This window comes from Heptranchias perlo, chromosome 1 (genome assembly GCF_035084215.1).
Source record: "Heptranchias perlo isolate sHepPer1 chromosome 1, sHepPer1.hap1, whole genome shotgun sequence".
In the NCBI taxonomy this organism is placed as follows: domain Eukaryota; kingdom Metazoa; phylum Chordata; class Chondrichthyes; order Hexanchiformes; family Hexanchidae; genus Heptranchias; species Heptranchias perlo.
This window is the reverse complement of record NC_090325.1, coordinates 6408447-7549334: the sequence shown is the minus strand read 5'-3', so window position 1 is coordinate 7549334 and position 1140888 is coordinate 6408447. Positions and strand designations below refer to the sequence as shown.

Genomic DNA, 1140888 nt, shown 5'->3' with positions numbered 1-1140888 from the left:
ATGAGTGGAAAGGATGAAGTATTTACTGGAAGTGGGGTGGGACGAAACACTATCCAAATAGTTGTGGGAGTCCGAGCTTGTAATTATCTATGGAAAGCCTATTGCCAAAGATGGAGAGAGAGAAAGCCAGAAAAAGAAGGACCACACAAAGACAAATAATGGATGAGAATTGGAAACACATTTGGAGTTCTATAATTTTTATTAGCACAACAGACAAGTTCTTATAAAATGTTATGATCCTTTCAAGTAACTTGACTGCAGAATATTCCAATATTTCAGATGTTGTCATCATTCTTAAAAATATAAGCTTGTATACACACACTCACCATTGATTCAGGATGTTAACAATTGATTATTTTCAGTTTATTTAATTGAATTGAGTGATGACTGGAAGAATGAACTTCATACTGTTCTATGTAGTTCATTATCATCCATTCTCTACGATAGGGTAGATGTAGAGAAAATGTTTCCACTTGTGGGGGAGACCAAAACTAGGGGCCATAAATATAAGATAGTTACTAATATATTCAAGAGGAAATTCAGGAGATACTTCTTTACCAGAATGTGGAACTCGCTACCACAAGGAGTAGTTGAGGTGAGTAGCGTAGATGCATTTAAGGGGAAGCTAGATAAACACATGAGGGAGAAAAGAATAGAAGACTATGCTGATGGGGTTAGATGAAGGGGGTGAGAGGAGGCTTATGTGGAGTGTAAACACTGGCATGGATCAGTTGGGCCGAATGGCCTGTTTCTGTGTTGTACATTCTATGTAGTTTTATGTAGTTCATTACCATCCATTCAACCCCATCACTGCCATTCATTGTTCCACTCATTGGAAAGAAAGAAATGTGTAACTGCTAACAGAGGTAATGATGTTGTACTCTGAAGTTTATATGGCCCAGCTTAGTATATTCAAGGCTGAGATAGATAGATTTTGAAGTTATGAGGAATCAAGGGGTTAGGAGATCAGGGGGAAAAGTGGAGTTGAGGTCGAAGATCAGCCATGAGCTTATGGACTGGTGGAGCAGGCTCAAGGGGCCGTATGGCCTGCTCCTGCTCCTTTTCCTTATGTTCTTAAAAAGCTACTGAACAAGAAACGTGATTTGTTTGATTGTTGAAAGAGGCTTTTGAAGAGGGTGAGAGATGTAAGGGATGTGACAAGGGAGAGGGTTGATTTAATTTTTGAGTAGGTAACAAGGAGGGTCGATGAAGGTAGCGCGTTTGATGTAGTCTACATGGATTTTAGCAAGGCTTTGACAAGGTCCCATATGGCAGACTGGTCAGGAAAGTAAAAGCCCATGGGATCCAAGGGAAAGTGGCTAGTTGGATCTAAAACTGGCTCAGTGGCAGGAAGCAAAGGGTAATGGTTGACGGGTGTTTTTGTGACTGGAAGGCCGTTTCCAGTGGGGTTCCGCAGGGCTCAGTACTAGATCCCTTGCTTTTTGTAATATATATCAATGATTTAGACTTAAATGTAGGGGGCATGATTAAGAAGTTTGCAGATGATACAAAAATTAGCCGTGTGGTTGATAGTGAGGAGGAAAGCTGTAGACTGCAGGAAGATATCAATGGACTGGTCAGGTGGGCAGAAAAGTGGCAAATGGAATTCAATCCAGATATGTGTGAAGCAATGCATTTGGGGAGGGCAAACAAGGCAAGGGAGTACACAATAAATGGAACCTTAGAGTGCATGTCCACAGATCCCTGAAGGTGGCAGGACAGGTAGATAAGGTGGTTAAGAAGGCATACGGGATACTTTCCTTTATTATCCAAGGCATAGAATATAAGAGCAGGGCAGTTATGCTAGAACTGTATAAAACACTAGGACACAGCTAGAATACTGCATACAGTTCTGGTCACCACATTACTGGAAAGATGTGATTGAACTAGAAAGGGTACAGAGGAGGTTTATGAAGATGTTGCCAGGACTGGAGAATTTTAGCTATGAGGAAAGATTGGATAGGTTGGGGTTGTTTTCTTTGGAACAGAGAAGGCTGAGGGGAGATTTAATTGAGGTGTATAAAATTATGAGGGGCCTAGATAGAGTAGATAGGAAGGACCTATTTCCCTTGGCAGAGAGGTCAATAACCAGCGGGCATAGATTTAAAGTAATTAGTAGAAGGATTAGAGGGGAGCTGAGGAGAATTTTTTTCACCCAGGGGGTGGTGGGGGACAGGAACTCACTGCCTGAAAGGGTGATAGAGGCAGAAACTCTCATCGCATTTAAAAAGTACTTGGATATGAAGTGCCGTAACCTACAAGGCTACGGACCAAGAGCTGGAAAGTGGGATTAGGCTGGACAGCTCTTTTTCAGCTGGCACAGATATGATGGGCCGAATGGCCTCCTACTGTGCTGTAAATTTCTATGATTCTATGAGGTTGTGAACAGTCCAGTTCAGTCTGAGATAATGTCCAAGGAGATCGATGGAACTGGTGGTGAGGGTATGGAGTCTGTGACGGTGATAAAAACAATGGCTTTAGTCTTCCCAATGTTCAGGTGGAGGAAGTTGTGGCTCATCCAAGATTTGACGTCAGACAAGCAGTCAGACAGTCAGTGGAAGGGACGAGAGAAGTGGTTAAATAAAGCTGGGTGTTCATGTGGCTAAGATTAGATATTTTAGATTGGAACCAAGTTAGTTAAGAGTTCCAACAAGCTACATAATGAGAGCCATTGGAGGTGTATGGTATTGTCAACCGAGGGAAAGGCTACAGAGAGGTCGAGGGGAATGAGGAATGATAATACTTCGTGGTCACAGTCATAAAGAATGTCATTCATGATTTTGGTTAGAGCCATTTCACTGCTGTGGGAGGGTGGAAACCTGATTGGAGAGATTCAAATAGGGAGTTGTGGGAGAGATACATAAGGATTTAGGAGGCAACAACACGTTGAGCAACGTTGAAGAGGATATGGAGGTTGCTGATGGAGCAGTAGTTTGCAAGGGGCCAAGGGTGCGTTTTCTGAGGAGGGTTGATTAAAACAAGAAAAACAACAACTTGCATTGATATAGTGCCTTTAATGTAGTAAAACGTCCCATTGCACTTCACAAGAGCGTTATCAAACAAATTTTGCCATATAAGGAGAGGACAAGTGATTAGGACAAGTGACCAAAAGTTTGGTCAAAGAGGTAGGTTTTAAACAGCATCTGAAAGGAGGAGAGAGGTAGAGTGGCAAAGAGGTTTAAGGAGGGAATTCCAGAGCTTAGGGCCTAGGCAGTTAAAGGCCAATGGTGGAGCAATTAAAATCAGGGATGCGCAAGAGGTAAGAATTGGAGGAGCTCAGAGATCTCGGAAGGTTGTAGGGTTGGAGGAGGTTACAGAGATAGGGAGGGGCAAGACCATGCAAGGATTTGAAAACAAGGATAAGAATTTTTAAATCGAGGCGTTGCCGGGCCGTGAACCAATATGAGCTCAGGGGTGATGGGTGAACGGGACTTAATGCGAGCTAGGATACGGGCAGCAGAATTTTGGATGCGCTCAAGTTTATGGAGGGTGGAAGATGGGAGGCCGGCCAGGAGAGCTTTGGAATAGTCTAGAGGTAACAAAGGCACGGATGAGGGTTTCATCAGCAGATTGGCAGAGGCAGGGGCGGAGACGGGCGATGTTACCGAGGTGGAAGTAGGCGGTCTTGGTGATGGAGCAGATATGTGGTCGAAAGCTCATCTCAGGGTCAAATAGAATGCCGAGGTTGCGAATGGTCTGGTTCAGCCTAAGACAGATAGTGGTTTTGAAAGGCGTGCAGTGCGTGAGAAAAGGAAACCATTTGTAATTTGGGAAGTTGGGTGGTCAGCCATTTAGAAGGAACCACAGAATGATAGAAACATAGAATGAGACAGCAGAGGAGGCCATTCGACCCCATCGTGCCTGTGGCTCTTTGAAAGAGCTCTCTGATTAGTCCCACTCTTTCCCCATAGCCCTGCAAATTTTTCCACTTCAAGTATTTATCCAATTTCCTTCTGAAATTTACTATTGAATCTGCTTCCACTGCCCTTTCAGGCAGTGCATTCCAGATCATAACAATTCACTGCATAATAAAATGCTTCCTCATGTTGCCTCTGTTTCTTTTGCTGATCACCTTAAATCTGTGTCCTCTGGTTACTGACCCTTCTGCCACTGGAAACAGTTTCTCCTTATTTACTCTATCATATGATTTTGAACACCTCTATCAAATCTCCCCTTAATCTTCTCTGCTCTAATTAGAACAATCCCAGTTTCTCTAGTCTCTCCACGTAACTGAAGTCCTTCATCCCTGGTACCATTCTAATAAATCTCCTGTGCACCCTCTCCAAGGCCTTGACATCCTTTCTAAAGTGTGGTGCCCAGAATTGGCCACAATAAACCAGCTGGGGCCTAACCAGTGTTTTATAAAGGTTTAGCATAACGTCCTTGCTTTTGTATTCTGTACCTCTATTTATAAAGCCGAAGATCCCGTATGCCTTTTTAACAACCTTCTCAACTTGTCCTGCCACCTTCAAAGACTTCTGTACATACATACCCAGGTCTCTCTGTTCCTGCACCCCTCTAATGTAGTTGAGGGAGAAAGAGGTGGATCTCATGGACAAGAATAGCTCTGAGACTGCATAAGGAGAGATGAGAGAGAAGCTAAAGAGAGACGGGGTTCAGGACTCAGGTAGGGTGGCCTGGGGCTTGGTTGCCAAAGAGAAGGTTTTGGGAAGAAACATAGGCAGCTGAACCGATGGTCTCTATCTTGATGACAAAGAAATGCATGAGCTCCTCATACTTGTTGTTTTAAGAGAAAGAAGACCAGCAGAACATTGATTGTGGGGGCAGGAAATAAAGGAATGAATAACTATTGGAATGAAACCTGGTAAGATAAAACAGGAAGAATCATATGGAAATAGCAAAATAGCACTCACCCAATTTTCTTTCACAACTATTTGTAACCTAATTTCCACCGTAATCTGACAATTAATCATTGACCACGTGAAGAAAAAGTGTACACACAAGTCACATGATAATCTATATCACTCCACAATTCAAAATTTTAAGTGCTACGGAAACATGCTAAATAAAAATAATAAAACATCAAATATTGCACCGTACATTTTGTATAAACAGACTCATCACTCCCTTTCCTGCTCAACTCATTATTCCCAGCACCATTAAAACAGTGCTACTCCTCACCTCCCTCAGTCTTCCCTTCCTCCTATAACAAATTAGATTTTAAAACACAAGTTCACCCAACTACCACAGTTGATTTATCTTGTATTGTTTCCTACTATTGTTTTCTTTGGCTGTTGCCCAGCACTTAGTATCTGGCTCTTAACCCAGATTTTTCAATTTAAGAAAAAACATAAGTCAAAGATCAGTGATTTACAGAAATTAAGATACCAGGGCAAAAAGGGTTAAATTATGAAGTCAGATTGCATAAACTAGGCTTGTATTCCCTTGAGTATAGAAGATTAAAGAGTGATCCAATTGAGGTGTTTGATGATTAAAGGAGTTGATAGGGTAGATAGAAACTATGTCCTCTGGTTGGGGAGTCCACGACAAGGGGGAATAAACTTAAAATTAGAGCTGGGCCATTCAGGAATGATGTCAGGAAGCACAGGCTACTCCTGTTCCTATGTTCCTAAGTCCCTTGTTTTGCTACCGGTATCGTACATAAGTAACATACTCTCAGGTACAGTGTTTGTGCTTCAAGTGGCTAGCGCCACTCAGTGGTGTGTTAACAACATAAGAAATAAGAGCAGGAGTAGGCCATACGGCCTGCTCCGCCATTCAATCAGATCACGACTGGTCTTCGACCTTAACTCCACTTTCCCGCCCTATCCCATATCCCTTGATTCCTTTAGAGTCCAAAAATCTATCGATATCAATCTTGACTATACTCAACGACTGAGCATCCACAGCACTCTGGGGTAGAGAATTTCAAAGATTCACAACCCTCTGAGTGAAGAAATTTCTCCTCATCTCGGTCCTAAATGGCTGACCCCTAATCCTGACACTATACCCCCTGGTTCTAGACTCTCCAGCCAGGGGAAACAGCCTCTCAGCATCTACCCTGTCAAGCCCTCTTAGAATCTTATATATTTCAATGAGATCACCTCTCATTCTTTTGAACTCCAGAGAGTATAGGCCTATTCTACTCATAGGACAGTCCTCTCATCCCAGGAATCAATCTAGTGAACCATCATTGCACCGCCTCTAAGGCAAGTATATCCTTTCTTAAGTAAGGAGACCAAAACTGTACACAGTACTCCAGGTGTGGTCTCACCAAAGCCCTGTACAATTGCAGCAAGACTTCCTTACTCTTGTACTCCAATCCCCTTGTAATAAAGACCAACATACCACTTGTTAATTGTAAAGCACCAGTCCCCAACATGTATCCTCTATTTCTCATTTTTCCTTGACTCAAAAATGAAAAAGCTTTGTTTTTTTTATGTCCCTCATTTTTTTCCATGAGATGGAGAGTTGGGTATATGAATGATCTGCGACAAAATGTAAAATGATTTATATCCGGAGGAAATATAAAGATTTCTTTTTAAGTGCAGTTACCATTCCTTTGTCCATGCACTTAATCTGTCCAGATCCCATTGAATTCTTTCAATCCCTTTTGGACATGTAGCTTTGTCTCCAATTTTATTAGAAGTATCCCCTTTCATATCATTTATAAATAGCGGGATGGCATGGGACCCAGAATAGACCCCTGTGGAACAATTGCCCACCAACCAGGGCTTTTACTATTTCTTACCACCCTCTGCTTGACATTGTCCAGGCAGTTTTCAAACCATTTAGCTAGTTTGCCATTACTTCCCTGAGCTTTAACCTTCTTTAAAATTCTCAAAGAACAGCCTTTATATATCACCTTTAACATAGAAAAACCTCCCAAGGTGTAATCAATCAAAATGAACGCCGAGCCAAAGAACGAGACATTAGCAGAGTGACTAAAAGTTTTGTGAAAGAGGTGGGTTTGAAGGAGGGTCTTAGTGGAGGAGAGGGAGGTGGAGAAGCGGAGATAATTCCAGAGGGTAGGGCCTAGATGGTTGAAGACAGCCGCCAACTGTGGGGCGAAGGGAGTGGGAGGCAAAACCTTATCAAATGGGATTCTGAAAATGTAAATGATTTATATCCTCTGGGTAGTCCTTATCCACTAATTTAGTTGCCTCCTCAAAGAATTCCAGTTGTGCTTCGAAAACCATCCTTTACAGCCTATAAGTTCTAACACCTTATGACTGATCGGGCGGATAACAGCTCATAAAATTCTAAGATTGTGACTCCTTTTTTGAATTTAGTCCTAATGTACAGCCCATTTATTTATAAAGTTCCAAAAAATATTAAACATCATCCTGGTGAATGACATTCTAATGGGGCACCCAAAACTGCTTACAGTGCTCCAAGTGTGACCTGTATGTTTCATACAAAATTATCATTATACTCTATTTATAAAACCCAAAATGCTGTTGGCCGTTGTTTTAAAGACTTTATCTACCTGTACCCTCACTTTGAAGAAATTCTGTATTTCAACCCTAAATCTCTTATTTCAATTGAAATAAAAATTGGGACAGATGTAAAACAGGCTGCTGACTCGCTATCACCCATTTTACACCATCGCACAAAGTCAAAAGCTACCCCAATGTTTTCAAGAGAGCACAGGGAAAACTGGAGGAATTAAGGAAAGGCAGCATATAAGAAAGCAGGAAAGGATTGCTGGGCGACTTATTTTGTTCAGTCGAAACAATTACACAGAACCGTGACAGTATTATCAAGGTGTCCTTGACTGACCAGTGACCTGAAAAGTGATGTGGTTGCCCCACTGTTTCCTTACAGGAGCTTTGTATTCCTGCCTTTTACAACTCCAGGCCACCTAATTCAAATATAGGCCACGTATATTAATTAATTATATAGTGTATTTTTAAATACCTCAATTTTCATTTAAAAAATCTATATTTTATCTATGAATATTAAATAGCAGATAGGACTCCTTAAAATTATTATCCAGATCACAATCTATACGTGTAAAAGTGATATTAAAGCTTACCTAATTTCTACGTCTTGTGACTAGCTGAGACGATTCTATAAACAGAACATGGGCAGCAGGTACAGCAACAGGGGGAGCTGGAAACATTCTGCACGATGCTGGGATGTTACACTAGAGTGCCTCAGAAGGAGGAGAACGCACGTAAACAGCAGGTCTAAGCAGAAGGCCAAGCACGCAGTAGGAGAAAATCAAAACCTATTTGGGCAAAATTAACATTATCTTGTATTATTACTTACAAATAAATTGATCCACAGAGCAATATTTTGTTTGTTTCAAATAAAATATAAAATGTGTAAACCACACTCCAAAGGTGTCAGCTGTGGCTCAGTGGTAGCACTCTCACTTCTGAGTCAGAATGTTGTGGGTTCAAATCACACTCCAGAGACTTGAGCACAAAATCTAGGCTGACATTCCAGTACAGTACTGAGGGAGTGCTGCACTGTCGGAGGCAGCTTCTTTTCGATGAGACGTTAAGCTGAGGCCCTGTCTGCCCTTTCAGCTGGACCTAAAAGACCCCATGGCGCTATTTTGAAGAAGAGCAGGGGTGTTCTCCCCAGTATCCTGGCTAACATTTATCCCTCAACTATCATTAAAACAAATGTAAGGAATCTTACAACACCAGGTTATAGTCCAACAAATTTATTTTAAAATCACAAGCTTTCGGAGATTATCTCCTTCGTCAGATGATTGAATGAAAAGGTTCTCAAATCGCATATCTTATACGATGTTGGGACAGCATCACACCAAAAGGTGTCGTTGTTATTCAACACATCATATCATTAAAACAGATTATTCTCTTGAATATAGCAGATTAAGAGGTGAGCTAATTGAGGTGTTTAAGATGATCAGAGGAATTGATAGGGTAAATAGAGAAACTATTTCCTCTGGTGGGGGAATCCAGAACAAGGAAGCATAACCATAATATTAGAGCTAGGTCGTTCAGGGGTGTCGTCAGAAAGCACTTCTTCTCACAGAGGGTAGTGAAAATCTGGAACTCTTGCCCCCAAAAAGCTGTTGAGGCTGGGGGTCAAATGAAAATTTAAAAACTGAGATTGATAGATTTTTGTTAAGCAAGGGTATTAAGGGTTACAGAACCAAGGTGGATAGATGGAATTAAGATACAGAACAGCCATGATCTAATTGAATGTCAGAACAGGCTCAAAAGGCTGAATGGCCTACTCCTGCTCCTATGTTCATATCTGGTCATTATCCCATTGCTGTTTGTGGCACCTTGCTGTGCACAAATTGGTTGCCGTGTTTCCTACATTACAACAAGGAAATACTTACAGTGCTATGGAGAAAAAGCAGGGCAGTGGGACTAATTGGATAGCTCTTTCAAAGAGCTGTCATGGGCATGATGGGCTGAATGTCCTCTATCTGTAAGATTCCATGATTTTATGATAGTGACTACACTTCAAAAGCACCTCATTGACTGTAAACTGCTTTGGGATGTCTTGAGGACATGCAAGGCACTATATAAACGCAAGTTCTTTCTTTTCTTTCAAACTGTTTTTTTAATACTTCATGACAGTTTTTTGTCATCTTTTGAGTCAGGAAGTTGTGGATTCGAGCCCTATTCCCAGGCTTGAGGACATGTTCTAGGTTGACGCTCCAGTGCAGTAATAACAGATTGCTGCATTGTTGGAGATGCCATCCTTCAGATAGGACATTAAAACCAAAGCGTCATCTGCCTGTTTCAATGATTTAGGTGGACATTAACGTTCCCACGTTTTATTCAAGGCAAAGCAGAAAATTCACCCATTGTTCTTCTCAACATTCCTCAACAAAAGCAGATTCATCGCATTGTCATTTGTGGGATCTTGCTGTGCATACAATGGCTGTTACATTTATCCATGTAACAACAATATCTGCACAGTGTAATTAATTCTATGATACATTTAGGGACTTTTCTGAGAGAAGTGATAAAGCACTATATAAATGCAAGTTATTTTTCTTTTTATAGTAGAATGCTCTGGGAATTCAGGTGGCCCAAAACCACTTACCAGATATTTCACTAGATCTGTTCCATTATATAAGGTGCAAGTTGGGAACAGATCTGAATAAGCAGGTGGCTCAAAAATTACAAGCCCTTGACCCCCTTGGAGGAGGCCACATAAGAGCATGAATGGGATAAAAGAAGGTAAAGTTTCATGCCTGCCTCAAGCTACGAGGTAGGACCACCTTGCCCATGCCTCACTCACTCCCACGCAGACACAAGCAACATGCACGGTTAACATCTTGTATTGCAAGCTCTGGTGGGAGGTTTCCCTTGTGGAGAGCATTGTAACATTAATTACTTTCTATCATTGTAGGCTTGGAGCAGCAGCATTTCCAGCAGGAACCAAGTAAGACTGCTGGCCGCAGCATTTCCTGATCTCGGCTCAAATCCTGCCCTGCTATTTCTTTCCATCAGTTCTAAGTTCTTGACTGACGCAGTTGGAGATGGTTAAAGATGAAAATAGAGACAGTCTTTTCCAATCTCCTTGAACCTATTTGTGACAAATATTTGTGTATATTTTATATGGATGTATGTCATTTTAAAGTTGTGTCAGCTGTCCTTAGTTTCTTATTTTATCATGTCACTATAAGTGACATAGGCTAATGGGACTTTGTGAGAAATCATTTGTAATTTACCACCAAAGACTGTTGTTTTTAAATAGACAGACCCATTCTTGTATTGAATAAGGTTTGGTCATTGTATTGTTGGGCATTAGAAACTGGCTATGTGTTTTCGCTTATGTATATTCTTTCATTTGTAAATAAATCTGGCTGAGTAGTTTAACCGTACTTATTGGTCTATCCACATTATTTTCTACTTTCTGAAATGTTGAGAGAATGTGGTCCGCGTCCAGCGTATTCTTCAGTAAACAAAGTTGCACTATTAAGGGTTAATTGTTAAACCAGGGACTTGCCGATGCATACACAGCAGAAAATAAAAATCCCAGGTTTAGATTCGTAAGGACTCGGCCTGCTTGTTTAAATTGTAGTCCAGCTATGTACACAAGTGTTAGGAGGAAACTCAATATGTAATACCATTATCTGTCATTCTCTGTAACTCCCTAGGGAGATTCAACTTCTCCAGAGACCTGAACTGTTGGAAGGATGGCATCCATTTTTCAGCACCTCGTCCCATATGCCAGAAGGTTGTGGGAAGAGGGTTAATTAGCATATCAGAGAGCTTATTGTTTTCATAGTTGCCATCATTACTTCAACTGGTACTCACCTGGTACCTACTACTGGAACCCATCCCATAACTTCACCAGTTTCCAGTGGCAAATGAGAAGGAGACTCCTCAGATCAAGAGGTAGTTCACTTTGCTTAGTCCCATTTGCTTTATCGAAATGCCAAAGTCTTTGATATATTAAATGCAAGAGTATCCCGAATCTTGAATGTGATGATCCTAGAAGTTCCTGTAATCAGATGGAGCCGTTTCTTCAATTCTCACAAAGCCCTACTAATCTAATTCATCATGCTCAGCTCCAAATAGATCACCATCAAGATAATCTGGATTGACATGCATGAGCAACTTGGGAATATTGGCTTGTAGGCAAGTTCTACAGTGGCTTTTGTGGTTCTGCTAAACTCTAGTACGCTTACCCCAACATTAGCTTCACGATCATGTTCTAGGTTCTTACCTGATTTGGTAAGATTGCTGTCCAGGCTGATAATCTTGAATTATTAGAGTGAGATTCCAGACAGCTAATATGTCATTGGGCAGGTATGTCTTCCTATCTCTGTAACCTCCTCCAGGCATACAACTCCTCCAATTCTTGCCTCTTGCGCAATCCCAATTTTAACCGCTCCACCACTGGCGGCCGTGCCTTCAGCTGCCTGGGCCCTACGCTCTGGAATTCCCTCCCTAAACCTCTCTACCTCTCGCTCCTCCTTTAACATGCTCCTTAAAACCTGCCTCTTTGACTTCACCTGTCCTAATATCTGCTTATATGACTCGGTGTCAAATTTTGTTTGATAACACTCCTGTGAAGCGCCTTGGGATGTTTTACTACATTAAATGCGTTATATTGTTATTATTGTTGTTGGATTCAGCACAGATAAGATTTGCTTTCTACCAGGATACATTGGGCTGATTCTGTTCATCTGCACAGATTTTAGCTCCAGGTTGTGAAGACAGTTTCTAGTCCATTCCATAATCAATTGCTTCTGCTGATAAAGCTCCAAATCCGGACTGCTGCACTGCAATGAACATTTTTGACGCAGATGTAAGGTCTGTTATCCACCTTTTTCCACTGGCTAGCAGGCCTATCATTTAACCTGTTTCCACTGATTACAGCAATAGCAGCTGCTATGCCGCTTTTTAACAAGAAAATCCTAAATACTGCGCAAGTAGAGGATCTTTACATCACCCACAGAATTTTGAAACAATTTCAGGCACAGTGCCGATGTGCTAATTGCAAGCCTTTCTGCCAAATCTATCAGTCAAGCTGAGAGCCAGATTAACAGTATTCTTTTCAGACTGTGAAATGTGACTTCAGGGCCCTATACCCACAAGCAGCCTATCATTCAAGCACAGGACCAATCCAAAGAAGTTCTCATCGTAGTCCCTCTTGTGCACCTCACCCAGATTGCAATGATTCTCTTTCTCCCAACTAACCTGGCACCCATGGATCCTTTCCTGAGTTTTGCAATCCAATTGGAGGGATCAAAAAGGATTATTCAACGGAATACCTTCTACAGTTTCAGCCTGCGCCATAGTGCTTCCATGGCCCAATCGTCTGAGGGATTGCCAGCTGGTGGATATTCTCATAGCTGAGATCAATGTAGTGATCGAGTGAGTGCATCCATATTGACATCTCACTCCTCCTTTATGATCCTCCTTAAAACCCACCTCTTTGATCAAGCTTTCGGTCACCTCTCGTAATATCCCCTTCTTTGACTCGGCGTCCTTTTTTGTTTGCTTACGCCTCTTGAAGTGCCTTAAGACGTATTTTCTATATCAAAGTTATTATATAAAGGCGAGTTGTTTTGAAGGTGAATGGCCATTTCACTGGTTTCACGACGTAACTTCAACGAGAGCTCGCCAGAACAGCTACAGAGCCAACTGGGACCCTGGCAGTGCAAAGTTTCTGGGATGGTACAGTGGGAGGCTGAGCCTCCACCCACCCCTACAAGACCATCAACAAAAGAGAGGGCAGGGCCAAAAGCAAAATTACCGCAGTCAAAGCCCAGTGTGAACCTGCCCAACAAGGACAGATGTGGGACCTACTTGGGGTTCTGGGACAGCATAAGGGCCTGAAGAACTCTTGAATATCAAGGACTCAAACTTTAAAAATATATATTAGATGGACCTTTAGGGGCAGGTTCTGCCCCATTCCTGGGGAGGGGGGGGGGAGGGAAGACTAAGAACCATCCCACCCCCCCTCAGCAAGCATTGGCCAGAATTCCCGACCTCTTCAGCGGTACTAGAATGTGATCCCTCGCCGCCTCCCCCCCCCCCCCGTCTCCGCCTAGCGTGGCCTTGAAAACCTTCATCACAAATCCCATCCCAGTCCCCCCCCAAAAAAAAAATCTGACACCCTGCTTGGAATCATGTAAGAGGCAGCTGGAGGTGAGGAGGGGCGAAAATGGCGAGGTTACCAGCCAGTTGTCAATGGCTGCCAGTGGTGGCATGGCTGGTGTGGGAGAAGGGAACACGCGACTAACCGTCAAAAGTGGCGCGCGCCGCCCTCTAACGGCCGCTCCTTATTCCCCGCGTCGGTCAAAAAAGGCGGGAAAACGGCTTCCTGTCGGTTGTCAGCTCCAGAGGCGAGAGGTGCGGTGACGGCAAGAGTCATCATGAGAAGCGCCATTAGATGAGGTTTTTTTATATATATATATATATATATATTAGAGATGTACAGTCTCAAGAATTGTTCCCTCTGAACAATTCTTGAATGAGACCTTTTGTTTTTACTTTCAGAGCGTATTTTTTTTTTAAATAGAAAAATATTTTATCTCAGATTCATTCCTTAAGTTTAACCTAAATTCTCCACATTCTTCAAAAGGCTATTTTTTTTTCTTTTGTTTGCTGTTTTGTTTTGCTGAGTTGACTCCCCAGAAATAATTTGCTGTGTACGTGCATGTGTTTGGTGCATCTACAAAATAAAGTTTTGAAAAGCAAAGTTAGAAAAAAGGGGGCAATTTCCAGGAGGTCATCAATTCAAATAAGTAGTTTGAACAAATAGGTATTATGTCGAACTGTAATTCCAGAGTGGCAGGAACCTTTTAATGATAATAGATATATGATATAGTATCATTGGTAATTTGTCATAAGAGTTCATTCATAAGTATTAAAATCTAAAGCTCTTGTTTTTTATAATGTATTTTTGTATTAACAAAAGAACTATAAAATTGGACATTGTCCATTGTGCTATTTCTTGCATACAGATATCTCCCTGTGTAAATATACTGCCTGGTGTGGTACTAAACCCTATATACCATGTTCAATCCAGGTCCCGCTTTTCATAGAATCATAGAAAATAGGAGCAAGAGTAGGCCATTCAGCCCTTCAGGCCTGCTCCGCCATTCAAAATGATCATGGCTGATTGTCTAACTCAGTACCCTGTTCCCGCTTTTTCCCCATATCCCTTGATCCCTTTAGTATTGTCATTTAGTGACCCTATGTGTAAAAGTGCACGTGTGTAAACATTGGGTAAAAATCTTGCTGTGATTCCCCCTCCATTGTTGTACAACCTGCTGGTACTCAATGTTTAGACTCTTAGATGTACTGGTGGCTGCTGGTGCTCTTAGAAGTATACCTCAGAAAAAGACAGCACCTTCAGTAGAGGAGAACATGCGTAAAATTTAATTTTCAGAATTGTCTAGAATTTATTTATGTGGTTTTGATCACCTGTCTCCATTGTATGTATGTCGATGGTTGTGTTCTAGCCTCGTGTAAGTACTAGCTTCCATTAAGGGGGATAAGTTCCATACATAGGAGGATAGCCAGTGTTATGAGCTTGGACCTGTCATAAATACCTTCTCTTGTTCAGTGGCATGAGTTGCTACCTCAAGTGGTCTGAGCAACTTACTTTTATGGGAGTTAACTCACACTGCCGTCTTCTTGTACAAAAGCGAAACCCGGGGCTGCAACAATAGTGTACTTGTGATCTGGACCATATCTTTGTTTTCTACATCTATCTCTTCAATCTCTCCAAACGGGGACTGAGTTAACAATAGATGTGGTGAAGTTTCGTTTGAATTGTAAGCTGCTTTATTTCATAGTAAGGTGAAACGTACAGAGGAACGATCATGATCAGAGTCGCTTGATTTAATCAATATATATGCATCATAGATGCATTTAAGGGGAAGCTAGATAAGTAAATGAGGGAGAAAGGAATAGAAGGTTATGTTGAAAAGGGTGAGATGAAGTAGGGTGGGAGAAAGCTCATGTGGAGCATAAACACTGGGATGGACCAGTTGGGGCGAATGGCCTGTTTCTGTAGTGTAAATTCTATGCAATATAACTTGGATTCACGAAATGATATTAAAAAATTGATGAATGTGCAATGCGATAGCGTAGCGTAGTGGTTATGTTACTGGGCTAGTAATCCAGAGGCCTGGACTAAAATCCAGAGTCACGAGTTCAAATCCCGCCATGGCGGCTGGCGAATTTAAATTCAATTAATTAAATACAAATCTGGAATTAAAATACTAGTATCAGTAATGATAGCCATGAAACTACCGGATTGTCGTAAAAACCCATCTGGTTCACTAATGTCCTTTAGGGAAGGAAACCTGCCGTCCTTACCCGGTCTGGCCTATATGTGACTCCAGACCCACAGCAATGTGGTTGATTCTTAATTGTCCTCTTAGGGATGGGCAATAAATGCCGGCCTTGCCAGCGACGCCCACATCCCGTGAACGAATAAAAAAAAACTAACTTAACTTAAACAGAATCACCCCTATGCATTCTGTCCTTTACTGCTGGTCTCTTTGCAGCCTGATTGCCTGTGTAGCAATCTGTTTCCAAAAGCCAGACAGTCTTTTAAGTTCTGTGTCTCTTTTTTTAAAAGCCTAACTGCAGTGTTAGTTTTTAATCAAACTCCCACTCCCCCCTATCCCCGCTGAGAATGGAGTCCATGAGCCTAAATTGGCAGTGGCCCCCTGCTAATTTCAGATAACAGGACTGACGCAGCTACAATGAGAGTGAACGGTCACTATAATATTGCACTGTCATTGTCTGCAGGATGCTTGTTCAGATGCCCCATCTGAAACCTAATGCACAGCTGCAAGCCTTGCTATTCTGTGAATATAACAGCAAGCTTTAACATAAAAGCACATATTAAGATAATTCATAACTAGATTACATACCAGTTCTAATTGCCATTTCATGCCTGTACCAGCCAATAGTACTGAGCTGGTCGAGCACTGCATGCCACTTCCGTTTTGACAAGTTAAAATGGTGTCGGGATCCTATTGACATCATGGGACCCTGATTTACATACTTTATTGAGGTCCCACCTGCTTCAGGCAAGTGCCTGTGCTGCTCTTGTGAAGGCCCTGGGCAAAGTGGCAGCAGGTGTGATTGATGCGCATACGGACGGCAAGTGTGGCACTGTGATTTTAGAGCTGCTACCAGCCCATTGCTGATGAGAGGATCGAGTTAAAGTCTGCCCTTATGCTTCTCCACTCAAGAACTCCTTCCCTCCATCCTTTCACTCTGCTGCCTTCCTCCCGACTAAAGCCTTTGTAATGAACTAAGTCTTTGCCCCCAACTTTCTATTATATCTTTTACCTGTCCTGCTCAGCACTATTTTTCTAGGCCTTGCAACGTACTCTGAGACATCTCTCTTCATGTTTTAGAAATGTAAGTTGTTTGTTAGTCATCTTCACTACTCAATTAGATAACTACCTGTAATATATTCTTGCTCATATTTTTTATTTTACGTGCTTTTTAAAATTAAAATACTAGTCAATCTTCTATGGTGTTGCACGTGGGGAGACAAGACCATCCATCAGGCCAGTCCTGAAGGTTACAGATTTCCTACGCCATTTTATCTCTCCTACCCTTCATAGCTTTGTTCACCAAATATTTATCCATCGCTGTCTTGAATTTATAACATTTTTCTCTTGGCACTGCTTGCCTGACAGATTATTTCACATATTCGCCACCTTCTTTGAAGAAGCTATATCGAAACTTTTATTCACATTTCCTCTTCAAAGTTTGTAAACATATCCCCTTGTCCTAGACTTTGTGTTGATAGTGGATATCTCTTGGACTCCAGTTTATCTATTCCCTTTATATGCTCAGGGCAATAAATACTGCCTTGCCAGTGTCATCCACACCCTAAGAACAAATGAAAATTACAATAACCTTTGAGCTACTTTTTTCCAACATAAGCATTTCTAATATTAATAGACATAACACAAGTATCCAATCCTACTTATCAACTTCATTTCCTTCTTTGTACTTCTTCCAAGGCCAGATGTCTCCTATATGCTGTCGTGCCCAGAATTGTATGCAATACTCAATATGGGGAAAGACTGGTGTTTTGTAGGAACCAGTTATCACTATCTGGGACTTGTGCTTTATTCCTCAGGCAGTAAATTCCACCACCGCACATCCTGCTGGCACTTTGAAAATTATTTCCACTAAAACCCTGGATCACTCTCCTTTGATGTTTCCAATAGTCTGTTTCCATTGATTTTGTACTCTTCCTGATTTTACCCCTTTCCCAGCTTCATGACTTAATGTAATGGTGTAATACAAGAATCTGACTCAAGTAGATAACAGTAATATGGGTTAATAAAAAAGGAGTTATCATCATGTAGAACATTTCCATCATTACCCCCTAGATCATGATCAAGTGTTTCTTGTACATTATAATAGTGGGGAACCAAGGGTCTAATGAGAGGGAGGAACTTAAAGTAATTAAGATTAGTAAAGAAAAAGTTTTAGAAAAATTATTGGGTCTAAAAGCCGACAAATCCCCTGGACCTGATGGCCTACATCCTGGGGTTTTAAAAGAGGTGATTGCAAAGATAGTGGATGCATTGGTTTTGACTTCCAGAATTACCTAGATTCTAGAACGTTCCCCTTGGATTCAAAGGTAACAAATGTAACCCCGCTATTTAAAACAGAAGGGAGAAAGAGACAAGGGAACTATCGGCCAGTAACCTGACATCAGTAGTAGGGAAAATGCTAGAATCGATTATTAAGGATGTAGTAACAAGGCGCTTAGAAAATCATAATGTGATTAGGTAGAGTCAGCAGTTTTAAGAAAGGGAAATCGTGTTTGACAAATCTACTGGAGTTTTTTGAGGATGTAACTAGCAGGGTAGATAAGGTGGAACCAGTGGATGTAGTGTATTTGGATTTTTCAAAAGGCTTTCGATAAGGTGCCACATAATAGGTTGTTACACAAGATTAGGGGGATAATATATTAGCATGGATCGAGGATTGGTTAATAAACAGAAAACAGAGAGTAGGAATAAGAACATAAGAAATTGGAGCAGGAGTAGGCCAATCGGCCCCTCGAGCCTGCTCCGCCATTCAATAAGATCATGGCTGATCTGATCCCAACCACAAATCTAAAGAACACAAGAAGTCGGAGCAGGACCCGGCCACATAGCCCCTGGGCCCTCTCCGCCACCCACAGGGCATTGACCGATCCGAACTCAGCTTCATGTCCAATTTCCTGCCCGCTCCCCATAACCCCTAATTCCCTAATAAACGGGTCATTTTTGGGTTAGCAGGTTGTAACTGGTGTGGTGCCGCAGGGATCGGTGGTTGGGCCTCAGCTATTTTTCTTTTATTCATTCATGGGATGTGGGCGTCGCTGGCAAGGCCAGCATTTATTGCCCATCCCTAATTGCCTTGAGAACGTGGTTGTGAGCCGCCTTCTTGAACCGCTGCAGTCTGTGTGGTGAAGGTTCTCCCACAGTGCTGTTAGGAAGGGAGTTCCAGGATTTTGACCCAGTGACGATGAAAGAACGGTGATATATTTCCAAGTCGGGATGGTGTGTGACTTGGAGGGGAACGTGCAGGTGCTGTTGTTCCCATGTGCCTGCTGCTCTTGTCCTTCTAGGTGGTAGAGGTCGCGGGTTTGGGAGGTGCTGTCAAAGAAGCCTTGGCGAGTTGCTGCAGTGCATCCTGTGGATGGTACACACTGCAGCCACTGTGGTGAAGGGAGTGAATGTTTAGGGTGGTGGATGGGGTGCCAATCAAGCGGGCTGCTTTGTCCTGGATGGTGTTGAGTTTCTTGAGTGTTGTTGGAGCTGCACTCATCCAGGCAAGTGGAGAGTATTCCATCACACTCCTGACTTGTGCCTTGTAGATGGTGGAAAGCCTTTGGGGAGTCAGGAGGTGATTCACTTGCTGCAGAATACCCAGCCTCTGACCTGCTCTTGTCGCCACAGTATTTATATGGCTGGTCCAGTTAAGTTTCTGGTCAATGGTGATCCCCAGGATGTTGATGGTGGGGGATTTGGCGATGGTAATGGCGTTGAATGTCAAGGGGAGGTGGTTAGATTCTCTCTTGTTGGAGATGGTCATTGCCTGGCACTTGTCTGGCGCAAATGTTACTTGCCACTTATAAGCCCACTTATGTTGTCCAGGTCTTGCTGCATGCGGGCTCGGACTGCTTCATTATCTGAGGGGTTGCGAATGGAACTGAACACTGTGCAATCATCAGCGAACATCCCCATTTCTGACCTTATGATGGAGGGAAGGTCATTGATGAAGCAGCTGAAGATGGTTGGGCCTAGGACACTGCCCTGAGGAACTCCTGCAATAATGTCCTGGGGCTGAGATGATTGGCCTCCAACAACCACTACCATCTTCCTTTGTGCTAGGTATGACTCCAGCCACTGGAGAGTTTTCCCCCTGATTCCCATTGACTTCAGTTTTACGAGGGCTCCTTGGTGCCACACTCGGTCAAATGCTGCCTTGATGTCAAGGGCAGTCACTCTCACCTCACCTCTGGAATTCAACTCTTTTGTCCATGTTTGGACCAAGGCTGTAATGAGGTCTGGAGCCGAGTGGTCCTGGCGGAACCCAAACTGAGCATCAGTGAGCAGGTTATTGGTGAGTAAGTGCCGCTTGATAGCACTGTCGACGACACCTTCCATCACTTTGCTGTTAATTGAGAGTAGACTGATGGGACGGTAATTGTCCGGATTGGATTTGTCCTGCTTTTTGTGGACAGGACATAAATGGGCAATTTTCCACATTGTCGGGTAGATGCCAGTGTTGTAGCTGTGCTGGAACAGCTTGGCTAGAGGCGCAACTAGTTCTGGAGCACAAGTCTTCAGTACTACAGCCGTAATGTTGTCGGGGCTCATCGCCTTTGCTGTATCCAGTGCACTCAGCCGTTTCTTGATATCACCTGGAGTGAATCGAATTGGCTGAAGATTGGCTTCTGTGATGGTGGGGATATCGGGAGGAGGCCGAGATGGATCATTCACTCGGCACTTCTGGCTGAAGATGGTTACAAATGCTTCATCCTTGTCTTTTGCACTCACGTGCTGGACTCTGCCATCGTTGACAATCTATATTAATAACTTAGATGAAGGGACCGAGAGTAATATATTCAAGCTTGCTGACAATACAAAGCTAGGTGGGAAAGTAAGCTGTGAGGAGGACGCCAAGAGTCTGCAAAGGGATATCGACAGGTTATGTGAGTGGGCAAGAAGGTGGCAGATGGAGTATAATATGGGGAAATGTGAGGTTATTCACTTTGGTAGGAAAAATAGAAAAACTGAGTATTTTTTAAATGGCGAGAAACTATTAAATGTTGGTGTTCAGAGGGATTTAGGTGTCCTTGTACACGAAACACAGAAAGTTAACATGCAGGTACAGCAAGCAATTAGGAAGGCAAATGGTATGTTGGCCTTTATTGCAAGGGGGTTGGAGTACAACAGTAAGAAGTCTTGCTGCAACTGTACAGGGCTTTGGTGAAACCACACCTGGAGTACTGTTTGCAGTTTTGGTCTCCTTACTTAAGGAAGGATATAGTTGCCTTAGAGGTGGTGAAGTTTCACTAGATTGATTCCTGGGATGAGAGGGTTGTCCTATGAGGAAAGATTGAGTAGAATGGGCCTCTACTCTCGAGTTTAGAAGAATGAGAGGTGATCGCATTGAAACATATAAGATTCTAAGAGGGCTTGACAGGGTAGATGCTGAGAGGATGTTTCCCCTGGCTGGACAGTCTAGAACTAGGGGACATAGTCTCAGGATAAGGGGCCAGACATTTAGGACTGAGATGAGGAGGAATTTCTTCATTCAGAGGGTTGTGAATCTTTGGAATTCTGTACCCCAGAGGGTTGTGAGTATTTGGGGCTAGAAATTGGGCCGTCTAGCGCCCATTGTTTTGGCGGTATGCAGCCTCTTGAAGTGCCATGATGGCATCTTGGCTGCACAAGCACATTTCTAGCGTGATGTGTGCCGGACGCCATCTTGGTAAAGGTAGTAGTGCATGCGCAAATAACGAATGCCAGCAGCATGTAAAGTAAGGAGAAAATGGATACAATCAGTGTGCAACGCTAATTTAAAGTGATAGACACCATTTTGGGACTTAATGCCCCACTCAACACTCCACTTACGACCATCTGAACATGTCATAAAATGCCTGGAGGACCCCCCCAACGCTATTTCAAGGGACCGTGCAGGATTTACCGGTTAGTTGCTGGATTATTGCTTCTGGCTGCTGATGCATTTGTAACTGTTTATGGAGGTCTCCTATACTTGAATACTAGAATGAGAGGACATAGCCTAAGATTTAGAGTCAGGGCGTGTATGAGTGAAGTTAGGAAACGCTTCTACATGCAAAGTGTGGTCGAAGTTTGGAACGCTCTTCTGCAAACGACAGTTGATGCTAGCTCACTTGTGAATTTTAAACCTGAGATTGATAGATTCCTGTGAACCAAGGGTATTAAGGGATATGGGGCTATGGAGTTAGGTCACAGGTCAACCATGATCTCATTGAATGGCGGAACAGGCTCGAGGGGCTAAATGCCACTGCCACTTGCTGCCTCCCGTTATGTGCCACCTTCTCCTGCAAGAAAGCGGGACGTGTGTCTGGGTGATGTGTCAGTCATGGTTGAATAGCTACCAGTGTGTGTGGCCTGTGAGTTGTGGGTGGGTGGCTTGCAACAGTGGTAATGTGTAAGTGTGAGACGAAGCATCTGAGTACTGATGGAAAGAGTTTGTTGGTATGTGGGTGATGGGGGCTGTAGTGTGTGGAGCAGTGGATGCGGTTAGTGGTGCAGTTGGTAGGAGATGCCACTTGACAGTTGACCTCACTCACTTTGACCACTCGTGTTAAAGCATTGAACTTCTTCCTGCATGCATCCATGTTCGTGGTGCGCATGGCATTGACTTCGTCCCCTGCTGCCTCCTTCCTTTTGAGCATGTGTTTGGAGGCCCTATTGCCCCCCCCTGCAGATATTGGATAAGTCTCCTTCTGTCCACCTCTTGCAGCAAGGCCTCTAGTGCATCAGCAGAGAACCTTGGTGCATGCGCTCTTGCAGGCCTGGTGCAAATTCAAATCGGCAGATTGGAGGATGTGGGATTTAGTAGTGCGCAACCTTTATTCAATGTTTTAACATAACTCATCAGTTTGTAAACTCAGGGACAGGACCTGCATGTGTTTTACGTGTGCGATATCTGATCTCCGTTCAGACTCTGTGCAGACAGCAGACTGTTATTTTCAGCAAATAACAGGTACTGGCTCCCTTTAAGAGATTTTAAGCGACATCCTCCCTTTAAGAGATTCGGGCTCCCCCTGCTGGTGCAAAGTGCACATTTTCTTGAATCCTGGTTTTGAATGCTGCTGTCAGGTAAGTACTCAGGCTGGACAAATGTTTCGCCCTGCCTGCACAGGAAGCACCGGGCGCTGGTTAGTCACAGATCGGGCTACCTGTGCCCGATTATTCGCCTTGTCCAATTTAACTCGCTTGGAATTCTCTTCTCCAGAAGGCTGTGGATGCTCACTCATTGAGTATATTCAGGACTAAGATTGATAGATTTTTGAACTCTAAGGGAAACAAGGGATATGGGGATCAGGCAGGAAATTGGAGTTGAGGTCAAAGATCAGCCATGACCTTATTGAATGGCAGAGCTGGCTCAAGGAGCCGTATGGCCTACTCCTGCTCCTATTTCTTAGGTTGTTATGGCCATTACCCTGTAAGTTCTTGTTTTTTGCTAGATACCCTTCCAAGTGAAAGCAAAGAAAACATTCAAAACAATTAAATTGTTCTGAGTTTGCTGAATTGTAAAGAAATACAATCAGTTTAAGCCGTGAGGGCCTATTGTGTTAAGTCAGTTTCTTAGTTGTGTGTTTGACTTGTCATGATTTTGGTTGTCTTCACTCTGTAAGTTAATGATTTTTCTTGATATTTTGCTTTTTTGATTTGATATTTATGTTATTGTCCACATTTCCATGGACTGTTGTAGCCAAGCTGAAAAAAAACAGTAGTAACTGAAGCCAATATTGGCCACGCCGGTAATTTTCATGTTTAAAGTGTCTCCCCTCCTGTCGGTGTAGACTCCTTTTAGTGGTACGGTTTCATGGTCACTTGGCATCCTCCAGTACTTCATTCAAGTGGCTCTTCTTCATGTTCATGTAAGCCTGGACAGCGAGTCAGGCTATTCAACTGCAAAAGTCATCAATACTATCCTCATCTCACATCCACGAAGGTTCACTCCAATAGTGGTTGCTCGATAGTGACCAGGAGTGGGAACATGCATGATTTTCCTAAATCTGGGGTTGCTGTGTCAAAATGTACCACCCATAGTACTGCTCCAGCTGAGATCAGCTAATGCAGTAGAGATTGGGAATTGATCTGGGACTCTTTTGATAGCACAGGGAATCACAGCCACAAACAGCTGGCCCATTGGGGGAGCCAGCCAATTGCAGTTGTTACTATGCACCTGGCCCAATTTTCCTCACTTTTATTCCCTCTTCACCCAAAGGCACTGAGTCATGTTGGAATATGGATCCACTGTTGCACTTGTCCTCCAGTATTTCACTGTAGTGCGTGTTATTCACATTTAAGGATAGAGACTGAGGGGGTAATTTTACAAATCTGCACTGCTACTGGAGAGCCTTGCAAGCCAGCACTGTTAGCTGTGACTTGGTGGTAGCACTCTCGCCTCTGAATCAGAAAGTTGTGAGTTCAAGTCCCACTCCAGAGACCTGAGCACATAATCTAGGCTGATACTCCAGTGCAGTATTACAGGAGTGCCCTCTCAGGTGGATGTAAGAGATCCCATGGCACTATTTCAAACAAGAGCAGGTGAGTTCTTCTGGTGTCCTAGCCAACATTTACCCCTCAACCAAAACCTAAAACAGATGATCTGGTCATTTATGTAATTACTGTTTGGGGGACCTTGCTGTGTGCAAATTGACTGCTGCATTTCCTACATTACAACAGTGACTACACTTCAAAAGTACCTCATTGGTTGTGGAACACTTTGGGACATCCTGAGGTTGTGAAAGGCACTGTATAAATGCAAGTCACTCTTTCTTTCAGAGCAAATTGGAAATTAGCACTTACAGTTTTTGAAATATAATGGTCCAGAATTCATAGGCAGTGTGAACCTAAATTTTCAATTTGCACTGCTGGGAAGTGAGGCTCTTCTCCGTTACTGCAGACTTGTAAAATCAGCTTATGAGTGTCAACAGGCTGTTCAACTATGAGGGCATCATAGTCAGTCCTCATCTGTTCATTTTTCAGAAGGGGATTCCAGATAGCAAGCAGGAGAGGCAACGCTAGCTGGTTTTTCAGATCTGAAGCCAATTATGGCACTCCAGCTTCTGCCCCATTGCAAATCAGCTAACTCAGCTGAGACTGGGGAACAAACCTCAGACCTTAGCCTATATGGCTTAGTAGCACACCACATAGTGCCTTTAACAATGAAGCCATTGAAGGAGATAGTTTTGCTTTCCTGATTGTCTAGTTTTTGTATACAACTTCCTATTAAATTGCAATGACAGCGGGAAGAAAGGTAATATTTAAGGTGTTGACTACCTATGTTATGCCAATTTCTTGATTACATGTTGGCTTACCATGATTTTAGTCATTTTCACTGTTTAACTCAGTCATTTGCAACTTGGGCGTTGCAGTGTTTGTGTGTGCTTGTGGTTTGATTGGTCATCTGTCGCTAGGATTTCACTTCTTCCAGTACTTGTTCAGTGTTTTCTGGATCAGTACATATTTCAATGCTACGTCATATACCATCATAGTAGTCCTAAAAATATAGGGTATCCTGGATATTAAATAAAACATAGGCATACAAGCAATTACATTCTGGAGTCATTTAGCTCCTGAGTTTGGATGCACCCTAGGTTGCTGAGGGAAGTAACGGTGGAAATCGCGGAGGTACTGGCCAAAATCTTCCAAACATCCTTAGATACGGGGGGTGGTGCCAGAGGACTGGAGAATTGCAAATGTTACACCCTTGTTCAAAAAAGGGTGTAAGGACAAACCCAGCAACTATAGGCCAGTCAGTTTAACCTCGGTGGTGGGGAAACTTTTAGAAACGATAATCCAGATCAGAATTAGCAGTCACTTGGACAAGTGTGGATTGACTAGGGAAAGGCTGCACCGATTTGTTAAAGACAAATCGTGTTTAACTTGATAGAGTTTTTTGATGAGGTAACAGAGAGGGTGGATGAGGGCAATGCAGTTGATGTGGTGTATATGGACTTTCAAAAGGCGTTTGATAAAGTGCCGCATAATAGGCTTATCATCAAGATTGAAGCCCATGGACTAAAAGGGGAAGTAGCAGCATGGATACAGAATTGGCTAAGTAACAGGAAATAGAGTAATGGTGAACAGTTGTTTTGCGGGCTGGTGGAAGGTGTACATTGGAGTTCCCCAGGGGTCGGTACTAGGACCACTGCTTTTGTTGTTATATATTAATGACTTGGACTTGGGTGTACAGGGCACAATTTCCAAATTTGCAGATGACACAAAACTTGGAAGTGTAGTGTTGGCCAGGGGCTGCAGAAAGTAACCTGAGATTCCCAGCTGCTGACACACAGGCAAAAGCAACTTTTGAACTGAAGTAACCTGAGTTCAGTCGCTGGCCTGAGCTGGCTGGAACCGGTTTGAATTAGCTAAGTTTTGTGAAAGACAAAGGAGATGTGATAAGACACAAGTCCTTATTTAGAAAAGGATTAATGAGGTAATGCTACCTAAGACCTTGGGACAGAGCCAAGGGAGAAGACACAGACTAGGCGAGCAAGCCTAAACCAAAGGGAGAGAGACAGCACAGCTTGAAAAGATAAGATTCGGAATAAGAATGAAGAATCTGGGGCGTGGAGCCAGAGCGAAGACTCCGGAGACCAACCATCGCGGAAGTGGAAGAACATACGTCAGGGACGTAGAGACGACGTCGAGAGAGAGAGAGAGAACGGAACGCCTGGCCAGCGTCAGCTCTCCTTTTTGGGTATTATCCTTTATATTCTGTGACCACTCAAAGAGTATCAGAGAAACTTAGTGGGTGTGCGTTTAGATCCTAGTTTGGGTATAAAACTGTATAACCTGTTGCAAACTGCATGTCTATATCTAACCAGACGTATAGCGTTTAGATCCTAGTTTGGGTATAAAACTGTATAACCTGGTGCAAACTGCATGTCTACATCTAACCAGATGTATATGATCTAACGACGCGAATAAAGCAAATTGAGAGTTAAGAGAGAATTGATTCTTCTCCTCTTTGTACTAAGCCAATAACCGTAACCGGTGACCTCCGGTCAACAGTAGTGAACAGTGAGGAGGATAGTGATAGATTTCAAGAGGATATAGACAGGCTGGTGGCATGGGCAGACAAGTGGCAGATGAAATTTCATGCAGAAAAACGTGAGGTGATACATTTCGGTAGGAAGAACGAGATGAGGCAATATAAACTAAAGGGCACAATTCTAAAAGGGGTACAGGATCAGAGAGACCTGGAGGTATATGTACACAAATCATTGAAGGTGGCAGGGCAAGTTGAGAAAGCGGTTAAAAAAGCATACGGGATCCTGGGCTTTATAAATAGAGACATAGAGTACAAAAGCAAGGACGTCATGATGAACCTTTATAAAACACTGATTCGGCCGCAGCTGCAGTATTGTGTCCAATTCTGGGCACTGCACTTTAGGAAAGATGTGAAGGCCTTAGAGAGGGTGCAGAAGAGATTTATTAGAATGGATCCAGGGATGAAGGACTTTAGTTACGTGGATAGACTGGAGAAGTTGGGGTTGTTCTTCTTGGAACAGAGAAGGTTGAGAGGAGATTTGATGTGGAGATGCTGGTGATGGACTGGGGTTGACAATTGTAAACAATTTTACAACACCAAGTTATAGTCCAGCAATTTTATTTTAAATTCACAAGCTTTCGGAGGCTTCCCCCTTCGTCAGGTGAACGATGTGAAATGAAATCAGATTTGATAGAGGTATTCGAAATCATGAAGGGCCGAGACAGAGTAGATAGAGAGAAACTGTTCCCATTGACAGAAGGGTCAAGAACCAGAGGACATTGATTTAAGATGATTGGCAAAAGAACCAAAGGTGAGATGAGGAAAAACTTTTTTACACAGCGAGTGGTTAGGATCTGGAATGCACTGCCAGAGCGCGTGGTGGAGGCAGATTCAATCATGGCCTTCAAAAGGGAGCTGGATAAGTACTTGAAAGTAAAAAATTTGCAGGGCTACGGTGATAGAGCGGGGGAGTGGGACTAGTTGGATTGCTGTTGCATAGAGCCGGCGCGGACTCGGTGGGCCAAATGGCCTCCTTCCGTGCTGGAACCTTTCTATGATTCTATGGTTCATTGATGGCTCACCCTGATTTTTTTAGAAGTTGATTTTGTTTGGCTTTTAAAGGTTGTGGGAAACCTTGGTAACGGAAGAGGGTAGTTATGCCTGCAGATTTTACAGGGTTATTGGAAATAATTTTGTTGAAAAAAATTTGAACACAGCACCAAAATTCAGAAACTAATAAAGAATATTATTTTTTCACTCTTATTCTGTGGTTTCAGCTGTAGGAGTGATGCAATGAATTCAGAAAGGTCAATGTCGGAGAACAGGAATAGCTTTTGTAACAAAGCCAACACTGCCATCGCTACAAGGCAACCACCCCGAATCCTTGTGGTGGATGTTACACCTCCTTTCTGGTCAGATATTTGCACCAATCTCTGCGAAGCCTTGGAAAATTTCTTTGCTTTGGCCTGCAGTTTGGGAGGAACATCTCGCCTGCCTCTCTTCAGTCTGTATGTGGTTCATAACCAACAGGAATGTCTTCTTCCTTTTGTGGTATGTAAGAAAATCAAATCCAGGCGTACAGCTGGATCTCATTTAGTTACTTGTCATGTAATTACTTCAAAATATGTAACTTTGCTTGAATTGAAAGTTCATAAGCCAACTTTATTAACAGTAATGATGCACTGACACAACATTTTGTGTCAGATTATTAGCCAGATGATAATATATTTCACCACATAAAGCCAATATTTCCAGTTGGTCGGAGGCCAGAGCAATCTATGTAAACCACAGAAAGCTGGCTGTACTTCGATAAGGAAATATAAGCAAGGACTGTTTGAAGTGGAATTTACTGAAAACTTAAAAAAAATGTTTTCTTTCAGTTTGAGGTTTTTTTCTTCGAAGGGTGACAAGTTTCCTTTTAGTGAAGATGAATGAGAAATGTTAATAAGAAAAATGTACATAGCAGTAGCAGTTCTGCAGAGTCCAGAACAACTAAAAAGAATGATTGCATTGTAATAACAATTTTATCAATTTTATGTTTTTGAGTTAGTGAATGTGGCACAGTATTCAATCAAGGTTTTGAAACTTGCCAAACTTTCTGGGACTGAATTACTTTCTAGTTTTATTTGCCACGGAGATTGGTGTTAATGAACAAGGCATGTTACCTCAGGCCACTCTTGACCAGCTCAGGAGCAACCTGGCTGCTCTCTGACCTGGGGAGTACTGTGTGGTGGGGTGGGGACATCTAAAGAATGGGATAAGATCTAAATCATGTACAAAAATGCATTTGAAGGTTGTATCCTGGACAGTCACTTGGCATCATTTCTGTGTAAACAGGACGAAATAGTACTTTAATAAGTAATGTTTTCTTCATGCAGCAAGTGAAAGGAAACTTTCCCAGGCTCCACTCTTGTGTTGCTGAACTGAGGTCAATGCCAAAAGAGGGTTGTACACATGATAAGCCAGGCTCTTTAAAACATGCCGTTGAGGATGGCCTCTTACAGTTTAAACAGTACATGAGGCATGTGACAGTGGGAGGATCCCTGAATAGCTGCTCAGTGGAGGTAAAACAAATTTACATTTGTTTTAAATTATTTTTATTGCCATTTAGCTGGTTGCCATCTCATAAATATTGCAATTATATATTTTGTTAAAAGGTGGAAACTGACATTTAAAAACTTGTCAAAAACTTGTTTCACTTCTATATTATCACCAGTAAATCCCCCATGGGATTGCTCATGGTGAGTCAGAGGATTTGTTATTTTATATCAATAAGAGTATTTATACCATTTAGGCGATAACATCAGAGCGACTGATTTACAGCAACCGAATAAATCAAATTACATTTTTATTAAATGCTATTCTGGGATTTTCCTGGTTCTTTAGGGGATTGGATTACACAGCTCTCACAATTATTCTGTGAAAAATGTAAGTGGTCATTATTATATTCCTTTACTTATGTATTTAATTTTTAAAGCTGAGAATACACAGCAAGACGGTATACAAGAAGCACGAACTGGACATAGATCTACTGCTGTACCTTTTGTAGAGCTGCTGGAAAAATAGCTAAAAACGGCATCTTACGTTGTTTCTACTGGGTTTCTGCCAATTTTACGCCAAAGTTATGGCAGTAGATCTTTCCCCTGGCATTAAACATTAATGGGGAGGAGGAGTGAAGTTTAGGTGCACTTATGGGCAATCCTGCACTTTGGTAGCATTATGGGTAGTCCTGTGCTTTGATAGCAATGAGTGATGGGCTTTGGGAATGGTCCTGAGGTTAAGCAGAACTGGGGTGGGGTCCTGGAGTTTGACAGTATGCAGTGGGGCTGCTGGAGTTTGGCAACGTGGGAATCCTTTGATCTAGCGTCACTGTGGAGGGGAAACTGGGGTTTGGCTGAACTGTGGAGGGCAAACCTGAGATTTGGAACAAATTGGGTTGGAATGTGAAGTTTGACTCTCTAGTGGATTCCTGGTGCCTGGCAGAAATAAGGAGTGGGGGGGGGAGGCTGGGCATAAGCCTGGTAGCACTGGGTTGAGGGGGGATCCTAAGTTTGGCAGCAGAGATTTGTGACTTTCTACGGGACTCTGTAAACACTGAATTTGGTATTTTATGATGGGTTCCTGAATGTATATCTCTGTATCTGTTTCTCTCTCACACAGAGCTGAAAGAAAATCTGAACATTCCAATTACTAATTACCAGGTGTTAACTAGAGCTTTCTAAATTCAACTAATTTGTTTTTTAGTTTGAAAAAAACCCTCAAAATTAAGATGAGGATAGACACTTTGCCTCCATTTCCCTCTATCTGACTCCCCATCTGATTGTGTTTCAAAAGTATCACTAAGGTGTAAAGAATTAGAATGTGAACATTTCATCACCGTCAACATAAAATGTGATAATTGTGCTATTTAGAATCTATCTCTATCCCTCTCTGTTATTCCCCCCTCTGTATACATGTTTCACAATTGAATTCATTTACTGTGTACAAACAGCCTCTCTGTTTTAAAAAAGCCAATATAAACTTCAACCAAATAAAGTTTTTGATAAGTGTCTTCTAACTTTCCTTCAAGTAATTTTGAAAAACAACTGAACAGAAAATGCTAGAATCTAAAGAAAAGTATTCCAGCAGTTCAACTATTGAATGGTACTGATGCATCCTGAGAAAGTGGGTACATTGCACATGCTCAGACTACATAATCTCAATTCAGATAAGAATATTACAGTTCTGGGCAAAAGTATCAAGTCCAAGTTCAAGCTTTTAAAAAATACTCAGTGGATGAATTAAATTTAGAAATATGTAGTTCCATGATTTTTAAATTTTTTTTATTTAAACACTTATTTTAGATATTACAAATTTCAGTTACTGAGAAAAAACATGGCAGATGAAAATGTTCCCAGAAAGCAGCTTGAGTGAATTGTAACGAAAAGATTGATATGAGTACTCTGTGGGGCACTTACTACAACAGTGGGTGTTAAGTGACAGGCAAGCTGTGACACCTCTATCATAGCACCATATTCAGGCATCACAAGAAATTGCAAAACATGAACACTTTTGTAATGAGATTTCCCATAAAGCTGGTTTTCATAGACGTTTTCAATGGAATGCATGCCTGAAATGTAAATTTAATGTATTGCTGTTCAATCTCCCATAGCATTGCACATGGGAAATCAAGAACAACTGTAGTCTTCAGGGGAAGCAGGCTTAGAGAGCAGGGGTTAATTGGACCAGGGTATGCACAATTAGTTCATTCCCCATTTTAACGTCAAATATTCTGTCCTTATATTTATATAATACTTTGATACGATATTATGTAGAGTTAAATAGCTAACTTAGGGCAATTTGAGAAGTAGAGGAATTTTTTTTTATTCGTTCATGGGATGTGGGCGTTGCTGGCAAGGCCAGCATTTATTGCCCATCCCTAATTGCCCTTGAGAAGGTGGTGGTGAGCCGCCTTCTTGAACCGCTGCAGTCCATGAGGTGAAGGTTCTCCCACAGTGCTTGTAGGAAGGGAGTTCCAGGATTCTGACCCAGCGACGATGAAGGAACGGCGATATATTTCCAAGTCGGGATGGTGTGTGACTTGGAGTGGAACGTGCAGGTGGTGTTGTTCCCACGTGCCTGCTGCCCTTGTCCTTCTAGGTGGTAGAGGTCGCGGGTTTGGGAGGTGCTGTCGAAGAAGCCTTGGCGAGTTGCTGCAGTGCATCCTGTGGATGGTACACACTGCAGCCACAGTGCGCCGGTGGTGAAGGGAGTGAATGTTTAGGGTGGTGGATGGGTGCCAATCAAGCGGGCTGCTTTGTCCTGGATGGTGTCGAGCTGTTTGAATGTTGTTGGAGCTGCACTCATCCAGGCAAGTGGAGAGTATTCCATCACACTCCTAACTTGTGCCTTGTATATGGTGGAAAGGCTTTGGGGAGTCAGGAGGTGAGTCACTCGCCACAGAATACCCAGCCTCTGACCTGCTCTGGTAACCCACAGTATTTATGTGGCTGGTCCAGTCAAGTTTCTGGTCAATGGTGACCCCCAGGATGTTGATGGTGGGGGATTCGTCGATGGTAATGCCGTTGAATGTCATGGGGAGCTGGTTAGACTCTCTCTTGTTGGAGATGGTCATTGCCTGGCACTTGTCTGGCGCCAATGTTGCTTGCCACTTATGAGCCCAAGCCTGGATGTTGTCCAGGTCTTGCTGCATGCGGGCACGGACTGCTTCATTATCTGAGGGGTTGCGAATGGAACTGAACACTGTGCAATCATCAACGAACATCCCCGTTTCTGACCTTATGATGGAGGGAAGGTCATTGATGAAGCAGCTGAAGATGGTTGGGCCCAGGACACTGCCCTGAGGAACTCCTGCAGCAATGTCCTGAGGCTGAGATGATTGGCCTCCAACAACCACTACCATCTTCCTTTCTAAGCAATCTTACAACACCAGGTTATAGTCCAACTGTATTATTTGAAAATCACAAGCCTCCGAAAGCTTGTGATTTTCAAATAAAACAGTTGGACTATAACCTGGTGTTGTAAGATTCCTTACATTTGTCAACCCCAGTTCATCACCGGCATCTCCACATCACATCTTCCTTTGTGCTAGGTATGACTCCAGCCACTGGAAAGTTTTCCCCCTGATTCCCATTGACTTCAATTTTACGAGGGCTCCTTGGTGCCACACTCGGTCAAATGCTGCCTTGATGTCAAGGGCAGTCACTCTCAGAGTTGCTTGGAGCAAAGGCGTTTCTCTGCAGTACACACTGATGCTCTAGCGCCACCAATGGTGGAAATGTGTAATTTCCGTGTGACAAGATTATATAAGCATTGCAAATAATCTCCATTATAAAAGTGGACATGGGAATTTATAATGGGAAATAGTGAACACAAATATGTGACAGAAATGTGACAGTAGGAAAATCAATTTTTGTAGACAAGATGTGCATCCAGATTTAAGAATTTTAATATATTATGAATAGATGTAAAGAATAAATGATGCATGCGAGTGATTACTGGGCAGTGCTGTCATTGAGATTCAGGTTATGTTGTAAACTGTAAGACTGCAACTTAATTGGTTAATGACAATCATGAGATGAGATCGAGTCCTTGAAATCATTTCCACAGCTTCTATTATTTGAGTGTGTTTGTGCTGTGCAATTATAGTATCTCTGCTTTATGTACAAGATTACATTTACAGAGTTTATTCATGACATCAACACCATATATTTATTATTATTTTAGACCGAACCTGAATGTTTCGCCATGTTTTTTTTTTGTCACAAGCTGCTTTTTATGGGTTCTCCTCATCTCTCCTGAAGGAGATGGCTCATATTGGGTTTCGGCAACAGCCCTCCAGCATCAAATCCAAGTGTGTATTCTTACTGTGCAAGCTTAACGACCATGGAGAGCATCACAGCTGAGGCCAATCTCTCCACTTTCTGACATCTGCACATACTAAGTTACCACTGTGGACCACAGGATAACTGATTTTTCCCCCCCCTTTGAGCTGTGTTCCCGGTTCTAGAATTTGTGGCAATCTCGAACCATTATCAGGGTTCTATTTGTCAGTTCTTTTAAGGATCCTGAATATTTAAATTATATCTTCTTGAACCTGCTCGTCTCCAGAGTAAACTGTCCCAAGCTCTCCAATGCCTTAAACTAGGTAGCAGTTTGGTTGCCCTTTTTCTGCACTGCCTCCAATACCGGGATATCCAGCTGTATTAGAACAACCAGATTGTATATGTGTCCATGTACACACCCCTGCAATTTGTGCTCTGTCCCAAGGTCGAGCTGGTCTTCAGTATCTTCCATCTTCAACATTATTGCTTACTGAAAACAACATCAATTTTTCAACATGGTTTTAACAATGAGTCAAAGGGATGGAGAATTGGGAACTTCACACTTTTTTTGTGACATTTATTGATTGCAAAACATTTTCACACTATTTTCTACCATGATCTTGTTTTCCAAACAGATTTCTATTGATTCTGACCCAGATAGTTTGGTTCTGTAGATCCAAACTGACTAGGAATGGGTTGAGACTTTGCAGAGAGAGATCTTCATCCCATTACTCTGAGCTGTACTCAGACCCAGGTTCTAGAGGTGAAACAGTAATGTTCTAACAAACAGCCTCTCATTTTTAACTTTTCATGTGTTTCCAGAGGCTCTCAATGGATTCCATTATCATTGTTTAGTTGGCTTAGAGTTTGAATGTGACATGTTCCCACTAGTGCAGTGATTTCACACCGCAGTGATGCATTTTGCCCCCAATTCTGCCAAGTGGGCCATTTCAGTGTAATTCACAAAGCCTCTCAGCTCATACAGAAACCACAAAAAAAATGCAGAATCATTGATACTAGTTATTTAAATTGCCCTGGTGGTCTAATGGATAAAGGCCTCACATTAGAGGCCTTTATTCATTAGACTACCAGGGGAACAGGAAAAGCTAGAAATGCACAGAAAGTCAGTGGAGAGGGTAGATCTTTGGCTGGCTGGGTGAGCTGAGGCAACAGTTGGGCACTACTAGAACCCACAGTGCTTCTAAACTAGGGAGTTGAAATATAAGCCAGATGTCTCACTCCTGCAGGAATATTTGCATGTGTGAATGTTGGGTGAGAACAGGATCAGCCTCAGCTGTGATGCTGGAACCTGTGCTCGCTGACCTGTATTGGCTCCCGGTCTGGCAACGCTTCGATTTTAAAATTCTCATCCTTGTTTTCAAATCCCTCCATGGCCTCGCTTCTCCCTATTTCGAACCTCTTCCAGCCCTACAACCCTCCAAGATCTCTGTGCTCCACCAATTCTGGCCTCCTGTGCATCCCCGATTTTAATCGCTTCACCGTTGGCGGCCCTGCCTTTAGCTGCCTAAGCCCTAAGCTCTGGAATTACCTCCCTAAACCTCTCCTTCTCTCTACGTCTCTCTCCTCCTTTAAGACGTTCCTTAAAGCCTTCCTGTTTGACCAAACTTTTGGTCACCTGTCCTAATATCTCCTTATGTGGCTAGGTGTCAGATATTTTGATAGCACTCCTGTGAAGTGCCTTGGGACGTTTTACTACGTTAAAGGTGCTATATAAATACAAATTGTTGTTGTTGTTGTTGAAGTTCTCCTTCAAGACTTACACATGAACGATGGCCATTTGGGTGAGGTATTGGAGCATGGCCAGCACCTATGGAACTGTATCCCACCAAATGTTAATGTTTTCAGGAGGTGGTGAGAAAATTTGAGGGGGAAAGTAAGTAACCAAATAATTGAAAGTAGTAAATGCAGTGAATGTGAGACGTCTGGCTTATATTTCAACTCCCTATTGAATGCAGTTCCAGAAAACCATGTGCAAGAGCAAAGGATGTTAGCACTCATTCAGCCGAGAAATTGGATTCTAAATAAGTGAATTAATCATTGACCTTTAATAACTCCCATTTATTTTCCTTTCAGATTACAGTACTCACCAGCCAGCCTGGGAAACATGTGGTGAAGCAGTTAGAGTCAGGTCTCAGTGAAACAGATTTAGTCAGCGTTAGGCGGCTGCAGGTACTGCATATCTCCAGATGTAACCCCATGGAATTGATGGACATGGCGTGGAACACACCGTCAGCCCTGTCTAGCGAAGAAAACAACTCTGATGGTCTGTACTTACAGTAATTGGAATCTCTTTAGTTAACTTATGGGCTTTTTGCTTTTAGCTGTTTGTGTAATCAAATTGTTAAAAAGAAGTGAAGTAGTTCAGCAAACACCAATGATCAAACTGGCGATCCGACTGGCCTGTATGGCTTAGCATCACATTGTGTGATGCATTTGCACACTCATCCATCGAAGGAGCTTGATGTGCTGTTTCAATTATTTTTTTCCATCTACTTGACTTTGTGTGATAGTGTAAAACGGGTGTTAGCAAATTGACAGCCCAATTTACATCTCTTCCGATTTTTATTTCCATTGAAGTCAATCTACATGCAGGCCCGTCAAATATGATGGGTAACGCACGTCCAGCATGTAATGAGCGCGCATGCTGCTTTGGCCGTATTGGCTGCTTAGGTACCTGTTTTGTGCTTGAGAAATGGGTGCGGCGCCATCGAATTTCAACGTCATTGTGCTGAGGTATGATTTTTGTGTGCTGGTTTCCCACCAGTATCTTTCCCAAGTGGCCATTCATCATGAGTAGGCCCAGAAAATGAATATTGGCCGGCTATTTAATCACAGGGTGCACCAGAGATAATCCTACTGCTCCTGTCCTCACCCAGCATCCACACATGCACACTTTCAGCAGGGTTTGCTGGATAGCAATCAAGAGCAGGAACCTTGGCCAGTACTTCCTCGCCATACCATGAGAACAATTGTAGTACCCCTACCAATGTCCTGGTTGAGATAAGCTAACTCAGCACAGACCAGGGATTGAACCTAAAATCTTCAGTATTTGCATGCTGCCTTTAATTACGCCACTAGGAAAGACTGATGCTTCCACTTCTATATCCAAGTTCCCATAACAAAAATGAGACAATCAACCTCCTATACTTGCAATTTACAAATAACATTCTCTGGCTGTCATATATCCAATTTTACACAGTCGTTTGTGCTTTTCTACCAAATTAGCTAAAAGAAGTCCAGTTTCATCTTTAATGGTAGCTCAAGCCAATACTCTGCAATTATAATTTAAGTAGTAATCTTCATTGACAATTGGGTATTTGAAAAAAAAACAATTTTCTCATACATCCTGAGCATCAGTCGCCTTGAGCTAGTGTACTTTTGAACCTAGTAATGCAGTGAACAACTAGTGGGCTTCAGTGTAAGCAGAGATGATAATTTTGCTCCATCTTAATAGTAATGATCAGACGCTATTATTTGTGCTGGTAAGGCTATTCGGGGTGGGGCTGTTGTCCTTCTTTGCCCTGGACCCAGCAAGTTTTCTTATAATGAAGATCAAAACTCCATCAGGGATGAAATAAAGCCAGAGAAGGAGCTGCGAACCTTGCAATTTAAGATATTCGTCCTTTGATAAAACTCTCTCACTAAAAAATTCATCAAACACCTTATCCAACATTAAAGCAGAAGGAATGTTTAGGTTTGATTTGAAAGTACTCTGCTCACTTCTATTTGAAAAAGTGAGAATAATTATATATCTGCTTAAATAACATAAATTTTCTTGCCTTGTGGAGATCATTTTGTTGTCTCTATCTACCCTGCAACACTGGTTCCCTCAGTTACAAGGAGGTGCCACCTGTGACTCAAAGAAGCTTCTTTAAATCCTAAGAAAATACAATAGGGGGGAGAAATAGAATATCGTTGTGTCCCAATTATGACAATATCTTGCGCCCCAAAGACCCCGACCCAATATTGGGTTGGGCCATTTTTCAAGCATCACTGGCGGTCGCGTAAATGAGGGATCAAATGCCAGTTTTAGGTTCCCCTCTACCATATTGTATTGCGAGGTGCCTGCTCCGCTCGGGATTCTTAAGTGATCGCTTCGGTCTTAGCAGCAATCGCTACCAAAAAGTAAGTTTTTTTAAAACTAGGAGGAGTAAGAACATAAGAAAAAGGAGCAGGAGTAGGCCATGCAGCCCCTCGAGTCTGCTCCGCAATTCAATCAGATCATGGCCGATCTTCACCCTCAACTCCACTTTCCTGCCATATCTCTTGATTCCCCTTGAGTCCAAAAATCTAACGATCTCAGCCTTGAATATACTCAACGACAGCATCCACAGCCCTCTCGGATAGAGAATTCCAAAGATTCACAACCCTCTGAGTGAAGAAATTCCTCCTCATCTCAGTCTTAAATGGCCGACCCCTTATCCTGCGACTATGCCCTCTAGTTCTAGACTCTTCAGCCAGGGGAAACAACCTCGAAGCCCTCTCATAATCTTATATGTTTAAATGAGGTCACTTTTCATTCTTCTAAACTCCAGAGAGTATAGGCATTCTACTCAAACTCTCCTCATAGGACAACCCTCTCATCCCAGGAATTAATCTAGTGAACCTTCGTTGCACCGCCTCTAAGGCAAGAATATCCTTCCTTAGATATGGAGACCAAATCTCTACGTAGTACTCCAGGTGAGATCTCACCAAAACCCTGTACAATTGTAGTAAGACTTCCTTACTCTTGTACTCCAACCCCCTTACAATAAAGGCAAACATGCCATTTGCTTTCCTAATTGCCTGCTGTACCTACATGCTAACTTTTTGAGTTTCTTGTACCAGGACACCCAAGTCTCTCTGGACACCAACATTTAATAGTTTCTCACCATTTAAAAAATATTCTGTTTTTCTATTCTTCCTACCAAAGTAAATAACCTCACATTTCTCCACATCATACTCCATCTGCCATCTTCTTGCCCACTCACTTAACCTGCCTATATCCCTTAGCAGACTCTTTGTGTCCTCCTCACAGCTTACTTTCCCACCTAGCTTTGTATCGTCTGCAAACTTGGATGCATTACACTCGGTCCCTTCATTTAAGTCATTAATATAGACTGTAAATAGCTGAGGCCCAAGCACCGATCCTTGCGGTACCCCACTAGTTACAGCCTGCCAACCTGAAAATGACCCGTTTATCCCTATTCTCCGTTTTCCGTCCATTAACCAATCCTCTATCCATGCTAAAATGTTACCCCCAACCCCATGAGCCCTTATCTTGCGTAACAACCTTTTATGTGGCACCTTATCGAATGCCTTTTGAAAATCCAAATATACTACATCCACTGGTTCCCCTTTATGTACCCTACTAGTTACATCCTCAAAAAACTCAAATAAATTTGTCAAACACAATTTCCCTTTCATAAAACCATGTTGACTCTGCCTAATCATATTGTGATCTTCTAAGTGCCCTGTTACCACTTCTTTAATAATGGATTCCAGCATTTTCCCGATGACTGATGTCAGGCTAAGTGGCCTGTAGTTCCCTGTTTTCTCTCTCCCTCCTTTCTTAATTAGCGGTGTTACATTTGCTACCTTCCTATCCGCTGGGCCGTTCTAGAATCTAGGGAATTTTGGAAGATCATAACCAATGCTATCATTGCAGCCTCCTCTTCTAGAACCCTCGGGTATAGGCCATCAGGTCCAGGGGATTTATTGGCTTTTACTCCAATTAGTTTCTCAAGTACTTTTTCTCTACTGATAATAATTACTTTAAGTTCCTCACTCTCATTAACCCCTTGGTTCCCCACTATTTCTGGTATGCTTTTTGTTACTGTGAAGCCAGATACAAAATATTTGTTCTAACGCATATGCCATTTCCTGATTCCCCATTATAATTTCTCCTGTCTCAGCCTCTAAGAGACCAACGTTTACTTTTGCTACTCGCTTTTTTACATATTTGTAGAAGCTCTTACAATCCGTTTTTATATTTCTTGCTAGTTTACTTTCATATTCTATTTTCTCCCTTGTTATCAATTTTTTGGTCGTCCTTTGCTGGTTTCTAAAACTCTCCCAATCCTCAGGCTTACCACTTTTCTTGGCAGCATTATAGGCCTCTTCTTTTAATCTAATACTATCCTTAACTTCATTAGTTAGCCACGAGTGGATCACTTTTCCTGTGGAGTTTTTATTTCTCAATGGAATGTATATTTTGTTGAGAATATTGAAATATTTCTTTAAATGTTTGCCCTTGCTTTTCAACCATCATACCCTTTAATTTAATTTCCCAATCTACCTTAGCCAACGCGCCCCTCATACCTATGTAATTGCAGTGCTCTCCCGACTCCATAGTACTTTTTTTTTTATTCGTTCATGGGATGTGGGCGTCGCTGGCGAGGCCGGCATTTATTGCCCATCCATAGTACCTGCGATCGCCCCCACCCCCTGCTGTTGCCGTCCTAACCTCTCTCAGGGGACTTACTTTAGAGTCGCTGCCGGTGAGGCAAGCAGCCCAATATTCACCTATGTAAAATGAGCTGCCGTGGAAGTGTGATGGAGCCAACAGCTCGTTCAAATTATTTATGTGAGGTCAGAGGCCCAGTTTCGAGCCAGCCTGAGGCCTAAGTTGGGGCATGCGGTGTCTTTGTGCGCCACTGGTTATGTGCCCAAAAATGGGCCATAACCAATTTCTAGGCCATAGTGTATGAACGCTTAAGATATCCGGTAGTCTCACTCTATACTGTTTAAGCGGAGGTGTTAACTCATTTCAAATAATTTCGAGGACAGTATTTTTCTTCCTGCAAGTTTCCTTGGAATTCTCTGGCCTTACCGTTCCGTTCCCAAAGACAGCAACCATCTCCAACAAGACAGAGTCTAACCACCTGCCCTTGACTTTCAACGGCATTACCATTGCCGAATCCCCCACCATCAACATCCTGGCGGTCACCATTGACCAGAAACTTAACTGGACCAGCCGCATAAATACTGTGGCTACAAGAGCAGATCAGAGGCTGGGTATTCTGCAGCGAATGACTCACCTCCTGACTCCCCAAAGCCTTTCCATCATCTACAAGGCACATGTCAGGAGTGTGATGGAATACTCTCCACTTGCCTGGATGAATGCAGCTCCAACAATACTCAAGAAGCTTGACACCATCCAGGACAAAGCAGTCTGCTTGATTGGTACCCCACCCACCACCCTAAACATTCACTCCCTTCACCACTGGCGCACCGTGGCTGCAGTGTGTACCATCTACAGGATGCACTGCAGCAACTCAACAAGGCTTCTTCGACAGTACCTCCCAAACCCGCGACCTCTACCACCTAGAAGGACAAGGACAAGGGCAGCAGGGAAAATGGGAACAACACCACCTGCATGTTCCCCTCCAAGTCACACACCATCCCGACTTGGAAATATATCGCTGTTCCTTCATTGTCGCTGGGTCAAAATCACAGCACTGTGGGAGAACCTTCACCACACGGACTGAGAGGTTCAAGAAGGCGGCTCACCACCACCTTCTGAAGTGCAATTAGGGATGGACAATAAATGCTGGCCTTGCCAGTGACGCCTGCATCCCATGAATGAATAAAAAAAACGAGTGTCCAAATAATCTTCCCCAGGCAAATGCAGGTCTCCAGTACTTAGAACCATAGAGGTTTACAGCACAGAAGGTGGCCATTTGCTAGAGCAATCCCAAATTAATACCACTGCCTTGCTTTTCTATGGCTCTGCCTTCCTCTGCTTCAAACATTTATATACTTTTCCCTTACAAGATGTCATTGTCTCTACCTCAAGTACTACCTGAGGCAAAGTTTCCAAGCTTTAACAACTCTGCATGAAGAATTTTTTTCCTATCCTTTCTCCTTGCTCTCTTACTGACAATTCTAATTTGATGGCCATTTGTCACTGACTCTCCAACCAGAAGAAAAAGGATTTTCCGATTCATCCTACCTAAACCCTTCAGAATTTAAAAAAAGGTCTATTGAACCTTCTTAGACTTCTCTGCTCCAGTGGAAGTAGTCCCAGTATCTTAAGTCTGTGTGCATAGCTATAGTTTCTCAAACTAGTATAATCCTGATGGATATACTGTACTCTATGGCTTAATATCCTTTCTACACTAGGACTCCTAAAACTGCATGGAATGTCCTGTAGTCTAATCATTGCCTTGTACAAATTAATCATTACCTCTTTGCTCTTGTACTCTACACCCCTATTTATAAAAGCCAAATGGCTGTTCTTGTGAGTATCAGTGGGTTACTTAACATTGGAAACTAATCTCATCCTATCCTCACCCAATCCCTGTAAATGCAATAGGACTGAACAAAATTAGTTCCTTGCAAATGTCAAATACCAGTCTGAAATAATGAAATAAGGACACCTGGTGGACAGCTATTGCCTTGCATCAGAGAATAGTTTGTATTATTTCAAGGAAGTTACTCATAAAATTAAATGATAATTACAGATGAGGAAGGCCATTTCGCCCATCCTAATTTATCCATCTGGAAGGAACCTGAACTCCCCCATTGTAGTATCCAATTGTTTCTAAAACGATGCCAGAGTTTTCACCTCCACTCCTCTATCTGAAAGTCTATTTCACACGTTGATAATTTTTTGTTTGAATCATTTCTTGGTATCAATCCTAAAATTACCTTTTCCTAGTTTGCATCAGTTTCCCCTTGTTCTGCTATCATGAAATAATTTAAAGTAATATTCTTATTTTACTTTTTTCATTCCCTTAACTATCTGGTATACCTTTATAAGATCACCTCTCGTGTGCATCCTTTCCAGGCTTTAAAGCCCAAGTTTCTCCAGTCCTTCATCATTATTCAGATCCTTGACTCTGGGGATCAGCCTTGCGGTACTTCTCTGCGCTGCCTCCAATGCTTGAATATCTCCCTTGTTTCTTGGTGACCAGAACTGGACACAGTATTCAAGGTGCGGTCTGACTAGAGCACCATAAAGTTTGATCACCATTTCCTCTGCCTTGTATTCTATTATTTTGGCCACGCAGTTCAACATTCCATCGGCTTTATTGATTGCTGCACTGCATTGGTCGTTCACGTTTAGCATCAAATCAACTGATTCCTAGGTCTCTTTCCGCTTCATCCATAGCTACTTCAACACCATTCGTTGAGTACATCAGTCAGTCTCCTGTGGCGTTGAACACAGGCAGTCAAGACTGTTTTGAATTTTTCCAGGTCAAGCTCGGTTAGAGAATGGGGGGTAAAGGAACCAATGTGGGGGGGACGGGGAGGGGTGGGGGGAAGACGAAGGAGGAGTAAAATAGGAAGGTGGGGGAGGGGAGAGGAGAGGAGGGGGAGAAAAGGGAAGGGAGAAGACAGTGGGAGGGAAGGGTAAAGACATTAATACTGGTGTATTGTGTCCAATTCTGGGCACCGCACGTTAGGAAGGATGTGAAGGCCTTAGAGAGGGTGCAGAAAAGATTTACTAGAATGGTTCCAGGGATGAGGGACTTCAGTTATGTGGAGAGACTGGAGAAGCCGGGATTGTTCTCCTTAGAGATTGCGGCCCATGGAATAAAGGGGGCAGTAGCAACATGGATACAGAATTGGCTAAGTGACAAGAAACAGAGAGTAGTGATGAACGGTTGTTTTTCGGACTGGAGGGAGGTCAGAGGGATCTTGGTGTGCAAGTTCACAGATCCCTGAAGGCTGCGGAACAGGTAGATAAGGTGGTAAAGAAGGCATATGGGATACTTGCCTTTATTAGCCGAGGCATAGAATATAAGAGCAAGGAGGTTATGATGGAGCTGTATAAAACACTGGTTAGGCCACAGCTGGAGTACTGTGTGCAGTTCTGGTCGCCACACTACAGGAAGGATGTGATCGCTTTGGAGAGGGTGCAGAGGAGATTCACCAGGATGTTACCAGGGCTGGAGCGCTTCAGCTATGAAGAGAGACTGGGAAGATTGGGTTTGTTTTCCTTGGAGCAGAGGAGGCTGAGGGGGGACATGATTGAGGTGTACAAAATTATGAGGGGCACAGATAGGATGGATACTAAGGAGCTTTTTCCCTTCGTTGAGGGTTCTATAACAAGGGGACATAGATTCAAGGTAAAAGGCAGGAGGTTTAGAGGGGATTTGAGAAAGAACTTTTTCACCCAGAGGGTGGTTGGAGTCTGGAACTCACTGCCTGAAAGGGTTGTGGAGGCAGGAACCCTCACAACATTCAAGAAGCATTTGGATGAGCACTTGAAATGCCATAGCATACAAGGCTACGGACCAAATGCTGGAATATGGGATTAGAGTAGACAGGGCTTGATGGCCGGCGTGGACACGATGGGCCGAAGGGCCTCTATCCGTGCTGTATAACTCTATGACTCTATGAGGTGTACATTGGTGTTCCCCAGGGGTCGGTGCTGGGAACACTGCTTTTCTTGATATACATTAATGACTTGGACTTGGGTGTATAGGCCACAATTTACCAAATTTGCAGATGACACAAAACTTGGAATGGTAGTAAACAGTGAGGAGGATAGTGATAGACTTCAAGAGGATGTAGACAGGCTGGTGGTATGGGCAGACATGTGACAGATGAAATTTAACGCAGAAAAATGCGAAGTGATACATTTCGGTAGGAAGAATGAGGAGAGGCAATATAAAGTAGAGGGCACAACTCTAAAAGGGTTACAGGAACAGAAAAATCTGGGGGGTATATGTGCACAAATCATTGAAGGTTGCAGGGCAAGTTGAGAAAGCAGTTAAAAAAGCATAAGGGATCCTGGGCTTTATAAATAGAGGCATAGTGTACAAAAGCATGGAAGTCATGATGAACCTTTATAAAACACTGGTTTAGCCACAACTGGAGTATTGTGTCCAGTTCTGGGCACCGCACTTTAGGAAAGATGTGAAGGCTTAGAGGGCATGCAGAAGAGATTTACTAGAATGATTCCAGGAATGAGGGACTTTAGTTACTTGGATAGACTGGAGAAGCTGGGGTTGTTCTCCTCGGAACAGAGACGGTTGCGAGGAGATTTGATAGAGGTATTCAAAATCATGAAGGGTCTGGACAGTGTAGATAGTGAGAAACTGTTCCTATTGGCGGAAGGGTCAAGAACCAGAGGACATAGATTTAAGGCGATTGGCAAAAGAACCAAAGGTGACATGAGGAAAAGCTTTTTTATGTAGCGATTAGTTATGATCTGGAATGCATTGCCTGAAAGGGTGGTGGTTGCAGATTCAATTGTGGCTTTCAAAAAGGAATTGCATAAATACTTGAAGGGAAAAAATTTGCAGGACTACGGGGAAAGAGCGGGGGAATGGGACTAACTGGATTGCTCTTACAAAGAGCTGGCACGGGCTTGATGGGCCAAATGGCCTACTTCTGTGCGGTAATGATTCTATGAGAGGAGGGGATTGCTATAAGTGCCAAATCTACCCTGTTTATACTGACAACAGGTACTCAGCACAATTGCTTACAAGTCGGGAATGTGTATGGCTAGTTAGCTCCAAATCGCATCAGTAGCTTTGCCAATCTAGTTGGGACTTGCCTCAGTGTTGAAGGAAAGTCCATAAAGACAAAAATGCAAGCTGAGAGTTCAACTAAAATGATAGACTCGACCTAAATGGTGCCATCCGGGGCAGTTTAGATTTGATGGTATCAGCACTTTAAGTTGGAGACACCCAGCAAAATGCCCATTCTAAGAGTATCCAGTAGTTTACACTATAGGGGTGTCTCTGATAGTGTACTTGCTGTCAGAGGTAACCATGTACGCAGGGTGCAAGAGTCAATGAAGAACCCTCTCTGCTTTGCCTTGACAAGATAGCTTTACAAGAGCATTACATTGCTTTCCTCATAAGCCCACCAACTATGATTGCAGAGATTGCAGTTTTTCGCAGAATGTAGAATAGTCTTGTACTATTAATATACGTCCACTAGCTGGATCAAGCAATCGCTGAATTTAATGATAAATCCTTAAGGCCATCTGATGGGGAGAAAGTTGAAATTCACCACACCTATCATGACTGGATTTCACCCAGATTTAGTTGGCTGGACCACCTCGATTCACCTAAAGAATATTGTTTCCCAGCTGTTAGCAAATGGTATTGTATGTAGCTCCTTAATGAAAAGTGATTACCACTGTAATTACTATGGTTACTTATTTAATCAATGCTTTTTTTTTCTGTGCAGAATGCTCCATCCTGGGGACAGATATCGATCTGCAGACAGTTGAGAATGACACAATCAGTCTGGATAGTTTCTTCAAGAGTTGGTTACACAATCACGGAACAGACAAGGAACATCTCCATTTGCTGCTTCCAGCAGCACGTCTCCCCAGTTCTGCAGGAAGAAGTAATCAGTATTATGAGTGATGACTAGGGAAAGAGGCCCATTAAAGCTGCAGCTTTGTCTCTAAATTGTGAAGCAGTTCAGAATTGAAGTGCTTCATTGGGTACTCTGATGGCTCAGTTGGTAAGGGAAGTGAGTAACTGGGCTCTGGAAGATCCATGGTTCAATACCAATTCTGTGCTTGAGTTAGCTAATCTCAGCCAGGGTAGAAGGAGGGTACTACAATTGACCTCAGCATCTCTGGGCAAGGGAAAGGAAAATATCAACCAGGATTGCTATTCCTAAACACTATCCAGAGAAATTGCACCTGTGTAGTTATCGGCTTTTTGCTAGGTTGTGATGCACTCCCAAGGTCAATGTTAACTGTCTGGCTCCGACACATGAATAATGTTCACTTGGCAAGGTACTGGAGGGTGGCTGGAGCCCATGGAACCGTATCCCAACATAAGTCAAGGTTGGCAAAAGAGGGAGATGAAAAAGAAAAAAAAATAAGAGGATTATTGAGTTGACTCTAATGAATATTATTTTTGAAGTGATGATCAATTTCACTTCAGAGTTTGCAGTGACCTTACTTACAATAAATCAATAATGTTTTCTTTGTTGACCGGTTCAATTGACAAATTTAGAAATAACATCCAGCTCTATAATTTGCTGACGGTAGAGGGGCATTTTGTGAAGTTCCATTTTCTGGCACGAGTTCTTCTAATGGCGAGCACAAATCAAAGAATCAGGGCTTATTATAGCCGTGTCTCCTGCTCATTGCTTGTGTCCAGGGAGACTCTCACTAGCAGCAGAGCCCCGCAGAATTATCACTCTGGGGAATGCGTAATACTAGAAAACATGCAACTGCCACACTCAAAGTCTGATAATTAGTTTATAACAAGTGTCATCCGATTTGTTGTAAACACAAGCAGCCTTTTTGTGTGGACAACATCCAAGTACCTCTTTTCATGGCAAGCTCCCCGCTGTTGCTGATAACCTATGGCTATCATGTCACACAAAAATTTGGCAGTCATTTAAAAAAAAACAAAATTAAAGCAACAGCAAATTTGTCTGTACAATGACTTGATGTGAATAGGGTTGTAAACTCATGCTGATTACCCTGAGATCTCTATCATTCCTTTTGAAAGTATTATAATTAATAGGACAACCAGCCAGTGTCAAATAGTACAGAGAATATACTAATCCTATTCTTAGCTCCTGTAGCGAAAGGTTGGGCTCCCGCTAGCTGATTGTGAGAGTTAAATAGCAAATGTAATCAGCTTCAATTAAGTTTTATTTTGATCTTGCTAATTGGCTGTATTCAGAGCTCTTGTTGCTTTCCACAGTGTTCTTACCAGTAGCTGTTGAGAGTATTTAAGAGCCCTTACCTCTTGAGTATCTCATAATTGCACTTTGCAAGATCCTCAGCAGATGCAGCTGAGTTTTTGTTCAGATTTGCACCTAACAAATTGCTCGTGTTGGTGCTAACACCCTCTTGTATACTGGATGTTTCTGAAAGAGAAGAGTTTTGGAGCAGATATGGCCAAAATATAAAACTTTATATGGCTAAGTAGGCTATTCGATCAAGGGATGGAGACAACACAATCAAGCCCAATCCTGTTCTCATCCAATGGCCACACACATGCAGGGGTCTCTGGATAGCAATCAGGAGATGGAACCCTCTTCTACCCCAGGGACACTGAGGTGATTTGTAATGTCCTTATTGCCACAACAACAACTTTCACTTCTATAGTGCTCATTACATACAAAGAGACATCTCAGAATGCTTTACAGGGCAGTGGACATCAAGTGGGGTGGAGGGAAGGGGAAGAATGAGAGTCAGGAGGAGGCAAATGCACAGTCAAAGAGGAAAGTCTAAAGGAGATTTTTGAATGTGGGGAGGGAGGTGGCTTAGCAAACATATTGAGGGAGGGAGTTTTAGAGTATGGGGGCAGCCACTGATGGTCATGAGGGCATGGGAATTGAAAAGTAGGGTGGTTTTGGAGGACTGGAGGGTGCACACAAGGACATAGGTTTCAAGGAAATCACGGAGGTGGGTGACGCCACGAAGGGATTTGTAGGTGAGGACAAAATCCTCTAAGACATGGAATTCAGTGGTGCTTGGCATGAACACGGGATGCAGGCTTGAGTACAGATGACGATAAGGTCATTTACTCTGTTTCTCCAGATTTTCTACTGAGGTTACATAGGAAACTGCTGTGGGGAATTCTACCCCTTATACACCAAGGCTGTCTGGGCTAAGCCTAAATTGATTGCTGGGGAGGGAGATGAACTCAAGGCAGGAGCTGAGGGGGATGGTTTTGTGTTGTCGACATTAAGCTGGAGAGCGTTTTGGTTTATCCAGGTCGTAATGACAGATATGCAGTTGAAGACAGTGGCAGCCGTGGGGTCAGTGGAGCGATAGCAAAGTAGAGCATACATGTGAAAGATAACCATATAATATCACCAAAAGGTAGTATGTAAATGATGAAGCAAAGGACAAAACTGTGGGTACATCAGAGGTGACCGTGTAGGCATGGGAGGAGAAACTGTCTGAGGCAATGTAACGTCTGCAGTGAGACATTTAGGAATGGATAAAAGAGAGAGTAGCCCTTCGATGAGATCAGCTAACTTTGTACCATGGGTTTGTGTACTGATAAAAAGAGAAAAGAACTGCAAATGCTGCAAATTAAAAATAAACTCAGAAAATGCTAGAAATACACAGCATCTGTAAAGAGAAAAGACTGGTCAATGTTTTAGGTATAGACCCATTGTCAGCTGGAAACTGGAAGATTAGCAAGCCCCTAAATAGGAATGAAGAAGGCAAAGTAGGGGTAGGACTGGAAGAGAACAACAGGTAGTGAAAGTCAAGAATGCTTGACCTCCTGTCACAGAGAGAAGTTAACAGGTTGAATGGCCAGAAAAAAAGTTTTTTTGAAAAGCTGGAGAGAGGTGAAAACTAGTGGGTCATCTCAGTTAGCCAATGAAAAGGCTTTAAAATGAAAAAGGGCTTGAAATTAGTTAAGTAAGGTGATGGAAGGGCATGAGAAAAATAGACACACAGAAAAAAAGTAAGAAAATGGGAGAAATAAAAAGTGAAAATCTACAAATGGAAATCTGAAATTAATTCTGGAAACACATTGCAAGTAGGCCAACATCCAAAATGATAAAACACAGGCCAACACCCTTGGTGCAGAGTCCCTGTAGAACTGTGTTCTGATGAAGAGATTGCAACCAAACTGTCAGCTGTGTACACTGCCCCCACGCTGAACCAACAGTGCATCTCCAGTACTTGCTGCTTCTAAGAAAATGTGGGAGAAGGTCTGAAGCAACTAAAGCCTACGTTCAGACTGGAAGGCTGCAGTGTACACAAGATAAAAATGAGGTACCATTTTAGAAGCTTGGTTGGAACAGTGTAGGAGGTCGAAGACAGAAAGGTTAGAGTAGGATTGGAAGAGGGAGTTGAAGTGGTGAGCCACAGGGAGGTCAGGATTACAATTGCAGTGTTTTGGCAATGCAATCACCCTGCATTTAGTCTCCCCAATATAGAGGTGGCCGCACCATGAGCAACATTGTACTAGGTTGGAGGAATTACATGTAAATTACTGTCTAACACAGAAGAAGTGTTTGGGGCCCTGAACTGTGGTGCAGCAAGAGTTGAATGAACAGATATTGCACCTGCCATGGTTGCAAGGGAAAGGCTGCCGGAAGTTGAGGTGATGGAACAATTTGCAAGAGTACCTTAGAGGGAATGGTCTTTATGGAAAGTGCAGTGGTGAGATCATGTTTAGATGCCAGAAAATAATCTAGCAAATGTAAATACAAATAGGGTAAAAACTGAGGATGAGGTTGTTGTTGTAAGAGGAGGGAGAAGGGGTTACTATGGAAGCTTAGGAAATGGAACAGGTATGGTCAAGATTCAAGCAGAAACCTTGATTGAGTAAAAAGCTTTGGTGGAGAAAGTGGAGCCATCAGAGCAGATACAACAGATAGTGAGAAACTGGAAGAAAGAATGTGGAATTGTTGTAAGAAGTGAGGTAGGATGAAGCATAATCTTAGTAGTGATGTGAATTTGTGGGCTTATAGTGGATGCCTCTGGAAACCCTATTGTCAGAGATAAAGGACAGAAAGTGAAGGAAATATTCAGAGATGGACCATGTAAAGCTGAGGAATGGGTGTAAATTTATAGAATCATACAGCACAGAGGAGGCCATTCGGCCCATCTTGTCTGTGTCGGCTCTTTGAAAGACCTATCAAATTAGTCCCACTCCCCTAAATTAAAGTAAATAGTCAATGAACTCAGTGTCAGAGTGACAGAGGAAGTGGCACCAGCACAGTCATCATTGTAACGGAGGAAGAGGGCAGGGAGGCAGCCTGAGCAGGTTTGGAATAGAGTGTTCCACATATCCTACAAAATGATAGGTGTAGCTGGGACCCATTTTATCCTTCTATTTGGAGGAAGTGAATGGAATTAAAAGAGAAGTTGTTGAGAGTGATAACAAAATCAAACAAGTGGAGGAGTGTGGGGATAGATGGGGATTCGTAGGGCTGCTGTTCAAGGAAGAAGCTAGTGGCTCAGAGACCATTTTGGATTTTCTGCACTTATGGCTCAGTACCACACCAAGCAGTACACTGAGCCATCAGAGGGAGCTACACCATGTCACTGAAAAATCTAGTGGGCAAGTCATTAAACTGTCAAAGCTGGTCTACAACTAACTTTTCCGTACAATGAGAAAATTGAGTAAATAGAAACAGTGAGCTCATCTTAGTTAACTCAGAATAGATTCTCTTTGTGTCTGTGCTCAATCTTCCTGTGGAGGCCCAGCGCTTCAAATTGGGAAGACACAAGAACAGTATTCAGCTGTCATCAGCCAGAATTTCAGTCACTCTTGTGGTACCGTGACAAAATTTGGAATTCTGCATTTTATATATATATATTTCATATATGTGATATAAAAATTGACTTCTGACAGAGTTGCTCTAAGAAAAGCACATTGTTTCTATGGCCAATACTGATTAGAGACATCAGCACATCCAATAAGAAACACCTGTCTAGAAAAGTGTCTTTGCCTGTGTTCAGAAATTAATGAAGTCAAAGGCTGCTAGGCTGTCTCTTTGAAATACCTTTGAATTCGATCTCTCTGATGGCTGTACGTTAAGGGAGGAGGGCAGCAATGTCCCAAAATTAACAATTCAACTTCATAGGTGCGAGCTCTATTGAACTATCAGGTGGCCATTTGATCTTCAAAGTGTGGGCTGCGACATGAAAGACTTCCCATGGCAATAACCGCAACTCTAGTTACTCAGCTTCAGTGCCATGGGCCACTCAGTCATTGTGCTTGCAAATGTTCAGTGAGCGGGTACTTCCACCTGCTCCACATGTGCACCACTGACCCTAGCCTAATATCCAAGGTCAACATGTTAACATAACCGGGGGAAGACTCCCTCTGGAGTTCCGCCAGGGATTGCCATTGTGCACCTGGGAGGGGGTGGAAAGGTGCAGCTTCAAGAGGCAAAAGAAGGAAAAGAAGCTAAATGGCAACAAGGGGATATTCTAGATGGCACTCTGCCAGTTTTAACGACAGGGAGCTGGAGGTACACCTGCATGAGGTGAGGAGAAGGAGGGATTGGCTGTTTGGATCATGGAGCAGGAGGCCCCCCAGAGCAGTGGCAGCAGCCCGGTAGAGGGAGGTGACTTTCGCTGTGAGTGTCAACTATCCCAGGTGTGCAATGCTGAACAAAGTTCAACACCCTAATGAAGATGGGCAAGGCATGAAAAGTCACATGCAGCTTCCAAGAAGTCTCTGTGCTTTCATGTTTGTTGTTACCTCACCACTTAACCACAGTGTACTCCAGGCCTCCATTAAGCAGCATCAGTGCTTAGCCCAGTTCACTGCCACCTTAGTATTGCTATCCTACTCCTACACATGGCTCTTTACTCATAACCTTACCCACACGCTCCCCTTTGAAAGCATAACCTACGATTTGCAAGTTTGTAAGTAGCATCAGTTCTTTACATGCTCCATCTGCTCATTCATGGCTATCACTGCAAATGCAGCCACAGTCGTGTCTTTTACACAGTCTGCATTCTCCTCTCAGGAGAAGTTAGCGCATAATGTGAGGGGTGGTTCAGCAAACATCAAGCCAGTGAACCCCTAGAAGAAGGAAGCCCGGGAACTTCTAGGAGGCCTCTAGGTGAATGAGTTGCAAATGATGTGGGAGGGTAGGTGCCAGCTGAAGGTTTGTCATCGCATTCTGATGCTCTTTAATCTGTTGCTGTAAGTCCCCCAAAATCTACCCGATCGAATCCTTTTAACACTTTAAACACCTCAATTAGATCACGCTTCACATAAAGGATGTGATAACAGGACACTTAGAAAATATCAACGGGATTAGACAAAGTCAACATGGATTTATGAAAGGGAAATAATGTTTGACAAACCTACTGGAGTTTTTTGAGGATGTAACTGGTAGAATAGATAAGGGAGAACCAGTGGATGTGGTTTATTTGAATTTTCAGAGGGCCTTTGATAAAGTCCCACATAAGAGGTTAGTGTGCAAAATTAAAGCACATGGGATTGGGAGTAATATACTGGCATGGAGTGAAAATTGGTTAACAGACAGGAAACAGAGAGTAGGAATAAATGGTTCTTTTTCGGGGTGGCAGGCAGTGTGACTAGTGGGGTACCGCAGGGATCAGTGCTTGGGCCCCAGCTATTCACAATATATATCAATGATTTGAATGAGGGAACCGAATGTAATATTTCCAAGTTTGCTGACGACACAAAACTAGGTGGGATCGTGAGTTGTGAGGAGGATTCAAGGTAATTTCGATAAATTGAGTGAGTGGGCAAATACATGGCGGATGCAGTATAATGTGGATAAATGTGAAGTTATCCACTTCGGAAGGAAAAACAGAAAGGCAGTGTATTATTTAAATGGTGATAGATTGAGGAATGTTGATGTACAAAGGGAACTGGGTGTCCTTGTACACCAGCCACTGAAAGCAAACATGCAGGTGCAGCAAGCAGTTAGGAAGGCACATGGTATGTTGGTTTTCATTGCAAGAGGATTTGAGTATAGTAGCAAGGATGTCTTACTGCAGTTATACAGGGCCTTGGTGAGACCGCACCTGGAGTATTGTGTGCAGTTTTGGTCACCTTACCCAAGAAAGGATATACTTGCCATAGAGGGAGTGCAGCGAAGGTTCACCAGACTGATCCCAGGGATGGCAGGACTGTCATATGAGGAGAAATTGGGTCGACTCGGCCTGTATTCACTCGAGTTTAGAAGAATGAGAGGGGATCTCATTGAAACACATAAAATTCTGACAGGGCTAGACAGACTGGATGCAGGGAGAATGTTTCCCCTGGCTAGGGGGTCCAGAACGAGGGGTCACAGTCTCAGGATACGGGGTAGGACATTTAAGACTGAGATGAGGAGACATTTCTTCACTCAGAGGGTGGTGAACCTGTGGAATTCTCCACCACAGAAGGCAGTGGAGGCCAAGTCACTGAATACATTTAAGAAGGAGCTAGATAGATTTCGAGACACAAAAGGCATCAAGGGGTATGGGGTGAGAGCGGGAATATGGTATTGAGATGGAGGATCAGCCATGATCGTATTGAATGGCGGAGCAGGCTTGAAGGGCCGAATGGCCTACTGCTTCTATGTTTCCATCTTCTATACAAGCCAAGTTATGCAACCTGTCCTCATAATTTAACCCTCTAAGCCCCGGTATCATTCTGGTGAATCTGCACTGCACCTCCTCCAAGACCAATGTGTTCTGAGGTGCGATGCCCCCTTTTTGATTGTTTTTTGCACCCATCTATTGACTTTTAATGATTTGTGTACTTGGATTCCTAAATCTCTTTGCTGCTGTACAGTTCCTATTTTCTCACCATTTCATAGAATAGAATCATAGAATCATAGAAGTTACAACATGGAAACAGGCCCTTCGGCCCAACATGTCCATGTCGCCCAGTTTATACCACTAAGCTAGTCCCAATTGCCTGCACTTGGCCCATATCCCTCGATACCCATCTTCCCCATGTAACTGTCCAAATGCTTTTTAAAAGACAAAATTGTACCCGCCTCTACTACTGCCTCTGGCAGCTCGTTCCAGACACTCACCACCCTTTGAGTGAAAAAATTGCCCCTCTGGATCCTTTTGTATCTCTCCCCTCTCACCTTAAATCTGTGCCCCCTCGTTATAGACTCCCCTACCTTTGGGAAAAGATTTTGACTATCGACCTTATCTATGCCCCTCATTATTTTATAGACTTCTATAAGATCACCCCTTAACCTCCTACTCTCCAGGGAATAAAGTCCCAGTCTGTCTAACCTCTCCCTGTAAGTCAAACCATCAAGTCCCGGTAGCATCCTAGTAAATCTTTTCTGCACTCTTTCTAGTTTAATAATATCCTTTCTATAATAGGGTGACCAGAACTGTACACAGTACTCCAAGTGTGGCCTCACCAATGCCCTGTACAACTTCAACAAGACATCCCAACTCCTGCATTCAATGTTCTGACCAATGAAACCAAGCATGCTGAATGCCTTCTTCACCACCCTATCCACCTGTGACTCCACTTTCAAGGAGCTATGAATCTGTACTCCTAGATCTCTTTGTTCTATAACTCTCCCCAACGCCCTACCATTAACGGAGTAGGTCCTGGCCCGATTCGATCTACCAAAATGCATCACCTCACATTTATCTAAATTAAACTCCATCTGCCATTCATCGGCCCACTGGCCCAATTTATCAAGATCCCGTTGCAATCCTAGATAACCTTCTTCACTGTCCACAATGCCACCAATCTTGGTGTCATCTGCAAACTTACTAACCATGCCTCCTAAATTCTCATCCAAATCATTAATATAAATAACAAATAACAGCGGACCCAGCACCGATCCCTGAGGCACACCGCTGGACACAGGCATCCAGTTTGAAAAACAACCCTCGACAACCACCCTCTGTCTTCTGTCGTCAAGCCAATTTTGTATCCAATTGGCTACCTCACCTTGGATCCCATGAGATTTAACCTTATGTAACAACCTACCATGCGGTACCTTGTCAAATGCTTTGCTGAAGTCCATGTAGACCACGTCTACTGCACAGCCCTCATCTATCTTCTTGGTTACTCTGATTTATCTTTCTTGGGTCCACATTGAACTCCATATGCCATAATTTTTCCTACTCACTTAATTTGTCTGTATCCATTTGTAACTTCTTGCTCCCATCATCACTACTTACTGCACCCCCCCCCCCACCCCCCACCCATAACGAAGCAGGAGTCAGGCCGGCTCCACTCATGATTCTTACACGGTCGCTGTAGCCTAAGCAGCGATCGCCACCAAAAGGTAAGTTTTTAAAAATAAAAAATGTTGTGGAGTCAGGAGGAGCAGGAGTGCTCACCCCTGACCACAGTAGTTTCGAACGCCACCCCAAACGGGCTGATATTCAACAATGTAAATTAGGTCGTCCAAATACTATAAATTAGATCCGAGGCCCAATTTTGGATTGGCTTTCTGTCTGCTTGCCTCTGGTTAAGTGGCAGGAAATGGGCCATAACCAATTTCTAGGCCATTATGTCTCACTGCTTCTGAATACTTCTATTTCTAAATAAACCTGACTATTTACGTTAATCTACACACATTGATTTGACTGTGCAGTGCTTTCCACCTTTCAGACAAGAAAACATGGTGGACAGCCATATGATCTCTGTTCTCTGATATCACAGGAGGGTAATATTTGTTAATCTTGGGTACGCTGTCTCAGTTCCTGCGAGATCTAGTTCTTTGGAGACTTAGTTTGTTTATGGAAACTGCCTATTTGCTGTGAGCACAAGTCAAATGTTGGGAGAAAGCTCGAATTCTTAACAGCTGCATCACACCTAGACCCACATGGTATTCTCTATTACCAGAATGTGTCTCTTCACCATCATCAATATGGGGAGGATCTAGTGTAGTTCATGTAAAAATAATGTGGTCTACATGATTTCTTTGTTTCTCAAATGTAGCCTGCCTGAAATGTGATGTTCAGGAGAGACTCATCAGTCCTGCTCTCCTTCCTGGACCATCTGACTTTACTGAGAAAACTGAGATCCTTAGAGACTTCCAGAACCCAAACAAAGCAACACACCCAGGAGCCCTGCAGCACAAACTCCAAGTTGTAAAGTAGGTAGACTTCTTTTGATCAATATAGCACACACAGTTGAAAGTCAGTATCACATCAAGGTGTTCAGGTAGTTTAGTCCATGGTCTTGCCCCTCTGTAACCTGCTGCGGCCCTACAACCCTCCAAGATGTCTGCGCTCCTCCAATTCTGGCCTCTTGCACATCCCCGCCTTGGGACGTATAACTGTGGTAAAGGCACTATGTAAATCCAAGTTTTTGTTGTTGTTTACATATATGTAAACAAGCCCCGAAAATACAGTCACCTTTTTAAAATTCCAGTGGTAACAATAACCTGCATTTATATAGTGCCTTTAACGTACAAAACAGTTCAAGGCACTTTAGAGAGTAATCATAAGAGGAATGGAACGCTAAGGAGAGAGAGGTTAGGGGAGGTGATTGAAGGATTTGGCGAAAAGCTAGGTATTAGGAAGGTTTTTAAAGGAGAAAAGTAATGAGAGAATAGCAGCATTCAACTCCCCCAAACTTATATACTATAAACCACACCAGCAATCTAATTTGAAGCCCACCTGAAATATGTTTTAACCTTTGCCGACCCGTTCGCCACTTTGGACTGTCGCCCTCTCTCAGCCTTGGTCTTTCCCCTGCCTACTATCAGCTTCAGCCACAAGTTGGCTCAGCTGCTTCCTGTCCACTTGTCACCTTGGCTGCTCATTACCTCAGCCAGTCCCCCATCTCCACCTACTCCCCCACACCCCCGCTAACCTCGGCTGTTTGGCACCTCAGCCGATGTCCTTCCTACCCACCTGTCCAAGGGAAAATCCAATCGCAAGCTAGAATTTGGATTATATCTCAAGGCAAGCCTGCCTGCTACCCACTGAAGGACTTTCTTCCCCGCCTATAATGAATCTCTATTCGTGGCTGGGTATCACTCCGTGCCCCCCCCCCACCCAGCCTACCCCCCCATCGCCCCCCCCCCCCCCCCCCCCCCACCACCACCACTGAGAGACTCTTCGGGCCTGAGAATACAAATTAGCTTGATGAAGGGTCGTTTGATGCTGGGAGTTCCCCCCACACACCCCCCTCCAATAAATGATTCTACGAGGCTGAGAACCATCCGCCCCCCCCCCCACCAGCTGAAGGATTTTATGGGCAACCCCCAACCATGGAAGGACCTCTGGGGAATAGGTATCTCCCCCCTTTTTGATGAAGGTCTTCTCGAGCCAGAAACCCTCCTTCATCTGCTGAAGCTCTGTTCAGACCTGGGAACCCGCCCCACCCTACCTCCTCCACTGAAGGACGATAAGGTTTTCTGCTTGCTGCATCCATCCCTGAAAGTCTTTCTGAGCCTGTCCCCTAATCCCAGCTGAAGGACTTTTTGGTTCTCCCTCTCCTATTGACGGTCTTTCTGTGCCTGAAAGTCTGTGCTCTTGCTGCTGGACCTTTTGGGCCTGTAATCACTCCCCCCACCACCCCTGTGTTAGATATTAATTGGGCCCAACCTTCCATTTGACAGACTTTTCCTGCTAGTCTCCCCCTCCCCATTCTCTCTGTCCTCCTCCTCCTCTCTAAGAATAAAACCAGACGGACCACCGGCATCAGACCACTAGGCACCGGACACGACAAAGGCAAACCAAGCCCAGTCGACATAGCAAAGTCCTCCTCACTAACATCTGGGGACTTGTGCCAAAATTGGGAGAGCTGTCCCACAGACTAGTCAAGCAACAGCCTCACTCACAGAATCATACCTTTCAGCCAACGTCCCAGACTCTTCCATCACCATCCCTGGGTATGTCCTGTCCCACCAGCAGGACAGACCGACCAGAGGTGGCGGCACAGTAATATACAGTCAGGAGGGAGTGGCCCTGGGAGTTCTCAACATTGGCTCTGGACCCCATGAAATCTCATGGCATCAGGTCAAACATGGGCAAGGAAATCTCCTGCTGATTACCACCTACCGCCCTCCCTCACTTGATGAACCAGTCCTCCTCCATGTTGAGCACCACTTGGAGGAAGCACTGAGGGTAGCAAGGGCACAGAATGTACTCTGGGTGGGGAACTTCAATGTCCATCACCAAGAGTGGCTCGGTAGCACCACTACTGACCGAGCTAACTGAGTCCTGAAGGACATAGCTGCCAGACTGGGCCTGCGGCAGGTGGTCAGCAAACCAACACGAGGGAAAAACTTACTTGGCCTCGTCCTCACCAATCTACCTGTCGCAGATACATCTGTCCATGACAGTATTGGTAGGACTGACCACCGCACAGTCCTCGTGGAGACGAAGGACACCATCCAACGTGTTGTGTGGCACCATCACCGTGCTAAATGGGATAGATTCAGAACAGATCTAGCAGCTCAAAACTGGGCATCCATGAGGCGCTGTAGGCCATCAGCAGCAGCAGAATTGTATTCCAGCACAATCTATAACCTCATGGCCCGGCATATTCCTCACTCTACCATTACCAACAAGCCAGGGGATCAACCCTGGTTCAATGAGGAGTGTAGAAGAGCATGCCAGGAGCAGCACCAGGCGTACCTAAAAATGAGGTACCAACCTGGTGAAGCTACAACTCAGGACTACATGCATGCTAAACAGCGGAAGCAACGTGCTATAGACAGAGCTAAGCGATTCCACAACCAACGGATCAGATCAAAACTCTGCAGTCCAGCCACATCCAGTCGTGAATGGTGGTGGACAATTAAACAACTAACAGGAGGAGGAGGCTCTGTAAACATCCCCATCCTCAATGATGGCGGAGTCCAGCACGTGAGTGCAAAAGACAAGGCTGAAGCGTTTGCAACCATCTTCAGACAGAAGTGCCAAGTGGATGATCCATCACGATCTCCTCCCGCTATCCCCACCATCACAGAAGCCAGTCTTCGGCCAATTTGATTCACTCCACGTGATATCAAGAAACGGCTGAGTGCACTGGATACAGCAAAGGCTATGGGCCCCGACAACATCCCGGCTGTAGTGCTGAAGACTTGTGCTCCAGAACTAGCCGCGCCTCTAGCCAAACTGTTCCAGTACAGCTACAACACTGGCATCCACCCGACAATGTGGAAAATTGCCCAGGTATGTCCTGTCCACAAAAAGCAGGGCAAATCCAATCCGGCCAATTACCGCCCCATCGGTCTACTCCCAATCATCAGCAAAGTGAAGGAAGGTGTCATCGACACTGCTATCAAGCGGCACTTACTCACTAATAACCTGCTCACCGATGCTCAGTTTGGATTCCGCCAGGACCACTCGGCTCCAGACCTCATTACAGCCTTGGTCCAAACATGAACAAAAGAGCTGAATTCCAAAGGTGAGGTGAGAGTGACTGCCCTTGACATCAAGGCAGCATTTGACCGAGTGTGGCACCAAGGAGTCCTAGTAAAATTGAAGTCAATGGGAATCAGGGGGAAAAACCTGCAGTGGCTGGAGTCATACCTAGCACAAAGGAAGATGGTAGTGGCTGTTGGAGGCCAATCATCTCAGCCCCATGACATTGCTGCAGGAGTTCCTCAGGGCAGTGTCCAAGGCCCAACCATCTTCAGCTGCTTCATCAATGACCTTCCCTTCATCATAAGGTCAGAAATGGGGATGTTCGCTGATGATTGCACAGTGTTCAGTTCCATTTGCAACCCCTGTGAAGCAGTCCGTGCCTGCATGCAGCAAGGCCTGGACAACATCTAAGCTTGGGCTGATAAGTGGCAAGTAACATTCGCGCCAGACAAGTGCCAGGCAATGACCGTCTCCAACAAGAGAGAGTCTAACCACCTCCCCTTGACATTCAACGGCATTACCATCGCCGAATCCCCCACCATCAACATCCTGGGGATTACCATTGACCAGAAAATTAACTGGACCAGCCACATAAATACTGTGGCTACAAGAGCATGTCAGAGGCTGGGTATTCTGCGACAAGTGACTCACCTCCTGACTCCCCAAAGCCTTTCCACCATCTACAAGGCACAAGTCAGGAGTGTGATGGAATACTCTCCACTTGCCTGGATGAGTGCAGCTCCAACAACACTCAAGAAGCTCGACACCATCCAGGACAAAGCAGCCCGTTTGATTGGCACCCCATCCACCACCCTAAACATTCACTCCCTTCACCACCGGCGCACTGTGTCTGCAGTGTGTACCATCGACAGGATGCACTGCAGCAACTCGCCAAGGCTTCTTCGACAGCACCTCCCAAACCCACGACCTCTACCACCTAAAAGGACATGGGCAACAGGCACATGGGAACAACACCACCTGCACATTCCCCTCCAAGTCACACACTATCCCGACTTGGAAATATGTCGCCGTTCCTTCATCGTCACTGGGTCAAAATCCTCGAACTCCCTACCTAACAGCAATGTGGGAGAACCTTCACCACACGGACTGCAGTGGTTCAAGAAGATGGCTCACCACCACCTTTTCAAGGGCAATTAGGGATGGGCAATAAATGCTGGCGTCGCCAGCGACGCCCACATCCCATGAATGAATAAGAAAATGTCCCCACTCCCCAGTAATACTTTCCCCTTCCCCCCTCCTTCATCCCTCACCCTGTCCCCTCTATCTCCATCTCCCATTTCCCTCCCCTTCCTTGCACGTTTCCCCTCGTCTCTTCCCTCCACATCCCTTCTGTCTACTCTCCCCCTTCCGTCTCACCCTCCTTCTTGCTCCCCCTTCCCCCCACTCCTCCGTGATAAGTTCTCCACTGCTAGGTCTACCCTACCCAATAGGGACTCTGGTTTACAGGGTTATTTAGAACAGCCTCCAGTGAGAGGTCTACCCCTCCAGGTTCCATTAGTGAGCCAAAATTGGCTGGTCAATCATCAACAGAACCCTAAGGCAGATCATTGATTTTACCACGGCAGAATGACGTGATATTGAAATTCCATCGCCAGCCATGACACGCTGGAGCCCAAAGAGACACTGCTTACCTCACCCGCCCAAGGACGAGGTTATGCCAACTTATGACCTTTCCTCATTGTGAGGTATGATTCTCCAGGTGGTGGCAACCCTCTGGTACCTCGCCCAAGTTGCAGTTCTTTATGTGTGGACTTAGTCAGGCTGTTGGTAAGCTATTCAATCAATAAAGTGCATCACAATTAAACATGATGTTGTCCCGCACGACACTCAGGCGTATTGGATCACTGATTCAATTGTAGCCTGTCAAAATCCCACACCGGTGATGCAACCTAAGCTGCCAAGGATCCAAACCAATAAGGTATATGGGAAAAGGTGGCTTTTTGTCATGTATAGCTGTTATTTACATGTTGGCTCTGAATTCCCGATCTAAACCACTGTGGGAGCACCTTCACCCCACAAGAAGTGCAGCAATTCAAGGAGAAGACCCACCAGCACTGTTTCAAGACAACTAGGGAAAAGCGATAAATGCCTTGTCGGTGTTACCCAGGAATATTTTTTTAAAAACTATATTCTGGAATACTGTGGTGCAATGACTTCAGATAATATTTTGGGTCTGGTTCATGGCAGATGACTGCGACCTGGAAATTACTTGGCACCCGATTTCAGGCTCGAACCCAGTGACAAAGGCAAACCACCACAGCGAAACACACAAGCAAGAGGACCGTGCAAAATTGGTCCTCTTATGTCATCAGGACATGAGCGGCGTGCTGGGCTCCCCAAGAGCCAGTGCACCAGTCGCGATGAGGATGAAGATCAACCGGTGGTGATGCCGGCAACGGAGAAACCGGGAGTTGGGGGGAACGAAGAGATCGGGGGTTGGGGGGGTGCAAGTGGTGGCCGGCAGTGGACCTCATTCTGAATGTGGAGGCAAAAGGAAGCAATCTGATTCTTGCTGGCTCCACATTCAGGTAAGTAGAAAATGTTTACTTACCTTTTCAGCCTCCAGCGATCCCTTTGAAGACCCTCTGGTTTGTCTGCTGTGTGCCTGAGAAAACTGACTGCAACATGTACAGTGCATGCTGCAGTAAGGCGCTAACCAATTTCGAGAACGGGCCTGAAACAGGCGTTAGGCCCCCGATCTGTATAGGCAGTGGGCCTAATGCCTGTTTCAGGTGGGTGACTAAAGGTCGTCCTAACCAATATGGTGTGTGGCGCATAGATGTTTATTAAAATTCTTACCTTATAGGGCTCTGAAATCTGACGGTGTCTGTGAATCTGTATTCTATGGGCTCCCTCTTATAATCAGACCCACAAACTGCTGGAAGTTGGATTGGGATGAACTGGAGACAAATCATCAAAACTTTCATGCACTCTGTCATACTTTAAAGGTAGGAATAAGAAGCACAAAATCACTGGCAAATACGTTATAAATGTAGAATAAGGTCTGGAACATTACATTTCATAGCTGCAGTATAAAAAAGTCTGAGACTAATTTCTCTGCTGCATTTTTGGCTCAGTTTTCCCTAAACCTAATGGAGAGCATCAAATATTGAAGTGCCTCATTGATTCACAAATGCAGACCCATCTCTTTACATTGTGGGCCTTTGAGATGATAACTTCACTTTTTTTTATCTTAAGGATTATCTTATTTGTCAGCAGTTGTAGAAAAGCCATAGTAAGCTTTCGTTAATATGAAATACATGCCCACATATTAAAGATTGATTCTGCGTAGTTGTAATGGCTATACAAGGTCAGTCCTGGAATATGGGAGACATTAGCTCATTAACCGTCCATGAGAAGAGAAAAGAATATAGTATGTATATAGTAAACAGTAGGTTGTGGATTTAACTCCCACTCCAGAGACCTGAGCATAAAATCTAGGCTGACACTCCAGTGCAGTACTGAGGGAGTGCTGCATTGTTGGAGGTGCCATCTTTCGGATGAGATGTTAAACCGAGGTCCCGTCTGCCCTCTCAGGTGGACGTAAAAGATTCCATGGCACTATTTCGAAGAAGAGCAGGGGAGTTCGCCCCGGTGTTCTGGCTAATATCTAACCCTCAATCAAAATCACTAAAACAGATTATCTGGTCATTATTATATTGCTGTTTGTGGGAGTTTGCTGTGCACAAATTGCCGTGTTTTCCTATATTACAACAGAGACTAAATTTCAAAAGTACTTAATTGGCTGTAAAGCACTTTGGGTTGTCCTGAGTTTGTGAAAGACGCTATATAAATGCAAGTCCTTTTTTCTCTTTTTTAAATCAGTCAAGAAGACTATAGGGGAATAATCTGGCTGAGTTATGAATGTACTGGGAAGAGATAAGACTTCAGTGCTACAAAGAACTAATGAACACTCATGTGTGGAATGTCCAGAGTGTAATAAGCAATCTAAGGCATCAAAGGTCTGCACAATAAATGGTAGCAGCTAACCTTAACACTAAACAAGCTTACATGTCAACAGCATACACACAGAACGTCATGATATATGGTACCCATAAAAAGATACAAGACACTGGAGCTCCTGGGGAACTTCAATCCTGCAGGAGACCTCGGTATGTGAATTATAGTGTTATAATTGGTACCTATATCTCACATGCACTGCATGTAAGAGGTTGTGTTTTATTATCTCATTGACTTGATTTAATAAAGCCTAGTAACCAGATGTTTTGGTGTTTCCCAGTCTTCGAACTTGCATTGGAGGTAAAGGCTGTATGACAATATCCTATAATACCTCCACATAAGGGCAATAGGAATATATGACAGTATCTTCTATAAACGCAATAGCAGTGACTATAGCAATGGGACCCTTTTAAACCAATTGACTGAACAAAATATGATGTTGTACAGTGCAGAGTTCAGATTCGATTGCAATCACTTGCCTTTGTGGCTTTCTTGATGTCGCCAAATTTATTTTTGTACCTCTTTGATGATTCTCCTGGTCTCACACTTTGTCACCTCCTCCCACACATGTGAAGTCGGGCTTTAGGTGTCTGTACTCCACCTACCCGAATTGCTTGTCGCTTGTGAGCCACCACGTCATCTACAAGCACAGATATATCACAGTCCTTATACATTTAGAAGTCATAATCCCTCTGATTCTGACCTCTTCCCGATTTTAATTGGTCCACCATTAGCAGCCTTGCCTCCAGCTGTCTAGGCCATAAGCTCTGGAATTCCCTCCCTAAACAAAGTGATACATTTTGGCAGGAAGAACAAGGAGGGGCAATATAAACTAAATAGTACAATTCTAGAGGGGGTGCAGGAACAGAGATACCTGGGGGTATATGTGCACAAATCTTTGAAGGTGGCAGGACAGGTTGAGAAAGCGGTTAAAAAAACATGGGATCCTGGGCTTTATAAATAGAGGCATAGAGTGCAAAAGCAAGGAAGTTATGTTGAACTTTTATAAAACACTGCTTCGGCCACAACTGGAGCATTGTGTCCAACTCTGGGCACCGCACGTTAGGAAGGATGTGAAGGCCTTAGAGAGGGTGCAGAAAAGATTTACTGAATGATTCCAGGGATGAGGGACTTTAGTTACGTGGATAGACTGGAGGAGCTGGGGTTTTTCTCCTTAGAGCAGAGAAGGTTGAGAGGAGATTTGATAGAAGTGTTTAAAATCATGACCGGTTTAGATAAAGTAAATAAAGAGAAATTGTTCCCATTGGCTGAAAGTGATTGGCAAAAGGCGACATGAGGAAAAACTGTTTTACGCAGCGAGTAGTTATAATCTGGAATGCGCTGCCTGAAAGGGCGGTGGATGCAGATTCAATCGTGGTTTTCAAAAAGGAATTGGATAAATATTTGAAGAGAAAAATATTGCTGGGCTACGGGGAAAGAGCGGTGGAATGGGACTAACCGGATTGCTTCTACAAAGAGCCAGCACAGGCTCGATGGGCCGAATGGCATCCTTCTGTATTTTAACAATTCTATAAACCTCACTGCCTCACTACCTCTCTCTCCTCCTTTAAGATGCTGCTTAAAACCTCTTCGACCAAGCTTCTGGTCACCTGTCCTAATATCTCCTTATGTGGTTCAGTGTCAAATTTTGTTTGAAAATACTCCTGTGAAGCGCCTTGGGACGTTTTACTACATTAAATGTGTTGTATAAATGCAAATTGTTGTTGGTGTTATTGTTCCTCTGCTTTGAACAACTGTTTCAGTGGCCACAGCTGCCTTTATCACAATTATTAGACTGTTAAGGCACTTACTCTGTGCAAATTTATTCATTTATTTTTGTTACTAGCCTGAGCAACACAGGGATTAAATTATCACCCAGTGGAGCTTTAGAACCGCATCTGGGTTGCGCCAATGCCTGTTAATTATTTAAACAAAAGCAAAATATTGCAGATGCTGGAAATCTGAAATGAAAACAGAAAATGCTGGAAATACTCAAGATCAGGCAGCATCTGTGGAGAGAGAAACAGATCGATAACTTTTCATCAAAAATGGAAGAAGTTAGAAAATTAACAGTTTTTAAGCAGGTGCAGAGCCAGGGAAAAAGAGGGGGGTGGCGGGGGAGGAAAGAACAAAGGGGAAAGGTCTGTGATAGGGTGGAGGGCAGGAGTGATTAAATGACAAAAGGGACGATGATGCAAGGCAAAGGGGGGTGGTAAACAAGAAAAGAAACAAAATATGGGTCCAGATGAGATGTGAATGGTTACAGAAGAACTATTACCCGTACCTGCTGTCTGAGAAAATGGGAGCAGTGGTTATGATCTATAGTTCGAAGAAAGGAATAGAAGGTTTTGCTGATAGGGTTAGATGAAGTAGGGAGGGAGGAGGCTCGTGTGGAGCATAAACAACCAGCATGGACCAGTTAGGCCGAATGGCCTGTTTCTGTGTTGTACATTCTGTGTAATTCTATTTAATTTAATTCCTCATCCCACTCCCACTCTGACCTCGCACGAATTCAAGATCTACCCCAATAACTCCAGAAATAGGGAATTTAACCCCTGATCTATGGAGTAAATTGAAATGCCACAGTGTGCCACTAGAGGGAGTTTTATTATAATCTGTAGCTTACTGACGACCTCATGTGACAGAAGACATTTACTGCAGCATTGTGATACAAGATAGTGTGTGAAATTCCTGCTACTAATAATTTTAGTGGAAAAGTCAGTGCGGGTATCATCTCCTACGCTAACTCATTCTTTCCCAGGAGATGAAAATTATGGAACTCCTTCCATCCATCAGTTTTCTCTTCCTCTACAATTGACAGCCTTTTAAAATCCAATGCTTAGGATCATCTAATCAATACTTCCTGCTTATTTTGTTACCTTGCCTTCCCTCCCGCTCTTTTCAACGTGCCAGAATTCCAAACTTTGGTAAAAGAGAAAGGCTGAAAAGTTTCGCACTGAAAGGTGGTAGATGTTTGTTCAGTAAATATACACAGGTGAAGTACATTTACCTGGATTGTGTTCAAGATGTTTTCTACTAAAATTAATGCACGTGGCTAAAACGGTGTCGCTATAGCCACACCTGTGGCTAGACAGCAATTTCTATTGAACAACACTGAATTAGTGATAAGTAATATTGTTAGTGTATCTTGGAAATGTTGAACTAACTACAAGTCTGCAGTTATTCAGCTGTGGCTCAGTGGGTAGCACTTTCACTTCTGAGTCAGAAGGTCATGGGTTCTGGCCCCATTCCAGAGATTTGAGCATATAATCCAGGATGACACTCCCATGCAAGTACCGAGGGAGTGCTGCACTATCGGAGGTGCCGTATTTTGGACGAGACGTTAAACCGAGAGCCCGTCTTCCCTCCCAGGTGGACTTAAAAGATCCCGCAGCCCTTTTCTCCAAGAAGAGCAGGGGGGTTCTCCCCGGTGTCCTGGCCAATACTTATCCCTCAACCAACATCCCTAAAACAGATTATCTGGTCATCATGACATTTCTGTTTGTGCTGTGCGCAAATTGACTACCGCATTTCCTACATTACAACAGTGACTACACTTCAAAAAGTATTTTGTTGATTGCAAAGTGCTTTGGGACGTCGTTCGGTTATAAAATATATAATTGCAAGTCCTTTCTTTTCTATTTCATTTTATAGAAACGAGACTGGATGCTTCTAGTTCGTTCTGAACCTCAGGTCATGGGACCCACTTGGTCAGTTCACGTTGACTCCTATTACGTCATACTGCCTTCCACAACAATGACGCTTCTGGTGAAGCCTGTAGCGGTCCAAGAACTCCTTTTACCCTGCGACCTTCCTTATAGATCTGATGATCCACCGGAAACAGCTCTAAGTAAAATAGAGGTGAGTGAGTGCGCTGGTCGTCCGTATGGACTGGGGACAGAGAGATGGTAATGTAGTAAAGTGAGCTAACTTCATCCATACAAATAGAATTTGCAGAAATCTCTCCCGATGACTCAGCGAGTTTTTTCACTGAGTAGCTGAGCCATATAGACAGGGGCCCTGTGCAAATAGGGGGAGCCAAGTAGCAGAAGAACTTAAGAAATAGGAGCAGGGGTAGGCCGTACGGCCCCTCAAGCCTGCTGCACCATTCAGTAAGATCATGACTGATCTTCTACCTCAACTCCACTTTCCCACCCGATCCTCATATCCCTTGATTCCCTTAGTGTCCAAAAATCTATCGATCTCAGTTTTGAATGTGTTCAACGACAGCCCTCTGGGGTAGAGAATTCCAAAGATTCACAACCCTCTGAATGAAGAAATTCCTCCTTATCTCAGACCTAAATGGCCGACCCCTCATCTTGAGACTATGACCCCCTAGTTCTGGACTCTCCAGCCAGGGGAAACAGTCTCTCAGCATCTACCCTGTCTAGCCCCCTCAGTATTTTAAAACTCACCATAACACAGAAAAACTGCATACAACTGCAGAATCAAAAGGTTCCAGCATTTAAAGATACTGTCAGAAGGGGACGAGGCGGAGTCGGTGGATTTGTTACAATATCAATACAAAATTAAGCAGTTTGATTTAAGTAGTATGTTATGATATGATCTGCTTCATTATTAATGCAGTGTGTAAACATTCTACAGACCAATTTCTTCCTGCATTTTACCACACCTTTATGTTTCAATAAATTGGGGGTTGGTGGAGAGGGCTTCTGCAGAGGGGTGCAGAGAGTCCCGAATGTTATAGGTGCCCACGGGCCCAAGAATGCTTCATCTGATTGCACACAAACCAGGAAGGTCCCGAGTTCAATCCCCAGTCAATGCTGAGTTAGTTTATCTCATTTAAGGTGGTGGTAGGAGCACTGTAATTCACTTCATTATCATTGCATTGGGGGTGGGGAGGAGAGGGAAATCGATAAACGACCCTTCCTGGAAGTGTGCATGTGGACATCAGGTGAAAGCATGATGAGGCTTGATTGTGTGATGTCCTGCCACAGTCAATTAGCCTGCCAAGGCTCACATGTGAAAAGGCACTTGGCTGAGATATATGATGGTGGCTGGCATCTGTGTAACTTTTCCCCAGCAAGAGATGAGGGAAGAAAATTAGGGCTAAAAACAACAAACTAAAGCTTTCATTTTGCATTTTTGTAGGACATATTGGATGGGCTAGATGTAGAATCTACATATAACCCACTGAGTCTGAAAAGTAATCTGTACAGGCATCTCAGAGGGACTTTGGTTAGAACTCCTTATCGTCAGCAACCAAAGCAAGTACAGCGTAAAGAACAGCATCATCCTGAACAACTACATAGACAGGTATTTATCTTCACTTTATTAGTGATCTGATTTATAGGGGAGTATTAGCCTGGCTAAAGCACACCTGCCCAAAATAATGGAAAGAAAACGTCTTGGATAGTATTTTCTCCTTTAGAAGGGATATTCTCAGTTTTGTTAGTTTAAAAACACAGCAATGCTCCATAATGGCCCATTTGATGAGTTCATTGCCTAGTGTGGATCAGAGCTATACAGGCCAGGTATGTCGCAGGTTCCATTTGTGCTCTGTGCTGAGCTAGCTGATCTCAGCTTGGGTAGCAGTTGGGACACTATAATTGGCCGTAGTGCTAAGGAAGGGGAAGAAACTTACCTAGGCTTCCCACATCTGCTCACCACTCAAAGACTCATGCAGGAAAGTGCACGTGTGTGGATATCTGATAAAGACAGAATCAGGCTCAGCCATGACATCCCCCATGGGGTGATCTAATTGAGGTGTTTAAGATGATTGAAGGAATTGATAGGGTTGATAGAGAGAAACTATTTCCACTGGTGGGGGGAGTCCAGAACAAGGGGACATAACCTTAAAATTAGAGCTAGGCCGTTCAGGGGTGATGTCAGGCAGCACTTCTTCACACAAAGGGTAGTGGAAATCTGGAACTCTCTCCCCCAAAAAGCTGTTGAGTCTGGGGGCCAATTTCAAAACTGAGATTGATAGATTTTTGTTGGGGAAGGGTATTAAGGGTTATGGAACCAAGGCGGTTAGATGGAGTTTCAATTGACCTAGCCTTAACAGCTTTTTGGGTAGAGAGTTCTAGATTTTCACTACCTTTTGTGTAAAGAAGTGCTTCCTGACATCACTCCTGAATGGCCTAGCTCTAATTCTAAGGTTATGCCCCCATGTTTTGGACTCTCCCACCAGAGGAAATAGTTTCTCCCTATTTACCCTATTTACAGCCGGACCATAGATGTTTTCTCAGCCACTTCTTTACTTTCCTCGGATGAATGAGCAGCATTTGTTCAAGATGCAGGATCAATGCAAATGTACACGGGTATGTGCTTTCAAATAGCACACATTCTCATCATGGAAAGATTAACCATTAACAGTGTCAGCATCAGATAGTCAAAATAGGGGAAATTTACATTCAGGCAGGATCAGCTATTTAAAGATATCAAAATAAGATATCATTGATAGATATCAAAATCTTTCTTGTTTGTAATTTTTTGACCAAAAAAAAAGTATGTTAGCAGAATTGAAGCCCATGGGATTAAAGGGGTATGGATATGAAATTGGTTAAGGGACAGAGAGCAGAACCTTGGTGGTGAACGATTGTTTTTCAGACTGGAGGGAATTATACAATGGTGTTCCCCAGGGGTCAGTTTTAGGACCCCTGTTTTTTTTTTATATATATTAATGAACTGGACTTGGACATACAGGGCATAATTTCAAAGTTTTCAGATGACACGGAACCCAGAAATGTAGTAAACAGTGTGGAGGATAGGAACAGGCTTCAGGAGGACAGAGACAGACTGGTGAAATGGACAGACACATGGCAGATGAAATTTATCGCAGAGAAGTGTGAATTTATTCATTTTTGGTAGGAAGAATGAGGAGAGGCAATTTAAACTAAATGGTACAATTTTAAAGGGGGTTCAGGAACAGAGAGACCTGGGTGGGTGTATGTACAGGTGGCTGGACAAGTTGAGAAAGCTGTCAAAAAGGCATATGGGATCCTTGGCTTTATAAATAGATTGTAAACAATTTTACAACACCAAGTTATAGTCCAACGATTTTATTTTTAATCCCACAAGCTTTTGGGGGCTTTCCCCTTCCTCAGGCGGTGTGGAAATGACAATTTCGAATCCTTCGCATTTTAAGATCACATAACAAAGCCTGGTGATTACTGCCCGTTGCCAAGGCAATCACAGTGAGCAGACAGAAAGGTGTCATCTAAAAGGCCACTGAATATACAACCCCCCAAAAAAAAAGAGAGAGAGAGAGATAAGGAAGACAGTCAATGACCCGTTATAAATAGAGGCATAGAGTACAAAAGCAAAGAAGTTATGCTAACTTCTTGCTTTAATCTTTGCTTTGCTTTAATCTTTAGAAAACATTGATTAGGCGCCAGCTGGAGTATTGTGGCCAATTCTGAGCACCACACTTTAGGAAGGATGACAAGGCCTTAGAGAGGATGCAGAGGAGATTTACCAGAATGGTACCAGGGATGAAAGACTTCAGTTACGTGGAGAGATTAGAGAAACTGAGGATGTTTTCCTTAGTGCAGAGAAGGTTAAGGGGACATTTGATAGAGGTGTTCAAAATTATGAAGGGTTTTGATAGAGTAAATAAGGAGAAACTGTTTCCAGTGGCAGAAGGGTCGATGACCAGAGGCACAGATTTAAGGTAATTGGCAAAAGAGCCAAAGGTGAGATGAAGGAAAAAAAATTTTTGCAGCAAGTTGTTATGATCTGGAATGCACTGCCTGAAAGGGCGGTGGAAGCAGATTCAGTAGTAACTTTCAAAAGGGAATTAGATAAATACTTAAAGGGGAGAAAATTGCAGGGCTATGGGGAAAGAGCAGGGGAATGGGACTAATTGGATAGCTCTTTTACGGACATGATAGGCCGAATGGCTTCCTTCTCTGCTGTATCATTCTACGATTCTATGTTAGTTAGACAATATTTATACTAACACTGATAATGAAATTGCATCGTACTAAGCCATGGGACCAGGAATTTCTCAAGATCAGCCCCTGGTCTGCACTGAGTTAACTGATCTCGGCTGAGCCAGCAGTTGGGATGTGAGAATTGGCTTTGACGGCCCCGGCATCCTGATTGCTATCCAGCTGTGTAACTGCTGGAAAGTGCACACTTGTGGGTGTTAGGTGAGCGTTAGATCAGCTCGGTTGTGATGCCCATCACAATTGAATAGACTGCTCATTGTTTCAGCTTGCATGTGAAGCACAGCTCCCAGCATCCATGGAGTCTTACTCCAACTTGCAGTGTTTTCAGGACAGGGCGGAGGGGGGGGGGGTTGGGGGGGGAAGCAAATTTTATAACAACAATAACTTGCATTTACATAGCGCCTTTAATGTAGTAAAATATCCCCAGATGCTTCACAGGGGCGTTATCAGGCAAAATTTGACACCGAGCCACTTAAGGAAATAGTGAGACAGGTGACCAAAAGCTTGGTCAAAGAGGTAGGTTTTAAGGAGCGACTTAAAGGAGAAGAGAGAGGCGGAGAGGTTTAGGGAGGTAATCCCAGAGCTTAGGGCCGAGACGGCTGAGGGCACGGCCGCCAATGGTGGAGCGATTAAAATCGGAGATGTGCAAGAGGCCAGAATTGGAGGAGCGCAGAGATCTCGGAGGGGTTGTAGGGTTGGAGGAGGTTTACAGAGATAGGGAGGGGCGAGGCCATGGAGGGATTTGAAAACAAGGATGAGAATTTTAAAAAACACTGACTATAAATCATTGGTAATCAATGGAAGTAAGAAAAATATTGTAATCAATAACATAAAGTACCTTAATATGAACTTTTAAATATTCACACCGAGTATTTTTGCTTATGTGCTGGAAGGAATGGCAATGAAGGGAACTGAAGCATAAATCGTGTTTGAACATAGAACCACCTAAATACAAATTAAAATTAAAATTAAAAGGCAGCACATTGGCACAATGCATTAAACCAGATTCGTTCTCCTACACTGCTTAGTACAGAGCAGATAAGTACTTGAAAGGAAAAAATTTGCAGGGCTACAGGGAAAGGGCGGGGGAGTGGGACTAGCTGGATTGCTCTTGCATAGAGCCGGCGCGGACTCGATGGGTCGAATGGCCTCCTTTTGTGCTGTACCCTTTCAATGATTCTATGCTGAGTTGTTGCGCCTAAAGAAGCCAGTGGCTTCTTTGGAAATTGGTCCGCCGGCCTCATTTGTATACTACCGGCGAGCTGCGTGCATCAGGTACCGCCCGAGAGGCAGCTCGCCGGTCACGGGGGGAGTGAGAGAGATCGGCTGTTTGGAAGACTGGTCGAGGGCAGCAGGTAAATCCAGGAGAGGCAATAGGGAGCAGGGTGTGGCGGGGAGGGGAGCGGGCGAGCGCAGACCGACAGCAGCGCGCAGTTTAATATGAAGCCAGGAGGAGCACCACTGTGTACTAATTTTGTACATATCATTTTGGTTGCAGCCTCCGGTGGCCCCTAAAAAACTGACCGCATCACACATGGCATGTGCTGTGGTCAGTCGTGATCCAGTGTGGTAAAGGGGGCCTGAAACAGGCATTAGGCCCCCTCCCCCCCGATTTGCATAGGCAATAGTTCTAACCACCCATAAAGGAGTACAGGGCGCCCTAGCCAATATGGCGGGCAGTGCACTTCTGGCGCGGACTGAGCAAGCGCACTCCGCAGGCCACATCGGACCTTTCAGTGACCGTTTTTCCAGTGAGAAACGGACACTGTGCAATTGATTTTCTAGGGCAGTATCTCACAAAGAAATCCTTTTTAATAGTAAATTGCTACGTGTATTTAGAATCGTGAAATGTTGCACCACAGAGTCCTTTTTAATAGTAAATTGCTAAAGTGTATTTAGAATCGTGAAATGTTGCACCATCGAGTCAGCATTTTTCTCCACATGAGCCACCTAGTCTAATCTCACTTCCCTGCTCGCTCCTCTATTTTCACCAACTATTTAAATCACTTTTCAAGGAATTTTGAGTCTTGCTCCAACAAAAATTTATGGCAGAGAATTTCACATTCTAACCACCCTCTGCATAATTTCTGTAGCGTCATTCACGACCTCTGGATGTTCCAAAGCGCTGCAGAGCCAATTAACTACTTTTGGAGCGTAGTCACTGTTGCAATAGAGGAAATGCAGCAGCCAGTTTGCGCACAGCCAGGTCCCACATTGAGGTAATGACTAGATAATCTGTTTTAGTTGGTTGAGAGATAAATATTGTTCAGGACTTTTTCTAACTTCCCTTTTAATACTTCTTGTGATTATCTTCAATCTGTCTTCTCTTGCTACCATCTCACTGACCAGTGGAAACGATCTATCACTATTTACATTATCATAACTCTTCATAATCTTAAAGACCTCCATCTGGTCAACCTTTAACCTGCTAAATTCTAGTGAAGAATTCCCTAACTTCTCAAGTCTCTGTTTATAACTGTAACCCCTCATCCTTGTGTGATCTAGTCTCCTCTCAATCTCTTCTCCCCCCACATGATTCTTTGGCAATACAGTACACTTAATTTGGATTTAGAAAGTCAGAAACTATTATGAATTGAGTGATAAAGGGATATGGAAACGGAGCAGTCACACGGGATTGGGACTACTCCTCATGTGGAGGATAAACACCAACACGGACTGGGTGGGTCGAATGGCCTGTTTCCATATTGTAATTTCTATTTATTGTGCACATTATAGCTGGCAAGTTACCAGTCTCTGAAATTTTTATTCAACCAGGATCAGATAATTGATCAGCACCTCTTTTCTTTTGAACTTGGATGTTCAGAACATCAAGGCACCAAAACTTTGAAAAACGCTGCGTAGGCCCTTCCATCATTACTGAAAACAGATGTACATTGTATAGCTGATGAGAAAATTCTGTAACTTGCAATGCCAGCAGGCTGGAAATGAAAACATGCACTTGTATATTCAGAATTTGTTATCTACTACAATAGGGTTGCAGAGAGGTGATCAGTTGCTGTTGAAACTTCATGCCTCCAACTGGATATGGTGTGCAGCCATGGTATGGTCAGGAGGATGGTGGCAATGGATGCTGATCACCATGCAGCTCCTGGTACCTGCTTTCCATCTACAGAGGGCTCCAATCACTGCCTGTCAGTCGTCCAGTAACCATTGAGTGACTATCCTGCTTGGGAAAATATAAGCAAGGTCTTTAAGATCGAGGTGCCCCCACAATTTACGTGCTTGGCATTCGGATATTGAAATCAAGTCAACGTTCTGTGCTAGATTCGTCTTTGCTGGTAGCACGAAACGGTCTCATAGGGAATCAGCAGCTTGTTATGCACTGTGCTCAATGAACGTCAATGAAAAAGAAATTTGGGCGCAGTGTAAAATGGACTGCTGATTCACTGAGCCCATTTCACGCTACTGGCGAAAACCAATTTCACCCCCAGTAATCCTGAATCAGAAAGGTCTGTGGTAATTCATGGAACAGTTAATGTTTGACCAGCTAACCTGGCTCAATAGGAGTAGACCTGTCAACGGGAGCTGGAACGCATCCCACTCGTGCAGTGTGGTGCTGTCTGCAGTGAGTGGAAAGCTCACCAATGTTCCGTGCACGAAAGCTGCTAGTTGTACTCCAGCAATATATTGCATACACTTGGGGATCCCTAAGTGTGGCTCTTGCCAACTCTTTGGTGAGGCTTTCTAGGCTTTGTTTCCCTACTGGGAGAGAAATTATTTAAATGGTTAATGCTTGCATTAAGTTAGTGCAGAGAGGAATTTCGTAACATAGTAATATTAGGAACAGGAGTAGGCCATTCAGCCACTGGGGCCTGCTCCACCATTCAATTAGATCATGGCTGATCTGCACCTCAGCTCCATTTTCCCACCTTTGCTCCAACATCCCTTACCCAACAAAAATCCATCTGTCTCAGTCTCGAAAGCTCCAACTGTCCCAGCATCCACAGCCTTTTGGGTGAGAGAGTTCCAGTGCATTAAGATTCACACAAGTGCATTAAGCATGCATACAAGAACAGTACCTAGTGTAATTTCTACCCTTGTATTAGGCAAACAGAAACTCTACCTGTGTGGATTTCCCACGAGCCTGATTGGTAAACCGTTAAACAGAATGATGTGTTTATGTGTGTGTCAGATACCTACCTGGCCAAAGAAAAGAAATACCATGGTGTATTGCATGGTATACTTCCTCTACCACAGATCACACTATAGACTTCATTGTGATCCAGTCTCTTTTGCTTTGCAAATCATTACATAATTAATATTTAACTGGAAGTGCAAAATAGCACTGCTGGACAAGGTAGCCTTTGGAGCATCCCAGGAACACAAAATCACACAGTGTCTTGGTGTGGATGCCAAAGCACAAATTAAAATATTGTGGTCTTTGATCACAGTATGGGGAGCAAAATAATTCTGGCACAATTTTCCTGTCACCATTGAAATTTCCTCTTACGTTTTCTTATTAACTTTGGTATGTACATATATTGAGCAGTAACAAAAATGAGCTACATTTTGAACTTCTGCATCCCGGGGGTAGGGTGGGAATTGGAATGTCAGCACTGGGGAGGAAGTTGGAATATTCAAAGCAACTTCAATAAACCCAGGACATTCACAAGCATCTGGTAGGTACACTGTCCAGTGTGGAACAAAGCTATGTGAAACAGGAAGATCCCAGATTTGATCCTCAGTCTGTGGTGAGATGGCAGATCTCAGCTAGTCTGGTGGATTCTGGGCTTTCAGGAGAGGAGGGAGGGGAGACAAAAAAAATTGAATGGAAAAGAGTACATTTTTATTACAATGAGGTGAGCACCCATGATGTTGAGTTATGAACAAGTGTACTCTTCAGGTAAAGCAGGGTTAGAGGGCGTGGGATAATTGGACCAAGGCACACAGATGTAATTCAGGCCTTATTTTAAGTCACACATTCTGTCTTTATTTTTGTATTTCCATTATAGATTCCTTGATCAGCATTTATAATGGTAACTACCTATGTAAACTTGTCAGGCTGTAATTACACTCTCCTGCCAGTAGTGGCATTGCAACACCACTGGCAGGAGGATGTAATTAAAGCCTGACAAGTTTTACATGGGCAATTCCCAATATAAATGGGGACATAGCAATTCATAATGGGAAGAAAATGGCAGCAACATGCACAGATGTAAGATTTTAAAAAAATATTAGAGATTATATGGCACTGTAAAAAAGTTGAAAAAAAACTCGAAGGAGGGGTCGATTTTAACGTTTGGGCGGCCGACCAGCGGAGGGAGCCAGCAACCCACCCGTTCCCGCAGTGAAGAGCCATTTTGAGCCCCGGGTCCCATTCGAATAGAACCAGCGAGCTGACGGGCGCAAAACAGCCGTCCCGGTGCAACTCGGCAGCGTAATTGTGGACGACCCTGGCCCGGCAGCAAGGTAAGTTTCGGGTGAGGTCCTGATCGATAGGGGATGTTGGGGGGGTGGGGGGGAGAACCGGTATGGCAGCAACCCTGATTATTTTTGCAAGGGCTGGAAGAGCACTCCTGCCCTTCCTACTCCTCAAACATAATTTAAATCTTTTCATGGCCTCTCCGGCTCTATCACCAGCGAAACTGATTGGAGAGTGCACGGCGCATACTCTGACCAGTTCTATCCGAAAATGGCAATTGGGGCATTATATGTCTTATAGTTCCCCAAATTTGCATATTAAAAGGGGCCTTCCACCTGAAACAGGCAGGCCCTTCAGTGGCGATGGGCCAATCATCGCCATTAATGGGGCGGTAGGTCTGCCAACTCCATTTTGAGGCCGTTACTGTTAATGCCGATTTCAGATGGTTAAAATCAACCCCAAAGAGTCATTTCTGATGCTGGTCATTAGCAACGGAGGAATTTCCACAACTCACAGCTAAGAAGCAACAAAGAACTGACAAATCGGCTTTAATGAACCATGGCAAAAGCAACAACATGTATTTTTGTAGGTGTGTTTAACATGGCAATTAAAGTTCTCAGCTAGGAAAACATGACATTAGCACAGGTTCCAAAATAAATACAACTGCAGCAAAACAAATTACTGGAGGAAGCCATTTGAGATCTTGATGACATGTTATGCAGCATACCTTGTGCGTGCTTGTGTTTGCATTAATGACCTGATCTTCAAGATAAAGAAAGTGTCACTTGTGGCAAAAAAAAGTTGCGTTTAAAGAAGTTTGAGTTAGTGCCATAAATAAGATATACATTTCATGTTATGGGTCTTTTGTTTTATTTTTAGGTCTTTTCTAACCTTCTTGTGAGGACTTAAACTGCAATTAGCTGTTTTGAAATTTGAAAATAGACTCTCTGATTTGAACAAAATAGTTCTTTTTAAAATCCAGAAGAGTTACCAGGTCCTCATGAATTTTTGATCGAATGAATAGGCTTTTAGGCTCTCGTATTATGACTGCACTTAAAAGAGACAGCCACCAAATCAAAACTAAAACAAAAAGATTTTTGTCACAATCTTCACAAAGTCTTTCTCCTGTCTCCTCTTGCTGATCTATGTTTCCACGGACACCAATATCCCTCTGGTACCATGTGTGAATCTAGATTGTGAGTGTGATTTTTATCGCTCCACCGTTGGCTGCCTAGACCTTAAGCTCTGGGATTTCCTCCCTAAACCTCTCCGCCTCTCTACCCCTCTCTCCTCCTTTAAAACACTCCTTGACCAATCACCTGTCCTAATATGGCTCGGTGTCAAATTTTGTCTGATGACGCTCCTGTGAAGCACCTTGGGACTGTTTACTGCAGTGAAGGTGCTATATAAATCATAGTATCATAGAATCATAGTAGGTACAGGACAGGAATGCAAGTTGTTGTTGCTGTTGGCGGGCTAATTAACATTAGATGACACCAGAGTCAAGCCTCATTTGTCCTCACACGATGTCAGAACACACTTCTTTTCCAGGAGGGAGTCGCTGGATAGTGATAGCGCTGCTGATCATTTTCCCTCCTCCTAGCCCATTGGCACGGAGTCTAATTGTAGTGCTCTAGTCATTGCCTTGGCTGAGATCAGCTAACGCAGCACAGATTAGGAATTGAACCTGGGGCCTCTGGGCTGTATGGCTCAGTTACTTACACACATGCTTTAGCAATTCAACCATTGGGAGAAGCCATTGCGTAGATGCCAACAGGAAATGTTATTGTTTTGTTATGGTGACACACTATTAATTGTCTCTTCCTTTTGTTTCTCCTCCAGCAACAGAACAGGCCATACCAAAGTAAAATAAAAGCTACTGTGGCCCCCCTCCCGTTAGCCCGTCAGCCCATCAATCAGCCCAAGAGTTTCAGGCCTGCATTGCCGATGAACACAAGCTCTTATAGAACAACCTCGTTTTCAGATGATGATGAATTTCTGTCAGGCTTCTGATGCATTTTTTGTTTTAGTTTTCCCGCACACTGATGTTAAAGTGGTAGAGTGTAATTTTTCTGTGACCTGTAGCTGTTGTGAGACAGGGGTTGAATATTGCACTGGTTTCAGGTCAGAGAAACTGGGTGTGCTCATTTTTGTGGTCAGAAAACATAGAATAACATTTCCCTGGCAGTGGGCTACTGGTGAGCTTTTCTGTTTACATTTCCAGTTACTGCTGCTTGTTGTAGCCGTGGGATGCTCCGAGATTTCTTTACAGGTCAAATTTTTGTCGCCTAGCTCTTAGCCTTGCAAGATCCTGACATAACTTCTGAGACCCAAGCTTAAATCTAGTCAGACCAAATGAGATGAAATTCTTCTCTATCTGCCGTCTACAAGGGTCCTAGATTAAGTGAATTTAGGAACATAGGAACAGGAGTAGGCCATTCAGTCCCTCGAGCCTGCTCCAATTTGGATGGTCTTAGTCTAGTCCCCATAGAGCATGGGTCTTCAACACTCTAATTAGGCACTAAATTGGCAATCTCACTTAGAAAATTGGAAAGATGCAATGCTGGCACCGGAATGGGTGCTTTGCTGGTTGGGCTGAGGCACCTCGCTGGCACAGAGGAGAAGGAGCATTGCTCTTCATGTAACCTGTTCTATACCGGACCTGGGATTGCTAGATGTAGACACATGTAGGTGCTCAGAATGATAATTGTTCCATTTATCAACATCGCTCACCTTGATGAACACAAAAAAAAGTTGTTAAAAAATTAATCTTATCCCCCGTAACCCTTCATCCTTAATTACGGCTTCAGTGCAGCTTTGGCCTGTACGTTAATCACTAATGCACCGTAACATAAACTACCCTGTGGTTTCACCTGCATTAAGGAGCATGAGCGTGCAAATCCAAATGCAGTTATTTATTTTGCCCGAATGCGTTTTCAAACATACTGAAGAACATGGGAAGGAACAACTAGCAAAAATAAAAGTCAGAGTGACGTGTTGTGAGATCGTACTCACAGAGTTGAATTTGAATTCCTTATCTCAGCGTGCCATCATCGGGGACAGGTCACACACACTTCTCCCCACTGACTGGCTCTACATTGCAATTGGGAGAATCCTGGGGTAAGGTCACCTCCTCACTAATGGGGGCAATGCATGTGACAGGGGAAGCCAGAAAGATACCCGGGGGAATAAATACAAAGAGAGCACGTGGCGAGTACAATTAGAGGGCAGCGGTTAAAAATTAGGAGAAAGAAAGTAAATACCTTGTGCATGTCTACTGGCTACACTGGGTAAATCAGAATCTGGTTATTAGCATAGTAATAAGCCTACCAGATTTTGCTACGTTCTTAATTTTAACTTGGATCAGTTGGTTTCAGTTCCTGTTAAGTCAGTAATCTTTTTACACAATTTATATCAGGAGCATTCTCCCTCCAGGATTTTTTTGTGAAATATGAGGAAAAATATATTCTGTTGCGCAGTTTCATGAGGACTTTCAATTGTACTGGGAGATTTCCATCGTTGTGAAACTTCAATATTACTTTTAATAGTTAGCAGTATACTACAATAAAATTCATGTGGCACATGAAAAGATATTGAACAGCTCTAATTTTGTCTGTAAACTTGATGAAAGGAGTCAAAAAAAGTTAACAATTAACGGTGCACTGCTGCAAACAGGCTTGAGGGGCTGAATGGCCTACTCCTGTTCCTATGTTCCTAAAATGTAGAGTGTAGCCACAAGTAATCATTTGGAAATTGCAAACTGCACTCCATTTTTTCCCCTTCCTTTATTTTTCATTTTTGGTTCCTTCCACATATCACTCTGATATGCCCAAGTTAGCAGTGCTCTTTAAGACTTGAACAACAATGAGATCAGTACTGTGATCATCCTTCTGCACTGTATTTTACCCTCTTGGTCATCGTCACTTTTTTTGCCCCATTGTGGCTCACACACACCTGTGCGTTTTCTAACACTGATTAAAACTGTCCAGTTTGAATGTACCTGAGATTCTTCAAGAGGTAAATCAGTAGAACTCTTAAGTTATTCTGTGAGGTTCACCCAAGTGTCATTTCTCTGACCCAGCCCTTGCTTTTCTATTCTGAGAATACTAAGAAATCGTCCTCTGGGGATTCGTGATCTTTCTTAAGGCTCTCTTTGTATTCTGGAATTTAGTACCGTCCTGCAACATGGAGATCTATTAAAATACCTTTCATCAGGGTCAGCCTTTCAATACCCAGAGTTTCTACTGAAGAAATTGATCCTAAAACAAAATCTGATAACTTTGAAGTCTGGCCAGAATGAAAAGAAGCCGTTTTTGGTTCAAATCTTAAGACAGACGCTATTTCTGAATTTAGTGGTCAAATGTTTACACACTAGTTTACTGGACTAGTAATCCATAGGCCTGGACTAATAATCCAGAGTCATGAGTTCAAATCCCACCATGGCAGCTGTGGAATTTAAATTCAATTAATTAAATAAAAATCTAGAATTAAAAAAAATTAGTATCAGTAATGGTGGCCATGAAACTACCGGATTGTCATAAATACCCATCTGGTTCACTTGTGTCCTTTAGGGAAGGAAACTTGCTGTCCTTACCCTGTCTGGCCTATATGTGACTCCAGACCCACAGCAATGATTTTTAATCGCCCTCTGAAATGGCCGAGCAAAAGTCATAATAAGAATAAAACCGGATGGACCACCCAGCATTGGACACGACAAAGGCAAACCAAGCCCAGTCGACCCTGCAAAGTACTCCTCACTAACATCTGGGGACTTGTACCAAAATTGGGAGAGCTGTCCCACAGACTAGTCAAGCAACAGCCTGACATAGCCATACTCTCAGAATCATACCTTTCAGCCAACGTCCCAGACTCTTCCATCACCATCCCTGGGTATGTCCTGTCCCACTGGCAGGACAGATCGACCAGAGGTAGCGGTACAGTGATATACAGTCAGGAGGGAGTGGTCCTGGGAGTCCTCAACATTGACTCTGGACCCCATGAAATCTCATGGCATCAGGTCAAACATGGGCAAGGAAACCTCCTGCTGATTACCACCTACCGCCCTACCTCAGCTGATGAATCAGGCTTCCTCCATGTTGAGCACCACTTGGAGGAAGCACTCTGGATAACAAGGGCACAGAATGTACTCTGAGTGGGAAACTTCAATGTCCATCACCGAGAGTGGCTCGGTAGCACCACTACTGACCGAGCTGGCCGAGTCCTGAAGGACATAGCTGCCAGACTGGCCCTGCGACAGGTGGTGAGCGAACCAACACGAGGTAAAAACTTACTTGACCTCGTCCTCACCAATCTACCTGTCGCAGATGCATCTGTCCATGACAGTATTGGTAAGAGTGACCACTGCACAGTACCTCGTGGTGACAAAGTCCCGTCTTCGCACCGAGGACACCATCCAACGTGTTGTGTGGCACTATCACCGTGCTAAATGGGATAGATTCAGAACAGGTCTAGGAGCTCAAAACTGGGCATCCATGAGGCGCTGTGGGCCATCAGCAGCAGCAGAATTGTATTCCAGCACAATCTGTAACCTCATGGCCCGGCATATTCCTCACTCTACCATTACCAACAAGCCAGGGGATCAACCCTGGTTCAATGAGGAGTGTAGAAAAGCATGCCAGGAGCAGCACCGGGCATATCTAAAATTGAGGTACCAACCTGGTGAAGCTACAACTCAGGACGATATGCATGCTATACAGCGGAACCAACATACTATAGACAGAGCTACGTGATTCCACAACCAACGGATCAGATCAAAGCTCTGCAGTCCTGCCACATCCAATCGTGAATGGTGGTGGACAATTAAACAACTAACGGGGGGAGGAGGCTCTGTAAACATCCCCATTCTCAATGATGGCGGAGTCCAGCACGTGAGTGCAGAAGATAAGACTGAAGCGTTTGCAACCATCTTCAGCCAGAAGTGCCGAGTGGATGATCCATTTCGGCCTCCTCCCGATATCCCCACCATCACAGAAGCCAGTCTTCAGCCAATTCGATTCACTCCAAGTGGTATCCCAGCTGTAGTGCTGAAGACTTGTGCTCCAGAACTAGCCATGCCTCTAGCCAAACTATTCTGGTACAGCTACAACACTGGCATCTACTCGACAATGTGGAAAATTGCCCAGGTATGTCCTGTCCACAAAAAGCAGGACAAATCCAATCCAGCCAATTACCGCCCCATCGGTCCACTGTCAATCATCAGCAATGATGTGGAGATGCCGGTGATGGACTGGGGTTGACAATTGTAAACAATTTTACAACACCAAGTTATAGTCCAGCAATTTTATTTTAAATTCAAAAGCTTGTGAATTTAAAATAAAATTGCTGGACTATAACTTGGTGTTGTAAAATTGTTTACAATAATCATCAGCAAAGTGATGGAAGGTGTCATCGACAGTGCTATCAAGCGGCACTTACCAATAACCTGCTCACCGATGCTCAGTTTGGGTTCCGCCAGGACCACTCGGCTCCAGACCTCATTACAGCCTTGGTCCAAACATGGACAAAAGAGCTGAATTCCAGAGGTGAGGTGAGAGTGACTGCCCTTGACATCAAGGCAGCATTTGACCGAGTGTGGCACCAAGGAGCCCTAGTAAAATTGAAGTCAATGGGAATCAGCAGGAAAACTTTCCAGTGGCTGGAGTCATACCTAGCACAATGGAAGATGGTAGTGGCTGTTGGAGGCCATTCATCTCAGCTCCAGGGCATTGCTGCAGGAGTTCCTCAGGGCAGTGTCCTGGGCCCAACCATCTTCAGCTGCTTCACCAATGACCTTCCCTCCATCATAAGGTCAGAAATGGGGATGTTCGCTGATGATTGCACAGTGTTCAGTTCCATTCGCAACCCCTCAGATAATGAAGCAGTCTGTGCCTGCATGCAGCAAGACCTGGACAACATCCAGGCTTGGGCTGATAAGTGGCAAGTAACATTCGCGCCAGACAAGTGCCAGGCATTGACGATCTCCAACAAGAGAGATTCTAACCACCTCCTCTTGACATTCAACGGCATTACCATCGCCGAATCCCCCACCATCAACATCCTGAGGGTCACCGTTGACCAGCCACATAAATACTGTGGTTACAAGAGCAGGTCAGAGGCTGGGTATTCTGCGGCGAGTGACTCACCTCCTGACTCCCCAAAGCCTTTCCACCATCTAAAAGGCACAAGTCAGAAGTGTGATGGAATACTCTCCACTTGCCTGGATGAGTGCAGCTCCAACAACACTCAAGAAGCTCGACACCATCCAGGACAAAGCACCCCATCCACCACCCTAAATATTCACTCCCTTCACCTCCGGCGCACTGTAACTGTGGTGTGTACCATCCACAGGATGCACTGCAGCAACTCGCCAAGGCTTCTTCGACAGCACCTCCCAAACCTCTACCACCTAGAAGGTCAAGGGCAGCAGCGACATGGGAACAACACCACCTGCACGTTTCCCTCCAAGTCACACACCATCCTGACTTGGAAATATATTTTCGTTCCTTCATCGTCGCTGGGTCAAAATCCTGGAACTCCCTACTTAATAGCACTGCAGGAGAACCTTCACCACACGGACTGCAGCGGTTCAAGAATGCGGCTCACCACCACCTTTTCAAGGGCAATTAGGGATGGGCAATAAATGCTGGCCTTGCCTGCGACGCCCACATCCCATGAACGAATTTTTAAAAATTCTCCGGTCAAATAAAACCCCTGACACTAAGTAGGTAGAAAACCCAATAAAATCTGATCCCACTGCACGGGTCATGTATCTTAATTTTTGGGAAGATAATTTTGTCTTTTTGACCCATGACCCTAAACTTTCTGATTTGGCACAAGTCCGACTACAAGCCTAACCTGAACAGGCTGGGGCTCTTTTCTCTGGAAAAGAGAAGACTGAAAGGTGATCAAATGGAGGTCTTCAAGATTAAGAAGGGGTTTGATAGAATAGACAGAGAGAAAATGTTTCCACGTGTGGGGAGTCCAAAACTAGGGGTCCTAAATATGAGACAGTCACAAATAAGTCCAATAAAGAATTCAGAAGAAACTTCTTTACCCAGGGAGTGGTTGGACTCTAGAACTCGCTACCCCATGGAGTGGTTGAGGCAAATTGCAAAAATGCATTCAAGCGGAAGCTAGATAAATACATGAGGGAGAAAGGAATAGAAGGATATGTTGATGGGGTTAGATGAAGTAGGGTGGGAAGAAGCTCGTGTGGTGTATAAACACTGGCATGGACCTGTTGGGCCCAATGGCTTGCTTCTGTGCTGTAAATTCTATGTAGAGCAGTGCAGTCCCTCTGATGCTACGGGGTCGATTTTGACCTTTTGAGCGGCTGACCGGGGGAGCGTGCTGGCCGGTCTCCCATTCCTGCAGTGAAGAGGCCCCTAGCCACAATTCTGAGGGCCCCGCCCTCATTTTCAATTCAGCTACAGGTGCCAAATAGGGGTCCTGACGCAGCTCACCGCTCTTGGGCCTCGGGATTGTTGGCCGGTCGGGGCACCGCAAGCAGGTGCTCGGTAAAGGGGGGAGGGGGAGCGGTGCCGAGGCCGGGACTGGCAGCGACCTCCGCAGAGGTTTTGTGGGTCCAGGAGGAGGAGCCACCCTCCTGGACAATTTGCTGTAGCTCCCAGAATAGCTATAGACTCTCTCCCTTCATACCCTTTCATATCACTGCTACGCGACAGCTCTGCTGCGACTTTCCTTTGTTACTCAGCTTTCCCCGTGAACTTTATAAAGAAAGAAAGAACTTGCATTTCTACAGCGCCTTTCACAATCTCGGGACGTCCCAAAGCGCTTCACAGCCAATGAAGTATTTTGGAAGTGTAGTCAATGTTGTAGGGTAGGAAACAAGGCTGCCAATTTGCACACAGCAAGGACCCACAAACAGCAATGAGGTAATAACCAGGTAATCTGTTGAGAGATAAATATTGGCCAGCACACCGGGAGGACTCCCCTGCTCTTCTTCGAATAATGGGATCTTTTACGTCCTCCCTGAGAGGGCGCCTCGATTTAATGTCTCATCTGAAAGGCGGCACCTCCGACAGTCCAGCACTCCCTCAGTACTGCACAGAAGCGCCAGCCTAGATAATGTGTTGAAGCCTCTGAAGTGGAACTTGAACCCACAACCTTCTGACTCAAGGTTTGACACCTTGTCTTATCACACCTGTCTGAACAGAGAGCAGCTCTTTGCTGCAGGTGTCCTTATAATCAGCACTGGTAAACATCAATTAGCTTTGATGTAGCATAATCTTTCCCATGCTGAAGATAATTCAACTTCATTTCTCCATCCCACTTACATTTCTGCAGAACTCAGCATTTTCCAAAGGCATTAGTTGTTTCTGCAGGACACTTTCTTATACAGCACCTTCTGTCAGATGTTGCAAAACATTGATTAGCTATTTCAAAATATTATGGCCTAAAGAGGCTGAGGTATTCTGCAATAAATGTCTCACATTCTGACCCCTCAAAGCCTATCCACCATCTACAAAGCTCCAGTCAGGCGTATCATGGAATACATGGTTGGATACAGCCACAACAACACTCACGTACAAACTGTGGGATGCACTGCAGCAACTCACCAAGGTTAGTCGGACAGCAGCCCCCTCCACTGTGGCCTCTACCACTAAGAAGGACAAGAGCAGCAATGTAGCGGGAGCATCATCACCTCCAAATCATACGCCATCTTGACTTGGACATATTCCTTCATCGTTACTGGTTAGGTATCCTGGAATTCTCTACCTAACACCATCACCACAAGGGCTGCAGTGCTTCAATAAGGAGGCTCACTTCTCAGGGCGACTAGGGGACGGGCAATAAATGAGGCCTTGCCAGCATCATCGACGCCCCCAAGAACAAATTAAAAGAAAGAGGATGGTCAAGGTGACTTAATTGAAGCTTCAAGGCTGTAAAGGGGATTGACCAGACAAATTGTTAACTATGGGTAGAAAGTTCAAAACACAAACTAAAAATTAGAAGTAACAAAGGAAATTAGATGACACTTTTTCACCCAAAAAGCAATCGAGATTTTTGAAATGAGTTACCAAGGAAGCATATTTAAGTATATAGTATAAATGGGTCAAGAGACAATTAGATGTTTTTCTGGAGAGAGAGGATAATAAGAAAGTGGGCAGGTGTGATTGAGATTTATCAAGCAGGCATGGGCTTCTTAGGCCTAATGGCCTGTTCTTGTTCCTAACATTTCCAGTGTAAGCAGCTTTGTTGGTGGTTCTGATGCTTTCAAGAAACTATCAATTGCTTTTCAACACTATACTTAATATCGTGTCCAAAAGTAGTTAACCTTATGCTAGATATGACCTTTAATCCTCTTTTACCTATGACCTGTCAATGCCTTTCTTCCTGTTTTGACATCATGAGTAAGAGTGAGTAATTTCCAAACACCCAGATCCAAAGTTCCTAATTTAGAGCTCAGTTTCACCACAATGTCCTTTCTAAAACCGAATCTGTTCTAGTAATAACCTTACTTGGAAAATCAGATACTTTAGAAAAGAAATTGAAACTCTACTTTGAAAGATGCCAATGAAACTTATATGGGGTCGCCAACACTCCAGGATTTCCCTGGAGTCTCCAGGAATTGGAGATTAATCTTCAGGACACCACTGCAGGCAACTCAGGAGAAAAATCATAGGAGCATAAAAAAATTGTATATTGTTTTATTTTCTTTGAACACTTTTTTATTAGTTATAAAAATATTAAAGACGGAGAGATATGGAGGGGCGGTTGGAGGCAGGAGGCCATGTGATGAAACATTCATTGAAAAAATATTTGCAGAGCAAGTTAGACTTCAGCCACTAAGTCTCTGAGCTCCGAAATTCCCTTCCTAAACTGCTTTGTTTAGTTAGTTCACCTCCCCACCTTCCAAAACCTCCACAAAACTCAACACATTAGATTTGCCCCATGCAACTCATCCTCCCATTGAAACCTACAGTCCCCCCATCTCCGCCTCTGTCTGCCTCTTGAATGATTCCAGAGCTTTTGTCTTCACTATCCTACCTACCCTGCCCGACCCAGAATACCATCCCAGGCACTCTTTGTATGAAGACGTGTTACTCGACATCAGTCTAGAATATGTCAGTTATTTATTTTTTATTCTTTCATGGGATGTGGGCGTCGCTGGCGAGGCCGGCATTTATTGCCCATCCCTAATTGCCCTTGAGAAGGTGGTGGTGAGCCGCCTTCTTGAACCGCTGCAGTCCGTGCGGTGAAGGTTCTCCCACAGTGCTGTTAGGAACATAGGAACAGGAGTAGGCCATTCAGCCCCTCGTGCCTGCTCCGCCATTTGATAAGATCATGGCTGATCTGTGATCTAACTCCATATACCTGCCTTTGGCCCATATCCCTTAATATCTTTGGTTGCCAAAAAGCTATCTATCTCAGTTAGGAACAGAGTTCCAGGATTTTGACCCAGCTACGATGAAGGAATGGTGATATATTTCCAAGTCGGGGTGGTGTGTGACTTGGAGGGGAACGTGCAGGTGGTGTTGTTCCCATGTACCTGTTGCTCTTGTCCTTCCAGGCGATAGAGGTCGCGGGTTTGGGAGGTGCTGTTGAAGAACCCTTGGCGAGTTGCTGCAGTGCATCCTGTGGATGGTACATATTGCAGCCACTGTTCGCCGGTGGTAAAGGGAGTGAATGTTTAGGGTGGTGGATGGGGTGCTAATCAAATGGGCTGCTTTGTCCTGGATGGTGGCGAGCTTCTTGAGTGTTGTTGGAGCTGCACTCATCCAGGCAAGTGGAGAGTATTCCATCACACTCCTGACTTGTGCCTTGTAGATGGTGGAAAGGCTTTGGGGAGTCAGGAGGTGAGTCACTCACCGCAGAATACCCAGCCTCTGACCTGCTCTTGTCGCCACAGTATTTATATGGCTGGTCCAGTTAAGATTCTGGTCAATGGTGATCCCTAGGATGTTGATGGTGGGGGATTCGGTGATGGTAATGCCGTTGAATGTCAAGGGGAGGTGGTTAGACTGTCTCTTGTTGGAGATGGTCATTGCCTGGCACTTGTCTGGCACGAATGTTACTTGCCACTTATGAGCCCAAGCCTGGATGTTGTCCAGGTCTCGCTGCATGTGGGCTCGGACTGCTTCATTACTTGAGGGGTTGCGAATGGAACTGAACACTGTGCAATCATCAGCGAACATCCCCATTTCTGACCTTATGATGGAGGGAAGGTCATTGATGAAGCAGTTGAAGATGCCCTGAGGAACTCCTGCAGCAATGCCCTGGAGCTGAGATGATTGGCCTCCAACAGCCACAACCATCTTCCTTTGTGCTAGGTATGACTCCAGCCACTGGAGAGTTTTCCCCCTGATTCCCATTGACTTCAATTTTACTAGGGCTCCTTGGTGCCACACTCAGTCAAATGCTGCCTTGATGTCAAGGGCAGTCACTCTCACCTCACCTCTGGAATTCAGCTCTTTTGTCCATGTTTGGACCAAGGCTGTAATGAGGTCTGGAGCCGAGTGGTCCTGGCGGAACCCAACCTGAGCATCGGTGAGCAGGTTATTGGTGAGTAAGTGCCGCTTGATAGCACTGTCAACGACACCTTCCATCACTTTGTTGATGATTGAGAGTAGACTGATGGGGCAGTAATTGTCCGGATTGGATTTGTCCTGCTTTTTGTGGACAGGACATACCTGGGCAATTTTTCATATTGCCGGGTAGATGCCAGCGTTGTAGTTGTACTGGAACAGCTTGGCTAGAGGCGCAGCTAGTTCTGGAGCACAAGTCTTCAGCACTACAGCTGGGATATTGTCGGGGCCCATTGCCTTTGCTGTATCCAGTGCACTCAGCCATTTCTTGATATCACGTGGAGTGAATCGAATTGGCTGAAGACTGGCTTCTGTGATGGTGGGGATATCGGGAGGAGGCCGAGATGGATCATTCACTCGTCACTTCTGGCTGAAGATGGTTGCAAACGCTTCAGCCTTGTCTTTTGCATTCACGTGCTGGACTCAGCCATTTATTAATTTAAACCTATTAAACAATTTATTAATTTAAGCCTATCCTGCATTTGTGCTTTGACTTAAATTACTGCTCCGGATTTATTTTTCTATTCCATTTAGTAACTTATATACCTCTAAAGTTCCTTCTCATTCCCTTCCTTTTAAGACCAAAGAATCCAAGTTTTTCTCGCTCATCTTCATGACTCACCCTGTTGACGCGGGGGATCAGTGCTGTGACCGTTCTCTGCACCACCTCCAAGGCATTTGATTCTATGTTTCCTATCCCTCAACCAGTACTCAAAAACAGATTATCTGGACATCGTGGGAACTTGCTGTTTGCAAAATTGGCTGCCATGTTTCCCTAGATTACAACAGTGACTACACTTCAAAAGTACTTAATTGGCTGGAATATCCCTGAGGTCATGAAAGGTGTGTGCTATATAAATGCATTTCTCTCTTTCTTCTATTGCCCATCCCAAGCTCCCCTGGGCGCAGTACTGGTCAACCACATAGTGTAGGGACTGGAGTCACAGGTAGGGGGCGGTGGTGGCAGGTTCCCTTCCCTGAAATGAACCAGTCGGGTTTTTACAACAACTTGCATGGTCATTTTCTGGAGCTGGTCCAGAAAATTCAACTTGCCACAGTGGGATTTTAATTCATGACCTCTGGGTTGCTAGTCCAGTACCATAACCACTAGTCTACCGTGCCCTGTGTATTGAACTTAATAGAAATAAATAGTCGATAAAAAAAAAACAAAGAAGCCAGTTTCTTTATCAGTCTTTTAGCCAAAATTATCTTCAAGGCTCTTGACAAAGCGCCATTGTGTTCCCACTGACGCAAAGCATAAAAATAGGAGAGCAGAATGCAACGCACAAACACAACAAAAAAAACTGCTGAAGAGCACAGAGTTAAGGAATGAAGTGCTCGTTCAGAAAGTGTCGGTGAGATGACAACCTGTGGAAACCACAAACTAGACATGCAATAGGCCTTGGCTGTTACCAATTTACTGTAGTTTGAGTGTATTTGATTTATTCACGGTCTGGATGAAGTGAATGATTATCTACTGATGGCTCAACCTTGTGTCAGCGGTTTCAAGATTAGATTGCTGGCTTCTAATCATTGCCATTTATCCTATTTTTCTCTCACTTTCTTCTGTTGGGACTGAGGTAGCTGCTGGAGAACACATCTTGGGAGCAATCATTGCAGTACTAGGCCACACCACTTTGAGGAGTGGGCAGTTGAGATCTAGCTGCAGCATGTGTAACGCAGGAAGGACCTTTGAAACCACTGTCATCACACCAAAGTAGATAAGGTTGTGAGGAAGGCATAAGGAATGCTCTCCGTTATTAGCCGAGGTATAGAATACAAAAGCAGAGATGTAATGATGGAACTGTATAAAACGCTGGTAAGGCCACAGCTGGAGTATTGTGCGCAGTTCTGGTCACCACATTACAGGAAGGACGTAATTGCTCTGGAGAGAGTGCAGAGAAGATTTACAAGAATGTTGCCAGGGCTTGAAAATTGCAGCTACGAGGAGAGATTGGATAGGCTGGGGTTGTTTTCCTTGGAGCAGAGGAGACTGAGGGGAGACTAGATTGAGGTGTACAAAATTATGAGGGGCCCAGATAGAGTAGACCGGAAGTACCTGTTTCCCCTAGCGGAGAGTTCAAGAACCAGAGGACATAGGTTTAAGCTGATTGGCGGAAGGATTAGAGGGGACATGAGGAAAAACTTTTTTACCCAGAGGGTGGTGGGTGTATGGAATTCTCTGCCCGAATTGGTGGTAGAGGCAGGGACCCTCAACTCTTTTAAAAAGTACCTGGACCTGCACCTAAAGTGCTGTAAGCTGCAGGGCTATGGACCGGGTGCTGGAAAGCGGGATTAGAATGGGCGCCTGGTTGTTCTTCGAGCCGGTGCAGACATGATGGGCCGAATGGCCCCCTTCTAAGCTGTATCTTTTCTATGGTTCTATGGTTCCATTCCCTTTTGAAAGCTTTGATTGAATCTGCCTCCACCACTCCCTCGGGCAGTGCATTCCAGATCTTAACCGCTCGCTGTGTAAAAAGTTTTTCCTCATGTCATCTTTGGTTCTTTTGCAAATCACCTTAATTTATGTCCTCTGGTTCTTGATCCTTCCGCCAATGGGAACAGTTTCTCTCTATCTACTCTGCCTAGACCCTTCATGATTTTGAATACCTCTATCAAATCTCCTCTCAACCTTCTCTGCTCTAAGGAGAACAGCCCCAGCTTCTCCAGTCTATCCACGTAACTGAAGTCCTTCATCCCTGGAACCATTCTAGTAAATCTCTTCTGCACCCTCTCTAAGGCCTTCACATCTTTCCTAAAGTGCGGTGCCCAGAACTGGACACAGTACTCCAGTTGTGGCTGAACAAGTGTTTTATAAAGGTTCGTCACGACGTCCTTGCTTTTGTACTCTATGCCTCTATTTATAAAGCCCAGGATCCCGTATGCTTTTTTAACCACTTTCTCAACTTGCCCTACCACCTTCAAAGATTTGTGAACATATACCCCCAGATCTCTCTGTTCCTGCACCTCCTTTTAGAATTGTGTCCTTTAGTTTAGATTGCCTCTCCTCGTTCTTCCTACCAAAATGTATCACTGTGCACTTTTCTGCGTTAAATTTCATCTGCCACGTGTCCGCCCATTCCACCAGCCTGTCTATATCCTCTTGAAGTCTATCACTATCCTCCTCACTGTTCTCTACACTTCCAAGTTTTGTGTCATCTGCAGATTTTGAAATTGCGCCCTGTACACCCTGCTGTACTCTTCCACGACCTCTTTCAGCCCTCAACTGCGTCCGTGCCGTCAGACAGCTTGTCTGATCTCAAGTCTTGAATGAGTCACAACTTTCTCCAGCTCAACATTGGGACACCAAAGCCACCTTCAGCCCCGTCACAAACCCTTGCCACTAATGGTATCCCCTTCCCCAGCCACTCTGTCAGGCTGACCCAGACCTTTGTAATCTTGGCGTCCTGTTCAAACCTGAGCTGAGCTTTAGTGTTCCGTCACGCGAGCCATCACCAGATTGTTTACATCCACAACATCACCCACCTCCATCTCTACCTCAGACCCTCTGCTGTTAAAACCTTTATACTTGACTGTCACTTTCCAGTCTTGACTACTCCACACATATCCTGTCACCCTTCACCCTAACCTACACTGGCTCCGTGTCCCCCCCAGTGCGTTCAATTCAAAGTACACGCCCTTACCTACAAATCCCTCCATATATCTTTACTTCATCCTATCTCTGCAGTCTCTATATCTGGTGCTGAATTCTCCATTCCAGTGACGCCGACGTTCTGTGCGAAACCCTCCTTTTCGCCCCACCAGTTTAGATACAGCTTTCAGCTGCCTTGGTCCTGCCCTTTAAAACTCCTATCCTAAATTTTGCTTCTCCACCCATCTTTTTGAGCAAACTTTTGGTCACCCTTCTGTCTCTCCGTTCTTGGCTTGACATGCATTTTTCTTACTCCTATTTGTGAAGTTGTTTCCCATAATAGTCAGAATTAGGTGTTTGTTTATAGTGTCAGTTCGGCACAGTTGATAGGTTTGGTCAGCAGTTGAGGTTTCAGGCCACAATCCAAGATTTGAGTGCATAATCTAGGTTGACATTACAACAACTTGCACTTATACAGCACCTTTAACATAGTAAAATGTCCCAGGAGCGATTATCAAACAAAATTTGACACTCGGGGGGGTTGTAGGACTGGAGGAGGTTACAGAAATAGGGAGGGGCGGGGCCATGGAGGGATTTGAACACGAGGATGAAAATTTTAAAATCAAAGTGTTGCCAGACCGGGAGCCAATGTAGGTCAGCGATCACAGAGGGAACAACTGTCCGAGATCTTTGCGCTCCTCCAATTCTGGCCCCTCATAGTCCCTAACTTTATTCGCTCCACTGTTGGCGGCCGTGCCTCCAGCTGCCTAGGCCCTAAGCTCTGGAATTCCCTCCCTAAACCTCTCCGCCTCTCTACCTCTCTCTCCTCCTTTAAGTCGCTCCTTAAAACCTACCTCTTTGACCAAGCTTTTGGTCACCTGTCCTAATAACTCTTTACATGGCTCAGTGTCAATTTATGTCTGATAATCGCTCCTGTGAAGCACCTTGAGACGCCTTACTATTTTAAAGGCGCTATATAAATGCAAGTTGTTGTTGTTGCTCAATCCCTGCTCCGCAGCGGGTTTGCTGAGCTGAGCCGAGCCGAGCCGAGGTAGTGGTTTGGGCCTTGATATCTGGCCTCCCTGCCCCTAATTTACAGAGGGGAAAACTGGGGAACGTTTTTCTTCCCAATCGCTATCCAGTGACCACCCCCCCCCCCAGGCTGGAAATTGGGTGAGGACAAGTTCAGGCCCAATAGTGACGTTCGAGATAGTCAAACAGCCACTGTCCAGGCTGATGCATTACGGGTACTCAGCCAAGGTAGCAGTAAGGCTACCAGTGAGACTAGGCCCTAGCACTCTCAGGGAAAAAAGTGGAAAGAGAAACTAGATTACCTAAAGTTTCCATTTCAGAAACTCGCAGACACATTAAAGGGTAGGTGCGTCAAACAGTTGATCTCGGTCGCTGAAAAGAAAGAGGAACTTACACTGAGAAACTGGAAGGAAGATTAAAAAGAGTCTAGTCTGTGATCTGGAGAGCTCCATTATTTTAGTGTTAGCCGAGGCTCAGTGGGTAAAGCTCTAGCCGCTGAGTCAGAAGGTCGTGGGGTCAAGTCCCACTCCAGCGACTTGAGCAGATATTCTAGGCTGAAACGTCCAGTGCAGGATTGAGGGAGTACTGCACTGTCAGAGGTACTGTCTTTCGGATGAGACGTAATGCCGAGGCCCCGTCTGCCCTCTCAGGTGGACATAAACGATCCCACGGCCACTATTCAAAGAATCATAGAAAATTTACGACACAGAAGGAGGCCGCCATTCGGCCCATTGTGTCGTCGCCGAAGAAGAGCAGGGGAGTTCTCCCCGGTGTCCTGACAATTATTTAGCCCTCAACCAACATCGCTAAAAAACAGATTATCTGGTCATTATCACATTGCTGTTTGTGGGACCTTGCTGTGCGTCAATTGGCTGCTGCGTATCCTACATTACAACAGTGACTACACTTCAAAAAGTACTTCCGTTGTCTGTAAAGCGCTTTGGGACATCCTTAGACCGTGAAAGGCACTCTAGACGTATAAGCTCTTTTCTTTTCCTTTTTACTGCTGCTGTTTGCACATTGGAAGTGAATGCAGCAAGGTTTCTGTAGGTCTTTTCTGTTCCCACAAGCAGGGAAAGCCAAGCTTGTAATACTTACAACTTTTGTATTGCTATTATTCTGTAATTAAAGGGGGAATTGGATATATTCTTGAAAAGGAAATATTTGCAGGGCCGTGGGGAAAGAGCAGGGGAGCCGGTCTAATTGAATGGCTCTGTCAAAGAATCGGCACAGGCACGATGGGCCGAATGGCCTCCATCTGTGCTGGAAGATTCTGTGAAAGGTTTCCTCTTGGTGCGATCAGCGGTCACTTAGCCATTTTATCCGCTAGAACAACTGTACATTATTTTTGATTGTGTAACTCCTCCTTCCCTTCCCTGCCCCACCCCCCCTTTCCATGTAAGGTTTTTGCAAGCATTTAAACCGTCCATAATTCTAAATTTATTTCCTCTTTTTAATTGTGAACATAACATGACGGTTATTAATGTGGTGACTGGAACAAAAGGGCGTAGGCCTATATGTGACTCCAGTCCCACACCGACGTGGTTGACTCTTAGCTGCCCTCTGAAGTGACCAACACTCGGTTGTTATCAGGCGGTTCAAGAAATTTTTTTTCAGGCAAACAGAAAGTCTATTTTCTGCAGATCCATCAGTGGTCTGGTTTGGAAACTCGAGCATAGTGATGGATTTCCGCACATGTCAGGAACTTAGCCGACCATTAAAATAGAGAAGTAAAACAAGAAAAAAAACATGAAAGTTTAAAAAAAATCTGAAACTAATGTGGAACTAAAGTAGCTCTGTCTTTTAAAAAAAAAACAAGGAAGTTTGCAAAGAGAGAACCGAAACGCACACCACTTGATAAAGAGGTAACGTACATTACGTATAGAACTGCTGGAACACTCTGTATTTCCATCAGAAACACAGTTCAGTAAAATCTATCAATGCAAAAACCCATTACCACGTGCATGTCTCATAACTTTGGATAGCTTTGTAAAGTTAAGAAAAACTTGCAGTTACCCCCTTAACTTCACACTGGTGAACCTTGTTACCCTACTGCTGATTGATAAATTTCTAGCCAAGCAGTTTGGCCATCAGTTGGGATAGATTTTTTTTTTAAAAATTATTAATTTTGGGGAGGCAGGCGTCGCTGGTAAGGATGGCATTTATTGCCCATCCTTAGTTGCCCTGAGGTGGTGATGGTGTTGGTGGGCCTTCTTCTTTAATCGCTGCTAGTAGTTTGATACAACTGAGTGACTTGCTAGGCCACTTCAACAATTTGCATTCATGTAGCGCCTTTAACATAATAAAACATCCCAAGGCGTTTCAGGGGGAAGAGTTAAGAGTCAACCACATTGGTGTGGGGACTGGTGCCACATATAGGCTAGACCGGGTGAGGGCGGCAAATTTCCTTCCCTAAAGGACATGACTCATGTCAGACACAAAGGGGTTGAATTGTTACAAATGCGAGACCCCGATCCCAAACCGCCAAGACCACCGGCCGGCTAGCGGTTTAACCAGGGAGGGTATGGGTGGGGGGGGGAAATCTGAGTAACCCGCTCTGGAGAGGTGGGTCAGTGATTCTAATATATTAAGGAGGGTCCTTTCACGAGATTTTGGCAGCAGTTTGAATTTAACGGCTGCGGGCCGGGTTTCCCAGGGCTCAGGAAACCCGGCAGCTGAAGGGAGGCGGGAGCTGCCGGATCCAGCGGGTAAATGCTTTTCCAGCACTGCCGGGGGTTGGGGGGGGGGGGGGGGGGCCAGGAGGAGCAGGGGTGCTTCCCCCCGGCCCTACGTTTAATCTGCCGCGATCTCCCCAACTTCCTCACCCCCGCACCACACTGCGATCTCCAGAGCCTCCACTCCACTCCACTCCACTCCACTCCACCTCCCCGCAATCTCTCCCTCCATCCTTGCTGCCGCTCTCCCATCCCTCACACGTTGATTCATAAGAACATAAGAAATTGGAGCAGGAGTAGGCCAATCGGCCCCTCGAGCCTGCTCCGCCATTCAATAAGATCATGGCTGATCTGATCCCAACCACAAATCTAAAGAACACAAGAAGTCGGAGCAGGACCCGGCCACACAGCCCCTGGGCCCTCTCCGCCACCCACAGGGCATTGACCGATCCGAACTCAGCTTCATGTCCAATTTCCTGCCCGCTCCCCATAACCCCTAATTCCCCAGTTCCTTTCTTCACCCCCTCACCTTCGCAACTTCTTCCAGCCATACGTTCCTATTTTCCGTCATCTCTTTATGGGACTAAGAGGGTTAAATTATGAGGACAGGTTGCATAAACTTGGCTTGCATTCCCTTGAGTATAGAAGATTTAAGGGGTGATGTAATTGAGGTGTTTAAAGGAGTTGATAGAATAGATAGAGAGAAACTATTTCCTCTGGTGTGGGGAGTCCGGAACAAGGGGGCATAACCTTAAAATTAGAGCTAGGCCGTTCAGGGGTGATGTCAGGAAGCACTTCTTCACACAAAGGGGAGTGGAAATCTGGAACTCTCGTCCCCTAAAATGCTGTTGAGGCCGGGGGATCAATTGAAAATTTCAAAACTGAGATTGATAGATTTTTGTGAGCTAAAAGGTTCAGGATTACGGAACCAAGGCGGATAGATGGAGTTACGATACAGATCAGCCATGATCTAATTGATCTAATTCCCTAATCAAGGGAATTCAAACCAAGTTTATGCAACCTGTACTCATAATTTAACTATTTTAGCCTCGTAGAGTAAAGAGATGATGGACAGCGGCAGGAACAGGCTTGGGAGACTGAATGGCCTGCTCCTGTTCCTATTATCCGACTCTAGCTTCAGTCATAACCTCTGTGCATTCTGAAATTCTCTTGCTAAACTCCTCATTCTCGCTACGTCTCTCCATCTTTGAAAGCCTGCTCAAAAGCCATCTCTTCAACGTTACCTTCGATCGGCTCCCCGCACTCCTGTTCGAGATCTGTTCCCCTCCCCCATGTGAAACATCTTGGGTTAAAAGGCGCTATGTAAGTACAATTGTAGCAATGCTATTTGTACTATACATAGAATCATAGAATGGTTACAGCACAGAAGGAGGCCATTCGGCCCATTGAGCCTGATGCCAGCTCTCTGCAAGAGCAATCCAGCTAGTCCCACTCTCCCGCCTTTTCCCCATAGCCCGGCAATTTTTTTCTCTTCAAGTACTTGTTCAATTCCCCTTTGAAAGCCACAATCGAGTCTGCCTCCACCATCCCCTCGGGCAGTGCATTCCAGATCCTAACCACTCACTGTGTAAAAAAGTTTTTCCTCATGACACCTTTGGTTCTTTTGCCAATCACCTTAAATCTATGTCCTCTGGTCCTTGACCCTTCCGCCAATGGGAACAGTTTCTCTCTATCTTTCATGATTTGGAACACCTCTAACAAATCTCCTCGCCACCTTCCCTGCTCTAAGGAGAACAACCCCATCTTCTCCAGTCTATCCATGTAACTGAAGTCCTTCATCCCTGGAACCATTCTAGTAGTTGAGAAACAACTGTTCACCACTACTCTCTATTTCCTATCACTTAGCCAATTTCATATCCATGCTTCTTTTATTCCACGGGCTACAACTTTGATGACAAGCCTATTATGCAGCACTTTATCAAACGCCTTTTGGAAGTCCATATACACATCAACCGCATTGCCCTCATCAACCCTCTCTGTTACCCCCTCAAAAAACTCAATTAAGTTAGTTAAACACGATTTGCCTTTATAAAATCCGTGCTGGCTTTCCTTAATTAATCCATACTTGTCCAAGTGACTGTTAATTTTGTCCCAGATTATTGTTCTAAAAGTTTCCCCACCACAGAGGTTAAACTGACTGGCCTGTAGTTGCTGGGTTTATCCTTACACCCTTTTTTAAACAAGGGTGTAACATTTGCAATTTTCCAGTCCTCTGGCACCACCCCGTATCTAAGGATGATTAGAAGATTATGGCCAGTACCTCCGCAATTTCCACCCTTACTTCCCTCAGCAACCTAGGATGCATCCCATCTGGACTGAGTGACTTATCTACTTTAAGTACAGTGAGCCTTTCTAGTACCTCCCCTATCTAGTTTTAGCCCATCTGGTATCTCAACTACCTCCTCTTTTACTGTAACTTTGGCAGCATCTTCTTCTTTGGTAAAGACAGATGCAAAGTACTTATTTAGTACCTCAGCTATGACTTCTGCATAGATCTCCATTTTGGTCCCTAATCGGCCCCACCCCTCCTTACTACCCTTTTACTATTTATATGCCTATAGAAGACTTTTGGATTCCCTTTTATGTTAGCCGCCAGTCTATTCTCATTTGCCCCTCATTTCCTTTTTCACTTCCCACGATCCCACTACATAATACCAGTTGTACTTTGTACGTAACAAAAATTGATTTTAAGACCAACATCCAAGCTTGCAAATCTTCCGATGGTCTTGCCCCAACATTTCTCCTTCAGCTGAACAAGAGAATGAATCTGCCATTCTTTGAGCTGGGTCAAAATCCTGGAACTCCCTTCCTAACAGCACTGTGGGAGAACCTTCAGCACACGGACTGCAGCGGTTCAAGAAGGCGGATCACCACCATCTTCTCAAGGGCAATTAGGGATGGGCAATAAATGCTGGCCTCGCCAGCGACACCCACATTCCATGAACAAATAAAAAAAAATGACAAGGAGCCCCATGTAAATCCATTCAACAAAGTTGAACATCCCAAGGCGCTTCACAGGATCATAAACAAAAATTGAGCCAAAAGGTGACGTTAAGTCAGGTGGTCAAAGAGATAGGTTTTAAGGAGAGTCTTAAAGAGGAGAGAGGTGGAGAGACTGAAGACAGATATATGTTACATAGCTAATCATAGAATCATGCAGCACAGAATGAGGCCATTCAGCCCATCATGTCTATGCCATCTCTTTGAAAGAGCTATCCGGTTAGTTCCACTCTCCTGCTCTTTCCCCATAGTCCTAAACATTTTTCCCTTTACAAATATATATATCCAATTCCCTTTTGAAAGTTACTATTGAATCTGCTGCCACCATCCTTTCAGGCCGTCCATTCCAGATCATAACAACTCACTATGTAAACAATTTCTCCTCATCTCCCCTCTGGTTCTTCTGCCAATTATCTTAAATCCGTGTCCTCTGGTTTCTGACCCTCCTGCCAGTGGAAAGTTTCTCTCTTTCTGCTCTGTCAAAACCTCTCATAATTTTGAGCACCTTTATTAATCTCCCTTAACCTTCTCTGCTCTAAGGAGAACAATCCCAGCTTCTCCAGTCTCTCCACATAACTGAAGTCCTTGGTACCATTCTAGTAAATCTCCGCTGCACCCTCTCCCAGCTCCACCACTTCAAGGGGAACTAGGGATGGGCAATAAAGGCCAGCCTTGCTAATGTTGCCCATATCAAAAGAATGTATAAAAAAAAAGTGTCCCTGATCATTCTAAACTGAGGGAACTTGACAGGGTGGATGTTGAGAGGATGTTTCCCCTGGCTGGAGTGTCTAGAACTAGGGGGCATCATCTCAGGGGTCAGCTATGTAGGACTGAGATGTGGAGGAATTTCTTCACGCAGAGGGTTGTGAATCTTTGGAATTCTTTACCCCAGAGGGCTGTGGATGCTCAGTCGTTGAGTATATGCAAAGCTGAGATCGATAGATTTTTGGACTGTCAGGGAATCAAGGGATAGGACGGGAAAGTGGAGGTCAAAGATCAGGCATGATCTTATTGAATGGCGGAGCAGTTTCAAGGGTTCGTACGGCCTACTCCTGCTCCTATTTCTTATGTTCTTATGGAAGTGGGAAGGAATGTCCCCTAACATGGGGAGGGGAAAAAGCATCTGAAGTGAGTTCCAAACTTCTACTGCCCTTTGCGTGCAGAAGTGTTTCCTAACTTCACTCCTGACTCTAACTTTTGACTATGTCCCCTTGTCCTAGACTCTCCAACCAGCAGAAATAGTTTCTCTCTATCGACCCTATCAGTTCCCCTTAATATCTTGAAAACTTCAATCAAATCACCCCTAATCTTCTAAATTCCAGAAAATACAACCCTAGTTTGTGTAATCTCGCCTCGTAAATTAACCCTTCAAGTCCACGTATCATTCTAGTAAATCTATGCTGCACTCCCTCCAAGGCCATTATAGCTTTCTTAAGGTGCGGTGCTCAGAACTGAACACTACTCCAGGTGTGATCTATCCAGGGCTTTGTAACATAACTTCTATCCCCTTGTATCTTCTAGATATAAAGGCCAGCATTCCATTAGCCTTTTTGATCATTTTCTGTACCTGTCCATGACATTTTAATGATCTATGTACATGGATCCCTAAGTCTCTTTGGACTGCCACTGTTTTGAGCTTTTCACCATTTAGAAAGTACTCTGATCGATCCTTATTAGGTCCAAAGTGGATGATCCCACACTTGCCTACATTGAAATCCATTTGCCACAATTTTGCCCATTCACTTAATATCTCTAATTTTATGCTTCCATCTACACTGCTTACAATGCTGCCTATCTTTGTGTCATAGAATCATAGAATGGTTACAGTACAGAAGGAGGTCATTCGGCCCATCAAGTCCATGTGGCTCTCTGCAAGAGCAATCCAGCTAGTCCCAGTCCCCTGCCCTATCCCCGTAGCCCTGCAAATTTTTTTCTTTCAAATACTTATCCAATTCGCTTTTGAAAGCCACAATTGAATCTGCCTCCACCACCAGTCATTGGCAAACTTGGATATGCAGCTCTCTATCCTGTCATCTAAGTCATTAATAAATAGCGAATTGTTGAGGCCCCAACTCAGATCCCTGCCAATATGAGTACCTGCCCATTATCCCTACTCTCCGTCTCCTGCCGCTCAGCCAATTTCCTAACCAGGTCAATAATTTGCCCTCAATTCCATGAGCTTCAACTTTAGCTAACAGTCTCTTATGAGGGACTTTATCAAATGCCTTCTGGAAGTCCATATAAACAACATCCATAGACATCCCCCTGTCCACTACTTTAGTGTCACCTCTTCAAAAATTCAATCAGATGTCAGGTTTGACCTACCTTTTACTGGTTTACATGTCCATTTCCTTATTTTCATTTACAATACCACCATTATCAGTTTTTAAGGGGCCCACCTTGCTCTACCTGCTGGCTCTCTCTGATCAGCGGAAAATTTTCAAGGTGTTCAGTCACTCTCCTTAATTATAGTAATTTCCCGACAACAGATGTTAGGCTAATTGGTCTATAATTCCCTTGTTGCCTTCTCACCTTTCTTAAATAGCGGAGTGACGTGCAATTTTCCAATCTAAAGGAACAGTTCCTGAATTGAGAGAACGTTGGAAGATTATAGTTAGGGCATCTGCAATGTTCTCATGTACTTCCTTTAAAATCCTGGGGTAGAAACCATCTGGTCCTGGGGATTTGTCACTCTTTAGTGCTATTATTTTCTTCATTGCTGTTAATTTGCTTACTTTAATCATGGTGAGTCCCGGTCCCCAATTCAAAATTAGTTTCTGGCACACTGTCTCTTCCTCTACTGTAAACACTGATACAAAGTAATTATTTAACACGTCCATCTCCTTATTTTCATTTACAATATCACCATGATCAGTTTTAAAGGGGCCCAGCTTGCTCTTGACCACCCTCTTTTTCCTAATATAATTGTAAAAATTTTTGTGTTGATTTTGATTTCCCTTGAAAGTTTCTTTTCATACTTCCTTCTTGTAGCTCTTACTATCTGTTTTGTCACCCTTCGCTGTTGTTTGTATCTCTCCTGGGATCTGTGCTATTTTTTGCATTTTTGTATGCTTTTTCTTTTAGTTTTATGTTGTCCCTTATCTCTTTTGTCATCCAAGGCTGTTTTGTTTTGGCAAGTAGAGCTCTTGCCCCTTAGGAGGTATAAACTGGTTCTGTATCACATTAAATTCTTTTTGGAATACATCCCTCTGATCATCTGTCTTTTTATCCATTAACAGCCTTCAGCTAGGAGAGAGTCCACAGCAGTGGAAGTGGCGCATCAGGAAAGGAGGAGGTAGCGCAGGCTGAATTGGGCTTTTACTGTACAGTCCTTATTTAGTACGGAAAGGTCATACTCTTGCCATTGCTGCCGATTCCCCAGCTATAAACCCTGCTAGCTCCTAGTTGCAGATTCTGCTACTGCTCCTTCTCCTTTGGATCAAAAAAAAGGATTGAACAGGGTACTTTCTAAAATGGTAAAAAGTTAAAAACAGTGGATGTCCAAAGGGACTTAGGGGTTCAGGTACATCGATCATTGAAGTGTCATGAACAGGTGCAGAAAATAATCAAGGCGGCTAATGGAATGCTGGCCTTTATATCTAGAGGACTGGAGTACAAGGGGGCAGAAGTTATGCTGCAGCTATACAAAACCCTGGTTAGACCGCACCTGGAGTGCTGTGAGCAGTTCTGGGCACTGCACCTTCGGAAGGACATATTGGCCTTGGAGGGAGTGCAGCGTAGGTTTATTAGAATGATACCCGGACTTCAAGGATTAAGTTACGAGGAGAGATTACACAAATTGGGGTTGTATTCTCTCGAGTTTCGAAGGTTAAGGGGTGATCTGATCGAAGTTTATAAGATATTAAGGGGAACGGATAGGGTGGAGAGAGAGAAACTATTTCCGCTGGTTGGGGATTCTAGGAGTTAGGGGCACAGTCTAAAAATTAGAGCCAGACCTTTCAGGAGCGAGATTAGAAAACATTTCTACACACAAAGGGTGGTAGAAGTTTGGAACTCTCTTCCGCAAACGGCAATTGATACTAGCTCAATTGCTAAATTTAAATCTGAGATAAATAGCTTTTTGGCAACCAAAGGTATTAAGGGATATGGGCCAAAGGCAGGTATATGGAGTTGGATCACAGATCAGCCATGATCTTATCAAATGGCGGAGCAGGCACGAGGGGCTGAATGGCCTACTCCTGTTCCTATGTTCCTGCTGCCCAATCCCCTCCAATTAGCCACTTTGGGAAATGCTTCAGAGGTGATATTACTTCAAGGGGTAAAATTTTCAGGGTCAGGGAAGCGAGACTAATTGGCTAGCTCTTTCAAAGAGCCGGCACAGACATGGTGGGCCAAATGGCCTTCTTCTGGGCTCTATCATTCTAAAAAGGGAACAGCCAAGTTTAGCAGCTAAATACAACTGGCTGTAGTCCCAAGACCAGCTAGTTTAGAACTTAACCTATTTATGTGTTCCTTCGACCTTTTCTGGGGGACAAAACATTTTCCATTTCAAGCACTCTTAAGCCAGATTTAGCACTGTTAACTGCAAACTAAATCTCCAAGACACTCTCCTGCGTCAATGCAACACTTTCCATTTCCCACACCAAAAAGGTCTCTGAGCGGGATACCTGTTAGAAACAATGAAAGATCTCACATTTATATAGCACCTTTCACGACTTCAGGTCATCCCAAAATGCTTTACATCCAATGAAGTCGTTTTGAAGCGTAGTCACTGTTGTAATGCATTGGTGCCAAATTAGTGGGCCCACTTCCAATAGGAATTAAGATTGCCCGAACTCATTTCAGATAGCACCTCACAGATGGTTTTTGCAGCAACAAAGGCTGAGGCTTGACTGGAGAACAGTGGATGACATGGGAACATTCAAGGAAAAAGTAAAGAAAACACATAAGGTGTCAGCCTTGGATCAGTGGTCGCACACTGAGTGAGAAGGTCATGGGTTCAAGCTCCACCCCAAAAACTTGAGCACATAATCCAGGCTAACATTTCAGAGCATCTTAAGGCACTAAAAAAAAGGAACTCGCATTTATATAGCATCTTGCATGACATCCCAAAGTGCCTTACTACCAATAAAATACTTTTTGAAGTGTAGTCACTGTTGTTATGTAGGGAAATGCAGCAACCAATTTGCACACAGCAAGCTCCCACAAGCAGCAAGGAGGTAAATGACTATGTAATCCGTTTTAGTGAGGGATAAACATTGGTCAGGTCACCGGGCGATTTTCCCTGCTCTTCTTTGAATTGTGCCGTAGTAGCATTTAGAGAGAAGGGCTTTGGTTTAACATCTTAACCGAAAGACAGCACCGCCGACAGTGCAGCACTCCCTCAGTGCTGCACTGGGAGAGTCAGCCTAGATTTTCTAGGCTGGAAAAGTGGGAGTTGAAGTCACAACCTTCATGACTCGGAGGCGAGTTACCGACTGAGCCATAGCTGCCACCCTAGATTGTACACTAAAGTCCTGGTGAGGGGCTTAACCCTACAACCTTCTAATTCAGAGGCGAGAATACGACTAACTGAGCGAAACTGAAATTTAACCATTTCAGTCACCCTGTCATGAGGGAAAGCACCAAGCCTGCACTTCCTGACATAAAGGAAGACAAAAAAAAGTGATCCCAGACCATTCTGGCATAAATTCTACAGGACACCCAAATTTTTGTTCCGATGACCTCTGATGGATCGCGCCCCCCCCCGCCCCCACCCCCGTTGGTACCCTGACAACTGTATCTCAGCAAGCAGTCAACAACGCCTTTAGGAAGGAAAGAGTGGGGCGGGAAGAAAAGGGATAAAATTTGGAGCAAACGAATGAGCGAGTTCATTCCATGCAGTGAAGAAACAAAACGACAAGGTCAAAATCTCAAAAAAACATTTTTATGCAATAGTTAGACATCTGCCTGATAATTACAAAGCACATTTTGGTCATCAGCTTTTAAATAAACAGTATATTTGGTTCAATTGAACAAGCCAGGTTCAACTACAAGAGCTTGTCAATCGGTCATTAAAAAAAAATGTACATTTTTTTGCTACAAGAATTTGTTACAGCTCTATATAAAAAAAAGTTAGAAACTAACAAATAAATTATTGCAAAGCAGTTAAGGAACTTTAAATACATCACCCTGGGTCAGATTTTGCTGCAGCAGGGCATCTAACGGCATCTGCCATTAGTTAGACTTGCCCCCTACACCCTTCAGATCAAAACAATTTTGCCCCCCTAAGTTGCTGAAAGTGGGAGCTAATAACGGCACAGCGGGAGAAATAGGGCATCTGGGACCTGAGGGAACACGGCAACCAACAGGGTATCTCCTTAAACCGATGAGGTTTAAGGATTGGGAAATAAAGAGCATAAGGACTGGGAAGGAATTGTAAATTAGAGAGGGTGAATTCAATGTCAAATCAGGTACAGAAAGAGAATTGAAGAAAAGGAAAGAAAGAGAGAGACGGAAAAGTAAGAAAAAAATGTTTTAATTTAAAATTTGACATTTTTAAAAATCTCTCCGAAAAATTCAAAACCTGAATGAAATGAGACTCCACACTTTTCGGTGCCAGAGAGGTTGATTGGCAGTTAACAACTATCATATCGTTAAGAGTATTTGAGCTTGTAATTACTAGCCCTAAATATCTGTAGCGCGTTTAGTTCGTATCTACTGCGCAAATACAGCAACTTCATGCCATTCAATGCACGTCGATGGTGAGGCAGACAGCGAGATGCCATTTTCGCAAAGCTAACGGCGCAACTTGGACTGCAACTTTTGGACATTTGCGTTTAACCGCGCATCTGCCCCTCGCCTGAAACTGCTGTGCTATTTGTGCATAAATAATGGCGAGCGCCATTAGTCTCACCATTATTTTTGACAGCAAATTCTGGCCCTTTACGATTTAACAGCCAGCTCCTGTAGCTTGGACTATGGTGGAGTGAACTGTTCAAAGTATGCTCCTCCTAACAAAAATTTCAGTGCCTCCCATTCTTCCTTTTTCAATATTTGCTGGATTCTTAAAAGGGGGAATTGGATGGCATGTTCAGAATACAACCCTAGGTTCACAATGTACTAAACCACTTGAGGCAGAAGGTCTAAGCAATGGTAAAAAAAAGATAGAACTTGCATTTCTGTGGCACCTTTTATGACCTCAGGATATCCCAAAGCGCTTTACAGCCAATGAAGTATTTTTTGAAGTGCAGCAGCACAAACAGCAGTGTGATCATCTGTTTTAGTGATGTGGGGGGATAAATATCGACCAGGACGTCGGGGATAACTTCAAAATAGTGCGGTGGAATTTTTTACGTCCACCTCAGGGGGCAGATGGGGCCTCGGTTTAGCGTTTCATCTGAAAGAAGGCACCTCTGACAGTGCAGCACTCCCTCAGTTCTGCGCTGAAGTGTCAGCCTAGATTTTACGCTCAAGTCTCTGGAGTGAACCCACAACTTTCTGACTCAGAGGCAAGAGTCACGGTTACACCATTTGTGGTCCACCCAGGACACTATAAATCAGGTAAATCCAGGACACTGCTTCGGGAACAAACTGACCTCTGACCAACCAGAGGGAAAGCGCAGTCAATTAAACTTCCCTCGATTAAAAAGAAATGAACACTTGGGATTTCCTGAGAATCTTCCAATTAAATATTTTTTTTTTTAAAAAGAGAGAAAACAAAATCAATGCTAGCTGAATTTCAGGGTCGCAAAAATTAACGGGAGAGAATTCAATGATATAGTCCAGCTGGAGTATTGTGTCCAGTTCTGGGCACCACATTACAGGAAGAATGGCAAGGCCTTAGAGAGGGTGCAGAGGAGATTTACTAGAACGGTACCAGGGATGAGGGACTTCAGTTATGTGGAGAGACTGGAGAAGCTGAGATTGTTCTCCTTTGGGCAGAGAAGGTTAAGGGAAGATTTAATAGAGGTGTTCAAAATCATGAAGGGTTTTGACAGAGTAAATAAGGAGAAACTGTTGCCAGTGGCAGAAGGGTCGGTAACCAGAGGACACAGACTTAAGATAATTGGCAAAAGAACCAGATGGGAGATGAGGAAAGATTTTTTATGCAGCAAGTTATCATCATCTGGAATGCACTGCCTGAAAGGGCGGTGGAAGCAGATTCAATGGTCTGTGCTGTGAGAATCTATATGATCTTGGCAATTTAGGCATGGCACACTTTGGAGCTGTGCGTTAATGTGTTTAAAATGAACTGGTTAATGCCTTTGTTTAAATAGCGGATAAAGGAAATTCAGAGTGCGTTAATTTACTAATATCACACCGCGATTTCAACCTACTTTTCACTTTCCATCGGTGTTCCATTTGGGGTCTCCAATTCAGGCATGTCGATGGGTTCAAAACTGAACTTCTAAACGTGCGAACCCGATTTATGACAAACTGACACAATTCATCCAAAGACGGGCATGGTCCTTCAAATTACTCTGACATTAGAAGGTCACACTTGCGTCTGTCACTCGAGGGATTGCGGAGGGCGGGAAGACTGTTCAGTGGGTGGCTGCAGCTAAACTCCAACTGTGCCTTCTTTGCTCGGCCCCCTTGAGAGGGCCGATACCAAAGGCAACACCCCGACTGATTTTCCTCTTCCCACTCCCTCAGCTGAACGAGACTTTGGCTCAGTGGTAGCATTCCCGTCCTCGGACTCAAAAAGGCACAGGGTTCGATTCCCGCTCCAGACAGTCCCGGCGAGCGGGAACTAGAATACGGACTCTAAATACTGGGTTGACAGTGGGTGGCCCTCCCCTCGTCGTATGGATTGCGGGAGCCCACAAAATCCTCCCACCGCACAGGACTAGCCGCCCTATAGGCTGGTGTAAAGATGGTTACAGCCACGGAAGAAGCGTTGACGTTGCGGCCGGTCAGACTGTTTAATCAGCCTGCGAATCCCTCCACTACTTCACACCACTCTCTGAGGGAAGAGCGCGTAGACACGAAGAACGACAACTCCCTCTGCATCCCTTCTGCTGATTTCCCGCTTGGCGCTGCTCGGATAAGGAGCCAAGAGGGGTTGAAATTGAACCAGCATCCTCCCATGTCATGTTAGCGCTCCAGAATGCAGCGTGACTAAGCAGCCACAAAGCGAACCAAGATCACGATGCAACACCAAATATGTAGATCGACTGAAGGAATCTATACATCTTTATAGTACAGTATACCCAACGGGCTGTCATTACGACAAAAACAACTAATGGCTCTAGAATAACACAATATTCTTAAAAATTGGAAAAAAAAGGCACTACATGCCCAGTGTAAAAAAAAAAGTCTGGTTTAAAAAAAAGTAGTCTGTTGTGAAGTGTTAATAGTTTTTATACACAAAAATAAACTTTACAGTTTGTTTTTGCGAGTCACCCTAAGTAGTTGGTGGAAAAAGTGTTCCCATCAGATAGAGCATCAACATTTGCGCCAAGAACACACAGTTTCGCTGGGTACTTAAGACATTGGTAATCATCTACTTCCGTGACACAATCCTCTCATCCATCTTTTGAAAGGGGCTTTGCCTTTCCCCTTCCTCCTCCTCCTCCTCCTCCTCCTCCTCCTCCTCTCCCCTCAATTGAGTCACAAGCCAGGTGGAGTGTTGAAATCAGCGACAGTTTAAAATATCAACACAGGAGAGCTCGGGTAACAGAATCCTCGGTCCGGGCAGTTGCCTAAAAACGGGAGGGTGGGTTGAAAAAAAAAAAGAGGATAGCTCACTGCCTGGACCTGAATAAATGTGTGAACACTAGCTCGAGGGGAACTGAACCGGAATGCAATGAAACCAAATCGGAGCCGTTTCACATTTATAAAAGAAGGAAAAAAAAAAAAATCCAGCAACTCTGGTACCTGATTCCTTGAAAACATTTTCTAGAACTGCAGTCATTGTATCACACTATCCGTAAATCCACTCAGCTGAACAAGAGAAAACACTAAGAATAATGAGATTAGTTTTTGTTGTTCATACGGATGTGATCGATTAGATATCCAATGCTCTCCCCGATTAAGGCAGCATTCTGGACCTTTGGAAAAAAAAAACAAGTGGCTGAAGAACCACATGTTGTTTTAAGACCCCAAAAAAAAAAATCCCCCACTCAGCCCTTCAGAGGTTCCCAAGATCTTCATAAATAGACTCCTGGTTAATGCTGATTTCGTCCACTGAAACTTCCTTCTCTGGTCTCTTGGTCTTCACCACCTTACTGTATATGCAGTTGTTTGAGCTATTGAAATTCCCTTTGACCGTCACCCTCTCCGACACGGAGCCAATTAGCTCTCTCCCGGTCTCCTTGAAGTCCGGCCGCCTCTCCTTCACAAACGGGCTGCCGGTTGGTTTCGGAGCTGGCAAGGGCTTGGGCCTTCTGCCTTTGGAAACCGGTGGCTCCCCGCTCCTCAGGGAAGGCGGGACTGAGTAGTCGTCAGTGTTGGGGTTGTACGGGATCTCGTGTCCCACCACGACCCCCGAGCCCTTTCTCTTCCAAGCGTCCCGGTCCCCCAGCTGGGCCTCGTCGTAGATGGTGGCTTGTGTGGGTGCGGGCAGGGGGTGAGGGGCCCTCCCTTCGGTGGGGTGTTGGTTGGGAGGGGGGGCCCTCCCTTCTGGCTCGTCGTAGATGTGATCCTCTATCCTCGGCCTGATGGCCACCCTGGAGAGGTCGTAGCTCACCCGCTCGTAAATGTCCGCGTACAGCGGCTCGGTCCTCTTCCCGTCCTTGAAGCCGTGCCGCGACGGCCCTTGGGTGCCCTGGGCTTTGGGCTGCGTGCCCTTGTGGGCGACGCTGTCCAACGGGTCGGAGTACAGGGAGTCCGTGTGGCATTTGCTGGCTGTCAGGGCGTCAACCGGATCGGAGTAGATGGAGGCGGGGTCGGCATTCACCACGGCCTTGGGCATTTTGGGAACGGGAGACCTCGGCGGAGTCAATGGCGCAGCCGTGGGGGGGTCCGGCAGGCTCCGGCTTTTGAGAAGTTTGGCCAAGTCCTTCTCCTCTGAGCTCCGCGACACTTGCTCCTTCTTGGACCCCGCCGAGTCGGGAGGAGGCGGCGGCGACTCAGCGGCCAGAAGGTGGTCGGAGGGACGCTCCGGCGAGGCAGAGGCCGGACAGCAGCTCCCATCCGCAGGCTCCGGCTGGTGATAGCTGCTACGGTTGCTCTCGGCCTGGGCCTTCTGCTCCAGGATGCTGCTCTCCACCATCAAGAATATGTCGTTGCCGTTCTTGGTCTCGAAGGTGAAGTTCCCCGGGCCGGAATCGCACCTGCGCCCCGCCTCGAACGAAAACATGACCTGTTGGCAAGAGGAAAGCTCGATGAAGACTTTTACGAGAAAAGAGCATCGTGTAAGAGGTTAGAATGGTCGATATCGCCGGGCAGGACTAGACCCAGCATGCCTCGGCTGTGCTAGCTCCCTACGGAACGTAAACCCCGCCGTCCCTCACACTCTTAATATTTTTCTTCAAGTTTCTCCAATTCTACCTTAAATGCCTCTACATCCACATGAATCCCTTGCAAGAAAATGTTTCCTTCTAACCTACCCCTGACATGTGGTAAGTGTGACAGGCTCGGGAGGAACAGGTGACATTAGACCTGCAGTTCCCAAAGCTCTCCACCACTGGGGGTTTCCCTCACCTCACTGCAGACCCATCGATAGAGATTGATTGCTATGATTTGTCAACAACTCCATTATCGTTTTATGGTGAAGTGCAGTCTTTCGGATGAGATGTTAAACCAAGGGCCCGTCTCCCCTCTCGGTTGGACATAGAAGATCCCGTGGCACAATCTTGAAGAAGAGCAGGGGAGTTCTCCCCAGTGTTATGGCCAATATTTATCCTTCAACCAACATCACTAAAACAGATTATCTGGTCATTATCACGTTGTTGTTTGTGGGACCTTGCTGTGCGTCAATTGGCTGCCACTCTTCCTATATTACAACAGTGACTACACCTCGAAAAAGTACTTCATTGGTTGTAAAGCATTTTGGGACCTCCTGAGGTCTCATCCGAAAGACGGCACCTCAGACTGCGCAGCACTCCGTCAGTACTTCACTGGACGTGTCAGCCTGGAGTTTTGGGTTCAAGTCTCTGGGGGAGACAACCTTCTGACACAGAGGCGAGCGCGCTACCACAGAGCCACAGCTGAAACCACGATTCTTTGAAGTGTTTGAGAAACATGATAAGACACTGCGTAACTGCAAGTCATTCAATGTTCTTTGTTGTGGCCGATCAACACCCAAGTTGGTGTGGTAACGTAATGGCTACTTTTATTTCAGACTCTTATGGAACATTCATAGTATCATAGTAGGTTTAGCATAGGAGGAGGCCATTCAGCCTATCATGCTTGTGCTGGCTCTTTGAAAGGGCCATCCAATTAGTCCCATTCCCCTGCTCTTTTCCCATAGCCCTGTAAATTTTTTCCCTTCAAGTATTTATCTAATTCCCTGTTGAAAGTTACTATTGAATCTGCTTCCACCGCCCTTTCAGGCAGTGCATTCCAGATCATAACAACTCGCTGCGTAAAAAAAATGTTTCCTCGTGTCGCCTCTGGTTCTTTTGCCGATCACCTTAAATCTGTGTCCTCTGGTTACCGACCCTTCTGCCGCTGGAAACGGTTTCTCCTTATTTACTCTATCAAAACCGTTTATGATTTTGAACCCCTCTATCAAATCTCCCCTTAACCTCTGTTCTAAGGCGAACAACCACAGCTTCTCCAGTCTATCCCCGTAACTAAAGTCCCTCATCCCTGGAATCATTCTAGTAAATCTCTTCTTCCTCCTCTCTAAGGCCTTCACAACTTTCCTGAAGTGCGGTGCCCAGAACTGGACACAATATTCCAGTTGTGGCCGAACCAGTGTTTTAGAAAGGTTCGTCATGACTTCAATACTTTTGTACTCTATGCCTCTATTTATAAAGCCCAGGATTCCGTATGCTTTTTTAAAACGGTTTCTCAACCTGTCCTGACACCTTCAACGATTTGTGCACATATACCCCCCAGATCTCTCTGTTCCTGTACCCCCTTTAGAATTGTATCCTTTAGTTTATAATGATTTTGAACCCCTCTATCAAATCTCCACTTAACTTTCTCTGCTCCAAGGAGAACAATCCCAGCTTCTCCAGTCTCTCCACATAACTGAAGTCCCTCATCCCTGGTACCGTTCTGGTAAATCTCTTCTGCATCCTCGCTAAGGCCTCGACATCCTTCCTAAAAAGTGCGGTGCCCAGAATTGAACACAGTACTCCAGCTGAGGCCTAACCAGTGATTTATAAAGGTTTCTCCCTGGATACAGCTTTCAAGACATGAGATCCTGGATTTCAATTACTGCAGTAGGCTTGCTCCCCACAGGGAGCCCTCTAGTGTTCAATTACACAAGTACAAAACATCTCATCCACTCAAAATCTCAGCCACTACATCACAAACAGAAGATGAAAAACGAAGACAACCTGAGAGAGGTCTTTAAAATAATGAAAGCTTTTAATAGGGTAGACGTAGAGAAGATGGTTCCACTTGTGCAGGAGACCAAAACTAGGAGCCACAAATATAAGATAGTCACTAACAAATCCAATGAGGAACTCAGGAGACACTTCTTTATCCAGGGAGTGGTGAGAACGTGGAACTCGCTACCACAAGGAGTGGTTGAGGCAAATAGCATAAATGCATTTAAAGGGGAAGCTGGATAAACACGAGGGAGAAAGGAATAGAAGGATATCCTGATAAGTTGAGATGAAATAGGGAGGGAGGCGGATCGTGTGGAGCATAAACGCCGCATAGACCAGTTGGGCCGAATGGCCTGTTACTGTGCTGTAGTTTCAATGTAACTCGATATGGTGATGGAATTAGATGAAGTAAATACAGTGGGAGGTGGCTTGTGTGGACCATAAACACTGGTATGGTACTACACAGTTGGGCCGAATGGCCTGTTTCTGTGCTGTAAATTCTATATTTTAAAAAAAAAAACCCAGTACAATGCGCACAAGGAGAAATGGGAGTCACACTTCGATCTGCAGTGCAGTTGGGCCTTCACATTACTGAGAAGCGCTGACCGGCACGAGTGTGGAAGCTGCTTCATGTGTGTCTGAACTGTATTTCCTCTGGTGAGCCACTTCCTCCTGTGCAATCTTTAATAAAACGTAACACCTAGAGCTGGAAAAATAAACGTAACGGGTGACGCACTGTGCCACGTTGCCTTGCGCCAAGTGAATGGAAATATAAACGTGCAGTCATATCGAGATGTCAAGAGCAGGAGTTGTCAACCTTGCGACCACAACAAAATTAGATTTAGGATGCACCAAACAGCTTTGAGTAGCCTGCTAATGGTTAACCTACAGTGTGAAGAGTGAAAATGCTTCCCCTGTGTTATTTAAAACAGTTTCCATCGAAGTGAAATCTCACACACACACACACACCTTTGCATGACATCTGGTAGTTCCCTGCAACATTCGCAAGTTAAATGCATCAGGAATGTCAGTAACCAAAGGACACAGATTTAAGGTAATTGAGAAAAGAACCAGAGGGGAGAGATGCGGAGAAGTTTTTTTAAAAAAAACACAGCAATCTGGAATGTACTGCTTGAAAGGGCGGTGGAAGCAGATTCAATAATAACTTTCAAAAGGGAATTGGATAAATACTTGAAAAGGAAAAATCTGCAGGGCTATGGGGGAAAAGAGCAGGGGAGTGGGACTAATTGGATAGCTCTTTCAAAGAGCCAGCACAGGCACGATGGGCCGAATGGCCTCCTTCTGTGCTGTAAGATTCTATGATTCCACGCGAGTTGTTGGTGCAGGAACAGTAGTTAACGCTGTTATGGAGAATCCATTTGATCATTTGGGGAAACAGGACTTTGGAAATGCTAGGGAGTGTCCCTCTGTCTCCTGACACAAGCGTCCTGCCCAAAATGAGTTTGGGCCATCTCAACCCACTTCCTTGTGGCCACGATCTCCCCTTGATGAGCAAAATTTAGAAACAAGCCTTTTCTCCCTCGCTTTTCCCCAAGTTATCAGAGTGGGATAAAAGTTTTGATGTCAGGCAGACCGGTTCCACTGGGCTTCCTACTCCACCCAACACCCTCCCCCCTCAAATTCCCCAATTCTGCTGGATGCCCAATCTCAGACATCCCTTGCTGTGATTGATAGAATTTTTAAAATTAGGTAAGGGGATCAGGGGATCTGGAGCTAAGGCGGGTAAATGGGGTTGAATTACTGACCAGCCACGATCTGCTTGAAGGCAGAGCAGGCTCGGATAGGTTTGCCAACTCTGGGTTGACGTATTCCTGGAGGTTTCATCACATGACCTCCTGCCTCCAGCCGCCCCGTCCCCAGACTCCCGCCATTGGTCGCCCAACACGTCCATATTTTGTGGCACCCCGTCTTCCCACACCAATCAGAAAGCAAATGGAGTCTTCATTATCCGATTGGACAGTTTGACCCATCAATCAAACAACCTTATTTCCCCCCCATCTCAGATTTTTTTTTTTAAAAACTAAACCAAAATGTTCAAAGAATTTTCATTTAAAGAAGAATTTTTTATTGCCCCTTACGATTTTTCTCCTGGGTGTTGCTCACAGCGGAGATTAGTCTTTAATACCTGGAGACTCCAGGATAATCCTAGAGGATTGGCAATCCAAGGCTTGAGGGGCCTACTCCTGTTCCCATATGGGGTGGAGACCCTCAAGAGTGACTCTCCTTACAGGAAGGGTAAGAGACAATATAAACTGCGCAAGGAGGGTCACCCTTGAGGGGAACCTCATTCGTTAGTGGTGTTAATTGTATCCATATGAGTTATATCAGTGTGTTAATTGTATTCAGATGGTGCATATCAATTTGGGACTCTCTTGTATCCATATGAGACTTTATCTAAGGGGTGCACAAAGGATCTCTGAATAAAGGCTTGGAAGCAACTGAAGACCAGGCTCCAGTATTTTATCCTTCACCACCTGGTTATCCAATTTATAACAGGTGGGTAGGTAAGAGCACCCAAGAGTGGCTGGGTAAGAGCAATGAAGGTGGGAGTAAGTTTATGAAACAGATTTGGATAAAGACCGCCATTCAGCCAATTTCAGTTGGTCTATTCTTAAAGAGCCTACGCTCCCCAATTCACAGCAGCTCTCAGTTTTTCTTTGTGACGTGTCCGATTCCGAGGCTTTTGTCTCCGTTACCCTGACCAGAAGTCAGTTCTACAGGTTAAAGGTCGTTAGGTAGACAAGGTTTCAGGATAAGTTTTGTCTTGTGAAAAAGTCGACCACTGATACCAGAATTGGAGTGTGATGATTATTTGAGATACAAGGCTGAGGGGTGACTTGATAGAAGTCTTTAAAATTATGAAGGAGTTTTTTTAAAAATTCGTTCATGGGATGTGGGCGTCGCTGGCGAGGCCGGCATTTATTGCCCATCCCTAATTGCCCTCGAGAAGGTGGTGGTGAGCCGCCTTCTTGAACCGCTGCAGTCCGTGTGGTGACGGTTCTCCCACAGTGCTGTTAGGAAGGGAGTTCCAGGATTTTGACCCAGCGACAATGAAGGAACAGCGATATATTTCCAAGTCGGGATGGTGTGTGACTTGGAGGGGAACGTGCAGGTGGTGTTGTTCCCATGTGCCTGCTGCTCTTGACAGGGTAGATGTAGAGAAGACGTTTCCACTTGTGGGGGAGTCCAAAACTAGGGGCCATAAATATAAGATAGTCACTAATAAATCCAATAGGGAATTCAGGAGAAACTTCTTTACCCAGAGAGTGGTTAGAATGTGGAACTCGCTACCACAAGGAGTGGTTGAGGCGACTAGCATAGATGCATTTAAGGGGAAGCTAGATAAGTACATGAGGGAGAAAGGAATAGAAGGATATGCTGATTGGGTAAGATGAAGAGGGGTGGGAGCAGGCTCTTGGAGCATAAATGCCAGCATGGACCAGTTGGGCTGAATGGCCTGTTTCGGTGCTGTAAAATTCTATGTAATAACTTGCATTTATATAGCATCTTTAATGTAGTAAAATGTCCCAAGGTGCTTCACAGGAGTGCTATCAGACAAAAATTAAGACAAAGAAAGAGACATTAGGACAGGCGACCAAACACTTGGTCAAAGAGGTGGGTTTTAAGGATGGTTTTGCAGAGGAGAGAGTTGGAGAAGAGGAGGTTTGGGGGGGGGAATTCCAGAGGGGCCTTAGGGCCTAGTTGGTTGAAGGCACGGCCGCCAACGGCGGGGCAAAAGGAAGTGTGGGATGTACAAAACCAGAGTTGGAAGAATGCAGAGTTCTTGGGGGGTTATATGAGCTGGAGGAGGTTACAGAGAGATAGGGAAGGGGCGAGACCATGGAGGGATTTGAACATGAGGATGAGAATTTTAAAAATCGAGACGTTGGCGTATCGGGAGCCAATGTAGGTACAGTGAGCAGGGGGACGACAGGTGAACGGGACTTGGTGCGAGTTAGGACACTGGCAGCAGAGTTTTGGATGAGCTGACGTTTACGCAGCTGTCAAGACGATATCTTATAAAAGAGTGAGTTCTGTGCATTAAAATCCACTCCATAACAAAATGAGACTCCTTGGCTCTTAAGGGAATTGCTGAATAATTGTTGCCTATCAAATAGTACGTCGGACTTTGAAAATAGCTGCTTGTGAGAGGCACTTGGGAATCAATACTTGCAAGTACTCGCATTTAGTGAGAATTATTCTGACCCATACTCCTCAGTATAGATCAAACCATCTACAATAAGCAGTCCACCTGCACTAAGAATAACCAGTAAAAGACAAAGAGGTTGCAAAAGAAACAAAGCTTTCTAGATACCCTACAATTTAGCTGAAATTAAATTCAAGTTTCATCCTTTCTTTATCCAAAAAGAAAAAGACCTGTATTTATATAGCGCCTTTTCACGCGCTCAGGTCATCCCATAGCGCTTTACAGCCAATTAAGTACTTTTGAAATGTCACTGTTGTAATGTAGAGAAACATGGCAGTCAGTTTGCACACAGCAAGGTCCCACTAACAGCAATGTGATAACGACCAGATAATCTGTTTTAGTGATCTCGGTTGAAGTATGGACATTGGCCAGGACACCAGCGAGAACTCCCCTGCTCTTCTTCGGAATCGTGGCAGTGGGATCTTTCACATCCACCAAAGAGGGCAGACAGGGCCGCAGTTTAACCGAAAGATGACACCTCCGACAGTGCAGCGCTTCCTCAGCACCGCACTGGGAGCGTCAGCCTAAATTGTGTGCTGCAGGCTCTGGAGTGGGACTTGAACCCGCGACCTTCTGATTCAAGAGTGTGCTACCCACTGAAACCTGGTCAAATGCCTCTGACTCAGAAAGCAGACACACAGGATGCTGCCACAACTCTCTCGTGTCAATGACCAAGAGCCACCTCCTTCCTCACCGCCAGGAAAGTCTGAAGGTTCCACTCAGCTCAACGAGGTTCAGGCAGAATTTAAAACCATGTTCATTCACCTCCACAACCCAACATTTTTTGATAAAGTTAATTGGCACAATACAGAAAATGGGTGTTATATCTTATGACCTTTGTGAAAGGGTACAAGTAACATAGTGGTTATCTCAATGGGCTAGTAATCCAGAGAATGCAAGTTCAAATCCCATCATGCCAGTTTGAGAATCTGAATTTGGTTTAAAATAAAAAGCTGGGGTCAGTAAAAGTGACCTTGAAGCTGTCGGATTGTTGTAAAAACCCAACTGGTTCACCAACGTCCTTTAGGGAGGGGAACCTGCCGACCTTACCTGGTCTGGTCTACATGTAACTCAATCTCTGAAGTGGCCTAGCAAGCCACTCAGTTGTATCAAACCCGCTACCAGCGATTCAAGAGGAAGTCCCAACACCACCTTCTCTGGGCAACCGGGGATGGGCAATAAATGCTGGCCTTGCCAGCGAACCCAACAATGAATAAGAAAATGCTCCACACCCCCTTCCCCACTGCGCGCCACACCCCCTTGTGTTGGAATGAAGTCTCCTTCTCTAACTCATTCTTTCCCAGGACTTCAAACCCATGGAACTCTTCCCACCTTTAATCTTCCACACCACTTTCTGAAGCAGCCCATCAAGCAATTAGTTGAAGGCGGCCCACCATCACCACCTTCTTCTCAGGGAGACTGGGTACAGGCAATAAATGCCAGCCTTGCCCATATCCCGAGAATAAATTTTTTAAAATCCCATTTATAAAGAGCAAATATTCCATAAAATGTCCGACTACGCCCATTAAATTACCAAATATCCCATTAAGTCACCATATTACATTACTGAATATCCCCATTGCATTTCCCATTAAATGCAATGGGGATATTTGTGCATTCCGCAGGTGACTCATCCACATCTCCCTCAGCTCAGGAACCAATGTGTCCTGTCCAGTATTTCCCACCATGTCTATCCACTTCAGTTCCCTTAAACGGACATTTGCCCAGTTCTTTTCAAAGCAATCAAGAAACACGAACATCACCTGATTTCTCTAGAGTCAAGCGCAATGATTGAATAAACTGAACCCCGCGGGGTGGTCTTACTAACAGGCGCTCGGTGCTGTGGTTCCCAGTTTGGCTTCACAGCCCACAGCTAATCCGTAACAACGCCCGACTGCACGCTGCTGACCACGTCCAAGTTTACCTTGTCCCGACCGTAACGCCGCAGAAGTTTGTACGGCCAGTTGAACAGAACTTGGTTGGTTTTGGTGTCTTTCAGTAGGAGGTTCTCGTTGTCTGCTTTAAGAATATACGTCCCATGGAGGTCGCACCTCTCTGCCGCTTCAGTCTTCTGCACATTCACCCAGAACTCGTTCACTGTGCAAGGAAAGGAAGAAGGAAGTTTAATCACAAGATTGGTTACGATAGAAAGAAAAAGAAAGGGAAAGAGAAAAAAAAGGAAAAAACTTGCATTTTATACAGCGCTTTTCACGGCATCAGGACTTTCCAATATGCTTTACAGATGATGAAGTACTTATGAAGTGTAGTCATTGTTGTAATGTAGGAAACACAGCAGCCAATTTGTACACAGCAAGATCCCACAAACAGCAGTGAGATAAATGAGCAAATAATCTGTTTCCGTGGAGTTGTGAGGGATAAATATTGGCCAGGACGATTAGCGCCATGGGATCTTTTACATCCACCCGAGAGGGCCGAAGGGGCCTCGGATTAACAACTCATCTGAAAGGATCATCCTTCCAGAACAGCAACCCCCCATCGCTTTCCCACTACAACATCCAGCTGTGTCTCGGCCTCAATCACTCTTCTGGCAACTCATTCCAGCAATTAAAATACTTCCTGCCTAAACTTGCCCTTCACAACCCTGAAGCAATGTCATCTTGTGCTGCTGTCCTGGCGCATCCAAAATTATAGCTACATTATCTGTGCCATTAAAATATCTTACATATTACAAGATTCCCCCTGGAGACATCTCGGAGGCCAAAGAGCCCCAGTTTATCTAGTGCTTCCTCAGCTTGATCCTCTAACACCAGTGATAGCATCATAGAATACTGTACAGAAGGAGGCTATTCGGCCCATCGTGCCTGTGCCGGCCCTTTGAAAGAGCTATCATAAGAACATAAGAAATCGGAGCAGGAGTAGGCCAATCGGCCCCTCGAGCCTGCTCCGCCATTCAATAAGATCATGGCTGATCTGATCCTAACCTCAAATCTAAATTCATGTCCAATTTCCTGCCCGCTCCCCGTAACCCCTAATTCCCTTTACTTCTAGGAAACTGTCTATTTCTGTTTTAAATTTATTTAATGATGTAGCTAAATATCCAATTAGTCCTACTCCCCCTGTTCTTCCCCCAGAGCACTGCAAATTTTTCTTTTACAAGTATATATATCCAATCACCTTGTCGCTCTCCTCCAAGGTGATTAACTGAACACTCTTTACAGCTTTGAAATGTTTTTTTTTAAAAAGGAAAGGATTTTTTTGTGTTTATAAAGTCAACTCTTTTTAAAAAAACACGAGCACGCAGATCCAGGAATTTGGCAAGCCTGGCATTTATTACCCATTCCTACTTGCCCTTGAGAAGGTTTTGATACGCCTTCTTCTTAAACTGCTGCAGTCCATGTGATGATGGCACTCCCACAATGGCAGGGAATTGAAAGAATTTATTGAAAAAAGGTTGAGGAGACTTCGAGGTGACCTAACTGAAGCTCAAGACTATGAAGGGAACTGAAGTTGATCCAGGCAAACTGTTCGTTAAAGAGGATGCTGCCATTGTAGCAGTAAAGGAGGAGGTAGTAGTGATATTGGATAGGATAAAAATTAGATAGAAAGAGGAGGTACTTAAAAGGTTGGCAGTACTCGAAGTAGAAAAGTCACCCGGTCCAGATGGGATGCATCCGAGGTTACTGAGGGAAGTAAGGGTAGAAATTGCGGAGGCTCTGGCAACAATCTTCCAATCCTCCTTAGACATGGGGATGGCGTGAGGACTGGAGGATTGCAAATGTTACACCCCTGTTCAAAAAAGGGGAGAGGGATAAACCCGGCAATTACAGGCCAATCAGCCTAACGTCGGTGGTGGGGAAACTTAGACAATAATCCTGGACAAAATAAATTGGTACCTGGAAAAGTATGGGCTAATAAATGAAAGTCAACACAGATTTCTTAAAGAAAAATCATGTTCGACTAACTTGCTTGAGTTCTTTGATGAAGTTACGGAGAGGGTTGATGTTGTGTACATGGACTTTCAAAAGACATTTGATAAAAGTACCACATAATAGACTTGTTAGCAAAATTAAAGCCCATGGGATTAAAGGGACAGTGGCAGTGTGGATACAAAATTGGCTAAGGGACAGAAAGCAGAGAGTAGTGGTGAACGGGTGTTTTTCAGACTAGAGGGAAATATACAGTGGTGTTCCCCAGTGGTCGGTATTGGGACCACTGCTCTTTTTGATATATATTAATGACCTGGACTTGGGTATAGAGGGTATAATTTCAAAGTTTGCAGATGACACGGAACTTGGAAATGTAATAAACAATGAGGAGGATAGTAACAGACTTCAGGAGGACATAGACAGACTGGTGAAATGGGCAGACACATGGCAGATGAAATTTAAACGCAGAGAAGTGTGAAGTGATATATTTTGATAGGAAGAATGAGGAGAGGCAATATAAACAAAATGGTACAATTTTAAAGGGGGTTCAGGAACAAAGAATCCTAGGGGTGCACATACTCAAATCTTTGAAGGTGGCAGGACAAGTTGAGAAGGCTGTTGAAAAAGCATATGGGATCCTGAGCTTTATTAATAGAGGCATAGAGTACAACAGCAAGGAAGTTAGGCTAAGCTTTATAAAACACTGGCTAGGCCTCAGCTGGAGTATTGTGTTCAATCCTGGTTTAGGAAGGATAACAAGGCCTTAGAGAGCGAGAGCGAGCGAGCGATTTACTAGAATGGTTCCAGGGATGAGGGACTTCAGTTATGTGGAGAGACTGGAGAAACTGGGATTGTTCTCCTTAGAACAGAGAAGGTTAAGGGGAGATTTGATAGAGGTGTTCAAAATCACTGAAGAGTTTTAATAGAGTAATTAAGGAGAAACTGTTTCCAATGGCAGAAAAGTCGATGACAGAGGACACAGATTTAAGGTGATCAGCAAAAGAGCCAGAGGCAACATGAGGAAACTTTTTTTTTTTAAAAACGCAGCAAACTGGAATTCACTGCCTGAAAGGGCGGTGGAAGGAGATTCAATCGCAACTTTCAAAAGGGAATTGGATAAATACTTGAAGGTAAAATATTTACAAGGCTATGGGGAAAGAGCAGGGGAGTGGGACTAATTGGACAGCTCTTTCAAAGAGCCGGCACAGGCACGATGGGCCGAATGGCCTCCTTCTGTGCTGTACCTACTCTGATAACAGTGAAGGGTTCAAATAGCAGAGGACACAGAGGTTAAAATGAGCAGGTTAGGGAAGAGGTGGGGTGGAAGAAAGCAAGAGCGTGTGAGATGGACAGACACACACAGACATGCATTGGGCGATGAGCTAAGACGGTGGTGGACAAGTGTGGTTGTTCTGTCACACCCTTCGATTGCCCTCCCACAGTGGAGTGGGTAAAGGCACTGTGAGCTGCCACATTGGGTGGTGCATTCATTCACTACCCGACCCTTCCCTTCCCTTCGCAGTAAAGAGATTGGGTGGGGTAGGAGAGGGGAAGAAAGCGGGTTCTTGGGTGTCCGCTGCTGTTGCCAGGAAGTGACAGCACCAAGTGGAGCTCACAAACTGCACATTTCCCACCCCTGCATGCGCAAAAAACAAAAAAAATGACTTAAGCACCAACAAGCGCCACTCGTTACCCCTCCTCGACGGATAAGCTAATCCCGACATACAAAACTGCACACTTGGAAAAGGAAGGAGGGAGAAGAGAGCTCTGCCCTCACGACACAATCTCTTCATTGATTAAACTTTTATGACTCACATCCTTAGCCACTGCAATGGAATTTTGGGAGGTTCGACACACTCCCGACCTCTCCCAGCAGTTACCCTACTGAGCTGACTCCACTGCAAAGCCAGATGCTGACTGCTGCATGTGTAACCTAGCGATGACTCCCTGATGTTCTGATGTGAAAAGTCAAACAACAGACGGGCAGTGGGAGATATTAAAATACGAGATGGATAAAGATTGTGGAAGTGCATGAAGGGATGCTTGACCATATTAACACTCTATTAATTCACTTAACTCACGAATGTGGAAGTGCATGAAGGGATACTTGACCATATTAACTCACTTAACTCACATAATAAAGTTTCTCACGAGAACACATAGCAGCACAATCGTGTAATTACTTTGAGTTTCTCACGTTGATAGCTGTCCTCCCTTTAGATAGGGAGGTAGCTGACTACAGGAATAAATGGCCATATAGCCTTGAGACCAGCTACAGCCCTACTGATAATGAAAGACAGAAATGTAGGGAAAAGCACTTTCCCAGGCCTGCGTGCAAGGTATCAAGATGGCTGTGGGAACTTGAGGGCGGGCTCCCTATTTTGATTGACCAACTACCTGAGCCAATAAAGAATGTACGTGTACGTCCATATTCTGTAACAGGTGGGCGTTGTTTACCGAATTGTATGAACGTGAGCTGTTTCTTTAACTCGGCGAAGTTGCACCATCAACCTTTGCTTGAGGTGCTCTTCCACTTGTATACAAGTTGGGGTTCAATAAAGTTTCTTTGTACTACTTGTTTGGGTGTTAATATTACTTATTACTACACAAATGCATTAAGTTTCAACAAGATACATGGTAAGTGTAGAGGGCTAATACAGAAGAATTACCAGTAACATAAAAAGTATACAAGGAATCAAACAAACAGTCATATTAGTAAGGCTGAGAGGCAGTAGGAAAGAAGGCTGTCAACATAAAGGGAAATAGCAAGGACTTCTATAGGCACATGACAATTAAGATAGTCAATGAAGGGGTATTCCAGTTGGATATGAAGAGAGCTGTTTGTACAAGAGAGTGACAGAACGATGAAGAGGCTTAACAAGTATTTCACCTCTGTTTTTACAGAGGAAAGAGGAAGTAAGGCTGTAGGAAGATGCGGAGATAAATATTCAAAAGGAAAGCATATTAAAGGTAAAGGGACAGATTATGTAGTCATTTGTTTCATTGTTGTTTGTTTTTTTTATTTGTTCATGGGGTGTGGGCGTCGCTGGCGAGGCCGGCATTTATTGCCCATCCTTAATTGCCCTCGAGAAGGTGGTGGTGAGCCGCCTTCTTGAACCGCTGCAGTCCGTGTGGTGAAGGTTCTCCCACAGTGCTGTTAGGAAGGGAGTTCCAGGATTTTGACCCAGCGACGATGAAGGAACGGCGATATATTTCCAAGTCGGGATGGTGTGTGACTTGGAGGGGAACGTGCAGGTGGTGTTGTTCCCATGTGCCTGCTGCTCTTGTCCTTCTAGGTGGTAGAGGTCGTGGGCTTGGGAGGTGCTGTCGAAGAAGCCTTGGCGAGTTGCTGCAGTGCATCCTGTGGATGGTACACACTGCAGCCACTGTGCGCCGGTGGTGAAGGGAGTGAATGTCTAGGGTGGCGGATGGGGTGCCAATCAAGCGGGCTGCTTTATCTTGGATGGTGTCGAGCTTCTTGAGTGTTGTTGGAGCTGCACTCATCCAAGCAAGTGGAGAGTATTCCATCACACTCCTGACTTGTGCCTTGTAGATGGTGGAAAGGCTTTGGGGAGTCAGGAGGTGAGTCACTCGCCGCAGAATACCCAGCCTCTGACCTGCTCTCGTAGCCACAGTATTTATATGGCTGTTCCAGTTAGGTTTCTGGTCAATGGTGACCCAAGGATGTTGATGGTGGGGGATTCGGTGATGGTAATGCCGTTGAATGTCAAGGGGAGGTGGTTAGACACTCTCTTGTTGGAGATGGTCATTGCCTGGCACTTATCTGGCACGAATGTTACTTGCCACTTATCAGCCCAAGCCTGGCTGTTGTCCAGGTCTTGCTGCATGCGGGCTCGGACTGCTTCATTATTTGAGGGGTTGCGAATGGAACTGAACACTGTGCAATCATCAGCGAACATCCCCATTTCTGACCGTATGATGGAGGGAAGGTCATTGATGAAGCACCTGAAGATGGTTGGGCCTGGGACGCTGCCCTGAGGAACTCCTGCAGCAATGTCCTGGGGCTGAGATGATTGGCCTCCAACAACCACTACCATGTTCCTTTGTGCTAGGTATGACTCCAGCCACAGGAGAGTTTTCCCCCTGATTCCCATTGACTTCAATTTTACGAGGGCTCCTTGGTGCCACACTCGGTCAAATGCTGCCTTGATGTCAAGGGCAGTCACTCTCACCTCACCTCTGGAATTCAGCTCTTTTGTCCATGTTTGGACCAAGGCTGTAATGAGGTCTGGAGCCGAGTGGTCCTGACGGAACCCAAACTGAGCATCGGTAAGCAGGTTATTGGTGAGTAAGTGCCGCTTGATAGCACTGTCGATGACACCTTCCAACACTCTGTTGATGATTGAGAGTAGACTGATGGGGCGGTAATTGGCCGGATTGGATTTGTCCTGCTTTTTGTGGACAGGACATACCTGGGCAATTTTCCACATTGTCGGGTAGATGCCAGTGTTGTAGCTGTACTGGAACAGCTCGGCTAGAGGCGCAGCTAGTTCTGGAGCACAAGACTTCAGCACTACAGCTGGGATGTTGTCGGGGCCCATAGCCCTTGCTGTATCCAGTGCACTCAGCCTTTTCTTGATATCACATGGAGTGAATCGAATTGGCTGAAGACTGGATTCTGTGATGGTGGGGATATCGGGAGGAGGCAGAGATGGATCATCCACTCAGCACTTCTGGCTGAAGATGGTTGCAAACGCTTCAGCCTTGTCTTTTGCACTCACGTGCTGGACTCTGCCATCATTGAGGATGGGGATGTTTGCAGAGCCTCCTCCCGTTAGTTGTTTAATTGTCCACCACTGTTCACGACTGGATGTGGCAGGACTGCAGAGCTTTGATCTGATCCGTTGGTTGTGGAATTGTTTAGCTCTGTCTATAGCATGTTGCTTCCGCTGTTTAGCATGCATGTAGTCCTGAGTTGTAGCTTCACCAGGTTGGCACCTCATTTTTAGGTATGCCTGGTGCTGCTCCTGGCATGCTCTTCTACACTCCTCATTGAATCAGAGTTGATTCCCTGGCTTGTTGGTAATGGTAGAGTGAGGAATATGCCGGGCCATGAAGTTACAGGTTGTGCTGGAATACAATTCTGCTGCTGCTGATGGCCCACAGCGCCTCATGGATGCCCAGTTTTGAGCTGCTAGATCTGTTCTGAATCTATTCCATTTAGCACGGTGGTAGTGCCACACAACACGTTGGATGGTGTCCTCAGTGTGAAGACGGGACTTCGTCTCCACGAGGACTGTGCGGTGGTCACTCCTACCAATACTGTCATGGACAGATGCATTTGCGACAGGTAGATTGGTGAGGACGAGGTCAAGTAAGTTTTTCCCTCGTGTTGGTTCGCTCACCACATGCCGCAGGCCCAGTCTGGCAGCTATGTCCTTCAGGACTCGGCCAGACTGGGCCTGCGGTCAGTCGTGGTGCTACCGAGCCACTCTTGGTGATGGACATTGAAGTCCCCCACCCAGAGTACATTCTGTGCCCTTGCGACCCTCAGTGCTTCCTCCAAGTGGTGCTCAACATGGAGGAGGACTGATTCATCAGCTGAGGGAGGGCAGTAGGTGGTAATCAGCAGGAGGTTTCCTTACCCATGTTTGACCTGATGCCATGAGATTTCATGGGGTCCAGAGTCAATGTTGAGGACTCCCAGGGCCACACCCTCCTGACTGTATATCACTGTACCGCCACCTCTGGTGGGTCTGTCCTGCTGATGGGACAGGACATACCCAGGGATGGTGATGGAAGAGTCTGGGACGTTGGCTGAAAGGTATGATTCTGTGAGTATGGCTATGTCAGGCTGTTGCTTGACTCGCCTGTGGGACAGCTCTCCCAATTTTGGCACAAGTCCCCAGATGTTAGTGAGGAGGACTTTGCAGGGTCGACTGGGCTTGGTTAGCCTTTGTCGTGTCCGGTGCCTAGTGGTCCGATGCCGGGTGGTCCATTAGGTTTTATTCTTATTATGACTTTTCGTAGCGAGATTTTACAACTGAGTGGCTTGCTAGGCCATTTCAGAGGGCAATTAAGAATCAACCACATTGCTGTGGGTCTGGAGTCACATATAGGTCAGACCTGGTTCGGACGGCAGGTTTCCTTCCCTGGAAATTAGTGAACCAGATGGGTTTTTACGACCATCCGGTAGTTTCATGGCCACCATTACTGATACTAGTATTTTAATTCCAGATTTTTATTTTATTAATTGAATTGAATTTAAATTCGCCAGCTGCCGTGGCAGGATTTGAACTCATGACTCCAGATTTTAGTCCAGGCCTCCAGTAACATAACCACTATGCTACCGTACCCTTGCATCTTGCTGTGCACAAATTGGCTGCAGCGTTTCCCTACATTACAACATTGACTACACTTCAAAAGTACTCCATTGGCCGTAAAGCACTTTGGGACATTCTGAAAATTGCGATGGAACTCACAAGTTCTTTCTTTCAAATCTGATAACTACCAAGCTTTGCAGGTGTGCAACACTAACTACAAATCAAGTAGCGAAACAGAGTGCAAGCAGGATCAAGGAGATCTCTCATCTTAACGATACCGATAGCCTGGTAGCTCCAGTCATCGGACACTTTTATTGGCACTCTGCGGTTTCCGAGGTGCCCTGTGTCACTGGGATGTAACTTTCTTCCTAAAGCGGTTGTCTCACTGATGCGCGATTCTATTTATAGACAGGTTACTGTTACGAATAGAAGCATATATTAGAAGTGCACGATTCCTGTTTGCTCAGGGGTGGTTGAAAACTTAATGCTCTGGTTGGCAGTCAAGTCATTGACTGATCAGAGTTGGGACCCTCTCCAACCCATATGGTAAATAGACCCAAATCACTGCTTAGCACCCAGCTCTCATACAACCCACGTCAGTATTAGTTTGTCACCGCCTTGTAAAAAAGAACAGTGCATGCAGAGTAAAATGGTAGATAGGAGAAGCAGGGGGCACCTAAGGATCGGGGGTGGCGAAAGATAGCACTAGAGCAAGTAATAGTACATTATTAGATGGGATCAGACTAAGAAAGAGTACAAGAAAGTCTAAGACTGGTTTGCGGTGCATGTGTGTAAACGCACGAAGTGTGGTGAACAAGGTCGGTGAGCTGCAGGCGCAAATAGCCACATGGGAATACGATGTCGTGGTGATAACGAAGACCTGGCTCAAAAAAGGGCAGGATTGGGTACTAAATATTCCTGGATACAAGGTGTTCAGGAAAGATAGGGAAGGAAAGAAAGAAGCGGGGGTGGTGGCAGTATTGATTAAGTAAGGAGAATATTGCCATACTGGAGAGAAAGGATGTCCTGGAGGAGTCAAGGACAGAATCTATTTGGTTAGAGTTAAGAAATAACTGGTGTATTCTATAGGCCACCAACCAGTGGGAAGAATATAGAGGAGCAAATTTGCAGGGAAATTACAGAGAGGTGCAAAAGCTATAGAGTAGTGATAACTGGGGACTTCAACTATCCTAATATAGACTGGGATAACAATAATATAAGGGGCAAAGAGGGGGAGGAATTTTTGAAATGTGTTCAGGATAACTTTCTTAACCAGTACGTTTCCGGCCTAACGAGGAAGGAGGCATTGCTGGACTTGGTTCTGCGGAATGAGGTGGGCCAAGTGGAGTAAGTGTCAGTGGGGGAGCAGCGATCATGGTATCAAAGTTTAGAATAGCTATGGAAATGGGCACGGACCACCCTAAAGTAAAAATATTCAACTGGAGGAGGGACAATTTCAGTGGGATGAGAATAGATCTGGCTCAGGTAAATTGGAATCAAAGATTGGCAGGCAAAACTAATTTAACAGTGGTGGCCTTTAAAGAGATGGTTTGGGTACAGTCTAGGTACATTCCCACAAGGCAGAAAGGTAGGGCAACTAAAGCCAGAGCTCCCTGGATGACAAAAAAGAGATAGCGAGTAAGATGAAACGGAAAAAAGGGGCCTATGACCGATGTCAGGTTGATAACACAGGTGGGAACCAGGCAGAATATAGAAAGTTCAGAGGGGAAGTGAAAAAGGAAATAAGAGGGGCAAAGAGAGGGTATGAGAATAGACTGGCGGATAACATAAAAAGGGAGTCCAAAAGTCTTCAACAGGCATGTAAACAGCAAACGGGTAGTAGGAGGAGGGGTGGGGCCGATTAGGGACCATAAAGGAGATCTACTCACGAAGGCAGAGGGGATGGCCGAGGTACTAAATGAGTACTTTGCATCTGTCTTTACCAAGGAAGAAGATGCTGCCAGAGTCTCAGTAAAGGAAGATATAGTTGAGATGCAGCGGTTCAAGGCGGCGGCTCACCACCACCTTCTCAAGGGCAATAAATGCTGGCCTCGCCAGTGACGCCCACATCCCATGAACAAATAAAAAGATACTGGATGGGCTAAAAATTGATAAAGAGGAGGTACTTGAAAGGCTAGCTGTACTTAAAGTAGATAAGTCACCCGGTCCGGATGGGATGCATCCTAGGTTGCTGAGGGAAGTAAGGGTGGAAATTGCGGAGGCTCTGGCCATCTGTAGACACGGGGGTGGTGTCAGAGAACTGGAGAATTGCAAATGTTACACCCTTGTTCAAAAAGGTTTGAAAGGATAAACCCAGTAACTAAAGGCTAGTCAGTTTAACCTCAGATGTGGGGAAACTTTTAGAACGATAATCCGGGACAGCATTAGCAGTCACTGGGACGAGTGTGGATTGATTAGGGAAATCCAGCGTGAATTTGTTAAAGGCAAATTGTGTAATTAACCTGATAGAGAGTTTTTTGATGAGGTAACAGAGAGGGTAGAGGAGGGCAATGCAGTTGATGTGGTGTATATGGACTTTCAAAAGGCATTTGATAAAGTGCCGCATGGTAGGCTTACCATCAAGATTGCGGCCCATGGAATAAAGGGGGCAGTAGCAACATGGATACAGAATTGGCTAAGGGACAGGAAAGAGTAGTGGTGAACGGTTGTTTTTTGGACTGGAGGGAGGTGTACAGTGGTGTTCCCCAGGGGTCAGTGCTGGGACCACTGCTTTTCTTGATATATGTTAATGACTTGGACTTGGGTGTACAGGGCACAATTTCAAAATTTGCAGATGACACAAAACTTGGAAGGGTAGTAAACAGTGAGGAGGATAGTGATAGACTTCAAGAGGATATAGACAGGCTGGTGGAACGGGCAGACACATGGCAGATGAAATTTAACACAGAAACATGCAAAGTGAGACATTTCGGTAGGAAGATCGAGGAGTGGCAATATAAACTAGAGGGCACAATTCTAAAAGGGGTACAGGAACAGAGGCCTGGGGGTATATGTGCACAAATCATTAAAGGTAGCAGGGCAGGTTGAAAAAGTGGTTAAAAAAAGCATGCGGGATCCTGGGTTTTATAAATATAGGCATAGAGTACAAAAGTAAGGAAGTCATGACGAACCTTTATAAAACACTGGTTCGGCCACAACTGGTATATTGTGTCCAGTTCTGGGCACCGCACTTCAGGAAAGCTGGGGTTGTTCTCCTTGGAACAGAGATGGTTGAGAGGAGATTTGTTCGAGGTATTCAAAATCACGAAGGGTCTAGACAGAGTAGATAGAGAGAAACTGTTCCCATTGGCAAAAGGGTCAAGAACCAGAGGACATAGATTTAAGGTGATCGGCAGAAGAACCAAAGGTGACATGAGGAAAAGCTTTTTTTGTTTACACAGCCAGTGGTTAGCATCTGGAATGTACTGCCCAAAGGGGTGGTGGAGGCAGATTCAATCATGGCCTTCAAAAGGGAACTGGATAAGTACTTGAAAAGAAAGAATTTGCAGGGCTATGGGGATAGGGTGGGGGAGTGGGACTAGCTGGATAGCTCTTGCATAGAGAGTCGGACTCGATGGGCCGAATGTCCTCCTCCCACGCTGTAACCTTTCTATGATTCTAAATGATTTCCGCTGGTGGAGTCCAGAACAGAATTAGAGCTCGGCCGTTCAGGGGTGACATCAGGAACCACTTCTTCACACACAGGGTAGTGGAAATCTGGAAATCTGGAACTCAGCCCCTTCCAAAAAACTGTTGAAGCTAGGGGTCAAATGAAAATTTTAAAACTTATTATTAGGAACATAGGAACAGGAGCAGGCCATTCAGCCCCTTGTGCCTGCTCTGCCATTCGATAAGATCATGGCTGATGGATAGATTTATTGTTAGGCAAAGGTATTAAGAGTTACGGAACCAGGGCAGGTAGATGGAGTTAAGATACAGATCAGCCATGATCTAATTGAATGGCCGAACAGATTCGAGGGGCTGAATGGCCTCCTCCTGTCCCTATGTAATTGACTCCTATCTGGCACTGTACAGATGAAGTAAATCAAGGAGCAGTGATGCTGGTGAGGCCAAGCTTGGTTTCAAAACTCAAAAAGGTTATACAGTCCCCATCAATTAAACCATCCACGTTTAAAAATCACGCAAATGACACAAACCATCTCCCATTCGGGTTTCAACTATTTTGGGAGGGGAACCAGGATGAAGCATCAGAGAGGAGAAACCAAGTGCACAGAGGACTGGGAAGAGACAAAAAACCATTAGAATAAAGAGAAATCCAGAAAGATGAGGGGTCAGACAGGGGAGGAGTGCAAAACAGACCAAGTCGGGTTTGAAGTGCATCTGCGGAAATGCACGGAGCATAGTAAATAAGATTGGTGAGCTGCAGGTACAAGTTGTCACATGGAGTTACGATATAGTGGCAATAATGGAAACCTGGCTCAACCAAGGGCAAGAATGGGAACTTAATATGCTTGGCTACAAAGTATTCAGGAGAAATAGGGAAGGAGAAAAAAGAAGGGGGGGTTGGCAGTATTGATCAAAGATTCTGTTACATACTGGAAAGGGATCTGCCTCCACCACCCCTTCGGGCAGTACATTCCAGATGCTAACCACTGGCTGTGTAAACAAAAAAAGCTTTTCCTCATGTCACCTTTTGGTTCTTCTGCCGATCACCTTAAATCTATGTGCTAGAGGGTTCAAAGACAGAATCTATTTGGTTAGAGTTAAGGAGCAGAAGAGGAACAGTTATGCTGCTGGGTATGTACTCTAGACCACCAAATAGTGGGAAACAGATGGAGGAGCAAATCTGCAAGCAAATTTCAGGAAGATTCACGGGGAAAATCAAGGGATATGGGGATCAGGCAGGAAAAATGGAGCTGAGGTTGAAGATCAGCCATGATCTGATTGAATGGCAGAGCAGGTTCGAGGGGCCATATGGCCTACCCCTGCTCCTATTTCATATGTTCTTATGTTCTAAGATGTGAAAACAATATAGAGTAGTGATAATGGGGGACTTCAATTATCCTAATATAGACTGGGGAAATCCTAATATAGACTAAAGGAAAAGTCTAAAAAGAGCAAGGAGAGGGAGGAACTCCTAAAATGCATACAGGAGAACTTTCTGGAGCAGTGTGTTTCCAGCCCAACGAGGAAGGAAGCAGTGCTGGATCTAGTTCTGGGGAATGAAGGGGGCAAGTGGAGCATGTTTCAGTGGGAGAGCATTTGGGAAACAGTGATCACAATATTAGGTTTAGAGTAGTTATGGAAAAGGACAAGGAACAATCAAAAGTGAAGATATTGAACTGGAGGGCAGCTAATCTCAGTGAGTTGAAAGGGGATCTGGCCCAGGTGGATTGGAATCAAAGATTGGCAGGTAAAACAGTAAATTAACAATGGGAGGCCTTCAAGGAGGAGATGGTTGGGGTACAGACTAAACACAGTCCCACGAGGGGAAAAGGAAGGGCATCCAGAGCTAGAGCTCCCTGATGACTAAAGAAACGGAGATCAAAGTGAAACAGAAAAAGGAGGCTCAGGATAAATGTCAGGTTCGTAATACAGTGGAAAAATCAAGCAGAATACAGAAAGCGCAGGGGAGAACTGAAGGAGGAAACATGAAGGGCAAAGAGTGTCTGAGAAAAGATTAGCAGGTAACATAAAAGGGAAAACTAAAATCTTTTATAAGCAAAGAGTAAATGGATAGTCAAAGGAAGGGTGGAGTTGATTAGGGACCAAAAACTAAATATTGTGGAGACAGGGGGCATGGCTGAGGTACTAAATAAGTACTTTGCATCTGTCTTCACTAAAGAGGATGCTGCCGTTGTCACAGTAAAGGAGGAGGAGGGGGTAGAGAAATTGGATAGGATAAAAATAAAAGGAGGTACTTAAAAAGTTGGCATCACTCAAAAGTAGAAAAAGAACAGTCCAGATGGGATGCATCCTAAGTTACTGAAGGAACCTAAAAGGATAAGGGCAGCATGGCACATGGGAACAACACCACCTGCACGTTCCCCTCCAAGTCACACACCATCCCGACTTGGAAATATATCGCCGTTCCTTCATTGTCGCTGGGTCAAAATCCTGGAACTCCCTTCCTAACAGCACTGTGGGAGAACATTCACCACACGGACTGCAGCGGTTCAAGAAGGCGGCTCACCACCACCTTCTCAAGGGCAATTAGGGATGGGCAATAAGTGCTGGCCTCGCCAGCGACACCCACATCCCATGAACGAATAAAAAAAAGGGTGGAAATAGCAGAGGGTCTACCACATAATAGACTTGTTAGCAAGATTGAAGCCCATGGGATTAAAGGAGCAGGTGGCAGCGTGGATACAAAATTGGCTAAGAGACAGAATCAGAGAGTAGTCATGAACAGTTGTTTAATCAGACTGGGGGGGTGGAGGGGGGAGTATGCAGTGGGACCCCCCAGGGGTTGGTATTAAGACCACTGCTCATTTTTGATAGATATTAATATATTAATGACCTGGACTTGGGTATAGAGGGCATAATTTCAAAGTTTGCAGATGACACAAAACTTGGAAATGTGGAGGATAGTAATAGACTTCAGGAGGGCATAGACAGACTGGTGAAATGGGCAGACACATGGTAGATGAAATGGGATACAGAAACAGGAGGACCTAGGGGTTCACATCCACAAATCTTTGAGGGTGGGGGCACTAGACTTAGGAAGGATGTCAAGGCCTCAGAGAGGGTGCAGAGGAGATTTACTAGAATGGTATCAGGGATGAGGGACTTCAGTTATGTGGAGGGACTATAATAAATTCATAGTAGGTACAGTACAGGGGGAAGCCATTCAGCCCATCGAGCCTATGCCAGCTCTTTGAAAGAGCTATCCAATTAGTCCCACTCTGTTCCTTCCCCATAGCCCTGCAGTTCTTTTCCCTTCGAGTATTTATCCAATTCCCTTTTGAAAGTTACTATTGAATCTCCTTCCACCACCCTTTCAGGCAGCGCGTTCCAACTGGCTACCTAAAAAAAAAATGTTTCCTCATGTCGCCTCTGACTCTTTTGCCGACCACCTTAAATCTGTGTCCTCTGGTTACAGATCCTTCTGCCACTGGAAACAGTTTCTCCTTATTTACTCTGTCAAAACCGTTCATGATTTTGAACACCTCTATTGAATCTCTGCTCTAAAGGAGAACCACCCCAGCTTCTCCAGTCTCTCCACATAACTGAAGTCCCTCATCCCTGGTACCATTCCAGTAAATCTCTTCTGCACCCTCTCTAAGGCCTCGATATCCTTCCTAAAGTGCGGTGCCCAGAATTGAACACAATACTCCAGCTGAGGCCTAACCAGTGTTTTATAAAGGTTTAGTATAACTTCCTTACTTTTGTACTCTATGCCTCTGTTAATAAAGCCCAGGATCCCATATGCTTTTTTTTTTAAAAAAGAAAAGAAAAGCCTTCTCAACTTGTCCTGCCACCTTCAAAGATTTGTGTATGTGCACCCTCAGGTCTCTCTGTTCCTGCACCCTCTCTAAAGTTCTCTTATAAAAGGTAGTTCATTGCTGCAGATGTCCTGTTGTATCTTGCTATGGAACTGTAAACCAAAATCTTTTGACTAAATATCTGATCCTGACTGAATATAAATTTCCCCTATTTTGACTATCTGATGCTGACACTGGTAATGGGTATTTTTCCCTGAATGAGAATGTGTGCGGTTTACAAGCTTATACTCAGATATATTTTACGGTGATGCTATATTTTGAGCATATATTGCTTGTTCAGATGCGAAAAATAAAGAATTGGTAGCTGGGACAAAAAAACTGTAGAGAGAGAGAACACGAACTTACATTTCTATAGCACCTTTCACTACCTCAGGACGTCCCAAAGCGCTTTACAGCCAATGAAGCACTTTTTGAAGCGTAGTCACTGTTGTAATGTAGGGAAATGAAGCAACCAAATTGCGCATAGCAAGATCCCACAAACAGCAATGTGATAATGACCAGATAATCTATTTTTTTTTAAAAAAGTGATGTTGGTTGAGTGATAAATATTGACCAGGACACCGGGGAGATCGCCCCTGCTCTTCTTTGAAATAGTGCCGTGGGATCTTTTACGCAATTGGAGAGAAGCCAGAAGCAGCCAGATTCTTCTTCTCTCACCTCTGAGGATCGATTTTAACTGGGAGCGCGTTCAAGGTCGGCAGTGAGGCGGGAGGCAAACCTCCACAGGAAGCTCAGCAAGAGGCCTTGGAATAAAGCAGGAACGTGTCCCGCCCAAAACCAGCAGGAGTGACGTCAGGTCGCGAGCCCGAGGACCCCCCCCCCCCAAGGGAACAGTCCCTGGCATTAGGTCAGCGCTGGGGATGGGGTTGGTCGCCAATACTGGCGCTGGAAGGGAGAGGCTGGGGCGGCCCAAGGACTCCTCACGAGGCTCAGGGTGGTTGGTGGGGGGTGGCGGGGAGCACTCCTGCTCCTCCCGGCCCACAGGAATTCTACAGCAAAGTTGAATAAAAAATACTTACTGTGGCCTCTTCTGGCCACTCCACCGTGGTTCTGCTGTCAGGGTGGGACCCGCATGGACCACCTGAACGCAGAAGTTAAAATGTCATACTGGCACATACGTGACTTTCCAATGTAAAGTAGGCACCCATCTGCCATGTGTGGGCTGCCCTCCCTTGCCCGTTTGCGGTGTCAGCCATGGCTCAGTGGGTAGCACTCTCTTGCCTCAGAGTCAGAAAGTTGTGAGTTTGAGTCCCACTCCAGAGACTCAAGCACAAAAATCTAGACTGACACTCCCAGTGCAGTACTGAGGGAGGGCTGCACTGTCTGAGGTGCCGTCTTTGGATGACACGTTAAACTGAGGACCCGTCTGCCGTCTCACGTGGACGTAAAAGATTCTATGGCACTATTTCAAAGACGAGCAGGGGCGATCTCCCCGGTGTGCTGGCCAATATTTATCACTCAACCTGCATCACTTAAAAAGATTATCTGGTCACTGTCTCAGCTTTTTATGGGTCATTGCAGTGTGCAAATTGGCTGCAGCGTTTCCTACATTACAACAGTGACTACACTTCAAAAGTACTTCAATGGAGGTTGTGAAAGGCGCTACATAAATGCAAGTTTGTTCTTTCTGAGGTTGTGCATCATAAAGTCTGCACAAATAAACAAGGCCAAGCTACAGTGAATCCATATTTTTCAAACTGAACCCAACATCGAGCTTGATTGGAAGAGAGGGAAGAAAGAGACACTGTGCTTTCCGGTGGAATGCCAGCTAACCGGCCGTGCTTACCCTCAGATCGGGAGTAGTAGATACTGTTCTCCGCCATCTCCAAAGGCTTTGAGTTTGCTCCACAACAGGGATCAGCAGCAAGAGGCTACAATGAAAAAAAAGGAGAACAATCTTAAACAGGAGCCTCACCAAATGGGACACCCAAGAGCATCCTTGGGTCCAGGACAGTAGGTACCTTGGGTACAGGTAACGTGGTGGTCATGTTATTAGACTTGTAACCCAGAGGCCTGGACTAATAATCCAGAGGACACAAGTTCACATCCCACCATGGACAGTTTGAGAATTTGAACTGAGTTTTAAAAAAAAAATCTGGAAATAAAAAGCTGGTCTCAGTAGAAGTGACCATGAAGCTGTCGGATTGTCGTAAAAACCCAACTGGTTCGTTAACGACCTTTAGGGAAGGAAAACTGCCGTCCTTATCCGGTCTTGGAATACATGTGACTCCAGTCCCCACACTAACGCGGTTGACTGTTAACGCGGCCCATAGAAGTGGCCTAACAAGACACTCAGTTGCATCAAACGGTTCAAGGCGGCCCACTTCTCAGGGCAAGTTCGAAGGGGCAATATCCCACCACCACCCCCCTAGAGTGAATATAATAAATGTATCTCTCTCCCCAGCCTATATTTTCCATTGTAATGACTTCAATGTAACTGTTTTAACAACTTCCAGTTCTAGAGTCTATAGCAGGGCTCCTAGATGCTTGAACGCACAGAAAAAAAATTGTTCACAAGGCTCTTCCTCACCTGCTAGGCTGAGCCAGTCCTCTGTGCAAAGGTCAGCACTCCTACCTGGGAGCAACGGATTATGCAGTGCCCGGAAGGGATGAGCTAATTTTCTTTTTAAAAAAAAAAATTATAAACTAACTGAATAAAGCAGTCACTACGAAATTGAGATAGTTTTCTGGGGAATTTACTTTCCCAAAAATGCTCCGATCCATTAAAAACCACCTGGGAGTGTTTGATGGGACAGTGTAGAGGGAGCTTTACTCTGTACCTAACCTGTGCTGTACCTGCCCTGGGAGTGTTTGATGGGACAGTGTAGAGGGAGCTTTACTCTGTACCTAACCCGTGCAATTCGACGTACATCATTTTCTTTCCACAATCTGCCTCAAAGCTTCATTCACCTGTTTTTTCATTGAGCAGAAGGAAAAATACAAAGCAAGAAAACGTACAAGCACACATAAGTTATTTAATGGTTGTTTCCTTCTTAAAATGAAACACGCATCAGTTTTGCAGTTAGAATCATAGAATCTTACAGCACAGGAGGTGGCCATTCGGCCCATCATGCCTGTGCCCACTCTTTGAAAGAGCTATCCAATTGGTCCCACTTCTCTACTTTCCCCATAGCCCTGCGATATTTTCCTTTTCAAGTATTTATCCAATTCCCTTTTGAACGTTACTATTGAATCTGCTTCCACCGCCCTTTCAGGCAGCGCATTCCAGATCATAACTCGCTACCTAAAATCATTTCTCATGTCCCCTCTGGTCCTTTTGCCAATTATCTTAAATCTGTGCCCTCTGGTTACTGACCCACCCGCCAGTGGAAATTGTTGCTCCCTATCTACTCTATCAAAATCCCTCATAACTTTGCACACCTCTATTAAAGCTCCCCTGAACCTTCTCTGCTCTAAAAAAAAAAGGAGAATTCCAGCTTCTCCACATAAATGAAAAACCCTCATCCCCGGTATCATTCTGGTAAATCTCCTCTGCAATCCCCGAGGCCTTGACATTGGTTGTACTTACCGGAAACGCGGTTTCACAGAGTTTTTCGACCCATTCTGCGCTGGTTTGTTTCTCTGCAGCGAAGGTGTATAGTTTTTCTCCTGTTTCAATGGTGAAGGCGGACATACAGTCCTTTGGGCATGCTTCACTCGGCATGTGCGCGATGCTGATGCAGTCAGATAAGCGGATAATTTTTTTGTCCAGTTTTTTGGTGGCCTGCTTCTCAGACACATTGGCCCCATCTTTGCTGTCGTAGAATTCCAGCCGGGAGATTCCATACTGGCTGGCCGGATACAAGACAAACCAATTCTTCTTCCAGTATCTCTGCCAAAACAATACAAGAACGTAAGGAACCATGGAAGAGCAGCAGCCAATTTAGCCCAAACCAATTCCTGCCACAGCCGCCTACTGTGGAGTCTGCATGATAAAGTGCTTTGTGATCTTAGGATTATGCCTCTTGTTCTCTGAGCAAGGTGGCCATGTTAGTGCCAATTAGTGCTGGCTCGATCATGGACAGTTTTATGCTGTGGGATCACATTCATAAGAGACTGAGTTGCCCCAAACTCATTTTGTGTAACACCCTTAGCCTACCAGACAAAAAAGGAGATTTTCATCTTAATCAGACTGAGCTGGATTTAGTGTAATGGTTGTGTTACTGAACTAGAAGCCTGGATTAAGAATATCAGTTCAAATCAGAAGTTGAATTCTGATTTTAAAAACCTGGAAATAAAAAAAAGATGCTCAGTAAAAACCCAACTGGTTGACTAATGTCCTTTAGGGAAGGAAACCTGCCGTCCTTACCCAGTCTGGGACTATACGTGACTCCAGTCCCACGCCAATGTAGTTGACTCTTAACTGCCCGCTGAATTGGCCAAGCGAGCCGCTCAGTTCAGGGCAACTGGGGACAAGCAATAAATGCCGACCGACAATCCAGTGCAGTACTGAGGGAGTGCTGCACTTTTGGAGGTGCCGTCTTTCAGGTGAGACATTAACCCAGTCTGCCCCCTCAGGTTGACGCAACAGATCCCATGGCACTATTTTGAAGAAGAGCAGGGGAATTCTTCCTGGTGCGCTGGCCAATATTATCCCTCAACCAATAACCTATAAACAGATTTTTATGTCACCCTATTATAGAAAGGATATTATTAAACTAGAAAGAGTGCAGAAAAGATTTACTAGGATGCTACCGGGACTTGATGGTTTGACTTATAGGGAGAGGTTGGATAGGCTGAGACTTTTTTCCCTGGAGAGTAGGAGGTTAAGGGGTGATCTTATAGAAGTCTATAAAATAATGAGGGGCATAGATAAGGTAGATAGTCAAAATCTTTTCCCAAAGGTAGGGGAGTCTATAACGAGGGGGCATAGATTTAAGGTGAGAGGGGAGAGATACAACAGGGTCCAGAGGGGACAATTTTTTCACTCAAAGGGTGGTGAGTGTCTGGAACGAGCTGCCAGAGGCAGTAGTAGAGGCGGGTACAATTTTGTCTTTTAAAAAGCATTTGGACAGTTACATGGGTAAGATGGGTATAGAGGGATATGGGCCAAGTGCAGGCAACTGGGACTAGCTTAGTGGTATAAACTGGGCGACATGGACATGTTGGGCCGAAGGGCCTGTTTCCATGTTGTAAACTTCTATGATTCTATGTCATCACATTGCTGTTTGTGGGATCTTGCAGTGCGCAAATTGGCAGCCCCGTTTCCTACATTGCAACAGTGACTACACCTCAAAAAAGTACTTAATTGGCTGTAAAGCACTTTGGGTTATCCTGAGGTCATGAAAGGCACTATATAAATGCAAGTCTTTCTTTTTTTTCTTTCTTCTCAGTGACACCCACTTCCTGAGAAAGAAGAGGAGAAAAAAACCCAGCACAGGGGTTGGTGCTGTTTTCAGATTATATAAATGGTGAAAGGTCAAACTCGTCCACTCACCCTCCCCAGAGTAAAACTAAATCAGCTCTGGCAGCCAGCCTGTTTACAAGAGACACACATTAACCAATTCAAACCTTTGCAAAGGTTACAGTGATAAGGAAGTTGAATAATTCTGGCTGTAGCAACAGATCAAGTGACTCTTAGCACATCCGTCATGAACTTTAACCCTTTGAGCGCCTTGTTCAACACCCCATGTGTATTGACTTAGACATAACTTCAAACAATTCTGTTTACAGGATGGGGAAAGGGACAAACTGTAGGATTGTTAAGTCCTTTGCAACGTCCTAGGGCAGTTTTGTCCAATACAGTAGCCACAAGTGGCTAATTGGGAATCCAAATGTGACTAATTACACTTTGATTAGTAAATAACAAAAATGAACAGACACTATCCTTGGCCATGTGAACTCGCAGTGTTTTTTTAAAAATATTTATTAATTCTTGGCACATGGCCGTCATTCCGAGAGGTGGTGGGCCTTCTGCTTGATACAACGGAGTGGCTTGCTAGACCATTTCAGAGGGCAGTTAAGAATCAACCACATGGGTGTGGGACTGGACTCACGCAAAGGACAGACCGGGTAAGGACAGCGGGTTTCCTTCACTAAAGGGCATTAGTCAACCTGTTGGATTTTTAATCAGACAGCTTCATGGTTTTAACTTTCAGATTTTTTTTTTAAAAACTGAATTTAATTCTCAAATTGCCACGATGGTATTTGAACTCGCCTCCTCTGGATACTGGAGCAACTACGTAACTGCCTATCCTGCCATCACTCCCTATTCACGAATTGCAATTCACCATGGCTTGGCCTTAAGACACTAGTACATGCAGTTTGGAACTCCCATGTCAACTGTGGGCAGTTATTACTTTTGCTTTGAAAGCTCGACTGGAGTTCAAAACCATCTCAATGTTACATTATACAGATGAGTGAAGCACGTTTGCGGTGCCTTCGAGTGTGTTTGTCGGTAAAATGCTCAGACAAAAGCAGAGTGCGCGAGTGTTTTTTGATCATTGAGTGCTTTACTACTTTGGTTACTGAATGGTGGTAGATGTTTGTTCAGTAAATATACACAGGGTGAAGTACATTTACCTGGATTGTGTGCAAGACGTTTTCGACTAAAATTAGTGCACGAGTCTAAATCGGTGTCGCTGTAGCCACACCTGTGGCTAGTCAAAGATTTCTCTTGGACAACAGTGTTTTAGAGAATCTGATAAGCATCTGAACCAGTGTTATCAGGTAGACACTTAACTGTTCCGCAGTTAACTGTGCTGATCCTGGCCTGGGAGTGCTCCATGCTGCACTGGAAACATTATTGGGGGGGGGAGGGGAGTGGGGGATAAATGACGACCTTATCAGCAAAACACACTTCCTGAGAATGAATTAAAAATCCAGCACAGGGGTCGGTGCTGTTTTCAGCGTATATAAATGGTGAAAAGGTCAAACTCACCCTCCCAAGAGCAAAACTAATCAGCTCTGGCTGCCAGCCTGACAACAAGAGACACACATTAACCAATTCCAACCTTTGGAAAGATTACAGTGGTAAGGAAGTTGAATCATTCCGGCAGAAGCAGCAGATCAAGTGATTCTTGGCACTTCCTTCATGAACTTTAACCCTTTGCTAAAACGAAGTGTACTGACTTAAGGATATAACTTCAAACAATCCTGTTTTATTTAAGGGGTGGGGAAGAGGGACTAGCCCAGTGTTTCCCAAACACAGGGGGGGGGGGAAGCGGAAGATTCCAAAGTGGGGCACGTTGACGTACACGCAAAATCACTTTGCATGTCCGGCACGCAAAAAAAACTGTATTATTAAACAAAGCTGCATTTTATTTGTACCTTCAGCTCAATGTCACGGGTCACGCCGTTTTTAAACCCATAACCAATACAATCTTCGCGATGCATGCTTGGTCCTTCATTTTCTCCGTCTGTTTCGGAGTGGTGGAAGGAGAGGCGCCGTTGACTCAACTGCACCGGGTGCCTGAAGGGGCGCCAACCTCCATTTGCAGCGCGGTCACCGTCAATCCTACAGACGTCACGATTTGGCTTGCACTGCAGTATGTGGCAATAAAACTGCCTCTCAAGAGTTAAAAGTTTTCCCCTTTTCACGGTTGTTTTTTTTGGGGGGGGGGGGGTATGATTATGTCTCTTTTCTCCCCTCCCCATAAGTGTCTGAGGCCCTGGGTTAGAATGGCACTTGTCCTGAAATAAACGGTGGGCAATCAAAACCAGAACTAAGAAGCAATTTCCAAACTACATCCTCGGATAGAAAAACTTTGCAGAGAGAAGCAGGCCCATCCAAGTCACTGTTTGTTTTATTTTTATACTAGTGATTTATTGAATTTTGTTATCAGCAAATATATAAATGTTTACGTTTATAGGGCGGGACTAAGTGCTCACCTTCAATACTGTGGGGCGGGTGCCAAAATAGTTTGGGAAATGCTGGACTAGCCAAAGGGTTGTTAAGTCCTTTGCAAGGGTCTAGGGCAATGTTACCATGTGGCTAATTAGGAATCCAGATGTAGTTAATTGTATTTACATAAATAAATAGTTATGGCCTTATTAACCTGCATCACTACTTTTAGTGATTTGTGAATGTGTACACCAAGGCTCCTTTGCTCCTGTACCCCATTTAGACCCTTATTGTCCAAGCCTCTTTACTCTTCCTACCAAAATCCTGATGTGGAGATGCCGGTGATGGACTGGGGTTGACAATTGTAAACAATTTTACAACACCAAGTTATAGTCCAGCAATTTTATTTTAAATTCACAAGCTTTCGGAGGCTTCCTCCTTCCTCAGGTAAATGTAGCCTGAGGAAGGAGGAAGCCTCCGAAAGCTTGTGAATTTAAAATAAAATTGCTGGACTATAACTTGGTGTTGTAAAATTGTTTACAATTACCAAAATCCTAGTTGAGGCGAACAACATAGATGTCTTTAAGGGGAAGCTAAATAAGTACATGAGGGAGAAATGAACAGAAGGATACGCTGATAGGGTTTGATGGAGTGGGAGGAGGAGCATAAACATCGGCATAGGCCAGTTGGGCCGAATGGCCTGTTTCCATGTGGTAAAACTCTATGCAATGCAAGAGACTGTCGTTTGGCACGTGACCTCAAATACTTATATTTGCAAGTACGAGTGTGAATTTTAACCAATTTGTGCGTTTGTCGTTTTAACATTTTACCAACAAAGTGTTTTTTGATCAGTTAGTGCTCTACTTCTTTGGTTACTGAATGGTGGTAGATGTTTGTTCAAAGAATATCTACCAGGTGAAGTACATTGACCTGGATTGTGTGTGTAAGGAGTTTTCTACTAAAATTAGTGCATGTGGCTAAAATGGTCAACAATTTTTTTTAAAAATCGGACTACACTGTTCTACAGAATTTAATATGCGTCTGATCCCGTGCCTTCTGTACACCGGTCATGAAGGCAGTAAGTATAAAAGAGAGTTATTCTGCACAGTTAGCGGTGCAGTACCCGAGAATGCTCAATGCTGCACTGGGCATCAACATTGGGGGGGGGGGGGAAACAAACATTCTGCTCTACAGCACGAACATCTTTCACTTAGTTGTGCATAAAAATCACCCCCACCCCCAACGCTGCCTTTCCCAGAGCAGGAATTTGAACTCAGGTCGACTTGATAGAGTGTCTAAAGTAATGGTGTTTGGACAACTGTATGGGTCAGTGCCGGGTCAGCAATTGGTCAGGAGGAACTATACGGGTAAAATAATAGCTAACAGCTCGCCCAACTCCCACTCCCATTAAAAAAAACGCCATGAAACAAAAATTGACGTGATTTTCCCAAAACTGGACAGTACGTGAGTTTTCCAGAGTTGTTTGGGAACTGGGTGAAAACAGCTGGCTGGTGATGACGTGCAGACGGGCAATGACAAGCATGCTACACTGGCAGAGTAAACGTCAATGGTCAGGAAAGAACCACTTCACAGATCCAAGATCTACATCCACCGCTGCTCCGATGGGAGATCTCTACAAGCAAGCCTCTGCAAAACACATCACTGCATTCCTGTTCGATGAGTCACGCCCTCTTCTAATGCCAATCATTTGACAGCAAGTATTCTAATCCTGTGCAGCCGAGATAAGATCTGCAACATGATGACACTTTAAATGGTATATCCTGTCCTAACAGCTCACTCTTTCATTCCTGCATTTCATATCCAAGTAACTGTGGCAATGAACAGGCATATGTACAAGCCCCTGAAGGTGCAAAAAAACACTGGGGTAATCAAACACTCGCGGTCAATATGTACATAGTCGCGTATTAAGAAAACTTTGCTTGCGTTCCCCTAAGTTTAGAATGTCGAGGGGTGATCTAATTGAGATGATTAAAATGGATTCGACAGGGTAGATACAGAAAAACTGTTTCCTCTGGTGGGGGAATCCAGAACGAGGCGGCATAATCTTAAAATTAGAGCTCGGCCATTTAGGAGTGAAATCAGGAAGCACTTCTTCACACAAACTGTAGTGGAAATCTGGAACATTCTCCTCTTTCCCCCCCCCCCCCCCCACCCCCCAACAAGGCTGCAGATGCTGGGGGACAATTGAAATTTTCAAGACCGAGATCGATAGATTTTTGTTAGGTAAGGGTATCAAGGGATATGGAGCAAATGGAGTTGAGGTACAGGTCAGCCACAATCTAATTCAATGGCAGAACAGGTTCGAGGGGCTGAATGGCCTACTCATGTAAAGCACCTTTGTATTCTAGCAAAAAAAAAGTACCTGGAAGAGAAAAAAAAAAAAATCGGTGATCCCATGTAAGTAAAGACCACCCCCCCACAATCCCCAAATCGTTAGTCACTGCAGCTTCCCAATTTTAATGCACAGACTGTTCCATGTACTATTATGTTGTTTTTAATGGACTTCCAGAAAGCATTCGATAAAGTAGCTCACAGTCTCTTATGAGGAAAAGTTGAAGCTCACGGAATTGAGGGCAAATTATTGACCTGGTTAGGAATTGGCTGAGTGGCAGGAGACAGAGAGTAGGGATAATGGGCAGATACTCAAATTGGCAGGATGTGACTAGTGATGTCCCACAGGGATCTGTGTTGGGGCCTCAACTATTCACTGTATTTATTAACGACTTAGATGATGGGATAGAGAGCCACATATCCAAGTTTGCCAATGACAAAGATAGGCAGTACTGTAAACAGTGTAGGTGGAAGCATAAAATTACAGAGATATTAATAGATTAAGTGAATGGGCAAAATTGTGGCAAATAGATTTCAGTGTAGGCAAGTGTAAGGTCATCCACTTTGGACCTAAAAAAGGATAGATCAGAGTACTTTCCGAATGGTGAAAAGCTCAAAACAGTGGAAGTCCAAAGAGACTTAGGGGTCAATGTACATAGATCATTAAAATGGCATGGACAAGTACAGAAAATAAATCAAAAAGGCTAATGGAATGCTGGCCTTTATATCTGGAGGACTGGAATACAAGGGGGTAGAAGTTATGCCAGAGCTATACAAAACCCTGGAATACTGTGTTCAATTCTGGGCACCGCACCTTAGGGAGTGCAGTGTAGATTTACTAGAATGATACCTGGACTCCAAGGGTTAAATTACGAGGAGAGATTACACAAACTAGGGTTGATTTCCCTGAAATTTAGAAGATTAAGGGGTGATTAGTTTGAAGTTTTCAAGATATTAAGGGGAACTGATAGAGAGAAACTATTTCCACTGGTTGGGGAGTTTAAGACTAGGGGACAGAGCCCAAAAATTAGAGCCAGGACTTTCAGGAGTGAAGTTAGGAAACACTTCTACACGCAAAGGGTGGTAGAAGTTTGGAAAACTCTTTTGCAAACGGCAGTTAATGCTAGCTTAATTGTTGTTAATTTTAAATCTGAGATCGATAGCCCCATATCCCTTAATACCTTAAGATCCAAGGCGGGTATATGCAGTTAGGTCACATGATCAGCCATGCTGTCACTGAATGGCAGAACCGGCTCGAGGGGCTAAATGGCCCACTCCTGTTCCTATGAAAAGCGTTTGCCCTGGTCGGTGTTGAATTAGCGGATCTCAGCCAGGCCACCAGTTGTGATGCTACAATTTGGCTCAGATATTCCTCAGCTGTGGGGGAGGACGACACACCCCACTCCACCCCTCCAACAACACTCTATTCTTCCGTCTACTTGTACATTCCCTGCCCCTTTCACCCCACCATTGGCAACCACGCCCTTCAGGCGCCTAGGTCCCACACTTTGGAATTCCCTCCCTAAACCCCTCCGCTTTTCCTTCTCCTCCTTAAACCCCAACCCTTTTTTAAAAATTTATTCGTTCATGGGATGTGGGCGTCGCTGGCGAGGCCGGCATTTATTGCCCATCCCTAATTGCCCTCGAGCAAGCTTTTCGTCACCCCCCTCCTTTTTTTTTGTGGCCCGATGTCAACTTTTCTCTGATTGCGCCTCTGAAGCACTTTTCTACATTAAAGTTGCTTTCTCAATGCATGCTGTTACTGTTGGTGATGATCCCTATCATCATGGTATCAAAATGTGGAGATCGGCGGGGTGGGGGGGGGGGGGGGAAGACAGAGTGATGTAAAATTATCACAGGGGAATTCCAAGTCCAAGTCCAGGTCCAGGTCCAGGTCCAGGTCCAGGGCAGATTGGATCTGAGTAACAGGAATCCTTCACGGACAATCCGATTTCCTTCTTTCAGGAAGGAAACAAAAAAAGAAAAATCCTATGGGACAGTGCAAATTTCCCAGTCACTACAGGAAAAAATAGAAGCTCAGGCTGCCCACTGAGTTACAGCGGGAAATATTACAGCCGCAATCTCGAGCAGTTGAGCTATATTTTTTTTTCCACTTGCTCATCTGTTATTCGTTGTAGGGCTTTAACTGCCAAACAAAGTTCTGGTGATATTTTGCCGTTTCTCAGAGCTGATGAGGAGAAACCGAGATAGGCAAAGGATAGACTTCAGTAGCTGAAGAAGTCAAAAGAAAAATTGTGTTCCGTTATCCTTCAATCGGGACTGTTACGGAGCTATCCCAGACAGTGATGGTGCTCACGGCTATAGAAAACCTGGGCTCACCAATATTTTAATCCCTGTATCTTCACACGTCCCTCGAAGAATAGTGGGCAGTAGTGAAAAGAAAAAACTTGCATTCACATAGCATCATTCACGATTTCAGGACGTCCCAAAGCGTTTTACAGCCAATGAAGTACTTTTGAAGTGAAGTCACTGTTATAATATAGGAAAAGTGGCAGCCAATTTGCACACAGCAAGATCCCACAAACAGCAATGAAATACATGACTGTTTTAGTGACATTAGTTGAGGGATAAATATTGGCCAGGACACTGGGGAGAACTGTACTGCTTTTCTTTTACATCCACCTTGAAAGGGCAGACGGGGCCTCAGTTTAACATCTCATCTAAAAGATGGAACCTCCAACAGTGCAACACTCCCTCAGTACTGCATTGGGGGTGTCAGCCGAGAGTTTGTGCTCAAATCTCGGAGTGTGATTTGAACCCACGAACGTCTGACTCAGACCGGAGATTTCCAAATATAAGGGAAGGTTTAAGCTGTGGGAGACTCTCCAACCTCATGTTATAGAATCACAGAATCTTACAGCACAGAAGGCGGCCATTCGGCCCATCGTGCCTGTGCCGGCTCTTTGAAAGACCTAGTTAAAAACCTTAAAAAGACAACGGAGAGGAAATTTTCATTCCATATCTATGGCCTATCACAAAAGCCACATTGCTCTTTTTGACTGAGCTATGTTGCTAGCCAATTCTCCCCCTCCCCCCATGGCATGACACTTTCAGAATATGAAAAATAATTATTTGCAATGGGGTTGCACCTAAAGAGTCCAAGTGTTATCATTCTCCCCCCCCCCCCCCCCCCCACAAACTAGAGGGCGGCAAAAAAAAGTCCTCCTACGGAGCTGGACAGTTCCCCCACACTCTACATTTTTTCAGTTCAAGGTTGCACAGTAACAGTTACAGCTTAAAAAAAAACAGATTATTGCAAGATAGTATAAACTTGGAATCGAAACATTTCAGAATGACTAGACAGTCGTCAACAGTCCATGTTTTGCGCTGACGCCCACTGTTTCCAGTCCTCCGCTTGCTCGTATCAAGGAGCGAAAGTCGAGCTGCTTTCACAATGGGAGGCAAGCATTCGAACAGGGACTGAAGACGTTCCTGGTAGGTCTCCCAACAGTAACATTCGCTCAGCCATTAAAGGTCGGCGTGAAGAGAACGGTATTCAGGATTATGTCACCAGAATTGATTGGCACCCCATCCACCACCCTAAACATTCATTCCCTTCACCATCGGCGCACCGTGGCTGCAGTGTGTACCATCCACAGGATGCACTGCAGCAACTCGCCAAGGCTTCTTCGACAGCACCTCCCAAACCCGTGACCTCTACCACCTAGAAGGACAAGGGCAGCAGGCACATGGGAACAACACCACCTGCACGTTCCCCTCCAAGTCACACACCATCCCGACTTGGAAATATATCGGCCGTTCCTTCATCGTCGCTGGGTCAAAATCCTGGAACTCCCTTCCTAACAGCACTGTGGGAGAACCTTCACCACACGGACTGCAGCGGTTCATGGCGGCAGCTCACCACCACCTTCTCAAGGGCAATTAGGGATGGGCAATAAATGCTGGCCTTGCCAGCGACGCCCACAAGCCATGAACGAATTTTTAAGAAAAAATATCTACAGAAGGAAACATATAGAAGTTTCAACACGGAAACAGGCCATTCGGCCCAACCAGTCCGTGTTGGCCTTTACCCTCCGCACAAGCAAATAGTCCTCATCACATTTACCCCCCCACCACTCCCACATCCCTTCAATGCCTTTATCAACTTTAATCTTGAATGTTGACTTAGTCTCTGCCTCAAGCACAAGCCCTGGAATTCCACAGCCTCACAACTCTGAAGAAGTTTCTCCTGCCCTCAATTAATCTTGTATCTGTAGCCCCTCAACTACTGGAAACAATTTGCTTCTATCCACCTGTCCTTTCATAATTTTAAACACTTCTATCACATCGACCCATAATCTGATGAAAACAAAACTCGGTATTGCCTCACATCAGGCAACATCTTAGTGAACGAACTAACCAAAACTAACAATGGCAGTGTGGAAAGGGACAGTAATGTGTCACTCATGCCAGATGTGGGAGGTTCCAGTTGACTCGAGCAATCACATCTGTAGGAAGCGTCTCCAACTCACCTTGTTCGAGCTCAAAAATCTCAGAACTTGAGAAGGAGACGGTGACCACTTGACACGTCAGGGAGGGGACAGCAGTTTCTGGAGCGAGACTTTGAGAGGGAGGTCACACTGATGAGAGTTAGGGAGCAGACAGTGGAGGAGGAACGATGGGTGACTATCCGAGGGGCAGAGAAAGGCAGGAAGGAACGGGGAGCACCCGGGCCAATTTATGCTCTCAAACAGACCAGAAGCTCAAGCCTCCTGTGGAGGAAAAAAAAAAGACGAGACTGGGCAGGTTCATCATTAAATATCAATGGTCCCAACAAACAAGAGGTGGTCAAGGGGAGAGACTAGCAACACAGCTGGAAATGCAGTCGTCAGAGGGGTGTCACCATCTTTTACAGTCCAGTATGACAGTCCTGAATACTTTGTTGCCTCCAAGGTGCTATCATAAGGAGCATGTTGAATAGACTGGAAAAGACCGTGCAAAGAGAAAGGGAGAGCAACCAGTTATCCTGGTCCGTGTGGAAGCCAACAACGTTGGTGAAGAGAAGCCTGAAGTTCTGTAAGATGAATTTAGGACATTAGGAAACAAAGTTTCAAAGCAGGATTTCATGGGTGGTAATCTCATTCCCAATTCTCCAGCTGTGTTAGTACGGTGGAAATCTGGAACTCTAGCCCCAAAAAGCTGTTGAGTTCAATTGAAAATGTCAAAACTGAGATCGATAGAATTTTGCTAGGCGAGGGTATTAAAGGTTACGGAACCAAGGCGGGTAGATGGAGTTTAAGATACAGATCAGCCATGATCTAATTGAATGGCGGAACAAGCTGGAGGGGCTGAATGGCCTCCTCCTGTTCCTAATAGGGCAGGACAGGAAGATTAGGGAAGTCAATGCACGGCTGGAGGAGTGGTGTCAGGAAGAGCGGTTCCAGTGTGTTGGGCATCGGCACCAGTTCTGGGACAGATGGGGAGCTATTCCAGAAGGATGATGCAAACTTGATGAAAATGAGTGCTTGACCTTATGATTAGAGAGAGGGAAGGAAGTAAAAAAATCATTTTGCTGTTTTAGGAAAATATAAAAGTGAGCATTTGTTTCACCACACCTAGTTTCAGGGTCTGGAGGGCAGTTAGTCTCATCTTCAATGTATTGAGGGGATTTTCCGTATTAATTTATTTACATTTTCTGTCAAAATAACGGAACACATTTCTATTCACCAGAAGATGACGCCCATGTCTTCAATCAAATGGATGAATAGATGCTTTGGCAAATATGGCAGAAACCACGAACCCCGTCAATACAGACACAGACTGGTTAGTGGTGCAGGATAGGATTAACATTATTGTAGACAGTTACAAATGCCATACACTCCTGCATTGTGTTATCACAGGTCCAAATGAGACATAGGTACAGGATTAGGCCAATCAGCTCCTCGAGCCTGTTCTACTAGATCATGATTGATCTGTATCTCAACTCCATTTATCTATCTATGTTCCATATCCCTCGATAACCTTACCCAACAAAAATTTAAAATCGATCTCAGTCATGAAAATTTCAATTGACCCCCAGCATCCAGATTTTTAAAGGGAAGAGAGAGTTCCAGATTTCCACGACCATGTGTGTGAACGAGTGCTTCCTGATTTCCCTCCTAAAACGACCTAGCTCTAATTTTAAGTTCCTTGTTCTGGATTCACCACCAGAGGAAATGGTTTCTCCATATCTAACCTATATCAAATCCTTTCATTGTTTTAAACACCTCAATCAGATTACCCCTCAACCTTCTATACTCAAGGGAACACAACCCAAGTTTATGCAACCTGGCCTCATAATTTAACCCATTAAGCCCCGGTTTCATCCTGGTGAATTTGGGCTGTACCAAGGCCAATGTATCCGTCCTAAATTATAAAAAGTGCCCCTTTGACTAAGTTCAACTGGTGAAATACTAGGGTTTGTGGTCAACACCAAGCAGCCAGGAAAGTGTTGGAGTTTATTTGATACAATCAAGTGATTAGAAACAAATTAGGTAAAATTATCTACACTTGCATCAGGTCTCTGAGTCAGGTTTTGAACAGGTGATTTAACTTCACTTCACAATTCCAAACCTCACACCCAACTTGTCAACTATAAATAGAAACAGAAAATGCTGGAGAAGCTCAGCAAGTGAGGCAGCATCTGTAGGGAAAGAAACAGAGTTAACGTTTCAGGTCGAAGACCTTTCATCAGAACTCCACCCCCACCGGTCCCTTTTCCTGGCCCTGTACTTGCTTAAAAACATTAACTCTAACATCTTCCAGTTCTGACAGAAGGTCTTTGACCTGAAACGTTAACTCTGTTTCTCTCTCCACAGACGCTACCTGACTTGCTGAGCTTCTCCAGCATTTTCTGCTTTTATTTCAGGTTTCCAGCATCCGTAGTATTTTGCTATTTGTCAATTGCTTGTTTGCATTAGGTGTCAGCTGTGGCTCAGTCAGCAACACTCTTGCCTCTGAGTCAGAAGGACACGGGTTCAATTCCCACTCCAGGGACTTCAGCACGCCCAGTGCAGTACAGAGAGAGAGAGAGAGAGAGAGAGCTGCACTGTCGGACGTGTTGTCTTTCTGATGAGACGTTAAACTGGAGGTCACGGCAGCCCTCTCAGGTGGATGTAAAAGATGCCGCAGCCCTATTTCACAGGGGAGTTCTCCCCGGTGTCCTGGCCAATATTTATCCCTCAACCAACATCTGGTCATTATCATGTGATAGTCAGGACCTTGCTGTGTGCAAATTGGCTGCCACGTTGCCTACATTACAACAGTGACTACTACATTTCAAAAAGCACTGTCTCAGCTGTAAAGCCCTTTGGGATGTCCTGAGGTTATGAAAAGGCATTTCATTAATACAAGTCTTTGTTTTTTTTTTACTTCTTTTTGTATGTTGTATAGAATACCTGAATGTGTAAGAGGAGTAGATTTTCTTTTTGATCAATTTCCATTTGATTTTATAATCCAATGTCTGCATTTCCTTGTGCCAAGACAAACAATAGGATGTCCAAACCTCCATCTCTCCACCGTCGGCAGCTGTGCCTTCAGCTACCTAGACCCCAAGCTCTGGAATTCCCTCCCTAAACCTCTCCACATCTCCTCCTTTAAGATGTTCTTTTAAACCTACCCCTTTGGCCAAGCGTCTGTCCTAACATGAGGCTTGGTGTCAAATTTTGTTCGATAATCGCTCAGTGAACCACCTCAAGACGTTTTTACTTCGTTAAAGGCGCTTTATAAAATGTTTCCAGCATTCACATTTGACCCCTTAACCTCTTCCCATCTCCAAAGGTTCGTTTACTTTGTACTTGTGCCCTCATTGGTTTTAAACGGTTAACTGTCTCTTTCTTCACCTTGCCCTTGTTATACTGGTGTGCGGAGATTTTGCAAGCAGGAGCTGTTGTCTGTATGTGCTTTATCCTGGGAGTGCGCTCATCGCACAAACTGTCTTTCCTACTCCTCACTTCATCGTGTGAAGACAAAGCAGGTGATCTTCACATTGAAGCATCAATAACAGCGGGGGGGGGGGGGTTGTTAGCAAATCCATACTAGTGTCACTATATATGGTAATCTAGGTTCAAAGTCAGACACTGTTTATGATGGATCAGAAAGCATGAGATTTTAATGTATCAGACATGGTAATGTTGGGTTATGTTACTGGACTAGTAATCGCAGGGACCGAGACTAATAATCCAGAGAGCGAGAGTTCAAATCCCCAACCATGGCAGTTTGAGAATTTGAATTCAGTTTTTTTTTTAAAAATCTGGAAATAAAAAGCTGGTCTCAGTAAAAGTGACCGTGAATCTGTCGGATTGTCGTAAAAACCCAACTGGTTCATTAATGTCCTTTCGGGAAGGAAACCTGCCGTCCTTACCCTATATGCAACGGCAGATTTCCTTCCCCAAAGGACGTTAGTGACGACAATCCGACAGCTTCATAGTCACTTTTACTGAGACCAGCATTTTATTTCTCGGTGCCTTTTTAAAAAAGCTGAATCCAAATTCTCAAACTGCCATGATGAGATTTGAACTCGCGTTCTCTGGAGATTGGGCGACCTTTTCAAAAAGGCTTCAACCAATGGGCGATGGCCTGTTCCAACTGAGACTCGAGTCACTGCACAGGTTGGTGTTCAGTTCCAAGCCCACATATCCACATTCACTGCACGGAGGGATAATCAATTTCACAAATTAGCAACTCTGGAATGCTGATCTTCGAAGAGAGGCAAAGGATTCGCCAAGTCACGTGCTAATTTCTGTGGAATAACTGGTTTTATTTCTCATTTCCAAAATCGCTCTTCTCTTGCTGCAAAAGCCACTGGCATAAATTAGTCAGCAATTACAGCTCGCGTCAGTAATCTTTCTCCCAGAAAGATGAACACACATGAGGGCAACACCCTGTCAGCAATGGCACACACAGGAATGCGATGCTGTTCATCAAGAGGTTCTACGAGCGCCTACCCTGATCTGGCCCGAACACGCCCATACTCGTCGTTTAAGATTGTACGCTAGTCGGACAGGTTCTGGCACAGATACGATGGGCCGAATGGCTTCCTTCTTCTGCTGTAAGATTCTAGGAACCTGGAGTATTGTGCAGAGTTCAGGTCTCCATATTATAAAAAAGAAAAGGATATAGAGGCATTGGAGAAGGTGCAAAAATGCTTCACAAGGATGATACCAGAACAGAGATGATATTCTTCTAGAAAAGGCTGAATGGGCTGGGGCTCTTTTCTCTAGAAAAGAGAAAGCTGAGGGGTGGCCTGATAGAGGGTCTTTAAGATAATGAAAGGGTTTGATAGGATAGACAGAGAGAAAATGTTTCCACTTGTGGGGGAGACCAGAACTAGAGGTCATAAATATAAAAGTGTCTGTAATAAATCCAATAGGGAATTCAGGAGAAACTTCTTTACTCAGAGAGTGGTGAGAATGTGGAACTCACTACCACAAGGAGTAGTTGAGGCAAGTAGCATAGATGCATTTAAAGGGGAAGCTGGATAAACACAGGAGGGAGAAAGGAATAGAAGGGTGTCCCGATAGGGTGAGATGAAGTAGAGAGGGAGGAGGCTCGTGTGGAGCAGAAACACCGGCATGGACCAATTGGGCCAAATGGCCTGTTCCAGTGCTGTGGAATCGATGTAACTCGATGCAAGGCTGAGGACATGACGTGACATGAGCACAAACTACAGTTACCAACCATCCAGGATTGCTCTGGAATTGAAGATTAATCACCTGAACACTGCTGCGAGCAATACAGCGATTGCACAATGTTCAGTTCCATTCACAACCCCTCAGATAATGAATCAGTCCATGCCTGCATGCAGCAAGACCTGGACAACATCCAGGCTTGGGCTGATAAGTGGCAAGTAACATTCACACCAGACAAATGCCAGGCAATGACAGTCTCCAACAAGAGAGGGTCTAACCGCCTCCCCTTGACATTCAACGGCATTACCATCGCCGAATCCCCCACCATCAACATCCTGGGGGTCACCATTGACCAGAAACTTAACTGGACCAGCCACATAAATACTGTGGCTACAAGAGCAGGTCAGTGGCTGGGTATTCTGCAGCGAGTGACTCACCTCCTGACTCCCCAAAGCCTTTCCACCATCTACAAGGCACAAGTCAGGAGTGTGATGGAATACTCTCCACTTGCTTGGATGAGTGCAGCTCCAACAACACTCAAGAAGCTCAACACCATCCAGGACAAAGCAGCCCGCTTGATTGGCACCCCATCCACCACCCTAAACATTCACTCCCTTCACAACCGGTGCACAGTGGCTGCAGTGTGTACCATCCACAGGATGCACTGCAGCAACTTGCCAAGGCTTCTTCGACAGCACCTCCCAAACCCATGACCTCTACCACCTAGAAGGACAAGGGCAGCAGGCACATGGGAACAACACCACCTGCACGTTCCCCTCCAAGTCACACACCATCCCGACTTGGAAATATATCGCCGTTCCTTCATCATCGCTGGGTCAAAATCCTGGAACTCCCTTCCTAACAGCACTGTGGGAGAACCTTCACCACACGGACTGCAGCGGTTCAAGGCGGCGGCTCACCACCACCTTCTCAAGGGCAATTAGGGATGGGCAATAAATGCTGGCCTTGCCAGCGACGCCCACATCCCATGAACGAATAAAAAAAGCACCCAAGAGAAAACGCATCAGTACATTAAAAAAACAATTGTGTGTCTTATCATTTTCTTTAAATACTTGTTTATTAATTACAAAAATTATTAGAAATGTGAAAAATGGCTGTTTAACTGGGTGGTTGGAGGCCGGAAGTCTCGTGCTTAAACCTCCAGGAATTCGTCCAGAGTTAACAACCCTAGCACAAACTGTTCAGAAACAGGACCCTGTTGAAACCCACTGAAACTGCTTTTTTTGTTCTGCATGCACAACTGTTCAAAATCTGTTTTTAATTTTTTTTTTTTTTTTAAACTTGGAGATGTTGAAAAAGGGAGAACTTGCATTGTAACACTCAGGCAGAAACGTCTCGTGGTTTATAGAATCTTCCAGCACGGAAGGTGGCCATTCGGCCCATCGTGCCTGTGCCAGCTCTTTGAACGAGCAATCCAGTTAGTCCTGCTACCCCTAGCCCTGCAACTTAACCTTTTCAAGTATTTCTCCTCCTTGAAAAAGGAATTGGATAGAGGGACAGAGAATTCCAGAGCTTAGGGCCTAGGCAGCCAAGACAAGCAGACGTGGTGAGAGGAATTATGGGAACAGAAGCGATGGAATCATGGAGGGAGCTCACCTGCAGGAGAGCTGGCAGGAACCAGAGAGAGCCAGCTGTAACATCAGAATCAGGTGAGGAAACAGTGGGGAGCCACCGAGGCAGTAGAAGAATTAGCCGATCATAACAATTTGCTTATTAAAAAAAAAAATTCTCCTCATCTCCCCTCTGATTCTTGTGCCAATTATCTTAAATCTGTGTCCTCTGGTTACCGACCCTCCTGCCAATGGAAACAGTTTCTCCATCAAAAACCCGTATAATTTTGAAAATCTATTACATCTCCCCTTAACCTTCTCTGCTCTAAAGGAGAGCAATCCCAGCTTCGAGTCCCTCCACGTAACTGAAGTCCCTCATCCCTGGTACCATTCCAGTAAATCTCCTCTGCACCCTCTCCAAGGCCTTGACATCCTTCCTAAATTGCAGTGCCCAGAATTGAACACAATACTCCAGCTGAGGCCTAACCAGTGTTTTATTGCTTTTTGTACTCTGTGCCTCTATTAATAAAGCCCAGGATCCCATATGCTTTTTTTGTTTAAAAAAAAAGCAGCCTTCTCAACTTGTCCTGCCACCTTTAAAGATTTGTGAACATACACCCCCATGTCTCTATTCCTGAATCTCATTTAAAATTGTACCATTTAGTTTATATTGCCTCTCCTCATTCTTTCTACCAAAATATATCACTTCACACTTTGTGTTAAATTTCATCTGCCATGTGTCTGCCCATTTCACCAGTCTGTCTATGTCCTCCTGAAGCCTGTTACTATCCTCCACAATGTTTATTACATTTGAGTTCCGTGTCATCTGCAAACTTTGAAATTATACCCAAGTCTAGGTCATTAATATATCAAAAAGAGCAGTGGTCCTGATTCCAATCTCTGGGGATCATCACTGTATACTTTCCCCCAGTCTGAAAAACAACTTTTTTTCATTCATTCATGGGATGTGGACGTCGCTATCAAGGCCAGCATTTATTGCCCATCCCTAATTGCCCTTGAGAAGGTGGTGGTGAGCCGTCTTCTTGAACCGCTGCAGTCCGTGTGGTGAAGGTTCTCCCACAGTGCTGTTAGGAAGGGAGTTCCAGGATTTTGAAGGAAGGTGTGTGACTTGGAGGGGAACGTGCAGGTGGTGTTGTTCCCATGTACCTGCTGCCCTTGTCCTTCTAGGTGGTAAAGGTCATGGGTTTGGGAGGGGCTGTCGAAGAAGCCTTGGTGAGTTGCTGCAGTGCATCCTGTGGATGGTACACACTGCAGCCACAGTGCACCGGTGGTGAAGGGAGTGAATGATTAGGGTGGTGGATGGGGTGCTAATCAAACGGGCTGCTTTGTCCTGGATGGTGTTGAGCTTCTTGAGTGTTGTTGGAGCTGCACTCATCCAGGCAAGTGGAGAGTATTCCATCACACTCCTGACTTGTGCCTTGTAGATGGTGGAAAGGCTTTGGGGAGTCAGGAGGTGAGTCACTCGCCGCAGAATACCCAGCCTCTGACCTGCTCTTGTAGCCACAGAATTTATATGGCTGGTCCAGTTAAGTTTCTGGTCAATGGTGACCCCCCCAAGATGTTGATGGTGGGGGATTTGGCGATGGTAATGCCGTTGAATATCAAGGGGAGGTGGCTAGACTCTCTTGTTGGAGATGGTCATTGCCTGGCACGAATGTTACTTGCCAGTTATCAGCCCAAGCCTGAATGTTGTCCAGGTCTTGTTGCATGTGGGCTCGGACTGCTTCATTATCTGAGGGGTTGCGAACGGAACTGAACACTGTGCAATCATCAGCGAACATCCTCTTTTTTGACCTGATGATGGAGGGAAGGTCATTGATGAAGCAGCTGAAGATGGTTGGGCTTTGGACACTGCCCTGAGGAACTCCTGCAGCAATGTCCTGGGGCTGAGATGATTGGCCTCCAACAACCACTAACATCTTCCTTTGTGCTAGGTATGGCTCCAGCCACTGGAGAGTTTTCCCCCTGATTCCTATTGACTACAATTTTACTCGGGCTCCTTGGTGCCACACTCGATCAAATGCTGCCTTGATGTCAAGGGCAGTCACTCTCACCTCACCTCTGGAATTCAGCTCTTTTGTCCATGTTTGGACCAAGGCTGTAATGAGATCTGGAGCCGAGTGGTCCTGGCGGAACCCAAACTGAGCATCGGTGAGCAGGTTATTGGTGAGTAAGTGCCGCTTGATAGCACTGTCGACGACACCTTCCATCACTGTTCACCACTACTCTCTGCTTTCTGTCCCCAAGCCAATTTTGTATCCACGCTGCCACTGTCCCTTTAATCCCATGGACTTTAATTTTGCTAATAAGTCTATGATGTGCTACTTTGTCAAATGCCTTTTGAAAGTCCATATACACAAACATCAACCACACTACAGTCATGAACCCTCTTCGTTACATCAAAGATCTAGAGAAAAGAGCCCCAGCCTGTTCAATACAAAGTTTTTTTTAAATTAAAAAAAAACTTAATCAAGCTGAAGACTAAATTATCACAATGGCTAGCTACCGTTGGCTCGCTCTGTAATCGACTTTGCGGTTGATGAGATAACAGTCTTGCACAGATGGAAAAAAGCACAGCCATTTTAAATGGATTGACATGTTCTATTCTTCCCATATAAGGAACATGGTTGAAGGTGAAAGTCCTTGTGTGGGCAGAACAGTGCTGTTAGAAAAGTTAAATATAAATCGCACCACTCTGGCCACAACCGTCCTGCTGCTCACTGCAGTGCATGTGCACACAGTCATAATCTGTTCTATGCAAATACAACAAATTTGTGTACAAAATTATGAGGGGCCTAGATGGAGTGGATAGGAAGGACCTACTTCCCTTGGCAGAGAGGTCAATAACCAGGGCGCATTGATTTCAAGTAAATTGGTAGAAGGATTAGAGGGGAGCCGAGGAAAAATTCTCACCCAGAGGGTGGTGGGGGTCTGGAACTCACTGCCCAAGAGGGTGGTAGAGGCAGAAGCCCTCAACTCATTTAAAAAGTACCTGGATGTGCACCTGAAATGCCGTGACCTACAACAACAGACTAAGTGCTGGAAAGTGGGATTAGGCTGGGTGGCTCATATTCGGCCGGTGCGGACACGATGGGCCGAATGGCCTCCTTCTATGCCGTAAATTTTCTATGATTCTATGAACAACAACATGCATTTATATAGCGCCTTTAATGTAGGAAAATGTCCCAAGGCGCTTCACAGGAGCGATTATCAGACACGGAGCCAAAGAGGGAGATATTAGGATGGGTGTCTAAAGCCTTGGTCGAAGAAGTAGGTTTTAAGGACGGTCTTAGAATCAGTACAGAAGGAGGCCATTAGGCCCATCGTGACTGTGCTGGCCCTTTGAAAGAGCTATCCGATTAGTCCCACACAACTTTTTCCTTTTCAAATATATATCCAATTCCCTTTTGCAGGAGGGGAGAGAGAGGTAGAGAGGCTTACAGAGGGAATTCCAGAGCTTCGGGTCTAGATGGCTGAAGGCACAGCCACCAATGTGCGGGCGAAAGGAGTGGAGGATGCACAAAAGGCAAGATTTGGAGGAACGTAGAGATCTTGAGGATTGTAGGGCTGGAGGAGGTTACAGAGATGGGGAACACAGGAACAGGAGTAGGCCATTCAGCCCCTCGTGCCTGCTCCGCCATTTGATAAGATCATGGCTGATCTGTGATCTAGCTCCATATACCTGCCTTTGGCCCATATCCCTTAATATCTTTGGTTGCCAAAAAGCTATCTATCTCACATTTAAATTTAGCAATTGAGCTAGTATCAATTGCCGTTTGCAGAAGAGATTTCCAAACTTCTACCACCCTTTAAGGGGCGAGGTAATGGAGGGATTTGAAAACGAGGATGAGAATTTTAAAAATCAAGGCATTGGTGTAACGGGAACCTATATAGGTCAGCGAGCACAGGTGACGGGTGAATGGGATTTGGTGCGAGTTAGGATACGGGCAGCCGAGGTTTGGTTGAGCTGAAGTTGATGGAGGTTGCAAGGTGGCACTTCAATCGAGTGACTCACCTCCTGACTCCCCAAAGCCTCTCCACCACCTACAAAGCACAAGTCAGGAGTGTGATGGAATACCCTCAAATTGACTGGATGGGTTCAGCCGCAACAACACTCAAGAAGCTCGACACCATCCAGGACACTTGATCAGCAGCCCATCCGCCACCTTAAACATCCACTCATGACACCACCGGCGCACAGTGGCTGCAGTGTGTACTCTCTACAAGATGCACTGCAGCAACTAGTCAAGGCTTCAACAACACCTCCCAAACCTGCGACCTCTACCACCTAGAAGGACAAGAGCAGCAGGCACATGAGAACAACACCACCTGCACATTCCCCTCCAAGTCACACACCATCCCGACTTGGAAATATATCGCCGTTCCTTCATTGTCGCTGGTTCAAAATCCTGGAACTGCCTTCCTAACAGCACTGTGGGAGAACCGTCACCACACGGACTGCAGCGGTTCAAGAAGGCGGCTCACCACCACCTTCTCAAGGGGCAACTAGGGAAAGGCAATAAATACAAACCTTGCCAGCGACGCCCACAATCGAAGAATGATTTTCACACCAATATAAAAGCAATTCAATGACAGCTATCAGTTTTAACTCTGCATTAGCGCCGCTTTATTTAGGTATAAGAACACAGAGTGATCAACACATGAATGGACTCCCAACTAGGGCAGTAGAAGCAACGACCATGGAATCATTTAAGAAACCGTTGGAGGAGTGATGACAGGGTTGGCAACTACACGGTATTTCCGGATGGAAGAGCTAGGATTGGGCAAATGTCCTTCTTCATCCCTACCTATCTTGTGACAATACAAGACTCTCCTACCTTCTCTTTCCCACCAGCATCCACTGAAAGATCAAAAGAAATAAGTAGCCTATGCCCTTGCACTCAAATGCTTTAACATTGCACTGGTACAGTGAGCTCCAATGACAGAACGTAGAGCAAAAATAATCTTTTAAAAAGTCTGTGTTAACTATTAATTTGGCTCTAATATCTGCTGCCATTGCTACAGACACCCTACTCTGATACTGTAAGTGTAAGTGACAATATTACATCTCTAGAATCAAAAGAACCAAAGAGAAGGAGATTATTTTTAACGCAGCGAGTTGTTATGATCTGGAATGCGCTGCCTGAAAGGGCGGTGGAAGCAGATTCAATAGAAGCTTTCAAAAGGGAATTGGATAAATACTTGAAAAGGAAAACATTTGCAGTTCTATGGGGAAAGAGCAGGGGAGTGGGACTAATTGGATAGCTCTTTCAAAAGAGCCGGTACAGGTACGATGAGCCGAATGGCCGCCTTCTGTGCTGTACGATTCAGAGGGCGAGCTGTGACCATTTAAATTTTTTTTTTAAAGTTGGAGTTTGATTTCACTCTACTGGTGGTTAAAAACAATCCAGACCTAAAATTGGACAGTTCAGCTAAGAATACACAGCTGCACTAGAGAAACTGGGATACAAAGAGCACACGAGGAGTTAGCGTTACGTTACTGGCCCAGTGATCCAGAGGCCTGGACTAATAATACGGAAATCCTGGGTTCGAATCCCACCACGGCAGCTTGAGAATTGAAATTCAGTTAAAATTTCTGGAAATAAAAAGCTGGTATCTGTACAAGCGACCGTGAAGCTGCCAATTGTCGTTAAAAACTCAACGAAACCAGCCATCCTTACCCGGTCCAGCCTATATGTGACTCTAATCCACACATAGAAACAGGAATAGGCCTTCAGCCCCTCAAGCCTGTTGCACCATTCAATGAGATTATGGCTGATCTGTATCCCAATTCCATCCACCAGCTGTGGCTCCAATGTCCCTCGGCTAGCAAAAATCTATTAATCTCAGATTTAAAATTATTAATTGAGCTCACATCCACTGCTTTATGTGGGAGAGAGTTCCATACTTAACTGCTCACTGTGTGAAGATGTGTTTCCTAACTTCTCGTCTGAATGGCCTGGCTCTGATTTTAAGGTTTTGTCCCTTTGTCCTGGACTCCTCCCACCAGCAGAAAAAGTTTCTCTCTGTCAATTCCTTTCAAAATCCCAAAAACCTCAATCGAATCAACCCTTCACCATCCATATTGCAGGTAATACAAGCATAGTTTATGTAACCTCTCCCCATAATTTAACGCTTGGAGTCCTGGTAATATTCTGGTGAATCTACACTGCACTCCCTCCAAGGCCAATATATCCTTTCTACGGTGTGATGCCCAGACCCTTATACAGTGCTCCAGATGTGGTCTAACCAGGGCTTTGTATAGCTGGAGCAAAACTTCCTCCCCTTTATATTCCAGCCCTCTAGTTATAAAGACTAACATTCCATTAGCCTTTTTGATTATTTTTTGTACCTGACTACTACATTTTAGTGATCCATGTACATACACCTAAATCTCTTGACTGCCACTGTTCCTGGCTTTTCACCATTTAAAAAAATACTTGGATCGATCCTTCTGTGGTCCAAAATGGATGACCTCGTATTTACATTGAAATCCATCTGCCACCGCTTTGCCCACTCACTTAATCTATCAATCTCCCTTTGTAATTTTATGCTCCCATATACCCTAACTACAATGCCACCAATCTTTGAGTCATCAGCATATGGCTCCCTATTGTGTTATCCAAGACACTAATAAATATAGTGACTAGTTGAGGCCCCAGTACAGATCCTTGTGGGACAACAATTCGAGTAAATATCCATTATCCTTACTCTCTGTCTTCTACCACCTAACCAATCTCCTTACCAGGTCAATAATTTCATAGTATCACAGTAGGTACAGCACAGGAGGAGGCCATTCGGCCCAACATGCCTGTGCCGGCTCTTTGAAAGAGCTATCCAATTAGTCCCACTCCCCTGCTCTTTCCTCATAGCCCTGTAAATTTTTGCCTTTCAAGTATTTATTCAATTCCCTTTTGAAAGTTATTATTGAATCCGCATCCACCACCCTTTCAGGCAGTGCATTCCAGATCATCACAACTCGCTGCGTTAAAAAAAGTTTCTTCAGGTCACCTTTTTTTAATTTATTCGTTCATGAGATGTGGGCATCGCTGGCAAGGCCGGCATTTATTGCCCATCAATAATTGCCCTTGAGAAGGTGCTGGTGAGCCGCCTTCTTGAACCGCTGCAGTCTGTGTGGTGAAGGTTCTCTGGCTCTTTTGCTGATCACCTTAAATCTGTGTCCTCTGGTTACCGACCCTTCTGCCAGAGGAAACAGTTTCTCCTTATTTACTCTGTCAAAACCCTTCATGATTTTGACCACCTCTATCAAATCTCCCCTTAACCTTCTCTGCTCTTCTCTAAGGAGAGCAACCCCAGCTTCTCCACATAACTGAAGTCCCTCATCCCTGGAACCATTCGAGTAAATCTCTTGTGCACCCTCTCTAAAAAGGTGACTTTTCTACTTTAATTACTGCCAATCTTAAGTACCCCCTCTTCACCTATTTTTAAATCCTATCCAGTAATCACTACGGCCTCCTCCTTTACTTCTGCAATGACAGCATCCTTTTCTCTAGTTAAGGCGGATGCAAAGTATTCATTTAGTGCCTCAGCCATGCCCTCTGCCTCCACAAGATCTCCTTTTTTAGTCCCTAATCGGTCCCACACTCCCTTTGACTACCCTTTTACTATTTATATGTATATAAAAGACTTCTGAGTTCCCTTTTATGTTAGCCGCTAATCTATTCTCATACTCTCTCTTTGCCCCTCATTTCCTTTTTGAGATCTCCTCTGTACTTTCTGTATTCAGCCTGATTCTCCGCTGTTTATGAACCTTACATTTATCATAAACCTCCTTTTTCTGTTTCATTTTAATCTCGATATCTTTAGTCATCCAGGGAGCTCTAGCTTTGGATGCCTTTCCTTTCCTCCTCGTAGGGATGTGTTTACTCTGTACCCGAACCATCTCCTCCTTGAAGGCCTCCCATTGTTCAATTACTGTTTTCCCTGCCAATTTCTGATTCCAATCCGCCTGGGCAAGATCCCTTTTTAACTCACTGAAATTTGCCCTCCTCCAGTTGAGTATTTTCACATTCCATTGTTTCTTGTCCTTTTCCACAACTATTCTAAACCTAATGATATTATGATCACTGTTCCCCAAATGCTCCCCCACTGAAACATGCTCCACCTGTCCCACTTCATTCCCCAGAACGAGATCCAGCACCTTTTCCTTCCTCGTTAAGCTGGAAACGCACTGTTCCAGAAAGTTCTCCTGAACACACTTCAGGAATTCCTCTTCCCCCTTTGCCCTTTACACTGTTACTATCCCAGTCTATATTGGGATAATTGAAGTCCATTATCACTACTCTAAAGTTCTTGCATCTTTCCGTAATTTTCCTACAAATGTTTCCATTCTTCCCACTGTTTGGTGGTCTATAGTATACACCCAGTAGAGTAATATCTCCTTTATTGTTCCTTAATTCTAACCAAATAGATTCTGTCTTTGACCCTCATCTCCATCTACCCTTTCCAGTGTTACAATAGTTTACTTGATCAATACTGCCACCTCCCACACCACCCCCCCCACCTTTGCTTCCCTATCTTTCCTGCATACCTTGTAGCCAGGAATATTAAATACCTAATCCTCCCCTTCTTTGAGCCAGGTCTCTGTTATTGCCACTATATCATAGTCCCATGCGGCGATTTAAGCCTGCAGCTCATCAACCTTATTTACCACGCTACGTGCATTTATGCACATGCGCTTCAATCTCAGACTGTCTCGCGTTTGCCCTGTCTGATCCCTTCCATTTCTGAACTCCTCTTTACTCTAGTGCTATTTGTCCCTCCCAGTCCGCCGTGCACCTTGTTTCTCCTCTCCAATGCTTCATCCTGGTGCCCATCCCCCAACAAATTAGTTTAAACCCTCCCCCGCAGCACTGGTTAAACTTCCCACGAGGACCCAGCTCTCAAATTCGTTCACGTGATGTGGGCGTCGCTGACGAGGCCAGCATTTATTGCCCATCAGAAGGTGGTGGTGAGCCGCCTTCTTGAACCGCTGCAGTCCGTGGGGTGAAGGTTCTCCCACAGTGCTGTTAGGAAGGGAGTTCCAGGATTTTGACCCAGCGACGATGAAGGAACGGCGATATATTTCCAAGTCGGGATGGTGCGTGACCTGGAGGGGAACATGCAGGTGTTGTTGTTCCCATGTGCCTGCTGCTCTTGTCCTTCTAGGTGGTAGAGGTCGCAGGTTTGGGAGGTGCTGTCGAAGAAGCCTTGGCGAGTTGCTGCAGTGCATCCTGTGGATGGTACACACTGCAGCCACAGTGCACCCGTGGTGAAGGGAGTGAATGTTTAGGGTGGTGGATGGGGTGCCAATCAAACAGGCTGCTTTGTCCTGGATGGTGTCGAGCTTCTTGAGTGTTACTGGAGCTGCACTCATCCAGGCAAGTGGAGAGTATTCTATCACGCTCCTGACTTGTGCCTTGTAGACGATGGAAAGGCTTTGGGGAGTCAGGTGAGTCACTCGCCGCAGAATACCCAGCCTCGGACCTGCTCTTGTAGCCACAGTATTTATGTGGCTGGTCCAGTTGAGTTTCTGGTCAACGGTGACCCCCAGGATGTTGATGGTGGGGGATTCATCAATGGTAATGCCCTTGAATGTCATGGGGAGGTGGTTAGACTCTCTCTTGTTGCAGATAGTCATTGCCTGGCACAAATGTTACTTGCCACTTATGAGCCCAAGCCTGGATGTTGTCCAGGTCTTGCTGCATGCGGACTCAAACTGCTTCGTTATCTGAGGGGTTGCGAATGGAACTGAGCACTGTGCAATCATCAGCAAACATCCCCATTTCTGATCTTATGATGGAGAGAAGGTCATTGATGAAGCAGCTAAAGATGGTTGGGCCTTGGACACTGCCCCCTGAGGAACTCCTGCAGCAATGTCCTGGGGCTGAGATGATTGGCCTCCAACAGCCACAACCATCTTCCTTTGTGCTAGGTATGACTCCAGCCACTGGAGAGTTTTCCCCCTGATTCCCATCGACTTCAATTTTACTCAGGCTCCTTGGTGCTACACTCGGTCAAATGCTGCCTTGATGTCAAGGGCAGTCACTCTCACCTCACCTCTGGAATTCAGCTCTTTTGTCCATGTTTGGACCCCCCAAGGCTGTAATGAGGTCTGGAGCTGCATGGTCCTGGTGGAACCCAAACTGAGCATCGGTGAGCAGGTTATTGGTGAGTAAGTGCCGCTTGATAGCACTGTTGACGATACCTTTTTTAAAAATTTATTCGTTCATGGGATGTGGGCGTCGCTGGCGAGGCTGGCATTTATTGCCCATCCATAATTGCCCTTGAGGGTAGTGGTGAGCTGCCTTCTTGAACCGCTGCAGTGTGTGGTGACGGTTCTCCCACAGTGCTGTTAGGAAGGGAGTTCCAGGATTTTGACCCAGCGACGATGAAGGAACGGCGACAGATTTCCAAATCGGGATGGTGTGTGACTTGGAGGGGAACGTGCAGGTGGTGTTGTTCCCATGTACCTGTTGCTCTTGTCCTTCCAGGCGATAGAGGTCGCGGGTTTGGGAGGTGCTGTCGAAGAAGCCTTGGCGAGTTGCTGCAGTGCATCCTGTGGATGGTACACACTGCAGCCACTGTGCGCCGGTGGTGAAGGGAGTGAATGTTTAGGGTGGTGGATGGGGTGCCAATCAAGCGGGCTGCTTTATCTTGGATGGTGTCGAGCTTCTTGAGTGTTGTTGGAGCTGCACTCATCCAAGCAAGCAGAGAGTATTCCATCACACTCCTGACTTGTGCCTTGTAGATGGTGGAAAGGCTTTGGGGAGTCAGGAGGTGAGTCACTCGCCGCAGAATACCCAGCCTCTGACCTGCTATCGTAGTCACAGTATTTATATGGCTGGTCCAGTTGAGTTTCTGGTCAACGGTGACCCCCAGGATGTTGATGGTGGGGGTTTCGGCGATGGTAATGCCCTTGAATGTGAAGGATAGGTGGTGAGACTCTCTCTTGTTGGAGATGGTCATTGCCTGGCACTTGTCTGGCGCAAATTTTACTTGCCACTTATGAGCCCAAGCCTGGATCTTGTCCAGGTCTTGCTGCATGCGGGCTCGGACTGCTTCATTATCTGAGGGGTTGCGAATGGAACTGAACACTGTGCAATCATCAGCAAACATCCCCATTTCTGACCTTATGATGGAGGGAAGGTCATTGATGAAGCAGCTGAAGATGGTTGGGCCTAGGACACTGCCCTGAGGAACTCCTGCAGCAATGTCCTGGGGCTGAAATGATTGGCCTCCAACAACCACTACCATCTTCCTTTGTGCTAGGTATGACTCCAGCCACTGGAGAGTTTTCCCCGATTCCCATGGACTTCAATTTTACTCGGGCTCCTTGGTGCCACACTCGGTCAAATGCTGCCTTGATGTCAAGGGCAGTCACTCTCACCTCACCTCTGGAATTCAGCTCTTTTGTCCACGTTTGGACCAAGGCTGTAATGAGGTCTGGAGCCGAGTGGTCCTGGCGGAACCCAAACTGAGCATCGGTGAGCAGGTTATTGGTGAGTAAGTGCTGCTTGATAGCACTGTCGACGACATCTTCCATCGCTTTGCTGATGATTGAGAGTACACTGATGGGGCGGTAATTGGCCGGGTTGGATTTGTCCTGCTTTTTGTGGACAGGACATACCTGGGCAATTTTCCACATTGTCGGGTAGATGCCAGTGTTGTAGCTGTACTGGAACAGCTTGGCTAGAGGCGCAGCTAGTTCTGGAGCACAAGTCTTCAGCACTACAGCTGGGATGTTGTCGGGGCCCATAGCCTTTGCTGTATCCAGTGCACTCAGCCGTTTCTTGATATCACGTGGAGTGAATCGAATTGGCTGAAGACTGGCTTCTGTGATGGTGGGGATATCGGGAGGAGGCCGATATCCCCACTCGGCACTTCTGGCTGAAGATGGTTGCAAACGCTTCAGCCTTGTCTTTTGCACTCACGTGCTGGACTCCGCCATCATTGAGGATGGGGATGTTTGCAGAGCCTCCTCCTCCCGTTAGTTGTTTAATTGTCCACCACCATTCACGACTGGATGTGGCAGGACTGCAGAGTTTTGATCTGATCCGTTGGTTGTGGAATCACTTAGCTCTGTCTATAGCATGTTGCTTCCGCTGTTTAGCATGCATGTAGTCCTGAGTTGTAGCTTCACCAGGTTGGCCCCTCATTTTTAGGTACGCCTGGTGCTGCTCCTGGCATGCTCTTCTACGCTCCTCATTGAACCAGGGTTGATCCCCTTTGCTGATGATTGAGAGTGGACTGATGGGGCAGCAATTGGCCGGATTGGATTTGTCCTGCTTTTTGTGGACAGGACATACCTGGGCAATTTTCCACATTGTCGGGTAGATGCCAGTGAGGTTGAGGTGCAACCTGTCCATCTTGAACCGCCGCCTGCCCAGAACTGGTCCCAATGCCCCAGGAATCTGAAGCCCTTTCTCCTGCATCATTGCTCCAGCCACACATTAACCTGTCTTATCTTCCTACACTCACTGGCGCGTGGCACTGGGAGTAATCCAGAGATCACTACAGTTTTAAATTTCCTCCCTTGCTCCTGATACTCTGACTGGAGGACCTCGACCCTTTTCCTTCCTGGTCACTGGTTCCCACATGAACCACGACTTCTTGCTGTTTTCCCTTACCCCCTCAAAATGTTCTGCACCGTCTCAGTGATGTCCTTTACCCTGGCACCAGGGAGACCACACACCATGCGAGACTCACGTTGGGGGTTGCAGAAACGCCTGTCCATTTTCCAGTCTGTCGAACCCCGTGGATTTGCTCCCGACCGCACTTCCCCGAGGTGTCAACGCCCTCACTGGTATTCAACACTGAATACCGTTTGGAGTGCGCCACACTCTCAGCGGACACTTGCACTGCCTGCCTGTTGCTCCTATTCTGCCTGGTGACCACCCACCCACTCCCTCCCTCCCTCCCTCCCTCCCTCCCTCCCCACCTGAACTATCTGCAGCTGCGGGGTCACCACCTCACGAAACGTGCTAGCCACGAAACTCTCAGCTTCCCCTATAGTGACACCAGCCGCCCCTCAAGCTCAGAAACCCTGAGCTCGAGCGCAAACAGCTGGCGCTACTTCCTGCACATGTGGTTCTCCAGGACACAGTGTTCTGGAGTTCCCATGTGGCACAGGAAGTGCGTGCGACAGGCCCCAGGTGTTCTGCCATGTTAGCCAACAATTATTTAAACTGTTGTTTTAGTTTTAGTTTGTTTATCTGACACTAAGACACCAACCACTAAAAAAAACACCAACCAAATGAACTAAATACTTACTGACTTACTCTCAGCACTCCTTCTTGCCTTGTTTTGATTCCTTGTGCAGCTCCCTTTATGCTCCGCTCAGTCTTAGTGCTTTGATTTAAATCACTGAGCACCTCCTTCCTCCTCTGCATCTAATTCCCACACTCACCAAATTCCCAGTTGAACGTCCTCACTGTTAGCGCTTCAATCTCTGTCTTTCCCAACCTGCCTTCAATTCCATGAGTTTTAATTTTAGCTAACAGTCTCTTTTGTGGAACCTTATCAAGTACCTTCTGGAAGTCCATATAAACTACATCCATAGACATTTCCCTGTCGACTACTTTAGTTACTTCCTCAAAAAATTCAATTCGATTTATTAGACATGCCCTACCCTTTACAAATCCATGTTGGCTCTCTCTAATCAGCTCAAATTTCTCCAAGTGCTCAGTCACTTTGTCCTTAATTATAGATTCCAATAACTTCCCCACAACAGATGTTTGACCAACAGGTGAGAGAGAGAGAAATCAGGAAATTATAGACCTTTCTTAAATAATGGAGTTATCAGTTGACTCTTAACTCCCCTCTGAAGTGGCCTCACAAGCCACTCAATCCACACAACTAGGGATGGGCAATAAATACCGGCCTTGCCAGCAACACCCACATCCAGAGAATACATTTTTTTTAAAATAATCACACTGTAGTGTGTACTGGTCAGACCACACCATGAGTACTGTATCCTATTCTGGACACCTAGAAACAAGGGAGCTATTCAAGTGTTTAGAGGCAGTGCAGAGAGAAGCTCAGAGGCTGATCCCTAGTCTTGTGACATCTGAGTTATGGGGAAAGACTTGATTCTATCGCTTTAGCCTTGAAGGGAAGCACCCAAGAGGTGAACTTAGAGTTATACAAAAAAAAAAGATAATAAACAGTATGGAAAAGGTTAATCTGGAAAATTAATTGCAAGAGTAGGGCAAGTTGCCACAATTTCAAACGCAAAAGGTACTAGGAACATAGGTGTAGGCCATTCAGCCCCTCAAACCTGTTCCACCATTCGATTTGATCATTAGATCGACAGACAGACCTTGCACCACCTCAGGAAATCCAAAAGCGCTTTACAGCCAATGACGTACGACAGATGCCAGTATGACAATACCAGTGAGAACCAGGCTGAATATAGAAAGTTCAGGGGGAAGTGAAAACGGAAATAAGAGGGGCAAAGAGCATGAGAATAGACTGGCAACTAACATAAAAGTCTTCTACAGGCATATAAATAGTAAATGGGTAGTAAGTGGAGGGGTGGGGCCGATATCCTCGGGGGAGGTTTGCTCGTGCTGTGGGGGAGCTTAAAACTAATTTGTCAGGGGGGTGGGAACCAGGAGGTAGCATTGGAAAGGAGAAACAAGGTGCACAAAGGATTGGGAGAGACAGATAGCACTAGAGTAAGAAATAGTACAGTATTAGGCGGGATCAGACGAAGATCCAATACAAGAAGGTCTAAGATGGGTTTACGGTACATGTGTGTAAACACACAAAGTGTAGTAAACAAGGTTGGTGAGCTACAGGCGCAATCAGCCACATGGGGATATGATTACCTGACTCAATAAAGGGCAGAATTGGGTACTAAATATTCCTGGATACAAGGTGTTCAGGAAAGATAGGGAAAGGAAAGAAAGGAGTTGGGGGGTTTGGTGGTGGCAGTATTGATTAAGGAGAATATTGCAGTGCTGGAGAGAGAGGGGGGATGTCCTGGAAGGGTCAAGGACAGAATCTATTTGGTTAGAGTTAAGAAACAATAGAGGTGACATTACACTATTGGGTGTATTCTATAGGTCATCAACTAGTGGGAAGGAGATAGAGGAGCAAATCTGCAGGGAAATGAGAGAGAAGTGCAAGAGCCATAGAGTAAAGTCGGTGAGCTGCAGACGTAATTAGCCACATGGGAATATGATGTTGTGGCGATAATGGAGACCTAGCTCAAAAAAAAAAGGGCAGGATTGGGTACTAAATATTCTTACTAGTTGGTGGCCTATAGATAATGTGGGACTTCAACTATCCTAATATAGACTGGGATAGTAATAGTGTCAAGGGCAGAGAGGGGGAGGAATTTTAAGTGTGCTCAGGAGAACTTTCTTGACCAGTACGTTTCCGGCCAAACGAGGAAGGAGGCATTGCTGGATCTGGTTCTGGGGAACGAGGTGGGTCAAGTGACAGTGGGGGAACATTTAGGGAACAGCGATCATAGTATCATAAGATTTAGAATAGCTATGGAAAAGGACAAGGAGCAATCTAGAGTAAAAATACTCGATTGAAGAAGGATCAATTTCAGTGGGATGGGATCTGGCCCGGGTAAATTGGAATCAAAGATTGGCAGGCAAAACTGTATTTGAACAATTGGCGGCCTTTAAAGAGAAGATGGTTCAGATACAGTCTAGATACATTCCCACGAGGGGGGAAAGGTAGGGCAACTAGAGAGTAAGATGAAGCTGAAAAAAGGGGCGTACGACACGTCAGGTTGATAACACAAGTGAGAACCAGGCTGAATATAGAAAGTTCAGAGGGGAAGTGAAAAAGGAGAGAAGAGGGCCCAAGAGAGAGTATGAGGATAGATTGGCGGCTAAGATAAACGGGAATCCAAAAGTCTTCTATAGGCATATAAACAGTAAAAGGGTAGTAAGAGGGGGGTGGGGCCGATTAGGGACCATAAAGGAGATCTACTCCTGGAGGCAGAGCGCATGGCTGAGGTAATAAATGAGTACTTTGCATCTGTCTTTACCAACGAAGAAGATGCTGCCAGAGTCTCAGTAAAGGAAGATGTAGTTGAGATACTGGATGGGCTAAAAATTGATAAACGAGAGGTACTCGAAAGGCTGGCTGTACTTAAAGTAGATAAGTCATCAGGTCCGGATGGGATGCATCCTAGGTTGGTGAGGAAAGTAAGGGTGGAAATTGCAGAGGTACTGGCCATAATCTTCCAAATACCCTTAGATACGGGGGTGAATTGCAAATGTTACACCCTTGTTCAAAACAGGGTGCAAGGATAAACCCAGTAACTACAGGCTGGTCAGTTTAACCTGTGGTGAGGAAACTTTTAGAAATGATCATCCAGAACAAAATTAACAGTCACTTGGACAAGTATGGATTAATTAAGATGTGGAGATGCCAGTGATGGACTGGGGTTGACAATTGTAAACAATTTTACAACACCAAGTTATAGTCCAGCAATTTTATTTTAAATTCACTTTTAAATTCACATTTACCTGAGGAAGGATTAATTAAGGAAAGCCAGCACAAATTCGTTAAAGGCAAATCGTGTTTAACTAACTTAATTGAGTTTTTTGAGGAGGTAACAGAGAGGGTGGATGAGGGCAGTGCGGTTGATGTGTATATGGACTTTCAAAAGACGTTGATAAAGTGCCACATAATAGGCTTCAACTTTGCTGACAAGCCTATGGAATAAAAAGGGGCAGTGGCAGCATGGATACGAAATTGGCTAAATGACCGGAAACAGAGAGTAGTGATGAGCAGTTGTTTTTCAGACTGGAGGGAGGTGTACAGTGGTGTTCACCAGGGGTCGGTGCTGGGACCACTGCTTTTCTTGAAATATATTAATGACTTGGACTTGGGTGTACAGGGCAGAGTTTCAAAATTTTCAGATGATACAAAACCTGGAAGTGTAGTGAACAGTGAGGAGGATAGTGATAGACTTCAAGAGGATATAGACAGGCTGGTGGAATAGGCTGACACGTGGCAGATGAAATTTAAACGCAAAGTAGTGTGAAGTGATACATTTTGGTAGGAAGAACAAGGAGAGGAATTATAAACTAAGGGTTCAATTCTAAAAGGGGTACAGGAACAGAGAGATCGGGGGGTATCTGTGCACAAATCGTTGAAGGTGGCAGGGCAGGTTGAGAAAGCGGTTAAAAAAGCATACGGGATCCTGGGCTTTATAAATAGAGGCATAGAGTACAAAAGCAAGTGAGTTGTGATGAACCTTTATAAAACACTGGTTCGGCCACAACTGGAGTATTGTGTCCAATTCTGGGCACCGCACTTTAGGAAGGATGTGAAGTCCTTAGAGAGGGTGCAGAAAAGATTTACTAGAATAGTTCCAGGGATGAGGGACTTCAGTTAGATTGGAGAAGTTGAGGTTGTTCTCCTCAGAGCAGAGAAGGTTGAGGCGATTTGATGGAGGTGTTCAAAATCACAAAGGGCCCAGCAGAGTAGAGAGAAACTGTTCCCATTGGCAGAAGGGTCAAGAACCAGAGGACATAGATTTAAGGTGATTGGCAAAAGAACCAAAGGTGACGAGAGGAAAAACTTTTTTTTTAAAACGTAGTGAGTGGTCATGATCTGGAATGCACTGCCTGAGGGGGTGGTGGAGGCGTATTCAATCACTGCTTTCAAATGTGAATTGGATAAGTACTTGAAGGAAAAAAAGGCTACAGGGAAAGAGCAAGGGAGTGGGGCTAGCTGGACTGCTCTTGCAGACAGCCGGCACGGGCTCGACGGGCCAAACAGTTACCGCACAGAAGGAGGCCATTCTGTGATTCCATGAGTACTTTTGAAGTGTAGTCACCGTTGCAATGTAGGAAATGCCGCACAGCAAGCTCCCACAGGCTATTTTTGTGATGTTGGCTGAGGGATAAAATATCGGCCAGGAAACTGGGGAGAAACTCCTCTGCTCTTTGAAATAGTGCCACAGGCCTCGGTTTAACGTCTCATCCGAAGGACAGCACCTCCGACAGTGCAGCACTCCCTCAGTACTGCACAGCGAGTGTCAGCCTAGATTACGTGCTCAAGTCTCTGGAGTGGGACTTGAACCCACGACCTTCTGACTCAGAGGCGAGAGAGTGCTAGGACCAATATCAGGAAATTCTTCTTCGCACAGGATTGATCGATACTTGGAATGGATGCCAAAAGTGAGAGTAGTGGAGGTGAAAACCCTGGAATATTTCAGGAATTTATTAAATGCTGCAATGGTCATTCCTGGATGGCTGAACCAAGAGATTTTCCACAACCATAATTATCCAGTGATACATGTTGGGAAGCCTGATGTGTAGCTTCACTCATGGTAGACCAGCCAGTTGGGCAAGGTGCAGAGCACAAGTAACGCCCATGGAGTACTGAGAGAGTCAACTTGCCCATGGGTAGGAAGTAAAAAAAGGAGTGTACGGGCTTGGCCATGACTTAAGTTTCAGGGACCTCACTTAAAGTCAGCCGTTCCCGTATCAATATTTCATTCAGTAGAATGGGCTGGGTCTGGGCTACCGCTCAAAGTTAGTCCCAGTGACTCAGCTCTTAATTACTACTTATTGTTTCTAGGTGATCTTCAAGCAACATTCAACATTAACTTTAAAATGAAGCACACATGCCCTCCAGGCAAGGCTGGAAATTGCAGAGAGAGAGAGAGAGAGAGAGAGAGAGAAATTGTACAGTGCTTTTATGTTGCAATGTGCTCCAAGATTATGGGAATTCTTCTCCCACATACATGGGAAGAGCTGGTCTTCACAGAGACCAGGAACCGTATGGTAAAACGCAGCAATTCCACCAACACACAAGTAGCTCGGATTCTGCTTGTGTGCAATGCTGATGGTCGTAAAGGCACATGGCCTGACACCAATGTCCCAATAGTATTTACCAGATGAGCCGACTCAAGAACAACTCACACGTTCCATTGCACATTGAACATAGAAGAAAACGTCCCAAGACGCTTCAGATAGCGTAAACAGACAAAAAGGAATCAACACCGAGCCAGAGAAGGAGACATTAGGAGAGGTGACTACACTTCAAGAATTACTTCATTGGGTGTGAAGTGCCGTCTTTCGGATGAGACGTTAAACCGAGGGACCCATCTGCCTTCTTAGGTGGACGTAAAAGATTAGTGGCACCATTTTGAAGAAGAGCAGGTGTCCTGGCTTGCAGTTACAACAGTGACTACACTTCAAAAGTACTTCATTGGGCTGTGAAGTGCTTTGGGACGTCCCGGGGTAATGAAAAGCGCTATATAAATGCAAGTTCTTTCTTTCAACCTTCATGCTGTCCTGCAACATGAGCGGTGGCCCTTCATCTAGATTACTCAATAAAAAAAAGTTAAGAGCGAGCCCCTTTTGGAGTATCATCCTTTGATCCTCATCAAAAGCCACGCCCGTCCCATCGAATGGGAGCAACCTATATGGTTAGTGAACAAATAGTCTCCAATGCTGCTTTCATGTCAGTGCCCTGCCACTGAGTAGCTCTGAAAGCTCACTGGGTAATGGTATTGGCCAGGAAGATCCCAGATCCCAGTCGGTGCCAAGTTAGCCGATCTAATCCGGGGATCCATGTGGGGGCGCTACAATTGGCTTCAGTACCCATGGGCTACTTGGTTATCTCCCACTTGTCAACAGTCTTGGCTTAGAGGTAGCATGTTCACCCTGGAACCAGAAGGTTGCAGGTTCGAGCCCCTCCCCAGGGACTTGAGCACTTAATCCAGGCTGACACGTCGGTGCTGTACTGAGGGTAGGCGCTGCACATATGTTCTTCTGAAAGAATGCACCTAAGAAATAGGAGCAGGAGTAGGCCATATGGCCCCTCGAGCCTGCTTTGCCATTCAATCAGATCATGGCTGATCTTCAACCTCAACTCCACTTTCCTACCTGATCCCTCGATTCCCCTAGAGTCCAAAAATCTATCGATCTCAGCCTTGAATATACTCAACGACTGAGCATCCACAGCCCTCGGATACAGAATTCCAAAGATTCACAACCCTCTGAGTGAAGAAATTTCTCCTCATCTCAATCACCCACCCCTTATCCTCAGACTATGCCCCCTAGTTCTAGACTCTCCAGCCAGGGGAAACAGCCTCTCTGCATCTACCCTGTCAAGCCCTCTAAGAATTTTATACATTTCAATGAGATCACCTCTCATTCTTCTAAACTCCAGAGAACTTTCAAATGAGACATTAAACCAAGACCCTTCTGCCTGCTCAAGTGGACACGAAAGATCCTGTGGCACTATTTTAAAAGCACGAGAGATGTCCTGGTGTCTTTGGACAAGGGATAAGGGGATAGGGCAGGAAAGTGGAGTGGAGGTCGAAGATCAGCCATGATCTTATTGAATGGCGGAGCAAGATCGAGCGGCTGCATGGCCAACTCCTGCTCCTATTTCTTATGGTGCTTGGCCAACATTCCTCCCTCAGCCAAAACATATGATCTGGTTATTTACCACATCAGTTTGTTGGGTGCAATTTGGCTGTTGCAATTAACGACACATCGACTCTTGGTGCTTTGGGGCATCTAAAGGACGTGAAAAGCACTCAGTGTGAAAGTTCATATGTAGAAGGATCCCTTGGATGAGGTATGAAGCCGTATCCCATCATGAGTCAGCACCTTCGGGGGAAGAGGGGAGAAAATGGGGAAGGAAAGAACAAAAGAGAACAGCCTGCAACACAGTTCCACCCCCACAGGGGATGTGGTTACCATATAATTAAAATTAAACAGACGAAGGAAACAGCGTAGGCGTCTGGTGAAACCGTCCATGACCAATGCAGCACTGGCACAACTGGTCACTGCAGAAGAAAAAGAACGAGCTTGCATTTTTTTTTTATAAAACACAGCCTCAGGACGCCCCAAAGCGCTTTACAGCCAATGAAGTGCTTTTGAAGTGTAGCCATTGTTGCAATGTAGGAAACGCGACAGAAAATTTGCCCACAAACAGCAATGTGATAATGACCAGATAATCTGCATCAGTGATATTGGTTGAGGGATAAATATTGGCCAGGACACCCGAGAGATCTCCCCTGCGCTTCTTTGAAATAGTGCCATGGGATTTTTACGTCCACCCGAGGGGGCAGACGGGGCCTCGGTTTAACGCATCGCCCAAAAGACGACACCCCCTGACAGTGCAGCACTCCCTCGGCGCTGCACTGGGAGTGTCGGCCTGTGTCAGATTATGTGCTCAAGTCTCTGGTGTGGGGTGTTGAACCCACAACCTTCTGACTCAGGTGAGAGAGAGCGCGCTACCCACCGAGCCCTGCCAACACGTGAAGTATGGAGGATAGGTAGCTGCAATGGAGCAACTGCCGAAAGGAAATCAGCATTGGGGGGAAGAACCTGGCAAAGCCACAGATACTGAAACTGGATCTGGATCCCACGGGACTATTCGAAGATCAGGAAGTTCTCACGGCGTCATGGCCAACTTCCCTCCCTCAAATCAGCACGCCCAATTAGTCCCACTCCCCCTGCTTTTTCCCCCATAGCCCTGCAATTTTTCTTCATGTATTTATCCAATTCCCTTTTGAAAGTTATTATTGAATCTGCTTCCACCGCCCTTTCAGGCAGCGCATTCCAGATCATAACAACTCGCCGCGTTAAAAAAAAAAATTCTCCTCATCCCTCCTCTGGTTCTTTTGCCAGTTACCTTAAATCTGTGTCCTCTGGTTACTGACCCTCCCCCCAGTGGAAACAGTTTCTCCTTATTTACTCTATCAAATCCATTCATGATTTTGAACACCTTTATTAAATCTCCCCCTTAACCTTCTCTGCTCTAAGGAGAACAACCCCAGCTTGTCTACTCTCTCCAACATAGCTGAAGTAATCATAGTGGCGACCAATGGAACAACGCTCGATACAGAGCACAGGACACCAAAAGACCATTACATGCATTAATCCCAGAATCGAGGAAATTGCCAAACCACACTTGCAAAGCTCGTGCATATCTTTTGAATTGAATCTTGCAACCATCTCATTTTGTTTAACTACACAGTCACTACCTTCTTGTATTAATGCAAAGTACAGACTCCATTTATCAAATCAAAACAGGAGTGCAGTCTGTTCCCCCACTCCCCCCCCGCCCGCCGAGAACCACAGCGTTGAAACTTGCAGATCCAGCTAATTTATGAAGGAAATGGAAAAAAAAATTACACCTGATAATGATCCTTCAACACTTCGCAACCAGTGCTGAGCCACGATGTCAATTAACCATTGTTCTCAACCTCGAGAGTGGCAGCTTGGCTCAGTGGGTAGCATTCTCTCCTCCGTGCCAAAAGGCCATGGGCTCAAGCCCCACTCGAGACTTGAGTGCATAACCTAGGCCGACACTCCAGCGCAGTAACTGATGGAGTGCTGCACTGTCAGAGATGCCGTCTTGCGGATGAGATGTTAAACGGAGAAAGAAAGAATTGCATTTATATAGCGCCTTTCATGACCTCAGGACGTCCCAGAGCATTTCACAGCCAATGACGTACCTTTGAAGTGTAGTCACTGTTGTAATGTAGGAAACACGGCAGTTAATTTGTGCACAAGAGATAATGACCAGATAATCTGTTTTAGTGATATTGGTAGAAGGATAAATACTGGCCAGGACACCGGGGAGAACTCCCCCGATCTTCTTTTACATCCACCTGAGAGAGCAGATGGGGCCTCAGTTTAACGTCTCATCTAAAAGATGGCAACTGCGACGTGCAGCATCCCCTCAGCACTGGCACCGGAAGAGTCAGGCTAAATTATGTGCTCAAGTCTCTGGAGTGAGGCGCGAATCCACGACCTTCTGACCTCAGAGGCAAGAGCGACACCCACTGACCTACGGCCAACAGAACCCCGAGGATCAACTCTGAGCTCAGGCAGCACCCCGCCCCCCCCCCCCCCACCCACCCACCCACCAATTCCCCACGCCGTGTCCCGCTAAGGCCGGCATTGCCATCTCAGTCTTTGACTGGAACGGCTGGTACATAAGAACATAAGAAATAGGAGCAGGAGTAGGCCAATCGGCCCCTCGAGCCTGCTCCTCCATTCAATAAGATCATGGCTGATCTGATCCTAACCTCAAATCTAAAGAACACAAGAAGTAGGAGCAGGACCCGGCCACTCAGCCCCTGGGCCCGCTCCGCCACCCACAGGGCATTGACCGATCCGAACTCAGCTTCATGTCCAATTTCCTGCCCGCTCCCCATAACCCCTAATTCCCTTTACTTCTAGGAAACTGTCTATTTCTGTTTTAAATTTATTTAAATGATGTAGCTTCCACAGCTTCCTGGGGCAGCAAATTCCACAGACCTACTACCCTCTGAGTGAAGAAGTTTCTCCTCATCTCAGTTTTGAAAGAGCAGCCCCTGATTCTAAGATTATGCCCCCTAGTTCTAGTTTCACCCATCCTTATAAGATACCTTCACACAATGTGTTCAATACAGTGAGCAGGAGCCAGCAACACCCTGCCAATCCTGAAGTGTTAAAACCCTCACCACAAAAAAGAATTATCTCCAGCAACACTTTGCAAAACCGTTACTGGTCATGAAAGCATAATCACTCGTACACACAGAGCCTGACTCCGCAGAACAGCATAGGCAGAAACAGTAGCATTTTGCTTCTTTAAAAAGCTCCAGCAATATAGGAGCAGGAGGAGGCCATTCAGCCCCTTGATCCCATTCCACCATTCAATTAGATCATGGTTGATCTGTGCCTCGACTCCATTTACCCGCCTTTCATCCACATCCTGCGATACCCTGACCGAACATTTTTTAAAAAAAAACTTGAATTTATATAGCACCAAGACGCCTCAGAGTACTTTAGTATCCTTTTTAAATATATGTAAGGAGTCGTACAACACCAGGTTATAGTCCAACAGCTTTATTTGAAATCACAAGCTTTCGGAGCTTTCCTCCTTCGTCAGGTGAGTAAAACTGTTGGACTATAACCTGGTGTTGGAAGACTCCTTACATTTGTCCACCCCAGTCCATCACCGGCATCTCCACATCATGGCTTTTTAATAGAGAGAGGGCGATGTCCCACAGTGAGATGAATGGCCAGTTAATCTGTTTCTGGTGACGTTGGTCGAGCGAGTAACGTTCGCCAGGACACTGGGAGGATTACCCCGATCTTCTTCCAATTGCGCCATGGGAACTAGTTTCATATCTCATTCAAAAAAAAAACAGCAGTACTGCATTGAAATGTCATGCCTAAACTATGCTCTCATGCTCTGTAAAATCACACCCACAATCTTTTGATCCAGAGGCAAGACTCTGCCAAGCTGGCCCACAGATTCTTGAAAACTCCCAGGTCACGACAGACGCGATAGACCTTTTTAAATCGAGTTAGCTGTGGCTCAGTCGGTAGCACTCTTGCCTCCAAGAGACTTGAGCACAAAATCCAGCCTGACACTCCCAGTGCAGCACTGAGGGAGTGCTGCACTGTCGGAAGAGCCATCTTTCGGATGAGATGTTAAACCGAGGCCCCGTCTACCCTCTCAGTTGGACCTAAAAGAACCTATGCCACTATTTCGAAGAAGAGCAGGGGAGCTCTCCGTGGTGTCCTGGCCAATATTATTCCCTCAACCATCAATAAAACAGATTATCTGGTCATTATCTCACTGCTGTTTGTGGGAGCTTGCTGTGCGCAAATTAACTGTCACATTTCCTACAATAGTCAAGAGTACTTCACTGACTAAAGCACTTTGAGACCATGAAAGGCACTATATAAAACACAAGTCTTTCTTTCCTTCCTTCATTCATTGCGAGCCAGCTGTCTAACTGCAGTTTGATACTACTACTAGTCATGCTGCTCCAAACATTCCTTTTCTCTCCCTCCCAAGCTCCAAATTCCCTGTCCCACATGTTCCCCGCCTCCCTGCAGCCTCGGTGTGATGAAAGCGATCACAACACAGTCACACTTTTCTCCTCCCCCCCCCCCCCCCCCCCGAGGAACTCCTTACCTCTCTCTCAAGCTTTTCTTCCTCCTGGAGGTTTGCTAAACCCAAGCACGGTGTCTGTCGTCTAAACATCACTTCCTGATTTAACTTTTTTGCCCTCTGCTTGCTGTTCCCCCTTTTTGTCCTTCAATTAGGTTTCCCTATTTTTAAATAGAAGATGCCAAGCTCAAAAAATCAGTAGAATAGCCTTCTATATCTTATTATTCATCCTCAGGATGTGGGCTTCATCGGCAAGGCCGGCATTTACTGCCCATCCCTAAATGCCCTGAGAAGATGGTGGCTTGATACAACTGAGTGGCTTGCTAGGCCACTTCAGAGGGCAGTTAAGAGTCAACCACATAATGTATTGATTATGGAACAGTTCCTGCAGATTGGAGGGTGGCAAATGTAACCCCACTATTTAAAAAAGGAGGGAGAGAGAAAACAGGGAACTACAGATCGGTTAGCCTAACATCAGTAGTAGGGAAAATGCTATAGTCTATTATAAAGGATGTGATAACAGAACACTTAGAAAATGTCAACAGGATTAGACAAAGTCAACATGGATTTATGAAAGGGAAATCACATTTGACAAACCTACTGGAGTTTTTTGAGGATGTAACTGGTAGAATAGATAAGGGAGAACCAGTGGATGTGGTTTATTTGGATTTTCAGAAGGCCTTTGATAAAGTCCCACATAAGAGATTAGTGTGCAAAGTTAAAGCACATGGGATTGGGGGTAATATACTGGCATGGATTGAAAATTGGTTAACAGACAGGAAACTGTAGGAATAAATGGGTCTTTTTCGGGGTGGCAGGCAATGACTAGTGGGGTACCGCAGGCAATGACTAGTGGGGTGCTTGGGCCCCAGCTATTCACAATATATATCAATGATTTGGATGAGGGAACCAAATGTAATATTTCCAAGTTTGCTGACGACACAAAACTAGGTGGGATCGTGAGTTGTGAGGAGGATGCAAAGAGGCTTCAAGGCGATTTAGACAAGTTGAGTGAGTGGGCAAATACATGGCAGATGCAGTATAATGTGGACAAATGTGAAGTTATCCACTTCGGAAGGAAAAACAGAAAGGCAGAGTATTATTTAAATGGTGATAGATTGGGAAATGTTGATGTACAAAAAGGGACCTGGGTGTCCTTGTACATCAGTCACTGAAAGCAAATATGCAGGTGTAGCAAGCAGTTAGGAAGGCAAATGGTAGGTTGGCCTTCATTGCAAGAGGATTCGAGTACAGGAGCAAGGATGTCTTACTGCAGTTTTACAGGGCCTTGGTGAGACCACACCTGGAGTATTATGTGCAGTTTTGGTCTCCTTACTTAAGAAAGGATATACTTGCCATAGAGGGAGTGCAGCGAAGGTTCACCAGATTGATTCCTGGGATGGCAGGACTGTCATATGAGGAAAGATTGGGTCGACTCGGCCTGTATTCACTCGAGTTTAGAAGAATGAGAGGGGATCTCATTGAAACATATAAAATTCTGACAGGCCTAGACAGACAGGATGTTTCCCCTGGCTGGAGGGTCCGGAACGAGGGGTCACAGTCTCAGGATACGGGGTAGGACATTTAGGACTGAGATGAGGAGAAATTTCTTCACTCAGAGGGTGGTGAACCTGTGGAATTCTCTACCACAGAAGGCTGTGGAGGCCAAGTCACTGAATATATTTAAGAAGGAGCTAGATAGATTTCTAGACACAAAAGGCATCAAGGGGTATGGGGAGAGAGCGGGAATATAGTATTGAGATAGAGGATCAGCCATGATCATTTTGAATGGCGGAGCAGGCTCGAAGGGCCGAATGGCCTACTCCTGCTCCTATTTTCTAAGTTTCTATGTACGGGAACTTGAGACACATATAGGCCCAGACCGGATAAGGACGGCAGGTTTCCTTCCCTAAAAGGGCATTAATGAACCAGTTGGGTTTTTACGACAATCTGACCGCTTCATGGTCACTTTTACTGAGAACAGCTTTTTATTTCCAGATTTGCTTTTTTTTAAAAAAAAAAGTGAATTAAAATTCGAGATTACCATATGTAGTGACACCACAGTGTGGATTTGCTAACCCCCCTGCTCTGTTAGGTAATCTTCACATTGAAGCTTGGTCTTCACATGATTAAGTCAGGAGTCGGAAAGACAGTTTGTGCGAATGAGCACTCTCCCAGGATAAAGCACATACAGACAACAGCTCCTGCTTGCAAAACCCCCGCACACCAGTATAACAAGGGCAAGGCGAAGAAAGAGACAGTTAACCGTTTAAAACCAACACCAAAAATCCAAGCAGGGCAAAATACAAAGTAAACAAACCACTGGGGAGATTAGAGATGGGAAGAGGTTAAGGCATCAACCGTGAATGCTGGAAACAACAACTTGCATTTAATGAGCACCTTTAACGTAGTAAAAACGTCCCAAAGCGCTTCACAGGAGCGATTATCAAAATTGAAACTGAGGCACCCAAGGAGATGTTAGGAGAGGTGACCAAAAGCTTGGTCAAAGAGGTAGGTTCTAAGGAGCATCTTAAAAAGGAGGAGAGAGAGGTAGAGAGGCAGAGAGGTTTTAGTGAGTGAATTCCAAAGTTTAGGGCCCAGGAAGCTGAAGGCACGGCCGCCAATGGTGGAGCGATGAAAATCGGGGAACTTTGAATAAAAACATAATAAAATGCTGAAAACCCGCAGGACAATCTGAAAGAGAAGAGGGTCCATGCAAGACCTTAACCTGTGCCTCTCCTATAAATACTCACCGACCTGCTAGGCACTTCCAGCATTTTCTAGAAAGAGTGAAATAATTTTCTGCCCTCCTCTCCTTAACTGGAGCACGTGGAACAAACTCCCATCAATAGCAGTCAATGTGTCTTAGATTTTAGATCCCTTAAAAAAAAAAGGGAGGGGGTGGCTGAAGATCTTTCAGCCATCTTGGCATTACTCGCTGAAACTGCCTCCTTAAAACCCGTCCATCTTGCTAGTTCTCTCCCCCACCATGTCAAAAACTACTTTTCCCAACTATGATTTTGGTCATTTCTACTAACTCTCAACATTCAACATTCCATTTCTCCTCCGTGAGGCACTTTGGGACATGTTCGATGTGAAAGGTGCTGTCGAAGTGCATGTTGGGGCCAGAACGGGACTGAAGGCTACAAGGATAGACATGGATAAACCAATGGAACGTAGTATCAGCCGTGGCTCAGCAGGCAGCACTCTCGCCTCAGAGTCAGAAGGTTGTGGGTTCAAGCCCCACTCCAGAGACTTGAGCACAAAATCTAGGCGGACACTCCCAGTGCAGTACTGAGGGAGTTGGAGGGGCCGTCCTTCGGATGAGACGTTAAACCCTCTCAGGTGGATGTAAAAGATCCCATGGCACTACTTTGAAGAACAGGGGAGTTCTTCCTGGTGTCCTGGACAATATTTATCCCTCAACTAACATCATAAACAGATTATCTGGTCATTATCACATTACTGTTTGTGGGACCTTGCTGTGCGCAAATTGGCTGCTGCGTTTCCTACATTACAACAGTGACAACACTTCAAAAAGTACTTCATCGGCTGTAAAGTGCGGAGGTCATGAAAGGTGCTAGAGAAATGCAAATCTTTCTTCTGTCTTTAACACTTTGGGTCCAGTTTTATGGGAACTGCAGGATCATCCTTGGGGTCTAACTGGTCAGGATGGAATTCTCCAGGTTCTAGCATGAACCAGAGTCCTGGAGTTGTTCCTTCATAAGCTGGCAGGAGGGAGGGGCATCAAAGAAACATTCCGAGGATTTTTCTCACCTTGGAAATTTCTCATTGACTATATATAAAAAGTTAGTTTCTTGCAATATTAACATAAGCAATTGCTTCAGTCTCACCAACATCAGGTGTAACAATCACACACCAAACACTGATATAGTACACACGACTAGGCTTAATAGTCCATGTGGAGTAGGAAAGACACTACAAAAAGTACATCACCTCCTACTTGGTGAAGGCAGTGGGAAATTAAGCCAAACAGACCAGAATACTCCCAAGCTTCCAAAGAGGAAATCACTCCTGATCAATATCTAGGTGGCCTCACAGAAAATGTATATATATGAAGTGGGTATATAGAGTGGGCACAGCAGTATAGTTAGTGGTTATGCTTCTGGACTACCAGAGAACACAAGTTCAAATCCCACACTGGAAAATATGAAGTAAGTTTTTCCTTGAAAATAAAAAAAAGTAGTAAAAGCAACCACAAAGCTGTCAGATTGTCGTGAAAACCCAACTGGTTCACTGATGTCCTTTAGAGAAGGTAAGGACAGCAGCTTTCCCGGTCTGGGCCCATACATGACTCCAGTCCCACACCAACATGGTTGACCCTTAACTGCCCTCTGAAGTAGCCAAGCAAGCCTCTGAGCTGTTCAAGAAGGCAGCCCACCCCCACCACCACCACCTTCCCAGGGGGAACAAGGGAGGGGCAATAAATGCTGGCCTTGCCAGTGACACCCACATCCCGAGAATGAATATCACTCCTCCCCACATGGAGGACACTCAATGCCTGGGCTGACTGATGAATGACCAGTTGGGTGAGGAGCCGCAGAGCAGGAGAGAGAGAAAAACTGAGGTAAAATCATAAACACTACATCCAAACAGTTAAATCCCTTTCAACACAGTAGCAATACCCCCTTTTTTAAAAAAAACTTTTCTTTATAAACACATACCCCAACAAAACTCTTATTTAATCCACCCAGAACTGAGCAACAGACCTGCCAAACTAGGAATTGGTTTTAACCCAGTGGATTAACAACTCTTGCACGAAAATAAAATTCACACTTAAATTGCAGACAGAAATCCCTCTACAAATCGGTTCTGTATGCTCCTGCAATTATGATAATCCCTCCAGCAAGCGAAATGGAAGAAGCAAGACTCAGTTACAAATTCAACTCAAATTCTGCTTCTTCAAACATTGCGAGGGAAAGAAAGAGCAGGAAGGGGGCGGGGGGGTATCTAGGAATAATGCATCAAAAATAAAATCTACAAATAAATATAATGCAAATTAAACAACCACATAAACACACAACAAAACATAAAGTGGATGTGCTTTAAAATGAAACAGCGCTCCCTAGCCGTCTGCTTTCTCCGGATACAATTTATTGCACTTAACAAAAATAAATCATTTGAGACTGAAATCTACTCAGCAGGAAAATAAATAATCAAATGCAATGTTTTGGGGGCTATCCGATCCTTACCTTGCCGAATTTAGGTTGCAAAACATGGAGCTGCCCCTCCTTAATGGCTCGGTCCATGTTGCAATCTCTTCTCTCCCCCTCTCAAAACAAAACAAAAACTTTGTCTTAAGTTTCTCCTCCAAACTTCCGTGCAACTCGCTACTTCCGCAGCGTCGGGTCAGTTAAAGCACCCACATTCGATCTGTTAGACCACTTGTTGCTGGTCTCAGTGGTTTATACTCAGTCCCTCCTCAGCTCCCACAGAGGATCCGCTCCAGTCCGGCTCCGATCCCCCACTGCTGTATAGGTTTTAAACTGACCCGCTGGGCGGGGATCCCCCGCCCTCTACCCGGGTTAATGATGATGGCGAAGATCCCGCCCTACTGTTTCAAAATAGCAGTACTCCCTCTCACACTAATGCGAAGCAAAGAGTATCAGGCACACGGTATACAGAAACAGCCAGTACCTGTGGGGAGATCAGAAACTCTGATTTCAAGTATCACCCCTTCAGGTACGAGCTGGCATGCACTGCTGGGAAGCAGATTCAATAGGAATGTTCAAAAAGGGAATTGGATAAATACTTGAAAAGGAAAAATTTGCAAGGGCTGTGGGGAAAGAGCAGGGTGAGTGAGACTAAGTGGATAGCTCTTTGAAAGGGCCAGCACAATGGGCCAAATGGCCTCATTCTGTGCTGTAAGATTTTATGATGTGGAGATGCCGGTGATGGACTGGGGTTGACAATTGTAAACAATTTTACAACACCAAGTTGTAGTCCAGTTTAAAATAAAATTGCTGGACTATAACTTGGTGTTGTAAAATTGTTTGTAAGATTTTATGATCAGAACTGGGAGATAATGTGGACCACAAGAGACGGTATTCTTTGAAATAGTGCCATGGGATCTTTTATATCCACCTGAGAGGGCAAACAAGGCCTCAGTTTAACATCTCATCTGGAAGACAGCACTTACCAACAGTGCAGCACTCCCTCAGTACTGCTCTGGGAGCATCAGCCTGGATTCTAAGTATCAGGAGTGGGACTTGAACCCACAATCTTCTGACTCAGCAGTGAGAGAGCTACCCACTGAGCCAAGGCTAATCCTCTGGATCAAAAGAGACATGAAATTCACTTTACAGGAGCGACCAATGACACCATTTAGCGTGAAAATCCAAAAAACGTGGTGGGAGGTAAGGAGTATCGAGGTTTTGAAACCCCGGGGAAAGAAAGAGTTTGAGGGGGACGAGGGTGAAATCAGTCTTCAATTCAACTCAGGGAGGGTACGGGGGAGGAGGGTGAGTGAGTCAGGATGGTATACTGCAACTCAGGTAGTAACAAGGGAGGGAAATTCAGAGAAACATTTTGGGATCTTCAACCATTTTACCGCAGAATGGAAGAGGGGGGAGCGCTTGGTTTAAATTTATATTAAATTGCATTAAAGATGGTTTTCATTAGATTGCGATCAGATACAGATCAGAGGTCAGATGGAAGTCTATTCAAGTGGCCTCAGATAATGGAAGTTCATTGAAAATAATAGTCCCACCAAACATTCCCACTCCAGGGATTGGAATGTCTCATCCTATAGAGCCTCGCAGGACCTAATTCCAAGAGCCCAAATGTGGGGGAGGGGGAGGGGAGGAGGGCAATAGTAAGTCTAATTGGCAGTTCTACTAGCCAACCCCTGAACAGGTAAAGAATCAGGAGTCAAACTTCCTCTCTCGAAAGGTCATAAAAAGAACATAGAGACACTCACCAGCTCGTTGCCAAAGGAACTCAAAGCTAACCCCGCACTCTCTCTATATCTGCCTCATCCAAGAAACAGTCAGACACTGTGCACAATGGAAAGCAGGAGATTGTAAAGTCTTTCTGCATAGATGAGTAATAGATAAATAAATTTTCTATGATTGTATTGACTTACAAGACTACGGACCAAGTGATGGAAAGTGGGATTAGGCTGGGTGGCTCATTTTCGGCCGGCACGGACACGATGGGTCGAATGGCCTCCTTTTCCCAGGTAAATTTTCTACGAGCTAAATAGGTCGTAAAGATTTCCTCATCCATACCTATCTTGTGATGGGATGAGGGACTTCAGTTATGTGGAGAGACTGGAGAAGCTGGGATTGTTCCCCTTAGAGCAGAGAAGGTTAAGGGGAGATTTGATAGAGGTGTTCAAAATTATGAAGTTTTGATAGAATAAATAAGGAGAAACTGTTTCCACTGGCAGAAGGGTCGGTAACCAGAGGATGCAGATTTAAGGTGATTGGCAAAAAAATCAGAGGGGAGACCAGGAGAATTTTCTTTTAACGCAGCGAGTTGTTGTTATCTGGAATGCGCTGCCTGAAAGGGCGGTGGAAGCAGATTCAATAATAACTTTCAAAAGGGAATTGGATAAATACTTGGAAAGGAAAAATTTGCAGGACTATGGGGAAAGAGTAGGGGGAGTGGGACTAATTGGATAGCTCTTTCAAAGAGCCAGCACAGGCACGATGGGCTGAATGGTCTCCTTCTGTGCTGTATGATTCTAAATGGTTACTTACCAAATGTATGTTAATCTAATGTAATTTTTCCTCTTCCTCTTTTGCTTTTGATTGCAGTAGAATATAACTCAAAGTCATCACTTCCTTTTAAAAAAATGTATTGCTGCAAACAGTGGAGTTAACAGAACCTTAAAAGTCCAGTCTCCATTTTACAAGGACGATCACAAACAATAATAAATTGGGGCGAATCAGGAAATTCTATTTAATGGAAATATCGCCCGTCTCTGCCCCTGCCTCAGCTCATCTGCTGCTGAAACCCTCATCCATGCCTTTTGTTACCTCTAGGCTCGATTATTTCCAATTAAATATTGGGAAGACTGAAACCATTGCCTTCAGTCTCCGCCACAAACTCCATTCCCTGGCCACCACCTCCATCCCTCTTCCTGAGGTTCAACCAGACCGTTCGCAACCTTGGCGTCCTATTTGACCCCGAGATGAGCTTCTGACCACATATCCTCTCCGTCACCCCTGTGCTCGCTGACCTACATTGGCTCGCAGTCTGGAAACACCTCGATTTTAAAATTCTCGTCCTTGTTTTCAAATCTCTCCATGGCCTCGCCCCTCCCTATCTCTGTAAATCTCCTCCAGCCCTACAACCCTCCGCGATCTCTGCGCTCCTCCAATTCTTGCCTCCTGCACGTCCCCGATTTCCATCGCTCCACCATTGGCAGCCTAGGCCCTATGCTCTGGAATTCCCTCCATAAACCTCTCCACCTCTCTCTTCCCCTGCTAAGACGCTCCTTAAAACCTACCTCTTTGACCAAGTTCACCTGTCCTAATAACTCCTTAGGTGGCTCGGTGTCAAATTTTGTTTGATAACGCTCCTGTGAAGCGCCTTGGGACATTTTACTACGTTAATGGTAAATGCAAGTTGTTGGTGTTGTTGTTGAAACTGTCATTGAAATGTGTGTTCGTTCATATCAAATGCTAATAGATTTCTTGATCATCATCTTTCCCCTTCAATTGCCCCCTCTCCTAAAGGTGCAGACACGCTGGGGTATTTGCTTGTAGGCATGAGGTACCTCACCAAAGTGTTCATTTTGCACCCAGATTACACAGACTGAGAATGTTGGCAAGGTCTTAAAGGAGCCCAATGCTGTCCCACACCTGACATCCATGTTGTAAATTTCCCATAGGCATGGGTTTTTGGGGTAGGGGGGGAGGTCAATGGCTGATTTTTTTTTCTCTGCTCCTGTTGTGCCAATAGCCGCACTCCCAACAGCACCCTGTTTCACATCAACTCTCTTAGCAGAGGTGAAGGTGCGAATCTGGCAGTTTCTGACTCTGTGTAGTTCAGCCCCTCACTGGGGAGTGCGCTACACCGTAGGGGGGAGCGCAATTTTTTTTTCTTTTGAGATTTAAAGTTGCAACACAAGCTGATACCGAAAAAGAAAGACTTGCATTTATACAGCGTCTTTCACAACCTCAGGGCCTCCCAAAGCGCTTTACAGCCAATGAAGTACTTTTTGAAGTGTAGGAAACATGGCTGCCAATTTGCACACAGCAAGATCCCACAAACAACAATGTGATAATGACCAGATAATCTGTTCCAGTGAATGATGCGTAGTGGCTCCAGGACGCCGGGAAGAACTCAACTGCTCTTCTTCGAAATAGCACCATGGGATCTTTTATATCCACCTGAGAGGGCAGATGAGGGTCTCGGTTTAACGTTTCATCTGAAAGACGGCACCTCAGACATTGCAGCACTCCCTCGTTACTGCACTGGGAGTGTCAGCCTAGATTTTGTGCTCAAGTCTCTGGAGTTTTTTTAAAAATTCGTTCATGGGATGTGGGCGTCACTGGCGAGGCCGGCATTTATTGCCCATCCCTAATTGCCCTTGAGAAGATGGTGGTGAGCCGCTTTCTTGAACCGCTGCAGTCCATGTGGTGAAGGTTCTCCCACAGTGCTGTTAGGTAGGGAGTTCCAGGATTTTGACCCAGTGACGATGAAGGAACAGCGATATATTTCCAAGTCAGTATGGTGTGTGACTTGGAGGGGAACGTGCAGGTGGTGTTGTTCCCATGTGCCTGCTGCCCTTGTTCTTCTAGGTGGTAGAGGTCACGGGTTTGGGAGGTGCTGTCGAAGAAGCCTTGGCAAGTTGCTGCAGTGCATCCTGTGGATGGTACACACTGCAGCCATGGTGCGCCAGTGGTGAAGGGAGTGAATGGGATGCCAATCAAATGGGCTGCTTTGTCCTGGATGGTGTCGAGCTTCTTGAGTGTTGTTGGAGCTGCACTCATCCAGACAAGTGGAGAGTATTCCATCACACTCCTGACTTGTGCCTTGTAGATGGTGGAAAGGCTTTGGGGAGTCAGGAGGTGAGTCACTGGCCGCAGAATACCCTGCCTCTGACCTGCTCTTGTAGCCACAATATTTATATGGCTAGTCCAGTTAAGTTTCTGGTCAATGGTGACCCCCAGGATGTTGATGGTGGGGATTCGGCGATGGTAATGCCGTTGAATGTCAAGGGGAGGTGGTTAGACTCTCTCTAGTTGGAGATGGTCATTGCCTGGCACTTGTCTGGCGCGAATGTTACTTGCCACTTGTGAACCCAAGCCTGGATGTTGTCCAGGTCTTGCTGCATGCGGGCTCGGACTGCTTCATTATTTGAGGGGTTGCGAATGGAACTGAACACTGTGCAATCATCAGCGAACATCCCCATTTCTGACCTTATGATGGAGGGAAGGTCATTGATGAAGCAGCTGAAGATGGTTGAGCCTAGGACACCGCCCTGAGGAACTCCTGCAGTAATGTCCTGGGGCTGAGATGATTGACCTCCAACAACCACTACCATCTTCCTTTGTGCTAGGTATGACTCCAGCCACTGGAGAGTTTTCCCCCTGCTTCCCATTGACTTCAATTTTACTAGGGCTCCTTGGTGCCACACTCGGTCAAATGCTGCCTTGATGTCAAGGGCAGTCACTCTCACCTCACCTCTGGAATTCAGCTCTTTTGTCCATGTTTGGACCAAAGCTGTACTGAGGTCTGGAGCCGAGTGGTCCTGGCGGAACCCAAACTGAGCATCGGTGAGCAGGTTATTGGTGAGTAAGTGCTGCTTGATAGCACTGTCGACGACACCTTCCATCACTTTGCTGATGATTGAGAGTAGACTGATGGGGCGGTAATTGGCCGGATTGGATTTGTCCTGCTTTTTGTGGACAGGACATACCATGGCAATTTTCCACATTGTTGGGTAGATGCCGGTGTTGTAGCTGTACTGGAACAGTTTGGCTAGAGGCGCGGCTAGTTCTGGAGCACAAGTCTTCAACATTACAGCCGGGATGTTGTCGGGGCCCATAGCCTTTGCTGTATCCAGTGCACTCAGCCGTTTCTTGATATCACGTGGAGTGAATCAAATTGGCTGAAGACTGGCTTCTATGATGGTGGGGATATCGGGAGGAGGCCGAGTTGGATTATCCACTCGGCATTTCTGGCTGAAGATGGTTGCAAACACTTCAGTTGGACTTGAACCCATGACCGCCTGACTAGAGGCGAGAGTGCTACCCAGTGAGCCACAGCTGACACCGTGGCTGAGTTCTTCATAGAATCATAGAAAGTTACAGCACAGAAGGAGGCCATTTGGCCCATCACGTCCGTGCCGGCCGAAAAAGAGCTATCTCGCTTAATCTCACTTTCCAGCCCTGTAGGTTACGGCACTTCAAGTGCATATCCAAGTACTTTTTAAATAAGTTGAGGGTTTCTGTCTCTGCCACCCTTTCAGGCAGTGAGTTCCAGACGCCCACCACCCTCTGGGTGAAAAAGTTTCTCCTCCGCCCCCGTCTAATCCTTCTACCAATTACTTTAAATCTATGCCCCTGGTCACTGACCCTCCGCCTAGGGAAATAGGTCCTTCCTGTCCACTCTGTCTAGCCTGTAATAATTTTATACACCTCAATTAAATCTCCTCTGTTCCGAAGAAAACAACCCCATCCTAGCCAATCTTCTAACATCGCTAAAATTCTCCAGCCCTGGCAACATCCTCATAAATCTCCTCTGTACCCTCTCTAGTGCAATCACATCTTTCCAGTAATGTGGTGATCAGAACTGTACGTAGTACTCAAGCTGTGGCCTAACCAATGTTTTATACAGTTCTAGCATAACCTCCCTGTTCTTATATTCTATGCCTCAGATAATAAAGGAAAGTATCGCGTATGCCTTTTTAACCACCTTATCTACCTGTCCTGCTACCTTCAGGGATCTCCACTCCAAGGTCCCTTTGTTCCTCTACACCTCTCAGTATCCTCCCATTTATTGTGTACTCCCTTGCCTTATTTGCCCTCCCCAAATGCATTACTTCACAATTATCTGGATTGAATTCCATTTGCCACTTTTCTGCCCATCTGACCAGTCCATTGATGTCTTCCTGCAGTCTACAGCTTTCCTCCTCACTCTCAACTGCATGGCCAATTTTTGTATCATCTGCAAACTTGTGCAAACTTCTTGATCAAGCCTCCCGCATTCAATTCAAAATCATTAATACGTGCTGCAAAAAGCAAGGGACGTAGTACTGAGCCTTGCGGGACCCCACTGGAAACAGCCTTCCAGTCGCAAAAACACCTGTCAACCATTACCCTTCGCTTCCTGCCACTGAGCCAATTTTGGATCCAACTAGTCACTTTCCCTTGGATCCCATGGGCTTTTACTTTTTTGACCAGTCTGCCATATGGGACCTTGTCAAAAGCCTTGCTAAATTCCATGTGCACTATATCAAATGCGTTGCCCTCATCGACCCTCCTTGTTACCTGCTCAAAGAATTCAATCAAGTTGGTCAGACACGACCTTCCCTTAACAAATCCATGCTGACTGTCCTTGATTAACCCATGCCTTTCTAAATGACGATTTATGCTGTCCCTCAGAATCCATTCCAATAATTTGCCCACCACCGAGGTTAGACTGACTGGCCCATAATTACTCGGTCTATCTTTTTCTCCCTTTTTAAACAACATTAGCAGTCCTCCAATCCTCCAGCACCTCGCCTGTAGCCAGGGAGGATTGGAAAATGATGGTCAGAGCCTCCGCTATTTCCTCCCTTGCTCCTTTTAGCAGCTTGGGATACATTTCATGCGGGCCTGCTGATTTATCTAATTTCAAAGGTGCTAAACCCCTTAATACTTCCTCTCTCACTATGTTTATCCCATCCAATATTTCACACTCCTTCTCCTTAACTACAATCTCTGCATCATCACCCTCTTTTGTGAAGACAGACACAAAGTATTTATTAAGAACCATACCCACATAGGTCTCCAAACATAGGTTACCTTTCTGGTCTAATGCAGAGCAGTAGATCGGCCTTGTCACAAGCCTTGAACTTCTTACTGGCTGAGCAACAGAATGTGAGAGTCTTCTCAGTTTCACAAGATCAGCGTTTAAAGTCACACACCATCCTGACTTGGACATATATTGGACGTTCCTTCATCGTCACTGGGTCAAAATCCTGGAACTCACTCCCTAACAGCACTGTGGGAGAACCTTCACCACACGGACTGCAGCGGTTCAGGAAGGCGGCTCACCACCACCTTCTCAAGGGGCAATTAGTGATGCTGGCCTTGCCAGCGACACCCACGTCCCAAGAATGATTTTGATTGTGGGCAGTTGTTAATATGAGACATGTCACTTCCTCACAGGATGAGAGAGAAAACGACAACAGTCGGTCCAATTGTTCTATTTTGACCAGGACCCATCCACTTGCTGCATGGTGGCTGGGATAACCCTGCCTCTTCTAAAGGGCAACTCGGGACAGGCAATAAATGCCGGCCTTGCCAGCGATGCCCACATCCCCTGAATGAATAAAAGTAAATAGATAGAACTGAGGTAATTCCAGCCCATTAACTCCCTCACATGGTGGGAGATAGAGAGGCCTTGGAAAAGGTTCAGAGGAGGACCATGAGATTAATACCTAGTTTAAGCACCCAGTAAATGAGGCTATGCCAGCATCGGCCATATCCCAAGAATAATTCATTTTAAAAACTGCATGTTGTTGTTGTATTGTGTACATTAATCATCTCCTGTTTGAACATTTCCCATTGTTCATGCATTGTCTTGTTTGCCAACTGTTCTTTGTTTTATCTTCATTAGTTCCCCTTTTTTTCTCATTGAAATTGGCTTGTTCCAGTAACTTTAGGTTGGATTGTTCCTTCTCCTTTTTAGTTTTTGTATCAAATCTAATTGTTATGGTCATTATTTTTTTCATTCTCTCTCGCTCCCCTGTCCCCACGTCTTTGCTATACTTGTCCCTCCTTTTTCATACACTTTCTCCATCTTTCTCTTTCACCCGTCCCCATTTCTCTCCTGCCCTCGTCTCTCGATATTCCTTTCTCTCACTGCCCACCTCTCTCATTCTCTGTCTCTTGGTGTCAGTCTTTCCCTCTTCTGACCCCTATCTCTCACCAGTCTGCCTCCTATCCTCCTCTCTCTCTATCCCTGTGTCTGTCTGTCTCTCCCCCCGTCCTCCTCTCTCTCTCTTTCCCCTGTCCTCCTCTCTCTTTCTTTCTCTCCTATCCCTATATCTCTCCCCTGTCAGGATAAGGGGTCAGCCATTTTAGGACTGAGATGAGGAGAAATTTCTTCACTCAGTTGGCTGTGAATATTTGGAATTCTCTACCCCATAGGGCTATGGATGCTGAGTCCTTGAGTATATTCAAGGCTGAGATCGATAGATTTTTGGACTCTAGGGGAATCATGAGATATGGGGATTGAGTGGGAAAGTGGTGTTGAGTTAGAAGATCAGCCATGATCTTATTGAACGGCAGAGCAGGTTCGAGGGGCCATATGTGCTTATGTTCTGTCTGTCTGTCTCTCCATTCTCCTCTCTCATCTCCTCTCTTGCTGTGTATCTCTCTCCCACCCTCCCGTCTCCCTCTCTCTCTCTCACTCCCGTCTCCTCACTCGCCGTCTGTCTCTCTCCCTGTCTGAAAGATCATAAGAAATAGGAAATTGGGCACATGGCTCCTCGAGCCATTCAATCAGATCATGGCTGATCTTCGCCCTCAAATCCACTTTCCTGCCCGATCCCCACATCCCTTGATTCTCCTAGAGTCCAAAAATCTATCGCTCTCAGTCTTGAATATACTCAACGACTGAGCATCCACAGCCCTCTGGGGTAGAGAATTCTAAAGATTCATAACCAAATTATTATTTGATATTTATTTTGGGTTTATTGGTTTACTGCACATGAACCCTTCTCAAGGGCAATTAGGGATGGGCAATAAATGCCGGCCTCGCCAGCGATGCCCACATCCCGTGAAAGAATTAAAAAAACACACCTCCCCCCTTATAAAAGGGCGACCCAAACACTTACAAAAAATCATTCACAACCCTCTGAGTGAAGAAATTCCTCCCCATCTGACCCTTTGTCCCGCCCCCTCCTTGTCATGTGACCCACGCTGTCACGTGGCTGCTTTTTGTTACTCTCCCCGGTGTCACATGACGGGACTCAGCGCTGGCGGAGAATGAAGGTGCTGTATGGCGGAGTGGAGGGGTGAGTGACCCGGGGGGAGGAGGGGGTGAGTGACCCGGGGGGGAGGAGGGGGTGAGGGGGTGAGTGACCCGGGGGGGAGGAGGGGGTGAGGGGGTGAGTGACCCGGGGGGAGGAGGGGGTGAGTGACCCGGGGGGTGGAGGGGTGAGTGACCCGGGGGGAGGAGGGGGTGAGTGACCCGGGGGGAGGAGGGGGTGAGTGACCCGGGGGGAGGAGGGGGTGAGTGACCCGGGGGGAGGAGGGGGTGAGTGACCCGGGGGGTGGAGGGGTGAGTGACCCGGGGGGGAGGAGGGGGGGAGGAGGGGTGAGTGACCCGGGGGGGGTGCAGGGGTGAGTGACCCGGGGGTGGAGGGGAGCGCTCGGCAACCCGGGGGAGGGATGCTGGATTAGCGCCTATCGGTTCCCCGCACCGAGCGCCCATTCAGCCCTGGTCTCTGGCCGCGTCCGGGCCGGCAGCTCAGTCACTTGCGTGGCGGAGATCCGCGGGAGAGGCGCGAATTAGATAGAGCCGGGACCCGGGAATCCCCCACCGTCCCCGGACTGGGGAATCTCCACCCCAGGACTGGGGTATCTCCATCTCCCCGCATCCCCCCCCCCCCGCCAGGACTGGGGTATCTCCACCCCAGGACTGGGGTATCTCCATCTCCCCGCACCCCCCCCCAGGACTGGGGTATCTCCACCTCTTCCCCCCCCCCCCCCCCAGGACTGGGGTATCTCCACCTCTTCCCCCCCCCCCCCCCCAGGACTGGGGAATCTCCATCTCCCCGCACCCCCCCCCCCCGGCCAGGACTGGGGAATCTCCATCTCCCCGCACCCCCCCCCCCCCCCCCCCCCCCGGCCAGGACTGGGGTATCTCCATCTCCACCCCCCCCCCCCCCCCAAGGACTGGGGTATCTCCTTCCACTCCCCCACCCCCAGGACATGGAATCTCCACCTCCACCACCCTCCCAAGGACAGGGGAATCTCTACCCCTTCCCTCACCCTCTTGGTTTCCCCCCCCTCCTCTTGGATTTGCCCCACACCCCCCTTCCTCCCTCCCTGGTTTCTACCCCCCTCCCTTCCTCCCTCCCTCCCTTCCTCCCTCCCTGGTTTCTACCCCCCTCCCTTCCTCCCTCCCTGGTTTCTACCCCCCTCCCTTCCTCCCTCCCTGGTTTCTACCCCCCTCCCTTCCTCCCTCCCTGGTTTCTACCCCCCTCCCTTCCTCCCTCCCTGGTTTCGCCACCCCTTCCTCCCTCCCTCCCTGCCTCGGTTTTGCCTTCTCTGTCCCTCCTCTTCCCCTCCCTCCTCCCGGGCTGGGCCATCACATCATCACATCCACCACCTGGTCTGTTGTCCAACTGTCTCAGGTTACCTTACTTCCAACCTCAACCGTAGTTGGCGCAGAGCCAGGGAAGGTAATTTTCATCAGCAAATTGCATTTATAGAACACCTCTCGCTCGCATGTCAAAACATCCCAAGGCGGGTTAGAGTGGGAGCAGAGGGCACCAAGCAAAGAAGAAGGTGTTTGAAGGAGAGGGGAGAGATATCAAGTTAGGGAGAGTTCTGGACTACAGGGATATGAAAGCCACCCCATTACTGGAGTGGAAGAACATGGCTCAGTGTCAAATGGTTGGGCTTTTCAAACAGGAGCAAACAATTTTAATTTTGCTCTTAGAGGAGGAACTAGCTCGAACGTGGTGCTGATCACTGAGGATGGGACGATCGTGGCCAAGGCAGAAGGGCCAAACACCAACCACTGGGTAAGGAATAGTTTCTTTGCCAATCAGCAACATAAGAATTGCTAGATGAGAAAAGACCAAGGTCCATCTCGTTCCGCTTCCACCATCCTGGTCGTCACTTGATATAACGATAATGGAATTGTTGACTGATCATGGCAATCGATCTCTATCAATTAGTCTACAACAGATCCCAGACATGACATGAGGTGAGGAAAACCCCCAGTGGTGGAGAGAGCTTTGGGAATCATAGGTCCAAAGTCACCTGTTTCTCCCAAACCTGTTACGCTTATCACGTTACGGCTCAAGTTCCTCATATACTGCTTCCCAAAATATTATTTTCTGAAATAAATCTATCTAATTTACATTTGAAGACTGCTTCCACCATCTCCCCAGGGAGCCTGTTCCATAGATTGACCACTCGCTCGCTGAAATATTGTTTCCGCAGATTAGTTTTGAATTTACCCCCTACTTCGAGTGCAGGCCGTGTCCTCTGGTTCTACTGTTCTGGACAAGCCTGTCGCAGTCTACGTTATCTAGTCCCTTCAGAGTCCTAAAGACAGCATTGACGCCAATTCTCAACCTTCTCTCTTCCAGTGAGAATATGCCCAATTTACGTAATCTTTCCAGTTGACCTGATTGGTGGATGTAAAACAATCTACTTTGTAAAACAGTGTGGGGAATCATTCATTTCATCATGAAATAGTTCCCCCCACCCCCCCAAAAAAAAATGTTTGCCTTTGAATCAAATTTGAATGAAGAGTGACAAGAATGGTGGAGTTGTGTTTGGTTGTATTTTGGTAAACTAAGGCTGGAGATAGTTGGAGATAGACCAGCAAGGAGTGGCTCAGGGATGCCGAGCCTGGATTTTCAAAGCCCCTCGTTATAAGGGTGGAAATATTGAGGGAGCTGAGGAGCTCCTGACTTTGAGGCCCCCAGAGAAGTACAAAAGGATGTGGGCAGGAGGAAGAGCTTGTGGGATGTAGCTTAAGTGGAGGGAGGGAGTAAACAACTTGTATTTACATAAGCACATAAGAAGTAGGAGCAGGAGTGGGCCATCCGGCCCCTTGAGCCTGCTCCACCATTTAATAAGATCATGGCTGATCTTCGACCTTAACTCCACTTTCCCGCCCGATCCCCATCTCCCTTTATTTCCCCTAGAGTCCAAAAATCTATCGATCTCAGTCTTGAATATACTCAACGACTCAGCATCCACAGCCCTCTGGGGTAGAGAATTCCAAATATTCACAACCCTCTGAGTGAAGAAATTCTTCCTCATTTCAGTCTTAAATGTCCGACCCCTTATCCTGAGACTATGTCCCCTAGTTCTAGACTCTCCTGCCAGGGGAAACATCCTCTCAGCATCTACCCTGTCAAGCCCTCTTAGAATCTTGTATGTTTCAATGAGATCACCTCTCATTCTTCTAAACTCCAGAGAGTATTGGCCCATTCTACTCAACCTCTCCTCATAGGACAACCCCCTCATCCCAGGAATCAATCTAGTGAACCTTCACTGCACTGCCTCTAAGGCAAGTATATCCTTCCTTAGATAAGGAGACCAAAACTGTACACAGTACTCCAGGTGAGGTCTGTACAATTGCAGCAATACTTCCTTACTCTTGTGCTCCAACCCCCTTGCAATAAAGGCCAACATGCCATTTGCCTTCCTAATTGCTTGCTGTACCTGCATGTTAAATTTTTGTGTTTCTTGTACCAGGACACCCAAATCCCTCTGAACATCAACATTTAATAGTTTCTCACCATTTAAAAAATATTCTGTTTTTCTATTTTTCCTACCAAAGTGAATTTCCTCACATTATACTCCATCTGCCACCTTCTTGCCCACTCACTTAACCTGTCGATATCCCTTTGCAGACTCTTCGTATCTTCCTCACAGCTTACTTTCCTACCTAGCTTTGTATCGTCAGCAAAACTTGGATACTTTACTCTCGGTCCCTTCATCTAAGTCATTAATATAGATTGTAAATAGCTGAGGCCCCAGCACTGATCCATGCGGCACCCCACTAGTTACAGCCTGCCAACCTGAAAATGACCCATTTATTCCTACTCTGTTTTCTGTCTGTTAACCAATCCTCGATCCATGCTAATATATTACCCTCCAAACCAAGAGCCCTAAACTAGTGTAACAACCTTTTGTGTGGCACTTTATCGAATGCCTTTTGAAAATCCAAGTAGACTACATCCACTGGTTCCATCTTATCTACCCTGCTAGTTACACCCTCAAAAAACTCTAATAGATTTGTCAAACGATTTCCCTTTCATAAAACCATGTTGACTCTGTCTAATCATATTATGATTTTCTAAGTGCCCTCTTACTATATCCTTAATATTAGATTCTAACATTTTCCTTACTACTGATTTTGGGCTAACTGGCCTATAGTTCCCTGTTTTCTCTCTCCCTCCTTTCTTGAATAGTGGGGTTACATTTGCTACCTTCCAATCCGCGGGGACCGTTCTAGAATCTAGGGAAGTCTGGAAGATCACAACCAATGCCTCCACTATCTCTGCAATCACCTCTTTTAAAACCCATGGATGTAGGCCATCAGGTCCAGGGGATTTGTCGGCTTTTAGTCCCGCTAATTTTTCGAATACTTTTTCTTTACTAATCTTAATTACTTTAAGTTCCTCTCATTAGACCCTTGGTATATTCGATATGGCGCATTTAACAAACCCAGGATGTCTCAAAATACTTCCCAGCCAATGAAGTACTTTTTGAACTGTAGTCACTGGTGTAATGCAGGGAAATGCAGCAGCCCAATTGCATTCAGCAAGGTCCCACAAGCTGCAATGAGATAAATGACAAGATATCCTAGGCTGACACTCGCAGTGCAGTACCGAGGGAGTGCTGCACTGTCGGCGGTTCCGTCTTTCGGATGAGACGTTAAACCGAGGCCCCCTCGTCCCTCTCTGGTGAATGTAAGAGATCTCGTTGCACTACTTTGAAAAAGGACAGGAGTGTTCTCCCCGGTGTCCTGGTCACTATTTATCCCTCAACCAACATCACTAAAAACAGATGATCTGATCTTTTATCTCATTGCTATTTGTGGGACCTTGCTGTGCACAAATTGGCTGCTGCATTTTCTGCGTTACAACAGCGACCAAGCTTCAAAAATATGTCATTGGCTGTAAAGTGCTTTACGATATCCTGAGGTCGTGAAAGGCTCTTTAGAAATGCAAGTTCCTTTCCCTCATGACCACCTAGCTGAGTTCCAGGTGTTTTGAGCTCAAGTCCCTGTGAAATCCACTTTGGGTGGTGGGGAGAGAATCTAGATCTGGTTCTGTTATGATGCTCCCCGTTGCTGAAAACTCCATTGGTGCTCACTGTATAGATTAACACAAGGCCAATGACTGGTCGGATAAGGTTTACCACAGAGCTTCTGTCACCCAGCATGAGTTGGGGGGAAGGGAGGCATTTGATTTGAGATCCACTCTGAATGCTTGCTATGTGTGGTAAGGTTTGCCTGTTGTTTTTCTTCCGAGGAGCCTTGGGTGGGTGGTTTCGGTGGGTGGTTTGGTGGGGTGGGGTGGGTGGTTGGTTTGGATGGATGGTTTGGATGTAAGGGTGGGTGATGTGCCATGTGGTGATTTGGCTGGACTTTAGTCTTTGTGTTTAACCCTCCACAGCTGGTTGGGGTGGACAGATGTTTGGCAGCCATCAATCAAATGGTCCAGGAAGCCAAGAAGAAAGCCCAGAGTGATCCGAAAATTCCGCTTAAAGCCTTGGTAGGTAAATATATATAAAAAGTTCAATATATAAGAAGTTCAATAGAAAAGCGAATAGTTCCAGAGGACTGGCGGACAGCTAATGTTATTCCTACATTTAGAAAGGGAGATAGAACAAGTCCAGGGAACGATAGGCGGCTTAATGTCGGTGGTAGGGAAGATAATGGAATCTTTACTCAAAAATGTAATACAAAAACATCTAGAAACCAGAAATATAATAAAGAATAGTCAGCATGAATTTCAAAAGGGAAGTTCATGTTTGACCGACCTTACTAATTCTTTGAAGAAGTAACAGGGTAGACGAGGGTAATGTAGTAGATGTAATATATTTGGATTTTCAGAAGGCCTTCGATAAGGTACCGCATAGACTCATGACTAAGCTCAGAGCATGTGGAGTCGGGGACAAGTAGCAGAATGCAAGCTGGCTACAAAATAGAAAACAGAGAGAAGGGGTTAAGGTAGCTACTCAGACTGGCAAAAGATGGGCACAAGAATCTGTGCTGGGGCCACTGTTCACCATTTACATAAATCATTCGGACTTGGGAATCAGAGTTAATATATAGAGCTCAATCCTGCTTTTCTACTCAGGAGATCAATACTGGACAGAATAGAAAAAATAAACTGTTGTCTGATGGGTGTTCTCTCTCTCTCTCCCCACCCTAGTCTCCGAGTGTGTGTGTGTGTGTGTTTTGTCGATACTACAATGGTCAGCGTTACTCTGAACCTTCTCCTCTCTCGTTCCTCCTAAGCTGCAAATTTCACTCTTTCCCTTCTCTCTGTTCTTGTTGTGTGTTGAAATCAGGGTACAGTCTGCTGCTCCAAGCTGTAGGAAGCCTCACCTCCCCCAGACTTCCCTTCCTCTTACAATCTGCAGGCTTGTGAACCCAATCTTGAGCAGTAACGATGAATCAGTACTGGTTAGGCCACGGGTAGAGTGCTGCGTTGGCCCGTTGTGGAGAGGAAATTAAATCCTTAGAGGGCGTACAGCTTAGATTCATCAGGATGGTACCAGAAATAGGGAAACTACAGTTGAGAAGACATTGGGACTACTTCCTCTGGAGCAATGCTTTATTTTTTTTTTATATATATATTTTCAGCTTTGACTTACATTTGCCTTTGATTGTGTAATTGCTGTGCCCTTGGGACTTTCCTGATAATCCTGTGTGGCGTCTGAGCTTTTGCTACTTGGAGAGATTGGTCCAAACTGCGAGAGCCTAATTGGAGTTCAGACTGAAATAAGGTGGGGAGAGAGAGAGAGAGAGAGAGAGAGAGAGAGATAGGGAGTGAAATGCAAACCAGCTGTTTGGGGAAATGGTAAAGGAGGGGTGGTGTGAGGGTCTCCGTCCGCCTGCGCTGGTCATGATTTCATCTAGGCCTCGGCTCCTGTTATCGTTAGGAAGTAATCACTGGGCACCTTATGGGAAGGAAGGGGAATAAAAAAAAAAACTAGAAAGCACGACTGCATTCACTGTCCGTTCAGGAGCTTCGTGTTTGGGATCTGTGGTCACCTGTTTGAGGACCTTCGGGTTGTGATTTGTGGCAATCTACCTTTTGAGCAGGATGACCTGCCCATTCGAAGACCTCCGGGGAAAGGGGCTGCTCTGCTTTGGAGGTCTTGACTGAAGCCTACAACGTACTTGGCAGGGCGGTCTAAAGGGAGGGTCCTGTGATGGGCTTGCTCGGAGGCCTCAAGGGTAGGAAACCTGCCTTCCTTACCCGGCCTGGGCCAATATGTGACTTCAGGTCCCTCATCAACGTTGTTGACTCTTAACCGCCCTCTGAAGTGGCTTAGCGAGCCACTCCGTTGTATCAAAACCGCTCCAAGGAATAACGATTGCAGTGGTTCAAGAAGAAGGCCCATCGCCACCTTCTCAGGGCAACTAGGGATGGGCAATAAATGCCGGCCTCGCCAGCAACGTCCACATCCCGAGAATGAACATAGAACCATGGAATGATACAGCACAGAAGGAGGCCATTCAGCCCATCATGCCTGTGCCGGCTCTTCGAAAGAGCTGTCCAATTAGTCCCATTCCCTGCCCTTTCCCCATAGCCCTGCAAATTTTCCCCTTCAAGTATTTATCCAATTCCCTTTTGAAAGTTACTATCGAATCTGCTTCCACCGCCCTTTCAGGCAGTGCATTCCAGATCGTAGCAACTCGCTGCATAATAAAAATGTCTCCTCATCTCACCCCTGGTTCTTTTGCCAATTACCTTAAATCTGTGCGCTCTGGTTACCGACCCTCCTGCCAGTGGAAACTGTTTCTCCTTATTCACTCTATCAAAACCCTTCATGATTTTGAACACCTCTATCAAATCTCCCCATAACCTTCTCCGCTCTGAAGAGAAGAATCCCAGATTCTCTGGCCTCTCCACGTAACAAGTCCTGCATCCCTAGTATCATTCTGGTAAATCTCTGCACCCTTTCCAGGGCCTTGACGTCCTTCCTAAAGTGTGGTGCCCAGAATTGAATATTTTTTTTTAAAAAGAGACACAAAATGCATGAGTGATTTTCTGTTATTTGTAAGAGGAAGGAGGGCAATAGAATTAAAATGAACTTCCCGAGTGAAAAATAAATCACTGTTTCAATGTTTAGACGGCGGTGAAATTGTAATCCTAGATATTTTTGTACTTGACAGCATGAATGCTACAAGAAACAAATTGGTTCAGTCCCTATAGAGAGAAGGGATTTGAGGGATACTGAGAGGAGATGGATAGGTGGGGTTGAAGCCATACAAATTTAAAGAGGGAATGGGCTGTTGGCCTGAATGTTTTTTTTTCTTTCTGCTCTTAAAAAGACTTGGGTACCTTTCACTCCGCTTGTTTAGTTTCTGTGCTTTGGACATTTAATTCGCAAGCTCCTGCAAGGGACACAGAATGGTGTAAGGAGAGGGTTAATCAGACTGTCCTGAAGCCTGCTAATGTTACACTGCAATTGATTTATTTTCATATTGTTGTAATAGTAACCTTTAGCCTCTGCCTGCTGACCGTGGAAGTCAGTTGGGCTATTGAGCGGGGGAGCGGGACCAACCGGGATAGCCCTTGCAAAGAGCTGGCACGGGCGCGATGGGCCGAATGGCAGCCTTTTGTGCTGTAACCGTTCTATGATTTTCAATGTTTTGAACCTTATTGATTTGAGGAGTAAATTATAATTAGGAATCCCTCTATTCGACAGCCGAGCCCGGCCCTGTCCTCACCAGCGCACCTTCCAGAAGGGGGGGGGGGGGGGTCGCAGGATAGCGGTCAAGGGCAGATTGTTCTACCTTTCCCCGATCCAGAGCTCTGAACCAGTCGTGGCACCTCGATCATAAATGCGATCCTCTAACTCGGCACGGACTGGGGGGAATGAATGTGCCGCCTACTTTCCACATCCGCCTGGATCAGTGGCTCCCAGGGTTCAGTTGCCAACTGTGGTTGGATGTATTCCTGGAGGTTTCATCACATGACCTCCTGCCCTCTAACCAACTCCCCCCGCCCCCCCCCCCCCGAATTGGTCGCAGCGCACTGTCTTCCCAGTCAGTCGGAAAGCAAACAGACTCTTAGTTACCTGATTAGATGATTCTTAACTCCCAGTCAATCTCGTTCTCCTCCCCTCCTTACCCCCCCCCCCACCCGATCCCCACCATCCAAAATTTTTTATAACTGATACACTGAAGTGATCAAAGTAAATTTAAAAAACTCTTCATTCTTGAAGCCCCTAATGATTTTTCTCTCCGGAGTTGCTCACAGCAGTGTCCAGGAGATTAATCTTTAATTCCTGGAGACTCCAAGGCAATCCAGGAGAGATTTATTTCGGGCGCTCCTGTAATATCCGCGTTTGCTCCATTCTCAGGGAATGTCCCTGAGCGGCGGGGAACAGGAGGAAGCTATCTGCAAACTGGTTCAACAGCTGAGGAAAAAGTACCCAAACCTGAGCGAGAGCTACTACGTCACCACAGACGCAATAGGAGGAATAGCGACTGCCACTGACACGGGTAAGGGTTAATAGAGCCCGGTTTATCTTTCATTCTTTTTTTAAAAATTATGAATTTATACGCCGGGGAATGGAGTGCTTTCTGTTTCACCCGGTGGATGCAGAGTAGGTGCCAGGCTGTGGCTCAGTCAGTCGCGCACTCGCCTCTGAGTCAGAAGGTCGTGGGTTCAAGTCCCACTCCAGAGATTTGAGCACACAATCCAGGCTGACGCTCCCAGTGCGGTACTGAGGGAGCGCTGCACTGTCGGAGGTGCCGCCTTTCGGATGAGACATTAAACCGAGGCCGTGGCCGTAAAAGATCCCACGGCACTATTTGAAGAAGAGCAGGGGAGTTCTCCCCTGTGTCCTGGCCAATATTTATCCCTCAACCGACATTGCTAAAAAAGCTTATCTGGTCATTATCCGCAAATTGGCTGCCGCGTTTCCTACATTACAACAGTGACTACATTTCAAAAAGTACTTAATTGGCTGTAAAGCGCTTTGGGATATGCGGAGGTCGTGAAAGGCGCTATAGAAATGTAAGTCTTTCTTCTGTTTTTAAAGCTCTCTCTCTCTCTCTGCCCTGTCAATGTGACTCAACACCAAAGTGTGTCCCTAAGGTGACTTTTTCAGTTCCCGCACCCTAAAGCTTCCCTGAGGGAATCTTTGCTAAATTAGGCACAGTTTTTTTTTGGCTGGGAACTGGATTGCGACTCCTGAATGGGAGTAGGCTCGGTGCTGTGGAAGAGCAGAGGGATTAGGGAGGGACAGCTTCACAGGACAATAAATAGGAGGATACTGAGCGATGTAGAGGGACCTTGGAGTGCATGTGCACAGATCCCTGAAGGTAGCAGGACAGGTAGATAAGGTGGTTAAAAAGGCATACGGGATACTTTCCTTTATTAGCCGAGGCATAGAATATAAGAGCAGGGAGGTTATGCTAGAACTGTATAAAACATTGGTTAGGCCACAGCTTGAGTACTGCGCATAGTTTTAGTCATCACATTACAGGAAAGGTGTAATTGCACTAGAGAGGGTACAGGGAGATTTATGAGGATGTTGCCAGGGCTGGAGAATTTTAATTGAGGAAAGATTGGATAGGCTGGGGTTGTTTTCTTTGGAATAGAGGAGACTGAGGGGAGATTTAATTGAGGTGTATAAAATTGAGGGGCCTAGATAGAGTGAATAGGAGGGACCTATTTCCCTTAGCAGAGAGGTCAATAACCAGGGGACATAGATTAAAGTGATTGGTAGAAGGATTAGAAGGGAGTTGAGAAATCTTTTCACCCAGAGGTTGGTGGGGGTCTGGAGCTCACCGACTGAAAGAGTGGTAGAGGCAGAAACCCTCATCGCATTTAAAAACTACTTGGATATGCACCTGAAGTGCCGTAACCTACAGAGCTATGGACCAAGAGCTGGAAAGTGGAATTAAGCTGGATAGTTCTTTTTTGGCTGGCACAGACACGATGGGCTGAATGGCCTCCTTCTGTGCCATAAATCCTATGATTCTGTTCTATGATTACAGGTAGCACCTCTGGTTGATGAGGCTGTGAGAAAAGCTAATGGAATTCTAGGGTTTAACACACGAAGTAAAGAATATTAGAGCCGAGAGCGTGTATGAAATCTTAAGACCTCAGTTAGACTACTATGTACAGTATTGGGCTCCACACTATAGGGAGGATATTGAGCTTTGAGAGGGTACAACACAGATTCACTAGGATACTGCCTGGTAGGAATTTGTAAAGGGTAGTTCATGCCTGATGAACCTGATTGAATTTTTTGAAGAGGTGACTAATGTAGTGGACAGGGAAATGTCCATGGATGTTGTTTATATGGATTTCCAGAAGGCATTCGATAAATTCCTTCATAAGAGACTGTTAGCTAAAGTTGAAGCTCATGGAATTGAGGGCAAATTATTGACCTGGTTAGGAAATTGGCTGAACGGCAGGAGACAGAGAGTAGGGATAATGGGAAGGTACTCATAAGCAGGATGTGACTAGTGGTGTCCCACAGAGATCTGTGTTGGGGCCTCAACTATTCACTGTATTTATTAATGACTTAGAAGGGGGCCACATCTCCAAGTTTGCTGATGACACAAAGATAGTGTAGATGGAAGCATAAAATTACAAGATATTAATAGATTAATTGAATGGGCAAAACTGTGGCAAATGGATTTCAATGTAGGCAAATGTGAGGTCATCCACTTTGGAGCTAAAAAAGGATAGATTAGAGTACTTTCTAAATGGTGAAAAGCTTGAAACATTGGCGGTCCAAAGAGACATCAGTCTATCCACGTAACTGAAGTCCTTCATCCCTGGAACCATTCTAGTAAATCTTTTCTGCAACCTCTCTAAGGCATTCACATCCTTCCTAAAGTGCGGTGCCCAGAATTGGACACATTACTGTGTTCAGTTCTGGGCACTGCACATTAGGAAGGATATATTGGCCCTGGTAGGGAGTGCAGTGTAGATTTACTAGAATGATACCTGGACTCCAAGAGTTAAATTATGAGGAGAGATTACAATTGTATTCCCTGGAATTTAGAAGATTAAGGGGTGATTAGTTTGAAGTTTTCAAGATATTAAGGGGAACTGATAGGGTAGATAGAGAGAAACTATTTCCGCTGGTTGGGGAGTCTAGGCCTAGAGGACAGAGTCTAAAAATTAGAGCCAGGACTTTCAGGAGTGAAGTTAGGAAACACTTCTACACGCAAAGGGTGGTAGAAGTTTGGAAAACTCTTACGCAAATGACAGTTGATGCCACCTCAATTGTTAATTTTAAATCTGAGATTGATAGATTTTTGTTAGCCCCATATCCTTTAATACCTTTGGTTAAGGCGGGTATATGGAGTTCGGTCACAAATCAGCCACAATCACATTGAATGGCAGAAAGGCCATACGGTCTACTGCTGTTCCTATGAATGAGGAAATACAAAGAATGACTTAGAAAAATTGGACCTTTTTTCATTAGAGCGCAGATTACAGGGCGATGTGTTTAAAATTATGAAAGGATGGGACAGGGTAGATCGAAGGAGACTGATTCCAGTGGTTGAAGGATCAGGAACGAGGGGCCAGAGATACAAGATTCAATGTAAGAAATTTAGAACAGAGGGCAGAAGAAACTTCTTCACAGAGAGTTGTGACGCTGTGGAATTCACTTCCATGGTTAGTGGTTGAGGCAGAAACTATGTTCTTGGTTTGATTGGAGAGGTGGATGAAGGAAAAGGGGTTGAAGGGATATGGGAACATGGCGGGTAAATATGATTAGGACTATTTGCTCACGTGGAGGGTAAACGCCGACACAGACTGGTTGGGCTGAGTGGCCTGGTGCTGTGTTGTATCTACTGTGCATTTTTATGTCGGACCCTTAGTGAACACACAGTTCATTCCATCAGTTTTGACTGGATTTGATCCAGGTCCCAGAGTGTTTAACCCACTGCATCATCCAGTCACCAAGCAGCACCAGTCTAAAAGCAGCATCATTTTTATGCAAAAGAAAATGTGTTTGGCAAATCATACCTTCCCCCTCCTCCCTGTTTATTTACAAAGGCACAATGAGCTGATGTAACTTTGAGTGGTATCATTGTATCTGTGGCTTGTCTATTAATTAAATCTCGATGTGGGTGCCGCTGGCAAGGCCCATCCCTAGTTGCCCCTTGAGAGGTTGGTGGGCTGCCATCTTCTTGAACCACTGGTGGCGGTTTAATACAACTGAGTGGCAGTTAAGAATCAAACACATTGGTGTGCGACTGGAGTCACATAGAGGCCCAGACTGGGTAAGGACGGCAGGTTTCCTTCCCTAGAGGACATTCGTGAACTAGTTGGGTTTTCTTTATGACAATCTGACAGCTTCACGGTCACTTTTACTGATATCAGCTTTTTATTTCCAGATTTTTGTTAAACTGAATTCAAATTCTCAAACTGCCATGGTGGGATTTGAACTCACATTTTCTTGGATTATTAAGTCAGGCCAGGCCTCTTGGATTACTAGTCCAGTAACACCACGCTATCCTACCCTATTTGTCCATCCAGATTGTTAGGAGCCTCTTCCCAAGCATGGGCCAAAGCTGCCCCAAACCAGATGTTTGGGACGGTGGGTGGTGCTCGAGCCAGGCCAGGTTGCACAGTCAGACCGCTCCCTGGTGTGTCTCCAACACGCCCCACCTGGAATTCCTGGAATGTATACGAGATGGTTTTCTAGATCTGTATATTGAGGAACCAACTATTGTGCAATGAGAAGGGGTTAATTAATAATCTTGTTGTAAAGGAGCCCTTAGGGAAGAGTGACCATAATATGATAGACTTCTTCATTAAGTTTGAAAGTGATGTAGTTCAATCCGAAACTAGGGTCTTAAATCTAAACAAAGGAAACTACGAAGGTATGAGGTGCAAGTTGGCTGTGGTTGATTGGGGAACTACATTAAAAGGTGTGATAGACAGGCAATGGCTAGCATTTAAAGAATTGATACATAATTTGCAACAAATATATATTCCTTTTAAGGCACAAAAACCCAACAGGAAAAGTGGTCCAACCGTGGCTAACAAGAGAAATTAAAGATAGTATTAAATCAAAAGAAGAGGCAAATAAAGTTACCAGAAAAAGCAGTAAGCCTGAGAATTGGGAGCATTTTAGAATTCAGCAAAGGAGGACCAAGAAATTGATAAAGGGAAAATAGAATGAGAGTAAACTAGCGAGAAACATAAATACGGACTGTAAAAGCTTCTATAGGTATGTGAAACGGAAAAGACAGGTGAAGGCAAATGTGGGTCCCTTACAGACAGAGCAGGAGAATTTATAATGGGGAATAAGGAAATGGCAGAGAAATTAAACAAATACTTTGTGTCTGTCTTCAAGGAAGAATACATGAAAATCCTCCCTGAAATTCGAGAGAACCAAGGGTCTGGCGAGAATAAGGAACTGAAAGAAATTAGTATCAGCAAAAAAAAAAGCACTAGAGAAATTAATGGGACTGAAAGTTGATAAATCCCAAGGACCTGATGATCTACATCCCAGGGTTTTGAAAGAGGTGGCTATAGAGATAGTGGATGCATTGGTTGTCATCTTCCAAAATTCTATAGATTCTGGAATGGTTCCTGCAGATTGGAGGGTAGCAAATGTAACCCCACTATTTAAGAAAGGAGGGAGAGAGAAAACAGGGAACTACAGACCTGTTAGCCTGACATCAGTAGTAGGGAAAATGCTAGAATCTATTATAAAGGATGTGATAACAGGACACTTAGAAAATAATGATAGGATTTGGTAGAGTCAACATGGATTTATTAAAGGGAAATCATGTTTGACAAACCTATTGGAGTTCTTTGAGGATGTAACGAGTAGAATAGATAAGGGGGAACCAGTGGATGTGGTGTATTTGGATTTTCAGAAGGCTTTCGATAAAGTCCCACACAGGAGGTTGGTGAACAAAGTTAGAGCACATTGAATTGGGGGTAATATACTGGCATGGATTGAGGATTGGTTAACAGACAGAAAACAGAGTAGGAATAAAGGGGTCTTTTTCAGGTTGGCAGACTGTGACTAGTGGGGTACTGCAGGGATCGGTGCTTGGGCCCCAGCTGTTCATAATCTATATCAATGATTTGGATGAGGGGACCAAATGTAATATTTCCAAGTTTGCTGATGACACAAAACTAGGTGGGAATGTGAGTTGTGAGGAGGATGCAAAGAGGCTTCAAGGGGATATAGACAGGCTAAGTGAGTGGGCAAGAACATGGCAGATGGAATATAATGTGGAAAAATGTGAAGTTATCCACTTTGGTAGAAAAAATAGAAATGTAGAGTATTTTTTAAATGGTGAGAGATTGGGAAATATTGATGTTCAAAGGGACCTGGGTGTCCTTGTACATGAGTCACTGAAAGCTAACATGCAGGTGCAGCAAGCAATTAGGAAGGTAAACGGTATGTTGGCCTTTATTACAAGAGGACTTGAGTACAGGAGTAAAGATGTCTCATTGCAATTATATAGGGCCTTGGTGAGACTGCACCTGGAGTATTGGAGATGAGGGCTGTGCAGTAGACGTGGTCTACATGGACTTTAGCAAAGCCTTTGACAAGGTACCGCATGGTAGGTTGTTACATAAGGTTAAATCTCACGGGATCCAAGGTGAGGTAGCCAATTGGATACAAAATTGGATTGACGGCAGAAGACAGAGGGTGGTTGTAGAGGGTTGTGTTTCAAACTGGAGGCCTGTGTCCAGCGGTGTGCCTCAGGGATCGGTGCTGGGTCCGCTGTTATTTGTTATTTATATTAATGATTTGGATGAGAATTTAGGAGGCATGGTTAGTAAGTTTGCAGATGACACCAAGATTGGTGGCATTGTGGACAGTGAAGAAGGTTATCTAGGATTGCAACGGGATCTTGATAAATTGGGCCAGTGGGCCGATGAATGGCAGATGGAGTTTAATTTAGATAAATGTGAGGTGATGCATTTTGGTAGATCAAATCGGGCCAGGACCTACTCCGTTAATGGCAGGGCGTTGGGGAGAGTTATAGAACAAAGAGATCTAGGAGTACAGGTTCATAGCTCCTTGAAAGTGGAGTCACAGGTAGATAGGGTGGTGAAGAAGGCATTCAGCATGCTTGGTTTCATTGGTCAGAACATTGAATACAGGAGTTGGGATGTCTTGTTGAAGTTGTACAAGATATTAGTAAGGCCACACTTGGAATACTGTGTACAGTTCTGGTCACCCTATTATAGAAAGGATATTATTAAACTAGAAAGAGTGCAGAAAAGATTTACTAGGATGCTACCGGGACTTGATGGTTTGACTTACAGGGAGAGGTTGGATAGACTGAGACTTTTTTCCCTGGAGAGTAGGAGGTTAAGGGGTGATCTTATAGAAGTCTATAAAATAATGAGGGGCATAGATAAGGTAGATAGTCAAAATCTTTTCCCAAAGATAGGGGAGTCTATAACGAGGGGGCATAGATTTAAGGTGAGGGGGGAGAGATACAAAAGGGTCCAGAGGGGCAATTTTTTCACTCAAAGGGTGGTGAGTGTCTGGAACGAGCTGCCAGAGGCAGTAGTAGAGGCGGGTACAATTTTGTCTTTTAAAAAGCATTTGGACAGTTACATGGGTAAGATGGGTATAGAGGGATATGGGCCAAGTGCAGGCAATTGCCGTTCCTTCATTGTCGCTGGGTCAAAATCCTGGAACTCCCTTCCTAACAGCACTGTGGGAGAACCGTCACCACACGGACTGCAGCGGTTCAAGAAGGCGGCTCACCACCACCTTCTCGAGGGCAATTAGGGATGGGCAATAAATGCCGGCCTTGCCAGCGACGCCCACATCCCGTGAACGAATAATAAAAAAAAAAAATTGGGACTAGCTTAAGTGGTATAAACTGGGCGACATGGACATGTTGGGCCGAAGGGCCTGTTTCCATGTTGTAAACTTCTATGATTCTATGATTGTGTACAATTTTGGTCTCCTTCCCTACGAAAGAATATACTTGCCATAGAGAGAGTGCAACGAAGGTTCACCAGACTGATTCCTGGGATGGCAGGATTGTCGAATGAGGAGAGATTGAGTAGGCTAGGCCTGTATTCACTAGAGTTTAGAAGAATGAGAGATGATCTCATTGAAACATACAAAATTCTGACAGGGCTCGACAGGGTAGATACAGGGAGGATGTTTCCCCTGGCTGGGGAATCTAGAACCAGGGGTCACAGTCTCAGAATAAATGGTAGGCCATTTAGGAAACATAGAAAATAAGAGCAGGAGTAGGCCATTTGGCCCTTCGAGCCTGCTCCGCCATTCGATATAATCATGGCTGATCCTCTATCTCAATACCATATTCCCGCTCTCTCCCCATACCCCTTGATGCCTTCTGTGTCTAGAAATCTATCTATCTCCTTAAATACGTTCAGTGACTTGGCCTCCACAGCCTTCTGTGGTATTGAATTCCACAGGTTCACCACCCTCTGAGTGAAGAAATGTCTCCTCGTCTCAGTCCTAAATATCCTACCCTGTATCCTGAGACTGTGACCCCTCGTTCTGGACTCCCCAGCCAGGGGAAACATCCTCCCTGCATCCAGTCTGTCTAACCCTGTCAGAATTTTATATGTTTCAATGAGATCCCCTCTCATTCTTCTAAACTCTAGTGAATACAGGCCTAGTCGACCCAATCTCTCCTCATACGACAGTCCTGCCATCCCAGGAATCAGTCTGGTGAACCTTCGCTGCACTCCCTCTATGGTAAGTATATTCTTTCTTAGGTAAGGAGACCAAAACTGCACACAATACTCCAGGTGTGGTCTCACCAAGGCCCCGTATAACTGCAGTAAGACATCCTTGCTCCTGTACTCAAATCCTCTTGCAATGAAGACCAACATTCCATTTGCCTTCCTAACTGCTTGCTGCACCTGCATGACACCCCAGGTCCCTTTGTACATCAACATTTCCCAATCTATCACCATATAAAAAATACTCTGCCTTTCTATTTTTCCTTCCAAAGTGGATAACTTCACGTTTATCCACATTATACTGCATCTGCCATGTATTTGCCCACTCGCTCAACTTGTCTAAATCGCCTTGAAGCCTCTTTGCATCCTCCTCACAACTCATAATCTCACCTAGTTTCGTGTGGTCAGAAAACTTGGAAATATTACATTTGGTTCCCTCATCCAAATCATTGATATATATTGTGAATAGCTGGGGCCCAAGCACTGACCCCTGCGGTACCCCACTAGTCACCGCCTGCCACCCCAAAAAAGACCCATTTATTCCTACTCTGTTTCCTGTCTGTTAACCAATTTTCAATCCATCCCAGTAAATTCCCCCCAGTCCCATGTGCTCTAATCAATCTCTTTGTCCTTTTTTGCTGAATTCTAAACTGCTCCCAATCCTCAGGCTTGCTAATTTTTCTGGCAACTTTATATGACTCCTCTTTGGATCTAATACTATCCTTAATTTCTTTTGTTAGCCGTGGTTGGGCCGTTTTTCCTTTGTGTTTTTGTGCCAGAAAGGAATGTATAACTGTTGCAATTCATGCATTCATTCCTTAAATGTTAGCCATTGCCTATCCGTCGTCATGCCTTTTAATGAAGCTCCCCAATCTATCATAGCCAACTCACTCCTCATACCTTCGTAGTTTCCTTTGTTTAGATTTAGGACCCTAGTTTTGGATTGGACTATTTCACTTTCCATCCTAATGAAGAATTCTATCATGTTATGGTCACTCTTCCCTAAAGGACCCCGCACAACAAGATTATTAATTAACCCCTTCTCATTGCATAATACCCAATCTAGGATAGCCTGTTGCCTAGTTGGCTCCTCAATGTACTGGTCTAAAAAAAAATCTCCTACACGCTCCAGGAATTCATCCTCCACAGTATTATTGCTAATTTGGTTTGGCCAGTATGTAGATTAAAGTTACTCATGATTACTGTAGCACCTTTGTTAATTGCATCTCCAATTTCCTGTTTGATGCCATCCCCTACTGTTACCACTACTGTTTGGAGGCCTATAGACAACTCCCACCAGTATTTTCTGCCCTTTGGTGCTTCTTAACTCCACCCAGACTGATTCTATATTTTGATTTTCTGAGCCAATATCCTTTCTCACTATTGCTCTGATTTCATCCTTCACTAACAGCACCAACCCACCTCCTTTTCCTTTTTGCCTGTCTTTCCTAAATATCGAATATCCTTGGATATCCAGCTCCCAGCCTTGGTCATCCTGCAGCCACATCCCCGTAATCGCAATTATATCATATCCGTTTACATCTATTTGCGCTGTTAATTCGTCAACCTTATTATGAATGCTTCGTGCATTCATAGAATCATAGAAGTTACAACATGGAAACAGGCCCTTCGGCCCAACATGTCCATGTCGCCCAGTATATACCACTAAGCTAGTCCCAATTTCCTGCACTTGGCCCATATCCCTCTATACCCATCTTACCCATGTAACTGTCCAAATGCTTTTTAAAAGACAAAATTGTACCCGCCTCTACTACTGCCTCTGGCAGCTCGTTCCAGACACTCACCACCCTTTGAGTGAAAAAATTGCCCCTCTGGACCCTTTTGTATCTCTCCCCTCTCACCTTAAATTCAGATACAGTACCTTTAGATTTGTCTTTTTAACATCTTAACATTTTTTTGTACTATGGCCCTATTTGTCTCATTACCATTTTTTTCTTACCTGGATCCTATTTGTTAGTGCACTCTTTTGTTTGTACTTATTTGTAGGGCTGGGATGAGGAGAAATTTCTTCACTCGGAGGGTGGTGAATCTTTGGAATTCTCTACCCCAGAGGGCTGTGGAGGCTCAGTTGTTGAGTACATTCAGAACAGAGATCGATAGATTTCTAGATGTTAAAGGCATCAAGGGATATGGGGATAGTGCAGGAAAATGGCTTTGAGGTAGGAGGTCAGCCACGATCTTGAATGGCGGAGCAGGCTCGAGGGGCCGAACGGCCCACTCCTGCTCCTGTTTCTTATGTTCTCTGCTATGGATCCGCTCTAATGACGATTGTTGGGTTTCGACGTCAATCTCCGTGTGCGCCAGTTGCTCGCAGGTGGGACTCGCTCCCTGGGCAGCCTCCACTGCACGACCTGCTGCCGGGGTGCCCTCTGTATTGACCAGTTCTGAGATACGCTGCTTTAGAACCAAACGTCCCTAACGCAACTTTTTGTAACCCCTTCAACCGCATTCCCTCCCCCCAGGTGGAATTGTGTTGATCTCTGGAACTGGTTCCAACTGCAAGCTCGTCAATCCGGACGGATCAGAGATCGGCTGTGGAGGTTGGGGCCACCTGCTGGGAGACGAGGGGTCCGGTAAGTGGAGAGGAATCGTGCTTTAAGTAACGTGGAGCTGGGAGTACAGACAAGTCCCAGGCATGGGTCTATAGGGGCAAGGCTTGCAGGTCCAGGTTTTAGGGAGCTTCAGTCTTTTGCAGGAGTTCTAGTCCTTTACACTTTTTCCAGAGAGTTTGGTATTTTAATACCATTTTGGGATGCGTTTGAGTCTCAGAAGGTGCAATGAAGATTTACAAGGATGATACCAGAACTGAGAGGTTATACTTATCAGGAAAGTCTTTAACAGGCTGGGACTCCTTTCTCTCGAAAAGAGAAGGCTGGGGGCTGACCTGATAGAGGTCTTTCACTAATAAATCCAACAGGGAATTTAGGAGAAACTTCTTTGCCCAGAGGGTGGTGAGAATGTGGAACTTGCTACCACAAGGAGTGGTCGAGGCGAACAGCACAGATGCATTGAAGGGGAAGCTAGATAAACACGAGGGAGAAAGGAATAGAAGGATATGCTGATCGGGTTAGAGGAAGAGGGGTGGGAGGAGGCTCTTGTGGAGCATAAACACCGGCTTGGGCCGAATGGCCTGTTTCTGTGCTGTAAAATTCTGTGTAATTCTATTGAAGGATTTTTGGACTTTTCAATATAAAATCAAAATACCAGCTTTAAGATAACTAAAAGGATTGGCTAGAAACCTGGGGATTAATTTCTGAAACTGATGTTGAAGGTGGCATGCTGGGAAGGTTGGCCACATTCGAAAAGTCTTATTCAGCAGACTGTCTGGAAGGTTAAAGATAAGACAGCTGTGAGGCCTTGAAAGTGGACGAGAAGCTGTTGTAAACATCAGGTGCTGTTGTAGCAACTTCTTTTAAAGCACGGGGAAATACTAGAAGCTTGTTTTGCACCAGCAGTAAGGGTATAAAACCAGCCATTTTAGTAAGTTAGAGGAGATAGTCTACGAGACAGGCTAGAAGAACACCATGTCGATGGAGAATTAACCTCTTAGTCTCCCAAAGCAGAAGAATTTGGCAGTTCTGAGTTTTGCGTTGTAGTTAAAGGTTGTATGAATCTCTATCTGTAAAACTTGTATTTTTAATGTTAATAAAACCAGTAATTAGAAAAGTAATAAACCTTGGTTGATTCTTATCTCTGATTACCCTAAAGAGTTGAGAGTTAGAACAAATACTTCACACCATGTTTAGTGTTACTCAGAGTCAGCGGGTTGTCATAGAATTATGGAATCTCGCAGCACAGAAGGCGGCCATTCGGCCCATCATGCCTTGAAAGAGCTATCCACTTAGTCCCACTCCCCTGCTCTTTTCCCATAGCCCTGCAAATGTTTCCTTTTCAAATATTTATCCAATTCCCTTTTGAAAGTTACTATTGAATCTTATATTGAAATAATCTCCCATTGCCAGCCTGCTGTAGGTTGTCCCTGTTTTCCCTCAGGATGTGGGCTTTGCTGGCAAGGCTAGCATTTATTGCACATTGCTGCAGGCGTTCCTCGGGGCAGTGTCCTAGGCCCAACTATCTTCAGCTGCTTCATCAATGACCTTCCCTCCATCATAAGGTCAGAAATGGGGATGTTCGCTGATGATTGCACAGTGTTCAGTTCCATTCGCAACCCCTCAAATAATGAAGCAGTCCGAGCCCGCATGCAGCAAGACCTGGACAACATCCAGGCTTGGGCTCATAAGTGGCAAGTAACATTTGAGCCAGACAAGTGCCAGGCAATGACCATCTCCAACAAGAGAGAGTCTAACCACCTCCCCTTGACATTCAACGGCATTACCATCGCCGAATCCCCCACCATCAACATCCTGGGGGTCACCATTGACCAGAAACTTAACTGGACCAGCCATATAAATACTGTGGCTACGAGAGCAGGTCAGAGGCTGGGTATTCTGTGGCGAGTGACTCACCTCCTGACTCCCCAAAGCCTTTCCACCATCTACAAGGCACAAGTCAGGAGTGTGATGGAATACTCTCCACTTGCCTGGATGAGTGCAGCTCCAACAACACTCGAAGCTCAACACCATCCAGGACAAAGCAGCCCGCTTGATTGACACCCCATCCACCACCCTAAACATTCACTCCCTTCACCACCGGCGCACTGTGGCTGCAGTGTGTACCATCGACAGGATGCACTGCAGCAACTCGCCAAGGCTTCTTTGACAGCACCTCCCAAACTCGCGACCTCTACCACCTAGAAGGACAAGAGCAGCAGGTACATGAGAACAACACCACCTGCACGTTCCCCTCCAAGTCTCACACCATCCCGATTTGGAAATATATCACCGTTCCTTCATCGTCGCTGGATCAAAATCCTGGAACTCCCTTCCTAACAGCACTGTGGGAGAACCTTCACCACACAGACTGCAGCGGTTCAAGAAAGCGGCTCACCACCACCTTCTCAAGGGCAATAAGTGCTGGCCTTGCCAGCGACGCCCACATCCCATGAACGAATATATAAAAATCCCTAGTTGCTCTAACGTGGTGATGGTGGGCCTTTTTTATTCAACTGAGTGGCTTGTCAGGCCGCTTCAGAGGGCAGTTAAGAGTCAACCACGTTGGTATGAGACTGGAGTCATATATAGGCCCAGACCGGGTAAGGACGGCAGGTTTCCTTCCCTAAAGGGACATTAGTGAACCAGTTGGGTTTTTAATGACAATCTGACAGCTTCATGGTCACTTTTACTGCGACCCGCTTTTTATTTCTAGATTTTCGAAGCTGAAGTCAAATTCTCGAGTGGGATTTGATCTCGCGTTCTCTGGATTATTAGTCCAGGCCTTTTGGATTACTGTAACATAACCTTTTGTCTCCAGAACTGGTTTTGCTTCTTACCTCAGTTGGTGGCCTTGGTCGAGCAGCCTGGTGTGTGAAGAATTGCCTCTTGGGCAAAATGCTATTGAGGCTGCTGGTGGAACACCCCCTGCCCGCGCTCCCTCTCTCTTCCCCCCACCCCACCCCCCCCCCCCCCCAAGCGAGAGGGGGGAGATAACGGGGGAGGGGAAGCGATAATAGTGACTGCTGTAACTGAAGTTCTTCCCTTTCTCTTTGCAGCTTACTGGACGTCCCACTTGGCCATAAAGACCGTGTTTGACACCATTGACAACTTTAAGCCCTCATCCTACGACACCTGCCCCGTAGAGGACGCTATGTACGATTACTTCCAGGTTAGAAGCCGTGAGAGTTGTTTGACAAGTGGCCGTTTAGTGTAAAGTGATCTGTTGGATAAATATTGGCCAGGACAGTGGAGGGAACTCCCCTGCTCGAACTTCATGTAGCGCCAAGGGATCTTTTACGTCCACCTGAGGGGGCAGGCGGGGACCTGTTTAAAGTCTCATCCAAAAGACAGCACCTCTGTTAGTGCAGCACTCCATTACTCGTGAGCGTCGGCAGACTATTTGACTTGGGGGGGGGGGGGCATCAATGCTGAGCCAGATTCTGTCCTCACTGGAAACCCACTGTTGCATTCCAGGGGTGCTGAGGCCCATCTTGTTGCACCAGCCGTCTCTACAATCCTCGCTGTGTTCAGATTTCTCTTCTGCTCAAGCAACTGTTAAGATTTCATTCTCCAACTACTTTTTTTTTCTCTCCAAATTTTGCAGATTTCCAATCGAATGGGTCTCCTCACTCACCTGTATCGTACCTTTGAGAAATCCAAAATTGCTGGATTTTGTCGTAGGCTAGCAGAAGGTAAATCTTTTTTTTTTAAATTACACTTTTTTTTGTCATTTTCTGGTGCCAGCCCACAAATTACCATATTTGCCATGGGTCAGTGGGTAGCGCGCTCTTGCCTCTGAGTCAGAAGGTCGAGGGTTCAAGTCCCACTCCAGGGGCTTGAGCGTATAATCCAAGCTGACACTCCCAGTGCCAGTACTGAGGGAGTGCTGCACTGTCTGAGGGTGCCGTCTTTCAGATGAGATGTCAAACCGAGGCCTGTCTGCCCCCTCGGATGGATGTAAAAGACCCCATGCCACTATTGCAAGAAGAGCTGGGAAGCTCTTCCCCATGTTCTGGCCAATATCACTAAAATAAATTATCTGTTCATTATCACATTGCTGTTTGTGGGATCTTGCTGTGCAGAACATTGGCTGCCACATTTCCCTACATTACAACAGTGACTACATTTCAAAAGTGCTTTGGGGCGTCCTGAGATCGTGAAAGGTGCTATATAAATGCAAGCCTTTCCTTCATTTATTGAATTCAATTTCACAACTCGCCGTGGTGGGATTGGAACTCCTGACCTCTGGGTTGCTAGTCCAGTAGCGTAACTGCTAGGCTGCCCTTCCTGTTCTTGGTGGGTGTCTGTGGAGCAGAGCTGGGGAAGATGTGGGACCCACTCTGCAGCCTATCCCTGCCTAATGGTAGGAGGTGAGTGGGGAGGAGCAAACCTATTTAAAAAATATCTTTGTCTTAAAAATAATTTTAAATTCTTTTCAGTGGCATATACTGGAGACCCTTTCTGTCAACATCTGTTCACAAGAGCGGGCCAGGAACTTGCACGGCACATTGTGGCTGTCTTACCAAATGCGGACAAGGTAAAGTAAAATGGAACACTGCCTGTAGATTTGATTCTAGATACCAATCGGCCTTTTGAGACCATGACATTAGATACTCCTTCGATTATGGAGGTGGTGCCAGAGGACTAGAGAATTGCAAATGTTACATCCTTGTTCAAAAATGGGTGTAAGGATAAACCCAGCAACCACAGGCCACTCAGTTTAACCTTGGTGGTGGGGAAACTTTTAGAAATGATAATCCGGGACAGAATTAACAGTCACTTGGACAAGTGTGGATTAATTAAGGAAAGCCAGCAGGGATTTGTTAAAGGAAAATTGTGTTTAACTAACTTGAGTTTTTTGATGCGATAACAGAGAGGGTTGATGTGATGTATGTGGACTTTCAAAAGGCGTTTGATAAAGTGCCACCTAATAGACTTATCAAGATTGAAGCCCATGAAATAAAAGTGGCAGCACGGATGCAGAATTGGCTAAGTAACAGGAAACAGAGAGTAGTGGTGAACAGTTGTTTTTTGGACTGGAGGGAGGTGTACAGTGGTGTTCCCCAGGGGTCGGTGCTGGGACCACTGCTTTTCTTGATATATATTAATGACTTGGACTTGGGTGTACAGGGCACAATTTCCAAATTTGCAGATGACAAAACTTGGAAGGGTAGTAAATAATGAGGATAGTGATAGACTTCAAGAGGATATAGACAGGCTGGTGGCTTGGGCGGACACGTGGCAGATGAAATTTAATGCAGAGAAATGCGAAGTGATACATTTTGGCAAAGAACGAGGAGAGGCAATATAAACTGAAGGGTACAATTCTAAAGAGGGTGTAGGAACAGAGAGACCTGGGGATATATGTGCACAAATCTTTGAAGGTGGCAGGACAGGTTGAGAAAGCAGTTAAAAAAGCATACAGGATCCTGGGCTTTAAAAATAGAGGCATAAAGTACAAAAGCAAAGTCATGATGAACCTTTATAAAACACTGGTTCGGCCACAACTACAGTATTGTGTCCAATTCTGGGCACCGCACTTTAGGAAAGATGTGAAGGCCTTAGAGAGGTTGCAGAAAAGATTTACTAGAATGATTCCAGGGATGGGGAACTTCAGTTACGTGGATAGACTGGAGAAGCTGTGGTTGTTCTCCTTAGAGCAGAAAGCTTGAGAGGAGATTTGATTGAAGTGTTCAAAATCATGAAGGGTTTAGATAAAGTAAATAAAGAGAAACTGTTCCCATTTGCAGAAGGGTCGAGAATCAGAGGATACAGATTTAAGGTGATTGGCAAAAGAACCAAAGGCGACAGGAGGAAAAACTTATTTACGCAGCGAGTAGTTTTGATCTGGAATGCGCTGTCTGAAAGGGCGGTGGATGCAGATTCAATCGTGGCTTTCAAAAAGGAATTGGATAAATATTTGAAGGGAAAAAATTTGCAGAGCTACGGGGAAAGAGCGGGGGAATGGGACTAACTGGATTGCTCTTACAAAGAGCCGGCACAGACTTGATGGGCCGAATGGCGGCCTCCTGTGCTGTTATGATTCTACGATTCTACAGGAGTATGTGGGACTAATTGGACAGCTCTTACAAAGAGCCAGCACAGACATGATGGGCTGAATAGCCTCCTGCCATGATTCTATGACATCTGCAGTCCCAATTCTTCACAAATTTAAATATATAAAAGAAAGGACTTGCATTTATATAGCGCCTTTCGTGACCTCATGTCCCAAAGCATTTCACAGCCAGTGAAGTACTTTTGAACTGTAGTCACTGTTGTAATGTAGGAAATTTGCACACAGCAAGGTCCCAAAAACAGTAATGTGTTGATCAGATAATCTGATTTTAGTGATGTTGCCGAAGCGATAAATATTGGGTAGAACACTGGGGAGAACTCCCCCGCTCATCTTCAAAATAGTGCAATGGGATCTTTTACATCCACCTGAGAGGGGAGATGGAGCCTCCGTTTAACGTCTCATCCAAAAGACGGCACCTCCGACAGTGCAGCACTCATTCAGGATTGCACTGGGAGCGTCAGGTCTCTGGAGTGGGAGTTGAACCCATGACCTTCTGACTTTGAGGCGAGAGTGCTACCCACTGAGTCCCAGCTGCTGACACAGTAGCAGGATAAGTACATCTGTAACGTCGCCCGTCTCCTGCCTCAGCTCCTCTGCTGCTGAAACCCTCATCCATGTATTTGTTACCTCTAGACTCGACAATTCAATGCTCTCCTGGCCGGCCTCCCATCTCCCACCAATAAACTTGAGCTCATCCAAAACTCTGCTACCCGTATCCTAACTCGCACCAAGTCCCATTCACCCATCTGTGCTTGCTGACCTATGTTGGCTCCCAGTCCAGGGATGCCTTGTTTTGAAATTCTCATTCTCATTTTCAACTCCGTCCCTGACCTCGCCCCTCCCTATCTCTGTAGCCTTCTCCAGCCCGAGATCTTTGTGCTCCTCCAATTCTGGCCTCTTGTGCATCTCTGATTTCAATCGCTCCACCATTGGCGGGCGTGCCTTCAGCTGCCTAGGCCCTAGCTCTAGAATTCCCTCCCTAAACCCCTTTCTCCTCCTTTTAAGACGCTCCTTAAAACCTACCCCTCTCCGAATATCTCGTTATGTGGCTCGGTATCAAATTTAGTTTGGTAACGTTCCTGTGAAGCACCTTGGGATGTTTCACTATAGTTCGCACTAGTAAATACATGTTGTTTTCGAATCTGCTTCCACCCCCCTTTTGAGATCATTACAACTTGTTGTGTTAAAAAAAAATGTTTCCTCGTGTCGTCTCTGGCTCTTTTGCCGATCACCTTAAATCTGTGTCCTCTGGTTACCGACCTTTCTGCCACTGGAAACAGTTTCTCCTTATTTACTCTATCCAAACCGTTCATGATTTTGAACACCTCTATCAAGTCTCCCCTTAACCTTCCCTGCTCTAAGGAGAACAATCCCAGCTTCTCCAGTCTCTCCACATAACTGAAGTCCCTCATCCCTGGTACCATGCTGGTAAATTTTCTCTGCGTCCTCTCTAAGGCCTTGACATCCTTCCTCAAGTGCGGCGCCCAGAATTGAACACAATACTTCAACTGGGGTCTAACCACTTTTTTATAAAGGTTTAGCATAACTTCCTTGCTTGTGTACTCTGTGCTTCTATTAATAAAGCCCAGGATCCTGTATGCCTTTTTAACAGCCTTCTCAACTTGTCCTGCCACCTTCAAAGACTTGTGTATGTGCACCCCTAGGTCTCTCTGTTCCTGCACCCCCTTTAAAATTGTACCACTAGTGTCTTTAGAATGACAAACTGATTCAATTGGGTCGATACAGAGAAACTATTACCTCTGTTGGGGGAATCCAGAACAAAGGGGCACGATCTTAAACTTGGAGCTAACTCATTTAGGAGTGAAATTAGGAAGCATCTTTTCACACGAAGGGTAGTGGAAATCTGGAAAACGCATTCCCCCCCTCCCCCCAAGAGGCTGTGGATGCCGGGAACAAATTAAATTTTGAAGACTGTGATCGATAGATTTTTGTTGGGTAAGGGTATTGCGGGATCAAAAGTGGGTAAATTGAGTTAAGATACAGATCCGCCGCGATCTAATTGAATGGAGGTACAGGCTCGAGGCGCAGAATGGCCTCCTGCTGTTTCTATGTACCAGTCCCTCACCCCTCGGCTAGATACCTGCACATACGTAGTGTCTTTATTGGGGGAGAGGAGGAAAGGGTTGTGGGGTTAATCTTGGGCTTAAGGGAGATTGAATCGTGTGGAATTGTTATGGTGGGAGATGGACTGGCTGTGCTGACTTTGTTGCTTGTCTGCCACCGTGGTCGGGTGTTGGAGCTGACTCTCATCCCGTGGAATGGTTTGGGTGTGTTTTGCTTCAACTGATGCTCTTTTTCCAGATACTCTTTGAGGGAGAGCTTGGTCTGTCCATAGTCTGCGTGGGATCCGTTTGGAATAGCTGGGACCTCCTGAAAGATGGTGAGTTGCCGTGGAGACGTCCCTGCGTTGGTCGGTGTAAAGGCCCATAGTCATAGTGATCTACTGAGAGGAGCAGGTTCGATCCCTGGACTCTGCCTAGTCTGCTGATCTCAATTTTGAGCATAGTAGGGGCATTACAATTGATACTAGGTGCCTCTGGGCAACAGCGAAGGGGTAATCAATTGGGGTTCCTGCTCAATGCGATGATGTGACTGGAAATAGAGTAGAGGGAGATTTATTCTGTATCTATACCGTGCTGTACCTGCCCTGGGAGTGTTGGGACAGTACATTCCAGATCATCATAACTCACAGCGTTAAAAAAAAATTCTCCTCATCTCCCCTCCAGTTCTTTTACCAATTATCTTAAATCTGTGTCCTCTGGTTACCGACCCTCCTGCCAGTGGAAACAGTTTCTCCTTCTTTGCTCTGTGAAAATCCTTCAAAATTTTGAACACAGCTATCAAATCTCCCCTTAATCTTCTCTGTTCAAAGGAGAACAACCCCAGCTTGTCCAGCATCTCCACATAACTGAAGTCCCTCATCCCTGGAACCATTCTAGTAAAGCAAGCAATTAGGAATGCAAATCGTATGTTGGCCTTTATTGCAAGGGGCTTGGAGTTCAAGAGTAAGGAAATCTTGCAGCAATTGTATAGGGCTTTAGTGAGACCACACCTGGAGTACTGTGTACAGTTTTGGTCTCCTTACCTAAGGAAGGATGTATTTGCCTTAGAGGTGGTGCAACAAAGGTTCACTAGATTGATTCCTGGGATGAGAGGGTTGTCCTATGAGGAGAGATTAAGTAGAATGGGCCTATACTCTGGAGTTTAGAAGAATGAGAGGTGATCTCATTGAAAAGTATAAGATTCTAAGAGGGCTTGACAGAGGAGATGCTGAGAGGCTGTTTCCCCTGGCTGAAGAGTCTAGAACCAGAGGGCATAGTCTCAGGATAAGGGGTCGGCCATTTAGGATCGAGATGAGGAATTTCTTCACTTAGAAGGTTGTGAATCTTTGGAATTATATATCCAGAGGGCTGTGGATGCTCAGTCGTTGAGTATATTAAAGGCTGAGATTGATAGATTTTTGGACTCTAATGGAATCAAGGGATACGGGAATCGGGCAGGAAAGTGGAGATGAAGTCGAAGATCAGCCATGATCTTATTGAATGGCGGAGCAGGCTCGAGGGGCCGAATAGCCTACTCCTGCTCCTATTTCTTATGTTAAATCTCCTCTGCATCCTCTCCAAGGCCTTGACATCCTTCCTAAAGTGCGGTGCCCAGAATTGAACACAATACTCCAGCTGAGGCCTAACCAGTATTTTATTATTGATAGTTAAATAGCAAAATTTATAATTTTTTTTTTGCTTTGTGCCAAAGGATTTCTGGAGGTGTTGGAGGAAGCGAAGGGAATGCCGGTGGGAAAGGACCTGGGCAAATTTACCCTGATGAAACTGAAACACTCCTCGGCTGTGGGTGCTGCCAGTCTTGGCGCTCGACACATTGGTTACGATTTGCCGATGAAGTACGCGGACAATGTGGTCGTCTTCTTCAGTCACGTCTTTAGGCTATAGAGAAGCTTCACTTGAGTCAAAAAGACAATTGACTTTGGCAAACGAGGTCGTGGGCTTGTGACTTGAGGGGACTAATTTGGTTTTAGTACATGTTGCCTGGAAAAAAAAAGAAATCAATTTAGTCAAGGCCTTGTCACCTGCAGCTGTTTCCTGATCAGAGGCACATTGTTTTCATCTGATTTTTATCAAGCAATCTCATCGAGGGAGATCTCTGTACGCTGACTGGTGTCTCTCAATCCCTCTCTTTCGGGGAGATATCTGTAAACTGATTGGTGTCCCTCAGTCCCTCTCTCTCAGGGAGATATCTGTACAATGACTGGTGTCTCTCAGTCCCCTCTCTCTCTCAGGGTGGTATCTGTACACTGACTGGTGTCTCTCAATCCCTCTCTCTCGGGGAGATACCTGTACACTGACTGGTGTCTCTCAATCCCTCTCTCTCGGGGAGATACCTGTACACTGACTGGTGTCTCTCGATCCCTCTCTCTCGGGGAGATACCTGTACACTGACTGGTGTCTCTCAATCCCTCTCTCTCGGGGAGATACCTGTACACTGACTGGTGTCTCTCGATCCCTCTCTCTCGGGGAGATACCTGTACACTGACTGGTGTCTCTCGATCCCTCTCTCTCGGGGAGATACCTGTACACTGACTGGGGCCTCTGTCCCCCCCCCCCCCCCCCCCCCTCTCATGGAGATACCTGCTTTGATGCTTGCCTTGGGGGAATGAGGTTGGTTGGGGTTAACGTGTGCAGAATTCTGCCCGTGCAGTGAAAGTGTGTATTGGGGCTCGGATGCTGCTCCACAGGCCACAGTCTCCATTGGTGAAGTCACAAGATGATGGAATTCCGCACTGACTGCATCCAACCAGTGTGAAGAGGTGGTGATTAAAACAGGGGTTATGGGGAATGTTGGCTGGTGACCCAAGATGATGATGATTAACCTGGACTGGTTGGTCTCAATGGCCTGCTTCCATCTAACTAGCACCAGCTGAACCAGGCTTGCTTCAGTATGGTCCGGCTCTGGGGCTGTGCACACTCAGACACATTTCCACTGAATGCAGTCTATTATAGTCAGTACATCCACTCCAGAGGCAAGTGAGCGCCCCCCTGCTTGTGACATCACCAGCGTGGCCTGAAGAGAAATGCTTTTTTATCTTCTGGGGGGGGGGAAAAAAAAAGTCAAAAGGAATATTTTTCCAACAGATAATGGAGAGCTTTGAAACCATAAAAGTACTTCTTGTCTTTCCTATTTTTTTTAAACGCACTAAACAGTGGAGCAGTACCACGAGCCTGTAAGTGGGCTGAAAGATAAGACGTGATCTTAAGCTGGCTTTGATGTCCTCCCTGGTGCTATTATCTGATTTACTATCTGATCACTAAACATGTTTCTTATGATAGGAGATAATTGAGGCTAAAAGAGTTAAATTATGAGGACGGGTTGCATGTACTGGGCTTGTGTTCCCTCGAGTAGAGAAGATTAAACGGTGATCTAATTGAGGTGTTTAAGATGAATAAAGGAGTCAGTAGGGGTAGAAACTATTACCTCTGGTGGAGGGAATTCAGAACAAGGGGGTATAACCTTAAAATTAGAGCTCGGCCGTGCAGAAGCGACATCGGCAATGGGAGATGTGGAGTGAAGACCTAAAAGACAGAAGAATCCGGAAACGGTTGCAAGTTGCATTGTCAAGGTGCCTATAGTGAGGCCTTATAGTAATAGTGTGCGTACAGATAGAATGTGAACATGCTCAGCCTCCTTGCAATCAGTTCCCACCAACTTTCCTTATTTTGAAAAGATAATGGTTTATTTTTGTTCTCTTTTTTTCGAGGAATGTTAATTTATAATCAAGGTTCACTTGGGCTAAATAACTGGTATATTTTTAAAATAAACAAGATTTTCAGTTTAGGATGTTGGCGTAATCCTTTTTCCTTTTATAGTTATGATTTACACCCAGCACAAGCACAAACCAGCCTACCATCTACATCTGTGGAGTAATGAAATGGGAAACAAACATCCCCACAGGGAGCAACCACTCTGTGACAGTGAATGTGCAGCATTACATCTTCAGTCAGCCGTGGCTCACTGGTATCGATGTCGCCTCCGAGGCAGAAGGTCGTCAGTTCAAGTCCCACTCTGGAGACTTGAGCACATAATCCAGACCGATGGTCCCCGTGCAGTACTGAGGGAGCGCTGCACTGTCGGAGAGGCTGTCTTTCGGATGAGACGTTAAACTGAGGGCCCCTCAAGTGGATGGAAAAGATCCCACTGCAGTATTTCGAAGAAGAGCAGGGGAGTTCTCCCCAGTATCCTGATCAATATTTATCCCTCAACCAACATTGCTAAAACAGATTATCTGGTCATTATCACATTGCTGTTTGTGGGATCTTGCTGTGCACAAATTGGCTGCTGCATTTCTTACATTACAACAGTAACTATGCTTCAAAAGTACTTTATTGGCTGCAAAGCACTTTGGGACATCCTGAGGTCGTGAAAGGTGCTATAGAAATGCAAATCTTTCTGGGATCCTGCAGATATATTTTTCCATATTACTCAGGAGAAGGAGGTTCCCTGGTAACGTATGAATTACATGGTGCCATATCAGAATGGGGCTCAGAATGATACCGGGGTTTAAAGAGTTCAACTATGAGGACTGGTTGCATAAACTTGGTTTGTGTTCCCTTGAGTTTGGAAGGTTGAGGGGGTGATCTGATCGAGGTGTTTAAAATGATGAAGGGATTCGTTAGGGTAGATATAGAGAAACTATTTCCTCTGGTGGGGAATCCAGATCTTTAAAATTAGATCTAGGCCGTTCAGAATTGAAATCAGGAAGGGCTTTTTCCACACAAAGGGTGGTAGAAATCTGGAAAGCTCTCTTCCAAAAGACTGGATGCTGGGGGGGGTCAATTGGAGCTTTCAGGACTGAGATCGATTAGATTTTTGTCGGGTAAGGGTATCGAGGGATATGGAGCAAAGGCGGGTAAATGGAGTTGAGGTGCAGATCAGCTATGATCTAATTGAATGGCAGAGCAGAGTCGAGGGGCTGAATGGCCTCCCCCTGTTCCTATCATGTCAAAGGATTTGGAGAGGTCCAAGATAATAAATAAAATATGATCATTAAGTTTATAGAACACCTTATCAAGTAGAGACATCTCCAAACACTGCACACGATGGATTACTTCTGAAATGCTGTGATTGTGCAACCAAAATATTGCAGCAACTTCCCACAAACAATGAGATGAAATACCAGTTAATCTATTTTTGGTTTAGGGATGAATGTTGCTCTCACAGCTTTTTACTGATTCCAGTTTTTTTTCATTTCCAGATTTTAAAAAATTCTCAAAATTGCCCATGGTTGGATTAGAACTCACATTCTCTGGATTATTAGTCCAGGTCTCTGGATTACTGGTCCACTACCATAACTCCACTACCACACCCTGGTTTTTTTTTTAATATTCGTTCATGGGATGTTGGCGAGGCCGGCATTTATTGCCCATCCCTAGCAGCGACTAAATCAGGATTTGATTTTGTTTGGCAAAACGTTGAAAAATTCTGGAGGGTTATTGAGGTCAGGAGAGCAGTCAGAGACAGCAGATGAATTTATTGAGGTGGGCGAGAGATACTTTGTCACGGAAGGTTGAACTTTGGTGACTGATGGAGCTAAGTTGAGCACCAGCGACAGCAGAACGAACATAAAGAGCACGTGGCCCCTTAGCATTGGATGTTGTAGAAAGTGCAAGAGGGGGCTGGAGTGATGAAGGGATGAAATGAGTTTCAATAAGAAATGATAGATGAAAGTGAGCACGGCAGAAGTGCTGGTTAGAGTAGGTAAGGGATTTTTATCTCTTTTTGAGACCGGCTGCGCTGCTGTAGTGCTTCAGGATTTTCGATTTTCATTTCCAACCACTCCCTTGTAGAATCGTACAGCACACAAGGAGGCCTTCGAAAGAGCTATCCAATTAGTCCCACTCCCCTCACTCTCTTTTCCCCCATAACCCTGCAAATATTTCCTCCTTTTCAGGTATCTGTCCAATTCATCTCAAGCAGGGGAGGGAGAAGAAAATAAAGTGGAAGAAACTGGAGATTTTTTTTCCCCAATTTTCTTGCCTTTCCTGTGACTTGTCATTGCCTTGGTTATTTGCATATTCTTTTAATGCTTCATTAAGATCTTTTATCTGTATCAGCTAACAGTTTTCCTGCTTTCTATTATGTAGTTTGCAGGTCATTCAAACCCTTAACTTCCTCTCTCTCATTGGAGTTTCTCACCCCCAAACCCACCGAATTGCATGAGTAACTTTCAGTTTCCAGTTCCGACAAAGGGTTAACCTGGTTGTTATCTTTACAATTTCTGCCACACGTGCTGTGTTATCGACAGCACTTTTCTGGTTTTATTTCAAATGAAATTTCACGCAGAATTAAGCCATAAATATCAGATGTCAGGAAGCACTTCTTCACACGAAGGGTAGTGGAAATCTGAAACACTCTTCCCCTGCAAAAAGCTGTTGAGGCTGGGGGGGCAATTGAAAATTTCAAAACTGAGATTGATAGATTTTTGTTAGGCAAGGGTATTAAGGAGGAACCAAAGAGGCTAAGTGGAGTTGAGGTGCAGATCAGCCATGATCTAATTGAATGGCGGAACAGGCTCGATGGGCCTCCTGTTCAGCTGCAGGCTTGATTTCCCCCTTCAGTGATGTCTGTTGAGGATAAATATTGCCCAGGAAACCGGGGCGAACTCCCCTGCTTTTCTTCCAATAGCGCCGCGGGATCTTTTACGTCCACCTGAGAGGGCAGACGGGGCCTCGGTTTAACGTCTCATCCGAAAGTCGGCACCTCTGACGCTGCAGCACTCCCTCAGTACTGGCACTGGTCATGCTCAAGTTTGTGGAGTGGACCCACGACCTTCTGACTCACGAGGTGAGAGTGCCACCCACCGAGGCACCTTCGTGCATGGTGAGTGCCCACTTTGGCACGGTAACAGAGTAGTTGGAACGTTACCCCAGCAGGAGATGGCGTCGCCAAGAGAGGGGGGGAAAATGGGCACAAAAAATTGCTGTGGGGAAGAGTCAATGATGTCACAGGAGTTGACGTGACATCACAATGAATGAACTATATTTCTTGTAAAATAAAATGTGACAGCACATTTAATCTCCACACGCACGCATGCACAGCCGCACGCACGCACGCAAATAAACAACCCCATGATAATATTTAACCATAAGTTCTTGGAAGAAAACATATGCAAATCCTTGAAGAAGCAGGAGGAAGAGAATCCCGGAGTTACTGGAACAATTTAAAAGGAGGTAACTTAAGAACTCTAAAGAAACTCCTTTGACTAGCTTTGTCCCATGAGTGATGTTTTTTTAAAAAATTCGTTCTGGGGATGTGTGGGTGGCGCTGGTAAGGCCGACATTTATTGCCCATCCCTAGTTGCCCCTTGAGAAGGTGGTGGTGGTGAGCCGCCTCCTTGAACCGCTGTACTCCGTGTGGTGAAGGTATTCCCACAATGCTGTTAGGTCAGGAGGATCACGGTTTTGACCCAGTGACGATGAAGGAACAGCCAATATATGTCCAAGTTCGGGTGGTTTGTGACTTGGAAGGGAACTTAGAGGTGGTGGTGTTCCCATGCACCTGCTGCCCCTGTCCTTCTAGGTGAGAAACATTAAGGTGAAACTTAACCAACCAGCGTGGTTAAGAAAGACTTACATTTATATAAACGCTTTTCATGACCTCAGGACGTCCCAAAGCACTTTACAGCCAATGAAGTATTTTTGATGTGTAGTCACTGTTGCAATGTAGGAAATGCGGCAGCCAATTTCCGCACAGCAAGATCCCACAAACACCAATGAGATAATGACCGGATAATCTGTTTTAGTGATGTTGATTGAAGGATAAATATTGGCCCCAGGAGACTGGGGAGAACTCTTCTGCTCTTCTTCAAAAATGGGATCTTTTACATCCACCTGAGTGGGCAGATGGGGCCTCGGTTTGACATCTCATCCAAAAGGCAGCCCCTCTGACACTGCAGAGCTCCATCGGTATTGCATTGGAGTGTCAGCCTAGATTTTGTCCTCAAGTCTCTGGAGTGGGAGTTGAACCCGCAGCCTTCTAGAACTCAGAACTTTGAGTGCTACCAACTGAGCCACAGCTGACATTGAGGTCAGTAACTCTGACCACCAGCATCTTGCTGGGTCTTCTTGACTGCCGCTGGTTGGTGTTGCTCCATTAAATACGCGAGTCCCTCATCACGACAGCCACACGTAGGCGGCTTCATGGGTGCCTGCATCACAGTGCCTGAATCAGGGGTACAGTAGTGTAATGGACTAGTAATCCAGAGGCCTGCATTAATAATCCAATGAACTTGAGTTCAATTCCACCATGCCAGTTTAAATAAAAAACTGGTCTCAGCAAAAGTGACCATGAAGATTGTCAAAAAAAACCCAACTGGTTCACTAATGTCCTTTAGGGAGGGAAACCTGCCGTCCTTACCTGGTCTAACCTATAGGTGACTCCAGTCCCCACACCTCTTAACTGCCCGAGCAAGCCACTCAGTTGTATCAAACCTGGGCAATAAATGCTGGCTTTGCCAGTGTCGTCCATATCCTGAGAATGAATCAAAAACAAACTGCTCTAATCAATCAATCACTGTTTTATCCCAGATAATTTTTTTTATTGCATTTTCATTTCACCTCCGCACCTTGAGCTGATACTACTTTAATTTTTAATTTTTTTTTCTTCTTCTTCGTCTACGATTGCCTTCTGAATCTCCCCAACTAGTTGAAACTCCCCAATCGTCATCATGGTAAGAAACAATAACTCATCCTTATTCAGGATTTCTTTCTCACTCGATCTAATATTCTCCCTAAACTGGGGCGGGACGGGGGGGGGCGGGGGGAGCTGACTATTGTAGTAGGATTTGGGGCCGCTGGCATTGGCCAACCCTTTGGTCTCTCACCCCAGGTGGCGGGCAATTCCTTGTCCGTCAGCCGAGATGGAAGGAGTGAACCTCCTCCACACTTCTCCTGCTTTGGGCAGATGTTTGGTTGGAAACCCCGTGCTGGTTACGGGACTCCCTCCAAAGTTGCAGCAGAGCGGGGCAGGTCCCGAGGAAATTCCCCGGTGAGAGTGACGGTGGCAGGGTATTCGACCGCGGAGTGCATCATAGATTGAACTTGATCCAGAGGTCACTGGAATGGGAGCCATTGCTTACTGGCCCAAGTGTGCCGAGGATAATTGCTGCTCCCTTCCTGCTGCCCTGGCTGAGACCAGTGAAAGTACAAGAGGTCGAACCTGAGACCCTGCTGGTCTGTCTTGGGGCGGTGGATTTACCTTCTGAGCCCTTGGGTGAAAGGAATTATAATTATTTTAAAACATCAAGTGTTTCTAAGGAGTATTTTTTTTTTGGGGGGGGGGGCGGCGGGGAGATGAGAGGGTGAAAGAATTGATCAAGAATTTATACTGTGGAATACAATGTTGTATACCGTAGATATGCTGCAGTAGTCCCTTGAGTATAGAAGATTAAGGGATGACCGAATTGAGGTGTTTAAGATGATTAAAGGAGTTGATAAGGTAGATAGAGAGAAACGATTTCCTCTGGTGGGGGAGTCCAGAACAATACCTACTCCGTTAATGGTAGGGCGTTGGGGAGAGTTATAGAACAAAGAGATCTAGGAGTACAGATTCATAGCTCCTTGAAAGTGGAGTCACAGGTGGATAGGGAGGTGAAGGCGGCATTCGGCATGCTTGGTTTCATTGGTCAGAACATTGAATGCAGGAGTTGGGATGTCTTGTTGAAGTTGTACAGGGCATTGGTGAGGCCACACTTGGAATACTGTGTACAGTTCTGGTCACCCTATTATAGAAAGGATATTATTAAACTAGAAAGAGTGCAGAAAAGATTTACTAGGATGCTACCGGGACTTGATGGTTTGACTTATAGGGAGAGGTTGGATAGACTGAGACTTTTTTCCCTGGAGAGTAGGAGGTTAAGGGGTGATCTTATAGAAGTCTATAAAATAATGAGGGGCATAGATAAGGTCGATAGTCAAAATCTTTTCCCAAAGGTAGGGGAGTCTATAACGAGAGGGCATAGATTTAAGGTGAGAGGGGAGAGATACAAAAGGATCCAGAGGGGCAATTTTTTCACTCAAAGGGTGGTGAGTGTCTGGAACGAGCTGCCAGAGGCAGTAGTAGAGGCGGGTACAATTTTGTCTTTTAAAAAGCATTTGGACAGTTACATGGGTAAGATGGGTATAGAGGGATATGGGCCAAGTGCAGGCAACTGGGACTAGCTTAGTGGTATAAACTGGGCGACATGGACATGTTGGGCCGAAGGGCCTGTTTCCATGTTGTAAACTTCTATGATTCTATAATAACCTTAAAATTAGAGCTAGGCCGTTCAGGGGTGATGTCAGGAAGCACTTCTTCACACAAAGGGGAGTGGAAATGTGGAACTCTCTCCCTCAAAAAGCAGTGGTTGCTGGGGGTCAGCTGAAAATGTCAAAACTGAGATCGATAGATTTTTGTTTTGTATTAAGGGTTACAGAACCAAGACGGATAGATGGAGTTAAGAAACGGATCAGCCTTGATCTAATTGAGTGGCGGAACAGGCTCGAGGGGCTGAATGGCCTCGTTCTGTTCCTATGTTCCTAAGTTTTGATGATTTACCTGTAAGAGAGGGGGCAGGGAAAGTAATCAAAAAGGCTAATGGAATGCTGGCCTTTAACTCGGGGGGGGGGGGGGGGGGGGGGCCTGAATACAAAGGGGAGGAAGTGATGCTTCAGTTGTACAGAGCTCTGGTCAGATCCCATTCAGAGCACTGTGTTCAGCTCTGGGCACCGCACCTCATTGAGTATATATTGGCCTTAGAGGAGATGCATTGCAGACTCACCAGAATCATACTGTGGGACTTAGAGGGTTACGTTGTGAGGACAGGTTGCATAAACTAGGCTTGTATTGCCCTGAGTATAGAAGATTGAGAGGTGATCTGATCGAGGTGTTTAAAATGATAAAGGAATTTGATAGGGTAGATAGAGAGAAACTATTTCCTCTGGTGGGGGGGGAATCAAGAACAAGGGGGCATAAACTTAAAATTAGAGCCAGGCCGTTTAGGAGTGAAATCAGGAAGCACTTCTTCACACAAAGGGTGGTGGGAATCTGAAACTCTCTCCCACTGGAGGCTGGGGGACAGCTGGAGCTTTTAAGACTGAGATCGATAGAATTTTTTGTTAGGTAAGGGTATCAAGGGATACGGAGCAAAGGCGGGTAAATGGAGTTGATGTTCAGATCAGCCATGATCAGATTGAATGACGGAACAGGCCCGAAGGACTGAATGGCCTCCTCCCATTCCTATGTTGCTGTGAAGTTGTAGAACCTCTCCTTGAGGGTTTGAATATTACTTGTGGTCTGATGGGCGAAAAGAGGCCGGTTTTCCGTTCCTGCTTTAGATATCTTTATTGGCTCCCATTTATTCATTTATTTAATCAATGTTTTTTTTAAAATAAAGAATGATCTAACTCAATCAACATACCAGCATGATTATAAGAAATATTCAAAAGTTGCCGCACGACTGGCCAAAGACGAGCCCGCCAAACCCGGCACGGACAACTTTACGATTCCAATGGTAATGGAAAGTAAATAGTCGCAGAGAACTACACCCCGCTTTATCATATCCGGCGCAGACTCGATGGGCCGAATGGCCTCCTTCTGTGCTTTAACCTTTCTATGATTCTATATGACTCATTCCGCCAGTCTATATAAGAGTCACCAATAAATCCAGTAGGGAATTCAGGAGAAACTTCTTTACCCAGAGAGTGGTGAGAATGTGGAACTCGCTCCCACAAGGAGTGGTTGAGGCAAATAGCATAGATGCATTTAAGGGGAAAGCTAGATAAACACATGAGGGAGAAAGGAATATGCTGATAGGGTTAGATGATTGTAAACAATTTTACAACACCAAGTTATAGTCCAGCAATTTTATTTTAAATTCACAAGCTTTCGGAGGCTTCCTCCTTCCTCAGTGAGGAAGGAGGAAGCCTCCGAAAGCTTGTGAATTTAAAATAAAATTGCTGGACTATAACTTGGTGTTGTAAAATTGTTTACAATTGTTTACAATTGTCAACCCCAGTCCATCACCGGCATCTCCACATCAGGGTTAGATGAAGTAGGGGGGAAGGAGGCTCTTGTGGAGCATAAATCCGGGCATAGACCTGTTGGGCCGAATGGCCTATTTCTGTGCCATAAATTCTATGAAATTCCATTAATATTGCTTCACCAGGCAGCCCTGTATCATATAGGGGTCACTCAGCACGGTCACTCAGCACGGTCATGCATTGGAAGGGATCGAGCAGCCACTGCCCCCACCCCCCACACAGGGGAGGGTATATAATGGGTGGACGCATGAACCCTTGCACCCCTCCCCCACTCAATGACCAGTACCATTGCTGGTTGATGGCACTCAGCTCGTCCACATGTTACAGTCTTGGCAGCGGGTGGCACATGTAGCACAGGGAGCCAGGACACCCGGAGTGGGGGGCATGGTGGGGACACGGGGGGAGGGGAAACTCACCTGCTCTCCGTTGAAATAGTGCCGTGGGATCTTTTTCGGTTTAATCCAAAAGACGGCACCTCCGGCAGTGCAGCACTCCCTGCACTGGGAGTGTCAGCCTGGACTTTGTGCTCAAGTCTCTGGAGTGGGATTCTGAACCCATGACCTCCTGTCTCATAGGCGAGAGAGAGTGCTGCTCACTGAGCGAAGGCTGACAATGTGTTGAGCCATTGTGCCACCTAGTCCTTTTTGTTTTACACACGGCACTCAGCGAGATGAGAACACCCTCCAACGATCTTTGCAGAACATGTCATGAATCTAATTATATATGCGTTGTTCTTGGATTTCCGATTAGGACGACTACAGGAACCCGTATCCCACAACATACCTGGATGACTACAAGCCGATGAATGAGCGCAGGATACAACGAGTTATTAACATCCCGGCCGAAAAAATCAGGGATCATATAAATCCTGAGGTAACGAGGAGCGAACTACCAATCCTCATTGCTACCGCAGGGCTTAGTTAGTGAAGGAAGGGTTCAACTGAGCCTAAACAGGTCGTAAGTTTAATTTCCAGTTCTGAACTGCAGCTGGGGGGAGTACTATAATTAGCCTGGGTGTCTGGCGTGGCTCAGTGGGTGGTACTCTCTCGCCTCTGAGTCAGAAGGTCATAGGTTCAAGCCCCACTCCGGAGACCTGAGCAAATAGTCCAGATTGACACTCCCAGTGCAGTACTGAGGGAGTGCTGCACTGTCGGAGGTGCCGTCTTTTGGATGAGACGTTAGACCGAGGCCCCGTCTGCCCTCTCAGGTGGACGTAAAAGATCCCATCATGTTATCTCGAAGGAGAGCTGGGGAGTTCAATATTTAGCCCTCCTGGTCCCCCAACATCTCAAATTTAAAATTCTCATCCTCTTGTTTAAATCTTTTCATTGGCTAGCCCCTTTCCGATCGATCTCTGTAACCTCCTCCAGCCCTACAACCCTCTGTTCCTCTGACTCTGGCCTCTGCTGAAGCTCTCTTCCCTTCACTCCACCACTGGCGGCCGTGCCTTCAGCCATCCAGATCCTGCGTTCTAGAACTTCCGTCCTAAACCCTGCTGCCTCTCCAGCTCCCTCTTCTCATAGAATCTTACAGCACAGGAGGCCATTCGACCCACTGTGCCTGTGCCTGTCCTTTGAAACAAAAAAAAGACTTGCATTTCTATAGTGTCTTTTACAACCTCAGGACACTGCAAAGCACTTTACAGCCAATGACGTACTTTTTGAAGTGTTGTAATGAGCCAAACGCAGTAGCTAATTCGCGCACAGTAAGATCCCAGAAACAGCAATGAGATAGCGTAATATGTTTCAGAGATGTTGGTTGAGGGATAAATGTTTTTTTTTATTATTATTCGTTCATGGGATGTGGGCGTCGCTGGCGAGGCCGGCATTTATTGCCCATCCCTAATTGCCCTTGAGAAGGTGGTGGTGAGCTGCCTTCTTGAACCGCTGCAGTCCGTGTGGTGAAGGTTCTCCCACAGTGCTGTTAGGAAGGGAGTTCCAGGATTTTGACCCAGCCACGATGAAGTAACGGTGATATATTTCCAAGTCGGGATGGTGTGTGACTTGGAGGGGAACGTGCAGGTGGTGTTGTTCCCATGTGCCTGCTGCACTTGTCCTTCTAGGTGGTAACGGTTGTGGGTTTGGGAGGTGCTGTCGAAGAAGCCTTGGCGAGTTGCTGCAGTGCATCCTGTGGATGGTACACACTGCAGCCACTGTGCACCGGTGATGAAGGGAATGAATGTTTAGGGTGGTGGATGGGGCGCCAATCAAGCGGGCTGCTTTGTCCTGGATGGTGTCGAGCTTCTTGAATGTTTTTGGAGCTGCACTCATCCAGGCAAGTGGAGAGTATTCCATCACATTCCTGACTTGTGCCTTATAGATGGTGGAAAGGCTTTGGGGAGTCAGGAGGTGAGTCACTCCCGCAGAATACCCAGCCTCTGACCTGCTCTTGTAGCCACAGTATTTATATGGCTGGTCCAGTTAAGTTTCTGGTCAATGGTGACCCCCAGGATGTTAATGGTGGGGGATTCAACGATGGAAATGCTGTTGAATGTCAAGGGGAGATGGTTAGGCTCTCTCTTGGTGGAGATGGTCATTGCTTGGCACTTGTCTGGCGCAAATGTTACTTGCCACTTATGAGCCCAAGCCTGGATGTTGTCCAGGTCTTGCTGCATGCGGGCACGGACTGCTTCATTATTTGAGGGGTTGCGAATGGAACTGAACACTGTGCAATCATCAGCGAACATCCCCATTTCTGACCTAATGATGGAGGGAAGGTCATTGATGAAGCAGCTGAAGATGGTTGGGCCTAGGATACTGCCCTGAGGAACTCCTGCAGCAATGTCCTGGGGCTAAGATGATTGGCCTCCAACAACCACTACCATCTTCCTTTGTGCTAGGTATGACTCCAGCCACTGGAGAGTTTTCCCCCTGATTCCCATTGACTTCAATTTTACTCGGGCTTCTTGATGCCACACTCGGTCGAATGCTGCCTTGATGTCAAGGGCAGTCGCTCTCACCTCACCTCTGGAATTCAGCTCTTTTGTCCATGTTAGACCAAGACTGTAATGAAGTCTGGAGCCGAGTGATCCTAGCAGAACCCAAACTGAGCATCGGTGAGCAGGTTACTGGGGAGTAAGTGCCGCTTGTTAGCACTGTCGACGACACCTTCCATCACTTTGCTGATGATTGAGAGTAGACCGATGGGGCGATAATTGGCCAGATTGGATTTGTCCTGCTTTTTGTGGACAGGATCATACCTGGGCAATTTTCCACATTGTCGAGTAGATGCCAGTGTTGTAGCTGTACTGGATCAGCTTGGCTAGAGGCGCAGCTACTTCTGGAGCACAAGTCTTCAGCACTACAGCTGGGATGTTGTCGGGGCCCATAGCCTTTGCTGTATCCAGTGCACTCAGCCGTTTCTTGATATCACGTGGAGTGAATCGAATTGGCTGAAGACTGGCTTCTGTGATGGTGGGGATATTGGGAGGAGGCCGAGATAGATCATCCACTCGGCACTTCTGGCTGAAGATGGTTGCAAACGCTTCAGCCTTGTCTTTAGCGCTCACATGCTGGACTCCGCCATGATTGAGGATGGGGATGTTTACAGAACCTCCTCCTCCTGTTAGTTGTTTAATTGTCCACCACCATTCACGACTGTATGTGGCAGGACTGCAGAGCTTTGATCTGATCCGTTGGTTGTGGAATCGCTTAGCTCTGTCTATAGCACATTGCTTCCGCTGTTTAGCATGCATGTAGTCCTGAGTTGTAGCTTCACCAGGTTGGTACCTCATTTTTAGTTACGCCTGGTGCTGCTCCTGGCATGCTCTTCTACACTCCTCATTGAACCAGGGTTGATCCCCTGCCTTGTTGGTAATGGTAGAGTGAGGAATATGCCGGGCCATGAGGTTACAGATTGTGCTGGAATACAATTCTGCTGCTGATGGCCCATAGTGCCTCATGGATGCCCAGTTTTGAGCTGCTAGATCTGTTCTGAATCTATCCCATTTAGCACGGTGGTAGTGCCACACAACATGTTGGATGGTGTCCTCAGTGCGAAGACGGGACTTCTTCTCCCCGAGGATCTGTGCGGTGGTCACTCCTACCAATACTGTCATGGACAGATGCATTTTCGACAGGTAGATTGGTGAGGACGAGGTCAAGTAAGTTTTTCCCTCGTGTTGGTTCGCTCACCACCTGCCGCTGGCCCAGCCTGGCAGCTATGTCCTTCAGGACTCGGCCAGCTCTGTCAGTAGTGGTGCTACCGAGCCACCCTTGGTGATGGACATTGAAATCCCCCACTCAGAGTACATTCTGTGCCCTTGCTGCCCTCAGTGCTTCCTCAACATGGAGCAGGACTGATTCATCAGCTGAGGGAGGGCGGTAGGTGGTAATCAGCAGGAGGTTTCCTTGCCCATGTTTGACCTGATGCCATGAGATTTCATGGAGTCCGGAGTCAATGTTGAGGACTCCCAGGGCCACTCCCTCCTGACTGTATATCACTGTACCGCCACCTCTGGTGGGTCTGTCCTGCCGGTGGGACAGGACATACCCAGGGATGATGATGGAAGAGTCTGGGACGTTGGCTGAAAGGTATGATTGTGTGAGTAAGGCTATGTCAGGCTGTTGCTTGACTCGTCTGTGGGACAGCTCTCCCAATTTTGGCACAAGTCCCCAGATGTTAGTGAGGAGGACTTTGCAGGGTTGACTGGGCTCGGTTTGCTTTTGTCGTGTCCAGTGCCTAGTGGTCCGGCCAGTTTTATTCTTATTATGAATTTTTTTTAGCGAGATTTTACAACTGAGTGGCTTGCTTGGCCATTTCAGAGGGCAATTAAGAATCAACCACATTGCTGTGGGTCTGGAGTCACATATAGGCCCATACCGGGTAAGGACGGCAGGTTTCCTTCCCTAAAGGGCATTAGTGAACCAGATGGGTTTTTACGACAATTGGTAGTTTCATGGCCACCGTTACTGATACTAGTATTTTAATTCTAGATTTTATTTAATTAATTGAATTTAAATTCCCCAGCTGCCGTGGCAGGATTTGAACTCGTGACTCCGGATTATTAGTCCTGGCCTCTGGATTACTAGTCCAGTAACGTAACCATTATGCTACCGTACCCTCTATTGGCCAGAGCTGAGCCCCATCCAGCTGACCACAAGCATTTACGTTCCAACTGATGATGACAGGAAAGAAAAGAAAGAGCTTGCATTTCTATACCGCCTATCACGACCTCAGGACGTCCCAAAGAGCTTCACAGCCAATGAAGTACTTTTAGAAGTGTAGTCACTGTTGTAATGTAGTAAACGTGGCAGCCAATTTCATGCAGTACAACGTGAACCTAAACTCAACTCACTTGAGAACTGCTACTCATGTGCTTAAGGTCTGAGAAAAAAGCCACGTGTAAAACATAGATATATGTTGGTGCAATCAGAAACATGCACGGCTCCTCTCCGTTAAATCCCCTGGATGGCCCGATGACCCATTACCGTTTATGAGGGGTGACATTTTATTTCTGGTGAGGGGGGGGAGGAGGGAGGGGGCGGGGAAGAGGGAGCGATGTCACAATTGGCTGTCGTCTACCCAGCTGAGGTGATGGGGCTGCAACAGCTCAGTGCTGGACAAGGAAGAGAAAGAGGCAACACGTGAGGCATGACGATAGAGATACATAAGATCTAAAGCACAGATAACGGTGCTTGTGGGCCCTAACGGACCTTCTCTTCCAGGGGTAATGTAGAGTGAAGCCAGTCGGAACTGTGAACATGTCGATACCTTAACCAGAGAATACACAAAGAGAGTGAGATATTATGTTAGAGGAGTTGGGAAGCAAGCAAGGACGAGTGGGATTAGACATAGTGGCTCATGTGGAGAACAGGACTGTTTTTCTTTGTTGCTCTCGCTCTGTGAATTCACGAATGGCAAAGATGGGGGCCTGGATGGTGCAGTGAGTTAGACACATTAACCTTTCATCTCTCGAGTCTGGATTTGAATCAAAGTGGAAAAGGGGGTCCCCTTTCCTAGGACCATAGTCCCTCCTCCTAAGATGCCCAAAAAAAACAAGTTATGGGTGGGTTATGAAGACACTACTCATGAAATAGACGCTTAGTATATGATAATTTCCCCTGTCACATTCTTTTAATTCCACAGAATATTTATTACAGAGTAAAAAAAGTAGTCAAATATATTAGTCACTTTTCAGTTCGTCGAAAAAATAACATCGGTCAGTGACCCCAGTGAGGTCACAAGACAGCTGCGGGCATCATGAGAGGAGCTGACATTGCAACAATATGATGATGTTGAGATGATGTACACAAGTTATGTCAAGTTATAATAAAAGAGGGACACAGCTAGCTGATAATAACAATCAGACAGGTAGAGATAGGAGAAGTGAGAGACTTATCCTGTCATCACCTTGTAATTGATAAGAGCCAGGGTGATGTCAGGAAGCACTTCTTCACACAAAGGGTGGTGGAAATCTGGAACTCTCTCCCTCAAAAGCTGTCAAGGTGGGGCGGGGTGGGGGGGGGGGTCAATTGAAAATTTCAAAATTGAGATTGGTAGATTTTTGTTAGGCAAGGGTATTAAGGGTTACAGAAACAAGGCGGGTAAATGGAGTTAAGATACGGATCAGCCACGATCTAATTGAATGGGGGAACACGCTCATGAGGCTGAATGGCCTGCTCCTGTTCCTAGGATTTGAGAGACATTTCAAGGCAGCATTTACTGCCCATCCCCAATGGCCCTGAATGCATTGAGTCAACCTCATAGTGTGGTCAACCGCATATGGCATCACATGTAGGCCAACCTGGGTCGGAACGGCAGGTTCTCTCCCCTGAAAGACTTTGGTGAAGCAGTTCGGTTTTTACAAACATCTGTTGCAGAATTCGTGGTCATTCCCTGGTGTTAGCCCACAAATTACCAGAGTTTACTTTTCACAACTTGCCTTGGTGGGATTTAAACTCACAACCTTCTGAGTTGCTAATTCAGTACCATAACCACTAGGCTACCGTACCCATTTCCATTGCCAACAGCCGAGACAACCTGAAAACATTACTTGTGCTTCTTGTTCATTACCTAAGATGTGATTCTCTTTGTATCCAACTCAGAAAGATGGAATGCTGACTGAACCCTGAAACAAAGGGCTTACTGGTCCCCACTTCAGCACTCAACCAGCTGAGCTACTTAGTCCATTGGCGGCATTAGGGTATCAACTTCACTTGATTAGAGGGGTCGGCGTGCAAACAGAACGCATTCTGAGATTTCTTGACAAATTATTTCTATTCCTATATTTTTCAACTTTTCTCTTACAAATTATGTAAAAAGGAAGTAATGGAAAACCTTTATAAATCCCTGGGTAGGCCCCAACTAGAGTTTTGTGTCCAATTCTGGGCACCACACTTTAGGAAGGATGTCAAGCCCTTGGAGAGGATGCAGAGGAGATTTACTAGAATGGTTCCAGGGATGAGGGACTTCAGTTGTGTGGAGAGACTAGAGAAGCTGGGGTTGTTCTCCTTAGAGCAGAGAAGGTTAAGGGAAGATTTAACAGAGGTGTTCAAAATCATGAGGGGTTTTGATAGAGTAGATAGGGAGAAACTGTTTCCAGTGGTGGGAGGATTGGTAACCAGAGGACACAGATTTAAAATAATTGGTAAAAAAATCCAGGAGGGAAATGAGAAATTGTTTTGTGCAGTGAGTTATGATGATCTGGAATGCACTGTCTGAAAGGGTGGTGGAAGCAGATTCAATAGTAACTGACCCATGACCTTTGATGAGGCACTGACAATCTTGTTTCGTTTCAGGCACAGTTTCTTAGTAGCTCATGTTTGAACAGCAGCTACCTTTGATGGCTCCTCCCTTAGTCCTTCTTAACCTAATGACATTCTTTCTCTTAATATCCCCAAGCTCCGTAGTAAGCTCTTCTACATTGAGAGGTCGTTGACATGTTGGACGTCGTCATAAGGATTGGTCTCTGAGTGTTCTTATTCCAGGCGCATCTGACTGAAACGAGTCATTCCTTTCCACAGATGATATTGTGTTGGATGGTATCACCATCTTGAACCACGAGTTAACCAGTGGAAGATGGTGGTAGAGGGTAGTCCCAGGTGCAGTAGTATGGCTTCACACAGGTCAAGAACGATCTGACTAGAGGACACAATTGTTGATTCATGTGGGTTCCCAAGGGCTCTGATGGTTGCCAACTTAGACCTGGGTACGGTTCTTCAATGATAAAGAGTGAGAGTTCTTGCATGCTGTCTCCCTCCCCAATAATCTTTGAAAGCTGCCGTTGTTGGCTTAGCCCCAATTCTATAGCGGATAGAAGTTGTTGCTTTAATCACGCTGACTCCCATTACTATAGAGAGAGAGACACGCACACACACAAACACACAGTGTCTCTATACTAAAAGCTGCTGCAGAAACAGAATGCGGAATATGCCTGTGTCATATTTGAAAGCATAAATGATTTCTCCTCCTATGACACTGAAGATTGGAACTGAGTTGGTCTTTTGTGACAGAGTGAGCCAGTCTGTCAAAAGTACTCCAGGGTGCTGTTGGTGATTGACGAACCAGCCTGATTCATTGACCAGATCTGGAGGAGCAGACTTGTCCCTGGGGATTGACGACATTTTTTCACTTGGCTCTGGCCAATGTCTTAACAGATATGGTCCTAAATAACTGGATAAGTAGTGAGAAACTTACCAATGCTCCAGTAATGCATGGTTTAGCATGTTAAATTCTAAGATTATCTCCTTCATACCCCAAACTGTCCTATCAAGTGGTCCCACATCAGGTCGAACATGGGTTGGGTGGAAAATAACATTCCTTATAAAACTGTCCCATCAGTCATGCATATCACAGATAAAACTCCCTCTACACTACCAAACCTTTAGGTATAGCACTCACTCATTCAAGATAAAGCTTCATTTATACTGGCCCATCTAGAACTCCCAGGTCAGAGTTATATGCAGGTTAAAGCTCTCTCTACATTGTCCCAACCTGCTGTGCTCTGTCAACTATAGCATAAGTTAGATGCAAAGGAAGACTCCATTTACACTGTCCCATCAGAAAATCCCCAAATTAGGGAAAACATGTTTGGATGCAGAGAAATGTTTTTAAAGGGGGCATAACCTTAAAATTAGACATAGGCCGTTCAAGGGTGATGTCAGGAAGCAATTCTTCACACAAAGGGGAGTGGAAATCTGGAACTCTCTTCCACTAGCTTGGGGTCAAGCAAAAATGCCAAAGCTGAGTTTGATAGATTGTTCTTACACAAGTGTATTAAGGGCTATGGAACCCAGGCGGGTAGATTTTTTAAAATATTCGTTCATGGGATGTGGGCGTCGCTGGCGAGGCCGGCATTTATTGCCCATCCCTAATTGCCCTTGAGAAGGTGGTGGTGAGCCGCCTTCTTGAGCCGCTGCAGTCCGTGTGGTGAAGGTTCTCCCACAGTGCTGTTAGGAAGGGAGTTCCAGGATCTTGACCCAGCGACGATGAAGGAACGGCGATATATTTCCAAGTCGGGATGGTGTGTGACTTGAAGGGAAACGTGCAGGTGGTGTTGTTCTCATGTGCCTGCTGCTCTTGTCCTTCTAGGTGATAGAGGTTGCGGGTTTGGGAGGTGCTGTCGAAAAAGCCTTGGCGAGTTGCTGCAGTGCATCCTGTGGATGGTACACACTGCAGCCACTGTGCGCCGGTGGTGAAGGGAGTGAATGTTTAGGGTGGTGGATGGGGTGCCAATCAAGCGGGCTGCTTTGTCCTGGATGGTGTCGAGCTTCTTGAGTGTTGTTGGAGCTGCACTCTTCCAGGCAAGTGGAGAGTATTCCATCACACTCCTGACTTGTGCCTTGTAGATGGTGGAAAGTCTTTGGTGAGTCACTCAACGCAGAATACCCATCCTCTGACCTGCTCTTGTAGCCACAGTATTTATGTGGCTGGTCCAGTTAAGTTTCTGGTCAAGGATGACCCCCAGGATGTTGATGGTGGGGGATTTGGCAATGGTAATGCCGTTGAATGTCAAGGGGAGGTGGTTAGACTCTCTCTTGTTAGAGACGGTCATTGCCTGGCACTTGTCTGGCGCGAATGTTACGTGATATAGTTAAGATAAGGATTAGCTATGATCTAATTGAATAGCAGAACAGGTTCGGGGGGCTGAATGGCGTACTCCTGCTCCTTAGTGCAGGGGCAACTAGCGATAGGCAATAAATGCTCCTTATGAGTGTTGCCAACATCTATGGTAGAAATGAACAAAAAAAAAGTAGGGGTAGTTTGTACACCTGTTGATGTGGGCGTGGAATCTTGCTGCTCTTTTTATGCTGTCTCCTATGCTGAAATTCCACCCTTACGAGTGTCTGACACTCTGTTTCTTTTCCCTAAAGATTCCCAATATAGACCCGTGTGTCCCAACCACCTACATGGACCACTACCGAGGATGCGTGCCTCCCATCAAGCCGTGCGTTGACTACTGTAGACCTCACATGGATGAATACACCGCTTGCATGGACCGATTCAACTATTACTGCTGCAACCCTTGTGGCTATCAGATATGTCCGCAGACTGCCTGCTCCTACGACACAAACAAGGTAACAAGGGGGCTAGACGGTATTGTTTCCAGGTGAATGTTTTTTAGGGTATCATTGAATTGGTTAGACCACACTTGGAGTACTGCGCACAGTTCTGGTCTCCCTATTATAAAAAGGATATCGAGGCACTGGAGAAGCATGTGCCAGAACTGAGAGGTTATAACTATCAGGAAAGATTGAACAGGCTGGGGCTCTTTTCTCTAGAAAAGAGAAGACTGAGGGGTGACCTGATAGAGGTCTTCAAGAATATGAAAGGGTTTGATAGGGTAGACGTAGAGAAGATGTTTCCACTTGCGGGGGTGGTCGGAACTAGGGGCCATAAATATAAGATAGTCACCAATAAATCCAATAGGGAATTCAGGAGAAACTTCTTTACCCAGACAGCATTTAGAATGTGGAACTTGCTACCACACGGAGTAGTTGAAGTGACTAGCATAGATGCATTTAAGGTGAAGCTAGATAAACACGAGCGAGAGAGGAATAGAAGGTTATGCTGATGGGAATAGATGCCGTAAGGAGGGAGGAGGCTCATGTGGAGTGTAAACACTAGCATGGAGCAGTTGGGCCGAATGGCCTATTCTCTGTGCTGTAAATTCTATGTAATTCTTACCTGAATGTGGAGCTGGGAGGAGCAGGACTGCCGGACACTACTACTCCACCCCACCTCGTCATGAGCGGCACGTCCCACCCACCCAGTCACCCCCACCTCCCGTCTCCTGATCTCAAGTAGGCTTCTTGCTCGCCCTATTGGAGGCTTAGGGGCCCATTTAGCACGCAAGAAACGGGCACAGCGCCATCGAATTTCTAGGCCAAAGGATGATGTCACTTCTTTACGTACATCAGGAATACTTTACTCCCCCAGAAAATGTAGAAGAATCCTGTGCTTTGTTTTTGCAGGCAGCAGAGGATGCCCTGGCCTGCTACAGGTACAAGAAATGCTTAGACAGTTTCTACGGACCATCTACTATAGCACAGGTGAGTCAGTAGGGGAAGAACTCGATAAGTCATTCTGAGGTAGACGATGGGAACTGGACATGTCTACAAAGCCTTGATATCAGTCCACTCAGGTTTGCTCGCAGAGCTTCTGTGGGGACAAAGCTGGGGGGGCGGGGGGAGGGCCATCACTCCCACAGCTTGGTAGTGACAACCAGAGCATCCAGAACATGCCCAAAGGCAGCTCCTCTCACAAGGGAACGTCCATCTTGGCACCGGGTCTCTTCAGAGTATCTCCTTCCTTGTTTAGTTTGCAGCCCTACAATCCTCCCTATCTCTGTAACCTCCTCCAGCCCGACAATCCTCCCTATCTCTGTAACCTCCTCTAGCCCGACAATCCTCCCTATCTCTGTAACCTCCTCTAGCCCGACAATCCTCCCTATCTCTGTAACCTCCTCTAGCCCGACAATCCTCCCTATCTCTGTAACCTCCTCTAGCCCGACAATCCTCCCTATCTCTGTAACCTCCTCTAGCCCGACAATCCTCCGAGGTCTCTGCACTTCTCCGATTCTGGCCTCTTGAGCATCCCCAATTTTCATTGCTCCGCGGCCGTGCCTTCAGCTGCCTAGGCCCTAAGTTCTGGTATTCCCTCCCTAAACCACTCCGTTTCTCTACCTCTCTCTCCCCTTCTTGAAGATGCTCCTTAAAATCTAACTCTTTGTCCAAGCTTTTGGTCACCTATCCTAATATCAGCTTATGTGGCTCGGTGTCAATATTTGTCTGATAATCGCTTCTGTGAAACGCCTTGGGACATTTTACTACGTTAAAGGCGCTATATAAATGCAAGCTTTTGTTTTTGTTGTTGTTACGGTAAGCACTCAGAATTCACCAATTTTCCCAGAGCATACGTACGGCTTACACACCATCACTGCGAAAGAGCAGCCAACAGATGGAGCAGACAGCCGCAAAGCAAAAACCCTGGAGTCGTTTATTGTACAGCTCTACAGTGTTCATTATTACACGGAGCCAAGCGTCAGCCGTGGCTCAGTATGTCGTGGGTTCAGAGTCCCAGAGACTTGAGCATAAAATCCAGGCCAACATTCCCAGTGCAGTACTGAGGGAGTGCTGCACTGTCGGAAGTGCTGTCTTTCAGATGACACGTTAAACTGAGGCTTCGTCTGCCCTCTCATGTGAACATAAAAGATTCCACAGCACTATTTTGAAAAAGAGCAGGGGAGTTCTCCTCGGTGTCTCTGAACGACATTTATCCGTCAACCAAGATCACTAAAACAGCTTAATTGATCATTTATCTCATTGCTGTTTTGTGGGACCTTGCTGTGTGCAAATTGGCTGCCACGTTTCCTACATTACAACAAGTGACTAAGCTTCACAAGTACTTCATTGGCTTAAAGCACTTTGGGACGTTCTGAGGTTGTGAAAGGTACAATATAAATACAAGCTCTTTCCTTCTGTTTGAACTTGCGACCGGTCATAAATGTGGCATTGTATGTTCACTCGCTGGGCAATAAAAACAGTTTAATGACTTAGATGTGCATCTTTAGAAGGTTCCGCTGGACTCTCAACACTAATTCCAGGACGATGCTCAGGACTACTTGTTTAAGGGACAGGGACATTTCAATCTTTGTTTGTTTATAGTAATGTTTATGCCCCGCCCCCTTCGCGTGTGCGATCCAATTTCTAGGCCATTACCTTCAACGGAGGAAAAAGGACAAAATTGCCGTTTCTTCAGAACGTTGCTGGTCTCATAAGAACATAAGAAATAGGAGCAGGAGCAGGGCGTACGGCCCCTCGAGCCTGCTCCGCCATTCAATAAGATCATGGCTGATCTTCGACCTCAACTCCACCTTCCCGCCCGATCCCCAGATTCCCCTAGAGTCCAAAAATCCATCGATCTCAGTTTTGAATATACTCTGTTCGGGTATTTAAGATTCTCCTCAGTCCTAAACCCACGGGTCACTAATCCATTATTCTTTTCCTTCACAGAACGAGAAATTTCCACCCGATGAGGCTATACCAAATCCGTGCACATTCCCAGGTAAATAAACACGTTCCCAGGTAAATACAAGCGTTGACAGGTAAACGATGAATCCTTTCCCCCGTGACCTGGTCCATTATATAATACATACATGCTGTCTCTGGATTACTAGTCCAGTAGCAGAACCACTACACTACTTGGTCCAAACAATGACAAAAGAGCTGAATTCCAGAGGTGAGGTGAGAGTGACTGCCCTTGACATCAAGGCAGCATTTGACCGAGTGTGGCACCAAGGAGCCCTCGTAAAATTGAAATCAATGGGAATCAGGGGGGAAAACTCTCCAGTGGCTGGAGTCATACCTAGCACAAAGGAAGATGGTAGTGGTTGTTGGAGGCCAATCATCTCAGCCCCAAGACATTGCTGCAGGAGTTCCTCAAGGCAGTGTCCTAGGCCCAGCCATCTTTAGCTGTTTCATCAATGACCTTCCCTCCATCATAAGGTCAGAAGTGGGGATGTTTGCTGATGATCGCACAGTGTTCAGTTCCATTCGCAACCCCTCAGATAATGAAGCAGTCCATGCCCGCATGCAGCAAGACCTGGACAACATCCAGGCTTGGACTGATAAGTGGCAAGTAACATTCGTGCCAGACAAGTGCCAAGCAATGACCATCTCCAAAAGAGAGAGTCTAACCACCTCCTCTTGACATTCAACGGCATTACCATCGCCGAATCCCCCACCATCAACATCCTGGGGGTCAACCTTGACCAGAAACTTAACTAGACCAGCCATATAAATACTGTGGCTACAGAGGCAGGGTATTCTGCAGCGAGTGACTCACTTCCTGACTCCCCAAAGCCTATCCACCATCTACAAGAAACAAGTCAGGAGTGTGATGGAATACTCTCCACTTGCCTGGATGAGTGCAGCTCCAACAACACTCAAGAAGCTCGACCCCATCCAGGACAAAGCAGCCCAATTGATTGGCACCTCATCCACTACCCTAAACATTCACTCCCTTCACCACCGGCGCACCGTGGCTGCAGCGTGTACCATCCACAGGATGCACTGCAGCAACTCGCCAAGGCTTCTTCGACAGCACCTCCCAAACCCGCGACCTCTACCACCTAGAAGGACAAGGGCAGCAGGCACATGGGATCAACACCACCTGCACGTTCCCCCCCAAGTCACACACCATCCCGACTTGGAAATATATCACCGTTCCTTCATCGTCGCTGGGTCAAAATCCTGGAACTCCCTTCCTAACAGCACTGTGGGAGAACCGTCACCACACGGACTGCAGCGGTTCAAGGAGGCGGCTCACCACCACCTTCTCAAGGGCAATTAGGGATGGGCAATAAATGCTGGCCTTGCCATCAACGCCCACATCTCATGAATGAATTAAAAAAAACTACGATACCCTTGTTACTTTATCTGAAAGGTTTAACTGTTGCATTTAATCGTTTTCTGATCTGAACCCTATCTATTTCGTATGCTGTTTATTTACCCATCAATCTTACAGTTAACCTCATTCTCCCCTCTCAAAGCTCCAAATATCCCAAACTGTAATGAGTACGTCAAGAAATCGTCGACAATGACCCGGCTACCTGAGGGAGGCATTAGCAAGAAACTGGAACAGTGTTCCATCTTCCCTGCAGGTAAGTGTTCTCTTATCTTTCAAGTAGTAACTGACCAAGTGAGGAGAACAGGGGAAATAGATTACTCACCTTTGGAGGCCTCTAGTTATCACTCACTCAACATCAGCATTGCAAGTACCATTGGATAGCAGAAGAGGGTCTTTGAATTACAGTGGTCTCACCTCTGAGTCAAAAGGTTGGGTCCCACACAATACAGGCTGATACTCTAGTCCAGTCCTGAGGGAGTGCTGCATTGTCAGAGGTGCCGTCTTTCCAATGAGACGTTAAACCGAGACGTCATCTGCCCTCTCAGGTGGACGTAAAAGATGCCATGGCACAATTTTGAAGTTTAACTTCCTCAGTACTGCACTGGATTGTCAGTCGAGATTTTGTGCTCAAGTCTCTGGAGTGGGGCTTTGACCTATGACCTTCTGACTCAGAGGAAAGAGTGCTACCCACTGAGCCATGGCTAAATCCTAAATCACAATATCAAGATGAGTTATTATCAGCAATTTGAAATTAGGTAGAATGTACAGCACAGAAACAGGCCAATCAGCCAACTGGTCTATGCTGGTGTTTATGCTCCACATGAGCCTCCTCTCACTCCTCCTCATCTAACCCCATCGACATAACCTTTTATTCCTTTCTCCCTCATGTACCTGCCTAGCTTCCCCTTAAATACATTCATGCTAATCACCTCAACTACTACTTGTGGTAGCGAGTTCCACATTCTAACCACACTCTGGATAAAGAAATTTCTCCTGAATTCCCTATCAGATTTATTAGTGACTACCTTATATTTATGGCCCTTAGTTTTTGGACTCCCCCACAAGTGAGATATACACAAATGAATGGGGGCCATGGATTTAAACTTTACGTATGGGCCCTGAGGCTCACCACAATGCAGCCCACAGCACCAAAAATGCTAATAAATTCACACGTTGCAAACAACTGCAGCAATACCAAGTAACCTCTGGGGGCGATGTTGAGTCTATAGTCAAAAGCCACCCAGTTGGCAACAGCGCCAGTGGAAGATACTGGATGGTTCTGCGGCCCTGATATAACAGACCATCACCATCCTATTTTGAATGAGCCTTCTTATTTTAGGCACCCATAATTTTCATGACACTTTTGGGATTGTGAAAGGAAAAAGAAGAGCAGCCAAAGTTTATGGGATCTACATGCAGTGATATTGGCAATACCTTAGCAGATGTGCTGGATTCTTACTCCAAGCCCGATGTCCCCGTGAACCCTTTTCCCCCCTTCCTGCACTTTCCCATACAGGGAACTGGAGCAGGACAGTCGTTGGGAGTTGGCATTGGTGATCCGGGATCCTTGTGGATAGGTCGGGAAGGCTGATGCCATCACCAGCATTTCAGTGAAGTGTAAAGGAGAGGTGTGAAATTTTCATACTGTGAAAACGAACCCCGTCCAATTATGGAGATTGACCCTCCAAACTTGGGTTGTGTCTGAAGAGCCCATCTTGTCCCATCTAACGCTAGGATGAAATGCTGGGGGGGTGGGGGGGCGCAAGTCTGGCACTGGCAGTGACAGTAGCGGGTGTGATTTGGAGGGTTAAATTATGAGGGCAGGTTGCACAGACTAGGGCTTGTATTCCCTTGAGTTTAGAAGATTGAGGGGTGATCTAATTGAGGTGTTTAAGATAATTGAAGGATTTGATAGGGTGGATAGAGAGAAACTATTTCCTCTGGTGTGGGAGTCCGGAACAAGGGGGCATAATCTTAAAATTAGAGCTGGAGTGAAATCGGGAAATACTTTCACACAAAGAGTAGTAGAAATCTAGAACTCTCTTCCCCCCAAAAAGGCTGTGGATGCTGGGTGTCATTTGGAGCTTTAAAGACCGAATTTGATAGATTTTTGTTGAGTCAGGGTATCGAGGAATATGGACCAGAGGCGGGTACAGTTGCAGTGCAGATCAGTCACGGTCCAATTGAATGACGGAATAGGCTCGAGGGGCTGAATGGCTCCTCCTGTGCATATGTCACTACGTTTCCTGGTGACTTTGGAGTCGTGTGTTTGATTTTCTTCTTTCCTTCTCAGCACAAGTAAGCCAATTGTCTGGTTTCCCTTCCCATAAGGTCGACAGCCGATACTGTCACTATCCTGGTGTGGTCGCTGATCCCTGTGACCCCTACATGCGCATGCCTCGTCGACAGGAGTACAGGTAGGTGCTTTGAACTTCCACCCTCAGGTAGTAAGTACTGTACTGTGTACTCTCGTGTAAAATGTGTAAATAACACTAATCCCTGCAGTTCTTTGACTAACTGAACTGATTCGCGAGGGTTTCAGGTGGAATTTACTTGGCCAACTAAAGATTTGCATCACACCACAGCCTCTGAGATGCTCAGAATTATACCCATCAAATCTCCTGCCTCTTCTTACTTTGTCCTGCCTTTACGTCATGTGTGGCATCTCCTCGATTCTGTCCATTTCAATCTACAGCCAGCCCATTCCCCCGCTCGAGTTTTGGATTGAAATCTAAGTTTCATTTATGACTATTCCTCCTTCTCTTTTCCACTTCGATCCAGAGGCGGTGGATTGTTTTCATATTCCTTTCTATGTTCCTGCTGCTTGAAACACCTGACTTGGGACCTCCTGTCACCTCACTGGGAATCTGTTGCCTCTGTAGCTCTCCTGACCCCTGGAACTTTTCAACGTTTTCCCGAACAAAATCAAATCTGTCAATTCTAACTTCCGTTCTGCTGAAATCACCACCCTCAGCAATTTGACTGTTCACCAGTCAGTGACAGTCCACCTCTCCTCGGGCCAGCACTAAGGCAGAGCGCTTTAGTGTCTATGTAATGACTTCAAACTCACCCATCAGCCTCTCTGCATCACTAGTTTTGCTGATCTCCTCGACCTCTTCCTCAACTCCAGTCCTCACCTCTGAGCTGCAGTTCTACTATTTGCAGAATCCCCTGCAACAGATGACACTCTAAACAAGACCAGCCCTTTTTTGACATTGGAAGTCAGTCAACTAGATGGTCTTTGAGAATTCTTTGGTGCACCTCCAAGGTCCAATTGCTCTCCCGGGGGTGGAGGGGAAGGGTGAGGATATGGGGATGAGTCCAGTAAGAAGTTGACCAAGTTCCGATGGACTTTTCTTGCCTTGAGTACGTAACATAGCGTAGCGTAATGTAGCGTAACTTAACAACTTCATAACAAAACATACGATAACATAACATTCACCCTTCTATCTGTGCCAGTGAAGTGATTGATATTCTAGTGGGCATGGAAGGTTTCATACTTCACTGTTCCTCCTCCATTAGATTTGGCACCACATCTTAGTTCCGTCATGCTGGCCACTTGCTTCTTACGTAACTCTGTTGTAAAAATTCTGCCTGGTGTTCAGCAGTGCACAGTGCCGGAGACCGTCAAAGGCGTTAGAGGTGTCCAAGGTAATGACAAGTAAATCACCAAGTGTTGATGAGTAGAGTAGAGTAGAGTAGAGTTCCAGAGGTGTGTGTAACAAAGGATGTGAGACCATTCTTTCCACTCTTCTTCCATTCTGATATGCTCCTAAAGAAACAAGCTGACCTTCTGGGCTCACTTTTATCCTCTTCCAAATCTAATCTCAGTGACCTTGGCAAAGAACTTCCAAGCCTTGAAAGGAGCAAATAAACAAGGATCTTATAGAGATCGGAGAGGCACTAAGTGGAGCAGAAAAGGTTATTCTGGATCACTATTTCAAGTGAAACCAAGAATACAAAGCAAGGGGACAGGGGTACAATCTGGAAATTGGTAAGTTCAGATCTTCACACCAAATGTGGTTAATACCTGGTGTGTAGATAAGATGATGCAGACAAAAACTCTGGCACTTATTTCACAAGTAAGTTCTGCTCTTACTTTCCTGGTTTTGCTTTGAACTAATATTGCAGGTTTATCTTATCGCTGTTATTTTATATACCTCACTCAGATTCCCTTCCTAGGCAGCAAAGTTTATGGTTCTCTAATCTCTCCGTGTAGCTCACTCGAGGTCAGTCTTATTGCTTTTCTTTGTCCTCCTCCAGTACACGTAGATGTACTTTATGGCATGTTTACAGCAGTATTTATAACAAATGCCTCAGCATAAGCTTGGTAGACTTTAGTGCTACTGTCCTGGCCAAATAGCTCAGCATTCTAACAACTTTTTTTCAATTGGTTCACCATATTGTTTAGACGATGATAATGCCTTCCTGACTTTCCCTTTGCTAATTCGACAACAACTTGCATTTATACAGTGCCTTTAACGTAGTAAAACGTCCCAAGGCGCTTCACAGGAGAGTAATCAGACAAAAATTTAACACAAAGATATATTAGAACAGGCGACTAAAAGCTTGGTCAGAGAGCAAGTTATTATCTTAAAGGCGAGAAACTGGAAAGTACTGCAGTACAAAGGGATCTGGGGGTCCTAGTGCAAGAAGATCAAAAAGTTAGTATGCAGGTGCAGCAGGTGATCAAGAAGGCCAACGGAATGTTGGCTTTTATTGCTAGGGGGATAGAATATAAAAACAGGGAGGTATTGCTGCAGTTATATAAGGTATTGGTGAGACCGCACCTGGAATACTGCATACAGTTTTGGTCTCCATACTTAAGAAAAGACATACTTGCTCTCGAGGCAGTACAAAGAAGGTTCACTCGGTTAATCCCGGGGATGAGGGGGCGGACATATGAGGAGAGGTTGAGTAGATTGGGACTCTACTCATTGGAGTTCAGAAGAATGAGAGGCGATCTTATTGAAACATACAAGATTGTGAAGGGGCTTGATCGGGTGGATGCGGTAAGGATGTTCCCAAGGATGGGTGAAACTAGAACTAGGGGGCATAATCTTAGAATAAGGGGCTGCTCTTTCAAAACTGAGATGAGGAGAAACTTCTTCACTCAGAGGGTGGTAGGTCTGTGGAATTTGCTGCCCCAGGAAGCTGTGGAAGCTACATCATTAAATAAATTTAAAACAGAAATAGACAGTTTCCAAGAAGTAAAGGGAATTAGGGGTTACGGGGAGCGGGCAGGAAATTGGACATGAATTTAGATTTGAGGTTAGGATCAGATCAGCCATGATCTTATTGAATGATGGAGCAGGCTCGAGGGGCCGATTGGCCTACTCCTGCTCCTATTTCTTATGTTCTTATGTTCTTAAAAAAGTAGGTTTTAAGGAGCGCCTTAAACGGAGGAGAGAGAGAGAGAGAGGTGGAGAGGCGGAAAGGCTTAGGGAGGGAATTCCAGAGCTTATGGCCTAGGCAGCTGAAGGCATGGCCGCCAATGGTGGAGCGATGGAAATTGACTCCGTTCCGTTGAGTGTTTGTGTATATGATGCAATGTACACTCGTTAGTGTTGAATTTCATTTGCCACTCGTCTGCCCAATTGCAAATAGATCCTTGTGCTAATCGTCACCTGCTCCCTCACCAGCCTGCTCTCCTCAAGTCACCAGCACTGTTGGGATAATTCCTTCCTCAACCTTTTAACAGATTCGAAAAGCTTAGAGACAGCAATATGTCTGATAATTAACTTCAGTTATTATTGTTACAAAACATTAATCTTAGAACCCCCTGCAGAGCAATACAATACAGAGCCTTGGGTCTAAAACTCACATGCACAGGATTTGGTGAGAAATCTTGAAAATGGCTTCTCCAAGCCTGATCGCGTTACCTGGTCTTGTAGGTATGCAAAAGTCTTTCTATTGAATAAAACATTACATCTCTTTTTATACCGCCTTCTTTTATTGTCTACTTCTTGTTGGATGTAACACTATCGGGTGTTTTATGACCCCCAGTTCTTTGAACCGATTGCTAGACAGGGAGACGGGCCTCCTCATGTCTTTTCACACCATACCATTACTTTCTATCACTGCTTTCCCGAGCCATATCTTTGTTTGTACAACCCTTTGATGTTATGCCCTTGTAGCAATACGAACCTACTACCTTTGATATGGCAGTAGCCTCCTCTCTTACACTCCTCGCTGCTGTGATCAAAAGCCTATGTTTTTTAATCTAACAACCCTTTTAGTTGCACACTATCCAGCGAGCTTATTTATTTAATCCTGTACTGCATAAAAATAATGTAAAAATATATTTATATTCTTAACAAGCACCAGTGCGCTCAATAAATTTTAAATTGGAAGGCAATCGAGATCCATGGTCATACATTTGAAGAAGAGCAGGGGAGTTCTCCCCGGTCGGTGTCCTGGCCAATATTTATCCCTCAACTAACATCACTTAAAAAAAAAACAGATGATGTGGTCATTATCTCATGGCTGTTTATGGGATCTTGCTGTGCGCAAATTTGGCTGCCGCCTTTCCCTACATTACAACAGTGACTACGCTTCAAAAGTACTCAATTGGCTGTAGAGCGCTTTAGGATTGCTGAGGTCGTGAAAGACACTATATAAATGTAAATTCTTTTTACAAGGCTAAACATTTTTAAGCTATTTAAACGCTGTTGAATGTGTTTGAAGAATTGGTGGGAAACCACCAGTGTGGGGACTGGGTGCCTGAAGGGTTAGACACTGAACTTTCACCTCTGGCACCTGTGTTCAGGTGCAATTCTATCTGATGGGAGATTGTGAATGTCAGACGTAAAATGTGCTTGGGAAGTCTCATCCAGTGCCTCTGATTCGGCAATCTCACTCAAAGATGCTAGGTTTAAGTAGAAGGCAGCCTGAAGCCCATTCCTGGATGTCCACACAACTTAACCCACTCCAACAAAGTTAGTGTGAAGCCACAAACTAACCACATCCTCCACAAAGAACAATACTCAAACCCTACATGGTCCATTACCCCATTTGTAAGATCCTTGATACCCCCCCAAACCAGAAACCATTGACAAATTATCTTGACCACCCCCCCCCCTCCCAAACAGCACAATATTCCCAGATGTGCAAATTGTATCAAAGTGTCAGCCTTGGCTCAATTGGAAGCACAGTCTCCTCTGAGTCAGTAGGTCCTGGGTTCAGGTCCCACTCCAGCGACTTGAGCACATCACCTAGGCTGACACTTCAGTGCAGTACTGAGGGAGTGTTGCACTGTTGGAGGTGCTGCCTTTTTGGATGAGACACGAAACCGAAGCCCCGTCTGCTCTCTCAGGTGGATGTAAAAGATCCTATAGCCACTATTCGAAGAATATCAGGGGAGTTTTCTTGGTATCATAGTCAACATTTATCCCTCAACCAATATCACCAAAAAACAGTTTATCTGGTCATTTATCACATTGCTGTTTGTGGGAGCTTGCTGTGCGCAAATTGACTGCTGCGTTTCCTACATTACAACTACACTTCAAAAGCGCTTTGTTACATCCTGAGATCATGAAAGGCAATATATAAATGCAAGTTCTATCTTTTTTTTTACCCCAATGTGTATCTCTACAATAAGCATGCTACATGAGGTGGAACATAGGCAAATTGTTGGGTTAGAGTAGTGGAAGTTTTGCATTACTTTTAACCACTGTGTTATCTCACCTGAGCTGCTCCATTTTACCAGCACTAAAATCCTTCATCTGGATGAGCCCCAAAAAAAAGAGAACAGGTGAATGTTTTAAAAGTAATTCCTTTTAACATAATTTTCTTTTTTTTTTTGTTTGCAGTTACAGCTGTAATAGGTTGGAGAGAACAAACTAAATGATTTCCATCGAGTAAGCCACAGATAGCTAAAATCGCACAGAACAATAGAAGAAACCACCCAAAGGACCATCGATAAATTAGAAGTACTATGGCTGTGGTGCCTTACCCTCTTACTGATATTCTCATGCCGTCCAACACCCTACTCTAATCCTTACCAATCCTACTTAGACGAGCCTCTTACCCTTACCTATTGCCATGCAGACCATCATTCAATTCTGTGCCCCAACCCTTATCCTTACCAATTCCACTCGAGTGAACACCAACAGTACACCTTGTCCTTACCAATACCATCCAGCCCAAGCTCCAAACTACCCCTTAATCTTGCCAATACTCATACCATCCAATGCTGCCCTCACCCTTAACCAATATTCACCTGCACCATAGCACATTTAAAGAACCTCTTAACTTTACCACTACCATTCAGATGAGTACCAAAGTACAACTCTTTTATCACTAAATGCAAACAAATACCATCCGCTTTCCTTGCCAATGCCACACGCACCTGAAGAAAATCTAGGCAACTGTTCCACTTTGTTATGCTTGTCTGTACGAATGCTCCAAGAAATAAAAAAGGGAAACTGGATATGCGCGTGTGAGAACGGGTGATACAAGCCAAATGCAGAGCTCAAAAAGGGACACTTCAAAGATGTCCGATGTTGTAGGTAACATACTGCAGCAGTACGGATGGGGTGGTTTGGGGGGTGGGAGGGGAAGTAAGTTTCCACTAAGATCAGAAGACTGTCTTCCAAACTACGACCCGTTCACCCTGGATCCCACTGCACTAAAAGGCTCAGCTGCCAAAGTGGAACTCAATGGAGCAGAGCTTTGGTGCTGGCAAAATGGAGTTTTGGTGGGGGCTGTTTGCTAGGCCACATCAACGGCAGCAAAAACCTGACAGCAATGCCAGCTCCCCTCAGGGCAGCCTAATTTCATCCAGGGGTCCTAAAAACAGGTGTTAAGACCCTCTTTAGTTGCTTTTGGGTGGCCTCCCTGGACGCCTGAAAATTTCCAACGCTAATATGGTGTCAGGAGCTTTTCAGGCGTCTTTGGGGCGCAGGACATAGCTCTACGAAATTGGTCATTTCCCCCCCCTCCCCCCAGCCCAGGTTTTCGTCTGGAAAACAGGGCAACGATGACCAATTTCTACCTCATCTGTTCTTGTTGCCTAGCCCTGGAACTCTGCTCTTGAATACTTCACTAAGTCTTTTGTCATTGCCTTGGACATCCCCAAAGCCTTTGACATTGTGCAGCTTGAATCAAATTACCATTGGATGAACTCCCAACAAAATTATGTTCATGGCTATCTCGCTTCCTCTCACCATTATATCTGTGCTGTGGTTGATGGCTGGTCCTCTGATTCTTTCCGTCAACTCCAAGGGTCTCTCTTCCACCTTCTCCTCTCATCATCCAACCCTGTCCGCTCTTTTCACAAAGGGAAGTATAGTCGAGGGAAGCCATTCGGCTGATCTTGAATGACTCGAGTTTTGGCCTTCACTATCTTACTCAGAGACCATTCGAGTTATCAATCTTTTTGGGGAGAAGTGCTTGCTGCATAATTCCCGAATGTGCCGTCTGCCACTTTGTACCTATGTCTCCTTGTCCTGTAGTCATGGTATGATTTGAAATAGTGCTCTGTGTAAAGATTGTAATGATAAACAAGGACTGTGGCCTCAGTCTATGTATTGGAAGTCAGAAGCCTAGATGCAGGAGTCAAACACTTGCAAGTTTATTAAGGGTTACACGAACATATTTACTCAAGTCAACACATGGCGATGCTTTGTTGTAGAAGATCACACGCTACAGGTCATTGAGCTCAATTTCCTCCATCTCGTCCGTCTGCCTCATCTTCTTCTTACGTCACGTTTCATACTCGCCATTTTTATATCTGTAACTACATTACTTCTCACGATCTTGATGCACTTTATGCCAGTTCTCGCCAGTCTTTAGCAAGAAGTACCAGGCTCTTTAAACATCTTTCTGTCACCCGTGGTCCCAAAGGCTAGCAGAAACCGCTGGCTTTTAGGGACAGCGAGGTATAGGCGGCACTATCATGATTCCACTACAGATAAGTTAGTTTCTCGGCATGCAAAAACTGTGATAAAAGTCCAGATCGAAATGTAATCAATGTGTAACTCGACCTCAAGATTAGGCTGCTGGTGACCTCTGTAAAAACTACACTGTCAGCCAAGTCTGCCAGCTTGTAACTTTAGGGCTCAGTATAAAATGGATTCCTTTAACTACCTCTTGCTCCCTTAACACTCTTGGTTAACATTTTTTTATTCCACTTATACGAACATATGAAAAAGATGGGCAGGAAAAGACTAGCTGGTCCATTAAGCCTGCCCCACACTCATGACTCCTGGAGCATCGTGACTAAGCACTTCCTTCCTCCCCCTCACTGCAGGTATGTAATCTCCTGGGAGGCAACAGGCCAGAGAAATCCAGAGTCAATAAGGGAAAAATAAAATCTGCAAAATTCCTCTCCGACCCCCCCCTCCTCGGGCGATCGCAACCAGTCCAGGAAATCACATTGACCGTGGGTACGTTAACTGTTAATCCACTTACCTTCTACATGATGCGATCTCTGCCCCAGCTCCCTCATGAAGGCACACAAAGAATCAGCACTCACTGCACCAGCCGACAAACACATTCCAGAGGCTCACTACTACTAATCAAATATACCTTCTTCTCATTTGCCTGCTTTCAAGGCTAAAGTCTTGAGATTTTCTAACCTTTCCTCATAACTCAGTCCTCTGACACAAGGGATCAGCCTCATGATTCCTCTCTGCTGATTATTCCAACGACCTCCCTCAGATCATTGAATTACATAGAATTTACAGCACAGAAACAGGCCATTTGGCCCAACTGGTCCATGTTGGTGATTATGTTCTACGCAAGCCTCCTCCCACCCCTCGTCATCTCACCTTATCAGCATATCCTTCTATTCCTTTCTCCCTCATGTATTTATCTAGCTTCCCCTTAAATGCATCTATGCTGGTCACCTCAACTACTACTTGTGGTAGTGAGTTCCACTTTCTAACCACTCTTTGGGTAAAGAAGCTTCTCCTTAATTTCTTATTGGGTTTATTAGTGACTAACTGATATTTGTGACCCCTAGTTTTGGTGTCCCCTGCAAGTTGAAGAGTCTTCTCCATGTCTACCCTATCAAACCCTTTCATAATCTTAGCCCTATATTGGGTCACCTCTCAATCTTCTCTTTTCTGGAGAAAAGAGCCCCAGCCTGTTCAATTTTTCCTGGTAGCTATGACCTCTCAGTTCTGGTATCATCCTTGTGAATCTTTTTTGCATCTTCTCCAGTGCCTCTATATCCTTTTTTAGAATTATGGAGACCAGAACTGTGCACAATATTCCAAGTGTGGGCTAACCAAAGTTCGTTACAAGTTTAACATAACTTCCCTGCTTTTCGATTCAGATGCCCCCTCACTGCACACTGCACTGAAAGAGGAGGAAGGCGATCAGTATATTGATTGCAATCGCTTTCGCGGCAACCATGGAATTATTTTAATCTTATCTTATTTTTAATTACTCAAAAACAGTTTCTTCACATCTCAGCCAAGCCAACGGCAATCATCTCTTACCCGAGAGCTTTAATCTTCTCACCTCGAAGTTCTTCGCCTCGCTATCTCTTCTGAATCTAAATGAAACTCCCACGTTTCTTCTGTTGTTAAAGTTGATAAGAATCTGAAGTCGATAAACTAACTTGCAGCCCTTATAAAGCTGCTTCATGTAGATCTAGTGCACACACAGAATCATCATCTGATGGATCTGCCTCTGCTTAGTTGCTGGAACAAAAAAGCCCCCCCCACCTTTTTCTATTCCTAAAATGCCCCATGTTCCAATATCAGTGTACTTATATTTTAATCGCTCTTCATTTTAATGACCTGCATAACAAAGTGTGGAACAAAGAAAGGCCATTTGGCCCAGCAAGCCAGCAACTTCCACAGACTGTAAAATTTTAAGATGTAGAATCATACAGTATCAGAAGGTGGTCATTTGGCCCACCGTGCCTGTGCTGGCTCTTTGAAAGAGCTATCCAATTAGTTCCACTCCCCTGTTCTTTCCCCGTAGCCCTGCAAATTTTTCATTTTAAAGTATATATTCAATTCCCTTTTGAAAGCTGCCATTAAATCTCCACTTAACCTTCTATGCTCTAAGGAGAACAATCCCAGCTTCTCCAGTCTCTCCACAGAACTGAAGTCCCTCATCCCTGGCACAATTATAGTAAATCTCCTCTGCACCCTCTTCAAGGCCTTGACATCCTTCCAAAGGTGTGGTGCCCAGAATTGGACACAATACTCCAGCTGAGGACCAACCAGTGATTTGCAAAGGTTCAGCATCACTTCCTGACATGACACACATGGTGTAGCACTTGTTCTTGTGAGACTACCACAGGGCAAGCACACACATACAGCCTTATTCTACCATCACTTCCAGGCAGTAAACGGGTGCAAAGAGGTCCAATATAGGTACGCCCAAACAGCGTTGGAAACACATCCAATGCCATACTGGTTTTGATATGGTAATAATAGAGGCCTAACGCCTGTTCCAGGACCCAAACCGGAAATTAGTTTGCCCTGAACGTAGCAGGTCTGCATGTGGCCCAACAGGACCGCTGGAGGCCACCACCAAAAAGGTAAATTTTAAAACAATATTTACCTTAATGTGGAGCCAGGTGGAGCAGGAGTGCTCCTCCCCCCTCCACATTAAAACTGCTGGCCACTGCTCGCCAACCTCCCCCCTTCCCACCCAGACTCATCTTTGGCCCTTGGCCGGTATTGTAGCCAACCAATTTCTCTCCCACCGCTCCCCAACACGACCGGTGATCTGCCTCTGGGGCTATGACTGGTGCCCACAGCTCGCCAGCACTATCCTAATGAGGCCGGACGACCAATTTACCGTGGTCCTGCCGCCGGCCACTTTAAGTGGGTGCTGCACCGTGATCACGCCTGGTCCTGGCCACCATCCAACTTCCGGGCCCATGTGCTCTAAGTCTGGTCCCGTTGGAGACATATGAATTTTAATCCAGTGTCATAGAGTCATAGAGTTATACAGCACGGATAGAGGCCCTTCGGCCCATCGTGTCCGCGCCGGCCATCAGCCCTGTCTACTCTAATCCCATATTCCAGCATTTGGTCCGTAGCCTTGTATGCTATGGCATTTCAAGTGCTCATCCAAATGCTTCTTGAATGTTGTGAGGGTTCCTGCCTCCACAACCCTTTCGGCAGTGAGTTCCAGACTCCAACCACCCTCTGGGTGAAAAAGTTCTTTCTCAAATCCCCTCTAAACCTCCCGCCTTTTACCTTGAATCTATGTCCCCTTGTTATAGTACCCTCAACGAAGGGAAAAAGCTCCTTAGTATCCATCCTATCTGTGCCCCTCATAATTTTGTACACCTCAATCATGTCCCCCCTCAGCCTCCTCTGCTCCAAGGAAAACAAACCCAATCTTCCCAGTCTCTCTTCATAGCTGAAGCGCTCCAGCCCTGGTAACATCCTGGTGAATCTCCTCTGCACCCTCTCCAAAGCGATCACATCCTTCCTGTAGTGTGGCGACCAGAACTGCACACAGTACTCCAGCTGTGGCCTAACCAGTGTTTTATACAGCTCCATCATAACCTCCTTGCTCTTATATTCTATGCCTCGGCTAATAAAGGCAAGTATCCCATATGCCTTCTTTACCACCTTATCTACCTGTTCCGCCGCCTTCAGGGATCTGTGAACTTGCACACCAAGATCCCTCTGACCCTCTGTCTTGCCTAGGGTCCTCCCATTCATTGTGTATTCCCTTGCCTTGTTAGTCCCTCCAAAGTGCATCACCTCGCACTTTTCCGGGTTAAATTCCATTTGCCACTCTTCCGCCCATCTGACCAACCCATCTATATCGTCCTGCAGACTGAGGCTATCCTCCTCGCTATTTACCACCCTACCAATTTTTGTATCATCAGCGAACTTACTGATCATACCTTTTACATTCATATCCAAGTCATTAATGTAGACCACAAACAGCAAGGGCCCCAGCACAGATCCCTGTGGTACCCCACTGGCCACAGGCTTCCAGTCACAAAAACAACCTTCGACCATCACCCTCTGCCTTCTGCCACGAAGCCAGTTTTGTATCCAAAGTGCCAAGGCACCCTGGACTCCATGGGCTCGTACCTTCTTGACCAGTCTCCTGTGCGGGACTTTATCGAAGGCCTTACTGAAATCCATGTATACCACATCCACTGCGTTACCCTCATCCACACGCCTAGTCACCCCCTCAAAAAATTCAATCAAATTAGTCAGACATGATCTTCCCTTGACAAAGCCATGTTGACTACCCCTGATTAATCCTTGCTTCTCCAAGTGGAGACTAATTTTGTCCTTCAGAATTTTTTCCAATAATTTTCCTACCACTGATGTTAGGCTCACTGGCCTGTAGTTCCCCGGTTTTTCCCTACTCCCCTTCTTGAATAATGGTATTACATTAGCGGTTCTCCAGTCCTCTGGCACATCCCTTGTGGCCAGTGATCGGTAAAAGAGCCAGAGGTGATACGAGGATACTTTTTTTTTACGCAGCGAGTTATGATCTGGAATGCACCGCCTGAAAGGGCGGTGGAAGCAGATTCAATAGTAACTTTCAAAAGGGAATTGGATAAATACTTGAAGGGAAAAATATTGCAGGGCTATGGGGAAAGAGCAGGGGGGAATGGGACTAATTGGACAGCTCTTTCAAAGAGCTGGCAAAGGTAGGATGGGCTGAATGGCCCCCTCCTTTTACCTACTATGATAATTCTGTGATATTTTAGATAGCCTTGCTTAAATCTGAATGCCTCTTTGGATTTTAAAGAACTGAATCCCATCTCCGCTGAATCTACTTTTCTCCAAATGTCTTGGAGTCTCTGCTAAGGGCCCTAAATCCCCAAATCATCTTTGCTGTTTCTGTCTGGACTCTGTACAATGTATTGGGCAGAGTACAGAGTGCCCGGGGAGGTTGGCCCCCTAAAATTTGAAGGTAGGGTGCCCAAAATTACACACAACACTCCAAGTGGAGCCTCACCAATTATCCATTCAAAGCTAGTATAACTTCTTTGGACTTGCACTCACATGGCCTGGAGTTGGCTCCTCGTACTTGCTTAGCATTGTTGATAAAACTTTGGCATCATCTGGAAATATTGAGTGAATCAGATTAACATCCATTTCTTTCTTCATCTTTCCCAATGGCCACTGGCTTCTTATTTCCTTTTTCAATATACATTAGTCTACATTAAAACCCACCTACCATTCCTGAGCCCGGTACTGTAATTGCCCCAGATCTTTTTTGACCAATATTTATCTATCTCCTTTATATGTGTCAGTGAGGCTCATAGCTTGGTGTCATTGGAAAATGTTTTAAACTATTGCTAAAGGTTTTGGCTTCCAAGTCATTTATGCGTAGCTTGAACACCAGAGGGCACAACTAATACCTGCCCCAGAGATTGATCTTAGGAACATAGGAACAGGAGTAAGGCCATATCCCTTAATACCCTTGCCTAACAAAAATCTATCATTCTTAAACTGCTTCCCATCGCCAAGCCAGTTTTTAACCCAACTAGCTAATTTGCGATCAATTCTATGGAGCCTTAACCTCCTTATCCAACAATACACTCAAAGAATTCTAGATTTGCGAGAAACTTCCTATTTCTTTCAAATCCATATCCTTGTGGCTTCCGTGTTTTTTTTTAAGATGAGCATTGATAGCATCCTGTGTAATGAGCATTTTTCCCCTGCCTCATTGTGTCAGGTTTATAATTTCTAGGTTCACATCTCACTCCCTTTTGGAAAATTGAGATAACATTAACTATCGTCACATCTTCAGATACGGTTCCAATCTTCATGGAGCTTCTAAAAAATCTTTACCGGAGCCCCACTCATTTCCTCCCCCGTTTCTTTAGGGAATGGTGTTACCCGTTCTGCAGATAATTCGGCCCTCCAGCAGTGAGAATCACATGTGCAGTGAGTTTAGTCAGACAGCACCTCTGACAATGCAGCACTCCCTCAGTGTCACTCCCTGGAGCATCAGACTAGGTTTTGTGTTTAAGTCACTGGAGAGTGGGACTTGAACCCACAACCTTCTGACTCAGAGACGAGAGTGCGACCACTGAGCCACAGCTGACATCTTAGAACAAGGTCTTCCCATGGCGTTCGAGTCAACATCCCTCAACTAACACCATCAAAATAAATTAGCTGCTGATCATCCCACTGGTCTGCAAATTGGCTGCAACAAGTGACGACCCTTCAAAAGTATTCATTGGCTGTGAAATGCTTTGGGATGTCCTGAGGTCATGAGCGATGCGATAAAAATGCATCATTATTACACGATGTAGCACTAACATGGCACACAGCTTAGTGATGCCATACTTATTTCAATTGTAAACAATTTTACAACACCAAGTTATAGTCCAGCAATTTTATTTTAAATTCACAAGCTTTCGGAGATTTTCTCCTTCCTCAGGCAAATGTTTCAAGATCTCCTTGAAGCCTAGGCTTCAAGGAGATCTTGAAACATTTGCCTGAGGAAGGAGAAAATCTCCGAAAGCTTGTGAATTTAAAATAAAATTGCTGGACTATAACTTGGTGTTGTAAAATTGTTTACAATTGTCAACCCCAGTCCATCACCGGCATCTCCACATCATACTTATTTCAAACAGAGTAAAGGCCAAACTGTTTTGAGCCTAAACTAGAAAAATGTACTGTAAGCACCTCAATCCCGTCTCCCCGCTCGCCCCTCCGCCGACCGCATCCTCGCCCCTCCGCCGACCGCATCCTCGCCCCTCCGCCGACCGCATCCTCGTCCCCCCGCCCGCCCCTCCGCCGACCGCATCCTCGTCCCCCCGCCCGCCCCTCCGACGGCCCCGTCCCCCCGCCCGCCCCTCCGCCGGCCCCGTCCCCGCCCGCCCCTCCGTCCCCGCCGACCCCGTCTCCCCTCCGCCGACCCCGTCTCCCCTCCGCCTCCGCCGACCCCGTCTCCCCTCCGCCGACCCCGTCTCCCCTCCGCCTCCGCCGACCCCGTCTCCCCTCCGCCGACCCCGTCTCCCCGCTTACTCCTCCACCTCCTACCCCATCACTTCCCTCTCTACTCCTGCAGCAAATTCCACCCTCAGCAACTAATTTGCTTCACAATCTCCCTTGCTCCCTGTCATGTACTGGGACTTATTATGTCACATCCCCTCTCCTCCAACAACAAATTGCATTTGTATAACACCTTCAACATTCCCAAGGCGCTTCACAGGAGCGATTATCAAACAAAACTTGACACCGAGCTACGTAAGGCGATATTAGGACAGATGACCAAAAGCTTGGTCAAAGAGGTAGGTTTAAGGAGAGTCTTAAAGGAGGAGAAAGAGGTAGAGAGGCAGAGGTGTTTAGGGAGGGAATTCCAGAGCTTAGGGTCTAGACAGCTGAAGGCAAGGCCGCCAATGGTGGAGCGATTAAAATCAGGGCTGTGCAAGAGGCCAGAACTGGAGGAGCGCAGAGATCTCGGTGGGTTGTAGGGGCTGGAGGAGGTTACAGAGATAGGGAGGGGCGAGGCCATGGAGGGATTTTGAAAACTAAAATCCCAGGGAGCAATTTAGCAGACTAAAACATTGCATGTTGCATGATATAAATCCTTATAAAATATTGCATCAGCCAATTTATTGTGAGCAGCACCAGAGATCTGCTAGTTTAACCTATCATCCGTCCATTGTGTTCTGTCCCAGGGCAGGTCCTAATTCACACACGAGATTCTTGAGCCACATACCAGGGAAGAGTAGCTGAGGTGGTTTCCCATTGCCTGCCTCATGGTTTTTATTTTCAGAGTACTTTCTCCTAGATGGGCTCCAACCACCAAACCTTTACAATGATGGGGGGGTGGGGGGCGGTGCTCCCATCGGACACAAGTACCCCCACTGGACATCAACCCAATATTCAGAACCTGTCCTGTTGGGTGTGGGGGCCAGATTCAACCCTTCTGACTCAGATAGGAAAACTACCACGGAGCCAGTGGTCACTCCATCCAGGTGCAAGTATCCCACTGGATGTCAACCCAGTATTTAGATTCCAGACTCCACTGTGCCAGGGTTGTCTGGAGCGGGGCTGGAACCCTCCACCTTCTGACTCCAAGGCAGGACTGCTACTCCCTAAGCCAAAAGTTCACTCCGGTATAACATATAAATGGCATTAAATTCTGAACTATAATTTAGTAAGCAAGCTATCATTCAATTTAATACAAGTTATAACCAAATGAGAATTATTTTAATGTCTAACTTACATCAAATTTATTACAGTGAAAACCATTAGTGAAAGAAGCAATTTGTTTAACAATGATGGTCTCTTTGTTTGCAGTCGCAGTTGTAATAGGCTGGCCAGGTTAAACAGCATGATTTCCACAGAGTAGACTGCCACGGATACAAGATGGCAGAAGACATTGTGTGATGTACTGCTTCTCATCATCAATACTCCAACATAGATCATCCTTACACTCCTCACACGTGCTCCATCCAGTCATCAATATTCAATGACAGACCATCCAAAGCACTCGGATGTGTATCACCCAACCACTGCTTCACTTTACCATTGCCACTCAAACGTTGAGATGTCACATATCCTTACCAACACCATATGCATCTGTCGAACTTCTTAAGCTTACTTCTACTGTCAAAAAATAATAAAAGGAGAATCGGAATGACCGAGTGAGATATTTTCCCAAATATCTGAGTGATATCAAGTAATAATATAAAAGAAAAAAATTGCATTTATAGATTTTTGTTAGGCAAGGGTATTAAGGGATATGGAACCAAGGCGGTTAAACGAAGTTGAGGAACAAATCAGCCATGATCTAATTGAAGGGCGGAACAGGCTCGAGGGGCTGAATGACCTCCCCTATTCCTATGTTATACAGGATTCATTTCATATACTCAGGATGTCCCTAAGTTCTTCAAAGCCAATGAATTACAAGTTTTGTAGGCAAGCAATGTCCCTCAGACAGCATTGAGATAAATTGCCAGTTAATCTGTTTTGGGAGGTGTTGGTGGAGGGATAAATTTTGGCTGGGATACCAGGACTGCTGAAGCAAGAGTTGAACCCACAACCATCCGAGTCAGAGTGCTGCTGCCTCTGGGCCGACCTGGCACTTGGCTCGCAAGTCCCAGATCACACCGAGTCCCATACTAAATCAGAAATAGTTCATATTTCCAGTCACCATAAGCAGAAATTCAGTGGTGCCAGGTTTTGGTGCATCTAAAATGTGCCGAGGAATAAACTAAGGCTGCTGTTACGCCCACTTATGGAGCTAACTCAAAGATTCGCATTAGCTGATGGGGGCAGGTCATTACTGACTGGTGCACTGTGTGGGAAGAGGTTCATCATAAAGTGGCCTGATAGAGAATTCACTCTGAGGCAAATTAATCCAAATAACAGGCAACCAGAATCTCCCATTTGAGCAAAATACTAATGCCTGATTAGAGCTATTAATTTGAATCATCCAACTTAACCGCACCAAAAATCCATCTCACTGGACAATTCAAAATTGACCTACATAAGAACGAAAGACCATAAGAGATAGGAGCAGGAGTAGGCCATTTGGCCCTTCGAGCCTGCTCCGCCATTCAATGAGATCATGGCTGATCTGATTTTTTAACCTCAAATCCACTTTCCCGCCTGTTCCCCATATCCTTTGACTCCCTTGCTGATCAAAAATTTGTCTAACTCAGCCTTGAATGTATTCAATGACTCAGCCTCCACAGCTTTTTGAGGCAAAGAATTGGTTATTGTCAGGGAAACCTCAAATAGAATGGGAGAGAGAAGCGTCTCAACCAAGGATGGAGAAACTCACAGCCAAAGGCTGGAAGGGTCAACTGAGGCCTGGGAAACATGAAAACCAAGAGCCGAGGCCCAGGGAAGACCAACTCAGGACTGAAAATGTCTGAACTTCAGGTGAGCATCTGAAACTAGAAATTAAGAGCATTTGAAGGATAAGTAAAACATTGGTAAGCAACAGTAAAATGTTTGTCACTACAGTTTTAGGTATCTTCAAAGTTATAGTGGATGATGGAAATGTGCCAAGTGTCACTAAGTATAAATATCTGATCTACAAAATGGACAATTCCCCAGAGGGTTGCTGTTGTCAGTTCTATTCGGTGGAGACCCCAGTGGCTTTCCTACAGAGACATGGCTGCCATCAGCGGAATGGTTAAAACATAGAATTACATAGAATGTACAGCACAGAAACAGGCCATTCGGCCCAACCGGTCTGTGCCGGTGATTACGCTTCACACGAGCCTCCTCCCACCTCTCTTTAACTATATCAGCATAACCTTCTCTTCCTTTCTCCCTCATGCACTTATCTGTCTTCCCCCTTAAATGCATCCATGCTATCCGCCTCAACTATTCCTTGCGGTAACGAGTTCTACATTCTTTTATATTAAAAAAAATGTACGACGTGGCCCAGGGGAATGACACTTTGGAACATTGGTGCACTGCTATAAACACTGTCATTTCTAATCAAGTCCGGAGGCCAACAATTCCCTCTGCTAAAAGGAGAGAATTCAATTCTAAAACTTCGGTCTTAAATGGAGATTCAACGGCAGATAACGAGGCCCCACAAAAATGCGCTTCTGATGCCAAGGAGTCTCTTGGAGGCAGCTTCTCAGGTTGATATGGCTGTTTAAAAAAAAAGGTAATGGAATTCTAGGTTTTATCACAAGAGATAAACAATATAAAAGCCAAGAGGTAACGATGAGCCTGTATTAAACCTTAATAATATCCTCAGTTAAGAGTACTGTGTTCAGAATTGGGCTCCATGCTATAAGTAACACTGAGGTTTTAGAGAGGGGAGAACACAAAAAGCACTTGGATACTGCCTGGTATGTGGAAATAATACAAAGACCGACTTGGAAAATTTCTTGCTTTTTTTTTTGTTAGAACACAGATCATAGGGGTGATATGACAGAAGTATTTAAAATTATGCGATAGGGGCTGGAGAAGCAGACTGTTTCTAATAGTTCAAGGGCCTAGAACAAAGGGCCACAGATACAAGATTAAACGTATGAGATTTAGAACAGAGAGCAAGAGAAACATCTTTGTCGAGTGTTAGCAGGATTACAGTAGTGTAGTGTTTGTTACTGGACTAGTAATTCAGAGGCCTGGACCAAATCCAGAGAACACGAGTTTAAATCCCACCATGGCAGTTTTAGAATTTTAACACAGAAGCAGTAATAGTGACCGTGACACTGTCGGATTGTTGTAAAAACCCAACTGGTTCCTGAATGTCCTTTAGAGAAGGAAATCTGCTGTCCTTACCCGGTCCGCCCTATATGTGACTCCAGCCCCACACCAATATAGTTGACTCTTAACTGCCCCCTGAAGTGGCTTAGCAAGCCACCTCAGTTGTATCAATCAGGGCAATAGATGCCGGCCTTGCCAGTGACATCTACATCCAGAGAATGAATAAAGAAAAGTTGCAAAGCTGTGACATTCACTTTCAGGGTTAGTGATTGAGGCAGGAACTATGTCAACACTCAAAATTAGATTAGATAGATGGATGAAGGGCTATGGGAACAATCATAGAATTATAGAAAGTCATGGCACAGAAGGAGGCTATTCAGCCCATCGTGTCGGTGCCGGCTGAAAAAGAGCTATCCAGCTTAATCCCACTTTCCAGCACTTGGGTCCGTAGCCCTGTAGGTTACGGCACTTCAAGTACGCATCCAAGTACTTTTTAAATGAGTTGAGGGTTTCTGCCTCTACCATCCTTACAGGCAGTGAGTTCCAGACCCCCACCACCCTCTGGGTGAAAAAATTTCTCCTTAGCTCCCCTCTAATTCTTCTAATTATTTTAAATCTATTCCCCCTGGTCACTGACCCCTCTGCTAAAGGGAAATAGCGTGGATAGGGAGAACCTATCTAGTCCCGTCATAATTTTAAACACCTCAATTAAATCAACCCTCAGCCTCCTTTGTTCCAAAGAAAACAACCCTAGCCTATCCAATCTTTTCTCATAGCTAAAATTCTCCAGCCCTGGCAACATCCTCATAAATCTCCTCTGTACCCTCTCTAGTGCAATCACATCCTTCCTGTAATGTGGTGACCAGAACAGTACGCAGTACTCAAGCTGTGGCCTAACCATTGTTTTATACAGTTCTAGCATAACCTCCCTGCTCTTATATTCTATAACTCGGCTAATAAAGGAAAGTATCCCGTATGTCTTCTTAACCACCTTATCTACCTGTCCTGCTACCTTCAGGGATCTGTGGACATACATTCCAAGGTCCCTTTGTCCTGTACACCTCTCAGTATCCTCCCACTTATTGTGTACTCCCTTGCCTTGTTTGCCCTCCCCAAATGCATTACCTCACACTTATCTGGATTGAATTCCATTTGCCACTTTTCTGCCCAGTGCATTGATACCTTCCTGCAGTCTACAGCTTTCCTCCTCACTATCAACTACACAGCCAATCTTTATATCATCTGCAAATTTCTTGATCAAGCCCCTCACATTCAAGTCCAAATCATTTATACCACAAAAAAGCAAGGGACCTAGTTCAGAGTCGTGCAGGACCCCACTGGAAACAGCTTTCCAGTCGCAAAAACACCATTACCCTTTGCTTCCTGCCACTGAGCCAATTTTGGATCCAATTTGCCACTTTTCCTTGGATCCCATGGGCTTTTACTTTTTTGACCAGCCTGCCATGTGGGACCTTGTCAAAAGCCTTGCTAAAATCCACGTACACTACATCAAACGCGTTACCCTCATCGACCCTCCTTGTTACCTGCTCAAAAAATTCAATCAAGTTAGTTAGAACGACCTGCCTTTAAATGGAACAGGGCAGGTAAATGGGATTAGGACGATTTGCTCGTGTGGAGAGTAAATGCCGGCATGGACAAGTTGGGCTCAATGGCCCATTTCTGTGTTGTAACTAACATACATATATGACCAGGCCTCTGGAGACAGAAATATATAGAAGTTATAACATGGAAACAGGATATTCAGCCCAGCCAGTCCACGTCAGCATTTACCCTCAATATTATGTGAGTATGAGAAACTCTGGGGTCACCCTGAATATGCAGTCGACGGCATTGCATTAAAGCAAAACCACTGTGAATGTGTTACCTTCCTGACAAATTCACCAAACCACTCAATTCCTCCATATTTACAGGCAGGTTCGACTGATGGTCAAGTTAATGTTTTTAAAAATAGGAATAAATGTCAAGCATTGGGCTTAACAAGCCACCAGCCATGACCAGCATCGTTGATTAAAGCACGAGTTGGGCCTCCCTTTCCTCCCATCTATTGTTACATAGCCATTCGGCTATGTGCATCACAGCACCCTCTCAAAAAAAAAAGTTAGGCAGGGTACACTTGCATAGTAACAAGGGACATTTTCACAAGATGGAGAGTTAATCTGAGCTGCTGTAAATGCTGCATCTAGGGCAGGTCAACTTATTATAATTGAGGTTTTCTACTTTTATCTTTGATTTTCTCCAAAAAGGACTGGTGGCACCGCACTGAACTGGTGATCTAACTATGTTACCAGGTGGTCCAATATGCCTTCATCTTGAGAGTCTTGCATGGAGCTTAACATGGCAAAGGTACTCATTCAGCAGGGCAGTAACATTTACCCTCACATGAAGCTCTCTGGGCCAACTCCTGATCCCAATCACAACACAAGCAGATTGAGCTGACAACTTGCATTTATGTGGCGCCTTTAACGCAGTGAAACAACCTAAGGCGCTTCACAGGAGCATTATCAAACAGCATTTGACACCGAGCCACTCAAGCAGCTATTAGGACAGGCGACCAAAAGCTTGGTCGAAGAGGTAGGTTTTAAGGAGCTTTTTAAAAAGGAGGACACAGAGGTAGAGAGGTTTAAGGAGGGAATTCCAGAGCTTGGGGCTCAGTAGCTGGATGTACGGCTGCCAATGGTGGAGCGATGAAAATCAGGGATGCGCAAGAGGTCAGAATTGGAGGAGCGTAGATATCTCGGAGGGTTGTAGGGCTGGAGGAGGTTACACAGAGATAGGAAGGGAAGAGGCCATAGACGGATTTGAAAACAAGGATGAGAATTTTAAAATCGAGGCATTGCCGGCAGCAAGAGTAGCTATGTTCAGTTCTTAATTATATAACCTCTCAACTCCGCAGAATTTCAGGGTGCTCCTTCCACCCCCTTTTGCTTATGCTAATGCTAGTTTATATCATTTGTACCTTGGATACATCCGCTGAAAGATTCAACTTTTGCCTCAGCTTAGTTTGATTGCAGTACAGACATTTAAGATGAAAGTTTGTCTTTGCCAATTTAAATGCAACAAATTTAAGATACTTAATCTAGTTCTTTGTTAGCACATAACAATCCATAACAGCATAAAGTTGACAGTCACTCAGAACATTGGTTCCTCTGTGAAAAGGGTAAATGCAATGTTGGCATGGTGTAGAAAGTGAACCCAATTCTCAATATAAAAACAGAAAATGCTGGAAAAGCTCATCAAGTGAGGCAGTATCTGCAGAGAAAGAAACAGAGTTAATGTTTCAGGTCAAAGACTTTGCGTCAAAACTGGAAGATGTTAGAGTTAAAGTTTTTAAGCAAATACAGAGCCAGGGAAAGTGGTTTTGGGCGGGGGAGGGGGGGGGGTTGCAGGGGAGGAAAGAACAAAAGGAAAGGTCTGTGATAAGGTAGAGGACAAGAGTGATTAAATAACAAAAGGGATGATGGTGCAAGGCAAGGAGGCTGATAATGGGACAGGATAAGAAACGAAAGATGTGTCTGGAGTAGCTGTGAATGGCAACAGCAGAATCATTACCAGCACTTGCTGTCTGAAAAAAATGGGAGCAGTGGGTATGGTCTGAAGTTATTGAAATCAACGTAGAGTCCGGAGGGTTGTGAAGTGCCTAAACGAAAGATGAGGTGCTAATCCTAGAGCTTCATTAGAACAGTGTAGAGGTCAGAGTGGGAGTGGGACAGAGAAGTAAAATAGCAAACGACCCACAGGTCAGGGTCACACTTGCGGACAGAGCAGGGGTGTGCAGCAAAGTGATCACCCAATCTGCATTTGGTCTCCCCAGTGTACAGCAGACCGCATTGTGAGCAGCGAATACAGTATACTAAATTGAAAGAAGTATCAAGTAAACTGCTGTTTCACCTGGAAGGAGTGTTCGGGGCCCTGGACAGTGGGAAGGGAGGAGGTGAAAGGGCAGGTGTTGTATCTGCTGCGCTCGCACGGGATGGTGCTGTGGAGAGGAGAGCAGGTGTTGGGGGTGATGGAAGAGTGGACCAGGGTGTCACGGAAGGAGCAGTCCTTTCGGAATGCTGAAAGGGGAGGAGGGGGGAAAATGTGTTTGGTGGCGGGATCGCACTGGAGGTGGTGGAAATGGCGGAGGCTAGTGGGTGGAAGATGAGGAAAGAGGAACCTTATCATGGTTCTGGGAGGAAAGGGAAGGGGTGAGGGCAGAAGTGCGGGAAATAGGACGGACACGGTCAAGGATCCTATCAACTACAGTGGAGGGGAATCCTCGGTTGAGGAAAAGGAAGACATATTGGAAGCACTGGTGTGGAAGGTGGTATCGTCAGAACAGATGCGATGGAGACGGAGAAATGAATAGAGTCCATACAGGAAACAGGGTGGGAGGAAGTGTAATCACGGTAGCTGTGGGAGTCAGTGGGCTTATAATAGATATTGGTTGATAGCCTAGCCCCAGAAATGGAGATAGAGAAGTCGAGGAAAGGAAGGGAAAAGTCAGAGATGGACCATGTGAAGGCAAGGGAAGGGTGGAAATTGGAAGCAAAGTTGATGAAATTTTCCAGTTCGGGACAAGAGCAGGAAGCAGCACCAATATAGTCATCAATGTACCGGAAAAAGAGGTGAGGGAGGGGACCGGAGTAGGACTGGAACAAGGAACGTTCCACCTATCCCACAAAAAGGCAGGCATAGCTGGGACCCTCACGGGTTCCCATTGCAACACCTTTTATTTGGAGGAAGTGAGTGGAGTCAAAGGAGAAGTTGTTCAACGTAAGAACAAGTTTAGCCAGGCGGAGGAGAGTGGTGGTGGTGGATGGGGACTGGTTGGGCCTCCTTTCAAGGAAGAAGCGGAGTGCCCACATGCCATCCTGGTGGGAAATGGAGGTTTAGAGGGACTGGACGACCATGGTGAAAAGGAGATAGTTAGGGCCCGGGAACTGGAAACTGTTAAAGTGGCGGAGGGCGTCAGAAGAGACTGGACAAGGGGAGAAAAAAGTCGAGATAGGAGGAAATAAGTTCCGTGGGGCAAGAACAGGCTGAAACGATGGGTCTCCCAGGACAGTCCTGTTTGTGAATCTTGGGATGGAGGTAGAAGAGGGCTGTGCAGGGTTGGGGGTTGGAGGTTGGAGGCCATGTGGGGGGAAGATCTCCAGAGCAGATGAGGTCAGTGATGGTCTGGGAAACTATGGCTTGATGTTCGGTGGTGGGATCATGGTCCAGGGGGAGGTAGGACGAAGTGTTGGAGAGTTGGCGTTCAGCCTCCACAAGGTAGAGCTCTGTTCACCACACAACGCCACCTGTCAGCAGGTTTAATGACAATGTCAGGGTTGGATCTGAGAGAATGGAGTGCTGCAAGTTCAGAGGGAGGGAGGTGAGAGTGAGTGAGGGGAGCAGAGAAATCGACACAGCTGACGTCACACTGGCAGTTCGCAATTAAAAGATCGAGAGGGTAAGAGGCTAGAGGGAGGGGTCCAGGTGGAACAAGAATTCTGAAGCCAGCAGAAAGGGTCCGCTGTGTTGTGGGGGGTGGGGGGGGGGGGAAGACTCCTGGCCAAAGAAGTGGGTGCGAAGGCAAAGGAAGAAGAGCTCAGCATCGTGTCGAGCTCTAAATTTATTGAGGTGGGGGCGTAAGGGAATGAAGCTAAGGCCTATGCTGAGGATCTATCATTCGGGGTCAGAGAGGATAGTGAAAACACGACAAAGGGTGAGATTGGAGGGAGGGATCGGGTCAGAGGAAAGTGAAGGGAAAGCAGTTGGTATCTTGAGTTGTTGAAACTTGCGGTCCTTGACACCTGAAAGGAAGAAGAAAAGCTTTTTGTTGAAGAGTCGGATGAGGCGAAGGATGAAATGGAGCTGCGGAACAGGACAACTCAAATAGAGCGAGTCGGTGCTGCTGGAGAGAGGTCGAGAGCCTGCATGTGGCAGCGCACGGCGTGAGCGAGGATCTCAGGAAGCGGCGAGAGCGGTGGTTCGAGGAACGCTGAATATCATGGAGATATCTGTAATCACGGGTGGATCCGAAACATGACAGGTAGAATTTAAGTTGGAAACCATGTAGCGTATAGCTGGAAACAGTTGCTGAGGAAAAAGATGTGGCTGTGAAAGCAAGTTTTAGTAGAAACCTGATCAAATACGAGAAGGGAACCAGAGAGCAATGAAGGTGAACAAGGTAAAAGAGACAAATAGGAATCCCGTCAGAGAGAAGAGCAGAACTTCTTCATGGGTGGGGCTTTCCTGGAAAAGTGGCTGTGAATTAAACTTATTGATTGATGTTATTGAATGGCAGAGCAGGCTTGAGGGACTGTATGGCCTACTCCTGCTTATGTTCTTCACCTTTCGTCTTGGCCATTGTGTTATCTCACCAGGCAGTGCATCATGGTAACCTGGAGTGGGTAGTCCAAATCCTTCAGCCAAAATTTTCAACCTCACAGCCAGCCCCTGACCAAAGAAAATTATATGGAATAGCAGAAAAATGGCACTTCAGAGGAAGGGACAGGACAATACACAAGTTTACATAGCATTTTCAATCTCGAAGAGAGGGGAAGCAGAAAACACATACTTACCTGTTCTACAAGTATACCAAGCACCTGCAAACACATAAATGGGTACCAGGGGATGAAGACACCTACTGAATATACAACACTGACAATACAAATAAACAGGATTCCATTCACAATAGCAAAAGACCTTGTTTGCTAATTGTTCGTGATTGGATTTGTAATTGGTGTAGTAATGATCTTACCTGATAGAGGTCTTTATTTCTATCCTATCATAATCCTAGAGAAGATATTTCCACTTGTGGGGGAGGGGGGAATCAAAACTAGGGGCCATAAATATAAGATAGTTACTAATAAATCCAGTAGGGAATGCACGAGAAACTTCTATACCCAGAGAGTGGTTAGAATGTGGAACTCGATACCACAAGGAATAGTTGAGGTGACTAGAATAGATGCATTTAAGGGGATGCTAGATAAATGAGGGAGAAAGGAATAGAAGGATATGCTGATAGCGTTAGATGAAGCAGGGTTGGAAGATGCTCCTGTGGAGCATAAACATCGGCATGGACCAGTTGGGCCGAATGGCCCGTTTCTGTGCTGTACATTCTATGTAATTCTATGATCGTCTTCTTGACATCGGCAATTGTTAGTTTTGTTCCTGCAAAAGTTCATTCTTTCTATAAACAATTCAAGAAAAACAGACTAAACAAAACTGTAAATTACAAAGTTTATTCCACACTTGTGTCAGATAATTAACAATAAACAAAGGCGATACATCCGCAAACACAATCGGATAATGCCCTCGTCTCGACAAAATGCTGAGAACTCAATTTTTAATACAGAAATGGTATTAATACAGAAATGTGCTGGCAACTGTGGTTTAAACGGATTTTACCCCAGGAGTGATCCAACCCATTAACTACCAAGTAGCAAAATGGCAACAATGATACTGTGTAACTGAAATTTTTGGGGCAAGAACCCACTGCCAGTGATACACAGCAGAAATTTAAGATCCTGAACAGGGAGAGGGGCAAGGCCGAAGGGAAATTCATGCTCGAATAGATCCTGGATAATTCCCAGGAAGGGAAGGGGGGGGGGGGGGGGGGGGGAGATTTGAGATACAAGGTCCCCCAGTTCACCTCCCAGAAATTAGTTACGGAGCGTCATTGGTAGATGTCTAGGAGCCATTTGGGGAAGCCAGGCTTGTACTGCACTTTAATATCCGTGCACCTCAGCTAATAGGGTTCCCAGGGTTCAATTTACCAAATGCCATCTCAGTTAAATCCTCACCATCCAAGCTGGTCTTTCAATAGAATTGGATTTGAAGATATTGAGCCTCAGCGCAAGCGAAACGGAGCTTATGGGAAAACAAAAATCAGTTAAATCATGGGACGTTACCCTGCCCCATGTGCATAGTGGGTAGTGCTGGACCATTCCAAAAAATGAACAAAATAAATCACACACATGTTCCTATATTCAACTGAGGTTTTCCATATTAAAACTTAAATATTTTGGTTTTACAAGCTTATGTACTGTTTAACAGGATGATTCTTCAGTTTCCCCCCTTTTTTGACCATGATTGGTTTGTAATAATTTTGACATGAGAGAGAGAGAGAGAGGAAAAAAGAGAAAGAGAGGGAAAGAGAGCAAGACAGCAAGAGAGAGAAAAAAGTATTTATATAGTGCCTTTCAGGACATCCCAAAGCGCTTTACAGCTGATGAAGTATTTTTGAAGTGCAGTCACTGTTGTAATGTAGGAAACATTGTAATTAATCACCAAATGCAAAAATGGAGGTTTTCCAAAGGTGGTCCTCCAGCAACGAACAAAAATACTTTCTCGACATAAAAACATAAGAAATAGGAGCAGGAGTAGACCATACAGCCCCTCAAGCCTGCTCCACCATTCAATCAGATCATGGCTGATCTTCAACCACAACTCCACTTTCCCACCTGATCCCCATATCCCTCGATTCTCCTAGAGTCCAAAAATCTATCCATCTCACCCTTGGATACACTCAATGACTCAGCATCCACAACTCTCTGGGGTAGAGAATTCACAGCCCTCTGCATAAAGAAATTCCTCCTCATCTCAGTCTTGAATGGCCGACCCCTTATCTTGAGACAATGCCCCCTAGTTCCAGGCTCTCTAGCTAGGGGAAAAAAATCTCTCAGCACCTACCCTGTCAAGCCCCCTCAATCTTATATGTTTCAAACTCTTTCTACTCTTTCCCCTTTCCCTTAAATGTCTTAAGTGCCCATTGTCCTAAGCAAAATGCAATTTAAAAATAAAAATGTAGTCAGTAAGCTAACACAAAGGGGAAAGGGACCAGAATTCTAGCACCACTGCTAATTATTCCATTTACACCGCAGAATTTCGAAATGTCGAGCCAGAGGCTACAAGAGCCTCGGAACTTCAACACTCTCCTGACAATTCCAACGGTCCTGTGTTTGAGTTTACTCCGGTTTTTCTTCCACATGCAGACAAACCTTGATGGAAAATGCTGTATTACTGCACACAAATATATCTTGTATGCATGGAGTAACCTGGATAATGGCAATACATGGAACAACTGCCGTCAGTCCCCAAGTTTTTTCTGCAAAAATCAGGAAGCAAAACTGGTATGCATATCGTGTACCGTTAATCATCAGTTCTCCAGTACACGCTGTCCTATTCTATAGCACCAGCTCCTCCTCTAGGATAGGGGGTTATCACTTAATCCTTGCGTGTGCAAACAGTAAATAATAGTCAGCAGTGATGTACATGAACCACAGTATTGAATAGGAGTGAAAAAGCTTTCAACCATAATGCATCTTAACATAACGTTGGTGCAAGACAGATTAAAACCTAGGTGAGTTACTTGTAACCTATTTGCAATTTAAAAACATAAATTTTGAAATGCACGTGTTGAAACTTGAGAGAAAATTGAAGGCCAAGTGTGGGATGAGACAGGCGGTTCCCTCAATGGAGAGCTGATTTGTCTCTGGTTTCAAAACATGGGCACAAATGGGAACTATACAAAAGCTAATGAATACAAGCGTGCAAGAGTTCCATAATTCTCAGAAGAATCTGGTTACATCTTGGAGCACCCAAGTATGAAACTGCGTAGTGGGGCAGTGTAGGCCATGTGAGGTACAAAACTTGATTTTCTTAGGCAGAATCTTGTTACTCCACAGATGTTAAGTTGGCAGCTATGCAGGGGTGTAGCAAAGTGGGGGTCAGAAAGAGAAGACCTGCCAATTTGACAAATAAGCATCCAAATAACCACAAGAACAAATATCCAAATAAACCTGGCTAAAGTTACAGTCTGCAAACGACTTAATTTTTTGGATGACTACCGGAAACCTTTTTAAAACATCTTTAATGACCAAGAGACCTCTTCAGACTTAACATATGGCCAAATTGAACCCTTCTGCTTTCAGAGAAGATACCCTTGTTGCTATATGGGTTTGCTCCATTCATCTCAATGATCCAATTCCCAGTTGGTTCTCTGCACCAGAGAAATTTGGGACAATTCTCAATTGGCCACAATTGGTAGTCTCCCAATTAAAGATTCAAGATGGTGGGGGGGTGGGGCGGGGGGAGAAAGAGGGGAGGGATGGTTGCTACACGTTGTTTTAAACAACGTACACTAACCTAGTTTCAAGTGTGGCACCCTGTTTCCCTGCAGACAGTGTCTGATTAAAATTCTTTTCTAACCTTCAACACCAAAATTCAGACAATGCATTGTGATGAATTGTTTTTCCCTGAACGTTCATGATTGTGACAATATATTGGAATAAACCATAACAGGACAAACGTCGGTAATGCTCCATTTTTCTCCTTTTGGGAAGACAAATAGGCAGAGTGAAATAAACAGTATTGACTAAAATTAGCAGCTCCAGAAAAATAATAAAACCCAATATTTAAACCGAGGTTAGTTTTTTTAAAAAGACAAAGATATTAAAATGGAGAATTTGCCAACTAAGAGACAAGTTGTCATATCAGAATTTCCCCCTCCTAAACACCCCACCACCCCATTCAAATTTTTTTTTAATCACCTCCTCTCCTGAAGGCACTGACTCATGCTGGAATATAGTCCGTAGGTGCCGGCAGCCCTCAAGTACCTCAATTGACCATTCTTCCTATAAACGCCCAACATCAAGCAGCAGCAGACTATTCAACTGTGGAGGTCAGCACAGCTGAACCTGATCACGCTTCATCCAACCATTCACAAATATGCACTTTTCCATCAGTGGACAGAGATGGATCCCATATTGATCTTTCCTTCCTTAGTCCAGGAGTGCAGAGCCAACAGCACCACCTCTCCATTGCTACACTGTCTGCTGAGATCAGCTAACTTGGCATGCATCGAGAATCGAATCTAGGGCCTCTTGGTCTGCATCATTTAGTACACCGAGCAGCGCCTTTAATTCACTGGGCCATCAGGAGAGCAAAACTCATTCTTTGCTCCCAGAACGTAGCTTCCAATCGAGATTGATGGGATTGAAGTCCCTGCTCCGAATTAAAAGGTCCTAAACAAAATAAGTTTGGGGCAGTCTCAACTGGGTTTCTGGTAGGCAAGTCTGCAGCACAAAAGTGACTGCATTTCAGTAGCAACTGGCAATCTCACTCAGAGGGGCCACAAGGACAAGTTTGGGGAAGGGGAATGTCACGCTGGTGCACAGCAGGGTGGGTATTGCTCTAATTAAGGCATGCTGTAACTGAAGTGCAGAGAGGTGTATCTGGCCCACATGCTGACATGGGATGGTGAAAGTAGAAGTGTTCCATTTCTCCAAGCGCTAATCTCCACCTTGAGCAAAAAAACTCCCAGAAATCAGCCACCAAACAAGTGCGTGTGGTAGGGCTGTGGGGGAAAAAAAGTGTCACTTCAAAACATTCTTTCATCTTTAAGGGCCAAGAGCTGGTTGTCAGAATGATACCATAATATCATCCACCCAATTTATAAAAAAGTTAGTTTGTAATAAAGTGTTACAGTGAGGGATACATTATACAGAAGATATTTATAAGACTCATTAATGACTGCATTGAAGTGTTGCTGTTTAATAGGGCAGTGAGGAAGCCATAAATAGATGCATTATGCCACAATCTGATATACTGTATAACAGCACGTAAAAAAATGTTCCTTGTTTATTGAAGCAACTACAATGGAATTTCCACAATCTCTGCAAATTCAGAACCACAGAGGTGGGTGGAACAGAGGAGAGAGTAAAGAACTGTTAGTATGCAATCAATTATCATGGAAATCGCAAAAGCATTTCTCAGTAGTGATTTCATCCTAGAGGTTTGAGGTCCTCTCAACACAATGCAGCCACAAAAAACTATCGACAAAAGTTTATGATAACAGTTAGTTGCAAAAGAAAATTGGTGCAATAAAAACATTTTTGAAGATTTTGAATGGGGAAAAATATAGGATTAAATTATTAGTAAGGAATAAAACACATTTTTGTTAATATAAGCTGACACAAGGCTCAGGAAGAAATACAGCAACTTCAATATCTGAAAACCTATGAGTACTGAAAACTCCACCAGTTCAGGACCTGCATGGTTTTAAGCGAAGAGGGTTAGGAAAAGAGAAGTCTGACCTGCACAAAAAGTGTCAAATTCATAGAAAATTGTAATACTGCAATACTCAATTTCACCCACTGGAGAGCATTTCCTCAGCTCCAAAAATGCATAAATCAATGACCATAGACAGCACTGCCGTAAAGACTAAGGTTGCCCCACTCCCCCCACCAAACTGATGCTGGACTGGACTAATTAGAAACTTTCACAAAAGGGCACTGGAAATATGTTTTTCAAATTGGAAGTCTCTCCCACACTTATTTCTGTGCCTTGTGATGGATTATCAGGAACTTAAAGTGAATTTAATTAACAAAGTGAGCTTCAGAACTTAAGCTACAATTCCATTCCTTCCCACTAAAACACAATGTGCAAAAAAAAAGTGGCAACCATACTTAAATCAGGGTATCTGCCAAACCACTTTTATACCACCAGGTCCTGAACCTGTACATCTCCATCACCCAAAGAATTTATTCATGATCTTTTTAAAAACCACATTCAACCCTTGAACTTCCCAACATTCCACTGACCAAAGCTTTAGAAGAGTAGCCAAGTACCTTATTGTTTTCTTAAAATAAAAATCTACTTTCCAGTACTTTTTTTTGCACTCATTTGCCCTCAAGACTAACAAAGAAAAACAAATCCGAGCCTTGAAAGGAGCATCATCTTCTTCCCAGGGAGAGGGAGGGAGAGAGAGAGAGAGAGAGAGAGGCTGGAACAGCGGTGCCATTTTCACCATCGAGACAGACACAAGCGATGGAGGTTTTTGCGAAAACTGAAGTGAGCTGGATCACCAGGTCAGATGTTTGCCGGATAAAAAGCTCTTTGCTGAACACTTGTGGACTCTGTACCTTGGGCTGCTTTTCATCACGGCCCCCACCCCCAAGCGTGAAAAGTGCAACCCAATTTTTCGTCAGGAAAGGATTTCCCCACACAACCTCGTTCTAGCCAAATAGCATCCCATATTTTTTTTTAAGCTAGCCAATTTGGGTTGCACTTCAAAAAAAAAACCCCAAAAGATACATATACTGTATATATAAAACATTACAATATGCATTGTAACATATTTAGCCTCTACAGCTAGTTCCCTTTACTGCTTGTTTCAATGTTATCTTAGAAGGAAAATCTTGTAGACCATAAAATTGACCACCTGTAATGGTAGCGGTAATACTGTATTCTGTTATAGCTCTTCTACATCCCCCCCTTTGTAAGGCTCTCGTAGCAGGGAAGAGAGGGAAGTTTATAATCAGGCAGCAAAATAACCAAAGGTTGTGTGTGTTGGGTTCCAGCAGTTTGTAGCTATTCAATTCTTTTAGAATCAATTTTTTTTTGGCAAAGTGCTTTTGTTATTTCGCTTAAGCCAATTTTGTTTTTTTTTAAAAAGGATACTGTCACTTTAAATTCATCTTTCAGGAGACACAAAGTACCCTAAACTGAGCAAGTTCTGGCATCGCGTTCAATTCACCTCCTTCCCCACTCGCCAAGCCATGAAACAAGTTGTTCTAAGTAACAGACCCATTGTGATATGGGGCAGACGGAAATACCGTACACCAGCAAGGGTATGCCGGCTTGGCCTTGCACGCGTCGGAAAGTGTGAAAGGGCTGAGCTATTTTTGCAATGAAGCCGAACCAAGCCAAAAAAAAACATTAAATCTAAACAAGTCTTAGATTGGGGAGAGGGAGAGGGTGGGTAATCCAATAGTATCTATAACAAATAGGCCCTCTTAAAAAGTGACTCGCTTCACAGTGTTCAGAAATTGTATTTTTTTTGTTGCTTCCTCCAGCAGAGGGTAGCCTGCAAGACTCTCAGAATTTCAGTACTTCACTCCAGGAACAAATTCCTTGGCATCGGGATTCAGAGTACTTTTACTCTAGAGGGAAGAAAGAAGAAAAATAAAAAGACATATTTGGGTTATACAGTCACAAAAGACAAAGAAAAAAAGGATAAACTACAACAAACAGCTTCGCAACAACACCCTGAACTATGAAGAGGAAAAAGTTCACCAAGGGCTCCCGATGGAGCCGACTGCTATTCAGTTGTGCCCTGCTGGAAAGTGAATGTGTGCACGTTAAGTGAGGACAGGATCTGGCACAGCTGTGATACCTGAGGATCGAACAGCTTGTTGAGACTTAACGGGGGGCTCCCACATGAAAAATAGCTTCTCATGCGAGGTGACAGAGGATACTTGGCACCCATGGAAACATAAGAACAGGAGTAGGCCATTCAGCCCCTCGAGCCTGTTCCACCATTCAATCAGATCATGGCTGATCTGTACCTCAGCTACATTTATATGCCATTGCTCCATATCCCTTATCGAACAAAAAGCTATTGCTCTCAATCCTGAAAATTTCAACTGACCCCCAGCATCCATAGTCTTTTGGGGAAAGAGAGTTCCAGATTTCCACTATCCTTTGTGTGAAAAAATGCTTCCTGATTTCACTCCTGAACGGCCTAGCTCTAATTTTAAGATTGTGCCCCCTCATTCTGGATTCCCCCTGCAGAGGAAATAGCTTCTCTGTATCTACTCTATCGAAGCCCTTTATCATTTTAAACACCTCAATTAGATCATCCAAACATACCCATCAAGGGGAATAGAGGGAAGAGGAGGAAAATTGGCAAAAAAAACAATGCACAGCATACTTAGGAAAGTACTGGACCGGAAAAGACTAGGCAGTCCATTTAGCTGGTCCCAAACACTAATTATCTCTCAATCGCTCATGCCCTCAAGCATTTATCCAATTCTCGCTCAAGTTGATCCACACTATCCAGTGCCTCCCAGGACAGTCGACACTGCACATTAATCACCCTCTATATAATTACATTTAAATTGTTTGGGCACTTCAGTCTTCCAAGCTTAAATTGACACGCTTTGGTTTGGTTTGTGTCTTCTTGCACTATGAGCCTTCGTTCAGCTGATCGTACAGGGCAGAAGGCATGGAATGCTGGTTGCTGTGAAACAAATTGCTAGGGGGTATGAGACAGCAACTCTGGGTGACCCGTTTATCGATTCCTCTCCCTTCTTTTTGTGTAAGGAGGCACCCAACCGTCACACTTCATCTCCTCAGAGCAGCACAACTGAAAACGTATTGCATTTTTTGAAGTCGCAAATGGTAACCAAAACCCTGAACTGCAGTATCAACACTCCACATGTTCTACTCTGCTACCGTGAAAGTTGTACATTTTTATATTATTTAAAAACATGGTTGTTCATTTATTCCTCCCCTTTCAATGCTTATATTTTGTCCCTTCTTTAAGTTATTTGTCTATACACAAGGCCAACAATACACCATCCCAACTTGATGGAGCAGGCAATTTGCAGCCAGGTGTAAAAGAGCAAACTAAGGCAACTCAGAGTAGGGGAACATCTGAATTCCTCTCCGTTTCCTCCAGTAGTATCGTTGATGAGATTGGGAACTTGGGAGTGGGATTACAATTCAGGGTGTTACAGGCCCAAAAATATACTGTCAATTCCTATTCCCCTCCTCCAAATGTAAGCCTCAACACAAAAATCAAGCATGTATAGGATTTTCAAAGTTTAAAATCCTGATGTGCGTACTGTAACGTTATTTTTTTTGTTGCACATTTCATGGCTGCCCAGTTATCACAAAAATAAAAACGCAAGAAAATGTTTGTCGTCAGAATAATCTAGCACAAGCCAAGGATAAAAATTAAAACACACAAAATTACCAAGTTGCCTTCTGTGAAAATTTGGACCCAGACTTGTTTAACAATCATATGGAAAGGAAAAAAAGAATGTCCGGACATACAGTAGTGATCAGAATGTGAATTTTTTATACTGAAGTGTTATGCGCTGGCACTTTTTGTGGAAGGGCGACATCACCATTCTTTGCTCCTTACCACAAGCTCCTCTGTCTTGCTGCTGTCATTTATGGACAGTCCATTCATTTGTTGTTGCATCTGGTTGATGCCTGGCAAATCCCGCTCTGGAATGAACCATTCCTGGTCCTCCTCATCCAGCATCTCCTGAAAACAACGCTCCAAGAATTCTTCCTCCCATAATTCCTCTTCTACCTGTGGACCACCACAAAAATAATGTTAACTATTAAATACACATGCTGGTTCATTTAATGACCAAATCTAAATATCGGGGTATGGTATCACTGAGCAGAGCCTGCCAGAGTTAGCCAGCTGCAATTTCTCCAGGCATCAGTTAATCAGAATTCATACCGATAACCAAGGCAAGTAAACGCACTAAAATAGTGTGAAAAGGTTGAGGTGAAAGGGAGGAAATAGTATATGGAATGGAATCATTATAGATGGATATCACAAAAGCTCATTATAATCCTCTATCATATAGAGCATACAAATCCAAAGTTTTCTATTTAAACCTATCTTTCAATATTGATATGCATTCTTCAAGTTGGTAGTGATTTTTGAATAACAAGTGAAGTCGCGGCTTGCAAATTCACTGACGAGGCCAGGTTAAAATGACTTTTTAAAAAAAAAGATAAAATGGCTGATCTGAAAAGCTGTCTGGTAGATAGCCATATAATGAAAGTTATCTACAAAGTAAAAGTCATCTATATGCGTGAAAACAATGGGTTTTTGAGAGTGTGGTAAACCTATCCTCCCCAGCCAAAGCATCACCACTCAAGTATAGCCTACACCAAGCCCACCACCAAAGCTATGAGCTGGTGAACTGCAGATGTATAATTGTCCAGAAGTCTCTTCTTCCCCACTCCCACCTTCCCTACACTGAGATATCTGGTATGCTGGAGATAAGCAGCTCAGTGATAGGAAGGGAAAGGGAACATGAAAATCAAACCAGTTATCACACTGCCATAGACCTCAGTATAACACCTTTCAGTGGTAACTGGGCAAGAAACGTACTGATTATGCAGCAATTGTCGCCAAATATTCCAATACTCTACAACATTATACAACATGAACCTTTATAAAACACTGGTTAGACCAATTCTGGGCACCGCAATTTAGGAAGGTTGCGAAGGCCTGACAGGGTGCAGAAGAGGTTTACTAGAATGGTTCCAGGGATGAGGGACTTCAGTTACGTGGATAGACTGGAGAAGCTGGGGTTGTTCTCCTTAGAACAGAGACGGTTGAGAGGAGATTTGATAGAGGTATTCAAAATCATGAAGGGTCAAGACAGAGTAGAGAGAAACTGTTCCCAGAAGCAGAAGGATCAAGAACCAGAAGACACAGGTTTAAGGTGATTGGCAAAAGAACCAAAGGCGACATGAGGAGAAACTTTTTTTTAAAAACACAGCGAGTGGTTAGGATCTGGAATGCACTGCCTGAGGGGGTGGTGGAGGCAGATTCACTCGTGGCTTTCAAAAGGGAATTGGATAAGTACTTGAAGGGAAAAAAATTGCAGGGCTATAGGGAAAGGGCAGGGGTGTGGGACCAGCTGGATTGCTCTTGCAAAGAGCCGACAGGGACTCCATAGGCCGAATGGTTTCCTTCCGTGCTGTAACTTATGATTCTATGCAAGTCTATTAGAATAATGGGATCATCATCGATGAAGTGAAAGTAGTTGGGGTTGAGAGGAACCTTGTATCCTACAAGTAGGTGACTGGATAACTCAGGCAGGAGTGTCGGTAATCAGAGGACACAGATTTAAGGTAATCGGCAAAAGAACCAGAAGCGAGATGAGGAGACATTTTTTTAAAGCAGTGAATTGTTATGATCTGGAACGCACTGCCTGGAAGGGTATTGGAAGCAGATTCAATAATAACTTTAAAAAGGGAATTGGATAATTACTTGAAAGGGGAAAAATTTGCAGGGCTATGGGGAAAGAGCAGGGGAATGGGACTAATTGGACAGCTCTTTCAAAGAGCTGACACAGGGACAATGGGCCGAATTGCCTCCTTCTGTGCTGTAAGATTCTATATTCTAATGCTCTACTCCAGGATGGTATGTTGCCTCCCTGGTGCAAGGGTCAGGGATGTCTCGGAGCGGCTGCAGGACATTCTGGAGGGGGAGGGTGAACAGCCAGTTGTCGTGGTGCATATAGGTACCAACGATATAGGTAAAAAACGGGATGAGGTCCTATAAGCTGAATTTAGGGAGTCAGGAGTTAAACTAAAAAGTAGGACCTCAAAGGTAGTAATCTCAGGATTGCTACTAGTGCCACGGGCTAGTCAGAGTAGGAATGACAGGATAGCTAGGATGAATACGTGGCTTGAGAGATGGTGCAAGAGGGAGGGATTCAAATTCCTGGGCCATTGGAACCGGTTCTGGGGGAGGTGGGACCAGTACAAATTGGACGGTCTGCATCTGGGCAGGACTGGAACCAATGTCCGAGGGAGAGTGTTTGCCAGTGCTGTTGGGGAGGGTTTAAACTAATGTGGCAGGGGGATGGGAACCGATGCAGGAAGTCAGTGGAAAGTAAAGTGGTGACAGAAACAAAAGGCAGTAAGGGAGAGTGTACAAAACATGACCGGACAGGTGGTCTGAGAAAGCAGGGCAAAGACCAAGGGGAGTCCAGATTAAACTGCATTTATTTCAATGCAAGAAGTCTGATGGGGAAGGTAGATGAACTCAGGGCATGGACGGGTACATGGGACTGGGATGTTATAGCTGTTACTGAAACATGCCTAAGGGAGGGGCAGGACTGGCAGCTCAATGTTCCAGGGTACAGATGCTATAGGAAAGATAGAGCAGGAGGTAAGAGAGGAGGGGGAGTTGCGTTCTTGATTAGGGAGAACATCACGGCAGTAGTGAGAGGGGATATATCCGAGGGTTCGCCCACGGAGTCTATATGGGTAGAATTGAAAAATAAGAAGGGAGAGATCACTTTGATAGGATTGTACTACAGACCCCCAAATAGTCAACGGGAAATTGAGGAGCAAATATGTAAGGAGATTACAGACAGCTGCAAGAAAAATAGGGTGGTAATAGTGGGGGACTTTAACTTTCCCAACATTGACTGGGACAGCCATAGCATTAGGGGCTTGGATGGAGAGAAATTTGTTGAGTGTATTCAGGAGGAATTTCTCATTCAGTATGTGGATGGCCCGACTAGAGAGGGGGCAAAACTTGACCTCCTCTTGGGAAATAAGGAAGGGCAGGTGACAGAAGTGTTAGTGAGGGATCACTTTGGGACCAGTGATCATAATTCCATTAGTTTTAAGATAGCTTTGGAGAAGGATAGGTCTGGCCCAAAAGTTAAAATTCTAAATTGGGGAAAGGCCAATTTTGATGGTATTAGACAGGAACTTTCAGAAGTTGATTGGGAGAGTCTGTTGGCAGACAAAGGGACGTCTGGTAAGTGGGAGGCTTTCAAAAGTGTGTTAACCAGGGTTCAGGGTAAGCACATTCCTTATAAAGTGAAGGGCAAGGCTGGTAGAAGCAGGGAACCTTGGATGACTCGGGAAATTGAGGCCCTAGTCAAAAAGAAGAAGGAGGCATATGACATGCATAGGCAGCTGGGATCAAGTGGATCCCTTGAAGAGTATAGAGATTGCCGGAGTAGAGTTAAGAGAGAAATCAGGAGGGCAAAAAGGGGATATGAGATTGCTTTGGCAGATAAGGCAAAAGAGAATCCACAGAACTTCTACAAATACATAAAGGGCAAAAGAGTAACTAGGGAGAGAGTAGGGCCTCTTAAGGATCAACAAGGTCATCTATGTGCGGAACCACAAGAGATGGGTGAGATCCTAAATGAATATTTCACATCGGTATTTACGGTTGAGAAAGGCATGGATGTTAGGGAACTTGGGGAAATAAATAGTGATGTCTTGAGGAGTGTACATATTACAGAGAGGGAGGTGCTGGAAGTCTTAACGCGCATCAAGGTAGATAAATCTCCGGGACCTGATGAAATGTATCCCAGGATGTTATGGGAGGTTAGGGAGGAAATTGTGGGTCCCCTAGCAGAGATATTTGAATCATCCACCGCTACAGGTGAGGTGCCTGAAGATTGGAGGGTAGCAAATGTTGTGCCTTTGTTTAAGAAGGGCGGCAGGGAAAAGCCTGGGAACTGCAGAACGGTGAGCCTGACATCTGTAGTGGGTAAGTTGTTAGAGGGTATTCTGAGAGACAGGATCTACAGGCATTTGGAGAGGCAGGGACTGATTAGGAACAGTCAGCATGGTTTTGTGAGTGGAAAATCATGTCTCACGAATTTGATTGAGTTTTTTGACGGGGTAACCAAGAAGATAGATGAGGGCTGTGCAGTAGACATGGTCTACATGGACTTCAGCAAAGCCTTTGACAAGGTACCGCATGGTAGGTTGTTACCTAAGGTTAAATCTCATGGGATCCAAGGTGAGGTAGCCAATTGGATACAAAATTGGATTGACAACAGAAGACAGAGGGTGGTTGTAGAAGGTTGTTTTTCAAACTGGAGGCCTGTGACCAGCGGTGTGCCTCAGGGATCGGTGCTGGGTCCACTATTATTTGTTATTTATATTAATGATTTGGATGAGAATTTAGGAGGCATGGTTAGTAAGTTAGCAGATGACACCAAGATTGGTGGCATTGTGGACAGTGAAGAAGGTTATCTCGGATTGCAACGGGATCTTGATAAATTGGGCCAGTGGGCCGATGAATGGCAGATGGAGTTTAATTTAGATAAATGTGAGGTGATGCATTTTGGTAGATCGAATCGGGCCAGGACCTACTCCGTTAATGGTAGGGCGTTGGGGAGAGTTATAGAACAAAGAGATCTAGGAGTACAGGTTCATAGCTCCTTGAAAGTGGAGTTACAGGTGGATAGGGTGGTGAAGAAGGCATTCGGCATGCTTGGTTTCATTGGTCAGAACATTGAATACAGGAGTTGGGATGTCTTGTTGAAGTTGTACAAGACATTAGTAAGGCCACACTTGGAATACTGTGTACAGTTCTGGTCACCCTATTATGGAAAGGATATTATTAAACTAGAAAGAGTGCAGAAAAGATTTACTAGGATGCTACCGGGACTTGATGGTTTGACTTATAGGGAGAGGTTGGATAGACTGAGACTTTTTTCCCTGGAGAGTAGGAGATTTAGGGGTGATCTTATAGAAGTCTATAAAATAATGAGGGGCATAGATAAGGTAGATAGTCAAAATCTTTTCCCAAAGGTAGGGGAGTCTATAACGAGGGGGCATAGATTTAAGGTGAGAGGGGAGAGATACAAAAGGGTCCAGAGGGGCAATTTTTTCACTCAAAGGGTGGTGAGTGTCTGGAACGAGCCGCCAGAGGCAGTAGTAGAGGCGGGTACAATTTTGTCTTTTAAAAAGCATTTGGACAGTTACATGGGGAAGATGGGTATAGAGGGATACGGACCAAGTTCAGGCAATTGGGACTAGCTTAGTGGTATAAACTGGGCGACATGGACATGTTGGGCCGAAGGGCCTGTTTCCACGTTGTAAACGTCTATGATTCTATATTACAACTGCAGGTTTGTTAGGATCATGGGATCATTAGCTACGAAATGAAAGTAGTTGGGGTTGAGTGGAAACTTGTATCGCCCAAGTAGGTGAGTAGATAACTCAAGCGATGATAAAACACAAAAAGGGCCATCAAGATCATATCCAATGATATTTTACAATGTATTTTGTGTATTTATTGAGGTTCAACAGTTGTTTCAGCAGCTTGGTTACAGTGACATGCTATCCTTTTTGTTCATTTCATTTGCATTTATTTTGAGATGAAACACTCCTGTACCAACTTCAACTCCAAGTCCAGAAGGCATAGCAGACATAAAAAAAATTCAGGACACAGTATCACCTCTGCAACACCTTGGAGGAGATTAGCTGATCTTAACCAAGGTGTTGGAGAGTTCCTAACAGACTTGTAGCTGTACAGTTCAGGCAGCAGAGTGCCAAGTGGTGGAGGATCATTTTGGGGTGTTTTTTTTGCAGGAAGCTGTGCTCGTCAGGAATGTCCTACGAGGAGAGAAAAATGGGTCTATGCTCTCTGGAGTTTAGAAGAATGAGAGGTGATCTCATTGAAACATGTAAGATTCTGAGGGAGCTTGACAGGGTAGATGCAGAGAGGTTGTTTCCCCCGGCTAGAGAGTCTCAGGATAAGGGGTCGGCCATTTAAGACTGAGATAAGGAGGAATTTCTTCACGCAGAGGGTTGTGAACCGTTGGAATTCTCTACCCCAGAGGGCTGTGGGTGTTGAGTCATCGAGTATATTCAAGGCTGAGCTAGATAGGTTTTTGGACTCTAAGCGAATTAAGGGATGTGGGGATTGGGCGGGAAAGTGGAGTTGAGGTTGAAGATCAGCCATGATCTTATTGATCAGCAGAGCAGGCTCGAGGAGCCGTATGGTCTACTCCTATTCTTTATGTTCTAACTCACCACTCTTCAACCAAGTTTTTTCCCTAGTCTTATCACTGGGCACTTGTCAACACTGAACTTCAATTGCCATTTCTCAGCCCAACTTCTCAATCTATCTAGAGCCCTCTGCACTTGATCTTCGCTCCACTGACCTTGGTGCTTTTTTTTGTAAACTTGCACAGTTTTGTCTATCCTCACTTCTAAAACACTGATATATAATGTGAGCAGCAAAGACCCAAACACTGATTAGGGCACTCCACTAATCACTGCCATTCCAATGCAGCTCCATGCATCACCACTATCCTTTGATGCAGCTAGTTTCCAGTTCACTGCAATAATGGCCATGCTTTTCTACCTTATGAACCAACCTCCTACGTGATGCTTCATCAAAAATCTCGAGTCTCCTCATTGAGCCATGCTGACTTGTCTTGATTTCCGACTACTCTTCATGATTTGGATTTAAATGTGGGGGGCTCGATCAAGAAGTTTGCAGATCATACAAAAATTGGTCGTGTGGTTGATAGTGAGGAGGAAAGGTGTAGACTGCAGGAAGATATCAATGGACTGGTCAGGTGGGCAGAAAAGTGGCAAATGGAATTCAATCCAGAAGTGTGAGGTCACGTATTTGGGGAGGGCAAACAAGACAAGGGAGTACACAATAAATGGGAGGATACTGAGAGGTGTCGAGGAACAAAGGGACCTTGGAATGCATGTCCACAGATCCCTGAAGGTAGCAGAACAGGTAGATAAGGTGGTTAAAAAGGCATATGGGATACCTTCCTTTATTAGCCGAGGCATGGAATATAAGAGCAGGGAGGTTATGCTAGAACTGTAGAAAACATTGGTTAGGCCACAGCTTGAGGACTGCGTACAGTTCTGGTCACCACATTATAGGAAGGATGTGATTGCACTAGAGAGGGTACAGAGGAGATTTATGAGGAAGGCAGGGGTCTGGAACTCACTGCCTGACAGGTAGAGGCAGAAACCCTCAACTCATTTAAAAAGTACTTGGATGTGCACTTGAAGTGCCGTAACCAACATGGCTAATGGATCAAGTGCTGGAAAATGGGATTAAACCGGATAGCTCTTTTTCGGCCGGCACGGACACGATGGGCCGAATAGCCTCCTTCTGTGCCATAACTTTCTATGATTCTAGGTTTAACCTCTAACATTTTACCCATGAAAGGTCAGACTCATCAGCCTATATTTTCCAAGAGAGCCCTTTGACCCTTTTTTAAAAAAGATAGGTGTTATGTTCCCTTTTCAACTCCCAATTCTAATGATTCCCTAAGGATCTCCGCCAGAACATGACCAACTTTGTTGGTCTTATCCTCTTTGTTTTTTCAATGTTTCCTTCACTTTCTGTCCTCACAACAACGTGAATTGTTGTAGGAGACCATAAAAAGGGAAATGATATACTGGATTTCAGCATAGGGCTTCTTAACATAAAAGTTAACACATAGTTGGAGAATTGCAAGCAGCTCTGGTCACCCTATTATAGGGAGGCTACATTCATCAACTAAGGGAGGTAGGAGAGGCTTGGGGCAGTGCTCTGGAAACTGAGTCATTTCAATTGTTATTAAGGCACCTCCTGCCCCAATCAACTGGGTCATTAATTCCTTCCCAGTAATTCACAATAAACTTATCAATATTTTACATTTTAAACAGAATTTTAACCCCCACCCCCCAGAAAAATCCCCCCCTTTTTTTTTGAAAAACATCCTCCAAAAAACTGGCTCAGTGTAATTATGAAGTCCTAAAGCTTGATGCAACTAATTAGCACAAAACTGAAATTACAAGATGATTGAAGCCCCGGGGGCTAAGTGTATATCTGCTGCTGTTAACTCAGCTACCTTCTTATAAAACTCCTCCAAATGTAATCTCGACTTCAAATCACTTAAAAAGGCCATCAGACCTCCATGAAAATGTTACACACTAACACTAGATTTTTTTTTCTTTTTCCAAAGATGCATCAATGGCCCCCTAAAAATATTGCTTTGCAAGTTTAGCTAATTGAAGTTGACAAGAGCACGAACTCCACATGGGATAAACAAGTGAAAATGCAATGCAATGATCATATTAAGACCAAGTTGTGACAACAGTTAAGAGAGAACTGGGCGTATCGAGGACTGTTTTAACGGTCATGTTTCTACTGAACTAACGCCTTTCCTCCACCCCATCTTCAGGACTTCAGACATGAAGAAAAACGGCACATTGTATGCAACTAACGTCAGGAAATACCAAATCACCCCCATTAACTTCTCCCATTAGCAACTGTGCGCGAGTCAATTGTTTACTCAAACATGCTGACAAAGGTATTCCTCTGTAAGGGGACAATTAGCTACAAAAACTTTTGTTTAGCACTGCAAATTCATGTCAACATTGCAATTTATATTCCTCATTCCAGATGGAATCAGTTTAAAATAGAAAGTCAGTCTAAGAGGTGGTCATTTCAAAAGCCTAATATTAACCAAGTGAAAAAAAATTACAAATTTCTAACTTACGAGGATAATTTACGTTTGTTTATTTGCACAGAATAAATATTTCAGCCAAGTCCAACAGAAAATCATCTGGGATTTCAGTAAAGGGCAATGGCACATGCAGAAAGTTATCATATATTCAGTCAAATTGTGAAAAATACCCAGCACAAATTCTGTCCTCCCCACTTGGGGAGAGAGTATTTTGAGTTATGGAAACATTTAATTCTTTCAAGTCTGTCATTGAATGGAAAGCAATTAAAAGTGATGAATTAAAAACATCGCATAAGCATACTGGCACAACATTTAAAGTCTACTAACTTAAACGAGAATTTTCTAATAATGTATTGGTACCAATATGTTAAACTAGTCAAGCAACAACTCTGATTAATAGAATCCTGTTAACGAGCAGCTCCACAGGGAGTGCCAATAATTGGCATTCATTCTGGTTCTCAATGCTAATTAGAAGACAACCAAACCGATTGCTGCCACACATCGACATTGAAGTTTCCCAGCTTGGATGACAATCAATGTCAGTGCGTACGGCCGCTGTTCACGGTTGGGTGACTCCTTCCTGAATGTGTTGACACAATATGAAACATCTCATAGAAGAAAGTAACATCAAATTATTTCTTACAAGGTTAAGAGTTTTAAAAAAAAAACTAGGTTTCGAAGAGGAGAAAATAAGAGCGCTTCACATACAAAGTATTTTCTTCAGCATCTACATTTCCTTTAAGATTCAATTAGGTAACTTCGATAATAAAAAAAGTTAAGGTGGGGCAGTACATTAAATTTCTTATCTACAGCACTCACACAGTATAGCACCCACTTTCGCAAATGGGTCAATAACTGCCGCAGAGATAATTTATGTTGAGTTACCAGACTAGCAACCAAGAGGTCATTAATTCAAATCCCACCATGGCAAGTTGTGAAACTGAATTCAATAAATCTAATAATCTGTGGGATGACCAAGAAAGCCACTACCATTAAAACCTAACTGGATCACTAATGTCCTTCAGGGAAGGGAACCTGCCACCCCTAGCCAGTCTGGCCTATACGAGACTTCATTAATTTGTGGGGTTCTCTCGATCGTTTGGTGCAAGATCCCAGAAACCCAGAGAAATATAGAAACATAGAAAATAGGAGCAAGAGTAGGCCATTTGGCCCTTCGGGCCTGCTCCGCCATTCAAAATGATCATGGCTGATCGTCTAACTCAGTACCCTGTTCCCGCTTTTTCCCCATATCCCTTGATCCCTTTAGCATTAAGAAATATATCTATCTCCTTCTTGAATACATTTAATGACTTGGCCTCCACTGCCTTCTGCGGTAGACATGATGTGGCGGTAGAGAATTCCACAAGTTTACTACCCTCTGAGTGAAGAAATTTCTCCTCATCTCGGTTCTAAATGGCATACCCCGTATCCTGAGACTGTGACCCCTGGATCTGGATTCCCCAGCCATCGGGAACATCCTCCCTGCATCAAGTCTGTCTAGTCCTGTTAGAATTTTATATGTTTGCCATTGCCTATCCACCGTCATCCTTTTTAGTAAAGTTCCCCAATCTATCCTAGCCAACTCATACCTCATAATTTCGTAATTTTCTTTATTTAGATTCAGGACCCTAGTTTCGGATTCGACGACTTCACTCTCCATCTTAAATGAGGAATTCTATCATGTTATGGTCGCTCTTCCCTAAGGGACCCCGCACAACAAGATTGTTAATGAATCCTTTCTCATTGCACAATACCCAGTCTAGGATCGCCTGTTCTCTGGTTGGCTCCACAATGTATTGGTCGAGAAATCCATCACGTACACACTCCAGGAATTCCTCCCCCACAGTATTATTGCTAAGTTGGTCTGACCAATCTATATGTAAATTAAAGTCTCCCATTATTATAGTTGTACCCTTCTTGCATGCGTCTCTAATTTCCTGTTTAATGTTCTTCCCTACATTTCCACTACTGTTTGGGGGCCTGTGGACAACCCCCACCAACGTTTACTGCCCCTTTTTGTTTCTTAGCTCCACCCATACAGATTCCACGTAGTGATTTTCCGAGCCAATATCCTTCCTCACTATTGCATTGATTTCCTCCTTTACTAACAATGCTACCCCACTTCCTTTCCCTTTTTGTCTGTCCTTCCTAAATATTGAATATCCCTGGATGTTCAGCTCCCATCCTTGGTCACCCTGCAGCCATGTCTCCGTAATCGCAACAATATCATACCCGTTAATATCTATCTGTGCTGTTAATTCATCTACCTTATTGCGAATGCTCCGCGCATTAAGACACAATGCCTTTAGACTTGTCTTTTTAAGATTGCGAGTCATCTTAGTATTATTTTGCACTATGGCCCTATTTGTTTTTCACCCTTGTTTTCTCTGCCTTCCACTATTGCTTCTTCCCTTTCTGTCTTTTGTTTCTATCCTTGTTTCCCCCTCCTGTCACCCTGCTCAGGTACACAAATCACTAAAAATAGCGATGCAGGTTAATAAGGCCATAAAAAAACCAAACCAATCACTAGGGTTCATTTCTAGAGGGATAGAATTGAAAAGCAGGGAAGTTAAGATAAACTTGTATGGAACCTTGGTTAGACCACACTTGGGAGTCCTGTGAACAATTCTGGTCTCCATATTACAAAAAGGATATAGAGGCACTGGAGAAGGTGCAAAAAAGATTTACTAGGATGATACCAGAACTGAGAGGATATACCCAGCAGGAAAGATTGAACAGGCTGGGGCTCTTTTTTTCTAGAAAAAAGACTGAGGGGTGACCTGATAGAGGTCTTTAAAATTATGAAAGGGTTTAACTGGGTAGACTTAGAGAAGATGTTTCCACTTGTGGGGAGTCCAGAACTAAGAGCCATAAATATAAGATAGTCACTAATAAATCCAATAGGGAATTCAGGAGAAACTTCTTTACCTAGAGAGTGGTTAGAATACTACAAGGAGTAGTTGAGGCAACTAGGATAGATGCTTTTAAGGGGAAGCTAGATAAACAGATGAGGGAGAAGGGAATAGAAGGATATGTTGATGGGGTTAGATGAAGAAGGGAGGGCGAAGGCTTGTGTGCAGCATAAACAACGGCATGAACCTGTTGGGCCGAATGGCCGTACATTCTATTTAACTAGGGGAATAGACAACCTTTAGTACATTCATGAGTGGGAGTCCCACTTAATACACAGCGCCCCAGTTCAAGAATGTGGGACGTAACACAACAGTAGGGTTGCCAACTCTGGTTGGACCTATTCCTGGAGGTTTGATCACCTAACATCTGATCAGATGTCATGCGATCAAATGCCATGGTTGACTGCCAACCATGGCATTTGATCGCATGACATCTGATCACATGACACTTGCTGGCAGTTTGCAAATGTTATTGCACTTACTTGGTAACGGTTGGGTCCCCTGTAATTGAGCATTTTTGTACGTGGTTTTGCGCTAGCTAGTGCCATGTGAGAAATTCTGAGAAATGGAGGCCGTCCATGAGCAGCTGAAGAAAGTACACAGCTAAGAACCACGAATACAAAGTGTGAATTCCAATTTTCTGCCAGGTTGCAAGCAGCAGTGCCCGTTAGGCTCATCTTGCATTCTGGAAGATTCCCAGATAATTCGGGAGGTTTTACAACCCTACGAAAGGGTCAAATAACTTGTCAATATTCACTGATCGTACACAAAGAATAGTCATTAGGTCAAGATATTGGGAGAAAGAGGGATGGCTGGTGCCTTGGGTCAGCATGTTCAAGCGAGAAAATATTTCCAAGGGTTTAGAATAATAGTCAACAGGAATGTGTCTTTGGTATTATTAGTGCAAAGTCAACTCCTGCTACCAACTGAAATTAAATGCATATTCAATATATTTAAGAAATTATATAAACACACACACACACAAATATATACATATATATCACAGTAGAAATTGAGAAGAAATATTAGACAGCGACTCCACACAGCTTCAAAAATTGTTTAATTTTTCTCTTTTAGCTGGTTTGAACCACAACAGGCTGCACTTAATACCAAATGGTTGGCCACAGGGTACATGCAATGAAAGGAATCATATATACCATGGTGCACTGAAGGAGAAACACCGTACTCCCTGTCCTTATCTTTTCCTGCAGGCCAATGTGCTAGTGTGTTGGTTAATTTCTGCACTTTTATTTTTAGATTCGACTGCACAACATAAACTCGAACCGACTTCATTGTGTGAGACGGACACAGCCGAGTAAGCATAAGCGCAAAGTACTTTTCTCCTGGGTTGATCGCAGCAGTGCCTAGGAGATCAGTCATTCATATTGAGAGGGTTGGTAACCCCACACAGCAGGTGGGGAAGTACTTGGAAAGGAACAGACCAAAGTTGTGGTTCCTATGTCAAATGACACAGGAAATAGCAGATTTGTGGTCTTCCACAGTTTCAAGAGCTAAGGAACAGATTAAAGCCCAAGACCTCCAAAGTAGTCAGCTCGGGATTACTACCAGAGCCATGCAATGCATAAGATAGGGAGACACAGATAAGGTACGTGAACGCATAGCTTGAAGAATGGAAAGGAAAGGAAGGATTCAGATTTCTCAGGCACTGGGTCCATTTCTGGGGAAGGAGGAACCTGTTTTAGAGACACAGGTTTCACCTGAACCAGAAAGGTGCCAATCTCCTTACCAAGAGGGTAAATAGAGCAATGAGAATGGATTTAAACTAATAGGGTAGTGGTGGCAATTAAAGGCTTTCTCATGGATAGAATAATGAATACTGAAATGAGAGAGGGGAAAGAGCATACATGTCACAGCACAGAGGAAGGATAAGTGGGAGGCAGTACAAGTATAGCAAGGTGACAGGTAACAAGGGGTTGTACTGTAGGGATACAATTGTAGAGGGGGATGATTGCACTAATGGATGCTGGGAGTATTTATGACATTGTGGGCATCGCAGAATCACTGCTAAATAATTTACAGGGATACAGATTGATCCACAGGGATAGAAAGAATAAACTTGGAGGGGTGGGTCTCTGTGTCAAAGAGGGCATATAGATAAGGAGTTGGACAAATCGGTAAAAGATGAAGTGGATGTGTTGTAGATCAAATTAAACAATTCAAGGGAAACAACTAAGGAATGGAATGTTATCAGCTACCAAGTCAAGAAGAGACACTAGATCAGAAGCCTTACACTCAAATAAGGGGTGTGTGTGTGTGTGTGTGTGTGTGTTAGTTAGTTAATGTTCGAATAATTGTTATGGGAGACTTCAATTTTCCAGGGATAAATTGAGACAATTATAAATGGAATCAACAGGAGAGAAACCATGGATATAATAATAGACCGTTACATGACCCAAATGATTAAGGAACCTACAAAGGGGGGAGGTGACATTAGACTTGATACTGTGTAGTAACCAAGTTATACTGGAGCAGGTTACAGCACAAGCGCTGCTTGCAAATTAGGACCACAATAAGGTACAGTTCAGTGTCAGGCTTGTGTTAGAGAAGGAGAGGCATTCTACATAAACTCTTAATTTTCAGAAAGTAGATTTTGAAGGAATGAAGAGTGAACTGAGTGAGACAGAATGGACCAGACTTTTAGATGGGGAAAAGCACAATACTTCCAAGAATACACTATTGTCAATACAAAATAACTGTACATCACCTGATAAGAAGTGTAGTAGAAAAAAAGAGCAATGTGAGCAACAAGGGAACGACTGCCATGAATAACAAAAAAAAATTTCCTCAAGTACGAAGCCAGTTATACATAAGAACATAAGAACATAAGAAATTGGAGCAGGAGTAGGCCAATCGGCCCCTCGAGCCTGCTCCGCCATTCAATAAGATCATGGCTGATCTGATCCCAACCACAAATCTAAAGAACACAAGAAGTCGGAGCAGGACCCGGCCACATAGCCCCTGGGCCCTCTCCGCCACCCACAGGGCATTGACCGATCCGAACTCAGCTTCATGTCCAATTTCCTGCCCGCTCCCCATAACCCCTAATTCCCTTTACTTCTAGGAAACTGTCTATTTCTGTTTTAAATTTATCTAATGATGTAGCTTCCACAGCTTCCTGGGGCAGCAAATTCCACAGACCGACCACCCTCTGAGTGAAGAAGTTTCTCCTCATCTCAGTTTTGAAAGAGCAGCCCCTTATTCTAAGATTATGCCCCCTAGTTCTAGTTTCACCCATCTTTGGGAACATCCTTACTGCATCCACCCGATCAAGACCCTTCACAATCTTATATGTTTCAATAAGATCGCCTCTCATTCTTCTGAACTCCAATGAGTAGAGTCCCAATCTACTCAACCTCTCCTCATATGTCCGCCCCCTCATCCCCGGGATTACAGGTGTGAACCTTCTTTGTACTGCCTCGAGAGCAAGTATGTCTTTTCTTAAGTATGGAGACCAAAACTGTATGCAGTATTCCAGGTGCGGTCTCACCAATACCTTATATAACTGCAGCAATACCTCCTTGTTTTTATATTCTATCCCCCTAGCAATAAAAGCCAACATTCCGTTGGCTTTCTTGATCACCTGCTGCACCTGCATACCAACTTTTTGATTTTCTTGCACTAGGACCCCCTTTGTACTGCAGTACTTTCCAGTCTCTCGCCATTAAGAAAATAACTTGCTCTCTGATTTTTCCTGCCAAAGTGCATAACCTCACATTTTCCAATATTATATTGCATCTGCCAAATCTCCGCCCACTCACCCAGCCTGTCTATATCCCCTTGCAGGTTTTTTATGTCCTCCTCACTCTCTACTTTCCCTCCCATCTTTGTATCATCTGCAAATTTTGATATGTTGCACTCGGTCCCCTCCTCCAAATCGTTAATATAGATTGTAAAGAGTTGGGGACCCAGCACCGACCCCTATGGAACACCACTGGTTACTGGTTGCCAGTCCGAAAATGAACCATTTATCCCAACTCTCTGCTTCCTGTTCGATAACCAATCCTCCACCCATGCCAGAATATTACCCCCAATCCCGTGATTTTTTATCTTAAGTAATAATCTTTTATGTGGCACCTTGTCGAATGCCTTCTGGAAGTCTAAATACACTATGTCCACTGGTTCCCCTTTATCCACCCTATACGTTATATCCTCGAAGAACTCAAGCAAATTTGTCAGACATGACTTCCCCTTCATAAAGCCATGCTGACTTTGTCCTATTAAATTATGCTTATCTAAATGTTCCGTTACTGTCTCCTTAATAATAGACTCCAAAATTTTACCCACCACAGATGTTAAGCTAACTGGCCTATAATTTCCAGCCTTCTGCCTACTACCCTTTTTAAATAACGGTGTTACATTAGCAGTTTTCCAATCTGCCGGGACCTCTCCTGAGTCCAGGGAATTTTGGAAAACTATCACCAAAGCATCCACAATCCCTACTGCCACTTCCCTCAAGACCCTAGGATGGAAGCCATCAGGTCCAGGGGATTTATCCGCCTTGAGTCCCATTATTTTACTGAGTACCATCTCCTGAGTGATTTTAATCGTATTTAGCTCCTCCCCCCCCCCCCCCCCCGAGAGTCCCCTGTTTGTCCAGTGTTGGGATATTCTTAGTGTCCTCTACTGTAAAGACTGAAACAAAATATTTGTTCAGCATTTTTGCCATCTCCATGTTTCCCACCATTAATTTCCCGGTCTCATCCTCTAAGGGACCTATGTTTGCCTTAGCCACCCTTTTTCTTTTTATATAACTATAGAAACTCTTGCTATCTGTTTTTATATTTTTTGCTAATTTCTTTTCATAATCTAACTTCCCTTTCTTAATCAATCCTTTAGTTACTTTTTGCTGTCTTTTGAAGAATTCCCAATCTTCTATCTTCCCACTAAGTTTGGCTACCTTATATGTCCTTGTTTTTAGTCGGATACTATCCTTGATTTCTTTACTTAGCCACGGGTGGCTGTCATTTCTTTTACACCCTTTTTTCCTCAGTGGAATATATTTATTTTGAAAGTTGTAAAATAACTCCCTAAATGAACACCACTGCTCATGTACCGTCTTACCCTTTAATCTATTTTCCCAGTCCACTTTAATCAATTCCGCTCTCATACCATCATAGTCTCCTTTATTCAAGCTCAGTACGCTTGTTTGAGAATCAACCTTCTCACCCTCTAATTGGATATGGAATTCAACCATGTTGTGGTCGCTCGTTCCAAGGGGATCCTTAACTAGGACATTATTAATTAATCCTGACTCATTACACAGGACCAGGTCCAAGGTTGCCTGCCCCCTTGTAGGATCAGTTACATACTGCTCAAGAAATCCATCCCTGATGCACTCAATGAACTCGTCCTCAAGGCTGCTCTGCCCAATTTGATTTGTCCAGTTAATATGATAATTAAAATCCCCCATAATTATGGCTGTTCCCTTATTACATGCCCCGACTATCTCCTGATTAATACTTCTTCCAGCAGAGTTGCAACTATTAGGAGGCCTATATACTACGCCCACTAATGTTTTTTTTCCCTTATTATTCCTTATCTCCACCCAAACTGTTTCATTATCTTGATGCTTTGTCCCAATATCATTTCTCTGTATTACAGTGATTCCTTCCTTTATTAACATAGCCACCCCACCTCCCCTTCCTTCCTGCCTGTCCTTCCTGATTGTTAAATACCCTGGCATATTTAATTCCCAGTCGTTGTCACCCTGCAGCCATGTTTCTGTAATGGCCACAAGATCATACCCATACGTAGTTATTTGTGCCGTTAACTCGTCCATTTTATTACGAATGCTACGTGCATTCAGATAAAGAACTTTCAAATCTGTTTTGTGACGCTTAGTTCCTGCTTTTTCCTTTTTTAACACTTTACCTATTACTCCATACCTTCTGTCCCTTCCTGTTACGCTTTCCTCTCTCTCCCTGCTCAGGTTCCCAACCCCCTGCCACTTTAGTTTAAACCCGAGGACAGTGGTAGGAAGGCTAAGAAACTAATCCAAACAATGAGATCGGGATTGTTAGGAATATAAAACACAATGTGAAAGACTTTAATAAACAGGCAGTCAGGGAAACAGTTGGACCCAATGACTCCAAAAAGGATATTGTATCAAGTGATCAAGGAATGGCAAGTATTCTAAATTAATTCTGTGTGTCTGTGTGTATTTTTATTATTCATTCTTGGGATGTGGGTGTCACTATTACGGCCAGCATTTATTGCCCATCCCTAGTTGCCCTTGTGCAGCTGAATGGGTTGCGAGCGACTTCAGAGCGCAGTTAAGAGTCAACTATGTTGGTGTGGAACTGGAGTCATATGTAGGCCAGAGCGAGCAAGGACGTCAAGTGCCCTTTCCTAAAGGACATTAGTGAACCAGTTGGGGCTTTCAACAATCCGACAGCTTCATGGTCTCATTTTTAATAAAACTGCTATCGGGTTTTATTTCCAGATTATTTTAAAACTGAATTCAAATTCTCAAACAGCCATGGCGGGATTGGAAATCACGCTCGCTGGATTATTAGTCTAGCCTCTGGATTATTAGTCAAGTAACATACCCACTATACTACCGCACTCAGAGGAAACCTGTCAGACTTCCTATTTTGGGGATAGAATTTCTTGAGTACAGTAATGAGTTTCCAAAAAAAAAAGTGGATGCAACCAATAAACAGGTGAGGGAGAGGCGAAAGATGCTTGGGTCCAGATAGATTATCTCTGTACTTAAGCTAATGAAATTGGACGGTTTCTCGTGCGGATCATTAGTGAATTCTTGGAAATGGATATTCTACCTGGGAATTGGAGAAAGAAATGTTCCACTTACATGAAGGGGTAGAGAGATAAATGAGATAACCATAGGCAATTCAATTTAAATCTGTGGTAGGAAATCTGTGGAGTCCAGCACGTGAGTGCAAAAGACAAGGCTGAAGCGTTTGCAACCATCTTCAGCCAGAAGTGCCGAATGGATGATCCATCTCGGCCTCCTCCCGATATCCCCACCATCACAGAAGCCAGTCTTCAGCCAATTCGATTCACTCCACGTGATATCAAGAAACGGCTGAGTGCACTGGATACAGCAAAGGCTATGGGCCCCGACAACATCCCAGCTGTAGTGCTGAAGACTTGTGCTCCAGAACTAGCTGCGCCTCTAGCCAAACTGTTCCAGTACAGCTACAACACTGGCATCTACCCGACAATGTGGAAAATTGCCCAGGTATATCCTGTCCACAAAAAGCAGGACAAATCCAATCCGGCCAATTACCGCCCCATCAGTCTACTCTCAATCATCAGCAAAGTGATGGAAGGTGTCGTCGACAGTGCTATCAAGCGGCACTTACTCACCAATAACCAGCTCACCGATGCTCAGTTTGGGTTCTGCTAGGATCACTCGGCTCCAGACTTCATTACAGCCTTGGTCCAAACATGGACAAAAGAGCTGAATTCCAGAGGTGAGGTGAGAGTGACTGCCCTTGACATCAAGGCAGCATTTGACCGAGTGTGGCACCAAGGAGCCCAAGTAAAATTGAAGTCAATGGGAATCAGGGGGAAAACTCTCTAGTGTCTGGAGTCATAACTAGCACAAAGGAAGATGGTAGTGGTTGTTGGAGGCCAATCATCTCAGCCTCAGGACATTGCTGCAGGAGTTCCTCAGGGCAGTGTCCTTGGCCCAACCATCTTCAGCTGCTTCATCAATGACCGTCCCTCCATCATAAGGTCAGAAATGGGGATGTTCGCTGATGATTGCACAGTGTTCAGTTCCATTCGCAACCCCTCAAATAATGAAGCAGTCCGAGCCCGCACGCAGCAAGACCTGGACAACATCCAGGCTTGGGCTCAGAAGTGGCAAGTAACATTCGCGCCAGACAAGTGCCAGGCAATGACCATCTCCAAGAGAGTGTCTAACCACCTCCCCTTGACATTCAACGGCATTACCATCGCCGAATCCCCCACCATCAACATCCTGGGGGTCACCATTGACCAGAAACTTAACTGGACCAGCCATATAAATACTGTGGCTACGAAAGCAGATCAGAGGCTGGGTATTCTGCGGCGAGTGACTCACCTCCTGACTCCCCAAAGCCTTTCCACCATCAACAAGGCACAAGTCAGGAGTGCGATGGAATACTCTCCACTTGCCTGGATGAGTGCAGCTCCAACAACACTCAAGAAGCTCGACACCATCCACGATAAAGCAGCTCGCTTGAATGGCACCCCATCCACCACCCTAAACATTCACTCCCTTCACCACCGGCGCACCGTGGCTGCAGTGTGTACCATCCAGAGGATGCACTGCAGCAACTCGCCAAGGCTTCTTCGACAGCACCTCCCAAATCCGCGACCTCTACCACCTAGAAGGACAAGGACAGCAGGCACATGGGAACAACACCACCTGCACGTCCCCCTCCAAGTCACACACCATCCCGACTTGGAAATATATCGCCGTTCCTTCATCGTCGCTGGGTCAAAATCCTGGAACTCCCTTCCTAACAGCACTGTGGGAGAACCTTCGCCACACGGACTGCAGCGGTTCAAGAAGGCGGCTCACCACCACCTTCACGAGGGCAATTAGGGATGGGCAATAAATGCCGGCCTCGACAGCGACGCCCACATCCCATGAACGAATAAAAAAAGGGCTGGAGGGCATACTGAAGAAACAAACAATTAACTACCTGGAGAAATACAGAACTGCAAGGTAGTTGCCATGTCTACCTTTGAGGAGTCCTTTGAGGAAATAATAAACCTCGTGGACAAGTGAACATAGTTGTGTATTTAAATTTCAGCAAAGCTCTTGATTATATCCAATCTTGCAATTTCTTCCAGTTAAATATTGGGAAGATAAGCCATCTTCTTCAGCCCCTGCAACAAATTCCATACCCTTGCCACAAATTCCATTCCCCTCCCAGGTCACCGCCTCAGGTTGAATCAGAACGTTCTATTTGACCCTGAGCTGAGCTTCCGATCCTATATCCTCTCCATCACAAAAACACCTATTTTCACCTCCGAAACATCGTTCGCCTATGCCTCTGCTTTGGCTCCTCTGCCACTGAAACACTCATCCATGCCATTGCCACCTCAAGACTCAACTATTCCAATACTCTACTGGTTAACCTCTCATCCTCCGTCCACCGTAAATTCAGCTCATCCAAAATTCTGCCACCTCTATCCTGTCCCGCAGCAAGTTCCGTTTACCTATCACCCCTATCCTTGCTGACCTACATTGGCTCCCAGTCCCCAACGTCTCCAATTTAAAATTTGTCCTTGTTTTTAAATCAGCTCATGCTTACCCCTCCCTATCTCTCTAACCTCTTCAGCCGTACAACCTCTATTCCTCTAACTCTAGCCGTTTGTGCATCCTCCCCTCCCGCCATTAGCGACCATGCCTTCAGCGATCTAGGAATTCCCTCCCTAAACCCCTCTGCCTCTCCACCTCCCTCTCTTTCTTTCAGGCCCACCTTCAAACCCACTTCTTTGATCAAGCTTATGGTCACTCTGTCTGATATCTCCTTCTTTGGCTTGGCATCCATTTTTGTCTGTGAAGCACCTGGGATATTTTTCTATGTTAAAGGTGCTATATAAATGCAGGCTGCTGTTGTACTGCTCCCATTTATTTTGTTACTGTTAGTTTCTCACTGTTAGTTTCCTTTTCCAACTTCATGACTTTTCATTTCTCTATATTAAGCGGCATCTTCCAATCTATCCAGATCCTATTCAGGTTGTGCCATACTATTTTCAACTCCTTCCAATTTGTCATCATTAGCAAACTTGGTTTGCATCCCTTCCTCCGAATCATTAACATATCAAAAACAACAATGGTCCCAGAACTGATCCCATATGCTGCTTATCTTTTTTCATGTAGATGCTGATCCCTTGAACAGTAATCCTTTGCATTATCTTACTTATCAATTAGTTATCAATATTTCAATATCTTCCCTTCCTATTCCATGCCTTTCTACTTTGTAAAGCATCTCCTTATGTGGTACTTTATCGAAAGCTTTTCTTGTGTCTGGGTGTATCCCTCATCAACTAACCCAGTTATTTCCTCAAAGAATTCCAGTAGATTTATCAGCTGTAAAGCCATATTGATTTTTATTTATCATTTCTCTCCTTCAGAGCACTTGGTTATTTTTCCCCAACTACCAATATCGAGCTCACAATCTATAGACGGTGGTATGGTGAGATAGAGGATCAGCCATGATCATGTTGAATGGAGGAGCAGGCTCGAAAGGGCCTACTTCTGCTCCTATTTTCTATGTTTCTATGCTGGGTTATCCTTTCATCCTTTTTTATAAATTGGTACCAAATTTCTATGGTTCGGTAAGCAGAAGAAGATATAGATCTATGCAAAGAAAGCAGGACACTAGAATGAATTCTGGATTGCTCAAGCAAAGAGCCAGCACAGACAGAATGAGACAAATTGCTTTTTTGAAAAAAATTCATTCTTGGGATGTGGGTGGTGCTGGCATTTATTGCCCATCTCCAGTTACCCAGGATGCAGCTGAGTGGCTTGCTCAGCCACTTCAGAGTAGTTTAGAGTCAACCTCTGGGTGTGGGACTGGAGTCACATATAGGCCAGACCAAGTAGGGACGGCAGGTTTCCTTCCCTCAAAGATATTAGTGAACCAGTTGGGTTTTTATGACAATTGACAGCTTCACGGTCACTTTTACTGACAACTTTATATTTCCAGATATTTTAAAAAAAACATAATTCAAATTCTCAAACTGCCACAGTGAGATGAACTTCCATCCTCTGGATTACTAGTCCAAGAACATAACCACGACACCACCATACCCTTGTGTGCTGTAAACTTCTATAGTTCTATTTGCTTGTCAGTGCCTTAGCCCAACTCCTATTTCCAGCTATCCCATCAAGATATCTATCAAGATTTATCTGATTTTGTTTTCTATCTCCTTTCATACTGTGTTTTCAAGTCCTCCAGGGATGGGTGCCTTGCTCACTTTTCCTTAGTCCATTACTTCCTTCCGGGTGATTTCTCTCTATTAGTTCTCCTTCATCTTGCCCTTTAAACTTCAACCCTGTTGGCGGAATGTAGCCCTTGGATTCATTTGTAAATACTGACACAGGAAAGGTGATTATCTGGCATTTTGTGGTTATGAATCTTCATATTTATCTCTCCCCCAGGCTCCCAATGTTTATTTTGTCACTTCTTTCCAGCTGAACATATTTATACAAGCCTTTCACTTTTTAAAAAATATATACTTTCTACAATCCTAATCTCTATCTCATCTGGTTCGGTTAAAAAAAATCTTCACCTCTTTTACCCTTTCTAAAGTCACTATCTTAATCACACCTGTAGCTTTACGTTTAATATAAGATTTGATTTTATCACTTTTTGCCACACTAGTTTCCTCCTCTGCTGTACTTTTTACCTCATTTAAAATTTTGATGCCCACATTTCTTATGGAAGCTGCTTATGTCAACTTGTCACGTCGTAATTACATCCTCCTGCCAGCGGAGGCACTGCAGCACTATCACAGGCAGTAAAGTTTAAATACAGCACAAGTTGACAGTTTTCATTACAAATCTAGACACAGGAACTTAGAATGGAAAAGGGTGACAATGTGTTCACAGATGTAAGATTTTCATATATTGCAGATAATATCAAATGTTAAGATAAAAATAAAAATAAGGACTTCAAAATGGGGACTGGATTACTTCTGTACAACCTGGTCCAATTATTCCCCACCCAATAACCTCCTTCACTTGAAGACTGCACTCGGTCTTGACTCTGCATACAACGCCATGGGAGATCGATGAGTAATATATTAAATTTACTACTTATGTCACACACTCCATATTTGGGCATTACCTTTCTGTAACCGAGCCAAGCCTGTACATGCACACTTACACCATTAGATGGAGCTTCATAATCTCCAAATCCCCATACCTATAAATACATCACTAATGCACCAAGGGAAATTCGCTTTGTCTTGACTTTCCATGATGTCTGAATATATATTTACTTTGTACCAACTCCATCTAACAGTGTAGGCCAATCCATCATTCTTAGCTTATGCCTCATCCTATCCAAGTATGCCTTACGAGCTGTACTCTTTTTCTATTGCAAGTATTATTTAAAACTTTACCATATTGTGGTAGCTGTTTTTGGACTTTAACTGTATCTTACCATTCTCTGACCATTGCATAATACCAAGTCTATTATTGCTTCCCTCCGAATGTAGTTATTCTAACCACTTGAGTCATGTAGCAGTCCATAATTGTGTTCGGAATGGTGCACACTTCCACAAACCTTGGTTCTTTTTTGATACAAAAAAGTGTAACACAAAATCTGACAACATTTACAAATTGGAAAAACCTAACAACATGTCAAACATTTATAAATTTAGAAACTGCGTGCCAACATGCTGTCGCACTATAGTTGCAGTGGGTGGCACTGTAGGGATCTCCCCAACCTGAAAATTTCCTCTACTGGGTAGAGAACCTAGGGTTTGATGAGCACCAAACTAATTTTAAAAATTATTTTTACCAGCCTGCTCGGTCCCCGTTGATCCCAGCAAAAATGGCCCAGCGATGGAGCGAGGTCCTCCACACCCCACTCCCTGCTGGTCGTGCTCCAACATCTTGGGCCTTTGGCCTAATTCGCTCCTGCCCAGCCCCGCTGCATTCCCAGCCTTGCTTCAATCCACACACTTGGGTCTTCCAAAAAATTGGCTCCTTCCTACCTGACCTTGCTCAGCTCACATGATTTAGTCCTGCCCACTGCTGCCCTCCTCATTCTGCTTCTAAGCCAGGATCAATATAAACTTTCAGGAAGACTGTAGCACAGATGGATGCATGCAAGCTTTGTTACTGCTACTCCACTAATTTATTTATTCATTGACGGACTCACTGCCCATTCTGCTTAATTTTTTGATTCACTGGTGAGCTTTACGTTCCTTGTGCTTGCTGTTCTAATAATTTAATTTACTGGTGACTGCTAGAGTACGACACTGCCATCTATCAAACAAAGTGGAAGATTCTCTAGTTATGTCTTATCCACAAAAAACAAGATAAATCTAACCCAGCCAATTACTACCCTATCAGCCTCCTCTCAATCATCAGTAAAATGATTGAAGGAGTCATTAATAGTCCTATCAAGTGACACCTACTCATTGATGACCTGTTCATGATAATCCTGTCAGAACCACTCAGCTCCAGGTCTCATCACTACCTTCATCCAGACACTCGTGTAAGAGCTGAATGCCCGAGAAAAGATGAGGGTAGCTGACCTTGACATCAAAGCTGCATTCGACTGAATATGACACCAAGGAGCCCTAGTAAAATTTAGGTCAATGGGGGTCAAAGGGAAAACCCTCCAATGGGTGGAGTCATAGCTGACAGAAAGGAAGATGGTTGTTCTCAGAGGCTAGTCATTGCACCCCGCAGACATTATTGCAGAAGTTCCTCAAGGAAGCATCTTTGGCCAAATCATCTTCAGTTGCTTCATCAATGACCTTCCCTCTGTCATAAGATTAAGAGTGGTTGTTTACTGGCAATTCTAGCGTGTTTAGCTCCATTCACAACTCCTCCAATAATGAAGCAGCCTACAGCAGGGCTCAGATAACATCCAGGCTTGTGCTGACAAGTAACATTCGTGCCATGGTAAGTAAAACAGTGGCTACAAAATGAAAGGAATCTTACAACACCAGGTTATAGTCCAACTGTTTTATCCAACTATAACCTGGTGTTGTAAAATTCCTTACATTTGTCAACCCCAGTCCATCACCGGCATCTCCACATCATGGCTACAAAATTAGGGGAGAGGCTGGGGAGTCTGCAATGAGTATCTCACCTCCTGACCAGTCAAAGCTTCTCCACCACTTACAAATCTCAAGTCAAGAATATAATGGAATCCTCGCTGCTCACCTGAATGGGTGCAGCTGCAACAACAAGAAGCTCACCACCATCCAGGATAGAGTAGTTTGTTTGATCAGTGTTCCTGCCATGACTCAATACCTACCCCCTCCACCACCACGGCTGCAGTATGTACAATCCACTTTAGGAGGAACTGAAGCAATTCAAGGTTACTTTGACAGCACATTCCTCCTCTGCGAACTCTAGCACTGAGAAGGACAAGAGCAACAACATTGTTGAACACAATCACCATCAAGTTTGCCCCAAATCATACATCATCCCAATTTCCATTATTGTTACTGGGTCAATACCATGGAATTCCCTACCTAACACCATTATGGGAGCATCATCTGCACAAGGACCGCAGCAGGATAAGTCCTACCACCACCACCCCAGGGCAATAAACGCAGCCTTGTCAGCCACATACATCCAGAAAACAAATGAAAAATTCACTGGCATCTGCTGCTCTATAAATTTAATTTGCTGGTGCCTGCAGCCTTATTAATGTGTCGATGTCCGCATTTTTAGGATCTCCTGGTGATCGATGCTCTGTTAATTTGTTAATTCACTGGTGCCTCCTTAGCTGTGTTGCATCATTCTACAGTAAGCTTTTGTTGCTGTGACTGAGTGGTTATGAATCGTTGTATGGTTTGAGATTTCCTGCTATGGTATGGTTGCAAAACCAATAGCACATTTTGTTGTAAATTAAGCTCTCCAGTTTATTTGCTAGCTTCATGTTATAGTGGCAGCTTCTGTTGTCTACTGCTTTAGGGTGTACGGTCATCACATTGTTTGCAACATCAACATAAGACTAAGACTGCACAGGTCTTGATTTGCCATATGTAACATCTTGTAGTAGTTCCTACTATAATTACCCCAATTCATATCTTGCAGATTGAATCCTCCATCACAATTATCACCTTTCCTCTGATTTAAGAGCAAACTCTTAATCTTATGCCCCACCTTCATTTAATCTTGCATAACAATTAACCATTCAAAGGTAGACAATTTTACTTGTTAGTCAAACTCCCCACCAATCTGCACAAAGCAAATTCCCACAAACAAGAGAGATGAACGGCAAGTTAATCTGTTTTTGTGGTGTTAGTTGAGGAATGAATGTTGGCCAGGACTGCAGGACAATTAACTCTTTTTTGAAAAGTACCATGGAATCTTTTACATCCAACCAAACAGTCAAATGGGGTCTTGGTTTCACGATTCATCCAAAGGATGGCCCACTAACAATGCAGCACTCCTTCAATACTGGAATAAAGCGGCAGCCTAGATTATATGAAGTAGTCCTGGAGTGAGGCGAGCGCTCTTAGGGATCATTATTCAAGAAGCAAGCAGGAAAAAGCAAGGTCCTGAAATAAACAGTAGTCTTGAGCCAGTTTATGAAAGGTTAATTAAACAGAACAGCCAGTTGAGATTCTTCGAAAACTTCTCAAAACTCGGGATAAAACAACTGCTTTTCAGAGAGAGATGATAGTCTGATTTCTTAATGAACTAATAGCATACAGTCTTTGTGGAATTTATGTAGGTATACTGCTACACAGCTGCAAATTTCACCCTGTGTGCCACAGCCAGATTAACCAGAAATAACTCAAGGAAACAGTACTAAAACACAGATAGCTATCACCCTGCTTTGATCGAAAAGTGGTTTAATTTCCAGTAATCCTCAGCAATCTGATGACATCACAGGGTGAATACACTTTTTGCAAACCAATGAAACAGTGTCAAACAAACAGCCTACCAGACTGAGTAGTGGACAACTAGCCCAATATATAGCAGGAAATGTTCTGCTGAGACATCAAAGGTAACAACTTTGCAATTAAATTGTTGGTATACTAAGGAACATAGGAACAGGAGTAGGCCATTCAACCACTCAAGCCTATTTTATCATTCAATGAGATCATAGCTGATCTGTAGCCTAACTCCATCCACCCGCCTTGGCTCCATATCCCTTAATACCCTTGGCTAGCAAAAGTCTATTTATCTCATATTCAAAATTATTAATTGAGCTAGCATCTACTCCCACTTTGTAGGAGTGTTTCACGCCTCTACCGCCCTTTTTATGAAGAATTGTTTTCTAACTTTTCTCCTGAATGGCCTGGCTCTAATTTTAAGGTTATGTCCCCTTGTCCTAGATGCCCCCACCAGTGGAAAAAAGTTTCTCTCTATCTACGGCACAAATAACTACGTATGGGTATGATCTTGTGGCCATTACAGAAACATGGCTGCAGGGTGACAACGACTGGGAATTAAATATACCAGGGTATTTAACAATCAGGAAGGACAGGCAGGAAGGAAGGGGAGGTGGGGTGGCTATGTTAATAAAGGAAGGAATCACTGTAATACAGAGAAATGATATTGGGACAAAGCATCAAGATAATGAAACAGTTTGGGTGGAGATAAGGAATAATAAGGGGAAAAAAACATTAGTGGGCATAGTATATAGGCCTCCTAATAGTTGCAACTCTGCTGGAAGAAGTATTAATCAGGAAATAGTCTGGGCATGTAATAAGGGAACAGCCATAATTATGGGGGATTTTAATTATCATATTAACTGGACCAATCAAATTGGGCAGAGCAGCCTTGAGGACGAGTTCATTGAGTGCATCAGGGATGGATTTCTTGAGCAGTATGTAACTGATCCTACAAGGGGGCAGGCAACCTTGGACCTGGTCCTGTGTAATGAGTCAGGATTAATTAATAATGTCCTAGTTAAGGATCCCCTTGGAACGAGCGACCACAACATGGTTGAATTCCATATCCAATTAGAGGGTGAGAAGGTTGATTCTCAAACAAGCGTACTGAGCTTGAATAAAGGAGACTATGATGGTATGAGAGCGGAATTGATTAAAGTGGACTGGGAAAATAGATTAAAGGGTAAGACGGTACATGAGCAGTGGTGTTCATTTAGGGAGTTATTTTACAACTTTCAAAATAAATATATTCCACTGAGGAAAAAAGGGTGTAAAAGAAATGACAGCCATCCGTGGCTAAGTAAAGAAATCAAGGATAGTATCCGACTAAAAACAAGGACATATAAGGTAGCCAAACTTAGTGGGAGGATAGAAGATTGGGAATTCTTCAAAAGACAGCAAAAAGTAACTAAAGGATTGATTAAGAAAGGGAAGTTAGATTATGAAAAGAAATTAGCAAAAAATATAAAAACAGATAGCAAGAGTTTCTATAGTTATATAAAAAGAAAAAGGGTGGCTAAGGCAAACATAGGTCCCTTAGAGGATGAGACCGGGAAATTAATGGTGGGAAACATGGAGATGGCAAAAATGCTGAACAAATATTTTGTTTCAGTCTTTACAGTAGAGGACACTAAAAATATCCCAACACTGGACAAACAGGGGACTCTACGGGGGGAGGAGCTAAATACGATTAAAATCACTCAGGAGATGGTACTCAGTAAAATAATGGGACTCAAGGCGGATAAATCCCCTGGACCTGATGGCTTCCATCCTAGGGTCTTGAGGGAAGTGGCAGTAGGGATTGTGGATGCTTTGGTGATAGTTTTCCAAAATTCCCTGGACTCGAGAGGTCCCGGCAGATTGGAAAACTGCTAATGTAACACCGTTATTTAAAAAGGGTAGTAGGCAGAAGGCTGGAAATTATAGGCCAGTTAGCTTAACATCTGTGGTGGGTAAAATTTTGGAGTCTATTATTAAGGAGACAGTAACGGAACATTTAGATAAGCATAATTTAATAGGACAAAGTCAGCATGGCTTTATGAAGGGGAAGTCATGTCTGACAAATTTGCTTGAGTTCTTTGAGGATATAACGTACAGGGTGGATAAAGGGGAACCAGTGGACATAGTGTATTTAGACTTCCAGAAGGCATTCGACAAGGTGCCACATAAAAGATTATTACTTAAGATAAAAAATCACGGGATTGGGGGTAATATTCTGGCATGGGTGGAGGATTGGTTATCGAACAGGAAGCAGAGAGTTGGGATAAATGGTTCATTTTCGGACTGGCAACCAGTAACCAGTGGTGTTCCACAGGGGTCGGTGCTGGGTCCCCAACTCTTTACAATCTATATTAATGATTTGGAGGAGGGGACCGAGTGCAACATATCAAAATTTGCAGATGATACAAAGATGGGAGGGAAAGTAGAGAGTGAGGAGGACATAAAAAACCTGCAAGGGGATATAGACAGGCTGGGTGAGTGGGCGGAGATTTGGCAGATGCAATATAATATTGGAAAATGTGAGGTTATGCACTTTGGCAGGAAAAATCAGAGAGCAAGTTATTTTCTTAATGGCGAGAGACTGGAAAGTACTGCAGTACAAAGGGATCTGGGGGTCCTAGTGCAAGAAAATCAAAAAGTTGGTATGCAGGTGCAGCAGGTGATCAAGAAAGCCAACGGAATGTTGGCTTTTATTGCTAGGGGGATAGAACATAAAAACAGGGAGGTATTGCTGCAGTTATATAGGGTATTGGTGAGACCGCACCTGGAATACTGCATACAGTTTTGGTCTCCATACTTAAGAAAAGACATACTTGCTCTCGAGGCAGTACAAAGAAGGTTCACTCGGTTAATCCCGGGGATGAGGGAGCGGACATATGAGGAGAGGTTGAGTAGATTGGGACTCTACTCATTGGAGTTCAGAAGAATGAGAGGCGATCTTATTGAAACATATAAGATTGTGAAGGGGCTTGATCGGGTGGATGCGGTAAGGATGTTCCCAAAGATGGGTGAAACTAGAACTAGGGGGCATAATCTTAGAATAAGGGGCTGCTCTTTCAAAACTGAGATGAGGAGAAACTTCTTCACTCAGAGGGTGGTAGGTCTGTGGAATATGCTGCCCCAGGAAGCTGTGGAAGCTACATCATTAGATAAATTTAAAACAGAAATAGACAGTTTCCTAGAAGTAAAGGGAATTAGGGGTTATGGGGAGCGGGCAGGAAATTGGACATGAAGCAGAGTTCGGATCGGTCAATGCCCTGTGGGTGGCGCAGAGGGCCCAGGGGCTGTGTGGCCGGGTCCTGCTCCTACTTCTTGTGTTCTTTAGATTTGTGGTTGGGATCAGATCAGCCATGATCTTATTGAATGGCGGAGCAGGCTCGAGGGGCCGATTGGCCTACTCCTGCTCCAATTTCTTATGTTCTTATGTACCCTATCAATTACTTTCAGAATCCTAAAAATCTCAATCAAATCACCCCTTAACCTTCTTTATTCCAGGGAATACAAGCCGAGCTTATGAAATCTCTGCACATAATTTAACTCTTGGAGCCCTGGTAACATACTGGTGAATCTGCGCTGCACTCCTTCCAAGGTAAATATATCCTTTTCACGGTGCAGTGCTTAGAACTGTACACAATACTCCAGATGTGGTCTAACCAAGGCTTTGTATAGATGTAACAAAACTTCCTCCCCTTTGTATTCCTATCAGGAAAGATTGAATAGGCTGGGGCTCTTTTCTCTAGAAAACAGAAGACTGAGGGGTGACCTGATAGAAGTCTTTAAGAATATGAAAAGCTTTGATAAGGTAGACATAGAGAAGATGTTTCCACTTGTGGGGCAGACCGGAACTAAGGGTCATAAATATAAGATAGTCACTAACAAATCCAATAGAGAATTCAGGAGAAACTTCTTCACCCAGAGAGTGGTAAGAATGTGGAACTCACTACCACAAGGAGTAGTTGAGTCGATTAGGATAGATGCATTTCAGGAGAAGCTAGATAAACACATGAGGGAGAGGGGAATAGAAGGATATATTGAGAGGGTTAGATGAAGGATGGGAGGAGGCTCATGTGGAGCATAAACGTGGCCTGTTTCTGTGCTGTACTTTCTTTGTAATTTAACGAGAAGGCGAGAATAATGGCTAACATTCCATTAGCCTTTCTGATTATTTTTTGTACCTGATCACTACACCTTAGTGATCTATGTATATGGACCCCTAAATCTCTTTTGACCTCCACTGTTCCTAGCTTTTCACCATTTAAAAAACTCTGATCTATCCTTTTCGGGTCCAAAATGGATGACCTCACACTTACCTGTGTTGAAATCCATCTGCTACAGTTTTGCCTCTATCAATGTCTCTTTGTAATTTTATGCTCCAGTCTACATTACTTACTATGCCACCAGTCTTTGTGTCATTTGCAAACTTAGATATATGGCTCTCTATTGTGTTATCTAAGTCATTAATAAATAGTGAGGCCCCAGCACAGATCCTTGTGGGACACCACTAGTCACTTTCTTCCAATTCGAGTAAATACCCATTATCCCTACACTGTGTCTTGTACGGTCTAACCAATCTCCTAGCCAGGTCAATAATTTGCCTTCAATTCAATGAACTTTCATTTTAGCTAAATAGTGGAAACATCTTCACTATGTCTATCAAAGCTTTTCATAATCTTAAAGACCTCGACCAGGTCACCCCTCGGTCTTCTGCTTTCTCGAGAAAAGAGCCCAAAGCCTATTTAGTCTCTTTTGTGGAACCTTATCGAATGCCTTCTGGAAGTCCGCATGAACTACATCCACAGGCATTCCCCTGTCTACTACTTCAGTTACTTCTTCAAAAAATTCAATTAGGTTCATTAAACATGACCTATCCGTAACAAATCTATGTTGGCTCTCTCTAATCTGGTCAAATTTCTCCAAGGATTCAGTCACTATGACCTTAGTTATAGATTCCAATAACTTCCCCACAACAGATGTTAGACTAACAGGTCTATAGTTGCTTAGTTTCTCTCTTTCACCTTTCTTAAATAATGGATTTACATTTGCAATTTTCCAATCCAAACAGACGATTCCTGAATCGAGAGAGATTTGAAAGATTATAGCTAAAGGAAACTTTGGTTACATCGAGACCTTCTGTAGCCGGCCCAACTTAAGCCAATACAAGATTGAAAGATAATTCGAGGATGGCCATTTAGCTCATCTGAATCCATCCATCTAAAAAGACCAGTGCTGCATCTAATCGTTTCTTCAATAATTCCAGGGTTTTTGCCTCCACTACTCCATCTGTGAGTCCATTTCATGTGTGGATCAATCTGCACGAAGAACTTCCTAATACCAGTCTTAAATTTACCGTTTGCTACTTTGAACCTGAGTCCCCTTGTCCTACTATCGCAATTTAATTTAAAATAATATTCTGGATTTACCTTTTGCATTCCCTCTTTACGATCACATCCCAGGCATTTTCTTTCCAAGCTAAAAATGTGCAAGTTTCTCTCGTTCTTTCTCACAACTCAGACCTTTTACGCATCAGCCTCGTGGCTCTCTACGTGAACTCCAGTGCTTGAATGCTTCCTTTGTTTCTCGGCACCCAGAAGTGGATACAGTACTCAAGGCGAGTCTGCTCAGGGCACTGAACAATTTAATCAACACCTTAAATTATGCTGTTTTAGCCACGTAGTTCAACATTTAATTAGCTTTGTTGACTGTTGTTTTGCATTGGTCAGATGTCTTAAGCGCCGAGTCTGCTAAGACTCGTAAGGTTTCTTTTGATTTCATCCTTGGCTTTTTGCTTTCAGCCAATGAAAACCCCTTTTTAAAAGGGCCTTGGAAAAAAGTTAAAAGTTTGAATAAGTAGAAAGAAAGTAAAGTTAAAATAAATGGACAGGTAAAGAATAGGGAACGGGAGAACGAAGCTAAAAAGGAATGTGAGGGCAACGGTTTCTATAGAGAAACTGTTCCCATTGGCGGAAGGGTCAAGGACCAAGGACCAAGGACATAGATTTAAGGTGATTGGCAAAAGAACCAAAGATGACATGAGGAAAAACTATTTTACACAGCACAGGATCTGGAATGCACTGCCCGAGGGGGTGGTGGTGGAGGCAGGTTCAATCATGGCCTTCAAAAGGGAACTGGATAAGTACTTCAAAGGAAAAAATTTGCAGGGCTACGTGGATAGGGCGGGGCAGTGGGACTAGCTAGATTGCTCTGACATAGAGCCGGAGCAGACTCGATAGGCCGAATGGCCTCCTTCCATGCTGTAACCTTTCTATGATTCTACCATTGATTTCAATGTAAAGCTGTTAAATATTTAACAGCTATTTTTAATGTTTGAGTAGCTTTATTACTGTACACTGTTTTAGTTTATAAGAGTGTGAGCTGAAAACAAAACAGGTCAGCTCACTGAGACACGAGTATCCCTGAATTTACTGGCAGCACGAGTTAACAGTAGGCTACGAAGTAAAACTGGTCTGCTCGGCAGGAGACCAGTGAAACCAGCAACTGGCCACCAGCAGTATTGACTAATTCTGTATCATGTTCCCATGCAATAAGCGTCAATTAAAACTAACATTCCAGGTAAAATATACTCTGAACCTTTATGCATACAAGATCCAGAGTGTAATTTCATAGAGTCATAGAGTCATAGAGCACGGATAGAGGCCCTTCGGCCCATTGTGTCCGCGCTGGCCATCAAGCCCTGTCTACTCTAATCCCATATTCCAGCATTTGGTCCGTCGCCTTGTATGCTATGGCATTTCAAGTGCTCATCCAAATGCTTCTTGAATGTTGTGAGGGTTCCTGCCTCCACAACCCTTTCAGGCAGTGAGTTCCAGACTCCAACCACCCTCTGGGTGAAAAAGTTCTTTCTCAAATCCCCTCTAAACCTCCCGCCTTTTACCTTGAATCTATGCCCCCTTGTTATAGAACCCTCAACGAAGGGAAAAAGCTCCTTAGTATCCATCCTATCTGTGCCCCTCATAATTTTGTACACCTCAATCATGTCCCCCCTCAGCCTCCTCTGCTCCAAGGAAAACAAACCCAATCTTCCCAGTCTCTCTTCATAGCTGAAGCGCTCCAGCCCTGGTAACATCCTGGTGAATCTCCTCTGCACCCTCTCCAAAGCGATCACATCCTTCCTGTAGTGCGGCGACCAGAACTGCACACAGTACTCCAGCTGTGGCCTAACCAGTGTTTTATACAGCTCCATCATAACCTCCTTGCTCTTATATTCTATGCCTCGGCTAATAAAGGCAAGTATCCCATATGCCTTCTTTACCACCTTATCTACCTGTTCCGCCGCCTTCAGGGATCTGTGAACTTGCACACCAAGATCCCTCTGTCTTGCCTAGGGTCCTCCCATTCATTGTGTATTCCCTTGCCTTGTTAGTCCCTCCAAAGTGCATCACCTCGCACTTTTCCAGGTTAAATTCCATTTGCCACTGTTCCGCCCATCTGACCAACCCATCTATATCGTCCTGCAGACTGAGGCTATCCTCCTCACTATTTACCACCCTACCAATTTTTGTATCATCAGCAAACTTACTGATCATACCTTTTACATTCATATCCAAGTCATTAATGTAGACCACAAACAGCAAGGGACCCAGCACCGATCCCTGTGGTACCCCACTGGCCACAGGCTTCCAGTCACAAAAACAACATTCGACCATCACCCTCTGCCTTCTGCCACTAAGCCAGTTTTGTATCCAAAGTGCCAAGGCACCCTGGATTCCATGGGCTCGTACCTTCTTGACCAGTCTCCTGTGCGGGACTTTATCGAAGGCCTTACTGAAATCCATGTATACCACATCCACTGCGTTACCCTCATCCACACGCCTAGTCACCCCCTCAAAAAATTCAATCAAATTAGTCAGACATGATCTTCCCTTGACAAAGCCATGTTGACTATCCCTGATTAATCCTTGCTTCTCCAAGTGGAGACTAATTTTGTCCTTCAGAATTTTTTCCAATAATTTTCCTACCACTGATGTTAGGCTCACTGGCCTGTAGTTCCCCGGTTTTTCCCTACTCCCCTTCTTGAATAATGGTACTACATTAGCGGTTCTCCAGTCCTCTGGCACATCCCCTGTGGCCAGAGAGGTTCTGAATATATGTGTTAGAGCCCCCTCAATCTCCTCCATTGCCTCACACAGTAGCCTGGGATACATTTCGTCCGGGCCTGGGGATTTATCCATTTTTAGGCCTGCTCAAACCGCCAATACCTCCTCCCGCTCGATGTTAATATGTTCGAGTATATCACAGTCCCCCTGCCGTATTTCTATGTCTACATCGTCCTTCTCCATAGTGAAAACAGATGCAAAAAATTCATTTAGAACCCCTCCTACATCTGCCGGCTCCACACACACATTGCCATTTTTGTCCCTAATGGGCCCTATTTTTTCCCTAGTCATCCTCTTACCCTTAATATACTTATAAAACATCTTAGGATTTTCCTTTATTTTGCTCGCCAGTGTTATTTCATGGCCCCTCCTTGATCTCCTAATTTCCTTTTTAAGTATCCCCCTGCACTTTTTGTACTCCTCTAGGGCTTCCTCCGTCTTTAGCCTTTTGTATCTGCCAAAAGCCCTCCTTTTTTTTCTAATCCATTCTCGTATATCCCCTGACATCCAAGGTTCCCTGGAGTTCTTGGAACCACCCTTGACCTTTACGGGAACATGTTGCCATTGCATGGTCTCAATCTCCCTTCTGAAAGACTCCCATTGCTCCGATGCGGATTTTCCTACAAGCAGCTGATCCCAGTCCATTTTGGCCAGATCCTGCCTTATCCTATTAAAATCGGCCTTCCCCCAATTTAGAACCTTTATTTCCGGCCCCTCCCTATCCTTTTCCATGAAATTTATCTCTATTCTTGGTAGAAGCTGGAGCACAAAAACGGTACAACAGTGAACATATTGACAATTTTGAGCAATTTTTTGAGGGAAACAAAGTACATATTGCAGTCTAATCTCAAATACAAGTATTTTACTGTTATTCATTATTGTCCACCTAAATGAACAACGAATTCTATGGGCTATTCATGTCGCACATTTGGCAGTTTTGAGAGGTTGGGGGGGATGGGGTAGGGAGGGGAAGGGAAAGAGAAGGATGAGGAAAGAAACGGCAGCAGAGTGCTCGAGGGATATACTTTGGGGTAACATTAAAACTTCACCATCAGGAATCTGAAGAACATCCTTATAATTTCTGTTCAGAAAGAACATGAAGTCAGAAAAATAAATGAAAGAGAAACAGCAACTTAAAAGATCCTATTGTGTTTTTATTGGAAATGAGAATGGATCTTTTGCCCTCCGTTTATACAACAACAACTTGCATTTATATAGTGCCTTTAACATAGTAAAACATACTAAAGTGCTTCACAAGAGCATTATCAAACAAAATTTGACATATACAATGTGAGGTTAGCATTTGTTTCTGAACAAAATAAACATATTGTCACCTCACTACGTTTTCTCTCCCTGACTATATAATGTTTCAAAACTGGAGATTACAGGGACCATGCACTAGTACAATGTGTTTTTATCTCTAGGACTTGGTGGTCTGAATCTTGCCACCTCTCTCCTCCTTTCAAAAGCTTCCTCAAAACCCATTTTTTGACTATGTCTTTTCTTCTACTCCTACCAATGCCATTCTCTCCTCTGCAAAGTGCCTTGGGACGTTTATTACATTAAGCATGCAGTTAGTTATTGATTATGAAAGTCCTTTCTCTGTTGACAGGAATCTAAAAAAGTAAAAGGTAGCTGTATAGGAAGCAGGAAACAAACTGTGCAGTTGTAGTTGGGAGTGTTTGACGAGCACAAGCTCAAGAAATGTTAACATCAATTCTGTACTTTGCAATTCCCCCGTATTGTTTGAGTTTGGCCACTTCTCTTTTTTGGTGGTGATTATGGGGGCGAAGAAAGAGGTTGCAGTCAGAATATGAGTCACTCTTGGCAGTACTTGTAGAGACCAAGGAGCAATCACCTATCCATCTTTAAAAAAGGCCATCTTGCTGTCTGGGGGACTTTCCAATACTTAATCATCATGTGGAAATTCAGTATTAGGTCTTCAGTTAATCAGTCTTTGTCACAAACTTTCTTTCTTAAGACCTCAGAGTCGTAAAAGTGTTCCTCACCTCTGAAAAGCTACAAGTTTTTAAAACCTGCCATCACCTAACCATTACTTTTGATTACCTTCTTTTCTCCAATTCTCTTCAACCATGGTCTTTTAAAATTATGGGCCTTGGTCTTTCACATAACTTTCTCAAAAGATTAAGGTGGAGGAAGAGAACAAGGAGGAAAATATTAAGTGGAATAGCTTCCAACCCTAACTTCCAAAAGGATCAACCCCATATACGAGGGGCCATTTCTGTACTCTGTTTAATAATACTATTTATTCACTTTACAGTGCACTCTTACCTGTCTGTTGTATTCTTCTTCATGTTCCATCCACATGTACTCAGCAAAAGGATTAGGCTCACTTTCAGTGTGCCCATTGGATACTATAACCTCCTGTGTCCCAGAGCCTGACGTTGTGTTTGTCATATTAGGAGCCTTCATGTCTAAGGAATCAGTCTGAAATGCAGAACACAGGAGATATGGGCTGATTAAGAATGGAGAACATCTGCTTCAGAAATACCCTAAATCCATTACTGCTAGATGTACATATTATGAAAATAGTGGGTTTACATCATATAGACATCAGAAACCAAAACATTCGGCACACAGTGCAGGCTGATTGGGTAAGTCCCCAAGTGTAGTATGATAGCAGCAAGCAAGAAAGCTAATCAGGATTGGGACAAAACCTAAAAACGGACACTAAAACACACTTTAAAAGTTTCTCGTTAAAGGTCGAGCTGCACACATGCTACCCTTTCACAGACAAATTTTCTAGATGGGTGTGTTGTAATACAGCACACCTGTGGCCTGACCCCATTCTTCCCAGCAACATATGGTGCAGGGACAGATGTGATAAGGCTCACAACTCTTCTGATAAACTCACCATTTTCCTCAGTTGTTGAAATGATCAGAAGAGAAAGTTGTTCCAGAGTAGTCACTAGAGGTAAAGAAACAGACGTAAGGGCTGGGCCATCGAAAAGCAGACAAGACACACACACTACCATGAGAAAAATCAGGGTATCATACCTCGAAGCACACCCAGGTACAATGGCTCCTTTTAAAAAAATATTTATTTTTATTATTGACCTATCCAGATTTACTAAGCCCTAAGTAAAAAGGAAAAAGTCACTACAGACTGTAGTCCTTTTGAAATTTCCCACAGCTTCCTTCTATATTCCTCATTCCTCTCACCAAATGCAGCTTTTATCTACTACTGTCTCACCCCAACACGTACTGAAATCATATAGTAGAGGCAATTATTTGCTTCTTCTATGCAAAGGATAAAGGATCAGTATAAAAAAAACTTCAAAACTCAAAAGGTGAGATGATCTTCAAACACTGAGTTCTAAATCTTAGCTGTGCAACCAAGTGGAGGACCCATTCTCACCCACCTCCAAGCATCTAGTTTCAGAATGGCATTGGTAGATGCCAAGTAAGTTATCCAGATGGCCCTCCAGGGTGTTAAGATAAATGTCTAAAGAGAGGAAGCCTTCTTTAAGGAAACAATTTGTGCATCTACGTACTAAACTATACTACAATATAGCACAGCTATAATGATTTTACGGAGTGTAACTGAACACTGACCACTCACATGGACGGATGCAGCAGCCGGAATAGCATCCAGGACAGAGCAGTTCTCTTAATCGTACCCCTGCCACTATCCATCCACCCCGCCCCCCCCCCCCAACTATTGATGCACTGTGGCTGCAATACACACATCTACACGATACAACTTGCCGAGCTTATTTCAACAGCACCTCCAAGCCTCAAGACCTCTGCCACAGAGAAGTACAAGATCAGCCGGATCATGGGAACACCATCACTTCCAAATGACACACCATCCTGACTTTGAAATGTATCGCCTTTCCTTCATGGTCTCCAAACCAAAATCTTGTAATTCGCTACCTAACACTATTGTGGAAACATCAAAAGCACAAAGACTTCAGAAATTCTAGAAAAAGGCCCATCATCATATTCCCAGGGCAACTTGGATTGGGCAATAAATGTGGCCTTGCCAGCGTCACCAACATCTCAAGAACAAAAAAAAGTTCTAAAATTGGTGAAAAGCTCACTCACTTCCCTATATGGACTTCACTTATAGGAACATCATACAATGCTGCCCATCAAAAGGTAATACAGTTCAGCGGAACAGCATACTTCAATGCTGCACCACAGGGATGTGGGATGTGGCAAGACACAACAGGGAGAGACAAGTATGTCTGCCAGTCTAATCAGCAAAACTAATATTAATCTCAGCATGCTTTATTTGTGGATCAATGTCTATCATAGGCAAAATCCACCAGCTTTAGTAATTTCACATTTAAATGCAATAGTCTACTAGATGGTCACTTAGTTAAAAAGTGTTAATTGTTAATCATCTCCAAGCAAAAATGGATGCATTTTCCTTCTAATACTTGGCGCATTTTGCAGTTAATAGTAGAATTATTCATTGGTGAGATGTGTTTTTGTGTATGCCCATCCAAGGACTCCCAATATAAACATTCAGGTGCCTGGCCCTTTCAGATCGGTTGGTGCCTTTGCCTCTTAATGCAGTTTAGGCCACTAAACATCTTCAAAGACTTAGGTTAGTTTTAGAGCACTGGCTAGTTGTAATGTAAAGTGCAGCATTTTACACAGAGTTAACAGCACAGAACAGAAACTGGCCATTCAGCCCAACTGATTTGATTTGCTACACAGGTCCAGCAGCTCATATTCTTCACAGGTTATCCCTGGAACTTGGATCGGTAGAATTGTTACATGACATTACAACATATGGGCAAGAGAAAAGCCATTGACATCAGGGCTCATTTTTCAAAGGATTTTGTATAATTTATACATTCACATTCTCTCCTAGATTTCTCAAATATTCACAGCTGAAGTTTTCAATCTCTTAAATATTGTATCATGTTTTAACTTAACTTCTTTACTCAGAGTGGTGAGAACGTGGAACTCGTTACCACATGGAGTAGTTGAGGCGATTAGCACAGATGCATTTAAAGGGAAGCTAGGTAAGTACATGAGGGAGAAAGGAAAAGAAGGATATGCTGATAAGGTGAGACGAAGTAAGGTGGGAGGAGGCTCGTGTGGAGCATAAACGCCGGCACAGATCTATTGGGCTGAATGGCCTGTTCCTGTGCTGAAAAATTCTATGTAATTCTAAAATCAAATTAACAAAAGTATCCTATAGTTCACTGTTTTTTCCTCCAATTTCTCTGCTAAAGGAACTTAAAGTTCCAGCAACCTCTGGTATTTTACTCAAGCGATCACTCGAGTCTTGTTGGCAGGTATCAGCACGTCAAATCACAATTTGATAACATGGGGGCCATCACAGACAAGTCAGGTCTCCTTTCCTCATCTGACACCCACATACATTTCATGCAGGGATCGCTGGAGAGTAATTATACTACCTAGCTGGCTTCTTCCCTCCTCTCCAATCCCCCTCAGTCTGGGGACAAAATGTCTGACTGTAGCACTACCACTGAGACTCAGGTTGAGCTCAGGGCTTGAACTTACAGCCTCCTGGTCTGCTTAGCTCAATGCAACAACACATGGTGGATTTACCCACTGCATAGAGGTTCTTCAATTTTTAAATGGATGTTTAGACAAATTAAGGACCCTCCGTCTACCTCAAAGAACTATGGATTGTGAAATCATTCTGACATGTAAAAATCAGAAGGCTCACACCATCATCATCACTGTTAAGTCTCTTCTTACCACAGTTTGCTCCTAGACTGCCAATGTGGCTATAAAGCAGTGTGAGCAGCTGAAGGACAACTTATTTTTTTAAAAATCCCTCTCCTGTAGGCAAGTACTCAGCCTAAGGCATACAGTTCACCCTGAATATTACAGCTGTGTATACGTTTATTGCGTGAGGAACTGTGATTAGAAATAGGCATCCAAAGGCACGTAGCAAAGGCCAGCTGCTTTCTTAAGGGAATGAGGATTTTGGAAAAGCTGGTAACATTAAAAGTTTAAAAAACACAGGAGTCTAGCTTGCCTACTCCAGAGTACCTCATGGCTGGTTATCACAAATGGGGACCTGAAAATAGATCACCTGTTCGCTTTTGGCCAGAGTAGACGTGGCAAGAGAGATTAAAAAAAAGACGGCGACTGCTGCACAACCATTTCTCAATGAGTGAATTCCACTTGAAATCCAGCTACCTCCCACAATGCATATTGCAGCAACATATCAAAAGTCTGAGCTGGATATCAAATTTAGGATTTGGGCCCATTTAACATTCGTTAGCTCGAATTTCTAGGCTTTTAAAAATGCACATAATGCCATAAAACATGGCTGGCAAATAAAGAAAAGCAACAGGCTACACTGCACTGTTCATGACAGTTTTCCAAAAGGTGAGTGTTCCTCTGATCATTTACCTAGCCCCCCCTCCTCCCCTCTGAGAATTTTGGAACCAGGTCAAACCTAAAGACTCACTCAGCCTTATGCTTTGGCATAATGTCAATAGCCCAAACTCCAGAAACTCTATACTGCAAAAATCTTAAGTAATCACCAACTGGCTAGGGCAGTCTAAGTCTATTTTAAAAAACTGGATTACTCAGTCTACAGCAGGAACACAAACAAACTTTGTAACAAACTAGAAGGCAAACACAGAGCTCAACACCGGCCTTTTCACAGATCCTTACCCATCAAGATGAAAAATTCATTTCAATTTAATTCAGCCAAGAAATAATAAATCGTCAGTCATGTTTCGCAATAGCCATGCAAAATCCTCGTGGAAGTCTTCCAGGGACTGAGTTTTTTTAGCTGCTTAACATGACGCCACCACTGGTCATTTGACACCGACAACCTCCCCACCCCCTCCCCAACAGACTTCCTACCATGTAAATAAGCAAGCATTAGCAGTATACTGCATGAGATCAAAAAATAAAAACCAGAGCGTGGTTTCAAAGACATAGGTGCCTTCTTTTCCTTTCAGGCAGATAGCTGTTCAGAGGCAATAATGCCTGCAAGTTATTCGAGAGAGGAAAGATGCACACTATCACAAAACTACTTGGTAGCCTTTCTTTTGCTTTTCATAACAAAATGGGATTCTCTTGCACCCTGTTCAAAAGAAAAACAAAAAACAGTGCCCTAAATTGCATGATAAAATTGTGTTTTTCATTACCGAGTTAGAGCATAGACTTCAAACTGGTATCACAGGACCTTAGGGGTCCATAACTGGATCCGACAGGTCAACAAAATTCTGTCAATCTGATCAGATTTCTGTATTTGTTGACTTCATAACCCATTATTCTGGGCAGGGAACTTCAATGTCCACAAAGACTATGCACCCTGACATTTCCCCAGTAGTGCTGACGACCAGTGCACTAGTGCTAGCTGTTCCCTTAGCCAAGCTGTTCCAGTACACCTATGACACTGGCATCTACCTGACAATGTGGAAGACTGCCCAGATGTATCAACAAAACAAATAAAGGACAAATCTAACTCAGTCAATTACCACCCCATCAGCCTCCTCCCAATCATCAAAGCTCTCCTTAGAAGGTTATGGGGATTTAATAGAGATATTCAAAATCATGAAGGGTTTTGATAGAGTAAATGAGAAGAAAGTGTTTTCAGTGGCAGAAGGCTCGGGAACCAGAGGGCACAGATTTAAGGTAACTGGCAAAAGAACCAGAAGGGAGATGAGAAATTTTTTTTTTTTTTTTTACAAAGTGAGGTACTAAATGAGTACTTTGCATCTGTCTTTACCAAGGAAGAAGATGCTGCCAGAGTCTCAGTAAAGGAAGATGCAGTTGAGCTACTGGATGGGCTAAAAATTGATAGAGGTACTAGAAAGGTTAGCTGTACTTAAAGTAGATAAGTCACCCAGTCCGGATGGGATGCATCCTAGGTTGCTGAGGGAAGGGTGGAATTTGTGGAGGTATTGGCCATAATCTTCCAAACATCTTTAGATACGGGGGGGAGTGGTGCCAGAGGACTGGAGAATTGCAAATGTTACCCTTGTTCAAAAAAAGGTATAAGGATAAACCCAGCAGATTTGTTAAAGGCAAATCGTGTTTAACTAACTTGATAAGAGTTTTTTTGATGAGGTAACAGAGAGGGTGGATGTGGGCGATGCAGTTGATGTGGTGTATATAGACTTTCAAAAGGCATTTGATAAAGTAGCACACAGTAGGCTTATCATCAAGATTGTGGCCTTTGGAATAAAGGGGGCAGTAGTAGCATGGATGCAGAATTGGCTAAGGGACAGGAAAGAGAGTAGTGGTGAATGGTTGTTTTTCGGACTGGAGGGAGGTGTATTGTGGTGTTCCCCAGGGGTCAGTACTGGGGCCACTGCTTATCTTGATATATATTAAATGACTTGGACTTGGGTGTACAGGGCACAATTTCAAAATCTGCAGATGACACAAAACTTGGAAGGGTAGTAAACAGTGAGGAGGATAGTGATAGACTTCAAGAGGATACAGACAGTCTTGTGGCATGGGCGGACACGAGGGATGAAATTTAACTCGGAAAAATGCGAAGTGACACATTTCGGTAGAAAGAACGAGGAGTGGCAATATAAACTAGAGGGCACAATTCTAAAAGGGGTACAGGAAGAGAGAGATCTGGGAGTATATGTGCACAAATCGTTGAAGGTGGCAGGGCAGGTTAAGAAAGCAGTTAAAAAAGCATACGGGATCCTGGGCTTTATAAATAGAGGCATAGGCTACAAAAGTATGGAAGTCACGAGGAACCTTCATAAAACACTGGTTTGGCCTCAACTGGAGTATTGTGTCCAGTTCTGGGCACCGCACTTCAGGTAAGATGTGAGGCCTTAGAGAGGGTGCAGAAGAGATTTACTCGAATGATTCCAGGGATAAGGGACTTAAGTTAAGTGGATAGAAGCTGAGCTTGTTCTCCTTGGAACAGAGACGTTTGCAAGGAGATTTGATAGAGGTATTCAAAATCATGAAGGGTCGAGACACATAGAATAGATAGAGAGAAACTGTTCCCATTGGCAGAAGAGTCAAGAACCCTTGACATAGGTTTAAAGTGATGAGCAAAAGAACCAAAGGTGACACAAGGAAACATTTTTTTACACAGCGAGTGGTTAGGATCTGGAATGCCAGAGGGGGCAGTGGAAGCAGGTTCAATCATGGCCTTCAAAAGAGAACTGGATAAGTACTTGAAAGGAAAAAATTTGCAGGGAAAGGGTGGGGGTGTGGGACTAGCTGGATTGCTCTTGCAGAAAGCCAGCGTGGACTCGATGGGCCGAATGGCCTCCTTCCGTGCTGTAACCTTTCTATGGTTCTATGAGTTATTATGCTCTGGAATGTGTAGCCTGAAAGGGTGGTGGAAGCAGATTCAATACTAACTTTTAAAAGCGAGACCATGCAGACGCTGCGACAACGGATGAACGGACACCGCGCAACAATCGCCAGACAGGCGGGTTCCCTCCCAGTCGGGGAACACTTCAGCAGTCAAGGACATTCAGCCACCGACCTTCGGGTAAGCGTTCTCCAAGGCGGCCTTCGAGACACACAACGCAAAATCGTCGAGCAGAAATTGATAGCCAAGTTCCGCACCCATGAGGACGGCCTCAACCGGGATCTTGGGTTCATGTCACGCTACACGTAACCCCACCAGCGAACAATATAACGGGTCATTTGCTGTCTTTCTCTTCCTTCCGGATGTTTCTGCCTCTCTCTCTTTTTTTTTTGGGTGTTTGTATATTCGGTGGCCTTGTAGGTAACACCTCTCTGTCTGCACACTGTAATTGCCTTGGCAACGGGCAGTTGGAAAGACAATCTGTAATCACCAGGTATTGTTCTGTGATTTATAAATGCGAAGGGTTCGAGGATTTCATTTCCACAACATTTACCTGAGGAAGGAGGAAGCCTCCGAAAGCTTGTGAATTTCAAATAAAATTGTTGGGACTATAACTTGGTGTTGTAAAATTGTTTACAATTGTCAACCCCAGTCCATCACCGGCATCTCCACATCACAACTTTTAAAAGGGAATTGTATAAATACTTGAATGGGAAAATTTTACAGGCCTATGGGGAAAGGGCAGGAGAGTGGGACTAATTGGATAACTCTTTCAAAGAGCTGGCACAGGTACGATGGACAAATGGCTTCCTGTGCTGTATCATTCTATGATTTTATTAGTTATTAATAGCACTATTAACATAAGAACATAAGAAAGAGGAGCAGGAGTAGGCCATCTGGCCCCTCGACCTTTAACAAGGTCATGGCTGATCTGATTGTGACCTCAACACTACTTTTGCGTCTACCTACGATAACCTTTGACTCCCTTGTTAATCAGGAATCTATCCAACTCAGCCTTAAAAAATATTCAATGACCCTGCCTCCACCACTCTCTGGGGAAGGGAGTTCCATAGACTCATAACCCTCAGAGAAAAAAATTCTCCTCATCTCCATCTTAAATGGGAGACCCCTTATTTTTAAACTGTGGACCCTAGTTCGAGACTCTCCCACAAGAGGAAACATCCTCTCAGCATCTACCCCTTCAAGTCCCCTCAGAATCTTATATGTTTCAATAAGATTACCTCTCATTCTTCTAAACTCCAATGTATACAGGCCCAACTTGTCCAACCTTTCCTCATAAGATAACGCCCTCATCCCAGGAATCAGTCAAGTGAACCTTCTCTGAATCGCTTCCAACAATTATGTCCTTAAATAAGGAGGCTAAAACTGCAGGCAGTATTCTAGATGTGGTCTCACCAATGCTCTGTACAACTATACCAAAACATCTCTACTTTTATATTCCATTCTCCTTGCAATAAATGACAACATTCCATTTGCCTTCCTAATCACTTGCTGTACCTGAATACTAACTTTTTGTGATTCATGAACTAGAATACCCAGATCCCTCTGTACCTCAGAGTTCTGCAATCTCTCTCCATTTAAATAATCTCCTGCTTTTCTATTCCTCTTGCCAAAGTGGACAAGTTCACATTTTCCCACATTATACTCCATCTGCCAAATTTTTGCCCACTCACTTGGGATTTATTGACTTTCAGTCCCATTAATTTCTCTAGTACTTTTTTTTTTACTAATTCTAATTTCTTTCAGTTCCTCATTCTCGCCAGACCCTTGGTTCTCTAGTATTTCTGGGAGGATTTTTGTGTATTCTTCCGTGAAGACAAATACAAAGTATTTGTTTAATTTCTCTGCCATTTCCTTATTCCCCATTATAAATTCTCCTGCTGTGTCTGTAAGGGACCCACATTTGCCTTCGCCTGTCTTTTCCGTTTCACATACGTATAGAAGCTTTTACAGTCCGTATTTATGTTTCTCGCTAGTTTACTCTCATATTCTATTGTCCCTTTATCAATTTCTTGGTCCTCCTTTGCTGAATTCTAAAATGCTCCCAATTCTCAGGCTTACTGCTTTTTCTAGCAACTTTATTTGCCTCTTCTTTTGATTTAATACTATCTTTAATTTCTCTTGTTAGCCACAGTTGGACCACTTTTCCTGTTGGTTTTTGTGCCTTAAAGGAATATATATTTGCTGCAAATTATGTATCAATTCTTTAAATGCTAGCCATTGCCTGTCTATCACACCTTTTAATGTAGTTCCCCAATCAACCACAGCCAACTTGCACCTCATACCTTCGTAGTTTCCTTTGTTTAGATTTAAGACCCTAGTTTCGGATTGAACTACATCACTTTCAAACTTAATGAAGAATTCTATCATATTACGGTCACTCTTCCCTAAGGGCTCCTTTACAACAAGATTAATTAACCCTTTCTCATTGTACAATACTAGATCTAAAATAGCCTGTTTCCTAGTTGGTTCCTCAACATACAGATCTAGAAAACCATCTCGTATACATTCCGAGAATTCGTCCTCCACAGTAGTAGTGTTAATTTGGTTTGCCCAATCTATTTATAGATTAAAGTCACCCATGATTACTTTAGTACCCTTGTTACCTGCACTTCTAATTTCCTGCTTTATACCGTGCCCTGCATAACCACTATTGTTTGGTGGCCTATAAACAACTCCCACTAATGTTTTCTGCCCCTTGCTGTTTCTTAGCTCCACCCAAACTGATACTACATATTGATCTTTTGAGCCAAGATCCTTTCTCACTATTGTACTGATCTCATCCTTTATTAACAGCGCTATCCCCCCTCCTTTTCCTTTTTGCCTATCCTTCCTAAATGTTGAATATCCTTGAATATTCAGTTCCCAGCCTTGTCTCCATAATGGCAATTAGACCATACCCATTTACTTTTATTTGTGCTGTCAATTCATCTACCTTTAAGCGGCACCTACTTAGCACTAGCCTGTTCACCAATGTTCAGTTCAGGTTCAGGCAGAACCACTTGGTTACCGACCTCTTCATAACTTTGATCCAAATGCCAGAGGAGAGACGAGAGCAGCAACAAGGCATTACTCGACCAAGTATGGCGCAAAGAATCCGAGCAAAATTGAAGTCGACGTAGGTCAAAGAGAAACCCTTCAATGCTAAGAGTCATACCTGACACGTAGGAAAATGGTCACAGTTGTTGAAGGCCAAGGACATCACTAAGAGTTCCTCAGGAAAGGGTCAGGCCAACCACCTTCGACTGCTCCATCAATAAACTTCCCCCTCCGTCATAAGAGTGGGGCTGTTCGCTGACAATTCCAGCTTTAAGCTCTATTCACAACTCCACTGATAGTGAAGCACCCCATGCCAGCCTACAAAAGGATCTGGATCGCATTCAGACTTTGACTAACAAGTGGAAGTTAACATACACGCCACCTAAGTGCCAGGTAATGTCCACCTTGTACAAGAAAAAGCCCGCCACCTCCCCATGACCTTCAATGGCACCAACAATGCCTAGTCCACCATCACCAACATCCTCGGAGTCATCACTGAGTAGAAGCTGAACAGGACCAGCCATAACAACATCGCAGCTACAAAAGCAGGATTGACACCAAGTACTCAGCCACAAGTGGATCATCTCCAGACCACTCAAAGCCTCACCATCATCTAAAAGGCTCAAGTCAGGAATATAATGTAATACTCACCACTCGCCTGGATGGGTACAGTCGTTACAACACTCAAGAAACACACCACCATCCAGAACAGGTTGTTTGCCTGATTGGTGGCCCTGCCACTACTAAATGGCCACACCCTCACCACTAGCTGCACTATGTACCTTCTACTGGATGCACTGTAGCAACTCACCAAGGTTACTTTGACAGCATCTCCCTCCCCATGGGGATTTCTATCATCCAGAAAAACAGCAATGTTGCGAGAACGTCATCTCCTGGACATAGATTGCCATTCCTTCATCGTCCCTGTGTCATAATCCTGGAATTCCCTACCTAACAGCAATGCAGGAACATCATCTGCACAAGGGCTGCAACTTTTCAAGAAGGCCTATCACCATCTTCTCAGGACTACTAGGGATGGGCAATAAATGCAGCTTTGCCAGAATCATCCACATCGCAACAACAAACAAAGAAACAAGTAACTTACCTCATGCATAATAGCACTGGGAAGAATGACCACCACACAGTCCTTGTGAAGAAAGCTTCATCTCCACAGTAATGGCATCCTCATCATGAAGAGTGGCACCATCATTGTGGGACAGACTAAGGATCGATCTAGCAGCCCACTGGGTATCCATGGCGCACTGTGGGCCATGAGCAGCAAAAGAACTGTATGCCAGCAAAATCTAACACCTCAGGGCCCAGCACATTCCTCACTCCATAATCATCATCAAGCCAGGAGACAAATCCTAGTTCAGTGGGGAGTGTAGATTGGCGTGCCAGCTGCATCAAGCATACCTTAGAATGGGGCACTAACCTAGCTGAAGCTACAGCACAGGGCTACCTTCATGCAAAACACCGAATAAACATGTTATAGACTAATCTAAGTGGTCCCACAAGCAACAGATCAGAACAAACCTCTGTAGCCCTATCACATTTGAGAACAGTGGTGGAAAATCAAGTAACTACTGGGAAGAGACTTCTCCATGAACATCCCTATCTTCAACCATAGTTAGTATCATTGAAACGTTACAGTACGGAAGGCGGCCATTCGGCCCATCCAGTCTGTGCCGGCTCTATGCACGAGCAATCCAGTGCAAGAGACAAGGTTAAAGTGCTTGCAAGTGTCTTCAGCCAAAAGTGCCAAGTAGATGGTCCTAATCGGCCTACTCTCAGTCCTCAACACAAAAGATGTCAGTGTCTAATCAATTTGGTTCACTCCATGTGACATTAAGGACACAGTAAGGGATATGGGCCCTGACAACATCAGCTTTGCAGTGAAGGCGTACACGCCAGAACTAGCCATGCCGCTGGCTAAGCTGTTCCAGTGCAGCTATCACATTGACATCTACCTGAATGTGGAAAATTGCCCAGGTATGACTTAAACACACAAAAAAATAGGCTAATTCGAACCTAGACCTATCAACCTTCTCTGACTCATCAGCAAAGTGATGGAAGGAATCATCACAAATAAACTGCTCACCAATACAGTTAGGGTTCACCAGAATCACTTGGCTCCAAATCTTACCACAGGCTTGAAACAGATATGGATGCAAGAGCTCAATGCCAGAAGAGAGGCCTCAACATTGATGCAGTTGTCCTCAACATAAATGCAGCACGCTGAGTATGAAACCAAGGAAGCCTATCAAAACTGAGGCTAATGGAGGTCACAAGGATGATCTTCCAGTGGCTAAAATCATATTTGACACAGGAAGGTGGTCACGGTTGTCGGACGCCCATCAATGATACCACATATATCTCCACAGGAGTTGATTAGAACAACATCAACCCAACCATCTTTAGCTGTTTCATCAATGCACTTCACTACATAATAAGGTCAGGAGCAGAACTGTTCGCTGATGACTCTGGTGTTCAGTTCCATTCACAAATCCTCAAATAAGAAATAGCCCATTCCAGCCTACAACAAATAATCAAAGCTTGGGCTGGCAAGTGGCAGGTAACACTCACACATAAATGCCTGATAATTACCATCTTCAACAAGAAAAAAATTATAATCACGACCCGACCTTCAACGGCACCACCATTGCAAAGTCTCCCACCATCAACACTGGGGTCACCAATGATCAGAAGCTTAATTTAACCAGCCATATTAATACTGTATTACAACAGCAGGGCAGAGGCTGGGGACTCTGTGACAAGTGGCTCACCTTCTGGGACTTCTCAAATATAGGAACACAGGAACAGGAGTAGGCCATTCAGCCCCTCGTGCCTGCTCCGCCATTTGATAAGATCATGGCTGATCTGTGATCTAACTCCATATACCTGCCTTTGGCCCATATCCCTTAATACCTTTGGTTGCCAAAAAGCTATCTATCTCACATTTAAATTTAGCAATTGAGCTAGTATCAATTGCCATTTGCGGAAGAGATTTCCAAACTTCTACCACCCTTTGTGTGTAGAAATGTTTTCTAATCTCACTCCTGAAAGGTCTGGCTCTAATTTTTAGACTGTGCCCCCTACTCCTAGAATCCCCAACCAATATATGCCACCTACTGCAAAAACTCAGGTCAGGAGTGTGATGGAATACTCACCACTTGCCTGAACGGGTACAGCCGCAGCAATACTCGAAGCTCGACCCTCTCCAGGACGAAATAATCTGTGTGATCAACACTCCTGCCACTGGATTAAACACATATCCCCTTCCAACCAAATATGGCTGCAGTATCTAATATCTACAGGATGCATTGCAGCAACTCATCAAGCTTACCTCGCTAGCATGTACCACCAAGAAGCCAAGAGCAGAAAACTCATGGGAACACCTCCAACTTCCCTTCCAAGTCACACCCTAGCTTGGACATATAATCGCCATTCCTTCACGATCACACAGTTAAAATCTTGGAATTCTCTATCCAACACCAGCATGGGAGAAAACTCAGCACAAGGACTGCATCAGTTCAAGGAGAAGGCCCAATGTCCCGTGAACAAATAATATGCAAGTTAAAAAAATTACAGCCTCTCCTCCTAAAACTACAGTTCATATTTAAAATTAGTTTTTGGGGTCGGGGGGGGGGGGGGTGGAGGGGCAGGGGAAAGAGGGAAAGTCAGAGAAGTGAATGAATTCGAGCACTGTAATTTTGAGTATTATCTACCGTGTAACAGGTGAAACATTGGCCTACTGTTGAAAGGCATCTCCTAACGGTCAAGTTTCATAAAGATTTAGAAATGGGGCTCTTGTACTGTTTTTCCAACAGAGCCAAATACTTCACTGCTACTATTGTGACATCACTGTAACAACTGAAAAACTGTTGTTCCTATGGTTACAGAGTTTCTCCCCCAAAAATCTTTGCTCTTCAAGACCAGAAATGTCTGAAGACTTCAATTTTAATATTTTTGCACAATACACTACAGAGCTGAGGTTTTTTTTATTATGTAATTTAACAGCAAAATGACAGGCTACGGTAGTGTAATAGTTACGTCACTGGACTAATAATCCAGAGAATACAAGTTCAAATCCCATCATGCCAGATCTTTCAAAAAAAAAAATCTGAAAATAAAAAAAAAACGTTGTCTGTAAAATTGATCAGGAAGCTGTTGGATTGTCGTAAAAACCCAATGGGTTTACTAATGTAAGCCACTCAGTTGTATGAAACCGGTATATAGTAGCCCAGAGGGCTGTGGATGCTCAGTCGTTGAGCATATTCAAGAATGAGATCGATAGATTTTTGTCTCTAAGGGAATCAAGGGATATGGGGGTCGGGCGGGAAAGTGGAGTTGAGGTCGAAGATCAGCCATGATCTAACTGAATGGTCGAGCAGGCTCGAGGAGCTGTATGGCCTACTCCTGCTTCTTATGTTCAAGAAGCAAGCCCACCATCACCTTCTCAGTGCAACTCAGGATGGACAAGAAATGCTGGCCTTGCCAGTGACTCCCACATCCCGAGAATGAATAATAATTTTTAAAAGTGCTGTTAATGTGTGCATTTTTTGTTTTGAGTTTACATGAAGGAGACCACTAAATTGTAAGAGGTAGGACTGTCTAAACAGAATAATAAAAGTTGTAGTAAGGAAAGAAAGAACTTGCATTTATATAACGTCTTTCACAACCGTTAGAGCCAATGAAGTACTTCTTAAGTGTAGTCACTGTTGTAATGTAGGAAAATGTGGCAGACAATTTTCACATAGCAAGGTCCCACAAACAGCAATGAGATAATGACCAGATAATCTGTTTTAGTGATGTTGGTTGAGGGATCCATATTGGCCAGGACATAATAGCGAGATCTCAGACTCCTCCATCACCATCCCTGGGTAGGTTCTGTTCAATCGCCAGGCCAGACCCACCGGGGGTAGGGGTACTTGGTATGCAGCAAAGGGGGAGTGGTCCTGGGAGTCCTTAACATTGATTGCGAACTCCATGAGGTCTCATGGCTTCAGGGCAAACATGGGCAAGGAATCCTCTTGCTGATCACCTACCGCCCTCCCTCAGCCAATGAATCAGTACTCCTCCGTATTAGAGGAAGCACCGAAGGTATCACACAATATTCTCTGAGTGGGGGGGGGGGCTTCAATTTCCATCACCAAGAGTGGCTCAGATGTCCCATCACTGACTCAGCTTGCCAAGCACTGAAGGACACAGCTGCCAGACTAGGCTTGCGGCAGATGATGAGAGAACCAACACGAGGAAATAACTGACCTCATCCTCAAATTACAGCATAGTGGGAGTAACCACCCCACGGACCAATTGAAGACCAACTCTTCACACTGAGGACACCCTCCATTATGTCGTTCAGCATTACCACCATGCCAACGGGTACTGTAGCACAGTGGTTATGTTACTGGACTAATAATCAAGAGGCCTGGACTAATAATCCGGAGGCATGAGTTCACGGCAGCTGGGGAATTTAAATTCAATTAATTAAAATAAAAAAATCTGGAATTAAAAGCTAGTATCAGTAATGGTGACCATAAAACTACTGGATTGTCATAAAAACCATCTGTTTCACTCATTTTTCCTTTACCCGGTCTGGCCTCTATGTGACTCCTGGCCCACAGCAATGTGGTTGATTCTTAACTGCCCTCTGAAATGGCCTAGCAAACCACTCAGTTGTCAAGAAGGCAGCTCACTACCACCTTCTCAAGGGGCAATTAGGGCTAGGCAATAAATGCTGGCTTTGCCAGCGACACCCATATCCCATGAATGAATAAAAAAAAAGTGGGATAGCTTAAGAACAGATCTAGCAGCTCAAAACTGGGCATCCATGAATCTGCAGCAGCCGAATTGTATACCACCACAACCTGTAACTTCATAGCCCAGCACAGTCTGGATGAGTACAGCTGTAATTAGACTCAAGAAGCTCAACACTATCCAGGTCAAAGCAGTCTGCTGGATCAGCTCTTCATCCTCTAGCCTAAACATCCACCACTGACGTACTGAGGCTGCGGTATATAGGATGCACTATAGTAATTCTTCAAGGCATCCTCAGCAGCACCTCCCAAACCCACGACTTCCACCACCTAGAAGGACTAGGGCAGCAGGTGCATGGGAACACCATGAGTTCCTCTCCAAGTCACACACCATTCCAACTTGGACATATATCACTGTGCCTTCATCATCGCTGGGTCAAAATCTTGGAACTGCCTACCGAACAGCATTGTAGAAGCACCTTCAGCACACGGACTGCAGTGGTTCAAGGAGGCCCATCACCACCTACTCAAGGGCAACTAGGGACGGGCAATAAATACCGGCCTTACTAGCGATGCCAACATCAAAAAAATGAATTCTAAGAAGCGCAATTGAACAGATAATATTTTGCAGTAGTCAGCAGATACTGCTCACCTATACTCGAAGGTCAGCTGCGCACAGTCCAAATATGGGAAAACAGTCACATGCCCTGCCCAGTAATCCTACGCATCCTGGACTTGTGAACGGCAGACTTGGACGAGTACAGAAAGAGTCCCTCCAACCTGTTCACCATGTACATGAGTGAAAAAAATAAACAGTGTAGGTTAAATAATGGAATAGGAGATGCAGTCTCTGCTATTGCACAGAAATGACAGCCTGTGCAGCACAGGAGTTTGCAGGCCAGCAAGGCACCAGCCATCCAAGTAGTCTGCAACTCCGTGTGAAGACATGAATATGGAGCGTTCCACCTGGGACACATCCTCAGAAAATAATTGAATCTCTGACATGGGGTGATGGAAGTCAAGATTGAGGAAGAGAATTAAATGCAGCAGGGTGCACAGGAGCTTGCCATGGGCATCTACCAGAAATTTCCTGTATGAAAGGGTTCCTTCACCTTATTCCGCAGAGGCTTCAGTGGATCAGAGATAGAAAAGAGAGAAGGGGTCAGTGCCTCATCCATGAGCCATGCAATTGTGAAATATATGCTCAAATGACCCACTTTCCCTCTCCTCACATCAGACAACAAGTTTTTTTTATCCTAAATTGTGAATTGGGGTGCAGGGGGAAAGAGGTCAAAGTGCTTTAAAAATCCTACAAAAAACAATGACATAATGTTTAAAGCAACAGTGTTACTACAAAACAAATTAAAATAAGACAGAAAATATTGGATACAAGATAGCAGACCAGTCAGTATCTGAAAGAAAACGACAGGGTACATAATCAAGGGTCCCACTTTACGTGTAAATCGGTCTTTCACCAAGGTGCCAACTGATTCACTTTGTATTTCCGCCATTTTTCATTTTATTTTCAGAACTATTTTTGTTTGGGATTACATACCAAGAGGAAGGTAAGGATAAATAAATCTCAACTGTCACCTTGCACTCCATCTTTCTACAATAAATCTGTCAATCTCTCTGCACCATGGTTTTCTTACTTAGATTCATGATTCCCGCTCAGTGATCATTGAAGATGGGAGGGCAGGTTGAGAAAGCAGTTAAAAAAGCATACTGGGCTTTATAAATAGATGTGGAGATGCCGGTGATGGACTGGGGTTGACAATTGTAAACAATTTTACAACACCAAGTTATAGTCCAACGATTTTTATTTGAAATATACAAGCTTTCGGAGGCTTTCGGAGGCCACATTTACCTGAGGAAGGAGAAAGCCTCCGAAAGCTTGTATATTTCAAATAAAAATCGTTGGACTATAACTTGGTGTTGTAAAATTGTTTACAATTTATAAATAGAGGCAGAGTACTAAAGCAAGGAAGTCATGAGGAACCTTTATAAAACACTGGTTCAGCCATAACTGGAGTATTGTGTCCGGTTCTAGGCACCGCACTTTAGGAAAGATGTGAAGGCCTTAGAAAGGGTGCAGAAGAGATTTACTAGAATGATTCCAGGGATGAGGGGCTTTAGTTACCTGGATAGACTGGAGAAGCTGGGGGTTGTTCTTGTTGGAACAGAGAAGGTTGAGAGGAGATTTGATAGAAGTATTCAAAATCACGAAGGGTCTGGACAGAGTAGATAGAAACTGTTCCCATTAGCGGAAGGGTCAAGAACCTGAGGACATAGATTTAAGGTGATTGGCAAAAGAAATAAAGGTGACATGAGGAAAAACTTTTTTTTTAAACACAGCTAGTGGTTAGGATTTGGAATGCACTGCCATAGTGGGTGGTGGAGGCAGATTCAATTGTGGCTTTCAAAAGGGAACTGGATAAGTACTTGAAAGGAAAAAATTTGCAGGACTACAGGGATAGGTCAGGGGAGTGGGACTAGCTGGATTGCTCTTGCATAGAGCCGGCACGGACTCGATGGGCTGAATGGCCTCCTTCCGCACTGTTACCGTTCTATGATTCTATGATTGGTGCTCACAAGGCTCACAGAATAGAAACAGTACCAGAGGAACCAATGTTTTGTAGTTTTGGAGATAAGTACCGTCACAAAGGAGCACAATATCAGCACTGCTCTCGTGGCTTCATCAAGGCCAACAAAGCTGACAAAAAAGTACCATAAATTCACCACCCAAAGCAAATTCACTTGTAACCAGAAACCATATTCCTTTTCAACTATGCTTACCACCAAGACAGACTTGGAGTTAATTACTACATTATCAGCTCTCAGCTAGCAGCACCTGGTTTAGAGTTTTTACACTAAATATCCTTGGGTTCAGCAACACTGACCACTGCTGTACGTGAACCTCGTGTTCCCAACAACCAGAACGTGTTTTTACCTGCCCAATATATAGTGAGAACCAGGGATTACAGAGAACCCTTGCCACTTCACTATGGCTTACTGGAATACGTCACGTGTCTCCTCGACTTCAGAAGATGGAAAAATACCAGACTGTGGCTCAGGCTATAAACCAACACACGTATTTAAAATTAAACAGATAGTACAAATAGTAGATTTCCAGAAATGCCAACAATGTGCAACAAAAGGTCTACAAGATACACAGTACTTCATATGAATCAAAAGGAATTAACAGGATCATGCAGAGTTTTTAAAAAAGTCAGCAAAAAATGAGAGATGGAGAACTGGCACTCATTGTCCGCCATGATACTAGCCAGTTGCTCTGTGAACTCATACGTTCAAGAGATCAGATTTATAAACAGTCTGTGGCTTGACCAACACAAACTATAAACGCATCTCCACATCCTCAGAATCCATACCAACGTAACAATTTGAACTTATACAGCGCCTTTAACATTAAAAAACCAAGGTGCTTCACAGAGACACAATTATTAATAAGTGGATGTCATGCCAAAGGAAGAGTTATCAGGATGTGACCAAAAGCTTGATCAATTTAAGTTGGAGAGGTTAGATAGATTCAAACAGGGAGCTGTGGGAAAAATGGGCAATGATTTGAGAGGCAACATGTTCAAAGACTTGAAGAAAGGAAGGTTGGAGATTAGGTGGAAGTTTGAAAGGACAGAGGGGTCAAGCATGGATTTTTGAGGGGTGTAATGACACCAGTTTTGAAAGAGAGCGACAGTACTTGGGAAGAAGGAACCATCCAGCATATCAATTAGCATGGGGGTCAGGAAGGGAAGTTGGGTGGTCAGTAGTTTAGTGGGAATGGGGTCAAGGGAGCAGAGTTGGATATCATGGACAAGATGGGCTTGGAGATGGCACATGGAGAGATAGGAGGGAAGTTCCACTTTATTCAGCACTTCCTTTGTAACATCCGTTTGTAGTTAAGTTATATCATGAGTTAAAAGTAGCCTTTGCAAACAAGGAAAGGCTTTTATTAATAAGAAGGGATGGGAAAGAGGGATGGGAAATTACAGTTATATAACATCTTTCACAACTTCAGGCCATTCCAGAGCACTTCAGAGCCACTGAAGTACTTCTTTTAACAGTCATTCTCAGGATGTGAGCGTTGCTGGTAAGGCCGGTATTTATTGCTCATCTCTCATTGCCCTGAGAAGGTAACCAAGCAGCTTGCTGGACACTTGACGGCAGTTGAGTCAACCACATTGGTGTGGGACTGGAGTCACATATAGGCCAGATCGTGTAAGGACATTAAGGAATCAGTTAGATTTTTAAGACAATTGGACAGCTTCATGGTCACCTTTACTGATAACAACTTTTAAACTGAATTCAAATTCTCAAACTGCCATGGTGGGATTTAAACTCTCACTCTCTGCATTGAGTCCAGGCTTCTGGCTGAGTGGTCCAGTAACTTTTGTGTTGAGTCACTGGTAATGTAAGCAAGCCCAGCAGCCAATTTGTGCACAGCAAGGTCCCATAAAACAGCAATGAGATAAATGAACAAATAATCTGTTTGTGATATTGGTTGAAGGTTAAACATTAGTCAGGACACTGGAAGAACTCCCCTGTTCTCCTTCGAATAGCATCATGGGATCTTTTATGTCCTCCTGACAAGGCAGGCAGGGCCTCAGTTTAACATCTCATTCAAATGATGGCACCTCCGACAAAGCAGCACTCCTTCAGTAATGCACTAAAGTGTCAGCCTAACTTATGTGCTGAAGTCTCTGGAATCGTATTTGAACACACGACTTTGACTCAGAGGCAAGAGTTGTACCATCGAGCAAAGGCTGAGACTAAACTCCAGAACAAGGGCTCAGGCCCGTAGTGTATGACAAAACAAAGTTGAAAAGAGTAGGAGAGAAAGTTAAGTAAACCAAGAGCAGTAGTTAGGCAAATCAAGTTTGGATTCTAAAGGCCTGTAAATTCTAAGTAAAGGATTTAGAGATCCACAGTTTGCAATTTTAATGAAAACTTGTGGCAGAGTGATCAAATATGAAATAAATAACTAATATGCATTTATTTAGCATTTTTTATGTTCTCACAACATCCCAAAGTGCTTCACAGCCAATGAATCACTTCTGAAATGTAGTCATTGTTGTTTTGCAGGCAAACAAAGCAGCCAATTAGTGCATAGCAAGGTCCCACAAACAGCAAAAAGATGGATGACCAGTTAACCTGTTTTGGAGATATTGGTTGAGTGATGAATGTTGGCAAGGACAGTGGGGGAACTCCCTGCTCTCTCCTTCAAAAATGTGCCTTGACATCTTTTACACCCACCTGATCAGACAGACGCGGCTTGGTTTAATGTCATATCCAAAAGACAGCAACTCCAAAAATCCACCACCTCCTCACTGTATTGAACTGTTAGCATGATTGTCACCCGTATAAATACAAGTAAATATCAGAAAATCCTATTCAGACACAAGCCATTACATAAAAAGGTCATTTAACCTATCATTTGAGAAGTACATACAGAGTATTGGCATCGCTACTCAACATGTAAAATCAATGCAGAGCAGCCAATAGAAATTTGAGCTATATATAGCCGAAACAGTACAATTACAACTCAGGAAGTCATTATCAAACTGTATAGTACCCTGGTCAGACCACATCTTAGCTACTGTGTTCAGTTCTGGTCACCAAGACAGAAGGGAGACATTCAAGCAGTGGAGGCAGTACAGAGAGAGCCACAAGGCTGATCCTTGGTCTTAGAGGTCTGTTATGAGGAAAGACTGCAGAAACTTGGACTTTTCAGCTCTAAAACAAAGAGTCTGAGAGGCAATCTTATCGTGGTATATACAGTTTGAAACGGTATGGACAACGTAAATTGGGATAATTACTATAAGTTCAATTACATGAGAAGCACAAGGGACCACAGGTTCAAACTAGGTAAATTTAGAACTGATATCAGGAAACTCTTCTTCACACAAAAAGTGATCAACACATGGAATGGACTCATGATTGAATAGAAGAATCAATTAGATGCTGCAATGAAAGACTTTAAGGTCATTCTAAAAGATAAACTAAGATGGCCTGAATGGTCTTTCCCCTCATCCATAATCATCTTGTGATCCACCTCAAGCTCTGGGCCCTTAATTTCAGCTTTGGGCACAATCGGCAATTGGGCGCAAATTGCACACAAAAATTGCACTGGCTGGGTTTTATTGCGAGTTTCTGCTAAAATGCATTAGTATAATCACAAATGTAAAATCTTCCATGAATCAGTGCAATCCAGCAGCTCTACACAGTGTAATTGTTTATTCTTTTTTTCCCCAATAAAAAATATTCATTGATGTATTTAAGAGTAGTAACCTGGGGCAATTTTATTAATACAGCTGAAAATGGGTTTATCACAAACAATAACCATTTTTAGTAAGAATGTCTAGTCCTCCACCTGTGAGTAATCTGATTTTAAATCACTGAAAATGACATTTTTAAAAAAAAACTATACTGAAGCATTTATTACCTTCATTGGTGTACACTAGTCAGTTTCTTAGTAAATTAAACATTTTTTAATATTTAAAAACATGCCTACTAGTGCCTGTGCACCTAGGAAAACTAGCTTAATTTTAAGACTCTCCTCGAACGGCCGGAGGCAAGGTACAATTGGCGGAAACTCGCCATCCTTGTTGTTTTGATCGGGGGAGTGGCCAGTTTTGTGGACGGGGACGGCTTTAGCAAGATTTTTTTGAGCCAGTGCAAGACATCGCGGAAACTCAAATTACGCTAGGTGTAAATCAAAAACCATAACAACATAAGAAATAGAAGCAGGGGTAGGCCATATGGTCCCTTGAACCTGCTCCGCCATTTATTAAGATTGCGGCTGATCTTCAACCTCAACTCCACTTTCCTGCTCGATCCCCATATCCCTTGATTCCCCTAGAGTCCAAAATAAACCAGCACAATCTAGCAGAAACTCGGTCTTGATGTCCACCAAGTACCCATCGACTGTTCAAAAAATAGAATTCTGCTCTATTCCTTTTTTGAATACTTTAACTGAGGCAAGGAGACACAATCTGATGACAGAAAACCTGGATGAAATACCCTTCAGATCATTATCGAAGGCCATAATCCAAAGTCGTGCTGTGTTTAAAGCTCACTCTCAATATTTCAAAACTCTGCAATTTGGAATAATAGAGCCTTATCATTTGCTCCGTGAATGCTACAAAGCCCTTGTCCATCATAGCACTCCCTTGCTAGAGAGCAAGGCAGAAGAGTCGTCAACATTCCATAGCAGGGCGGGCCATGAATGGAGGCACAGACGAACCTGCAGCAGCAAAAGTATGAAAAATTGATAAACCTATTGAGTCTAATGGCCTTTTCTAGCTTTCAAAAATAATTATTCAAATTTGTTGAGGACCACAGGTGGCCCAAGAGCTGAATTATAAGTACCATTGGAATACATTGACTGATACAATTAGATGGAAGATGGGTCAACAGGTACTAGATGCAAATGAAAGAAAACAAAGTGCAGGCATGCAGATAAAGGCATTCTGTTGATCTAGAGAGATTCTATCAACCAAGTTAACTCAACAAATTTTTTCACAAGAGATCAGTGACATTGTATTTCATTCTAGGGGTACAAAAAAAATCAAAAAGGATGTATACATGCTTGGCATTATTAAGACTTCAGTAAAGTGTAATAATATAAACATTTTGCACACCCAAGCCTGGAATTTCCTTCATGGGTACAACCTGGAAGTTAGACCTGAAAATGCACCCATTCCATCAATGTCAAATTCTCTCAAATTTCCTGCGAACCTCATTAGAATTCACCCGAATGTAAAATGGGCATAAATCAGCATAAACTATTTATTCTTTAAGTATGAAAATTAAAATTGCAACTCATTTAACCATCATTTATGCACACTAGATGCAGCATGATTAAGAACATGCAATCGGGGAAGCCTTTCAATTTTTAATGTGACTTAAACTGATGACATAAAAATGCAAAGAAACAAAAACTGTAGAGGTGTGTGGATAAATCTTTTTAAAACCCTTAAAAAAATGTAGCAATAAAACACCAGAAAAATGATGGTTTCCTGCTACGCCTGAAAATCTGAGCAAGCGAATTTTCAGGAAATTGTAACTTGGGGGCAAGGCCGTTATTAAGGGGTGAGATGCGTTTGGGCAGAGAGATCAATGGACGATCATAAAAGATAGAGGAGATTTGGGTGTATTGTACCTGCGCCCAAAATTCCACAATCTTTTAGGCCATATACTTTATTTGCAGCCGATGGCGCAAATATGCAGGAAATTCCAGACCCTACAACTTTCTGACTAATTTGATTGAATTTTTTGAGGGGGTGACTAGGCGTGTGGATGAGGGTAACGCAGTGGATGTGGTATACATGGATTTCAGTAAGGCCTTCGATAAAGTCCCGCACAGGAGACTGGTCAAGAAGGTACGAGCCCATGGAATCCAGGGTGCCTTGGCACTTTGGATACAAAACTGGCTTAGTGGCAGAAGGCAGAGGGTGATGGTCGAAGGTTGTTTTTGTGACTGGAAGCCTGTGGCCAGTGGGGTACCACAGGGATCGGTGCTGGGTCCCTTGCTGTTTGTGGTCTACATTAATGACTTGGATATGAATGTAAAAGGTATGATCAGTAAGTTCGCTGATGATACAAAAATTGGTAGGGTGGAATACACAATGAATGGGAGGACCCTAGGCAAGACAGAGGGTCAGAGGGATCTTGGTGTGCAAGTTCACAGATCCCTGAAGGCGGCGGAACAGGTAGATAAGGTGGTAAAGAAGGCATATGGGATACTTGCCTTTATTAGCCGAGGCATAGAATATAAGAGCAAGGAGGTTATGATGGAGCTGTATAAAACACTGGTTAGGCCACAGCTGGAGTACTGTGTGCAGTTCTGGTCGCCACACTACAGGAAGGATGTGATCGCTTTGGAGAGGGTGCAGAGGAGATTCACCAGGATGTTACCAGGGCTGGAGCGCTTCAGCTATGAAGAGAGACTGGGAAGATTGGGTTTGTTTTCCTTGGAGCAGAGGAGGCTGAGGGGGGACATGATTGAGGTTTACAAAATTATGAGGGGCACAGATAGGATGGATACTAAGGAGCTTTTTCCCTTCGTTGAGGGTTCTATAACAAGGGAACATAGATTCAAGGTAAAAGGCGGGAGGTTTAGAGGGGATTTGAGAAAGAACTTTTTCACCCAGAGGGTGGTTGGAGTCTGGAACTCACTGCCTGAAAGGGTTGTGGAGGCAGGAACCCTCACAACATTCAAGAAGCATTTGGATGAGCACTTGAAATGCCATAGCATACAAGGCTACGGACCAAATGCTGGAATATGGGATTAGAGTAGACAGGGCTTGATGGCCGGCGCGGACACGATGGGCCGAAGGGCCTCTATCCGTGCTGTATCACTCTATGACTCTATAACTTTCACTGGAGATGTGAAAGCACTCAGTAATACAATTACTGGATTTTAACATTCCAAACCTGGGTTTGGACTGGAGAGAATTTTACACTGTACAACACTATAGTGAAGTAACAGGTCTGCCACTAGTAGTGGTAGCAGCAATTTGTGACAATGAATCAAGAGTATCAACCTACATTAAAGTAAATAAGCTTGGTGACAATAAGCTTAGCAAGGAACCAGACCTCCAGTTGGACTGACCAGCAATTTCCAAAAAAGTCAAGCTCTCCTACAACATGGTGAACCAAAACATCTCAGAGGTCTCAAGCCCATGGCATTTTAATAAAAATACAGTTTAAAAGGAAGTCATAAAGACACCAAGAAAAGTTTGACCATTGGTGCAGCAAGATCTGCACTTCGAAGCATCACTGTAGGATCTCTAGGGAAAGTGTATTTTAAAAAAAGCAAAGATAAAAAGATATAGAGCACACATATTACAATACATTGTTGTTTGACTTTGTGACATACTTTATCAAAGAACATCACTCCTACAAGCACCTATATAGTTGTGATTTTTAAAAATGTATGTCACTTAAAAGGCAACAAAAAAGATAAATATCAAGCCAAAGGTTCAAATTATACATAACGGTGAAAAATGTATGAAATAAGCCACAAAAATAATAATTCAAGCAATCTCAAGGGCAATTAGGGGTGGGCAATAAATGCTGGCCTCGCCAGCGACGCCCACATCCCATGAACGAATAAAAAAAAAATGAAGTAGATTTTCCTGTTATTGAACTGGGGGGGTACTAGATTGCCCAGGCTCAGTGAATACAGCAAATCGGGCACAGACGAGTGCTGGTCCCTAATTGAGCCCAATCAATTTTCCGTCCATTCATTTAAATGGATGAAAATTGGGCAGGCTCCCTTATGGGTGCACATTCTATTCTGTCTGATTTTCCTGTATTCACTGCACCCAAACATCCAATACCCCCAGGCAGAGGAACATGAAAACCTGCCTCAACATATCCATATTACTGTAAAAAAGTAAAATGAAGTACAAATCTAAATAAAACTACTCTTAATTCTCATTAAGTAATTTTGAATTATCAGTTAATTCAAATTGAAATCATGCAAAAATAGCTCCTGTTTTGCTTTATTTAAATTGTTAATCCAAATTGTTTGTGAGCAAAAACAACTTAGAATTAACAGGACTTGAATGTACACAGAAAAGTATATATATCTACTCTTAATTCCAATTATGCAATAATTCATTTTTTGGGGGGGGCTTTAAATAACACAAAGTGGGAATTTATGTTTTCATTTGAATTACTGGATAATTTGAATTTTAAATTGCTAAAAATAATTTAGAATTAGTTTGTAGCACACCAAAGTAAAAAAGGTATTTCCTGTATTATTTCAAAATAAAACACCACAGAGGCAGTCGACCACAAGATAAGACAAAAAAGAGGCAATCCAAAAAATTAAGTACTTAAACCAAAACTAGATTACAATCCTACATTGGCCTTCTCCACTACCATAACCTCCTCCAGCCTTACAATCCCTCCTCAACTCTTGGTTCCTCTGAATCTGGACTCTTGTGCATCTTCCTCTTTCTTCACCTCACTGGCAGCAGTACTTAGAGTCTCAGTGGTCCCACTCTCTAAAATTCCCTCTCTCGACACTGCGCCTTAAAAGCCACATCTTTGCCCAAGCTTAGTCTCATCTTGCTTTCTTTCTTTGGCTTAACATCTGTTTTTCAAGCACACCTCCGAGCACCTTAAGACTTTTTCTACATTATTAATATGCTACATAAATGAACGTTGTTGGTTCCCAAACTTTTCTGTTCAGGAGATTCCCTGAAAATACTGACACGCTTCCAAGAGCCCCCACCATCCTATCTTCCAAAAGACAGCATTAGCTACCCAAACAAAACCAGTGTTTTGCTGTAGATAACATTTTTATTAGTATAGTATAACAGAAGCAACATGCCAAGAAGTCAACAAATACAGAGTGATACAGAACTAGAGAAAGTGAAGAGTCTAGGCACCCCACATTCAAAGCCGATGAGCGGGGAACGTGACAGAAAAAGGAAGCTACAGGCAGAGTGCACGAGTGGAAGAGTGACAGAGTCAGACACACACAGACACAGAGAGATAGCATCAAAAGGAAGCAACAGAGTGAACAGAAGAAAGCGACAGACGATGCATGTAAGCAAGGAGCAGGCAGAGACAGAGCGCAAGCCAGAGACAGCGAGACAGAGAGGCAGAGAGCGAGACATGGGTGGAGTGGAGAAGGAGAGAAACCTACATACACAAAGATTAGAAAGTGACAGAGACAAACAAGACACAGAGCGAGACAGAGACACACACTCAGACAGAGAGAATGAGAAAGACACAGAAAGCGAGCGAGAGAGAGCCATACACAGAAACAGACAGAGAGAGACGATGGAGAGAAAACACAAAAAGAGTGAGACAAATACTGAGAGAGACACACACCCACATACAGAGAGACACACTGTGAGAGGGAGAAAAAAAAACAAAAAGAGTGAGGCAGAGTTACTCATGTAGAGACACAACACAGATGTGCAAACGCAGACACACCGAGAAATTAGAGACAGAGATAGAGACATACACACACTCACAAAGACAAAGAGTAAGGGAGAGATACATACTTGTGCAGTGACACGTGTTAACACAGAAGAACAGACACAACCATAGTACACAAGAGAGACTGCAGAGTCAGACACACACAGACACAGAGAGATAGCATCAAAAGGAAGAAACAGACAAAGACAGAGTGGCACACATGTAGATTAGGAGCCACGTGCACATACTCGGGTAAGGATGGCGCTCACACAGGAGAGACAGAGAAACACGTGCGCGCACACAGACTGGAAAGGAACAGAAAGGTTGAAAAAAAGAGGGAAAGAACCAAGAAAGCATCAGAAAGAAACCCGCAATGACACTAAGAACGATTACCCGAACAGCTCTGCCAGACTCATGTTCAAGGAACAGTCCACAAAAGCTCTGGAATTCCCTCCCTAAACCTCTCCGCCTCTCTCTCCTCCTTTAAGCCCATCCTTAAAACCAACCTCTTTGATCAAGCTTTTGGTCACCTGTCCTAATATCTCCTTATGTGGCTCAGTGTCAAATTTTGTCCGATAACGCTCCTGTGAAACGCCTTGGAATGTATTACTACGTTGAACACCATATAATACCAGCTTAACCACCTAGAAGACACGGAACTACATTGGATTTGTAAAGTGTTAAGATGTATGATGTACTGAATTAAGTGGACAGCCTTAACTGAAACTTGGAAAAATACAATCAAGAGTGCTCACAGGCTGCCTGTTAATAATTGTTCTTTAACATAATCATCCATGGCCTTGATCACTGTTATTTAAGCATATTAACATAGGAACAGGAGTATGCTCGTCAGAGCTTTGAGCCTGTTCAGTTAGGTCATAGCTGATCTGTATCTCAACTCCATTTACCTGCCTTTGATCGAATCCCTTGATACCCTTACCTAACAAAAATCTATCGATCTCAGTCATAAAAATTTCAATTGATCCACAGCCTTTTGAGGGAAAAGAGTGTTCAGATTTCCACTACCCTTTATGTAGTGCTTCCTAATTTCACTCCTGAATGGCCTAGCTCTAATTTTAAGATTGTGCCCACTTGCTCTGGATTGCCCCACCAAAGGAAATAGCATTTCTACATCTACTCTTATCAAATCTTTTTATCATTTTAAATACCTCAATTAGATCAACTTTCAAAACTTCCAAACTCAAGGGAATACAAACCAAGTTTATGCAACCTGTCCTGATCATTTAACCCTTTAAGCCCTGGTATCATTCGAGTGAATCTGCACTCTACCCCCTCCAAGGCCAGTGTATCCTTCCTGAGGTGCGATGCCCAAAACTGAACACAGTACTCCAGATGGGATCTGACATAGGCTTTGCACAACTGAAGTATAATTTCTTCCCCCTTGTATTCCAAACCCCTTGGGATAAAGGCCAACATTCCATTAGCCTTTTTGATTACTTTTTGTACCTGTGCTCTAGCTTTTAGCGATGTGTATACATGGACATCTAAATCCCTTTGCTCCTACACAGATAATAACCAGCACGGCCAGTAAATGCACTACCTGAACAGGGTAAATATATACACACACATCTATCTACCAATTAATATATTGAAAGTCTTGCGTATAGTACACACTTACAATAGGTTTTAATATGTTGTTCTCAGAATATGGGGGAACGCTGCTAAAGCTGCACTTATTGCCGGTCCCTTGTTGCCCTCAGGTAGTGGTTGTGGGTCTTCTTGACCTGGAGTCGCAAATGGCGATGCGATTTCATGCTCGTTTTTATAACTGAGTGGCTTGCTAGGCAACCTCAAGTGGCATTTAAAGTCAATCACATAGTGTGAGATTGGAGTCACGTGGTGGCCAGACTAGGTAGCGGTGACAGGTTCTCTTCCCTGAAGGACAGTTGTGGTTTTACAACAATACAGCAGTTTGTGCCATCATACCAGATTTATTTATTGATTTCAATTTCACAATTTCTCATGGTGTGGTTTGAACTCATGACTTCAGGATTGCTAGTCCAGTACCATAACCACCACATTACCATTCTTTAACATAACCTACATATAGTCCTAGACTTTTTAATTATATATTCATTCTTGGGATGTAGACATCACTGGAAAAGCTCGGATTTACTGCCCATCCCTAGTTACCGAGAAAGTGGCGGTGAGCCTTCTTGAACCGCTGCAATCCGTGTGAAGGTGCCCCTACAATGCTGTTAGGTAGGGGGTTCCAGGATTTTGACACAACAATGAACGAACGACAATCTATGTCCATGTAATGATGGTGTGCTACTTGGAGGGGAACTTGGAGGTGATGCGTTCCCATGCACCTGCTGCCCTTGTCCTTCTAACCAGTAGAGGTCTCAAGTTTGGGAGGGGCTGCCGAAGAAACCTTGGTGATTTATGCATTGCATCCTGTAGATAGCACACACTGCAACAAGGTGCGCCGGTGGTGCAGGGGCTGATATTTAGGCTGGTGGATGTGATGCCGATCAAGTGGCTGCTTTGTCCTGGAAGGTGCCAAGTTTCTTGATTTTTGTAAGTGATGGAGGAGCTTTGGGGAGTCAGGTAAGCCACTTGTCGCAGAATATCCAGCCTCTGACCTGCTCGAGTACCAACGGCATTAATGTGGCTGGTCTAGTTGAGTTTCTGGTCAGGATGTTGATGGTGGAGGATTTGGAGATTGTAATGCCCTTGAATGGTCACTGGAGAATTTTCCCCCTGATCCCCTTGAATGTTATCAGAATAACTTGGTGCCACACTCAAGTGAATGCTGCCTTGATGTCAAGGACAGTCACTTTCACCTCACCTATGGAATTCAGCTTGTGTCCATGTTTGGACTAAGGTTGTAATGAGGTCTGGAGCAGAGTTGTCCTGGCAGAATCCAAACAGAGCACGGTGAACAGGTTATTGGTAAGTGCCGCTTGATAGCACTGTTGACGACTCCTTCCAGCACAATACTGATGATAGGGACGGGTGGATTTGTCCTGCTGTTTGACGACAGGATGTACTTGGGCAATTTTTCATATTGTCGGGTAAATGCCAGCTTTGCAGCTGAACTAGAATAACTTATGATGTGGAGATGCCGGTGATGGACTGGGGTTGACAATTGTAAACAATTTTACAACACCAAGTTATAGTCCAGCAATTTTATTTTAAATTCACAAGCTTTCGGAGATTTTCTCCTTCCTCAGGCAAAGGAGAAAATCTCCGAAAGCTTGTGAATTTAAAATAAAATTGCTGGACTATAACTTGGTGTTGTAAAATTGTTTACAATAGAATAACTTAGTTAGGGGTGCAGCTAATTCTGGAGGTGTTCAGCATCTCAGCTGTTGTTGAGACCCAAAGCCTTTGCTGCATTCAGCTTCTTGATGTCATGGCTGTGAATCAAATTGGCTGAAGACTGGCATCTTTGATCACGACGACTTTACAAGGGCAAAGAAGGATCATCCACTCTGCATTTTTGGATGAAGATGGTTGCAATTTCTTCAGCCTTGTCTTTTGCATTCATGTGCTGGGTTCCACCATCTTTGAGGATGGGCATGTTCGTTGAGCCACCTCCTCCCATTAGTTGCTTAATTCCAGACTGGATGCGACAGGGTTGCAGACCTTGGACCTGATCTGCTGGTTCTGTCCATAGCATGCTGCTTCCGCTGGTTAGCAGGCATGTCGTCCTGTGTTCTAGCTTCACCAAATTGGCACCTCATTTTCAGATAAACCTAGTACTGCTGCTGGCATGCTCTTCCACACTCCTCATTGAACCAGAGTTAGTCATCTGGCTTAATGGTGATGGAGGAGTGAGGGATATGGCAGGCCATGAGGTTACAGATCGTGGTGGTATACAATTCTGCTGCTGCCGCCGATGGCCCACACAGATGCCCAATTTTGAGCTACTAGATCGGTTCTACATCGATCCAATTTATTTGCACGTGACACGATGGATGGGGACCTCAGCATGAAGATGGGACTTGGTCTCCAAAAGGACTTTTGTTATTGAAGCATATTAATAGGCAGTAAGCACACCACTGGCAACTAAACAGGATCTACAGATACACTAACGTATAACACCATATATCGATCAATAATTTAGCACAAGTCTTTGCGTAGAGTACCCACTTCCTGTCACTTGTCACACTTTCCCAAGCACACTTTTAATATAAACCAGTACTGTTACAAAACAACCAATCCTCCAACAATGCCACAGCCCCGCTTGCTTGTAATAATATATGTATAAAAACTGACAAGAGATGTAAAACCAATCTCTTAGATTTCAGAATATAAATCAAGAGCCCGCAACAACAAAAAGATCTTTTTTAATATATATATATATATATAAACAAGTCGTGTGTACACAAGACTGAGCATATTTACAGCCACATGTCGTTGTGTGCAGCCTTCAAACAGCCCTCCCTTATCCACCCCAACTCAGTAATAAACAGAGGGGAGGGGGAAGGAGAGAGGGGAGGCCTGACACTTAGGCCACAACTTACCCAGAGAACAGCAGCAAAGAGGGAGGCCAACAACCCCGCTGAGGAGGAGGAGGAGAGGAGAGGAGGAGGGGGGGGGTTGTAGAAAGAGGCTCCTAAAACTCTTAATCCCGTTTTAATTCACTGCAGCAGGATGAAGGGAGGGAGGGAGTAAAAAGCTTTGAAGCGAACAAGATTTATATGAAATATGTTATTTCAAGAAAAAAAAATAAACGAGATAATGTTAAAAAAAAAATTTTTTTTTACCTCACGTCAACCACGTTTAAACCCCTTTCTCTCTCGCTCGCGCTCTCGAGCGGGCGGACGTGCGCGCGCGTGCGCACACACACACAAACGGACTAAATTCTCCGACGACGGCGAACAAATCCCGCCCCCTCTGCCTCGCGCTCACTGGACAAACGGGCAGTTTAACCAGACCGGAAATACGCTCTCTCAATCCGATTGGCTGCGCCGCACGTCAATCGTCAATAGGCGGGTGTGTATATGTGTGTGTGTTTGGGGGGGGGGGGGGGGGAGGAGGGAAAGAGGGCGCTCGCTCGCGCGCGCGCGCGGTTGTTTTGGTTGGAGTGGGTGAGGGGAGGAGGTGAAGGGCGGGATGACGTCAGCACGCGGCCGCGTTAAAGGCCACGCCCCTCCTCCTTGGCCCCGCCCCACTTTTAATTTTCTTCTGTTGTCGTCGTCGTCGTCGCGCTCGCTGGCTGGCGCGCGCGCGCTCTCTTTTCGTCATCCCCTCCTCTCTCCCGGTCCGTTATTCGGACACCGCGCGACGCTGGGATCGGGACCGACGGTTGATTGCACATTTGAATCTTCATCAATCGCTTGGTTTGTGACCGGGGGGGGGGGGGGAGAAACGGTTTAATCCCTCCGCTGGCGGCGTACTCTGAAAAGGAGCGGGGCGCTTGAGGTTGGACTGATTCTATTGGTTAATTTGCATGTCAATCATCCAAGAAGCCAATAGGAACGAGAGACAAAACAACGTGGACGAGCCTGATTGTGGTCCCGCCTCCTCTGCACCCTGATTGGTGCGATAACGCCCACCCCTGAGAACATGAGCGCTATTTCGATTGGCTGCGCAGTCTGTCAATTACGACGCTCTCCTGCGCCCCCCATTGGGCAATAAGTGACATGGTTGCAGATGTCCAAAGTGCTGAGATGGCCAGTCCGGCCCCCTGGTGGGAAGTACAGGAATAGGTGGGAGACCTCAAACAGTGGGGGCCACTGAAATTTAAATAATTGTCCCTGTCAACATACAGGTGCAGCAGGTAATCCGGAAGGCGAATGGAATATTGGCCTTTATTTCTAGGGGGATGGAGTATAATTCAGGGAAGTCATGCTCCAACTGTACAGGGTGCTGGTGAGACCACACCTGGAGTACCGTGTACAGTCCTGGTGCCCATATTTAAGGAAGGACACACTTGCATTGGAGGCAGTTCAGAGAAGGTTCACTAGGTTGATTCCGGGTATGGAAGGGTTGTCTTATGAGGAAAGATTGAACAGGTTGGGTCTACACTCATTGGAGTTTAGAAGAATGAGAGGAGATCTTATTGAAACATACAAGATTCTGAGGGGACTCGATACGGTAGATGCTGAGAGGATGTTACCCCCTCATGGGGGAATCTAAAACCAGGGGGCATAGTCTCAGAATAAGGGGTCGCTCGTTTAAGACGGAAATGAGGAGGAATTTCTTCTCCCAGAGGGTGGTGAATCTTTGGAATTCTTTACCCCAAAAAGCTGTGGAGGCTGAGTCATTGAATACATTCAAGCCTGAGTTAGACAAATTTTTGATCAGCAAGGGAGTCAAATGATATGGGGAAAGGGCGGGAAAGTGGAGTTGAGGTAAAAATCAGATCAGCCATGATCTCACGGAATGGCGGAGCAGGCTCGAGGGGCCAAATGGCCTACTCCTGCTCCTATCTCTTATGGTTCCCATTGATTTGCATACTTGTGTGCAAGGAGGACTTTGATGCTTCAAATCTGGAACTCTCCCCCAAAAAGCTGTTGAGACTAAGAAAATTTTGTTGGGTAAGGGTATTAAGGGATACGTGGGTAGATGGAGTTAAGATGCAGATCAGCCATGATCTAATTGAATGGCGGAACAGGGGCTGAATGCCCTCCTCCTGTTCCTGTGCAGAGAACTCTGAGGTAATGCATTTTGAGAGAAAGACTAACAGCGAAACAACTTAGAATCATAGAAGTTTACAACATGGAAACAGGCCCTTCGGCCCAACATGTCCATGTTGCCCAGTTTATACCACTAAGCTAGTCCCAATTGCCTGCACTTGGCCCATATCCCTCTATACCCATCTTACCCATGTAACTGTCCAAATGCTTTTTAAAAGACAAAATTGCACCCGCCTCTACTACTGCCTCTGGCAACTCGTTCCAGACACTCACCACCCTTTGAGTGAAAAAATTGCCCCTCTGGACCCTTTTGTATCTCTCCCCTCTCACCTTAAATCTATGCCCCCTCGTTATAGACTCCCCTATTTTGGGAAAAGATTTTGACTATCTACCTTATCTATGCCCCTCATTATTTTATAGACTTCCATAAGATCACCCCTAAACCTCCTACTCTCCAGGGAAAAAAGTCTCAGTCTATCCAAGCTCTCCCTATAAGTCAAACCATCAAGTCCCGGTAGCATCTTAGTAAATCTTTTCTGCACTCTTTCTAGTTTAATAATATCCTTTCTATAATAGGGTGACCAGAACTGTACACAGTATTCCAAGTGTGGCCTTACTAATGTCTTGTACAACTTCAACAAGACATCCCAACTCCTGTATTCAATGTTCTGACCAATGAAACCAAGCACACTGAATGTCTTCTTCACCACCCTATCCACCTGTGACTCCACTTTCAAGGAGCTATGAACCTGTACTCCTAGATCTCTTTGTTCTATAACTCTCCCCAACGCCCTACCATTAACGGAGTAGGTCCTGGCCCGATTCGATCTACCAAAATGCATCACCTCGCATTTATCTAAATTAAACTCCATCTGCCATTCATCGGCCCACTGGCCCAATTTATCAAGATCCCGTTGCAATCCTAGATAACCTTCTTCACTGTCCACAATGCCACCAATCTTGGTGTCATCTGCAAACTTACTAACCATGCCTCCTAAATTCTCATCCAAATCATTAATATAAATAACAAATAACAGCGGACCCAGCACCGATCCCTGAGGCACACCGCTGGTCACAGGCCTCCAGTTTGAAACACAACCCTCTACAACCACCCTCTGTCTTCTGTCGTCAATCCAATTTTGTATCCAATTGGCTACCTCACCTTGGATCCCGTGAGATTTAACCTTATGTAACAACCTACCATGCGGTACCTTGTCAAAGGCTTTGCTAAAGTCCATGTAGACCACGTCTACTGCACAGCCCTCATCTATCTTCTTGGTTACCCCGTCAAAAAACTCAATCAAATTCGTGAGACATGATTTTCCTCTCACAAAACCATGCTGACTGTTCCTAATCAGTCCCTGCCTCTCCAAATGCCTGTAGATCCTGTCTCTCAGAATACCCTCAAACAACTTACCCACTACAGATGTCAAACTCACCGGTCTGCAGTTCCCAGGCTTTTCCCTGCCGCCCTTCTTAAACAAAGGCACAACATTTGCTACCCTCCAATCTTCAGGCACCTCACCTGTAGCTGTCGATGATTCAAATATCTCTGCTAGGGGACCCGCAATTTCCTCCCTGACCTCCCATAACGTCCTGGGATACATTTCATCAGGTCCCGGAGATTTATCTACCTTGATGCGCGTTAAGACTTCCAGCACCTCCCTCTCTGTAAGATGTACACTCCTCAAGACATCACTATTTATTTCCCCAAGTTCCCTAACATCCATGCCTTTCTCAACCGTAAATACCGATGCGAAATATTCATTTAGGCTCTCACCCATCTCTTGTGGTTCCGCACATAGATGACCTTGTTGATCCTTAAGAGGCCCTACTCTCTCCCTAGTTACTCTTTTGCCCTTTATGTACTTGTAGAAGCTCTTTGGATTCACCTTTGCCTTATCTGCCAAAGCAATCTCATGTCCCCTTTTTGCCCTCCTGATTTCTCTCTTAACTCTACTCCGGCAATCTCTATACTCTTCAAGGGATCCACTTGATCCCAGCTGCCTATGCATGTCATATGCCTCCTTCTTTTTGACTAGGGCCTCAATCTCCCGAGTCATCCAAGGTTCCCTACTTCTACCAGCCTTGCCCTTCACTTTATAAGGAATGTGCTTACCCTGAACCCTGGTTAACACACTTTTGAAGGCCTCCCACTTACCAGACGTCCCTTTGCCTGCCAACAGACTCTCCCAATCAACTTCTGAAAGTTCCTGTCTAATACCATCAAAATTGGCCTTTCCCCAATTTAGAATTTTAACTTTTGGGCCAGACCTATCATTCTCCATAGCTATCTTAAAACTAATGGAATTATGATCACTGGTCCCAAAGTGATCCCTCACTAACACTTCTGTCACCTGCCCTTCCTTATTTCCCAAGAGGAGGTCAAGTTTTGCCCCCTCTCGAGTCGGGCCATCCACATACTGAATGAGAAATTCCTCCTGAATGCACTCAACAAATTTCTCTCCATCCAAGCCCCTAATGCTATGGCTGTCCCAGTCAATGTTGGGAAAGTTAAAGTCCCCTACTATTACCACCCTATTTTTCTTGCAGCTGTCTGTAATCTCCTTACAAATTTGCTCCTCAATTTCCCGTTGACTATTTGGGGGTCTGTAGTACAATCCTATCAAAGTGATCTCTCCCTTCTTATTTTTCAATTCTACCCATATAGACTCCGTGGGCGAACCCTCGGATATATCCCCTCTCACTACTGCCGTGATGTTCTCCCTAATCAAGAACGCAACTCCCCCTCCTCTCTTACCTCCTGCTCTATCTTTCCTATAGCATCTGTACCCTGGAACATTGAGCTGCCAGTCCTGCCCCTCCCTTAGGCATGTTTCAGTAACAGCTATAACATCCCAGTCCCATGTACCCGTCCATGCCCTGAGTTCATCCGCCTTGCCCATCAGACTTCTTGCATTGAAATAAATGCAGTTTAATCTGGACTCCCCTTGGTCTTTGCCCTGCTTTCTCAGACCACCTGTCCGGTCATGTTTTGTACACTCTCCCTTACTGCCTTTTGTTTCTGTCACCACTTTACTTCCCACTGACTTCCTGCACCGGTTCCCATCCCCCTGCCACTTTAGTTTAAACCCTCCCCAACAGCACTAGCAAACACTCCCCCTCGGACATTGGTTCCAGTCCTGCCCAGATGCAGACCGTCCAATTTGTACTGGTCACACCTCCCCCAGAACCGGTTCCAATGTCCCAGGAATTTGAATCCCTCCCTCTGGCACCATCTCTCAAGCCACGTATTCATCCTAGCTATCCTGTCATTCCTACTCTGACTAGCCCGTGGCACTGGTAGCAATCCTGAGATTACCACCTTTGAGGTCCTACTTTTTAGTTTAACTCCTAACTCCCTAAATTCAGCTTGTAGGACCTCATCCCGTTTTTTACCTATATCGTTGGTACCTATATGCACCACAACAACTGGCTGTTCACCCTCCCCCTCCAGAATGTCCTGCAGCCGCTCCGAGACATCCTTGACCCTTGCACCAGGGAGGCAACATACCATCCTGGAGTCTCGGTTGCGTCCGCAGAAACGCCTGTCTATTCCCCTTACAATCGAGTCCCCTATCACTATAGCTCTGCCACTCTTTTTCCTGCCCTCCTGTGCAGCAGAGCCAGCCACGGTGCCATTTACATAGCGCATTTAACATAGAAAAATGTCTCAAGGCACTTTGCAGAGAGGTAATTACACAGAAAATACACTCACAGACAAAGAAAGAGACATTCGGACAGGTGATCCAAAGCTCGGTCAAAGAGCTGGTTTTAAGGAGGGTCTTAAAAGAGGAGGTGGCGAGGCAGAAGGGTTTAGGGAGTTAATTCCAGATCTTAGGGCCAAGATGGCTGAAGGCGTGGCGACTACTAATTATTTTATTTCTGGTCAACTCTTACTTAATATGTTTGTGCTTTTGCCTTGACAGTGGCATCAGGTGTAACACTCTGCTTGCTTATAACTATCAGCAAGTAAATCGCAGAGAGTGTTGCAGATTACATCAAGTTCTTCTTGAGGGCGCCCAGCTGTGCAGGCAATTCCTTGGTGATTTTATTTACCCAGTTTTGGGCCTCTGTTCACCTTTGATTTTCCTGACGACGGAAGAAAGAACTGTATCTCGGTCAAACCCCAAAAGAGTCTTGCATTGATATAGGGCCTTATCAGAAACATTTCAAAGCATTTCACATACAAAGAATTACTTCTTAAGTACAGTGAACTGTAATTACATAGGAAATAAGATCACACAAACAACAGTGAGGTGAATGGCGTACTTTAGTGGTGTTGGTTGTGGGTTGAATGTTGGCCAAGGCAGGAGGAGGACTCCCTGCACTTTGTCTTGTGACATGGGATCTTTAGCAATATGAAAAAAAAGAAAGATGTCCCAAAGCCCTTTACAACCAATGATGTACTTTTGAAGTGTAGTCACTGTTGTAATGCAGGAAGCGCGGCAGCCAATTTATAGACGGCAAGCTCCCAATACAGCAATTCACAGAATCATAGAAAGGTTACAGCACGGAAGGAGGCCTTTCAGCCCATCGAGTCCGTGCTGGTTCTGTGCAAGAGCAATCCAGCTGGTCCCACTCTCCCGCCCAATCGCCGTAGCCCTGCAAATTTTTTTCCTTTCAAGTGCTTATCCAGTTCCCTTTTGAAAGTCATGATTGTATCTGCCTCCACCGCCCCCTACGGCAGTGCATTCCAGATCCTAACCACTTGCTGCGAGAAAAAGTCTGTCCTCATGTCACCTTTGGTTCTTTTGCCAATCATCTTAAATCTATGTCCTCTGGATCTTGACCCTTCCATCAATGGTTTCTCTCTATCTATTCTATCTAGACCCTGCATGATTTCGAATACCTCTATCAAATCTCCTCTCAATCTTCCCTGTTCCGAGGAGAACAACCCCAGCTTCTCCAGTTTATCCACGTAACTAAAGTCCCTCATCTCTGGAATCATTCTTTGATTTACGAGGATGTTGCCAGGACTGAAGAATTTTAGCTATGATGACAAATTGGAGAGGCTGGGGTTGTTTTCCTTGGAACAGAGGAGGCTGAGGGGTGATTTAATTGAGGTGTACAAAATTATGAGGGGCCGAGATAGAGTGGATAGGAAGGACCTATTTCCCATAGTGGAGGGGTCAATAACCAGGGGGCATAGATTTAAAGTGATTGATAGAAGGATTAGAGCGGAAATGAGGAAAAAATTTTCACCCAGAGGGTGGTGGGGGTCTGGAACTCACTGCCTGAGAGGGTGGTAGAGGGAGAAACCCTCAGCTCATTTAAAAAGTACCTGGATGTGCACCTGAAGAGCCGTGACCTGCAGGGCTACGGACCAAATGCGGGAAAGTGGGATTAGGCTGGGTGGCTCGTTTCTCGATGGGCCGAATGGCCCCCTTTTGTGCTGTAAATTTTCTATGATTCGTGTAAATCTTTTCTGCACCCTCTCTAAGGCCTTCATATCTTTCCTAAAATGCGGTGCCCAGAACTGGACACAACACTCCAGTAGTGGTCGGAGCACTGTTTTATGGAGGGTAATCATAACTTCCTTGCTTCTGTACTCTATACCTCTATTTATTAAGCCCAGGATCCTTCATGCTTTTTAAACCACTTTCTCAACCTGCTCTGCTGCCTTCAACGATTTGTGCACATAGACCCCCAGATCTCTCTGTTCCTGTACCCCTTTTAGAATTGTGCCCTCTAATTTATATTGCCTCTCCTCATTCTTCCTACCAAAATGTATCACTTCGCATTTTTCTGTCTTAAATTTCATCTGCCACTTGTCCGCCCATTTCACCAGACTGTCTATATCCTCTTGAAGTCTATCACTATCCTCCTCACTGTTCACTATACTTCCATAAATGACAAAATAACATCAAAAATAGGATCAGGAGTCGGCCATACAGCCCTTCGAGACTGCTGCGCCATTCAATAAGATCATGGCTGATCTTCGACCTCAACTCCATTTCCTGCCTGATCCCCGTATCCCTTGATTCCCTTAGAGTCCAAAAATCTATCTATCTCAGCCTTGAATATACTCAACGACTCAGCATCCGAAGATTCACAACACTCAGTGAAGAAATTCCTCCTCATCTTAGTCTTAAATGGCCGATCCCTTACCCTGCGACTGTGCCCTCCAGTTCTAGACTCTCCAGCCAGGGGAAACGACCTCTCAGCATCTGCCCTGTCAAGCCCCCTCAGAATCTTAGATGTTTCAATCACCTCTCATTCTAAATCCCAGATAGAATAGGCCCATTCTACTCAATCTCTCCTCATAGGACGACCCTCTCATCCCAGGAATCAATCTGTGAGCCTTCGTTGCACTGCCTCTAAGGGAAGTATATCCTTCCTTAGGTAAGGAGACCAAAACTGAACACAGTACTCCAGGTGGGGTCTCACCAAAGCCCTGTACAATTGTAGTAAGACTTACTTACTCTTGTACTCCAACCCCTTGCAATAAAGTCCAACATGCCATTTGCTTTCCTAATTGCTTGCTGTACCTGCATGCTAACTTTTTGTGTTTCTTGTACCAGGACGCTCAAGTCTCTCTGGACACCAACATTTAATAGTTTCTCATCATTTAAAAAATATTCTGTTTTTTCTATTCTACCTACCAAAGTGAATAACCTCACATTTTCCCACATTATACGTCATCTGCCACCTTCTTGCCCACTCACTTAACCTGCCTATATCCCTTAGCAGACTCTTCGTGTCCTCCACACAGCTTACTTTCCCACCTAGCTTTGTATCATCAGCAAACTTGGATACATTACACTCGGTCCCTTTTTCTAAGTCATTAATATAGATTGTAAATAGCTGAGGCCCCAGCACTGATTCTTGCGGTGCCCCACTAGTTACAGCCTGCCAACCTGAGAATGACCCGTTTATCCCGACTCTCTGTTTTCTGTCCATTAACCAATCCTCTATCCATGTCAATATATTACCCCCAACCCCATGAGCCGTTATCTTGTGTAACCTTTTATGTGACACCTTATCGAGTGCCTTTTGAAAATCCAAATATATACATCCACTGGTTTCCCCTTTATCTACCCTGCTAGTTACATCCTCAAAAAACTCTAATCAATTTGTCAAACACGATTTCCCTTTCATAAAACCATGTTGACTCTGCCCAATCATATTATGATTTTCCAAGTGCCCGGTTACCACTTCCTCAATAATGGATTCCAGCATTTTCCCGACGACTGATGTCAGGCTAACTGGCCTGTAGTTCCCTGTTTTCTCTCTCCCTCCCTCTTTTCTTGAATAGCAGGGATACATTTGCTACCTTCCAATCCGCTAGGACCGTTCTAGAATCTAGGGAATTTTGGAAGATCACTACCTCTGCAGCCACCTCTTTTAGAACCCTAGGATGTAGGTCATCAGGTCCAGGGGATTTATTGGCTTTTAGTCCCATAATTTTTCCCACTGCTTTTCTTGATATGTATTAATGACTTGGACTTGGGTGTACAGGGCACAATTTCAAAATTTGCAGATGACACAAAACTTGGAAGGGTAGTAAACAGTGAGGAGGATAGTGATAGACTTCAAGAGGATATAGACAGGCTGGTGGCATGGGCGGACACGTGGCAGATGAAATTTAACACAGAAACATGCGAAGTGATACATTTCGGTAGGAAGATCGAGGAGAGGCAATATAAACTAGAGGGCACAACTCTAAATGGAGAACAGGAACAGAGAGATCTGGGGGTGTATGTGCACAAATCATTGAAGGTGGCAGGGCAGGTTGAGAAAGCAGTTAAAAAAGCATACGGGATCCTGGGCTTTATAAATAGAGTCATAGAGTTCAAAAGTATGGAAGTCATGATGAACCTTTATAAAACACTGGTTTGGCCACAACTGGAGTATTGTGTCCAGTTCTGGGCACCGCACTTTAGGAAAGATGTCAAGGCCTTCGAGAGGGTGCAGAAGAGATTTACTAGAATGATTCCAGGGATGAGGGACTTCAGTTGCTTGAATAGTCTGGAGTAGCTGGGGTTGTTCTCCTTGGAACAGAGAAGGTTGCAAGGAGATTTGAAAGAGGTATTCAAAATCATGAAGGTCCAGACAGAGTAGATAGAGAGAAACTGTTCCCATTGGTGGAAGGATCAAGGACCAGGGGACATGGATTTAAGGTGATTGGCGAAAGAACCAAAGGTGACATGAGGAAAAACTTTTTTACACAGTGAATGGTTAGAATCTGGAATGCACTGCCCGAGGGGGTGGTGGAGGCAGATTCAATCATGGCCTTCAAAAAGGAACTGGGTAAGTACATGAAAGGAAAACATTTGCAGGGATAGGGTGGGGAAGTGGGACCAGCTGGATTGCTCTTGCATCAAGCCGACATGGACTCGATGGGCTGAATGGCCTCCTTCTGTGCTGTAACCTTTCTATAATTCTATGATTCTAGTTTCTCCAGTACTTTTTCTCGACTGATATTAATTACTTTAAGTTCCTCACTCTCATTCGCCCCGTCATTCTCCACTATTTCTGATATTTTTTTGTGTCTTCGACTGTGAAGACAGATACAAAATAGTTGTTTAATGTCTCTGCCATTTCCTGATTCCCCATTATAATTTCTCCTGTCTCAGCCTCTAAGGGACCAACATTTACTTTTGCTACTCGCTTTTTTACATACTTGTGGATGCTCTTACAATCTGTTTTTATATTACTTGCTAGTTTACTTTCATATTCTATTTTCTCCCTTTTAATCAATTTTTTGGTTGTCCTTTACTGGTTTCTAAAACTCTCCCAATCCTCAGGCTTACTACTCTTCTTGGCAACATTATAGGCCTCTTCTTTCAATCTAATACTCTCCTTAACTTCTTTAGTTAGCCCACAGGTGGATCACTTTACTGGTGGAGTTTTTATTTCTCAATGGAATGTACATTTGTTGTGAATATTGAAATATTTCTTTAAATGTTTGCCATTGCTTATCTACTGTCATACCTTTTAATCTAATTTCCCAATCTACCTTAGCCAACTCGCCCCTCATACCGATGTAATTGGCTTTATTTAAGTTTAAGACTCAAGTTTCTGACTTAAGTGCGTCACTCTCAAACTCAATATGAAATTCTATCATAATATGCTCATTCTCCCCCAGAGGATCATTTACTGTGAGATTACTAATTAACTCTCTTTCATTACACAAGACAAGATCTAAAATAACCTGTTCCCTGGTTGGTTCCATGACGTATTGTTCTAGGAAACCGTCTCGAATACATTCCATGAACTCGTCCTCCAGACTGCCTGTGCCAATTTGATTTGTCCAGTCCAAATGAAGATTAAATTGCCCCATGATTATTATATTTCCTTTGTTACAAGCTACTATTATTTCTTGATTAATACTCTGTCCAAGAGTATAGCAACTGTTCGGGGGCCTATAAACTACTCCCACCAGTATTTTCTGCCCCTTGTTATTTCTTATTTCCACCCAGACTGATTCTACTTCCAGATCTTCTGAGATGTTCTGTTTTTTTTAGTGATGTTTGGTTGAGGGATAAATATTGGCCAGGACACCAGGGAGAATTCCCCTGCTCTTCTTCAAAATAATGCCATAGGATTTGTTATGTCAACTTGAGAGGGCAGACGAGGCCTTGGTTTAACATCAGCCCCTAAGGAAATCAAGGTATGTGGGGATCGGGCGGGAAAGTGGAGTTGAGGTAGAAGATCAGCCACGATCTTATGGAGTGGCGGAGCAGGCTCGAGGGGTCGGATGGCCTACTCCTGCTCCTATTTCTTAAGTTCTTATCTCATCCGAAAGACGGCGCCTCCAACTGCAGGAGTACAGGTTCATAGCTCCTTGAAAGTGGAGTCACAGGTGGATAGGGTGGTGAAGAAGGCATTCGGCATGCTTGGTTTCATTGGTCAGAACATTGAATACAGGAGTTGGGATGTCTTGTTGAAGTTGTACAAGACATTAGTAAGGCCACACTTGGAATACTGTGTACAGTTCTGGTCACCCTATTATAGAAAGGATATTATTAAACTAGAAAGAGTGCAGAAAAGATTTACGAGGATGCTACCGGGACTTGATGGTTTGACTTATAGGGAGAGGTTGGATAGACTGAGACTTTTTTCCCTGGAGAGTAGGAGGTTTAGGGGTGATCTTATAGAAGTCTATAAAATAATGAGGGGCATAGATAAGGTCGATAGTCAAAATCTTTTCCCAAAGGTAGGGGAGTCTATAACGAGGGGGCATAGATTTAAGGTGAGAGGGGAGAGATACAAAAGGGTCCAGGGGGGCAATTTTTTCACTCAAAGGGTGGTGAGTGTCTGGAACGAGCTGCCAGAGGCAGTAGTAGAGGCGGGTACAATTTTGTCTTTTAAAAAGCATTTGGACAGTTACATGGGTAAGATGGGTATGGAGGGATATGGGCCAAGTGCAGGCAATTGGGACTAGCTTAGTGGTATAAACTGGGTGACATGGACATGTTGGGCCGAAGGGCCTGTTTCCATGTTGTAAACTTCTATGATTCTATGATTCTATAATGCAGGGAGTGTCAGCCCGGATTATGTGCTCAAGTCTCTGGAGTAGGACTTGAACCCAACCTTCTGACTTAGAGGTGAGAGGGCTACCCACTGAGCCACAGCATCGACCTGAACCAGCAGATGGGATGTCAGTTTAACATCTCTTCCTAAGGACAGGTCTCGAACAATGCAGCATGCTCTATCGCCTTGCCCTCGAACTGGTTCCATTCTTATCTATCCAGTTGTAGCCAGAGACTCACCTGCAATGGTTTCTCTTCCCACTCCCGCACCGTTACCTCTGGATTACCCCAAGGATCTATCCTTGACCCCCTTCTATTTCTCATCTACGTGCTGCCCCTCAGTGACATCTTCTGAAAACACATAGTCAGGTACACTAACTACACCCAGCTCTACCTCACCACCACCTCCCTTGACCCCTCCACTGTCTCTCATTTGTCACACTGCTTGTTCGACATCCAGTACTGGATGAGCAGAAATTTCCTCCAATTAAATATTGGGAAGACCGAAGCCATTGTCTTCGGTCCCCGCCACAAACTCCGTTCCCTCGCCACCGACTCCATCCCTCTCCCCGCCCACTGTCTGAGGCTGAACCAGACCGTTCGCAACCTTGGCCTCCTATCTGACCCCGAGATGAGCTTCCGGCCCCACGTCCTCTCCACCACCAAGACCGCCTACTTCCTCCTCTGTAACATCGCCCGTCTCCGCCCCTGCCTCCGCTCATCTGCTGCTGAAACCCTCATCCCTGCCTTTGTTACCTCTGGACTTGACTATTCCAATGCTCTCCTGGCCGGCCTCCCATCTCCCACCCCCCATAAACTTGACCTCATCCAAAACTCTGCTGCCCGTATCCTAACTCGCACCAAGTCCCGTTCACCCATCACCCCTGTGCTCGCTGACCGACATTGGCTCCCGGTCCGGCAACACCACGAATTAAAAAATTCTCATCCTTGTTTTCAAATCCCTCCATGGCCTCGCCCCTCCCTATCTCTGTAACCTCTTCCAGCCCTACAACCCTCCGAGATCTCTGCGCTCCTCCAATTCTGGCCTCTTGCTCCACCATTGGCGGCCGTGCCTTCAGCTGCCTAGGCCCTAAGCTCTGGAATTCCCTCTGTAAACCTCTCCACCTCTCCCTCCTCCTTTAAGACGCTCCTTAAAACCTACCTCTTTGACCAAGCTTTTGATCACCTGTCCTAATATCTCCTTGTGTGGCTCGGTGTTAAATTTTGTCTGATTGCACTCGTGTGAAGCACCTTGGGGACGCTATATAAATGCAGGTTGTTGTTGTTTTGTTGCAGTGTCAGTTTAGTTTACAAGCTCAGATCCTGGAGTGGGGCAAAAATGTGACCAACTGATCCACATGGACACCAGCGAAAGCGTACAGTGACTTTTGGATGGCAGGTTGAGAATTTGAATTTCGTTTTAAAAATCTGGAAATAAAAAGCTGGTCTCAGTAAAAGTGACCGTGAAGCTGTCGGATTTGTCGTAAAAACCCATCTGGTTCACGAATGTCCTTTAGGGAAGGAAACCTGCCGTCCTCACCCGGTCTGGGCCGATATGTGACTCCAGTCCCCGCACCAAATGGTTGACTTTTCACTGCCCTCTGAAGTGGCCTGGCCAGCCACTCAATTGTACCAAACCGTTACCCACCTTCTCAAGGGGCAACTAGGGACGGGCAAAAAATGCCGGCCTTGCCAGCGACGTCCAAATCGCGAGTATAGTTTTTTCTTAAAAGGAGTTGCTTTCAGACTGCAGCTCATTTAATATAAATTGACCGAGCTAGGAGTGCACCTGAAAGCATATCATACAGCAATATTTTAGGAAAGGAGCCTCACGTTCGCACAATGCTGCACCCGCCCTGTGAATGCCAATTAAGGAAGTGTAGAACGAGCCGGACTCTGCATCTGAACCATGCAATAACTGACCTGCAGGCGGTGGATGCTGGTATTGGGTGCTCAAAATGGAACCGACACCTGGTACATTGATGAGCACAATTCAAACGCAAAACTTTCCTGTGATATCCTGTAGAATGGATCAGAAAGCTCTCTGCAGCAACAAGCATATCCTGTTCAATGAAGGAGGGCATCGACGGGAGACTCACAGTCCCTGTCAACGGTCCCTTGCTACGAGGGATGGTACGTTGATTTAAAGACGTAACTATTTTTACACGTCGCTATTGAAAATGAACAAGTCCACATGTTTGAAATCTATGTCAATATCACAGGCCCACGATGTCAACAACAATGACAACTTGCATTTATGTCGTGCCTTTAACATAGTAAAATTTCCCAAATATCAGTGAATATTTCTCCGTAGCCAACAGCCCTGGAGACGCGTTCCAGAACTCGTACAAGATCGCAGGGTTGAAATGCATCACACAGACGAATAAACACGTTAAATCGGACCTGCCAAGTCATTTGGAATCATAGGATTGTACAGCACAGAAGGAGGCCGTTTGGCCCATCGTGCCTGTGCAGGCTCTCTGAAAGAGCTATCCAATTAGTCCCACTTCCCCTGCTCTTTCCCCAGAGCCCAGCAAATTTTTCCCCCCTTCAATTATTTACTCAATTCCATTTTGAAAGTTATTATTGAATCTGCTTCCACCACCCTTTCAGGCAGTGCATTCCAGATCATAACAACTCGCTGCGTAAAAAAAATTCTCCTCATTTTAAGAACATAAGAAATTGGAGCAGGAGTAGGCCAATCGGCCCCTCGAGCCTGCTCCGCCATTCAATAAGATCATGGCTGATCTGATCCCAACCACAAATCTAAAGAACACAAGAAGTCGGAGCAGGACCCGGCCACATAGCCCCTGGGCCCTCTCCGCCACCCACAGGGCATTGACCGATCCGAACTCAGCTTCATGTCCAATTTCCTGCCCGCTCCCCATAACCCCTAATTCCCTTTACTTCTAGGAAACTGTCTATTTCTGTTTTAAATTTATTTAATGATGTAGCTTCCACAGCTTCCTGGGGCAGCAAATTCCACAGACCTACCACCCTCTGAGTGAAGAAGTTTCTCCTCATCTCAGTTTTGAAAGAGCAGCCCCTTATTCTAAGATTATGCCCCCTAGTTCTAGTTTCACCCATCTTTGGGAACATCCTTACTGCATCCACCCGATCAAGACCCTTCACAATCTTATATGTTTCAATAAGATCGCCTCTCATTCTTCTGAACTCCAATGAGTAGAGTCCCAATCTACTCAACCTTTCCTCATATGTCCGCCCCCTCATCCCCGGGATTAACCGAGTGAACCTTCTTTGTACTGCCTCGAGAGCAAGTATGTCTTTTCTTAAGTATGGAGACCAAAACTGTATGCAGTATTCCAGGTGCGGTCTCACCAATACCTTATATAACTGCAGCAATACCTCCTTGTTTTTATATTCTATCCCCCTAGCAATAAAAGCCAACATTCCGTTGGCTTTCTTGATCACCTGCTGCACCTGCATACCAACTTTTTGATTTTCTTGCACTAGGACCCCAAAGATATGATTCTGTGAGTATGGCTATGTCAGTCTGTTGCTTGACTCGTCTGTGCGACAGCTCTCCCAATTTTGGCACAAGTCCCCAGATGTTAGTAAGGAGGACCTTGCAGGGTCGACTGGGCTTGGTGTTTTGCCGTTGTCGTGTCCGGTGCCTCGTGGTTCGATGCCGGGTGGTCCGTCCGGTTTTATTCTTATTATGACTTTTCGTAGCGAGATTTTACAACTGAGTGGCTTGCTGGGCCATTTCAGAGGGCAATTAAGAATCAACCACATTGCTGTGGGTCTGGAGTCACATATAGGCCAGACCGGGTAAGGGCGGCAGGCCTTACCCGGTCTGGGTAAGGCCTGCCGCCCTTACCCGGTCTGGCCTATATGTGACTCCAGACCCACAAGTTTTCCCCCCAAGTTTTTTTAGCCAATTATTTTAAATCTATGTCCTTTGGTTACTGACCCTTCTGGGAGTGGGAACAGTTTCTCCCTGTCTACTCTGTCAAAACCCCCTCGTAATTTTGAACACCTCTATCAAATCTCCCCTTACCCTTCTCTGTTCTAAGGAGAACAATCCCAGCTCCTCCAGTCTCTCCACATAACTGAAGTCCCTCACCCCTGGCACCATTCTAGTAAATTTCCTCTGCACCCTCTCTAAGGCCTTGACATCCTTCCTAAAGTGTGGTGCCCAGAATTGAACTCAATACTCCAGCTGAGGCCTAACCAGTGTTTTATAAAGGTTTAGCGTAACTTCCTTGCTTTTATACTCCATGCCTCTGTTTATAAACCAGGTTCCCGTATGCCTTTTTCACAATTTAGAGTGAGATCACTTCATTTCGATTTAAAAATATCACCTATTATGATGGTTGCACTCCTAAACATCAACATTACTTTAGTTTCTCTCTTACCTGTGCACGTTTAGTGGGGCTCTGGTATGGGCCAGTACTGGGTCGGAGCTCCAGCAGTGAAGGAAGATCCACCTGGCCCAGGTCGGGTTGCCAACTCTGGTTGGACGTCTTCCTGGAGGTTTCATCACATGACCTCCCACCTTCAACCACCCCGCCCCTCACGCGCTCCTGCTATTGGTCATCTGCCACGTCCATCCTCGCAGCAGCCCCGCCTTCCCGTGGCCAATTGGAGAGCAAGCAGATTCTCCGTTACCTGATTGGATGATTCTTGACTGTCAATCAAACAGCCCTTTTTTCTTCCCCCAACTCCAACACTTCTATTACCAATAAACAAAAGCGTTCAAAGAAAATGATAAAACACACACTATTTTTTTTGCTTTGCTCCTACGGTTTTACTCTTGAGTTGATTGCAGCAGCGCCCAGGAGATTAATCTGTAATTCCTGGGGACTCCAGACTGGTAGATATAGATGTGTTACCTAGATGCACAAGTTTCCCTGAGATCAAGTAGAGGTGAGACTTCAGCCAGCCAGCCCAGATACAGATACCAGCGGAGAAGGTGAATTTACCACAGGATCTCGAAGGAACAGATAGCACCCTGACTGAATTTCCTTTGTAACCTCTTGTTATTTATTTCATCAATTAACCCCATATGCAAATTATTTGTATACTCAATGTTAATTTGTTGTCTGACTTTTGGCAAGGAAGGGTTAATTCATCCACTCAGTAGCTTGTGCGGATCCTGATGGGAGTTGCTAGTGTAAATACTAATATAATCCAAACTGGTTGATGTAAGACGGTTCAACGAGCCAAACTTCTAGGCATAGACTGGGTGGGAATCCCAAATGGTTCCCTGGGGAGCGGGTAAGGTGAAAGGGTTGAGCATTTGCAGAATGCAGAGTGCAGAAAATAATCAAGAAGGCTAACGGAATGCTGGCCTTTATATCTAGAGGACTGGAGTACGAGGGGGCAGAAGTTATGCTGCAGCTATACAAAACCCTGGTTCGACCGCACCTGGAGTACAGTGAGCAGTTCTGGGCACCGCACCTTCGGAAGGACATACTGGCCTTGGAGGGAGTGCAGCGTAGGTTTACTAGAATGATACCTGGGTTAAGTTACGAGGAGAGATTACACAAATTGGGGTTGTATTCTCTAGCGTTTCGAAGGTTAAGGGGTGATCTGATCGAAGTTTATAAGATATTCAGGGGAACAGATAGGGTGGATAGAGAGAAACTATTTCCACTGGTTGGGGATTCTAGGAGTAGGGGGCACAGTCTAAAAATTAGAGCCAGACCTTTCAGGAGTGAGATTAGAAAACATTTCTACACGCAAAGGGTGGTAGAAGTTTGGAACTCTCTTCCGCAAACGGCAATTGATGCTAGCTCAATTGCTAAATTTAAATGTGAGATAGATAGCTTTTTGGCAACCAAAGGTATTAAGGGATATGGGCCAAAGGCAGGTATATGGAGTTAGATCACAGATCAGCCATGATCTTATCAAATGGCGGAGCTGGCTCGAGGGGCTGAATGGCCTACTCCTGTTCCTATGTTCCCATTTGTCTGGTGCCCTCGTCAGGGCGTCGATCCCAGTGAGTCAAAATGCATTGCTATGTTCAAGTGCAGCTTTTCAAACGGGGGTTCTGGAAACCCAAGTTCAGCTGAGGTTGAACATGCAATGAGGTTACACATCACCAGATTTACCAGAGGGGGACTGGGAGGTTGATGGAGTCGGGGCTGGGAGTATGTAGAAGCTGACAGCAGGTGAAGAGGATGGCTTTGATTGTCCATAAACTTAACCTCATCCAAATCTCTGCTGTCCATATCCTAACTCGCACCAAATCCCGTTCATCCATCACACCTGTGCTCGCTGACCGACATTGGCTCCCAGTCTAGCAACTCCTCTTGTTCAAATCCCTCCATGGCCTCACCCCTCTCTATCTCTGTAACCTCCTCCAGCCCTACAACCTTCTGAGATCTTTGAATTCCTCCAATTCTGGCCTCTTGCGCATCCCCGATTTTAATCGCTCCACCATTGGAGGCCGTGACTTCAGCCATCTCAGCCCCAAACTCTGGAATTCCCTCCCTAAACCTCTCCACCTCTCTCCCTTCCTTTAAGGCGCTCCTTAATACCTACCTCTTTGACCAAGCTTTTGGACACCTGCCCTGATATCTCCTTGTGTGGCTCGGTGTCAATTTTTGTTTGATAACGCTCCTGTGAAGCACCTTGGGACGTTTTATTACGTTAAAGGCGCGATATAAGTTGTTGAGAGTTCATCAAATTTCTGTCTCTCTGAAGCCAGCAGTATTGCTGCGAGTGCAATGCCTTAAGAATTTTGTACCTTTTTTTAATGCTTGTAGACTTTCTCTTCTTCCCTTCCATGTCTAGTGCCACATTAGACATCCCATTGCTTTTACATCCATCAGATCGTGTTCTGGGTCACTCTCCATAACAAGTCCTGTTTTTACACGGACAATTCGTTCGCCTGACTCAAAACTCCCCACCAGGAGATGCGACCGGGTTGGGGGGGGGAACGGGAGAGGCGGGGTGGGTGTGAGGGTCGTCACTCCACTCCCAATCGGACATGAGTATCCCACTGGATGTCAACTCAATATTACATAAGAAATAGGAGCAGGAGTAGGCCATACGGCCCCTCAAGCCTGCTCCACCATTCAATCAGATCATGTAAGGAATCTTACAACACCAGGTTATAGTCCATCTGTTTTATTTGAAAATCACAAGCTTTCGGACACCACAATCAGATCATGGCAGATCTTCGACCTCAACTCCACTTTCCCGCCCGATCCCCATATCCCTTGATTCCCCTAGAGTCCAAATATCCATCAATCTCAGTCTTGAATATATTCAACGACTCAGCATTCACAGCCCTCTGGGGTAGAGAATTCCAAAGATTCACAACCCTCCGATTGAAGAAATTTTTCCTCATCTCAGTCCTAAATGGCCGACCCCTTATCCTGAGACTATGCCCCCTAGTTCTAGACTCTCCAGCCAGGGGAAACAGCCTCTCAGCATCTACCCTGTCAAGCCCTCTAAGAATTTTGAACATTTCAATGAGATTACCAATGAGATCACCTCTCATTCTTCTAAACTCCAGAGAGTATAGGCCCATTCTAATCAATCTCTTGTCGAAAACTTAAACTTAATATTACTTATTCTATACAATGCATTAACACCCAAACACTTAATTCAGACAAGCGAGAATTTATTAAGAAACTTGTACAAGTGGAAGAGTGCCTCAAACAATGGTTGAGGCGACGTCTTCACTGAGTTCAAGAAACAGCTCACGTTTATACAGTTCAGTAACGACGCCCACCTGTCATAGAATATGGGCGTACACGTACATTCTTTATTGGCTCAGGTAGTTGGTCAATCAAGTAGTGAGTCTGCCCCCCCCCCCGAACGTCCATAGCCCTTCATTACTTTGGCTCGTAGGCCTGAGCATTCCCATCCTCCCCACATTTCTGTCCTGGTTATCAGTCGGGCTGAAGTCAGTCTCAAGGCCACATGGCCTTTCAAGAAACTGTATTCTCATTATATTTTTTGTAGTCAGCAATACCCTTATCTGCTAGGGGGGCCAGACGGTACTAAGCACCTGCTCAGCTAACTTAATTATCAACATACCAAGGCTAAAACGTAATTACATAATTGTGCTTCTATGTGTTTTCGTGAGAAATTATTATGTGAGCTTTAAATTGAATTAGCTGGTCAGTTAATATGGTCAAATATCCATCATGCATTTCTACATTCGTGAGTTAAGTATATTAGAGAGCGTTAATATGGTCAGGTATCTCTTTGTGCATTTCCACAGAGACCAGAACTAGGGGCCACAGTTTAAAAATAAGGGGTCTCCCATTTAAGGCGGAGATGAGGAGAATTTTTTTCTCTCAGCGAGTTGTGAGTCTGTGGAACTCCCTTCCCCAGACAGCAGTGGAGGCAGGGTCACTGAATATTTTTAAGGCTGAGTGAGATAGATTCCTGATTGACAAGGGGGTCAAAGGTTATAGTAGGTAGACGGGAAAGTAGTGTTGAGGTCACAATCAGATCGACCATGATCTCATCAAATGGCAGAGCAGGCTCGAGGGGCCGAATGGCCTACTCCTGCTCTTAATTCGTATGTTTGTAAAGGACATTAATGAACCAGTTGGGTTTTTACGACAATCTAACAGCTTCATGGTCACTTTTACTGATACCAGCTTTTTATTTCCAGATTTCTAAAAAAACGAATTCAAATTCAACTCACGTTCTCTGGAATATTAGACCAGTAACATAACCACTGCACTAAGGTACCCGACTCTGCTCTCATGGAATTTGGTATAATGATAATTTTGCTTTTGAGCGCAATGCCATTTTTTTTTAACAGTCAGTTCGTCTTGGAAATCCTTGATACTGCTGGCTACACCTGACTTGGTTTCTGGCCATCCTCGTCTTATCAGCAACAATGGCGTAGTAAAATGTCCAAAGACGCTCCACAGGAGCGATTATCAAACAAAATTTGACACCGAGCCACATATGGAGATATTAGGACAGAGGTATAGGGGTACGGTAGCATAGTGGTTATGTTACTGGAATAGTAATCCAGAGGCCTGGACGAATAATCTGGAGTCACGAGTTCAAATCCTGCCTCGGCAGCTGGCGAATTTAAATAAAATCTGGAATTAAAATACTAGTATCAGTAATGATGGCCATGAAACTACCAGATGGTCGTAAAAACCCATCTGGTTCACTAATGCCCTTCAGGGAAGGAAACCTGCCGTCCTTACCCGGTCTGGCCTATATGTGACTCCAGACCCACAGCAATGTGGTTGATTCTCAATTGCCCTCTGAAATGGCCCAGCAAGCCACTCAGTTGTAAAATCTTGCTACAAAAAGTCATAATAGGAGTAAAACCGGACGGACCACCCGGCATCGGACCACTAGGCACCGGACACGACAACGGCAAAAAAACACCAAGCCCAGTCGACCCTGCAAAGTCCTCCCCACTAACATCTGGGGACTTGTGCCAAAATTGGGAGAGCTGTCCCACAGACTCGTCAAGCAACAGCCTGACATAGCCATACTCACAAAATGACACCTTTCAGGCAATGTCCCAGACTCTTCCATCACCATCCCTGGGTATGTCCTGTCCCACCGGCAGGACAGACCCACCAGAGATGGCGGCACAGTGATATACAGTCAGGAGGGAGTGGCCCTCAACATTGACTCCGGAGCCCATGAAATCTCATGGCCTCAGGTCAAACATGGGCAAGGAAACCTCCTGCTGATTACCACCTACTGCCCTCCCTCAGCTGATGAATCAGTCCTCCTCCATGTTGAGTACCACTTGGAGGAAGCACTGAGGGTATCAAGGGCACAGAATGTACTCCGGGTGGGGGACTTCAATGTCCATCACCAAGAGTGGCTCGGTAGCACCACGACTGACCGAGCTGGCCGAGTCCTGAAGGACATAGCTGCCAGACTGGGCCTGCGGCAGGTGGTGAGCGAACCAACACGAGGGAAAAACTTACTTGACCTCGTCCTCACCAATCTACCTGTCGCAAATGCATCTGTCCATGACAGTGTTGGTAGGAGTGACCACCGCACAGTCCTCGTGGAGACGAAGTTCCATCTTCACACTGAGGACACCATCCAACGTGTTATGTGGCACTGCCACCGTGCTAAATGGGATAGATTCAGAACAGATCTAGCAGCTCAAAACTGGGCATCCATGAGGCGCTGTGGGCCATCAGCAGCAGCAGAATTGTATTCCAGCACAATCTGTAACCTCATGGCCCGGCATATTCCTCACTCTACCATTACCAACAAGCCAGGGGATCAACCCTGGTTCAATGAGGAGTGTAGAAGAGCATGCCAGGAGCAGCACCAGGTGTACCTAAAAATGAGGTGCCAACCTGGTGAAGCTACAACTCAGGACTACATGCATGCTAAACAGCAGAAGCAACATGCTATAGACAGAGCTAAGCGATTCCACAACCAACGGATCAGATCAAAGCTCTGCAGTCCTGCCACATCCAGTCGTGAAATGGTGGTGGACAATTAAACAACTAACGGGAGGAGGAGGCTCTGCAAACATCCCCATTCTCAATGATGGCGGAGTCCAGCACGTGAGTGCAAAAGACAAGGCTGAAGCGTTTGCAACCATCTTCAGCCAGAAGTGCCGAGTGGATAATCCATCTCAGCCTCCTCCCGATATCCCCACCATCACGGAAGCCAGTCTTCAGCCAATTCGATTCACTCCACGTGATATCAAGAAACGGCTGAGTGCACTGGATACAGCAAAGGCTATGGGCCCCGACAACATCCCGGCTGTCGTGCTGAAGACTTGTGCTCTAGAACTAGCCGCGCCTCTAGCCAAGCTGTTCCAGGGCAGCTAGAACACTGGCATCTACCCGACAATGTGGAAAATTGCCCAGGTATATCCTGTCCACAAAAAGCAGGACAAATCCAATCCGGCCAATTACCGCCCCATCAGTCTACTCTCAATCATCAGCAAAGTGATGGAAGGTGTCGTCGACAGTGCTATCAAGCGGCACTTACTCACCAATAACCTGATCACCGATGCTCAGTTTGGGTTCCGCCAGGACCACTCGGCTCCAGACCTCATTACAGCCTTGGTCCAAACATGAATTCCAGAGGTGAGGTGAGAGTGACTGCCCTTGACATCAAGGCAGCATTTGACCGAGTGTGACACCAAGGAGCCCCAGTAAAATTGAAGTCAATGGGAATCAGGGGGAAAACTCTCCAGTGGCTGGAATCGTATTTAACACAGAGAAAGATGGTAGTGATTGTTGGAGGCCAATCCTCTCAGCCCCTGGACATTGCTGCAGAAGTTCCTCAGGGCAGTGTCCTAGGCCCAACTATCTTCAGCTGTTTCATCAATGACCTTCCCTCCATCATAAGGTCAGAAATGGGGATGTTCGCTGATGATTGCACAGTGTTCAGTTCCATTTGCAATTCCTCAGATAATGAAGCAGTCCTTGCCCGCATGCAGCGAGACCTGGACATCATCCAGGATTGGGCTGATAAGTGGCAGGTAACATTCTTGCAACACAATTGCCAGGCAACGACCATCTCCAATAACAGAGTGTTTAACCAACTCCCCATGGCAGTCAATGGCATTATGATGTCCAAATCCACCACCTTCACCATTGACCAGAAACTCAACTGGACCAGCCACATAAATGCTGTGGCTCGTGAGAGGTGCTCTGATAGAGGTATACAAAACAGTTGAAGAAATGGATAAGGTGAGAGTAGGACAAGGACACACAAGTTCAAACTGGTTAAAGATAAATTTAGGACTGATATCACAAAATTCTTATTCATACAAAGAGTGATCAAGGATGTCTCGGAGCGGCTACAGAACATTTTGGAGGGGGAGGGCGAACAGCCAGCTGTCGTGGTGCACATAGGCACCAACGATATAGGTAAAAAAGGGGATGAGGTCCTAAAAGCAGAATATAGGGAGTTAGGAGGTAAATTAAAAAATAGGACCTCAAAGGTAGTAATCTCAGGATTGCTGCCAGTGCCACGTGCTAGTCAGAGTAGAAATAGGAGGATATTTCAAATGAATACGTGGCTAGAGGAATGGTGCAAGGGGGAGGGATTCAAATTCCTGGGACACTGGAAACGGTTCTGGGGGAGGTGGGACCAGTACAAACCGGATGGTCTGCACCTGGGCAGGGCCGGGACCGCTGTCCTAGGAGGAGTGTTTGCTAGTGCTGTTGGGGAGGGTTTAAACTAAAGTGGCAGGGGGTTGGGAACCTGAGCAGGGAGAGAGAGGAAAGCGTAACAGGAAGGGACAGAAGGTATGGAGTAATAGGTAAAGTGTTAAAATAGGAAAAAGCAGGAACTAAGCATCACAAAACAGATTTGAAAGTTCTTTATCTGAATGCACGTAGCATTCGTAATAAAATGGACGAGTTAACGGCACAAATAACTACGTATGGGTATGATCTTGTGGCCATTACAGAAACATGGCTGCAGGGTGACAACGACTGGGAATTAAATATGCCAGGGTATTTAACAATCAGGAAGGACAGGCAGGAAGGAAGGGGAGGTGGGGTGGCTATGTTAATAAAGGAAGGAATCACTGTAATACAGAGAAATGATATTGGGACAAAGCATCAAGATAATGAAACAGTTTGGGTGGAGATAAGGAATAATAAGGGAAAAAAAACATTAGTGGGCGTAGTATATAGGCCTCCTAATAGTTGCAACTCTGCTGGAAGAAGTATTAATCAGGAGATAGTCGGGGCATGTAATAAGGGAACAGCCATAATTATGGGGGATTTTAATTATCATATTAACTGGACAAATCAAATTGGGCAGAGCAGCCTTGAGGACGAGTTCATTGAGTGCATCAGGGATGGATTTCTTGAGCAGTATGTAACTGATCCTACAAGGGGGCAGGCAACCTTGGACCTGGTCCTGTGAAATGAGTCAGGATTAATTAATAATGTCCTAGTTAAGGATCCCCTTGGAACGAGCGACCACAACATGGTTGAATTCCATATCCAATTAGAGGGTGAGAAGGTTGATTCTCAAACAAGCGTACTGAGCTTGAATAAAGGAGACTATGATGGTATGAGAGCGGAATTGATTAAAGTGGACTGGGAAAATAGATTAAAGGGTAAGACGGTACATGAGCAGTGGTGTTCATTTAGGGAGTTATTTTACAACTTTCAAAATAAATATATTCCACTGAGGAAAAAAGGGTGTAAAAGAAATGACAGCCATCCGTGGCTAAGTAAAGAAATCAAGGATAGTATCCGACTAAAAACAAGGACATATAAGGTAGCCAAACTTAGTGGGAGGATAGAAGATTGGGAATTCTTCAAAAGACAGCAAAAAGTAACTAAAGGATTGATTAAGAAAGGGAAGTTAGATTATGAAAAGAAATTAGCAAAAAATATAAAAACAGATAGCAAGAGTTTCTATAGTTATATAAAAAGAAAAAGGGTGGCTAAGGCAAACATAGGTCCCTTAGAGGATGAGACCGGGAAATTAATGGTGGGAAACATGGAGATGGCAAAAATGCTGAACAAATATTTTGTTTCAGTCTTTACAGTAGAGGACACTAAGAATATCCCAACACTGGACAAACAGGGGACTCTCGGGGGGGGAGGAGCTAAATACGATTAAAATCACTCAGGAGATGGTACTCAGTAAAATAATGGGACTCAAGGCGGATAAATCCCCTGGACCTGATGGCTTCCATCCTAGGGTCTTGAGGGAAGTGGCAGTAGGGATTGTGGATGCTTTGGTGATAGTTTTCCAAAATTCCCTGGACTCAGGAGAGGTCCCGGCAGATTGGAAAACTGCTAATGTAACACCGTTATTTAAAAAGGGTAGTAGGCAGAAGGCTGGAAATTATAGGCCAGTTAGCTTAACATCTGTGGTGGGTAAAATTTTGGAGTCTATTATTAAGGAGACAGTAACGGAACATTTAGATAAGCATAATTTAATAGGACAAAGTCAGCATGGCTTTATGAAGGGGAAGTCATGTCTGACAAATTTGCTTGAGTTCTTTGAGGATATAACGTATAGGGTGGATAAAGGGGAACCAGTGGACGTAGTGTATTCAGACTTCCAGAAGGCATTCGACAAGGTGCCACATAAAAGATTATTACTTAAGATAAAAAATCACGGGATTGGGGGTAATATTCTGGCATGGGTGGAGGATTGGTTATCGAACAGGAAGCAGAGAGTTGGGATAAATGGTTCATTTTCGGACTGGCAACCAGTAACCAGTGGTGTTCCACAGGGGTCGGTGCTGGGTCCCCAACTCTTTACAATCTATATTAACGATTTGGAGGAGGGGACCGAGTGCAACATATCAAAATTTGCAGATGATACAAAGATGGGAGGGAAAGTAGAGAGTGAGGAGGACATAAAAAACCTGCAAGGGGATATAGACAGGCTGGGTGAGTGGGCGGAGATTTGGCAGATGCAATATAATATTGGAAAATGTGAGGTTATGCACTTTGGCAGGAAAAATCAGAGAGCAAGTTATTTTCTTAATGGCGAGAGACTGGAAAGTACTGCAGTACAAAGGGATCTGGGGGTCCTAGTGCAAGAAAATCAAAACGTTGGTATGCAGGTGCAGCAGGTGATCAAGAAAGCCAACGGAATGTTGGCTTTTATTGCTAGGGGGATAGAATATAAAAACAAGGAGGTATTGCTGCAGTTATATAAGGTATTGGTGAGACCGCACCTGGAATACTGCATACAGTTTTGGTCTCCATACTTAAGAAAAGACATACTTGCTCTCGAGGCAGTACAAAGAAGGTTCACTCGGTTAATCCCGGGGATGAGGGGGCGGACATATGAGGAGAGGTTGAGTAGATTGGGACTCTACTCATTGGAGTTCAGAAGAATGAGAGGCGATCTTATTGAAACATATAAGATTGTGAAGGGTCTTGATCGGGTGGATGCAGTAAGGATGTTCCCAAAGATGGGTGAAACTAGAACTAGGGGGCATAATCTTAGAATAAGGGGCTGCTCTTTCAAAACTGAGATGAGGAGAAACTTCTTCACTCAGAGGGTGGTAGGTCTGTGGAATTTGCTGCCCCAGGAAGCTGTGGAAGCTACATCATTAGATAAATTTAAAACAGAAATAGACAGTTTCCTAGAAGTAAAGGGAATTAGGGGTTATGGGGAGCGGGCAGGAAATTGGACATGAAGCTGAGTTCGGATCGGTCAATGCCCTGTGGGTGGCGGAGAGGGCCCAGGGGCTATGTGGCCGGGTCCTGCTCCGACTTCTTGTGTTCTTTAGATTTGTGGTTGGGATCAGATCAGCCATGATCTTGTTGAATGGCGGAGCAGGCTCGAGGGGCCGATTGGCCTACTCCTGCTCCAATTTCTTATGTTCTTATGTTCTTATGATGAACGCATGGAATGGACTCCCAGATACAGTCGAGGAGATAAAAAGCCCAGAATCATTTAAGAAACAACATCAACTTGCAGTTATACAATGCCTTTAACATAGTACAACATCCCAAAGCGCTTCATAGGAGCATTATCAGACAATACTTGACACCGAGCCACATAAGGAGATATTAGAACAGGTAAAAGATAGGTTTTAAGGATTCTCTTAAAGGAGGAGAGAGAGGTCCAGAGGCGGAGGGGTGATGGGATTCGGGGATGCACAAGAGGCCAGAATTGGAGGAGCGCAGAGATTTCAGAGGGTTGTCGGGCTGGAGGAGGTTACAGGGGTGGGTGGGTCGGGTGGGGATGAGGGGGAGGCCATGGAGGGATTTGAACACTAGGATGAGAATTTTATATTTGAGGCGTTCCCGGACCGGGAGCCGATGTCGGTCAGCGAGCACAGGGATGATGGGTGAACGGGACTTGGTACAAGTTAAGATACGGGCAGCAGAGATTTGGATGAGCTGAAGTTTACAGAGGGTGGAAGATGGGAGGCCGGCCAGGAGAGCATCGAAATAGTCGAGTCTGGAGGTAACAAAGGCACGGAAGAGGATTTCAGCAGCAGATGAGCTGAGGCGGGGCGGAGACGGGCGATGTTATGGAGGTGGAAGTAGGCTGTCTTGGTGACGGAGGGGATATGTGGTCGAAAGCACAGCATAGGTTCAAATAGGTTGCCGAGGTTGCGAACAATCCATTGCAGCCTCAGACAGTGGCCAGGGAGAGGGATGGAGTTGATGGCTAGGGGACGGAGTTTGTGGCGGGGAATAAACAATGAGATGCTGCAATGGGAGGAGTCTTTCTGCTAAGCCTCTCTAGATGGGTGAACTAAGATTTAATTAATTTTGTGATTATCATTACCTGTTTCCTGGGTTCAGTTGCTCAGTAAAAGCAGCAAACACACCAACCTGGATAACTAATAAAAGCCGACCAACAGCTTAAAAAAAAAAGACAACGGCTCAAAAATAACTCTGAATATCGACCTACGACATGTGAAGACGAGGAGTTAGGCTGAAAGTGTAACTGGACACGGAGTTAGCATAACTGACACCGCGGGTATACCATTCTCAAGATATGGACATCTCTGGCAAGGCCGGTATTTATTGACCGTCTCTAGTTTCTCTCGCAATCCTCAGTGAAACCAATTACCAATTAAGCACAAAATTGCTTTTCCAAGATTATCTTAATTCTATTTCCAGCATTGGATCCCAAATAATGGTCCTCAGTGGATTGGTAAGAATATTTCCCGTGACTCCTCGGGGGTGTGTTGGTATTTATAGGAGATCCCAGTGGAACGTGTCAATATTTTCACAGGGTCTTCGGGAGTGGTCCTCTGTAATGTCTTAATATTTGAAGTGTGCCCCAATAAGTATGACAGTATTTGGTTTCTATAACGTGGCAGAGATTTGATTCAAATAATTTGGGAGGCTTCATGAGCCGAGTCAGCTTGACTGTCGAGGTATGGCAAACACTGAACACAAGCACTTTGACTCATTAGCAACTACACGGTGAGAGTGAAACTCTTCAACATTAAAAGTAATTAATCGCTAAATATACAGGCTATTCAGAAATAAAAACAGTAAATGCTGGAGAAGCTCAGCAAGTCCGGCAGCATCTGTGGAGAAAGAAACAGAGTTAACGTTTCAGGTCGAAGACCTTTCGTCAGAACTGGAAGATGTTAAAAGAGTTACAGTTTTTGAGCAAGTGCAGAGCCAGGGAAAGGGGAGGAGGGAGGGAAGAACAAAAGGGAAGGTCTGCGATAGGGTAAAATTATTGAAATCAATGTTGAGTCCGGAAGGTTGTGAAGTCCTCAAACGAAAGATGAGGTGCTGTTCCTCGAGCTTCCGTTGAGCTTCATTGGAACAGTGTAAGAGGCCGAGTACAGAGAGGTCAGAGGGGGAGTGGGACGGGGAATTAAAATGGCAAGCAACCGGCAGGTCAGGGTCACACTTGCGGACAGAGCGGAGATGTTCAGCAAAGCGATCGCCCAGTCCGAATTGGTCTCCCCAACGTAGAGGAGACCACATTGTGAGCAGCGGATACAGTATAGCAAATTGAAAGAAGTATAAATAAACCGCTGTTTCACCTGGAAGGAGTGTTTGGGGCCCTGCACGGTGGGAAGGGAGGAGGTGAAGGGGCAGGTGTTGTATCTCCTCCTATTCAGAATTACTTTCAAGTAAAGAAGTAAAAACTTGTATAGCGCCTTTCAAGACCACAGGACAACTCAAAACGTTTCACAGTTAAAGAAGTACTTTGGAAGTGCAGCTGCATTTTGAAAGCAAATTCAAGAGAAACTTCTTTACCCAGAGAGTGGTGAGAACGTGGAGTAATTGAGGCGAATAGATGCACCGAAGTGGTGGTCGGAGGGGGGGTCTTCATGGAAGGCAATACCAGCTGGGGCCACAAGAGGGCTCTCCATGGACTCCGAGACTGATTTGACAACGCGCAGGCGCCAGTATCGCAATGCTCGCCGGTAAATGTAGTCCACCAATGGGTAAGCGATGACCACAACACCCGGCATCCCTCACGCCCCGCCCCTTCAGTTCAACGTCATCACGCAGAACAGCGACGTAAATATAAATTAAAAAAGATGGCGGAGGCGGAAAGTTTGGAGACGGCGTCGGAGCACGAGCGGATCCTGCGGGAAATCGAGAGCACGGACACGGCCTGTATCGGGCCCACGCTCAGGTAGGCCGGCCGGCCGGGGGAGGGGGGGTCAAGCCGCGGCCGGGCTGAGGGTGCGTGAGGACCCTCATTACCTCAGCCTCGGTGGCGGGTTCAGTCGCCTCCCCCCATCCGGGGAACCGCCCCCACCTCGGGACCCGCCCCCAACCCCCCCCTCTTCTTCCTCCCCCCCCTCCCCTCCACCACCACCCCCCTCCCCTCCCCCACCACCCCCCTCCCCTCCCCTCCACCACCACCACCACCCCCCTCCCTCCACCACCACCCCCCTCCCCTCCCCTCCCCCTCCACCACCACCCCCCCCACCCCCCCCTCCCCTCCACCCCCCTCCCCTCCACCACCACCCCCCTCCCCTCCCCTCCACCCCCCTCCCCTCCACCACCACCACCACCCCTCCACCACCACCCCCCTCCCCTCCCCTCCACCACCACCACCACCCCTCCACCACCACCCCCCTCCCCTCCCCTCCACCACCACCACCCTCCCCTCCCCTCCACCACCACCACCACCCCCCCTCCACCTCCACCACCACCCCCCCTCCACCACCACCCCCCCTCCACCTCCACCACCACCCCCCTCCCCCCCTCCACCACCCTCCCCCCCTCCACCACCCTCCACCACCCTCCACCACCCTCCCCCCCCCTCCACCACCCTCCCCCCCACCACCACCCTCCACCACCACCACCCTCCACCACCACCACCAGCAGCCGTGAATCACTCACCTGAGGCTACCCAACCATACCTGTGGCTGTCAGCCTTAGACCACCCATCTGGGTCTCTCCACCATGTCCACAGCAGCATCGGTGACTATTGACACCTGGGCTGCTAATAACTCAGTTTAAAAAGGTGACCTATTTTTAATTTGGGTCATTGAGAAGGATGATATTGAGCTGTTGCTAGTTAGATGGGTTATTAAAATCAGCCTCACTGCTACACCCCGAACGTAATTGATGGTGACAGCTGTTCTTTTATTGGGTGTGATGGGGGGGGGGTGTTGTACTGATATTTTACCGCCAGTGATGAAGTAAGCACTGGTGACTATTGCCCCCCAGACAGTGTGAAAGCATCGCAGCGTCAGTGGCTGTATCAACACTGTTCTTATTGTCTTGGAAGCCTATTCACTGTGCGTGGACTCTGTCTGCCTGGTCCAGTCCCCTGAATTAGGACCATGCTGGCGTCTGCCATCGTGTTTAAAGAGACATTGCCTTTGTGTTTTTCTTTTTTAAACAAAAGGAGATCTTCAACAGAGCTTCCTTGTTTTGCTTGCAAATGTACACCATACGAGTCCTGTTAAATGTGGGTGTTCAGAGAGATATGGGTGTCCTTGTACAAGAAACACAGAAAGTTAGCATGCAGTTACAGCAAGCAATTAGGAAGGCAAATGGCATGTTGGCCTTCAATGTAAGGGGGTTGGAGTACAAGAGTAAGGAACTCTTACTACAATTGTGCAGGGCTTTGGTGAGACCTGACCTGGAGTGCTGTGTACAGTTTTGGTCTCCTTATCTAAGGAAGGTGCAAATATACTCCCTTAGAGGCGGTGCATATATACTCCCTGGAGTTTAGAAGAATGAGAGATGATCTCATTGAAACATATAAGATTCTGAGGGGGCTTGATAGGGTAGCTGCTGAGAGGATGTTTCCCCTGGGTGGAGAGTCTTGAATTTAGGGGGCATGGTCTCAGGATAAGGGGTCAGCCATTTAAGACTGAGATGAGAAGGAATTTCTTCACTCAGACGGTTGTGTAGCTTTGGAGTTCTCTACTCCAGAGGGCTGTAGATGCTGAGTCATTGAATATATTCAAGATGTGGAGATGCCGGTGATGGACTGGGGTGGACAAATGTAAGGAGTCTTACAACACCAGGTTACAGTCCAACACCTTTATTTGGAATCACAAGCTTTCGGAGCTTTCCTCCTTCATCAGGTGAGTGTAGGATTCCGTAAATGCACAGTAGTCTGGGATGTAATGTTTCTCTGTCTGAACACCATCCACTCCTTTGATTGCTTTGATTATATCTATGCCGAGGTGTGATAAAGGGCAGTTGGAAAGATTATCTGTAATCACCAGGTATTGTTCTCTGACTATATATGCTGTGCATTTACGGAATCCTACACTCACCTGACGAAGGAGGAAAGCTCCGAAAGCTTGTGATTCCAAATAAAGCTGTTGGACCATAACCTGGTGTTGTAAGACTCCTTACATGAATATATTCAAGGCTGAGATAGATAGATTTTTGGACTCTAGAGGAACCAAGGGATACGGGGATTGGGCAGGAAAGTGGAGTTGAGGTTGAAGATCAGCCATCATCTTATTGAATGGTGGAGCAGGCTCGAGGGGCCGAATGGCCTACTCCTGCTCCTATTTCTTATGTTCTTAACTAACGCTCACCACAGACTGGTAAATTTATCAACAGGCAAGCACAGAGTTCAGATCTATCAGAATATGGACTTTTCTGAATCATTCTTGTGTTCTAACCTGCCTTTAACACGTACACAAGGACGTAAAGTGTACCAAACTGTCCAATGTTTGTCACTGCCAGCTGATTGATCAGTCCAGAAGTCTTAAGCCCTTTATCACATTACTCGAGACTGCCCCTGCCTCAGCTCATTTGCTGCTGAAACCCTCATCCATACTTTTGTTACCTCCAGACTGGACTATTCCAATGCCCTCCTGGCCGGCCTCTCATCTCCCACCCTCCGTAAACTTGAGCTCGTCCAAAACTCTGCTGCCCGTATCCTAACTCACACCAAGTCCCATTCACCCATCACCCCCTGTGCTCATTGACCTACTTTGGCTCCCGGTGCCGCAACACCTCGATTTTAAAATTCTCATTCTTGTTTTCAAATCCCTCCATGGCCTCGCCCCACCCTACCTCTGTAACCTCCTCCAGCCCTACAACCCCTCCGCAATCTCTGTGCTCCTCCAATTCTGGCCTCTTGCGCATCCCCGATTCTCATTGCACCACCATTGGTGGCCGTGCCTTTGGTTGCCTCGGCCCTAAGCTCTGGCATACCCTCCCTAAACCTCTCCACCTCTCTACCTTTCTTTCCTTCTTTAAGATGCTCCTTAAAACCAACCTGTTTGACCAAGCATTTGGTTACCTGTCCTAATATCTCCATGTGTGGCTCGCTGACATAATTTGTCGGATAACGCTCCTGTGACGTGCCTTGGGATGTTTTACTGTGTTAAAGGCGCTATATAAATGCAAGTAGTTAATGAAATTGCAATCTTGATGCATTCTGCCTATGTCATATCTTTGTCTGGTTCAGTGGCAGTAATCTCACACTGCATTGTCGGAGGTGCTGTCTTTCAGGTTAGACATTAAACCAAAGGCCCATTCTGCCTGTTCAGATGGATGTAAATGATTCCATGGAACTGTTTGAAGAGTCTCCCGGTGTCCCGGCCAACATTCATCCCTCAACCAACACCACCAAAAACAGATTAACTGATCATTTACGTCGTTGATATTTGTGGGACCTTACTGTGTTCAAATTGGCAATTGTGTTTGCCTACATAACAACAATGACTATACTTCAAAAGTAATTTATTAGCTGTGAGGTGCTTTGGGATGTCTGGAGGATGTGAAAGGCGCTATATAAATGTAAAGTTTTCCTTAGTTTCTTTTCTTCAGTTTCATTGCTCTTTACGTAACATTTCATATAGTCGATTTCATTTCCTCTTCACGTTTATTTTGTGATCTACAGAACATTTCAACAAAATACTCAAGCATCATGTAAATTCATTATTTTTCCTACTGCACTCCTTCAGTACTACACTGAAGTATCAGCCTGGATTATGTGCTCTTGTACCCATGACGTTCTGAGAGTGCCACCACCGAGCCAGTCTGAGACAGCTTCAGCGTCTCTGATCGTGCTGCCAGCAAAAGGGATTTCCTTATCACTGCTATCGATGGGACCGAAAGTGTACATAATCTGACTGCAATTAATGCCCACCATGCAGTCCAGAAGTGGGTAAGAGTTTGAAATCACCCCTTGCAGGTACCTCCTTTGCTGGCTTCATGGGTTTAGGTACAGACCCAAATGGTGCAAGTTCATTCCTGCTTTGTGCTGAGTTACCTATTCGCAGCTCTGATCTGCCACATTTGGCTTCAGTACCTCTGTGCTCGGCAGAGGAATACATTGCAGGGGTTCCCGTTTCTGATCGCTATCTAGTGACTGCTGCTGGGAAGCGCGTGCGTGTGACGATCAGCTGAGGACAGTATCAGGTTTGGAAGTAGCATGGTCTATGGTCTTGTACCAGAAGGATGGTTGCACCAGTAGACTGTAACCTGGCGAGACTCAGCACTGTTCGGAGAGGGGGGGGTGGGGGATGCACCTTACAGACGAGAGCTTGTACTTACTGTGTGAGCAGGCTCGAGGGGCTGAATGGCCTACTCCTGTTCCTTTGTTCTGATGACTCGAGATGTGGAGAATGAAATGTACCGCTTACTCCTCACATCTTCCAAGAACCACGTCCTCCAGGAGCAGATGTGCTTTACTGCTTTGTGGAGAGATTCCAGTTAAACAAGATGTAGAACAACTCTTCACCAAACTGCATCCTCTACAGAAACTCATGGCACTTTTTGTATATGGTTTTCTAAACTATTGCATTCCTGTTTCTCATGTCGTGAGTACTACAATTTGAATTGCTCAGAACTATATATTTGCAGTTTTTTTTCTTTTTTTGTTACATGCTCCCATGGTATTGCAAATGGGCAGTCAAGACGAAGTATGGTCTTTTTTATATCTTCATTATAAATTCCGCTGTTATGATGGAAACATGACCTGGAATTACACCCTCCTGCCAGTGGTGGCGTTGCAGTGCCTCCGGGGGTGGGGGGTATGGCTGCAATTACAATGTGACAAGTTTACATAGGCAGTTTCCATTATAATTGTAGACATAGGAATTTATAATGAAGGAAGTTGACAGGAAGTGTGCACAGATGCAAAATGTTTGATATAGATAATTCCTTGTTTCAGTCTGTAAAATAATGCCCTACCTCCCCCAGTTTCCTCCCCTTCTGGTTTCTCCTGAAGGCGCTGACTCTTAATTGGATATGGTTTTCACAGGTGGCAGCAGGTCGCTGGCACCTCACCCAAGTAGCCATTCTTCAAGTGTGGACTGCCACTTAGTTGGCAGATTGTTCATTCCCACCTGTGTCGTTTGCCTACATAGCAAGAGTGACTGCACTTCAAATACATGACGAGCTTTGGCGATGTTTGAAGGATATGCGGGGTAATTTTCAACTGCCTGGGTTGTAATCTGGTGCCAAGGATCACCCAACCGTTGTAGAACCCAGCTGACTTTCATCCAATGGAGAATCCAGGTGGCAAATGTTAAAAATCACCCCCCTGATCAGGCACTATATAAATGCAAGTTCTTTTCTTTCTCCATATACATACATGTACCAGCAGAGGTTACCTGGAATAGGAATGATGTGGAGATGCCGGTGGTGGACTGGGGTGGACAAGTGTAAGGAGTCTTGCCACACCAGGTTGTAACCTGGTGTTGTAAGACTCCTTACACTGGAATAGGAACAGGGACCTTCGATGAATATCTGTCCTTGCTGACGGTCGTTGTCCTGGAGGGCAACTGATTGTACATCGAACATGAGCCGGTGCCTTCAGGAGAGGAGGGAAGACAATTTAATTAATAAATAAATAAATAAATGACTAGCAAGTGGATTTTGGGGCCTTGCTGCTGCATTGTACCATGTTAATCCCATCAGAGGCCAGTTCAAGCCGTGTGCCCGGGAAGAACGTGGAGCCTGGACTGGTCTCTGAGAGACCTGCAACTGTAGTGTATTCGCACTGATGCTAAAATCGTAGTGTTTCAGCCAATGTCGGGGCCCAACTTGACTCTGGAGTGTAGCAAAATGAGACTCCTTGGAGGAGGTAGTCTGACTCCGCTTCGCTCTGGAATCTATTCTGGCTTTGACTCTGGATTTACACTGAAGTTTCTCGGCGTTGGTAAGAAGCAAGACTACTTTGCACCGATGCTACAGTTGTAGTCAAAGAGAACGTACCAATTGATCTTGCAACCAGTAAACCAGTCAAAAAAAAAACACATTCAACAATTTCCATTTCCCGAAATGAAACAGGGTCGACAAGCTGGTAAAAATATATCCTTAACGGTTTTGTAAGTTCAGCTGAACAGGGAGGTACATATTGAAGAGAGGCTGCATTCATTTAATGAGAAAATTACACCACTGTTTTTAGGAATGCCAGACACCAGTGCTGCACTCTCATGCTTTAATGTTTTAATTTCAGTGGCACACTTTCAAGTCTCAACAGATAATTGAGCTCTGCCTTTGCCAAAAGCCTATTATAACTGCTCCAGCAAGAGCTAATGCTCCTTTGTACAAATCTAGATTAAAGGCACCACTGCCCCTCCCCTCAAAAGGCAGTTTTACCCCACCAGAGTAATTTTGGCTTTCGATGCGCAGCTCCCATGCCATCGTCATTTGCTGACATCAGCGTAATTCCTCAGCAACCGAGGACAGCCGAACCTGCTTTTTCTTGTTTCCTGATGGACCTACAAGACCCACGGTATAATTGCGGAAGATAGGCACGTTGGAAGGTGCTCTCCCAAAACTAGAAGAAAGAAGTAAAGTCAGAATCACTGATGGACACAGTCCCAGGATGATATTCTAATGTTCTGGTGTTGTTGAGACCCTGCTCTTTGTCTCCTACCATCCCCTCCCTCTGTCTCATTCTTGGAATCAAGCTTTTAAAACCCAATCTTGGCATCACCTAACTACTATTTCTTGTCTTCTCCCATAAAGCACTCATTCTTCCTCTTCCTTTGTTTTGTCCTTAACTAGTGTCGGAGGCAATGTGCATACAGCTTCTGTGGCATCATGAAGTTCTGTCTGTAGCTTAGTGTTTGTAGTCCAGAGCTGCCAACCCAGAGATCGTGAGTTTAAATCCCGCCATGGCAAGTTGTGAAATTGAATTGAATACATCCGGTAATTTTTGTGCTAACGCCAGAAAAAATGAGCATGAAAGCTGCCAGATGGTCCTTCTGCAAAGAGATCCTGCTTACTTGTGACTAGGTAGAATCATAGAATCTTACAGCACAGAAGGAGGCCATTTGGCCCATCGTGTCTGAGCCATCCAATTAGTCCGGCTCCCCCATACAGAAGCCCGCGAGTCCGCACCACATGCTCACATCTGGCAGGATTTGAACCTGCATGGGAGACTCCAATGGATTTCTAGCCCAGCACCGTAACCCCTCAGCCACAACTGTGTGACTGTGATTGATTCCGAATACTGGGCTACAAGGGTTAAATTATGAGAGCAGAAGTTGCATCGACTAGGCTTTTATTCCCTTGAATATAGAAGATTAAGGGATGAGCTTATTGAGGTGTTTAAGATGATTAAAGGTGTTGATAGGGTTAATAGAGAGAAACTATTTCCTCTGGTGGGGGAGTCCAAAACAAGGGGGAATAACCTTAAAATTAGAATTAGGCCGTTCAGGATGTCAGGAAGCACTTCCTCACACGGAGGGTCGTGGGAATCTGGAACGCTCTCCCCAAACTATAATACAGTTGCTTCAAGACGAAGGCCCACCACCACATTCTCATGATGTGACCTTGCCAGCGTGGCCCAAGAACTAATAAATGATGTTCTCAGTGGAGATATATTACGGTTTTGAATGGTAGCTGCTGTACTTGTACTGAAGTGATGTATCGTCACCTGTTACTCTGTGTATTGCCCCTGATTACTAGTGCCAGAAGGATCTGGGGGAAGTGGATTTCATCCCTGCTGAGCACATGTGGGTCATTGCACGCCTGCTGTACTTGGGAGAGTTATTTTTAAAATTCATTCTCAGGATGTGGGTGTCACTGGCAAGGCCCATCCCTGGTTGCCCTGAGAAGGTGGTGGTGGTGGGCCGCCTTGAACCGCTGCAAATAGAGTTGAGGTGTAGAGCAGCCATGATCTAATTGAATGGAGGAGTAGGCTCGAGGTGACTGAATGGCCTATTCCTGTTCCTCTGTTGTGGTTTTATGCAACGGAGTGGCTTGCTCGGCCACTTCAGAGGGCAGGTAAGAGTCGACCACGTTGGGAGGGGGGTGGGGGGAGTTAGAGTTACGTATAGGCCCAGACCGAGTAAGGACATTGGGTGTGGTTTAATGATGAGGAAAAATTGGGTCCATTTGAATCTGCTTGTGAGCGGGATGGGGGGTTGTTCTTTATTTAACAAAATACCTAGCTGTGTGAGAAAGGATTGATGCGTCTGTTCGAAAGCCTGTAATTCCTTTCGAATATCCAAGTTGAAGTGCAGAATGTAAGGGCGGCGGGGAGAAAGAAGTCATTTTTAATAAATATTTATCCTTTTTTTTTTAAAACTCCTCATATGATGGTGCTTTGACTCCCTGTAGGAGTGAAGTTCCTGGTCACAGGTATCTCACTGAAGTGGCCATTCTGCAGTGAACCTAGATAGTGGGGTTAACAGGCTGTTTTACCATCGCTGGAGGGCGGGGTGGGGGCATTGTCAACCAAACCTGATCCTGTGCTTGTCCTACATCTACATGGGCACACAATCCAGCACATGGACCCGGGCTAGAACCCTGCCTGATTTTCTCCTCCCTAACACAGACAAGCTGAAGCCCACTGTAGCACTTCTGTCGTCTGCTGTACGCTGACGGCACCAGCTCGAGCTCTCCGTCACCCCTCTTGACCCTCCATTGCCTCCGTGTTGTCAGACTGCTTGTCTGGTGACTAGTCTTGGATGAGCCGCAATTCCCTCCAGTTGAACAATGGGAAGACTGAAGCCATCGTCTTCAGCCCCCGCCACAAAATCTGTACCCTAGCCACCAATTCCATCCCCTCGCAGGCCACTGTCTCAGGCTGAACCAGACATTTAACAACTTCTTTGGCGTCCTATTCGACCCCGAGCTGAACTTCTAACCCCATATCGTCTCCATCACAAAGACCGCCTACTTCCATCTCCATAGCATCACCCACCTCCGATCCTACCTCAGCTCAGCTGCTGCTGAAACCTCAACCAAGCCTTTGTCACCTCCAGACTTGGCTATCTCAATGCTCCCCTGAACTGCCTCCCATCCTCCATCCTCAAATTTCAGCTTATCCAAAACTCTGCTGCTCGTATCCAGTCTCGCCCACCTTGTCCTCACTGATCTGCCTTGGCTCACAGCCAACAGCTTCAATTTAAAGTTCTCATTCTCCTGTTTAGATCCCTTCATAATTTCGCCCCTCCCGATCCCGATAACCTTCTTCAGCCCGACAACCCCACCCACCCACCCAAACTCTCCATTACTCCAACTCTGGCTTTTTGTGCTTCCCTTTCTCTTCGCCCCACTTGGCTGTGTCTTTGGCTGCCTCGGCCTTGAGCTCTGGAACTCCCTCCCTAAACCTCTCCACATCAAAGAAATCAAGAAGTTAGAAATGGATATGGTTTAATGTTATCATTTTTTTTTGAAGTGTATTTGTCATTTCAGACCCTCCTTAAAACCCACCTCTTTGTTCACCCTGTCCAGTACCTCCTTCTTTGACTCAGCATTGCTTTATTTCTCATTATGCTTCTACGATACACTTTCTGACATTAAAGGCACTATAAAAATGCAAGTTGTTGTTTCTGCACTTGCTGTGGTCAAGCCACTCACTGCAGTTCAAAGATTGAACTTGGGATATTCCAGGTCTCTCTGGCTCTGTTCCTCACTGCCATTATGAGTCATTGGGATAGTTAATTTTTGTGGGTGTGTTGTTTCTTTTGCTGATGGCTTCTCGAGCCAAGTACATAATCTACAGCCAAGTGGCATCTGTGGCAGTCCGCCAGTTAAACTTGAACAAGAGTGGGACACTGTTGATGCATTGTTGGCAAGCCGGGTGTGTGGTGATGTAACCCAGGACTCGTAAGCACTGCCTCAAGTTAACTCTCTGAACTAAGCAATGCTGTTGTTGGGGGCATAGCGCCTAATTACCCGCTATCAAAATACCGCTTTTGCGTTGCCGCGGAACGGTTTTCCGTGGACGTCGATGCAAAAGTGCTTGGCTACTTGAATCATGAGCCCACCAGAGGCAGGAGGAGTGAGACCAAGTGCATGAGGGGGTGGTGTAAACCCCAGCCTTGTGCAAAACCACAAGTTTAGCAAGTTCCCAGGTGGTCTATTCTGGCAACTTGTATTGTCAGCTCAGTCCACACTGCTGATAGATTTCTCCTCACGTTTAAAATGAACCCACCAGCTCCTTTGTAGGGTTGTCCAACACAAATCGCTGACTAGCAACCAGCACTGTTGGGGTACAGTTGGCCTTCAGTGAATTGGCAAAGTAGCTATTCTTTGTGTTGGTACCCTCAATAGCCTCCAAATCAATGAAATGCTGACACCTAGTTTGCCCCCTAACTCATCCGGTATTTGCACAAAAGGGGTCACGCACAAATAAGGCAGGACCTCTTTATGCCCCCCCTTATCAAGCCATCTCCAGGCTTGCAGTCTCAATGACTTGTTTTCTATCACTGGTAAGGAATATTTTGTTTGTATAAGCCTTCGTGGTTTAATTGGCATGAACCCTTTCCTAGCATTCAGTCGGGCTATTGACTTCATTTTGAGGACACATTCAAGACAATTCTTCGGGCACTTCCCTTACAGTATCGAACTCATGTACCTGACTCGGGAGTGTCTGATGGTACCATATGGAGCTTTACTCTGTATCTAACTCACGTGTACCCGACCTGGGAGTGTTTGATGGGACAGTGTAGAGGGAGCTTTACTCTATATCTAAACCATGCCGTAACTAATCTGGGAGTGTTATATGGGATTGTGTAGAGGGAGCTTCACTCTGTATCTAACCAATGCTGTACCTGCCCTGGGAGTGTTTGGTGCTGATAGTTTGGATGTATATAAAAATTGGAAAAATGGGACTGACTTTATTTTATGGATGTCAAATTTTGAGCCAAGATATAATTCTTTATCCTAAACTGTGATTTTAATTGTGGCAAATAGCCTCTATATATGAGAGCAGGCTGTCAAATACTTCAAAGGAATGAACATCCTCTTGTCCATATGAATTATTGAATCGCAGGGTGGGGTGGGTGGGGTAAGCTGCTCGGAAAATTTACTGAGCCTGCCAGTTCACCGAAGCTGAATCAACAAATGCATTTGTTGCTGAGGTTCCCTCTGACCTTGGGTTAATGACTGCATCCCTACTGAAGGTGACTCGTTCAGGCCAATACCCCCGATGACGTCAACAGCAGCACCTTATTAACGGAGCGTGTTTGGAGGCATTCTGAGCTGGACGCTGCTGCGGTGCTTTTACGTTGACGATGCGCCCTGGTTGATGGGCAGTGTTTGCTCCCGCTGCTGTCGCACGTTATCTGTGTGAAGGATTGCTAGCTGCACACTTCTGACGGCATCCAAAACCCGACATCCAGTAGATCCTCGCGGTGTTGGTCACCCAGTGCCGACCGAGTGGAAAAGGGGCCGCTTGACTATCACTCTCCCAATCTGGCCATCAAAGTAGAAGTGACTAAAGAGATGGATTAACAAATTAAACTGTTTAACAGAGTCATTCAGTCTACTCCTGATAATTCAAAACCAATATTTTTATTGCACAAAACAAAATTGAATTAAGGGATGTAAACAACACAGCAAAGTGGGAATTTAATGCTTAACAAAATTTAATTAACAGATAAATTTGAACTAAGCAACTTCGAATCAAGGGGAGTAGACGCTGTACTGCGCAGTTGCTTCAAGTGGAAGCTGTTTGTAGCCTGCTGGTGCTGTGGAATCTGCCCCCTTGCTGTGAAAAGCAGAGCAATTCCAACAACACCACAGTGCGTGCAGCTGTTTGAAAGTCACTGTTAGCGACTGTATATTTGGTTTTGGCTGCTCGGCCTCCCCAGCTTCGTGACTCTGTGTTGCTATAAAATAGAACTGTAGAATTTTACAGGATAGAAGGAGGCCTTTCAGCCAATCGTGACTGTGCCAGTACTCTTGAAAAAAAGTCTTAGAGAGGGTGCAGAGGAGATTTACCAGAATGGTACCAGGGACGAGGGTCTTCAGTTATGTGGCGAGACCAGATAAGCTGGGATTGTTCTCCTTGGAGCAGAGTAAAGGAGAGATTTTATTGAAGTGTTCAAAGTTATTTTGAAAAGGTTTTTTTTTAAAAGAGTAAATAAGGAGAAACTGGTAGGAGGGTCAGTAACGGGAGGACACAGATTTAAGATGATTGGCAAAAGAACCACAGGGGGAGATGAGAATTTTTTTGCACACTGCGAGCAGTTATGATCTGGAATGCACTGCCTGAATGGATGGTGGAAGCAGATTCAGTAATAACTTTAAAAGGGGAATTGGATATATTCTCGAAAAGGATATATTTGCTGGACCATGGAGAAAGAGCAGGGGAGTGGGACTAATTGGATAATAGCTCTTTCAAAGAACTGGCACAGACAAGATGGGCTGAATGGCGGCCTCCTGTGCAGTATGATTCCATCCACTTAGCCCCTGTCCTTTTCCCATACCATTTAATTTTTCTTCGTTAAATATTTATCCACTTCCCTTTTAAAAGCTGTTATGGATTCTCCTTCCCCCACAGGCTTTGCTTGTCCTAATAATAATTTTTTAAAAATTCTCTGAACTGCTCCCTTTTTTATTTTTGGTGATGAACTTAAATTGATGATCTCTAATTGCCGACTCACCGACCAATGGAAATATTTTTTCTTGATTGACCTGAGCAATGCCCCTTCTAATTTCTAACACTTCTGTCAGATCTCCTCTTAACCTTGTTCTCAGGAAAAGAGCCCTGGTTTCTCTGGTCTCTGCACATAACTAAAGCCTCTCACCTCTGGGATCATCATCTGCTTCCATGATTTTGACATCTTTCCGAAGTAGCAGGCATCACCGGTTTATCCGAGGGCACTTATTGGTTTTGGTTGTGACCTTGTAGTTGTACTGCTTCATATACTGTCTGCAGGTTTTTTTTCATTCGTTCATGGGATGTGGGCGTCGCTGGCGAGGCCGGCATTTATTGCCCATCCCTAGTTGCCCTCGAGAAGGTGGTGGTGAGCCGCCGCCTTGAACCGCTGCAGTCCGTGTGGTGAAGGTTCTCCCACAGTGCTGTTAGGAAGGGGGTTCCAGGATTTTGACCCAGCGACGATGAAGGAACGGCGATATATTTCCAAGTCGGGATGGTGTGTGACTTGGAGGGGAACGTGCAGGTGGTGTTGTTCCCACGTGCCTGCTGCTCTTGTCCTTCCAGGTGGTAGAGGTCACGGGTTTGGGAGGTGCTGTCGAAGAAGCCTTGGCGAGTTGCTGCAGTGCATCCTGTGTTACCCTTCCCCGTCTCTCCCACTGTGCAGTCAGCAACAGTCATCAGGTAGAAGCAGGTCTTGTGGAAGAACATCTTCCTAAGTTGAGGGATACGGATTGTGATCTCTTTGTGTGATTTTCATTTTGCTCTGATCTGTCCCCTTGTATCAGAGTGAGTGGAGATGATTCATTTTTCCCACGCATGTAAGCACATTGAACTGCAATTTGATGTTATTGGTGCTGATGCTCTGCTGCCTCTATTGTGTAACGATTTACCGCCCTTGGTATAGATGACTTCCTCAGTGCGTGCCAATTGAGGACACAAGTCGTGGCGAGGACAGTTTAGTATTACGTGGGAGCTGTATTAAATGAGTTTTGGCTGTGTTTGGTCTGCTCTTTGAATTGTCAGCTCTCGCAGCCGAGAGCTTTCGTGACCTTCCCTGCATGCGTCACGAAGCATATCTGAGAAAGCAGGGACAGTCAGTGTGTGTATGTATTTGGGAAAAAAAACAAATCCATTTTCCCTTCAACGTCAGGACTGTGTGCTTCCTGAAGTAGCCAAAACAGGACTTTTATTGGATGATCATAAACATCAGCAGACTGAAGCAAAATAACACATGACCGGCTGCCCCGAGACAATACAGAAAGGCAGCAGACATTGTAATATAACTTGAAACTACCTTCAGTGTGGGTTAACGCTTGCTCTAGTATGCAGTCCAATAGAATGGGATTGTTCGAAACCCCTCGGTGGTGAGTGAAAGCATTCTGTCTTCAAGTAATTTATTATATATACCAAAGGGGAGCACTCTGCTGTAATCGTTTCATTCTGCTTAATAATTCTTTCAGCGATGACTAGAGAAAGGACGATTGCAGCTTGCTCGGATTATGACTTTTCTTGGTCAGATGAATGCCATCACTGTGTTTAAGGGTGAGAAACCCACACAGAAAGTGATTCTGTTTGCCTGATCTGTACTTTTCTTGGGGTCATGCTTCCCATACCCTAATTCCAGAGATCTTGGCTGTTGTATTTTCGCACTCTTTCCTTGGGGAATAGTATGAAATGAAGTAGCGGAAGGATTTGCAGGCTGATTAATAGGCTCCTTCCATGGCTGTAACCATCTTTATACCTGTCTTTACGGCGGGAGGGTTTGATGGGCTCCCACAACCCAGATGATGGGGGGGAGGGGCGGGGACACCCACATCCACCGGACATGAGTATCCTGCTGGACGTCAATCCAGAATTCAGAGTCTCCACTCACCAGGACTGTCTGGAGCGGGGATTGAACCCTGCACCTTCTGACTCCCAGGCAGGGCATGCGACCACAAAGCCAAAGGCTCACTCCATGCAGGTTGACAAGAACGAAGGGTTCGGGAGCCTAGAGTGTAAGTAGGGGTACTGCTGCAGCTTCGATGAAATCACATGGGCAAGTGGCGCACTCGGAAGCTTCCCACTGGATTCATTTTATTTTGATGAATGCTAGTTTGATGAATGTTTACTGCACTGTTTCGAGAATACAATTAATTCCGATGCGGCAATTGCGAGTTTCAAATGGCTTACCACGAATTTCACAGTCTGCCTTCTCCCTGCATTCTCACTATCTGAGCCAGGTGTCAGCCGTGGCTCAGTGAGAGCACTCTCACCTGTGAGTCAGAAGGTTGTGAGCTCAAGTCCTTACTCCAGAGACTTCAGCATATAATCAAGACGGACTCTCCACTGCAGTACTGAGGGAGTACTCCTAAGATCCCATGAGACGAAGAGCAGGGGAGTTCTCCCCGGTGTCCTGGCTAATTTTTATCCCTCAACCAATACCACAACAGATTATCTAGTCTTGTTGTTTGTGGGAGCTTGCTGTGCGCAAATTGGCTGCTGCATTTCTTCCATTACAACAGTGACGACACTTGTAAAGTACCTCATTGGCTGTAAAGCGCTTCGGGACGTTCTGAAGTAGTGAAAGGCGCGATAGAAATGCATGTTCTTCTTTCTATCTCCTACTTGGACTCAAAACTGCAAATTCTTAGTTCCCACAAGCTGCAGGAACTGTTACTTCCTGATTTATCTCATCTTCTCTTATATAATTTTTTTAACCTTGGTGCTGTCCTGCAATGTGGGTCTTTGCCCTTCACCTAGATTTCGCTCCACAGGAACACCCCAGATTTGTTACAGGCCTGCTATTTATAATCATTTGTTTAAATAAACAGAAACATAATTGACTCCGAATATTACAAACTGTCTGTAGTTGTTCTGTGGCTAATCATCTTACCACAGTTCTATTTTCATGGGGAAGAGGGCTCCATAAAAGTATTCTGAAACATTTTAGACATGGGAGTATTTGAGCAAGTTAAAATATTTGTACTGTTTGATTTGAATTTTGTGCTGATTGAGCCAAAGAATGGTGAGGCTAAAGAATGGAGAACTTCCTGTTTCTAACATGCATTATCAGGATCAAGCACTCCCAGATCAGGAGCAGCACAGAGGCGATCTTCCTCATCAAAGCCCCATCAAAGCACTACTAGAGCAGATCGAGCACGGGTTGGGTGTAAAATAAAGCTCCCTCTACACTGCCTCATTGAGTATTCTTGGGTCAGAGATTTCAAAGTTCGACATGGAATCAAGCTCCCTCTACACTGCCGCACCAAACGCTTCCAGGTTAGGTACAGCACGGGTTAGATACAGAGTAAAGCTCACTTTACACTGTCCCATCAAGCACTCCCAAGTCAGTTGTAGCACAGTGTTTGTACAGAGCAAAGCTTCCTCTGCAGTGTCCTGTCAACCTTGGTGAGAGATCATCCAACACTGAGCAAAACTCACTTTACACAATGATCACCAATATCAGCTTTAACATCAAGCTCATTTCCAGTGTCATATTTTTATTCCCCACTCCATCCCTGAGGCTTTACAAAGCAAGACCAATGATTTAGTGCCTGTTAATGGTGAATTGTCGGCAGCTTTGTGCTGTGGACCTGACTTTTTTACGCTGTTTTCAGAGGTGAAAAGAGTGTTCTGAAGAGAGAATGTGTGCCGGAAAACTGGAGAGTGGCCAATGTAATACCCGTATTCAAACAAAAGCTAACCTGGATAATTACAAGCCAGTTAGTGTAATATCTGTGGTAGGGATAGTTTTAGAATCTTTAATTAAAGTCAAAATTGCTAAATATCCAGATTAATTAGCAGCCAACAGGGATTGCAGAAAGGTTGTGTTTGACAAACTTGATAGAGTTCTTAAAGGAAGTGACAGATACATTGGATGGGGAAAATGCAGTGGTGTACGTGGACTTTAAGAAGTTACCACACGTGACTATTGGAGAAGATTAAGAGGTAGCAAACTGGATTAAAAAACGATTAAATGGGAGGAAACAAAGTAGGGTATGAAGGGCAGTTTCTCACGACCCCAAGTATGGTCCAATAAGGATCCATATAAGTTTAACATAACTTCCCTGCTTTTCAATTCTATCCCGCTAGAAATGAACCCCAGTGCTTTGTTTGGTTTTATTATGGCCTTATTAACCTGCGTCTCTATTTTCAGTGATTTATATATCTGCACCCTCAGATCGCTCTGCTCCTCTACCCATTTAGACTCTTATTTTCCAAGGAGTATGTGGCCTTTTTATTCTTCATACCTCAATGTACCACCTCACAATTCCCGAAATTGAAATTCACTTGCCAATTTTACACCCATTTTGCAAGTTTATTGATATCTTCCTGTATGTTGTCGCAGTCCTCCTGAATATTAATTATACCCGCCAAATTAGAGAATTACTTGAAAAAGAGGAATATTAAAGAGTATGGGAAGCCAGCAGGAGATCTGGGTGACTCATGGGGGAAAAAAAACAGGCGCAGTCTGCATGGGCAGAATGGTCTGTTTCTGTGCCCTGTTTTTTTTTATTCGTTCACGGGATGTGGGCGTCGCTGGCAAGGCTGGCATTTATTGCCCATCCCTAATTGCCCTCGAGAAGGTGGTGGTGAGCCGCCGCCTTGAACCGCTGCAGTCCGTGTGGTGACGGTTCTCCCACAGTGCTGTTAGGAAGGGAGTTCCAGGATTTTGACCCAGCGACAATGAAGGAACGGCGATATATTTCCAAGTCAGGATGGTGTGTGACTTGGAGGGGAACGTGCAGGTGGTGTTGTTCCCATGCGCCTGCTGCCCTTGTCCTTCTAGGTGGTAGAGGTCGCGGGTTTGGGAGGTGCTGTCGAAGAAGCCTTGGCGAGTTGCTGCAGTGCATCCTGTGGATGGTGCACACTGCAGCTACAGTGCGCCGGTGGTGAAGGGAGTGAATGTTTAGGGTGGTGGATGGGGTGCCAATCAAGCGGGCTGCTTTATCTTGGATGGTGTCGAGCTTCTTGAGTGTTGTTGGAGCTGCACTCATCCAGGCAAGTGGAGAGAGTATTCCATCACACTCCTGACTTGTGCCTTGTAGATGGTGGAAAGACTTTGGGGAGTCAGGAGGTGAGTCACTCGCCGCAGAATACCCAGCCTCTGACCTGCTCTAGCAGCCACAGTACTTATATGGCTGTTCCAGTTAAGTTTCTGGTCAATGGTGACCCCCAGGATGTTGATGGTGGGGGATTCGGCGATGGTAATGCCGTTGAATGTCAAGGGGAGGTGGTTAGACTCTCTCTTGTTGGAGATGGTCATTGCCTGGCACTTATCTGGCGCGAATGTTACTTGCCACTTATCAGCCCAAGCCTGGATGTTGTTCAGGTCTTGCTGCATGCAGGCTCGGACTGCTTCATTATCTGAGGGGTTGCGAATGGAACTGAACACTGCAGTCATCAGCGAACATCCCCATTTCTGACCTTATGATGGAGGGAAGGTCATTGATGAAGCAGCTGAAGATGGTTGGGCCGAGGACACTGCCCTGAGGAACTCCTGCAGCATAATGGTTATGTTACTGGGCTAGTAATCCAGAGGCCTGGACTAAAATCCAGAGTCATGAGTTCAAATCCCGCCACGGCAGCTGGCAAATTTAAATTCAATTAATTAATTAAATTCAATTAATTAAATAAAAAAAAAATCTGGAATTAAAATACTAGTATCAGTAATGATGGCCATGAAACTACCGGATTGTCGTAAAAACCCATCTGGTTCACTAATGTCCTTTAGGGAAGGAAGCCTGCCGCCCTTACCCGGTCTGGCCTATATGTGACTCCAGACCCACAGCAATGTGGTTGATTCTTAATTGCCCTCTGAAATGGCCCAGCAAGCCACTCAGTTGTAAAATCTCGCTACGAAAAGTCATAATAAGAATAAAACTGGACGGACCACCCGGCATCGGACCACTAGGCACCGGACACGACAACGGCAAAACACCAAGCCCAGACGACCCTGCAAGGTCCTCCTTACTAACATCTGGGGACTTGTGCAAAAATTGGGAGAGCTGTCCCACAGACTAGTCAAGCAACAGCCTGACATCGCCATACTCACAGAATCATATCTTTCAGCCAACGTCCCAGACTCTTCCATCACCATCCCTGGGTATGTCCTGTCCCACCGGCAGGACAGACCCACCAGAGGTGGCGGTACAGTGATATACAGTCAGGAGGGAGTGGCCCTGGGAGTCCTCAACATTGACTCTGGACCCCATGAAATCTCATGGCATCAGGTCAAACATGGGCAAGGAAACCTCCTGCTGATTACCACCTACCGCCCTCCCTCAGCTGATGAATCAGTCCTCCTCCATGTTGAACACCACTTGGAGGAAGCACTGAGGGTATCAAGGGCACAGAATGTACTCTGGGTGGGGGACTTCAATGTCCATCACCAAGAGTGGCTCGGTAGCACCACTACTGACCGAGCTGGCCGAGTCCTGAAGGACATAGCTGCTAGACTGGGCCTGCGGCAGGTGGTGAGCGAACCAACATGAGGGAAAAACTTACTTGACCTCGTCCTCACCAATCTACCTGTCGCAAATGCATCTGTCCATGACCGTATTGGTAGGAGTGACCACCGCACAGTCCTCGTGGAGATGAAATCCCGTCTTCACACTGAGGACACCATCCAACGTGTTGTGTGGCACTACCACCGTGCTAAATGGGATAGATTCAGAACAGATCTGGCAGCTCAAAACTGGGCATCCATGAGGCGCTGTGGACCAACAGCAGCAGCAGAATTGTATTCCAGCACAATCTGTAACCTCATGGCCCGGCATATTCCTCACTCTACTATTACCAACAAGCCAGGGGATCAACCCTGGTTCAATGAGGAGTGTAGAAGAGCATGCCAGGAGCAGCACCAGGCGTACCTAAAAATGAGGTGCCAACCTGGTGAAGCTACAACTCAGGACTACATGCATGCTAAACAGCGGAAGCAACATGCTATAGACAGAGCGAAGCGATTCCACAACCAACGGATCAGATCAAAGCTCTGCAGTCCTGCCACATCCAGTCGTGAATGGTGGTGGACAATTAAACAACTAACTGGAGGAGGAGGCTCTGCAAACATCCCCATTCTCAATGATGGCGGAGTCCAGCACGTGAGTGCAAAAGACAAGGCTGAAGCGTTTGCAACCATCTTCAGCCAGAAGTGCTGAGTGGATGATCCATCTCAGCCTCCTCCCGATATCCCCACCATCACGGAAGCCAGTCTTCGGCCAATTCGATTCACTCCACGTGATATCAAGAAACGGCTGAGTGCACTGGATACAGCAAAGGCTATGGGCCCTGACAACATCCCGGCTGTAGTGCTGAAGACTTGTGCTCCAGAACTAGCTGCGCCTCTAGCCAAACTGTTCCAGTACAGCTACAACACTGGCATCCACCCGACAATGTGGAAAATTGCCCAGGTATGTCCTGTCCACAAAAAGCAGGACAAATCCAATCCAGCCAATTACCGCCCCATCAGTCCACTCTCAATCATCAGCAAAGTGATGGAAGGTGTCGTCGACAGTGCTATCAAGCGGCACTTACTCACCAATAACCTGCTCACCGATGCTCAGTTTGGGTTCCGCCAGGACCACTTGGCTCCAGACCTCATTACAGCCTTGGTCCAAACATGGACAAAAGAGCTGAATTCCAGAAGTGAGATGAGAGTGACTGCCCTTGACATCAAGGCAGCATTTGACCGAGTGTGGCACCAAGGAGCCCTAGTAAAATTGAAGTCAATGGGAATCAGGGGGAAAACTCTCCAGTGGCTGGAGTCATACCTAGCACATATAGGTGAGTGCTTAGAGATGTCATTTTAAGTATTATTGTTTCCTTCCCTGAACCCCTCCGCCTCTACATTCCCCTCTCCTCTTTTGAGACCCTCTTTACTATCCATCTCTTTGACCAAGCTTTTGGTCGCCCCTCCTATTATCACCTAATTTGACTTACCTTCCAATTTTTTTTTTGGTTACGTTTCTGTGAAGCAGTGTCCAAGGCCCAACCATCTTCAGCTGCTTCATCAGTGACCTTCCCTCCATCATAATGGGGATGTTCGCTGATGATTGCTCAGTGTTCAGTTCCATTCACAACCCCTTGGATAATGAAGCAGTCTGTGCCCGCATGCAGCAAGACCTGGACAACATCCAGGCTTGGGCTGATAAGTGCCAATTAACATTCGCGCCAGACAAGTGCCAGGCAATGACCATCTCCGACAAGAGAGAGTCTAACCATCTCCCCTTGACATTCAATGGCATTACCATCGCCGAATCCCCCACCATCAGCATCCTGGGGGTCACCATTGACCAGAAACTTAACTGGACTAGCCATATAGATACCGTGGCTACAAGAGCAGGTCAGAGGCTGGGGATTCTGCGGTGAGTGACTCATCTCCTGACTCCCCAAAGCCTTTCCATCATCTACAAGGCACAAGTCAGGAGTGTGATGGAATACTCTCCACTTGCCTGGATGAGTGCAGCTCCAACAACACTCAAGAAGCTCGACACCATCCAGGACAAAGCAGCCCGCTTGATTGGCACCCCACCCACCACCTTAAACAGTCACTCCCTTCACCACCAGTGCACTGTGGCTGCAGTGTGTACCATCCACAGGATGCACTGAGCAACTCACCAAGGCTTCTTCAACAGCACCTCCCAAACCCGCGACCTCCACCACCTAGAAGGACAAGAGCAGCAGGCACATGGGAACAACACCACCTGCACGTTCCCCTCCAAGTCACACACAATCCCGACTTGGAAATATATCGCCGTTCCTTCATCGTCGCTGGGTCAAAATCCTGGAACTCCCAGCACTGGGAGAACCTTCACCACATGGACTGCAGTGGTTCAAGAAGGCAGCTCACCACCACCTTCTCAAGGGCAATTAGGGATGGGCAATAAATGCTGGCCTTGTCAGCGACGCCCACATCCCATGAACGAATAATTAAAAAAAAAATTGCCTTGAGATGGCATTCTATGTTAAAGGCGCTGTATAAAATGCAAGTTTGAATGGCAATGTTAAAACTACATGACCTGGAAAAGCAGGACAGCTGGGGAAACAGCTCAAGTTTGAAGTTAGAAAGGGATTTGGTAAAATCTATTCAGTAAGAACATAAGAAATAGGAGCAGGAATAGGCCATACGGCCCCTTGAGACTGCTCCGCCATTCAATAATATCGTGGCTGATCTTCGACCTCAACTCCACTTTCCCGCCCGATCCCCATATCCCTTGAATTGTTCGCTGTGTTGGAAGGGTTCAAATCCCAGGGGACACAAGATAAGAATGAGGAAGACCATAGAGATACGAGCAGGAGTAGGCCATTCGGCCCCTCGAGCCTGCTCCGCCATTCAATGCGATCATGGCTGATCTGATTTTTACCTCAACTCCACTTTCCCGCTCTTTCCCCATATCCTTTGACTTCCTTGCTGATCAAAAATTTGTCCAACTCAGCCTTGAATGTATTCAATGACTCAGCCTCCACAGCTTTTTTGGGTAAAGAATTCCAAAGATTCACAATCCTATGGGAGAAGCAATTCCTCCTTGTTTCCGTCTTAAACGGGCGACCCCTTATTCTGAGACTATGTCCCCTAGTTTTAGATTCCCCCATGAGGGGTGACATTCTCTCAGCATCTCCCCTATCGAGTCCCCTCAGAATCTTGTATGTTTAAATAAGATCTCCTCTCATTCTTCTGAACTCCAATGAGTATAGACCCAACCTGTTCAATCTTTCCTCATAAGACAACCCTTCCATACCCGGAATCAACCGAGTGAACTTTCTCTGAACTGCCTCCAATGCAAGATTGTCCTTCCATAAATAAAGGCAGCAGAACTGTACGCAGTACTCCAGGTGTGGTCTTACCAGCACCCTGTACAGTTGTAGCATGACTTCCCTGCTTTTATACTCCATCCCCCTAGAGATAAAGGCTAATATTCCGTTTGCCTTCCGGATTACCTGCTGCACCTGCACCTGGAAGGTGAGAGTAAGAAGGGAAGTCTGGAAGAACTTTCTCACCTGAAGAAAATTGAAGTGATGAGATAAGTTATGAGATAAGGACATTGAAGCGGACAGTACAAATGGTTCAAGAGGCCAGTAAATGTTCTGGGGAGGGAAAGGATTGAGAGATGTGCTTAGAAGATAGGTAGGGCTGAGATGTGTCTAAAATGGACAGGCTTGTTGGGTCTTTTGATACTTTTCTGTTTCTTCGGTTGATAACCAGAGGACACTAATTTAAGGTAGTTGGCAAAAGAGCCAGAGGTGAGATGAGACTTCTTTTAAGCAGTGAGTTTTGATCTGTAATGCGCTGCCCGAAAGGGTGGTGGAAGCAGATTCAGTCGTAATTTTCAAAAGGGAATTAGATTTTTACTTGAAAAGGAAACATTTTCAGGGCTGTGGGGAAAGGGCAGGGGAGTGGGACTAATTGGATAGTTCTTTCAAAGACCCGGCCCAGGCACAATGGGCTGAATGGCCTCCTGTGCCGTAAGAGTCTATGCTAACTGACCCGTTGTGGTTTTCTGTTCTGTTACCTGTCATGTACATCTGTTTTATATAAGGAGAGAGGCACAAAATGCAGGCAGATAGAGGAACTCTGTTAGCCCTTGCTTGCTTTGCCGATGAAATGTAGGGCTTGTCGCCACTACAGAAATAATAATCTGTGCATCACTTCCCCGGCGGAACTCATAAACAGACAATTTCGTTGCCAATAGTAAACGGGCGAGTTCCTATTTTCATACATCCTGGTATACAGTATATCCTGTGTAAATATTCTCCTCTTCTGCGCAATTCCACTCAGGAAAAGAGATATAACATATTTTTTCCTTTTGAGAGCAGGACACACACATTCTTTTTAACCCAGTGATTGCCTTTATTACAACCAACAGGAGGACGAAAGGGGATTTGAATTTGGGAGTATTTTGCTCCACTAAAATCCAGGGACTTAGTTTTGTATTCTCTCTCTAGATATTTCAGCAGAGGAGTACCAGAGCATGTTGGTGACCTGTAGAGTGGAGGGAGTGAATTTTGAGCTGCAGTTTCATGTCTGTAGCAATCCTCACGTTAGGAAGATGTTTCCGAGCGTTTTACAATTTGGAGGAGAAGAAACTATGGCCATTGAGCAGGAGGATGGAAAGGGAGCGAATGAGAGGGTCAGGCTGCAGGAATCAAATGCGTATGTTTTGAATAGGTTTTTGAAAACCGTGTGGAAGTTGGGAATTGGACAGAGAATTCCAGAGGATAGGAGCATGCTGGCTCAGTATGAGGCCACCAATACTGGAGCGAGGGACAAAGAATAACCCGATGTTAGAAGTGCAGGGGTGGGGTGAACCTGGGGAAACAACGTATGAGGAGACCACTAGGGTAGGGTGGGATTTGAAAGCAAGGTTGAGAAATTTGAAGTTAACTTATCCGTGCTTTCGAAAAAGAGCTATCCAGCTTAATCCCACTTTCCAGCTCTTGGTCCGTCGCCCTGTAGGTCACGGCACTTCAGGTGCACATCCAGGTACTTTTTAAATGAGTTGAGGGTTTCTGCCTCCACCATCCTTTCAGGCAGAGAGTTCCAGACCCCCGCCACCCTCTGGGTGAAAAATTTCCTCCTCAGCTCCCCTCTAATCCTTCTACCAATTACTTTAAATCTGGACACTGACCCCTCTGCTAAGGGAAATAGGTCCTCCCTATCCCTATCCACTCTATCTAGGCCCCTCATAATTTTATGTACCTCAATTAAATCTCCCCTCAGCCTCCTTTGTTCCAAAGAAAACATTCCCAGCCTATCCAATCTTTTCTCATAGCTAAAATTCTCCAGTCCTGGCAACATCCTGGTAAATCTCCTCTGTACCCTCCCTAGTGCAGTCACACCTTTCCTGTAATGTGGTGATCAGAACTGTACGCAGTGCTCAAGCTGTGGCCAAACCAATGTTTTATACGGTTCTAGCATAACCTCCCTGCTCTTACATTCTATGCCTCGGCTAATAAAGGAAAGTATCCCGTATGCCTTTTTAACCACCTTATCTACCTGTCCTGCTACCTTCAGGGATCTGTGGACATACACTCCAAGGTCCCTTTGTTCTTCTACACCTCCCAGTATTCTCCCATTTATTGTGTATTCCCTTGCCTTGTTTGCCCTCCCCAAATGCATTACCTCACACTTCTCTGGATTGAATTCCATTTGCCACTTTTCTGCCCACCTGACCAGTCCATTGATATCTTCCTGCAGTCCACAGCTTTCCTCTTCACTATCAACCACATGGCCAATTTTTGTATCATCTGCAAACTTCTTGATCCCCCACATTCAAGTCATCAGTATACACCACAAAAAAGCAAGGGACATCTGGAGTGACAGCAGTAGCATTCAACAAGATGAGCTGCCTGCTCACCCTTTTTTGGGCCATTAGCTTCTAGGGTGCTTGCCTATCCTTGTGGGTTCAGGCCAGTATTGTGAGAAATAAAGAAAAGACCTTGCATTAATATATATGGGGCTTTGTCATGAGGACACCTCAAAATGCTTCATAGCCAATGAATTACTTTTGAAGTGCAGTCACTTAAGTAGGAAAACACACCAGTGAGATGAATGACAAGTTGATCAGCACATGCTGTTGGTTGAGGGAGGGATGTTAGCCAGGACACTGGGAGAATTCCCTGCTCTTTTTTGAATAGTGCCATGGGACCATCAAGTAGTGCTGTGGCCTGGCTGCCCCTGTAGGATGGGGAAGAACTGCATGCATTGCCTGCCTTTCCTGTAGGTTGGGCAGTAGTGCATGCATTGCCTGCCTTTCCTGTAGGTTGGGCAGTTGTGCATGCATTGCCTGCCTTTCCTGTAGGTTGGGCAGTTGTGCATGCATTGCCCACTTTTCCTGCAGGTTGGGGCAGTAGTACATGCATTGCCTGCCTTTCCTGCAGGTTGGGGCAGGATCGCATGTGGGTAGATGGAGTTCAGATACAGATCAGCCATGATCGAATTGAATGGCGGGCGGAACAGGCTCGAGGGGCTGAATGGCCTACTCCTGTTCCTGTGTTCCTCAGCGTTGACTCATGCTCGGGACGCTGTTCCACAGACGCCGACCACCCTCCCAAGACCTCCCATAACCCTTAATACCCTTGTCTAACAAAAATCTATCAATCTCAGATTAAAATTTTCAATTGACCCCCAGCCTCAATAGCTTTTTGGGGGAGAGAGCTCCAGATTTCCATTACCCTTTGCGTGAACAAGTGCTTCCTGACATCACCCCTGAATGACCTAGCTATAATTTTAAGGTTGTTTCCACTCCCCCTGGTTCTGGACTCCTCACCAGACTCTTTTCAGGAGAGGAGGGAGAATCATAGAAAAAAATGGAGCAAGAGTAGGCCATTCGGCCCTTCAGGCCTGCTCCGCCATTCAAAATGATCATGGCTGATCGTCTAACTCAGTACTCTGTTCCCGCTTTTTCCCCTTATCCCTTGATCCCTTTAGCTTTAAGAAATATATCTATCTCCTTCTTGAATATACTTAATGACTTTGCCTCCACTGCCTTCTGTGGTAGAGAATTCCACAGGCTCACCACCCTCTGAGTGAAGAAATTTCTCCTCATCTTGGTTTTAAATGGCATACCCCGTATCCTGAGACTTTGACCCCTGGTTCTGGACTCCCCAGCCATCGGGATCATCCTCCCTGCATCTAGTCTGTCTCGTCCTGTTAGGATTTTATATGTTTCGATGAGATCATCTCTCATTCTTCGAAACTCTAGTGAATATAGGCCTAGTCGACCCAATCTCTCCTCATACGTCAGAAAATAATTAAATTAGAAAAAAATACTTTAAGGAACAAACTCGGGAGAGATAACTGGTGAAAGTCTGCATTTTGGAAGTTATAGAGGGTATTGGGTGCGCAGATGGTTAAATGTAACTTGGAGCTTTGAGCCAAGCGGTTGTTTGCGCCGCGATTATTTTATCATTGTGCTTATCATTTCCTAGTTTCATTCAAACAAAAAAATTGTTTTTGTGAAAACGTGGTTGCCAACCTTTTGTATGGGAGAGACAGCAAGTTTAACCTGATCCCACCCTTTCCCAAAGGACGAATAAAAGTTGGGGGGTGGGAGTGGTGGTGGAAGAAGCCAGTGCCTCTCTCAGAATACCACGACGCACTTGTGACAGCTCTATGACGAGTCTGGAGAAATACAAACGTAAAAGTGGTGCGGATTATTTTTAAGAGTTTAACTAACAAAATATTTTCGACCCCAAACGTTTTGGGATGTTAAGGTCACTTCCTGTTATGAGAATTGCTAGGTTGTGATCGGGAGTGTTCGCTTTGCAGGATATTCGTATACTCCGCCCTTGTTGTAAGAGGTGTCAGCTGTCATGGTCCAGGTCAAAGGACCGTGGCTTCCATATTGTACACAGAAATACATGGAAGTTACAACACGGAACAGGGTGTTCGCCCAAGCAGTCCATGTCGACGTTTACCCTCCGCATGAGCAAATAGCTCTAATCACATTTAGCCGTCTTGTTCCCATATACCTTCAAAGAAATACATAAAATGTACAGCACAAAAACAGGCCATTCGGCCCAACAGGTCCATGACTGTGTTTATGCTCCACACCAGGCTCCCCCCACCCTACTTCATCTCACCCTATCAGCCTATCTTTCTATTCCTTTCTCCCTCATGTATTTATCTAGCTTCCCCTTAAATGCATCTATGCAAGTCACCTCAACTACTCCTTGTGGTCGCGAGTTCCACATTCTCACTGTTCTCTAAGAAGTTTCTCCTCAATTCTCTATTGGATTTATTAGTGACTGTTATATTTATGGCCCCTAGTTCTGGTCTCTCCCGCAAGTGGAAACATCTTCTCCATGTCTACCCTACCAGACCCTTCCATAATCTTAAAGACGTCTATCAAATCACCCCTTAGTCTTCTCTTTTCTAGAGAAAAGAGCCCCAATCTGCTCAATCTTTCCTGATAGATATGACCTCTCAGTTCTGGTATCATCCTTATAAATCTTATCGTCTGCAAATTATCTCCCGGAGTGGTACCGAATGTACCAAGCTGACACCACAGATGAGGTTGTCTCCCTCTTGCATGGAGGGGAAATGGGAAGTCAGATTAACCCAGGGGTCTCTGCTGGGCTTCCAGCAGTTGTGGCTGGCTGCTTGCTGTCTTGGCCGGGTACGTGGGTGTGGCAGTGTTTATGCAGCTGCAGCACTGTGAGCAATGGAACTTAGCTATGAAGCAAATCTTTCACGTTTGTTTGGAAAAGCTGGGGTGCTGTTGAGATGTTTCTGATCACTGTTGCACAATTCCACTTGAACTTCACAATGGAAAACGGAGCGACTTTTAGCCAGCAATTGCTTACACCAGCCCTGAAATGTTGGAGAACAGAAAATAATGGAAATGCCAGCAAGTCAACCAGCCTCTGAAGATGCCAACCCTGGAGATGACACCCAACATCTTATGTTTTTATTTCAGATTTACAGTATTTGTGGTAGAATCATACAGCATAGAAGGAGGTGATGTGGCCCATCATGCCTGTGCTGGCTCTTTGAAAGAGCCATGCAATTATTCTCATTCCTCTGCTCTTTCCCCATAGCCCTGCAAATGTTTCCTTTTCAAGAATTTATTCAATTCCCTTTTGAAAGTAACTGTTGAATCTGCTTCCACCAGCTTTTCAGGTAGCGCATTCCTTGACATCAAGGCAGCATTTGACTGAGTGTGGCACCAAGGAGCCCTCGTAAAATTGAAGTCAATGGGAATCAGGGGGAAAACTCTCCAGTGGCTGGAGTCATACCTAGCACAAAGGAAGATGATAGCGGTTGTTGGAGGCCAATCATCTCAGCCCCAGGACATTGCTGCAGGAGTTCCTCAGGGCAGCGTCCTAGGCCCAACCATCTTCAGCTGCTTCATCAATGACCTTCCCTCCATCATAGGGTCAGAAATAGGGATGTTCACTGATGATTGCAGTGTTCACTTCCATTTGCAACCCCGAATGCAGCAAGACCTGGATAACATCCAGGCTTGGGCTGATAAGTGGCAAGTAACATTCGTGCCAGACAAGTGCTAGGCAATGACCATCTCCAACAAGAGAGAATCGAACCACCTCCCCTTGACATTCAAAGGCATTACCATTGCTGAATCCCCCACCATCACCATCCTGGGGGTCACCATTGACCAGAAACTTAACTGGACCAGCCATATAAATACTGTGGCTGCAAGAGCAGGTCAGAGGCTGGGTATTCTGCAGCGAGCGGCGGGAAAGAGTGAGACCAGAGCGGGGATATAAACAGCACGGAGAAAGCGGGGGTTCAGTCGGTGAGCGGCGGGAAAGAGCGAGACCAGAGCACGGAGAAAGCGATAGTTCAGTTGGCGAGCGGTGGGAAAGAGCGAGAGCAGAGCCGGGGTATAAACAGCGCGGTGAAAGTGAGAGCTCAGTCGCTGCCGGTCAGAACCCACCTACCAGGTTCTGAGAAAAACCAAGTGTGAGGTCACAGAAACCTGTAAGTAATGGACTCGTTTAAGTTTCAAAACAAGTGTAACTTAGTAATTGTAAGGTTTTAGTAGTAGTAAAAGGTTTAATAGCAGTAGTAAAGCTTATTGGGAGTAGTAGGATTTATAAATTATAAATTTAATTAATAATAAATTAATTAACACATAATAAAGATGGCAGGGCAGGTGATGTGTAGCGATTGCAGAATGTGGGACCTCCTGTACGCCAATGCAGTAAGTGTTTGCGGCTTGAGGAGCTTTGGCTCAGAGTCATTGAGCTGGAGGTTGAGCTGCAGACACTGCGACATATCAGGGAGGGGGAAAAAGTACCTGGATATTTGATTCCAGGAGGCAGTCACACCCCTTAGGATAAGGTCGTCTAAATTGGTCAAGGACTGGAGGGTGTGACTGCGAGCGAGGCAGGTAAGGGGATCGAGAAGGTAGAAGTGGAGGAGCCTCAGCCTTTGCAATTGTCCAACAGGTTTGAGGTGCTTGCAGCCTGGATGGACGAAAGCAGGGGCTGCAGGGTGGATGAGCAAACTGACTGTGGCACCATGGTATAGGAAACCATTCATAGAGTCATAGAGTTATACAGCACGGATAGAGGCCCTTCGGCCCATCGTGTCCGCGCCGGCCATCAGCCCTGCCTACTCTAATCCCATATTCCAGCATTTGGTCCGTAGCCTTGTATGCTATGGCATTTCAAGTGCTCATCCAAATGCTTCTTGAATGTTGTGAGGGTTCCTGCCTCCACAACCCTTTCAGACAGTGAGTTCCAGACTCCAATCACCCTCTGGGTGAAAAAGTTCTTTCTAAAATCCCCTCTAAACCTCCAGCCTTTTACCTTGAATCTATGTCCCCTTGTTATAGAACCCTCAACGAAGGGAAAAAGCTCCTTCGTATCCATCCTATCTGTGCCCCTCATAATTTTGTACACCTCAATCATGTCCCCCCTCAGCCTCCTCTGCTCCAAGGAAAACAAACCCAATCTTCCCAGTCTCTCTTCATAGCTGAAGCGCTCCAGCCCTGGTAACATCCTGGTGAATCTCCTCTGCACCCTCTCCAAAGCGATCACATCCTTCCTGTAGTGTGGCGACCAGAACTGCACACAGTACTCCAGCTGTGGCCTAACCAGTGTTTTATACAGCTCCATCATAACCTCCTTGCTCTTATATTCTATGTCTCGGCTAATAAAGGCAAGTATCCCATATGCCTTCTTTCCCACCTTATCTACCTGTTCCGCCGCCTTCAGGGATCTGTGAACTTGCACACCAAGATCCCTCTGACCCTCTGTCTCGCCTAGGGTCCTCCCATTCATTGTGTATTCCCTTGCCTTGTTAGTCCCTCCAAAGTGCATCACCTCGCACTTTTCCGGGTTAAATTCCATTTGCCACTGTTCCGCCCATCTGACCAACCCATCTATATCGTCCTGCAGACTGAGGCTATCCTCCTCGCTATTTACCACCCTACCAATTTTTGTATCATCAGCGAACTTACTGATCATACCTTTTACATTCATATCCAAGTCATTAATGTAGACCACAAACAGCAAGGGACCCAGCACCGATCCCTGTGATACTCCACTGGCCACAGGCTTCCAGTCACAAAAACAACCTTCGACCATCACCCTCTGCCTTCTGCCACTAAGCCAGTTTTGTATCCAAAGTGCCAAGGCACCCTGGATTCCATGGGCTCGTATCTTCTTGACCAGTCTCCTGTGGGGGAAATTCAAGCGGGGGGGGGGGGGGGGTTAGTGGAATGTAGTGGGAGTAGGGGTCCGTATAGTCAGGGGGATAGACACAGTTCTCTGCAGCCGAGAACGAGAGTCCAGAAGGCTGTGTTGCCTGCCCGATGCCAGGGTTCGGGACATCTGCTCTGGGCTGGAGAGGAACTTGCAGGGAGAGGGGGAGGATCCAGTTGTTGTGGTCCACGTAGGTACCAACGACAAAGGTAGGACAAGGGAAGAGGTTCTGCTTAGGGAGTATGAGCAATTAGGGGCTAAATTAAAAAGCAGAACCTCAAAGGTAATCATCTCTGGATTATTACCTGAGCCACGAGCAAATTGGCACAGGGTATATAAGATTAGAGAGTTAAATTCGTGGCTCAAAGATTGGTGTGGGAGAAATGGGTTTCAATTCATGGGGCACTGGCATCAGTACTGGTGAAAGTGGGAGCTGTACCCGTTGGGACGGGCTTCATCTGAACCGTGCTGGGGCCAGTGTTCTGGCGAATCGTATAACTAGGGCGGTAGAGAAGGCTTTAAACTAAATAGTGGGGGCGAGGGATCAAGTAAGGGAAGATGTGATGAATTAAAGAAAGAAGACAAGGCAAGAGAGCAAGGTAGCAATAAAGGAAATGATAATCAGAGAGTGGCAGGAAGGGACAGAACATGTAAACTTAAGAATGCACCAGCAGATAAGGCCAGAGGTTGCAAAAATAGTAAAAAGACAGCACGAAAGACTTTGTATCTGAATGTGCGTAGCATTCAACAAAATGGATGAACTGACAGCTCCAATAGAAATAAATATATACTATCTGATAGCCATTACAGAGACATGGCTGCAAGATGACAAAGGCTGGAACCTGAATATTCAAGGGTACTTGACATTTCGGAAGGACAGGAAGCTAGGAAAAGGTGGAGGGGTAGCTCTGTTAATCAAGGCTGACATGAGTATAATAGAGAGAAATGACCTGAGATCCAAAGACCAAGATGTAGAATCAGTTTGGGTAGAGATTAGAAATAGTAAAGGCAAGAAATCACTTGTGGGAGTAGTTGAAAGGCCTCCTAACAGTAACTACAGTGTAGCACAGGGTATACAGGAAGAAATAATTCGGGCTTGTGAGAAAGGAACAGCGATCATCATGGGTGATTTTAATCTACGTATAGATTGTAAACAATTTTACAACACCAAGTTATAGTCCAACAAATTTATTTTAAATTCCACAAGCTTTCGGAGGCTTCCTCCTTCCTCAGGTGAATGGTGTGGAAATGAAATTTTCGAATCCTTCGCATTTGAAAATCACAGAACAATGCCTGGTGATTACTGCCCGTTGCCAAGACAATCACAGTGAGCAGACAGAGAGGTGTCACCTAAAAGGCCATGAATATACAAACCCCCCCCCAAAAAAAAGAGAGAGATAGAAGGAAGACAGTCAATGACCCGTTATATTAAAAACAGATAACATTTGTTCGCTGGTGGGGTTACGTGGAGTGTGACATGAACCCAAGATCCCGGTTGAGGCCGTCCTCATGGGTGCGGAACTTGGCTATCAATTTCTGCTCAACGATTTTGCGTTGTCGTGTGTCTCGAAGGCCGCCTTGGAGTATGCTTACCTGAAGGTCGGTGGCTGAATGTCCATGACTGCTGAAGTGTTCCCCGACAGGGAGAGAACCCTCCTGTTTGGCGATTGTTGCGCGGTGTCCGTTCATCCGTTGTCGCAGCGTCTGCATGGTCTCGCCAATGTACCATGCTCTGGGCATCCTTTCCTGCAACGTATGAGGTAGACAACGTTGGCCGAGTCACAGGAGTATGAACCATGCACCTGGTGGGTGGTGTCCTCTCGTGTGATGGTGGTATCTGTGTCGATGATCTGGCATGTCTTGCAGAGGTTACCGTGGCAGGGTTGTGTGGTGTCGTGGACGCTGTTCTCCTGAAAGCTGGGTAATTTGCTCCGAACGATGGTTTGTTTGAGGTTGGGTGGCTGTTTAAAGGCGAGTCGTGGAGGTGTGGGGATGGCCATAGCGAGGTGTTCGTCATCATTGATGACATGTTGAAGGCTGCGGAGAACATGGCGTAGTTTCTCCGCTCCGGGGAAGTACTGGACGACGAAGGGTACTCTGTTGGTTGCGTCCCTTGTTAGTCCCGTGGGTCCGGTGAGGAATCACTGAAGAGACTACATGATAACATCAACAAGTTCCATCCCACCATCAAGCTCACCATGGACTACTCCTCAGAATCAGTTTCTTTCTTGGACACACGAATCTCCATCAAAGACGGGCACCTCAGCATCTCACTCTACCGCAAGCCCACGGACAACCTCACTATGCTCCACTTTTCCAGATTCCACCCTAACCACGTCAAAGAGGCCATCCCCTATGGACAGGCCCTGCGAATACACAGGGTCTGCTCAGACGAGGAGGAACGCGATGGACACCTACAGACGCTGAAAGACGCCCTCGTAAGAACGGGATATGATGCTCAACTCATCGATCGACAGTTCCGACGGGCCACAGCGAAAAATCGCGTAGACCTCCTCAGAAGACTAACACGGGAGGCAACCAACAGAGTACCCTTCGTCGTCCAGTACTTCCCCGGAGCGGAGAAACTACGCCATGTTCTCCACAGCCTTCAACATGTCATCAATGATGACGAACACCTCGCTATGGCCATCCCCACACCTCCACTACTCGCCTTTAAACAGCCACCCAACCTCAAACAAATCATCGTTCGCAGCAAATTACCCAGCTTTCAGGAGAACAGCGTCCACGACACCACACAACCCTGCCACGGTAACCTCTGCAAGACATGCCAGATCATCGACACAGATACCACCATCACACGAGAGGACACCACCCACCAGGTGCACGGTTCATACTCCTGTGACTCGGCCAACGTTGTCTACCTCATACGTTGCAGGAAGGGATGCCCCAGAGCATGGTACATTGGCGAGACCATGCAGACGCTGCGACAACGGATGAACGGACACCACGCAACAATCGCCAAACAGGAGGGTTCTCTCCCTGTCGGGGAACACTTCAGCAGTCATGGACATTCAGCCACCGACCCTCGGGTAAGCATACTCCAAGGCGGCCTTCGAGACACACAACAACGCAAAATCGTCGAGCAGAAATTGATAGCCAAGTTCCGCACCCATGAGGACGGCCTCAACCGGGATCTTGGGTTCATGTCACACTACACGTAACCCCACCAGCGAACAAATGTTATCTGTTTTTAATATAACGGGTCATTGACTGTCTTCCTTCTCTCTTTTTTTGGGGGTTTGTATATTCGGTGGCCTTGTAGGTGACACCTCTCTGTCTGCTCACTGTGATTGCCTTGGCAACGGGCAGTAATCACCAGGCATTGTTCTGTGATTTTCAAATGCGAAGGATTCGAAAATTTCATTTCCACACCATTCACCTGAGGAAGGAGGAAGCCTCCGAAAGCTTGTGGAATTTAAAATAAATTTGTTGGACTATAACTTTGTGTTGAAAAATTGTTTACAATTGTCAACCCCAGTCCATCACCGGCATCTCCACATCATACGTATAGATTGGAAGAATCTGATTGGCAAAGGTAGTTCATCGAGTGCTTTCAGGACAGTTTCTTAGAGCAGCAGGTTCTGGAGCCAACCAGAGAGCAGGCTATTCTAGATCTGGTAATGTGTAATGAGACAGGATTAATTAATGACCTCATTGTAAAGGAGCCTCGAGGTAGCAGAGATCACAATATGATTGAGTTTCGCATTCAGTTTGAGGGAGAGAAGAGTAAGTCTAAGACTAGTGTTTTAAACTTAAATAAGGGCAATTATGAGGGCATGAAGACAGAGCTGCTAAAGTGAACTGGGAAGTTAGGTTAAGGGATAGGTCAGTAGAGATGCAGTGGCAGACATTTAATGAGATATTTCACAGCACTCAGCAAAGATATATTCCAGTGAGAAAGAAAGACTAGGGGAAGGACGAAACATCCATGGGTAACTAAGGAAGTTAAAGATGGTATCAAATTGAAAGAAAAAGCATACAATTCCGCGAAGATTAGTGGCAGGTCAGAAGATTGGACAGAATATAAAACACAGCAAAGAATGACTAAAAGAATAATAAGGAGGGAGAAATTAGAGTACGAGAGAAAGCTAGCTAGAAATATAAAAACAGATAGTAAGAGTTTCTACAGGTATTTAAAAAGGAAATGAGTAAGTAAAGTGAGCGTTGGTCCTCCAGAGAGTGAGTCTGGGGAATTAATAATGGGGAATAAGGAAATGGCAGATGAACTGAACAGATATTTTGCGTCCATCTTCACTGTAGAGGATACAAATAACATGCCAGAAATAATTGTGAATCAAGAGGTGAAAGGGAGGGAGGAGCTTAAAACATTTACAACTGCCAGGCAAAGGGTTCTGAAAAAAATATTAGAACTAAAAGCTGACAAGTCCCCAGGTCCTGACGGACTTCATCCGAGGGTCTTAAAAGAAGTGGCTGCAGAGATAGTAGATGCATTGGTATTAATTTTCCAAAATTCCCTCGATTCTGGAAGAGTCCCATCAGATTGGAAATGGAACTTCTCTGTTCAAGAAAGGAGGGAGACAGAAAGCAGGAAACTACAGGCCAGTTAGCTTAACACCTGTCATAGGGAAAATGCTAGAATCTATTATTAAGGAGGTTATTGCAGGGCACCTAGAAAATCTCAATGCAATCAGGCAGAGTCAATGTGCCTTTGTGAAAGGGAAATCGCGTTTGACTAATTTATTAGAGTTCTTTGAGGGAGCAACAAGCAACGTGGATAAAGGGGATCCTGTGGATGTGGTGTATTTGGATTTCCAGAAGACTTTTTGACAAGGTGCCACATCAAAGGTTACTACACAAAATAGGAGCTCACGGTGTAGGGGGTAATATATTAGCATGGATAAAGGATTGGTTAGCTAACAGGAAACAGAGAGTAGGCACTAATGGGTTATTTTCAGGTTGGCAAGATGTAACAAATGGAGTGCCAGAGAGATCAGTGCTTGGGCCTCAACTATTTACAATCTATATCAATGACTTGGATGAAGAGACAGAATGTATGGTTGCTAAATTTGCTGAGAGCACAAAGGTAGGTAGGAAAGTAAGTTGTGAAGAGGACATGAGCCTGCAAAGGAATATAGATAGGTTAAGTGAGCGGGCAAAAATTTGGCAGATGGAGTATAATGTGGGAAAGTGTGAACTTGTCCACTTTGGCAGGAGGAATAGAAAAGCAGTATATTATTTAAATGGAGAGAGATTGCAGAACTCTGAGGTACAGAAGAATCTGGGTGTCTTTGCACATGAATCACAAAAAGTGATTAGGAAGGCAAATGGCATGTTGTCATTTATTGCAAGGGGAATGGATTATAAAAGTAGAGATGTTTTGCTACAGTTGTACAGGGCATTGGTGAGACCACACCTATGTGTGCAGTTTTGGTCTCTTTATTTAAGAAAGGACATAATCGTTTTGGAGGCGATTCAGAGAAGGTTCACTCAACTGAATCCTGGGATGAGGTGGTTATCTTATGAGGAAAGGTTGGACAAGTTGGGCCTTTATGCACTTAGAAGAATGAGAGGTCGTCTTATTGAAACACATAAGATCCTGAGGGGACTAGAAGGGGAGAGACTAGAACTCGGGGCCACAGTTTAAAAATAAAGGGTCTCCCATTTAAGACTGAGTTGAGGAGAATTTTTTCTCTGAGGGTCGTGAGTCTGTGGAACTCCCTTCCCCAGAGAGTGGTGGAGGCAGGGTCATTGAATATTTTTAAGGCTGAGTTCGATAGATTCCTGATTAACAAGGGAGTCAAAGGTTATAGTAGGTAGACGCAAAAGTAGTGTTGAGGTCACAATCAGATCAGCCATGATCTTATCAAATGGCAGAGCAGGCTCGAGGGGCTGAATGGCTTACTCCTGCACTTACTTTGTATGTTCGTGTGAGTGACTCTCCAAAGCCTTTCCACCATCTGCAAGTCACAAGTCAGGAGTGTGATGGAATACCCTCCACTTGCTTGGATGAGTGCAGCTCCATCAACACTCAAGAAGCTCGACACCATCCAGGACAAAGCAGCCCGTTTAATTGGCACCCCATCCACCACCCTAAACTCACTCCCTTCACTACTGGTGCAGTGTGGCTGCAGTGTGTATCATCTACAGGATGCACTGCAGCAACTCACCAAGGCTTCTTCGACAGCACCTCCCAAACCCACGACCTGTACCACCTAGAAGGACAAGGGCAGCAGGCACATGGGAACAACACCACCTGCACGATCCCCTCCAAGTCACACACCATCCTGACTTGGAAATATATCACCGTTCCTTCATCGTTGCTGGATCAAAATCCTGGAACTCCCTTCCCAACAGCACTGTGGGAGAACCGTCACCACACGGACTGCAGCGTTTCAAGAAGGTGGCTCACCACCACTTTCTCAAAGGGAATTAGGGATAGGCAATAAATGCTGGCCTTGCCAGCGACGCCCACATCCCATGAACGAATAAAATAATCAATTTTTCAGTTACATGGATAGACTGGAGAAGCTGGAGTTGTTCTCCTTAGAGCAGAGAAGGAGATTTGGTAGAGGTGTTCAACGTCATGAGGGGCCTAGACAGTGCAGATAGAGAGAAGCTGTTCCGATTGGCAGAAGGGTCGAGAACCAGAGAACACAGATATAAGGTAATTGGCAAAAGAACCAAAGGCAACATGAGGAAAGACGTTTTTACGCAGTGAGTGGTTATAATCTGGAATGCACTGCCTGAAAGGGTGGTGGAGGCAGATTCAAACGTGGCTTTCAAAAGGGAATTAGATAAGGAGTTGAAGGAAAAAAATTTTCAGGGCTATGGGGAAAGGGCGGGGGAGTGGGACTAACTGGATTGCTCTTGCAGAGAACTGGCATGGGCTTGACGGGCCGAATGGCCATCTCCAATGCTGTAACAATTCTATGATTCTACGATAACAACTCGATGCATAAAAAAATTTCTCCTCCTCTTTCCCCTGCTTCTTTTGCCAGTTATCTTAAAACTCTGTCCTCTGGTTACCGACTCTCCAGCCAGTGGAAACAGTTTCTTCCTATTTTTCAAAACTCTTGATAATTTTGAACACCTCTATTAAATATGCCCTTAATCGTCTCAGCAGATCCCAGCTTCTCCAGTCTCTCCACATATTGTTGGAGTGTTTCTGGACTATTTTTTTAATGTATTGGACTGGAAACTGATGATCCACTTTAGAGGTAAAAGTTGAGAGCCTCGCCTTGTACGCAGGTTATATGTGCTGTCAGTTTTTCCTCTTGGTTACTTTCTATCGCAAGGTAGACGCAGATAATACAGACCATTATTTCTCTGGTGACACACATGGTGATAAGTGTGAGGTGTGCATTGTGTTACGAAGAATAAGGAGGCCACATAAGGAGGCCGAGGGAAGGGACTGACTGGCTCAGAGCTTCCACGCAGGCCCCGATAGGCAGGAACAGAGAGACCTGGGGGTATATGTGCAGAAATCGGTGAAGGTGGCAGGGCAGGTTGAGAAAGCGGTTAAAAAAGCATGTGGGATCTGAGGTTTTACAAATAGAGGCATAGGGTATAAAAGCAAGGAAGTTATGATGGACCTTTATAAAATACAGGTTTGGCCACAACTGGAGTATTGTGTCCAATTCCGGGCACCGCACTTTAGGAAGAATGTGAAGGCCTTAGAGAGGGTGCAGAAAAGATTTACGAGAATGATTCCAGGGATGAGGGACTTCAGTTACGTGGAGAGACTGGAAAGCTGGGATGATTCTCAGAGCAGAGAAGGTTGAGAGGAGATTTGATCGAGGTATTCAAAATCATGAAGGGTCTGGACAGAGTAGATAGAGAGAAACTGTTTCCAGTGGCAGAAGGGTCAAGATTGAGAGGACATCGATTCTAGGTAATTGGCAAAAGAACCAAAGGCGACGTGAGGAAAAACATTTTTACACAGCGAGTGGTTATGACCTGGAATGCTCTGCCCGCAGAGGTGGTGGAGGCAGATTCAATCATGGCTTTCAAAAGGGAATTGGACAAGTACTGGCAGGGAAAACATTTGCAGGGCTACGGGAAAAGGGCGGGGGAGTGGGACTAACTGGGTCGGGGGATGCTGGTGAAGGGGTAGGGGGTTGGGGCTAAGTAACACGAAGGGGATCAAGGGATATGGGGATAAGGTGAAAAACTGGAGTTGAGGTAGATGATCAGCCATGATCTTATTGAAAGGCGAAGCAGGCTCGTGGCACCGTATCGCCTACTTCTATTCCTATTTCTTATGTTCTTATACTGGTTAGATAATAAGAGACTAAATGGGGTGGAGCAAAGGGATCTAGGGGTTCACAAATCACGAAAAATAGCGACGCATAAAAAAAGCAATCCAAGCACTGGGATTCATTTCTAGAGGGATAGAATTGAAAATCAGAGAGGTTGGATTAAACTTTTATAGAACCTTGGTTAGACCACGCTTGGAGTACTGTGAACATTTCTGGTCTCCATATTATAAAAGGGATATAGGGGCATTGGAGAAGGTGCAAAAAAGATTCACAAGGATGATACCAGAACTGAGAGGGTATACTTATCAGGAAAGACTGAACAGGCTGGGGCTCTTTTCTCTGGAAAAGAGAGGGCTGAGGAGTGACCTGATAGATGTCTTTAAGATAATTAAAGGGTTTGATGGGGTCGACATTTATCCACTTGTTGGGGGTGTCCAAAACTAGAGGTCCTAAATATAAGGTAGTCACTAATAAATCCAATAGGGAATTCAGGAGAAACTTCTTTTACTCAGAGTGGTAAGAATATGGAACGCGCTACCATAAGGAATAGTTGAGGCGAATAGCATAGATGCATTAGATGCATTTTTAAAAATTCGTTCCATGGGACGTGGGCGTCGCTGGCAAGGCCAGCATTTATTACCTAATTGCCCTTGAGAAGGTGGTGGTGAGCCACTTTCTTGAACCACTGCAGTTCGTGTGCTGAAGGTTTTCCCACAGTGCTGTTAGTTGGGAGTTCCAGGATTTTGACCCAGCGACGATGAAGGAACGGCGATATATTTCCAAGTCGGGATGGTGTGTGACTTGGAGGGGAATGTGCAGGTGGTGTTGTTCCCATGTACCTGCTGCCCTTGTCCTTCTTGGTGGTAGAGGTCGCGGGTTTGGGAGGTGCTGTCTCAGAAGCCTTGGCGAGTTGCTGCAGTGCATCCTGTAGATGGTACACACTGCAGCCACAGTGCGCCAGTGGTGAAGGGAGTGAATATTTAGGGTGGTGGATGGGGTGCCAATCAAGCGGGCTGTTTTGTCCTGGATGGTGTTGAGCTTCTTGAGTGTTGTTGGAGTTGCAAGTGGAGAGTATTCCATCACACTCCTGACTTGTGCCTTGTAGATGGGGAGTCAGGAGTGAGTCACTCGCCGCAGAATACCCAGCCTCTGACCTGCTCTTGTAGCCACAGTATTTATATGGCCGGTCCAGTTAAGTTTCTGGTCAATGGTGACCCCCAGTATGTTGATGGTGGGGGATTTGGCGATGGTAATACCGTTGAATGTCAAGGGGAGGTGGTTAGATTCTCTCTTGTTGGAGATGGTCACTGCCTGGCACTTGTCTGGCGCAAATGTTACTTGCCACGTATCAGCCCAAGCCTGGATGTTGTCCAGGTCTTGCTGCATGCAGGCGCGGACTGCTTCATTATCTGAGGGGTTGCGAATGGAACTGAACACTGTGCAATCATCAGCGAATATCCCCATTTCTGACCTTATGATGGAGGGAAGGTCATTGATGAAGCAGCTGAAGAAGGTTGGGCCCAGGGCACTGCCCTGAGGAACTCCTGCAGCAATGTCCTGGGGCTGAGATGATTGGCCTCCAACAACCATTACCATCTTCCTTTGTGCTAGGTATGATTCCAGCTACTGGAGAGTTTTCCCCGATTCCCGTTGACTTCAATTTTACTCGGGCTGCTTGTTGCCACTCTCAGTCAATGCTGCCTTGATGTCAAGGGCAGTCACTCTCACCTCACCTCTGGAATTCAGCTCTTTTGTCCATATTTGGACCAAGGCTGTAATGAGGTCTGGAGCCAAGTGGTCCTGGCGGAACCCAAACTGAGCATCGGTGAGCAGGTTATTGGTGAGCAAGTGCCGCTTGATAGGACTGTCGACGACACCTTCCATCACTTTGCTGATGATTGAGAGTAGACCGATGGGGCGGTAATTGGCCGGATTGGATTTGTCTTGCTTTTTGTGGACAGGACATACCTGGGCAATTTTCCACATTGTCGGGTAGATGCCAGTGTTGTAGTTGTACTGGAACAGCTTGGCTAGAGGCGCGGCTAGTTCTGGAGCACAAGACTTCAGCACTACAGCCGGGATGTTGTCGGGGCCCATAGCCTTTGCTGTATCCAGTGCACTCAGCCGTTTCTTGATATCACATGGAGTGAATCGAATTGGCTGAAGACTGGCTTCTGTGATGATGGGGATATTGGGAGGAGGCCGAGATGGATCATCCACTCGGCACTTCTGGCTGAAGATGGTTGCAAACGCTTCAGCCTTGTCTTTTGCACTCACGTGCTGGACTCCACCATCATTGAAGATGGGGATGTTTGCAGAGCCTCCTCCTCCCGTTAGTTGTTTAATTGTCCACCACCATTCATGACTGGATGTGGCAGGACTGCAGAGCTTTGATCTGATCCGTTGGTTGTCGAATCGCTTAGCTCTGTCAATAGCATGTTGCTTCCGCTGTTTAGCATGCATGTAGTCCTGAGTTGTAGCTTCACCAGGTTGGCACCTCATTTTTAAGTACGCCTGGAACTGCTCCTGGCATCCTCTTCTACACTCCTCATTGAACCAGGGTTGATCCCCTGGCTTGTTGGTAATGGTGGAGTGAAGAATATGCCGGGCCATGAGGTTACAGATTGCGCTGGAATACAATTCTGCTGCTGCTAATGGCCCACAGTGCCTCATGGATGCCCAGTTTTGAGCTGCTAGATCTGTTCTGAATCTATCCCATTTAGCACGGTGATGATGCCACACAACACGTTGGATGGTGTCCTCAGTGTGAAGACGGGACTTCGTCTCCAGGAGGACTGTGCGGTGTCACTCCTACCAATACTGTCATGGACAGATGCATCTGCGACAGGTAGATTGGTGAGGATGAGGTTTAAGGGGAAGCTAGATATGTGCTTGAGGGAGAAAGGAATTGAAGGATATGTTGATCGGGTTAGATGAAGAGGGATGGGAGGAGGCTCGTGTGGAGTATCAATGCCGGCATAGATAAGTTGGGCCGAATGGCCTGTGTCAGCCTACGTATGTAAATTTGTCCTAACGAGTGAGTTATCTCGCTGTCTATTTTAGGAATGAATGGTAATTGCCACTGCTTCTCTATCCAGAAGCACATTCCAGTGTTGATCACTGTTTGTTTGAAGAAGTCTTTCCAGACATCCGTCCCAAACTTTCCTATCATCAGTTTTAAGCTCTGCTACTTATCATAGTATATTACAGCATAGGAGGAGGCCATTTGGCCCATCGTGCCGGCTCTTTGAAAGAGCTATCCAATTAGTCCCACTCCCCTGCTCTTTCCCCATCGTCCTGTAAAATTTTTCCCTTCAAGTATTTATCCAGTTCCCTTTTGAAACTTGCTATTGAATCTGCTTCCACCGCCTTTTCTGGCAGTGCATTCCAGATCATCATAACTCGCTGTGTAAAAAAAATGTTTCCTCATGTCACCTCTGGTTCTTTTGCTAATCACCTTAGATCTGTGCCCTCTGGTTACTGACCCTTTTGCCATTGGAAACAGAGCAAATAAGGAGAAACTATCCAAACCATTAATGATATTGAACAACTCTATCAAATCTCCTCTTAACCTTTTCTGCTCTAAGGAGAACAATCCCAGCTTTTCCAGTCTCTGCACATAACTGAAGCCCCCCATCCCTGGTACCATTCTAGTAAATCTCTAAGGCCTTGTCATCGTTCCTAAAGTGTGGTGCCCAGAATTGGACACAATACATTTGCTGGGGCCGAACCAGTGATTTATAAAGGTTTAGTATATCTTGAATAAATGCTCAGGATTAATCTTCTGTGCTGTTCAATATCTTGTCCACTAACTAATCGAGGTTGTCTCCTTCAAAGGCTAAGGAGTCCCAATTTCCCAAGTCTTTCGTCTTAACTCAATTCTTTGCCACCAAGAGATCTACCTCATTGCTTATCTCTGTACTGCCTCCTTGGGGAGCAATTTCTCCAAAGAATGAGACTTTACCAACACATTTCTAGCAGCTATTGGTGTCGGCTCCTTCAGTGCTGTGATGGCAACTTCCTCTCTCAACGGGAGACAATTGGAGACGTCCCCCACAGGATCGAATTATATTGGCCTATTTCTGTGCTGTACATTCATTCAGCTCAACTGGTCTATGCTGGTGTTTGTGCTCCACACGAGCATCCTCCCACCCCTCTTCATCCAACTCAATCCACATAACCTTCTATTCCATTGTCAGCTGTGGCTCAGTGTGCAGCACTCTCGCCTCTAAGTCAGAAGATTGTGGGTTCAAGTCCCACTCACACTTAAGCATAAAATCTAGGCTGACACTCCAGCGCAGTACTGAGGGGGAGCTGACCTTTCGGAGGTGCCGTCCTTCGGACGTTAAACTGAGGCCACATCTGCCCTCTCAGGTGGACGTAAAAGATCCCATGGTGCTATTTCGAAGGAGGGCAGGGGAGTTATCCCCAGTGTCCTGGCCAATATTTATCCCTCAACCAACGTCACTAAAACAGATTATCTGGTCGTTACCGCATTGCTGTTTGTGGGACCTTGCTGTGCGCAAATTGGCTGCCGCGTTTCCTACATTGCAACAGTGATTACATTTCAAAAGATACTTGATTTGCTTGAAGTGCTTTGGGATGTCCTGAGGTCGTAAAAGGCGCTATATAAATTTAAGTCTTTTTTTCCCTTTCTTCTTTGTGTGTTTATTGAGCTTCCCCTGAAATGCATCTTCGCAATTCGCCTCAATCAGGGAGGAGAGGTCGAAAAACAAGGGTGCTGATGTCTGAAGTGTGAGTTTTCTATTTATATATCACAACAGCTGATAGGAATGTACTGGTTGTAATGAGTAAGAATAGGGATGGGGGAAAGGAATGTGTGGAGACCAGCTAAAACGAAGATGTTCATTTTGGGGGATGAATGGTTGTAATGTTGACACTTGTGCTTTGTGAGGTTTGTGGATTTTCCTGTTTTTTAAAGGGGGTCTGGGGTGGAATTTTGGCTCAAGTTTTTTTTATTCGTTCATGGGATGTGGGCGTCGCTGGCCAGGCTGGCATTTATTGCCCATCCCTAATTGCCCTTGAGAAGGTGGTGGTGAGCCGCCTTCTTGAACCGCTGCAGTCCGTGTGGTGAAGGTTCTCCCACAGTGCTGTTAGGAAGGGAGTTCCAGGATTTTGACCCAGCGACGATGAAGGAACAGCGATATATTTCCAAGTCGGGATGGTGTGTGACTTGGAGGGGAACGTGCAGGTGGTGTTGTTCCCATGTACCTGCTGCTCTTTTCCTTCTAATGTAAGGAGTCTTACAACACCAGGTTATAGTCCAACAGCTTTATTTGGAATCACAAGCTTTCGGAGCTCCGAAAGCTTGTGATTCCAAATAAAGCTGTTGGACTATAACCTGGTGTTGTAAGACTCCTTACATTTGTCCACCCCAGTCCATCACCGGCACCTCCACATCTTGTCCTTCTAGGTGGTAGAGGTCGCGGGGTCTGGGAGGTACTGTCCAAGAAACTTTGGCGAGTTGCTGCAGTTTAAATGGCAATGACTATTACAGGGTATTGCAGTGGAGAGAGTATGTAACAGAAGTTCAATTGTGATGATACGCAGAGGTTGCAAATACTGACCAATTAATCAGGCTTTGGAAAACGCATCAATGAAGCCAGTGAACTCTTCAGCATCAGCCTATAAGCAGGATGCACAAGCAATTCACTGCTCATCAATCTTATCATAGGGCAAGACCCATAAAGCCTCAGTGAATCGTACTGCGAACTGGAAATGAGAAAAGAAAATATCTTGTTTCCCCATTAGACACGTCAGTCGCTGATTCTGGCAACTGAAGATCTCCAACCTTGTACTCGGAGGCTCAGTTGTTCTAATTGGTGGTGGGGACTAACAAGTATGAAAAGCCTACCGCTGTCCCCTTTCCTCCCCACCCCTCACAATGGCTCAGTTGGTGAGTGCACCTGCTGACGTTCAACTGGACCATACGGCCGATAACGTTCTAGGTTCAGTCCCCAGCATCTGATTTAGCTGGTCTCAGCCAGAGTATCGGTTGGGGAGCTACACTCGGCTAAAGCACACATGGGATGGGGCAGAAAAAAGATTAATCCGTACTTTTTGCTCCTGGTCACTGTCCGATGACCTGCTGGAAACTGCATTTCGCACAAATTGGCTGCCGCGTTTCCTCCATTACAACAGTGACTACACTTCATTGGCTGTGAAGCACTTTGGGACATCCTGAGTTCATGAAAGGCACTAAAGTTCTTCCTTCATGTCGTGGACATTGGGTATTGCCCTCCAGTAAAACGTTGATTTTGTTTTAACTGCCTTCCATTTTGCTGCTGGGCTCATGCTCTTAAGATTCAGTGGCTGTAAATGTGTGGAAGTAATCAAGCCAGTTGGTTGGCCTTTGAGATCCAGAGCATCTTACTGTCTCAAAGAGCTCCTGCTGAATGAGAGCGCTCGTTGGTAGCCTCCAGAGCCGTAGTAAGGGTTATCACCACTCAGTTCTCCGAGGCCCCTTCTGCCTATTCAGACAGATATAAACGATTCCATGGCACTATTTGAAGAACAGGATGTCCTCCTGGTGTCTTGGCCAAATTCCTCAATGAATGCCACCAAAGATTAACTGTTCATTTATCTCATGTACTTTTTCTTTCCAACCGTAATTGTTTCAACTTTATCCACATTACAAGATAATTACGATGAGGAACGCCATTCGGTCCATTTTGATCCAGCTATCCAGAAAGAGTCTAAAGCCCTCCCATCTTAGTATCCTGTTGGTTCGTAATTGACTTGGGTTTTTGCACGCACGAATCTATCTCGGGGTCCATTCCATGTGTGAAGAGTTTCCTGATGTCAAGCCCAAATTTACCTTTAACTAATTTGAACCTTGTTCTCTCTTTTAAAAATAATGTTCCACATTTTCCTTTTCTATGTGGTTTTCCATCTTGGAAGCATGTATAAGATAACCTCTTGCAAGTTTCTGTATCATAAAAAGAATGTAAAATTCCTTAAGTCACCTTCACTTATCACGTGCCTGTGTGTCACCAGTATAGCAGAATCAATCAAAAGCAAAATACTGCAGGTGCTGGAAATCTGAAATAAAAACAGAAAATGCTGGAGAAGCTCAGCAAGTTGGGCAGCATCTGTGGAGAAAGAAACAGAGTTTTAGGTCGGAGACCTTTCGTCAGAACTGGAAGATGTTAAAAGAGTTGAAGTTTTTGAGCAAGTACAGAGTCAGGGAAAGGGGAGGGAAGGAAAGAACAAAAGGGACAGTCTGTGATAGGGTGGAGGGCATGAGTGATTAAATGACAAAAGGGATGATAGTGCAAGGCAAGGAAGGTGGTAATGGGACAGGTTAAGAAACAGAAGATTGATCAGGAGTAGCTGTAAATGGCAGCAGCAGAACTATTACCAGCACGCGCTGACTGAAAAATGGGAGCAGTGGTTATGATCTGAAGTAATTGAAATCAATGTTGAGTCCGGAGGGTTGTGAAGTGCCTAAACGAAAGATGAGGTGCTGTTCCTCGAGCTTACGTTGAGCTTCATTGGAAACAGTGTAAGAGGCCGAGGACAGAGAGGTCAGAGTGGGAGTGGGACAAGGAATTAATATGGCAAGCGACCGGCAGGTCAGGGTCATGCTTGCGGACAGAGTGGAGGTGTTCAGCAAAGCGATCACCCAGTCCGCGTTTGGTCTCCCCAGTGTGGAGGAGACCACATTGTACAGAAGCAGTATAGTAAATTGAAAGAAGTATAAGTAAACCACTGTTTCACCTGGAAGGAAGCCCTGCATGGTGGTAAGGGAGGAGGTGAAGGGGCAGGTGTTGTATCTCCTGCGATCGCACGGGAAGGTGCCTTGGGAAGGAGAGCGGGTGTTGGGGGTGATGGAAGAGTGGACTCGGGTATCGCAGATGGTGCGGTCCCTTCGGAATGCTGAAAGGGGAGGGGAAGATGTGTTTGGAGGTGGGATCGGGCTGGTGGCGGAAATGGCGGAGGATGATCCGTTGAATGTGGAGGCTGGTGGGGTGGAAGGTGGGACCCTGTCATGGTTCTGGGAGGGGAGGAAAAGTGTGAGGGCAGAAGTGCTGGGAACAGGATGGACACAGTCGAGGGCCCTGTCAACTACAGTGGAGGGGAAACTTTAGCTCTTTTAACATCTTCCAGTTCTGAAGAAAGGTCTTCGACCTGAAACGTTAACTCTGATTCTTTCTCCACAGATGCTGCCTGACTTGCTGAGCTTCTCCAGTATTTTCTGTTTTTATTGCAGGATCAATGTTCTTGGAGAATCTGTATAAGTTGACTTGAGAGAATTTCGTTGCTTAGGTTTTGGCTGATGATCCTTTTATTTAACATTCCAGGTCAGTGTTGTCATTGATTTATTGATTCTGTTCATTCCCTTGGTTTGTTTCTTACACATATATTGTCCAGGTTTTAGGGTCCTGGATGGTTATACTAGTTATGAGGAGAGACTTGAAATGCTGCGTCTATTTCCACAGTACAAACAAACAAAGGAAGAATATTTATATAACACCGTGGGACAACTTTAGCATGTCCCCAAGTGTGTCATGGCCAATGAAGTGCTTTTGAATTGTTGTCGCTGTGGCAGCCAATTTACTGGGAGTAAAAACTAATGCACAGGTACAAAAAGTTATCAGAAAGGCTAATGGAATGTTTATATTTATCTTAAGGAGTTGGAATACCAAGGGGAGGAATTTATACTTGGTCACACCCCAGTACTGTGCTCAGTTCTGGGCACCGCACCTCAGGAAGGATATATGGCATTCAAGGGGGTACAGCGCAGATTCACCAGCATGATGCCAAGGTTTAAAGAGTTAAATTATGAGGACAGGTTGCATAAACTTGGCTTGTGTTCCTTTTGAGTTCAGAAGGTTGAGGGGTGATCTAATTGAGGTGTTTAAAATAATAAAAGGGTTCGATAGGGTGGAAACAGAGAAACTATTTCCTCTGCTGGAGGAATCCGGAACAAGTGGGTGCGATCTTAAAATTAGAGCTAGGTCATTTAGCAGTGAAATCAGGAAGCACTTTTCCACACAAAGGGTAGTGGAAATCTGGAACTCTGCCCCCTCAAGAGGCTATGGATGCTGGGTGTCAATTGAAATTTTCAAGACTGAGATCGATAGATTTTTGTTGGGCAAGGGTATTAAGGGATATGGAGCAAAAGCGGGTAAATGGAGTTGAGGTACGTTGGAAATATGTTACTATTAATGGTACCAAGGATTGTTAATCCTTCATAATAACTTCCACAATGATTCGGGTCCGAGTGTGACCGAACATGCAAGTGTTATTGTAGACAAAAGAGCAACGTTCTAATGCAGTTATACCAATCAATAAATATTTAAAAACAACATTCTAATACAGTTAATTCAAATAAACAAGGATGGTGCAACCCGTCCCCGGGAAATTTCAGGATGATCAGGCCTGGTTCGTAGGATGTATGAACCTCTGTCCGTCCCGAGAAACTGCTGCTAACTTGTAGTGCCCCAGTTTATATATCTTTCTGAAGCATATTTGCTTCTGGTCGCTTAATGACATTAGTCCCGTCATGTCATCTGCCTCGGACATCTACCGCCCCCCCCCCCCCCCCCCCCCCCGAGGTGTCCATTGTTCCAGACATCTTTCAGATATCCATTCTATGGTGTTAATTCTCTCTATCTTATGGGGGAAGGACATGCCTTTATCTTTCTGTGTATTTTGATTGTTTGGATGCAGACCTTTAAGATGTCTCATCCTGTAAATGCCAATCATGTAGGTTACTTAATTATCTGAACAAAGCTCCTGCAATTAACATAACAGGGGTTAGAATCATAGAAGTTTACAACATGGAAACAGGCCCTTCGGCCCAACATGTCCATGTCGCCCAGTTTATATCACTAAGCTAGTCCCAATTGCCTGCACTTGGCCCATATTCCTCTATACCCATCTTACCCATGTAACTGTCCAAATGCTTTTTAAAAGACAAAATTGTACCCGCCTCTACTACTGCCTCTGGCAGCTCGTTCCAGACACTCACCACCCTTTGAGTGAAAAAATTGCCCCTCTGGACCCTTTTGTATCTCTCCCCTCTCACCTTAAATCTATGTCCCATCGTTATAGACTCCCCTACCTTTGGGAAAAGATTTTGACTATCTACCTTATCTATGCCCCTCATTATTTTATAGACTTCTATAAGATCACCCCTTAACCTCCTACTCTCCAGGGAAAAAAAGTCTCAGTCTATCCAACCTCTCCCTATAAGTCAAACCATCAAGTCCCGGTAGCATCCTAGTAAATCTTTTCTGCACTCTTTCTATAATAGGGTGACCAGAACTGTACACAGTATTCCAAGTATGGCCTTACTAATGACTTGTACAACTTCAACAAGACATCCCAACTCCTGCATTCAATGTTCTGACCAATGAAACCAAGCATGCCAAATGCCTTCTTCACCACCCTATCCACCTGTGACTCCACTTTCAAGGAGCTATGAACCTGTACTCCTAGATCTCTTTGTTCTATAACTCGCCCCAACGCCCTACCATTAACGGAGTAGGTCCTGGCCCGATTCGATCTACCAAAATGCATCACCTCACATTTATCTAAATTAAACTCCATCTGCCATTCATCGGCCCACTGGCCCAATTTATCAAGATCCCGTTGCAATCCTAGATAACCACCTTCACTGTCCACAATGCCACCAATCTTGGTGTCATCTGCAAACTTACTAACCATGCCTCCTAAATTCTCATCCAAATCATTAATATAAATAACAAATAACAGCGGACCCAGCACCGATCCCTGAGGCACACCGCTGGTCACAGGCCTCCAGTTTGAAACACAACCCTCTACAACCACCCTCTGTCTTCTGTCGTCAATCCAATTTTGTATCCAATTGGCTACCTCACCTTGGATCCCGTGAGATTTAACCTTATGTAACAACCTACCATGCGGTACCTTGTCAAAGGCTTTGCTAAAGTCCATGTAGACCACGTCTACTGCACAGCCCTCATCTATCTTCTTGGTTACCCCTTCAAAAAACTCAATCAAATTAGTGAGACATGATTTTCCTCTCACAAAACCATGCTGACTGTTCCTAATCAGTCCCCGCCTCTCCAAATGCCTGTAGATCCTGTCTCTCAGAATACTCTCTAACAACTTACCCACTACAGATGTCAGGCTCACCGGTCTGCAGTTCCCAGGCTTTTCCCTGCCGCCCTTCTTAAACAAAGGCACAACATTTGCTACCCTCCAATCTTCAGGCACCTCACCTGTAGCTGTCGATGATTCAAATATCTCTGCTAGGGGACCCACAATTTCCTCCCTGACCTCCCATAACGTCCTGGGATACATTTCATCAGGTCCCGGAGATTTATCTACCTTGATGCGCGTTAAGACTTCCAGCACCTCCCTCTCTGTAATATGTACACTCCTCAAGACATCACTATTTATTTCCCCATGTTCCCTAACATCCATGCCTTTCTCAACCGTAAATACCGATGTGAAATATTCATTTAGGATCTCACCCATCTCTTGTGGTTCCGCACATAGATGACCTTGTTGATCCTTAAGAGGCCCTACTCTCTCCCTAGTTACTCTTTTGCCCTTTATGTATTTGTAGAAGCTCTTTGGATTCTCCTTTGCCTTATCTGCCAAAGCAATCTCATGTCCCCTTTTTGCCCTCCTGATTTCTCTCTTAACTCTACTCCGGCAATCTCTATACTCTTCAAGGGTTCCACTTGATCCCAGCTGTCTATGCATGTCATATGCCTCCTTCTTTTTGACTAGGGCCTCAATCTCCCGAGTCATCCAAGGTTCCCTGCTTCTACCAGCCTTGCCCTTCACTTTATAAGGAATGTGCTTACCCTGATCCCTGGTTAACACACTTTTGAAAGCCTCCCACTTACCAGACGTCCCTTTGCCTGCCAACAGACTCTCCCAATCAACTTCTGAAAGTTCCTGTCTAATACCATCAAAATTGGCCTTTCCCCAATTTAGAATTTTAACTTTTGGGCCAGACCTATCCTTCTCCATAGCTATCTTAAAACTAATGTTCGTCTGTGTCCAGGTCCTGAGTCTTTGATTATGCCTTGGGACTTCATGTTATCTGTTTCTGACAATTGGTTTTCAATGTGTCTGTTTCACACTTGTATTGTCTCTGCAATATTCCCAATCACTGCTTGATGTTGGGCATATCATTTCCTGTGGAATGCTGGCTCCCTTTGTATTGTCACAGACGCAAGGCCTGCACTTTGCTTTTTAGCCAAGTGTCTGAAGCTTTGCAGGCTGGGATACATGATTATGATTTGGTCTGGAAATCGTATTTCTTACAAGGTAAGAACATAAAAAGTAGGAGCAGGAGCAGGCCATACGGACCCTCAGGTCCACTCCGCCATTCAGTAAGATCATGGCAGATCTTCGACCTGAACTCCACTTTCCTGCCCAATCCCCATATCCCTTAATCCCCTTAGAGTCCAAAAATCTATCGATCTCAGTCTTGAATATACTCAACGATTGAGCATCTACAGCCCTCTAAGGTAGAGAATTCCAAAGATTTACAACCTTCTGAGTGAAGAAATTTCTCCTCATCTCAGTCCTAAATGGCTGACCCCTTACCCTGAGATTATGCCCCCTAGTTCTAGACTTTCCAGCCAGGGGAAGCAGCCTCTCGGCATCTACCCTGTCAAGCCTGCTCAGAATCTTTTATGTTTCAATGAGGTCATCTCTCATTCTTCTAAACCCCATGGAAAATTGGCCCATTCTTCTCAGTCACTCCTCATAGGACAACCTTCTCATCTCAGGAATCAGTCTGGTGCACCTTCATTGCACTGCCTCGAAGGCAAGTATATCCTTCCTTAGATAAGGAGACCAAAACTGTACACAATCCTCCAGGTGTGGTCTCACCAAAGCCCTGTACAATTGCAGCAAGACTTCCTTACTCTTGTACTCCAACCCCCTTGCAATAAAGGCCAACATGCCATTTGCCTTCCTAATTGCTTGCTGTACCTTTTTTTTTATTTGTTCATGGGATGTAGGCGTTGCTGGAAAGGCCAGCATTCATTGCCCATCCCTAATTGCCATTGAGAAGGTGGTGGTGAGCCACCTTCCTGAACCGCTGCGGTCCGTGTGGTGAAGGTTCTCCCACAGTGCTGTTAGGAAGGGAGTTCCAGGATTTTGACCCAGTGACGATGAAGGAACGGCGATATATTTCCAAGTCGGGATGGTGTGTGACTTGGAGGGGAACGTGCAGGTGGTGTTCCCATGTGCCTGCTGTCCTTGTCCTTCTAGGTGGTAGAGGTTGCGGGTTTGGGTGCTGTCGAGGTGCTGCATGTTAACTTTCTGTGTTTCGTGTACAAAGACATCCAAATCCCTCTGAACACCAACGTTTAATAATTTCTCACCATTTAAAGATGATTCTGTTTTTCTATTCTTCCTACCAAAGTGAATAACCTCACATTTTCCAACATTATACTCCATCTGTTACCTTCTGGCCCACTCATTTAATCTGTCGGTATCCCTTTGCAGACTCTTTGCATCCTCCTCACAGCTCACTCTCCCACCTAGCTTTGTAACGTCAGCAAACTTGGACATATTACACTCGGTCCCTTCATCGAAGTCATTAATATAGATTGTAAATAGCTGAGGCCCAAGCAGTGATCCTTGCGGCACCCCACTAGTTACAGCCTTCCAACCTGAGAGTGACCCGTTTATTCCTACTCTCTGTTTTCTGACTGTTAACCAATCCTCTATCCATGCTAATATATTACCCCCAACCCCATGAACCCTTACCCTGTGTAACAACCTTTTGTGTGGCACCTTATCGAATGCCTTTTGAAAATCCAAATATACTGCGTCCACTGGTTCCCCTTTATCTACCCTGCTAGTTACATCTTCAAAAAACTCGAATAAATTTGTCAAACATGATTTCTCTTTCATAAAACCATGTTGACTCTGCCTAATCATATTATGATTTTCTAAACGCCCTGTTACCACGTCCTTAATAATGGATTCCTGCATTTTCCAGCCGACTGATGTTAGGCTAACCAGCCTGTGCAGATTAAATTAGGTGCAGATCAGATCATCCATTATCTAATCGAATGGCAGATACAGGCTCAAGGAGCTAAATGGCCTCCTGTTCCTATAATTATTGATCTGTCAGCAGCTCTGTACCTCTGGCCTCGATTCCTTCAACCCCCGTCTGCCATCTCAAGCTGAGTCCGTAAGTGCATAACCTCGGCAACCAGCTCAGCTTCCTCCCCCACATCCTGTCTGTTACCAAAGTGGTTTCTTTCATCTCCATAATACTGTATTTGTGGCTATCTCGTTTCTTCTGCTGAAACTTCTGTTGATCACTTGAAGATTTGACTTTTCCAGTGCTCTTCAGGTTGATCTTCCCATATCGATCCTCCACAAGCTTCAGTTGATCCACCATGCCACATGCCACCATGCACTGTCCCACCTTCCCGTCACCCCCTCCTCTCCCAAGCCCTTCTTGCTCCCTGTGCTTCAACAAGTTGATTTCGAAATCCCTGTTCTCGTTTCCAAACCGCTCCCTGCCCTCGCCTCAGCCTGCCTTTGTGATCTCATGTCCCTGCATGGATCCTCTGCTTCTCTAACACAAGACTTCTCATTTAGCCACATGTCCCTGCCCTCTGAAACTGTCTATACCCAGTCGTCTCCGCCTTTGGACTTTGAAAAACCTCCTCAACACCACCCTCTTTGACCGTGCCTTTAGTCCTCCATCTGAGGCTCTCCATAGTTCTCTCTTCCCCATCTTCAGTTTCTTCCACATTGTAAAGCACTCTGAGGTATCTCTGTATGTGTGGAACGCTCTATAAATACAAGTTATAGCTTGCACATAGTGCCTTTTAATGTAGTAAAAAGTCGCAAGGTGCTTCACAAGAGCGTTATCAAACAAAATTTGACACCGAGCTACATGAGATATTGGGATAGATGACCAAAAGCTTGGGTAAAGGTACAAGTTTTAAGGAGCGTCTTAAAGGAGGGGAGAGAGATAGAAGGCGGAGAGGTTTAGGGAGGGAATTCCAGAGCTTAGGGCCAAGGCTGCTGAAGGCACGGCCGCCAGTGGTGGGGCAAAGGAAATCGGGATGCACACGAAGCCAGAATTGGAGGAGCGCAGAGATCTCTGAGGGTTGTTGGGCTGGAGGAGGTTTGTTGGGATGAAGAAGGATAGAGAGATAGGGAAGGTCAAGACCATGGAGGGATAGTACCTGGCCAGCTTGGCTGAGTTGTTAGGACTCCCAGGTTGGTCAGACTAGGAGCCCAGATCATATGGGGACATAAAGTGGAGGTTACTGAGGCAGGGTGGGCTAAAGGCACAGTGGGACTGAGTACAGCTCCCCTTTAAAAGTAGGAATTGCTCCAGAATGAACTTTTTTTTCTGCTATCTCGTGGGAAAGGACGATCTTTTCTAATCTTTCTGGAGGCTTTTGAATTTGGCAGCTGTGTCCTTGAGTTTTTTCCTCCCTTTCTCGAGCAGGACTCTGAATTCACTTTTCGGTAGGCGTTGCAGTGACCTCTCCGGCCAGTGGTCAGTACACGCTCCACCCCACTGCTCCAGCCAGTGGTCAGTACATGCCCCACCCCATTGCTCCAGCCAGTGGTCAGTACACGCTCTACCCCACTGCTCTGGCCAGTGGTCAGTACACACCCCCCCCCCCCCCACTGCTCCGGCTAGTGGTCAGTACATGCCCCACCCCATTGCTCCAGCCAGTGGTCAGTTCAGTGCACGCTCTACCCCACTGCACTGGCCACTGGTCAGTACACACTCTACCCCACTGCTCTGGCCACTGGTCAGTACACGCTCTACCCCACTGCTCCGGCCACTGGTCAGTACACGCTCTACCCCACTGCTCCAGCCACTGGTCAGTACACGCTCTACCCCACTGCTCTGGCCACTGGTCAGTACAAGCTCCATCCAATTGCTACAGCCAGTGGTCAGTACACCCCCTCTCTCCCCCCCCCCCCCCCCCCCCCCCCCCCACTGCTCCAGCCAGTGGTGTACACTCTATCCCACTGCTCTGGCCAGTGGTCAGTACATGCTTCACCCCGCTGCTTTGGCCAGTGGTGTACACACTCCACCCCAGTGCTCTGGCCAATGGTCAGTGCACACTCCATCCCACTGCTCCGGCCAGTGGTCAGTGCATGCTCCATGCCACGACTGAGATTGATGGATATTTGGACACTAAGGGAATCAAGGCATATGGGGATCGGGCGAGCAAGTGGAGTTGAGGTCGAAGATCAGCCATGGTCTTATTGAATGCTGGAGCAGGCTTGAGGGGCCGAATGGCCTACTTCTGCTCCTATTTCTTATGACAAGCTCTTCGGTTGATTTGTTTATATTTAACCCAACAGAAGGATTATTTTTATAACACACCTTGCTTAATAATTTCTTGAAACAGAGTAACTTGTGCTTTTTGTTTTGTTGCATAGAACATATTTCTGGCTGTTAAATAATGAACAGGATGTGTTCTTAGGCTGTTTTTATTTTATTTTGCCTTGTGACATTTCTGGGCTGCAGGACGCAACAAGGACCCGTGCTGTGCCAGATCTGGTGTGTCCTCTGGCCAAACGCTGCACAAGGCAGGAACCTGTTACTGATGTGATTTATTGGTGTTTTGCTTCGATTCATATGTTTTGTGGCACAATTGCTTGTTTTCTGCACTGAGTCTGTGGACTGAGTTCGGTGGATTGGCCAGCTCTTGTGAAACCAGTCCCAACAATTGTTTGCTGCACTGAATCTCAATTACAAGCCAATGAAACAGCTAAAACCTTGTTGAAATACTGGGCAATTTGGAGAAACTTAACTCACACCAAGTCCCGTTCACCCATCACCCCTGTGCTCGCTGACCTACATTGGCTCCCGGTCCGACAATGCCTCGATTTTAAAATTCTCATTCTTGTTTTCCCTTCGTGGCCTCACCCCTCCCTATCTCTGTCACCTCCTACAGCCCTACAACTCTTCCTGATCTCTGCGCTGCTACATTCCTGGCCTCTTGCGCATCCCCGATTTCCATTGCTCCACCATTGGCGGCCGTGCCTTCAGCCGACTAGGCCCTAAGCTCTGGAATTCCTTCCCCAAACCTCTTCACCTCTTCTAGGAACAGGAATAGGCCATTCAGACCTTCACGCCTGCTCCGCCATTCATGGCCGATATGTACCTCAACTCCATTTACCTGCCTTGGTTCCAAAACCCTTAATATCCTTACCCAACAAAAATCTATCGAAGTCCGTTTCGAAATTTTCAATTGACCCTCAGCCTCAACGGCATTCTGGGGGAGAGAATTCCAGATTTCCACTAATTTTTGTGTGAAGAAGTGCTTTCTGACATCACTCCCTGAACGACCGAGCTCTAATTTTAAGGTTATACCCCCTTGTTCTGGACTCTCCACCTCCCTCTTCTCCTTTGTGACCCTCCTTAAAACCTGCCTCTATGATCACCTGTCCTAATGTCTCCTCGGTGGCTCGGTGTTGATTTTTGCCTGATCACCCTCCTGTGAAGTGCCTTGGGATGTTTCATTACGTTAAAGGCGCTATATAAATGCAAGTTGTTGTTGGTTGCCATGGAGAAGTGGAGTTCGCCTCCTCTACATTGGTGATGTGCCGGTGGCAATGGGAGTGCGTGTGTGCCTGATCCCTGATGGCGCATTATCAGGGAACAAACGGCGCAAGAGTGATTGAAATTTAAATTCCAAGCCGCGGAGAGGGAAGATTGAGGGAACTTGATCCGGCCGTTAAAACAGAAGACTTCTCATTTAGCCACATGTCCCTGCCCTCTGAAACTGTCTATACCCAGTCGTCTCCGCCTTTGGACTTTGAAAAACCTCCTCAACACCACCCTCTTTGACCGTGCCTTTAGTCCTCCATCTGAGGCTCTCCATAGTTCTCTCTCTTCCCCATCTTCAGTTTCTTCCACATTGTAAAGCACTCTGAGGTATCTCTATGTGTGGAACGCTCTATAAATACAAGTTATAGCTTGCACATAGTGCCTTTTAATGTAGTAAAAAATCCCAAGGTGCTTCACAAGAGCGTTATCAAACAAAATTTGACACCGAGCTAGATGAGATATTGGGATAGATGACCAAAAGCTTGGGTAAAGGTAAAAGTTTTAAGGAGCGTCTTAAAGGAGGGGAGAGAGATAGAAGGCGGAGAGGTTTAGGGAGGGAATTCCAGAGCTTAGGGCCAAGGAATAGGCCATTCAGACCTTCACGCCTGCTCCGCCATTCATGGCCGATATGTACCTCAACTCCATTTACCTGCCTTGGTTCCAAAACCCTTAATATCCTTACCCAACAAATACCAGAGAGGTAAATACCAATACGTACCTTTCTGTAAGGCTGCTCACGTGAAGAAGGTCTCCGAGCACTTTCTTTTTTCTAATTCTTTCATGGGATGTGGGCATCGCTGGCAAAGTCGGCATTTATTGCCTGTCCCTAGTTGCCCTGATACTGGTTTGATGCAACTGAATAGATTGATTTGGAGTACTAAAGGAAGTGGCCCTGGAAATAGTGGATGCATTGGTGATCATCTTCCAAAATTCTATAGACTCTGGAACAGTTCCTACAGATTGGAGGGTGGCAAATGTAACCCCACTATTTAAAAAAGGAGGGAGAGAAAAAACAGGGAATTACAGACCAGTTAGCCTAACATCAGTAGTGGGGAAAATGCTAGAGTCCATTATAAAAGATGTGATAACAGAACACTTGGAGGGCATTAACGGGATTGGACAAAGTCAGCATGGGTTTATGAAAGGGAAATCATGCTTAACAAATCTACTGGAGTTTTTTGAGGATGTAATTAGTAGAATAGATAGGGGAGAACTAGTGGATGTGGTGTATTTGGATTTTCAGAAGGCTTTTGATAAGGTCCCACACAAGAGGTTAGTGTGCAAAATTAAAGCATATGGGATTGGGGGGAATATACTGGCATGGATTGAGAATTGGTTGACAGACAGGAAACAGAGTGTGGGAATAAACAGGTCTTTTTCGGGGTGGCAGGCAGTGACTAGTGGGGTACTGCAGGGATCAGTGCTTGGGCCCCAGCTGTTCACAATATACGTCAATGATTTGGATGAGGGAACTAAATGTAACATTTCCAAGTTTGCAGACGACACAAAGCCGGGGTGGAATGTGAGCTGTGAGGAGGATGCAAAGAGGCTCCAATGTGATTTTGACAAGTTGAGTGAGTGGGCAAGAATATGGCAGATGCAGTATAACATGGATAAATGTGAGGTTATTCACTTTGGTTGTAAAAACAAAGGCAGATTATTATCTGAATGATGATAGATTGGGAAAAGGGGAGGTGCAACGAGGCCTGGGTTTCTTTGTACACCAGTCGCTGAAAGCGAGCATTCAGGTGCAGCAAGCAGTTAGGAAGGCGAATGGTATGTTAGCCTTCATTGCAAGAGGATTTGAGTACAGGAGCAGGCATGTCTTAATACGGGGCCTTGGTGAGACCACACCTGGAGTATTGTGTGCTGTTTTTATCTGAGGAAGGATGTCCTTGCCATGGAGGGAATGCAACGAAGGTTTACCAGACAGATTCCTGGGATGGCAGGACTGATGTATGAGGAGAGATTGGGTCGACTCGGCCTATATTCACTGGAGTTTAGAAGAATGAGAGGTGATCTCATCGAAACATATAAAATTCTAACAGGACTAGACAGACTAGATGTAGGGCGGATGTTCCCGATGGCTGGGGAGTCCAGAACCAGGGGTCACAGTCTCAGGATACGGGGTATGCCATTTAGAACCGAGATGAGGAGAAATTTCTTCACTCAGAGGGTGGTGAACCTGTGGAATTGTCCACCACAGAAGGCAGTGGAGGCCAAGTCATTAGATGTATTCAAGAAGGAGATAGATATATTTCTTAATGCTAAAGGGATCAAGGGAATGGGGAAAAAAGCAGGAACAGAGTACTGAGTTAGACAATCAGCCATGATAATTTTGAATGGCGGAGCAGGCCCGAAAGGCCGAATGGCCTTCTCTTGCTCCTATTTTCTATGTAATAGGTTTCTTGGCCACTTCAGAGGGCAGTTAAGAGTCAACCGCATTGGTGCGGGACTGGAGTTACATATAGACCCAAACCGGATACAGAGGCAGGTTTCCTTCCTTAAAGGACATGTGTGAACTTGTTGGGTTTTTATGACAATTCAGCAGTTGGGTTTTTATGACTATCTTGTTTTTCACACAGGTAGAAATAATAGGCCAAATTTTATGGTAGTGAAATCCCAAGTTACTGTCTTTTTGCTGTGCTGGGGCTACATTATTATAAATTTTATGGAGAATCAGGCATTATATTGTAGAATTTATTTAGTCAATGATATGATTGATTCAATGAATGTCTTCCTGCTTTAACAAGTACTCTGCAGATTTTGAAGGGGGAGTTTTAAAAAAAAAGTCTCTAAACAGGTCAATTCTAATCTTTACAGCAGGTTGTTTCTTTATTGCGAAGGGATCTCTGCATTTCTCATCCCAGCACGTTTGCTGAGTATTTCCTAAACAAAAGACGTCTTCCACCTGTGGGGGAGTCCAAAACTAAGGGTCATGAATATCAGATAGTCACTACTAATAAATCCAATAGGGAATTCAGGAGAGACTTCTTTACCCAGAGGGTGGTTAGAATGTGGAACTCGCATAGAATAGTTGAGGTGAATAACGTGGATGCATTTAAGGGAAAGCTGGATAAGTACATGAGGGAGAAAGGAATAGAAGGATTTTCTGATAGGGTGAGATGAGACTGGTGTGGAGCATAAACATGGACCAGTTGGGCCGAATGGCCTGTTTCTGTGCTGTACATTCTATACAATTCTATATAACAGTTTCATGGTCACTTGTACTGATACCAGCTTTTTATTTTCAAATTTTTAAAAACTGAATTCAAATTCTCAAATTGCTACGGTGGGATTTGAACTCACGTTCTCTGCATTATTATTCCAGACCTCTGGATTACTAGTCTAGTAACACAACTACTACACTACCATACCCGATCCTGCAGGTTGGTGGAGAGGGTTCGGAAACACAATCTTAGTCTTGAGGAGGCTTTTGAAAATAGGGAGAGAGGTGGAAGCAGAAAATGGACATAACTTGAAGGAGATTTGTAGATTTTCCTCTATCCTTAGAGTAGTGAATGAGTGAATGCTGCTCTGACTAATTCCACTTTTTAAAAAAAATAAATAATCCTGCTTCTCCAAAAGGAGGGAGGGAACTTTTTCCCTTCCCCTTGACCAGCATACAGCTGGGCAGATGGAACAATCTGCCCGTATCCCTGGGAAGGTCGAGCACAGTGAAGTTGACTGCTCGCCCCCAGCCCTCAGTGTTCAGGCAGATTCAGGGTCCCCGTCAAGTAATTTCTTTCGACTTGTGTATCACGGATTTTACTGACACTTTGCTGCCATCTAGGGGCTTCGCCTGATAATTGTGACTGGTGGAATTACAAACTAACCAAAATCATCAGTGTCCGCTCATGAGAATACACCAGGGTTCGGAAACACAATCTTAGTCTTGAGGAGGCTTTTGATGACCCTTCTGCTCATACACTGCACTGAAATTCCTGCTGTTGAAAAAATTTCTGTCTGTTTCTGAAATAATTTTCTGCCTTTTAATACGCCCCAAGTTGTACTCTTTCAAATTAGGGAGCTAATATGTGGATTAAGGATGAATAGTGACTGAGTTGTGCGAGGCAATGGGGAATAAGTCGTGTGGCCTGCTTGTCATGCATTGCAGTGTTTGTGTGTCCTGCAACGGACGTTTTTAAAGAGGATCACGGTATCAACCGTAGTGCCGACAAAAACCGTATCCAATACACTTTGGACGATGTGAGCCACGGTACAAATAGGAAACAAGGACCCGTGTGTGATGCGGGATGGGCTGGCCTCAGCACTCGTGGGCTACTAAATCTGGATTGGAGTTTCCAAAAAGGAGTAATAGTAGATGTGATGCTTTCAGTGTCCAGACAATGTGCCAATGCATTTTATAGAATCATTAAATCACACATACATAAAGGAGGCCATTCAGCCCATCGTGCCTGTGCGGGCTCTTTGAAAGAGCTGTCCAATTAGCCCCACTCCCCTGCTCTTTCCCCATAGCCCTGCAAATTTTTTCTTTTCAAGTATTTATCCAATTCCCCTTTTGAAAGTTACTATTGAATCCGCTTCCACCGCCCTTTCAGGCAGTTCATTCCAGGTCATAAAAGCTCGCTGCATTAAAAAAAAATTCTCCCCATCTCCCCTCTGGTTCTTGTGCCAATTATCTTGCATTTTATAAAATCAAGTTGAATGTTGGGTTATACCCTGCATGAGGACATTCTGCGCCAGTTATGCCTGACTTCACAAAGTACCCCTGGGAACATGGTGTTTAGCTCTGGTCATCGTGCCACGAGAAATTTACACTTGCATTAGAAAGGTTGCAGCAAGATTGATTGCGAGTGTGAAGGGGATGAACCTTGAGGAAAGACCAGCAGCTCGCATCTGTCCCACTCGACCATCACCCCCATCCTCGACCCATATTGTAACTCTCTGTTTCCGCATGTCCTTGTCTTCAAATCCCTTCGCTTCGTCCTATCTCTGTAACTTCCTCCAGCTTTATATCCCCTCCCTCACTCTGCGGTCCTCCCACTCTGGCCTTCAGTACATCTCCCTTTCCCTACATGGGTGGAAGATCTTCAGCTGCCTCGGCTGCGCTCTCTGGACTTCCATCCCAAAATTCCTCTGCGTACTCATTGGTTTCTCCATCTTCAAAAACCTTGTCAACATTCCTCTTTTCGACCAAGCTTCCACTCTCCCTCCATGGCCGTTCCTTTATTTCTTTGATCTTTTTTCTTCCCCTATCTATAAAGAACTTAGGGACGTTTTGGAAACTTGGAAAATTTCAACTGTCCAAGCAGTTGTAACTGATGAGTTTCTCTTCAAGATGAGTGTCTAATTTGACCTTGAACAGATCTAAGCTACTTCCCCTACACCCTCCAAAAACTGAGCACCTTCTCAGTGAAGTCATGCTTTCTTGCATTCCATATGATTAAACCTTTCCAGCTTATACTCGTGTTTCTTTGTTTTACTATGGTGCACCAAATCAAATAGCCGGGACTGATTAACTCTTATTAATTTGAAAACCTCGATCATATCTCCCATCAGTCTTTTCCTCTCCAATAAAAGCCCCGGTTCTTTGGGCTGACCCTCAGATGTTTCATTCTCTAGCCTCTTGAAGAAAGAAGTTCCATTTATATAGTGCCTTTCACGACCTCAGGATGTCCCAAAGCGCTTTACAGCTAATTAAGTACTTTTGAAATGTAGTCACTGTGGTAATGTAGGAAAAGCGGCAGCTAATTTGCCTACAGCAAGGTCCCACAAACAGCAATGTGATAATGACCAGATAATCTGTTTTTGCGAGGTTAGTTGAGGGATAAATATTGGCCAGGACACCTCCCCTGCTTTTTGAAATAGCGGCCTTGTGATCTTTTACATCCACCCGAGAGGGCAGATGAGGCCTCAGTTTGACGTCTCATCTGAAAGACGGCACTTCCAACAGTGCAGCACTGCCTCAGCACTGCACGGAAGTGCCAGCCTATATTATGTGCTCATGTCTTTGGAGTGGGACTTGAACCCACAACCTTCTGACTCCGAGGCGAGAGTGCTACCCACCGAGCCAGAGTTGACACTGGTAACCCTTCTCTGTACTTTTTCAGCTCAGCCACATCCACCCTGTAGTGAGGGTTCCAGAACTGTCGACAGTGTGGGGTCCTGACCAGTGCTCCATACAGCTGCAGCAGGATAACCTTCAATCCACACACTATTCCTCTTTTTGTGCAACCTAACATCCTATCAGCTCAATGTCTCGATTCCTGAATGTTTCCTGATTCACCTTTGTCGGTATTTTCGCACTAATCCCCGTAATCCCTCTGCTTATTTCATATTCCATGTTCCTTACATTTAACTATACTAAAAGTTTTGTGAAGAAACTTAACAAGACGATTAAGTAGATCTCATTGTAGTATTGGAAATATTAAATGGCAGAGTTAAGTCTGATGAAACCAGATTATTACTTAAGTGTCAGCTTGGCTCAGTTCGTCGTGCCCTTGTTATAAGGTCATGAGTTCAATCCCCAGTCAAAGACTTGAATGCCTAATCTAGGCTGACACTCTGGTGCAATACTGAGGGAGTGCTGCATTGTCTTTTGAATGACACGTTAAACCGAGGCCCCGTCTGCTGCTGGTTCAGATGGTTCCTCCTTCGTCAGGCTCACCTGACGAAGGAGGAAGCCTCCGAAAGCTTGTGATTTCAAATAAAGCTGTTGAACTATAACCTGGCGTTGTAAGACTCCTTACATTTGTCCACCCCAGTCCATCACCGGCATCTCCACATCATTGTTCAGATGGGACTGTTGGAAGAAGAGCAGGGACTTCACCTCGTGTCTGGGCCAAAAACAGATCACCTGGTCATTCATCTCATTGCTGTTTGTGGGAAATTGTGTTCAGATAGGATGCCGTGCTTGCCTACATAACAGCGCACGTGATACATTATGTTTTATAATGTTTTCCCCCTTTTCCTCAAGTGAAGTAAGGAAGAAAGAACTTGCATTTATATAACAACTTTCATGACCTCATGACGTCCCAAAGGGCTTTACAACCAATGAAGTACTTTTTTGGGAGCGTAGTCACTGTTGTAATGTAGGGAAATGCTGCAGCCAATTTGCACACAGCAAGATCCCACAACAGCAATGTGATGATGACCAGATAATCTGTTTTTAGTGAATGTTGATTGAGGGATAAATATTGGGCAGGACACCAGTGAGAACTCCCCTGCTCTTCTTCAAAATAGTGCCATGGGATCTTTTATGTCCATCTGAGAGGGCAGACTTTATCTGAAAGACAGCACCTCCGACAGTGCGACGCTCCCTCAGTGTCAGCCTGGATTATGTGTTCATTTCTCTGGATTGGGACTTGAACCCACGACTTTCTGATTCAGAGGTGAAAGTGCGACCACTGAGCCACAGCTGGCACAAGTAAACTAGGAAAGTAGAACATGAATGGAAATGAGTAAAATTGGAACATAGATTAGGAAGAACTTCCTTATTCATAGAATCATAGAATCATAGAAGTTACAACATGGAAACAGGCCCTTCGGCCCAACATGTCCATGTCGCCCAGTTTATACCACTAAGCTAGTCCCAATTGCCTGCACTTGGCCCATATCCCTCGATACCCATCTTCCCCATGTAACTGTCCAAATGCTTTTTAAAAGACAAAATTGTACCCGCCTCTACTACTGCCTCTGGCAGCTCGTTCCAGACACTCACCACCCTTTGAGTGAAAAAATTGCCCCTCTGGATCCTTTTGTATCTCTCCCCTCTCACCTTAAATCTGTGCCCCCTCGTTATAGACTCCCCTACCTTTGGGAAAAGATTTTGACTATCGACCTTATCTATGCCCCTCATTATTTTATAGACTTCTATAAGATCACCCCTTAACCTCCTACTCTCCAGGGAATAAAGTCCCAGTCTGTCTAACCTCTCCCTGTAAGTCAAACCATCAAGTCCCGGTAGCATCCTAGTAAATCTTTTCTGCACTCTTTCTAGTTTAATAATATCCTTTCTATAATAGGGTGACCAGAACTGTACACAGTACTCCAAGTGTGGCCTCACCAATGCCCTGTACAACTTCAACAAGACATCCCAACTCCTGCATTCAATGTTCTGACCAATGAAACCAAGCATGCTGAATGCCTTCTTCACCACCCTATCCACCTGTGACTCCACTTTCAAGGAGCTATGAATCTGTACTCCTAGATCTCTTTGTTCTATAACTCTCCCCAACGCCCTACCATTAACGGAGTAGGTCCTGGCCCGATTCGATCTACCAAAATGCATCACCTCACATTTATCTAAATTAAACTCCATCTGCCATTCATCGGCCCACTGGCCCAATTTATCAAGATCCCGTTGCAATCCTAGATAACCTTCTTCACTGTCCACAATGCCACCAATCTTGGTGTCATCTGCAAACTTACTAACCATGCCTCCTAAATTCTCATCCAAATCATTAATATAAATAACAAATAACAGCGGACCCAGCACCGATCCCTGAGGCACACCGCTGGACACAGGCATCCAGTTTGAAAAACAACCCTCGACAACCACCCTCTGTCTTCTGTCGTCAAGCCAATTTTGTATCCAATTGGCTACCTCACCTTGGATCCCATGAGATTTAACCTTATGTAACAACCTACCATGCGGTACCTTGTCAAATGCTTTGCTGAAGTCCATGTAGACCACGTCTACTGCACAGCCCTCATCTATCTTCTTGGTTACCCCTTCAAAAAACTCAATCAAATTCGTGAGACATGATTTTCCTCTCACAAAACCATGCTGACTGTTCCTAATTAGTCCCTGCCTCTCCAAATGCCTGTAGATTCTGTCCCTCAGAATACCCTCTAACAACTTACCCACTACAGATGTCAGGCTCACTGGTCTGTAGTTCCCAGGCTTTTCCCTGCCGCCCTTCTTAAACAAAGGCACAACATTTGCTACCCTCCAATCTTCAGGCACCTCACCTGTAGCGGTGGATGATTCAAATATCTCTGCTAGGGGACCCGCAATTTCCTCCCTAACCTCCCATAACGTCCTGGGATACATTTCATCAGGTCCCGGAGATTTATCTACCTTGATGCGCGTTAAGACTTCCAGCACCTCCCTCTCTGTAATATGTACACTCCTCAAGACATCACTATTTATTTCCCCAAGTTCCCTAACATCCATGCCTTTCTCAACCGTAAATACCGATGTGAAATATTCATTCAGGATCTCACCCATCTCTTGTGGTTCCGCACATAGATGACCTTGTTGATCCTTAAGAGGCCCTACTCTCTCCCTAGTTACCCTTTTGCCCTTTATGTATTTGTAGAAGCTCTTTGGATTCACATTTGCCTGATCTGCCATAGCAATCTCATATCCCCTTTTTGCCCTCCTGATTTCTCTCTTAACTCTACTCCGGCAATCTCTATACTCTTCAAGGGATCCACTTGATCCCAGCTGCCTATGCATGTCATATGCCTCCTTCTTATTTTTGACTAGTGCCTCAATCTCCCGAGTCATCCAAGGTTCCCTACTTCTACCAGCCTTGCCCTTCACTTTATAAGGAATGTGCTTACACTGAACCCTGGTTAACACACTTTTGAAAGCCTCCCACTTACCAGACGTCCCTTTGCCTGCCAACAGACTCTCCCAATCAACTTCTGAAAGTTCCTGTCTAATACCATCAAAATTGGCCTTTCCCCAATTTAGAATTTTAACTTTTGGGCCAGACCTATCCTTCTCCATAGCTATCTTAAAACTAATAGAATTATGATCACTGGTCCCAAAGTGATCCCTCACTAACACTTCTGTCACCTGCCCTTCCTTATTTCCCAAGAGGAGGTCAAGTTTTGCCCCCTCTCTAGTCGGGCCATCCACATACTGAATGAGAAATTCCTCCTGAATACACTCAACAAATTTCTCTCCATCCAAGCCCCTAATGCTATGGCTGTCCCAGTCAATGTTGGGAAAGTTAAAGTCCCCTACTATTACCACCCTATTTTTCTTGCAGCTGTCTGTAATCTCCTTACATATTTGCTCCTCAATTTCCCGTTGACTATTTGGGGGTCTGTAGTACAATCCTATCAAAGTGATCTCTCCCTTCTTATTTTTCAGTTCTACCCATATGGACTCAGTGGGCGAACCCTCGGATATATCCCCTCTCACTACTGCCGTGATGTTCTCCCTAATCAAGAACGCAACTCCCCCTCCTCTCTTACCTCCTGCTCTATCTTTCCTATAGCATCTGTACCCTGGAACATTGAGCTGCCAGTCCTGCCCCTCCCTTAGCCATGTTTCAGTAATAGCTATAACATCCCAGTCCCATGTACCCATCCATGCCCTGAGTTCATCTGCCTTGCCCATCAGACTTCTTGCATTGAAATAAATGCAGTTTAATCTAGACTTCCCTTGGTCTTTGCCCTGCTTTCTCAGACCATCTGTCCGGTCATGTTCTGTACACTCTCCCTTACTGCCTTTTGTTTCTGTCACCACTTTATTTCCCACTGACTTCCTGCATCGGTTCCCATCCCCCTGCCACATTAGTTTAAACCCTCCCCAACAGCACTAGCAAACACTCCCCCTAGGACATTGGTTCCAGTCCTGCCCAGATGCAGACCGTCCAATTTGTACTGGTCCCACCTCCCCCAGAACCGGTTCCAATGGCCCAGGAATTTGAATCCCTCCCTCTTGCACCATCTCTCAAGCCACGTATTCATCTTAGCTATCCTGTCATTCCTACTCTGACTAACCCGTGGCACTGGTAGCAATCCTGAGATTACTACCTTTGAGGTCCTACTCTTTAGTTTAACTCCTAACTCCCTAAATTCAGCTTGTAGGACCTCATCCTGTTTTTTTACCTATATCGTTGGTGCCTATATGCACCACGACAACTGGCTGTTCACCCTCCCCCTCCAGAATGTCCTGCAGCCGCTCCGAGACATCCTTGACCCTTGCACCAGGGAGGCAACATACCATCCTGGAGTCTCGGTTGCGTCCGCAGAAACGCCTGTCTATTCCCCTTACAATCGAGTCCCCTATCACTATAGCTCTGCCACTCTTTTTCCTGCCCTCCTGTGCAGCAGAGCCAGCCACGGTGCCATGAACCTGGCCACTGCCACCTTCCCCTGGTGAGCCATCTCCGCCAACAGTATCCAAAACGGTATACCTGTTTTGGAGGGAGATGACCGCAGGGGACCCCTGCACTGCCTTCCTACTCTTCCTCTGTCTGTTGGTCACCCATTCACTATCTCCCTCAGTAATTTTTATCTGCGGTGTGACCAACTCACTGAACGTGCTATCCACGACTTTCTCAGCATCGCGGATGCTCCAAAGTGAGTCCATCCGCAGCTCCAGAGCCGTCAAGCGGTCAAACAATAGCTGCAGCTGGACACACTTCCCGCAGGTGAAGGAATCAGGGATACAGGAAGGAGCCCTGAATTCCCACATCCCACAAGAGGAACATGACACGGCGCTGGGATCTCCTGCCATGACTTAACCCTTAAATTAGCTTAAGAGTGCTTGGAATAGCCAGCCAATAATAGTCAACAGCTTTGGTGCGTTTTCAAGTACAATGAGATGCCATGATGGGAGAGTTAATGTGCTGGAGGGGTGAGCTTTGAAGGGCTGGATTTTTTATTTATCCCCAACTTGCATTTGAATGACTTGAGTTACGGTCAGCCAAATGGGCATCCTTCACAAGGCGCTCGGACTGTATCCTGTTTGGAGCAGGGCAGTGGGGGAGTTTGCCTGAAAGATCAAGACTTAGTAGCAGGCATCAGCGATGTGAGACTGTCCTGTATAGATCAAGAGATTTGCACGTGAAGGAATAAATAAAACCCTCCAGGTCTGTTTATTCTGTATATTGGATTGCATCCAGCTACATTACAACCATTGCCTTTTGACTTAGACTTTCTGAACACTTTCTCAAATGGGTTTCAATGGGAAAAAGTCATCAAGTAAATAATTTTAGTTTCTCTTTCCCTCCAATTTTCTCCTCTCCCCTTCCTCTCGGGAGCATCGACTCTCACACTTGGATTCATTGACAGTGGAGGCTCTCTAGTTCCCTTTCCAATTATTTGAATGTGAGCCTTGACAGTGAGTGGCGTGGAGGTCCTGTCCACACCCACACGCGTACGCACGCACACACGCACCAGTTAACTGAGCCCAGGAGATCGTAGGGAGTAAAAACAAATAGGAGGCACACATGCTCCACGGGCGTAAGGTGGGTGGGGGATAAGTGTAAGGAACATCGGAATCGCTAGACAAAGGCCAAGGTCCACTGAGTTTGCTTTCTACCGTCCTTGTAGTCACATGATAATGAAGTTGCTGATTAATCACGGCAATCAATCTCTATCAAAATAGTAGGTACAGCACAGGAGGAGGCCATTCGGCCCATCGTGCTCAGTGCCGACTCTTTGAAAGAGCTATCCAATTAGTCCCATTCCCCTGGTCTTTCCCCATAGCCCTGTAAATTTTTTTTCCCTTCAAATATTTATCCAGTTCCCTTTTGAAAATTACGATTGAATCTACTTCCTCCGCCCTTTCAGGCAGCGCATTCCAGATCATTACAACTCGCTATGTTTAAAAAAAAAAGTGTTTCCTCGTGTCACCTCTGGCTCTTTGCCGATCACCTTAAATCTGTGTCCTCTGGTTACCAACCCTTCTGCCACTGGAAACAGTTTCTCTTTTCATTTTGTCAAAACCGTTCATGATTTTGAACACCTCGATTAAATCTCCCCTTAACCTTCTCTAAGGAGAACAATCCCAGCTTCTCCAGTCTCTCCACATAACTCAAGTCCCTCATCCCTGGTACCGTTCGAGTAAATCTCCTCTGCACCCTCTCTAAGGCCTTGACATCCTTCCTAAAGTGTGGTGCCCAGAGTTGAACACAATACTCCAGCTGAGGCCTAACCAGTGTTTTATAACTCCCTTGCTTTTCTACTCTATGCCTCTATCAATAAAGCCCAGAATCCCATATGCTTTTTTAATAGCCTTCTCAACTAGTTCTGCCACCTTCAAAGATTTGTGTATGTGCACTCCCAGGTCTCATTATTCCTGCATTCCCTTTAAAATTGTACCATTTAGTTTATATTGCCCCTCCTAATTCTTCCTACCAAAATGCATCACTTCACACTTCTCTGCGTTAAGTTTCATCTGTCATGTGTCTGCCCATTTCACCAGTCTGTCTGTGTCCTCCTGAAGTATGTTACTATCCTTCACATTGTTTACTACATTTCCGAGTTTCGTGTCATCTGCAAACTTTGAAATTATGCTCTGTATGCCCAAGTCCAGGTCATTAAAGCAGTGGTCCTAATACTGACCACTGGGGAGCACAACTGTACACCTCACTCCAGCCTGAAAAACAACCGTTCACCACCACCCTGTGCTTTCTGTCCCCTAGCCAATTTTGTATCCACGCTTCCACTGTCCATTTAATCCCATGGGCTTTAATTTTGCTAACAAGTCTATTATGTAATAATTTATCAAACACCTTTTGAAAGTCCATATACACATCAACTGCACTACGTCTCTGCTTTTTCATCACAGAGGTTGATGAACAAGTTAGTCAAACATGATTTTCCTTTAACAAATCCATGCTGACTTTCATTTATTAGCCCATACTTTTCCAAGTGCCAATTTATTTTGTCCTGGATTATTGTCTCTAAAAGTTTCACACCACCGACGTTCGGCTGACTGGCCTGTAATTGCCGGGTTTATTCCTCTCCCCTTTTTTTGAACGGGGTGTGACATTTGCAATCATCTAGCTCTCCGGCACCATCCCCATATCGAGGGACGATTGGAAGATTGTGGCCAGAGCCTCCGCAATTTCCACCCTTACTTCCCTCAGTAACCTCGGATGCATCTCATCTGGACCAGGTGACTTTTCTACTTTGAGTACTGCCAATCTTTTAAGTACCTCCTCTTTATCTATTTTTATCCTATCCAATATCGTTACAATCCCCTCCTTTACTGCTACAATGGCAGCATCCTCTTCTCTAGTGAAGATGGATGCAAAGTATTCATTTAATACCTCAGCCATCCCTCTGCCTCCACAAGATCTTTTTTGTCCCTAATTGGTCCCAGGCTTCTTTTTGATGACCCTTTTACTATTTATTTGTTTATAAAAGAGTTTTGGGTTCCCTTTTGTGTTAGCCGCTAATCTATTCACATACTCTCTCTTTGCCCCTCTTATTTCCTTTTTAAAATTTCCTCTGTACTTTCTGTATTTAGCCTCGTTCTCTACTGTATTATGAATCTTTCATTTATCATAAGCCTCCTTTTTCTGTTTCATTTTAATCTCTATATCTTTAGTCATCCAGGGAGCTCTAGCTTTGGATGCCTTTCCTTTCCTCTTCATGGGAATGTGTCCACTCTGCACCCGAACCAACTCCTCCTTGAAGGCCTCCCATTGTTCAGTTACCGTTTTGCCGACCAATTTCTGATTCCAATCCACCTGGGCAAAATCCCTTTTTAACTCACTGAAATTTGCTTAAGCATTTTCACATTTGATTGTTCCTTGTCCTTTTCCATAACAATTCTAAACCTAATGATATTATGATAACTGTGCCCCAAGTGCTGAAACATGCTCCACCTGTCCCACTTTATTCCCCAGAACTAGATTCAGCACTGCTTCCTTCCTGGTTGGGCTGGAAACACACTGTTCCAGAAAGTTCTCTTGAACACTTTTCAGGAATTTCTCCCCCTCTTTTGCCCTTGACACTGTTACTATCCTAGTCTATATTGAGATAATTGAAGTCCTCCATTATCACGACTCTATAGTTCTTGCATCTTTCTGCAGTTTGCCTGTAAATGTTCTCTTTCTCTTTCCCACTATTTGGTGGTCTTATAGTATACACCCAGTAGTGTAATATCTCCTCTGTTGTTCCTTCCTTCTAACCAAATAAATCCTGTCTTTGACCCCAAAACTGCATCATCACTTTCCAGTGCTACAATAGTTTCTTTGATCAATACTGCCACACCCTCCTTTCTTTCCTTCCTTCTTTTTTCTGAATACCTTGTAGCCAGGAATATTAAATACCCTATCCTCCCCTTCTTTGAGCCAGGACTCTGTAATTGCTACTATATCATAGTCCCATGTGGTGACTTGAGTCTGCAGCTCATCAACCTTATTTACCACACTACGTGCATTTATGCACATGCACTCCAAACTCATCTTGGACTGCCTCACATTTGCCCCCTGTCTGATCCCTCCTATTTCTGAACTACTCTTTACTCTCATGCTACTTGTCCCTCCCAGTCCTCTGTGCACCTTGTTTCTCCTCTCTAATCAAAGAAAGGTTACAGCATGGAAGGAGGCCATTCGGCCCATCGTGTATTCGCCGGCTCTATGCAAGAACAATCCAGCTGGTCCCACTCCCCCGCCCTATCCCTGTAGCCCTGCAGATTTTTTCCTGACAAGTACTTATCCAGTTCCCTTTTGAAAGCCATGATTGAATCTGCCTCCACCATCCCCTCGGGCAGTGCATTCCAGATCCTAACCACTCGCTGTGTAAAAAAGTTTTTCCTCATGTCACCTTTGGTCTTTTGCCAATCACCTTAAATCTGTCTCCTCTGGTTCTTGACCCTTCCGCCAGTGGGAACAGTTTCTCTCTACCTACTCTGTCTACACCTTTCATGATTTTGAATACTTCTGTCAAATCTCTTCGCAACCGTCTCTGTTCCAAGGAGAACAACCCCAGCTTCTCCAGTCTATCCACGTAACTAAAGTCCCTCATCCCTGGAATCATTCCAGTAAATCTCTTCTGCACTCTCTCTTAAGGCCTTCACATCTTTGCTGAAGTGCGGTGCCCAGAACTGGACACAGTACTCCAGTTGTGGCCGAACCAGTGTTTTATAAAGGTTCATCACGACTTCCATACTTTTGTACTCTTTACCTCTATTTATAAAGCCCAGGATCCCGTATGCTTTTTCAACCGCTTTCTCAACCTGCCTTGCCACCTTCAACGATTTGTGCAGGGATGTTCCTCAGGGAAATGTATCACTTTGCATTTCTCTGTGTTAAATTTCATCTGCCACGTGTCCGCCCATGCCACCAGCCCCTCTATATCCTTTTGAAGTCTATCACTATCCTCCTCACTGTTCACTGCCCTTCCAAGTTTTGTGTCATCTGCAAATTTTGAAATTGTGCCCTGTACACCCAAGTCCAAGTCATTAATATATATCAAGAAAAGCAGTGGTCCCAGCACCGACCCGAGTAACACCTCTGTACACCTCCCTCCAGTCCGAAAAACAATCATTCACCACTACTCTCTGTTTCCTATCACTTATCCAATTCTGTATCTATGTTGCTACTGCCCCCTTTATTCCATGGGCTGCAATCTTGTTGACAAACCTACCATGCGGCACTTTATCAAACGCCTTTTGAAAGTCCATTTACACCACATTAACTGCATTGCCCTCATCTACCTTCTCTGTTACCTCATCAAAAAACTCTTAACAGGATAGTTAAACACGATTTATATGTACAAATCCATGCTGGCTTTCCCTAATCAATCCACACTCGTCCAAGTGACTGTTAATTCTGTCCCGGATTATTGTTTCTAAAAATGTCCCCACCACTGAGGTTAAACTGACTGGCCTATAGTTGCTGGGTTTATCCTTACACCCATTTTTGAACAAGGGTGTAACATTTGCAATTCTCCAGTCCTCTGGCACCACCCGTGTGGCAGTCCGCATGCAGCAAGACCTGGACAACATCCAGGCCTGGGCTGATAAGTGGCAAGTAACATTCGTGCCAGGCAATGACCATATCCAACAAGAGAGAATCTGACCACCTCCCCTTGACATTCAATGGCATTACCATCGCCGAATCCCCCACCATCAACATCCTGGGGGTTACCATTGACCAGAAACTTAACTAGACCAGCCATATAAATACTGTGGCGACAAGAGCAGGTCTGAGACTGGGTATTCTGCGGCGACTGACTCACTTCCTGACTCCCCAAAGCCTTTCCACCATCTACAAGGCACAAGTCAGGAGTGTGATGGAATACTCTCCACTTGCCTGGATGAGTGCAGCTCCAACAACACTCGAGAAGCACGACACCATCCAGGACAAAGCAGCCCGCTTGATTGGCACCCCATCCACCACCCTAAACATTCACTCCCTCCACCACCGGCGCACCGTGGCTGCAGTGTGTACCATCCACAGGATGCACTGCAGCAACTCCCAAACTCATGACCTCTACCACCTAGAAGGACAAGAGCAGCAGGCACATGGGAACAACACCACCTGCACGTTCCCCTCCAAGTCACACACCATCCCCACTTGGAAATATATCACCATTCCTTCATCGTCGCTGGGTCAAAATCCTGGAACTCCCTTCCCAACAGCACTGTGGGAGAACCTTCACCACACGGACTGCAGCGGTTCAAGAAGGTGGCTCACCACCACCTTCTCAAGGGCAATTAGGGATGGGCAATAAATGCCGGCCTCGCGAGTGACGCCCACATCCCATGAACGAATAAAAAAAAAGTCCCATGAATGAATGAAAAAAAACCCCATATCTACGGATGTTTGGAAGATTATGGCCAGTACCTCTGCAATTTCCACCCTTACTTCCCTCAGCAACCTAGGATGCATCCCATCCGGACCGGGTGACTTATCTACTTCAAGTACAGCTAGCCTTTCTAGTACTTCTTTATCAATTTTTAGCCCATCCAGTATCTCAACTATATCGTCCTTTACTGAGACTCTGGCAACATCTTCTTCCTTGGTAAAGGCAGATGCAAAGTACTCATTTAGTACCTCGGCCATCCCCTGTGCCTTCATGAATAGATCTCCTTTATGGTCCCTAATCGGCCCCACCCCTCCTCTTACTACCCATTTACTGTCTACATGCCTGTAGAAGACTTTTGGATTTCCTTTTATGTTGTTCCTGGTGCCCTTCCACCAGCCACATTAGTTCAAACCCTCCCCCACAGCACTAGTTAACCTCCTCGTAAGGACATTGGTCCCAGCTCTGTTGAGGTGCAAACCCGTCCATCTTGAACAGATCCCTCCTGCCTCAGAACTGGTCCCAATGCCCCAGGAATCTGAAGCCCTCTCTCCTGCACCATTGCTCCAGCTATGCATTAACCTGTCTTATCCTATTACTCCTATGCTCACTAGTGCATGGCACTGAGAGTCATCCAGAGATTACTACCTTTGAGGTCCTACTTTTTAATTTCCTCCCGAGCTCCTGATACTCTGACTGCAGGACCTTGACCCGTTTCCCTCCTATGTCATTGGTTCCTACATGGTCCACGACTTCTGTCTGTTCCCCTTCCCCCCTCAAAATGTTCTGCACCCTCTCAGGGATGTCCTTTACCCTGGCACCAGGGAGGCAACACACCATGCGGGACTCACGTCGGCTGTTGCAGAAATGCCTGTCTTACCCCCCTGACGATCGAATTAGTCTACAACAGACGACAACATGAGGCGAGGCAAACCCTCTGTGGTGGGGAGCTTTGGGAACCATAGGTCCAAAGTCACCTGTTCCTCCCAAGCATGCTACATTTACCACCTCCTGTTTCAAACCACTGTATGCTGTATCCCAAAATATTATTTTGTGGAAGAAATCTATCTAATTTCCATTTGAATGAATTGATACTAACTGCTTCCACCAATTCCATAAGGAACCCGATCCTTAGATTGACCACTCACTCACTGAAACAGTGATTCCGCAGATTTGTTTTAAATTTACCCCTCTTCAAGCGCAGGAGGTGTCCTCTGGTTCTACTGTTCTACATTAATGTTCCTACATTACAACACTGACTACACTTCAAAAGTACTTCATTGGCTGAAAAGTGCTTTGGGATGTTCTGAGATCATGAAAGGTGCTATAGTAATGCAAGTTCTCTATTTTTTCTTTCTATTCCGGACAAGGTGAAACAGCTTGTCATGATCTACATTATCTAATCCTTAGAATACTAAAAGCAGCAATCATATCACCTCTCAACTTTCCCCTTTGCAGTGAGAACATGCCCAATTTACATAATCCAACCGCTCCATCATTCTGGTTGCCCTCTTCTGTGGCATTTAAATAAAAAGCAAGCAAATTTCTTCGGTTATATTGGCAACTGAAGGTGTGCAGTATCCTAGTAACATCCATAACATCGCCCGTCTCTACCCCTGCCTCAGCTGATCTGCTGCTGAAACCTTCATCCATGCTTTTGTTGCAGTGCTGTCCTGGCTGGCCTCCAATTCTGGCCTCTTGCGCGTCCCCAGTTTTCATTGCTCCACTATTGGCAGCAGTGCCTTCAGCTGCCTAGGCCCACAAGCTCTGGAGTTCACTCCCTCAACCTCTCCACCTCTCTCTCCTCCTTTAAGCCGCTCCTTAAAACCTTTTTGGTCAGCAGTCCTAATATCTCCTTGAGTGGCTTGGTGTCAGATTTTGTTTGATACACTCCCGTGAAGTGCCTTGTGATGTTTTGCTACTTTAAAGGCACAATATAAATGCAAGTTGTTGTGAAGTCACACCTGGAGTACTATGCACAGTTCTGGACATGCCATCCAAGCACTCAAACTCTGGCAGAGAAGGGCATTGAAGCTCTCAGCCCCCAGTGCTGAGAGAAGAGCTTTGAGGAACAGCTTCATAAGCTGAAGCTCTGTGACCTTTCAAAGACACATCTGAAGGGAATAATGGGATAGGGAAAATAAACCTTGGATAGGGAAAATAAACCTGGAAAAGTAAATGAGGGCATCATTTGGGGTGTGAAGGGCAAGTTTAGAAGTACTTCTTTATACAGAGGTTGATCAACAGCTGGAATGGCCTGTCAGGAAGGATGGCGCATTGGGCTCATTTAAGAAGCAGCTGGATGCTGCACCGGGCAGGTGGTATCAGATGGGGTACGGTAGCCTAGTGGTTATGGTACTAGACTAGCAACCTGGAAGTTGTGGATGTGGCAAGTTGTGACATTCAATTCAATAAATCAGGCACCAGAAAAATAACCATGAAAACTGCCGGATTGTTGAAAACACTCAACTGGTTCACTCAACCCCTTCAGGGAAGGAAACCTGCCACCCCCTGCCCAGTCTGGCTTACATGTGATTCTAGTCCCACACTGTGGTTGACTCCTGGTGCCTTCGGCAACGAGGGATGGGCAGTAAATGGTGGCAGTGTTGGTCGCCTCCCATTTTGGTGTTGTGGGTACAGTACTGTAGTGGTTACGTTACTAGACTAACAATTCAGAGAACATGTGTTCAAATCCCACCACGGCAGTTTGAGAATTTGAATTCAGTTTAAAAACAAATAAGAAAATAAAAAGTTGGTATCAGTAAAAGTGACCACGAAGCTGTTGGATTGATGCAAAACATAGGAACAGGAGGAAGCCATTTAGTCCCTTGAGTCTGTTCCGCCATTCACTGAGATCATGGCTGATCTGTGACCTAACTGCATGTACCCGCCTTAGTCCCATATCCCTTTGGTTAACAAAAATCTATCAATCTCAGATTTAAAATTAACAATTGAGCTGGCATCAACTTCCGATTGTGGAAGAGAGTTCCAAACTTCTACCACCCTTTGTGTGTAGAAGTGTTTCCTAACTTCACTCCTGAAAGTCCTGGCTCTAATTTTTAGGCCATGTCCCCTAGTCCTAGACTCCCCAACCAGCGGAAATAGTTTCTCTCTATCCACCCTATCAGTTCCCCTTAATATCTTGGAAACTTTGATCAAATCACTCCTTAATCTTCTAAATTTCAAGGAGTACAACCCTAGTTTGTGTAATTTTTTTTAACCCTTTAATTTAACCCTTTGAGTATCATTCTAGTAAATCTACGCTGCCCTCCGTCCAAGGCAAATATACCCTTGCTAAGGTGCGGTGCCCAGAACTGAACACAGTATTCCAGGTGTGGTCTAACCAGAGCTTTGGATAGCTGTAACATAACTTCTATCCCCTTGTATTCTGGTCCTCTAGATATAAAGGCCAGCATCCCATTAGCCTTTTTGATTATTTTCTGTACCAGTCCATGACATTTTAATGATCCTTGCATACCCTAACTCTCTTTGGACCCCCAATGTTTTGATCTTTTCACCATTTAGAAGGTACTCTGACCTGTCCTTTTTAGGTCCAAAGTGGATGACTTCATACTTGCCTACATTGAGATCCATTTGCCACAGTTTTGCCCATTCACTTAATCTATTAATATCTCTCTGAAATTATATGCTTCCATCTACACTGTTTACAATGCTGCCTATCTTGGTGCCATCGGCAAACTTGGATATGTGGCTCTTTATCCCGCCATCTAAGTTATTAATACAGTGAATAGTTGAGGCCCCAACACAGATCCCTGTGGGATACCACTAGTCACATCCTGCCAATTACGTCTACTGTCTCCTGCTGCTCAGCCAATTTCCTAACCAGATCAATAATTTACCCTCAAATCCATGACCTTCAACGTGAGGGATTTTATCGAATGCTTTTTGGAAGTCCATGTAAACAACATCCATAGACATTCCCCTCTCCACTACTTTAGTTACCTCTTCAAAAAAAAATTCAATCAGGTTCATCGGGCAAGACCTCCCTTTTACAAATCTATGCTGATCAGCTGAAAATTTTCAAGGTGTTCAGTCACTCTATCCTTAATTGTAGACTCCAGTAATTTCCCGATAACAGATGTTGGGCTAACTGGTCTATAATTCCCTGGTTTCCCCCTCTCACCTTTCTTAAATAGTGGAGTGACATGTGCAATTTTCCAATTTAAAGGATCGGCTCCTGAATTGAGAGAACTTAGGAAGATTTTAGTTCGGGCTTCTGCAATGTGCTCACCTACTTCCTTTAAAACCCTGGGATGGAAACCATCTGGTCCTGGGGATTTGTCACTCTTTAGTGCCATTATTTTCTTCATTAATGTTAATTTGCTTACGTTAATTGTGGTGAGTCCCCGTCCCTGATTGGGGTGTCAGGCATGCTATCCTCTTCCTCTACTGTAAAAACTCAACTGGTTCACTGGTGTCCTTTAGGGAAGGAAACCTGCCGTCCTTACCCGGTCTTGGCTTATATGTGACTCCAACAACAGCGACAACAACTTGCATTTGTACAGCACCTTTAACATAGTAAAACGTCCCAAGGTACTTCACAGGAGCGATTATCAAACAAAATTTGACACCGAGCCACACGAGGTATTAGCACACGTGACCAAAGGCTTTGTCAAAGAGTTAGGTTTGAAGGAGCGTCTTGAAGGAGGAGAGAGAGGTGGAGAGGTTTAGGGAGGGAATTCCAGAGCTTAGGGCCTAGGCAGCTGAAGGCATGGCCGCCAATGGTAGAGCGATTTAAAATCAGGGATGTGCAAGAGGCAAGAATTGGAGAAATGCAGAGATCTTGGAGGTTTGTAGGGCTGGAGGAGGTTACAGAGATAGGGAGGGTGCGAGGCCCTGGAGGGATTTGAAAACAAAGATGAGAATTTTAAAATCGAGGCGTTCCTGGACCGGGAGCCAATGTCGGTCAGCGAGCACAGTGGTGATGGGAGATCAGGACTTTGGTGCGAGTTAGGATACGGGCCGTAAAGTTTTGGATGAGCTGAAATTTATGGAGGGTGGAAGATGGGAGGCCGGCGAGGAGAGCATTGGAATAGTCAAGTCTGGAGGTAACAGAGGCATGGATGAGGGTTTCAGCAGCAGATGAGCTGAGACAGGGGCAGGGGGCAGAGACAGGCGATGTTACGGAGGTGGAAGTAGGCGGTCTTGGTGATGGAGCGGATATGTGGTCGGAATCTCATCTCCGGGTCAAATAGGACCCCCTGACCTACACCAACATAGTTGACTTTTAACTGTCCCCCGAAGCGGCCCAGCAGGCTGCTCAGTTCAGGGCAACTAGAACTGGGCAGTAAACGCCGGCCTTGCCAGCGAGGCCCACATCCTGAAAATGAATTAATTTAAAAAAAATAAAACACAAGGCCTTCTTCATCCTAACCTGCTCCTGACCATCAGAGGTTCCAGAAGAGCTCACCTGTGTTGGGGAGGAGGAAATCAAGCATGGTTCCCATAATTCATGCTACTGGAGAAAATCTGTGTCGCTATATTTTCAGTAATATTTCTTTCTGTTTGCATGAAACACGCACACATACTGACTTTGCTGGCCACTTGTTGTAGTGCAGGAGGCCTGCAGATGGCAGTATTGAGCTGTTGGTACTTCATTACTTCATATGGAAGTAAGTCAGGGATGAGAAAAGGCTCTCTGGCCCATTGATGCACATCCCTTTGGTCGATGAACTCTTCCACCATGGCGTCTAACCCCCCCGTGTTGTTGCTAATAGATTATTCCAAACATTTCTCACTCTTTTGAGTAAAGACATTCCCCCTGATATCTGTTGCTTTTCAATTTCCATTTATTTTCTCTGGCTCCTATTCTGTTGCCTTACTTTGAAGTAATAATCTTGGTTTACCCGATCTGTTTCATTTCGTATTTTACTTAACTTGACGAGGTTCCCCCGCCTTAACCGCCACAAGTTCAGCTTGCACAAATAGGTTTCGATAGGCTCCAGGAGATTAGTAGTGGAGAGTCTGTCTGAAATCCAGAACGCTCTTGGGTTACTGCGGAGTGGCCGTATCTTTTACCAGTTCATGTTAATCCAGCGGTGGAATCACACTTTCGAGTGACGATTCAGGGGATTTCCTGTAGAGCTTGAGATCAGGAGAGCGTGCAATCGAATAGGAAGTGTGAAGTGAAGGTTTGTGTTCGCCAGGACCTGTTAAATGATTTGGAGGTTTAAAGCAAATCTGCTGCTGCCCCCTCTTGCACTGGCACTCTACTGTGCGACCCTCCCTCACCGGTGACTCAAATCACGCAAGCGAATTGGGCATAGAATCATAGAAAAGTTACAGCACGGAAAGAGGCCATTCGGCCCGTCTTTGAAAAGAGCTATCCAGTTAGTCCCGCTCCCCAGCTCTTTCCCCATCGCCCTGTAAAATTTTTCCTTTTCAAATATATATCCCCAAGTCGTGTAGCAAGTAGAGTAACCCAGTTTGTTCAAATCCCAACTGGTTCACCAACGTCCTTCAAAGAAGGGAACCTGGCAACCAAACGTAGTCCACCTGACACGTGACTCCAGTCCATACAGCCTCTCCATTGACTCTCCGCGCTCCTTGAAAGTTGCTAGCCGCCATCGTGGGAGCACTCGTAACCCCGAGGACAGCAGGAGATCAAATAAGGGGGGCCGCCACCACCTCGGGGCAGCCCATATCCCCAGAAACAAATGCGTTTCAATTGACACTGCACAGCCCGTAGGTCGATGGCTTCTGCGATAGCTTTGTGGCCGCTCAGTCAAACCGACCAGGAAAGATCCTGGGTTCTGTCCTTGGTTTGTGTGGAGTCAGATGAGCTCAGCTGGCACAGATGTTGGGGAAGCTTCACTTGGGCCTCACCGCCCCCGGGTAAAACCGGTCCCCCGTCACCGCCCCCGGGTAAAACCGGTCCCCCGTCACCGCCCCCGGGTGAAACCCGTCCCCCGTCACCGCCCCCGGGTGAAACCCGTCCCCCGTCACCGCCCCCGGGTGAAACCGGTCCCCCGTCACCGCCCCCGGGTGAAACCGGTCCCCCGTCACCGCCCCCCCCGGGTAAAACCGGTCCCCCGTCACCGCCCCCGGGTGAAACCGGTCCCCCGTCACCGCCCCCCGGGTAAAACCGGTCCCCCGTCACCGCCCCCGGGTAAAACCGGTCCCCCGTCACCGCCCCCGGATAAAACCGGTCCCCCGTCACCGCCCCCGGGTAAAACCGGTCCCCCGTCACCGCCCCCGGATAAAACCGGTCCCCCGTCACCGCCCCCGGGTAAAACCGGTCCCCCGTCACCGCCCCCCCCCGGGTAAAACCGGTCCCCCGTCACCGCCCCCGGGTGAAACCAGTCCCCCGTCACCGCCCCCCCGGGTGAAACCGGTCCCCCGTCACCGCCCCCCCGGGTGAAACCGGTCCCCCGTCACCGCCCCCCCGGGTAAAACCGGTCCCCCGTCACCGCCCCCGGGTAAAACCGGTCCCCCGTCACCGCCCCCGGATAAAACCGGTCCCCCGTCACCGCCCCCGGGTAAAACCGGTCCCCCGTCACCGCCCCCGGATAAAACCGGTCCCCCGTCACCGCCCCCGGGTAAAACCGGTCCCCCGTCACCGCCCCCCCCGGGTAAAACCGGTCCCCCGTCACCGCCCCCGGGTGAAACCAGTCCCCCGTCACCGCCCCCCCGGGTGAAACCGGTCCCCCGTCACCGCCCCCCCGGGTGAAACCGGTCCCCCGTCACCGCCCCCCCGGGTGAAACCGGTCCCCCGTCACCGCCCCCCCGGGTGAAACCGGTCCCCCGTCACCGCCCCCCCCGGGTAAAACCGGTCCCCCGTCACCGCCCCCGGGTGAAACCAGTCCCCCGTCACCGCCCCCGGGTGAAACCGGTCCCCCGTCACCGCCCCCCCGGGTGAAACCGGTCCCCCGTCACCGCCCCCCCGGGTGAAACCGGTCCCCCGTCACCGCCCCCCCGGGTGAAACCGGTCCCCCGTCACCGCCCCCCCGGGTGAAACCGGTCCCCCGTCACCGCCCCCCCGGGTGAAACCGGTCCCCCGTCACCGCCCCCCCCCGGGTGAAACCGGTCCCCCGTCACCGCCCCCCCCGGGTGAAACCGGTCCCCCGTCACCGCCCCCCCCCGGGTGAAACCGGTCCCCCGTCACCGCCCCCCCCCCCCCCCCCCCCCCCCCCCCGGTAAACCCGGTCCCCCGTCACCGCCCTCCCCCGGGTAAACCCGGTCCCCCATCACCGTCACCCCCCCCCCCCCCCCCCGGGTAAACTCTGTCCTCTGTCCCCCGTCACCGCCCCCCCCCCCCCCCCCCCCCCCCCCGGGTAAACCCGGTCCCCCGTCACCGCCCCCTCCCCCCCCCCCCCCCCCGGGTAAACCCGGTCCCCCGTCACCGCCCAATGACCCACCAGGAAAGTGTGCACCCTAGGTGAGGAAGCGATTGGGGTCTGACTGCGATGCCCTTCACGATTGACCCAGACTAGGGAGGGGCACTTGAAGAATAGCTACTGGGGCGAGGTACCAGAGCACCATTGGCGTCCAACTAAGAGGAGGAGGGGATAAAATGAGGTTTGTCGGGGGGTTGGGGGGGGGTTTAAAAACAAACTCTGATTCGAACTCATGCTCCTGCGGAGACACGCAGATACTTTGCCACCTTACGTGCAGTTTAATCTGCAAGTCTCCTTGCAGTATAATATGAAACAAAAACAAAAAATCAAAGCAAGCTTTAATAGCTGACAGATGTGCTGTCATAACTGGCACTGTTGAATTACGGAGTCTTGACACAACCACTGAATTTTATTGTTTTAAAATAGACTTTTGGCACATTCTGAAGCTTTAACGACTGCAGGTCATGAGTGGGTGATTAACTCTTGCACTGCAAGCTCCCCTCCGTTGGTAAAGCCAGTGTGCTGCTGTGAAGACTTGCAAAAATCCAGACTGACTCTCCCAGTGCAGTACTGAGGGAGCGCTGCACTGTCGTAGGTGCCGTCTTTTGGACGAGACTTTGAACCGAGGTCCCCGTCTGCCCTCTCAAGTAGATGTAAAAGATCCCATGGCGCTATTTTGAAGAAGAGCAGGGGAGTTCTCCCCAGTGTACTGAAAATAATATTCCTCGCTCAACCAACATCAGTAAAACAGATTATCTGATCGTTTATCACTTTGCTATTTGTGGGATCTTGCTGTGTGCAAATTGGCTGCCGTGTTTCCCGACATTACAACAGCGACTACACTTCAAAAGTACTTCACTGGCTGTAAAGCGTTTTGGGACGTCCTGAAGTCGTGAAAGGCGCCATATAAATGCAAGCTCGCTCGCTCGCTCTTCACCGTACAGAGCAGAAAGCCCCAGGTTCATCTCCCAGCCTTTGCCGAGTCTGCTGATCCCAGCTGGGCCGGTGGTCCAGTTGCCGCCATTGGGCTCGGCGCCTCTGGGTTCGGGAAAGTAAAAATAATCGCTCCCTAGTGACCCCTCCGCTGGAAAGTGATGCCAAGATTCTGCTTGGCTGTAATTCTATCGAAATCACAAGAGAATTTACTGCACGTAAGGAGGCCATTTGGCCCATCGTGTCCGAAATCAAATCGTCTGCCAGCTCACACGTGAGAAATGGTAACTGGTGGTTATCCCTTTCACTGCCAGCTCTCCTAGTGGCTCAGTTGGCAGTCCATGCAGTGTAATAAGTTGGAAATCTACGTGTGACCAAGAGAACTATTTCCACTGGAGCAGAGACAGCTAACAGGACATTTAACTGGAGGTTTTATGAAACAATGAAGAGTGAACAGGAATAGACTATTTCCACTGTTAGGAGAGTCAGTCATGAAGTGTCATCAATTTAAAATCCCGACCAAGAGGAGAGAGGGTTAGGAGAAATTTCTTTGCACAGAGGGTGGTTGGAGCATGGAATGGTTTACCACAGGGAGTGGTTGAGGCAGAGACCATTGAATCTTTTAAGGGAAAATTGGATAAATATTTAAAGCAGAGGAAAATACAGGGCTTTGGGGAGAGAGTGGGGCAGTGGGATTAGTTTGGGGATTGATACAGGGCTTTGGGGAGAGAGTGGGGCAGTGGGATTAGTTTGGGATTGATACAGGGCTTTAGGGAGAGAGCGGGGCAGTGGGATTAGTTTGGGATTGATACAGGGCTATGGGGAGTGTGGCGGTGGGATTAGTTTTGGATTGATACAAGGCTTTGGGGAGAGAGTGGGGCAGTGGGATTAGTTTTGGATTGATACAGGGCTTTGGGGAGAGAGTGGGGCAGTGGGATTAGTTTTGGATTGATACAGGGCTATGGGGAGTGTGGCGGTGGGATTAGTTTTGGATTGATACAAGGCTTTGGGGAGAGAGTGGGGCAGTGGGATTAGTTTTGGATTGATACAGGGCTATGGGGAGTGTGGCGGTGGGATTAGTTTTGGATTGATACAAGGCTTTGGGGAGAGAGTGGGGCAGTGGGATTAGTTTTGGATTGATACAGGGCTATGGGGAGTGTGGCGGTGGGATTAGTTTTGGATTGATACAAGGCTTTGGGGAGAGAGTGGGGCAGTGGGATTAGTTTTGGATTGATACAGGGCTATGGGGAGTGTGGCGGTGGGATTAGTTTTGGATTGATACAAGGCTTTGGGGAGAGAGTGGGGCAGTGGGATTAGTTTTGGATTGATACAGGGCTTTGGGGAGTGTGGTGGTGGGATTAGTTTTGGATTGATACAAGGCTTTGGGGAGAGAGTGGGGCAGTGGGATTAGTTTTGGATTGATACAGGGCTATGGGGAGTGTGGTGGTGGGATTAGTTTTGGATTGATACAAGGCTTTGGGGAGAGAGTGGGGCAGTGGGATTAGTTTTGGATTGATACAAGGCTTTGGGGAGAGAGTGGGGCAGTGGGATTAGTTTTGGATTGATACAGGGCTATGGGGAGTGGGGCAGTGGGATTAGTTTTGGATTGATACAGGGCTATGGGGAGTGTGGCGGTGGGATTAGTTTTGGATTGATACAGGGCTATTGGGAGTGTGGCGGTGGGATTAGTTTTGGATTGATACAGGGCTATGGGGAGTGTGGCGGTGGGATTAGTTTTGGATTGATACAGGGCTATGGGGAGTGTGGCGGTGGGATTAGTTTTGGATTGCTCCAGCACATTGATGTGGGCTTCCTTTTTTATACATAAACCTTTATGGCCCTATAGAAGGACCCCATTCGGCCCATGGGGAAGGTGTCACGGCCTGCGCTCAAAGGGGACTATATTCAAAACTAATCTGCGGAAATATTATTTCACTGAGTGAGTGGTCAATCTGTGGAACAGGCACCCGAGGGAGATGGTGGGAGCAGTTAGTATTGATTCATTGAAATGCAAATTGGATAGATTTCTTTGGGAAAGGAACATTTTGGAATACAATACATCAGTAGTTTGAGACATGACCTGTGGTAAGTGTAGCAGGCTTGGGAGGAACAGGTGACTTTTGACCTATGATTCCCAAAGCTTTCCACCATTGGGGTTTACCTCACCTCTTGCCTGGGTCTGTCTAGTTTGATTGCTGTGATTAGTCAACATTATCGTTGTATCATGTAACCACTGGGATCTGGGGATACAGATACACAAATCACTAAAAGTAGTGATGCAGGTTAATACGGCCATTTCTAGAGGGGCAGAGTTGAAAAGCAGGGAAGTTATGTTAAACTTGTATAGAACCTTGGTTAGACCATACTCGGAGGTACTGTGAACGGTTCTGGTCTCCATATTATAAAAAGGATATAGAGGCATTGGAGAAGGTGCAAAAAAGATTTACTTGGATGATACCAGAACTGAGAGGTTACACCTATCAGGAAAGAATGAGCAGGATCGGGCTCTTTTCTCTAGAAAAGAGAAGACTGAGGGGTGACCTGATAGAGGTCTTTAAGATCATGAAAGGGTTTGATAGGGTGGACATGGAGAAGATTCCCCTTGTTGGGGAGACCAGAATCATGAATATAAGATAATCACCAATAAATGCAATAGGGAATTGAGGAGAAACTCCTTTACTCAGAGAGTGGTTAGACTGTTACTATCATAAGGAGTAGTTGAGGCAACTGGCATAGATGCATTAAAGGGGAAGCTAGATCAACACATGAAGGAGAAAGGACTAGAAGGATATGTTGATGGGGTTAGATGAAGATGGGTGGGAGGAGGCTTGTGTGGAGCATAAACACCGGTATAGACCAGTTGGGCCGAATGGCCCGTTTCTGTGCTGTACGTTCTATGTAATGGTGGCGGGCGAACTAGATGATCCCAAGTCTTTTTTCAGCCAACATTTCCTATGTGTCTGTGAAGTGCATTAGACCAAAAAGCAATGAGGTGAGAAGGAAATTGAAAACAAGTGTTAAAACGGATAGAATGAGGTGGAAACGTGTGTGTGGATTGGAAAGTGCTGCTCGGAAGTTTGACTCAGCCCTGATTTGCTCTTCGCCTCAGTGTGCCCGACCATTATACTCAACGAAGTGTTTTGTTACTTGTTCTCTGGACGTGAGTCATGCTGATAATTGTTTCCCATTGCTGGTTGTCCTCACACAGTGTTCTGGAGCGATTTTTAAAAATATATATAACCCAATGGCTCGCTGGATCACTTCAGAGGGCATTGGGAGTCCACCACTTAGTGTGGGATTGAAGTCACGTTTGGGCCAGACTGGGTCAGGACGGCAGGTTCCCTTCCCTAAGGGGACATTAGTGAACCAGTTGGGTTTTAATGACAATCCGGCAGCTTTGACGGTCACTTTATTTACTGGTGCGAGCCCACCAGCTTCAGGGTGGTTTTCTCTGAAGCCAGTCCGCCAGTCACCAGCTTTATTGAATTCAATTTCACAACTTGCCCGTACCATAACCATTACACTACTGTGTTCGAAGGTTGAGAGCAAGGCTGTGCAAGAGGAGCCCTTTGTAAATACTAAACACATTTTAAAATAATCGGTTACGTTCCCTTAAAAAAAAAAATTGGGATGGCAAAGAGCCAGCACAGACACAATGGGCCAAATGGCCTCCTTCTATGCCGTAACCTTCTTTGGTTCTCCGATGGTATCTGTTTGCAGATGCTGAGTATTTGCAGCATTTTCTGTATCGGGAGGGTTCCTTTCCATTCGGAGCGTTGTCCCTTTAAATAGCCTGGCCGTACCAATGCCGTAAGCTTTAAAGTGCAGCTAAATTGTACCATTCCAGGTCGGTTTACGATGGAGAGGAACACTGGCGGTTCATGGAGAAGCTGGAAGCCCGGATTAGGAACCATGACCGGGAGATTGAGAAAATGTGCAACTTCCATTTCCAGGGATTTGTGGACTCCATCACAGAGCTGCTTAAAGTGCGGGGAGAAGCACAGAAGCTGAAGGTGTGTCACTCTCTCCCTTTTTCATCTCATCACGGTGCTGTCTCCCAACGTGAAACTGGTTATCACAGATGCCAGGTGTCCTCCAAGTCTAGCCCAAATTGGGGATGAGGTGGGGGGCGGGGGGGTGGGGGTGGGTGCTGGGGGTGTATAACAATAACATCACGGCGAGCCCCACCCTCCTCTTACCAGAGAGTGCTGAGAATATGAAGCTCACTGCCATGTGGAGTGGTTGAAGGAGATAGCATTGATGCAATTAAGGGATTGCTTGATGGATTCATGAGGGAGAAGAGAATAGAGGGATATGGGGGGACAGGGTGGTAAGAGATAATTGGAGTGAGAGGAGGCTGGTGTGGAGCAGAAACACCAGCGTCAACCAGTTGGGCTGAATGGCCTGTTTCTGTGCTGTAAATTCTAAGTAATTTTCAGCAGAAGTAATTGGATAGTGAGAACTAATTTATCAGTTATGACTTGATGGTCATTCAGCAGTTAGTGCACAGGCGATTCCCTGTCAGCGATCACCCTACCCTCTTGACCCATTGCAGCTTCTGTTCCATCGGGGGCCATTCGCCCCATTCGGTGGTAGAAAAAGCTTTGTGTGTCACACGTGCTTTCTCCAGGTACTGAGCTGTAGCTATCACTTGAACTTGGGTTGATTCTTCATTCACTGTCTGGGTACCTTTTGAAATGCCTCAACTCTCCTTGGGTAACGTATCAAGGCAAGTACCAGTGCTGAAGGCTATTGGTTGGCATATTCCGTCTCGGACAAGCAGACATAACCTTTCAATGAGAGCCAAGACATTCAGGAGTGAAATTAGGAAACACCTCTTCACGCAAAGGATGGTAGAAGGGTGGAACTCTCTCCCACAAATAGCAGTCGGTGCTAGCTCAGTTAATAATTTTAAATCGGCGATCGATAGATTTTTGCTAGCCGAGGGTATTAAGGGAGCCAAGGCGGGTGGGTGGAGTTAGGATACAGATCAACCGTGATCTCACTGAATGGCAGTACAGGCTCGAGGGGCTGAATAGCCTACTCCTGTATAATCCTCACTGTTTTAGTAATAATTACTTTTAATATACTAATTTTTCGAACTACTTTTTAAAAGGAAATGTTTTTTCTCCCTCTCAGAGCCAGGTGACAGACACCAATGACAAGCTGCAGGCGTCAGGAAGGGAGGTGAGTTAATTCTGTTCTCTTGTCTCCTGTTTTATTGTGGGTCATCTCTCCCCACACTATTTCCTGCATTACAATAGTGACTACACTTCAAAAGTACCTTGTTGCCTGTGAAGCGCTTTGGGACGCACAGATGTCGTGAAAAGCGTTACGTGAACGAAAATCTTTCTTTTATGCATAAACCTGCATTTTTTTTGCAATTGCAAATGTATTTAAAAATCACCAACCATCTTGGATTGTGCCCACCTACCAGCTGACCTCTGTTGCCACATTCCTCTTATAACTTGAAAATACACCAAAAAAAAGTCATTTGGGGCAAAGCTTTCCAGATGGCTGAGAGTTAATCAGTGTGAGCCATGTAGGCCAGGGAGGACAGATCAATGGTGTGTGTAGATTTAGCTGGCCTCAGTCAAGGCAGCGGCTGTTGGCATCCTCGAGCTACGGAAGGAAAATCAGCCACCGATCGCTCTTTGTGCAGAGATAAACCAACCGCCCTGTTAGTGAAAATGTCGAGACTGACCGCCCGGTTAGTGAAAATGTTGAGACTGACCGCCCGGTTAGTGAAAATGTCGAGACTGACCGCCCGGTTAGTGAAAATGTCGAGACTGACCGTCCGGTTAGTGAAAATGTCGAGACTGACCGCCCGGTTAGTGAAAATGTCGAGACTGACCGCCCGGTTAGTGAAAATGTCGAGACTGACCGTCCGGTTAGTGAAAATGTCGAGACTGACCGCCCGGTTAGTGAAAATGTCGAGACTGACCGCCCTGTTAGTGAAAATGTCGAGACTGACCGTCCGGTTCGTGAAAATGTCGAGACTGACCGTCCGGTTAGTGAAAATGTCGAGACTGACCGCCCGGTTAGTGAAAATGTCGAGACTGACCGTCCGGTTAGTGAAAATATTGAAACTGACCACCCTTTTCATGAAAACATCGTTACTGACTGTCCTGTTAGCGGAAATGTTGAAACTGACTGTCCTGTTAGTGAAAATGTCGAAACTGACCACCTGTTTAGTAAACATGTTGAAACTGACCGCCCAGTTAGAAAAAATGTTGAAACTGACCATCCTGTTGGATGAAATGTTGAAATTGATTGGCTAGTTAGTGAAAATGTGGAAACAGACCTATGTCAGTGAAAATGTCAAAACTGACCGCCCCGTTGGTGAAAATGTCGAAACTGACCGACCTGTTTGATAAATTGTGGGAATTGATCACTCTTAGTGAACATGTCAAAACTGTTCATCCTTCTGGATGAAATGTGGAAACTGAATGACCGCCCTTTTACATAAATTGTGGAAACTGACAGCCCGGTTAGTGAAAATGTTGAGACCGACCGTCCTGTTAGTGAAAATGTGGAAACTGACCGTCCTGTTAGTGAAAATGTGGAAACTGACCGTCCTGTTAGTGAAAATGTCTAAATTGACCGTCCTGTTAGTGAAAATGTCTAAATTGACCGTCCTGTTAGAGAAAATGTCGATAGTGACCGGCCAGTTGGAGAAAATGTCGATAGTGACCGGCCAGTTGGAGAAAATGTCGATAGTGACCGGCCAGTTGGAGAAAATGTCGATAGTGACCGGCCAGTTGGAGAAAATGTCGATTGTCACCGGCCAGTTGGAGAAAATGTCGAAACTGATTGCCCAGTTAGGAGCATGTCAAAACTGACCACCTGTTTAGTAAACATGTCAAAACTGACCGCCTGTCAGTGAAAATGTCAAAACTGACCGCCTGTCAGCGAAAATGTTGAATTTGACCGCCCCAGCAATGAAAATATCAAAACTGACCTCCGTTAGGGTGGTCAGTTTCAACATTTTCACTGTCAATGAAAATATCGAAACTGACCATCACGTTCATGAAAATGTCGAAACTGACCGTCCTGTTAGTAAAAATGCCGAAACTGACCTTCCCGGCTATCACCAAGACCGCTTACTTCCACCTCCGTAACATCGCCCATCTCCGCCCCTGCCTCAGCTCATCTGCTGCTGAAACCCTCACCCACGCCTTTGTGACCTCTAGACTCGATTAGAGTACAAAGTATAATTGTACAGAGCTTTGGTGAGACCACACCTGGAGTACTGTGTACAGTTTTGGTCTCCTTACCTAAGGAAGGATATACTTGCTTTAGAGGCGGTGCAATGAAGGTTCACTAGATTGATTCCTGGGATGAGAGGGTTGTCCTATGAGGAGAGATTGAGTAGAATGGACCTATACTCTCTGGAGTTTAGAGGAATGAGGGTGATCTCATTGAAATGTATAAAATTCTTCGAGGGCTTGACAGGGTAGATGCTGAGAGGCTGTTTCCCCTGGCTGGAGAGTCAAGAACTTGGGAGCATAGTCTCAAGATAAGGGGTGGGCGATTTAGGACTGAGATGAGGAGGAATTTCTTCACACAGAGGGTGGTGAACCTTTAGAATTCTCTACCCCAGAGGGCTGTGGATGTTGAATTGTTGAATATTTTCAAGACTGAGACTGATAGATTTTTGGACTTTAAGGGAAGCAAGGGGTATGGGAATCGGGCAGGAAAGTGGAGTTGAGGTCAGCCATGATCCTATTGTAAACAATTTTACAACACCAAGTTATAGTCCAACAAATTTATTTTAAATTTCACAAGCTTTCGGAGGCTTCCTCCTTCCTCAGGTGAACGGTGTGAACCTGAGGAAGGAGGAAGCCTCCGAAAGCTTGTGAAATTTAAAATAAATTTGTTGGACTATAACTTGGTGTTGTAAAATTGTTTACAATTGTCAACCCCAGTCCATCACCGGCATCTCCACATCATGGTCCTATTGAATGACGGAGCAGGCTCGAGGGGCCATATGGCCTACTCCTGCTCCTATTTCTCATGTCGTTATGTTCCAATGCTCTCCTGGCTGGCTTCCCATTTTCCATCCTTCATAAACTTGAGCTCATCCAAAACTCTGCTGCCCTCATCCTAACTCGCACCAAGTCCCATTTACCCATCACCCCTGTACTCGCTGACCTACATTGGCTCCCAGTCCGGGAAAACCTCGATTTTAAAATTCTCATACTTGTTTTCAAATCCCTCCATGGCATCGCCCTCGCTATTTCTGTACCCTCTTTCAACCCTACAACCCTCCCAGATCTCTGCGCTCCTCCAATTCTTGCCTCTTGCGCATCCCCGATTTTAATCGTTCCACCATTGGCGGCCGTGCCTTCAGCTGCCTAGACCCTAAGCTCTGGAATTCCCCCCCTAAACCTTATCCGCCTCTCTACCTCTCTCTCCTCCTTTAAGACACTCCTTAAAACCTACCTGTTTGACCAAGCTGTTGGTCACCTGTCCTAATCTCTCTATGTGGCTCGGTATCAAACTTTGTTTGATAATCGCTCCTGTGAAGCGCCTTGGGGTGTTTTACTAAGTTAAAGGCGTTGTATAAAATTGTTATTGTTCTGTTAGTTAACATGTCAAAATTGACCACCAGGTTAGTTAACATGTCAAAATTGACCACCAGGTTAGTTAACATGTCAAAATTGACCACCAGGTTAGTTAACATGTCAAAATGACCACCGGGTTAGTTAACATGTCAAAATGACCACCAGGTTAGTTAACATGTCAAAATGACCACCAGGTTAGTTAACATGTTGAAATTGACCGTTCTGTCATAGAAAATGTCAACCGACCGCCCGGTTAGTGAACATGTCAAAACTGACCACATGGTTAGTAAACATGTAAAAAATGACCGTCCTGTCAGTGAAAATGACCATCCTGTCAGTGAAAATGTGGACCGCCGTTAGTGAAAATGTGGAAACTGACCGCCCCGTTGATGAAATGTCGAGACTGAATGCCCGGTTAGTGATAATGTTGAAACCGACTGACCTGTTAGTGAAATTGATGAAACTGACCGACCTGTTGGATAAAATGTGAAAATTGACCACTCTGTTGGTGAAAATGTCAACACTGATTGTCCTGTTCGGTGAAACGTGGAATCTGACCGACCGCCCTGTTCTATAAATTGTGGAAACTGACCACAAACTGACCGCCCTGTCAGAGAAAATGTGGAAACTGACCGCCTTGCTCATCAGAATGTCGAAACCGACTGTCCTGTTCGTGAAAATGTCGAAACTGACCGCCGTGTTAATGAAAATGTCGAAACCGACTGTCCTGTTAGTGAAAATGTCGAAACCGACTGTCCTGTTAGTGAAAATGAAGTTGTTTAAATTGTTTTTTTCCCCCATGTGCTGCAGTTACTTATTGAAATGGAGGAACTGAGGAAGTGCCGTTCACAGCAAAGGAACATAGCGGCCACAGTGGATAAACTGACGCTGTGTCTACCAGGTACGAGACAGTTAAAGGAGGCGCGATCTCCATTGGGGATAATAGGTTCAGTGCTAATCTTCACGATATCTTGAGTCAGCAAAACCGATTTCAACAGGGGACATGAAGAGAACAAAAAAACAATTTTGAAGCAAAGGGGAATTAGAGTGAATGCCGGAACGTAGAAAAATATACAGGAGCAGATGTAGGAACATAGGAACAGGAGTAGGCCATTCAGCCCTTCGAGCCCGCTCCACCATTTGATAAGATCATGGCTGATCTGTGATCTAACTCCATATACCTGCCTTTGGCCCATATCCCTTAATACCTTTGGTTGGCAAAAAGCTATCTATCTCAGATTTAAAATTAGCAATTGAGCTAGCATCAATTGCCGTTTGCAGAAGAGAGTTCCAAATTTCTACCACCCTTTGTGTGCAGAAATGTTTTCTAATCTCACTTGTGAAAGGTCTGGCTCTAATTTTTAGACTGTGCCCCCTACTCTTAGAATGCCCAACCAGCGGAAATAGTTTTTCTCTATCCACCCTATCCGTTCCCCTTAATATCTTATAAACTTTGATCAGATCACCCCTTAACCTTCTAAACTCTAGAGAATGCAACCCCAATTTGTGTAATCTCTCCTCGTAACTTAACCCTTGAAGTCTGGGTATCATTCTAGTAAACCTACGCTGCACTCCCTCCAAGGCCAGTATGTCCTTCCGAAGGTGCGATGCCCAGAACTGCTCACATTACTCCAGGTGCGGTTTAACCAGGGTTTTGTATAGCTGCAGCATAACTTCTGCCCCCTTGTACCTGAACCCCTAAGTCCCTTTGGACATCCACTGTTTTTAACTTTTTACCATTTAGAAAGTACCCTGTTCTATCCTTTTTTGGTCCAAAGTGGATGACCTCACATTTGTCTACATTGAATTCCATTTGCCATGTTTTGCCCATTCACCTAATCTGTCAATATCCCTTTGTAATTTTATGTTTTCATCTACACTGCTTTCAATGCCACCAATCTTTGTGTCATCGGCAAACTTAGATATGAGACTTTCTATGCCTTCATCTAAGTCGTTAATAAATATTGTGAATAATTGAGGCCCCAAGACAGATCCCTGCAGGACTCCACTAGTCACATCCTGCCATTGACCAGAAACTTAACTGGACCAGCCATATAAATACTGTGGCTACGAGAGCAGGTCAGAGGCTGGGTATTCTGCGGCGAGTGACTCACCTCCTGGCTCCCCAAAGCCTTTCCACCATCTACAAGGCACAAGTCAGGAGTGTGATGGAATACTCTCCACTTGCTTGGATGAGTGCTGCTCCAACAACACTCAAGAAACTCGACACCATCCAAGATAAAGCAGCCCGCTTGATTGGCACCCCATCCACCACCCTAAACATTCACTCCCTTCACCACCGGCGCACTGTGGCTGCAGTGTGTACCATCCACAGGATGCATTGCAGCAATTCACCAAGGCTTCTTCGACAACACCTCCCAAACCCGTGACCTCTACCACCTAGAAGGACAAGAGCAGCAGGCACATGGGAGCAACACCGCCTGCACGTTCCCCTCCAAGTCACACACCATCCCGACTTGGAAATATATTGCCGTTCCTTCATCGTCGCTGGGTCAAAATCCTGGAACTCCCTTCCGAACAGCACAGTGGGAGAACCTTCACCACACGGACTGCAGCGGTTCAAGAAGGCGGCTCACCACCACCTTCTCAAGGTCAATTAGGGATGGGCAATAAATGTTGGCCTCACCAGCGACGCCCACATCCCATGAACGAATTTAAAACAAAATGTGTGTATCTACCCATTATCCTGTACTCTCTGTCGCCTTTCGCTCAGCCAACTTCCTAACCAAGTCTGTACTTTTCCTTCGATTCCATGGGCTTCTATCTTAGCTAACAGTTTCTTATGTGGGACCTTATCAAATGCCTTCTGGAAGTCCATATAAATAACATCCATTGACATTCCCCTGTCCACTACTTTAGTCACCTCTTCAAAAAATTCAATCAGGTTTGTCAGGCACGACCTACCTTTCACAAATCCATGCTGGCTCTCTCTGATTAACTGAAAATACTCGAGGTGTTCAGTCACCCTATCCTTAATTATAGACTCCAGCATTTTCCCCACAACAGATGTTAGGCTAACTGGTCTATAATTCCCTGGTTTCCCCCTCTCTCCTTCCTTAAAAAGCGGAGAGACATGTGCAATTTTCCAATCTAGAGGGACGGTTCCTGAATCTCGAGAACTTTGAAAGATTATAGTTAGGGCATCTGCAATGTGCTCACCTACTTCCTTTAAAACCCCGCGATGGAAACCATCTGGTCCTGGGGATTTGTCACTCTTTAGTGCTATTATTTTCTTCATTACTGTTGTTTTACTTATGTTAATTTTATTGAGTCCCTGTCCCCGATTCAATATTAGTTTCCTTGGGATTTCCGGCATGCTGTCCTCTTTTTCTACTGTAAATACTGACGCAAAGTAATTATTCAACATGTCCGCCATTTCCCCATTGTCAATGACAATATCCCCACTTTCAGTTTTTAAGGGGCCAACACTGCTCCTGACCGCCCTCTTTTTCCTAATATAACTATAAAAGTTCTTCGTATTGGCTTTGATATCCCTTGCAAGTTTCTTGTGACATGACCATTGTCACGGTGCCTGGGAAATATCGTATCCCACGATAGCTGCCATACACATGTGCCAAATCTTTCTCCAATTACTTACCGAACTCGCTCTTGATTCAGACCCTACTGCCTCCCTGGGACAGTTCATTACAGGAAAGAAGAATGGGCATCTTAGGGCATCTATGGGTGTGGTGTCAGAAGGCGAGAGAGTTGCAAATGTTACATTTAAGATAATTGCAAAAACGCCTGAGGGGAGATGAGAATTTTTCTTAAATGCAGCGAGTTGTTATGATCTGGAATGCACTGCCTGAAAGGGTGGTGGAAGCAGATTCAGTAGTAACTTTCAAAAGGGAATTGGATACATGCTTGTAGAGGAAATATTTGCAGGGCTATGGGGAAGGAGCAGGAGAATGGGACTAAGTGGTAGCTCTTTCAAAGAGCTGGCACAGGTTTGATGGGCTGAATGGCCTCCTTCTGTGCTGTATGATTCTTTGATCTTGAATTAAAATTTTGGAACCTAGGGAAAGGTCCAGGCCCCCTTTGCAGGAGCCCTGCAAGGTATGAAAATGGAAGATAGGTTAAGTTGTGAAGTAATTGATAGGTGATGCAAACTTGGGTTTTAAAAGGCTGTAGATTGTCAGGGGGAGGTGCGAAGTTCCATAGCATGCAGATCCTGGGGAAGAATCAATTAGAGGAGGAGAGGGTGCGATGAGTCATGATTTCAACACTGTGAGGATATGAGGAAGAGAAAGTGAGTGCCGGAGTAACAAGACAGGCAAGAAGGAATGCTCCGTAGGTAGGCAGAGAACGTTCTGAGGCTCATGAGCCAGAAAGAGAGATTGTACGCTGACAGAGCCACCGGCTTGTGCCTGTAGCAAAGAATCTCTGATTTCCTTTTGCGATCTTACTGAACTCTGCAATCCATTCCAAATCATGGCGAACGGTGCCTGCCTGGCTCAGTTGATAGCACTCTGGCCTCAGAGTCAGAACACCTACTTTAGGACTTGAGCAGTACTGGTTATGCCGCTGTGATGCACCTTGAGACGTTTTTCTGTGTTTCAGGCACTTTATTAATGCGAGTTGCTCTTGGTGGCAATGAGGAGGAGTGCTGCATAGTCAGAGGTGCCGACCTAGGGATGAGACTTTAAACCCAAGTCCTATCTGCCTGTTGCACTGGTTTTGGTGGACGTAAAAGATCCTGTGCCAATATTCGAACAAGAGCAGGGCCAAAGTTCTTCCCTCATACCACAGCACCTAAATGTGAGCAAATTGGCTGCTGCATTTCCCTACATAACAGTCATTGGGTTTCAAAGTAATTCACTGTATGTAAAGCACTTTTGGGGCATTACTGATTGAGGTAATAAAGAGCTGCATAAATGCAAGTTTGTTCTTTTCAAACGATATCCCAGGCTGGCTTTGCATCTCCCGAGCCAACATTTGAGTTCAAGGAGCTCAACAATTAGGTTTGTTTAATCCCAAATATTGTACATAAACCACAAACAGTGAGTCACATAACATCCTCACCAGTAATGCAGATTGTAAAACTGCTATTAGAATCCCCAACAGCACTGATTGATTGAAGATCCACCCACTCTAATTCAGCGCTTAAAGACTGAAGTACGAAAACCTCAAAACAACTTTTATTGTAAGCGCAGCGAACGACCTGGTCTCAACCAGTCTGCAACGGGAAAATGAATCTTTACTTGGTAAAACTTCATTTGGGGGTTTTGGTAGAGTAGATAGGGAAAAACAGTTTCCCCTGACAGGAGGGTCGGTAACCGGAGGCCATAGATTTACGATAATTGGCAGAGGGGAGATGAGGAGTAATTTTTTTTACGAGTTGTTATGATCTGGAATGCACTGCCTGAAAGGGAATTGGATAAATACTTGAAAAAGAAAAATGTGCATGACTATGGGGAAAGAGCAGGGAGAGTGCAACTTATTGGATTGCTCTTTCAAAGAGCTGACACAGGCATAATGGGCCGAATGGCCACCTTCTGTGCTGTAAAATTCTATTCTACCAGTGGTAACTTTCCTGTCGCTCTGTTCAGCAAGTCGTGAAGGAGGCACCAGGAGAGGAGAGAGGCAACTTACTGTTCAGTGTTCGGGAAGAGCTGTCTAGCTCTGGCCTGGTTAAGTGGTAGTTAATGGAGATGGGATAAGTGCTGCAGTCTGGCGGAGTTCACTCATTCGCCCGTTTGTAGGTTTGGCGAGCTCGATTGGTTGCCGTGGGGGAGACTTCGTTCATTCGTTCGCTGTGCTCTGTGGCGGCCAATCGCACTTGGCAAACTGTTCAGTGAACCAATGAGTGCACCGTCTCGCCGCGGCAGCCAATCGTGCTCGTGTCTCCAAGGCGAAGGCCTACCGTGCCTCTGCGACTGGTCTGTTCCTGTCAGATGCCCGGAGACCTGCCAGTAGTACTTATGACTCCAAGGCCATTGAAATGGTGACAGGACAGACAAATGGGGGTAGAATGATTCTGAAGTTAACAAAATATTTTGGCCAGTTTTTAAAAAAAAAAAATCCTCCCCCTTGCCTCCCCGAGGTTGAGGCTAGGGCATGGCTCCATGGGCCTCAGCCATCCTCCGATACCTTGCACAAGTGCGAGCGTAGACACAGAATACTGGCAAGCTCTTCGACAACGGAGGGCGTCACAATCCAGCCCGATCTTGTCCTGCAGGGGTCGCAGAAGAGGCAATGTTGGATTTGTTTGTCTTTCTCTCCCTCCGCCCACAACCCCCTCAAAACCAAGAGGCACTGAGGCCAATCGCAGTGGCCCAACTGGAGCCCTGACTCAAATCAGTTCGCTCAACACAGACCAGCAATTAAACTTGGGCCCTTGACCCCTTATGACCTTTACAACAGAGCCGAGGGGATGGGGGATTTGAGGGGAATTTTTTTTTTTAAGTAACCTAGAGGATTGGGCTGAAAGTCAGTAGTCAAAGCCAAGGTATAATTTGTTAACACGTGTTGACAGGAGCAGTGAGGCCTCCCCAGCTCTGATGTCAGTATAATTTCCTGAAGGATTGCAAGTGAGTGCTGACGAGTTTAGCAGAGCCTTTTATTGCCGGGGTTTGGGGTTGGTGGGAGGGTGTGGGGTGACGAGAGGGAACATCTGATTGCGTACTTGGTTGTGGAAAATTTCCTCAGCTACTTGAGTTTTCTGTTCTCAAGCTGCTTATGAATAAGCTGCTGTGTTGTGTCCGGCAAGGTGTGAGATAGATGAGCTGCATCCATCTCTGGTCACCTGTCCGTCATTTGCCAATGATGAATTTTTAAGTGAGAAATTTGGCAACAAAAATGTGATTGCCATTTACAGGGAAGCATCTCAAGGCGCTTTACACAATGAGTTACTTTGCAGTGCAGCTACTGTTGTTCTGTTGGCAAATTTGTTGGCTATTCTATGCCAGAGATGTCCCATGAGCAGTAAGTATTGGTTGGAGGCGGGATCTTGGCCAGACCCTTGACTTTTCCTTGAGTGCCATGTCTTCAACAGCTGTCTGAAGAGACGATACGTTGGTTTGATGTCTCATCTGAAAGGCGGCATCCCCGACAATGCTGCACTCCCTCAGCTAAGTGATGCGCTCGAGTTATGGCGTGGGGGTTTGACCCCATAACTGATCCAGAGGCGAGAGTGCGACCAGCTAAAGTCAAGCTGGCCCAGTGGCTTGAAGTCCAAAACTGAACAAATTCTCATTTACAAATATCCTTCGTAAGTTGTAAAAACGGAGTGAATAGTGACACCGCTGTGTCAGCCAAAGAATTGGAGGCAGGGTGGGACTTTTGGAACTACAGCAAACAGAGTCTTTGAATTCATGACTGAAACTACAGCAAGTAGAGTCTCCCAAGTACTGCAGGATTATTTCTGCAGCAAAATGCAGTGAGTGGAGGGTAGTTATGTAACATAATGGAGGGTAGTTACATGGTGTTTAACCAACTTGATAGAGTTTTTTGATGAGGTAACAGAGAGGGTAGATGAGGGCAATGCAGTTGATGTGGTGTATATGGATTTTCAATAAACGTTTGATAAAGTGCCACATGATAGGCTTGCTGTTAAGATTGCAGCCCATGGAATAAAGGGGGCAATAGGAACATGGATACGGAATTAGCTAAATGACAGGAAACAGAGAGTAGTGGTGAACAGCTGTTCCTCGGACTGGAGGGAGGTGTACAGTGGTGTTCCCCGGGGGTCGGCGCTGGGACCACTGCTTTTCTTGATATATATTAATGACTTGGACTTGGGTGTACAGGGCACAATTTCCAAAATTGCAGATGACATAAAACTTGGAAGGGTAGTAAACAGTGAGGAGGATAGTGATAGACTTCAAGAGGATATAGACAGGCTGGTGGCATGGGCGGACATGTTGAAGTTTAACGCGGAGAAATTCGAAGTGATACATTTCGGTAGGAAAAATGAGGAGAGGCAATATAAACTAGAGGGCACGATTCTAAAAGGGGTAGAGGAACAGAGGAACCTGGGGGTGCACAAATTGTTGAAGGTGGCAAGGCATGTTGAGAAAGCGATTTAAAAAAGCATACAGGGTCCTGGGCTTTATAAATAGAGGCATAGAGAACAAAAGTAAGGAAGTCATGATGAACCTTTATAAAACACTGGTTCGACCACACTTGGAGTATTGTGTCCAGTTCTGGGAACCGCACTTTAGGAAAGATGTGAAGGTCTTAGAGAGGGTGCAGAAGAGATTTATTAGAATAATTCCAGGGATGAGGGACTTCAGTTATGTGGATAGACTGGAGAAGCTGGGATTGTTCTTCTTGGAACAGAGAAGGTTGAGAGGAGATTTGATAGAGGTATTCAAAACCCTGAACGGAGTAGATAAGAGAGAAACTGTTCCCATTGGCGAAAGGGTCAAGAACCAGAGGACATAGACTTAAGGTGATTGGCAAACAAACCAAAGGTGACATGAGGAAAAACTTTTTTTCACAGCGAGTGGTTGGGATCTGGAATGCACTGCCAGAGCGCGTGGTGGAGGCAGATTCAATCATGGCCTTCAAAAGGGAACTGGATAAGTACTTGAAACGAAAAAATGTGCAGGACTACGGGGATCGGGCGGGAGAGTGGGACGAGCTGGATTGCTCATGCATAGAGCCGGCGCAGACTCGATGGGCCGAATGGCCTCCTTCCGTGCTGTAACCATTCTATGATTTCAAAACAAATTATGTGTGTAAATTCAATCCTTAACAGCAGTGCAGTCTCCAGGCCTGATTGTCGGGGAAATTACCCAATCATCTCCATTCTGGCCTGGACTTGTGGTGTAACTGAAAAATAGTTGGAATTTTTGTTATTCGTTCATGGGATGTGGGCGTCGCTGGCAGGGCCAGCATTTATTGCCCATCCCTGATTGCCCTTGAGAAGGTGGTGGTGAGCCGCCTTCTTGAACAACTGAGTGGCTTGCCAGGCCATTTCAGAGGGCAGTTAAGAATCAACCACATTGCTGTGGGTCTGGAGTCACATACAGGCCAGACCGGGAAGGATGGCAGGTTTCCTTCCCTAAAGGACATCGGTGAACCAGATGGGTTTTTACGACAATCCGTTAAGTTTCATGGCCACTATTACTGATGCTAGTTTTTTTTAATTCCAGATTTTTATTTAATTAATTGAATTTAAATTCGCCAGCTGCCGTGGCAGGATTTGAACTCTTGATTACTAGTCCAGTAATATAACCAGTATGCTACCGTACCCAATAATCTAAGCCAGGTAGGGCAGATGACTATGATCGGTGTACATTTTTTGTAGTGTCTAAATATACTGAGATAATCACTTGGTTCTAATTCTGAGTAGCCTTAACCTGTGATGTACAATTGGTTCCAGATTGTGCTAACTGTGCACCTGGAATCTTGCTTTTAGAATCATAGTAAGGTTATAGCATGGAAGGAGGCTATTCGGCCCATCGAGTCCATGCCAGCTCTATGCAAGAGCAATGCAGCTAGTCCCACTCCCCCGCCCTATTCCCGTAGCTCTGCAAATTTTTTCCTTTCAAGTACTAATCCAGTTCCCTTTTGAAGGCCATGATTGAATCTGCCTCCACCACTCCCTCGGGCAGTGCAAACCAGATCCTAACCAGTCGCTGTGTAAAAAAGTTTTTCCTCATGTCACCTTTGGTTCTTTTGTCAATCACCTGAAATCTATGTCCTCTGGTTCCACCAATGGGAACAGTTTCTCTCTATCCACTCTGTCTAGAACCTTCATGATTTTGACGACCTCTATCAAATCTCCTCACAATCTTCTCTGTTCCAAGGAGAACAACCCCAGCTTCTCCAGTCTATCCATGTAACTGAAGTCCCTCATCCCTGGAATCATTCTAGTAAATCTCTTCTGCATCCTCTCTAAGGCCTTCACATCTTTCCTAAAGTGCGGTGCCCAGAACTGGCCACAATACTCCAGCTGTGGCCAAACCAGTGTTTTGTAAAGATTCATCACAACTTCCTTGCTTTTGTACTCTATGTCTCTATTTATAAAGCCTAGGATCCCGTCTGCTTTTTTTAACTGCTTTCGCAACCTGCCCTGCCACCTTCAACGATTTATGTACATATACCCGCAGATCTCTCTGTTCCTGTACCCCTTTTAGGGGATATGAGTTAGTTTGAACTGCATATTTAAAGAGATTACCTCCCCGCTAAAGATCATTTCTTAGCCAATTAATCTTCCATGGGCAGGAAGTAAGCCTTAGGGGTTGAGTAGGCTAGGAAATGGGATGTTGCCGAAGGGGAATTGGAACTGAGCTGTCTGTCGGCAGCAGACTTGGTGGTCTGATAACTGAGCTGTGCCATAGTCTCGACAATTGGCCGGTGAACCTGACTCATTGATGGGACCTGGAGAGCTAGACCTTTACTGAGAGATTGGATTCTTGCCACTTAGGTCCAGTTAACCCCATGAGCCAATGCTTTTAATCAAAAAAGATATAGAGGCACTGGAGAAGGTGCAAAAAAGATTTACAAGAATGATACCAAAACTGAAAGGTTATAACTATCAGGAAAGACTGAAGAGACTGGGGCTCTTTACTCTAGAAAAAAAAAGGCTGAGGGGTGACCTTTTAAGATTATGAAAGGGGTTTGATAGGGTAGATGTAGAGAAGATGTTTCCACTTGCACGTGAGTCCAAAACTAGGGGCCATAAATACAAGATATTCACTAATAGATCCAATAAAGAGTTCAGGAAAGACTTCTTTACAAAGAGAGTGGTTAAACTATGGAACTCGCTATCACAAGGAACGGTTAAGGTATAAATAGCATAGGTGCATTTAAGGAGCAGTTAAATAAGTAGATGAGGGAGAAAGTAATAGAAGGATATGCTGATAGGATGAGATGAAGAAGGGTGGGAGGAACCTCGTGTGGAGGCCGAATGGCCTCTTTCTGTGCTGTAAAACTCTATGAAATTCTCCACCGTGATTCTAGCTGGATAAACAGCAGGAAGCTAATCAATGAATGCTCTGTGCCGGTAGGTGGTGTGATTTTAGCAATGCTGCTTGACACTGGGGGTTCCCTCAGACTTGATTCTTCACAACCTGCACCTAAGTTCTCTGGATTTCAGTAAGTGGGAGGTTTCCCCCTGTGGGGGCAAGAGTCTACACTCTGTGCAAACAGAAACCCTCCTTGTATAGATTTCTCACTAGCTTGGTTTGGAGGTTCTCTGGTATGGTGATGGGCTCCACGTGTTCAGACATCGGGCAAACTGGAAAAAAAAACTCACAAATGTAAGTACAAGGTAATAGTGTCAATGAGAAATAAAATAATACATAATTGAAACCAGTCATAGAATAGTTGGGCAATGGCACTCATTGCAAAAATCAATAAATTACAAAGCAGCTATTGCAGTGTCTGATGTGTCTCTTTCTTTTTTATTTCAGTACTGGAGATGTACAGTAAATTACGAGAGCAAATGAAGAATAAGAGGTAAATTGTGGCCTTGGCTTTGATTTTCTGGCCCTTTGTGCTCGCTGGCTGTCAGGAGTGCCGTGTTGTTTGGCCTCAGCTCTCCCGGTCTTGTGTGCTTCAAGTTTACTTGCACGATAATGTGTTTGTGGTGGTCCAGTTAAAAATAAATGGGGGCAAGGTGGGAGCGGAGAATACACCCAAGAGAATGCAAGTGGAAACCTTTCCGTGAAGGGTATGTGGTAGGACCAGTGAGTTACCAGAAAAATTAACAATTGAGTGAAGTGGGATGCATAAATTAGGAGCTGAAAGGCATGTTGGGTAATGGAGGACAAACTGACCAAAGGAATTAGTCTTATAAGGTATTTAGCCCTGTGGTTTAATTTGCTGTACAGTTGACGTTTACTGATCTTACAACTTTTTTTTAATAAAAGGACAAACAATACAATGTTCCTCTTCCATGCAAAGCTCCTCGTTACGTTACTGGCTGGTAGTGCGTTGGTTCAAAGCAAATTAATTTAATGAGAGAAAGGATAGTGATTTGCAAACAAAAAAGGTGCAATAACTAAGGTTTCATAATTGTAATCAATGGGCAACGGTGGGAGTTGTTTTTTTATCATTAATCTTGGGCTATGGGTGTCGCCAGCAAGTCCAGCATTTTATTGCCCATTTCTAGTTGCCCCTTGAGATGGTGGTGGTGAGCCGCTGCAGTTCATGTGGTGAAGGTACTCCCGCAATGGTAGGGAGTTCCAGGATTTTGACTCAGCCACAATGAAGGAACAACGATATACATCCAAGGCAGGATGGTGTGTGACTTAGAGGGGAACTTGTTGGTGATGGTGTTCCCATGCACCTGCTGCCTTTGTCCTTCTGGGTGGTGGAGGTCGCGAGTTTGGGCGGCGCTGTCGAAGAAGCCGTTGTGAGTTGCTGCAGTGCATCCTGTAGATAGGACGCACTGCAGTCACGGTGCGCTGGTGGTGGAGGGAGTGGATGTTTAAGCTGGTGGATGGGCTGCTGTGTCCTGGATGGTGTTGAGCTTCTTGAGTGTTATTGTAGCTCACCATCCAGGCAAGTAGAGAGTATTCTAACACTTCCCTGACTTGTGTAGGTGGTGGAGCGGTTTTGGAGAGTCCGAAGGTGAGTCACTCGCCATAGAATACCCAGCCTCTGACCTGCTGTAGTAGCACGTCATTTTTGAGGCTGATCCAGTTGACTTTCTGGTCAACAGTGACCCCCCAGGATGTTAATGGTGGGGGATTCGGTGATGGTAATGTCGTTTAATGTCAAGGGGAGATGAAGTTGACACTCGGAGCGGAACTACAGGCGGGAGCGGACCTGGGAGAGAGCACAGGACTCGGAGTGCTTCTAAAGGTCCAGGCTCGAAGGCCTACCTATACTCGGAGCGGAACTACAGGCGGTGGCGGACCTGTGAGAGTGCGCAGGACTCGGAGCGCTACTAAAGGCCCAGGCTCGAAGGCCTACCTACACTCTCTCTCTCTGGGCCGACCTACAGGCTTCATCCCAGCAGAGAGGCAATCGGTGATAAAACAAGGAGTGACGTCACAGGACAGCAGGTAGTTGATTGGTGAGTATTACAGTTTTTTTTTCTGAGTTAGGGAATTGGGTAAAATTGAATTAAAAGCTAGAAGCGTAAAACTAACTACTGGTAGCTCATTAAAGTTAAAAACTTAAACTATTTAACTGGAGTAACAAAGCCAAAAAAAAACGTATTTAAGGCTTAATTTGTTTTTGCTTGGTTTAAGTCAATCTAATAAATTAAGGCATGGCAGGGCAGCTCAGACCCGTGGAATGCACGACCGTTGCCATGTGGGAACTCCAGGACGCTTCCCGTGTCCTGGACAACCACACGTGCAGGAAATGTCGTCAGCTGGAGGAGCTCGAGCTCCGGGTTTCGGACCTTGAGCAGCAGCTGGCGTCACTGCAGTGCATCCGCGAGGCTGAGAGTTTCGTGGATAGCACATTTCAGGAGGTGGTCACCCCGCAGATCGAGAGTGCAGGCAGGGAGGGACTGGGTGACCGCCAGACAGACAAGGAGGACCAGGCAGGTAGTGCAGGAGTCTCCTGAGTGCATCTCACTCTCTAACCAGTATTCAGTTCTGGGTACTGGTGGGGGAGAGGATTCATCTGGGGAGTGCAGCCAGAGCCAAGACCAGAGCACCATGGGTGGCTCAGCTGTCCGGGGGGGGGGGTGGGGGGGGAAGAGAAAGATCAAGAGAGCAATTGTGATTGGGGATTCTATAGTTAGGGGAGCAGACAGGCGTTTCTGCAGCCACAAACATGATTCCAGGATGGTATGTTGCCTCCCTGGTGCCATGGTCGTGGATGTCACTGAGCGGCTGCAGGACATTCTGAAGGGGGAGGGTGAACAGCCAGAGGTTGTGGTACATATCGGTACCAATGACATAGGTACAAAGAGGAATGAGGTCCTGCAAGCAGAATATAAGGAGTTAGAAAATAAGTTCATAAGCCGGACCTCAAGGGTAGTAATCTCAGGATTACTCCCAGTGCCACGTGCTAGTGAGTATAGGAATAGGAGAATAGACCAGATGAATGCGTGGCTGGAGGTTTAGTGCAGGAGGGAGGGATTTAGATTCCTGAGGAATTGGGACCTGGGGAAGGTAGGACCTGTACAAGCCGGACGGGTTGCACCTCAACAGATCCGGGACTAAAATCCTCGCAGGGGGGTTTGCTACTACTGTTGGGGAGGGTTTAAACTAGAGTGGCGGGGAGTCAGAAGAGAGTAAAGTTGAAAGCAGCAAGAGAGGGGAGGACCCAGGGGAAATTTACAATACAAATAGTTGTTCAAGAACAAGTGAAAGGGAAAAGCATAGAGCAGCAGAAAGAAAGTGTACTTTAGGCACTGCAGATATAGTGAAAACTAGAAGGTGTAAAGCGATTAACCCAGCATCAAAGCTGAAGGACAGGCTAGGGTGTGTGGCCCAACTAAGAGTCTTATATCCAAACGCACGGAGTATAAGGAATAAATTAAATGAACTACAGGCACAAATTCAAATTGGAGGGTATGACATGATAGTTATTACTGAGACATGGCTGTAGGATGGTCAGGATTGGGAACTAAATATACCAGGTTATAAAGTCTACAGAAGAGATAGGGAAAATGGAAGAGGGGGAGGAGTGGCCTTAGTGATTAGAGATGAAATCACTTCAATGTTAAAGGAGGATATAACGAGAGGTAAGCAGCCAACAGAGACCTTATGGGTTGAATTGAGAAATAGGAAAGGATCTAAGACTATCGTGGGAGTTGTGTATAGGACCCCTGGCAGCAGCTCTGAAGTGCTAGATTGTATAAATGCAGAGATTAGAGAAACATGTAACAAAGGCATAGTGGTCTTAATGGGGGACTTGAACCTTCACATAGATTGGGAAAAGCAGACTAGCAACTGTCAGAAAGGTAGTGAATTTCTTGAGTGTGTCCGGGATAGTTTTCCACAGCAATATGTCCTAGAGGTAACAAGGGGGAAAGCCATACTAGATTTAGTAATGAGCAATGAACCAGATTTAGTTAACAGCTTAACTGTACGTGAACATCTATCCAATAGCGATCATAACGTGATCGAGTTCAATGTAGTGTTTGAAAGGGAAAAAAGTGAATCAGCTGCTAAGATTCTAGACTTGGGTAAGGCCGACTTCAATGGGATGAGACAGAGACTGTCCACAGTAAACTGGGCAAATTTGTTAATGGGTAAAACGACTGATGATCAGTGGGAAATGTTTAAAGAAACGTTTTAACGTGATACAGAACCGGTTTATACCCCTGAGGGGCAAGAACTCTACTTGTCAAAAAAAAGCCATGGACAACTAAAGAGGTAAGGGCATACGAAAAGGCAAAAAATGGCACAGATCCTGGCGAATGGGAAAGATACAAAGATCAACAAAGGGTCACAAAACAGACAGTAAGAGCTACAAAAAGAGAGTATGAAAAGAAACTTGTAAGGGATATCAAAACCAATACATGGAACTTTTACAGTTATATTAGGAAGAAGAGTCAGTATTTACAGTAGAGAAAGAGGATAGCATGCCGGAAATCCCAAGAAAACTAATATTGAATCGGGGACAGGGACTCAATAAAATTAACATAAATAAAACAACAGTAATAAAGAAAATAATAGCACTAAAGAGTGACAAATCCCCAGGACCAGATGGTTTCCATCCCAGGGTTTTAAAGGAAATAGGTGAGCAGATTTCAGATGCCCTAACTATAATCTTTCAAAGTTCTCGAGATTCAGGAACCGTCCCTCTAGATTGGAAAATTGCATATGTCACTCACTTTTTAAGAAAGAAGAGAGAGGGAAACCAGGGAATTATAGACCAGTTAGCCTAACATCTGTTGTGGGGAAAATGCTGGAGTCTATAATTAAGGATAGGGTGACTGAACACCTCAAGAATTTTCAGTTAATCAGAGAGAGCCAGCATGGATCTGTGAAAGGTAGGTCATGCCTGACAAACCTGATTGAATTTTTTGAAGAGGTGACTAAAGTAGTGGACAGGGGAATGTCAATGGATGTTATTTATATGGACTTCCAGAAGGCATTTGATAAAGTCCCACATAAGAGAGACTGTTAGCTAAGATAGAAGCCCATGGAATCGAGGGAAAAGTACGGACTTGGTTAGGATGTTGGCTGAGCGAAAGGCGACAGAGAGTAGGGATGATGGGTAGGTACTCACATTGGCAGGATGTGACTCGTGGAGTCCCGCAGGGATCTGTCTTGGGGCCTCAATTATTCACAATATTTATTAACGACTTAGACGAAGGCATAGAAAGTCTCATATCTAAGTTTGCCGATGACACAAAGATTGGTGGCATTGTAAGCAGTGTAGATGAAAACATAAAATTACAAAGCGATATTGATAAATTAGGTGAATGGGCAAAACTGTGGCAAATGGAATTCAATGTAGGCAAATGTGAGGTCATCCACTTTGGACCAAAAAAGGATAGAACAGGGTACTTTCTAAATGGTAAAAAGTTAAAAACAGTGGATGTCCAAAGGGACTTAGGGGTTCAGTTACATAGATCATTGAAGTGTCATGAACAGGTGCAGAAAATAAACAATAAGGCTAATGGAATGCTGGCCTTTATATCTAGAGGACTGGAGTACAAGGGGGCAGAAGTTATGCTGCAGCTATACAAAACCCTGGTTAGACCGCACCTGGAGTACTGTGAGCAGTTCTGGGCACTGCACTTCGGAAGGACATATTGGCCTTGGAGGGAATGCAGCGTAGGTTTACTAGAATGATAACCGGACTTCAAGGGTTAAGTTAAGAGGAGAGATTACACAAATTGGGGTTGTATTCTCTGGAGTTTAGAAGGTTAAGGGGTGGTCTGATTGAAGTTTATAAGATATTAAGGGGAACAGATAGGCTGGATAGAGAGAAACTATTTCCGCTGGTTGGGGATTCTAGGACTCGGGGGCAGAGTCTAAAAATTAGAGCCAGACCTTTCAGGAGCGAGATTAGAAAACACTTCTACACACAAAGGGTGGTAGAAGTTTGGAACTCTCTTCCGCAAACAGCAATTGATGCTAGCTCAATTGCTAAATTTAAATGTGAGATGGATAGCTTTTTGCCAACCAAAGGTATTAAGGGGTATGGGCCAGAGGCAGGTATATGGAGTTAGATCACAGATCAGCCATGATCTTATCAAATGGCAGAGCGGGCTCGAGGGGCTGAATGACCTACTCCTGTTCCGATGTTCCTATGTTCGACTTTCTCTTGTTGGAGATGGTCATTGCCTGGCAATTGTGTGGAGCGAATGTTACTAATCAGCCAGAGCCTGGATGTTGTCCAGGTCTTGCTGCATGTGGGCATGGACTGCTTCGTTATCTGAGCAATTTTGAATGGAACTGAACAGTGTGCAATCATCAACAAATATCCCCACTCCTGACCTTAAGATGGAGGCAATGTCATTGATGAAGCAGCTGAAGATGGTTGGGCCTTGGATACTGCCCTGAGGAACTCCTGCAGTGATGCCTTGGGGTTGAGATGATTGGCCTCCAACAACCACTACCATCTTCTTTCGTGCCAGATATGATTCCAGCCACTGAAGAGTTTTCTCCATAATCTCCAATGACTTCAGTTTTACTAGGGCTCCTTGGTGTCACACTCGGTCAAATGCTGTCTTGATGTCAAGGGCAATCAGTCTCACCTCACCTGTGAAATTCAGCTCTTGTCCATGTTTGGACCAAGGGTGTAATGAGGTCTGGAGCCGAGTGGTCCTGGTGGAACCCAAACTGAGCGTCAGTCAGCAGATTATTGGTGAGTAAGTGCTGCTTGTTAGCACTGTTGATGACGCCTTCCATCACTTTTGATGGGTGAGAGTTTGCTAATTGGGCTATAATTGACTGAGTTGGATTTGGGCAGCAGTCCCAGATGTTCGTGAGGAGAACTTTGCAGGGTCGACTGGGCTTGGTGTGCCTTTATGTCCAAATTCGATACCTAGGTCACAGCTGAGTGGTCCGTCTGGTTTTATTCTTTATTCTATGTTGCGGTTCTGATACAACTGAGTGTATTTTCTTTTATAGCGCAACTTCATAAGGCGTGTTTCATCTGTGCTTTTCCTCCCCCTCCCTTTCTGTTGCTGTTTTGTATCAGTGCCGCAAGGTCTGAGATGATTAAGGAGAAATTAATTTAGTGAGAGAAATGATAGTGATTTGCAAACAAAAAAGGCGCAATAACTATGGTTTCATAATTGTCATCAATGGGCAATGGTGGGAGTTGTTTTTTTTATCATTAATCTTGGTCTATGGGTGTCGCCAGCAAGTCCAGCATTTTATTGCCCATCTCAAGTTCGCTGATGTCTGAACACGTGGCAGTCAATCACCATACGCAAGAACCCCCAAACCAAGGTAGTGAGAGACGAACAATTGAGTGAAGTGGGATGCAAAACTTAGGAGCTGAAAGGCAAGTTGGGTAATGGAGGACAAACTGACCAAATACTTATAAAATATTTAGCCCTGTGGTTTAATTTGCTGTACAGTTGACATTTACTGATCTTACAACTTTTTTTTAATAGAAGGACAAACAATACAATGTTCCTGAGAGATGAACTGATGAAGGGTCCCACCTGAAGCGTTAACCTGACTGTATTCCCAGCACAATCCACAGAGGTGGGCCATTGGCAGCAGAGCTTGCAACCTGCTCAGAGCTATGTTCTTCACTGCCCTCACTGTACCCCTGCACACCTTGCACATACTCCTCCTTCCCTGCCTTTAAAGGCCTCGTAACTCTCCTGATCAGTGATAGCTTCTTCTCTGTGAAGCTTCTTGGGAAAAGGCACTACATACGTGCAAACTGTTTATATGTTTCCCTATCCCTCTAACCTCCTCCAGCCCTACAACTCTTCGAGATCTCCATGCTCCTCGAATTGTGGCCTTTTGTGCATCCCAATTTTAATCGCTTCACCATTGGTGGGTCGTGCCTTTAGCTGGTTTAAACCCTAAGCTCTGGAATTCCCTCCCTAAACCTCTCCACCTCTCCACACCTTTCTCCTCCTTTAAGAACCTCCTTAAAACCTACCTCTTTGACCAAGCTTTTGGCCACTTACGAACATACAAATTAAGAGCAGAGGTAGGCCATTCGGCCCCTCGAGCCTGCTCTGCCATTTCATAAGATCGTGGCTGATCTGATTGTGACCTCAACCCTACTTTCCCGTCTACCTACTATAACCTTTGACTCCCTTGGTAATCAGGAATCTATCGAATTCAGCTTTAAAAATATTCAATGACCCTGCCTCCACCACTCTCTGGGGAAGGGAGTTCCACAGACTCACGACCCTCTGAGAGAAAAAACTTCTCCTCATCTCTGTCTTAAATGGGAGATCCCTTATTTTTAAACTGTGGCCCCTAGTTCGAGACTCTCCCACAAGGGGAAACATCCTCTCAGCATCTACCCCTTAAAGTCCCCTCAGGATGTTATATGTTTCAATAAGATCACCTCTCATTTTTCTAAACTCCATTGTGTACAGGCCCAACTTGTCCAACCTCTCCTCATAAGATAACCCCCTCATCGTAGGAATCAGTCGAGTGAACCTTCTCTGAACTGCCTCTAAAGCAATTATGTCCTTTCTTAAATAAGGAGACCAAAACTGCACACAGTATTCCAGATGTGGTCTCACCAATGCCCTGTACAACTGTAGCAAAACATCTCTACTTTTATATTCCATCCCCCTTGCAATAAATGACAACATTCCATTTGCCTTCCTAATCACTTGCTGTACCTGCATACTAACTCTTTGTGATTCATGTACTAGGACACCCAGATCCCTCTGTACCTCAGAGTTCTGCAATCTCTCTCCATTTAAATAATATACTGCTTTTCTATTCCTCCTGCCAAAGTGGACAAGTTCACATTTTCCCACAATTATACTCCATCTGTCAAATTTTTGCCCACTCACTTAACCTATCTATATCCCTTTGCAGACTCCTTATATCCTCTTCACAACTTACTTTCCTACCTTCCTTTGTGTCATCAGCAAATTTAGCAACCATACATTCTGTCCCTTCATCCAAGTCATTGATACAGATTGTAAAATAGTTGAGGCCCCAGCACTGATCCCTGTGGCACTCCACTCGTTACACCTTGCCAACCTGAAAGTGTCCCATTTATGCCTACTCTCTGTTTCCTGTTAGCTAACCCATCCTTTATCCAAACTGATATGTTACCCCCTACACCACGAGCTCTGACCTGTCCTAATATCTCCTTATGTGGCTCGGTGTCAAACTTTGTTTGATAATCGCTGCTATGAAGCGCCTTGGGACATTTTTACCATGTTAGAGGCGCTGTATAAATGTGAGTTGTTTCATCATTTTCCCGCTTCCAGTCCTCTAACGGTACAGTGGCATCGCCCTTTTCTTCGTTGAAGTTGATTAACTGCAGGGCAGTTCAGCTTTAAGCCGACTTCTGACATCGGTGCGGTGGGTTTGTAGCGAAATTTGCAGTTGATTAGATGGAAATTCTGTGCACAATACATTTTCTAAAGCCCAAGTGCTTTTCATTATCCCAACATCTGGAAAAATGATTTTCCGTGTATTGGAATCTGATGGATGTTGTAATGTATAGACCTGTGCAGGGAGGCTGAATATTTCTTTGGGGTCTTGGAGTGCATTTCTTTTTTTCAACTGAGAGAACTGGATGAAGCGCTGAGTTCACAGTGTTCAGTTCCATTCGCAACTCCTCAAATAATGAAGCAGTCCGAGCCTGGATGCAGCAAGACCTGGACAACGTCCAGGCTTGGGCTCATAAGTGGCAAGTAACATTCGCGCCAGATTAGTGCCAGGCAATGACCATCTCCAACAAGAGAGAGTCGAACCACCTCCCCTTGACATTCAACGGCATTACCATCGCCGAATCTCCCACCGTCAACATCCTGGGGGTCACCATTGAACAGAAACTTAACTGGACCAGCCATATAAATACTGTGGCTACAAGAGCAGGTCAGAGGCTGGGTATTCTGCGGCGAGTGACTCACCTCCTGACTCCCCAAAGCCTTTCCACCATCTACAAGGCACAGGTCAGGAGTGTGATAGATTACTCTCCACTTGCCTGGATGAGTGCAGCTCCAACAACACTCAAGAAGCTCGACACCATCCAGGACAAAGCAGCCCGCTTGATTGGCACCCTATCCACCACCCTAAACATTCACTCCCTTCACCACCGGCGCACTGTGGCTGCAGTGTGTACCATCCACAGGATGCATTGCAGCAACTCGCCAAGGCTTCTTCGACAGCACCTCCCAAACCCGCGACCTCTACCACCTAGAAGGACAAGAGCAGCAGGCACATGGGAACAACGCCACCTGCATGTTACCCTCCAAGTCACACACCATCCCGACTTGGAAATATATCGCCGTTCCTTCATCGTCGCTGGGTCAAAATCCTGGAACTCCCTTCCTAACAGCACTGTGGGAGAACCTTCACCACACGGACTGCAGCGGTTCAAGAAGGCGGCTCACCACCACCTTCTCGAGGGCAATTAGGGATGGGCAATAAATGCTGGCCTCGCCTGCGACGCCCACATCCCATGAACAAATTTAAAAAAGAGACATCTTTTTAATGCAGCGAGTTGTTATGATCTGGAATGCACTGCCTGAAAGGGTGGTGGAAGCAGGTTCAATAGTAACTTTCAAAAGGGAATTGAATATATAACAACAATTTGCATTTATATAGTGCCTTTAACATAGTGAATTGTCTCAAGGTGCTTCACAGGAGCGTTATCAGACTAATTTGGAACCGAGCCACATAATAATCGAATCGGGCCAGGACCTACTCCGTTAATGGCAGGGCGTTGGGGAGAGTTATAGAACAAAGAGATCTAGGAGTACAGGTTCATAGCTCCTTGAAAGTGGAGTCACAGGTGGATAGGGTGGTGAGGAAGGCATTCGGCATGCTTGGTTTCATTGGTCAGAACATTGAATGCAGGAGTTGGGATGTCTTGTTGAAGTTGTACAGGGCATTGGTGAGGCCACACTTGGAGTACTGTGTACAGTTCTGGTCACCCTATTATAGAAAGGATATTATTAAACTAGAAAGAGTGCAGAAAAGATTTACTAGGATGCTACCGGGACTTGATGGTTTGACTTATAGGGAGAGGTTAGACAGACTGGGACTTTTTTCCCTGGAGAGTAGGAGGTTTCGGGGTGATCTTATAGAAGTCTATAAAATAATGAGGGGCATAGATAAGGTCGATAGTCAAAATCTTTTCCCAAAGGTAGGGGAGTCTATAACGAGGGGGCATAGATTTAAGGTGAGAGGGGAGAGATACAAAAGGGTCCAGAGGGGCAATTTTTTCACTCACAGGGTGGTGAGTGTCTGGAACGAGCTGCCAGAGGCAGTAGTAGAGGCGGGTACAATTTTGTCTTTTAAAAAGCATTTGGACAGTTACATGGGTAAGATGGGCCAAGTGCAGGAAATTGGGACTAGCTTAGTGGTATAAACTGGGCGACATGGACATGTTGGGCCGAAGGGCCTGTTTCCATGTTGTAACTTCTATGATTCTATGAATAAGATATTAGGACAAGTGACCAAAAGCTTGGTCAAAGAGGTAGATTTTAAAGAGCATTTTAAATATATTTGAAAAGGAAATATTTGCAGGGCTATAGGGAAAGAGCAGGGGAGAGGGATTAATTGGATAGCTCGTTCAAAGATTTGGCACAGGCACGATGGGCCGAATGGCCTCCTTCTGTGCTGTATGATTCTTTCTGCTACAGATTGTCGGAGGAAGGGAACCTGAGGGAACGAGAAGGAAGAGGGTCTAAAGAAGCACATTTGGGACTGAGAAGGAACAAAAGGACGCTCAGAGGTAGTTTTGATAAAATAGAGAAAGACAAGAGAAACAGAGAGAGAGAGCTTTGAGGCTCAGAGGTGAGAAAGGGATCACCTACCAGAACGTAAGATGTTTTTGTATTTGATCCGGGTATTGAAAGCCTTCCAAGTATGGGAACAATATTCGGATTGGCTGGATTTCTTTTTTACTTCAGAGATTAATAGTGTTGAGAGGAAATAAAGGAAACCAAACCTTCTGGGAGGCGATTGTGAGATCTAGTTGAAATCAGAGGAGAGAGGCCAACAGTGCCATCAAAGCTAAGAGATGGGAGCTGCCTTTGAAGAGGCAGGATAGAAAGTGGCTCCTTAAAGAAGTGAAAGAAGCAAGAGTTTCGTTGCTCCATTGAAGTCCATGGAGGACATCAAGATGGATTGCAGGAGGACTGAAGGCACGCGATTTGAAGAAAGTTGATGACAAACGTGGAATCATCAGCAAAGCAATGAATGGAGTTGGGGATGAGTTGCAGGGAGTCATTCAAGTGAAAAAAGGAATAGAGTGGGAGAGGGGGCAGAATCTGGGGGACCCCCGAATTAATAGAAAATGAGTCAGAAGAGGAGCTATCGACTGCAGCCCAGATTGAATGAATTATTTCTACACTGCAGAAGTACAAGGTTTTGCTAGTTAAGGACTCCCAAACAAATGAAGAAAAAAATTATAATTTCCAACTCTCTTTTTCAAAGTTTACCATAGAGACATAGCCCACTTGTATCATGGTCTCTCATTCAGCAATAAGTACAGGATGTATTGTTGCTTTATAAGATTCAGAGGGAACACCAGACCATTATGCTGGTAGTGGTGCGTATAGTCACAGCAGCCCGCTGCCTCTTGTTTGAATTCCAGCAGGAAGCTTGGTTACATTGTTAGAGATCAAAAAAGGAAAGCTTTTTTACACCCCTACAGGACAGTATACACGTGGAACAGACTCTCAGAAAAGGTAGCTGATTAGAAGGCCAATTGACATATTGAAGAGGGAGCTGGATTGATATCTGTTAGAGATACAGAAAGTAAGAACTTACCTTTGATGACCTCAGTCGCAAAGCACTTTACAGCCAACTTTTGACGTGCAGTCACTGTTGTAATGTAAGAAACGTGGCAGCCGATTTGCACACAGCAAGTTCCCACAAATAGCAATGTGATGATGACCAGATCATGCTTTTTCAGTGTTGATTGAGGGTTAAATATTGGCCAGGACACTGGGGAGAACTCCCCTACTCCTCTTTGAATAGTGCCATGGGATCTTTTATGCCCAACTGAGAGAGCAGACGGGGCCTTGGTTTAACGTCTCGTCCGAAAGACGGCACCTCCGACGGTGCAGCACTCCCTCAGTACTGCACTGGGAGTGTCAGCCTGGATTATGTGCTCAAGTCCTACCACTGAGCCAAGGCTGACACCTCATACTAACTGCACTGTTTGATATTTTTTCAGGGTAGGTCAGGAAAGGAACTTCATGTTCCCTAAAGTAGGGAATCAACAGGTGGCCTGAGCAGGAGATTATAAAATAATCATACATGGACTTAGTGATGGGCTGTATGGTGTTTCTCACTTTGGACTTTATGTTCTTATATATATGATGGCAAGATTCATTTTTTTCATCTATAATGAAAAGAACAACTTGTGGAAGATTACAATTCTCAGGCACAGGTGCATCTCGAATGATATTCCTTTGATTTTGCAGTTTAAGGTGTCATATGACTGCCTTTAGTGCATTGCTGCCTTGTAACGCATCTTGACCTGTGCTATGTTGTGTGCATTATCTACAGAATATGCTATTCCTGTCTGACGCAAAAACAGATTATCTGGTCTGTGACAAAAATTCAGCTTTTTTTCTATAGTTTTCAGCTAAAAACTATCACTGTACTTAAGGGATTGGAAACTAGCTTCAATCACACAGTAATTTTTTTTATCATAGATCACAATTGTTGATCAGTAGTTCCGGTCAGAGAGATAATCAAGGGAGGAGCCAAGCCATTCAATTCAAATATTGTGAATTGTTCCAATATATTGATTTTTTTTTAAAAAGAAAAAAATGATCAGGAAAGTTATTTGAATTTATTGGTCCCCGTCTATCTGTTTTTGAAGGTATTTATCAGTCTGTCAGTGAGTCTGTTTGACGCCTTAGAAGATGATCAGGCCAGATTGTTTCCATACATGGTGAGAGAAAGAAAGGAGCCCTTATGTAAGAAATTTCACACATCATAGTTTAGTGCTCAATCACAAACTATTTGTTACTTTCTACTAGTTGAGAACCCAGTAAAACTTAATAGCTATGTGAAAATATATGTTGTGTTAGTGCTGTTATTCACTTATTCTTTTACTGTTTTATAAATGTGTTTGGCACTTAAAACTCAAGTCGAAGTATAGTGTAGTTATTTTACCAACTTTCAAAGGAAAGGGGAAATCATGTTTACGGTGTGTGGTAATATCAGCAGCTGCAATGAATTGGAGAGTTCCCTTGATTCACTGGGCCCGCAGTGAATTTTACCTGAATATCTGGACAGTGAGAACAGAGCTGGGGCTCACCTAGAGGAGGAGTCTGAAACAAGGATATTCAGAGTGAAAAAGAGTAAAGAAACCTCAAACAGGACAGTCCTTCTTCGCACTGTAAATCGGATGCTGCAGTTGCCCACCTAACAATGGTCACTGTACTTTCTTTTTATTCATTCATAGGATGTGGGCATCGCTGGCAAGGCCAGCATTTATAGTTCATCCCTAATTGCCCTTGAGAAGGTGGTGGTGAGCGACCTTCTTGATCCGCTGCAGTCCATGTGGTGTTAGGTCGGAAGTTCCAGGATTTTGACCCAGCGACGATGAAGGAACGGCGATATATTTCCAAGTTGGGATGATGGTGTGACTTGGAGGGGAACATGCAGGTGGTGTTGTTCCCATGCGCCTGCTGCCCTTGTCCTTCTAGGTGGTGGAGGTCGCGAGTTTGGGAGGTGCTGTCGAAGAAACCTTGGCAAGTTGCTGCATTGCATCTTGTAGATGGTACACACTGCAGCCACGGTGCGCCAGTGGTGGATGGAGTGAATGTTTAAGGTAGTGGATAAGAACATAAGAACATAAGAAATAGGAGCAGGAGTAGGCCAATCGGCCCCTCGAGCCTGCTCCGCCATTCAATAAGATCATGGCTGATCTGATCCGAACCTCAAATCTAAATTCATGTCCAATTTCCTGCCCGCTCCCCGTAACCCCTAATTCCCTTTACTTCCAGGAAACTGTCTATTTCTGTTTTAAATTTATTTAATGATGTAGCTTCCACAGCTTCCTGGGGCAGCAAATTCCACAGACCTACTACCCTCTGAGTGAAGAAGTTTCTCCTCATCTCAGTTTTGAAAGAGCAGCCCCTTATTCTAAGATTATGCCCCCTGGTTCTCGTTTCACCCATCCTTGGGAACATCCTTACCGCATCCACCCGATCAAGCCCCTTCACAATCTTATATGTTTCAATAAGATTGCCTCTCATTCTTCTGAACTCCAATGAGTAGAGTCCCAATCTACTCAACCTCTCCTCATATGTCCACCCCCTCATCCCCGGGATTAACCGAGTGAACCTTCTTTGTACTGCCTCGAGAGCACATATGTCTTTTCTTAAGTATGGACACCAAAACTGTATGCAGTATTCCAGGTGCGGTCTCACCAATACCTTATAACTGCAGCAATACCTCCCTGTTTTTATATTCTATCTCCCTAGCAATAAAAGCCAACATTCCGTTGGCCTTGATCACCTGCTGCACCTGCATACTAACTTTTTGATTTTCTTGCACTAGGACCCCCAGATCCCTTCGTACTGCAGTACTTTCCAGTTTTTCGCCATTAAGATAATAACTTACTCTCTGATTTTTCCTGCCAAAGTGCATAACCTCACATTTTCCAATGGGGTACCAATCAAGTGGGCTGCTTTGTCCTGGATGGTGTCGAGCTTCTTGAGAGTTGTTGGAGCTGCACTCATCCAGTCAAGTAGAGAGTATTCCATCACACTCCTGACTTGCGCCTTGTAGATGGTGGAAAGGCTTTGGGGAGTCAGGAGGTGAGTCACTCGCCATAGAATACCCAGCCTCTGACCTGCTCTCGTCGTCACAGTATTTATATGGCTGGACCAGTTTCTGGTCTTGGTGCCCCCCAAGATGTTGATGGTGGGAGATTCGGTGATGATAATGCCATTGAATGTCAAGGGGAGGTGGTTCGACTCTCTCTTGTTGGAGATGGCCATTGCCTGGCACTTGTCTGGCGCGAATGTTACTTGCCACTTATCAGTCCAAGCCTGAATGTTGTCCAGGTCTTGCTGCATGCAGGCACGATCTGCTTCATTATCTGAGGTGTTGCAAATGGAACTGAACACTGCAATCATCAGCAAACATCCCTACTTCTGACCTTATGGAGGGTAGGTCATTGATGAAGCAGCTGAAGATGGTTGGGCCTAGGACACTGCCTTGAGGAACTCCTGCAGCGATGTCCTAGGGCTGAGATGATTGGCCTCCAACAACCACTACCATCTTCCTTTGTGCTAGGTATGACTCCAGCCACTGGAGAGTTTTCCCCCTGATTCCCATTGACTTCAGTTTTACCTTGATGCCACACTCGGTCAAATGTTGCCTTGATGTCAACTCTCACATCACCTCTGGAATTCAGCTCTTTTGTCCATGTTTGGACCAAGGCTGTAATGAGGTCTGGAGCCAAGTGGTCCTGGCGGAACCCAAACTGAGCATCGGTGAGCAGGTTATTGGTGAGTAAGTGCCGCTTGATAGCACTGTCGACGACACCTTCCATCACTTTGCTGATGATTGAGTGTAGACTGATGGGGCGGTAATTGGCCAGATTGGATTTGTCCTGTTTTTTTGTGGACAGGACATACCTGGGCAATTTTCCACATTGTCGGGTAGATGCCAGTGTTGTAGCTGTACTGGAACAGCTTGACTAGTTCTGGAGCACAAGTCTTTATAGTATGTGAGATATTTTCTGAGAGATGGTATAAGGTGGTACATGAATGTAAGTCTTTCTGACAAGTAAATAACAATGTAATGTTTTGCAGTTGAAATCACACACAGCTTGGAAGGAATTGAATTGAAGTCTTCTGATTCATTTGTTGGGTGTCAGCTGTCTGTTGCTTTCAAGTACAATATTTGGAAATGGCAGTAAACCTGCATGCTCCACCTGGATATAATATAACACAGTTCAAGTATGTGACTCATCTCAGGGGTTCAGATGACACTGATAAACTGTTCTAGCGTTGCTTAGATTGGCTTATGAACTGCATCTGAGACCTTCTGTGTTACTCTTCGGTAACGCAGTCCAGATACAGTTCCAGTCAAACCATTTTACGGAAGAGTGATGATAGTAACGTGCAATCCTGTTGTGTGTTCTGATGAGACAGGTTTCCCTTTGTGTTTGACTGGATGCGCGCTTCAATAAAATAATCCCTCGTAGAGGATTCCTGAGCACAAAGCATAAATCCTGATTGTAGACTCTTGCATAGTGTTGGAAATAAGATTGTAAGAAGAAATAATGGACAAGAATAGGCCAATTGCCTCATTGAACGTGTGCCTCAAGGTGCTATAACTCACCCAGCCAAGCATTCAACTGCATCTCAAACTCCCTACTGTCTTTTGACTGCATACTTCACCTGATAGCTTAATCCAAACTTGATCACCCTATAAGTAAAGAATTGTTTTTGTAAGATCTGTTCTGAATTTGTGTTTCATGAATTTTAGTTCATGTCCTCTTGTCGTACTGGCTTTATTTACCTTGATGTGGAAGTGTGGGTTCACCTTTTCTGTGCCATTTAACACTTTATATACATTGCAGAGGGCCCCCTCAATCACCTTCTCTCTGGAGAGTGTAGAGCCTTAGCTTCTATAATCTTTCCTTACACTTTGGATCATTCATGTTACTCTTCTCTGCACCTCGAACCGTTGAGAACCTTCTCTACGTCAATCTTATCCCTGAAGATACATTTAAGTTAAGATTTTCTTCAGGGCTGTGTGCGTTCAGTATTTCGTTACAGTTGTCTTGCAGTGTTGTGGCCTGCAAAGGGGTTAGAAAATTTGCTACTGTTCTTTTGAAAACTCGCCGTCTCAAGTCTTTGTCTGAAGTGTTTTTCTCACCTTTGTTTTCCTTCACTCTCTGCGGGTGGCAACTCAGCTTTGCAACCATTGCCAAAGTTGCTTCGGAACAATCTATTAGGTGCCTGTCAAAAGCATAGCCACTCTCTTCCTTTTGATTTGAACCCCTTCTTGCTGCACTCACTAGCTCCCTGAAGCTTCAAATGTTAGCTGCAAAATTCAGCTTTTATTTTCTGCTGACATCCAGAGAAATCCTTCCCCACCTGGTCACATTTCCACCGTCCAAAAAAAAAAGTACTTCTTGGTTATTTTTTTTTTTGGTTAGCGAGGTGTCTGATTTGTAGAAACCCATCAGCAAGAGACTCCAAGCAAAGAAACCTCATTACTAGTTCATGCTTGTCTGATTATTGAGTGCGTTCTTCCCATGGGGACGCGCATTCACTTACGTAAGCTTGGAGAACCTAGAAAGAAAGAACTTGCCTTTATATAGCCTCAGGCCGACCCAAAGTGCTTGACAGCCAATGAAGTACTTTTGAAGTGTAGTTACTGTTGTAATGTAGGAACTCGGCAGCCAATTCGCACACAGCAAGGTCCCACAAACAGTAATGTGATAAATGACCATATAATCTGTTTTTTAGTGATGTTGGTTGAAGGATAAATATTGGCCAGGACACTAAGAATTTAAGTGCGGATCCCAAAATCTGGGGACCACCCAATAATATACCAGCACAAAACGCTGGAAAGCCTCCAACTGCTTGTCGCCTTGTCTATAATGTCCCTTAGGGAAGGAAACCTGCTGCCTTTACCCGGTCTGGCCGATAGGTGACTCCAGTCCCACACCAATGCAGTTGACTCTTAACTGCCCTCCGAAGTGGCCTGGAAAGCCACTCAGTTGTATCAAACTGCTACAAGTGGGTTCAAGAAGGCGGCCGACCACCACCTTTGCAGGGCAACTAGGGATGGGCAATAAATGCCGGCCTTGCCACCGATGCCCACGTCCTGAGAATGAATAATAATAAAAAAACAACCTAGAATCATGCTACTGGTTAGAGCAGGGTGTCCGACCTACTTCTTGTGAACCATTGCCAGCACTCAAGTGTTGGCAGTCCGGCCACACATCCCAGGCAACTCAGCGTGTATTTTTGTTTATGTATCAAAATCACTGGTTTGAATTTTGTGAGCTTGGAGATTTGTTAATGCCGTGGACATCAAGATCTTCTAGTATCTGTGCTTGAGGCAGAAACAATTTAGTGGGACCATGGGTTTAAACTTTACAGTTTATGTAGTCTGCAAGGCTCCATGGAACGCGCCTAAGTGGCTGGCAAAGCACTGGCGTACAGGGTTATATAGAGCTGAGTGAGAAGAATCCAAGGCTTACGTAGGAACCTAGGAGTTGCTGGACATAATATCTGGACGGAATATTTTTTAAATGATGAGAAACTATTAAATGTAGGGGTTCAGAGAGATTTGGGTGTCCGTGTATAAGAAACACAGAAAGTTAGTATGCAGGTACAGCAAGCAATTAGGAAGGCAAATGGTATGTTGGCCTTTATTGCAAGGGGGTTGGAGTACAAGAGTAAGGAAGTCTTGCTACAATTGTACAGGGTTTTGGTGAGACCACACCTGGAGTACTGTTTGCAGTTTTGGTCTCCTTTTCTAAGGAAGGATATACTTGCCTTAGAGGTGGTGCAGCGAAGGTTCACGAGATTAATTTCTGGGTTGAGAGGGTTGCCCTATGAAGAAAGGTTGAGTAGAATAGGCCTGTACTCTCTGGAGTTTAGAAGAATGAGAGGTGATCTCATTGAAACAAAAAGATTATGAGGGGGCTTGACAGGGTAGATGCTGAGAGGTTGTTTCCCTTGGGTTGAGAGTCTAGAACTAGAGGGCACAGTTGCAGGATAAGGGGTAATGCCCTGGAGTATTGTGTCTAATTTTACGAAGGATGTCAAGGCCTTAGAGAGGGTGAAGAAGAGATTTACTAGAATGGTACCGGGAATGAGGGACGTCAGCTATGTGGAGAGACTGGAGAAGCTGGGGTTATTCTCCTTGGAGCAGAGAAGGTTAAGGGGAGATTTACTCGAGGTGTTGGAAATTGTTAGGCGTTTTGATAGAGTAGATAGGGAAAAACAGTTTCTACTGGGGGGAGGGTCGGTAACCAGAGGACACAGATTTAAGGTAATTGGCAAAAGAACCAGAGGAGAGATGAGAATATTTTTTTACGCAGCATGTTGTTATAATCTGGAATGCACTGCCTGAAAGGGCGGTGGAAGCAGATTCAATAATAACTTTCAAAAGCGAATTGGATAAATACTTGAAAAGTAAAAATTTGCAGGGCTCTGGGGGAAAGAGCAGGGCGGGTGGGACTACTTTGATAGCTCTTTAAAAGAGCCGGCACAGGCACAATGGGCCTAATGGCCTCCTTCTGTGCTGTATGATTCTGTGAGACAGTGTATTGAGGTCCTTCCTACTGATGATTCCAGTAGATGTTGAAGATCTCGTGGCACTACTGGTACATTGGGGAGACCAAACGCAGACTGTGCGACCGCTTTGCTGAACACCTCCGCTCTGTCCGCAAGCGTGACCCTGACCTGCCGATAACTTGCCATTTTAATTCCCCGTCCCACTCCCACTCTGACCTCGGCCTCTTACACTGTTCCAATGAAACTCAACGGAAGCTCGAGGAACAGCACCTCACCTTTCGATTAGGCACTTTACAACCTTCTGGACTTAACATTGATTTCAATAACTTCAGATCATAACCACTGCTCCCGTTTTTCTTTGTGGGACTGCAGCTGCTGGTAATGGTTCTGCTGTTGCCATTTACAGCTCCTCCAGACCCATTTTTTGTTCCTTAACTTGACCCATTACCACCCTCCTTGCCTTGCACCATCATCCCTTGTGTCATTTAATTACTCCTGCCCTTCACCCTATCACAGACCTTCCCTTTTGTTCTTTCCTTCCCACCCCCCTTTCCCTGGCTCTGTACTTGCTTAAAAACTGTTTACTTTTTAACATCTTCCAGTTCTGACGAAAGGTCTTCGACCTGAAACGTTAACTCTGTTTCTTTCTCCACAGATGCTGCCGGACTTGTTTTTATTTTATATTATATATGGTAAAAGAGCAGGACGTTTTCTTCATGTCCTGGCCAACATTCATCCCTCAACTAACGTAATAAAAATGAACTGATCGTACACCTAATGCTCGTGTGAAGGGTAAACGCCAGCATGGACTGGTTGGGCTGAATGGCATGTTTCCATGTTGTAATTTCTGCGTGTTGCTACATCTTATTGCTGTTTGCGGGGCTTTGCTGTGGTCTCAAATGGTTGTCGTGTTTGCCGACATTGCAGCGGTCACTGCATTTCTAAGTAACGCATTGCATGTTAACTGCTTTTCAAGTATTCAAGTCTTTTCAGGAGTCTCAACACACAGGAAAGGAAGATCGTAGTCAGCTTTAGGGCTGCTGTCTCGCACCTAACAGCTGGTGGCAGAGGATTGGAACAACTTGCCTCTCTGCACATGGTCAAATGCAGCTGGTGTGTAGCTTGGGCAGATAAAGACAGCTGGAAGAGAAGGGCTTGGAAGCTCCCCTGTTGGCCTAAGTCCCGCTTAAAGGCACTGCCGGTTTGGGCCCCAGGTTTGATCACCAGTTTGGGCTGAGTTAGCTCATCTCTGCCGGTATGCAAGCTGCAGTTATTGCCATCGTTTCTGGGCTGGGGCGGGCTGAAGCCAGCTTGGATGCCTGGTTCTGATCACTGTCCAGTGACTCCTATTGGAAAGTGCATGCACGTGAATTTCAAGTGAGAAGGCGTTAGGGCTCAGATTCCACGTGCTCCATGGTTGAATCGTCTGCATTGGAATTGGAGTAGGCTCCTCGAGCCTGTCCCGCCATTCTGTTACACCATGGCTGATCTGTACCTCAACTCCTTTGCTCCATATCTCTTGATGCCCTTACCCATCAGAAATCTATTGCTCTCGGTCTTCTGCTGGTACTCGCTGGATAGACTTGCATATGGTCACTTGGGCAAAGTAGTAGAAGGTTACTCTTCTTATGCAAGTGTACCCCCCCGCCACCACCCCCCTGAATCGGCACCTTCGGGGAAGAATCATACAGCGCAGGAGGCCATTCGGCCCATCGTGTTTGTGCTGGCTCTTTGAAGGAGCTATCCAATTAGTCCCACTCCCCCTGCTCTTTCCCCATATTCCTGCAAATTTCTCCTTTTCAAGTATTTATCCAATTCCCTTTTGAAAGTGACTATTGAATCTGCTTCCACCGCCCTTTCAGGCAGTGCATTCCAGATCATAACAACTCGCTGCATAAAATAATGTTGCCAATTATCTTAAATCTGTGTCCTCTGGTTACCGACCCTCCTGCCAGTGGAAACAGTTTCTCCTTATTTACTCTATATCAAAAAACCATTCATGATTTTGAACACCTCTGTTAAATCTCCCCTTAACCTTCTCTGCTCCAAGGCGAACAATCCCAGCTTCTCTACTGTCTCCACATAACTCAAGTATCCTTACAAAAGGCAAAGGGTGGAGGGATTGCAGGGTGTCAAATCTGTTTCCCCCGTCAAGGCAGTACGTTCGCAAGTCTGCTGATAGCCCTCTGTCTGAGATCCAGCTCTCTGTCACAGCACTGTGTGTAGCTCCTGCAGTACACTTCCTGACGTGAGGCCGACGAGCTTGGCAACGTGTTCCACAGGTCTGAGGAGCAGATGGTGAAAACTTATTGTACTGACAGGCTGTGATGTGCTTTGAAAATGGTTTTGGGGTCGGGGGGGGGGGGGGGGGGAGGGTGGAGGATCAGGGAAAGGACACAATGTACAAATTTTATCTTGGAAGGACACTGAGGGAAAATGAGAAGACAGAGTGCTAGGTTGTGCTGCACGTGACCTACATGGACTGGAGAATGTGTGTGGCTTCAAGCTCTGCTCCAGGGCTTCAGAATGCGAGCTAGGCTGTCACTAAAAGTGTAATACTATACTGTAGGAGTGCTGCACTGTCAGATGGCGCTTCAAACTGAAGTTTTGGTCCGCCAGGTCAGTTGGATGTTAAAGCTGCGTTGATGCTATTACAAGAGCTGGGAGCTCTCTTCCAGTCCTGCCCGACATTCCTCCCTCGACCAAGCAGATTAACTGGTCGTTCATCACACAGGTGCTTGCGGGATCTTGCTGTGTGCAAAATGGCTGCCGCTTGGCCTACGTAACGGAGTCCAGAGTTAGCTCACTTCAAAATAATTGTACGTGAGGGACGTTTTTGGAAGATGTGATTGAGGTGCTGTGTAAATGCAGGCTCATCAAGGTGAGTGATGCAGAACAGAACATCCCCAAACCCACAACCTCACCCACCCACCCACGCCTGCTGATCCCACCCCCTGCCCAGCCCAAGATTACTGAGTTCAGTTTCGCCGTCCCTACAGGTGAGATCGGTCCACTCGGCACAGACCAGGATGGGACATGCAACTTCTGTTCTGTGTATCTTGGTGTTAAAGCCGAGAGGGGAACAGTGATTGCCATGGGAGCTGTTTGTTGTGACATTGTGAATGCATTCCAAAGGAGTTTGTTTATGAAGTGGCTAAGTCTTTTTCAGTAATTGTGTTTTTAAAAATCAAGTGGATTAATGCAGCCAAGCTGGGCAGGGGGAGTGTGAAAGACAGGAGATGTACCGTTTGAGGTGGTGGTGTTTGCACCTTTGTAAGAACTGCCTGGTCATCTGCTGATCTATTTATTGCCCGTAGATGGCAGCATAGTATAAGGAAAACACTGAAATACAGAAAACGCTGATTGGAGTGAGAGAAAACTGCAAATGCTGGAAACTGAAATAGTAGATGCTGTCAATGCACATGTCCATTAGCATCTAATAAAGAGAGAAAGACAGATCATCAGAATCGTTCCTATGAAGGATCTACACCTGAAAAGTTAACGTGTGTTTGATGTTTCCTCTCTCGTTTCTCCTAAGCTACAAATATTCCGTTCTAAACTTACTTCCTTCTCCCCACAGCCTTGCTGCGTTCAAACTCCGACTCAGTACACTGTCTCCTACTCCTACTCTCCCAGGATCTCAAAACTGTGGAGCTTCTCACCTCCCTCGTATTTCCCTTCCTTCTCTGTTCTGCAAACCCTTAAAAACCCAAGCTTGGTGTTACTTCACTGCTGTCTCCAGATTTACCTTTCGGACCTTGGCAGCATCCTGCATTATGCGCCTTCGCCCGATTCATGAGCCTGGGCTCAGTGGGTAGCACTCTCTCGCCTCGGAGTCAGAAGGCCGTGGGTTCAAGCCGCAGCTCCAGAGACGTGAGCACATGATCAAGGCTGACCCTCCGGTGCAGTACTGAGGGAGTGCTTCACTGTATGAGGTACCGTCTTTCGGATGAGGCATTAAACCAAGACCCTGTCTGCCCTTTCAGATGGACGTAAAAGATCCCACGACCCTATTTTGAAGAAGAGCAGGGGAGTTCTCCCCGTTGTCCTGGCCAATATTTATCCCTCAATCAACATTCACTAAAAAACAGATGATCTGGTCATTATCACATTTGAGTGATCTTGCTGTGCGCAAATTGGCTGCCTGTATTACAGCAGTTCACTTATTAAACTTCAAAAGTACTTCATTGGCTGTAAAGCGCTTTGGAATGTCTGGAGGTCGTGAAAGGCGCTGTAGAAATGCAAGTTCTCGCTTTCTTTATTCCTGCGTTTTCTCAATTTTTAAAGAAGACGTATTATTGGTTGAAGGTGGAAGCCCATTCCCCACTCCCTATTCCCACCTCTTCCTCCCCATCCGTGGTCACGTGGGCAGTCTAGTATTGGAATCTCCAGCACTGCTTCGGGAGTGGCTGCTCGCTTGTGTGCAAGAGTGGGCAGGGATTGCTGCACCCTACCCCTGAGGAAATTCCACGGGACGGTGCAGCGGGGTGGGGTGGGGGTGCGTGCGTGCGTGCGTGTGTGGGGAATACAGGTACACGTGGAGATGAGCAGGGTTGAACTGTGAGGACAGTTGAATATTGTGGAGGTTTGCTATTTCTGTGCGGGGATTGAGATGCATTAGCGCAACGCGGTCCCTCAGGAGAGTAAAAGGGTTAGATGCAAAGAAAGAACTTGCATTTATGTCACATCTTCCAGACGTGCCAAAGGTATTATGGCCATTGTTATCATGCAGGCAATTTGCGCGCAGCAAGGTCCCACAAACAGCAAATGGCTGAGTGACCAGATAATCTGCTTATGATGGTGCTGCTCTTGGAATAGTGCCATGGGATCTTTTACCTGAGAGAGCTGACGAGGCCTCGGTTTAATGTCTCCTCTGAAAGAATGGCACCTCCGACAGTGCAGCACTCCCTCAGTGCTGCACTAAAGTCTCAGCCTACGTTATGTGCTCAAGTCTCTGGAGCGAGGCACGAACCCACGACCTTCCGAGTCGGAGATGAGAGCACTGCCACCGAGCCGGGGCTGACACTGATGTCGAGCGCAATCACGTTGATGGTACTTCGAGATTGAAGGCCTGAATGGACCTTTCCCGTTCCTTACTCGACTGTGTGCTTCGTATTGTGCAGCTGAAATCGCAGGAGATCCAGGGCGTCACATAGCTGCATCTCAGCGACGCCACGCGCCATTGCTCTAACCCCTGTGCCACCAAGCAGCCGTGCCTTTTACCTTGACCGATCTACGTGTGGGAGCCCAGACAGCGAGTGACGGCAGGCACAGAGTAAGCAGATAATAAAACACCACGTTTTGTGTCAAACTGGCTCCAACTCTGCATTGCTGTGATGTGCAGTGTCTGCTGACATATAGGCAGATGCAGCAGCCATTCTGCCCCAATGACAAGGCTGTGAATGTTGGCCAGGAAACTGAGAGACAACTCCCTGCTCCTACCTGAAGTAGTGCCACAGGATCTTTAGCGTTAATCTAAACCACAGGAATAGGCAGACAGGCCCTCATTCTAACGTTTCCTTTGAAGGATGGCACCTGTTGGGTTTATATAGGATATTGTCATTTATCCCTATTGCGCTTATGTGGAGGTATTGTAGGATATTGTTGTACATCCTTTTACCTTTAATACAAGTTTGAGGAGTAGGAAACACTGAAATGTCTGGTTAATACTCTTTATTAAACCAAGTCAAGGTTTCATGTTAAGGTTAGATGCCATCATTTGCCCATTAATGTCTTGGGTTGTTTATTACACTCCAGATATTCCACACGGGTGCTCATCTGTTGCACTCGTGCCTCACTTTGTATAGCCATTACAACCACTGCAGAATCAACATGTGGGTGATATATTTTATATTAACAGAAGCTTACTATGGCTATTCTACCTGGTACACCTATACTTTAGAGCACCATTGACAATGCAGCACTCCCTCAGTACAGCGCTGGTGTGTCAGCCTAGATTATGTGCTCAAGTCATGGGGCTTGCACCCACGACCAGAGGCAAGAGGGCTGCCTACTGAGACAAAATGTGAACTACTTACAGTGGGAATCCCGGGTGAAAACCAAGACTCCTAACCACCAGGAGAGTGAAACACTCCATTCCCAACCCCCCCCAGCCCCTTGCCATAACCAGACGGGATGAGATCGGAAATCTTGCCTCCAGCAGGTTATTGCCAGCACAGGCACGATGGGCTGAATGGCCTCCTTCTGTGCTCTATGATTCTATTACTCGCGGTGTTCCCTCCCCTCTGCAAAATAAATGTGTGAGTGCATCGTCTGCAGTCACCCTGGGGGTATTCACTTTTTGTTTTTTCTGTGATCTTCTGATTAAACCTGAAGGTTCTGATTATGAACATTCTTCTTCAAAAAAGCATAGATTTGCTTACAGCTGATTTTGCAAATTCAGGAAAAAAAAATTGAAGCCTGAAAACCAGAAGAGTTGTTACAATTTAATGAGTGGAAGTCTCACCTCCGGCAGGTTACGTGCTTGAGATACAAGAACATGGTGAATTTGAGAGACTGTAAAACATGATTGAACCCAACATGCCTGTTCATGTTTGATAGATTAACCTTCCCTCACTGTACCCCTCGATCTCGTCTCTCCAGAATGTGTAATTTGCAACAGCGACAGCTGGCACTCGTAAATGAACCTTTAACGTAGTGATTTGTTCTAAGGTTCTTTACAGAAGGGGGGAACCAGGCACATGAGCAGGGTTTGGGAGGCGACCAAGAGCAGGGAGGCAGAGGTAGGCTTTGAGAATTTTGAAGGTAGAGAGAGGTGTGCCAAGACGGTTAGTATTAACAGCTTGCATTTATTTAGCACCTTTTATATTGGAGTAAAACGCCTCAAGGCGCTTCACAGGAACGTTATCAGACACCGAGCCACATAAGGCGATATTAGGACAGGTGACCAAAAGCTTGGGCAAAGAGGTAGGCTTTAAGGAGTGTCTTAAAGGAGAAGAGAGAGGCAGAGAGGTTTAGGGAGGGACTTCCAGGGCTTAGGGCCTGGGCAAATGAAGGCACGGCTGCCAATGGTGGAGTGAAGGAAATTGGGGATGCGCAAGAGGCAAGACTTGGAAGGACGCAGCGATCTCGGGGTGGAGGGGCGGGGGGCGGGGTGGGAGTTGTAGGATTGGAGGAGGTTACAGAGCTAGGGAGGGGGTGAGGCCATGGAGGGATTTGAACACAAGGATGAGAATTTTAAATTTGTGACGTTGCTGGACCAGGAGCCACTGTAGGTCGACGAGTCGAGGGTGAGTCCGAGTGCTGACATTTGATGGTTGAAGGCTCTGCTGCTGATTATGGAATGGGGGGAGGACAGCATCTTAATGAGGAAATTATCACATGTAAGCCAGACCAGCTAAGGATAACAAATCCCTCTTCATTTTTGATGATGCTCGCCCACAAATTACCAGATTTATCTATCAATTTCACAACTTGATGAAGCCGGCTGGGAGGAGGCTCGTGTGGAGCATAAACACCGGCACAGACCAGTTGGACCGAATGGCCTGTTCCTGTGCTGTGCATTTTATGTAATTCTATGTAACTTACCATGGTGGGACTTGAACTCTCAACCTCTGGGCTACTGCACGGTTGAAGTTCTCACATATTGCATTGCTTTGTTCCAGTCCAGTAGTAAGTAAGAAGTAGAGCATATAATGGATCTCCCGGGCTCTCTTTTTGCACCTGGAAAATATCAGTTGGGTCTGATGCATACCATCATTTTTCTTAAATTAAACACTTCCGCTTTGTACGGCCTCGAGGGGGTTCATTGTTTCTCAACGTGCGTCCGTGTTGCTGAATAGAGCATTGCTTTGTGTGTTGGGCTCCCATCTGAATGATGGTTTGGGCGGTGGGGGGGTGGTGGCGGTGGTTGATGCTTCACTCTGTTGAAGCCTCCTGTGTTCTGCATCGAGGAGTGGTACAATGTTGGGGTCATTTGAAAGGGAGCCTTAAGCATACTTAATGAGATAGAGGAAGCAAACTTGAAACAGTGCTCGCAGATACCGGAGGGCCCAGGTTCAGGTTGTGAAGGGCACATTTAGGGCACGATATGCATTATTGAAAAGCCTTGCACGTCCTTCTAGAATGTCAAACCTCCCGTCTTCCCATTATGGCATGTCGCTGTTAAATAAATGTTGAGCCCAGCGTCCTGGTCTCAATCACCTTTCCTGGCCATCCGTTTGAGCTGTTAGTTCACCCTGTGTATACATAAACAAAAACACTTCCTGACCAGTAAATTGCTCATGGCATTGCCCATTGACAATAACTTTTCAATACACACAAGATAACAATGAAGTTGAGGGGAGACTTCAGAAATTCACTCCAGAGCCATCTAGTGACCAGAGTCATTTTTTAAAAATTTGTTTGTGGGATGTGGGCATCTCTGGCGAGGCCGGCATTTATTGCCCATCCCTAATTGCCCTCGAGAAGGTGGTGGTGAGCCGCCTTCTTGAACCGCTGCAGGCTGTGTGGTGACGGTTCTCCCACAGTGCTGTTAGGGAGGGAGTTCCAGGATTTTGACCCAGCGATGATGAAGGAACGGCGATATATTTCCAAGTCGGGATGGTGTGTGACTTGGAGGGGAATGTGCAGGTGGTGTTGTTCCCATGTACCTGCTGCTCTTGTCCTTCTAGGTGGTAGAGGTTGCAGATTTGGGAGGTGCTGTCGAAGAAGCCTTGACGAGTTGCTGCACTGCATCCTGTGGATGGTACACACTGCAACCACAGTGCGCCGGTGGTGAAGGGAGTGAATATTTAGGGTGATGGATGGGGTGTCAATCAAGCGGGCTGCTTTGTCCTGGATGGTGTCGAGCTTCTTGAGTGTTGTTGGAGCTGCACTACATCGTGACAGTTGACAGCAAAATTGAATGGCATAGCAGTCGACATTGGGAAATGTTGACAGACAAATGTGACTAAAAATGGGCTGAGGGTCACTGCCTTCTGGAATCTATCTTCTGATGCCTGTGATTTGTTTCTGATCTCTGCTATGTGGAGGCGTTGGATCAGGGTGACCACAAAGAAAGGTTGGCGTCAGAAGCTAGGTAACTTGCGAAATCTTGGGCATGAACGCACATCATGGTTCTGAGAGTTGGTTTCTTGTGGTGTTACCCAAAAATAACTATGCTTTTGAAAGATTGGCTTCCTTAGAAATGAACAAGGAACCAATGTGCCCCGTGCAGTCTGGAATTCCCTTCCCCAATCCCATCCACCTCGCGACTTCTCTTCCCCATCTTCGAAAGCCCCCTCAGAGCCCACTTCTTTGAGCATGCTTCAGGTCAGCTTCACCTGTTTTTCCTCCCTCACCCTCTGGATATTTCACTGTGAAAGGCGCTATATAAACGTAAGTAGTTGCTGTCGTGAAGAATTTTTCTTTTCTTGAAAAGGTAGACAAAGAGGAGTAGGAAGGAAAAGCACCCACAACTGTGCTGAATTTACACTGTCCATTAGCTGCCCACCTTAATTCCTGCTCTGTGTATAATGTGGGTCAGAGCCCTGAGTTCCTGCTCTGTGCATAATGTGGGTCAGAGCCCTGTGCTCCTGCTCTGTGTATAATGTGGGTCAGAGCCCTGTGTTCCTGCTGTGTGTATAATGTGGGTCAGCGCCCTGTGTTCTTGCTCTGTTATAATGTGGGTCAGAGCCCCGAGTTCCTGCTCTGTGTATAATGTGGGTCAGAGCCCCGAGTTCCTGCTCTGTGTATAATGTGGGTCAGAGCCCCGAGTTCCTGCTCTGTGTATAATGTGGGTCAGAGCCCCGAGTTCCTGCTCTGTGTATAATGTGGGTCAGAGCCCCGAGTTCCTGCTCTGTGTATAATGTGGGTCAGAGCCCCGAGTTCCTGCTCTGTGTATAATGTGGGTCAGAGCCCCGAGTTCCTGCTCTGTGTATAATGTGGGTCAGAGCCCCGAGTTCCTGCTCTGTGTATAATGTGGGTCAGAGCCCCGAGTTCCTGCTCTGTGTATAATGTGGGTCAGAGCCCCGAGTTCCTGCTCTGTGTATAATGTGGGTCAGAGCCCTGTGCTCCTGCTCTGTGTATAATGTGGGTCAGAGCCCCGAGTTCCTGCTCTGTGTATAATGTGGGTCAGAGCCCCGAGTTCCTGCTCTGTGTATAATGTGGGTCAGAGCCCTGTGCTCCTGCTCTGTGTATAATGTGGGTCAGAGCCCCGAGTTCCTGCTCTGTGTATAATGTGGGTCAGAGCCCCGAGTTCCTGCTCTGTGTATAATGTGGGTCAGAGCCCCGAGTTCCTGCTCTGTGTATAATGTGGGTCAGAGCCCCGAGTTCCTGCTCTGTGTATAATGTGGGTCAGAGCCCCGAGTTCCTGCTCTGTGTATAATGTGGGTCAGAGCCCTGTGCTCCTGCTCTGTGTATAATGTTGATGCAGCTCTCTCTGCTCTTGTCCTGGATGTGTGCTATAGTGTGATTATTTATTCGGTTTTCTTGTAGGGATGACTCTTGTGCTAGTGGATTTCTGAGCGTTTCCAGTATTTTTATTTGATTTTGTTTTTATTTCAGGTGATTGAATTTTATTGAAGTGTTTCTGTGCTGAGATGATTGGCGTCATAGTTTAATCATTTTTTTGTAAGCTGAGCTTAGACTGCGGAGTAGAGTAACAGCCACAGTGAGAGATCAGGCTGTGTGGTGTAGCTGACGATTGCTGTAAAACAGTGTGGTTAAAAAGTGTCATCATGCTGTTCGTTAGGCTGTGGCACTGACTGTTTCACCTAGTCTTGTGAGGACTTATACCTTTCCGGTTGCCAAATGTCCCTGATGGTGGGGGAGGGAGGATGGGACCTGAAGATAACAAAGAACTTGCATTTCTATAGCGCCTTTCATGACCTCGGGATGTCCCAGTGCGCTTCACATTCAGTGTAGTATAGTCACTGTTGTAATGTAGGAAATGCGGCAGCCAATTTGCGCGCAGCAAGATCCCACAAACAGCCATGAGATAATGACCAGATAATCTGTCTTTTAGTGATGCTTATTGAGGGATAAATACTGGCCAGGACACCGGGGAGAACTTTCCTGCTCTTCTTTGAAATAAGTGCCATGGGCTTCTTTACGTCCACCCAAGAGAGCAAATGGGCACGAAACGTGCTCATCCGAAAGACGGCACCTCCGACAGTGCAGCACTCCCTCTGTAGTGCACTGGGAGTGTCAGCTTGGATTATGTGCTCAAGTCTCTGGAGTGGGACTTGAACCCACGACCTTCTGACTCAGAGGCGAGAGTGCTACCCACTGAACCACAGCTGACACACGTTCAGCATTGTGAGTTGCATTGCTGGCCCGTACTAGAGGGCTTTGATGGTAGGACAAAATGGCTGATAAACTGATGGCTGCTGAGGTGCTTTCTTCCTCCCCCAGAGGTGATAGCGTCATCTTGCGAAGGCATGTACCCACTCCAGGTTTATATTCCAGGGCTGGGTGTTAAGTTGCCCCCGGACCTCAGCATTTACACTGCGTTGTGTAAAGCCCCGTTTATACCGAAGCTCGGAGACCAGCGTCCGTAATCCAGGGCTCTCTTTCCTCGCCCCCCTTCCCCACCGTTCATGCCTCGACATCTGGCTTGCTTCTCCTGGCAACAGAATCGCGGACCTAGCTTTCCTTCAGAATCCGAACCAAACCGAACCAACGCCGCAATGTAAGCAGCTCAGCATTCAAAGTAGCATATCCTTCATTAAAATGTGCAGGTCTCCCAAGGATTGTTGTAACGAGTGGGGACTGTGTGAATTATAATATAAAAGGAGTGCAAAGAAAAGCCAAAGCTTTGCCTTTTTTTTCCCCCTCCTCCTTCAAAGTTCACATTGTGCCCGAGGGTCCCTTGGGGGATTTGCAGAGGGCTGACCTCAATTAAAGAATAATTATTTAAATATGAACCCTGACAGTAGAGATTATGGGTGATTATTGAAGTACTTTTAATCCTGTATTAAGATTTTAATGTTTAGGTCAATGGTTGTTAGCACGAATTAAATCATTTCATTTCTCGAAGAGCTGAATAACATGTTAACCCTTTGATGGCCATGGCAAAGGAAGAATGGAGTATTTCACCTTTCAGTGCTGTTTTTCTCGTTAAGCTGTTTCTGAACATATCTTAAAAATAGGCTTTGGGAGGGAGTGAAAGACTAAAGAAACCGTTAGACTGCATTCATGATGCGGAGTTACTGATCTTGACGTGCAGTTAAAAATATCAATTTGTCCTTGCCTCCTTCTCATTTAGAGTTCAGTATTTTAAAATAGTGTGTTTTCATCTTCCCTGCTGTTTATTGGGTTGCATGAGAGGGGGAAGATATATTTCCCACAGTCTGCGTCGATCATAGAATTATACATCACAGAAGGAGGCCATTGGGCCGTTGTGCCTGTGCTGGTTTATATTGATATTCTACCCCCCCCCCCCCCCCCCACTCCGAGTTTCTGGTTCGTCTGAAAAATAAATATTTATTTAAATAAAAAGTCGTACAATCACGGAAGGGTGAGAAATTGCCGTTGAAAGGCTCGTTGGTACCGGACTGCTGCAGCACGCTGGGTGTGGTTGATTGTAATAAATCGTGCCCGTGGTGCTTCTGAACCTGGGTGTTCCTTTCCCATCTTTTCCTTTCCGCGGGGCTCTTTCCATTAATTTGCTTGGTTAAAGTTGGCAGCACGCCTCACCTCCGAAGTCAGTAGGTTGTGGGTTGAAGCCCCGCTCGGAGTGCTGCATTGTTGGAGGTGCCTTCCTCTCGTAGAGGAGTCCATAACGAGGGGGCATAGATTTAAGGTGAGAGGGGAGAGATACAAAAGGGTCCAGAGGGGCAATTTTTTCACTCAAAGGGTGGTGAGTGTCTGGATCGAGCTGCCAGAGGCAGTAGTAGAGGCGGGTACAATTTTGTCTTTTAAAAAGCATTTGGACAGTTACATGGGTAAGATGGGTATCGAGGGATATGGGCCAAGTGCAGGCAATTGGGACTCGCTTAGTGGTATAAACTGGGCGACATGGACATGTTGGGCCGAAGGGCCTGTTTCCATGTTGTAAACTTCTATGTTAAACCTGTTCAGGTGGACTTCAGATTTGTAACAGGGTGGTGATAATCGGGTTTACTATTGGGAGATGAAATGAAGATTTTCGGGAGCACCCTCGACGACCAGCGCGTTTAAGATGCTAAAGCGATGACATTAATCCACGTTGGATAAAAGCAATGATTCTATGCAGTTCAGACATGGTATTACTGTGTTGCACTCGACCTGATTACCGGCTTCTGGTCATAAGAGATCTAACCCCTTGCCCTAGATTTAACGGTGCGTTTATATAACGGTTTTACGCGTTAATGTGAGCCAGCGTTCAATTTCGTAACAACTGAGATTTTTTTTTGTATAGCTTATCACTAAGCTGTGCAGTTTTTTCCCTCTCGCTGGAGTGCGGAATGGACTCATTGCTAAGTCAAGTCTGGTTGTTTTGATTGTGGTCGAGATTGAGACATCGGTTTACGAACTTTTAGAAGGGTTAACCCAACTTAACCAGTAATGATACGCCCACGTGTGCCCCGTAATGGCTCCGGGTGGGAAGGGAGTGTCTGAACCGTGATGCATCATGACCGTACGGGACAGGCTAAACGGACCGACTGACCTCTTCCTGTGTGACGTTTTTGTATGTAACTATAAATTACTGTATCTTTTTTGGAGTTTTCTTCTCTTCCCCTCCCCTCCTAAAGGTGTGGGCTCTTGGCTGAGGTTTGGTTCCACGATCACCCTCCAGTACTCTGGACAAGTGACCAGTCTTCACGTATTAGCCTGGAAAGTGTGTAATGACAGGGTATTCGCCTAAGGAGGGCATCGTGCGTGTACGCACCTGACTGATGTTTACACAATAGCACTTTTCCACATGGGGGCCACTAGGTTATGATCAGGAGCTCTGGCTGATTTTAAAAATATATATATTTGCCCATCTTCCCCCTCCCTCCACCTCCCCCCCCCTCCCCCCCCCCCCCCCCCTCCACCACTGTTGAGAGGTACTGAGGCCAATTGTATTGCCCCATTACTGCTGCAGCTCAGATCAGCGAACTCAGCACAATCCAGAAGGTAAACCTGTTCTATATAGTGCAGGTTCCAGCCTAAATCCAGATACTTGAGCACATAATCCAGGCCGGCCCTTCAGTGCAGTACTGCGGGAGGGCTGCACTGTCGGAGGCGCCGTCCTTCAACTGACAGGTTATATGAAGGATGGCATCGGTTCAAGAAGAAGGGTTACCAACACCTTCTCATGGGCATCTAGAGATGGGAAAGAAATGCTGGCCCTTGCCAGTGACGCCCACATCCCGAGAATGAATAACAAAAAAAAAACCTGCTCTCCAAACGGATGTCTTAAAATTGCACGATAATTTTCAAAGAGAAGGCAGTTCTCCAGCTGTCCTGTGCAAAATTCGGCCCTCAACCAACACTACCAAAAACAGAATAACCAGCCGCTTGTCCTAAGGCTCGTCTGTGGGACCTTTCACTCTGTGGTACTCTGCCGTGCGCAGATTTGCTGCTGCGTTTGCCTTCAGAATAACGCTGATAACACTTGAAAGGTAAGCCATTGGCTGTGAAGTGCTTTGGGATGTCCTGAGAACATGAATAGTACTTTATAAATGTTTTTTTTTTATGTGGCTTAGTGCTGCAACTAGGCCTCTGAGGGAGCTCGTAATCCAGTGTTTCATTGCCAACAAAGAAGTCTTGTACTTTTCACCACATGTTGACCTCAGCTGCGATGGGCATCTGTGCCAAGCCAGTCAACCATAGGATCTTACAGCACAGAAGGAGTCCATTCAACCCATCTTGCCTGTGCCGGCTCTTTGAAAGATCCCATTCCTCCTGCACTTTCCCCTTAGCCCTGCAATTTTTTCTCCTTTTGAAAGTTACTATCGAATCTGCTTCCACCACCCTTTCAGGCAGTGCATTCCAGATCATAACAACTTGCTGCATAAAAAAAAATTCTCCTCATCTCATCTCTGGTTCTTTTGCTGATTACCTTAAATCTGTGTCCTTGGTTACCGACCATTCTGCCTTATTTACTCTATCAAAACCCTTCATGATTTTGAACGCCTCTATTAAATCTCCCCTTAATCTTCTCTGCTCTAAGGAGAACAATCCCAGCTTTTCTAGTCTATCCACGTAACTGAAGTCCTTCATCCCTGCTACCATTCCAGTAAATCTCTTCTGCACCCTCTCCAAGGCCTTGACGTCTTTCCTGAAGTGCAGTGCCCGGAATTGAACACAGTACTCCAGCTGAGGCCTAACCAGTGTTTTATAAAGGTTCCTTGCTTTTGTACTCAATGCCCAAATTATCTCTTTCATGCCAGCACTTTCTCTGAGATGAAGTACAGTAGAACTGCTATTGCAATCTAGTCTGGACCCGTCGTCATTCAGAATTGTGATTTTTTTTTTTCAGTTTCAGTTTGGGAAGCAGAGTTTCCAGTCAAATAAGGTAAATGGGACTAATTCGATAGCTCTTCCAAAAAGCTGGCACGGGCATGGTGGGCTGAATGGCCACCTTCTGTGCTCTATGATTCTAATGTATCCCAGCGCTGGAGGAACAGCTGCTAAGAATGCGATCTTACCCTTCTGCGCTCCTTTCCAACTCCTCACTCCCCCACCTTCTGCCGATCATTCGGAGTTTAGAGCGTGATTTCTAAACTTTGAGTGGCTTTCCGGCTGTCCCCCAGACCAACTCCTGAAGAGGGCGAGGTGGCGTAGTGGTCACGGACCTGGGCTAACAACGCAGGGGTTAAAACAACGCCACGGCAAGTTGTGAAACTGAACTCAGTAAACGTCAACGCGTTGGGGGCATGCGTCAGGAAACGACCATGAAAGCAGACCCTGGGAGAAGGGAACCTGCCGCCACTACATGTGACTCCTGTCCTACCCTAGGCAACTGAGTTTTAATACCCTCTGCAGTGGCCCAGCAGCTATTCAGTTGTCCACATCATCATCAACAACAACTTGCGTTTATAGAGCGCCTTTAATGTGGTAAAAATGACCCGAGACGCTTCACTGGAACGTAATCAGACAAAATTTGACACCGAGCCATGTAAAGAGGTATTAAGACAGGTGACCAAAAGCTTGGTCAGAGCTAGGTTTTCAGGAGCTACTTTAAATAAGGAGAGAGAGGCGGAGAGGTTCAGGGTGGGAATTCCAGAACTTAGAGCCTAGACAGCTGAAGTCACAGCCGCCGATTTGGGGCGAAGAGAATCGAGACTGCACGAGAGGCCAGAGCTGGAGGAATGCAGAGATGTCGCAACTCGAGAACAAATTAAAAAGGAGTATTTTGAGCTGTACAGCGCCAGAGCGAATGCCATGAAAAGAAACTCCATAGCTTCTTTCACTCACCTCCTGGTGGTATATGCGAGAGAGACATTCACAGCAACATCCCCAGCCCCCTCTTCCCTCAGGGGAGAGTCATGTCTTTTGTTGGTGGGTGGGTGGGTGGGTGGGGGGGGGAAAGGAGGAGAAGCAGAGATGAACAGAGAAACTTGAAAAATGTTGGTTTTCTTTTTTTTCCTTTCAATTTCCCCCATTTTCTTTCCTGATGGTGTTGACTCTTGCTGGCGGTGCAGTTAACACGCCCCCCCCCTACCCCTCAACAAAAAAAGTGGCTGTTTTTCCATGTGCAAGCCCGGGTGAGCTATTCAACTGTGGATGGCATCATAGCGTAGCTCGACACTGCCCTTGTCCCATATTTGCGCACAGCGGTTGGTGAGCTGGGGTCCGGAATGAGAACCTCAGCTAATTACACCCTCACCCCTGTATCTAGGGGACAAAGGCCAATTTTCCCACCCCATACTGAGATCAGCTAGCGGGCAGTCCGCCCCGAGACCCATCTGGTCCATGTCGCTTAGCACCCTATAGTGGGCAGTATTGTGATAAGTGCTTTGGTCCCTAACCGGTTAACTTGACTTGTTTGAGTTGGGCCTAGCGGGGAGAAAAAAAAAAGAAGGGACTTCGTTAGCAGAAATCCTGTTCAAAAACCGTTTAAAAATCTGCACTATTTTTCTTAAACCACATCACTGCTTGCACAGCTTGGGAAAGGCATGTGAACTGCTGGAGATGTCCGGGGCTGGAAACTCAATCCATGCGTTGGCGTGCAGAGTGCTTCAGAGCAGGAGGGCACAACGTGCAGGCAGCTCCAGTACTCGCTGGCTCTGCCTTGCCAACATCTCATGGGAAAGTAAATAGTGGGCCTCTTTTCCCCCCGCCCCCCTCCCCCGAGGCCCTCCGGGTGGGGCTGTAGGGGTAGAGGTTAGAGAGAGGGTGGCATGCCTCTGTAGGTCATGCATTCTTTTTTTGAACAGAAAAAATGTTGTATTTTGTTCTATTCTAGGCAGTGGAAAAACCTTGCATTGAGTAAAATCATCACAATTAGAAATTCTGCCAAAATTATAAATTCTTTAATGTTCTGCTGCTCCAATAACTGAAAGATTTTGCCGCTGATGCAGTCTTGAATTTTCGTACCCGGGGAAACAGTAACCCCTCATGTAAAGGAACTCTGCCTCTTGCAGCTCCCTGACATCTCCAATTTTTGCACCTTATCAACTGAAAGAGTTGACTCGAGTTGCAGACCAACGTCGGCTACATTGACTTGAGTTCTTCACGTGTGAGAGTGGACAGTGAGTGTTTGAGACTTGTGTTCTGTTGTGGGGAGAATTGCATCCTCTTCCGATGCTATTTAGACCCGTAGCAAATTACAGCACAGAAGAGTGATATTTGGCCCACAGTGTTTGTGCTGGCTCTTTGCAGTCCAAAACTAACCACACTGCCCTGCTTTCTCCTGGCCGATATTTATCCCTCAACCAACATCACTAAAACAGATTATCTGGTTGTTATCACATTGTTGTTTCTGGGACTTTGCTGCGTGCAAATTGGCTGCCTTGTTTCCTACATAACAACAGTGACTGCACTTCAAAAAAAAGACTCCATTGGCTTTGGGATGTCTTGAGGTCATGAAAGGCGGTATATAAATGCAAGGCTTTCTTTTCTTAATTACTCATATCTTCCTTTGATTCAAATATTTCTCCAATTTTGCTTTAAATAATGCAATGGTCTCTGCCTCACATGCACCCTGTGGCAAAGCATGCCATGTGCCAACAACTGTGCAGAAAGACATTTCTCCTAACCTCTCTCCTCAGTCTCTTAATGGCCCCTCGTCACTGACTCCCGAACCAGAGAAGGTAGTCTTTCCTGTCAAAACCATTTATGATTTTAAAAGCCTCTATTAAATTTCCTCCGAACCTTATCTGCTGCAGTGGAAATAGTCCCAGTTACACTTTAAAAAAAAAATCAATGATAAAGCTCATTTCAGTGGGAGACCTAGCTTAGATTAATTGGCGGATCAGCAGTGGGATGTATTTAAATCTGAGATAGATTTATAGATGATTAAATTCCTTCCGACTAGAAATAAAGGGAGAATCTGTTAAAGTAGAGGTTCCTTGGATAAATATAGAGGTTAGTGCAAAAAAAGGGGCTCATTTATGAATTAATTTATTTTATTTGTTCTTGGGATGTGGGCGTTGTTGGCAAGGCGGGCATTTGTTGCTCATCTCATCGAGTTACATCGAGTCTACAGCACAGAAACAGGCCATTTGGCCCAACTGGTCTGTCGGTGTTTATACTCCAAATGTGCCTCCTCCCTCCCTACTTCATCTCACCTTATCAACATATCCTTCTATTCTTTTCTCCCTCGCATGCTTGTCTAGCTTCCCCTTAAATATGTCTATGCTATTTGCCTCAACTGCTCCTTGAGGTAGCAAGTTCCACATTCTTACCACTCTTTTGGGTAAAGAAGTTTCTCCTGAATTCCCTATTGGATTTATTAGTGACAATCTGATATTTATGACCTCTAGTTTTAAACTCCCCTACAAGTGCAAACAATTTCTCTACGTTATCTTAAAGACCTCCAAAAGGTCACCCCTCAGCCTTCTCTTTTCGAAAGAAAAGAGCCCCAGCCTGTTCATCCTTTCCTGATAAGTATTACCTCTCAGTCCTGGTATCATCCTTGTAAATCTTTTTTGCACCTTCTCCAATACCTCTATATCCCATTTTGTAATATGGAGACCAGAACTGTGCACAGTATTCCAAGTGTGGTCTAACAAAGGTTCTATACAAGATTAAAGTAACTTATCTGCTTTTCAATTCTATCCTTCCAGAAATGAATCCCAGTACTTGGTTTGCCTTTTTTATGGCCTTATTAACCGGTGTTGCTACTTTTACAATGATTTGTGTATCTGTACCCCGAGATCTCTTTGCTCCTCTGCCCCATTTAAAACTGTTATTATCCAAGCAGTATGTGGCCTCCTTATCCTCCCCACCAAAATGTACCACCTCACACTTACCTGTATTGAAATTCATTTGCCAATTACACATCCAAGTTTATTAATGTCCTCTTGCATTTTGACACATTCTTCCTTTGTATTAACTACACCCCCCAATTTGGTGTCATTCACAAATTTTGAAATTGTGCTTCCGATTCCCAAGTCCCAAATCGTTAATGTAAATTGTGAGCAACAGTGGTCCCAGCACCGATCCCTGTGGAGCACCACTTCCCACCTTTTGCCAGTCTGAGTAGCTACCCCTAACTCCTACTCTCTGTTTTCTGTTTTGTAGCCAGCTTGGTATCCATTCTGCTACCTGTCTCCTGACTCCACATGCTCTGACATTAGTCCTGAGTCTACAATGCGGTACCTTATCGAAGGCCTTTTGAAAATCCAAATATATTACACCTACTGCATTGCCCTTGTCTGCTCTTTCTGTTGTTACTTTAAAGAATTAAATAAGGTTGGTCAAGCATGACTTTCCCTTCTCAAATCCGTGCTGACTAAATGTTTTTCTATTACATCTTTTGAGTAAAGATTTTGTATTCTTTTCTACCACTGATGTTAAGCCAACTGTCTATAGTTCCCTGGACTTATTCTATCTCCCTTTTTAAATATAGGGATCACATTAGCTGTCCGCCAGTCCTCTGGCACTATTCCCTTTTCTAACTAATTTTTATATATATGTAATAATGCCTCTACTGTCTCTTCGCTAACTTCTGTTAATATGCGTGGATGCAATCCCTCCAGACTAGGGGTTTTATCATCTCTAAGTTTGATTAGTTTATCAATTATCTCCCCCCTTTCTATCTTAAGTGTCTTTATATCTTTTTTGATCTTTTCTTCTAATGTCATGCCCACCGTATTAGTCTCCCTGGTAAATACTGAGGCACAGTAACTGTTCAATATTTCTACCATTTCGCTGTCATTACCTGTGAGTTTATAATGTGTATCCCTTAGTGGCTCTATCTTTATCCTGATTTTTTTTTTTGTCATTTATGTGTCCATAGAATACTTTGCTATTTCTTTTATATTCCTTGGTAGTTTAATTTCGCAGTTCCTCTTTGCTTTCTTAATTGTTTTTTTTTACTTCTTTCCTACCCTCTTCATATTCCCTTTTATCATCCTCTCCTTTATTGTCTATGTACTTAGCGTATACCTTTTTTTTAGTTTCAATTTTACCTATATCTCTTTATTCATCCATGGTGTTTAATTATTGGCTAGTATGTTCTTATTTTTTAGATAGAACTGCTGTTCTATCTCTTTGTCTGTCCACATTTTGTTTCCAATTTACCTTCCCTAGTTCCATTCCCATCCCCATAAAATTAGCTTTTTTCCAATCTATTACTTTGGACTTTGTCTTACCTATGTCTTTCTCAATCATTATTTTAAACCTTATTATGTTATGATCGCTATTGCCTAGTTGCTTACTTCTCTTATCTGCTCTGTTTCATTTCCCATTATTAGATCCAGCAGTGATTCCTCTCTTGTTGGGCTTCTCACATAGTGGGTAAGAAAGGAGTCCTGTACACGCTGTTTAAAAACTCCATTCCCTGTTCCCAGTTTATTTGGGGGGTAGTTGAAATCTCCCATGATTATTATTCAATGTTTTTAGTTCATTTCATAGATTTACCTACATATTTCTTCCTCCACTTACCTTCCACTATTAGATGGTCCGTAGAATATACCTATTAATGTGGTCGATCCCTTCTTATCCTTTGTCTCAATCCATACGAACTCTGTTTCTATGTTAATGTTACTTATAGCCCTTTTTTTCTATTGCCATTATGTTGTTTCTAATTAGTACAGCTCCCCCACCCCCCCATTTCTTCCTTCCCTATCCTTTCTAAATACGTTATATCCTGCAATATTTAACTGCCAGCCCTGATCTTTATGTAGCCATGTTTCAATAATGGCTCCTCACTACCATAGAAAAGATACAGCCATTCGGCCCATCGTGTCTGCGCTGGCTCGAAGAACAACCAGGTGCCCATTCTAATCCCACCTTCCAGCACACGGTCAGTAACCCTGCAGCTTACAGCACTTTAGGTGCAGGTCCAGGTAGTTTTCAAAAGAGTTGAGGGTCCCTGCCTCTACCACCAATTCGGGCAGCGGATTCCATACACCCACCACCCTTTGGGTAAAAAGGTTTTTCCTCATGAGCCCTCTAATCCTTCCGCCAATCAGCTTAAATCTATGTCCTCTGGTTCTTGAACTCTCCGCTAGGGGAAACAGGTACTTCCTGTCTACTCTATCTGGGCCCCTCAGAATTTTGTACACCTCAATCAAGTCACCCCTCAACCTCCTCTGCTCCAAAGAAAACAACCCCAACCTATCCAATCTCTCCTCGTAGCTGCAATTTTCAAGCCCTGGCAACATTCTTGTAAATCTTCTCTGCACTCTCTCCAGAGCAATTACGTCCTTCCTGTAATGTGGTGACCAGAACTGCACACAATACTCCAGCTGTGGCCTTACCAGCGTTTTATACAGTTCATCATTACATCCCTGCTTTTGTATTCTATACCTCAGCTAATAACGGAGAGCATTCCGTATGCCTTCTTCACAACCTTATCCAGCTGAACTGCCACCTTCAGGGACCTGTGCATATGCACTCCAAGGTCTCTCACTTCCTCTACCCCTCTCAATATATTCCCGTTTACTGTGTATTCCCTTTTACTGTTTGCCCTCCCTAAGAGCATTATCTCACACTTCTCTGGATTGAATTCCATTTGCCACTTTTCCGCCCACTCCACCAACCCATTGATATCTTCTTGGCGTCTACAGCTATCCTCTTCACTATCAACTACACGGCCAATTTTTGTGTTGTCTGCAAATTTGTCAATCATGCCCCCCTACATTCAAGTCCAAATCATTAATATATACCACAAACAGCAAGGTACCCAACACTGAGCCCTGTGGCACACCACTGGAAACGGATTTCCATTTGCCAAGACATCCATCGACTTTTATCTTTTTTGTTTCCTGTTACTGAGCCAATTTTGGATCCAATTCGCCACATTTCCCTGTATCCCATGGGCTTTTACCTTTCTGACCAGTCTGCCATGTGGGACCTTGTCAAATGCCTTACTAAAATCCATGTAGACGACATCCACTGCACTACCCTCATCAATCCTCCTTGTCACTTCCTCAAAGAATTTAATCAGATTTGTAAGGCATGACCTTCCCTGAACAAATCCATGCTGACTATCCCTGATTAAATCATGCCTTTCCAAGTGACAGTTTATCCTATCTCTCAGTATTGATTCTAATAGTTTGCCCACCACCGAGCTACGAATTATTGCCTCCAGTACCCCTGTTTTGTTTTGGATGCTGTGCACATTGCTATTTAGGCAATTTAATTTGTTTTTAATAATTGTTCCCCTCACTTTATTTTTGACAGATATTTTGTATTTCTGTTTTATAACTGTATTTGTTCCCTGACCGTTCAGAGGTTTGACGCAGCTGAGTGGGTTTCTAGGCCACTTAGGGGGCTATTTTGAGTCAACCGTGTTGGTGTAGGGACTGGAGTCATATATAGACCCAGACCATGCAAGTGTCCTTCCCTAAATGACAATGGTGAACCAGTTGGGTTTTTATGACAATCCGACAGCTTCACGGTCACTTTTACTGAGACCAGCTTTTTAATTCCTGTTTCTTTGTCAGCTGAATTCAAATTCTCAAATGCTGTGGTGGGATTTGAACTCATGTTCTTTGGATTATTTGCCCAGACCACTGGATTACTACTTCAGTAACATAACCATTACACTGCTGTACCGATTAGCACGATAAGTGTGGAGGGATGGTATAGGAAAAAAAACAAATACAGAAGTAAAGCAAAAAAGGCAGATCAGGAAGGCTAGAGGAAGAAGTCCAGCCATCGACAAAAGAGGAGCTAGCAAGGAGTTTTAGAAGTTTCCAAGTAAAGGATAGTCAAAGAAGGGGTGGGATCAGTTCGAGCCATCTTGGAGCTTGACAGCGAGGGAATGGGGAAATGCTTAAAAGATTTGAAAACTATTTTTTCTTAGTTAACAGAGGAAGGTGACAGTAGGACTGTAGCAGTGCGTGAACAGCCACCACTGGAGATAAATATTCAAAAGTATTAGAGTAATGGGCGAAGTGCAGGCAATTGGGACTAGCTTAGTGGTATAAACTGGGCGACATGGACATGTTGGGCCGAAGGGCCTGTTTCCATGTTGTAACTTCTATGATTCTAAATAGGGAGAAACTGTTTCTACTGGCAGGAGCGTCAGTAACCAGAGGTCACAGATTTAAGATAATTGGCAAAAGAACCAGGGGGGAGATGAGGAGAAATCTTTTTACGCAGCGAGTTGTTATGATCTGGAATGCGCTGCCTGAAAGGGTGGTGGAAGCAGATTCAATAGTAATTTTCAAAAAGGAATTGAATAATTACTTGAAGTGGAAAAAATTGCAGGGCTATGGGGAAAGAGCAGGGGGAGTGGGACTAATTGGATAGCTCTTTCAAAGAGCCGGCACGGGGACAATGGGCCGAATGGCCTCCTGTGGTGTATGATCCTCTGAAAGTTAATGGGGATCGAAGTGGAAAAGTCACCAGGCCCAGATGGTCTGCGTCTGAGAGGTTAGGGAGGAGGTAACAGATACACTAACCATAAAATCTGTATGCTGAAGCACTGCTTGGTGCCAAAATATTACAGCCTCGTTCAAGAAAGGGAAAAATGTTACTTCACGAATTGTATTCCACTCGTCCTTGCCATGTTTGTTGATAAGCTTCTAAAGTTCATAATAATTGAATAAATCTGGTGATTGTGAGCTGGCACCAGAAAAAACATCCATGAAAGCTGCCGGATTGTTGTAAAAACCCAACTGGTTCACTGATGCCCTTCCCGACTCAGTCTGGCCTATCTACGACTCTTGTCCCACTATGTGGTTTAATTTCATTCAGTTGTACACTTTGGTGTGTCCATGTGTACCTGCCTCTGCCTGTCTGCCCTGCATTTTCTTCATTTTTCTCTCAAATTTAATTTTTAAACCTTTGTTCCTTTGCTTTGCTCCTTTTTTTTTTCCATTTTCCCTCTTGACCCAACAGTATTTTCTTGGAAATCCACTTCTAATTTGCCTTTTAAATTCGCTCATGTTTAATTCCTCAACACCAGCAACGTAGCTGCACTTATAAGACATGGCGGATATGAGTCTGGTCTGGCACAGCAGAGAGAGGCTGAGTGGGCCAGCCCTCGGCTCGTAGCTGTGCGAAGGAGGGAGAGGGAGGTTTGAGTTGGATGGAGGAGAGAGGTTGAATGAGTGGGGACTTCATCACATCTATGCAAAGGAGGGAGGTTTGGATTGGACAGAGCAGAGAGGTTGACTGGGTGGGAACGTCATATCTGTGTGAAGGAGGGAGGTTTAGATTGGACAGAGCAGAGAGGTTGAGTGGAGCAGCATATGCTGAGCTCAGGGTGGGTACAGCAGAGACACTTTAGTGGGTTGAGTCCTGTCTGCATGATTGGGAGAAGTAAAAAGAAAAGTTTAAATTAATTTGAAAAATAAAAGTGGTCAACAATTAAATGGGGTAGTAGGGACAGAAAGAAAAAGGAAGACTTGCATTTCTCTAGTGCCTTATCACGTCTGAGAAATATCTGAAAGCACTTCACATACAATGAATTTGAAGTGCAGTGAGAGTTATGTAGGCAAACCATGTGCGTAGCTGCCTTGTGGAATTAATTGTTGTGGTTTGATTGATCTGTGATTATGGTGTGATCATGTAATCAACAAAGCTCGAGCCATTCTATAGTCACACCATAATACAATAGTGTGAACACTTGTTCCAGTTCAGTATATGGGCCTACCTGAGTATTGGCAATCTCAGGTCAGGATGAAGCAGTGGCAGCAGAGGACATTCTTCGAGTTGGATGACATTTTGTCTCTCTCTCTCCCTCTCTCTCCCAGTGATAACTTTTCTCCGGTGTTTCCCTTGGGCCATTAACAAATACTTGCATTTATATAGCATCTTTAACGTAGTGAAATGTCCCAAGGAGCTTCACAGGAGCATTGGGGACTGGGAGCCAACGTAGGTCACCGAGCACAGGAGTGGTGGGTGAACGGGACTTGGTGTGAGTTAGGATATATGGGCAGCAGAGTTTTGGATGCCCAGGATATGGTTCTAGGGGTGGGAGGATGTCATCACACCCTAGACCAATTTTTCCCTTGTCGATGTAGACACATGCACAAATTCCGGTGCTCGTCGCTGGATAACTATCAGGAACAGTAACCTGACTGATTATCATTTTTGCTTTTCCCCATCTCTTGTCTAGAGACACTTAAAGCAAATTGTATTGTTGTTTTTTTTTTATTCATTCACGGGATGTGGGCGTCGCTGGCAAGGCCGGCATTTATTGCCCATCCCTAATTGCCCTCGAGAAGGTGGTGGTGAGCCGCCTTCTTGAACCGCTGCAGTCCGTGTGGTGACGGTTCTCCCACAGTGCTGTTAGGAAGGGAGTTCCAGGATTTTGACCCAGCGACAATGAAGGAACGGCGATATATTTCCAAGTCGGGATGGTGTGTGACTTGGAGGGGAACGTGCAGGTGGTGTTGTTCCCATGCGCCTGCTGCCCTTGTCCTTCTAGGTGGTAGAGGTCGCGGGTTTGGGAGGTGCTGTCGAAGAAACCTTGGTGAGTTGCTGCAGTGCATCCTGTGGATGGTGCACACTGCAGCCACAGTGCGCCGGTGGTGAAGGGAGTGAATGTTTAGGGTGGTGGATGGGGTGCCAATCAAGCGGGCTGCTTTATCTTGGATGGTGTCGAGCTTGTTGAGTGTTGTTGGAGCTGCACTCATCCAGGCAAGTGGAGAGTATTCCATCACACTCCTGACTTGTGCCTTGTAGATAGTGGAAAGGCTTTGGGGAGTCAGGAGGTGAGTCACTCGCCGCAGAATACCCAGCCTCTGACCTGCTCTCGTAGCCACAGTATTTATATGGCTGGTCCAGTTAAGTTTCTGGTCAATGGTGACCCCCAGGATGTTGATGGGGGATTCGGCGATGGTAATGCCGTTGAATGTCAAGGGGAGGTGGTTAGACTCTCTCTAGTTGGAGATGGTCATTGCCTGGCACTTGTCTGGCGCGAATGTTACTTGCCACTTATCAGCCCAAGCCTGGATGTTGTCCAGGTCTTGCTGCATGCAGGCTCGGACTGCTTCATTATCTGAGGGGTTGCGAATGGAACTGAACACTGTGCAGTCATCAGCGAACATCCCCATTTCTGACCTTATGATGGAGGGAAGGTCATTGATGAAGCAGCTGAAGATGGTTGGGCCAAGGACACTGCCCTGAGGAACTCCTGCAGCAATGCCCTGGGGCTGAGATGACTGGCCTCCAACAACCACTACCATCTTCCTTTGTGCCAGGTATGACTCCAGCCACTGGAGAGTTTTCCCCCTGATTCCCATTGACTTCAATTTTACTCGGGCTCCTTGGTGCCACACTCGGTCAAATGCTGCCTTGATGTCAAGGGCAGTCACTCTCACCTCACCTCTGGAATTCAGCTCTTTTGTCCATGTTTGGACCAAGGCTGTAATGAGGTCTGGAGCCGAGTGGTCCTGGCGGAACCCAAACTGAGCATCGGTGAGCAGGTTATTGGTGAGTAAGTGCCGCTTGATAGCACTGTCGACGACACCTTCCATCACTTTGCTGATGATTGAGAGTAGACTGATGGGGCGGTAATTGGCCGGATTGGATTTGTCCTGCTTTTTGTGGACAGGACATACCTGGGCAATTTTCCACATTGTCGGGTGGATGCCAGTGTTGTAGCTGTACTGGAACAGTTTGGCTCGAGGCGCAGCTAGTTCTGGAGCACAAGTCTTCAGCACTACAGCTGGGATGTTGTCGGGGCCCATAGCCTTTGCTGTATCCAGTGCACTCAGCCGTTTCTTGATATCACGTGGAGTGAATCGAATTGGCCGAAGACTGGCTTCCGTGATGGTGGGGATATCGGGAGGAGGCTGAGATGGATTATCCACTCGGCACTTCTGGCTGAAGATGGTTGCAAACGCTTCAGCCTTGTCTTTTGCACTCACGTGCTGGACTCCGCCATCATTGAGAATGGGGATGTTTGCAGAGCCTCCTCCTCCCGTTAGTTGTTTAATTGTCCACCACCAGTCACGACTGGATGTGGCAGGACTGCAGAGCTTTGATCTGATCCGTTGGTTGTGGAATCGCTTAGCTCTGTCTATAGCATGTTGCTTCCGCTGTTTAGCATGCATGTAGTCCTGAGTTGTAGCTTCACCAGGTTGGCACCACATTTTTCGGTACGCCTGGTGCTGCTCCTGGCATGCTCTTCTACACTCCTCATTGAACCAGGGTTGATCCCCTGGCTTGTTGGTAATGGTAGAGTGAGGAATATGCCGGGCCATGAGGTTACAGATTGTGCTGGAATACAATTCTGCTGCTGCTGATGGCCCACAGCGCCTCATGGATGCCCAGTTTTGAGCTGCTAGATCTGTTCTGAATCTATCCCATTTAGCACGGTGGTAGTGCCACACAACACGTTGGATGGTGTCCTCAGTGCGAAGACGGGATTTCATCTCCACGAGGACTGTGCGGTGGTCACTCCTACCAATACTGTCATGGACAGATGCATTTGCGACAGGTAGATTGGTGAGGACGTGGTCAAGTAAGTTTTTCCCTCGTGTTGGTTCGCTCACCACCTGCCGCAGGCCCAGTCTAGCAGCTATGACCTTCAGGACTCGGCCAGCTCGGTCAGTAGTGGTGCTACCGAGCCACTCTTGGTGATGGACATTGAAGTCCCCCACCCAGAGTACATTTTGTGCCCTTGCTACCCTCAGTGCTTCCTCCAAGTGGTGTTCAACATGGAGGAGGACTGATTCATCAGCTGAGGGAGGACGGTAGGTGGTAATGAGCAGGAGGTTTCCTTGCCCATGTTTGACCTGCTGCCATGAGATTTCATGGGGTCCAGAGTCAATGTTGAGGACTCCCAGGGCCACTCCCTCCTGACTGTATATCACTGTACCACCACCTCTGGTGGGTCTGTCCTGCCGGTGGGACAGGACATACCCAGGGATGGTGATGGAAGAGTCTGGGACGTTGGCTGAAAGATATGATTCTGTGAGTATGGCTATGTCAGGCTGTTGCTTGACTAGTCTGTGGGACAGCTCTCCCAATTTTGGCACAAGTCCCCAGATGTTAGCAAGGAGGACCTTGCAGGGTCGACTGGGCTTGGTGTTTTGCCGTTGTCGTGTCCGGTGCCTCGTGGTCCGATGCCGGGTGGTCCGTCCGGTTTTATTCTTATTACGACTTTTCGTAGTGAGATTTTACAACTGAGTGGCTTGCTGGGCCATTTCAGAGGGCAATTAAGAATCAACCACATTGCTGTGGGTCTGGAGTCACATATAGGCCAGACCGGGTAAGGGCGGCAGGCTTCCTTCCCTAAAGGACAATTGTAAACAATTTTACAACACCAAGTTATAGTCCAGCAATTTTATTTTAAATTCACAAGCTTTCGGAGACTTCCTCCTTCCTCGAAGCCTACGCATTTATACATGCTTAGGCTTCGAGGAGCTCCGGAACATTTACCTGAGGAAGGAGGAAGTCTCCGAAAGCTTGTGAATTTAAAATAAAATTGCTGGACTATAACTTGGTGTTGTAAAATTGTTTACAATTGTCAATCCCAGTCCATCACCGGCATCTCCACATCATCCCTAAAGGACATTAGTGAACCAGATGGGTTTTTACAACAATCTGGTAGTTTCATGGCCATCATTACTGATACTAGTATTTTAATTCCAGATTTTTATTTAATTAATTGAATTTAATTAATTAATTGAATTTAAATTCGCCAGCTGCCGTGGCGGGATTTGAACTCATGACTCTGGATTTTAGTCCAGGCCTCTGGATTACTAGCCCAGTTACATAACCACTATGCTACCGTACCCTGCATTGTGCCACAGTAGTGGTCACTAGCTCAACACAGACTAGAAATCAAACCTGGGACTTCCCTACTCAAGCCCCACTCCAGCATTTGAACGCATAATCTGGGCTGACACTTCAGTGCAATACTGAGGGAATGCTACATTGTCAGAGGTGCCATCCTTCAAATGATATGTAAAACCGAGGCCTGTGCACTGGCTGACATTCCACCCTCAACCAGCTAGCCGATTAATTGGCAATTCATCTCTTATCGTTGGATGTGGAATTTTGCTGTGTGCACAGTTGCTGCTACGCTTGCCTACACAACAGCCCTGAAATCTAAAGTAATTCATTGCCTGAAGTGCATAGAAATTTCTCAGAGTTGAGATAAGGGGGCCGATTTTCGGATGGCCAAATGGGTGCTTTGGGGGCGGGGAGGGGGGCTCCTAAAATGGCAGAATCCCGGAGCGGGTTCGGAGCCCGGCTCCAACCCGCTGACTTCCGGGTTCTCCAATGACTCGTTCGGGTGCGCGCGCAGCTCCCGCATGCGGGACTCCCACGGCAATTAAAGCCGGCGAGATGATAATTTAGGTAGTTGAGATACTGGACAGACCTCATTGACTGGCGATTTTGGCAGGGGTGCAATTTTGAAGGATCCTCAGCGTGTTTCCCGTGCTGTCATAAACGCTCCCTGTTGAAGCAGACGTGTTTCAGCCAGTGGGTGATGCAAAGGATTATTTGGCAGTTGGGGAGAAAACCTCATTTATTGCAGCAGGGCACTCTGTCACTTCAGACAAAGTTTTGGCTGCAACACCTTTGTCTTTCCACTCAAAATTATTAATTTATACCCTAAACTCTGCTGTGCAAACACATTTTGCTACTTTGCCGACCCCCTCAAACTCACACCGTCAGGATGGTGTGGGGTGGGGGTTGCTATAGTTGCATTCATCATTTCATCCGAGGACGAGCAACATCACCAGCCTCGCCAGGCACGCCGTCCACCTCCGCCACGTGGAGCTCCACAACACAGTGCTGCGCCACAGGCACCTGCACAAAATAGTCATGCAACTACACATACACCCACTGTAGGGTGACCCAAAGGGTGGTATCAAGTGTGAGTGTTCATGGTGAACCTCATGAAAGGGACTTATTACACAAGCCAGTCAAGAATGACCAAGGCGTGGCAGTAGTGGTGACAATAATAATATTTAATGTGCCATTAACAAAAATCAAATATAAATAAAAAACATGACAAACCGTCAAACATCCTTGTGCATCCCCTTTGTGCTCACAAAACCTTTGCCGTACGCTTACGACTACTCCTACATGGTGCATCCCCTGTGGCTGCAGCAGAGGTATTGGCAGGTTGCTCTTGCTCATGCCTTGACTGATTAGATGCTTTGGGCCGACTCCCTCTGGGTTTCGGTGCCCGTGAGAGCCCCTCCAAAGACTGCTCCACCTGCACTTGTGCAGGGGCAGACTCGACCACCTGGAGAGGGGGCAGCATTGCGGGTTCTGGTTGAAAGGGGGGCAACAGGTGAGACATGGGAGCGCTTTGAGTGGCGTTCCCACTTCCATGTCCTCTTTCGCCATCATCGCTTTCCTGGGCCAGGCCCACATCACCTCCTACCACCCTGCTGGACGACAGTTTGGAGGATATGAGTGAAGCCTTGTAAGGCCAGTGCTAGTGTATCTGCCTGCCTGTTTAGGGCGGCTGAAAGTTGCTCTCCCTGAGTCCGAAGGGCCGTTGTCAGGGCCTCATTGGACTCATTGGTGAGCCGTGCTTGAAGCTCGATGGAGGCTTGCCTTCCCCCCATCGCAGACATTCCCGCACTTACCCACGACACTATCTCAGAGATGCCCTCACGTCCCTGTGACAGTATCTCAGAGATTCCCTCCTGTACCTGTGCCACCATTCCACTCATGCAGGAGTTGGACCCCTCCATCCACTGCGCAATTGTGGAGAGTGCGCGTGGCACCTGTTCCAGCACCTCGCAAATGTGCTGCTGCCCCTCGATCATTCTCCTTTTAAAGGATGGCCCCCAGGGTTCAGCATCGGTATCCAGCTGAGCAGAGCCTGGAGAAAAGTGGTCCCACAGACACGGACTCTGCACAGCTGCCCCTGCCACCAGTGTCTGCTCGTGCTCACGTGTGTGGTGACTCACCATGTGTGACCCCAACTGAGTGAGGACGGGGAGCCACCGAGGTGTGTGTATCTGCGCTGGTGGATGGCTCGCTCAGATGTGACGGTACCCCCTCAGAGGCCGGCAGGTCCTCTGAGGAATCGCCCTCTGCCGTCACGGCGGTCGCTGAAGGCCCTGTAAGAGAACAGAAGGCAATATTAAGCATGATGACAGATGTTGAGGTGCTGAAGATGGCAATGCATGTTAACATAATTTGTTATTGTGAGTGCTGAATGTTAAAGTTCTGTCACCAGCCGTTTGCCGGGTGGCAGTCTCGCGTCCCCGACGGACAGGCACTCGAGGGTGCGGCTTAGTTCCAGAGTTTCCTGCTTTGTGTCCATGAGGACGACCTGATGTTGCGGCCCCCCTCCAGTCTTCGTCCCCTCCCGTGAATTTTGGGCTCTTTTCTCCTATAAGGGGAGAAAGTAGAGAGGCGTGAGTGAGGTGACATGGCCAACCGCTGACTGCATTGGTTTGGGTGAGGCTGACCGTGAAAGAGATGCATGAGAGGGTGAGTATGAGACAGAGCCATGAGATTGTATGAGGATTGGGATGAGTACTGGGGAGGTGTGTAAGTGCAGGTAAGTTGAGGATGAGGTTTGAGTAGGTGTGAGGAGTGATGTGATAGAGTAGTGTTGGCAGTGCTGAATGAGTTGTGGGGTGGGGGCAGTGATGTGGAAGACGGAGTGTAGGAGAATGAGTAAGTGTACTCACTTTGGCTGACCTAGTTGGGTCATTGAAGCGCTTCCTGCATTATATCCAGGTGCGGGAGATGTTGCTGCTGCCGTGACCTCCTCTGCCACCTCGAGCCAGGCCTTCTTGGTGGCAGAGACAGGCCACTTCCTCCTTTCCACTGGCTGGAAAATCTCCATCCTCCTCCTCACCCCATCTAGTCGGACCTGGAGTGAGGCATCGTTAAATCTGGGAGCAGCCTTTTCCCAGGTCTGCTCCATGCTGTACTTTTGGTTGGTTGCTGCAGGATCAGTCATTGGAGGAGTGCCCCTTTAAATAGGGCTCCTCCAGCTGACAGCCTGTGATGCGGGTGCGCAGTCCGCCCGCTGCGCAGGTTGACGACGGGAAACCCGGAAGCCTTCAATTTACCCGCGATCGCGTGGGGAACGGACCGATTTCACTGGGTGGGTTACCAATTGCCAGTCGCCCCCCCGCTGCCATCCCGCCTCCCTGGTAATATCAGGGCCAAGGTCTCTGAGGCTCAGTATCGCTCCACACGTTACATTCTCTCCCCGTCCTCGAGACATTGAGGGAAGCCTTGAATTATTCTCTGAACAGAGTAACTGAGTAATTTACAAGTACACGGATTAACCATTAGAATGCCACAAAGATTTCTACTGTATTGTAACGTTTGAGGAACGCCATAATGAAAATCACTGAAACTTTTGTTATCTGAGTTACTGTTAAAGAAGTTGAATTATTGCCAAGGCCGCTGTTATGAGTTGGATCTCCAGGCAGGTTTGACTGTCCAATCCTAAATTTGTTACAGTACTGCAGTAACCTATGTTTTTATTTGCAAAGCAAAAGTAAAATAATTTATACAGCTCCTGGAAAAAAGCAGACCCTATCGCTGAGAAATGCTAACGAGGAGCATTTCTATATTTCCTCAGTCTAACTAATGGATTTCACTGTATTTAGATCGGGTGGGTGTAATAAGTTATCTCTTGCGAGCTCTTGGTCATTGTCAGGTCGACTGGAACACTGGTCTCCACTAACCCAGCATCACAAAACATCAGCGTTCTTATTGAGAGCCACCTTCACCTGCATAATCCAGGCCAACACTGCCAGCGCAATACTGAGGGAGTGCTGCACTGTCGGAGTTTGCCGTCTTTCAGATGAGACCTTAAACCGAGGCCCCATCTGCCATCTCAGAAGAGCAGGGGAGTTCTCCCCGCTGTCCTGGCCAATATTTATTAATCAACCAACATCCCTAGAAACAGATCATCTGGTCATTATTTCATTGCTGTTTATCTGAGCATGCTGTGCGCAAATTGGCTGTCGTGTTTACTACATTGCAGCAGTGACTACAAAAGTACTTCATTGGCAGTAAAGCGCTTTGGGACGTCCTGAGGTCATGTAAGGTGCTATTTAAATGCAAGACTTTCTTGCTTTCCTAGGAGTCAAATCTGGGACCTTCGGGTCTGTTTGGTTAGAATATTGCAGACCTGTCGTGTCCTGCTAATTTTGATTTGGAAAGTGTAACCATTTCCTCCTCCTGAATTTTTCCAACCATCAATAAATTTAGTTGGCTCTCAGACTCCACGCTCACCAAAGTGAAGGAAAAGGGGTCGGTGGGATGTAGGGAACTGGGTGGGTAAATTTGGTTGGAACTAGTTGCTTGCGTGGAGTCTAGATGACGACCTGAAGTGGTTGGGCAGAATGGCCTGTTTCCGTATTGTAACTTCTATGCATTCCAAATGGAGGGCTCCCAAAACTCATCTGGGAAGCCTGCTGCTTCGAGGGTACGTTGGTGTAGCAATTATATTACCGGACGAATAATCCAGGAAACGTGTGTTCAAATCCGACCATGGCAGTTCGAGAATTTGAACTCAGTTTTTAAAAAAAAATCTGGAAATAAAAATCTGGTGTTAGTAAAAGTGAGGCTGTTAGATTATCGTAAAAACCCAACTGGTTTGTTTAGGGAAGGAAACTTGTTGTCCTTACCTGGCCTATATATGATTCCAGTCCCACACCAATGTGGTTGACTGTTAATTGCCCTCTGAAGTGTCCTAGCAAACCACTTAGTACAGGGCAACTAGGATTGGGCCATAAATTCCAGCCTTGTCAGCGACCGCCCACAACCGGAGAATGAATTAATAAAGTGGACTGATGTGCTTTAAGTGCCCAGACTTTACAGAGCATGGAGAGTTTTAACCAGAGTGGAATACGAGAAGACCAGTTTAACATACTTCCCAATTGTCGTCACAAGCTGATGCATGATGGTGAGGTGTTTGGGGAAGTTGGGGGGGTGCAGTCCTCCACCTGCCAGTTTGTCCCACCCCTTTTCTCCCACCTGAATGGACCATGAGACCGTTGGTTGACTTGGGAGACCTCCAGCTTCCTATTGCCCACATTAGCACCCTGATAGACTGCCCAAAGACGGGACCCTTCATCAGAAATGCTGCAGACTCAACGTGTCTCTTCTCTTTTGGACACTAACCTGCGGTGCATTTTTTCAGCTGTATCTGTTTCAAGTTCAGATGAGCAGATTTCCAATGGTGTACGGGATGCAGTGGTGCTACTGCGCCCCCAGTGGGGGCAGCCTGCAACTTCAGCACCGCCCGAACTTGCTTCGGGAATTCTCCTTAGAACCAATCACGTCGGCATCTTCATCGCTAAGTATCGAAATAAAAAAAGGTGACAACTGGAAGTGAAGTTTGTACACGGCAATGGCAGGCACACGCGAGATTTTTTAACATAATAGGTATCGATTTCCAGCTTTCTGTCGGGAGAAACTGCTTTACCCGGTTAGAATGTGGAACTCGCTACCACAAGGAGTAGTTGAGGCGAATAGCATTGATGCGTTTAAGGTGAAGCTAGATAAACGCATGAGGGAGAAAGGAATAGAAGGTTATACTGATAGGGTGAGAAGAAGAGGGGTGGGAGGAGGCTCGTGTGTGGAGCATAAACACCGGCATGGACCAGTTGGGCCGAATGGCCTGATTCTGTGCCGTACATTCTATGTAATTCTATCTCCAGTCGTGTTTGTGCATTCCCTGGGCGCTCTCCGGTTTGAGTATTCGCGAGGCAGATGTTTGTCAAGTTGTGATGGAAGCTCAGTGCAGCAGGAAATTGTATGGTAGAAAACTCAAAAGGAGATGGGACCCAGCTATCTCCTTGGGAACATGCAGTTTCGGAGAGCATCTGCCGTCCAGTATTCCCCCCCTCCCCCCACCATCCAATCTGTTGCTGTTTGTGCGAGCTCTTAGGTCAATGCTCCGATGTTAATAAGAGCCTTAATCAATAAAGTACTTAACACTGGAGAGGGGAGTGCAGGAGAGGATTTAACTCAGATTAATTTCCAATATTGACCTGAAGGACCAACAGTCAGGACCTTGTAAATGCGCTGAAAGGCTTTCGTTACTTGATAGATATAATTTGAGATAAGGAGCTTTGGGTAAAAAGGAGGGGGGTCTGCAGTGTTAACAGATGGAGGGATAATAATGTTTCATAGCAGTAATTGCATTGCTGACGGCTTCAAATGAGAGAAGGAAACAGACTGTAATGATATAAAAGCCCGGGCTTTGCTGGAGCTGTGTGTGGGGGGGGGGGTGGGGGCTTTGCGGAAGCGTGGATTAGCAGTAATGAGTGTAATCCTTAGGATTGATGCTTAAACTCATCATATCATGGAGGGCGACATGCTTTTAAGTATCTGCAAGCGGTTTGCCAGTCATAGAATATAATTTGATGTGAACATTTGTTTTTTTTGTTTATTTCCTAATCTCCGTTTGGATGTATAATGCTGTTATGGAAAGAAAATACATTTGTTCTATGTTTTGTTTTATTTCACTTTGGCTTAAAGACCAAATTTATGCCTCAGATTAAATTTTAAATTTGTTTTTTTTTGTAGGAAAATAAGTTTCGGTTAGAGAAAATTGGAAGCAAGGCTTCAGTTTATTTCAGATGGTGAACAATTTATTTCTTGTCTTTCCTCCACTCACCTCTCGCAAGAAAAAGACGAGCAAAAAAAAAAACCCCCTCACTTTGGAAAGAGTTAAGTGTTTCTAGGAGCTGAAATGTGGAGAAAGAAAGTAGAACAGGAGAGTGAGTTATGTTTGGGGGAGAAGAGATGGTTCTGGGTCAGAAAGACTCCACATCAGCACATGGGCCCCGAATCTAGGCTGGCACTCCGGTGCAGTACTGAGGGAGAGCTGCGTTGTCGGAGGTGCCGTCTTTCGGATGAGACGTTCAACCGAGGGCCCCGCCTGTCACTTCAGGTGGATGCTGGAGATTCCCCGCCGCTATTTGAAAAGGAGCCGGGCGTTCTCCCAGTCTCCTGGCCAGCATTCCCCCCTCAACCAACACCATCAAAAGTAGATTAACTGGTGATTCATCCCCTTGCTGTTTGTGGGATGTTGCTGATGTAGAATGGTTGTTTGCCTACAACAACAATTTGCATTAATATAGCGCCTTTTACGTAGTAAAATGTACCAAGGTGCTTGACCGGAGTGTAATCAAACTTAAATTGACACCATATTAGGACAGGTGACCAAAAGCTTGGTCAAAGAGGTGGATTTTAAGTAGCGTCATAACAGGAGAGAGAGGTGGAGAGGTTTAGGGAGGGAATTTCAGAGCTTAGGATCTAGGCAGCGGAAGGCACGGCCGCCAATGGTGGACCGATGAAAATCGGGGACGAGGAAGAGGCCAGAATTGGAGGTGCGCGGCGATCTCAGATGGTTGTAGCGCTGGAGGAGGTTGCAGCGATCGGGGGTGTGAAGCCATGGAGGGGGTTGAAAATAAGGATGGGAATTTTAAAATTGAGGCATGGTCGGACCGGGTGCCAATGTAGGTCAGCGAGCACAGGGGTGAACAGGCCTTGTAACAGTTACTGTACTTTGAAAGCTATTCACTATTTGAAGTACTTTGTTGTTTCAATTTTACGATAAGGCACAATGCAGTGCAAGTACTTTTGTTTCATAAATGTGGATAATTTCTATCCCCAACACATTCTTCCTTCCCAACTAACCATTCCTTATTGGCACCACTCGTGATTTGTTTGCCTAAAAGCATGTCCCTTTCTCAAGTGGACACGATGGGTCCCTTGGGACTATTTGAAGTAAAGCAGCAGCTTCTCCAGGCCAAAGTCCTTCTTCGGCCAACAGCATCTAAAACAGATTAATGGGTTGCACAACTCATGGCTCTCTGATCTTGCAGTGCACACTTGGCTATTGCATTTTCTATATAACAAAACTGCAATTCTCGGAATAAAAAGCTGGTGTCAGTAAAAGTGATCACAAAACTGTTGGATTTTGGTTAAAAACTCAACTGGATCACGAATGTCCTTTTAGGGAAGGAAACCTGCCGTCCTTACCCATTCTGGCCTATATGTGACTCCAGTCCCACGCCAATGTGGTTGACTCTTAACTGCCCTCTGAAATGGCCCAGCAAGACACTCAATTGTATCAAAACTGGAAAGCAGCCCGCCACGACCTTCTCAAGGCAATGAGGGATGGGCAGTAAATGCTGCCTGTCTATGAAGCTGCTGTGGAGTCCAAGCCCTCAGGAATTTAGGGAAAAAAATTGATAAGACAAAGAGGAACTAAGAAAAACTTTACTGACCAATGTTCCTCTTTTCTTTTCCTTCCTTCCCTCTCACTCGCTCTCGTTCTCTCTCCTCTCTCTCGCTCTCTTTTTTTTCTCTCTTCTCTCTCTCGCTCTCTTTTTTCTCTCTTTCTCTCTGTTATATTTTTCCATTTTCCAATTAGACACTACCCTGCACTGAAGACAATGGAGCACATGGAGCACACGTTCTTGCCTCAGGTGAACCCCTATCGCTTCTGCACAATAATGGTGGAGAATATCCCCCAATTACGAGACGAGATAAAGGAAGTCTCCATGTCTGACCTGAAGGACTTCCTGGAGAGCATCCGCAAGCACTCGGACAAAATCGGAGAGACCGCCATGAAACAGGTGAGTCTGCCAGCCCGCACAGACACCACAGTACATTAGTGGTGGGAGATAAAGGGGGATATAATCAGTCGCTTGGAGTGGGTACAGCGCAGGTTCTCCAGAATGATACCAGGGCTTAAAGGGTAACATTATGAGGACAGGTTGTATAAACTTGGGTTATATTCCCTTTGAGTTTAGAAGGTTGAGGTTGATCTAATCGAGATGTTTAAAATGACTGAGAGATTCGATAGGGTCGATAGAGAGAAACTCTTTCCTCTAGTGGGGGTATTTAAGAGTTAGGCCATTTAGGAGTAATGTCAGGAAGCACTTTTTCACACAAAGGATAGTGGAAATCTGGAAATCTTTCCTCCAAAAGCTGTTGAGGCTGGGAGTCAATTGAAAATTTCAAAACTGAGAGTGATAGATTTTTGTTAGGCAAGGGTATTAAGGAGTCACTGAACCAAGGCGGGTAAATGGAGTTAAGATCTTATTGGATGGCGAAGCAGGCTTGAGGGGCTGAATACCCTACTGCTGTTCCTAATTATACGGAGCATTTTATGTAGTGAGATGGAACAAGGAAGTTCATGAGAGGGTGGGGGAGGAGAATTGGATACTGTGCAGGGGTTAGCGGAGGTGTGATTTTAAAAAAAAAAGCTGGGAGATAGGAAAGGTTTGGGAAGAGAATTCCAGAGTGCATGGACATTCCATCAGTGGTGCAGCAAAAGGGGAGGGAGGCGAATGGTGGGCTGGAGTCTGAACAGCAGCAGACGTTCGTATAGATGTAGGACTGAAGTGAGTTGCTGCCTGTCACAGTTAGGAATTGAAACCTCATATCACTGTCCTCTATATTATGTATTTTTTTTGTAAATAGAATGAGCAAAAATATCACAGCTTGTTACTGGATGCGTGGTACATTAGAAATTGCACAGTCCTGCAGATACTTATAGCTTACCTCTCGCAGGTTCCTGCAGCATTTGAGTGACGGGATCAGGGTCCAGCTACGGCAGGGGGCTTGAGTTGGGCGGGAGAGTGGATCAGGCGGCTGGTTAGACATTCCTTTTGGGCAGCATCTGTTCCCACTGGGTGTGGCGTCTCTGGTCATTGTTTGACTGTGGGGCTACGTTCACTATAGCTCCATTTGGGTCGAACCTACATCGAAAATAGGGGCAGGAGTAGGCCATTCGGCCCTTCGAGCCTGCTCCGCCATTCAGTATGATCATGGCTGATCCTCTATCTCAATACCATATTCCCGCTCTCTCCCCATACCCCTTGATGCCTTTTGTGTCTAGAAATCTATCCAGCTCCTTCTTAAATATATTCAGTGACTTGGCCTCCACAGCCTTCTGTGGTAGAGAATTCCACAGGTTCACCACCCTCTGAGTGAAGAAATTTCTCCTCATCTCAGTCCTAAATGTCCTACCCTGTATCCTGAGACTGTGACCCCTCGTTCTGGACCCCCCAGCCAGGGGAAACATCCCCCCTGTATCCAATCTGTCTAGCCCTGTCAGAATTTTATAAGATGTGGAGAAATGTAAGGAATCTTACAATACCAGGTTATAGTCCAACAGTTTTATTTAAAAATCACAAGCTTTCGGAGGCTTTCTCCTTCGTCAGGTGAGTGTGGGATTCCTTGAAGGTTACCGCATATATAGTCAGAGAACAATGCCTGGTGATTACAGATAATCTTTCCAACTGCCTGTTGTCAAGGCGATCAGACAGAGAGACAGTAAATATAGGACGACTGAATATACAAACAGTCCGAACCCAAATACAGAGAGAGAGAGAAACATCCGAAAGGAAGAGAAAGAGAGAGAATGACCAGTTGTATTAAAAACAGATAACTCTTTTTTCGCTGGTGGGGTTACGTGCAGCGTGACATGAACCCAAGATCCCGGTTGAGGCTGTCCTCATGGGTGCGGAACTTGGCTATCAATTTCTGCTCGACGATCCCCTCTCATTCTTCTAAACTCGAGTGAATACAGGCCAAGTCGACCCAATCTCTCCTCATACGACAGTCCTGCCATCCCAGGAATCAGTCTGGTGAACCTTCGCTGCACTCCCTCTTTGGCAAATATATCCTTTCTTAGGTAAGGAGACCAAAACTGCGCACAATACTCCAGGTGTGGTCTCACCAAAGCCCTGTATAACTTGCAGTAAGACATTCTTGCTCCTCTTGCAATGAAGGCCAACATACCATTTGCCTTCCTAACTGCTTACTGCACCTGCATGTTTGCTTTCAGCCACTGGTGTACAAGGACACCAGGTCCCTTTGTACATCAACATTTCCCAATCTATCACCATTTAAATAATACTCTGCCTTTCTGTTTTTCCTTCCAAAGTGGATAGCTTCACATTTGTCCACATTATACTGCATCTGCCATGTATTTGCCCACTCACTCAACTTGTCTAAATCGCCTTGAAACCTCTTTGCATCCTCATAGAATTACATAGAATGCATTACATAGCAGAGAAACAGGCCATTGGGCCCAACGGGTCTATCCTGGTGTTTATGCTCCACACGAGCCTCCTCCCACCCTTCTTCGTCTAATCCTATCAGCATACTCTTCTATTCCTTTCTCCCTCATATGTTTATCTAGCTTCCCCTTAAGTGCATCTACGCTAGTTGCCTCATCTATTCCTTGTGGTGGCGAGTTCCACATTCTAACCTCTCTCTGGGTAAAGAAGTTTCTCCTGAATTCTCTATTGGATTTATTAGTGACTGTCATATTTATGACCCCCAGTTCTGGTATCCCTCGCAAGATGAACCTGCTATGCATAAACCTCTGGGGAGCTGAGAAGCCTCACCTCTAAACACCCAAAATCCTCAGAAGAACTGAGAGCCCCTACCCCACAAATATGCTGACTCCTGACGAGAGTTAACTGCCTCTCCCTGAGAGGAGCAGAGAAGCCCCCTACCTAAACACATAGATTCCTTAATAAATTGAGATCCTCACATGCTGCTCTGACTCCAGGCAGCTCGTACGCAGCTTGTTATTTTCTTTTTTTTCCCAGGCGCTCATAGAATAATATAGCACGGAAGGAGGCCATTTGGCCCATCGTGCCTGTGCCGACTCTTTGAAAGAGCTATCCAATTAATCCCACTTCCCTCATAGCCCTGCAAATTTTTCCTTTTTAAATATATATCCACTTTCCTTTTGAAATTTATTATGGAATCTGCTTCTACCATCCTTTCAGGCAGCGCATTCCAGATCATAACAGATCTGAATTTCCTAGCAGCCACTGTTGTCATTTGCTCTCTGTCATTGTGTGGTCAAATACTCACTGGTTGCTTGATAAATCACGGCAGGTTTTACTGGGCGACATTCGTCTGTTAATTATGAGGCAGTAATGATCGGACAACTGACAGTTTTAAAGTAGAATGACGAGGAAATTATGAGTCTGGTATTAAGTGTCAGCTGTGACTCAGTTGGTAGCACTCTCGCCTCTGAGGCAAAAGGTTGTGGGTTCCTACATTATAACAGTGACTACACTTCAAAAATACTTCATTGGCTGTGGAGTGCTTTGGAACGTCCTGAGATTGTGAAAGGCACTGTATAAATCCAAATTTCTCTTTCTCTCTCACTCTCTTCTGTTTTTCTCTTTTTTTTCTCTCTCTCTCTCTCTCTTCTTCCTCCTTCTCTTTGTCTCTTTCCAAAATATTTAGAACCAGGGGAATGGGTGGCCCAGTGAGTTAAACACTGTCTTTTGACTCTGGGACCCGGGTTTGAATCTAGCCCAGACAGATGAACACGGAAGTCTCCCCTCTCTGCTGGATGTCGGGGTTTTACATGAAATAAGTTTGGCACAGCTTTAATCTACTCCTCAGCGGGATGGACTTCAGAACGTTTTCCATTTCCCACATCAGCTGCCCTGTAGCATTTCATGAAATGGAAACAAGTCACACTTGGTACAATGAGGTTAGAACTGAGGCATGTTGTGGTAGAGGTGAGGAAGCTTTATGCTGCATCTAGCCCATGCTGTACCTGACCTGAGGGTGCTTGACGGTGACACTAGGTAGCTGAAATTTTCCATTCCCCTAGCACTGACACCGCTCACCTCTGTGAGCACGGGGTTCACACTTTTTTTTAAAAGCGATGAAAGGATTAGAACCATTTCTGCTTGCTTTTCTCTTCAGTATCCAGTTTTAAGTATCAGAACTTTGAGGTCAGCCACAGAACACGGATGTTGTATTGAAAGTTTTTTTTTGCATGTGCTTGTTTGCTGAACTGTGGAAATTAAAACCAAACCAGGTCACACTTAGAAAGTTCCAACTGCACAGTGCAAGGTAGCTTTTCTTATTTTTCTTTGACGCATAATGTTCTCTCTCTTGCAGTTTTTGGAGATGTACATTGACGTGTTGGTGGCAACAAACAGGGCTTCGTAAATGGGCAGAACAGCCTGTGTTACATTACAGGGCTTAACAAACTGATCTTATCACTATTGTTGCTACGATTTCAGTGAATTGTAAAGGCGGGTATGTGAAATATCATGCTGTGACCAATTGAACTGCAATAATGCCTAGCAGTGCATGCATACAGTCATACAGCACAGAATGAGGCCATTTGGCTCTTTGAAAGAGCCATTCAATTAGTCTCCCGCTCTTCCTCCAATTTTTTCCTTTTCAAGTCTACATCCAATTCCCTTTTGAAAGTTACTATTGAATCTGCTTCCACCGCCCTTTCAGGCAGTGTGTTCCAGATGATAGATATATTTCTCCTCGTCTACCCTCTGGTTCTTTTGCCAATTATCTTAAACCTGTGTCCTCTGGTTACCGACCCTCCTGCCAGGGGAAATAGTTTATCCCTATCTATTCTATCAAAACTTTTCATAATTTTGAACATCTCGATTAAATCTCCCCTTAACCTTCTCTGCTCTAAGGAGAGCAACCCCAGTTTCTCCAGTCTCTCCACTTAATTCATTTGTCTTTCCAGTCTCTGTTGGGAGAATTTTTTAGAGCATCTTACTACAGTGGGGTGAAGTACTGGTAGAAGCGTGAAGCCAAAACTGAAACCGCTGGAAACGCTCAGCAAGTCAGTCAGGTGTGGAGAGAACGAAAGTCGAAGTTTCGGGTATCGATCCTTCAAACTGGACGATGTTATAGATGAATGGATTTAAAAAGGAACAGAACAAGGGGAACCGGGGTGGGGGGTGGTGGTTGGGTGGGGGGGGTGTGGAGAAACAAAACCACCACACACGCAGGAAAAATGACCTGAAAAGTGCCCAGGTGGAGAACAGGAGATGGTCAAATGGCAGAAATGATATTTGCATGAGACAACAGGAGGCAATAATGAGAGAAATCAAAGAAATAAGAGTCAAATACGAGACACAGAGAGCGGGAACAGCTAAAGGGGAATAGGTAGATAGGACAGGAAGCAAAAAGCTGGTAAAGCGGAGCAGGGTGCCAGAAGAGAAAAGCAAGTCGATACCAAGGGCTCAGAGCACAGTCAGCAGTGTCTCAATGAGAGGAGGGAGGGAAGGGGGAGGTGGGTCCCACAACGAGCGCCAACCCGTTCCTCCCCCCCCCGTCCCCATCCCCGGAAAGGGTGGCACGCCCATCCCACATTGCCAGCATCTCCTGCCAGAGAGCAAGTGAAATGCCGAATAGAAAGATGACATGCTGTTCCTCAAGCTTCGCTGGAATATTGTAGAAGGCCAAAGGCGGAGAGGTCAGAGTGGGAGTGTGATGGAGAAATCCACACAGTTAGTAAGTCTGACAACATCGAGGTGTATTGACTTATATGTGGCTTTTCCTGCAGATTATTGGCACCAATCAGCACCATTCTGATGGGGGGGGGGGGTGGAATTATCACAGTATATAACGGCTGGGAATAGTTCTTAAATAATTCTTAAATTTTTGCCATGGGACCTAAATACATCAGCTTTATTTATTTTTTCATTCTCGGGACGTGGGTATCACTGGCAAGGCTGGCATTTGTTGCACTGAAAGGGTGGTATTTTTCTAGCAGTTTGGTACAACCGAGTGTCTTGCTGGGCCACTTCAGAAGGCAGTTAAGAGTCAACCATGTTGATGTGGGACTGGAGTCACACATAGGCCCAGACCAGGTTAGGATGGCAGGTTTCCTTCCCTAAAGGACATTAGTGAACAAGTTGAGTTTTCACAACAATCCGACAGCTTCACGGTCACTTTTACGGATCCCAGCTTTTTATTTCCAGATTTTTTTGAACTGATTTAAAATTCTCAAACTCTCATGTTGGGATTTGAACTTGCATTCTATGCATTATTAGTCCAAGCCTCTGGATTATTATGGATTGTTGGCCCCTCATTATTCCCTGTTTCTCTTTGTCAGAAGGTCGTGGGTTTGAGCCCCCTTCCAGCACTTGAACATATAAACCCGGCTGACACTTCAGTGCAGTATTGAGGGAGTGCTGCACTGTCGGAGGTGCTGTCTTTCTGATGAGACGATAAACCAAGATGTTAGGCTTGATGGGCCAGTCTTTCTTGTGCTGCATTGCCAATCGTTATCGAGCCATAGCGGTCCAGATGGCCAGTATAAAAGTTAGAACAATCCCATCCGGCATTCATACCCTGCAACCCCTTTTCTCCACCGAATACCTATTCAGTTCCTCTTTGAATTTGCTGACATTGTCTAGCTCCCCAGTGCAGTCTGTTCTATGTATTTGCCATTTTTGCTGTAAAGTAGTAGAATATAAACTGTTTGTTTAGCTTTTATCGTCTGAGTTTGAGTCTGTGCACTCCCCGCCCCCCCCCCCCCAATCTTTTGTTATGCAGATAGAGTTACATGAAGAGTGGTGGGAGGAGGCTCTTGGGAAGTGTAAACACCAGCATGGACCAATTGGGCCGAATGGCCTGTTTCCGTGCCGTACATTCGATGTAATTCTATGTTGAATTTAGGATTGTGTAAGATATTAGGGTGAATTTATACGAAGCTTACGAGCATTTAATAGGAGAACACTAGTAAAGGGTATGGTCGTGTAGTGGTCGTGGTCCTGGACTAGCAAACCAGAGCTCGTGAGTTCAAATCCTACTATCTCCCCTTAGATGGATATAAAAGATCCCATGGCACTAGTCAAAGAAGAGCAGGAGAGTTCTCCTCGTGTCTAAGCCCATATTTATTCCTCTACCAATCTACATCACCAAAACAGATTATCTGGTCATGTATCCCATTGCTGGTAGTGGGACCTTGGTGTGTGCAAATTGATTGCTGCGTTTCCTACATTAGAACAGTGACTGCACTTCAAAAGTACTTCATTGGCTGTGGAGCAACTTGGGAAGTAAATGCAAATTTTTAATCACTTTTTTCCCCTCCCTATTCATAATGTATCAGGCCATCCAATAGCAACTTGCATTGTTTAACAATTTAGATATCCCAAGGTGCTTCACAAGATAACAGGGGAAATGTGATTGGATGGAGAGACTGAGGGAGGTCCCTACCTAACAGCACTGTGGGAGATCCTTCTCCACACAGACTGCAGTGGGTCAAGAAGGCGGCTCACCACCACCCACCTCTAGGGCAATTAGGGATGGGCAATAAATGCTGGCCTTGCCAGCGACGCCTGCATCCCATGAACTAATAAAAAAAAACTCCAGTTTTGTGCTGCATTGCCAATTGTTATCGAGCCATAGCGGTCCAGATGGCCAGTATAAAAGTTAGAACAATCCCATCTGGCATTCATACCCTGCAACCCCCTTCCTCCACCGAATGCCTATTCAGTTCCTCTTTGAATTTGCTGACACTGTCTACTCCCCAGTGCAGTCTGTTCTATGTATTTGATATTTTTGCTGTAAAGTAGTAGAATATAAACTGTTTGTTTAGCTTTTATCCTCTGAGTTTGAGTACTCTTCCCCCTTCCCCTCCCCCCCCCCCCCCCCAATCTTTTGTTATGCAGATAGAGTTAAATGAAGAGTGGTGGGAGGAGGCTCTTGTGGAGCATAAACACCGGCATGGACCAGTTGGGCCGAATGGCCTGTTTCTGTGCCGCACGTTCTATGTTAATTCTGTGTTGAATTTTGGTTTGTGCAAGATATTAGGGTGAATTTATATGAAGCTTACAAGCATTTAATGGGAGAACACTGGGAAAGAGTACAGTAGTGTAGAGGTCGCGGTCCTGGACTAGCAAACCAGAAGTCGTGAGTCCAAATCCTACCATGGTAAGTTGTGAACCTGAACTTAATAAATCTGGTAATTGGTTGATTGTTGTGAAACCCCAGCTGCCCTCCAGGGAAGGGAATCTGCCACCCCCTACCCGTTCTGGCTTACATGCGTGACTCCAGGCCAACCGTAAGTCAGCTGACTCTTAATGCCGTCTGAAATGGCAGCGAGGAATGGGTAATAAATGCGGCCTTGCCAGTGTTGCCCAGATCCCGAGTACAAAATTTACCAAAAAAAAAATGGGTGGGAGGAAGTGCGAGAAAGCAGAGTTGTTTTCAACTTTGAAAACGCTCTGCAATTATCTTCCTTCTCATTGCCCTTTTCAAGTGGTCAGCTGATGGCAGCGTGCCGAAACCACCAGTGGGAAGATAATATTCCCGAAATAGACAAGCACTCAAAGAACAAAACTAAAATTCCCAAGTCAACTTCAAAACCGAACAAACGCCTGAAGTGTTTATAGTGCTGGAAAAAAGTTAGCTGTTTTTTCAACAAAAAAAATGTGTTTTAGTTAAAATGTGAGCCTGGCCCTTGGAACTCCTTTTAAAGGAGGTTAATGTGACACTAGGGACCCATTTTAAATAGATCAAACTATAATACAGAATCTTCTGTTTATATGGTTTAGTAGGAGATCAACTGGGAGGATCAGTGATTCGAACCAGGCTGAACCCAAGCTCCACTGGCTCCGCATGCCACAACAAGTTGACTTCAAGGTCCCCGTGGTGGCTTTAAATTCCATTCAGGGCCGTGCCCGACCCTACCTCCAGCTATATGTGTCCCTGTATGCATCCTTTGCTCTCCTGACACCCAGAGTCTCTCCCTGTTTCCCACTCCACAATCCGTGGCTATCATTTAGGCCGCTGTGTTCTTGTCCTTTGGAACTGCCTCCCCAAACATCTCTGCCTTGCTCTTCCCTTGCTGCTTTCAAAAGCCTCCTGAAAGCCTTGCCCTTCAGTCATCCTTATACCCCTCCCCTGATTTCTCCGTTATCCTTCCCCCCCCCCCCCCCCCCGCCCCCCCCCACCATCTCTGTGTTTTAACTCCACTCTTTACGCAGTTTGAGGTGTCCTCCTGAGTGTGGTAGAAAGGCAAGTTTATATATTGTGAAGGCTGGGCTCAGTTGGTGGCACTCTTGTCTCTGAATCAGATTTGAGCTCATAATCTAGACTGACATTGAAGTGCAGTTCTGAGGGAATGGTGCGTTGTCAGAGGCATTTAACTGAGGTCTTCCTTGACTTCAGTGAAATCGTAATATGAATTCCTCCCTCAATCAGCACCACCGATTAACTGGTCATTCATTCTCATTGCTATTTCTGGAATCTAGCTGTGCACAGACTGGCTCTTGCTTACCAAACAACAGTGACTTCACTTCAAAAACCATCCATTGTTCACCATAAGTTAGAATCATACAATCTTACAGCACAGAAGGAGGCCATTCGGCCCGTTGTGCCGATGCCGGCTCTTTGAAAGAACTGTCCAATTTAGTCCCACTCCCCAGTTTTTTCCTCCAAAACCCTGCAAATTAGTCCTCTTCAAGTACATGTCCAATTGCCTTTTGAAGTTCTTTGGGATGACTTCAAGTTGTGCTAAGGCGCTATATAAATGCAAGTATCTTCTTCCTTACCACGCCTGCAGTTAGAATCGTGGATGTTCCAGCCTAGGAATGTTGCTGCCATTCAGCCCATCAAGCCTGTGCTGGTGTTTCTCCACATGTGAGCCACCTTGTTTAAACACCAGTCTCCTGCTTGTTCCCCATTCCTCTTTTTCAGGCAACTAACTGTAGTCTATTCCTTTCAATTCGGAGTTGCTTATCCGTTAATTCGAATTGAAATTGTGTGTAAAAAAAAAAATGCCTTCTGTGTTCTATTTAAATTGCTTAATTTTAGTTACTGGATAATTCAGTTTTCTTTGAGCGACCAAATGTTTTTGAATTAACAGGAGTAAAGTGCAATTCCCTTTTAAAAGAACTTGTGGTCCAAACAATGGTTTATGACAGAGAATTCCACATAGTAACCACTTTCTGTATAAAGACATTTTTTGTAACCTCCTGTGAAACATTTTGAAGTTAAAGGAGTTATCCCCACTGACACTGATTTGAGTACTCCCCCCAAGGTTGGCCTTGGATTCTGGGCTGGGACTGGGGGAAACTGGCTTTGGGAATGTACTTTCACTGAAAAGTATTCAGCCCATTACCTTTGTTGGTTTATCTGATGATGGAAAGTGTGGGCCTGGCGTGGGTGGAGTGGAGAAGATCCTTGGGGAAACATGTTTTTATAAGGCTGCTGTTTGGTGGTGTGGTAGACTCTCACTGCTAGGGCTGTTAAAGTGGACAATGCAGCAGCAAATACATTTGTGTTTTATATTTTCTCACCAATTCTCTATTATTTTCCTTCCTCCCCTCACCTGAAGATGAATGGAATGTTGGCCTTTATCTCAAGGAGGCTGGAATGCAAAGGGATGGAAGTTACATTACAGTTGTGTAAAGCTCTGGTTAGACCCCGTCTGGAGTACTGCGTTCAGTTCTGGGCACCGCACTTCAGGAAGGATAGATTGGCCTTGAAGCGGGTGCAGCGCAGATTTGCCAAAATGACACCGGGGCTAAGAGAGTTAAATTATGAGGACTGACTGCACAGACTAGGCTTGTATTCCCTTGAGTTTATAAGATTAAGGGGTGATCTAATTGAGGTGTCAGACATGATCAAAGGAGTTGATAGGGTAGATAGAGAGCAACTATTTCCTCCGGTGGGGGGAGTCCAGAACAAGGGGGCATAACCTTAAAATTAGAGCTCGGCTGTTCAGGGGTGATGTCAGGAAGCACTTCTTCACACAAAGGGTAGTGGAAATCTGGAACTCTCTCCCCCAAAAAGCTGTTGAGGCTGGGGGTCAATTGAGAATTTGAAAACTGAGATTGATAGATTTTTGTTAGGGAAGGGTATTAAGGGATACGGAACCAAGGTGGGTAAATGGAGTTAAGATACAGATCAGCCATGATCTAATTGAATGGCAGAACAGGCTCGAGGGGCTGAATGGATTACTCCTGTTCCTATGTTCCTAAGAAGCTTCCTCTTAATGGGTCACTGCAATGTGATCCTGGAGACCCATTTAAATTGATCAATCTATAATACAGAATCTTTTGCTTAAACAGTTAGTGGGAGATCAACTGGGAGGATTAGTGATTCTAACCAGGCTGAATCCGCATGCCACAACAAGTTGACTTAAAAAATAAAAACAGAAATGCTGGAAACACTCAGCATTTACGGAGAGAGAAAAACAGAGTTAACGTTTCAGGTCGATAACCTTTCATCGGGTAAAGTTGATGCACGTCCATGTAAAGTCGGCAGCCCATCCGCCACCTTAAGCATCCACTCGTTCCATTACCGGTGCACCGTGGCTGCTCTGTCCTATCACAGGATGCACTGCAGCAACTCGCCGAGGCTTCTTCGACAGCACCTCCCAAACCCGCGACCTCTTCCACCTAGAATTAGAGGGCAGCAGACGCATGAGAACAGAATCACCTCCAAGTCACACGCCATCCTGACTTGGACGTATGTTGGCCGTTCCTTCATTGTTGCTGGGTCAAAATTCTTGAACTCCCTACCGAACAGCACTGTGGGAGCACCTTCACACGGACTGCAGCGGTTCAAGAAGAAGGCCCACCACCACCTTCTCAAGGGGCAACTAGGGACGGGCAATAAATGGTGGCCTTGTCAGTGATGCCTACATCCCCAGAATGAATTTTTAAAAAAATTGACCACGTTTTGCACCAGTCCGGCAAGCAGCCCCTTTTAGTCCTTTACGTACAGTGTGCGCGCACGGACACACACCAGGGGCATCGTGAGCACTGTAAGTTCAGGCATACATTTCATCCCGAATGTATTTTAAATGGAATGTTTGCCTGTCGGACCTTGCAAGTTGGCTGCTCTGACCCGGTGACCTTTCCTCCGTTTGGCAGCGAGGGTCTGTGGCTGGTTCAGCCAGAGTTGAAAGATAATTGCGGCAGGAGCTGAAGTTGCAGTGCTGTGCGGGTTTTTGCAGTACACCCTCGAGGCTAAGTCTTTTTTTTTCGGAGTCTGGTGCAAATTTCAAAGCATGTGTTAAGTTTTATGTGATGCTGATTAAGATGGTGGGTTAGGGAACTGGCAGCGTTGAGAACTACATCTGCCAGCAGGCATGTAAAGAAGATTTTTTTTTTTGTTCGCATTAAAAAAAACAGGAGCCAAACTTTTTTTCCCCTAAATTTCTTTGCTCAATAGCCATGGGAAAGGAGTGAAAACAGATATTGTGCAGAAGGGATTTATACACAAACACTGAGATGGTAAAAATCTCACTGCTGTCTCTATTGGTTTAATGCTCGTTTGTTTTCTTTACTTTGGACTCTTCCTCTCTTTTTAATAGTTTTTTAAAAACTTTTTATCATGAGACTTTTTGTACTTACGAAGGTGAGGATGTTGGCATGATTCACATTCTCATTTTAGGCACCCAGTATTATTGACACCACTCCCAGGTCAGGTACAGCACGGGTTATATACAGAGTAAAGCTCCCTCTACACTGTCCCATCAAACACTCCCAGGTCAGGTACAGCATGGGTTAGATACAGAGTAAAGCTCCCTCTACACTGTCCCATCAAACACTCCCAGGGCAGATATAGCACGGGTTAGATACAGAGTAAAACTCCCTCTACACTGTCCCATCAAACACTCCCTGGGCAGGTACAGCATAGGTTAGATACAGAGTAAAGCTCCCTCTACACTGTCCCATCAAACACTCCCAGGACAGGTACAGCACGGGTTAGATACAGAGTAAAGCTCCCTCTACACTGTCCCATCAAACACTCCCATCAAACTCTCGGGTTAGACAGAGCAATTGCTCTCTACACTGCTTCAACTATGCGCCTCAGCACCAACCTCAGAGGAGCACCCCTAGCGCTCCAGTGTGCCAATTTTTCATCACCACCACCAGCAAACCACATGGTCTCTGAGCGAAATTGCCATTTTAGTGCCCATCAGCACTGAGTTGGAGTTGGTTTTGTGTTGTAGGCCACCCACGAGGATCTGAGTTGAGACTGGCTAAAGCCATCTCACCCAGGATACTTGTAACCAGCAGACAGAGAGGAGGTGCTCATCCCATCAGTTTGAGCTGGATTCGATGTCAGGACCAACTGTGTCTAACTCTCACTAGTGAACCTGTGATCACAAGCTTAAGTGCAGAATTGCAGTGGTGCTGCTCTGTTATATCATTCATGGTATATTTTCCCTTCTTACTTTTTTTTAAGTTTCTACTTTCTCTCACTGAACCTATGATGTCATTGATCAGATTAAACAACATTAACAACTTGTATTTATATAGCGCCTTGAACATAGTAAAACATCCCAAGGTGCTTCACAGGAGTGATTATCAAACAAAATTTGACACGAGCCACATAAGGAGATATTAGGACAGGTGATCAAAAGCTTGGTCAAAGAGGTAGATTTTAAGGAGCATCTTAAAGGAGGAGAGAGAAGTACAGAGGTGGAGAGATTTAGAGAGGGAATTCAAGAGCTTGGGGCCTTGGCAGCTGAAGGCACGGCCGCCAATGGTTGGCCCAATTAAATTAGGCCTGTCCATCGTGTCAGTACTGTCATAAATTTCCTTTCACAGTTGACTTGGCAGTTGCCAGAGGGCCATTTGAATTCCATGGAAATCGCTAGTAAGTGTTGGGTTTATATAGGGTATTGTCATGTATTCCTATTGCCCTTGTGTGAAGGTATTATAGGATATTGTCGTACTGCCTTTACCTCCAATACAAGTTCAAGGACTAGTAAACATTGAAACATCTGGTTAATACTCTTTATTAAATCAAGTCAATGAGATAATAAATCGCATGCAGCGTATACGAGATATAGATACCAATTGTAACATTTTAACTCACATACCAACGACGACTCAGGAAATCGGAAGTGCGTCGTCTTGACTGCTTACGTTACCCTCAGCAAGACTAGATCAAAAGTCTCCAAGAAGCTCCAGTGTCTGTATCTTTTATAGCCATTGCAGAATGAGTATGGATTTTAAAAGCTTATGATGGCTATTCCATCTGGTACTTACACAAGAACAGTGGAAACTACCCTGACTCATTCATTCCCGGGACCTCACGACTGTGCAAGTCCTTACCTCCCTCGGTCTTCCTTTCCATTTACAGGCTTATTAAACCCGAAGTTGGTGTCACCTTATCAATACTAATCGTGCTGATTTCCACCTCTGTGGTGTCCTGCACTATAGGCCCTTGGCACTTGAAGGTTTCTCAGTAATTAAGGGAAAGACCATTCTGCTCCTTGGACTCGTTGCTTCCGATGGTCTCTGGATTTTTTCCAACACGACACAGTAACATAACCACAAGTGTAGTGATTGTTACAGGACTTGTAATCTAGAGAGCGTGAGTACAAATCCCACCATGGCAGTTTGAGAATTTTAATTCAGTTTAAGCAAAATCTGGAAATAAAAATCTTGTCTCACTATAAGTCACCATGAAGCTGTTGGATTGTTGTAAAAACCCAACTGGTTCACTGATTTACTTTAAACCTGCCGTCCTTACCCAGTCTGGCCTATATATGACTCTAGTCCCACACCAATGTGGTTGACTCTTAACTTTCCACTGAAGTGGCCTAGTAAGTCACTCAGTTGTATCAAACTGCTACACTGCAGCGGTTCAAGAAGAAAGCTCACCACCACCTTCTTGGCAACTAGGGATTGGCAATAAATGTCAGCCTGCCATTGACGCCCACATTCCTCAGTACTGCACTGTCGTGTCAGCCCAGATTATGTGCTCTGGAGTGGGACTTGAACCCACAAACTCAGGTGAGAACACTACCATTGAGCCAAGGCTGAAGCTTATTACATAGAATTACATATATAATTATATTGGATCATATATAGGTACCATTTAGTACACAATGAATTCTGTTGTTAAGGTAGAACTTTGTTTTAACACGACCTGTCCCTTTTAAGATAACAAAGTGTAACTGTAGTGAAAGTTGGCACATGCTGTGGTCAATTACTATTGCAAAGGGATATATACAGTGTGGCTTGTCGGTCCCTTGCTCTTTCCCTTGGAGAAGGTCAGAAAGTTACTATTTTCAATGCGCTTTAATACTTTAAAGTGCTTCCAACATGTGTCAAATGCGAACCTACTCTCCTTCTCCTTCTTGCCCGCTCTCTCAGTTGTTTGCTCACTGCCTTGCTCGTGGGCCCTCGCTCTCCTCTGCTCTTTTTCTGTGCTCTAAATATTTGGTTTGGTTCTCCTTTTATCGATTGTTTGTGAATATTTTAGCACAGTGACGGCTTGTTTGTACTTGACTGGTCGCCAGGTTGATGCCTGCTGTAATTTTAACATTTTTAAAACGCATTTCTCTGAAGTGCGAAATTATTCTGTTTTTTTTCCCCCCATTCTCCGGATTTTCTTGAGTCACTGCTTGATTGCGGTCACTTGCTAGGAACTGAAGAAAACAATTCTGATGATGCCTGCTTCTGATTGTCCATTCTTCATGTGGGAGGGTTCCTGTCTGGACCAGAACTCTGCTGCCAGTATCCTAATTCGCACCAAGTCCCGTTTATCCATCACCCCTGTGCACCCGGTCAAACAACACCTCGATTTTAAAATTCTCATCCTTGTTTTCAAATCCCTCCATGGCCTCGCCCCCTCCCTCTCTCTCTAACTTCCTCCAGCCCTGGAACCCTCCGAGATCTCTGCTTTCCTCCAATTCTGGCCTCTTATGCAACCCCGATTTTCATCACTCCACCATTATCGGCCGTGCTTTCAGCTGCCTGTGCCCTAAGCTCTGGAATTCCCTCCCTAAATCTCTCTGCATCTTTCTCAGGTTTTAAGGAGCATCTTAAAACCTATCTTCTTGACCAAGCTTTTGGACACCTGTCCTAATATCTCCTTATGTGGCTTGGTATCAAATTTTGTTTGATAACACTTCTGTGAAGCAACTTGGGACATTTTACTACGTTAAAGGCGCTATATAAAAATGCAAGTTGTTGTAGTAGTAGTAGGTGACTCCCTACAGAATTGTAGCTGAGATGAGAGAATTCTGGGTTCAAACCCGTCCCTTCCCTTCGTGCTGAACTAAAGAACGGATTCGTTTTAAGGCTCTTGCAGTTGTATGAGAGAACATGCCATTTGTGAGACTTCCTGCGAGGTAACAAATTAGGGACAATACTTAGCCTTCCACGCCCTTGCTACATTTCAATTAGCATCTTGTCCATGACAAATGACTGTCCTCCTTTATGTTGCTTTGAGATGAAGATTGATTTCTGATCCTCTTGAAGACATGAAACGCTTGAGGCCATAAAAGTGAGGCAGTACTGGGGCAATGAGTTGAGAAGGGAGACTCAGAGCTCGGTCTGTATTTGTGGGTGAGGGAAATGGGCGGAATTGTCATAGAGTCATAGAGTTATACAGCACGGATAGAGGCCCTTCGGCCCATCGTGTCCGCGCCGGCCATCAAGCCCTGTCTACTCTAATCCCATATTCCAGCATTTGGTCCGTAGCCTTGTATGCTATGGCATTTCAAGTGCTCATCCAAATGCTTCTTGAATGTTGTGAGGGTTCCTGCCTGGTTAGAAAGGGACAGAATTCTGATTCTACGGGGGATGGATTGGTACGGATTCGGAGCACCTCACCCGATACACTGCGTCAGATCAGTACCTGGCGGAGTGGAGTGCGAGTGGTCAACAACAATTTGCATTTATGAAGCGCCTTCGAAGTAGTAAAACGCTCCAAATCGCTTCACAGGAGCGTTACCGGATAAAATTTGACACAATTAAGGAGATATTCGGAAATGAACAGGAGGAGGCCATTTAGCCCCTTGAGCCTGTTCCGCCATTCAATGAGATCACGGCTGATCTGTGACCGAACTCCACAGACTCGCCATAGCCCCATATCCCTTAATCATAGAATGGTTACAGCACAGAAGGAGGCCATTCGGCCCATCGAGCCCATGCCAGCTCTCTGCAAAAGCAATCCAGTTAGTCCCACTTCCCTGCCCTTTCCCCGTAGCCCTGCAAATTTTTTCCCTTCAAGTACTTATGCAATTCCCTTTTGAAAGCCACGATTGAATCTGCCTCCACCACCCTTTCAAGCAGTGCATTCCAGATCATAACCACCAGCTGTGTAATAAAGTTTTTCCTCATGTCGCCTTTGGTTCTCTTCCCAATCACCTTAAACCTGTGTCCTCTGGTTCTCGACCCTTCCACCAATGGGATCAGTTTCTCTCTATCTACTCTGTCTAGATCCCTCATGATTTTGAATACCTCTATCAAATCTCCTCGCAACCGTCTCTGCTCTAAGGAGAAGAACCCCAGCTTCTCCACTCTATCCAGGTAACTGAAGTCCTTCATCCCTGGAACCATTCTAGTAAATCTTTTCTGCACCCTCTCTAAGGACTTCACATCCTTCCTAAAGTGCGGTTCCCAGAATCGGACACAGTACTCCAGTTGTGGTCGAACCAATGTTTTATAAAAGGTTCAACATAACCTCCTTGCTATTGTACTCTACGCCTATCTTTATAAAGCCCAGGATCCCGTATGCCTTTTTAACCGCTTTCTCAACCTGCCCAGCCACCTTCAGTGATTTTATGCACACTCTCTGTTCCTGTACCCCTTTTAGAATTGTATCATTTAGTTTATATTGCCTCTCCTCGTTCTTCCTACTAAAATAAATTACTTCGCACTTCTCGGTGTTAAATTTCATCTGCCTTTTGTCTGCCTATTCCACCAGCCTGTCTATGTCCTCTTGAAGTCTATCACTATCCTCTTCACTGTTCGCTACACTTCAAGTTTTTTGTCATCTGCAGATTTGGAAATTGTGCCCTGTACACCCAAGTCCAAGTCATTAATATATATCAAGAAAAGTTTTGGTCCTATTACCGACCCCTGGGGAATACTACTGTATACCTTCCTTCAGTCCGAGAAACAACCGTTCACCACTACTCTCCGTTTCCTGTCACTCAGCCAATTTTGTATTCATGCTGTCACTGCCCCTTTTATTCCATGGGCTTCAACTTTGCTGACAAGTCTGTTATGGGGCACTTTATCAAATGCCTTTTGGAAGTCCATATACACCACATCAACTGCATTGCCCTCATCAACCCTCTCTGTTACCTCATCAAAAAACTCCATCAAGTTAGTTAAAAACGATTTGCCTTTAACAAATCCGTTTGTTTCCTTAATTAATCCACACTTGTCTATGTGTTAATTTTGTCCCGGATTATCGCTTCTAAAAGTTATCGAGGTTAAACTGACTGGTCTGTAGTTACTGGGTTTATCCTTACACCCTTTTTGAACAAGGGTGTAATATTTGCAATTCCCCAGTCCTCTGGCACCACCCCCGTATCTAAGGACGTTTGGAAGATTATGGCCAATACCTCCCCAATTTCCACCCTTACTTCCCTCAGCAACCCAGGATGCATCCCATCCGGACCGGGCGACTTACCTACTTTAAGTACAGCCAGCCTTTCTAGTAACTTCTCTTTATCAATTTTTAGCCCATCCATTATCTCAACTACCTCCTACTCTACTGTAACTTTGGCAGCATCTTCTTCCTTGGTAAAGACAGATGCAAAGTACTCATATAGCACCTCAGCCATGCCCTCTGCGTCCATGCGTACGTCTCCTTTTTGGTCCCTAATTGGCCCCACCCCTCCTCTTACTACCTGTTTACTATTTATATGCCTATAGAGAACTTTAAGATTCCCTTTTATGTTGGTTGCCAGTCTATTCTCATGCTCTCTCTTTGCCCGTGTTACTTCCTTTTTCACTTCCCCTCTGAACTTTCTGTATTCAGTCGGGTTCTCACTTGTATTATCAACCTGACATCTGTCATACACCCCTTTTTCTGCTTCATCTTACTCTCTATCTCTTTCATCATTCAGGGAGCTCTGGCTTTGGTTGCCTTACCTTTCTCCCTCGTGGGAATGTATCTAGACTGTATCTGAACCATCTTCTCTTTAAAGGCCGCCCATTGTTCAATTACAGTTTTGCCTGCCGATCTTTGATTCCAATTTACCCGGGCCAGTTCTGTTCTCAACCCACCGAAATTGGTCCTTCTTCAATTAAGTATTTTTACTTTAGCATGCTCCTTGTCCTTTTCCATTGCTCATCTAAAGCTTATGATGATATGATCACTATTCCCTAAATGTTCCCCCACAGACACTTGCTCCACTTGACCCACCTCATTCCCCGGAACCAGACCCAGCAATGCCTCCTTCCTCGCTGGGCCGGAAATGTACCGATGAAGAAAGTTCTCTTGAACACAGTTCAGGAATTCTTCCCCCTCTCTGCCCTTTACTTTATTACTACCCCAGTCTATATTAGGATAATTGAAGTCCCCCATTATCACTACTCTATGGCTCTTGCACTTCTTTGTAATTTCCCTGCAGATTTGTTCCTCTATATTCTTCCCACTAGTTGTTGGCCTTTAGAATACATCCAGTAGTGTAACGGCACCTCTATTATTTCTTAAATCTAACCAAATAGATTCTGTCCTTGACTCATCTAGGATATCCTCTCTCTCCAGCACTACAATATTCTCCTAAATCAGTACTGCCACCACCACCCCCCCACCCCAAACTTTCTTTCCCTCCCTATCTTTTCTGAACACTTTGTATCTAGGAATATTTAGTATCCAATACTGCCCTTCTTTGAGTCAGGTCTCCGTTATCGCCACAACATCATATTCCCATGTGGCTATTTGTGCCTGCAGCTCACCAACCTTTTTTACCACGCTTAATATCTTTGGTTAACAAAAATCTATCAATCTCAGATTTAAAATTAACAATTGAGCTAGCATCAACTTCCGTTTGTGGAAGAGAGTTCCAAACGCTTGGTCAGAAAGGTAGCTTTTAAGCAGCATCTTAAAGGAGATCGGAGAGGTTTAGGGAGGGAATTCCAGAGCTTAGGGCCTAGACAGCTGAAGGCACGGCCGCTAATCGAGGGGCGAAGGAAATCGGGGCTGCACAAGAGGCCAGAGTTGGAGTAACGCAGAGTACTTGGTGGGTTGTAGGGCTAGAGGAGTTTTAGAGATAGGGAGGGGCATGGCCATGGATGGATTTGAGCACATGGATGAGAATTTTAAATTTGAGGCGCTGCTAGACTCGGAGCCAGTGTAGGACGGCGAGCACAGGGGTGATGGGTGTACGGGATTTGGTGCGAGTCAGGATATGGGCAGCACAGTTTTGTATGAGCTGCAGTTTATGGAGGGTGGAAAATGGGAGGCCGGCCAGCAGAGCCTGGGTGTTTTATATCTAAACCTACATGCCATACAGAAAGCTGTGATAACCAATTATTAAAGATAGGTGTTTGGATGCGTTGTGCTAGCGTTTGCGAAACATTCCCATGATGCGTCCCTGATGATCTGGAGTAAAAAAGATGTACACGGCAGAACAGTCAACTTCTGAAAGAGAAAGAAAGGTTTAATGTTTCGGATGGGAACCTTCATCAGAGCGGACAACAGAGTCTTTTTATAGAACTGATCAAAACATCAAGAAGAGGGCAGAACAACAGTTGAGAAGTGATGTGCACAGATTGAAAGGCTCCCTGCCCGCTCGCCAGAACATTGCATCTCCCACCAGGGGTCCCACCTGGATCATTGAGAGAGGCCGGAGAAGCTGGGATTGTTCTCCTTTCGAGCAGAGAAGGTTATGGGATGATGTAATTAAATCAAAATTATTAGGAGTTTTGATGGAGTAAATATGGAGAAACTGTTTCCACTGGCAGGAGGGCCGGTAACCGGAGGTCACAGATTTAAGGTAATAGACAAAAGAACCAGAGGCGAGATGAGGAGAATTTTTTTTAATGCCGCGAGTAGTTATGATCTGGAATGCACTGCCTGAAAGGATGTTGGAAGCAGATCGGATAATAACTTTCAAAAGGGAATTGGATAGATACTTGAAAAGAAAAAATTTGCAGGGCTATGGGGAAAAGAGCAGGGGGGAGTGGGACTAATTGGACAGCTCTTTCAGAGAGCCGGCACAGGCACGAGGGGCTGTACGATTCTTCGATTAATTTCTCTTCCTTTTCGTGTGCTGCCTGACCCATCGTGCGTTTACAGTTTTATTTCAGATTGCCTGCCCTCATGATTTCCTTTGTATCTCTGCTGAGCTGCGCTGGTCTCGTGAGCTCCTCCCTCTCAATGCATCGTGCGGCTGCGCAATTACGTTGTACCGAAGAATAAAGGCGAACGAGCGAGAAACTAACGGTGTCCCGGCAGTAACTTTGTATATAGATTCTTTTTTATTTTAACTGGATGGAAAGTGTTAAACACGTGCAAGGCTGCACGGCAAAGAAGTTGCATCACTTGCTCCTCTGGGACAAGCTGCAGTCGACTTTCGAATGAGCAGGTTTGGCCCGCGTCGAGCAAACAATGTATTTTTGTTCTCAGCCTCGACTGTGCTTCACTTCAAAGCTGTCACATAAAGTATGGAGCACCTTAAAACACATGCAGGTCTTGCTGCGGGTTCCCGTTTAGCTTTGAAGGGTTTTAAAGGACAATTACTCACTTGCGCGCGTTCACCTCCCCCACTCCTCTGCTGCAGAAGCTTGTGTATCTGCTCTGAGGGGGAAAGTGAGTGCTGTGGACAGGTTTAAGATGGTGCCCTGAGCTCGCCTGCCTGCCTTGAAGTGGGGTGTTTGACTTCTGATCAAAGCAGAGAGCTTCAGACCTTTCCTAACTAATTCAGAAAATGTACTGCGATGGCTTTCCAAGTGATTGTTCTGTTCTCTCCCCCGCTTCCAGATCCGGCAGACTCCTCTTGTTGCTCACGTACTTTTCTGCACCTGAAACGTCTTGTGTTAAACTCATGTTTTTCAACAAACTAATTTCAATGTTTAGAGATCAAGATTGACAAACCACTGAATTTTACTTGCTTCACACCCTTTCCCCAGTTTTCCCCCTTTCCCCAGTTTTCCCTCCTCTCCCTTTCCCCCAGTTATCCCTCCACTCCCTTTCCCCCAGTTATCCCTCCTCTCCCTTTCCCCCAGCTTTCCCTCCTCTCCCTTTCCCCCAGCTTTCCCTCCTCTCCCTTTCCCCCAGCTTTCCCTCCTCTCCCTTTCCCCCAGCTTTCCCTCCTCTCCCTTTCCCCCAGCTTTCCCTCCTCTCCCTTTCCCCCAGTTATCCCTCCACTCCCTTTCCCCCAGTTTTCCCTCCTCTCCCTTTCCCCCAGTTTTCCCTCCTCTCCCTTTCCCCCAGTTATCCCTCCACTCCCTTTCCCCCAGCTTTCCCTCCTCTCCCTTTCCCCCAGCTTTCCCTCCACTCCCTTTCCCCCAGCTTTCCCTCCACTCCCTTTCCCCCAGCTTTCCCTCCTCTCCCTTTCCCCCAGCTTTCCCTCCTCTCCCTTTCCCCCAGCTTTCCCTCCTCTCCCTTTCCCCCAGCTTTCCCTCCTCTCCCTTTCCCCCAGCTTTCCCTCCTCTCCCTTTCCCCCAGCTTTCCCTCCTCTCCCTTTCCCCCAGCTTTCCCTCCTCTCCCTTTCCCCCAGCTTTCCCTCCTCTCCCTTTCCCCCAGCTTTCCCTCCTCTCCCTTTCCCCCAGCTTTCCCTCCTCTCCCTTTCCCCCAGCTTTCCCTCCTCTCCCTTTCCCCCAGCTTTCCCTCCTCTCCCTTCCTCATGCGTTGATCACTCTGCGTGAATACGGACTGCTTGATATCAATCTTAAATTTGCCTTTCACCTGTTTGAATCTATGGTTCCTTGCTTTATTGTCACTGTTTATTTAGTTGGGAATTAACGTTCCAGATTTGCTTTTCACCCCATTTATCTTGTAAATTTATGCATGAACTCCCTCAACCCCAGTTAGTTTTTTGAAGTGCTTGTTTCACCTGTCTTTCTTCATTCATTTGATGCTGGGCTGTATTCGTCCCAGCTCCAGGTGGTAAGTATCTCCCTTTTTGCTTGCTGGTCAGAGCAGTACACTGCATCCTTGGTGTTGTTTGACCAGGGCATTATACAGTTTTAGCTAATTGCAGGTCATTTTAAACCCAAACAATATTGCTGCTAAGTTTGTGACTGGTTCTCAGTGATGATGTTGCTTGAGTTGTGGCCGTTTCTCAGTGATGTTGCTTGAGTTGTGACCGTTTCTCGGTGATGATGCTGGAGTTGTGCCCGTTTCTCGGTGATGTTGCTCGAGTTGTGATGGGTTCTCAGTGGTGATGTTGCTCGAGTTGTGACTGGTTCTCAGTGAAGTTTCTGCTCGGGAGGTTCTTTGGCTGTAAGAAGATGTTTATTTACTTGTGTATGTAGGAGGTGAGACATTCCCTCATCTGATCTCAGCTTGGGTTGCATGGGTTGGCCTCAGTACCTTTTTGCTAGCGTGAGTCTGGGTTCCCGATCGTGTTCCTGTTCAGCAGCTTGAAAAGTACGAATGTGTGAATCTTGAAGACAGGATCAGGCTTGGTTTTGATGGTCCCCTAAACCATGGTTGAGTTGTTTGGCGTAAATCACTGTCTGGCCTCGCAGATGATGTACGTTCACTTGCATGTGGTAAAGAAGGGCAACGGGTGCCTATGGAGCTATTTCCCAGCGTGATTCAATGCTTTCACTGAGAAGGAAAGAACAGTTGGCAAAAGAAAAAGCTTATCCTTTTTCACTTCACTCTCCTTCCCCACGCTTTGGGGTCCAGTCTCTATTTGCTGTTTACACCCTGGCCATACCCTCCCCCCTCCCGGCCCAAGACGCAAACGAGGAGAAGAACTCTGTGTTTCATGAATCATGGACACAAAGCCTGTCCTACCGAACAGGTGCACCTATTTGGGGCTCAGATTATGTTAGCTTGCTTATTCGGGCCTGCTTTGCCCATCGGCATCGACGACCTCCTTTTACAAACCTCCTTCTCCGGGCGGTGAAAGTTTGTGAGCTTCGATACCGTCTCTAGTGTTCTTCAGCTCAGTAATGAAGTATGGAATTTCAGTTCACCGTTCGTTTTGTTACAATAAGTGTACACTTTTGTATACGTAACAAATGCAAACGCTTTTGGAAGTCTAAAGAAAGAAAGACTTGAATTTTTATAGCACCTTTCATGACCTCACGATGTCCCGAAGCACTTTACAGCCAGTGAAGTACTTTTGAATTGTAGTCAGTGTTGTAATGTAGGAAACGCGACAGCCAGTTTGCGCACAGCAAGGTCCCACAAACAGTAATGTGATAATGACCAGATATTCTGTTTTAGTGATGTTGGTTGAGGGATAAATATTGGCCAAGACGCTGGGGAGAACTCCCCCGCTGTTCTTTGAAATAGTGCCATGGGATCTTTTGCGCCCACCTGTGGGCCTAGTTTTGATGAGGTAACAGAGAGGGTTGATGAGGGCAATGCAGTTAATGTGGTGTATATGGACTTTCAAAAGGCATTTGATAAAGTGCCACATAATAGGCTTGTCATCAAGATTGAAGCCCATGGAATAAAAGGGGCAGTGGCAGCATGGGTACAGAATTGGCTAAGTAACAGGAAACAGAGAGTAGTGGTGAACAGTTGTTTTTCGGACAGGAGGGAGGTGTACAGTGGTGTTCCCCAGGGGTCGGTACGAGGACCACTGCTTTTCTTGATATATATTAATGACTTTGACTTGGGTGTACAGGGCACAATTTCCAAATTTGCAGATGACACAAAGCTTGGAAGTGTAGTTAACAGTGAGGAGGGTAGTGATAGACTTCATTAGGATATAGACAGGCTGGTGGCATGGGCAGATGCGTGGCAGATGAAATTTAACACAGAAAAATGCGAGGTGATGCATTTCGGTAGGAAGAATGAGGAGAGGCAATATAAACGAAAGGGCACAATTCTAAAAGGGGTACAGGAACAGAGAGATCTGGGGTATATGTACACAAATACTAATATAGCAAATAATGTTATATATATACAAATAATAATATAACATTGTTAAAGGTGGCAGGACAGGTTGAGAAAGCGGTTAAAAAAGCATACGGGATCCTGGGCTTTGTAAATAGAGGCATAGAGTACAAAAGCAAGGAAGTCATGATGGACCTTAATAAAACACTGGTTCGGCCTGGAGTATTGTGTCCAGTTCTAGGCACCGCACTTTAGTAAAGATATGAAGGCCTTAGAGAGGGTACAGAAGAGATTTACTAGAATGATTCCAGGGATGAGGGATTTTGGTTACGTGGATAGGCTGGAGAAGCTGGGGTTGTTCTCCTTGGAAGGGAGAAGGTTGAGATTTGATGGAGGTATTCAAAATCATGAAGGGTCTCGACAGAGTAGATAGAGAGAAACTGTTCCCATTGGCAGAAGAGTCAAGAACCAGAGGACATAGATTTAAGGCGATTGGCAAAAGAACCAAAGATGCCATGAGGAAAAACTTTTCTGCACAGCTAGTGATTAGGATCTGGAATGCACTACCAGAGGGGGTGGTGGAGGCAGATTCAATCGTGGCCTTCAAAAGGGAACTGGATAAGCACTTGAAAGGAAAAAATTTGCAGGGCTACGGGGATGGGGGGAGGGGGGGAGTGGGACTAGCTGGATTGCTCTTGCATAGAGCCGGCACGGACTCGATGGGCCAAATGGCCACCTTCCATGCTGTAACCTTGCTATGGTTCTATAAGTTACTTAAAAATGATTTGCCTTTAACAAATCCGTGTTGGCTTTCCTTAATTAATCCACGTTTATCTAAGTGTCCTGTGCAGTCAGTATATTCCCCATCCATCTTCTCCCTCCTTTCTAAAGGTGGAAGGTAACGGTCAGCTGGGGCCGAGCTTCAAAGACACCAGAGGTGTGTCAGCCTAGATTTTGTGCTGAAGTCTCTGGAGTGGGGACTTGAACCCACGACCTTCTGACTCAGAGGAGAGAGAGTGCTACCCGCTGAGCCACGACTGACACTTAAGCAGTTTTTACATTTATGTGTTGGAAGGGTTTCCGCAATTGAGCCAATTCCTGTGGTTCTGAATTAGTCCATTTGCAACACGGGGCGGATCAGCAACAGCAGGAAAACTCTGCACGCACAGCTGCTTAGAAAGAGCGAACGCCTCTTCAGGCTGGTCTCCGCCCAGACTTCGTTCGAAGGTTTTCTAGCCTTTGATGTTTGGAGTTTTGTTTCCTCTTTCAGTAGACTTGCTTCAATGCCACCCTCACTTTCGGAGGTAGCCCCCGTAGCATGAGCAAGGCCGTTAGTACACCTCAGGATTCTCACCAGCGATGTGGTACTGATCGTAGAATCTTTGTGACACAAGAGCATTTCGGCTCGCTGTGCCTGTGACGATGCTAGCCCTGCCACTGGAGCTATTTGATCTGATCTCCTCTGCTCAATCCACACTCCCTTCAGCAAGAGCAACTTGCATTTATATAGCACCTTTAACATAGTAAAGCGTCCCAAGGCGCTTCACAGGAGCGATTATCAAACAAAATTTGACACCGAGCCACATAAGGAGATATTACGACAGGTGATCAAAAGCTTGGTCAAAGAGGTAGGTTTTAAGGAGCGACTTAAAGGAGGAGAGAGAGGCGGAGAGGTTTAGGGAGGGAATTGCAGAGCCTCGGGCCGAGGTAGCTGAACGCACGGCCGCCATTGGTGTCCGTTGATAATTGATATTTAATACTTTTAATATACTTCTTCACGGTGTTCATCTGATTCCTTCTGGTTGGACTTGCCTTGATTAGCCTCTTGTGACAATGCATTCCATAGCCTTATAACACTTTGTGAGAAAATATTCCTCCTCACCTCTCTCTTTACGCTCCTATTACATAACCTGAGGCTCTGGCCCCTTGTTCCTGACCAGTGGAAATAATCTTTCGCCTCCGAATTAAAAGGTTGCAGGTTCGAGCTCCACTCCACATGCTTGAGCAGATAATCTAAGCTGACACTCCATTGTAGTTCGGTGAGGGACTGCTGCATTGTTGGAAGTGCTATCCTTTTGGTGAGATGTTAAACCAAGGCCCCTTCTTGCCAGTTCTGGTGGTTCAGGGGGACATTTAAGATCCTATGGCAGCATTCAGAAAAGAACGAGGATTTCACTCAATGCCCAACGGGGATTCAGATTTAAAATAGAAACAACTTGCATTTACGTAGTGCCTTAGTACGTCCCCAGGATGTACCAAAGCACTTCACGCCCAATGACTTGCTTTTCAAACTACATTGTTGTGTAGCTAAACCTGGGAGCCTGTTGGCGCATAGCCAGTCAGCACCAGCAACAACAGGTTTAACTGGCCATTCATTTCATTTCTGTGGGGTTTCTCTGTGCGCAAAGTAGCTGCAGTGTTTGGACTACGTAACATCAGTCATTGCACTTCAAAGTAAGTCATTGTGTGCGAGGCACTTTGCGATGGAGACGTGACAGGGGGCTACGTAAATGCATGTCTTCTCACCCTGTCAGTCCCTTTGATCGTTCAGAACTTTTATTATTTATAGTTTAACCCCTTAACATTTCCTGCCCGGCGATTGCAACCCCAGTTTGTATTTTCAAATTCTTTCATCGTAACTGTTTTCTTGTGCCTTTTTTTTTGGACTCGGTGTAGCCAAGAACAAAGGTGCATTGTTCAGTTGTGAAGGGTCTTTTTTTTTCCAGGGTGGGGAAGGGGACGAGAGCAGACCGAGCGAGCGAAGGTTAAAAATGAAACTATTTCCCCCCCCCCCCCCCCCCCCCCACTAAAGTGCCCGAGCGACTGGGTTTTTAAGCCCTTTGTGGCAGTTCCGTGAAAAAGCTGCTGTTGTAATTGTCCCATGCGTGAGGTTCCGGAATCTGTTTCAGTCAGAAGCTGAAAACAAATTTCTGTACAGGTATGCAAGATGTATTGTGACAGGTCTGATCCATAGAAACCTGGTCAATATCAGAGCGTAAAAGGGGTTGGAATTAATTTAAGCCTCAGCAGGCAGTGCCTGCCTTATGGCTTTTGCTGCTGATTTAAAAGTTAGAGTTATAAACCTTTTATAGTTCAGCACAGTATCCTTGCAGTCTATGTAAACCAGTAGGTATTGCTCAGGTTATGCTGAGGTTACCATAAAGCAGGAGTGTCTTTGTTCCCACTGGGCTGAAAGCCAAAAAGCACAGGAGGTGACCATGTCTTAAGCGTCCGCTTTGCTTGTTGTTATCAGCCCGACCTCTCCAGTCGGAAGGTTGTGTGTTCGAGCTTACTCCAGGACTTGAGAACATAATCTGAGCTGACATTTCAGTGCAGTGCTGAGGGAATGCTGCATTGTCTTTTGGATACGATACATAAGTGCAGCTTCAAAAGTAACTCATTGGACCTGAAGTCTAATTGGTACCAATAATCTGCAGGGAAAGCCACACATCAGTCAATACGCCTCAATGTTGTCAGACTTACTAACTGTGGATTTCTCCATCACACTCCCACTCTGACCTCTCCGTCTTTGGCCTTCTATAATGTTCCAGTGAAGCTCGAGGAACAGCACCTCGTTTTTCTGTTTTCCCAGCCCCCTGGCCTTAATACTGACTTTAACAACTTCAGACTTTAAACTACAGCTCCCACATGCTCTCTGGCAGGAGGTGCTGGCAATGTGGAATGGTGGTGCCAGCCTTTCCAGGGATGGGGGAGGAGCGGGTTGGCGCTTGTTATGGGACCCCCCCGCCCTCCCTCCTGTCATTGAAACACTGCAGACTGGGTGGTCTGAGCCCTTGGTATCAACTTTTTTTTTTCTTCCACCAGCCTGCCAGTTTTTCATGCTTCTCCCTCCTCTATCCCCCACTTAGCTATTCTCACACTCCATGTCTTGTACTTTACTATTATTTCTTCCATTTCTCTCATTATTGCGTCCACTTGTCTCCAAGCCACTCAGTTGTATCAAACCGCTACACTGCATTGGTTCATGGAAAAGGCCCATCACCACCTTCTCAAGGGCAACAAATGCCGACCTTGCCCCCGGTATGCACATCCCGAGAATTAACGTGTATATAATAAAAATGCCTCAGGAGATCTGCCGGTCATTCCTCAAGTTCTTGAAAGAATGCATTCCGCTGATAGACAATGCTATCAGGATACATTCCAGCCATTCCTTTAGTTATAAGAAATGCTAGTTAAAAGAAAGACTTCTATTTATATAGAGCCTTTCAGCACGTCCCAAAACCCTTTATAGCCAATGAAGTACTTTTGAAGTGTAGTCACTGTTGTAATGTGGGAAACGTGGCAGACAATTTGTGCACAGCAAGGTATTACAAACCGCGATGAGGTAATGACCAGATAATCTGTTTTAGTGATGTTGGTTGACAGATAAATATTGGCCAAGGACATGGGGGAGAACTCCCCTGCTGTTCTTTGCAATAGTGCCAAGGGATCTGAGAGGGCAGATGGGGCCTCAGTTTAACGTCTCATCCGAAATCCTTAAACCCCGACTCAAAAAGTAAAATCCAAAGCTGGAAAACTTCTACGGTACGAGTACCATAAAACTTGTGTAATTGGACCAGGATGTGCAGATGTAATTCAGTCCCCATTTTACAGTTATACATTCTGTCCTTATTTTTACGTAGTATTTTATATTATTTATAGTTACGTAGGAAAACTGATGACAATTTTGGAATTAGGCGTCCTTGACAGCAACTCCCAAACCCGTGACCTCCACCACCCAGAAGGGCAAGGGCAGCAGGTGCATGGGAACAACACCACCTCCAAGTTCCCCTCCGAGTCGCACACCATCCCGACTTGGAAATATATCACCATTGCTTCATCGTCATGGAACCCCCCCCCGCAGCTAACAGCACTGTGGGTCTTCTTGAAGAAGAAGGCCCACCACAACTTTCTCAGGGGCAACTAGGGATGGGTAATAATAGGGATGGCCATGCCCGTGTCGCCCACCTCCTGAGAATGAACTTAAAAAAAAAATTAAAATGCAAGGAGGTCAGGGGCCGATTGACACAAAGCTAAGTTTAGAAGTTAAGACCCCACCTAGCCAGCAACAGGGCTGTGCAAGGAGGTTTTTACGACTCGGAAATATTTTATGAAGTCTCCCTTGACCATACCCACCCACCGGCAAACCCTTTTTTAATTCAAGTTTTTAAATTGTTTCCTTTAGACAATTCCCTAAAGGCAACACTATTGAATGCTGCTGCGTAACTCTGTAGAATTGGGTTTTTGTTTAAAATGAAAAGGTGGAGAGCATGTGCAACAGATGTAGCTCAGCATAATTTTGGAAAATACTTTTTTAGTTAAATATAGCAGCGGATCTCTTGTGTTTTTGCTCACGGTGAGTTGGAGCATACTCTGTTCCATAGCAGTAGAGGTGTGATGTTGAAATTATGGTGACATTTACAAGAAACATGCTGCATGCAAGACTTTCAAAATATTGCCCGTCGATTAAGGTGTTGATCTGATTGAGGCGTTACACGTAAGGAGTGAATTTCAAGTGTAGTCTTTAGGTGAAGCGGCATTGGAGAGTGAGGGGTAATTGGACATAGGAATGTAGAAACAGGGGGAGGCCATTCAGCCCCTCGAGTCTGTTCTGCCACGTAATTGGATCATGGCTGACCTGTATCTTAACTCCATCTGCCCGCCTTGGTTCTGTAACCCTTACTATCCTTGCCTAACAAAAATCTATCAATCTTAGTTTTGAAACTTTCAATAGATCCCCAGCCTCAAGAGGTTTTTGGGGGAGTGAGTTCCAGATTTCCACCAACCTTTGTGTGAAGAAGTGATTCCTGATATCTGGCCTGAACAGCCCAGCTCTAATTTTAAGGTTATGCCCCCTTGTTCTGGACTTTTTTTTATTCATTGTGGGATGTGGGTGTCGCTGGCAAGGCCAGCATTATTGCCCATCCCTAATTTCCCTTGAGAAGGTGGTGGTGAGCCACCTTCTTGAACCGCTGCAGTCCGTGTGGTGAAGGTTCTCCCACAGTGCTGTTAGGAAGGGAGTTCCAGGATTTTGACCCAGCGACGATGAAGGAACGGCGATATATTCCCAAGTCGGGATGGTGTGTGACTTGGAGGGGAACGTGCAGGTGGCGTTGTTCCCATGTGCCTGCTGCCCTTGTCCTTCTAGGTGGTAGAGGTCGCGGGTTTGGGAGGTGCTGTTGAAGAAGCCTTGCTGAGTTGCTGCAGTGCATCCTGTGGATGGTACACACTGCAGCTACGGTGAAGGGAGTGAATGTTTAGGGTGGTGGATGGGGTGCCAATCAAGCGGGCTGCTTTGTCCTGGATGGTGTCGAGCTTCTTGAGTATTGTTGGAGCTGCACTCATCCAGGCAAGTGGAGAGTATTCCATCACACTCCTGACCTGTGCCTTGTAGATGGTGGAAAGGCTTTGGGGAGTCAGGAGGTGAGACACTCTCCGCAGAATACCCAGCCTCTGACCTGCTCTTGTAGCCACAGTATTTATATGGCTGGTCCAGTTAAGTTTCTGGTCAATGGTGACCCCCAGGATGTTGATGGTGGGGGATTCGGCGATGGTAATGCCGCTGAATGTCAAGGGGAGGTGGTTAGACTCTCTCTTGTTGGAGATGGTCATTGCCTGCCACTTGTGTGGCATGAATGTTACTTGCCACTTATCAGCCCAAGCCTGGATGTTGTCCAGGTCTTGCTGCATGCGGGCACGGACTACTTCATTATCTGAGGGGTTGCGAATGGAACTGAACACTGTGCAATCATCAGCGAACATCCCTATTTCTGACCTTATGCTGGAGGGAAGGTCATTGATGAATCAGCTGAAGGCGGTTGGGCCTAGGACACTGCCCTGAGGAACTCCTGCAGCAATGTCCTGGGGCTGAGATGATTGGCCTCCAACAACCACTACCATCTTCCTTTGTGCTAGGTATGACTCCAGCCACTGGAGAGTTTTGCCCCTGATTCCCATTGACTTTGATTTTACTAGGGCCCCTTGATGCACACTCGGTCAAATGCTGCTTTGGTGTTAAGGGCAGTCACTCTCACCTCACCTCTGGAATTCAGCTCTTTTGTCCATGTTTGGACGAAGACTGTAATGAGGTCTGGAACCCAGTGGTCCTGGCAGATCCAAACTGAGCATCGGTGAGCAGGTTATTGGTGAGTAAGTGCCGCTTGATAGCACTGTCGACGACACCTTCCATCACTTTGATGATTGAGAGTCGACTGATGGGGCGGTAATTGGCCGGACTGGATTTGTCCTGCTTTTTGTGGACAGGACATACCTGGGCAATTTTCCACGTTGTCGGGTAGATGCCAGTGTTGTAACTGTACTGGAACAGCTTGGCTAGAGGCATGGCTAGTTCTGGAGCACAAGGCTTCAGCACTGCAGCTGGGATGTTGTCGGGGCCCATAGCCTTTGCTGTATCCAGTGCACTCAGCCGTTTCTTGATATCACGTGGAGTGAATCAAATTGGCTGAAGACTGGCTTCTGTGATGGTGGGGATATCGGGAGGAGGCCGAGATGGATCATCCACTCAGCACTTCTGGCTGAAGATGGTTGCAAATGCTTCAGCCTTCTCTGTTGCTCGCACGTGCTGGACTCTGCCATCATTGAGAATGAGGATGTTCACGGAGCCTCCTCCTCCCGTTAGTTGTTTAATTGTCCACCACCATTTACGACTTGATGTGGCAGGACTGCAGAGTTTTGATCTGATCCGTTGGTTGTGGAATCGCTTAGCTCTGTCTATAGCATGTTGCTTCTGCTGTTTAGCATGCATGTAGTCCTGAGTTGTAGCTTCACCAGGTTGGTACCACATTTTTAGGTACGCCTGGTGCTGCTCCTGGCATTCTCTTCTACACTCCTCATTGAACCAGGGTTGATCCCCTGGCTTGTTGGTAATGGTAGAGTGAGGAATATGCCGGGCCATGAGGTTACAGATTGTGCTGGAATACAATTCTGCTGCTGCTGATGGCCCACAGCGCCTCATGGATGCCCAGTTTTGAGCTGCCAGATCTGTTTTGAATCTATCCCATTTTGCATGGTGGTCGTGCCACACAACACGTTGGATGGTGTCCTCAGTGTGAAGACGGGACTTTGTCTCCACGAGGACTGTGCGGTGGTCATTCCTGCCAAGACTTACATGGACAGATGCATCTGCGACAGGTAGATTGGTGAGGACGAGGTCAAGTAAGTTTTTCCCTCGTGTTGGTTTGCTCACCACCTGCCGCAGGCCCAGTCTAGCAGCTATGTCCTTCAGGACTCGGCCAGCTCGGTCAGTAGTGGTGCTACCGAGCCACTCTTGGTGATGGACATTGAAGTCCCCCACCCAGAGTACATTCTGTGCCCTTGCTACCCTCAGTGCTTCCTCCCAAGTGGTGCTCAACATGGAGGAGGACTGATTCATCAGCTGAGGGAGGACGGTAGGTGGTAATCAGCAGGAGGTTTCCTTGCCCATGTTTGACCTGATGCCATGAGATTTCATGGGGTCCAGAGTCAATGTTGAGGACTCCCAGGGCCACTCCCTCCTGACTGTATATCACTGTACCGCCACCTCTGGTGGGTCTGTCCTGCCGGTGGGACAGGACATGCCCAGGGATGGTGATGGAAGAGTCTGGGACGTTGGCTGAAAGATATGATTCTGTGAGTGTGGCTATGTCAGGCTGTTGCTTGACTAGTCTGTGGGACAGCTCTCCCAATTTTGGCACAAGTCCCCAGATGTTATTGAGGAGGACTTTGCAGGGTCGACTGGGCTTGGTTTGCCTTTTCACGTCCGGTGCTGCGTGGTCCGTTTTATTGTTATTGTGACTTTCTGTAGCGGATTGTACACCTGAGAGTGGCTTGCTACGCCATTTCAGAGAGCGATTAGTGAACCAGATGGTTTTTTATGACTGGTATTTTCATCGTCACCGTTACTGATACTAGTTTTTTTTAAATTCCAGATTTTATTTAATTAATTGAATTTAAATTCCCCAGCTGCCGTGGCAGGATTTGAACTCATGACTCCGTTATTATTAGTCCAGGTTTCTGGATTACTAGACCATTAACATAACCGCCATGAGGAAATAGTTTCTTTCTGTCTACCCTATCAACTCCTTTGCTCGTCTTAAACACCTCAATTAGGTAATCCCTTAATATTCTATACTTGAATGAATACCAGGCCATGCAGATGTAATTCAGTCCCCATTTTGAAGCTTTACATTGTGTCCTTATTTTTATGTAGTACTTTGATTTTAAGTTCATTATAGTTACATAGGAGAGCTGATGGCAGTTTTGGAATTGGGGTAGTAGAGTTGGTTGGAGCATAGAATTTTTCTGCAGTGCGGGCTGAGCAGTTGCAAGATGCAGGAGTGCCACTGGTGAGAGGCTGTAATTACAGCGTGACAAGTTTACATATGCAGTTGCCACGAGTTATATGCTTATAGGAAATTATATAATTGAAAAGCTGGACATGGGAAGTGCACGTAAATGTAAAATTCCTAATATAGGCATTGGTCATGCAGCATAAGTAGTACACAATTCGAGATACAGTACTTGTCACAAAGTTTATTTGATGCATTGGTTGATAGCAGTACACTACAGAAAATCACACACAAGCCAATACTGGTTTCTGTGATACCATTGACTGTCACCTCAAATTGCCCCTACCACTACCGCCAGACAGACGGTTATTCATCCGAATGTTATGCAGCTCAAAGTGCTCTCGCCAGACAGAACCCAAGTTTAGAAGTGCAAAAACACATTGTACTGTTGGCTGATCATCACAGTTCCAGTGGGTGTAGAGTGAAAATGTCACTTATCTGCTATTATTTACTGAATTCCTAGTGGGAACATATCTACAATGCAGCTGCATGGAAATTTCACACTCAAACTGTTAGACTTCACTGAAATCCTCATGACAAAACTGGGATGGTTAATCCCTGCAGAGTTCTTGTTATGATGCCTCTAAAATCGGCCTGATTTGAAAGATCCCATAACTTGATGCTGGGACCATTGGTGAGCTCTGAATTCACTACGATCTCACCGACACTTGACAGTCAGCTTTGTGCAAACACCAAGTATACTCTGACATCAGTTGACATGATAGATGGGCTTGTTGGTGGGGGGACAGATGGTTGGGATTGAATTGCACAGAAGTGGTGAAAATGACTGTTGTAGAACACGTTGGAGTTCATCCATAAAGAAAAAACTTACATTTATATAGCCCCTTTCACATCCTCGGGATGTCCCAAAGTTTTTGAAATTACTGTAGTCACTGTTGTTTTTTTGGCAAATGTAGGAACCCAATTTGCACACAAGGTCCCACAAAGAGCGGTGAGACAAATGACCAGTTAATCTATTTTGGTCGGGTGACGAGCATTGGCCACGACATATGTGTCTGTAAGGGAACTGAATCGTGATCAGTGGCGATACAACAATGAACCCAGGAGTGATCCTGCACCAAATGTGTACATGAACTGAGATCCCTCAGGCCATTGGGTTTTGATAACCTTTCCAGACTAATTCTCTATCAGGAGTTACTGTTTCAACATTGAAGTGGACGGAACAGCATAAATAAAAAAAAGGAAAGACTTGCATTTATATAGTGTCTTTCATGACCTCATGATGTCCAAAAGCGCTTTATTGCCAATGAAGTACTTTTGAAGTGTAGTCACTGTTGTAATGTAGGAAATGCGGCAGCCAGTTTGCACACAACAAGGTCCTACAAACAGCGATATGATAATGACCAGATTTTATTGGTTGAGAGATAAATATTAGCCATGACACCAGGGAAAACTCTTCTGCTCTTCTTCGAAAATAATGCCATAGGATCTTTTACGTCCACCAGAAGATTTAATGTCTCATTCGAAAGATGGCACCTCTGACAGTGCAGCACTCCCTCATTGCGGTACGGAAGTGTCAGCCTAGATTTTGTGCTCAAGTCTCTGCAGCGGGACTTGAACCCACGACCTTCTGGCTCAGATGTGAGAGCGCTACCACACTGAGCCACGGCTGACCCTGAGAGTTGTTGTAAGAGTTCTCCCTTTGATGAATTTCTATGTAGATGTACTGCCTAGTGTGGAACTGAGCCATGGAGACGAGGAAGGTTCCCGGCGCAGTCCCTCGTTTGTCGAGATACATAGAATTTACAGCGCAGAAACCATCCATTCGGCCCAACAGGTATATGCCGGCGTTTATGCTCCACGCCAGCCTCCTCCCACCCTACTTCATCGCACCCTATCTGCATTTTGTAAGTTAATTTTAACGGGGGAATCAGTGAGGTTGACACAGTTGACCTCAGTGCCCCTGAGCTAGGTTGAGATGAAGAATTTGCTTGGTTTCTCGCTCCTGATTACTCTGCAGTGACTACTGTTGGAATGTGTGTGTATGCGTGCATTTGCATGCGTGTCCGCGTGCGTGCACGTTCGTCTGCGTGCGTATCTGCGTGCATGTGCATCTGTGTGTGTGCCTGTGTATAGTTTAATAAGTTGAGGGGATCAGACTGGGGCTGTGACACCCCTAATGATTGAAGAGCCAGCTGACACTCATTTTTAGGCTCACAGACGAAGAATTATCATTTGGGAAAGGTAGAGGAGGGCTGAGGTTGCCTGTGGAGTCTTAGCCCAGCCAAACATCAGTGCCATTAAGGGAGTGTTTATTTAAAAAAAATAAATCATTTTTTAAGAATTCTAAATTGCTCTATTTTAAAATGTCTCCCTCTTGAAGTTTAGCTGCAAATCACTCAGGCTTCACTTATGGTTTGTTATCTGAGCAATCAGAGTAAATTGCAGCCTTATTACTTATATCCACCTGAATCATACATGTAATTATACCCTCATGACTGACAAGCAACAAGTGTTAAATGAGTTGTTAGACAGGCCATCATCAGTGAAATGTAAACGGGTATTATATACTCGTCTGTTACTTTTGATGTTTTTATGTGAAGCCATCATTTAAATAGTCTCTGCTTCAAAAAAAATGTGCCACCTTCGCTCAGTCAGTCGCTCTCTCTCGCCTCTGGGTCAGAATGTTGTGGGTTCAAGCCCCGTTCCAGAGACATGAGCACATAATCCAGGCTGACACTTGAGTGCAGTGCTGAGGGAGTGTTGCACTGTCGGAGGTGCCGTCTTTCGGATGAGATGTTAAACTGATGTCTGCCCTCTTGGGTGGATGTAAAAGACCCAATGTCACTATTTGAGGAAGAGCAGGGGAGTTCTCTTTATGTCCTGGTCAGTATTTATCCCACAACTAACACCACTGAAAACAGTTTAATTGGACCTTGCTGTGTGAAAATTGGATGCCACATTTGCCGACACTTCAAAGAGTAATTCATTGGCTTTGAAGTACTTAGGGAGATGATAGGAAAGTTGCTACATCATTCTTTCTTTATCTTTTCTTTCTACAGGGAGAAAGCTATGGGATATGCTGAGGCGACAGGTAGCTGGATTTGATCCATGGGAGGGAGCTGGGGTTCTTGGACTTGCCGGTCCTTTCCTGTGCCTGTAGCTCCTTGTCGTCTTGAGCATTTTCCTCCTTGTAGATTGGGCTTCCACCACATTGAGATCTTCCTGTGTGGAGATTTAACATGTTCTGTGATGCATACTCCTTGGAAAATAAGAGTCTCAATGGGGTAGAGGAACAAAGGGATCTGGGGGTGCAGATTCACAGATTATTAAAAGTAGCGATGCAGGTTAACAAGGCCATAAAAATGCAAACTAAGCAATGAGGTTCATTTCTACAGGGATAGAATTGAAAAGCAGAGAAATTATGTTAAACATATAGAACCTTGGTTAGGTCACACTTAAGAGTACTGTGCACAGTTCTGGTTTCCATATTACAAAAAGGATATGGAGACACAGGAAAAGATGCAAAAAAGATTTACAAGGATGATACCAGAACTGAGAGGTTATAACTATCAGGAAAGATTGAGCAAGCTGGGGCTCTTTTCTCTGGAAAAGAGAAGGCTGAGGGGTGAACTGATGGAGGTCTTTAAAATTATGAATGGGTTTTGTAGGACAGACGTAGAGAAGATGTTTCCACTTATGGGGAGACCAGGACTAGGGGCCATAAATATAACATGGTCACTAATAAATCCAATAAGGAATTCAGGAGAAACTTCTTTACCCAGCAGTAGTTGAGGTGACGAGCATAGATGCTTTTAAGTGGAAGCTAGATAAACACATGAGGGAGAAAGGAATAGAAGGATATCTTGATAGGGTGAGTTGAAGTAGGGTGGGAGGATGCTCATGTGGAGCATAAACACCGGCATGGACCAGTTAGGCCGAATGGCCTGTTACTGTGCTGTAAATTCTATGTAACTGGACCGGGTTTCACCAAATGTTGCTGCTTCAGCCTGTGTTTGTGTGACTGACCACTCTTAACGTCAGGGCCTATTCACTGCCAATACCCCTCCCCCTGCGTACAATTTCAGCTCCGGATCTTTTTGTCTATTGTCTGTTTCCGCTGTTGGCGCAAAGTGGAGCAACTGAGGGTGATTCTGGGAGTCTGTAAATTGAGGGAAGGTTTTTTCTTTGTCTTCCAAATCAGTGAAGTGACCGCCAAAGTTGACCAGGTAAACTGTTTCACTGCGGCAAAGGGCTCAAAAAAAGGGAAGTCAGTTGCAGACAAGGAGGCAGACCAACGAATAGAAAGGGTGAGGCACTGGGGAGAAAACGAGACAGAAAACAGTGAGGCCCGGAATAGGCCAAAAAGCATGTCCTTTTTTCCATGGATCAACCCGGCCTTCTTACCACACACTTCAATCTTACTTTTTTTCCAGGACCGCACCTAATTATCTCTCAAACTCATTTGTGCTGTCCACTTCAGCAGCCTTTACTGCCGAGGCCCTAAGCTCTCTAATTCCCGCCCTAAACCTCTCCACCTCTCTCTCCTTTAAGTCGCTCCATTAAACCTACCCCTTTGATCGAGCTTTTGGTCACCTATCCTAATATCTCACATGTGGCTCGGTGTCAAATGTTGTCTGATTACGCTCCTCCGAAGCGCCTAGGGACTTTTTATACGTTAAAGGCGCCACATAAATGCAAATTGTTGTTATTGTAGCTTATTCTACAATTCTGATGCACTGTTGGATTTGAGAGGGAAAAGTTCCCCTGGAATTTGAAGACTTCACCACAGTGAACCATGGTGCCTGGTTCTTGGTTGATTCTTGGTTCCGTGGGTGGGGGAGAAATCCTTTCCTCGTGATTAATGGATTCCCAGAATCATCTTGGTTGGGCACCTTTGCATTAACAAGGAAATAAGACTCAGACAAAAAGGTGTGGAGCTGTGGGGAGGGCAGTTAGCACTGAGTAGACAATGATGTATTCTGAATATATATCTTACGTATTCTTTACATTGTTATGCAGAGCAGTGTAACTAAAGGTCTGAGAGCCTCTCGTGTCAAACATTGATGGTGTGGTTTGGTATCATCGGATACCGGCGGTTAGTTCCAAACATCTTTCCTTTAAAGGAATGCCCGGTGCGAATTTTAATGAGTTGCTGTGCTCTGCAGATAATTTATTTTTTTGGGAGCTGGGAGTTGAGAGTCGGGGTGGGGGGGGGGGGGAGGAATTTAAACGCACATACTTGGAAAAAATAAAATTCAGCCCCAAAGTACAGAAGTAGGAACTGTCTTTTAAAAAAGAAAGGTTATAAAAATATAGAGAGAAAGTCATTACAAAGTACATGACCTCAAAAGTAGGGTTTAATGTACAATGTTTTAAGTGTGATGGAATTCAGGGTAATTGTTGGAGCATGCAGTGTTTGGCAGCGGAGTGGGAATTTGGGAATAGTTACTTTCCAGATGTTGGAGATGGCCTCGAGGATTTGAGGCTTTTGATACGTATAAATATATATATCTATACATTTTTTTTATAGATTGCTCTGGGTCGCGGGAGTTTTACTTGTAAATTGACAATAAGTGTCGTGAGGAATGGGAAAAAGGATCTTGTTTGCACTCCAGTCCGTATCGTTACTGAAATCCCTTAATATCATAATTCCAGTTCAGTATGTGGTCAGACGGCTCCAATGGGGAAAAGTAGGGAGGTGTCACTGGGATCCACTGGAGGATTCTTTCATAATAGCCTCAAGTGATTTGTTTTAATGTATTTTCTTAAAACTTTTAACCTTTGTGCTTTCTGGTTTTTTTTACGCAAAAAAAACAAACTTGCCTTTCATAAACATCCAAACGTATTAGTGGCAGTGTAAGTAAAATCTAGCAATCACACAGTGTCCTTCCAATTAGCTGCATATCTTGAGGAATTAAAAGCTTCCCCTCTCTCCTCTTCCCCAATGGGTCATGCAACTTGCCAGGTGGTGGTTCGAAGTTCTACAGTGGAGCAGGTCCCAGGTTAGTTCCCCACTGAAATTAGTTGATCTCAGCCAGTGTAACAGTGGGGGAAAAAAATATGCGAGGTGCCAGAGAGGGTATACGGTGTAGATTCACTAAAATGATACCAGGGATGCAAAAAAACTTTAATCATGAAGAGAGGCTGGGACCATTTGCTCTGGAACAGCGAAGGCTAAGAGATAATTCAGTTGAGGTTTTTTTTAAAGGTTATGAAGAGTTTCGACATTTGACGCGAGATGCTCACAGACCTTTAGTTATACTGGACATCATGACATTGTAAAGAATGCATATGGTTGGGGAGTCAGTTTCGAGGGGGGCGTCATCAATTTAAAATTGTCACGAAGTGAGTGAGGAGAGAGGTTAACAGAAATTTTTTTGCACAGAAAATTGCTGGAGCAGGGAATACTTTTCCACAGGGGAGAGAACATTTTAAGGAAATGTTTGATAATGTTTTGAAGATACAGGGCTATGGGGAGAGAACTGGACGGTGGGGTGAGTTTTAGATTGCTCTCGGAATGTGTGGGCTCAGTCTTGATGGGCTGAATGGCCTGCTGCTGTGCTTCAAACCTCTTTAGTTCCGTCTCCTGTGACCCCCAGCTGGGAAGTGTGAGTGTGGGTGTGTGTATATATCAAGTCACAGCGGGATCGGGCTCGCTTTTAATGCATCGTCTCCGCAGTCTTGATGTGCGTAACAAGGATGGAATCTCCAGATCCAGACCCCCAACAGGAGTCACTGCCTTCTGGAAAAGAGGGGAGAACTGTTGACGGAAAGAACTTCAAAACAAAGCAAACTGCTCTTTCCAATTTCAAAAGTGACGCGACCTCGTTACCAATTCAGTCACAGTTAAACGTCGTCGGTAATTGGAATCGTCACTTGAGCATCGCTTTTAAAAAGTGGATGTTTTACCCAAAGCTTTTTGTTTTTTGCAGTATTGGGACACTGTGGAAATATGTTCGACAAGTCAAATGTTAAATCCCCCTTTCAAGGTCGTGAACTTTTATAATGGGTTTATTTTTCCTTTCTACTGTTTTATATGTTTTTTTTTACAATTCCCACTTCTGCCTCATGGTGCTGACAAAGGGAAAAGTACAAATGCTTACATTTCCCAAAATAATTTTCAGTGGGAACTTTGCCACGGAGATCCCTTGTAAAGTGGAGGGGAGGGGCCTCTTCATTGCAGCCACTTACTGGAAACAAACCTTTATTAAAAAGTTCTGATTGACAAGTTTTTTTTTCCCCCCTCCATTTTTTTTGTAACTGACTTTAAAAAGAAATTATTGCAGTCAGCATTGGCATGGCTGAGCTCGAAGGTGCAGTGGAGTTGAACTGACACAGGCTGTTCAAATGAACGTATCACAAACACACTGTGTTACTGACTGTATCTCTACTGATGTTAATCCAGCTCCCTCACACTGTCACTCAGTAACCCCTCTCCCCCCAGTGCCCTGTGTTACTGACTGTATCTCTACTGATGTTATTCCCTCTCCCTCACACTGTCACTCAGTAACCCCTCTCTCCCCAGCGCCCTGTGTTACTGACTGTATCTCTACTGATGTTAATCCCTCTCCCTCACACTGTCACTCAGTAACCCCTCCCCCCAGTGCCCTGTGTTACTGACTGTATCTCTACTGATGTTAATCCCTCTCCCTCACACTGTCACTCAGTAACCCCTCTCCCCCCAGCGCCCTGTGTTACTGACTGTATCTCTACTGATGTTAATCCCTCTCCCTCACACTGTCACTCAGTAACTCCTCCCCCCAGCGCCCTGTGTTACTGACTGTATCTCTACTGATGTTAATCCAGCTCCCTCACACTGTCACTCAGTAACCCCTCCCACAGTGCCCTGTGTTACTGACTGTATCTCTACTGATGTTAATCCAGCTCCCTTACACTGTCACTCAGTAACCCCTCCCACAGTGCCCTGTGTTACTGACTGTATCTCTACTGATGTTAATCCAGCTCCCTTACACTGTCACTCAGTAACCCCTCCCCCCAGCGCCCTGTGTTACTGACTGTATCTCTACTGATGTTCATCCAGCTCCCTCACAGTCACTCGTTAATCCATTCTCACAGTCACTCATTAACCCAATCCCACAGTGCCCTGTGTTACTGACTCTATTTTTACAGTGTGGCCATGGTGGAACCAAAAATCATGACCGGTTTGCTTCATGAACTATGAAGTTTTTTTTTAACTTTGAGGATATTTACCTTCTAACACTTCTTAAAAGTGTTCCCCCTTTTCACCCCACTCCCTAAGTGGGTTGAGTCTGCAGCAAACAGAGTTGGATGGTCTGCTCCCAGGTGTCAGCTGGGGCTTCTCTGAACTGGCCAAAGGGACTGCTTGAGAATGGTCTGAGGCTGCTCGATGTACTGCCTTATAGGAGACTCCCTGCATAGAGCTTCAATGTAAGCCATACTCTTAAAAGGTCCTTTGCTAATAGAGGCACACCCTCATTTCACTGTGTTGTGATATTACTCACACTGTTCATAACTTTCATGCTAATGGCAAACCTGTTTCAAAAATTCATTTTAAGAAGTATGCAAATGGTTTTTCCCAGGGTTGCTGAGGGCTTGGAGTGCTACTGAGGTAAGCTGATCAGAAGCTCACACATTAAATAGCTGGTGTGCACTGAGTTGGCTGATTTCAATTAGAGTTGGGTCTCTACAATGGGCCTCATTGCGACCGTGCTTGAGGAGGGGGAGAAAATAAACCTCGGCTGGACAGAGCGGCCTCCAAATTCGCGGATGATTCTGAAATAGGAGGCACAATAAATAGGTGTCAGCTGTGGCTCAGTGGGTAGCACTCTCTCCTCTGAGTCAGAAGGTCATGGGTTCAAGTCCCAATCCAGAGACTTGAGCACAAAATCTAGGCTGACACTCCAGTGCAGTACTGAGGGCGTGCTGCACTGTCGGCGGTGCCGTCTTTCGGATGAGACGTTAAACTGAGGGCCTGTCTGCCCTCTCAGGTGGATGTAAAAGATCCCGTGGCACTATTTTGAAGAAGTGCGGGGGAGTTCTCCCCGGTGTCCTGGATGATATTTATACCGCAACCAACATCACTGAAACAGATGATGTAATCATTTATCTTAATGCTATTTGTGGGACCTTGCTGTGCACAAATTGGCTGTTGCGTTTCCTACATTACAACAGTGACTACACATCAAAATTACTTTATTGGCTGTAAAGTGCTTTGGGATGCTCTGAGGTCGTGAAAAGTGTGATATAAATTCAAGTCTCTTTTTCTTTCTTAACTTATGAGGACCAAAGAAGGCTGGAAAAGGACATTGATAAGATCGTGGGGCAGCATCTGTGGAGAAAGAAACAGATTTAACGTTTCAGGTCGAAGACCTTTCGTCAAAACTGGAAGATGTTAAGATGTTAAATGGAAGATGTTTAACATCTTCCAGTTCTGACGAAAGGTCTTCGACCTGAAACGTTAACTCTGTTTCTTTCTCCGCAGACGTTGCCTGACTTGCTGAGCTTTTCCAGCATTTTCTGTTTTTATTTCAGATTTCCAACATCCGCAGTATTTTGCTTTTGATAAGATGGCGGAATGGGCATGAAAATAAAAGTTTCAGATGAATTCAATGTCAATAAATGTGAGGTGGTACATTTTTAGTTTTTAAAAAAAAAAGTAATAATTGTACTTTGATTGGAGGAAGCTGAGCGCTTTGTGGGATTCATGTTCATAAGACAATAAAAGCAGCACCGCAAGTGCATAAGGCCATAAAAGAAGCTAATGGAATGCTGGGGTTTATGACTAGGTGTATAGAATTTGAAGGTTGAGATGTAACAGTGAATGTATATAAAACCTTAGTGAGATCACAGTTGGAGTACTGTGTACTGTTTTGGGTTCCACACTTTAGTGTGCTGGTATTAGTTGAAGTCCTGCTTCTGATCAACCTCATCTGTGCTGTTTACTATCTTGTGCACTTCTTTAGTGTCAATATTCAGATGCTTCTTTTCAGGGCTTAAGATCCCCAGGGAGTAAATTTCAACTTCGACTTGGGGGGGTGGTGGGGGTGGGGTGGGGGATGGTGGGGTAGGGTGGGGTGGGGGGCAGTGGATTAGCTATACACCCCACCTGATTTTTCTACCTGTTAGTTTCCTTTCCATTTTACCGTCACAGTTTCAGAAGCGTCTCCTTACAACACAGTCCTCTGACCCCAGGGATCAGGCCCTTGGCGTTTTGCTGCTCCATCTTCAGCGCATGAATGTTTCTCTTGCATCTTGATGACCAAAACTGAGCACAGCATCGAAGTGTAGTCTGACCAGGACACTGTCTTGAGTACTGTGGGTTCACGCCCCACTATAGAAATGAGCACTTGATCGGGGGGTGCTTCGGTACAGTGCTGAGCGAGTGCTGCAATGTTGGAGATGCTGTCCTTTAGATGCGGCATTAAATTGAGGCCCTGGTGAGCTCAGATGGAAGTAAAAGCACTATTCGTCCAACATTCTTCCCTCAACCAAACAGCCTCAAAAAATAGATTATCTGGGCAATCATCTCATTGCTTTTTGCGTTCCTCTGATTCTGACCTCTTGCGCATCCCCGATTTCCTTCACCCCTCCGTTGGTGGCCGTGCCTTCAGCTGTCTAGGCCCTGAGCTCTGGAATTCTCTCCCTAAACCTCTCCTCCTTTAAGACGCTCCTTAAAATCTACCTCTTCGACCAAGCTTTTGGTCTCCTGTCCTAGTATCTACTTATACGGTGTCAAGTTTTTGTCTGATTACGCCCCTGTGAAGTGCCTTGGAACGTTGTTGTAATACGTCAAAGGTGCTATACAAATGCAAATTGTTGCTATAAATTGGTTTACTGCATTTGCCTGCAAAACTACAGTGACTACACGTCAAAAGTAATCCATTGGCTGTGAAGCACTTTTGGACATCCTGAGGATGTGAAAGGTGCTATATAAATGCAAGTTCATTCTTTCACAAGATCCACCTACCCACAGTATTCCCGTGGTGCATTTCCAATAACCCTGAATCCTAATTGTTGACTAATCTGTCCAGTTCCTTCTTCAAAGCCATTAAGATTTCTTGTTCTACCACCCGTGCCTGTAATCTGTTTGACAATATTTACCACCACTGTAGCAAAAACGTTCCTCCTGTATTTCCTATTTTCTTTTGTTTATCCTTAAATATGACCCCTTGTGCTTAAATTCTGTACCGGCAGAAAAAAAATGAGTTGGACCCAATTTGTCTGAACCTTTCCTGGAATAAGGAAATTCGGTACCTCGGGTGTCGTTTGTGGACTTGGTGCTGCGATGCCGGTGCTGTTCTCCAAGGGTTAAAAAGAAGCGAGTAGGGAAAAAAAACCATTGGAAGAAAATGAATACAGTGTGTTTCAGTACATGAGCAGAAATGAGTTAAAGCTGTACGAAACCATAAACCAGAACCTCGTCGCGATCCTGTGAACCTTTTAGCGATTCTTTCTCATGGCGTCAATGCTCCTCAGTGAGATTTACTCAAAATAGATAACTGTCAGAAGCACATGTGGGAAAGGCACGTTCGCTGTTTGGAATAGTTTCACACGCAGCCACGTATTTCTGGGAAAGATAAAAGCTGGATAATTGCCATTGTTTTCTGTTAATCCCACCCCCCCAAACTGACTGACTCACTCACTCACGCACGCACATATTTTCTCGCTATCTATCTATCTATCTATCTCGCTCGCTCCCTCTCTCTTGCACCTCTCCCTCTCTCCCTCTCGCACTCTCTAGCACTGCCTCTCTAGCACTCTCTTACACACATAATGCCCTGTTCCCCTGATCATAAGTGCAGGTCGGCTTCTGTTGCTCTGTCCAGTCACTGGGAGATCAAGAAGTGTGATGGGTTCTTTAAAATCCTGAGAGATCTTTTCCTTCCCTCTGCACGTGCTCCATTCCTCCTCCTCTTCATCCTCCATTTCTCCCTCCATTTCTCCCCCTCCTGTTCGAGCTGCTCCATTGCTCCCTCCACTTGAGAGGATGCTTTTCCTCCACCATCATCTCTTACTACTGTTACTGTTACTCCCACCATGAATTCATTCCTCCTCTTGAGCACTGTGTTCTTTGGATTGTCCTCCATCGAATCCCTTCCTCTCCCTGCTCTTCTGCTATTTGATTGCAGAACTCATAATGATACCTGGACTAGGCTCAGTCATGTGAAGGGCAAGAAGCTGAATGTGGAGCTGAGGCGGGAGAGAGAGGCTGAGTTCAGAGCTGCTTGAATAGGGATTGCGGCGGGATGAAATGGAAGCTGTGACCAGAGCTCCCATTTTATGCAGCTGGATTCCTTTACCAAGCTTAAAACAATAAAGCTTCAGGTCTCTGGAGTTGCTACACCTGTGTTCACAAAGCCTGGAGCTGTACTTGCCTAACATGGGTCGTTTGTTGCTATTAAGAGCAGATTGACTTTTTCCAACAGAAAATCACTTTCACCAGGAAATCGCCTTGCCTCTGGTGGTGGTTGATCTCCAAGCTCATGGGTTGACAAAATTGCTCTTAAGTAGCATGTAACCCATTAAATGTAGTCCAGTTTTTTACTCGGTATCTGCAAAGCACTGGGAAAAACATAACACATTAATATATACGTACTATGTGAGTTAGGTGAGACATCCGATTTGACCTGATTTATCCCTCAGACCACTTGCGTGATGAACAGCTTCTTTGAAGTAAGAAAAGTTGCCTCATTGCCACGATGGAACCAAACACAAGAAATTGCATTTATTTTTCCCCTTTAACGTTGAAAAAAGCGCCAACAACCAAAACTCATTTTGCTCCATTCAGTATCTCGGTGGCTGGCTAAGGGAACATTTCTTGGATAGGAATTCTCCTAGCAGAGCAGATGGAGAGATGGCCTGCACATAGCCCTAGGCAGAAGATCATTCTTAAGATGGCTGCGAGAAGGGGTGCAAAAGTGACCTGGTGTAAATTTTATATCTCTTGATAGTGAAATGAGTTTGTGGAAATATCAATCCAGTTTCTAATGGGTATAAGTCCTTAGCACAAGAATTGCCTACAACTGGGCACTAGTTAGGATTAAGTTGGCTTCTTCAATCAGGGAGGCTGGTGTGGGAAATGGGCTTGTGGTGCATTATGGCTTGCTGTTCTGAGTTCTGAGGCGGTGAATATTAGGTAAAATAGAGAGCGCTTTACACTGCATCTAATCTACAGAAGCAAATTGGACAAGATAGAGGAAGCCTTACAACTGTATCGAATCATAGAGAATTTTTTTAGAATGATGGAAAATTTATGGCACAGAAGGAGGCCATTCGGCCCATCATGTCCGCGCTGGTATCTAAGTTGTTGAGCATTAAGATCACTCATTTTCTCCCTCCCCAGCCAAAAATCCCCTCTAATTTAAGAAGTTGGTGAACAAAGTTATTGCACATGGAATTGAGTGTGATATACTGGCATGGATTGAGAATTGGTTAACAGACAGAAAACAGAGAGTAGGAATAAACGGGTCTTTTTCAGGTTGGCAGTCTCTTATCATTTAAAGAAATACTCTGGATTTCTGTTTTTCCAACCAAAGTGGATAACTGGAGTATTGTGTACAATTTTGGTCTCCTTACCTAAACAAGGATATACTTGCTATAGAGGGAGTGCAACGAAGGTTCATCAGACTGATTCCTGGGATGACGGGATTGTCGTATGAGGAGAAATTGAGTAGACTAGGCGTTATAAGAACATAAGAAATAGGAGCAGGAGTAGGGCATACGGCCCCTCGAGCCTGCTCCGCCATTCACTATGATCATGGCTGATCTTCTACCTCAATTCCACTTTCCCGCCCGATCCCCATATCCCTTGATTCACTTAATGTCTAAAAATCTATCAATCTCATTCTTGAATATACACAACGACTGAGCATCCACAGCCCTCTGGGGTAGAGAATTCCAAAGATTCACAACCCTCTGAGTGAAGAAATTCCTCCTCATCTCAGTCCTAAATGGCTGACCCATTATCCTGAGACTATGACCCCTCGTTCTGGACCCTGCAGCCAGGGGAAACAGCTTCTCAGCATCTACCCTGAAAAGCGCTCTCAGAATTTTATACGTTTCAATTAGATCATCTCTCATTCTTCTAAACTCCAGAGAATCTCTAACCCTAACCCTCTCATCCCAGGAATCAATCTAGTGAACCTTTGTTTCACTGCTTCTAAGGCAAGTTTTGGTCTCCTTAGGTAGGGAGACCAAACTGTACACAGTACTCCAGGTGTGGTCTCACCAGAGCCCTATATAATTGCAGCAAAACCTCCTTACTTTTGTACTCCTTCCCCCTTGCAATAAGGGCTAACATAACATTTGCCTTCCTAATTGCTTGCTGTACCTGCATATTAACTTTGTGCTTCGTGTACAAAGACACCCAAATCCCTCTGAACACCAACATTTAATAGCTCCTAACCATTTAGAAAATATTCTGTTGTTCTGTTTTTCCTACCAAAGTGAATAACCTCACATTTCCCCACATTATACTCCATCCGCTACCTTCTTGCCCACTCACTTAACCTGTCGATATCCCTTTGCAGCCTCTTTGCGTCCTTCTTACAGCTTACTTTCCCACTTAGCTCTGTATCGTCAGCAAACTTGGACACATTACACTCATCGAAGTCATTGATCTATATTGTAAATAGCCGAGGCCCAATCACCGATGCTTGCGGCACTCCACTAGTTACAACCTGCCAACCCGAAAATGACCCATTTATTCCAACTCTCTGTTTTCTGCCCGTTAACCAATCCTCAATCCATGCTAATATATTACCCCAATTCCATGAGCCCAAATCTAGTGCAACGACTTCTTGTGTGGCGCCTTATCGAAAGCCTTTTGAAAATCCAAATGTACTACATCCACTGGGGTTCCTCCTTATTTACCCTGCTGGTTACATCCTCAAAAAACTCTAATAGATTTGTCAAACATGATTTCCCTTTCATAATACCATGTTGACTCTGCCTAATCATATTATGATTTTCTAAGTGCCCTGTTACTACGTCCTTAGTAATAGATTCTAGCATTTTCCCTTTGCCTGATATCAGGCTAACTGGTCTAAAGTTTCCTGTTTTCTCTCTTCCCTCCTTTCTTGAACAGCGGTGTTACATTTGCTACCTTCCAATCCATGGGGACTGTTCCAGAATCTAGGGAATTTTGGAAGATCAAAATCAATGAATCAACTATCTCTGCAGCCACCTCTTTTAAAACCCTCGGATGTAGGTCATCAGGTCCAGGATTTGTCGACTTTTAGTCCCATTAATTTCTCTAGTACTTTTTCTTTACTAATATTAATTACTTTAAGTTCCTCACTCATTAGACCCATGTTTCCCAACTATTTCCGGTATGCTTTTTGTGTCTTCTATTGTGAAGACAGATACAAAGTATTTGTTTAACATCTCTGCCATTTCCTTATTCCCCATTATAATTTCTCCTGCCTCTGCCTCTAAGGGGCTCACACTTGCTTTCGCAAATCTTTTCCTTTTTACATACTTGTAGAAGCTCTTACAATTTGTTCTTATATTTCATGCTAGTGTTCTCCCTCTGTATCAATTTCTTGGTCATCCTTTGCTGATTTCTAAAACCCTTCCAATCCTCAGGTTTGCTACTCTTTTTGGCAATGGCAAAAGATCACAATTTTTGAAATATTCAGTCTGGCTCACTCATGGACTAATCTCTGCACTCTAATCGCCCACTGACTGTTATATACGTACTAAATAGTTTTAGTTTCCTGATGTTAAAGGGCAAAAAGCATCAGTCACTGATTGCAAGACACCATCAGTCATACACCACTGCCTGCTCCTCTGCCTTCTTTCCTGGATTTCCACACCACCTGAGGAAGGGGGAAGCCTCCGAAAGCTTGTGGGATTAAAAATAAAATTGTTGGACTATAACTTGGTGTTGTAAAATTGTTTACAATTGTCAACCCCAGTCCATCACCGGCATCTCCACATCATTCTTTCCTGGAGCCACTGACTCATGCTGGAGTCCAACTCCGTACGCCCCTACAGCCCTCTAGTCCCTACCCTAGGTCTAGCCCCTACCCTTCCCTACCGCCAGGGAATTGGCAGAGCAATTAAACAAATACTTTGGTTCAGTCTTCACGGAAGAGGACACAAATAACTTCCCAGAAATGCAAGGGAACCAAGGGACCAGTGAGAAGGAGGAATTAAAGGAAATTAGTATTCGTAAAAAAATAGTGCTGGAGAAATTAATGGGACTGAAAGCCGATAAATCCCCAGGACCTGATAATCTGCATCCCAGAGTACTAAAAGAGGTAACCATGGAAACAGTGGATGCATTGGTTGTCATCTTCCAAAATTCTATAGATTATGGAACAATTCCTGTAGATTGGAGGGTGGCAAATGTAACCCCACTATTTAAAAAAGGAGGGAGAGAGAAAACAGGGAACTACAGACCGGTTTGCCTAACATCAGTAGTAGGGAAAATGCTAGAGGCTATTATCAAGGATGCGATAACAGGACACTTAGAAAATATCAACGGGATTAGACAAAGTCAACATGGATTTATGAAAGAGAAATTGTGTTTGACAAATCTACTGGAGTTTTTTGTGGATGTAACTGGTAGAATAGATAAGGGAGAACCAGTGGATGTGGTTTATTTGGATTTTCAGAAGCATGAGTTGTGAGGAGGATGCAAAGAGGCTTCAAGGCGATTTAGTCAAGTTGAGTGAGTGGGCAAATACATGGCAGATGCAGTATAATGTGGATAAATGTGAAGTTATCCACTTCGGAAAGAAAAACAGAAAGGCAGAGTATTATATAAATGGTGATAGATTGGGAAATGTTGATGTACAAAGGGACCTTGGGTGTCCTTGTACACCAGTCACTGAAAGGAAACATGCAGGTGCAGCAAGCAGTTAGGAAGGCAAATGGTATGTTGGCCTTCATTGCAAGAAGATTTGAGTACAGGAGCAAGGATGTCTTACTGCAGTTATACAGGACCTTGGTGAGACCACACTTGGAGTATTGTGTGCAGTTTGGTCTCCTTACCTAAGAAAGATATACTTGCCATAGAGGGAGTGCAGTGAAGGTTCACCAGACTGATTCCTGGGATGGCAGGACTGTCATATGAGGAGAGATTGGGTCGACTCGGCCTATATTCACTCGAGTTTAGAAGAATGAGAGGGGATCTCATTGAAACATATAAAATTCTGACAGGTCTAGACAGACTGGATGCAGGGAGGATGTTTCCCCTGGCTGGGGGGTCTGGAACGAAGGGTTACAGTCTCAAGATACGGGGTAGGACATTTAGAACTGAGATGAGGAGAAATTTCTTCACTCAGAGGGTGGTGAACCTGTGAAATTCTCTACCACAGAAGACTGCGGAGGCTAAGTCACTGAATATATTTAAGAAGGAACTAGATAGATTTCTAGACACAGAAGGCATCAAGGGGTATGGGGAGAGAGCGTGAATATGGTATTGAGATAGAGGATCAGCCATGATCATATTGAATGGCGGAAAAGGCTCGAAGGGCCGAATGGCCTACTCCTGCTCCTATTTTCTATGTTTCTATTAGCCACTCTTCATACGTGAACATTGACAGGGTTGACTGTGAGCAAGCATCACAATCGAGTGGGGTCTTGTCCTAGCATGACATGCACATGTGCTTTCCAGTCACTTGATGGTGATCAGGAGCAGAAACCTTGGCTAACTCCCCACCACCCCCAACACCCCTCCCCCCAGCCAAGGCTCGATGAGACTACATGCAATAGCCAAAGCATCGCTCTTGGTGAGATCACAGATTGAGAATCAAGGCCTGGGACCTTCTGGTCTGTACAGCTCATTACTAAAACATGCGATGCCGTTACCTATTAGAAGGAAAGAAAGATGATATATTCATATAGCACCTTTCACATCCTCATGATATGAATTGCTTTTGAAACATAGTCACAGTTGTTCTGTGGGCAGACGTGGTAGTTAATTTGCACAAAGCAAGATCCCACAAACCAATGAGATAGATGACCAGTTCATTTGTTTTGGTGTTTGTCGAGGAATGAATGCTGGCCAGGGCACCTGGAGAGCTCCCCCTGCTGTTCTTCGAAATTGTGGCATTGGATCTTTTACGTCCACCTGAGAGGGCAGAAGGGGCCTCGGTACAAGATCTCATCCCAAAGAAGGCACCTCTGGCAGTGCAGCACTTCCTCAGTACTGCGCTGTGCTGTTAGCCTAGATTTTGTGTTGATTTCCTGGAATGGGGAATAACTCAGAGCTGAGAGTGCTACCACTGAGCCAAGCTGACATTGTCATTGGAAGGAGCTCACTGTCTCCTTCAGTCTCTCCTTACTGCTCAGTACGTAACGGTAAAAAGAACCGAAAACAAGGCTTCTTTTTTTCTTTAAAACAAGTTTTTTAATAAACTAGATAAAGACTAACAAATGTCTGGCAGTGAGTTGAAAGCAGTAATCCGATCTTGGTGGGTTCTGCTCGTGTTCATAAGATGTTCTGGCTTCACTCTTGGGCTTTGAGATACTATCAGAACCACTCAATTAAATTACAACCTTGTAACTTGCTACCGGCCATCTGTTCCACTGGAAGCATTCGAAGACTTTTGGTAATTGGTTGTGGGGTCGTTAATGAGGCAGACCACAGGATAAAAGGGTGCAGGATCCCCATCATCCACTGAGGTGAACTATGGCTAAAATAACTCACTTATGTTTAGAATAATGGGATAGGTTAAGGAGCAATCAGATGGTTTATATATAGAATAATGGATACCCAGGAGTGTGTTACGGGCTGGAATCTAATCGAGGGGTTCGGGTGGTTTATATATAGAATAACGGATACCCAGGAATGTGTTACAGGCTGGAATCTAACCGAGGAATTTGGGAGGTTTATATATAGAATAGCAGATACCCGGGAGTGAGTTACAGACTGGAATCTAATTGAGGGGCGTGGGTGGTTTGTATATCGAATAATGGATAACGGGGAGTGAGCTACAGGCTGAGGCCTAATCGAGGGTTACTGTTACATCCCATAGAGAATAATGGAAGCATGGGATCTTTATGTGCTTTCTCTTGGATTTCAGTTAATTAGATGTGTGAAATATTTCATACCGTGTCCACTTGGGCTGTGAAAAACACCTCGTAATACATTTACAGATCTGGGGCTTTGACTGAGGAGTGGGTTGTGTGGTACAAAGTTTTTTGCGGTGAATGGAATTGATGGCATCAGCATTAATTATTTGAAATAACCCACTCAGCACGTCCCAGCATGACATGCACATGTGCTTTCCAGTCACTTGATGGTGATCAGGAGCAGAAACCTTGGCTAACTCCCCACCACCCCCAACACCCCTCCCCCCAGCCAAGGCTCGATGAGACTACATGCAATAGCCAAAGCATCGCTCTTGGTGAGATCACAGATTGAGAATCAAGGCCTGGGACCTTCTGGTCTGTACAGCTCATTACTAAAACATGCGATGCCGTTACCTATTAGAAGGAAAGAAAGATGATATATTCATATAGCACCTTTCACATCCTCATGATATGAATTGCTTTTGAAACATAGTCACAGTTGTTCTGTGGGCAAACGTGGTAGTTAATTTGCACAAAGCAAGATCCCACAAACCAATGAGATAGATGACCAGTTCATTTGTTTTGGTGTTTGTTGAGGAATGAATGCTGGCCAGGGCACCTCAATAGAAGATAAGAATGGCAGATCAATTCTGGCTAATTGATATATTTAATGATTGGCCCGCTCCTCTTTCTCATCTACATGCTGCCCTTCGGTGTCATCATCTATTGTGTCCAGCGGTGCGTGATGGGTCCCTGAAACAGTTCTCACCTGATGGTACGTTCTATTACCAGGATCGTATTATTTTCCTTTCAGAATTGCTTTGTAGCAAATGAAAGGAAGACTTGCATTTCTACGCATTGGACCTCTCTCCACAGCTTTCTCCACTTCTCTACCTCCCCTCCCTCCCCATCTTCTGAAAACGCAGCTCTTGGACCAAGTTTTCAGTCACCTCCCCTAACCCTCTTGCAGAGGCATGGTGCCCACTCCTTTGCTCCTCCAAATGCCTTGGGACGTTTTTCTACGTTCAAGGCGCTACAGAAATGCAAGTTGTTGTTAGCGTTTCCTCAAAATATTATGAAGTTGTTTCACACAGAATGAATTGCTTTGAAGTGCAGTGACCGTTGTTATGAATGGATGACAAAAATGAAAACAGTTGAAGTCAATTAAAGCAAGATTATCAAAGCATTTCCGTTCTCAATTGCTCATCACAGAACAAGGGGGTAATTGGCACTCAACGCAGCCTCCCTGCCTGGCGGGAACACAAGCTTGAATTCCCACCACCGCTTCCTCCTTTGGTATGCGTCGCCTTTGATAAAGGAAAACAAAAAAAAAATTCTGGATGTGCACAGACCACCAGCATCCGAAATGAAAAAGGGAGACCCTTCATCAGAGTTTATGTCGGACAGGAAAGAACACCCCTTTAAAGCACTCACCAAAGAGGGCAGGTGAGGGTATAACGACCAGGAGATATCCTATCTATTATTACAGAGAGATGGCTACTGGGTTTGGTAATCCGTGAACGGGTTTTTACTTGATTGAAAAAAGGATGAAAAGTAATTTGAGCTTTTAAAATATTTCCCCTACTGTCGTAAAGATACTGTTTGCCTCTGGGGTACAGCTGCACAGCACCTCACCCATCATCACGCGTAAGACTAGATTGTGAATATCAGAGGCTAGATTGCGAATATCACAGTTTCTTGTGGAGTCGTAACATGTGAACCTAATTCTGTTGTCACTTGACGTGCATTTATGCGCATCTTCCAGCAGGACATGGGATAGAGATGAGGCTGATTTTGTTTCTCTCTTTCCTAGCTTAGGGGAGCTGAGGCCTAAATGTATATCCCTCACCATCTCTCTGGTTGAGATCAGCTACCTCAGTGCAGACCGGAGATGGATTTTGGGATCTTGTGTCATGTATGGCGTAGTACCATAGCATGTTTGCCTTTAGAGCTATTGGGAATGGATGTAACAATGGTTTTAATGTGTGGTAGAATGCCAATCAAGGGCATCGTTGTAACCAACATATTACTTTATAGCTCATGGTTTGTAAGGTTGGGTATTAACCCTATCCATGGAGTCATCAATTTCTTAACTTGAGAAACCTGGATGAAGGACTAAGGTCAACATTACAGGGCACGACTAGATTGATAAAAGTAGGAGATAATCTGAGATAAATTGGGAAGTAATGTTTAGGAAATATTTGAGATGCCAAAGTCTGTACGTTGTAGGAGGAAGCAAATAACAACAACTTGAATTTATATAGTGCCTTTAATGTAGTAAAACGCCCCAAGGTTTCTCACAGGAGCGTCATCAAACAAAATTTGACGCTGAGCCACGTAAGGAGATATTAGGACAGGTGACCAAAAGGAGGTAGATTTTAAGAAGCATCTTAAAGGAGGAGATAGAAGCAGAGAGGTTTTGGGAGGGAATTCCAGAGCTTGGAGCCTAGGCAGCTGAAAGTACGTCCACCAATGGTGGAGCAATTAAAATCGGGGATGTGCAAGAGGCAAGAGTTGGAGGCACGCAGGGACCTTGGGATGGTTGTAGGGCTGGAGGAGGTTAAAGAAAGAAGTAAGGAGTTGCATGGTTTTGAGGTCTTGGGAAAGCATGAGATGGTGTGACGCGGCTTGGATTCAATACAGTGAGAATGCAGGAAGGAGGACGAGCACAGAGACCAATATATTTGCAGTTTAGGGCAGCCAGGGACAACAACAAACACAACTTGCATTTATCGAGCACCTTTAACGTAGAACGACATCTCTCGGTGTTTCCCAGAGGAGTGAGGAAAGTACGGATGTTGACGCAAAGGAGCGATTAGGAAGGGTGACCAAAAGTTTGATCGAGGATTTGGAGCGTCTTAGAGGGGGGAGAGGATTATGGAGGGAATTTCAGAGCATGTGGCCAAAGCAGCTGAAGCCACAGCCGCCAGTGTGGAGCCAGTGGTGGAAGGGGTTGCTGTACAAGAGCTGTTAGAGTCCGAGGAACAGGGAGATCGGGAGGTGGATTGTGGGCAGGAGGAGTGAGGCTGTGAAGGAATTTAAACATGAGGAAGAGAATTTTAAATTTGAGGCTTTGAGTCTTTGTAGGTCAGTGAGGATGGTGTAATGGATGAGAGGGACTTGGTGAGGGATAGGATATGGACAGCAGAGATTTGGATGAGCTGAAATTGTTGGAAGATAGGAGGCCAGCCAGGAGAGCATTTTAGTAATCGAGTCTGGAGGTGACAACATCATGGGTGAGGGTTCTCAGTGGCAGATGGGTTGAGGTAGGGGTCGAGGCAGGTGATGTTATGGAGGTGGAGGTAGGCGGTCTTTGTGATGGAGAGGGTATGGGCTCAGAAACTCAACTCGGAGTCAGATGTGATGCTGAGGTTGCTAACAGTCTAATGCAACCTAAGATAGTGGCCAGGAGGGAGATGTAGTTGATGGTGAGGGTATGAAGTTTGTGGTAGGAGCTGCAAATGATGGCTTCAGTTTTACCAATGTTTAGCTGGAGGAAGTTATGCCTCACAGAATCATAGAATGATTACAGCAGGGAAGGAGGCCATTCGGCCCATCGAGTCAGCGCCGGCTCTTTGTAAGAGCAATCCAGTAAGTCCATTTCCCCTGCTCTTTCCCCGTAGCCCTGCAAATTTTTTCCCTTCAAGTATTTATCCAATTCCTTTTTGAAAGCCACAATTGAATCTGCTTCCACCGCCCTTTCAGACAGCGCATTCCAGATCATAATTACTCGCTGGGTAAAAAAAGTTTTTCCTCATGTCGCCTTTGGTTCTTTTGCCAATGTGTGTCCTCCGGTTCTCGACCCTTCCGCCATTGGGAACAGTTTCGCATCCAAGTCTGGATGTTAGACAAGCAGTCTGGCAGTACAGAGGCAGTGGAGAGGTAGAGCTGGGTGTGATTGGCATACATTATATGGAAGCTGACCCCACTATGTTTGTGAATGATATTGCCAAGGGGTAGCATGTAGATGAGGAAGAAGTCGGGGGCGGGGGGCGGTTTTGGGGGGGTGGCAAGGATGGATTCTCGGAGGAGATGGGATGGGAATGGACTTCCTGCAAATATTGACGCACTCGCCCGGTCCCCTGGTTTTAACTTCCAAAAGCCATTATCAGCTACTCAGAGTAATCCAGTATCATTGCAGAAAATATTTTCATGATCGTGCATTAGTCAACAAATACAGAAAACTATAGAAATCTCATGACCCCACGGACCCCAGTTTGAAAATCTATGGCTTAGGGAAGATTTGCCCACACTGCAGTCTGTCCATGATCTATATGCAAACCACGGGCACTGACAGCCCTGCCCCATAAGACGGGCAATTCGGTTATATTTTTCCACTTGTATTTCTTACTCGCTGGCTTGTTGTTGCGTTTGGATTTTATGGGCCTGGGGGTTTAGAAAGGTCCGGTCTTGGTGCAGTGGAGTTTCTGCAAGGCTCATCCCCAGTGCCGGAAAACCGGAAAACGCAGGTCATTCTGTTTGAAAGGAGGAGATTGAGAGTGAGAGCCTTATGTGGCACCATGTGGACTAGAAAAGGTTAATGGGGCCACAGGTTAACAAACTGGTAAAGGGCAAGTTCAGGACTGTTGTCAAGAAGTGCATCTTTACACAAAGAGTGATCAACACCGGGATGGGCTCTGGGTAAGGGAGTGGAGGCAAAAACCCTGGAATTGTTCAACAGGTGGCTAGATGCTGTGATTGAGGGCTCGTAAGGACGATGGACCGCAGGGGCCAAGCGGTCTCCCTCGCCTGCACTTAACTGCTACGATCTATGCGGTTCCATGTCAGGGGAGGCACTACTTTTATCTTTGAGGTTTTCATTTTCACATCGTTCACCTGACGAAGGAGGAAGCCTCCGAAAGCTTGTGAATTTAAAATAAAATTGCTGGACTATAACTTGGTGTTGTAAAATTGTTTACAATTTATCTTTGAAGCAACAGATACTCTCAATCAAATAAATGGAGCACTGTTCAGGGAAAGCTTAACAGAAAACCTGTTTTATATGGAAAGCTTCACTCTCTGCTATTATGTTTTTAAAACAATACCAGACACCTTGGAGTGAATTTCAGGACAGTAATCCAGTGTCCTGGTTCAGATAACAGCTATAAACTGGTTTCTGATGCCATCTGAATTTGATTGGACTACTGTTTTTAATTCAGCGAGCGGCATCTGGTATAGTCTCTGTAATTCAGTCCGGCTTTCCACTATCTTGTTCATAACTTGTGCAAAGTGATCTCCATGGCCCTCCAATGCTAACTGCTGCAGACTGGAATTAGACTGCTAGGGGCATTAAAGTATTACATCGGACTGTCCAGATGTCTCGATGTGTAAATGTATTGTGTAGTAAAGAAAGAACCTGCCGTAGCACATCTGTGGTGCAGTTTTAAAGGGGGTGCAGGAACATAAAGATCTGGGGGTTCTCGCACACAAATCTTTTGAAGATGGCAGAACAAGTCGAGTAGGCTGCTTAAAAAAGCATACGGGGTCGGGGGCTTTATAAATAGAGGCATAGAGTACAAAAGCAAGCAAATTATGGTAAATCTTTATAAATCACTGGTTAGGCCTCAGCTGGAGTATTGTGTCCAATTCTGGGCACCACACTTTGGGAAGGATATCAAGGTCTTGGAGAGGGTGCAGAAGAGATTTACTAGAACGGTACCAAGGATGAGGGACTTCAGTTATGTGGAGAGACTGGAGAAGCTGGGATTGTTCTCCTTAGAGCAGAGGGGTTATTAGAGATTTAACAGAGGTGCTCAAAGTTAGGAGTGGTTTTGATAAATACGGAGAAACTGTTTCCACTGGCAGGAGGGTCGGTACCAGAGGACACAGATTGGAGGTAACTGGCAAAAGAACCAGAGGGGGGAGATCATCAGAAATTTTTAACGCAGCGAGTTGTTCTGATCTGGAATGCGCTGCCTGAAAGGGTGATGGAAACAAATTCAATAGTAACTTTCAAAAGGGAATTGGATAAATACTTGAAAAGGAAAAATTTGCAGGGCTAGGGGGAAAGAGCAGGGGAGTGGGACTAACTGGATAGCTCTTTAAAAGAGCCGGCACAGGCATGATGGGCCGAATAGCTGCCTACTGTGCTGGGTGACTCTATGATTCTATCTGAGAAACGTCCCCAAGTGCTTTATGTGTAATGAATTTGCTTTGAAGTGCAGTTACCGTTGTTATGTAGGTTAATGCGGCAGCCAGTTTTTGTACAGCAAGGAGTCCACAACAGGAGTGAGCTGAATATGCAGCTAATGTGAGACTGAGACATAGAGACTGTGGAGGCCTGAGATTCGATGTGGGGTCTATGCCGAGTTAGCTGATCCCAGCTGGGGGGGGGGGGGGGTGTGAGGGGGCGCGGTGGTGGTGAGGGAGCTGGAGCTGGTATCAGGGAGCATTAAGAGAATCAGCCGGGGTCTCTTGCCTGTGGTTGTTAACTCGTGACCTGTTGCTGGGAATACGTGTATGTATTTGCATTGGGTGAGGCCAGAATGGAGTTTAGGCATTGATGTCTTGCAGGATTCACGGATGACCTCTTGAATGGTGAACAGGAGAGCTACGAAGCTAGATCCCAGCTGACCATGACTTTCAGAAAGGAGGGAGAAGATGGGTGGGGAATATACTGACTGCAGAGGACACTTGGACAAGTGTGGATTAATTAAGGAAAGCCAACACGGATTTGTTAAAAGCAAATCGTGTTTAAGTAACTTATAGAATCATAGAAAGGTTACAGCACGGAAGGTGGCCATTCAGCCCATCGAGTCCATTCTGGCTCCATGCTAGAGCAATCCAGCTAGTCCCACTCCCCCGCCTTATCCCCGTAGCCCTGCAAATTTTTTTCCTTTCAAGTACTTATCCAGTTCCCTTTTGAAGGCATGATTGAATCTGCCTCCACCACCCCCTACGGCAGTGCATTCCAGATCATAACCACATGCTGTGTAAAAAAGTTTTTCCTCATGTCACCTTTGGTTCTTTTGCCAATCACCGTAAATCTGTGTTCTCTGGTTCTTGACCCTTCTGCCAATGGGAACAGTTTCTCTCTATCTACTCTGTCTGGACCCTTCATGATTTTGAATACCTCTATCAAATCTCCTCTGAACCTTCTCTGTTCTTAAGAGAACAACCCCAACTTCTCCAGTTGATCCACATAACTAAAGTCTCTCATCCCTGGAACCATTCTAGTAAATCTCTTCAGCACCCTCTCTAAGGCCTTCACATCTTTCCTAAAGTGCGGCGCCCAGAACTGGACACAATACTCCAGTTGTGGCCGAACCAGTGTTTTATAAAGGTTCATCATGACTTCCATACTTTTGTACTCTATGCCTCTATTTATAAAGCCCAGGATCCCATATGCTTTTTTAACTACTTTCTCAACCTGCCCTGCACCTTCCACGATTTGTGTACATATACCCCCAGATCTCTCTGTTTCTGTGCCCCTTTTAGAGTTGTGCCCCCTAGTTTATATTGCCTCTCCTCGTTCTTCCTACTGAAACGTATCACCTCCACATTTTTCGGCGTTAAATTTCATCCCACGTGTCCGCCCATGCCACCAGCCTGTCTATATCCTCTTGAAGTCTATCACTACCCTCCTCACTGTTAACTACACTTCCAAGTTTTGTGTCATCTGCAAATTTGGAAATTGTGCCCTGGACACCCAAGTCCAAGTCATTAATATATATCAAGAAAAGCAGTGGTCCCAGCACCGACCCCTGGGGAACACCACTGTACACCTCCCTCCAGTCCGAAAAACAACCGTTCACCACTACTCTCTGTTTCCTGTTACTTAGCCAATTCTGTATCCATGCTGTTACTTCCCCTTTTATTCCATGGGCTTCAATCTTGATGACAAGCCTATTATGGGGCACTTGATCAAACGCCTTTTGAAAGTCCATATGCACCACATCAACTGCATTGCCCTCATCAACCCTCTCGAGTCCCAGTGTGGGGCTTGAACCGACAACCGTCTGACCCGGATGCTCTCAGCAAAGACTGACAACGAATGAAACTTTTCTCAGTCCGGCGCACAAGCGTCCTTGATGTAAAAAAAAAATGCAGTCCTCAAACAGTTAAGGTCCTGGAGGGATTGTAAAAGGGTTGTACACCTATGCTGTGCTTGCACATGTATAGAAATCTGTCAGCATCTGAAAACATTTAATTGCAGATTCACACTCTCCAGTCTTGAGTCATTAGCAATCTGTTTCCAGTTTATTTCAAACAGAACTATGTGCCGGCAGCATATTCTGCCTTTCACCCTCGTCACTCTGCTTTGAGTGGTGGATTTTTTGAATGTTTGAAAGCCCACATCTTTCAACGTTTCTCTTAATATATTATAAAATAATATATAAAATTAAAAATCCAAGAGGACTCCGAAACCCCCTTCAATGCTTTTTCCTTTTCATATTCTGATTACCCTGCAGTCTAAACTGTAGGATTCTGTTAATCTAAAACATAAAACGAGTTGTTTTTTTTTTCTGTCCCCGGAAACTAGGGAGCATGTTTTATTGATTTATTTTGTTGAGCTCCCAGTAAACAAACAAAAAAGAGACTGTTGGGTTCACGTTGCCAGATCGTTGGAAAGTTTCATGTTTATTCATTCTCCCAGATTTTCACCCGCTCTTCGAAGCAGATCACCCATAAAAGAATGAACTTGCATTTACACAGCACCTTATCAAATCTCTCAGGAAACGTCTTGGTGCTTCATGCATATTGAATTTGGTTGTATAGGCAAATGTAGCTGCCATTTTGTGCACAGCAAGATCCCGCAAACATCAACGAGATGGATGACCAATTAATCTGTTTTTATTGGCGTGGGTTGAGGGAGGAATGTTGGCCAAGACACCGGGAGAACTCTCTGCTCGTCTTCCAATGGTACAAGATACCTTTAACATCCCGCTTAACAGGTCTCATATATCATCTCAAGCGATGGCACCTCTGACAACGCAGCACCCCCTGTGCAGCACTGAAGTGTCAGCCTAGATTATGTACTCACGTCCATTAGTGGAGCTTGACCACACAACTTTCTGATTGAGAGGGGAGAGTGCTATCAATTGAGCCAAGCTGACACCGACTTAGTGAACTGCTGTTGATTTGAATCAGAAGTTATAATTATTTAGTGTTCACCCATTACGTACACTTGTTTGTCAAGGGGTAACCAAAGTAGTACGGAGTAACAAACCGCTCAACAGTGTGCGAGCATGTCAAGTACTTGAGTGTAAATTGTGCTGGCACTAAAATTACCAGTTAAGTGTAATTGTGTCCAAGAATTTCATACTTTATCCATTTGAACTGTGGAAGAATACCCATCAATACCCATTAAAGATTTTGTCCTTCTGAGCTCGAGCTGTATCTGCGTAGTTTATCAACAGGGTGAAGGTAGAGAAAATAGCAAGCTCAGAAATATTTTCTTTCTCTCTCTACTTTGTTTTTGTTTTCTAGCTTGGCCTAACTTCAGTTAGTGTTGCCTTGAAGAAATGTGATTAATTGGTGCAAATCATGTGACCTATGCCCCTCTTACTCTTCTGACAATTTGATTGGTCTGTGGGAATCATCTGATTGGTGGTAGGCAGCAGTATCCGGCTGCTCCCAGAGAGTCTCTCAGGTATGAGGGTGCGGGGGTGAAGATTCACTGACACTGGGAGAGAGTCTCACAGGGTGGAGAAGGGGGGTGAAGATTCACGGACACTGGGAGAGAGTCTCACAGGGTGGAGAAGGGGGGTGAAGATTCACGGACACTGGGAGAGAGTCTCACAGGGAGGAGAAGGGGGGTGAAGATTCACGGGCACTGGGAGAGAGTCTCACAGGGAGGAGAAGAGGGGTGAAGATTCACGGACACTGGGAGAGAGTCTCACAGGGTGGAGAAGGGGGTGAAGATTCACGGACACTGGGAGAGAGTCTCACAGGGAGGAGAAGGGGGGGTGAAGATTCACGGACACTGGGAGAGAGTCTCACAGGGTGGAGAAGGGGGGTGAAGATTCACGGACACTGGGAGAGAGTCTCACAGGGTGGAGAAGGGGGGTGAAGATTCACGGACACTGGGAGAGAGTCTCACAGGGAGGAGAAGGGGGGTGAAGATTCACGGACACTGGGAGAGAGTCTCACAGGGAGGAGAAGAGGGGTGAAGATTCACGGACACTGGGAGAGAGTCTCACAGGGTGGAGAAGGGGGTGAAGATTCACGGACACTGGGAGAGAGTCTCACAGGGAGGAGAAGGGGGGGTGAAGATTCACGGACACTGGGAGAGAGTCTCACAGGGAGGAGAAGGGGGGGTGAAGAATCATTGACACTGGGAGAGAGTCTCACAGGGAGGAACATAGGAACAGGAGTAGGCCATTCAGCCCCTCGTGCCTGCTTCGCCATGGCTGATCTGTGATCTAACTCCATTATACCTGCCTTTGGCCCATATCCCTTAATACCTTTGGTTGCCAAAAAGCTAGTATCAATTGCCGTTTGCGGAAGAGAGTTCCAAACTTCTACCACCCTTTGTGTCTAGAAATGTTTTCTAATCTCGCTTCTGAAAGGTCTGGCTCTAATTTTTAGACTGTGCCCCAACTCCTAAAATCCCCAACCAGCGGAAATATTTTCTCTCTATCCACTCTATCCGTTCCCCTTAATATCTTATAAACTTCGATCAGATCACCCCTTAACCTTCGAAACTCCAGAGAATACAACCCCAATTTTGTAATCTCTCCTCGTAACTTAACCCATGAAGTCCGGGTATCATTCCAGTAAACCTACGCTGCACACCCTCCAAGGCCAGTATGTCCCTCCGAAGGTGTGGAGCCCAGAACTGCTCACAGTACTCCAGGTGCAATCTAACCAGGGTTTTGTATAGCTGCAGCATAATTCCTGCCCCCTTGTACTCCAGTCCTCTAGATATAAAGGCCAGCATTCCATTAGCCCTATTGATTATTTTCTGCACCTGTTCATGACACTTCAATGATCTATGTACCTGTACCCCTAAGTCCCTTTGGACATCCACTGTTTTTAACTTTTTACCATTTAGAAAGTACCCTGTTCTATTCTTTTTTGATCCAAAGTGGATGACCTCACATTTGTCTACATTGAATTCCATTTGCTACAATTTTGCCCATTCACCTAATCTATCAATATCGCTTTGTAATTTTATGTTTTCATCTATACTGCTTACAATGCCACCAATCTTTGTGTCATCGGCAAACTTAGATATGAGACTTTCTATGCCTTCATCTAAGTCGTTAATAAATATTGTGAATAATTGAGGCCCTGAGACAGATCCCTGCAGGACTCCACTAGTCACATCCTGGCAATGTGAGTACCTACCCATTATCCCTACTCTCTGTCGCCTTTCGCTCAGCCAACTTTCTAACCAAGTCTGTACTTTTCCTTCGATTCCATGGGCTTCTATCTTAGCTAACAGTCTCTTATGTGGGACCTTATCAAATGCCTTCTGGAAGTCCACATAAATAACATCCATTGACAATCCCCTGTCCACTACTTTAGTCACCTCTTCGAAAAATTCAATCAGGTTTGTCAGGCACGACCTACCTCTCACAAATCCATGCTGGCTCTCTCTGATTAACTGAAAATTCTAGAGGTGTTCAGTCACCCTATCCATAATTATAGACTCCAGCATTTTCCCCACAACAGATGTTAGGCTAACTGGTCTATAATACCCTGGTTTCCCTCTCCTTTCTTAAAAAGCGGAGTGACATGTTCAATTTTCCAATCTAGAGGGACGGTTCCTGAATCTCGAGAACTTTGAAAGATTATTGTTAGGGCATCTGCAATGTGCTCACCTACTTCCTTTAAAACCCTGGAATGGAAACCATCTGGTCCTGGGGATTTGTCACTCTTTAGTGCTATTATTTTCTTCATTACTGTTGCTTTACTTATGTTAATTTTATCGAATCCTTGTCCCCGATTCAATATTAGTTTTCTTGGGATTTCAGGCATGCTATCCTCTTTTTCTACTGTAAATACTGACGCAAAGTAATTATTCAACATGTCCGCCATTTCCCCAGTGTCAATGACAATATCCCCACTTTTAGTTTTTAAGGGGCCAACAAGGAGAAGGGGGTGTGAAGATTCACGGACACTGGGAGAGAGTCTCACAGAGACAGGAAGTGGGGTGTGAAGATTAATCACTGGTGTTTTGTGTGTGCTTCTACTGGTCCTGGTGGACTATTTCATCCCTGGCTCTGTGATAGAATCATAGAAAGGTTACAGCACGGAAGGAGGCCATTCGGCCCATCGAGTCCTCACTGGCTCAATTCAAGAGCAATCCAGCTATTCCCACTCCCCTGCCCTTTCCCCATAGACCTGCAATTTTTTCCCTTTCAAGTACTTACCCAGTTCCCTTTTGAAGGCCATGATTGAATCTGCCTCCACCACCCCCTCGGTCAGTACATTCCAGATCCTAATCACTCGCTGTGTAAAAAAAAAGTTTTTCCTCATGTCACCTTTGGTTCTTTTGCCAATCACCTTAAATCTATGTCCTCTGGTTCTTGATCCTTCTGCCAATAGGAACAGATTCTCTCTATCTACTCTGTCTGGACCCTTCATGATTTTGAATACCTCTATCAAATCTCAACCTTCACTGTTCCAAGGAGAACAACCCCAGCTTCTCCAGTCTATCCAGGTAACTGGAATCATTCTAGTGCCGTGCCCAGAACCGGACACAATACTCCAGTTGTGACCGAACCCTTGTTTTAAAAAGGTTCCTCATGACCTCCTTGCTTTTGTACGCTATGCCTCCAATTATAAAGCCCAGGATCCTGTATGCTTTTTTAACCGCTTTCTCAACCTGCCCTGCTACCTTCAACGATTTGTTATATTATTTATATATATATAACATTATTTGTTATGTTAGTATTTGTTACATACCCCTAGATTTCTCTGTTCCTGTACCCCTTTAAGAATTGTACCCTCTAGTTTACATTGCCTCTCCTCATTCTTCCTTCTGAAATGTATCACCTTGCATTTTTCTGCATTTAATTTCATCTGCCACATCGCCGCCTGTGCCACCAGCCTGTCTATATCCTCTGGAAGTCTATCACTATCCTCCTCACTGTTCGCTACACTTATAAGTTTTGTGTCATCTGCAAATTTGGAAATTGTGCCCTGTACACCCAAGTCCAAGTCATTAATATATATCAAAAAAAGCAGTGGTCCCAGCACCGAAGCCTGGGGAACACCACTGTACACCTCCCTCCACTCTGAAAAACAACCGTTCACCACTACTCTCTGTTTCCTGTTACTTAGCCAATTTTGTATCCATGCTGCTACTGCCCCTTTTATTCCATGGACTTTCAGTCTTGATGACAAGCCTATTATGCAGCACTTTATCAAATGCCCTTTGAAAGTCCATATACACCACATCAACTGCATTGCCCTCATCAACCCTCTCTGTTACCTCATCAAAACCAAGGCCCCTTCTGACCTCTCAGTTGGGCCTAAAAGGTCCCATGGCACTATTTCGAAGAAGAGCAGGGGAGTTCTCCCCGATGTCCTGGCCAATATTTATTCCTCAACCAACATCACTAAAACAGCTTATCTGCTCATTATCACATTGCTGTTTGTGGGACCTTGCTGTACTCAAATTGGCTGTCCCGTTTCCTACATTGGGTCCGTTAATAGTAGTAAGTTAAGGCGATAACTTTTGAGAATTTTCAAAGCTTGCTGCTGTGTAAAATAAGTAATCTGTATGTAAATACAAGGTTTGAAATCAAAGACTTCTGTGCTGTAAGATGTGTTCAAAACCTTATTGTGGATTCTTTTGAAGTCAAGATTGTTCTCTGCTCTGGTCGCCATTTGTGCTCTCTTGGGAATTAGAATGCATTTCAAAGCCTGGATGTTACGGGCAAGGCGTGTTTGTTCTTTCCCCCCACCATGTTTTAGTGCATTATTATTTTCACTTCTCTCTTTTTCTCATGTCGTCCGCCCAGTCCAGTCTCCAGCTTACATGAATCCCTCTATGAAATTCGACGTATATAAAATAGATGTATCTAAAAGAATGTTATAGCCCCATTGTGGGATGTACTCTGTAATAACAATGTACCATGAAAATTGAAGGCTTTCAGAGTTCACGAGAATTCATAATGAACATAGGACAGATGTCGGCCATTCAGCCCCTCATGCCTGCTACATAGGAACTGGAGTATACCATTCAGTCCCTCAATCCTGTTCTGCCGTTTAATCTGACCATGGCTGATCTGTGCTTCAACTCCATTTACCCACTTTTCTCCATGTCCCTTGATTCCCGAACCTAACAACAATCTATTGATCTCAGTCATGAAAGCTCCAATTGACCCCCAGCATCCACAGCCTTTTGAGGGTGGGGGTGGGTAGGAGAGATTTTTTTTATTCGTTCATGGGATGTGGGCGTCGCAGGCAAGGCCAGCCTTTGTTGCCCATCCCTAATTGCCCTTGAGAAGATGGTGGTGAGCCGCCTTCTTGAACCGGTCTGCAGTCCATGTGGTGAAGGTTCTCTCACAGTGCTGTTAGGTAGGGAGTTCTAGGATTTTGACCCAGCGACGATGAAGGAACGGCGATATATTTCCAAGTCGGGATGGCGTGTGACTTGGAGGGGAACGTGCAGGTGGTGTTGTTCCCATGTGCCTGCTGCCCTTGTCCTTCAAGGTGGTAGAGGTCGCGGGTTTGGGAGGTGCTGTTGAAGAAGTCTTGGTGAGTTGCTGCAGTGCATCCTGTGGATGGTACACACTGCAGCCACGGTACGTCGGTGGTGAAGGGAGTGAATGTTTAGGGTGGTGGATGGGGTGCCAATCAAGTGGGCTGCTTTGTCCTGAATGGTGTCGAGCTTCTTGAGTGTTGTTGGAGCTGCACTCATCCAGGCAAGTGGAGAGTATTCCATCACACTCCTGACTTGTGCCTTGGAGATAGCGGAAAGGCTTTGGGGAGTCAGAAGGTGAGTCACACTGCAGAGAGACTCTCTTGTTCGGAGAGTTCTATATTTCCACTAGCCTTTGTGTGAAAACTCATCTGAAACCTTGAAGTTAAAGGGGGAAGGAGGTGTACATCTCATAAAAGCTCTGATAATCATAACATAAGAAACAGGAGCAGGAGTAGGCCATACGGCCCCTCGGGCCTTCTCTGCCATTCAGTCAGATCGTGGCTGATCTTCGACCTCAACTGCACTTTTCTGCCTGATCCCCATATCCCTTGGTTCACTTAGAGTCCAAAAATCTATCTATCTCAGCCTTGAATATACTCAACGACTGAGCATCCACAGCCCTCTGGGGTAGAGAATTCCAAATATTCACTACCCTCTGAGTGAAGAAATTCCTCCTCATCTCAGTCCTAAATTGCCTATCCCTTATCCTGAGACTATGTCCCCTAGTTCTAGACTCTCCAGCCAGGGGAAACATCCTCTCAGCATCTACCCTGTCAAGCCCTCTCAGAATCTTATATGTTTCAATGAGATCGCCTCTTATTGTTCTAAACTCCAGAGAGTATAGGCCCATTCTACTCAATCTCTCTTCATAGGACAACCCTCTCATCCCAGGAATCAATCTAGTGAACCTTTGTTGCAGCTCCTCTAAGGCAAGTATATCCTTCCTTAGATAAGGAGACCAAAACTGTACACAGTTCCTCACCAAAGCCCTGTAGAATTGCAGCAAGACTTCCTTACTCTTGGCCTTTATTGCAAGGGGGTTGAAGTACAACATACCAGTTGCCTTCCTGATTGCTTGCTGTCCCTGCATGTTAACTTTCTGTGTTTCGTGTACAAGGACGTCTAAATCCCTCTGAACACTTAACATTTAATCACCATTTAAAAAATATTCTGTTTTTATATTCTTCCTACCGAAGTGAATAACATAAGAACATAAGAACATAAGAAATTGGAGCAGGAGTAGGCCAATCGGCCCCTCGAGCCTGCTCCGCCATTCAATAAGATCATGGCTGATCTGATCCCAACCACAAATCTAAAGAACACAAGAAGTCGGAGCAGGACCCGGCCACATAGCCCCTGGGACCTCTCCGCCACCCACAGGGCATTGACCGATCCGAACTCAGCTTCATGTCCAATTTCCTGCCCGCTCCCCATAACCCCTAATTCCCTTTACTTCTAGGAAACTGTCTATTTCTGTTTTAAATTTATCTAATGATGTAGCTTCCACAGCTTCCTGGGGCAGCAAATTCCACAGACCTACCACCCTCTGTGTGAAGAAGTTTCTCCTCATCTCAGTTTTGAAAGAGCAGCCCCTTATTCTAAGATTATGCCCCCTAGTTCTAGTTTCACCCATCTTTGGGAACATCCTTACCGCATCCACCCGATCAAGACCCTTCACAATCTTATATGTTTCAATAAGATCGCCTCTCATTCTTCTGAACTCCAATGAGTAGAGTCCCAATCTACTCAACCTCTCCTCATATGTCCGCCCCCTCATCCCCGGGATTAACCGAGTGAACCTTCTTTGTACTGCCTCGAGAGCAAGTATGTCTTTTCTTAAGTATGGAGACCAAAACTGTATGCAGTATTCCAGGTGCGGTCTCACCAATACCTTATATAACTGCAGCAATACCTCCTTGTTTTTATATTCTATCCCCCTAGCAATAAAAGCCAACATTCCGTTGGCTTTCTTGATCACCTGCTGCACCTGCATACCAACTTTTTGATTTTCTTGCACTAGGACCCCCAGATCCCTTTGTACTGCAGTACTTTCCAGTCTCTCGCCATTAAGAAAATAACTTGCTCTCTGATTTTTCCTGCCAAAGTGCATAACCTCACATTTTCCAATATTATATTGCATCTGCCAAATCTCTGCCCACTCACCCAGCCTGTCTATATCCCCTTGCAGGTTTTTTATGTCCTCCTCACTCTCTACTTTCCCTCCCATGTTTGTATCATCTGCAAATTTTGATATGTTGCACTCGGTCCCCTCCTCCAAATCGTTAATATAGATTGTAAAGAGTTGGGGACCCAGCACCGACCCCTGTGGAACACCACTGGTTACTGGTTGCCAGTCCGAAAATGAACCATTTATCCCAACTCTCTGCTTCCTGTTTGATAACCAATCCTCCACCCATGCCAGAATATTACCCCCAATCCCGTGATTTTTTATCTTAAGTAATAATCTTTTATGTGGCACCTTGTCGAATGCCTTCTGGAAGTCTAAATACACTACGTCCACTGGTTCCCCTTTATCCACCCTATACGTTATATCCTCGAAGAACTCAAGCAAATTTGTCAGACATGACTTCCCCTTCATAAAGCCATGCTGACTTTGTCCTATTAAATTATGCTTATCTAAATGTTCCGTTACTGTCTCCTTAATAATAGACTCCAAAATTTTACCCACCACAGATGTTAAGCTAACTGGCCTATAATTTCCAGCCTTCTGCCTACTACCCTTTTTAAATAACGGTGTTACATTAGCAGTTTTCCAATCTGCCGGGACCTCTCCTGAGTCCAGGGAATTTTGGAAAACTATCACCAAAGCATCCACAATCCCTACTGCCACTTCCCTCAAGACCCTAGGATGGAAGCCATCAGGTCCAGGGGATTTATCCGCCTTGAGTCCCATTATTTTACTGAGTACCATCTCTTGAGTGATTTTAATCGTATTTGTCCTGAATCACATTTCCCCACATTATACTTCATCTGCCACCTTCTTGCCCACTCGCTTAACCTGTCTATATCCCTTTGCAGCCTCTTTGCGTCCTTCTTACAGCTTACTTTCCCATCTAGCTTTGTATCGTCAGCAAACTTGGATACATTACACTCAGTCTCTTCATCTAAGTCATTAATATAGATTGTAAATAGCTGAGGCCCAAGCACCGATCCCTTTGCACTCCTCTTGTTATAGCCTGCCAACCTGAAAATGACCCGTTTATTCCTTCTCTTTTTTTTGTCAGCATGGACTGAGGATCAGTTAACTAATATATTACCACCAATCCCATGAGCCCTAATCTTGTGTAACAACCTCTTATGTGGCACCTTATTGAATGCCTTTTGAAAATTCAAATATACTACATCTACTGGTTCCCCCTTATCTACCCTGCTAGTTCCATCCTCAAAAAAAACTCTAATAAATTTGTCAAACACGATTTCCCTTTCATGAAACCATGTTGACTCTGTCTAATCATATGATTTTCTAAGTGCCCTGTTATCACTTCCTTAATAATGGATTCCAGCTTTTCCTGATAACTGATGTCAGGCTAACTGGCCTGTAGTTCCCTGTTTTCTCTCTCCCTCCTTTCTTGAATAGCGGGGTTGCATTTGCTACCTTCCAATCCACAGGGACCGTTCTAGAATCTAGGGAAATTTGGAAGATCATAACCCATGCATCCACTATCTCTGCAGCCACCTGTTTTAGAGCCCTCGGATGTAGGTCATCAGGTCCAGGGGATTTATTGGCTTTTAGTCCCATTAGTTTCTCAAGTACTTTTTCTCTACTGATATTAATTAATCCTCACTCTCATTAGCCCCTTGGTTCCCCACTATTTCTGGTATGCTTTTTGTGTCTTCTACTGTGAAGACAGATACAAAATATTTGTTTTAACGTCTCTGCCATTTCCTGATTTCCCCATTATAAGTTCTCCTGTCTCAGCCTCTAAGGGACCAACGTTTACTTTTGTTACTCTCTTCCTTTTTTACATACTTGTAGAAGCTCTTGCAATCCATTTTTATATTTCTTGCTAGTTTACTTTCATATTCTATTTTCTCCCTTTTTATTAATTTTTTGGTTGTCCTTTGCTGGTTTATAAAACTCTCCCAATCCTCAGGCTTACTACTCTTCTTGGCAACATTATAGGCCTCTTCTTTTAATCCAATATGATCCTTAGCTTCTTTAGTTAGCCACGGATGAATAATTTTTCCCGTGGAGTTTTTATTTCTCAATTGAATGTATATTTGTTGAGAATATTGAAATATTTCTTTAAATGTTTGCCATTGCTTATCTACCATCATATCTTTTAATCTAACTTCCCAATCTGCATTAGCCAACTTGCCCCTCGTACCTATGTAATTGGCTTTATTTAAGTTTAAGACTCTGGTTTCTGACTTTAGTACGTCACTTTCAAACTCAATGCGAAATTCTATCATCTTATGATCATTGTTCCCCAGAGGATCATTTATTGTGAGATTACTAATTAACCCTGTCGCATTATACAAAACAAGACCTAAAATTGCCTGTTCCCTGGTTGCTTGCATGACGTATTGTTCTAGGAAACTGTCTCGAATGAATTCCATGAACTTGTCCTCCAGATTACTGTTGCCAATTTGATTGGAAGAACCAAAGAGTTCCTGAACTGTGTGGCTTAGTAGCACATTACGCAATACATTTACTCACTAAGGGCAGCCTGCAATGCAAAACTTTCAGCTGGACATCAATTGTGCGACTGGATTTGTTTTCATGGAAAGCAGTATCACAGATGTCATATGACCATGCTTTGAGTCTGAGCTACTGCATAAGTAAGCTTACTGTATATATTATGCCATGTTACTGGGTATAACACTCCTGTTAATATGCTGTATAATCCCCTAAAGTTTACAAATCGTTTACCTGAACTGTTTACCCCAACAGAACGTGTATCAGAATACAGAGCTTACTGAGGGAAGGCCATTTAACACACTATGCCCGTCTCCAGATCATATACACTTTGTGTTTTGTAACCGGTACCCCAAGCTGCTCAATCTCGTTGGGCTGAAGCTGAGCAGAGGCAATACCTCCGAGAAGATAAAACTCTGTGAAAAATTTCTCCGAGGACGCCAAAGGTCATGAAGTAAATCTTTGGGATTTTGATCTAATCGCACAACCAACAGTGTTTGATTCTGACCAGTTTGGTTCCCCAAATTACAGATTCATGGCCCCAGCCTTGCTGGAAATAGTTTTGAAAGAACTAATGAGCTTATTTTGCTGGCAGCGCAACCCACATGACCATTAGTATGTGAGAGAATGAGTGCTTCTGTGTATATGTGTGTCTTTGTGTCCATGTGTTTAAGTGCAGTAATGCTTGTCGTTCTTTGTGGTAATTAGTGTGTCTGAATGAATACTTGTGTGTGTCCAAGAGTGGCAGAGTGCCTTATATCTGTGCGATAGTATGTTTGAGTGATGGAGTGCTTATATGTCTATGCAGTAGTATATCTGAGTGGTTATATGGGATAATATAGTTATGTGCACATGCACAAATGTGTGGTGGGGTGGGAGAGTTTCTGCCTTTTCTCCAGTTTTGTTTGATACGTATTAATTTAGCTTTGCCATTCCCAACCTAAGTTTAAATCCACATTGTCTACACCTGGAGCCATGCCCTTTCCATTATCTTCCTCGCTGCAATGAAAACGTCCAGTTTTGTCGATTGTCTCTTCGTACCTTGGAGATCTGAGTCCTAGAAATGTCACGAGAGATCTATTGGCAATCATAATTGTAAACAGCAAGGGACCCGTACCAGATCCCTGTGGATCTCCATGTGTCGGTGCCTCCAGACAGTGCGTTTCGCTTTCTGCTTCCTATTTCAATCCAGCTTGGTCTTTTACCACCACCTCTAAACCTTGTAGATTTGTCACACTGCACAGTTCGTCTCAATGCAAAAGCAGCTTAGCTTCCGGTGAGGCCACCTTAAACGTGCCTTTTAGGCAAGAGGTGTGAGAGCAACCTTGACATCACATCTGTTGCAGTGCAGCTGTGATCCAATGCAAAGCCAAGTTTAAAACCGATATGCTAAACCTTTATAAATTACTGGCTAGACCCCAGCTGGAATATTGTGTCCAATTCTGGGCACCGCACTTTTGGAAGGACGTCAAGGCTGCAGAGGAGATTTACTAGAATGATACCAGGGATGAGAGACTTCAGTTATGTGGAGATACTAGAGAAGCTGTGATTGTTCTCCTTAGAGCAGAGAAGGTTAAGGGAAGATTTAATAGAGGTGTTCAAAATTATGAGGGGTTTTGATAGAGTAGATAGGGAGAAACTGTTTCCACTGGCAAAAGGGTTGGTAACCAATAATTGGCAAAAGAACCAGAGGTAGATGAGGAGAATTTTTTTACGCAGTGAGTTGTAATGATCTGGAATGCGCTGCCTGAACGGGTGATGGAAGCAGATTCATAGTAACTTTCAAAAGGGAATTGGATCTCTGCTTAAAAAGAAAAAAATTTGCAGGGCTATGGGGAAAGAGCAGGGGAGTGGGACTAATTGGTCGCTCTTTCAAAGAGCCGGCACAGGCACTTTGGGCCGAATGGTCCCTTTCTGTACTGTATGATTCTATAAATTACCAGGACTTTTTTTTAAACGTCACTTCTAACATCAGCAGATTGCTAACAGTCTTGCCGACTTTCTTGTGACGTGATAATTTATCCAGCCACTGGATGCCACTTGGTGGAGTTCTGTTGCCCCCTGGGCTGAAAGCCGCACTGGAGGCAGCAATAAAACTGTGGTCTGCTGATCTCGTGTCGATTTCTGTAGCATAACAATGCTTTTAAACTTTGGAAGTTTCACATGTGCAACTTCATCACGTGGCTTCTGAATATCCAAGTAAATTGGCTTTACGATCCCCATGCGGATCTCAGGGGGTCTGGGTTTTTTAGACCCTGCCATTCCACTCTCGTTTCCAGATCAGCATCTGTTTGTGGTGACAAAATAACAGCAAGGATTGGTTTAACGTCAAGTGTGGAAGCTGGTTAAATTCTCAGCTGCCTGGTGACGGCCCCGACGCTGTTTGCTAGCCCGCTGCTTTTAGAAACTCTTTCTGCTGTGTGCAACAGAATCAATAGTGCATTAAATCACAGAAACCAGTAACTCACCACGGGTCCAGAGATGTTCCAAACTGCAGGAGTTTCAAGTCATCCAAATCCTCAGCGCGTGCTGTAGCCTCTTTTTAATTGTGTACTTTTTTTTGAGCAGTTTTGGGTTTGTGCCTCTATTCATGCTGATCTAACGACCCGTTTTGTGGGGAGGGAGGGTGTGGTTGTAAGTGGGAGATTTTTTTTTTGTTGTAGTGAAATTGTAACGATCGCATTCCTTGTGTCTGTCGCCCTTCTCAGAATCATACAGCACAGAAGGAGGCCATTTGGCCCATCGTGCCTGTGCCGGCTCTCTGAAAGAGCCGAAATTAGCCCCACTCCCCCTGCTCTTTCCCATAGCCCTGCAAATTTTTCCTTTTTAGGTACTTATACAATTCCCTTTTGAAAGTTATTATTGAATCTGCTTCCACCACCCTTTCAGGCAGTGCATTCCAGATCATCACAACTCGCTGTGTAAAAAAAAAAAAATCTCCTCATCCTCCCCACCACCATGACTTTTTTGCAAATTATCCTAAATCTGTGTCCTCTTCTTTTTTCCTCATTAGTTCATTCTGTTTTTCTTTCTGTTCTAATTGTTTATAGTCCACTTTTCTTCACCGATGATCAAGTTCCACAAAAACTTTTTCCCCACTCCCTTTCTCCCAATGATAAAATTCTGCCCAATTGTATTCCAGCAAAACCGATTCTCTGGTTTCCAGCTGTTTTGACAGTTCCTCACCTACTCCACTATATACTCCGAATTAGCACATTAAAAAAAATCACATTCACCCATACACTTGGCTTCAACAAATTCTGCATCTTCCACAAACAGAACCCTGAGGAGCCTCTGAATATCCCCACTCTGTACATTCAGGTCTCTCACCATCACATACTCCACCGTCCCCACTCTGTACATTCAGGTCTCTCACCATCACATACTCCACCGTCCCCACTCTGTACATTCAGGTCTCTCACCGTCACATACTCCACCGTCCCCACTCTGTACATTCAGGTCTCTCACCGTCACATACTCCACCGTCCCCACTCTGTACATTCAGGTCTCTCACCGTCACATACTCCACCGTCCCCACTCTGTACATTCAGGTCTCTCACCGTCACATACTCCACCGTCCCCACTCTGTACATTCAGGTCTCTCACCGTCACATACTCCACCGTCCCCACTCTGTACATTCAGGTCTCTCACCGTCACATACTCCACTGTCCCCACTCTGTACATTCAGGTCTCTCACCGTCACATACTCCACCGTCCCCACTCTGTACATTCAGGTCTCTCACCGTCACATACTCCACCGTCCCCACTCTGTACATTCAGGTCTCTCACTGTCACATACTCCACCGTCCCCACTCTGTACATTCAGGTCTCTCACCGTCACATACTCCACCGTCCCCACTCTGTACATTCAGGTCTCTCACCGTCACATACTCCACCGTCCCCACTCTGTACATTCAGGTCTCTCACCGTCACATACTCCACCGTCCCCACTCTGTACATTCAGGTCTCTCACCGTCACATACTCCACCGTCCCCACTCTGTACATTCAGGTCTCTCACCGTCACATACTCCACCGTCCCCACTCTGTACATTCAGGTCTCTCACCGTCACATACTCCACTGTCCCCACTCTGTACATTCAGGTCTCTCACCGTCACATACTCCACCGTCCCCACTCTGTACATTCAGATCTCTCACCGTCACATACTCCACCGTCCCCACTTTGTACATTCAGGTCTCTCACCGTCACATACTTCACCGTCCCCACTCTGTACATTCAGGTCTCTCACCGTCACATACTCCACTGTCCCCACTCTGTACATTCAGGTCTCTCACCATCACATACTCCACCGTCCCCACTCTGTACATTCAGATCTCTCACCGTCACATACTCCACCGTCCCCACTCTGTACATTCAGGTCTCTCACCGTCACATACTCCACTGTCCCCACTCTGTACATTCAGGTCTCTCACCGTCACATACTCCACTGTCCCCACTCTGTACATTCAGGTCTCTCACCATCACATACTTCACCGTCCCCACTCTGTACATTCAGGTCTCTCACCGTCACATACTCCACTGTCCCCACTCTGTACATTCAGGTCTCTCACCATCACATACTCCACCGTCCCCACTCTGTACATTCAGGTCTCTCACCATCACATACTCCACCGTCCCCACTCTGTACATTCAGGTCTCTCACCGTCACATACTCCACTGTCCCCACTCTGTACATTCAGGTCTCTCACCGTCACATACTCCACTGTCCCCACTCTGTACATTCAGGTCTCTCACCATCACATACTTCACAATGCTCACTCTGCCAGCAGGCTCCTCGCATTTGGAGGTCCGCTGTAGTCTCGTCCATAGAAACCCGCTTGCGGGCAAGTTCCCCTCCGAGATCAGGGGCTACAATTCTCAGAAGCTGCCGCACGGCTGGGTTTGAATGCATAATAGGACGCACTCCTTTCATATATTGCCTGACAGGCTCGTAAGGTACAGGAGGCCATCTCAGATAAAACATCTCCCAACTTTCTTTTTTTCAGCAGTTCCATGGCTTGAGGTGATGAGGGGATAGCATCACTGGCTCTGCTGAAGGGAGGAACTGTTGCTGTTGGGGCTTAATGGACCCATGTTATAAAACAGCATATCCTATGAGAACCCCCCCCCCCCCTGCCAGGGATGCACGCACTGATTTCTGATCCATCCCCGTGCTCACACCTAGCTTCTCTACTGTTTCTCTTTTCCCCTGTTTCTGCTTTATCCGACCCTGGGTTGACTTTTCATAGAATTGTGCAATGTTAACAGCATAGAAACAGGCCATTCAGCCCTTCAAGCCTGTGTGGGTGTTTTTCTCCCCTTTCTCTACACTTACTGATGCTGTCAAAGGGTGCGAGGAGTGAGCAGCAGACTGGGATTAACCATTTTCTTGCTCGCTCCCCATAGGCTTTAAGAATCCTCCCTGCCAAGAGTTTATGGACTCTGCTTCAACCACGGTTTATAGTAGAGAAGTCTATGGAAGTTCCCTCCCTGGCAACTAGTGGCTTGATTTTGTTTTTGCTTTTAAAGAATTGCTTAAACCTTGAGTTTCAGTTTTTGCTTTTGGTGAGTAAAAAGTTAACGTTAGGTGAGTTTAAAAAAATTAAAAATCCATCCCATGCCAAGCAGTGGGTAACTTTTGAAAGCTTGTTCCAGCATTGTTTCTAAGAGGGGAAGTTGAATAATAAGAGATATATAAAAAGGATCTGACACAAGGGAGTGATTTAAATGCTCAGTCATTAAACATTTACTTGTTTAACCTCATGCTATTTGTATTTTGGCTCTCCCGAAGCCTTTCAGCGCCTCCATTTTCCTCCGTTTTTCTTAAAGCTGTCTCTCGTTTCTCTTTTCCTTGAGCCTCGGGCAGGCGTCCCTCCTTCCCCACCAGCTGTTAAAGCTAGGCCAAATTAAATCAGGAAATTTGAATCCGCTTCTTAGTGGGGCGCCTGAAACGCACAGGATTGCTCATCGGATCGGCACTTAACCGTTGCAACCTTGCTTGGAGAGGCTCGTAAGAACAGAGTCCAGCAAATAGAAACTACGGGTTCAGTAGTCTAGCGGTTGTGTTACCGGACTTGTGTGAGCTGTGGCTCAGTTCGAGACACTCTGGCCTCTGAGTCATAAGGTCATGGGCTCAAGTCCCACTCCAGAGACTGGAACACATAGTCTAGGCTGACACTCCAGTACAGTACTGAGGGAGTACTGCACTGTCGGAGGAACTGTCTTTCGGATGAGACGTTAAACTGAGGCCCCGTCTGACCTCTCAAGTGGATATGAGATATCCCATGGCATTATTTGAAGAAGAGCAGGGGAATTCTCCCAGTGTGCTGGCCAATATTTATCCCTCAATCACAATCACAGTTACTAAAAAAACAGATTATCTGGTTATTATTTCATTGCTGTTTGTGGGACCTTGCTGTGTGCAAATTGGCTGCTGCGTTTCCTACATTACAACAGTGGATTGCAAGCCTTCAGTAATTATTAGCCCGGAGGCCTGGGCTAATAATTACTAGGAGCGGAAGTGAGATCAAAGCTTCTCGCACAATAGATCTTTAATGGAAATGAAGAAGATTTCCTACAACCTTTATGTTTCCCATTCCACAGAGAATATTCTACAATTGGCAAACTGTGGGAGACCATCCGTTCATCACCAACTAAATGTCCATTTTGGATACTTCAGATCCTAACAGGGATGAATGACAGAAGCCATATTGTTCATTTTGGGGCAGGCTTGATGGAGCAGCTGGTATTTTCCTGCCCGTCAGTTTTAAAAGTATGTTCCTATTTAGCTTGGTATTTGTACAAAAGGACCACCGAGGACAAGTTCATGCCATTTTTACTTTGCTGGTTTTGAAAAGTTCCCGTGCCTACAGCCATACTTCACCGCTCTCCAATTCCATTTGATTATCTGGGTCACCAAGCTGACACTGCTGTTTGAGATAACCTGCTTCCAAGGAATGCTGATCCTGTGTCTCCTCAGAGGAGCAGGAGCAGGCTCGAGGGGCCATATGTCCTACTCCTACTTCTGCTCCTGCTCCTATTTCTTTTGTTCCTCAGGTCTCCTGTTCAAAGGCACAATTGTCCAAAAGGCTTGAGGTTTGTTTGAGCAACTATTGGCTGACTGAGTTCCCTAGATAGTATTCAACCAGTAGTTCCTTTACTAATGCAGTTCTGACTTTTCAGGCAGCTATACTGGATGTCATTTCACTTGGTACACTGCAGATTTATGAAAGCAAGTCTTATGAATACTAATGATTAGCAAGTCCATTTTGGACACAGATTCTGAATTGTAATATTTATTTATATTTTATGTGGGAACATACAGGATCAGAAAAGACCATTATTGTCCATCTGGACAGTCACACAATCAGGAAAGACTACAATTTCCTACGCCCCTCGGTTATCTCTTACACACAAAACTATTCATCTCTTCATTGAACTTGCCACACTCTTTCCGCTATCTCCCTGGTCATTCCCCATCTTCTGTGTAAAGTGGTTCAGTCTAAACTGTTTACTCACCTCCCCTCTGCCCTCAGTTACAGAGTTTACAGGCTCCTGGTCCGGCAGCACCTCGATTTTAAAATTCTCATTCTTGTGATCTAACCCCTTCGTGGCCTTGCTCCTTCCTATCTCTGTAACCTCCTCCAGCCCTGTGCTCCTCCAATTATTGCCTCTTGCGCATCCCCGATTTCCTTTGCTCCACCATTGACGGCCGTGCCTTCAGCTGCCTAGGCCCCAAGCTCTGGAATTCCCTCCAAAAACCCCTCTGCCTCACTACCTAACTCTCGTCCTTTAAGATGCTCCTTAAAACCTACCTCTTTGACCAAGCTTTTGGTCACCTGTCCTAATTTACGTGGGTCGGTGACAAATTTTGTTTGATAACGCTCCTGTGAAGCGTCTTTGGGATGTTTTACTACGTTAAAGGCACTCTATTGCTATATAAATGCATGATGTGGAGATGCCGGTGATGGACTGGGGTTGACAATTGTAAACAATTTTACAACACCAAGTTATCACCTGACGAAGGAGGAAGCCTCCGAAAGCTTGTGAATTTAAAATAAAATTGCTGGACTATAACTTGGTGTTGTAAAATTGTTTACAATATATAAATGCAAGTTGTTGTTGTGATTATCTCAAAACATACTGTTAAGAGTGCAGTTTCTCATTACCCCTACGAATTTTGAAAACTTTGATAAGGTCTCTCTTGAGCTGCCTTTTTAGGCCTAGTGTAAACATTCCTGGCTTTCTTAGTCCCTCTCCCGGTAGCTCGGCCTCTCCTGGTAGCTCGGCACCCGAACCCCAGGCATCAGTTTAGATGCCCTCTGTACCCTCTCCTAATTGTACAGCGACCAGAATATTACATGGTGCGGTCGGGGTAGTGATTTAAGTAAGTTAGCTATTACTCCTGGGACTTCTCCCTTCGGCTGTACACTCTAAAATCTTGTTTGCTTTTTATTTTACTTGATATTCTGGTATATAGAAAAAGATATATCATTATAATCTTTTCAGATTTATTTTAAAATTCTTTATCAAAGTCATGTTTACATATTTCTTTTATTGGCACATAAAATGTCCTATTTAGCCCAAGACCGCATTACTTCAACCTTGTTCATGCACTTCTGACCGTAGCTCTGGAGTCAAACAAAGGCCAAGTCAATCTGTCACGTCCCTGTCCATTTACAGGGAGTTTTGTTGTTAGATCTGATCTATGGGGAAGTGGGCTGGAAGATAACAGTAGCAGGGGCAGACAAATCAAACAGCTCTTATCATTCTTGTGGGTTTGCGTTTTAGTTCAGGAGAAAGGGAAAAACAATGTTAACATGTTGACTTTGCACTTCTCAAAAATAACTCTGCACTTGTCTGATTGGGGGACAAGAGTTCATTGTAGTTTCTGGAAGGTTTGCCTGGCTCCCTGCCATTGTTTTTGTGGAAGTATTGTGTGGAGTATTGTTATGAACTCCCTTTCACAATAGTTTTGGGTACTTTAAACTCTTATTTCAAAATCTGAATTCCTGCACCCTGGCACAAACCCTTGTTAGCTCAAAACCGTGTCCTTCCCATATTTTTGTGTCTCGGATAAACACTTGTGGTGCATTCCTGCACACGTGTGAACCCAATTGTTTTCTCAAACTTTTCTGTGTCGCGGATAGGGTGCCCCTACAAATATTGATACACTCTCGAGGAGCCCTCCGCCCCCCTCCCCTCCCCCAGCAAATGTGGACACTCTCCAGGGAACCCGTTGAAAGTACTGGCAATACTTCCAGGAGCCCCCGACCCCTTGCAGATACGGACATGACCCCGACGAATACTGCAAATGTCGACAGATTCCTGGGGGACCCCCCCCCCCACCCTCCGCACCGGAAATATCGTGCTCCCGGGGACTTGTGAGAAATGATAATGTACGCGCAGAGACCCCCCACCCCCCACATTCAAATATCGACACACTCCTGGTGACCCCTGTAAATACTGACCGCCTGAGGACCTCCTGCGAATATGAGCGTGTTCGTGGGGACTCCCTGTAAATATTGGTTCACTCCTGGTGACCACTGTTGTAACTTCTAGGGAACGATGTCATCTACCCAAAGGAAAACATTACAGCAAATATTTTTTAAAAATTCGCCTGTGTATGGCTACAGCAAGTGGAATGAGCAAGTGAAGACGTGATATTAATTTTACGACACGAAGCGTGAGGACCACAGCCAGCTGTGGCTCAGTGGGTTGCACTCTCGCCTCTGAGTCAGAAGGCTCTGGGTTCATCCCAGAGACTTGAGCACAAAATCTAGGTTGAAAACTCCAGCGCAGCACTGAGGGAGTGCTGCACTGTCAGAGGTGCCGTCCTTCGGGTGAGACGTTCAAACCGAGGCCCCGTCTGCCCTCTCAGGTGGATGTAAAAGATCCAGTGGCACTTCATATTCGAAGAAGAGCTGGGGAGTCTTGGCCAATGTTTATCCCTCAACCAACAACACGAAAACAGATTATCTGGACATTGTCTTATTCCTGTTTGTGGGACCTTGCAGTGCGCAACTTGGCTGCTGTGTATCCTACATTACAACAGTGACTATACTTCAAAATTACTAATTGGCTGCAAAGATCTTTGGGACCTCCTGAGGTCATGAAAGGTGCTATATAAATGCAAGTCCTTTTAAGTATGTGTTTGTGCCGTTACTATGTGAAGTTTATGTTTGAGTGGATGTGAGTGCTCTGTTCATTGGTTGTGTCTACAAGTTTATAGTGATTTTATGTTTGTCCTGACTAATGTTCCTTCCTCAACCAACCGATTAACTGGTCATTCATCCCATCACTGTTTGTGGGACATTGTTGGCGTAGATTGGCTGCCATGTTTGTCTAAATAACAACAGTCACTTTACTTCAAAGTAATTGTGTGTGAAGCACTTTGAAATGTTTCTGAGAGACACAATGTGCTACATAAATACAAGGTCCCATTGTTTGCTTTTCAGAATAACTGTAGCCAAAGGATGTAGCAATGTGAACTTCCTGTTTCGAGGTCCTATCACTAGGAAGTGCAGGAGGTCAGTGTCAGCTGTGACTCAGTGGGTAGCGCTCTCGCCTCTGAGTCAGAAGGTCGTGGGTTCAAGTCCCATTCCAGAGGCTTGAGCACACAATCCAGGTTGACATTCCCAGAGCAGCACTGAGGGAGCGCTGCGCCGTCAGAGCTGCCATCTTTCGGATGAGACATTAAACTGAGGCCCCGTCTGGCCCCTCAGGTGGACGTAAAAGAACCCATAGCACTCTATATTCGAAGAAGAGCAGAGGAGTTCTCCCCGGTGTCCTGTCTGGTCATTATCACCTTGCTGTTTGTGCGCAAATTGGCTGCCGCGTTTCCTATATTACAACAGTGATTACACTTCAAAAGTACTTAATTGGCTGTAAAATGCTTTGGGACGCCCGGAGGTCATGAAAGGCACTATATAAATGCATGTGCCTTCTTTTCTTCCTTTTTATCTAGTCTTCATGTACGTCAGTCTTGCTGAGATTGGGACCTTTACTTAGTTAAAAATGGAATATAAATGCAGGCTGTAGTTATGGCATCTCATCATGTGTAATGGTGCTCCAGTGTTCACTCTCAATTTGTATTGTGTGGCTGTTATATACAAGCGGTGCCTTAATGCTTTGGGTCATTGTTAACATTTCACCTTTTGCCCATTCCACTTAAAGCAACGACAGATACGGGCAAGAGATTTCTTTTGAGGGAATTCAAATTTCGGAATCAATCAAATTATTTCTGATCACAGGATAGTTTTGCCGTGTGTTGATATGTGGAAGTCTTTTGCCAAGATTCCACATTTGCACTATATTTGAAATCCCAGATACACATGTCCTGTGTATGAATATTGTGTTATGGTGTGTGTTTTTTTTTTCTTGTGTTCTCTCACTCTCTCTCTCTCTCTCTTTCACTCTTATTGTTTCTTGCTCCCACTCCCTTGCGCTGTTTTTCTTTCTCTCTCTGCCACTCTTTTTGTTTTGTCTGTCCCGTCTCGTCTATCCCATCTATCCCATCCCTTCTGACTTTCTGTCCGTCCATCCCTCCTTTGGCCCATTATATCTTGTCCTTTCAGAAACCGATCCAAATGTCTTGTCCCGAGAACTTTAACATGCACTTACACAAGAAGCAGACGGACTTCAGTCCAATGACTCCTGCAGTGGACCGCATTTTTGATAACCCAGCCATGCCCTCAGTTGTGAACTGAATGGCCAGCCTTGATTACGTGTTCAAATCTGCACGAGGCCCCGAACCATAGAATCTACAGCACCGAAACAGGCAATTCAGCCCAACTGGTCTATGCCGGTGTTTATACCCCAAAGGAGCCTCTGCCCACTCTAAACACCTCTTCCCACCCTCTCCCCATATCCCTATACCCTTCTCCCTCACGTATGCATCAAACCTCCCCTTAAATGCATCAATGTTATCTGCTTCAAGCACTTCATGTGACAGCAAGTTCCACATTCTCACTGCTCTCGGTGTAAAGAAATTCCTCCTAAATTCTTTATTTGCTCTGTTAGCTTATATGTGTGTCCCCTTGTTCTGGACCCACAACCTTCCGCTGCAGATCTGAACTTGGAACTTGCTGTTGGATTCTCTGGCGTGCTTCTATGTGAGAGATGTTATGCACATGGCGTGAACTTCTGCCAACAAGTTTCATTTATATAGGTTGTAACAAAACAGAGCAAGAAGCAGGATAAGAAAGATGGATTTAATTTATTTGGTGCCTTTTATAGCTTCAATGTCCCAAAGTGCTTCACAGCCAACAAACATCTTTTTGAAGTGTCACTGTCACTGCAAATGCAGCCTCCAATTTGTGGAGAGCAGGGTACTACCATCAGCAATGAGATAAATGACAAGATAATCTGTTTTTGGTGGTGTTGGTTGAGGGACACATATTGGCCAGGGCACTGGGAGAGCTCCCTGCTTTTTGGAAAAGTGCAGCGAGATCTTTTACAGGTAGACAGAGCCTTGATTTAGCACGCAATCCGAAAGATGCCATCTCCAACAGTGCAGCACTCCTGTAGTACTGCAGTGAAGTGTGAGCCTACATCATATGAGAAGTTATTGGAGGTGGCTGAAGACGCAATTAGTGAGTTAGGCTTTGAAGGTAAGAAGAGAGGTAGCAAGATGAAGAGAAAGATAGTGCACAAGCCACTGCTCAGATTTATGGCCCTTGATAAAAAGACAAGTGTATAGGCAGTACCCCAGGTGTAAAAGATTAATGGATCTATAAATGATGATGTGAAACAGCCTCTTGCACATGGAAAGACTTCGATTTATTTCATTCAAAGCTGAAACTATTTTATCCTTTTCACATTGTTGTGTTTTGGATGAACACTCTCAGGAGTATCAACTAATAGTTTATTTGTTCTTTTTTTGCTTTTGCTTTTGCTTTTGGTCTCTGCCCTTGCATTCTCTCTCTGTTTGTTTGAATGAAGGCCTGGTCCAGCGGTTTCACCAGTCTCCAATAAAATGTTGAGTAAAAGTTGAAAACCCAATTCTTGCTGCGTGATGCCAGGGACACCAGGAAACACACTCTCCGTGTGCCTAATGGTCATGCTGCTGGACTGGCAACCCAGAGTTGTGAAACTTAATTCAATAAATTTGATAACTTGTCTATATCTAGCACCGATGTGGAGATGCCGGTGATGGACTGGGGTGGACAAATGTAAGGAATCTTACAACACCAGGTTATAGTCCAACGCTTTTATTTGAAAATCACAAGCTTTCAGAAGGAGAAAGCCTCCGAAAGCTTGTGATTTTCAAATAAAACTGTTGGACTATAACCTGGTGTTGTAAGATTCCTTACATATATCTAGCACCAGTTGAAATGAACTTAAAAGCAGCCTGATTGTTGTACAAACCCAAATGATTCGCTCATGTCCTTCAGGGAAGGGAACCTGCCACCCCTGCCCATTCTGGCCTGTATTTGACTCCGGTCCCACACTGTGTGGTTGACTCTTAATGGCCTCAGGGCTACTAGGGATGGGCAATAAATGCTATCTTGGCACACATCCCAAGAAATCGTTAAAGACCTATCTCACTTTTAAAATTAAGAAACTAAGGTCTAGGGAGCAAGATGCCAGCAAGGCTGAAAACAGTAGAAAGAAAGAAAAACTTGGATTTCTATAGCACCTTTCATGACCTCGGGACGTTCCAAAGCGCTTTACAGTCGAAGGACTTTTTTTTGAATTGTAGTCACTGTTGTAATGTAGGAAATGCGGCAGCCAAATTGCGCATAGCAAGGTTCCACAGACAGCAATATGATAATGACCAGATAAGCTGTTTTTTAGTGTTATTGGTTGAGGGATAGATATTGGCCAGGCCACCGGGGAGAACTCCCCTTGTATTACTTCAAAAAATGCAACGGGATCTTTTGCGTCCACCTGAGAGGGCAGACGGGGCCTCGGTTTAATGTTTCATCGGAAAGACAGCACCTCCGACAGTGCAGCACTCCCTCATTACTGCACTGGAGTGTCAGCCTGGATTATGTGCTCAAGTCTCTGGAGTGGGACTTTAACACACAACCTCTGACTCAGAGGCGAGATAGCTACCCACCAAGCCACGGCTGACACCTGTTGGAAAAGGTGTGGAATCATAGAATTGTTACAGCAACAAAAGGAGGCCATTCGGCCCATCGAGCCCATGCCAGCTCTTTGCATGAGCAATCCAGTTAGCTCCATTCCCCCGCTCTTCCCCTGTAGCCTTGCACATTTTTTCCCTTCAAGTATTTATCCAATTCCTTTTTGAAAGCCATGATTGAATTTGCTTCCAACACCCTTTCAGGCAGCGCATTCCAGATTATAACTACTCGCTGCATAAAAAAGTTTTTCACTCATGTCGCCTTTGGTTCTTTTGCCAATCATATAGAAAATAGGTGCAGGAGTAGGCCATTCGGCCCTTCAAGCCTGCTCCGCCATTCAATATGATCATGGCCGATCTTCTGTCTCAATATTATATTCCCGCTCTCCCCATACCCCGTGATGCCTTCTGTGTCTAGAAATCTATCTGTCTCCTTCTTAAGTATATTCAGTGACTTCGCCTCCACAGCCTTCTATGGTAGAGAATTCCACAGGTCCACCACCCTCTGAGTGAAGAAATTTCTCCTCATCTCAGTCCTAAATGTCCTACCCCGTATTCTGAGACTGTGACCCCTCGTTCTGGACCCCCCCAGCCAGGGGAAACATCTTACCTGCATCCAGTCTGTCTAGCCCTGTCAGAATTTTATACGTTTCAATGAGATCCCCTCTCATTTTTCTAAACTCTAGTGAATACAGGCCTAGTCAACCCAATTTCTCCTCATACAACAGTCCTGCCATCCCAGGAATCAGTCTGGTGAACCTTCGCTGCACTCCCTCTATGGCAAGTATATCCTTTCTTAGGTAAGGAGACCAAAATTGCACACAATACTCCAGGTATAGTCTCACCAAGGCCCTGCATAACTGCAGTTTAAATCTCTCTCTTCTGGTCCTTGACCTTTCCGCCAGTGGGAACAGTTTTGCTTTATTCACTTTATCTAAATCCTTCATGATTTTGAACACTTCTATCAAATCTCCTCCCAACCTTCTCTGCTCTAAGGAGAACAACCCCAGCTTCTCCAGTCTATCCACGTAACTGAAGTCCCTCATCCCTGCACCCTCTCTAAGGCCATCACATCCTTCCTAAAGTGCAGTGTCCAGAATTGGACACAATACTCCAGTTGTGGCCGAACCAGTGTTTTATAAAGGTTCAACATAACTTCCTTGCTTTTGTACTCTATGCCTCTTATTTATAAAGCCCAGGATCCCATATGCTTTTTTAACCGCGTTCTCAACCTGTCCTGCCACCTTCAAAGATTCGTGCACATACACCCCCAGGTATCCCTGTTCCTGCATCCCCTTTAGAATTGTACCATTTAGTTTATATTGCCTCTCCTCGTTCTTCAGTGAAATGTATCACTTCACACTTCTCTGCGTTAAATTTCATCTATCACGTGTCCACCCATTCCACCAGCCTGTCTGTCCCCATGGCGTCTATTACTGCCCTCCTCACTATTTGCACATCTGCACATTTTGAAATTGTGCTCTGTACCCCCAAGTCCAAGTCATTAATATATATGAAAAAAAGCAGTGGTCCTAGTACCGACCCTTGGGGAACACCACTGTACACTTACCTCCAGTCCGAAAAACAACTATTCACCATTACTGTATGCTTTCTGTACCTTAGCCAATTTTGTATCCACGCTGCCACTGTCCCTTTAATCCATTGGGCTTTAATTTTGCTAACAAGTCTATGATGTGATACTTTATCAAATGCCTTTTGAAAGTCCATATACACAACATCAACCGCACTACCCTCATCAACCCTCTCTGTTACCTCATCAAAAAACTCTTATCAAGTTAGTTAAACACGATTTGCCTTTAACAAATCCTTGCTGGCTTTCCTTTATTAATCCACACTTGTCCAAATGACTGCTAATTTTGTCCCGGATTATCGTTTCTAAAAGCTTCCCCACCACCGAGGTGGCCTACGGTTGCCGGGTTTATCCTAACACCCTTTTTGAACAATGGTGTAATATTTGCAATTCTCCAGTCCTCTGGCACCAGCTCTGTATCTAAGGAGGATTGGAAGACTATGGCCAGCTCGTCTGCAATTTCCACCCTTACTTCCCTCAGCAACCTAGGATGCATCTCATCCGGACCGGGCGACTTATCTACAGCCAGCCTTTCTAGTACCTCCTCTTTATCAATCTTTAGCCCGTCCATAATAAAGAAGGTGTGCTAAGTCTGGAAGCAAAGATTAGCTGATACCAACCATGGGTTTGAAAAGCTTGTAGATTTTAGCAGGAGAATAAGGTGGAGGGGAGGGGTTCCAGTGTCTTGAGGTCCTGTTACGGAATAAGGTAGCGTTAATTTCAGCATAGTGAGGATACAAATCTATCAAGCCTATCACTGACCATTGGAATACTCAACTGGTCCTTTACTAGTTGAGTATTCAGGTGGTAGTCAAATTCAGTTTCCAGCGCCGTGTTGCTATCACATTTGCCCCTGAGTCAGCAGGTCGTGAATTCAAGCCCCTCTCTCTCTTTCTGTCTCTCTCTCTCAACACATAACCTAGACTGACACGTCAGTATAGTAGTGAGGGAGTGCCATCTTTTGGTTGAGAAGTTAAACAGAGGCTCTTTCTCACCACTAAGGTGGACGTAAGAGAACCCATGGTACTTTTCAAAGAGCAGAGGACTTCTCCCATTGTCTTGGCCAACATTAGTCCTTCAACGAACATTAGCAAAACAGATTAATTAACCGTTTATCTTAAGTGCTGTTTGTGGGACCTTGCTGTGCACAAATTGGCTGCTGCGTTTGTCCACATCACATCAGTGATAACATTTCAAAAAGCAGTTCATTGTTCTTGAGGCGCTTTGGAAGGTCCTGAGTTCATGAAATGCGGTGGTTCGTTCTTTGCTTCATTTGGAGCTCTACTACACTTGTTATGCCCTGGATTTATGTCTATAATGCACTCAAAAGTTGCTTGCATGCCAGCAGAATCTACAAGTCAACCTGTTCTAAAAATGCATTATTGCTTTTTTTTTAGGCCCAACAGCAGAGGAACCTGGATAACATAGTCTCTCAGCAGCACAAGACCGGGACTGGGAAGAAAGTGAAGAAAGATGGTGGCATTGGGTTTGATGCAGAGGTGGACGGTACCAGCCCAATGTCAGAGCAGGATTCTGGAATCTTGGATGTTGAAGATGAGGAGGATGAAGAGGAGGTAATTAATCATTCACCAAATCCCCAAACTATCTTGATTTCTGGGATGAGAGGGTTATCCTATGAGGAGAGATTGAGTAGAATGGGCCTACATTCTCTGGAGTTTAGAAGAATGAAAGGTGATGTCATTGAAATGTATAAAATTCTTAGAGGGTTTGACAGGGTAGATGTGGAGAGGCTCTTCCCCTGGCTGGAGAGTCTAGAACTAGGGGGCATAGTCGCAGGATAAGGGGTGGGCGATTTAGGACTGAGATAAGGAGGAAGTTCTTCACTTAGAGGGTGGTGAATCTTTGGAATTCTCCACCCCAGAGGGCTGAGGATGGTCGTTGAGTACATTCAAGACTCAGATCAATAGATTTTTGGACTTTAAGGGAATCAAGGGATATGGAAATTGGGCAGGAAAGTGGAGTGAGGTCGAAGATCAGCCATGATCTTATTAAATGGTGTAGCAGGTTCGAGGGACCGTATGGCCTATTCCTGCTCCTATTTCTTATGTTTTTATCTTGAAGACAAACAGTCTTGTGTCGACACCTTAGGGTTGGATGAAGAGGGGTGGGAGGAGGCTCTTGTGGAACATAAACCAGTCAGGCCAAATGGGCTGTTTCTGTGCTGTACATTCTAGGTATCTGACCATTGCCTCTGAGCAACTGCTACATGTCTTAGTCCTTGTTGACTCAATTAGGTGACTGATCTAACATTGTGACTGGTTTTACAAATTAGAATATGTGCACATTTTTCGGTTCTTGGGATGTGGTTGACACTCACGGCTGCATTTATTGACCATCCCTGGTTGCTCAAAGAGATTGGTGGTGGGCCTCCTTCTTGAATCACTGCATGGCAACAATCTGCTTTAGATCAACTTTAGATCAGCAATACCAGAGATCAGAAGAGCTTAATTTGCCCATGGGGTAGTTGACATCTGGAATTAGCTCTCACAAAAAACACCTGAGCTGTGTTAAACTACTTCAGGAAGAGAACCAGATAAATAACTGGTTTCAGAATAAGACTGAAGGTTATCGGGATCAGTGTAGATAGAAATAAACAAGTACTTAATTGAACACGTTGGCTGTTGTGGTGCTGTGATCAAGGAACTTCCATCTCTGGAAGATCAGTAGTGGAGATGTTGGAATAGACATGTATTTTTAAGCTTGGCTTGATTAGGAAAGAATGAATTTGCATTTATCTTGTGCCTTAGGACATCCCAAAGTACCTCGCAGCCAATTAATTATTTTTAACGTATTGCCACTGTTGTTATGAAGGCAATTGTAAACAATTTTACAACACCAAGTTATAGTCCAGCAATTTTATTTTAAATTCACAAGCTTTCGGAGACTTCCTCCTTCCTCAGGAAGGAGGAAGTCTCCGAAAGCTTGTGAATTTAAAATAAAATTGCTGGACTATAACTTGGTGTTGTAAAATTGTTTACAATTGTCAACCCCAGTCCATCACCGGCATCTCCACGTTATGAAGGCAGACACAGCAGCCAATTTGCGAAGATCCCACAAGCAGCAATGAGATAAATGACCATGTGTTGGTTGAGGGAGTAATGTTGGCCAGGATACCGGGAGCACTTCCTGCACTTGTTCGAATAGTACCACGGATGTTTAACATTCACCTGAGCAGGAAAATGAGATCTCAGTTTAATCTTGCATTTGACTCGCGCATGACTCACTCAGTAATAAACCGAAGTGTCTGCCTAGATTTATGGTCAGGTCTTCAAGGGGTCTTGAACCCCACAACCTTTTGACTAAGAATGTGAGAGCGCGCGACTGACTGAGGTGCAGATGATGGGATCTAGGAGTATTATTGCCGAAATTTCCCTCAGATTAAATTGGTTGGGTAGAACCCATGATAAGGGAGATTGGATTCTATGCCTGGAATGTTTTTTGCTTGTTCCATACTTATATAACGTTCAGAATTCCACTTGGGGCACCAGTGTCAGCACTGAGCACTCCCGGACCAGGATTTGGCACAGCGAGATGCAGAGTAAAGCTCTATCCTGAACCTCAACAGATCATTCTTCCCATCCCAATTTCCAAGGCTTCATTTGCATTTCCTCACTTGAGCATATAATCTCGGCTGACACTCCAGTGCAGTACTGAGGGAGGGCTGAAATGTTGGAGGGGCCATTTTTTGGATGAGACGTTAAACCGAGTCCCTATCTGCCCCCTCGGATGGAAGTTAACAAGCCTACAGCCCTATATCCCTAAGAGTAGGAAATTCTCCCCATGTCCTGGCCAATTTATCACTCAACCAATACCACTAAAACAAATGAACAAGTCATTCACCTCATTGCGATCTATGGGACCTTGCAGTGCACAAATTGGCTGCCGTGTTTACATTCAAAGTAACAGTGACTGCACTTTAAAAGTAATTCATTGGTTGCAAAGTGTTTTGGGACGTCCTGAGGATGCGAAAAACGCTAGAGAAATGCAAGTTATTTCTTTGATTGGATTCACCACATCTGCAGTTGTTGAAGTCTCTCCTGCAACAAACCTGTCTGCTTGATTGCCTTCTCCCCAGCTTCCTGAGTCTTTCCTCTTAGCTCGGGTGCCTAATTCCTGTTGTCCTCTGTGCCCTGTACCCAGGTTCTCATCCTGTCTTTCTCTTTCAGGCGCTGATTGATTGCTGTGTATTCCGAATCTTAAATTTGCCAGCTTGACGAACACTTTTATATATAATAAGCATTGCTAGATAAGGGATACAACTCCCATAATCTTCTAAATCTCACACTCTCACTTGTGCACTCGCTTGCTCACTCACTCATCAACTACACTCACACTCACGCTCTCTCTCACACGGGTCTCGTTTGCTTGGGACTCTGGTTTATTTCTACTCCTCCCCTGGATCTTTGTAGATGACATGAAAAAGAAGTAAAGATGTAAAAGTTTTACCAGCTTTAGTGGCTGAAAGGTTCCAGGTTGTAAAGGGAGTTTATCTCGCTCAAACTTTCTCTGCCTCAATCGACTGGCAACAAGGCGAAGGAAAGTATTAGCTAAAGAGCAGCGAACCAGATGTTACCTTTCCACTTTTGCAGCTGGTCAGCTGACAATCACTCGATGCTGTTTTAAATTATTTAGAGGCGGCTTTGTAACCAAAATAACTACTCCTCAGACTTCACAACTGTAATTAAGTGAGATTCTTAACAGCTTCAAAAAAGGGAGAGAACAAAAAACTCTGCTTCTCCCCCTACCCCTCCCCTTCCCCAAAAGAATATCTCTTCCCTGCAAAAAGTGTCAAGTCGAAACTGGTGACGGATCTTTGTAATCCATGCAGTTACTGGTTTGACACTGGTGCCTACCTCGTGGAGCTGGCAGTACCAAGTTATACTTTTTTTATTCATTCTTGGGATGTGGGCACATTGCCCATCCATAGTTGAAGGTGCTGGTGGTGGTAGTGGGCCTTCTACTTGACTGGCAGCTTGATACAACTGAGTGGCTTGCTTGGGTCACTTCACAGGGCAGTTGAGAGTCACGTTGGTGTGGGGACTGGAGTCACATATAGGCCCAGACCGGGTAAGGACAGCAGGTTTCCTTCCCTAAAGGACATCAGTTGAACCAGTTCAGTTTTAATGAAAATTCGACAGCTTCATGATTTCCAGATTAAAGCTGCCATGGTGAGATTTGAACTTGAGTTCTCTGGATTACTCGTCCAGCAGCATAACCACCTTGCCACCGTACCCTATCCACTCAGTGCTCAGGGCGTTGCCCATGAATGCAAGCACAGCGCTCCACTCATTGCCATTTCAACACTGGCTAGTTTCCAGAAGAGTGTGTCACCAAAACTGAAAGGAAGTCCAGCGGGTTGCTTGAGCTGAAGCTGTGCGAGACCATCTTCTCGGGAAGGGGAGCGGCATCTCTCAAACCACTTCTGATTGAATGGGCTCACATCTGGACCACTATATTTTTAAAGCTTTTCTCGGGATGTGGGCGTGGCTGCATTTGTCGCCCTGACCACTGAGCAGCTTGCTGGCCCACCTCAGAGGGCATTAGCGATCAATCATGTCGTGCGAGACAGGAGTCATGTGGAGGTCAGACTGGGTAGGAGTGGCAGGTTTCCTTCCCAGAAGGGCATTAGTGCACCAGTTGGTCTTTTGCAATACATTTCTGTCGCCAGCCCATAAATTGATTTATTGAATTCGATTTCAGTACTTGCCATGGTCGGGATTTGAACTCACGACCTCTGGGTTGCTGGTCCAGTGCCACAGTCACTACCCTCCCCTACCTTATCAAGCTGCAGTTATGTTACAGATTCCGTGTCTCTGCAAAAATTAAAACTGCATCGACTGGAGCTAGATGTACATGATAGTTTTCTTTTCTCAGCCCCCCCCTCCCCCCAATTTCCTCTTCGTCAGCGGGCACTTGGGTATAGATCTACTGGAGCTAGCAGCCTTCTGCTGCATCGGCCAAATTAAATTAATCTTATGTGAGCAGAGACTTGAGCACAGAATCCAGGTTGACGCTCTGGTACAGTATTGAGGGTGTGCTGCACTGTCGGAGGTGCCGTCTTTCGGAAGCCTTTCTGCCTCCTCGGGTGGACGTAAAAGATCCAATGGCACTATTTTGAAGAAGAGCAGGGGAGTTCTCCCTGGTGTCTTGGCCAATATTTATCCCTCCACCAACATCACTAAAATAGGTTATCTGGTCATTATCACATTGCTGTTTGTGAGATCTTGCTGTGCGCAGAATTAGCAGCTGCATGTCCCTACATTACAACAGTGGCCACACTTCAAAAAGTACTTCATTGGCAATTTGGGGCATCCTGAGGTCGTGTAAGCCGTTATATAAATGCAAGTTCGTTCTTTCTTTCTTTCTTTCTTCTTTCCTTCCTTTCTTTTGCCTCAGCAAATATTTTCCACAATAGTTGGCGTTGGTGGCATCATGGTGGTGCAACACACTGCCCTTGCTTTGATGGCCACACGCGGACTTGCCAACAGGGGCCACCGGATAGCAATCATGAGCCAGAGAACCCTGGCTGATTTTCCCCACCCCGCTACCCTAATAGCTAGCCCATGGGCATTTATATGGCACCTTTTTGACCCTTAATGCATTCTGAGGTGCCCAAATAAACCGCTCGGTTGGTAAGGCAGCAAATGTACCCTTGCCCTCATCCCAAGCACAAATGAATCACTATTGAAATGCAGCCACTGTTACTAGGTAGACAAGTGCTGCAGCCAGTCTGCTAGCATCAAGGTCCCACAAACAGCATTAACAACAACAACTTGCATTTATATAGCGCCTTTAAGGTAGTAAAAAACGTCCCAAGGCGCTTCACAGATGAGTCATCAATGAAGCTGTTCTGGTGGTTGTTGGTTGAGGGAAAAATATTGGCCACAAGACTGGGTGAGCTCCCTGCATGTCTTCAAAAAGTGTCACGGGCTTTTTTACATCCTCCTGAAAAGGTAGACAGGGTCTCGTTTTAGTATCTCATGCAAAGGGTGACCCCCTCCCTCCCTCCCGCGCCAATGCAGGACTCCCTCAGTACTGCCCTGGAGTCTTAGCCCAGATTATAAACTCAAGTATTGGAGTGGGGTTTGAACCCACGACCTTACAGCGCCCCAACCGCTGAGAGCTAATTCAACACAGGCTGCACAATCAGCCAAACATAGGTTCTTCTGCCTTTGTTACGGTTTTAGTCCGACAACAAGTGGTGCACTTTTCCAATAGGCCATAGAGGGCACTGTAGCATAACCTAATGATGGAGCGACCCTTTATATAGTCAGAATGGTGAGAAGCTTCAGTAACTAACTATGGCCACTTCCATTGTACTGAAAATGCAATAAAATCATAAAGCGTTATATGTTGTGTCGCGTCTGTGAAACTAGGCTGATTTTCATTTGGCACCATGTTGTTTCCTTAAGTCTCTTTTAAGTAAAATATTCGTCAGGCCATGATTTTACATGGCTTTCTAACCGATACAGTGACATGCATAAGGTCATCTGCCTGCTATCATAAAGAATGATTTCTCTTAATCCTAACTTTTCCATTTTGGCTCCATGGTAGCACCCTCTCGCCTCTGAGTCAGAAGGTCATGGCTTCAAGCCCCACTTTAGAGGCTTGCACACATAATCTAGACTCACACTTCATTGCAGTACTGAGGGAATACTGCACTGTCGGAGGTGCCGTCATTTGGATGAGACCTGGTCCCGTCTTCCCTCTCAGGTGGATGTAAAAGATCCCAATGCATTTTTTGAAGAAGCTCTCCCCAGTGCCAATATTTAACCCCCAATCATCCCCTTTTTAAAAAAAAATAGATTATCTGGCCATTTATCTCATTGCTGTTTGTGGGACCTTGCTGTGTGTAAATTGGCTGCCATATTTCCCTACATTACAGCAGGTGACTGCACTCCAAAAGTACTTAATTGGCTGCAAAAGGCTTTGGAAGGTCCTGAGGTCGTGAAAGGCACTATATAAATCTAATTCTTTCTTTGCATCGTTAAGAAGAAACCTGGCAATGAAAAAGAAAAGCCTAGACCCACATATCTATTCAGATGTCACATGGCTCTGAAACTAATTCTTAGCTGGAGGAAGGTGATCAAGCTGTGACATGGACTTCTGTCTCACTGCTGTTGGTTTTGGTTTTCGATCGGATGGATGAAGTATATTTCTGCAGTGAAGGGGTTGCTTCCATTACCTACTCCTCCCATACAAAAGGTTGCACTCTTCATGTGTGCATGCGTGAGAACGGTGAACTCCCTAGGGTTTCTGATGTGTAACACATGATATGAATTAACCCCTGGGAAATATCTTGGGGGCATTCGGTTGTAAATCAGAACAGGTAATTTTAGCCCAGAGAGTGATTGATGAGGCTGCAGCTGGAATAGTGGGAGCAGTTCTGGGCACCCTGCCTTGGAAAGGACATTGATGCATTTTGGAAAGGACCCTGAGAAGAGCGATAAGGCTGATTTCAGGACTTAAAGAGAGGCTGAACTCTGAAACTTTTCGGTGTTTATTTCATACTTCTCTAAAAATAGGTTTAAACAAAAACTCATGAAGAGAAAGATAAAAGGAAAAGGTTGTTGTAAAATTGGAGGCGGTGGGGGGGGGGCCGACTGTATATCGTGACACCGCAAGTCCTGGCCAGAATGGAGATGATTGGGTAATTCCCCCATCAATCAGGCCTGGAGCCCACACTGCTGTAAGTGACTGGTTTTGATTTTACGCACATAATTAGTGTTATGTGACTATCCTCCTCTCACTGCATTTTGCTGGAGAAATAATCCTCTTATCGGAAGACTTTGCTGTAGTTTCGGCCATGAGTTCTGTTTGCTGTAGTTCAGAGAGACTCTGTTTAAATAGACTGCTGTAGTGCGCTGTTTAAATAGACTCTGCTGAGTAAATAAATAGACTGCTGAAGGTGCTGTTTAAATAGACTCTGTTTGCTGAGTAAATAGACTGTTTGCTGTAGTGCGCTGTTTAAACAGATTCTATTTGCTGAGTAAATGGACTGTTTGCTGTAAGTCGTGCAGTAAGTCCTGCCTCGCCTCCAACTCATGGCTGACACAGTGGAGTCAATATTCACTTTGAGAAAAACTTACTGAGAAAGAGGGATACGCCACCGGTGTTCATTCTCAGTATATTTCTTCTTTTCCCATGGTGCTCTGGGGCTAGCAAAATTACTCTGCTTAGGAAACCATTTGGCAGGAATAGGGAATGCAGGTCGGAAGAGAGAGTGCAGGATTTTGGGAAGCAGGGGACAAGATTGTCTGTCTGAATCCAGCAAAAATAATGGGGCAAAGAGAAAGGTCTTCATTAGAGGATGGTGAAATGGCAATAAAAAGGAGAAAAACCAGGTGAAAATCAAATGGTCTGGGGTGGAAAATTGGGAATTTTATTTTTCTGGAATGTGGGTAAGGCCGATTTAGGAGCTTAAATTTCTGTTGCCTGGAATTGTTCATGATACGGAGTGTTTCACTGTGCGGAGCCCTGTGGTTCCACATTTTGTCGGACCATCTGAATGTCATAAGTGAATTGCAACCAATCAGGATTGAACCTTATAAATTGTAAGCATTGACTGCCATCCTGAGTTCTAAAAAAAAATTCTCAGGGTGTGGGTGTTGCCATTTATTGTCCATCCCGAGTTGCCCAGAGAAGGTTTGGGTGGGTCGCCTTCTTGAACCACTGCAGTACGTGTGGTGAATGTGCTCCCACAGTGCTGTTCCAGGATTTTGTTATTCTTCGTAGCAGTTTAATACAACTGAGTGGTTTGTTAGGCCACTTCAGAGAGCAGTTAAGAGTGATGTGGGACTGGAGTCACAGGCCCAGACCTGGTAAGCACAGCAAGTTTCCTTAGTGAACCAGTTGGGTTTTTACGACAGTCCGACAGCTTTATGGTTTCTTTCACTGATGCCAGCTTTTTATTTTCCAGATTTTGTTTTAATCTGAATTCAGAAACTCACGTTCTCTGGATTACCGGTCCAGTAACATAATCACTACACCTTCCAGAGTCAGGTAGAAATTCCGGAGTTTCCTCTGTTTGAAGGTTTCACTTGTAAACTCCACAATGTCTGTCGGAAGCAGCAGGCATGATGAGATGAACAGCACTTTTAAAATTTCTCATTGTTCTTTTATTTCACCGATTTACTCTTCTGCTTTCTTTCTCCCCCTGTGGCATTGACTTCCACCTGGGGTAGAGTTCCTCTGGTACTTTGTGCGAAGTTGACATTCTTCAAGGGCGGTGACGGTGGGTGCCGGCAGGTCATTTGACCGTGAGAGGGGCACGATAGCAGAGCCTGATCCTGTCTTCACTTAATGTTCACACGCGCATGAGTCCAGCAAGGGGTACCAGATAGTAATCAGGATGGGTACAGTAGTGTAGTGGACTACTTACTGGGAGAACACGAGTCCAAATCCTATCTTGGCAATTTGTGAAGTTGGATTCAATAAATTTGGCGATTTATGGGCTAGTACGAGAAAGAAATGACCATGAAAGCTGCCAAATTGTCATGAAAACCCAACTGGTTCACTGTTGTCCTTCAGGGAAGGGTTCCTGCTGTCCTTACCCAGTCCCACACTATATGGTTGACTCTTATTACCCTTTTTGAGGTTGCTTAGCAAGCCACTCAGTTGTCAGGGCAACTAGGGATGGGCAATAAATGTGGCTTGCCAACGTTACTCACATCCTTGAGATGTAATTTTTGACAAATCGAGCAGGAACCCTATCCAATTTTCCCCTCCCTAGGCTTGGAACCTGAAGCCAATTGCTAGCCCATTGATGACTTGCTGGCTGAGATCATCGAACTCAATTATGTACTTTTTCTTTCTGACTAGTTTTTCCTCCCCTTCTGGTTCTCATTGTACCATCTCCAGCTGTAAGAATCTGGCCAAACACTCTTCTGCCAAGAGTCCACCCGTATTGCTGTTTGACTGCCCATTAGGATCTGCCTGGGGTAACTGTCCCAGAAGAACATAAGAAGCAGGAGTAGGAGTAGGCCATATGGCCCATTGAGCCTGTTCTGCCATTCAAGAAGACCATGGCTGATCTTCGACCTCAACTCCACTTTCCCGCCCGATCCCCATATCCCTTGATTCCCCTAGAGTCCAAAAATCTATCGATCTCAGCCTTGAATATAATCAACAACTCAGCATCCACAGCCCTCTGGGGTAGAGAATTCCAAAGAGTCACAACCCACTGAGTGAAGAAATTCCTCTTCATCTCAGTCTTAAATGGCTGACCCTTTATCCTGAGACTATGCCCACTAGTTCTAGACTCTTCAGCCATGGGAAACAACCTCTCAGCATCTACCCTGTCAAGCCCCATCAGAATCTTGTATGTTTCAATGAGATCACCTCTCATGCCACTAATTCCCTCCTCTGTCCTTGTTGGTCAAGTGCGTAGTATGCATTTCATATCTTCCCACGTGGCACAGGCGAGATTGGTAACTCATTGTTTGGGGAACCATAGGATCAGGAGTAGGTCCATTCAGCCCCTTGAGCTATTCAATTAGATAATGGCTCATCTGTATCTCAACTCCATTTACCTGCCTTTTCTCCATATCTCTTGATACCTTTACCCGACAAAAATAAATCATATGTGGAACCTCACGGCTCCAGGGTACGGTGCGTTGAAGCTCCAACTGGAGTGTTGCCTAAGAAAGGTAGAAAGGAAATAAAACACTTTCTTAAAAAAAAAGTCTCAACTGCAAAAAAAAAGTAATTGGAGTTGTGTAAACATCGTAGAGCTTATCAGTGTTGCTTCATGTCACACAGTGCTGGTGCAGGCGTACTTGTGAGAAAGAAATGGATTATAAGTCATCAATGTTAAGAATACAAAGACTTGCATTTCTATATTTGCAGGTGTCAGGCTTGGCTCAGTGGGTAAGCCCTCTCATCTTCCAAGGCAGAAGATCATGGGTTCAAGTCCCATTCCAGATACTTGAGTACAAAATCTAGACTGACGCTCCAGTGCAGTGCTGTGGGAGGTGCCATCTTTCTGATGAGAGTTAAACCGAGGCCCCATCTGCCCTCTCAGGTCGATATAAAAGATCCCATGGCACTATTCGAAGAAGAGCTGGGAAATTCTCCCCGGTGTCCTGGCCAAAATTTATCCCTCAACCAACTCCAAAAACAGACGATCTGGTCACTATCACATTGTTATGCGTCCTGAGGTTGTGAAAGGCTCTATATAAATACAAGTCTTTCTTCTTCTTTCTTATTGTTTATCCAAGTTCCTAAAAGTGCTTCACATACAATGAATTCTTTGAAGTGCAGTGACACTTATTATGTAGGTAAATGTGGCAGCCATAAGAAATAGGAGCAGGAGTGGGAGTAGACCATATGGCCCCTTGAGCCTGCTCTGCTTTTTGTATTTTGCTCCATTTTGTACACAGTGAGATCCCACAAACAGTAATGAGAATGACCAGTTTAACTGTGTTTTCTTTTGATAGTTGAGGGAGGAACATTGCCCAGTACACAGAGAACTTGGTGTGCTTCTTTATCAGTGCTATGGGACCTTTCATGCCCACTTGCACAGGCAAACAGAAGCTCGGTTTAATGTCTTATCTGAAGGTTGACACCTCTGGCAATACAGCACTCGGATCAGTTTTTTGCTGGAGTGTTAGCATACATTACGCACTCAAACTCCTGCCGTGGGGTTTGAACTTTCTGACCCAGAGGCTACCAACTGAGCCCAAACATAAGAAGGGCTGGACAGATTCCAGCTTTGTATTCTCATTATTCGGTGACCCAGTCAGAGTAAATATTTACAGTCATTGTTTACAGTCTGAGTGGTGTTGGCTGTTTTAAGCCTTTTTTCGCAAACTCCCAGGAGGCAGGTGGAGCAGAAAAGTTTTATTATAATTGCTGCTCGGAGGAAGAGAAAGCACTTTATTTTTGAAACTTTCTTCAGTGACATTGGTTTTAAACTCTGTGCTGGCTCTTTGCCTCCAAGCATCGTCCACAAGATGAAAGAGAGGACGAACTGCGTACAATGTCCTTTGTGTTTTCCCCTCACTAAGTGGCGATGATGAGAGTTCTTGCCAACAGGACCTCTTCAACAACAACTACTGCTACTTTTTGCCTTTAGATGTGCCTTTCACGTAGGAAAATATCCAAGAGTGCTTCACGAAGAAGAGAGGAACGGGATTTGTCGGAGAGTTGAGAGGTGACAGAGGGTTTGGTCGAATAAATGGGTTTTAAGGAGTTTTTAAAGGCAGGGAGAGAGGTGGAGGGGGTTTAGTGAGGGAGTTAAAGAGAATGGAACCAAGATGGCTGAAGGCTCTGCCACCAATGGTGAAGCAAGGAGAGGGGAAAACATGCACTGCGGGTAGGGTTGCCAACCCTCCAGGATTTCCCTGGAGTCTCCAGGAATTAATGATTAATCTCCAGGACACTGCTATGAGCAATCCCTGGAGAAAAATAATAGAGAGCATTAAAAAAGCATTGTGTGTGTTTTTTTTTCATTTCCTTTGTGACCACTTTCATTTATTAGTTATAAAAAATATTGGAGATGGGGCTAATAGCCTGTTTGACTGATGGTCAAGAATAGTCCAATCGGGTAACAAAGAACCTGTTAGCTTTCCAATTGGCCGTGGAAAGGCGGGGTACCATGAGGATGGGCAGGTTGGACGACCAGTGGCGGGAGTGTGGGGCTGGGGCGGGAGGTCGTATCGTGAAATCTCCAGGAATACGTCCAACCAGAGTTGGCGAGCCTAACTGCTGACCAGAGTCAGAAGACCAGCAGACGCATGAAGGGCTGGAGGATGTTGCAGAGTGAAAAAAAAACAAGAAGGTTAAGAATTTCCACCTTGATCCAGTGAGATGAGTTTTGACTTACTGAATTGCCAGAAAGCCCCATTTTAATGGCTACTTGTTTTCCATGCAATGGGAGGCACTCCAGGCAGGACCCTCACGTTTTTCTAGATTACTAATGTATACTGAAGATCCTGACTTTAAAGTCACGAGTCTACTTGTGGGAAAAAAAAGACCTTGCGTTACTTTGTCGCCTTGATTTTCTATTCTCCCTCTTGCTGTTGCCTTTCAAGTGTTCCTCGTTTTGCTATATTCCATATAGTGAGGAGAGCATTCCACAATGGTATGGTCTCTCTAAGTTTCTTTTGATATGAGCATCGCGTCCCTCATTTGATAATCCATTGTTGAGGTTCAATTGCAAAGCTTTGAGATGTGTTTGCATGATGATTACTTGTGTGACATTTGTTCTATCTCCAATACCCCTTGAACCTAAGTCTTAAGGTAACTCAGTAATATCGCTACACTCCGCCCCTGCCTCAGCCCATCTGCTGCTGAAACCCTCATCCATGGTTTTGTCATCTCCAAACTTAACTATTCCAATGCTCTCCTTCCCAGCCTCCCATCCTCCGCCCAAAACTTTGCCTGTATTTTAACCTGCACTCACCCATCACCTCTGTGCTCACTGGCCTACATTGGCACCCAGTCTACCAAAACCTCCATTTTAAAATTCCTTCATGGCCTTACCCCTCCCTATCTCTGTAACCTTCTCAAGCCGTACTCAAACTGTACAATGATCTGGCCAGACCACCATCTGGCCATCGACCTGAAACGTTAACTCTGTTTCTTTCTCCACAGATGCTGCCTCACTTGCTGAGCTTTTCTAGCATTTCCTGTTTTGGCCAGACCTATTCTGGTCACTTATACACAAGGGAGACATTGAGGCTCTAGAAGAGGTTCAGGGGAGAGCCATGAGGACCGACTGGAGAAACTTGACCTTTTCAGTCTCGAAAGTGGCAACTGAGAAGTGATTTTTTTTTAGAAGTACATAAGATAGTATGGAAAAGGTAGATTGAGAAAACTACTTGAAACTAAACCATGAGAGTAGGACACGGGTTGAAACTAGTTTAAGGCAAATTTAGGGATGATATCAGGGATCTGTCCATACAATGAACAGTGCATTGCTGGTTCGAGTAGGGAAGTTGAAAATCCTGGAATCATTTAAGAAACAATTAGATGCCATGAAGAAGGGGAATGTGAGGTCCTTCTGGCAGGATGAGCTAAGATAGGCTGTAGTAATCTTGTAATCAAGCAATTTTCTTGTTGGCTTGATTCAGTCACCAAAATATGAGCAACCCATATCAAAGGAAGGGAATTTCTCTTAACTCTCATAATTTTTTTTTACTGTTTCAAGCCTAAAACTGCTACTTACTGCATTGCCGGGCTGAAGCTGTGATTTAATACGAAGCCCAGTAAAGTGATTCAACCATTTACTGCAGGATTGATAATTGGATGTTGCCAAGATGGAGATCAAAAACCGGGCAAACAGTGTAGCTGCGACAAAGTTGTATATAGTAACAAAGGAGCTGGGATTGTTCATAGAAGGAGGCTATTCGGCCCATTGTACGTATGCCAGCTTTGTGAAAAAACTGTCCAATTAGTCCCGCTCCCCTGCTCTTTCCCCATAGCCCTGCAAATTTTTCCTTTTCAAGTATCTATCCAATTCCAGATCATAACAACTCGCTGCGTAAAACAATTTCTCCTCGTCTCCCCTCTGGTTCATTTGCCAATTACCTTAAATCTGTGTTCTCTGTTTACTGACCTTCATGCCAGTGGAAACAGTTTCTCCTTATCTACTCTATCAAAACCCCTCATAATTTTTAACACCTCTATCAAATCTCCCCTGAACCTTCTCTGCTCTAAGGAAAACAATCCCAGCTTCTCTTAGTCTCTCTACATAACTGAAGTCCCTCATACCTGATACCATTCTAGTAAATCTCCTTTGCACCCTCTCCAAGGCTTTGGCAAAGGGACAAAAACTTTCAGAAAAAAGGTTATTTGAATGTCACTACGGTTTGCTTTGTGTTTAAAGGGTGCTACAAAATAGGTTTTTGAAAATTCTAAAATGCTTCGCACAACACTAAAAGCCCTGATGCAATTAAATACATCAACGTAAAATAAAGCAGGCAGCATTTTTAAAAATACAAATGATTAAATCGTCTTTTTGGCGGAAGGAATGTCAGATTTTTGGTATTAAGCTTTGGAGAATTGGGGTTTTTGTCATTAAGAAGAAAAAGCCACATGTACCAAAAGAATCTTTAACTGGCGTGTCCACCGCCTCCCTCCTAAAGCCACAAAGCTTCATGAAAAGCAGCTTGCAGATGATGGATGCCAACCGAACATCCCAGCGTCCCAAAACAGAGTGACTGAGGTTCACTGACTCTGTCTGAAATTCTTTTCATCTGTCTGTAGGCAGATTGAAACATTTCCTAACTCTTGTCTGACAAATTCTGAGGAGAGAGAGAGTGATAGAAAGAAGAAGAAAGAATTTGCATTTATACAGCGCCTTTCACAACCCAAAGCCCTTTACAGCCAATGAAGTACTTTTGAAGTGTATTCACTACAGTAATGTAGGAAACACGGCAGCCAATTTGCGCACAGGAAAGTCACGCAAACAGCAATATGACAATATTATAACAATATAATAATAAAAAGCTTTCACTCACTGAAATAAGTACATTTGTTGATAACAAGCAAAAAGTGACAAGAACCTGTTGCTTTAGTGAAGTTGTTTGAGAGATAAATATTGGCCAGGACACTTTGGATAAAGAGGATTAACAATTTTATAAACTCCAAGTCACACACCATCCTGATTTGGACATCTATCGCTGTTCCTTCATGGTTGTTGGGTCAAAATCCTGGAACTCTCTCCCTAACAGCTTTGTGGGAGCACCTTCACCACACGGACTGCAGCGGTTCAAGAAGAAGGCCCACCACCATCTTCTCAAGGGGCAACTAGGGATGGGCAATAAATGCCGGCTTTCTCAGCGAGGTCTAGATCCCGAGAATGAATTTTTTAAAAAAAGTTCTGTTTTAGCAAGAAGATAACTAAGGAAAGAGTAGGGCCCATTAGAGACCAAAAAGGTAACCTGTGTGTGGTAGAGGCAGAAACCCTCAACTCATTTAAAAAGTACCTGGATGTGCACCTGAAGTGCCGTGACCTACAAGGCTGCGGACCAAGTGCTCTAAAGTGGGATTCGGCTGGGTGGCTCATGTTTCGGCCGGTGTGGACACGATGGGCCGAATGGCCTCCTTCTGAGCAGTAAATTTTCTATGATTCAGCTCTTTTCCTTTTTCGGAATGAAATGAATAATAATAAGGCTACTGCTTATGGTAACACAGATGAGGCACCATGAGTGCTCTGCGCAGTTTATGCCAAGTTTGGGTGAGGGGGGTCCTAAAACAGTCGTTAAGACCAAGTCACTGGCTTCCAATTTGGCAGTTGGCACATTTCCGGGGGGAGACTGATCCTCTGAACTTGTGCGCCCAAAAAACAGGTGCAACTGGGAATAATTCCACCCCCCCCCCACCCCCAAACGTTTACAGAAATAACATGCTATAAGAGAAATGTAGAAGTCTGTAGCAGATAGATGGATTTTTGATGACCTCGAAGAGTCCAAATACCTCAGTTTGAGGTTGTCTTATGAGGCGAGGTCGAATAGAATGGGTTTATAATCTCTGGAGTTTCGAAGAATGAGAGGTGATCTAATTGAAACACATAAGATTATGAGGGGGTTTGACAGCGTAGATGCTGAGAGGTTGTTTCCCATGGCTAGAGTGTCTAGAACTCTAGCCATGGGAAACATGGAGCGGAGCTACAGGCGGGAGCGGACCTAGGAGAGAGCGCGGGACTCGGAGACTACTAAAAGCCCAGGCTCGAGGGCCTACCCGCACTCGGAGCGGAGCGACAGGCAGGAGCGGACCGAGGAGAGAGCGCGGGACTCGGAGACTACTAAAGGCCCAGGCTCGAGGGCCTACCCGCACTCGGAGCGGAGCTACAGGTGGGAGCGGACCTAGGAGAGAGCGCGGGACTCGGAGACTACTAAAGGCCCAGGCTTGAGGGCCTACCCGCACTCGGAGCGGAGCTACAGGTGGGAGCGGACCTAGGAGAGAGCGCGGGACTCGGAGACAACTAAAGGCCCAGGCTCGAGGGCCTACCCGCACTCGGAGCGGAGCTACAGGCGGGAGCGGACCTAGGAGAGAGCGCGGGACTCGGAGACTACTAAAGGCCCAGGCTCGAGGGCCTACCCGCACTCGGAGCGGAGCTACAGGCGGGAGCGGACCTAGGAGAGAGCGCGGGACTCGGAGACTACTAAAGGCCCAGGCTCGAGGGCCTACCCGCACTCGGAGCGGAGCTACAGGCGGGAGCGGACCTAGGAGAGAGCGCGGGACTCGGAGACTACTAAAGGCCCAGGCTCGAGGGCCTACCCGCACTCGGAGCGGAGCTAGGAGAGAGCGCGGGACTCGGAGACTACTAAAGGCCCAGGCTCGAGGGCCTACCCGCACTCGGAGCGGAGCTACAGGCGGGAGCGGACCTAGGAGAGAGCGCGGGACTCGGAGACTACTAAAGGCCCAGGCTCGAGGGCCTACCCGCACTCGGAGCGGAGCTACAGGCGGGAGCGGACCTAGGAGAGAGCGCGGGACTCGGAGACTACTAAAGGCCCAGGCTCGAGGGCCTACCCGCACTCGGAGCGGAGCTACAGGCGGGAGCGGACCGAGGAGAGAGCGCGGGACTCGGAGACTACTAAAGGCCCAGGCTCGAGGGCCTACCCGCACTCGGAGCGGAGCTACAGGTGGGAGCGGACCGAGGAGAGAGCGCGGGACTCGGAGACTACTAAAGGCCCAGGCTCGAGGGCCTACCCGCACTCGGAGCGGAGCTACAGGCGGGAGCGGACCGAGGAGAGAGCGCGGGACTCGGAGACTACTAAAGGCCCAGGCTCGAGGGCCTACCCGCACTCGGAGCGGAGCTACAGGCGGGAGCGGACCGAGGAGAGAGCGCGGGACTCGGAGACTACTAAAGGCCCAGGCTCGAGGGCCTACCCGCACTCGGAGCGGAGCTACAGGCGGGAGCGGACCGAGGAGAGACCTACGTGAGTCTTTTTCCCCAGCGGGGAGGGAGCTTCGCGGCTTTTTCAAAGGCAGGGGGCGGGGCCAATTCATTGGTACCCGTATATAGGTGGAGCGGTTGCTAAACCCGAGACACTACACAAGTAGTGACTCCCACCCTCCCACCTCCTCTAACCTTTTGGGGGGTAGAGGGAATTTAAAGGGTAGGTTCGTTTTTATATTTTGTTTTCAGGGACTTAACTCCTGGACCTAAGATAAATAAGAAGCAAAAAGTAATCCAAGTGGGACGTCACCAAGGAAGAGGTAAGTGATTGGTTGGTGAGTATTTCCTGCTGAATTTGTCTAAGGTTAGAGTTTGTGGATTCTAGGGTCTCTGTTGTGTAGTGGGGGACTGCTGTTCAGCAAGGGCCCTTGAGTATACCTTTTAATTGAAGTGAAATTGGTGGGATTCATTTAAAGGGTAAGTCATGTCAGGACAGCCCAGCCTCGTGTTATGCTCTTCCTGCTCTATGTGGGAAATCAGGGACCCTTCCGGTGTCCCTGACGACCATGTGTGCGGGAAATGTATCCAGCTGCAGCTACTGACAAACCGCATTGCGGCACTGGAGCTGCGGATGGATTCATTATGGAGCATTCGCGATGCTGAAAACGTCGTGGACAGCACGTATAGTGAGATGGTCACACCGCAGGTAAAGGTTGTACAGGCAGGAAGTAAGTGGGTGACCTCCAGGCAGAGTAAGAGGAGCAGGCAGGCAGTGCAGGGGTCCTCTGTGGCCGTCCCCCTCTCAAACAAATATACCGCTTTGGATATTGTTGAGGGGGATGACTTATCAGGGGAAGGCAGCAGCAGCCAACTTCCTGGCACCAGGGGTAGCTCTGCTGCACAGGCTGGGAGGAAAAAGAGTGGAAGAGCTATAGTGGTAGGGGATTCTATCGTAAGGGGAACAGACAGGCGTTTCTGTGGCCGTAAACGTGACTCCAGGATGGTTTGTTGCCTCCCTGGTGCCAGGGTCATGGATGTCACTGAGCGGCTTCAGGGCATTCTCAAGGGGGAGGGTGAGCAGGCAGAGGTCGTGGTCCACATTGGGACCAACGACATAGGTAGGAAGGGAGATGAGGTCCTGCATCAAGAATTTAGGGAGCTAGGTAGCAGATTAAAGAGCAGGACCTCAATGGTTGTAATCTCTGGATTACTCCCAGTGCCACGGGCTAGTGAGTATAGAAATAGGAGGATAGAACAGATGAATGCGTGGCTAAAGAGTTGGTGCAGGAGGGAGGGTTTCAGTTTCCTGGATCACTGGGCCTGCTTCTGGGGAAGGTGGGACTTGTACAAGTCGGACGGGTTGCACCTGAACCAGAGCGGGACAAATATCCTTGCGGGGAGGTTTGCTAGCACTGTTGGGGGGGGTTTAAACTAACTTGGCAGGGGGATGGGATACAGAGTGGAGCTACAATAGGGGGTGATGTGCAGCCAAATATAGAGAAAAAAACAAGTCAGCTTGGAAGACAGGGCAAATATGTAAGAGCAAGGCTGGATGGCATCTATTTTAATGCAAGGAGTCTTGCAAATAAGGTGGATGAACTGAAGGTGTTGATAAACACATGGGAGTATGACATTGTTGCTGTCACATGGTTGAGGGAGGGGCAAGACTGGCAGCTCAATATTCCGGGGTACAGAATCTTCAGGCGAGACAGAGGGGGAGGTATAAGAGGAGGGGGGGTCGCAATATTAATTAAAGAATCAATTACTGCCATAAGGAGGGATGATATATTAGCAGGTTCCTCAAATGAGGCCATATGGGTGGAGCTTAAAAACAAAAAGGGGGCAAGCACTTTGATGGGAGTGTACTATAGACCCCCAAACAGTCAGGGGGAGATAGAGGAACAGATATGTAGGCAAATCTCAGAAAATTGTGCAAATAATAGGGTAATAATAGTGGGGGATTTCAACTTCCCCAATATTAACTGGGATACTCAGAGTGTAAAAGGCTTAGAGGGTACAAAATTCTTAACGTGCATCCAGGAGAGCTTTTTGAGCCAGCATGTAGAAAGTCCGACAAGAGAGGGGGCGGTACTGGACCTAATTCTAGGGAATGAGTCCGGCCAAGTGGAAGAAGTGCTAGTAGGTGAGCACTTTGGTGACAGTGACCATAATTCAGTGAGATTTAAGGTGGTCATGGAAAAGGACAGGGAGGGGCCGGAAATAAAGGTTCTAAATTGGGGGAAGGCCGATTTTAATAGGATAAGGCAGGATCTGGCCAAAATGGACTGGGATCAGCTGCTTGTAGGAAAATCCGCATCGGAGCAATGGGAGTCTTTCAGAAGGGAGATTGAGACCATACAATGGCAACATGTTCCCGTAAAGGTCAAGGGTGGTTCCAAGAACTCCAGGGAACCTTGGATGTCAGGGGATATACGAGAATGGATTAGGAAAAAAAGGAGGGCTTTTGGCAGATACAAAAGGCTAAGGACGGAGGAAGCCCTAGAGGAGTACAAAAAGTGCAGGGGGATACTTAAAAAAGAAATTAGGAGATCAAGGAGGGGCCATGAAAAAACTCTGGCGAGCAAAATAATGGAAAATCCTAAGATGTTTTATAAGTATATTAAGGGTAAGAGGATAACTAGGGAAAAAATAGGGCCCATTAGGGACAAAAATGGCAATCTGTGTGTGGAGCCAGCAGATGTAGGAGGGGTTCTAAATGAATTTTTTGCATCTGTTTTCACTATGGAGAAGGACGATGCAGACATAGAAATACAGCAGGGGGACTGTGATATACTCGAACATATTAACATCGAGCGGGAGGAGGTATTGGCGGTTTTAGCAGGCCTAAAAATGGATAAATCCCCAGGCCCGGACGAAATGTATCCCAGGCTACTGTGTGAGGCAAAGGAGGAGATTACGGGGGCTCTAACACATATATTCAGAACCTCTCTGGCCACAGGGGATGTGCCAGAGGACTGGAGAACCGCTAATGTAGTACCATTATTCAAGAAGGGGAGTAGGGAAAAACCGGGGAACTACAGGCCAGTGAGCCTAACATCAGTGGTAGGAAAATTATTGGAAAAAATTCTGAAGGACAAAATTAGTCTCCACTTGGAGAAGCAAGGATTAATCAGGGATAGTCAACATGGCTTTGTCAAGGGAAGATCATGTCTGACTAATTTGATTGAATTTTTTGAGGGGGTGACTAGGCGTGTGGATGAGGGTAACGCAGTGGATGTGGTATACATGGATTTCAGTAAGGCCTTCGATAAAGTCCCGCACAGGAGACTGGTCAAGAAGGTACGAGCCCATGGAGTCCAGGGTGCCTTGGCACTTTGGATACAAAACTGGCTTAGTGGCAGAAGGCAGAGGGTGATGGTCGAAGGTTGTTTTTGTGACTGGAAGCCTGTGGCCAGTGGGGTACCACAGGGATCTGTGCTGGGGCCCTTGCTGTTTGTGGTCTACATTAACGACTTGGATATGAATGTAAAAGGTATGATCAGTAAGTTCGCTGATGATACAAAAATTAGTAGGGTGGTAAATAGCGAGGAGGATAGCCTCAGTCTGCAGGACGATATAGATGGGTTGGTCAGATGGGCGGAACAGTGGCAAATGGAATTTAACCCGGAAAAGTGCGAGGTGATGCACTTTGGAGGGACTAACAAGGCAAAGGAATACACAATGAATGGGAAGACCCTAGGCAAGACAGAGGGTCAGAGGGATCTTGGTGTGCAAGTTCACAGATCCCTGAAGGCGGCGGAACAGGTAGATAAGGTGGTAAAGAAGGCATATGGGATACTTGCCTTTATTAGCCGAGGCATAGAATATAAGAGCAAGGAGGTTATGATGGAGCTGTATAAAACACTGGTTAGGCCACAGCTGGAGTACTGTGTGCAGTTCTGGTCACCGCACTACAGGAAGGATGTGATCGCTTTGGAGAGGGTGCAGAGGAGATTCACCAGGATGTTACCAGGGCTGGAGCGCTTCAGCTATGAAGAGAGACTGGGAAGATTGGGTTTGTTTTCCTTGGAGCAGAGGAGGCTGAGGGGGGGACATGATTGAGGTGTACAAAATTATGAGGGGCATAAAGGAGCTTTTTCCCTTCGTTGAGGGTTCTATAACAAGGGGGCATAGATTCAAGGTAAAAGGCGGGAGGTTTAGAGGGGATTTGAGAAAGAACTTTTTCACCCAGAGGGTGGTTGGAGTCTGGAACTCACTGCCTGAAAGGGTTGTGGAGGCAGGAACCCTCACAACATTCAAGAAGCATTTGGATGAGCACTTGAAATGCCATAGCATACAAGGCTACGGACCAAATGCTGGAATATGGGATTAGATTAGACTGGGCTTGATGGCCGGCGCGGACACGATGGGCCGAAGGGCCTCTATCCGTGCTGTATAACTCTATGACTCTATGACTCTATAACTAGGGGGCATCGTCTCAGGATAAGGGGTCGGCCATTTAAGACTGAGATGCGGAGGAATTTCTTCACTCAGAAGGTTGTGAATCTTTGGAATTCTCTACCCCAGAGGGCTGTGGATACTGAGTCGTTGAATATATTCAAGGCCATGATAGATAGATGTCTTGACTCTAGGGAAATCGAGTGATTATGGGGATCGGGCAGGAAAGTGAAGTTGAGGTCGAAGATCAGCCATGATCTGATTGAATGGCGGAGCAGGCTCGAGGGGCCATGTGGTCTACTCCTGCTCCTGTTTCTTATGTTCTTACGTTCTTAACCTTATGATTTGGATGACCAAGTCCTCTGTTCCGAGCTGCTGGAACCAAGGAAATGTCTTGTGTGGAATGCAACTGGTTAAGGTTCAATGATATAGATCATTAAATCGTTTAACAGCCTGCAGTTCTGCCTCGTTGCCTAAGCCTCCAGGTTCAGGGAATTTTCACTGTTTTCTCCTCTATGGTTGATCACTGCATTAGGAGGTTCAGTTCTCTGGGCGGAGACTACAACAGTCCAAATCATTCTTCACTTGAAAGGAATGGACGAGATAGGCGAGTGACCTTTCCTCCTTTCCATACTTTCTTACTTCTTACGTTCTCAAATTCTTACTGTCTTTTCTCAAGACTTACTGTGTGGTATGGACTGGAGAGGAGATGTTTAAGTATAACCTCCAACAGATATGGACAATGTGAGCTGCATTTCCAAACTCTCGTCAAGTTGGAGATTAGTTGAGTCTAAACACATAGCTGAAGAGAGGTGACAAAGGGTCTCCGGTTTTTGTTGGGGTTTTTTGGACCGATTAGTTGGCATGTTATGAGGAAGGTCCTGAAAGTTTGTTTTCTCTGTCCTCTTCCTTGTTAAAGCAAATTGTTGGTCCACCAACAGGCTGGTTATAAATTGCGACTACTTGAACTAAAACTCAATTTAAAAATCCTGACTCTGTACCTTTAGTTTGATTATAAAGATTGCATTGGCAGCCGTTGTTCCTTCTTTGAGCTGTGCCATGGTAATGCGCCATGGAATCCATAGTTAAGATGTAACTTCTTCGCAGTTGATGGTAAATATGTGGCATAACCTGCACAAGGAGGCGGTGCAATCAGAGGGTGCTGCACATTTCAGGAGGACGGCGGATAAATCTTGTGGAGACAGGGCTATTGAATGCTATCAGAGTTCAACTGGGATATGAAAGACTGTGATCTTCAGGACTGGTTCGATGGATGGAAGTGGTCTAAGTACATTGGGACATAACGGGACGGGGCTAGCTAAGTCTGACACGGTAACCAAGCGTAACCTACCTTGCGGAGTCAGCAAGATTTTCCTGGAATTGGCCCTTGGGGTTTTTTTTCTTTGCCTCCCCCCAGAATTAGTGCGCTCGCACACCTGTAAGTAATACTATCTAATGGATCGGTGGGTATTTTTCAGGACTGATACCAATTCGATTCACTCCACGTGACATCAAGAAAAGGCTGAGTGCACTGGATACAGCAAAGGCTATGGGCCCCGACAACATCCCAGCTGAAGTTGTGCTCCAGAACTAGCTGCGCCTCTAGCCAAGCTGTTTCAGTACAGCTACAACACTGGCATCTACCCGACAATGTGGAAAATTGCCCAAGTATGTCCTGTCCACAAAAAGCAGGACAAATCCAATCCGGCCAATTACCGCCCCATCAGTCTACTCTCAATCATCAGCAAAGCGATGGAAGGTGTCGTCGACAGTGCTATCAAGCGGCACTTACTCACCAATAACCTGCTCACCGATGCTCAGTTTCAGTTCCGCCAGGACCACTCGGCTCCAAACCTCATTACAGCCTTGGTCCAAACATGGACAAAAGAGCTGAATTCCAGAGGTGAGGTGAGAGTGACTGCCCTTGACATCAAGGCAGCATTTGACCGAGTGTGGCACCAAGGAGCACTAATAAAATTGAAGTCAATGGGAATCGGGGAAAACTCTCCAGTGGCTGGAGTCATACCTAGCACAAAGGAACATGGTAGTGGTTGTTGGTGGCCAATCATCTCAGCCCCAGGACATTGCTGTAGGAGTTCCTCAAGGCAGTGTCTTAGGTCCAACCATCTTCAGCTGCTTCATCAATGACCTTCCCTCCATCATAAGGTCAGAAATGGGAATGTTCGCTGATGATTGCACAGTGTTCAGTTCCATTCGCAACCCCTCAGATAATGAAGCAGTCCGAGCCCGCATGCAGCAAGACGTGGACAACATCCAGGCTTGGGCTTATAAGTGGCAAGTAACATTCGCGCCAGATAAGTGCCAGGCAATGACCATCTCCAACAAGAGAGAGTCTAACCACCTCCCCTTGACATTCAATGGCATTACCATCGCCGAATCCCCCACCATCAACATTCTGGGGGTCACCATTGACCAGAAACTTAACTGGACCAGCCATACAAATACTGTGGCTACAAGAGCAGGCCAGAAGCTGGGTATTCTGCGGCGAGTGACTCACCTCCTGACTCCCCAAAGCCTTTTCACCATCTACAAGGCACAAGTCAGGAGTGTGATGGAGTACTCTCCACTTGCCTGGATGAGTTCAGCTCCAACAACACTCAAGAAGCTGGACACCATCCAGGACAAAGCAGCCCGCTTGATTGGCACCCCATCCACCACCCTAAACATTCACTCCCTTCACCACCGGCGCACAGTGGCTGCAGTGTGTACCATCCACAGGATGCACTGCAGCAACTCGACAGCACCTCCCAAACCCGCGACCTCTACCACCTAGAAGGACAAGAGCAGCAGGTACATGGGAACAACACCACCTGCACGTTCCCCTCCAAGTCACACACCATCCCGACTTGGAAATATATTGCCGTTCCTTCATCGTCGCTGGTCAAAATCCTGGAACTCCCTACCTAACAGCACTGTGGGAGAACCTTCACCACACGGACTGCAGCGGTTCAAGAAGGCGGCTCACCCCCACCTTCTGAAGGGCAATTAGGGATGGGCAATAAATGCTGGCCTCGCCAGCGACGCCCACATCCCATGAACGAATAAAAAAAAAATCCTGAGTTCATATCTCTCACAACCGACTCACTGTGGAAATAATCTTAGTATTTACCCCTTCAAGCCTTTTCAGAATCTTTGGGTCTGTTCGACCCCCCCTTAAACCTCTCTGTTCTAGTGAATACAGCCCTAGTTTTTGAAGTGTCTCATTATATCTTCTCATCCCTGGTGTCATCGCAGTTAATCTATGCTGCAATTTTGCCACAACTCCAATATGTATAGAACCATAGATGTTTGCAACAAAGGAGGAGGCCACTCAGCCCATTATGCCCTTGCTGGCTCTTTGATCGAGCATCCAAATCTGCTTTCTCCCTGTAACTTCCTCTGCTTCAAATAATTTATTCACTTTTCCCTTAAAAGATGCAATCATCTCTGCCTCAGTCTCTGTGTGGCAACGCATTGCGTGATCTAGCAACGCTCTGTGTAAAGAGATTTTCCCTAACCCCTCTCCTTACTCCTTTCTATAATGGGGTGCCTAAAACTGCACACTACTCCGACTGTGGCCTAACCAATGTTTTGTACAGATTCATCATCACATCATTCCGTTTCTATTTAAAACCCCTTTTGTAGCCTTTTTTCACCTGCAATTCTGCTTTTCAAAATCTATGTATCGCCTCCTAGGAATTCTCTGCCCCTTCATTGAGAATTTTTGGGTGAATTTCCATTGTCTTATTCCCTTTTCTAACACTGGCCATGTGAAGCACTCCCAAGTGAGGTACAGCACCAGATGTGAAGGTCCTCTCCTTCATCCTGGCTATTTTTCCACTCTCCATTCCAGCCGTCATTGCAGCCTATCTGAATTTAGTGCCAAATTATGGGCATTTTGCTGCTCTTTTATAGTCTACATCCAATGGGGTTGGATGCTGTAAAACCTTAACAGCTGCTAGAGAGAGGGGAAGCTCTGATTCTAATGCTCTGGGGTCAGAGTTCTAATTTAGCATTGAGATGAATGGAGACCTTGTTCCAATCCTCCATGCTACCCAGTCTCGACTAAAACTTGACGTTTTGAAAAGACAGACAGAATGGAAAAGGAGGGGGTGTAGCCCTGATAATAAAGGATGACATAAGGACAGTGGTGAGAAAGGATCTTGGCTCGGAGGATAAGGAAGTAGAATCAGTTTGCATGGAAATAAGAAGTAACAAGGGGCAGAAAACACTGGTGGAGCAGTTTATAGGCCCCCTAACAGTAGCTATACTGTTGGACATAGTATTAATCAAGAAATAACAGGAGCTTGTAACAAAGGTAATGCAATAATCATGGGGGACCTTAATCTTCATATAGACTGGACAAATCAATCTGACAAAGGCAGCCTGGACGACCAGTTCATGGAATGTATTCGAGACAGTTTCCGAGAACAATACGTCATGGAACCAATCAGGGAATAGGCTATTTTAGATCTTGTCTTGTGTAATGAGACACGGTTAATTCGTAATCTCACAGTAAATGATCCTCTGGGGGAGAGTGTGCATAATATGATAGAATTTCATGTTGAGTTTGAGAGTGATGTACTCAAGGCTGAAACTAGAGTCTTAAAACTTAAATAAAGCCAATTACATAGGTATAAGGGGCGAGTTGGCTAGGTAGATTGGGAAATTAGATTAAAAGATATGACGGTAGACAAGCAATGGCAAATATTTAAAGAAATATTTCAATATTCTCAACGTTCCATTGAGAAATAAAAACTCTATGGGAAAAGTGATGCATCCGTGGCTAACTAAAGAAGTTAAGGGTAGTATTGGATTAAAAGAAGAGGCCTATAATGTTGCGAAGAAGAATAGTAAGCCTGAGGATTGGGAGAGTTTTAAACAAAGGATGACCAAAAAATTGATAAAAATGGAGAAAATAGAATATGAAAGTAAACTAGCAAGAAATATAAAAACAGATTGTAAGAGCTTCCACAAATATATAAAAAGGAAGAGAGCAGCAAAAGTAAACGTTGGTCCCTTAGAGGCTGAGTCAGGAGAAATTATAATGGGGAATCAGGAAATGGCAGAGATGTTAAACAAATATTTTGTATCTGTCTTCAGAGTAGAAGACACAAAAAGCATACCAGAAATAGTGGGGAACCAAGGGGCTAATAGGATTAAAGAATATAAGAACATAAGAAATGGAAGCAGGAGTAGCCCATATGGCCCCTCGAGCCTATTCAATCAGATCATGGCTGATCTTCGCCTCAACTCCACTTTCCAGCCCACTCCCCTTTTTGGCAACCAAAGGTATTAAGGGATATGGGCCAAAGGCAAGTATATGGAGTTAGATGACAGATCAGCCATGATCTTATCAAATGGCGGAGCAGGCACGAGGGGCTGAATGGCCTACTCCTGTTCCTATGTTCCATATCCGTTGATTCCCCCAGAGTCCAAAAATCTATCTATCTCAGCCTTGAATACACTCAATGACTCAGCATCCACAGCCCTCTGGGGTAGAGAATTCCAAAGATTCACAACCCTCTGAGTGAAGAAATTCCTCGGCATCTCAATCTTAAATGTCCAACCCCTTATCCTGAGACTATGCCCCCTAGTTCTAGACTCCCCAGCCATGGGAAACAACCTCTCAGCATCTACCCTGTCAAGCCCCCTCATAATCTTATGTGTTTCAATTAGACCATCTCTCATTCTTCTAAACTCCAGAGAGTATAGGCCCATTCTACTCGATCTCTCCTCATAGGACAACCCTCTCATCCCAGGAATCAATCTAGTGAGCCTTTGTTGCACCGCTTCCAAGGCAAGTATATCCTTGGATAAGGAGACCAAAACTGTACACAGTACTCCGGGCAAGGTCTTACCAAAGCCCTGTACAATAGCGCCTTTCACGTCTTCAGGATATCACAAAGCGCTTCACAGCCAATGAAGTGAGTTCATTGTTATTGTGCAAATGAAGCAGGCACTTTGAGCACAGCATGGTCCCATAAACAATAATAAGATTAATGTCCAGTTGATCTGTTTTGGTGGATTTGGTTGAAGGATACATATTGACCAAAACACTGGGAGAACTCGTTAAGTGTCATGGGATCTTTTACATCCCACTGACACGGCCTTAGTTGAACGTCTTATCCGAAAGACGGCATCTCCGATAGTGCAGCATTCCCTCAGTACTGCAATGGAGTGTTAGCCTGGATTATGTGCTTAAGTCCTTGAAGTGGGGCTTGAACCTATGACCTTCTGACTCAAGAGTGCTATCAACTGAACCAAGCTGGCAGTTCCAGACATGGTTGTGGATATGTTTTTTTGAGGGGTTGGGATCAGTTTGGTGGAGCAGCATTAGAGGGAGTTCACTGAATTGGAAACGTTCTGTTCTTTTAGCTCCACAAAACCACAAAAATAAAGTGCCACCGAGTCTAATGGCTATATTAGAATCGTGGGCGGAGGCGGGAAGAGTATCAATGATACATACTTGACAGTATGTGCTGCATAGATGTTCTTGTGGCTTGCTGATCTCATTGGCATGCTTACACTGCTGGGGTTTGGCTTCCCATGCATACTTGTGGGAGGCAAGAGCTTCTGAGCATAATTGACGCCATATACAGCAATTGTTACTGTGCCATGTACAAGTATCTGGTCCTGCCTTGCAGCGTTTGTAGGCTGATAGGACGTCGTGCAATCATTCCCTCCTCTCCCTCCCGTCCTCCCCTCGTCTACCCCCCCCCCACCCCACCCCCCTCCCGCAATCCAATTCATCTACCTGTTTCCCAAAGGGATAAATAGGTCAAGATAGAAATGAATAAAATGAGTTGTCTCTCTGTTTTCTCCCCTCTCTTCCCAAATCCGCTGGGCTACAGTTTCAGGAGCACTCTGTACCTTCCCAATATGGCCATTCTTCAGGTGTGAGCCCAGAAGGCGAGTGTTCAGAGGCTATTTGACTGTGTGAGGATGCATGACAGCTAAGCCTCCTCTTAGGCTGCGGCTCTTTTCTCTAGAAAAGAGAGGACTGAGGCGTGATCTGATAGAGGTCTTTAAGATAATGAAAGGGTTTGATAGGGTAGATGTAGACCAGAACTTGGGGCCATAAATATAAAATAGTCACCAATAAATCCAATAGGGAATTCAAGAGAAACGTCTTCACCCAGAGAGTGGTTAGAATGTGGAACCCGCTACCACAAGGAGTAGTTGAGGCGAATAGCATAGATGCATTTAAGGAGAAGCTAGATAAACACATGAGCGAAAAAGGAATAGAAGGATATACAGATAGGGTTATACGAAATAGGGAGGGAGGAGGCTCACGTGGAGCATAAACACCGGCATGGACCTGTTCGGCTGAATGGCCTGTTACTGTGCTGCAGATTCTTTGTAATTAGAATCATAGAATCATAGAAAGGTTACAGCACGGAAGGAGGCCATTCGGCCCATCGAGTCTGCGCCGGCTCTATGCCAGAGCAATCCAGCTAGTACCACCAGCCCCCTGCCCTATCGGGTACGGTAGCATAGTGGTTATGTTACTGGACTAATAATCCAGAAGCCTGGACTAATAATCTGGAGTCATGAGTTCAAATCCCACCATGGCAGCTGGGGAATTTAAATTCAATTAATTAAATAAAAATCTGGAATAAAAAAAACTTGTATCAGTAATGGAGATCATGAAACTACCAGATTGTCATAAAAACCCATCCGGTTCACTAATGCCCTTTAGGAAAGGAAACGGCAATTGATACTAGCTCAATTGCTAAATTTAAATGTGAGATAGATAGCTTTTTGGCAACCAAAGGTATTAAGGGATATGGGCCAAAGGCAGGTATATGGAGTTACATTACAGATCAGCCATGATCATATCAAATGGCGGAGCAGGCACGAGGGGCTGAATGGCCTACTCCTGTTCCTATGTTCCTGTGTTCCGATAAAACCTGCTGTCCTTACCCGGTCTGGCCTATATTTTACTCCAGACCCACAGCATTGTGGTTGATTCTTAATCGCCCCTGAAATGGCCCAGCAAGCCACTCAGTTGTACAATCTCTCTACAGAAAATTATAATAAGAATAATAGCCGTCAGACCACTAGACACCGGACATGACAAAGGTAAACCAAACCTAGTCGACCCTGCAAAGATCTCCTCACTAACATCTGGGGAGAGCTGTCCCACAGACCAGTCAAGCAACAGCCTGACATAGCCATACTCACAGAATCATATTTTTCAGCCAATGTCCCAGACTCTTCCATCACCATCCCTAGGTACGTCCTGTCCCACCGGCAGGACAGACCGACCAGAGGTGGCGGTACAGTGATATACAGTCAGGAGGGAGTGGCCCTGGGAGTCCTCAACATTGACTCTGGACCCCATGAAATCTCATGGCATCAGGTCAAACATTGGCCAGGAAACCTTCTGCTGATTTTTTTTTATTCGTTCATGGGATGTGGGCGTCGCTGGCAAGGCCTGCTTTATTGCCCATCCCTAATTGCCCTTGAGAAGGTGGTGGTGAGCCGCCTTCTTGAACCGCTGCAGTCCGTGTGATGAAGGTTCTCCCACAGTGCTGTTAGGAAGGGAGTTCCAGGATTTTGACTACCACCTACCGCCCTCCCTCAGCTGATGAATCAGCCCTCCTCCATGTTGAGCAGCACTTGGAGGAAGCTCTGAGAGTAGCAAGGGCACAGAGTGTACTCTGGGTGGGGAATTCAATGTTCATCACCAAGAGTGGCTCGGTAGTACCACTACTGATTGAACTGGCCGAGTCCTGAAGGACATAGCTGCCAGACTGGGCCTGCAGCAGGTGGTGAGCGAGCCAACACGAGGGAAAAACCTACTTGACTTTGTCCTCACCAATCTACCTGTCGCAGATGCATCTGTCCATGACAGTATTGGTAGGAGTGACCACCGCACAGTCCTTGTGGAGACGAAGTCCCCATTCACACCGAGGACACCATCCAACGTGTTGTGTGGCACTACCACCGTGCTAAATGGGTTAGATTCAGAACAGATCTAGCAGCTCAAAACTGGGCATCCACGAGGCACTGTGGGCCATCAGCAGCAGCAGAATTGCATTCCAGCACAATCTGTAACCTCATGGCCCGGCATATTCCTCACTCTACCGTTACCAACAAGCCAGGGGATCAACCCTGGTTCAATGAGGAGCGTAGAAGAGCATGCCAGGAGCAGCACCAGGCGTACCTAAAAATGAGGTGCCAACCTGGTGAATCTACAACACAGGACTACATGCATGCTAAACAGCGGAAGCAACATGCCATAGACAGAGCTAAGTGATTCCACAACCAACGGATCAGATCAGAGCTCTGCAGTCCTGCCACATCCAGTCGTGAATGGTGGTGGACAATTAAACAACTAACGGGAGGAGGAGGAGGCTCCATGAACATCCCCATCCTCAATGATGGCAGAGTCCAGCACGTGAGTGCAAAAGACAAGGCTGAAGCGTTTGCAACCATCTTCAGCCAGAAGTGCCGAATGGATGACCCATCTCAGCCTCCTCCCGATATCCCCACCATCACAGAAGCCAGTCTTCAGCCAATTCGATTCACTCCACGTGATATCAAGAAACGGCTGAGTGCACTGGATACAGCAAAGGCTATGGGCCCCGACAACATCCCGGCTGTAGTGCTGAAGACTTGTGCTCCAGAGCTAGCCGCGCCTCTAGCCAAGCTGTTCCAGTACAGCTACAACATTGGCATCTACCCGACAATGTGGAAAATTGCCCAGGTATGTCCTGTCCACAAAAAGCAGGACAAATCCAATCCGGCCAATTATTGCCCTTCAGTCTGCTCTCAATCAGCAGCAAAGTGATGGAAGGTGTCGTCGACAGTGCTATCAAGCGGCACTTACTCACCAATAACCTGCTCACCGATGCTCTGTTTGGGTTCCGCCAGGACCACTCTGCTCCAGACCTCATTACAGCCTTGGTCCAAACATGGACAAAAGAGCTGAATTCCAGAGGTGAGGTGAGAGTGACTGCCCTTGACATCAAGGCAGCATTTGACCGAGTGTGGCACCAAGGAGCCATGGTAAAATTGAAGTCAATGGGAATCAGGGGGAAAACTCTCCAGTGGCTGGAGTCATATCTAGCACAAAGGAAGATGGTAGTGGTTATTGGAGGCCAATCATCTCAGCCCCAGGACATTGCTGCAGGAGTTCCTCAGGGCAGTGTCCTAGGCCCAACCATCTTCAGCTGCTTCATCAATGACCTTCCCTCCATCATAAGGTCAGAAATGGGGATGTTCACTGATGATTGCACCGTTCCTTCATCATTGCTGTGTCAAATTCCTGGAATTCCCTTCCTAACAGCACTGGGAGAACTTTCACCACACGGATTGCGGCGGTTCAAGAAGACGGCTCACCACCACCTTCTCAAGGGCAATTAGGGATGGGCAATAAATGCCGGCCTCGCCAGCGACGTCCACATCCCATGAACGAATGGAAAAAAAACAATCCATGCAATTTTTTTCCTTTCAAGTACTTATCCAGTTCCCTTTTGAAGGCCATGATTGAATCTGCCTCCACCACCCCTTCGGGCAGTGCATTCCAGATCCTAACCACTTGCTGTGTAATAAAAGTTTTTTGTCATGTCACCTTTGGTTCTTTTGCCAATCACCTTAAATCTATGTCCTCTGGTTCTTGACCCTTCCGCCAATGGGAACAGTTTCTCTCTCTCTACTCTGTCTGGACCTTTCATGATTTTGAATACCTCTAGCAAATCTCCTCGCGACCATCTCTGTTCCAAGCTTCTCCAGTCTATCCACGTAACTAAAGTCCTTCATCCCTGGAATCATTTCAGTAAATCTCTTCTGCACCCTCTCTAAGGCCTTCATATCTTTCCTAAAGTGCGATGCCCAGAACTGGACACAATACTTCGGCTGTGGCCGAACCAGAGTTTTATAAAGGTTCATCATGACTTCTATACTTTTGTACTCTGTGCCTCCATTGATAAAGCCCAGGATCCCATGTGCTTTTTTTAACCACTTTCTCAACCTGCCCTGCCACCTTCAACGATTTGCGCACATATACCCCCAGATCTCTCTGTTCTTGTACCCCTTTTACATTTGTGCCCTCTAGTTTATATTGCCTCTCTTCGTTCTTCCTACCGAAATGTATCACTTCGCATTTTTCTGCGTTAAATTTCATCTGCCACGTGTCCGCCCATGCCACCAGCTTGTCTATTTCCTTTTGAAGTCTATCACTATCCTCCTCACTGTTTACTGCCGTGTCAAGTTTTGTGTCATCTGTAAATTGTGAAATTGTGCCTTGTACACCCAAGTCCAAGTCCTTAATATATATCAAAAAAGCAGTGGCCCCAGCACCGACCCCTGAAAACACCACTGCACACCTCCCTCCAGTCTGAAAAACAACCATTCACATAACTACTCTCTGTTTCCTGTCCCTTAGCCAATTCTGTATCCATGTTGCTACTACCCCCTTTATTCCATGGGCCGCAACCTTGCTGATAAGCCTTTCAAACGCCTTTTGAAAGTCCATACACACCAAATCAATTGCATTGCCGTCATCTACCCTCTCTGTTACCTCATCAAAAAACTCTATCAGCTGAGTTAAACACGATTTGCCTTTAACAAATCCGTGCTGGCTTTTCCCTAATCAATCCACACTCGTCCAAGTGACTGTTAATTCTCTCCCGGATTATCATTTTTAGAAGTTTCCCCACCACTGAGGTTAAACTGACTGGCCTATAGTTGCTGGGTTTATCCTTACAATTTTTTTCGAACAAGGGTGCAACTTTTGCAATTCTCCAGGACGACGTGTACACAGATTTGTGCCCGTCGTCCACAAGTGGACTCTTTCTGGAAGGGGGACAGTGATCAGGGGCAGGGAACCCTGGCTGATTATTCCCTTCCCCGTCTCTGTGGTGATGAGACCAATTGTAGTGCCTTAAGTCCCCCCCCCCAGAGGAGATCATGCAGGAATAGAACCTGTGACCTTCTGGTCTGTCTGGCTCAGCGCCACATCATGCCTTAAGGTCATCAGGGGAGAAACCCTTTACGCTGTTCATTTCAATTCCTGCCTCCCCTGTTTTAAACTTAAATGGGAAATGCGTCTGTGAGTCAGTGAAGCACAAGCATGCCGTGGCTGGTCACACCTGACACATGGCCTTGTCCAGCGCTATCAGATCCTGTCGTTGTTTTCACCAGCAGTGCAATCACATTTGGCATTTCTTAACTGGCCGGCTGCATGTTTTTGATGTAGAGCCATTTAGGAAAAAAATAACATCTTTCACTTTTTAAACGCTGATTGCCCATTTCCTCCTTGCTCCGCTGTGGAACGTGAGCCTCTCGCGGACCCTTGGAACCCAGCCCTTTTCATCTGACGTAAACGGCTTCCACGTCTCGTGGGCCGCCAACACGTCCGATTTCCAATGACGTGCAGCCCAACAGACATGAAGATTGCTCTTTGTTGTGTTGTTTTTGCTCAGCCCCGATGACTGTTTAACGGCTCTGAAGGAAACAAACAATGTTCAATGAGATGGTCTGATTGCAGCAATAAGTGGATGTTTTTGACGTGATACGGTTGTATCAGCCAAAATTCCTTTAATTTTTATAATGCAGTGACAAGTCAGTTCCATTTGATGAATTGGTACAGAACAATTAATGTTTTTGGGTGTGCTGTTTTCCAAGCTGTACGTGCAAAAAGGTCCTGCAAACAACAAAAGAGGAGCAAGATCACGTCTTTTTTTTATTCGTTCATGGGCTGTGGGCATCAGTGGCGAGGCCAGCATTTATTGCCCATCCCTAATTGCCCTTGAGACGGTGGTGGTGAGCGGCGTTCTTAAACCGCTGCAAGCCTTGTGGTAAAGGTTCTCCCACAGTTCTGTTAGGTAGGGAGTTCTTGGATTTTGACCCAGTGACGATGAAGGAATGGCCATATGAATCGAATTGGCTGAAGACTGGCTTCTGTGATGTTGGGGATTTGGGAGGAGGCCAAGATGGATCATCCACTCGGCACTTTTGGCTGAAGATGGTTGCAAACGCTTCACCCTTGTCTTTTACATTCATGTGCTACGTTCTGCCACCATTGATGATGGGCATGTTCACGGAGCCTCCTCCTCCCGTTAGTTGTTTAATTGTCCACCACCATTAACGACTGGATGTGGCAGGACTGCAGAGCTTTGATCTGATCCGTTGGTTGTGGGATCGCTTAGCTATGTCTGTAGCATGCTGCTTCCACTGTTTAACATGCATGTAGTCTTGTGTTGTAGCTTCACCAGGTTGGCACCTCACTTTTAGATACATCTGGTGCTGCTCCTGGCATGCTCTTCTACACTCCTCATTGAACCAGGGTTGATCCCCTGGCTTGTTGGTAATGGTAGAGTGAGGAATATGCCGGGCCATGAGGTTACAGATTGTGCTGGAATACAATCCTGCTGCTGCTGACCCACAGCGCCTCGTGGATGCCCAGTTTTGAGCTGCTAGATCTGTTCTGAATCTATCCCATTTAGCACGGTGGTAGTGCCACACAACACGATGGACGGTGTCCTCGGTGGGTAAGACGGGCCTTCATGTCCACAAGGACTGTGCGGTGGTCACTCCTACCAATACTGTCATGGACAGGTGCATCTGCCACAGGTAGATTGGTGAGGATCGACGTCAAGTAGGTTTTTCCCTCGTGTTGGTTCGCTCACCATCTGCCACAGGCCCAGTCTAGCAGCTATGTCCTTTAGGACTCGGCCAGCTCGGTCATTGGTGGTGAACATTGCGGTCCCCCATCCAGAGTGCATTCCGTGCCCTTGCTACCCTTGTGAGTGGTGCTCAACATGAAGGAAGACTGATTCATCAGCTGAGGGAGGGCTTTAGGCGGTAATCTGCAGGTGGTTTCCTTGTCCGCGATTGACCTGATGCGATGAGATTTCATTGGGTCCGGAGTCAACGTTGAGGACTCCCAGGGCCACTCCCTCTTGGTGGGTCAGGACATACCTCAGGGATGGTGATGGAGGAGTCTGGGACATTGGTTGAAAGGTATGATAATGTCAGGCTTTGCTTGACTAGTCTGTGGGACAGCTCTCTCAATTTTGGCACAAGTGAGTTGTTAGTGAGAAGGACTTTGCAGGGTCGACGGGGCTTGATTTGCCTTTGTCGTGTCCGGTGGTCCGTCCGGTTTTATTCTTACTATGATTTTCTGTAGCGGGATTGCACACCTGAGTGGGCTTGCTCGGCTGTTAAGAATCAACCACATTGCTGTGGGTTTGGAGTCATATATAAGGCAGACCGGTTAAGGATGGCAGGTTTTTTCCTCCCTAAAGAGCATTAGTGAACCAGATGGGTTTTTATTACAATCTGGTGGTATTATGGTCACCATTTCTGATACTAGCTTTTTATTCCATTTTATTAACGGAATTTAAATTCTCTTGCTGCTGTGGCAGGATTTGAACTTATAATTCTGGATTATTAGTTTAGGTCTGCTGATTACTAGTCTAATAACATAACCACTATGCTATCGTACCCTTGTACGCTTTCTACTTGGAACATAGGAACAGGGCCATTCAGCCCCCCTGTCATTCAGCTCGATCATGGCTGATCTGCACCTCAACTCCATTTACCCGCCTTAGCTCCATATCCCTTGATACCCTTACCTAACAAAAATCTATCGGTCTCAGTCTTGAAAGCTCCAATTGTTCCAGCATCCACAGCCTTTTGTCGGGGGTGGGTGGGGGGAGTGTTCTAGATTTCTTCTACCCTTTGTGTGAAAAAGTGCTCTCTAATTTCCCTCCTGGATGGCCTGGTTCTAATTTTAAGATTGTGTCCTCTCATTTTTGATTCCCCCACTAGAGTAAATAGTTTCTCTCCTATCTACCCTATTGAATCCTTTTATCATTTTAAATACCTCGATCAGATCACCCCTTAATCGTCTATACTCAAGGGAATACAAACCAAATTTATACCACCTGTCCTCACAACTTAACCCTGTAAGCCCCGGTACCATTCTGGTGAATCTGCGCTGCACCCCCTCCAAGGCCAGTATATCCTTCTTGAGGTGCGGTGCCCAGAACCCCAGATGGGGCCTGACCAAGACTCTACACAACTGAAGCATAACTTCAGTACTCCTCAGGGAGATCAGTTATGCCAGAAATTGATTCAGGCTTTGGTGAAGCGCTCAAACAAGGTAAAGGCAGTTAGAAGCAAGAAGGAAGGTTGAGGGTGATCATTTTCATCCAAAAGGTTGTGGAATTTGGAATACATAGAAGGAAGGACACTGAAGAGTTATCAGACAGTTCTAGAGACAATTTGATGTCTTCCTGGAGAGAGTAGGGAATGTGGTAGGTTGGTGGAAGTGTGAAAAAGGGAGATGGCTTGTTTCCTGTACCTGAAAGTTCTAATGTTCTTGTGAAATCCCTCTTCTTATTCTAAATCAATTGATACTTTGAGTTTCTGACCCCAAAATCCTGTCCATCACAGAGACCGCCTACTTCCCATCCGTAACCTCACCTGCCTCTGTCCCTAACTCAGTCCATCCACCAATGAAACCTTGATCCACCCATTTGTCATCTCCAGACACAACTATTTCCCATCCTCCATAAACCAGCTCATCCAAGACTCTGCATCCTGTATCCTATTCTGTGCGTCCTGCGTGCCCATTACCCTGTCTTTGCTGATGCACATTGGCTCCTGTCGCCAACACCTCAAGTTCAAAATTCTTATCCTCGTGTTTAAATCACTTCATGGCCCCACCCCTCCCTATCTCTGTCACCTACTCCTGCCCTACAACCACCCACCCCCAATGAACTCCCCATTCCTCCAACTCTGGCCCTCGTCAGCCATGCCTTCAGCCGCCTAGGCGCTACACTCTGTGGCACCATATCACAAGTAATAAGCTTTTAGTTTCAGCAGTCTTGTTTTGAAAGGTTATTCCTGTGGATTCCTGTGACCCTCGACCCAGGCAGGTTGTATGAAGGGCCGTGGTGGCATGTCAGGATATTGCCTGTGGCCCCTCCAGACAGTGGAGCTCTTCATCTCGTCTTGTTGCAATTTGTGGGGGTATTTTTGGAGTGACCAAGATGAACATTAAAGGGACAAGACCCATAGTGCAGGATGCCACCAAACATGAAGAGAGAAGCAGAAGTGCATCAGGAAGTAGTGATTGATTGACATCAAACTTGGGTTTTAAAAGCCTGAAGGTTATGAGGAAGTAAAGAATAAGGGAGGTGAGGAGTACTGCAGTTTTGATGTCATTGACCGATATTGTACCTGTGTTTAAGAGCAGAGTTCCGGAGGTGTGTAATGTAGGCAGATTTCACCAGTGGAATAACCAAGCCAAAAGTCAAACTGGGGATCAGTAATTAAGCAAGAACTTTTGAAGATTTGGATTACTTGAGAGTTAAGAGCAACTTTCCTGACCCGAAAGTACTGCTGCAAAGGAATAGGATCTTAGTTAGAAAAGCAAGAGGGATCATTTTTTTTAAAGAAAATAAGCAAATTTCCAAAGAAAAGTGGACTGGGTTGGGGGTGGGGGTGGTGGTCGGATGGGGGGAGGAGAGAGATTGAAGAGATGGCACAGGACAGGGTTTAGAACCCCAGATATTTAGGACAGTAGGAGGGATGCCATCAGGAACACAGGTCTTGGCAGAGTCCAGGATTTGACAGACTTGGCGGGGTAAAATTTGATGTTACCCATTATGGTCAAACTGAATGGAGCAATGGAGGGAGATTCTCTCCCAAGGTCATCGAGATTCAACTTGGAAGGATAAAAGTTTGTCAGCAACTATACCATCAGAAGAGAAGTGGGAAGAAGGATTCACAGATGTTACGAGAGAGCGTTTTGGCTAAGGATCAGAAGGAGAGTGGAAATACACCAGCAGTTGGTGTTTTTCTGTAAAGTTGTGTTTAGTAGCTCTGATAATCGATTTACAGAGGTTATGAGCAGAGATTACGTTGGCTCAGGATACTTCAGAATGACTAAAAGTCCAGATGCGATGGGCAGAATGATTGAACCAGGATGTAGTACCATATCTGATAGAAAGGGAAGAGCCGAGACGAAACCTTTCCTGCAACTCAACCAGATAGTGAGCCAGTGTTGTTGTCCTGCTTGACCCGCAAACCCCACTCCAGTTCATGACCAGAACTTCCCACTTCCAGCTGTGAAACATCGCCTGTCTTCATCTCTATTTCACTCCCATTCCGGTTGAAACCCTCATTCATGTCTTCGTTACCTCCAACTTTTCCAACGTCAACTCATGCAGAACTTGGCCGCACACATCCGACCTTGTACAAAGTTCCTGCCTCCCTTGTCACCCTCCTCATTCCTCAGCACATTAAACTCAAGGTCCTGGTCTACGCATCTTTCCGCGGTCTCGTTCTTCCTGATTCTGCAACCTGCTCCAGCCCTACGTCTCTGCTTGCAATCTTCGATCTTCTGACTCAGGTCTACCGTGTGTCCTCTCCCTTCCTCCACTTTACCATCGCTGAGAGCCTTCAGCCATCTTACCCACGCTGTAACTTTTTTCCAAAACCCCACTTACATCTCTCTCCACCATTAGAAGTCTCCTGAAAACCCACCCGTTGGGCCCTGACCTCCAACTGCGGACTGTCTTTGGACATTCTCCGCCGTTAGAGGCACTACATAATGTAAGTTGTTGAGTAAATCCTCGTGCCGTTGCACTTCTGTCTCATTTGTTGTGACATTACTTTGTTGTTTACAATTCAGTTGTGCATGAGTTTTGTTTTTGTATAAAGGAGTGGGATAACTCCATTTCCTCCCCCCCCCCCCCCCCCCCCACTGCTCCTTCCCCACTTGACCACACGTGAACCTGCACGGTTGTTTAAAAGCCGCAATTTTGCCATCTGGCCACGGACCTTTCCCAGTGTCTGTGCAAAGTCAGCTGCATGAAAATTGCGGGCAGGAGTATGCTTGCCTGCTCTGGCCGGCCATTTGCACTCGCTGCAGGCGGCACCGCTGCCTCCCGGTGAAACCGACTTCTCTGATGGTGGAAACGTTGCTGTCGATGCCAGCGCCGCAAATGTGCGTCTTAGTGGCCCTGTACCTGACTTGGCACCACAAGCTGTCAATACTGGTGATCTACTCTCCAGCACCAACATCCCTCACTCAGTCGAGTACAAAAAGCAAAAATTAGCTACCCTGAGGTGAATTTTAATTTCCCCAAAACAGCATGTTTATATTTAAGGTTCTCTGTAATTGAGAATTAACCCACTGAGTGGGATTTATCTGGTTTTCATTGATGCCATGCCACTGAAAATGTATGTCATTACCTCTTATTAGACGCAATCATCATTAATGGTAATAGAATCCAGAGACTACAGAATAGCATATTTGAGACGATTTGGAGTTGCTGTAAGAAGTCTTAAGGACTTAATGGTGTAATAACTCCAGGGTAATTGGATCATGTTACCTTATTAAAGTTCTGAGAGTCGGATAACACTTACAGGAATGTATATATCCGCTAGGAGGTGCACGGGAGAAAGCCCTGGATGAATTGGACCCTGATTTGTTTAACTTCAGTTTTAACTCTGACTGTAAAGACTTATGCTGGACAAGATTGTAAATAGCAAATGGTTAAGTTGGCACAGTACCATATTGGTCAACACTTTTACAATCTGCAAGCTTAAAATTGTCTTAGTTTCTAGCCACGGTTGTAGTGCATCATTAAATAGCCAAGTCAAGATTTGGAATTTGGCATGTGGGTATGTATGTCCTGTCAAATGTCAGTCAGCCTGGGCTCAGTGGTAGCACTCTTGCCTCTGAGTCAGAAGGTTGTGAGTTCAAGACTTGAGTTTATGGTCCAGACTGACACTTCAGTGCTGCATTGTCAGAGGTACTGTCTTTCAGATCAGATGAGATGTTAAACCAGGGCCCTGCCTGATCTCTCAGGTGGATGTCACTATTTGAAGAAGAGCAGGAGAGTTCTCCCCAGTGTCCTGGCCAAGATTTATTCTTCAACCAACACCATAAAACAGATAATCTGGTCATTATCTCATTGCTGTTTGTGGGACCTTGCTGTGTGCCAAATTGGCTTTGTGTTTCCTACATTACAACAGTGGCTACACTGCAAAAGAACTTCACTGGCTTTAAAACACTTTGGGATGTCCTGAGGTGGTGAAAGGTGCTATATAAATGCAAGTCTTCCTCTTTCTTTTCTCTTTTCCTTTTTTATTTGTTGCAGTAAGGTTTTAAAGCTGTTGTCACGTGCAAGTGAAATAGCCCTTGTTAACAATTTGCCTGCTTTATAGAGAATGATGGGCGCTGGACAGTTGATTGTGATTCACTAAAAGATGTAGTGACTACATTGCTGTTGCTAATCTTCGAAAGCAGATGTTATCACTTCTCGGCAACATGGACTGCACAGGGTGATATCTACCATGAAAGGATAGAATAACCTCCCTCTCCCTCTCGCCCTCCATGAGTGAACTCTGTAATATGTATGATAAACAGTGGATAAATGGTAAAGATTTTGAATCTGTAATCTCATCTCTGGATTTAGTTGTGGTTTGTAAGCATCCTCTGAACCCTGAGTTGTGATTACAGCCTTGAAAACAGTCCAGGCCATCTGTAATTTTTAAATATAATATATTCAGCTCTGAACTTCATGGGAGGTTTTTCTTTTTCTTAAGCTTTATTTCAAAAAGCCAATCATTTTAAATAAATGTTTTATTGAGATGAAGGCATTGAATACAACAACAACAGCAACAATGTGCATTTATACAGCGCCTTTAATGTAGAACAAATGTCCCAAGTTGCTTCACTAGTGTTGCCAGCTCTGGTTGGATGTATTCCTGGATCATGTGATGTTTGATCACCTGACCCATTCCCCCTATTTACAGTTGTTACTACATTTACCTTAGAAAGGTTGGGTCCCTTGTGTGAGTCACAAGCCAGCTTTATTATTCAGGACTCTAGCATTCCTAAGATAATGTAGGATAATTATGTTATAGGACACGAGAATTTTTATTAAACTCGATGCACGATTTGGACAGAAATGTTTGGAATCATGTCATGTAGACATTTGTGATATGTGCCAGGTTTGGAGTGGCCAAGGACAAAAATCTGTGGCAAGCTACCCGTATGCATCAGCAACTTTGCATAGATTACAGAGAGCTACTTTGTTGTAACTGGCTGGTTCACGATTATATCATATGTTATAAAATAAATTAGGTTTAGAGTGTAAAAATGTATGTTTTTTTTTAATACGGAACCCTGGTGGTAGTAGAAATCTGGAACTCTTTCCCCCGCCCCCCCCGCAAAAAGCTGTTGAGGCTGGGGGTCAATTGAAAATTTCAAAACTGAGATTGATAGATTTATAATGTGTAAGAGTATAAAGGGTCACGGAACTAAGGCGGGTAAATGGACTAAGACACAGATCAGCCTTAATCTAATTGAATGGTAGAACAGGCTGGAGGGGCCTACTCCTGTTCCTATGTTCCCACTTTAATCCAGGAACGGCAAATGAATCGATGTCAACTGATTGAGAGGAGCTGCACCATTTGTCGTGCTCTCTCCAGTCAGGGCAACACCACCGGGGCAGGCAACCTTTGTTTGTCTCAAACAACCAGTCTGTTTCCTTTATATTTTTATAGTGAGCAGAATAGAGAGCACAAAGTACTCGGTGGACATTTAAAAACTGACTTCAAATCGGACCCTGGCACACAACATATTTCACAGGTTCATTTACTAGACACGATTACCAATTAGGAGCACAGGGTTTTTTGGTGCATTCACCAATCGTCGGATCAGATTGCATGACAAAAAATAAGGCCCTTTCTCCCCTTCTTACAGTCAGAATAATAACTTTGTTTACCAGTTGCAAGCTTGCAGGCTGCCTCAGTTGAAATTCTTACAAGTAATAGGCCTGGAATTTCCTGGTGGCAGGTCCTGCTCCATTTGCCACAGTGACCTGGCCTTAAAGTGCAGCAAAACCGGGGCGGGGTCAGCAATGAGGAAATTTCAGTTGTAACTGCAGAGCCTCGAGCTCCAGGAAGGCAGGTACGACGGTGGGAGTGGGATGCAGGAAGGGTTTCGGGCGAGAAGTACATAAACGTGAAGAGGTTGCTGCATGCTTTTCTCCTGGGTTGTTAGCAGCAGTGCCCGGGAGATTCCCGGACAATCTAGGAGGGTGGGCAAACGTACACGTCACGGAGGCATCATCTGGCAAAGAAAATGGACACCGAGTCGAAGAAGGAGATTTTAGGAGGTGTAACCAAAATTAGATTAGATCATGGCTGACCTGTAGCTTAACTCCATTTAACCGCCTTTGTCCCATATCCCTTGATACCCTTACCCAACAAAAATCTATCAATCTCAGTCTTGAAAATTTCAATAGAGGGAGCTGTATTCTGCGCCTAATCCATATTGTACCAGACCTGGGAGTGTTTGATGGGACAGTGTAGAGGGAGCTTTACTCTGTATCTAACCTGTGCTGTACCTGCCCTGGGAGTGTTTGATGGGACAGTGTAGAGGGAGCTTTACTCTGTATCTAACCCGTGCTGTACCTGCCCTGGGAGTGTTTGATGGGACAGTGTAGAGGGAGCTTTACTCTGTATCTAACCCATGCTGTACCTGCCCTGGGAGTGATTGATGGGACAGTGTAGAGGGAGCTTTACTCTGTATCTAACCCATGCTGTACCTGCCCTGGGAGTGTTTGATGGGACAGTGTAGAGGGAGCTTTACTCTGTATCTAACCCGTGCTGTACCCGCCCTGGGAGTGTTTGATGGGACAGTGTAGAGGGAGCTTTACTCTGTATCTAACCCATGCTGTACCTGCCCTGGGAGTGTTTGATGGGATAGTATAGAGGGAGCTTTACTCTGTATCTAACCCAGGCTGTACCCGCCCTGGGAGTGTTTGATGGGACAGTGTAGAGGGAGCTTTACTCTGTATCTAACCCGTGCTGTACCTGCCCTGGGAGTGTTTGATGGGACAGTGTAGAGGGAGCTTTAGTCTGTATCTAACCTGTGCTGTACCTGCCCTGGGAGTGTTTGATGGGACAGTGTAGAGGGAGCTTTACTCTGTATCTAACCCGTGCTGTACCTGCCCTGGGAGTGTTTGATGGGACAGTGTAGAGGGAGCTTTACTCTGTATCTAACACATGCTGTACCTGCCCTGGGAGTGTTTAATGGGACAGTATAGAGGGAGCTTTACTCTGTATCTAACACATGCTGTACCTGCCCTGGGAGTGTTTAATGGGACAGTATAGAGGGAGCTTTACTCTCTAACCTGCGCTGTACCCGCGCTTGGTTTGTTTGATGCTGGTACTGGCTGCCTGAAATGGAACACTGAAATCCATTGCCCAGATGTGCCATTAATTCTGAAAAAGTTTAAATGGTAAAAATCTGGGAATGATTTTGTGGTAAGTAGCAACATTTCACATTACTTTACCTGTTGCGGGACCCTTATCCCGCAGGATTCCTTTAAGACCGGTGACACAACTTAATAAAAGCTCTAATCCCAGCGAGAGAGGCCTGGTTACATGTGTTGAGGAAACAGGCCAAACCGAAAACATACAGGTCTGGTATTGTCGTGATAATTTCCAACAGCTGCCGCACACCTGTCTTTTATAATAGATATCTGCTTGGAGCTTTTCATGTTTTTATGGAAGTGTTGCCTTGATTGACATTGTTATTGATTGATATGGATGTGGGCCATGCACTGAGTTTCACCTTATTTCTCTCTTTTTTTTCTGTGTTTGTTTCATGTGTCTGACAGGTACTAAGTGCCCAAGATCTGGTCGACTTTTCCCCCGTGTACAGATGTTTGCACATATATACTGCACTGGTAAGTCACTTGGACTCCCAGTCATGATATTCTAGGTGGGGTGGTGGGAAAGATGGTGTCTGAAGATCCTGAAAGAATGGACCCCTTTGATCCAGACCTGCTTGTCTGTCAGCAAGGTGGTGTAATGAATCTCTTTTTGGTCAGACTTTTGGGAACCATGGGTTCAAGCTCTCGTGTGTTTTGGTGGCCGTTGGGGTTTAGCGTGACACAAGCGAGTAGCCATTTAATTGTGAGAATTTATTTGCACCATTGTTTTGTCACATCAACGGGAAACTGTATGAACTGTGCTGAGACTCGCGCTGCATTGCGAGCTTTAAATACTCTGCACTCGTAACTTGTCACACGGGCTGCAGCGGTTCAAGAAGGCGGCTCACCACCACCTTCTCAAGGGCAATTAGGGAATGGGCAATAAATGCCGGCCTCGCCAGCGACGCCCTCATCCCATGAACAAATTAAAAAAAATATCAGGGCATTCCAGAACTCACTTGACGGCGCAAGAGCACAGGAAGAATCACACAAAAGAAGAACAGCCCAGAGTCCCGTTGTGTTGAGGGCCTCAAGGCCAGTGGAGCTATTATACCAGAGAACATTCAAAATCATGTTTAACAATTGGAAAGTTTTATAGAAATGCTTTGCGATGGATTTAAAAGAAATAAAAAGAGCTGTGAATGACGGTAATAAAAACAGAAAGTGCTGGAAAGGTCCTTCTGCATCTGGAAAGGGAAAAGACAGGTTAATGTTTCGGGTTGGGACCCTTTATTGGAACCAAAGCGTTAACCTGTGCTACCTCGTTCTAATCCGTGTACCTCCAACTCGTTTCTGTTTTCTATGGCCCGTCTACTGTAATATATAGTTTGAAGATTGCAGCGTGTTACTGCAACAGCCCGCAGCTTCAGAGAGGTGCCAGCTTTCTCCCTTGCAAAGAGTTTTTAGCCCTTGACTCCAGGAAAATAATACCACATCTGGGAAAGGTATCTGGCCAGTGCTGCCTGCTGTTGCGACCGCCGTTTAACCCCTCGCCCACCCGGAGACATGGCTTTGGAGTAAGCTTCATTCTTCAGTACCCTACAACCACGTCTCAAAGTGAGGAGTGCAAGATCTATCTATCTCTTTTAATTTATTCCCAATTCTTAAAGTCTGATCTAGCTTCAGGTCATCTCTAGTATAGCTTGTATCGAACGCTCAAAGCAAGGCTGAGATGGGAAGGAAAGATACCGCAAGTTTGGGCCTGCTACACTAGTTTCTCATGCTTCCCCCCGCCCCCCCGCCCTCCCCTTGTGTTTATCTGCAGTGCAAAAGTTCAGTGTTGTCCTGTGGTTTGTGTCTCGAGGTCAGTCCATGGTCAGGGTCTTGGTGACAGAGGGTGTAAGTCCTACCGTCAGCAGGCTGGAAGTTGGGAGAGACTCAGCTATCTGGGAACCGGTGCCACTGACACAGGAAGCACTGAACTTGTCAGGAAGGTCAAGAGTGGCAAAATGTTAGCCCACGGGGTCAGTGGCGGGGCAGCGGCGAGTGTGCTTCAAATCTTTTCATGGATCTATTGTTCCTGATAAGGCTGTAAAAAGAGCGCTCGTTTGTACCTCCGTAGAAATCTGAAGAGTTTCCTCAGTTAGAAATCATTTCCTGAGTCCGTCAGTCTGGGTAAATAGCTAAAAGTAGTGTGTACAGATATCCAGTATCTTAACAACTCTCAGAAAAACAGGATAACAATTTAGATGAGCGAAATAATCTCACATTAAGTCTTAAGCACTGCGGGTCCACATGTATACTTTTGAATCAAGATTTTTTTACTCCAGTTTTTTCCTGTCCCAGTTTCCCCCCCGCTCTCCCGAAGGTGCCGATTCTTGCTCGAGCGTCGGTAGCTCTAGTAACTGGATGGCAATGTAGTCAGTGTCTTCTCTCTTCTCCACACATACCAACTCACCCCCACCTTCAAGACATATGGGGAAAATGTTACCAGTGGTCTCTAATATAAGTTGAGGTCTGCTTCATTAATTTGGTGTGTGAGGTGACACCAGTCGATCTCTTTACCGCAGGGTTCACTGCGTTCCCCTCCTGCTCTCCAGCCGGGGTGCAGTTCCACGGGCACTGCGCAGTTAGTGACCCCACAACCAAGAAGCCATTCTTTCTTTTCTCAAAGAAGGAAGGAAAGAAAGAACTTGCATTCCTATAGCGCCTTTCATGACCTCAGGACATCTCAAAGCGCTTTACAGCCAGTGAAGTACTTTTGAAGTGTAATCGCTGCTGGGATGTAGGAACCGCTGCAGCCAATTTGCGCACAGCAAGATCCCACAAACCGCAACGTAATAATGACCCGATCATCTGTTTTAATGTTAGTTGAAGGATAAAAGTTGGCCAGGACACCAGGGAGAATTCCCCTGCTCTTTGAATAGTGCCATGGGATCTTTTACGCCCACCTGTGAAGGGAGACCGGGCCTTGATTTAACCCAAACCGCATCTTTTCCAAGCTCTACAGGTCCCCCTGCCCCTGGAGTTCACTTCCTCATCTTCCTCTCCCTCCCTCTGATTTCTGCCAACCGTATGTTCCTTTGCACAGATTCTGCTCTTAAGATACAGGCCTGCTACATGTTCCTTGCTCCATCGCTGATGGATGCTCCTTCAACTACTTTGGCTTCACTTTGTCGCCCGCCCCCTCCCCTGACTTCTTACAAATTCATGCAAATGATCCTTTGATTCAGCTGTGTCTTGTCCTAACCTCTCAGTTTCACCCTCTGCCTCCTGCCTGATGTCCTCTGTCCTGTATAGCAACCCTGTGCACAAGGAATGCTATAGAAATGTTGCAGACTGCCCTTATCCTAACTCGCACCAAGTCCTGTTCACCCCTGTGCTCGTTGACCTACATTGGCTCCCGGTCCAGCAAAGCCTCAATTTAAAAAATCTCATCCTTGTTTCCAAATGCCTCCATGGCCTCACCCCACCCTATCTCTGTAACCTCCTCCAGCCCTTCAGAGATCTCTGCGCTCCTCTAATTCTGGCCTCGTCTGCATCCCCGATTTCCTTCGCTCCACCATTGGCGGCCGTGCCTTCAGCTGCCTAGGTCCTAAACTCTGGAATTCCCTCCCTAAACCTCTCTGCCTCTCTCTCCTCCTTTATATTGCTCTTTAAAACCTACCTCTTTGACCAAGCTTTTGGTCACCTGCCCTAATATCTCCTTATGTGGCTCGGTGTCACATTTTTGTCTGATAACACTCTTGTGAAGCGCCTTGGGACGTTTGACTACGTTAAAGCACTGTTGTTGTTGGCAGGCTATGATGAGGAAATGAAGTTATATCACATTCGAGCTCAGTGCTCACCCATCGTCCATGCACTCTTTCTTTTCAGTCAGGGCTAGGGTTACCAACTCTGGTTGGATGTATCCCTGGAGGTTTCATCACATGACCTCCTGCCCCGCCCAGTCAAACATCCTTGTTTCCCGTCTCCAATATTTTTATAATTAATAAACGAAAATGTTCCAATAAAATGGAAACAAAAAACATACAATTTTGTTTTAACGCCCCTATGATTTTTCTCCCGGAGTAGCTCGCAGCAGTATCCAGGAGATTAATCTTTAATACCTGGAGACTCCAGGAGGGTTGGCAATGCTAGTCATTGGACGGGAAATCCGATGCTGGAACCCTGGCTGTTGTGTTTCTTTCCCCCTATCTAGTCCAGGGGTGCTGAGACCATTGGTTTCACCGGCTGAAAGCATCTTTGCTCAGCGCAGAATGGTTCGGGCGTGTAAGACTTAATGCCACACTGAGCGACTTTGCTGTATTCTCAGTCTCTCAGTTAGCAAAAGCCAGGAGGGAGCTTTTCCCTGTGGTTCTCGTCCTCCTTCAGGAGATAAAGTAGGTTAGGAAGAGACCATGATAAGAGGGACTGGAACATGTTGCCAAGGCTAAATGGGCTGATTGGCCTTTTCCTGCACTGTGCTCACTGTTGATCATAAGATGGTTTTCTTAAATGCAGTTCAAATGTTCGTGTGTACGGTGCGTGTATTGTGCTCTGGGGCAGGACTATTAGCCGTAAACAAACATTCGCACGATCCCATTGAACTGCTCTGCCAGCTCTTTCATCCCAAATTCCCATTCAGATTAGCCAAAAATAAGAGAAGAATCCTAATCTGTCACTTGCGCACTATGATTTATGTTAGGAAATACGTTTCTCTTAAGTGTCAAAGCCTCATTCACAGCCACAGCATTTATCATTGCCATCCTCATCATGTGCAAACTATTTGCATTCCATCAAATAATTCTTCTATCCAGTAATTTTCTGTATTTGGGCCCCATCTTTTGTGTGCCTCTGAACACAGGCATGGGGTCTGCGGCTTCAGCTGTCTGCCTTAGAAGATATCTTTCTCTCTCATTTGTCTCTCGGAGCCGCATCCGTTCTCTTCTGCCAACTTTTCTTCCACCCGCGCCCGCCCCCCTTTAAGAAGATGGCAAATCTGGCTCTGATTATGATTCCGCAACAACTGGCGGCCCTTTTGCCTCGCCCCTGGGGTGCTGAGGCCAACTGCAGCATTACCTGTGCAGCCCCGCTGTGATCAGCTGACGCAGCACGGGTGAGGCATCGCACCTCTGACCCCCGTGATCCGAAGATGACGTGCTTTCACACAGTGGTGCCTTGTAGATGTTACATAGAATTTTACAGCACAGAAACAGGCCGATCGGCCCAATGCCTGGTAAAATATCCCAAGGTACTTCACAGGAGCGTAATCAAACACAATTTGATGCCGAACTCATAACGGCGATATTAGGACAGGTGACCAAAAGCTGGGTCTGAAAGGAGGGGAGAGAAATGAAGAGGCTTCATCTAACCCTATCAACATATCCTTCTATTCCTTTCTCCCTCATGCACTTATCTAGCTTTCTCTTAAATGCTATTCGCTTCAACCATTCCATGTGGTAGCAAGTTCCACATTCTAACCACTCTGAGTGAAGAAGCTTCTCCTGAAATCCTTGTAGATGTGTCCCCTGGAAGTTGCGTATAAATTGTGCCAATAATCTTGAAAGTGTAGGGAGTTGAATTTTCATTTTGAGGTGATATATCTCTCATGCATTGGCCTTGTTCCAAATAATCTAGTTAATCAGCTGCTGCGAGAACAAAAATGCAGCCACTTGGCAGGATAGTTTGGACTTTGAAATATGATATCCAATCAGATAGCTGTGATTCTTTTGTTCCCACGCTGTCAGTTTCTAACACATTATAGAGTGAAAGTTCAGAGGTTGCTGGGTGAATGAGGGTCTGAAATTGACAAGTAGATTATTGAGAAGGGATAAGGTTTCTGATGTGATAGTCCCAGGACTTGCTGCAGGCCAAAGAGTTTTGCCTCAATTTGCCCATTTAGTTCTGTAATTGTTGCTCATTGTTTGCTTTTCCAATAAATCTTTAATGCTTCACCACAGACCCAGGTTTTAGTGAGTAACTTCTAATTTATCACCTCTTTGACCTTTCAGCAATAACACTGAGCCATTTGGATCAAAAATTGTTTTTTTCTTCGCGCTCTCCTCATCCTCAATCCCTTTCTCTTCCCCAGAAACACAAAGTAACTTGCATTACCCCTTTTCCAATTGGACAGATAAGTAAAAGGAACGAGTCCATTTGGCCCATATAGCTCATTATTCCATACAAATTGACATCAGAGCTTCGAACTGCCTCTTGAATGATTCCGAAGCTTTTACCTTCACCCCCCACTTAGAGCCCATTCCAAGTGCTACTCGCTCTTCCTGTGCAGAAGCACTTCCTGACACCTAAACATACAAAATTCACAGGCAGAAAATAAATAACCAAGTGTTACCTATAAAGAAACTTACCGTCTGTGTGATGCGATCTCTGCTCCAGTCAAGGACTGGTCCAACTCCCTCCTGAAGGCATGGAGAGAGTCAGCACTCACCACACCAGCCGGCAACGTATTTTTACCTGTGTCCCTTTGTCCTGCAGTTGTGGGGTAACTTGAAATGCAGTCCTGGATTTTATCTTTTCCATTCCACTTACATACATCTATGCGCCTCCTTTCAAGGCAATAAATGCCGGCCTTGCCAGCGACGCCCACATCCCGTGAACGAATAAAAAAAAAAGGTTGAACAGCCCTAGTTTGTCTTACCTTTCCTCACAGCTCAGTTGTCCGACACTGGGAATCAGCCTTAAGATCCTTTACTGCAGCACTCAGAACCACGGAAGCTTTATGGTGGAGTCATCCTGAAGTAATCCCACTGCCCTGTGCTCTGCTAATATTCATCCAAATTTCTCTTAAAAGGTGCAGTGGCCTTTGTCTCAACTAATCTCTGACAAAGCGTTCCACTATCCAACAACCCTCTGTGTAAATAAATGTTTCTTAACTTCCCTCCTCACTCTCTCAAACTTTTTTAAACTGATGACCCCCCTCATCACCGACTCCCCAACCAGAGGAAATAGCCTTTTCCTATTCACGCTATCCAAACCCTTCATCATTTTAAAAACCACTATGAAACCTCCTCTTGGCTTTCTCTGTTCCAGTGCAAATAGTCCCAGTCTCAAGTCGCTCCTCATATTACTGGCATCATCCTGGTGAATCTACACTCTTTGCTTTAATGTTCTTTCTATAATGGGGAGCCCAGAACTGTGTGCAGTACTCTAACTATGGCCTAACCAGTGTTATATACAAATTCATCATTATTTCTTTAATCTTGTACTCTATGCCCCTATTTGTAAAGAAACCCAAATGCTGTTGGCCCTTTTTATGGCTTTATCTACCTGCAATTTCACAGAATTGTGTGTTTGAATCCCTAGGTCTTATTGCTCATTCTTCAGCAAAATCCCATTTAACATATACTCCATTTCTTGTTTTTTCTCCCAGAATGTATTACCTCTCACTTATCCACATTAAATTGCATCTGCCACCAGTCTGTGTCTTCCTGAAGTATTTCACAATCCTCCTCTGTTTGCCAAATCACCTCCTTCAGTGCCCTCCACAGATTTCGAGATTGTGTTCCCTATACCCAAATCTTAACCATCAAGATATACTGAGAACAAAAGTGAACCCAGCACTGACCCCTCAGGTACACCACTTCCCTTCTCCACTCTGGGAAACACTCCCATACTATTTGACAGTTGATAGGGTGAGATGAAGTAAGATGGGAGGAGGCTCGGCATAGACCAGTTAGGCCAAATGGCCTGTTTCTGTGCTGTAAATACTATTAATACTATTTGTATCCTTTCCGTTGACCAACTTTCTATCGTTGGTGACCAATGTGCTGCTACATTTCCTCTATTACCATCAGCCTCTTGGGAGACACCTTATTGAATGCCTTCTGAAAATCCATATATACCACATCTAATGCATTCCCTTTATCTGTCCAATTGGTCACTTCTGGAAAAAACTATATTAAATTAATCAAACGCGGTTTACCATTAACAAATCTATGATGGCTGTTCTTGGTTACCCATGCATTTCTCAATGCTAATTTTATCTTGAATTATGGATTCTAAGAGTTTGCCCAAAACTGACATTAGACTAACTAAGTCTATTTAGTTTATCCTTCTTTCCCTTCTTGAAAAAGGATGTTCGATTGGCTACGCTCCAGTTCCCCAGCACTATTTGCATGTTTAAGAAGGATTGCAAGATTGTGGCTAAAGCCTCTGTTGACTGCTGCCTGATTTTTTTTTTAACAATCCAGCGTCTGTGTCATCAGGGCATGGCTTGGTTGTCTCCTTTGTGTTTCGGTGACAAGAGCTGAGTGCGGTACTCGATGTGTGTCCCAGCTACTACTGCTGGCTTATTATTTTTATTCATTCTCAGGATGTGGGTGTCACTGGCAAGGACGGCATTTACTGCCCATCCCTATCTGCCCTTGAGAAGGTGGTGGTGAGCCGCCTTCTTGAACCGCTGCAGTCCGTGTGGTGAAGGTTCTTCCGCAGCGCTGTTAGGCAGGGAGTTTCAGGATTCTGACCCAGCAACGATGAAGGAACGGTGATATATGTCCAAGTCGGGATGGTGTGTGACTTGGAGGAAAACTTGGAGGTGATGGTGTTCCCATGCACCTGTTGCTCTTGTCCTTCTGAGTGGCGGAGATCACGGGGTTTGGGATAATTTATAACGCCTTTAATGTAATAAAATGTCACACGGTGCTCCAACAGGAGCGTATGGGCCGAGGGGTAGTGAAAGAATTAGGACAGTTGATGAAATACATGTTTTTAATGGCTGTTAAAGATGGGAGGGATGTAGCAAGTCAAAGAGGTTTAGATAGAGAGACAGTTCGAGAGAGTAGGACGTAAGCAGCTGAAAGCTCTGGCATCCCTTGAGGAATGCAAGGAGAGGAGGTGCACAGAAGGCCAGAGTCGGAGGACCACAGGGCATGGGATAAGGTTTGGGGTTGGCGTAGGTTGGAGGCAGGGCCTTGCAGGTATTTGTAAATAAGCACAGAGATTGTGAATTTGGTGCATTTGAAGATGGGAGGCCGGTGAGGATCAGGGTGTGATGGGTGAATGGTACTTAGAACAGGTCAGGATTTGGGCAGTGGAGTGTTAGACAAGATGGAGTTTGTGTAGGGAGGACCTCAGGAGGCTGATAAAGAAGGCAATTGATAAGCCTGGTCTTATGTTAATGAAAGCATGGATAAGGGTTCAGTGACAGTGGGGGTAAAATGCCCAGGCCAGTGTAAAGTTACAGCATGGGGGCCTTGTACTCTACTGCCCTGGCAGTATAACTCAGCTTTCTGTTTCTCTTAGAAGGAAGAAGAACGTACATTTATATAGCACCTTTTATATCCTCTAGATGTCTCAAAGTGCTTCACAGCTACTGGGATACTAATCAAGTGCAGTCACTGTTGTAATATGGGCAACCATGGCAGCTAAATTTCACACTGCAAGGTCCCGTAAACAACAATGAGATAAATGACCAGCTAATCTATTTTGCTGAGGGAAGAATGTTGGCCAGGTCACTAGGAGAATTCTTCCTGCAGTTTTTCAAATAGTGCTGGGGGCTTTTTTACATGCACCTGAACAGGCAGGCAGGGCTGAACAGATTTCATCTGAGAGATGGCATCTCTGAGAGTGCAGCACTCCCTCAGTACTCCACTGAAGAGTCAGCCCAGATTATGTGCTCAAGCCTCTGGAGTGGGACTTGAACTCACAACCTTTACTGACTGAAAGATGAGAGTGCTACCACTAAGCCAAGCTGGCACTAGTTTATTTACTGCTGCTTTGCATTGACTACATTGTAGATGTTGAGTTTATTGTCATACCCAGATATCCCTCAGCTTCACCCCTAGCCAGTTCAACATCATTCATTGAGTCTGTGTCTCCCATGCCTTCTTCTATTGTGGAATATCTCCTTTCCTGATCACGCAGCAAAAATTTTGTGGCTCTGAAACTTGTGCAAGACTCACCTCCTGTGTGGATCTGCTGATGTTTTTCTTTTGCGCGTATTGCACTTATCTTCATTCCTGTGCCTCGTACATGTAAGACCAAACTCTTGATTATATGCCGATTTCCATTACCCATCATGGGGTCCCATCTATAATTTTTTGTTTGCCTCTGACCCATTTATACTTTCTGCTTCAGTGGTAACTTATTCAAAGCTCTTGCCATTTGGCTGAAAAAGAGCAGCCTGGCTTCCCTTCTTATTCCTAATATTTAACTTGTGTTCGAACCCTTCAACACAATTAAGAAATTATCTTGAATCAACTTCGTCCAGTCCCCTTTTTTTTTTAAACTCGCATGTATGAACACGATATAGTGCTCATCTGAGCCATTGGAGCAGGCAAACGGGGCCTCTGTTTAATGTCTTGTTCCAAGAAAGCAATTGCTGACAATGGCAGCCTACGACCGTATCGCCCATTTCATGACCTCAGGACATCCCAAAGCGCTTTACAGTCAATGAAGTACTTCTGAAGTGTGGTCACTGTCGTAATGTCAGAAACGTGGCAGCCAATTTGCGCACAGCAAGATCCCACAAACAGCAATGAAATAAATGACCAGATAATTTGTTTTTTGGTGTTGGCCTAGATTATATCACTATATTCCGGAATTTTTTTTTGTTCATTCTCGGGATGTGGGCATCACTGGCAAGGATGGCATATTTTGCCCATCCCTAGTTGCCCTGGATACAACTGAGTGGCTTGCTACGCCGCTTCAGAGGGCAATCACTTGGCCATGTTTGGAACAGAATCATATATAGGCCCAGACTAGGTAAGGACGGCAGGTTTCCTTCTCTAAAGGACGTTAGTGAACCAATTGGGTTTTTATGACAATCCAACAGTTTCATGGTGGCTTTTACAGGTACCAGCTTTTTATTTCTCCAGGTTTGAACTAAATTCAAAGTTTGAAACTGCCACAGGACGATTTGAACTCGCGTTCTCTGCATTACTAGTCTAGGAGTCTGCATTACTAGTCCAGTAACCCACTTGCAGTCCCAAGAATTAATTGTTGTACTTGCTGTCTTGTTGGGGGGGGGTGGTGGGGAGACGTAGAACAGCAATGCTGAGTGACTGGGTCTGTCTGTCTTGGTGAATCAACCCCTGCAGTTCTTCTTAAATTGACTCTGCACTATGAAAATGCGGTGCATTGCATCACCCACACACCTGGCGAAGGTTGACGTTCGCTTAGAATTTTAGAATTTGCAACGAGGTATGAGTGGAGAAGGGAGGTTCGACATACGGATATGGCTGGCGGGGGGTGGGGGGCGGAGAGAAAGAAAGGGAGTCCGTGCACCTTGTTGACAACGCTGCAGGAGAAGTCCATTGCTGTGAGTTGGTGACGTGTGCCATCAGCCCCGTGGTACGTGCATTTCTCTGCCCCCTGCCCCCCCCCCCCCCCACCCCGACTTTCCCCGGGCAAGGCAGCGTTAAACATGTGCCTCACCTTTCCCTGACCTGCTAGATTTCATATTTTATTGTGCTTTGCCCTGCGTTTGCCCCCGGCACAGTGTTGGGTGAATTGCAAACACTTTTATTGTGCACGAGATAGCATGAGGCGATAGGGCCACTGCACTTGAGTGATCTCTCATTATGTTACGAAGGTTGTTGTGTTTTTTTTTTATGAACTTGCTGAGAGATTCGTGACAGTGGAGCACTGTGAAATCTGTAGGTTAACCCTTCAGTTGCTGGGTTATGATGAACTGTTTCTCAAATTGGACGAGAGAAGCTGGAACTTACCTTAGAGCAGAGTTAAGGGTGGGGGGGGGGTGGATTTAATAGAGGTGCTCAAAATTATGAGGGGTTTTGATAGAGTAAATAAGGAGAAACTGTTTGCACTGGCAGGAGGGTCAGTAACCAGAGGACACAGATTTAAGATAATTGGCAAAAGAACCAGAGGGGAGATGAGGGGAATTTTTTTTATACTGAGAGTTGTTATGACCTGGGATGCACTGAAAGGGCGGTGGAAGCAGATTCAATAGTAACTTTCAAAAGGGAATTGGATAAATACTTGAAAAGGAGAAACTTGCAAAAAAGGCAATGGGGAAAGAGCAGGGTAGTGGGATTAATTGGATGGCTCTTTCGAAGAGCTGGCACAGGCACGATGGGCCGAATGGCCACCTTCTGTGCTGTACCTACTATGATACAATGAAGTAGGCTACTGATGTAAGTTCTTGTGGCATTATTCACACTCACGCATGTGGGGTTGAGAGCCCTTGGTTTATATTATCGCCAAAACCTCATCCCTATTATCCACACGTTGCCTGTGTACTCTGCAGCTCTCTGCCCTCAGTGACCAGACCACGCCTGGACTTCACTTGTCGTTCCTTGCCTTCTTGTCCTCCCTCAATCTCACCCTGCACTTAAGCCGCTCTAACCATATCTACGGAAATTCCCCTGACTTTGCCATCGTTGAACACATCCGAGGTGTTGATCTCCAAGAAGACCATCTCCGATTACTTCCTTGTCTTCTTCACCACCCATATCTGAGCCAGTGTCCAATCTCACTATCATCACTTTCCACCACTGGAGGAAAAGTGGCCTCCCAGCTCCCTCAAGAGCAATATCTCTAACTCCCAAGTCATCGCCCAAGTTCATTACCCGGCATGATGTCACGGTCTCTGTTGACCTGCTCGACAACTGCCTAGTCCCATCCTTGTCCTCCCCATATCACTCATGGCCTCCCACGGCCCTTTATTCCCCTGGTACAACACCACACCTTCGCAACCTTAAATTTGAGGGCTGCAGGCTTGATTGTACCTGGCATGTGACTAGGTTGGACGTCGACTGCCAGATCTGACTTGACCTTTCTGCAGCAAAAAAACTCTCATTACTCCAGGATCGTCTGGGGAGGTAAGGAAGGACAACCTCAAACTCCTGTAGTCTACTTGCGGATAAAGATGGGCAGGAGCTGCCACACAAGAAGCAGAGGGTTGGATCAAGCCAGCGAATCAAAGGATTTTACAAGTCTTGTCCAGTGGAAGTGAGGTAGAAGAGAAAGTGCAAAGTAGAGGTCAAGTTAACCCAGGTTATGGCCACATATTTTATTGTAAAATGCCACCTGCGGTGAACGGGGAACAGATTATTACCTATTCTCTAGATCTGAGAGTGGGATCTTGCACAGAATGCCTGAAAACGAGAACTGTTTGAGTTAATGTGAGCTTGGCTCAGTGGTAGTACTCTCGCCTCTGAGTCGTAAGGTTCAAATCCTCCTCCAGGACTTGTGCAAATAATCGGGGCTGATGCTTCAGTGCAATACTGGGGGATTGCTGGAAGTGCTGTCTCCTCGATGAGACAATAAACCGAAGCCTCATCTGCGTCTTTAGGTTGATGATAAAGACCCAGTGACACTATTTGAAGGAGAGCAGGGGAAGTCACCCAGTGTCTGGGCCAATGCCCCTCGGTCAACCAACGCCACCAAAAGCAGATTAACGGGTCATTTATCTCATTGCCCTTTGTGGGACTTTGCTGTGTGCAAATTGGCTGCCATGTTTGCCAATAAAAGAACAGCAACTATACTTCAAAAATAATCCGTTGGCTGTGAAAATTTTTGAGACATCCTGAGGATATGAAAGTGCTTTAGACAGAAGGACTGATGGCTTTCCAAATGATCTAGTGAGTAAAGACACTGCTTGTTGTAAAAGAAAGACAGACTTGCATTTATATAGTGCCTTTCGTGACCTCAGAATGTCCCAAAGCACTTTACAGCCAATGAAGTACTTTTGAAGTGTAGTCACTGTTGTAATGAAGGAAATGCATCAGCCAATTGCACACAACAAGCTCCCACAAATAGCAATGTGATAATGATCAGATAATCGGTTTTAGTGATGTTGGTTGAGGGAAAAATATTGACCAGGACACTGGGGAGAATTCTTCTTCGAAATAGTGTCATCGGAACTTTTATATCCACCTGAGAGGGCAGACAGGGCCTCTGTTTTTAACATTCACCTCTGACGGCACCCCCACAATACTGCACTGGGAGTGTTGGCCTAGATTTTGTGTCCAAATCTCTGGAGTGGGACTTGAACCCACAGCTTTTATGACTCAGAGGCAAGAGTGCTACCCACTGAGCTAAGGCTGTCACCATGGTGCTATATAGAGCTGAGAGCCCCAGGTTCAATCGTCTGCTTGTGCTGACTTAAACTGATCTCTGCCAGGTAGTAGTTCAGGTTTTATATTTGCCCTGAGTGCCTTGTGGGTAGGGAGGGGGCAAAATATCAGCCAGGGTTCCTGCTCCTGACCATCACCCAGCAACTCACGCTCTAAAGTGCGTGTATTACCACACGGCCTGCAGCGGTTCAAGAAGGCGGCTCACCATCACCTTCTCAAGGGCAATTAGGAATGGGCAATAAATTCTGGCCTTAGCAGCAACGCCCACATCCCATGAACGAATAAAAAAAAATTGCTATTAGGTGAGAATGAGATCAGCCTCAGCTGTGATGCTGGGCTGTAGGAATAACCACTATTGAGACTCGCTGGTGTAGAATGGACTCTTGAGGCAGAGTAGAGGAGGGCGGCTGTTGCTTGTGGAACTGCACTTTGGCAAGACTCAGTGCCTTCAGGGAAGGAGGAGTGAAAATCATAGGGAGAAAAATGGGAATATTACAAATTTTATATTGTCCTTTTAGACCTGCTCCACAACCCAGCGCTTTGTTTGGAAATCAGGGCTGCAACGGGTCATATTGTATTAACCTTAATGTTTGTTTCTTTTTCCCCTCCAGAAACTATTGGCTATGATAACAGTGTGTAGGCGCTGTTGTACGAAGTCTTTGTGATAGCAATCTGTCGTAGTATAGGCAGTAGTTGGTCCCCGGAGGGGAAGTTCCTTGTTAGGTCAGGCCTGGGACAAGCCGTAACGGACGTGCCAAGAGAAACAAGGTCTTGCAAAACGCAGCCGCTAATAAACAGCCCAGTCATTAGTGAAGGGCTGTGCACCTCATAAACAGCTTGGGAGCCGGCCAACACTCTCCAACTTGTACAGCACCGCACAGTGGTTTTCAATGTCTTGTCACTGAGAAGGAATATTTCACTGAGGGGACGGGATTGGAGACCAGGAAGTCGGTGGTGTTTGGGGGGCCTCGATGTTTTGTTTAGTCTGAGCAATCTTCAGAGCGTGGCATCCTCCGCCCTAGCTTCATTTGCGTCACACTTTTCTGTTTGTCGGTGCAGATCAATCTCGCCCTGACCTCACCCCTCCGTCATCCCCAGCGGTCTGCCCTGTCCTGCACGCAGATCACGGCTGCCATCCTAATCTTGGACTGTCTTTTACTCTTTTCCGTTTAGTTCTTCTCCCCCCGACTCCAGTCCTTGATTGGGACAGTAAAGGAACCTGTTCCCTGGACACCTCTCTTAGCGCTGCTTTGACAGACGCTACAAGGCTCACCTGAGCATTGTTGAAATTGCCTCGCCCTTTGATTCCATTCCTTACCCCCTCTTCCACCGTACTCCCTGGGGAAGTGCATTGGTGTCCTCGGTAACTCCGGATGGTACTGAATGCTCTCTTAAACACTCATGAATGAGCTCTATTCCACTCGTTGGGCATTTCCCTTAATAAGTGGATCTTGAATTGATGGAAGTTAGATTACTGAGTGGGTAAATGCAACATGCGATGTGGTATTTAGCCAGGTTTGATCCCTGGGCTGGAATGAGCTGACCCAGAGATGCTATGGTTGGCCTTTGAGTCCTTGGACTAGGGTCGGGACAAGTCAGCAAGGGCTCCTGCCCACATTTGGACTTTGGGTGGTCAGGAGCAGGCTCGTGCAGCCTTTGGGAGGGAGGTGGAGAGGGAAACATGACAGTTATGTAATCCGCCCATAGACATTTTCCCCTCCTGAACATGTGTTTTCATCCCTGTATTTCCAGTGTAGTGTTTATCTGCACTCCGACAGCGCAGTGGAGCTGCAGTATCTCAACATGTTCTGGCAGGAGAGTGCTGCTTTGAGATCATGGCTCTCGAGCACCTGTATCCAATGTTTTCTCACAAACAGTGCAGTCCATTCTTCCTCTTGCAGCACTGTGGCAGTGCAATAAATCAAGAGGCTCAAATTAATACTGTGGTCATTATCAAAAAAAAAACAAAGAAAAGAAATGAACAATTTGGAGTTTTGCTAGATTAGGCCTTCTCCTTTGCCAAAGTTCATACTTGTGGCTCAGATGTAATGTCTGCGCAGTGCCCACTCAGGACAGCTGGTGATTTAAAAACTTAAGCATCAGTTATTTTTTTTCTGTTATCTTTTGCTCCTTCCCTCCCCGAAGTTGGGACTTTGCTACACGGGCACCAGTAATGATCTAGAACTTCACCCAAATGGTTGTTCTTCAGGGTATGGTAGTGTAGCAGTTATGGTACTCAGAGGTCATAAGTTCAAATCCCATCATGGTAAATTTTGAAATTGGATTTATTAAATCTGGCACCAAAAAAGAAAAACGACCATTAAAAGCTTGCGGTATTGCCAGATTTTGGTTTAAAAACCCAACTGGTTCATACATGTCCTTCAAGGAAGGGTATTTGCCAGCTCTACCTGGTGACCTCTACCTGTGACTCTAGTCCAGATGATGTGGTTGACTCTTAAAGTCCTGTAGTGAGGATGGGCATTAAATGTGGCCTTGCCTGTATTGCCAAGGACTAATTTTCAAAAACTGTGGCAGTTGAGAGATTGTATGTTGATAGGCTATGTGACTGCTAGAAGGGAGGGAAGGGTGCCCTGTTCTCTCACAGTCAACTTCCAATGGGGAGTGGGGGGGGGGGGGCGCGATATTTGGAGGGCTCTCTGAATACATGCTTTGTGTAGTTTGAAGCTACTTGGGTTTGAACCCTGGACATGAGTAGATCACCGCAGTCAGCCTCAGTACTCCTGGATTAGGTATGAGAAAAACAGTTCTTCTTCCTGATCGTTACCCAAAGCCCCTGTGTCCAGTAGTTTGCCTGTAGCTTTTGTCAGTTTTTTTCCATGGAGAACTCGACGAGAATGACCCAGAGTATCAAATAGGTGGAAGAGAATAGATGAGAAGATGAAGGAAATCAGGGTGTAGAAGTTAGGTAATGCCAGGCTTGGATTTTCAAAGCCTGTAGATTGTAGGAGGACGGGAAGATTGAGTGAGGGTGTGGGGGGAGGTGGGTGGGGTGGTGGGGGGAGGCGGGTGGGGTGGTGGGGAGACTTCCACAGTTTTCAGGTCCTGGGAAAGATTGAGTTGGAGTAAGAGATTGTGTCACCAGTCTTGATTTCAATACAATGGAGAATGTAGGGAGGAGAAAGAGAGTGTAGGTTGTTTATTTGGAGTTACAATGAACACAGGAGGAAAGTTGAGAGAGGCGCTGACCATAATAGTGTAGATAAAATAGTGAAGGATGAGAGATGTCATGATGGGGGACAGGAGTGAGTGTGATTGGAGGCTACAAGTGAAAGAGGTATTTGCCTTTTGGACGACAAGCTTACATCCTGTCTAAGACTGTGCTAGAAAGGCCTCCCCAAATGACAGAGCAGTTTTCAAGTCTTGGGTGGAATCGGGCACTGAGATATTTGGCACAGAATACAACATTGAGTTATTTAGTGCCAGCTTTAGTGATGGAGGAGATATGGGAGTTAGTCTTCAGGTCAGAGGAGATGAGATAAAGAATGCTGTTGAAGGGTTGATGTTGTAGTCATCTCCCAGGAGATTACATGGCTGAGGTGGGGGGTTGGGAAGAAGTGTTTAGCCATGATGGTCCGGCTATCATGGTGTGGGATAGGCTTGATGGACTAACTGGTCTTTTCCTGCCCATCAATTTTGTATGCTTATAAGAGCTGGTAGCTGTTGGCTAGACTTCTGAAAGACATGAATTAACTGTGCCTTTGAAGAATTGATAGAACAGGATTTCTGTTGCCCCAACGAAGGGCATAGACAAGATCAAGATGCATTGACTTAATTATTGCACTGCAAGAAGACCAGGGACCTATGATCCGAGGAAGGTGATGAATGTAGAGTGGAATTGTCAGTGAAGAAGTGGCTGGGTTGGATGAGGAGGTGATTGATATGAAGAAGTGACTGAGAGAAAGAGAGTGAGATAGGATAGAGCCATGGGAATCCCTTAAGTTAATGGTGAGAACCGGACGATGAGCCATCAACTACAACACAGGTACATCAATTTCAAATATCAAATAGGTAGCCATAAACATAGCTTTAGCGGCAGGCTATATGAAGGTAACTTGTTTTGAAGTTCATGATGCCAGATCCATCAAATGCTTTGGAGATGTCCAAGGTAATGACAGATGATTCATTGAAATGTCCAATGCAGAGTGCCAGAGTGTATAACATAGGCAACAAGATTACTGGGGAACGGCCTTGTGAAAAACCATGGTGGCGATTATGGATTAGGGCAAAATAGTTTGAGAATTAACAGCTTCCATGTAAGAGTTAGACATGTATTCAAAAACTTGTTTCTCTACACCGTACTGCAGCTGTATCTCAGTATTCTGTATCAATGCAGGCATTATGATTAGGTACGGCCTTTACACAACATTGACACAGGGTTGTTGGTGCTTGGAGTGCTTTGCCATGGTGAATGGTCGAGGCAGAGACAATTGCATCGTTTAAGGGAAAATTGGATAAATATTTTAAGCAGAGGAAAATACAGGGCTATGGGGAGAGAGTGGGGCAGTGGGATTGGTTTTGGATTGCAAAGAGTTGGCACAGACATGATGGGCTGACTGGCCTCCTGCGTTAGAGTAAGAATATAACAAATAGGAGCAGGAGTAGGCTATATGGCCCCTCGAGCCTGCTCAGCCATTCAATCAGATCATGGATGATCTTCAACCTCAACTCCACTTTCCTGCCCGATCCCCATATCCCTTGATTCCCCTAGAGTGCAAAAATTTATCTATCTCAGCCTTGAATATGCTCAACGACTCAGCATCCACAGCCCTCTGGGGTAGAGAATTCAAAAGATTCACAACCCTCTGAGTGAAGAAATGCCTCCTCATCTCAGTCTTAAATGGCCGACCCCTTATCCTGAGACTATGCCCTCTAGTTCTAGACTCTCCAGCCAGGGGAAACAGCATCTCAGCCTCTACCCCTTCAGAATCCTACATGTTTCAATGAGATCCCCTCTCATTCTGCTGAAATCCAGAAAGTATAGTTCCATTCTACTCAACCTCTCCTCATGGGACAGCCCTCTCATCCCAGGAATTCATCTAGTGAATCTTCGTGGCACCACCTCTAAGGGTATCCTTCCTTAGATAAGGAGACCAAAACTGCACGCAGTACTCCAGGTGAGGTCTCACCAAAGCCCTGTACAATTGTAGTAAGACTTCCTTACTCTTGTACTCCAACTCCCTTGCAATAAGGGCCAACATGCCATTTGCCTTCCTAATTGCTTGCTGTACTAGCATGCTAACTTTTTGTGTTTCTTGTACGAGGAAACCCAAGTCTCTCTCGACACCAACATTTAATAGTTTCTCATCATTTTAAAAATATCCTGTTTAGAATTGAATCATATAGCACAGAAGGAGACCATTCGGCCCATCGTGCCTGTGCTGTCTCTTTGAAAGAGCTATCCAATTAATCCCGCTCCCATACTCTTTCCTTATAGCCCTGCAAATTTCTTCTATAGGTCAATATTGAAAACCACAACATAGTCTATTGGGCATTAGCAGTAGATCAGGCTTGTTTTCTGAATCGGCTTCCAGTCTTACAGAAAAGCGACAGCCTAAGACATTATATTAATGGATTGACGTCTCTCTCCTAAAAACTGGGGGGAGTAAGTGTAAAGGTTAGCCTCCCTTTTTAATCTTCAGCTGAATGGCATAATACAAATCATGATTCTTATGGCTACAAATACCTTTTCCCTTTTTTGCTTCTCCAGTATCCCCCCACATACCCATCACTCACTAACCATGGGTTGCTGAAGCCAGGATCATGTGGTAGGTAATCTGTGATTTTCCAATTGGTCTCTGGTGCAGTTTCTCCAAGCCTTTCTGTGCTCCCAACAGCCAGTAGATCAATTCCATGAAATATCTGCACTCTTACAGTTGCTTTCATTTGCCTCCCATTGTGCCATTTGTTGTAGAGCAGGAAGAGAAATCTGTGTATGTTTTTGTTGCAGCCTTCCACTTCAACAGAAGCTTCTCCCCTAGGCCTGTCAGTACTCCTCTGCAACTGGCATGATGAGCTGTGCTTCCGTCTTATGGCATAGTGAGGTCATTGGGAACTGGTTGTGTGGCGAGTCCTGTCAATCTGAATCGAATCAGGCCTTTGCAGCAGGAACCAAACGGCAATGCTGTAATGTACTGGGCAATTGGTCTTTGCTCTGTGCTTGTGAGCAATATATCGCCAGTGGAGGGGGACGAAACGGGAGATTGGAGGAAACTCCTATGGCTACTAAGATGTTACCGCTTAAAGTAAAACAAACACGCTGTGTATGTCCCCACAACTCAGCACTCAGCATATCCTCTGCATAAATCAGTAATAAACCTCGTAGAAAGATATACTTGGTACTTAATTACTCACTGGCAGCAGTTGTGGTAGTTCCATCCAAGAGGTTTTGCCTCTTCTTAGACTAATCGAGCTGCAATCATGTGATATGACTCAATGTCTGAGTCAGAAAACCTTAATAAATTGCATTATAAATTGTTGCCCCAACCCCTCTTGCAATTTAGTTGCTAGGAATTGCCCCTCCCACCTAAATCTCCCCACCCCCCACTTGCCGTAAGCCAGAAATTGCCCCATGCAACTTTAAGACGGCCTGTGATTATCCCTCAAGAGACTCACTGTTGGTCAGCATTTGTCGGCCCCACCACTTAATATTTAATGAGGATACCCCGCTATATTAGGCTGGCCAGTCCTTGTATTTGTCTTTCTGATGAGTCGCTAAACCGAGGCCCCATCTGCACCCGCAGGTGGGCGTAAAAGATCCCACGACACCATGCGAAGGAGACCGGAGAGTTCTTGTGGTACCCTGGTTAACATTCATCCAACGGGTGATTCATCTCAATGCTGTTTGTGGGACTTCGCTGTGCACAAATTGGCTGCTGCATTTGCCTTAAAAAAAGACACTGACTACACTTCAAAAGTAACTAATTGGCCTAGAAGCACTTTGGGATGCCCAGATGATGTGAAAGGCGCCATATAAATGCAGATTCTTAAATTTTTTTTGTGAGCAGCTTGAGGTACCTTGTCTGCAATAGGTGCCTTACTGACTTAAAACTTTAAGCAAAACTATGCTGCATAACACACCACGGGTTCTTAGCATCACCTGTGATTTAGGTGCCTAGCACCAGTTCACCTATTCACTGTTAATACCTCACACAACGCATCACTCTGATTCTTATGCAAAAGCTCATCGAGCAAGAGTAGCTGCTGTTCATCTCATGTGGTAGAATGTCCAAAAGAAAACAGCAGAGGGCATTGCAGAATCTTCAATGAGCAGCCTTGCCTTGCCTTGCAGTTGGGTTATTTTAACTATCAGCACTTTGGCCGTTTGCTGAATCTGAAGGATTTCTCAAGGTACAAGGGAGCACAACTTTGCACAGTCTACACAGGAGGGTTTTTCAACTCTTTCCAGCCCAATGTAAATGAATGAGGATGTTTCTGTGCCTTTTTTGAGGATCCATCGCTTGATATTGCTTCCTGCATAATAAGATTATTAGCTGTTAGCCAAGGTACATCCACCCTGTACTTGCATGCAGTACAACCACAATGCCATGAAAAAAGTTAAGAAAAAGAAACGCTTGCATCTATATATAGTGCCTATCACCCTTCACAAAAACATCTCAAAACATTTCACATGAAGAACTTTGAAGTCCATTGACTGATGTTATGTAAGGAATCTTACAACACCAGGTTATAGTCCAACAAATTTATTTTAAAATCACAAGCTTTCGGAGATTATCCCCTTCGTCAGATGAATGAGTGAAAAGGTTCTCAAATCGCATATCTTATACTATGCTGGGACAGCATCACACCAATCAAAAGGTGTCGTTGTTATTCAAACAGGCCAGTCACGGAGAACAGCACGTCCCAGTACACTGGATATACATTGTGTCAATTACACAGACAGGCAGAAAGAAACCCAAAATGGCAGAGAGAGAGAGAGAGAATATTAATGTTATGTAGACAGACATGGCAGGAGAAACTTCTTTACCCAGAGTGTGGTTAACTTGCTACCACAAGGAGTAGTTGAGGCGAATAGCATCGATGCATTTAAGGGGTAGCTGGATAAACACATGAGGGACAAAGGAATAGAAGGTTATGCTGCTAGAGTTAGATGAAGAGGGGTGGTATGAGGCTCGTGTGGAGCTTAAACACTGGCATAGACCGGTTGAGCCGAATGGCCTGTTTCTGTGCTGTATATTCTATGTAATTCTGTGCATTAAATGGAGATCCTCCCTTGTGCTGGAGTAGATGAATGTAGATGATGCCAAAGATGGGAAACTATCTTTATGAGGAGAGACTTGAGATGCTTGGACTATTTCCCTGGAGCAGATTTAATGAAGGTTTGTAAAATTATGAAGGGTTTTGATCAGGTGTCCAGGCAGGCAATATTTTGTCTGACTGGGGAGTCATTGACAAGGGACTATCAATTTAGAATCTGCAGTCGACTTGTGTGTAGCGACAGGCAAGACTCGCACATGGACATTTGACCTGAGTTTTGGGAGTTGAGAAATCTGTGCAAAAGGAGGAAGCAGTTCCCATACTCTGCGGGGGCGGGAAGCTAAGAAAAAGAAACGCCTGCATCTATATAGGGCCTTATCACCCTTCTCAAAGACATCCCCAAGCACTTCACATAAAGAACTTTGAAGTCCATTGACTGATGTTATGTAGACAGACATGGCAGCCATTTTGCACACAGCAAACTCCCTCAAACAGCAATGAGATGAATGACCAGGTAATTTTTTTTTTGGTAGTGTTGGTTAAAGGAAGAATGTTCTTTGAATAGTGCCATGGGATCTTTAGCATCCATGCAAACAGGTATATGGGGCCTCTGTTCAATATCTCATCAGAAAGACGACATCTTTGACAATGCAGCAGTCCCCCAGTACTGCACTGTGGTGTCAATATAGTTTATGCGCTCAAATCCTGGGTTATAAAAGTCTTGAGAAATGTTGTTTTGGAACTTTGCCCTCCTTTTAGCTATCTTCTTCTTAACTCCCTCCCCTTTGCTGCACCTAATCCCATTGGACAGTTGCCCCTGCATCCCCTCGTCCCCAGGAGTGCTAGCCAGCTCATCACCAAAAAAATCAGCGTCTGAGTGGGGCTAATATTTTGGGTAGGATCCTTCATCAGAGCTGTCATTTCAGTCAGTCCTATCAGGGAGAATCTCCTTCTGGCCATGAGACGAAGAGTCTATACCTGAACTGTTAACCTTTATTCCTTCAGATACAGGCTGACTTGCTATGCACTTTCTGATTTACGGACTTTATGGTTTTTCTTTGTAATCTTTCTCAAATAGTGTGGGTGAAAGTCAAAGATTGTACCATGCAAAAAATAAGAGGACAAAGCAGTGTCCTACCTCTTTGTGCATCCCAATAGTATCCCGTACTTTCCTGTGTGCAAATCAAGCCTAAAACTTGTCTTTCTGGCACCATTTGGCAATCCCAATTCTGAGAGGATGGCTAGTGCAAGAAATGGAAAATATCACACTGGTCCGGGGGGGTGATGTGCTGCTCTTTTGGTGTTGGGGCTGAGTCACATTGTTGTATCAGAGTCGAGGCATTCAGCTTTCCATCTAACCTGTGCTGTACCTGCCCTGGGAGTATTTGATGGGACAGTGTAGAGGGAGCTTTACTCTGTATCTAACCCGTGCTGTACCTGGCCTGGGAGTGTTTGATGGGACAGTGTGGAGGGAGCTTTACTCTGTATCTAACCCGTGCTGTATCTGTCCTGGGAGTGTTTGATGGGACAGTGTAGAGGGAGCTTTACTCTGTATCTAACCCGTTCTGTACCTGCCCTGGGAGTGTTTGATGGGACAGTGTAGAGGGAGTGTTACTCTGTATCTAACCTGTGCTATACCTGACCCTGAGAGTGTTTGATGGGACAGTGTAGAGGGAGCTTTACTCTGTATCTAACCCGTTCTGTACCTGCCCTGGGAGTGTTTGATGGGACAGTGTAGAGGGAGTGTTACTCTGTATCGAACCCGTGCTGTACCTGCCCTGGGAGTGTTTGATGGGACAGTGTGGAGGGAGCTTTACTCTGTATCTAACCCGTGCTGTACCTGCCCTGGGAGTGTTTGATGGGACAGTGTAGAGGGAGCTTTACTCTGTATCTAACCCATGCTGTACCTGCCCTGGGAGTGTTTGATGGGTCAGTGTAGAGGGAGCTTTACTCTGTATCTAACCCATGCTGTACCTGCCCTGGGAGTGTTTGATGGGTCAGTGTAGAGGGAGCTTTACTCTGTATCTAACCCGTGCTGTACCTGCCCTGGGAGTGTTTGATGGGACAGTGTAAAGGGAGCTTTACTCTGTATCTAACTCATGCTGTACCTGGCCTAAGAATGCTTAATGCTGACAATGAGTGTCTAAATCTTAAAGTGTTCCGTTCCCCAGTACTAACACTCCTCATCTTGATGAACACATAATTCACCAAAAAAAAACTAGCGTACTTTTATTCATGATTTGATGATCCAACCTCTTGGGGCACAGAGTGTAGATTCCCTCTTCCTCCACCCAAATCCCATTGGACAAGTAAATGAAGTGTGTATTGTTTGTGATGGGATTGTATAACAGCACGACCAAGGCTATCGTGATGGAGATCGGCTTGATTGGAACTCGAGAAGGCAGCTGCGTTTATCCTATTAGGCTATTTTTTTGTCTGTGCTTTTGACATTTTAGCTGCATCTGGGTCAAGTGAGATTCATTTGGGACAGGTAATTCCACCGTGTCTCTGCTAGTGACAGCTGATGAGTGTGTACTTTTTTTTTTGCAGATTTTGCTGAGGTTCATGTAAAATTCCCAGCAACCCAATAATGTCTTTGAGCTCCTTTCAATTAAATACCTCAAGTTTGTTTGTATCGCAAAAGCCAATGGTTGCACAACGTTTTGGATACTTTGCAGATGGCCTACTGAAGAGGCCAGTGGGTTCGCATTTCGGTACAGAAGCTGCTCTCTGGCAGCATGCTGACCAATCCCTGGGTTGTGGAGAGTGACATCCATCTGACCTGCCTCATAACCCACTCTGGCTTGACTCAGCGGGTAGCATTCTCTTGGGCCAAAAGGTTGCAGGAGTTTGAGACCACAAGCCAAGCTGACACTGGTTGCGGTACTCGGGGAATGCCTCAGGCAGAGGCTATTCCATAATTTAGAAGGGAACTGGATAAGTGAAAGGATACAGGAAAAAGGCAGGCAAATAAAAATTGATGAAATATTTCCAGTTGAAGAACTAGTGCTGGTACAGGGGCAATGGGCCAAATGACCTCCTTCTGTGTGTAAGAACATCCAAAACTGTAGGATATGGGCAGCAGAGTTTTGGATGAGCTGTAGTTTATGGACGGTGGAGGATGGGAAGCCAGCCAGGTGAGCATTGGAGTAATCAGGTCTGACAAAAGCATCGGTGATAATTACTCAGCTTAATACAATGGTTTGCAAGTACATATTTATTATCAGGAGTGCTGCATTGCCAGAGTTGCCGTCCTTTGAACAAATCATTTACACCATCTGCTTATTCCGGTGGACATTAAAAATCCCATATTGCTTTGAAGAAGAGCTTGGGAGTTCTCTTGTGTCCTGGTCAACTTTTGTCTCTCATCCAATACCACTAAAACAGATTAACTGGCCATTGATCTCATTGCTGATCTGGGACCTGGCTGTGCAAGAATTGGCTGCCGCGCGTGCTACAAAACAACAGTGTTTGCACTTCAGAAATGTAATGAATTATTTCTGAAGCTTTGGAACGTCCTGAGGATGTCATGAGGTGCTATGTAAATGCACATGCTTTCTTTATAGTAAATAAGTGTCAGCTTGGCTCTGGTGTTTGTGGGACGTTAGTGACGCAAGATGGCTGCCTAGTTTTCCATGACAGTGACAGCGCTTTGAGGTATAGTGAGCAATTCACGGTGCAAAGAGCTTTGAGCCGTTTGGAGGTAATGTAACCATCTGCTGTGGGTATGGACAGACCTGTTTATGCTGGTGTTTGGCCATGCAGATCCTGACCTGTCATAAATCCACTTGCATTTCCAAGTCTCAGGGGTCAGCACTTGGCAGCAAGCTGTCCATATGTTCTACACGGTATTTTGCATTCAGCTATTTTACTAGCGAGAGAGCTGGCTGTGCTGATGGTGGAAATGCTTGCAGCTGTGTATCAAGGGAATCTCCTCCTTGAAACAGCCTTGAACTTTTAGTTTGCTTAAAACTGGCTTTCCACAACAAATTCCTAGAACTATCTCAGGATGTTGGAACCGTGATGGACGCTTCTGTCATATTCATGGCCGGCCGCATCGTGACCTGTGCACGGTGATCAAGTTACATTATATGCAAAGAACTGAATTCCTTTTCTTCCCCCAGCCTTAATGATCATGTTATATAATCACTGTGTAATTGTTTAATATAGATTGTTTGTGTACGTTATTCAATGAATGACATTGATATATACCGACTGCTTCCCAGTACAGTGGAAGCCACATTGTCCGCTGTTCTGATTATCTGCCAGGAGCCTAGGCCGGCTTTACCATGTATTCAAAGAAGCCTGAGTCAGTTTCACCATTTATCCGGTAGAAGCCTGGGTCAGTTTCACCATCTATCCAGTAGTGGCCTGGGTCAATTTAACCATCTATCCAGTAGTGGCCTGGGTCAGTTTCACCATCTATCCAGTCGAAGCCTGGTCAGTTTCACCATCTATCCAGTAGTGGCCTGGGTCAATTTAACCATCTATCCAGTAGTGGCCTGGGTCAGTTTCACCATTTATCCAGTAGTGGCCTGGGTCAATTTAACCATCTATCCAGTAGTGGCCTGGGTCAGTTTCACCATTTATCCAGTAGTGGCCTGGGTCAATTTAACCATCTATCCAGTAGTGGCCTGGGTCAATTTAACCATCTATCCAGTAGTGGCCTGGGTCAGTTTCACCATTTATCCAGTAGAAGCCTGGGTCAGTTTCACCATCTATCCAGTAGTGGCCTGGGTCAGTTTCACCATTTATCCAGTAGAAGCCTGGGTCAGTTTCACCATCTATCCAGTCGAAGCCTGGTCAGTTTCATCATCTGTCCAGTAGTGGCCTGGGTCAGTTTCACCATCTATCCAGTCGAAGCCTGGTCAATTTCACCATCTATCCAGTCGAAACCTGGTCAATTTAACCATCTATCCAGTAGTGGCCTGGGTCAGTTTCACCATTTATCCAGTAGAAGCCTGGGTCAGTTTCACCATCTATCCAGTCGAAGCCTGGTCAGTTTCATCATCTGTCCAGTAGTGGCCTGGGTCAGTTTCACCATCTCTCCAGTAGTGGCCTGGGTCAGTTTCACCATCTATCCAGTCGAAACCTGGTCAGTTTCACCACCTATCCAGTAGTGGCCTGGGTCAGTTTCACCATCTATCCAGTAGTGGCCTGGGTCAGTATCACCATCTATCCAGTCGAAACCTGGTCAGTTTCACCACCTATCCAGTTGTGGCCTGGGTCAGTATCACCATGTACGATTGCTAGCTATTGACTTTTGTTGAAAGTATGTAAGAATGCATGTTAGGCGAGGACATGATGGCAATTGCCTGTGATACCCTCTATTGTTCAACTACTTACATACAATCGCACATGAAGAATGGGCAATTGGGTGAGCCACTCATGTCAGTGGAACTACTCGAGCGCACATCTGTGCCTTCAGAAGAAGAGCGGGGAAAAGGGGAAACATTGAAGAAGCAACAGCTCTTGTCTTACCTACTCCCATAGCTCACCCTAACTGGCTGAAATGCATTTCATTTACCCATCACTTTAAGGCAGTGGCACTCCAGAATAGTGTCTGGAGGCCACTTGCACATTACCTGCTGCTGCTCCATGTCTTTCAGTCTCCAATTCCTGACCTGCCCAGCTGTTGGATGTTGACAGATGTGAAGTTGCTCTTTTAAAAAACCATTTTCAAGAATCTAGCTGCCAGCCTTCACTCTAGTTAGTCACCAAGTCCCATCACGCATCACCCCTGTGCTCGCTGACCAACATTGGCTCCCGGTCCGGTAACGCCTCAAATTTAAAATTCTTATCCTTGTTTTCAAATCCCTTCATGGCCTCGCCCCTCCCTATCTCTGTAACCTTCTCCAGCCCTACAACCGCATGAGCATACAAGGCTACGGACCAAATGCTGGAATATGGGATTAGAGTAGACAGGGCTGATGGCCGGCGCGGACACGATGGGCCGAAGGGCCTCTATCCGTGCTGTATAACTCTATGACTCTATGAGATCTCTGCGCTCCTCCAATTCTGGCCTCTTATGCATCCCCAATTTCCTTTGCCCCACCATTGGCGGCTGTGCCTTCAGCTGCATTGGCCCCAAGCTCTGGGATTTCCTCCCTAAACCTCCCCGTGCTTCTCCCTCTCCTCCTTTAAGATACACCTTAAAACCTACCTCTTTGACCAAGCTTTTGGTCACCTGTCCTAATATCTCCTTAATAAAAACAGAAAATGCCAGAAATACTCAGCAAGTCAGAACTGACGAAAGGTCATCGACCTGAAACGTTAACTCTGTTTCTTTCTCCACAGACGCTGCCTCACTCGCTGAGTATTTCCAGCATTTTCTGTTTTTATTTCAGATTTCCAGCATTCGGGGGACTTTGCTTCTAATATTTCCTTATGTGGCTCAGTGTCAAATTTCGTTTGATAACACTCCTGTAAAGCACCTTGGGACGTTTTACCATGTTAAAGACGCTGTATAAATGCAAGTTGTTGACCTTGCTGAAATTTAAAATGTTTGGGATTCCTTGGCCCACTAGGTATCTTCCAACAACAAGGCAAAAGGAAGTACAATTCAAATGCTACAATCTGCACCTCACGGGGTCTGTCAAATGAATCCAGTGAGACCTGTCTGCCAGAGAGGATGCTAGAGGAGAGGCGAATACACTTTCACATCTGGCCCTGTGATTTATTCACCCCCTTTTGGGTGAAGGCAAACAACGAAGGGGCTGACAGCTCAGATGGACCGCTGTTCCGTCTGCTGGGACTTCACTGTGGCCTTGGGAGATGAGACTAACCAGCGTACTTCGGGGTCAGGCCAGGAAATGTGTCGCCCATTTTCAGGACTTGGCTGAGGGGTTGATAGCATCGCATTGCTCTACAGCTGCAGAATTGCCATTTGTGAAGTGAAAGCTAACATAGCAGTACAGCGGGATTGTCAGTTCTACCGTATCTCTGCTCAGTCTTTTTAGCTGTCTTACATTATTTTGAACCAGGTTTCCATTTTGAAAAAAACATTGCATAGAATTACATAGAATGTACAGCCCAACAGGTCCATGCCCGTGTTTATGCTCCCCATGAACCTCCTCCCTCTTTACTTCATCTAACCCTATCAGCATACCCTTTTATTCCTTTCTCCCTCATGTACTTATCTATCTTCCCCTTAAATGCATCTATGCTATTTGCCTCAACTACTTCTTGTGGAGCGCACGCACACGAAGGCCACCAAAAAGAACCATAGAAAGCAACAGCTTTACATCACAGAAAGAGGCCATTTGGCCTATTATGTCTATGCCCGCTCTTTTCTGGACCAAATCAAAACTAATCCCACTGCCTTGCTCTCTCCCCATAGTCCTGTATCTTCCTCTATTTCAGAAAAAAAGCAGAGTCACGGATTAATTGCTAATGCTAGTATTTTGCGGCTCGTGACTTTCATACAAGAAAGAAAGAACTTGCATTTATACAGTGCCTTTCACAACCTCAGGGCGTCCCAAAGTGCTTTACAGCCAATGAAGAACCTTTTGAAGTGTAGCCATGATGTGGAGATGCCGGTGATGGACTGGGGTGGACAAATGTAAGGACTTGCACAACATCAGGTTATAGTCCCAACAGTTTTATTTTAAATCACAAGCTTTCGGAGCTTACCTCCTTCGTCAGGTGAGTCACCTGATGAAGGAGGTAAGCTCCGAAAGCTTGTGATTTAAAATAAAACTGTTGGACTATAACCTGGTGTTGTGCAAGTCCTTACTTTTGAAGTGTAGTCACTGTTGTAATGTAGTACACCAGGGAGAACTCCTCTGCTCTTCTTCGAAATATTGCCATGGGATCTTTTACGTCCATCAGGGAGGCCTCAAATTGATGTCTCATCTGTAAGACGGCACCTCCGATAGTGCAGCACTCCCTCAGTACTGCGCTGGACCGTCAGCCTGGAATATGTGCTCAAGTCTCTAGAGTGGGACTTGAACCGATGAGCTTCTGACTCAGAGGCAAGAGTGCTACTAACTGAGCCTCGGCTGACACATGGAACAAATAATCCGAGCTTGACTGTGGACTGTACCTCAGAATCTCACAGGTTCCAACAGTAAATCAACCCAATAACAATACTTGGTTAAAATGTGATCCGGTATAAACTTTATTTGTTCTTTTTGACCTTGGTGCTTTTCATAGTGCCATATTCCACCAAGGCCAAAAAGGTTGGATAAAGAACTTGCATTTATTTAGCACCTTATCACATTCTCGGAGCATCCCAACATGCTTCAGATCCAATTATTACTTTTGAAGTGCAGTTACTTGTTGTGCAGGCAAACACGGCAGCCAGTTTACACACAGCAAGACCCCACAAACAGCAAATGAGAAGAATGGCTGGTTAATTTGTATTTATTGGTGTTCGTTGAGGGTAAAATGTTGGCCAGGACACTGGAAGAACTTATCTTCATATATTGACGTAGGATCAATGGACCCAGCAGGTGAGGCTTTGGTTTAATGTCTCAACTGAAAACCAACACCTCTGACAATGCAGAACTCCTTCAGTATTGCACTTGGCCATCGAGATGATGTACTCAAATTCTGATTCCACAACCATCTTGAGTCAAGAGCCGAGCATGCTCCCAACTGAGCCAAGCCGAAGTCTAACTAAGTAAAGCATGTAATGGTTAGTTCAACTTGGGTTTTAAAAGCTACTCGACTGTGGGAGGAAGGGAACACTGAGGGGAGTGTAGGAGGAAGGGAATACTGAGGGGAGTGTGGGAGGAAGGGAACACTGAGAGTGAAGGAGTAAGGGAGCATTGAGGGGAGTGTAGGAGGAAGGGAACATTGAGGGGAGTGTAGGAGGAAGGGAACACTGAGAGTGAAGGAGTAAGGGAGCATTGAGGGGAGTGTAGGAGGAAGGGAACACTGAGGGGAGTGTAGGAGGAAGGGAATACTGAGGGGAGTGTAGTAGGAAGGAACACTGAGGGGAGTGTAGGAGGAAGGGAATACTGAGGGGAGTGTAGGAGGAAGGGAATACTGAGGGGAGTGTAGGAGGAAGGGAACAGTGAGGGGAGTGTAGGAGGAAGGGAACATTGAGGGGAGTGTAAGGGGAAGGGAACACTGACAGGGGTGTAGGAGGAAGGAACACTGAGGGGAGTGTAGGAGGAAGGGAATACTGAGGGGAGTGTAGGAGGAAGGGAATACTGAGGGGAGTGTAGGAGGAAGGAACACTGAGGGGAGTGTAGGAGGAAGGGAATACTGAGGGGAGTGTAGGAGGAAGGGAATACTGAGGGGAGTTTAGGAGGAAGGGAACACTGAGGGGAGTGTAGGAGGAAGGAACACTGAGGGGAGTGTAGGAGGAAGGGAATACTGAGGGGAGCGTAGGAGGAAGGGAACATTGAGGGGAGTGTAGGAGGAAGGGAATACTGAGGGGAGTGTAGGAGGAAGGGAATACTGAGGGGAGTGTAGGAGGAAGGGAATACTGAGGGGAGTGTAGGAGGAAGGGAATACTGAGGGGAGTTTAGGAGGAAGGGAACACTGAGGGGAGTGTAGGAGGAAGGAACACTGAGGGGAGTGTAGGAGGAAGGGAATACTGAGGGGAGTGTAGGAGGAAGGGAACACTGAGGGGAGTGTAGGAGGAAGGGAATACTGAGAGTGTAGGAGGAAGGGAATACTGAGGGGAGTGTAGGAGGAAGGAACATTGAGGGGAGTGTAGGAGGAAGGGAATACTGAGGGGAGTGTAGGAGGAAGGGAACACTGAGGGGAGTGTAGGAGGAAGGGAATACTGAGGGGAGTGTAGGAGGAAGGAACACTGAGGGGAGTGTAGGAGGAAGGGAATACTGAGGGGAGTGTAGGAGGAAGGGAACATTGAGGGGAGTGTAGGAGGAAGGGAACACTGAGGGGAGTGTAGGAGGAAGGGAACACTGAGGGGAGTGTAGGAGGAAGGGAACACTGAGGGGAGTGTAGGAGGAAGGGAATACTGAGGGGAGTGTAGGAGGAAGGGAATACTGAGGGGAGTGTAGGAGGAAGGGAATACTGAGGGGAGTGTAGGAGGAAGGGAACACTGAGGGGAGTGTAGGAGGAAGGGAACATTGAGGGGAGTGTAGGAGGAAGGGAACACTGAGGGGAGTGTAGGAGGAAGGGAACACTGAGGGGAGTGTAGGAGGAAGGGAATACTGAGGGGAGTGTAGGAGGAAGGGAATACTGAGGGGAGTGTAGGAGGAAGGGAATACTGAGGGGAGTGTAGGAGGAAGGGAATACTGAGGGGAGTGTAGGAGGAAGGGAACACTGAGGGGAGTGTAGGAGGAAGGGAACACTGAGGGGAGTGTAGGAGGAAGGGAACACTGAGGGGAGTGTAGGAGGAAGGGAACACTGAGGGGAGTATAGGAGGAAGGGAACATTGAGGGGAGTGTAGGAGGAAGGGAACACTGAGGGGAGTGTAGGAGGAAGGGAATACTGAGGGGAGTGTAGGAGGAAGGGAATACTGAGGGGAGTGTAGGAGGAAGGGAATACTGAGGGGAGTGTAGGAGGAAGGGAATACTGAGGGAAGTGTAGGAGGAAGGGAATACTGAGGGGAGTGTAGGAGGAAGGGAATACTGAGGGAAGTGTAGGAGGAAGGGAATACTGAGGGGAGTGTAGGAGGAAGGGAATACTGAGGGAAGTGTAGGAGGAAGGGAATACTGAGGGAAGTGTAGGAGGAAGGGAACATTGAGGGGAGTGTAGGAGGAAGGGAATACTGAGGGGAGTGTAGGAGGAAGGGAACATTGAGGGGAGTGTAGGAGGAAGGGAATACTGAGGGGAGTGTAGGAGGAAGGGAATACTGAGGGGAGTGTAGGAGGAAGGGAACATTGAGGGGAGTGTAGGAGGAAGGGAATACTGAGGGGAGTGTAGGAGGAAGGGAACATTGAGGGGAGTGTAGGAGGAAGGGAATACTGAGGGGAGTGTAGGAGGAAGGAACACTGAGGGGAGTGTAGGAGGAAGGGAACATTGAGGGGAGTGCAGGAGGAAGGGAATACTGAGGGGAGTATAGGAGGAAGGGAACACTGAGGGGAGTGTAGGAGGAAGGGAACACTGAGGGGAGTGTAGGAGGAAGGGAATACTGAGGGGAGTGTAGGAGGAAGGAACACTGAGGGGAGTGTAGGAGGAAGGGAACATTGAGGGGAGTGTAGGAGGAAGGGAATACTGAGGGGAGTTTAGGAGGAAGGGAACACTGAGGGGAGTGTAGGAGGAAGGGAACACTGAGGGGAGTGTAGGAGGAAGGGAATACTGAGGGGAGTGTAGGAGGAAGGAACACTGAGGGGAGTGTAGGAGGAAGGGAACATTGAGGGGAGTGTAGGAGGAAGGGAATACTGAGGGGAGTTTAGGAGGAAGGGAATACTGAGGGGAGTGTAGGAGGAAGGGAACCCTGAGGGGAGTGTAGGAGGAAGGGAACAGTGAGGGGAGTGCAGGAGGAAGGGAACACTGAGGGGAGTGTAGGAGGAAGGGAACCCTGAGGGGAGTGTAGGAGGAAGGGAACATTGAGGGGAGTGTAGGAGGAAGGGAACACTGAGGGGAGTGTAGGAGGAAGGGAACACTGAGGGGAGTGTAGGAGGAAGGGAACACTGAGGGGAGTGTAGGAGGAAGGGAACACTGAGGGGAGTGTAGGAGGAAGGGAACATTGAGGGGAGTGTAGGAGGAAGGGAACACTGAGGGGAGTGTAGGAGGAAGGGAACACTGAGGGGAGTGTAGGAGGAAGGAACACTGAGGGGAGTGTAGGAGGAAGGGAACACTGAGGGGAGTGTAGGAGGAAGGGAACACTGAGGGGAGTGTAGGAGGAAGGGAACACTGAGGGGAGTGTAGGAGGAAGGGAACACTGAGGGGAGTGTAGGAGGAAGGGAACATTGAGGGGAGTGTAGGAGGAAGGGAACACTGAGGGGAGTGTAGGAGGAAGGGAACACTGAGGGGAGTGTAGGAGGAAGGGAACACTGAGGGGAGTGTAGGAGGAAGGGAACACTGAGGGGAGTGTAGGAGGAAGGGAACACTGAGGGGAGTGTAGGAGGAAGGAACACTGAGGGGAGTGTAGGAGGAAGGGAACACTGAGGGGAGTGTAGGAGGAAGGGAACATTGAGGGGAGTGTAGGAGGAAGGGAACACTGAGGGGAGTGTAGGAGGAAGGGAACACTGAGGGGAGTGTAGGAGGAAGGAACACTGAGGGGAGTGTAGGAGGAAGGGAACACTGAGGGGAGTGTAGGAGGAAGGGAATACTGAGGGGAGTGTAGGAGGAAGGGAACACTGAGGGGAGTGTAGGAGGAAGGGAACACTGAGGGGAGTGTAGGAGGAAGGGAACACTGAGGGGAGTGTAGGAGGAAGGAACACTGAGGGGAGTGTAGGAGGAAGGGAATACTGAGGGGAGTGTAGGAGGAAGGGAACACTGAGGGGAGTGTAGGAGGAAGGGAATACTGAGGGGAGTGTAGGAGGAAGGGAACATTGAGGTGAGTGTAGGAGGAAGGGACACTGAGGGGAGGGTAGGAGGAAGGGAATACTGAGGGGAGTGTAGGAGGAAGGAACACTGAGGGGAGGGTACGAGGAAGGGACATTTGAGGGGAGTGTAGGAGGAAGGAACACTGAGGGGAGTCCAGGAGGAAGGGACCACTGAGGGGAGTGTAGGAGGAAGGGAACACTGAGGGGAGTGTAAGAGGAAGGGAACACTGAGGGGAGTGTAGGAGGAAGGGAATACTGAGGGGAGCGTAGGAGGAAGGGAACATTGAGGGGAGTGTAGGAGGAAGGGAATACTGAGGGGAGTGTAGGAGGAAGGGAATACTGAGGGGAGTGTAGGAGGAAGGGAATACTGAGGGGAGTGTAGGAGGAAGGGAATACTGAGGGGAGTTTAGGAGGAAGGGAACACTGAGGGGAGTGTAGGAGGAAGGAACACTGAGGGGAGTGTAGGAGGAAGGGAATACTGAGGGGAGTGTAGGAGGAAGGGAACACTGAGGGGAGTGTAGGAGGAAGGGAATACTGAGAGTGTAGGAGGAAGGGAATACTGAGGGGAGTGTAGGAGGAAGGAACATTGAGGGGAGTGTAGGAGGAAGGGAATACTGAGGGGAGTGTAGGAGGAAGGGAACACTGAGGGGAGTGTAGGAGGAAGGGAATACTGAGGGGAGTGTAGGAGGAATGAACACTGAGGGGAGTGTAGGAGGAAGGGAATACTGAGGGGAGTGTAGGAGGAAGGGAACATTGAGGGGAGTGTAGGAGGAAGGGAACACTGAGGGGAGTGTAGGAGGAAGGGAACACTGAGGGGAGTGTAGGAGGAAGGGAACACTGAGGGGAGTGTAGGAGGAAGGGAATACTGAGGGGAGTGTAGGAGGAAGGGAATACTGAGGGGAGTGTAGGAGGAAGGGAATACTGAGGGGAGTGTAGGAGGAAGGGAACACTGAGGGGAGTGTAGGAGGAAGGGAACATTGAGGGGAGTGTAGGAGGAAGGGAACACTGAGGGGAGTGTAGGAGGAAGGGAACACTGAGGGGAGTGTAGGAGGAAGGGAATACTGAGGGGAGTGTAGGAGGAAGGGAATACTGAGGGGAGTGTAGGAGGAAGGGAATACTGAGGGGAGTGTAGGAGGAAGGGAATACTGAGGGGAGTGTAGGAGGAAGGGAACACTGAGGGGAGTGTAGGAGGAAGGGAACACTGAGGGGAGTGTAGGAGGAAGGGAACACTGAGGGGAGTGTAGGAGGAAGGGAACACTGAGGGGAGTATAGGAGGAAGGGAACATTGAGGGGAGTGTAGGAGGAAGGGAACACTGAGGGGAGTGTAGGAGGAAGGGAACACTGAGGGGAGTGTAGGAGGAAGGGAACACTGAGGGGAGTGTAGGAGGAAGGGAACACTGAGGGGAGTGTAGGAGGAAGGGAACACTGAGGGGAGTGTAGGAGGAAGGAACACTGAGGGGAGTGTAGGAGGAAGGGAACACTGAGGGGAGTGTAGGAGGAAGGGAACATTGAGGGGAGTGTAGGAGGAAGGGAACACTGAGGGGAGTGTAGGAGGAAGGGAACACTGAGGGGAGTGTAGGAGGAAGGAACACTGAGGGGAGTGTAGGAGGAAGGGAACACTGAGGGGAGTGTAGGAGGAAGGGAATACTGAGGGGAGTGTAGGAGGAAGGGAACACTGAGGGGAGTGTAGGAGGAAGGGAACACTGAGGGGAGTGTAGGAGGAAGGGAACACTGAGGGGAGTGTAGGAGGAAGGAACACTGAGGGGAGTGTAGGAGGAAGGGAATACTGAGGGGAGTGTAGGAGGAAGGGAACACTGAGGGGAGTGTAGGAGGAAGGAACACTGAGGGGAGTGTAGGAGGAAGGGAATACTGAGGGGAGTGTAGGAGGAAGGGAACACTGAGGGGAGTGTAGGAGGAAGGGAACATTGAGGTGAGTGTAGGAGGAAGGGACACTGAGGGGAGGGTAGGAGGAAGGGAATACTGAGGGGAGTGTAGGAGGAAGGAACACTGAGGGGAGGGTACGAGGAAGGGACATTTGAGGGGAGTGTAGGAGGAAGGAACACTGAGGGGAGTCAAGGAGGAAGGGACCACTGAGGGGAGTGTAGGAGGAAGGGAACACTGAGGGGAGTGTAAGAGGAAGGGAACACTGAGGGGAGTGTAGGAGAAAGGAATACTGAGGGGAGTGTAGGAGGAAGGGACCACTGAGGGGAGTGTAGGAGGAAGGGAACACTGAGGGGAGTGTACGAGGAAGGGAACACTGAGGGGAGTGTAGGAGGAAGGGAACACTGAGGCGAGTGTAGGAGGAAGGGAACACTGAGGGGAGTGTACGAGGAAGGGAACACTGAGGGGAGTGTAGGAGGAAGGGAACACTGAGGCGAGTGTAGGAGGAAGGGAACACTGAGGGGAGTGTCGGAGGAAGGGAATACTGAGGGGAGTCTAGGAGGAAGGAACACTGAGGGGAGTGTACGAGGAAGGGAACACTGAGGGGAGTGTAGGAGGAAGGGAACACTGAGGCGAGTGTAGGAGGAAGGGAACACTGAGGGGAGTGTAGGAGGAAGGGAATACTGAGGGGAGTCTAGGAGGAAGGGAATACTGAGGGGAGTGTAGGAGGAAGGGAACACTGAGGGGAGCGTAGGAGGAAGGGAATACTGAGGGGAGTGTAGGAGGAAGGGAATACTGAGGGGAATGTAGGATGAAGGGAACACTGAGGGGAGTGTAGGAGGAAGGGAACATTGAGGGGAGTGTAGGAGGAAGGGAACATTGAGGGGAGTGTAGGAGGAAGGGAATACTGAGGGGAGTGTAGGAGGAAGGAACACTGAGAGGAGTGTAGGAGGAAGGGAATACTGAGAGTGAAAGAGGAAGGGAGCATTGAGGGGAGTGTAGGAGGAAGGGAATACTAAGGGAGGGAGGTGCTCCACAGTTTTGTGGTCTCTGGAAAGAATGATTTAGAATTTGCAATACATTGAAACATATAAGATTCTGAGGGGGCTTGATAGGGTAGATGCTGAGAGGATTATTCCCCTGGCTGGAGAGTCTAGAACGAGGGGGCATAGTCTCAGGATAAGGGGTTGGACATTTAGGACCGAGATGAGGAGGAATTTCTCCATTCAGAGGGTCGTGAATCTTTGGAATTCTCTACCCCAGAGGGCTGTGGTGCTGAGTTGTTGAGTATATTCAAGACTGAGATCGATAGATTTTTGGATTCTTAAGGGAATCAAGGGATATGGGGATCGGGCGGGAAAGTGGAGTTGAGGTTGAAGATCAGCCATGCTCTTCGCGAATGGTGGAGCAGGCTCGAGGGGCCGTATGGCCTACTCCTCCTTTTATTTCTTATGTTCTTATAATGAGCCTTGATCTGAACACAGTGATGATGCAGAGAGGAGCAATAGTACGCAAGATTGAGCGTTTGGAGGAATGAGAGGGGGAATGTCACGTTAGTCCATGTGGAGTCAAGCTACACCGTTGAGGTAAACATCCTCATCGTATCTTACCCAGATACGTGACGCTATCTGGGTTGTTTTGTCCATTCTCGCCCCACGGTGCTTGAACTGGCTGCGCTATCTAGGTTATTATGGCATTGATGTTTAGATCATTAGTTCCTTTTATCTTCTAACACCAGATGCCTGGCTTTGAGATCAAAGAAAGAGCAGCAGCAGCTACAAGCTCTTTTGCAAATACTTCCCTACCAAGTATCTGATCCAAAACTTACGTCAGCTGAGAAAATAGCTCAAACCTGATAACCATGCTTGATGATAATGGAAACGCTCCAGATATTGTGTTTGTGATTCTGGGGGTCATTATCACAGGCTTCGCAAACAGGTCCTAACGCCCGAGTGCCGGCTCTGCTTACCTTATCAAGTGTACAAAAGTGATATCAATGCTATACCAGTGTACACAGTCCTAGGAAGTAGCCTGAAGGTAACATCGGGGCCAATGAAATTAAAATTAAAGCACTTTCTTTTCCCTCCTCCTCTCCTCGAGGTGCCTACTCCTGCTGTGGAATGGTTTCAGAGATGGCAGCTGCCTCTTGGTACCTATCCCAATTGGCTACTCTCCATGTGTGAACTTAGACAGTGAGTATTACCAGGAGGAGGAAGAATGCATCACAAGGAGCTTTCACCCAGTGTCCGCGCTCAAACTTTAAAAGTCACCAGATAGCAATCAGGAACCAACAACTTGCGTTTGTTATATAGAATCATAGAAAGGCTACTGCACGGAAGGAGGCCATTCGGCCCATCGAGTCCTTGCCGGCTCTATGCAAGAGCAATCCAGCTAGCCCCACTCCCCCGCCCTATCCCCGTAGCCCTGCAAATTTTTTTCCTTTCAAGTACTTATCCGGTTCCCTTTTGAAGGCCATGATTGAATCTGCCTGATGATATTGTGCCTTTAGAAGCCCCAGAGCGCTTCATAGAAGCGCAAGGGGAAAAATATGCCAAGCCAAAGAAGGAGATATTAGAAGGGATAACCAAAAAACTTGGTGAAGAGGTGGGTTTTAAGGAGGATCCCTAAAGGTGGATGAGGAAGTGGAGAGGTGGAAGTGTTTAGAGAGGAAATTCCAGAGTATAGGGCCTACAAGGCTGGCAGCTAATGATGGGGCGAAGGGAGTGGGGTTGCACAAAAAAAGCATCCCACACTGGACTTCTGCAGCACTGTTGCATTGCACTATCCAGTGAATCATAGAATGATACAGCACAGATGGAGGCCATTCGGGCCATTGTGTCTGTGCCGGCTCTTTGCAAGAGATATCCAATTAGAAACATAAGAAATAGGAACAGGATTAGGCCCTATGGCCCCTCGAGCCTGCTCCGTCCGCCATTCAGTGAGATCATTTCTGATCTTCGACCTCAACTCCACTTTGCCGCCCAATCCCCATATCCCTTAATTCCCCTAGAATCCAAAAATCTATTGATCTCAGCCTTGAATATACTCAGCGACTGAGCATCCACAGCCCTCTGGGGTAGAGAATTCCAAAGATTCACGACCATCTGGATGAAGAAATTTCTCTTCATCCCAGTCCTAAATGGCCGACCCGTTACCCTGAGACTATGTTCTAGACTCTCCAGCCAGGAGAAATAGCATCTACTCTGTCAAGCCCTCTCAGAATCTTATATGTTTCAATGGGATCACCTCTCATTCTTCTAAACTCTAGAGAGTATAGGACCATTCTACTCAATCTCTCCTCATAGGACAACCCTCTCATCCCAGGAATCAATCTAGTGAACCTTTGTTGCACCACCTCTAAGGCAAGTATATCCTTCCTTAGATAAGGAGACCAAAACTGTACACAGGTATGGTCTCACCAAAGCCCTGTACAATTGCAGCAAGACTTTCTTACTGTTTTATTCCATTCCCTTTGCAATAAAGGCCAACATGCCATTGGCCTTCCTAATTGCTTGCTGTACTTGCATGCTAACTTTCTGTGTTTCTTGTACGAAGATACACAAATCTCTCTGAACATCAACATTTGATAGTTTCTCACCATTTAAAAAATATTCTGTTTTTCTATTCTTCCTACCAAAGTGAATAACCTCACATTTCCCCACATTATACTCCATCTGCCACCTTCTTGCCCACTCACTTAACCTGTCTGTATCCCTTTGCAGACTCTCTGCATCCTCCCCACAGCTTAATTCCCATTTAGCTTTGTATCGTGAGCAAACTCGTATACATTACACTCGGTCCCTTCATCTAAGTCATTAATATAGATTGTAAATAGCTGAGGCCCCAGCACTGACCCTTTGGCACCCCACTAGTTACAGCCTGCCAACCTGAAAATGACCCATTTGTTCCTACTCTCTGCTTTCTCTCTGTTAACCAATCCTCTATCCATGCTAAATTATTACCCTCAACCCCATGAGCCCTTACCTTGTCTAACAACCTTTCATGTGGCACCTTATTGAATGCCTTTTGAAAATCCAAATATACTACATCCATTGGTTCCCCTTTATCTACCCTGCTCGATACATTCTCAAAAAACTCTAATAAATTTGTCAAACATGATTTCCCTTTCATAAAACCGTGTTGACTCGACCTAATTATATTATGATTTTCTAAATGCCCTGTTACCACTTCCTTAATAATGGGTTCCAGCATTTTCCCGATGACTGATGTCAGGCTAACTGGCCTGTAGTTCCCTGTTTTCTCTCTCCCTCCTTCCTTGAATAGCGGGGTTAATTCTGCTACTTTCCAATCCACTGGGACCGTTCTAGAATCTAGGGAATTTTGGAAGATCACAACCAATGCCTCCACTATCTCTGCAGCCACCTCTTTTAGAACCCTAGGATGTGGGCCACCAGGTCCAGGGGATTTGTTGGCTTTTAGTCCCACTCCCCTGCTCTTTCCCCATAGTCCTGCAAATTTTTCCACTTTAAGTATTTATCCAATTGTCTTTTGAAAGTTATTATTCAGTCTGTTTTCACCAACCTTTCAGGCAGTGCATTCCAGATCTTAACAACTCGCTGCGTAAAAAATGTTTTCCTCAAGTCACCTCTGGCTCTTTTGCCAATTATCTTAAATCTGTGTCCTTTGGTTACCGAACCCCTGCCAGAGGAAACAGTTTCTCCTTATCTGCTCTATCAAAATTCTTCATGATTTAAAACACCTATTAAATCGAATGGAATAATTAGCAACTGCATGCTTCCAGTCACAAAAGGGAATCGGAGAGACTCGCTGAGGCATCGATCTCGCCCAATGATGCATGTACTGTCATGACAAATGTTAACTGGATGTGGATGTACGACTAAAGACAGCTCCATATGATGGACCCAAACTGAAGCACCAGCCTCCATTCGAAACTATGACGTTTGTATCATAACACCACCGTATGCATCTCTAGCAGGTCGACTGTAGCTATTCCTGGCCAATATTTATCCTTCAACCAACATCACTAAAGCAGATTATCTGGTCGTTATCTTACTGCGGTTTGCGGTACCTTGCTGTGCGCAAATTGACTACTCTGATTCCTACAATACAACAGTGACTACACTTCAAAAGTGCTTAATTGTAAAGTGCTTTTGGACGTCCTGAGTTTGTGAAAGGCGCTATATGAATGCAAGTTCTTTCCTTTTATGTTTTCATTCATTTTCGGCGGTGGGGGGGGTTCATTACCATCCAGTGATGATTCAGTTGAGTCAATCTCTCAAGCACATATTATTGGTTACTATTGCTGCAACACTGTCTCACAGAGTCAACCAATACCGATCCCAATCATGCCACCATGAGGAGATGCCAACCGGAGCCCAAAGTCTCCCCTTGGTCAGAAGCTTGCAGCTGCACAAAAGATTTGAAGAACCAGGAATTAAAAAAAAACTAAAGCTGTTTGAAAGCTGATAGCAGTATTGTGTGTAAATATGAAGCTAGTGGTTGTGGATTTTTTAAACATCAACTGTTTAAAACATCACTGGCAGAAGGGTCAGAGGACACAGATTCAAGGTAATTGGCAAAAGAGCCAGGCGTAGATGAGTTTTTTTTTTAACGCAGCGAGTTGTTATGATCTGGAATGCACTGCCTGAAAGGGCGGTGGAAGCAGATTCAATAGTAACTTTCAAAAGGGAATTGGATAAATACTTAAGGGGGAGAAAATTGCAGGGCTATGGGGAAAGAGCAGGAGAGTGGGACTAATTGCATAATTCTTTCCAAGAGCCGGCATAGGCACGAGGGGCCGAATGGCCTCCATCTGTGCTATAAGATTCTGTGATTCTAACTCAACAGCGTAGCGAAATGGAGGATCATCGTGGTGGCTCGATGTGGTGGAATCCCCAAGGAGCTGCCAATCTCTTACCGTTCTTATTGAGACATAAATGATCAAAAACTCAAAAGCACCCTAAAGCTTTATAGTTGCTGTGTTGTCCTCTAAGTCGGCGGGGAGAGGGAGGTTTTTGTTTCGATTAAGCTGCGAGCTGAGTCTTCACTCATAACCCACTTCTGCAATCTTCAGAGCCCCATCATGTTGGCTGCCAAGCCTAGGAGTGTGCTCCAGAAAATGCTGTGGAGCCTGGGGACACAGTAAGTGTGTAAACCCAAGGAGATAATGGTGAATCTGTGTAAGACATTGATTAGGCTTCCCAGTTAGAAAGGATATAGAAATCATGGGAAAGGTAGATTGGAAAACTAGGACTGCATTCACTGGAGCAAAGAAAGTTAAGGAGGAAATCCAATGGGAGTGTGGAAAGGGTGAATGGTGAAAGATTATTTTCTCTAGCCATTGAATCGTTAACAGGAAGGTATGAACTCTAGATTAGTACTAAAAGCATAAAGGCAGAAGTTGAAAGCAATTCTTTCACGCAAAGGGTTATGAGGCGATGGTATCCATGGCCACAAGGGGCTCTTGTCACAAATCAGTCACATTTTCGAGGGAATCAGATGCTTGAAGAGGAAAAAATATTGAAGGATACAGAGAAAGGGAATGAGATTAGAGTGGATAGCTCTTTTTGAAGAGGTAGAACCGGCATTGGGACGATGGGCAGAATGGCAACGAGGAAGGAAAATGTTGGTACTTTTTTTGCATGCAAAGTACTCTCCTATTGCTTTATTGGGGGGAAAAAATATATTCGTAAAAATATTTCATTTTTTTTGAACCTGCAGCGGAGACCCATGAGCTCGGGATAGTTGTCTCCTGCTTGTGTTCAAATCTCTCTGTGGTCTCGCCCCTCTCTGTCTCTGTAACCTCCTCCAACCTGACAACCCTCCTCCAATTCTTGCCTCTTGTGCATCCCCCCGATTTTCATCGCCCCACCATTGGCGGCCGTGCCTTCAGCTGCCTAGGCCCTAAGGTCTGGAATTGCCACCCTAAACCTCTCCACCTCTCTCTCATCCTTTAAGACGCTCCTTAAAACCTACCTCTTTGACCAAGCTTTTGGTCGCCTGTCCTAATATCTCCTTATGTGGCTCGGTGTCAAATGTTGTCTGATTACGCTCCTATGAAACGCCTTGGGATGTGTTCACTACGTTAATGTGTGCGCTACATAAATGCAAGTTGTTGTCATTGCTTGATCGCTCTGTGACTTCACCAGTGGAGGCGCTTAGCTTCGCTAAAAACAATGAGGGTTGCAGCCACAGTCTCGGAGCGCCCTGACGCTGGGAATGACAGCTACTGGCAGCGGGTGTCAGTATTTCTATTTTGAAAAATAAACATTTCCAATTGATAAAATGGAGGAGTTGCTCAAAATTTTAAAACACTCTTTCTCTTCCACCCCCGCCCCCAAGATTTTCCTTCCCCTTTGCGGGGAAAAAGAAGACGCCCGTTGGTTAAATGCGGAGCCTCCTTTGTAAACTCTTTCCTATCGATTTTTTCATTTTCTTTCGCACGTGGGATCAAAAGAAGCTTACTTGGAGCATTCCAAACAGAGTGCGGACAACAGAAGGAAAAATGTAGAAACTGGTCCTATGTATTTTTTTTTTGAAGAGTTCTTTTAAACCCAGAATAGGATCACGTCTGAAAAGGACTGTGAATAACACCCGCACTTAAAGAAAGAGAAAGCTGGAGAGAGAGAGAGAGAAAAAAAAGATCTCAGACTGCACTCAAAAAGAACTTTGTATTAAATTGTCAACTCGTGGGGATTCCAGGGGAGTTAACGGCACAATAGCACGAGATAGGCTTACGCTCATTCCTGGTGGGAGGACAATAAGGGATGCAAGCTCCTACACAGCACACCAGCTGAAGGTACAATGACTCTGTAACTGAGATCACAATTAGACACTTCACTGGCAGTTTATCATGATCTCTCGACCAATTTAAAGGGTGGAAAGGTTGAGCCAGCACAGAAAAGGAGCTCAGACGGGCTAGAAAATACTGTATTGAGACTGTTTCACAGATGATTAAGTCCCACACAGTGATGCTGATAAGTCTCTCTCCTGCCGCCCCCTCCCCCCCCCCACCCCACCCCCTTCTCTTTTTAAAAGGGTTTGCAAATAAAAGAAAAGGAGAAACAAAAAAATATATATATCGGTTGAAGCCTTATCACAAAAGTTAGACTTGTTCTTTGAGTTCATGTAGTGCTGTGGGACAGCGGTTCTTAAAGAGAAGCTGCACTTTGTAATTCTTCATTTAAGAAGCCTGCTTTCCCCGCTTGCTGTTCCCTCCCACCCCCCACCCCCCCCCCCCCAATTTTCTCCGCTCTCCACCTCTACTTAAGGCGCCGACATTTGCTGGCAGACACTTCTAGAGTCGCCTAGTGCCTGCCATTACCTCATTCGGTTGTGTGAGCCCAGGCGGTGAGCATCGGCAGACGAATCTACCATGGTGGTGGTGGGGGGGTGGTGGAGATCATTGTAGCCCTATCTGGTCTTGTGCCTGTCCCTCGGTCGATGCCGCTGACTGCCAGGAACACGGCTCGACTTTACCGGTAACAGCTGAGCCATAGTGGGACCTAGTTCCCTGCTTTCCATTTTAACAAAAGAAAAGTTGCTTTCCTGAGAGGGAAGCGCGCTGGTGAAACGATGGAATATGCCTCGGACTGGTAGGGGGTGAGCTTGGAGCCACAGTCCTTCCACATGGTGAACCTGGGTGGCTGGGGGTGAGAGGAACTCCCAGTGCTCCACATGTGGAATAGCCTCCCCAGCAGGCTGGAAGCAAGAAACTTAGATTCATTCGGCTAGATAAAGTGATGGGACATTAAGCTTTATTTTCTTGTCCCTGGATGAATGAGCTAAGGTGAGCCAGATGGGCTCCTTCATCTATATTTAGGAATAGGAGGCGGCCGTACAACACCTGAGCCTGTTCCGCCATTCACTTAGACCAGGGCTGATCTGTGAATTTTTAAAAGGAACAAAAATTAAGAGACTTAAATACAGTTTCGCAAATCCTTTTATTCCCCTTATGCTGCGAATTCAAATATGATGCTCTTTTAAAGCATTGATGAGTTGAATCGTACTGTGCTCGTGACACTCGCGCTGTTCAACTGGAATTCAACACTGTTTTGTTCTGCAGTTTTTGTTCTCTGCTCACTATGAGGTGCAAATTGCACACCAACTCCTACTCTGGAATTTGGTGGAAACAGGGCATGAAACTTTGTGGGAAGTGGGGGGAGGGTACTGGAGGGAGGACGAAAGAAAGTGTGAGCCCCCGACAGAGAACACGAGAAGGAAAAAAATTGAGAAAGCACAGCAAGGAGAAAAGGACTGAAGAAGCAGCAGGAATGTGAGACCGAGAAAGCAAGAAATAGCATGGTGGGGGGCGAGGGGTAGAGAGTATGATGAGGACTCTGGAGCAAAGATGAGTTTAAAAGACGGGGTGATAGGAGGAATGAGTAAATGGGATCAGCATAAAATAGGCCTAGCTCAGGCCTGGGCGTGAGTCCAGCTCACTTGAATAAAACCCAGACCCTGAGTTCTGTCCGCCTTTTGCCCCCCCACCCCGGTTGATATATTTAAATGGTTTGTGAAGCTGTTGTATTCCCCCCACCCTGTGTTGAATGCTGTGGTCAGCTCCTGTGCACCAGGGTGACGCAATCGTTTGAAATCAGATCCGTTCAATAAAGAAACCACTTTAAAAAAAAATACAGAGCCTGTTCCTTCTTCCATGAGCACGGTACAATATCCCACAAGACGTCCAGTGCACAGTCACAAAACTGAGAGAACTCTTTGCGTGCAAAGGGTGATCACTACAGTTATATTAATATGCCGTATAAATATTCAGTTTGCAGTTGATGTGATGTCTGCTTAGGAATTCTAGAGCATAACTTGGCAGAATTCAGGGTGCGCTGAAAGATATCCAGTGGGCACAATGTGTTCAATACGGAATATAACAAGGCGCCGTCAATCCAACATTCAAGGGTTGCCAGGGAACTCTGATCTTCCAACATTATGTCAATCACGCTGTTAGCTTTTCAGGTCGTTACAACACTTGTTTTCTTAGCATGTGATTATGTTTTGAAAATGCTGCGAGTGCTGACCTTATTAGTTTTGTTAGAGATTTTGTTCCTTGCCTCTAAGCTGCAATGAGCTAAATAGCTAAACTGCTATGTCACAAACCCCCGAGTCTTAAAGAATTCTCCTTTCCATGCTGGCCAGGCTGCGGACTCAAAAGACGGCGCCAGGCTTCGGAGCCTGGCGCTGTTCAATGACCCGACTCTCCATCGCTTCTAAACCCAGCTTTCCGTCTACTCTCTCAAGGCTGCAATGGCCAGTGCTCCTCTGACCTTCTTTCATTCCACCTGTATTCCAAATACCCTTTTAATACACACTTCCCCTTGCAAGGGGAATGGAATATAAAAGTAGAGACGTTTTGCTACAGGTGAGGCCACATCTAGAATACTGTGAGCAGTTTTGGCCTCCTTATTTAAGAAAGGACATAATTGCTTTGGAGGCGGTTCAGAGAAGGTTCACTCGACTGATTCCTGGGATGAGGGGGTTATCTTACGAGGAAAGGTTGGACAAGTTGGGCCTGTATACACTGGAGTTTAGAAGAATGAGAGGTAATCTTATTGAAACATATAAGATCCTGAGGGGACTTGAAGGGGTAGATGCTGAGAGGATGTTTCCCTTGTGGGAGAGACTAGAACTAGGGGCCACAATTTAAAAATAAGTGGTCTCCCATTTAAGACGGAGATGAGGAGAAATTTTTTCTCTGAGGGTCGTGAGTCTGTGGAATTCCCTTCCCCAGAGAGAGGTGGAGGCAGGGTCATTGAATATTTTTAAGGCTGAGTTAGATAGATTCCTGATTAACAAGGGAGTCAAAGATTATAGTAGGTAGACGGGAAAGTAGGGTTGAGGTCACAATCAGATCAGCCATGATCTTATCAAATGGCAGAGCAGGCTCGAGGGGCCAAATGGCCTCCTCCTGCTCTTAATTCGTATGTTCGTATGTCCCGGCATCCTCATTGTGTTGAAATCAAGACTCATCGTACAATCTCCTACTCTAACTCATTCCTCCTTGGGACCTCAAAAATGTGGAGCTCCTCACCCGCCCTCCCAGTCTCCCCCGCCTCCTACAAATGGTGTCACTTCTTCCTGTTTTACCTTGTCTTCTCTCTCCCATTCTTTTCACCCTTTGGTATTGTCTTGATTGTTGGTCTTTGTTCTCAACTCGTGTTGTTTCCAAGTAATCTGAAATCCCACTGACACCACTGTGAAGGGACTTACCATATGAAACATGGAGTTGAATTTCCACCGGAATTCTCCTGATTGTCCGTCGGGAGATGTGTGGAAACTCCGGAGAAGTTATGTCCCTTTCCAAGTTTTCCGTGGATCTTCCACCAACGACCCAGTGGACAATTGGGAGAACGCTCATGGAAATTAATGACGATAGACTGTGCAGTGCACAGATCTGCCAAACATTGTTCATTACGGATGGCAAATAAACATCTTGCTTTGTGACCTATTTCGATCCCTCTTAAAAGCAAACACTACCTGGAACTTTACAGGGATTTGCTGTATACGTCATTCTCTCTCCTGAGGAATAGTATTTCCAATAACTGTACAATCCGTAAAGGACAGCCATAATGAGTATGTACTCGAATTGGAAGGAAGTGACTAGTGGTGTCCCACAACGACCTGTGCTGGGGCTTCAACTATTCACCACATTTATTAATGACTTAGATAACAAACTAGAAAGTCATATTTCTAAGTTTGCCAATGACACAAAGATTGGTGGCCTAGCAAGAAGTGTAGGCGGGAGCGTAAAATCACAAAGAAATATTGTTAGAGTGAGCAAAACTGTGGGAGATGGATTTCAACGCAGGTAAGTACGAGGTCGTCCATTTTGGAGCAAAAAAGGATAGATCCAAGTATTTTTTAAATGGTGAAAAGCTCGGAACAGTGGCGGTCTAAAGAGACTTCGGTATCCATGTACACAGATCGCCAAAATGTAGCAGTCAGATACAAAAAATAATCAAAAAGGATAATGGAATGTTAGCTTTTACAACTAGAGGGCTAGAATATAAAGGGGAGGAAGTTTTGCTACAGCTGTACAAAACCCTGGTTAGACCCCATCTGGAGTACAGTGTACAGTTCTGGACACCGCACCGTAGAAAGGATATATTGGCCTCGGAAGGAGTGCAATGCAGATTCACCAGAATGTTACCAGTGCTCCAAGGGCTAGATAATGAGGAGAGATTACATAAACTAGGCTTGTATTCCCTGGAATATAGAAGGTTAAGGGTTGATTTAAGTGAGGCTTTTGGGATTTTGAAAGGAATTGATAGGGTAGATAGAGAGAAACTTTTTCCACTGGTGGGGGAGTCTAGGACAAGGAGACAAAACCTTAAAATCAGAGCCAGGCCATTCAGGAGAGAAGTTAGGAAATATTTCTTCACACAAAGGGTGGTAGAAGTGTAGAACTCTCTCCCACTAAAAGCAGTAGATGCTAGCTCAAATAATAATTTTAAATCTGAGATCAATAGATTTTTTGCTAGCCTAGGGTATTAAGGGATATGGAGCCAAAGCGGGTGGATGGAGTTAGGATACAGATCAGCCATGGTCTTATTGAATAGCGAAACAGGCTCAAGGAGCTGAATGGCCTACTCCTGTTCCTATGTTCCTCCTCATTTGGAAAGAAAGACTAGAATTCATGTAACATCTTCTAAGGTGTCATAGCTCTTCATGAACATAGAATTACTTTGAAGTGCAGTCACTTTTGTAGGAAAATCCAGCTGCTGTTTTGCACACAGCAAGATCCCACAAACAGTAATGAGATAAAAGATCTGTTCTTGGTGGTGTTGGTTGAGAGAGGAATATTAGCTAGGGCACTGGAAGAACTCCCTGCTCTTCTTTAAATAGTGCCATGGGATTATTGATGGCCACCAGAACAGACAGACGGGGTTTCAATCTAACGTCTCATTTGAAAGACGGCTCCTCTGACACTGCAGCGCTCCCTCAGTACTGGGCTGGAGTGCTAACCTAGATCGCATTCTCAAGTCCTGGAGCGGGGCTTGAATCTGCAGTCTCCTGACTCGGAGGTGGGAATCGTACGAAGCTGACACGTAACCCAAAAACAGTTGGAATGAAAGGAGCAGCCTGTTGAGGTGGGCTGTCCAGGTTCCCAAGTGAAAATTGATTGCGTGGGTAAGTAACTTGGAAAGATCTCGTCACAAGGTGCTGCCTTCAGAACAGGAGAGGTACAGGGAGATCATTGCCAGAGGGAAAGGAAATCCCTCTTCTCTGCCCTCCCCAAGATCTCTTCTCCCCCTCACCCCCCCGCAATTTTTGGTTTCACTTTCTTTTAAATTTACCCTGCTCTGCAACCGTGGAGAGCCCAGAGAAGCTGGAATTGTTCTCCTTGGAGGTTAAGAGAAGGTTAAGAGGAGGTTTAATAGAGATGTTCAAAATCATGAAGGGTTTTTGACAGAGTAAATAAGGAGAAACTGTTCGCACTGGCAGAAAAGTCGGTAAGCAGAGGACACAGATCCAAGATAATTGGCAAAAGAACCAGAGGGGAGATGAGGCGAATTTTTTTTTAAGCAGAGTGTTGTGATGATCTGGAATTCATTGCCTGAAAGGGTGATGGAAGCAGATTCAATAATAACTTTCAAAAGGGAATTGGATAAATACTTGAAAAGGAAAAATGTGCAGGGCTATGGGGGAAAGGACAAGGCAGTGGGACGAATTGGATCGCTCTTTCAAAGAGCTGGTACAGGCACGCTGGGCCGAATGGCCTCCTCCTGTGCAGTAAGATTCTACGAACGGCTTCCTTTCCCATCACCCTCCCCCTCGCCAGTCACCCGCCGGGGGGGGGGGAGGGGGGGCGGTGGGGGGGTGGAGAGTGATGGGAAAGGAAGCTGTTCATAGAATCTTGAGATGCAGGAGCCGAGGCTGCAGACTGCATTCACTTCTTAGCTGTTGGCGACGCCGTTTCCTCTCATCACAAATACCATTGATGCTGCTGAACAAACCGCCCACTCCCACCCCCACCCCCACCCCCCCCCCACACCCCCAGAGAGATCTTAATACAAGCAGCAACGCAAAGACATTGCCCGATCAGATAAAGGACATGCACTCCAAGCTTAAGACGTCAGAGGATTATGGAGCCACTTAAGGTTACAGCGATTTTAAAACTTTAAACAAAAACAAAAATTGTAAATAGTTGTTTTGTGCAACAAAAAACAAGTCTTCTCATTAAAATCAGCCACAGTCCCAAGTCATTTAGATTTTAAAACCCCTTTTGTTCCCTGTGTGTTTTTTTTTGTGAAAACTGGCTATAATTTGTCCCTTTGCAATGAATGGAAACAGGAAATCTGCTTGCGAAAAATAGCACCCTTTTTGTGCAGCGCGCTGTATGTTTTAAAGGCATAGAATGCCGTCACTGGCGTTGCCAGTGAAATCACTGCTACTGTATTGCTGTTCATTAGAATGAGAAGTTTTAGGAACAGGAAAAGGTCATTTGGCCCAACAAGTCTCTCTTGTCTGGATAGATCAACCCCACTTTACCCACTTTCACAACAAATCCTTCAACCCCAACTTACTCCCCTTGTACCACATCCCTCAACCCCACTTACCCACTGTTCCACCACATCCCTCAACCCCAACTTACCCACTGTTCCACCACATCCCTCAACCCCAACTTACCCACTGTTACACCACATCCCTCAACCCCACTTACCCACTGTTACACCACATCCCTCAACCCCACTTACCCACTGTTACACCACATCCCTCAACCCCAACTTACCCACTGTTCCACCACATCCCTCAACCCCAACTTACCCACTGTTACACCACATCCCTCAACCCCACTTACCCACTGTTACACCACATCCCTCAACCCCACTTACCCACTGTTCCACCACATCCCTCAACCCCACTTACCCACTGTTACACCACATCCCTCAACCCCACTTACCCACTGTTCCACCACATCCCTCAACCCCACTTACCCACTGTTACACCACATCCCTCAACCCCAACTTACCCACTGTTACACCACATCCCTCAACCCCACTTACCCACTGTTACACCACATCCCTCAACCCCACTTACCCACTGTTACACCACATCCCTCAACCCCACTTACCCACTCTTCTACCGCATCCCTCAACCCCACTTACCCACTCTTCTACCGCATCCCTCAACCCCACTTACCCACTGTTACACCACATCCCTCAACCCCACTTACCCACTCTTGTACCACATCCCTCAACCCCACTTACCCACTCTTCTACCGCATCCCTCAACCCCACTTACCCACTGTTACACCACATCCCTCAACCCCACTTACCCACTCTTGTACCACATCCCTCAACCCCACTGACCCACTCTTGTACCACATCCCTCAACCCCACTTACCCACTGTTACACCACATCCCTCAACCCCACTTACCCACACTTGTACCACATCCCTCAACCCCACTGACCCACTCTTGTACCACATCCCTCAACCCCACTTACCCACTGTTACACCACATCCCTCAACCCCACTTACCCACACTTGTACCACATCCCTCAACCCCACTTACCCACTGTTACACCACATCCCTCAACCCCACTTACCCACTGTTACACCACAACCCTCAACCCCACTTACCCACTGTTACACCACAACCCTCAACCCCACTTACCCACACTTGTACCACATCCCTCAACCCCACTTACCCACTCTTGTACCACATCCCTCAACCCCACTTACCCACTGTTACACCACATCCCTCAACCCCACTTACCCACACTTGTACCACATCCCTCAACCCCACTTACCCACTGTTACACCACATCCCTCAACCCCACTTACCCACTGTTACACCACAACCCTCAACCCCACTTACCCACTGTTACACCACAACCCTCAACCCCACTTACCCACACTTGTACCACATCCCTCAACCCCACTTACCCACTCTTGTACCACATCCCTCAACCCCACTTACCCACTGTTACACCACATCCCTCAACCCCACTTACCCACTGTTACACCACAACCCTCAACCCCACTTACCCACACTTGTACCACATCCCTCAACCCCACTTACCCACTCTTGTACCACATCCCTCAACCCCACTTACCCACTCTTGTACCACATCCCTCAACCCCACTTACCCACTCTTGTACCACATCCCTCAACCCCACTTACCCACTCTTCTACCGCATCCCTCAACCCCACTTACCCACTGTTACACCACATCCCTCAACCCCACTTACCCACTCTTGTACCACATCCCTCAACCCCACTTACCCACTGTTACACCACATCCCTCAACCCCACTTACCCACACTTGTACCACATCCCTCAACCCCACTTACCCACTGTTACACCACATCCCTCAACCCCACTTACCCACTCTTGTACCACATCCCTCAACCCCACTTACCCACTGTTACACCACATCCCTCAACCCCACTTACCCACACTTGTACCACATCCCTCAACCCCACTGACCCACTCTTGTACCACATCCCTCAACCCCACTTACCCACTGTTACACCACATCCCTCAACCCCACTTACCCACACTTGTACCACATCCCTCAACCCCACTTACCCACTGTTACACCGCATCCCTCAACCCCACTTACCCACTGTTACACCACAACCCTCAACCCCACTTACCCACACTTGTACCACATCCCTCAACCCCACTTACCCACTGTTACACCACATCCCTCAACCCCACTTACCCACTCTTGTACCACATCCCTCAACCCCACTTACCCACTGTTACACCGCATCCCTCAACCCCACTTACCCACTGTTACACCACAACCCTCAACCCCACTTACCCACTCTTGTACCACATCCCTCAACCCCACTTACCCACTCTTGTACCACATCCCTCAACCCCACTTACCCACACTTGTACCACATCCCTCAACCCCACTTACCCACTCTTGTACCACATCCCTCAACCCCACTTACCCACTGTTACACCACAACCCTCAACCCCACTTACCCACACTTGTACCACATCCCTCAACCCCACTTACCCACTGTTACACCACATCCCTCAACCCCACTTACCCACTGTTACACCACAACCCTCAACCCCACTTACCCACACTTGTACCACATCCCTCAACCCCACTTACCCACTCTTGTACCACATCCCTCAACCCCACTTACCCACTCTTGTACCACATCCCTCAACCCCACTTACCCACTCTTGTACCACATCCCTCAACCCCACTTACCCACTGTTACACCACATCCCTCAACCCCACTTACCCACTCTTGTACTACACCCTTCAACCCCACTTGCCCACTCTTGTACCACATCCTTGAACCCCACTTACCCACTCTTGTATCACATCCTTTTGCACCACATCCTTCAAACCCTTCTCTCTTGAACTCATTTATATTTACATAAGGTTCCTTCCTTGATAATGTCTTCACCATTCCATCATCCTTTGGATGAAAGTATCCTGCCTGCCTTTCCTTTTTATTCCTAACCTAATTTTTAACTTGTGAATTAAACCCTTCACCACTGTGAATATTTTCCCCAGATCGTTTTCCCTTCCTAACCTTGAAAACTTCAATTAAATCACTCTGGCGTCTCCCCTTTTGCCAAGGATACAAGGCCAACTTCTTTGATCTTTCCGCAGAAAGTAATACCTGATACCCTGAATTATCTTCATTGCTCCTCTCTGTATCCTCTCCCTCCCTTCTCTCTATCTCTCTATCTCTCTCTCTCTGTAGCTGTAATAGCCAACCTATGATTAGGTGCCCAGATTGCACGTAACATTCCACATGACCAATTGCAGGAATGGACAGGGGGTTGGGTGGCTTGCAGTTTGAATTATTATGCTGTGCTTTGCTGAAGGCGAAACATGATTGAAAAGTTTAATAACTGAAGCAAGTGTAGAAAATATATTTGTATTCTAATCGCCAAATATGAATAGAAGGTGGCAAGTAATATTTGCTCCACGCAAGTGCCAGGCCATGACCATCTCCACCAAGACAGAGTCCAACTATATTCAATAGCATTATCATCACCAAATCCCCCACCATCAACTTTCTGGGGGCTCGCCATTGACCAGAAACTTAAATGCTGTGGCTACTAGAGCAGGTCATGGGCTGGGTATTCTGCGGCGAGTGACTCACCTCCTGACTCCCCAAAGCCTCTCCACCTCCTACAGGGCACAACTCAGGAGTGTGATGGAATACACTCCACTTGTCTGGTTAGGTTCAACTGCAACAGCACTCAAGAAGCTTGACACCATCCAGGACAAAGCAGCCCACTTGATCAGCACCCCATACACACAATTGGGATTATTCTCCTTAGAGCAGAGAAGGTTAAGGGGGGATTTGATAAAGGTGTTCAAAATTATGAAGGGTTTTGACAGAGTAAATAAGGAGAAACTGTTTCCACTGGCAGGAGAGTCGGCAACCAGAGGACACAGATTTAAGATAATTAGCAAAAGATCCAGAGATGAGGAGAAATTTTTTACGCAGCGAGTTGTTACGATCTGGAATGCTCTGCCTGAAAGGGAGGTGGAAGCAGATTCAATAGTAACTTTCAAAAGCAAATTGTGCTGAATAATTCCATAATTTTACCTATGCAGTCTCGCTGAGAATATTCCCTTGTAGCTTTTTAAAAAAAAAATCACAAAGGCGGATTTTAATGAGCGGAGACGTCGATTCACGGAGGTCGGATAATTGGGCGCTTCGCATAATGGGAGGCAATCGGGATACGCCGGTCGAGGAGACGGAGGAGGTATCCGGCGAGTGGGACGCTCCCGTCTAAACGGGAAGCCCATTGTGTAGACGGGAGCCTCGGTTAAAGGTGTCTGGCTTCCGATCACAAATCCGCTTTTGTCAGTCCTAAAAAAAAAATGTGTTCACGCGTTCCCGATTCCAACACACACATCCCCTTTTCTTCTGTTTCATTTCTCCAGGGTGCCCAAGATACATTTGAGAACTACTACAGGAAACAAAGAAGGAAACAGGCCCGCTTAGTCCTGCAGCCCCCTTCCAACATGGTAGGAATAATCTCCCCTTTCAGTTCCATTAACCAAAGAGCATTTTAACCTTGATGAAACAGTATTCCTTTTTGTTTTTGCTGTGAATTACTGAGCATGCCAGTGTATGACCCTTTTTAAAAATTCCTTATTTTTGCAGTCCTTTTATTGTCCTAACTCAAAATGCTTGTCTTGTTGCAGCATGAAACGTTAGATGGCTACAGGAGGTACTTTAATCAAATTGTAGGGTGAGTGTGTGCTTTTTATGCAAAAGGAAAAGTTCGACTTTCTATGTTCTCGTTATTTGCATTCTGGAGTGTCGTTCATTAGTGAACGGATTGTGTCGTTTTCTTTTTGATGAGAGGATTTTTGCCACCAGGACGTTCTTCCAACACGGGTCCTTCTCGTGCCTGCATCATTTCGTCTTTCTCGCTCTGACTGTCTCTCTCACCTTCACTCGCTGACCCCTCGTGTGCACGCTCTCTGCTCCCACCCCGGCCCCTCTCTCCCCCCGCCCCGGCCCCTCTCTCCTCCCGCCCCGGCCCCTCTCTCCTCCCGCCCCGGCCCCTCTCTCCTCCCGCCTCGGCCCCTCTCTGCTCCCGCCTCGGCCCCTCTCTGCTCCCGCCTCGGCCCCTCTCTGCTCCCGCCTCGGCCCCTCTCTGCTCCCGCCTCGGCCCCTCTCTGCTCCCGCCTCGGCACCTCTCTGCTCCCGCCCCGGCCCCTCTCTCCACCCGCCCCGGCCCCTCTCTCCTCCCGCCTCGGCCCCTCTCTGCTCCCGCCCCGGCCCCTCTCACCTCCCGCCCCGGCCCCTCTCTCCTCCCGCCCCGGCCCCTCTCTCCTCCCGCCTCGGCCCCTCTCTCCTCCCGCCCCGGCCCCTCTCTCCTCCCGCCCCGGCCCCTCTCTCCTCCCGCCCCGGCCCCTCTCTCCTCCCGCCCCGGCCCCTCTCTCCTCCCGCCCCGGCCCCTCTCTCCTCCCGCCTCGGCCCCTCTCTCCTCCCGCCCCGGCCCCTCTCTCCTCCCGCCCCGGCCCCTCTCTCTGCTCCCGCCCCGGCCTCTCTCTGCTCCCGCCCCGGCCCCTCTCTCCTCCCGCCCCGGCCTCTCTCTGCTCCCGCCCCGGCCTCTCTCTGCTCCCGCCCCGGCCCCTCTCTCCTCCCGCCCCGGCCCCTCTCTGCTCCCGCCCCGGCCCCTCTCACCTCCCGCCCCGGCCCCTCTCTCCTCCCGCCCCGGCCCCTCTCTCCTCCCGCCCCGGCCCCTCTCTCCTCCCGCCCCGGCCCCTCTCTCCTCCCGCCCCGGCCCCTCTCTCCTCCCGCCCCGGCCCCTCTCACCTCCCGCCCCGGCCCCTCTCACCTCCCGCCCCGGCCCCTCTCTCCTCCCGCCCCGGCCCCTCTCTGCTCCCGCCCCGGCCCCTCTCTCCACCCGCCCCGGCCCCTCTCTCCTCCCGCCCCGGCCCCTCTCTCCACCCGCCCCGGCCTCTCTCTGCTCCCGCCCCGGCCCCTCTCTCCTCCCGCCCCGGCCCCTCTCTGCTCCCGCCCCGGCCCCTCTCACCTCCCGCCCCGGCCCCTCTCTCCTCCCGCCCCGGCCCCTCTCTGCTCCCGCCCCGGCCCCTCTCACCTCCCGCCCCGGCCCCTCTCTCCACCCGCCTCGGCCCCTCTCTCCTCCCGCCCCGGCCCCTCTCTCCTCCCGCCCCGGCCCCTCTCACCTCCCGCCCCGGCCCCTCTCTCCACCCGCCCCGGCCCATCTCTGCTCCCGCCCCGGCCCCTCTCACCTCCCGCCCCGGCCCGTCTCTCCTCCCGCCCCGGCCCCTCTCTCCTCCCGCCCCGGCCCCTCTCTCCTCCCGCCCCGGCCCCTCTCACCTCCCGCCCCGGCCCCTCTCACCTCCCGCCCCGGCCCGTCTCTCCTCCCGCCCCGGCCCCTCTCTCCTCCCGCCCCGGCCCCTCTCTCCTCCCGCCCCGGCCCCTCTCTCCTCCCGCCCCGGCCCCTCTCACCTCCCGCCTCGGCCCCTCTCTGCTCCCGCCTCGGCCCCTCTCTGCTCCCGCCTCGGCACCTCTCTGCTCCCGCCCCGGCCCCTCTCTCCTCCCGCCCCGGCCCCTCTCTCCACCCGCCCCGGCCCCTCTCTCCACCCGCCCCGGCCCCTCTCACCTCCCGCCCCGGCCCCTCTCTCCTCCCGCCTCGGCCCCTCTCTCCTCCCGCCCCGGCCCCTCTCTCCTCCCGCCCCGGCCCCTCTCTCCTCCCGCCCCGGCCCCTCTCTCCTCCCGCCCCGGCCCCTCTCTCCTCCCGCCCCGGCCCCTCTCTCCTCCCGCCCCGGCCCCTCTCACCTCCCGCCCCGGCCCCTCTCTCCTCCCGCCCCGGCCCCTCTCTCCTCCCGCCCCGGCCCCTCTCTCCTCCCGCCCCGGCCCCTCTCTCCTCCCGCCCCGGCCCCTCTCTCCTCCCGCCCCGGCCCCTCTCTCCTCCCGCCCCGGCCCCTCTCACCTCCCGCCCCGGCCCCTCTCTCCTCCCGCCCCGGCCCCTCTCTCCTCCCGCCCCGGCCCCTCTCTCCTCCCGCCCCGGCCCCTCTCTCCTCCCGCCCCGGCCCCTCTCTCCTCCCGCCCCGGCCCCTCTCTGCTCCCGCCCCGGCCCCTCTCTCCTCCCGCCCCGGCCCCTCTCTCCTCCCGCCCCGGCCCCTCTCTCCTCCCGCCCCGGCCCCTCTCACCTCCCGCCCCGGCCCCTCTCTCCTCCCGCCCCGGCCCCTCTCTCCTCCCGCCCCGGCCCCTCTCTCCTCCCGCCCCGGCCCCTCTCTCCTCCCGCCCCGGCCCCTCTCTCCTCCCGCCCCGGCCCCTCTCTCCTCCCGCCCCGGCCCCTCTCTCCTCCCGCCCCGGCCCCTCTCTCCTCCCGCCCCGGCCCCTCTCTGCTCCCGCCCCGGCCCCTCTCTGCTCCCGCCCCGGCCCCTCTCACCTCCCGCCCCGGCCCCTCTCTCCACCCGCCTCGGCCCCTCTCTGCTCCCGCCCCGGCCCCTCTCTGCTCCCGCCCCGGCCCCTCTCTGCTCCCGCCCCGGCCCCTCTCACCTCCCGCCCAGGCCCCTCTCTGCTCCCGCCCCGGCCCCTCTCTCCACCCGCCCCGGCCCCTCTCACCTCCCGCCTCGGCCCCTCTCACCTCCCGCCCCGGCCCCTCTCTGCTCCCGCCCCGGCCCCTCTCTCCACCCGCCCCGGCCCCTCTCTCCACCCGCCCCGGCCCCTCTCTCCACCCGCCCCGGCCCCTCTCTCCTCCCGCCCCGGCCCCTCTCTCCACCCGCCCCGGCCCCTCTCTGCTCCCGCCCCGGCCCCTCTCTGCTCCCGCCCCGGCCCCTCTCACCTCCCGCCCCGGCCCCTCTCTCCTCCCGCCCCGGCCCCTCTCTCCTCCCGCCCCGGCCCCTCTCACCTCCCGCCCCGGCCCCTCTCACCTCCCGCCCCGGCCCCTCTCACCTCCCGCCCCGGCCCCTCTCTCCACCCGCCCCGGCCCCTCTCTCCACCCGCCCCGGCCCCTCTCTCCTCCCGCCCCGGCCCCTCTCTCCTCCCGCCCCGGCCCCTCTCTCCTCCCGCCCCGGCCCCTCTCTCCACCCGCCCCGGCCCCTCTCTCCACCCGCCCCGGCCCCTCTCTCCTCCCGCCCCGGCCCCTCTCTGCTCCCGCCTCGGCCCCTCTCTCCACCCGCCCCGGCCCCTCTCTGCTCCCGCCCCGGCCCCTCTCTCCACCCGCCCCGGCCCCTCTCTGCTCCCGCCCCGGCCCCTCTCTCCACCCGCCCCGGCCCCTCTCTGCTCCCGCCCCGGCCCCTCTCTCCTCCCGCCCCGGCCCCTCTCTCCACCCGCCCCGGCCCCTCTCACCTCCCGCCCCGGCCCCTCTCTCCACCCGCCCCGGCCCCTCTCACCTCCCGCCCCGGCCCCTCTCTCCTCCCGCCCCGGCCCCTCTCTCCACCCGCCCCGGCCCCTCTCTCCTCCCGCCCCGGCCCCTCTCACCTCCCGCCCCGGCCCCTCTCTCCTCCCGCCCCGGCCCCTCTCTGCTCCCGCCCCGGCCCCTCTCTCCACCCGCCCCGGCCCCTCTCTGCTCCCGCCCCGGCCCCTCTCTCCTCCCGCCCCGGCCCCTCTCTCCACCCGCCCCGGCCCCTCTCTCCTCCCGCCCCGGCCCCTCTCTCCTCCCGCCCCGGCCCCTCTCTCCTCCCGCCCCGGCCCCTCTCACCTCCCGCCCCGGCCCCTCTCTCCTCCCGCCCCGGCCCCTCTCTCCTCCCGCCTCGGCCCCTCTCTCCACCCGCCCCGGCCCCTCTCTCCTCCCACCCCGGCCCCTCTCTGCTCCCGCCCCGGCCCCTCTCTCCTCCCGCCCCGGCCCCTCTCTGCTCCCGCCCCGGCCCCTCTCTCCTCCCACCCCGGCCCCTCTCTGCTCCCGCCCCGGCCCCTCTCTGCCCCCGCCCCGGCCCCTCTCTGCTCCCGCCCCGGCCCCTCTCTGCTCCCGCCCCGGCCCCTCTCTGCTCCCGCCCCGGCCCCTCTCTCCTCCCGCCCCGGCCCCTCTCTCCTCCCGCCCCGGCCCCTCTCTCCTCCCGCCCCGGCCCCTCTCTCCTCCCGCCCCGGCCCCTCTCTCCTCCCGCCCCGGCCCCTCTCTGCTCCCGCCCCGGCCCCTCTCTGCTCCCGCCCCGGCCCCTCTCACCTCCCGCCCCGGCCCCTCTCTGCTCCCGCCCCGGCCCCTCTCTCCACCCGCCTCGGCCCCTCTCACCTCCCTCCCCGGCCCCTCTCTCCACCCGCCCCGGCCCCTCTCACCTCCCGCCTCGGCCCCTCTCTGCTCCCGCCCCGGCCCCTCTCACCTCCCGCCCCGGCCCCTCTCTCCTCCCGCCCCGGCCCCTCTCTCCTCCCGCCCCGGCCCCTCTCTCCTCCCGCCTCGGCCCCTCTCTCCTCCCGCCCCGGCCCCTCTCTCCTCCCGCCCCGGCCCCTCTCTCCTCCCGCCCCGGCCCCTCTCACCTCCCGCCCCGGCCCCTCTCTCCACCCGCCCCGGCCCCTCTCTGCTCCCACCCCGGCCCCTCTCACCTCCCGCCCCGGCCCGTCTCTCCTCCCGCCCCGGCCCCTCTCTCCTCCCGCCCCGGCCCCTCTCTCCTCCCGCCCCGGCCCCTCTCTCCTCCCGCCCCGGCCCGTCTCTCCTCCCGCCCCGGCCCCTCTCACCTCCCGCCCCGGCCCCTCTCTCCTCCCGCCCCGGCCCCTCTCACCTCCCGCCCCGGCCCCTCTCACCTCCCGCCCCGGCCCCTCTCTGCTCCCGCCCCGGCCCCTCTCTCCTCCCGCCTCGGCCCCTCTCACCTCCCGCCCCGGCCCCTCTCTCCACCCGCCCCGGCCCCTCTCTCTGCTCCCGCCCCGGCCCCTCTCACCTCCCGCCCCGGCCCCTCTCTCCTCCCGCCCCGGCCCCTCTCTCCTCCCGCCCCGGCCCCTCTCTCCTCCCGCCCCGGCCCCTCTCTCCTCCCGCCCCGGCCCCTCTCACCTCCCGCCCCGGCCCCTCTCTCCACCCGCCCCGGCCCCTCTCTCCACCCGCCCCGGCCCCTCTCTCCTCCCGCCCCGGCCCCTCTCTCCTCCCGCCCCGGCCCCTCTCACCACCCGCCCCGGCCCCTCTCTCCTCCCGCCCTGGCCCCTCTCTCCACCCGCCTCGGCCCCTCTCTCCACCCGCCCCGGCCCCTCTCACCTCCCGCCCCGGCCCCTCTCTCCTCCCGCCCCGGCCCCTCTCTCCTCCCGCCCCGGCCCCTCTCTGCTCCCGCCCCGGCCCCTCTCACCTCCCGCCCCGGCCCCTCTCTGCTCCCGCCCCGGCCCCTCTCTCCACCCGCCCCGGCCCCTCTCTCCTCCCGCCCCGGCCCCTCTCTCCTCCCGCCCCGGCCCCTCTCTCCTCCCGCCCCGGCCCCTCTCTCCACCCGCCTCGGCCCCTCTCACCTCCCGCCCCGGCCCCTCTCTCCACCCGCCCCGGCCCCTCTCTCCTCCCGCCCCGGCCCCTCTCTGCTCCCGCCCCGGCCCCTCTCTCCTCCAGCCCCGGCCCCTCTCTCCTCCCGCCCCGGCCCCTCTCTCCACCCGCCCCGGCCCCTCTCTCCTCCCGCCCCGGCCCCTCTCTGCTCCCGCCCCGGCCCCTCTCTCCTCCCGCCCCGGCCCCTCTCTCCACCCGCCTCGGCCCCTCTCACCTCCCGCCCCGGCCCCTCTCTCCACCCGCCCCGGCCCCTCTCTCCTCCCGCCCCGGCCCCTCTCTCCACCCGCCCCGGCCCCTCTCACCTCCCGCCCCGGCCCCTCTCTCCTCCCGCCCCGGCCCGTCTCTCCTCCCGCCCCGGCCCCTCTCTCCACCCGCCCCGGCCCCTCTCTCCTCCCGCCCCGGCCCCTCTCTCCACCCGCCCCGGCCCCTCTCTGCTCCCGCCCCGGCCCCTCTCTCCTCCCGCCCCGGCCCCTCTCTCCTCCCGCCCCGGCCCCTCTCTGCTCCCGCCCCGGCCCCTCTCTCCTCCCGCCCCGGCCCCTCTCTCCACCCGCCCCGGCCCCTCTCTCCTCCCGCCCCGGCCCCTCTCTGCTCCCGCCCCGGCCCCTCTCTCCTCCCGCCCCGGCCCCTCTCTCCACCCGCCCCGGCCCCTCTCTCCACCCGCCCCGGCCCCTCTCTCCTCCCGCCCCGGCCCCTCTCTCCACCCGCCCCGGCCCCTCTCTCCTCCCGCCCCGGCCCCTCTCTCCTCCCGCCCCGGCCCCTCTCTCCTCCCGCCCCGGCCCCTCTCACCTCCCGCCCCGGCCCCTCTCACCTCCCGCCCCGGCCCCTCTCTCCTCCCGCCCCGGCCCCTCTCTCCACCCGCCCCGGCCCCTCTCTCCTCCCGCCCCGGCCCCTCTCTCCTCCCGCCCCGGCCCCTCTCTGCTCCCGCCCCGGCCCCTCTCTCCTCCCGCCCCGGCCCCTCTCTCCTCCCGCCCCGGCCCCTCTCTCCTCCCGCCCCGGCCCCTCTCTGCTCCCGCCCCGGCCCCTCTCTCCTCCCCCCCCGGCCCCTCTCACCTCCCGCCCCGGCCCCTCTCTCCACCCGCCCCGGCCCCTCTCTCCACCCGCCCCGGCCCCTCTCTCCTCCCGCCCCGGCCCCTCTCTCCACCCGCCCCGGCCCCTCTCACCTCCCGCCCCGACCCCTCTCTCCTCCCGCCCCGGCCCCTCTCTCCTCCCGCCCCGGCCCCTCTCTCCACCCGCCCCGGCCCCTCTCACCTCCCGCCCCGGCCCCTCTCTCCTCCCGCCCCGGCCCCTCTCTCCTCCCGCCCCGGCCCCTCTCTCCACCCGCCCCGGCCCCTCTCTCCTCCCGCCCCGGCCCCTCTCTCCACCCGCCCCGGCCCCTCTCACCTCCCGCCCCGGCCCCTCTCTCCACCCGCCCCGGCCCCTCTCTCCTCCCGCCCCGGCCCCTCTCTCCTCCCGCCCCGGCCCCTCTCTCCTCCCGCCCCGGCCCCTCTCACCTCCCGCCCCGGCCCCTCTCTCCTCCCGCCCCGGCCCCTCTCTCCTCCCGCCCCGGCCCCTCTCTCCACCCGCCCCGGCCCCTCTCACCTCCCGCCCCGGCCCCTCTCTCCTCCCGCCCCGGCCCCTCTCTCCACCCGCCCCGGCCCCTCTCACCTCCCGCCCCGGCCCCTCTCACCTCCCGCCCCGGCCCCTCTCTCTGCTCCCGCCCCGGCCCCTCTCTCCTCCCGCCCCGGCCCCTCTCTGCTCCCGCCCCGGCCCCTCTCTCTGCTCCCGCCCCGGCCCCTCTCTCCACCCACCCCGGCCCCTCTCACCTCCCGCCCCGGCCCCTCTCTGCTCCCGCCCCGGCCCCTCTCTCCACCCGCCCCGGCCCCTCTCACCTCCCGCCCCGGCCCCTCTCACCTCCCGCCCCGGCCCCTCTCTCCACCCGCCCCGGCCCCTCTCTCCACCCGCCCCGGCCCCTCTCACCTCCCGCTCCGGCCCCTCTCACCTCCCGCCCCGGCCCCTCTCACCTCCCGCCTCGGCCCCTCTCACCTCCCGCCCCGGCCCCTCTCTCCACCCGCCCCGGCCCCTCTCACCTCCCGCCCCGGCCCCTCTCACCTCCCGCCCCGGCCCCTCTCCGCTCCCACCCCGGCCCCTCTCACCTCCCGCCCCGGCCCCTCTCACCTCCCGCCCCGGCCCCTCTCTCCTCCCGCCCCGGCCCCTCTCACCTCCCACCTCGGCCCCTCTCTGCTCCCACCTCGGCGCCTTTCTCCTGCCACCTCGGCCCCTCTGTTTCTCCACCCATCCCCAATCTCGGCCCTCTCTTCTCCCCACCACCTCGCCCTCTCCGCCCCACCACCTCGCCCTTTCCGCCTCACCATCTCGCCCTCTCCGCCCCACCATCTCGCCCTCCCTCTCTTCCCCCCTCCCCCCCGCCCCACATCTCGCCCTCTTCCACTATCTTGGCCTTTTCTCTCCCCATGACCGTGCGCCCCCCCCCCCCCCCCATTCTATTAACAAATCAAACAGTTATAAATTATTGTGGAAGTAGGGCAGCTTTAGGAGGAGGATGTGTTCTACTCATTACTTCCTTTGGCTCCCCCGATAGCCCAGCTGGTTAAGACAAAGCGCACCTGAACCACACAGACCAGAAAGGTCTCAGACTCGATCCTGACTCTCAGCTGGGGTGGTGGTAGGGCACTGGGGTCGGGAGAGGAAAAAATAATTCAGGATTCCTGTTCCAGAATGCTATCCAATGAGCCCAGCTGAAAATGCACAGATGTGTAAACATTGACTGAGAATGGCATCTCTCCTTTTCCTCCCTCTTCTATTCCCCCTCCTCTTCCTCATTTTCTATGACTCTATAAAGTATCTGGATGTACAGCTGAAGTGCCGTGACCTACAAGGCTACGGACCAAATGCTGAAAAGTGGGATTAGGTTGGGCGGCTCATTTTCGGCCAGCGCGGACACGATGGGCTGAATGGCCTCCTTCTGTGCCGTAAATTTTCTATGATTCTTCTATGATTCTTCTCCTTTTCCTCCCTCCTCTCTTTTTCTCCCTCATCTATTACCTCTCCTTTCCGGTTTCCCCCTCCTTTCCGTTTTCCCCCTCCTTTCCGTTTTCCCCCTCTTTTCCGTTTTCCCCCTCCTTTCCGTTTTCCACTCTCCTTTCCAATGCCCCCTCCTTTCCGTTTTCCCCCCTCCTTTCCAATGCCCCCTCCTTTCCGTTTTCCCCCCTCCTTTCCGTTTTCCCCCCTCCTTTCCGTTTTCCCCCCTCCTCTCCTTCCCCTCTCCCCATTGTGTTGCCATGGGCACCGACACGGTGAAACACGCAGAGACTGTGGAAGTATTCAGCTCTTCCCAGAACTGATGTTCCTCCCCACTGTGAGTGCAAAAAAAATTAGGCATTTAATGAAAAAAAAAATCTCCCCGAGCAGCTATCCCCTCAGCTAAGTGTGAGTACGGGTGAATGAAAGGCAGAAATCAAGAGGTTCAGTAATACGCCGCACTGCGAGGCTCAACACTGCGATAGGATTCTGCCTTAAATCCACCGGTGGAACCTGTTGTAATCGAGGGTGCGTTTTACCGTGCGTGCGTTTGTTTTTGTGTCTGATTCTGACCTGTTCCGATCCCCTTCAGTTTCTTTGTAGTTGAAGACCACATATTGCACACCACCCAGGGTCTGGTGAACAGAGCGTGCATTGATGAACTGTGGGAGCTGGCTGTGTCCAAAACCATGTCGGCACTCAGGACTCATTCAGTAAGTAAGACTGTAAAATCTGCACCCCACCCACCTCCTATAGTTACTCCCCATCACTGTTTCAAAGCACTGCTTATATTGCAAGACGTTAATAAACACAGTAATAGAATATAGTTCGGCGCTGATTCTAATTTTTAAACAAACATTGTGTTTCTGCTCCGTTCTAGTTGTGGGGTTTGTAAAATTGATTAAGTTCCCTCGTCCTCCATCTTCTCTAGCCCTGTGAACCAGCGTGTGCCCTCCACTCTCTCCACTCTGGTTTACTGCATTGCCTCCCTCTCTCCTGGTCCCATCAATGGCAGAGCCTTAAACCACTGGACTCCCGACACGCTGGAATTCTCTCTCGCTAAACCACTACAACTCGCTACCTCTCTCCCTCTCTCCCCACCTTCAAAAGCCTCCTCAAAACCTACCTCTTGGACAGCACTTTAACTTCTCCCTCGCTTCCTACTCCTACTGTAAAGTACTGTGAGATATATTGGAACATGAAAGCTGCTATGTAAACGTAAGTCTGGGTTCACAGCACAATGTATCTTGTTTGGTTCATGTGAATTTCTGCCATGACTTCATAGAATCATACAGCACAGAAGGAGGCCATTCGGCCCATTGTGCCTATGCTGGCTCTTTGAAAGAGTATCCAATTAGTTCCACTCCCCCTGCTCTTTCCCCCTGCAGATTTTTCCTCTTCAAATATTTATCCAATTTCTTTTTGAAAGTTACTATTGAATCTGCTTCCACCGCCCTTTCAGGCAGCGCATTCCAGATCATAACAACTCGCAGCAAGACTTAACCTTGCCACTGCTCTCTGTCACCAAACTCATACTTAGGTTTATCACTGTCTGCCGTATGCAGTATATGGTTCGCTGTCTCTACTTTTGAAATTTATCTGCATTTTTGCCTGCATTTTTATGTTTTATTGTTGTTGGGCAATTAAAACAAAAACTTATAGCTGTTTGTTGAATCGTGTTGTATAAGTCGCAGTGGATAATGGCACCACAGGGTGTGGCACGAAGCCACACAGACCAGAAGTTTAGGGAGGGAAGAAAATCACCCCCTCCTCCTGATCTCTATCAATGACCACAGCTGCGAAGTGGGCATGACGTCAGGAGACTGCAGAACCAGACTTGGCTGGCAACGGCTGTGCTCCACCCCTTCTGCTTTCCCCAGATTCGTGGTCTCCCTCCACCAGACTACTCTTCTTAATTCTAGGCTGACACTCCCAGTGCCGCACTGAAGGAGCGCAGCACCGTCGGAGGTGCTGACTTTCGGATGAGTCGTTAAACTGAGGCCCCGTCTGCCCTTTCAGGTGGACGTAAAAGATCCCACGGCCACTATTTCAAAGAAGAGCGGAGGAGTTCTCCCTGGTGTCCTGGGCCAATATTTATCCCTTAACCGACATCACTAAAACAGATTATCTGATCATTATCAAATTGCTGTTTGTGGGACCCTGCTGTGCGCAAACTGGCAGTCGCGTTTCCTACATTACAACAGTGACTACACTTCAGAAATGCTTCATTGGCTGTAAAGTGCTTTGGGACATCCTGAGGTCATGAAAGACGCTATATAAATGCAAGTTCTTTCTTTCTTTTCTTTCACTGTGCTGTACACTTGTTTCCCTGCTGATCGAGCTCTCTGTGCCATCTGCCCACGCCTCCAACACTGCTCACTAGCTAACTTCATTTTTTATGAAGAAGCTGAGGTGAAGGGCCAAAGTCCTCAGTGCAGGACCTCACCAAGGTAGTACAACAGCAACGGTTTGCATTTATGTAACACCTTTCACATAGAGAAACACCTCGGGGCGTTTCACACAGGCATATGTGAATAAAAAAGAACGCCAAGCCAAAGAAGGAGATATTAGGAGAGGTGATCAACAACGTGCTCAAAGTGGTGAGTTTATAAGGAGGAACATGGGGTGGAGAGGCCTAGGGAGGGAATTCAAGAGGGTGGGATACAGTTGGCTGAAGGCACGGCCGCCGGTGTTGGGGCGAAGGGAGGGGAGATGCACGAGAGGATTGGAGTCAGAGGAGTGGAGAATTCAGGGGGAGGGTTGGGGGGAGTTTGAAGGGGGTTACAGAGATGGGGGAGGGGAACTAGGCCATGGAGAGATTAAATGATGCTCAGTTTGAGTTTTAAAAGCCTGTAGATTCTCAGAGGAACAGAAAACTGAGGGAGATGAAGGGTTGCAAAGTTTTGAGGTGCTGGAAAAGAATGAGTCAGAGAAGGAGATGATGCAGTGAGTCTTGACTTCATAGTATCATAGTAGGTGCAGCACAGGAGGAGGCCATTCGGTCCATCGTGCCTGTGCCGGCTCTTTGAAAGAGCTATTCATTTAGCCCCATTCCCCTGCTCTTTCCCCATAGCCCTCTAAATTTTTCCCTTCAAGTATTTATCCAATTCCCTTTTTGAAAGTTGTTATTGAATCTGCTTCAGCCACCCTTTCAGACAGTGTATTCCAGATCATTACAACTCGCTGCGTAAAAAAATGTTTCCTCATGTCGCCTCTGGCTCTTTTGCCGATCACCTTAAATCTGTGTCCTTTGGTTACCGACCCTTCTGCCACTGGAAACAGTTTCTCCTTATTTACTCTGTCAAAACCGTTCATGATTTTGAATACCTCTATCAAATCTCCCCTTAACCTTCTCTGTTCTAAGGAGAACAATCCCAGCTTCTCCAGTCTCTCCACATAACCGAAGTCCCTCATCCCTGGTACCATTCTAGTAAATCTCTTCTGCATCCTCTCTAAGGCCTTGACGTCCTTCCTAAAGTGGGTTACATAGAAACATAGAAAATAGGAGCAAGAGTAGGCCATTCGGCCCTTCGGGTCTGCTCCGCCATTCAAAATGATCATGGCTGATCGTCTAACTCAGTACGCTGTTCCTGCTTTTTCCCCATATCCTTTGATCCCTTTAGCATTAAGAAATATATCTATCTCCTTCTTGAATACATCTAATGACTTGGCCTCCACTGCCTTCTGTGGTAGAGAATTCCACAGGCTCACCACCCTCTGAGTGAAGAAATTTCTCCTCATCTCAGTTCTAAATGGCATACCCCGTATCCTGAGACTGTGACCCCCTGGTTCTGGACTCCCCAACCATCGGGAACATCCTCCCTGCATATGTTGCCCACAATTGAACACTATACCTCAGCTGAGGCCTAACCAGTGTTTTTTAAAGGTTTAGTATATCTTCCTTGCTTTTGAACCCTATGCCTCTATTAATAAAGCCCAGGATCCCATATGCTTTTTTAACAGCCTTCTCAACTTGTCCTGCCACCTTCAATGATTTGTGTACACACACCCCCAGGTCTCTCTGTTCCTGCACCCACTTTAGAATTGTACCATTTAGTTTATATTGTCTCTCCTCATTCTTCCTACCAAAATGTATCACTTCAAACTTCTCTGCGTTAAATTTCATCTGCCATGTGTCTGCCTATTTCACCAGCCTGTCTATGTCCTCCTGAAGTCTGTTACTATCCTCCACATTATTTACTACATTTCCAAGTTTCGTATCATCTGCAGACTTTGAAATTATGCCCTTTATACCCAAGTCTAGGTAATTAATATATATCAAAATATATATATCCTAATACTGACCCCTGGGGAACACCACTGTATACTTCCCTCCAGTCTGAAAAACAAAAGTTCACCAGTACACCGTGCTTTCTGTCCCCTATCCAATTTTGTATCCACGCTGCCACTGTCCATTTAATCCCATGGGCTTTCATTTTACTAACAAGTCTATTATGTGGTACGTTATCAAATGCCTTTTGAAAGTCCAGATACACAACATCAACCGCACTATCCTTATCAACCCTCTCCGTTACTTCATCAAAGAACTCAATCAAGTTAGTTAAACGATTATCGTTTTAACAAATCCTATATTTTTCCAAGTGCCAATTAATTTTGTCCCTGATAATTGTCTCTAAAAGTTTCTTCACCACCGACATTAGGCTGACTGGCCTGTAATTGTTGGTTTATCTCGCTCCCCTTTTTTGAACAGGAGTGTAACATTTACAATCCTCCAGTCCTCTGGCACCATCCCCATATCTAAGGAGGATTGGAAGATTGTGGCCAGAGCCTCCGTAATTTCCAACCTTATTTCCCTCAGTAGCCATGGATGCATCTCATCTGGACCGGGTGACTTTTCTACTTTGAGTACTGCCAATCTTTTAAGTCCCTCCTCTTTATCTATTTTTATCCTATCCCATATCGTTACAACCCCCTCCTTTATTGTTACAATAGCAGCATCCTCTTCTCCAGTGAAGACGAATGTAAAGTATTCATTTAGTACCTCACCTCAGCCATGCCCTCTGCCTCCACATGAAGATCTCCTTTTTTGTCTCTAATCGGTTCCATGCTTCCTTTGACTATCCTTTTGTTGTTTATATGTTTATAAAAGACTTTTGGGTTCCCTTTTATGTTAGCCGCTAATCTATTCTCATACTCTCTCCTTGCCCCTCTTACTCTCTTTTGTAGATCTCCTCTGTACTTTTTGTATTCAGCCTGGTTCTCTAATGTATTATGATCCTTACATTCATCGTAAGCCTCTTTAATACATTTCCGACATTACAACAGTGACTACACTTCAAAACTACTTTATTGGCTGTGAAATGCTTTGGGAAGTCCTGAGATCATGAAAGGGACTTTCTTCTTCTTTCTTTCTAATACTGTGAAGATGAAGAACCTGTAAATCTGAACACAGCACATGCCCCAGTCATACAGTAAAATGGGAATAGATTATTGAAAAAGTTGGATATGTTTCACTGCATTTTGAAGTTGGCTGGGTTGAAACACTTTTTTTTTCTTCCTCGCATTCAGTCATACTGCTCTGACCCGAACTTGGTCCTGGATTTGAAGAACCTTCTAGTGCTCTTTGCGGACACTCTGCAGGTAAATGATAGAATCTTTCCATAGCTGGACTTTGGAACAGCCTTGCATGTAAACTAACCCAGTGGTGTTTAACAGGGTCGAGCAAATATGTTAGAATGTAGGGGTTGGAATGAGAAAAGGCTATTCATCCCAGCACTGCATGTGCCCCATCCATTTAATCTCCTACAGCCCATGTACACTCTACCCTATCAGGGACTCATGGATCCTTGAAGGAAAGATCTGTCAGAATACTCCCTGATCCCCAAAGGGAAGCAAGGAGAACTCCAGAATATTGATCCATCCTGTCATCTCCACATGTAGTCATGGTGTCCCCGAAAGCTATCTCCCTCTCCTCCCATGCTCAGCAGCAGATGTATCATTGTATTCCATGACGATTGCTCTATTCCCATAAATAGTACAGGGCTGTTTCCGCAGTTAGAAATGCCTTGGTGGTTCCCCATGAAGCACTGGCTTTAGGATGTCGACCATATTGCACAAGGGATGTTAGAGTCAAGGCTACTAGTTCTCGATTTTCATGGAAAATCAGGCAGTATAGAAAAATGGGATCCCAAAACATCGCTATGAATCCTGGAATCCACGTAACAAAACGGAATTTAACTAATTCAATTAGCATTTGGCAGAGGCAAACTTATGACAATATGTGTCAAAGTTTTACGCCATACAGTTGCCTACCTAATTGAGATATAACTCTAATGAGACAACAGGCAGTAAATTTAGCATTAAAATCAAGTGAATCTTGGTATCTTGTACTTTCCCTCCCTCCGTGGTGTGTTTTGATTTTGAGGAGCTATTGCTCTCCAGCTTACTTCCTTTTACAGTCTGTTCAGGGTGCACACACATGCAGTGGACAGTTGTCCTAGCCACAGTCCGAGGCTGGGCAAGAGGACCTGGGCTCAGGTCGGCCTAACAATCACTGTTCCTTTGGTTTCCCTCCCCCCGCCCCCCCCCCCCCCCCCCCACTTCCGGCATTTCTTTCAAATTACTCTTTGTGGAGGCATCGCCCGGCCATTGTTTTGAAGGGCCATAGGAGGGAGGGGAGACTGAGGGGGGTAAGGAGCCTCACAGTTTTGGAGTGCTGGGAAAGAACGAGTTAGCATAGGAGAAGGTGCGATGAGCCTTGATTTGAACATGGTGAGGAATTAGGGAGGAGGAAGAGTGTGTAGGATGATGTAGGAAGGCCTACAGAACAAAGTTCAGAGGACACTAACTATAGTAAAATCAATGTAATAAAGATTACAATGAAGAACTTTTCTGACCTAGAGGTGAGAGAACTTTCTCCCCGATGAAGTCTTTCCCTGTAGATTGGCAGGTTAATGGTAATTCTGATATTGTCAGTGAACAAGTATCATTCCTTCAATCAAGCAGATCTTCGCTGCATTTCTCGCCTTCGTGTCCTGTCAATCTGTGCACCCGGTATCTGGCAGAGGCAAAAGGTGAGCAACCCTGGAACGTCTCCCTAACCTCCGCAAGTGGCATTCTCTGGTTAGCTGATGGCGGGCGGTGGTGGGGAGATGGAAATGGACATACCGTTAATGAGACATTTCCTGTTTGCTCAGAGGTGAATCTGATCAAACCCAAACTAACACGTGTTCAAGTGCAGGCGGGTACCAGCCTGAGGGATCGCTCAGCCCAATAGAGGATTTTAAAATGTGTTTCCCCCTCGGACATTTGCTGTTCAGAGTGCTGCCGTTCGAAGTGCTTGCATTTCTTTTACAGGGTTACGGATTTCCTGTAAACCAGTACTTCGACATGCTGCTCGAGATCAGAGATCAGTTCGGTGAAATTCTGCTCAAAAAGTGGTCTGGGGTCTTCAGGTGAGAATGAATACTGTTTGGAATTTTTTTTTAAAGAAAGGCTATGCAGAGGGTGGCACAATGGGTTAGCACACTATCCTTTTATCAACTGCAGCATGATTTCAATCCAACCGAGATTCCACTTGCGATACAGGTGCAAGTTTTTGTTGTTGAAGGTTAAAGGTCTCTCTGTACTGGCTGTAAGGGTCCCTTGTGAAATGTGTTTGGGCAGTTTCACTCCAGTTGGCATCAATTCACAGCACAATTCAGCACAAGGTCGCAATTTGACTCGGACACAATGAGTTTGACTGTTGCAGGAAATAGTTGACGACTATGCTAGGATAGGGCGAGTTGGCTAAGGTAGATTGGGAAATTAAATTAAGGGGTATGACGGTTGAAAAGCCAATGGCAAACATTTTTAAAAACATTTCAATATTCTTAACAAATATCCATTCCATTGAGAATTAAAAACTCCATGGGAAAAGTGATCCATCTGTGGCTAACTAAAGAAGTATTCTTTCAATCGAATACTAAAGAATAGTATTAAGATTAAAAGAAGAGGACGATAATGCTGCCAAGAGGAGTATCATAGAATCATAGAAAATTTAGGGCACAGAAGGAGGCCATTCGGCCGAAAATGAGCCACCCAGCCTCATCCCACTTTCCAGCACTTGGTCCATAGTCTCGTAGCTTATGGCACTTCCAAGTGCATATCCAAGTGCTTTTTAAATGATTTGAGGGTTTCTGCCTCTACCACCCTTTCAGGCAGTGAGTTCCAGACCCCCACCGCCCTCTGGGTGAAAATTTTTTTCCTCAATTCCCCTCTAATCCTTCTACCATTCACTTTAAATCTATGCCCCCTGGCTATTGACCTCTCTGCTAAGGGAAATAGATCCTTCCTATCCACTCTATCTAGGCCCCTCATAATTTTATACACCTCACTTAAATCATCCCCTCAGCCTCCTCTGTTCCAAAGAAAACAACCACAGTCTATCCAATCTTTTCTCATAGCTTAATTTCTCCAGTCCTGGCAACATCTTCGTAAATCTCCTCTGTACACTCTCTAGTGCAATTACACCCTTCCTATAATGTGGTAACCAGAACTGTACACAGTACTCAAGCTGTGGCCTAACTAGAGTTTTATACAGTTCCAGTATAACCTCCCTGCTCTTATATTCTGAGCCTCGGCTAATAAAGGAAAGTATCCCGTTTGCCTTTTTAACCACCTTATCTACCTGTCCGGCTACCTTCAGGGATCTGTGGACATGCACTCCAAGGTCCCTCACTTCCTCCACACCTCTCAGTATCTTCCCATTTATTGTGTACTCACTTGCCTTGTTTGACCCCATTCAAATGCATTACGTCACACTTCTCTGGATTGAATTCCATTCTGCCCACCTGACCAGTCCATTGATATCTTCCTGCAGTCTAGAGCTTTCCTCCTCACTATCAACCACACGGCCAATTTTTGTATCATCTTCAAACTTTTTAATCGTGCCCCCTACATTTTAAGTCCAAATCATTGATAAATACCACAAAAAGCAAGGGACCTAGTACTGAGCCCTGCGGAACTCCACTGGAAACAGCCTTCCAGTCACAAAAACACCCATCGACCATTACCCTTTGCTTCCTGCCATTGAGCCAGTTTTGGATCCAACTTGCCACTTTCCCTTGGATCCCATGGGCTTGTACTTTTTTGACCAGTCTGCCATGTGGGACCTTGTTAAAAGCCTTGCTAAAATCCATGTAGACTGCATCAAATGCTCTACCCTTATCGACCCTCCTTGTCACCTCCTCAAAAATTCAATCAAGTTAGTCAGACAAGACCTTCCCTAAACAAATCCATGCTGACTATCCTTGATTAATCCATCTAAGTGACGGTTTATCCTGTCCGTCAGAATTGATTCCCATAATTTGCCCACCACCGAGGTTAGGCTGACTGGCCTGTAATTACTTGGTCTATCTCTTTCTCCCTTTTTAAACAACGGTACAACGTTAGCAGTCCTCCAATCCTCTGGCACCATGCCTATATCCAGTGAGGATTGGAAAATGATGGTCAGAGCCTCCGCTATTTCCTCCTTTGCTTCTTTTAACAGCCTGGGATACATTTCATCCGGGCCTGGTGAATTATCTACTTTCAAAGATGCTAATCCCCATAATACTTCCCCTCTCACTAAGTTTATCCCATCCAGTAGTTCATGCTCCTCCTCCTTAACTACAATGTCTGCATCGTCCCTCTCTTTTGTGAAGACAGACGCAAAGTATTCATTAAGAACCATACCCACATCTTCCACCACCACCTTTTTGGTCTCTAATAGGCCCTAATCTTTCCTTAGTTATCCTCTTGCTCTTAACGTATTTATAAAACATCTTTGGGTTTTCCTTGATTTTACTTGCCAATATTTTTTCATGCCCTCTCTTTGCTTTCCTAATTTCCTTTTTAATTTCACCCCTGCATTTTCTATACTCCTCTAGACTTTCTGTAGCATTGAGCTCTTGGTGTCTGACATAATCTTCCCTTTTCTGCCTTATCTTACCCTGTATGCTCCTTGACATCCAGAGGGCTCTAGATTTGGCAGTCCCACCCTTTTTCTTTGTGGGAACATGTTTACTCTGAACCCCTTGAATCTTCCCCTTGAATGCCTCCCACTGCTCTGACACTGATTTACCCTCAAGTAGCTGTTTCCAGTCCAATTTTGCTAAATCACTTCTCAGCTTAGTAAAATTGGCCTTTCCCCAATTGAGAACTTTTACTCCTGTTCTATCTTTATCCTTTTGTGTAACTATGCTAAATCTGAGTTATGATCACTACCACCAAAATGCTCTCCCACTGAAACTCCTTCCACCTGCCCAGCTTCATTTCCTAAAACTAAATCCAGAACTGCCCCCTCTCTTGTTGGGCTTGCTATGTACTGGCTAAAAAAGTTCTCCTGAATAAAATTTAAGAATTTTGTGCCCTCTATACCCTTCACCTTGTTTGTATCCCAGCTAATATAAGGGTAGTTGAAATCCCCTACTATTGCTGCCCTATTGTTTTTGCACTTCTCGGAGTAATAAACCTGAGGATTGGGAGGGTTTTAGAAACCAGCAAAGGATGACCAAAAACTTGATTAAAAGGGATAAAATAGAATATGAAAGTAAACTAACAAGAAATATAAAAACTGATTGTACGAGCTTCTGTATGTAAAAAGGGAGAGAGTAGCAAAAGTAAACGTTGGTCCCTTAGAGGCTGAGACAGGAGAAATTATAATGGGGAATCAGGAAATGGAAGATGCATTAAACAAATATTTTGTATCTGTCTTCACAATAGAAGATACAAAAAGCATACCAGAAATAGTCGGGAACCAAGGGACTAATGAGAGTGAGGAAGTTAAAGTAATTATGCCAGGCAATGACCATCTCCAGCAAGAGAGAGTCTAACCACCTCCCCTTGACATTCAACGGCATTACCATTGCCAAATCCCCCACCATCAACGTCCTGGAGGTCACCATTGACCAGAAGCTTAACTGGACCAGCCATATAAATACTGTGGCTACAAGAGCAGGTCAGAGACTGGGTATTCTGCGGCGAGTGACTCACCTCCTGACTCCCCAAAGCCTTTCCACCATCTACAAGCACAAGTCAGGAGTGTGATGGAATACTCTCCACTTGCCTGGATGAGTGCAGCTCCAACAACACTCAAGAAGCTCGACACCATCCAGGACAAAGCAGCCCACTTGATTGGCACCCCATCCACCACCCTAAACATTCACTCCCTTCACCACCGGCGCACAGTGGCTGCAGTGTGTACCATCCGCAGGATGCACTGCAGCAACTCGCCAAGGCTTCTTCGACAGCACCTTCCAAACCCTCGACCTCTACCACCTAGAAGGACAAGGGCAGCAGGCACATGGGAACAACACCACCTGCACGTTCCCCTCCAAGTCACACACCATCCCGAATTGGAAATATATCGCCGTTCCTTTATCGTCGCTGGGTCAAAATCCTGGAACTCCCTTCCTAACAGCACCGTGGGAGAACCTTCACCACACGGACTGCAGCGGTTCAAGAAGGCGGCTCACCACCACCTTCTCAAGGGCAATTAGGGATGGGCAATAAATGCCGGTCTCACCAGCGACGCACACATCCCATGAGCGAATTAAAAAAGAGTTGAGAAATAGTACTGGAGAAACTAATGGGACTAAAGCCAATAAATCCCCTGGTCCTGATGGCCTACATCCTAGGGTTCTAAAAGAGGTGGCTGCAGAGATAGTGGATGCATTGGTTATGATCTTCCAAAATTCTAGAACGGTCCCAACGGATTGGAAAGTAGCAAAATTGCATTTATTGGAAAGTAGCAAAAATGTAAACAGGGAACTACAGGCCAGTTAGCCTGACATCAGTCGCAGGAAAATGCTGGAATCCATTATTAAGGAAGTGATAACAGGGCACTTAGAAAATCATAATATGATTAGGCAGAGTCAACACGGTTTTATGAAAGAGAAGTCGTGTTTGACAAATTTATCAGAGTTTTTTGAAGATGTAACTAGCAGGGTAGATAAGGGGGAACCAGTGGATGTCGTATATTTGGATTTTCAAAAGGCATTCGATAAGGTGCCACGTAAAAGGTTGTTACGCAAGGTAAGGGCTCATGTGGTTGGGGGTAACATATTAGCATGGATAGAGGATTGGTTAATGGACAGAAAACAGACAGTAGAGATAAACAGGTCATTTTCAGGTTGGCAGGCTGTAACTAGTGGGGTACCGCAAGGATCAGTGCTTGGGCCTCAGCTATTTACAATCTATATTAATGACTTAGATGAAGGGGCCGAGTGTAATGTATCCAAGGACGATACAAAGCTAGGTGGTAAAGTAAGCTGTGAGGAGGACACAAGGAGTCTGCAAAGGAATATAGATAGGTTAAGCGAGTGGGCAAGAAGGTGGCAGATGGAGTATAATGTGGGGAAATGAGAGGTTATTCACTTTGGTAGGAAGAATAGAAAAACAGAATATTTTTAAATGATGAGAAACTATTAAATTTGATGTCCAGAGAAACTTGGGTGTCCTTGTATAAGAAACACAGAAAGTTAGCATGCAGGTACAGCAGGCAATTAAGAAAGCAAATGGCATGTTGGCCTTTATTGCAAGGGGGTTGGAGTACAAGGAACTCTTACTAGAATGGTACAAGGGCTTTGGTGAGACCTCACCTGGAGTACTGTGTACAGTTTTGGTCTCCTTATCTAAGGAAGGATATACTTGCCTTAGAGGGGGTGCAACGGAGGTTCAGTCGATTAATTCCTGAGATGAGAGTGTTTTTCAATGAGGGGAGGTTGTGTAGAATGGGCCTATACTCTCTGGAGTTTAGAAGAATGAGAGGTGATCTCATTGAAACGTACAAGATTCTGAGAGGGCTTGACAGGGTAGATGCTGAGAAGTTGTTTCCCCTGGCTGGAGAGTCCAGAACTAGGGGACATAGTCTCAGGATAAGGGGTTGGACATTTAAGACTGAGAAGGGGAGGCTTTTCTTCACTCAGAGGGTTGTGAATCTTTGGAATTCTGTACCCCAGAGGGCTGTGGATGCTGAATCGTTGGGTATATTCAAGGCTGAGATATATAAATTTTTGGATTCTAGGGGAATCAAGGGAATTGGGGATCGGGCAGGAAAGTGGAGTTGAGGTCGAAGATCAGCCATGACCTTATTGAATGGCGGAGCAGGCTCTAGGGGCCGTGTGGCCTACTCCTGCTCCTATTTCTTATGTTTCTTATGAAGAAAATGTCACACTGACCCAGTGCCCCACATTTCTCAGATTGCGGTTAAGGTAGGTGATTGAGTTAGAATTGGAGGAACGTGACCCTGAATCTAACCCTGGAAGTGTTTTATAGGACAGTGTAGAGGGAGCTTTACTCTGTATCTAACCCGTGCTGTACCTGCCCTGGGACTGTTTGATGGGACAGTGTAGAGGGAGCTTTACTCTGTGTCTAACCCGTGCTGTACCTGCCCTGGGAGTGTTTGATGGGACAGTATAAAGGGAGCTTTACTCTGTATCTAACCCATGCTGTATCTGCCTTGGGAGTGTTTGATGGGACAGTGTAAAGGGAGCTTTACTCTGTATCTAACCCATGCTGTATCTGCCCTGGGAGTGATTGATGGGAGAGTTTAGAGGTAGTTTCAGAATCCAGAACAAGGGGACATATAATAAAATTAGAGGTAAGATGGTTAAAAGCAAATCCAGAAAAACAACTCTTCACAAACGGTGTGTGAAAATCTGGAAGGCCATTGATGCAGTTGAGGTGTTTAAAAGAGAGATATATTACTGGGAATTAAGTGTATTGAGGGCAGGGAACTGGGATTAAAGAAAAATAAAGCTGTTGTGATAGGGCAAACTCGATGGGGCGAATGGCCCACTCGCCTCCCTAACCCTCGGAAGGACTGCAGCTCAGGATTGAGAATGCGATCAGTTTAGATTTGGCAACTTTGCACAGAGAACCGGAGAGGCAGCGGAGGTGGATGGCATTGAAATTTCAGGAGGGAGCTCGTAGAAAAAGTTATTGAGGGGTAGGAGAGAGTTGTGTGTGGTATTTTTTTAAACTTTTGTGACTGACCAGATCAACTGCAGTGTGCTCTTCTGGGCCTCTTATGTTCTGATGCAATCTTGATTTTTGTAAGCAAGGAGGGAAAAGGTGCTCACCGAACGCTTATCACAGCACTAATGGCTTATCAATGCTCCAATTTCTTCCTTCCCAACATGCGGCCAAGCTGGGGGGAGAGCTGTGCACCCACAACCGCTGATATATCCTTTTAATGGTTTTAAGAATGCACGTAACTGTTAACCTGATTTCCCAGGGTCCATTACTCTCTTTCAATATTGGGTTCCTTGTCACGAAAGAGCCCAAAAGGGACTCTGCAATGTGGATTCCACAAAAAAAGGACAATGTGGGGACTGGAGTCCAAATACTTGGAATTTTAGCCATCGCTGCACTTAAGCTGCTCGATTAAGCTGAACAACCCATAAAATCAGCAAGGCTTTTAGAGCATTCTTGCGTGACCCAGGCAGAGCTGTCTTTAAGCCTGCAAAGTAACTGGAAGCAACCTTGCATTGCTCAGGCCATGGGTCACGTTGAAAAAAGAAAGGGACGCGTTACTTTGCCCTGAAAAGCAACTCATTAACTCAGGTCTTTTTCAGTAACGCGCTTGGCTGCTTCTGGTTGATTTTCTCCTTTTTTTTTAAAAGGATAAAGTTATTTGTAATTGTGTGTCAGCTTGGTTCCTTTCTTGTATCCTCTCCAGGCCATGCATCAGAGAGGGTAGGCCAGATTTATACTACTTGTGTGTCTGCTTGGCTCACTTAGTAGCACGTTAGCTTCCAGCTCAGGTTTTGACTTATAATATAGCTCCCTAATATCGCCCTTCTCCGCCCCTGCTTCAGCTCATCGGCTACTGAAACCTTCATCCATGCCTTTGTTACCTCCAGACTCGACTATTCCAATGCTCTCTTGGCTGGCCTCCCGCCCTCTGTAAACTTGAGTTCATCCAAAACTCTGCTGCCCAAATCCTAACTCGCACCAAGTCCCATTCATCCATCACCCCTGTACTCGCTGACCTACATTGGCTCCCGGTCTGGCAACACCTTGAATTTAAAATTCTTATCCATATGTTCAAATCCCTCATGTCCTCGCCCCTCCCTACCTCTGTAACCTCCTCCAGCCCTACAACCCTTCGAGATCTCTGTGCTCCTCCAATTCTGGCCTCTTGCGCATCCCCGATTTTAATTGCTCCACCAATGGCAGCTGCTCTGGAATTTGCTCCCTAAACCTCCCCGCCTCTCGACCTCTCTCCCCTCCTTTAAGACGCTCCTTAAAACCTATCTCTTTGACCAAGCTGTCGGTCACCTGTCCTAATATCTCTTTCTGTGGATCGGTGTCAAATTTTGTTTGAGAACGCTCCTGTGAAGTGCCTTGGGACTTTTTACTACGTTAAAGTTGCTATATAAATGCAATGATATGGAGATGCCGGTGATGGACTGGGGTGGACAAATGTAAGGAATCTTACAACACCAGGTTATAGTCCAACAAATTTATTTTAAAATCACAAGCTTTCGGAGATTATCTCCTTCGTCAGATGATTGGATGAAAAGGTTCTCAAATCGCATATCTTATACGATGTTGGGACAGCATCACACCAATCAAAAGGTGTCGTTGTTATTCAAACAGGCCAGTCACGGAGAACAGCACGTCCCAGTACACTCGATATACATTGTGTCTTTTACACAGGCAGGCAGAAAGAAACTTAAAATGGCAGAGAGAGAGAGAGAATTTTAAAAAACATATAAATTTTTTCCCCCTTTTTGCTGGTGGGGTTACGTGTAGCGTGACATGAACCCAAGATCCCGGTTGAGGCCGTCCTCATGGGTGCGGAACTTGGCTATCAACTTCTGCTCGACGATTTTGCGTTGTCGTGTGTCTCGAAGGCCGCCTTGGAGAACGCTTACCCGAAGATCGGTGGCTGAATGTTCTTGACTGCTAAAGTGTTCCCCGACTGGGAGGGAACCCTCCTGTTTGGCGATTGTTGCGCGGTGTCCGTTCATCCGTTGTCGCAGCGTCTGCATGGTCTCGCCAATGTACCATGCTCCGGGGCATCCTTTCCTGCAACGTATGAGGTAAACAACGTTGGCCGAGTCACAGGAGTATGAACCATGTACCTGGTGGGTGGTGTCCTCTCGTGTGATGGTGGTATCCGTGTCGATGATCTGGCATGTCTTGCAGAGGTTGCCGTGGCAGGGTTGTGTGGTGTCGTGGACGCTGTTCTCCTGAAAACTGGGTAACTTGCTGCGAACGATGGTCTGTTTGAGGTTGGGTGGCTGTTTAAAGGCGAGCAGTGAAGGCGTGGGGATGGCCTTAGCGAGGTGTTCGTCGTCATCGATGACATGTTGAAGGCTGCGGAGAACATGGTGTAGTTTCTCCGCTCCAGGGAAGTACTGGACGACGAAGGGTACTCTGTTGTACCCACGCCTCCACTGCTCGCCTTTAAACAGCCACCCAACCTCAAACAGACCATCGTTCGCAGCAAGTTACCCAGTTTTCAGGAGAACAGCGTCCACGACACCACACAACCCTGCCACGGCAACCTCTGCAAGACATGCCAGATCATCGACACGGATACCACCATCACACGAGAGGACACCACCCACCAGGTACATGGTTCATACTCCTGTGACTCGGCCAACGTTGTTTACCTCATACGTTGCAGGAAAGGATGCCCCGGAGCATGGTACATTGGCGAGACCATGCAGACGCTGCGACAACGGATGAACGGACACCGCGCAACAATCGCCAAACAGGAGGGTTCCCTCCCAGTCGGGGAACACTTTAGCAGTCAAGGACATTCAGCCACCGATCTTCGGGTAAGCGTTCTCCAAGGCGGCCTTCGAGACACACGACAACGCAAAATCGTCGAGCAGAAGTTGATAGCCAAGTTCCGCACCCATGAGGACGGCCTCAACCGGGATCTTGGGTTCATGTCACGCTACACGTAACCCCACCAGCAAAAAGGGGGAAAAAATTTATATGTTTTTTAAAATTCTCTCTCTCTCTCTGCCATTTTAAGTTTCTTTCTGCCTGCCTGTGTAAAAGACACAATGTATATCGAGTGTACTGGGACGTGCTGTTCTCCGTGACTGGCCTGTTTGAATAACAACGACACCTTTTGATTGGTGTGATGCTGTCCCAACATCGTATAAGATATGCGATTTGAGAACCTTTTCATTCAATCATCTGACGAAGGAGATAATCTCCGAAAGCTTGTGATTTTAAAATAAATTTGTTGGACTATAACCTGGTGTTGTAAGATTCCTTACATTTATATAAATGCAAGTTATTGTTCATAAAAACTAGGCTGGCACGCTGTGTGGCACTGAGGAAGTGCTCCCTTGGCAGTGGTACCAGCCTTTCAATGAATTGCTGACCTGAGGTTCCACCATGATGGGTGTTTAAAAGAAGGAAAGACTTACATTTGACTTGCGATCTCAGGATGCCCCAAAGCGCTTTACAGCCAGTGAAGTACTTTCATTTTTAACGTGTAGTCACTGTTGCGCAAAGCAAGACCGCATGATCAGCAATATGATAATGACCAGATAATCTATTTCTTGGTGTTGGCTGAGGGAAAAATACTGGCCCAGGACACCAGGGAGAACTCCCTTGCTCTTCTAAATAGTACCGTAGAATCCTTTACATCCATCTGAGAGGACAGACGGAGCCTCGGTTTAACATCTCCCATTTGAAGGGCAGCACCTCCGACAGTGCAGCACTCACTCAGTACTGCACGGGAGTGTCAGCCTGGATTATGCGTTCAAGTCTCTGGAGTGGGATTTGAATCGGAGACTTGACTCAGAGACGATAGTTCTACCCACTGAGCCACAGCTGACACCTTAAGATCCCACATCAGTATTCGAAGAAAGGCAGTGAGTTCTCACGACATCCCAGCCAGCTATCCTCCCTCAGCCGACACTGCCAAAAACAGACGAACTGGGTCAATCGTTTCATTGCTGTTTGTGGGATGCCCCGGCACACAATGGCTGTCGTATTTGCCTACGTAACAGATATTGCATTCCAGGAAAGAATTAATTACGCCTGAAGCAGTTTCAGCCATTTTGACGATGCAATGAGATGCTGTACTTCCTGCTTCGGCTACAAAAAGGTTCAGGTACAAGAGAAAGGATGGACAGAGGAAGAGGTGCCGCTCTGTTGGTTAGCCCCCTTTCCGTACCTATGGGGCAAACACTTGACCTCCTCTCGCCCGCCTGCCCTGGTGGTGTGTCAAGATAAAGGGATTACAGTAGTTTGGGACTTGCATGCGGAAACTGTTGCTCTGCTGCTCTGTGGGCCTGATGCACTTCACCGATTGTGTCATGGGGGAGCAGGAAAGGACATAGGGAGCTCGACTTCCCCAATGATTCGTGCTGAGCTATAAAGATTCAGAGGGTCCCACCCATCGGTTCCTGGTCTGCGCTGAGCCAGCTGATGTCCAATGGGGCAGTGGTTGGGTGGGTGGGTGTTGCACTTTGCCCTGGCTCCCCAGGGCCAGAGAAGGGAGAAAAGAAATGAGTTGGGTTCCCACTCTCCATCGCTATCGGTGACCCCCCTCCCCGGTAACGGTGCTTGTTGGTGTTTATCCGGTGAAGGCTGGATTGGGTGCTGGCCTTCATGGTCGGGTAGCCTGATAACCTGCCTTGACCCCTTGGCCAAGGGTCCCAGGAAGGGCTGCTGATGTCCTTTGAAACGATGAGCCAGCTTGAGGTCGAGCCTTTGAAAATTGGAAGATAGAGAGGAAGAAAATGTGAGAGAGATAGAAAGAAAAAGAAAAATCTGGGTTTTGTATCCGTAATTTCTAAAGAGGGAACAGTCGATTCCTATAGCATGCAGCCCTAATCCTGTCACACACTATTAAAGCATTCAGAAGATCGACACATTTAAGAAATATTTATGCCTCTGTATTTTTACACTGCAGAGTGCTTTTCTAAAGCTGCCCATACACGGACTCGACTGAAAAATGATGTTTTTCTCATGTGGCCAATTAATTGTACGGCCCCTAGGGCCAGTGTTACCCCTGTGCTGGTTGTACTCCAGTAATAAGTGTACACCTCTGGTAAACAAACATGTCGAAACATAATGTTGGGGGGGGGGAGGTGGTGTGCGGTGTGGGGAAATGGGGTTGGGGGTCATAGAAAGCACAGCCAAAGGCAGCTGCAAGGACAGCTCAGGGTGAAGTCTTCTCAACCTGTAACTGTTGCAGTGATTAAAAGGTTTATTGGTTTTTTTTCTTATGTTATTGTTTATTTTGCTGGAACAAAGTTGTGAGCCTGTTTAGTGGCCCAAAGCAGCATGCAATATATGCTGTGGTTCCCCTTGTCTTCGACCTCACGCACATCAACTCTCCCGTTCATTCTCACGGTCCTCGCCGTTGATGCAAGGTCCCGTCACTGTCACAGCCTCGATCACTCACAAGGCCATCACTGATCATTTTCTTGTTTCCCTCCCTGAACCTTGTGCCCGTCTTCCCCCCTTTTGCCATCGCTCTCCGCCACAGGACAAATATGCTCTTCGGTTTCCTGTCCAATTCCCAATTCTCTCTCCTTGGCCCAGCATCCATTGTGACCTCCATCACCTCACTTGCTTCCACTTTCAAAGCCCTCATCCCCACCACGTCCCTCAGAGAGCATACAGCACTTTGCATTACATACAGTCCCTGCAAAATCTCCTTAACCTGTAGTCCTAGTTTGAGAGCTGCGAAGCACTGTGGATCAGCCATTTGGGGGACACTACAGTAATGAACCCAAGGGTCAACTTTCAGCCTGTAACAAGATCTGTTTTGGAGGCATCGAGGGTTATGCGAGAGAGCAGGAATATGGTATTGAGATAGAGGATCAGCCATGATCATATTGAATGGCGGAGCAGGCTCGAAGGGCCGAATGGCCTACACCTGCTCCTATTTTCTATGTTTCTATGTTTTCTGCCTGTTCACAGTTTGATTGCATGCCAGTATTGCTCAGAACTAGCCACGGCCCAAGTTTAGGAGATGGCTCACCTCCTGACTCCCCAAAGCCTCTCCACCACCTACACCTACAGGAGTACGATGGAATACTTTCCACTCGCCTGGATGTTGCAGGTGCAACAACATTCAAATACCTCAACAGCTTGATCGGCAGCCCAGCCACCACCTTAAACACCCACCCCCTCCACCACCGGCGCACCGTGGCTGCAGTGTGTACTCTCTACAAGATGCACTGCAGCAACTCGCCAAGACTTTTCGGCAGCACATCCCAAACCCGCGACCTCCTCCACCTAGAAGGACAAGGGCAGCAGGTGCATGGGAACACCATCACCTCCAAGTTCCCCTCCAAGTCACACACCATCCCAACTTGGAAATATATTGCCGTTCCTTCATCGTCGCTGGGTCAAAATCCTGGAACTCCCTTCCTAACAGCACTTGATTGGCACCCCATCCACCACCCTAAACATTCACTCCCTTCACCACCGGCATACCGTGGCTGCAGTGTGTACCATCCACAGAATGCACTGCAGCAACTCGCCAAGGCTTCTTCAACAGCACCTCCCAAGCCTGCGAACTCTACCACCTAGAAGGACAAGAGCAGCAGGCACATGGGAACAACACCACCTGCACGTTCCCCTCCAAGTCACACACCATCCCGACTTGGAAATATATCGCCGTTCCTTCATTGTCGCTGGGTCAAAATCCTGGCACTCCCTTCCTAACAGCACTGTGGGAGAACCTTCACCACACGGACTGCAGCGGTTCAAGAAGGCGGCTCACCACCACCTTCTCAAGGGCAATTATGGATGGGCAATAAATGCTGGCCTTGCCAGCGACGCCCACATCCTGAGAATTAAAAAAAAATTAGCCTGCGCTGAGTGTTTATCCAGGTTTGATCAGATACTCATAGCGACGGGAATAAAAGCAGCAAACATCTTGTTCCATTTGCTCCTCCATAATGCAACCAGTAGAATTAAAGTGAAGTCTCCTTTCCCCGCCTCCCCACCCCCAAATATGTTGCCTTTTGTTGGGGTATGGTTCCACGGACACCCACAACTCTCCAATATCTCATCAGTGGCTATTCTTCTTGTGTGACAAGACATTGAGTCTGGGCGGCCGTGCAAGGTTTGTCCGTGCAGGGTAGCACACACCAGCCAAATATACCCCTCCTAGTGTCACCGCACAAACACATTTTCCAGTAGAGGTTACTGACAACTATCGGGATAGTGAACCCCGACTCTTTGTACCACCCCTCCCCCCATCGTTAGTTTTGGGTAACTGAGGCCAGTGAGCTTACCCAGTGCTAGGCAGGGCTAGAATCCTTCCTGCTTGGATGAGTCAACACCACATTGAAAGGTGCGTTTACCCATTGGGCACCTGCAAACAGTTGAACACTGGGAAGTGGGAGTGTGGAAGGTTTCAGTGCCTCAGATTTGTGTCAAAAAGCATTTTTAGTCCCAGTGTCAGTTTCCTGAGTCAACAAATAATCAAAGGCCAACAAACAACAACTTGCATTTATATAGCGCCTTTAATGTAGTAAAACGTCCCAAGGCACTTCACAGGAGTGATTATCAAACAAAATTTGACACTGAGTCACATAAGGAGATATTAGGACAGGTGACCAAAAGCTTGGTCAAAGAGGTAGGTTTTAAGGTGCATCTTAAAGAAGGAGAGAGAGAGATGGAGAGGTTTAGGGAGGGAATTCCAGAGCTTAGGACCTAGGCAGCTGAAGGCTCGGCTGCCAATGGTGGAGCGATTAAAATCGGAGATGCGCAAGAGGCAAGAATTCGAGGAATGCAGAGATCTTGGGCTGGAAGAGGTTGCTAAAGGGGGAGCGACCATCCCTCTTTTATAGGCTAGGGCTCAGGAGTGTGTAATTCTTGCAGGTAGGGCCCAGGAATGTGTAATTAACATATGTAGCATAAGAGAAAGAGATAGAAAAAGAGCAGCTGGTCCATTCATTCTGTCCCATTGAGCCATGTTGCAACTAAGCCGTACGACCCCCAATACTCCTCACCCACCTACAGCCGTGTCATTTCCTGGGAGAAGCAAGAAACCTGACGGGGCCCAGGAGTGTGGAATTTGTGCGAGCAGGGCACAAAACTATTATTCTTGCAGACAGGGCCCAGGGTTATCATCGCCGAATCCCCCACCATCAACATCCTGGGGGTCACCATTGACCAGAAACTTAACTGGACCAGCCATATAAATATTGTGGCTACAAGAGCAGGTCAGAGGCTGGATATTCTGCGGCGAGTGACTCACCTCCTGACTCCCCAAAGCCTTTTCACCATCTACAAGGCACAAGTCAGGAGTGTGATGGAATACCCTCCACTTGCTTGGATGAGTGCAGCTCCAACAACACTCAAGAAGCTCGACACCATCCAGGACAAAACAGCCCACTTGATTGGCACCCCATCCACCACCCCAAACATTCACTCCCTTCACCACCGGCGCACTGTGGCTGCAGTGTGTACCATCCACAGGATGCACTGCAGCAACTCGCCAAGGCTTCTTCGACAGCACCTCCCAAACCCGCGACCTCTACCACCTAGAAGGATAAGAGCAGCAGGTACATGGGAACAACACCACCTGCACGTTCCCTTCCAAGTCACACACCATCCCGACTTGGAAATATATCGCCGTTCCTTCATCGTCGCTGGGTCAAAATCCTGGAACTCCCTACCTATCAGCACTGTGGGAGAACCTTCACCACACGGACTGCAGCGGTTCAAGATGGCGGCTCACCACCACCTTCTCAAGGGCAATTAGGGATGGGCAATAAATGCCGGCCTCGCCAGCGACGCCCACATCCCATGAACGAATAAAAAAAAAGTTGCTATGGAAGGGGCTAAAAGGGTTAAATTATGAGGACAGGTTGCATAAACTAGGCTTGTATTGCCTTGAGCATAGAAGATTAAGGGATGATCTAATTGTGGTGTTTAAGATGATTAAAGGAGTTGATAGGGTGGATATAGAGAAACTATTTCCTCTGGTGGGGGGAGTCCAGAACAAGGGGGCATAATCTTAAAATTAGAGCTAGGGCGTTCAGGGGTGATGTCAGGAAGCACTTTTTACACAAAGGGTAGTGGAAATCTGGAACTCACTACCACAAAAAACTGTTGAGGCTGGGTCATAGTACACAGCACGGGAGGCCATTCAGCCTATCGCACCTGTGCCGACTCTTTGAAAGAGCTATCCAATTAATACCACTCCCCCTGCTCTTTCCCCATAGTTGTGAAAAAATTTTTCCTTCAAGTATTCATCCATTTCCCTTTTGAAAGTTACTATTGAATCTGCTTCCACCACCCTTTCAGGCAGCACATTCCAGATTACAACTCGCTGCCTAAAAAAAATGTTTCCTCATGTCGCTTCTGGTTCTTTTGCCGATCTCCTTAAATCTGTGTCCTCTGGTTACCGACCCTTCTGCCACTGGAAACAGTTTCTCCTTATTTACTCTATCAAAACCGTTCATGATTTTTAACACCTCTATCAAACCTCCCCTTAACCTTCTCTGTTCTAAGGAGAACAACCCCAGCTTTACCAATCTCTCATCCCTGGTGCCATTCCAGTAAATCTCTTCTGCATCCTCTCTAACATCCTTCCTAAAGTGAGGTGCCCAGAATTCACCACAGTACTACAGCTGAGGCCTAACCATTTAATTAATATTGCCTATCCTCATTCTTCCTACCAAAAATGTACCACTTCAAACTTCTCTGCATTCAATTTTATCTGCCATGTGTCTGCCCATGTCACCAGCCTGTCTCTGTCCTCCTAAGTCTGTTACCATCTGCCATATTGTTTACTACATTTGTGAGTTTCGGGTCATTGGCAAATTTTGGAATTCTACCCTGTACACCCAAGTCCAAGTTATTAATATATATCATTAAGAGCAGTGGTCCTATTACTGACATCTGGGGAATACCATTATATACTTCCCTCCAGTCTGAAAAACAACCGTTCACCACTACTCTCTGCTTTCTGCCCCTGAGCCAATTTCGTATCCATGTTGCCACTGTCCGTTTAATCCCATGGGCTTTAATTTTGCTAACAAGTCTATTTTGTGGTACTTTATCAAATGCCTTTTGAAAGTCCATATACACAACATCAATCGCACTACCCTCATCAACCCTCTCCGTTAGTTCATCAAAGAATTCAATCAAGTTAGTCAAACACGATTTTCCTTTAACGAATCCGTGCTGACTTTCATTATTAGCCCATATTTTTCCAAGTGCCAATTAATTTTGTCCCAGATTATTGTCTGTAAAAGTTTCCCCACCATCAATGTTAGGCTGACTGGCCTGTAATTGCCGGGTTTATCCCTCTCCCCTTTTCTGAACTGGGGTGTAACATTTGCAATCCTCCAGCACCGTTCCCATATCTAAGGATTGGAAGATTATGGCCAGAGCCTCCATAATTTCCACCCTTACTTCCTTCAGTAACCTAGGATGCATCTCATCTGGACCGGGTGACCTTTCTACTTTGAGGGGTCAATTGAAAATTTCAAAACTGAGATTGATAGATTTTTGTTAGGCAAGGGTATTAAGGGTTGGGGAACCAAGGGGGAGTAGATGGAGTTAAGATGCAGATCAGCCCTGATCTAATTGAATGGCGGAACAGGCTCGAGGGCCGGAATGGCCGCTTCCTTTTTCTATGGGTGGGGGTCCAGCGCGTGCAGTTTTGTTAACGGAGGCCAGTCACTCATACAGAACTCCTGTTGACCTCCCAGCAGTGCTGATCCCGAGTTAGCAGTTGGGTCAAACGCAGCCCGCATATGGTGACCCCTTTGCTCAAGGGGATTTCTCGTGGAAGAAATCTTGGCCGAAGCCCCGGTTGAAAATTCAACACCTAACTCTCAAGCCCACACTTCCTGGCGCTTGCTGAAGATTTTCCTCAGCAATAAATTTACTGCCATAATTACTTGCTGAGTGACGGGTGAATGTAACAGGGTGTATGTTCTATGCGATTTTGAAGTTGTATTCATTGAACAGACGGACTTCTTGGCTGTCCAGTTGTGTGCAATTAGGTGGGGTTTTCATAGCTGTGGAAATTGGATTCTGCAGTTACATTCCACCTCGTTATTTGAGAATGGGGTGGGCTGTAAAATAAAGCTCGGTCTCTTGGCCAAAATGTAACTCTTCAGTATTTCAGAGTAATTTAAGCCTGTTCTGACCCTAAGCACGCATCCCTGCAACTGAAGATATTAATATTTAAGAATAACTAAATGGTATACATTTTGTTCTTTCAGACTATTTTGCTTGAAGTTGTTCTGGTGTTTGAGCAAATGGCTTCCAACATTTAGTACCAGTTCTGTGGCCGTAAATGCAGCATGTGAAAGATAATGGCACTTTCCCCTTTTACTTCGTCATTAAGAGCGGGCTTGAGCTTTTAAGGCTGAGATAGATAGATTTTTGTTGGGTAAGGGTATCGAGGGATGTGGAGCAAAGGCAAGAAAATGGTACAGATCAGCCATGATCTAATTGAATGGTGGAAGCAGGTTCGAGGGGCTGAATGCCCTACTCGTGTTCCTAACCGAACAATTCAAAACAAAATCAAAAATTTACCTTGCATGCAGTCTCACTTATTTCCATTTTACATGAATTGACTGAAGAACTCTCGGGCCGTGTATATCTTTACTTAACTATCCATAATACTGTCAAATCTTTATATATGCATTCATTTCCCGTCTGTAGCACTTCAGACATCGAGCTCTGCCTAATGCAAATTCATTTGTCGGTTGAAAAAAGAAACAAACGCAGTCCAATAGAATGTACAGCAAATCTCTCCATGCACATAAAATATTGGAGCCACAATATCTATAGGCTCCTGATTGATTTTTCGACAGATAAAGCCAGGGTTCTGATTTTCGGCCTGAATAGCAATTAAGAACAGATGAATAAACTCATGCAGTTTACTTAACATAAGTTAGCCTTTAAAGGACATCCTTACATTTCAGCAGCAGAGTAATGCGTTGCATTTTACAAGATATAACATTCCTGTCCTTATAAAAGCACAGACTCTAACTTACCTTGAGCAGCATTACAGGGGATTTGCTACTTAGATAATAAAAACAGCACCCATGTGTGCATTTTATGTCCACTTATGTCATGTTTAATTATGGTTAAATTCATTACCGGCAAATATCTTACAGTTAATTGACTCATATGCAAAATTTTTAAAGAAGAAGGAAACTACTTATTGGAATGTAAAGTGAAACTCCCCTACCAACAGGAAATAAATACTTCATTAATACAGGAGTTAGAACGTCTAGCCTCTGACTGCCTGTAGCAATCACCCTTTTTTTTAAAAGAGGGAAAGCCATCCTGTATTCTATCCCAAAGCCTAAAATTTACAAGAAGCTGCCAATCTGTAAACTCCTCTCACCAAAGAGCAATTAAACTCTTACTGAACTTGCCCCCTGCTTACTTAACAACAGTTGAACTTTGTGGCATTGAAGGGACACAGCTTTACCTTAAGTGCAATAGATGGCATAATGCTTGTGTCACTATAAAATAGCACATAATCAGACTCATGATGAGCAACGCCACGAGAGATCAGCGTATATAATTGTAGCGAGTACAAGTTTTGTTCAGCAGCCTTCAGCTATCGTACTTTCATCCTCGCGCTTTGCACTCCACATTGAGTTGCATGTATAAATGCACATTTCGCACTTGATTGACCTCAAATTTTCTATTCCTCAAACAGCAACAAATCACACCTGAACACATAGAGATCCTAGCAATGAGCAATTAACAAACTGGAATAGAAATCACCAATCATAAATTTCAAGAAGAAAAACTATAAATCAAAGCTGCTAATGAGAGAAAAAGTGAAGTCAAAACAATCTAATCATTCAAAATATTTCTTGAAAATCCTTATGGCTGCCATCTAGGGTTGTGGAAGAATTATGACATTCGTTATTGCAAGCATGTTTTAAATAAAACTGCTGAATTTAAAATGCTAAAATATACTTTAGTGTTGGAGAGAGATTTGGTAAAGAAGGAAGGACGCAAACAGGAACAGGAGGAGGCCATTTCGCCCCTCGAGCCTGTTCCACCATTCATTGAGATCATGGCTGATCTGTGCCCAAACTCTGCCTTAGCCCCATATCCCTTAATACCTTTGGTTAACAAAAATCTATCAACTTAGATTTAAAATTAACAATTAAGCTGGCATCAATTGCTATTTGCAGATGAGAGTTCCAAACTTCTATCACCCTTTGCGTGTAAAAGTGTTTCCTAACTTCACTCCTGAAAGCCTTGGCTCTAATTTTTAGGCTATGTCCCCGAGTCATAGACTCCCTAATAAAGGATTAAACTAAAGTTTTATATATTTCTTGGCCCTCACTATAAAAAGCCACACCTTAAGAAATGTATTTATCTCCTATCTAATGTTGGGGTGATCTCACACAAACTTCTTTCCAAATTCTTTCATAGGAGTATAACTCTGACACTGAGCAATACTAGCTAGTATATATGTAAACGTTTTGACATCCCTCTCCCCAGCAGCTCGCACGGACTGAACCTGATGGTTTACAACCTCAGTGTTTGACTGAGTTGAGCATTTAGTCCCTCGTCTTATCCCTACCAAAAACATGTATTTCCGCTTACCTAACATTGCCATCATCCACCCTTCTCTCACTCCCAGCACTGCTGACATCCTATTACATGTCTTTGTCATCTCCAGGCTAGACTTCTCCACTGCTCTCCTTGCCAAGTTCATGTGTCTGGTTTCCATAAACACCAATTCATTCATTCCGCATTATGTCTGGCAAGAGCAACTTGCATTTATATAGCGCCGTTAAAGTAGTAAAACGTCCCAAGGCGCTTCACAGAAGTGTAATTTGACACCAAGCCACATAAGGAGATATTAGGACAGGTGACCAAAAGCTTTTTTAAAAATTCGTTCATGGGATGTGGGTATCGCTGGCGAGGCCGGCATTTATTGCCCATCCCTAATTGCCCTTGAGAAGGTGGTGGTGAGCCGCCTTCTTGAACCGCTGCAGTCCGTGTGGTGAAGGTTCTCCCACAGTGCTGTTAGGAAGGGAGTTCCAGGATTTTGACCTGCACGTTCCCCTCCAAGTCACACACCATCCCAAGTCGGGATGGTGTGTGACTTGGAGGGGAACGTGCAGGTGGTGTTGTTCCCATGTGCCTGCTGCTCTTGTCTTTCTAGGTGGTAGAGTTCGCAGGCTTGGGAGGTGCTGTTGAAGAAGCCTTGGCGAGTTGCTGCAGTGCATTCTGTGGATCATAGAATCATAGAAGTTACAACATGGAAACAGGCCCTTCGGCCCAACATGTCCATGTCGCCCAGTTTATACCACTAAGCTAGTCCCAATTGCCTGCACTTGGCCCATATCCCTCTATACCCATCTTACCCATGTAACTGTCCAAATGCTTTTTAAAAGACAAAATTGTACCCGCCTCTACTACTGCCTCTGGCAGCTCGTTCCAGACACTCACCACCCTTTGAGTGAAAAAATTGCCCCTCTGGACCCTTTTGTATCTCTCCCCTCTCACCTTAAATCTGTGCCCCCTCGTTATAGACTCCCCTACCTTTGGGAAAAGATTTTGACTATCGACCTTATCTATGCCCCTCATTATTTTATAGACTTCTATAAGATCACCCCTTAACCTCCTACTCTCCAGGGAAAAAAGTCCCAGTCTGTCTAACCTCTCCCTGTAAGTCAAACCATCAAGTCCCGGTAGCATCCTAGTAAATCTTTTCTGCACTCTTTCTAGTTTAATAATATCCTTTCTATAATAGGGTGACCAGAACTGTACACAGTACTCCAAGTGTGGCCTCACCAATGCCCTGTACAACTTCAACAAGACATCCCAACTCCTGCATTCAATGTTCTGACCAATGAAACCAAGCATGCTGAATGCCTTCTTCACCACCCTATCCACCTGTGACTCCACTTTCAAGGAGCTATGAATCTGTACTCCCAGATCTCTTTGTTCTATAACTCTCCCCAACGCCCTACCATTAACGGAGTAGGTCCTGGCCCGATTCGATCTACCAAAATGCATCACCTCACATTTATCTAAATTAAACTCCATCTGCCATTCATCGGCCCACTGGCCCAATTTATCAAGATCCCGTTGCAATCCTAGATAACCTTCTTCACTGTCCACAATGCCACCAATCTTGGTGTCATCTGCAAACTTACTAACCATGCCTCCTAAATTCTCATCCAAATCATTAATATAAATAACAAATAACAGCGGACCCAGCACCGATCCCTGAGGCACACCGCTGGACACAGGCATCCAGTTTGAAAAACAACCCTCGACAACCACCCTCTGTCTTCTGTCGTCAAGCCAATTTTGTATCCAATTGGCTACCTCACCTTGGATCCCATGAGATTTAACCTTATGTAACAACCTACCATGCGGTACCTTGTCAAATGCTTTGCTGAAGTCCATGTAGACCACGTCTACTGCACAGCCCTCATCTATCTTCTTGGTTACCCCTTCAAAAAACTCAATCAAATTCGTGAGACATGATTTTCCTCTCACAAAACCATGCTGACTGTTCCTAATGAGTCCCTGCCTCTCCAAATGCCTGTAGATCCTGTCCCTCAGAATACCCTCTAACAACTTACCCACTACAGATGTCAGGCTCACCGGTCTGTAGTTCCCAGGCTTTTCCCTGCCGCCCTTCTTAAACAAAGGCACAACATTTGCTACCCTCCAATCTTCAGGCACCTCACCTGTAGCGGTGGATGATTCAAATATCTCTGCTAGGGGACCCGCAATTTCCTCCCTAACCTCCCATAACGTCCTGGGATACATTTCATCAGGTCCCGGAGATTTATCTACCTTGATGCGCGTTAAGACTTCCAGCACCTCCCTCTCTGTAATATGTACACTCCTCAAGACATCACTATTTATTTCCCCAAGTTCCCTAACATCCATGCCGTTCTCAACCGTAAATACCGATGTGAAATATTCATTTAGGATCTCACCCATCTCTTGTGGTTCCGCACATAGATGACCTTGTTGATCCTTAAGAGGCCCTACTCTCTCCCTAGTTACCCTTTTGCCCTTTATGTATTTGTAGAAGCTCTTTGGATTCACCTTTGCCTGATCTGCCAAAGCAATCTCATATCCCCTTTTTGCCCTCCTGATTTCTCTCTTAACTCTACTCCGGCAATCTCTATACTCTTCAAGGGATCCACTTGATCCCAGCTGCCTATGCATGTCATATGCCTCCTTCTTCTTTTTGACTAGTGCCTCAATCTCCCGAGTCATCCAAGGTTCCCTACTTCTACCAGCCTTGCCCTTCACTTTATAAGGAATGTGCTTACCCTGAACCCTGGTTAACACACTTTTGAAAGCCTCCCACTTACCAGACGTCCCTTTGCCTGCCAACAGACTCTCCCAATCAACTTCTGAAAGTTCCTGTCTAATACCATCAAAATTGGCCTTTCCCCAATTTAGAATTTTAACTTTTGGGCCAGACCTATCCTTCTCCATAGCTATCTTAAAACTAATGGAATTATGATCACTGGTCCCAAAGTGATCCCTCACTAACACTTCTGTCACCTGCCCTTCCTTATTTCCCAAGAGGAGGTCAAGTTTTGCCCCCTCTCTAGTCGGGCCATCCACATACTGAATGAGAAATTCCTCCTGAATACACTCAACAAATTTCTCTCCATCCAAGCCCCTAATGCTATGGCTGTCCCAGTCAATGTTGGGAAAGTTAAAGTCCCCTACTATTACCACCCTATTTTTCTTGCAGCTGTCTGTAATCTCCTTACATATTTGCTCCTCAATTTCCCGTTGACTATTTGGGGGTCTGTAGTACAATCCTATCAAAGTGATCTCTCCCTTCTTATTTTTCAGTTCTACCCATATAGACTCAGTGGGCGAACCCTCGGATATATCCCCTCTCACTACTGCCGTGATGTTCTCCCTAATCAAGAACGCAACTCCCCCTCCTCTCTTACCTCCTGCTCTATCTTTCCTATAGCATCTGTACCCTGGAACATTGAGCTGCCAGTCCTGCCCCTCCCTTAGCCATGTTTCAGTAATAGCTATAACATCCCAGTCCCATGTACCCATCCATGCCCTGAGTTCATCTGCCTTGCCCATCAGACTTCTTGCATTGAAATAAATGCAGTTTAATCTAGACTTCCCTTGGTCTTTGCCCTGCTTTCTCAGACCATCTGTCCGGTCATGTTCTGTACACTCTCCCTTACTGCCTTTTGTTTCTGTCACCACTTTATTTCCCACTGACTTCCTGCATCGGTTCCCATCCCCCTGCCACATTAGTTTAAACCCTCCCCAACAGCACTGGCAAACACTCCCCCTAGGACATTGGTTCCAGTCCTGCCCAGATGCAGACCGTCCAATTTGTACTGGTCCCACCTCCCCCAGAACCGGTTCCAATGGCCCAGGAATTTGAATCCCTCCCTCTTGCACCATCTCTCAAGCCACGTATTCATCTTAGCTATCCTGTCATTCCTACTCTGACTAACCCGTGGCACTGGTAGCAATCCTGAGATTACTACCTTTGAGGTCCTACTCTTTAGTTTAACTCCTAACTCCCTAAATTCAGCTTGTAGGACCTCATCCTGTTTTTTACCTATATCGTTGGTGCCTATATGCACCGCGACAACTGGCTGTTCACCCTCCCCCTCCAGAATGTCCTGCAGCCGCTCCGAGACATCCTTGACCCTTGCACCAGGGAGGCAACATACCATCCTGGAGTCTCGGTTGCGTCCGCAGAAACGCCTGTCTATTCCCCTTACAATCGAGTCCCCTATCACTATAGCTCTGCCACTCTTTTTCCTGCCCTCCTGTGCATCAGAGCCAGCCACGGTGCCATGAACCTGGCCACTGCCACCTTCCCCTGGTGAGCCATCTCCCCCAACAGTATCCAAAACGGATGGTACACACTGCAGCCACGGTATGCCGGTGGTGAAGGGAGTGAATGTTTAGGGTGGTGGATGGGGTGCCAATCAAGTGGGCTGGTTTGTCCTGGATGGTGTCGAGCTTCTTCAGTGTTGTTGGAGCTGCACTCATCCAGGCAAGTGGAGAGTATTCCATCACACTCCTGACTTGTGCCTTGTAGATGGTGAAAAGGCTTTGGGGAGTCAGGAGGTGAGTCAATCGCCGCAGAATACCCATCCTCTGACCTGCTCTTGTAGCCACATTATTTATGTGGCTGTTCCAGTTAAATTTCAGGTCATGGGTGACCCCCAGGATGTTGATTGTGGGGGATTTGGCGATGGTAATGCTGTTGAATGTCAAGGGGAGGTGGTTAGACTCTCTCTTGTTGGAGATGGTCATTGTCTGGCCCTTGTCTGGTGCGAATGTTACTTGCCACTGATCAGCCCAAGCCTGGATGTTCCCATTGACTTCAATTTTACTAGGGCTCCTTGGTGCCACACTCGGTCAAATGCTGCCTTGATGTCAAGGGCAGTCACTCTCATCTCACTTCTGGAATTCAGCTCTTTTGTCTATGTTTGGACCAAGGCTTTAATGAGGTCTGGAGCCGAGTGGTCCTGGTGGAACCCAAACTGAGCATCGGTGAGCAGGTTGTTGGTGAGCAAGTGCCGCTTGATAGCACTGTCGACGACACCTTCCATCACTTTGCTGATGATTGAGAGTGGGCTGATGGGGCGGTAATTGGCCGGATTAGATTTGTCCTGCTTCGTCAAAGAGGTAGGTTTTAAGGAGCCTCTTAAAGGAGGAGACAGTTAGAGAGGTTTAGCAAGGGAATTACAGAGGTTAGGTCCTAGGCAGCTGAAGACACGGCCGCCAATGATGGAGCGATGGAAATTGGGGATGCGCAATAGGTAAGAATTGGAGGAGTGCAGAGACCTCGGAAGGCTGTGGAGCTGGAGGAGGTCACAGTGATAGGGAGGAACGAGGCCATGGAGGGATTTTAAAACAAGGATGAGAATTTTAATATCGAGGAGTCGAAATCCTACTGCCTTATCACTCCTTTATCCTCGTTTTCACTGACTCTCTGTTCCCCACTGCATTGAATGGAATATCTTCTGCTTGTTTACAAATCTATGCCAGTCTCACCTCACCCCAATGGAAGTCTTGCTATAATTGTACAGGGCTTTGGTGAGACCTCACATGGATTACTGCGTACAGTTTTGGTCTCCTTATCTAAGGAATGATATACTTGCCTTAGAGACGGTGCAACAAAGGTTCACTGGATTAATTCCTGGGATGAGAGGGCTGTCCTACAAGGAGAGGTTGAGCAGAATGGGCCTATACTCTCTGGAGTTGAGAAGAATGAGAGGAGATCTTATTGAAACATTTTCTGAGGGGGCTTAACAGGGTAGATGCTGAGAGATTGTTTCCCCTGGCTGGAGAGTCTAGAACTGGAAGACATAGTCGCAGGATAAGGGTTCGGCCATTTGGGACTGAGATGAGGAGGCATTTCTTCACTCAGAGGTTTGGAACTCTCTACCCCAAAGGGCTGTGGATGCTGAGTCATTGAGTATATTCAAGGTTGAGATAGATACATTTTCGGACTCTCGGGGAATCAAGAGATATGGGGATCGGGCAGGAAAGTGGAGTTGAGGTAGAAGATCAGCCATGATCTGATTGAATGGCAGAGCAGGCTCGAGGGGCCGTATGGCCTACTCCTGCTCCTATTTCTTATGTTCTTCTGCCCCCCACCCTCTGCAACCTCCTACAGCCCTATGTGCCAACAGGCCTTCGGCTCTCACCTTCTTCGCTTACCCTCTCCCTCCACCATCTTTGGTGGCAGAGCCTTAACCATCTTGGCCATATACTCTGGAACGCCCTTCCTTAACCCCTCTGCATTGATTCTTTTCAAAACTTTTCTCCGACGATGCCTAGTGTCACCTTCACTAGCTCTTATACTACTCCCAAAAAAGCGAGTCCATTTTTACCTCTGTGACGCACCATAGAATGTTGTATATTATTAAAAGTGCTGTATCAATACCAATTTTGTGAGTTTTTGTTCTTTCTCTCTCTCTTTCTATATCTGTGCATCTGTCTCCTCTTTCTTTTTCTCCCTCTCTCTCACTTTCCGCCTCTGAGAAAATCATTGGCGCAGACTTAATGGGCTAAATAGCCTGTTTCTGAGCTGTAAAATTCGATGATTCTTATTCTCTTCATACGAACGTGTACATATAAATATATTTATATACGGAGATAGACGGTGGAATGGGTGCTAGGGATATTCTGTTTATCTGTGCGCTTGAGTTTTTTTCTCTGGTGCAGTTGTTTCCAGATTAGATGATCACTATCTCGAAGTGAAACAAGAGAGTAAAAGGCGATACCCCTGAAATGGTTTTGGTGAAGTGCTCAGAGTGCTTTCTGTTCCCTCCCCTCTCACCCAAAAGAGCATTGTTTAAACAGGAAATGGCTTCAGTGTCTCATCTTCCCATTCTCTTATTCATCAGATTTAAGTAAGCGTGGATCAGCGGACTCTTCATTCTCTTCCTGCCTCCCCAGAACGGACTTCGGTTTGATCAGGGGTTGGGTCTTTGGGTCTCACTTTCTCTCTAATTTTTCAGACTTTCGTAGGCCTGTTCTTAAGTAGCAGACCCACCACCGTCACTCGATAGGAGCGACAGTCATTTGGTTTGGTTTAAGAAGGTCAATTTGACGTACATTGCTCTTTGAAGCAAATAGTTTGCAGATGGAAAGAAAGAAAGAACTTGCATTTATACGGCGTCAGGACATCCCAAAGCAGTTTACAGCGAACAGAGTACTTTTGAAGTGTAGTCACTGTTGTAATGTAGGAATAGATATTCAAATAGCTCATGTTAAGATAGTGCAGTCATTCTGATTGTTGACAAGCAAATCAAAGATGGTGAGCCCAAATTCCACAGTGGCAAATTGTCAAAATAGCCTATCCAGTGACTTTGGGAAAGTTCAGGTAAGGACAAGATCTGATGTCCTCCATCACAGTCTAGGATAACGTGAAGAATGACCACTCAGATGAGGCATGGGTGGGTGCCTAGCAAGGAGCGCCTTAGTAAGGAGTCAATGCCCAGAAGAGGGGAAAGGGAAGAAATGGTTAAGGGGTACAAACCTATGCGAAACCACTCCACAGTGTGGCTCTGAAACATAATTGGGGTAGTAATAATGTAGTGATACAAGTTAAATTGTTTCTTACTGTTTCTCCTCCATGTAATGACACCAATTCTGGGGTAAACATAACAATGGTTTTACACAGATTAACTCCTTTCAATATCACTGTGTTCATTTGATGTTCCTGGAATATGTTGCAGTGAATTGGTCATGGAAAGCATGCTCAACAAATGAAGAGTTATAATTCAGTTCAATAAAAAGCATGACATTCTCCCACTACCTACCCCATATGAATCACACAGGTGTTTAATTCACTCCTGCATACTCGCAAGGCTGAAAAACCCAAATTCTGATATTTTAATTTTTGCACTGTGACGGTCTCTGTATTCCTTTAATTCCCTTGCACCGGCTAAGAGGAAATCTGTTCCTTCGCCTCCCTTTTGTGCCTCTCTTCGGGCAGTCACTGGGACCTAGTGGTGTTTGATGGGAAAGCACCATGACCTCCACCCAGTCATGCTCACTTCCCCCCCCCCGCCACCCCCTCACCAGCAAAGACATGGAAGCAGTCAGCGAGCTCACTTGGTGTGATTTTAAAATTCTCATGCTTGGGTTCACATCCCTCCATGGCCTCGCTCCTCCCTATATCTGTAGGAACATAGGAACAGGAGTAGGCCATTCAGCCCCTCGTGCCTGCTCCGCCATTTGATAAGATCATGGCTGATCTGTGATCTAACTCCATATACCTGCCTTTGGCCCATATCCCTTAATACCTTTGGTTACCAAAAAGCTATCTATCTCACATTTAAATTTGGCAATTGAGCTAGTATCAGTTGCCATTTGCGGAAGAGAGTTCCAAACTTCTACAACCCTTTGTGTGTAGAAATGTTTTCTAATCTCGCTCCTGAAAGGTCTGGCTCTAATTTTTAGACTGTGCCCCCTACTCCTCGAATCCCCAACCAGTGGAAATAGTTTCTCTCTATCCACCCTATCTGTTCCCCTTAATATCTTATAAACTTCGATCAGATCACCCCTCAACCTTCGAAACTCGAGAGAATACAACCCCAATTTGTGTACTCTCTCCTTGTAACTTAACCCTTGAAGTCCGGGTATCAGTCTAGTAAACCTACGCTGCATCCCTCCAAGGCCAATATGTCCTTCCGAAGGTGCGGTGCCCAGAACTGCTCACAGTACTCCAGGTGCGGTCTAACCAGGGTTTTGTATAGCTCCTCCTGCCCTACAACCTTCCGAGATCTCTGCGCTCCTCCAATTCTGGCCTCTTGTGCATCCCCGATTTCCTTCGCCCCACCATTGGCGGCCGTGTCTTCAGCTGCCTAGGCCCTAAACTCTGGAATTCCCTCCCTAAACCTCTCTGCCTCACTACTCCTCTCATCTACTTTGTCGCTCTTTAAAACCTACCTCTTTGATCAAGCTTTTAGACACCTGTCCTAATATCTCTTTATGTGGCTGTGTCAAATTATTGTTTGATAATCACTCCTGTGAAGCGCCTTGGGATGTTTTACTACATTAAAGGCACGATATAAATGCAAGTTGTTGTTTTTGCGAGAGCTGTGGGTGTAAATCTACCTCCTGCTCCTGGGCCCTCCTTCATTTCCATCAATAATTAAAGTTGACGCACGAAGAACAACCAGCCATTGGGGGAAAGAAACATGAAATTCTTAACGAAAAGCTGTAAAATAAAAATAAAATGGAGTTGCCGGAAAATGCAGCAAATATCTGAATTGTTGTGTAGCCTGAACGCTTAGAATTTGATAACTATCATCAGGGTTTAGAAGCAGGAGTTCAAAACGTTCACACGGACTGCAGCGGTTCAAGAAGGCGGCTCACCACCACCTTCTCAAGGGCAATTAGGGATGGGCAATAAATGCCGGCCTCGCCAGCGACGCCCACATCCCATGAACGAATAAAAAAAATACTCGTGTGTGGGCACACAGACCCGCGCAGTGTCAGTTTATTGTGTAATGTGTGTCACCTAAAGCAGGTGGTAACATGGATTTGGTCCACTCTAAAAGAATTTGAATCTAAATAGCCCATGGATGAGGACCCATATTTGGTCCAGCTGCCTAGGCCCTAAGCTCTGGAGTTTCCTCCTTAAACCTCTGCACCTCTCTCTTCTCCCTTTAAGACGCTCCTTAAAACCTACCTCTTTGCCCAAGCTCTTGGTCACCTGTCCCAATATCTCCTTATGTGGCTCGGTGTCAAATTTTGTTTGATGATCGCTCCTGTGAAGCGTCTTGGGACGTTTTACTACGTTAAAGGCACTGTATAAATGCAAGTTGTTGTTGCTAAAAGTTCACACGGACTGCAGTGGTTCAAGAAGGCGGCTCACCACCACCTTCTCAAGGGCAATTAGGGATGGGCAATAAATGCCGGCCTCGCCAGCGACACCCACATCCCATGAACATAAGTTGTTGAAGCTATTCCTTCAGCTCTGAACCTGGGTTTTAATCCAATTCAGTACTAGCATGAAAAGCTCTGCTTCCAATTGTACAGATCCCATGTGAAATTAGTTCTGGAGCAGTGTCAGCCCAGTTCCCAGTGAGCATGTGTCTGTACCACCAAATTGGCCAAAATTCAGCACAAGTCAACATTAAATTGATAATTGCACCCAGATAGGCCACAAGGATGGTTTGTGTGGGAAACGAAAAGTCACGCTGATGTGGTAATGGATGCTCCTCTGAGGTTTGGGTTAGGGCTTATTGTTGAGACAGAGTAGAGGGAGCTTCACTTTAATCCCTGCTTGGGTGTTGCCTTGGATACCTTAAATGGAATGAGACAATTCCAGTCCCATAATGCCAGTCCAAATAATCTCCTAGTCTTACTCATTCTTTACCAATGGAACTCCTCACCTCCCTTAGTTTTCATTTTCTTCTACAATCTACAGGTCTTTAACAACAACAGCAACTTGCATTTATATAGCACCTTTAACATATTAAAACGTCCGAAAGGCGCTTCACAGGAACACTTTCAAACAAAATTTGACACCGAGCCACATAAGGAGATATTAGGACAGGTGACTAAAAGCTTGGTCAAAGAGGTAGGTTTTAAGGAGTGTCTTAAAGGAAGAGAGAGATAGAGAGGTGGAGAGGTTTAGGGAGGGAATTCAAGAGCTTAGGGCCTAGGCAGCTGAAGGCACAGCCGCCAATGGTAGAGCTATTTAAAATTGGAGATGCGCTAGAGGCAAGAATTGGAGGAGCGCAGAGATCACGGAGGGTTGAAGGGCTGGAGGAGGTTACAGAGATAGGGAGTGGGCGAGGCCATGGAGGGATTTGAAAGTAAGGATGAGAATTTTAAAATGGACGCGTTCCTGGACTGGGAGCAAATGTAGTTCAGCGAGACAGGGGTGATGAGTGAACGGGACTTGACGTGAGTTAGGATATGGGCAGCAGAATTTTGGATGAGCTCAAGTTTATGGAGGGTGGAAGATGGGAGGCCGGCCAGGAGAGCAAGAAATGAGTTGAACCTTAAACTTTGCATCATTCGATCACTAATTTACCTCATCTCCTCCGTCGCTCTTTCAAACTTTGATGATGCCTTTCACTATGGGCTTGCCTTTTCACCTTAATTTAAAGTAAGTTGTCAGCTGTGGCTCATTTGTTAGCACTCTCGCCTCTGAGTTTGAAGTCTGTGAGTTCAAGTCCCATTCCAGAGACTTAAACACATAATCTAGGCTGGCACCTCGATGCACTACTGAGGGAGTGCTGCACTGTCGGAAGTGCAGTCTTTCGGATGAGATGTTAAACCGAGGCTTAGTCTGCCCTCTCAGGTGGTTGTAAAAGATCCCATTGCACTATTTCGAAGAAGAGCAGAGGAGAATTTATTGATTAGAATGGGCCTATACCCTCTGGAGTTTAGAAGAATGAGAGGTGATCTCATTGAAACAAATAAGATTCTGAGAGGGCTTGACAGGATAGATACTGAGAGGTTGCTTCCCCTGGCTGGAGAGTCTAGAACTAGTGGGCATAGCCTCAGGATGGCATAGTCGCCCATTTAAGACTGAGACGAGGAGGAATTTCTTCTCTCAGAGGATTGTGAATCTTTGGAATTCTCTACCCCAGAGGGCTGTGGATGCTGAGTCGTTGAGTATGTTCAAGTCTGAGATCGATAGATTTTTGGACTGTAAGGTAATCAAGGGATATGGGGATTGGGCGGGAAAGTGGAGTTGAGGTCGAAGGTCAGCCATGATCTTATTGAACGGCGGAGCAGGCTCGAGGGACCGTATGGCCCACTCTTGCTCCTATTTCTTATGTTCTTATGAATAGCTGGCCAACATTTATCCCTCAACCAACAGCACTAAAACAGATTATCTGGTCAATATCTCATTGCTGTTTGTGTGACCTTGCTGTGCGCAAATTGGCTGCCGCTTTTCCTACATTACAACAGTGACTACACTTCAAAAGTACTTGATTGGCTGTAAAGCGCTTTGGGACGTCCTGAGGTCATGAAAGGTGCTATATAAATGCAAGTTCTTCCTTTCTTTAAAACAAGGGTGTAGCTGCATTTCTTTTGCTCACTGTGGCACCCATATATTACAAAAATAGGTACAGATGAGGGAGGCCATTTAGTCATTAAGCTCATCCACGCATAGAAACCTACATACTCCCCGTCAAAGCATTGAATTATCTCTTGAATTATTTGAATTTTTGCCTCCATTCTCTACCCAGAGCCCATTCCAGGTATTGGTCACTCTGTGTGAGGAAGTACTTCTTGACATCAGTCCTGAACTTGCCTTTTACCAGGTTGTACTTGTGTCTCCTTTTCCTGCAGTCATGGGTTAACAGTGCTCAGAATTAACTTTGTCTATTCTGTTTAGTACCTCCGTAAAGCCCTTTTCATTAGACTCTTCCGAGGCTGAACAGTGCCAGCTTTTCTGGACTGTCTTCATAACTGCGTCCCTCTGACAATGGGGTCCTTCTCTGAATTACTTCCAGGACTGGGGTGTTTTATTGACTAGAACCGAACGTACTTTTGAGACGCGGTCTGGCCAGAGCACGTACAGATTCAGCATGATGGACTTAGACTTGTCGCCTTGATCTGGTAATATGGCTCCGCATTGCTTTGTTGAGTGCTGCTGTGCAGTGACTGTACGTACTATGTGTTGAGTCTGCCATCAATCCCAGATTTCTCTCAGCTTCTCTCCTAGCTGGTTAAATGCCATTCATTAAGTGAATGTATTCCCATTCATTTTTCCATTGTGTCAATGTCCCCGTGATTGTAAGCACTAACAAGACAGAAGTGGGGAAGCAGCACAAGAATGCACAAACCATGGCAATATATTCACACATTCCATGCTTTCTGAAATGCATTCAATATCTAATCTTTTGTATCGTTTATTATAATAAAAACACATGTGTACACCAAGTGTTTGGTGAAGGAACTGGAATGCAGAAGCATTTTTCACTCGTGCGTCAGCCTTTTTACAACTGGGGCTTGACTCTCTCACTCTCTGGTTATAAGGTCTTCCTCACTTTTGGAATTAGTGGTTTCCAGAGTTCTCACTCAAGAATCCCCGATTTCCCATTGGACGTGATTCGTGGCCCGAGAGGGCCTAAAATAATAGTGAGAGTTTTCTTGTGCTTGCCAAGAGCTTTCTTTCCAGATCTGGAGAACGTTAAGAGTGCCCTTATTGTTTCAGGCAAATGTGTGGATGGCTCTGTGGAGTTAGTTGCGTGCCAGGTGTGTGCTGGTAGCCTAAGAGTCCGCACAATGCAAGTGAAATCACACCATGTTCTGACAAAGTTCTTAAAACCGTTTTTTTTCCAGTTCTTCCACTGTGTAATGGAGTAGCCTTTATTTAGGGAGCTACCACCAACAGTGCCTTAAAATAGAAGGCCAAGATGTAATTGAAGAGCACGTAGGCAGGGTTGAGCTTGGAAAACTTACTGAGTTTTTCCTCCTTTCCTGCTTCATTCCTCTCCAGTGAGGTGAGGCTTGGGCCGTTTGGTGAAACTGTAAGTAACCACGGGTTGGGCGAGTTTTTAAAGATACAGGCAGTGATCCTTCCAGTGCTGACTCCAGTTGGAGTTTGTGGGCCTGTCGGGAGGGCAACTCATTGAATTGGGCAGGCGGGTGCCCACGCCCCTAGGGGCACATCCCGGGTGGCTGCCTGCCCCTTGCAGCTGGAGGCCTACTGCTATCTGGAAGGGGTTCCCTGGAGAATGGAAGGGGGTTCAATAATGGAAAAAAAAACACTCCTGATTTTTGGGGGTCCTGGCTGCTTTGCTACCCAGCAACTCCACCCCCCCCCCCCCCGCTACCCCCTACAGTGGAACCCAGTAATGTTCTTCTGCACCCCCCCCACCCGCCCAATTCAAATTCCTTGTCCTCATTTTACAAATCCTTCCACGCCTCATCCCATTCTTACCTCTGCACTCTCCAACCACCTGTATCCTTCAGTCACTCAACTCTAGGCCCTACGTACAGCCCCGCCTCCCCTCCGTCCAACCATCAGTGCCAGAGCTTTCAATAGTCTTGTCCCCACTCTCTGGAGTTCCCTGCATCTTGCTACTCTTCCTCTGCCTTTTCAAAAGCACCTCAAAAGCTTACTTGACATTTTTTTCAGCCACCTCTCCTAAGTCTTCTATCGCATGGCGTCTTTTTTCTCTGCTCTGAAGCTCCTTAGAACATTCCCTACATTAAAGGCGATTATTTCTGTGTAAGTTGTTGTGGACCTTTAAAATGAAGAGAGGCATAAATAATGTGGTATTAAGACTATTTTTGTTCCAGATTAAGTGCAGAATTAGAGTAATTAAGTACAGACTTCAACAAGCTTCAAATGAGAGCGAAAGTAGAAGAAATTCTCTTCTCTGCACGCATAGTGCGGAGATGTGGGAAGACTCCATGCAAAAGTAGTAAACATTTCAGTCCGTGCAAAGTAGCTGGATAAATAGAGGCCAGTGTCACATATTACATACAGCCTACAGCACAGAAACAGGCCATTCAGACCAACTGCTCTATGCCAGTATTTATGCTCCACTCGAGCCTCCTCCCACCTTATCTTTGAAATTCTCTACCCCAAAGGGCTGTGGATGCATCGTTGAGTATATTCAAGGTTGAGATCGATAGATTTGTGGACTCTAGGGAATCAAAGGATGCGGGGATCGGGCGGGAAAGTAGAGTTGAGGTCGAAGATCAGCCATGATCTATTTGAATGGCGGAGCAGGCTCGAGGGGCTGTTTTGCCTACTCCTGCTCCTATTCCTTATGTTCTTTTGTTACTTTGTCTAACCCAATCAGCACACTCTTCTGTTCCTTTCTTCCTCATGTGTTTATCTAGCTTCCCCTTAAATACATCTACGCTACTCACCTCAACTACTCCTTGTGGTAGCGAGTTCCACATTCTAACCACTCTCTGGGTGAAGAAGTTTCTCCAGAATTCCCCATTGGATTTATTGGTATCTTGTTTTTATGGACCTAAATTTTGGTCTCCACCACAAGTGGAAACATCGTCTCAACGTCAACCTTATCAAACCCCTTCATAATTTTAAAGTTATTATAATAATATCAAAATGTTATGGTAGACATGGGCGGTGAAATATTTTGAATGAATATAGTAGAATGGTCGGTGCACATCTGGATGGGGCCATGGGTGAGTCTGAGCTCTGTCTTGGTTCTAGAGTCAGATTGCCCAACAGGCGATGTGCTTGATTATCTCCAGGGACCGGGAGATAATCCCTGGAGCTTAGTCTGCTTGAACGTAGGAACAGGAGGAGGCGTCGAGCCTGTTCCACCATTCAGTTAGATCATGGCTGATCTATACCTCATCGATCTACTTGAAGGTTGGTCTTCAGTTGGCCAATCTGCCATAGTGCTTTGAGTGTAGTCTGTGGATTGACTGATCATTTGCATCGTTGCTGTTTGTGGGACCTTGCAGTGTGCAAATTGGCTGCTGGATTTTCCTACACATCAGTGGGCACCGTACTTCACTGAAGCTTCTTCAGACATTTCTCAAACGCATGAGACGACACTATATTAATGCAAGTCTTTATTTTTATTCTTTGTTCCTTTTATGGGTTCTTCTATGTTAGGCGTGGCTCAGTGGGTACCAACTCTCACCTCTGGGTCAGAAGGTCATGGGTTCAAGCCCCACTCCAGAGACTTAAGCACAAAATCTCGACCGACACTCCCAGTGCAGAACTGAGGGAGTGCTGCACTGTCAGAGGTGCCATCTTTCGTATGAGACATTAAACCGAGGCCCCGTCTGCTCTCACAGGTGGATGTAATAGATCCCATGACATTATTTTGAAGAAGAACCGGGGAGTTCCCCCTGGTGTTCTGGCCAATAATTATCCCTCTACCAACATCACTAAAACAGATTATCTGGTCATTGCTGTTTGTGGGACCTTGCAGTGCGCAAATTGGCTGTCATGTTTCCCTACATTACGATAGTGATTACACTTCAAAAGTACTTAATTGACTGTGAAGTGCTTTGGGACATCCTGAGGTTGTGAAAGGCGCTATATATTAGCAAATCTTTCTTTTAATGTGAGAAAAAAGGAGGAAAAAACTTGTCAATACTGGATATCTGAAATTTAAAAAAATGTTGGCAATAGATAGCGGGTCAGTCAGTATGTGGAAGAGAAAATCTAGGTTTGCATTTTGGACGCAGACCCTCCATTTCTGACGAAGGCTGTCCGTTTGGAACGTTGTCCTGGCCTTTTCTCCCTCTTCAGATGCTAAAGGGCCCCTGTGTATCTCCAGCGTTTTCTGCTTGTGGTTCATATCCCATTAATTTGGACTGGATTCAAGCAACAGTCTCCATTGTTGAAAAGATGATGTGCTAACTGACTGAAAGTTCCAGACAAGTTAGAGAGGGCCTTTGCAAACAAGGAGCTAAAAAGGGCAGTGAAAAATCGTAAGCGGAGAGTTTGTATTGGGACCCCGTAGAATTTAAACTGGTTACTGCAGCGGCCAAGGCAGAACGGGAAAGGGCTGAGTCTTGCCATTCCTACGGAGCCTGCGTATCTGTCTCTGTGGGAATGGGATGGGGGGAGCAGGAACAGCAGTGCAATCCTGTTGTTCCCGAATAGAACATCACTTGCCACCTCTCCCCTGCTTTAACCCTCTCGGTTGCCGGGATGCACCGTTGGAGATACCCGTCCACTGGACGGGACATTAAACCAGTGGCTCCGGGGGGTGTTAACAGATCCTGTGACACTCTTCAAAAATAAAAAGAGAGCAGGGAGTTCTGGCAGTGTCCAGGTCAACTGTCCTGACTCAAATCCACACCACCAAAAACAGAGTAACTGCTCATTCATCTCATTGCTGTTTTGCGGACTGCTGCATAACAACAGTATCTGCAGTCCAAAGTAATTTGTTGTATGTGAAGTGCTTTGAGACGTCTCTTGAGACATAAGCCACCAAATGAATGCAAGTTTCTCTCTCAGTACCCCTATAATTGTAGGTTGATAACTGTCAGTTTGTTGCCTGTTTCATTTCCACATGAACATTTTTTTCTCTGATGGTTTAATTTTTACTGCTGGGTTAAGCAGAATTATGATACTGCCAACGAGCTATTGAATAAACTCAGTTGCACTCTCGCATGGCAAACTTTGGGTTTGGTTTAACTCGAGGTCATTCACACGGTGACCTCTCCATTCAAATGGGGCACTTAGGAACGTAGGAACAGGAGTAGCCACTCAGCTCCTCGAGCCTGTTCCGCCATTTAATTCGATCATGGCTGATCATGACAAATCTTAACTCCATTTAACCGCCTTGGCTCCGTGATACCTTTGCCTAAAAAAATCTATCATAGAATCATAGAAATTTACAACACAGAAGGAGGCCACTCGGCCCAATCATATCTGTGCCAGCTGAAAAAGAGCTATCCAGCCAAATCCCACTTTCCAGCTCTTGGTCCATAGCCCTGTAGATTACGGCACTTTAGGTGCATATCCAAGTACTTTTTAAATGCATTGAGGGTTTCTGCCTCTTCCACCCTTTCATGCAGTGAGTTCCAGACCCCCACCACCCTCTGGGTGAAAAAATTTCTCCTCAACTCCACTCTAATCCTTCTACCAATTACTTTAAATCTATGCCTCCTGGTTATTGACCCCTCTGCTAAGGGAAATAGGTCCTTCCTATCCACTCTATCTCATAATTTTATACACCTCAATTAAATCTCCCCTCAACCTCTTCTGTTCCAAAGAAAACAACCCCAGCCTACCCAATCTTAGCTCATGGCTAAAATTCTCCAGTCCTGGCATCATCGTCGTAAATCTCTTTTGCACCTTCTCTAGTGCAATCACACCTTTCCTGTAATGCGGTGACCAGAACTGTCGCAGTGCTCTAGCTGTGGCCTAACTAGTGTTTTATACAGTTCTAGCATAAGCTCCCTGCTCTTATGTTCCATACCTCGGCTAATAAAGGAAAGTATCCCATATGCCTTCTTAATCACCTTATCTACCTGTCTTGCTACCTTCTGGGATCTTTGGACATGCACCCCAAGGTCCCTCTGTGCCTCAACATTTGTCAGTATTCTCCCATTTATTGTGCACACCCTTGCCTTGTTTGCCCTCCCCAAACACACTACTTCACACTTCTCTGGATTGAATTCCATTTGTCACTTTTCTGTCCACCTGAAAATATCAGTCCATTGATATCTTCCTGCAGTCTACAGCTTTCCTCCTCACTATCAACCACACGGCCAATTTTTGTATCATCTGCAAACTTCTTAATCATGCCCTCTATATTTAAGTCTAAATCATTGATATATACCACAAAAAGCAAGGGACCTAGTACTGAGCCCTGTGGAACCCTGCTGGAAACAGCCTTCCAGGTCACAAAAACATTCGTCAACCATTACCCTTTGCTTCCTGCCACTGAGCCAATTTTGGATCCAACTTGCCACTTTCCCTTGGATCCCATGGGCTGTTACTTTTCTGACCAGTCTGCCATGTGGGACCTTGTCAAAAGCCTTGCTAAAGTCCATGTGCACTACATCAAACACATTACCCTCATCGACCCTCCTTATTACCCCCTCAAAAAATTCAATCAGTTTAGTCAGACTCGACCTTCTCTTAACAAATCCATGCTGATTGTCCTTGATTAACCCGTGCCTTTCTAAATGACGATTAATACTGCCCCTCAGAATTTTTTCCCAAAAATTTGCCCACCACCGAGGTTAGGCTGACTGGCCTGTAATTACATGGTCTATCCCTTTCAACCTTTTTAAACAACGATACAATGTTAGCAGTCCTCCGGCATCGTGCCTGAAGCCAGAGAGGATTGGAAAAAGATGGTCAGAGCCTCCGCTATTTCCTCCTTTGCTTTTCTTAACAGCCTGGGATACATTTCTTCTGGACCTGCCGATTTATCTACTTTCAAAGATGCTAAGCCCCTTAATATTTCCCCTCACACTAAGTTTATCCCATCTAATATTTCACACTTCTCCTCCTTAACTACAATGTCTGCATCGTTCCCCACTTTTGTGAAGACAGACGCAAAGTATTTATTAGGAACCATACCCACGTCTTCCGTCTCCGCACACAGGTTACCTTTTTGGTCTGTAATGACTGTTTCCAGTGGGGTTCCACAGGGCTCAGTACTGGGTCCCTTGCTTTTTGTGGTATATATCAATGATTTAGACTTAAATGTAGGGGGCATGATTAAGAAGTTTGCAGATGATACAAAAATTGGCTGTATGATTGATAATGAGGAGGAAAGCTGCATTTGGAGAGAGCAAACAAGGCAAGGAAGTACACAATAAATGGGAGGATACTGAGAGGTTTAGAGGAACAGAGAGTCCTTGGATTGCATGTCCACAGATCCCAGAAGGTAGCAGGTTAGGTGGATAAGGCATACAGGATACTTTCCTTTACTAGCCGAGGCATAGAATATAAGAGCAGGGAGGTTATGCTAGAACTGTATAAAACACTAGTTAGGCCACAGCTAGAGTACTGCATACAGTACTGGTCACCACATTACTGGAAAGATATGAATGCATTAGAGAGGGTACAGAAGAGATTTACGAGGATGTTGCCAGGAATGACGAATTTTAGCTACGAGGAAAAAATGGACAGGCTGGGGTTGTTTTCTTTGGAACAGAGGGGGCTTATAATTACAAAATTATGAGATAGAGTGGATGGGAAGGACCTTTTTCCCTTAGCAGAGAGGTCAATAACCAGGGGGCATAGATTTAAAGTAGTTGTTAGAAGGATTAGAGGGGAATTGAGGAGAATTTTTTTCACCCAGAGGGTGGTGGGGGTCTGGAACTCACTGCCTGAAAGGGTGATAGAGGCAGAAACCCTCATCACTTTTAAAAAGTACTTGGATGTGCACTTGAAGTGCCGTAACCTACAAGGCTTTGGACCAAGAACTGGAAAAGTGGGATTAGGATGGATACCTCTTTTTCAGCCGACATAGACACGAGCTGCCAGAGGCAGTAGTAGAGGCGGGTACAATTTTGTCTTTTAAAAAGCATTTGGACAGTTACATGGGTAAGATGGGTATAGAGGGATATGAGCCAAGTGCAGGCAATTGGGACTAGCTTAGTGGTATAAACTGGGCGACATGGACATGTTGGGCCGAAGGGCCTGTTTCCATGTTGTAAACTTCTATGATTCTATGATTCTACGATGGGCCAAATGGCCCTAAATTTCTATGATTCTATAATAGGCCCTACTTTTTCCTTAGTTATTCTCTTGCTCTTTATGTATTTATAAAACATCTTTGGGTTTTCCTTGATTTTACTTGCCAATATTTTTTCATGCCCTCTCTTTGCTTTCCTAATTCCCTTTTTAATTTGACCCCTGCACTTTCTGTACTCCTCTAGGTTTTCTGCAGTATTGAGCTCTCGGTGTCTGACATAAGCTTGCCTTTTTTGCCTTATCCTGCCCTGTATGCTCCTTGACATACAGGGGGCTCTTGATTTGGGAGTCCCACTCTTTTTCTTTGTGGGAACATATTTGCTCTGAACCCCTCACCATCTCCTCCTTGAATGCCTCCCACTGCTCTGACACTGATTTACTTTCAAGTAGCTGTTTCCAGTCCACTTTTGCTAAATCACATCTCAGCTTAGTAAAATTGGCCTTTCCCCAATTGAGAACTTTTATTCCTGGTCTACCTTTGTCCTTTTCCATAACTACGCTAAACCTAACTGAATTATGATCACTACCAGCAAAATGCTCTCTCACCAACAGCTCTTCCACCTGCCCAGCTTCATTCCCTAAAACTAAGTCCAGAACTGCCCCCTCTCTTATTGGGCTGTCATTCTCAGTTTTGAAAATTTTAATTGACTCCCAGCCTCAACAGCTTTTTGGGGGAGAGAGTTCCAGATTTACACTACCCTTTGTGTAAAGAAGTGCTTCCTGACATCACCCTTGAACGGGCCAGCTCTAATTTTAAGGTTACCCTCCCCCCCACTTTGTTCTGGACTCCCTCACCAGAGCAAATAGTTTCTCTCTATTCACCTTTAATCTTCTATATTCAAGGGAATACAAGCTTCGTCTCTGCAACCTGGTCTCATAATTTAACCCTTTCAGCCCCGGTATCATTTTGGGATTTGTATTGTACCATAGCTGTGAAAGCCCACCTCTGTCCTCTTGTGCATGCCCGATTTCCGTCAATCCACCGTTGGCGGCCGTGCCTTCAGCTGCCTGGGCCCTAAGCTCTAGAATTCCCTCCCTAAACCTCTCCGCCTCTCTACCTCCCGCTCCTCCTTTAAGACGCTCCTTAAAAACTACCTCTTTGCCTGTCCTAATATCTCCCTATGTGGCTCGGTGTCACATTTTGTCTGATAATCGGCATGGGACGTTTTACTATGTTAAAGACGTTGTATAAATTGTTAATGCAAGTTGTTATTGTTATGGGGCAGTGAAGGATCCTATTAGAACAGTACATTCTCTGGAAAAGACAAGACTGAGGGGTGACTTCATAGAGGTCTTTAAGATTATGAAAGGATTTGAGAGGGTAGACGTAGAGAAAACATTTCTACTTGTGGGGGAGACCAGAACTAGGGGCCATAAATATAAGATAATCACTAATAAATCCAACAGGGAATTCAGGAGAAACTTCTTTACCCAGAGAGTGGTTAGAATGTGGAATGCGCTGCCACAAGGAGTAGTTGAGGTGACTAGCGTAGATGCATTTAAGGGGATAAACACATGAGGGAGAAAGGAATAGAAGGCTACGTTAATAGGGTGAGATGAAGTAGGGTGGGAGGAGGCTCGTGTGAAGCATAAACACTGGCATGGAAGTGTTGGACTGAATGGCCTGTTTCTGTGCTGTACATCCTATATAATTCTATGTAAGTTCATGGTTGAGGTAGGTACAGTGTAAGTTACAGCGCTAGCACACAGCCTAGTTGATAGATTTTGCAACTCCTACTCGCTATCAAGTGTGCGCCTGTAAACTTGGGGTGAGGACAGGATTGAGCTTTGTTGTGACGCCCCCACAGTTGGATTTCCTGCCAGCACTTTGAGTCAGAATTTGTACGTGAAGGATTTCTAGGTGGGTGAGGTGGCAGAGGCCTGTTGGGTCCCAACAAGAGTCTGCACCTTCAGTGGTTGGGGAGGGTGGTGGAGGGGGGGGGGGAGTTGGGACTCAGTTCTAATTTCAGCCCGGACTCAAATTTTAGTCAATTATTCAATGAACATTAATTCCAATTGGCAGACTAGACCTCTTCAATTGGGCATCTTCAACATCGTCCATCCGCAGAACTGCTGTGAGGAACTTGCATTTGTTGAACTAAAGAAAGAGTTGCATCTGGCACAGGCTCGATGGGCCGAATGGCCTCCTCCTGTGCTGTAACCGTCCTATGTTGTGCCTTTCACAACCTCACAATGCCCCAAAGTGCTTTACAGCCAATGAAGTGTGGTCACTGTTGTAATGTAGGAAACACGACAGCCAATTTGCGCACAGCAAGGTCCCACAAACAGCGATGAGATAAACGGCTCGTGTGGAGCATAAACACCGGCATTGAACCAGTTGGCCTGTTTATGGGCTGTACATTCTATGTAAATGTCCAGATAAGCTGTTTTTTTTAAATGATGTTGGTTGATGGGTAAATATTGGCCAGGACACCAGGGAGCACTCCCCTGCTCTTCGAATAATGCGTCCATCCGAGAGGGCACCTCGATTTATCCAAAAGACTGCACCTCCGACAGTGCAGCACCTCCCTCGGTAATGCACTGCGAGTGCCAGTCTGGATTTTGTGCTCAAGCCTCTGGAGTGGGACTTAAACCCACGACCTTCTGACCCAGAGGCGAGAGTGTGTTACCCGCTGAGCCACAACTTGTTTTTGCGGTGGTCTCAAAGCATGTTGCTGCAATTTGATGCTAAGGTGACAGGAGAGTGCGTTCTGTCAGAGCCAGCACGGCCTTGTGCTGTCGCCTTCTTTCCCGCTTGGGCCAGTTGGAAGGCCGATGGGAAGGAGTCCGGCATTTTCTGCAGTTCCAGTGGCCCATTTTGGGACACGCGGAAGGGCGAGGCCTGGACACTGCACGGGATTGGACCCCTTCATATCGGCGGCGTTCCACAGTTGGGAGTATCACTTGCCTGCTGCCAACTGGACCCAATCAACATAGAAACGCCTGAAGCTGATGATCTCCCTGTGCATACTGAACATGTAAGTCGTCTGATTGTAAATACGGTTTCTGAAGCCTCGCGGGCTGCTTGGAAACGCTCCACTTACACAGGCTGAGCTCCGTTGGGCTTAACAAAGTCCTAAGTAAATAAACTTTTTTTTAAAAAAAGAAATTTTTCCCCCCATGTTCTGGCAAAACATTGGCTTGTTAAAAGTGGGAATCTAGTTTTAAACATACACAGTTGTTCCCAGATGTTGTAAACTCGTGTTCTGTGCTGGTGACTTGATACACACTCGCCCAACTGTCGGCACAGTCACCATACGAGATGCTGCAAAATTTTCTTCGAATCTTTTCTCAGCCCCTTTTCAGTGCACTCTAGCTTCATGGCCCCTTATTTTCCCTTCCTCCCCCAAACCCCCGTTCTACGTCTCAAACCATAACTCTCAAAAACCACCAGAGATTGTTGTGGGTAGTAGTGAGATTGCATCGACTGAGTAATCTCTCTGCTGTCTGGGGCCGGTCTAATTAATTACTTAGAAACCTAGATAAAGAATCAAAGGCCCAGTGTGTGGGACACCACCAACCTTGAAAAGTACAGGATATTGGACAAAAGTAACCGGAAGTAATGGTCAGGTGATGCTGAGTTTCACAAAGCCTGCAGATTGTAGAAGGAAGGGAATCCTAGAGGAGCTAACGTGTCCCGTCTTTTGGATGAGATGTTAAACTGAGGCCCCGCCTGCCCTCTCCTGTGGACGTAAAAGATCCCGCGGCCACTATTTTGAAGAAGGGTAGGGGAGTCCTCCCTGGTGTCCTGGCCAATATTTATCCCCCAACTAACATTCACTAAAACAGATTATCTGTCGTTTATCACATTGCTGTTTGTGGGATCTTGATTTGCGCAAATTTGATGCCATGTATCCCTATATTACAACAGTGACTACTCTTCAGCAAAGTATTTCATTGGCTGTAAAGCGCTTTGGGACTCCCTGAGGTCGTGAAACGCACTCTAGAAATGCAAATCCTTTTCAAGCCCTTTCCTCTCCGCAGTTTTCAGGAAAGAATGAATTAGACTCGGAAACTGCAACGAGTCTTGATTTCATCGCAGTAAGGATACAGGGAGAGAACATAGGGAATTTGGAATCCATCCCAAAAAAATCAGCTATGACCAGAACATTACCCCATGACCTTCTTTAGTGAAGTACTAATGAACAAGTGTGAGAATTTGAGTTTAAATGTATACTTAAAACACAATATTCCTCTAGCAGACATACATCAGCAACAGAGAACCAATTCATTCAACTGATATTATATCAAAGCTCTCCTTTGTGTACTTTCTGCTGTTCAATGTTGTTGTTTTTCCCACTGAATTTTTTTTGTATGCTCAAGGTGAGGGATGTTAGTGCGAAGGAATGGAACATTTTCCATTTCTGCCCCATCAAATATTGCCAGGGCCGTTACAGCACAGGTTAGATACAGATTAAAGCAAAAGCAAAATACTGCAGATGCTGGAAATCTGGCATAAAAAAAGAAAATCCTGGAAATACTCAGCAATTCAGGCAGCATCGGTGGAGAAAGAAACAGTTAACATTTCAGGTCAGTGAACTTTTGTCAGATTAAAGTTCCCTCTACACTGTCCCATCAAACACTCCCAGGGCAGGTGCAGCATGGGTTAGATACAGAGTAAAGCTCCCTCTACACTGTCCCATCAAACACTCCCAGGGCAGGTACAGCATGGGTTAGAGACAAAGTAAAGCTCCCTCTACACTGTCCCATCAAACACTCCCAGGGCAGGTACAGCACGGGTTAGATACAGAGTAAAGCTCCCTCCACACTGTCCCATCAAACACTCCCAGGGCAGGTACAGCACGGGTTAGATACAGAGTAAAGCTCCCTCTACACTGTCCCATCAAACACTCCCAGGGCAGGTACAGCACGGGTTAGATACAGAGTAAAGTTCCCTCTACACTGTCCCATCAAACACTCCCAGGGCAGGTGCAGCAAGGGTTAGATACAGAGTAAAGCTCCCTCTACACTGTCCCATCAAACACTCTCAGGGCAGGTACAGCAAGGGTTAGATACAGAGTAAAGTTCCCTCTACACTGTCCCATCAAACACTCCCAGGGCAGGTACAGCATGGGTTAGATATTGAATAAAACTTCTTTCTTGCCTGTATGTCTGTAAACAAGATTGCTTTCTTCCACCATTACAACATTGTCCACCTCCATCTCTACTTCTGTTCTTAACTTCCACACCTCTGTTGAAACCGAAAGCTACGCATTTATCACTTTGGAGCTCGATCTCTCAAATGCTCTCCAAGCCATCCTCCACAAATTGCAACTCAGTGAGAATGCCACAACCCCTATCATTACACACAAGACTTCATATTCCTATCACTCCTGCCCTTGCTGAGCTCCATTGACTTCCCAAGCTCCAGTAATTAATTTGTTCTTGCTTTCAAATCCCTCTGTGGACTAAACCCCCTTTCATGGTTTTATATATCTCCCTCTCGTTTTTTCTTCTTTCTTCTCTCTCCCACTTTGTGTGAACTCTCTTTAACTCTCTCTTCTATCTTTCTTCTCTCTCTTTTCACTTTCTATCACTCTTTCTCTCTCACTCCTCTTTCTCACTCCTCCTTCTTTCTCTCTGTTTCCTCTTTCTCCTTTTTCATTCTCTCTCTCCTCTCTCTCTCTTCTCCAACTCTTTCGACCCCCAAGGTTTCGTTACAGATCCAAATTATTATTTGGCCCTGAAAGTGTATAATAATTAGAATAGTTGGAGACATTTCTCTCAGTAAACCATACATGTGTTTTCAATTACTAACGCAAACCCACAGCAGTCCTGCTCTACCAAATGTATTCTTTGTTGCTGAGTGATTCCCTACGTCTTGTTTGATTCATTCTCGTTCATAGCATAGATGCTGCCCGGACGTCTATTGTTAGAAATAAAAGCAGAAATGCCTGATGTCTTCATTGAAGAAAATAAATGTGCATAAAAGTACTCTGGCTTTTTTTTTTAAAAAAAAAGATAAGGTGAACGAGGCTAGTTCATAATCGCTCAGTGAGTTTGCTCAGTGAGTAGCTACTGCAGGCTGGGTGGGCCCCTGATTTGATCCCCAGCCCATGCTGAGTTCATCATTCTCAACCAGAGTGGCAGTGGGAATGCTAGAATTGGCCTCAGTGTTCCCGGCCCAGGGAGGGAAAAGAAATGAAACAGACTCTCGTCTCCCCTACTGCCTCAGCTTCCCACCCACCCTCCCAGATCAGTGTTGCGCTGGAAGCGGTGCATGTGTAGACATTGGGTGACTACGGCTTGGCGGTGATGCGTTCCACAGTTGCATAGTCTGCCGGTGATCACGGTTTGAGCTTGCACGTGAAGAATGGCCACTTGGACACCATACTAGGGGATGTCCCAAGGGGCTTCATATTAAAGGTCAGACCCAAGCAGGCTCCAATAGTGGAGTGGGGGGTGGAGGGGAAACGTAAAGAAAGAGACAAAAAAAACTAGCGTGCCTTTCACGTCCTCAAGAGGCCCCGAAGCGCTCCACAGCTAATATATTACTTTCATTGTGCAGGCACCGTTGCTATACAGGTAAACATGGCAACCAATTTGGACACCGCAAAGTCCCACAAACAGCCGTGAGATAAGTGACCAGTTAAGCTATTTTTGATGGTGCTGGTTGAGGCCTGAATGTTGCCCAGAACACTGGGATTACTCCCTTTTGTTGTTGGGTCCACCTTCCTAAGTTATCTCTCCCAGCAGTGCCCTGTGTTACTGACTGTATCTCTACTGATGTTAATCCCTCTCCCTCACACTGTCACTCAGTAACCCCTCCCCCCAGGGCCCTGTGTTACTGACTGTATCTCTACTGATGTTAATCCCTCTCCCTCACACTGTCACTCAGTAACCCCTCTCCCAGTGCCCTGTGTTACTGACTGTATCTCTACTGATGTTAATCCCTCTCCCTCACACTGTCACTCAGTAACCCCTCCCCCCAGGGCCCTGTGTTACTGACTGTATCTCTACTGATGTTAATCCCTCTCCCTCACACTGTCACTCAGTAACCCCTCTCCCCCCAGTGCCCTGTGTTACTGACTGTATCTCTACTGATGTTAATCCCTCTCCCTCACATTGTCACTCAGTAACCCCTCTCCCCCCAGTGCCCTGTGTTACTGACTGTATCTCTACTGATGTTAATCCAGCTCCCTCACACTGTCACTCAGTAACTCCTCTCCCAGTGCCCTGTGTTACTGACTGTATCTCTACTGATGTTAATCCAGCTCCCTCACACTGTCACTCAGTAACCCCTCTCCCCCAGTGCCCTGTGTTACTGACTGTATCTCTACTGATGTTAATCCCTCTCCCTCACACTGTCACTCAGTAACCCCTCTCCCCCCAGTGCCCTGTGTTACTGACTGTATCTCTACTGATGTTAATCCCTCTCCCTCACACTGTCACTCAGTAACCCCTCTCCCCCAGCGCCCTGTGTTACTGACTGTATCTCTACTGATGTTAATCCCTCTCCCTCACACTGTCACTCAGTAACCCCTCCCCCCAGGGCCCTGTGTTACTGACTGTATCTCTACTGATGTTAATCCAGCTCCCTCACACTGTCACTCAGTAACCCCTCTCCCCCCAGTGCCCTGTGTTACTGACTGTATCTCTACTGATGTTAATCCCTCTCCCTCACACTGTCACTCAGTAACCCCTCCCCCCAGGGCCCTGTGTTATTGACTGTATCTCTACTGATGTTAATCCCTCTCCCTCACACTGTCACTCAGTAACCCCTCCCCCCAGCGCCCTGTGTTACTGACTGTATCTCTACTGATGTTAATCCAGCTTCTTCACACTGTCACATGGACTGCAGCGGTTTAAGAAGGCGGCTCACCACCACCTTCTCAAGGGCAATTAGGGATGGGCAATAAATGCCGGCCTTGCCAGCGACGCCCACATCCCGTGAACGAATAAAAACAAACACCCTGTGTTGCTTCCTGTATTTTCCTCCTGGTCAGAATATTTTACATTTACCTCCTTTCTCCTACTCTTTTCAACTTTGCTGGAATCCTAGACTATGGGCCTTGGCCCTTCAATTATATGTTAAATTAAAAAGGAAAACATTTGCGGTAGCCTACAGGGGAGTCCTGTACGCTCTGTGCATTAGCCTTGTGTATTCTGGCTCTGTGACAATCCGACAGCTTCATTTTTACTGACAGCAGCTTTATATTTCCAGATTTTTAAACTGAATTCGAATTCTCAAACTACCATGGTGGGACTACTGGACTGCTAATCCAGAGAACGTGAGTTCAAATACCACCCTGGCAGTCTGAAAATTTGAATTCAGTTTTAAAAGAAAACAAACCTGAAAATAAACAGCTGGTACCAGTAAAAGTGACCACGAAACTGTCGGATAAACTCAACTGGTTCGTTCAGTAATGTCCTTTAGGGAAAAGAACTTTCATTTATAAAGCGCCTTTCAGGATGTCTCAAAGCGGTTTACCGCCGATGAAGTACTTTTGAAGTGTAGCCACGGTTGAAATGTAGGAAGTGCAGGAGCCTGTTTGTGCACAGCAAGCTCCCACAATCAATCAATGGCCCAGAAATTACTCACCCCCCCGAGGACGCGCCGTTCCATAATGGCGTCCTCTCCGACCGTCGGCGAATCCATCGAGTGAGTTCGTGAGTGCGCACATGCACAATAAAACCGGGAGATCGCAAATTTGCTCCCATTGGTTCTCCATCGGTTTGGCAGGTCCGAATTAAAGGGCCACCTGTGCTAAAATCATAGAAATCACTAAACATTCGTAAACCCTCCCATCTGCCCAGCTGGAACGAACAGACTTACTCCACCAAAAGTTACGCTGGAAAATACCAGCTCTGCACTACTTTTTAAATGCGCGGTGACAGTGACTGCAAAACAACAAAAAAATTCAATTTTAAGAATGTGGAATGTCAAATTACTCTTAATTTTTTGACCACTAAAAAAAATGTTAAAAATTAAAAATGTAACTTTTTTTTACTTCTAACATCTGTAAGTTTCATTAAATCAAATCATTTGCTTAGCTTTTTATAAGATATGTTAAATTTTTATTTACACTAACATAGAGAAGTTCACTTTAAATGAAAGCATTTTTTTCAAACATTTTTTTCAAATCTCCCAATTCACGACAGTGTTCGCCTCCGATCCACGGTAAGTAACTTTGTACCTTTTATTAGTAGGAGCTGCTGTAGTTTAGTTGTAGATGTTGCCATGCCAACGTGCACGATTTGCAGCCCAACCTGTTTTAGTGATGTTGGTTGAAGGATAAATATTGGCCAGGACACCGGGGAGAACTCCCCTGCTCTTCTTTGAAATCGTGCCGTGGGATCTTTTGCATCCACCCGATGGGGCAGATGGGGCCTCAGCTTAACGACTCATCCAAAAGACACCATCTCCCACAGTGTGGCACTCCCTCAGTACTGCATTGGAGTGTCAGCCTGGATTTTGTACTCAAGTCTCTGGAGTGGGGCTTGAACCCACAACCTTCTGACCCAGAGGCGAGCATGCTACCCACAGAGTCACAGCTGACACTCAGCAAGCTGCACTACATTGACTCAAATTCTCTGTTTGTCCCTTACTTCTCGCAACATTGATTCCAGATATTGGGCTGGTGAAAGGCCACTCTGGTTCATAGGGGACACAAGGTCCCCTTTCGGGAATGGCTAGTAAAGCTGAGCCCAAGGGAGGAAAAATCTAGTGTAAAACCCCAGAAACATAGCCGGAGGTGGTGGCAGCGGGATAGGCTTTGATCTTTATAATTCAGAGAGAGTAGCTTGTTTGACTTGAGACTCTGGGCAAGTATTTGGAACCCATAAGTTGCGTTTGTTGAGGGTTCCAAAGTTATATCCTCAACAGCTGTTGAAGGATTTGGCTTGAACTGTGACAGTCGAGGAGAGAATGGTCGACGTCCAATTATCTGCACTGCTGTAGGGACAAGGAATTAGTTTAGATGATTGAGGTTTGGCCCAGTGGGAACGCAGTAATGATAGACTTATTGCTGGTGGTTTATTTGGTGGTGGGGGGAGGGGGGGAATGCACTTGAAAAATGTGATGGTTTACATAGGAACAAGAGTAGGCCATTCAACCCCTCGAGCCTGTTCCGCCATTCAGTGAGATCATGGCTGATTTGTACCCTAACTCTATCCACCCGCCTTGATACTCTTGGCTAGATCTTATCGATCTCAGACTTAAAATTATTAATTGAGCTAGCATTTGCTGCTTTTTGTGGGAGAGAGTTCCATACTTCTACCACCCTTTGTGTGAAGAAGTGTTTCCTAACTTCTCTCCTGAATGGCCTGGCTCTGATTTTAAGGTTACGTCCCCTTGTCCTAGACTCACCCACCACTCTCTATCTACCCTATCAATTCCTTTCAAAATCCGAAAAACCTGAATCAAATCACCCCTTAACCTTCCAGGGAATACAAACCTAGTTTTTGTAATCTCTCCTCATAATCTAACCCTTGGAACCCTGGTATCATTCTGATGAATCTACGCTGCACTCCTTCCAAGGCCAATATATCCTTTCTATGGTGCAGTGCCCAGAACTGTACACAATGCTCCACATGTGGTCTAACCAGGGCTTTGTCAGGCTGTAGCAAAACTTCCTCCTCTTTATATCCTAGCCCTCTAGTTATAAAGGCTAACATTCCAATACCCTTTTTAATTATTCTTTGTACCTGACTACATTTTAGTGATCTGTGAGCATGGACACCTAAATCTCTTTGTATAATTGGAAGTTCGATAACCAGAATTATATTGCTTTATACCAGAAGAATACAATTAACTAATTGTCATGTACCTTCCTCATTATCATCAATGGGGAAAATACAAAACTACTGGGACATACTGTCCGCAGACTGGACTGAGTGAACCCCAACTCCTTCAACACATGGTACCTTGATCTGAGTTTGGAGCTCACTCCCCTTGCCACTCTTGTTAAGAGGGGTCTCTGCTGAGTTAGTGGGTCTCATTGGGGATAGCATTTGGGGAGTACTGTGTTGGCCTCAATGCCTCTGGGCTAGGGAAGTGAAAATCAACTTGATTGCTTTCCATTAATCCCTTTTCTAGAGGGCTAGAAATGAAAAGCAGAGGAGTTAAGTTAAATTTGTAACGAATCTCAGTTAAACCACACTTGGAGTCCTGTGCACTTCTGGTCTCCATATTATGAAAAGGATGTAGATGCACTGAAGAAGATGCAAAAAAGAGAAGACTGAGGGGTGACCTGATAGAGGTCTTTAAAATTATGAAGGGGTTTGATAGGGTAGATGTAGAGATGATGTTTCCACTTGAGGGGGAGACCAAGACTAGGGGCCATAAATATAAGATAGTCACTAATAAATGCAGTAGGGAATTCAGGAGAAACTTCTTTATCCAAAGAGTGGTTAGAATGTGGAACTCGCTACCACATGGAACAGTTGAGGCGACTAGATGTGCACAGGAGGGAGAAAGGAAAAGATGGATATGTCAATAGGGTGAGATGAAATGGGGTGGGAGGAAGCTCGTGTGGAATACAAACACCGGCATAGACCAGTTGGGCCGAATGGCCTGCTGCTGTGCTGTACATTCTGTGTAATTTCTGGGCAATATGTGGAATGCACGTGTTGAGTGAAGGTAGGATTGAGCTGGGCTGTCCTGCACTCCATTGTTGATTGACCTACCAAGTTAGAATCTAATCCGGGGCATCAGATGGTATGTCTACATCAGAATGTTGCATACCCGGGAATGAGTTACAAGAAGCTCAGTACCATCCAGGACAAAGCAGTCTGCCCATCCACTCCCTCCACCACCGGCGCACCGTGGCTGCAGCGTGTACCATCCACAGGATGCACTGCAGCAACTCGCCAAGGCTTCTTCGACAGCACCTCCCAAACCCGCGACCTCCATCACCTAGAAGGACAAGGGCAGCAGGCACATGGGAACAACACCACCTCCATGTTCCCCTCCAGGTCACACACCATCCGAACTTGGACATATATCAGCCGTTCCTTTATTGTTGCTGGATCAAATCCTGGAACTCCCTCTCTAACAGCACTGTGGCAGAACCTTCACCACACGGACCGCAGGGGTTTGAGAAGAAGGCTTAATGGGAAGCCCATCCACTCCCTCCACCACCGGCGCACCGTGGCTGCAGTGTGTACCATCTACAGGGTGCACTGCAGCAACACTGCAGCACTGCACCTTCTCAAGCGGGAACTAGAGTTGGGAGTGTTGCCAGCGACGCCCACATCCCAAGAATGAACCAAAAAAAATGGTTGAAATGTAATCAAGGTGTGGTTTTAAAAAAAATATGCCAGCAGTTTAGTTGGGTGATTTTCAGAGCTGCAGTATGAACAAGACTGGGTCATAAATCTTATCGAACGAGGCATGCTGCCTTTGTTTTTACAACGGGCAACGTAAGGAGTGCTGCAAGCCCACATGCTCGTTGTCAGTCACATGTACTGTTGTTTATGAAAAGGATGTAGAGGCACTGAAGAAGATGCAAAAAAGAGAAGACTGAGGGGTGACCTGATAGAGTGTGTTGCAGCCCAAGCTTCTGACCGATGGTTGCGATTGCCTTTTTTGTTTGTCACATAGTCCGAATGGAATTCTGTCAGAGTCGGTGTATTCGCACCGACCTGTCTCGGGTTGCAATGGAGAGCCAAGACCTGCGGGAGGTTGTCGCCGACACGTTTTCAGCACTTTTTGAATGAGTTGGCGTCCCAGGCACGCGGCGGAGGAATGCACTGGCTGGGTCGGGTGCCACCTTCCTGAACGAAATGAGTGTTCTGTCTGAGACAAGCTTTTGTGAGGAAACAGGAGGGGGACAAATCTGAGGGACAACTCTTGCCTCCTCCCTAGAATGGCATCGACAGAGGACTGGCAGAGGGCTGTGCGGACAGCACAGTGTGAACGGAGAGTTTGGTACGTGTGGGAGTTTGGTGAAGTGGGGGAAGGAGGTGCTGCTTTGCCTTGCTTTTCCGAACTTTTTCCCCAGAGCGGCAGTGGACCTGAGAGTAGAAGACTGAGACTGGGGAATAAAAGCAGCAGCAGACCTGCAACAAGAGACAACTACTGTGCGACGTCACAGGTGAGGCAGGAGAGTCCGAGAGGTGAGCACAGTTTAAAAGGAGAGACTTAGAGCAGGAGGAGAGTCTGAGAGTCTAAGGCAAGTCATGGCAGCACAGCTCGCACCCGTGATATGCTCCTCCTGCACGATGTGGGAAGTCACGGACACTACCAGTGTCCCTGGCGACCATGTGTGCAGGAAGTGTGTCCAGCTGCAGCTACTGGCTAACCGTCTTTCGGAGCTGGAGCTGTGGGTGGATTCACTGTGGAGCATCCGCGATGCTGAGACTATCGTGGCTAGCACGTTCAGTGAGGTGGTCACACCGCAGGTAAAGATTACGCAGGCAGAAAGGAAATGGGTGACCGCCAGGCAGAGTAAAAGGACTAGGCAGGTAGAGCAGGAGTCCCCTGGGGCCATCTCCCTCTCAAACAGATATTCTGCTTTAGATACTGTTGGGGGAGATGGCTTATCAGGGGAATGCAGCAAGAGCCAGAATCGGGGCACCACGGGTGGCTCTGCTGCACAGGAGGGGAGGAAGAAGAGTGGCAGGGCTATAGTGATAGGGGATTCAATTGTAAGGGGAACAGATAGGCGTTTCTGCGGCCGCAAACGTGACTCCAGGATGGTATGTTGCCTCCCTGGTGCTAGGGTCAAGGATGTCATGGGGCGGCTGCAGGGCATTCTGGAGAGGGAGGGTGAACAGCCAGTAGTCGTGGTCCATATTGGTACCAACGACATAGGTAAAAAAAGGGATGAGGTCCTGCAAGGTGAATTTAAGGAGTTAGGAGATAAATTAAAACGCAGGACTTCAAAGGTAGTGATCTCAGGATTACTACCGGTGCCACATGCTAGTGAGTATAGGAACAGGAGAATAGACAGGATGAATGCGTGGCTGCAGGGATGGTGTAGGAGGGAGGGATTTAGATTCCTGGGACATTGGGACTGGTTCTGGGGAAGGTGGGTCCTGTACAAGCGTGACGGGTTACACCCGAGCAGGACCAGGACCGATGTCCTCGCGGGGGTGTTTGCTAGTGCTGTTGGGGAAGGTTTAAACTAGAGTGGCAGGGGGATGGGAACCTGAGCGGGGAGTCAGAAGGAAGTAAAATTGAGAGCAGCAAGAGAGGGGAAGACCCAGGGGAAATCTACAATACAAATAGTACAAACAGTTGTTCAAGAACAAGTGAGACGGAAAAGCGTAGAGCAGCGGAAAGAAAGTGTACTTTAGGCACGACAGATAAAATAAAAACTAGAAGGCGTAAGGCGATTAACCCAGCATCAAAGCTGTGGCAGGGGATTGGGAACCTGAGCAGGGTGACAGAGGAAAGCGTGTCAGGAAGGGACAGAAGGTATGGAGTAAAAGGTAAAGTGTTAAAAAAGGAAAAAGCAGGAACTAAGTGTCACAAAACATATTTGAAAGTTCTTTATCTGAATGCACGTAGCATTCGTAACAAAATGGACAAGTTAATGGCACAAATAACTACGTATGGGTATGATCTTGTGGCCATTTCAGAAACATGGCTGCAGAGTGACAACGACTGGGAATTAAATATGCCAGGGTATTGAACAATCAGGAAGGACAGGCAGGAAGGAAGGGGAGGTGGGGTGGCTATGTTAATAAAGGAAGGAATCACTGTAATACAGAGAAATGATATTGGGACAAAGGATCAGGATAATGAAACAGTTTGGGTAGAGATAAGGAATAATAAGGGGAAAAAAACACTAGTGGGCGTAGTATATAGGCCTCCTAATAGTTGCAACTCTGCTGGAAGAAGTATTACTTAGGAAATAGTCGGGGCATGTAATAAGGGAACAGCGATAATTATGGGGGATTTTAACTATCATATTAACTGGACAAATCAAATTGGGCAGGGCAGCCTTGAGGAAGAGTTTATTGAGTGTATTAGGGATGGATTTCTTGAGCAGTATGTAACTGAGCCTACAAGGGGGCAAGCAACCTTGGACCTGGTCCTGTGCAATGAGCCAGGATTAATTAATTAATGCCCTAGTTAAGGATCCCCTTGGAATGGGTGACCATAACATGGTTACATTCCATATCCAATTAGAGGGTGAGAAGGTTGGTTCTCAAACAAGCGTACTGAGCTTGAATAAAGGAGACTATGATGGTATGAGAGCGGAATTGATTAAAGTGGACTGGGAAAATAGATTAAAAGGTAAGACAGTACATGAGCAGTGGTGGTCATTCAAGGAGTTATTTTACAACTTTCAAAAAAAATATATTCCACTGAGGAAAAAAGGGTGTAAAAGAAATGACAGCCATCCGTGGCTAAGTAAAGAAATCAAGGATAGTATCCGACTAAAAACAAGAACATATAAGGTAGCCAAACTTAGTGGGAGGATAGAAGATTGGAAAGTCTTCAAAAGACAGCAAAAAGTAACTAAAGGATTGACTAAGAAAGGGAAGATAGATTATGAAAATAAATTAGCAAAAAATATAAAAACAGATATCAAGAGTTTCTATAGTTATATAAAAAGAAAAAGGGTGGCTAAGGCAAACGTCGGTCCCTTAGAGGATGAGACCGGGAAATTAATGGTGGGAAACATGGAGATGGCAAAAATGCTGAACAAATATTTTGTTTCAGTCTTTACGGTAGAGGACACTAAGAATATCCCAACACTGGACAAACAGGGGGCTCTGGGGGGGAGGAGCTAAATACGATTAAAATCACTAAGGAATTGGTACTCAGTAAATTAATGGGACTCAAGGCGGATAAATCCCCTGGACCTGATGGCTTACATCCTAGGGTCTTGAGGGAAGTGGCAGTAGGGATTGTGGATGCTTTGGTAATAATTTTCCAAAATTCTCTGGACTCGGCAAAGGTCCCGGCAGATTGGAAAACTGCTAATGTAACACCCTTATTTAAAAAGGGTAGTAGGCAGAAGGCTGGAAATTATAGACCAGTTAGCCTAACATCTGTGATGGGTAAAATTTTGGAGTCTATTATTAAGGAGACAGTAGCGGAACATTTGGATAAACATAATTTAATAGGACAAAGTCAGCATGGCTTTACGAAGGGGAAGTCATGTCTGACAAATTTGCTTGAGTTCTTTGAGGACATAACGTACAGGGTGGATAAAGGGGAACCAGTGGACGTAGTGTATTTAGACTTCCAGAAGGCATTCGACAAGGTGCCACATAAAAGATTATTGCTCAAGATAAAGAATCACTGGATTGGGGGTAATATTCTGGCATGGGTGGAGGATTGGTTATCTAACAGGAAGCAGAGAGTTGGGATAAATGGTACATTCTTGGACTGGCAACCAGTAGCCAGTGGTGTTCCGCAGGGGTCGGTGCTGGGTCCCCAACTCTTTACAATCTATATTAACGATTTGGAGGAGGGGACTGAGTGTAACATATCAAAGTTTGCAGATGATACAAAGATGGGAGGGAAAGTGGAGAGTGAGGGGGACATAAAAAACCTACAGGGGGATATAGACAGGCTGGGTGAGTGGGCGGAGATTTGGCAGATGCGATACAATATTGGAAAATGTGAGGTTATGCACTTTGGCAGGAAAAATCAGAGAGCAAGTTATTATCTTAATGGCGAGAAACTGGAAAGTACTGCAGTACAAAGGGATCTGGGGGTCCTAGTGCAAGAAAATCAAAAAGTTCGTATGCAGGTGCAGCAGGTGATCAAGAAGGCCAACGGAATGTTGGCTTTTATTGCTAGGGGGATAGAATATAAAACCAGGGAGGTAATGCTGCAGTTATATAAGGTATTGGTGAGACCGCACCTGGAATACTGCATACAGTTTTGGTGTCCATACTTAAGAAAAGACATACTTGCTCTCGAGGCAGTACAAAGAAGGTTCACTCGGTTAATCCCGGGGATGAGGGGGTGGACATATGAGGATAGGTTAAGTAGATTGGGACTCTACTCATTGGAGTTCAGAAGAATGAGAGGCGATCTTATTGAAACATATAAGATTGTGAAGGGGCTTGATCGGGTGGATGCGGTAAGGATGTTCCCAAGGATGGGTGAAACTAGAACTAGGGGGCATAATCTTAGAATAAGGGGCTGCTCTTTCAAAACTGAGATGAGGAGAAACTTCTTCACTCAGAGGGTAGTAGGTCTGTGGAATTTGCTGCCCCAGGAAGCTGTGGAAGCTACATCATTAAATAAATTTAAAACAGAAATAGACAGTTGCCTAGAAGTAAAGGGAATTAGGGGTTACGGGGAGCGGGTAGGAAATTGGACATAAATTTAGATTTGAGGTTAGGATCAGATCAGCCATGATCTTATTGAATGGCGGAGCAGGCTCGAGGGGCCGATTGGCCTACTCCTGCTCCTATTTCTTATGTTCTTATGTCCTCTCGGGCAGGAATTTATAGAAAGTCTTTACGTGCACGTCTTCATTTGGCCATCACAATCCAGATGCCGCACTTCATTGCGGATGCAAAAGGATCTTTATTTTTTTAAAAAGAAAAAAGCCTGTCGCTGATGGCAGCCTGAAATTTACAGCTGTCCTCTGATGGGACATGGTGCCTTCCACGTTATGATCAGGGGGCCGATGGCAATGGGCTCACACAGTGAATTGTGCAGCTCACTGGGTGTTCTTGAGGAGCTGCTGGTACCTGCTCTCTGCTGAGTGAAAGCTGAAAACCCACATTCATCAGTTGCTTAACGTCGGCAAACACGTCAAGGTGATTCCCGGATGACACTGCTGGTATTGGGAGTTTGCACTAAAGTCAGTCACCTGGCAGGCTCAGTAATCTGATATTTCTCATGCTTCAGGACAACGTGGATGATTGACCAGCCACCCAGCTCACGAATGGAATTAGGCGGTTAAGACTGGGGGCTGGGACTTCTCCCATTCTTGATAGCCTGCAAGGCAATGCTCTGAAGCTGTCAGTACCCTTCTACTCACTCGGTGCTCCCTGAGCCTTGACTCTGCCAACCTGCACCTGTACTCTCTGGACTTCAGTTGTTGGTAAACTGCGCGTGTCTGTAATATGGGACGAAATAGGGGCATGAGTTAATCAGGGCCAGTCAGCGTGGATTTCAGAGAGGTTGTATCTTGACCAACCTTGCAGAATTCTTTGAAGAATTAAGGCGTGGAGATAGATAAAAGAAACGTGGATGTGGTTTATATGGATTTTTTAAAAAGCACATGATAAATTACCGTCGCACCATACAAGTTTACAGCACAGAAGGCCAATCGATCCATTGGGCCAAATCTTGCTGGAGCGGGGCTTAAGCCTAAAAGTTAGTTGGACTTTTTTCCGCACCCTTCAGCTCGAAGATATTTTGCGCCGTAATTTGCTGGAAGTGCAAGCTCAACTACTGCCCGTTCCGGTATCATCCTTGTAAATCTTTTTTTTCACCTCCTCCAGTGCCTCTGCATCCTTTTTTTTTAAGCGATCTGGACTTGAAGGAGAGGGTAGTGCAGTGGATCAGGGGATTTCATGTTTTGAGAATCCTTTAATTGAATGTTTTTGTCTGGTGAATGCGTGGAAGGAAAATTTCAAAATGATCATCGAAACAGAAATCTCAAGGGGCTTGTCCAGACGCAGGATGCTGGATATTTAGTGTATTATCTCGCACAAAAAAAACAGTTGGTACAGGTCCAGGATGTGTGGAACCACTTGGAATGGTCTCTCCTCCCTTCTCGTGTTCAGAGCTCTGCGCGTGCCCAGGTAGCCATCGAGTACGAACATGGGGTGTCCACTGGATCCCTCAAAGCCTTCATAGAAGTTTACAACATGGAAACAGGCCCTTCGGCCCAACATGTCCATGTCGCCCCGTTTATACCACTAACCTAGTCCCAATTGCCTGCACTTGTGGAAGCAGTGCGCATCACAGTGGTGTAGACGCCTGCTACTGAGTACAGTTATGGAATGATTTCAGTTTAGGCAGAGTCAATCGAAACTTACTGCTGGCACTTTGAGAGAGAGCGGAGAGAGTGCTTGGAGATTGGTGAGGCGCAACAAAACCCGGTGTCGACCCCTACTGGCCCATCTAAAATAGGATTACGCTGCATGTTAATGTCATTGATTTTGGTCTTTCAATAGATATATATTAGACTTGGACAACTACAGCGCTATCCCCGTCTCAAGTGAAGAGGAGTACAAGAGAGTGATGAGCCAATTTCCATTCCACGATCCAGAGCTCGAAAGTGTAAGCAATTATTACCGTATTATATATTGGTTTCACCATCTACTGCATAATGAAGTAGTTTGAAGGTGGGTTCAGTTAGTTGGCGAACAGCTTAATACACATTCTTAGGAGCATGTTAGGCTAAAACGTCCTAGACAGTTCTGTAAGGTGGGGTTTTCCAACGGGTGCTTGATTTATTTCTAGAGGCCCCACAATAAACTAAAGAAAGGGGGACTGGGGACTTGGGGAAGTAGCTGAGGGTGGTATCAATCTTAGAGAGATAAGTCCATGAGCTCGTTGCACTTGTTGGAGGTGAGGATGGAGGGGAGATGGGTTTAAGGAGGCAGTTGATAGTGGAGAAAAGAAGCCATCTTTGCTCCCCGTAGGAGAACGAGACCCAGCAGAGATTGATATGGTCCAACCAGATCTGGTGATGGATTAGATGGTGATTGTAAATACAATTTGTTGTTGTTGTTGTTGGATGGCTCGACCAGTTACATAAGAACATAAGAAATAGGAGCAGGGGAAGGCCATACGGCCCCTCGAGCCTGCTCCGCCATTCTATAAGATCATGGCTGATCTTCTACCCCAACTCCACTTTCCCGCTCGATCCCCATATCCAGATACACTCAAGTCTGTGCCTCTCAAACTTGAGGGAGTGAAGATTGGGGGTCAAGGGGAACAACGGGAATGGGATACAGTGACAATTTTGCTAGGGACAGAGACATCACGGGGAGGCGACAAACTGGTTGAGCATATTGACGGCTACAGAGTTACCTGGCGAATGAAGGGCCAAGGCTCGGCTGGCGGGAGTTTGAAAGTGCAGTTGGAAGTGTCTTGCGGGAAGAGTTTTTTTTAACGGGTGGGGGTGCAGAAGGAAGTGGGGTTGGAGGAAGTTAGGGGGATGTGGTTGGCAACAGATACAAGGAAGTGTTCAGCTAAACGAGTATTGACTATATCCCATGATGTGGAGATGCCGGTGATGGACTGGGGTTGACAATTGTAAACAATTTTACAACACCAAGTTATAGTCCAGCAATTTTATTTTAAATTCACAAGCTTTCGGAGGCTTCCTCCTTCCTCAGGTGAACGTTGTTGGAAAAAAAAAACAACGTTCACCTGAGGAAGGGGGAAGCCTCCGAAAGCTTGTGAATTTAAAATAAAATTGCTGGACTATAACTTGGTGTTGTAAAATTGTTTACGATTATATCCCATTCACATCTTTGGGGTTTATGTTGTCTTGATGGTGTTTGATGTCAGTACAATGGAGACTGGCTGGGAGCAAATACCAGTATTCAACAATATTGGGATGTTGTGAGGCTGTTGTATAACTTGACAACGGTCTATGTAATATTAATGTATATTCAAAGAGCAAATGCTGAGAGGGTTTTGTGCCACAGTGCAATAGAGTGATTGGTGTACCATGGAATGGCTGGATGTGGTTTGACAGCTGCCATTTCCAACATGGTAAGCTCTTGATCTTAACCGTTCGGTTTTTGGGTGGCTGAGTTCAGGCGCTTCTCCATGGCGAGGGCAAGGCACTTGGGTCCAAGTGGCTACAACATCTTGCTCCCTTGAATAGATGAACTGCAGGCTGATGAAGGTTCTTGGCTAGCACCTGGTCCTTTAATTAGCTGTGTGTTTCCTATTCCAGCATAGCACCTACTAAATCAGCCACTGCACAACCTTGCTGCTTTTCACTGTTGACTCAAGTCTCTATTTTCAATAACTGTGCGTGTCTTTGGTGATCAAAACAAAAAGGGATCGGAGCCAAAGTTTGCTTGGCTTGGCTTGGCTCCAGCTTCGTCCACCCAGTTACTTCGGAGCAGTAACATTTTGTAGTTTTGTTGGTCATCTGATGCCTGGCCTGCATGGAAGCCCATCGCCATACCGAAGACTTTCCAAGCTACTGGTCCAAAGCTCAGCCGCCCGTATCCTCCACCGTTGTCCTCTATCCTGCTCGCCCATCACCCCCATTTTCGCTGAACTACATCGGCTCCCTATCCCATTAAATTTAACATCTGTCCACCAGCCAACTGTCTATACATGCTGCTACATTTCTCTTCATACCATACACGTGAATACATTTCTACTTGTATCATGCACATGAATTTTTCTAACAAGCCTCTTGTGAGACACCTTTTTGTACACCTTCTGAAAATCCAATTGCACCGCATCCACTGCATTCCCTTTATTCACTTGGATACTCCGTCAGAAAAAAACCCTATTAAATTTATCAAACATGACTTAAGCCGTTAACAAATTTGTGCTGGCTGTTCATGATTAACCCACACATTTCTAAATGCGCATTAATTTTATTTCTAATTATGGATTCCAAGAGATTGCCCACATCTGAGATTAGAGTCACTGGTCTATAATTACCCGGTTTATCCTTCGCTCCCTTCTTCGATGGAGGTGTAACATTGGCTGCTTTTCAGACCCATGGAACAATTTGCATATTTAAGGACAATGGCAGATTTGCGGCTTCTTTAAATAGCGTAGTGTACGTAATCAGGGCCTGGTGACTTATCCACCTTGAGTTCTGCTCATTTATTCAGAACCAATTACCTCTTCTACAGTTAGTCCCAATAACTGCTCCAATTCTCCTCTACTACACCTACATTCTTTTTTCCACCACCACTTCTTAAAAACTGTTCCAAAGTATTTATTTAATATAGAATCATAGAAAGTTACGGCACAGAAGGAGGCCATTTGGCCCATCGTGTCCGTGCCAGCAGAAAAAGAGCTATCCAGTTTAATCCCACTTTTCAGCACTTGGTCCTATCTTCCAATATATCTTCGCCAGACCGTCATCCTCTATAATTAGACTCTCCCCTTCATCTTTGAGCGGCATCCCTCTCTTTACACTCTCTTTACCCTCTCTTTACCTATTTATGTGCTTATTAAAGCACTTATTAGTTGCTTTTATACTAGCCTTTTTTTAGCCCTTATAATCGCCCTTTTCACCTCCGTGCAGTACTAAGGGAGGTCCTGCACTGTCAGAGGTGCCATCTTTCGGATGAGACATTAAACTGAGGCCCTATCTGCCCTCTCAGGTGGACGTAAAAGATCCCATGGTACTATTTCGACGAAGAGCAGGGGAGTTCGCCCCAGTGTCTTGGCCAATATTTATTCCGCAACCAACATCACTAAAAGAGATGATCAGATCATTATCACATTGGTGTTTGTGGGATCTTGCTTTGCGCAAATTGGCTGCCGCGTTTCCTACATTACAACAGTGATTATACTTCAAAAATACTTTGTTGGCTGTAAAGCGCTTTGGGACATCCTGAGATCGTGAAAGGCCTGTATAATTACAAGTCTTTCTTTTTCTTTTCCCCACTACAGTTTTTAGTTTCATGGAATAAAAACAGAAAATGCTAGAAACACTCAACAGGTCAGGCAGCATCTGTGAAGAGAGAAACAGAGTTAACTGGAAGAAGTTAGAGATTTAACAGTTTTTAGGCAAGTGCAGAATGCAGTCCTCTTCAGTCCCAATAACCTAGGATGCAACAGTTATTTTTGGCTTGGATCCTCTCTACTGTGTCTCACTTGATCATTGACATTCCATTGGATGGCTGAACATATCCTCCAGGACAGAGAGTTTAGTTTTGGATGGCCTACTCTTTCAGTATAACAGATGGAACCGCGAATCTGACTGGTATAGCATCAGTCTACCAGAAATTATCACTCTCTGTTTCCATTTTACAGGCACCAGGATAGTCGGTGCTCCTCTCTTTCCTCTCTTGCTCCTCCTAAGCTCCAAACACACTGTTCTACACACTCTTTCTCCTCTGTGCATCTTCCCTGCGTTGAAACCAAGACTCATCAAGCTATTGCCCGCTCTCATTCTTTCCCAGGACTTAGATCATAGAATCATAGAAAATGTACGACACAAAAGGAGGCCATTCGGCCCATCGTATCCGCGCTGGCTGAGAGACGAGCCACCCAGCCTAATCCCACTTTCCTGCATTTGGTCTGTAGCCCTGCAGGTCACGGCTCTTCAGGTGCACATCCAGGTATTTTTTAAATGAGTTGAGGGTTTCTGCCTCTACCACCCTCTCAGGCAGTGAGTTCCAGACCCCCACCACCCTCTGGGTGAAAACATTTTTCCTCATTTCCGCTCTAATCCTTCTATCAATCACTTTAAATCTATGCCCCCTGGTTATTGACCCCTCTGCTAAGGAAAATAGGTCCTTCCTATCCACTCTATCCAGGCCCCTCATAATTTTGTACACCTCAATCAAATCACCCCTCAGCCTCCTCCGTTCCAAGGAAAACAACCCCAGCCTATCCAATCTGTCATCAAAGCTAAAATTCTCCAGTCCTGGCAACATCCTCGTAAATCTCCTCTGCACTCTCTCTAGTGTAATTATATCCTTCCTGTAATGTGGAGACCAGAACTGTGCGCAGTGCTCAAGCTGTAGCCTAACTAGTGTTTTATACAGTTCCAGCATAAACTCCCTGCTTTTATATTCTATGCCTCAGTTAATAAAGGCAAGCATTCCATACGCCTTCTTAACCACCTTATCTACCTGTCCTGTTACCTTCAGGGATCTGTGGACATGCACTCCAAGGTCCTTCACTTCCTCTACACCTCTCAGTATCCTCCCATTTATTGTGTATTCCCTTGCCTTGTTTGCTCTTCCCAAGTGCATTACCTCACACTTCTCCGGATTGAACTCCATTTGCCACTTTTCTGCCCATCTGACCAGTCCATTGATTTCTTCCTGCCGTCTACAGCTTTCCTCCTCACTATCAACCACAAGGCCTATCTTTGCGTCATCTGCAAATTTCTTAATCGTGCCCCCTAAGTTTAAGTCCAAATCGTTAATGTATACCACAGAAAGCAAAGGACATCAAAACTCTTCACCTCCCTCAGTCTTCCCTTACATAGGAACATTGGAAAAGGAGTAGGACTTTCAACCCCTCGGGCCTGTTCTGCCATTCAATTAGATCGTGGCTGATCCGTATCTTAACTCCATTTACCCGCCTTGATTCTGTAACCCTTAATACCCCTTGCCTAACAAAAATCTATCAATCTCAGTTTTGAAATTTTCAATTGACCCCCAGTCTCAACAGCTTTTGGGAGGGAGAGAGTTCCAGATTTCCACTCCCCTTTGTGTGAAGAAGTGCTTCCTGACATCACTCCTGAACGGCCTAGCTCTAATTTTAAGGTTATGCCTCCTTGTTCTGGACTCCCCCACCAAAGGAAATAGTTTCTCTCTATCTACCCTATCAATCTTTTAATCATCTTAATCTTCTCAGTTAGGTCACCCCTTAATCTTTTATATACAAAGGAATACAAGCCTATTCTATGCAACCTGTCCTCATAATTTAACCCTTTTAGACCCTTCTTCCTATAATCTACCGATTTTTAAGGTCTGAGCTTGGTCTTACCTAATGATTACTTTTTGATTTACCTCCCCTTTCCTCCTGTTTGTTTCAACATCAGCTGTAGTGCCCTCCTGCATTATATGGACCTAGGCCCTTCACCTTCATTTCTCAGTACATATGAAAGAAAATCCCAAGAGTTCAGTTGGCGTCTTGATATGGTTTAGCTTTCCCATTGCTACCTCTTGGGCCACGTTGGATCAAACCATACATGCAGCAATTCAGCGTATTGTTGGAATTTCAAGTAGATTCTGTAGGGAGCATCTAACCAATAAATAATTGTTGGCAAGCCGTATATAAAGTGTCGCTGGTTACTAAGAATGAAGGAACCAGCAGGACCCCAGGATCAGAACCATCAGACCCTGATTTAGAGATGGCAGAGTATAGGGATACCCAAAATGCTGGCTAAATTGAGGCCAAGCCAGTTTACACAGGTAAAGTGAAGTCACGGCTTTTAAAAGGACCACGACGAAATGGGCAAGGGATACTTATCATAGAATCATACAGCACAGAAGGAGGCCATTCGGCCCATCGTGCCTATGCCGGTTCTTTGAAAGCTATCCAATTAGTCCCCATTCCCCTGCTCTTTCCCCATAGCCCTGCAAACATTTTTCTTTTCAAGTATTTAACTAATTCCCTTTTTAAAGTTACTATTGAATCTGCTTCCATCACCTTGTCAAGCTGCGCATTCCAGATCATGACAACTCGCTGCGTAAAAATATTTTTCTTCTTCTCCCCTCTGGTTCTTTTGCAAATTACCTTAGATCTGCGTCCTCTGGTTACCGACCCTCCCGCCAGTAGAAACAGTTTCTCCCTAGTTACTCTATCAAAACTGCTCCTAATTTTGAACACCTCTACTAAATTTCCCCTTAACCTCTCTGCTCTAAGGAGAACAATCCCAGCTACTCTAGTCTTTCTACATAACTGAAGTAATTAAATGGGGAAGGTTCAATAGAAAGGACCCCATGATTGTGGATCCAGGTGCTGCACTGTCCATGAACAGAAGGCAGTAATGGCTGATTTATAAAGCACTGTTGACAAAACCCTGAAACAGACGCCTAAAGAGGAAGTTTTTTTTTTGTGATATTCTAAGGTTTTTAAATGACCCCACGGTGGGGTGCAGCACTGAATGCGATGTGGTTCAAAATGTTTGTGCCTTTATTTTCAGCTCCACATTAACCTTCGTTCCTTATTTGCAGCAACTCTTTCCCAAAAAGTTCCCGTTCTCGGAATTTGTGCCCAAAGTCTACATGCAGATCAAAGAGTTTATCTACGCCTGCCTCAAGTTTTCAGAGGACCTTCATCTGAGGTAAGGAGATAGCGAGAGAGAATAAATGAAATGGGACATCTGACACTGTCCATCCCTGGCCAGCCATGGCTCAGTGGGTACCTCTCTCGCCTCTGAGTCAGAAGGTTGTGGGTTTAAGTCCCACTCAGGGACTTGAGTACAAAATCCAGGCTGTCATTCTAGTGCAGACCTCAGGGAACCCTGCACTGTTGGAGGTGCCATATTTTGGATGAGTCGTTAAACCGAGGTCCCGTCTGCCATCTCAGGTGGACGTAAAAAAAATCCCTTGCCACCATTCGAAGAAGAGCAGGGAGTTCTCCCCAGTGTCCTGGTCAATATTTATCCCTCAACCAACATCACTGAAAAACAGATTATCTGGTTATTATCACATTGCTGTTTGTGGGAGCTTGCTGTGTGCAAATTGGCTGCCGCGTTTACTACATCACAACGGTGACTACACTTCAAAAGTACTTGATTGGCTGTGAAACGCTTTGGGATGCCCTGAGGTCATGAAAGGTGCTATATAAATGCAAGTCTCTTTCTTTCTTTCAGACAGTATGGGACTGGAATCACATGTAACCCTGACCGGGGAGGGATGGCAGGTTCCCTTCCCTGAAGGACATCCTTTCATGCTCATTTTATCTGGTGCCAGACCACAAATCACCAGATTTGTTGAATTCCATTTTACAATTTGTGGTGGGATTTAAATTCAAAGACCTCCGGGTTGCTAGTCGAGTACTATAAACCACAGGGCTACCAGACTCCTGGTGTAAAAGTGCTGTTTATTTTGCCCCTTTTCTTTCTCCAATTTTTATTTAATATTATTTCTCTTTGGTGTCCCTTCTCACAAGCGCTATTCCTGCAAGGGGCAGGCAGGGGGCAGGTGACTTGTTTCCAGGTCTCTGCCGGGGAGGGTCTGTAAAGTGATTGTGAGGAGGTGCAGAAAAGCACTAAGAGCTGTAAAATGAATCTTTAAAAAGCACTGGTCCATCTCCTCCTGGGGTACCGTATGTAATACTGGTGTAAATTCTGGCCTTGGTTTTAAAATTCTCATTCTTGTGTTCAAATCCTTCATGGCTTCTCCTCCTCCCTATCTCTGTAACCTCCTCCAGCCCTGCAACCCTCTGAGATCTCTGCGCTCCTCCAATTCCTGCCTCTTGTGCATCCCCGATTTTCAACACCCTACCATTGGCGGCCGTGCCTTAAACTGCCTCGGCCCTAAGCTCTGGAATTCCCTCCCTAAACCTCTCTCTGCCTCTCTACCTCTCTCTCCTCCTGTAAGACGCTCCTTAAAACATACCTGGCACTATAGAGCAATCGGTGGCTGACAACTCAGTGAATACCGTGGGCTCAGCTCGAAGTAGGAGGAGAGGCAACTAAAACTGGGAATGTTCGCACTGGGGAAGGGAAGGCACAGGGAAGCACACAGCCACTTAGGATTTCAATTCAAGTAAAACAAATTTAATTTACAAAAAAAATTCTAAACATATTAACAGACAGACAACAGTAAATACATAAATCAGTTAAGAAACTACCTGGAGAATTGAAAATAGCATTCCTACCCTTTGGCAAACCCCCCTCACTCCCCTTATAATGCTTCTTCAAACAACTCCACCCCCGCCCACACACACACACACACACACACACACATATATATTGGACCATATTCTTTGTGTCTGTGCCCGCTCTTTGAGAGAGCTATCCAATTAGTCCCACTCCCCAGCTCTTTACCCATAGTCCTGCAATTTCTTTTGCATTTTAAGTATATATCCAATTCCCTTATGCATTGGAAAACCCTGAGCTAGGTTCATAGCAACAGGAGTCGGCCATTTAGTCTTTTGAGCCTGTTCTACCATTTAATTAGATCATAGTGGATCTGTACCTCAACTCCATTTACCCGCCTTTGCTCCATATCCCTTAATACCTTTACCCAACAAAAATCTATCAATCTCAATCTTTTAACAGCTCTTTGAGGGAGTGATTTCCACTGCCCTTTGGCTACAGTGCAGGACACCATCAAGTTTTTTAAAAAAAGGAACAACTTGCATTTATATAGCGCCTTTCACGACCTCAGGACTTTCCAAAGCGCTTTACAGCCAATTAAGTACTTACGAAGTGTAGTCACTGTTGTAATGTAGGAAACGTAGCATCCAATTTGCCCACAGCAAGGTCGCACAAACGGCAATGTGATAATGACCAGATAATCTGTTTTGGTGATGTTGGTTGAGGGGATAAATATTGTCCAGGACACCGGGGAGAACTCCCCTGCTGTTCGAAATAGAGCCGTAAGAGATCTTAAAAAAAAATATGTAGGAGGGAAGATATGGGCTAAATGAAGTAGTGGTGATAAGGTGCTGCCAAGCTTGGGGCTTAAAAGCTCCATAGATGGTAGGAGGAAGGAAGGATGGACTGGGGAGTTCCACAGTTGTGAGGTTCTGGGAAAGAATGAATTAGAGCTGGAGACAATGAATGTTGGCCTTCAGTACAATGGGTGTGTGTGTGTGTCATTTGAGAAAATTCCTCAAATCTGTTGTATAAGGTGCTTTTAAAATACTTGTCAACTCGTGACAAAAAAAACAAAGCCTGCATGTCAGAGGGAAATTTAAATAAAATGCTTTGAGTGCACTTTGCTGCGGTCTTCTCTGTTGGAGCTGTTGTCCTGTTAAAAAGGGCCCCCGCAAAACAATGCCACACTATCCCGGGCCAATAATGTCGCCTGCCACTTTTTCCCTTCAGTAACGTGACAGGTTTGAATTAGTTTTTATTAGAGAGTCTGCACAGAGAGCCAGCAGGGATATTTAGCTGTCATTCTTACTGAACCCTGGAGTGATGGGGTCATCCCGTCAATCATGTTAGGTATGCCGGGTCATAGGCTGGAGTCCTTAGGAAGCAAGGTATCGAGTTTTGTGGTGTCTTTTCGCACACTCTTCTGTCTTTCCGTCAACAGTTTTTTTTTTACACCCCGCGTTATCTCCCGTTGATCCCAGAGTCCAAGCTGTAATAATGCCAGCATTTATATCGTCCCATCCAGCCTTTCGAATGATATGTTAAACCGAGGCCCCGCCTGCCCTCTCGGGGGGGGACGTAAAAGATCCCATGGCACTATTCCGAAGAAAAGCAGGGGAGTTCTCCCCGGTGTCCCGGCCAATGTCCATCCCTCAACTAAAGTCACTAAAACAAATTATCTGGTTATTATCACATTGCTGTTTGTGGGACCTTGCTGTGCGCAAATTGGCTGCCGCCTTTGCTACATTACAACAGTGACTACACTTCAAATGTATCTTAATTGGCTGTGAAGCGCTTTGGGATGTCCTGAGCTTGTGAAAGGCGCTATATAAATGCAAGTTCTTTCTTTCTTTTGAAGTGCAGCGACTGTTGTGTAGGCAAATGTTCTGTTCTGTGCTGGCAGGGAAATGAATCGCCTGTTGATCTTTTAATTTTTGGGGAGGTGATGGTTCAGGCAGGAGTGTTGGCTAGAACATCAACAGTACTCACTGTGCTTTGAATAATGCCACAAGATCTTTAATGGACAGAAATACAGGACCTCTGTTAACCGCCCCATCCCATGGACAGCATGCCTGCCGGCCCTCCACTGGGAGTGCTCCTCCGGCTCTCCACTGGGAGTGCTCACCCGGCCCTCCACTGGGAGAGCTCACCCGGCCCTCCACTGGGAGAACTCCCCCGGCCCTCCACTGGGAGTGCTCACCCGGCCCTCTACTGGGAGAGCTCACCCGGCCCTCCACTGGGAGAGCTCCCCCGGCCCTCCACTGGGAGAGCTCACCCGGTCCTCCACTGGGAGAGCTCACCCGGCCCTCCACTGGGAGAGCTCACCCGGCCCTCCACTGGGAGAACTCCCCCGGCCCTCCACTGGGAGTGCTCACCCAGCCCTCCACTGGGAGAGCTCCCCCAGCTCTCCACTGGGAGTGCTCACCCAGCCCTCCACTGGGAGAACTCCCCCAACCCTCCACTGGGAGAACTCCCCCGGCCCTCCACTGGGAGAGCTCCCCCGGCCCTCCACTGGGTGTGCTCCCCCGGCCCTCCACTGGGAGAGCTCCCCCGGCCCTCCACTGGGAGTGCTCCCCTGGCCCTTCACTGGGAGAGCTCCCCCAGCTCTCCACTGGGAGAGCTCCCCCAACCCTCCACTGGGAGTGCTCACCCGGCCCTCCACTGGGAGAACTCCCCCAACCCTCCACTGGGAGAACTCCCCCGGCCCTCCACTGGGAGAACTCCCCCGGCCCTCCACTGGGAGTGCTCACCCAGCCCTCCACTGGGAGAGCTCCCCCAGCTCTCCACTGGGAGTGCTCACCCAGCCCTCCACTGGGAGAACTCCCCCAACCCTCCACTGGGAGAACTCCCCCGGCCCTCCACTGGGAGAGCTCCCCCGGCCCTCCACTGGGTGTGCTCCCCCGGCCCTCCACTGGGAGAGCTCCCCCGGCCCTCCACTGGGAGTGCTCCCCTGGCCCTTCACTGGGAGAGCTCCCCAGCTCTCCACTGGGAGAGCTCCCCCAACCCTCCACTGGGAGTGCTCACCCGGCCCTCCACTGGGAGTGCTCACCCGGCCCTCCACTGGGAGTGCTCACCCGGCCCTCCACTGGGAGTGCTCACCCGGCCCTCCACTGGGAGTGCTCACCCGGCCCTCCACTGGGAGAGCTCCCCCGGCCCTCCACTGGGAGTGCTCACCCGGCCCTCCACTGGGAGTGCTCCCCCGGCCCTCCACTGGGAGAGCTCCCCCGGCCCTCCACTGGGAGTGCTCACCCGGCCCTCCACTGGGAGGACCACCAGACTGCCTGTTAAAGTGGATGTAAAAGATCGCACGGCACTATTTGAAGAAGGCTGTATGTGGGATCTTGCCCTGTGAAATTTAGCTGCTGCATTTTCCTACATTACAATAGTGGCTACACCTCAAAAGTACTTAATTGGCTGTAAAGTGCTTTGGGACGTTCTGAGGACATGAATGCAAGTTTGTTCTTTTTCTTTCTTTCAACTTGTATGCCCTTCTTGTTAATCAGCTATCACATCCATGTTCCATGTAGGGAGAAGTGGTGCCTTCTTAGATCTGGGTAATTTATTTGGATTGACTGGCGAGTTTCACTGCCACCTCTCAGACACTGCTGAGTCCTGGAAGGATGTTTGAGTGACCCAGTGCGGTGTCCAGGCTTGTTTCTAACTCTCCATCTCCTTTGCATTCTGATTTAACGGGTCTTCTCTTTCGCTCTTTTTAGCCTTGGTGATGTCCTGTACTCTGGGCCTCAGCCCCTCGGCAAGGTTACTCACCCCTTTCATTGCACGACAGCACGACTTTACATCAGTACAGCTGAAAGGTGACAAGGACGCATAGACTCAGGCTTGTCACTGGAAGAATGAAATGTTTAGTTAGATGAAACCTTTACGGACAGAGGGCTATTCGAACATGGATTGCACAAGTGGCTATTAAGGCAGAGACTGTAACCTCATTTGGAAGGGAATTGGACGAGTGTTTGAAAGGGAAGAATATAAAAGGATACAGAGAAATGAATACGGGATTAGAGTAGGTAGCTCCAATGTAGAGCTAGAACCGTCCCAGGAATGCCTTTTTCTGTGCTAAAATTACTATGATTCTGAGAACAGAAAGTGACTCTTCAGTTAGGTCCTACATTGGCACTCAGTCAGATTAAATAAGCAACATGTGGCCGATTATTTAAAAATCCTTTACAGGAACAAGGTGGCTTTGAATTCTTAGAGGGCTCGTGCACGGCCCTTTTGCTTCTGGGATTTGGATCTTTTCATCTCTGGGACCTGGGGCTGGAACCAGTTCAGATTGCCACAGTGAAAGCCTCTTCTCTGATGTCTGTTAGGGGTCGGGTGCAAAGTAAGTCTGAAGCAGTCTCAATTCAATCCCTACTATTTGTGATGGAGGAAACGAAAGAATGTGTTGCAGAAAAGGGTAATAATGAAGGGCTGTTTAGCAATCTAACTCGGAGTCCACAGAGATGACTGCTGCAGGAAAGAGGAAGGTTGTACTAGTGTTTAGGGTTCATCTGAGATTGGGCTTAAGTATAGTATACTTACATATAGTCGTCGAGTATATTCAAGACTGAGATCGATAGATTTTTGGACTCTGGGGGAATCAAGGGATTTGGAGATCGGGCAGGAAAGTGGAGTTGAGGTCGAAGATCGGCCATGATCTTATTGAATGGCGGAGTAGGCTCGAGGGGCCGTATGGCCTACTCCTGCTCCTATTTTTTATGTTCCTATGTTCTTAACACTCATTATTAAGAGGGAATTTGATCATGCATTTCACTGTGACATACCTGGCCTGGGAGAGCTTGATATGATAGTATAGACATGGGCCCCTGAAATAAAACAAGCTAACCATAGAATTACCTAATTCTATGATTATGATTACCTAATCATAGAATCTTACAGCACAGAAGGAGGCCATTTGGCCCATTGTGCTTGTGCCGGCTCTTTTAAAGAGTTATCCAATTAGTTCCACTCCCCTGCTTTTTACCCATAGCCCTGTAATTTTCTCCCCTTCAAATATATACCTAATTCCCTTTTGAAAACGCTTACTGAATCTGCTTCCACCACCTTTGCAGGCAGTGCATTCCAGCACACCTCAATCACAAATTCCCAAAAAGGAAAGTTTATTTTTGAGAGATGGAGTAGCAGGGCACCACTGTTCTACGTAAGTATTTGTAACAGTTAATAAACTCCACGCAGCCATCAGGCCAGTGTTCTGCAAACAGACTCCTGTTTATGCAAACTGGTAGTTGTTTGCTTGTTACACAGTCGGTCCTGGTATAGCAGGTCCTGTTCCAGTCAATTTCTGATAAACAAGGCAGACTGCTTTGCCAAGAAATGGTTCCAGTTAGATCAGGGTTTCAATAAACTGCAAATAAAAATAGCTAATTGTAAACCTCTGTCCCCACCTCATGTCTAATCATTCACACAGCCATTCAACCTCAACAGAAAACAGAAAGCTTAACAGACAACACATTCCAGCAAAAGGGGTTCATAGTATCATAGTCGGTACAGCACAGGAGGAGGCCATTCGCCCCACCATGCCTGTGCCGGCTCTTTGAAAGAGCTATCCAATTAGTCCCACTCCCCCCTGCTCTTTCCCCATTGCTCTGTAAATGTTTTCCCTTCAAGTCTTTATCTAATTCCCTTTTGAAAGTTGCTATTGAATCTGCTTCCACCGCCCTTTCAGGCAGCGCATTCCAGATCATAACAACTCGCTGCGTAAAAAAATGTTTCCTCATATCGCCCCTGGCTCTTTTGCCGATCACCTTAAATCTGTGTCCTCTGGTTTCCGACCCTTCTACCACTGGAAACAGTTTCTCCTTATTTACTCTATCAAAACTGTTCATGATCTTAAACACCTGCATCAAATCTCCCCTTAACCTTCTCCGTTCGAAGGAGAACAACCCCAGCTACTCCAGTCTCGCCCCGTAACTGAAGTCCCTCATCCCTGGTAGCATTCTAGTAAATCTCTTCTGCACCCTTTCTGAGGCCTTAACATCCTTCCTAAAGTGCGGTGCCCAGAATTGAACACAATACTCCAGTTGAGGCATAATCAGTATTTTATAAAGGTTTAGCATAACTTCCTTGCTTTTGTACTCTATGCCTCTATTTATAAAGCCCAGGATCCCATATGCTTTTGTAATAGCCTTCTCAACTTGTGCCGCCACCTTCAAAGATTTGTGTATGTGCACCCCCAGGTGTCTGTTCCTGCACCCCCTTTAAAATTGTACCATTTAGTTTATATTGCCTCTCCTCATTCTTCCTACCAAAATGCATCACTTCACACTTCTCTGCATTAAATTTCATCTGCCGTGTATCTGCCCTTTTCACCAGTCTGTCTATGCCCTCCTGAAGCATGTTACTATCCTCCTCATTGTTTACTACATTTCTGAGTTTCGTGTCATCTGCAAACTTTGAAATTATACCCTGTATACCCAAGTCCAGGTCATTAATATCTATCAAAAAGAGCAGTGGTCCTAATACTTCCATTGAAGTTCCTCACCACAGTAGTGAGCGACAAGTAGTTTGGTCCGAGATACTGTGTGTGTAAATTGTCTATATGAATTTGAGTGAGATGCATGTTTTCTGTGCCAATGCTGACCTTGTATATAGTCATATGCTTGCAGCAATACTGCAAAAGTTGTGATTATAACAAAGCTACTTTTTGCTGTCTCATACTGTGTTTTAGCAAGGACTCTACAGGCAGTGATTGTGTTGGGTTGGAATTATACTTAGAATATAATTAGTACATTCTGGGATCTAATCGAGGGGATCATTCGGTTTATATGTAGAATAATAGATATCCAGGAATGAGTTACGGGCTGGAATCTAATCGTATGATTCAGACTTTTTTATATATATATATTGAATAATAACTGATCTCCAGGGGTGAGTTACAAGCTAGAATAACTTAAATGAAGAATTGAAAGAAAGAACTTAAGTTAATACAGTGTCCTATCTCGGAAATATCCCAACACTTACACTGAAGTGCAGTCACTATTGTTGTGTAGATGAACATAGCAGCCATTTTGTTCACACCATAACCAGCAATCAGACGAATGACCAGCTCATTTAACTGGAGTTAATTTTAAAATGAAGATGTTACTGGGAAACTGGATCTTTGTCTCCCAGGTAGGTTTTGCACTAGGGAGGTGAGATGGACTCTTTATGAAGTAAAATACATCTGTCCTCATTGCCTTGTGGCAGGATTCCTCCCCAAAGCACTGACTAGCCCTCTTGTCACTCATTTCCTTTATCTTCTCACACGAGCATCACAGAGAAAATTGTAGTCTCGAGTCTAATGTGGTGCTGTTGACAGATGCCTCCTGCAGGATGGAAGGGTTACGATTTCAAACGCTGATTGTGACCAGCACTTTACCTGCGCGTTTGAAAGCAAGTGCTGGGGGAAGCGTTGGCATTGAGAATATGTTTCCTGGAGAAAATCCTTTTATTAAACACATTGCATGCGCTATTCCTCATCCAACAGTGAAACCCATTGCATTATCTGCATGGTTGCCCATAACTTGCGGTTGAATTACAGAGTTTGGTGTTATTATGTTTAAACCATTGGCATGCTCCCCTCCCCGGTGTGAGGCCGTTGTCATGTTATTATGTTGCTGTCGATGTATGTTAACAGACATCAATAACATAACGACCACTTCAGTTTGGAAAGAAGGAAAGAAAGAACTTGCATTTATATGGCGCCTTTCACGACCTCAGGACGTCCCAAAGCGCTTTACAGCCAATTAAATATATTTGAAGTGTAGTCACTGTTGTAATGTATGAAACGTGGCAGCCAATTTGCGCACAGCAAGATCCCACAAACAGCAAGTTTAGTACTCTGCTACAAATGGGAATTTGTGCTGCTCCCCTGATAGCTCCACGGGTTCACGACCTGCGGCCATGCAGCTCAGGTTCAAACCCCGGTCCACTCCGTGCTTGCCGTTCTCAGCCAGTGTACAGTAGTAGAAGTGCTACCATTGGCCTCAGTGCGCCTAAATTAGGGAAGTGGAGGGGGTGAAAGCTCGTGTGCTCGCTGCCGATCGCTACCCAAGGTCCAATGCTGGAAAGTGTGCATATATGGGTGTTGGGCAGGACCGATACCTGTGCAACCTTATCGGTCAGCACCTTCAGGTGAAGAGGAACAGGAAATTGGAGGAGGGAGTTAGAACAGAAAAGAAAAAAATGTGAGTTGATGGTTCAACTGATCATTATCTGAAAGGCAATGACATTAATAAAGTTGAAAGTGTGCCGGCGTAGTTCGACACAATCAAGCTCCATGTGCAGCAGCAGTGAGTCGATTTGCACTTTTGATTTCCACCATACCGTGAGCCCCTGATCTCAACTGTGGTGTTGGGAGTGTTAGGAGTTGGGTAAAAGCAGCTGCACCCTGAGGGCAGAGGGGTGCAATTGGAAGGGTGATTCACACCATGATCTTCCCCCTCTCTCCCTGTGAGGCGGTGTCTTTTCGATATATGTTATTACTGCACGGGAGGTGGGGGGAAAAGGAAGGAGTTCTTTCCCACAACCCCAAAACGGTGGAACCCCTCACCTCCCTCAGTCTTGCCTTTCTCCTACAATCGCCCGGGTTTTAATAGCCGAACTTGCCAAATCCAACCTTTCCTTCCTCATTTGACCTTGTCTTTTCTCCTACTCTCTTCAGCCTTGGTGGTGCCCTGCCCTGTGGGCGTTGGTCCTTCGCAGCAAGGTAAAAGAAATTCTGTCAGATCTCTCAGCAGCTGTTTATAGTGACAGAGGTAGGAGCCCCCATGGTGGGTGGGCCTGGGAATGGTGACAGAGACTTGCGCAGAGACAGAGACCAGCTCTCCTTCCACCCACCACCACCCCTGCCCAACTTCCCTCACCCTTGAAGATGTACATATATTGGAGTTCCAGTGTCATTCTAGGAGGCAGTTTTGTCTCACGTTGAAAACGGCTACTGATTCAGTAACCCTCCACACCCCGAACCCCCTCTCTTTCCTGAAGTGCATGTCCTCAGAACACAGTGATTCTTTTGTGTTGGGCTATAAACTGATCAGTACGAGCAGTGTTGTACATTATACTGCATGAAACCCTGATATTTGCAGCTGAGGTTGTGATGGGAGCTAGTCTCCCTCTGTAACGGTCCTATCTATAGTTCAGCACCGATCGGTGCACTATCTGATCCACACACCTGGGAATATGTTTTCCACAGTGTGTACGGTTAAAACTAATCTTCTGTTGAACTGTCATTTGCTGAATGAGTGTCAATTTAAAATAATTTATCCTTCAGTTTTATACACACAGAAAATTGGGCACAGGTCTGCTGCAGAAGTCGAATATTTGCATTTCCCTTTCCCTTGGAAATGCAGTAGGGCTATGCTTTTTGAAGTTGTTAATCCTCATCAAGGATGTACCTGACCTGTGAGTGCTTGACAGTATAGTGTCTCTAACCCGTTTATCTAATCTAATGTCAGCCGTAGCTCAGTTGGTAACACTCTCTTGCCTCTGAGTCATGAAGGTTGTGAGTTCAAATCCCACTCTAAAGAGTTGAGCACAACATCTGGGCTGACACTCCAGTGCAGTACTGAATGAGTGCTGCACTGTCAGAGGTGCCATCTTTCGGATGAGATGTTAAACGGAGGCCTCTCAGGTGGATGTAAAAGGTTCCATGATGCTATTTTGAAGAAGAGCAGGGGAGTTCTGGCCAATATTTATTCCTCGAACAGCACCTAAAAATAGATTATCTGGTCATTATCACATTGCTGTTTGTGGGACCTTGCTGTGCGCAAATTGGCTGCTGTGTTACCTACATTACAATAGTGACTGCACTTCAAAAGTACTTCATTGGCTGTAAAATGCTTTGGGATGTCCTGAGGTCGTGAAAGGCGCTATATAAATGCAAGTCTTTCTTTTTAATTGGGGAATATTTGATGGAGTGTAGAAGGGGCTTTACTCTGTATCTAACCTGAGCTGGGCAAGAGAGTTACTGACTCGGGATGTCCAAAGTCAAAGAGACTTCCTTGATCAGCACCAACATCTTCAGCTTGATGAGCACAAACATATCCCTGAATGTAAAGGACTAATCTCTTTTTAGAATACATCCCTGCTAATAAATATTCAAACAATTTTACAACACCAAGTTATAGTCCAGCAATTTTATTTGAAATTCACAAGCTTTCGGAGGCTTCCTCCTTCCTCAGGTGAATGTGGAAAATGAGGAAGGAGGAAGCCTCCGAAAGCTTGTGAATTTCAAATAAAATTGCTGGACTATAACTTGGTGTTGTAAAATTGTTTACAATTGTCAACCCCAGTCCATCACCGGCATCTCCACATAATAAATATTCAGTAGAGGACTTTTGGAGTTCTGGAACTCATCCTGTTCTGGAACTCATTTTGTTCAATGTAAAGGCTAATAGACTTTGGCTGCTCAGTTTAAGAAAATCCTCACTCCAAATGAGAAACATACACTGCAACAGAGAAGCCTGATTCGAATCATCTGTTACTTCTACCACAGTGCAGCTTCCAAAATCCAGAAAATCTGTCGCTCCCTCCTCCCGTTCCCCATCCAATCGCTCCCCACTGTAAAGTTCCTTGGGATGTTTTATTATGAAAGGCGTGGCATAAATGCAAGTTTTTGAATGATTGTCCAACCAGCCTGTATTTTCTTTTAAGTCAGTTTGCTTGATCTCAACTATATCAGCAGTTTTTGATGATTTGCTAGTAATTCTTCAGTTACATGAAGAAATGGGAAAAGATCATTGAGCCCTACAAGCCTGAGTCTAATTGATCAACTCCACCTAACCATCTTTTCACGGTATCTTTGTTCATTCTCTTCCCCTTTCCTCCATACTCCTTCCCTGCTTCCTACTCTTCTCTCTTCCTCCCTTCCTCTCCCCATGCATCATTCCCTTCCCCTTTCTCTCTCTTCCCTCTCCTCCCCCCTCCTCCTCCTTCCCTCTCCTCCTCCTCCTTCCTCTCTTCCCCTCCTCCTTCATCTCTTCCTCCTCCTCCTTTCCTTCCTTTATGCTCCTTCCTCTCTTCCCACTTTGCCCTTTCTCCTCTCCTTCCCTCTCCCCATTCTCATTCCCTCTCCTCCTCCTCCTCCCCTTCTGTATCTCCTTCCCTCTTCCCACTTTTCCCTTTCCTCCTCCTTCCCTTTCCTCTCTCCCCCCTGCCCTCTCCCCTTCCCTCTCCTCCTCCTTCCCTCTCCTCTTCCTCCTTTTCTTCTACTCCTTTTCCTCTTTTTCTTCTACACCTCTTCCCCCTCCTCCTTTGTTCTCTTCTTCACCCCCACCTCTGCCCCTCCATCTCTCTCTGTTCCCCCTCTCTTTGTTCCCATTTCTATTAACAAATCTAATTGTCTATTGAAGCTATTTATGCAGTCAGCTTTAGTACCTTCCATGGTGATGTATTTATCAGCTCTATATTAACCTCATGGCTGAGGAAAGAGAAGAGACACATACAAAGAAAAAAAATCCAATTCCAATGTTAGCCCATCTTACCTTTGCGCACCCTGCCCAGCTGAATTTTCCCAAGCTCTACTCAGCATCTCCTCCAATGACTGACCCTAAATTGGGTCAGTATAGGCCTGTTGTTGGGCCACCCATTTTGCTATTGGGTCATCTTGCAGATATGTTATCTAATTATTTAAATTATTATTGGAAATATTGTCCCAATTGAATAAAACCCAATTGAATGATAAGTTTCTCTGCTGGTGCACTATTGCAGGAAGGGCTTTTTCCTCCTCCCAACCTCTGTTTTAAATAAAGTTCTAAATGCAGTCAGTCATTGAGAAAAGGGGGCTCTCCGAGACCAGGTTATATACTAATCAGTATATGTATGAAAGCCCTTTGATTTTGCATCAAAGAATCCTTGTACCATTGGATGGGCCTCTGTGCTATGCTTGAGATTCCCCAAGCATTCAAGCAAGCTTCTCATTATAGAGCAAAATAATGCAATTTAAATAAGTAAGCCGCTAGATAATGACCCTAATTAAAGCATGGGAGAGTTAAATAAGAAGGGATGGTTTGTAAAACAGCCTCCTTGAGAGTGCTCCAATGTTGACCTTTACATCCATGGAGTGAAAAACCCCACAGTTAACACATCTCGGCAAAAAACACTAAGAAATTCTCTCCCACTCTGTGAGGTGACGGAGAATGGTAATTTACTGCAGCATGTCCTGTGCATGAGCCCCACCCGTTGTGTGGTGTGGAGTGAGGCGCTGGTCCCTAATTCTTTTCCTTTTACAGGGAAGGGGAAGGTATTTCGAGTATCTTCCATTCAGACAAGAGCTCGGTTTGTTCAGGATTTCAAAAGGCTTCCTTAATGGATTTCCAAGCTGATAAGATCCTGTCTGGTGGTCACTGGATACAGCCACTCCCATCTGTATGTCTTGATCAGTTCCGATATCTAAATGCCAGTCCATACTACTGAGGTGTCAACTAAAGTCGTATTGAAGTACAGGAGAGTTGTTCGAGCTTTCTCAGTTATGGAAACAATATTCAAGTCTTGAATGGATTTGCACATAATGGGCCGGACCTTGCTGGAGCGGGGCATCGCACAGCGTGCACCGTTAGTTAGACTTTCTCCCTCACTCTTTAGCTTAAAACTGTTTTGTGCCGAAACTTGCTGGAATTGCGAGCTGATGACAGCGTGGCGAGGGCAACGAGGCAACTGGGACCTTAGTGAATGGCGGGACCAATGGTCCATCGCCTTAACCGATGAGATTTAAGGATTGAGAAAGAACCAGCAGAAACGACGGAGATGGAAATAGGGTGGATTAGAGTTAAATCAGGTACAGAAAGCTAAATAAAGAGAGGCAAAGAAAGATTGGCGCAAGAGAGAAAAGAGAAAAGTAAGAAAAAAATGTAAAAATTTAAAATCTGACATTTATAAAATCTCCAACAACAATTCATTACCTGAAGGAATGAGATTCAATTGTTCCCTTACTGGGCCATAGAGGTTGATTGGCAGTCATTAACAATGATCACGTCGTTAAAAGAGTACTTATGCTGTTAATTACCAGACTTAACTTTCTGTGGGGTGTTTAATGGCAATTAATGTGCAAATCCAAGAAGTTCTTAAAAATAACGAGGAGGCTAAGGGTATGATGCCATTTGTGCGAAGCAGACGGCGGAACGGGATAAATCGACCAGCAAGTTCTGGAGTTTCGCAACTCACGGCATATCTCTTAATCCCCTGAACTTGCTGGCTGCTTTACACATCAACAACGGCATGCCTCGTTAACACAGCGTTATTTTTGCAGCAAGAACTGGCCCATTGTTAAATACTACTATTTTAATTCCATTTAGATTAATAGTTCTCCTTGAGGGACTGGGTGGCACATGGGCTAGGCACTGGCCCTTCACTTCTGGGTTCGAATCAAGCCCAGACTGACAGGATGAAGGTCTTCTGTAAGGACTCTATCTGAAATGAATGCACAGTCTCAGTCCAGAACCTAGCAGCTCATAGACCTACAGTACAAAACGGCCCCTAAATTAGCATCAATTAACAATGTATCTCAGAGATGCTTTGGTGTGGGAAATGGTGTAGTAGGAGGAGCTCTGCTGAGGTGGCACAATGGTGGGGCAGAGTAGACATAGCTTTACTCTGCGTCTAGCTCTGCTATAGCTAACCTGGCAACTGGGTTCCTGAAATGGCACATGTTCCATTTCATAGGCACAGGAGTAGGCCATTTAGCCCCTTGAGCCTGTTCCACCATTCATTTAGATCATGGCTGATCTGAATCTTAACTCCATCTATCTGTCTTGGTTCCGTAATCCTTAATACCTTTGTCTAACAAAAGTCCCACCATTAACATCTCTCACCTTGACAAGCACAAAAAAAACTGGTAACCGCCCCACCCCATCCGTGCTTTTTCTGTTCCTCGTTATTTTCGCCTTTCTCTTTGGGCACTCCAGCCATGCGTTATATCCTGGCAAGGCAGGCAAGCTGTTGGGTTCTGCTAACACCACACTATGGCCAACCATTAGAAGCTAGCACACAGCAGCCCAGAGTGATTCTTCTCTTCGATCTTGTATTTCTTCCTATACCCACCCCTTGAGTGTGCTGTCCCAGGGCCCTATGTTTGTGAACAGTTAGTGCAGTGGCAATGGGGGCTAGAATTGAAGCTGTTAATGCCTTAGAACACGGGAATAGCTACCCACAGACACTCAGTATGAGCAACAGTTGTATCAAATCGTGTTATTAAATTATATTTGGGAGACTGGGTTGTGATGTGGGTTTATCGCACTCTTTCAACTCTGGCCCGTATCGCAGAACAGTACAAAGGTTGAAGAGAATAGGAGAGAAAACAAGCTGAAGCAGGACGTAGTGATCACTAGATCCTTACGGATGAGGAAGGCGATTCGGCCCATCCTAACACATCCATCTAGAACAAACCTAAGCCCCTCACCTCATTGATGCAGCTAGTTGTTTCTTAAATGATTCTAGAGCTTTCGTCTCCATCACTCTGCCCAGGACCACTCCAAGTATTGATCACTCTCCACATGAAGAAGAACCTCCTGATATTAGTCCTGAAGTTACCTTTTACTTTAGTTTGAACCTGTGTACCCTTGTCTTACTCATACTGTGTAATTCACAGGAGTATTCTGGATTAACCTTTTCTGTACGATTTACTATTTTATATACCTCTATGAGGTCACCTTTCAGACCTTCCTTTCCAGGCTGAAAAGCCCAAGACTGTCCTGTCCTTCCGCATAACTCAGACCCCTGACAGTAGGGGTCAGCCTTGTGGCTTTTCTCTGCACTGCTTCTGGTTCTTGAATGCCCCACTTGTTTCTTGGCGACCACACCTGGTCACAAGACTCAAGGTGTGGTCAGACCAAAGCACTGCGAAGTTTGATCACAACTTCCTCTGACTTTTATTCTGCGGTTTTGGCAATGGAGTTCAAAATTCTATTGGCTTTGGCTGAACATGTGGAGTGTTGAGTCTACTAAGACTCCTAGGTCTCTTTTAACTTCATCCTATGTTATTTCAACATGGTTCATGGCATTGCTCATTTTTCCTTCCTATGCGTAATACTTCTACACCTGTCTAGCATTAAATTTCATCTACCATTGTTTGACCTGCTCACACATTTTGTTTAACTCATTTTGCAGTTTCTGAGCTGCCTCCTTCAATTCCATAGCCCCTCCCAGTTTGATTGATTTGCATTGAGTTTCTGAACTCAAGTTGTTGACAGGGATTGCCAGAAGAGGAAAGACCAAGGTCCATCTAGTTCACCTTCTACCATCCTGGTAGTTGCATGATACAATGATAATGGAGTTGTTGACTAACCTTGATATAAAATAGAAACCTGTAGTGACTTCAACATTGAGCACTGGGGCACTCCACTCTACTTCTCCCTTGTCATTACCGTTTTGTTTTCTTATCGATACCCAGGTTTGTGGATGTGACAGCAAGCTAGGCTATTAAAATCCTGTACATCGTATGTAAGGGATGGGAGGGACCTGGGGTGGGGATGGGTTGTGATACTAGGAAGAAATGAGTTAGCATTGGAGATATTGTATTGGGATATGAAGCAAATGGGAAAATGGGGTTGAGGTACGCCATGATCTAATTGAATGGCAGAATAGGCTTGAGGGGCTGAATGTCCTACTCCTGTTCCTGTGTTTCTGTTGGTTTTATTAGTGTGGGTGCAGTGGGGAAGAAGAGTATGTCGGGCAATTTATTTGGATAATTAGGGGGAACAAGAGAGGAAAGTTCAGATGAGAAATCACCATAGAGATATCAGCAAAACAGTCAAGAAAGGTCACAACAGAGACAGATATTGGAGGCTAGAGGATATGAGAGGGATCACATCAGATGACAAACATTTTCTTTCATCCTGCCCAAAAATATGAAAGAGGCTGCTGCCTCCCCAGATATGGGAGCAGTATTCAAGCTTTGGATGAACTTGGACTGTACAGAAAGTTGAAGGGAAAATAAATTCTTGTTAGCTAATTTTTTTTGGATTGTTCTGTGAATATTTACAACTAGGGATGGGCAATAAATGATGGCTTTCTTAGCGACGCCCACATCCTGAGAATGCATTAAGAAAGTGGAAGACTGCTGAACACTCTGTATGTCCTTTGGTACATGATTGTGGTATTTTATAGACTGTTCTGATGTTTGGTACATGATTCTGATGTTTGGTACATGGTTATGTTGATACATGGTTGTGATATTTAGTACATAGTTTTGATGTTTGGTACATGGTTATGTTGTTTAGTACATGATTATGTTGTTTAGTACATGGTTATGTTGTTTGGTACATGGTTGTGATGTTTGGCACATGGTTGTGATATTTGGTACATGGTTATGATACTTGGTACATAGTTCTGGTGTTTGGTACATGGTTATGGTATGACGAGCTTGAAATGAAAAATTAAACATGCACAACTCAAATTCTGATAAGGTTCATATTACGGCTCTGTGACCATTTGCAGCACACTTCTTCCTTCCAGGTACACCTTTGGAGACCTACTGCATGTGTTTCTGGACTGCCAGAATGAGACTGAGTAGCCCTGAGTTACATGGTCCATTTAAAGTAATCACTGGAAACAAGGAACATGTATGGGGACTTGGTGGTACTGTGGGTTAGAATCATTGAAGTTTATAGCACAAAACAAGGCCATTCAGCCCATAGTGTCTGTGCCAGCTATTTGCTAGGCCAATTTAGTCCTGCTGCCCTGCTGTTTCTTCATTGCCCTGTATCCTTCTCTGCTTCATGAATTGATCCAATTGTCTCTTAAGAGATGCCTCAATCACTGAATGAAAAAGCAACCCTATTCCAACAACCCTCTGTCACATCAAAAGAAAGAAAGACTTACATTTATATAGTGCCTTTCACAACCACAGGATGTCCCAAAGCGCTTTATAGCCAACAAAGTACTTTTGAAGTGTAGTCAATGTAGCAGCCAATTTGTGCACAACAAGGTCCCATAAACAGCAATGTAGTAATGACCAGATAATCTGTTTTTTATTTGGTTAAGGGATAAATATTGGCCAGGACACCAGGTAGAACTCCCCTTCTCTTCTAATAGTGCCATGATCTTTTATGTCCACCTGAGATGGCAGATAGGGCCTTGGTTTAATACCACATCTAACACTGCAGTGTCAGCCTAGATTTTGTGCTTAAGTTTCTGGAGTGGGACTTGAATCCACAACCTTCTAACTCTGAGATGAGAGTGCTACCAACTGAGCCACAGCTGACAAGGTTTTTTTTTTATTCGTTCATAGGATGTGGGCGTCGCTGGCAAGGCCAGCATTTATTGCCCATCCCTAATTGCCCTAGAGAAGGTGATGGTGAGCCGCCTTCTAGAACCACTGCAGTCCGGTATGAGGCACTGGTTGCAGGTTTGGGGTAGGCACACTGTTGGAGCAGGGAGCTTTGTTCTGCACCTAACGGCTGCTGTGCTTGATGGGACAGCGAAGAGGAAGTGAGTCTGTGGTGTATCTGATGTGGCAATGCTTGATACTGACACTGCATGCCTGAACTGGAAAGTGTTCAATTTCTCAGGGCTAACCTCATATTATTGGGCACAACGTTCACGCACACACCAAAAAAAGGTTATGTGTGAAGGTGTAATGCCCAGTTACGAGAAGATGGTTTTTAAAAAAAGTTTTGTTTTTCAGCTCAACAGAAATAGACGACATGATCCGGAAATCCACCAATCTCCTGCTGACCAGGACATTAAGCAACTGTTTACAAAATGTCATCAAGAAGCAGCATGTAGGACTCACGGAGGTAAGTGATCCTGGAATCCTTTTAGCATCCGTGTATCTGTCTTGTATTAACAGGCATGAAGTTAGTATGATTACATAGAAAAGGCAAATCGGCTCGACTGGCCTATGCCGGTGTTTATGCTACACATGAGCCTCCTCCCACCCTTCTTCATCTGTTTCATCCCTTTCTGGTTTAGAAACATTTAGGTCCTTTTTAAAGCTGATATATCTTGGTGCAGTTTTGCTGATCAGAGTGAGAGACCTTGATGCTGGGGGGAAAATTTCCAACTTTCCAACAACAGTGTCAGCATCAGGCATTCCCAGGTTGTGCACAGCTTAGAGGCAGAGTGAAGCTTCTCACCCCCCCTACAATGCTCCATGAAGCAATCCCGGTCAAGGTACAGCACAGGTTACATGTGGAGTCCTTGTTTGACCATGCAGTTCATGGCTGTGAGAGAGACTTTGGACACACCTTGTTGGATGGACAACTCAGGGAAGGGGATGTTTGACAGCATCAGGCGAGATCTCAACCTGTAAACCTAATGCCCACAATAGATCATCCTGGCACAGTCTTGTTTGGATCTATGCAGCTAATTTTCAGACAGAGGTGCAGAATGAGCTCCCTCTAGACTGTCCCATCAAACACTCCCAGGGGAGGTACAGTACGGGTTAGATACAGAGTAAAGCTCTCTCTACACTGTCCCATCAAACACTCCCAGGGCAGGTACAGCACGGGTTAGATACAGAGTAACGCTCCCTCTACACTGTCCCATCAAACACTCCCAGGGCAGGTACAGCATTGGTTAGATACAGAGTAAAGCTCCCTCTACACTGTCCCATCAAACACTCCCAGGGCAGGTACAGCACAGGTTAGATACAGTATAAAGCTCCCTCTACACTGTCCCATCAAACACCTCCAGGGCAGGTACAACACGGGTTAGATACAGAGTAAAGCTCCCTCTACAATGTCACCTCAAATACTAACGGGGCAGGTACAGGGTTAGATACAGAGTAAAGCTCTCTCTGCATTGTCCCATCAAACACTCCCAGGGCAGGTACAGTACAGGATAGATACTGAGTAAAGCTCCCTCTACACTGTCCCATCAACAACACAGAAAGACATGCATTTGTATAGCATTTTCATGACCTTAGGACATCCCAAGGCACTTTATAGCCAATAAAATACTTTTTTGAAGTGTAGTCACTGTTGTAATGTAGGAAATGCGGCAGCCAATTTGGCGCACACAAAGGTCCCTCAAACAGCAATGAGATAATGACCAGATAATCTATTTTTTAATGATGTTGGTTGAGGGAGAGTTATTGGCAGGAAGTCCCCAGCTTTTCTTCAAAATAGTGGGATGGGATCTTTTATGAACACCTGAGAGGGCAGACAGGGCCTCGGTTTAATGTCTCATCCAAAAGACGGCAGGTCCAATAATGCAGCACTACATCAGTACTGGAGTGTCAGCCCAGATTTTGTGCTACAAGTCTCTGGAGGGGGACTTGAACCCACAACATTCTGACTCAGAGTTGTGAGTGCTACCCACTGAGCCATCACAGCTAACACAAGTTAGATACACAGTAAAGCTCTCTCTTCACCCTGCCCCAACAATGTGCTTTAAGTCCTCCCAAGCTGCAAATTTGGAAATCAATGATGTAGGCATAAAACTCGGGGGCGATGCCAAAATTAGGGTCTCTTTATTTTACCACATGTAGCTCTATAAATATTTTCATGACATTGTTGAGATTTCTGTTCTGTTAATTGTGGCTTCTATTGAAATTAATGCATTGTTACAATTGCCACAAAAAAGAAATACAAATTAAAGGCATTTCATTCTGGTATGTGCTTAATTTGGTTTTCTTTTCATACTTCTCAGTCGAAGGAATGCGATGTGTTGTATTGACATAGGTCTTAAATGTTTTTTTGTTAAGCTGGGTGTCTGACACGTGACTTTGTTTGAGTCTCCAAAGCAAGCCAGTCATAAAATCCAACCAGGTAGAGATTTTGTTTGCTCCATATGTACTGCGCACACACTGCCCCAAAGAAACACCCTCTACTTAGCTAAGTCCAGAGATCTAAGATGCAGCAATGCCGGAGCCAAGGCTTAGGGGCCCTCAAGGTCCAGAACTGTAATGACGAGACTACCATACCCTGGTATTGAGAAGCATGGATCTCGCTCACACTTTAACCCCCCCACCCCACCACCACCAACAACAACAACAACGTGCATTTATATAGCGCCTTTAACGTGGTTAAACATCCAAAGGCGCTTCACAGGAGCAATTATCAGACAAAATTTAACACCGAGCCACATAAGGAGATATTGAGACAGGTGACCAAAAGCTTGGTCAAAGATGTAGGTTTTAAGGAGCGACTTGAAGGAGGAGAGAGAGGCGGAGAGGATTAGGGAGGGAATTCCAGAGCTTAGGGCCTAGACGGCTGAAGGCACGGCCGCCAGTAGTGGGGGCGATGAAAATCGCGAACGCGCAAGAGGCCAGAATTGGAGGAGCGCAGAGATCCCCGCCCCATCACGGAAACAAAAAAACCTATCTGGAAGGGGAGAATGCTTCAGATTCCAACCTGTTGAAACTGAGAGATACTTTTGCTGGGGTTTCTGAAACTTCAACACTCGAAATTGCCAAAGTGTTGAAAAGTCTGGCTCACTGACTTCTTGCAATAAAAAAAATTTCACGTCTAACCTGTGATACAAAGCACTCATTTTCCCTTGCTTTTTTATTCTTTTTGTTTTATTTAATCATTGGTTAGGTAATGAAATGCGTTGTAAACTCAGATCACTGAGGACCAGCTGCAGCCTTGGTTATCTTCAGTATCCTGATTGAATATATGTACATCTTCACCGGTGATGGGCTGTGTATGATTTGGGCAGGGGAGAGTGATCAGTTAGTTCTTTGATCTGTGAATAAAGTAGTTGTGCTGAACTTACGGATTTTTTTCGAGCTCCCATACTTTCCTTATCTATACCTATCCAGCTGGGTCTCTCACTCTCCGTGATTGAGCCTCTTAGGTAATGCTTATCTTGTTTAATTGAAGGGACCAGTGATTCCTTTCAAAGAGGAGGATCTGGCCATTAGTGCTCCCTTTCATGTGGAATCTCTCTATCAGCACCCACTTTGAAAGAGGGGGCCTTGTCTATCACTGGTCCCTATGAAAGAGAGGGACATCTCTCCATTGGCACCCCCTTTGAATGATTTTCTGCATCAGTAGCCTGTTTCATAAAGAGGAAAGCTCTTCAGTATCCGCTTTTGAATAAGTGAGAAGCTCACCATCAGTGCTCTTTAAAGAGGAAGAGTCTCTCCGTCAGTACGTTCTTAGTCAGCATCTGTAGGAGAAAAGGCATGTTTCATTGGCGTTTTATGACTTCATCAGAACTATGTTGCATTAGCGGAGAAATCGAATGCACATCTAAAGAGGTTATATTGTTGTTGAATTAACTGCTGGTCAGACCCTAACTGGAACACCGTGGGTAGTTCTGGTCACCAGGTCATGGAAAGAATATTGCACTCTTGACAGTTTGCAGAGGAGCAACAAAGGTGATTCTGGGCATCAGGAGTTTTTAAGTGAGGGGGAAAAGTTACGGGTGTTGGCTTCATTTTCTTTGGAGACTTTGAGGGGCCCTAATTGAAGTTTTCAAGATTATGAAGGAAATGGACAAAGTTGATCCAGGAAAAATATCTTGATGGGTTCAGATACCAAATTGAGGAAGTTAGGAGTAAGAAGGGAACTCAGGCAGAACCTTCATCCAAGGGGTCATGGTATTATGGTATAAGTTATCAAGGATGGGCATTGGAGTATAAATGTGTGAGGAGCGAGAAGGGATTGAAAGATTTGGTGCGAGTTGGGTTTGACCCATGAAAAGAGACAGGCTTGTTGGGACTTTTCCTGTTCATAAACATTCTTAAATTCACCGGTCACTGCCCCAGGACACAACTGGATCAGGTTTCTGTACTGTTCAGAAAATATCAGCACAGGTGTGTCATTGTTTTCTGGTATACCTTATAAATAAGGTAAAGGAGTACAAGAGTAAACAAATAATGATAAATTTGCACAATTATGTGTCAGCCTTGGATCAGTAATGGCACCCTCTCCTCCGAGTTAGAAGGTCGTAGGTTCAAGCCCCACTCCAAGATTTGAGCACATAATCTCCGACTAACACTTTAGAGCTAAAACAGATTATCTGGTCATTTATGTCATTGCTGTTTGAGGGATCTTGTTCTGCACAAATTAGCTGCTGCATTTCCTATATTACAGCAGTGACTACACTTAAAAATTAATTAATTGGCTGTGAGGCACTTTGGGACGTCCTGAGGTCATGCTATATAAATGCAAGTTCTTGCTTTACACAACACTAGCTGGGCTTCAGTTAGGGCACTGTGTTCAGTTTTGGGCATCGTGTCAGAGAAATAACTACAAATTGCATTTATAAAGCACCTTTATTGTTCCAAGGCACTTCACAGAGGTGTAATCAAAAAATGGACGCTGAGTCAAAGAAGGAGAATTCAGGAGATACAACCAAAAGCTTGGTCAAAGACATGGGTCCAAAGGAGGATCTTAAAGGAGGAGAGGGAGGTGGAGAGGCAGACGGGTTTAACAACAACAACAACTTGCATTTATATAGTGCCGTAGGGAGGGAATTCCATATACTTGGTCCCGGGCAACTAAAGGCACGTCCTCCAACGGTGAGGCGGAGGGAGAGGGATGCACAAGAAGTCAAAGTCAGAACAGAGTTTGGGGATGTATCAGGCTGGGGGAGGTTACAGAGATAAGTAGGGGTGAAGAATTGATTAGTTTTAAACATGAGGATGAGAATTATAAATTTAAGCATTTGGGGCACCGGAAGCCAATGTAGGTCATCGAAGATTAGGGTGGTGGGTGAGAGGGATGGTGCAGGATAGGATATGGGCAATGGAGTTTTGGATGAGCTGTAGTTTAGAGGGTGGAGGATGGGAGGCCAGCCAGGAGATTATTTGAATAATCAAGTCTGGAGATTATAGTTTCATCAGCAGAGGGGCTGAGGCAGGGATGGAGGTTGACGTGGATGGTCTTTGCGATGGAGAGGATATGGGGTCGGAAGCTCTGCTCGGGATCAAGTAACATTCGCGCCAGATAAGTGCCAGGCAATGACCATCTCCAACAAGAGAGAGTCTAACCACCTCCCCTTGACATTCAACGGCATTACCATCGCCGAATCCCCCACCATCAACATCCTGGGGGTCACCATTGACCAGAAACTTAACTGGACCAGCCATATAAATACTGTGGCTACGAGAGCAGGTCAGAGGCTGGGTATTCTGCGGCGAGTGACTCACCTCCTGACTCCCCAAAGCCTTTCCACCATCTACAAGGCACAAGTCAGGAGTGTGATGGAATACTCTCCACTTGCCTGGATGAGTGCAGCTCCAACAACACTCAAGAAGCTCGACACCATCCAAGATAAAGCAGCCCGCTTGATTGGCACCCCATCCACCACCCTAAACATTCACTCCCTTCACCACCGGCGCACTGTGGCTGCAGTGTGCACCATCCACAGGATGCACTGCAGCAACTCGCCAAGGCTTCTTCGACAGCACCTCCCAAACCCACGACCTCTACCACCTAGAAGGACAAGGGCAGCAGGCACATGGGAACAACACCACCTGCACGTTCCCCTCCAAGTCACACACCATCCCGACTTGGAAATATATCGCCGTTCCTTCATTGTCGCTGGGTCAAAATCCTGGAACTCCCTTCCTAACAGCACTGTGGGAGAACCGTCACCACACGGACTGCAGCGGTTCAAGAAGGCGGCTCACCACCACCTTCTCGAGGGCAATTAGGGATGGGCAATAAATGCCGGCCTTGCCAGCGACGCCCACATCCCGTGAACGAATTAAAAAAAAAAAATAGGACACCACAGTTGCGAACACTATGGTTCAGCCTGAGACAGTGGTCAGAGAGAGGGATAGATTCAGTGGTGGGGGCTGAAGACAATGGCTTCGGCCTTCCCAACGTTGAACTAGAGGCAGTCGCAGCTCATCCATGACTAGATGTCTGCCAAGCAGTTTGACAACGCAAAGGCAGTAGAGGAGTCAAGAAAGATGGTGGAGAGGTAGAGCTGGGTGTCATAACGTACGTGTGGAAGTTGACCCCCATGTCTGAGGATGATGTTGCCAAGGGGCAGCTTGTAGATGAGCGAGAGGAGAGGGCCGAGGATAGATGGTTGGAGGACTCCGGAGGTGACGATGCAGAGGCAGGAAGAGAAGCCAGGGCTGGAGATGGATAAGTAAGAATGGAACCAAGCAAGGGCGGTCCCACCGAACTGGATAATGGAGGAGAGGAACGGGAGGCGGATGTTGTGTTTATCAAACACAACATGTCAAGGGCTGCGGATCGGTTGAGGAGAATAAGGAGGGATAATGCACCATGGTCATAGTCACAGTCGCAGAGCAAGTCATTTATGGCTTTGGTTCGGGCTGTGTCAGTGCTGTGGACATTAAGTCATTGAGAGCGTACAGTGTAGATTCACCAGGATGATGCTCAGGAGGGGAAACTACAGTAATAAGAAGAAACTTGAGATACCGGGACTGTTTCTTTGGAGCACAGAAGGCTAAGAGGAGATTTAAAAGCAGTTTTTAAAAAAAAATTATGAAGCATTTTGATAGAGTGAATGGGGAAAGACTATTTGCTGTGGTTGGGGAGTCAGTGACCAGGGGTCATTATTTTAACATTGTCACTAGGTGAGTGAGCAGAGAGGTTGTTAGAATGGAGCATGGAATATTTTGCACAGGGGGGCGGTTGAGGCAGAGACCATTGCATTTTTTTAAGGGAAAACTGGATGCCTATTCGAAGCAGAGGATGCTACTTGGCTGTGGGTTGAGAGTGGGGCAGGAGGTCAGTTTTGGATTGCTCTAACAAGGAACCTACACAAGACATGACATGATGGGTCAAATGCTCTCCTTCTCTGCTGTAAACTTCCATGGATTCTACGTTTTCACTGATATGCTACACATATAGGAAAAGGACCGCATCACATAGAATTTACAGCACAGAAACAGGCCATTCGGCCCAACTGGTCCGTGTCGGTGTTTATGCTCCACACAAGCCTCCTCCCACCCCTCTTCATCTTACCTTATCAGCGTAATCTCCTAATCCTTTCTCCCTCATCTGTTTATCCAGCTTCCCCTTAAATGCATCCGTGCTATTCGCCTCAACTACTCCTTGTGGTAGCAAGTTCAACATTCTAACCACCCTCTGGGTAAAGAAGTTTCTCTTGAATTCCCGATTGGATTTATTAGTGACTGTCTTATATTTATATCGCCTAGTTTTGGTCTCCCCCACAAGTGGAAACATCTCTCCATCTTCCCTTTAAATACCCTTTCGTAGTCTTAAAGACCCCTGTCAGGTCACCCCTCAGCCGTCTCAGATCCAACCTGTTCAATCTTTCCTGATAGTTATAACCTCTCAGTTCTGGTATCATCCTTGTAAATCTTTTTTGCACCTTCTCCATTGCCTCTATGTCATTTTTATATTAAGGAGACCCGAACTGCGTATAGTATTCCTGCACAGTATGCAGGAGCCCCTGATGGTAACCTGGAAGGGTTGATTGTCCATTAACAAGCTCGCTCACATCCTTGCCTTTGCAGCTTGTACAGATCATCATCAACACGACCCATCTGGAGCAATCCTGCAAGTTTCTGGAGGAGTTCATCACGAACATCACCAACGTACCCCCAGAGACTGTTCACGCCACCAAGCTGTACGGGACAGCGACCTTCAAGGTAAACAGCAAGTCTTTATAATGTGTGCTGGGGTCATCCAGCTTTTCGCATTCCGCATATGTCCCATCAGGTTACTGACAATTCTGCCCTCCTAAGGTTACCACCTGGCCGTTCAGATTAGGACATTAATACTCAAATTAGTATCAGGTTACTGTAGTAATGCCGTGCCCCTCAGGTTACTGTAGTAATACCGTGTTCTACAGGTTACTGTACTAATACCGTGCTCTGCAGGTTACTGTACTAATACCGTGCCCCGCAGGTTACTGTACTAATACCGTGCTCTGCAGGTTACTGTACTAATACCGTGCTCTGCAGGTTACTGTACTAATACCATGCCCCTCAGGTTACTGTAGTAATACCGTGTTCTGCAGGTTACTGTACTAATACCGTGCTCTGCAGGTTACTGTACTAATACCGTGCTCTGCAGGTTACTGTAGTAATACCGCACCCCTCAGTTTAATGTAGTAATACCGTGCCCCTCAGGTTACTGTACTAATACCGTGCTGTGCAGGTTACTGTACTAATACCGTGCTCTGCAGGTTACTGTAGTAATACCGCACCCCTCAGGTTACTGTACTAATACCGTGCTCTGCAGGTTACTGTAGTAATACCGCACCCCTCAGGTTACTGTAGTAATACCGTGCCCCTCAGGTTACTGTAGTAATACCGTGTTCTGCCGGTTACTGTACTAATACCGTGCTCTGCAGGTTACTGTAGTAATACCGCACCCCTCAGTTTAATGTAGTAATACCGTGCCCCTCAGGTCACTGAGGTAATACCGTGCCCCTCAGGTTACTGTAGTAATACCGTGCTGTACAGGTTACTGTAGTAATACCGCACCCCTCAGGTTACTGTAGTAATACCGTGCTCTGCAGGTTACTGTAGTAATACCGCACCCCTCAGGTTACTGTAGTAATACCGTGCTCTGCAGGTTACTGTAGTAATACCGCACCCCTCAGGTTACTGTAGTAATACCGTGCCCCTCAGGTTACTGAGGTAATACCGTGTTCTGCCGGTTACTGTACTAATACCGTGCTCTGCAGGTTACTGTAGTAATACCGCACCCCTCAGGTTACTGTAGTAATACTGTGCCCCTCAGGTTACTGAAGTAATACTGTGCCCCTCAGGTTACTGTAGTAATGCCGTGCCTCTCCGGTTACTGTAGTAATACCGCACCCCTCAGGTTACTGTAGTAATGCCGTGCCCCTCAGGTTCCTGTAGTAATACCGCACCCCTCAGGTTACTGTAGTAATACCGCACCCCTCAGGTTCCTGTAGTAATACCGTGCCCCTCAGGTTACTGAGGTAATACCGTGTTCTGCCGGTTACTGTACTAATACCGTGCTCTGCAGGTTACTGTGGTAATACCGCACCCCTCAGTTTAATGTAGTAATACCGTGCCCCTCAGGTTACTGAAGTAATACTGTGCCCCTCAGGTTACTGTAGTAATGCCGTGCCTCTCCGGTTACTGTAGTAATACCGCACCCCTCAGGTTACTGTAGTAATGCCGTGCCCCTCAGGTTCCTGTAGTAATACCGCACCCCTCAGGTTACTGTAGTAATACCGCACCCCTCAGGTTCCTGTAGTAATACCATGCCCCTCAGGTTACTGAGGTAATACCGTGTTCTGCCGGTTACTGTACTAATACCGTGCTCTGCAGGTTACTGTGGTAATACCGCACCCCTCAGTTTAATGTAGTAATACCGTGCCCCTCAGGTTACTGTAGTAATGCCGTGCCCCTCAGGTTACTGTAGTAATACCGTGCCCCTCAAGTTACTGTAGTAATACCGTGTTCTTCAGGTTACTGTACTAATACCGTGCTCTGCAGGTTACTGTAGTAATACCGCACCCCTCAGGTTACTGTAGTAATACCGTGCCCTTTTGGTTCCTGTAGTAATACCGTGCCCCTCAGGTTACTGTAGTAATACCGTGCCCCTCAGGTTACTGTAGTAATGCCGTGCCCCTCAGGTTATTGTAGTAATGCTGTGCCCCTCAGGTTACTGTAGTAATGCCGTGCCCCTCAGGTTACTGTAGTAATATCGTGCCCCTCAGGTTATTGTAGTAATGCTGTGCCCCTCAGGTTACTGTAGTAATATCGTGCCCCTCAGGTTATTGGAGTAACACCGTGCTCTGCAGGTTACTGTAGTAATACCCTGCCCCTCAGGTTACTGAAGTAATACCGTGCCCTTCAGGTTACTGTAGTAATGCCGTGCGCCTCAGGTTACTGTAGTAATACCGTGCACCTCAGGTTACTGAAGTAATACCATGCGCCTCAGGTTACTGTAGTAATACAGTGCACCTCAGGTTACTGTAGCAACACCGTGCGCCTCAGATTACTGTAGTAATACCGTGCACCTCAGGTTACTGAAGTAATACCATGCGCCTCAGGTTACTGTAGTAATACAGTGCGCCTCAGGTTACTGTAGTAATACCGTGCACCTCAGGTTACTGAAGTAATACCATGCGCCTCAGGTTACTGTAATAATACCGTGCGCCTCAGGTTACTGTAGTAGAATCATAGAAAGGTTACAACATGGAAGGAGGCCATTCAGCCCATCGAGTTCGCACCGGCTCTATGCATGAGCAATCCAGCTAGTCCGACTCACCCGCCCTTTCCCCATAGCCCTGCAAATTTTTTCCTTTCAAGTACTTATTCAGTTCCCTTTTGAAAGCCATGATTGAATCTGCCTCCACCACCCCCTCGGGCAGTGCATTCCAGATCCTTATCACTCGCTGTGTAAAAAAGCTTTTCCTCATGTCACCTTTGGTTCTTTTGCCAATCACCTTAAATCTATGTCCTCTGGTTCTCGGCCCTTCCACCAATGGGAACAGTTTCTCTCTATCTCCTCTGCCTAGACCCTTCATGATTTTGAATACCTCGATCAAATCTCCTCTCAACAGTCTCTGTTCCAAGGAAACAACCCTAGCTTCTCCAGTCTATCCACGTAACTAAAGTCCCTCATGCCTGGAATCATTCTAGTAAATCTCTTCTGCAGTAGCAATACCTAAAGTGCGGTGCCCTGAACTGGACACAGTACTCCAGTTGTGGCCGAACCAGTGTTTTATAAAGGTTCATCATGACTTCCATACTTTTGTACTCTATGCCTTTATTTATAAAGCCCAGGATCCCGTATGCTTTTTTAACCACTTTCTCAACCTGCCTTCCACCTTCAACGATTTGTGCAAATATACCCTCAGATCTCTCTGTTCCTGTACCCCTTTTAGAGTTGTGCCTTCTAGTTTATATTGCCTCTCCTCGTTCCTACCGAAATGTATCACTTCACATTTTTCTGTGTTAAATTTCATCCCTCGTGTCCGCCCGTGCCACCAGCCTGACTATATCCTCTTGAAGTCTATCACTATCCTCCTTACTGTTTACTACCCTTCCAAGTTTTGTGTCATCTGCAAATTTTGAAATTGTGACCTATACACCAAGTTCAAGTCATTAACATATATCAAGAAAAGCAGTGGTCCCAGCACCGACCCCTGGGGAACACCACTGTACACCTCCCTCCAGTCCGAAAGGTGACCGTTCACCACTACTCTCTGTTTCCTGTTCCTTAAGCCAATTCTGTATCCACTGCTACTGCCCCCTTTATTCTTGGGGCCTCAATTTTGATGATAAGACTACCGTGTGGCACTTTATCAAACGCCTTTTGTAAGTCCATACACAACATCAACTGCATTGCCCGCATCTACCGTCTCTGTTACCTCGTCAAAAAAACTCTATCAGGTTAGTTAAACACGTTTTGCCTTTAACAAATCTGTGCTGGCTTTCCCCAATCAATTCACCCTCGTCCAAGTGACTCTTATACCGTGCCCCTCAGGTTACTGAAGTAATACCGTGCCCCTGAGGTTACTGTAGTAATACCGTGCCCCTCAGGTTACTGAAGTAATACTGTGCTCCTCAGGTTACTGAAGTAATACTGTGCCCCTCAGGTTACTGAAGTAATACTGTGCCTCTCAGGTTACTGAAGTAATACTGTGCCCCTCAGGTTACTGAAGTAATACTGTGCTCCTCAGGTTACTGAAGTAATACTGTGCCCCTCAAGTTACAGTGGTAATACTGTGCTGTGCTCAGTATCTCCAGTATTTCTTGTTTTTTACCACTGAGATACCGTGCCCTTCAGGTGACTACAGTGATATCCTGCTCCTCAGTTTAGTACAGAGATGCCCTGCCTTTCAGTGTAGTATAGAGAAACCCTGCCCTTCAGTATAGTACAGAGATACCCTGCCCTTCAGTGTAGTCCATATATACCCTGCCCTTCAGTATAGTATAGAGAAACCCTACCCTTCAGTGTAGTCCAGAGATACCCTGCCCTTCAGAGTGGTACAGAGATACCCTGCCCTTCAGTGTAGTACAGAGAAACCCTTCCCTTCAGTGTAGTCCATATATACCCTGCCCTTCAGCATAGTATAGAGAAACCCTTCCCTTCAGTGTAGTACAGAGATACCCTGCCCTTCAGTGTGGTACAGACATACCCTGCCCTTCAGTGTAGTACAGAGATACCCTGCCCTTCAGTGTAGTACAGAGATACCCTGCCCTTCAGTGTAGTCCAGAGATTACTTGCCCTTCAGTGTAGTCCAGAGATTACTTGCCCTTCAGTATGGTACAGAGATACCCTGCCCTTCAGTATGGTACAGAGATACCCTGCCCTTCATTGTGGTACAGAGATACCCTGCCCTTCAGTATAGTACAGAGATACCCTGCCCTTCAGTATGGTACAGAGATACCCTGCCCTTCATTGTGGTACAGAGATACCCTGCCCTTCAGTATAGTACAGAGATACCCTGCCCTTGTCTGTGGTACAGAGATACCCTGCCCTTCAGTGTAGTCCAGAGATTACTTGCCCTTCAGTATAGTACAGAGATTACTTGCCCTTCAGTGTAGTCCATATATACCCTGCCCTTCAGCATAGTATAGAGAAACCCTTCCCTTCAGTGTAGTACAGAGATACCCTGCCCTTCAGTGTGGTACAGACATACCCTGCCCTTCAGTGTAGTACAGAGATACCCTGCCCTTCAGTGTAGTACAGAGATGCCCTGCCTTTCAGTGTAGTACAGAGATACCCTGCCCTTCAGTATAGTACAGAGATACCCTGCCCTTCAGTATGGTACAGAGATACCCTGCCCTTCATTGTGGTACAGAGATACCCTGCCCTTCAGTATAGTACAGAGATGCCCTGCCCTTCAGTATGGTACAGAGATACCCTGCCCTTCATTGTGGTACAGAGATACCCTGCCCTTGTCTGTGGTACAGAGATACCCTGCCCTTCAGTATAGTCCAGAGATTACTTGCCCTTCAGTATAGTACAGAGATACCCTGCCCTTCAGTATAGTACAGAGATACCCTGCCCTTCATTGTGGTACAGAGATACCCTGCCCTTCAGTATAGTACAGAGATACCCTGCCCTTCAGTATAGTACAGAGATACCCTGCCCTTGTCTGTGGTACAGAGATACCCTGCCCTTCAGTGTAGTCCAGAGATTACTTGCCCTTCAGTATAGTACAGAGATACCCTGCCCTTGTCTGTGGTACAGAGATACCCTGCCCTTCAGTGTAGTCCAGAGATTACTTGCCCTTCAGTATAGTACAGAGATACCCTGCCCTTGTCTGTGGTACAGAGATACCCTGCCCTTCAGTGCCCTTCAGATAACGTGCCCTTCAGTAATGGTGTGCAACATTCAGGTTACTACAGTAATACCGTATCCCTGTGATGGAATAGTCTCCACTTGCCTGGGTGTAGCAGCAATAACACTCAAGAAGCTCAACACTATCCAGGACAAAGCAGTCCGCTTGACTGCAGTTCATCCACCAGCCTAAACAACCACCACAGGCACACCATGGCTGCAGTTTGTCCTGTCCACAGGATACACTGCAGCAACTCGCCAAGGTTTTTTCGGCAGCACCTCCCAAACCCACCACCTCCAGCATCTAGTAAGTCAAGGGCAGCTGGTGCATGGGAACACCATCCCTTCCAAGTCACACACCATCCCAACTTGGTCATGTATTGGCTGATCCTTCATCGTCGCTGGGTCACAATCCTAGAACTCCCTCCCTGACGGCACTGTGGGACAACCTCCACCGCCCGGACTGCAGCCGTTCATTAAGAAGGCCCACCACCGCCTTCTCAAGGGCAACTAGGGACGGTCAATTAAAACCGGACTTGCCAGCGACGCCCGCATCCTCAGAATGGATATTAATCTTTTTTGAGTGCGGCCATGAGATCTTTCTCGGTCCGCCTCAACAGACAGACAGAACTTTCTGTCTTATCCCTCAGTAAAGCACTGGAGCGTCAGCCTAAATTATGTGCTCAGGACCTGAAGTGAGGCTCCAGCTGGCCGTTCTCCTGTGATGTGAAACCCCCTTATTTACATTCAGCTCTCTCTCACTTATAACTCCAATGTAGTTTCCCCGTAAGTGTTCCCTGTCTGAACTATTACAACAGTGACTATACTTCAAAAGTACTTCATTGACTGTGAAGCATTTTGGAAAGTCCTGAGGTTGTGAAAGGGATTATATAAATGCAAATCTTTCTTTTTTACTTTTATTCATATTTTGTCCAAACAAACAGAAAAAAAATGTAGAAGCTGGAGTTGTTCTCCTTGGAGCAGAGAAGGTTATAGGGGAGATTTAATAGAGGTGTTCAAAATTATGAGAGGTTTTGATAGAGTAAATAAGGAGAAACTGTTTCCACTGGCTGGAGGCTCGGTAACCAGAGGGACACAGATTTACGGTGATTGGCAAAAGAACCAGGGAACGGGAGGTGGAAGCAGATTCAATAATAACTTTCAAAAGGGAATCGGATAAATACTTGAAAAGGAAAAATTTGCGGGGCTATCGGGTAAGAGCAAGAGAGTGGACAGCTCTTTCAAAGACACAGGCACGGTGGGCCGAATGGCCTCCTTCTGTGCTGTATGATTTTATAAGCTCTGTAAATGTTTCTGTCATTGTGATTTCCGCTATGAAAGCGGCAGTAGTGCAGGTGCTGTGTCTATGTAAAAAAAAATCTTAAGTCAAAGAAAATCTAAACCGCGAGCCCGCAGTGCTTAACGGGGCGTTTGTTTTTGTGCAGGACTCTCGACACGCTGCCGAGGAGGAGATCTACACCAAGCTGAATCAGAAGATTGACCAATTCCTGCAGCTGGCGGACTACGACTGGATGAGAGCAGAGTCCAACGGCCATGCCAGCGATTACTTGGTCGACCTCATCGCTTTCCTGCGCAGTACTTTTGCCGTGTTCACGCACTTACCCGTGAGTACAGCCGTTCAAATTCTGTGTCGCCCCGTCCCCCCTTATTTATAAAAAAAAAAATCCCTACCCATCACTCCTCTGTTCTCTCGAAAGTGCCGGCCTTTTGCTGGGGAGGCAGTTCTGCGGGCACTGCCAATCCTCTGGTACCTAAGTGACCATTCTTCACATGTGAGCCTCGGCAGGCCACTCAATCATAGAGGGCCAAGTCCAGCACTGTCCTTGTCTGATATCCATACACCTGGTCACTTCCGAGCAACGGTCAGTGGCTGGCCACCAGGAGTGGGAACTGAGCTCTGTTTTTAACGAGCTTAAAGAAAGAAAGACTTGCATTTACATAATGCCTTTCACAACCTCAGGATGTCCCAAAGCGCTTTACAGCCAATGAACTACTTCTTGAATTGTAGTCACTATTGTAATGTAGGACAGTGTGGCAGCCAAATTGCGCTCAGCAAGATCCCACAATCAGCAATGGGATAAATGACCAAATAATCTGTTTTTAGGTGTTGGTTGAGGAATAAATATTGGCCAGGAAACTGGGGAGAATTCCCTTGCTCTTCGAAATAGTGCCGTGGGGTTTTTTACGTTCACCTGAGAGGGTAGACGGGGCCTCGGTTTAACATCTCATCCAAAAGATGGCACCTCCAACAGTTCAGCACTACCTCAGCTTAACCATAAGAGGTTAAATTATATGATCAGGTTGCATAAACTTGGTTTGTATTCTCTTGAGTTTAGACGGTTGATTAGTGATCCAATTGAGGTGTTTAAAATGATGATAAGATTCGATAGGGTAGATACGGAGAAACTGTTTCCTCTGGTGGGGGAGATCCAGAATAAGTGGGCACAATCTTAAAATTAGAGCGAAGCCATTCAGGAGTGAAATCAGGAAGTACTTTTTCACACAAAGGGTAGTGGAAATCTCTCCCCCAAAAGGCTGTGGATGCTGGGATAATTGGAGCTTTCAAGACTGAGGTCGATTAGATTTTTGTTAGGTAAGGATATCAAGGGATATGGAGCAAAGGCGGGTAAATGGAGTTGAGGTGCGGATCAGCCATGATCTAATTGAATGGTGGAAACAGGCTAGAGGGGCTGAATGGCCTCTTCCTCTTCCTATGAAGCCCGTCAGGGGAGCAAGTGTAACCTGTTTAAAAATGAAAAGTAACAGATGTCTCCATGGAAATGGCTGCAAGGCTGTGAACCCTCTTCCTCTTCCCCCTCTCCTCCCCCCCCACCCCCCCAAATCACCGCCTCTGCTCGCGCTTACCAGAGCTTCAGATGAACTGACTTAGCGGGAGCGGTCTGTGAGCAGTGGATTGCACCGTTAACTGTAACCTGGACCAGCATGTCTGGTGACTGTATTGGAACAGCATGTTGACAGTCGTGCTCCGTGGATCACACAGCTCCAAGCGGCTCGAGTGAGAGGCTTGAAGCCTATGTGGTCAGAAGACAGATACGGATTTGGTAATTAAAGTGGCCAAAGTTACCCAGTACTGTGTGTTTGGGGTTGACCCCCCCACCCTCGCCACTCGACGTACAGCAGTTGTCACTGGATAACGATGAGGAGTGGGAGCCCATTTGAATTTTCCCCACTGAGGCCAGTTAGTTTTTTTTTCTTAAATTTGTTCTCAGGAGCCCTCATTTATTGCCCACCCCTAAAATGAGCAGCTTGCTAGGCCACGTCCGAACAACAACTACTTGCATTTATAGCGCCTTTAACATAGTAAAACGTCCCAAGGCGCTTCACAGGTGTGTAATCAGACAAAATTTGGAACCGAGCCACGTAAGGAGACATTAGGACAGGTCAAAGAGGTAGGTTTTAAGGAGCGACTTAAAGGAGGAGAGAGAGGCGGAGAGGTTTAGGGAGGGAATTCCAGAGCTTTGGGCCTAGGCAGCTGAAGGCAAGGCCGCCAATGGTGGAGCAATGGAAATCGGGGATGCGCATAAGGTCAGAAATGGAGGAGAGCAGAGACCTCGGAGGGTTGTAGAGTTAAGAGTGAAATCATAGATAAGTTAGACCAGGTAGGTGTGGCAGGTTCCCTTACCTGTAGGACATTAGTGAACCAGTTGAGTTTTCATGACAATTCATAACCAACTTTCATGGTCAATTTTTTTATCAATAAATTGCCAGATCTATTAAATTCCATTTTGTAACTTGCTATGGTGGGATTTGAACTCATGACCTCTGTACCATAACCACCAGGCTATCACATCTCCAAACATTTAGTGCCCTAACTGCCTCAGCCAACACCGCTTGGACTAGGGATTGAACCCGGAATCTTCCTGGTCTGTATCTCCCAATGCGTTCATCCAGTGAGCTATTGGAGCAGAAATGCTTTTTTTTATTCGTTCACGGGATGTGGGCGTCGCTGGCGAGGCCGGCATTTATTGCCCATCCCTAATTGCCCTTGAGAAGGTGGTGGTGAGCCGCCTTCTTGAACCGCTGCAGTCCGTGTGGTGAAGGTTCTCCCACAGTGCTGTTAGGAAGGGAGTTCCAGGATTTTGACTCAGCGACGATGAAGGAATGGCGATATATTTGAGGGCCTTATTAGGGTGGAAGTGAAATATGATTGGCCTAAGTTAACGGAGTTCGTGATTACTGCCTGTGATTTATTTTTAAACTGCTTTTTCACTGATCCCTCCTCCCCATTGTCTGGCTCAGTATGAACTTATACTGTTTACTTTCTCTCCTGATAAAATGAGAGATCTGCGTTCTGTGATTATCAACGGCACAAAGAAAGGATGTTTGGGGAAAAAAATTTCCTCTTCCCCCCTCCCCCCCCCCCCCACTCCTAAAGTGTCTGATGTTCCTGTGGACTGATAAGGCTAATAGTCTGGCCACTCTCTGTGTCGGAGGTTATTGGGTTGGGGAGCCTGGGGGTGGGGAGAATGTTTGGTCACACTGACCTGGGAAAGGAAATAATCTGCTTATCTGAGGATCATGCAGCTTTTTTTTTATATGGCAAAGTTTGCGGAGGCAAGAGATCGAACTTTAACTCGTTGGAGAAAGGATTGGCTGCTCATGCCTCCATGGAGAGTTGTGCTGGTCTGAATTTCCTTCTCATTCCCACCTTTACGGAGCTCTTGTTCTCGCGGTTCGTACCCCTGGTTTCCGTGGCTCCGCTCCTCTCTCCCAATTCTCTCTCACCTCGTCCCCAAACGTGCTTGCTGGTGATTGGTGCTGGGGTGCTATGTGCCCTCCAGTACTTCACTCCAGTGGCCTGTCTTTCATGTGTGAGCCGGGACAGTCAGTGAGCTGTTTACCATGGTGGGGGAGCATCACAACTAACCCCCCCCCCCAGTGCTGCCCTGACTCCACATCCACACACATGCGCTTTTCAGCGCCAAGTGGTGAGAACCGTGGCTGATTCTATTTCCCTTTCCTACTCTGTACCCTCACCCTCCTAGTTCAGGGGTAACGGATCGTTGCCCTGGCTGAGATCGGCTAAATCGGCACAGTCCAGGAATTGAACTCAGGTATCTCAGGTGTCTTGGGCTCAGTGCTGCACAGTTGGTTGTTTTCTCTCCACTGAACCAGTGGGACCTCCTCTTGACTCATCAGATATAGTTTCAGCCGCCCTTATTTTGATCTCTTTGTGCGGAAGTGTGAACACGAAATGAATTTCAGCTGACCCGCTAATGATGTCCTATGATTTGTTCACGAGCGCCTCCTTCCTGCACAGATGTTCGGCGTCCTGAGTGTGCAGGAAAAGATGGAAGCCACCTCGCTCAACCATCACAGAAATATCTTCACCTCTGCTGCGCTCCAGCCTCAAAATGTGAAAAGAAACTTTTAATATTTCAGTTAAATATTCAAACAAATAGTATTGGGGGGTTCAAAGAGCAGGGGAATGGGACTAATTGGATAGCTCTTTCAAAGAGCTGGCACAGGCATGATGGGCCAAATGGCCTCCTCTTGTGGTGTACCTACTGCGATACTATGAAGAGGTAAATGATTCTAAGTGTTTATCGAACAAGTAGTCCTGTCATTGTACATTGCTCATGACTGGAGACCTTGTGGTTGGGTCTGACTGGAGGATAACATCCACGGAACACTCGAGTCTGCTCCGTGGCACTGAGGGTAAAAGTCCCTCGATTGTTTGTAAAGATGCTAATTTGTTTGGGTGGGAGTGGGGTTGCAAACCAGTTCCTTATTGGCACAGGTTGGAAAGACAAGACTACCCATAATCAAACCTCAAAACAGCTTTGCCCTTATTTCACCAGCGTGACCTTTGAATTCCAAGCTACAGCCACCCTTGTGGTCTCCCAAGTGAGGCTGTTGCCAGCTTGATTGCCAAAGCTCTGGGCGGTTCTGCGATGCCTGCTCACGGACTCAAACCTGAATCTGCTTGAAGAATCAGACGGGTCCCTTTATCACACTAGGAAATGGGTAATGGGAGGGTTACAGACCGAATCATCATCTACTGCCACGTGTAAACTGGGAAAGGAGTAGGCCAGGGATAGGATCATGCTTTGAGCTCGGTTGCTTGACAGATAAATATTCACTGGAAACATTTAAGTGGAAATAATGAACATTTATTTAAAAATAAAACATTTTTTTGTGGGCGGGGCGGGGGGGGGGGGTGGATTTGGTTTACATTTTAGAAAAGTCCAAGCTCACTGAAAAGCCACACCATGAAAGAAAGAACGAACTTGCATTCATATAGCGCCTTTCACAGGATGTTCCAAAGCAATCCCTTCACAGCCCATTAATTACTTTTGAAGTGTCGTCACTGTTGCTTTGTAGCAGCCAATTGGCACACAGCAAGATCCCATGAGATGACCGGCCAGCTTGCGAATAACCGTGGAAACTAACTGCAAGCCTCCAGGTTGTTTTCACTGGGGGTGCTTTTAAATAGATTTGTGAAGAAAGGTTTGGGAGGACTGGGTGGTGCAGTGGGTGAGACACAGGCCTTTCAGCTGTTGTACCATAAATTCAAATCAAGCCCAGGTCGGATGGAATTAAAACCTTACCCGACTGCTGATTGTGAGCGGCCAACGTGAGTTTGGGTGGTCTTATTGCACAAAAAAAAAACGCCCCTAATTCTGCACTGATATCAGTCAGAGAGTTCAGCGGTTGGCTGGAAAAATAGCACATCCGAGATTGGAGTGCGGCATGTTGTTGGGGCAGTGCAGAGGGAGTGTTAGTCAGCATCTAACCAGGCCTGGGAGTCCTCCAGGAGCTTTACTCTTAATGTCACGCGCAACGCACGGTGGTGGGATGGGTGGGGAGAAGAATGTTTGATGGTGACACTGGATGCAAACTCCGAAAAGAATTGTGTTCGTAACCCTTCTCGCGTATTGGTGAGCACAGAAACTCACACCCATTGGAAACTGACCTTTTAAAATGGGCACCGGCAAGTCTGCCACGCGATGCTGTCATCAAACGAGCATCGTCATCAGCTTCACTAATTAAGCTGAATTAAAATGGTGATGAAACCAGCCCCACCACCCCCCCCCCAAACCTGGAAAAAGAACGTACTTTAATTCGATGGCTGTTGTACTTCCAGGGTGCCATGAATGACGATGCCGCTGTGTTGGTGAGCATTTCCGAATGTATCAGTGTGCGCACGCGCTTGTACCGCCGATGGGCACAGCGTCAGTGGCTCACACCCGCCTGTATGACCTTAGTCACCAATTGCACTAATAATCCAGCCCCACCTCTGCCAACCTGCAATAACCACATAAACTAACGGCCAAGCCACCACATAGCAACCACCCATAGACGGTTTAGATTCCGAGATTTGTTCTGCAGGGGGGCTGAATTTTCCGTGGAGGGAGTTTATGAACAATTTTGATGTGTTTAATTTTTGCCCAAGGAAGCACATGCTCCTAATATTACCCTGCGGCAACCAGTGGGATGTGAAGTCAGAAAATACGAAGCAAACTCGAAAATAATCAATGTGGATAAATATTTTAAAAAGAAAAATTTTCGGGGCTATAGGGACAGAGTGGGGGGAATCGGACTAATTGGATAGCTCTTTCAAAGATCCGGCACGATGGGCCGAATGGCCTCCTTCTGAGCTGTATCATTCTATGATTCCCCCAAGCCCTGGCAATTTATCTTTGTGCTTGTATTTCCTGTGGTTTGACCCTGAGATGAGCTTCCGACCACACATCCGCTCCATCACCAAGACCGCCTACTTCCACCTCTGTAACATAGCCCGTCTCCACCCCTGCCTCAGCTGATCTGATGCTGAAACTCTCATCCACGCCTTTGTTACCTCTAGACTGGACTAATCCAATGCTCTCCTGGCCGGCCTCCCATCTTCCACCCTCCATAAACTTGAGCTCATCCAAAACTCTGCTGCCCGTATCCTAACTCGCACCAAGTCCTATTCACCCGTCACCCCTGAGCTGGCTGACCTACATTGGCTTCCGGTCCAGGAATGCCTCAGTTTTAAAATTCTCATTCTTGTTTTCAAATCCCTCCATGGCCTCGCCACTCCCTATCTCTGTAAACCTCCTCCAGCCCTACAACCTTCCGAGATTTCTGGGCACCTCCAATTCTGCCCTCTTGCGCATCCCCAATTTTCATTGCCCCACCATTGATGGCCGTGCCTTCAGCTGCTAGACCCTAAGCTCTGGAATTCCCTCCCTAACCTCTCTACCTCTTTCTCCTTCTTTAAGATGCTCCTTAAAACCTACCTCTTTGACCAAGCTTTTGGTCACCTGTCCTAATATCTCCTTATGTGGCTCGGTGTCAAATTTTGTTTGATAATCGCTCCTGTGAAGCGCCTTGGGAGTTAAAGGAGCTGTATAAATGCAAGTTGCTGTTGATGTTAAGCTACAGGTCAGCCATAGTCTAATTGAATGACGGAACAGGGTTAGGGGCTGAATGGTCTACTCCTGTTCCTATGCTCCTATGAGAGGTATCGAAGGGTGATGGTGGTTGTGAGATTACACTTCAAACAAGGAGTCAGTATCTTCAGTGGAGGTAGGGAGCATATTAGTGAGGAAAGTCTAAAATTACATGCAATACTGCTCACTGGTACCGTGTGTTGTTCTATCCCACTTGTCTGTGGGCCTGTCTGCTTTCTTGAAAGCCTTGCTAACCTGTGTGATGATGGAATATCCTATTTTGTTTTTAATCCTTACCATTGCATTTCCAAATAAATCCCTCTTCTCGGCCACTGACAAAATGAATAAAAACTCTTGTACTAACGCCCTTTGGTCATGTATTAGTTGGAATGAGGCTTCCGATATTCTCTGAGATTGTTTGTTCCCTACAACTGGTTCTCAGTTTGAGTATCCGCTGGGCTCATAAGAAATAGGAGCAGGAGTAGGCCATCCGGCCCCTCAAGCCTGCTCCGCCATTCAATAAGATCATGGCTGATCTTCGACCTCAACTCCACTTTCCTGCCCGATCCCCATATCCCTTGATTCCCTTAGTGTTCAAAAATCTATCGATCTCGGCTTTGAATATACTCAACGGCTGAGCATCCACAGTCCTCTGAGGTAGAGAATTCTAAAGATTCACAACCCTCTGAGTGAAAAAATTTCTCCTCATCCCCGTCCTAAATGGCCGACCCCTTATCCTGAGTCAATGCCACCTGGTTCTAGAGTCTCCAGCCAGGGGAAACAGCCTCTCAGCATCTACCCTGACAAGCCCTCTAAAATTTTATACGTTTCAATGAGATCACCTCTAATTCTTCTCAACTCCAGAGAGTATCGGCCCATTCTACTCCATCTCTCCTCATAGGACAATCCTCTTATCCCAGGAATTAATCTAGTGAACCTTCGTTGCACCCCTCCAAGGTAAGTATATCCTTCCTTAGGTAAGGAAACCAAAACTGCACACACTTCTCCAGGTGAGGTCTCACCAATGCCCTATATAATTGCAACAGGACTTCCTTACTCTTGTACTCCAACCCCTTTGCAATAAAGGCCAACATACCATTTGCCTTCCTAATTGCTTGCTGTCCCTGCATGTTAACTTTCTGTGTTTCGTGTACAAGGACACCTAAATCCCTCTGAACATCAACATTTAATAGTTTCTCACCATTATAAAAATATTCTGTTTTTCTATTCTTCAAAAATATTCTGTTTTTCTATTCTCAGTTGCTAGTATCTCTTGCCTCTGATTCATTAGGTAAGAGTGTTACCAACTGAAACAAAAAGTGCCGACAGTATACAGCAGGCAAATCAGCATCTGGAAGAGAGAAGTCAGGTTATGGTTTCAGTTGGGGCACTTCATCGTGGGCAGCCTGGTTTAGACTCTGCACGATTTTCTTGCCCGTTGACTTCAGTGGAAATTAAGATTGAGTGGGGTGTGAAACGGGCTGCTGATTCACCATCGCCCACGGTGAACTCCACTCGTTCTGTGATTTTAAAAAAAATGTTTGTTCCTGGTATTCTACTAGCCTTCATTCCATACCTCGGCTCATAATTACCGCTTGGTTTTTATATTCTATAGCTCTTGAGATAAAACCTAGAAATCCATCAGCTTTTTTTTTCTCTTGCCTCTGAGTCAGAAGGTCGTGGGTTCAAGTCCCGCTCCAGAGACTTGAGTACATAATCCATGCTGACACTCCCAGTGCAGTACTGAGGGAGTGCTGCACAGTGAAGAATTTCCTGATAACTAGTCCTTAATTTGCCTGTTACCAGGTTGAAACCGCGTCCCCTTGTTCTACTTTTGCAATTTCATTTAATATTCCAGATTTACCTTTTCCATTTCCTTAACTATCTTGCGTACCTCTAATAGATCGTGGCGTCTTCTATGAGCCGAGGTATGAAAAGCCCAAGTGTCTCTGGCCTTTCCTCATAGCTCAGACCTGACACTAGGGATCAGCCTTGTGGCACTCTCCCTCTGCACTGCGTCCGGTGCTTGAATGTATCCTTGTGTCTCGATGACCAGAACTGGACACAGTGCTCAAGTTGTGGTCCGACCAGAGCACGGTACATTTGACAAGAGTTAAACAGAATAAGACACAAGTCAAGTAATAGTTAAATAACCACAAGATCGGGCTTTAAATACCCAAAGATTGTAGGAAGAGCAGAACTCTGGTAGGAGTCGAGAGCTGCACAATTTTGAGATCAAGAGAAAGAATGGGCTAGAGTTGGTGACGGTGCAACGAGTCTTGACTTTAACACCATTAGGACTCAGGGAGAATGAAGGTAGAGTAAGAATGTTTGAAGCTTTGGAGACACGAGAGGAAAGTTAAGAGAAGAAATGACCATAAAAGGATGTATAAAGAAAGGAAGACTTGCATTTACATAACGTCTTTTACAAGCTCAGGATGTCCCAAAGCACTGTACAATCAATGAAGAACTTTTTTTTAATTCATTCATGGGATGTGGGCGCCACTGGCAAGATAGTGCCCATCCCTAATTGCCCTTGAGAAGGTGGTGGTGAGCTGCCTTCTTGACAACTGGGTGGCTTGCTAGGCCATTTCAGAGGGCAGTTAAGAATCAGCCACATTGCTGTGGGTCTGGAGTCACATATAGGACGACAGGTTTCCTTCCCTAAAGGGCATTGCGGTAGTTTCATGGTCACTGTTACTAGCTTTTTTTAAATTCCAGATTTTATTTAATTTAATTAACTGAATTTAAATTCCCCAGCTGCCGTGGTGGGATTTGAACTCATGTCTCTGGATTATTAATCCGGGCCTCTAGATTACTAGTCCAGTAACATAACCACTATGTTAGCATGCCCATATCTGTACACTTTTGTCATGTAGTCACCCAATTTGCACGCAAGGTCCCACAAACAGCAATGTGATAATGACCAGATATTCTGTTTTAGTTGGTTGAGGGATAAATATTGTCCAGGACACCAAGGCAAATTCCCTCTGTACTGCTCTGAGAGTGTTAGCCTGGATTATGTGCTGAAGTCCCTGGTGTGGGACTTGAACCCACAACCTTCTGACTTGGAGGCGAGAAATACTACTCACTGAGCCACGGCTGACACGATTGTTACAGGAAGAGACAGACAAATGGAGAGGAGGGTTGGCAGTGAGCTGAAGGATCGCCTAACAGCCAACGAGCTTTCCCTTGTACCTCTCCAGCAGTGCTCTTCTCTTCTTTCTTTCTGGAGAGCATTGTGTTAGACTGTGATACCTCCGAGATCTCAGCGCTCCTCCAATTCTGGCCTCTTGCGCATCTCCGATTTCCATCGTTCCACTATTAGCGGCCATGCCTTCAGCCGCCTAGGCCCTAAGTTCTGGAATCCCCTCCCTAAACCTCTCCGCCTTTCATCCCTCTCTCTCCTCCGTTAAGACGCTCCTTAAAACCTATCCCTTTGACCAAGCTTTTGGTCACCTGACCTAATATCTTCTCATGTGGCTCGGTGTCACATTCTGTCTGATAATCGCTCCTGTGAAGCGCCTTGGGATGTTTTACATTAAAGGCGCTATATAAATGCAAGTTGTTTTTTTTTTTGTCGTTGTGAACTCTCTGGATATGTTGCAGGGTGTGTTATATATGCACCAGTTACTCTAATAGAAGGCGAGCTGGAGAAGGAGGTCACCCGAAAGCTCGTGCTTCTGTGCGCAGGCCACGTACGGAACGCAGTAACGCCTGCAGTCACTGGTACTGACCCAGCAATACTCTCGATCGCACTGAAGATTTATTTCGGGGGGGATGGTGGGGGGGGAAGAGATGAACTGGGAGTGGCCAACACATCACTTTCCTCAGAACGATCTCGCAGACGAGCGACACAACAATGCCTTTGTGCGAAGGAATGACTCGCTCCGACCCAGCAGGTCTCGCCCTTCTCGACGGCTTGCCAAATACCAAAAAGTTTTGACAAGCGCGCCATTCAGTAGAGGACAAGTGCCCCCTGGTTGAAACAATGTGTGTTTGTTTATCCAGGGAACACTGTGATTAGGAATGGTCCAGCCTTTATGCCGATTGCTCTAATTTTGCAGGATTTTATTATGTTTGGCATTGCAGTTGTAGAAAATTAGCTGTACAGATGTTGCGATTCGCCCTTTGGAGTTTCCAGAAAAAAAAAAGTATTGGAAGGGGTTTAAAAATTTCACAAAAATTGGAACCGACATCCCATTTTGTTTGACAGCTACGGCCTGACCGTAGACGAGTGCACCATGCGCACATTGCACACCCATGCGCAAGCAGCGGAGCCGTGCACAACACGTGTGCAGCTAGAGGATGCAGGCGTACTGTTTATTACTTTTGAGTTTGCAGCTGATTTTTTTTGTCAAATATTTTTCAACTTTAAAATAACTTAAATTTCATCAGCTCTGTGTTTTTCACCAAAAATAAATAAATTGATCAATATCGTAGGTAGCACCATCCCCTCCAGGCATCCTTGAAAGACACGCACCATCCTGACTTGGAGATATATCGCCATTCCGTTATCGTGGCTGGGTCAGTATCCTGGAATTCTCCACCCTCGTCGGAGCACCATCACGACAAGGACTGCAGCAGTTCAAGAAGAAGGCCACCTTTGCTAGGCTTTTCTGTTCTCTTCTCGCTGGCCAACTTTCTCCGCCTCCTCCCCTTAAGGCGCCGACATTTGCTGGAGTACGACCCTCACACAAGATGGTCATGGGTCTGGGGCTATTCGACCACTAGAGGCAGAGACTGATCCTGTCCTCACCCGACATCTGCACCAATGCACACTTTCAACCGGGACAGCAGTCGCAACCTTCCCTCCCCGCTCCCCCATCCCTTCCCGAACCCAGGCGCACTGAGGGCAATTGTAGCGTCCCAGCTGCTGCCACCTCTTAAGTACGACTTGAGATGGAACAATTCCAGGCGAACGTGCAAGTTCTCGCCGTTAACTGAAAACAGGACTTGAGTTTATCTGCGTTTCCGTAAAAAGTTCAAACCAGTGACTACTTTTCTTTTTCCCCTCAAACCTCAGACTCTGCATTTAAACCTGAAACTTATCAGGAGCTGCGTGTGGAAAGTTTTAGTGTGGTGGCAGGTCATTGGCTTGAGAGAAGCATTCAGCAAGGGGGAGGGGTGGGTGGCGGTGCCTGCCCTGATTGCGTGTACTACTGTATTCCGAGATTAATGTGCGTTTATTTTAACAGTAATTTTATTGGTGCCTTTGTTAACGAGTCCTTTGATAACCGGGTTCCATAATTAACGGCACAGACTCTCGGGTCCCTCCGTCCCGTCCCCCTCCTGTAATTGTTAACATATTTGTAACTCTTTAAACAACTGCGCTACTGTTAGTACTGAGGATGCTCTCTGATTACTGGCCTGGCCTCGCCTGTGTTATTCCTGATCCAGGGATCTGAAGAGTTTAAAAGTTCGGAAATATAAATAAAATTATACAACTCCACGCTCAATTTCCTGAAGTCTGATTGGTTGTGAAACCGTTAAGAACAATGCACCATACATCCCGTGTCTCACTAAAATTCTACCTCCCCCACCCCACGGAAAATAAGAGGTCTATCTTTTATGCTGCTTTTCTCCTGAAGGTGCTGACTCCTAGGCATCAGATGCCGTCTGGTATCTTATGTGTGAGCCTGGACAGTAGGCTGTGGGCATTACGGGCTGAGTCCAATTCTGCTCATGCCTCTTGAACCCCTCCCCTCCCCCTCTCTGCAGCGACTGAGATTCAATAACTAAGCACAGACTGTGGACTGAAATCTATCACTTGTATGTCTACAGTAGCACTTGGACGGTGCCTTTAACCATGAGGCCATCGGGGTATCTACTCTTCCAGGTTTCTTTTAGGTGTACAGAAGTGTAGTATAGTGCAGTCCAGAGGCCTGGGCTAATAATCCAGAGAATGATAGTTCAAATCCCACTATAGCAGTTTGAGAAATTGAATTTAGTTTAAAAAATAAATCTGGATATAAATAACTAGTCTCAGTAAAAGTGACCATGAAGCTGCTGGATTGTTGTAAAAACCCAACTGCATCACTGATGTCCTTTAGGGAAGGAAACCTGCCCTCCTTACCTGGTCTGGGCCTATAAGAACATAAGAAATAGGAGCAGGAGTAGGCCAATCGGCCCTTCGAGCCTGCTCCGCCATTCAATAAGATCATGGCTGATCTGATCCTAACCTCAAATCTAAATTCATGTCCAATTATATGCGACTCCAGTCTCACACCAGCCTGGTTGTCTCTTAACGGCACTCTGAAGTGGCCTAACTTGCCCCTCAGTTGTTTCATACCACTACCACCACCTCTCAGGCCAACTAGGGATGGGCAATAAATGCCAGCCTTGCCAATGACGCCCACATCCCGTGAACGAGGAATACAAAAAAATTTAAACTTCTGGTTTGAAAAGATTAGCATTCCACCAGGCTCTATGTGGGACTTTGAATGAATACTGTAGGGTACTCCTATATCAAATCAGGTATAAAATTCATGATTAGAGCCCCTAGAACTGCCAGTCTCTGCAGAAAAGCCCAACCAAATTCTAAGACATGAGAACATAGATTCTTCAGCATGTCACTGCAAGTTCTGGGGACGTCTGAATCTCGTAAAATACTGTAGTGTATAAAAACAGTGCCAAGCAGGTCGATTTTATTTTTAGAAAGATTGTGCATTTTGAACTGTTGAAAAGCACTCAGCCTCTGCAGTCCCACGTAATGCTTATCTGTTTATGTTAATAGCTGCCATTTAATACCTAATTGGCTCAGCTGACCTTTCACGAGTCAAGTAAGAATGCTAGGTGTTACGTAGCAGCTAGGTGTTAAGTAGTAATTAACAATATCTGGCGTATCATCGGCAATTGTCCTGAATCAGAATGGTATCATAGCTGTCCTATGAGGAGAGATTGAGTAGAATGGGCCTATGTTCTCCAGTTTAGAAAAATGAGAGGTGATCTCATTCAAATGTATACAATTCTTAGAAGGCTTGACAGAGTAGATGCTGAGAGGATGTTTCCCCTGGCTGGAGAGGCTAGAACTAGGGGTCATAGTCTCAAGGTAAGGGGTCATAGTCTCAAGGTAAGGCCATTTAGGACCGAGATGAAGAATAATTTCTTCACTCAGAGGGATGTGAATCTTTGGAATTCTCTACCCCAGAGGGCTGTGGAGGCTCAGTCGTTGAGTATATTCAAGACTGAGATCGATAGATTTTTGGACTCTAGGGGAATCAAGGGATATGGGGATCGGGCAGGAAAGTGGAATTGAGGTTGAAGATCAGCCATGATCTTATTGAATGGTGGAGCAGGCTTGAGGGGCCGTATGGCCTACTCCTGCTCCTATTTCTTATGTTCTTGTGCCATTGGGGGACCGGGATCCAATTTAGGCCAGCGAGGTTAAAGTTTATAGAAGACGGGTGGCCAGTCAGGAGAGCTTTGGAGTAATTGAGTCTAGAGGTGACAAAAGCATAGATGAGGGTTTCAGCATCAGGTATGCTGAGGTAGGAGTGGAGGTGGGCCATGATATGGAGGTGGAAGTAGGTGATGGAGAGGATTATGGGGTCAAAAGCTCAGCTCGGAGTTCAACCTGAGACAGTGGGTGAGAAGGGGGATGGAGTTGGTGGCGGGGGCCGAAGGTAATGGCTTCGGTCTTCCTTATATTTAACTGGAGGAAATGGTGGCTCATCCAAGACTGGATGTCAGATGAGCAGTCTGACAACACAGAGGCAGTGGAGGGTTGAGAGAGGTGGTGGAGAGCTGGAGCTGGGTAACACCAACGTATGATGTCGCTGAGGGGCAACGTGTAGATGAGGAAGGAGAAGGGGCCAAGGATAAATCCTTGGGGACTTCAGCGGTTATGGTTCGGGAGCTGGGAAGAGAAGCAATTGCCGGAGATGCTCTGGCTACAATTGAACACGTAAGAGTAGCACTAAGCGAGGGAAGTCCAACCAAGTTGCACCACAGAGGAGAGGCATCAGAGGAAGATCGTGTGATTGACTGCCGAGAAGATAATGTACCATGTTCACAGTCACACAGAGTGCTATTCATGACTTTGGTTAGGACCATTTGGTGTTGTTGGAGGGGTTGGAACCTGATTGGAGAGATTTAGACATGGGGTTACATAAGAACATAAGAAATAGGAGCAGGAGTAGACCAATCGGCCCCTCGAGCCTGCTCCGCCATTCAATAAGATCATGGCTGATCTGATCCTAACCTCAAATCTAAATTCATGTCCAATTTCCTGCCCGCTCCCCGTAACCCCTAATTCCCTTTACTTCTAGGAAACTGTCTATTTCTGTTTTAAATTTATCTAATGATGTAGCTTCCACAGCTTCCTGGGGCAGCAAATTCCACAGACCCACCACCCTCTGAGTGAAGAAGTTTCTCCTCATCTCAGTTTTGAAAGAGCAGCCCCTTATTCTAAGATTATGCCCCCTGGTTCTCGTTTCACCCATCCTTGGGAACATCCTTACCGCATCCACCCGATCAAGCCCCTTCACAATCTTATATGTTTCAATAAGATCGCCTCTCATTCTTCTGAACTCCAATGAGTAGAGTCCCAATCTACTCAACCTCTCCTCATATGTCCGCCCCCTCATCCCCGGGATTAACCGAGTGAACCTTCTTTGTACTGTCTCGAGAGCAAGTATGTCTTTTCTTAAGTATGGAGACCAAAACTGTATGCAGTATTCCAGGTGCGGTCTCACCAATACCTTATATAACTGCAGCAATACCTCCCTGTTTTTATATTCTATCTCCCTAGCAATAAAAGCCAACATTCCGTTGGCCTTCTTGATCAACTGCTGCACCTGCATACTAACTTTTTGATTTTCTTGTGGGAGAGATGGGGACAGCAATGGGAGTTTAGTGATGGGACAGTAATTACTGAGGACAGAGGGGTTGAAGTTGAGTATTATGAGGAGGGGTTAATGACAGCAGTTTTGAAAGCTGCATAGAATTTATGACAGCACAGAAGCAGGCCATTCGGCCCAACTAGTCCATGCTAGTGTTTTTGCTCCACACGAGCCTCCTCCAACCCTACTTCATCTAATCCTTTCTACATATCCTTCTATTTCTTTCTCCCTCATGTACTTATCTATTTGCCCTTTAAAGGCATCTGAGCTATTTGCCTAAACTACTCCTTGTGGTAGCAAGTTCCACATTCTAACTACTCTCTGGGTAAAGAAGTTTCTGCTGAATTCCCTCTTGGATTTATTAGTGACTATCTTATATTTATGGCCCCTAGTTTTGATCTCCCCACAAGTGGAACCACTTTCTGTACATCTACCCTATAAAACCTCTTCATCATTTTAAAGACTTCTGTCAGGTCTCCTCTCAGCCTTCTCTTTTTTGGAGAAAAGAGCCCCAGCCTGTTAAGTCTTTCCTGATAGTTATAAACTCTAAGTTCTGGTATCATGCTTGTAAATCTTTTTTGCATCTTCTCTAGTGCCTCTACATCCTTTTCATAATATGGAAACCAGAACTGTTCACAGTACTCCAAGTGTGGTCTAACCCAGATTCTATTCAAATTTAACATAACTTCCCTGCTTTTCATATCTATTCCTCTAGGTTGGGGAATACTCTCTGAGAAGAGGGACCCCCATACCATATTGGCTAAAATGGGGACCAGGAAGGGAAATGGGATTGGTGGGAATAGGATCGAGAGAGCAGGAGGGAGAGCTCACGAATGAGATGAGCTTGGAGAGGGAAGGGATGAGATGGGGGAGAAATTATAGAGAGAGACGAGGGTTCAGGCAACGGTGGGATTGGGACGGGGAAGGTTTGACTCAGTGGGTGAGGAGGGGTGGGAGCAGCAGAGACAGTTAAACATGGACTCTATCTTGGAGACAAAGAAGTCCATGAGCTCTGTGTACAACAAGGTGAGGCTGACGGGGTCAGGGGAACGAGGTCGAAGGAGATGTGGTTGGTAGTAGAGAAGAGGAGCCTTGGGTTGTTTTTTCTCTCCAGGACAACCCCAGTTTTGAAGCCAGTAGAGCTTGTAGTCAAACCAGATCTGGCATTGGGAAGCTAAGCCAGTTGCGCACCAGATCCTGCCTAGTTTGCACCTCTTGGACTTGAGGGAGTGAAGATATTGGTCTTACCAGGACAAACAACCAGGATGCGAGATGGTGAAGGTTTTGTTGGGGATAAGGGCATCAAAGTGGTAAATGGAGGACTAAAACTAAAATTTAGGCAGTACGCGGCTCGAGAGTGCAGTTGTAAATGACTTGGGGGAGAATTTTTTTCCCAGGAATGTATGCAGAAGGACGTGGAATTGAAGGAGTGTTATTGGGTGTTGATGGTGAAGGATGCAAGGTAGTGGTCGAAGATAGCCTTATTGGTGATTTGAGACTATGTGAGTATAGAGGCCACAGGAGATGGTAGCCATGAATTTGGAGGGAGAGATTTAGGGACGACAGGAGGGCAGTGAATTTAGAAGAGAAGAGGACAAGGGGAGCTGCAATGGAGATTGAAGTCACCGAGGGTGAGGAGTTGCTCAATGCAGAGGCTCAGAGAAAACAAAAAGAGGGAGGATATCTCGGGGACAAACTCACAGTGACATTTGGGGGAGGTGCAAGGCACACAACGAGGATTTTAAAGGGGATTCAGATGAGGAGTTTGAGAGAGGTGAAGGTGCCAGAGGAGTATGGGGGAAGACCAAGGTGCAAATTGGTGTTGCCGGCCATTTCACCACTGTGGCTGTAGGTGGAGGAAGGTACAGCCAGGCGAGGAGGCTTCAGTAAGGGGCCAGGTTTTAGTCAAAGCCAGGATGTCAACGTGATCATCCACAGTAAGGTCATGGATTGCAAGGGCCTTGCTCGTGAATGAACAGACATTCTGGAGGGCAGTGTGGAGGGGGGCAGTGACGGTGTCCACCTGATGGCAGAGTCCCAAGGGGCAGTGGTGGGTGAGGTGAGTGGGATGTGGAGGAAGCTACTGAGGTTAGCCCATAGCAGATATGCTGGGCAAGAAAGTTGGCAAGAGAGGAGGACGGGGGATCTTGGGGGTTAGTGCTGCTGAGGAGTTGTCGACAGGTGCCACGATTGGCTTGTTGGAGAATCGTAGAATGATACAGCACAGAAGGAAGTCATATGGCCCAAATGCCAAGAGGGCGACAGAGAATCCAAGTCCAATATTGTAGCAGGAGAGCAGGAAGGCTGATGTGTAGCCGTAGGTTGGGATTGGGATTGGGAGAGCTGAAATTACCTGAAAGGGGAAAAATGAAAAGTGACATAACCAAATAAGTGGAAGGGAGGGAGAGAGAAGATAAGGGCCCGAGAGGGGCCAAAAATAAGAAAGGGGAATAGAAATAACGGATTGGATCTGGTACAGCACCCAAAACGCTGACGTGAGGAATATTGGATTACATAGGCCTGGCAGAGATTAGGAGAAACTTGTAGCAGTCGTAAAGAGAGGGCAGAGAGTAGACGATATGAAACAGTCCAAAGTTCAAGTCTGAGGGCCAGGAGGCTGTGGTGGGATGAAGTCCACTTATGAACGCCACAAATGAAGAAATGTTTTGCGGTTCTATTCCTCCAAATTCCACTTAATAGTAGTCGGAATTAGGAAGCCGCAGCATAGAGGATTTCCAGATGTTGGAAGATTAAAAACAAAGTACGTTTTATTTTATTTTCTTTTGAGAAAAGCAAACTACAAAGAAAGAGTTGGTACTTTGATGGTTAACGGCAGTGGAATTGTACCTCGTAATTGGGCAAAGGGGATCTTCATTAATGCACACCAACTATTCAGGAGATCTCCGTTCAGTGGCTGCACAAGCTCAGTTGAAGCAGAGAGACGAGTAGAGTCGATACCAATATTTGAGAGCATCTGTTTCTAGCTGAGAGGAAAGTAGGGTTTCTTTCAGACAATTTTTCCCCTACTCTCCTGGATGTGCTGACTGTTTCTGGAGTACAGCTCCACCAGCATTAAACACCCTCTGGTACCTCACCTAAGTGGCCATTGTGCGTGTGTGGGCCTGTATCGTCAGCGTCAGCAGGCTGTTTGATGATGAAAAGCATCAAAGTTGAACCTAATCCTGCCATCACCCTGTGTTCATTTTCTCTTTTCTCTCTCTCTCTCTCTGACAAACACATGCACATAAACACACTCAGCATGCACGCGCGCACACACGCACTCATGCACACAAATACACTCACACTCACACAAACACGCTGTCACACTCAAACACTTTCATGCACATAAACACACTCACACATACACATAAACACAAACACATACTCTCAAACACTCACACACACTCAGACACAAACACACTGACACACACAAACATGCTGATGCACACACACATTCTCACACACAAACACACGTGTCAGATTGGCTCAGATGGTCACACGGTCCCACTCCACAGCTTGACCACGTCACCTAGGCTGACATTTCAGCGCAGTACTAAAATTCTCATCCTTGTTTTCGAATCCCTCCATGGCCTCGCCCCTCCCTATCTCTGTAAACCTCCTCCAGTCCTACAACCCTCCCAGATCTCTGCACTCCTCCAATTCTGGCCTTTTGCGCATCCCCCGATTTTAATCGCTCCTCCATTGGCGGCCGTGTCTTCAGCTTCCTAGGCCCTAAGCTCTGGAATTCCCTCCCTAAACCTCTCCGCCTCTCGAACTCTCATCCTTTAAGACATTTCTTAAAACCTACCTCTTTGACCAAGCTTTTGGTCACCTGCCCTAATATCTCTTTACATAGCTCAGTGTCAAATTTTGTTTGATAATCGCTCCTGTGAAGCGCCTTGGGATGTTTTACTACGTTAAAGGCGCTGTATAAATGCACGTTGTTGTTGTTGTTGTTGTTGTTGAGTGCTGCATTGCCAGAGGGAGGAGAGGTAGTCAGGTTACCCGGAGAACTCCCAGTTAACTCTCCTCTCCACTTGCCTGGATGGGTGCAGCTGCAATGACACTCGAGAAGCTCCCTTCTTCTCTCAACCAACACCAGCAGAAAATAGAATAATTTGCTGTTTGCTGTGCGCAAAATGGTGCTTCCTTTGTCCTTTGTAAAAGGGACTTTTCTTTGTTCATTCTCGGGATGCAGGCGATGCTGACAAGTCCGATATTTGTTGGCCATTCCTAGTTTTATTGAGAAGGTGGTGGTGGTGGGCTGCCTTCTAAATAGTAATTAATTGCACATGAAGTACTGCGTGAGTTTCCAAGGACACGCCGAGATGGGACATGTTTATTCCTTCCTTCCAGCAGAGGCTGCCAATCATGACCCGTAGCGAGTGGTTGACCTTCTGCCCCTTGGTCAGAGGCACTGAGGCCAATGCTAGCACTCCAGCTGCTGCCCTGGATAAGTTTGATGAAACTGGCACTGGATATATATATATATAGACTCACACACATATATACAAGGACTAGTACTGGGGTGGGGTGGAGGGGGGGGATCCCATATGTAAAAGGGCGGCAGTACTGGGTCGGGGGTGGGGGGAAACCTGTGTATTAAAGGGGACGAAAGTATTGGGGGGGGGAACCATGTGTTAAAGGGGACGAAAGTATTCGGGGGAACCCATGTGTTAAAGGGGCAAAAGTATTGGGGAGAACCCATGTGTTAAAGGGGCAAAAGTATCGTGGGGGGGGAAACCCATGTGTTAAAGGGGGCAAAAGTATTCAGGGGAACCCATGTGTTAAAGGGGGCAAAAGTATTGGGGGGGAAACCCATGTGTTAAAGGGGACGAAAGTATTCAGGGGAACCCATGTGTTAAAGGGGGCAAAAGTATTGGGGAAAACCCATGTGTTAAAAGGGGCAAAAGTATTGGAGGGGGAAACCCATGTGTTAAAGGGGGCGAAAGTATTCGGGGGAACCCATGTGTTAAAGGGGGCAAAAGTACTGGAGGGGGAAACCCATGTGTTAAAAGGGGCAAAAGTATTGAGGGGGGGGGAAACCATGCGTTAAAGGGGAAAAGTTTTGGGTGGATCCATGCGTGCAGCAGTCACGTTGGCACCATCTGCCCCCCCCCCCAAAGATCAGTCGGTAACAGCGTATCTCGCCAGTGCTTCAAAGTACAGGGCGACGGTGATTACAGTCTCCCGAGGGCATGGGTGGTTAAGGCTCGTACTGCCAGAGCCTAATAATGCTGCATCTATAAAGGGTTTCAGTTACGAGTTTGAGGGAGCTTTTCCTGGAATGCAGTGTCGGAAAGGGGCCCAAGTCATGTTGGAAGTGCTGTCCTGGCCTCTTGCCCCAATACCCAGATCTCTACTTATTTAATTGATTTGCACACACATGGAAATACTTGCTTTCTTTATTATTCTTAGCAACAAATGTCACAAATTAACTGTTAACCCCTTACCCTACCGAACAAAGAATACAAGTTGCATCTCCCTGTTCGATCAGTGCCACATCCAACGGGAATCCCAATGCATTTCTGTTCTTGTTTTTTTGCGGTTTTCTGTTCTGAAACCGCTGCCTGTTTCTTGTGCCTTGGTCCCACGGGCACTGGGACCCCCTTTCCACTTCCTTCCTCGAGAGATCATTCTGATCCTGGGCAGAGAGTGTTGTCTGGGTATTCGACCGTGGAGGGCCGACATGCCCGAGCCGGATCCTAACTTCAGGTAAAGTACTCGTGTTTTTCCAGTGGGAGTCACTGAGAAAGGGGAATCCTCGCTGAATTTTCTTACCGAGCCCGGAGACGAGGGAGGGGAAATTGTCGAGCAGCAGCAGTTCCGTAGGATGAGAATTTAAAATTCTCATCCTTGTCTTCAAATCCCTCCATGGGCCTCGCCCCCTCCCTATCTCTGTAAACCTCCTCCAGCCTACAACCCTCCGAGATCTCTACGCTCCTCCAATTCTGGCCTTTTGCACATGCCCCATTTTAATCGTCCCTCCATTGGCAGCCATGCCTTCAGCCATCTGGAATTCCCTCCCTAAACCTCTCTGGCTTTCTACCTCTCTCTCCTCCTTTAAATCGCTCCTTAAAACCTACCTCTTTGACCAAGCATTTCGTCACCTGTCCTAATATCTCCTTATATGGCTCGGTGTCAGATTTTGTCTGATAACGCTCCTGTGAAGCGCCTTGGGACATTTTACTACATTGAAGAAGCTACATAAATGCAAGTTGTTGTTGCTGAAATCAGCTAATTCAGCACAGATCAGAAGTTCACCCTGGGACCATAGCAATTTAAAAACATCCCTTTGGTATTGACCAAACATATTGGTGTCAGCTTGGTTCAGTTAGTGGTACTTTCTCCTCTGAGTCAGAAGGTCCAATGCAGGTCATAATCTAAGATTAAGACATGCCAATGCAGTACTGAGGGAGTGCTGCATTGTTGGAAATGCCAACCTAATGATCTGTTCAGGTGGAAGTTAAATATTGCAGGGCACAGTTTGTCGCTGGACACGTAATCCAGCAGGCCTTGAACGTGAGTTCAAATCCCACCATGGCAGTTTGAAAATTAGAATTCTGTTTTTAAAAAAAAAGCTGGAAGTGAAAAACTGATGTTTTTTTTGTGCTAAAAGTGGCCATGAAACTTGGTTGTCGTAAAAACCCAACTGGTTCACTAATGGCCGTTATGTGACTCCAGTCCCACAGCAATGTTGTTGACTTAACTGGCCTCTGAAGTGACCCAGCAAGTCACTCAGTTGCATCAAACCATTTGCAGCGGTTCAAGAAGGCTCACCGCCACCTTCTCAGGGCAACTAGGGATGGGCAATAAATGCCAGCGATGCCCACATCTCATGAATAAATGTTTTAATAACCCTGCTCACCCATCGCCCTCATCATTGCTGTCCACACCAGTCCTTGTTTCTCCCTCCCTCACGGTGTCACAAATTCAAAATCCTGATCCTCATCTTCAGATCCGTTGTGGTTTTGCCCCAGCTTGCTTTTGCTATCCCTTTTCCAACCTATGTCCCCTCCCGCATCCACCAGTCCTCCAATTCTGTCCTCCATTCCATGCTCCTTGCCTTCGGTGCCATAGCCTTCATTTGCCTTGGTCCCACACTCAGCAGCTCCCTCACTAAACCCTTTTTCTCTCCACCTTTAAATGCCAATCTTAAAACCCATCTTTTTGCCCACGCACTCAGACACCTCTTCCAGATCTCCCACCATGGCTCGGTGTCCAGTCCCTCTGTTAAGTGCCTTGGAGCGTCTTTCTATGCTAAAGCTGCAAGCTGCAGGTTGCTGTTAGTGTCCTGGCTCAGCTTCCTCCCTCAACTAACATTAAATAATATTCATAGAATGATACAGCACACAAGGAGGCCATTCAGCCCATCGTGCCTGTGCCGGCTCTTTGAACGAGCTATCCAATTAGTCCCACTCCCCTGCTTTTTCCCTATAACCCTGCAAATTTTTCCTTCTCAAGTATATATCCAGTTCCCTTTCGAAAGTTACTATTGAATCTGTTTCCACTACCCTTACAGGCAATGCAATCCAGATCATAACTCATCGTGTAAAAAAATTTCTCCTCATCTCACTTCTGGTTCTTTTGTCAATTATCTTCAATCTGTGTCCTCAGATTACTGACCCTTCTGCCAGTAGAAATAGTTTCTCCCTGTTTACTCTATCAAAACCCCTCATAATTTTAAAGAACTCTATTAAATCTCCCCTCAACCTTCTCTGTTCTAAGGAGAACAATCCCAGCTTCTCCAGTCTCTCCACATAACTGAAGTTCCCCATCCCTGGTACCATTCTAGAAAATCTCTTCTGTACCCTCTCTAAGGCCTTGACATCCTTCCTAAAGAGTGGTGCCCAGAATTGGCCACAATACTCCAGCTAGGGCCTAACCAGTGTTTTATAAAGATTTAGCACAACTTTCTTGCTTTGTTCATTTATCTTGATGTTTTTGGATCTCACTGTGTGCAAAATAGATGCAGTATTTGCCTCCATAACAACAGTCACTGCACTTCCAAGTTTTTAATTGTATATGAAACAATTTGAGACATTTCTGACTAGTGACGAGGTCTTTCTTGCAATAAGTCTTCATTGGACATTCGGACTATTTTTTATATATCGGGATCTTTCTGTTTGTTGATTTGGATTTGAGGAATTGAGGATTTATTGGCTGATAGGAGTTTTATTTTGATCTTACAGGGCAAAGTGGCTCAGACAGCCTGCATGTCCGCATGCAAACACCTCTCTACATCTCTGCTGCAGCTGCTCCTGGATACTGAGGTCAAGCAGATCACCATGGGAGCCTTAAAACAGTTCAACATGGACATTAAAGAGTGCGAACGTAAGTGGGCAGAGCATTCTCTCTTCCAGATAATGCGTTTGATTAATTGTTCTCTTTTACCGATATTCCTGAACATCTGATATTGAAGCGTTTCAACAACAACTTGCATTTATATAGTGCCGTTAACGTAGTAAAATGTCCCAACGCGCTTTACAGTAGCGATTATCAGACAAAATTTGACACCATAAGGAGATATTAGGACAGGTGACCAGAAGCTTGGTCAAAGAGGTAGTTTTTAAGGAGCGTCTTAAAGGAGGAGAGAGAGGTAGAGAGGCGGAGAGGTTATAGGGAGGGAATTCCAGAGCTTCGAGCCTAGGCAGCTGAAGGCACGGCTGCCAATGGTGGAGCGAAGAAAATCGGGGTGTACAAGAGGCCAGAATTGGAGGAGCTCAGAGATCTTGGAGGGATGTAGGGCTGGAGGAGGTTACAGAGAGAGGGAGGGGCGAGGCCATGGAGGGATTTGAACACAAGGATGAGAATTTTAAAATTAAGGCGTTGCCTTTAGCAAGTCATGCTCAAACTGTATAGATTACACCTTCAATACACCCTCTCCCTCCCACACTTTCTCTCCCTGTACCCCTCAATATTTATTGTACTAAAAATGGTCCCTTTTATTTTCAGACGTTTGAAACTCAACTCAAACTGCCATGGTGGGATTTGAACTCATGTTCTCTATTATTGGTCTAGGCATCTGGATTACGACTACACTAATATAACCACTACACCACCGTACCCACTTTCTGCTAGCTTGTGCTAGGATCTTGCATTTTTAAAGGCTGGGGAAAGAAGGACATTATTTTTTTCTTTGCCACTTCACTTTCTCACCAGGATTACAGGGGAAGAAAGGATGGGAGGTGGGGGGGTGGGGAGCAGGGAGGGAACAGGGGTATTAACAGGAAGGGGCACCCCCTCCCTCTCTTCCCCCACCCTTGATCATCCACGGAAGCCTCAGAACTTCCCTCCTCCCTTCTGGACGGACTTCAAGAAACGCTGGTTAGATTTGCGAGGCTGAGAGTCGGCAAGTACCAGGAGAGGAGCGGAAAACCAGCCGGGGAGCTTCCCCCCCCCCCCCCCCCACCCTACGCGTGGCAGACATTGGAGTTGATCATATATTTTTAAAATAAAAATAAAATAGAAAAGCCACATGCTGGATAATAAAATCGTAGCTGCAGTTTTACAAGGAACCGAGCAGTCTTTTCAACCCTGGCGCACTCTTGTAAAAGTGCCCGAGTGCGAGAGGAAGAACACAAGTCTCCCCGCAGCCGCAGCTAGTAAAAGCAAGTTAATGGTTCAATAAATCGGAACACGATGATTAGAGGAACAGTTGTTAAGCGCGCTGATGTACGGCCGTCACATTTTGTTTAATGAAGGCAAATCTTAACTTTTACCGGGGGGGTGGGGGGCAGGCGTGTTTGGGGTCTCGCCTCATTTTTAAAAAAGTCAAACAGTCACAAATAATTAGGAGTTTAAGGTCCCCAATACCGCGGCCCGTGAGGGCAATCGCTAACTGAGCCACACCGACCTGATTTCTTCTCCAGCCGCAGGGAGGGAAAGGAACGGAGGAGGAGGCGGTGTAACGTGTCGTGATTCCCACAGAGTGAGCAGCAGGGTCTGTGCAGAGTTAGCTGCTCTGAGCCAGGGTGATGGGACGTACAGCTGCAGGGCCCCTGGGTTAGGCAGAGTTCCCCCACTCTCGATTGCTCTCCAGCGACCACTGCTAGGAACTGCCCTTACACCCACATCAAGTGAGGAGACTGAACTGGGTTCAGCTGAAGCCCTTCGAACGAATAGCCTGCTTTATCTCCAGAGATGTTAATCCAGTGTCCTCGCTCGGGCTCAGGAACTTCTCTCCCCTGGCACCCTGTGTTACTGACTGTATTTTTACAGATGTTAATCCAGCTCCCTCACACTGTCACTCAGTAACCCCTCCCCCCCAGCGCCCTGTGTTACTGACTGTATCTCTACTGATGTTAATCCCTCTCCCTCACACTATCACTCAGTAACCCCTCTCCCAGTGCCCTGTGTTACTAACTGTATCTCTACTGATGTTAATCCCTCTCCCTCACACTGTCACTCAGTAACCCCTCCCCCCAACGCCCTGTGTTACTGACTGTATCTTTACTGATGTTAATCCAGCTCCCTCACACTATCAGGTATAGGTACAGTAGTGTAATGGTTATGTTATTGGAATAGCAATCAAGAGGCCAAGACTAATAATCCAGAGAGCGAGAGTTCAAATCCCACCATGATAGTTGAAGAATTTGAATTCCGTTTAAAAAAAAATCTGGTAATAAAAAGCTCGTACCAGTAAAAGTGACCATGAAGCTGTCAGATTGTTGTAAAAACCTAACTGGTTCACTGATCCCCTTTAGGGAAAGAAACCTGCTGCCCTTACCCAGTCTGTCCTTTGCATGACTCCTAGCAAGCCACTCAGTTGTATCAAACTGCTTCAGCAGCTTGAGAAGAAAACCCCCCTGCCACCTTCTCAGGGCAACTAGGGTTGGGCAGTAAATACCAGCCTTGCCAGTGGTACCCACAGCCCAACAATGAATGCAAAGAAAAACTCAGTAACCCCTCTTAGCCAACACCCTGAGTTCCTGGCTATATTCTGACTGATGTTTATCCAGCTCCCGCACACTGTCAAATTCAGCAACAGTAACTCCTCCAAGCCAGCACTGCGTTTTATGGTGTGAGTGATCCTGTTTGAGGAACACTGTCCTATCATTTCTGGGACCTGGGTTTGAATTTGGTACAGATTGACACAATGGTCCCGATTTTAGCACCCGCTATCGGGTGCGTTCTCTGCGGGAGGGGGGCCCCGAAAATCCCGAAATCCAGGTGCGGGACCGGATCGCGCCTCGATCCCGCCCACTTCCGGGTTCCACGCCGGCGTGCGCGCGCAGACCCCGCAGGTGGGAATCCCGCAGGCAATTAAAGCCAGCGGGGTTCCACTTGAGAGTATTTATGTGGCTATTTCAGGTCATTAAATGACCTGATTGAGCTGTTTCTTTAACAAGTGTGGGATTTTACGGTGAAATGAGACTGTTTCCCATACTGAGGGAAACACTCTCACTCCCAACGGACGTGTTGCAGCCAGCAGCCCGTGGCAGCTGCCAAGGTGCATTCCACAGGTGGGGGGGGGGAGAGCCTTCACCAACGCAGGAGGACACTCCGTAACATTGGGCAACGCCTGCCCTCCACCAAGCAAGAAGATTCACCGGCGTGGAACTGCAACCCCTGTGCGAGGACACACTTTTCTACCGTGCACAACCCCGCAGACCTACACCTGCCAGATGGGTGCTGCGTTGACATCCTCGGAGGACGAACAGCATGACCAGCCTCAGCAGCCTCGCAGTCCACGCCGTCCGCCTCAGAGACGTGCATCCCCACAACACGGTGCTGTGGCACATCCACCTGCACAGCAGGATGGAGGGCAACCGCAGAGAGAGATGCGTCGCAGGAGGCACTACCCTCCGCACAGGGTCTGCAGACCGAGGCTCAGCTTCATGGACCTCTCCGAGGAGCAGTGCATACGTAGGCTCAGAGTCACTCGCCAGGTAGTCGCCGACATCTGCAGCCTCCTTAATGACGAGCTGCTCCCGGATGGACCAAGCAGCATCTTCTTACCCGTCGCCGTCAAAGTCACCACTGCCCTCAACTTCTTCGCCTCTGGATCCTTCCAGGGTGCCACGGGTGACATCACCGGGGTCTCTCAGTCGTCTGCACACAAGTGCATAAGGCAGGTCACCGATGGGTTGTTCCGCAGGGCCTCGACCTACATCAACTTCGCCATGGATGAGCACAGCCAGACGGAGAGGGCGGTTGGATTCCATGATGTGGCTGGCTTCCCACGGGTGCAGGGTGTAATCGATTGCACCCACATAGCAATCCGGCACCTCCACATGAGCCAGGGCTGTTCATCAACAGGAAAGGGTATCACTCCATGAACGCCCAGCTCATTTGTGACCACCGCCAGAGATTCCTACACGTGTGCGCCAGATATCCTGGCAGCTGCCACGATGCCTTCGTCCTCAGGGAGTCCACCGTCCCGCCCCTCTTCCACGCACCCAACACCGGCAACGGCTGGCTCCTCGGCGACAAGGGATATCCCCTGCACACGTGGCTTATGACACCTCTGAGGAACCCCATTACCGAGCCGCAGCGTCGATATAATGACAGCCACATTGCTACCAGGTCTACAATTGAGCAGGCTATAGGGCTGATCAAGATGCGCTTCAGGTGCCTTGATCGTTCCGGGGGAGCGCTCCAATACACGCCACTCCGAGTGGGACGAATTATAGTTGTCTGCTGTGCCCTGCATAACATGGCACTACAGAGAGGGGTGCCGCTGGAGGAGGCCCCATGCACACCCGCCACCCACATTGAGGACGACAATGAGGATGAGGAGGAGGAGGAAGAGGAGGAGTACGAGCGAGAGGAGGAGGAACGACCCATGGCCCGAACACCGGCTCACCTGCGTGCTCGTCAGGCCAGGGAGGCACTCATATGCCAACGGTTCTCCTAACATCACACTGTGTGAGGCATTCACATGTCATAACGTGCACAGACGAGGGTCCATACAGGCCCCCTCCACAGAAGAGTGGTGCCTGTACACCTGCACCCACTGTATTATGCCCAATGGGTGGGACGGGGTGGTCGTCGTCATGATGAGGCGCACGGAAGGGACATATTGCACAAGACGCAGAATTATGGACAAGAGGTGGCAGCATTGGTGAGAAAAAGTGAGTTTATTTTGTGTTGCCATTCAAAGACTGGAAATAAAAAGATAACAAATAGACAAACACCCTGGTGCAATCCCTGTGTGCTCACGGAACTTTGGGTTTTCGTTTCCTGGTACCCCTACGTGGTGCTACCCCTGTGGCTCCAGCAGAGGTGGTGGCAGGTTGCTCCTGTTCATGCCCTGACCTGGTAGATGCTTTGGGCCGACGCCCCCTGGGTTTCGGTGCCCGTGAGGGCACCTCCACCTGTGCAGGGGCAGACTCGGCCACCTGGAGAGGATGGACTATTGCGGGCACTGGTTGAGAGGGGGGCAACGGGTGAGACGTGGGGGCACCTTGAGTAGCGTCCACACTTCCATTTCCCCGTTCACCATCTTCCCTCTCATGGCCAAGGCCCACATCACCCCTTCCACCCTGCTGGACGGCAGTTTGGATGACGTGGGTGAGACCTTGCAAGGCCACCTCCAATGTATCTGTCAACCTGTTGATGGCGGCAGAATGTTGCTCACCCTGAATCCGAACAGCCGTTGTGAGGGCCTGGATGGACTCATTGGTGAGCTGTGCGTGACGCTCGAGGGAGGCTAGCCTGTGCTCCACCGCAGATGTTCCCACACCTACCCGCGACACTATCTCAGAGATGCCTTGACGTCCCTGCAACACTATCTCGGCGATACCCTCCTGCACCTGTGCCACCATTCCCCTCATGCAGGAGTTGGACTCCTCCATCCTCCGTGCGATTGTGGAGAGTGCGCGTGGCACCTCTCCCAGTACCTCGGCAATGTGCTGGTGCCCCTCGATGACTCTCCTTTTGACTGGTGGCCCCCTGGGTTCAGCATCTGGGTCCGGCTGAGCAGAGCCTGGAGAAGAGTGCTCCCACCGACGCGGACCCTCCGCGGCTGACCCTGCCACCAGGGTCTGCTCATGCTCACGTGTGTGCGGTGACTCACCATGTGCAATCCCAACTAACTGAGGGGGGAGGACCCACCGAGGTGTGTGTATCTGCGCTGGTGGATGCAAGGCTCATGTGTGACGATGCACCCTCAGAGACGGGCATGTCCTCTGAGGAATCGCCCTCAACGGAAACGTCGATCGCAGACGGCCCTGCAAGACAACAGAGGGCAATATCAGGCATGTGACCAAATGTGGCGGTGCGGCATATGCCATGTGATGCTAAGATCATTCGCGCTCATGAGTGCTGAGTGCCAGCTTTCCCTTACCGGCCGTTTCGCCAGAACCAGCCTCGCCATCCGCCATCGACAGGCAATGCAGCGTGTGGCTGATCTCCAGTGCCTCGACCTCGGCGTCTGTCAGAGCCACCCCGTGTGGCGGGCCCCCTCCGGTGCGTGCCCTTTCGCGTGCGTTCTTGCACCTCTTCTCCTGTGAGGGCAAAACACAAAAACGTTATTGAGTGATGATTGCAATGTGAGACGCTTCAGGCATTGGTGTGAGTGGGTTGAGCGTGTGGCAGATGGATGGGAGGATGCGTGTGCCACATGGCCATCCCATTGTATGGGCATTGGGGTGTGTGGTAGTGGTCGAGTGGGGACAGGGACGGTGGGTACGTGCAGGCACTGTGAGGATGATAGTTGGGTGGCTGTGAGGATTGGTGCGGGAGCGCTGTGCTGTCAGTGGAGATGGGGTTGTGAGGTGTTTGAGGTGATGTGGAAGACGGAGTGACGCAGAGTGCGTTAGTGTACTCACTTTCCCGGACCTGGTGAGGTCATTGAATCTCTTCCGGCACTGAATCCAAGTCCGGGTGGTGTTGCCCCTGCTTGTGACCTCCGACGCCACCTCCTCCCATGCCCTCTTGGTGGCGCTGCCAGGGCACCTCCTTCCATCGGTGGGGAACAGCGTCTCCCTCCTCATCTGGACCCCGTCCAGCAGCACCTGGAGGGCGTGGTCCGTGAATCGGGGAGCAGCCTTACCCCTGCGCTCCTCCATCCTGCATGGGCTCTTGGTTGTGGCTGGAGGGGCTTTGGTGGACTGCCCCTTTAAATAGAGCTCCACCATCGCTTAGACGTCAATGCGCATGCGCAGGCCGCCGGCACGCAGCTGAGAAGCGGGGAACCCGTACCTGCCGGCTAATTGCCTCAATTATGCCGCGATCGCGCGAGCAACGCACTCAATTCGGACGGCGCTTTTTTCACGAGCCCGACTGACCACCCGCTGAGAACCCGCACCCCCATGGTAAAATCGGGCCCAATGACTGTCTCTCTCAATTGTTGGGGTCGTAAGTGAAATAAGCACAGGACAGTCTCAGCAATATATTGAGTAATGCAGCTTGTGCTCTTCTGCAACTTGGGATTAAGACATTTTGTTGGGGTGAAGTAGACAAGGAGCTTTACTCTGTATCTAACCTGTGCCGTACCTGCCCTGGGAGTGTTTGATGGGACAGTGTAGAGGGAGCTTTACTCTGTATCTAACCCGTGCTGTACCTGCCCTGGGAGTGTTTGATGGGACAGTGTAGAGGGAGCTTTACTCTGTATCTAACCCGTGCTGTACCTGTCCTGGGAGTGTTTGATGGGACAGTGTAGAGGGAGCTTTACTCTGTATCTAACCCGTGCTGTACCTGCCCTGGGAGTGTTTGATGGGACAGTGTAGAGGGAGCTTTACTCTGTATCTGACCCGTGCTGTACCTGTCCTGGGAGTGTTTGATGGGACAGTGTAGAGGGAGCTTTACTCTGTATCTGACCCGGGCTTTTCCTGTCCTGGGAGTGTTTGATGGGACAGTGTAGAGGGAGCTTTACTCTGTATCTGACCCGGGCTGTATCTGTCCTGGGAGTGTTTGATGGGACAGTGTAGAGGGAGCTTTACTCTATATCTGACCCGGGCTGTACCTGCCCTGGGAGTGTTTGATGGGACAGTGTAGAGGGAGCTTTACTCTGTATCTGACCCGGGCTTTTCCTGTCCTGGGAGTGTTTGATGGGACAGTGTAGAGGGAGCTTTACTCTGTATCTGACCCGGGCTGTATCTGTCCTGGGAGTGTTTGATGGGACAGTGTAGAGGGAGCTTTACTCTATATCTGACCCGGGCTGTACCTGCCCTGGGAGTGTTTGATGGGACAGTGTAGATGGACCTTTACTCTCTATCTAACCCGTATTGTACCTGCCCTGGAAGTGCTGGATGGATCAACGTAGAAGAAGCTTTATTCTGTATCTCACCTATGCTGCACCTGGCCTGTAAGCAATAGTATCATTCACTGGGCTAAAGTCGTTGGACATAAGAACATAAGAAATAGGAGCAGGAGTAGGCCATACGGCCCCTCGAGCCTGCTCCGCCATTCAATAAGATCATGGCTGATCTTCGACTTCATCTCCACTTTCCTGCTTGATCCCCATATCCCTTGATTCCCCTAGAGTCCAAAAATGTAGCGATCCCGGCCTTGAATATACTCAATGACTCAGCATCCACAGCCCTCTGGGTAGAGAATTCCAAAGATTCACAAGCCTCTGAGTGAAGAAATTCCTCCTCATCTCAGTCCTAAATGGCCGACCCCTTATCCTGAGATTATGCCCCCGAGTTCCAGACTCTCCAGCCAGGGGAAACAGCCTCTCAGCATCTACCCTGTCAAGCCCTCTCAGAATCTCATATGTTTCAATGAGATCTTCTCTCATTCTTCTAAACTCCAGATAGTATAGGCCCATTCTACTCAATCTCGCCTCACAGGACAACCCTCTCATCCCAGGAATCAATCTAGTGAACCTTTGTTGCACCGCCTCCAAGGCAAATATATCCTTCCTTAGATAAGGAGACAAAACCGTATACAGTACTCCAGGTGACGTTTCACCAAAGCCCTGAACAATTGTAGTAAGACTTCCTTAGTCTTGTACTCCAACCCCCTTCCAACATACCATTTGCCTTCCTAATTGCTTGCTGTACCTGCTTGCTAACTTCCTGTGTTTTGTGTACAAGGACACCCAAGTCCCTCTGAACACCAACATTTAATAGTTTCTCATAATTTAAAAAATATCCTGTTTTTCTATTCTTCCCAACAAAGTGAATAACCTCACATTTCCCCACATTATACTCCATCTGCCCCCTTCTTGCCCACTCACTAAACCCGTCTATATCCCTTTGCAGACTCTTTGTGTCCTCCTCACATCTTACTTTCCCACCTAGCTTTGTATCGTCATCAAACTCGTATACATTACACTCGGTCCCTTCATCTAAGTCATTAATATAGATTGTAAATAGCTGAGGCCCAAGAACCGATCCTTGTGGTACCCCACTAGTTACAACCTGCCAACCTGAGAATGACCCGTTTATCCCTACTCTCTGTTTCCTAACCTTTAACTGATCTCTATCCATGCTAATATATTACCCCCAACCCCTTGTGTAACAACCTTTTATGTGGCACCTTATCGAATGCCTTTTGAAAATCCAAATATATACACCCACTGGTTTCCCCTTTATCTAGCCTGCTGGTTACATCCTCAAAAAACTCTGATAAATTTGTCAAACACGATTTCCCTTTCGTAAAACCATGTTGACTCTGCCTAATCATATTACGATGTTCTAAGTGCCCTGTTACCACTTCCTTAATAACGGATTCCAGCATTTTCCCGACGACTGAATGTCAGGCTAACTGGCCTGTAGTTCCCTGTTTTCTCTCTCCCTCCCCTTCTTGAATGCCTTTTGAAAATACTGTGCATATCATCCAGACCTTTCTTGCTGTTCAGTCTTATTTCAAGATATTCGCTCCATTCGACCGCATTTCATTCACCCTTCACATGCAAGTAATTGGGTTCTGATCGAAGTAGGGCAGGAGATGGAAACATTGCCAGGTGACAGATGGGAGCCATATCGGCTCCATGGCCCTCAACAATAACAACTACAATTACTTGCATTTATATAGCGCCTGTAACATGGTAAAACGTCCCAAGGCGCTTCGCAGGAGCATTAGCAAACAAAACTTGACACCGAGCCACATTGGAATATATTAGGACAGATGACCAAAAGCTTGGTCAAAGAGGTAAGTTTTAAGCAACATCTTAAAGGAGAAGAGAGGCGGAGAGGTTTAGGGAGGGAATTCCAGAGCTCAGGGCCCAGGCAGCTGAAGGCGCGGCCGCCAGTGGCGGAGCGATTAAAATCGGGGGTGCGCAAGAAGCAAGAATTGGAGGAGCACAGAGATCTCGGAGGGTTGTAAGGTGGACGAGGTTACAGAGAGAGGGAGGGTGCGAGGCCTTGGAGGGATTTGAAAACAAGGAAGAGAATTTTAAAAACTGGAAAGTGGGATTAGGCTGAACGGCTCATTTTCGGCCGGCATGGACACGATGAGACGAATGGCCTCCTTCTATGCTGTAAATTTTCTATGATTGTATGATTTAAGTATAGGGGCGATGGGTAAACGGGAATGGGTGCAAGTTAGGATATGGGAAGCAGAGATTTGGATGAGCTCAAGTTTGTGGAATGTGGAAGATGGGAACCCAGCCAGGAGAGCATTGGAATAGTCAAGTCTAGAGTTAACAAAGACACGGATGAGGGCTTCAGCAACAGATGAGCTGAGGGAGGGGCGGAGAAGGCCATTGTGTTACGGAGGTGGAAGTAGGCGTTCTTGATGATGGAGAGGATATGTGGTCAGAAGCTCATCTCAGGGTCAAATAGGATGCCAAGTTGCAAACGGTCTAGCTCGGCCTCAGACGGTGGCCAGGGAGAGGGATGGAGTTGGTGGCTAGGGAACGGAGTGACCGTAGCTGTAGATATGGCCTTGTTCTGGGACCTTTTCATCTTCAACACTTAAAAGGAAAGAGAACTGTAGGAAACAAGCACACCGCTGCCTCGTAAATACCCCCTTAATGAGCCTTTATGTCCTTAATATAGAAAAAATCTTTGTGAATGTCAGAAACAGGCCTCGGATACTGCCATGTTGTCATAGTGATGATGTGTGTTGCTGGGAGCGAGTGTGAAGTTTTCCTGCCTATAGGCGTTGCTGATGATAAGGGCAGTTGATTGTCAGAATGACTTCACCTTGGGCAGGTAAATTTTACACCAGCTTCCAAAAACTGAGGCCGCCACCATGATTTAACCCAATTCATGGAATCATAGAATGACACAATGCAGAAGGCGGCCATTTGGCTCATCGTGCCTGTACCGGCTCTTTGAAAGAGCTATCCAATTTGTCCCACTCCCCTGCCATTTCCCCCACAGCCCTGCACATTTTTTCCCTTCAAGTATTTACCCAATTTCCTTTTGAAAGTTATTGAATCCACTCCCACCGTCATTTCAGGCAGTGCATTCCAGATCATAACCACTCGCTGCGTAAAAAGCCTCCAGTTCTTTTGCCTAAAAGGCAGCATCTAAAAGCCGCTTGCAACTTTCAATTATTTTACACAGAATTACATACAATTTACAGCACAGAAACAGGCCACTCGGCCCAACTGGTCCATGCCGGTGTTTATGCTTCACACGAGCCTCCTCCCACCTTACTTCATCTCATCCTATGAACATGTCCTTCTATTCCTTTCACCCTCATGTACTTATCTAGCTTCCACTTAAATGCTATTCACCTCAACCACTCCATGTGGTGGAGAGTTTGCCATTCTCACAACTCTCTGAGTAAAGAAGTTTTCTCCTGAATTCGTTATTGGATTTATTGGTGACTATCTTATATTTATGGCCCCTAGTGCTGGAATCCCCCACAAGTGGAAACACCTTCTTTACATCTACCCTATGAAACCCCTTCATAATCTTAAAGACCTCTATTAGGTCAGCCCACAGCCCTTCTCTTTTCTAGAGAAAAGAGCTCCGGCCTAGAAACATAAAATGATACAGCACAGAAGGAGGCCATTCGGCCCACCGCGCCTGTGCCGGCTTTTTGAAAGAGCTATCTGTTTAGTCCCACTCCCCCTGCTCTTTTCCCATTGCCCTGCAAATTTTTCCACTTCAAGTATTTATCCAATTCCCTTTTGAAAGTTACTATTGAGTCTGCTTCCACCACCTTTTGAGGCAGCGCATTCTAGATCATCATAACTCGCTGCATAATTTTTTTTTCCTCATGTCGCTTCTGGTTCTTTTGCCGATCACCGTAATCTGTGTCCTCTGTTTACCGACCCTTCTGCCACTGGACCCTTATTTACTCGTATCAAAACTGTTCATAATTTTGAACACCTCTATCAAATCTCCCCTTAACCTTCTCTGCTCTAAGGAGAACAATCCGAGTTTCTCTTGTCTCTTCACAAAACTGAAGTCTTTCATCCCTGGTACCATTCTAATAAATCTCCTCTGTACCCTCTCTAAGGCCTTGACATCCTTCCTAAAGTGTGGTGCCCAGATTTGGACACAGTAGTCCAGCTGGGGTCTAACCAGTGTTTTATGAAGGATTGGTGAGGCCACACTTGGAGTACTGTGTACAGTTCTGGTCACCCTATTATAGAAAGGATATTATTAAACTAGAAAGAGTGCAGAAAAGATTTACTAGGATGCTACCGGGACTTGATGGTTTGACTTACAGGGAGAGGTTAGACAGACTGGGACTTTTTTCCCTGGAGAGTAGGAGGTTAAGGGGTGATCTTATAGAAGTCTATAAAATAATGAGGGGCATAGATAAGGTCGATAGTCAAAATCTTTTCCCAAAGGTAGGGGAGTCTATAACGAGGGGGCATAGATTTAAGGTGAGAGGGGAGAGATACAAAAGGGTCCAGAGGGGCAATTTTTTCACTCAAAGGGTGGTGAGTGTCTGGAATGAGCTGCCAGAGGCAGTAGTAGAGGCGGGTACAATTTTGTCTTTTAAAAAGCATTTGGACAGTTACATGGGTAAGATGGGTATCGAGGGATATGGGCCAAGTGCAGGCAATTGGGACTAGCTTAGTGGTATAAACTGGGCGACATGGACATGTTGGGCCGAAGGGCCTGTTTCCGTGTTGTAACTTCTATGATTCTATGATTAGCATAACTTCCTTGCTTTTGTGCATTATACCTCTATTTATAAAGCCCAGGATCCCTTTTGCCTTTTTAACAGCATTCTCAATTTGTCCTGCCAGCTTCAACGTATGTACACCCCAAGGTCTCTCTATTCCTGCACTCCCTTTAAAATTGTACCATTTAGTTTATATTGCCTCTTCTCATTCTTCCTACCAAAATGAATCACTTCATACTTCTCTGCGTTAAATTTCATCTGCCATGTGTCTGCCCATTTCATTAATCTGTCTTTGCCCTCCTGAAGTCTGTTACAATCCCCCTCATTGTTTACTACACTTCTGAGTTTCGTGTCATCTGCAAACTTTGAAATTATGCCCTGTATATCTGAGTCCAGGTCATTAATATATATCAAAAAGAGCAGTGGCCTCAACACTGAAGCTGAGGCACACCACTGCACACTTCCCTCCAGCCTCAAAAACAATCGTTCACCACTTCTCTGTGCTTTCTGTCCCTTAGCCAATTCCGTATCCACACTGCCACTGTCCCTTTAATCCCCTGGGCTTCAGTTTTGCTAACAAGTCTATTATGTGATCAAATGCCTTTTGAAAGTCCATATACACAACATCAACCGTACTACTCTCATCAACCCTCTCCGTTATTTCATCAAAGAACTCAATCAAGTTAGTCAAACATGATTTACCTTTGAAATCCGTGCTGACTTTCATTTATTAGCCCATATTTTTCCAAGTACCAGTTAATTTTCCCTTTTATGTTACCTGCTAATCTATTCTCATACTCTCTCTTTGTCCCTCTTATTTCCTTTTTTTGATCTCCTCTGTATTTTCCGTATTCAGCCTGGTTCTCTACTGTATTATGAGCCTGACATTTATCATAAGCCTCCTTTTTCTGTTTCATTTTAATCTCTATATCTTTAGTCATCCAGGGAGCTCTAGCTTTGGATGCCCTTCCTTTCCCCTTCGTAGGGATGTGTCTTCTCTGCACCCGAACCAACTCCTCCTTGAATGCCTCCCATTGCTCATTTACTGCTTTACCTGCCAATCTTTGATTTCAATCCACCTGGACAAGATCCCTTTTCAACTCATTGAAATTAGCCCTCCTCAAGTTGAGTATTTTCACATTTGATTGTTCCTTGTCCTTTTCCATAACTAAACCTAATGATATTATGATCACTGTTTCCCAAATACTCCCCCACTAAAACATGCTCCACTTCGAGTCATAGAGTCATAGAGTTATACAGCACGGATAGAGGCCCTTCGGCCCATCGTGTCCGCGCCGGCCATCAGCCCTGTCTACTCTAATCCCATATTCCAGCATTTGGTCCGTAGCCTTGTATGCTATGGCATTTCAAGTGCTCATCCAAATGCTTCTTGAATGTTGTGAGGGTTCCTGCCTCCACAACCCTTTCAGGCAGTGAGTTCCAGACTCCAACCACCCTCTGGGTGAAAAAGTTCTTTCTCAAATCCCCTCTAAACCTCCCGCCTTTTACCTTGAATCTATGTCCCCTTGTTATAGAACCCTCAACGAAGGGAAAAAGCTCCTTAGTATCCATCCTATCTGTGCCCCTCATAATTTTGTACACCTCAATCATGTCCCCCCTCAGCCTCCTCTGCTCCAAGGAAAACAAACCCAATCTTCCCAGTCTCTCTTCATAGCTGAAGCGCTCCAGCCCTGGTAACATCCTGGTGAATCTCCTCTGCACCCTCTCCAAAGCGATCACATCCTTCCTGTAGTGTGGCGACCAGAACTGCACACAGTACTCCAGCTGTGGCCTAACCAGTGTTTTATACAGCTCCATCATAACCTCCTTGCTCTTATATTCTATGCCTCGGCTAATAAAGGCAAGTATCATATATGCCTTCTTTACCACCTTATCTACCTGTTCCGCCGCCTTCAGGGATCTGTGAACTTGCACACCAAGATCCCTCTGACCCTCTGTCTTGCCTAGGGTCCTCCCATTCATTGTGTATTCCCTTGCCTTGTTAGTCCCTCCAAAGTGCATCACCTCGCACTTTTCCGGGTTAAATTCCATTTGCCACTGTTCCGCCCATCTGACCAACCCATCTATATCGTCCTGCAGACTGAGGCTATCCTCCTCGCTATTTACCACCCTACCAATTTTTGTATCATCAGCGAACTTACTGATCATACCTTTTACATTCATATCCAAGTCATTAATGTAGACCACAAACAGCAAGGGACCCAGCACCGATCCCTGTGGTACCCCACTGGCCACAGGCTTCCAGTCACAAAAACAACCTTCGACCATCACCCTCTGCCTTCTGCCACTAAGCCAGTTTTGTATCCAAAGTGCCAAGGCACCCTGGATTCCATGGGCTCGTACCTTCTTGACCAGTCTCCTGTGGGGGACTTTATCGAAGGCCTTACTGAAATCCATGTATACCACATCCACTGCGTTACCCTCATCCACACGCCCAGTCACCCCCTCAAAAAATTCAATCAAATTAGTCAGACATGATCTTCCCTTGACAAAGCCATGTTGACTATCCCTGATTAATCCTTGCTTCTCCAAGTGGAGACTAATTTTGTCCTTCAGAATTTTTTCCAATAATTTTCTTACCACTGATGTTAGGCTCACTGGCCTGAAGTTCCCCGGTTTTTCCCGACTCCCCTTCTTGAATAATGGTATTACATTAGCGGTTCTCCAGTCCTCTGGCACATCCCCTGTGGCCAGAGAGGTTCTGAATATATGTGTCAGAGCCCCCGCAATCTCCTCCTTTGCCTCACACAGTAGCCTGGGATACATTTCGTCCGGACCTGGGGATTTATCCATTTTTAGGCCTGCTAAAACCGCCAATACCTTCTCCCGCTCGATGTTAATATGTTCGAGTATATCACAGTCCCCCTGCCGTATTTCTATGTCTACATCGTCCTTCTCCATAGTGAAAACAGATGCAAAAAATTCATTTAGAACCCCTCCTACATCTGCCGGCTCCACACACAGATTGCCATTTTTGTCCCTAATGGGCCCTATTTTTTCCCTAGTCATCCTCTTACCCTTAATATACTTATAAAACATCTTAGGATTTTCCTTTATTTTGCTCGCCAGTGTTATTTCATGGCCCCTCCTTGATCTCCTAATTTCTTTTTTAAGTATCCCCCTGCACTTTTTGTACTCCTCTAGGGCTTCCTCCGTCTTTAGCCTTTTGTATCTGCCAAAAGCCCTCCTTTTTTTCCTAATCCATTCTCGTATATCCCCTGACATCCAAGGTTCCCTGGAGTTCTTGGAACCACCCTTGACCTTTACGGGAACATGTTGCCATTGTATGGTCTCAATCTCCCTTCTGAAAGACTCCCATTGCTCCGATGCGGATTTTCCTACAAGCTGCTGATCCCAGTCCATTTTGGCCAGATCCTGCCTTATCCTATTAAAATCGGCCTTCCCCCAATTTCGAACCTTTATTTCCGGCCCCTCCCTATCCTTTTCCATGACCACCTTAAATCTCACCGAATTATGGTCACTGTCACCAAAGTGCTCACCTACTAGCACTTCTTCCACTTGGCCGGCCACATTCCCTAGAATTAGGTCCAGTACCGCCCCCTCTCTTGTAGGACTTTCTACATGCTGGCTCAAAAAGCTCTCCTGGATGCACGTTAAGAATTTTGTACCCTCTAAGCCTTTTACGCTCTGAGTATCCCAGTTAATATTGGGGAAGTTGAAATCCCCCACTATTATTACCCTATTATTTGCACAATTTTCTGAGATTTGCCTACATATCTGTTCCTCTATCTTGGGGGCCTATAGTACACTCCCATCAAAGTGCTTGCCCCCTTTTTGTTTTTAAGCTCCACCCATATGGCCTCATTAGAGGAACCTGCTAATATATCATCCCTCCTTATGGCAGTAATTGATTCTTTAATTAATATTGCGACCCCCCCCTCCTCTTATACCTCCCCCTCTGTCTCGCCTGAAGATTCTGTACCCCGGAATATTGAGCTGCCAGTCTTGCCCCTCCCTCAACCATGTCTCTGTGACAGCAACAATATCATACTCCCATGTGTTTATCAACACCTTCAGTTCATCCACCTTATTCACAAGACTCCTTGCATTAAAATAGATGCCATCCAGCCTTGCCCTCACATATTTGCCCTGTCTTCCAAGCTGACTTGTTTTTTTCTCTATATTTGGCTGCACATCACCCCCTATTGTAGCTACTTGCCCCACTTTTTTCCCCAGAATGAGATCCAGCACTGCTTCCTTCCTGGTTGGGCTGGAAACTTACTGATCAAGAAAGTTCTCTTGTATACATTTTAGGAATTTCTCCCCCTCTTTGCCCTTTACACTGTTACTATCCCAGTCTATATTGGGGATAATTAAAGTCCCCCATTATCACTACTCTAAAGTTCTTGCATCTTTCTGTAATTTGCCTGCAAATGTTCTCCTCTATCTCCTTCCCACTATTTGGTGGTTTATAGTATACACCCAGTAGTGTAATAGCTCCTCGGTTGTTCCTTCATTCTAACCAAATAGATTCTGTCTTTGAACCCTCAAGTACATCATCCCTTTCTCGTGCTGTAACAGTGGGCCCGATATTAGGAGGGAAGTGGGTTGGCAGCGGGGGGTCGACTGGGCGTGTGGGTGTATGTGTAGTTGCACGACTACTTTGTGCAGGTGCCTGTTGCGCAGCACTGTGTTGTGTGGCTCCACGTGGCGGAGGTGGACGGCATGCCTGGGGAGGCTGGTGATGTTGCTCGTCCTCCAGTGGAGTGATGAATGCAGCCATGGCGCCCCCCCATCCTGACAGTATGAGTGTGAGGGGGTCCACAAAGTAGGTAAATGTGTTTGGACAGCAGAGTTTAGGGTATGATAATTTTGAGTGTGGAGACAACAGTGTGGCAGGCAAAACTTTATCTGAGGTGTCAGAGTGCCCTGCTGCAATGAATGAGGTATTCCCCCCAACTGCCAAGGAATCCTCTGCATCTCCCAATGGCTGCTGACTGAAACACGTCTGCAGTGTTTCTCACAGCATGGGAAACATGCTGAGGAGACTCCAAAATTACATCCCTGCTAAAATCTCTTCCCGATGAGGTCTGTCAACAACCTCAAGTACCTCCCTAACTATCTAAACTGTCATTCCGCCGGCTTTAATTGCCGGTGGGAGTCCCGCATGCGGGGGCTGCACGCGCACCGATTCACGTCATTGGGGAACCCGGAAGTGGGAGGGTTGGAGCCAGGCTCCGGACCCGCTCTGGGATTCCCCAATTTTAGGAACCTCCCTACCACGAACACACCCACTCAGCCATCCTAAAATTGACCCCAGTATCTTTGATCAATACTGCCACCCCCCCCTCCTTTTTTTCTTTCCCTATCTTTCCTGTATACATTGTAGCCAGGAATATTAAGTGCCCAGTTCAGTCTTTCCTGATAGTTATAACCTCTCAGTTCTTTTTAGCACTTTCTTCAGTACCTCTATATACTTTGTGCAATATGGAGACCAGAACTGTGCATAGGCCTTCTTATAAAGTGAATATTTAGCACTTTTTCCATTATTGAATTATTACATATTTGCTATATAATAACGACTACACTTCAGTTAATTCATTGCTTGTGAAATGGGCGTTTCTGAGAGACATTGTAAGGTGCCCAATAAACACAAGGCACAAAGGTTTCACAGTGAAAGGAGATTCATGTGGTATGATTGTTTGTTTCTAGACCTTTCCTTCCCCTTAAATTTGCTGTTTTCAGATATTAACTTGTATCAATAACAAAAGCATTTACTCTTGAAAATGTAATTTTTTTTGAAGATCCCGCTAACGTTTTGACTTGTGTTACGTCATCGATATTGATGGGTAGATTTGGAGCATCCTTCATTATTCGTCACTTTGAAGGACATTGACGGAGACCTTTGTCATTATCACATTAGCTGACTTCTTCTCCATTAACTTCAGTCTGTGCCAAAATCCAATTTCAATATTTTTAGCTCCCTTTGCATCGTATTTAATTTATCCATATTGTGTGCCCCTTTTAATTCATCCATCCAATCTCAGTGAATCCCTTTTCATCAGTACAGCCTGCTTTCCGACACAACATTTTGTATCACAGGAACATTAGGAACAGGAGGAGGCCATTCAGCCATGATCTCATTGAATGGCGGAACAGGCTTGAGGGACTAAATAGCCTACTCCTTTTCCTTTCTTCCTATGTTCCTATAAGTTAGATCGTGGATAGCACGTTTAGCGAGTTGGTCACACCGCAGGTAAAGGGTATACAGGCAGGAAGTGAATGGGTGACCACCAGGAAGAGTAAGAGATGCAGGCAGGTAGTGCAGGGGTCCCCTGTGGCCATCCCCCTCTCAAACAGATATGCCACTTTGGATGCTGTTGGGGGGGATGACTTATCAGGGGAAGGCAGCAGCAGCCAACTTCCTGGCACCACGGGTAGCTCTGCTGCACAGGCTGGGAGGAAAAAGAGTGGCAGAGCTATAGTGATAGGGGACTCAATTGTAAGGGGAATAGACAGGCATTTCTGCGGCCGCAACCGAGACTCCAGGATGGTGTGTTGCCTCCCTGGTGCAAGGATCAAGGATGTCTCGGAGCGGCTACAGAACATTTTGGAGGGGGAGGGCGAACAGCCAGCTGTCGTGGTGCACATAGGCACCAACGATATAGGTAAAAAAGGGGATGAGGTCCTAAAAGCAGAATATAGGGAGTTAGGAGGTAAATTAAAAAATAGGACCTCAAAGGTAGTAATCTCAGGATTGCTGCCAGTGCCACGTGCTAGTCAGAGTAGAAATAGGAGGATATTTCAAATGAATACGTGGCTAGAGGAATGGTGCAAGGGGGAGGGATTCAAATTCCTGGGACACTGGAAACTGTTCTGGGGGAGGTGGGACCAGTACAAACCGGATGGTCTGCACCTGGGCAGGGCCGGGACCGCTGTCCTAGGAGGAGTGTTTGCTAGTGCTGTTGGGGAGGGTTTAAACTAAAGTGGCAGGGGGTTGGGAACCTGAGCAGGGAGAGAGAGGAAAGCGTAACAGGAAGGGACAGAAGGTATGGAGTAATAGGTAAAGTGTTAAAAAAGGAAAAAGCAGGAACTAAGCGTCACAAAACAGATTTGAAAGTTCTTTATCTGAATGCACGTAGCATTCGTAATAAAATGGACGAGTTAACGGCACAAATAACTATGTATGGGTATGATCTTGTGGCCATTACAGAAACATGGCTGCAGGGTGACAACGACTGGGAATTAAATATGCCAGGGTATTTAACAATCAGGAAGGACAGGCAGGAAGGAAGGGGAGGTGGGGTGGCTATGTTAATAAAGGAAGGAATCACTGTAATACAGAGAAATGATATTGGGACAAAGCATCAAGATAATGAAACAGTTTGGGTGGAGATAAGGAATAATAAGGGAAAAAAAACATTAGTGGGCGTAGTATATAGGCCTCCTAATAGTTGCAACTCTGCTGGAAGAAGTATTAATCAGGAGATAGTCGGGGCATGTAATAAGGGAACAGCCATAATTATGGGGGATTTTAATTATCATATTAACTGGACAAATCAAATTGGGCAGAGCAGCCTTGAGGACGAGTTCATTGAGTGCATCAGGGATGGATTTCTTGAGCAGTATGTAACTGATCCTACAAGGGGGCAGGCAACCTTGGACCTGGTCCTGTGTAATGAGTCAGGATTAATTAATAATGTCCTAGTTAAGGATCCCCTTGGAACGAGCGACCACAACATGGTTGAATTCCATATCCAATTAGAGGGTGAGAAGGTTGATTCTCAAACAAGCGTACTGAGCTTGAATAAAGGAGACTATGATGGTATGAGAGCGGAATTGATTAAAGTGGACTGGGAAAATAGATTAAAGGGTAAGACGGTACATGAGCAGTGGTGTTCATTTAGGGAGTTATTTTACAACTTTCAAAATAAATATATTCCACTGAGGAAAAAAGGGTGTAAAAGAAATGACAGCCATCCGTGGCTAAGTAAAGAAATCAAGGATAGTATCCGACTAAAAACAAGGACATATAAGGTAGCCAAACTTAGTGGGAGGATAGAAGATTGGGAATTCTTCAAAAGACAGCAAAAAGTAACTAAAGGATTGATTAAGAAAGGGAAGTTAGATTATGAAAAGAAATTAGCAAAAAATATAAAAACAGATAGCAAGAGTTTCTATAGTTATATAAAAAGAAAAAGGGTGGCTAAGGCAAACATAGGTCCCTTAGAGGATGAGACCGGGAAATTAATGGTGGGAAACATGGAGATGGCAAAAATGCTGAACAAATATTTTGTTTCAGTCTTTACAGTAGAGGACACTAAGAATATCCCAACACTGGACAAACAGGGGACTCTCGGGGGGGAGGAGCTAAATACGATTAAAATCACTCAGGAGATGGTACTCAGTAAAATAATGGGACTCAAGGCGGATAAATCCCCTGGACCTGATGGCTTCCATCCTAGGGTCTTGAGGGAAGTGGCAGTAGGGATTGTGGATGCTTTGGTGATAGTTTTCCAAAATTCCCTGGACTCAGGAGAGGTCCCGGCAGATTGGAAAACTGCTAATGTAACACCGTTATTTAAAAAGGGTAGTAGGCAGAAGGCTGGAAATTATAGGCCAGTTAGCTTAACATCTGTGGTGGGTAAAATTTTGGAGTCTATTATTAAGGAGACAGTAACGGAACATTTAGATAAGCATAATTTAATAGGACAAAGTCAGCATGGCTTTATGAAGGGGAAGTCATGTCTGACAAATTTGCTTGAGTTCTTCGAGGATATAACGTATAGGGTGGATAAAGGGGAACCAGTGGACGTAGTGTATTTAGACTTCCAGAAGGCATTCGACAAGGTGCCACATAAAAGATTATTACTTAAGGTAAAAAATCACGGGATTGGGGGTAATATTCTGGCATGGGTGGAGGATTGGTTATCGAACAGGAAGCAGAGAGTTGGGATAAATGGTTCATTTTCGGACTGGCAACCAGTAACCAGTGGTGTTCCACAGGGGTCGGTGCTGGGTCCCCAACTCTTTACAATCTATATTAACGATTTGGAGGAGGGGACCGAGTGCAACATATCAAAATTTGCAGATGATACAAAGATGGGAGGGAAAGTAGAGAGTGAGGAGGACATAAAAAACCTGCAAGGGGATATAGACAGGCTGGGTGAGTGGGCGGAGATTTGGCAGATGCAATATAATATTGGAAAATGTGAGGTTATGCACTTTGGCAGGAAAAATCAGAGAGCAAGTTATTTTCTTAATGGCGAGAGACTGGAAAGTACTGCAGTACAAAGGGATCTGGGGGTCCTAGTGCAAGAAAATCAAAAAGTTGGTATGCAGGTGCAGCAGGTGATCAAGAAAGCCAACGGAATGTTGGCTTTTATTGCTAGGGGGATAGAATATAAAAACAAGGAGGTATTGCTGCAGTTATATAAGGTATTGGTGAGACCGCACCTGGAATACTGCATACAGTTTTGGTCTCCATACTTAAGAAAAGACATACTTGCTCTCGAGGCAGTACAAAGAAGGTTCACTCGGTTAATCCCGGGGAGGAGGGGGCGGACATATGAGGAGAGGTTGAGTAGATTGGGACTCTACTCATTGGAGTTCAGAAGAATGAGAGGCGATCTTATTGAAACATATAAGATTGTGAAGGGTCTTGATCGGGTGGATGCAGTAAGGATGTTCCCAAAGATGGGTGAAACTAGAACTAGGGGGCATAATCTTAGAATAAGGGGCTGCTCTTTCAAAACTGAGATGAGGAGAAACTTCTTCACTCAGAGGGTGGTAGGTCTGTGGAATTTGCTGCCCCAGGAAGCTGTGGAAGCTACATCATTAGATAAATTTAAAACAGAAATAGACAGTTTCCTAGAAGTAAAGGGAATTAGGGGTTATGGGGAGCGGGCAGGAAATTGGACATGAAGCTGAGTTCGGATCGTTCAATGCCCTGTGGGTGGCGGAGAGGGCCCAGGGGCTATGTGGCCGGGTCCTGCTCCGACTTCTTGTGTTCTTTAGATTTGTGGTTGGGATCAGATCAGCCATGATCTTATTGAATGGCGGAGCAGGCTCGAGGGGCCGATTGGCCTACTCCTGCTCCAATTTCTTATGTTCTTATGTTCTTATGTTCTATCTGTACCTCAACTCCATTTACCCACCTTTGCTCCATTTCCCTTGATACTCTTGTCCATCAGAAATCTATTGATCTTAGCCTTGAAAGCATCCACAGCTTTTTGGGAGAGAGAGTTCCAGATTTCTGCCACCCTTTGTGTGAAAACGTACTTCCTGTTTTCGCTCCTGAAAGGCCTAGCTCTAATTTTAAGATTAGATGTCGTCTCAATAATGCAGTCATCAAGATCATTTGCTACAAACAATAGGAGTCCCAAACTAGAACCCCAGGGGAACTCTACTCATGGCAGCTGTCTTTATTTTCCTTTACTAAGAAATATAGGTGAAGGACCAATACTAATTGTGCAGGAGACCACCAAAGGAATAGAAGAGAAGATGAAGTCAACAAAATCGTAGTGAGCAGGCTTTGGTTTAAAGGCCTAAAGGTTATAGAAGGAAGGGAAGACTGGGAGATGTAAAGAGAACCTGGGAAAGATTGAGTTAGAGTAGGAGATGATAGGATGAATATTGATTTCGACACAGTGAGAATGCAAGACAGAGGAGGAGGAAGGACAAGGGCAGTAGGTGCATGGGAACACCATCACCTTCAAGTTCCCCTCCAAGTCACACACCATACTGACATCTATCACCGTTCCTTCAGACAACAACAACCTGCATTTATATAGCGTCTTTAATGTAGAAAAATGTCCAAAGACGCTTCACAGGAGCATTATCAAACAAAATTTGACACGAGCCACATAAGGAGCTATTTGGAAAGGTGACCAAAAGCTTGGTCAAAGAGGTAGGTTTTAAGAAGCATCTTAAAGGAGGAGAGTGAGGTGGAGAGGTTTAGGCAAGGAATCCCAGAGCTTAGAGCCTGGGCTTCTGAAGGCACAGCTGCCAATGGTGGAACGATTAAAGTCGGGGATGTGCAAGAGGCCAGAATTGGAGGAGCACAGAGATCTCGGAGGGTTGTAGGGCTGGAGGAGGTTACAGAGATAGGGAAGGGCGAGGCCATGGAGGGATTTGAAAACAAGGATGAGAAATTTAAAATTGAGGTGTCACCGGACCGGGAGCCAATGTAGGTCAGAGAGCATAGGGGTGATGGGTGAACAGGAGTTGGTGCGATTTAGGATAGGGGCAGCAGAGTTTTGGATGAACTTAAGTTTATGGAGGGTGGAAGATAGGTGGCCGGCCAGGAGACCATTGGAATATTCAAGTCCAGAGGTAACAAAGGCGTGGATGAGGGTTTCCACAGTAGATGAGCTGAGGCAGGGGCTGGGTCAAAATCCTGGTACTGGCTACCTAACAGCACTGCGGGAGCACCTTCACCACACGGACTGCAGCGGAGAAGGCCAACCACCATATTCTCGCGACAACTAAGGGCAATAAATACTGGTCTTGGCAGTGATGCCCATATCCTGAGAATGAATCGAAGAAGAAGGTTTAGGATAGGTAACACATTTGGAGCTTAGGAGGAAAAAGAGAACAAAATTCAGAGCAACATTTCCAATAGTAGTGCCTGCATCGATCAAATAGAAATGAGAACGGTTATCAGACTATTTCTTAACGACCATTACCAATGATCACCACCTTTTCCAGTTTATGACCCAATTTCCTCTCCCAAGAGCTTTCATTTTAACCACAAGTCTTTTACGAAGAATTTAATGAAATGCTTTCAACCATATTACTTACCGTCATCCACCGATTTTGTTACATCCTCAAAGAGCTCTGTTCAACTTGTTAGACATGACTTTTCTTTCATGAAGCCATGGTGGCCAGGATTTATTGCTTTACTCTTATTTAATGGGCTTGAATTACATCCTTTATAATGCACACCAATATTTCCCTGCTGTAGATGTCAAGGGAAAGAGGCCTGTAATTCCCAGCATTGTACTTCTGACCTTTTCTAAAGATTGTAATAATATTCTCCATTTTCCAGTCTTATTATAACATTTGCTATTAACCCGCCTTTTTGCACTACTCCTGACCCCGGTCCTGGGGCGGTTGTGGTGGGGGGGCGGGGGCGGTGGCAGCAAGCTGTTGCTGTAACAGCCTACGATTGCACGATTAGCACTGAGCCGCATAGCCTGTCGTCACTCACTGTCCGGGTTCATACTCAAGGAACGGCCCCTTAAATGAGACACAGGAGGGGTGCGGTATTGTACCCCGGCCAGGAGTCAACGCCCTGAGGAGGGATCAATGGCAGTAGAGAGAAGGTAGTGAGTGTAACATGGAAGACAACTTGACACTGAGCAGAACCGTACTGATAGTACGTTCACACTGCAGCTTCGCCACCACCAGTGGTGGGAGGGTGGCAATCTCACCACTTCTACTGAATTGTCAGTGTTAAAGTGAGACAGAATGTACAGCACAGAAACAGGCCAGTCGGCCCAACTGGTCCATGCCGCTGTTTATGCTCCACACGAGCCTCCTCCCTCCCTACTTCATCTGACCCTATCAGCATAACCTTCTATTCCTTTCTCCCTCACGTGTTTATCCAGCTTCCCCTTAAATGCATCCATGCTATTTGCCTCAACTACTGCTTGTGGCAGCGAGTTCCACATTCTAATCACTCTCTGGGTAAAGAAGTTTCTCCTGAATTCCCTATTGGATTTATTAGTGACTATCTGATATTTATGACCTCTAGTTTTGGACTCCTCCACAAGTGGAAACATCTTCTCTACGTCGACCCTATCGAACCCTTTCATAATCTTAACGACATTTATTAGGTCTTTTGCCATGAAAACCATCCAAAAAATGTCCTTGTAACTTAAATTCACTTTACCCAGGATCATTTGATGTTCACCCATGTACCCGCTAACGGATGTAAAGCACAACTAGAAAAAAATAATTTTAAAGGCAAAAGCACTCTGATGTGAGCTGGTGGTTTCCTGCATTCATAGAATCTTACAGCACAGACGAAGGCCATTCGACCCATCGTGCCTCTGCCGGCTCTTTGAAAGTGCCATCCAATTAGTCCCACTCCCCCTGCCTTTTCAAATATTTATCCAATTCCTTTTTGAAAGTTACTATTGAATCTGCTTCCACCACCCTTTCAGGCAGCGCATTCCAGATCACATCAACTCGCTCCATAAAAATATTTCTCTTCATCTCCCCCCCTCCCCACCAGTTTGTACCTGCAGCGTTGATAATTTCTTCAAATTTTGTACAACATGATGGTCGTAAAATGAATCAACATTGTCACTGGGAGTACCTTCACCACACGGACTGCAGAGGTTCAAGAAGGTGACTCACCACCATCTTCTCAAGGACAATTAGGGATGGGTAATAAATGCTGACCTTGCCAGCAATGCCCACATCCCATGAATAAATTTTTAAAAAAACTCTCAGGTGAGCTTAATTCCTCCTGGTAATATTATCTTCAGCGCAGTACTGAGGGAGTGCTGCACTGACGGAGGTGCCGTCTTTCGGATGAGATGTTGAACCAAAGCCCCGTCTGCCCTCTCAGGCGGATATAAAGGATCCCATGGCAATATTTAGACAGATAAGATAAGTACATGAGGGAGAAAGGAATAGAAGGATGTGTTGATAGGCTGAGATTAAATAAGATGGAAGGAGGCTCGTGTGGAGCATAAATACCAGCATGGACCTGTTGGGCCGAATGGCCTGTTTCTGTGCTGTAAAATTCTATGTATTTCGAAGAAGAGCAGGGAAGTTATGCCCGGTGTCCTGGCCAATATTTATCTCTTAACCAACATCACTCAAACAGAATATTTGGTCATTATCTCATTGCTGTTCGTGGGACCTTGCTGTGGGCAAATTGGCTGCATTTCACTGGGTCAAATCGCTGGGCAGTAATCAGGACCAGGAGTTATTCACCCCCCCCCCCCCAATCCCCATAGCCCCTTGATGTCACAGGCTAATTGTACCTGGCACCTTCCTGGTCTTGTAAGGGTTAGCACCACAGCTGATGCTGCCATTACCCCTTAAACCTTTGGGATGTGTACTTGCATTTAACTTGAGTCCCTCGCTCAGGGGCACTGCCGCAGCCCGAGAGTACATTGGCTGTCTGCTGAATCGCAGCGGGGGGGGGGGGGGCAGCGCAGAGAGAGAGCTGAGGAGATGAAAAGCCGACGCAATCTTGGTTTGGAACGCCTTAAGTTACTGTGTCTAGCATGAATAAAGAGAGAGAGAGAGAGACCAACCCTGTGGGTGGGGGGGGGGTGAGAAATAATACATAAAGCCTTGAGAATGGCGGGTTTTGCAGACACTGAATAGCAGGTGCCTCCTAACCTGAGCACTGGGGGCAGGTGACCTCCCCCGCCCAGAGAGACTCCGTTCACATTACAGTCATTGTAATTGAGATTGATGGCGGTGCCTTAACCCTGCTATTTTTCACTGTCATCCCTAGTGTTTGGAAGCTAAGAATGGGGACACTCACACAAAGTGGCTTCACTCTCGAGTAAAATACCCTTTTGTCAGAGTTGTGTTTATGATGTAATGGGGAGCATTAGTTGCAGAATTAATAAAGGTTTTAGTTGTGTTTTTTTTTTCCCATGTTCAGTGAGGAATTTCTACATGGGGGGGGGGAAAAAAAAAGTCTCCCCCCACCCCCCCCCCCAATCCCTTTTAATTTGCACGTCATCACCTACTGCAGTTTTTAAAGCATTTTGATAAATTTCAACCTGTTCAGGACAGACACAAATTAGGAAGATTGACTGTAATGAGAAGAAAGAGGTCTCCTGCTATCTGTACTCCAGACAGCTGGTCCTTATATTGAGATAAATACCCTGCTAATGGTTATTAGGTCTCCTTAGTTCTATAAACTCACCAGAAACTCATGAAAAATTACTGTTCAGTTTATCGTTCTCGGGTGACAAGCTCCGTTTGGAAGTATCCGGAACTCTAGCACTGCAATCACTTATCCTCCATCCTTCAGGGTTGGAGTAAATGGGGAATCATTAGTGTTGTAAATGAGCCTGGGGAAGGCTAGTTAGGCCAATGTATAGAACACAGAACTGGTGATGATTGGGAGGGTGAGAGGTGGGGGGGGGAGGGAATGGGTCAGTGAGGGAACACAGAGTTGAACAAGAAAGAGCTTGCATTTATATAACACCTTTCACGACCTCAGGACATCCCAAAACAGCAGTGAAGTACCTTTGGAAGTGTAGTCACTGTTGTAATGTAGGAAATGTGGCGGACAATTTGCACATAGAAAGGTCCCACAAACAGCAATCAGATAATGACCAGATAATCTGTTTTAATGATGTTTGTTTGAAGGATAAATATGGTCCAGGACACCAGGGAGAACTCCCCCTGCTCTTCTTTGAAATAGTGCCATGGGATCTTTAACGTCCACCTGAGAGGGCAGACGGGGCCTCGGTTTATCAGCTCATTCAACAATGCAGTGCTCCTTCAGTACTGCACTGGAGTGTAAGTCTAGATTTTGTGCTCAAGCCTGTGGGGTAGGACTTGAACCCACAACTTTCTGACTCAGAGGCGAGAGTGCTTCCCGCTGAGCCACGGCTGACACAAGAGATAAGAGAGAGACGAGAAAGCACTGAACCGTTCAGATTGGAATGGGGAAACAGAATTGGTGGAATGCAGAATTCACCAGTGTGACGGGGGGTGGGGGTTGGGTGTGCGATGTTTGAATGGTAGGGACGTTGGAGCATAAACACCAGCATAGACCAGTTGGGCCAAATGGCCTGTTTCTGTGCTGTACATTCTGTGGAAGTTTTGAAAAGGTTGAGGAAGTTGAGTTTATTTACTTTGGAAAAGAGATTTTGAAAGTTTTCAAGATTATGAAGGGAACTGATCCAGGGGAAACATTCACTGTGGTGAAGGGTTCAAAGAACAGGGGACGCAAGTCAAAAATGTGGAAGTTAGGAGTAAGAAGGGAAAATGGGACAACTCCCTCACCAAAAGGGTATTAGAGATATGGATGAGCTACCAAGCAAGGGCTTTGAGATAAATGGGGACAAAAGAAAATTCATTATATGTCTGTATAGTGAAGGAGTTCGAAGGTGTCAATTGGTGCGATGGAGATCAATCAAAAAAAGGATGGGATTTTGGGCCCAACGGCCTCTTCTTCCTGTGTAAGAATCCTGAATCCATACTTTACATTTAATTGGCAAAATGTACTTGTTTCCACCTTCCCGTGTGAACTATGTGATTCAGGCGATGGCCAGTCAGAGAAATATCCATTGGGATTGACATCCCCTCCCCTCCTCTCAGGAGGCACTGTCTCATGCAGGAGATTGGTCCCATGGGCGCCAGCTGACCTCTGATACCTTGCCCAAGTGGTAACTTTTCATACGCGGACCAAGACAGTCAATGTCGGCAGACAGATCAACTGTCAGGGACTCAACACAGCCGAGCGTGTGCCAGAGTGTTCTCTCCCTCTCAATCTCTCTCCCTCTCAATCTCTGTCCCTCTCAATCTCTCTCCATCTCAATCTCAATCTTTCTCTCTATCTCTGTCTCTCGCCCCATCTCAACCCCTCCCCTTTCTCCCCTTTCCTTCCTCTCCCTCTCTGCTCTCTCTTTTCTCTCTTTCTCAATCTATCCCTCTTGCTCCCTCCCCCTCTCCTGTTCCTCTCCCTCTCTGCCCCTCTCTCTTTCTCTCTCTATCTATCTCTATCTCTCTTCCCCCTCCCCTCCCTCTCCCTTTCCCCTTCCTCTCCCTTTCTGCTCCTCTCTCTCTTTCTCAACCTCTTTCTATCTCTTTCCCACTCCCCTCCCTCCCCTTCCTTTCTCTCTCCCTCCCCTTCCTCTCTCCCTCCCCTTTCTCTCTGTCCCTTCTCTTTCCCCCTTCCCTCTCTTCTCCCTTCCCCTCTCTATCCCTCTTTCCTTCCTTCTCTCCCCCTCTGTAGTGAGAACAAAAGTGTCACTACTGTAATCTGACCAGTTGGTAGTAATGACAGGGTTTCTTGAATTTAACAGAGTGATCAGTGTTAATTCGACATAGCGGGACAGCAACTTGGTCCACTACTTGAGTAAAGCAATCCAGAACTGAGGTAGTGGTGGTTGAATGCCCGTACATCAGTCACCAGGGAACATTTGTTCATGAATTAATCAATAATTTGTTTGCCCTTGTAGTAGATATCCAGCTGAAGGATCCCAGTGTGGACTCTACCCAATCCACTTAATCCCCTAAGGGAGGCAATTAAGTGCAAGTAAACCTTCAGAACATAGACCCTTGAATTATCTCCCTGATGTACACAATTCATTAAAGCTCGTGCACAGGTACAAAAAGCAATCAAAAAGGTTAATGGAATGTTGGCCTTTATCACAAGGGGGCTGGAATACAAAGGGGAGAAAATTATACTTCAGATGTACAGAGCCTTGGTCAGACCCCATTTGGAGTACTGTGATCAGTTTCGGGCACCGCACCTCAGGAAGGATACATTGGCCTTGGAGGGGGCTTAAAGGGTTAAATTATGAGTTCAAGTTGCATAGACTTGACTTGTATTCCCTTGAGTTTAGAATGATAAAGGGATTCAATCGGGTAAATATAGAGAAACTATTTCCTCTGGTGAGGGAATCCAGAACAAGAGGACATAATCTTAAAATAGGCTTGAAAACATTTTTTCACACAAAGGGTAGTGGAAATCTGGAACTTTCTCCCCAAAAGGCTGAAGATGCTGGGGGTCAATTGAAATTTTCAAGACTTAGTACGATAGATTTTAGTTAGGTAAGGGTATCAAGGGATTATGGATCAAAGGCAGGTAAATGGAGTTGAGGTGCAGATCCGCCATGATCTAACAGAATGGCAGAACAGGTTCAAGGGGCCAAATGGCCTGCTTGTGTTCCTATGACCTCGGGAGTTACCAAACAGCAGTTAACACTCCCAACTGAAGATGGTCACTTAGCCTTTTTTGTTGAGTGAGCTAGGTGAAGGGCCATGGTCCATTGCTCAGGACACAACCAAGGGTGAGAAGAGTAAGTGGCATCTCTTTGAGGTCAAATTGATTCCAAGAAAAAAATAGCTGGTGTTGGGAGATTGGAACCGAGTGGATCCTGTAAGGAGACTGGGTAATCTGATACCATGCTGGGAGATGACAGTAGTCAAGTCTGTTGATCGAGAATGTCACTGGTTGCTGGGATTATTACCACTCGGATTTAGATACCTCCACAAGCTAATCTGCTAACTGGTCCTAGGTAAACAACCATTGTGAGGCTTATCTGTGCTTGTTAATTATGACTGCATGATTGGGAGTCCCTGAGCCTAATCTCACACCAACCTGTGCCTATGGTCTCTGGGCTCATGTTACCGCAGGGAAAGGTTGAAACTTCAATTCTGCAAACAAAAAATCTACCTGGTGGATTTCTGAGTATTTTGGTTTGAAGACTCTCGAACGTAGTCGTGGGTTTCCATACACGTCAGACCAAAAAACGAATTGGAAATAGTAGTCAAGAAGATCCAGTAAATCGAGAAATAGTGACAGAGTTTTAAACATCTGTAGATTGTAAGTGGGAGGGCATAAGAGATAGGAGCAGGAGTAGGCCATTTGGCCCTTCGAGCCTCCTCCGCCATTGAATGAGATCATGGCTGATCTGATTTTTACCTCAACTCCACTTTCCCACCTTTTCCCCATATCCTTTGACTCCCTTAGAGTCATACAGCACGGATAGAGGCCCTTCGGCCCATCGTGTCAAAATACTGATCAAAAATTTGTCTAACTTGGCCTTGAATGTATTCAATGACCCAACCTCCACAGCTTTTTGGGATAAAGAATTCCAAAGATTTATGACCCTCTGGGAGAAGAAATTCCTCCTCATTTCCGTCTTAAACGGGCGACCCCTTATTCTGAGACTATGCCCCCTAGTTTTAGATTCCCCCGTGAGGGGTAACATCCTCTCAGCATCTAAGCTGAGGGAAGCAAGGAGCTCCACAGTTTTGAGGTCCTGGCAAACAATGAGTTAGAGAAGGAGAGGGTCGGATGACTCTGGATTTCAGTAATACCAAGATGCAGGAAGATCTGCGATGATCTGAGCTGTGGTAGTAGTCACGTTACAGTTGGTCTCGATGTCCCCGGGCAAGGTGAGGGGAAAATGAGTTAGGCTTCATTCTCATGCCGCTATCCAGTGACACCTGCTGAAAAGTGTGTGAGAGAAGGAAGATTGCTGGGAATCCGTCGGGAATTTGCTGAGTTATATGCGTACTGCTTCTGAAAAGGCTGGATTTATGGGGATTCCAAGTTTGTTCCAGAGTCATAAAAGCACAGAGTGAGGTGGTCTGGACCTGGGGCCTCAGGGTCAATGGCTGGGCTCGGGTCAAACTAAAGGCGAATCATTCAGCCCTTCCCAAACTTGCTAGAAATGGAAGACACCGTTACACGTACATGGACAGTGAGTGAGCACTTGGTTAGTTAGTTCTGCTTGAAAGGATTCATGCCACAATAGCCTATCCTTCTATTCTAATTGAAAGTTGCAGTATTATGAAGAAAGGTTGATTGGGGCAAATTGTCCACGGTGGTGAAGGATTGAAAGCCACCAATAATCTCGATTAGAATGATGTTTGTTGAGGGGGAAATATAGTCAGATTTTGGCCACCATGACAGCTTCCCATTCTCTGACCTCTGGCCCGGTCACTTCTTCCCAGTCTGGGCTTTCCCTCTCCCCCCACCCCCCTTTCACCAAGATCCCACAGTAAAAACTTCAGCTCCACGCCCTCCCTTCCCTCGGAGGGCCATCCAAAAGATTCGGTTCCTCATGCTTGACCCCACCCTGCATGGAGTGGCCAGCTCCCTGCCTAGACTGACCCTGAGTACAACAGCAAGCTTCCAACCCAACCCAAACCCTGAATATAGCAGCAAACTCCAACCTGACCCGGCCTTGAATGTAGCAGGCACTTCGCCACACGAAGAGCTGGCTGTCGGGTCAGGCCTGGGGGCGGGGGGAGGGAGGGGCAGGGAGCCGATTCCTGGAGGGGCTGGAGTATGGGAGTCAGCGGGCCGCAGTATTTCTGCATTATTCAAACAAAAAAAAAAACAATTTTTCAAGTCATTCTTTGTATTTGTAGTTCCTCACATCAGGCAGTATCCCAGTGAATACGAGTTATACCCTCTCTCAAGCCTCAGTATCCTCCGTATAGTTTGGAGTTCCAATACTGCACACAGCACTCTAACTAAGGTCTTATTAAAGTTTTGTATAGGCTCATCATTACCTCATGATGACGTTGGCTCAGAGAAGAAATCCTGGCCAGGACACCAGATGGAGTCCCTCTTCTTCTTTATTCCCATAGGATCTTTTACATCCACCTGAACTGGTATCACATCTCATCCGACAGACAACACCTCCAACGCTGTTTGCTGAGGGAGGAATATTGACCAGGACACTGAGGGAACCCCCTGCTTCCCTTTCCATGGGATCTTTAATATCCGGATAGTCAGAGCCTCAGGTTAACCAGACGATGGTACCCCTGACAATGCAGCACTCTCTCTGTCCTGCACTGGGGTGTCAGCCGACGTTGTGTGCTTACTTCACACTGTATTGCGCAGATCAGAAGCCAGTTGCTCTTAGTGGAGGGAACCCTTATCTTCTTAATATTTGAGCTACCTCACCCGGGATAGATTTTGTTTTGATGAGGGGACCTGTGTAATAAATGAGTTTGCAATGAAGAGAGTTCAGTTCTGTTCCTTTTCATTGGCTACCAGCCTGACTGCTGCCACTGTCTGTCAATTGTTGAAGAAAGAACTTGCATTTCTATCGCGACTTTCAACGACCTCAGGACATCCCAAAGTGTTTTACAGCCAATGACGTACTTTTGAAGTGTAGTCACTGTTGTAATATAGGAAACGCAGCAGCAAATTTGGGCACAGCAAGATCCCACAAACAGCAATGTGATAATGACCAAATAACCTTTTAGTGATTTTGGTTGAGGGATGAATATTGGTCAGGACACCGGGGAGAACTCCCCTGCTTTTCTTTGAAATAGTCCCATGGGATCTTTTACATTCACCTGAGAGGGCATTCGGGACTCTTCCCGGGTGAGGTAGCTCAAATATTAAGAAGATAAGGGTTCCCTCCACTAAGAGCAACTGGCTTCTGATCTGCGCAATACAGTGTGAAGTAAGCACACAACGTCGGCTGACACCCCAGTGCAGGACTGAGGGAGTGCTGCATTGTCAGGGGTACCATCGTCTGGTTAACCTGAGGCTCTGACTATCTCTTCAACGACTCACCCAAAAGACGGCACCTCTGACAGTGCAGCACTCCCTCGGTACACTACACTGGGAGTGTCGGTCTAGATTATGGGCTCAAGTCTCTGGAGTGAAACTTGAACCTACAACCTTCTGACTCAAGCGAAAGTGCTACCACTGAACCACGGCCGAGAAGGTAAAACACCGGAGGGGATAAAGCTGTTCATCCCATTGAGGAACTCTTTCAACGGAGATGCATACAATTTGCAGACACAGTAAACTTTACACTACTAATCTCCACATGGTAGATTGAGCAAAAACTGCAGGGTATCAACAGAACAAAACAGTCTCCCTTACTCATCTGTGGAGGGGCTATCCAAACCGTGGAACCATTGCTCATTACGATCATTCCCTGGAGGGTTAGCTTCGACTCACACTATATCACCAGAGGCCATAAGAGTGGGTGACCAACTTGGACGATGACATTTAACTCGCGTTCCTTCATCGCCGCGAGGTCAGAATTCTGGAACTCCCTCCCTAACAGCACTTTGGGAGCACCTTCACCACACGGACTGCAGCGGTTCAAGAAGAAGGCGGCTCACCACCACCTTCTCAAGGGGCAACCGGGGCAATAAATGCCGGCCTTGCCAGCGACGCCCACATCCCCAAGAATGGATTTTTTAAAAATGTTCCGTTGGGGCATTAGATTGCCTGTGTCTTTCTGCCCTTACCCCTGTCCCCTTCACTCCCGTCCCAACCCAAAATATTCATCCAATCTTGGCCTTAAAGGAGTTCGTTGACACATCATCCGCTGCCTCTGATATCACTGTGGAAGTCAAGAAATTGGTGTTGGTGATATTCGCAGATGAGCACTTGCTGCTTCCATAAAGCGTTACTGCGCCCGCCATCTTAACAGAGGGCTAACTGTGCCGCCAAGCGTGGTGTGGTGTGTGTTCGCTGGTATGGCAAACAGTCACTTTTAGCTTCTTACAGGCAGAACGAAGAAGGCATTGCAGTGTCTTTTAATCAGTTTTATTGGAGACTGAGTGCGCTGAGGTACTGCCTCTGAAGCTCTAAGCGGCTCACAGTCTTAGACTTGCTTTGGAAAAGAAGACAGCTGAGCATATTGTCCCAAATGTTAAATGAATGTACTGACGAAAAGATGTATAAAAATTTAGTTTCATTTTGGCTGTGAAAGTATGTGGCTCATGGAGTCCCAGGTGAGATTGCAGGTGTACAGAAAATCGCAGATTTTAAACTGCCAAAGTCTTCTGAGGTTTTAACGACAATCCAAATAGCACATGATACCAAACTGAAAAACCTGTTGGTTGCAACAAGGGTATGGTTTGTCTGACTCTCGTCTCTTGTCCCCTATCCCTCTCTTTTTTCACCTTTCTTTTTCTGGGTTTCTCACCTCTCTGCCTCACGTCAGTCTCCACTTCTCTGTCTCTGTGTCGAACGCAGTGTCTCCCCCTCTTATTTCTGTCTCGCAGCTCTGTCTCTTGCTCTCTCGCGCTGTGTTTCCGGCCTCTCCCGTGCTTTCTCACCTGCGCCTCCTCTCATTGCCACGCTCATGCCCCTCTATCTCACGCGCGTCTCTAATGCCTCGGGCTCTCGCCTCTCTGTTGTCTTTTTGCCTCCGCCTGCCCCTGTCTTTTTCTCGCTCTCTCGGTCCCAGTTTCTTTCTCCCTGTTTCTCTTTCTTCTGCTTCATCCTCCGTTTTCCCCTTTCTGCTTCACCCTTCTGCGGTTCTCATTTTCTGACCTGACGTTTGCTCTCTGCAAGTCGTAAAGACCAATCTGCTCCTTTACCGCCAGATAGCTAATATTTTCCGATCTTTCTGAAAGCTCGGTAATAACGTAATTATATCAAGTACTTTGTTTCCTGTTTAGATTTTCATCATAAAAATGTTGTAAACAGGTGGGGGTGGGGGGTGGTGGTGGGAGAGATCGGAGCATTTAATGTTCTCTTATTAACATTAATAAAATCAGGTGACAGGCGTGTAATTTAAAAGATCCCACAGTGCGGGCTGTGCAGGACAGAAAATCAAATCAGTTTAACAGAAGTGAAAGGATTTCACCAGCTGTAGATTTTATTGTGTCGAGAAACCATTCGCAAGCTGTTTGTTCGTTCGAGAAAGAAGGGAAAAGAAAAACTATGAAGCTAAAACAGCCCATGGGAATAAATTTTAGGTCGATTAGTACAGTTCCTAGCTGTCAAGGCTTGGAATTAATGGTGGTTTGATGACAGAATTTTTGACGGGCGAACAAAGAGGTGTAGGGGAGGAAGACATGATTCCTTAGAAGAATGGTCCTCCTCTCGCTTGGCCTCACTGTCTGTGCTGTCATCCGTCTGCCAATCTCCCTGTCCATGGTTGTTTAGAGACGTTTTTATCCTCTTTTCTTTCCCACAGACTTTGCCAGATCCGGACCGGTGCCTGGGTTCCAAGGGGACACGCTGCAGTTGGCCTTCATAGACTTGAGACAAGTAAGCCTTTGTTTTAAATGTGTGACTGAAGACCGCAGTGCCTGCAGGATGCGATTGACGCTCGGGTCCCCCCAGCCGACTCCTCGGCGGGGCCTTGCCGGTTGTCGTCGTTCTTTTTTTTTTTGGCTTTGGGGCCTTAGAGAAAAGCCTGAGGCCTGACCAGCCAGAGCCCCCCCCCCCCCGCCTCCTCCCTCCCCCCTCTCCGAGCGCGGAAGGGGCCATTGTTGCGGCACTTGGCTCGGCAGCCCACAGTGAGGCACTGGAGCGACTCTGGGGGGGGGTGGGTGTTGCGAGGGGGTTTGTCGACACTAAGCAGGTGTTTGGTATACAGGGAAGCAGTGGTGCAGGGACCACCTGCTTGGCAGACTTTTGTTAAGGGAGATAATGTCCGGAGAGCGAGTCAAAGGAAGAGAGAAGAATTAGCATTCTGTCACGACCACTGCCAACAATTCTTCCAAGCTTGGTGATAGAGTGCTGCATTATAAAGATGACTTACAGCTAGCCTTTGCCCACCTATAAGGCTCTCTTACCACCAGTGACGTCATTACAGCAGGTACCTACACGATTTTTATATCTCCGCTGTGCTTGCAACTGAAAAGAGCAACTCAATCCGACCATCTCCTGGGACAGCAGTGGGCGTGCCACAAAAATAAAAAGGGTACTCTTCTCCTCTCATCTTTTCAGTTAGAAGATAGATGGGGGTTTGTCAGAAGCTGTGAATGTAGGAGTCGCCACTGACTGATGTCCTGAACCCATTACTTCACTCTGTTTTACTTAGCGGGTGGCGGGGAGAGGGGGGGGGGCTGGGGTATCGCACTCACTCATTAGCGGCGTGGTCTGTGTCTAATCCCTTTTCATGGCTTTAACTGCGGTTTTTATTGTATTTTATGTTCTTTCGGAATATTTATCGAGCCACAGCCGTTAGCGTATCTCGAGGTTTCAGACCTTCCTGCCGAGGGTGTTTGTTTGTCTCCTTTAGTAATTAGGGACGCCCTCACGAGGTTTCTGGAGCAGCTTTTAATCTGACGGCTTAGCACAGGGTTTAAAGTGACCGCAGTTTGGCAGAGAAAGTGCTACTCACAAAACATTCTCGCACTCACACGCACGTGTACGCAGACACACACACACACACACACACACACACGTACTTAGAATCATATAACAAAGAAGGAGGCCATTCAGCCCATCGTGCCGGCTCTTTGAAAGAGCTATCCAATGAGTCCCACTCTCCCGCTCTTTCCCCATAGCCCTGCAAAAAATTTTCCCCTTCAAGTATTTATTCAATTCCCTTTTGAAAGTTACTATTGAATCTGCTTCCACCGCCCTTTCAGGCAGCGCATTCCAGATCATAACAACTCGCTGCGTAAAAAAAAAATTCTCCTCATCTCGCCTCTGGTTCTTTTGCCAATTATCTTAAGTCTGTATCCTCTAGTTATCGACTCTCCTGCCAGTGGAACCATATTTACTCTGTCAAAACTCCTCATACTTTTGAACACCTCAATTAAATTTCCCCTTAACCTTCTCTGCTCCAAGGAGAACAATCCCAGCTTCTCTAATCTCTCCACATAACTGAAGTCTCTCATCCCTGGTACCATTCTAGTAAATCTCCTCTGCAAGGCTTTGACACCTTCCTAAAATGTGGTGCCCAGAATTGAACACAATACTCCAGCTGAGGCCTAGCCAGTGATTTATAAAGGTTTAGCATAATGTCCTTGCTTTTGTACTCTCTGCGTCGATTTATAAAGCCCAGGATCCCATATGCTTTTTTAACTGCTTTCTCAACTTGTCCTGCCACCTTCAAAGATTTGTGTACTTGTGCAGACAAGCACACGCAGACCGTAAACTCTTGTCTTTCCCCAATTTCCTGTAGATTGTTTTCTTTCTCCCATGTTGCCTCTAATCCTCCACCTATCTCACCTCGCTCTCTTGAAGGCAGTGGCCTTTTCCTGGGCTGCCATTATTTTTTTTATTCGTTCATGGGATGTGGGCGTCGCTGGCGAGGCCAGCATTTATTGCCCATCTCTAATTGCCCTTGAGAAGGTGGTGGTGAGCCGTCTTCTTGAACCGCTGCAGTCCATGTGGTGAAGATTCTCCCACAGTGCTGTTAGGAAGGGAGTTCCAGGATTTTGACCCAGCGACGATGAAGGAACAGCGATATATTTCCAAGTCGGGATGGTGTGTGACTTGGAGGGGAACGTGCAGGTGGTGTTGTTCCCATGTGCCTGCTGCTCTTGTCCTTCTAGGTGGTAGAGGTCGCAGGTTTGGGAGGTGCTGTCGAAGAAGCCTTGGCGAGTTGCTGCAGTGCATCCTGTGGATGGTACACACTGCAACCACAGTGCGCTGGTGGTGAAGGGAGTGAATGTTTAGGGTAGTGGATGGGGTGCCATTCAAGCAGGCTGCTTTGTCCTGGATGGTGTCGAGCTTCTTGAGTGTTGTTGTAGCTGCACTCATCCAGGCAAGTGGAGAGTATTCCATCACACTCCTGACTTGTGCCTTGTAGATGGTGGAAAGGCTTTTGGGAGTCAGGAGGTGAGTCACTTGCCACAGAATATCCAGCCTCTGACCTGCTCTTGTAGCCACAGTATTTATATGGCTGGTCCAGTTAAGTTTCTGGTCAATGGTAACCCCCAGGTTGTTGATGGTGGGGGATTCGGCAATGGTAATGACGTTGAATGTCCAGGGGAGGTGGTTAGACTCTCTCTTGTTGGAGATAGTCATTGCCTGGCACTTGTCTGGCGCGAATGTTACTTGCCACTTATGAGCCCAAGCCTGGATGTTGTCCAGGTCTTGCTGCATGGGGGTTCGGACTGCTTCATTATTGATGTGTGGGCCTAGACAGCGACTGTTGATGGACTGCTTGGCTGCAGGGGGCTTCATTAGCTACAGTGGGCATTAGCAAGTTATTTAACTGAGGACACAAGAGTAGGCCATTCAACCTGCTTCCCCATTTTTATTAGCCATGGCATTTCTGTCTTTTTAATCTCAATCGACATTGCTTAATATCCTTACTTTGCAAGTAAATATGTATCTCCCTTTTAAATGCCTTCATTGACTTTGCATCAATGGTCTGCTGAGGCAGCGTGCAACACTTTGTGTGAAGGAGCTTTCCTGGATCCACTTCTGACCGGCTTAGTTTGAACTTTAGGATTCTGTTCTCCTTGTTCTGGATTCCTTTACTAGAGGGAAGAGTGACTCCCTATCTGCCCTGAGAATTCCCTTCATGCTTTTAAAGAGCCAAGCCCCGGACCTGTCCTTACCCGACACCCGCACCGCAAGTCACTGGATAAAAACAGCAATGTCACAGAAACACCAGCACCTGCGAGTTCCCCTCCAACTCACACACCAGCCTGACTTGGATATATATCGGCCATCCCTTCATTGTCACTGGGTCAAAATCCTGAAATTCTCGACCCAGCAGCATTGTGGAAGCACCTTCACTGCACGGACTACAGTGGTCCAAGAAGAAGGCCCACCACCACCACCACCTTCTCGGGGCAATTAGGGATGGGCAATAAATGCCGGCTTTTTAAACAAGATACTGATCAGGAATGGGAGGGAACTTGCCTGACATTTATACCCTTTTGTAGTCCTGTGATGATGAGGCCAAGTCTTGTGCCATTGCTGCCGATCCAGTAGAAATTAGCTAACTCAGCACAGTTCGTTGCTTGTGTCAGCCGTGACTCAGTGGGTAGCACTCTCCCCTCTGAGTCAGAAGGTCGTGGGTTCAAGCCCCACTCCAGAGACTTGAGCACAAAATCTAGGCTGACACTTCACTGCTGTAATGAGGGAGTGCTGCACTGTCGGAAAGTACCATCTTTCAGGTGAGACGTTAAACATAGGTCCTGTCTGCTTTCTCAGGTGGATGTTAAAGATCCCATGACCCTATTTCGAAGAAGAGATGGGGAGTTCTCCCCGGTATCCTGGCCAATATTTATCCCTCAACCAACATCACTAAAAAACAGTTGATCTCATCATTATCACATTGCTGTTTGTGGGATCTTGCTGTGTGCAAAATATCTGCTGCGTTTCCTACATTACAACAGTACTTTCAAAAAATTTCAGAAGTACTTCATTGACTGCAAAGCGCTTTGGGATGTCCTGAGGTCATGATGGAAGTATAAATACAAGTTCGTTCTTTCTTCTTTCACAGACCTACATTTAGAGCTTTCATAATATAATAATTGTTTCCAGTGGCAGAAGGGTCGGTAACCAGAGGACACAGATTTATAGCGATTGGCAAAAGAACCAGAGGCGACATGAGGAAAACATTTTTTTAACGCAGCGAGTTGTGATGATCTGGAATGCGCTGCCTGAAAGGGCGGTGGAAGCAGATTCAACAGTAAATCTCAAAAGAGAATTTGATAAATACTTGAAGGGAAACAACTTGCAGAGCTGTGGGGAAAGAGCAGGTGAATGAGAATAATTGGACAGCTCTACCAAAGAGCCGGCACTGGCACGATGGGCAGAATGGCCTCCATCTGTGCTGTATCATTGTATGATTCTATAATATCACAACTGTCTGAGTGAAAGGATTTGGAGCAGGGGATGGCGGTGGTGGGGAGGGGAGGGGCTAGCTTGGCGGAGAGAAACGTGTACAAGTGTTGCTGTACTGCAACCAGCGATTTAGTTTGAAAAATGCAGGATTATATTTACAATAATAGGGTAGTTTAGATGCGCTTAACGAGATTTAGACTGGCTGGGCTCTTGTAGCTGGTGAATAATGAAGTGTTGATCTGATCCACTTACACGAACAGTAACAGATCAGTGTCTGGGTAGGTGACACTTTGAACCCGTTAATCTGCATTGTAAGCGTGAGCTCTGTGTGACCCGCACAAAGAAAAGGGCCCTTATTATCGAGTAAAGTCACATATACTGTGTGGTTCTCTTTTTCTTCCCCCCCCCCCCCCCCCCCGCCTCCCCATTTCCATAGTGAAGAAACGATCAGGGAAGTGCCCTCTGGTAGCTCCTCCTTCATTTGGGAAGCTGGACGAGTGAATAGCGTTGCCTTGCGCTTGAATGAGGCGGGCAGGGCACGGCCAAGGCTGTTCCGGAGTCACCACCTGAAGTCCTTCGAGCAGAGAAGGTTAAGGGGAGATTTGATAGAGGTGTTCAAAATTAGGAGCAGTTTTGACAGAGTACATAAGGAGAAACTGTTTCCACTGGTTGGTGGGTTGGTAACCAGAGGACACAGATTTACGGTGATTGGCAAAACAACCAGGGTGGAGATGAGGATAAAAAAAATTTACTCAGCGAGTTGTTATGATCTGGAATGCACTGCCTGAAAGGGTTCAGTAGTAACTTTCAAAAGGGAATTGGATTTAAAAGGAAAAATTTGCAGGGCTATGGGGAAAGAGCAAGAGAGGGCTAGCTCTTTCAAGGATCCGGCACGGGCACGATGGACCGAATGGCCTCCTTCTGTGCTGAACGACTCTATGATTCTAAATCCACACAGGAACTTTTCTAGCAGTGGTAGTGACCAGGAGCGGGCACAGGGACGCTGAGGACAAATGTGGTATCTCCCACTGCTGTCCCCGGCTGCAGTCAACTAACAGTGCAGCAATCCCTGGTCTGTATGACCCAGTGCGAAAGCACACTTAGCTACGATGGGAGACATTATCTGGTAGGTAAACATAGTGCCTGGGCTGGGGAGGGGAAAGATTAACGATGCCTCCTATTCCCGTTCGCTATCCAGAGATCCCCACCCCGCCGGAAAATGTCGACATCAGGTGAGGATTGATCAGTCTCAACTGTGGGGCTCCTCCCTTCCTCCCATGGCCAAATAGCGTGCTGGCCCTTACAGTCTGGGTGCACTCGGTCCTAGAGCGTGCCCTTGGAACTGTAGCCCAGTGCAAGCCAGGAAGAGGAGGAGAGGGAGAGAATAATTTAGACCAAAAAAAAAAAAAAGTTTGTATAAATGTTTCTTTTAGCCTCCGTGTTCCTCGAGGTCCCTTTTGTTTCGGTCCCTGGAGCCTCGGCTGTCTTTGTGGAAGACCCGGGATTGAAGGCAAACCTTGTCAACCAGTCACACAAGCTGCAGCGTGCAGTGCTGCACATCACCAGGAGACAAGTCTGCTCATCATCCTCTCCATCTCCACCCAGCAGTGACAGGCTGATTAATGAGCCCCTAATTCCATTGGTTGTAGAGGTAGCCTAGGCACCAAGATTCCAAATAATGGACACATCACTCTTGCCTTTACAGCACCCCTCAGGGACTACACAATCCCTTTAGACACGCACGCATTTTATAGACACGCATATGCAAGCAAGCACACACGGACGTACACAGATCTATACACCTACATACGGAACACAGACATGCGTGCTTATTTATTTAGAGGGATTCTGCGCTCCCTTACAAAGCAGTATGTTCCGACCCACTTTTGCCCATCTCTATGTGCTGCGACACCTTGATACCTTTCAGCAAGCCTCCCCGCCTCCCCCATCCTCAGCCTCAGCCTGACACTGTTCACATTACAGCAGTAAACAATTCCTCGAGTTGTGTTTTAAAGCAAGAGTATCTCCAGCAAACACCTCTTTTTAAAAAGAAAATAAAAACCGATCTGCTTAAACTCATCCGCTTTGGATCCAAGAAAGACAAATCGGAATATATTTTCTTAATGGCTAGGAACTGCGGAGGAGCAAGGGATTTGGGCGTCCAGGTATACAAATCACTATATTCGTACCTGTGCACTAGCTGTTGATCAAAAAGGCGAATGGAATGTTGGCCTTTATCTCAAGGGGTTTGGAATACAAAAGGGAGGAAGTTATATACTTCAGATGTGCAGAGCTTTGGTCAAACCCGATCTGGTGGACTGCATTCAGTTTTGGGCACCGCACGTCAGGAGGATATGTTGGCCTTGGAGGGGGTACACGGCGTAGATTCACCAGAATGATACCGGGGCAAAACTATGGTTCCATAAACTTGGTTTGTATTCCGATAAGTTTTGAATGTTGAGGGGTGATCTAATCGAGGTGTTTAAAATGATAAAAGGATTGAATAGAGTAAATATAGAAATGCTATTTCCTCTGGTGGGGGAACCCAGAGCAAAGGGGGCACAATCTTAAAATTAGAGCGAAGCTATTCAGGAGTGAAATCAGGAAGCACTTCTTCACACACAGGATAGTGGAAATCTGGAACTCTCTCCCCCCAAAAGGCTGTGGATGCTGGCGATCAATTGAAATTTTCAAGACTGATCAGTAGATTTTTATTAAGGGATATGGAGCAACGACAGGTAAATGAAGGTGAGGTATACAGATGATCCGATTGAACAGTGGAACAGGCCCGAGGGGATGAATGGCCTACTCCTGTTCCTAAGTTAAAATAAAATTTCCAAGCATACCTTTACTCAGGGTTATTGGAGCATGAAGGGCTTAGCCACAGAAAGTAGCAGGAGGAAGGGGCAGAGATTACTGCAACTTTTAAGAGACAAGTGGATAATTGTTCAAAGCAGAACAAGATATAGGGTTAACTGGATTGTTATAATAAGTGCCGACTTGGCTCAGTTGGTAGCACTTCGCGCCGGAGAGTCAGAAAGTCATGGGTTCAAGCCCCACTGTAGGACTTGAACACATAATCTAGGCTGACACTCCAGTGCAATGCTACTGAAGAAGTATTGCATTGTAGGAGGTGTCTCTGGATGAAAATTTAAATTGATTGCCTGTTCAGTTGGATGTTAAAGATGCCATGGAGGAAGTTGAAGAAAGGTAAGAGTTTCGTGGATAGCACGTTTCAGGAGGTGGTCACCCCGCAGCTACAGAAAGTTCAGGCAGAGAGGGACTGGGTGACCACCAGACAGACTAAGACAAACAGACAGGCAGTGCAGGAGTCCCCTGGGAGCGCGGCACTCAAAAAATGATATTCAGTGTTGAGTACCAGTGAGGGTGTTGACACCTTGGAGAGTGCAGCCAGGAGCAAATCCAGGGCGCCGTGGGAGACTCGGCTGCATGGGGTGGGGGGGCAAAACAAATGCAGTTGTTATAGGGGATTCGATAGTCAGGGGGATAGACAGGCATTTCTGCAACCACCGATGTGAGTCCCACATGGTGTGTTGCCTCCCTGGTGCCAGGGTAAAGGACATCACTGAGAGGGTGCAGAACATTTTGAGGGGGAATGGGGAACAGCCAGAAGGCGTGGTCAACGTGGGAACCAATAACATAGGAAGGAAAAGGGTTGAAGTCCTGTAGTCAGAGTTTCAGGAGCTAGGGAGGATGTTAAAAAGCAGGTCCTCAAATCTCTGGATTGCTCCCAGTGCCACGAGCTGGTGAGTATAGGAGTAATAGGATAAGACAGGTTAATGCGTGGCTGGAGTAATGGTGCAGGAGAGAGGGGTTCAGATTCCTGGGGCATTGGGACCACTTCTGGGGCAGGAGGGATCTGTTCACGATGGACGGGTTGCACCTCAACAGAGCATGGGACCAATGTCCTCGCGGGGAGGCTAACTACTGCTGTGAGGGAGGGTTTAAACTAATTTGGCAGGGGGATGGGCACCAGGTTGAAGCATTAGAAAGAAGAAACAAGGTGTACAGAGGACTGGGAGGGATAAATAGCACTAGAGGAAGGAATAGTTCAGAAAAAGAAGGGATCAGACAGGGGACAAATGCGAGGCAGTCTAAGATGAGTTTGGAGTGCATGTGCGTAAATGCACGTAGCCTGGTAAATAAGGTTGATGAGCTGCAGGCTCAAGTTGCCACATGGGACTATGATATAGTGACAATAACAGAGACCTGGCTCAAAGAAGGGGAGGATTGGGTATTTAATATTCCTGGCGACAAGGCATTCAGGAAAGATAGGGAAAGAAAGAAAGGAGGGGGGTGGCAGTATTGATCAAAGAAACTATTATAGCACTGGAAAGGGATGATGCAGTTGAGAGTCAAAGACAGAATCTATTTGGTTAGAATTAAGGAAAAATAGAGGAGATATTACTCTACTGGGTGTATACTATAGACCACCAAATAGTGGGAAGGAGATAGAGGAGAAAATTTGCAGGCAAATTACAGAAAAATGCAAGAACTATAGAGTAGTGATAATGGGGGACTTCAATTATCCCAATATAGATTGGGATAGTAACAGTGTAAAGGGCAAAGAGGGGGAGGAATTCCTGAAATGTGTTCAAGAGAACTTTCTGGAACAGTGCGTTTCCAGCCCAACCAGGAAGGAAACAGTGCTAGATCTCGTTTTGGGGAATGAAGTGAGGCAGGTGGAGCACTTTTCAGTGGGGGAGCACTTGGGAAACAGTGATCATAATATCATTAGGTTTAGAATTGTTATGGAAAAGGACAAGGAACAATCAAATGTGAAAATGCTTAATTGGAGGAGGGCAAATTTCAGTGAGTTAAAAAAGAATTTTGCCCAGGCGGATTGAAATCAAAAATTGACAGGCAAAACAGTAATTGAACAATGGGAGGCCTTCAAGGAGGAGATGGTTTGGGTACAGGGTAGACACATCCCTACGAGGGGGAAAGGAAAGGCATCCAAAGATAGAGCTCCCTGGATGACTAAAGATATAGAGATTAAAATGAAACAGAAAAAGGAGGCTTATGACGAATGTAAGGTTCATTATACAGTAGAGAACCAGGCCGAATACAGAAAGTACAGAGGATATCTACAAAAGGGGATGAGCGGGGCAAAGAGAGTATGCAAATAGAGGTAGCAGCTAACATAAAAGGGAACCCAAAAGTCTTTTGTAAACATATAAATAGTAAAAGCGTACTCAAAGGAAGGGTGGGACTGATTAGGGACAAAAAAGGAGATCTTCTTGCGGAGGCAGAGGGCATGGTTAAGGTCACTAAATGAATATTTCATATCCGTCTTCACCAGAGAAGAGGATGCTTCCATTGTAGCAGTGAAGGAGGAGGTAGTAGCGATATTGGATAGGATAAAAATAGATAAAGAGGAGGTGCTTAAAAGATTGGCAGCACTCAAAGTAGAAAAGTCACCCGGTCCAGATGAGATGCATCCTAGGTTACTGAGAGAAGTAAGGGTAGAAATTGCGGAGACTCTGGCCACAATCTTCCAATCCTGCTTAGATATAGGGATGGTGACGGAGGACTGGAGGATTGTAAATGGTACATCCCTGTTCAAAAAAGGGGAGAGGGATAAACCCGGCAATTACAGGCCAGTCAGCCTAACGTTGGTGGTGGGGAAACTTCTGGAGACAATAATCCGGGACAAAATAAATTGGCACTTGGAAAAGTCTGGGCTAATAAATGAAATTCAGTACGGATTTGTTAAAGGAAAATCGTGTTTGACTAACTTGATTGAATTCTTTGATGAAGTTACGGAGAGGGTTGATGAGGGTAGTGCGGTTGATTTTGTGTACACGGACTTTCAAAAGGCATTTGATAAAGTACCACACAATAGATTTGTTAGCAAAATTAAAACCCATGGATCTAAAGGGACAGTGGCAGCGTGGATACAAAATTGGCTAAGGGACAGAAAGCAGAGAGTAGTGGTGAACGGTTGTTTTTCAGACTGGAGGGAAGTTTACAGTGGTGTTCCCCAGGGGTCAGTATTAGGACCACTGCCCTTTTTGATATATATAAATGGCCTGGACTTGGGTATAGAGAGTATAATTTCAAAATTTTCAGATGACGTGAAACTTGGAAATGTAGTAAACAATGTGAAGGACAGTAACAGACTTCAGGAGGACATAGACAGACTGGTGAAATGGGCAGACACATGGCAGATGAAATTTAACGCAGAGAAGTGTGAAGTGATTCTTTTTGGCAGGAAGAATGAGGAGAGGCAATATAAACTAAATGGTACAATTTTAAAGGGAGTGCAGGAACAGAGAGACCTGGGGGTGCACATACACAAATCTTTGAAGGTGCCAGGACAAGTTGAGAAGGCTGTTAAAAATACACATGGGATCCTGGGCTTTATAAATAGAGGCAAAGAGTACAAAAGCAAGGAAATTATACTAAACCTTTATAAAACACTGGTTAGGCCTCAGCTGGAGTATTGTGTTCAATTCTGGGCACCGCACTTTAGGAAGGATGTCAAGGCCTTAGAGATGGTGCAGAAGAGATTTACTAGAATGGTGCCAGGGGTGAGGACTTCAGTTATGTGGAGAGACTGGAGAAGCTGGGATTGTTCTCCTCAGAAAAGAGGAGAGATTTGATCAAGGTGTTCAAAATCATGAACGGTTTTGACAGAGAAAAAAGGAGAAATGTGTTTCCAGTGGCAGACGTGTCGGTAACCAGAGAACACGGGTTTAAGGTGATTGGCAAAAGAGCCAGAGGCGACATGAGGAAACATTTTTTTATGCATCAAGTTGTAAAGGTCTGAAATGCACTGTCTGAAAGGACTTTGGAAGCAGATTCAATTGTAACTTTCAAAAGGGAATTGGATAAATACTTGAAGGGAAAAAATTTATAGGGCTTTGGGGAAAGAGCAAAGGAATGGGACAAATTGGATAGCTCTCTCAAAGAGCCGGCACGATGGGCCTAATGGCCTCCTCCTGTGGAGTACCTACTATGATAAGTTCTGCCCGTGTCCTGACCAACATTTATTCCCCCCAGCAACACCACCAAAAATAGATTGTCTGGTCGTTTATCTCAGCGTTGGTGGTACTTTGCTGTGCGTAAATTCGCTATTGCGATTTCCTACGAAACAACAGTGGCTATGTCTCAAAAGTAACCCATTGGCAGTGAAGCGCTTTGGAATATGCTGAGTATGCGAAAGGTGCTATATAAATGGGAGTCAGGCGTGACGAGCCGATTGGCCCTCTTCTGTACTGTCAGCTTCTCTATCTGTATGGTTCTGTTGCATGACACACAGTAAGTGCTGATGATTGAGGCCGGTAACTGAGTTTGCATCAGCTGAAGGAAATTACATTGGTGCCATCTGCAAGAGTAATGACACAAACTTCTAACTACAGACCATGTTTTAAATAAGAACGTTACACGCATATCTATCCTCCCCTGTCTCATACTGATCAGGGGAGCAAAGGGTAGGGGTGCGGGAGAGAGGCCCTTTATCTAGGCTACCTACTCACACTTGATTGAGCAAGAGTGGCTCAAGGAAAAATACATCTAACATTTTTGCCAATGCTTTGAGAGGAGAGACTGAGTTCCCCCACACGCCACTGACTGAAAGTGAGAGCACACCATATGGGGTATCAAAGGCTCGAGCCAGCGCCCAATCATTCGGCATCACTGCGCGCTGGCGTGACATTACACAGCGTTACCATACTGCCTGTGGTCGTAAGCCTGTCTCGTGAAGAAAAGCTGCAGTCTGCAAAGAGAGAGAGAGTGCGTCTCTGTCTAACTGCAGTGCAGGGTCACAGATGTACACAAGAACAGCTAACCAGCGCTGGGATCAACCGTGACATTCTTAGTTTCTGTCTGCTTCTGGGGTTTTTTGTGGAACGTGTGTGAACAGGGAGTTCTGCTGATGACTAATGCCAGTCATCATTGCTGCACAACCCCCTAGAGTTTTTAGCAAGTGCAGTATTAATGTGGGGGCCAAGGAGCAACTCCCACCTCCTCTGGGAAGTGGTGTGTGGCAGGAGGGGAAAAACAATTTAGAGGCTAATTGTTCTACTTAGGACGTGGCCTTCTCCTTATTTACCACCTTCCCCTCCACTTTTATCCTGTCCCCTGAAGGCTACAAACTCTTGCTGGGGTAGAAAGAAAGACTTGTGTTTATATATGTCAGGACGTCACAAAGCGCTTTTCAGTCAATTAAGTACTTTTTGAAGTTAGTCACTGTAGTAATGTAGGAAATGTGGCAGCCAATTTGCACAGAGCGAGGTCCCACGGACAGCAATGTGATAATGACCAGATAATCTGTTTTAAGTGTTGGCTGAGGGATAAATGTCGGCCAGGACACCGGGGATAACTCCCTTGCTCTTTTCAAAATAGTGTCATGGGATCTTTCACGTTCACCTGAGAGGGCAGACGGGGCCTCGTTTTTTTTTCGTTCACGGGATGTGGGCTTCGCTGGCAAGGCCAGCATTTATTGCCCATCCCTAATTGCCCTTGAGAAGGTGGTGGTGAGCCGCCTTCTTGAACCGCTGCAGTCCGTGTGGTGAAGGTTCTCCCACAGTGCTGTTAGGAAGGGAGTTCCAGAATTTTGACCCAGCGACGATGAAGGAACGGCGATACATTTCCAAGTCGGGATGGTGTGTTACTTGGAGAGGAACGTGCAGGTGGTGGTGTTCCCAAGTGCCCTGCTGTCCTTCTAGGTGGTAGACGTCGTGGGTTTGGGAGGTGCTGTTGAAGAAGCCTTGGCGAGTTGCTGCAATGCATCCTGTGGATGGTACACACTGCAGCCACTGTGCGCCGGTGGTGAAGGAAGTGAATGTTAAGGGTAGTGGATGGGATGCCAATCAAGCGGGCTGCTTTGTCCTGGATGATGTCGAGCTTCTTGAGTGTTGTTGGAGCTGCACTCATCCAGGCAAATGGAGAGTATTCCATCACACTCCTGACTTATGCCTTGTAGATGGTGGAAAGGCTTTGGGGAGTCAGGAGGTGAATCACTTGCCGCAGAATACCCAGTCTCTGACCTGCTCTTGTAGCCCCAGTATTTATATGGCTGGTCCAGTTAAGTTTCTGGTCAATGGTGACCCCCAGGATGTTGATGGTGGGGGATTTGGCGATGGTAATGCCGTTGAATGTCAAGGGCAGGTGGTTCGATTCTCTCTTGTTGGAGATGGTCATTTCCTGGCACTTGTCTGGCGCGAATGTTACTTGCCACTTATCAGCCCAAGCCTGGATGTTGTCCAGGTCTTGCTGCATGCAGGCACAGACTGTTTCATTATCTGAGGGGTTGCAAATGGAACTGAACACTGTGCAATCATCAGCAACCATCCCCATTTCTGACCTTATGATGAAGGGAAGGTCATTGATTAACGTCTCATCTGAAAGACAGCACTTCCGACAGAGCATCACTCCGTCAGTCCTGCACTGGAATGTCAGCCTCGATTTTGTGTTCAAGTCCCTGGAGTGGGTCTTGAACCCACGACATACTGACTGAGCCACAGCTGGTACAGTTGCATGGGTGCCAGCTGTCCTCATCCAAGTATTCGTTCACTCAATGAGTAGAGTAGTGCGTGAAACAAAGTAAGAGATAAAAAGATTATAATGGGAGCCAATGAAGTACTTTTGAAGTGTAGTCACTGTTGTAATGTAGGAATCGTGGCAGCCATTTTGTGCTCAGCAAGGTCTCACAAGCAGCAATGAAATAAATGACCAGATAATCTGTTTTAGGTGTTGGTTGCAGGATAAATGTTGGCCAGGACACCAACTGATATCCCTCTGATAGTTCCCAGTGTATTTATCAATCCCTCTGATAGGTTCCATCGTGTTTATCAATTCATCTGCTCTTCTTCGAAATAGTGTCGTGGAATCTTTTATATCCATCTGATAGGGCAGACGGGGCCTCGGTTTAACGTCTCATCCGAAAGTACAGCGCTCCCATTATAATGGCTGGTATCTCAGTTGAGCCCAGGCTCATTCTCACTTGACGTCCGTACACATGCATTACCCAGCGATCAGAAGGGGCAGCCCTGACTGAAATTCCCCCTCTCCCATTCTCCTCCTTCACCTCGGATTAGTGAGAACAATTCAAGCATCCCCAATGTCACTGGCTGAGGTCTTCCAGCTCAGCACTGCAAGGGGATCAAACATGGGACCTGCCGTTTAATGCCTCACCACACCCCACTGGGATATTTTCACAACTCCGAATTTTCCAAATTTTACTTGTTGAGCAGTGAAGAAACTTGTAGAATTACTTTTGCGGATGATAGCCGACGGATATTGCAATGGGGAACATCTCTGGTTCAGTTAGCTGGGACGGGATAGATTGAGTCAGGTGTCAGCCGTGGCTCAGTGGGTAGCTCTCAAGTCAGAAGGTCGTGGGTTCAAGTCCCACTCCAGTGACTTGAGCACAAAATCTAGGCTAACACTCCCAGTGCAGTACTGAGGGAGCGCTGCACTGTCGGATGAGACGTTAAACCGAGGCCCCGTCTGCCCTATCAGATGGATAGAAAAGATTCCACTACTCTATTTTGAAGAAGAGCAGATGAATTGATAAAGGTGTTCAAAATCATGAACGGTTTTGACAGAGTAAACAAGGAGAAACTGTTTCCAGTGGCAGAGGGATTGATAAACACACTGGGAACTATCAGAGGGATATCAGTTGGTGTCCTGGCCAACATTTATCCTGCAACCAACACCTAAAACAGATTATCTGGTCATTTATTTCATTGCTGCTTGTGAGACCTTGCTGAGCACAAACTGGCTGCCACGATTCCTACATTACAACAGTGACTACACTTCAAAAGTACTTCATCGGCTGTAAAGCATTTTGGGATGTCCTGTGATCGTGAAAGGCGCTATATAAATCCAAGTCTTTCTTTCTTACCAAAACTTCCTTTTCAAACCAATGCCCGGGTGGCACAGTGCCCAGTGATTTTCTACGGGAAGGTGCAGAGCGATGGCCAGAAGGGCACCTGGTTGCAAAGGTGGATACTGCAGGGGCCAGGCAGAAGGCACACTTCCCATCAATCCTGAGCGGGGAGCCGTCTGTGATGGCAGGCATTGGCTGGAGAGAAGGAAGAAATGAAAAAATTGTTTGTAGATTAAATAAAAGATCCGTCAATGGAAAAAAGTGCAGAGCATCCAAAAGAGAGGTTAATGTTTCGAGAAGGACTGTGTTTCATGTTCTGATGGATGATCCCATGGGAAGTTCGCCCTGCTGCCTGGTTTTAAACTGAAGGGGTGGATCCAAGGCATTCTTTAATAAAAGGCAGAAATTGCCCACCAGTTCACTACCACAGAATTCTCTACCCCAGAAGACTGCAGATGCTCAGTTGTTGAGTACATTCAAGACTGAGATCGATAGATTTTTGGACTCTAGGAGAATCAAGGGATATGGGGATCGGGCGGGAAAGTGGAGTTGAGGTTGAAGATCAGCCATGATCTGATTGAATGGCGGAGCAGGCTCGAGGGGCCGTATGGCCCAGTCCTGCTCCTGTTTCTTGCGTTCTTATGTTCACCTGCACGGGATGTTTTTGTGCCAGCTTGGCTCAGTTGGTAGCACTCTCGCCTTCTTGATGTCAGAAGGTTGTGGGTTCAAGCCCCGTCCCGGATGCTTGAGCCTGTAATCCAGACTGACACACGAGTGCGGTACTGAGTGAGTGCTGCACTGTCGGAGGTGCTGAACTTTTGATGAGATGTTGGAAACTGGGGTCCTGTCTGCCTGTTGGACGTTACAGACGATGTTGAAGCTCCAATGGCACTATTTGAAGAAGAGCAGGGGAGCTCTCTCGATGCTCTGGGCAGCATTTCCACCCTCCCTCAACCAGCGCCACCAGAAAATAATGCTCATCTCAATGCTGCTCGTGGGATCTTGCTGTGTGCAAAGTGGCTGCAGTGTTTGCGTCCATAACATAGCAATGACACTTCAGTTCGAATTCAGTGTATGTGCATCGCTTTTGGACGTTTCTGAGAGATTTGGTGATGGATATTTAATTGCAAGTCTTCTTTCTTTGGCGCCCCGATTTCCATCCTCAGACTCTCCGATTCATAACCAGCCCCAAAATTCTCCCCCCACCCCCCACCCTGGACAAGAAACATTAACCTCTCCTTACAGATGTTGTCTGGCCTGCCATGTATTTCCAGCATTTTTTTTCAATCTAAAAATGAATGTGTCATTTCTAAATTTCTTAATTGTTTTGAATTGCAAAGACAGAGAGCGGGGGGGCGGGGGGTGCTGGCGGGGGAGCAATCTCTTGAAAGCAGTGAGTAGTGAAGCAAGACCTCAGAGCTGCAGTGTGTGAGCAGACACTGGGCTTGTGGTTAGAGGGCAAGCAGCAATTCTGACCCCCTGTGACCGCAGACGCCCTGTAATTGTCAAGCTTGAGATCTGGTGTCAATCACCCGCCTGGTAATGGTGCACCAATCGAACAATAGGGCCTCACTCTCACCTTTAACCTGCCGGATTAGGCAGGATTGATGGACAGAGCTAGCCCCTCCTGACGTCACAGCTGCCTGCCCCTGAAACTGAAAAGCCCACCGGTAAGTAGATTCGAAAGCTCAGAATGCGAGGGAGTCAATCCCGAGTTGGCACTTGACTGAAAACAACAGAAGAAAAGAGAGAAAAAAAATTCCCTAAGGAATTCCAAGTATGTTTTTCTTTTTTGCTCCCCCCCACACCCCCTCCCATTTCCTGCAACAAGCAGCAGAGAAGAGCTTTTATCCTCTCGTGTCCCAGGACTGAGAAATTGCACTTTCCAATCCAGTCACAATTACAGTGCATGTGTGAAATCCTTCAAAATACCCCCCTCCCCACCCCATCCCTTGCTCTTCAATCTCCTCCCGCCCTATGTCCCAGCCAGTTCTTTGCGATCCTCCAACTCTGACCTTCTGTGTGCCGCCCTCCCCAACAAGCGCCCCTCACTCACTGGTACATCCTCATCCTCCTTGGCCGTTCTTCGTGCCTCATCATGCTCTCCCTGCTGTTTCCCCCCTTGCTGTGCGCAAATTGGCGGCCGCGTTTCCTACATTACAACAGTGACTACACTTTCAAAGTGCTTCATTGGCTGTAAAATGCTTTGGGACGTCCTGAGGTTGCGAAAGGCTCTACATAAATGCAGGTTCTTTCTTTCTTCCTGCCCTCAGAATAGCCTCAGTTGTCTCTTCTAATTCTGCTAACCGCTCAGTCCTTTCCCTCTTCTGCGAAGTGACTTGGAACGGTTCATTACATTATATGCATCTAAGGCAATATCACTTCCAAATCCGCAGTCCATTCCCTTTATAATATGGTTTATGTATACTGCCCACTTCCTCGAACTAAATCACACTCCCCTCTCACTCTTGTCTTAACCAACCTCTGTTGGCTCACAGCACACCTCTCCCCCACCCCAGGCATTAAACACAGTTTCCTCATGGTTGTTTACGTCCCTCCATGGCCTCACTCCAGACAAGGTGCGGCCTCTGACAGACTCTGCTCTTACAGTTCTGGCCACCTTCGCATCCCTCGCTCCCTCCCTCCGTTCCACAGTCAGGAGCAAAGCCTTCAACTATCTGTGCCCCTCGCTCTGGAACGCTCTCCCGAAACCCTCTCATCCCCTCTCCCCACCTCCCAACAAGCACACTATACCTTCAGTCACCTCCCTGATTCTCCTATTGTAGCTTTCCGTCCACTTTCACCTCTGTGGAGCACCTTGGGATGTTTTCCCAAGGTAAAGGCACTTTATCAGTTCAAAGGTTTTGTTCATATTACTTGTTTTATTTTTAGATTTTGTTTTCTTAGATGCAAAAGATCTGTGTATGGTTGAAATTAGCTAGATAAGGTTAGACAAGAAGGAAGCTCTGAGGAAATGTCAAGGGAATTGGGCCTGTTCTTTTTGGAAAAGTGGAGACCTCAAGCTGAGCTAATTAGTCTTTACAAGGTTGTGAAGGGAATTGATAAAATTGATCCAGGGGGCAAGAGACAATTGGATGTGTTTCTGGAGGGAGAAAAGACTGAGTGATATGGTGAGGAGGGACTGAGTGATATGGTGAGGAGAGACTGAGTGATATGGTGAGGAGAGACTGAGTGATATGGTGAGGAGGGACTGAGTGATATGGTGAGAAGGGACTGAGTGATATGGTGAGGAGGGACTGAGTGATATGGTGAGGAGAGACTGAGTGATATGGTGAGGAGGGACTGAGTGATATGGTGAGGAGGGACTGAGTGATATGGTGAGGAGGGACTGAGTGATATGGTGAGGAGAGACTGAGTGATATGGTGAGGAGAGACTGAGTGATATGGTGAGGAGGGACTGAGTGATATGGTGAGAAGGGACTGAGTGATATGGTGAGGAGGGACTGAGTGATATGGTGAGAAGGGACTGAGTGATATGGTGAGGAGAGACTGAGTGATATGGTGAGGAGAGACTGAGTGATATGGTGAGAAGGGACTGAGTGATATGGTGAGGAGAGACTGAGTGATATGGTGAGGAGGGACTGAGTGATATGGTGAGGAGAGACTGAGTGATATGGTGAGGAGAGACTGAGTGATATGGTGAGAAGGGACTGAGTGATATGGTGAGGAGAGACTGAGTGATATGGTGAGAAGGGACTGAGTGATATGGTGAGGAGAGACTGAGTGATATGGTGAGGAGGGACTGAGTGATATGGTGAGGAGGGACTGAGTGATATGGTGAGGAGGGACTAAGTGATATGGTGAGGAGGGACTGAGTGATATGGTGAGAAGGGACTGAGTGATATGGTGAGGAGGGACTGAGTGATATGGTGAGAAGGGACTGAGTGATATGGTGAGGAGGGACTGAGTGATATGGTGAGGAGAGACTGAGTGATATGGTGAGGAGGGACTGAGTGATATGGTGAGGACGGATTGAAGGATATGGTGAGGGGAGAATTGAGGAATAGGGTGAGGCGGGATTAGGGGATACGGTGAGGAGAGATTGGGGGATACGGTGAGGAGAGATTGGGGGATACATCGAGGAGAGATTGAGGGATACATCGAGGAGAGATTGAGGGATACATTGAGGAGCGTTTGAGTGATTTGGAGAGGAGAGATTGAGGGATATGGAAAGGAGAAATTGAGTGATAAGGTGAGGAGAGATTGAGTGATATGATGAGAGATTGAAAGATATGGTGAGGAGTGATTGAGGGATATGTTGAGATGGATTGAGGAAAGAGGTGAGAAGGTGGATGGGTGGGCTTTATCACTGGAAAAAGTGGATGGACTTGTTGGGCCTATTGGCCTTTTGTTTCTAAATTTCATAAGTTCCTGAGAAATGGCACCTTAAATATTCCTCGATCTCCTGAAATTGTTTTTTTTCCTGAGTTTCTAAGTTCAGGCAAGCATTACCTCAACTTGCAGGATAATTTCAAGCTCCCACCCAATATTTCAGCCTCAAGCTTTTTCAGGGCAGAATGATTTTGATGTCACGATGAATTAAATTTCCCAGTGCAGATGCTGTAAGATTTATCCAAAAACTTACCAAGAGCGGTAAACTTCAGAGAATCTCACAGCAAAAAGAATTTGTCAGGCCAGAATAATTTGGAAGGTATTTACATATTGCACATCTGAGGATCAACAAAAACATTTTGTTTCAATTTTCTCCCCTTCTTTCCTCTGCCCTGCTCCTCCCCTCCTGTCGCCCTCTCTCTCCATCTCTCTCTCTCCCTTCTCTCACCTTCCACACCTCTCCCTTAGGTGGTGACATGCTAAGATACAGATCTATAAGTGCCTCGGCCAAAGGGAGCCTGACATCCTAAGAGCCAAACCCCTTTGGGGGGTTGGGTGGAGGCGGCTGAGGAAATGCAAGATTGTTTCCGTTAAGGGAAGAGTTAATCTGCCCAGTAACCTCGTCTGAGAGATCAGGTGTGGAATGCACCTTTCATGAGTTGGGTTTAACTTGGATATTGGTTGGTTGGGTTAGGATGGGGAAGTGGTTGACTGTGACAATGGGCGTGCTTGCTGAGAAGGGAAAGCCTGAAGCAGTTTTTATTGGGTTGAAACTGACTTGTAAGCTGCAGAATGGATGTCTTGCTGTGAGGGAGCAGCCGGTCACAAACTCCTCTTATACGGAGCTTCGGATTGGGATTTCCTCATCCTCCATCTCTCTCATAGAGTAGTCTAACAAGATCAATTTGGATGAAGGTGGCCCTTGAGCCCATTTCATCTCACCCTTCCAGAATGCTAACACTACCCTCCTTTCCCATTGACTCTTCACATGAGTCGAGTCAGTACTTGTGTTTTTTTTTGATAAATCCCTTTCCTCTGGTTCGGGTGCTCCCCTGCCACCTGGCTGAGCTCCCAGGCATTCAGCAATACAACCAGGAGGCTCTGAGAGTGCACCTCAAGATGACCTACATTGGCTCCCAGTCCGGTAACGCGTCAATTTTAAAATTCTCATCCTCGTGTTCAAATCCCTCCATGGCCTCGCCCCCTCCCTATCTCTGTAACCTCCTCCAGCCCTACAACCCTGAGTAACACAGGGGGGGCTGAGGCTAATTGTAGCTGCCTTGGCTGAGACCAGCTAACAAGAGCCCAGACTGGGGATTGACTGTGAGACCTAGGGAAGTGGGGGTGGGGGGGAGTTGATTGCTAGGGTCTCAATGCAGTGATATCGTAAATATGTTGAAGAAAATTTTCTCTGCTGCTCAAACGCATTTACGATTTGATGAAATGTCAACCTGAGGAAATTTTCATAAACGCTTTTGAGATGTTGCTATACACTAAAGACCTGAGCAATTTCTGTTCCCTGATGTATATGGGAGACCTGAGCAATTTCTGTCCCCTGGTATTTATGGAAGACCTGAGCAATTTCTGTCCCCTGGTATATATGGGAGACCTGAGCAATTTCTGCCCCCTGATGTATATGGGAGACCTGAGCAATTTCTGTACCCTGGCGTATATGGGAGACCTGAGCAATTTCTGTCCCCTGATGTATATGGGAGACCTGAACAATTTCTGCCCCCTGATGTATATGGGAGACCTGAGCAATTTCTGTACCCTGGCGTATATGGGAGACCTGAGCAATTTCTGTCCCCTGATGTATATGGGAGACCTGAACAATTTCTGCCCCCTGATGTATATGGGAGACCTGAGCAATTTCTGTACCCTGGTATATATGGGAGACCTGAGCAATTTCTGCCCCCTGATGTATATGGGAGACCTGAACAATTTCTGTACCCTGGTGTATATGGGAGACCTGAGTGGCTCCTCTCCCTTCGTCTCTGTGTCCCAGCTCCACATGTTCCCTTTGCCAGCTGAGCTCTATTGGGGGGAGAGAGTACTTTGCTTATTGTTGCAAAGTCCCATAAAAACCCAACAAAAACCATTTTGAGGAGACTTCCCACCTCTTGCATCAGTGCAAGTCATGTGGTAACACTTTACTACTTGGATCAGAGAATTCGGATTACATTTCAGAGTTGTGCAATATCTGGTGTCAGAGGAAACCCCACAGATTTTAGCAATTAGGAATCCAGAGCACAAATTTCTGCCCACCCCCACCTTCACTCAGCTTTTGCGCTTTTTGAAAAGGGCTAACCCTTGGAAGAAGTTTCCAGTTTCACTGAAAGAAGGGTGCTCAATTAGATTTTCAAGAGTAGTAATTAAAGTGAGAATGTGGCACTGCAGATGGTTGTAGCATCGCTTGTCTGGGAAAGAGCAATCAGCAAAGGTTTCCGCCCCAGATCACTATCAAGCAACACCCACTGCAAGCTGTGTGTATGTGGATCTGATCAGACTCGTCCACGATGCCGCACATGGTCAAATAGCACGCTCCCTATCTCGACTCACTCGTGAGGAACAGACTTTTGGGTGAGATGACAATCGTCAGGTGGTGCCCATAGAGAAAGAAAGAAATTGCATTTATATAGCGCCTTTCACGACCCCAGGACGTCCCAAAGCGATTCACAGCCAATTTAAGTACTTTTGAAGCGTCGCCACTGTTGTAATGTGGGAACAGCTGCAGCCCCCCCCCCAGTGCAATAGCAGCTTCAGGAGAGGAGAATAACGCCCCCCCCCCCACCCCGCAAAAAGAAATCTAATTGAAATGGATTAGTAGTTTTGGTTACACAGATTTCTTTGAACACACGGGAACTCTGCCCTGCTGAAGATGCCCCTTTGACAGCTGGCGGTAGTTGCTGTCAGTTATAACTGACAGCTGTCACGTTATTTTATACCACGGTCTCGAGTCACAGCGGCACCCGGAGCCATCCAGGGATAAGAACACTCTTCGATGTTCAGCCTCCAAGAAGAACGTAAGAACAGGAGGAGGCCGTTCAGCCCCTCGTGCCTGTTCTGCCATTCAGTTAGATCATGGCTGATCTGTACCTCAACTTCATTTGCTCCCCTTCCCTCCATTTCCCTTGATACCCTTACCTAACAAAAATCTATCGATCTCAGTCTTGAAAGATCCAGTTGACCCCCAACATCCACAGACTTTTGGTGGGGAGAATTCCACACTTCTACTACACTTTGCGTGGAAAAAATGCTTCCTGATTTCACTCTTGAATGGCCTGGCTCTAATTTTAAGATTGTGCCCTCTTGTTTTGGATTTCCCCCACCAGAGGAAATAGTTTCTCTGTATTGAATCCTTTAATCATTTTAAACACTTCGATCAGATCACCCCTCAACCTTCTGAATTCAAGGGAATGCAAGCCAAATTTATGCAACCTGTCCTAATGATTTCGTCCTCAAAGTTCTGGTGAATCTGCACTGTGCCCCCCTCCAAGGCTAACATATCCTTCCTGAGGTGCATTGCCCAGAACTGAACATAGTATCTCCAGGTGGGGTCTAACCTGACCTCTGTACAGTTGAAGCATCACTTCCTCCCTTTCGAGTGAAAGGGTCTGCCAGATGATTCTCCCTCCGCCCTCCCTCACAGTGCCACTTGCAGTCGAGCAATTCTGTAGATTGGGGGGGAGGGGACTTTGTGTTTTTTAAATTTTCACACCTGGCATGTGCGTAAGATTATTGACGGACAAACGTTTGCGTGGGCTTTTATTTTTCACAGCAGAAGGGCAGAGGCTAAACCTGCCAAAAGAAATCAGACCCAACTGGGTAAACCCACATTAAGCCATCTTGTGCCGGTCACTTGGGAGCTGTTCACGAGCCATGCTGCAGATCATCCGGGGTCCTCTGTCCCTAGGTCGGAAGTCCGATTAAGCCAGTTCGCACTTCATTCTTCCCGTACTTTGTATTTCTCCTGGCAGCCCTGTCATTCCCCATGGGGGCTTTTCCCCCTCCCCCCTCTCCAGGCTTCCTCTCTTATGATGTACGATTTTATAATTTCGCCTCTTGGCTGGCGCCAGGCCCGTTGGATCAACCTTGTGCATTCCTGCAAGATTTCTTTTCTCTCTCTCTTTTGGGAGTGGTCTTGGCGTCCTAAAGGTATTAAGGGATATGGGCCAAAGGCAGGTATATGGAGCTAGATCACAGATCAGCCATGATCTTATCAAATGGCGGAGCAGGCACGAGGCGTTGAATGGCCTACTCCTGTTCCTATGTTCCTCTTTCAAAGGCTGACGGGCAGAAATGAAACTGTTAATGAGCTCTCTCTCCCTCCTTCCACACCCCCCCCCCCCCACTTTCCAGGACATGTCCAATTCTGTTGCGACCACATAGTTATTATTTATTGGGTACATAGGAACAGGAGTAGGCCATTCAGCCCCTCGTGCCTGGTCCGCCATTTGATAAGATCATGGCTGATCTGTGATCTAACGCCATATACCTGCCTTTGGCCCATATCCCTTAATACCTTTGGTTGCCAAAGAGCTATCTATCTCAGATTTAAATTTAGCAATTGAGCTAGTATCAATTGCCGTTTGCGGAAGAGAGTTCCAAACTTCTACCACTGGTATTAACAGTGCCAGTGTTTTGAAAAAAATATTTTGTATATTAATTCTTGGAATGTGGATGTTGCTGGCAAGGCCAGCATTTATTGCCCGTTCCCATTCTGAGAAAGGCAAATACAACAAAACTGAATGTGCCCCCGGCCTCCTCGACCTGTTTCACATAGGATCATTCAGGGTCTCAGTGTGGCAATTTCAAGACCTCGACATTGGCAAAAAATCCAGGGGGGTGGAATAAGGAGGCATGTTTTTACGCAGTGAGTTGTTATGATCTGGAACGCACTGCTTGAAAGGGCGTTGGAAGCAGATTCAATAATAACTTTCACAAGGGAATTGGATAAATACTTGAAAAGGAGACATTGGAGGGCTATGGGGAAAGGGCAGGGGAGTGGGATTAATTGGATCGATCTTTCAAAGAGCCGGCACAGGTATGATGGGACGAATGGCCTTCTGTGCTCTATGATTCTATGACCTCTAGGTTCGTATGGCAGGCAAGATACCCCATCATGAAGGAGGGTTCAGCCTTGCCAACCTCAAGCAATACTATTGGGCAATCCAACTCTGGACATTGGCTAGCCCTTACTAGGTTCCGAGACCAGGACCTCACGGGCACCGAGACCAGGACCTCCCAGGTAACACCACCTGCAGAGCCTACTCTTGATGGACCCCCAGAAAAGGCTGACAAGGGAGAAGAACTCCATGATAATACTGTTAGTCTGGAAAGAAACCTGTGTGTCTCCTTGAAAATCTCTTGATTAGAATGGGGGTGCTCCAAGATGCATTTGTCATGGGTGGATTCCAAACCTGGCATGAGAAGGACATCGCCAAGTGAGACCAGGCTATACCATTCCAACAGTTGCCAGTCAGGTTCTGCCTCGCCCAACATCATAAATTCAGCTCCCCACAAAGGAAACATCTCATCCAGGACCTGGCTGTACTTCAGAAACTGCAGTGTGAGCCCACCTCATGGATCTGTTCCTCCCCAAGTACTTCTCCACTTTCTGCACCACACGTCCATCAAAAGACCCTCAGAACTGTAGCTAGGAATGGAATGCACAAGGGTCAGCTCAGAGACAAAGAACCAGCACTTATATAGCACCTTCCAGGATCTAGGGACGTCCCAAAGCGCGTCACAGCCAATGTGCACTTTTGTTGTGTTGTAAAGTTGGGAAACACGCCAGCCAAATTGCGCACAGCAAGGCCCCCACAAATACAAGCAACCCAGCCCTGTGGGCAGGCAGGACCTAAAAATATCTCCGCGACCCAGCCAGATGCCAGGGACTCATCAAACGATCCTGGGGTTGAAACAATGAGCAGCAGTTCCCAACACCTGCACAGCTGTACTACGGACCCTAACTGTGTGCCAGTGTCCCGAGGAGCGGACTGTACACTGCCTCCACATGTATTCTCTTAAAAAAAAATCAAGGATTGCATAATCAGAGATAAGCTGGCTGGTGTGTTGTAACTGTGCTTGTTGCCCGCTGGATGACCTGCTCCCTCCCCCCACCACCATCAGCCGAGTAATCAAACATGGGAGGTGGAAGAGTCATGGTACAACAGGTCAGCGTAACTCGGGCTTATCACCTTGCCGCATAGTCGTCCTATCTCCCGAGACTGTACCAGTCATTTGAACAGCCTCGGTGCTGTAAACTCTTATCTTTTTATCAGATGCAAGTCAAGGGTTCTCTTAGAAATATGTTTGCATTTGGTTTATATAGAAACTCTCCCAGGGGGAGTTCTGTGAGATGGTTTTATGTAATGTTCAGCGTTTAACGGGAATTACGCCATTCGCAAATAACTTGTTGACCGTTGTTACTTATTTGTTTGTCATCCCTCTACTTCATGCTCTCTTCCACCCGTCCCAGTACTGTTCACAATTTCTCAGCTGAGAGGGAAGGAAGGTGAGCTGTTTCTGTCCCTCTGTACTGTGCTGCAGATGTTATTAAGTGGATGTGTGTCGTGCCACTGCTCCACCTGCCCTACCAGCTTTGAAAACAGCCATCACTGATTCATGCTAGCCTGTTCCTTTCTGATTTTGGGCTGGGTCTGTTGAACTGTGGGACGATGTACAAACATACGGAGCAGGCTCGAAGGGCCGCTTGGCCTACTCCTGCTCCTATTTCTTATGTTCTTATGTTCATACGAAATTAACAGGCAGGAAAAGACCAGCTGGTCCATCAAGCCTGCCCCACACCATGATAGCCGGACCATCATGGCTAAACACTTCTTCCCTCTCCTCCGACCTCCCATCCATCCCCACAGCCTCTGGGAGAGGCAAAAAAAAGAGAAAAAACCCAGGGCCAATAAGCGAAAAAATACCCTGGAAAATTCCTCTCCGACCCCCCAATCCCACCCCCCCCCTGCCAACCTCTCCCCCAGATGATCAAAACCAGTCCAGGAGATCACAAAATATTCTCACCTTGTTACCATCGTGGCTCAGTACATTGGTAAAACCTTCAAGGCTACAAGTCAAATTCCTTGTCAGGCATACGGTCACATTTGCTGATGTGTTCTTGACCTCCTCAGTTGTAATTTGTTGCTGTTTTATGAGCATGCAATCAGGTGTACGTGCAAGATGTACAATGCAAAGCCACCCTCAGCCCAGAATTCAAAATAAAAGCTGGGAATTTACGGCTGGCCCAGCAACATTTGAAAGAGAAAAGAAATTTCAGCCATTCGGCGGGTATTTCAGCAGAACTCAGCAGGACCTCTGACCTGAAACCTTTCGCTGTCTTTCCCTTTCAGATGCTGTGACTGCATTTTTAGGAACCAGAAAAGGTCTTCAGCCCCAACAAACCGTTTTGATAGATCTCAACCCCACCTTCTCGGCATATCCCTCGAGCCCACCTGGGCATATCCCTCCATCCCTTCTCGGCATATCCCTCGAGCCCATCTCGGCATATCCCTCAATCCCTTCTCGCCTATCCCTCCATCCCTTCTCGGCATATCCCTCCATCCCTTCTCGGCATATCCCTCGAGCCCATCTCGGCATATCCCTCAATCCCTTCTCGCCTATCCCTCCATCCCTTCTCGGCATATCCCTCCATCCCTTCTCGGCATATCCCTCGAGCCCATCTCGGCAGATCCCTCGATGCTGTGTACAGTTCTGGTCTCCTTATTACAAAAAGGATACAGAGGCACATAGAAGGTGCAAAAAAGATTTACAAGGATGATACCAGAACTGAAAGGATATAACTATCAAGAAAGATTGAACAGGCTGGGGCTCTTTTCTCTATAAAAGAGAAGGCTGAGGGGTGACCTGATAGACGTCTTTAAGATTATGAAGGGGTTTGATAGGGTAGACGTAGAGAAGATGTTTTCACTTGTGAGGAGTCCAAAACTAGGGGCCATAAATAAGGCAAGAGGGCTCCAGAACCAAAGAATATAAACCCAGTCACACTTTAACCAAAATCAGGTTTGCAATGCAGGAAACGTCACTTGCAAAATAAAACCGTCTGAAGATTATTTTTTTTTGGTACGAAATGTGGAAGGAAATGTGGGCAACCAAAACTATGTGTTTACTTTCAAAACATTATTCTTTGTTCCCCCCACCCCTTGAAGAATGACTTTGTAAGATGTTGAACGTTCCCCTCGACCGTCTTGTCGCTGCTGGATCCTGCGATCGCAGTGAGCATTCCTATGCTTATTGTATGGTCAGACCTGGCTAAATAGCACACTATGTCCGAACATAGAATTCCAAAGTGTTGACTCATTTCCCATTCTTTGGTGTTTGTTCCTTTATATTTTTTGTTACCTAATCTGTTTCCCATTGTCCTTGAGTAGTTGTTGTTCTCTCCATGTTGTTCTCTCTGTCTTGTTCTCTCTGTCTTGTTCTCTCTGTCTTGTTCTCTCTGTCTCTCTGTCTTGTTCTCTCCATCTTGTTCTCTCTGTCTCTCTTTCTTGTTCTCTCTGTCTTGTTCTCTCTGTCTCTCTTTCTTGTTCTCTCCGTCTTGTTCTCTCCGTCTTGTTCTCTCTGTCTCTCCGTCTTGTTCTCTCCGTCTTGCTCTCTCCGTCTCTCTGTCTTGTTCTCTCTGTCTTGTTCTCTCCGTCTTGTTCTCTCTGTCTTGTTCTCTCCGTCTTGTTCTCTCTGTCTTGTTCTCTCCGTCTTGTTCTCTCCGTCTTGTTCTCTCCTGTTTTTCCTTGCCATAAGAGTTCTCTCCCCTCCCGCCGTCCCAAGAAAGAAAGAAAGACTTGCATTTATAGAGCGCCTTCCACGACCTCAGGACTTCCCAACAGTAAAGTGGACAAATCATTGTTGCCCACCACCAGAAACTGATGTGGCCAAGGTTTCAGAAGGTCAAGGCTTTAAACCCAAATTTGCTTTCTTTTATTGTCTTTTCTTATTTAAATTTATTTTTTTAATAGTGGCCTCGCCACTCATGAAGAAGTGTGTACCTTAAGAACATTAGCGCTCCTAAATATAGCTGAAGTGAGAGTGCTTAGTGAGGTAGAACTGAGGGAGCTTTACTATCCACCTGACTCACACTGTCCACATTCCATTTTTTTATGATGTGGAGATGCCGATGATGGACTGGGGTGTACAAATGTAAGAAATCTTACAACACCAGGTTATAGTCCAACAGTTTTATTTGAAAATCACAAGCTTTCGGAGGCTGACAAAGGAGAAAGCCTCCGAAAGCTTGTGATTTTCAAATAAAACTGTTGGACTATAACCTGGTGTTGTAAGATTCCTTACATTTTTTTATGAACATACATGCACACAAGACAATGACGGACAGGAAAAGACCCACCGGTTCACCCAGCCTGTCCCACACAACTGCAGTGCCTTGTGCATCACAGTATATACGTGAGCGAGATCGGAATACATAGGAATTGGGAGATGAAAAAAAACCAAGATCCCATCCAGTTCATCTTCTACCATCACATGATACAACGATAATGGAGTCATTGACTATTCATAGCAATCAATCTCTACCAGATAGTCCACACCAGACCCAGACATGAGACGAGGAAACCCCCAGTGGTGGAGAACTTTGAGAAACATAGGTCCAAAGTCACCTGTTCCTCCCAACCCTGTTACTCTTATCACATGTCATGTCTCAAATGATGTGCCGACGCACCAAAATTCTGAGATTTGACAACAAAAAAAGTGATGTCAGTTTGGCTCAATTGGTAGCACTCTCATCTGTTAGAAGGCCATGAGTTCAAGCCCCACTCTGGGGCTTGAGCACATAATCCAGGTTGTCACTCCAGTACAGTAATGTCGGAGGTGCCGTCATTTGGATGAGACATTGAACTGAGGTCCCCTCTGCCTGCTCAGGTGGATGTAAATGGAACTGTACAAAGAAAAGTAGAGGAGCTGTGCTGGCGTCTTGGCCAACATCCCTCCATCAACCAACACGACCAAAAACAGATTATCTGGTCTTTTATCTCATTGCTGTTTGTGGGCCCTTCCTTTGCACAAACTGCCTGCTGTGTTTGCCGAACATTACAACAGCGACTGCACTTCAACAGTACGACATTGACTGTGAAGAGCTTTGAAATATCATGAACACGTGAAAGACTTTAGATGAATGCGACCTCTTTCTTTCTGAAATAAACACAGAAAATGCTGGAGAAGCACAGGAAGTCAGGCAGCATCTGTGGAGAAAGAAACAGAGTTAACGTTTCAGGTCGAAGACCTTTCGTCAGAACTCTCAGTTTTGATGAAAGGTCTTCAACCTGAAACGTTAACTCTGTGTCTATCTCCACAGACGCTGCCTGACTTGCTGAGCTTCTCCAGCATTTTCTGTGTTTATTGCAGATTTCCAACATCTGCGGTATTTTGCTTTTGATCCTTTCTTTCTAGCTCCGGTGATGCATCCATCGCATTACTGTGATAATGTGTTTAGAGAAAAACAAAGAAAGACTTGCATTTATATAGCGCCTTTCACAACCTCAGGACGACCCAAAGTGCTTTTCAGCCAATGAAGTACTTTTTGAAGTGTAGTCACTTATAATTTAGGAAACGCAGCAGCCACAAACAGCAATGTGACAATGACGACAGAGTGCTGAGCCAAGAGACACTGATAGAACTTCAATAGCTAGCAGAGGGAAGAGACTTTATTCCCATCAGTCCAGGCTGGATCCAAACCGAGGATCCTTGGGGGGGGGGGGGGGGGAAATGACAATCTGCCAGTGCCACTAGCTCAGTGGACAACCGCAACTGGATCATATTCTGTCACTCCTGCTTTTTAGAACGTGACAGGTGAATTGGGTTAAGACACTGGGTTAGAAATTGGTCTAGGCTCTTGTCGAGCCTGAAATAGGCGGTGCACTGGGAGCCAAGCCAGAATCTGGAGGCCTGAGGCTGATCGGAAATTGGGCCTCAGCCTCACCAGCGTATCGCTGGGGAGCTGCAGGCGTCAGTTGGACGTCCAAAGCCAGCTCACCGTTTTGACGAGGACGATTCTGGGCCGGCTGCCTCGCCTGACAGTAGCCATCAGGTAGGCCGTGGGGGGGAGGAGGAGGAAAACGAGAGTGGGGCGATTGTAGGCCGCCAACGACCCTCAGGAGTGCAGTGGAACCAGGAGGAGCACTCCAGCCTTCCCCCCCTGGCTCCACACAAAGGTAGGATTAAAAAAATGCACATACCTTTTTGATGGCAGCCTCCAGCAGTCCCTTTAAGGACTGCTATTTAGACCGCATTGTGGATTTTCTTGAAAGGTCCCCAAACATGCTGTGGGCCACTCATTAACATAATCAAGAGACCTGACGTCTGTTTTAGGCGGCCGCCAGGGATGCCCGAATGTCACCTGACCCAATATGCTCTTGGATTTCAATATGCTATTTCAGGCCCCCTTAGGGCACGGGATATTTTGCCTCAAAATTAGTCCTTATTGCCCCTGTCATCCACTTGGAAAACAGGTGCAACAGCAACCTATTCCTACCTCACTGTGTCGGGCTTGGATCCCAATCCAGACAAGACTGCTGGAATGCTTCTGTGTGAATTGAGATTCGATAGTCTGAAACCAGCTCCAAGCGGGCATGGAGCCACAGCACAGAACTGTCCGTATTTCAGCACGAATTGCAATTCTCACTAAGTACACAGGATGGCTGGTATGGAAACTGGCAAAAGCTTCTAGTGTCACTGGAATAGTAGAGGATGCTGTTTTGAGGTTATGGCTTCAGGTTATGAGGTTAAGGGTAAAGAGTAGGGGGAGCTTAATTGGCTCTAACCCGTGCTGTACCTGCCCCAGGAGTGTTTGATGGGATAGTATAGAAGGAGCTTTACTTTGTATCTAACCCGTGCTGTACCTGCCCCAGGAGTGTTTGATGGGACGGTGTAGTGGGAGCTTTACTCTGTATCTAACCCGTGCTGTACCTGCCCTGGGAGTGTTTGATGGGACAGTGTAGAAGGAGCTTTACTCTGTATCTAACCCGTGCTGTACCTGCCCTGGGAGTGTTTGATGGGACAGTGTAGAGGGAGCTTTACTCTGTATCTAACCCGTGCTGTACCTGCCCTGGGAGTGTTTGATGGGACAGTGTAGAGGGAGCTTTACTCTGTATCTAACCCGTGCTGTACCTGCCCTGGGAGTGTTTGATGGTTCTACCAGGCTGTCCCTCACCTTTATAAAATTCACAGTCAAAAATGAATAGGAAAGTGCTTAGGCAGGGGGCTGATGAATTGTGCCTGTCACAACATGAAAGCAGTTTGAATCTAATCCTTCTGTAATTTGATATTCTGACCAGCTATAATACAGAATGGATTCAACATGACACACGAGGTAACTGTAATAAGATCATAAAAAATATTGCTGTAAATGTTTGTATCACAGCAACCCTTTGGACAAAAATGAGCCAGGTTTAAAAAGAACTGCTTTTCTTGTAGAAATTTACCGTGATATTCTGTCTAAAATGTAGAAATGCCAGCAGTAAACTTCACATCGCAATTACCTTGAATCTTCACATCTTCTCCTCCCTGTGAGACACTCTCCCAGTGTCACTGAATCTTCACCCTCCTCCTCCCTGTGAGACTCTCTCCCAGTGTCACTGAATCTTCACCCCCCTTCTCCCCTCTGTGAGACTCTCTCCCAGTGTCACTGAATCTTCACCCTCCTCCTCCCTGTGAGACTCTCTCCCAGTGTCCATGAATCTTCACCCCCCTTCTCCTCCCTGTGAGACTCTCTCCCAGTGACAGTGAATCTTCACCCCCCCTTCTCCTCCCTGTGAGACTCTCTCCCAGTGACAGTGAATCTTCACCCCCCTTCTCCTCCCTGTGAGACTCTCTCCCAGTGTCAGTGAATCTTCACCCCCCTTCTCCTCCCTGTGAGACTCTCTCCCAGTGTCAGTGAATCTTCACCCCCCTCCTCCTCCCTGTGAGACTCTCTCCCAGTGTCAGTGAATCTTCACCCCCCTCCTCCTCCCTGTGAGACTCTCTCCCAGTGTCAGTGAATCTTCACACTCCCTCCTCCTCTTCCTGTGAGACTGCGGGAGTGTGGAATTATTGCGCATGGTGCCAGTTGTTTGCACAAGACTCTGCTGACTTCCTGGCAATACTGATGGTCTATTGAACAGCTTGACTGGAGTGAACTTACTGTGAGTCCGTGTTCAAAGAGATTACTTGTGTAGAAACTCTTGGTGGTGGTGGAGGTGGGTAGAGATTCAAACTGGAAACCCCCAATGTTTGAAAAACCCAACACCTAACCCTGGAAGCGAGATGACACAGGTTTTATTTTGAACAGCTAATGGAAAAGATGTTAACCTAGAAATGGTTGTTTGTGATATAAGTGAATGGATATTTTTTACATTCATTTACAAATATAGCAAGTGTCAGCTTGGCTCAGTGGGTAGCACTCGTGCCTCTGAGCCAGAAGGTCGTGGGTTCAAGTTCCACTCCAGAGACTTAAGCACATAATCTAAGCTAACACTCTAGTGCAGTGCTGAGGGAGTGCTGCACTGTCGGAGGTTCCGTCTTTCGGATGAGACATTAAACCAAGGCCCTGTCTGCCCTCTCGGGTCGACCTAAAAGATCCCTTGACACTATTGGAAGAAGAGCAGGGGAGCTCTCCCAGTATCCCAGGCAGCATTCATTCCTCATTCAACACCACCAAAAACAGATTAACTGGTCATTCACCTCATTGCTTGGACCTTGCGGTGCACAAATTGACTGCTCCGTTTGTCTACATAACACAGTGACTGCACTTTAAAAGTAATTAATTGGCCGCAAATCGCTTTGGGCCGTCCTGAGGATGTGAAAGGTGCAAATTTTTTTTTACATGCTGTTTTTAGCAGTGCAAAATAGAAGTAATGAAAATTCAGCATAGACAAAAGAGTATGAGGGAAATGGGATTAGAGTTAACAACTCCGATAGACAAGCTAGCATTGGGAAACATGATGGGCTACCTCCTATGCTTTTACTTCTGTGATTCTACATTCAGTGTAGTCACCAGTGGAGGTGTTAACCCATTTAAAACAAATGGAATGCTCATGAGCTAGATACATAGACGTCCATAGAAATTACAACACGCAAATCGGCCATTCGGTCCAGTCGCTCCACGCAAGGGAATAGTTCTCATCACGTGTTCCCGATTTTCTGTCCATTGGCGGACTGGCTGTTAAGATCTAGCCCATTGTTGCAAACAGTCATTTCTAGATTCATGTTATCTACAGTTTTGTAGTTACAAAACAGACACTTTTTTTTTAAGAAGCAGGAATTAAGTTCAAGATGAAGAGTATCACCAAATGTGATTAAAATTCCGGTCGGGTTAACAGGCTGGAAGAGTTCAATAAAATATTCTGAACTCATCTCAAATTAAGCCGCAAGATTTTTTTTTTGTGTTTGTGTGTGTGTTTCATGAAAAAGTGAACAGAGGAATCTAATTCAAGTGAAAGGAAGGTGAAAAGGTCAGAGAGAGGTGGCCGCACAATCGCAGTTAAAGATGGAATCTGCACATACCACAAAGATTTGGAAAACCACAGTTTGGTTCCCTGCCCATGTCCACAGGTTTTTTTTTGCACACTCCCCTCCAGCAGGAACTTGGAGAATGTTTAAACGGCCGTGTCCTGAACAGCTGCTGTTGCTGTTACACTATGCAGTAGGGTTTAAAGGGGACACAGATCGGTGGGACGTGGAGTATTTCGCGTGTTCACTGTGCTCTTCTCTCCCTACAAACCACCACTCCCCCCCGCCCCCCCCCCGCCGTCCGTCAGCTCAGCAGCGACGATGGGCCCAGTTAATTCACTCCATTGTTGCCGGTTCTGAACCAGCCTGGCCGCTTCAATCATCTGTATCCCTTTCTGTACCAAGTCCCTCTTGGACATTGTCAATCCAGCGCTTCCTTGGTCTTTGTCGACTTCTTGTTCCATCTACCTCAGGGTAGGGTAGGGTTTGCCAACTCTGGTTGGACGTATTCCTGCAGCTTTCATCACTGTACCTCCCACCGTCCCACCAAACACCCTTTCTTCCACCCCCCCACCCCCCCCACCATCTCCAATATTTTAATAACTAATAAACAAAAGTGTTCAAAGAAAATGAAAAACAGTGTTTTTTTAAATGCCCCTGTGATTTTTCTCCTGGGTTTGCTCGCAGCAGTTTCCAGGAGATTATTCTTTAATTCCTGGAGACTCCAGGACAATCCTGGAGGGTTGGCAACCCTAATGCATCTCTGTATGCAGTGTGGCGAAAGGATATTCTAGCTATTTCCATTCTTGAAACGTGCCCAAATGTCTGTCTTTAGGCAGTGTACCAATAATGATATTTGTTACCTTTTATGGAATATCATCAATTTTGTAGCCCCACAGAGAACCAGAATTTTGAGTTTCCTTTCCCCTCGCAGCTTCTCCGAATACACAAGTTATGAGGAGGCCCAACCTGCACGTGTTGAAGAAGCTCGATTTGTAGCAATGGACGTATAAGATCCCACGGCAGTATTTTGAAGAGCAGGTTGAGTTCTCCCTGGTGTCCTGGACAATATCCCTCAACCATCACTAAAACAGATTATCTGGTCATTATCAAATTGCTGTTTGTGGGACCTTGCTGTGTGCAAATCGGCTGCCATGTTTCCTACATTACAACAGTGACTACACTTCAAAAATACTTCATTGGCTGTAAAGCGCTTTGGGACGTCCTGAGGTCGTGAAAAGCGTTATATAAATGCAAGTCATTCTTTCAATTCCAGCCTGAGACCCAATTTGGTCAAGCCCAATCCCTGAAAGCCCTCTACTGCAACAACGGTCGAGGGCTTTCATTTATAAAGAAAGAATTTGCATTTATACAGCGCCATTCATGACCTCAGGACGTCCCAAAGCGCTTCACAGCCAATGAAGTACATTTTGAAATATGGACATAATATAGGAAACGCAACAGCCACTTTACACACAGCAAGCTCCCACAAACAGCAATGAGATAATGATGTGTTTTAGTGATGTTGGTTGAGGCACCAGAAGAATACCCCTGCTTGTCTTCCAATAGTACCATGGCATCTTTTACGTCTACCTGAAAGGGCCGACGTTTAACATCTCATCCACAGGTCGGCACCTCTGACAACGCAGCACTCCCTCAGCACTGCACTGGGAGTGTCAGCCTAGATTTTGTGCTCAAGTCTCTGGAGTGGGACTTGAACCCATGGCCTTCTGACTCAGAAGCAAGAAGAGTGCTAGCCACTGAGCCAAGGTTGACACTTTCATACTGCCTTTAACATAGAAAAACTTTTCTAGGTGCTTCACGAAACCGTAGGGAAAAATGGATGCCAAACCAAAGAGGGAGATGTTAGGATAGGTGACCTAAAACTTGGTCAAAGAGCTGGGGTTTAAGGATGGTCTTGAAGGTGGGGTGAACGAGGGATTTAGAAAGGGAATTCCAGAGAGTCCTAGACTGCTGAAGGCACGGCCGCCAGTGGTGGATGCATGAGGCTGGAATCAGGTTAAAGGAAGTTTGGGGGATTTTGTGGTGCTGGAGAAGTTACAGAAGAAGGGAGGAGCGAGGCCATTGAGGGATTTAAATACAAGGATGAGAATTTTGAATTTAAGATTTTTCACAACCAGGAGCCAAAGTAGGTCAGCGAGAAGTGGAGTTTTGGACAAGTACGACGGGATGCAAGCAGCAGAGTTTTGGATGCTGAAGTTCATGGAGAGGGAGAAGATCGGAGGCCGGCCTGGAGAGCATTGGAATAGTCGAGTGTAGTACTTTTGAAGTGTAGTCACTGTTGTAATGTCGGAAATGCGGCAGCCAATTTACCGCACAGCAAGGTCCCACAAACAGCAACATGATAATGACCAGATCGTCTGTTCTGAGATGTTTTTTGGAGGGATAAAAATATTGACCAGGATACTGGGGAGATCTCGCCCCCTCTTCTTCAAAATAGTGCCATGGAATCTCCTACTTCCACCTGACGGGGCCTCGGTTTAACGTCTCATCCAAAAGGCGGCACCTCCGACAGCGCAGTGCAGTGCTCCCTCGGTATTGGCGCTGAGAGTGTCAGCCTAGATTTTGTGCTCAAGCCTCTGAAGTGGGACCTGAACCCTCAACCTTCTGACCCAGAGGTGAGAGTGCTACCCACTGAGCCACGGATGTCGCCAAAACAGCCTTAAAAAGAAAAAGAAAATCGTTGACTTGCAGCCTGAAATTTACAGTTGTAACTGCTCTGATTAACTTCAGTGGTTTATAAACAGCTACGGTTTAGCAGGGTCGCCTTGCTCGTGCAGTGGCCTTAGTGGGACGTGCCAACCTTCACAGCCGTGCTCCAGACCCGAGACTACTATTGAGCAATGCCACGGGACAAGGACTAGTATATATTTTTAAAACTGATGGCTTTGGTGTTTCTAAGTGATGCGGTTGATAATCAGACAGAATAGGAGCCCAAGTAATTGAATCCCACCGTGAAAGCTTGTCAGCTTATTAAAGAAAACTAACCAAGAGTCACGGTCTGTGCTATAGTCTCACAGTGATATCACTGTAGGAAGGGTGACTGGAAACAGACAATCAGTGGCAAGCTGCCGGAGTTTACACAGTAGCAGGGATGAATTTTTGGTCGGCAGCCAAGGTCGGCAGGAGGTCAGGTCATAGTTTCTCCCTAATGCACTCTCCTGATATGCTTTACTACCGCACTTTAATAGGACCGCAGTTTTTTTTTTGTTGAGTTTATCAGTTCAGTTAAAGAGAAACAAGGGGTCGTAGAAGGGTCAGGATGTAAAGTGTTGCCCTCAGGCGCGTTATCACCTTTGCAAGCACGACAACAGAAAGTGATTACACCTGGATCCTTTCTGCCACTTCTCAGTGTGCGGAGGTCAGACAGCAGGCAGGCTGATTTGCTGCGTGCTTTGTTTAATGTATGATTATTTCTTTACAAGCCGGAAACTTGTGCTTTCTTTGCAGGTGCGATAATTATGTGTATGTACGTGTGTGCTTTTTTATTTTAAAGAAGTGTTTCCCTATAATATGTACAAGGTGTTAATGCATCCCCCCCCCGCCCCCCCATTCCTGTCACACTGTATTGTCAGAAATGAGGAGGGGGAAAATAATTCAGAAGAAACGCTCAAATAAGGTGTATTTTAACATCAAAACGCAAGGCTGGTATGTTCTCCGGCTGCTGCACTTCCCAGCTCTTTGATCCATAGGGAGTCCAAGCCTCCAAGTTCTTTGGTCCGTAGGAAAGCTGTGATTCTGAGCTCAAGGCTCAGTTGGGAGTCTACACTTTTTGAATGTCATTCAGAGGATGTGGGCGTCGCTGGCAAGGCCAGCGATTATTGCCCATCTCTCATTGCCCCGAGATGGTGGTGGACACCTTCTTGGGCCACAGGAGTCCTTGTGACGGAGGTGCTTCACGCTGCTTCACAGTGCTGTTAAATAGGGAGTGCCAGGATATTAGAACATAAGAACGTAAGAAATAGGAGCAGGAGTAGGTCATTTGGCCCCTCGAGCCTGCTGCACCATTCAGTAAGATCATGGCTGATCTTCGACCTCAACTCCACTTTCCTGCCCGATCCCCATATCTCTTGATTCCCCTAGAGTCCAAATATCCATTGATCTCAGTCTTGAATATACTCAACGACTGAGCATCCACAGCCCTCTGGGGTAGAGAATTCCAAAGGTTCGCAACCATCTGTGTGAAGAAATTGACCCATTGATGATGAAGGAATGGCGTCAGGATGGTGTGTGACTGATGGTATTGCTGCCCTTGTCCTTCTTGGCGGTAGTGGTTGTGGGCAGAGTAGGTCCGTCTTCCCCAACAACAATGACATGCAATATTACAATACTTTTAATGTAGAAAATATCGTCCCAAGGCGCTCCACACAGGCTTTATCAATCAAAAATGGATGCCGAGCCAAAGAGGGATGACCAAAAGCTTGGTCACAGTGGGTTTTAAGGAGGGGCTTGGGGGGGGAATTCCAGGGCGTGGGACCTAGATGGCTAAAGGCACGACCTTCACCCTCTCAGGGTCATGTATCTCATTTCAGTTTGAGTGATCCTGCTGTGTGCAAAGTGGCAGTCCTGTTTGCCCCACATAACAGTCACTTCACTTCAAAGTAATTCATTGCAAACGAAGCGCCTTGGGATGTTTCTGAGAGAGGTAACAAAGAGCTATATAAATACAAGTCTTTTTGTCTACCAAAAGACAGTGTCAGGGGCCCAAAAGTAGATGTTAATTGCAGCAATGACTTCCAGTAATAGAGGGAACAGAAGGGTTACACTTGGAATTGGTCATGTTGGAATTACAGGTGGGTCTGGATTTCAAGTTATACAAAGGTCACCGGTCCCCAGTTTGAAAGCCACTGAGTTGAGCAACTGCATTTGTTTTGCATGCACCTCAATCCGAAACCAGTTACTTAACTCTGGAGGCAGGTTGCCAATTAGACAATGGATCTCACCAAGCCCAACAAGACGTAATGGAGTCCGGTGCGAGGTCAAGTTTTAAAAGCTGATTAAACGTAATTATTGATGTCAGTGCTCGCTTCTTAATATTAAAATTTAACCAGCCTTTTGAAGCCGATGAGCATAGTTCTATTAGTAGGATCTTCCTGTGCAGGAAATGGCTGCCGCGCCTGCCTCAATACCAGCAGTCATTGTACTTCAAAGTAATTCATTGCACGTGAAGTTCTTTTTGATACGCCTCTGTGAGAGGTGATGAGGCACGGGAATTTCCCCGGAGCTGCTCCCACTCCACCGCCGTAACTTCACCGGAAGTTGGGAGGAAACCCCATTTTTGTACGGGCAGGTGTAACAGCACACGTTTCGTCTCCGCGTCTGCACTTTATTTCCTCCGAAGGGGAGGGGAGTTCTCCCCGGTGTCCTGGCCAATATTTATCCCTCAACCAACATCACTAAAAAAACAGATGATCCGGTCAATACCACCGTGTTGTTTGTGGAACCTTGCTGTGCGCAAATTGACTGCCACGTTTCCTACATTGCCTAACACTTCGAAAAGTACTTGATTGGCTGTAAAGCACTTTGGGATGTCCTGAGGTCGTGAAAGGTGCTGCAGAAAATGCAAGTCAGTCTTTCTTTCTTGAAGGGCCATGGAGATTGTGAATTTCCCTGTGCAGGCAAACACCAGAGCAAACCCAGCAACTGCACTGCAGTGGCTCATTTCCTCCGTTAAAGACGCCTCCTCTCATCAAGACAGAGGCAAAAGAGAAGACAACCAGCCACAATCAAACATACATAATCAGAACTCTCTGGTGATTAGTGATCTTCCCTATCCATTTGTACCTTGCCCCTCAGCTCCTTTCCCAGTTGTATTGTGATGGTTGTAATTCCATCTCCTCCGCGTCTGGTCGACCGGAGCATGGAGTGCAGTGTAATTTGGTCAGGTCATTACTATGTTCAATCTGCCCGTTCCTATCCTTTGGTCCTCAGGAATCCATACACGGGGAGGGCCTGTGTTTTGTGTCTTGCGGTCAACTCCTCTCCTTAGTGGGTTTTTAGTGAAGAAACCTGATGAGTTCGGGGGATCTCAAAACAGACTGGGCAGGAGCCACATAAACTGGGGAGTGATATCTGTGAAAATATTTTTTTTAAAGCGGGGGAGGTATTGATTTTTTAAAAACATCTTTATTTACAAGGGGAGATTAAGACTTTCCAAGTAGGGAGTAATTTTACAGAAGTGCTGAATGATTCGTGTAGCCGACAGATAAAAATCCATTCTGGCTGTTTGAAGAGAAAGAACTCTCGACATCAGGATCTCTTTAAAAAGTATAAAATAGTAACTGGAACTACAGGAAATACACAGCAAGTCTGTCAGCGAGTGAGGGAAAACACAGGTTAACACTTCGGGTGGGGCCCTTTATCTGGCCAATAACGAGTCACACCCGACACATAAACTACTTTGGGTGCAGAACTTGTTATTTTGTCTCTGTTGTTTCTCCGAATTCTTTTGTGTGAACAGCGCCTAACAACTTCAACAGGGCAGGCTGGCATGAGTTGTGTAGTAGAATTAAAGCGGCAGATCCATAAACGTTAACCTGATGTTATCTCAGTCTGTGCGCTCCAGGCCAATAATGAATGATGGAAATTATGTGCGGCGTTGTGTTTTTTTTATTCGTTCATGGGATGTGGGCGTCGCTGGCCAGGCTGGCATTTATTGGCCATCCCTAATTGCCCTTGAGAAGGTGGTAGTGAGCCGCCTTCTTGAACCGCTGCAGTCCGTGTGGTGACGGTTCTCCCACAGTACTGTTAGGAAGGGAGTTGGTGATTTGTTGACACTAGACCATGTAGTTGGCCATGTGCCGTATATGAGAGCATAAGAAATAGGAGCAGGAATAGGCCATCTGGCCCCTCAAGCATGCTGCACCATTCAACAAGATCATGGCTAATCTTCTACCTCAACGCCATTTTCCTGCTCCATCCCAATATCCCTTGATGCCTTTAATATCTAGAAATCTATCGATCTCTGTTTTGAATGTACTCAATGACTGACCCTCCACAGCCCTCTGGGGTAGAGGATTTCAAAGATTCACCACCCTCTGAGTGAAGAAATTTCTCCTCATCTCAGTCCTAAATGGCCTACCCCTTATTCTGAGACTGTGACTCCTGGTTCGAGATTCCCCAGCCAGGGGAAACATCCTCCCTGCATCTACCCTGTCGAGCCCTGTAAGAATTTTGTATGTTTCAATGAGGTCACCTCTCATTCTTCTAAACTCTAGAGAATACAGGCCTAGTCTACTTAATCTCTCCTCATACTACAATCCTGCCATCCGGGAATCGGTATGGTGAACCTTTTTTGCACTCCCTCTATGGCAAGAATATCCTTTCTTAGGTAAGGAGACCAAAATTGTGCACAATACTCCAGGTGCAGTCTCACCAAGGCCCTATATAATTGCAAACAATTTTACAACACCAAGTTATAGTCCAGCAATTTTATTTTAAATTCACAAGCTTTCGGAGGCTTCCCCCTTCGTCAGGTGAACGATATAATTGCAGTAGACATCTTTACTCCTGTACTCAAATCCTCTTGTAATAAAGGCCAACATACCATTTGCCTTCCTAATTGCTTACTGCACCTACATGTTAGCTTTCAGTGACTCATGTACAAGGACCCCCAGGTCTCTTTGAACATCAACATTTCCCAATCTCTTACCATTTAAAAAATACTCTGCATTTCTGTTTTTCCTACCAAAGTGGATAACTTCACATTTTTCCACATTATATTCCATCTGCCATGTTCTTGCCCACTCACTTAACCTCACCCCTCCCCTTGAAGCCTCTTTGCATCCTCCTCACAACTCACATTCCCACCTAGTTTTGTGTCATCAGCAAACTTGGAAATATTACATTTGGTCCCCTCATCCAAATCATTGATACAGATTGCGAATAGCTGGAGCCCAAGCACCGATCCCTGCGGTACCCCACCAGTCACAGTCTGCCAACCTGAAAAAGACCCGTTTATTCCTACTTTCTGTTTTCTGTCTGTTAACCAATTCTCAATCCATATTAACCCCAATTCCATGTGCTCTAACTTTGTTCACCAATCTCCTGTGTGGGACCTTATTGAAAGCCTTCTGAAAATCTAAATACACCACATCCACTGGTTCCCCCTTATCTATTCTACTAGTTACATCCTCAAAGAACTCCAATAGGTTTGTCAAACATGATTTCCCTTTCATAAATCCATGTTGACTCTGCCAAATCCTATTATTATTTTCTTAGTGTCCTGTTATCACGTCCTTTATAATTGATTCTAGCATTTTCCCTCCTACTGATGTCAGGCTATATAGCTCCTTTCACAACCTCAGGACATCCCAAAGCGCTTTACAGCTAATGAAGTATTTTTTGAAATGTAGTCACTGTTACGATGTAGGAATACACACCACAGTACAGAAGTTTCTCAGTGGAAGTCCCAGTTTGTCGAATCTCTCCTCATATCTATAGTTTACCATCTCTGGCATCATCTTTGTGAATCTATTCTCTACGCTCTCTATGGCTTTAATGTCCTTTCTATAATTGGGCATAGTACTCTAAATGTGGCCTAATGAATGTTTTGCATAAATTTGTCATTACTTTCACCTCCGTAACATTACCTGCCTCCACCCCTGTCTTAGCCCATTCTATCTGAAACCTTCATCCATACCTTTCTCACTTCCAACCTCAACTATTCCAATGCTATCCTGGCCAACCTCCCATCCTCCACCCGCCATAAACTTGAGCTCATCTAAAACTCTGCTGCCCGTATCCTAAGCCATTCACCATCACCCCTGTGCTCACTGACCTACATTGACTTCCGGTCCAGCAATGCCTCCAATTTAAAATTCTCATCCCTGAGTTCAAATCCTATCTCGGCCTCACCTCTCCCTATCTCTGTAACTTCCTATAACCCTCCTAGAACAATGCATTCCTCCAACTCTGGCCTGTTACACATTCCCCACTCCCTTCACACAGCATTGGTGGCCATGCAAGTTGTAGAGAGGCGGAGAGGTTTAGGGAGGGAATTCCAGAGCTTAGGGTCTAGACGGCTGGAGGCACAGCCGACCATGGCCTCGCCCCTCCCTATATCTGTAACCTCCTCCAACCCTACTACCCTCCAAGATCTCTGCCCTCCTCTAAGTCTTGCCTCTTGTACATCCCAGATTTTAATCGCTCCACCTTTGGCAGCCGTGCCATCAGCTGCCTAGGCCCTAAACCCTGGAATTCCCCTCCTAAACCTCTCCGTCTTTCTACCTCTCCCTCCTCCTTTAAGACACTCCTTAAAACCTACCTCTTTCACCAGTCCTAATACCTCCTTATTTGGCTCGGTGTCAAATTTTGTTTGATAATTGCTCCTGTCAAGCGCCTTGGAAGACTCTATATAAATGCAAGTTGTTGTTGATGTTGATAGTATAAAGGGCGTTTAAACAGCTGGGTATGTTGAGAGAGAGAGGAGATTAAGAAATCTGGGGTGAAGGGATTGAGAGATCAGGAGAGGAGGGATCTGGTGAGGAAGGTTTGAAGGATCTGGTGAGGAGGGATTGAGGGGTCTGGTGAGGAGGGATTGAGGGGTCTGGTGAGGAGGGATTGAAGGGTCTGATGGGGAGGGATTGAGGGGTCTGGTGGGGAGGGAATGAGGGGTCTGGTGAGGAGGGATTGAAGGGTCTGATGGGGAGGGATTGAGGGGTCTGGTGGGGAGGGAATGAGGGGCCTGGTGAGGAGGGATCGAGGGGTCTGGTAAGGAGGGATCGAGGGGTCTGGTGGAGGGATCGAGGGTCTGGTGAGGAGGGATTGAGGGGTCTGGTGAGGAAGGATCGAGGGGTCTGGTGAGGAGGGATCAAGGGTCTGGTGGGGAGGGATCGAGGGTCTGGTGAGGAAGGATCAAGGGGTCTGGTGAGGCGGGATCGAGGGTCTGGTGAGGAGGGATCGAGGGTCTGGTGGGGAGGGATCGAGGGTCTGGTGAGGAGGGATCGAGGGGTCTGGTGAGGAGGGATCGAGGGGTCTGGTGAGGAGGGATCGAGGGGTCTGGTGAGGAGGGATCGAGGGGTCTGGTGAGGAGGGATCGAGGGGTCTGGTGAGGAGGGATCGAGGGGTCTGGTGGGGAGGGATCGAGGGGTCTGGTGAGGAGGGATCGAGGGGTCTGGTGAGGAGGGATCGAGGGGTCTGGTGAGGAGGGATCGAGGGGTCTGGTGAGGACTGATCGAGGGGTCTGGTGGGGAGGGATCGAGGGGTCTGGTGAGGAGGGATCGAGGGGTCTGGTGGGGAGGGATCGAGGGGTCTGGTGAGGAGGGATCGAGGGGTCTGGTGGGGAGGGATCGAGGGGTCTGGTGGGGAGGGATCGAGGGGTCTGATGAGGAGGGATCGAGGGGTCTGGTGAGGAGGGATCGAGGGGTCTGGTGAGGAGGGATCGAGGGGTCTGGTGAGAAGGGATCGAGGGGTCTGGTGAGGAGGGATCGAGGGGTCTGGTGGGGAGGGATCGAGGGGTCTGGTGAGGAGGGATCGAGGGGTCTGGTGGGGAGGGATCGAGGGGTCTGGTGAGGAGGGATTGAACTGTGAAGAAGGGTCAAGCTTTTTGGGCTCGGTGACCTTTTTCTTTTCCTAGATATTCATCTCTTATCCAAGAGACTGTGATTATTAATGTGGCAAAAGCTAAAAGTATCTTAAGAAAGACATAAAAATATCAACTAAATGCAGAGGTCTCTGTGATTTTTAACATGCAGCTTACTCTTTGGGTCCAGTCAAAATCCTAGGATTACAGTGTGTTTTTAATCGTTGGTGTAAATGCAGCTTGGGTTTATTTTTCCCTCCTGCGGTAATTAAAAGCACATGTATCTCATATTTCTGTCCCTGTTTAATTCCAATATGAAGCTCTCCGGGGGATCGATTTGTAGATACTCAGCAGTGCCGATAGCAGATATCTAATCTGTGTTTTGAAGTGTTGCGCATTAGGCAAAATCAGATCACTGACAGCAAATTAATTACGTGGGGACTTGTACTCTTCAGAAACAGGGTGTCCAATTACTCAGAGGGGAGGGCGGTAAAGGACCAAATTGGAAGTGGGGGGGCACATGGCATTTGAGATGGTGTTCCCACTTGGTCAGGGACCTGGTTTGGTAAATTTGGTAATGGTTGTGCAGTGGTTATGATACCAGACTAGAAATCCACAGTTGAAATAAAGAAAAAAGAAAGACTTGCATTTCTACAGCGCCTTTCACGACCTCAGGACGTCCCAAAGCGCTTTACAGCCAATGAAGTACTTCTTGAAGTGTGGTCACTGTTGTAATGTAGGAAACGCGGTCGCCAGTCTACGCACTGCAAGGTGCCACAAACAGCAATGTGATAATGACCAAATAATCTGTTTTAGTGATGTTGATTGAAGGATAAATATTGGCCCCAGGACACCGGGGAGAACACCCCTGCTCTTTTTTGAAATAGCGCCTTGGGATCTTTTACGTCCACCTGAGGGGGCAAACGGGACCTCGGTTTATCCGAAAGGTGGCATCTCCGACAGTGCAGCACTGTAAAGACATTTAAGATAGAAAGTTTAAGATAGTTTCATAATTATCTCCCCCCTTTCTATCAGTGTTTTTGTCATTTATGTGTCTGTAGAATACTTTACTCTTTCTTTTTATATTCCTTAATAATTTAATTTTGTAGTTCCTCTTTGCTTTCCTAATTGCTTTTTTTACTTCTTTCCTAACCTCTTTCATATTCCCTTTTGGCATCCTTTCCTTTATTAACCGATAAAGGGTATGAGCATTCGGGGTAAATAACAAATCCTTTCGATTCCTTTTACCTCCAGATTTAATTTCCTTTTTCTCCCTGCTTCTGAAGGCGCTGATTCCTGGCTGGGGTACACTGCATGGGTGTTGGCAACCTGCTCACACTTAGTCCAACTGGCCAGTCTCCATGTACAAGCATAGACTGTGAATCAACAGGCTATTTACCTGTAGGGCACAATGTAGCCAAGTTGATTCTGTGCTCACCAGGTGTTGACGCACGTATGCACGCACGCATGCACACAACAACAGCACACTTGCATTTATATAGTGCCTTTAACGTAGTAAAACGTCCCCTGGTGCTTCACAGGTGCGATTATCAGACAAAATTTGACACCGAGCCACATAAGGAGATATTAGGACAAATGGTAATTTTAATCACTGCACCACTGGTGGATGTGCCTTCTGCTGCCTCGGCCCTAAGCCCTGGCCTCTAACCTGTCCAAATATCTCCTTATATGGCTTGGTTTTGTTTGATAATTGCTCCTGTGAAGCGTCTTGGGATGTTTTACCAGCTTTTTTTCATGAGAAAATTTAAACTCTACAATTTTGAAGTTCTCTTTCTTGTAATGTAACATTTTCCTATTACATTATATGATAAATATATTCAGTGCATTTTTTGATACGCAAGGTTTTAGCTGCCATCTTATTCTCTGTCAACAGAGGGGCTGAAGTTGACTGAAGAAAAACAACTCACTAAATTCACCGGACATACATACTTGTATAGCGTGAAGTAAGACTAAATGTGCTTTATTCACCATAATCATAACTGATTACGAGAGTAATGTTGCATTTCAGTCAATACTGGTTTTTGCATATTTGGTGAAGTTGTCAGTATAATCAATAAATTAATACATGCTCGTGTCTGCCACATATAAAAGGGCCCTTTTGCGGCTCTGTGCCGGTTTCCATTAAAATGGATAGGGCATGTTCTGCGACGAGGTGCATTCTGGGTAGGGACATCCGCCATTAGGGCCCAGAATCACGGAAGGGTGTCTATTAAGATCGAGCAGGGGAGAATCACATTTGGAGCAATACCAACGTAACTGCACCAGATGTGCGACGGCGGGAATAACAGCTGATTGGCTGCAAGCAGCGTCACTCTGGATTATGCGTCAACTGCCCATACAGAAAACGAATCACCTGGATTGCCGGCAGCAGTGCCCAGGAGATGAGCAGCCAATTCCAAGAGACTGCCGAGCAAAGCGGGAGATTCGTTTTCTGTATTTTCAACCCTGACTGTGGATCAACGAGAGGGATATTTCCTGTATTCCCCCTCCAAGGCTTGACTGCCTCTCTTCTGTCTCAGTGACAGGAGCTGTACACAGTACTAAAGGTGTGGACTGACCAGAGCACTGTAGAGTTTGATCATGACTTCCTGAGAATTGCACTCTGCCGATTTGGCAGTGTAGTTCAGTATTCTGTCCAGCGTGTCTATTGACACCACTGTGTCAGCCAATGAGTGAAGGCAGGGTGGGAATTAGGACAGGACTCACAGCAAACAAAGTCTATTTACTCAGCAAACAGCAAAGCAAACAAAGTCTATTTACAGAGTCTATTTAAAAAAAGAGTCTCTACCGACTACAGCAAACAGAACTCGTGACCGAAACTGCAGCAACTTCTCCTGATAAAAGCAGAGTGATTTCTCTAGCAAAATGCGGTGAGTGAAAGTTAGTTGCATAATACAGATTATGTGCATAAGAGCAATCCCAGTCACTTGCAGCAGTGAGGTCTCCAGGCGTGATTGACGGGGGAATTACCCATTCTGGCCGTGAATAGTGGTGTCACTACATGCAGCCCATTCTGTTTGCTTTGTTGCTTGTTGGCCCACAGTTACCGAACATGTTGAGTGCCAAGTCTACTAAAACCCGTCGATCTCTTTCAACTTCAGCCATGACTATGTTTGATCAATTTACACTGAATTCAAGTTGTTAATGTAAATTAGACACAGTAGGGGGTCCCAACACTGATCCAGGGGAAACCCCACTCAGAATTTCCACCCCCACCCCATATAATTCCTAACAAGCACTCGCTGATTCCTGCCCTTCAGTCAGTGTCTTTCCGATGCATGTATATTCTGTGCATTAATGACTTGCATTAAATAGACCATCAGTTGTCAAATAGGAGTCCCCAGAGCAAGGGGTCCCCAAGGTCATCAGCTTGTTTTTGTTGAATTATTACATGTTATTTCTGCCATTGTATAACTAATAAAATACTGCAGTGAAACTACAGCTGAAACTATCTCTCAGAAGTCCGGACAGTGGAAGATAGGAACAGGGCCATTTAGCCCCTCGAGCCTGTTCCGCCATTCATTTAGATCATGGCTGATCTGCATCTTAACACCATCTATCCGCCTTGGTTCCGTAACCCTTAATACCTTTACCTAACAAAAATCTATCAACCTCAGTTTTGCAATGTTCAGTTGACCCCCAGCCTCAACAGCTTTTTGGGGGAGAGAGTTCCAGATTTTCATTACCCTTTGTGTGAAGTGCTTCCTGACATCACCCCTGAATGGCCCAGCTCTAATTTTAAGGTTATGCCCCCTTGTTCTGGACTCCCCCCACTAGAGGAAATAGTTTCTCTCCATCTCTCCATCAAATCATTTGATCATCTTAAACACCTCGATTGGATCACCACTTAATCTTCTGTGTTCAAGGAAATACAAGCCTAGTCTATGCAACCTGCCCTCAGAATTTCACCTTTTTAGCCCCGGTATCATTCTGGTGAATCTGCAGTACACCCCTTCCAAGGTAAATGTATCTTTCCTGAGGTGCGGTGCCCAGAACTGAATGCAGTACTCCAAATGGGGTCCAACCAGAGCTCCGTACAGGTGTAACACAACTTCCACCCCTTTGTATACCAGCCTTCTTGAATCATAGAATCATAGAAAATTTACAGCACAGAAGGAGGCCATTCGGCCCACCGTGGCCGCGCCGGCCCAAAATAAGCCACCCAGCCTAATCCCACTTTGCAGCAATTGGTCCGTAGCCTTGTAGGTCACGGCACTTTAGGTGCACATCCAGATACTTTTTAAATGAGTTGAGGGTTTCTGCCTCTACCACCCTTTCAGGCAGTGAGTTCCAGACCCCTATCACCCTCTGAGTGAAAACATTTTTCCTCAATTCCCCTCTAATCCTTCTACCAATCACTTTAAATCTATGCCCCCTGGTTATTGACCTCTCTGCTAAGGGAAATAGGTCCTTCCTATCCACTCTAGGCCCTTCATAATTTTGTACACCTCAATGAAATCACCCCTCAGCCTCCTCTGTTCCAAAGAGAACAACCCCAATCTTTCCTCATAGCTAAAATTCTCCAGTCCTGGTAACATCCTCGTAAATCTCCTCTGTACCCTCTCTAGTGCAATTACATCCTCCTTGTAATATGGTGACCAGAACTGGAAACAGTATTCAAGCTGTGGCCTAACTAATGTTTTATACTGTTCCAGCATAACATCCCTGCTCTTATATTCTATGCCTCGGCTAATAAAGGAAAGTATTCCATTTGCCTTCTTAACCACCTTATCTACCTGTCCTGCTACCTTCAGGGATCTGTGGACATGCACTCCAAGGTCCCTCACTTCCTCTACACCTCTCAGTATCCTCCCATTTATTGTGAACTCCCTTGCCTTGTTTGCCCTCCCCAAATGCATTACCTCACAGTTCGCCGCATTGAATTCCATTTGCCAATTTTCTGCCCACCTGACCAGTCCATTGATATCTTCCTGCAGTCCACAGCTTTCCTCTTCACTGTCAACCACACGGCCAATTTTTGTATCATCTGCAAACTTCTTAATCATGCCCCCTACATTTAAATCCAAATCATTAATATATATCACAAAAAGCAAGAGACCTAGTACTGAGCCCTGTGGAATCCCACTAGAAACAGCCTTCCAGCCACAAAAACACCCGTCGACCACTACCCTTTGTTTTCTGCCACTGAGCCAATTTTGGATCTAACTTGCCACTCTCCCTTGGATCCCATGGATTTGTACCATAAGAGATAGTAGCAGGAATAGGCCATTTGGCCCCTCGAGCCTGCTCCGCCATTCAATGAGATCATGGCTGATCTGATTTTTACCTCAACTCCACTTACCCTCCTTTTCCCCATATCCTTTGACTCCCTTCCTTTTTGACCTGTCTGCCATGTGGGACCTTGTCAAAAAACCTTGCTAAAATCCACGTATTGTAAACAATTTTACAACACCAAGTTATAGTCCAACAAATTTATTTTAAATTCCACAAGCTTTCGGAGGCTTCCTCCTTCCTCAGGTGAATGGTGTGGAAACACTTTCCACACCATTCACCTGAGGAAGGAGGAAGCCTCCGAAAGCTTGTGGAATTTAAAATAAATTTGTTGGACTATAACTTGGTGTTGTAAAATTGTTTACAATTGTCAACCCCAGTCCATCACCGGCATCTCCACATCAAAATCCACGTAGACTACATCAAATGCACTACATTCATCGACCCTCCTTGTTACCTCCTCAAAAAATGCAATCAAGTTAGTCAGACACGACCTTCCCTTAACAAATCTATGCTGACTGTCCTTGATTACTCCGTGCCTTTCGAAGTGACGGTTTATCCAGTCCCTCAGAATTGATTCCAATAATTTTCCCACCACCGAGGTTAGACTGACTGGCCTGTAATTACTCGGTCTATCCCTCGCTCCTTTTTAAACAATGGTACAATGTTAGCAGTCCTCCAATCCTCCGGCACCATGCCTGTATTCAGTGAGGATTGGAAAATGAGGGTCAGAGTCCTATTTCCTCCCTTGCTTCTTTTAGCAGCCTGGGATACATTTCATCCGGCCCTGGTGATTTATCTACTTTCAAAGATGCTAATCCCCTTAATACTTTCTCTCTCACTAAGTCTATCCCATCCAATATTTCACACTACATTTCTCAGGTCCAAAATGGATGGCCTCACACTTTCCCACATTGAACTCCACCTGCCACAGTTTTGCCCACGCAGTTAATCTAACAATGCCCCTTTGGAACTTTCTGCTCCCATCTACACTATTTACTGTGCCACCTAACTTGGTGTTGTCAGCAAATTTAAATGTACGGCCATTGCTTCATCCAAGTCTTTTACAAAGGGAGGGCCCCGTGAGTTTGTGCATGTATACAGAAGTGTGTCCTTATTTACTGGGAGTTCCTAACATGTCTGTAGTAGATCTCTGAGAATGTGAAGGAACTCCGCGGGAAGGTATCGGTATTTGCAAAGACATTTCTGGGAGTGTGTCAGTATTTGTAATGAGTTTTCTGGGAGTGTGTCAGTATTTGCAAAGACATTTCTGGGGGTGTGTCAGTATTTGTAATGAGTTTTCTGGGAGTGTGTCAGTATTTGCAAAGACATTTCTGGGGGTGTGTCAGTATTTATAAGGTGTTTTCTGGGAGTGTGTCAGTATTTGCAAAGACATTTCTGGGGGTGTGTCAGTATTTGTAAAAGGTTTTCTGGGAGTGTGTCAGTATTTGTAAAGGGTTTTCTGGGAATGTGTCAGTATTTGTAACGGGTTTTCTGAGAGTGAGTCAGTATTTGTAACGGGTTTTCTGAGAGTGAGTCAGTATTTGTAACGGGTTTTCTGGGAGTGTGTCAGAATTTGTAACGGGTTTTCTGGGAGTGTGTCAGTATTTGTAACAGGTTTTCTGGGAGTGAGTCAGTATTTGTAACGGGTTTTCTGGGAGTGAGTCAGTATTTGTAACGGGTTTTCTGGGAGTGAGTCAATATTTGTAATGGGTTTTCTGGGAGTGAGTCAGTATTTGTAAAAGGATTTCTGGGAGTGTGTCAGTATTTGTAACGGGTTTTCTGGGAGTGTGTCAGTATTTGTAAAAGGTTTTCTGGGTGTGTGTCAGTATTTGTAAAAGGTTTTCTGGGAGTGTGTCAGTATTTGTAAAAGGTTTTCTGGGAGTATGTCAATATTTGTAACGGGTTTTCTGGGAGTGTGTCAGTATTTGTAAAAGGTTTTCTGGGAGGGAGTCAGTATTTGTAATGCATTTTCTGGGAGTGTGTCAGTATTTTTTTTCATTCGTTCATGGGATGTGGGCATCGCTGGCGAGGCCAGCATTTATTGCCCATCCCTAATTGCCCTTAAGAAGGTGGTGGTGAGCCGCCTTCTTGAACCACTGCAGTTCATATGGTGAAGGTTCTCCCACAGGGAGTTCCAGGATTTTGACCCAGCGACGATGAAGGAACGGCGATATATTTCCAAGTCGGGATGGTGTGTGACTTGGAGGGGAACGTGCAGGTGGTGTTGTTCCCATGTACCTGCTGCTCTTGTCCTTCTATGTGGTAGAAGTCGAGGGTTTGGGAGGTGCTGTCGAAGAAGCCTTGGCGAGTTGCTGCAGTACATCCTGTGGATGGTACACACTGCAGCCACTGTGCACCGGTGGTGAAGGGAGTGAATGTTTCGGGTGGCGGATGGGGTGCCAATTAAGCAGGCAGCTTTGTCCTGGATGGTGTTGAGCTTCTTGAGTGTTGTTGGAGCTGCACTCATCCAGGCAAGTGGAGAGTATTCCATCACGCTCCTGACTTGTGCCTTGTAGATGATGGAAAGGCTTTGGGGAGTCAGGAGGTAAGTCACTCGCCGCAGAATACCCAGCCTCTGACCTGCTCTTGTAGCCACAGTATTTGTATGGCTGGTCCAGTTAAGTTTCTGGTCAATAGTGACCCCCAGGATGTTGATGGTGGGGGATATGGTGATGGTAATGCCAAGGGGAGGTGGTTAGACTATCTCTTATTGGAGATGGTCATTTCCTGGCACTTTTGTGGCGCGAATGTTACTTGCCATTTATCAGCCCAAGCCTGGATGTTGTCCAGGTCTTGCTGCATGCGGGCTCGGACTGCTTCATTATTTGAGGGGTTGCGAATGGAACTGAACACTGTGAAATCATCAGCGAACATTCCCAGTTCTGACCTTATGATGGAGAGAAGGTCATTGATGAAGCAGCTGAAGATGGTTGGGCCTAGGACACTGCCCTGAGGAACTCCTGCAGCAATGTCCTGGGGCTGAGATGATTGGCCTCCAACAACCACTACCATCTTCCTTTGTGCTAGGTATGACTCCAGCCACTGGAGAGTTTTCCCCCTGATTCCCATTGACTTCAATTTTACTAGTGGCATTACCACACTCGGTCAAATGCTGCCTTGATGTCAAGGGCAGTCACTCTCACCTCACCTCTGGAATTCAGCTCTTTTGTCCATGTTCGGACCAAGGCTGTAATGAGGTCTGGAGCCGAGTGGTCCTGGCGGAACCCAAACAGAGCATTGGTGAGCAGGTTATTGGTGAGTAAGTGCCGCTTGATAGCGCTGTCGACGACACCTTCCATCACTTTGCTGATGATTGAGAGTAGGCTGATGGGGCGGTAATTGTCCGGATTGGATTTGTCCTGCTTTTGTGGACAGAACATACCTGAGCAATTTTCCACATTGTCGGGTAGATGCCAGTGTTGTAGCTGTACTGGAACAGCTTGGCAAGAGGCGCAGCTAGTTCTGGAGCACAAGTCTTCAGCACTGCAGCTGGGATGTTGTCCGGGCCTATGGCGTTTTCCCAAAGGTAGGGGAGTCTATAACGAGGGGACATAGATTTAAGGTGAGAGGGGAGAGATACAAAAAGGTCCAGAGGGGCAATTTTTTCACTCAAAGGGTGGTGAGTGTCTGGAACGAGCTGCCAGAGGCAGTAGTAGAGGCGGGTACAAGTTTGTCTTTTAAAACGCATTTGGATAGTTACATGGGTAAGATGGGTATAGAGGGATATGGGCCAAGTGCAGGCAATTGGGACTAGCTTAGTGGTATAAACTGGGCGACATGGACATGTTGGGCCGAAGGGCCTGTTTCCATGTTGTAAACTTCTATGACTCTATGACTCTATGCTGCATCCAGTGCACTCAGCCGTTTCTTGATATCGCGTGGAGTGAATTTGTAAAAGGGTTTCTGGGAGTGTGTCAGTCTTTGTAATGGGTTTTCTGGGAGTGTGTCAGTATTTGTAAAAGGTTTTCTGGGAATGTGTCAGTATTTGTAACGGGTTTTCTGGGTGTGTGTCAGTATTTGTAAAAGATTTTCTGGGAATGTGTCAGTATTTGTAAAAGGTTTTCTGGGAGTGTGTCAGTATTTGTAAAATGTTTTCTGGGAGTGTGTCAGTATTTGTAATGGGTTTTCTAGGAGTGTGTCAGTATTTGTAATGGGTTTTCTAGGAGTGTGTCAGTATTTGTAATGGGTTTTCTAGGAGTGTGTCAGTATTTGTAAAAGGCTTTCTGGGAGTGTGTCAGTATTTGTAAAAGGTTTTCTGGGAGTGTGTCAGTATTTGTAAAAGGTTTTCTGGGAGTGTGTCAGTATTTGTAACGAGTTTTCTGGGAGTGTGTCAGTATTTGTAACGAGTTTTCTGGGAGTGTGTCAGTATTTGTAAAAGGTTTTCTGGGAGTGTGTCAGTATTTGTAAAAGGTTTTCTGGGAGTGTGTCAGTATTTGTAAAAGGTTTTCTGGGAGTGTGTCAGTATTTGTAAAAGGTTTTCTGGGAGTGTGTCAGTATTTGTAACGAGTTTTCTGGGAGTGTGTCAGTATTTGTAAAAGGTTTTCTGGGAGTGTGTCAGTATTTGTAACGGGTTTTCTGGGAGTGTGTCAGTATTTGTAATGAATTTTCTGAGAGTGTCTCAGTATTTGTGAAGTGTTTTCCAAGAGTGTTTCAGTATTTGCAGACGGTTCCTCTAAACATATCAATAGTTGGAGGGAGTCCCCAGTTGCCCGTCAATATTTACAAGGGATATCTTGATGTCGCTCCGTATTTGCAGAGTATCCAGCTTTCAGAAAAGTTTGAAGTACAGTACCCCATAACCAGAGGCACTGCCTCATGTTGAATTGTCAGACTTGGAATGACTGCAAAATAGCTGGCACGTCAAAAAAAAATAATTTCTGTTTCGGAATATCCCTTGCGCAAAACATCTATGACAAAAAACATTTGCAAAACTACATTCTTTCTGGATTTTCCTTTTTAACGTTTTAATGGTTCTGTGGGTAGTCTGTGGCTCTGATCCAACTTTGCAGTGCCTGCGTTCAAAGACATTGCGTGTGTGTGTGTGAAGGGCCCGTCACTATGGCGACGAGCTGCCTCAGTTAGGGGCCTGTAGAGGTCTTTAAAAATAAGAAGGGGTTTGATAAGTTAGACGTGAAGAAGATGTTTCTCCACTATAGGCACATAGTAGATTCATGACTAAGGTCAGAGCATGTGGAGTCGGGGGACAGGTAGCAGAATGGATACCAAGCTGGCTACAAAGCAGAAAAGAGAGAGTAGGGGTTAAGGGTAGTTACTCAGACTGGCAAAAGGTGGGAAGTGGTGTTCCACAGGGATCGGTGCTGGGACCACTGTTGTTCACCATTTACATAAACGATTTGGACTCGAGAATTGGAAGTACAATTTAAGAATTTGCCAACAACACCAAATTGGGGTTTATAGTTGATACTGAGGAGGACTTTGACAAAATAGAAGAAGACATTAATAAACTTGCAGATTGAGCATGTATTGGCAAATTAGTGTCAATATAGATAAGTGTGAGGTGTTACATTTTGGTAGGAAGAACAAAGAGGCCACATACTGCTTGGATAATAAGAGTTTTAAATGGGGTAGAGGAGCAAAGGGATCTTCGGGCACAGATACACAAATCACTAAAAGTAGTAATAAGGCCATACAAAAGCAAACTAAGCGCTGGGGTTCATTTCTAGAGGGATTGAATTGAAAAGCAGAGAAGTTATGTTAAAATTGTATAGAACCTTGATTAGACCACACTTGGAGTCCTGTACACAGTTCTGGTCTCCAAGGATATAGAGGCATTGGAGAAGGTGCAAAATTGATTTACAAGGATGACACCAGAACTGACAGGATATACTTAACAGGAAAGGCTGAACAGGCTGGTTCTCTTTTTTCGAGAAAAAGGCTGAGGGGTGACCAGATGGAGGTCTTTAAAATTATGAAGGGGTTTGATAAGTTAGACGTAGAGAAGATGTTTCCACTTGTGGGGGAGACCAGAACTAGGGGCCATAAATATAAGATAGTCACTAATAAATCCAATAGGGAATTCAGGAGAAACTTCTTTTCCCAGAGATTGTTGAGAATGTGGAACTCGCTATCACGAGGAGTGGTTGAGGCGAATAGTATTGATGCATTTAAGGGGAAACTAGGTAAGCACATGTGGGAGAAAGGAATAGAAGGGTATGCTGATAGGGTTAGATGAATAGGGGTGGGAGAAGGTGCATGTGGAGCATAAATACCGGCATCGACCAGTTGGACCAGAATGGCCTGTTTCTGTGCTGTAGACTCTATGTAATTCCATGTGCCTGTGCCAGTCCTCTGAAAGAGCTATCCACTTAGTCCCACTCCCTTGCCTGTTCCCCATTCGGCCCATTGTGCCTGTGCAGGGCTCTATGAAATATCATTCAGGCATGTTATAACTCCCTGGAAATAACAAACTCAAGGGTTGGGGAGGAGGAGGAAAGTACAGAAAGAGCAGTGGAGAAAGAGTAGTTCAGGTGTAGTAGAAGGGAGAGAGAACACATTATAAAGCAGACATCCAGTGACGACCCTACATGGTACAGGATCACTCCCATGGCTGCACTTTGACAGTCCTTCTGACCAAGCTCTTGACGAGCAGAACTACTGCCTGCGTTGTGTGTCTCACGCTAGGATTTGTCTCTCCTAAAAGCTGCATTTCGTTGGATTCTGTGCCGTTGGGGCCCAGCACTCATGTCTAGAGTAGTCAGTGACAACAGCAAAGTAATGGTGCCCGGTTATTTAAAGTCAAGTCCTGGGAGTAATTTTGTGCAATGTAGGGTGGTCACTGGAGTTAAGCGCTGCTCTTCCTTCTATCTGTTACTCTTTCTACACTGTTCACTCTGCATCTTCTTCCTCCTCCCCCCTACCCCTCGTGAGTTATAACATGGCTGACTGATATTTGTTGATGATGTGGTGTTTAAAAAAAAGCCTTCAATGTACAATGGAAACCTCCAAGACACACCCAACACTTCCTGACCTCCACGTTCCTGTCAGTCAGCATGCACGTCTCTCAAGTTATCTTTCAATACAAAGCAATTTAAAATGATTGATGAACTGACACCCCCCCAAAAAAAACACACCTGAAATATGATGGGTCAGAAAGAGGAGAGGCAAGTCACTGGAGGGTGAAATGTTGGGGTGATCCCTGTATGGAACAAGGGAGGGACAGGAACAAAATGAAGGTAATCAACAATCTGAAAAGTTAATCTCTAACCTCCCCCCCACTCCCAACCCTCTCACCTCTGTGAGCACCGCTCCAACCAAAAAAAGTACAGAAATTCTGATGACTTGGAGTGTCAGTTCCGGCAGAAAAACTTCATGTGAAACGCAAACACGTGAGGAAGGTGGAGAGCAGAGCAATGCAAGAGTTACGGAACCAAGGCGGGTGGGTGGAGCTGAGATACAGATCAGCCATGATCTAATTGGATGGCGGAACAGGCTCGAGGGGCCTGTTCCGCCATCCAATTAGATCATGGCTGTTCTCTCTTGTTCCTATGAGAGACGGTAGATGCAGGAGAGGGGCAGATAGAGAGTGGCAAGTAGAAAGAAGTGCGAAAGAGAGAGGACAGACACCAGTGCTTTAAAAAAACAGTCCTCCCTACTGATTGGATGGAACCTGTACTATATAGGATTTCCAACTGAGGGCCCTAGACCCCCAAAGGATCTGCAGGGAATTCCAAGGGCGGGTCTGAGGTAATCAGATAGCCGAATTTGTTGACTTTCTAGCATGTTCCATCTGTTGCTATATACTTATAAAACACGGTTCCTGCAGTGAAGGCACTCTCTTCCTTTGGGAGTATGTCAATATTTGCAAGAAGTTTGAAGATCCCTTCTGTGCTGAGAGCTGACTTGGCATGGCCAATCTGGCTCCATCAAGGCTTGTGGAATGTGACAGTACACTAAGCACTGCCACACTGATGTTTTTGTGAATCATTGAACGTTCCACCACAGAAAAAGAGCATTAACTCTGTCCTGCCGTGTTTTTTTTCCGCACAAAAAGCCATTTAGTCTAAAACCCTCAGAGATCTCTGTGCTCCTCCAATTCTCTCCAAACCTCTCCAGCTCTCTGTCCTCCTTTAAGACGCTCCTTAAAACCTACCTCTTTGACCAAGCTTTTGGTCACCTGTCCTAATATCTCCATATGTGGTTCGGTGCCAAATTTTGTTTGATAATCACTCCTGTGAAGTGCCGAGGGATGTTTTACTACACTAAATGCAAGTTGTTGTTGACTAATCCTATACTCCTGTTTGCTCCCTCATGGACTTCAATATTCCTGTTTGTTTTTCAAGCAACTGTCAAATTGCGTTTTAAAAGAATTTATGGACTCTGCTTCTACAACTGTTTGTGGTACAGAATTCCATACTCTAACCACCCCACGCGTGAAGAAGTTTTGAGCGTTTGGAGCACTTGGCTGTTGAATGTTCCCTTTACATGGACACTCCACGTCGCTTCCAGGTTCCTGTGTGCTGCGTTTGACCAACTTCAAGGACTAAACACTGAAGAGCGGGGTGAGGAGGCTGAGGGAGGGGAGGCCAGAATTCGCTTGCGGGTTCTTGACGCCAGTGCAGCAGAACCAGGCAAGGCTCTGGATACAGGAGCTGGACTGGCTGGAGGATAAGCTTGGAATTTAATATTGACCAGCAAGAAGAAAAACTCAACGCTGGGAATCTTAAAACGTAACCAAAAATTGTGGTAAAACACAATCAGAATTTGAATGAGAAAGACTAGGTTAATATTGCAGGAGGGTTTTTTTTGGTTACCCAGTATCTGACAAACACGGAAACCCATCACCAAATTTTGATCTCCAAACCAAACAGCTGAGAAATCAACAAAGGTGCGGATCCAATTTCCCTGATGGGGACACACCCACTTATCCTTGTCCAGGGAGCTTAGGTGCAAGTCGGGGTCTCCAAGTGTACAAGGGTGTTGCTGGAGTTTAACCAGGTAAATACACACAGCCTTCTGGCCCTGGGAAAACGTCCCCAGCCGGGACCATCTTACCTATTAAGGCAGTGCGTTACCTTGAGCTGAATGGGGAGAATCCCACCCCCACAGATAGACCTAGCCCTCCAGTTTCCATTAGTGAGCCAGGCTGCCTGGCCTATCATCAACAGAACTCTGGAGCACTGCAGACATGCACCTAAGCTCCCTGGACAAGGATAAGTGGGTGTGTCCCCATCAGGGAAATTGGATCTGCACCTTTGTTGATTTCTCAGCAGTTTGGTTTGGAGATCGAAATTTGGTGATGGGTTTCCGTGTTTGTCAGACACTGGGTAACCAAAAAAAACCTCCTGCAATATTAACCTAGTCTTTCTCATTCAGATTCTGATTGTGTTTTACCACAATTTTTGGTTACGTTTTAAGATTCCCAGCGTTGAGTTTTTCTTCTTGCTGGTCAATATTAAATTCCAAGCTTATCCTCCAGCCAGTCCAGCTCCTGTATCCAGAGCCTTGCCTGGTTCTGCTGCACTGGCGTCAAGAACCCGCAAGCGAATTCTGGCCTCCCCTCCCTCAGCCTCCTCACCCCGCTCTTCAGTGTTTAGTCCTTGAAGTTGGTCAAACGCAGCACACAGGAACCTGGGTCAATTGTTGATTATTGAGTCTGCCAGAGACTGTTGCTGATTGTGTTGTTATTGAAGTCACCCCAACTCCCTACTTACCTCCTTGCAACTTTGCTCCCTTCCCAAGATCTTGGCCATTAGACAGTAACAATTTGCATTTATAGCACTCCTTTAAGGTAGCAAATGCCCCATGGTGCTTCACGGTGGTGGTGGGGGGGGGGGGGAGGCGGAGGAAAAATAGATAAAAGGAATAAAAGAATGGACAGAGCTATGGTGAGGGAGGTGACCAAAAGTTGGTCGAAATACAAGTTTTGAGAAGGTTTTTAACATTGGAGAGATGGAGGGGTTTAAGTAGGAAATTCCAGAGAGTAGACCCACGAATGGTGGGGTGAAGGGAGGAGGGACACCAGACTGCACCACGAGGCGAGGGGGCAGCAGACTGCACCATGAGGCGAAGGGGGAGCAGACTTTTTCTATTCATTCATGGGATGTGTGCGTCACTGGAAAGACCAGCATTTATTGCCCATCCCTAATTGACCTCAAGAAGGTAGTGATGAGCAGTCTTAGAATCATAGAATCATAGAATCATAGAAGTTACAACATGGAAACAGGCCCTTCGGCCCAACATGTCCATGTCGCCCAGTTTATACCACTAAGCTAGTCCCAATTGCCTGCACTTGGCCCATATCCCTCGATACCCATCTTCCCCATGTAACTGTCCAAATGCTTTTTAAAAGACAAAATTGTACCCGCCTCTACTACTGCCTCTGGCAGCTCGTTCCAGACACTCACCACCCTTTGAGTGAAAAAATTGCCCCTCTGGATCCTTTTGTATCTCTCCCCTCTCACCTTAAATCTGTGCCCCCTCGTTATAGACTCCCCTACCTTTGGGAAAAGATTTTGACTATCGACCTTATCTATGCCCCTCATTATTTTATAGACTTCTATAAGATCACCCCTTAACCTCCTACTCTCCAGGGAATAAAGTCCCAGTCTGTCTAACCTCTCCCTGTAAGTCAAACCATCAAGTCCCGGTAGCATCCTAGTAAATCTTTTCTGCACTCTTTCTAGTTTAATAATATCCTTTCTATAATAGGGTGACCAGAACTGTACACAGTACTCCAAGTGTGGCCTCACCAATGCCCTGTACAACTTCAACAAGACATCCCAACTCCTGCATTCAATGTTCTGACCAATGAAACCAAGCATGCTGAATGCCTTCTTCACCACCCTATCCACCTGTGACTCCACTTTCAAGGAGCTATGAATCTGTACTCCTAGATCTCTTTGTTCTATAACTCTCCCCAACGCCCTACCATTAACGGAGTAGGTCCTGGCCCGATTCGATCTACCAAAATGCATCACCTCACATTTATCTAAATTAAACTCCATCTGCCATTCATCGGCCCACTGGCCCAATTTATCAAGATCCCGTTGCAATCCTAGATAACCTTCTTCACTGTCCACAATGCCACCAATCTTGGTGTCATCTGCAAACTTACTAACCATGCCTCCTAAATTCTCATCCAAATCATTAATATAAATAACAAATAACAGCGGACCCAGCACCGATCCCTGAGGCACACCGCTGGACACAGGCATCCAGTTTGAAAAACAACCCTCGACAACCACCCTCTGTCTTCTGTCGTCAAGCCAATTTTGTATCCAATTGGCTACCTCACCTTGGATCCCATGAGATTTAACCTTATGTAACAACCTACCATGCGGTACCTTGTCAAATGCTTTGCTGAAGTCCATGTAGACCACGTCTACTGCACAGCCCTCATCTATCTTCTTGGTTACCCCTTCAAAAAACTCAATCAAATTCGTGAGACATGATTTTCCTCTCACAAAACCATGCTGACTGTTCCTAATTAGTCCCTGCCTCTCCAAATGCCTGTAGATTCTGTCCCTCAGAATACCCTCTAACAACTTACCCACTACAGATGTCAGGCTCACTGGTCTGTAGTTCCCAGGCTTTTCCCTACCGCCCTTCTTAAACAAAGGCACAACATTTGCTACCCTCCAATCTTCAGGCACCTCACCTGTAGCGGTGGATGATTCAAATATCTCTGCTAGGGGACCCGCAATTTCCTCCCTTACCTCCCATAACGTCCTGGGATACATTTCTTGAACCGCTGCAGTCCGTGTGGTGAAGGTTCTCCCACAGTGCTGTTAGGTAGGGAGTTCCAGGATTTTGACCCAGTGACGATGAAGGAACGGTGATATATTCCCAAGTCAGGATAGTGTGTGACTTGGAGGGGAACATACAGGTGGTGTTGTTCCCATGTGCCTGCTGCCCTTGTCCTTCTAGGTGGTAGAGGTCGCGGGTTTGGCGAGTTGCTGCAGTGCATCCTGTGGATGGTACGCACTGCAGCCACAGTGCGCCGGTGGTGAAGGGAGTGAATGTTTCGGGTGGTGGATGGGGTGCCAATCAAGCGGGCTGCTTTGTCCTGGATGGTGACGAGCTTCTTGAGTGTTGTTGGAGCTGCACTCATCCAGGCAAGTGGAGAGTATCCCATCACACTCCTGACTTGTGCCTTGTAGATGGTGGAAAGGCTTTGGGGAGTCAGGAGGTGAGTCATTCGCTGCAGAATACCCAGCCTCTGACCTGCTCTTGTAGCCACAATATTTATGTGGCTGGTCCAGATAAGTTTCTGGTCAATGGTGACCCCCAGGATGTTGGTGGAGGATTTGGCGATGGTAATGCCATTGATTGTCAAGATGAGGTGGTTAGACTCTCTCTTGTTGGAGATGGTCATTGCCTGGCACTTGTCTGGCGCGAATGTTACTTACCACTTATCAGCCCAAGCTTGGATGTTGTTCAGGTCCAGGCAGCACCACAAGGGGAGGGGGAGCAGACTGCACCACGAAGGGAGGGGGAACAGACTGCATCACGAGGGGAGGGGGAACAGACTGCACCACAAGGTGAGGGGGGAAAAGACTGCCTCTTGGATGACGAGGACTGCACCAACGTAATGGGTTACATACGGGAATCGGATTTGCAGACGCGGTTCTCTATGCCCTTTGCGACGCCCCTTCCCATACTGAGCATGTGACCTTCTAGACGCTCCCCGCAGAGAAGGGTCAATCCTAACACACTCCCAGTGGCTACTTTCAGACTGGTAGTGGTGGGAGCTGCTTGCCCACTCTCTCAGCGGGGATAGTGTGGGCCACACTCAACATAATACTACCTCTCCCTCACAGTTTTTCCCCTGTCTCTCCTGAAGGTGTTGACTCTGACAGGCAAAAGTCCCATGGTTGCTGTCTGCCTTCCAGTGACTTGCCCAAGGGCCCATTCCTTCAGTACTAAGTGGAAGTGGAGATGAGGAGGCCTCTCATCTCATAAGATGAGACCAAAACTAGGGCCCGTAAATACAAGATAGTCACTAGTAAATCCAAAAAGGAATTCAGGAGAAACTTCTTTACCCAGAGAATGATTAGAATGTGGAACTCGCTACCTCATGGAGTGGTTGAGGTGAATGGCATCGATGCATCTAAGGGGAAGCTAGATTAGCACATGAGGGAGAGAGGAATAGAAGGATATTCTGATAGGGTGAGATGAAGTAGGGAGGGAGGAGGCTCGTGCAGAGCATCAGTGCCGGCATGGACCTGTTGGGCCGAATGGCCTGTTTCTGTGCTGTACATTTTATGTAATTCTATGTAATCAACCGAGCAAATTCCTGGTTTCACCCAAGAAGCAAATAACCACTCACGGGGCAACCAGCAGGAGTGGATATTCTATCTGAATTTTTTTCCTTGTCTAGCCTAAGGACACTGAGGTCGATTGTACTGCACCTACTACCGCCCAGGCCGGGATCAGCTATATCGGCACAAACCGAGGATCGAACACAAGACTTCTTGTGCTCTGTGTGTCTCTGTACTACATCAGACAGTGCATTTAGACACTGGGCCATTGAGGCAAAGCATAAATCTTCGCTTACATACAATTGTTTTAGTTTTGATGGGAAAGGAAGCAACAACAGATGTTTAATTACTGGGGCCCCGGCACGGAAGCTAATATATGTGCACGGAAATGATTTAGTGTTTGTACTCAATGGAAGCTGTGGTGCACCTGTCAGCTTCTGGAGCCTGTGACCTTCTGCCACATCTTCACCTCCCCAATATGTCAGCCGTGGCTCAGTGGGTCTCTCCTCTGAGTCAGAAGGTCGTGGGTTCAAGTCCCACTCAAAAGACTTGAGCACAAAATCCAGGCTGACACTCCCAGTGCAGTACTGAGGGAGTGCTGCACTGTCGGAGGTGCTGCCTTTCAGATGTGCCGTTAAACCAAGGCCCCGCTTGCCCTCTCGGTGGAAGTAAAAGATCCCACGGCACTATTTTGAAGAAGAACAGGGGAGTTCTCCCCGGTGTCCTGGGGCCAATGTTTATCCCTCAGCCATCATCACTAAAACAGACTATCTGGTCATTATCACCTTGCTGTTTGTGGGACCTTGCTGTACGCAAATCGGCTGCTGCGTTTCCTACATTACAGCAGTGACTGCACTTCAAAAAGTACTTCATTGGCTGTAAAGCGCTTTGGGACATCCTGAGGTCGTGAAAGGCGCCGTATAAATGCAAGTCTTTCTTTCTTGCATACAGTTGAGCCTTCAAACTCCCATCGCTAGGATGTCTGGGGACCCGCAGGGTTCCGGGGACAGGAGAGAGTGCTGAAGGTGAGCCGCTGTGAGCATGCCTTCACCGTAATTCTCCAAGCTTGAGAGCTCAACACCTAAGCAGACTTGTGTTCTCCACAGTCACCCCATTAATCCCCACATTTGCTATTGAGCTGCAGGTGTTCCCATGTGTACTTGGATTTTATTTCCTAATCTTGACAGGGTTGTGCATGCGAAAGGGTGCCTGCAGTCTGACATGGATCCTTCTGTCAGCTCCCTCTCAGCAACCCTGGCCGTCTTTGAAAAGTGTTTTCCTTTTTTTTTCTAGCTCACTCTTCCCCCTCTCCCCTCTCTCCCTCCCCCTCTCTCTCTCTCTCTCTCAAAACCTTGGCATTGATTCTGGTTGTTACAGACTCCTGTTTAATGCCTTCCTTCCTGATTTTACCTCATTCAACTGCCACTCACAGATTCTGTGACTGTGAGTTGGGTTTCCCTTTCATAACCCAGCCAAGTCTCGCTGCATACCACATGTGGTGTTAATGGTATTTCCATGGAAGAAATTCTATAGAAGAAGTTTCATCTGCTTATTTCCTTCCCCACGTCACCGTTACCCTCCACTCAGTCTGCCGATTCCTTCTTTCCTTCCTTTATCTCACTATAGTCCCTGTTGTTATGCAGGCAAGCGCAGCAGCCAATTTGCGCACAGGAAGATTCCACAGATGGCACTGAGATAGGCGACTATTTAATCTGATTTTTGTGGTGTCGGTTGAGGAATGTCCCAAGGCACGTTGGCCACCGCGGAGAACTCACCTGCTCTTCTTTGAATAGTGCCATGGGATCGTCTACAGCCACTTGGGCAAGCAGGTTTAACATCTCGTCCATAGAGTGGCACCTACGTTAATACACTACACTCTCAGTACTGCACTGAAGTGTCAGCGAGAAAAGTCCTTGGGTGGGGTTTGAAGTCGCAACTTTCTGACCCAAGGGCACGAACCGACTGAGCCAAGGTGGGATATAAGCACTGTTCGTTTTTAAGTGGAGCACTTCACTACAACAACTTGCACTTATATAGCGTCGTTATTGTACTAAAAATGTCCCAAGGCACGTCACAGGAGCATTATCAGGCAAAATTTGACACCGAGCCACATAAAGAGACATTAAGACAGGGAAGGCGGTAGGTTTTCAAGAGCATCTTAAAGGAGGAGAGAGAGAGGTAGAGAGGCGGAGAGGTTCAGGGAGGGAATTCCAGAGCTTCGAGCCGAGGCAGCTGAAGGCACGGCCGCCAGTGGTGGGGCGATTAAAATCGGGGATGCGCAAGAGGCCAGAATTGGAGGAGCGCAGAGATCTCGGAGGGTTGTAGGGCTGGAGGAGGTTACAGAGATAGGGAGGGGCGAGGACATGGAGGGATTTGAAAACAAGGCTGAGAATTTTAAAATCGAGGCGCTGCCGGACCGGGAGCCAATGTAGGTCAGCGAGCACAGGGGGTGATGGGTGAACGGGACTTGGTGCGAGTTAGGATACGGGCCGCCGAGTTTTGGATCAATGCGCGAGAGAGGAGCACCGTGCAGGAGAGGGGAAAGCACGATTAGAAAGAGAAGTTGTCAGGACGCTTTTGAAGAAACAGAGCGAGGTAGCAAGGTGGAGTGGTTTAGGGAGAGAATTCCATTAGAATTCAGGTATAATGACTGAAAGTTCAACCTTTGGTTGAGCTGAGTGCGAGCAGTGACCCAGAGTCAAAGCAGCAAAGGATGAGGACTGGCGCACACTGGGAAAATGCCCCATTGTTCCAAGAATCATAGAATCATAGAATCATAGACGTTTACAACATGGAAACAGGCCCTTCGGCCCAACATGTCCATGTCGCCCAGTTTATACTACGAAGCCCATATCCCTCTATACCCATCTTACCCATGTAACTGTCCAAATGCTTTTTAAAAGACAAAATTGTACCCACCTCTACTACTGCCTCTGGCAGCTCGTTCCAGACACTCACCACCCTTTGAGTGAAAAAATTGCCCCTCTGGACCCTTTTGTATCTCTCCCCTCTCACCTTAAATCTATGCCCCCTCGTTATAGACTCCCCTACCTTTGGGAAAAGATTTTGACTATCTACCTTATCTATGCCCCTCATTATTTTATAGACTTCTATAAGATCACCCCTAAACCTCCTACTCTCCAGGGAAAAAAGTCTCAGTCTATCCAACCTCTCCCTATAAGTCAAACCATCAAGTCCCGGTAGCATCCTAGTAAATCTTTTCTGCACTCTTTCTAGTTTAATAATATCCTTTCTATAATAGGGTGACCAGAACTGTACACAGTATTCCAAGTGTGGCCTTACTAATGACTTGTACAACTTCAACAAGACATCCCAACTCCTGCATTCAATGTTCTGACCAATGAAACCAAGCATGCCGAATGCCTTCTTCACCACCCTATCCACCTGTGACTCCACTTTCAAGGAGCTATGAACCTGTACTCCTAGATCTCTTTGTTCTATAACTCTCCCCAACGCCCTACCATTAACGGAGTAGGTCCTGGCCCGATTCGATCTACCAAAATGCATCACCTCACATTTATCTAAATTAAACTCCATCTGCCATTCATCGGCCCACTGGCCCAATTTATCAAGATCCCGTTGCAATCCTAGATAACCTTCTTCACTGTCCACAATGCCACCAATCTTGGTGTCATCTGAAAACTTATTAACCATGCCTCCTAAATTCTCATCCAAATCATTAATATAAATAACAAATAACAGCGGACCCAGCACCGATCCCTGAGGCACACCGCTGGACACAGGCCTCCAGTTTGAAAAACAACCTTCTACAACCTCTGTCTTCTGTCGTCAATCCAATTTTGTATCCAATTGGCTACCTCACCTTGGATCCCGTGAGATTTAACCTTATGTAACAACCTACCATGCGGTACCTTGTCAAAGGCTTTGCTAAAGTCCATGTAGACCATGTCTACTGCACAACCCTCATCTATCTTCTTGGTTACCCCTTCAAAAAACTCAATCAAATTCGTGAGACATGATTTTCCACTCTCAAAACCATGCTGACTGTGCCTAATCAGTCCCTGCCTCTCCAAATGCCTGTAGATCCTGTCTCTCAGAATACCCTCTAACAACTTACCCACTACAGATGTCAGGCTCACCGGTCTGTAGTTCCCAGGCTTTTCCCTGCCGCCCTTCTTAAACAAAGGCACAACATTTGCTACCCTCCAATCTTCAGGCACCTCACCTGTAGCTGTCGATGATTCAAATATCTCTGCTAGGGGACCCGCAATTTCCTCCCTGACCTCCCATAACGTCCTGGGATACATTTCATCAGGTCCCAGAGATTTATCTACCTTGATGCGTGTTAAGACTTCCAGCACCTCCCTCTCTGTAATATGTACACTCCTCAAGACATCACTATTTATTTCCCCAAGTTCCCTAACATCCATGCCTTTCTCAACCGTAAATACCGATGTGAAATATTCATTTAGGATCTCACCCATCTCTTGTGGTTCCGCACATAGATGACCTTGTTGATCCTTAAGAGGCCCTACTCTCTCCCTAGTTACTCTTTTACCCTTTATGTATTTGTAGAAGCTCTTTGTATTCTCCTTTGCCTTATCTGCCAAAGCAATCTCATGTCCCCTTTTTGCCCTCCTGATTTCTCTCTTAACTCTGCTCCGGCAATCTCTATACTCTTCAAGGGATCCACTTGATCCCAGCTGCCTATGCATGTCATATGCCTCCTTCTTCTTTTTGACTAGGGCCTCAATCTCCCGAGTCATCCAAGGTTCCTTACTTCTACCAGCCTTGCCCTTCACTTTATAAGGAATGTGCTTACCCTGAACCCTGGTTAACACACTTTTGAAAGCCTCCCACTTACCAGACGTCCCTTTGCCTGCCAACAGACTCTCCCAATCAACTTCTGAAAGTTCATGTCTAATACACTAATACATGTTACACTGCTAGTGATGTTGCCTCACCGCCGTTGTGCAAACAGATTAATGAGACGTATTGATTCTCAGTGTTAATATTACTTGCAAGAAAGAAGAAAGGAGTTGCATTTATACAGCGGCATGCACACCCTCAGGACTTCCCAAAGCGCTTTATAGCCAATGAAGTACTTTTGAAGTGTAGTCACTGTTGTAATATAGGAAATGCAGCAGCCAATTTGCCCACAGCAATCTCCCACAAACAGCAATGTGATAATGACCAGATAATCTGTTTTGGTGATTGAGGGCTAAATATTGGCCAAAACACCGGGGAGAACTATTTGCTGTTCTTCGAATAGTGCCAGGGAGCTTTTACATCCACCTGAGAGGGCAGAAGGGGCCCGTTTTTTAACGTCTCATTCGAAAGACGACATCTCCGACAGTGCAGCACCCTCTCAGTGCTGCACTGAAGCGTCAGCCTGGATTATGGGCTCAAGTCTCTGGAGTGGGACTTGAACCCACAACCTTCTGACTCAGAGGCAAGAGAGCTACCCACATTCTTCCCTTCTCCCTTCACCATAGGGTGCTATATCCATTAAAAATTTCCGTTAGATGACGGCGTTTTAACCTTGGGTGACTTGGATTTTGTTTCCTATTCGTTGGTTTAATCCATTGAATATTGCACACCTGTCATAACATGGAACAATTAAAGAAACACAGGAGCCTCCCTGGGACGCACCCTTCCTCTCTGACCTGGAAATTCCCATCTGTCATTAAGTCCGTCAGTCAGCTGGATTATTGGGCTCGGACTCTTTAACAAGCAGCTAATGAAAGCTAAAACAGCAGAATGGTCCACCCAAGCAAGAGACACTGCTTCAAATCTCAACCTCTGGTTGATGCTGGTCATTGGACTTCCCCCTAGTTGAACGAATGCTAGTCCAGTGGCAATTGGGGGTCTTTGGAGGAGGGCTGGGTCTCCTGCAAGCTCAACCAAATGAGGTTGATGATGCAAGTTTGGTGTTACGATTATCACAATGTTCTGACTGAGGGCCATGTGTTTTTCTTAAAAGTGGGGGGGGACGTAGGAACAGGAGGAGGCCATTCAGCCCCTCAGGCCTGTCCCAACATTCAATCAGATCGCGGCTGATCAGCACCTCAACTCCATTTACCCGCCTTTGCTCCATATCCCCTGATACCCTTACCCAACAAAAATCTATCTTGAAAGTTCCAATTCACCCCAAGCATCCACAGCCTTTTGGGAGGTGGGGGGAAGAGTTTCAGATTTCCACTATCCTTTGTGTGAAAACGTGCTTCCGGATTTTGCTCCTGAACGGCCTTGCTCTAATTTTAAGATTATGTCCTCTCGTTCTGCATTCCCCTCACCAGAGGAAATAGCTTCTCCATATCTATCCTTTCTAATTCCTTCATCATTTTAAACACCTCAATCAGATCACCCCTCAATCTTCTAAACACAAGCAAATACAAGTCAAGTTTATGCAACCCGTCCTCGTAATTTAACCCTCAAAGCCCCAGTATCATTCCAGTGAATCTTCCTGAACATTCAGGAAGGACTTGAGAGCAATAAAGCTTGCCGTTGGCAATCCTTCAGAAGAAACCAGCAGTAAATGGCTTTCTTGCTCTCTAGCTATTTTTCTTAAAAAAGCGTGACACGGAAATTTACATGTGTGACACATTTCTTTGTGCAACGGTTTGTTGGAGCATGGACTACTTTGCCATAGAGAGAGATTGAGATGGAGACCATTGTATCTTCTGACGGAAAATTGGATAAAGCAGAGGAAGATACAGGGCCGAGGGGAGGAAGCAGGGCAGTTTGGATCACTCTAGCAAAGAGCTAGCACAGACATAATGGGCTAAATGGCCTCCTACTGTGCTGTGAACTTCTATGGTTCGAAAAAGTACTGGATCTCCCATTGACGCGCTATTTTATGACAGGAATATCATAACATCTCACACAATGTGTTGCCCTGCGAGGAAGGCCTGTCCCTTTTGGTCTACAAAGTCTAATGAAAAGTTTTGATAAGGTAGACGGGGAAAGCTATGTCTGCTTATTGTTAAGTTGGTGACGTGATGGCATCGTTTTAAGGTCACTATCTCTCTAACCTCCTCCAGCCCTAGAACCCTCCGAGATCTCTGTGCTCCTCCAATTCTGGCCTCTTGTGCACCCCCAATTTTAATCGCTCCACCATTGGCGGCCGTGCCTTCAGCTACCTAGGCCCTAAGTTCTGGAATTCTCTCCCTAAACTTCTCCGCCTCTCTCTCCTCCTTTAAGACGCTCTTTAAAACCTACCTCTGACCAAGCTTTTGGTCGCCTGACCTAATATCTCCTTATGTGGCTCGGCGTCAAATTTTGTTTGATTACGCTCCTGTGAAGCTCCTTGGGACGTTTACTACATTAAAGGTGCTGTATAAATGCGAGTTGTTGTCGTTGTTGGTTGTCACTAAAAACAAAAGGAGCGGTTAGAAATGTTTTCTTTTAACACAGAAGGTTGTGTTAGCGTTTCAAATACCTTACCAGAAACTGTATTGGAAGCAGAACCCTTCGTGGCTTTCTTTTTATTTGAAGAAGAAAAACATTTACACGGGTATGAGGAAAGGGCAGTGGGATGGGACTAAATGGATAGCTTTTTCAGGGAGCCGGCACAGACGGGTTGGGCCAAATGTCTTCTGTGCCATGAAATTGTGTGCTGTAATAACACGTCCTGAGGTCACTCAGAGTTTAATTGTTCAATGAGGAAGGAAGATTGCAGATCGAAAGGTGCTTAGATATTGCTGGCTCCAGGTCAGAAAAAAAACAACCTGAAATGGCTGTCTTTCTCTTTTTTTATTAATATACTTTGGGCACCAAAGGATTTCTATATTATATATGCGTACAAATAAAAAAACAGAATATAGAGGCGGGTACAATTTTGTCTTTTAAAAAGCATTTGGACAGTTACATGGGTAAGATGGGTATAGAGGGATATGGGCCAAGTGCAGGCAATTGGGACTAGCTTAGTGGTATAAACTGGGCGACATGGACATGTTGGGCCGAAGGGCCTGTTTCCATGTTGTAAACTTCTATGATTCTATGACTCTATATATGTTCCAAAGTACAATTTAAAAAAAACAATGAGAGCAATGCCACAGGGCAGTAACAAAAGAGTGCAGTGCAATCGCCCAGATGTGATTGGATTAATGGTGCGATACCTTACTCGGTATTAGGACTGTTTTTGGAGAATTCCTTCAGTCCTTTTCTTAGAATTACTTTTAATAAAAATGAATTAGCTGTACTTTTGAAATTAAATATGAAAATGCAGGAAATCCACTTCAAATCTATCTGAGAAAAGACAGATCGATGTTTTGGACCTAACCCTTAATCAGCAGTGAAGGCTGATGACAGATAAATAGGTGGGTACATAAACTGAGATAGTTAGAAAGTTGCATCAAGAGACAGAGAGACAAACAGATACATAAACAGGCAGATAGATAAACAGATACATTAATATAAAGATGCATAAAGAGGAAGATAGATAGATAGACATGTAAAGGGAGATAGATAGAAAGATACATCAATAACAGCAACTTGGATTTATATAACGTCTTTAACGTAGTAAAACGTCCCAAGGCGCTTCACAGGAGTCATTATCAAACCACATAAGGAGATAGTAGGACAGGCTTGGTCAAAGAGGTAGATTTTAAGGAGCATCTTAAAGGAGGAGAGAGAGGCGGAGTGGTTTAGGGAGGGAATTTCAGAGCTTAGGGCCTGGGCAGCTGAAGGCACGGCCGCCAATGGTGGAGCGATGAAAATCTAATGCGGTGGTAGTTATACCACCGCAGCCTCTGTGATACAGTAGTTTAAATATGCATTTATGAGGAAGCTAGAGATGCATTTATGGGGAAGCTAGAGATGCATTTGTGGGGAAGCTAGATAAACACATGAGGGAGAAAGGTATAAAAGGTTATGCTGATAGGGTTAGATGAAGAGGGGTGGGAGGAGGCTCGTGTGGAGCATAAACACTGCATCGTCCAGTTGGCCTATTTCTGTGCTGTACATTCTGTGTAATTCAGTGAAATACTGATGATACAATGTTGAGTCACCAGTTTTAATCAGTCAGCCTGATAACTTTTAACATGATAGCCCTTGATAAAAATGTAACAAATGTATTGTGAGTCAATGCAAAATCTCCCTTATTAATCTTAGGCATTGCTCCGGTCTCACCTGCTATGATGAACCATTGTGCAGAGTAAACAGATTGCCATCTGTTGTAAATTGATAACAGGGGGCAGGAGGTGTTTTCAGGGTGTCCTGCAGCTCTCCCAGCCTTTAAGGAAGTATACGACATGGAGTCGGTCGATCCTGTGGCGTGGGTGGGAGTTTACACTGAGTACACAAAGGTAATTGCGTCCAACTGATACTGCAAATCATTAATCTACCCCGGGGAGGAGGCAATTCAACAATCAAATCATCTTTACATGAACTGCAGTCCCTGTTGTTTAATCGGCCAATATCAGGATCCACTATTGTTGGATGACTAAGCAACTTTCGTTGACTTAAATGGAGCAAGAGGTTGATTGTTGCCCTCCCTTATACTAATACCTTTATAGAAGCACTAAATCCCATTGTGCCTATGCGAATCCATGTTTTCCCATCAGATCTCGATCAGAATTGATTGCTATAACAACTCCGTTATCGTTGCATTATGCGACTAGAGGATGGTAGCAGGAGAACTAGATGGACCTTGGTCTTCTTTCGTCTATCAATTCCTATGTTCCTACTATTTATTTTCCATTCCGTCATGATTGGTTCAGCATTTTACATTTATGCAGCACTCAACATGTAGAAAGATGTCTCGCAATGCTTTACTATAAGGGAGAAAGGGTAACGAGCATGGGGATAGGAGAGGGGAATATAGAGACTGAAGTAGGGAAAAAGAAGGCATGGTTGATGAACATAACCACTTGTAATAATATTCCAATAACCGTGTAAAGGGTTATTGGAATCCTTATAGAAACATAGAAAATAGGAGCAGGAGTAGGCCATTCGGCCCTTCGAGCCTGCTTCGCCATTCAGTATGATCATGGCTGATCCTCTATCTCAATACCATATTCCTACTCTCTCCTCATACCCCTTGATGCCTTTTGTGTCTAGAAATCTATCTAGCTCCTTCTTAAATATATTCAGTGACTTGGCCTCCACAGCGTTCTGTGGTAGAGAATTCCACAGGTTCACCACCCTCTGAGTGAAGAAATTTCTCCTCATCTCAGGGATTAAGTGAGTGTGAACCCATTTGCTTTTTGATCCAAGTCCACAGCATAAAACTAGTCAGCATTCGGCCAAATTAACACCAAGCTAGCAGCCTCACTCGTGTGGGGACTGGTAATCTCAGATTGTTTGCAGTAGGGGGACACTCTGACTTTGAGGGATGGGACCGAGTACACACTCCACATTTCCTACCCCCAACCTTCCAGTTTTCCCTACCTCCACCACCACCCCCCCCCCCCACCCCACTCCCTGCCGAAGCCACTGACTCGGAGTTGCTTGCAGCTCCACGGGTGACATCAGCATCCAATACCTAACCGAGTCCGTTCCCAATGTTTCTTCCCATTCCGGTGCCATGCTTCTGTTGCTCACTTCTGAAGCAATGAGGAATGTTGGAGAGATGGTGTAGGACTTGAAATTTGAGAATGCCAAGAAAACTCCCTTTCTTCCTTCTGCTAAATATCCTCTGTGTGTGTGTGTGTGTTGATGGGGATATCAAAGTACTGCCTTGTGTGTTTATGTGTTTCTTTGTTTGTCGTAATAAGGCAGATATTCTGGAAGTGCGCAGGAGGTCCAAATGTCTCCCTGGCCACTGTCTGAGGCTGAACCAGACCATTCGCAACCGTGGCGTCCTAATTGACCCTGAGATGAGCTTCCGACCCCATATTGTCTCCATCACCAAGACCACCTACTTCCACCAACGTTACATCGCCCATCTCTGCCCCTGCCTCACCTAATCTGCTGCTGAATCCCTCATCCATGCTTTTGTTACCTCTAAATTCGACAATTCCAATGCCCTCCTGGCCGGCCTCCCATCTTGCACCCTCCATAAACTTGAGCTCATCCAAAACTCTGCTGCCCAATCCTTGTTTTCAAATCCCTTCATGGCCTCGCCCCTCACTATCTCTGTAACCTCTTCTAGCCCTACAATCCTCTGGCCTCTTGCGCATCCCTGACTTTAATCACTCCACCATTGGCGGTCGTGCCTTAGCTCTAGAATTCTCTCCCTAAACCTCTCCGCCTTTCTACCTCTTTCTCCTCCTTTAAGACCTCCTTAAAACCTACCTCTTGGACCACCTATCAAGCTTTTGACCACCTGTCCTAATATCGCCTTATGCGGTTAAATTTTGTTGGATAATCACTCCTGTGAAGCGCCTTGGGGACATTTTACTATGTTAAAGGTGCTATATAAGTGCAAGTTGTTGTTGTTGTTATTGATGAGGGGCCTTCTTCATTGGGGTTAAAGGAATATCCAAATGGGAACCAATGTTAGAGGTGGAGTTCTTATTTCTAATTTACTCCTCAAATCAATAAGGTTCAGAACATTGAAGCTCGGGTGCCACATATTTATTAAGTGTACAGGACATGCAATAGCACTTAAACATGCACTTAAAAAAACCTGATGGTTTGGTTGTTACAATTCTGAGCTCAGTAGTTTAGACCTTTACGAATCCAAATACCCATTACAAACTACCAGTTTTTATACATTTCTCCCACTCCCTCTCTGATGCATGTTGTTGTTGCTGTTGTTGATGAGGGGGAAGAGGCAGCTTAACATTTTGGCTTGGCAGTGCCTTTGTCACTGTTCTAATGAAGCATGTCCACCCAAAACCTCCACCTGCCCATTCTCTTTACAGAGGCAGCCGCACATGCTGTGCGTTTCCAGCACCTCCCGTTTTTATTTCAGATCTTCAGCGTTCGGAATTTTTTTCCTTTTTAATCTGGACGGTTCCCGTGTGAATTTATCCGAAAACTATAACCAGCCTTTTTTTTTTACATCCCCCACCCCCCCCCTCCTCTCCTCCCTTCCTTGGTGTCCAACCAATTCGCATACTGATTGAGTTTGACGTATGTAGTTCCATGTGCTCACCGGATATATCAGGATTCGGGACCTTGCTGACCCACCCGTACCATGACCTCATGGAGATGGTGAACAGACATGACCGCATACTTGAATATTCATTTCAGCCACTCTTCAGCGGGAGAAGCAGATTAGTTTATCGAACAAGAAGGGCTCGCCTGCGTCTGAATGCTTGTTTGGTATATTTACATAACATTGTTCCAGATTAGATAAGTCAATATGTTATATTTTTTTTAAAGTGTAGCCACAGTTTAGGTGCAGTGAGAGTTCAGTAGTCTAGAGATCGGATTGCTGATAACCAGGGCTATGAACCACAGTTATCACCTGTAGACTGGGGGAGGGGCGGAGGAGAAGCGAGTAGGTCATGGAAAGGCCAGCGCTGTGGTTGAGTTATTGGCCTGTTTCACATTGGGTTTCTCCCATTGATTGGCTCTCGGCTGCGAGATCATATTTACAACAGAGTTTCCAAAGGTTGTGATGACATGGCATAAGACTCCACGGGTTTGCACATAGCTGAAATTCTTTCCTGGCATAATTATTTCCACCGAATGATCTTCATAAGTGAGCTTCTGTTTACAGTGCTGTAGAGTGCTGAGCAGCCCAGATTGTCAAGAAGAGTTCACCGACTGGGGTTTTCCATCTCCATTTTACTAATCAACTGAATCGGTAGATTTTTTTATCCACCCCCACCCCTCCCACTTCCCCTGATTTTTTAGCACCAGAGGACACGGCTGCTCTTGAAGGGGGGGTGAATCCACGGAAACAATATTTCAGTGAGCAAGTGGTCAATCTATGGAACAGGCTCCCGGGGGAGACGGTGGAAGGAGTTAGTATTGATTCATTCAAATTAGATAGATTTGTTTCAGCAAGTAAGATTTTGGGATACAGCATATGAAGAATTTGAGCCGTGACCTGTGGTGAGTGTAACAGCCTCGGGAGGAACAGGTGACTTTGGACCTATGGTTCCCAAAGCTCTCCACCACTGGGGGATTTCCTCGCCTCATGTCTGGGGTCCGTTGTAGACTAATTGATAGAGATTAATTGCTATGATTAGTCAACAACTCCATTATCGTTGTATCATGCGACTACCAGGATGGTAAAAGGCGAACTAAATGGACCCTGGTCTCTTTTCGTCTAGCAATTCCTATTTTCTTGTGTTTTTCTGTAGCTGCAAAGAGAAGGAATTTCATTTCTCCCCTCCTCCCCCGAAGGTGCCAGCTGGTTGCTGGGGTACGGTTCTTGGGCACCGACCTCGTCTAAGTGGTCACTCCAAACATGACCTTGTTCTCATTAGCTCTGCTCTTTCCGGCATGGATCATGTGCACCAACCCTGGGTGATTCCCCGCCCCCCTCACCCCACTCCTCTCCCTACCCTTGGGACACGTGAGGCAAATTGAAATGGCCCCAACTGACTCCCTGGCTGAGATGAGCTAACTTAGCAAAGAGCAGCAATGAAACTTGCACGTTGGTTTATATGATGCAGTTCCACATGTGGTGGAGGATTCATCAGCAGGGGTATTAGAGCAGCATATATTGCAGTTTAAATACATTCTCTTAGTAATAGTGGAGCTGGCCATGACCGAAGGCCACCACAGTGGTGTGATCAGCATCAACTCTGAGTTAATAATAACCCACTGACTTTAACACCAGGGGTGTGGAACCACACATTGCTCACTTTCGTTTTTCCCTGTTCCTATTTTTTCATTTCTCTTCCCTCTTTTGTGCTGCGGATATTTTGCATTCTGTTATGAATGACTTGCATTTATACGGCTCCTTATCACGTCTCTCAGAAACATCCCAGAGCACTTTACATACGATGAATTACCTTGAAGTGCAGCAACAGTTGATTCAAAATCGTTTTTGCACTTAAAAAGATTAGAATCATCCACTAATTCAAATTGAAGAACTTTGGCTAAACAGGAGAGCAGGTGAATGTGGGCCATCCATTTTGTATTCGCACAAAATAGGAATGCAGTGAGTGACCCGTTAACCTGTTTTTAGTGATGTTAGTTGATTGTGGGATCAGTGTTGGCCAGGACACCAGGGATAACTCCCTGCTCTTTAAATTGTGCCACAGGATCTCTAAAGTCCACCCGAACAGGCAGACAGGGGCCTCAGTTTAACTTGGGTTGCCAACTCCAATTGGACGTATATCTGGATGTTTCATCACATGACCTCCGTCCTCCAACCGCCTCGCCCAGTCAAACAGTCTTTTCTCCACCCCCCCCCCCCACTCAATCTCCAATATTTTTATAACTAATAAACAAACGTATTCAAAGAAAATGAAAATAAAAACATTTTTTTTATTGCCCCTATGATTTTTCTCCAGGGTTGCTCATGGCAAGTGACCAGGAGATTATCCTTTAATTCCTGGAGACTCCAGGGCAATCCTGGAGGGTTGGCAATCCTAGGTTTAACATCTCTTCTGAGGTTCACCACCCTCCACAGTGCAGCACTCCCTGGAGTGTCAGCCTAGATCTTTTGCTCAAGTCTCTGGTGTGGGACTCAAACCCACGGCCTTCTGACTCAGAAGCGAGAGCCAAGCAAACACTTATATTTGCAGCCTAAATTATTATTTTTTAAAAATTACTACAATGTCCTTTGGGATGTGATGAGCCAAATTGATTCTTGGGTGGGTGAGTGGGCGGGAGTGGCAGAGATTGGTGACGAATCTGGGCAGCAGTGTTAACACGGTGTGAGGGAATTCACTCCACGTAAGCGACTTGACATAGAGCAGGCTTGTACTGAGGTATTGCGTTTAATTCCTTGGCCCTATTCCCATATTTACAGAAGGAACTCAGGCACCGAGGCACAAAGGAGCCTGCTTACCCAACCTGGGATGTCAGTCAGTTTTTGTTGACAATAATTACAGCAGGGCTCAGTCATAGACACACCAGTAATATCGTGCAGTGATGTTTCCCGGTATTTAGACAGCCTTTGGCATATGCTAAATAAAACTTCATCGTTTTAAAAAAAAAATGTACACTTTAAAGCACACACCCATGTGAGTGCAACCTTTCATGGGGTGGCGGGATGTGATGTTATGTCCTGCTAATTACGAAGGGTAGCTGAGGGCTACATTACGTCCCCTAACAATCACTTGAATGTGAGAACTGCCCTGGATTGCTCTTGAGTCTCCAGGAACTGAAGATTAATCTCCAGGACGCTGCTGCGAGCAAACCCAGGGAGAGAAATCATAGAATTACAAAGAATGTACAGCACAAAAACAGGTCATTCGGCCAACGGGTCCGTGCCGGTGTTTATGTCCCACGTTCGCCTCCTCTCACCCTTCTTCGTCTCACCCCATCAGCATATCCTTCTATTCCCTTCTCCCTCCAGTTTGGAGGGTGGCAAATGTAACCCCACTATTTAAAAAAGGAGGGAGAGAAAAAACAGGGAATTACAGACCAGTTAGCCTAACATCAGTAGTGGGGAAAATGCTAGAGTCTATTATAAAAGATGCGGTAACAGAACACTTGGAGGGCATTAACGAGATTGGACAAAGTCAGCATGGGTTTATGAAAGGGAAATCACGCTTAACAAATCTACTGGAGTTTTTTGAGGATGTAATTAGTAGAGTAGATAGGGGAGAACCAGTGGATGTGGTGTATTTGGATTTTCAGAAGGCTTTTGATAAGGTCCCAAGAGGTTAGTGTGCAAAATTAAAGCACATGGGATTGGGGGGAATATACTGGCATGGATTGAGAATTGGTTGACAGACAGTAGGAGTAGGAATAGGAACAGAGAGTAGGAATAAACGGGTCTTTTTCCGGGTGGCAGGCAGTGACTAGTGGGGTACCACAGGGATCAGTGCTTGGGCCCCAGCTATTCACAATATATATCAATGATTTGGATGAGGGAACTAAATGTAACATTTCCAAGTTTGCAGATGACACAAAGCTGGGGTGGAATGTGAGCTGTGAAGAGGCTCCAATGTGATTTAGACAAGTTGGGTGAGTGGGCAAGAACATGGCAGATGCAGTATAACATGGATAAATGTGAGGTTATCCACTTTGGTTGTGAAAACAGAAAGGCAGATTATTATCTGAATGGTGATAGATTGGGAAAAGGGAAGGTGCAACGAGACCTGGGTGTCCTTGTACACCAGTCACTGAAAGCGAGCATTCAGGTGCAGCAAGCAATTAGGAAGGCGTATGGTATGTTGGCGTTCATTGCAAGAGGATTTGAGTACAGGAGCAGAGATGTCTTACTGCAGTTATACAGGTGAGACCACATCTGGAGTATTGTGTGCAGTTTTGGTCTCCTTATCTGAGGAAGGATGTCCTTGCCATGGAGGGAGTGCAACAAAGGTTTACCAGACTGATTCCTGGGATGGCAGGACTGACGTATGAGGAGAGATTGAGTCGACTTGGCCTATATTCACTAGAGTTTAGAAGAATGAGAGGTGATCTCATCGAAACATATAAAATTCTAACAGGACTAGACAGACTAGATGCAGGGAGGATGTTCCCGATGGCTGGGGAGTCCAGAACCAGGGGTCACAGTCTCAGGATACGGGGTATGCCATTTAGAACTGAGATGAGGAGAAATTTCTTCACTCAGAGGGTGGTGAACCTGTGGAATTGTCTACCACAGAAGGCAATGGAGGCCAAGTCATTAAATGTATTCAAGAAGGAGATAGATATATGTCTTAATGCTAAAGGGATCAAGGGATATGGGGAAAAAGCGGGAACATGGTACTGAGTTAGACGATCAGCCGTGATCATTTTGAATGGCGGAGCAGGCCCGAAGGGCCGAATGGCCTAATCTTGCTCCTATTTTCTATGTTTCCCTCGTGTTTACCTAGCATCCCCTTAAATGCATCTATGCTAGTCGCCTCACTTACCGAACATATCGTATCCAAGTATGCTGACTATACAAAGCTAGGTGGGAAAGTAAGCTGTGAGGAGGATGCAAAGAGGCTGCAAAGGGATATAGACAGGTTAAGTGAGTGGGCGAGAAGGTGGCAGATGGAGTATAATGTGGGGAAATGTGAAATTATCTACTTTAGTAGGAAGAATAGAAAAGCAGAATATTTTTTAAAAGGTGAGAGACTAAGAAGTGTTGGTAGTCAGGGGGATTTGGGTGTCCTTGTACACGAATCACAGAAAGTTAATATGCAGGTACAGCAAGCAATTAGGAAGGCAAATGGTATGTTAGCCTTTATTGCAAGGGGGTTGGAGTATAAGAGTAAGGAGGTATTGCTACAATTATATAGGGCTCTGGTGAGACCACACCTGGAGTACTGTGTACAGTTTTGGTCTCCTTACCTAAGGAAGGATATACTTGCCTTAGAGAGGGTGCAACGAAGGATCACTAGATTGATTTCTGGGATGAGAGGGTTGTCCTATGAGGAGAGATTGAGTAGAATGGGCCTATAGTCTCTGGGGTTTAGAAGAATGAGAGGTGATGTATAAAAAATTCGTGGAGGGCTTGACAGGGTAGATGCTGCGAGGCTGTTTTCCCTGGCTGGAGAGTCAAGCGCTAGGGGTCATAGTCTCAAGATAAGGGGTCGGCCATTTAGGACTGAGATGAGGAAAAATTTCTTCACTCAGAGGGTTGTGAATCTTTGGAATTCTCTACCCCAGATGCGGTCATTGAGTATATTCAAGATTGAGATCGGTAGATTTTTGGACGCTAAGGGAATCAAGGGATATGGAGATAAAGCGGGAAAGTGAAGTAAGGTAGATCATCAGCCATGATCTTAGTGAATGGCGGAGCAGGCTCGAGGGGCCGTATGCCTACTCCTCCTCCTATTTCTTATGTTGCAATTACTCCTTGTGATAGCGAAGTTCCACATTCTTACCACTCTCTGGGTGAAGAAGTTTTTCCTGAATTCCCTATTGAATTTGTTAATGATTATCTAATATTTACGGCCCCGAGTTCACACCTCTAGGGACATTAAAAAAAAGGTGGGTTTTTTTCATTTTCTTTGAACACTTATTTATTAGTTATAAAAATATTAAGAGATGGAGAAAAATGGATGTTTGACTGGGCGGAGCAATCGGAAGGGAGAGGTCATGTGATGAAACCTCCAAGGATGCGTTGAACCGGAGCTGGTAACCCTAGTCCAGCCGCATCTTCTGAGGCCCTAGTCAAGGATCAGGGGTTCAAAATGCTTTTACACTTCCCTGTAAAGGTGCCCGTGTCTCTGGAGATTGATGCCCACAGGCCGCTTTCCCCTTTCACCTTCAGGTGACGGTCTCCAGAATCGTTGATAGAGCGGAGTACGATTGATATAGGGAGCAAAGCCTTCACCTTCTTGCAGGTCTTCGATTGGTTCCCCCGAGCATTGGTACTATAGAGTGCAGCCGACGGAGGGTCACTCTCCGCCCGCACCCTCCGCTACTCTAAACACCTCGTCCCCTGGTTCCTTCCCCTCCCATCACTGGTGACTGCCCATTCAACCACTACAGTTCCCTCCCACTTCGCCACCTCTCTGCCTGCTTTCAAAAGCCTCCCAAAAACCCTTCTCTTCGACATGCGCCTCTGCTGCCCCCACCTGAACCCTAAACCCATCCATTCTCCCTGCTGCTTGACGCCCACTGTTTTTTATTTCCTCAGTGTATGGCAACTTTAAGACATCTTCCCAGCATGTTAGCAGCACTATAGAAATGCACCTGGATTCAGTCCAGTAGCGTCTGAGTGCCTTTAGTCGTGGAATAGTGAGCAGAGCACCGAAGGGAAGCAAGGCACTTGAAGTGTTGAGGAGACCCGTGTCAGACCTTCGCTCAGTGGGTAGCACTCTCTCGCCTCTGAATCAGACGGTTGTGGATTCAAGTCCCCACTCCGGAGACTTGAGCACATAACCCAGGCTGACACTCCCAGTGCAGTACTGAGGGAGTGCTGCACTGTCGGAGGTGCCGCCTTTTGGACGAGACGTTAAACTGAGGCCCCATCTGCCCTGTCAGGTGGATGTAAAAGATCCCATGGCACTATTTCGAAGAAGAACAGGTGAGTTAGAACCATAGAAAAGATACAGCACAGAAGGGGGCCATTCGGCCCATCATGTCCGCGCCGGCTCGAAGAACAACCAGGTGCCCATTCTAATCCCACCTTCCAGCACTCGGTCCGTAGCCCTGCAGCTTACAGCACTTTACATGCAGGTCCAGGTAGTTCTTCCTGGTGTCCTGTCCAATATTTATCCCTCCACCAACACCTAAAACAGATTATCTGGTCATTATCTCATTTCTATTTGTGGGACCTTGCTGTGTGCAAATTGGCTGCCGCGTTTCCTACATTACAACAGTGACTACACTTCAAAAGTACATCATTGGCTGTAAAGTGCTTTGGGACGTCCTGAGTTTGTGAAAGTTGCTATATAAATGCAAGTTTTTTCTTTCTTTCGGGTTATGGGCCTTTGGGAGAATCATCAATGATGTAAAATAAAATCTAATCTTAACTCTGTATTAAACCCTCATCTGTCCTGCTGCTGACATTGATTGTCCCTTTTTAACAACCTTTTTCCCTTGTCCAAGTCCAGGGGGAAAATGGGCATTTTAAAAAAAAAATGCGTTGCACCTGTCCGATTAGGGTCCTAGGACTCGTGCGGTTTGCTGGTGAAAGAGCGCGTGCACGAAACGGCTTCCAAATCCACGGGCACGACAATTCAAAGAATAAAATAGACAGCTGCCAGACACTGAGCTTTTGCCGCCAGGGACTTTCATTCCCCAAAATCGCCGCCCTCGAAAACCAGACGGTCCAGTTTGAAACCGGACGGGCAGCCAACCCGGGGCGCAGGAAGATCCAGAGAGACTTCACCCGCTAATCTACCCCCATCCCAGGGAGGGGAAAAGAACCACGCATACTGTGTTTTAAAGCCTTTCAGGCCAAGTCTCCCACCCAGCCCGACCTGCAGTAAGTTCGCAGAGATACGAAGAGTCGCTGCTCTCTCTCTGTCTCTCTCTCACACACACAGTAAGAGGAAGTAATACTGCACAAGTGCATCTGTTGCCGTGGAGTCGTGTTTAATCAGCATTATATTACTCATAAAGATAGGAGGGAAGTTCACCTCGAGGTAAGGTGACGTCCTTGTTTCCTCGAGGGGGTCACCAGGAGGTTAGTGTGCTCACACAATAAATGAATACAGATGTGATACAGGTTGGACCGGGCAAGGCTGTTCAACTGTTTTGTTTTTCTTTTATAATTGTTTTTTTCTTTTAAATTGGCATGATGCCGTGCAAAAACACAGCACCGAGAATAGACGGTAGAGACCGGAGCATCCAGAGAGCAGGAAATGCAGTTTACTTTTGTTTAACTCTTACCGTGCCCACCCCCCCCCCCCCCCCCGGCTTTCATGATTTCAGCCGAGGTGTTAGCCTTGACTGGGTTCAAGCCCCACTCCAGAGACTCGAGCACAAAACCCAGGCTGATGCTCCAGTGCTGTACCGAGGGAGCGCTGCATTGTCAGAGGTGTCAATTTGCCCACAGCAACGAGATAAGTGCCAAACTGTTTCTGGTGCTGTTGGCTGTGGGATGAATGTTGGCCAAGACACTGAGCACTCTGCTGCTTTTCTTCGAATACGCGCACCGAACCAAATAAAGGGGGCCTCGCTGTAACATCTCATCCAAAAGAAAGAACTCAAATTTATATAGTGCCCTTCGTGACCTCCCAAAGCGCTTTATAGCCAGTGAAGTATTTTTGCAAGTATAGTTACTGTTGTAATATAGGAAACACAGCAGCCAATTTGCACACAGCAAGATCCCACAAACATCAATGTGATAATGAGCAGGTCATCTGTTTTGGTTGAGGGATAAATGTTGACCAGGAAGAACTCCCCTGTTCTTTGAAATAGTGCCACAGGATCTTTTATATCCACCTGAGAGGGCAGACGGGGCCTCGGTTTAACATCTCATCTGAAAGACAGCACTTCTGACGGTGTAGCACTCCCTCAGTACCGTACTGGAGCGTCAACATAGATTTTGTGCTCGAGTCTCTGGAGTGTGACTCAAACCCACAACCTTCTGACTCAGAGGCAAAAGGGCTAACCACTGAGCCCTTGTTGATTACAATTGTTGGAGTCAATGGCCGGCCGTGAAGTCGCTCTCTTTTACCCACTGATGTCCTCAACGCTACTTCTCCAGTTTTCCCTGTAAGCACCAGTATCAAGTCTTGTTCCTGTTCCATTTGCCTTAGTCTTTATGGTGTTGTTATGCCACATAATATAGGAAACAGGGGTAAACCACCCAGGGTCCTGACTGCAGTGACTCCTGCTGGAATGTTCGCACTCATGGACATTTAGTGCCACCGTGTTGGGACTCAGCTGTGAAGGCCACCACAGTCGAATAATCTGTCAACACACACTCGGCCAAGGCACTGGATTTTGATGGATGTGGGTTGTTAGGAATTGCTGGCACCTGTGCAACTGTACCCCAATAAGAAGTGGTGCCTGTGAGGGAGGGGGGTAAGAAACAAAGTAAAATATTGTAAGAACTGCTGCAAAAATAGAGATTAACTTTGAAAATTTCGTCATGAGCCAATCGATCTAAACAGCTTCAGGCCTGACTGTAAATGTGTGCCGGCTCCCTTCTGTGTGTGAGTGGGGTCGGGGTCGGGGGGGGGAACGGGAACAATGCACGCACACATGCGTCTCCATTTTCTAAGACCACCTCAATCTGAATACTTTTTTTTGTCCCACCCTCAACTATGAGAACCAGGTTACAAGGCATCGCTTCACATTCTGTGATCAGTGTGAGTTGTTTGCTGTCTTTCTCGTCTTTGACACTGACCTGCGTATGCACAGTGTGTGCAGTGCGCGTGTGCAGTGCGTGCATGCAGTGTGCAGGGCAATGTGTGTGTGTGCGTGGGCGTGTGCTGTGCGTGGCATTCTCCAACCGTCAATCATCGTTCACTCGTTGTATTAATCAGTGTGTTTCACTCGCACGCTATATGCAAACATGTACTTACTGTGTTGGCGGTAGAGATTGATGAGCATTAATTGTAACCTGTGCAGCTTATATTTTAAGTATAAAGAATATTTGACATAGTTGGTGTATTGCTGGCCTTTTGCCAGTAACCTCAGTTTGAACTCTGTGGAGTAGAGAGGCACGTGCGGGCACTCTATCTCATGAACTCTAAACCTCTGCTTACAGACACAAAAAGAAACCCAGCTGTATTGTTAAACTGGAAGGAAGTGCTTTACACCTAATCTGTTTGTTACATGCAAGGGAAAGATTCAAGGGAGAGGCAGAGATTAGAAGGGATATGGACTCAGGGACTGGGTGGCGCAGTCAGTCAGCACACTGCCCATTAATCTCTGAAACTTGGGTTCAAATCTAGTGCAGGCTGATTAGATGAGCCCTCCTCGTTCTGTCGGTCCAAGTGAGTTTGTAGCAGAATCTTAGGAGTTCAGAGCAGGCTCTAGCCCTGGTGAGTCTGACCCACAGTGCTCAACCCAAGACCTAAGAAACTGGAAGGGTGTGGGAAATGGAGTAAACTCACACTGGCACTTCTGGGAGAGAAGAGGGAGCTTTACTCTTCATCTCATCCATGGAGGGCAGAATATTAACATTGGCTGCTGAAAATGGGAAGTTTCTTGTATTAATGGGCAATTTGTTAAATGCTGTGGGACCTCCATTAAACGGTGTAATGGAGGGGATTCCCATGCGTGGATGCTCGAGAGTCCCAAAATCTCTTTTTTCTTCTGCTGTAGATAATTGAGAGTGTGGGTAACCAAGAGCTTAGATAAGGGGCATGCGGATAATCAAGAGTGTGGATATGGAGATCACTGCCAGAGTTAGTGATTGAAGCAGAGACTATGTCAACATTTCTGAATGGGTTAGATAGGCTGACGGAAAAAGGTATGTAAAGGGATATGGAAACAGGGTGGGCACATGAGACTGGAACTACTGCTCATGTGGAGGAGATACGCCAGCGGTGGGCAGTTTCCGTGTTGTAATGTCTATCTAATTGTATAAGTCACTTGGTAGCGCAGTCACTACATCGGCAAAAACCAACAGCTATTTTGTGCAAAGCAAGATCCTGCAAACAGCAGCAAGGTGTTTGACCAGTTAATCTGGTTTTGGTGGTGTTGGTTGAGGGAAGAATGTCTTTGAATAGTGCCATGTGATCTTTAGCATCCACCTGAACATGCAGAAGCACTTCACCAGTACTGCCCTGGAGTGTCAACCTAGAATATGTGCTCAAGATCAGGCTTGAGGCTTGAACCCACAACCTTCCAACTCTGAATCAAGAGTGCTTCCAAAGCTGACAGAACGGAAACGTGTTCAGCTGCTAAACAGGTTCGGTTGGAGCAGTTTACAACCACTTTATAACCTTCCGGATTCAACATTGATTTCAATAACTTCAGGTCATAACCACTGCTCCCATTTTTTCAGTCAGCGTGTGCTGGTAATGGTTCTGCTGCTGCCATTTACAGCTACTCCTGATCAATCTTTTGTTTCTTAACCTGTCCCAGTACCACCTTCCCCGCCTTGCACCATCATCCCTCTTGTCATTTAATCACTTGTGCGCTCTACCCTATCACAGCCCCTCCCTTTTGTTCTTTCCTTCCTTCCCCTCCCTCCCCCCCCCTTTCCTTGACTCTGTACTTGCTCAAAAACTTTAACTCTCTTAACATCTTCCAGTTCTGAAGAAAGGTCTTCGACCTGAAACGTTAACTCTGTTTCTTTCTCCACAGATGCTGCCTAACTTGCTGAGCTTCTCCAGCATTTTCTGTTTTTATTTCGATTAGAGCAATGTTGTCCAATTCGTCAGCCACTGGCCACATGTGGCAAATTGGGAATCCAAATGTGGCAAATTCCATTTTATAGTATTATAGTGTTGTAGGTACAGCACAGGAGGAGGCCTTTCAGCCCATCGTTCCTGTGCCGGCTCTTTGAAAGAGCTATCCAATCAGTCCCACCCCCCTGCTCTTTCCCCATAGCCCTGTACATTTTTTCCCTTCAAGTATTTATCCAGTTCCCTTTTGAAAGTTATTATTGAATCTGCTTCCACCGCCCTTTCAGGCAGCGCATTCCAGATCATCACAACTCACTGCGTAAAAAAGTGTTTCCTCATGTAGCCTCTGGCTCTTTTGCCAATCACCTTAAATCTGTGTCCTCTGGTTACCGACCCTTCTGCCACTGGAAACAGTTTCTCCTTATTTACTCTATCAAAACCGTTCATGATCTTAAACACCTGCATCAAATCTCCCCTTAACCTTCTCTATTCCAAGGAGGACGACCCCAGCTTCTCCAGTCTCTCCACATAACTGAACTCCCTCATCCCTGGCACCATTCTAGTAAACCTCTTCTGCACCCTCTCTAAGGCCTTGACATCCTTCCTAAAGTGTGGTTCCCAGAATTGAACACAATACTCCAGCTGAGGCCTAACCAGTGTTTTATAAAGGTTTAGCATAATTTCCTTGCTTTTGTACTCTATGCCTCCAATAATAAAGCCCAGGATCCCATATGGTTTTTCAACAGCCTTCTCAACTTGTCCTGCCACCCTCAAAGATTTGTGTATGTGCACCCCCAGGTCTCTCTGTTCCTGAACCCCCTTTAAAATTGTACCATTTAGTTTATATTGCCTCTCCTCATTCTTCCTACCAAAATGCATCACTTCACACTTCTCTGCATTAAATTTAATCTGCCATGTGTCTGCCCATTGAACGTATACCCTTTATACCCGAGTCCAGGTCATTAATATATATCAAAAAGAGCAATGTTCCTAATACTGACCCCTGGGGAACACCACTGCACGCTTACTTCCCTCCAGTCTGAAAAACAACCGTTCACCACTACTCTCTGCTTTCTGTCCCTTAGCCAATTTTGTATCCACACTGCCACTGTCCCTTTAATCCCATGGGCTTTAATTTTGCTAACAGGTCTATTATGTGGTACTTTATCAAATGCCTTTTGAAAGTCCATATACACAACATTAACCTCACCACCCTCATCAACCATCTCCATTACTTCATCAAAGAACTCAATCAAGTTAGTTAAATACGATTTTCCTTTAACAGATCCGTGCTGAATTTCATTTATTAGTCCATACTTTTCCAAGTGCCAATTTATTTTGTCCCGGATTATTGTCTCTAAAAGTTTCCACACCACCAACGTTAGGCTGACTGGCCTGTAATTGCCGGGTTTATCCCTCTCCCCTTTTTTGAACAGGGGTGTAACATTTACAATCCTCCAGTCCTCCATCACCATCCCCATATCTAAGGAGGATTGGAAGATTTGTGGCCAGAGCCTCTGCAATTTCCACCCTTACTTCCCTCAGTAACCTCGGATGCATCTCATCTGGACCGGGTGACTTTTCTACTTTGAGTACTGTCAATCTTTTAAGTTCTGATCAGTAAATAAAAAAATGAGTAATGGCAACGGGTAATGGTCGATGGGTGTTTTTGTGACTGAAAGGCCAGGGGGCATAGATTTAAAGTGTTTGGTAGAAGGATTAGAGGGGAGCTGATGAAAAATGTTTTCACCCAGAGGGTGGTGGGGGTCTGAAACTCACTGCCTGAGAGGGTGGTAGAGGCAGAAACCCTCAACTCATTTAAAATTTACCTGGATGTGCACCTGAAGTGCCGTGACCTGCAGGGCTACGGACCAAATGCTGAAAAGTGGATTCGGCTGGGTGGCTCATTTTCGGCCGGCGCGGACATGAATGGCCTCCTTCTGTGCCGTAAATTTTCTATGATTCTATGAAACACCGTCCTTGGGCCTGTGATCTAAATACTCATATTCGCACGGCCTATGCATGTGAACTTTAACCTTTTTGTGCGTTTGTTGGGTAAAATGGTAAGCCGAAAAGCAAGAGTGTGCAGGTGCTTTTGATCGTTGTGAGTGCTTTACTTATGATTGCATATTAAGCGGTGGTTACTGCTGATTGATTATCTACCAGAATGATGTGTAACACGGATGAAAACGCAGGATATCAGCACCAAGGAAACACCAGTAACCTGGTGTGGAGAGGCGGAGCTATCATCGCGGTCAGCTAGACCAATCGGAATAACCGATCTAGGCAAGCAGAAGAAAGCCAGGCCCAGCCAATAATGGGGGCACGTCGTGGCATCCAACGACGTTCTGTGCGGAGAGCAAGGGGCATGGGTCCGGCACGTCTTGTGAAAGAAAAAATAAACAAACAAATGGACGGATTTATCACCAGGACACGGGAATCGGTTCCTGTGAATAATTTCTTTGACCGATGTGCCAGTGGATCCTCCAGTAAAAAAAGGTCGAGATTGGGTGAAAGCTGGAGAAGCATTTCATGATGAGTGGGAAATTCCATTGCAGGTCGTGACAGGAAAGCACTGTGCCTTTTGTTTTAATTGCACAGTGTCGTTTGCTGAGGAGAAGGTGGGTAGTCTGAAGAAACGCGCGTTCTGCATCCGACAGAAAATTCGCTTAAAAGAGAGCGCGGAATTTCTGGCCTGAAACCAACTCTCAATCAGCAGGGAACGGTTCAGAAACGATTTCTCTCATCTTCGGAACTTATGACTTTGACCAGTTACAAAACCTCTTGGATTCTGGCCCGTGAAATGAAACCGTTTTCTGATGGAGAGGTGGTGAAAGAGATGGCGGTGACAGTTTACTGGAGAAGTATGAACCAAAAATCAGAAACGATATCCTGCAGAAAATTCGAGATTGGCAGTTGGGCCATTAGACAGTTTTTAGTTGCTTGCTGGGTCTGTTTGGCAGCATCTCATCTCAGCTGAGCTGAAGGATTCTCTTGCATTTACACCTGCACTGGATGAACCCTGTGGCAATGGCGGCACTGCCCAGTTAGTGTTCTGGTCGTCTCCGCCCCTGCCTCAGCCCATCTGCTGCTGAAACCCGCATCCGTGCCTCTGTCACCTCTAGACTTGACTATTCCAATGCTCCCCTGGCCGGCCTCCAATCTTCCACCATCCGTAAACTTCAGTTCATCCGAAACTTTACTGCCCATATCCTCACTCGCACCAAGTTCCATTCACCCATCACTGACCTACATTGGCTCCTGGTCCAGCGATGCCTCAAATTTAAAATTCTCATACTCGTATTCAAATCCCTCCATTGCCACACCCCTTCCTATCTCTGTAACCTCCTCCAGCCTTGCAATCCTCCGATATCACTGCGCTCCACCAATTCTGGCCCCTGATTTCCTTCATCCCTCCATTGGCGGCCATGCCTTCAGCCATCTAGGCCCTGAGCTCTGAAATTCCCTCTCTAAATCTCTCTGCCTCTCTACCTTTCTCCTCCTTTAAGACGCTTCTTAAAACCTTTGACCAAGCTTTTGGTCACCTGTCTTAATATCTCCTTATGTGGCTCAATGTCAAATTTTGTCTGATAATCGCACCTGTGAAGCGCCTTGGGACGTTTTACTACGTTAAAGGCGCTATATAAGTGCAGGCTGTTGTTGTTGGTTATGATATATTAAGCAAGACTTTGAACTGAGAGAAGAGCTGTTGGTGCTTACGGGACTGAAAGGCTGTACTGGTAGTTCTGCAATTTTGGTTGCTGTTAAAGTTGTCGTAGAATCATAGAATTTTACAGCACAGAAGGAGGCCATTCGGCCTGTAGTGCCTGTGCCGGCTCTTTGAACGACCTATCTAATTGGTCCCATTCCCCTGCTCTTTTTCCATGACCCTGCAGATTTTTCCTTTTCAAATAATGTCACTGAAACAATTCAGTTGGTCATTTATTGTTGTTTGTGGGATCTTGCTCTGCGCAGATTGGCTGCCGTGTTTCCTTACATTACAACAATGACTACACTTCAAAAGTACTCCATTGGCTGTCAAACTGCTTTGGGACGTCCTGCGGTTGTGGAAGACGCTTATATAAATGCAAAGTCTTTATTTCCTTGTCTTATTTACTTTGTTTTCCTTTTGAAAAGTTAACTCACTGAAATTTAAAAATTAATGTTTTTGCATTGTATTAATGGCTTTTATACTGAAAAATCAAATTGATATTTGCCTTCAAAGTCCCAAAATTTGGTTCCCTAGCTTTGTGCTGGAGTGCATTCTCATCACGAGGAATGGCCACTCTCGCTGTGAATCATCAACAGAATTGTGGGAGTTGAAGGCACTGATGCGTGCTCAGAGACAATCGGCTACCCATGTTCAGATCAAAGTCACGGCTCTGGCAAACTCCAAGAGGTGAAACCCATGACTCCTCGGAGATGCAAAAGACCTCTTATGAAGCAATGTTTGGCCCATTTTAAAAATCAGAAATGCTACTATATGGGCACCATTTCTTGGAATCTTTGTAACTTCTAATGTCTGTAATATGTTACAAACCTTATTTCTGATAATTAAGTTTCTCAAGTACGTGAGAGTCCAACAAGACAGCCCAGAGAATGGTGTGAATGTGGAACGAGGTACCACACAGAATGGTGGAGGCGATTAGCTTAGATGCATTTAAGAGGGGAGCTGGATAAGTACATGAGAGAGAAAGTAATAGAAGGATATGCTGATAGGGTGAGATGATGTAGGGCGGGAGGAGGCTCGTATGGAGCACAAACACCGAATTCAGCCCAACAGGCCCATACCAGTGTTTATGCTCCACACGAGCCTCCTCCCGCCCTACATCATCTCACCCTATCAGCAGATCCTTCTATTACTTTCTCTCTCATGTACTTATCCAGTTTCTGTGCTGTAAACTCTGTGTAAAATAAGTTTGAAAAATATCTGGAGCCGTTTCATTGGTTCCCATATTTTTATTGGCAGCCTTTGCTGACGAGTATTACTTTGAAGGATACTCTGCAAAACTCCCGCCTGTTTTGTTCCCAAAGCAATGTCGTTTTTGTGGGGTTGGTGTTCCTGGCAATTGAGCATCGTGCTGTGTTTTTTTTTCCACCCCCCCCCCGCACCCCCCCCCCCCCCATTTTGAGAGAGATGTCACAAATGTTCGAGGTCGTTCCCACAGCACCAAACCCTCTGCAGTCATTCTAATCCTCTGCTCCACCTTCCTCACACAGCTTCTGGATCTTTTCATCCAGTGGGACTGGTCAACATACCTTGCTGATTACGGCCAGCCCAACTGCAAGTATCTGCGGGTGAATCCAACCACGGCTCTCACGCTGCTGGAGAAGTAAGTAGGCGTTACCTCGGGGCTTTGGATTCAGGGGATGGTTCGTACATGGCAGTGATGTTAAAGTCTTGTGGTGAACGGAGGCAACTGTTGACTATGTGGTGAAGGGTTCAAGTAGCAGGGTAAAAATTAGGGAGTTAGGGCACTCAGCATTTCTGACCGCAACAGAGGAGCAATCAACAAAGCAAAGTGTTGGACAGTATATGGCCAAACCAATCAAGTACAAGTCCAACCAACGACAACTTTCATTTATATAGCCCCTTTAACGTAGTAAAACGTCCCACGGAGCTTCACAGGAGCGCAATCAGACCGTGGCGGGGGAGAGAGCAGGGCGGGGAGGCAGAGAGGACACCGAGCCACATAAGGAGACATTAGGACAGGTGACCAAAAGCTTGGTCAAAGAGGTAGGTTTTAAGGAGCGACTTAAAGGAGGAGAGGGATGTAGAGAGGTTTAGGGAGGGAATTCCAGAGCTTAGGGTCTGGGGAATTCCAGGGCTTAGGAAGGTACGGCCGCCAATGGTGGAGAGATTAAAATCGGATATGCGCAAAAGGCCAGAATTGGAGGAACGCAGAGATCTCAAGAGGGTTGTAGGGCTGGTGGAGGTTACAGAGATAGGGAGGGGCGAGGCCATGAAAGCAAGAATGAGAATTTTAAAATCAAGGAGTTGCCTCAAGCAAATCGTGCTCAAACTGTGTAGATTACACCTTCAGTACACCCTCTCTCTCCCACCCTCTCCCTCCCCGCGCTCTCCCTCCACACCCCGCTCTCTCCCTCCCCTCCCCGCTCCCTCCCTTCCCTCCCCGCTCCCTCCCTTCCCTCCCCGCTCCGCTCTCTTCACCCCATTCTTTCCCTCCCCTCCCACGCTCTCTCCCTCCCCTCCCCGCTCCCTCCCTTCCCTCCCCGCTCCACTCTCTTCACCCCACTCTTTCCCTCCCCTCCCACGATCTCTCCCTCCCCTTCCCGCTCTCTCCCTTCCCTCCCCACTCCGCTCTCTTCACCCCGCCCCACTCTCTCCCTCCTCTCCCACGCACACACCCTCCCCTCCCCGCTCTCTGCCTCCCCGCCCTGCTCTCTCCCCTCCCCGCTCTCGCCTCGCCTCCCCTCCCCGCTCTCCCCTACCCTCCCCACGCTCTCCCTCCCCTCCCCGCGCTCTCCCTCCCCTCCCCGCGCTCTCCCTCCCCTCCCCGCCCTCTCCCTCCCCTCCCCTGCTCTCTTCCTCCGCTACCGCGCTCTCTTCCTCCCTTTCCCCGCTCTCTTCACCTTCCCTCTCTCCCTCCCCTCCCCCGTTCTCTCCCTCCCCAACCCTCCCTGCTCTTGCTCTCCCCTCACTCCCCCGCTCTCTCCCTCTCCTCCCCCGCTCTCTCCCTCTCCTCCCCCGCTCTCTCCCTCTCCTCCCCCGCTCTCTCCCTCTCCTCCCCCGCTCCCTCCCTCTCCTCCCCCGCTCCCTCCCTCTCCTCCCCCGCTCTCTCCCTCTCCTCCCCCGCTCTCTCCCTCTCCTCCCCCGCTCTCTCCCTCTCCTCCCCCGCTCTCTCCCTCTCCTCCCCCGCTCTCTCCCTCTCCTCCCCCGCTCTCTCCCTCTCCTCCCCCGCTCTCTCCCTCTCCTCCCCCGCTCTCTCCCTCTCCTCCCCCGCTCTCTCCCTCTCCTCCCCCGCTCTCTCCCTCCCCTCCCCCGCTCTCTCCCTCTCCTCCCCCGCTCTCTCCCTCTCCTCCCCCGCTCTCTCCCTCCCCCGCTCTCTCCCTCTCCTCCACCGCTCTCTCCCTCCCCTCCCCCGCTCTCTCCCTCCCCTCCCCCGCTCTCTCCCTCTCCTCCCCCGCTCTCTCCCTCCCCTCCCCCGCTCTCTCCCTCCCCTCCCCCGCTCTCTCCCTCCCCTCCCCCGCTCTCTCCCTCCCCTCCCCCGCTCTCTCCCTCCCCCGCTCTCTCCCTCCCCCGCTCTCTCCCTCCCCCGCTCTCTCCCTCTCCTCCCCCGCTCTCTCCCTCTCCCTCCCCCGCTCTCTCCCTCTCCCTCCCCCGCTCTCTCCCTCTCCTCCCCCGCTCTCTCCCTCTCCCTCCCCCGCTCTCTCCCTCTCCCTCCCCCGCTCTCTCCCTCTCCCTCCCCCGCTCTCTCCCTCTCCCTCCCCCGCGCTCTCCCTCTCCCTCCCCCGCTCTCTCCCTCTCCCTCCCCCGCTCTCTCCCTCTCCCTCCCCCGCTCTCTCCCTCTCCCTCCCCCGCTCTCTCCCTCTCCCTCCCCCACGTTCTCCCGATCACTATCCATTGCCTTCTGTGTCACTTATATGGACATCAAATGATGATAGTATTGGGCTCACAGTTATGCCCCGCATGGTTAAATACCCCTCCCTCCCCCACTGCTCACTTTCTGTGTTCACTCAAATAATGGCCTCTTGGGCAAGGTACTGGGGAAAGAGGGGTAAGACAGGCGGCCCAGTATGAGTTAAAACTTTCAGTAGAGGAGGGGTGTAAATTTGCAGAAAAAAAAGTTTCAAAATGGAGTGGAAATCAGCCTGCACTGTCATTTAGCTGCATTTTTGAGAGGTCTTAAATTCTGATTTCTGTTTGTTTTTTTTTATCACTGCTGCGATGTAGGATCTCAAGAGCGTAAGTACCAACATTCTGGAAACATTTTGTCGCCAGACTCTCACTGAAAATAATCCAGCAAGTCAGTCACAGGATTTCAGAATTGGCCATGTGAAATTTTCATCCCACCTCCACTTCAGCTGCGGAAAAAAAATTCCAACCGTACAATTATACCTTGTGCCCTCCACAGCTGGATTGTGTCTGGGCTATAGGACTACACTTAGTAACCTTGTTACAGCAATTTGAGCAGATGAATATTAAATGCATTTTTCCAAATAACACTTTGACACCAGCTAGGTACACGTGGGGTGAGAACACCTTTACAATTGCTCACACATGCGGTTATTATATCGAGAATTATCCTGTGAATTTTGTGCTGATCAAAGTATCAGGGTTCGACATCAGACACTTTACATTTCATGCGCCCAGTGTCAGCATGTAGAACTCCCCAAGTCTGACACAGCACAGTTAGATACAGAATAAATCTCCAGCCAAAATGCCCCATTAAGAATAGAATCATAGAATATCCCAGCAGTGGAACATGCCATTTAGCCCCTCAATGGCAGTTAAGAGTCAACCAGGTTGGTGTGGGGACTGGAGTCACATATAGGCCCAGACAGGGTAAAGACGGCAGGTTTCCTTCCCTAAAGGACGTTAATGAACCAGTTGGATTCTCACAACAATCCAACAGCTTCATGGTCACTTTTACTGATACCGACATTTTAATTCTAGATTTTTTTTAAACTGAATTCAAATTCCCAAACTGCCGTGGTAGAATTTGAATTCACGTTCTCTGGATTTTTAGTACAGGCACCTCAGGATTACTAATTCAGTAACTACACGACCGTACTCCGTGATTGTGTTGATTGGAAAAACTCACAGCAGTGCACGAGGGGCAGTTTTCTGAGGCGCAACGGGATAAATTTTCCGATCACAGGTTCCTGATATTTCGCAGCGTGATTTTCTGTCCAGTCAAAAAAATTGTACCATCTCGTTGCGCAGTTTCTCCCGATTCAGTTTCGATTGATTGGAATACGCGCTCTCAGAGTCAACAAACGATCCTGAAAAGGAACCCCCCCCCCCCCTTTTAACCACACGCTGTGCCCCTCCTCTCTTACAGAATGAAAGATACCAGCCGGAAGAACAATGTCTTCGCGCAGTTCCGCAAGAACGAGCGGGACAAGCAGAAGCTGATAGATACGGTGGCAAAGCAGCTCAGGAGTTTGATCAACAGCATGTCCCACCACCCTTGAACCGGTATTCCCCTTCCCTTCCCCTCCCTCCCACCCTCTTAGTTGAAACATTATGCTGGATATCGGACAATGTGCCACCACCACCATCACCAAAACAAGCCACGACCATGGAAACCGACACCAGTCCACTACCGTAAACGGGCAACAAGTGTTCGGCAAACTTTTTTTTTTTGCTTCGTCCGTTTACAGACTCGCTGCGGGATGTTGCAAACCGCCAGGCAACGCACTGTGGAGCCGCTGTGAAGGAAAAGGACAACTCCACTGGTCCGTCTCCCTCCTACAGACACACGTACGTGGCTTTGCTGACCACATCATTTGTGTTGTTTTTTGGTGGTGGTTGGTGAGCGGATTTTACGCTGCAGGGCAAAGCACAGATCTGCTACCTTTAATTCCTACGCTAGACTTTAGGACCCACAGAAAGTTTTGGGGGTCAGCAGAATCTCTGGATATTGACCCTCAAGCTGGACCGCATGACTGAATAATCCTCCTCCTCATTCAGAAACCCCTCTTCCCCTCCAGCCCTCCCTCCTTCATTCCAAGCCAAGCTGCACCCAGTTTCCGATGGAGACGTCTTGCATCCTCCCCATTGGTACCTGCTACCAGTGAGCTCAGTAACTCACACACGCATCAGTTTAGAGCTGTGTGACTATCCTTGCCTACAGATGTATTGCACTGATTGCTGAACACATTTCACAGCCCCCCACTTTCAGGTGACAGCCCCCTTGTAAACGACCCTCGGTCTCAACAAAAGATATCAACATTCATTCTGTTTTTTGTTCACACTGCCTAATTTCTAGTGTAAAACAACAAATGCTGATGACATTATCAGGTCCTGTTCTAAAGGGAATAGTGTGTCCTACAGTGCAAGAGAGCTGAATGAATATCAGTAGAGATACAGTCAGTAACACAGGGTGCTGGGGGGAGAGGGGTTACTGAGTGACAGTGTGAGGGAGAGGGATTAACATCAGTAGAGATACAGTCAGTAACACAGGGCGCTGGGGGGAGAGGGTTACTGAGTGACAGTGTGAGGGAGAGGGATTAACATCAGTAGAGATACAGTCAGTAACACAGGGCGCTGGGGGGAGAGGGGTTACTGAGTGACAGTGTGAGGGAGAGGGATTAACATCAGTAGAGATACAGTCAGTAACACAGGGCGCTGGGGGGAGAGGGGTTACTGAGTGACAGTGTGAGGGAGAGGGATTAACATCAGTAGAGATACAGTCAGTAACACAGGGCGCTGGGGGGAGAGGGGTTACTGAGTGACAGTGTGAGGGAGAGGGATTAACATCAGTAGAGATACAGTCAGTAACACAGGGCGCTGGGGGGAGAGGGGTTACTGAGTGACAGTGTGAGGGAGAGGGATTAACATCAGTAGAGATATAGTCAGTAACACAGGGTGCTGGGGAGAGGGGTTACTGAGTGATAGTGTGAGGGAGAGGGATTAACATCAGTAGAGATACAGTCAGTAACACAGGGCACTGGGGGGAGAGGGGTTACTGAGTGACAGTGTGAGGGAGAGGGATTAACATCAGTGGAGATATAATCAGTAACACAGGGTTTTGGGGGGAGGGGTTACTGAGTGACAGTGTGAGGGAGAGGGATTAACATCAGTAGAGATACAGCCAGTAACACAGGGCGCTGGGGGGGGGAGGAGTTACTGAGTGACAGTGTGAGGGAGCTGGATTAACATCAGGAGAGATACACAGTAACACAGGGTGCTAGCTGAGAGGAGATTTTCTTTTTTGCGTGTATGATACCCAGTGAAGCTCATCACCACGTTGGAGTTTCCAAACCCACACAGACAGATGTGGAGTGTGGAATCTCTACTTGTAGGGATCCCTTTTAGTTAGGCTGAGACAGAATTTGGCAAGAGACAAATCTCAGGGACCTCCAGTTTGCCCAGAGGCATAACCAACTATAAGAATGCAGTTCACCAGCACAGAAGACTGGTAAGCTTCCCACTGTTTGGCCAGTTGGGACCACACTACCCATTAGCTCATTGCCATCTAGGGCTGTATAGAGCCAGGTGAAAGATTGCCCACTGTCAGTGACAGGCCTACCCGTCGACATCTCGTTACTGAGCCAAGCTGGGTGGTCAGATGGCTCGGGTATCAGGATGAGTGACTCTGCTGTCACCAGCTGTGCCGTCTTCAGCTACTTTGACCCCAAAGTGACCCTGCTAACCACCCCCACTTTTTGGTCATTGGACAAGCACAGATTAGCTGGAGTAGGTGCCAGGAACTTCTCATAAATGGCACAGCGAGCACCACAGCTCAATGCAAAAATGTGAGGTTTAAGGTGGGAAGAGTTACCAAACCCAATGGCGGGAAGGAGCTGGCTTAACATCAGTGGAAATACAGCCGCCCTTCTTGAGCCCCATCTCACTGTCTGGATCTGTCACCCATTTCGAGGCAGTCTTGTCATCAGCATGCTCTGTTTTCACTTTTTTGTTTGGTGAACTATGTGCTTGTTCGGTGTTGATACTTGGGAATGGAACACCACCCATTGCAAGCACTGATTGCCAACCCATGAGGTTCCCCCAGATCAAGTGCACAGAGTAAAGGTCCTTCATGCTTCAGCCCCAAACTCAAGAGAGTGCCCACTACTGCACCAGTGTCGCCCTGTCACCCTACCGGTTTGACGTTTTCCCTTTTGCCTCACCAGCCGTGCACTGTGACCTCTCTGAGCCGGAGTGCCAAATTAGGGAGCTATACTGTGCTGCAAGCCTGGCCTCGTAGGTGAAAGGTCAGTGCCTCACCCGCTGAGCCACCCAGTCAGTTATTAAAAAACAAAACAATAGGCAGTGACTCCCGACAGCATGGTTTATTGCCTTTGCCCCTCGGTCAGGCACGCCTTTTAAATATTTTAAATCATTCCTGGAACACTCCTATGTTTAAAAAAAAAACAAAATGTAAACGCTGTTCAGCGGAGCAGCATATTTATTCTGGGAGTTGCTGAGCCGTCAAGACCTGGAAGGCGGTGGGTTTGGAACCTCCCCCACAGCCTCCGCTGTCAGCTGATCTCAGCCAGGTGCGCTGTCGCTGGCCTCCATGCGCTCACGTTAGTTGGGAAGAAGACGGCTGGCTCCTTGAACGATCGTATCCCGCGACCCCTTTCCTTCGAATGCGGGAGTCGGACGAGGGCAGGATTTGGGCGTGACTGTGATTTCCCCACCCCGACCCCCAACGGTCCAGTGTCCTGCCACCGGTTCACTCTCTGGGCTGGTGCTTGATCACAGCGAGCTGGCCGTGGCGTTCGAGGGCGGCCAGTGCCGGCGGAACTGGACCCCAGCAAGAAATGAACACCTTCAAGAGAGCAAGGGAGAAAATGAATGAGGCGAGAACATGCACTCCCCCAGTCATGGGGCAATCTCTCTTCACCGTCAGTGTTGACGAATAACTCTAAGATGATGTTACTGACTCTGAGGAGATTCTCATCGCTGTTAAGTATTTTCTTCAAGATAACCAGCCTGGTGCAACGGCACATTTGATTGTTGATATGAAACCTCTTTGTTCACTACAGTGACCCTCTTTCTCCCTGCCCCCAAGCGGAATTGGACACCCAATTATATATGTATTAAGATAAACAGGGGGTGGGGGGAATAAAACCCTACAAATGCTGGAAATCTGAAATTTTTAATAAAACAATAAGTGATGGGCTTATGCAGTCAGCATCTGATAGAGACCAGGTCAATAACAGATCAGGTTGATCATGATTAGGGGCTGAGGAGTGAAGAATTTTGAAGAACAGGAAATGGTCATTGGACACTACAAGCCTCTTCTCCCTTTCACGGATCAACTCCTCCTGTTCCCCATATTCTTCAATCTCTTTCTCCCCAATCTCTGGATCTCTTATTCACTATATCTCCCAATCCCTTCCCACCATATCCCTCAATCCCTTCCCACCATATCCCTCAATCCCTTCCCACCAAATCCCTCAATCCCTTCCCACCATATCCCTCAATCCCTTCCCACCACATCCCTCAATCCCTTCTCACCATATCCTTCAATCCCTTCCCACCAAATCCCTCAATCCCTTCCCACCATATCCCTCAATCCCTTCCCACCAAATCCCTCAATCCCTTCCCACCATATCCCTCAATCCCTTCCCACCATATCCCTCAATCCCTTCTCACCATATCCTTCAATCCCTTCCCACCATATCCCTCAATCCCTTCTCACCATATCCTTCAATCCCTTCCCACCATATCCCTCAATCCCTTCTCACCATATCCCTCAATCCCTTCCCACCATATCCCTCAATCCCTTCCCACCATATCCCTCAATCCCTTCCCACCATATCCTTCAATCCCTTCCCACCATATCCCTCAATCCCTTCTCACCATATCCTTCAATCCCTTCCCACCATATCCCTCAATCCCTTCCCACCATATCCCTTCCTTACCATATCCTCCAATCTCTTTGTCCTCTATCACTCAATGCCATTTCCCTCCAGAAACATACCTAATTGTCTCTTGACCCCAATTATACTGCCTGCTTCACAGTCCTTCCCTGGTAACTGACTCCCTGGCTCTTATTACTTTAGGTGAAGAAACTCCCGCTAAATGATGTCCTCTGGAGTTGAACTCGTAATGAAACACATTACCCGGGTCATTTTTTTCCCCACTTGACTTTGTAATCCTTACAAACCTCAATTAAGTCACCTTGAAGATTCTTCTCCAAAGATCGGAGCCATCGGAAAATATTAGCCTACTTTTCCCCCTTTCAGATGCTGATTGGCCCACTGTATATTTTCTAGAACTTTCTGTTTTCTTTTAACATATTTACTACTAACGCTTCGAGTGAATGTCGTCGGGCAGAGAGGCCGCCCACTTCTACACGCTATTTGTCAACGGGCATGTTCGATCGCGGATGGGGTGGGGGTGGGGGGGGGGTGAGTAGAGGCACATTTGCTTTTTATTGATATGTTATTAAAAGGGAATGTCTAAGCACCTACAGATTGTATGTATAGAGCCTTCTGGTGAACGCAGCTCACAGTATCCTAGGTCACCATTTAAAGATGAGCTAGTGTACTCGATTTACAGGTTAAGTCTTGGGTTTGCTGATGTGTTACTGACCATATAATCAATGTATTACTCGGTGTCATGATAACCTATGTATTCCTAGTTCTCGGCCTCTCACTGTAACATACGTCGGGCTGCTAGGTGGCTTGTTTTGTTTTTATTTTTCCAATGTTCTATTTGTTGGAAATTGCACAGGTGTTTTTATTTTGCACAGATGGGAATTTACACAAAAAAATGAACAAACAGGAACAAAAAAAAAGGTTTTCTTCGCTTGTTACCCTACACAAGGTGCAAATTATCATGGCAAAGACTTCCTCCTCATAGTGTACAATACCATGAGTTGACTGAAATAAAACAGCTTAGGTTACCAACTCACACTCTCTGTTGCTACTTTCCACACATCTCTCAGTCTTTCAAAACAGCTTCTCAACAGCAACAAAGAACAATGATTCAAGTACATTATCCCCTTAACTCAACGCAGTATAGTAGTTTAATGGTTGTGCACTCTCGCTCTGAGTCAGAAGGTCACGGATTCAAGCCCCACTCCAGGGACTTGAGCACAAAATCCAAGCTGACACTCCAGCACAGTACTGAGGGAGTGCTGCACAGTCGGAGGTGCCATCTTTCAGGGTGAGGCATTAAAGCGAGGCTCCGTTTGCTCTCTCGGGTGGATGTAAAAGATCCCATGACAGTTTTTCGAAGAAGAGCAGGAGAGTTCTCCCCGGTGACCTGGCCAATATTTATGCTTCAACCAACATCACTAAAGCAGATTACCTGGTTATTATCACATTGCTGTTTGTGGGATCTTGTTGTGTGCGTTTCCCACATTACAACAGTGACTAGACTTCAAAAAGTACTTCATTGGCTGTAAAGCGCTTTGGGACGTCCCGAGGTCATGAAAGGTGCTATATAAATGCAAGTTCTTTCTTTCTTTGGACTAGTAACCCAGGGGTTTTGAATTCAAATCCCACTCAATAAATTTGAGGGCCATTATCAGAAAAAAATTATCCTGAAAACTTCAGCATCCTATTTCATCTTGTAGAATGCTTCTGTTTGCTGATGATGATATTCATTAGAATATTTAACCTTACCGTCTTCCCCATCATCTCATTTCACTGTTTCTTAAATGAGTCTAGTGTCCTGGCCTTAACCATCCTCCCTTGAAATCCGCTCCAGTTGTTGATCAGAATTCCAGCTGTTGCTAAGGCTAATCAGTCATAGAATCATAGAAAGGTTGCAGCACGGAAGGAGGCCATTCAGCCCATCGAGTCCGTGCCGGCTCTATGCTAGTGCAATCCTGCTAGTCCCACTACCCCGCCCTATCCCCGTAGTCCTGCACATTTTTTCCTTTCAATTACTTGTCCAGTTCCCTTTTGAAGGCCATGATTGAATCTGCCTCCACCACCCCCTCGGGCAGTGTATTCCAGATCCCAACCACTAGCTGTGTAAAAAGTTTTTCCTCATGTTACCTTTGGCTCTTTTGCCAATCACCTTAAATCTCTGACTTCTGGTTCTTGACCCTTCTGCCAATGGGAACAGTTTCTCTCTATCTACTCTGTCTAGACCCTTCATGATTTTGAATACCTCGATCAAATCTCCTCACAACCGTCTCTGTTCCAAGGAGAACAACCCCAGCTTCTCCAGTCTATCCACGTAACTAAAGTCCCTCATCCCTGGAACCATTCTAGTAAATCTCTTCTGTACCCTCTCTAAGGCCTTCACATCTTTCCTAAAGTGCGGTGCCCAGAACTGGGCACAATACTCCATCTGTGGCCGAACCAGTGTTTTATAAAGGTTCATCATGACTTCCTTGCTTTTGTACTCTTATGCCTCTATTTATAAAGCCCAGGATCCCATATGCTTTTTCAACTGCTTTCTCAACCTGCCCTGCCATCTTCAATGATTTGTGTACATATACCCCCAGATCTCTCTGTACCCCTTTTAGAATTGTGCCCTTTAGTTTATATTGCCTCTCCTCATTCTTCCTACCAAAATGTATCACCTCGCATTTTTATGCGTTAAATTTCATCTGCCACGTGTCCGCCCATGCCACCAGCCTGTCCAAAGACTCTTGAAGTCTATCACTATCCTCCTCACTGTTCACTACAGTCCGAGGGAACTGAATTTTAATATTGGTATAGATTGAAGTCCATTGATCCTGAAGATGTCCCTTTGACCTCTCCCTCTTGTCACAAGGCCTCCTGCAATGCCAATTGGTACACAACACCTGAACCTTGACTTGGTTGTTTAAACTCACACAATGATGTCAACCTACAAGACTAAGTTTCCAACAGTGCCATTTTTTTTTTTACTTACCCGTTGCTCCTCATGAATCAGAGGTATACAAATATTATGTTGGAACTGGGATCTGCAGAGACTGGGTGGTCTTAGTAGAGGACAGATTCCAGTATCCGAAGAGCTGCCTCTTGACCTTCAGACTGAGAACTGGATCGCAGTCAGACCCTCAGCTCGATGAGATGGATGACAGCAGCCATCTTTGTAGTCCATAATTCCAGTATCCTCAGGTAGCCCTTTCAACACAATCTGTTGCCGTCAGCCGAGTCACAAAAACCTTTCCTTCTGCCTCAGGTGGTGACTGTGGACTAGGCATGAGGACCTCAACTCCCTCGGTCCTGCTTTCATCCTACGCTCAATAAGCTTTCAAGCAGCAAGCTTAGCATCACTTAATCCCTGCTCCTTGATTTACCTCATTCTCCTCTCCTGCTCTTCAACCATGAAAGGGGGTACAGCGCAGATTCACCAGAATGATACCAGGGCTTAAAGGGTTAAATTGTGAGGCCAGGTTGTATAAACTTGGTTTGTATTCCCTTGAGTTTCAACGGTTGAGAGGATGTAATCAAGGAGTTTAAAATAATATGGTTCGATAGGGTAGATAGAAACTATTTCCTTTGGTGAGGAAATCAGAAAGCATTTTTTCATGCAAAGGGTAGTGGAAATCTGGAACTCCCCCCCACCACCACCAAAAGGCTGTGTGTGCATGCTAGGGGTCAATTGAAATTTTCAAAACTGAGTTTGATAGATTTTTGATAGGTAAGGGAATCCAGGGATATGCAATAAAGGTGGGTAAATGATGTTGAGGTACAGATCAGCCACGATTTTATTGAATGGTGGAACAGGCTCGAGGTCTGAATGGCCTCCTTCTCTTCCGATGGTAGGGTCCTGCACTGCGGACCTAAGTCAGTCACCTAACTTTCACAGTAAAACAGAAACCAGAAGAAACCTCTTGGTGATGGTGCAAGATGTCCCCGCAGACATGCCCTGAGAGTCTTCAACTTTCTCATACTCAGAAATGACATTCCTCTCGGGGTTGAGGGAAGGGAAAATAGAAGTTTACAGCAAGGATGGAGGCCGTTGGGCTGTGCCAGCTCTTTGCTGGAGCAATCCAAAAGTAATCCCATTGTTTTACCCTGTATTTTCCTCTGCTGCTCCGCGTGTGAAGAATGGCAACTTGAATCAGATACTCCAGGGCAGTCAGTGCCTTGTGGCAAGAGCCAGCACATCCAGGAGAGATGGGGAAAACAATCGCAATCAAAGCTTCAGCGAGTTCAAATCCCACCACGGCAAGTTGTGAAATTGAATTTTGAAAATCTGGTAATTTCAGGGCTGGTTTTAGGAAGGTGACTATGAAAGCTACCAGATTGTCATAAAACTTTGTTCACAAGTGTCCTTCACGAAAGGAAACCGCCACCTATGCCCCGCTCTGGCCTACATGTGACTCCAGTTCCACACTATGTTACTGACTCTTAATGCCCTCAGGGCACCTAGGGATGGGCTCTGAAAACTGCCTTGCCAGTCACATCCCAAGAACAAATAATTTTTTTTAAGTTACTAGGGAAGTCCATTGAAGATGATTGTGTAAATGCGTTCAAGACAACTGGACGTATTGGGGATTGAGGGGTATGGTGAGAAGACTGGTAACATGACTAATCGTCAGATAGGTGGGCCATATGGCTTTTTCCTGTTTAAATGTCGGAATAGGAGAAGGCTATTCAGTCACTCAAGCCTGCTCCGCCATTCAATTAGATCACGGCTGATCTGTATCTTAATTCCATCTACCCGCCTTGGTTCCACATCCCTTAATACCCTTGTCTAAAACTCTATCAATCTCAGTTTTGAAATTTCCAATTGATCCCCAGCCTCAACAGCTTTTTGAGGGAGAGAGTTCCAGATTTCCACTCCCCTTTGTGTGAAGAAGTGCTTCCTGACATCACCCCTGAATGGCCCAGCTCAAATTTTATGGTTATGTCCCCTTTGTTCTGGACTCCCCCACCAGAGGAAATAGTTTCTCTCTAACTTTACCAAGGAAGAAGATATCTTTACCAAGAGAAGATGTTACCAGAGTCTCAGTAAAGGAAGATGCAGTTGAGATACTGAATGGGCTAATAATTGATAAAGAAGAGATACTAGAAAGGCCAGCTGTACTTAAAGCAGATAAGTCACCCAGTCCGGATGGGATGCATCCGAGGTTCAATGAGGAGTGGAGAAAAGCATGCCAGGAGCAGCACCAGGCGTACCTAAAAATGAGGTGCCAACCCGGTGAAGCTGCAACACAGGACTGCATGCATGCTGAACAGCGGAAGCAACATGCTATAGACAGAGCTAAGTGATTCCACAACCAACGGATCAGATCAAAGCTCTGCAGTCCTGCCACATCCAGTCATGAATGGTGGTGGACAATTAAACAACTAACAGGAGGAGGAGGCTCTGTAAACATCCCCATCCTCAATGATGGCGGAGTCCAGCACGTGAGTGCAAAAGACAAGGCTGAAGCTTTTGCAACCATCTTCAGCCAGAAGTGCCGAGTGGATGATCCATCTCGGCCTCTTCCCAATATCCCCACTATCACAGAAGCCAGTCTTCAGCCAATTCGATTCACTCCACGTGATATCAAGAAACGGCTGAGTGCACTGGATACAGCAAAGGCAATGGGCCCCGACAACATCCCAGCTGTAGTGCTGAAGACTTGTTGCTCCAGAACGAGCTGCGCCTCTAGCCAAACTGCTACAACACTGGCATCTACCCGACAATGTGGAAAATTGCCCAGGTATGTCCTGTTCACAAAAAGCAGGACAAATCCAATCCGGCCAATTACCGCCTCATTAGTTTACTCTCAATCATCAGCAAAGTAATGGAAGGTGTCGTCGACAGTGCTATCAAGCGGCACTTACTCACCAATGACCTGCTCACCGATGCTCAGTTTGGGTTCCGCCAGGACCACTCGGCTCCAGACCTCATTACAGCCTTGGTCCAAACGTGGACAAAAGAATTGAATTCAAAAGGTGAGGTGAGAGTGACTGCCCTTGACATCAAGGCAGCATTTGACCGAGTATGGCACCAAGGAGCCCTAGTAAAATTGAAGTCAATGGGAATCGGAGAAAACTCTCCAGTGTCTGGAGTCATAACTAGCACAAAGGAAGATGGTAGTGGTTGTTGGAGGCCAATCATCTCAGCCCCAGGACATTGCTGTAGGAGTTCCTCAGGGCAGTGTCCTAGGCCCAACCATCTTCAGGTGCTTCATCAATGACCTTCCCACCATCATAAGGTCAGAAATGGGGATGTTCGCTGATGATTGCACAGTGTTCAGTTCCATTTGCAACCCCTCAGATAATAAAGCAGTCCGTGTCCGCATGCAGCAAGACCTGGACAACATCCAGGCTTGGGCTGATAAGTGGCAAGTAACATTCGCGCCAGACAAGTGCCAGGCAATGACTATCTCTAACAAGAGAGAGTCTAACTACTTCCCCTTGACATTCAACGGCATTACCATCGCCCAATCCCCCACCATCAACATCCTGGGGATCACCATTGACCAGAAACTGAACTGGACCAGCCATATAAATACTGTGGCTACAAGTGCAGGTCAGAGGCTGGGTATTCTGCGTTGAGTGACTCACCTCCTGAGTCCCCAAAGCCTTTCCACCATCTACAAGGCACAAGTCAGGAGTGTGATGGAATACTCTCTACTTGCCTGGATGAATGCAGCTCCAACAACACTCAAAAAACTCGACACCATCCAAGACAAAGCAGCCCGCTTGATTGGCACCCCATCCACCACCCTAAACATTCACATCCTTCACCACCGGCGCACCGTGGCTGCAGTGTGTACCATCCACAGGATGCACTGCAGCAACTCGCCAAGGCTTCTTCGACAGCACCTCCCAAACCCGTGACCTCCATCACCTAGAAGGACAAGGGCAGCAGGTACATGGGAACAACACCACCTGCATGTTCCCCTCCAAGTCACGCATCATCCCGACTTGGAAATATATCGCCGTTCCTTCATCGTCGCTGGGTCAAAATTCTGGAACTCCCTACCTAACAGCACTGTGGGAGAACCTTCACCACACAGACTGCAGCGGTTCAAGAAGGCGGCTCACCACCAACTTCTCAAGGGCAATTAGGGATGGGCAATAAATGCCGGCCTTGCCAGCGACACCCACATCCCATGAACGAACAAAAAAAAAGGTTGCTGAGGGAAGTAAGGTGGAAATTGCGGAGGTACTGGCCATAATCTTCCAAACATCCTTAGATATGGGGGTGGTGCCAGAGGACTGGAGAATTGCAAATGTTTTACCGTTGTTCAAAAAAGGGTGTAAAGATAATCAACTGTAGGCCAGTTAGTTTAACCTCAGTGGTGGGGAAACTTGATAATCCGGGACAGAATTAACAGTCACTTGGATGAGTGTGGATTGATTAGGGAAAGCCAGCACAGATTTGTTAAAGGCAAATTGTGTTTAACTAACTTGATAAGAGTTTTTTTGATGAGGTAACAGAGAGGGTGGATGAGGGCGATGCAGTTGATGTGGTGTATATGGACTTTCAAAAGGCATTTGATAAAGTGCCACATCATCAAGATTGCGGTCCATGGAATAAAGAAGGCAGTAGCAACATGGATACAGAACTGGCTGAGGGACAAGAAACAGAGAGTAGTGGTGAACGGTTGTTTTTCGGACTGGAGGGAGGTGCAGAGTGTTGTTCCCCAGGGGTCAGTGCTGGGACCACTGCTTTTCTTGATATATATTAATGACTTGGACTTGGGTGTACAGGGCACAATTTCCAAATTTGCAGATGACACAAAACTTGGAAGGGTAGTAAACAGTGAGGAGGATAGTGATAGACTTCAAGAGGACAGGCTGGTGGAATGGGCAGACACGTGGCAGATGAAATTTAACGCAGAAAAATGTGAAGTGATACATTTTGGTAGGAAGAACAAGGAGAGGCAATATAAACTAGAAGGCAGAACTCTAAAAGGGATCCAGGAACAGTGTGATCTGGGGGTGTATGTGCACAAATCGTTGAAGATGGCAGGGCAGGTTGAGAAAGTGATTAAAAAAGCATACGGGATCCTCGGCTTTATAAATAGAGACATAGAGTACAAAAGTATGGAAATCATGATGAACCTTTATAAAACACTGGTTTGGCCACAACTTGGAGTATTGTGTTCAGTTCTGGGCACCGCAATTCAGGAAAGATGTGAAGGTCTTAGAGAGGGTGCAGAAGAGATTTACTAGAACGATTCCAGGGATGAGGGACTTTAGTTACATGGATAGACTGGAGAGACGGTTGCTAGGAGATTTGATAGAGGCATTCAAAATCATGCAGGGTCTAGACAGAGTAGATCAAGAGTTCCCATTGGCGGAAGGGTCAAGAACCAGAGGACATAGATTTAAGGTGATTGGCAAAAGAACCAAAGGTGACATGAGAAATAACTTTTTTATACAGCGAGTGGTTAGGATCTGGAATGCACTGCCTGAGGGGGTGGTGGACGCAGATTCAATCATGGCCTTCAAAAGGGAACTGGATAAGTACTTGAAAGGAAAAAAATTGCAGGGCTACGGGGAAAGGGCTCTTGTATAGAGCCGGTGGGAACTCGAGGGGCTGAATGGCCTCCTTCCGTGCTGTAACCTTCCTATGATTCTGTGATCTACCCTATCAAATCCTTTGATCATCTTAAACACCTCAATTAGATCACCTCTTAATCATCTAAACTTAGGGTTAAATTGAGGACATTGTATTCCCATTTCATATCCAACAATAGCTACATCATTAAATAAATTTAAAACAGAAATGGACAGTTTCCTGGAAGTAAAGGGAATTAGGGGTTACGGGGAGCGGGCAGGAAATTGGACATGAATTTAGATTTGAGGTTAGGATCAGATCAGCCATGATCTTATTGAATGGCGGAGCAGGCTCGAGGGGCCGATTGGCCTACTCCTGCTCCTATTTCTTATGTTCTTATGTAATACAGACCGGACTGAACCATAGTAAGTCATACCAACCTATGCACTAAAAAAAAGGCATTGAGTTGTTCATGGTCAACTATATTGTCTAGTGCGTCTAGTTTGCAGGGCATGTGACCCCCCCCCCCCCCCCCCCCCCCGACAAGATTGGAATGTATTCTGTTCTGCAGTAGACTCTTTCACTGGGAAACACTGCAGAGTATCTTCCCCATCAGGTACGTAATAATATCACGTAGCATCCAGGCTGCAGTAGCTAAGGGTTACTTTATGGAAGTGCAAAAAGGTGATAGCTTTTATACTCTCCTTTGCTCTGGGAGTCATACTGCAGACAGTATTACAAAACTATCTGTCAAAGCTTAAACATCCACTCCCTCCACCACCAGCGCACCGTGGCTGCAGTGTGTCCTATCTACAGGATGCACTGCAGCAAGTCACCAAGGCTTCTTTGGCAGCAGCTCCCAAACCCGTGACCTCCACCGTCTAGAAGGACAAGGGCAGCAGGTGCATGGGAACGCATCACCTTCAAGTCACACACCATCCCAACTCGGACATATATCTGCCGTTCCTTCATCGTCACTGGGTCAAAATCCTGGAACTCCTGACCTAACAGAACTGTGGGAGAACCTTCACCACACGGACTGCAGCGGTTCAAGAAGAAGGCTCAGCACCACCTTCTCAAGGGGCAACTAGGGATGGGCAATAAACGCCGGCCTCGCCAGCGACGCCCACATACCGAGAATGAATTTTTAAAATATCCCAATTATATGAGCAAATATCCCATAAAATGTCTGAATGTGCCCAATAAATCAACAAATATCCTAAGAAATTACCAAATACTTTTGTGCATCCCGCAGGTGACTCATCCACATTGCCCTCAGCTCAGGAACCAATGTGCTCTGTCCAGTATTTACCACCATGTCTATCCACTTCGGCTCCATCAAACGAGCATTTGCCCAGCTCTTTTCAAAGCAATTAAGGAACACCAACATCAACCGATTTTTCTAGAGTCAAGTGCTCTGTTGGGGAGGAAATAAAACCCAGATCAAATCGAGCTTGAGTTTAATCGTGTGTTCTGGAGTCCTGTGACCGCAGTCACATGCTCTGCTGTTATATTGGTGTCACTGGGCAGGAAGGTCACTGAATCCAATAGGTGGGACTCGCAAACACGCCCATTGACACCAGTATAAAAGCAGCTTCAGTTTAACCTGCTCACCCCTGTCTTCTCAGCTTTAATTTGGTCGCATCAGGAGTCTACTTTTGAATCACTTGCTTCACTAGAAAATAGATTAAAGGGTAAGACGGTACATGAGCAGTGGTGTTCATTTAGGGAGTTATTTTACAACTTTCAAAATAAATATATTCCACTGAGGAAAAAAGGGTGTAAAAGAAATGACAGCCATCCGTGGCTAAGTAAAGAAATCAAGGATAGTATCCGACTAAAAACAAGGACATATAAGGTAGCCAAACTTAGTGGGAGGATAGAAGATTGGGAATTCTTCAAAAGACAGCAAAAAGTAACTAAAGGATTGATTAAGAAAGGGAAGTTAGATTATGAAAAGAAATTAGCAAAAAATATAAAAACAGATAGCAAGAGTTTCTATAGTTATATAAAAAGAAAAAGGGTGGCTAAGGCAAACATAGGTCCCTTAGAGGATGAGACCGGGAAATTAATGGTGGGAAACATGGAGATGGCAAAAATGCTGAACAAATATTTTGTTTCAGTCTTTACAGTAGAGGATACTAAGAATATCCCAACACTGGACAAACAGGGGACTCTTGGGGGGGAGGAGCTAAATACGATTAAAATCACTCAGGAGATGGTACTCAGTAAAATAATGGGACTCAAGACGGATAAATCCCCTGGACCTGATGGCTTCCATCCTAGGGTCTTGAGGGAAGTGGCAGTAGGGATTGTGGATGCTTTGGTGATAGTTTTCCAAAATTCCCTGGACTCAGGAGAGGTCCCGGCAGATTGGAAAACTGCTAATGTAACACCGTTATTTAAAAAGGGTAGTAGGCAGAAGGCTGGAAATTATAGGCCAGTTAGCTTAACATCTGTGGTGGGTAAAATTTTGGAGTCTATTATTAAGGAGACAGTAACGGAACATTTAGATAAGCATAATTTAATAGGACAAAGTCAGCATGGCTTTATGAAGGGGAAGTCATGTCTGACAAATTTGCTTGAGTTCTTCGAGGATATAACGTATAGGGTGGATAAAGGGGAACCAGTGGACGTAGTGTATTTAGACTTCCAGAAGGCATTCGACAAGGTGCCACATAAAAGATTATTACTTAAGATAAAAAATCACGGGATTGGGGGTAATATTCTGGCATGGGTGGAGGATTGGTTATCAAACAGGAAGCAGAGAGTTGGGATAAATGGTTCATTTTCGGACTGGCAACCAGTAACCAGTGGTGTTCCACAGGGGTCGGTGCTGGGTCCCCAACTCTTTACAATCTATATTAACGATTTGGAGGAGGGGACCGAGTGCAACATATCAAAATTTGCAGATGATACAAAGATGGGCGGGAAAGTAGAGAGTGAGGAGGACATAAAAAACCTGCAAGGGGATATAGACAGGCTGGGTGAGTGGGTGGAGATTTGGCAGATGCAATATAATATTGGAAAATGTGAGGTTATGCACTTTGGCAGGAAAAATCAGAGAGCAAGTTATTTTCTTAATGGCGAGAGACTGGAAAGTACTGCAGTACAAAGGGATCTGGGGGTCCTAGTGCAAGAAAATCAAAAAGTTGGTATGCAGGTGCAGCAGGTGATCAAGAAAGCCAACGGAATGATGGCTTTTATTGCTAGGGGGATAGAATATAAAAACAAGGAGGTATTGCTGCAGTTATATAAGGTATTGGTGAGACCGCACCTGGAATACTGCATACAGTTTTGGTCTCCATACTTAAGAAAAGACATACTTGCTCTCGAGGCAGTACAAAGAAGGTTCACTCGGTTAATCCCGGGGATGAGGGGGCGGACATATGAGGAGAGGTTGAGTAGATTGGGACTCTACTCATTGGAGTTCAGAAGAATGAGAGGCGATCTTATTGAAACATATAAGATTGTGAAGGGTCTTGATCGGGTGGATGCAGTAAGGATGTTCCCAAAGATGGGTGAAACTAGAACTAGGGGGCATAATCTTAGAATAAGGGGCTGCTCTTTCAAAACTGAGATGAGGAGAAACTTCTTCACTCAGAGGGTGGTCGGTCTGTGGAATTTGCTGCCCCAGGAAGCTGTGGAAGCTACATCATTAGATAAATTTAAAACAGAAATAGACAGTTTCTTAGAAGTAAAGGGAATTAGGGGTTATGGGGAGCGGGCAGGAAATTGGACATGAAGCTGAGTTCGGATCGGTCAATGCCCTGTGGGTGGCGGAGAGGGCCCAGGGGCTATGTGGCCGGGTCCTGCTCCGACTTCTTGTGTTCTTTAGATTTGTGGTTGGGATCAGATCAGCCATGATCTGATTGAATGGCGGAGCAGGCTCGAGGGGCCGATTGGCCTACTCCTGCTCCAATTTCTTATGTTCTTATGTTCTTATGTTCTTACTAGACATGAGACATGTTGTAGAGACTGGTGCAAAAACAATAGGGTGATTCAACTGACAGGTGATTGAGACAGGCGAGTCATCTTAGACCCTGGCCAATATTTATCCCTCAACCAACATCATTAAAACAAGATTATCTGGCCATTATCTCATTGCTGTTTGTGGGATCTTGCTGTGCACAAATTGGCTGCTGTGTTTCCTACATTACAACAAGTGCCTACACTTCCAAAAAAAATTGTCTGTAAAGCGCTTTGGTACGACCTGAGGTAGTGAAAGGCGCTGTATAAAGGCAAGTCTTTCTTTATATTTCAAATATCAGCATGCAAGAGTGAAAAACGAGGAGGGGAAATCAGCAATAACAAGGGGGAAATAACCAAATAGGCTTTGAATTAGTTCTGGCTTAGGGTGACGACCTTGGTCATAGACTGTTAATCCACAAGGAATTTTCATCCGATTAGTCAGCAAGCAGCTCCGTTATTTAAGAGGTCAACTGCAGGTTACAAAAAAGGCAACATAAAAAAGGAATGACGTCTGAGAAGGCAACTTACACCTGTGTGAAACTTAGCCTGACCTGTCCTGTTGAACTGCAGTTCATTCCTCAGTAAGCTGGGGAGACCAGAACTAGGGGCCATAAATATAAGATAGTCACTAACAAATCCAATAGGGCATTCAGGAAAAACTTCTTTACACAGAGAGTGGTGAGAATGTGGAACTCGCTACCACAAGGAGTTGAGGCGATTAGCATAGATGCATTTAAGGGGAAGTTAGCTAAACACATGAGGGAGAAAGGAATAGAAGGATATGCTGATTGGGTGAGATGAAGTAGAGAGGGAGGAGGCTCATGTGGAGCATAAATACCAGCATGGACCTGTTGGGCTGAATGGCCCGTTTCTGTGCTGTAAATTCAATGTAAGTTGATCCCTGTTTCAACCCAAAACAACAAATGCATTCACTTTGGAGGAGCCTTCCGTCCCTTCACAGGAATTTGCTTTGAGATGCGAGTCTATTCTTGTTAAGAATCATAGAATCATACAGCACAGAAGGAGGCCTTTCAGCCCATTGTGTCTGTGCCAGCTCTTTGAAAGAGCTGTCCAATTCGTCCCACTCCCCCTGCTCTTTCCCCATAACCCTGCAAATTTTTCCCCTTCAAGTATTTATCCGATTCCCTTTTGAAAGTTACTATTGAATCTGCTCCCACTGCCCGTTCAGGCAGCGCATTCCAGATCGTAACAACTCGCTGCGTAAAAGTTTTGTTCCTCATGTCGCCTCTGGGTCTTTTGCCAATTACCTTAAATCTGTGGCCCCTGGATACCGACCCTCCTGCCAGTTGAAACAGAAGAGTGTAAAGGAGCTCTGCGTTATAACTTAAATCCCGGTATGGAGCATAGTGTTTACAAACGAACATACAGAATATAACGGACGGGAAAAGACCATCTGGTCCATCAAGCTTGTCTCACACGATGGTGATGCCCGAAGCATCAAGATTAGACATCCCGCTACCCACCACCGTAGAATCTTACAGCACAGAAGGAGGCCATTCGGCCCATTGTGCCCGTGCCGGCTCTTTGAAAGAGCTATCCAATTAGTCCCACTCCCCTGCTCTTGCCCCATAGCCAAGTAAATTTTTCCCCTTCAAGTATTTATCCAATTTCCTTTTGAAAGTTACTATTGAATCTGCTCCAACCGCCCTTTCAGGCAGTGTGCCACCATCCTTGTCATCTCCTGGGAATGGCATGTTACTGGAGAACCTGAGTTCAGATCTCACCCTGGTAGTTTATAAAATCTGGAAATAAAAAATGGGTACCAGTAAAAGTGACCATGAAGCAGTTGGTGTGTCGTAAAAACCCAACTGGTTCACTCATGTCCTTCAGGGAAGGAAACCTGCCGTCCTTACCAGGTCTGGGGCTATATGTGACTCTAGTCCTTACACCAAAGTGGTTGACTCTTAACTGCCCCCTGAAGTGGAGCATCAAGCCACTCAGTTGTACCACTATCTTTTTTTTTTATTCGTTCATGGGATGTGGGCGTCGCTGGCGAGGCCGGCATTTATTACCCATCCCTAATTGCCCTTGAGAAGGTGGTGGTGAGCCGCCTTCTTGAACCCGCTGCAGTCCGTGTGGTGAAGGTTCTCCCACAGTGCTGTTAGGAAGGGAGTTCCAGGATTTTGACCCAGCGACGATGAAGGAACGGCGATATATTTCCAAGTTGGGATGGTGTGTAACTTGGAGGGGAACGTGCAGGTGGTGTTGTTCCCATGTGCCTGCTGCCCTTGTCCTTCTAGGTGGTAGAGGTCGCAGGTTTGGGAGGTGCTGTCGAAGAAACCTTGGTGAGTTGCTGCAGTGCATCCTGTGGATGGTACACACTGCAGCCACTGTGCGCCGGTGGTGAAGGGAGTGAATGTTTAGGGTGGTGGATGGGGTGCCAATCAAGCGGGCTGCTTTATCTTGGATGGTGTCGAGCTTCTTGAGTGTTGTTGGAGCAGCACTCATCCAAGCAAGTGGAGAGTATTCCATGACACTCCTGACTTGTGTCTTGTAGATGGTAGAAAGGCTTTGGGGAGTCAGGAGGTGAGTCACTCGCCGCAGAATACCCAGCCTCTGACCTGCTCTCGTAGCCACAGTATTTATATCTTCTCAGGGCAACTAGGGAGGGGCAATGGATGCTAGCCTTAGCAACAGCCACATCCTGAGAATGAATAAAAAGATCTTAAGCTTTGCTTGTTCCCTGGGCTAAGGAACTGGAAAAATGGAACAGAGTCCCCAACTCCTACTTGCTATCTGCTGGAAAGTTTATGCTCGCAGACATCAGGTGAGGACTGGATCAGGATCAGCTGTGATGTCTTCCTCATGGCCGAATAGCTTGTTACTGCTTTGGACTCACATGTGAAGAATCGCAACTCAAGTTAGGTATCAGTCAGTACCCTGTGACCACATCTGAACAAGAGTCAGGAGAATACTGAAAAAAAAGCATTGCTCCTTTGATCTTCATACCCGAAACGGAACAATTTGTGAACTTTAAACTTTTTTTTTTAAAAAGCCTCAGTATTATTGATCCTTTTATTCATTTATTAGGAAAGGTTGTAAGGTTATTTATGGATTGTGGATTTACCTGTGTGAGTACAGGAAGAAACTTTACAGAATATTTCCTCAGGAGATTAAATGGGTGGGTAGAGTCCATGATAGGATAGAGTGTACATGGGCTGTGGGAGGGGATTAAATGGGTGGGTAGAGCCCATGATAGGGGAGAGTGTACATGGGCTGTGGGAGGGGATTAAATGGGTGGGGAGAGTCCATGATAGGGGAGAGTGTACATGGGCTGTGGGAGGAGATTAAATGGGGTGGGTAGAGTCCATGATAGGGGAGAGTGTACATGGGCTGTGGGAGGAGATTAAATGGGTGGGTAGAGCCCATGATAGGGGAGAGTGTACATGGGCTGTGGGAGGAGATTAAATGGGTGGGTAGAGCCCATGATAGGGGAGAGTGTACATGGGCTGTGGGAGGAGATTAAATGGGTGGGGAGAGTCCATGATAGGGGAGAGTGTACATGGGCTGTGGGAGGAGATTAAATGTGTGGGTAGAGTCCATTATAGGGGAGAGCGTACATGGACTGTGGGAGGAGATTAAATGTGTGGGTAGAGTCCATTATAGGGGAGAGTGTACATGGGCTGTGGGAGGAGATTAAATGTGTGGGTAGAGTCCATTATAGGGGAGAGTGTACATGGGCTGTGGGAGGAGATTAAATGTGTGGGTAGAGTCCATTATAGGGGAGAGTACATGTTCACCACCCACGGTGTGAAGTGATTAAATCGAAATTATCTGTGCATGTTCCCCCTTGTTGAGTCCATGTATTCTGGTTCTAGAGATTGTGGTCATTTCAAACACTTTATAACTAATTAATTGCTTTTGAAGTGTAGGGTATTGTTTTTTAGGTAAACACAGCAGCCAATTTGTGCACAGCAAGGTTCCACAAACAGCAATGAGATGAATGACCCATTAAACTGTTTTTTGTGGTGTTGGTTGAGGGAGGAGTTTTGGCCAAGGCACCGGGAGAACTCCCCTGCAATAACATCCTTACTATCTCCCCGAACTTACAGAGCCTCTCAGCTGAAAGACGGCAGCTCGTGTAATGGAGCACTCCCTCCAGCCTAGCTAACGTTCCCCAAACCACTGCAACGCCTGAACCCATAACCTTTCTGACTCAGAGGTGAGTGTGCTACCAACTAATGTTGTCCAGTCTCCAGGAATGAAAGATTAATCTCCAGGACACTGCTGCGAACAAAACCCGGGAGAAGAATCATAGGGGTGGGGAATAAAATATTGTGTTTTTAAAAAAATATTTTCTTTGAACACTTTTGTTTATTAGAAAAATATTGGACGTGGGGATCGAAGACTGACAATCATCCAATCGGGTAGCGAAGAGTCTATTCGCTTTCCGATTGGCCATGGGAGTATGGGCGTGTCGGGCGACCAATAACGAGAGGGTGGGGGGCGGGGCGATTGAAGGGCAGGAGGTCATGTGATGACACCTCCAGGAATACATCCAACCAGAGTTGGGAACCCTAACTACCAACTGAGCCAAGTGCTGATGGTTAGAGTTCAGTCACAGCTGTGAGGTGACGAGTTTAGAAGGTCACACAAGAAGTGTGTCGCACATTAAGGTGTATGTTTAAGTGTGGTTTCCTACAGACCCATCAGAGTCAACACATGGAGTAGGTCTGCTGCGACGTCTGATGATGATGATGATGGAGACGGTGGAATACATCACTAAATGAAGCTGCAACTCAAGTACGTTTGACCACCTCCCTTCTGTTTGGATTTAAACCTCACCAGCGCTAGTGATACCTTCTGTTTTATTCAACTGCCCTCCTGTGTTCGAACAAGCCCCTCCCTGATCATGGAAAGTGCGTCAGTGTGTTCAAGACAAAGGTTTCCTTTTTGTACCCTTTTAATTTTCTTCCTTGCGCCTGCATTTCAGATCCAAGCCTTCCAATAGCTTGGCCATGTAGCCACTCTTTGTGTGTGAGTCTCAGAAGGCTAGCTCACCATAAATAGACCTCAGTCGAGATAGTACTAGAGCAGGGCAGAGGCTGGATTAATCTGCCACAGAGTAGCCCCCACTCGGGTGGGCGTAAAAGATCCCATGGCACTATTTTGAAGAAGAGCAGGGGAGTTCTCCTCGGTGTCCTGCCCAATATTTATCCCTCAACCAACATCACTAAAACAAACTATCTGTCATTATCGCATTGCTGTTTGTGGGATCTTGTTGTACTCAAATTGGCTTTCCTACATTACAACTACACTTCAAAAGTATTTCATTGGCTGTGAAGCACTTTGGGTCATCCTGAGGTCATGAAAATCACTATAGACATACAAGTCTTTCTTTTCCTCACTCCCCGAAGCCTCTCTACTACCTACAAGGTACAAGTCAGGAGTGTGATGGAATTATCTCCACTTGCCTGGATAGTGCAGCTGCAACACTCAAGAAGCTCGACACCATTCAGGACAAAGCAGTTCGCTTAATCGGCAGCTCATTTGCCACCTTAAACATTCACTCCCTCCACCACCGGCGCACCGTGACTGCAGTGTGTACCATCCACAGGATGCACTGCAGCAACTCGCCAAGGCTTCTTCGACAGCACCTCCCAAGCCCCCGACCTCCACCATCTAGAAAGACACTGAAGAGTTTTGATAGAGTAAATAAGGAGAAACTGTTTCCACTGTCAGGAGGTTCGGTAACCAGAGGACTTAAATTTAAGATAATTGACAAAAGAACCAGAGGGGAGATGAGGAGAATTTTTTTTATGCAGCAAGTTGTTATGATCCGGAATTCACTGTCTGAAAGGGTGGTGGAAGCAGATTCAAAAGTAACTTGCAAAGGAGAATTGGATAAATATTTGAGGGGGAAAAATTTGAAGGGCTATGGGCAAAGAGCAGGGGGAGTGGGACTAATTGGATCGCTCTTTCAAATATCCAGCACAGCACCACAGATGGGCCAAATGGTCTCCTTCCATGTTGTAACATACTATGATCCTATGACATGGGCAGCAGGCACATGGGAACAACACCACCTGCACGTTCCCCTCCAAGTCACACACCATCCCGACTTGGAAATATATCGCCGTTCCGTCATCGTCGCTGGGTCAAAATCCTGGAACTCCCTTCCTAACAGAACCGTGGGAGAACCTTCACCACACGGACTGCAGCGGTTCAAGGAGAAGGCGGCTCACCACCACCTTCTCAGGGCAAATAGAGGATGGGCAATAAATGGTCGGCTTTACCAGCGACACCCACATCCCGAGAATGAATAATTTTTTTTAAATTCCTCCGCCTTTGTCCTGGTGATGTTAAAGTTAAGGCTCATCGCTCCACATCCAACTCATTCTTTCCTCGGACCTCGAAACCACGGGGCTCCTCTCCCCCCTCCCCCCCGCCCCCCCCCCCCCCCAGTCTTCTACAGCCTTCAGGCTTTTAAACCCAAAATTGGTATCAACGAATTGCGCCTTCCTCATTTCTCTTGTCTTCTCGCAGATTTTTTCAACCTCGTTGACTTTCACTGTGGGCCTCGGCCCTTCACCTAGGCTTCTGAATAAAAATACAGTATTTTCTGCTGGTGACAGATGATGTGCGATGTGCTGAGACATTCATGAAATATTTTCCATTTCTGGTTGATTGTCAGCATGTACAGTAATTAGTTTTGTCCTGAACACGACGGAGATCCTCCTTAAATGAACATTCTCATCAACAGGGTCCCCATTGACTGTTCCAAGGATTTGTGAGGAATTTATTTCCATCAGATTTGTGTTATTAAAGTGGATTGAAGTGTATTAGCAGCTTTCATGGGCAACGGACCTTAGTGTCAGGGTCTCATTAGTGAAGAATGACCTAAATATACAACAGAATAAATTCCCATTCTTTTCCACAGAACCAGTTATTAACTCACACAGAGCTGGGAGCTCACCCTAGTGGGTAAATTAATTGCCTAGTGCGGTACGGAGCCTTGCAAAGCACAAAATCCCTGCTTCAGTCCTGGGCCTGTGCTGATCTCAGTCACAGTGTAGATATCATGGGTGGAGGTGGGATACTACAATTGGGCTCAGCACCTCTGCACTAGGCAAGGAAAGGTAGTCTGGATACCAGCTGCTGATCATTGTTCAGCAACTCCTGCCAGATAGTTAGCATCGCTGGCAAGGCCGGCATTTATTGCCCATCCCTAGTTCCCCCTTGAGGAGGTAGGTGGTGGTGGTGAACGGTTGTTTTTCAGACTGGAGGGAAGTTTACAGTGGTGTTCCCCAGGGGTCAGTATTAGGACCACTGCTCTTTTTGATATATATTAATGACCTGGACTTGGGTATAGAGGGAATGATTTCAAAGTTTTCACATGACGTGAAACTCAGAAATGTAGTAAACAGTGAGGAGGATAGTAACAGACTTCAGGAGGACATAGACAGACTGGTGAAATGGGCAGACACATGGCAGATGAAATTTAAGGCAGAGAAGTGTGAAGTGATTCATTTTGGTAGGAAGAATGAGAAGAGGCAATATAAACTAAATGGTACAATTGTAATGGGGGGGGGAAGGAACAGAGCGACCTGGGGGGTGTACGTACACAAATCTTTGAAGGTGGCAGGACAAGGTGAGAAAGCTGTTAAAATTGCATTTTTTTGCCTTCTCTCCGCCTCTCCCGTATCGTTCCTCTCTTTCTCCTTTATTTTCTCTCTTCTCTCTCCTTTCCCTTTTTTTTCTTGCTCCTGTTCCCAAAAAGTAAATTTTGAGGAGAACCTTTTGCCAACTAAAGTGCTTAATGCAATATACTGGCAGGTTGTGCTGATGTTTTGTGTTGGGGTAATGGACTCTTCCCTGAGGGGCAGGGCGGTGAAGACTTTTTTGGAGACTCTCCTTTAATTCTTTTTGTGATCATCTTCAGTTTGTGCTCCTCTCATTACCTTGTCCCTCACTATTCACCGTATCATAACCCTACATCATCTATAAGACCCCTTAACCTCCTCAGCTTTAGTGAATAAAGGCTCTACCTTCTCAAGTCTCACTTCCTAACTGTAACCTCTCATCCAGGGATCAGGGACTTTAGTAACGTGGATAGACTGGAGAAGCTGGGATTGTTCTCCTCAGAGCAGAGAAGGTTGAGAGGAGATTTGATAGAGGTGTTCAAAATCATGAAGGGTCTAGACAGAGTAGATAGAGAGAAACTGTTCCCATTGGCAGAAGGGTCGCGAACAAGAGGACACAAATTTAAAGTGATTGGCAAAAGAACCAAAGACGACATGAGGAAAAACTTTTTTACGCAGCGAGTGGTTAGGATCTGAAATGCACTGCCTGAAAGGGTGGTGGAGGCAGGTTCAATCGTGGCCTTCAAAAGGGAACTGGATAAGTACTTGAAGGGAAAATATTTGCAGGGCTACGGGGATAGGGCGGGGGAGTGGGACTAGCTTGAAATCTCTTGCAGAGAGCCGGCACAGGCTCAACGGGCCGAATTGCCTCCTTCTGTGCTGTAACCATTCTATGATTCTATGATTCTATCCCCGGTAATGTCCCAGTGAATCTATACTGTCCCTTTTCCATTGTCGTTATATCATTTATATAATGAGGTGCCCAACACTGCACACAATATTCCACAACTTTTGTTTTTATTCGTTCATGGGATGTGGGTGTCGCTGGCGAGGCCGGCATTTATTGCCCATCCCTAATTGCCCTTGAGAAGGTGGTGGTGAGCCGCCTTCTTGAACCGCTGCAGTCCGTGTGGTGAAGGTTCTCCCACAGTGCTGTTAGGGAGGGAGTTCCAGGATTTTGACCCAGCGACGATGAAGGAACGGCGATATATTTCCAAGTCGGGATGGTGTGTGACTTGGAGGGGAACGTGCAGGTGGTGTTGTTCCCATGTGCCTGCTGTCCTTGTCCTTCTAGGTGGTAGAAGTCGCGGGTTTGGGAGGTGCTGTCGAAGAAGCCTTGGCGAGTTGCTGCACTGCATCCTGTGGATGGTACACACTGCAGCCACAGTGCGCCAGTGGTGAAGGGAGTGAATGTTTCGGGTGGTGGATGGGGTGCCAATCAAGCGGGCTGCTTTGTCCTGGATGGTGTCGAGCTTCTTGAGTGTTGTTGGAGCTGCACTCATCCAGGCAAGTGGAGAGTATTCCATCACTCTCCTGACTTGTGCCTTGTAGATGGTGGAAAGGCTTTGGGGAGTCAGGAGATGAGTCACTCGCCACAGAATACCCAGCCTCTGACCTGCTGTTGTAGCCACAGTATTTATATGGCTGGTCCAGTTAAGTTTCTGGTCAATGGTGACCCCCAGGATGTTGATTTTGGGGATTTGGCGATGGTAATGCCGTTGAATGTCAAGGGGAGGTGGTTAGGCTCTCTCTTGTTGGAGATGGTCATTGCCTGGCACTTGTCTGGCACGAATGTTACTTGCCACTTATGAGCCCAAACCTGGATGTTGTCCAGGTCTTGCTGCATGCGGGCTTGGACTGCTTCATTATTTGAGGGGTTGCGAATGGAACTGAACACTGTGCAATCATCAGCGAACATCCCCATTTCTGACCTTATGATGGAGGGAAGGTCATTGATGAAGCAGCTGAAGATGGTTGGGCCTAGGACACTGCCTTGAGGAACTCCTGCAGCAATGTCCTGGGGCAGAGATGATTGGCCTCCAACAACCACTACCATCTTCCTTTGTGCTTGTTATGACTCCAGCCACTGGAGAGTTTCCCCCCTGATTCCCATTGACTTCAATTTTACTGTGTGACTGTGTATGTACCTGACCGTCTGTGTGTGTCTGTGTATGTACCTGACCGTCTGTGTGTGTCTGTGTATGTACCTGACCCTCTGTGTGTCTGTGTATGTACCTGACCCTGTGTGTGTGTCTGTGTATGTACCTGACCCTCTGTGTGTGTACCTGACTCTGTGTGTGTGTCTGTGTATGTACCTGACCCTCTGTGTGTGTCTGTCTATGTACCTGCCCCTCTGTGTGTCTGTGTGTGTACCTGACCTCTATGTGTCTGTGTGTACCTGACCCTCTGTGTGCCTGTGTGTGTACCTGACCCTCTGTGTGTGTCTGTGTATGTACCTGACCTGTGTGTGTCTATATACCTGACCCTCTGTGTGTGTCTTTGTATGTACCTGACCCTCTGTGTGTGTGCCTGTGTGTGTACCTGACCCTCTGTGTGTGTCTGTATATGTACCTGACCCTCTGTGTGTGTCTGTATATGTACCTGACCCTCTGTGTGTGCCTGTGTATGTGCCTGACCCTCTGTGTGTGTGCCTGTGTGTGTACCTGACCCTCTGTGTGTCTGTGTGTGTACCTGACCCTCTGTGTGTCTGTGTGTGTACCTGACCCTCTGTGTGTGTCTGTGTGTGTACCTGACCCTCTGTGTGTCTGTGTGTGTACCTGACCCTCTGTGTATCTGTGTGTGTACCTGACCCTCTGTGTGTGTCTGTGTGTGTACCTGACCCTCTGTGTGCCTGTGTATGTACCTGACCCTCTGTGTGTGTCTGTGTATGTACCTGACCCTCTGTGTGTCTGTGTGTGTACCTGACCCTCTGTGTGTGTCTGTGTGTGTACCTGACCCTCTGTGTGTGTCTGTGTATGTACCTGACCTGTGTGTGTCTATATACCTGACCCTCTGTGTGTGTCTTTGTATGTACCTGACCCTCTGTGTGTGTGCCTGTGTGTGTACCTGACCCTCTGTGTGTGTCTGTATATGTACCTGACCCTCTGTGTGTGTCTGTATATGTACCTGACCCTCTGTGTGTGCCTGTGTATGTGCCTGACCCTCTGTGTGTGTGCCTGTGTGTGTACCTGACCCTCTGTGTGTCTGTGTGTGTACCTGACCCTCTGTGTGTCTGTGTGTGTACCTGACCCTCTGTGTATCTGTGTGTGTACCTGACCCTCTGTGTGTGTCTGTGTGTGTACCTGACCCTCTGTGTGTCTGTGTGTGTACCTGACCCTCTGTGTATCTGTGTGTGTACCTGACCCTCTGTGTGTGTCTGTGTATGTACCTGACCCTCTGTGTGTCTGTGTGTGTACCTGACCCTCTGTGTGTGTCTGTGTGTGTACCTGACCCTCTGTGTGCCTGTGTATGTACCTGACCCTCTGTGTGTGTCTGTGTATGTACCTGACCCCCTGTGTGCCTGTGTGTGTACCTGACCCTTTGTGTGTGTCTGTGTGTGTACCTGACCCTCTGTGTGCCTGTGTATGTACCTGACCCTCTGTGTGTGTCTGTGTATGTACCTGACCCCCTGTGTGTCTGTGTGTGTACCTGACCCTCTGTGTGTGTCTGTGTGTGTACCTGACCCTCTGTGTGCCTGTGTATGTACCTGACCCTCTGTGTGTCTGTGTGTGTACCTGACCCTCTGTGTGTGTCTGTGTGTGTACCTGACCCTCTGTGTGTGTCTGTATATGTACCTGACCCTCTGTGTGTGTCTGTATATGTACCTGACCCTCTGTGTGTGTCTGTATATGTACCTGACCCTCTGTGTGTGTACCTGACCCTTTGTGTGTGTACCTGACCCTCTGTGTGTGTACCTGACCCTCTGTGTGCCTGTGTGTGTCCCTGACCCTCTGTGTGTGTACCTGACCCTCTGTGTGTGTCTGTGTGTGTACCTGATCCTCTGTGTGTCTTTTTTTATTATTTGTTCATGGGATGTGGGCGTCGCTGGCGAGGCCGGCATTTATTGCCCATCCCTAATTGCCCTTGAGAAGGTGGTGGTGAGCCGCCTTCTTGAAACGCTGCAGTCCGTGTGGTGACGGTTCTCCCACAGTGCTGTTAGGAAGGGAGTTCCAGGATTTTGACCCAGCGACAATGAAGGAACGGCTGATATATTTCCAAGTTGGGATGGTGTGTGACTTGGAGGGGAACGTGCAGGTGGTGTTGTTCCCATGTGCCTGCTGCCCTTGTCCTTCTAGGTGATGGAGGTCACGGGTTTGGGAGGTGCTCTTGAAGAAGCCTGTGTGTGTACCTGATCCTCCGTGTGGGTCTGTGTGTGTACCTGACTCTGTGTGTGTCTGTGTATGTACCTGACCCTCTGTGTGTGTCTGTGCATGTACCTGATCCTCTGTGTGTGTCTGTGCATGTACCTGACTATGTGTGTCTGTGCATGTACCTGACCCTCTGTGTCTGTGTGTGCACCTGACTCTGTGTGTGTACCTGACCCTCTGTGTGTGTCTGTGTATGTACCTGACCCTCTGTCTGTGTATGTATCTATCCGTGCCTGTGTGTTATGCTGCCTGTTTCTGTTATTGTCAGCACTAGGGTAAATGTCAGGACTGAGAGTTATGAGCAAAGAATGAGACAGATGACAAAGCCATTTAAAGACGCAAAGCTGCCTTTAATGTGAAGCGTGACATTCATCAAAAAGATGACATTTAATGGCGACTTGCACTCCATCCGGCAGTGTGTGTGTGTGTGTTTGGGTGTGTGTGAGGTGTGTGTGTGTGTGTGAGGTGTGTGTGTGTGTGTGTGTCCCAGTCTGTCTGTGACTCTTTCTACCTGTCAGTCTCGGGGAAATCCCGTCTGTCTCCCTGTGTCCAGCCCATTCCAGCCACCTCAGCATCCTATGCGATTAAACCATGCGTCCAACATAAGGATATTGAGGAGGAGCTGGGGAGACTTTGAATCGCTGGACAGATGCTGGTGAAAGGCTGTAATGAAGATAAATGATGGCGGGTTGTGCTGGGCCTGGTAATTGATGTGCTGGGGGTTAAAGGCTGGAGACACCATGCTCATTTAACGCTCTATCACGTCCGATCCCAGAAGTCAGCTTGAAAGGGGCCGCCACTCTCCATACAGACACCTAGCCTCATTCGACTGTGATCCCTCATCCGTCAGACTCCTTTATACATGGAAATTGAAGCCAAGTATTTTTTTTTTAAAAAGGACACTGGACAAGTGTTGGAATAACACAAGGGAGTTGGAACAAGTGTAATAAAGGCAGCTCCCAGCCCCTCCCCTCTCCTCCCCTTGCTTCCACTCTCCTCCCCCTGGACACTGAGTGATTTAGGGAATAAAAACAGAAAATGCTGGAGAAGCTCAGCAACTCAGGCAGGATCTGTGGAGAAAGAAACAGAGTTAACGTTTCAGGCCGAAGAACAGAGTGATTTAGGATTAGTTTAACTTCCCGTCAACTCTTTCACGCCTCACCGACTCATTACTTTTAGCCAACATTTCTTTCATACTAAAAATATAAATCAGGATTAAAACAGACAGTAATAACCCCCTCCCTCCAATTACAATCCCCCTCTCCTCAAGCAATAACCCCCTCCCATCCAATAATAACCCCCTCCCCTCCCGTAATAACACCCTCCCCTCCAATAACCAACCCCTCCCCTCCAATAATCACCACATCCCCTCCAATAATAACACCCTCCCCTCCAATAATCACCCCCTCCCCTCCAATAATAACCCCCTCCCCTCCAATAATAACCCCTCCCCTCCAATAATAAACTCTTCCCCTCCAATAATAACTCCCTCCCCTCCAATAATAACACCCTCCCCTCCAATAATAACTCCCTCCCCTCCAATAATAACACCCTCCCCTCCAATAATATCCCCCCTCCAATAATAACCCTGTCCCCTCCAATAAAAACCCGGTCCCCTCCAATAATATCACCCTCCCCTCCAATAATAACCCCCTCCCCTCCAATAATAACCCTGTCCCCTCCAATAAAAACCCGGTCCCCTCCAATAATATCACCCTCCCCTCCAATAATAACACTCTCCACTCCAATAATAACTCCCTCCCATCCAATAACCCCCTCCCCTCCAATAGTCAACCCCTCCCTTCCAATAATAACACCCTCCCCTCCAATAATAACTCCATCTCCTCCACTAATAACACCCTCCCCTCCAATAACCACCCCCTCCCCTCCAATGATCCACCCCTTCCCTCCAATAATAACTACCTCCCCTCCAATAATAACCCCTCCCCTCCAATAATCAACCCCTTCCCCTCCAATAATAACGCACTCCCCTCCAATAATAACCCATACCCCTCGAATAATAACCTCCTTCGCTCCAATAATAATCCCCTCCCCGCCAATAATATCCCCCTCCCCTCCAATAACAACACCCTCCCCTCCAATAATAACCCCCTCCCCTCCAATAATAACACCCCCCACAATAGTAACACCCTCCTCTCTATTAATCACTACATCCCCTCCAATAACAACACCCTCCCCTCCAATAATAACCCCCTCCCCTCCAATAATAACCCCATCCCCTCCAATAATATCACCCTCCCCATCAATAATAACCCTGTCCCCTCCAATAATAACACCCTCACCTCTAATAATAACCCCCTCCCCTCCAATAATAATCCCTTCCCCTCCAATAATAACTCCCTCCTCTCCATTAATCACTACACCCCTCCAATAATAACCCCCCCTCCAATAATAACCCCCCCACCAATAATATCACCCTCCCCTCCAATAATAACCCTGTCCCCTCCAATAATACCAACCTCCCCTCCAATAATAACACCCTCCCCTCCAATAATAACCCCCTCCCCTCCAATAATCAACCCCTTCCCCTCCAATAATAACTCCCTCCCCTCCAATAATAACCCCTTCCCCTCCAATAATAACTCCCTCCCCTCCAATAATAACTCCCACCTCTCCAATAATAACCCCTCCCCTCCAATAATAACTTCCTTTGCTCCATTAATAACCCCATCTGTTCCAATAATATTCCCCTCCCCTCCAATAATAACACTCTCCACTCCAATAATAACTCCCTCCCATCCAATAACCCCCTCCCCTCCAATAATCAACCCCTCCTCCCCAATAATAACACCCTCCCCTCCAATAATCACCCCTTCCCCTCCAATAATAACACCCTCCCCTCCAATAATAACTCCATCTCCTCCAATAATAACACCCTCCACTCCAATAATAACTCCCTCCCATCCAATACACCCCTCCCCTCCCATAATAACACCCTCCCCTCCCATAATAACACCCTCCCCTCCAATAATAATCCCCTCCCCTCCAATAATAAACCCCTCCCCTCCAATAATAACAACCTCCCCTCCAATAATAACTCCCACCCCTCCTATAATAACACCCTCCCCTCCATTAATCACTACATCCCCTCCAATAATAACCCTGTCCCCTCCAATAATATCCCCCTCCCCTCCAATAATATCCCCCTCCCCTCCAATAATAACCCCCACCCCTCCAATAATAACCCCCTCCCCTCCAATAATCAACCCCTCCTCCCCAATAATAACACCCTCCCCTCCAATAATCACCCCTTCCCCTCCAATAATAACACCCTCCCCTCCAATAATAACTCCATCTCCTCCAATAATAACACCCTCCACTCCAATAATAACTCCCTCCCATCCAATACACCCCTCCCCTCCCATAATAACACCCTTCCCTCCAATAATCAACCCCTCCCCTCCAAGAATAACTCTCTCCCCTCCAATAATAACCCCTTCCCCTCCAATAATAACTCCCTCCCCTCCAATAATAACACCCTCACCTCCATTAATCACTACTTCCCCTCCAATAATAACCCCCACCCCTCCAATAATATCACCCTCCCCGCCAATAACCCTGTCCCCTCCAATAATAACACCCTCACCTCTAATACTAAGCCCCACTCCTCCAATAATAACCCCTCCCCTCCAATAATAATCCCTTCCCCTCCAATAATAACACCCTCCCCTCCAATAATAACTCCCTCCCCTCCATTAATCACTATACCCCTCCAATAATAACCCCCCCTCCAATAATAACCCCCCCACCAATAATATCACCCTCCCCTCCAATAATAACCCTGTCCCCTCCAATAATACCAACCTCCCCTCCAATAATAACACCCTCCCCTCCAATAATAACCCCCTCCCCTCCAATAACAACACCCTCCACTCCAATAATAGCTCCCTCCCATCCAATAACACCCTCCCCTCCAATAATCACCCCTTCCCCTCCAATAATCACCCCTTCCCCTCCAATAATAACACCCTCCCCTCCAATAATAACTCCATCTCCTCCAATAACAACACCCTCCACTCCAATAATAGCTCCCTCCCATCCAATAACACCCTCCCCTCCAATAATCACCCCTTCCCCTCCAATAATCACCCCTTCCCCTCCAATAATAACACCCTCCCCTCCAATAATAACTCCATCTCCTCCAATAATAACATCCTCCACTCCAATAATAACTCCCTCCCATCCAATACACCCCTCCCCTCCCATAATAACACCCTCCCCTCCAATAATCACCCCTTCCCCTCCAATAATAACACCCTCTCCTCCAATAATAACTCCATCTCCTCCAATAATAACACCCTCCACTCCAATAATAACTCCCTCCCCTCCTAAAATAACACCCTCCCCTCCATTAATCACTACATCCCCTCCAATAATAACCCCCTCCCCTCCAATAATATCCCCCTCACCTCCAATAATAACCCCCACCCCTCCAATAATAACCCTGTCCCCTCCAATAATAACCCTGTCCCCTCCAATAATATCACCCTTCCCTCCAATAATCAACCCCTCCCCTCCAAGAATAATTCTCTTCCCTCCAATAATAACCCCTTCCCCTCCAATAATAACCCCCTCCCCTCCAATAATAACCCCCTCCCCTCCAATAATAACCCCCTCCCCTCCAATAATAACCCCCTCCCCATCAATAATAACCCCCTCCCCTCCAATAATAACCCCCTCCCCTCCAATAATAACCCCTTCCCCTCCAATAATAACACCCTCCCCTCCAATAATAACCCCCTCCCCTCCAATAATAACCCCTCCCCTCCAATAATAAACTCTTCCCCTCCAATAATAACTCCCTCCCCTCCAATAATAACACCCTCCCCTCCAATAATAACCCCCTCCCCTCCAATAATAACCCTGTCCCCTCCAATAAAAACCCGGTCCCCTCCAATAATATCACCCTCCCCTCCAATAATAACACTCTCCACTCCAATAATAACTCCCTCCCATCCAGTAACCCCCTCTCCTCCAATAGTCAACCCCTCCCTTCCAATAATAACCCCCTCCCCTCCAATAATAACTCCATCTCCTCCACTAATAACACCCTCCCCTCCAATAACCACCCCCTCCCCTCCAATGATCCACCCCTTCCCTCCAATAATAACTACCTCCCCTCCAATAATAACCCCTCCCCTCCAATAATCAACCCCTTCCCCTCCAATAATAACGCACTCCCCTCCAATAATAACCCATACCCCTCGAATAATAACCTCCTTCGCTCCAATAATAATCCCCTCCCCGCCAATAATATCCCCCTCCCCTCCAATAACAACACCCTCCCCTCCAATAATAACCCCCTCCCCTCCAATAATAACACCCCCCACAATAGTAACACCCTCCTCTCTATTAATCACTACATCCCCTCCAATAACAACACCCTCCCCTCCAATAATAACCCCCTCCCCTCCAATAATAACCCCATCCCCTCCAATAATATCACCCTCCCCATCAATAATAACCCTGTCCCCTCCAATAATAACACCCTCACCTCTAATAATAACCCCCTCCCCTCCAATAATAATCCCTTCCCCTCCAATAATAACTCCCTCCTCTCCATTAATCACTACACCCCTCCAATAATAACCCCCCCTCCAATAATAACCCCCCCACCAATAATATCACCCTCCCCTCCAATAATAACCCTGTCCCCTCCAATAATACCAACCTCCCCTCCAATAATAACACCCTCCCCTCCAATAATAACCCCCTCCCCTCCAATAATCAACCCCTTCCCCTCCAATAATAACTCCCTCCCCTCCAATAATAACCCCTTCCCCTCCAATAATAACTCCCTCCCCTCCAATAATAACTCCCACCTCTCCAATAATAACCCCTCCCCTCCAATAATAACTTCCTTTGCTCCATTAATAACCCCATCTGTTCCAATAATATTCCCCTCCCCTCCAATAATAACACTCTCCACTCCAATAATAACTCCCTCCCATCCAATAACCCCCTCCCCTCCAATAATCAACCCCTCCTCCCCAATAATAACACCCTCCCCTCCAATAATCACCCCTTCCCCTCCAATAATAACACCCTCCCCTCCAATAATAACTCCATCTCCTCCAATAATAACACCCTCCACTCCAATAATAACTCCCTCCCATCCAATACACCCCTCCCCTCCCATAATAACACCCTCCCCTCCAATAATAATCCCCTCCCCTCCAATAATAAACCCCTCCCCTCCAATAATAACAACCTCCCCTCCAATAATAACTCCCACCCCTCCTATAATAACACCCTCCCCTCCATTAATCACTACATCCCCTCCAATAATAACCCTGTCCCCTCCAATAATATCCCCCTCCCCTCCAATAATATCCCCCTCCCCTCCAATAATAACCCCCACCCCTCCAATAATAACCCCCTCCCCTCCAATAATCAACCCCTCCTCCCCAATAATAACACCCTCCCCTCCAATAATCACCCCTTCCCCTCCAATAATAACACCCTCCCCTCCAATAATAACTCCATCTCCTCCAATAATAACACCCTCCACTCCAATAATAACTCCCTCCCATCCAATACACCCCTCCCCTCCCATAATAACACCCTTCCCTCCAATAATCAACCCCTCCCCTCCAAGAATAACTCTCTCCCCTCCAATAATAACCCCTTCCCCTCCAATAATAACTCCCTCCCCTCCAATAATAACACCCTCACCTCCATTAATCACTACTTCCCCTCCAATAATAACCCCCACCCCTCCAATAATATCACCCTCCCCGCCAATAACCCTGTCCCCTCCAATAATAACACCCTCACCTCTAATACTAAGCCCCACTCCTCCAATAATAACCCCTCCCCTCCAATAATAATCCCTTCCCCTCCAATAATAACACCCTCCCCTCCAATAATAACTCCCTCCCCTCCATTAATCACTATACCCCTCCAATAATAACCCCCCCTCCAATAATAACCCCCCCACCAATAATATCACCCTCCCCTCCAATAATAACCCTGTCCCCTCCAATAATACCAACCTCCCCTCCAATAATAACACCCTCCCCTCCAATAATAACCCCCTCCCCTCCAATAACAACACCCTCCACTCCAATAATAGCTCCCTCCCATCCAATAACACCCTCCCCTCCAATAATCACCCCTTCCCCTCCAATAATCACCCCTTCCCCTCCAATAATAACACCCTCCCCTCCAATAATAACTCCATCTCCTCCAATAACAACACCCTCCACTCCAATAATAGCTCCCTCCCATCCAATAACACCCTCCCCTCCAATAATCACCCCTTCCCCTCCAATAATCACCCCTTCCCCTCCAATAATAACACCCTCCCCTCCAATAATAACTCCATCTCCTCCAATAATAACATCCTCCACTCCAATAATAACTCCCTCCCATCCAATACACCCCTCCCCTCCCATAATAACACCCTCCCCTCCAATAATCACCCCTTCCCCTCCAATAATAACACCCTCTCCTCCAATAATAACTCCATCTCCTCCAATAATAACACCCTCCACTCCAATAATAACTCCCTCCCCTCCTAAAATAACACCCTCCCCTCCATTAATCACTACATCCCCTCCAATAATAACCCCCTCCCCTCCAATAATATCCCCCTCACCTCCAATAATAACCCCCACCCCTCCAATAATAACCCTGTCCCCTCCAATAATAACCCTGTCCCCTCCAATAATATCACCCTTCCCTCCAATAATCAACCCCTCCCCTCCAAGAATAATTCTCTTCCCTCCAATAATAACCCCTTCCCCTCCAATAATAACCCCCTCCCCTCCAATAATAACCCCCTCCCCTCCAATAATAACCCCCTCCCCTCCAATAATAACCCCCTCCCCATCAATAATAACCCCCTCCCCTCCAATAATAACCCCCTCCCCTCCAATAATAACCCCTTCCCCTCCAATAATAACACCCTCCCCTCCAATAATAACCCCCTCCCCTCCAATAATAACCCCTCCCCTCCAATAATAAACTCTTCCCCTCCAATAATAACTCCCTCCCCTCCAATAATAACACCCTCCCCTCCAATAATAACCCCCTCCCCTCCAATAATAACCCTGTCCCCTCCAATAAAAACCCGGTCCCCTCCAATAATATCACCCTCCCCTCCAATAATAACACTCTCCACTCCAATAATAACTCCCTCCCATCCAGTAACCCCCTCTCCTCCAATAGTCAACCCCTCCCTTCCAATAATAACCCCCTCCCCTCCAATAATAACTCCATCTCCTCCACTAATAACACCCTCCCCTCCAATAACCACCCCCTCCCCTCCAATGATCCACCCCTTCCCTCCAATAATAACTACCTCCCCTCCAATAATAACCCCTCCCCTCCAATAATCAACCCCTTCCCCTCCAATAATAACGCACTCCCCTCCAATAATAACCCATACCCCTCGAATAATAACCTCCTTCGCTCCAATAATAATCCCCTCCCCGCCAATAATATCCCCCTCCCCTCCAATAACAACACCCTCCCCTCCAATAATAACCCCCTCCCCTCCAATAATAACACCCCCCACAATAGTAACACCCTCCTCTCTATTAATCACTACATCCCCTCCAATAACAACACCCTCCCCTCCAATAATAACCCCCTCCCCTCCAATAATAACCCCATCCCCTCCAATAATATCACCCTCCCCATCAATAATAACCCTGTCCCCTCCAATAATAACACCCTCACCTCTAATAATAACCCCCTCCCCTCCAATAATAATCCCTTCCCCTCCAATAATAACTCCCTCCTCTCCATTAATCACTACACCCCTCCAATAATAACCCCCCCTCCAATAATAACCCCCCCACCAATAATATCACCCTCCCCTCCAATAATAACCCTGTCCCCTCCAATAATACCAACCTCCCCTCCAATAATAACACCCTCCCCTCCAATAATAACCCCCTCCCCTCCAATAATCAACCCCTTCCCCTCCAATAATAACTCCCTCCCCTCCAATAATAACCCCTTCCCCTCCAATAATAACTCCCTCCCCTCCAATAATAACTCCCACCTCTCCAATAATAACCCCTCCCCTCCAATAATAACTTCCTTTGCTCCATTAATAACCCCATCTGTTCCAATAATATTCCCCTCCCCTCCAATAATAACACTCTCCACTCCAATAATAACTCCCTCCCATCCAATAACCCCCTCCCCTCCAATAATCAACCCCTCCTCCCCAATAATAACACCCTCCCCTCCAATAATCACCCCTTCCCCTCCAATAATAACACCCTCCCCTCCAATAATAACTCCATCTCCTCCAATAATAACACCCTCCACTCCAATAATAACTCCCTCCCATCCAATACACCCCTCCCCTCCCATAATAACACCCTCCCCTCCAATAATAATCCCCTCCCCTCCAATAATAAACCCCTCCCCTCCAATAATAACAACCTCCCCTCCAATAATAACTCCCACCCCTCCTATAATAACACCCTCCCCTCCATTAATCACTACATCCCCTCCAATAATAACCCTGTCCCCTCCAATAATATCCCCCTCCCCTCCAATAATATCCCCCTCCCCTCCAATAATAACCCCCACCCCTCCAATAATAACCCCCTCCCCTCCAATAATCAACCCCTCCTCCCCAATAATAACACCCTCCCCTCCAATAATCACCCCTTCCCCTCCAATAATAACATCCTCCCCTCCAATAATAACTCCATCTCCTCCAATAATAACACCCTCCACTCCAATAATAACTCCCTCCCATCCAATACACCCCTCCCCTCCCATAATAACACCCTTCCCTCCAATAATCAACCCCTCCCCTCCAAGAATAACTCTCTCCCCTCCAATAATAACCCCTTCCCCTCCAATAATAACTCCCTCCCCTCCAATAATAACACCCTCACCTCCATTAATCACTACTTCCCCTCCAATAATAACCCCCACCCCTCCAATAATATCACCCTCCCCGACAATAACCCTGTCCCCTCCAATAATAACACCCTCACCTCTAATACTAAGCCCCACTCCTCCAATAATAACCCCTCCCCTCCAATAATAATCTCTTCCCCTCCAATAATAACACCCTCCCCTCCAATAAAAGCCCCCACCCCTCTATTAATAACCTATCCCTCCAATAATATCCCCCCTCCAATAATAACCCTGTCCCCTCAAATAAAAACCCGGTCCCCTCCAATAATATCACCCTCCCCTCCAATAATAACACTCTCCACTCCAATAATAACTCCCTCCCATCCAATAACCCCCTCCCCTCCAATAGTCAACCCCTCCCTTCCAATAATAACACCCTCCCCTCCAATAATAACTCCATCTCCTCCACTAATAACACCCTCCCCTCCAATAACCACCCCCTCCCCTCCAATGATCCACCCCTTCCCCTCCAATAATAACGCACTCCCCTCCAATAATAACCCATACCCCTCGAATAATAACCTCCTTCCCTCCAATAATAACTCCCTCCCCTCCAATAATAACCCCCTTCCCTCCAATAATCAACCCCTTCCCCTCCAATAATAACGCACTCCCCTCCAATAATAACCCATACCCCTCGAATAATAACCTCCTTCGCTCCAATAATAATCCCCTCCCCGCCAATAATATCCCCCTCCCCTCCAATAACAACACCCTCCCCTCCAATAATAACCCCCTCCCCTCCAATAATAACACCCCCCACAATAGTAACACCCTCCTCTCCATTAATCACTACATCCACTCCAATAATAACCCCCTCCCCTCCAATAATATCACCCTCCCCATCAATAATAACCCCCTCCCCTCCAATAATAACACCCTCACCTCTAATAATAACCCCCTCCCCTCCAATAATAACCCCCTCCCCTCCAATAATAATCCCTTCCCCTCCAATAATAACACCCTCCCCTCCAATAATAACTCCCTCCCCTCCATTAATCACTACACCCCTCCAATAATAACCCCCCCTCCAATAATAACCCCCCCACCAATAATATCACCCTCCCCTCCAATAATAACCCTGTCCCCTCCAATAATACCAACCTCCCCTCCAATAATAACACCCTCCCCTCCAATAATAACCCCCTCCCCTCCAATAACAACACCCTCCACTCCAATAATAGCTCCCTCCCATCCAATAACACCCTCCCCTCCAATAATCACCCCTTCCCCTCCAATAATCACCCCTTCCCCTCCAATAATAACACCCTCCCCTCCAATAATAACTCCATCTCCTCCAATAACAACACCCTCCACTCCAATAATAGCTCCCTCCCATCCAATAACACCCTCCCCTCCAATAATCACCCCTTCCCCTCCAATAATCACCCCTTCCCCTCCAATAATAACACCCTCCCCTCCAATAATAACTCCATCTCCTCCAATAATAACACCCTCCACTCCAATAATAACTCCCTCCCATCCAATACACCCCTCCCCTCCCATAATAACACCCTCCCCTCCAATAATAACCCCCACCCCTCCAATAATAACCCTGTCCCCTCCAATAATAACCCTGTCCCCTCCAATAATAACCCCTTCCCCTCTAATAATAACTCCCTCCCCTCCAAGAATAACTCCCTCCTCTCCAACAATAACCGCCTCCACTCCAATAAGACCTCCCCACCAATAATAACTCCCTCGCTTCCAATAATAACACCCTCTCCTCCAATAATCACCCCTCCCCTCCAATAATCACCCCTTCCCCTCCAATAATAACCCCCACCCCTCCAATAATAACACCCTCCCCTCCAATAATAAAACCCTCCCCTCCAATAATATCACCCTCCCATCCAATAATAACACCCTCCCATCCACCTGCTCCCCTCCAAATAATAACCGCCTCTCATCCAATAATCACCCCTCCCCTCCAATAATAATGCCCTCCTCTCCAGTGATAACCCCCTCCCCTACAATGATAACCCAATCCCCTCCCGTAAAAAAACAATCTCCTCCCCAATAATAACACCCTCCCCTCCAATAATCACCCACTCCCCTCCAATAATAATACCTTCCCTCCAATAATAACCCCCTCCCCTCCAATAATCACCCACTCCCCTCCAATAATAATACCTTCCCTCCAATAATAACCCCCTCCCCTCCAATAATCACCCACTCCCCTCCAATAATAATACCTTCCCTCCAATAATAACCCCCTCCCCTCCAATAATCACCCACTCCCCTCCAATAATAATACCTTCCCTCCAATAATAACCCCCTCCCCTCCAATAATCACCCACTCCCCTCCAATAATAATACCTTCCCTCCAATAATAACCCCCTCCCCTCCAATAATCACCACTCCCCTACAATAATAAGCCCCTCCCTTCCAATAATAACCCATTTCACTCCAGCAATAACCTCCTCCCTTCCAATAATAACATCCTACTCTCCAGTAATCACCCTCTCCCCTCCAATAATCACCCCATCCCCTCCAATAATAACCCCCTCCCCTCCAATAATAACCCCTCCCCTCCAATAATAACACCCTCCCCTCCAATAATAACTCTCTCCCCTCCAATAATAACTCTCTCCCCTCCTATAATAACACCCTCCCCTCCATTAATCACTACATCCCCTCCAATAATAACCCTCTCCCCTCCAATAATATCACTCTCCCCTCCAATAATAACCCTGTCCCCTCCAATAATATCAACTTCCCCTCCAATAATAACCCCCACCCCTCCAATAATAACCCTGTCCCCTCCAATAATAACACCCTCCCCTCCAATAATAACTCCCTCCCATCCAATAACACCCTTCCCTCCAATAATCAACCCCTCCCCTCCAAGAATAACTCTCTCCCCTCCAATAATAACTCCCTCCCCTCCATTAATAACTCCCTCTCCTCCAATAATAACTCCCTCCTCTCCAACAATAACCGCCTCCACTCTAATAAGACCTCCCCACCAATAATAACTCCCTCGCTTCCAATAATAACACCCTCTCCTCCAATAATCACCCCTCCCCTCCAATAATAACACCCTCCCTTCCAATAATAACCCATTTCACTCCAGCAATAACCACCTGCCTTCCAATAATAACATCCTACTCTCCAGTAATCACCCCCTCCCCTCCAATAATAACACCCTCCCCTCCAATAATCACCCCATCCCCTCCAATAATAACCCCTTCCCCTCCAATAATCACCCCATCCCCTCCAATAATAACCCCTTCCCCTCCAATAATCACCCATCCCCTCCAATAATCACCCCCTCCCCTCCAATAATAACACCCGCCCCTCCAATAATAACCCACTCCCCTCCAATAATAATCCCTTCCCCTCCAATAATCACCCCATCCCCTCCAATAATCACCCCCTCCCCTCCAATAATAACACCCGCCCCTCCAATAATAACCCACTCCCCTCCAATAATAACACCCTTCCCTCCAATAATATTACCTCCCCTCCAATTATAACTCCCTCCCCTCCAATAATAACATCCTCGCCTCCAGTAATAAACTCCTTCCCCTTCAGTAATAATACTCCCCACCAGTAATAAACCCTTTCCACTCCAGTAATAACACTCCCCTCCAGTAATCACTCCCTCCCCTCCAGTAATAACATCTTCCCCTCCAGTAATAACACCCTCCTCTCCAGTAATAAACCCCCTTCCCTCCAGCAATAACACCCTCACCTCCAGTAATATACCCCCTCCCCTCCTGTAATAAAACCCTCGCCTCCAGTAATCATCCCTTCTCCTCCAGTAATCACCCCCTCTCTTCCAGTAATAACCCCCTCCCCTCAGATGTGGCTTAGGGAGAGCTCTCTCACCTCTGAGTCAGGTTGTGGGTCCAAGTACCACTCCAAAGACTTGAGCACAAAATCCAGGCTGACAGTCCAGTGCAGTACTGAGGGAGTGCTGCACTGTCGGAGGTGCCGTCTTTCAGATGAGACGTTAAACCGAGGCCCCGTCTGCCCTCTCAGGTGGACGTAAAAGATTCCATGGCACTATTCGAAAAATGCAGGTGAGATCTCCTCGATGTCCTGCCCAATATTTATCCCTCAACCAACACCACTAAAAACAGATGATCTGATCATATATTTTGCTGTTTGTGGGATCTTGCCGTGCAGAAATTGGCTGCCACGTTTCCTACATTACAACAGAGACCACACTTCAAAAGTACTTCATTGGCGATAAAGCACTTGGGGCTGTCCTGAGGTTGTGAAAGGCGCTGGATAAATGCAAGTTCTTTCTTTTTACTGATTTTATCCAACTCGTTGTATAATTCTGGAGTTGCTGCCTCCAATTCCAGGTCATTTATGTAAATGAGAAAGAGCAGTCATGCCAAGGCTCAGCACACAGTGTTTCTATTCCCTGAACTTCTTTTCACGGTGGGTGTGTGATTAATCTAAACTGTTTAGTGAAAATTCAAAACCCATTTTTTCTGTCTTTCAGGAGGTTCGAATTTAGATTGCAAGGTGGGTAGTGGTGTTCCTCAGGGGTCGGTGCTGGGACCACTGCTGTTCACCATTTACATTAACGATTTGGACTCGGGAATCGGAAGTACAATTTCAAAATTTGTGGATGACACCAAATTGGGGGGTATAGTTAACAGTGAGGAAGATTGCAACAAAATACAAGAAGATATTAATAAACTTGAAGAATGGGCATGTAATTGGCAAATGAATTTCAATATAAATAAATGTAAGGTGGTTAATTTTGGTAGGAGGAAGAAGGAGGCCACATACTGCTTGGATAATAAGAGTCTAAATGGGGTAGAGGAGCAGAGGGATCTGGGGGTTACAGATACACAAATCACTAAAAATAGCGACACAGGTTAATAAGGCCATAAAAAATGTAAACAAAGCACTGGGGTTCATTTCCAGAGGAATAGAATTTAAAAGCAGAGAAGTTATATTAAACTTGCATAGAACCTTGGTTAGACCACACTTGGAATACTGTGCACAGTTCTGGTCTCCATATTGTAAAAAGGATATAGAGGTATTGGAGAAAGTGCAACAAAGATTCACAAGGATGATACCAGAACTGAGAGGATATACTTATCAGGAACGACTGAACAGGCTGGGGCTCTTTTCTCTAGAAAAGAGAAAGACTGAGAGGTGACCTGATAGAGGTCTTTAAAATACCAAGGGGTTCAATAGGATAGATGTGGAGAGGATCATTGAACAATGGGAGGCCTTCAAGGAGGAGTTGGTTCGGTTACAGAGTAGACACATTCCCAGGAGGGGGAAAGGAAAGGCATCCAAAGCTAGAGCTCCCTGGATGACTAAAGATACAGAGATTAGAATGAAACAGAAAAAGGAGGCTTATAACGAATGTAAGGTTCATAATATAGCAGGGAACCAGGCCGAATACAGAAAAGGGTCAGAGGACATAGACAGACTGGTGAAATGGGCAGACACGTGACAAATGAAATTTAACGCAGAGAAGTGCGAAGTGATACATTTTAGTAGGAAGAATGAGGAGAGGCAATATAAACTAAATGGTACAATTTTAAAGGGGGTGCAGGAACAGAGAGACCTGGAGGTGCACATACACGAATCTTTGAAGGTGGCAGGACAAGTTGAGAAGGCTGTTAAAAAAGCATACGGGATTCTGGGCTTTATTAATAGAGGCATAGAGTACAAAAGCAAGGAAGATATGCTAAGCCTTTATAAAACACTGGTTAGACCTCAGCTGGAGTATTGTGTCCAATTCTGGACACCGCACTTTAGGAAGGATGTCAAGGCCTTAGAGAGGGTGCAGAAGAGATTTACTAGAATGATACCTGAGATGAGAGACTTCAGTTATGTGGAGAGACTGGAGAAGCTGGGGTTGTTCTCCTTGGAACAGAGAAGGTTAAGGGGAGATTTGATCGAGGTGTTGAAAATCATAAATGGTTTTGACAAGAGTAAATAAGGAGAAACTGTTTCCAGTGGCAGAAGTGTCGGTAACCAGAGGACACAGATTTAAGGTGATCAGCAAACGAGCCAGAGGTGACATGAGGAAACGTTTTTTTACACAGTGAGTTGTAATGATCTGGAATGCGCTGCTGGAAAGGGTGGTGGAAGCAGATTCAATAGTAACTTTCAAATGGGAATTAGATAAATACTTGAAGGGAAAAAATTTACAGAACTGCCGGGAAAGAGCAGGGGGGAGTGGGACTAATTGGATAGCTCTTTCAAAGTGCCGGCACAGGCACGATGGGCCGAATGGTCTCCTCCTGTGCTGTACCCACTATGATATTGGGTTTCCACTTGTGGGGAGTACAAACCTAAAGGTCATAAATATAAGATAGTTACTAAGAAATCCAATAAGGAATTCAAGAGAAACTTCTTTGCGTAAATGTAAATGGAACGGTTCCTGCAGATTGGAGGATAGTGAATCTAAATAAAGGAAATTACGAAAGTATGAGGTGCGAGTTGGCTAGGATAGATTGGGGAACTTTACTGAAAGGGATGACAGTGGATAGGCAATGGCTAATATTTAAAGAACGTGTGCAGGAATTACAACATTTATTCATTCCTGTCTGGAGCAAAAATAAAACAGGAAAGGTGGCTCAACCGTGGCTTCCAAAAGAAATTAGGGATAGTATTAGATCCGAAGAGGAGACATATAAAATTGCCAGAAAAAGTGGCAAGCCTGAGGATTGGGAGCAGTTTAGAATTCAGCAAAGGAGGACAAAAAGATTGATTAAGAGGGGAAAAATAGAGAATGAGAGTAAACTAGCAGGGAACATAAAAACTGACTGTAAAAGCTTCTATAAATATGTCAAGAGAAAAAGATTAGTGAAGACAAATGTAGGTCCCTTACAGACAGAAATGGGGGAAATTATAATGGGGAACAAAGAAATGGCAGAACAATTAAACACATACTTTGGTTCTGTCTTCACAAAGGAGGTCACAAATAGCCTGCCAGAAATATTAGGGAACCAAGGGTTTAGTGAGAGGGAGGAACTGAAGGAAACCAGTATTCGTAAAACAATAGTGCTAGGGAAATTAATGGGGCTAAAGGCTGACAAATCCCCAGGGCCTGATAATCTACATCCCAAAGTACTAAAGGAAGTGGCCCTGGAAATAATGGATGCATTGGTGATCATCTTCCAAAATTCTATGGACTCTGGAACAGTTCCTACAGATTGGAGGATGGCAAATGTAACCCCACTATTTAAAAAAGGGCGGAGAAAAAAAACAGGGAATTACAGACCGGTTAGCCTAACATCAGTAGTGGGGAAAATGTTAGAGTCTATTATAAAAGATGTGATAACAGAACACTTGGAGGGCATTAACAGGATTGGACAAAGTCAGCATGGGTTTATGAAAGGGAAATCATGCTTAACAAATCTACTGGAGTTTTTTGAGGATGTAACTAGTAGAATAGATAGGGGAGAACCAGTGGATGTGGTGTATTTGGATTTTCAGAAGGCTTTTCACACAAGAGGTTAGTGTGCAAAATTAAACCACATGGAATTGGGGGGAATATACTGGCATGGATTGAGAATTGGTTGACAGGCAGGAAACAGAGAGTAGGAATAAACGGGTCTTTTTCCGGGTGGCAGGCAGTGACTAGTGGGGTACCACAGGGATCAGTGCTTGGGCCCCAGCTATTCACAATATATATCAATGATTTGGATGAGGGAACTAAATGTAACATTTCCAAGTTTGCAGACGACACAAAGCCAGGGTGGAATGTGAGCTGTGAGGAGGATGCAAAGAGGCTCCAATGTAATTTAGACAAGTTGGGTGAGTGGGCAAGAACATGGCAGATGTCGTATAACGTGGATAAATGTGAGGTTATCCACTTTGGTTGTAAAAACAGAAAGGCAGATTATTATCTGAATGGTGATAGATTGGGAAAAGGGGAGGTGCAACGAGACCTGGGTGTCCTTGTACACCAGTCACTGAAAGTGAGCATTCAGGTGCAGCAAGCAGTTAGGAAGGTGAATGGTATGTTGGCCTTCATTGCAAGAGGATTTGAGTACAGGAGCAGGCATGTCTTACTGCAGTTATACGGGGCCTTGATGAGACCACATCTGGAATATTGTGTGCAGTTTTTATCTGAGGAAGGATGTCCTTGCCATGGAGGGAGTGCAACGAAGGTTTACCAGACTGATTCCTGGGATGGCAGGACCGACGTATGAGGAGAGATTGGGTCGACTAGGCCTATATTCACTAGAGTTTAGAAGAATGAGAGGTGATCTCATCGAAACATATAAAGTTCTAACAGGACTAGACAGACGAGTTGCAGGGAGGATGTTCCCGATGGCTGGGGAGTCCAGAACCAGGGGTCACAGTCTCAGGATACAGGGTATGCAATTTAGAACCAAGATGAGGAGAAATTTCTTCACTCAGAGGGTGGTGAACCTGTGGAATTGTCTACAACAGAAGGCAGTGGAGGCCAAGTCATTAGATGTATTCAAGAAGGAGATAGATATATTTCTCAATGCTAAAGGGATCAAGGGATATGGGGAAAAAGTGGGAACATGGTACTGAGTTAGACGATCAGCCATGATCATTTTGAATGGTGGAGCAGGCCCGAAGGGCTGAATGGCCTACTCTTGCTCCTATTTTCTATGTTTCTTTGAATGTAACCACAGTATTTAAGAAAGGAGGGAGAGAGAAAACAGGGGACTACAGATCTGTTAGCCTGACATCAGTAGTAGGGAAAATGCTAGAATCTATTATAAAGGATGTGATAACAGGACGCTTAGAAAATAATAATAGGATTTGGCGGAGTCAACATGGATTTATGAACAGGAAATCATGTTTGACAAACCTATTGGAGTTCTTTGAGGATGTAACTAGTAGAATGGATAAGGGGGAACCAGTGGATGTGGTGTATTTGGATTTTCAGAAGGCTTTCGATAAGGTCCCACACAGGAGGTTGGTGAACAAAGTTAGAGCACATGGAATTGGGGGTAATATACTGGCATGGATTGAGAATTGGTTAACAGACAGAAAACAGAGAGTAGGAATAAACAGGTCTTTTTCAGGTTGGCAGACTGTGACTAGTGGGGTACTGCAGGGATCAGTGCTTGGGCCCCAGCTATTCACAATATATATCAATGATTTGGATGAGGGGACCAAATGTAAAATTTCCAAGTTTGCTGATGACACAAAACTAGGTGGGAATGTGAGTTGTGAGGAGGATGCAAAGAGGCTTCAAGGGGATATAGACAAGTTGAGTGAGTGGGCAAGAATATGGCAGATGGAATATAATGTGGAAAAATGTGAAGTTATCCACTTTGGTAGGAAAAACAGAAATGTAGAGTATTTTTTAAATGGTGAGAGATTGGGAAATATTGATGTTCAAAAGGACCTGGGTGTTCTTGTACATGAGTCACTGAAAGCTAACATGGAGGTGCAGCAAGCAATTAGGAAGGCAAATGGTATGTTGGTGTTTATTACAAGAGGATTTGAGTACAGGAGTAAAGATGACTTCCTGCAATTATATAGGGCCTTGGTGAGACCGCACCTGGAGTATTGTGTACAATTTTGGTCTCCTTACCTAAGAGGGAGTGCAACGAAGGTTCACCAGATTGATTCCTGGGATGGCAAGATTGTCGTATGAGGAGAGATTGAGTAGACTAGGCCTGTATTCTCTAGAGTTTAGAAGAATGAGAGGTGATCTCATTGAAACATACAAAATTCTTACAGGGCTCAACAGGGTAGATGCAAGGAGGATGTTCCCCCTGGCTGGGGAGTCTGGAACCAGGGGTCACAGTCTCAGAATAAGGGGTTGGCCATTTAGGACTGAGATGAGGAGAAATTGCTTTACTCAGAGGGTGGTGAATCTTTGGAATTCTCTACCCCAGAGGGCTGCGGAGGCTCAGTCATTGAGCACATTCAAAACAGAGATCGATAGATTTCTAAATATTAAAGGCATCAATGGATATGGGGATAGTGCAGGAAAATGCCGTTGAGGTTGAAGATCAGCCCTGATCTTGTTGAATGACCAAGATTGGGAGCTAAATATTCAGGGTTATTAACATTTCAGAAAGATAGGAAAAAAGGTAAAGGTGGTGGGGTAGCTCTGTTAATAAAGGATGAAATCGGTATAATAGTGAGAAATGATCTTGGCTCAGAAGATCAAGATGTCGAATCAATTTGGGTGGAGGTAAGAAATAGCAAGGGAAAGAAATCACTGGTGGGAGTAGTATATAGGCCCCCTAACAGTAGCTACACTGTAGGGCAAAATATTAATCAGGAAATAATGGAGGCTTGTAAAAAAAGTGATGCAATAATCATGGGCGATTTTAACTTTCACATAGATTGGACAAATCAAATTGGCAAAAATAGCCCTGAGGAGGAGTTCATAGAGTGTATTAGGGACTGTTTCTTAGACCAATACGTCGGGGAACCAACCAGGGAACTGGCCATTTTGGATCTGGTAATGGGTAACGAAACAGGATTAATTAATGATCTCAAAGTAAAGGATCCCTTGGGAAGCAGTGATCATAACATGATAGAATTTCACATCCAATTTGAGAGCGAGGATCTTGGGTCTGAAACTACTGTATTAAATTTAAATAAGGGCAATTATAAAGGAATCAGGGCTGAATTGGCTAAAGTGGACTGGGTAAATAGATTAGATGGTATGATGGTGGGTAAGCAGTGGCAAACATTTAAAAAGATATTTTATGATTCGCAACAAAAATATATCCCTGTGAGGAGGAAAGACTCCACAAAAAGGGTGAAGCAACCACAGCTAACTAAGGAAGTCAAGGATGGTATCAGGTTAAAAGAAAAAGCATACAACAAGCAAAGATTACTGGTAAGCCCAAAGATTGGGAAAAATAGCCCTGAGGAGGAGTTTTTATCTGAGGAAGGATGTCCTCACTTTAAACTTTAAAAACCAGCAAAGGATGACTAAAAGAATAATAAAGAGGGAGAAAATAAATTACGAGAGTAAACTAGCAAGGAATATAAAAACTGACAGTAAAAGCTTCTACAAGTATATAAAAACAAAGAGGGTAGCTAAAGTAAACATTGGTCCCTTAGAGGATGAGACTGGGGAAATAATAATGGAAAACAAGGAAATGGCAGAGGAATTGAACAGATATTTGTATCTGTCTTCACAGTAGAAGACACTAATAATATACCAATAATAGTAGAAAATCAAGGGGCAAAGGGGAGGGAGGAACTAAAAACAATCACTATCACTAGAGAAAAAGTACTAGGTAAACTAATGGGTCTAAAGGCTGACAAGTCCCCTGGACCTGATGGCTTGCATCCGAGGATCTTAAAGGAGGTGGCTACAGAGATAGTGGATGCATTGGTTGTAATCTTCCAGAATTCACTAGATTCTGGAAAGGTCCCAGCGGATTGGAAAACCGCAATCATAACACCCCTATTCAAGAAGGGAGTGAGACAGAAAGGAGGTAACTATAGACCAGTTAGCCTAACATCGGTCATTGGGAAAATGCTAGAATCCATTATTAAGGAAGTAGTAGCAGGACATTTGGAGACTCATAATACAATAAAGTACTTGGTAAACTAATGGGTCTAAAGGCTGTGAAGTCATCCACTTTGGGAGGAAAAATAAAAAAGCAAAATATTATTTGAATGGAGAAATACTACAAAATGCTGCGGTACAGAGGGATCTGGGTGTCCTTGAAAGCAGGGAAGTCATGCTACAACTGTACAGGGTGCTGGTGAGACCACACCTGGAGTACTGCGTACAGTTCTGGTGCCCTTATTTAAGGAAGGACATACTTGCATTGGAGGCAGTTCAGAGAAGGTTCACTAGGTTGATTCCTGGTATGGAAGGGTTGTCTTATGAGGAAAGATTGAACAGGTTGGGTCTACACTCATTGGAGTTTAGAAGAATGAGAGGAGATCTTATTGAAACATACAAGATTCTGAGGGGACTCGATAGGGTAGATGCTGAAAGGATGTTACCCCTCATGGGGGAATCTAAAACCAGGGGGCATAGTCTCAGAATAAGGGGTCGCCCGTTTAAGACGGAAATGAGGAGGAATTTCTCCTCCCAGAGGGTGGTGAATCTTTGGAATTCTTCACCCCAAAAAGCTGTGGAGGCTGAGTCATCGAATACATTCAAGGCTGAGTTAGACACATTTTTGATCAGCAAGGGAGTCAAAGGATATGGGGAAAGGGCGGGAAAGTGGAGTGGAGGTAAAAATCAGATCAGCCATGATTTCATTGAATGGCGGAGCTGGCTCAAGGGGCCAAATGGCCTACTCCTGCTCCTATCTCTTACGGTCTTTTGTAAAGAGTGGTGAGAATGTGGAACTCGCTACCACATGGAGTGGTTGAGGCGAATAGCATCGATGCATTTAAGGGGAAGCTGGATAAACATATGAGGGAGAAAGGAATAGAAGGATATGCTGATAGGGTTAGATGAATTCGGGAGATAGGAGGCTCACATGGAGCATAAACACTTGGATGGACCAATTGGGCCGAATGGCCTGTTTCTGTGCTGTAAATTCCATGTAATTCCATGAAAGTTATTATTGAATCTGCTTCCACCGCCCTTTCAGGCAGCGCATTCCAGATCATCACAACTCACTGTGTGAAAAAATTCTCCTCATCGCCCCTCTGGTTCTGAAAAATAGATAAGAAAACTCATTAGTCTGTTGATCTGTTTATATGTTTATGTATTTGTTTATTCATTTATTTGTTGTTTATCTGTGTCTTTGTATTTACATCTATGTATCTAGCTATTTGTTTATGTTTTGTCTGAACCAGACGTTTGCGACCTTGGCTTCCTATTTGACCCGGAGATGAGATTCCGACCCCATATCCGCTCCATCACCAAGAACGCCTACTTCCACCTCCGTAACATCGCCCGTCTCCGCCCCCGCCTCAGCTCATCTGCTGCTGAAACCCTCATCCATGCCTTTGTTACCTCCAGACTCGACTATTCCAAAGCTTTCTTGGTCAGCCTCATACCTTCCACCCTCTGTAATCTTGAGCTCATCCAAAACTCTGCTGCCCGTATCCTAACTCGCACCAAGTCCTGTTCTCCCATCACCCCCTGTGCTCGCTGACCTACATTGGTTTCCGGTCCGGCAGCGCCTCGATTTTAAAATTCGGACCCTTGTTTTCAAATCCCTCCATGCCCTCGCCCCCTCCCTATCTCTGTAACCTCCTCCAGCCCTACAACCCTCCGAGATCTCTGCGCTCCTCCAATTCTGGCCTCTTTCGCGTCCCCGATTTTTTTCGCTTCACCATTGGCGGCCGTGCCTTCAGCTGCCGAGGAATTCCCTCCCTGAACCTCTCTGCTTCTCTACCTCTCTCTCTCCTTTAAGACACTCCTTAAAACCTACCTCTTGGACCAAGCTTTTGGTCACCTGTCCTAATATCGCCTTATTTGGCTCTCTCTTTACATGTCTGCCTATCTATCTATTTTCCTCTTTATGCATCTTTATATTAATGTATCTGTTTATATATCTGCCTGTTTATGTATCTGTTTATCTCTCTGTCTCTTGATGCAACTTTCTAACTGTCTCAGTTTATATATCCACCTATTTTTCTGTCTTCCTTTTTATTTGTCTGAATGTTAATGTATCTATCTGTCTATCCGTCTCTTGGATACATTTGTTTGTGTGTCTATCCGTCTGTCTATGTATCCGTGTATTAATGTAGCAGTCTGTCTATCCGTCTGTCTATGTATCCGTGTATTAATGTAGTTGTCTGTCTATCCGTCTGTGTATCTGTGTGTTAATGTATTTGTCTATCTATCCGTCCGTCTATGTATGTGTGTGTTAATGTATCTGTCTATCTGTCTGACTGTCTATCTATCTGTTTATTTGACTGTCTTTGTATGTGTGTCAGTCAGTCTGTCTGTATGTCTTTGAATCCAACTATCTCTTATCTGTCCGTCTGTTTTTGAAATTATAAAACAGCCTCACTACTGAGCAAGGAGAGGGATGTAAGTGTTGGAGAACAGAACTCTTCCCAGCTAAGGCACCCAGCGATAGTAAGCACTCCCAGGTCAGATAGAGCACAGCTGGATGCAGAGTCAAGCCCTTTGTACTCTACCTCAACCCCAACCTCAGAAAGAGCTCCTCCTACTGCACCTTCAAGTCTCACACCATCCTGACTTAAACATTAATCCCCATTCCTTCATCGTCGCTGGGTCAACAACCTGGAATTCCCGATCTAGCACTATTCTGGGAGCAACATCACCACACGGACTGCAGCAGTTCACCACCTTCTCAGGGCAACTAGGGACGGGCAATAAATGCCGGCCTTGCCAGCGACGCCCACATCCCCAGAGTGAATAATAAAAAAGGATAAATAACGAACAGATAAATAAACTAAAAGATAAACAAGCAGAAACTTAGACACATAAAACAGACAGGTAAATAAATAGACAGCTACTTAGACAGATAAATACATAAACAGACAGATAGATTAATAGACAAGCTAACTGTCTATTAAAGTGCGATGAGATACATTTTGGCAGGCAGATCGAGGAGAGGCAATATAAACTAAAGCGTACAATTGTAAAAGGGGTACAGGAACAGAGAGATCTGGGGGTATATGTGCACAAATCTTTGAAGGTGGCAGAACAGGTTGAGAAAGCTGTTAAAAAAGCATACGGGATCCTGGGCTTTATAAATAGAGGCATAGAGTACAAAAGCAAGGAGGTTATAATGAACCTTTATAAAACACTGGTTCAGCCACAACTGGAGTATTGTGTCCAGTTCTGGGCACCGCACTTTCGGAAGGGTGTGAAGGCCTAAGAGAGGGTGCAGAAGAGATTTACTAGAATGATTCCAGGGATGAGGGGCTTTAGTTACGTGGATAGACTGGAGAAGCTGGGGTTGTTCTCCTTGGAACAGAGAAGGTTGAGAGGAGATTTGGTAGAAGTGTTTAAAATCATGAAAGGTCTAGTCAGAGTCAATAGAGAGAAACTGTTCCCATTGGCGGAAGGGTCAAGCACCAGAGGACATAGATTTAAGGTGATTTGCAAAAGAACCAAAGGTGACATGAGGAAAAACTTTTTTACACAGCGAGTGGTTAGGATCTGGAATGCGCTGCCCGAGGGGGTGGTGGAGGCAGATTCAATCATGGCCTTCAAAAGGGAGCTGGATAAGTACTTGAAGGGAAAAAATTTGCATGGCTATGGGGATAGGGCGGGAGAGTGGGACTAGCTGGATTGTTCTTGCAGAGAGCAGGCATGGACTCGAAGGGACAAATGGCCTCCTTCTGAGCTGTAATAATTCTATGATTCTATGATTCTATAACTGGGTGGAACTGAGTGGTTCAGACACTGGCCTTTCACCTCTGGGACTTGGATTCAAATTTAACCCAGAATGATAGAAAGAAAGAACTTACATAAATATAACGTGACCTCGGGACGCCCCACAGTGCTTTACAGCTAATAATGTACTTTTGAAGTGTAGTCACTATTGTAATGTAGCAGCCAATTTTTGCACAGCAAGGCCCCACATACAGCAATGGGATAATGACCAGATAATCTGTTTTTTAGTGATGTTGGTTGAGGGATAAATGTTGTCTAGGACACCGGGGAGAACTTCCCTGCTCTTCTTCCAATAGTGCCATGGGATCTTTTATGTCCACCTGAGAGGGCAGACAGGCCTCGGTTTAACGTCTCACCCGAAAGACAGCACCTCTAACGGTGCAGCACTCCCTCAGTACTACACTGGGAGTGTCAGTGTAGATTTTGGAGCTCAAGTTGAGTGGGACAAACCCGCGACCATCTGACTCAGAAGCAAGAGTGCTACCGACTGAGCCACAGCTGACACCCTATGCAGGATGAAAGTCTCTCTCTGTTGTGAATTGAGTTTGGGGAGTTTCAATCCCGTTCCCAGCAGACTCAGGGCTACATAAGAACATAAGAAATAGGAACAGGAATAGGCCATACAGCCCCTCAAGCCTGCTCCGCCATTCAATAAGATCATGGCTGATCTTCGACCTCAACTCCACTTTCCCGCCTGATCCCCATATCCCTTGATTCCCCTAGAGTCCAAAAATCTATCCATCTCAGTCTTGAACATATTCAACGACTCAGCATCCACAGCCCTCTGGGGTAGAGAATTCCAAAGATTCACAACTCTCTGCGTGAAGAAATTCCTCCTCATCTCAGTCTTGAATGCTGCCCCATTATCCTGAGACTATGCCCCCTAGTTCTCTAGCCAGGGGACACAATCTCTCAGCGTCTACCCTGTCAAGCCCCCTCATAATCTTATATGTTTCAATGAGATCACCTCTCATTCTTCTCAACTCCAGAGAGTATAGGCCCATTCCACTCAACCTCTCCTCATAGGACAACCCTCTCATCCCAGGAATCAATCTGGTGAACCTTTGTTGCACCATCTCCAAGGCAAGTACATCCTTCCTTAGATAAGGAGACCAAAACTGTACGCAGTACTCCAGGTGAGGTCTCACCAAAGCCCTGTACAATTGTAGTAAGACTTCCTTACTCTTGTACTCCAACCCCCTTGCAATAAAGGCCAACATGCCATTTGCTTTCCTAATTGCTTGCTGTACCTGCATGCTAACTTTTTGTGTTTCTTGTACAAGGACACCCAAGTCTCTCTGTACACCAACATTTAATAGTTCCTCACCATTTAAAAAATATTCTGTTTTTCTATTCTTCCTACCAAAGTGAATAACCTCACATTTCCCCACATTATACTCCGTCTGCCCCCTTCTTGCCCACTCACTTAACCTGTCTATATTCCTTTGCAGTCTCTTTATATCCTCCTCACAGCTTACTTTCCCACCTAGCATTGTATTGTCAGCAAACTTGGATACATTACACTCGGTCCCTTCATCTAAGTCATTAATATAGATTGTAACTAGCTGAGGCCCAAGCACCGATCCTTGCGGTACCCCACTAGTTACAGCCTACCAACCTGAGAATGACCCGTTTATCCCTGCTCTCTGTTTTCTGTCCTTTAACTAATTCTCTATCCATGTTGATATATTGCCCCCAATCCCATGAACCCTCACCTTGTGTGACAACCTTTTATGTGGCACCTTATTGAACACCTGCCATGCAACACTATCTTGCTGTAGGCCCGGGCCCGCTTAAATGGCTCGAATGGAAATTTTTACAATGGTTCAGTAGGAGGAGCTCTTTCTGAGGTTGGGGTTGAGGTAGAGTACAAAGGGCTTGACCCTGGATCCAGCTGTGCTCTATCTGACCTGGGAGTGCTTACTATCGCTGGGTGCCTTAGCTGGGAAGAGTTCTGTTCTCCAACACTTACATCCTTCTCCTTGCTCAGTAGTGAGGCTGTTTTTTTTAAATTTCAAAAGCAGGCAGACAGATAAGAGACAGTTGGATTCAAAGACATACTGACGGACTGACTGATACATAAACAAAGGCAGTCACATAAACAGACGAGTAGACAGACAGATACATTAACATACAGATACAGAGACAGACTGATAGACAGAGAGATTCATTAACACACAGATACATAGACGGACTGATAGACAGATTCATTAACACACAGATACACAGACAGACTGATAGACAGAGAGATTCATTAACACACAGATACATAGACAGACTGATAGACAGATTCATTAACACACAGATATATAGACAGATGGATAGACAGACTGATGCATTAAAAAAAGATACGTGGACAGGCAGACAGATAGATAAATACATTAACACATAGACACATAAAAATGAAGGCAGATAAATAGTGGGTACATAAACTGAGATAGTTAGAAAGATGCATCAAGAGACAGATAGATAAACAAATACATAAACAGGTACATTAACATAAAGATGCATAAACACTACAATAGATAAATAGGCAGATATGTAAAGAGAGATAGAGGCGATGGTGTTCCCACAACATTGCTGCTCTTGATTTTCTCGATGTTGGAGGTCACAGGGGAGGTAACCTTGGTGAGTTGCTACAGTGCATCCAGTAGAAGGTACATAGTGCAGCTAGTGGTGAGGGTGTGGCCATTTAGTAGTGGCAGGGCCACCAATCAGGCAAATGGCCTGTTCTGGATGGTGGTGTGTTTCTTGAGTGTTGTAACGACTGTACCCATCCAGGCGAGTGGTGAGTATTACATTATATTCCTGACTTGAGCCTTGTAGATGGTGGTGAGGCTTTCAGGAGTGAGGAGGTGAAGACCCAGCTTCTGCCCTGCTCTTGTATCGATGCTGTTGATATGGCTGGTCCGTATCAGCTTCTGGTCAGTGGTGACCCCCAAGATGTTGATGTTGGGGGACTCGGTGGTGTTGAACGCCATTGAAGACCAAGGGGAGATAGCAGGGGTTTCTCTTGTTCATTCTTGAAGTCACACAGAGTGAAACGAATTGACTGGACTCTGGTATATGGTCACTGGTATATGGTCATTTGTAGCGTGAATGTTACTTGTCAGCCAAGTCTGGATGTTATCCAGGTCCTACAATAGGCTGGCATTGGCTCTTTTATTATCAGAGGAATTGTGAAAGGAGCTGAAGACTGCGGAGTCATCAGCAATCAGCCCCACTCTTGACCTTATGATGGAGCGAAGGTCATCGAAGAAGCAGCTGAAGGTGATTGGACTGAGAATGGTTCTCTGAATAATGTCCTGGGGCTGTGATGATTGGCCTCCGACAACCACAACCACCTTCCTTTTGCTTCCAGCCACTGGATGGTATTACCTTTAACCCCCCCATTTAACTCAGTTTTACTTGATGCCGCACTCGGTTGATTGCTGCCTTGATGTTGAGGGTAGCTCCTTTCGCCTCTCCTCCAGCATCCTACTCTTGTGTCTGGATCAAGGCTGTGATCAGGTCTGGAGCTGAGTGGTTCTGGCAGAATCTGAACTGAGCATTAGTCAACAGGTCATCAATGAGTAGGTGTCACTTGATGGGATATTAATGACTCCTTCCATCACTTTTCCGATGATTCGGGGGAGGCTGATAGGGCAGTAAATGGCTGGATTAGATTTATTCTGTTCTTTGTGGAGAGATTATACCTGGTTCAAACTTCTATATAGTCAGGTAGGTGCCAGGGTTATAGCTCCACTGGAACAGCTTGGTTAGGGGAATGGCTAGCTCTGGAGCACAGGTCTTCAACACTACAGCCGGGATGATGCCAGGACCGATAGCCTTTACTGTATCCGGTACACTCAGCCTCTTCTTAATGTGATGTGGAGATGCCGGTGATGGACTGGGGTTGACAATTGTAAACAATTTTACAACACCAAGTTATAGTCCAGCAATTTTATTTTAAATTCACAAGCTTTCGGAGACTTCCTCCTTCGTCAGGTGAACGATGTGAAAATGTCTTCTTAATGTCACGTGGAGTGACTCAAATTGACTGGACACTGGTACCAATGATGGTACTCAGGAGGAGGCTGAGTAGGATCATCCACTCAGCACTTTTAGCTGAAGATACTTACAAACACTTCAGCCTTGTCTCTTGCACTCAAGCGCTGGACTCCGCCATGGTTGAGGATGGGATGTTCTCGGAGACTCCTCCTCTTAGTGACTGGTTGACCACCATCATTCTCAACTGGATCTGTCTGTTTATGGGTCTGTTACTTAATCTGTATATTCGTGTATCTGTCTCTTTATCTATCTGTCTATTTAATTATTTATCTGTCTGTTTATGTAAAGAAGAAAGAAAGACTTGCATTTATATAGCGCCTTTCACAACCTCAGGACGCCCCAAAGCGCTTTACAACCAATGAAGTACTTTTTGAAGTGTAGACACTGTTGTAATGTAAGAAACCCGGCAGCCAATTTGGGCACAGCAACATCCCACAAACAGCAATGTGATAATGAGCAGATAATCTGTTTTAGTGATGTTGGTTGAGGGATAAATATTGGCCCCAGAAGACCAGGGAGAACTCCCCTGCTCTTCTTCGAAATAGTGCCATGGGATCTTTTACATCCACCTAAGAGGGCAGACGGGGCCTCGGTTTAACATCTCATCCAAAGAACGACATGCATGTTACTTTATCTGTCTAGTTATGTATCTGTTTGTATATCTCTCTATCTGTCTACTTATATATTGGTCTCCTTATAGGAACATAGGAATGTGGAGAACTGGTAAAGACCATCCCAGGCCATCTGCCCAGTCCCAGGGTATTTAGGAAATATCATGTCCCATGATCACTCTCATATCCCACCATCAGTTTTTCTCTCCAAGTACTTATCCAACTTGTTCTTGAATTTTCTGATACAATCAGGCCGCGAGCATCCTGTGCAGTACGTCCCATACATTCAACACCCTCTGTGTGCAATAGTTAAACCCAGTCTGTCCTTTTCACCCTCCCACTCTAAGTTTAAGGCTGTGCCCTCCTATTGCAGAATCTGATTTAGATTCTAATTAAGGTCATCTCTGAACCTTCTCTTCAGTGGCAACATTACAACAGTGACTACACTTCAAAAGTACTTCATTGGCTGTGAAGAGCTTTGAGACATCCTGAGGCCGATGAAACATTAAATGTCCGCCCATTCAGTCGGATGTAAAAGATCCCATGGCACTATTTCGAAGAAGAGCAGAGCAGTTCTCCCCGGTGCCCTGGCCAATATTTATCCCTCAACTAATGCCTAAATCAGATGATCTGGCCATTTGTTTCATTGCTGTTTGTGGGATCTTGCTGTGCGCAAATTGGCTGTCATGTTTCCTGCATTACAACAGCGACTACACTTCAAAAGTACTTTGTTGGTTGTAAAATGCTTTGGGACATCCTGAGAACATAAGAACATAAGAAATAGGAGCAGGAATAGGCCATACGGCCCCTCGAGCCTGCTCCGCCATTCAATCAGATCATGGCTGATCTTCAACCTCAACTCCACTTTCCTGCCCAATCCCCATATCCCTTGATTCCCCTAGAGTCCAAAAATCCATCGATCTCAGTTCTTCAATATACTCAACGACTGAGCATCCACAGCCCTCTGGGGTAGAGAATTCCAAATATTCACGACCCTCTGAGTGAAGAAATTCCTTCTCATCTCAGAGCTAAATGGCTGAACCCCTTATCCTGAGACTATGCCCCCTAGTTCTAGACTCTCCAGCCATGGGAAACAATCTCTCAGCATCTACCCTGTCAAGCCCTCTAAGAATTTTATACGTTTCAATGAGATCACCTCTCATTCTTCTAAACTCCGGAGAATATAGGCCCATTCTACTCAACCTCTCCTCATACGACAACTCTCTCATCCCAGGAATCAATCGTCGCTGGGTCAAAATCCTGGAACTCCCTACCTAACAGCACTGTGGGAGAACCTTCACCACACGGACTGCAGTGGTTCAACAAGGCGGCTCACCACCACCTTCTCAAGGGCAATTAGGGATGGGCAATAAACGCTGCCCTTGACAGCGACGTCCACATCCCACGAATGAATTTTAAAAAAATTTAAATCTAGTGAACCTTCGTTGCACCCTCTCTAAGGCAAGTGTATCCTTCCTTAGGTAAGGAGACCAAAACTGTACACAGTACTCCAGGTGAGGTCTCACCAGAGCCCTTTAGAATTATAGTAAGACTTCCTTACTCTTGTACTCCAACCCCCTTGCAATAAAGGCCAACATGCCATTTGCCTTCCTAATTGCTTGCTGTAGCTGCATGTTAACTTTCTGTGTTTTGTGTACAAGGACACCCAAATCTCCCCAGTTTGAATTCACTGATTTGACCCAGTTTAAATTCACTCATTTGCCCCAGTTTGAATTCAGTGATTTGCCCCAGTTTGAATTCAGTGATTTCCCTAGTTTGAATTCACTGATTTTCCCAATTTGAATTCAGCGATTTCCCATTTTGAATTCCGTGATTCCTCCAGTTTGAATTCAGTGATTCCTCCAGTTTGAATTCAGTGATTTCTCCAGTTTGAATTCAGTGATTTCTCCAGTTTGAATTCAGTGATTTCCCCAGCTTGAATTCACTGATTTCCCCCAGTTTAAATTCAGTGACCTCCCCCAGTTTGAATTCACTCATTCCCTTCCCCCCCACTTCAAGTCACTGAGGTTGTGAAAGGCCCAATATAAACGCAAGACTTCCTTTTCTTTACCAATATCCCCAAATCCCTCTTGTGTTGTGTCCTTTAGAATTAAACCCTTTAGCTTGTATTACCACTGTTTATTCTTTCCCAATCTCATGACTTTGCATTTGACCACATTAAACTGCATCTGCCTCTCACCAGCCCAGCGCCCCAATCTATCTAGATCCGTCTGTTCCCGGTTGTATGCAGTCCCTCCCAGTTGGTTTTTATCTGCAAATTTGGAGTTTTGTTTCTGTCCAGCTTCCAAATCGGATAAAGGAAATGTGGAGTGTTGTGTGTATGGATTTTCAAAAGGCATTGGATAAAGTGTTGTATAGGAGGCTTGTTGATAAATATGAGGCGCACCGATTTAAAGGGAATGTGGCAGCGTAGATAGGAAGTTGGATAAAGGACAGAGAACAGAGAGGAGTGGTTAATTGCTATTTTTTCAGACTGGAGAAATGTAAAGAGTGGTGTTCCCCAAGGGTCAGTGTTGGGATGATTGCTCTTTTCTCTCTCTCTCTCTCTCTTTCTCTCTCCAGGTATATAATGCAGACAGGCTGCACAAAAATAAAGAATGTGGTAAACTGTGAAGCGGATCAGAAGTGACTTCAGGAGGACATAAACAAATTAGTACATCGGGCAGATAGATGTCAGATAAAATTTAATGTGGAGAGGGCTGCATTTTGGTTGGAAGAATAGGGAGAAGAAATATACAGAAAGAACTTGCGTTTATATAAGCGCCTTTTCACAGCTTCAGGACGTCCCAAAGAGCTTCACAGCAAAAGAAGTATTTTTGAAGTGTAGTCACTGTTGTAACGTAGGAAATGTGGGCACCAATTTGCACTCAGCCACCGAGAGCCTTAAACATAGAGGAAGGGAAATGAAAAGGACAGACTACGTTTAACTGCTTAACTGGTGATGAATGTATGGAACTTACTGCACAGGATGCACGGGGTGGTGATTGTATCAGAAAATTCAAGAGATAGTTGGATAAGTTTTCTGCCTCTCCCAGAGGATTACATGGTTGCGGGGTTAAGGTGTGGCAGGGGGCTGGTCTTTTCCTGCCCGTCAATTTCGTATGTTCGTAATCACCCCGAGAAAAATGTGATGCTGAGGTATGAGAGAGATCACGGGATCTGATCTTTCCCAGACACTGGGACTGGGTAGATGGCCTGGGGTAGTCTTTTCCAGTTCTGTACATTCCTATGTCAGCCATGGCTCAGTGGTAGCCTCAGTCTCGCCTCTGAGTTGTAAGGTCGTGGACTCAAGTTCTACTCTAGAGACTTGAGCACAAGATCCAGGCTGACACTCCCAGTGCAGTCCTGAGGGAGTGCTGCACTGTCGGAGGTGCCGTCTTTCGGATGAGACATTAAACCGAGGAGCTGTCTGCCCTCTCAGGTGGACGTAAAAGATTCCATGGCCACTATTTTTGAAGAAGAGCAGGGGAGTTCTCCCCGGTGTCCTGGCCAATATTTATCCCTCAACCAACGTCACTAAATAAAACAGATTATCTGGTCATTATTTCATTGCTGTTTGTGGGATCTTGCTGGGCGCAAATTGGCTGCTGCGTTTCCTACATTACAACAGTGACTACACTTCTAAAGTACTTCAATGGTTGTGAAGTGCTTTGGGAAGTCCTGAGGTCGTGAAAGGCTCTGTGTGAATGCAAGTTGTTTCATTCTTTCTTTCTATGTTCATATGACTTAGGGCTTGAGATAGACAAATCTTTACAAGTAGAAAGACAAGTTAACAAAGCTGTAAGGTACCTTGGGATGTTTTATTATGTTAAAGGCGCTCTATAAATGCAAGTTGTTGTAAAAAAAAGCACATGCTTTACAAACAGGGGGCATAGAGTGCAAAGGCAAAGGGGCAATGCTAAACCTACAGAAAGTATTGGCTGGGCCGCAGTTAGAATATTGTGTCCAATTTGGGGTTCTTTACATTCAGAAGGATGTGAAGGCCACAGAGAGGATGCAGAGGTGATTCACTAATACCCGGGTATGAGAGGCTGTAATTACGAGGAGAGACGAGAGAAACTTTTTTAAAAGTTCATTCTCGGGGTGTGGGCATCGCCGACATTTATTGCCCATCCTGAGTTGCCCTGAGAAAGTAGTGGTGGGCCGCCTTCTGGAACCGCTGCAGTCTGTGTGGTGAAGGTTCTCCTACAGTGCTGTAGCGGTTTGATAAAACTGAGTGGCCACCGCAGAGGGCTGTTAAGAGTCAACCAGGTCGGTGTGGGACTGGAGTCACATATAAGCTAGACCGGGTAAGGACGGCTGGTTTTTAAGGCTCTTTTCATTAGATCGGTGAAGGTCAGATAGATGTGTTCAAACTTTTGAGGCATTTTGATAAGGTAATTCGGGAAAAACTATTTTCACTGATCAGTGAGTCGATAACCAGAGGGAATCAATTTAAGATCATCGCCAGAAGAACAAAGGGAGAGGTTGGGAGAAATGCTTGTTGGGACATGGACTGGCCGACCAGAAACAGTGGCAGAAGCAGAATCCAGAATAGTTTGTAGAAGGGAAGTGAATAAACATTTGAAAAATAAAAGTGTAAAGGGATATGAGGAAGGGGCAGGGAAATGGGTCTAATTGAGTTCGCTCTTTCTGAGAGCTGACACATAGAATCTTACAGCACAGGAGGAGACCATTCGGCCCATCGTGCCTGTGCTGACTCTTTGAAAGAGCTATCCAATTAGTCCCACTCCCCTGCTCTTTCCCCATAGCCCTGCAATTTTTTCCTTTTCAAGTATTTATACAATTCCCCTTTGAAAGTTACTATTGAATCTGCTTCCACCGCCCTTTCAGGCAGCGCATTCCAGATCATAACAACTTGCTGTGTAAAACAATTTCTCCTCATCTCCTCTCTGGTTCTTTTGCCAATGATCTTAAATCTGTGTCCTCTGGTTACCGACCCCTTCTGCCAGCGGAAACAGTTTCTCCTTATTTATTCTACCAAACCCCTCAGAATTTTGAACACCTCTATTAAATCCCTTACCTTTACCCTTCCATTGCCCTAAGGAGAACAACCCCAGCTTCTCTAGTCTCTCCACATGTTCGAATGGCCGACTGGCCTCCTTCTGTGCTGCAACTGATGCCATGTCATAGTGAACTACGTGTTAGCAATGGTGGTCCCAGCGCCAAGCAGTGAGGTTAACTCCTTCCATTCCAATCCAGCACCAGTCTCCGAACAACAGTGTGACAATTTTCCATTTCTTATGCCAGCCATCCGATCGGCCGAGTGAGACTGGCAAATTACGGGCAGGGCTGTGCCCCTGGCCCGGTGCCCGGAGAGAGAGTTGGGTTGAAACCGGCCAAACTAACCTTGCAAAGGCCTCTAGAATGAGCAGAGTGCGCAGATTTCCATCCCATCATTCTGGGCTGGATTTAAAAATTCAGAATCCAGAGTGTGTAACTCATTGCATCACCCAGTTCCCCAGTCGTTTTACCTGTCTATATATCTGTTTATATCCTTGTTTCGTTAGGTATCGGTCTGCTTATGTATCTGTCCCATGTTTCTATCTATGTTTCTGTCTGTTTAAACGTTCTGTTTACATGTTGGTTTCATTACATATCGGTTTGCTTATGTCTGTTTATGTATCTGTTGCATGTTTCTGTCTGTTTATGTGTCTTTTCCAAATTTCTGTTTATGTGTTTGCCACATTATGTATCTGTTTTGTGTCTGTCTGTTTATGCTTCCGTCTGTTTCTGTGTCTGTCTGTTTATGTATGGATCCATTTATGTATCTGTATATTTATCTACTTGTCTGTCTACATCATCTTTATGTAAGTGTGTGTCTCATATAGAATTGGCCAATGTCGGTGTGTGTTTATTTACCTATCTGTCAATCAATGAACCTATCTGTAGATGCATTTGTGCATGGTATTTCTTAAATATCTATGTATGTACCTATTTACCAATGTGCCTTTCTATCTATCTATCTATCTATCTGTCTATCTACCTAGCTGTCTGTCTGTCTATCTATCTGTCTGTCTGTCTGTCTATCTATCTATCTACCTATCTTTTCATCTCAGTCTACTTATATCATGTATCTGTCTGTCTATCTGTATTAATATTTTCATCATTCTATCTAATTATGTGCCTGTCAATGTTCATTCTGTCAGAATGATACCGGGGTCAAAAGGGTTAAATTACGAGGACAGGCTGGGCTTGTGTTCCCTTGAGAGTAGAAGATTAAGGGGTGATCTAATTGAGGTGTTTAAGGTGATTAAAGGATTTGATAGGGTAGATAGAAACTATTTCCTCTGGTGGGGAGTCCAGAACAAGGGGGCATAACCTTAAAATTAGAGCGGGGTCATTCGGGGTGATGTCAGGAAGCACTTCACACAAAGGGTGGACCCATCTTTTGTTTCTATATTTGTCCCATTCCCACCCTCCTTGCCTTGCACCATCTTCCCTTTTGTCATTTAATCACTCCTGCCCTCCACCCTATCACATGCCTTTCCCTTTGTTCTTTACTCCCTCCCATCCCCCCTCCTTTTCTCTGGCTCTGTACTTGCTTGAAAACTATTAAATCTCGAACATCTTCCAGTTCTGATGAAAGGTCTTCGACCCGAAAGGTTAACTCTGTTTCTCTCTCCACAGATGCTGCCTGACCTGCTGAGTGTTTCCAGCATTTTCTGTTTTCATTTCAGATTTCCAGAATCCGTAGTATTTTGCATTTGCGTATAGATAGGAACTCAGAAATGTAGTAAACAATGTGGAGGACAGTAACAGACTTCAGGAGGACATAGACATACTGGTGAAATGGGCGGACACATGGCAGATGAAATTTAACGCAGAGAAGTGTGAAGTGATACATTTTGGAAGGAAGAATGAGGAGAGGCAATATAAACTAAATGGTACAATTCTAAAAGGGGATGCAAGAACAGAGAGACCTATGGGTGCACATACACAAATCTTTGAAGGTGGCCGAACAAGTAGAGAAGGCTGTTACAAATGCACATGGGATCCTGGACTTTATCAATAGAGGCATAGAGTACAAAAGCAAAGAAGTTAGGCTAAACCTTCATAAAACACTGGTTAGACCTCAGCTGGAGTATTGTGTCCAATTCTGGGCACCGCACTTTAGGAAGGATGTCAAGGCCTGAGAGAGGGTGCAGAAGAGATTTACCAGAATGGTGCCAGGGATGAGGGACTTCAGTTATGTGGAGAGATTGGAGAAGCTGGGGTTGTTCTCCTTAGGTCAGAGAAGGTTAAGAGGAGATTTAATCGAGGTGTTCAAAATTATGAATGGTTTTGATAGAGTTTTGTTTTTATTCGTTCATGGGATGTGGGCGTCGCTGGCGAGGCCGGCATTTATTGCCCATCCCTAATTGCCCTTGAGAAGGTGGTGGTGAGCCGCCTTCTTGAACCGCTGCAGTCCGTGTGGTGAAGGTTCTCCCACAGTGCTGTTAGGTAGGGAGTTCCAGGATTTTGACCCAGCGACGATGAAGGAACGTCGATATATTTCCAAGTCGGGATGGTGTGTGACTTGGAGGGGAAAGTGCAGGTGGTGTTGTTCCCATGTGCCTGCTGCTCTTGTCCTTCTAGGTGATAGAGGTCGCGGGTTTGGGAGGTGCTGTCGAAGAAGCCTTGGCGAGTTGATGCAGTGCATCCTGTGGATGGTACACACTGCAGCCACAGTGCGCCAGTGGTGAAGGGAGTGAATGTTTAGGGTGGTGGATGGGGTGCCAATCAAGTGGGCTGCTTTGTCTTGGATTGTGTCGAGCTTCTTGAGTGTTGTTGGAGCTGCACTCATCCAGGCAAGTGGAGAGTATTCCATCACACTCCTGACTTGTGCCTTGTAGATGGTGGAAAGGCTTTGGGGAGTCAGGAGGTGAGTCACTTGCCGCAGAATACACAGCCTCTGACCTGCTCTTGTAGCCCCAGTATTTATATGGCTGGTCCAGTTTAGTTTCTGGTCAATGGTGACCCCCAGGATGTTGATGGTGGGGGATTCGGCGATGGTAATGCCGTTGAATGTCAAGGGCAGGATTCTCTCTTGTTGGAGATATTCATTGCCTGGCACTTGTCTGGCGCGAATGTTACTTGCCACTTATCAGCCCAAGCCTGGATGTTGTCCAGGTCTTGCTGCATGCGGGCTCGGACTGCTTTATTATCTGAGGGGTTGCGAATGGAACTGAACACTGTGCAATCATCAGCGAACATCCCCATTTCTGACCTTATGATGGAGGGAAGGTCATTGATGAAGCAGCTGAAGATGGTTGGGCCCAGGACACTGCCCTGGGGAACTCCTGCAGCAATGTCCTGGGGCTGAGATGATTGGCCTCCAACAACCACTACCATCTTCCTTTGTGCTAGGTATGACTCCAGCCACTGGAGAGATTTCCCCTTGATTCCCATTGACTTCAATTTTATTAGGGCTCCTTGGTGCCACACTCAGTCAAATGCTGCCTTGATGTCAAGGGCAGTCACTCTCACCTCACCTCTAGAATTCAGCTCTTTTGTCCATGTTTGGACCAAGGTTGTAATGAGGTCTGGTGCCGAGTGGTCCTGGCGGAACCCAAACTGAGCATCGGTGAGCAGGTTATTGGTGAGTAAGTGCCGCTTGATAGCACTGTCGACGACACCTTCCATCGCTTTGCTGATGATTGAGAGTAGACTGATGGGGCGGTAATTGACCGGATTGGATTTGTCCTGCTTTTTGTGGACAGGACATACCTGGGCAATTTTCCACATTGTCGGGTAGATGCCAGTGTTGTAGCTGTACTGGAACAGTTTGGCTAGAGGTGCAGCTAGTTCTGGAGCACAAGTCTTCAGCACTACAGCCGGGATGTTGTCGGGGCCCATAGCCTTTGCTGTATCCAGTGCACTCAGCCATTTCTTGATATCACGTGGAGTGAATCAAATTGGCTGAAGACTGGCTTCTGTGATGGTGGGGATATCGGGAGGAGGCTGAGATGGATCATCCACTCGGCACTTCTGGCTGAAGATGGTTGCAAACGCTTCAGCCTTGTCTTTTGCACTCACGTGCTGGACTCTGCCATCATTGAGGATGGGGATGTTTGCAGAGCCTCCTCCTCCCGTTAGTTGTTTAATTGTCCACCACCATTCACGACTGGATGTGGCAGGACTGCAGAGCTTTGATCTGATCCGTTGGTTGTGGAATCGCTTAGCTCTGTCTATAGCATGTTGCTTCCGCTGTTTAGCATGCATGTAGTCCTGAGTTGTAGCTTCACCAGGTTGGCACCTCATTTTTCGGTACGCTTGGTGCTGCTCCTGGCGTGCTCTTCTACACTCCTCATTGAACCAGGGTTGATCCCCTGGCTTGTTGGTAATGGTAGAGTGAGGAATATGCCGGGCCATGAGGTTACAGATTGTGCTGGAATACAATTCTGCTGCTGCTGATGGCCCACAGCGCCTCATGGATGCCCAGTTTTGAGCTGCTAGATCTGTTCTGAATCTATCCCATTTAGCACAGTGGTAGTGCCACACAACACGTTGGATGGTGTCCTTAGTGTGAAGACGGGACTTTGTCTCCACGAGGACTGTGCGGTGGTCACTCCTACCAATACTGTCATGGACAGATGCATTTGCGACAGGTGGATTGGTGAGGATGAGGTCAAGGAGTTTTTCCCTCATGTTGGTTCGCTCACCACCTGCCGCAGGCCCAGTCTAGCAGCTATGTCCTTCAGGACTCGGCCAGCTCGGTCAGTAGTGGTGCTACCGAGCCACTCTTGGTGATGGACATTGAAGTCCCCCACCCAGAGTACATTCTGTGCTCTTGCTACCCTCAGTGCTTCCTCCAAGTGGTGTTCAACATGGAGGAGGACTGATTCATCAGCTGAGGGAGGGCGGTAGGTGGTAATCAGCAGAAGGTTTCCTTGCCCATGTTTGACCTGCTGCCATGAGATTTCATGGGGTCCAGAGTCAATGTTGAGGACTCCCAGGGCCACTCCCTCCTGACTGTATATCACTGTACCGCCACCTCTGGTCGGTCTGTCCTGCCGGTGGGACAGGACATACCCAGGGATGGTGATGGAAGAGTCTGGGACGTTGGCTGAAAGGTATGATTCTGTGAGTATGGTTATGTCAGGCTGTTGCTTGACTAGTCTGTGGGACAGCTCTCCCAATTTTGGCACAAGTCCCCAGATGTTAGTGAGGAGGACTTTGCAGGGTCGACCGGGCTTGGTTTGCCGTTGTCATGTCCTGTGCCTAGTGGTCTGATGCCGGGTGGTCCATCCGGTTTTATTCTTATTATGACTTTTTGTAGCGAGATTTTACAACTAAGTAGCTTGCTCGGCCATTTCAGACGGCAATTAAGAATCAACCACATTGGCTGTGGGTCTGGAGTCACATCTCGGCCAGACCGGATAAGGACGGCAGGTTTCCTTCCCTAAAGGGCATTAGTGAACCAGAGGGTTTTTACGACAATCCGATAGTTTCATGGCCACCGTTACTGATACTAGTATTTTAATTCCTGATTTTATTTAATTAATTGATTTTAAATTCCCCAGCTGCCATGGTGGGATTTGAACTCATGACTCTGGATTATTCGTCCAGTCACATAACCACTATGCTGCCGTACCCAGATAGAGTAAATAAGGAGAAACTGTTTCCAGTGGCAGAAGGGTCAGTAACCAGAGGACACAGATTTAAGGTGATCGGCAAAGGAGCCAGAGGCGACATGAGGAAATATTTTTTTACGCAGTGAGTTGTTATGATCTGGAATGCACTGCCTGAAAGGGCGGTGGAAGCAGATTCAATAGTAACTTTCAAAAGGGAATTGAATAAATACTTGAAGGGGAGGAAATTACAGGGCTATGGGGAAAGGGCAGGGGAATGGGTCTAATTGTACAGCTCTTTCAAAGAGCCAGCACAGGCATGATGGGCCGAATGTTCTCCTTCAGTGCTGTATTCTCATTCTATGATTCTGTGATCTGTCTGTTTCTGAGTCTGCCTATGTCTTTATCTCTCTGTTGACATATCTGCTCTTTCTTTATATATCTGCCTCATTATATATTTATGTACCTCTATATTATATATTTGGTTAACTAATTAGGTGTGTATTTTTCTGTCACTCAGTGTGTATTTTTCTGTGTCTGTCTGCTTGTCTGTCTGCCTATCTATCTGTCTATATATCTACAAATCTCTCTGTCTCTCAATCTATCTCTATCTATCTCTCTAACTATCTCTGTTGATAGCACACTATTAATGAATTTGACATTAAATCTCTGAACCACTCTCCAGAAAGGGATTCAGGACCTTTGTTAGATGGTAGAGTAAAATAAGAGTGAGAGACAGCTTTAGTTCAGGAACGTGCCAGTGATATCAATCCGACCAATGTAACCGAGTGGAGAGGCAGTCAGTCGGTGAGAGAGCAGAGAATGTCATGTAATGGGCAAAGCAGATACTCCGGTTGATATCTGTGATGTGGGAGGGTCTCTGATGTGGGAGGGTCTCTGATGTGGGAGGGTTTCTGATGTGGGAGGGTCTCTCTGTGATATGGGAGGGTCTCTCTCTGATGTGGGCGGGTCTCTCTGATGCGGGAGGGTCTCTCTGTGATGCGGGAGGGTCTCTCTCTGATGCGGGAGGGTCTCTCTGTGATGCGGGAGCGTCTGAAGTGGGAGGGTTTCTGATGTGGGAGGGTCTCTCTCTGATGCGGGAGGGTCTCTGTGATGCAGGAGGGTCTCTCTGTGATGTGGGAGGGTCTGATGTGGGAGGGTTTCTGATGTGGGAGGGTCTCTCTGTGATATGGGAGGGTCTCTCTCTGATGTGGGAGGGTTTCTGATGCGGGAGGGTCGCTCTGACGCGGGAAGGTCTCTCTCTGTTGTGGGAGGGTCTCTCTGTGATGTGGGAGGGTCTCTGATGTGGGAGGGTCTCTGATATGGGAAGGTTTCTGATGTGGGAGGGTCTCTCTGTGATGTGGGAGGGTCTCTCTCTGATGTGTGAGGGTCTCTGTGATGTGGGAGGGTCTCTCTGATGTGGGAGGGTTTCTGATGTGGGAGGGTCTCTCTGTGATGTGGGAGGGTCTCTGAAGTGGGAGGGTCTCTCTCTGATGTGGGAAGGTCTCTCTCTCTGATGTGAGAGGGTGTCTCTGTGATGTGGGAGGGTCTCTCTGATGCGGGAGGATCTCTCTGTGATGAGGGAGGGTCTCGGATGTGGGCGAGTCTTGCTGTGATGTGGGAGGGTCTCTGATTTGGGAGGGTCTCTCTGTGATGTGGGAGTGTGTCTGATGTGGGAGGGTGTCTGTCCCAGTGTCTCTCTCTGATGTGGGAGGGTCTCTCTCTGATGTGGGAGGGTCTCTGATGTGGGAGGGTCTCTCTCTGATGTGGGAGGGTCTCTCTCTGATGTGGGAGGGTCTCTCTCTGATGTGGGAGGATCTCTGGTTTGGGAGGGTCTCTCTCTGATGTGGGAGGGTCTCTCTCTGATGTGGGAGGGACTCTGATGTGGGAGGGTCTCTCTATGATGCGGGAGGGTCTCTCTCTGATGCAGCAGGGTCTCTCTATGATGTGGGAGGGTCTCTGATGCGGGAGGGTCTCTCTCTGATGTGGGAGGATCTCTGGTTTGGGAGGGTCTCTCTCTGATGTGGGAGGGTCTCCCTCTGATGTGGGAGGGACTCTGATGTGAGAGGGTCTCTCTATGATGCTGGAGGGTCTCTGATGTGGGAGGGTCTCTATGATGCTGGAGGGTCTCTGATGTGGGAGGGTCTCTCTATGATGCGGGAGGGTCTCTGATGCGGCAGGGTCTCTCTTGGATGTGGAAGGGTCTCTCTCTGATGCAGGAGGGTCTCTCTATGATGTGGGAGGGTCTCTCTCTGATGCGGGAGGGTCTCTCTCTGATGCGGGAGGGTCTTTCTGATGCGGGAGGGTCTCCCTATGATGCGGGAGGGTCTCTCTGTGATGCTGGAGGGTCTCTCTGATGCTGGAGGGTCTCTCTATGATGTGGGAGGGTCTCTCTGTGATGTGGGAGGGTCTCTCTGTGATGTGGGAGGGTCTCTGATGTGGGAGGGTCTCTCTGTGATGTGGGAGGGTCTCTCTGTGATGTGGGAGGGTCCCTCTGATGTGGGAGGGTCTCTCTGTGATGCGGGAGAGTCTCTGATGTGGGAGGGTCTCTCTGTGATGTGGGAGGGTCTCTCTGTGATGCGGGAGGGTCTCTGATGTGGGAGGGTCTCTCTGTGATGTGGGAGGGTGTCTGATGTGGGAGGGTCTCTCTGTGATGTGGGAGGGTCTCTCTGTGATGCGGGAGGGTCTCTGATGTGGGAGGGTCTCTCTGTGATGTGGGAGGGTCTCTGATGTGGGAGGGTCTCTCTGTGATGTGGGAGGGTCTCTCTGTGATGTGGGAGGGTCTCTCTGTGATGCGGGAGGGTCTCTGATGTGGGAGGGTCTCTGATGTGGGAGGGTCTCTCTGTGATGTGGGAGTGTGTCTGTCACATGGGAATTTCTCTATTTTTTAAAATCTCAATCAGTTTAAAGAGCAGACTCGGATTGAGGTGAGACCACCGCGCTCTCTCTCACCTGGAAATTTATCTTGCGCCTTTTCTTTGATTAGAAGAACCCGATTTTAAACATTCTGGGATTCGTCGGTAAAACGAACCATTACCGAACGGGCCAGCAGACAGTGAGCAATACCCCCCAGTGAAACCATGGGCTGTGACTCGGTGTCTGCAGAGATGGGGCGGGCTGTAATGTTGGGATGTTTTCCAGCCTGTTATTTAATCCACGACCTATGGCGGGGGGAGTGGGATCGCACCGCCCAATAACTGGATCCTGATGATCAGCTCCGCACCGAGCTCTCATCCTCTATCTTTGTTCTTATTTTTTGCAAATATTTTTTTTTTGTTCGTCCACTCACTGATTTATTAAGGGCACCGACCCTGGTACCAACTGTAGGGATTTTTGTTTTAAAATGAGCATATTATTCAGCATTTAAAAAAACATTCCCACAATAAAATTCAGCCGACAGTTTTAAAATCTTGTGTCAAGTGTTTTTTGTCTGAAATGTTGATTTGACAGAACGTAATTCTTTATGGAGGGAAGAGAGATGAAGTGAAACAGGCTGGTTCAGTCACATATAAGCACACGCAGTCATATACTAATACAATCATATACAAACACACACGGTCATATAGAACACATACACGGTCATACACACGGTTATATACTAATACAGTCATATACAGAGACATACAGCTATGTACTACTACAATCATATACAAACATGGTTTATATACGAATACAATCATATACAAACACACAATCATATACAAACACACAGTTATATACAAACACACATACAGCCATATACTACTACAATCATACAAATATGGTTATATACTAATACAATCATGTACAAACACACAATCATATACAATTCACATGGTTATATATACAAACATATGCGGTCATATACTACTACAATCATATACAAACACAATCATATACAAACACACATGTGGTTATGCACAACCACACACAATCATATACTAACACACAGTCATACACAAACACATGGTTATTTACAAACACACTGTTATGTACAAACACACACAATTATGTATAAACCGTGTGCAGTTCTAGACAAACACAATTACATAAAACGTACACAGTCATACAAACACACAAATACATAAAACATTCACACACAATCATATACAAAAACAATTACATAAAACATGCACACAGTCATATACAAATGCAATTACATAAAACATTCACAGTCATATACAAACACAATTACATAAAGCATGCACACAGTCATATACAAATGTAATTACATAAAACATTCACACACAGTCATATACAAACACAATTACATAAAGCATGCACACAATCATATACAAATGTAATTACATAAAACATTCACACACAGCCATATACAAACACAATTACATAAAGCATGCACAGTTATGTACAAACATATGGTCATAAAAATACACTTAGATTCAAACATGGTCATATACAAACACGCAATTACACACAGTGATGGGCAAATATGCACTCGATCATATACAAACACAGGCTTATATACAAACTTGCACACAATTATACACAAACATGCCGTCATATACAAACACAATTACATGCAAACAAACACACATAGAGTTATACAGACAAACACAGATCCTGGTGAAGGGCCCATACTCATATTGGCCTTTTCTCTCTCCGGAGGGTCGCCCGCCCGCTCTGCATTCCAGCATTTTCTATATTTAAAAATTTTAATTTCACACGGGCACAGAGCTAAACGCAGAGACACATGTGAATCCCAGCACGCGCATAACTTACACTCACACACACACACACACAATGAGATCCTGGCAAATACAATAAACAACCCTCACCCCACCCCACTCTTAACAAAAAGCTGTGTTTACAGACAAACTTCCCAGTAAGGAATAGATGGATATCCAGGCATAGAGAAATCGAATTTCAGTTACAAGTTGCTGGGACAGATTTACTCATTTAATGTACTCTGGTTCTGTGTATTATTCACCTTAGAGACGGATGCAGAGGAGGGGAGCAGCAGGGAGAGGCTAGAAAGGGGGGGGGGCAGTAGAGTAGGGAGCGATGGAAATAGTAAGGAGGGGTTTAGACAGGAGGGGTTTGGAGAGTAACCGAGGAGGGGAAATATTGGGGAAAAAAATAACGTGTAGATCAATAAATTGGAAATAAATAAACGCATAATAAATATCTCCTAAAACGTGCTGAGATGGCGAGAGAGAGGGAAAAAAACACTTGCAAAAACGAAAAGTACCTTTAAAAAAGCTTGTTGCGTTCAGTCTGACTACGAGGGACTGGGGAGTTGGAGAGTTGCTCTATCCCTTTAGTGAAGGTACTTGACTCGATTGAAACAGTTAGCAAAAAACAAAAACAGCATCAACAACCAAAAAGTTATGCACTCCGACCTTTCCGAGTGTTTGAACAGAATAGAGAGAGAGAGAGAGAGGACAACGCAATACAATTTATTTCAAATTGTAATTGAGCTCCGCTCGAAACTAAAAGGGGGGCAAACGCTCTCCCGTTTACTTATTTTAAATAAATAGCTGAATAAAGACCAATTTATAGCCCCGTTCTGAATTCTCGTGGTGTATGAGCCGGGAATGAAAGGCTCAGTCATTTAATCCAAAAGCCATTTGCAAGTGTCTTGTTATTTTGCAAAAAGCCAAACATTTTAAAGGCTTGAATATTCATGAATTGACAAGACAGAGAGAGAGAGAGAGGACAGACAGAGACGTCATCCAGGAGGTGGGAACTAACAGTTGAAGTTCTGTATATATATAAATGGGAAAAAATCAGTTCTATATTTTGAATTTTTAGCCTCTTAAAAAAAAATTAATCGTAATAATTAAAATACGACAAGACGGTCGAGTGTGTGCGGCAGAAATCAGCGGGCACAGACTTTACCAGGTGGGGGTGAGTCACCACCGATTGAGCACTGACCTTTTCCCCTCAAGCTTTCAATTTGTTCGATTTAAAAAATATTCGCCGAGCTGTATAGAAATATTAACGATTTAAACTTATTTTTTCGTTTCGCCGCGTTTAATTCTAGAATTATAATCGGGATAGTTTTTATTTTAAGGAACGAATATTCCCCGGATTGGATTTGTTTTCTGAACTGCACAGGGTTTTATATCATAAGAAACGAATTAAAACCGTGTCTTATTTTTTAAAAAGTCGTTTTGATTTTCTATTTATGTTTTTTTTAAAAAAAAATGCAGATTCGCAAATGGCTCTCACGGCCTCAAAAATATATATATATATATATATTCCCCGCTTTTATACATCGGCCGTGACAGGTGCAAGGCGCTTGGAGGGGAATTTTAGCTCGCTGTAACAGGCAGAAACGAAAAAAAAAATGCAGACACGGTGAGGGGAAGGAGGTTACTCTGGTCCATGGGAACTGAGAAATGGTGGATGTGTCCCGTCTGGGTTCAAATAGCGACCGGGTGAAGGGGAGAGGGGAAGGGAACGGGGGCACGGGGGAACAGTCAGTGGAAATATAAGATTAAGGGTGTCTGTCAGAGAATTTGATTCAATCTTAAACTCACTTGTAAGATCTTTTTTTAAAAAAACACTATTAAGAAAGAACTTGTATTTATAGCGCGACTTTCACGACCTCAGGATGTCCCAGAGCGCTTTACAGCCAATGAAATACTTTTCCAAGTGTAGTCAGTGTTGTAATGTAGGGACAAGTGTCTCAAAGAGTCAATCCGTTTCAGGATTCCATGAGAACCCGGCTCCCTGACTGGTGGGTTGGATTTTGCGCTTTCTGTCCCTTTGAATTTTCAATCTGACCTAATGATTTAATATGAGACATCCATTGACCTTGGGGAGAGGAGGCACAGTCCATATATATCCCACCAGCACCCGCCCTACTCCGGGTCCGAACCCCAGTACAGCCGCTTTCAGTTCGGACCGAGTGGGACTAGGTGATTTTGAACAGGTATCAGGGAAGCGCGCTTGTATCCGGCCTGATCTTACTAGGAATACATGCAGAACTTTCACTGAATCAGGAGTAACATTGAACCTAGAATATATCATTAAATGTTGTAAAACTTTAAGTACCAAATAGTCTGAAACACAGGGATACACAGTCTGACACAAGGAGATACACAGACTGAAACACAGAGATACACAGACTGAAACACAGAGAAACACAGTCTGACACAGAGATACACAGTCTGACACAAGGAGATACACAGACTGAAACACAGAGAAACACAGTCTGAAACACAGAGAAACACAGTCTGACACAGAGATACACAGTCTGACACAAGGAGATACACAGACTGAAACACAGAGATACACAGTCTGAAACACAGAGAAACACAGTCTGACACAGAGATACACAGTCTGACACAGAGATACACAGACTGAAACACAGAGAAACACAGTCTGAAACACAGAGAAACACAGTCTGACACAGAGATACACAGACTGAAACACAGATACACAACAACCTGCATTTATATAGCGCCTTTAACATAGTAAAACAAGGTGCTTCACAGGAGTGATTATCAAACAAAATTTGATACCCTGTGTATCCCTGTTTCTCTATATACCCGTGTGTCTGTATCCCTGTGTCTGTCTGTATCCCTGTGTCTCTATATATCTGTGTGTCTGTATCCCTGTGTCTCTATATATCTGTGTCTGTACCCCGTCTCTCTATATATCCGTGTGTCTGTATCCCTGTGTCTCTATATATCTGTGTCTGTACCCCGTCTCTCTATATACCCGTGTGTCTGTATCCCTGTGTCTATATATCCGTGTGTCTGTATCCCTGTGTGTCACACAGAAGGATACGCAGACAGACACACGGAGATAGAGAGCCAAACCCACTGGGATACACCAGACACACGGATATATAGACACACGAGGATAGAGATACACAGAGATGTACAGACACACAGGTCCAGAGATACAGCTCTGTGATATCGGAGATAATCGGCGCTGCCTTCGTTTTAATGCAACACAGCCTTTAACACCGGTTTCTATGTAGAAAAAATGAGCCAACTCTTTGAGAGTTAATGAATCGGTTAAAAAAATCCCGAGGAGATATTGGGGGCGCACTGACCATTGAACAGATCTTATCCAGAATCAAACTGCATTTAAGGAATTGGAGAGTGAGAGAGAGAGAGAGAGAGAAGGCCCAAAGACCATCAGATTAACACCCCGCGACACACCTCTACCTGGGTGGGTGGGCTCCCCGGAGCGCAGAAAATAACAAAAGGAAAAGTTTTCTGTAAACTTTTCACACACTCACAGCTCGAGAAGAAAAGCAGGTAAATCCCCCCTCCCTGTGTTAGACAGTCCCATTAACTGAATACCCACATCACACCCCGGGGGTTCCCAGTCACACCACCCCCCCACCCCCCCCCGACAGAATACAATAATAAAAACAGCATTTAAAAAAGGGAATAAACAGGAGAAGCTGAAATAAGGACAGGAGGTGTTTGAATCACCTAACGCACCTGGATATAGAGAGTCAGCTTAAATATCCCCAGGGGAGTGTCTCGCCGCCTGAATCTGTCCTTTCTCTCTCTCAGGTGCTGTGTGTTTCTGATCATATTCCTGTCCCTGATGTCTGCACTCTCCCCGTATCACACTCTCCCCGTATCACACTCTCCCCGTATCACACGCCCGGAGCACAACATTCATTCACTAAACATTTGTTTAAAGCGCATATCTGCGCTAGTAAGTTCGAGAGTCCTGTATGTGTGTGTGTGTGTGTGTTTGATATATATTCATGGGTGGGTGGGGGTGGGGGGGATATTTAGCAAAATGAAAGGGATTGGAGTAAGGAGGAAGGTCGGAATTGAGTTGAGCCCCGGTGTGATTTTGAATTCGAGCCGGCGGATAGTGTGAAGGATGCACGAGTGTGAGTGTGAGACGGGGTCCGTGCAACACGGCTCCGTCCACTTATCTAAACCCCGCTCTGGGCTGTTATCGGCGGATGGAGGTGATGCACTTGTTTAAAGTAAGTGGGCTGGTGTCTCCTGTAAGATTGTGTTGTGCGGCATTCCACGCCAATATCTTCAATGGACTGGCACTTTAATAGTGCAGAGGCTGGTCTCTGTGTGTGTCAGAGAGATGAGCGAGTGTGTTAATGGAGCACGTGTGTGTGTGTGTTTGTGTGTACTGTGTCTGACTGTGTCTGTGTCTGATGGTGTCCATGTGTCTCCCAGTGTGTTCATGTGTCTGAGTGTATCCATAGAGACGTATGTATGTGTCTCTGTGTCTGTTCGTGTGTGTCTTAGTGTATGTGTGTCTCTATGCCTGTATGTGTGTGTCTCAGTGTCTGTATATGTCTCTCAGTGTATGTATGTGTATCTCAGTGTCTGTATGTGTGTCTCAGTGTATGTGTGTCTCTATGCCTGTACGTGTGTGTCTCAGTGCCTGTATGTATGTGTCTCTGTGTCTGTTCGTGTGTGTCTCTATGCCTGTATGTGTGTCTCAGTGTCTGTATATGTCTCTCAGTGTATGTATGTGTATCTCAGTGTATGTGTGTGTGTCTCAGTGTATGTGTGTCTCAGTGCCTGTATGTATGTGTCTCTGTGTCTGTTCGTGTCTGTGTCTTAGGTCTTTATGTGTGTGTGTCAGTGTATGCATGTCTCTATGTCTGTACATGTGTGTGTCTCGGTGCCTGTATGTATATGTCTCTATGACAGATAGATGATAAGATAGATAGATAAATATTAGATAGACAGATGGTTACATAGACAAATAAATAGATCAATGGTCAGGTAGACAGACCGATACATGACTAGACAGATATATGGATAGACAGGTAGACAGACAGACAGATAGACAGACAGGTAGATAGATAGACAGACAGAGGGTAGATAGCTAGATAGACAGACACAGATCGATAGATAAATGGTTAAATATACCTGTAGATACATCGTTGTTATATAGATTGTTAGATATACAGATAGATGGAGACAGATAGATAGCTACCTACATAAAAAGATACATAGCTAGATCAAAGTTAAATATACATATATAGACAGATACGGAGATTAACAGATAGATACAGAGGTGTCTGATTGGTGTGGATATCATATGGACGGGCGGATGGACAGGTGGATAAATGGAGAGAGAGAGAGAGAGAGACAGGTCGGTACATACCTAGGGAAATGTCCATCCCCTGTAAAGATAAAAAATAATACATCCTGGGCACTGTGGGACTGGGGAATTATTCTATCCTTAAACCTGCCGCTTTGAATAATATTCACTTTTATTTGAAGTAGTGTTCATTTGTTTATCTTCATTTCCTTTCGTAACTGAACTTTGACCGAATTTGATTTATTAAAATCCATAAAAAACTAAACGCCATAAATGTAAAAACAAAATAAAATTCCACGTGGGGTGTCTGATATGAAACCTGTGACCCTTGTGTCGCTCATTGAAAACAACATTCTCTAAAACAAATTCTCCTGCGTCCCTCCCATCTTTTTAAAGAAACTCACCTCTCAAAAATATTTTTCTTTCTCAGTTTATTTCGCTATGAATCAGAGGGAGTGTAAAATGCAGTGATAATGGTGGGGCTGGTTTCAGTGATGTACTTCCTCGGAGTTGCTCTAACTGCCTTGCTACTCGAGAGGCGGCTGAGAGGGACCCCATTCAATTCTCTGCAATCCCAGTTCAGCACAAAGTCCTCGACCAAAAAAAAATGTACAAAGAGACAGAGAGACACGCCACCAGGCCCTTTTATTTATTGTTATTAACCCCTAGCAGCCGGGAAAGGATTTTGATTTGAAATGTGGAGGGGCGGGGCGGCGAGGCGAGAAAAAGAATGAATCTTCATTTTCTTTGTTAGTTTCTCTTCCTCCACATCATCCCTCCCTGAAGACAGACTCGGTTATAGTCTATTGGTTAGTGTTGGACTATAACCTGGTGTTGTAAGATTCCTTACATTTGTCCACCGGCATCTCCACATCACCAAGACAGACTCCAGCTAGGGACAATTCCTCAGGTGCTGATAAATTGGCCAAGAGATTATTTCTTTTAACAGTGTCTGCGGGCAAGTCTATTTGGCAGTGGGGGGCATCACATGCCAACACTGATTCTTGTCCTCACCGACAACACAAGTGTACCTTTTGGCAAAAGCCACAGTAGCAGGTGGATTGGCTGGAACCTCCCTCCCGAGCACAGGGGACACTGCCGCCCATTAAAACCGACTCAGTCAGATAACTCGGGCACAGCAATCGATTGCACACTGACACATTGTGTCACTGGTACATATACAAGCCTTCCCATTGCTACCATTCATAAACCAAAAGTCACCAAGAAAACAGCTCACATTCACATTGATATACTGTAACATGCATATATACAGATACACACACTAAATATATACAGAAACACACACTAAATGTACACAGATACACGAAGTATATACAGATACACACTAAATATATACAGATGCAAATACTAAATATAAACTGATATACAGACTAAATATATACAGATACACACTAAATATATACAGATGCAAATACTAAATATAAACTGATATACAGACTAAATATATACAGATACACACTAAATATATACAGATGCACATACTAAATATAAACTGATATACAGACTAAATATATACAGATTCACACACACATTGATCTATATACAAACACACACACAAATATATACATATATACAGAAACACAAACATATACACACAACGACAACAACTTGCATTTTTACTGTGCCTTTAACGTAGTAAAACATCCCGAGGAGCTTCACAGGAGTGATTATCAAACAATATTTGACACTTAGACACATGAGATATTAGGACAGGTGACCAAAAGCTTGGTCAAAGAGGTAGGTTTTAAGGGGCATCTTAAAGGAGGAGAGAGAGGCGGAGAGGATTAGGGAGGGAATTCCAGAGCTTAGGGCCCAGGTGGCTGAAGGCACGGCCGCCAATGGTGGAGCGATGAAAATCAGGGAAGTGCAAGAGGCCAGAATTGGAGGAGCGCAGAGATCTCAGATGGTTGTAGGGTTAGAGGAGATTACAGAGATATACAGATTCACATATACATGCAAACATATATATATAGATACACACACATACACCAATGTATATATAGATACACAAACATACTCACATGTATATAAACACATACTTTTTTATATATATGATATAATGGTACTATTTTGAGGGGAGTGCAAGAGCAGAGGGACCTGGGGATACATAGTCACAAATCTTTGAAGGTGGCAGGGCAAGCTGATAAGGCTGTTAAGAAAGAGTATGGGACACTTAGCTTTGTAAATAGGAGCATTGAATACAAAAACAAGGAAGTCATGCAAAACCTTTACAAATGACTGGTTAGGCCTCAGCTGGAGTATTGTGTTCAATTCTGGGCACCGCACTTTAGGAGGGATGTCAAGGCATTAGAGAGGATGCAGAAGAGATTTACCAGAATGGTACCAGGGATGAGGGACTTCAGTTATATGGAGAGACTGGAGAAGCTGGGGTTGTTTCTCCTCAGAGCACAGAAGGTTAAGGGGAGAACCAACAGAGGTATTCAAAATTATAAGGAGTTTTGATAGAATTGGAGGGAGAAACTATTTCCTCTGGCAAGTGGGTCAGTAACCAGAGGTTTCGGATTTAAAATAACTGGCAAAAGAACTAGAGGGGAAATGAGGAGAAATGTTTTCACGCGGAGGGTTGTTAAGATCTGGAATGAGTGGTGGAAGCAGATTCCATAGAAACTTTCAAAAGGCAATTGGCCATGAAGGGGACTAAATCGCAGGGTTATGGGGAAAAAGCTGGGGAGTGGGGCTAAATTAGACAGCTCTTTCAAAGAGCCAGCACAGGCATGATGGGCCGAATGGCCTCCTTCTGTGCTGTAAGATTCTATGATATGTAGATGTAGAGATGCACCCATGTAGAAATTCACCCAGTATATGTGTTCACCTGTGTATATGTGTTTGTAACTGTGTATGTGTATATACCTGTGTATAGCTGCAGGTGTGTATCACACCATGTTAGTGTGCTTGTCAGCTGTGTTCTGGATGACATTGTTTACAAATGGTAAAAGTGGAGAGACTAGTGCGGAGAGTGTTCAAACATCAGTGTGAGTGTGATCTGCAGTAGTGTAGATCGGTGTGAGTGTGATCAACGAAACTGCAAATCAGTGTGAGTGTGATCTATAATCATGTAAATCAGTGTGAGTGTGATTATAATCATGTAAATCAGTGTGAGTGTGATCTATAATCGTGCCAATCAGTGTACATGTGATTATAATCGTGTCAATCAGTGCGAGTGTGATGTATAATCATGTAAATCAGTGTGAGTGTGATCTATAATCGTGCCAATTAGTGTGAGTGTGATCTATAATCGTGTCAATCAGTGTGATTGACTTATAATAATGTAAATCGGCTTTTGATCAATGTCACTGCAAAGCAGCCTGTGTGTGATCTGTAGTGTGTACATCAGTGTGAGTTTGAATCGATGGGAGTGTAAATCAGTGTGGAGCTTGACCTATAATAATGTAAGTCGTTGTGGGTGTGATCTTTCGCCGTGTAAGTCAACGTGAGGGCGTGAGTGAGTGTGAGCTCAGTGAGCACGGTGCGGGCTGGGGATGAGAGTGTATGAGGAGCCCGGGCTGCGCTCCCGCGTGTGTCCGCTGGATGGGGGTGTTGATAGTGACTGATCGGCCTGTAACACGCTCCACACTCTCACTGACAGCCCGGGGCAACGCAAGGTCAGTGGAGCAGCGAGAGATAGCAGGGACTCCGCACTGCGAAGGTTCGCATCCCTCGAAAGCTTTCGCAATCACCACGGGTGTGTAAAACAAAAAGCAAAAAAAAAACAATTGCAACACATTATATGCATTACAAGTTTCATGTGTGTGTATATATATATATATTACAGTTTGTATATAGAGCTTCCATATATATATATATATATATTCGTGCAAATAGTTCGATCGATTCTGATGTTTGTATTGTTAATTGATGCATAAACTGTTACAGGAGCTCCTATAAACTGTTATAGGAGCAGCGAGTGCTGAATTAGACAGTGTGAGAGCCGGCGTGAGATGGGTGCAGAGAGAGAGAGAGAGAGATGGGCGAGTGGTTCCCTGTCCAGATTATTCCAAGTACCGTAATTGCCTCCTTGCCTAACTTCACTGGACACGGCACTAGTGTGGGTTCGATTTCTCCCCAGCTCAGAGCTGAGAATAAAGCACCTCTCTCCCCCCGTGTCTCTCTCTCCCTCTCACTCTGTGTGTAATCTCCAATATAAAAATATCCCTTAAACCCGCCCTCTGAGAAGTTAAATATCTGAGCGCGTGAGGTACGTGAACAGGAGCACGGCGTATACCTGCATACACCCTGTGAATATACATTTATATATACGTGATTATACAATAAACGGACTGCGTATGTACATCCATATACACAAGGAATGTGTAGCTACATGTGCAAGAATGAATGCACGCCCGTGTGCATGTATTTGTGGATATATAAATTTCTATATGTGTGTGTGCGATATGTTAATACGTGTGGACGTGTAAATCTCTGCCTCAGGTTGCGGTTGCTATGTCTATATGTCTCTGTTTCTATAGGTCTCTGTCTATAAGTCTCTCTGTTTCTATAGGTCTCTGTCTATATGTCTGTTTCTATAGGTCTCTGTCTATATGTCTCTGTTTCTATAGGTCTCTGTCTATATGTCTGTTTCTATAGGTCTCTGTCTATATGTCTCTGTTTCTATAGGTCTCTGTCTATATGTCTCTGTTTCTATAGGTCTCTGTCTATATGTCTGTTTCTATAGGTCTCTGTCTATATGTCTCTGTTTCTATAGGTCTCTGTCTATATGTCTGTTTCTATAGGTCTCTGTCTATATGTCTCTGTTTCTATAGGTCTCTGTCTATATGTCTGTTTCTATAGGTCTCTGTCTATATGTCTCTGTTTCTATAGGTCTCTGTCTAAAGTCTCTCTGTTTCAATAGGTCTCTGTCTATATGTCTCTGTTTCTATAGGTCTCTGTCTATATGTCTGTTTCTATAGGTCTCTGTCTATATGTCTCTGTTTCTATAGGTCTCTGTCTAAAGTCTCTCTGTTTCTATAGGTCTCTGTCTATATGTCTCTGTTTCTATAGGTCTCTGTCTATAAGTCTCTCTGTTTCTATAGGTCTCTGTTTATAAGTCTCTCTGTTTCTATAGGTCTCTGTCTACATGTCTCTCTGTTTCTATAGGTCTCTGTCTATATGTCTCTCTGTTTCTATAGGTCTCTGTTTCTATAGGTCTCTGTCTATAAGTCTCTCTGTTTCTATAGGTCTCTGTCTATAAGTCTCTCTGTTTCTATAGGTCTCTGTTTCTATAAGTCTCTCTGTGTCCATTCTTGTCATGTTATATATGAACACAGAAATCTATGAAATAAAAGCTAGCGGAACATAACACGATGTTTAATAATGTTCAGTGTAAAAGGGACTTTGTGGATATTAACGGCAGGGCTCTTGTGTTAAACGGTGGCGTCACTCGTGCTACCAATCTGCACCGGATAGATCGCTTTAATAAAACACTTTCAGGTTCCAAGTCTGAACGTATATTTCTGTATTTACTCCAGGTCTGTTTCTGCAACACGCGGATTGAAGGCAGAAGGAGAGAGAGAGAGAGAGAGAGGAATAAATAATAAATAATAATAATAAATCGGGAACGACTCTCTCTTTGAAGTTCTCCCTGGGACGCAGTTCAAGATTTGCACGCTTCGCCCCGGGTCCACCGAGACTCCTCAGCCCGCCTCCGGAGGCTTGCGGAGCGGGGCGGGGAACGGGCCACTGTTGTGGCTGCTTGCCATGGTTTAAACCTTCCCCGCCTCTATATAGAACACACTCTAGGGCGAGCAGTGTGCTGGAAATCACTCACTCAACTCACACATAACACACACACACCACACACACACACTCCAAGGCATCTCCTCGGATCCCACATCCACAGTGTGTGTGTGTGTGTGTGTGTTTAAGAATAGGAAAGTGAGCATCAATAAATAAAGAAAAAAAAAGTTCTTTTAATTTGATTTTTTTTTTGCAAAAAAGGGGGAGAAAAAGTTTTTTTTCCCCCACTTTTCCCTCCCACCACCCACTCCTCCTCCCCTCCCTCTTTTTTTTGTTGTTGTTGTTGCAAGGATGTTTTTTGAAGGTTTTGAGCTGGTGTCGGCCGTAGCCACTCTCGCAGCGTGCCTTGTCTCTGTGGCTCTGCTCGTCGCCGTCTCCAGGCAACTTTGGCAATTCCGCTGGACGGTGACCCGGGACCGAAACTGCAATTTACCGATCCCTAAGGGCTCCATGGGATTACCCCTCATCGGAGAGACATTCCACTGGCTCGTAGAGGTGAGGTCTATAACACCCTTACTACTCTGGAAGGGAAAAAGAGATGGAGATATTTGCATGCTGCTAAATTTGTCTGTGTGATTTAATTTTTTTTTTGTATATTTAAGAATATATTTTTAAAATGCAAATTTCTTGCATGTAAAAATTTAAAGGGGCGATGCCTTTTTTTTTATTGTGCATTTTTTCCCCCCTCTCTCTCTCTAATTTTGAGCGTTATCACCGTGACAGTGAGGTCTTCGAGTCTCTTATTGTGGGACCCACCTTGGAAACATTTAAATTGGGCGTCCCGTTCTTCAATAGCACATTGCAATTTTTAAAAAAAAAAGTTACCGCAGAAAGCAACTTGCGGCATATCCTGGATGACACGAGTCTCAGGGTAGTCAAAATGTAACCGATCCCTTTTAAAGGTGTGTGTGTGTGTGTGTGTGTGTGTTTTTAAAAAAAGAATGATGAAATTGAGCCCAGGTTGGAGATTTCACAGAATGTGTTGGGATTGGAGTCCCGGACACTGTAACCTGCACCCGTGCCGCTACTTATAAAAGGACATTCAATAATAATTGTAAATATTGAATCGGTTGATGTGAAACGTTAAAAAATTTATAAATGTATGTGGAGAGAGAGGGAGAGATAAGGAGAGTTGGAGACTTCCCGAGTTTGTGACAGGCTCTCTCACCGATCGGTTCTAACGGACAGTTTGAACTGTCACGGATGGCGAGTGACCTGTACGGAGGTCCCACTCGCGGGCGAGACACTGGCCGTCCCCTTTTTGACCAGGTCTGTCCCTGGTACACGTGTTGCTGTGTGTACTGAGTGAGAATCGCAGCTCCTTCACTCTCTCTCTCTCTCTCTGTGTAGCGGTGATGAGCGAGCGTTGCTTCTGCCGCCCAGAGATTCCTAGAAATAAATGCTGAGTAATTCCTTGCAGCAATTGTCAACCTTCAGGCTCTGGGCATGCAGGCTTATGTATTTGTGTGTGTGTGTGTGAAAGTATGTCTATGTATGTACGTATGTATTTGCGTGCATATAAACAGAACACGGAGACAGCTCCATATACCGACACTCATATATATGTAGTTATGTCCATGCATGTATATTCACGTTATGTTTACATTACTTTTTGTGCATGTATACACATAAATATATTTATATATGCACATATAATAATGCATGCATTATAAATATATATGCACAGATATTTCTATATGTAGTTATGTACATACATGTATATTTACATCTGTGTGCTTATTTATATGCTCATGTATATATATATATAAATGTCTGTGTACATGTACGTATATATACTATTCCATGTGTTTGTATATAATGTTCTGGACTGCTCAGTTTATAGAGGCGGTGTGTGACTGGGCCGCACAGATTCCGCTCAGAGTTCAGTTAGCCAGGGGCAGGGGGTAGGAGTGCTCCAGTTGTTTCTATGTTAGTGAGAGGGTTTTTTTTGGGGGGGGGGGCGGGGAGGGTGTGGAGAATCAGTCAAGGTTCTGGTTTCTGATCACTATCCGGTTTCACTCCCCCCGCCCTCCCCACTTGCTGCAAAGTGCCTGTGGGCGATAAGGCTTGGCCGTGACGTCTCCCATAGTCAAATAGCCCGCTGACTCTGGCTATCAAGGCTCGAGTCTGAAGAGCAGCCGCTTGTGGGGGCGGGTGAGATGTGTGTGTGTGTCTGGGGTGGGGGACGGGGGGACGGCGATCTGGTACCCCTGTAACCCACCTCACCTCCAGGGGAGGAGGTTGAAGGGATGTATAGACGGGGTCCAGATATAAATGCACCAACGCCGCCCTTTCGATACATATCTGAGTGTTGGAGGCAGTCAGTTGCCTATTAACCTCCTCCCCCGTTTGCACACACACTCTGGGGTACTGTCTAAGCAGCGGATCCCGGGCGGTAAGCGATACGAGAGGTAATGTAACCTGGGGCGACCTTAAACATGCTGACAATCTCATTCATTCATTCATTCATCCAGAATGAGGTAGCATTTTGTTTTACACAGAGAGGTGCAGGGACGCCTCCCGTTCCGTGTTCAGTAGTTCTGCTGTTAAAATACTAATTTTTAGTGTAAACTGGTCTGAACTCCCTCTGCATAAAGCATTCTTTGTCTCCGGATAGAAATATATCAATAACCCTTTATTTAAGCACAAAGAGAGCTGTAATTATATTTATTCAGATCAGGCCAGTAATTGCGTTAAAAGCCACGATTACCCAGATAATCTCTCAAATTTGGTTTAATAAGATTTATCGGATGGTCCTCATTATACACAAGGCAAATACTGCAGGGGGGAGGGAGGTAAGTCTGAGTGTGAGACTGTGAGACTGTACACACGTGTTCGGTCAGAGGTTCATCTCTTAACTCATTTCTGAGGCAGAAAGACCGTGTGCATTGGTGAGAGAGGGGGAAGCAGAGAGAGAGACAGAAAGAGAGCGAGAGACAGAGGGAGAGACACACACAGAGTGAGATAAAGACAGAGAGACAGTCAGAAGGAGACAGAGAGCGATACAGAGTGAGTGAGAGAGAGAGATAGGGAGACATAGAGACAGAGAGAAGGACAGAGAGAGACAGAGTGAGACTGAGAGAAATACAGAGAGAGGGATAGAGAGAGACAGACAGACAAAGAGAGAAACAGAGAGACTGACAGAGACAGACAGAGAGTGAGAAAGAAATAAAGAGCAAGGGAGACAGAGCGAGAGACAGAAAGAGTGAGCGTGAGAGACAGATATATATATATATATATATAGAGAGAGACAGAGACAGAGAATGTGAGAGAGTGAGAGAGAGAATCTAAAAGACAGGGAGAGAATCAGAGAGCAAGTTTGAGCGAGAAAGTGAGAGAATCTGAGAGAGAGAATCTAAGAGAGAATCTGAGAGAGAATCAGAGAGAGAGAATCTGAGAGAGAATCAGAGAGAGATAATCTGAGGGAATGAGAGAATCTAAGGAAGAGACAGAGGAGGAATCTGAGAACCTGATAGAGGGGACAGAGGGTGAGACAGAGAGAGACAGAAATAGATAATCTGACAGAATCTAATAGAAGAATTTAAAAGACACAGAGAGAGGACAGAGAGAGAGCGAGGGAAGGAGAGGGACTGAGAGGTGTGGAGAGACACAGAGAGAGGGAAGGAGAAACAGATGCAGAGAGGGGATGTGAAGGAGAGAGCGAGAGTGACAGAGAGAGGACACAGAGAGAGGGAAGGAAAGAGACAGAAAGGATAGAGATACACAGAGCTAGGGATGGAGATAAAAGTGCAGGACAAAGAGATGCAGAGAGTCAATGATAGAGAGTGAATGAGACAGAAGCAAAATGAAGGAAAGCAAAGGGCAATGGTGGGAATTAGGGATAAGAACAGTAAAAGGGATTCAATATGGGAAAGAGAGAAAGCAACACCTGCATTTCCATAAAAGCCTTTCACAACCTCAGGATGTCCTAAAGCATTTTACAGCCAATGAAGTACTTTTTGAAATGTTATGTAGGAAACAAGGCAGCCAGTTTGAGCACAGAAAGCTCCCACAAACAGCAATGAGATAAATGACCCGATAATCTGTTGCAGTAATGTCGGCTGAGGGATAAACATTGACCAGGAAAAACTGCTCTTCTTCGAATCGTGCCATGGGACCCTTTACATCCACCTGAGAGGGTGGATAGGGCCACAGTCTAAGGTCTGATCTAGAAAGACGGGACCTGCAGACAGTGCAGCACTCCCCTCAGAACTACACTGAGAGTGTCAGCCTGGATTCTGTGCTCAAGTTTATGGAGTTTGGGCTTGAACCCACGACCTTCTGACTCAGAGGCACGACAGAAAGAGAGGGAGAAGTGGGAGGGAGTGAACGGCCGGGGTGTATTATAACCAGTGAGATCAGAAAATTATCACAGCTGAGCAGTTAGATTCATTTTAAAAGGCGCTTGCTGTTGGCTGCGGTCCATTTATTTGTGCTTGGTGTGTGAAGTTCTCAAACTTTGTCCTGAACTTTCCCTCACCCTTTAACCCCTTTCTTATTATTAGAGTAGATTGGAGAGAAAGTGTTTCCAGTGCCGGGAGGGTCAGTAACCAGAGGACACAGATTTAAGGTCATTGGCAAAAGAACCAGATGGGGAGATGAGGAAACATTTATTTAATGCAGCGAGTTGTGATGATCTGGAATGCGCTGCCTGAAAGGGCGGTTGAAGCAGATTCAATAGTAACTTTCAAAAGGGAATCGGATAATTACTTGGAGAAAAAATTTGCAGGGCTACGGGGATAGTGGGGACTGATTGGATAGCTCCTTCAAAGAGCCGGCACAGGCATGATGGGCCGAATGGCCTCCTTCTGTGCTGTACGATTCTTTGATTTGTAATATTCTCTCTCTCTCTCTCTCTCTCTCTGCGATAGGGGTCCAGCTTCCACTCGTCGAGACGCGAGAAATACGGCAACGTGTTCAAGACCCACCTGCTGGGCCGGCCCCTGATCCGTGTGACCGGCTCGGAGAACGTCAGGAAGATCCTGATGGGTGAACACTCCCTGGTGAGCACCCAGTGGCCCCGCAGCACCAGGATGCTGCTGGGCGCCACCAGCCTGATCAACTCCATCGGCGACATCCACCGCCACAAGCGGAAGGTAAGCGCTTAAAAGGGGGCAGCGGCATTCACCCCCCCTTAAAGGGGCACCTCCTTTTATTGTAGGAATTGCTGGACCTAAGAAAGAAAGACTGAGGAGCATCCATTTCACCTTTTACCGTCCTGGTAGTGGCCATGAAACAACGATAATGGAGTTGTTGACTAATCATAGCGATCAATCTCTATCCTGTGCCCTGCACAATGTTTATCCCTCAACCAACATCACCAAAAAAAAAACAGATTATCTAGTCATTATCACATTGCTGTTTGTGGGATCTTCCTGTGCACAAATTGGTTGCCACGTTTCCTACATTACAACAGTGACAACACTTCAAAAGTACTGGCAGTATAGCGCTTTGGGATGTCCTGAGGTCACGAAAGGCTCTATATAAATGCAAGTTCTTTCTTTCAACTCTACAACAGACCCCAGACATGAGGTGAGGAAAACCCCCAGTGGTGGAGAGCTTTGGGAACCAGAGGTCCAAAGTCACCTGTTCCTCCCGAGCCTGTTACACTCACCACAAGTCATGTCTCAAATTACTCACGTACTGTATCCCGAAATGTTATGTTCTGAAATCAATCTATCTAATTTGCATTTGAATGAATCAATCCTATCTGCTTCTACCATCTCCCAGTGTTTAAAAAACAAATGTTTCCTTATAAAACACCTTAAAGTATTTCCCAAACCAGTTTGTACAATTAAAGTGAAAATACCTTAAAGGAAACAACACCGTGTCATGTGACTGTCACATCATAGCAGTGAAAATTATGCACTGCCCTCCTGGCCGGCCTCCCACCCTCCACCCTCCATAAACTTGAGCTCATCCAAAACTCTGCTGCCCGTATCCTAACTCGCACCAAGTCCCGTTCTCCCATCACCCCTATGCTCGCTGACCGACATTGGCTCCCAGTCCGGGAACGCCTGAAATTTAAAATTCTCATCCTCGTATTCAAAGTGGCCTCGCCCCTCCCTCTCTCTGTAACCTCCTTCTGACCTATAACCCTCCGCGATCTCTGCTCTCCTCTAATTCCTGGCCTCTCGCGCATCCCCGATTTCCTTCGCCCCACCACTGGCGGCCGTGCCTTCAGCTGCCCAGGCCCTAAGCTCTGGAATTCCCTCCCTAAACCTCTCCGCCTCTCTCTCCTCCTTTAAGACGCTCCTTAAAACCTACCTCTTTGACCAAGCTTTTGGTCACCTGTCCCAATATCTCCTTATGTGGCTCGGTGTTAAATTTTTGTCTGGTTTGCGCTCCTGCGAAGCGCCTTGGGGACGTTTTACTGCGATAAAAGCACTATATAAATGCAAGTTGTTGTTCGACCGAACAAAATACTGCAGCTGCTGGAAATATGGAACAGAAAACGCTGGAAACACTCAGCAGGTCAAGTACAGCCTCTGTGGAGAGAAGCAACAAAGTAATGTTTCACCCCCTTCATCAGAAGATATTACAGGTGACCTCGGAGGGGGTGCGGTGCAGACTCGCCGGAATGATACCGGGGCTTAAGGGGTTAAATTATGAAGACAGGCTGCGTAAATCTGGCTTGTATTCCCTTAAGTTTAGAAGTTTGAGAGGTGATCTAATCGAGGCGTTTAAGGTGATTAGAGGACTCGATAGGGTAGAAAGAGAGAAGCTATTTTCTCTGGTGGGGGGGGGGGGGGGTGGGGGGAGTCCAGAACAAAGGGGGCACAATCGCAAAATTAGAGCTCGGCCGTTTAGCAGAGAAATCAGGAAGCACTTTTTCACACAAAAAGGGTGGTGGAAATCTGGAACACTCTTCCCCCCCCCCAAAAGATGTGGATGCTGGGGGGCCAATTGGAGTTTTCAGGACTGAGATCGATAGATTTTTTGTCGGGTAAGGGTATCGAGGGATGTGGAGCAAAGGCGGGGAAATGGAGTTGAGGTGCAGATCAGGCAATGATCAGATTGAATGGCGCAACAGGCTCGAGGGGCTGAATGGCCTCCTCCTGTTCCCATGAACAGCTTATAAGGAGGAACAGTGCCAGGGAAAATGGGGGAATAAGACATGCACAAAGAATGGGATAGAATGAGCTGTAAAGCGATGGGGTGGAGAGCAGGAGATGGTTAGCTGACAGAAGTGATGATAGCGTCAGACAAAAGGAGGCAATAATGAGAGGAATCAGAGAAAATAAAAGATGGATATGAGGCATTGAGAATGTGGGGGAGGGGGAGCATGAAAACCCAGGAAAGGGGAAAAGTGGTCCAGGGGAAAAGGCAGGTCAACACCAGGGGTGAAGATCACCCTGGCCGCTGTGAAGTAGTGATGGGGGGAAATCCCCACCCCAATCATCAACCCGTACCCTCCCCCATCGCTGACGGTGCTGCTACGCCAATCCGGATCGGCCGGCTCCTCTCCTTTTGCCGCTGGCCAAATCAGCAACATTGAATCATAGAATGATACAGCATAGAAGGAGGCCATTCGGCCCATCGTGCCAGTGCCAGCTCTTTGAAAGAGCTGTCCAATTAGTCCCACTCCCCCCGCTCTTTCCCCATAGCCCTGCAAATTTTTCTCCTTCAAGTATTTATCCAATTCCCTTTTGAAAGTTATTATTGAATCTGCTTCCACCGCCCTTTCAGGCCGTGCGTTCCAGATCATCACAACTCACATGAAAGAAAAGAACAAACTTGCATTTATGTAGCACCTTTCACAACCTCAGGATGTCCCAAAAAGCTTTGCAGCCAATGAAGTACTTTTAAAGTGTAGCCCCTATTGTAATGTAGGAATCGCGTCAGACGATTTGCGCACAGCAAGATCCCACATACAGCGATGAGATAATAACCAGCTAATCTGTTTTGGTAATTGAGGGACAAATTTTGGCCAGGACACCGGGGAGAACTCCGCTGCTCTTCTTCTAATAGTATCGTGGGATCTTTTACGTCCACCTGAGAGGGCAGACGGGGGGCCTCTTTAACATTTCATCCAAAAGACGGCACCTCCGACAGTGTAGCACTCCCTCAGTACTCCACCGGAGAGTCAGGCTGGATTATGGGGCTCAAGTCTCTGGAGTGGGGCTTAAACCCACAACCTCCTGACTTAAAGGCAAGAGTGCTACCCACTGAGCCACAGCCTTCACATAAAGGTATGACCTCCATGGCTTTAATGGTAGGATAAAGCTGGTGGCCCTCTTTGCCAACAAGCACAGACTACAGAAAGAGCTACATAGGTAGAATGAGCAGTCCTCTTTTACAATGTTCCAAACTGAGGCATTCGATTGCTGGCAATCCAAATTTTAAAAGCAGGATTTTCTATGTATTAGGAAGGGGACCGGCTGGCACTTCCGCTCAGTACTGAGGGAGTGCTGCACTGTCGGAGGTGCCGTCTTTCGGATGAGACATTAAACCGAGGCCCCGTCTGCCCTCTCAGGTGGATGTAAAAGATCCCACGGCCACTATTTCGAAGAAGAGCAGGGGAGTTCTCCCCGGTGTCCTGCCCAATATTTATCCCTCAACCGACATCACTTAAACAGATTATCTGGTCATTCTCACATTGCTGTTTGTGGGATCTTGCTGTGCGCAAATTGGCTTCCGCTTTTCCTTCAATCCAACAGTAACTACGCTTCAAAAAAGTAATGAAAGTCTTTCGTTCTTTCTCGGGAGAGAATAGGTTTTTCATTTAAATTCAGAAGATATGCAAGGAACAGGCGATAAACCAGGAAGCGATGGTCAGGGTCGGTCGGTTGTAGGAGGAAGGGAAGACTGAGGGAGGGAGAGATCGCCATAGTTCTGTGCTCCGGTGAAAGAATGGGCCGGATTAGGACTCGTTGCGATGGGTCTTGTTGTTAGTACGATGAATGTGGAGGGAAGAGGAAGAGCAGGAGATTTGCGGAGAGAGGAGCAGGACAAGGGATACAAATTAGACAGTGTGCTCAGGCATTGGATAGGTGGGATTGATCAGTAGCAATCAGAGGTATCCGTGTGGGCTTACTGTGGGTCACTGCCCTCAACTTCAACTTCATAGTAATCATTATACTTGTAGCAATCCAGGGCCCCTGCTCAGCCTGCCTCCACTACCCACAGCGAGTGTATAGGGGACAGTTAGGCAGTGCAGATATCTTCACGATCCAGGTCACGCTCAATACATCTTGTTGAGCAACGCGAATGAGGGTCAGTGAGGTAGTGTCTACCTGCCTCAACCCAATTCCACCCAATTTGGTCAACACAACAAGCTCAGCACAACTTGACTTAACCCAACTTGAGTCAGCCCAACCAAGCATTATTCAGCCCAACCAAACCCAATTCAACCAACCCATCCAAATAGACCAACTCAACACAATTCAACTTGACTGAACCCAACCCAAATCAACATGATTCATCCAACCCAACTCAACTGAATCTAAAACAGCACAGTTCACATCATTTGCAAAGTTACGTACAAATTTATTGTTCCAGGTAATGATTTCTCTAAAATGGACAAAATGACACAAAAGTAAATGAAACACAGAGTGTGTGAATTCTGGCTCATAAAGAATTCAACTTGCCTTAAAGATCACAGAATTTGAGTTCCGTTTCAAACATGGTTACCTTTCCCTTCAGTGATTTAGGAATGAATTTCAGATTAAGACGCAGTAGGGTGTTTCAGTACTCATCCTCCGAATGAAACCTTTCTCATCCTCTTCTGTGCAGTATTCGCCACTGTTTTAATTAACAGATTGATGATAAACCAGCTCATAAAGAAGCTGTCAAAGTCTCCAAGGATTCTCTCAAGACTTCCCTTATTATTGACTCAATCGCTCTCTACCCTCTCTGGTTCTGGCTCTCATCTCAATCTCAATCTTTTGGCCCCTATCAAATTTTCTCCCCTTTTCTCTTGGAGGCTTGTACATGTGCTGAGGTGGAGTTCAGTGGGCACTGGACCAAAAGTGAGCATTGTATATGCGTGAACCTGGACACTGGGTGTAGGCAGGCTATTCGACCAAGTGGGATATCACAGATGAACCCATTCCTTAGCCAATTTTCTCTTCCATAGTTCATGGGTACTGGGGCCACTCAGTTGTAGGACCTCAACTATCATCCAACGATCATCAGTTACCTCAACACTGGGGATTGAAAGTTGGACATTCCTGCTCCCTATTGGCTCAATTGCTCATTGAACAGCTCACTTAGCAGCCAAGCCATCAAAGGCTCACTCTCTGTCTCTCACTCATATTTATCTTCACTTCTTCTCTCTCTCTGATTTTCTTTGATAATAACACAGATGATATTGCAATGGTTGCACATCTGATTGGCACTAGTACTGGTTGGACCTGTTTTTTTTTAATGGAGCAGAGAATGGCTTAAGTTAAGTGCTGGAGAGGGTGTTCATAGAAGGACCGATAACCACAAACCCTCAGAAAAACAAATTTTTTGGGTGTGTGCATCTGTTAACAACACAAATTATTACCCAGACTTCAGCTAAATAATGTAGAGCATGAAGCTCAAATCTTTTGCCTTGATGAACACCTTAAGTACGTACTGTGGGGCCTCGAGTATGAAATTTAAATCCATTATCCTATTGAATCTATCTCAAGATATGGGTGCTGAGATCTTGGCGTTATGACTTAGGATGAGTCTTAAGAACAGCCCTTGTGAAACCTTCTGATCTACGACATTCAGACAGGACAAACCAGCGAGTAATAAACAATAACGAAAAGAAAGAAAGTGAGTGTAACAGGCTCGGGAGGATCAGGTGGCTTTGGACCTAAGCTCTCCACCACTGGGGGTTTTCCTCACCTCATGTCTGGGGTCTGTTGTAGAGTTGAAAGAAAGAACTTGCATTTATATCATGTCTTTCACAACCTCAGTAAAATTCCAAAGTGCTTCACAGCCAATGCTGAAATGTAGTCGCTGTTGTACTGTAGGAAGCCGATGAGCGCACAGCAAGATCCCACAAATAGCAATCAGATAATGACCAGATAATCTGTTTTTACTGATGATGGTTGAGGGATAAATATCGACCAGGACACCAGGGAGAACTCCCCTGCTCTTCTTCGAAATAGTGCCATGGGATCTTTTACATCCACCTGACGGAGCAGACGGGGCCTCGGTTTCACGTCTCATCCTGAAAGACGGCACCTCCGACAGTGCAGCCCTCCCTCAGTGCCGCACTGGGAGTGTCAGCCAGGATTACGGGGCTCAAGTCTCTGCAGCGGGGACTCAAACCCACGGCCCTCTGACTCAGAGCTGAACCACGGCTGAGACCTAACAGATGCAATTAGGGCCGTGTTGCCTCGGCGTTGTGGGCTGAGCTGCCGGGGGGCTTGCGAGTGACACGTGGGCCATGTTCAGATTGCCCGGCATTCAGGGCCAAACGCATTTCCCCCCCTCCTCTATTTTCTTTTTAAAAACTGCAGTGGCGTCAAAGTTTCAGCAGAGGGCGCAATGGCCGTACGTTACAAATGGAGGAGCTGCTCCATCAAGTTGCAGGCTCAGGATTGGCTCTGAAGTGACGGAGAGAGCAAATCTCCCGCCAATTGTGTGAAGAGCACCCAGCGGAGCACAGGACTCGTGCGAACGGTCATTTGTAAAACCACATTGTTCCCAAGAAATATTACGGAGAGAAACCCCCCCCCTTCAAATGTACGCATTTTAACTCTTCCCTCACCTCATGGAATCATTGAATGACACGGCACAGGAGGAGGCCAATCGGCCCATCGTGCCGGTGCCGGCTGTTTCGAAGAGCTGTCCAATTAGTCCCACTGCCCACCCGCCCCCCACCCCCCCCCCCCAACCCCCACCTCCCCTGCTCTTTCCCCACAGCCCTGCAATTTTTTCCTTTTCAAGCATTTATCCAATTCCCTATTGAAGAGGATTGGATATATCATTTTCAACTGGGCTTAAATTCAGAAGAAAACTTCCGATACCATTTGTTTTTCTCCCCAAGTTTCTCCCCCCCCCCCCCCCACCCCACCCCACCTCTCCTCCTGAAGGTACTGACTCTTGCCCGGGTGCGGTTCTGTGGGCGTCGCTGGTAACTCAGCCGAGCGGCCATCCTTCGTGTGCGGGGGTGGACGTTGAGGATATTAAACCGTTGGGGCATCACAGCTGAGCCTCGTCCGTGTCTCACCCGACGTTCGTGCCAGAGCAGCCTGCAGAAAAGGGGTCACTAAATAGCGAGCGGGGTGGGCAATGTTGGCTCCCTCCCCCTTAGTCGGAGCGGGTGGGCTGCGGGGTTGGGGAGGAGGTGAAATCAGTTGCAGCACTTCCAACCCCAGCCGCGGATCAACTACATCAGCACAGACTGGAGATGGACCCTTGGCTGTTCCTAGTCTGGGCGGGACAGTAACACAAAGGAGCTACAGTTACCCATTGAACTTTTCCAATAAACTAAAATAAATACACTCATTGAATTAACACATCAGAAGAGGTGACGGCGTGTTACTTTATTACTGTTGTTACCTGTGACTCACTGGGTCTCGCCTCTGGAGTCAGACGGTCGTGGGTTCAAGTCCCGCTCCGGAGACTTGAGCACAAAATCCAGGCTGACACTCCCAGTCCAGCACTGAGGGAGTTCCGCATTGTCGGAGGGGCCGTCTTTCGGATGAGATGTTAAATCGAGGCCCCGTCTGCCCTCTTGGGTGGACTTAAAAGATCCCATGGCACTATTTCGAAGAAGAGCAGGGGAGTTCTCCCCGGTGTCCTGGCCAACATTTATCCCTCAACCAACATCGTTAAAAACAGATTATCTGGTCATTATCACATTGTTGCTTGTGGGATCTTGCTGTGCGCAAATCGGCTGTCGCATTTCCCTACATTATAACAGTGACAACACTTCTAAAGTACTTTATTGACTGTGGGACGTCCTGAGGTTGTGAAAGGTGCTATATAAATGCAAGTTCTTTGTTTTTTTTCATATTACATTACAAGCCTACGGTGTGTTACATTGCAAGCCTCTGGTGTGTTACATTACAAGCCTTCGGTGTGTTGTATTACAAGCCTACAGCATTTACATTACAAGCCTATAGTGTGTTATATTATAAGCCGATAGTGTGTTGCATTACAAGCCTATAGTGTGTTATATTACAAGCCTACGGTGTGTTGTATTACGAGCCTACAGCATTTACATTACAAGCCTATAGTGTGTTATATTATAAGCCGATAGTGCGTTACATTATAAGCCTACAGTGAGTTACATTACAAGCCTATAGTGTGTTGCATTACAAGCCTATAGTGTGTTATATTACAAGCCTACGGTGTGTTGTATTACGAGCCTACAGCATTTACATTACAAGCCTATAGTGTGTTATATTATAAGCCGATAGTGCGTTACATTATAAGCCTACAGTGAGTTACATTACAAGCCTATAGTGTGTTGCATTACAAGCCTATAGTGAGTTACATTACAAGCCTTCGTGTTACCCTGTGAGCTTGTCGCACCTTGCACAGTGAGTGTTGAAAGTAGCCATGGTACATCATGATACCATACAGTGGTGCTCCCAGTGGTGTGCTGACGTATTTGCAGCTTACTAGTCCTGCCATCTACGGCCTCTGCCAGAGGTTTCTCTGTCCCTCAGTTCATGAAGCGTGTCTCACCAGCTCTGTGACACGATGCGTCGCACCACCAAAAGCTCCCCCACACCCTTGCGTTATTATTGTACAATGCCGAAAATCGAAGGTATCTTGATGCAGGTCATTTTATAGCGCTGTACATGAGAAAATTAGGATCGATTTACTTGAACAGAAGAGATGGGTGGAGCCAGACTGAGACTAAAAGGGAACCTGGACATTATTTGAACAAGTAGACAGCTGAAAGCGAATTATATAAATGTTAAGAAACCGGGCCAGGAAAATGTTACCTATTCATGGAGCAGGGAAACCACCTCCACTGGGGCTGCTATTAAAGGTCAGAGAGCTGGATTGTTCCATTTCCCTCCGAGTCTGAGTGCTCCCAGTGTACGTTCTCTGCTGCCTGTTTCCATTCGAGGGTCTCCCACATAAACAAGGCCTGATTGACATCAGAGTTAGCACTTATTTTTGGACCAGGAAAAAAAATTGGCCCAAAATTTCCATCCCTTTTTGATAGATCTACCACCCTACCCACATTCTCACCACAACCCTTAATCTCTTCTCACCGTGTCCCTCAATCCCCTCTCACTATATCCCTCAATCCCTCCTCACCATATCACTCAATCCCTCCCTCACCATATCCCTCAATCCCCCTCACCATATCCCTTAATCCCCCTCACCATATCACTCAATCCCTCCCTCACCATATCCCTCAATCACCCCTCATCATATCACTCAATCCCTCCCTCACCATATCCCTCAATCCCTCCTCACCATATCCCTCAATCCCCTCTCATCATATCCCTCAATCCCTCTCACCATATCCCTCAATCCCCCTCACCATATCCCTCAATCCCCCTCTCACCATATCCCTCAATCCCCCTCTCACCATATCCCTCAATCCCTCTCACCATATCCCTCAATCCCTCCTCACCATATCCCTCAATCCCTCCTCACCATATCCCTCAATCCCTCCTCACCATATCCCTCAATCCCTCCACACCATATCCCTCAATCCACCCTCACCATATCCCTCAATCACCCCTCACCATATCCCTCAATCCCCCCTCACCATATCCCTCAATCCCCCTCACCATATCCCTCAATCCCCTCACCATATCCCTCAATCCACCCTCACCTTATCCCTTAATCCACCCTCACCATATCCCTCAATCACCCCTCACCATATCCCTCAATCCCCTCTCACCATATCCCTCAATCACCCCTCACCATATCCCTCAATCCCCCCTCACCATATCCCTCAATCCCCCCTCACCATATCCCTCAATCCCCTCACCATATCCCTCAATCCCCTCTCACCATATCCCTCAATCCTCCCTCACCATATCCCTCAATCCCCTCTCACCATATCCCTCAATACCCTCTCACCATATCCCTCAATCCCTCCTCACCATATCCCTCAATCCCCTCTCACCATATACCTCAAACTCTCCTCACCATATCCCTCAATTAGTCCTCACCATATCCCTCAATCTCTCCTCACCATATCCTTCAATCCCCTCTCACCATATCCCTCAATCCCCCCTCATCATATCCCTCAATTATTCCTCACCATATCCCTCAATCCCCCCTCATCATATCACCCAACCCCCTCTGCCCATACCCCTCAATCTCTCCTCACCATATCCCTCAATCCCCCCTCACTATATCCCTCAATCTCTCCTCACCATATCCCTCAGTCCCTTCTCACCATATCCCTGAAACCCTCCTTATCATAGGAGGAAGGGTGGAGGGAGCGACCTGAGGAGCACCACAGTCTGGTGGGTACAGTAGTTTAGTGGTTATGTTATTGGACTGCTATTCCAGAGAGCAGGATTTCAAATCCCACCATGGCAGTTTGAGAATTTGAACTCAATTTAAGAAAAAATCTGGAAACAAAAAGAGGGTCTCAGTAAAAAGTGACCAGGAATCTGTCGGATTGTCGTAAAAACCCACCTGGTTCATGAATGTCCTTTAGAGAAGGAAACTTGCTGTCTTTCCCCGGTCTGGGCCTATAGGTGACTCCAGTCCCCACAAAGTGGTATAACTGCTCTTTGAAGTAATCCACTCAGTTGTATCAAAACTGGCCAATCAATGCCAATCTTGCCAGTGACGCCCAAATCCCGAGAACGAAAAAAAAAAATCCATTTATCTTTTTTTTAATTCCCAGATCTTTGCCAAGGTTTTCAGCCACGATGCTCTGGAATGTTACCTCCCAAAGATCCAGCAAGCCATCCAGGATGGGATCAGAGACTGGAGCAGCAGTGGAGAGCCCATCACAGTCTACCAGGAGGCCAAGAAGCTAACTTTCCGCATCGCCGTCCGGGTCTTGCTGGGGTTCCGTGTATCCGAGGATGACCTGAACCTCCTCTCGGAGAGTTTCGAACAACTCGTCGCCAACCTCTTCTCCTTACCGCTGGACTTCCCATTCAGTGGTTACAGGAAGGTAGCTTGTATGGTCACTTCAAATAGGGAACGTTTTAAAGAAGGAGGCTCACCATCAGGACCCCCTTTAAAGAGGGTCTCACCGTCAGGACCCCTTTTAAAGAGGGAGTCTTACCATCGAGACTGACTGTGTCTCTACTGATGTTCATCCCTCTCCCTCACACTGTCACTCAGTAACCCCTCTCCCCCCCAGTGCCCTGTGTTACTGACTGTATCTCTACTGATGTTAATCCCTCTCCCTCACACTGTCACTCAGTAACCCCTCCCCCAGCGCCCTGTGTTACTGACTGTATCTCTACTGATGTTAATCCCTCTCCCTCACACTGTCACTCAGTAACCCCTCCCCCAGCGCCCTGTGTTACTGACTGTATCTCTACTGATGTTAATCCCTCTCCCTCACACTGTCACTCAGTAACCCCTCTCCCCCAGCGCCCTGTGTTACTGACTGTATCTCTACTGATGTTAATCCCTCTCCCTCACACTGTCACTCAGTAACCCCTCTCCCCCCAGTGCCCTGTGTTACTGACTGTATCTCTACTGATGTTCATCCCTCTCCCTCACACTGTCACTCAGTAACCCCTCCCCCAGCGCCCTGTGTTACTGACTGTATCTCTACTGATGTTAATCCCTCTCCCTCACACTGTCACTCAGTAACCCCTCTCCCCCAGCACCCTGTGTTACTGACTGTATCTCTACTGATGTTAATCCCTCTCCCTCACACTGTCACTCAGTAACCCCTCTCCCCCCAGTGCCCTGTGTTACTGACTGTATCTCTACTGATGTTAATCCAGCTCCCTCACACTGTCACTCAGTAACCCCTCTCCCCCCAGTGCCCTGTGTTACTGACTGTAAATCTACTGATGTTAATCCAGCTCCCTCACACTGTCACTCAGTAGCCCCTCTCCCCCCAGTGCCCTGTGTTACTGACTGTATCTCTACTGATGTTAATCCAGCTCCCTCACACTGTCACTCAGTAACCCCTCTCCCCCCAGTGCCCTGTGTTCCTGACTGTATTTCTACTGATGTTAATCCAGCTCCCTCACACTGTCACTCAGTAACCCCTCTCCCCCCCAGTGCCCTGTGTTACTGACTGTATCTCTACTGATGTTAATCCAGCTCCCTCACACTGTCACTCAGTAGCCCCTCTCCCCCCAGTACCCTGTGTTATACCCTGTGTTACTGACTGTATCTCTACTGATGTTAATCCCGCTCCCTCACACTGTCACTCAGTAACCCCTCTCCCCCCAGCGCCCTGTGTTACTGACTGTATCTCTACTGATGTTAATCCCGCTCCCTCACTCTATCATTGTTCAGATTAGATCTAAAAGCTATGCCTGCCCACTGAGATTCCAATGATAGGGTGAGGGCAGTGTCATGGGTCATTGCATGGTCTGTTCACCACTGGGTCTTGGTCTTAAATCCAGCCCGGAATGATTGAATGACACTGACTCCTCCCTCCATTGACTGTGATGGCCAGATATGGAATGAGTATATGGAATGTCTATCCCAGGGTCAGGATCGTAAGGCACCCACAGCGTAGAACTGCCTCACTCAGTGTGGCCACTAGGATCGCTGTTGTGGGAAATGGAAAAGATCACACTGGTGAATTTGGAGCTGCTCAATGGAACTTAACGCTCGGCAGGGACGGTGCTGGAGCTCATCCAAAACTCTGCTGCCCGTATCCTAACTCGCACCAAGTCCCGTTCACCCATCACCCCTGTGCTCGCTGACCTACATTGGCTCCCGGTCCAGCAATGCCTCGAATTTCAAATTCTCATCCTTATGATCGAATCCCTCCATGGTCTCGCCCCCTCCCTAACTCTGTGACCTCCTCCAGCCCTTCAACCCTCCGAGATCTCTGCGCTCCTCCCCTTCTGACCTCTTCCGCATCCCCGATTTCCTTCGCTCCACCATTGGCGGCCGTGCCTTCAGCTGCCTAGGCCCTGAGCTCTGGAATTCCCTCCCTAAACCTCTCCGCCTCTCTACCTCTCTCTCCTCCTTTAAGACACTCCTTAAAATCTACCTATTTGACCAAGCTTTTGGTCACCTGTCCTAATATCTCGGTATGAACTTTTGTCCGATAATCGCTCCTGTGAAGCGACTTGGGATGTTTTAATAGGTTAAAGGTGCTATATAAATGCAAGTTGTTGTTGTTGAGCAAAGTACAAGGGAGCTTTGGCCTGAATGTAATTATAGACCAATAAGAACAAAAGTGTATCCTCAGCTCTTGACTGCTGCTCCTTCTTGCAGGGAATGCGAGCTCGGGACAACCTTCATAAGTACCTGGAGAAAGCCATCAATGAGAAGCTGCAGTGCAAACACGAGAAAGATTACTCTGACGCATTGGACATTCTGATAGACAGTGCCAGGGAGCAAGGCAAGGAGCTCACCATGCAGGAGCTGAAGGTAATTTACTTCCCCATTCCTCCTCCCCTTCTCCCCCTCTCCTCCTCCCCTTTTCCTCCCTTTCCCTCTCCCTCTCTCCTCCTCCCCCCTCCCCCTCTCTCCCTCTCCCCTCCCCCTCCCCCCTCTCCCCTCCTCCTCCCTCTCTCCCCCTCTCCTCCTCCCCCTTTCCTCCCTTTCCCTCTCCCTCTCTCCTCCTCTCCTCTCCCCCTCTCTCCCTCTCCCCTCCCCCCCTCCCTCCTCCTCCTCCCCTCTCCCCCTCTCTCCCTCTCTCCCTCTCCCCCTCTCCCTCTCCCCCTCTCCCCCTCTCCTCCTCCCCCTCTCCCCCTCTCCCCTTTCCCCCTCCTCCTCCCTCTCTCCCCCTCTCCTCCTCCCCTCTCCCCCCTCTCTCTCCCCCTTTCTCCTCCCCCTCTCCCCTCTCTCTCCCCCTCTCCTCCTCCCCCTCTCTCCCATACTCTCTCCCCCTCTCCTCCTCCCCCTCTCCCCCTCTCTCTCTCCCCCTCTCCTCCTCCCCCTCTCCCCTCTCCTCCCTCTCTCTCTCTCCCCCTCTCCTCCTCCCCCTCTCCCTTCTCTCTCTCTCTCCCCCTCTCCCCCTCTCCTCCTCCCCCTCTCCCCCTCTCTCCCTTTCCTCCTCCCCCTCTCCCCTGCTCCTCCGCCCCCTTTCCCCCTCTCTCCCTCTCCCCCTCTCCTCCTCCCCCCTCTCCTCCTCCCCCTCTCCCCCTCTCTCCCTTTCCTCCTCCCCCTCTCCCCTGCTCCTCCGCCCCCTCTCCCCCTCTCCTCCTCCCCCTCTCCCCCTCTCTCCCTTTCCTCCTCCCCCTCTCCCCTGCTCCTCGGCCCCCTTTCCGCCTCTCTCCCTCTCCCCCTCTCCTCCTCCCCCTCTCTCCTCTCCCCCTCTCTCTCTCTCTCCCCTCTCCTCCTCCCCCTCTCCCCCTTCTCTCTCTCTCCCCCTCTCCCCCTCTCTCCCTTTCCTCCTTCCCCTCTCCCCTGCTCCTCCACCCCCTCTCCCCCTCTCCCCCCACTGCTCCCAGCCAAAAGCTAGACGTTTATCCATAGACGGGATGTCATGGCTTGGTTAGATTTGCGGGTTGGAACAGGACTGATGACTACAGAGGTAGGTGGAGATGGTCTAACGGTAAACTGGACACCATGGTCCCCTTGTACCGTGTGACTAGGGAAGGGTGGGGGAGGGCAGAAGGTCAGGGTTGAAGAGCGGAAATGTAAAGAAAGTGAGATATTCTGGAATTTTTCTTGTTTGCCTTTAAGGATTGGAGAGTCATTCTGTACAACTCTCCTGCAGCAGATTAAATGGAGGGGAGTTGGGGGGAGGGTGGGAAATGATAGGTTGAGGTTGTTTGTGGGTTTGGGTTGGGGTGTACTGCATGGGCCAAACGCTCATTGATTACTTTCTTACACTTTCATGTTTGTGGCGGGTATCATTCAGGTCATTTTGAAGGGAAATGGATTGAAACATTTACGGGAGGAGAGGGAGCTCTAATCCCTCCCACACCCCATCAATGCAGTTCGCATCTACCCCCGCAGCTAATGCAAAAATTGTAATTCTCGATCGCGCTTAAGAGTCGAGCGCCTCCACGAGCCCCCCTACTCGTTCCCCCTCTCCCCCCCCTCTCTCCATCACGCGGTCATCAGTTGACGACCTATTAGAAATCTGGAACTCTCTCCCTCAAAAGGCTGAGGATACTGGGAGTTTTCAAGACTTTTGTTGGGTAAGGGTATCAAGGGATAAAGATCAAAGGCGCGAAAATGGGGTTGAGGATACAGATTAACGATGATCTAATTGAGTGGCGGAGTAGGCTCGAGGGGCTGAATGGCCTCCTCCTGTGCCTAGGTTCACTATCTCACCGAGCGATGGTTCCATCAGTTGGAGATGCGGTGCCTCAGCAACAGCTGCTCGTCTCTCTCCGCCACCTACTCACAGCAGGCAACTCTACCAGAGCTGGACCTGCTCGTACGAGATCTTCTCACCAGGATTCTAAACCTTTTGCTCTCCGACAGCTATCAGGAAAGACTGAACAGGCTGGGGCTCTTTTCTCTCGAAAAGAGAAGGCTGAGAGGTGACCTGTGGCTTTAAAATTATGAAGCCGTTTGATAAACTTAGAGAAGATGTTTGCACTTGTGGGGGGGGAAACCCAAAACTAGGGGTCATAAATATAAGATAGTCACTAATAAATTCAATATCAAGGATGTTGTGTATGTCCATGCGGGAGAGTGGGATTAGACTGGGTGGGATATTAAAGGGTATGGGGAGGGAGCGGGAGAGTGGGATTAGACTGGGTGGGATATTAAAGGGTATGGGGAGGGAGCGGGAGAGTGGGATTAGACTGGGTGGGATATTAAAGGGTATGGGGAGGGAGCGGGAGAGTGGGATTACACTGGGTGGGATATTAAAGGGTATGGGGAGGGAGCGGGAGAGTGGGATTAGACTGGGTGGGATATTAAAGGGTATGGGGAGGGAGCGGGAGAGTGGGATTACACTGGGTGGGATATTAAAGGGTATGGGGAGGGAGCGGGAGAGTGGGATTAGACTGAGTGGGATATTAAAGGGTATGGGGAGGGAGCGGGAGAGTGGGATTAGACTGAGTGGGATATTAAAGGGTACGGGGAGGGAGCGGGAGAGTGGGATTACACTGGGTGGGATATTAAAGGGTATGGGGAGTGAGTGGGAGAGTGGGATTAGACTGGGTGGGATATTAAAGGGTATGGGGAGGGAGCGGGAGAGTGGGATTAGACTGAGTGGGATATTAAAGGGTACGGGGAGGGAGCGGGAGAGTGGGATTACACTGGGTGGGATATTAAAGGGTATGGGGAGGGAGCGGGAGAGTGGGATTAGACTGAGTGGGATATTAAAGGGTACGGGGAGGGAGCGGGAGAGTGGGATTACACTGGGTGGGATATTAAAGGGTGTGGGGAGGGAGCGGGAGAGTGGGATTAGACTGGGTGGGATATTAAAGGGTATGGGGAGGGAGCGGGAGAGGGGGATTAGACTGGGTGGGATATTAAAGGGTATGGGGAGGGAGCGGGAGAGTGGGATTAGACTGGGTGGGATATTAAAGGGTGTGGGGAGGGAGCAGGAGAGTGGGATTAGACTGGGTGGGATATTAAAGGGAATGGGGAGGGAGCGGGAGAGTGGGATTAGACTGGGTGGGATATTAAAGGGTATGGGGAGGGAGCGGGAGAGTGGGATTAGACTGGGTGGGATATTAAAGGGTACGGGGAGGGAGCGGGAGAGTGGGATTAGACTGGGTGGGATATTAAAGGGCCTGCGGAGGGAGCGGGAGAGTGGGATTAGACTGGGTGGGATATTAAAGGGTATGGGGAGGGAGCGGGAGAGTGGGATTAGACTGGGTGGGATATTAAAGGGTATGGGGAGTGAGCAGGAGAGTGGGATTAGACTGGGTGGGATATTAAAGGGTATGGGGAGGGAGCGGGAGAGTGGGATTACACTGGGTGGGATATTAAAGGGTATGGGGAGGGAGCGGGAGAGTGGGATTAGACTGGGTGGGATATTAAAGGGTATGGGGAGGGAGCGGGAGAGTGGGATTACACTGGGTGGGATATTAAAGGGTATGGGGAGAAACTTCTTTACTCAGAGAAAGTGAGAATGTGGAACTTGTTACCTCATGGAGTGGTTGAGACGATTAGCTTAGATCCATTTGGGGAAGCTGGATGAGTACATGAGGGAGAAAGGAATGGAAGGATATGCTGATAGGTTGAGGTGAAATAGGGAGGGAGGAGGCTCGAGTGGACCAGAAACACCAGCATAGACCAGTTGGGCCGAATGGCCTGTTTCCGTGCTGTCGACTCGATGTAATTCTCTTTGGGCCTCCCTCCAGGAATCCACGGTGGAACTGATCTTCGCCGCCTTTGCGACCACCTCCAGCGCCACGACCTCCCTGATCCTTCAGCTCCTGCAGCACCCCGCGGTGCTGGAGAAACTGCGGGAGGAGCTGAGGAGCAACGGGATCCTTCACAACGGCTGCAAGTGCGAGGAGAGCCCCAGGATGAACACGGTGGTGCGCCTCAAGTACCTGGACTGCGTCATCAAGGAGGTTCTCCGCCTGCTGCCGCCCGTCTCTGGCGGTTACCGGACAGCGCTGCAGACGTTCGAGCTGGACGTAAGTTGCGAATCAAGCTCTTTGCTTTTTTAAGTATTCTTTTGTAAAGGCCTGATCAAGAAAGGAAGAACTTGCATTTATATAGCACCCTTCACCATCCCCAGGATGTCCCAATATGCTTTACAGCCAGTGAAGTGTAGTCAATAGCACAGGGATTGGTAGGAGTTCCAACACAATGTTCCTACGGAGCAGTGGGACAAGATTACCTCTACATTGGCCATGCTGTCAGGGTGAAAGGAAAGGACTTGCATTTATATAGCGCCTTTCACAACCTCAGAACATCCCAAACCTCTTTACACCCAATGAAATACTTTTGAAGTGTAGTCACCGTTGTAATGTAGGAAAACGCGGCAGCCAATTTGCACGCAGCAAGATCCCACAAACAGCAATGAGGTAATGACCAGATAATCTGTTTTAGTGATGTTGGTTGAGGGATAAATGCTGGCCAGGACAAGTCCTCTGCTCTGCTTCGCATACTCCACCTCGGAGGGCAGACCGGGGCCTCGGTTTAACGAAAGGCGGCACCTCTGACAGTGTAGGGCTCCCTCAGTACTGCACTGAAGTGTCAGCCTGGATTGTGTGCTGGAGTGGGACTCTGGACCCACGACTTCATGACTCGGTAGCGAGAGAGTGAGCTACCTACTGAGCCGCAGCTGATACCCAAGCTAAGGCACGATGCATAAGGGAGGCACGCCACCCCCCGCCTTCTCGCTCCCCTCTCCCCAGCTCCCCACTCCCCTCTACCCCTCCGAAAACAGGGCAAGTGCTTGCTTAGCGCTCCGACAAAGAGTCGCAAAGTGTTGACACGATATAAACCTGGAAATCACCAATAGTGATGATATCATACAAGTGTGTAACACTTTGGTATCAAAGTCCTATCAATGCTCTTTCAGTGGAGGAATTCCGGACTTCCTGGTCACTTCCAGAATGTAGGGAAAATTGAAATGGGGGAGGTGGAAAAAGGAACATTTTTCTGCGCTTCTTCAAACCGTACATAAGCACTCGGTAAAATGTTGGTCTCTATCCCAATTTTAATGCACTACAATCATTAGCATTAATTTTGGAGTTCTGACTCCGAGGTTAGGAACATAGGAATTGCTCGCCGATTAAAAACAAGTCCATCTAGTTCACCTTCTACCATCCTGGAAGTTGCCTGATACAATGATAATGAAGCAATCAAACTCCATCAACTGACAGAAGAGCCAGAGGCGACACGAGGAAAACATTTTATTGCGCAGTGAGTTGTTATGATCTGGAATGCGCTGCCTGAAAGGGCGGTGGAAGCAGATTCAGTAGTAACTTTCAAAAGGGAATTGGATAAATACAGGAAAAGGAAAAATTTACAGTGCTATGGGGAAAGAGCAGGGATGTGGGACTAATTGGACAGCTCTTTCAAAGAGCTGGCACAGGCACGATGGGCCAAATGGCCTCCTTCTGTGTTGTATCATTTATGATTCTATGAATTAGCCTACAACAGACCCAGACATGAGGTGAGGAAAATCCCTAGTGGTGGAGAGCTTTGGGAAACATAGGCTGGAGAGTCTAGAACTAGGGGGCATAGTCTCAGGATAAGGGGTCGGCCATTTAAGACTGGGATGAGGAGGAATTTCTTCACTCAGAGGGTTGTGAATCTTTGGAATTCTCTACCCCAGAGGGCTGTGGATGCTGAGTCGTTGAGTACATTCAAGGCTGAGATCGATAGATCTCTAGACTCTAGGGGAATCAAGGGATATGGGGATCGGGCGGGAAAGTGGAGTTGAGGTCGAAGATCAGCCATGATCTTATTGAATGGCTCAAGGGGCCATATGGCCTCCTCCTGCTCCTATTTCTTATGTTCTTATGTTCTTATAGGTCCAAAGTCACCTATTCCTCCCGAGCCACTTACCACATGTCATGTCTCAAATTACTCGTATACTGTATTCCAAAATATTATTTTTTGAAAGAACTCTATCTCATTTCCATTTGCATGAAATAACACTATCTGTCTCTCTTAGGGAGCATGTTGCATAGAACATAGGTTAGGCTACATTTCTCCTTTTGTTATTATTCCAAAAGGACTGAACTGGCCATCTGCTGCTCTGGATCTGAACTGGCTTTTCTGGCAATTGATTTACATTTTATTATTCTTATTCTTATTCTTTCACTCGTTCACTTTTCTCATCTGGTTTTCACATTGATTTTGTGTTCCTCGAGGTGAGGGTTGTTGGTGCTGGGGATTGGAGCACTTCCACATGACTCTATCCCAATCTGTACCACGGTGACATTGTATCATTGCCCACACTAACTGGCTTAGTCAGTCGCACTCTCGCCTCTGAGTCAGAAGGTCGTGGGTTCAAGCCCCACTCCAGAGACTTGAGCACAAAATCTAGGCTGACTCTCTCGTGCAGCACTGAGGGAGTGCTGCGCTGTCGGAGGTGCCGTCTTTTGGGTGAGGCGTTAAAACTGAGGCCCCGTCTGCCCTCTCAGGTGGGTGTGAAAGATCCCATGGCAGTATTTTGAAGACGAGCAGGGGAGTTCTCCCCAGTGTCCTGGCCAATATTTATCCTTCAACCAACATCACTCAAACAGATGATCTGGTGCTTGATCTCATTTGCTGTTTGTGGGATCTTGCTGTGCGCAAATCAGCTGCCGTGTTTCCTACATTACGACGGTGACTACACTTCAAAAAGTGCATAAACGCAAATCCATTCTTTCTTTGTACTGGAGCATTACCTAGGAGCGAGGCGCTGATCTTGATATTTAAATTTTCTAATGTACTAAATTCTGATTTACAATATTGAATCGAGCGTTTAACTATTTCCGTGGCTATTTCCAGGGGTGCCAGATTCCCAAAGGCTGGAGCGTTCTGTACAGCATTCGGGACACGCACGACACGGCCCCGATATTCCAGAACGTCGAGGCCTTCGACCCCGACCGCTTCGGGGAGGATCGAGACGAGAACAAGGGCGGCCGCTTCAGTTACATCCCTTTCGGAGGGGGCGTCAGGAGTTGCCTGGGCAAGGAGCTGGCCAAGCTCATCCTTAAGGTGCTGGCGATGGAGCTGGCCAGCACCAGCAGGTTCGAGCTGGCCAGCAGGACTTTCCCCCGCATGTTGACGGTGCCTGTGGTTCACCCTGTCGACGGCTTGAAAGTAAAATTCTCCGGACTCGATTCCAACCAGAACGAGATAGACCCAGAGACACAGACGATGCTGGGGTCCACGGTGTAACAGGGATCACCACGCTCCCCTCCACCGCACACAACCCCCAACCCTCACCTCAACCCCACCGAGCCCCGAGGCGGCGGCGGCAACAACAACAGCAACAACAACAGCAGCAGCAACAACAACAGCAACAACAACAACCGCAACAACAACAAACGCATCCGAATTACAAAATGAACTTCGATAAACTAACATACAAACAAAAGAGAAAACAGCCTTTTCCCCCCCTTTTGAGAGAAATCCTTCTCGCTGAATTTCTGCCGCTGTGGTAAACGCGTCCGGCATAAGGGAGATTGTTTCGGATGGAAAAGAAATAAAAGGTGAATTGCGAAAAAAAAAAGAGTGAGAGAGAAACGAGAGATCCTGACAAAGAAGTTAAAAGAGTTAAAGTTCTGGATGAATGAAAGAGATAAGAGGGGAAGAGAAAAGAGAAGCATGAGAAGAGGATTTGACGAACTTGAGTTGGAGAGAGAGAGAGAGAGAGAAGGAGGGAAAGAAAAAATCAGAGGAAAGTTGGACAACGGTGAAATTCTTCGAGCTCAATGGAAGACAAAAGACTATCTTTAAAAAAAAAACACATATATATATCCTGCGTTCCTACTTAAAGTATATATATGTATAAATCTGCTCTGAGTACCATTCTAGGTATATAACTTGATTAGAGATTGCAACAGAGTTGCAGCCTGCGCACTTTGAATGTCGAACCAATTACTGATGCTGGTTATATTCAGTGTAAACTTAGAAACCGTAGCGAACTGTTTTGAATTTGTACCATTCCTATCTTTAAGCTATATATGGATTATTTGTTGTTGTGTGTTTTTTATTTTAAGATTGCAATTAGATGTCTAGTGTAAAAAGAAACTATTTTTTTCTGTTGGTAAATATTGTTTTAGTAAAAAATGAAAAAAAATCTTTTTACTTTGAGCTGTGTGTTTACATATGATTTCTGTGTGTGAGCGCGAGTGTGAGCGCAGGTGGCGGTATAAGCACGAGTGTGAGTGCGACTGTGAATACGAGCGGGAATATGAGCACGAGTGTGTGAGGTTGGGAGCATGAGCAAAAGCGTGAGTGTGATTGTGAATATGAGTGGGAGTAGGAGTGTGAGTGTGACTGAGTATGGGTGGGAGTGTGAATGCGGGTGGGGGTATGAACATGAGTGTGAGTGCAACTGTGAACATGAGTGTGAGTGACTGAATATGAGTGATTGTGAGTGTGACTGAATACAAGTGTGAGTGCGATTGAATATGAGGGAGTGTGAACAGGAGTGTGAGTGTGACTGAAAATGAGTGTGACTGAGTGCGATTGTGGCTGTGACTGAGTACGATTGTGAGTGTGACTGCGATTGTGAATATGACTGAGTGTGATTGTGTGAGACTGCGATTGTGAATGTGACTGAGTGCAATTGTGTGTGACTGAGTGTGAATGTGACTGAGTGCGATTGTGAGTGTGACTGCGATTGTGAATGTGACTGAGTGCGATTGTGAGTGTGACTGCGATTGTGAATGTGACTGAGTGCGATTGTGAGTGTGACTGCGATTGTGAATGTGACTGAGTGCGATTGTGAGTGTGACTGAGTGCGATTGAGTGTGACTGAGTGTGAATGTGACTGAGTGCGATTGTGAGTGTGACTGAGTGCGATTGTGAGTGTGACTGCGATTGTGAATGTGACTGAGTGCGATTGAGTGTGACTGTGATTGTGAATGTGACTGAGTGCGATTGTGAGTGTGACTGCGATTGTGAATGTGATTGAGTGCGATTGTGTAACTGATGCAATTGTTGATGTGACTGAGTGCGATTGTAAGTGTGACTGCGATTGTGAATATGACTGAGTGCAATTGTGCGTGACTGAGTGTGAATGTGACTGAGTGCGATTGTGAGTGTGACTGAGTGCGATTGAGTGAGACTGCGATTGTGAATGTGACTGAGTGCAATTGTGAGTGTGACTGCGATTGTGAATGTGACTGAGTGCGATTGTGAGTGTGACTGCGATTGTGAATGTGACTGTGATTGTGAGTGACTGAGTGCGATTGTGAGTGTGACTGCAATTGTGAATGTGACTGTGATTGTGAGTGACTGAGTGCGATTGTAAGTGTGACTGAGTGTGATTGTGTGTGACTGCGATTGTGAATGTGACTGAGTGCGATTGTGAGTGTGACTGAGTGTGATTGTGAATGTGACTGCGATTGTGAGTGACTGAGTGCGATTGTAAGTGTGACAGTGCGATTGTGAGTGTGACTGAGTGCAATTGTGAATGTGACTGCGATTGTGAGTGACTGAGTGCGATTGTAAGTGTGACTGAGTGCAATTGTGTGTGACTGAGTGCGATTGTAAGTGTGACTGAGTGCGATTGTGTGTGACTGAGTGCGATTGTGTGTGTGACTGAGTGCGATTGTGAGTGTGACTGAGTGCGATTGTAAGTGTGACTGAGTGCGATTGTGAATGTGACTGAGTGCGATTGTGTGTGTGACTGAGTGCGATTGTGAATGTGACTGAGTGCGATTGTAAGTGTGACTGAGTGCGATTGTGAATGTGACTGAGTGCGATTGTAAGTGTGACTGAGTGCGATTGTGAGTGTGACTGAGTGCGATTGTAAGTGTGACTGAGTGCGATTGTGAGTGTGACTGAGTGCGATTGTGAGTGTGACTGAGTGCGATTGTAAGTGTGACTGAGTGCGATTGTGAATGTGACTTAGTGCGATTGTGAATGTGACTGAGTGCGATTGTGAATGTGACTGAGTGCGATTGTGTGTGACTGAGTGCGATTGTAAGTGTGACTGAGTGCGATTGTGAATGTGACTGAGTGCGATTGTGAATGCGATTGTGTGTGACTGAGTGCGATTGTGAATGTGACTGAGTGCGATTGTAAGTGTGACTGAGTGCGATTGTAAGTGTGACTGAGTGCGATTGTGAATGTGACTGAGTGCGATTGTAAGTGTGACTGAGTGCGATTGTAAGTGTGACTGAGTGCGATTGTGAATGTGACTGAGTGCGATTGTAAGTGTGACTGAGTGCGATTGTAAGTGTGACTCAGTGCGATTGTAAGTGTGACTGAGTGCGATTCTGAATGTGACTGAGTGCGATTGTAAGTGTGACTGAGTGCGATTCTGAATGTGACTGAGTGCGATTGTAAGTGTGACTGAGTGCGATTCTGAATGTGACTGAGTGCGATTGTGAGTGTGACTGCAATTGTGTGTAACTGAGTACGAGTGCAAGTGTATGAGCGCGAGTGCACGTGAGTGTGAACGTAAGTATGAATGTGTGTATGCTTGCGTTTTTTTTATTCGTTCACGGGATGTGGGCGTCGCTGGCAAGGCCAGCATTTATTGCCCATCCCTAATTGCCCTTGAGAAGGTGGTGGTGAGCCGCCTTCTTGAACCGCTGCAGTCCGTGTGGTGACGGTTCTCCCACAGTGCTGTTAGGAAGGGAGTTCCAGGATTTTGACCCAGCGACGATGAAGGAACGACGATATATTTCCAAGTCGGGATGGTGTGTGACTTGGAGGGGAACGTGCAGGTGGTGTTGTTCCCATGTACCTGCTGCCCTTGTCCTTCTAGGTGGTAGAGGTCACGGGTTTGGGAGGTGCTGTCGAAGAAGCCTTGGCGAGTTGCTGCAGTGCATCCTGTGGATGGTACACACTGCAGCCACTGTGCGCCGGTGGTGAAGGGAGTGAATGTTTAGGGTGGTGGATGGGGTGCCAATCAAGCGGGCTGCTTTGTCCTGGATGGTGTCGAGCTTCTTGAGTGTTGTTGGAGCTGCACTCATCCAGGCAAGTGGAGAGTATTCCATCACACTCCTGACTTGTGCCTTGTAGATGGTGGAAAGGCTTTGGGGAGTCAGGAGGTGAGTCACTTGCCGCAGAATACCCAGCCTCTGACCTGCTCTCGTAGCCACAGTATTTATGGCTGGTCCAGTTAAGTTTCTGGTCAATGGTGACCCCCAGGATGTTGATGGTGGGGGATTCGGCGATGGTAATGCCATTGAATGTCAAGGGGGGGTGGTTAGACTCTCTCTTGTTGGAGATGGTCATTGCCTGGCACTTGTCTGGCGCGAATGTTACTTGCCACTTATGAGCCCAAGCATGGGTGTTGTCCAGGTCTTGCTGCATGTGGGCTCGGACTGCTTCATTATTTGAGGGGTTGTGAATGGAACTGAACACTGTGCAATCATCAGCGAACATCCCCATTTCTGACCTTATGATGGAGGGAAGGTCATTGATGAAGCAGCTGAAGATGGTTGGGCCGAGGACACTGCCCTGAAGAACTCCTGCAGCAATGCCCTGGGGCTGAGATGATTGGCCTCCAACAACCACTACCATCTTCCTTTGTGCTAGGTATGACTCCAGCCACTGGAGAGTTTTCCCCCTGATTCCCATTGACTTCAATTTTCTAGGACTCCTTGGTGCCACACTCAGTCAAATGCTGCCTTAATGTCAAGGGCAGTCACTCTCACCTCACCTCTGGAATTCAGCTCTTTTGTCCATGTTTGGACCAAGGCTGTAATGAGGTCTGGAGCCGAGTGGTCCTGGCGGAACCCAAACTGAGCATCGGTGATTGGTGAGTAAGTGTCGCTTGATAGCACTGTCGATGACACCTTCCATCACTTTGTTGATGATTGAGAGTAGACTGATGGGGTGGTAATTGGCCGGATTGGATTTGTCCTGCTTTTTGTGGACAGGACATACCTGGGCAATTTTCCACATTGTCGGGTAGATGCCAGTGTTGTAGCTGCCCTGTGCACGTGTGTGCGAGTGTGTGATGTAGAGTTGTTGATCCCAGTGTGTGTGTGTGTCAGTAGCTCTAGGTTTCCTTCACATTACCGTTCTGGGTGAAGGGACTGTTGGATCTTCGGCCGAAACCGTTGACGGTCCCCTGGGAGAAACTTCGAGGAAATTCCCAACGTAAGATATATTGGTGGGTTCCTATTGCTCGGTAATGTGTCTGACTCATGCAGAACGCCCATCACCACACTTAACAGTGTCCAACTGGAGCTATTGAGAAATCTAGAGGTAAAGAGCCCATTACCTCACTCACTCACTACATCCCACAGCAGTGCACCTCTGATTAATTATTCTTTGTAGTGCGGTTGGTGTCAGCCATGGCTCAGTGGGTAGTGCTCTCACCTCTGAGTTCAAGAAGGTTCAAGCCCCATTTCAGAGACTAAGCACAAAATCTAGGTCGACAGTCCAGTGCAGTACTGAAGGAGTGCTACACAGTCAGAGGTGTTATTTTTCAGATGAAACATTAAACCATCTCAACCTGCCCTTTCAGGTGGGTTTAAAAGATCCCATGGTATTATTTTGAAGAGCAGGGGAGTTCTCCCCAGTGACCTGGCCAATATTTATCCCTCAACCAATTTCACTAAAAACATTGGTTATCCGATCATTTATCCCATTGCTGTTTGTGGGATCTTGCTGTGCGCAAATAGGCTGCCGTGTTTCCTACATTACAACAGTGACTACACCTCAAAACACTTGATTGGCTGTAAAGCGCTTTGAGACGTCCTGAGGTCATGAAAGTCCTTCCTCTCTCCTCTCTTTCACGGTCGCCTGTATCTACACATGCGACAACCAATTGCACACTGCGAAGTCCCAAAACAGCAATGCAATTAATGGCCAGTGTCTCTGTTATCGGTTTTGTTACTGATTGAGGGAAGAACTTTGGCTTGGACACTGGGAGAACGTGCAAGGCCTTTTATATCCACCTAAAGAGACAACTTCCATTTACACAGAGGCTTTCACAACCTAAGGACGTCCCAAAGAGTTTGATAGGAGTTTGAACAATTCCGGGACCATAAGATGTCAGAATAGAAACAAATATTTAGCAGGCTTGGAGCATCATGATAGAGAGTGATAATAATTTAGTGCTGAGAATTAAGGGTAAAGGGTTATGGATGCAGAGGCCTATTGATTGATGCAGCTCGAAACAGTATAAATGAGGTGAGATTTCATGGCAACATCTTCATAGAATCATAGAATGATATAGAAGGAGGCCATTCGGCCCATCGTGCCTGTGCCGGCTCTTTGAAAGAGCTATCCAATTAGTCCCACTCCCCTGCTCACAATCTCTGGGTTGCTTAGTCCAGTACCATAACCACTAGGCTCCCTGAGCCTGCACTAGGGGGGCCTAGTTACATGAAAAAGAAAAAAAAGAAAAGCAAGACTTGCATTTATATAACGCCTTTCATAACCTCATGACGTCCCAAAACGCTTTACAGCCAATGAAGTACTTTTGAAGTGTAGTCACTGTTGTAATGTAGGAAACGTGGCTACTAATTTGCGCACAGCAAGATCGCACAAACAGCCATGTGATAATCACCAGATAATCTGTTTTTTTAAGATAGAATCATAGAATCACAGAAGGTTACGGCACAGAAAGAGGCCATTCGGCCCATCGTGTCGGTGCCGGCCGAAAAAGAGCCATCCAGCTTAATCCCACTTTCCAGCTATTGGTCCGTAGTCCTGTAGGTCACGGCACTTCAGGTGCACATCCAGGTACTTTTTAAATGAGTTGAGGGTTTCTGCCTCTACCACCCTCTCAGGCAGTGGGTTCCAAACCCCCACCACCCTTAGGGTGAAAAAAATTTCTGCTCAGTTCCCTTCTAATCCTTCTACCAATCACTTTAAATCTACTGACTCCCCTCACTGACCCCTCTGCTAAGGGAAATAGGTCCTCCCTATCCACTCTATCTAGTCCGGTCATAATTTTATATACCTCAATTAAATCTCCCCTCAGCCTCCTTTGTTCCAAAGAGAACAACCCCAGCCTATCCAATCTTTTCTCATAGCTAAAATTCTCCAGCCCTGGCAAATGATGTTCGTTAAGGGACAAATATTGGCCCCAGGGAGAACTGCTCTTTTTAGAATAGTGCCATGGGATCTTTTACATCCACCTGAGAGGGCGGACAGGGGCCTTGGTTTAATGTCTCACCCTGAATGATGGCAAACTCCTACAGTGCAGAGCTCTCCCAGCGCTGCACTGGAGCTTCAGCCTGGAACTTTGTGCTTTTAAGATTCTGGAGTGGGACTTGAGCCCACAACCGTTCTGACTCAGACGTAGGAGTGCTACCCCACTGAGCCACGGCGGATACCTTATGGAGGGATTGTCACCCTGTCTCTGCCACTCTGCCACCATGTCTTCCCTCACTCAGATAATTGGGAACCGATTGAGTGAATCAGGAGAGGTGGACAGCACACATGGCTCTGATTTACCTCGCTGAGTTCTGAGTGGATTTTTAATGCATCACCGTCACTCAGAGCCTCCGCACATCACTACACCTGTTTTATATGAAGCCGGGAAAAAAAAAATGTATCACAGACTTTTGACACTGTGCTAAACGAAGGATTGAAGTCAAAATATTGGAGGATCTTTGGCATTTTACACCCTTAATTCCTTACATATGCAAGTAATTTACTTCTTTTATTCCTTTGAAGCTGCAAATATGCCCATTGTGTATGTCCTAAATCCTCCCTGTCATGAAATCAAGACTCCTATGAAACAACAAAATCCCACGCCCCTGCTCTCACCAGCCTCCGCTGGTTCCCTGTCCTTCCTCGAAGTAAAGGGAATTAGGGGTTACGGGGAGCGGGCAGGAAATTGGACATGAATTTCGATTTGAGGTTAGGATCAGATCAGCCATGATCTTATTGAATGGCGGAGCAGGCTCGAGGGGCCGATTGGCCTACTCCTGCTCCTATTTCTTATATCGTCTCCGAAGTTCAGCTGCCGATGGGTGAGGCTGGGTAGCTTGGCCCTGGCGTGTTTACTGGTTTTAGGTCTACTGTTGGAGGGAATGGGGCTGTCCGATCCCTAGCAATGAACACAAAAACTGATAGGAAATCTTAGCATCAAACTAACTCTCACAAAAATATCAAAAAAAACATTTCTGACCATCCCTTGTGCGGCCTCAAAGGTCAAAGGGCCCCTCCCTATCTCTGTAACCTCCTCCAGCCCTACAACCCTCCGAGATCTCTGCACTCCTCCAATCCTGTGGGGTCCCGCAAGGCTCAGTACTGGGTCCCTTGCTTTTTGTGGTACATATTAATGATTTGGACTAGAATGTAGCGGTGGGGGGAGCTTGATCAAGAAGTTTGCAGATGATCCAAAAATTGGCCGTGTGGTTGATAGTGAGGAGGAAAGCTGTAGACTGCAGGAAGATATCAATGGACTGGTCAGGTGGGCAGAAAAGTGGCAAATAGAATTCAACCCAGAGAAATGTGAGGTAATGCACTTGGGGAGGGCAAACAAGGCAAGGGAATACACAATAAATGGGAGGATACTGAGAGGTGTAGAGGAAGTGAGGGACCTTGGAGTGCATGTCCACAGATCCCTGAAGGTAGCAGGACAGGTAGATAAGATGGTTAAGAAGGCATACGGGATACTTTCCTTTATTAGCCGAGGCATAGAATATAAGAGCAGGGACGTTATGCTAGCACTGTATAAAACACTGGTTTTATACAGTTCAACCACCAGCCTCCATCATGAAAGGAAACTCGGCAGGGTCCCCATTGCTGATGTCATGCATCTCAATGACCACCAAAAAAACCATAAACCAAAAAATAAATTAAACAGGCGCCTCCCTTCTGCGGCGATAATGTTCCTCTCTCTAATATCATAGCAACGTTCTTGTGACATCATGAAACAGCTGCACTGCCTTCAGAGCAGATTGGAATGCGAAGACGGGATCAAGCCATGGACCATGGACCATGTGTGGCTGCCCCAATCATGGACTGCCCCATCTCCAAACTTAAGCATAAAATCCACCCTGATACTCCAGTGCAGTATTGAGGGAGTGCTGCACTGTCAGACTTTTGGATGAGACGTTAAACCGAGGCCCCCGTCTGCCTTCTCAGGTGGACGTAAAAGGTCCCACGGCCACTATTCTAAGAAGAGCAGGGGAGTTTTCCCCGGTGTCCTGGGCCGATATTTATCCCTCAACCAACATCACTAAAAACAGGTTATCTGGTCATTATCATATTGCTGTTTGTGGGATCTTGCTGTGCATAAATTGGCTGCTGCGTTTCCAACATTACAACAGTGACTACACTTCAAAAAATTACTTAATTGGCTGTAAATCGCTTTGGGATGTCCTGAGGTCGTGAAAGGCGCTATATAAATGCAAGTTTTTTTTCCTTTAGGCTATTGGTCTTTGGTGATGAAGGGGAGGTGGGTACGGCCTAGCCATACCTTACCCTCACCTAACATCCACTACGGTCACAATAAGGGGTCAGTCATTTAAGACCGAGATGAGGAAAAATTTCTTCACTCAGAGGATTGTGAATCTTTGGAAATCTCTACCCCAGAGTGCTGTGGATGCTCAGTCGTTGAGTATATTCAGGACTGAGATCGATAGATTTTTGGACACTAAGGGACTCAAGGGATATGGGGATTGGGTGGAAAAGTGGAGTTGAGGTAGAAGATCAGCCATGATATTATTGAACGGCGGAGCAGGCTCGAGGGGCCGAATGGCCCACTCCTGCTCCTATTTCTTATGTTCCTTTGTTCTTAGGCTCTTATGTCACTGTTGGCAATGGAAAATACGTCTCATTGGTTTCTTTTCCCCCTCCCCTAGTCTACGCTCAGTAAAGCCAATTGTCACACACCCACTTCTACCAAAGCTGAGACCAGCTAGCTCTGCACTGTATGACCTACTCCTGCTCCTATTTCTTATGTTTTTATGTCCTTATGCAGCAACTCGCCAAGGTTTCTTTGACAGCACCTCCCAAACCAGCAACCTCTACCACCTAGAAGGACAAGGGCAGTAGGTGCATGGGAACAACACCACCTGCACGTTCCCCTCCAAGTCACACACCATCCCGACTTGGAAATATATCGCCGTTCCTTCATCGTCGCTGGGTCAAAATCCTGGAACTCCCTTCCTAACAGCACTGTGGGAGAACCTTCACCACACGGACTGCAGCGGTTCAAGAAGGCGGCTCACCACCACCTTCTCAAGGGCAGTTAGGGATGGGCAATAAATGCCGGCCTCGCCAGCGACGCCCACATCCCGTGAATTAATTAAGAAAAGGTTCAGTGGGCAGGCCCCCTTTTTTCTCATCAAGGGTTGCTTTTTATGTCATCTGGGTTGTTGAATTGATGACTCAATGGATGCAGGAGGCAGCGTTTGACACAACTGTTGATCTGCTGCTGGCATTTAACGCACCACCTGATTCCAATGATGTAAGTGCGAGGTCTCCTACAATCCATAGACTAGAGCTTCACCTGCATCAAGCAACTCCTCAGTTCGGTGGAAGAAGACACCGTGTGACGTCGAATGCCTATGAGTAGGGTCAGGCTGATGGTGATTTGGATCGGGACCCATCACACTCCTCTTCACTGCATTCGTTCAGATAGTGATTGGAACCTTTCTTCGCGATGAGTCACCGGGACTGCTGACTAGTGTAAAGGGTGAGTGGGTTTTACTCGCAATGTCATGTCGTGTCATTGAAAAGGTTACTTTTTGTCAGAGACTCTCAGTTGCGCTGCCCTCAGGACATCCCAGAGCGCTTCACGGTAGTGCTTTTTGAAGTGCGGTCATCGTTGTAATGTAGGCAAACGCAGCAGCCGTTTGTGCACAGCAAGATCCCACAAACAGCAGCACGACAAATGGCCAGATAATCTGTTTTGGTGACGTTGGTTGAGGGGTAAATGTTGGCCAGGACACCGGGGGATCGCCCCTGCTCTTCTCTGAAAAGGTCTTTTAAGTACACCTGAGAGGGCCTCAGTTTAATAACAACACAACTTGCATTTATATAGCACCTTTAACGTAGTAAAACGTCCCAAGGCGCTTCACGGGGGCGTAATCAGACAAAATTTGATATCTCATCCGAAAGATGGCAAGATTAACTTTACCCTGATAGCCGAATAACTAATGGGCAAGACCCTGTCTAATTAATCTCACTGACATGTTGGGGGAGATTTTGAAGTAACTGATTAACCAATGCTCTTTATGGAAGGAAACCTACCGTCCTTACCTGGTCTGGGCGTATATGTGACTCCAGTCCCACACCAACGTGGTTGAGTCTGTTCCTAATGCCCCTTTGTTACTGCATATGTCCCCCATGCCCATATGTGCCATTGCAAACAATTTGGCAGCTTTTCCGTCCCCGTCACAATTTCCCCTTTAATGGTGAGCTGCTGCAACCCTTTAACAGCTGCTCACTCGCAATTCCCAGCTAAATATGTTGTAAGCTAAGCCACCCTGCAGCCTAGTCAAACGAGGGGGCGGAACTTATCCTGGAGAATTGGGTGCAGACTATCCCTCCCCCACCCATCCGCCCACGCACAGCCTCCAAATTTGTGCTCGTTGAAATTTCAGTCCTCTGCCAGTGTTTTTTCCCACCGCACGAGCCAGATAGTGGGAAGGAGGAGAGGAGTTCCACGGTCACAAGATTCTGGGAAGGAATGAGTTGGAGTATCAGACGGCGCCGAGAAGTCTTGATTGCGACACAGTGAGGAGGCATCGAGAACACTAGCTCATTGCATAAGACCTCATGACTCTTCCCACCCCCAGTCAATCCTGAGAGCAGCAATTAACAATGGCCCGTGTGCAGGTAGTCTGGAGAAGGCGTTTGTGGGATTAGAAATGTCTACACTGAACCTCGCAGCATTCGGGCTGTTGGAACCTGATCAGCTGCAAGAGAGGCCGTTTCCTGCGATCGAGTTACTGCCTGGCACAGTGCCAGCCAGCCAGCCAGCCAGCCAACCTCTGCAATACCCAAAATAAACCAGTGCTGCTGATGGTGAGTAGACGGCCGGCTTGGAACTGTGCCGTGCCGGAGCAGCAAGATCCCACGGTTGACTCTCGGCTGTGCTGGGTTGGCAGATGGGAGGTGGTACAATTGGACCCGTTGACTTGCATCTAGGGTAGGGATGTCCAATAGAAAACGCTGACTAGCCACAAGTGTGGCTACCACATGCACTAATAGTATTAGAAAACGTCTCACACTACAGGTAAACGTACTACAAGTGTGTATATTAACTTAACAAATGTCTATCACCATTCAGTAACCAAGCAAGTCACTGATGCGTGCACTCTGCTTTCCATCTTACTGTTTCACCCACAACACACAAAAAGGTCAAAGTTCACATGCATACTCTGTGCGAATATGAGTTTTGAGATCACAAATTACTCATTTTTTAAATTTACTGATCAGAAATGCAATTATCCCACATCTGGATTCTCAATTAGCCACATGTGGCTAGTGGCTGACGCATTGGATAACACTGCTCTAGAACGAGGAAAAAAAATCAGCCAGGGTACTCTTTATTACTGAGGCTGTTCCCTTAGTTGGAGATTCTCCCTGAGGACATGTTACTCATGTAGGTCCCATCGGAGGGGTGGAGGCCTGGCGGGAAGCTGGACCTCCCCTCTCCCTCCCCCTCCACCCCAAGAAGAAGATGGCATTCTTGTGGTTTTGAAAATTCCTGGATCGGCCCTCTTGTTCGGGGCGCGATTGGCTTCAAGGCTGGGGTCAGGGGTCATGGAGGAAAGGTCATGGGCAATTCCCCCTTCGCGGGTGGACAGTGGTCCTAGTTTCCAGGTGCCTGGAGCAGCTAATGCCACGGAAGTGCCCCAAGTCTCACCAGACCCTATGCAAATGAGGTGCCCTGCCACTGACCCCCCAAAATGCCAGCGGCGGAGCGGAGTGGGGGGGGGGGGTCAAGGTCAGAGGGTACAGAGGAACGCGGACCCCTGGACACAACAGCCAGGATATCAGCCAATGGAATTTCAGCAACACGGTGTGTATTTGAAGAACTTAGGGAAATTCAGCCCATCTTCATTCAGAGGCTGCTTAAAATCTGCTCCAGAATGGGGCTCCAAACAAATCATTGTACTTTTAGAATCATAGAATCAGAGAGCATAGGGGGAGGCCATTCAGCCCATCGTGCCTGTGCCAGCTCTTTCTAGGAGCTATCCAATTAGCCCCACTCCCCTGCTCTTTCCCCATAGCCATGCAAATTTTTCCTTTTCAAGTATTTATCCAATTCCCTTTTGAAAGTTACTATTGAATCTGCTTCCACCGCCCTTTCAGGCAGCGCATTCCAGATCATAACAACTCGCTGCGTAAAAAAGATTCTCCTCTTCTCCCCTCTGGTTCTTTTGCCGATTATCTTAAATCTGTATCCTCTGGTTATCGACCCTTCTGCCAGTAGAAACAGTTTCTCCTTATTTACTCTAATGCAACCTTTCATGATTTTGAACACCTCTATTAAATCTCCCCTCAACCTTCTCCGCTCTGAAGGAGAACAATCCCAGCTCCTCCAGTCTCTAACTTAACCTCATTCCTCGTACCATTCTAGCAAACCGTCTGAGGAAAGATTCCGCAGTTTTTCACCTGAGTCCTTGAAGATAAATCTTTTCTCTTTTCCCAATCTTTCTGCAGCTCTTCCGCCGAAGTTACTTTGGACGATCAGGATAATCCTGGTGGAAGTTCACCTCCGGTGGAGCTTTAAACGTAGGATCGCTGTCGTCGGAAAAGGTCATAAAAAAAAAGACAAATGGATTCTGAGTTTTTTTTCACAAGGGTATTGAATATTCAAACTCGAAAAGTTCCAATTTTTGACCCTTTCTTCACAAGTATAATTTTTTCTCATTCCTGGTACCGTTCCAGTGAATCTTCATTGTCCCCTTTCCATTGTCTCAAATATCCTTCCGAGAGTGGGGTGCCCATAAATACAAAGTCTGGAACTCTCTACCCCCCCCCCCCACCCCGAAAAGGCTGTGGATGCTGGGGGACAATTTTAGCTTTCAAGACTGAGATCGATAGATTTTTGTTGGTTTAAGAGTATCAAGGGTTATGGAGCAAAGGCGAGAAGACCGAAGCCATTGTCTTCGGTCCCCGCCGAAAACTCCGTTCCCTCGGCACCGACTCCATCCCTCTCCCTGGCCACTGTCTGAGGCTGAACCAGACCGTTCGCAACCTTGTCCTCCTATCTGACCCCGAGATGAGCTTCCGACCCACATATCTGCTCCATCATCAAGACCGTCTACTTCCACCTCCGTAACATCGCCCGTCCCCGCCCCGCCTCAGCTCATCTGCTGCTGAAACCCTCATCCATGCCTTTGTTACCTCTAGATTGGACTGTTCCGATGTTCCTCTGGTCGGCCTCCCATCTTCCACCCTCCATAAACTTGAACTCATCCAAAAATCTGCTGCCCGCATCCTAACTCGCACCAAGTCCTGTTCTCCCATCACCCCCTGTGCTCGCTGAGCTACATTGGCTCCCAGTCCGGGAACACCTCGATTTTAAAATTCTCATCATTGTTTTTAAATCCCTCCATGGCCTCGCCCCTCCCTATCTCTGTAACCTCCTCCAGCCCTACAACCCTCCGAGATCTCTGCCCTCCTCCAATTCTGGCCTCTTGTGCATCCCCGATTTTCATCGCTCCACCATTGGCGGCCGTGTCTTCAGCTGCCTAGGCCCTAAGCTCTGGAATTTCCCTCCTAAACCTCTCCGCCTCTCTCTCCTCCTTTAAGACGTTCCTTAAAACCTACCCCTTTGACCAAGCTTTTGGTCACCTGTCCTAATATCTCCTTATGTGGCTCGGTGTCAAATTTTGTTTGATAATCGCTCCTGTGAAGGCACTACATAAAGGCGAGTTGTTGTTGTTGTTGTTGTTGTTGTTGTTTGGGGTTGAGGTACAGATCAGCCATGACCGAATTGAGTGGTGGAACATGCTCAAGGGGCTGAATGGCCTCCTCCTGTTCCAATGTAACAGGCTCGAGGGGCTGAATGGCCTCCTCCTGTTCCAATGTAACAGGCTCGAGGGGCTGAATGGCCTCCTCCTGTTCCTATGTAACAGGCTCGAGGGGCTGAATGGCCTCCTCCTATTCCTATGTAACAGGCTCGAGGGGCTGAATGGCCTCCTCCTGTTCCTATGTAACAGGCTCGAGGGGCTGAATGGCCGATTCCAGTTCCTATGTAACAGGCTCGAGGGGCTGAATGGCCGATTCCAGTTCCTATGTAACAGGCTCAAGGGGCTGAATGGCCGATTCCAGTTCCTATGTATTCGTAAGTCACAGTGGCAGAGTGGGAGCCGCTCTGAGGAAATTCCCTGGCCAACTTGCTCATTTATTAATTTTTCTCAAGAGGACAAGAGTTAAGAATGCGTTAAAAAGGTTGAACAGGTACTGGGGGGGGGGGGAGTGAGTTTTGGGGGGGTGGAGGTCAAGCCACTGCAGCGGAGGTGATCTGCAGGAGTCTGTAACCGGTAGGTAGGCATGTGCGGGACAGAAAGGATTAAAAGATTTGCCTGGAAGCCGCGGGAGAGCCTCTTTTTGTTTTGTTTTTTTTTGTTTTCGGGAGAGCCTCTTACACGGGACTTCCCAGCTTCCTGCAGCTCGGCTTCAAAGATAAGTCACCCAGTAGGATGTGTGGCACCTGTTAGGCCGGATTCTGATGGACAGCTGGTACCATGTTAAAAGATGGGTCACAACGGAGAATATTGCCAACAAGAAAGGGATTAGGAGTCATAATTACACTGAGGCGATGAGACTCTGCAGTGGCTCACCAGTGCTGGTGTCCCCATGGGCCGCATCCTTTTTACCTTCCTTACGTCATTTTCTCTTTTCTTTTCCTGCTTTCTCAGTCCATTTCTCTCTTCAACTTTCTTTGTTTCTTTCTCATTCTCTATTGCTATAATTTCCCTCCTCGCCAACCCCCTCCCCCCACTCCCTCTCTTCTCAGTGCCAGTTTGGCTCAGCTGGGATCACTCTTATCTCTCGGTCAAAAGGTCGTGGGGTTCAAGCCCTCCTCCAGGTCTTGACCACATAATCCAGGCTGATTCCCCAGGGCAGCACTGAGGGAGCGCTGCACTGTCGGAGGGTCAGTACTGAGGGAGCACTGCACTGTCGGAGGGCCAGTACTGAGGGAGCACTGCACTGTCGGAGGGTCGGTACTGAGGGAGGGCTGCACTGTCGGAGGGCCAGTACTGAGGGAGGGCTGCACTGTCGGAGGGGCAGCACTGAGGGAGGGCTGCACTGTCGGAGGGTCGGTACTGAGGGAGTGCTGCACTGTCGGAGGGGCAGCACTAAGGGAGTGCTGCACTGTCGGAGGGTCAGTACTGAGGGAACACTGCACTGTCGGAGGGTCGGTACTGAGGGAGTGCTGCACTGTCGGAGGGGCAGCACTGAGGGAGTGCTGCACTGTCGGAGGGGCAGTACTGAGGGAGTGCTGCACTGTCAGAGGGGCAGCACTGAGGGAGTGCTGCACAGTCGGAGGGGCAGTACTGAGGGAATGCTGCACTGTCGGAGGGGCAGTACCGAGGGAGCGCTGCACTGTCAGAGGGGCAGTATTGAGGGAGTGCAGCGCTGTCGGAGGGGCAGTACTGAGGGAGTGCTGCACTGTCGGAGGGGAAGTACCGAGGGAGTGCTGCACTGTCAGAGGGGCAGTACCGAGGGAGTGCTGCACTGTCGGAGGGGAAGTACCGAGGGAGTGCTGCACTGTCAGAGGGTCAGTACTGAGGGAGCGCCGCACTGTCGGAGGGTCAGTACTGAGGGAGCGCTGCACTGTCGGAGGGTCAGTACTGAGGGAGCGCTGTACTGTCGGAGGGTCAGTACTGAGGGAGTGCTGCACTGTCGGAGGGTCAGTACTGAGGGAGTGCTGCACTGTCGGAGGGGCAGCACTGAGGGAGTGCTGCACTGTCGGAGGGTCAGTACTGAGGGAGTGCCGCACTATCGGAGGGTCAGTACTGAGGGAGCGCTGCACTGTCGGAGGGGCAGTACTGAGGGAGTGCTGCACTGTCAGAGGGGCAGCACTGAGGGAGTGCTGCACTGTCGGAGGGTCAGTACTGAGGGAGTGCTGCACTGTCAGAGGGGCAGTACTGAGGGAGTGCTGCACTGTCGGAGGGGCAGTACTGAGGGAGTGCCGCACTGTCGGAGGGTCAGTACTGAGGGAGTGCTGCACTGTCGGAGGGTCAGTACTGAGGGAGCGCTGCACTGTCAGAGGAGCCGTCCTTCTGATGAGACGTTAAACTCAGAACCCCCCGTCTGCTTTTTCAGGTGGATGTGAAAGACCGATGAAGAAGAGAGGGGTGTTCTCCTGATGCCCTGGCCAACATTCCTCCATTGGTCAACACCACTAAAAACATTTGCCATTTTTGTTTGTGAGATTTTGCTGTGTACAAAATGGCTGCCACATTTCCTAGAAAGAAAGAAAGAACTTGCATTTCTATGGCGCCCTTCACGGCCTCAGGACGTCCCAAAGCGGTTTACAGACACTGAAGTACTTTTTGAAGTGTAGTCACTGTTGTGATGTAGAAAACGCAGCAAGCTCCCACAAACAGACACCGGGCAAAATGAGGAACCAGTTTGAGATAAAAGAAGGGAAACTGGTGTTTGGGCCATGCACATTGGAAGGGTCAAGGGCACATTGGAGAGGTGGCCAGATAAAGACCATGGTCGTCTGCCCTAGTCTGTTCAACACTGAACGGAGATCTCCATGAACATAACTGGCCAGCTCCCCAACCTTGGATGGGGCTGGGGTTGGGGGATTGAGAGACAAAATAAGGAGTGCCCCATGGAGTTTCTCATTCTCTCTTGGGTCAAAAACAAGTCTCCTGCAGGAAAATAACATCAGCACATTTACAGCACAGAAACAGGCCATTCGGCCCAACCGGCCCATGCTGGCATTTATGCTCCACACGAGCCTCCCCCCCGCCTCTACTTCATCTCACCCTATCATCATATCCTTCGATTCCTTTCTCCCTCATGTATTAATCCAGCTTCCCCTCAATTGCTTCTTCAGAAGAAATAACAACTTGCATTGCTTGACTGGCGAACTGAAGCCTTCTCCGGAGCAGCCTCGAGTGCACGGGACGTTTGTCTAGGCCTGTCCCGTCTGCTCTGTGAAGGCAATGCAGAAAAGTCAGCAATACCCACTGACCTAAAGGTGTGTCAAACCCAATGAGACTTAATCCCAATGGACACCCTACCAAGCTCAAAGTGTTGATTAAGTATGAAGTACCTTCACCACAAGGACTGCAGCGGT

At 46.0% G+C, this 1140888-nt stretch overlaps 6 protein-coding genes and 1 long non-coding RNA gene across 15 annotated transcripts; 4 read left to right on the top strand and 3 right to left on the bottom strand.

The window, feature by feature from the left end:
• The first annotated feature begins 27998 nt into the window (after positions 1 to 27998).
• Positions 27999 to 80049, top strand: m1ap (meiosis 1 associated protein). The gene is made up of 9 exons (XM_067977661.1): positions 27999 to 28238; positions 29066 to 29251; positions 35606 to 35795; positions 45665 to 45826; positions 55828 to 55984; positions 62041 to 62182; positions 66849 to 67055; positions 68307 to 68471; positions 78336 to 80049. Exons 1-9 carry the CDS (start codon positions 27999 to 28001, stop codon positions 78504 to 78506), a joined length of 1620 nt encoding a protein of 539 aa, XP_067833762.1. The 3' UTR covers positions 78507 to 80049.
• A 25180-nt stretch (positions 80050 to 105229) lies between these two features.
• dok1b (docking protein 1b) lies at positions 105230 to 186358 on the bottom strand. Its single transcript, XM_067979950.1, has 5 exons — positions 186084 to 186358; positions 138147 to 138449; positions 136404 to 136488; positions 118905 to 119077; positions 105230 to 110609 (listed from the first exon to the last, which is right to left on the bottom strand). The coding sequence occupies exons 1-5, from the start codon at positions 186138 to 186140 to the stop codon at positions 109437 to 109439; spliced, it is 1791 nt and encodes a 596-aa protein (XP_067836051.1). The 5' UTR covers positions 186141 to 186358; the 3' UTR covers positions 105230 to 109436.
• A 9635-nt stretch (positions 186359 to 195993) lies between these two features.
• On the top strand, positions 195994 to 228199 carry nagk (N-acetylglucosamine kinase). The gene is made up of 10 exons (XM_067979765.1): positions 195994 to 196072; positions 197725 to 197809; positions 201431 to 201529; positions 205359 to 205500; positions 216166 to 216276; positions 219312 to 219424; positions 219860 to 219947; positions 220695 to 220792; positions 224654 to 224732; positions 226106 to 228199. Exons 1-10 carry the CDS (start codon positions 196044 to 196046, stop codon positions 226297 to 226299), a joined length of 1038 nt encoding a protein of 345 aa, XP_067835866.1. The 5' UTR covers positions 195994 to 196043; the 3' UTR covers positions 226300 to 228199.
• Positions 228200 to 279597: 51398 nt separating this feature from the next.
• LOC137313832 (polyadenylate-binding protein-interacting protein 2-like) lies at positions 279598 to 358655 on the bottom strand. 5 transcript variants are annotated; one of them, XM_067979651.1, is made up of 6 exons: positions 358553 to 358639; positions 344002 to 344141; positions 326653 to 326706; positions 326070 to 326225; positions 288304 to 288477; positions 279598 to 286315 (listed from the first exon to the last, which is right to left on the bottom strand). In XM_067979651.1, the coding sequence occupies exons 3-6, from the start codon at positions 326653 to 326655 to the stop codon at positions 286259 to 286261; spliced, it is 390 nt and encodes a 129-aa protein (XP_067835752.1). In that variant the 5' UTR covers positions 326656 to 326706; positions 344002 to 344141; positions 358553 to 358639; the 3' UTR covers positions 279598 to 286258. The 5 variants fall into 5 exon arrangements, with proteins under 5 accessions (XP_067835752.1, XP_067835709.1, XP_067835843.1 ...); XM_067979608.1 differs by lacking the exon at positions 344002 to 344141 and having other exon boundaries at positions 358553 to 358653; XM_067979742.1 differs by lacking the exons at positions 344002 to 344141; positions 358553 to 358639 and adding an exon at positions 358310 to 358425.
• Positions 358656 to 388809: 30154 nt separating this feature from the next.
• On the top strand, positions 388810 to 1017538 carry LOC137314445 (exocyst complex component 6B). 5 transcript variants are annotated; one of them, XM_067979811.1, is made up of 23 exons: positions 388810 to 388908; positions 476152 to 476317; positions 477444 to 477491; positions 481682 to 481772; positions 492256 to 492301; positions 549937 to 550141; positions 639711 to 639887; positions 684244 to 684312; positions 739223 to 739306; positions 739487 to 739533; positions 748826 to 748946; positions 753763 to 753834; positions 755551 to 755648; positions 814841 to 814946; positions 821519 to 821628; positions 831776 to 831820; positions 840734 to 840845; positions 848465 to 848599; positions 855674 to 855853; positions 879684 to 879825; positions 916032 to 916105; positions 1008206 to 1008318; positions 1012012 to 1017538. In XM_067979811.1, the coding sequence occupies exons 1-23, from the start codon at positions 388811 to 388813 to the stop codon at positions 1012142 to 1012144; spliced, it is 2472 nt and encodes an 823-aa protein (XP_067835912.1). In that variant the 5' UTR covers position 388810; the 3' UTR covers positions 1012145 to 1017538. The 5 variants fall into 5 exon arrangements, with proteins under 5 accessions (XP_067835912.1, XP_067835963.1, XP_067835998.1 ...); XM_067979897.1 differs by lacking the exon at positions 388810 to 388908 and adding an exon at positions 402817 to 402920; XM_067979862.1 differs by lacking the exon at positions 831776 to 831820.
• A 24438-nt stretch (positions 1017539 to 1041976) lies between these two features.
• Positions 1041977 to 1140658, bottom strand: LOC137322702 (uncharacterized). The gene is made up of 3 exons (XR_010963215.1): positions 1140575 to 1140658; positions 1136235 to 1136363; positions 1041977 to 1042040 (listed from the first exon to the last, which is right to left on the bottom strand). It is a non-coding gene; the product is annotated as an uncharacterized lncRNA (long non-coding RNA).
• cyp26b1 (cytochrome P450, family 26, subfamily b, polypeptide 1) lies at positions 1097022 to 1123826 on the top strand. The gene is made up of 6 exons (XM_067979547.1): positions 1097022 to 1097621; positions 1101998 to 1102222; positions 1112890 to 1113165; positions 1115415 to 1115570; positions 1119419 to 1119700; positions 1122516 to 1123826. Exons 1-6 carry the CDS (start codon positions 1097418 to 1097420, stop codon positions 1122906 to 1122908), a joined length of 1536 nt encoding a protein of 511 aa, XP_067835648.1. The 5' UTR covers positions 1097022 to 1097417; the 3' UTR covers positions 1122909 to 1123826.
• Positions 1140659 to 1140888: the final 230 nt, after the last annotated feature.

Bases quoted from the DNA above. Each gene is read 5' to 3' on its own strand.
- m1ap (XM_067977661.1), top strand. From the start codon at position 27,999: ATGTCGGAGAACAGGAATAGCTTTTGTAACAAAGCCAACACTGCCATC. The intron at 29,252-35,605 runs GTAAAACAAATT...TTTTCCTTTCAG, and splicing joins TGAATAGCTGCTCAGTGGAG to ATTACAGTACTCACCAGCCA. The intron at 67,056-68,306 runs GTGAGTGAGTGC...GCATTTTTGTAG, and splicing joins CAGCTCTAAGTAAAATAGAG to GACATATTGGATGGGCTAGA.
- LOC137314445 (XM_067979811.1), top strand. From the start codon at position 388,811: ATGGCGGAGGCGGAAAGTTTGGAGACGGCGTCGGAGCACGAGCGGATC. The intron at 739,307-739,486 runs GTAGGAATAATC...GTCTTGTTGCAG, and splicing joins TGCAGCCCCCTTCCAACATG to CATGAAACGTTAGATGGCTA. The intron at 840,846-848,464 runs GTAAGTGATCCT...TTGCCTTTGCAG, and splicing joins AGCATGTAGGACTCACGGAG to CTTGTACAGATCATCATCAA.
- dok1b (XM_067979950.1), bottom strand. From the start codon at position 186,140: ATGGACCGAGCCATTAAGGAGGGGCAGCTCCATGTTTTGCAACCTAAA. The intron at 138,450-186,083 runs GTAAGGATCGGA...TTGTTTTGGCAG, and splicing joins TGCAACCTAAATTCGGCAAG to AGATACTGGAAGAAGAATTG. The intron at 136,489-138,146 runs GTAAGTACAACC...TTTTCATTGTAG, and splicing joins TCTGTGAAACCGCGTTTCCG to CCTCTTGCTGCTGATCCCTG.
- LOC137313832 (XM_067979608.1), bottom strand. The intron at 288,478-326,069 runs GTAAGAGTGCAC...GGTGGTCCACAG, and splicing joins AAGAAGAATACAACAGACAG to GTAGAAGAGGAATTATGGGA. The intron at 286,316-288,303 runs GTAAGGAGCAAA...TCTTCCCTCTAG, and splicing joins GCAAGACAGAGGAGCTTGTG to AGTAAAAGTACTCTGAATCC.
- cyp26b1 (XM_067979547.1), top strand. From the start codon at position 1,097,418: ATGTTTTTTGAAGGTTTTGAGCTGGTGTCGGCCGTAGCCACTCTCGCA. The intron at 1,097,622-1,101,997 runs GTGAGGTCTATA...TCTCTGCGATAG, and splicing joins CATTCCACTGGCTCGTAGAG to GGGTCCAGCTTCCACTCGTC. The intron at 1,113,166-1,115,414 runs GTAGCTTGTATG...TCCTTCTTGCAG, and splicing joins CATTCAGTGGTTACAGGAAG to GGAATGCGAGCTCGGGACAA.
- nagk (XM_067979765.1), top strand. From the start codon at position 196,044: ATGAAGGTGCTGTATGGCGGAGTGGAGGG. The intron at 197,810-201,430 runs GTAAGGAATAGT...AACCCTCCACAG, and splicing joins GGCCAAACACCAACCACTGG to CTGGTTGGGGTGGACAGATG. The intron at 220,793-224,653 runs GTAAAGTAAAAT...CTCTTTTTCCAG, and splicing joins TCTTACCAAATGCGGACAAG to ATACTCTTTGAGGGAGAGCT.